General features: G+C 45.1%; 41 protein-coding genes and 3 pseudogenes across 48 annotated transcripts in view; 20 read left to right on the top strand and 24 right to left on the bottom strand.

Moving 5' to 3' along the window:
- The window catches only part of LOC309562643 (uncharacterized protein), a 361535-nt gene extending 124053 nt beyond the window's left edge, over positions 1-237482 (bottom strand). The window contains exon 1 of one of the 2 annotated variants that reach the window (XM_082266915.1): positions 237404-237482. The gene's annotated coding sequence lies outside the window, so the exon portion shown is untranslated. Of the gene's footprint in view, positions 1-225534; positions 225631-237403 lie in introns of those variants that run through there. The other variant, XM_082266916.1, reaches the window with a different exon arrangement.
- Positions 1-290884, bottom strand: part of LOC309562808 (uncharacterized protein) — a 400807-nt gene extending 109923 nt beyond the window's left edge. The window contains exon 1 of the mRNA XM_082267116.1: positions 290867-290884. The gene's annotated coding sequence lies outside the window, so the exon portion shown is untranslated. The remainder of the gene's footprint in view (positions 1-290866) is intronic.
- LOC309564430 (uncharacterized protein) overlaps positions 1-398082 on the bottom strand; it is a gene marked incomplete at its 5' end in the record, with an annotated part of 504148 nt that extends 106066 nt beyond the window's left edge. The window contains 3 exons of the mRNA XM_082269060.1: positions 393595-393692; positions 393809-393900; positions 398030-398082. Of these exons, the coding sequence (XP_082125186.1) occupies positions 393595-393692; positions 393809-393900; positions 398030-398082 (243 nt within the window). The remainder of the gene's footprint in view (positions 1-393594; positions 393693-393808; positions 393901-398029) is intronic.
- On the top strand, positions 38200-319489 carry LOC309563902 (uncharacterized protein; the record flags this gene model as incomplete). The annotated part of the gene is given in 8 exon segments (XM_082268535.1): positions 38200-38302; positions 46511-48198; positions 48201-48282; positions 107237-107330; positions 108886-109036; positions 136483-137413; positions 175975-176814; positions 318717-319489. Coding segments are annotated over 8 exon segments (4608 nt in total). The 5' UTR covers positions 38200-38253.
- On the top strand, positions 148085-174521 carry LOC309563907 (uncharacterized protein; the record flags this gene model as incomplete). Its single annotated transcript, XM_082268540.1, has 5 exons — positions 148085-148145; positions 148262-148353; positions 166732-166824; positions 166954-167092; positions 174388-174521. The coding sequence occupies exons 1-5, from the start codon at positions 148112-148114 to the stop codon at positions 174519-174521; spliced, it is 492 nt and encodes a 163-aa protein (XP_082124666.1). The 5' UTR covers positions 148085-148111.
- Positions 193968-198868, top strand: LOC309563906 (zinc finger MYM-type protein 1-like; the record flags this gene model as incomplete). Its single annotated transcript, XM_082268539.1, has 3 exons — positions 193968-195463; positions 195542-195644; positions 198313-198868. The coding sequence occupies 3 exons, from the start codon at positions 193968-193970 to the stop codon at positions 198838-198840; spliced, it is 2127 nt and encodes a 708-aa protein (XP_082124665.1). The 3' UTR covers positions 198841-198868.
- LOC309563904 (uncharacterized protein) lies at positions 204777-273706 on the bottom strand (the record flags this gene model as incomplete). Its single annotated transcript, XM_082268537.1, is given in 9 exon segments — positions 204777-206015; positions 206184-206437; position 221324; positions 221326-222501; positions 238995-239076; positions 254006-254046; positions 254048-255293; positions 271157-271361; positions 273653-273706. Coding segments are annotated over 9 exon segments (4293 nt in total). The 5' UTR covers positions 273702-273706.
- On the bottom strand, positions 269725-270913 carry LOC309563905 (uncharacterized protein; the record flags this gene model as incomplete). Its single annotated transcript, XM_082268538.1, has 2 exons — positions 269725-270858; positions 270905-270913. The coding sequence occupies 2 exons, from the start codon at positions 270911-270913 to the stop codon at positions 269725-269727; spliced, it is 1143 nt and encodes a 380-aa protein (XP_082124664.1).
- On the bottom strand, positions 283819-290431 carry LOC309563903 (uncharacterized protein; the record flags this gene model as incomplete). Its single annotated transcript, XM_082268536.1, has 4 exons — positions 283819-284030; positions 285853-286756; positions 290028-290149; positions 290386-290431. 4 exons carry the CDS (start codon positions 290429-290431, stop codon positions 283819-283821), a joined length of 1284 nt encoding a protein of 427 aa, XP_082124662.1.
- Positions 341926-347937, top strand: LOC309563899 (uncharacterized protein; the record flags this gene model as incomplete). The annotated part of the gene is made up of 2 exons (XM_082268532.1): positions 341926-341974; positions 346574-347937. 2 exons carry the CDS (start codon positions 341926-341928, stop codon positions 347935-347937), a joined length of 1413 nt encoding a protein of 470 aa, XP_082124658.1.
- On the top strand, positions 361444-364098 carry LOC309563898 (annotated as a pseudogene). The gene is made up of 3 exons: positions 361444-361669; positions 363269-363538; positions 363708-364098. The product of its transcript is annotated as an uncharacterized misc_RNA (transcript).
- LOC309563897 (uncharacterized protein) lies at positions 364119-377148 on the top strand (the record flags this gene model as incomplete). The annotated part of the gene is made up of 2 exons (XM_082268531.1): positions 364119-364150; positions 376476-377148. The coding sequence occupies 2 exons, from the start codon at positions 364119-364121 to the stop codon at positions 377146-377148; spliced, it is 705 nt and encodes a 234-aa protein (XP_082124657.1).
- An 11049-nt stretch (positions 398083-409131) lies between the features above and the next one.
- LOC309564429 (uncharacterized protein) lies at positions 409132-410670 on the top strand (the record flags this gene model as incomplete). The annotated part of the gene is made up of 2 exons (XM_082269059.1): positions 409132-409897; positions 409982-410670. 2 exons carry the CDS (start codon positions 409132-409134, stop codon positions 410668-410670), a joined length of 1455 nt encoding a protein of 484 aa, XP_082125185.1.
- Positions 410671-427449: 16779 nt separating this feature from the next.
- On the bottom strand, positions 427450-1064834 carry LOC309564428 (uncharacterized protein; the record flags this gene model as incomplete). Its single annotated transcript, XM_082269058.1, is given in 23 exon segments — positions 427450-427716; positions 427720-428152; positions 428154-428742; positions 735756-736341; positions 1012415-1013508; positions 1017710-1017845; positions 1017944-1018138; positions 1018216-1018313; positions 1018430-1018547; positions 1034746-1034813; positions 1035011-1035148; positions 1035731-1037359; positions 1038311-1038443; positions 1038986-1039153; positions 1047766-1048898; positions 1057354-1057475; positions 1059586-1060486; positions 1062067-1062211; positions 1062498-1062704; positions 1062833-1063032; positions 1063149-1063272; positions 1063359-1063526; positions 1064731-1064834. Coding segments are annotated over 23 exon segments (8745 nt in total). The 5' UTR covers positions 1064824-1064834.
- On the bottom strand, positions 454646-501475 carry LOC309563896 (uncharacterized protein; the record flags this gene model as incomplete). The annotated part of the gene is made up of 3 exons (XM_082268530.1): positions 454646-455751; positions 488644-489412; positions 501311-501475. The coding sequence occupies 3 exons, from the start codon at positions 501473-501475 to the stop codon at positions 454646-454648; spliced, it is 2040 nt and encodes a 679-aa protein (XP_082124656.1).
- On the bottom strand, positions 512977-529941 carry LOC309563895 (annotated as a pseudogene). Its single transcript has 3 exons — positions 529889-529941; positions 523813-523911; positions 512977-514961 (listed from the first exon to the last, which is right to left on the bottom strand). The product of its transcript is annotated as an uncharacterized misc_RNA (transcript).
- On the top strand, positions 531209-535476 carry LOC309563894 (uncharacterized protein; the record flags this gene model as incomplete). The annotated part of the gene is made up of 3 exons (XM_082268529.1): positions 531209-531358; positions 531474-531555; positions 534020-535476. The coding sequence occupies 3 exons, from the start codon at positions 531209-531211 to the stop codon at positions 535474-535476; spliced, it is 1689 nt and encodes a 562-aa protein (XP_082124655.1).
- On the top strand, positions 543170-723445 carry LOC309563890 (uncharacterized protein). The gene is made up of 4 exons (XM_082268525.1): positions 543170-543215; positions 575922-576019; positions 719542-719683; positions 721792-723445. Exons 1-4 carry the CDS (start codon positions 543182-543184, stop codon positions 723387-723389), a joined length of 1872 nt encoding a protein of 623 aa, XP_082124651.1. The 5' UTR covers positions 543170-543181; the 3' UTR covers positions 723390-723445.
- On the top strand, positions 543440-568781 carry LOC309563893 (uncharacterized protein; the record flags this gene model as incomplete). The annotated part of the gene is made up of 4 exons (XM_082268528.1): positions 543440-543454; positions 544311-544446; positions 545877-546305; positions 568570-568781. The coding sequence occupies 4 exons, from the start codon at positions 543440-543442 to the stop codon at positions 568779-568781; spliced, it is 792 nt and encodes a 263-aa protein (XP_082124654.1).
- Positions 597413-626084, top strand: LOC309563892 (uncharacterized protein; the record flags this gene model as incomplete). The annotated part of the gene is made up of 8 exons (XM_082268527.1): positions 597413-597477; positions 599216-600585; positions 603318-603382; positions 612262-612318; positions 614287-615190; positions 619082-619203; positions 622082-622244; positions 625178-626084. The coding sequence occupies 8 exons, from the start codon at positions 597413-597415 to the stop codon at positions 625993-625995; spliced, it is 3564 nt and encodes a 1187-aa protein (XP_082124653.1). The 3' UTR covers positions 625996-626084.
- LOC309562819 (uncharacterized protein) lies at positions 640071-643134 on the top strand. The gene is made up of 2 exons (XM_082267131.1): positions 640071-640193; positions 642150-643134. Exons 1-2 carry the CDS (start codon positions 640112-640114, stop codon positions 643115-643117), a joined length of 1050 nt encoding a protein of 349 aa, XP_082123257.1. The 5' UTR covers positions 640071-640111; the 3' UTR covers positions 643118-643134.
- LOC309562679 (uncharacterized protein) lies at positions 654066-662799 on the bottom strand. Of its 2 annotated transcripts, none has more exons than XM_082266959.1 (6): positions 662621-662799; positions 659408-659538; positions 657863-658088; positions 657661-657749; positions 657463-657577; positions 654066-655384 (listed from the first exon to the last, which is right to left on the bottom strand). In XM_082266959.1, the coding sequence occupies exons 1-6, from the start codon at positions 662670-662672 to the stop codon at positions 654270-654272; spliced, it is 1728 nt and encodes a 575-aa protein (XP_082123085.1). In that variant the 5' UTR covers positions 662673-662799; the 3' UTR covers positions 654066-654269. The 2 variants fall into 2 exon arrangements, with proteins under 2 accessions (XP_082123085.1, XP_082123084.1); XM_082266958.1 differs by having other exon boundaries at positions 654066-655387; positions 662621-662798.
- Positions 672184-683996, bottom strand: LOC309562963 (uncharacterized protein). The gene is made up of 8 exons (XM_082267290.1): positions 683946-683996; positions 677154-677317; positions 676185-676322; positions 675973-676098; positions 675726-675882; positions 673814-673911; positions 673587-673722; positions 672184-673483 (listed from the first exon to the last, which is right to left on the bottom strand). Exons 2-8 carry the CDS (start codon positions 677238-677240, stop codon positions 672186-672188), a joined length of 2040 nt encoding a protein of 679 aa, XP_082123416.1. The 5' UTR covers positions 677241-677317; positions 683946-683996; the 3' UTR covers positions 672184-672185.
- LOC309563891 (uncharacterized protein) lies at positions 699402-703642 on the bottom strand (the record flags this gene model as incomplete). The annotated part of the gene is made up of 3 exons (XM_082268526.1): positions 699402-700966; positions 703107-703236; positions 703571-703642. The coding sequence occupies 3 exons, from the start codon at positions 703640-703642 to the stop codon at positions 699402-699404; spliced, it is 1767 nt and encodes a 588-aa protein (XP_082124652.1).
- Positions 753708-792438, bottom strand: LOC309563888 (uncharacterized protein; the record flags this gene model as incomplete). Its single annotated transcript, XM_082268523.1, is given in 19 exon segments — positions 753708-754259; positions 754332-754702; positions 754751-754843; positions 754895-755377; positions 755474-755555; positions 759061-759252; positions 759660-759780; positions 764813-765731; positions 769444-769720; positions 771211-771327; positions 775890-775916; positions 775920-776944; positions 778126-778267; positions 778365-778586; positions 778667-778764; positions 780057-780187; positions 780377-780525; positions 788257-788423; positions 790794-792438. Coding segments are annotated over 19 exon segments (6507 nt in total). The 5' UTR covers positions 792133-792438.
- On the bottom strand, positions 801568-803079 carry LOC309562776 (uncharacterized protein). Its single transcript, XM_082267080.1, has one exon. It carries the CDS (start codon positions 802919-802921, stop codon positions 801692-801694), a length of 1230 nt encoding a protein of 409 aa, XP_082123206.1. The 5' UTR covers positions 802922-803079; the 3' UTR covers positions 801568-801691.
- Positions 804902-817213, bottom strand: LOC309563887 (uncharacterized protein; the record flags this gene model as incomplete). The annotated part of the gene is made up of 4 exons (XM_082268522.1): positions 817121-817213; positions 805360-805554; positions 805130-805261; positions 804902-805036 (listed from the first exon to the last, which is right to left on the bottom strand). Exons 2-4 carry the CDS (start codon positions 805480-805482, stop codon positions 804902-804904), a joined length of 390 nt encoding a protein of 129 aa, XP_082124648.1. The 5' UTR covers positions 805483-805554; positions 817121-817213.
- Positions 812696-814050, bottom strand: LOC309563886 (annotated as a pseudogene). Its single transcript has one exon. The product of its transcript is annotated as an uncharacterized misc_RNA (transcript).
- Positions 828671-833500, bottom strand: LOC309563885 (uncharacterized protein; the record flags this gene model as incomplete). Its single annotated transcript, XM_082268521.1, has 4 exons — positions 828671-829781; positions 830924-831026; positions 831101-831298; positions 833414-833500. The coding sequence occupies 4 exons, from the start codon at positions 833498-833500 to the stop codon at positions 828736-828738; spliced, it is 1434 nt and encodes a 477-aa protein (XP_082124647.1). The 3' UTR covers positions 828671-828735.
- LOC309563884 (uncharacterized protein) lies at positions 840032-911058 on the top strand. Its single transcript, XM_082268520.1, has 14 exons — positions 840032-840167; positions 840669-840839; positions 840926-841049; positions 843361-845087; positions 853765-853854; positions 853973-854108; positions 888405-889757; positions 890005-890066; positions 894249-894464; positions 894757-894990; positions 905768-905875; positions 906447-906662; positions 906757-906898; positions 909627-911058. Exons 1-14 carry the CDS (start codon positions 840063-840065, stop codon positions 910958-910960), a joined length of 6018 nt encoding a protein of 2005 aa, XP_082124646.1. The 5' UTR covers positions 840032-840062; the 3' UTR covers positions 910961-911058.
- LOC309562931 (oocyte zinc finger protein XlCOF29-like) lies at positions 852649-853634 on the top strand. The gene is made up of 2 exons (XM_082267259.1): positions 852649-852770; positions 853260-853634. Exons 1-2 carry the CDS (start codon positions 852675-852677, stop codon positions 853524-853526), a joined length of 363 nt encoding a protein of 120 aa, XP_082123385.1. The 5' UTR covers positions 852649-852674; the 3' UTR covers positions 853527-853634.
- On the top strand, positions 868181-875680 carry LOC309562975 (uncharacterized protein; the record flags this gene model as incomplete). The annotated part of the gene is made up of 2 exons (XM_082267301.1): positions 868181-868293; positions 874371-875680. The coding sequence occupies exons 1-2, from the start codon at positions 868203-868205 to the stop codon at positions 875678-875680; spliced, it is 1401 nt and encodes a 466-aa protein (XP_082123427.1). The 5' UTR covers positions 868181-868202.
- On the top strand, positions 916929-926142 carry LOC309562741 (uncharacterized protein). Of its 2 annotated transcripts, none has more exons than XR_014225641.1 (2): positions 916929-916976; positions 919823-919989. XR_014225641.1 is itself a non-coding variant. In XM_082267029.1 (2 exons), exon 2 carries the CDS (start codon positions 924639-924641, stop codon positions 926016-926018), a length of 1380 nt encoding a protein of 459 aa, XP_082123155.1. In that variant the 5' UTR covers positions 916943-916976; positions 924523-924638; the 3' UTR covers positions 926019-926142. The 2 variants fall into 2 exon arrangements, 1 of the variants encoding a protein (XP_082123155.1); XM_082267029.1 differs by lacking the exon at positions 919823-919989 and adding an exon at positions 924523-926142 and having other exon boundaries at positions 916943-916976.
- LOC309563883 (uncharacterized protein) lies at positions 931654-932787 on the top strand (the record flags this gene model as incomplete). The annotated part of the gene is made up of 3 exons (XM_082268519.1): positions 931654-931853; positions 931949-932134; positions 932647-932787. Exons 1-3 carry the CDS (start codon positions 931689-931691, stop codon positions 932785-932787), a joined length of 492 nt encoding a protein of 163 aa, XP_082124645.1. The 5' UTR covers positions 931654-931688.
- On the top strand, positions 934262-935623 carry LOC309562765 (uncharacterized protein). Its single transcript, XM_082267063.1, has one exon. It carries the CDS (start codon positions 934344-934346, stop codon positions 935616-935618), a length of 1275 nt encoding a protein of 424 aa, XP_082123189.1. The 5' UTR covers positions 934262-934343; the 3' UTR covers positions 935619-935623.
- On the top strand, positions 944194-977635 carry LOC309563882 (uncharacterized protein). The gene is given in 14 exon segments (XM_082268518.1): positions 944194-944265; positions 944361-944546; positions 944633-944755; positions 946703-946736; positions 946861-948251; positions 948253-948489; positions 957684-957854; positions 958393-958445; positions 958830-958834; positions 961099-962554; positions 972278-972356; positions 972467-972637; positions 973171-973312; positions 976370-977635. Coding segments are annotated over 13 exon segments (5160 nt in total). The 5' UTR covers positions 944194-944265; positions 944361-944474; the 3' UTR covers positions 977596-977635.
- An 8695-nt stretch (positions 1064835-1073529) lies between the features above and the next one.
- Positions 1073530-1076264, bottom strand: LOC309562782 (uncharacterized protein). Its single transcript, XM_082267086.1, has 2 exons — positions 1076127-1076264; positions 1073530-1074603 (listed from the first exon to the last, which is right to left on the bottom strand). Exons 1-2 carry the CDS (start codon positions 1076257-1076259, stop codon positions 1073531-1073533), a joined length of 1206 nt encoding a protein of 401 aa, XP_082123212.1. The 5' UTR covers positions 1076260-1076264; the 3' UTR covers position 1073530.
- Positions 1076265-1076529: 265 nt separating this feature from the next.
- LOC309564427 (uncharacterized protein) lies at positions 1076530-1111271 on the bottom strand (the record flags this gene model as incomplete). The annotated part of the gene is made up of 8 exons (XM_082269057.1): positions 1111103-1111271; positions 1110674-1110836; positions 1099412-1099509; positions 1099121-1099283; positions 1077513-1077610; positions 1077250-1077397; positions 1077045-1077133; positions 1076530-1076760 (listed from the first exon to the last, which is right to left on the bottom strand). Exons 1-8 carry the CDS (start codon positions 1111172-1111174, stop codon positions 1076530-1076532), a joined length of 1062 nt encoding a protein of 353 aa, XP_082125183.1. The 5' UTR covers positions 1111175-1111271.
- On the bottom strand, positions 1095261-1096184 carry LOC309563881 (uncharacterized protein; the record flags this gene model as incomplete). The annotated part of the gene is made up of 1 exon (XM_082268517.1): positions 1095261-1096184. One exon carries the CDS (start codon positions 1096182-1096184, stop codon positions 1095261-1095263), a length of 924 nt encoding a protein of 307 aa, XP_082124643.1.
- On the bottom strand, positions 1099660-1112931 carry LOC309563880 (gastrula zinc finger protein XlCGF66.1-like; the record flags this gene model as incomplete). The annotated part of the gene is made up of 4 exons (XM_082268516.1): positions 1112897-1112931; positions 1100228-1100335; positions 1099938-1100105; positions 1099660-1099851 (listed from the first exon to the last, which is right to left on the bottom strand). The coding sequence occupies exons 2-4, from the start codon at positions 1100318-1100320 to the stop codon at positions 1099660-1099662; spliced, it is 453 nt and encodes a 150-aa protein (XP_082124642.1). The 5' UTR covers positions 1100321-1100335; positions 1112897-1112931.
- Positions 1105038-1107624, bottom strand: LOC309562898 (uncharacterized protein). The gene is made up of 2 exons (XM_082267218.1): positions 1107196-1107624; positions 1105038-1105330 (listed from the first exon to the last, which is right to left on the bottom strand). The coding sequence occupies exons 1-2, from the start codon at positions 1107494-1107496 to the stop codon at positions 1105098-1105100; spliced, it is 534 nt and encodes a 177-aa protein (XP_082123344.1). The 5' UTR covers positions 1107497-1107624; the 3' UTR covers positions 1105038-1105097.
- An 11248-nt stretch (positions 1112932-1124179) lies between the features above and the next one.
- On the bottom strand, positions 1124180-1138202 carry LOC309562840 (uncharacterized protein). 2 transcript variants are annotated; one of them, XR_014225642.1, is made up of 8 exons: positions 1138119-1138202; positions 1137881-1138031; positions 1133533-1133610; positions 1133068-1133130; positions 1130602-1130859; positions 1130365-1130504; positions 1124672-1125826; positions 1124180-1124494 (listed from the first exon to the last, which is right to left on the bottom strand). XR_014225642.1 is itself a non-coding variant. In XM_082267155.1 (7 exons), the coding sequence occupies exons 2-7, from the start codon at positions 1138008-1138010 to the stop codon at positions 1125608-1125610; spliced, it is 888 nt and encodes a 295-aa protein (XP_082123281.1). In that variant the 5' UTR covers positions 1138011-1138031; positions 1138119-1138202; the 3' UTR covers positions 1124634-1125607. The 2 variants fall into 2 exon arrangements, 1 of the variants encoding a protein (XP_082123281.1); XM_082267155.1 differs by lacking the exon at positions 1124180-1124494 and having other exon boundaries at positions 1124634-1125826.
- A 53-nt stretch (positions 1138203-1138255) lies between these two features.
- On the bottom strand, positions 1138256-1143622 carry LOC309564426 (gastrula zinc finger protein XlCGF66.1-like; the record flags this gene model as incomplete). The annotated part of the gene is made up of 4 exons (XM_082269056.1): positions 1143579-1143622; positions 1139141-1139242; positions 1138534-1138719; positions 1138256-1138447 (listed from the first exon to the last, which is right to left on the bottom strand). Exons 2-4 carry the CDS (start codon positions 1139216-1139218, stop codon positions 1138256-1138258), a joined length of 456 nt encoding a protein of 151 aa, XP_082125182.1. The 5' UTR covers positions 1139219-1139242; positions 1143579-1143622.
- Positions 1143623-1143879: 257 nt separating this feature from the next.
- LOC309562934 (gastrula zinc finger protein XlCGF48.2-like) lies at positions 1143880-1144973 on the top strand. Its single transcript, XM_082267262.1, has 2 exons — positions 1143880-1144089; positions 1144695-1144973. The coding sequence occupies exons 1-2, from the start codon at positions 1144012-1144014 to the stop codon at positions 1144956-1144958; spliced, it is 342 nt and encodes a 113-aa protein (XP_082123388.1). The 5' UTR covers positions 1143880-1144011; the 3' UTR covers positions 1144959-1144973.
- Positions 1144974-1153433: the final 8460 nt, after the last annotated feature.

Genomic DNA, 1153433 nt, shown 5'->3' with positions numbered 1-1153433 from the left:
CTGTGTATTATGTAGTCCTGTGCCCAGCTCTGTGTATTATGCAGTCCTGTACCCAGCGCTCTGTATTATGCAGTCCTGTGCCCAGCGCTCTGTGTATTATGTAGTCCTGTGCCCAGCTCTGTGTATCATGGAGTCCTGTACCCAGCGCTCTGTATTATGCAGTCCTGTGCCCAGCGCTCTGTGTATTATGCAGTCCTGTACCCAGCACTCTTTGTATTATGTAGTCCTGTGCCCAGCGCTCTGTGTATTATGTAGTCCTGTGCCCAGCTCTGTGTATCATCGAGTCCTGTACCCAGCGCTCTGTATTATGCAGTCCTGTGCCCAGCGCTCTGTGTATTATGCAGTCCTGTACCCAGCACTCTGTGTATTATGTAGTCCTGTGCCCAGCGCTCTGTGTATTATGTAGTCCTGTGCCCAGTGCTGTGTATTATGCAGTCCTGTGCCCAGCGCTCTGTGTATTATGAAGTCCTGTGCCCAGCGCTCTGTGTATTATGCAGTCCTGTGCCCAGCGCTCTGTGTATTATGCAGTGCTGTGCCCAGCGCTCTGTGTATTATGTAGCCCTGTGCCCAGCGCTCTGTGTATTATGTAGTCCTGTGCCCAGCGCTCTGTGTATTATGTAGTCCTGTGCCCAGCGCTCTGTGTATTATGCAGTCCTGTGCCCAGCGCTCTGTGTATTATGCAGTGCTGTGCCCAGCGCTCTGTGTATTATGTAGCCCTGTGCCCAGCGCTCTGTGTATTATGTAGTCCTGTGCCCAGCGCTCTGTGTATTATGTAGTCCTGTGCCCAGCGCTCTGTGTATTATGTAGTCCAGTGCCCAGCGCTCTGTGTATTATGCAGTCCTGTGCCCAGCACTCTGTATTATGCAGTCCTGTGCTCAGCGCTCTGTGTATTATGTAGTCCTTTGCCCAGCGCTCTGTGTATTATGCAGTCCTGTGCCCAGCGCTCTGTGTATTATGTAGTCCTGTGCCCTGCACTCTGTGTACTATGTAGTCCTGTGCCCAGCGCTCTGTATTATGCAATTCTGTGCCCAGCGCTCTGTGTATTATGTAGTCCTGTGCCCAGCTCTGTGTATCATGCAGTCCTGTGCCCAGCCCTCTGTGTATTATGCAGTCCTGTGCCCAGCGCTCTGTGTATTATGCAGTCCTGTGCCCAGCACTCTGTGTATTATGTAGTCCTGTGCCCAGCGCTCTGTGTATTCTGCAGCCCTGTACCCAGCGCTCTGTGTATTATGCAGTCCTGTGCCCAGCACTCTGTGTTTTATGTAGTCCTGTGCCCAGCGCTCTGTGTATTATGCAGTCCTGTACCCAGCGCTCTGTGTATTATGCAGTCCTGTGCCCAGCACTCTGTGTATTATGTAGTCCTGTGCCCAGCGCTCTGTGTATTATGTAGTCCTGTGCCCAGCGCTCTGTATTATGCAATTCTGTGCCCAGCGCTCTGTGTATTATGTAGTCCTGTGCCCAGCACTCTGTGTATTATGTAGTCCTGTGCCCAGCGCTCTGTATTATGCAATTCTGTGCCCAGCGCTCTGTGTATTATGTAGTCCTGTGCCCAGTGCTCTGTGTATTATGCAGTCCTGTGCCCAGCACTCTTTGCATTATGTAGTCCTGTGCCCAGCGCTCTGTGTACTATGTAGTCCTGTGCCCAGCGCTCTGTGTATTATGCAGTCCTGTACCCAGCGCTCTGTGTATTATGCAGTCCTGTGTCCAGCGCTCTGTGTATTATGCAGTCCTGTACCCAGCCCTCTGTGTATTATGTAGTCCTGTGCCCAGCGCTCTGTGTATTATACAGTCCTGTGCCCAGCACTCTGTGTATTATGCAGTCCTGTACCCAGCGCTCTGTGTATTATGCAGTCCTGTGCCCAGCGCTCTGTGTATTATGCAGTTCTGTGCCCAGCGCTCTGTGTATTATGCAGTCCTGTACCCAGCGCTCTGTGTATTATGCAGTTCTGTGCCCAGCGCTTTGTGAATTATGTAGTCCTGTGCCCAGCGCTCTGTATTATGCAGTCCTGTGCCCAGCGCTCTGTGTAATATGTAGTCCTGTGCCCAGCGCTCTGTGTATTATGCAGTCCTGTGCCCAGCGCTCCGTGTATTATGCAGTCCTGTGCCCAGCACTCCGTGTATTATGCAGTCCTGTGCCCAGCGCTCCTTGTATTATGTAGTCCTGTGCCCAGCACTCTGTGTATTATGTAGTCCTATGCCCAGCGCTCTGTGTATTATGTAGTCCTGTGCCCAGCGCTCTGTGTATTATGCAGTCCTGTGCCCAGCGCTCTGTGTATTATGTAGTCCTGTGCCCAGCGCTCCGTGTAATATGTAGTCCTGTGCCCAGCACTCTGTGTATTATACAGTCCTGTGCCCAGCACTCTGTTTATATGTAGTCCTGTGCCCAGTGCTCTGTGTATTATGTAGCCCTGTGCCCAGCGCTCTGTGTACTGTGTAGTCCTGTGCTCAGCACTCTGTGTACTATGTAGTGCTCAGCACCCTGTGTATTATGTAGTTCTGTGCCCAGCACCCTGTATATTATGTAGTCCTGTGCCCAGCACTCTGTGTATTATGTAGTTCTGTGCCAAGCACTCTGTGTATTATACAGTCCTGTGCCCAGAACTCTGTTTATATGTAGTCCTGTGCCCAGTGCTCTGTGTATTATGTAGCCCTGTGCCCAGCGCTCTGTGTACTGTGTAGTCCTGTGCTCAGCACTCTGTGTACTATGTAGTCCTGTGCCCAGTGCTATGTGTACTGTGTAGTCCTGTGTTCAGCACTCTGTGTATTATGCAGTCCTGTGCCCAGCGCTCTTTGTATTATGCAGTCCTGTGCTTAGCACCCTGTGTATTATGTAGTCCTGTGCCCAGTGCTCTGAGTATTATTTAGTCCTGTGCCCAGCACTCTGTATTATGCAGTCCTGTGCTTAGCACCCTGTGTATTATGTAGTCCTGTGCCCAGTGCTCTGAGTATTATGTAGTCCTGTGCCCAGCGCTCTGTATTAGGCAGTCCTGTGCCCAGCGCTCTGTGTATTATGCAGTCCTGTGCCCAGCGCTCTGTGTATTATGCAGTTCTGTGCCCAGCGCTCTGTTTAATATGTAGTCCTGTACCCAGTGTTCTATGTATTATGTAGTCCTGTGCCCAGCTCTGTGTATTATGCAGTCCTGTGCCCAGCGCTCTGTATTATGTACTGAGTGCACACTGATATCTGTACACTGAGCGCTTTTCCCATAATACTCACATCTGTATACTATGGTGGGAAGAATGCCCCTTACATTGGAGGTCAGTGGGAAGAATGTCCCTTACATTGGTGGTCAGTGAGAAGGATGTCCCTTACGTAGGTGGTCAGTGAGAAGGATGTCCCTTACGTAGGTGGTCAGTGAGAAGGATGTCCCTTATGTTGGTGGTCAGTGAGAAGGATGTCCCTTACGTAGGTGGTCAGTGAGAAGGATGTCCCTTATGTTGGTGGTCAGTGAGAAGGATGTCCCTTACGTAGGTGGTCAGTGACAAGGATGTCCCTTACGTTGGTGGTCAGTGAGAAGGATGTCCCTTACGTTGGTGGTCAGTGAGAAGGATGTCCCTAACGTAGGTGGTCAGTGAGAAGGATGTCCCTTACGTTGGTGGTCAGTGAGAAGAATGTCCCTTATGTAGGTGGTCAGTGAGAAGGATGTCCCTTACTTAGGTGGTCAGTGAGAAGGATGTTCCTTACGTAGGTGGTCAGTGAGAAGGATGTCCCTTACGTTGGTGGTCAGTGAGAAGGATGTCCCTTACGTTGGTGGTCAGTGAGAAGGATGTTCCTTACGTAGGTGGTCAGTGAGAAGGATGTCCCTTACACTGGTGGTCAGTGAGAAGGATGTCCCTTACACTGGTGGTCAGTGAGAAGGATGTCCCTTACGTAGGTGGTCAGTGAGAAGGATGTCCCTTACGTTGGTGGTCAGTGAGAAGAATGTCCCTTACCTTGGTGGCCAGTGAGAAGGATGTCCCTTACGTAGGTGGTCAGTGGGAAGAATGTTGCTTACGTAGGTGGTCAGTGAGAAGGATGTCCCTTACGTAGGTGGTCAGTAAAAAAGGATGTCCCTTACGTAGGTGGTCAGTGGGAAGAATGTCCCTTACGTAGGTGGTCAGTGAGAAGGATGTCCCTTATGTTGGTGGTCAGTGAGAAGGATGTCCCTTACGTAGGTGGTCAGTGAGAAGGATGTCCCTTATGTTGGTGGTCAGTGAGAAGGATGTCCCTTACGTAGGTGGTCAGTGACAAGGATGTCCCTTACGTTGGTGGTCAGTGAGAAGGATGTCCCTTACGTTGGTGGTCAGTGAGAAGGATGTCCCTAACGTAGGTGGTCAGTGAGAAGGATGTCCCTTACGTTGGTGGTCAGTGAGAAGAATGTCCCTTATGTAGGTGGTCAGTGAGAAGGATGTCCCTTACTTAGGTGGTCAGTGAGAAGGATGTTCCTTACGTAGGTGGTCAGTGAGAAGGATGTCCCTTACGTTGGTGGTCAGTGAGAAGGATGTCCCTTACGTTGGTGGTCAGTGAGAAGGATGTTCCTTACGTAGGTGGTCAGTGAGAAGGATGTCCCTTACACTGGTGGTCAGTGAGAAGGATGTCCCTTACACTGGTGGTCAGTGAGAAGGATGTCCCTTACGTAGGTGGTCAGTGAGAAGGATGTCCCTTACGTTGGTGGTCAGTGAGAAGAATGTCCCTTACCTTGGTGGCCAGTGAGAAGGATGTCCCTTACGTAGGTGGTCAGTGGGAAGAATGTTGCTTACGTAGGTGGTCAGTGAGAAGGATGTCCCTTACGTAGGTGGTCAGTAAAAAAGGATGTCCCTTACGTAGGTGGTCAGTGGGAAGAATGTCCCTTACGTAGGTGGTCAGTGAGAAGGATGTCCCTTATGTTGGTGGTCAGTGCGAAGGATGTCCCTTACGTAGGTGGTCAGTGAGAAGGATGTCCCTTACGTTGGTGGTCAGTGAGAAGGATGTCCCTTACGTTGGTGGTCAGTGAGAAGAATGTCCCTTACGTAGGTGGTCAGTGAGAAGGATGTCCCTTACGTTGGTGGTCAGTGAGAAGGATGTCCCTTACGTTGGTGGTCAGTGAGAAGGATGTTCCTTACGTAGGTGGTCAGTGAGAAGGATGTCCCTTATGTTGGTGGTCAGTGAGAAGGATGTCCCTTACGTAGGTGGTCAGTGAGAAGGATGTCCCTTACGTTGGTGGTCAGTGAGAAGGATGTCCCTTATGTTGGTGGTCAGTGAGAAGGATGTCCCTTACGTAGGTGGTCAGTGACAAGGATGTCCCTTACGTTGGTGGTCAGTGAGAAGGATGTCCCTTACGTTGGTGGTCAGTGAGAAGGATGTCCCTAACGTAGGTGGTCAGTGAGAAGGATGTCCCTTACGTTGGTGGTCAGTGAGAAGAATGTCCCTTATGTAGGTGGTCAGTGAGAAGGATGTCCCTTACTTAGGTGGTCAGTGAGAAGGATGTTCCTTACGTAGGTGGTCAGTGAGAAGGATGTCCCTTACGTTGGTGGTCAGTGAGAAGGATGTCCCTTACGTTGGTGGTCAGTGAGAAGGATGTTCCTTACGTAGGTGGTCAGTGAGAAGGATGTCCCTTACACTGGTGGTCAGTGAGAAGGATGTCCCTTACACTGGTGGTCAGTGAGAAGGATGTCCCTTACGTAGGTGGTCAGTGAGAAGGATGTCCCTTACGTTGGTGGTCAGTGAGAAGAATGTCCCTTACCTTGGTGGCCAGTGAGAAGGATGTCCCTTACGTAGGTGGTCAGTGGGAAGAATGTTGCTTACGTAGGTGGTCAGTGAGAAGGATGTCCCTTACGTAGGTGGTCAGTAAAAAAGGATGTCCCTTACGTAGGTGGTCAGTGGGAAGAATGTCCCTTACGTAGGTGGTCAGTGAGAAGGATGTCCCTTATGTTGGTGGTCAGTGCGAAGGATGTCCCTTACGTAGGTGGTCAGTGAGAAGGATGTCCCTTACGTTGGTGGTCAGTGAGAAGGATGTCCCTTACGTTGGTGGTCAGTGAGAAGAATGTCCCTTACGTAGGTGGTCAGTGAGAAGGATGTCCCTTACGTTGGTGGTCAGTGAGAAGGATGTCCCTTACGTTGGTGGTCAGTGAGAAGGATGTTCCTTACGTAGGTGGTCAGTGAGAAGGATGTCCCTTACACTGGTGGTCAGTGATAAGGATGTCCCTTACACTGGTGGTCAGTGAGAAGGATGTCCCTTACGTAGGTGGTCAGTGAGAAGGATGTCCCTTATGTTGGTGGTCAGTGAGAAGATTGTCCCTTACGTAGGTGGTCAGTGAGAAAAATGTCCCTTACGTTGGTGGCCAGTGAGAAGGATGTCCCTTACGTAGGTGGTCAGTGGGAAGAATGTTGCTTACGTAGGTGGTCAGTGAGAAGGATGTCCCTTACGTAGGTGGTCAGTAAAAAAGGATGTCCCGTACGTAGGTGGTCAGTGGGAAGAATGTCCCTTACGTAGGTGGTCAGTGAGAAGGATGTCCCTTACGTAGGTGGTCAGTGAGAAGGATGTCCCTTACGTAGGTGGTCAGTGAGAAGGATGTCCCTTACGTTGGTGGTCAGTGAGAAGGATGTCCCTTACGTAGGTGGTCAGTGAGAAGGATGTCCCTTACGTAGGTGGTCAGTAAAAAAGGATGTCCCTTACGTAGGTGGTCAGTGAGAAGGATGTCCCTTACGTTAATGGTCAGTGAGAAGGATGTCCCTTACGTTGGTGGTCAGTGAGAAGAATGTCCCTTACGTAGGTGGTCAGTGAGAAGAATGTCCCTTACGTTGGTGGTCAGTGAGAAGGATGTCCCTTACGTAGGTGGTCAGTGAGAAGGATGTCCCTTACGTAGGTGGTCAGTGAGATGGATGTCCCTTACGTTGGTGGTCAGTGAGAAGGATGTCCCTTACGTAGGTGGTCAGTGAGAAGGATGTCCCTTATGTTGGTGGTCAGTGAGAAGGATGTTCCTTACGTAGGTGGTCAGTGAGAAGGATGTCCCTTACGTTGGTGGTCAGTGAGAAGAATGTCCCTTACGTTGGTGGTCAGTGAGAAGGATGTCCCTTACGTAGGTTGTCAGTGGGAAGAATGTTGCTTACGTAGGTGGTCAGTGAGAAGGATGTCCCTTACGTAGGTGGTCAGTAAAAAAGGATGTCCCTTACGTAGGTGGTCAGTGGGAAGAATGTCCCTTACGTAGGTGGTCAGTGAGAAGGATGTCCCTTACGTTGGTGGCCAGTGAGAAGGATGTCCCTTACGTAGGTGGTCAGTGGGAAGAATGTTGCTTACGTAGGTGGTCAGTGAGAAGGATGTCCCTTACGTTGGTGGTCAGTAAAAAAGGATGTCCCTTACGTAGGTGGTCAGTGGGAAGAATGTCCCTTACGTAGGTGGTCAGTGAGAAGGATGTCCCTTACGTTGGTGGTCAGTGGGAAGAATGTTGCTTACGAAGGTGGTCAGTGAGAAGGATGTCCCTTACGTAGGTGGTCAGTAAAAAAGGATGTCCCTTACGTAGGTGGTCAGTGGGAAGAATGTCCCTTACGTTGGTGGTCAGTGAGAAGGATGTCCCTTACGTAGGTGGTCAGTGAGAAGGATGTCCCTTATGTTGGTGGTCAGTGAGAAGGATGTCCCTTATGTTGGTGGTCAGTGAGAAGGATGTCCCTTACGTAGGTGGTCAGTGAGAAGGATGTCCCTTACGTTGGTGGTCAGTGAGAAGGATGTCCCAAACGTAGGTGGTCAGTGAGAAGGATGTCCCTTACGTTGGTGGTCAGTGAGAAGAATGTCCCTTACGTAGGTGGTCAGTGAGAAGGATGTCCCTTACGTAGGTGGTCAGTGAGAAGGATGTTCCTTACGTAGGTGGTCAGTGAGAAGGATGTTCCTTATGTAGGTGGTCAGTGAGAAGGATGTCCCTTATGTTGGTGGTCAGTGAGAAGAATGTCCCTTACGTAGGTGGTCAGTAAGAAGAATGTCCCTTACGTTGGTGGCCAGTGAGAAGGATGTCCCTTACGTAGGTGGTCAGTGGGAAGAATGTTGCTTACGTAGGTGGTCAGTGAGAAGGATGTCCCTTACGTAGGTGGTCAGTAAAAAAGGATGTCCCTTACGTAGGTGGTCAGTGGGAAGAATGTCCCTTACGTAGGTGGTCAGTGAGAAGGATGTCCCTTACGTAGGTGGTCAGTGAGAAGGATGTCCCTTACGTAGGTGGTCAGTGAGAAGAATGTCCCTTATGTAGGTGGTCAGTGAGAAGAATGTCCCTTACGTAGGTGGTCAGTGAGAAGAATGTCCCTTACGTTGGTGGTCAGTGAGAAGGATGTCCCTTACGTAGGTGGTCAGTGAGAAGGATGTCCCTTACGTTGGTGGTCAGTGAGAAGGATGTCCCTTACATAGGTGGTCAGTGAGAAGGATGTCCCTTATGTTGGTGGTCAGTGAGAAGGATGTCCCTTACGTAGGTGGTCAGTGAGAAGGATGTCCCTTACGTTGGTGGTCAGTGAGAAGGATGTCCCTTACGTTGGTGGTCAGTGAGAAGAATGTCCCTTACGTAGGTGGTCAGTGAGAAGGATGTCCCTTACGTAGGTGGTCAGTGAGAAGGATGTTCCTTACGTAGGTGGTCAGTGAGAAGGATGTCCCTTACGTTGGTGGTCAGTGAGAAGGATGTCCCTTACGTTGGTGGTCAATGAGAAGAATGTCCCTTACGTTGGTGGTCAATGAGAAGAATGTCCCTTACGTTGGTGGTCAATGAGAAGAATGTCCCTTACGTTGGTGGTCAATGAGAAGAATGTCCCTTACATTGGTGGTCAATGACAAGGATGCTCCTTACGTTGGTAGACAACAAAGAGTTCATCCCGGAGGAAACACAAAGTCTGTTTACTTAGCTGGCAGAAACCGGACTCTCTGAATGGTCTTTGCTCCTTGCATTGTCCAAGCATCTGGAAATGCTAACAAACAAAACAATGACCACCTTCTGTTTTATTATCTTTAGTAATTATCGTATTATTTATCCTTAGGATTTCATTACATTTAGTGCCGGTTCACACTAGGGCGACCTGTGAGGCGACCTGGTCGCCTCACAGGTCGCCGCAGGACGCCTCCCATAGGGAAGCTGCGGACCCGTTCTAATAGGAACGACACAAGTCGCTCCGACCTAGAAAAAGGGTCTGGAGCTTCTATGGGGCGACCCGGAGGCAACCGCCATAGACTTCAATGTTATGAAGTCCGTGGCGGCCGCTCCGAGGTCGCGGCGCGCTGCTCAAACCGCGACCTCGGAGGTCGCGGTGCGAAGTAGCGTCGCTGCAGTGTGAACCGGCGCTTAGTATTTCTTATTTTGTATTATAGAAATACTAAATGTTATGAAATCCTAAGGATAAATAATACGATAATTACTAATGATAATAAAACATAAGGAGTCGCTAAAGTCCTGCATTTATTACACGGCCGCACCTCGGGTTCCGCCTCCTCTATTCAACTCTGCACACCTCCGTTCCGCCTCCTCTATTCAACTGCCCGCTATGTGTTATAATTTTACCAAACCAAGATAATGTCTTGTGCGCATGCACACTTGAGACTCCCATCAGCTGTTTCATGACGTAGGGCCACCGGAAGTGACGAGGTCCGATTTTTTTCATGGGTCCGAGAAAATTTTAGAACACCGGTTCACACTTGTGCGATTTTACTGCGAATGCCATGCATTATGAAAAGTCTAGATTCGCATGTATTCCCAGAATACATTGTATTCGCGACGGTCGTTCGCGTCTATGCGTTGCGATTCAGATGCGAATATAATGCGATGATGTGCGAGTTTACAGCGTTGCGTTGCGAATTTAGTCTCCTTAGACATCAATGTAAATCGGTCTGGACTCGCATTATCGGTTCAGATATGTGCGAATTCTTATTTTTTGTTTGATTTTCCCCTCAGCTCCACCCCTCCTGAGCTTAATTAACATAATCAACGCAATCAAATTTTCATTACAATCACGCTGGTACTATTGAAAAACACAAGGTAAACTCGCACTGCAAATTTGCATAGCAATCGCATCCGTTCGCAATCGCACAAGTGTGAATTGGCACTTAAATAGGAATTCCTAGTCTTAGAGCACCACCTGCTGGGCAGCTACAGACAACACCTAAACAAACATCATGTTAATCAATAGAAGAGCCTTCCAATCAGATGTGGGTAAACATTCTGAACACGCCCTCTCGACCAGTCCTTAGATAAGAGAATAAAAGGTGAAGTTAAGAGAGGGAGGGGATCACTCGGACACTCACTCTCTGAAGCCAGAGACACACTATCTCGATCAATCGCTCTCACAACCTCACAGATCTGCATTCTCATACATTGAAGGGCTCTCTCACTCTCTCTCTAGCCAGTGAAACACTCGCTCTCTCCATCTCAGGCTCTGTCCATCAATCTCCATGGAAACTCTCTGAACATTCTCTGAAGGTCATCTCACATGAGCAGCCCGGCCAATCCCCGGCTGTGGTTATAATCCACCACAACTTTACTTTTACTCTTTACTGGTAAGGTATCATTTATTAACTACTCTGCAAATGTTACAGTCTCTGTGGGGGGCAGTCTCTGTAGGGAGTAGTCTCTATAGGGTGCAGTCTCTGTGATTGTGGTCTCTGTGGGTTGCAGTCTCTGTGATTGTAGTCTCTGTAGGGGACAGTCTCTGTAGGGGTGCAGTCTCTGTGGGTGCAGTTTCTGTAGGGGGCAGTCTCTGTGGGTGCAGTCTCTGTGGGGTGCAGTCTCTGTAGGGTGCAGTCTCTGTAGGGAGCAGTCTCTGTAGGGGACAGTCTCTGTGGGAGCAGTCTCTGTAGGGGACAGTCTCTGTGGGAGCAGTCTCTGTAGGGGACAGTCTTTGTGGGAGCAGTCTCTGTAGGGGACAGTCTCTGTGGGTGCAGTCTCTGTAGGGGACAGTCTGTGGGTGCAGTCTCTGTAGGGGACAGTCTGTGGGTGCAGTCTCTGTAGGGGACAGTCTCTGTGGGGGGCAGTCTCTGTGGGGGGCAATCTCTGTAGGGGGCAGTCTCTGTGATTGTAGTCTCTGTGGGGGGCAGTCTCTGTGGGGTGCAGTCTCTGTGGGGACAGTCTCTGTGATTGTAGTCTCTGTGGGGTGCAGTCTCTGTGGGGACAGTCTCTGTGATTGTAGTCTCTGTAGGGTGCAGTCTCTGTAGAGGACAGTCTCTGTGATTGTAGTCTCTGTAGGGTGCAGTCTCTGTAGGGTGCAGTCTCTGTAGGGGGCAGTCTCTGTGATTGTAGTCTCTGCGGGGGGCAGTCTCTGTGGGGGGCAGTCTCTGTGATTGTAGTCTCTGTAGGGGGCAGTCTCTGTAGGGGGCAGTCTCTGTGGGTGCAGTCTCTGTAGGGAGCAGTCTCTGTAGGGAGCAGTCTCTGTAGGGAGCAGTCTCTGTAGGTGCAGTCTCTGTGATTGTAGTCTCTGTGGGTGCAGTCTCTGTGGGTACGGTTTTTGTGGGGTGCAGTCTCTGTGGGGTTCAGTCTCTGTGATTGTAGTCTCTGTAGGGTGCAGTCTCTGTAGGGTGCAGTCTCTGTGGGGTGCAGTCTCTGTAGGGTGCAGTCTCTGTAGGGTGCAGTCTCTGTGGGGTGCAGTCTCTGTAGGGTGCAGTCTCTGTGGGTACGGTTTCTGTAGGGTGCGGTTTCTGTGGGAATGGTCTTTGTGGGGTGCTGTCTCTGTAGGGTGCAGTCTCTGTGGGGTGCAGTCTCTGGGGGTGCAGTCTCTGTAGGTCACAGTCTCTGTGGGGTGCAGTCTCTGTAGGTCACAGTCTCTGGGGGTGCAGTCTCGGTAGGGCGCAGTCTCGGTGGGGGGCAGTCTCTGTGGGGGGCAGTCTCTGTGGGGGGCAGTCTCTGTAGGTCACAGTCTCTGGGGGTGTAGTCTCTGTGGGGTGCAGTCTCTGTGGGGTGCAGTCTCTGTCATTGTAGTCTCTGTGGGGTGCAGTCTCTGTCATTGTAGTCTCTGTAGGGTGCAGTCTCTGTAGGGTGCAGTCTCTGTGATTGTAGTCTCTGTAGGGGGCAGTCTCTGTGATTTGTAGTCTCTGTAGGGTGCAGTCTCTGTGGGGGACAGTCTCTGTGACTGTAGTCTCTGTGGGGTGCAGTCTCTGTGGGGTGCAGTCTCTGTGGTTACAGTCTCTGTGGTTACAGTCTCTGTGGGGTGCAGTCTCTGTAGGGGACAGTCTCTGTGGGAGTAGTCTCTGTGGGAGTAGTCTCTGTGGGAGTAGTCTCTGTGGGAGTAGTCTCTGTAGGGGGCAGTCTCTGTAGGGGGCAGTCTCTGTAGGTTGTAGTCTCTGTGGGGACAGTCTCTGTGGGGACAGTCTTTGTAGGGTGCAGTCTCTGTGAGTGCAGTCTCTGTAGGGTGCAGTCTCTGTAGGGTGCAGTCTCTGTGGGTTGCAGTCTCTGTGATTGTAGTCTCTGTGGGGTGCAGTCTCTGTAGGGGACAGTCTCTGTAGCGTGCAGTCTCTGTGGGGTGCAGTCTCTGTAGGGGACAGTCTCTGTGGGTGCAGTCTCTGTAGGGTGCAGTCTCTGTAGGGTGCAGTCTCTGTAGGGGACAGTCTCTGTGGGTGCAGTCTCTGTAGGGTGCAGTCTCTGTAGGGGACAGTCTCTGTCATTGTAGTCTCTGTAGGGTGCAGTCTCTGTAGGGTGCAGTCTCTGTAGGGGACAGTCTCTGTAGGGTGCAGTCTCTGTAGGGGACAGTCTCTGTAGCGTGCAGTCTCTGTGGGGTGCAGTCTCTGTAGGGGACAGTCTCTGTGGGTGCAGTCTCTGTAGGGTGCAGTCTCTGTAGGGGACAGTCTCTGTGGGTGCAGTCTCTGTAGGGTGCAGTCTCTGTAGGGGACAGTCTCTGTCATTGTAGTCTCTGTAGGGTGCAGTCTCTGTAGGGTGCAGTCTCTGTAGGGGACAGTCTCTGTAGGGTGCAGTCTCTGTAGGGTGCCGTCTCTGTAGGGGACAGTCTCTGTGGGGTGCAGTCTCTGTGGGGTGCAGTCTCTGTGGGGTGCAGTCTCTGTGGGGTGCAGTCTCTGTAGCGTGCAGTCTCTGTGGGGTGCAGTCTCTGTAGGGTGCAGTCTCTGTAGGGTGCAGTCTCTGTAGGGTGCAGTCTCTGTAGGTCGCAGTCTCTGTGACTGTAGTCTCTGTGGGTTGTCAGAACTATTGGGGGTAATAGGAATCCTTTGAGGCCCATACATATTATTTTACACATTGTTATATGGATATCCTGGCCGCCATCTTTGTCATGAGGTGAATGGAAGTTCATTGTCCTGGGGTGAAGATTCTTACAGAACATTTTAGAGTCTTAGCAAATCCCTTCTCGGGCCAAGATAAGGACCACCCATGGTGCCAGGCCGAGGTATAATGAGATTGATGTCCTTCTTGTCTCAATTTTCAACAATGGACGAGAGATCAGAATGTTTCATTAGTGATTGTATTAGCAATACTGTTATTGTATCGTTATAAATGTATGAAGCATCTCTGGGCCTACAAGTTCAAGGAATGTTTTACATACAGTATCTCACAAAAGTAAGTACACCCCTCACATTTTTGTAAGTATTTTATTCTATCTTTTCATGTGACAACACTGAAGAAATGAGACTTTGCTACAATGTAAAGTAGTGAGTGTACAGCTTGTATAACAGTGTAAATTTGCTGTCCCCTCAAAATAACTTGACACACAAAGTGTCAATATTTTGTGTGGCCACCATTATTTTCCAGCACTGCCTTAACTCTCTTGGGCATGGAGTAGGGCTGCCACGACGCGTCGACTACGAAAAATCTTCGACGTGCGTGAACGTCACACGCCCCCTGGCCGGCCGCAGCGCCGCTTGACCGACACCCGCTATAATAACACTCACTGCTCCTGGCTGTGAACGGGATCCGCGACATGAAGATCTTGTGCATGACCCTCCTGGCTGCCGCCATCTTGGTGACCTCTAAGCTCCACCTTTCCCAGTGACGTCAGAGGTGAAGATGTCGGCGGCCGTGCTGGAGGGGGAGGAGGCTTTCCGGAGGATTTTCCGCCTGTACCGGAGGAGTCCCGAGGCCGGGGGGGGGGGCGTCATCTTCCGGCCCGGGGAGAAGGGGGTGAGAGATTATAAAGGGGAGGGGGGGGGATCTCAAGAAACCTCAATTATAGAAAAGCTGTCACTGCATTGTATGCATACAGTTCCTCTTCACTGTACCCCCCCCCAACCACCCCACAATCACAGGACCCCCAATAACCCCGCAATCACAGGACACCCCACAATCACAGGACCCCCCCCCAACCACCCCGCAATCACAGGACCCTCCACCCCCCAACCACCCTGCAATCACAGGACACCCCCTTCAACCACCCCGCAATCACAGGACCCCCCCCAACCACCCCGCAATCACAGAAACCACCCGGCAATCACAGGACCCACCCCGCAATCACAGGACCCCCCCCCCAAACCACCCCGCAATCACAGGACCCCCCTCCCCTACTTACTGAGGGGTCTGTACTGGGAGGGGGGCTTACTAAGTGGTCTGTACTAGGGATGATCGAACGGTTCGGGTCCACCATCGGTTCGGCCCGAACATTGGGTGTTCGAGGTTCGGCCGAATTTAGAACTTTTTGCCCAAAAAGTTCGGAATTCGGCAACCAGAACCGCCCAAAATGCAATGCTTCAGGAAATGGGCTTTAAAAGCCCGTGATTGGACCAGAACCATTAGCAAAAGCCAATTGAGGGGGCAGGAGAATGCTAGGAATGTGATTGGAGTGACTAGGGGGTCCCTAGACCAATCATTAGTGAATACGCCCCCCAGTATATAAGATCGCCCCGCCATATTCCCAGCATTGTTATACTGGACATGGAAGAGAGTGGAAGCAGTTCTGTTAATTTTACTTTAAAAGTGTCATTTAGCTATTTTTAGTGTGAGGAAAGGGATATCTAGTGTAGTTAGAGTGCTCCTTTACACTTAAGTTAGCTTCAAAAATTTAGTTTCTGTAGGGAAAGTGTTAAGTGTCAGGGGACCGTAGTGTAGTGTAGGGTTAACTGACAGTGACTGCTATGGCAGGGTGACAAAACCCCTCCCTAGCAGGGTGACCGCTATAGAGAAATGATCATTTCTCTGTGTTGCTTCGGGACAGGATTATGGCTTCTCACCAGCCTAGCATTTTTTATGCTGCAGGGGCTGCCACTGCCAGTGCTTTTTTGAGGACATGTTTGATGTCAGACATGACATCTGAACATGTGTATAGGGGGTATATATAGACATATATGTCTGAATATATACCCCTAGACATATATAGGTGTGATAGTAGCAGAAATAAATGCTTGCGCTAATGAAATCATTTACAGTAATATATTTCTGCTACTATCACACCTATATATGTCTAGGGGTATATATTCAGACATATATGTCTATATATACCCCCTATACACATGTTCAGATGTTTTGCCTGCCTCAAAAGAACCCAAAAAAATGCCAAAAAAACGCTAGCGTAAAAAAAAAATGCCCAGGTGTGTTTTTGCTGGCATTTTTTGGGGGGTTTTGGAGGCAGGCAAAACATCTGAACTTGTGCACAGTACCACTATACACAAGTTCAGATATTTTTTTCTGACTGCAAAGAACCCAAAAAAAATGCCTGCTTTGAAACCGGCAAGGTGTTACAGCAGCGAAGCCATATTCCTGTGCTCAAAGTTTTCTAATACAAACAGTCCTTTTTTTTTTTCTGGTTCTGGACATGCTACAGAGCTGAAACTTCACAGGTACACCTTTTAGACCCACCAGACACAAAATCACACAAAAAAGTTCTTAAAAATTGTCATTTTTGATAAAAAAGCCAATTATTGAAAAATAAAAAAAAAAAAAAAATAAAAAAAGAGATTTGGATTTCAGATCTGGGGGGTCTAAAAGGTGTACATGTGAAGTTTCAGCTCTGTAGCATGTCCAGAACCATAAAAAAAAAGATCGTTTGTATTAGAAAACTTTAAGCACAGGAATATGGCTTCTCTGCTGTAACACCTTGCCGGGTTTAACCACTTTACCACCGGAGGATTTTGCTGTCTTCCGTCCAGGCCACTTTTTGCGATTCGGCGCTGTGCGACTTCAACTGACAATTGCGCGGTCGTGCGATGCCGTACCCAAACGAAATTTACGTCCTTTTTTTCCCACAAACAGAGCTTTCTTTTGGTGGTATTTGATCACCTGTGCGATTTTAACTTTTTGCGCTATAAACAAAAAAAGAGCGTTTATTTTGAAAAAATAACAATATTTTTAACATTTTTTTATATGAAATTCCCCCCAAAAAAGATGTAAAAACCAATTTTTTTAAAAATTTTTGGCCAATTTGTTTTATGCTACATATGTTTGGTAAAAAAAATTGCAATAAGCGTATTTTGATTGGTTTGCGCAAAAGTTATTGCGTTTACTAACAAAGGGAAAGATTTCTGTCATTTTTGGTGTTTTTTTTTTTAACGCGTAATGGCGGCGATCTGCGATTTTTTTTGCGGGACTGCGACATTGCGGCGGACAGATCTGACCCTTGACTGACATTTTTGACACTTTTGGGGGTACCAGTGACATTACTGCAGTAATCAGTGCTATAAATATGCACTGTTACTGTAAAAATGACACTGGCAGGGAAGGGGTTAATTTTATTGGAGAGGGAGGGGTTAATGTATGCCTGGTGCTTACTGACGTGTAGGGGGGGAGGTGACTGTGTGAGTCATGGACAGATCGGATGTCCAGCTATGCTGAACAGTCCGATCTGTCACTCCCTGTCACTATGGAGATCCGCCCGCTGTGTTTACACACAGCGGGCGGATCTCCAGACTCGATCCCCGACGATCGGGTAAGAGCAGCGGCGATCGCCGCTGCTCCTCCCCTGGCCCGACTCCCGCTGTGAATGAAAACAGCGGGAGCGAGCCTCCGGCGGCGCGCAAGAGCCGCCCAGAAGGGGGAGTGTCCAACGACGTTAATACTACGTCGCTGGACGATAACGAACCACTCTGCCGCAGTAGTATTACTGTGAGCGGTTCTAGAGTGGTTAATAGAAGGCATTTTTTTGGGTTCTTTGCAGTCAGGAAAAACTTTGTATTTAGTATCTGGGGGGTCTAAAAAGTGTACATGTGAAGTTTCAGCTCTGTAGCATGTCCAGAACCCCCCCAAAAATTAGCATTTTCTTATAATTTTTATTAGAACAGGAATACGGCTTCTCTACGGCGCTTTTTCTTGCATTTATCGGGCATTTTTGGAGGCAGGCATGACTTTTTTTGGATTTAGTGTCTGGGGGGTCTAAAAAGTGTACCTGTGAAGTTTCAGCTCTGTAGCATGTCCAGAACCAGAAAAAATATCATTTTTCAGTAGAGCAGGGATGGTGGGACCCCCCTTTTACACCTATATGATCTTTTTTTTGGGGGTTCTGGACATGCTACAGAGCTGAAACTTCACAGGTACACCTTTTTAGACCCCCCAGACACAAAATCACACAAAAAAAGTTCTTAAAAATTGTCATTTTTGATAAAAAAGCCAATTATTGAAAAATTAAAAAAAATAAATAAAAAAAAAACGAGATTTTTTGATTTTTGGATTTCAGATCTGGGGGGTCTAAAAGGTGTACCTGTGAAGTTTCAGCTCTGTAGCATGTCCAGAACCATAAAAAAAAAAGATCGTTTGTATTAGAAAACTTTAAGCACAGGAATATGGCTTCTCTGCTGTAACACCTTGCCGGTTTAATAGAAGGCATTTTTTTGGGTTCTTTGCAGTCAGGAAAAACATCTGAATTTGTGTATAGTGGTACTGTGCACAAGTTCTGATGTTTTGCCTGCCTCCAAAACCCCCCAAAAAATGCCAGCAAAAACACACCTGGGCATTTTTTTTTTTTGACGCTAGCGTTTTTTTTGGGGTTCTTTTGAGGCAGGCAAAACATCTGAACTTGTGTATAGTGGTGTATATACACACATACATATATTTATATACACACCTAGACATATATAGGTGTGATAGTAGCAGAAATATATTACTGTAAATGATTTCATTAGCGCAAGCCTATATTTCTGCTACTATCACACCTATATATGTCTAGGTGTGTATATAAATATATGTATGTGTGTATATATACCACTATACACAAGTTCAGATGTTTTGCCTGCCTCAAAAGAACCCCAAAAAATGCCAAAAAAAACGCTAGCGTCAAAAAAAAAAATGCCCAGGTGTGTTTTTGCTGGCATTTTTTGGGGGGTTTTGGAGGCAGGCAAAACATCAGAACTTGTGCACAGTACCACTATACACAAGTTCAGATGTTTTTCCTGACTGCAAAGAACCCCAAAAAATGCCTTCTATTAAACCGGCAAGGTGTTACAGCAGAGAAGCCATATTCCTGTGCTTAAAGTTTTCTAATACAAACAATCTTTTTTTTTATGGTTCTGCACATGCTACAGAGCTGAAACTTCACATGTACACTTTTTAGACCCCCCCAGATCTGAAAATCAAAAAATCTCGTTTTTTTTTTTTTATTTAATTTTTTTAAAATTTTTCAATAATTGGCTTTTTTTATCAAAAATGACAATTTTTAAGAACTTTTTTTGTGTGATTTTGTGTCTGGGGGGTCTAAAAGGTGTACCTGTGAAGTTTCAGCTCTGTAGCATGTCCAGAACCCCAAAAAAAAGATCATTTAAGTGTAAAAGAGGGGTCCCACCATCCCTGCTCTACTGATAAATGATCTTTTTTTCTGGTTCTGGACATGCTACAGAGCTGAAACTTCACAGGTACACTTTTTAGACCCCCCAGACACTAAATCCAAAAAAAGTCATGCCTGCCTCCAAAAATGCCCGATAAATGCAAGAAAAAACGCAGTAGAGAAGCCGTATACCTGTTCTAATAAAAAATATAAGAAAATGCTAATTTTTGGGGGGTTATGGACATACTACAGAGCTGAAACTTCACAGCTCTCTTTTTTTTTTTTTTAATTTTTTTAATTTTTCAATAATTGGCTTTTTTTTATCAAAAATTACAATTAGTGTTGAGCGAACACGGACTGTATTATTCGTGTTCGTACCGAATAATTGGATTTTTTGTACCCGAACACGGACACGGACACTTTACTGTATGTTCGGGTAAAAATCCGTGTTCGGTCGTTTTATTTCCGGGTTTTGCATGCTTTGGCGCTCTTTTCATGGCGGGCTTTCAACAGCCAATCAACAATCGTTTAACTGGTGTGCCTTAAGCCATCCCAGCCATGCCTGCAAATGTCTCAGTAGCTGTGATTGGCCGTCTGAAGCATGTGACCAAGTCTTTATAAGTTCGAGGCAGCCGCAGCGGCGTCATTATGCTGCTTAGATTCAGGGACAGAGCACACATCAACGTGCTGGCTGCTGATTAGGGAAAGATAGGCAGGAAAAAACCATTTGTGTCCGGATAGAATTGAGGGACAGGTCGGAGTGTTTAGGCAGGGCGAGTTGTAGGCATTTTAGGGATAGAGTCTGCTGAATTATATAGGGTCAGTGTCTTCTACAAACTACAATCGATATTGCTGTGTGGGGGGTGGGGTCTGCACTCAATCCTGATCTACGATCTCTTCTCAATCCTGTTAGGGACAGAGTCTGCTGAATTTTAGGGAAACTGTGTTCTACAAACTACAATCGATATTGCTGTGTGGTGTGGGATTGGAGATAGGCAGGTGTCAGTGATCCACATCCATTTTTCTGTGTGTGAGCTGCAGTGAACACAATCTTTTTGGGCTGCAGTGAACACAATCTTTTTGGGCTGCAGTGAACACAATCTTTTTGGGCTGCAGTGAACACAATCCTTTTTGGTGTGCAGTGAACACAATCTTTGTGGGGTGCAGTGAACAAAATCTTTGTGGGGTGCAGTGAACACAATCTTTTTGGGGTGCAGTGAACACAATCTTTTTGGGGTGGAGTGAACAACATCCTTTTTGGGGTGCAGTGAACAAAATCCTTTTTGGGGTGCAGTGAACAAAATCCTTTTTGGGGTGCAGTGAACACAATCTTTTTGGGGTGCAGTGAACACAATCTTTGTGGGGTGCAGTGAACACAATCTTTTTGGGGTGGAGTGAACAACATCCTTTTTGGGGTGCAGTGAACAACATCCTTTTTGGGGTGCAGTGAACACAATCTTTTTGGGGTGCAGTGAACACAATCTTTGTGGGGTACAGTGAACAGAATCTTTGTGGGGTGCAGTGAACACAATCTTTGGGGGGTACAGTGAACACAATCTTTGTGAGGTGCAGTGAACACAATCTTTGTGGGGTGCAGTGAACACAATCATTGTGGGGTGCAGTGAACTCAATCTTTGTGGGGTACAGTGAACACAATCTCATACTGAAGGTTTGAGGGTGCTGCCTGTTCCATACTCCCCCTACTCCTCATCTAGCCTTTTAGGGGTACAAACAATAGTAATTGGGGCCTAGTGTGGTTGTGTACGTGTGATATACATACACTTTTTTGGGATCATATTTTCTATTCCGCTATTTAATCAAAAACCTTTGGGGATCAGTTAAATTGGGGGATAGTCTGTGTTGGTACGTGTGAGAGAGATCCACCTTTCCAAGTTGTTGGGGTTCATCTCATACTTCTGAAGGTTTGAGGGTGCTGCCTGTTCCATACTCCCCCTACTCCTAGCCTTTTAGGGGTACAAACAATAGTAATTGGGGCCTAGTGTGGTTGTGTACGTGTGATATACATACACTTTTTTGGGATCATATTTTCTATTCCGCTATTTAATCAAAAACCTTTGGGGATCAGTTAAATTGGGGGATAGTCTGTGTTGGTACATGTGAGAGAGATCCACCTTTCCAAGTTGTTGGGGTTCATCTCATACTTCTGAAGGTTTGAGGGTGCTGCCTGTTCCATACTCCCCCTACTCCTAGCCTTTTAGGGGTACAAACAATAGTAATTGGGGCCTAGTGTGGTTGTGTACGTGTGATATACATACACTTTTTTGGGATCATATTTTCTATTCCGCTATTTAATCAAAAACCTTTGGGGATCAGTTAAATTGGGGGATAGTCTGTGTTGGTACGTGTGAGAGAGATCCACCTTTCCAAGTTGTTGAGGTTCATCTCATACTTCTGAAGGTTTGAGGGTGCTGCCTGTTCCATACTCCCCCTACTCCTAGCCTTTTAGGGGTACAAACAATAGTAATTGGGGCCTAGTGTGGTTGTGTACGTGTGATATACATACACTTTTTTGGGATCATATTTTCTATTCCGCTATTTAATCAAAAACCTTTGGGGATCAGTTAAATTGGGGGATAGTCTGTGTTGGTACGTGTGAGAGAGATCCACCTTTCCAAGTTGTTGGGGTTCATCTCATACTTCTGAAGGTTTGAGGGTGCTGCCTGTTCCATACTCCCCCTACTCCTAGCCTTTTAGGGGTACAAACAATAGTAATTGGGGCCTAGTGTGGTTGTGTACGTGTGATATACATACACTTTTTTGGGATCATATTTTCTATTCCGCTATTTAATCAAAAACCTTTGGGGATCAGTTAAATTGGGGGATAGTCTGTGTTGGTACGTGTGAGAGAGATCCACCTTTCCAAGTTGTTGGGGTTCATCTCATACTTCTGAAGGTTTGAGGGTGCTGCCTGTTCCATACTCCCCCTACTCCTAGCCTTTTAGGGGTACAAACAATAGTAATTGGGGCCTAGTGTGGTTGTGTACGTGTGATATACATACACTTTTTTGGGATCATATTTTCTATTCCGCTATTTAATCAAAAACCTTTGGGGATCAGTTAAATTGGGGGATAGTCTGTGTTGGTACGTGTGAGAGAGATCCACCTTTCCAAGTTGTTGGGGTTCATCTCATACTTCTGAAGGTTTGAGGGTGCTGCCTGTTCCATACTCCCCCTACTCCTAGCCTTTTAGGGGTACAAACAATAGTAATTGGGGCCTAGTGTGGTTGTGTACGTGTGATATACATACACTTTTTTGGGATCATATTTTCTATTCCGCTATTTAATCAAAAACCTTTGGGGATCAGTTAAATTGGGGGATAGTCTGTGTTGGTACGTGTGAGAGAGATCCACCTTTCCAAGTTGTTGAGGTTCATCTCATACTTCTGAAGGTTTGAGGGTGCTGCCTGTTCCATACTCCCCCTACTCCTAGCCTTTTAGGGGTACAAACAATAGTAATTGGGGCCTAGTGTGGTTGTGTACGTGTGATATACATACACTTTTTTGGGATCATATTTTCTATTCCGCTATTTAATCAAAAACCTTTGGGGATCAGTTAAATTGGGGGATAGTCTGTGTTGGTACGTGTGAGAGAGATCCACCTTTCCAAGTTGTTGGGGTTCATCTCATACTTCTGAAGGTTTGAGGGTGCTGCCTGTTCCATACTCCCCCTACTCCTAGCCTTTTAGGGGTACAAACAATAGTAATTGGGGCCTAGTGTGGTTGTGTACGTGTGATATACATACACTTTTTTGGGATCATATTTTCTATTCCGCTATTTAATCAAAAACCTTTGGGGATCAGTTAAATTGGGGGATAGTCTGTGTTGGTACGTGTGAGAGAGATCCACCTTTCCAAGTTGTTGGGGTTCATCTCATACTTCTGAAGGTTTGAGGGTGCTGCCTGTTCCATACTCCCCCTACTCCTAGCCTTTTAGGGGTACAAACAATAGTAATTGGGGCCTAGTGTGGTTGTGTACGTGTGATATACATACACTTTTTTGGGATCATATTTTCTATTCCGCTATTTAATCAAAAACCTTTGGGGATCAGTTAAATTGGGGGATAGTCTGTGTTGGTACGTGTGAGAGAGATCCACCTTTCCAAGTTGTTGAGGTTCATCTCATACTTCTGAAGGTTTGAGGGTGCTGCCTGTTCCATACTCCCCCTACTCCTAGCCTTTTAGGGGTACAAACAATAGTAATTGGGGCCTAGTGTGGTTGTGTACGTGTGATATACATACACTTTTTTGGGATCATATTTTCTATTCCGCTATTTAATCAAAAACCTTTGGGGATCAGTTAAATTGGGGGATAGTCTGTGTTGGTACGTGTGAGAGAGATCCACCTTTCCAAGTTGTTGGGGTTCATCTCATACTTCTGAAGGTTTGAGGGTGCTGCCTGTTCCATACTCCCCCTACTCCTAGCCTTTTAGGGGTACAAACAATAGTAATTGGGGCCTAGTGTGGTTGTGTACGTGTGATATACATACACTTTTTTGGGATCATATTTTCTATTCCGCTATTTAATCAAAAACCTTTGGGGATCAGTTAAATTGGGGGATAGTCTGTGTTGGTACGTGTGAGAGAGATCCACCTTTCCAAGTTGTTGAGGTTCATCTCATACTTCTGAAGGTTTGAGGGTGCTGCCTGTTCCATACTCCCCCTACTCCTAGCCTTTTAGGGGTACAAACAATAGTAATTGGGGCCTAGTGTGGTTGTGTACGTGTGATATACATACACTTTTTTGGGATCATATTTTCTATTCCGCTATTTAATCAAAAACCTTTGGGGATCAGTTAAATTGGGGGATAGTCTGTGTTGGTACGTGTGAGAGAGATCCACCTTTCCAAGTTGTTGGGGTTCATCTCATACTTCTGAAGGTTTGAGGGTGCTGCCTGTTCCATACTCCCCCTACTCCTAGCCTTTTAGGGGTACAAACAATAGTAATTGGGGCCTAGTGTGGTTGTGTACGTGTGATATACATACACTTTTTTGGGATCATATTTTCTATTCCGCTATTTAATCAAAAACCTTTGGGGATCAGTTAAATTGGGGGATAGTCTGTGTCGGTACGTGTGAGAGAGATCCACCTTTCCAAGTTGTTGGGGTTCATCTCATACTTCTGAAGGTTTGAGGGTGCTGCCTGTTCCATACCCCCCCTACTCCTCATCTAGCCTTTTAGGGGTACAAACAATAGTAATTGGGGCCTAGTGTGGTTGTGTACGTGCGAGATACATACACTTTTTTTGATCATATTTCCTATTCCGCTATTCAATAAAAACCTTTGAGGATCAATTGAATTGCGGGATAGTCTGTGTCGGTACGTGTGAGAGAGATCCACCTTTCCAAGTTGTTGGGGTTCATCTCATACTTCTGAAGGTTTGAGGGTGCTGCCTGTTCCATACCCCCCCTACTCCTCATCTAGCCTTTTAGGGGTACAAACAATAGTAATTGGGGCCTAGTGTGGTTGTGTACGTGCGAGATACATACACTTTTTTTGATCATATTTCCTATTCCGCTATTCAATAAAAACCTTTGAGGATCAATTGAATTGCGGGATAGTCTGTGTCGGTACGTGTGAGAGAGATCCACCTTTCCAAGTTGTTGGGGTTCATCTCATACTTCTGAAGGTTTGAGGGTGCTGCCTGTTCCATACCCCCCCTACTCCTCATCTAGCCTTTTAGGGGTACAAACAATAGTAATTGGGGCCTAGTGTGGTTGTGTACGTGCGAGATACATACACTTTTTTTGATCATATTTCCTATTCCGCTATTCAATAAAAACCTTTGAGGATCAATTGAATTGCGGGATAGTCTGTGTCGGTACGTGTGAGAGAGATCCACCTTTCCAAGTTGTTGGGGTTCATCTCATACTTCTGAAGGTTTGAGGGTGCTGCCTGTTCCATACCCCCCCTACTCCTCATCTAGCCTTTTAGGGGTACAAACAATAGTAATTGGGGCCTAGTGTGGTTGTGTACGTGCGAGATACATACACTTTTTTTGATCATATTTCCTATTCCGCTATTCAATAAAAACCTTTGAGGATCAATTGAATTGCGGGATAGTCTGTGTCGGTACGTGTGAGAGAGATCCACCTTTCCAAGTTGTTGGGGTTCATCTCATACTTCTGAAGGTTTGAGGGTGCTGCCTGTTCCATACCCCCCTACTCCTCATCTAGCCTTTTAGGGGTACAAACAATAGTAATTGGGGCCTAGTGTGGTTGTGTACGTGCGAGATACATACACTTTTTTTGATCATATTTCCTATTCCGCTATTCAATAAAAACCTTTGAGGATCAATTGAATTGCGGGATAGTCTGTGTCGGTACGTGTGAGAGAGATCCACCTTTCCAAGTTGTTGGGGTTCATCTCATACTTCTGAAGGTTTGAGGGTGCTGCCTGTTCCATACTCCCCCTACTCCTCATCTAGCCTTTTAGGGGTACAAACAATAGTAATTGGGGCCTAGTGTGGTTGTGTACGTGTGATATACATACACTTTTTTTGGATCATATTTTCTATTCCGCTATTCAATAAAAACCTTTCTAGGGCAAGATCTTAAATTACAGAAATATGAGGAGACCGTCAAATAAGGGCCGTGGCCTGGGTCGTGGTGCTGCTGGTAGAGCTCCTGTTGCAAGGAGAGGACATGGTCGATCTGTGCCAGCTACACGCACAAGTGAAACACCTTCCTCAAGTGTGAGTAGGCGACAGAACCTGCATCAGTATTTGGTAGGGCATCAAACGCCCCTAGAAGTGATGAGGCCAGAACAAGTTGAGGCGATAGTAGATTGGTTTGCTGCTGACAGTGCCTCCAGTTCCTTCACATTGTCTCCCACCCAGTCTACTGCAGAAAGGTCAGAGTTGGCACCTGCAGCCAATGTCCAACCGTCTTTCACCTCACCCCCTTGCAAATCAGGCCAGCAGTCTGAGCCCCAAGCCATACAGCAGTCTCTTATTCTTTTTGAGGACTCTGTCAGCAGGGTTTCCCAGGGCCATCCACCTAGCCCTGCCCCAGAAGTGGAAGAGATTGAGTGCAGCGATGCCCAACCACTTATTTCTCAAGATGAGTACATGCAAGGATCATCGCAGCACGTCTCCGATGATGACGAAACGCAGGTGCCAACTGCTGCGGCGTTCAGCATTGTGGAGACCGACAAGGAGGGCAGGGGTGAAGACTGGGTGGAAGATGATGTGGAGGACGATGAGGTCCTCGACCCCACATGGAATGAACGTCATGCAGGTGAACTGAGTAGTTTGGAGGAAGAGGCGGTGGTCGCACAGAGCCACCAGCACAGCAGAAGAGGGAGCAGGGTGCAGAAGCGGAGCGGCCGTGCCCTAGACACTACGCCCGCTACTGCCCAACGCAGCAAGGGAACGAGCGCACCAAAGTCAGCTCAAAGGAGTTCTCTAGCGTGGAAGTTCTTTAGAAAATGTGCTGATGACAGGACACGAGTGGTTTGCACCCTGTGCAATCAGAGCTTGAAGCGAGGCATGAACCTTCTCAACCTGAGCACAACCTGCATGATCAGGCATCTAAGTGCAAAGCACGAGCTGCAGTGGAGTACACACCTTCAAAACCAAGAAACGTCTCTGGCTCATCCTGCTTCCTCTTCTGCTGCAGTCTCGGCCGCTCCAGCCACATCTGTAGTGATACCGGCACCTGCCACCCCGCAAACAGACGATCTGTCAGCAACACCACCACCTGGGTCACCAACAACCATCTCCACAATGTCCCGTGGAAGCGTTCAGCTTTCCATCTCCCAAACACTTGAGAGGAAGAGGAAGTACCCCCCTACCCACCCGCGATCCCTGGCCCTGAATGCCAGCATTTCAAAATTATTGGCCTTTGAAATGCTGTCATTCCGTCTGGTGGAGACGCACAGTTTTAAAAACCTTATGTCGGTGGCTGTCCCACAGTACGTCGTGCCCAGCCGCCACTACTTTTCCAGGCAAGCCATCCCTTCCCTGCACAACCAAGTGGGGGAAAAAATCAGGTGTGCACTGCGCAACGCCATCTGTGCCAAGGTCCACCTAACTACGGATACGTGGACCAGTAAGCACGGTCAGGGGCGTTATATCTCCCTAACGGCACACTGGGTAAATGCAGTGGCGGATGGGCCTGAGGCGGATAGCAATTTGGCGCATGTCCTTCCACCACCGAGGATTGCAGGGCGCTTCAGTTTGCCTCCTGTTCCTAACTCCTCCTACTCCGCTTCCTCATCCTCTACCGCCTCCTCATCCGGACAGCGTAACACCTTCACCACCAACTTCAGCACGGCCAGGGGTAAACGACAGCAGGCAGTTTTACAACTTGCCTGTTTGGGGGACAAACCACACACCGCGCAGGAGTTGTGGAGGAGCATGGAACAGCAGACAAATGAGTGGTTGCTGCCAGCGAGCCTCAAGCCCGGCCTGGTGGTGTGCGATAACGGGCGAAATCTCATAGCAGCTCTGGGCCTAGCCGGTTTGACGCACATCCCTTGCCTGGCGCATGTGCTGAATTTGGTGGTGCAGAGGTTCCTTAAAAACTACCCCGATATGTCAGAGCTGCTGCAGAAAGTGCGGGCCGTTTGTGCGCACTTTCGGCGTTCTCACCCTGCTGCTGCTCGCCTGGCAGCGCTGCAGCGTAACTTCGGCCTTCCCGCTCACCGCCTCATATGTGACGTGCCCACAAGGTGGAACTCCACCTTGCACATGCTGGAAAGACTGTGCGAGCAGCAGCAGGCCATAGTGGAGTTTCAGCTGCAGCACGCACGCGTGAGTCGCTCTGCGGAACAGCACCACTTCACCACCAATAACTGGGCCTCCATGCGAGACCTGTGTGCCTTGTTGCGCTGTTTTGAGTACTCCACCAACATGGCCAGTGGCAATGACGCCGTTCTCAGCTTAACTATCCCACTTCTATGCCTCCTTGAAAAAACAATTCGGGCGATGATGGAAGAGGATGTGGCACAGGATGAGGAGGAGGAGGAGGATGAAGAGGTAACATTTCCAAGGCTTTCAGGGCAGTCATTCGCAAGGGGCTCCGAGGGTGGGTTCCTGCACACGCAAACGCCAGGGACGCAATTGTCCAGCAGGGGCACAGTTCTGGAGGATGAGGAGGATGAGGAGGAGGAGGAGCTGGAGGAGGAGATGGAACCATGTTCACAGCAGGGTGGCACCCAGGCCAGCTCATGGCCATCACTGGTGCGTGGCTGGGGGGATACAGAGGACACGGACCATACACCTCCCACAGAGGACAGCCTTTCGTTGCCTCTGGGCAGCCTGGCACACATGAGCGATTACATGCTGCAGTGTCTCCACAACGACCGCCGAGTTGCCCACATTCTAACTTGTGCTGATTACTGGGTGGCCACGCTGCTGGATCCCCGTTACAAGGACAACGTACCGTCCTTAATTCACTCACTGGAGCGCGATCGCAAGATGCGCGAGTACAAGCGCACGCTGGTAGACGCCATGCTGCTGGCATTCCCATCTGACAGCGGGGCCACAGTGGAAGCACAAGGCAGAGGAGGAGGAGGAGGAGGTCGCCAACGCAACCAGGGCACCGCCAGCACCTCAGAAGGCAGGGTTAGCATGGCCGAAATGTGGAAAAGCTTTGTCAGCACGCCACAACAAACAGCAGCACCAGCAGCTCAGATGGAACGTCTTAGCAGGAGGCAGCATTTTACCAACATGGTGGAGCAGTATGTGTGCACACGCCTACATGTAGTGAATGACGGGTCTGCCCCCTTCAACTTCTGGGTCTCCAAATTGGGCACATGGCCTGAGCTTGCCCTTTACGCCTTGGAGGTGCTGGCGTGCCCTGCAGCCAGTGTATTATCTGAACGGGTATTTAGCACGGCTGGGGGCGTTATAACAGACAAGCGCAGCCGCCTGTCCAGAGACAATGTGGACAAGCTCACGTTCATTAAAATGAACCAGGCATGGATCCCACGGGACTTTTCCGTACCTTATGCAGAATAGCAATGGATACCGACCTTACCCACCCATTGTTCCATTTTTGCTCTTTCTCACTCTTTTGGGGTGTACCCTCATTTAAAATTTGTGAAAAGAAGCAGTGTTGGCTACCTCGTCCTCCTCCTCAGGGCCAGATTAATGTAGGGGCTATTGGAGCTGCAGCTCCAGGCCCCTACCTTTTATATAGGCCCCGGGTTGGCCATATTCACTGTTACCGCTCTTCTGTCACTTGTAAACACAGAAGTCTGGCTTCTATGCTCGCTTCCCCAGGCAGCACCCTCAGAACCTCCCCACACAGCGTGAAGGCCGGACAAGGAGGGACAGTTGGCGATGCATGGATGTGTTTATGGGCTTCAGAGACAGCATCCCATGTTGAATTAGGCATGCATGGCTGCACCCTTCCTCCTCTGGGTGCATGGCAAGGCACGGCCCTAAGGCCCTTCAAAATCCTCAGCACCAAGCCCATGATGCTGTTAATCCGGCCCTGGTCCTCCTCCACCGCCGCTTCCACCTACACCGCCCATAGGTGTGCGCAGCCTATTGCATTAAGGTGTGCACCCCAAAGTTGAAATACACATGCATGTGTTTGCCAGCAGGGAGAGTAATGTATCGGGGCCATGTACCTGTAGGCAAGGAGAAATAGAGCAGAGCAGGTCCCAGGGAGATCTTTCCCATCTCCTCACTGGCAATGCTATGTGCCCTAGGTGATTAGGGTGTGCCCAGGCACACCCAGCACACCCTGTGCGCACGCCTATGTCACCGCCACATCCACCACCACCTCAACCTCCCTCCTACTCCATATGGGCCTCGTCCTTCAGAGATGAAGAAGAACATTGTTTTATTTTTCTGTTTTTTTTTGTTGTTTTAAGTTATTTCCCTATCCACATTTGTTTGCAGAGCACTTGCCATGCTCTTAATTACGTTTTGCTGCCATTTGCAGCACTCTAGCCCTTTCCTTTGGTGTTTTAGAGCCATTTTAGTGCCTTAAAGTTCGGGTCCCCATTGACTTCAATGGGGTTCGGTGTCCGGGAAAAGTTCGGTAAAAGTCCGGGACACGGACCCGGACTTTTTTTTAAAGTTCGGCCGAACCCGTCGAACACGGACATCTAGGTGTCCGCTCAACCCTAATTACAATTTTTAAGAACTTTTTTTGTGTGATTTTGTGTCTGGGGGGTCTAAAAGGTGTACCTGTGAAGTTTCAGCTCTGTAGCATGTCCAGAACCCCCAAAAAAAGATCATATAAGTGTTAAAGTTAAAGGAGGCTCCCGAACCACATCCCTGTTCTACTGAAAAATTATCCTTTTTTTTTCATGGTTCTGGACATGCTACAGAGCTGAAACTTCACATGCACACCTTTTAGACCCCCCAGATACTAAATCCAAAGTAAAAATCAAAAAATCTCTTTTTTTTTTTTTTTTTTTTTTAATTTTTCAATAATTGGCTTTTTTATCAAAAATTACAATTTGTAAGAACTTTTTTTTGTGTGATTTAATAGTTAATGGGGCATGACCCAGAACCCTAGGCACTTTTTAGGGGCATTTATTGGGTTTTGGGGCTTCAAAATGGTGTTTTTTGATTACCGAAGTTCGGGTCCCATTGATTTCAATGGGGTTCTGAAATCCGGGCTGAACTTTCGGGAAGTTCGGATGTTCTGGCCGAACCGAACTTTTCAAAAGTTCGATCATCCTTAGTCTGTACTAAGTGGGAGGGCTTACTGTGGGTTCTGTACTGAGAGGGGGGCTTACTGAGGGGTCTGTATTAATTACAGGATTAATTAGCTAATCAAAAAACACTAAATTAAGCAAAAAAAATAAAATAAAAATAATCGTTAGATTAGTCGACTAATCGTAAAAATAATCGATAGATTAGTCGACAGACAAATTAATCGTTAGTTGCAGCCCTAGCATGGAGCTTCACAGGTTGCCACTGGAGTCCTCTTCCACTCCTCCATGATGACATCACAGAGCTGGTGGATGTTAGAGACCTTGCGCTCCTCCACCTTCCGTTTGAGGATTCCCCACAGATGCTCAATAGGGTTTAGGTCTGAGATACTCGGACACTTCCGTGACTGCCGTAAGCGTCCAGGTTGCTGGGGTGATAGCATGCTCACACACTGACGCATTTCGTCATTGGCTGACTTCAACAGAGGGCGCCGCGGACGGTAGCCACGGAAGTGTCCGAGTATCTCCGAACGCGGGTGGAGCGGGTGCCAGTGAGATCTTGGTGACACAGCGCTCTATCTGTCTCTGTCCGTTGGATGTGAATTTTTGCCTTATATTTTGTTTTATCCTGTGAGTGTAATGTGATGGGGAAGGGGTTTTGTGTGAGTCAATAAACTAGTGTGTTGGACTACTGCCCTATGAGTGTCTTCCTCTCTCTATGCTCACATGTGATCCTGCTGGAAGTGTTGCGGTTTTGCTTTTGGGTTTACATCTCAGAGCTGGACTTCGGAACATTTGCCTTTGTATGGTCAGGAAGTGGACTGATCCGGAGCAAGGATTATATATATATAGGCCTATTTTTTCCAGTTTTCTTGTGAGTTTTTATTGCCCAGGGGGTCACGAGGTGCGGTGGCAGTTTTCATAAATATTCCTTCACTCCGTGGTGATTGGCCATCGCTCTTGAGCTACTTTTGGTGGACACCATTATATATTGTTGTCCGATATATACCAGCGCTGCTTATGTGTTTACTTTCTGTCTGGACTGACATTGGAGGGTTTTTCACATCTTTATTTGCATTTTGTTTCATTAAGGCCCCATTCACACTACCGCGACTTGTCAGCCTGACAAGTCGCGGTCCTCACGCTCCCATAGTGTAGTACAGGAGCCGTTCTAATAGGAGCAACACAAGTCGCTCCGACTTAGAAAAAGGGTCCTGTACTACTTCGGGGCGACCAGGAGGCGACTTGCATTGACTTCCATTATGTGAAGTCCGTGCAAGTCGCGCTGCACGCGACTTCACAGGTCGCCCCCGAAGTCGTGCCGCGGTAGTGTGAATGGAGCCTAAGGCAGCAGCTAATATCCATTTCTTCAATAATTATTTGTTTATTTATTGAATATTTTATTGTGTATTTATCAATATAAATTCAGCGCCGGGTGATTGAGAAATAGAAGTCACGTGGTTCGATATTCTCAGTCCTTTTTTATTAATCCTTGAAATATATGTGTATTATTATTATTATTATTATTATTATTATTGATATAGTGGGTATAAGCTTTAAATACATAGAATTGGGTAATTGCGGTTCGATTATTCTCAGTCCTTTTTTATTAATCCTTGAAATATATGTTATTATTATTATTATTATTATTATTATTATTGATATAGTGGGTATAAGCTTTAAATACATAGAATTGGGTAATATGTATACCATTTTTTTTTTTTAATGCATAAAGAACTAATTTGTGTCTTGAACCAAATGACTTCACTTTCAAAGTATTTGGAGAAGGAATGTTAATTGCCGTGGTTTCAGACTTTATTCAAGCAATCTATATATCTTAAGGGGCGCCGGTAATCTGACAGTCGCTGTCATGGGAGAAAGCATCCTAAGAGATTTAGCTTTTTCTCCAAGGCTTAGGTCAGAAGGTTATCTTTGAGAAAATAGTTGAATTAAATGAAATTCCCCAAAGTTTTATACAAGCAAACAATGCCCCCTTTTTGATCATGGCGAGGTGGAGGTACGTAGTAACACGAGGCCCCATCTGATGTGTTTTCACGTGGAAAACAAAACCCACGCCCACATTTCCTGAGGATAAAAGTTTAATGAAAGTTAAGAGAGGGAGAATCGAGAACAGAGGAGATCAAGGAGAAGAGAGGAAGGAAGTAAGATGATTTGGAGGGGGGTTGTGCTGGGAGGGGGGGTTGGTGAAGGATTTTTACTTGGATAGAAACATTGAGGGGTAAGAGGATGCATGCTGGGAGGGTTGATTTGGAGGGGGGGGGGGGAGGATTTGTACTTGGATAGAAACATTGAGGGGTAAGAGAATGTGTGCTGGGGGGTGATTTGGAGGGAGTTGTGCTCGGAGGGGGGTTGGGGGGATTTTCTCTTGGATAGAAACATTGAGGGGTAAGAGGATGAGTGCTGGGAGGGTTGATTTGGAGGGGGTTGTGCCAGGAGGGGGGTTGGGGGACGACTTGCTCTTGGATAGAAACATTGAGGGGTAAGAGGATGTGTGCTGGGAGGGTTGATTTGGAGGGGTTGTGCTGGGGGGGGGGTTTGGGGGGAGGATTTGTTCTTGGATAGAAACATTGAGGGGTAAGAGGATGTGAGCTGGGAGGGATGATTTGGAGGGGGTTGTGCTGGGAGTGGGGGGGATTTTTTCTTGTATAGAAACATTGAGGGGTAAGAGGAGGGAGGAGTGATTTAGAGGTTTTAGAATTGAGATTGAATTCCCTTATTACAGACATCGCCTTGGATCTGCACAGTGTGTAGCTGGCTCTTGTGTTCCAGTTCTGACCTGTGAAATTCCCACATTGGAATGGTAGTGCAGCTGCAGTGGCCAGCTACACACTGTACGGATCAAGGCTGTGTCTCTATGGGAGTCCGATTTAGGCTTTGTGCTGTGTGGGGAAAGGGAGGAGGAACTCTGCTGAGTGCCCTGCCAGCAGTGATCCTGTCCTCTTCTTTGCTGAACACTGTTTTCTGCCCTATTGACCCCTGTCCTCTTCCCGGCTTCCCCCCTGTCCTCTTCCCGGCTTCCCCCCTGTCCTCTTCCCGGCTGCCCCCCTGTCCTCTTCCCAGTTGACCCCCTGTCTATTGCTCTGCCTACCCCCTGTCCTCTTCTCAGTTGACCCCTTGTCTATTGCACTGCCTACCCCCTGTCCTCTTCCCAGCTGCCCCCCTGCCCTAGTTGACCCCCTGTCCTCTGCCCTGCTGACCCCCTGTACCCTGCCCTGCGGACCACTGTCCTCTGCCATATGGACCCCTGTCCTTTGCACTGCTGCTGTCTGTCCTCTGCCTTGCTGGCTCCTGTACACTGCCTTGATAATCCACTACACATTGCCTTACAAACTAATGTCCTCTTTTTACTGCTCTACAAAGTTCTGACCCTATCCTCTGCCCTGCTGACCCCTGTACACTGCCCTACTTACTCCTATACTTTGACCTGCTAACTTTGCATCCTCTGCCCCCCTGCACCCCCACATCAGACAGGTTATATCAGGCACTAGTTAAGTAGTCCATACTTTCATTGATAATTTTATTGTACTAAAAAAATCACTACACAGAGCTCAGGAAGATAATCAAGTCAGTCTGGTTCATATCTACTCATTTATTTTAAGCTAATTAGCACATTGGAAGGCTGAAGGCACTGTCCTATATTGATGAATTAAATCATCGATAATGCTGTCTTGATTCATTGTTTAAACTTCCTGATAGCATATTAACTTTACATTTTAAAGATATTTTCTGCAATTTTGTTGGTTTAGGATGAAGATCTAATTAATGTAAAAATTGAAGATATAAAGGAAGAAGAGACGTATGTGAGGGGTTTAAGTATATTCACTCGCGCCTCTGGGGTGTCGTTTCTGAAATGGTAAGCCGCAAGTTCAAATACTATAAAAATAGTTATATATATATGCAGATTGATTAGAAAAAAACTGTGCTAACCTCTGATTATGTGGGTTGTGCCAACCCCACTGCTTGGTGTACTATAATATATTAAACGTGCTCTGTGTTCGTATGAATTATAAACTGTGTAAAAAAACTGTGAAAATTATATACAATAAGGCCCCGTTCACATTGCAGCGACCCGACTTGCCAGGGCGACCTCATAGGTCGCGGCGCGCTGCTCGCCCCGCGACCTCGGAGCGGCCGGCACGGACTTCATAACATTGAAGTCTATGCAGGTCGCTCCGGGTCGCCCCAAAGAAGCTCCGGACCCTTTTTCTAAGTCGGAGCAACTTGTGTCGCTCCTATTAGAACGGTCTGCAGCTTCTCTATGGAAGGCGACCTGTCAGGCGACCAGGTCACCTGACAGGTCGCCTCAGTGTGAACGGGGGCTTAGAGATGTCACCATCAATATAATAAATGCAAATATTTAACTAGATATGTGAATACCATCCATAAGTACGTAACATGTGCTAACTAACAAGTATATATAGAAATAATTGTGCAATAACCTATATGTGCAAAATTCCAAAATTAATATTCGGGAAGAACCAGGGACTATGACGTCAGTGGTTTATATACAGTCCATAATATTGTGCTGGATAGAAGAAAGTGCAAGAGTGCAATACAGTCCTTTCCGTGCAAAAAGTGCTGATGCAGTAGTGGTGTGACCCTCCACTTCACCTCGGGTGCCAAATGGGTAAGGTAGCTCACTTACCAAATTTCGTGGATTCCTGTTGGCGTACGCCAGCAAGAATCAATCTGCGCTTGGTCTCATATGCCCCGGGCTCCTTTTGAGTGGGTATAGGTCCTCTGGATACGGCTGGTGGCTCAAAGTGTAAAAGAAAGAAGGCTCCTCATCGTGTAGAGGGTTAAAAAACTCCACACACGAACATCAACGTTAAAAAAGCCACTCTTCACACGAACATCATTGTAAGAAAAAGCCACTCCAAATTGTACACTCGTAACCAAATATAACAAAAATTTAAGTAAAGTCTCCACTCGTGCCCTTACAGCCTTTTTTCAGCCTCGCGGCTGCTTTTCAGGGTCTGTGGGTGAAGCTCGCGCAAAAACGCCGTACCCGGAAGTGGGAACTCGGCGTGCGGTTCACCGGTGGGCTCAGAGCGAGGCAGCGTGCGTATCAACTTGACGCGTTTCGTCAGAAATGTGACGTCTTCGGAAGCTGTACGTACGCTGCATGAGTGAGATTAAATAGGGAATGCGGAAACTATATCCGCTATTCGATCCTCCCGCTTCACAACAACTCATAGTGATACCGGATATATTTCACGATGTCTGTTATCCCGAGTTGGTAGGCGGGGTTACTCATGTAAACAAAATACTTATTCCGGCCAATCCTTCTATATACTGCCAAGTTTATAATATACCACGGGAATAGCGTTTATACTGCAATCCTTGTTATTTATTGTAAAGATTATTAATCCTCTATATTGAAACGTATTTCTCTACTGCTAGTTTTTTGCCCTTATCCACCAATATATCTATTGGATGTGTATAAACCTTAAAGTGCAAGGTGCAGAAACCCCGTGTGGCTTATATAACCAGTTTGTGTTTTATTTCGTTTATAAATGTATTTGAATATTATTATTATAGTGATAAAAACTGTGCCAAATAATTTATTTTTGATTTTTTTTTTTTTTTTAGTAGGGCAAATCAGTATATGATATTACATCATTATACTATAAAATACATAAATATTACTACATATATTTTATTAAAGGGATGTTCTAAAAATTTTTTAAAAAACATATATTATATACCATAGCACTGGGAATTTTAAAATTAAGTTTAATAGGGAATATGATCACCGTGGGATATCTTCGTTTTACAATTATTAAGAACAATAGCCAAAAATTCCTTAAGAGCCCATTCACACAGGGGCGACACGACTTGCCGGGGCGACCTTTGAAGTGCACCGCGACCTCGGCGCGACATGCACGGACTTCATATCATTGAAGTCAATGCAAGTCGCCTCCAGGTCGCCCCAAAGTAGTACAGGACCCTTTTTCTAAGTCGGAGCGACTTGTGTCGCTCCTATTAGAACGGGTCCTGTGCTAATCAATGGCAGGCGACCCACCGCGACTTGTCAGGCGACCAAGTCGCCTGACAAGTCGCGCTAGTGTGAACGGGGACTTAAAGATATTAAAATTATCTTATTAAAATACTAATAAATATCTGCTTTAAAAATTAGATATAAAACAATTAAGATCCTGATCTATGTTCATACCCCCAGGCTGCAGTGTTCCCAGTTCATAGATCCAGTATGTTTCATTCTTTGATACTGCTGTCCGCATGTCTCTGCCTCTCCAGTGGGTATCTATTATATCTATCCCACTGAACGTGAGTAATGTGGGGTCTCTATTGTGGTGGATTCTGAAATGTTGTGAGACACTATGCTTTCTAAAACCTTTTATATTATTTAAATGTTCCCCTATTCTTATTGTCTGCTTTCGTGTAGTCCGGCCCACATATTGTAGGCCACACGGACAGGATAATAAATATGTAACATGTGTACTGGAACACGTGATCAACTTTTTTTTATCTGGTATTCCTAAAGCCTCGTACACACGCAACGATTGTTGGCCGACCGATCGGCCGTCTTTTGTCCAGTGTTGTTGTGTTGGTTGAAATGTGCTCTAGACTGCACACAAATTTTTTCGGCCAACAACAACCAACTTCAGAAGTGATGTCATGTGATGGTTTACTTTCCGTGTGTTTTTTCTTCTCTGAGCATGCCCAGTCTTGCTCATCTGATTTTTGTCTACCGAAATCTGTACTGACGAACAATCGGCCGTTCTGTTGACGGCCAACAAAAATTTTATAGCATGCACACCAGATTTTTTTCGGCCGAAAAGTTGCAGTCGGTTGTCGGAAGCATCATACTAACAAGCCGACAATCGGCCGATCAGACGTTGGCCGAAAATTCATGTTGCGTGTGTACGAGGCTTTAGATGTAATATTAGATTTGAATTTTGTTAACTTTCTGGTTCTATGTTTTACTGTCTTGCATGATTTTTACCGCAAGAATAGAATCCCTGAAAGTCTAGGAAGGAAGTCCTCTTTTTCGGGGGGTCTGGGACATTGTGTACCAATCTGTCTTTCAGATTGGGTACTCTCCGATATACAAATTGTGGCCTTGGTGGAAGGATACTTTTAAGAGTAGTGTCCCTCATTAGGATATGCCAATGTTGTTTTACAATTTTTTTCAAATTCCTTAAAATTTCTATGGTATTGTGTGAAAAAAGCGACATTGGGGTAAGTATTGTTTTTTATTTTTATCCTCCAGTAGGGTTTTTCTGTCAATACTACTAATACGATCTTTGATGCCCAGTACACACAATCTGAAAATCGGACGACGCTCCGTCCGTTTTTGTTTGGTTGCTAGGAACTCTCAATTATATTTGCAAATGGAGAGGTTACTTACGATACGAATTTTCTCGGACGATGATTCAAAAGCTTCCCGTATGCGTAACCACGCCGTAGCGTGTGAGGGGAAATGATGTAAACTGCTCATGCGCTGTCTACTGCTCACCATTTTTTTTCGAACGAACAACATACTGATAATACGATTATCGTACGATGTGTTATAATACGATCAAAATTTTTATGCTTGCACGACTGGATAATATCGGGCGAACTGTCGTGATTGCCTCTCGTAAGCTGTGTACTAATGATCAGATTATCGTCCGATCTTTTCACAAGCGTTATTTTTCGTCCGATTTTCGGATCTTGTGTACGGGCCATAAGTGTTGTCAGTTGTTTGTAATCATATCCTTTATCTGTAAACCTATTTATTAGTATATCAGCTTGTTGATTGTAGTCATTGTCATCTTTGCAGTTTCTCTGCATCCTCAATAGCTGTCCCTTGGGAATCCAAGCTGTCTTGATTAATTGTTTAAACTTCCTGATAGCATATTAATTTTACATTTTAAAGATATTTTCTGCAATTTTGTTGGTTTAGGATGAAGATCTAATTAATGTAAAAAATGAAGATATAAAGGAAGAAGAGACGTATGTGAGGGGTGATCAGCAATTTACAGAGGAGGTTGGGATGACGGATGCAGTTAAAGAGGAAGAAACTTCTCCAGAAATCAGCTCAGGTAAATAATCATCACTAGATGCAAAAATTGTTTAAAGCCGGCCTACCCACCCCAAAACCACCTTCCATCTTCTCAGTCCTAAAAGACATTTTCTTTTGTATACTTTTCTTCATTAAGATACTGTACACCATATGAAAGGACTGATCATCTCCATTCCTCAATATAATGTCATGTCCCCAACAAATGAGGAGGAGATACTGTACACCATATGAAAGGTCCTTCTCTATTCCTCAATATAACGTCATGTTCCCAACAAATGAGGAGATACTGTACACCATATGAAAGGTCCATCTCCATTTCTCAATATAACGTTATGTTCCCAACAAATGAGGAGGAGATACTGTACACCATATGAAAGGTCCATCTCCATTCCTCAATATAACGTCATGTTCCTAACCAATGAGGAGGAGATACTGTACACCATATGAAAGGTCCATCTCCATTTCTCATTATAACGTCATGTTCCTAACAAATGAGGAGGAGATACTGTACACCATATGAAAGGTCCATCTCCATTTCTCAATATAACGTCATGTTCCCAACAAATGAGGAGGAGATACTGTACACCATATGAAAGGTCCATCTCCATTTCTCATTATAACGTCATGTTCCTAACAAATGAGGAGGAGATACTGTACACCATATGAAAGGTCCATCTCCATTCCTCAATATAACGTCATGTTCCCAACAAATGAGGAGGAGATACTGTACACCATATGAAAGGTCCATCTCCATTCTTCAATATAACGTTATGTTCCCAACAAATGAGGAGGAGATACTGTACACCATATGAAAGGTCCATCTCCATTCCTCAATATAACGTCATGTTCCCAACAAATGAGGAGGAGATACTGTACACCATATGAAAGGTCCTTCTCTATTCCTCAAAAAAAAAATCAAAGTTTTTTAACATTTTAGGCCAATTTGTTTTCTGCTACATAATTTTGGTAAAAAAAAATCGAAAATAAGCGTAGTTTGCGCGAAAGTTATCGCGTTTTACTAACTACTAAAAAAATTTGTCATTTTTATTTATTTATTTTTTTTTACTATTAATGGCGGAGATCTGCGATTTATTTTTTTGCGGGACTGCGACATTGCGAAGGACAGGTCGGACCCCTAACTGACATTTTTGACACTTTTGGGGGGACCGGTGACATTACTACAGTAATCAGTGCTATAAATATGCACAGTTACTGTAATAATGACACTGGCAGGGAAGGGGTTAATTGTATGCCTCATTCTTGTTGGCATTAAATCACTCCCAGTGAAGTATAGGCTTGATGACCTGCCCCGGTTGCACCACAAGTCCCAGCGGGCCCGGAGATTACTCTGAACCAAAAGACACTTGCAGCATTTAAATTGCTCAAAGCCGTCTGACGTCTAGTTTATTTCATACAGTTTGTATGATAAAATGCCCCCAACAGGAGAACAATGAGAATACAGTTACCCCCCCCCCCCCCCTTGGTCACCTGAAATGTTCCACACAATTATACATTGTTTCACATGTGACCTTCTGTAGAGAGAACAAACATTAGCTCGGCCGGTTCTCATTAAAATCCAGATGCGTCTGGGATCTATAGAGCCATTGTCTTAGGAACGAACAAGATAAGAGGGAACAAAGGACACTAAGACTTAACTAATGTTTTTGTTCTCAGCAAAATATAAATCTCATGCATGACACACTAATACATCAAGGTTCACAAAATGTCTAAAATGGAAGAACTCAATTCTCTTTCAATGCTTACTGACGTGTGTGTGTGGGAGGGGGGTTTTGTGACAGACAGAGATCGCAGGTTCAGCGCTCCACAGGCCTCAGCCGCCTCTCCTCCTCCGGCTTGACTCCCACTGTGTCTAAACACAGCAGGAGCGAGCCTCCGGCCGAGACAGCTAGGAGTCCAACGACGTCGCTGGGCCCAGGGGAGCCGCTCTGCCGCAGTAGCAGCACAGTGAGCGGTCCTAAAGTGGTTAAAAGGCATTGAGCCCCCTCAATGTTGTTACAGGTACTCGAAGGGGGGTCCCTGCGACAGCAGGTGATGTAGTAGAATTGGCTACTTGCCAAGAGGGTTCAAGGCGTAGTCGGCAGGATACTCTGAGGTTATTTTCTATAAAATTATAGCTAATGAGAAATAATATTTTTTGCCTGTGGTTCCCTGTGCGCAGGGGAGTCTTGGTGCAAAATATTGAAAATTGCCTACTTGCCAAGAGGGTTCAAATGTAAATATCTTTGTTCCTATAATAGTTATAGAATACATTTTTGGACATTAAGGGTTACCGCAATTAACGTGACCATTGAACCCTATTGGCACTGAGCCAAACGTTTTAAATTAGATTAACTTTTTATCTGATTATAGTATTTAAGTGGTATTTTAGGGGCATCCTCTATTGAAGGAGGGGGAACCTCTGGTCAGTTTTTTTGTAAAATTGGCACTTTGCCAAAAGAGGAAAATCTCAAAGTATCAATCAAGAAGAACAATAAAATCATGTTTAAAAGGAAAAACTGCCCCGAATATATAGACGGCGAACCCAAAACTACTGTATGTACAGGGGAAAGCAAAGGGAAAGAGGAAGAGGCCGGGGCAATTTCAAAAACCAAAGCTACTGCGGCACAGTGGCAGCCCTGGGTCCAGCGACGTAGACCTACATCGCTGGATTCCTGCCTGTCTCGGTGGCGGGGCGCACGCCGCCAGAGGCTCGCTCCCACTGGGCTTAGACACAGTGGGAGTCGGGCCGGAGGAAGAGAGATGGCGATTGCCGTCTCTCTTCCCCGATTGTCGGGGAAAGTGTGAGAAGATCCGCCCGCTTATGTAAACAAAGCAGGCGTATCTTCTCTGTGACAGACAGGGACAGATCACAGGATTCAGCACAGCTGAACCTGCGATCTCTGTGTGTGTTACAGAACCCTCCCTCCCCCCCACACACGTCAGTAAGCATGAGGCATACATTTAACCCCTTGATCACCAACAGTGTTAACCCCTTCCCTGCCAGTGTCATTATTACAGTGACAGTGCATATTTTTAGCACTGATTACTGTAGTAATGTCACTGGTACCCCCAAAAGTGTCAAAAATGTCAGTTAGGGGTCCGATCTGTCCGCCGCAATGTCGCAGTCCTGAAAAAAAATGGCAGATTGCCGCCATTACTAGTAAAAAAAAAAAAAAAACAGCAAACATGACATAAATCGTTCCCGTAGTTAGTAAATGCGATAACTTTTGCGCAAACGAATCAAAATACGCTTATTGCGATTATTTTTTTTTTTTTTACCAAAAATATGTAGCAGAAAACAAACTGGCCTAAAATGTTAAATTTTGATTTTTAATTTTTTTTGTGAATGTTATATAGCAGAATGTAAAAAATATTATTTTTTTTTTTTTTTCAAAATTGCCACTCTTTTTTTTTTCAAAAATTAAAAATCGCACAGGTGATCAAATACCACCAAAAGAAAGCTCTATTTGTGGGGAAAAAAGGACGTAAACTTCATTTGGGTAGAGCGTCGCACGACCGCGTGATTGTCCGTTAAAGTAACGCAGTGCCGAATCACAAAATATGGCCTGGTCAGGAAGGGGGGTAAAATCTTCCGGTCTTAAAGTGGATAAAAATACGCTCATTGAGAATTTTTTTTTGTCGGCTAAATACATTTTGGCCTAAATATATGACAAGAATTGAATATATTGGATATTTTTTAACAGTCAAAGTAGAAAATGTCAATTTTTCGCAAAATTTTCGCTCTTTTTTTTTATTAATATCGCAAAAAATAAAAAGCACAGAGGTGATCAAATACCACCAAAAGAAAGCTTTGTTTGTGGGGATAAAAGGGCGTAAATTTCGTCTGGTACAGCGTTGCATGACCGCGCAATTGTCAGTTAAAGTCGCGTAGTGCCAAGTTGTAAAAAGTGGCCTGGACGTAAAGCAGCAAAATTAAGTGGTTAAATCTGGCTACTCTTCTTCGTATATTTGATGAGGAAGATGCAACAAATGGTACCGATGTAGAACCTGAGAGTTTTTCTCATGATTATATGGCCCTGATGGAGGTAGAAGGATGGAGGTAGGCCTCAGTCACACCAGCAAAAGATGAGCCTTCATCAGATTGTGACACGCATTTTTTTCGTAGATGGTTCCAGACTTTACCCCGATGATGGTCAGCCACACACGGGGTTTGCTGTAAACCACTACAGACACCATTTTATATCAAGAAGCATTGACACCCAAAATGTCAGCACAGGAAGCTTGAGTTGTGTGCTATAGTCAAGGCATGTCAACTCCTAGAGAACCAAAGGGGAAACGTTTACACCGACAGCAGATATGGGTTTGGAGTAGCTCGTGATTTTTGGGCCCATTTGGAGAGCACGGAACTTCCTGACTAGTGCAGGGAAGCCCTCTGAGACATGCAAAACTCATAGAGCAGCTATTTGAGGCCTTTCAGAAACCATCCGAAGTTGCCATCTTGAAGGTAAAAGGTTAGGCAAGGGGAAATGACAGGACAGCCAGAGGAAATGCTTTAGTGGACCTGCCCTTATGAGTTTTGGAGTCACAACCACTGTAGGGTTGGCCCAGGTAGCGGGGTAAAGATTCCCTTCATCAAGAGCAGTGGGATATAGAAACTTTAATTCAGTTGCAGAACCGGGCGCCTGACGTAGAGAAGGATAAGTGGATCAAATGTAATGCTAGGGCCTGTGGAGCGCTGAGAACAGGTGGTGTCTTCCTAGGAGCTCGTACCCAGTTTTAGCACAACTGGCACATGGTGTCTAGTGCAGGGAAGCCCTCTGAGACATGGAAAACTCATAGAGGAGCTATTTCAGGCCTTTCAGAAACCATCAGAAGTTACCATCTTGAAGGTAAAAGGACAGGCAAGGGGAAATGCTTTAGCTGGACCAAGCGGCAAAGGATGCTGCCCTTATGGGGTTTGGAGTCACAACCACTGTAGGGTTGGCCCAGGTAGCGGGGAAAGATTCCCTCCATCAAGAGCATTGGGATATAGAAACTTTAATTCAGTTGCAGAACCGGGCGCCTGACGTAGAGAAGGATAAGTGGATCAAATGTAATGCTAGGGCCTGTGGAGCGCTGAGAACAAGTGGTGTCTACCTAGGAGCTTGTACCCAGTTTTAGCACAACTGGCACATGGCGTCTAGTGCAAGGAAGCCCTCTGAGACATGGAAAACTCATAGAGCAGCTATTTGAGGCCTTTCAGAAACCATCAGAAGTTGCCGTCTTGAAGGTAAAAGGACAGGCAAGGGGAAATGACAGGACAGCCAGAGGAAATGCTTTAGTGGACCTGCCGTTATGGCGTTTGGAGTCACAACCACTGTAGAGTTGGCCCAGGTAGCGGGGAAAGATTCCCTTTATCAAGAGCAGTGGGATATAGAAACTTTAACCACTTTACCGCTGCTCACTAGAGCTCTACTGCGGCAAAGTGGCTCTTATAGGTCTGACGACGTAGACCAGGCATGTCCAACCTGCGGCCCGGGGGCCGCATGTGGCCCAGAGCCCCAGGCAATGCGGCCCACTGCCCCCTGACAATTTTATTTATTTTTTGATGGGGAAGAAGGAATTCAGGTTGGGTCATGGCCACAGTGGCTTCCAACTAACTGTAGGCAGAGGCTGCCTCGGAAAGGATCATCCTCTAGTTGTGATAAATTAGTGCTGGGGGGGGGGGCGGGGGCGGCAGCACGGGAAGCGCGGTGGCGATTTATTACTTGTATACCTTAACTATAGTATATATCTTATATGCGGCCCAAGAAAATTTCTCTACACTCAATGTGGCCCAGAGAAGCCAAAAGGTTGGACACCCATGACGTAGACCTACGTCGGCAGACACTTCCCCGTCGGGCCAGGGTAGGAGCAGCGGCGATCGCCGCTGCTCTTCCCCGATTGTCGGGGAATCGAGTCTGGAGATCCGCCGCTTGTGTAAACAAAGCGGGCGGATCTCCTAAGTGACAAGCAGTGACAGATTGCAGGGTTCAGCAAAGCTGAACCTGCGATCTGTCACTGTGTCACTCAGTCACCTCCCCCCACACACATTAGTAAGCACCAGGCATACATTAACCCCCTCCCTCTCCAATAAAATTAACCCCTTCCCTGCCAGTGTCATTTTTACAGTAACAGTGCATATTTATAGCACTGATTACTGCAGTAATGTCACTGGTACCCCCAAAAGTGTCAAAAATGTCAGTCAAGGGTCCGATCTGTCCACCGCAATGTCGCAGTCCCAGTCGCAGTCAAAATCGCAGATCGCTGCCATTACTTGTTAAAAAAAAAACACCAAAAACGACAGAAATGTTTCCCTTAGTAAACGCAATAACTTTTACGCAAACCAATCAAAATACGCTTATTGCGATTTTTTTTTTTTTTTTTTTTTTTTACCAAAAATATGTAGCAGAAAACAAAATGGTCTAAAATGATAAAAAATTTAGATTTTGACTTTTTTTGGGGGGGGGGGAATTTCATATAAAAAAATGTGAAAAATATTGTTATTTTTTCAAAATTGTCGCTCTTTTTTTGTTTATAGCGCAAAAAGTAAAAATCGCACAGGTGATCAAATACCACCAAAAGAAAGCTCTGTTTGTGGGGAAAAAAGGACGTAAATTTTGTTTGGGTACAGCGTTGTATGACCGTGCAATTGTCAGTTAAAGTCACGCAGTGCCGAATCGCAAAATAGGGCCTTGTCAGGAAGGGGGTAAAATCTGTAGAGTTGGCCCAGGTAGCGGGGAAAGATTCCCTTCATCAAGAGCAGTTGGATATAGAAACTTTAATTCAGTTGCAGAACCGGGCGCCTGACGTAGAGAAGGATAAGTGGATCCAATGTAATGCTAGGGCCTGTGGAGCGCTGAGAACAGGTGGTGTCTACCTAAGAGCTTTAGCACAACTGGCGTCAGTCATCTTGCTAAGGGCGTGATGGTGGCACTTACTGACTGCTATTGGATAGCACCTGGATTTAGTGCCAGGTTTTGTGCTTCATGTCTCACTGGTACAATGCAGGGAGGCCTGTCCATGTTCCCGAAAAGCATTCTCCTAAGCCAGATTTCCCTTTCCAAAGAATTCAAATAGACTCCATTCAGATGCCCAGAATAGGCACCTACGAGTATGCCCTAGTGTGCGTTGACATGTTTTCAGGTTGGCCTGAGGCCTGGCCAGTAGCTAAAGCAAATGCAAAAACAACAGAAAAGAAAATTCTAGACGAAATAGTTTGTAGATACGGAATTCCTGAAACTATTGAGAGTGACAGAGGAACCCATTTTACTGGAGAAGTAATGAAAGAGAGGTAATGGAAGCCCTTTACATACAGCAAGCTTTCCATGCACCTCATCATCCACAAAGCAGTGGTAAAGTTGGAATTTTGAAAAACAGATGTGTAAAAATTAAAGCAGATACGGAGAAGGGATGGGTTGAAGCTTTGCCAATAGCCCTATATTCTTTGCGAACTACTCCTAAAAAAAAAAACCACATGGGCTGCCCCCCTATGAGATTTTATTTGGAGGGCCGCCCAAAACAGGGCTATATTTTTCCCCAACAGTTGCAGGCTTCTCACTCTCTAGTTTATTAGAATAAGTTCAGATTTTGCAAAGAACGTTGAATAAAAGTTAACTCAACAAATGAGGTGGAGATACTGTACACCATATGAAAGGTCCACCTCCATTCCTCAATATAATGTCATGTTCCCAACAAATGAGGAGGAGATACTGTACACCATATGAAAGGTCCACCTCCATTCCTCAATATAACGTCATGTTCCCAACAAATGAGGAGGAGATACTGTACACCATATGAAAGGTCCATCTCCATTCCTCAATATAACGTCATGTTCCCAACAAATGAGGAGGAGATACTGTACACCATATGAAAGGTCCATCTCCAATCCTCAATATAACGTCATGTTCCCAACCAATGAGGAGGAGATACTGTACACTATATGAAAGGTCCATCTCCATTCCTCAATATAACGTCATGTTCCCAACAAATGAGGAGGAGATACTGTACACCATATGAAAGGTCCATCTCCATTCCTCAATATAACGTCATGTTCCCAACAAATGAGGAGGAGATACTGTACACCATATGAAAGGTCCATCTCCATTCCTCAATATAATGTCATGTTCCCTACAAATGAGGAGGAGAAACTGTACAACATATATGAAAGGTCCATCCCCATTCAGGACTTTTCTTAAACTTGTATGACTCTGGAAAACTCTTGGTAATTTTTCTTGTCTTCTGACAGACGGACTCTGTGGTGGGAATAGAAGGACATCGGAGGAAGATGTGACTACAGAAGATAATGACATGGCATCTTCTCCAGAAGTAAATCCCATTCCTCATAATATACATGACAGACCTCACCATTGGAGGAGATCATTGGATATGTCTAATTCTGAGGAATCTCCTGATACTTCACATAGTCCTCTAATATCTGACAGTGCCGACGGGTGCGGGAAACCATCTCATCTCAGGGAATCTTCCTTAAACCATAAAGGGGTTCGTACAGGAAAGAATTCATTGTCATGTTCAGAGTGCGGGAAATGTTTTAAATACAAAAAAAGCTTCCTTAGCCATCAGAGAAAACACAAAGGTGACCTTCCCTATTCATGTTCAGAGTGCGGGAAATGTTTTACTCAGAAAGCTCGTCTTATTTCACACCAGAGAAATCACACAGCTGAAGATCCTTTTTCATGTTCAGAGTGTGGGAAATGTTTTAATGGGAAGGTTCAACTAAGTAGACACCTGAAAAATCACACTGCAGGGCATCCTTTTTCATGTTCTGAGTGCGGGAAATGTTTTATGTCAAAAGCAGTCCTTCTTCAGCACCAGAGAACTCACACCGGTGAGCGTCCCTATTCATGTTCAGAGTGCGGGAAATGTTTTAGTCAAAAAGGAAACCTTTCTCAGCACCAGAGAATGCACACTGGTAAGCATGCTTATTCATGTTCAGAGTGCGGGAAATTTTATAGTCGAAGAGTAGACCTTCTTCAGCACCAGTTAATTCACACTGGTGAGCGTCCTTTTTCATGTTCTGAGTGCGGGAAATATTTTGCAGTGAAAAGTTTCCTTGTTAGGCATCAGAGATCTCATACAGGCGAGCGTGCCTATTCATGTTCAGAGTGCGGGAAACGTTTCGTTCAGAAAGGACATCTTCTTAGACACCAGAGAATACACACTGGTGAGCGTCCATTTTCATGTTCTGAGTGCGGGAAATGTTTTCGTGGAACAGAAACCCTTATGAGGCACCAGAGAATTCACACAGGTGAGCGTCCTCATTCATGTTCCGAGTGCGGGAAAAGTTTTTCTGAAAGAAAGTTGCTTCTTGGGCATCAGAGAGTTCACACGGGCGAGCGTCCCTTTTTATGTACAGAGTGCGGGAAATGTTTCACTGAGAAGGGACAACTTCATTTACACCAGAAAATTCACACGGGTGAGCTTCCCTATTCATGTACAGAGTGCGGGAAATGTTTCATTTGGAAGGGACACCTTCTTTCACACCAGAAAATTCACACGGATGAGCATCCCTATTCGTGTTCAGAGTGCGGGAAGTGTTTTAGCCATAAAAGAATCCTTCTTAAGCACCAGAAAGTTCACACTAAAGGTTCTTTTTCATGTTCTGAGTGTGGGAAAAGTTTTACAGGGAAAGGTTTCCTTGTTAGACACCAGAAAGTTCACACAGGCGAGAACCCCTTTTTATGTGCAGAGTGCGGGAAACGTTTCACTGATAAAGAACACCTACTTTCCCACCAGAGAATGCACACAGGTGAACGCCCTTTTTCATGTTCTGAGTGCGGGAAATGTTTTCCAGACAATGACTTGCTTCTTAGACACCATAAATTTCATACAGGCGAGTTTCCCTATTTATGCGCAGAGTGCGGGAAATGTTTTAGAAAAAAAGGAGTCCTTGTTATGCACCAGAGAATTCACACAGGGGCGAGCGTCCCTTTTCATGTTCGGGGTGCGGGAAATGTTTCGCTGTGAAAGGAAACCTTTGGCACCAGTGTGTTCACATTGGTTAGCTCCCTTCTGAGTGCGGGAAATGTGTTTTTGTTATTTTGTTTTTTTTTTACATAAAGATACTTCTTTGGCATGAGAGAGTTCACACGGACTGAATTCATGTTCAGAGTGCGGGAAGTGTTTCACTGTTTTATCTCCTTTCTAAATGGCAAAGGGAGGGGGCAGAGGGTCCAAATCCCCCAAATCCCCCTTCTAGTACAAATCACCCCCCCCTGAGCATTTATCCTTCTCCCCAAAGCCCTCTTTCCAGTACAAACCCCCTTATTTTCCCCCCAAATGCCCCCTCCCAGCACAAATCCCCCCCCCTTTGAGCATAAATTCCCCCTCAAACCCCTATTTTCTAGCAGGTATTCTTATAATCTCCCTAAATCCCACCTCCTAGCACAGCCCCCCCCCCCAAAAAAAAAAAACCCTCTTTGAGAATAAATCCCCCCAGCCCCTCCTTCTACCACAAATCTTATTCTCTACCCAAATCCCCCATTTGAGAATAAATCCCCCCCAAACCCCTCCTTCTAGTACAAATCCTCCTCCCCCCAGCACAATCTCCCTTTCCTGGTAAAATAACCACCCCCCCTTCTCTGAGCAATAATACTTCTCCCCCAAACCCCCCTTCTAGTACAAATCCTCCCCAACCCCTCCTACCACAAATCCTTGTATTCTCTATCCAAATCCCCCTCTAAGAATAAATCCCCCCAAACCCCTCCTCTAGTACAAATCCTCCTCTCCCCCCAGCACAATCTCCCCTTTCTGGTAACCCCCCCTCATCTGGGTAATAATACTTTTCCCCCAAACCCCCCTTCTAGTACAAATCCTCCCCATCTCTCTCTAAAACCCTAACTTCCAGTACAAATCCCCCCCAACCCCTCCTATCACAAATCCTCATATTCTCTATCCAAATCCCCTCTTTGAGAATAAATTCCCCCAAACCCCTCCTTCTAGTACAAAGGCTCCTCCCCCTCAGCACAATCTCCTCTGTTTGGTAAACCCCCCCCCCCCATCTGAGCATTAATACTTCTCCTCCCCCAACCCCCCCCCCCCCTTCTAGTACAAATCATCTCTGTCTCTCTCCAAAATCCTAACTTCCAGCACAAATCCCCCCCAACCCCTCCTAACACAAATCCTCTTATTCGCTATCCAAATCCCCTCTTTGAGAACAAACCCCTCCTTTTAGTACAAAACCTCCTCTTACAGCGTAACCCCCCCCCCCTCTTAACACAAAGCCCCCTATTATTTTCCTATATTCCCCCTCCCCCCATCCTCTCTTTGAGCATAAATCCCCCCCAAACCCCTCCTCGTTTAAATCCTCCTCTCCCGCCCCAACACGGTCTCCTCTTTCTGGTAAACCCCTCCCCATCTGAGAAGTAATACTTCTCCCCCAAACCCCCCCTAGTAAAAATCTTCCCTGTCTCTCTCCAAAATCCTAACTTCCAGCAAAACCCCCCCTAAATTCCTCCTTCTACCATATATACTATATTCCCCCTCCCAGCACAGTCCCCATCCCCTCTTTGAACATAAATCCCCCCCAAACCCCTCCTTCTAGTACAAATCCTCCTCCCCCAGCACAATCTCCTCTTTCTGGTAACCCCCCCCCCCGAATCTGAGCATTAATCCTTCTCCCCCAACCCCCCCCCCCCCCATCCTTCTAGTACAAATCCTCCCTGTCTCTCTCCAAAATCCTAACTTCCAGCACAAATCCCCCCCAACCCCTCCTTCTACCACAAATCCTCGTATTCTCTATCCAAATCCCCTCTTTGAGAGTAAATTCCCCCAAACCCCTCCTTCTAGTACAAAGGCTCCTCCCCCCCCCAGCAAATCTCCCCTTTCTGGTAACCCCCCCTCATCTGAGTAATAATACTTTTCCCCCAAACCCCCCTTCTAGTACAAATCCTCCCCGTCTCTCTCCAAAATCCTAACTTCCAGCACAAATCCCCCAACCCCTTCTACCACAAATCCTCATTCTCTATCCAAATCCCCTCTTTGAGAATAAATTCCCCCAAACCCCTCCTTCTAGTACAAAGGCTCCTCCCCTTCAGCACAATCTCCTCTGTTTGGTAACCCCCCCCCCCCCATCTGAGCATTAATACTTCTCCTCCCCCAACCCCCCCTTCTAGTACAAATCATCTCTGTCTCTCTCCAAAATCCTAACTTCCAGCAAAAATCCCCCCCAACCCCTCCTAACACAAATCCTCTTATTCTCTATCCAAATCCCCTCTTTGAGAACAAACCCCTCCTTTTAGTACAAATCCTCCTCTTACAGCGTAACCCCCCCTCAACCCCCCCTCTTAACACAAAGCCCCTTATTATTTTCCTATATTCCCCCTCCCCCATCCTCTCTGAGCATAAATCCCCCCCCCCCAACCCCTCCTCGTTTAAATCCTCCTCTCCCGCCCCAACACGGTCTCCTCTTTCTGGTAAACCCCTCCCCATCTGAGCAGTAATACTTCTCCCCCGAACCTCTCCTAGTAAAAATCCTCCCTGTCTCTCTCCAAAATCCTAACTTCCAGCAAAACCCCCCTAAATTCCTCCTTCTACCATATATACTATATTCCCCCTCCCAGCACAGTCCCCATCCCCTCTTTGAACATAAATCCCCCCAAACCCCTCCTTCTAGTACAAATCCTCCTCCCCCAGCGCAATCTCCTCTTTCTGGTAACCCCCCCCCCCCCGCATCTGAGCATTAATCCTTCTCCCCCAAACCTCCCCCCCCCCATCCTTCTAGTACAAATCCTCCCTGTCTCTCTCCAAAATCCTAACTTCCAGCACAAATCCCCCCCAACCCCTCCTTCTACCACAAATCCTTGTATTCTCTATCCAAATCCGCTCTTTGAGAGTAAATTCCCCCAAACCCCTCCTTCTAGTACAAAGGCTCCTCCACCCAGGACAATCTCCTCTGTCTGGTGAAAAAAGAAAAATCCCCTCATCTGAGCATTAATACTTCTCCTCCCCTAGCCCCCCCCCCCTTCTAGTACAAATCATCTCTTTCTCTCTCCAAAATCCTAACTTCCAGCACAAATCCCCCCCAACCCCTCCTAAAACAAATCCTCTTACTCTCTATCCAAATCCCCTCTTTGAGAACAAACCCCTCCTTCTAGTACAAATCCTCCTTTTGCAACACAACCCCCCCCCCCTTCTCAGGCCAATAAATGAAAGGGGCCCAGACAACCCCCCAAGATAAGGACTAGCCATGGTGCCAGGCCGGGGTATAATGAGATTGATGTCCTCCTTGTCTCAATTTCAACAATCGACAAGAGATCAGAATGTTTCATTTTATTTTTTTACTAAAAAAAAAAGAAAAGGGGGGGGGGGGCTTATGTAGAAATTGCCTGATGAAACTTTATTATTCATTGTAGTGATTGTATTAGCAATAATGTTATTGTATCGTTATATTATATGAAGCATCTATAGACCTACTTAATGGAATAAGTTCAAGGAATGTCTTATATACATATTCAACCGATATTCATTATATATCGGGGGGAGGTAATCCTTGAAATATATGTATTAATATTGATATAGTGGGTATGACGGTACTCACCGTCACTGGCAATGAAAGACCGTACGACTCATAGCAGATGCTAATATCATCAGCTCAACCACCTGTCTTCCACACATTGTTAAATATGTTGATTTACTCACCTGTTAATTATAATGGGTTCTGTGTTTACACTTATGATAATGTGTATTGTACTTCCAAGTCAGAGACTGACAGTCTGCCACTGGTGGTCTCCTTCTATTGTCTGTGTATTAAAGGTGTGATGTGGATTCTGTTAAGCCTGTCTGTCCCATTGTTAATTGTTAATAAACTCACACGTTGTTTCTGTCCAGATGGCTAGATAATTAGCTCAGGTTAATTCTATTTCTGTGTACAATTTCATCTGCATATGATAATGTAATCAGGCAACCCCTGACCTGATGGGGTAATCTGATCAGAAGGGGGGATTTCCAAGCTGTATATAATCTGTGTGAGTTGTTCAATAAAGGAGAAGGTTCCTTAACTTGTACAAGCTAAGTTGTCGGCTAGTTTTGTATGGGGGGGGGGGCTGTAATATTTGATATCTTTGCTCAAGACTGGGAGGAAGCCGTATACCGATGGAAGTCCACAAGCACAATGTGGGTCGCGGTTCCGTTACAGTAGGTATAAGCTTTAGGTACAAGGAATTGGGTAATATGTATACCATAAGAGTTTGTGTCTTGAACCAAATGACTTTACTTTCAAGGTATTTGGAGGAAGAATGTTAATTGCTGTGGTTTCAGACTTTTTTCAAGCACTATACTTACTGTATTTTACCACAAAAAACTGGGAAAACTTATTGACTCGAGTATAAGCCTAGGGTTGGAAATGCAGCAGCTCCTGGACCCAACTGGACCTCCACGAGACCCAAAACAGGGGCTGCAGGCATGGTGCAGGGGCTGCGGACATGGTACAGGAGATGCAGGGCTGTGGGCATGGTACAGGAGATGGTACAGGCATGGAACAGGAGATGGTTGAGGCATGGCACAGGCGATGGTACAGGCATGGCACAGGCAGGGTACAGGAGATGCAGTGCTGTGGGCATGGTACAGGAGATGCCGGGCTGTGGTGCATGGTACAGGAGATGGTACAGCATGGTGCAGGAGATGGTTTAGGCATGGTACAGGAGATGGTATAGGCATGGCACAGGAGATGGTTCAGGCATGGCACAGGAGATGGTACAGGCATGGCACAGATGGTCCAGGAGATGGTAAAGGAGATGGTTCAGGCATGGAACAGGAGATGGTTCAGGCATGGTACAGAAGATGGTACAGGCATGGCACAGGAGATGGTACAGGCATGGCACAGGAGATGGTACAGGCATGGCACAGATGGCACAGGCATGGTATAGGAGATGCAGTGCTGTGGGCATGGTACAGGAGAGGCAGGGCTGTGGGCATGGTACAGGAGATGGTATAGGCATGGCACAGGAGATGGTTCAGGCATGGCACAGGAGATGGTACAGGAGATGGTACGGCATGGCACAGGCAATGGTACAGGCATGGCACAGTTGGTACAGGAGATGCAGTGCTGTGGGCATGGTACAGGAGAATCTGCTGTACCATGCCCGCAGCACTGCATCTCCTGAGGAGATGCAGGGGCTCAGGGGGAGTCTCACTTACCTTTCAGTGTGGCGGTTTACATTTAAAAATGGCGCCAACACGTCACTGCGCATGCGCCGTTTGCCCAAGAAAAGCCGAACATCTGAGCATAAAAAAACATGCTGAAAATGTCGGCTTATACTCGAGTATATATACGGTATATCTTAAGGGAACCGGTAATCTGATAGTAGCTGGCATAGGAGAAAGCATCCTAAGAGATTGAGGTTTTTCTCCAAGGCTTAGGTCAGAAGGTTATCTTAGAGAAAACAGTTGAATTAAATTAAATTCCCCAAACTTTTATACAGGCAAACAGTTCCCCCTTTTTTGGTGATGGCGAGGTAGAGGTACATAGTAAAATGAGGCCCCGTCTGACTCGTTATCACATGGAAAAACAAAATCCACGGCCACATTTCCTGAGGTTTTAACCAACAAGTTTTTATAAAAAGTATACATTTTAAAATATTCCATTAAAATGATACATAGACAACAGTAAAGTGCAAATATAACAACATACAGGCGGCCCCTGGGTTACAAACAAGCTAGGGACTGTAGGTTTGTTCTTAAGTCAAATTTGTTTGTAAGTCGGAACAGGTACATTTTTGGTGGAGACACCTTTTTCCCATGAGAACTCTTACAGGTGTGAGTTTTCGTTTCTAGGACTAGATTTCTGCTCACTTCCTGTTGTCTCCCTCTGTTTGTAAGTAGGAGTCCTATGTAACCCGGGGACCGCCTTTATTGACAAAAGACCAAACCTTCTCTTTTTCGTCTTTTGTCAATATGTTGTTATATTTGCACTTTACTCTTGTCTATGTATCATTTTAATAAAATATATTAAAATTTATACTTTTTATAAAAACTTTTTGTTGGTTGTAAACTATGTTGTGCCAATAAAGTCCACCTTGTTGATCTGTATTATTCAAACTGAATTTTAGGACGAGGCACTGTTTCTAATTTTGGTGTCCATATTTGCCTCCCTATGGTGACACCTAATCAAATTTTAAAAATTTCACATTTCCGGACTCCTGAGGATAAAAGTTTAATGAAAGTTAAGAAGAAAAAAAAATCGAGAAGAGAGGAGATCGAGGAGAAGAAGGAAGAAAGAGTACTAAGGGAGGTTCTTACACACCGATGGTAGACATCTGAAGTTGATGGCAGGCTACTCAAGGGAACTGAGACACCAAAGTGACTTCTCAGGAAGTAAGAGTATTCTGAGGGAGGTTCTTACAAACTGATGGTAGACATCTGAAGCTGATGGCAGGCTACTCAAGGAAACTGAGACACCAAAGTGACTTCCCACGAAGTAAGAGTATTCTAAGGGAGGTTCTTACACACTGATGGTAGACATCTGAAGTTGATGGCAGGCCACTCAAGGCAACTGAGACACCAAAGTGACTTCTCAGAAAGTAAGAGTACTCTGAGGGAGGTTCTTACACACTGATGGTAGACATCTGAAGTTGATGGCAGGTCACTCAAGGGAACTGAGACACCAAAGTGACTTCTCAGGAAGTAAGAGTACTCTGAGGGAGGTTCTTACACACTGTAGGTAGAGATCGGAAGCTGATGGCAGGCCACTCAAGGGAACTGAGACACCAAAGTGACTTCTCAGGAAGTAAGAGTATTCTGAGGGAGGTTCTTACACACCGATGGTAGACATCTGAAGTTGATGGCAGGCTATTCAAGGGAACTGAGACACCAAAGTGATTTCTCAGGAAGTAAGGGTACTCTGAGGGAAGTTCTTACACACTCTGTCTAATGTCAGTAAACATGAGGATATCGAGCTGCAGAACTGGCTTTGCATGCCAATCAATGGACACCCATTTAGAAGATGTCACTGGGGACAAGCATGGTACATGATATGCAGTGCTGCAGGCATGGTACAGGAGAATCTCTGATCTGTCCCAGCAGAAGAAACCTAGGACTCAGACCAGAAAGGCTCACCTCTACTTGGAAGCCAAGAAGAGTCCCTTTCATTACTCTCAGGCCTCCAAAGGTAAGCCCAAGACTGGTCTCCAGTCGCCCACAAACCATGGACTTCCACGTTCCACCAAACCCTCAGATAAATCTTCAGCATGAGAGAGTGCCCACCATTTTCCGCTAAGGCCACGAGAAGGGTTCCACTTACTATTCAAACTTAATCTGTACTTATAGAGTGTCTTGAGCTCATGTCTCCAGCCTTGAGCTACTTCATGGAGGGATTGTTAGAGGTTCTCTGTCTAATGTCAGTAAACATGAGGACTCTAAGATATTGAGCTGCAGAACTGGCTTTGCATGCCCAACAATGGACAACCGTATCGAAGATGTCACTGGGGACAAGAGTACCCCATCTGTCCCAGCAGAAGAAAGGCTCATCTCTCCTTGGAGGCCAAGAAGAGCCTCTTTTGTTACTCTCAGGCCTCCAAAGCCAAGCCAAAAACGGGATCCCAGTCTGCTCACAAACCATGGAATTCCATGTCCCCCAAACCCTCAGATAAATCTTCTTCAGCATGAGGGAGTGCCCACCATTTTTTGCTAAGGCCACAAGAAGGGTTCCACTAACTATTCAAGGTTAATCCTTACTTATAGATTGTCTTGAGCTCATGTCTCCAGCCGTGAGCTACTCCATGGATGGATTGTTAGAGATTGTTAGAGGTTCTCTCTAACCCTCAGATAAATCTTCTTCAGCATGAGGGAATGCCCACCATTTTCCTTACCAACGTTCTCACTTTAATGATCTCATTTTTCTAGAGATTGTTCTTCTTTAAGTGAATGTAAATGAAAATGTATTTTTTTTAATCACTTGCCGATGAAAAAAAATACATTGGCTCGTACAGGCACAATTGCATACCTTTGCATCGTGGCTTTCTCACGGGTCCACTCCCGGATGCGCTGCGGACCCGGTAACTGTTCTGTCCTTCGCTGCAGGACAAGCCGATCAGTGGGTCCTGGCCAATGATTTATGGCCGGGATCTGTTGATCGGCAGAGTGAATGACAGAAGAGAGCTCTGTGTTGGTAAACAACACAGAGCTCTCTGCTAACAGCAGAGATGTGCAATTTATTTCTTTTTTCATGCAAAGCAGGGAGTAAAAATGAGGACCTTGCGTAAAAAAAACTGCACACATCACAGATTATTAGGCACACATTGAACCCCTTGATTACCCATAGATGTTAACCCCTTCCCAGCCTAGTATAGTGAGTGTACAGCTTGTATAACAGTGTCAATTTGCTGTCCCCTCAAAATAACTCAACACACAGCCATTAATGTCTAAACCGCTGGCAACAAAAGTGAGTTCACCCCCCAAGTGAACATGTCAAAATTGGGCCCAAAGTGTCAATATTTTGTGTGGCCATCAATATTTTCCAGCACTGCCTTAACCCTCTTCGGCATGGAGTTTACCAGAGCTTCACAGGTTGCCACTGGAGTCCTCTTCCACTCCTCTATGACGACATCACGGAGCTGGTGGATGTTAGAGACCTTGCGCTCCTCCACCTTCCGTTTGTGGATGCCCCAAAGATACTCAACAGGGTTTAGGTCTGGAGACATGTTTGGCCAGTCCATCACCTTTACCCTCAGCTTCTTAAACAAGGCAGTGGTTGTCTTGGAGGTGTGTTTGGGGTCATAATCATGTTGGAATACTGCCCTTCGGCCTAGTCTCTGAAGGGAGGGGGTATCAGGCTCTGCTTCAGTATGTCACCGTACATGTTGGCATTTATGGTTCCCTCAATGAACTGTAGCTCCGCAGTGCTGGCAGCACTCATGCATCCCCAGATCATGACACTTCCACCACCATGCATGACTGTAGGCAAGACACACTTGTCTTTGTACTCCTCACCTGGTTGCCGCCACACACACTTGACACCATCTGAACCAAATAAGTTTATCTTGGTATCGTCATGGATTACAGGACATGGTTCCAGTATTCCATGTCCTTAGTCTGTTTGTCTTCAACAAACTGTTTGTGGGCTTTCTTGCGCATCATCTTTAGAAGAGGCTTCCTTCTGGGACGACAGCCATGCAGACCAGTTTGAGGAAGTGTGTGGCGTATGGTCTGAGCACTGACAGGCTGACCCCCCACCTCTTTAACCTCTGCAGCAATGCTGGCAGCACTCATATGTCTATTTCCCAAAGACAACCTCTGGATATGACGCTGATCATGTGCACTCAACTTCTTTGGTCGGCCATGGCGAGGCCTGTTCTGAGTGGAACCTGTCCTGTTAAACCGCTGTATGGTCTTGGCCACCGTGCTGCAGCTCAGTTTCAGGATCTTGCCAATCTTCTTATAGCCTAGGCCAGGGGTAATGAATTACAATTCAAGGAGGTCCGGTCGCTAAAATTTTCATTCGGCCGATGTCCGAATCTCAAGTCGGTGCTGACTCAGAAAGATTGTAGTCACCGTATGTCTTATCAAATCAGTGTGCCCCATAGCATAAATATGTCAATCAGAGTGCCCCTTAACATAAAATATGCCCATCAGTGTGTACCACAGCATAAATATGCACATCAGCATGCCCCTTAACATAAAATATGCCCATCAGAGTGCCCTTAACATAAAATATTCCCATCAGCGTGACCATTAACATAAAATAAGGGGCAATCTGATGGGCATATTTTATGTTAGGGGGGTACTCTGAGGGGCACATTTTATGTTAGGGGGCACTCTGAGGGGCACATTTTATGTTAAGGGACACTCTGATGGGCAAAACAAAACGTGTAAATCAGCATTGCTCTTAACATAAAATATGCCCATTAGAGTGCCCCTTAACATAAAATATACCCATCAGCGTGACCCTTAACATAAAATAAGGGGCACGCTGATGGGCACATTTTATGTTAGGGGGCACGCTGATGGGCACATTTTATGTTAGGGGGCACGCTGATGGGCAAAACAAAACATTTACATCAGCGTTGCTCTTAACATAAAATATGCCCATTAGTGTGCCCCGTAACATAAAATATGCCCATCAAAGTGCCCCTTAACATAAAATATGCCCATCAGCATGTCCCTTAGCATAAAATAAGGGGCACGCTAATGGGCACATTTTATGTCAAGGGAACACTCTGTTGGGCACATTTTTTTTTTTTTTTATAGGGCACTCTAATGTGCAGAACAAAATATGGCATAATATGGCGAAATATGGCAGTCTGCACACTAATGCTTGTGCAGCTATTCTCCCCTAAAATGTGCTCCACATACCTGAACAGCAGCCAGGAGCTGAGCCTAAAGCCGCGAACAGGGGGGCGGGGCGTGCACATAGTGTCACGCCCTAGCTCGCTGCCCGAGTGTGAGGGAGCCGCAGTCAGGAGCAGGGGGCGGGACGCGCGCGTGACGTCACGCCCCCTACTCGCGGCCCGACAGGACACCGGCTGCGAGTGAGCCGGGAGCTGCAGCGAGGAGGGGACTGAAGGACTCAACCTAGGTTGCGGGCTCGCGGTCCGGGCGGAAGCATCGCGCGGGCCGCCAATGGACCGCGGGCCGCCATTTAGTGACCGCCGGCCTAGGCCATCTTTATGTATAACAACAATTCTTTTTCTTTTTTTCAGATCCTCAGAGAGTTCTTTGCCATGAGGTGCCATGTAGAACTTCCAGTGACCAGTATGAGAGAGCGAGAGCGATAACACCAAATTTAACACACCTGCTCCCCATTCACACCTGAGACCTTGTAACACTAACGAGTCACATGACACCGGGGAGGGAAAATTTGGACATTGTCACTTAGGGGTGTACTCACTTTTCTTGCCAGGGGTTTAGACATTAATGGCTGTGTGTTGAGTTATTTTGAGGGGACAGCAAATTTACACTGTTATACAAGCTGTACACTCACTACTTTACATTGTAGCAAAGTCTCATTTCTTCAGTGTTGTCACATGAAAAGGTATAATAAAATATTTACAAAAATGTGAGGGGTGTACTTACTTTTGTGAGATACTTTATACCAAAAATTACATCACATTACACATTTCCTTTACATCAAGTCAGTTAGCAAGCAGCATTTGCGATTTTACTATATGTGGGTAGCATTCCTTATCTATCTGACTTATCTTGATACAAGCTGCCTTAACACACTGCCCGGATTGAGGAAGAGGAAGAGGAGGGGGGTGGTAACCTAGTTATGTCTAGATGGGGAAGTCTCTAGGGATCTTCCAACCTAGACCATTGTGTAAAAACTTTTGCCATTTTAGCTGCTGCCACACCAGAAGGGTTGAAGCTTTTATAGCTGCGAAGGGTGGGCCAACTCAATATTGAACCCTACGGACTAAGACTGGGGTGCCATTAAAGTTCATGTGCGTGTAAAGGCCGGCGTCCCAATACTTTTGGTAATATATTGTATCTCAGGAGGAACGCAAGACAGGAAGCAATGTCAGGTATACATAGAAAGTTCCCGAGTGATCGTGAGTCGGGAGGATGTATAGAAGAGACGTAGCTGGAAGTGGCAGCAGAGGAGGTAATAAGATATTATTTTCTATATATAATCTTTATTTACCTAAAGAAAATGTTCTCCTACCTTTTTTATGCCGGGGGAACAGAAACATAAGACCCATAACACTGAGGATCTGTTTCTGGTCCACCGGTGAAAAATTAAAAGCATGGACGCACAGCGCACATCCCAACAGCAAAACTTTCTCCAGCTCTACTGCAGCGCCCCCACCAGACAGATCCGAGGTATCCACAATTTATCTGGGGGAGAAGCAAAGCTCCTGGTGACTTCGACAATCCCTTCTGGAAATATTCTGCAAACCCTCCCCCAACTAACATTAATCCCATCCTCTGCCTGTACACCAACTGGGCCCCCAAATCTGTACATACTGGATGACCGGTAACCCCACCGTGTCTGTGCCATCTATACTCTGCATGTGTCAGAAGACACTAGACATGGCTACCTGCCCCCATCTAACACCGCTGTCCCCCTCTCCTCACCCCCCATCTAACACCGATGTCCCCCATTTCTCACCCCCCATCTAACACCGCTGTCCCCCGCTCCTCATCCCCATCTAATAACGCTGTTCCCCCGCTCCTCACTACCCCCATCTAACACTGCTGTCCCCCATTCCTCCCCATCTAACACCACTGTCCCCGCCTCCTCACCCCCCCCATCTATCACTGCTGTCCCCCATCACCCAACCTCCATCTAACACTGCTGTCCCCCATTCCTCACCCCCATCTAACACTGCTGTCCGCCACTCTCCACTCAACATCTAACACCACTGTCCCCCATTCTTCAACCTCCATCTAACTCTGCTGTCCCCCATTCCTCACCTCCCATCTAACACCGCTGTCCCCGCCTCCTCACCCCCCATCTATCACTGCTGTGCCCCATCCCCATCTAACACTGCTGTCTTAAACCCCTCACCCCCATCTAACACGCTGTCACCCATTCCTCACCCACTTCTAACAATGCTGTCCCCCATTCCTCACCCCCCCATCTAACACTGCTGTCCCCCATTCCTCAACCTCCATCTAACACCGCTGTCCCCCATTCCTCAACCTCCATCTAACTCTGCTGTCCCCCATTCCTCACCTCCCATCTAACACCGTTGTCACCCATTCCTCACCCACTTCTAACAATGCTGTCCCCCATTCCTCACCCCCCATCTAACACTGCTGTCCCCCATTCCTCAACCTCCATCTAACACCGCTGTCCCCCATTCCTCAACCTCCATCTAACTCTGCTGTCCCCCATTCCTCACCCCCATCTAACACCGCTGTCCCCCATTCCTCACCCCCATCTAACACAGCTGTCCCCCATTCCTCATCCCCCATCTAACACAGCTGTCCCCCATTCCTCCCCCCCCCCCCATCTAACACAGCTGTACCCCATTCCTCACCTCCAATCTAACACTGCTTTTCACAATTCTTCAACCCCCCCCAATCTATCACTGCAATCCTCTTCTTATAATCCCTCATCCAACACTGTTGTCCCCTTCTCCTCACCCCCCTTCCCACAATGCTCACCTATATTCCACAACCCCCACTGACACTGTTGTCCCCCACTCCTCATTCCCTTATTCAACATTGCAGATCTCCACTCCTCACACCCCATATTTGATGCTTCTGTCCCCCACTCTTCACCCAGGCCCAATGCTGCCACCTTGCTTTCTCTCTCTTGTCACATGACATCACTCTTATCTCTATTAATAATGCACAGATCTGACCGGAGAGGTGAGGAGGATTCTGGGAGGTCACATGACATCATTCTTATCTCTATTAATAAAACACAGACCTGACCGGAGAGGTGAGGAGGATTCTATGAGGATTCTTAGAAGGACACAAGGATCCCTACAAGGACATCATGATGGAGAATCAGCCGCCCCTCATATCACCGGGTAAGAGGAGACTTTATTGTAAAGGAGAGAGCAGTACGGAGGGTCCACCTAGATCCCCCATCATCTGATAAACACATAGAAACAATGTATTCAGTCAGTGTGTGTGTTTCCTACAGATGGATCCAGTAATGGGAACCCACCAGAGAGATGTCCCCGTCCTCTGTATTCCCGGGATTCCACACAGGAAGATCACACCATCCCCCACCATCATGAGGTAGGTTATAATGAATGTCGAGATTCCATATATTCCACTTTAATGTACAGTAAAACCTTAGATTGCGAGCATAATTCATTCCGCAAACATGCTTGTAACCCAACGCGCTCTTATATGAAAGCAAATTTCTCCATAGGAAATAATGCAAAGATGATTCTTTCCACAACCCTTTATTCATAAGTACTTCAATTTATAGCCCATATAAAAAGATTATACCAATGGGATAGATTGTGAAACCATAAAATGTCCATTCACAAATGGTGCCTCCACAAGGGGGATTAGAAGCAAAATCCAGCATGAGCAACAGAGTATAAACGAGAAGAGAGGCGCTTCTAAGTGTAGCGATATGTTTACATTTAATGAAGGTTCACCATTTAGCAACTCACGTGGCTGAGGATTAAGCCATCAGTCTGCAATCGTGACGAGGAAGACTAATCTGCAGTAGAGTGATCTGAAAGGGAGGCTTGAAGCGCTCGCGGAGCGCAGTGTGGAAGGGATGACGTCTATGGCGGTTTGGAGGACGGTCTATGTGGACAACTTTATCCCAGATGCCTGCATACTTAGATGTGCCTCTTTTAATCAGCCATTTGCATTGGTAAATGTTGTACCTTCATTAAATTTAAACATACTGCTACATTTAGAGGCACCTCACTTCTCTATTATACTCAGTTGTAACGTGACGCTACTTGTATATCAAGACATCGCTCGTTTATCAAGTCCAAATTCATAAAAAATATTTTGCTTGTCTTGCAAAACGCTCTCAAACCAAGTTTCTCTCAATCCAAGGTTTTACTGTATAAGGTTATTTGTTCTCGCATTTTAAAGAAACCATTCCTTGCTATTTTGTTTGTTTAGAATGAAAATCTGATAGATATAAAAGATGAGGTTAAAGAGGAAGAAGAGACGTATGTGAGGGGTGATCAGAAGTTCAGGGAAGAGGTTGGGATGATGGACAAAGTTAAAGAGGAGGAATCTTCTCCAGACATCAGCACAGGTGAGTGGTGGCCACTGAATACAAAAACTGTTTGGATATATGGATTGATGTTTGAGGATCTGTACATCCACTTCTACAAAGACGTCATGATGGAGAATCAGCCTCCCCTCACATCACCGGGTAAGAGGAGACTTTATTGTAAAGGAGAGAGCAGTGCGGAGGCTCCACCTAGATCCCCCATCATCTGATAAACACATAGAAACAATGTATTCAGTCAGTGTGTGTGTTTCCTACAGATGGATCCAGTAATGGGAACCCACCAGAGAGATGTCCCAGTCCTCTGTATTCCCGGGATTCCACACAGGAAGATCACACCATCCCTCACCATCATCAGGTAGATGGATTCAGTAATGGGAACCCACCAGAGAGATGTCCCCATCCTCTGTATTCCCGGAATTCCACACAAGTTAACATTAAAGAAGAGATAAAAGAGGAGGATGATGAGGATTTTGTAATGGAGGAGGCAGAGTTTCCAAAAGATCACAGAAAGCAGTACCAGGACACCATGGAGGAGTCATCCAGTTACAGAAATCCATCAGAGAGATGTCCCCGTCCTCCGCATTTCTGGGATTCCACACAGGAAGATCACACCATCCCCCACCATCATCAGGTAGATGGATCCAGTAATGGGAACCCACCAGAGAGATGTCCCCGTCCTCTGTATTCCCGGGATTCCACACAGGAAGATCACACCATCCCTCACCATCATCAGGTAGATGAGAATAAGAATGTAGGAAAGTGATCCCAAGCCCTAAGAGATATCATTCTTCTATTATTATTATTTTTTGTATTTAATATTATTTTTGCCATTTTGTTGGTTTAGGATGAAGATCTGATAAATGTACAAATTGAGGTTCTAAAGGAAAAGACGTATGTGAGGGGGGATCAGCATTTTACAGAGGAGGTTGGGATGATGGACGCAGTTAAAGAGGAAGAAACTTCTCCAGATATCAGCTCGGGTAATTATACAAGAATGGTTTAAAGCTTACTTAGTGATGTTTGGTTGGGTGGTATCATTGATCTGGTTAGTTGTCATAGTTTGGTGTTGTGATTGCACCCAGTTCCACCACAGATCTCTTTTAAACTTTGAAATAGTTGACCAACATATATGACTCCTGAAAAATACTTATCATTTTTTTTTTTAATTGCCTTCCCACATCTCCATTCCTCAATATAACGTCATGTTCCCAACAAATGAGGAGGAGATACTGTACACCATATGCAAGATCCATCTCCATTCCTCAATATAATAGATTTACCTTCAACTATGTAGTGCAAGGGCCTGCCTGATTGCATACAAATTGAAAGTGTTTAGATTTTACCTCATATCAGAGTGGTTATCCAGCAGTCCCTACGGGGGCAGTGCTACACTGGTATGGCCTGGGTAATGTGTTAGGATCGATACTGGTATGGACTGGATAATGTGTTAGGATCTATATTGGTATGGACTGGGTAATGTATTAGGATCTATACTGGTATGGAGTGGGTAATGCATTAGGATTTATACTGGTATGGACTGGGTATTGTGTTAGGATCTATATTGGTATGGACCAGGTAATATATTAGGATCTATACTGGTATGGACTGGATAATGTGTTAGGATCTATACTGGTATGGACTGGGTAATGTGTTAGGATCTATACTGGTATGGACTGGGTAATGTTTTAGGATGTATACTTGTATGGACTGGGTAATGTGTTAGGATCTATACAGGTATGGGTTGGGTAATGTGTTAGGATCTATACAGGTATGGGTTGGGTAATGTGTTAGGATCTATACTGGTGTAGCACTCTCCTAGGTAGGTGCTAGTGAGAGAGTATAGTTTTGAGCTCTGGGGTACATATGGGGTATGCCCCATGGCCCTATACATATGTTACTTCCCTTTTCTCCCTTTCCAAGTCTGTGGGATACTCCGTAAAATATTTGTACAAAGAATTTTTGTTGGGGAGGCTGCTCAGAGCCAGTGAGGACATGGCTCATTTTTGTCAGGGGGTGAGTATAGCACCCTCCTAGGTAGGTGCTAGTGAGAGAGCATAGTTGTGAGCTCTGTCTGCTTATCAGAGGGGCTGCAGGTAAATCTATATTGCTCTTTGCCTACCAGAGAGCAGGATCTGTTAGTGAGGTCATGCTCATTGTGCTCAGTATGCAATTCATTCAGTCTGGAGAGTGTTTCACGCTGGGAGGTAACCTGACGAACGGGTGCATAGGCTTTTGATACAGTCCTGATGATTGGCAGAGGGCAGGTTGCCTCAGTGCATGCTGGGATACTGTATAAAAGCATGGAGCACATGTGCTCAAGGTCTTTCATTGGAGAGCGGAGTCTGGAGGGAGGGGGCCGCTGCCTCCTCCTCTGTAGAGGTGCCGTGCGGTTGCAGGAGGTTGTCCTGAGGGCCAGAAGAGCGGTTGAGAGGATCTGAACCCAGAGGTCCAGGGAAGCTGACTGAGAGGGGAGACACTGGAGACCCTGTGGCTGCGGTATTGTGAGTACAGGGACTAGTGTCAAGGGGCCGGACCTGAGGGGGGACACCCCTGCTCATAGGAAAGTCAGTGGACAGGTGTCAGCAGAAAGAGGATGCTAGGGAGAGTATCCTGAAGATAAGATATTATATTGTCCATCAAGTCATCTTGAGAGAAAGCAAGAGACTTAAAGCGGAGTTCCGGGCACAAAAAAGATTTTTTTTTTTTGTGCCCCTCCGCTAGGTATGCCGCACCTGAAAAGGAATTGGATAGTTATTTTTTTTTTTTTTTGTTTACTCACCTTTTTATTGACGATCGTAAATACTCACCTATGACAGCTTCCTCCTCCAGCGCCGAGGCTCACCCCGTCACTTCCTGCCTCGCGATGATTCCTGGGAGCTAAACGTCATAGCTCCCAGGAATCAATGCGCCGCACCGGCCCCACTCGTCATTTCCGGGCGACGCCGCATTCCCCTGCTAAACAGCTTCTGGGCATGCCCAGAAGCTGTTTAGGAATGCGGCGCCGTGCCGGAAGTGACGAGAGGGGCCGGTGCAGTGCATTCTGGGACACGAAGACGCGGAAGAAGACAGAGAAGAGGACCGCGCCGGCTTCAGCTGCCCACAACCGAGATGGAAACGCTGTGGAAGAAAATTTCTAAGTAAGTATTTCTTCTAAAAGGTAAGTGCGAACCGGGACAGATCAGAGGCTAGCCATTGTGGAATGTGCTAGCCCTGACTGTCCCGGGGGTATGTTCAACAAAAAAACGTTTCTCTGCCCGGAACTCCGCTTTAATCCCATTCATCTAAAGTGGCAGGATGAATGAACAGCCTGGCTGTTCCATACGTACAAGTGAAGTAGAAGATAGGAGTCCTCAGACATTGTGAATAGTTAAATTGGAGTATCCCTCTATTTCCTTCTCCTATCCCCATCACAAAATAAACAACAAAAACAACCAAACACCCCTGGACTGTTTAATGGAGTGACGAGCCAAGAGGAATGGAAGAATTGCATTTGCCTATAGCCGTGTGTTGGTATCCAGGGGGACCCGCAGTGTGGTTATCCAGCAGTCCCTACGGGGTCATTGCTACACTGGTATGGACTGGGTAATGTGTTAGGATCGATACTGGTATGGACTGGATAACGTGTTAGGATCGATACTGGTATGGACTGGGTAATGTGTTAGGATCTATACTGGTATGGACTGGGTAACGTGTTAGGATCGATACTGGTATGGACTGGGTAACGTGTTAGGATCGATACTAGTATGGACTGGGTAATATTTTAGGATCTATACTGGTATGGACTGGGAAATGTGTTAGGATCTATACTGGTATGGACTGGGTAATGTGTTAGGACCTATAATGGTATTGTTGTGCGTTTTACACGTTCGAGAATATTATTCTGAATGAATATAAAGAATTCTTTTTAATCGATTAATTTCTTTTTGACAGCATATACCAATCTTAGTGAATACAGTCTACAGTAGGGAATTTATAAGTATATTTATTCACAAGACATGAATTCACAATAAATAGTTAGACTTGAGGTGACACAAAGAGATAACTCTGACATAAAATACAAACTTAAAACGATAAATGCAATGTGATATGTAGTTCCATGATAACATTAAAAAGAAAGCAAGATTACGTTTTCCCAGGTACAGTAGAAACCATAGATAAATGTTCTATATAATCAGACCACAATTGTCTGCAAATTGCGCAGCCAACAGTTACTCCGCTGCAGTTGGAGTGAGAATAGGCTATGCAAAACGGGAGACTAAATCGTTAATATTGCGCTAAACTTGATACTAATAAAAATGTATAAAAGGAGCCTGCGGTTCGTCCTGCTGAGGCCAGCAAGGAGACACGGCGGCCATTTTATTGGTTGGAAACAAAGGTTCTGAGAGTATAGCTCCGAGACATGCTGTGATTTCTTCATGCAAACGTGAGTTGCCACTCTGCTTTTACTGAATAAACCTGTGAACGTACTTCACTATTGGAGTTGTCCCTCTTTTCCTTATGTTCACTTGTTCCGGTCGGAGCTGCTGAGGGAACACTGGGAATCGATACATGTCGATCTGGGCACTGATTCGATCACACAGGCTGTCTTTGATCCTTGTAATGGGGGTCATTGCAATTTGGTAAGAGGCCATTTATTATCTTGGTGGCGGTTCCTGCACTCGGGGCTTTTTCCAAGTTTGAAGTGGTGGACAGTTTCCCTTCTTTATTGGAGCACTCTCTGATGAACTTTTGTTTACTGCACTTTTGTATTTGATCCATTTGAACATTTGTATGGACTGTGGATTCAATTGTGTTAGCGCTGCACCAATCCCATTCTATATGCAAAACGGGAGACTAAATCGTTAATATTGCGCTAAACTTGATACTAATAAAAATGTATAAAAACAAAAATCAGTTTTTAGAGAAAAATCTAATATGGTTCCTATGGCTGGGACTGTAATCTCGTTACCCTTTAGCATTAAATTTAAAATCTATAGGGAAGGAAATAAACGATAGTAAATAATAATCAGATAAACAGCAAGATATATTTACCACACTTAAAATGGCTGCTAGCTTAAAATGGTCGTTACCAGAGTTCTTAAGATGGCTGCCTTTCCCAAAATGGTGGCCGGTTAGGGAGAAGTTTCGTCTGGCGTCCTTCAAAGTTACGGGTAAGGGATGGAGCAAGATGGAATATGTATAGGTGAGTATATTTATGGATGTAAGTAGCGTGTGTGTTGAAGTGTAATGAATGTCGTTGTAATGTGTGTGTGTCCAATTACATCTGGGTTTCCCTTTTTATATTGTGTTGAACAAAAGGGCAGTAATATTACCAAAAGCTGAACCCAGAAGGAGGAACATTATTCCCATTGGTTGGGATTACTTATCCATTAGCTAGTGAGGTCATTGGGCGACACCTCTACTAGTCATCCAGTATATTGGATATTAGAATTATATGATAAGTTCTTCATTTAATAATAATCATAAAAACAATATGAAAATCTGTCCATACTCTCATGGTACATACGTGGCCATCTAATATTTCCATCATGTGTCTAGGTAAGGATTGGACCTGGTAACGCCGTTTAATGAGGATATATGACTAATACTATATATATATATATTGATTGGAAATTACTGATTTACCCAGATACTTTACATTTAGTAGCAGTAAAAATTATATAAATACCTATACAGTTATATATATATATATATATATATATATATATATATATATATATATATATATATATATTGCTACACAACAACTTGTATATGTAAACTTTTCTACACATGGGTTATTTCCAATCAGAGTATTATCTATTACGGGATTATTATGTTAACAACAATACAATCATGATTTGGGGCTGGATATAAAATATGGGAGAAATTCTGACCATTATACACTACTATATAATAGATATAATGTAATTCTCAATAGAAGATTGTACATAAAACCATAAGTTCCACACCCCCCTTTGGTATATGATGGGACAAGAAAGTTGTATAAGCTTATGATTATATTAAATTCATTTGAAGATGCAGTTCTAATCAGTCTAAGTGAAAAATGTTTATTTGACGCCATGTAGCTTCCAATGGACAATTGTCTGTATAACACAATCTCTACCCCCGCCTTGGTGTGGGTAAATTAATTACAGGTTCTTGTCTTTGTCCAGGCTGTTTTCCCTTTGTTTAACTTCTCAGGGTAGAAACAATAGTTTATTTGCTAGGGAATGGATAGACACAGGTGTGATCCTGAAACTGGCTAAATATCTGCCATTGTGGAGAGAAATCTCATTGCCAGAGCATTATATTCAAATTTTATCTAAACACAATTTCCTTTTGGGGGCAGACGACCTAGCTTCTCATCTCAAGGACATGTAAATAACACAAATTCAACAATGGACACACTGTGTGCTTGAAACTGAAGGTATTTTGACTGAATCAATAACAAGGTCATTTGAGGCCTCAAATTCACAGTTCTTGACCTGTAATATGAAAAATGTATTTCTATTTTGTACTGTAAGTCTGACAGTATGGACTGGGTAATGTGTTAGGATCTATACTGGTATGGACTGGGTAATGTGTTAGGATCTATACTGGTATGGACTGGGTAATTTGTTAGGATCTATACTGGTATGGTTGGGTCATGTGTTAGGATCTATACTGGTATGGACTGGGTAATGCGTTAGGATCTATACTGGTATGGACTGGGTAATGTGTTGGGATCTATACTGATATGGACTGGGTAATGTGTTAGGATCTATACTGGTATGGACTGGGTAATGTGTTAGGATCTATACTGGTATGGACTGGGTAATGTGTTAGGATCTATACTGGCATGGACTTGGTAATGTGTTAGGAATAGGATCTATAATGGTATGGACTGGGTAATGTGTTAGGATCTATACTGGTATGGACTGGGTAATTTGTTAGGATCTATACTAGTATGGACTGGGTAATGCGTTAGGATCTATACTGGTATGGATTGGGTAATGTGTTAGGAAGGAAAGGATGCCACATCGTTTGATGGAAATGAAATTTTTCACCCTACAGAGAGCTGAACTCAAAAACAACCCGAAAATCAAAGTGAAAAAATGATGCAGCAGGCGAGTCCATTTTGGTGAAATGTCATTGCAGCAACTCAGAATGGTCCTCAGTAGTTTGTATGGCCCCCACGTGCTTGTATGTATGCCTGACAACGTCGGGGCATGCTCTTAATGGGATGACAGATGGTGTCCTGTGGTATTTCCTCCCAGATCTGGACCAGGGCATCACTGAGCTCCTGAACAGACTGAGGTGCAACCTGGCGCCATCGGATGGTCTGAAACAGAATGTCCCAGAGGTGTTTTATTGGATTCAGGTCAGGCGAGTGTTGGGGCCATTCAATGGTATCAATTCCTCCACACAATTTACTCTCACCACATGAGGCCGGGCATTGTGGTGCACCAGGAGGAACCCAGGACTCACTGCACAAGCATAGGGTCTGACAATGGGTCCAAGGATTTCATCCCGATACCTAATGGCAGTCAGGGTGCCATTGTCTATCCTGTAGAGGTCGGTGCGTCCCTCCATGGATTTGCCTCCCCAGACCATCACTGACCCACCACCCAACCGGTCATGCTGAACAATGTTACAGGCAGCATAATGTTCTCCACGGCTTCTCCAGACCCTTTCACGTCTGTCACATGTGCTCAGGGTGAACCTGCTCTCATCTGTGAAAAGCACAGGGTGCCAGTGGTGGAGCTGCCAATTCTGGTGTTCAACGGCAAAAGCCAATCGAGCTCCAAGGTACCGGCAGTGAGCACAGGGCCCACTAGGGGACGTCGGGCCCTCACGCCACCCTCATGAAGTCTGTTTCTGATTGTTTGGTCAGAGACATTCACACCAGTGGTCTGCTGGAGGTCATTTTGTAGGGTTCTGGCAGTGCTCATCCTGTTCCTCCTTGCACAAAGGAGCAGATACCGGTCCTGCTGATGGGTTAAGGACCTTCTATGGCTCTGTCCAGCTGAAACTGATTAACAACCCCCTCTGCTACTTCACTGAGCAGATGAATATCCCAGGAGTTTCCCTGACTTGATGCTATACTCTGATTATAAAGTGTTGAGCAGTGTATATGAGTGTGGAAAACTCTTGGTAATTTTTCTTGTCTTCTGACAGACAGACTCTGTGGTGGGAATAGAAGGACATCGGAGGAAGATGTGACTACAGAAGATAATGACATGGCATCTTCTCCAGAAGTAAATCCCGTTCCTCATAATATACATGACAGACCTCACCATTGGAGGAGATCATTGGATATGTCTAATTCTGAGGAATCTCCTGATACTTCACATAGTCCTCTCATATCTGACAGTGCCGACGGGTGTAGGAAACCATATCATCTCAGGGAATCTTCTTCATACCATAAAGGGGTTCATACAGGAGAGAATTCATTGTCATGTTCAGAGTGCGGGAAATGTTTTAGTCACAAAGGACACCTTCTTCAGCACCAGAGAATTCACACAGGGGTGCGACCTTTTTCATGTTCTGAGTGCGGGAAATGTTTTAGTCGTAAAGGAAACCTTCTTCGGCACCAGAGAATTCACACAGGGGAGCGTCCCTATTCATGTTCAGAGTGCGGGAAATGTTTTAATCAGAAAAGAGGCCTTCTTAGCCATCAGAGAATACACACAGGTGAGCTTCCCTATTCATGTTCCGAGTGCGGGAAATGTTTTAATGAAAAAGGAACCCTTCTTCAACACCAGAGAATTCATACAGGGGAGCATCCCTATTCATGTTCAGAGTGCGGGAAATGTTTTTATCAGAAAAGAAGCCTTCTTAGCCATCAGAGAATACACACAGGTGAGGGTCCCTATTCATGTTCACAGTGTGGGAAATGTTTTCATACTGAAGTAAGCCTTGTTAGCCATCAGAAAATACACACTGGTGAGCGTCTATATTCGTGTTCAGAGTGTGGGAAATGTTTTAATCATAAAGGAAGCCTTCTTAGCCATCAGAGAATACACACGGGTGAGCGTCCCTATTCATGTTCGGAGTGCGGGAAATGTTACACTCAGAAAGGAGGCCTTCTTAGTCATCAGAGAACACACACAGGTGTGCGTCCCTATTCATGTTCAGAGTGCGGGAAATGTTTTAATCAGAAAGTAAACCTTCTTAGCCATCAGAGAATACACACGGGTGAGCGTCCCTATTCATGTTCAGAGTGCGGGAAATGCTTTAATCGTAAAGGAAACCTTCTTAGCCATCAGAGAATACACAGGGGTGAGCTTCCCTATTCATGTTCAGAGTGCGGAAAATGTTTTAAACATAAAGGAAGCCTTCTTAGCCATCAGAGAATACACACAGGTGAGCGTCCCTATTCATGTTCAAAGTGCGGGAAATGTTTTAATCATAAAGGAACCCTTCTTAGCCATCAGAGAATACACACAGGTGAGCGTCCCTATTCATGTTCAATGTGCGGGAAATGTTTTAATCATAAAGGAACCCTTCGTAGCCATCAGAGAATACACACAGCTGAGCGTCCCTATTCATGTTCAGAGTGCGGGAAATGTTTTAATGAGAAAAGAAGCCTTCTTAGCCATCAGAGAATACACACAGGTGAGCGTCCCTATTCATGTTCAAAGTGCGGGAAATGTTTTAATCATAAAGGAACCCTTGGTAGCCATCAGAGAATACACACAGGTGATCCTCCCTATTCATGTTCAGTGTGCGGGAAATGTTTTGCGCTCAAATGTTTACTTGTTACACACCAGAAAGTTCATATAGGAGAGCGTCTCTAATCTTGTGCAGAGTGCGGGAAATGTTTAACTAAGAAAGAACACCTACTTACACACAGGTGAGCGCCCTTTTTATTGTTATGAGTGTGGGAAATGTTTTCCAAACAAAGGTTTATTTCTTAGGCTACATTCACACCTGAGCGTAGCGTTTTCGCGCGTTTTTTACCGAGATTTACAGGCGTTTTTACAGGCGTTTTTTGTGCAGGCGTTTTTATATTGAATAGAAACCAATGGAAAATGCCTGTAATCTGCCCAAAAAGAAGCTCGTGTACTTTTTTGAGCGTTGGGCGTTTTGCTTACAGCGTCAAAACGCTCAGATGTGAACAGGGGCCATTGAAATGAATAGGATTTGTCTTGTTGGGCGTTTTGAGAGCTGATCCTAGAGCAGAAAAACTCCCCAAAAATGCCCAAAAACGCCTACATGTGAACGGAGCCTTAGAAACCAGAAAGTTCATACAGACGAGCGTCCTATTTCATGTTCAGAGTGTGGGAAATGTTTAAAAATAAAGGAAATATAATGAAACATCAGAGTGCACCCCCTGCTGGTACTACGGGAAATGGACGCTGGATTGTAATGGGTGGAACTGTTTAGTCCATAAACAAATGTGAAACCACCACAGTCCACTCGGGGTTGGTTTACACCCGCATCGCCCTCTGACCCGCTGTGGGGTTGGCAGGCAGCTGGGAGCCCTTATGTTAACCCTTTATCTTCCATTGGTGAACCTTTTTTGTTGGTTAATTCATGTTGTTGCTCCTTTAGATTTATTGAAGTAGCCGGCTTTTTTTTGGTCCAACCAATGTATGATTATTAATACATTTGACACATTTGTTAATTCTATTATAAAAGATTTAAGTTTTATTTTATTCATATCATTTACTGTGTGGTAATCGCTTATTCTGATCTTGTCCAATAAAAACACTTCGTACAATATTCTGTGCCGAGTCTTCTTTTTTACCAATGATTAGATGATCGGTGATTGGAATGTGATCAGTTCATAGAGAGTCATACATTGACAGGGCTGTCTTTCCGAATGGGCACGCCCGGCCGTTGCCCCAAGGGCCCCACTTGGCAATTTACCCCAATCTGCCCCCCCCCCAGTTTAAGTTACCTAGTGGTCTATCCCCCCCTCCCCCAGAGACCAGTTTGTTCCTCCGCAGGCGCCGGCTGCTGTAGTTTCTGGCTCTGCGCTGCACTGGTTGCTAGAATGGCCAGCCGACTGGAGGAGAGGACCCAGCATGAACAGCGGAGGAGGATCCTCCTCGTCCTCCTCCACGCCTAGAATGGCTCCACCCACCTCCTACATTCATGTTCTGTGTGCGGTCGCTGTGGAAGGTAACGAGACTGCTGCTAGTTGATTCTAGTCTCTGTCTCTCGTACAGTCACCTAAAGATGCCAATGTCTTTGTGATGACCCCCACCAACCAATCAGAATTAAGGCTTTTGTGCATGATCCTAAATCTGACCATATAGTGCAAATTCTGGTGACTATCCCAGCCAGGGAGTCCACAGGTGCTGCATACAGTCGTCTATAAAAGCCAATGGCGTTCTGATGACCCCCACCAACCAACCAATCAGGATTAAGGCTTTTGTGAACGATCCTAAATCTGACCCTATAGTGCAAATTCTGGTGACTATCCCAGCCCCTAACTGATGTTTTTGACACTTTTGGGGGGACCAGTGATATTACTACAGCAATCAGTGCTATAAATATGCACTGTCACTGTACTAATTACACTGGCAGGGAAGGGGTTAACCCTGTGGGTGATCAAGGGGTTAAATGTGAGCCTAGGGGAGTGATTTTAACTGTATGGGGGCAGGGCTTCTGAAATGACCATAGAGACATGTGATCCTATATAGAAGGAATACATGGCCTCTATGATCATCCCAGGGAGAAGAACGGTCAGCTTTGTTTACAACAACCGACCGTCCTTTTCTCTCAGCAGGGAATGATCATGGGTGTCAGGCAGCAATTGGAGCAGCCTTACCCGCGCATCAGCTTCCCCCGCTGCCGACGGGGTCGGGAGCGTGCTGGTGGCGGCGGCGCGCGCTCGCCCCTAGCTTCCCACTCGCAACCGACGTAGATCTACCAATAAATATAGCCTTATAGATAATTTGCATTTTTATTCTCGAGGGTGATTGTGTAGGCAGGGCCCCAGTGCACTGCATTGCCCGGGGGCCTATAAGGCTCTTAAAATGGCACTGTCCATTGAGGTTTTATTAGGGAGATGGAGAGTGGAGAAGGCACCACATTGACAGCCATTGGAGGCCCCTTTTAAAGCCCTGAACTTTTTAGCAACCTGTCTATGACATTAGTCTTCCAAACTCTATCTCACTGAGCCAAGGCCAGAAGAGTTCCAGGAGTTCTTCTCTTTCCACAGTTCCTGTTGGCGTTAGATCACACCCAGTGAAATATAGGCCTGATGGCCTGTCCCGGTTGTACCACAAGTCCCAGCGGATCCGGAGATTACTCTGAGCAAAGAGACACTAGAAGCGTGGCTTGCTCAAAGTCATCTGACGAAAGGTTTATTTTCACACAGTTTATATGATGAAACGTCCCGTAACAGGAGAACAATGAAAATACAGATACGTCCCCTTGAAATGTTCCCACAAATATACATTGTATCATGTGTGACTTTCTGTAAAGGGAAGGAACATTAGTTCTGCCTTGTTCCAACCAAAAATCAGCTGTGGATCTGTACAGCCATTGTTCTCGGGAAGAACAAGATAAGAGCCAAATGAAGGACACTGAAGTCTAACTAATAATTCTATCTTGTTCTACATGACACACACACTAATATTTCAATGTTCACAAAATGTCTTTTAAAACAAAATGGAAGAACTCTTCCTCAATTCTCTTTCAGTTCCCAAACCAAAAGGAGACATCCAACACATCTTCAATCTTAAGGTCCTAAATGTCCTCAGCTGGGAACAGGAGTCCCTCATGTAATCCACCAAGTCATAGCCTCTCTATTTATTAGGGAGACTTTATGTTTTGACCGCCCCACATACTTGTACTGCAGCAGGGCAGCTGTTCTGCGCGGAATCACGTACCTGTATGTCATCTGCATTTTCGGGTCTGGGGCCAAAACAGTTCCAGAAGATCTACTCTGTCCACAGTTCCCAAACCAAAAGGGGTCATCCACCACATCTTCGATCTTAAGGCCCTAAATGTCCTCCGCTAGGCCCAGGAGTTCTACTCTGTCCACAGTTCCCAAACCAAAAGGGGTCATCCAACACATCTTCAATCTTAAGGTCCAAAATGTCCTCAGCTGGGCCCAGGAGTTCCCCATGTAATCCACCAGGCCATAGCCTCTCTCTTTATCAGGGAGACTTTATGTTTTGACCGCCCCACATACTTGTACTGCGGCAGGGCGGCCGTTCTGCAAAGAATCACGTACCTTTACGTCATCTGCATTTTCGGGTCTGGGGCCAAAACAGTTCCAGAAGATCTACTCTGTCCACAGTTCCCAAACCAAAAGGGGTCATCCACCACATCTTCGATCTTAAGGCCCTAAATGTCCTCAGCTGGGCCCAGGAGTTCCGCATGTAATACACCAGATTATAGCCTCTCTCTTTATTAGACTTTATTTTTTGACTGCCCCATGTACATATACTGCGGCAGGGCAGCTGCTCTGCGAATAATTACATACCTGTACAACATTGGCGTTTCCGGGTGTGGGGCAATAACAGTTCCAAGAGTTATACTCTGTCCACAGTTCCCAAACCAAAAGAAGATATCTACAACATCTTCAATCTTAAGGCCCTAAATGTCCTCAGCTGGGCCCAGGAGTTCTGCATGCAATCCACCGGGTCATAGCCTCTCTCTTTATCAGAGAGACTTTTTTTTTTTGGCCGCCCCACGTACATGTACTGCGGCAGGGCGGCCGTTCTGCGCAGAATCACGTACCTGTGCGTCATTTGCATTTCCGGGTCTGAGGAGTCAATACGTGTCACCATGAAAAACAATGAAAGAAATCGGCGCTAATTCTTAAACGTAAACAAAAGGGTAGACAATATTCAAAACAAATGATAGTAAAATGCACAAGTGTTAATATTACACAAGAAAGTGCCCAATAGACGATTAAGTAGTGTACAAAGGAAAAGTGGTTAGGCGGTGATGGTTCCAAAATAACACCAGCGGTAAACTGTGATTCCAGGCTAAGTTACCAAAAAAAAATTATACTATATCACTCCAGTGGATATAAATGAATAAGTGCAGTGGCACTGTATAACAATACGCTGAAAATGATGATAAATACAAAAAAATGTCCAATAAATAGTGAAGCAGTGCACAAGCAGTGTGCTAACAGGAAGTAGTTTATAGTGAAAGTTCCATAAACATAAAACAAGTGATGGCTGTGATTCCAGAATATGTTGCCAGCAGAAAAAAAACGTGTCACTCCAGTGAATCCAAATAAGTGTGTGTAGTGGCCGCTCACCTTAATACACACTCAAATGAGCGTGTTAGAGAACTCCTTGGGTATAATAAGGGCCTCTTGTGGGATGGGATGGATGGTGGGATGTAAATGATGCGCCTCTCTCCCCTCTGTGAGGATCACTCCAAAACGCTATGCTGGTGGTGACCAAATGCTTCTCAGATGTGTCTCATAAATGGGGTGATTAAATAAAGGCCATCATGGTGCAGTATGTCGGAATAACAACTTTAATGTATAAAACACACTTATAGTGAGGTAGAGAATCAAATGTTGACCGCAGATGCGGTGTACAATGCGACTTCCGGTTATGGCCGTAAACCGGAAGTGACGTCACCCGGCTCCTCCCGATGCGTTGCGTCACTCCACACGTGACTTTTTCAAGGGATCCCATCACTTTTTCAAGGGAACCATCACCGCCTAACCACTTTTCGTTTGTGCACTACTTCATCGTCTATTGAGCACTTTTCGTGCATTTTACTATCATTTGTTTTGAATATCGTCTGCCCTTTTGTTTATGTTTAAGAATTAGCGCCGATTTCTTTCATTGTTTTTCATATTCTACCATATGGTGGGGACACCGAATAGAATTGGCTGCTTTTTTCTACCTTATTCTATTCCCTTTCAGTTTTTTTAGTTTTTATCATATTTATTTAGCAGATATTGTTTGTTCTTCTCACTCCATCTTCCCCCTCAGGTAGCGCATTGGCTCTCTCATTTCTTTTTCACTTCTAAATATGTGTCACCAGTGCCCAGCTCCCGCAGGACGCAGCGGAAACCAATGAGCGGGTCCAGCGCACATGATGTCCACTGCTGTGCCTTCCATGCTGGATAGTATGGCTTCTTGGGGCTCCTCCAGGCACCAGAGCCAGCCATCTCTCTGCCCAGCAGTTGGAACAAGTGATAGCGGTCCTGCAGGACGGTTCTAGGAGGATCCACAGACTCTGACACCAGGTGAACACTTGTATATTTTACCTCTTGTGAGTGTTTTTAATCCTTTGCAAATAAAACCCTTTAACCGGGATGCTACACTTAGCTGGCGCTTCCTGTAGGGTTGCCACCCATCCAGGAGTTACCCGAAAAGTTTGGATTTTGAATCATGTGTCCGGGTTTCAGGCCACCTGACAAAATTTTCAGAGTGGACTGTGGCTCCCCACGTAACCAAGTACCACAACCCCTGAGTGCATAGATATGCACACCAGCCCCACCCCCAAACACGGACAGGAGAGAAGAAAGGGCTTGATCTACTCCTCCTCCTCCCACCCCTACCCCTCTGTCTGCCCACCCACACTCCAATCCCTGGCGTTCTGTGCGTCAGGAAAGGGATGTGTGGGCTGGAAGTTTGAAGCTCAGCAACCAGCAGATACAGGGTGGATGAAAGGCTTTGATGCCTGAGCCTCCATCCTCGGGTGAGTGAGCTCACCGTCCAATGTCTATGACTGAATTCCCTGCCCTCTCTTCCTTCACTCCCTATATTTCCCCCTTACATCAGAGTCCACAGCGTTCACCTTTATAAATAAAATTTTGCTGCGCTTGGCTAAAGTGTTCGGGTTTGGCTTGAAGAAAAGGTGGCAACCTGAGCTTCCTGTGTGTTTCTGGATCTTTGCCTTCCCCCGGTAAAGCACCTCCCCCACAGTGAGTAAGCACTCCCTAGGAACACATTTAACCATTTGATCGCATTCTGATATTAACCCCTGCCAGTGTGATTAGTACAGTGACAGTGCATATTTTTTTTAGCACTGATCACTGTATTGGTGTCACTGGTCCCCAAAAAAGTATCAGTTAGCTGTGCGATTTGTCCTCCGCAATGTCGCAGTCCCGCTATAAGTCGCTGATCGCTGCCATTACTTCATCACTGGTGTCTTTAGAAGTAGTTGTTCCACATCGTTGGTGTCACAGGGAGGAATTGTGCCCCATCACTGATGTCTTTAGAAGTAGTTGTTCCACATCGTTGGTGTCACAGGGAGGAATTGTGCCCCATCACTGGTGTCTTTAGAAGTAGTTGTTCCACATCGTTGGTGTCACAGGGAGGAATTGTGCCCCATCACTGGTGTCTTTAGAAGTAGTTGTTCCACATCGTTGGTGTCACAGGGAGGAATTGTGCCCCATCACTGGTTTCTTTAGAAGTAATTGTTCCCCATCGTTGGTGTCACACGGAGGAATTGTCCCCCATCACTGGTGTCTTTAGAAGTAGTTGTTCCCCATCGTTGGTGTCACAGGGAGGAATTGTGCCCCATCACTGGTGTCTTTAGAAGTAGTTGTTCCCCATCGTTGGTGTCACAGGGAGGAATTGTGCCCCATCACTGGTGTCTTTAGAAGTAGTTGTTCCACATCGTTGGTGTCACAGGGAGGAATTGTGCCCCATCACTGGTGTCTTTAGAAGTAGTTGTTCCACATCGTTGGTGTCACAGGGAGGAATTGTGCCCCATCACTGGTTTCTTTAGAAGTAGTTGTTCCCCATCGTTGGTGTCACACGGAGGAATTGTGCCCCATCACTGGTGTCTTTAGAAGTAGTTGTTCCCCATCGTTGGTGTCACAGGGAGGAATTGTGCCCCATCACTGGTGTCTTTAGAAGTAGTTGTTCCACATCGTTAGTGTCACAGGGAGGAATTGTACCCCATCACTGGTGTCTTTAGAAGTAGTTGTTCCACATCGTTGGTGTCAATGGGAGGAATTGTGCCCCATCACTGGTGTCTTTAGAAGTAGTTGTTCCCCATCGTTGGTGTCACAGGGAGGAATTGTGCCCCATCACTGGTGTCTTTAGAAGTAGTTGTTCCCCATCGTTGGTGTCACAGGGAGGAATTGTGCCCCATCACTGGTGTCTTTAGAAGTAGTTGTTCCACATCGTTGGTGTCACAGGGAGGAATTGTGCCCCATCACTGGTGTCTTTAGAAGTAGTTGTTCCACATCGTTGGTGTCACAGGGAGGAATTGTGCCCCATCACTGGTTTCTTTAGAAGTAGTTGTTCCCCATCGTTGGTGTCACACGGAGGAATTGTGCCCCATCACTGGTGTCTTTAGAAGTAGTTGTTCCCCATCGTTGGTGTCACAGGGAGGAATTGTGCCCCATCACTGGTGTCTTTAGAAGTAGTTGTTCCACATCGTTAGTGTCACAGGGAGGAATTGTGCCCCATCACTGGTGTCTTTGGAAGTAGTTGTTCTACATCTTTGGTGTCACAGGGAGGAATTGTACCCCATCACTGGTGTCTTTAGAAGTAGTTGTTCCACATCCTTGGTGTCACAGGGAGGAATTGTCCCCCATCACTGGTGTCTTTAGAAGTAGTTGTTCCACATCGTTGGTGTCACAGGGAGGAATTGTACCCCATCACTGGTGTCTTTAGAAGTAGTTGTTCCACATTGTTGGTGTCAATGGGAGGAATTGTGCCCCATCACTGGTGTCTTTAGAAGTAGTTGTTCCACATCGTTGGTGTCACAGGGAGGAATTGTGCCCCATCACTGGTGTCTTTAGAAGTAGTTGTTCCACATCGTTGGTGTCACAGGGAGGAATTGTGCCCCATCACTGGTGTCTTTAGAAGTAGTTGTTCCACATCCTTGGTGTCACAGGGAGGAATTGTCTCCCATCACTGGTGTCTTTAGAAGTAGTTGTTCCACATCGTTGGTGTCACAGGGAGGAATTGTACCCCATCACTGGTGTCTTTAGAAGTAGTTGTTCCACATTGTTGGTGTCAATGGGAGGAATTGTGCCCCATCACTGGTGTCTTTAGAAGTAGTTGTTCCACATCGTTGGTGTCACAGGGAGGAATTGTGCCCCATCACTGGTGTCTTTAGAAGTAGTTGTTCCCCATCGTTGGTGTCAATGGGAGGAATTGTGCCCCATCACTGGTGTCTTTAGAAGTAGTTGTTCCCCATCGTTGGTGTCACAGAGAGGAATTGTGCCCCATCACTGGTGTCTTTAGAAGTAGTTGTTCTACATCGTTGGTGTCACAGGGAGGAATTGTGCCCCATCACTGGTGTCTGTAGAAGTAGTTGTTCTACATCGTTGGTGTCACAGGGAGGAATTGTACTCCATCACTGGTGTCTTTAGAAGTAGTTGTTCCCCATTGTTGGTGTCACAGGGAGGAATTGTGCCCCATCACTGGTGTCTTTAGAAGTAGTTGTTCCACATCGTTGGTGTCACAGGGAGGAATTGTGCCCCATCACTGGTGTCTTTAGAAGTAGTTGTTCCACATCGTTGGTGTCACAGGGAGGAATTGTGCCCCATCACTGGTGTCTTTAGAAGTAGTTGTTCCACATCCTTGGTGTCACAGGGAGGAATTGTCCCCCATCACTGGTGTCTTTAGAAGTAGTTGTTCCACATCGTTGGTGTCACAGGGAGGAATTGTGCCCCATCACTGGTGTCAGTGGGAGAAGTTCCGCTCCATCATTGATGTCAGTGGGAGCAATTGTGCCCCAATTGTGCGGAGGTTGAGGCGGGAAGCTTTGGACAGTGACTCAATGTGGGGCCGAAAGGATAGTTCAGAATCCAGAGTCCTCTATGGCCTTGGAGGACTGGAGCGACGTCATGAGGTCACTTCTGGCCCAGGCTGGAAGTGAAATGTTTTTCATCTTTTTGCTTTTAAAGTTAAAGAAGAGATTTGAGGTCTTTTTGACTACAGATCTCTCCATAAAGAGGACCTGTCATCCTTATTTCTATTACAAGGGATGTTGGAAAAACAAGGGACAGTGTACAGATAAAAAGTAAAAAAAAAAACATAAGAAAAAAAAAATAATGTAAAGAGCCCCGTTCCGCAGAAGCGAACGCATGCATATGTCAACAGTATTCTCACCACACATGTGAGGTGTCACCGCGAACGTTAGCGCGAAAGCAGTAATTTTAATGCTACATCTTTGCAACTCTAAACAGGTCACATGTGAAGGCTTTTTAAGGTTTGCCCATGGCGATTTTTAAATACCGTAGTTTGTCGCCATTCTACGAGCGAGCGCAATTTTTTTTTTTTTTTTTTTTTAACAATTACATTTTTATTGAGTTTTAGAAAATAAACATGTCAAAGTGTACAAACAGTTGAGCAGTCATACAAATAAACATGATAATAACAGCAAATAACCAAAAGAGTCATGAATTAACATATATTGCTGGTGCTTGTGGATAAAGAATGAGGTTAGTGAAGCCGCTCTTTATGACTTATAGATAAAAGTCACATAGCATAAAAGAAAACATTTCACAACATTAAAGGTAAGGCAATAGTGCACTCTAGTGGACAATGCTGGGAAGACAGGTTTCATGTATCAATGACAAATGTGGAGTTATCTTTCGTAATCAGCAGCTTAGCAGGGTAGAGCCACTGGTAGGGGATATGGTGGTTGTAGAGCAGCGGCTTTGTAGTGGAGGCTAGTTGACGCCTCTGATTCATTGTGAAGGCGGATAAATCCACAAAAAACGATAGTTCCGTCATACACTCCGGGGGTGTCTCTTTGTTTCTAGCTACCGCTAGTAAATTCTTCTTGATGTGGAAAAAGTATATCCTGGCAATAGTGTCTCTGGGAGCGTGTTCAGGAACATGTTGTGGCTTAGGCAGCCTATGTATTCTGTCAATTGTAAGCTCCTAAAGCGGAGCATCAGGTAAGGCTTCTCTAAAGCCCCGTACACACGCTACGAATTTCCGCAGACCGCTCGCCCGTCTTTTGTGGCATGCTAGTCTGATGTGGAAAGTGAAGAGGTTATTTTCATACGCATTTTCCCGTACGACAGAATTCTACTTCAGAAGTGATGTCATGTGTTGGATTGTTTTGTATGTGTTCTTTCGTCTCTGAGCATGCCTAGTCTTGCTCTTAAGATTTTTTTCAGACGAAAACTGTACTAATGAGACGAAAATCGGACGTTGTATTACGGAAGACAAAAATTATATAGCCTGCACATCAGGATTTTGTCAGCCGAAAAGTCAGAGTTGGCTGTCGAAAAGCACCATACTAACAATCCGAAAATCGGCAGATCGGTCGTCGGACGAATTTTCCCTTCAGATTTTCTTATTGTGTGTACGGGCCTTAAGTATGTTCACAAAATATGGCTTCAGCTCTTGATTTTTAACGGACTCGGGTATTCCCCTGATCTTCACATTGTTTCTGCGGGATCTTTCTTCGAGATCCGCTAACTTAGATTTGATCCAATTCAGCTCGTCATCTCTGTTGTTGTGAGAATCCACCATTTCGTTGAATGTTGTCGCAAATTCTTCCATTTTGTCTTCAATGTGTGTGACCCTTTGAGATACTGCACCTACTTCTGAACGAAAATTGACTGGCCAGGGAGAGGATATCAGCGTGCAGGGTGGTCCATAGGGATACTAGCATGTCCTTTAAAGTAGTGTCCATTACAGGTTTGTTGAGCGTGGGAAACTCTGTTGTAGAATCTTGTAACTCCCTTGTCAGTTTAAGGGAGGAGGAAGTGTTCTCTCCATTTTCCTCGGTACAGTCCGTCTGTAGCTTCGGCTTAGATTTGGCAGGGCTGGAGGATACCGATGAGGCACCAGACTTAGGGCCCGTCATGGTAGAGTGAAGCTGGGAACCTTGGGGGGAATGAGCAGAGGGAGATGGCCATGTTTGAGGCGAATTGCGAGAAGTAGGAGACGTTCCCCCAGATTTTTGGAAGTTGAAGTGGCGGGGGGTATGGAAAAAGTCTGTCATCTTCTCGCGGTTGCGGGATCCTTTCCTTTTTGTAGAAGCCATAAATGTAGAGATATAGAAAGGAGACACTAGTAGAAATGCTGTATAGAAAATCTGTGATCCTGTGTAAGCTATAAGAAATCCGGCGAGCCTATCTTCGAGGTTGTCACATCATATGGTAAAAGTCATATGTCAGGAGTATGGAAGAAGGCAATAGGAAAAGCAAGGCATGTAGATTAGTTAGTTTCTCACCTAGAAGAAGGTGCTTATGGATTGCAAATTGGGTACTGTAGAGCTCCAGCAGCAGACTGCAAGGCTGTGAGTAGGTGCAATGTTCTGCAGTCAGCACAGTGCAGGTGACAGTGAGGAAGACAGTCCGTCCATGCAGGGAGAGAAATGATGCACAATATAGCAGTGGATGGTGTTGGTGCTGCATATGTCCCCTACAGGAAATGTATCTGGGCCTGCTGCTTGTGGGCCGCAATCACGGAAGTTGGGTAGGAAGGGATGATCTGCACAAGTCCCCCGTGCTAGGTGGTGTATGACCGCACTCTATGTGAGGCTTGAGGTGTTGTAGGCTCAGAGATGCCCCCACGGAGATGCCCGGCAGGGTGCATGGCTGTAGGTTGGCGCCGGGCCTAGGCCAAGATGGTGGCCGGGGCCTGGGAGGAAGGCGCCATTATGTAGCTTGCAGGGCCCGAGAGAATAGGAGCCGGATAGCGGTGGTGGCGGGCTGCTGGCAGGAATACCCCAGATAATATTGCGTGCCGTGGCCTACCTTCTTTCCAGATGTCAGTCCTGGGTCGCACTATACCGGGTCCCGGCGGATGCACAGGCGGCGGAACTGAAGGTAGGCCGCGGGCGATAAATAGGCATGACCGCTCCTGGATTCCTCAAATAAAGGTATGGGGCACGTCTGCTGAGAGAGGTTGGTGCAGAGATGCTGGTTTGGGCCGTTTCTCGTGAAGAGGAAGATGGATGACGGAGGATTTCAATCAGACTAGCAGGAGCTTCTTTACTAAGCATCCGGCGCGGCTGATGCCCGGACACGCCCCCCGAGCGAGTGCAATTTTAAAGCATGACATGTTAGGTATCTATTTACTCGGCGTAATATCATCTTTCACATTATACAAAAAAATTGAGGTTTAGGGGTACTGTGTTTTTTTAATTGAATTAAATTGTAATTTTTTTTCCCAAAAAAATTGCACTTGCAAAACCGCTGCGCAAATACGGTGTGTCATAAAAAATTGCAACTTTACCCATTTTTTTCTCTTGGGCCTCTGCTAAAAAAAAAAATATATAATGTTTGTGGGTTCTAAGTAGTTTTCTAGCAAGAAATACTGATACTGTTCGGAAGAAGGTGAAGGGAGAACACCCTGAAGGCCAGTCCTGAAAAGTTACCTGTTCGAGCAAATAACCAAAACATCACCGAGAGAAATCAACTGTTTTGCTGCGAAGAACAAATACTCCTACAATCACTGTAAGTACGCTAAGTACAAAAATCCCAATATGGTCCACAAGGTGGTGACCTGACTTCTCTCAGATGGAACGCACAGACAGGAAGTGATGAGGTAAAGACAGGAAGTGATGTAAGATACTGACAGGAAGTGATGTCAGCTATAAATAGGAACTTCAGAGGCGAGCCAGGAAAAAGTAGAGAGGAGACGTAGCTTGAAGTGGCAGCAGAGGAGGTAATAAGATATTATTTTCTATATATAATCTTTAATTACATAAAGAAAATGTCCTCCTTCCGTTTTTATGCCGTAGGAACAGAAACAGAGGAACGCATAACACTGAGAATCAGATTGCAGTCCCCCGGTGAAATCACAAAAGTAGGATGAGCAGTAAAACTGCCCCCATCTAACACTGCTGTCCCCTGCTCCTCACCCCCCATCTAACATCGCTGTCCCCCTTTCCTCACCCCCCCATCTAACACCGCCGTGCCCCGCTCCTCACCCCCATCTATCACTGCTGTCCCCCTCTCCTCACCCCCATCTAACACTGATGTTCCCCATATTTCACCCCCCATCTAACACCACTGTTCCTGTTCCTCACCCCCATCTAACACCACTGCCCCCCTCTTTCCTCACCCCCTTTCAATACCGCTGTCCCCCTTTCCTAACTCCCCCTCTAACACTGCTGTCCCCTGTTCCCCACCCCCCATCTGACACCACTGTCCACCATTCCTCACCCCCTAGTTAACACTGCTGTCCCCCGCTCCTCACCCCCATCTAACACTGCTGTCCCCCATCTAACACCGATATTCCCACTCCTCACCCACCATCTAACACCCCTGTCCCCCACTCCTCACCCCCAATCTAACACCACTGTCCCCCTCTTTCCTCACACCCATCCAATACCGCTGTCCCCCTCTCCTCATTCCCCATCCAACACTACTGTTCCCGCTTCTCTCCCCCCATCTAATACCGCTGTCCCCACTCCTCACCCCCCATCTGATACCGCTGTCCCCATTTCTCACCCCCCATCTAACACCATTGTTCCTGTTCCTCATCCCCATCTAACACCGCTGTCCCCCATTCCTCATCCCCATCTAACACCGCTGTCCCCCATTCCTCACCCCCCCATCTAACACTGCTGTCCCCCATTCCTCACCCCCCATCTAACACCGCTGTCCCCCATTCCTCACCCCCCATCTAACACCGCTGTCCCCCATTCCTCACCCCCCATCTAACACCGCTGTCTCCCATTCCTCACCCCCCTTCTCACACTGCTCACTTATATTACACAATCCTCACTAAAGGCCCGTACACACGTGCAGATTGTCGGCCGAAAAGATTCGGCCGACGACCGATCGGCCGATTTTCGGCTTGTTAGTATGATGCTTCCAACAGCGCACTTTCGGCCGAACAGAATCTGTCGTGCAAGCATTAAAAATGTTTTATGCCGACGCCAGAACGGCCGATTGTTCGCCAGTCAGTACAGAATTCGGCCGACAGACAACAGATTTGCAAGACTGGGCATGCTCAGAAAAAAAAAAAAGACAAGGAAAGTTAACCATCACATGACATCACTTCTGCAGTCGGCTGTTGTTGGCCGACAAAATTCGTGTGCAGTCTTTTGCAGTTTTCAACAGACACGACAGCCCTGGACAAAAGACGGCCGATCGTTCGGCCGACAATCTGCACGTGTGTACGAGGCTTTACACTGTTGTCCCCCACTCCTCATTCTCTTATTCAACATTGGAGTTCTCCACTCCTCACACCCCATATTTGACGCTTCTGTCCCCTACTCTTCACCCAGACCCAATGCTGCCACCTTGCTTTCTCTCGCTTGTCACATGATATCACTCTTATCTCTATTAATAAAACACAGACCTGACCGGAGAGGTGAGGAGAATTCTCAGAACGTTCTTAGAGGGACACAAGGATCTCTACAAGGACATCATGATGGAGAATCAGCCGCCCCTCACATCACCGGGTAAGAGGAGACTTTATTGTAAAGGAGAGAGCAGTACGGAGGATCCACCTAGATCCCCCATCATCTGATAAACACATAGAAACAATGTATTCAGTCAGCGTGTGTGTTTCCTACAGATGGATCCAGTAATGGGAACCCACCAGAGAGATGTCCCCGTCCTCTGTATTCCCGGGATTCCACACAGGAAGATCACACCATCCCTCACCATCATCAGGTAGGTGAAGATGAATGTCGAGATCGTAAAAGTGATCTGACTGTATGAAAATATTTTCCACTTTTAGGTATAAGGTTATTTGTGCTCACATTTTAAAGAAACCATTCCCTGCTATTTTGTTTGTTTAGAATAAAAATCTGATAGATATAAAAGATGAGGTTAAAGAGGAAGAAGAGACGTATGTGAGGGGTGATCAGCAGTTCAGGGAAGAGGTTGGGATGATGGACAAAGTTAAAGAGGAGGAATCTTCTCCAGACATCAGCACAGGTGAGTGATGGGCACTAAATACAAAAACTGTTTGGGTATATGGATTGATATTTTAGGATCAGTAGATCCACTTCTACAAAGACGTCATGATCCCCCATCATCTGATAAACACATAGAAACAATGTATTCAGTCAGTGTGTGTGTTTCCTACAGATGGATCCAGTAATGAGAACCCACCAGAGAGATGTCCCCGTCCTCTGTATTCCTGGAATCCCACACAGGTCAACATTAAAGAAGAGATAAAAAAGGATGATGAGGATTTTGTAGTGGAGGAGGCAGAGTTTCCAAAAGGTCACAGGAAGCAGTACCAGGACACCATGGTGAAGTCATCCAGTTACAGAAACCCACCAGAGAGATGTCCCCGTCCTCCGTATTCCCGGGATTCCACACAGGAAGATCACACCATCCCTCACCATCATCAGGTAGATGAGAATGTAGGAAAATGATCCCAAGCCGTAAGAGATATCATTCTTCTATTATTATTATTTTTTGTATTTAATATTATTTCTGCCATTTTGTTGTTTTAGGATGAAGATCTGATAAATGTACAAATTGGGGTTATAAAGGAAAAGACGTATGTGAGGGGTGATCAGCATTTTACAGAGGAGGTTGGGATGATGGACGCAGTTAAAGAGGAAGAAACTTCTCCAGATATCAGCTCAGGTAATTATACAAGAATGGGTTAAAGCTTACTTAGTGATGTTTGGTTGGGGGGTATCATTGATCTGGTTAGTTGTCATAGTTTGGTGTTGTGATTGCACCCAGTTCCACCACAGATCTCTTTTAAACTTTAAAATGCTCGACCAACATATAGGACTCCTGAAAAATACTTACTTTACTTTTTTTATTACCGTCCCACATCTCCATTCCTCAATATAACGTCATGTTCCCAACAAATGAGGAGGAGATACTGTACACCATATGAAAGGTCCATTTCCATTCCTCAATATAACGTCATGTTCCCAACAAATGAGGAGGAGATACTGTACACCATATGAAAAGTCCATCTCCATTCCTCAATATAACGTCATGTTCCCAACAAATGAGGAGGAGATACTGTACACCATATGAAAGGTCCATCTTCATTCCTCAATATAACGTCATGTTCCAAATCATAACATTGTCATCTTTTCAATCGCTTTATTACTAAGTGATGTTCGATTGGGTAAGGTTGTATCATTGATCCATGTCAGATCTCTTCTAAACTTTGAAATGCTCGACCAACATACACTGCTCCAAAGAATGAAAGGAACACTTTGAAAACACATCAGATCTCAATGGGGAAAAATATCATGCTGGATAATTATACTGGTATGGACTGGGTAATGTGTTAGGATCTATACTGGTATGGACTGGGTAATGGGTTAGGATCTATACTGGTATGGACTGGGTAATGTGCTAGGAAGGAACAAATGATGGCAATATAAATTATTACCCTACAGAGGGCTGAATTCAAAGACACCCCGAAAATCAAATTGAAAAAATGATGCAGCAGGCGAGTCCATTTTGGTGAAATGTCATTGCAGCAACTCAGAATGGTCCTCAGTAGTGTGTATGGCCCCCATGTGCTTGTATGCATGTCTGAGAACATATTGGGGCATGCTCCTAATGAGATGACGGATGGTATCCTGGGGTATTTCCTCCCAGATCTGGGCCAGGGCATCACTGAGCTCCTGAACAGACTGAGGTGCAAACTGGCGGCATCGGATGGACTGAAACAGAATGTCCCAGAGGTGTTCTATTGGATTTAGGTCAGGCGAGTGTGGGGGCCATTCAATGGTATCAATTCCCTCATCCTCCAGGAACTGGTTGCATACTCTCTCCACATGAGGCCGGGCATTGTTGTGCACCAGGAGGAACCCAGGACTGACTGCACCAGCATAGGGTCTGACAATGGGTCCAAGGATTTCATCCCGATACCTAATGGCAGTCAGGGTACCATTGTCTAGCCTGTAGAGGTCTGTGCGTCCCTCCATGGAGACGCCTTCCCAGACCATCACTGACCCACCACCCAACCGGTCATGCTGAACGATGTTACAGGCAGCATAATGTTCTCCATGGCTTCTCCAGACCCTTTCACGTCTGTCACATGTGCTCAGGGTGAACCTGCTCTCATCTGTGAAAAGCACAGGGTGCCAGTGGTGGAGCTGCCAATTCTGGTGTTCAACGGAAAATGCCAATCGAGCTCCATGGTGCCGGGCAGTGAGCACAGAGCCCACTAGAGGATGTCTGGCCCTCAGGCCACCCTCATGAAGTCTGTTTCTGATTGTTTAGTCAGAAACATTCACACCAGTGTCCTGCTGGAGGTCATTTTGTAGGGCTCTGGCAGTGCTCATCCTGTTCCTCCTTACACAAAGGAGCAGATACCGGTCCTGCTGATGGGTTAAGGACCTTCTACGGCCCTGTCCAGCTCTCCTAGAGTAACTGCCTGTCTCCTGGAATCTCCTCCATGTTTCTGAGACTGTGCTGGGAGACACAGCAAACCTTCTGGCAATGGGACGTATTGATGTGCCATCCTGGAGGAGTTGGACTGCCTGTGTGACCTCTATAGGATCCAGGTATGGCCTCATGCTAGTAAAAAAGTGTCTAGAAAGCGCTAGTTCCAAAACAAGTCAAGCTGCCAGCACAACATAATTGATAAACAAATTATAAAATAACAAGTGGAAGAAAAAGCGCTAATGAGTGTACATAATATACAAGAGTACAATTGAACATATATATATAAAATATAGGATATTGTGAAATAAAGTCCAATACTGAAATAGGGCTTAAATAGAAGTCCCAAAGAAGTGATCCATCTTGTTGGTATACATATACAAATCCAAACGTGATAAAAAGAATCCCAACACCAAGTGAACAGTAAAAATGGGCTCTCACCAGATCAAATAGGTCTGAATTGCCATATAGTAAACAGACCTGTTCAGTCTTTACAAGGTGATCCTGATTCCTCCTACGATCATTACCATGGAAGTAGTTTTCAGCTCATAAGGTGGTAGGCAGAGGGATGGAAGTCTCAAGACCAGATGACATGAAAACCAGAAAAAGGAGTGCACATAGCGTAATATTGCTAAAAACTTTTAATGATATAAAAGGAATCGCACTTACAAGAATCGCATGGTAACAGGTAATGTATTAAAATTAAGTTATACTGCGAGCTCCTGACGCGTATGGTCCAACCAGACATAATCCGAGGATATTGCTCGTTGTGTAGGAGGAACATAACTATATTTATAGCTTGACCTGTGATGGAATGATCGTGTTCAGCTGGTAATTGATGGAGTGTAGTCACACTTCCTCAAAGATGGCGCCGCGTTTGCTCCAAGCCTCATTTTGGCCGATGGACCTGATTGGTAGAGTGTAAAAGCCCATAATGCAGAGCGGCCTGAGACCGCGATGTCATATCCTCTCCAGACAGGAAGTGAGGTTTACTTGCATTCCAGAGCACTCCTAGTCTCCCCTTGGCATTGGCCAATCAGAAGAAGAAGCATCATAACTCATTCCAACACCAGGAAATCCAAACAGAGATCCCGGAAGTGATTTACACCGATCTTAACCAGAGGGGACACTTCATTCCACCACAGGCACAAATATACAAAACAGATTGATCTTTAATCTAGGTCATATGAAGAGCCAGAAAAAACGATCTGCAAATAAAAGTGCATACAGTAAACCCCTCTCCATTGCGGGGGTTATGTTCCGGACCCAGCCGCGAAAAGTGAAATTCCGCGAAATAGAAAAACCCTATTAAAATGCATTGTAGGCATGATTTTTTTACTGTCTCTGTACGTGTAAAAGCATTTTAAGGTCTTTTAACACACTTTTAAAACAATAGAAACTCATTTAAAACACATAAAAGATACTAAGAGACAGAGCAAGAGCTATGAAAAACACAAAAATATTTCATTTTTAATGATTTATATAGTAAAATAACATTACAAAAAAACCGCGAATTACCGGGACCGCAAAAACTGAACCGCGATGGAGCGGGGGATTACTGTATTCAAAAAGCATATACTTTATACTATTCTCACAGAGAGCGACAACATGTATAGACTACATAGATGTCTATTAAAAGAGAATATTAAAAATTATATAAGAGGTTATATAAAAATGTCTCCCATAGTAATATATAGTCCTCTGTAAGAGAAGTATATTTTTAAAATGATATTATATTCACCGAAATAAACGGCAATATAAAACCGCCAGAGAATATTAAAATATTAAGAGACATAAAATGGACTAATAACTTAATAATTAGGTAAAAAAACTGGACTGAGGCATATAAAAGGGAACATTATGCAGCATTAATGAATGAGTTTATATCCCATTCAGTATTTAATCCATGGGGCGCATATGACCTGAGGGTATAAATCCAGTACGTTTCTTGGCGTGAAACTCCTATTTTGGTGGATCCCCCTCTCCATGGGGCAACATACTTGTCAATAACCTGGAAGGAGGTGCACTTTGGATTTCTGTTTATGATAACGGGTATAATGTTTAGGGACATTATGTTTACTCTTCTTGGTTATAATGTTTGTGATATGTTCATTGAGACAGATGTAGTATTGTCTGGTAGTACGCCCAACGTATTGTTTCCTGCATGAACAGGTTAACAAATATACCACGTGTGTCATGGTGCAAGTGGAGAAGAACTTAATATCATAAGATATATTTGTGACTGTCGATTGAAAAGATGTAAATTTTCTTTGTTGGTCACAGTTAATTGAACAGACTCTACACCTACGGCATGGGTAAAAACCCACAAGATCCGTGAAAAATTGTGGTTTCTTAGGGGGATCCAATACATTGGGGGCCAATTTGCCCCTCATTGAAGGAGCACCTCTAAAAGTGATAGATGGTTTATCTGGAATTAGAGGGCCAAGAACTCTATCGCTTTTCAAAATATCCCAATGTTTTGAAAGAATATGTTTAAGGGGTTTGTGCTGGATCGAGTACTCCGTAAAAAATTACCATTTCACAAAATCTGGAGATTTGTCTATCTTGGTTGGAGGTCTAGTTAGCAACTGGGTTCTATCTATAGAGGCCACTTCTGCAATGGTGGCATCCAGAACCTTACTATCATATCCCTTTGAGACAAACCGTTCTTTAAGAACTAGAGATTGTTTCAAGAAGTCATATTTCAAAGTACAGTTTCTCCTTAGGCGAGTAAACTGGCCCTTGGGGATACCCCTCAGCCATGGAGAATGATGACAACTGTCCGTTGGCAAGTATGAGTTACGGTCTGTAACTTTAAAATATGTACTGGTAATGAGACCATTGCCCTGTCTTGTGATTTCCAGGTCTAGGAAATTAATATGTGTCTTACTATATTCATATGATAATTTAATCCCTCGGTCATTGGAATTCAAAACAGACATAAAGAGTTCCAATGATGTTACATCGCCCCTCCAGAGGAGGAGGATGTCGTCTATGTAACGGATCCACAGGGCCAATTCTGGTCTCCGTGGGGAATAGAGGACATCCTCCTCCCATTTGGCCATGAACAGGTTAGCTAGGCTGGGGGCAAATGGTTAGCTAGGCTGGGGGCCTCATGCTACCAGTAGTGACACTGACCCCAGCCAAATGCAAAACTAGTGACAAACACTCAGAAAAAATGAGTAGGGAAAATGTCAGTGGCCTCCACTTGTAAAACCATTCTGGTTTTGGAGGTTGTCTCATTGTTGCCCATCTAGTGCACCTGTTGGTAACAACCCCCTCTGCTACTTCACTGACCAGATGAATATCCCAGGAGTTTCCCTGACTTGATGCTATACTCTGATTATAAAGTGTTGAGCAGTGTATATGAGTGTGGAAAACTCTTGGTAATTTTTCTTGTCTTCTGACAGACGGACTCTGTGGTGGGAATAGAAGGTCATCGGAGGAAGATGTGACTACAGAAGATAATGACATGGCATCTTCTCCAGAAGTAAATCCCGTTCCTCATAATATACATGACAGACCTCACCATTGGAGGAGATCATTGGATATGTCTAATTCTGAGCAATCTCCTGATACTTCACATAGTTCTCTAATATCTGACAGTGCCGATGGGTGCGGGAAACCTCATCTCAGGGAATCTTCTTTATACCATAAAGGGGTTCATACAGGAGAGAATTCATTGTCATGTTCAGAGTGCGGGAAATGTTTTAAACAGAAAAGAAGCCTTCTTAGCCATCAGAGAATACACACAGGTGAGCGTCCCTATTCATGTTCAGAGTGTGGGAAATGTTTTAATCAGAAAAGAAGCCTTCTTAGCCATCAGAGAATGCACACGGGTGAACTTCCCTTTTCATGTTCAGAGTGCGGTAAATGTTTTAATCATAAAGTAAGCCTTCTTAGCCATCAGAGAATGCACACAGGTGAGCGGCCCTATTCATGTTCAGAGTGCGGGAAATGTTTTAATCATAAAGTAAGCCTTCTTAGCCATCAGAGAATGCACACAGGTGAGCGCCCCTATTCATGTTCCAAGTGCGGGAAATGTTTCACTCGGAAAAGAAGCCTTCTTAGCCATCAGAAAATACACACAGGTGAGCTTCCCTATTCGTGTTCAGAGTGCGGGAAATGTTTTAATCAGAAAAGAAGCCTTCTTAGCCATCAGAGCATACACACAGGTGAGAGTCCTTATTCATGTCCTGAGTGTGGGAAATGTTTCACTCGGAAAGGAAACCTTCTTAGCCATCAGAGAATACACACAGGTGAGCGTCCCTATTCATGTTCAGTGTGCGGGAAATGTTTTAATCGTGAAGTAAACCTTCTTAGCCATCAGAGAATACACACGAATGAGCGTCCCTATTCATGTTCAGAGTGCGGGAAAAGTTTTAATCAGAAAGTAAACCTTCTTCGCCATCTGAGAATACACACAGGTTAGTGTCCCTATTTATGTTCAGAGTGCGGGAAAGGTTTCACTAAGAAAGAACACTTACACACAGGTAAGCGCCCTTTTTAATGCCCCTGCTGGTATTACGGGAAATGGACGCTGGATTGTAATGGATGGAACTGTTTACTCCATAAACAAATGTTAAACCACCACAGTCCATTTGGGGGTTGGTTTACACCCGCATCGCCCTCTGACCCGCTGTGGGGTTGGCAGGCAGCTGGGAGCCCTTAAGTTATTCCTGTAAAGCCCACGCCAGTACACCGCAACCGTATGCATCGGGGCTGTTGCGGCACAACCCCATTCAGTTGAATAGCATTGCCCAATGTGACCGGGGAGTGTGAGGTTTGCAGCAGCCGCAAATTGCAGTGCCATGTGTACCCCCCCAATCCGGCTGCCATTTAAGCTTAAGGGGGGTGATAAAATCATGACTCAACTGTCTACCTTTACCGATCCCTCCCCACATGAGGCAACAGGCGGGAAACCATGACAATACATGGGGCAACAAGTGAGCAATTAAGACAAAACATGGGGCAACAGGTGGGCAATCCGCACAATACACGGGATAATAAGTGGGCAATCCTGACAATATATGGGGCATAAAACCAATGAAAATGGTGGCACTCCAACAGGTTATAGCGATGATATTTATTGCAGACAGTCAATACGGGATACAGAAAGGTGGACGCGTTTCACACGTAATATCGTGCTTGTTCACCACGGTGTGCGCACCTGTTGGTAATACATGGGGGCAACAAGTGGGCATTCATGACAATACATGGGGCAGCAGACAAACAGTTCTGACAATACATTCTTTTTGTGTTTTACTTATAAATATGTATATAGATCTAACCTACTGGATGGAAAAAGATCACACTAACATGCATTAACCCACAGCAGCAAATCAGGATTTATCTTTCACCGGTGAACCTTTTTTATTGGTTGCTTAATTTTTTTGATTTATTGAAGTATCCGGCTTTTTATTGGTCCAACCAATGTATGATTATTAATACATTTGACACATTTGTTAATTCTATTATAAAAGATTTAAGCTTTATTTTATTCATATCATTTACTGTGTGGTAATCGCTTATTCTGATTTTGTCCAATAAAAACTCTTCGTACAATATTCTGTGCCGAGTCTTCTTTTTTTACCAATGATTAGATGATCGGTGATTGGAATGTGATCAGTTCATAGAGAGTCATCCATTGGGGTTTTATTAGTGAGATGGAGAGTGGAGAAGGCACCACATTGACAGCCATTGGAGGCCCTTTCTAAAGCCCTAAACTTTTTGGCAACCTGTCTATGACATTAGTCTTCCAAACTCTATCTCACTGAGCTAAGGCCAGAAGAGTTCCAGGAGTTCTTCTCTGTCCACAGTTCCCAAACCAAAAGGAGACATCCACCACATCTTCAATCTTAAGGCCCTAAATGTCCTCAGCTGGGCCCAGGAGTTCCGCATGTAATCCACCAGGTCATAGCCTCTCTCTTTATCAGGGAGACTTTTTTTTTTGCCCGCCCCACATACATGTACTGCGGCAAGGTAGCCATTCTGCAAAGAATCACGTACCTGTACGTCATCTGCATTTCCGGGTCTGTGGCCAGAAGAGTTCCAGGAGTTCTACTCTGATCACAGTTCCTAAACCAAAAGGGCCATCCACCACATCTTCGATCTCAAGGCCCTAAATGTCCTCAGCTGGGCCCAGAAGTTCCGCATGCAATCCACCAGGTCATAGCCTCTCTTTATCAGGGCAACATTTTTTTTCGACCGCCCCACGTACATGTACTGCGGCAGGGCAGATGTTCTGCAGAGAATCATGTACCTGTACGTTAACTGAATTTTCAGGTCTGGGGCCAGAACAATTCCAGAAGTTCTACTCTGTCAACAGTTCCCAAACGAAAAGGAGACATCCACCACATCTTCAATCTTAAGGCCCTAGATGTCCTCAGCTCGTTCCGCATGCAATCCACCAAGTCATAGCCTCTCTCATAATCAGGGAGACTTTTTTTCTTGACCACCCCATGTACTTGTACTGTGGCAGGGTGGCCGTTCTGCACAGAATCATGTACCTGTACGTCATCTGCATTTTCACGTCTGGGATGCGTACGCACGGCGCCAGCTCTCGCTGCACACAGCGGGAGGCAATTAGTGGGTCCAGTGAACACGATGTATGCAGGCACCAGGCAATCATTCCCGATAGAGGCAGAACAGTGATCTGCTGATGTAAACAACGCCGATCGCCATTCTGTTAGTAGGGAAGATGGAGATCCTGTGTTTCTGCTAATGGAGGAAGGAGATTCTGGCGCGCAGAGTTTACATATAGTCACGCCAGCAATAAATATACAAAAATACCAATGATCAGGGTAGAGCGTAATCCAGAAAATGTCACTGGTCTTTGGTTATGGGGGTACAATAAAGGAATGCACGGGGCCACCCATGGCTGCTGTCCTTGTGACTGGCTCCATATAGACCAAGAGGAAAGCCCTGTAGATGGAGCCAAATACTCTGAGTGCATAGACTTGTTTCTCTTCTCGTCTGGTACCTCTTATCCTTCCAGTGACGGCACTTCCGCTGTGCTTTCCATGCTGGTAAGCGTGGCTTCTTGGGGCTCCTCCAGGCTCCTGAGCCAGACATCTCTCTGCTCAACAGCCAGAACAAATGACAGCGGTCCTGCAGTACGGTTCTAGGAGGATCCACAGACTCTGACACCAGATGAGCAATTGTATATTTTACCTCTTGTGAGTGTTCTTGATCCTTCACTATTAAAACCCTTTAACTGGGATACTACACTTAGCTGGCGCTTCCTGTAGGATTGCCACCCATCCAGGATTCACCTGGACAGTTCGGGTTTGAAATCATGTGTCCGGGTTTCAGGCCACCTGAAACCCGGACACAATGTTCAGAATGGACTGTGGATCCCCAAGTAACCAAGTACCACAACCCCTGAGTGCATTGATGTGCGCACCAGCCTCACCCCCATACATGGACAGGAGAGGAGAAAAGGCTTGATCTATTCCGCCTCCCACCCTACCCATCTGTCTACCCACCCACACTCCAATCCCTGGCGTTCTGTGCTTCACTAAAGGGATGTGTGGGCTGGAAGTTTGAAGCTCAGGAACCGGCGGATACATCGTGGATGAAAGGCTTCAATGCCTGAGCCTCCATCCTCAGGTGAGTGAGCTCACCATCCAATGTCTATGACTGAAGTCTCCACCCTCTCTCCCTTCTCTCTTGTGCCTCCAAGTGAGTGAGTACCCTAAGGTAAGGTTTAAGGGGTGCCCTGTAGACTCTGATGTAAGGGGGGCTTTAGGAACCCTAATTAAAGGGGGAATGCTGGGAACTCTGATGTAAGTAGGGAGGTTTGGTGAGTAGAAACCCCCTTACATTAGAGTTCCCCTTTACATCTAAGTCCACAGAGCTCCCCCTTAAAAATAAAATGTTGCCGTGCTTGGCTAAAGTGTTTGAATTTGGCTTAACCGCTTGCCGACCGCCCGCTGCAGATATACTGCTGATGGACTCCATGGCAGCCTACGTGTGGGTTTGTCCCGCCTCCTACTACCTCATAGGACCCTACCCATAAATTTTTGCTCCGGGCCAGAGGCCGTGTTCCATAAATAGCCTACACCAGCAGATGGATAGGGACGCAGCTGCCATGGAGTCCATCAGGAAAGGAAAATTACGGTAAGTATTTGATAACAATTTTCCATATTCCTGACAGACTCCATGGCAGCCTACGTGTGGGAAATAACTAGCCAAACACCAGGGTGGGCAACTGCTGGTCAAAAGAAAGTTTAATTTGCACCATCAACAGATAGTATTTGCAAACCAAAATTAACAGATGACAAAGAGGCCTGCTCAATACAATAATAAGCCATAAAAGTATTAATTGAAGACCACAAAGCCGCCTTGCATATCACTTCAGGGGCTACACGACAAGAGGCCACCCAGGACGTAGACACTCCTCTAGTCGAATGCGCAGTCACTGCCAGGGGATTAACCGAGCCCTTAGATTTGTAAGCCCATTGGATGGTCTGAACAATCCATGCTGCGATAGACCTGGAAGAGGCATGCAAGCCCTTTTTCTTCCCATGGAAGAGGACAAACAGATGATCCGATTGCCGAAAAGGAGCTGTTGATTCCAAATATAAAACTTTAAAACTACTCCCACATCCAAGGAATGAACAGCAGGGTTATCCGAAGACTTGAAAGTTGGTAGAACAATTTCTTGATTTTCATGGAAGACAGAGGCCACCTTAGGGTGTGAGCCCAGCATGGGGATAAGTACCACGCGGTCAGGAAAAAAAGTTAGAAATGGTTCTTTACAACCCAAGGAGCTGATCTCAGAGACTCTTTTAGCTGAGATGAGGGCCACCAGGAAGACAGACAGCAGAGACAGTTCTTTGATGGACAGCTGGTCTGTGCGTTACCGTCTAATTTCCAACAGGAAGTTCAAAACAAGTGGGAGGTCCCACTTAGGGAACCTTGGCTTTCTTTGTGGTCTAAGCCTGGAAGCCCCTCTGAAAATTTGGCGGACGAGGGGGTGTTTAGCCCAGGATGTCCCTGTGAAGGCCAAAATGGCTGAGACTTGAACAAGAAGGGAACTGACTGATAATGACAAGTCCAATCCAGACTGCAGAAAACCCAGGATGTTCTGTATTTTTGGATCATTACAAGGGCTATTTTCATTGGAAACATGTGCCAAAAATTTGGACCAAATTCTTCCATAAAATTTTTAGTGCCTGCTCTTCTAGCGCTTAAGAGTGTGGAAATCGCTTTGCTTGGACAATCTAATGCCTCCAGCCTTCCATTTTGAAAAACCAGGCCATCAGGTGCAGATGGGCCGGGCAAGGATGCAGCGTTGCTCCATGGGACAAGAGATCTGGCATGGGGGGCAGAGGAACTGGGTCCCAAAAACTGAGCTGCATCAGTAGGGGAAACCATTCGGCCAGTAAGGAACGATCATTAGAATCTCCACTTCTTCCATCTTGAGCCTCGACAGGAACCGGAGGATAACAGGAACTGTTGGAAAAGCATACACCCTGCGAAACCTCCACTGGTCCGTCAAGACATCCGTCCCAAAGGCTTGGTGACAACGGAACCTCACATAGTACTTTTTCAGTTTGAAGTTGCTTGGGGATGCAAACAGGTCCACTTCCGGGAGAAATTCCAGGAATATGAGACACTGAAAGACATAGTTGTGGAGACTCCACTTGTTGTCCAAGCGAACCCTTGAGACGAAGTCCGCCTGAACATTCTGAACTCCTGGAAGGTATACTGCTGTGAGGTTGGACAGGTGTTTTTGGGCCCAAGTCATGATTGGCTCTACCTCCTTTAGCAAGAAGCGGCTGCAAGTACCCCCTTGCCGTTTTATGTAAGAGACTGCTGTTGTGTTGTCCAGTCTCAGAATAACAGAGGCTCCCACTATTAGGTGGTGGAACGCTTGAAGGGCGCAAAACGCATTTCGGAGTTCTAAGATGTTCGAGACCTCTCTGCGAGCTAGGAAGTCCCAACTGCCCTGGGCTATTTCCGTCCAGCAAAGAGCGCCCCACCCACTATTGCTGGCATCTGTGGTGATCGTGACCCAGGAGATGGGAACGATGGAGTGGCAATTGAGAAGGTTCCTCCGCTGCAGTCACCATGGAAGACTCTCCTGCACTGTTGACGTTATGTGTATAGGATGATTCTGGTCGCCTGGGCTCCATTGCTGGAGAAACCCCATCTGAAAAGGACACATCTTCCACTGCGTCCACTTCACCATAGGTGTTGTGGCCATCATGGTGCTAATTATCCTCAGGCACTAAAAGGCTCGGAGATGAGTGGCCGACATGGCCAGGTGTATCCTGTCTCTGACAAACGGGATCTTTTCTAAAGGCAAGGCGATGGTGCCTTTGCACTTGTTAAATTGTGCTCCTAGGAATATCAGAGACTGCGTAGGCTCCAGATGACTTTTCTTCTCATTCAGTAGACAGCCGAACTCGAGAAGAGTAGAGATTACTTGAGATTTGTGACCTAGGAGCTGCTCCCGATCTTGAGACAATAACAGCAGATCGTCCAGATAGTGGTGGAGACAAATTCCTTTGGTCCTGATCAGAGCCACCACCGCCAATAAGAGCTTTGAAAATACACGAGGCAATGTCGTAAGCCCAAACGGAAGACATGTAAATTGGAGGTGGATCTGATCTACTGTGAACTGAAGAAACCTCTGGAAATCTGCTGCTATCGGAACATGGAAATAAACATCTTTCAGGTCGATCGACACGAGCCAATCCGCTGTCTGAACTGCCTGACGGATCGTGAACCACGTTTCCATTTTGAATTTTTCTTTTTTGATGAAAGAATTTAGGTGTGTAAGGTCTATGACCGGTCTCCAAGCACTGCTTTTCTTTAGAACTAGGAAAAGAGGGGAACACAGGCCCTGGAATCTTTCGTCGGCTGGAACTGGGACAGCCGCGCCTTGGGCCATCAGTAAATTTACGTAAGACAGAAGAACCTATCTCTTTTCTTCGGACTGGGGTAATGAGGTTGGAACAAACCTGAGTCTGGGTGGGCTGCAAAATGTCCAGGAGTGACCTGACGACACTGTTTTGATGACCCAATGTTCCCAGACATGCTGGAAACGAAGTAGACGAGCACCGACTTGCTCCGCCTGGGCAGGCGCAACATCAAAAAGACTTTGTGGCATCCCGACCACGAGAAGACACTCCTTTGGACACTTTCTGTCCCGTTGATTGATGTCTCTTCCAGTTCTTCCTGAATTCCTGGCCAGGTCTATAGAGGCGGGCATCTCGTGCCCGATCAGACCCTTGCCTGAGTCCTCTTTTGGCCCAGCAGGCCATGATCCTGGGGCAGGAACCCCGACTTACCGCCCGTGGCATGGGAAATGGCACTCTTTAGCTTGTTCCTGAAGAAAGAGGATCCTTCATACGGGATTCAACACCAAGCCTGTTTTGAAGCAGGATCAGCCAACCACGGGCGCAACCAAAGAACGCGTTTAGCGGTAACCGAAGAAAGCATGACCTGCACCACTAAGCGAATAATGTCAAGGGAAGCCTCCCCAGAAAGGCAGCTGACAGCTTGTGTACTGCAGAGCTCCTGGCTACCTCCTCAGAGATGCTTCTTAGGGTCACGTCCACATTATCCGTCCAGGCCTCCATTGCTTTAGATAAAGCCGCAAGGGCCAAGGCTGGTTTACAAGCCATACGTGCCAAAACATAAATGCATTTTAGATCAGCATCAATACGCCCCTCAAGGCCAACTTTAAAGGTCACTGTGTCTTCCAGTGGGAGAGTGACGTGTCTCACCAATCGCATCAAGGCCGCATCTACAAGAGGAGCTGACTCTAGATGTTTCACATCTTCAGTCTTAAATGGGTACATTTTTAGCAGAGAATTCTTCCTCTCGGCACAACCCCATTCCTCTGTAATAATCTTGCCAAGCTCACCCAAAAAGGGAAAGTAAGGGCGTTCCTCCTTGAGGTGCTTAAAATACCACCTCTGTTGGGAAGGCGACTCTACTGGGTCCTCCCACTTCAAGGCTTCTTTAACAGCTTTAACCAAGGTGGGAACCAGGGCAAAATCATTAATGGGCCTCCCGCTAATAGCTGGGACGATTGGCCATATTGCCACTTGCCTGCCAATGGCCAGGCTTGTAAGCTCTTCATGGCACCAGATTCCACGCCCGCGTCCCAGCCTAATAGCTAGGGCTTGTTGGACCTCATAGGGGGACACCGCCAGGATCCATCATGCAAACCGCCAAGCCTGAATCGGGAAATCTTCATGAGGTAAGACTTGACCATAATCCATTTAGGAGGAGGACAAAAAAGGAACACGGCCTCTGGCTCGGAGCAAAAATGTATTGGGGTAGGGTCCTATGAGGTAGGAGGAGGCGGGACTAACCCACAAGTAGGCTGCCATGGAGTCTGTCAGGAAGTGTTGTTTTTTTTATTGGATGTTTTATGGCAGAAATGAAAAAAAATTGTTTGTTTGTTTTTTTTTGTTTATAGCACAAAAAATGAAAACCGCAGAGGTCATCAAATACCACCAAAAGAACGTTCTATTTGTGAGAAAAAAAGGACATCAATTTTATTTGGGTACAACGTCATGCCACCACGCAATTCTCAGTTAATGTAACGCAGTGCCCCATTGTTGGTGTCATTGGGTGGAATTCTGCCCCAAGGGCCAGATAAAAGCAAGCAAAGGAAATCTGGCCCCTGGGAGGAGTTTGGAGACCACTGTTTTAGATAGCTCCATTTGCCCAGTTCCATTCCAGTCCCCAACAACACAACATCGTGTCATTGTGGGACAATTTCGGTCCATTCTGTGGACAGTCCAGGTCACCTGGCACTGAAAACCAGGCTGTCCCTGACCTATCCCTCTCGACCAATAAGAGAGAACATACCCAACCTTTATTGTACATTAGAGTTAGGATTAAAATTAAAAATTGGAACGTGACGTATTCTTCCGTTTTTTCCACTCTTTTTCAAAATTTCGGGAGGCGTTACTTGAGCTTAAGTATATTTCTCAAACATTCGTTTATCCATTTCTCAGATCCAGTCTCTGAGGGTAGGAGGACTAGGTGAAACCCAACGTGAGGCTATCCGCTTACGGGCTACTGTATAAAAAGTGATCTCGTAATAGCCTCTACCTGGTCATTATCCATTGTGGAGAATCTACTTACCCCAGAAGAAATATGGATCCAGAGTCAGCACAATATCATATACAGAATTTCGCTTATATAACACTTCCTGCCAATACTTATATAATCAATGAGACTTTCTAAACTCTGTGGACATCAAGGATGGATACTTGAATGTTCCTGTTTTTCTGGCCCACAAGCAAATTTTTCCCCTTTGCTGTGGGCCTTCAGCTTCTCTGGTTCATCATCTCTTCTGCACTTTGAGTGTTCACCAAGGCGCTGGCCCCCAGAGCTAGCCTTGCTGTGCTCCCAGGGTATCCCCATTGTGGGATATCTGGAACCGCTCTATTAGCTTAGGTTCTGGCTGGCAGCATAGCTAGAACTGTCCCGACATTGCGAAGGTTCAACTGGTCCTGAACCTTCAGAACTCAGTACTGGAACCAACTCATCACTTAGAATATCTGAGTCTCATTCTAAACACAGCTCAAGCAAGAGTTTTTCTTCCCCAAGAGAATCTTAAAACTCTCTGTTCCCAGGCTCAGGCTCTTCAGTCCAAGGGTCACCCAACTTTTTGCTTCTGCATGAGATTTCTGGAGCTCATAGTAGTGTTCTTCTAGATCAGGGGGTATCCAAACTTTCTAAACAATGAGTCAGTTTACTGTCCTTCAGACTTAAGGGGGGGGGGGGCGTACTCTGGCCAATCGGAGGAGAAAGGGCCTTGTCAGTTGGAAAAAATGGGGCCATCTATGATTCAAGTTCAAGCGCAGTTTGCTATCTCCTCCGTCACAGCAGAGCTAAGCTCAGAGCTTCTACGAAATGGAAGTTGGATCACACAGTTGCAGGATTTGCATCTTAGAGACCTCCCTCTTGTAATAGTGAGGGTAAGCAGCAATGGCAGGGATTATCTTAGCAACAACCTAGCAACAAGGCAGGATGGGGAGGACACCATCTCAGAGGGTTTTTTTGGACTAGGTTCTGGGAGGTACATAAATGGCCTACACCTGTAGGATGGGAATTATTCAACTTTATTCAAATCTGCACAGTTAGTTTTCATCTACAGGCGCCCCCTAACCTGAATACTCATTTTTTGGGAACGAGGAACTGATACTTGCCAACCGCAATACGTATATATATACATTGGGGTTTACTGGGGTTATGGCCGAAGCTATATGCCATAGCCCTGGAATCATTTTTTCCAGCCGGCGGCTGGCTTTCTCATGAAACCATTCTGAGCGGCTTATGAGCTTTCTGAAGCAGCGGGAAGGGACATACCCCCCTCTCTTGCCATTCACCGGTGTTTTTTTGGGCTTACCGTTTTCGTCGGTTCGCCTAAGAAACGATCGGATGGTGTGGCTGGCTGCTCCCATAGACGATCAGAGTGTGGATACTCTTTGATCACCCCCATGACCTTGGAGGAACGGAGTGACATCATGACGTCAGTTCTGATCCAGGCTAGAAGTAAATCTATTTTTTTTTTTTTTTCATCTTTTGCTTTTAAAGTTAAAGAAGAGATTTGGGGTCTTTTTGACACCCAGATGTCTCCATAAAGAGGACCTGTCATCCTTATTTCTATTGCAAGGGATGTTTACATTCCTTGTATTAGGAATAAAAGTGATGGAAAAAAAAGGGACAGAGTAAAGATAAAAAGTAAAAATAAAATAAATAAGAAAAAAAAATGTAAAGAGCCCCGTCCCTCTATGCTCACACGTAGAAGCAAACACATAAGTAAGTTGCGCACGCATATGTAAAAGGTGAACATTAGAGCGAGAGCAAATATTCTAGCGCTAGATCTTCTGTGTAACTCTAAACAGGTCACCTGTGAAGGCCTTTTAATGGTCACCTATGGAGATTTTTAAGTACCGTAATTTGTTGCCATTCTACGAGTGTGCGCAGTTTTAAAGCAGGATATGTTAGGTATCTATTTACTCAGCATAACATCATCTTTCTCATTATACAAAAAAAAATTAGGTTTAGGGGTATTTTGTTTTTTGAATGAATTAAAGTGTAGAGAACTCAACTGTTTTGCTGCGAGGAACAAATACGCCTACAATCACCGTAAGAACGCTAAGTACAAAAATCCCAATATGGTCCACAAGGTGGTGACCTGACTTCTCTCAGATGGAACGCACAGACAGGAAGTGATGTAGATACTGACAGGAAGTGATGTAGATACTGACAGGAAGTGATGTTGGTCCACAGAGGAAGTGATGTCAGATATAAATAGGAATTTCAGAGGCCAGTCTGGAGGAAGAAGAGAGGAGACGTAGCTGGAAGTGGCAGCAGAGGAGGTAATAAGATATTATTTTCTATTTATAATCTTTAATTACATAAAGAAAATGTCCTCCTTCAATTTTTATGTCGGGGGAACAGAAACAGAGGAACGCATAACACTGAGAATCAGATTGCAGTCCCCCGGTGAAATCACATAAGTAGGATGAGCAGCAAAACTTCCTCCAGCTCTCCTGTAGCGCCCTCACCAGGCAGAGCCGAGGTCCTCATAATGTATCTGGGGAAGAGGCAGAGCTCGGGGTGACCCCGACACTCACCTCTGGAAATATTCAGCAGCTTTCCTCCCTCGTCACTACTGACATTAATTCCGTCCTCTGCCCCAACACCAACTGGGCCCACAGATCTGTATATACTGGATGACCGGGAACCCCACCGTGTCTGTGCCATCTATACTCTGCATGTGTCAGAAGACACCAGACACAGCTACCTGCCCCCATCTAACACCGCTGTCCCCCGCTCCTCCCCCCCATCTAACACCACTGTCCCCCGCTTCTCACCCCCCCATCTAACACCACTGTCTCCCACTCCTCACCCCCATCTAACACTGCTGTCCCCACTCCTCACCCCCATCTAACACCACTGTCCCCCATTCCTCACCCCGCATCTAACACCGCTATCCCCCATTCCTCACCCCCCCCCCCATCTAACACTACTCTAACCTATTCCTCACCCCCCATCTAACACCACTGTCCCCCGCTCCCCCCATCTAACACCACTGTCCCCCGCTCCTCACCCCCCATCTTACACCGCTGTCCCCCGCTCCTCATCCCCCATCTAACACTGTTGTCCCCCCACTCCTCATTCCCTTATTCAACATTGCAGATCTCAACTCCTCACAACCCATATTTGATGCTTCTGTCCCCCACTCTTTACCCAGACCCAATGCTGTCACCTTGCTTTCTTTCGCTTGTCACATGACATCACTCTTATCTCTATTAATAAAGCACAGATCTGACCGGAGAGGTGAGGAGGATTCTCAGAAGATTCTTAGAAGGACACAAGGATCTCTACAAGGACATCATGATGGAGATTCAGCCACCCCTCACATCACCGGGTAAGAGGAGACTTTATTGTAAAGGAGAGAGCAGTACGGAGGATCCACCTAGATCCCCCATCATCTGATAAACACAAAGAAACAATGTATTCAGTCAGTGTGTTTCCTACAGATGGATCCAGTAATGGGAACCCACCAGAGAGATGTCCCCGTCCTCTGTATTCCCAGGATTCCATACAGGAAGATCACACCATCCCTCACCATCATCAGGTAGGTGAAGATGGATGTCGAGATCGTAAAAGTGACCCGACTGTATGAAAATATATTCCACTTTTAGGTATAAGGTTGTTTGTGCTCACATTTTAAAGAAACCATCCCCCACTATTTTCTTTGTTTAGAATGAAAATCTGATAGATCTAATAGATGAGGTTAAAGAAGAAGAAGAGACATATGTGAGGGGTGATCAGCAGTTCAGGGAAGAGGTTGGGATGATGGACAAAGTTAAAGAGGAGGAATCTTCTCCAGACATCAGCACAGGTGAGTGATGGCCACTAAATACAAAAACTGTTCAGGTATATGGATTTATGTTTGAGCATTTGTAGACCCATTTCTGCAATGACGTCATGATGGAGAATCAGCCGCTCCTCACATCACAGCGGGTAGGAGGAAACTTTATTGTAAAGGAGAGAGCAGTACGGAGGATCCACCTAGATCCCCCATCATCTGATAAACACATAGAAACAATGTATTCAGTCAGTGTGTGTGTTTCCTACAGATAGATCCAGTAATGAGAACCCACCAGAGAGATGTCCCCGTCCTCTGTATTCCCGAGATTCCACACAGGCCAACAAAGAGGAGATAAAAGAGGATGATGATGAGGATTATGTGGTGGAGGAGGCAGAGTTTCAGAAAGGACACAGGAAGAAGTACCAGGACACCATGGTGGAGTCATCCAGTTACAGAAACCCACCAGAGAGATGTCCCCGTCCTCTGTATTCCCGGGATTCCACACAGGAAAATCACACCATCCCGTATGTGAGGGGGGATCAGCAGTTTACAGAGGAGGTTGGGAGGATGGATGCAGTTAAAAAGGAAGAAACGTCTCCAGATATCAGCTCGGGTAATTATGCAATAATGGTTTAAAGCTTACTTAGTGATGTTTGGTTGGGTGGTATCATTGATCTGGTTAGTTGTCAAAGTTTGGTGTTGTGATTGCACCCAGTTCCACCACAGATCTCTTTTTAAACTTTAAAATGCTTGACCAACATATATGACTCCTGAAAAATACTTTTTTTAAAATTACCTTCCCACATCTCCATTCCTCAATATAACGTCATGTTCCCAACAAATGAGGAGGAGATACTGTACACCATATGAAAGGTCCATCTCCATTCCTCAATATAACGTCATGTTCCCAACAAATGAGGTGGAGATACTGTACACCATATGAAAGGTCCATCTCCATTCCTCAATATAACGTCATGTTCCCAACAAATGAGGTGGAGATACTGTACACCATATGAAAGGACCATCTCCATTCCTCAATATAACGTCATGTTCCCAACAATAACATTGTCATCATTTCAATAGCATTATTACTTAGTGATGTTTGGTTGGGTAAGGTTGTATCATTGATCCATGTCAGATCTCTTTTTTTTTCAGTTCTTTTATTTATATGAAAGTCAACTTTCAGGCATAATAAAAAGTAAGCAAAAAGTTGGGGGAGCAAACCCTGAACATGTATTTCTAAAGCTGGTGCAGCTATGAACCAAAAAAGGGAAGCCCTGTTTACAGAGGATTTAAGAACTCGCGGAACAGAGGGCAATTACCCCTGTGCCGTTGAGTCAGGTCTTCCAAGGCTTTTACTCCCGCATATTTGTGGTTCCAAAGCCCTCAGGGAAATTCAGTTTAGTCATAAATCTCAGGAATCTGAACAAATACTTGATGTACAAAAAGTTCTCAATGGAGAATATTTGTGCAGTCAGAAAAAATCTGCTAAAAGATGTCTTCCTGACTACCTTGGATCTGAGGGATGCCTACCTGCATGTTCCAATCCGTCAGGAACACCAGGCATTCCTGAGATTCGCAGTGGTCACGGAAGGAAGGACTGCACATTGGCAGTTCAGAGCTCTTCCATTCGGCTTAGCAGCCAGTCCAGGGATTTTTACGAAAGTCCTAGCAGAAGTGGTAGGCCATCTTCATCTTCAGAGCCTAACCTTAATTCCATATCTGGATGATATTCTGTTTTTTGCAAATTCAGCAGAACAAGTCAGTGCAGACACCCAAAGAGTGTTATCTGTTTTTTAGACACTAGGGTGGCTAATAAATGTGGAAAAATCATTAATGAACCCAGCACAGGTTCAGACCTATTTAGGCTATCAAATAGACTCCAAAGCTCAAAAAACTTTTCTCCCAGGGGAAAAGGTGGAGAAAGTGGTCTTGGCAGTAAAAAAATGTGTGTTCTCTTCCTCTGTGTTCCAGGAGACAGATTCTGAGAATTCTGGGCTTAATGACAGCTTGCATTCTAGTGGTAGAGTGGGCCCAACTCCACTCACGAGACCTTCAGTTCTTCCACCTGTCTGGGGACAAAAGACAGGAGTCTCTAGATGAGAAAGTGATTCTTTCCCCCCAGGTAATATCTTCCCTGCAGTGGTGGACAATTCCATAAAATTTGAGGAAGGGCAGACATTGGGGTCAATGGCAACCTTTAGGAATCACCACCGACGCAAGCACCTGGGGAGCTCATCTAAAGGGAGCTCAGGTTCAGGGCACTTGGGATATCTTGTAAGTCAGGCCTCGTCCAACTACAAGAACTGAGAGCAGTAGGAGAAGCCCTAAAGGGCATTCGAAAAGGACATATCAGGAAAGGAAGTCCAGATCTGCTCAAACAATGCTACAACAATAGCTTACATCAACCATCAGGGAGGAACCAGGTTCAACACCCTGTTAAGGTTAGCTCAGGAAATGCTGTTGTGGGCAGAAGAGTGAGTGGTCTCTCTGTCAGCCGTACACCTAAAAGGAAAGGACAATTGGAAAGCAGATTTCCTCAGTCACCATTCCATCAAACAGACAGAGTGGGAACTGAACCCCAAAGTGTTTCAGCGGCTAGTTCAAAAGTTTGGTCATCCAGAAGTGGATCTGTTTGCTACTTGGCAGAACAGGCAAGTAGGCCTGTTCTTTTCCCTATCTCAACAGAAGGACATGTTGGGCTTGGATGCTCTGGCACAGCCATGGCAGTTCAAACTAGCATATGCCTTTCCTCCTCTAAGTCTGGTTCTGAGAGTTCTACAGAAGCTCATCGGATTTCCGGACCTAAGTCTCATTTTGATTGCGCCTTGGTGGCCCAAGAGGACTTGGTTCGCAACTCTGATGTCCCTGCCAATGTCAACACCTTGGAAACTCCCAGAGATTCCAGACCTGTTACTCCAGGGACCAGTTGTTCACCCCAGACCGCAATTTTTTCAATTAACAGCCTGGTTAGTAAGCGCCAAATCCTGAAAAACAAGGGTCGTTCAGATGAAGTCATTGATACTCTCCTCCTAAGTAGGAAACCAGTGATGAGAAAATGTATTCAAGAATTTGGAGAAAAATTCTGTACCTGGCAGAGTCAGAAAAGGAATTCCTCTGCCTCTATCCCTGTGATCCTGGAATTCGTACAGGATGGAGTAGATAAGGGTGGGGTAGTTAACACCCTAAAGCCCCGTACACACGCGTCGAAAATTGGCAGGGAATTTTCGGCCAACGTCCGATCTGCCGATTTTCGGCTTGTTAGTATGATGCTTCCGACAACCAACTCCGACTTTTCGGCCGAAAAAAATCTGGTGTGCAGACTATAAAATTTTTGTTGGCCGTCAACACAACGGCCGATTTTCGTGCAGTCAATACAGATTTCGACAGGGAAAAATCTGATGAGCAAGTCCGGACATGCTCAGTGAAGAAAGAACACAAAGAAAGCAACCCAACACATGACATCACTTCTGAAGTAGAATTTTGTTGGACGAGAAAATTCGTCTGCAGTCTAGGCACATTCCAACCAACAAAACACCACTCTGGACAAAAGTCGGACGATCGGTCGGCCGATAATCATTGCGTGTGTACGGGGCTTAAGTGTCGGTTCACACCATGGCGATCTGACTTCGGGGGCAACCTGTGAAGTCGCGTGCACCGCGACTTCGGCACGACTTGCACGGACTTCACATAATGGAAGTCAATGCAAGTCGCTCCGATGTCGCCCCGAAGTAGTACAGGAACTATTTTCTAAGTGGGAGCGACTTGAGTCGCTTCTATTAGAACGGTTCCCATAGCACAGAATGGACCGCGACTTGTCAGGCTGACCAGTCGCCGGACAAGTTGCGGTAGTTTGAACCGGGACTTAGGGTACAGGTAGCAGCACTTTCACTTTTTTCTAGATAAAGGCCTTGCTAAGGAACCTTTAATAAAAAGATTTTTGTTAGCAAGGGGTAGAGTTACCCCTATAAGGAGGAATAGTTTTATCTAGGGTACTAGAGGCGTTATCTAGTAAACCTTTTGAACCTCTAGATGAGGTTCCCCTGAATATTTTGCCTGTTCTGTTGGCAGTTACCACAGCCAGAAGGGTCGGAGATTTACAAAGTTTGTCCATAAAAGAGCCTTTGATGTTAATCCTCCCAGACAGAGCTATTCTCAGGCCAGGTCCATTATATCTGCCCAAAGTAGCTTCTTCCTTTCACAGGAAGCAAGAGATAGTCTTGCCCCTTTTTTTTGCGAGAAGCCTAGAAATTTCATTATCTAAATGTGATAAGGTGTCTTCTCACATATTTAGAAAGAACCAAAGTGTTTAGGAGATCGAGTCACCTATTGGTTCTGCATTCCGGACCAAGAAAGGGATTACAGGCCTCAAAGCCTTCAATTTCTAGGCGGATCAAACAAGCCTTTTCTATGTCTTATAAGTTTTCAGGTATTCCTGCCCCAGCCAAGCTGAAGGCACATTCTACTAGGGTTTAATAAAAGAATAGTAGCGCAGAAACAGTTTAAAAAAGTCTCATGAGCTAAACTGCAAATCACCCCAAATGAAATGTAGTACTGAAAACAATCCTCAAACCATTCCGTGACAAATCACGCAGGATATATCTCAGTGTGGTCTAGATAACATCAATTCCATTGACCATCAGATCATTGATAACCCGAATCAATAAGGCTTAGTCCTTCCTCATAAGATCCTGTAAGTGCATTTCACTGGGAAGTCAATGTTCCGTGCGGTCTTGTGGGTACACCTCTAATCCACCACTAAGTGCAGGGGGAAGGTAAGAAATGGCCACTCACCGGATCACCATGCCCATTTACTCTCATAAATGAGCCCACCTCGCATGTATGTATCCACCCGTGGTAACAGGATCAGATAGGTGACAGTAAGGGTTAATCCGCGGTCCACTCCACTAAAGATCAATCACTCTTCCTCTCCATCATAGGCCGGTCACCCCAGCCTCCTAGGTGCCCGGTAAGTCTGGCCTCTGCTGCTCCTTCCTCTCCTTTCACCTTCAGCGTGTCTCTCCAGAGGGCGCCGCCAAGTTGTCCGGTCAGCTGACCGAGCGCCAGTGATCACGTGACCGCGGCTGGTCCAGTCAAGATACTTTCCTAAAGCCTCGTACACACGCAACGAATTTCGCCGACCGGTCGTCCATCTTTTGTCCAGAGTGGTGTCTGTTGGTTGGAATGTGCTCTAGACTGCACACAAATTTTCCCGCATGACAGAATTCTACTTCAGAAGTGATGTCATGTGTTGGATTGCTTTCTTTGTGTTCATTCTTCTCTGAGCATGCCTAGTCTTGCTCATAAGATTTTCCCATTCGAAATCTGTACTAATGAGACGAAAATCAGACGTGTTTTGACGGTCGACAAAAATTATATAGCCTGCACACCAGGATTTTTTCGGCCGAAAAGTCGGAGTCGGTTGTCGGAAGCACCATACTAACAAGCCGAAAATCGGCAGATCGGTCGTCGGACTAAATTTCCCGGCCGAATTTCTACTCGTGTGTACGGGGCTTAAAGCACTATCGTGTGGAAGTTCTGTCTCAACAAAACCTTGCCTTTTGCTGAAAGGTTTTACAGGCAGTGGTCCCGCCCTAAGGTAGGCCAGTATGGATTTCTTGATTTATCCTCCCATATGTAGGCTGTCCTGGAAGGGTGAAATGAGAAAACTTACTGTTAGTTCACCGGTAACGGTCTTTCTATGAACCCTCCAGGACGGCCGGCCTACTTCCCACCCTGGTTATGTGGTGGTGAGTTTTTATTGTATGTTATGTGATAACGATGTCCCTGGGATTTCGGTTGGAAACTTACTTTTCTATTACTGAAGCCCAAGGGATGGGCGGGGCCTTTTTAACAGCTGCAAATTAGTTGTGTTTCCTGTAGGGTGGAGCCACAATCTCTCATATGTAGGCCGTCCTGGAAGGGTTCATAGAAAGACCATTACCGGTAAACTAACGGTAACTTTTTTCTGATGTAAAAGAAAAAAACACTCAGAAAAGATGAGAAGGGAAAATGTCAGTGGCCTCCACCTGTAAAACCATTCCTGTTTTGGAGGTCGTCTCATTGTTGCCCATCTAGTGCACCTGTTGGGAACAACCCCCTCTGCTACTTGACTGACCAGATGAATATCCCAGGAGTTTCCCTGACTTGATGCTATACTCTGATTATAAAGTGTTGAGCAGTGTATATGAGTGTGGAAAACTCTTGATAATTTTTCTTGTCTTCTGACAGACGGACTCTGTGGTGGGAATAGAAGGACATCGGAGGAAGATGTGACTACAGAAGATAATGACATGGCATCTTCTCCAGAAGTAAATCCCATTCCTCATAATATACATGACAGACCTCACCATTGGAGGAGATCATTGGAATCTCCTGATACTTCACATAGTCCTCTAATATCTGACAGTGCCGACGGGTGCGGGAAACCCTCTCATCTCAGGGAATCTTCTCTAAACCATAAAGGGGTTAATACAGGAGAGAATTCATTGTCATGTTCAGAGTGCGGGAAAGGTTTTAAACAGAAAAGAAACCTTCTTAGGCACCAAAGAATACACACAGATGACCTTCCCTATTCATGTTCAGAGTGCGGGAAATGTTTTAAACAGAAAAGCTACCTTCTTCAGCACCAGAGAATTCACACAGGGGAGCAACCTTTTTCATGTTCTGAGTGCGGGAAATGTTTTAATCATAAAGTAAGCCTTCTTAGCCATCAGAGAATACACACGGATGAGCATCCCTATTCATGTTCAGAGTGCGGGAAATGTTTTAATCAGAAAAGAAACCTTCTTAGGCACCAGATAATTCACACAGGGGAGCGTCCCTATTCATGTCCAGAGTGCGGGAAATGTTTTAATAATGAAGGAGTCCTTATTGGGCATCAGAGAATACACACGGGTGAACGTCCCTATTCATGTTCAGAGTGCGGGAAATGTTTCATAAATAAAGGACACCTTCTTAGCCATCAGAGAATACACACAGGTGAGCGTCCCTATTTATGTTCAGAGTGCGGGAAATGTTTTAAGGATAAAGGACACCTTCTTACGCATCAGAGAATACACACAGGTGAGGGTCCCTATTTATGTTCAGAGTGCGGGAAATGTTTTAAACAGAAAAGAAACCTTCTTAGGCACCAGAGAATACACACAGGTGAGCGTCCCTATTCATGTTCAGAGTGCGGGAAATGTTTTAGTCAAAAAGGAAACCTTCTAAAGCACCAGCGAATTCACACAAGGGAGAGTCCCTATTCATGTTCAGAGTGCGGGAAATGTTTTAATGATAAAGGAATTCTTCTTAGCCATCAGAGAATACACACAGGTGAGCGTCCCTATTCATGTTCAGAGTGCGGGAAATTTTTTAAACATAAAAAAAGCATTCTTAGCCATCAGAGAATTCACACAGGAGAGCGTCCCTATTCATGTTCAGAGTGCGGGAAATGTTTCACTCAAAAAGGAAGCCTCCTTAGCCATCAGAGAATTCATACAGGTGACCTTCCCTATTTATGTTCAGAGTGCGGGAAATGTTTTAATAATAAAAGAGGCCTTCTTAGCCATCAGAGATCACACACAGGTGAGCGTCCCTACTCATGTTCAGAGTGCGGGAAATGTTTTAGTCATATAGGAAGCCTTCTTAGCCATCAGAGAATACACACAGGTGAGCGTCCCTATTCATGTTCACAGTGCGGGAAATGTTTTAATCATAAAGGAAACCTTCTTAGCCATCAGAAAATACACACAGGTGACCTTCCCTATTTATGTTCAGAGTGTGGGAAATGTTTTAATAATAAAAGAAACCTTCTTAGCCATGAGAGAACACACACAGGTAAGCGTCCCTATTCATGTTCAGAGTGCGGGAAATGTTTTAATCATAAAGTAAGCTTTCTTAGCCATCAGAGAATACACACAGGTGAGCGTCCCTATTCATGTTCACAGTGCGGGAAATGTTTTAATCATAAAGCAAGCTTTCTTAGCCATCAGAGAATACACACAGGTGAGCGTCCCTATTCATGTTCAGAGTGCGGGAAATGTTTTAATCGTAAAGGAACTCTTCTTATCCATCAGAGAATACACACAGGTGACTTTCCCTATTCATGTTCAGAGTGCGGGAAAGGTTTTAATAGTAAAAGAGACTTTCTTAGCCATCAGAGAATACACACAGGTGAGCGTCCCTATTCATGTTCAGAGTGCGGGAAATGTTTTAATGAGAAACAAAGTCTTCTTAGGCATCAGAGAATACACACAGGTGAGCTTCCCTATTCATGTTCAGAGTGCGGGAAATGTTTCAATCAAAAAGGAAACCTTCTTATCCATCAGAGAATTCATCTTCAGAGTGCGGGAAAAGTTTTGCACTCAATGTTTACTTGTTAGACACCGGAAAGTTCATTCAGGCGAGCGTCTCTAATCTTGTGCAAAATGCGGGAAATGTTTAACTAAGAAAGAGCACCTACTTACACACAGGTGAGCGCCCTGTTTAATATGAGAAGTGCAGGAAATGTTTTCCAAACAAAGGTTTATTTCTTAGAAACCAGAAAGTTCATACGGGTGAACGTCCTATTCCATGTTCAGAGTGCGGGAAATGTTTCACTCCTTATGTACGTTTCAAACGGCAAAGAATTCACACTTCTATTAGAGGCTCCGTTTCCATGTTCAGGGTGCGGGAAAGTTTACAAATAAAGGAAATATAATGAAACATCAGAGTGCACCCCCTGCTGGTACTACGGGAAATGGACGCTGGATTGTAACGGGTGGAACTGTTTAGTCCATAAACAAATGTGAAACCACCACAGTCCACTCAGGGTTGGTTTACACCCGCATCGCCCTCTGACCCGCTGTGGGGTTGGCAGGCAGCTGGGAGCCCTTATGTTAACCCTGTAAAGCCCACGCCAGTACGCCCCAACCGTATGCATCGGGGCTGTTGCAGCACAACCCCATTCAGTTGAATAGCATTGCCCAATGTGACCGGGGGGTGTGAGGTTTGCAGCAGCCGCAAATTGCAGTGCCATGTGTACCGCCCCATCCGGCTGCCATTTAAGCTTAAGGGGGTGGTAAAATAATGACTCAACTGTCTACTTTTACCGATCTCTCCCCACATGAGGCAACAGGCAATCATGACAATACATGGGGCAACAATTGGGCAAACATCATATTACAGGGGGCAACAGATGGACAATCATGGCAATACATGAGCTTGATTTATTGAAGTAGCCGGCTTTTTATTGGTCCAACCAATGTATGATTATTAATACATTTGATACATTTGTTAATTCTATTATAAAAGATTTAAGCTTTGTTTTATTCATATCATTACTGTGTGGTAATCGCTTATTCTGATCTTGTCCAATAAAAACTCTTCGTACAATATTCTGTGCAGAGTCTTATTTTTTACCAATGATTAGATGATCGGTGATTGGAATGTGATCAGTTCATAGAGAGTCATCCATTGGGGTTTTATTAGTGAGATGGAGAGTGGAGAAGGCACCACATTGACAGCCATTGGAGGCCCTTTCTAAAGCCCTAAACTTTTTGGCAACCTGTCTATGACATTAGTCTTCCAAACTCTATCTCACTGAGCTAAGGCCAGAAGAGTTCCAGGAGTTCTTCTCTGTCCACAGTTCCCAAACCACAAGGAGACATCCACCACATCTTCAATCTTAAGGCCCTGAATGTCCTCAGCTGGGCACAGGAGTTCTGGGCAGGGAGAGGTTTTATTATTTTAGATTTCAATATTTTTATTAATTTTATGTGCAAAGAAAAAGACACAAAAATGCATACAGTTAACATCTGCAATGAAAGATAACACAGAACAATGTTGAACAGTCGACACAGCCCCTTAAGGAGCCCAATATCAATGGCATACGAGGCTAGAGAACACCCGTCCGGTTGTCCCCTGGACCGGGGCAACGCCAACCAGGCCCGGGTCCGCCCCCCCCCATCTCCGGCACCCCAGGGGAACACACTGCGCCCCAAGGAGGAGAGTGGTCGCCCAAATCCCAGTCCACCGTAACACCGCCGGCCCCGGGGAGCCGAACCATCTGCATTGGTATACCAAGGTAACAGACATGGCAAATTACGGCATAAGAGCCGCTTTAGGCGGCACTGACAGGTCTATAATGATCCAAGGAGGACCACGTCTGCAGAAATTCCTGTGCAGTAAAAAGAGAGTGTGTGTAGGAAGGAGAGGGGACTAAAGAAAAGCGGGAAAAAGGAATAGGTAGGGAACGGGAAGGAAGGAGTAAGGGACAGAATAGCTCCAGAAAGTCGTCCGTTCTCAGGATATGGAGGGTAAACCCTCGAATTTACGGGGAGCCCGCCAGATATGTCATCCAGGGGTCCCAAGTCTTCTCAAAGAGGTGCATTTTATCTTGGAGGATAGCCACCATCCTCTCGTTGATCATGATCCAGGTCAGCTTAGCCTTAAGCAGCTCCATTAATATCACCAGCGACCTCCAGGTTCGGGCTATAGTAATTTTGGCTGTCATAAAAATAAAGGTAACCAGGCGTTTAGCGTGTTTGGAGGCCTGTTCAATAGGTTTGCCCAAGAGCGCTTGTAGAGGAGACTTGACCAAATTAAGGTTGGTAAGTGAGTATATAAAATTATATACACAGGTCCAGAATCTGCGGACCTTGGGACAGGTCCACCAGATGTGTAAAACTGTGCCCGATTGACCACAGCCTCGAAAGCATAATGAAGTGGCCTCCCGAACTGCTGCCGCCAATCTGACCGGGACCATGTACCACCTTTATTTTTTGACCACCCCACGTACTTATACTGCAGCAGGGCAGCAGTTCTGGACAGAATCACATACCTGTACGTCATCTGCATTTCCGAGTCTGGGGCCAGAACAATTCGAGGAGTTCTACTCTTATCACAGTTCCCAAACCAAAAGGGCACATCCACCATATCTTAAATCTTATGGCCTTAAATGTCCTCAGCTGGGCACAGGAGGTCCTGAATGCCCTCAGCTGGACCCAGGAGTTCTGCATGCAATCCACCAGGTCATAGCCTCTTTATCAGGGAGACTTTTTTATTTGACAACCCCACATACATGTACTGCGGTAGGTGGCCATTCTGCGCAGTATGACGTACCTGTACATCATCTGCTTTTCCGGGTCTGGGGCATGCAGATGCGCCACCTCCGCCTAGCTCTCGCTGGACACAGCGGTAGCCAATAAGCACGTCTGGCGGACACAGTGTCTATTGGCAACCGACAATCATTCTTGAGAGAGGCAGAACAGTTGTCGGCCAATGTAGACAAGGCAGATCGCCGTTCTGTTAGTTGGGTAGATGGAGATCCTGTGTTTCTGCTAATGGAGGAAGGAGATACTGGCGCACAGAGTTTATATATAGTCCAGCCAGCAATAAATATCTAAAAATACCAATGATCAGGGTAGAGGGTTGTCAGAACTATGGTAAGAAATAGCCATATTTTTCATATTGCATGTGAAGAATTATGAATATATTCGCAAGTAGAAGATACACAAAATACAAAATAAATGTCCATATCCCTCGGTCTGGGGCTCCATGCAACATCTCACCTCGTGAAGTTTCAATGAGCATAAGAGTGGTGGTGAGGAATCAGCCCAGAACTACATGGGAGAATCTTGTCAATGATCTCAAGGCAGCTGGGACCATAGTCACCAAGCAAACAATTGGTAACACACTACGCTGTGAAGGACTGAAATCCTGCAGCGTCCACAAGGTACCCCTGCTCAAGAAAGCCCATGTACAGGCCCGTCTGAAGTTTGCTAATGAACATCTGAATGGCTCAGAGGAGAACTGGGTGAAAGTTTTTTAGTCAGATGAGACCAAAATCGAACTCTTTGGCATCAACTCAACTCACCGTGTTGGAGGAGGAGGAATGCTGCCTATGACCCCAAGAACACCATCCACACCGTCAAACATGGAGGTGGAAACATTATCCTTTGGGGTTGTTTTTCTGCAAAGGGGACAGGACACTTCATTGCATCAAAGGGACGATGGACGGGGCCATGTACCATCAAATCTTGGGTAAGAACCTCCTTCCCTCAGCCAGGGCATTGAGAAAGGGTCATGGATGGGTATTACAGCATGACAATGACCCAAACACACAGCCAAGGCAACAAAGGAGTGACTCAAGAAGCACATTAAGGTCCTTGAGTGGCCTAGCCAGTCTCCAGACCTTAATCCCATAGAAAATTTATGGAGGGAGCTGAAGGTTCGAGTTACCAAACCTCAGCTTCAAAACCTTAATGACTTGGAGAGGATCTGCAAAGAGGAGTGGGACAAAATCTCTCCTGAGATGTGTGCAAACCTGGTGGCCAACTACAAGAAACATCTGAACTCTGTGATTGCCAACAAGGGTTTTGCCACCAAGTACCAAGTCATGTTTTGCAAAGGGGTCAAATACTTGTTTCGGGGGCATGGCTGAACCCTTCATGTGAGCAGACGTGCTTCACGTCGGCTCCGACATCCTGACTAGATTTATCCTAAATTAAGACACGTTTTACTGCAGCAATTGACACATCACTCCGCCCGCACCTCGGCACCGCTCCTGCGACGGTTCCGGGTCGCCACAGCGGATCGGCAGCGATGGGAAGGAGGAGACAATTCCCACTGGGAAGCTGACTCAACATGGCGGCCCCCCGCTGCCTCAGCCCACGAGAAAGGACCGGCAGTCTGCCACCATCTCCAAACTTGAAAAGTTTGCCCACGATCCTTTAAAACACAAACCTCTGCAGAAGACTTCACTCTCCTCGCCGGCACAGAAACCCTGCAGACAGCCTGCGCCGACTGCCCACATGGCACTGCAGGGAGATATAGAATTGGCGCCATTGGAGGCCGCAGTGAGTACTCCAGCCACATTTCTCTGTGAGGAGGAGGATGCATCCACTATAACACACAGTGAACCTACCCTGCAGGACATACTGACTGCTGTACATACTTATGGCACCTCGCTCAAATGAAAATTTCTGTTGAGGTCAAAAGCATGAAGGAGGGTATCCTGCATATTCGGCAGGACATGCAAAAAAATTAGAGAGAGGGCCACGGCCTTGGAAGGCAGAGTGAGCACAGTGGAGGATGGATTGGTACCTCTTATTCAGGATGTGCGGATGAATTTTGCAGGGGTGTCTGATGCTATGAATAGATTGGAAGATTTGGAGAACAGATTACGCCGTAATAACTTACGCTTGGTGTGCATACCTGAGAAATCGGAAGGCAAAAATCCTGTTGACTCTATTGAAAAATGGCTGGTGGCTACCTTTGGCAGGGATAATCTCACCCCATTCTTTTCTGTGGGTGCCGTTCAGAGCTCCACCACCAGGGGGCAATGACCGACCGTTTTTGCTTAAACTCCTCCATTATAAGGATAGAGACATTATACTGAGACTAGCAAGACAACAGCCCAAAATGAAGATTCAAGGCTCTAAAGTATCCATCTATCTGGATTTTTCAGCTACTTTGCAAAAACAAAGAGCAAGAGCCACTGAATTCAAGAAGCGCCTGAGGGCTATCCCTCTTGCTTACTCCATGTTATATCTGGCAAAGCTACGGGTGGTGGCGAATGATTCAGTCCACTTTTTTGATAATCTCACTATGGCTACTAACTGGTTGGATCAATAGGAGAGGCAACTATGGGCGGCTGCTAAATGATGTTTGTCACACTTTCTACGTTAAATGTCGTCTGTAAGAGTTCTCATACCTCACTTCATGGGGCCACTAGGGAACACTTCTCGCCTGCTATTATTGTTTCTAACTATCTTGTTCCTGGCAATGATTTGAACTGACCTAGGCTACACGTGTTCTGGCCCTCTTATATACCCTTAAAACCATTTATTTAAAATATTAAAAGATGTACAAAGTACTCACAAAGCTGGTGTGATACAACACACATCAACATAGCATATACAATCTCCAAGGTAGCCAAGGTCCCAAATGTAGCGTTGAAATGTTTCAGGGGCAAACCCCCTTCCTCAGAGCCAGAAAGAATGAGCAGCAACAACAAGCGGATAACAAATGCTTCTTTAACGCTCAGGCATTCTTTGAGGAGGAGGAGAACACTGGTCATATGCTCTCTATTATATCTCTGGCGCAACGGCCCTCTTCGGTCATACATAGGATAGCTCTGCCCAGGACTCAGGTGGTCACTGACACACCTTCCATATTGCAGGGGTTCCGTTCCTTTTTTGAGGATGTCCATACCTCTAAGGTATCCTATGATCCAGAGGATCTGAATGATTTCTCCCATGGGGTACACCTCCCAATTGTTCCGGCTAGGGATAAAGCATGCTTGAACGCTCCCTTTACCTTGGAGGAGCCTCAAGAGGCCTTGGCCACATTCCCCAAATCCAATCCAAAGCTCCAGGGGCGGATGGAATCCCAATGGAGTTCTAGAAAAATTTGGATGGATTCCTTTACCTGATCTGCTTAAAACAATTATGGCTTCCCATGAGGAGGGTCTACTGCCTGTCTCTATGTATCATAGGCCAAGGACTCATCATGGGAGCTGCATAATCCTACCCTCCTCACCAGCTTAGCAGCATTGGTAATAAAAAAGAGACAGATCTCCTCCTTGTACAAACTCTTTTATGGCCCAGATCTCTAAAGCTATGTCACTTAAATGCAGGGATGGGTGGTCGGAGGATTTAGGCCATATCTCAGAGGAAGAATGGGCGGGTATACTTGATAACGTCCTTAAGGTGTCACTATCCTCCCAAAAACATAAACAATTGTTTACTCTATATCGTACCTACCGTACCCCACAAGAGCTACATAACTGGCACAGGAGGGATTCTCCTCTGTGTCCACGGTGTAAGATACACACAGGAACACTTCTACATATGCTATGGAAATGTCCAAAACTGGTCCGATATTGGACAGGAGTGCTGCATTCCGTTAATACAATTTGGAATGTCGCTCTTCCTATGGACCCAAAACTATGCCTTCTGGGTTGGTTAGATGAAGAGTCGTATTCACCTGGTGTGCTATCCTGAGAGTGGTATTCCTTGCTAGAAAGCTGCTGGCGAGGAAATGGATATCATCTATAGACCCTACACATGCAGAATGGGTGAAGGAAGTTAACGCGGTATTATTGAGAGACAATCTTACCTACAAACATAGGGTAAGTGTACAGAAATGTGAAATTATTTGGGAAGCATGGCTTGATGTTCCTGGGCTAGCCCCAGTTCAACAAATAGGATTCTGGGAGGGGTGGCAACCTCCTCTTAGACATGAGGTGTGGGATCGGGAGGATACAAACCGTTGAGTGGACAGAGGGAGTCGGGTGCTAATCTCGAGACACTTATACATCTGACGTGCGATAGTTCTGTGCTGCAGAGGCCGCTACTTGGTAGTTCGTTGTTATTTCAGTTGTTTTCTTTTTTTCTGTTTTCGTTTGATGCCACTACATCAGCTGTTATTTAGCCTTGTCTGACTGTGCCTTTATATTCACTTGTGTAAATAAGTCCAATGTGTACCCCTATCTGCATTATTTTTACTTTTCTTCTGATATTGATTGAAAAATTGCTACTGTGGGGTAAAGCGCTGGGGGCGGGGTTAGACGACACATGTCACCTCCTCTGCCTGATTCTCAGAGCCATGATTCTATGCTTCACTTTTAGCACTGTTTAAAGACTTGTGCTCTTTTCAGCTACTGTATTAATACTATGGTCCAATTTGGAATGCATGTGACAGTAGTGCATCTTGATGCTGAGGTTAAGATATAAGTCATACGGTGCTCACCACTAATGGCTTCATGTTCTTCTTGTTCTATTATGTATGTCTGTTTTTTGTATGTTTATGAAAAGTTTTAAAATAAAAATGATCTGATTTAAAAAAAATACATAAATACTTTTTTCACTCATTAAAAATGCAAATCAATTTATAACTTTTTAAAAATGCGTTTTTCTGGACATTTTTGTTGTTTTTCTGTCTCTCACTGGTAAAATAAACCGACCATTAAAATATAGACTGATCATTTCTTTGTCAGTGGGCAAACATACAAAATCAGCAGGGGATCAAATACATTTTTCCCTCACTGTATAAAAAGTAATCTCGTATTAGGCACTGCCTGGTCATTATCCATTGTGGAGAATCTACGTACCCCAGAAGAAATAGAACGGCATCCAGACCTAAGATAACCTCTGGATATGACGCTGAGCATGTGCACTTAACTTCTTCGGTCGACCATGGCGAGGCCTGTTCTGAGTGGAACGTGTCCTCTTAAGCCACTGTATGGTCTTGGCCACCGTGCTGCAGCTCAGTTTCAGGGTCTTGGCAATCTTCTTATAGCCTAGGCCATCTTTATGTTGAGCAACAATTCTTTTTTTCAGATCGTCAGAGAGTTCTTTGCCATGAGGTGCCATGTTGAACTTCCAGTGACCAGTATGAGAGAGTGAGAGCGATAACACCAAATTTACCACACCTGTTCCCCATTCACACCTGAGACCTTGTAACACTAACGAGTCACATGACACCGGGGAGGGGAAATGGCAAATTGGGTCCAATTTGGACATCTTCACTTAGGGGTGTACTCACTTTTGTTGTCAGCAGATTAGACATTAATGGCTGTTTTGAGGGGACAGGAAATTTACACTGTTATACAAGCTGTACACTCACTACTTTACATTGTAGCAAAGTGTAATTTCTTCAGTGTTGTCACATGAAAAGATAGAATAAAATATTTACAAAAATGTGAGGGGTGTACTTACTTTAGTGATATACTGTACTCTTTGATCGCCTCTATGGCCTTGGAGGACCGGAAAAACGTCATGACCTCACTTCTGGTCCAGGCTGGAAGTAAATCATTGTTTTTAAGTTTTGTTTTTTTCATCTTTTGCTTTCAAAGTTAAAGAAGAGATTTGGGGTCTTTTTGACCCCCAGATGTCTCCATAAAGAGGACCTGTCATCCTTATTTCTATTACAATGGATGTTTATATTCCCTGTATTAGGAATATAAGTGATGAAAAAAAAAAAGGGACAGAGTAAAGATAAAAAGTAAAAAAAACAATAAGAAAAAAATGTACAGAGCCCCTGTCCCTCCGTGCTCGCGCTCAGAAGCAAACGCATACATAAGTTGCGCACGCAAATGTAAACAGAATTCGCACCACACATGTGAGGTATCACCGTGAACGTTAGATCGAGAGCGAATATTCTAGAGCTAGATCTTCTGTGTGACTCCAAACAGGTCACCTGTGAAGACTTTTTAAAGGTCGCCTATGGAAATTTTTAAGTATCATAATTTGTCGCTATTCTACGAGTGTGCGCAATTTAAAAGCATCACATGTTAGGTATCTATTTTTTCCCCAAAAATTTTGTTTGCAAAACCGCTGCGCAAATACCATGTGGCACCAAAAATTACAACTATCCCCATTTTTTTCTCTTGGGCCTCTGCTAAAAAAAATTGTATAATGTTTGGGGGTTTTAAGAAGTTTTCTAGCAAGAAATACTGATACTGTTCGGAAGAAGATGAAGGGAGAACACCCTGAAGGCCAGTCCTGAGAAGTTACCTGTTAGAGCAAATAACCAAAACATCACCGGCTACAATCATTGTAAGTACGCTAAGTACAAATATCTCAATATGGTCCACAAGGTGGTGACCTGACTTCTCTCAGATGGAACGCACAGACAGGAAGTGATGAGTTATAAACAGGAAGTGATGTAAGATACTGACAGGAAGTAATGTAGGTCCACAGAGGAAGTGATATCAGATATAAATAGGAATTTCAGAGGTGAGTCGGGAGGAAGAAGAGAGGAGACGTAGTTGGAATTGGCAGCAGAGGAGGTAATAAGATCTTATTTTCTATTTATAATCTTTAATTGCATAAAGAAAAAAATTTCCTTCAATTTTTATTTTGGGGGAAACAGAAACAGAGGAACGCATAACACTGAGAATCAGATTGCAGTCCCCCGGTGAAATCACATAAGTAAGATGAGCAGCAAAACTTCCTCCAGCTCTCCTGTAGCGCCCTCACCAGGCAGAGCCGAGGTACTCATAATCTATCTGGGGAAGAGGCAAAGCTTGGGGTTACCCCGACACTCACCTCTGGAAACATTCAGCAGCTTTCCTCCCTCGTCACTACTAACATTAATTCTGTCCTCTGCCCAAACACCAACTGGGCCCCCACTTCTCACCCCCCATCCAACACCGCTGTCCCCCGCTCCTCACCCCCCATCTAACACCGCTGTCCCCCACTCCTCACCCCCCATCTAACACCGCTGTCCCCCTTCCCTCACCCCCCATCTAACACAGCTGTCCCCCTTTTCTCACCCCCCATCTAACACCGATATCCCCCGCTCCTCACCCCCATCTAACACCGCTGTCCCCCGCTCCTCACCCCCCATCTAACACCGCTGTCCCCTGCTCCTCACCCCCATCTAACACCGCTGTCCCCCGCTCCTCACCCCCCATCTAACACCGCTGTCCCCCACTCCTCACCCCCCATCTATCACCTCTGTTCCCTACTTCTCATCACTCATCTAACACTGTTGTTCCCCTCTTCTCACCCCCCTTCCCACACTGCTCACCTATATTCCACAACCCCCATTGACACTGTTGTCCCCCACTCCTCATTCCCTTATTCAATACTGCAGATCTCCACTCCACACACCTCATATTTGACGCTTCTGTCCCCCACTCTTCACCCAGACCCAATGCTTCCCTTTGCTTTCTCTCGCTTCTCTCATGACCTCACTCTTATCTCTATTAATAAAACACAGACCTGACCGGAGGGGTGAGGAGGATTCTCAGAAGATTCTTAGAAGGACGCAAGGATCTCTACAAGGACCTCATGATGGAGAATCAGCCGCCCCTCACATCACCGGGTAAGAGGAGACTTTATTGTAAAGGAGAGAGCAGTACGGAGGATCCACCTAGATCCCCCATCATCTGATAAACACATAGAAACAATGTATTCAGTCAATGTGTGTGTTTCCTACAGATGGATCCAGTAATGGGAACCCACCAGAGAGATGTCCCCGTCCTCTGTATTCCCCAAATTACACACAGGAAGATCACACCATCCCTCACCATCATCAGGTAGGTGAAGATGGATGTCGAGATCATAAAAGTGATCTGACTGTATGAAAATATATTCCACTTTTAGGTATAAGGTTATTTGTGCGCACATTTTAAAGAAACCATTCCCTGCTATTTTGTTTGTTTAGAATGAAAATCTGATAGATATAAAAGATGAGGTTAAAGAGGAAGAAGAGACGTATGTGAGGGGTGATCAGCAGTTCAGGGAAGAGGTTGGGATGATGGACAAAGTTAAAGAGGAGGAATCTTCTCCAGACATCAGCACAGGTGAGTGATGGCCACTAAATACAAAAACTGTTTGGGTATATGGATTGATGTTTGAGGATCAGTAGATCCACTTCTACAAAGACGTCATGATGGAGAATCAGCCGCCCCTCACATCACCAGGTAAGAGGAGACTTTATTGTAAAGGAGAGAGCAGTACGGAGGATCCACCTAGATCCCCCATCATCTGATAAACACATAGAAACAATGTATTCAGTCAGTGTGTGTGTTTCCTACAGATGGATCCAGTATTGGGAACCCACCAGAGAGATGTCCCCTTCCTCTGTATTCCCAGGATTCCACACAAGTTAACATTAAAGAAGAGATAAAAGAGGAGGATGATGAGGATTTTGTAATGGAGGAGGCAAAGTTTCCAAAAGGTCACAGAAAGCAGTACCAGGACACCATGGTGGAGTCATCCAGTTCCAGAAATCCATCAGAGAGATGTCCCCATCCTCCGTATTCCCAGGATTCCACACAGGAAGATCACACCATCCCTCACCATCATCAGGTAGATGAGAATGTAGGAAAATTATCCCAAGCCCTAAGAGATATCATTATTCTATTATTATTATTATTTTTTTGTTTAATATTATTTCTGACATTTTGTTGGTTTAGGATGAAGATCTGATAAATGTACAAATTGAGGTTATAAAGGAAAAGACGTATGTGAGGGGTGATCAGCATTTTACAGAGGAGGTTGGGATGATGGACGCAGTTAAAGAGGAAGAAACTCCTCCAGATATCAGCTCAGGTAATTATACAAGAATGGGTTAAAGCTTACTTAGTGATGTTTGGTTGGGTGGTATCATTGATCTGGTCAGTTGTCATAGTTTGGTGTTGTGATTGCACCCAGTTCCACCACAGATCTCTTTTAAACTTTGAAATGCTCAACCATCATACACTGCTCCAAAGAATGAAAGGAACACTTTGAAAACACATCAGATCTCAATGGGGAAAAATACCATGCCGGATATCTATACTGGTATGGACTGGGTAATGTGTTAGGATCTATACTGGTATGGACTGGGTAATGTGTTAGGATCTATACTGGTATGGACTGGGTAATGTGTTAGGATCTATACTGGTATGGACTGGGTCAGGTCATGTGTTAGGATCTATACGGGTATGGACTGGGTATTGTGTTAGGATCTATACTGGTATGGACTGGGTAATGTGTTAGGAAGGAAAAGATGCCACATAGTTTGATGGAAATGAAAATTATCACCCTACAGAGGGCTGAACACAAAGAGTCTATTTTGTTGAAATGTCATTGCAGCAACTCAGAATGGTCCTCAGTAGTGTGTATGGCCCCCACGTGCTTGTATGCATGCCTGACAACGTCAGGGCATGCTCCTAATGAGATGACGGATGGTGTCCTGGGGTATTTCCTCCCAGATCTGGACCAGGACATCACTGAGCTCCTGAACAGACTGAGGGGCAACCTGGCGGCATCAGATGGACTGAAACAGAATGTCCCAGAGGTGTTCTATTGGATTTAGGTCAGGCGAGTGTGGGGGCCATTTAATGGTATCAATTCCTCCATCCTCCCGGAACTGGCTGCATACTCTCACCACATAAGGCCGGGCATTGTTGTGCCCAAGGAGGAACCCAGGACCCACTGTACCAGCATAGGGTCTGACAATGGGTCCAAGGATTTCATCGCAATACCGAATGGCAGTCAGGGTGCCATTGTCTAGCCTGTAGAGGTCTGTGCGTCCCTCCATGGAGACGCCTCCTCAGACCATCACTGACCCACCACCCAACCGGTCATGCTGAACAATGTTACAGGCAGCATAATGTTCTCCACGGCTTCTCCAGACCCTTTCACGTCTGTCACATGTGCTCAGGGTGAATCTGCTCTCATCTGTGAAAAGCACAGGGTGCCAGTGGTGGAGCTGCCAATTCTGGTGTTCAACTGCAAATGCCAATCGAGCTCCACGGTGCTGGGCAGTGAGCACAGAGCCCACTAGAGGACGTCGGGCCCTCAGGCCACCCTCATGAAGTCTGTTTCTGATTGTTTGGTCAGAGACATTCACACCAGTGTCCAGCTGGAGGCAGTGGTGTATTTAGGTTTTGTGCTGCCCTAGGCCTGACTAAACTCGTGCACCCCCTAGTTTAACTACAACCCACCCCTTCCTGTTAAGACCACACCCCTTCCCGTTTCAGACCCACCCTGTCATCTGTACACCACACCCCTTCTTCTTTAGACTCCACCTTTTCCTCTTAGAGCTCCACCTTTGGTGGATCGGAGGGTAGTTGGGTGTAAACAGACAGCAGAGTCCATTTACGCCCGACTTCCCATAGAGCAGAGTTGGTTCGATCCATGGCCACTCTGCATAAACTGAGTGGATACGGACCTGTCATCTGTCTGCTCTGATCAGTAGGGAATCAATGGACAGATCCCCCACTGAGCTAAGTGGAGTCCCCCTTGTGTGATAGGGGCCTAAGGAAGCATTTCACTGTCCTTCAATGATCATCATCAGACTGCGTCACTTGTCAATCTGAGGAGGACTCATTTGGCATCTCCTGTATGTCAGTGGGATGAAGGAGGGGAACTTGGCTCTGTTGGATTGCATGAAACAAAGGGGCTCTAGGGAAACTCAGAGAGAGAAAGGGGAGCTAAATTAGGGGCTAATTTGGATTGGTGGCTATTGTGGTGTTTGACAAGCAGTGAGGGGACAAAATGTAATTTACCCACCGCCTGTTTTTACTGTGAAAACGCAGACTCCAAGCCATGTTCAGGTTAGTTTTGGTGCACCCCATTCACGGTGACATACCATTTAATTTTTGCCATTGAACAGCACTGAGTGGCTGCATCATCTTTTTCTGGAAGGGTGATTGGGGGTGGTAAAACTTCAGCTCAACTGCCTGCTTGTACTGCCCCATCTAGCTGTGTGAATGAGCTCCTAAGGTCTTCTTTAGAAGTGTGGTCTCAGATCTGGACATTCCTCTCTAGGGGTCCACACACACACTGACTGCCTGACACCCTTTTCATCCAAGATGACTTTTAATATCTTCCAAACTGTTCAGCAGCTCAGTACATTATCTGCAGTCATTAAGTGATGGTTCACACATATGCGATGTGGGAACCCTGCAAATCCACTGCGGGTTCCCGCATCGCACTTGACTCACAGGCAGTTCACACTGCCATATGCGAATCGCTGGGGGTGTCAATACAAAGTTAACGACCCCCCCCCCCCCCAGATCAGTTTGCATATCGCAGTGCGAACCGTCAGTTCAGACATGAATCGGATCGCATAGGTGTGAACACCCATCCAATCCGATTCTGGTGAGGACCAAAAAAGGGTCCTTAGTGACTTTGGTCTGAATGCAAAGCAAATTAAGCCATACAATCTGTATGGCTGAATTTGCAACGCACAGACATCGCATGTGATTTGCAGAGCAGAGCATTTTTTTGTCACAGGTGTTTGAAAAATGACTAAAAAAAAATTTTTCTTTTTTTTTTTTACACAAAGTTGTCAATGAAATGATATATTGCTCACACATGCCATAGGTATATGTGTAATTACACCCCAAAATATATTCTGCTGCTTCTCCTGAGTACAGGGATACCACATATGTGAGACTTTTTGGGAGCCTAGCAGTGTACGGGAGCCCGAAAACCTATCCCCACCATCAGAATTTCAAAGGGCGTACATTTTTCATTGCATTTTCTCACTACCTATAACTGTTTAGGAGGCCCTGAAATGTCAAGATACCACAAAACCCCCCCAAATGACCCCATTTTGGAAAGTAGACACCCCAAGCTATTTGCTGAGAGGCATGGTGAGTCCATGGAACATTTTATATTTTGCCACAAGTTTTGGGAAAATTACAATTTTTTTTTTTTTTTACACAACGTTGTCACTAAAAGATAAATTTCTCATACATGACATGGGTATATGTGGAATGACATCCCAAAATACATTCTGCCGCTTCTCCTGAGTATGGGGATGCCCCATGTGTGAGACTTTTTGGGAGCCTAGCTGTGTACAGGACCGCGAAAGCCAATCAACACTCTCAGGTTTTCTAATGGCGTAAATTGTTCATGTCACCTCTGCACTACCTGTCACAGTTTCGGAGGCCCTACAATTCCAAGATACCACAAAACCCCACAAATTACCCCATTTTGGAAATTAGACACCCCAAGCTATTTGCTGAGAGGCATGGTGAGTCCATGGAATATTTTATATTTTGCCACAAGTTCCGGGAAATATATATATATATATATATATATATATATATATATATATTTTTTTTTTTTTTTACATAAAGTTGTCAGTAAATGATATATTGCTCACATATGCCATGGGTATATGTGAAATGACACCCCAAAATACATTCTGCTGCTTTTCCTGAGTACAGGGATACCACATATGTGAGAATTTTTGGGAGCCTAGCAGTGTACGGGAGCCCGAAAACCAATCACCACCATCAGAATTTCAAAGGGCGTACATTTTTCATTGCATTTTCTCACTACCTATAACTGTTTAGGAGGCCCTGAAATGTCAAGATACCACAAAACCCCACAAATTACCCCATTTTGGAAATTAGACACCCCAAGCTATTTGCTGAGAGGCATGGTGAGTCCATGGAACATTTTATATTTTGCCACAAGTTTTGGGAAAATTACAATTTTTTTTTTTTTTTACACAACGTTGTCACTAAAAGATAAATTTCTCATACATGACATGGGTATATGTGGAATGACACCCCAAAATACATTCTGCTGCTTCTCCTGAGTACAGGAATACCCCATGTGTGAGACTTTTTTGCAGTCTAGCCGAGTACAGGACCCCGAAAACCAACCTCCACTTTCAGGCTTTCTAAGGGCGTAAATTGTTGATTTCACTCCTGACTACCTATCACAGTTCCGGAGGCCCTAAAATTCCAAGATAGCTCAAAACCCCCCCAAATAACCCCATTTTGGAAAGTAGACACCCCAAGCTATTTGATGAGAGGCATGGTGAGTCTATGGAATATTTTATATTTTGCCACAAGTTCCGAGAAATATATATATATATATATTTTTTTTTTTACATAAAGTTGTCAGTAAATGATATATTGCTCACACATGCCATGGGTATATGTGAAATGACACCCCAAAATACATTCTGCTGCTTCTCCTGAGTACAGGGATACCCCATGTGTGAGACTTTTTTGCAGTCTAGCCGAGTACAGGTCCCCGAAAACCAATTCCCACTTTCAGGCTTTCCAAGGGCGTAAATTGTTGATTTCACTCCTGACTACCTATCACAGTTTCGGAGGCCATGAAATGCCAAGACATCACAACCCCCCCCCCCCCCCCCCCAATGACTCCTTTTCGGAAAGTAGACACCCTAAGCTATTTGCAGAGAGTGTTGCATTTTGAGTGTTTTGCAGATCTCCCTTTTTGTCACAAAGTTTTGAAAATTGAAAAAAGAGGAAAAAAATGCATTTTCCTGTTTTTTCCAAAAAAAAAAAAAAGAGAGCTGCAAAATACTCACCATGCCTCACAGCAAATAGATTGGAGTGTCTACTTTGCAAAATGGGGTCATTTGGGAGGGTTTTGTGCCATCTTGGCTTTTTATGGACTTCAAAAGTGTGATAGGTAGTAAGGAGTGAGATCAACAATTTACGCCCTTAGAAAGCCAGAAGGTGCAGACTGGTTTTCTGGGTCCTGTACGCGGCTAGACTGGCAAAAAGTCTCACACATGGGGTATCCCTGTACTCAGGAGAAGCAGCAGAATGTATTTTGGGGTGTGATTTCACATATACCCATGGCATGTGTGAGCATTATATCATTTACTGACAACTTTGTGTAAAAAAAATAAAATAATAATTTTCCCGAAACTTGTGGCAAAATATAAACTATTCCATGGACTCACCATGCTTCTCAGCCAACAGCTTGGAGTGTCTAATTTGCAAAATGGGGTCATTTGGGGGGGTTTTGTGCTATCTTGGAATTTCAGGGCCTCTGAAACTGTGACAGGTAGTCAGGGGTAAAATCAGCAATTTACGCCATTAGAAAACCTGAAGGTGCGGATTGGTTTTCGGGGTCGCGTACACAGCTAGGCTGCCAAAGAGTTCCCTTTCCTCTGTATGTAAAAGCAGTCTAGCGGCCAATTACCTGCTAGGATTGCTTTTACATGTAAGCCGACCGCTGGCTGTAAAAAACGATACCAAGATGATGCCTAAATCTGCAGGCATCATCCTGGTATAACCACTCAAAGTTCAGCAACGTACCAGTACATTGCTGGTCCTTGTTTGGCATATAGTTTTTTTTTTCATGCAGCCTGTGGGCTGAACAAAAAAAAGAGAACCTATCAGAAATCAGCACAGGAATAATGCGTAGTATTACTCATCATTAACCGCCCAAACAACCACCCACTGAATTTAATGATGGGAATACACGACACTATCCACGTATACCAAAATAGGATTTTAACTGTAGTGCTGAAATCAGAAAATCACCACAGCTGCTGTCAGCAAAGGTATCCATATATGCTGAGCGCAAACGCTGTCCGTGTCAGAATATATAAAATCAATGCCGTGGCAGCCGACGAGTAACTGCAAGAGAAACAGGTCACAAAAGAATGAAAAAACAAACAAAGGACATTAAAAGTACAGTAGGAAGAGTAGAAGAACATATAAAGTGACTGACACAACAACAGTTTTTGGATCCTTTTATTTTTCTTTCTAACTGTTGTTCCTTGATTTGGGACTGCGATCTTCCAGCTTGGGTCTCTCAAAATGTCGATGGACATCCAACATCTTTCGAGACCCTGTGTTTGTGTGCCCTACACTGTGTCGTGCTGTACCCTACACTAAAACTCCACTAGTGTATGGTAGCACTCGAAACATTCCCCGATGCAGAGACCAGGTTGGTCAGGACATTTGGGACAATAATAACGGGTGTCACGCCTAAATCCGCGCCTGCTACAGACACAACTTCGTCTTTGGGGTCGTCTTTGGGTAGGGGTACGCGGGAGGACATAAGAAAAATGTCTCTCATGCAGCCGGCTCACTGCATCTGGAAGGGGAAGTTGGGCAGGCATGCCTCCTGGGTACAGGTAGGCAAGGATGATCTCTTCCTGGAATTCCCGGAAGGGTCCAGTTCGTCCTGACGCCCTGTATAGGACAAAGGCGTTCAGCATAGCCAATTGGTAAAGGTAAACAGACACTTTTTTGTACCAGCGTCTGGCTTTACGGGCAAATAAATACGGCGCAAAAAGCTGGTCGTTAAGGTCCACCCCTCCCATATTAAGGTTATATTCGTGGACACAGAGGGGTTTCTCCATAACGCCAGTTGCCGTAGGGATTTGGACTGTCGTGTCTGCGTGAAGGGAGGACAGAACATAAACATCCCGTGTATCCTTCCACTTCACCGCAAGCAATTTGTCCGTTTTAAAGCAGGCTCTCGCCCCCCGACTAAGACGGGAATTTACAAGCCGTTGGGGGAAGCCCCGGCGATTAGATCACACGGTGCCACATGCGCCAATTTGTAATTCAAGCAGGTGACTAAATAGTGGCACGCTTGTGTAAAAATTGTCCACGTACAAATGGTACCCCTTTCCGGATAAGGGTGACACCAAGTCCCAAACGATCTTACCGCTGCTCCCTATGTAGTCTGGGCAGTTCGGGGGCTCCATACAGCTATCTTTTCCCTCATAGACCCGGAAACTAACTGTATAACCTTTGGCCCTGTCACACAATTTATACAGCTTGACCCCGTACTTGGCACGCTTGCTGGGGAGGTACTGTTTCATAGCAAGGCGGCCAGTAAATTTAATCAGGGGCTCGTCAACGCAGACAACTTGTTCGGGGGTAAACAAGGCTGCAAACCGCTGATTGAAGTGGTCTATGAGGGGCCGAATTTTGTGGAGCCGATCATATTCAAGGTCTCCCCGAGGACGACAGATTTCATTGTCGCTGAAATGCATAAATCGCAGAATTTGCTTGTATCTCCCCCTGGACATAGAGGCAGAGTACATGCGCATATGGTGAACTGGGCTAGTGGACCAATATAGCTGCAATTCACTCGGTTTAGTTATGCCCATGTGGAGGGAAAGGCCCAGAAAGATTTTAAAATCGGAAACCGTTATAGGTTTCCAGCCGAATTGTCTGGCAAGGGGCGAATTTGGGTTGGCGACGATGAATTGTCGTGCATATAAATTTTATTGATCCACAATAGATCTGTAAAGATCTTCCGTGAAGAACAGCTCAAAAAAGTTCAGGGGCGTAAAACCATCTGTCTCCACGTGGATTCCAGGTTGGGCAGTGAATGGGGGAAGTACTGGCGCTGTAGAATCAGTGGGTTGCCAATTGGGATATGCCAGCGCATCAGGGAGGGCACTATGGGCTCTACGGGCCTGTCTACGAATACACGGTGGCTGCGGGCCACTACTTTATGCTAGCCACCGCACCAGCTTCAACTGCACTTAGGGGACTCGCCACGTTGTACTAGGTCCAGGGTGTACTAGGCCGCTGGCGCTTGCCAGGTCACCAGAAGGATGAGCGGCACTAGTACCCACACTCTGCTCCATACGAGCACCCTGCGATTCCTGCTAACAGGGACCCATCTGTCGTCGGAGCTATCTGTCAGGGAGCCGCTGCTGTCATCTGGTTCGTATACTGACAGTAATTCGGTCATTGTAGCTTCCCCATCGCTATCAGATGACACGGCCAGTATACTATAAGCCTCTTCACCACTGTACTAACGTTTAGACATTTTGGTAACTAAATTTACCTGTACAGTGGTGTTGACTCACAGGTAATAAAAGCACCTGGTTGTCAAGGACTATTTCAAGCACTACCAAAAAACCTGCTAATGCTAGCAGGGATCAGGCCTGACTCTGCTAACACAGCGGTTTTGTGTGTTGTGTTTTTTTGTAAGTGACAGTAATCTATTGATTACTACACTTGCCTGGATGAAAGGGTTAAACGCAGGTGCTGGCAGGAATCAGTGCTGACCGTGCAAACACTGCGTTTTGGAAACCCTAAACTATGGGGGCGCTAGTATAGTTCTGATCAGATCAGATATTGATCTGTTCAAACACTATACTAGTAATGGAAGTGTATGTGCGTGTGTGCGGTAATCAAGGGGTTATTTCTAACTATGTGCCGGGGATATGGGGGGGGGGTGGCGGGGACCCTAAACCTCCTTTGGGATAGAAACTAACTCGCTAGCGCAAACTCAAGTCACAATCACACTAATACAAAATACAGTAAAAACAGTATATTATGTGTGTATTAGTGTGCAATGTGACAGGGGGGGAAGGGGTTAACTGGTGGTGATCAGGGGGTTAAATCTTTATTGGGGGGTGGGTAATTTACGTGGAAAAGGGGGAGCCGCAAGCGCTACACCTGACCACAAATCACACTTTTATACGGGTATATAGGAAAATGCTATATGCTGTATAGAGTGTGTGTTGTGGCAGGGGGTGTAGGGGTGATCAGGGGGTTAAATCTTTATTGGGGGGGGGGGGGTGACGGGGACCCTAAACCTCCTTGGGACAGAAACTTAGTCGCCTGCGCTAATTCTGATCACAATCACACTAATACAAAAACACAGTATATTAAGTTTGTATTAGTGTTGAATGTGATGGGGGTAGGGGTTAACTGGCGGTGATCAGGGGGTTACATTTTTTTTCATGCGGGTGCCGTCCCCCCACAAAGTGCCGCCCTAGGCCTGGGCCTTGTTGGCCTAGGCCAAAATACAGCACTGGCTGGAGGTCATTTTGTAGGGCTCTGGCAGGGCTCATCCTGTTCCTCCTTGCACAAAGGAGCAGATACCGGTCCTGCTGATGGGTTAAGGACCTTCTATGGCCCTGTCCAGCTGAAACCGATTAACAACCCCCTCTGCTACTTGACTGACCAGATGAATATCCTAGGAGTTTCCCTGACTTGATGCTATACTCTGATTATAAAGTGTTGAGCAGTGTATATGAGTGTGGAAAACTCTTGGTAATTTTTCTTGTCTTCTGACAGACGGACTCTGTGGTGGGAATAGAAGGACATCGGAGGAAGATGTGACTACAGAAGATAATGACATGGCATCTTCTCCAGAAGTAAATCCCGTTCCTCATAATATACATGACAGACCCCACCATTGGAGGAGATCATTGGAATCTCCTGATACTTCACATAGTCCTCTAATATCTGACAGTGCCGACGGGTGCGGGAAACCATCTCATCTCAGGGAATCTTCTTTACACCATAAAGGGGTTCATACAGGAGAGAATTCATTGTCATGTTCAGAGTGCGGGAAATTTTTTAAACACAAAAGAAGCCTTGTTAGGCATCAGAGAATACACACAGGTGACCTTCCCTATTCGTGTTCAGAGTGCGGGAAATGTTTTAAACAGAAAAGAAGCCTTGTTAGCCATCAGAGAATACACACAGGTGAGCATCCCTATTCATGTTCAGAGTGCGGGAAATGTTTTAGTCAAAAAGCAGACCTTCTTAGGCACCATAAAATACACACAGGTGAGCGTCCCTATTTGTGTTCAGAGTGCGGGAAATGTTTTAGTCACAAAGCAGACCTTCTTAGACATAAGAGAATACACACAGGGGAGCGTCCCTATTCATGTTCTGAGTGCGGGAAATGTTTCAATCGTAAAGAAAGCTTTCTTAGCCATCAGAGAATCCACACAGATGAGCTTCCCTATTCATGTTCAGAGTGCGGGAAATGTTTTAGTCACAAAACATACCTTCTTAGGCACCAGAGAATACACACAGGGGAGCGACCTTTTTCATGTTCTGAGTGCGGGAAATGTTTTAATCAAGAAACATCACTTCTTAATCATAAGAGAATGCACACAGGTGAGCGTCCCTTTTCATGTTCAGAGTGCGGGAAATGTTTTAGTCACAAAGCAGATCTTCTTATCCATCAGAGAATACACACAGGGGAGCGTCCCTATTCATGTTCAGAGTGCGGGAAATGTTTCAATCGTAAAGAAAGCTTTCTTAGCCATCAGAGAATCCACACAGGTGAGCTTCCCTATTCCTGTTCAGAGTGCGGGAAATGTTTTAGTCACAAAACATACCTTCTTCAGCACCAGAGAATTCACACAGGGGAGCGACCTTTTTCATGCTCTGAGTGCGGGAAATGTTTTAATCAAGAAGCATCCCTTCTTAAACATAAGAGAATACACACAGGGGAGCGTCCCTATTCATGTTCCGAGTGCGGGAAATGTTTCAATCGTAAAGAAAGCTTTCTTATCCACCAGAGAATACACACAGGTGAGCGTCCCTATTCATGTTCCGAGTGCGGGAAATGTTTCAATCGTAAAGAAAGCTTTCTTAGCCATCAGAGAATACACACAGGTGAGCTTCCCTATTCCTGTTCAGAGTGCGGAAAATGTTTTGGTCAAAAAGGAATCCTTCTTCAGCACCAGAGAATTCACACAGGGGAGCAACCTTTTTCATGTTCTGAGTGCGGGAAATGTTTTAATCAAGAAGCATCCCTTCTTAAACATAACAGAATACACACAGGGGAGCGTCCCTATTCATGTTCCGAGTGCAGGAAATGTTTTAATCGTAAAGAAAACCTTCTTCGCCATCAGAGAATACACAGGGATGAGCATCCCTATTAATGTGCAGAGTGCGGGAAATGTTATAATAATAAAGGAAGCCTTCTTAGCCATCAGAGAATCCACACGGATGAGCATCCCTATTATTGTGCAGAGTGCAGGAAATGTTATAATAATAAAGGAAACCTTCTTAGCCATCAGAGAATACACAAAGGTGAGCTTCTCTGTTAATGTTCAGAGTGCGGAAAATGTTTTAACCCCTTAAGGACCGCGCCCATTTCTGACACATGTGGTTTACAAGTTAAAATCAATATTTTTGCTAGAAAATGACTCGGAACCCCCAAACATTATATATATATATATATATATATATATATATATATATATATATTTTTTTTAGTAAAGACTCTGGAGAATAAAATTGCGGTCGTTGCAAAATATTTTTGTCACGCGGTATTTGCGCAGCGGTCTTTCCAATGCCATTTTTTAGGAATAAATACATTTCACCGCGTTTAAAAATAAGTAAACAGTAAAGTTATCCCAATTTTTTTTGTATAATGTGAAAGATGATGTCACGCCGAGTAAATAGATACCTAACATGTTCCGGTATAAAATTGTGCACACCCTCAGAATGGCGACAAACTACGGTACATAAAAATCTCCACAGGCGACGCTTTAGAAATTTTTAGCGGTTACCAGTTGAGAGTTACAGAGGAGATCTTTTTATTTAATTATTTCTCTCACTCTGGTGATCGCGGCGATACCTCACATGTGTGGTTTGAACGACGTTTTCAAGTGGGCGCAACTTACGTATGTGTTTTCTTTCGTGCGCGAGCTCATGGCGATGGGGCGCTTTAAAATTATTTTTTTTCCTATTTCTTTTATTTAACTTTTTAATTTTAGCATAATTGTAAAAAAAAAAAAAAAATCTGATGACTTTTATTGGTGTGAGAAGGAATGTAAACATCCCTTGTGACAGTAATAGGAGTGACAGGTACTCTTTATGGAGGGATCGGGGGAGGGGGGAATGTGACAGTAATAGGCAGTGACAGGTACTCTTTATGGAGGGATCGGGGGGAGGGGGGAATGTGACAGTAATAGCAGTGACAGGTACTCTTTATGGAGGGATCGGGGGGAATGTGACAGTAATAGGAGTGACAGGTACTCTTTATGGAGGGATCGGGGGAATGTGACAGTGATAGCAGTGACAGGTACTCTTTATGGAGGGATCGGGGGGGAATGTGACAGTAATAGGCAGTGACAGGTACTCTTTATGGAGGGATCGGGGGGAGGGGGGAATGTGACAGTAATAGCAGTGACAGGTACTCTTTATGGAGGGATCGGGGGGAATGTGACAGTAATAGGAGTGACAGGTACTCTTTATGGAGGGATCGGGGGAATGTGACAGTGATAGCAGTGACAGGTACTCTTTATGGAGGAATCGGGGGTCTAAAAGACCCAAAACCCCTCCCCCACACTTTATTCTATTCAATATGCCGAAATCTGCATATTTGAATAATGACAGATGTTTGAATTCGCGGCCATTGTGACGTTGAATAACCCGGACGTGACGTTGTGCTGCCGCTTCCGGGTTACTACTTCGGAGACCCGAATGGAGCTGTGAAACCACCTCAGTCCTCTCGGGTTGGTTTACACCCGCATCGCCCTCTGACCCGCTGTGGGGTTGGCAGGCAGCTGGGAGCCCTTATGTTAACCCTGTAAAGCCCACGCCAGTACGCCGCAACCGTATGCATCGGGGCTGTTGCGGCACAACCCCATTCAGTTAAATAGCATTGCCCAATGTGACCGGGGGGTGCGAGGTTTGCAGCAGCCGCAAATTGCAGTGCCATGTGTACCGCCCCATCCGGCTGCCATTTAAGGTTAAGTTGGTGGTAAAATCATGACTCAACTGTCTACCTTTACCGATCCCTCCCCACATGAGGCAACAGGCAGGAAATCATGACAATCCATTTGGCAACAAGTGGGCAATCATCAGAGTACATGGGGCAAGAGATGGACAATCATGGCAATACATGAGCTTGATTTATTGAAGTAGCCGGCTTTTTATTGGTCCAACCAATGTATGATTATTAATACATTTGACACATTTGTTAATTCTATTATAAAAGATTTAAGCTTTATTTTATTCATATCATTTACTGTGTGGTAATCGCTTATTCTGATCTTGTCCAATAAAAACGCTTCGTACAATATTCTGTGCCGAGTCTTCTTTTTTACCAATGATTAGATGATCGGTGATTGGAATGTGATCAGTTCATAGAGAGTCATCCATTGGGGTTTTATTAGTGAGATGGAGAGTGAAGAAGGCACCACATTGACAGCCATTGGAGGCCCTTTCTAAAGCCCTAAACTTTTTGGCAACCTGTCTATGACATTAGTCTTCCAAACTCTATCTCACTGAGCTAAGGCCAGAAGAGTTCCAGGAGTTCTTCTCTGTCCACAGTTCCCAAACCAAAAGGAGACATCCACCACATCTTCAATCTTAAGGTCCTAAATGTCCTCAGCTGGGCTCAGGAGTTCTCCATGTAATCCACCAGGTCATAGCCTCTTTATCAGGGAGACTTTATGTTTTCACCAGCCCACATACATGTACTGCAGCAGGGCGGCCGTTCTGTGCAGAATCCCGTACCTGTACGTCATCTGCATTTCCAGGTCTGGGGCCAGAACAGTTCCAGGAGTTCTACTCTGATCACAGTTCCCAAACCAAAAGGGCACATCCACCACATCTGGACACTGGACAAAGCAAGAGCCAATCAGCGAGTTCAGCGGACATGATGATGTCCACCGGCACCCTGCAATCATTCCTGAGAGAGGCAGAACAGTGGTCTGCCAGTGTAAACAAGGCAGATCGCCGTTCTGTTAGTAGGGAAGACGGAGATCCTGTGTTTCTGCTAATGAAGGAAGGAGATACTGGCACACAGAGTTTATATACAGTCCATCCAGCAATAAATATCTAAAAATACCAATGATCAGGGTAGAGGGTAATACAGAAAACGTCACTGGTCTTTGGTTATGGGGGTACAATAAAGGAATACACGGGACCACCTGCGGGCTGCTGTCCTTGAGACCGGCTCTTTATAGACCAAGAGGAAAGCCCTGTAGAAGGAGCCAAATACTCTGAGCGCATTGCTTTGCTCCTCTTCTCGTCTGGTACCTCCCATCCTTCCTGTGATGGCACTTCCGCTGTGCCTTCCATGCTGGTTAGTGTGGCTTCTTGGGGCTCCTCCAGGCTCCCGAGCCAGCCATCTCTCTGCCCAGCAGCCGGAACAGAGGACAGCAGTCCTGCAGGACGGTTCTAGGAGGATCCACATCCACAGACTGCCACCAGATGAGCACTTGTATATTTTACCTCTTTGGAGTGTTTTTAATCCTTTGCTTTTAAAACCCTTTAATCAGGATACTACACTTAGCTGGTGCTTCCTGTAGGGTTGCCACCCATCCAGGATTCACCTGGACAGTTCGGGTTTTGAATCATGTGTTTGGGTTTCAGGCCACCTGAAATCCGGACACAATATTCAGAATGGCCTGTGGCTCCCTAAGTACCACAACCCCTGAGTGCATAGATGTGCACACCGGCCTCACCCCCATACATAGACAGGAGAGGAGAAAGGGCTTGATCTACTCCTCCTCTCACCCCTACCCCTCTGTCTGCCCACCCACACTCCAATCCCTGGCATTCTGGAAGGTGGATCCCCACATGCTGGTTGTGTTGGAGGGTGGATCCTCACATTCTGCTTGTGTAAGGTACAATAGCCACCTGACATCAAGAAGGTCATCCCCTATGTACACCTGGAGTCCATTGAGGTCTACCGGTTCCATGGTCCTATCCGGATGTTCTGTGGCTGTTCGGAGAGGAATTGGGTTGTCTATTCGTTTCTGGTGACTGACTTTGCACGCCTGTTTGACCTTCCTTAACAGGGGGTCCAACTGTTTGGTAAGGGTACATCCTTTATTGTTTGTGTGATCTCTGCCAAGAAACTCCATTTGCAAGAATTTTGTTGGATCTGTGGCTACATTTTCAGCATTTGAATCCTTTTCCTCCACATGGACTTATGGACATTGGTTCACCTCCTTTCCTTTAGTTAGTTATTCCATTTAGTGGCGCTGTACCATCTTTACATTGTCTTTTTGGTTTGATATACTTTGTACTAGCAGCCTTTTTTAGCTCATTATTCTTTGTGCGCAGCTTTCTTTCCATTGCTGATGAGGCTGCATTGCTGGAGACTGCTGATGAGGCTGCATTGCTGGAGACTGCTGATGAGGCTGCATTGCTGAAGACTGCATTGCTGGACACTGCTGATATGGCTGCATTGCTGGAGACTGCTGATGAGGCTGCATTGCTGGACACTGCTGATGAGGCTGCATTGCTGGACACTGCTGATATGGCTGCATTGCTGGAGACTGCTGATGAGGCTGCATTGCTGGACACTGCTGATGAGGCTGCATTGCTGGACACTGCTGATGAGGCTGCATTCATGGACACTGGTGAGATGTCATTTGATTAAAAAAAATGTTCTGAGTTCAAAGGTGTTATACGCCGATAAATACGGTACTTAATCAGAAAATATTCTATGAACAGGGTAATAAAAGTGGAAAGCTACTTGTCAGAGCTGTACGTAGCTCGAGAAGAAGTACTACTATACATCACCTTCAGGATGGACTAGGCAACACTCTCACCAAAAATGAGGACATAACCAAACAATTCAAACTTTTTTACCAGAAGCTGTACAACTTTGACTCTTCTGAGCCTTCCCCCCATGAACAGACCACACGCAATCGCTTAAGGACTTCCTATCCGAATACTGCACCACTTCTATTTCGACAGAGAAAAAGACAGAACTAGAGCAACCATTTACCTTGACTGAGTTAGAGACTGCCCTGAAACAAATGAAACCTGGTAAAAGTCCTGGCCCCGATGGACTCACGGTTCAATACTACAAATGTTTCTCAAATATCCCTCTTCCCCAGCTACTTAATTCACTGCCGGACACTCCAACCCCCCTAGACCACCTCCTCGAAACGCATATCACGGTCATACCTAAGGAAAACAAGGACCCCCCACTTACATTTAATTACAGACCAATTTCACTTCTAAACGTGGACATTAAGCTCCATGATTTTAGCCAACAGAGTGCTCCCTATTCTTCCACACCTGATCTCCTTAGACCAGGCAGGAAAACCAGAAAGAATACGATTAAGGCCCTGAATCTATATCATTGGCTCACTTCTTCTAATCTATTTCTTCCTCTCTTCTTTCTCGCTTCTTTCTCTTGCTTGATGCTGAGAAAGCGTTCAACAGGGTGGCATGGGATTACATGCAGAGATGTATAGTAACGAAGTAGAACTACTTAAGTACTGTACTTAAGTACCGAAATGCGGTATCTGTACTTTCCTAGAGTAGAATTTTTTTCTCCTACTTCTACTTTTACTTCACTACATTTTTTCGATGATTTCGATACTTCTACTCAAGTATTTTTTTTTTGTGCTGCATAGTTACTCGTTACTTTTAAAAAAATGACCACTGCCAGAACAGTAGATGGCAGGTTGCATAAAGCTCAAAAAAATGTGTATAATGTCATTTGTAAATCAGCGCATACGAAAATAAAGGCTGTGTATAATAAAAGCTGCTATACCAAATCTTTCCAATAAAAAGAAAATATGAAACAAACAAATAAATGGTGCTACAGCGCTTAAAGTGCATCAAGAAACTACTAACAAACACAGGTTAATCATTTGAATAAATCATTTGAAATAATAAAAACAATATGATGTTCATACTTTTGACTTCTTTCTTTAATAACTACATAACACAGTACTTGTACTTCTACTTTCAGTACTTGAGTAGAAATTTTTTTTCAAAACTACTGGTACTTTTTACTTTTAGTACTTAAGTAGCAAATTTTTTGAAAAAACTACTTGCAATACTTAAGTAAAAAAAATGTTGAATACTTTAGTACTTCTACTTAAGTAACTTTTTCTGCGAGCACTTCCACTTCTACTCAAGTAATTTTTTGATCGAGCACTTGTACTTTTACTCAAGTAGAAATTTCGAGTACTTTATACAAGTCTGATTACATGGCAGCAGTGCTTCGATCATTGGGACTGGGTCCTCGCATGTGTGCTAGTATTCTGGCTCTAAATTCTACCCCCTCCGCCAGGGTGAGAACTAATGGCCACCTGTCGGACGCCTTCCATATCACCAATAGGACGAGGCAGGGTTGTCCCCATCTCCCCCTCGGTGTTCATACAGATGGATACTTGAATGTTCCTGTTTTTCTGGCGCACCAGCAATTCTTCCCCTTTGCTGTGGGTCTTCAGCTTCTGTGGTTCATCTTCTCCTCTGCACTTTGAGTGTTCACCAAGGTGCTGGCCTCCGGGGCTAGCTTTGCTGTGCTCCCAGGGCATCGCCATTGTGGGATTTCTGGAACACCTCCATTAGCTTAGGTTCTGGCTGACAGCATAGCTAGAACATTGCCAAGGTTCAACTGGGACCTGAACCTTCGTAACTCAGCCCTGGAACCAACTAATCACTTGGAATATCTGAGTCTCATCCTAAACACAGCTCAAGCCAGAGATTTTATTCCCCAAGAGAAGCTTTAAACTCTCTGTTCCCAGGCTCCGGCTCTTCAGTCCAAGGGTCACCCATTTTTGCTTCTGCTTGAGAGTTCTGGAGCTCATAGTAGTGTTCTTCTAGAACAGGGGGGGTCCCCAAACTTTGTAAACAAACAGCCAATTTACTGTCTTCAGACTTTAGGGGGTGGGGGGGGGGGGTGGACTGTGGCTACTGGAAGCAGAAAGGGTCACATCAGTGGCAAAAGAACAATGTAAATGGACACTGTAGAAATAAAAAGTAAAATAAATGAGAAGAGAACTAATTTAGGAGACCCCATTCCTCCAAGCTCACGCTCAGAAGCGACTGCATACGGAAGTCGCGCACGCATATGTAAACGGTATTCACACCGTACACAAAGGAATCACCGCAAACGTTACAGGAAGAGCAATAATTCTAGCACTAGGTCTTCTGTGTAACTCTAAAACAGGTCACCTGTGAAGGCTTTATAAAGGTTGACTATGGAGATTTTTAAGTACCGTACTTTGTCGCCATTCTATGAGCATGCGCCATTTTAAAGCATGACATGTTAGGTATCTATTTACTCAGCGGAACATCATCTTTTACATTATACAAATAAAATTGAGGTTTAGGGGTAATGTGTTTTTTTTCCCCCAAAAATTGCATTTGCAAAACCGTTGTGCGAATACCGTGTGGCATAAAAAAAATGCAACTATCTCCATTTTTTTCTCTAGGGTCTCTGCTAAAAAAAAAAATGTAGCACCCTTCTAGACAGGTGCTAGGTAAAAGCATTGAGTTGCTCCTGATGCTTATCAGGTGAGCTATTCTGTTAGTTTAGCCTGTCACATGTTTCTAGGTGTGATTCACTGGGTCTGAGGGAGTGTCCTCACTGTAGCCAATGAGGGAGTTCATTGGACAGTGGAGGAAAACGAGCCAGTGGCACACTCTGTTTTATATCAGTTCCAGTGGGAGGGCATTCCTGCAATGCATTCTGGGATTGCACAAAAATAGGAGGGGAGCATGTGACAGGGGGGCTTTTGGCAGGAGCAAAGTCCCAGGAGGAGGCGGATGGCTGTCTCTCCTCCTGCAGCGTGAGGAAGGTGGTCCAGGTGGTCGGTCTAGGGACAAGGAGTGGAGCTGGGCTGCAGAGGATCCAGTGTGCTGACCAGTGGAGCTGCTGGGCAGAGGACTTTGGGAAAAACAGTATCGTGAGTACTAAGGGATCTGCCCAGGGGTCTGCCTAAAAGAAGGGACCACTCCAGAGAAGTCAGGGGATCAAGAAGCCAGCTCACCCAGAGTGTTGCCATAAAGGGGGTGCCATGTAGTGAACCCTGAAGATTAGGAACAAAAGGGGGCGCCAGGAAGGGCCCTAGGATTGTTCGGAGCACAGATTGCGAGAACAAATACGGCTACAATCACCATAAGTGCACTAAGTACAAAAATCCCAATATTGTCTTTATTTCCTGCTTCATTGCATACAGGGATGGAGACTCTGTTGGTCATGAGTCTCATATAAAGTCCCAAAATTTCCTCCCCCATATTCTACAAAATCCCAATATGGTCCACAAGGTGGTGATCTGACTTCTCTCAGATGGAACGCACAGAAAGGAAGTGATGTAGTTACAGACAGGAAGTGATGTAGTTGCAGACAGGAAGTGATGTAGTTGCAGACAGGAAGTGATGTAGTTGCAGACAGGAAGTGATGTGTTACAGACAGGAAGTGATGCAGTTACAGACAGGAAGTGATGTCGGGTATACATAGAATGTTCCAGAGTGAGCGGTGAGTCGGGAGGAATTAGAGAGGAGACGTAGCTGGAAGTGGCAGCAGAAGAGGTAATAAGATCTTATTTTATATTTATAATCTTTATTAACATAAAGAAAATGTCCTCCTTTCCTTTTTGCCGCTGGGGGAACAGAAACAGAGGAACACATAACACTGAGGATCGGTTTCTGGTCCCCCGATGAAAAATTAAAAGCATGGACGCACAGCGCGCTTCCCAATAGCAAAACTTTCTCCAGCTCTACTGCAGCGCCCCCACCAGACAGATCCGAGGTATCCACAATTTATGTGGCTGAGAAGCAGAGCTCATGGTGACTTGGACACTCCCTTCTGGAAATATTCAGCAGAACTCCTCCCCCAGCTAACATTAATCCCGTCATCTGCCTGAACACCAACTGGGCCCCCAGATCTGTATATACGGGATGACCGGGAACCCCACCGTGTCTGTGCCATCTATACTCTGCATGTGTCAGAAGATACCAGACACGACTACCTGCCCCCATCTAACACTACTGTCCCCTGCCCCCATCTAACACTACTGTCCCCTGCCCCCATCTAACACTACTGTCCCCTGCCCCCATCTAACACAGCTGTCCCCTGCTCACATCCTATCTAACACCTCTGTCCCCTACTCCTCATCCCCCATCTAACACTGCTGTCCCTGCTCCTCACCCCCCCCCCATCTAACACCGCTGTCCCCCGCTCCTCACCCCCCCATCTAACACTGCTGTCCCCCGCTCCTCACCCCCCCCCCATCTAACACGGCTGTCCCCACTCCTCACCCCCCCCATCTAACACTGGTGTCCCCCGCTCCTCACCCCCCATCTACCACCACTGTCCCCCCGATGTCCACCATTCCTAACCCCCTATCTATCACTGCTGTCCCCCGTTCCTTAATCTCCATTTTACACAGCTGTCCCCCATTGCTTACCCCCTATATAACTCTGCTGTCCCCTATTCCTCACCCCCCCATCTAACACCACTGTCCCCCACTCCTCACCCCCAATCTAACCTTGTTGTTCCCCGCTCCTCACTCTCCAACTAACACTGCTGTCCCCCAACTCCTCACCCCAATCTAACCTTGCTTTTCCCAGCTCCTCACCCCCAATCTAACACCGCTATCCCCCATTCCTCACCCCCATCTAACACCACTGTCCCCCTCTCCTCACCCCCCTTCCCACACTGCTCACCTATATTCCACAACCCCCACTGACACTGTTGTCCCCCACTCCTCACTCCTTTATTCGACATTGGAGATCTCCACTCTTCGCACACCCTATTCGATGCTTCTGTCCCCAACTCTTCACCCAGACCCAATGCTGCCACCTTGCTTTCTCTCACTTGTCACATGACATCACTCTTATCTCTAATAATAAAACACAGACCTGACCAGAGAGGTGAGAAGGATTCTGGGAGGTCACATGACATTTTTTTTTTTTTTTAAATCAAAATTTTATATTTTATTAATTTTCAAAAACAGAAAATACATATCTATAATCTTACTAAAACCCTTACCCAAGAAAGCCTTCTCCCCAGATCCCTCCCACTTCCCATTCCACTCGGTATTTGTCATCTAGTCGTCTATTTTACCACCTCCCTTTCTTCTTAATCTACCGATATTCCACCCTCATACTCTAATCTGTCCAGATTTCTAAATATTTACTCGTCTTCTTGAACTCTGCCCACTTAACCAACTAGTCTTCCAGTCTGCTTCTCATGTATTCCATATTGTATATTCAACTCTTTTATACCAATCTCTAATTATAAGACTTTCTAAGTTTTAGACAATTTTTTGGAATTGCCCCCTTTGCTCCCTAATTTGGGACTATCGTGCTTTTATACAGTTTTTTTGATTTACCAGTTTTGTGAAATAAGCAAACCTATGGGTCATTAGTAATATCTACACCTGTAATTTCCTCAATGTATTGTTGAACCTCCTGCCTTATCCCTATTAATAAAACACAGACCTGACCGGAGAGGTGAGGAGGATTCTCAGAAGATTCTTATAAGGATACAAGGATCTCTACAAGGACGTCATGATGGCGAATCAGCCGCCCCTCCCATCACCGGGTAAGAGGAGACTTTATTGTAAAGGAGAGAGCAGTACGGAGGCTCCACCTAGATCCCCCATCATCTGATAAACACATAGAAACAATGTATTCAGTCAGTGTGTGTGTTTCCTACAGATGGATCCAGTAATGGGAACCCACCAGAGAGATGTCCCCGTCCTCTGTATTCCCGGGATTCCACACAGGAAGATCACACCATCCCCCACCATCATCAGGTAGGTGAAGATGGAAGTCGAGATCGTAAAAAGTGATCTGACTGTATGAAAATATATTCCACTTTTAGGTATAAGGTTATTTGTGCTCACATTTTAAAGAAATCATTCCCCCGCTATTTTGTTTGTTTAGAATGAAAATCTGATAGATATAAAAGATGAGGTTAAAGAGGAAGAAGAGACGTATGTGAGGGGTGATCAGCAGTTCAGGGAAGAGGTTGGGATGATGGACAAAGTTAAAGAGGAGGAATCTTCTCCAGACATCAGCACAGGTGAGTGATGGCCACTGAATACAAAAACTGTTTGGGTATATGGATTGATGTTTGAGGATCTGTAAACCCATTTCTACAAAGACGTCATGATGGAGAATCAGCCGCCCCTCACATCACCGGGTAAGAGGAGACTTTATTGTAAAGGAGAGAGCAGTACGGAGGGTCCACCTAGATCCCCCATCATCTGATAAACACATAGAAACAATGTATTCAGTCAGTGTGTGTGTTTCCTACAGATGGATCCAGTAATGGGAACCCACCAGAGAGATGTCCCCGTCCTCTGTATTCCCGGGATTCCACACAGGAAGATCACACCATCCCGTATGTGAGGGGTGATCAGCATTTTACAGAGGAGGTTGGGATGATGGACGCAGTTAAAGAGGAAGAAACTTCTCCAGATATCAGCTCGGGTAATTATACAAGAATGGGTTAAAGCTTACTTAGTGATGTTTGGTTGGGGGGTATCATTGATCTGGTTAGTTGTCATAGTTTGGTGTTGTGATTGCACCCAGTTCCACCACAGATCTCTTTTTAAACTTTAAAATGCTCGACCAACATATGACTCCTAAAAAAATACTTTTTTTTTTTTAAAATACCTTCCCACATCTCCATTCCTCAATATAACGTAATTTTCCAGACAAATGAGGAGGAGATACTGTACACCATATGAAAGGTCCATCTCCATTCCTCAATATAACGTCATGTTCCCAACAAATGAGGAGGAGATACTGTACACCATATGAAAGGTCCATCTCCATTTCTCATTGTAACGTCATATTCCAAACAATAACATTGTCATCATTTCAATAGCATTATTACTTAGTGATGTTTGGTTGGGTAAGGTTGTATCATTGATTCATGTCAGATTTTTTTTTTTTTTTCATTTCTTTTATTTATATAAAAGACAACTTCCAGGCATAATAAACATAATACATGTATGTGTATATGTGTATATATATATATATATATATATATATATACACACTATACACATATATATATGAACATATACACATGTATATGTATACCCCTAAACCCGAAATCTGCATAGTGGGGTAACCCTTGCATGGCAGAGTCAGGTCACCCTAAACTCCGGTCACCCTGACATGACAGAGTGGGGTCACCCTGGCATGGCAGAGTCAGGTCACCCTAAACTCCGGTCACCCTGACACGACAGAGTGGGGTCACCCTGGCATGGCAGAGTCAGGTCACCCTAAACTCCGGTCACCCTGACATGACAGAGTGGGGTCACCCTGGCATGGCACAGGCAGGTCACCCTAAACTCCGGTCACCCTGACATGACAGAGTGGGGTCACCCTGGCATGGCACAGGCAGGTCACCCTGACATGGGAGCTGCATGACCCCACTCTGCCATGTCAGGGTGACCAGACTTTGTAGCTGCCATGCCAGAGTGACCCAACTCTGTATATTTTGGGTTTGGGGTATATACCCCTAACCCAAAATCAAAAGGTTTGAGACATGGCCAATAATACCGGGGTGGGACACACACATGTGCATAGGTGTTCTATTGTGTGGGTGAAGAAGGAAAATTCAACAAATGCATATGAACAAATAGAATTTTTTATTTATAAAAACACATTAAACAAAATGTAATAACGTAAAACGCATAAACAAAATGTAATAACTTAAAACGCATTATATAATGATATATATATCCAATAATAATATATAGAAAAAAATCAGCTTTCTAGAAACCCACTGCTCTCTGTGCCACTGCTCACTCTACTCTGACTCTTCTATCACATGTAAATTGCTCAAAAACACAATTCTGTTGCATTGTGGGTGCTTGGGAGGGTCTCCTGATGTGTTTTGCAAAAAAACGCCTCTGAACGCGAACGCCGATAGACGCGCCTGAACGTGTCCGAACGCGGCATGGCAAACGCGGCACAACAGGCGTTTTTTCCGGCGTTCAAGTTCCAGCGTTCAAATGACTTTTACAAACGTCTCGTGTACATGGACCCTAAAGCTCATTCCCTCTTAGCTAAGAATGGGGGTTGGTAAGTCCCCTGGGGTGTGATCAGTAATGCATAGGTCGTTGATAATACCTGTGTCAGTATTCTGTCTTGAGAGCAATGTTCTTCGAAGGGTGTAAGTTGTGTGTTGCGTTCACTGGGAGGTGGCAATGAGTTTAAGAAATTATGGAGTTGCAATGCCCTCCAGAAATCTAGACGGTAGGGTACCGAGGAGTCCATGAGGTCTTTGAGTGCAGGCCAACTAGATGATGTTTAAAAATGGGAGGCTTGGAAATAGCCTGACTCCATCAATGTCCTGGTTTTATCTTGGTAGCCCGGGGTAAACTGGGGATTCCCCAGTATGGGTGTCAGCGGCAAGTGTATTGGGGGAAGTGGAAGTTGTGTGAATAATTTAGAGCAGGTTCTTATCATGTGACCTATGAGGGGATGGTGTCTTATGGAGTCTGGTAGTGAATGGTGGCACGATGGAGCTCTATGAAGGGGTATGTCGCATTGGGCCTGTTCTAATCTGGGCCAAAGCTTCGCTTTACCATGATGACATCAGTCTGAGTCTCCCCAATTGTGTAGCCTGACAGTACTTGCATAAGTCTGGCACTGCCAGTCCACCTAGTCGCTTGGGAGGCAAGAGTAGTCTCCTACATAGCCTAGGTTGCTTATGAGCCCAGATAAAATCCACTAGTAGTGTGTCCTCTTGTTTGAAGTAACGCGAAGGGATGAATATCGGAAGTGCTTGAAAGAGGTATAGGAACTTGGGGAGTATGCACATTTTAATAATGTTGCATCTCCCAAACCATGAATGGAGACCAGATTTCGATTTATCTTATAGAATATGGACATTCTTTAGGAGGGGAAGAAAGTTGAGCGTGAAGATGGGTGAAAATTTTGGTGGTATGAGAGTGCCCAGGTATTTCAGCGCTGAGTTCATCCATTTTAGCTTAAAATTCAGTCGCAGTTGGTGGAGGAGGGGGTTTGATAAGCCTACTCCCATAGCTTCAGATTTACTAAAGTTGATATTTAGATTGGACAGAGTGCCATATGCCTCAAACTCGTGAAGAAGATTCGGTAGAGAAATTATAGGATTCATGAGGGAAAATAACATGTCGTCTGGATACACTGATATTTTCTGCTGGGTCACCCCAACAGTCATGCCTGAGATATCCGGGTGGAGGAGTATTCTACATAAAAAGGATTCTAGTGATAATACGAAGAGTAAGGGTGACCGAGGGCACCCCTGTCTTGTCCCATTCCTAATTGTGAAGTAGTCCGATAAGACACTGTTTGCCTTAACTTGGGCGGCAGAGGCAGAATAGATCTGTGAGATCCAATTTAGCATGGTGTTGCCGATGCCCACATGTCGAAGTACTGCACACATAAAATGCAGATTTACTCAATCAAATACCTTCTCTGTGTCTGTGCTTAGGAGGACACAGGGTGTGCGGGTCTTGGTGGCTACATGTAGGAGGTTGAGGACCTTGGTTGTGTTATCCTGTGCCCCACGTGTAGGCACAAATCCAACTTGATCCAAATGAATCAGTTGCGTCAGATGTTGTTGGATCATAGTTGCTAGGATTTTGGTGAACAGTTTAAGATCGACATTTAGCAAGGAAATCGGTCGATAGCTACCACAGGAGGTGAGATCTTTTCCCTCTTTAGGGATGACTGAAATGTGAGCTTGTAAAGTCTCCTTGGGGGATATATGTCCCAGAGCCCCATGTATTAAACATATCAACCATAAACTGTCCAAGTGACGGCAAGAGTGTTTTATAATATTGGATGGTAAACCCATCCGGTCTCTGGGCCTTCCCCACTTTTTAACCACCTATGGCCTGTTTTAGTTCAGCCAAGGTGATGGGATCCTCTAGGGATTTACTGTCAGTGTTGGACAACCAGGGCATCCATAAAGAGAGCAGGTATTCCTCTGTATGGGTCTGTTGGGGGTTGGGGTATGTAAGATATAGAGTGAGGCATAGAAGAATTTAAATTCTTGTGTGATATGTCTAGGAAATGTGGCTTTTTGACCTGTGCGGGAGATAATAGGTTTCTTCTTGGAGGGATCTAGCCAATAGTCTGCCACACTTATTTCCCGACTCATATGACATTTTACGACAAATTTGCATGGCTGCCTTGGCTTTGTAAAGTAAAGGTCATTAATTTCCCTACGTAGAGTCATAAGTTCTACCTCTGAGGAGAAGGACAGAGCATGTTTGTGATGGGACTCCAACACATGTAAAGCTTGGAGTAAGGAGTCTAGTTGTGCTGTACGCTGTTTTTTGATCCAGGAGCCATGCTTTATGAGCACCCCACGAATCACTGCCTTGTGTGCCTCCCAAATAATTCCAAGGTCAGTATCTGCAATGGTGTTAGTCTGAAAGAAATGGTCTAATTCTCTACATCTGTCAAAACAGTCTCATCTTGGAGTAGGCTTTCATTTAGTCTCCACATCCGGGTTCTGGACCATCGAAAGTCTGTTAGTGTGTAAGAAAGTATAACAGGGGCATGGTCGGACCATGTAATAGAACCTATTAAAGAGTCAGGGATCGCGTGTAATTGACAATGCGGCATCAACAAAATAGTCTATACGAGAGTATAGTTGGTGAGGTGAGGAATAGAAAGAATAGTCTCGTTCTCCGGGATGCATCAGGCGCCAAACCTCTATCAAGTGTGCACTATGGAGGGACTTTGCAATACGTTTGCGGACGCCAGGGGGGGACAGAGGAGGATCCCAGAGATGTATCCTCCGAAGGAATCAGAGGGATATTAAATCTCCCCCAATAATTAGTTGACCCTCAGAGAACTCCAGGAGCTTCTCCATACCTCTAGTAATGAACTCATCCTGCTGGCTGTTGGGAGCATAATAGGTGGTCAAAGTCACTCTGACGTCACCAACATTGTCCTTCAGAAACAGAAATCGGCCATTGGGGTCTTTTAGAATATGTGCGCAGTGTCCATGGTACCGTACTAGAAAAAATGATAGAGGCTCCTTTTGATTTAGCCTCCGGGTTAGTAGAGCGGTAGGCCAAGGGGAAAAACCGGTTCTTAAATAGTGGAAGCTTGTCATCCCTGAAGTGGGTCTCCTGTACAAAGGTGATATCAATTTTAGATCGTTTAACAAAATTTGCCTCTTTTCCGGGACGTTAAGTCCCTTAGCATTGATCGAGAGGATCCTGATGTTATCCATGTGTTAAGAAGGGCGAGGGGAAGGTTGGGAAGTGAGTTTAGGAAGAGGTAGGGGAGGGTAAGTAGTAGGGGGCAAAGGGGGGTGGGGGTATGAAGAGAATTGAGATAAAAAGAGGGGAGACAAAGATGGTATGAGAGAGGAAAGTCAGGCAAGCAAAGAATATGAGAGAGTGAAAGAGAAGGGGGAAATCCCACAGAGAGAAGCCTCAATTTACTAAGAGATAGCAAAAAAAATGCTAAGACGCTCACCAGCAAGGAGCCGGATGAATGAGCGTGTGTCTATGTGGGGTTGTGGTTGGAAAGAGCCAAGGGACCACATTGAGGGTATCTTTGACGCTGACAGTGTGTTTGCTGGGTTTGGTGGAGGAAATGGCACCTCTTGGAGCACAAAGAATTTTATTGTCGGTTACTCTGTTCTATGCGGGCAAGGCTATTCTTCTACATTGGAGGAAGACCGAAGTGCCATCGGTGGAGTATTGGAAGTCACCAGTGAACAAGATGCTGCCGTTTTACGAAGCCACATACCTGAATAGAGGATGCGTTATATGGCAGGGTTGGACTGAGAGGCCATCTACTCTTCTCGGAGGTGATTGTGGTCTGCCACCGGTGAAGGTGATGGTCACCTTAGAGGGGTGAGTTGAGGTCCCCTGATACTTAGGGAGGTAACAAATGACGTCTATGCCTAGCAGACAACAAGCAGTGGTGAGAGGGTGGGGGAGGTTGGCGTATGGACCTGGGTGAGAGTCTGTGTGGGGGAGGCACTGCCGCGTTGAGGTTCTCCTGGGAGGTTCTCCTTTTGCATTTTCCTATAAATATTGTAGTACATGAGCATTGCACTGAGGTTGGGGGGGATGGGGAGTTGTTTTGGTTGCCTTGTTTGTTTTTTTTGTGATTAAAAATCAATAAAAATTAATTTTCAAAAAAAAAAAAAAAAGCTGAGTCCATGGAATGAATAAACAGTAGGGAACGGGATAAGGCGCAGGCCAAGGAGATGTTGGGGGAGTGGGTGGAGTCAGTGAGATGTTGGGGGAGTGGGCGGAGTCAGTGGAGGTGGGGAATGGAAACATGCAGGAGTGACTATATATGAAGGTTACGATCGCTGTGTCTATGACTGTACAAAGCGGAAATATTGTGTACCGAATGGAATGGACTTTTCTTTCTTTATAATAAAACTTTTTCTGATTTAAAAAAAAACACTCAGAAAAGATGAGTAGGGAAAATGTCAGTGGCCTCCACCTGTAAAACCATTCCTGTTTTGGAGGTCGTCTCATTGTTGCCCATCTAGTGCACCTGTTGGTAACAACCCCCTCTGCTACTTCACTGACCAGATGAATATCCCAGGAGTTTCCCTGACTTGATGCTATACGCTGATTATAAAGTGTTGAGCAGTGTATATGAGTGTGGAAAACTCTTGGTAATTTTTCTTGTCTTCTGACAGACGGACTCTGTGGTGGGAATAGAAGGACATCGGAGGAAGATGTGACTACAGAAGATAATGACATGGCATCTTCTCCAGAAGTAAATCCCGTTCCTCATAATATACATGACAGACCTCACCATTGGATGAGATCATTGGATATGTCTAATTCTGAGGAATCTCCTGATACTTCACATAGTCCTCTAATATATGACAGTGCCGACGGGTGCGGGAAACCATCTCATCTCAGGGAATCTTCTTTACACTATAAAGGGGTTCATAAAGGAGAGAATTCATTGTCATGTTCAGAGTGCGGGAAATGTTTTGAACAGAAAAGTAGCCTTCTTAGCCATCAGAAAATACACACAGGTGAGCATCCCTATTCATGTTCAGAGTGCGGGAAAGGTTTTAAACAGAAAAGAAGCCTTGTTAGACATCAGGTAATACACGCAGCTGAGCGTCCCTATTCATGTTCAGAGTGCGGGAAATATTTTAGTCAAAAAGCACACCTTCTTCAGCACCAGAGCATTCACACAGGTGAGCGTCCCTATTCATGTTCAGAGTGCGGGAAATGTTTCAATCGTAAAAGAAGTCTTCTTCAGCACCAGAGAATACACACAGGGGAGCAACCTTTTTCATGTTCTGAATGCGGGAAATGTTTTAATCAAAAGGTAAACCTTCTTAGGCACCAGAGAATTCACACAGGTGAGCGTCCCTATTCATGTTCAGAGTGCGGGAAATGTTTTAAGCACAACAAAAGCCTTCTTAGCCATCACAGAACACACACAGGTGAGCGTCCCTATTTATGTTCAGAGTGCGATAAAAGTTTTAGTCATAAAGAAAGCCTTCTTAAACATCAGAGAATACACACAGGTGAGCGTCCCTATTCATGTTCAAAGTGCGGGAAATGTTTCAGTGATAAACTAGTCCTTATTAGGCATCAGATAATGCACACAGGTGAGCTTCTCTATCCATGTTCAGAGTGTGGGAAATGTTTCAATCATAAAGTAAGCCTTCTTATCCATCAGAGAATACACACAGGTGAGCGTCCCTATTCATGTTCAGAGTGCGGGAAAAGTTTTAAAAATAAAGTAAGCCTTCTTAACCATCAAAGAATACACAAAGGTGAGCGTCCCTATTCATGTTCAGAGTGCGGGAAATGTTTTAAGGATAAAAGAAACCTTCTTAGCCATCAGAGAATACACACAGGTGAGCGTCCCTATTCATGTTCAGATTGCGGAAAATGTTTTAAGAATAAAGGAAATCTTCTTAGCCATCAGAGAATACACACAGGTGAGCGTCCCTATTCATGTTCAGAGTGCGGGAAATGTTTTAGGGATAAAGTAAGCCTTCTTAGCCATCAGAGAATACACACAGGTGAGCGTCCGTATTCATGTTTAGAGTGCGGGAAATGTTTCAAGGATAAAGTAGTCCTTATTAGGCATCAGAGAATACACACAGGAGAGCGTCCCTATTCATGTTCAGAGTGTGGGAAATATTTTAATAAAAAAGGAAACCTTCTTAGGCATCAGAGAATACACACATGTGAGCGTCCCTATTCATGTTCAGAGTGTGGGAAATGTTTTACTCATGAAGTAAGCCTTCTTAGCCATCAAAAGAATACATGCTGTTGAACGTCCCTATTCATGTGCCAAGTGTGGGAAATGTTTTAATCACAAAAGAAACCTTTTTGTATAATGTAAAAAAATGTTAGCCCGAGAATCGTGATCTTTTTTCCAAGCAAAAAAATGTGATTCTCATTTTATCCAGAATCGTGCAGCTCTATATTGAAGTTTGCGTCAGCACAAGTCAGGTACAAGTATTTTGTGACATGGGCAAGCCGAGGCAACCCCTATTTCCTTCTTATTCATTGAAGGGCACAGGAGTCTGGAGACTGTTGGGTTATACTGAAGAATTTGAACACTGGCGTACAAAGAAACAATTTGGGCCAACATGCCTCAGTTGTTCGTCTCCTAGGAAGAGCCATGTCTCTGAACTGGTGGACTTATCCTTTAAAGAACCCTTTCTGACCGTACATGAGGGCAAGATGGTTATGAGACCTAGAACATCCTTCCTAAGGTAGTTTCAGGCTTCACATCTTTCTGCTCTTTTTCCAGTTCATCAAAGGGATCTTTCCCTCCATTGCCTGTATGTTGTTTGTGCTGTTTGAGATTCTCACAGCCCCTACTACAATCCGAAAACCTTTCTCTTTGTCATTCTGACCCTGTCCCTGTATTGTGAACCTGCTTCTTGTTCCTATATTTTTCAGTAGCTCAGACAAACTACCACACAAAATTATGTTCTTGGGGATTAGTTTCTATCTTTTTCTGCAAAGGAGCAGTAAGTGTTTTTTGGGCTTTTTAGCGTCGAGCAACTGTTTTCCAAATTGCAAGTGGTCGCCTAGTCATCTGTTCACTTTTTGCTCCAGGTTTTACCATGGGGATGTTTAGGCCTCATCTGATGGTGTAAGGTCCTTCAGGTACCTCTTTGAGCTGCAGGCAGTCCTTAGGCCTGTTCGTGTTTTGTTTCTTTTACCTACCCCTCTGCTTTTGGACATTAAGATAGACTCTAAATTACTGTGTCCCTCAATGAACAAGAAAGCAAATGGGATTTGTGTACTTACTGTAAGTCCTTTCTTGGGGTTACATAGTTATGCTTCACCATAAAATTGAGATGTGCTCAGAGCAGGAGGGGTCATACTGTGCTGGCCCAAACTTTTGTTTGGCAGTGTCCAGATCCTCCTGTAGGTGACGGTAAAACCCAATACTTTTTGAATTCTTGTGTCCCTCCATGAACTCCAAGTATTGATTTTATGGCAGGTACAAAGATCAAATTTATTTTTCGCATGATATATTGCATCAAACAAAAATTGCTATCACATTCAAACATTATTGCCAAACCCAATCTGAAAATACTGCCTGGTTGTCATTCTGATATAGCCAAACAATTTGCCTTCCAGTGGGATTCGCTATTTTAGCTTCCTTATCTTTCTCATAGCAGGTGTACTTTTAAGTTTTTTAAAAAGGTTGACAGACTTGCTTTTTAGGTCTCTAAGGTCTGCTCTCAGTCCTCTCTTAAGTTACTGGAGTCATTACTGGTTATAACTTTCTATCATGTTTAGGTATCATCTACCCTTGTGACCTTTTTAAATCAGAAGGACAAACTGCCTTCATTTCTGGTATGATGCATAATGGATTACATGCCCTTGGTACCAGCTGGGCCTGCTCCACTGTGATGGACATGTGCTAGGTTGGTGCTGGTCTTTCTGCTGGGGGTGAGACTCGCTCTTATTGTGTGGTTGTGTTTTATTTTTTTATTATTATTTTGGGAAATGTACAGTGTTCCATTATGTGGGTCGGGAAGTTCCTGTTTAATATATTTTGTGAAAACATTTAAGGATGTGAAAAATCCAAATAAAAACTTCTTTTAAAAATGAAAAAAAAAAAAAAAGAAACCTTCTTAGTCATAAGAAGATTCAGAGGGGTGAGCTTCCCTGTTAATGTTCAGAGTGTGGGAAATGTTTTAATCATAAAGGAAACCTTCTTAGCCTTTAGAGAATACAAACGGGTGAGCTTCCCTATTCATGTTCAGAGTGCGGGAAATGTTTTGCGTTTAAATGTTTACTTGTTAGACACTGGAAAGTTCTTACAGGCGAGCGTCTCTAATCTGGTGCAGAGTGCGGGAAATGTTTAACTAAGAAAAAACACCTACTTACACACAGGTAAGCGCCCTTTTTAATGTTACGAGTGCGGGAAATGTTTTCCAAACAAAGGTTTATTTTTTAGAAACCATAAAGTTCATACAGGCGAGCGTCCTATTTCATGTTCAGAGTGCGGGAAATGTTTCACCCCTTATGTACATTTTAAACAGCAAAGAATTCACTTATATTAGAGGCTCCGATTTCGTGTTCAGAGTGCGGGAAAGTTTAAAAATAAAGGAAATATAATGAAACATCAGAGTGCACCCCCTGCTGGTACTACGGGAAATGGATGCTGGATTGTAACGGGTGGAACTGTTTAGTCCATAAACAAATGTGAAACCACCACAGTCCACTCGGGGTTGGTTTACACCCGCATCGCCCTCTGACCCGCTGTGGGGTTGGCAGGCAGCTGGGAGCCCTTATGTTAACCCTGTAAAGCCCACGCCAGTACGCCGCAACCGTATGCATCGGGGCTGTTGCGGCACAACCCCATTCAGTTGAATAGCATTGCCCAATGTGACCGGGGGGTGTGAGGCTTGCAGAAGCCGCAAATTGCAGTGCCATGTGTACCACCCCATCCGGCTGCCATTTAAGCTTAAGGGGGTGGTAAAATCATGACTAAACTCTCTACCTTTACCAATCCCTCCCCACATGAGGCAACAGGCGGGAAATCATGACAATACATGGGGCAACAAGTGAGCAATTAAGACAAAACATGGGGCAACAAGTGAGCAATCATCACAATACATGGGATAATAAGTGGGCAATCCTGACAATATATGGGGCATAAAACCAATGAAAATGGTGGCACTCCAACAGGTTATAGCGATGATATTTATTGCAGACAGTCAATACGGGATACAGAAAGGTGGACGCGTTTCACACGTAATATCGTGCTTGTTCACCACGGTGTGCGCACCTGTTGGTAATACATGGGGGCAACAAGTGGGCATTCATGACAATACGTGGGGCAGCAGACAAACAATTCTGACAATACATTCTTTTTGTGTTCTACTTATAAATATGTATATAGATCTAACATACTGGATGGAAAAAGATCACTGTAACATGCATTAACCCACAGCAGCCAATCAGGATTTATCTTTCACTGGTGAACCTTCTTAGAAGGGGGGTAAGTTGAGACCTTGCATTGATTATAGGGTCCTCAATCGCATCACGGTCAAGAATGCATACCTGATGATTGGTTGCTTCATTTTTTTGCTTCTTTTGATTTATTGAAGTAGCCGGATTTTTATTGGTCCAACCAATGTATGATTATTAATCCATTTGACACATTTGTTAATTCTATTATAAAAGATTTAAGCTTTATTTTATTCATATCATTTACTGTGTGGTAATCGCTTATTCTGATCTTGTCCAATAAAAACTCTTCGTACAATATTCTGTGCCGAGTCTTCTTTTTTACCAATGATTAGATGATCGGTGATTGGAATGTGATCAGTTCATAGAGATCATCCATTGGGGTTTTATTAGTGAGATGGAGAGTGGAGAAGGCACCACATTGACAGCCATTGGAGGCCCTTTCTAAAGCCCTAAACTTTTTGGCAACCGGTCTATGACATTAGTCTTCCAAACTCTATCTCACTGAGCTAAGGCCAGAAGAGTTCCAGGAGTTCTTCTCTGTCCACAGTTCCCAAACCAAAAGGAGACATCCACCACATCTTCAATCTTAAGGCCCTAAATGTCCTCAGCTGGGCCCAGGAGTTCCCCATGTAATCCACCAGGTCATAGCCTCTCTCTTTATCAGGGAGACTTTTTTCTTTGACTGCCCAACATACATGTACTGCGGTAGGGCGGCCGTTCTGCGCAAAACCACATACCTGTCCGTCATCTGCTTTTCTGGGTCTGGGGCGTGCCCAGCTCCCGCTGGACACAGCGGGAGCAAATCAGTGGATCCAGCGGACACGGTATCCGTCGGTACCCAGTGATCATTCCTGAGAGAGGCGGAGCAGTTGTCTGCCAATGTAAACAAGGCAGATCGCCGTTCTGTTAGTAGGGAAGATGGAGATCCTGTCTTTCTGCTAATGGAGGAAGGAGATACTGGCGCACAGAGTTTATATATATATATGTAGCGCGCCCCCCACAGGGGCTGCTGAGTATGTTCGTTTCCTTCACACTCTCTTGACCCTGAGGCACCTCCAACCCGCTTGACACTATGGGTTCTGACATGATAGTTCAGAGAAACAACAATGACACTTGAATAACAATATATCAGTTACTGGTTAAGGAAATGAACAGATATAGTTTCAACACAACAGGAAATATGAGTGTAAAGAACCAAAGTGAGATTCTGAATCTTAAAGTGGAGTTCCACCCATTTTTGGAACTTTAGATCTTTGTAATCCCCTTTAAAATGGCTTTTACCAATGGAAACTCTCATTGAGTTGTATTGAGAGGAGGCGGGGCGGAGGCTGGGCAGAGAACAGCCTTAATACATTCATACAATGCAATTCAATGAGAGGAGGCGGGGCAGGCACGGCTCAGTACAGATACAGCTACTGCAAGTAGAATACATCCCAGCAGACACTGCGGATCGCCGAATGACGTCATCGCCGATCGGACCAGGAAGTGAGGAGAGGAGGAATAAAGCCAAAATTAAGGTATTTACTAGCAAAAAAAAAAAAAAAAAGTTTCCATTGGTAAAAGCCATTTTAAAGGGGATTACATACAGCTATGTATTCCAACCTATTAAAAATGGGTGGAACTCCGCTTTAAAGTCCCAGAATAACTGAGTGGCCCAAGACTCAGAATCTCATACACCAATAATGTCAGCTACAACTAGATATAACAATATCTAACTGAAGAAGTATATGAATATAATAATGATTCAATTCCTCTTATAAATGTGTGAGAGTGACAAATCAGACGTTTGACTCTATATTAACTGTAGATAAAACAGTTGGATCTGACTAACTCAGCTGCATGGATATATCTCAAGAGAATCCATATCAATATTAAATATAGCCTGAAAGAGTGCACTCTATCACCTATAGGGGGCCCCCTTTCCTATGAATTAAATGAGTCTCTTCCTGGGCATGGCCTTGCTGATCTTCCCCAGCAGTAGGAGCTCTAATCATTCCGTGAATGATATTTGTAATCCAAAGGGAAAAAGGGGTATTTGTAATCCAGGCTCTGTCTACAATGAAGTCAGTATAAACCACTGTATGTGTACAGATGAGGCCTCCCGGTTCGCCAAGCACTATGAAAGATCAGGAGTGTCCCATGGCAACCGCTCCACTACAATAAAGTCCTCTCTGTGTCTCTGCTGCATCACACGCCCTTTCACTGTGTCCGTGAGCTGCTGTGCTCACTACAATTAGGTATCTCTCACCCAATCCTCTGACACTCCGCTCCGACAGTACTCCGCACCAGGTTGGTCACCTCTCTGTAACATCCACCACCTCTCCAAGGTGTCTCCGCACTAGGCCACAGCCTCTACTCACTCTGCTCTCCACAGCGGTTCTCTGGCACATCCACAACGCACACAGTCCCCGAGGCAAGAGAGTGAACATCCGACTCCGCCCCTTATTTATAGACTCTCCCATAATCCCCCACGGAACTCGCATCTATCTGGGAGGATAGTTCCTTCCTGCCCACTTTGCACAGTCTTCATCCTCCACTGGACTATATATTCCACAATCCAACACGCCACTCTTCAGGAGAACCTCAAAATAAGCACCAAATTTAAAGGAACAGTATATCAGCCTTAAAGCGGAGTTCCGGCCACAACATTTTTTTTTCAATAAAAATACCCCCGGGACAGTCAGGGCTAGTACATTCCACAATGGATAGCCTCTGTACTGTCCCAGGTCGCACTTACCTGCAAGAAGAAATACTCTTCTCCAGCGTTGCCATCTCAGATGTGGGCAGCTGAAGCCAGCTCGATCCTCTTCTGTGTCCTCTTCCATGTCCTCTTCTCCCAGAATGCGCCTGCACCGGCCCCGCTCGTCACTTCCGGTGCACCGGAAGTGACGAGCGGGGCCGGTGCTGGCGCATTTGATTCATGGGAGCGATGACGTTCAGCTCCCAGGAATCATTGCAAACCGGAAGTGACGGCGCGGGCCGCGGCCGCCGAGGGAGGAAGTGGAAGAAAGGTGAGTATATTTTTCTACAATAACAAGGTAAGTAAAAAAAAAAAAAAAAAACAACCGTAACTATCCATTTCTTTTTCAGGTGACAAAGGTGATTATGTCAATTTTGTGGCCGGAACTCCACTTTAACTATGCTGGTAGCGATTTCTTCACTTGGCTACATCCTCCCCCCACTTGAATGTCTTTGGTCCCCAAAGATGATGGGACTCCTAAGTGGACGACTCCATTGAGATATAAAGTACCCCAGAATTAAAATGAACAGCAGTTTTGTGTGGAACTAATAGCAGCTAACAAGTGGTCAATAAATGCAAGTCACTCTCACAATAGGCCAACAAGAAATCAGTGGCCAACCTAATAGTGTCAGTGGGTGGAATAAGATGGTCTTCCTTGGGAATCCCAACAGAAGAGGCAGTTACTTGTGTGGGGCATTACAATTTGTTCTTCAGAACTCTCTCTTGGGTATCATACGTCAGACGCTTTGGCGGGTGTATTTCCCTTCGTAGCCTTAATGACACCCCATCTCTGAGTTCAGATTCACTTTCCAACCCTTGAGAGCTACAACTAGGTTGAGACTCCTCACGCTCCTCAGAAGGGCCCATTGACTCCTCTGTGTCTTGTACAATTGAACTGCTGTCTTCCTCCTGAACCCTGCACGTGGTATCCTCCTGCACCCTATATGTAGAATCCTCCTGCACCCTGCATGTAGCACCAGCATACAGAGGGCACACTGACCACAAGCATACAGGGGCACACTGACCACCAGCATACAGGGGGCTCACTGACCACCAGCATACAGGGGGCACACTGACCACCAGCATACAGGGGCACACTGACCACAAGCATACAGGGGCACACTGACCACCAGCATGCAGGGGACACACTGACCACCAGCATACAGGGGGCTCACTGACCACCAGCATACAGGGGGCACACTGACCACCAGCATACAGGGGCACACTGACCACCAGCATACAGGGGCACACTGACCACCAGCATACAGGGGCACACCGACCACCAATATGCAAGGCCACTGGTTACCTGTCCACAGGGGACATAACAAATCAAGTAAAACAACTACCATGCAAAAAAAAAAACCCCAAAAGCAATAAGAGAATCTTGTTAGCTGGTTCCCTCATCTAATGTGCAACAATAAAAAAAAAAAAATGCAGCACTGCCCTACACTTCATTAAGAAATATCGCAGAGCTGCAATGTGCAAATAGTGGTGACCCCCCCGCCCCTCCCATATATAATCATAATAAATAGTACAATTAATGTGCATATTTTACATTTTATTTTGATTATATATCGGGTGTTTCACCACTATTTGCACATTGCAGCTCTGCAGTATTTCTTACCTTTTGCAGAGAGGGTGACACCATCACTCCTGCCCGGATTGGATTTGAATTTAGCTGTGCCCAGCCCATTCCCCCCCCCCCCCCCATCCAAGTTATTCCTCTATCTTATCTTCCTAACATTTGGTAGTCCTATCCCAAAAAATTCTAAAAAGTATCTTTATCTTTTTTTTTTTCGGAGGCGGGGCTACCCAAATGTATGCTGCCATGGAGTCCATCAGGAAAGGAAAATTAAGGTAAGTATTTGATATAAATTTTCCGTTATCATACAATCATTCCATAAACACATCCCACATACACCGCATAGATCATTTCAAGGAAATATGCTTATAAAATAGTTTACCATTTGCCAAATAAAAAAAAAATATGTCCCTGGATTTAATTTAAAAAATCTGGTCACCTTACAATATGGTCTACAAGGTGGTGACCTGACTTCTCTCAGATGGAACGCACAGACAGGAAGTGATGAGAAACAGACCGGTGTTCCGAGAGAATAACCTACCCCGTGAGAAATGCCTACCCTCGTCACTTCCTGTCAGGAACAGCTGAGCAGCGCAGCAGTGCGCATGCTCACAGCCCCGGTGACGTAATTGAACAGCTGAGGAGCTGACAAGTGTGCATGCTCGGAGGATATGAAATTTTGACGGTAGTGTGTGTATCGTTACACGGCATGAGATGTTGCGGTGGTTACATTAAAACAGCTCGGCCGCAACATGAGTCATCTCCGCTCCTACCACTGTCACTTCCCTGAACTCGGCTAGTAAATGTAAAAGCGGCGGCGGGTGTATGAAATGTAAATCACGGAGATCTCGGCTCCGTGATGCGCTTTTACATTTAGTAGCCAACATCAGGGAAGTGACAGGGGTAGGAGCGGAGATGACTCATATTGCAGCCGAGCTGTTTTAATGTAACCACCGCAACAGCTGAGGCGGTGTAACGTTAGACACACTGCTGTGAAAAATCCATACCCTCCGTGCATGCGCACTAATCAGCTCCTCAGCTGTTCAATGACGTAGTGCTGACGTAGGTGCACCGGAAGTGACGAGGGTAGGCATTTCTCACGGGTAGGTTTTTTTTTATGTAAGATACTGACAGGAAGTGATGTGAGATACTGACAGGAAGTGATGTAGGTCCACAGAGGAAGTGATGTCAGCTATAAATAGGAATTTCAGAGGTGAGTCGGGAGAAAGTAGAGAGGAGACGTAGCTGGAAGTGGCAGCAGAGGAGGTAATAAGATATTACTATAACTTTAATTACATAAAGAAAATGTCCTCCTTCCATTTTTATGCCGGGGGAACAGAAACAGAGGAACGCATAACACTGAGAATCAGATTGCAGTCCCCCGGTGAAATCACAGTAGGATGAGCAGCAAAACTTCCTCCAGCTCTCCTGTAGCGCCCTCACCAAGCAGAGCTGAGGTACTCATAATCTATCTGGGAAAGAGGCAGAGCTCGGGGTGACCCCGACACTCACCTCTGGAAATTTTCAGCAGCTTTCCTCCCTCGTCACTACTAACATTAATCCCATCCTCTGCCCCAACACCCACTGGGCCCCCACTCCTCACCCCCCATCTAACACCGCTGTCCCCCATTCCTCATCCCCATCTAAGACCACTGTCCCCCATTCCTCACCCCTATCTAACACTGCTGTTCACCATTCCTCACCCCCCATCTAACACCACTGTCCCCTGATCCTCACCCCCCATCTAACACTGCTTTCCACCATTCCTCACCTCCCATCTATCACCCCTGTTCCCTACTTCTCATTCCTCATCCAACACTGTTGTTCCCCTCTCCTCACCCCCCTTCCCACACTGCTCACCTATATTCCACAACCCCCACTCCACTGTTGTCCCCCACTCCCCGTCAAATATGGGGTGTGAGGAGTGGAGATCTGCAATGTTGAATAAGGGAATTCAACATTGCAGATCTCATTCTCCACTCCTCACACCCCATATTTGACGCTTCTGTCCCCCACTCTTCACCCAGATCCAATGCTGCCACCTTGCTTTCTCTCGCGTCTCTCATGATATCGCTATTAATAAAGCACAGACCTGATCGGAGAGGTGAGGAGGATTCTGTGAGGTCACATGACATCACTCTTATTTCTATCAGTAAAACACAGACCTGACCAGAGAGGTGAGGAGGATTCTCAGAAGATTCTTAGAAGGACACAAGGATCTCTACAAGGAATTCATGATGGAGAATCAGCCGCCCCTCACATCACCGGGTAAGAGGAGACTTTATTGTAAAGGAGAGAGTAGTACGGAGGGTCCACCTAGATCCCCCATCATCTGATAAACACATAGAAACAATGTATTCAGTCAGTGTGTGTGTTTCCTACAGATGGATCCAGTAATGGGAACCCACCAGAGAGATCTCCCTGTCCTCTGTATTCCCAGGATTCCACACAGGAAGGTCTCACCATCCCTCACCATCATCAGGTAGGTGAAGATGAATGTCAAGATCGTAAAAGTGATCTGACTGTATGAAATTATATTCCACTTTTAGGTATAAGGTTATTTGAGCTCACATTTTAAAGAAATCATTCCCCCGCTATTTTGTTTGTTTAGAATGAAAATCTGATAGATATAAAAGATGAGGTTAAAGAGGAAGAAGAGACGTATGTGAGGGGTGATCAGCAGTCCAGGGAAGAGGTTGGGATGATGGACAAAGTTAAAGTGGAGGAATCTTCTCTAGACATCAGCACAGGTGAGTGATGGCCACTAAATACAAAAACTGTTTGGGTATATGGATTGATGTTTGAGGATCTGTAGATCCACTTCTACAAAGACGTCATGATGGAGAATCAGCCGCCCCTCACATCACCGGGTAAGAGGAGACTTTATTGTAAAGGAGAGAGCAGTACGGAGGCTCCACCTAGATCCCCCATCATCTGATAAACACATAGAAACAATGTATTCAGTCAGTGTGTGTGTTTCCTACAGATGGATCCAGTAATGGGAACCCACCAGAGAGATGTCCCCGTCCTCTGTATTCCCGGGATTCTACACAGGAAGATCACACCATCCCTCACCATCATCAGGTAGGGGAATGTGAATGTCGAGATCGTAAAAGTGATCTGACTGTATGAAAATATATTCCACTTTTAGGTAAAAGGTTATTTGTGCTCACATTTTAAAGAAACCATTCCCTGCTATTTTTTGTTTGTTTAGAATGAAAATCTGATAGATATAAAAGATGAGGTTAAAGAGGAAGAAGAGACGTATGTGAGGGGTGATCAGCAGTTCAGGGAAGAGGTTGGGATGATGGACAAAGTTAAAGAGGAGGAATCTTCTCCAGACATCAGCACAGGTGAGTGATGGCCACTAAATACAAAAACTGTTCAGGTATATGGATTGATGTTTGAGGATTTGTAGACCCATTTCTGCAAGGACGTCATGATGGAGAATAAACCGCTTCTCACATCACAGCGGGTAAGAGGAGACTTTATTGTAAAGGAGAGAGCAGTACGGAGGATCCACCTAGATCCCCCATCATCTGATAAACACATAGAAACAATGTATTCAGTCAGTGTGTGTGCTTCCTACAGATGGATCCAGTATTGGGAACCCACCAGAGAGATGTTCCCTTCCTCTGTATTCCCGAGATTCCACACAGGCCAACAAAGAAGAGATACAAGAGGATGATGATGAGGATTATGTAGTGGAGGAGGCAACGTTTCGAAAAGGACATAGGAAGCAGTACCAGGATACCATGGTGGAGTCATCCAGTTACAGAAACCCACCAGAGAGATGTCCCCGTCCTCTGTATTCCCGGAATTCCACACAGGAAGATCACACCATCCCGTATTTGAGGGGGAATCAGCAGTTTACAGAGGAGGTTGGGATGATGGACGCAGTTAAAAAGGAAGAAACTTCTCCAGATATCAGCTTGGGTAATTATGCAATAATGGTTTAAAGCTTACTTAGTAATATTTGGTTGGGTGGTATCATTGCTCTGGTTAGTTATCAAAGTTTGGTGTTGTGATTGCACCCAGTTCCACGACAGATCTCTTTTTAAACTTTAAAATGCTCGACCAACATATATGACTCCTGAAAAATACTTTTTTTTTTTTTTTTAAATTACCTTCCCACATTTCCATTCCTCAATATAAAGTCATTTTCCAGACAAATGGGGAGGAGATACTGTACACCAAATTAAAGGTCCATCTCTATTCTTCAATATAATGTCATGTTCCAACAAATGAGGAGATACTGTACACCATTGGAAAGATCCATCTCCATTTCTCATTGTAACGTCATATTCCAAACAATAACATTGTCATCATTTCAATTGCATTATTACTTAGTGATGTTTGGTTGGGTAAGGTTGTATAATTGATCCATGTCAAATCTCTTTTTTTTTCAATTCTTTTATTTATATGAAAGTCAACTTCCAGGCATAATAAACAGTAACATTCCTTATAGAACATATGCTGAGACAGTGTATTACAACATTGAAGACAATTCAGTCATACGTTTGAGATCTACATCGGTTCTACAATTCCTCTAATGGGAGGAGTTATGCAGGACTAGAAAGTACCCGGAGTTGCTTGTTCCAGTTTCGCATAACGTATAGAAGAAGAAGGAAGGAGTGAAATGAATAAGTAGTAGAAAGAGAGAGGGAAGTAAAAAAAACCTAGAGAGAGGCAGAAGAGGATAAGTAGGTTGGATGAGGGGGGAAGGGAAGGAGGGGTGGAGGGGGGGGGGGGGGGTTAGCATTGGTAAAGCTATGGCCCTACATCAGCAATACTTTCCACCAATATTTTAGAGCTCCCCAAACTCAACATGAGGTCTCTTTAGTATTGCCACCCTTAATTAAAGAGCAGCCTTCATCAGAGGGGACAGATATATTCCATTGACCCCAGGTTTTGGTATATCGTTCATGTTGGGGACGTGTTGAGAGAACAAGGTTTTTTCATTCTATTTATTTCTTGAACCTTTTTGAGCCACATGCCAACAGTCAGGGTCTGTGGGTTTTTTCATTTAAGAGGGATGCACATTTTAGCAGCATTTAGAAGGTGACGAATGACAGAATGTTTATAGGTCTGGGCCGGGATGTTAATGGCATGGAGAAGGAAGAGAGCAGGGTCATTGGGGAGCGGTCGGTTTATAAACCTCTGAGACATTTCACGTACTGTCTTCCAGAACTCCGCTAGTTTAGGACACGACCAAAAATCATGTAGGAGTGTCCCCCGGCCCTTCCTGGCATCTCCAGCACTGATCAGTGAGTGTGGGGAAGAACCTGCTCAACCTTGACGGCGTGCGGTATCACCTTGTTAGGAGTTTGAAGTTGGTTTCTTGTATTTACATGCAAATGGATGATATAAATGGAATGATGTGATTTTGTTGGTCTGGATTAAAGTTACAGTCTAAATCCTGTTCCCTCTTAGCTAAGAATGGGGGTTGGTAAGTCCCCTGGGGTGTGATCAGTAATGCATAGGTCGTGGATAATACCTGTGTCAGTATTCTGTCTTGAGAGCAATGTTCTTCGAAGGGTGTAAGTTGTGTGTTGCATTCACTGGGAGGTGGCAATGAGTTTAAGAAATTATGGAGTTGCAATGCCCTCCAGACGGTAGGCTCCAGAGGAGTCCATGAGGTCTGTGAGTGCAGGCCAACTAGATGATGTTGAAAAATGGGAGGCTTGGAAATAGCCTGACTCCATCAAGGTCCTGAATGTTTTATCTTGGTAGCCCGGGGTAAACTGGGGATTCCCCAGTATAGGTGTCAGTGGCGAGTGTGTCGGGGAAAGTGAAAGTTGTGTGAATAATTTAGAGCAGGTTCTTATTGTGTGACCTATGAGGGGATGGCATCTTATGGAGTCTGGTAGTGAATGGTGGGTGGCACGATGAAGCTCTATGGACGGGTATGTTGCATTGGGCTGGTTCTAGTCTGGGCCAAAGCTTCGCTTCACCATGACGACACCAGTCTGAGTCTCCCCAATTGTGTAGCCTGACAGTACATGCATAAGTCTGGTACTGCCAATCCACCTGGTCATTTAGGAAGCGAGAGTAGTCTCCTACATAGCCTAGGTCGCTTATGTGCCCAGATAAAATCCACTAGTAGGGTGTCATCTTGTTTAAAGTAATGCGAAGGGATGAATATCGGAAGTGTTTGAAAGAGGAATAGGAACTTAGGGAGTATGCACATTTTAATAATGTTGCATCTCCCAAACCATAAATGGAGATCAGATTTCGATTTATCTTATAGAATGTGGACTTTCTTTAGGAGGGGAAGAAAGTACAGGGTGAAGATGGGTGAAAATTTTGGTGGTATGAGAGTGCCCAGGTATTTCAGTGCTGAGTTAATCCATTTTAGCTTAAAATTCAGTCGCAGTTGGTGGAGGAGGTGGTTTGTCAAGCCTACTCCCATAGCTTCAGATTTAGTATAAAAGTTGATTTTTAGATTGGACAGAGTGTCATATGCCTCAAACTCGTGAAGAAGATTCAGTAGAGAAATTATCAGATTTATGAGGGAAAATAACATGTCTTCTGGATACGCTGATATTTTCTGCTGGGGAACCCCAACAGTCATGCCTGAGATATCCGGGTGGAGGCGTATTCTACATAAAAAGGATTCTAGTGATAATACGAAGAGTAAGGGTGACAGAGGGCACCCCTGTCTTGTCCCATTCCTAATTGTGAAGTAGTCCCGTAAGACACTGTTTGCCTTAACCTGTGCAGCAGGGGCAGAATAGATCTGTGAAATCCAATTTTTAGCATGGTGTTGCCAAAGCCCACATGTCGAAGTACTGCAAACATAAAACGCTGATTTACTCAATCAAAGGCCTTCTCTGTGTCTGTGCTTAGGAGGACACAGGGTGTGCGGGTCTTGGTGGCTACATGTAGGAGGTTGAGGACTATGGTTGTGTTATCCCTTGCCTCACATGTAGGCACAAATTCAACTTGATCCAAATGGATCAGTTGCGTCAGCTGTTGTTGGATCCTAGTTGCTAGGATTTTGGTGAAGATCGACATTTAGCAAGGAAATGGATCGGTAGCTACTACAGAAGGTGAGATCTTTTCCCTCTTTAGAGATGACTGAAATGTGAGCTTGTAAAGTCTCCTTGGGGGATATATGTCCCAGAGCCCCATGTATTAAACATGTCAACCATAAACTGTCCAAGTGACGGCAAGAGTGTTTTATAATATTGGATGGTAAACCCATCCGGTCTCTGGGCCTTCCCCACTTTTTAACCAACTATTGCCTGTTTTAGTTCAGCCAAGGTGATGGGATCCTCTAGGGTATTCCTCTATTTGAGTCTGTTGGGGGTTGGGGTTTGTAAGTTATAGAGCGAGGCATAGAAGAATTTAAATTCTTGTGTGATATGTCTAGGTAACGTGGCTTTTTGACCTTTGTGGGAGATAATGTTTCTTTTCGGAGGGATCTAGCCAATAGTCTGTCACACTTATTTCCCAACTCATATGACATTTTATGACAAATTTGCATGGCTGCCATAGCTTTGTAAAGTAAAAGGTCATTAATTTGCCTACGTAGAGTCATAAGTTCTACCTCTGAGGAGAGTGACAGAGCGTGTTTGTGATGGGACTCCAACGCATGCAAAGCTTTGAGTATGGAGTCTAGTTGTGCTGTACACTGTTTTTTGATCCAGGATCCATACTTAATGATCACCCCACAAATCACTGCCTTGTGTGCCTCCCAAATGATTCCAGGGTTAGTATCATCAACAGTCTCATCTTGGAGTAGGCTTTCATTTAGTTTCCACATCTGGGTTCTGGACCATCGAAAGTATAACAGGGCCATGGCCGAACCATGTAATAGAACCTATTAAAGAGTCACGAATCGCGTGTAATTGACAATGCGGCATCAAGAAATATTCTATACGAGAGTATAGTTGGTGAGGTGAGGAATAGAAAGAATAGTCTCGTTCTTCGGGATGCATCAGGCGCCAAACATCTATCAAGTGTGCACTATGGAGGGACTTTGCAATACGTTTGCGGATGCCAGGGGGGACAGAGGAGGATCCAAGAGATGTATCCTCCGAAGGCATCAGAGGGATATTAAAAATATTAAAATCTCCCCCAATAGTTAGTTGACCCTAAGAGAACTCCAGGAGCTTCTCCATACCTCTTCTCCATACCTCTAGTCATGCTGGCTGCTGGGAGCATAATAGGTGGTCAAAGTCACTCTGACGTCACCAACATTGTCCTTCAGAAACAGAAATCGGCCATTGGGGTCTTTTAGAATATGCGCACAGTGTCCATGGTACCGTACTAGAAGAAATGATAGAGGCTCTTTTTGATTTAGCCTCCGGGTTAGTAGAGTGGTAGGCCAAGGGGAAAAACCGGTTCTTAAATAGTGGAAGCTTGTCATCCCTGAAGTGGGTCTCCTGTACAAAGGTGATATCAATTTTAGATCGTTTAACAAAATTACCCCTTTTTTCCGGGACGTTAAGTCCCTTAGCATTGATCGAGAGGATCCTGATGTTATCCATGTGTTAAGAAGGGCGAGGGGAAGGTTGGGAAGTGAGGTTAGGAAGAGGTAGGGGAGGGTAAGTACTAGGGGGCAAAGGGGGGGGTGGGGGTATGAAGAGAATGGAGATAAAAAGAGGGGAGGCAAAGATGGTGTGAGAGAGGAAGAAAGGAAAGTCAGGCAAGCAAAGAATATGAGAGGGTGAAAGAGAAGGGGGCAATCCCACAGAGAGAGGCCTCAATTTACTAAGAGATAGCAAAAAAAATGCTAAGACGCTCACCAGCAAGGAGCCGGATGAATGAGCTAGTGCCTATGTGGGGTTGTGGTTGGAGAGAGTCAAGGGAGGCCCCCCCCCCCCGAGCCTTCTTAACCCCCCCCCCCCCCCCCGAGCCTTCTTGAATAAATGAAAGGTATATAAGGTGTAGCACTGCCCCCTAGAGGAATTTTCACATTTTAAGGATTTCCTTGGGTTACCTGTAGCAACTGCTTGCAGAACTTGCAGAAATCTTAACACTTTATGTTCTTAGCTCAGTCAATGATCAGTCTAGGGGTAGATGTTTTTGTGGTTTTATTTCATATTGGGATAGGAGAAGGGATGAGTGGGATACTCCAACTGTTGAACAATTCACAATTCAGAGGACTTCTAGCTTGAGAATGCGGCAAGGCCGCTACTTCATCCTGCCACTTGTATGAAGCTGAGGTAAGTGTTCCTATTTGTGTTTCTCTTCAGGGTACTACCCCAGTACCCCCTTTCTATGCACTTGCTGACACTCGTTCACTGGCTACACACTCCGGAGTGGTCCCCTTCCTGGGCAGAACCCTGGGAAAGAATCTTCTGTACTCACGATACTGTTTTTCCAGATTCTCACAGTGCCCCAACTCCTCCAGTCAGCTCTCCTGGACCTCTGTGTTCAGCCTCACAGCACTGGCTCACCAGGCCGACTGCCTGTGACCATCACCCACTGCTGCAGAGGAGGAGGCAGCCACCACCCTCCTTCCGGGACTTTTCTTCCCGCCAAAAGACCTCTACCTCATGTGCCTCTGACTTTTTATACCCTGCCCCACAATGCACTGAGACAACCCATCTGTGCCAATCCCTGGGCCTGTATCAAAAGCCTGTGTGTCATTGGCCAGGTTTCCTCCAGCATCCAATGTGCCTCCCTATTGGATCAGCTGGGGACACTCCCTTAGACCAGATGAATCACACACTGGGCACACTGAGCAGACCTAACTCACAGATCCTGATCCCTGATAAGCAGAGTGCAATATAGAATTTACCTGCTGCTCCTCTGATAGGCAGACAAAACTATACTCCCTTTCTAGCACCTGACTAGGAGGGTGCTACATCTTTAAAAGACGTGGATGTCCGGGTAATATTGAAAAGTTGTGGGACATGTGGTTGGATACCCCTGGCCTTGGTCCACAAGAATTAACACTTCAAAGATTAGTCCTAGGACCACATTGAGGGTACCTTTGATGCTGACAGTGTGTTTGCTGGGTTTGGTGGAGGAAATGGCACCTCTTGGAGCACAAAGAATTTTATTGTCGGTTACTCTGTTCTATGCGGGCAAGGCAATTCTTCTACATTGGAGGAAGACCGAAGCGCCATCGGTGGAGTATTGGAAGTCACCAGTGAACAAGATGCTGCCGTTTTACAAAGCCACATCCCTGAACAGAGGATGCGTTATATGGCAGGGTTGGACTGAGAGGCCATCTACTCTTCTCGGAGGTGATTGTGGTCTGCCACCGGTGAAGGTGACGGTCACCTTAGAGGGGTGAGTTGAGGTCCCCTGATACTTAGGGAGGTAACAAATGAAGTCTATGCCTAGCAGACAACAAGTAGTGGTGAGAGGGGGGGGGGGGGAGGTTGGCGTATGGACCTGGGTGAGAGTCTGTGTGGGGGAGACACTGCCGCGTTGAGGTTCTCCTTTTGCATTTTCCTATAAGTATTGTAGTACATGAGCATTGCACTGAGGTTGGGGAGATGGGGAGTTGTTTTAGTTGCCTTGTTTGTTTTTTTGTGATTAAAAATCAATAAAAATTAATTTTCAAAAATATAAAAAAAGCTGAGTCCTAGAAATGAATAACCAGGAGGGAACGGGATAAGGCGCAGGCCAAGGAGATGTTGGGGGAGTGGGTGGAGTCAGTGAGATGTTGGGGGAGTAGGTGGAGGCAGTGAGATGTTGGGGGAGTAGGTGGAGTCAGTGAGATGTTGGGGGAGTGGGTGGAGTCAGTGAGATGTTGGGGGAGTGGGTGGAGTCAGTGGAGGTGGCGAATGGAAACATGCAGGAGTGACTATATATGAAGGTTACGATCGCTGTGTCTATGACTGTACAAAGCGGAAATATTGTGTACCGAATGGAATGGACTTTTCTTTCTTTATAATAAAACTTTTTCTGATTTAAAAAGAAAAAAAACACTCAGAAAAGATGAGTAGGGAAAATGTCAGTGGCCTCCACCTGTAAAACCATTCCTGTTTTGAAGGTCGTCTCATTGTTGCCCATCTAGTGCACCTGTTGGTAACAACCCCCTCTGCTACTTCACTGACCAGATGAATATCCCAGGAGTTTCCCTGACTTGATGCTATACTCTGATTATAAAGTGTTGAGCAGTGTATATGAGTGTGGAAAACTCTTGGTAATTTTTCTTGTCTTCTGACAGACGGACTCTGTGGTGGGAATAGAAGGACATCGGAGGAAGATGTGACTACAGAAGATAATGACATGGCATCTTCTCCAGAAGTAAATCCCGTTCCTCATAATATACATGACAGACCTCACTATTGGAGGAGATCATTGGAATCTCCTGATACTTCACATAGTCCTCTAATATCTGACAGTGCCGACGGGTGCGGGAAACCATCTCATCTCAGGGAAACTTCTTTAGATCATAAAGGGGTTCATACAGGAGAGAATTCATTGTCATGTTCAGAGTGCGGGAAATGTTTCAATCGTAAAGGAAATCTTCTTAAGCACCAGAGAATACACACAGAGGAGCGTCCTTTTTCATGTTCAGAGTGCGGGAAATGTTTTAAAAAGAAAAAAAACCTTCTTCAGCACCATAGAATTCACACAGGAGAGCGTCCCTATTCATGTTCAGAGTGCGGGAAATGTTTTAAACAGAAAAGAAGCCTTCTTAACCATCAGAAAATACACACAGGGGAGCGTCCCTATTCATGTTCAGAGTGTGGTAAATGTTTTAATCGTAAAGAAACCCTTCTTATCCATCAGAGAATACACACAGGTGAGCATCCCTATTCATGTTCAGAGTGTGGGAAATGTTTTAATCATAAAGGAAGTCTTCTTACGCATAAGAGAATACACACAGGGGAGCATCCCTATTCATGTTCAAAGTGCGGAAAATGTTTTAATCGAAAAGCATCCCTTCTTATCCATCAGAGAATACACACAGGTGAGCATCCCTATTCATGTTCAGAGTGCGGGAAATGTTTCAATAAAAAAGAAAACTTTCTTAGCCATCAGAGAATACACACAGGTGAGCGTCCCTATTCATGTTCAGAGTGCGGGAAATGTTTTACTGATAAAAGAAGCCTTCTTAGCCATCAGAGATTACACACAGGTGAGCGTCCCTATTTATGCTCAGATTGCGGGAAATGTTTTACAGAGAAAAGAAGCCTTCTTGACCATCAGAGAATACACACAGGTGAGCTTCCCTATTCATGTTCAGAGTGCGGGAAATGTTTTAAACGGAAAAGAAGCCTTCTTAGCCATCAAAGAATACACACAGGTGAGCGTCCCTATTCATGTTCCAAGTGCGGGAAATGTTTTAATAACAAAGGAGTCCTTATTAGCCATCAGAGAATACACACAGGTGAGCGTCCCTATTCATGTTCAGGGTGCGGGAAATGTTTTAAGGATAAAAGAGTCCTTATTGCGCATCAGAGAATACACACGGGTGAGCGTCCCTATTCATGTTCAGAGTGCGGGAAATGTTTTAATCATAAAGGAACCCTTATTAGCCATCAGAGAATACACACAGGTGAGCGTCCCTATTCATGTTCAGAGTGCGGGAAAGGTTTTAATCAGAAAGTAAGCCTTCTTAGACATCTGAGAATACACACAGCTGTCCTTCCCTATTCATGTTCAGAGTGTGGAAAATGTTTTAATCGTAAGGGAAACCTTCTTAGACATCAGAAAATACACACAGGTGAGCATCCTTATTCGTGTTCAGAGTGTGGGAAATGTTTCAACAATAAAGGAACCCTCCATAGCCATCAGAGAATACACACAGGTGAGCGTCCCTGTTAATGTTCAGAGTGTGGGAATTGTTTTGCGCACAAATGTTTACTTGTTAGACACCAGAAAGTTCATACAGGCGAGTGTCTCTAATCTTGTGCAGAGTGTGGGAAATGTTTAACTAAGAAAGAACATCTACTTACAGTATACACAGGTGAGCGCCCTTTTTAATTTTACGAGTGCTGGAAATGTTTTCCCAACAAAGGTTTATTTCTAAGAAACCAGAAAGTTCATACGGGTGAGCGTCCTATTTCATGTTCAGAGTGCGGGAAATGTTTCACTCCTGATGTACATTTCTAACGGCAAAGAATTCACACTTAGATTAGAGGCTCCATTTTCATGTTCAGAGTGCGGGAAAGCTTACAAATAAAGGAAATATAATGAAACATCAGAGTGCACCCCCTGCTGGTACTACGGGAAATGGACGCTGGATTGTAACGGGTGGAACTGTTTAGTCCATAAACAAATGTGAAACCACCACAGTCCACTCGGGGTTGGTTTACACCCGCATCGCCCTCTGACCCGCTGTGGGGTTGGCAGGCAGCTGGGAGCCCTTATGTTAACTTTGTAAAGCCCACGCCAGTACGCCGCAACCGTATGCATCGGGGCTGTTGCGGCACAACCCCATTCAGTTGAATAGCATTGCCCAATGTGATCGGGGGGTGTGAGGTTTGCAGCAGCCACAAATTGCAGTGCCATGTGTACCGCCCCATCCGGCTGCCATTTAAGCATAAGGAGGGTGGTAAAATCATGACTCAACTGTCTACCTTTACCGATCCCTCCCCACATGAGGCAACAGGCAGGAAACCATGACAATACATGGGGCAACAAGTGAGCAATTAAGACAAAACATGGGGCAACAGGTGGGCAATCCGCACAATACAGGGGATAATAAGGGGGCAATCCTGACAATATATGGGGCATAAAACCAATGAAAATGGTGGCACTCCAACAGGTTATAGCGATGATATTTATTGCAGACAGTCAATACGGGATACAGAAAGGTGGACGCGTTTCACACGTAATATCGTGCTTCTTCACCACGGTGTGCGCACCTGTTGGTAATACATGGGGGCAACAAGTGGGCATTCATGACAATACATGGGGCAGCAGACAAACAATTCTGACAATACATTCTTTTTGTGTTCTACTTATAAATATGTATATAGATCTAACCTACTGGATGGAAAAAGATCACTGTAACATGCATTAACCCACAGCAGCCAATCAGGATTTATCTTTCACTGGTGAACCTTTTTTATTGGTTGCTTCATGTCGTTGCTCCTTTTTGATTTATTGAAGTAGCCGGCTTTTTATTGGTCCAACCAATGTATGATTATTAATACATTTGACACATTTGTTAATTCTATTATAAAAGATTTAAGCTTTATTTTATTCATATCATTTACTGTGTGGTAATCGCTTATTCTGATTTTGTCCAATAAAAACTCTTCGTACAATATTCTGTGCCGAGTCTTCTTTTTTACCAATGATTAGATGATCGGTGATTGGAATGTGATCAGTTCATAGAGAGTCATCCATTGGGGTTTTATTGGTGAGATGGAGAGTGTAGAAGGCACCACATTGACAGCCATTGGAGGCCCTTTCTAAAGCCCTAAACTTTTTGGCAACCTGTCTATGACATTCGTCTTCCAAACTCTATCTCACTGAGCTAAGGCCAGAAGAGTTCCAGGAGTTCTTCTCTGTCCACAGTTCCCAAACCAAAAGGAGACATCCACCACATCTTCAATCTTAAGGCCCTAAATGTCCTCCGCTGGGCTCAGGAGTTTCACATGTAATCCACCAGGTCATCGCCTCTCTCTTTATCAGAGAAACTTTTTTTTTGGGACACCCACATACATGTACTGCGGCAGGATGGCCATTCGGCGCAGAATCACGTACCTCTACCTCATCTGCATTTCCGGGTCTTGGGTGTCAACGCATGCTGCTGGTGCTCAGCTCCCGCTGGACACAGCGAGAGCCAATCAGCGGGTCCAGCGAACATGATGTCCACCGGCACCCGCAATCATTCCCGAGTGAGGCAGAACAGTAGTCTGCCGATGTAAACAAGGCAGATCGCCATTCTGTTAGTAGGGAAGACGGAGATCCTGCGTTTCTGCTAATGAAGGAAGGAGATACTGGCGCACAGAGATTATATATAGTCCAGCCAGCAATAAATATCTAAAACTACCAATCATCAGGGTAAGGGGTAATTCATAAAATGTCACTGGTCTTTGGTTATGGGGGTACAATAAAGGAATGCCCAGGACCACCTATGGCTGCTGTCCTTGTGACTGGCTCTGTATAGACCAAGAGGAAAGCCTTGCTTCTCTTCTGGTCTGGTACCTCCTATCCTTCTGGTGCTGGCACATTCCCTGTGCCTTCCACACTGGTTAACGTGGCTTCTTGGGGCTCCTCCAGGCTCCTGAGCCAGCCATCTCTGTGCCCAGCAGCTGGAACAGAGGACAGAGGTCCTGCAGGATGGTTCTAGGAGGATCCATAGACTCTGACACCAGATAAGCACTTGTATATTTTACCTCTTGTGAGTGTTTTTAATCCATTGCTATTAAAACCCTTTAAACATGATACTACGCTTTGCTGGCGCTTCCTGTAGGGTTGCCACCTATCTAGGATTCACCTGGACAGTTCAGGTTTTGAGTCATGTGTTTGGGTTTTAGGCCACCTGAAATCCAGACACAATATTCAGAATGGACTGTGGCTCCCGGAGTAACCAAGTACCACAACCACTGAGTGCATACATGTACACACCGGCCCCACCCCCATACACAGACAGGAGAGAAGAAAGGGCTTGTTCTACTCCTCTTCCTCCCACCCCTACCCCTCTGTCTGCCCACCCACACTCCAATCTCTGGCGCTCTGTGCTTCAAGAAAGGGATGTGTGGGCTGGAAGTTTGAAGCTCAGCAACCGGCAGATACACAGTGGATGAAAGGCTTAGGATGCCTGAGCCTCCATCCTCAGTAGAGTGAGCTCACCATCCAATCTCTGTGACTGAATTCCCTGCCCTCTCTCCCTTCTCTCTCGTGCCTCCAAGTGAGTGAGTACACTAAAGTAAGATTTAAGGGGTGCTCTGTGGACTCTGATGTAAGGGGGGCTTTGGGAACCCAAATTAAAGGGGAAATGCTGGAGACTCTGATGTAAGTGGGAGGTTTGGGGAGCAGAAACCCCCTTACATTAGAGTTTTCCTTTACATCAGAGTGCACAGGGTTCCTCCTTAAAAATAAAATGTTGCCGTGCGCGGCTAAAGTGTTCTGGTTTGGCTTGAATGAAAGGTGGCAACCCGAGCTTCCTGTGTGTTTCTGCTAAGCAGGAACACGGATCTTTGCCTTCCCACAGTAAAAGCACCTCCCCACAATGAGTAAGCACTCCCTAGGAACACATTTAACCTTTGATCGCCCCCTGATCTTAAAGTGGAGTTCCACCCATTTTTAATAAATTGGATTACATAGATGTATGTAATCCCCTTTAAAACTACTTTTACCAATGGAAAGTTTTTTTTTTTTGTTGCTAGTAAATACCTTATTTTCTGCTTTATTCATCCTCTTCTCACTTCCGGGTCCGGTCGGTGATTACGTCATTCGGCGATTCACAGTGTGTGCTGGGATGTTTCTCAGGGCATGAAATCTCGCATTATTACACAGGAGATGAGCTGCGCTGCGTGCTCTGCCCCGCCTCCGCCCCGCCTCCTCTCAGTGAGCTGTACTGTATGTAGTGTATTGAGGCCGTCCTCCGCCCCGCCTCCTCTCAGTGAGCTGTACTGTATGTAGTGTATTGAGGCCGTGCTCCGCCCCGCCTCCTCTCAGTGAGCTCAGTGAGGATATAATGCTTTCAGTCCTCGCTCACTGAGAGGAGGCGGGGCGGAGCACGGCCTCAATACACTACATACATACAGCTTACTGAGAGGAGGCGGGGCAGAGCATGCAGTACAGCTCATCTCCTGTGTAATAATGCGAGATTTCATGCCCTGAAATACATCCCAGCACACACTGCGAATCGCCGAATGACGTAATCGCCGACCGGACCCGGAAGTGAGAAGAGGATAAATAAAGCAGAAAATAAGGTATTTACTAGCAACAAAAAAAAAAAACTTTCCATTGGTAAAACTCGTTTTAAAGGGGATTACATACATCTAAAGTGACTAAAAAGGGTGGAACTCAACTTTAACCCCTTCCCTGCCAATGTCATTAGTACAGTGACAGTGCATATTTCTTTTATATCTTTTTCACTGTATTGGTGTCACTGGTCCCCAAAAAAGTATGGTAGCTGTGCGATTTGTCCACCGCAATGTCACAGTCCCACTGTAAGTCGCTGATCGTGAAATCGAGAAAAAATAAAAAAAATAAATTTTCTATAAAAATATCCCACCGTTTGTAGACGCTATAACTTCTGGCAAACTGATCAATATACACGTATTGGGATTTTTTTTTTATCAAAAATATTTAGCAGAATACATATTGGCCTAAACTGATGAAGAAATTTGATTTTTTTTACATTTTTTATTAGAATTTTTTTTTTTTTTTTTCAAAATCATCTGTCTTTCTTTTGTTTATAGCACAAAAAATGAAAACTGCAGAGGTGATTAAATACCACCAAAAGAACGTTCTATTTGTGGGAAAAAAGGACATCAATTTTATTTGGGTACAGCGTCGCGCCACCACGCAATTCTCAGTTAATGTAACATAGTGCCCCATCGATGGTATCAGTGGGATGGATTGTGCCCCATTTTTAGTGTCAGTGGGTCTCATTGTTGGTGCCAATGGGAGGAATTGTGCCCCATCCCTGGTGTCATTGGGAGAAATTCTGCCCCATCGTTGATGTCAGTGGGAGAAATCGTGCCCCAAGGGCAAGATGAAAGCACAGAAAGGGAATCTGGCCCCTGGGCTGCAGTTTGGAGACGACTGTTCTAGACAGGTCCATTTGCCCAGTTCCATTCCAGTCCCCAACAACACAACATCGTGTCATTGTGGGACAATTCGGGCCGTTCTGTGGAGAGGCCAGGTCACCTGGCACTGAACACTAGGCTGTCCCTTCTCCACCAATAAGAGAGAACATACCCAACCTTTATTATACATTAGAGTTAGGATCAAAATGAAAAATTGGAACGTGATTCATCCTTCCATTTTTTCAACTTTTTTTCAAAATTCCGGGAGGCATTACATTGAGCTTAAGTATGTCTCAAACATTAGAGGTTTATCCATTTCCCGAATCCAGTCTCCGAGGGTAGGAGGACTGGGTGAAACCCAACGTGAGGCTATCAGCTTACGGGCTACAGTTAAGGAAAAAAGTATTTGATCCCCTGTGGATTTTGTACATTTGCCCACTGACAAAGAAATGATCAGTCTATAATTTTAATGGTCGGTTTTTTTTACCAGTGAGAGACAGAATAACAATAAAAATATCCAGAAAAACGCATTTCAAAAAAGTTCTACATTGATTTGCATTTTATTGAGTGAAATAAGTATTTGATCACCTATCAATCAGCATTACTGGATCCCAGGTGTTTCTATACAGGTAACAAGCTGAGATTAGGAGCACTCTCTTAAAGTGAGGGCTCCTAATCTCAGCTTGTTACCTGTATAAAAGACACCTGTCCACAGAAGCAATCAATCAGATTCCAATCTCTCCACCATGGCCAAGACCACAGAGCTGTCCAAGGATGTCAGGGACAAGATGGTAGACCTACACAAGGCTGTATTCGCACCACACACGTGAGGCGAACATTAGAGCGAGAGCAAATATTCTAGCGCTAGATCTTTTGTGTAACTCTAAACAGGTCACCTGTGAAGGCTTTTTAAAGGTCACCTATGGAGATTTTTAAGTACCGCAATTTGTCTACGAGTGTGCGCAATTTTAAAGCATGACATGTTAGGTATCTATTTACTCGGCATAACATCATCTTTCACATTATACAAAAAAAATTGAGGTTTAGGGGTATTGTGTTTTTTTTAATGAATTAAAATGTATTTTCCCTCAAAAAAATTGAGTTTGCAAAATCGCTGCGCAAATACCGTGTGACATAAAAAAATTGCAACTTTCCCCATTTCTTTCTCTTGGGCCTCTGCTAAAATAAAAATGTATAATGTTTGGGGGTTCTAAGTAGTTTTCTAGCAAGAAATACTGATACTGTTCGGAAGAAGATGAAGGGAGAACACCCTGAAGGCCAGTCCTGAAAAGTTACCTGTTAGAGCAAATAACCAAAACATCACCGAGAGAACTCAACTGTTTTGCTGCGAGGAACAAATTACGCCTACAATCACCGTAAGTATGCTAAGTACGAAAATCCCAATATGGTCCACAAGGTGGTGACCTGACTTCTCTCAGATGGAACGCACAGACAGGAAGTGATGTGAGGTAAAGACAGGAAGTAATGTAAGATACTGACAGGAAGTGATGTCAGCTATGAATAGGAATTTCAGAGGCAAGTTGGGAGAAAGTAGAGAGGAGACGTATCTGGAAGTGGTAGCAGAGGAGGTAATAAGATATTTTCTATTTATAATCTTTAATTACATAAAGAAAATGTTATCCTTCCGTTTTTATGTCGGGGGAACAGAAACAAAGGAACGCATAACACTGAGAATCAGATTGCAGTCCCCCGGTGAAATCACATAAGTAGGATGAGCAGCAAAGCTTCCTCCAGCTCTCCTGTAGCGCCCTCACCAGGCAGAGCTGAGGTACTCATATTCTATCTGGGGAAGAGGCAGAGCTCGGGGTGACCCCGACACTCACCTCTGGAAATATTCAGCAGATTTCCTCCCTCGTCACTACTAACATTAATCCCATCCTCTGCCCCAACACCAACTGGGCCCCCAGATCTGTATATATACTGGATGACCGGGAACCCCACCGTGTCTGTGCCACCTATACTCTGCATGTGTCAGAAGATACCAGACACGGCTACCTGCCCCCATCTAACACTGCTGTCCCCTCTCCTCACCCCATCTAACACTGCTGTCCCCCACTCCTCACCCCCCATCTAACAACGCTGTCCCCCGCTCCTCAACCCCCCCATCTAACACCGCTGTTCCCCACTCCTCACCCCCCATCTAACACTGCTGTTCCCCGCTCCTCACCCCCCATCTAACACTGCTGTTCCCTGCTCCTCACCCCCCATCTAACACTGCTGTTCCCTGCTCCTCACCCCCCATCTAACACTGCTGTTCCCCGCTCCTCACCCCCCATCTAACACTGCTGTTCCCCGCTCCTCACCCCCCATCTAACACTGCTGTTCCCTGCTCCTCACCCCCCCATCTAACACTGCTGTCTCCCGCTCCTCATCCCCCATCTAACACTGCTGTTCCCCGCTCCTCACCCCCCATCTAACACTGCTGTCTCCCGCTTCTCATCCCCCATCTAACACTGCTGTTCCCCGCTCCTCACCCCCCATCTAACACTGCTGTCTCCCGCTTCTCATCCCCCATCTAACACTGCTGTTCCCCGCTCCTCACCCCACATCTAACACTGCTGTCCCCTGCTCCTCACCCCCCATCTAACACCTCTGTACCCCGCTCCTCAACCCCCCCCATCTAACACTGCTGTACCCCGCTCCTCAACCCCCCCATCTAACACTGCTGTTCTCTGCTCCTCACCCCCCATCTAACACTGTTGTTCCCTGCTCCTCACCCCCCATCTAACACTGCTGTCCCCACACCTCACTCCCCCCCATCTAACATCGCTGTCCCCACTCCACACCCCCATCTAACACCACTGTCCCCACTCCACACCCCCATCTAAGACCGCTGTCCCCCGCTCCCCCCCATCTAACACCGCTGTCCTCTGCTCCTCACCCCCATCTAACACCGCTGTCCCCCGCTCCTCTCCTCACTCCCCCCCCCCCCCCCATCTAACACTGTTGTCCCCCACTCCTCATTCCCTTATTCAACATTGCAGATCTCAACTCCTCACAACCCTTATTCGATGCTTCTGTGTCCCACTCTTTACCCAGACCCAATGCTGCCACCTTGCTTTCTCTCGCTTGTCACATGACATCACTCTTATCTCTATTAATAAAACACAGATCTGACCAGAGAGGTGAGGAGAATTCTCAGAAGATTCTTAGAAGGATACAAGGATCTCTACGAGGAAGTCATGATGGAGAATCAGCCGCCCCTCCCATCACCGGGTAAGAGGAGACTTTATTGTAAAGGAGAGAGCAGTACGGAGGATCCACCTAGATCCCCCATCATCTGATAAACACATAGAAACAATGTATTCAGTCAGTGTGTGTGTTTCCTACAGATGGATCCAGTAATGGGAACCCACCAGAGAGATGTCCCTGTCCTCTGTATTCCCGAGATTCCACACAGGAAGATCACACCATCCCTCACCATCATCAGGTAAGTGAAGATGGATGTAGAGATCGTAAAAGTGATCTGACTGTATGAAAATATATTCCACTTTTAGGTATAAGGTTATTTGTGCTCACATTTTAAAGAAACCATTCCCTGCTATTTTGTTTGTTTAGAATGAAAATCTGATAGATATAAAAGATGAGGTTAAAGAAGAAGAAGAGACGTATGTGAGGGGTGATCAGCAGTTCAGGGAAGAGGTTGGGATGATGGACAAAGTTAAAGAGGAGGAATTTTCTCCAGACATCAGCACAGGTGAGTGATGGCCACTAAATACAAAAACTGTTTCGGTATATGGATTGACGTTTGAGGATCTGTAGACCCATTTCTACAAAGATGTCATGATGGAGAATCAGCCGCCCCTCACATCACCGGGTAAGAGGAGAATTTATTGTAAAGGAGAGAGCAGTACGGAGGGTCCACCTAGATCCCCCATCATCTGATAAACACATAGAAACAATGTATTCAGTCAGTGTGTGTGTTTCCTACAGATAGATCCAGTAATGGGAACCCACCAGAGAGATGTCCCCGTTCTCTGTTTTCCCGGGATTCCACACAGGAAGGTCACGCCATCCAATATGAATGTCGAGATCATAAAAGTGACCTGACTATATGAAAACATATTCCACTTTTAGGTATAATTTTCTCCAGACATCAGCACAGGTGAGGGATGGCCTTACGGTTCACCCGGCGGTCGGTTCGCGGCGAACTTTGCTCGTTCTCAGTCCGCCGATATTGCGAACATATGGCATTGTTCGTGGCGGCCATATTCGTTTACATTGGGGAGAACTTTGACCCATGTCACATCCATCAGGTGGAACAGGACAGCCAATTGAGACATTTCAGCACATGGACGTACCCCCTACCGTATAAATAGACCTGACCTGGCGGCCATTTTACATTCTGCTTTTGTCAGTGTAGGGAGAGGATGGCTGTGTGCAGCAGGGACAGACTGTCGGTGACACAGATGGCTATGTTATGTCCACAAAAGTCCTTTTAAGGACTGGTATTTGGTATAGGTGTACTATATCTATATTGTCTCTTTTGTCAGTGTAGGGAGAGGTTTACTGTGGGGAGCAGGGACAGATTGTCAGTGACACAGATCACTCTGTTATAGGACCACAAATGTCCTTTCAAGGACTGGTATTTGGTATAGGTGTACTATTCTTTGGTGTGCAGTGCACTATATAGGGGTGTAATACACTAATAATATACTTTCTAATATAGAAAGCATATTATAGTGGATTTGTATTGTGCACTGTGCAGCATTGTGACTGGTGGGGTGAGCGTTTCTGCACCGATACTACAAAGAGTGACAAAAGCACTTTTAAAAAAGTATTATAACTGGTGCGATAGACCGGTGGCCCCCCTAAACCACAGATTGAAGCGGGGTGTTATCTAACAATATACTTTTATAACCGTGTATTTGTGTCCTGCAAAAATATTGCCTCTTTTACTGCGTTAACTGTGCTACACACAGTGATAAAAGTTACTGGCCAATTTTTTGTAGAACTGGTGTGATAAACCAGTGGCCCACAATACCACAGATTGAAGCGGGGTGTTATATACAGTGGGTACAGAAAGTATTCAGACCCCCTTAAATTTTTCACTCTTTGTTATATTGCAGCCATTTGCTAAAATCATTTAAGTTCATTCTTCTTCCTCATGAATGTACACATAGCACCCCATACTGACAGAAAAACACAGAATTGTTGACATTGTTGCAGATTTATTAAAAAAGAAAAACTGAAATATCACATGGTCCTAAGTATTCAGACCCTTTGCTCAGTATTTAGTAGAAGCCCCCTTTTGATCTAATACAGCCAGGAGTCTTTTTGGGAAAGATGCAACAAGTCTTTCACACCTGGATTTGGGGATCCTCTGCCATTCCTCCTTGCAGATCCTCTCCAGTTCTGTCAGGTTGGATGGTAAACGTTGGTGGACAGCCATTTTTAGGTCTCTCCAGAGATGCTCAATTGGGTTTAAGTCAGGGCTCTGGCTGGGCCATTCAAGAACAGTCACGGAGTTGTTGTGAAGCCACTCCTTCATTATTTTAGCTGTGTGCTTAGGGTCATTGTCTTGTTGGAAGGTAAACCTTCGGCCCAGTCTGAGGTCCAGAGCACTCTGGAGAAGGTTTTTGTCCAGGCTATCCCTGTACTTGGCCGCATTCATCTTTGCCTTGATTGCAACCAGTCGTCCTGTCCCTGCAGCGGAAAAACACCCCCACAGCATGATGCTGCCACCACCATGCTTCACTGTTGGGACTGTATTGGACAGGTGATGAGCAGTGCCTGGTTTTCTCCACACATACCACTTAGAATTAGGGCCAAAAAGTTCTATTTTGGTCTCATCAGACCAGAGAATCTTATTTCTCACCATCTTGGAGTCCTTCAGGTGTTTTTTTAGCAAACTCCATGCGGGCTTTCATGTGTCTTACACTGAGGAGAGGCTTCCGTCGGGCCACTCTGCCATAAAGCCCCGACTGGTGGAGGGCTGCAGTGATGGTTGACTTTCTACAACTTTCTCCCATCTCCTGACTGCATCTCTGGAGCTCAGCCACAGTGATCTTTGGGTTCTTCTTTACCTCTCTCACCAAGGCTCTTCTCCCCCGATAGCTCAGTTTGGCCAGACGGCCAGCTCTAGGAAGGGTTCTGGTCATCCCAAACGTCTTCCATTTGAGGATTATGGAGGCCACTGTGCTCTTAGGAACCTTAAGTGCACCAGAAATCTTTTTGTAACCTTGGCCAGATCTGTGCCTTGCCACAATTCTGTCTCTGAGCTCTTCAGGCAGTTCCTTTGACCTCATGATTCTCATTTGCTCTGACATGCATTGTGATCTGGAAGGTCTTATATAGACAGGTGTATGGCTTTCCTAATCAAGTCCAATCAGTATAATCAAACACAGCTGGACTCAAATGAAGGTGTAGAACCATCTCAAGGATGATCAGAAGAAATCGAAAGCACCTGAGTTAAATATATGAGTGTCACAGCAAAGGGTCTGAATACTTAGGACCATGTGATATTTCAGTTTTTCTTTTTTAATAAATCTGCAACAATGTCAACAATTCTGTGTTTTTCTGTCAGTATGGGGTGCTATGTGTACATTCATGAGGAAGAAGAATGAACTTAAATGATTTTAGCAAATGGCTGCAATATAACAAAGAGTGAAAAATTTAAGGGGGTCTGAATACTTTCCGTACCCACTGTATCTTCTTCCACATATACTGCGCTTCTCTAGAGACTTTTGTCACAGGGTAATTTAAAATGACAGGCAGAGGAAGAGGCAGGCCCTTAAGCAGGGGTGGTAGGGGTAGGGCAGAAGCAGTAGGCCGGAGTCAAAGTGTGAAGTTTCAGAAGGTGCGTTCAATTACGTCAAAGGATGCACCAGACTTGGTTGAGTAGCTCACTCAGCCTTCCTCTTCTGCACCCTCTTCACTCTCTGCTGTGTGCACCCCCAAAGACACCACCACCATATACCCTCCCCTTCAGTCACTGGAATCATTTTCCGATCCATCACAAGACATTTGCGATGCACAGCCATTCTTGGCATCTTATCAGGAAGAGGAGGTAGCAACAGCCGTCACTCAGCAGTCTGACGACAATACCCAGATTAGCCCAAAGAGGTTGGTCCCCGCTGTTGCTGCCTACTCCAAGATCTCAAATGTTAGTGGTGGGGAATGTGACGTCGATGATGACGTGTCTATGGACATCACATGGGTGCCCACAAGAGAGGAGGGGAGTTCAGAGGGAGAGATGGACCAGCAGATAGGGAGGAGAAGCAGGCAGAACTTACATTGCACAGGAGGACAAAGCAGACTGCTAATGTATCAGGAGCGAGCCATCAACCATGTATAGTCACATCTGGCGCTCCCAGGACGCCGACACATTGCTCTGCAGTGTGGGCTTTTTTTAACGCGTCCGCTGCTGACAATAGTGTTGCCATCTGCAGTCAACACATAAGTCGCGGTAATCCCAACACTCACCTAGGGACGACCGCCTTAAGAAGGTACCTGGATTCCCATCAGGAGCCCAGTGGGAGCAACGCCGCCGGAACCCACAAAGCCACACTCCAGTCTCTTCTCCTCTCTCCTCACAATTGTCCTCCACTCCACCTTCCATCATGCTGTCCTCACGTTGTTCTGGAAAAAGGCAGGCTTCCGTGGCCCAAATGTTGGAGCTCAAAAAATTGATGACGCCGGATAACCTTCTTGCCCAATGGTTGACTGCTGGCTTGTTGGAACTGATAGCCCGCCAACTACTGCCAATTCAACTGGTGGACTTAGAGGCCTTTCGGAAATTTGTGGCCATTGGAACACCACAATGGAAGGTCTCAGGAAGGAAATATTTCTCGCAGAAGGGAATTCCAGAGCTGTATGGCCATGTTCAGTGGCAAGTGAATGTATCTCTGGCACACAGTGTCGGTGCCAAAATACATCTGACCACAGGCACATGGTCTAGCAAACACGGGCAGGGAAGCTATAGAACTTTTACTGCCCTCTGGGTGAACCTTCTGATGGCCATCAAGCATGTAACCCATGGCACCTGTGTAGATTTGGTTTTACCGCCACGGATTGCATGCAGGCCTGCCTCTTCTCCTCCCCCCTTCTCCATCCTCCCTCTCCTCGGCTGACTCCTCCTTTTCTGCTGCTACCATCTCTTCCGCTTCGCCGCCCAAGATCCCCATTCCACATGCCAGGTGAGACGCTGCCATGCTGTGCTGCGTCTGTTGTGCCTGGAAGCCAAGAGCCACACTGGTCCAGCACTCCTTTCAGCTATGCATTCACAGGCAGATCAGTGGCTGACACCGCTCAATTTGACAGTTGGTAAAGTGGTGTGCGACAACGGTGCCAATCTGCTGAGCGCGCTGAAACAAGGCAAAATTACACACGTGCCATGCATGGCACACGTCCTGAACTTGGTCGTGCATCGATTCGTTTGCCAAATACCCTGGGGTCCAGGACGTCTTGCGGCAGGCCAGGAAAATCTTGGGCCATTTTAGAAGATCTTACACAGCCATGGCTCGCCTTGCTGACATTCAGCGGCGACACAACCTGCCCTTCAGACGTCTTATTTGTGACTGCCTGACGCGATGGAACTCAACCTTGTATATGCTTGATAGGCTGCTCCAGCAGAAACGTGCAGTTTACGACTACCTGTATGAACTCTGCGGCAGGACAGGTTCTGGGAAACTTGTTTTTTTTTCACCGCGCCAGTGGCTGCTCATGCGCAATGCATGCAGACTTCTGCGGCAATTCAATGAGATCAACAAACTGGTCAGTCACGGCCAGGGCGCCATCAGTGACATTGTATGTTACGCCTTCTTTCTGGAGCGTGCATTGCGTCGTGTCATTGATCAAGCCGTCAAGGAGCAAGAGCAGGAAGATGAGGAAGTTGCAATGTTGGATGAATTCCCAGGGGCATCTGAGACAAGTCAACAACAGGAGTCTGAAGAGGAGTCAGAGAAAGGTGCCAGGGCGGATGAGGAGGAGCAAGAAGAGCATGCTTTAAACCTTTCTGGGATCCGTGTTGTCCGTGGATGGGGGAGGAGAACGAGGACGACATTATCCTGGGTGATGAGCTGGTGCCAGGCCACTACACCGCTTCCAGTTTAGTGCAAATGGGGGCCTTCATGCTCCAGTGTTTTAAGGGGGACCCCCGTTTAAAAAGCATAAAGGGCAAGGACCAGTACTGGGTGGCAACGTACTTGGGCCCCCGGTACAAACAAAAAATGGCGGAAATGTTACCACCATCACAGAGGGCGGTCAGAACGCAGCACTTCCAGGCCTTGCTTCGAGAAATGCTGCATTCTGCTTTTGCGTTCGCTGGCAGAGGAATTTCCACTCACAGAGAAACCGGGTATCAACCCAACAGTGCCTGCAAGAAGAGGGCATTTTGAAGATGTGTTGGTCACTTCAGATATGAGATCATTCTTTCAGCCGACCCATCGACAGCTGTACTCCAGATCCAGCATCAGGGAATGCCTAGATCGACAGGTTTCCGACTACATCGGGTTAACGGCCAATGTGGACACTCTGAGGAGTGATGAACCCCTGGACTACTGGGTGGGCAGGCTTGACCTCTGGCCAGAGCTTGCACACAATTTGCAATGGAACTGTTGGCTTGCCCCCCCGTCCAGTGTGCTGTCCGAAAGGACGTTCAGCGCAGCAGAGGGGATCTTGACCGATAAGCGCACTCGCCTAGCTCATGACAGTGTTGACTACCTCACATTTAAAAAATGAATGAGGCCTGGATCTCAGAGGAATTCAACACATGTGACCAGTAGACCATGTTTGATTAAAATTCGTCATGATAGGCCACAAATATCCGCCAGACCGCCATCCACCCACAACAATTCATGGTCCTTGTCTTCGGTAAATACAGCGGCATAAAAGGCATTTCATGTCCATTGAATGCCTACTTTTGGGGCCTTTCATGGCCGACAATTATTTTTCCTGTCAATGCCTAATGTACCTCCAGCCACAGAATACAACGTTCTTAGCTGCCAGGTAAACGCATGTGGGCTAATTTTTGGGGCCTGGAATGGGTGACACTTCTGTATCTTGTGAATGCCTAATGTACCTTCAGCCACAGAATACAACGTTCTTAGCCAGTGGCAGCTGGTCGATAGGGGGGCGCCGCTCCCCCAATCAGAATCTTCAAAGAAAAAAAAATACCATTTAAAGCCCACTAGGGGCACCGGACCTATTGCTGGCTATGGGGGGGGGGTTGGGGTTTGGCATCCCACGTGCTGACAGCAGAGGCGCCGATTGGCGGCCTTCTGGGTGTCATTATGGCGCAGAGCAATGTGCCCCGACACTCCCTACTTCTACACTTGTAGTCCTGTGATTGGTCCAGACTCCAGCCTGGACCAATCATTCAGGACATCCCGGCTGATGTCGTCGTGGGGGCGGTGCGTGCGTCAGTCACTCACCATCCGTCACCTTCCCGGTTCCCGCCCGCCGTCAGAGCGAGGAGGTCGAGATGTCTCACAGAGTCACAGTCGAGTCAGCCAGCCCAGGAGAGCAGGTAAGTGATTAAAGCTGCTGCCTCAGTGCCTTGTGCATCCTCAGAACTGGGTACTAGCGCTTTGGTTGCTATGGGTTACTGCTTCATGAGCACTGGATGCTAGGGCTTTGGTTGCTACGGGTTACTGCATCCTCACCCTATCTTTTACATTTGTGAATGCATGTATAGATGTACATATATAGGTATGTGTGCATTTTTACTCCTACATACAACGCCGGAAAGGATCTGCTGGAATGCCGAGCGGGGTGCAATCCCCCCGTGTGTTTTAATAGCATGCAGCACAGTGTATTGTAATGTCAGGCTGCACACAGCCATGCATAATGTATATACCCACAAGGCGCTATATGAGATAAGGATGATGGGTGTATAATACAATGATGATGATGATGGGTGTATTATATGGAGATGATGATGATGATTATGAGTGTATTATACAATGATGAGGATGATGAAGGGTGTATTATATGGAGATGATGATGATGGCTGTATTATACAATGATGAGGATGATGAAGGATGTATTATATATTTTAAAATATTCAATATTTTCAATATCCTATGTGTATGCGGTATCTATATCTTGGCATGGCATGATGAGAAACCTCCAATCACCCCCCCCCCCCCCCAATTCTGTGTATAAAGTATCTTATGTGTGTGTATATGTATGTATGTATGTATGTGTATATATATATATATATATATGTGTATATATATATATATATATATAATATAATATATTATTCTAAATAGAGTGGTTAGATATACACATTGTATTTAATATATATATATATATATATATATATATATATATATATATATATATATATATATATATATATATATATTATTTTTTTATTCATCCTTTTACCCTGCTGATCTCATGTAGCCTCTTTGCAGCTACTTCCTCTCTACATACACTCCAGCAATGACTCATTGACATTTCTTGAGGTGTGGTTAAAGGAGAGCTAGTTTTTTTTTTTTTTTTTAGGGTTTAGGGTAGGGGATAATTATTACCCCCGTAAGATATTTTTTGTGATCTGTGTCCAATTGGGGAGATTTCTCTTTGATTCCTGCCTCAAAGCCAATCAGGAAGTGGGAGGGAATCCTCGGTTGTCACCAGGAGTAATGTTTATATTATCAACAATCTCTATCGGTTTCCATGTGCCGCTGCACCTTTGTCTTGCTTTTGTTTACACAGCAATACCACTTCTCCTGATCATTGGCATATAGTCAGTATAACATGTCACTGTATAATGACCACTGTAAAAATCATTAAGTAGGCAAAAATAAAAAGTAAGGTTCATTTGTTGGATATTCTCACTGTGTGTACGAGGCTTCAGGGTGGCGTGCAAAACGCCTTCAAACCTCCTAGTCTAACTATCATAACTCTTGATGAAATAGACGCTTGCATAGAGCAGTGCCATACCGATCTCTCTTCTAAACATTCCCATTTTGTCATTTGACTCCTAGGTACTGATCATTGTGGAAGCGAGGCAAATTTGTTAACCATGAAAGAAAATTCCGTTTTATCTTTAAAACAAAACCCCTTCACAAGGCGTTCAGATGAAGAGAAAAATAAGATAAAGGAGCTTGGACCAGATCGGCCCAACTTGGAAATGAAGGAGCAGTCAAGTGATCGTGGTCGAGCTTACACTCGGTGCTTTTCCACCACTTGTTATGAGAGATGGAGTTGGCTAGCTGGATGCGATGTGAGTCATGCCTTCTATTGTTTTCCCTGTTTGCTGATTCAAAGTCCTGGAACTGAAACGTTGTGGACAACAACCGGGGTTTGCGACTTAAAGGATCTCACTGAAAAGTGCAAGCAGCATGGAGATAGCCTAAGCCATCTTTACAACGCTATGAGGCTCCAGTTATTTGAGAAGTGTAGCATTGCTGAACAGCTAGATAAAGGCTACTGGATTGGCATTAGAAGGCACAATGAAGAGGTCACCAAAAATCGACACATCCTGTCTAGAATAATAGACTGTGTGAAATTTTGTAATACATTTGAACTTGCTTTGCGTGGCCATGACGAGAGTGAGGGATCAGATAATCCCGGGATATTCCGTGGCTTGGTCGATTTTGTTGCTTCTCTTGATGGAGTTTTGAAAGAGCACCTCGAGAACGCCACTGTGTTTAAGGGAACTTCGAAAACCGTGCAGAACGAGCTATTGGACTGTATGTTGTCTGTTGTGAAAGAACACATTATCCAAGAAGCCCGAAACAGCGATTTTCTGTCAATCCAGGCCGACGAGACCACTGATATTGCCACACAGTGCCAACTTGTGCTTGTGCTGCGCTACATTGATGCCAAAAGCAACGTACAAGAGAGGTTTTTTGAGTTTATTTCTCTGCATTCAACTACAGCTGATTCCATTGCTACAGCACTACAAGAGCGTCTTGCTGTCATCCTTCCAGAGGATCAGAAGAGTAAACTCATCTGCCAAGCCTATGATGGAGCTAGTGTGATGAGGGGTGCCACTGCAGGTTTTCAGAGGAAGATACAAGATGTTTACCCAAATGCCCATTACATCCACTGCTATGCACATGAGCTGAATCTGATAATGCAGCAGGCCACTTCTCGCATACCCAAAGTAAGAATCTTTTTTTCTAACCTTGGAGGGTTTGCCAGCTTTTTTTCAAGATCACCTAAGTGCACAGATGTTCTTGATGAAGTAGTTGCCCATAAACTACCAACATCAAGCAGCGTCAGATGGAACTTCCACAGCCGTGCCGTCAATACAGTGTTTGAGCACAGAGAGGACCTCATTCGCTGTTTTGAAACGATACAAGACTCAGGTGACTTTGACCTAACTACCACCAGAGAGGCAGGAGACTTTGCCATGATGCTGGAGGATCAGGATTTTAATTTTTTTCTGACCCTTTTCCATAACATCATGCCACATGTTGACCTCCTCTATGCCAAACTCCAGCGGAAGGACATCGATTCAGCCCACATTAAGGGGAGCATCCAGCAGTTCCAGCAGGGCATACAGAAGATCAGGTAGCAGCTGTATTCATCCTTTTCCATGTTGTTGGTTGTTGTTGTTTCAAATCTTATTACTTCTTTTACATTTTTCAGAGATTCTCTCCATTCCCTGGTTGGCCAAATCAGCGAAGGTGGTTCTCAACCGAAGAGGCGGTGCTCGCTTGATCCAGAAGCCCGTAAACGTATTGCAACCGAGGTTAGTTTTTATTTGTAGAAAATATATATATATTTTTTTTTTATAGCTCCCTCTTTTAGATATGAAGATTGGAAAGAAATATATTTTTCTTACAATAAAAATTATGTGATCTATAAGAATTTGTTGTGTTTTTTTTCCTCTAGTGGACAACATTGGTATTACAGCCTTCGTAGCTCCCAGACCATCAGAAATGCATACAACTTCTAAACATTTACTTAGAATGTCCTGTTCATGTGTATGGAGTTCTGAGAAATTCTGGATTCAAAAACACTGAAAATGATCTTCCTTTATAATAACTTAACCACTTAAGCCCCAGCCCTATTTCGGACACTTTTTGTTTACAAGTTAAAACCAGTATTTTTTCCTAGAAAACTACTTGGAACCCCCCAAATAATATATATATATATATATTTTAGCAAAGACTCTGGAGAATAAAATGTCGGTCATTGCAATATTTTTTGTCATGCGGTATTTGCACAGCGGTCTTTAACCGCTTGCCGACTGCTCACAGTATATTTACTGCGGCAGTCAGCCCCTCACAGGCAGAGTGACGTAGGTCTACGTCGCTCTCGCCTGTGAGGCTCTGGGGAGCGAGCGCGCGCCCGCGGAGGCGCTCTCCCGCGCGGTCACGGACCCCCCCGCGCGTGTGACCAGCGGACCCGATGTCCGCCGGTCACTCGGCGATCGGCGGGGGAGAGGGAGAAAGTCAGGCAGCTTGTGTAAACAAGCCACCTGTCATTCTCCTCGCTGTAAAGACACTGATCACACGGATCTAGTATGTAGATCCGTTGATCAGTGTCCTTACAGCTCAAGCCACAGCCAATCACAGTAGAAAGCACGCCCCTAGGGATACACACAGCCCCTCCCTCCCAAATAAAGTTAACCCCTTCACTACCAGTGTATTTTTACAGTAACAGTGCATATGTATAGCACTGATTACTGTAGAAATGTCACTGGTAACCCCAAAAGAGTCAAAAATGTCAGTCAAGGGTCCGATCTGTCCGCCCCAATGTCGCAGTACCGCAAAAAAAATCGCAGATCGCCGCCATTACACGTTAAAAAAAAAAACAACAAAAATGACAAAAATCTTTCCCTTTGTTAGTAAACGCGATAACTTTTGCGCAAACCAATCAATATACGCTTTTTGCGATTTTTTTTTTTTTTTTTTACCAAACATAGGTAGCATAAAACAAATTGGCCGAAAATGTTAAAAAATTTTGATTTTTACATTTTTTTTTGGGGGAATTTCATATAAAAAAATGTGAAAAATATTGTTATTTTTGCAAAATGTACGCTCTTTTTTTTGTTTATAGCGCAAAAAGTAAAAATCGCACGGGTGATCAAATACCACCAAAAGAAAGCTCTGTTTGTGGGAAAAAAAGGACGTCAAATTCGTTTAGGTACAGCGTCGCACGACCGCGCAATTGTCCGTTAAAGTCACGCAGTGCCGAATCACAAAATACCCCCTGGTCGTTTAGCAGGAAAATCCTCCGGGGCTTAAGTGGTTAAAATGCCATTTTTTTTGGAAACATTTTGAAAAATCACATTTCACTGCATTTAAAAAATACTAAACAGCAAAGTTAGCCCATTTTTTTGTATATTGTGAAAGATGATGTCACGCCGAGTAAATAGATACCCAACATGTTACGGTTTAAAATTGCGCCCCCCCCCCCCCCGTGGGATGGCGACAAACTACGGTCAATAGAGATCTCAATAGGCGACGCTTTAAATTTATTTAACGGTTACCAGTTTAGAGTTAGAGTGTAGCTCTTTTTTTAAATTATTGCCCACGCTCTGGCGATCGCGGCGATACCTCACATGTGTGGTTTGAACAGCGATTTCATTCGCGGCTCGACTTCCGTATACATTTTTTTTGTGCGCGAGCTAACGGTGACGGGGGCGGCTAAAATTTTTTTTTTTTTTTTCCTATTTATTTATTTTTTTTTTAACTTTATTACAGGTTTTTAAAAATCTGATCACTTTTATTGTTGTCACAAGCAATGTAAACATCCCTTGTGACACCAATATGTAGTGACAGGTACACTTTATGGAGGGATCGAGGGTCTAAAAGACCCTCGACCCCCTCCACTACACTTCCATGTATGCAAAACGCCAAAAAAACGGCGTTTTTGCATACAGCCGTTTTTTAAATTTTCCACCTTTTGCAGCACAGTAACCCGAAAGTGACGTCATGGACGCCGCCTCTTTGTTACGTCATCGGAGACCCGATCGAAGCAGTTTCCGGCTGTGATCGGGACTCCATCCAGCCTGCGGATGTGCTGGCTGGGTGCTCGGCTCCCGTCCCACCGGGAGCCACGAGCAAAGTCACGGAAGGCGGCGGGAGGGGGTGGGACGTACCCTCCAAATCACTCCACCATTGGCGCTAAACCACGGTATCGGGATGGTGCCTCTAGCTAGAGGCATCATCCCGGTATACCCCCATAAAGTCTGCCAACGTACATATACATCAGTATGCGGTAAGTGGTTAAAACTGAACATTTTAACATTTGCTTTTTGAAATCCTAATTTCTCAGCATCCCGTACAAATGCCCAAGACATTCTGAGTACATATGTTAAGTTTCATGCATTTCTGATGCTCAGGGAGCTAACGCATGACATTGACATTTTGTCACCAGTAGATCATTTTTGTTTTTATCATTCTCGATAGGTCTGTGATACAATCCTCCTACACACCATGGAGCGGTTCTCCTTCACAAACCACCTGGTTAGTGCCACCCTGCTTCAAGCGGACAAGTTTGAACAGTATGCAAGGGAATTTCCAAAGGAGGCCCTGAGCACAACTGTGAAGACCTATCCTGTACTCGATGGGAGAAAGTTAAGAGCAGAGCTTAGCCTCATCTACTCCGAGGAGCAATTTCGAACCTGCCGTGGTGCTGTGGACCTATTCCAGCTGTTTGTGGAGAACAATCTTGAAGAAGTCTTTGGAGAGACTGTCACTCTCCTGAAGATTCTCATCACCACACCCATGACCACAGCAGAGGCTGAGAGGTGCTTCTCAACCCTGAAAAGAATAAAAACTTTTCTGAGGAACACCATGACCCAGGAGAGGTTGAATGCATTGGCCATGCTGTCAATGGAAAAGAGACTGGTGACAGAGATGACGGATTTCAACCAGAAGGTGATAGAAAAATTTGCATGCCAAAAGGAAAGAAGAGCAAAATTTCTTTTCAAATAGTACCTGGTGACTTTTTGCGGTTTGGTTTTCTTGTTTCAGGTTTGTGAATTTTGTTAATAAAATGTTGAAAGCAATCCATTTGTCATTTTTCTTCCATTTTCCTTCCACTTCACAATTTTGTGCCGGTCTATCACATAAAATACATTTACGTTTTTGGTTGTAAATAACATGACAAAATGTGGATTATTCCAAGGGGTGACTATGAGTACTTTATTAAGGCACTCTTCCTTGATTACTGAAGGCCCCTTTCACACTTGTGTGACCTCAAAGTCACACAATTATTTTCACCGCGTTTTTTGCCGCGAATCAATCAATTCCTATTACATTTTTCTTTTTGCGCTCCCCCCCAAAAAAATTTGAGCACCAGATGCCACTGATCTGCTTTATCATATAGCGATCTACATTGATTGTATTGTGTTGGGGTGCAGTGCACAACCTTTTTGCCCGGAGGGAGAGATAGGAATTTACTGTAGGGCCAGGCTGGAGAGATTGCTTGTAGGGAAAGCATAGGATAGGAACAATCTGCTTTAATCAGACAGCAATCTACATTGATTGTATTGTGTGGGGGTGCAGTGCACAATCTTTATGGCCTGACCTGAGCCCAGTGAGGAGGTGAAAGGAGAAAAAAAAACTTTTATCAGTGTGTTAGGTGGGCGGCGTGCGGTGCTGCACATTTCATGCAACCTCAGTGCATATGTGTCTGCTGAATCTGCATTTAAAGCGGAGTTCCGGGCACAGAATCGTTTTTTTTTTTTCAATCTCCCCCTAACAATCACCCTTACACATCGATACATCCGCTAATCCTGGTTAGAATGGTGAAATAATGAGTTTGCAAGAATAAAATCTTACTTTATATAATTTCTGATGTGCGGCGCCATCTTTGTTGTGGATTGCCGAGTCCGTTGTGGGGAAATGTCTTCCCTTCTTCCTGATTCCAGTGGGCGTAGGCCTGTGAGTCAAGAAATGAGAATAGTGGTCGGCCGCCCATGTGACTGCAAAGTGCATCATGGGAGGGCCGAGGAAGAGCTCCCAGGACGCATTGCGGCAGGAAGTGACGAGGAGAGCCGAGGCACAGGAGGGAGGAAGTCCTTTGAAAGGTGAGTATACAAACCTCTGTAAACAGGTAAGTGAAAAAAAAAAACTATGGGAATATCCAATTCTGACTCAGCGGAGAGTAAGGAATACAATGCAGTAATTATTAGAAATTGAATTTTGTGCCCGGAACTCCGCTTTAAAAAAGAAATATGAAGGAAAAAAGTTTTTTTTTTTTTTCTTTTTAAAATGCAGATTAAGCAGACACATATGTACTGAGCTTGCAGGAAATGCCCGCTACACACCACACGCCTAACAGGTTGGATACTGTTGCTCTATTCCGCTATTGAATAAAAATAAAAAAAAAACCTTTGAATGAAAAACTGAAAAACAATTTTTTTACCCTAAATACTGAATAAGAATTATTTTTCCCCTCACATTGGTGCTTTTTGAAGAGCATGTTAGAAAAATAATGTCTGTCTAAAGACTGTATGTCAAAGTTAACCACTTAATGTCTAGCCACGTAGACCTACGTCGGCTGACTTTAAGGGGTTATACCGGGATGATGCCTCTAGCTAGAGACACCATCCCGGTACCGTTGTTTGAAGCGGACGGTTGGCTTTCCGTCGGTAAGGACCGATGCGGCTCGGGAGTCGCTCGATCGTTACCCGGGGGGGCGGGAGGGGACGTCCCCCCCCCTCCCGCCGCCTTCCGTGGCTTTGCTCGGGGCTCCCGTCCCACCGGGAGCCCCTAGCACCCAGCCGGCACGTCCGCCGGCTGGATGGAGTCCCGATGAATGCTGGAAACGGCATCGATCGGGTCTCCGATGACGTAACCCGGAGGCGGCGTCCATGACGTTACTTCCGGGTTACTGTGCTGCAAAAGGCGGCAGATTTAAAAAATGGCTGTATGCAAAAATGCCGTTTTCGGCGTTTTGCATACAGGGAAGTGTAGTGGAGGGGTCTAGGGTCTTTTAGACCCTCGATCCCTCCATAAAGAGTACCTGTCACTGCATATTGGTGTCACAAGGGATGTTTACATTGCTTGTGACAGCAATAAAAGTGATCAGATTTTTTTTTTTTAAAAAAACCTGTAATAAAGTTAAAAAAAAGAAAAAATAAATAGGAAAAAAAAAAAAAATTAATTTAGCCGCCCCCGTCACCGTTAGCTCGAGCACAAAACAAAACGTATACGCAAGTCGAGCCGCGAATGAAATCGCTGTTCAAACCACACATGTGAGGTATCGCAGCGATCGCCAGAGCGTGGGCAATAATTTAAAAAAAAGAGCTACACTCTAACTCTGAACTGGTAACCGTTAAATAAATTTTAAGCGTTGCAGATTGAGATCTCTATTGACCGTAGTTTGTCGCCATCCCACGGGGGGGCGCAATTTTAAACCATAACATGTTGGGTATCTATTTACTCAGCGTGACATCATCTTTCACAATATACAAAAAAACTTGTGAACAAAAAATGTCAAAAATAGGCTTAGTGGTAAAGTGGTTAAATGTGAAGGAAAAAATGTTTTTTAACTTTGACATACAGTCTTTAGACAGACACTGCTTTTCTAACCTGCTCTTCAAAAAGCACCAATGTGAGGGGAAAATAATAATTTTTCAGTATTTAGGGTAAAAAAATTATTTTTCATTCAAATCGTTTTTTTTTTTTATTCAATAGCGGAATAGAACAATAACAGTATCCAACCTGTTAGGCGTGCGGTGTGTAGCGGGCATTTCCTGCAAGCTCAGTACATATGTGTCTGCTTAATCTGCATTTTAAAAAGAAAAAAACTTTTTTCCTTCATATTTTACTGTGACTTACAGCGTTTAGACAGACACTGCATTTCAAATCTGCTATTCAACAAGCACCAATTAAGGGAACAATTATTTTTCAGTTTTTCATTCATACGTTACAGTAAGATACACCCATTGCATACTGTTGTATTGCGCTTTGCAATAAAAAAAAAACATTTAGGGGCAAAAAAAGTTGCTTGCGGCCCTGTCTGCATGTTTTACAGTGACATACACCCATTGCATACTGTTGTATTGTGCCTTGCAATAAAAAACTATTTAGGGTCAAAAAAAGTTTGATTGCGGCCCTGTCCCCGTATGTTACAAAGAGATACACCCATTGCATACTGTTGTATTGTGCATTGCAATAAAAAACTATTTAGGGTCAAAAAAAGTTTATTGCGGCCCTGTCTGCGTATGTTACAAAGAGATACACCCATTGCATACTGTTGTATTGTGCATTGCAATAAAAAAAAACATTTGGGGACAGAAAGATATATTAAATTGTGGCTTAGTCTGTATCTGTACGTGTTAGATACACCCGCTGTATACTGTTCTAGTCCACTATTCAATAAACACCCATTTAGGGGAAAAATATTAAATTGCGGCATAGTCTGTATCTGTACGTGTGAGATACACCCGTTGTATACTGTTGTTCTAGTCCGCAATTCAATAAACACCAATTTAGGGAAAAAATATTACATTGCGGCTTAGTCTGCATAGTTTACTGTGAGATACACTCGTTAGATACTGTTGTTCTATTCTGCTATTCAATAAATACCCATTTAGGGAAAAAAATATTACATTGCGGCCTAGTCTGCATATGTTACAGCGCAACATGGCACACAGGTCTCACATGGAGGCCCAGTTATTGGTGGTGAAGTGGTGCTGTTCCGCAGAGCGACTCATGCGCGCGTGCTGCAGCTGAAACTCCACTATGGCCTGCTGCTGCTCGACACAGTCTGGCCAGCATGTGCAAGGTGGAGTTCCACCTTGTGGGCACGTCACATATGAGTCGGTGAGCGGGAAGGCCGAAGTTACGCTGCAGCGCTGACAGGCGAGCAGCAGCAGGGCGAGAACGCCGAAAGTGCACACAGACGGCCCGCACTTTCTGCAGCAGCTCTGACATATCGGGGTAATTTCTAAGGAACCTCTGCACCACCAAATTCAGCACATGCGCCAGGCAAGGGATGTGTGTCAAACCGGCTAGGCCCAGAGCTGCTACAAGATTTCCCCCGTTATCGCACTTATGTGCTGTGGACAGAGTAGAACTCCTGGAACTCTTCTGGCCTTAGCTCAGTGAGATAGAGTTTGGAAGACTAATGTCATAGACAGGTTGCCAAAAAGTTTAGGGCTTTAGAAAGGGCCTCCAATGGCTGTCAATGTGGTGCCTTCTCCACTCTCCATCTCACTAATAAAACCCCAATGGATGACTCTCTATGAACTGATCACATTCCAATCACCGATCATCTAATCATTGGTAAAAAGGAAGACTCGGCACAGAATATTGTACGAAGAGTTTTTATTGGACAAGATCAGAATAAGCGATTACCACACAGTAAATGATATGAATAAAATAAAGCTTAAATCTTTTATAATAGAATTAACAAATGTATTAATAATCATACATTGGTTGGACCAATAAAAAGCCGGCTACTTCAATAAATCTAAAGGAGCAAAAAAATTAAGCAGCCAATCATCAGGTATGCATTCTTGACCGTGATGGGATTGAGGACCCTATAATCAATGCAAGGTCTCAACTCACCCCCCCTTCTAAGAAGGTTCACCAGTGAAAGATAAATCCTGATTGGCTGCTGTGGGTTAATGCATGTTACAGTGATCTTTTTCCATCCAGTAGGTTAGATCTATATACATATTTATAAGTAGAACACAAAAAGAATGTATTGTCAGAATTGTTTGTCTGCTGCCCCATGTATTGTCATGAATGCCCACTTGTTGCCCCCATGTATTACCAACAGGTGCGCACACCGTGGTGAACAAGCACGATATTACGTGTGAAACGCGTCCACCTTTCTGTATCCCGTATTGACTGTCTGCAATAAATATCATCGCTATAACCTGTTGGAGTGCCACCATTTTCATTGGTTTTATGCCCCATATATTGTCAGGATTGCCCACTTATTATCCCATGTATTGTGCGGATTGCCCACCTGTTGCCCCATGTTTTGTCTTAATTGCTCACTTGTTGCCCCATGTATTGTCATGGTTTCCCGCCTGTTGCCTCATGTGGGGAGGGATTGGTAAAGGTAGACAGTTGAGTCATGATTTTACCACTCCCCTTAAGCTTAAATGGCAGCCGGATGGGGCGGTACACATTGCATTGCAATTTGCGGCTGCTGCAAACCTCACACCTCCCGGTCACATTGGGCAATGCTACTCAACTGAATGGGGTTGTGCCGCAGCAGCCCCGATGCATACGGTTGCGGCGTACTGGCGTGGGCTTTACAGGGTTAACATAAGGGCTCCCAGCTGCCCGCCAACCCCACAGCGGGTCAGAGGGCGATGCGGGTGTAAACCAACCCCGAGTGGACTGTAGTGGTTTCACATTTGTTTATGGACTAAACAGTTCCACCTGTTACAATCCAGCGTCCATTTCCCGTAGTACCAGCAGGGGGTGCACTCTGATGTTTCATTATATTTCCTTTATTTTTAAACATTTCCCGCACTCTGAACATGAAATAGGACGCTCGCCCGTATGAACTTTCTGGTTTCTAAGAAATAAACCTTTGTTTGGAAAACATTTCCCGCACTCGTAACATTAAAAACAGCGCTAACCTGTGTGTAAGTAGGTGTTCTTGCTTAGTTAAACATTTCCCGCACTCTGCACAAGATTAGAGACGCTCGCCTGTATGAACTTTCTGGTGTCTAAAAAGTAAACATTTGAACGCAAAACATTTCCCGCACTCTGAACATGAATAGGGAGGCTCACCAGTGTGTATTCTCTAAAGACTAAGAAGGTTTCCTTTATGATTAAAACATTTCCCACACACTGAACGTTAACAGGGAAGCTCACCCCTGTGCATTTTCTGATGGCTAAGAAGGTTTATTTTCTGATTAAAACATTTCCCGCACCGGACACATGAATAGGGACTTTCAACAGTGTGTATTCTTTTGATGGGTAATAAGGCTTACTTCATGAGTAAAACCTTTCCCACACTCTGAACATGAATAGGGACGCTCCCCTGTGTGTATTCTCTGATGCCTAAGAAGGGTTCCTTTCTCATTAAAACATTTCCCGCACTCTGAACATGAATAGGGACGCTCACCTGTGTGTATTCTCTGATGCCTAAGAAGGCATCCTTTCTCATTAAAACATTTCCCGCACTCTGAACATGAATAGGGACGCTCACCTGTGTGTATTCTCTGATGGTTAAGAAGGTGTCCTTTACGATTGAAACATTTCCCACACTCTGAACATGAATAGGGACGCTGACCTGTGTGTATTCTCTGATGGATAAGAAGGGTTCCTTTATTATTAAAACATTTCCCGCACTCTGAACATGAATAGGGATGCTCACCCGTGTGTATTCTCTGATGGCTAAGAAGGGTTCCTTTATGATTAAAACGTTTCCCGCACTCTGAACATGAATAGGGACGCTCACCTGTGTGTATTCTCTGATGCCTAAGAAGGTTTCTTTTATGATGAAAACATTTCCCACACTCTGAACATGAATAGGGACGCTCACCTGTGTGTATTCTTTTGTGCTGAAGAAGGAGTGCTTTTTGACTAAAACATTTCCCGCACTCTGAACATGAATAGGGAAGGTCACCTGTGTGTATTCTCTGATGGCTTAGAAGGCTTATTTTCTGTTTAAAACATTTCCCGCACTCTGAACATGAATAGGGACGCTCACCTGTGTGTATTCTCTGATGGGTAAGAAGGTGTCCTTTCTGATTAAAACATTTCCCGCACTCTGAACATGAATAGGGAAGGTCACCTGTGTGTATTTTCTGATGCTTAAAAAGGTTTCCTTTATCATAAAAACATTTCCCGCACACTGAACATGAATAGGGACGCTCACCTGTGTGAATTCTCTGGTGCCTAAGAAGGTCTCTTTTTTGACTAAAACATTTCCCGCACTCTGAACATGCATAGGGACGCTCACCTGTGTGTATTTTCTGGTGCTTAAAAAGGGTTCCTTGATCATGAAAACATTTCCCGCACTCTGAACATAAATAGGGACGCTCACCTGTGTGTATTCTCTGATGGTTAAGAAGGGTTTCTTTACGATTGAAACATTTCCCGCACTCTGAACATGAATAGGGAAGCTTATCTGTGTGTATTTTCTGATGGGCAAGAAGGATTCCTTTCTGATTAAAACATTTCCCACACTCTGAACATGAATAGGGAAGGTCACCTGTGTGTATTCTCTGATGGGTAAGAAGGTGTCCTTTCTGATTAAAGCATTTCCCGCACTCTGAACATGAATAGGGAAAGTCACCTGTGTGCATTCTCTGATGGCTAAGAAGGCTTACTTTGTGTTTAAAACATTTCTCACACTCTGAACATGAATAGGGACGCTCACCTGTGTGTGTTCTCTGATGTTTAAGAAGGTATGTTTTGTGACTAAAACATTTCCCGCACTCTGAACATGAATAGGGACGCTCACCCGTGTGTAATCTCTTATGTCTAAGAAGGGATGATTTTAGATTAAAGCATTTCTCACACTCAGAACATGAATAGGGACGCTCCCCTGTGTGAATTCTCTGATGGCAAAGAAGGCTTTTTTTGTGTTTAAAACATTTCCCGCACTCTGAACATGACAATGAATTCTCTCTTGTATGAACCCTTTTATGATCTAAAGAAGTTTCCCTGAGATGAGATGGTTTCCCGCACCCGTCGGCACTGTCAGATATTAGAGGACTATGTGAAGTATCAGGAGATTCCAATGATCTCCTCCAATGGTGAGGTCTGTCATGTATATTATGAGGAACGGGATTTACTTCTGGAGAAGATGCCATGTCATTATCTTCTGTAGTCACATCTTCCTCCGATGTCCTTCTATTCCCACCACAGAGTCCGTCTGTCAGAAGACAAGAAAAATTACCAAGAGTTTTCCACACTCATATACACTGCTCAACACTTTATAATCAGAGTATAGCATCAAGTCAGGGAAACTCTTGGGATATTCATCTGGTCAGTGAAGTAGCTGAGGGGGTTGTTACCAACAGGTGCACTAGATGGGCAACAATGAGACGACCTCCAAAACAGGAATGGTTTTACAGGTGGAGGCCACTGACATTTTCCCCACTCATCTTTTCTGAGTGTTTTTTTTTCTTTTAAATCAGAAAAAGTTTTATTATAAAGAAAGAAAAGTCCATTCCATTCGGTACACAATATTTCCGCTTTGTACAGTCATAGACACAGCGATCGTAACCTTCATATATAGTCACTCCTGCATGTTTCCATTCCCCACCTCCACTGACTCCACCCACTCCCCCAACATCTCACCGACTCCACCCACTCCCCCAACATCTCACCGACTCCACCCACTCCCCCAACATCTCACTGACTCCACCCACTCCCCCAACATCTCACTGACTCCACCCACTCCCCCAACATCTCCTTGGCCTGCGCCTTATCCCATTCCCTACTGTTTATTCATTCCTAGGACTTAGCTTTTTTTTTTTTGAAAATTAATTTTTATTGATTTTTAAAGTAAAAATAACACAAAAAAACAGACAAGAAACAAACAAGGCAACCAAAACAACTCCCCATCCCCCCAACCTCAGTGCAATGCTCATGTACTACAATACTTATAGGAAAATTCAAAAGGAGAACCTCCCAGGAGAACCTCAACGCGGCAGTGTCTCCCCCACACAGACTCTCACCCAGGTCCATACCCCAACCTCCCCCACCCTCTCACCACTGCTTGTTGTCTGCTAGGCATAGACTTCATTTGTTACCTCCCTAAGTATCAGGGGACCTCAACTCACCCCTCTAAGGTGACCGTCACCTTCACCGGTGGCAGACCACAATCACCTCCGAGAAGAGTAGATGGCCTCTCAGTCCAACCCTGCCATATCTTTTGAAACTTTGTAACGCATCCTCTATTCAGGTATGTGGCTTTGTAAAACGGCAGCATCTTGTTCACTGGTGACTTCCAATACTCCACCGATGGCGCTTCGGTCTTCCTCCAATGTAGAAGAATAGCCTTGCCCGCATAGAACAGAGTAACCGACAATAAAATTCTTTGTGCTCCAAGAGGTGCCATTTCCTCCACCAAACCCAGCAAACACACTGTCAGCGTCAAAGATACCCTCAATGTGGTTCCTTGGCTCTTTCCAACCACAACCTCACATAGGCACACGCTCATTCATCCGACTCCTTGCTGGGGAGCGTCTTAGCATTTGTTTTGCTATCTCTTAGTAAATTGAGGCCTCTCTCTGTGGGATTGCCCCCTTCTCTTTCACTCTCTCATATTCTTTGCTTGCCTGACTTTCCTTTCTTCCTCTCTCATACCATCTTTGCCTCCCCTCTTTTTATCTCCATTCTCTTCATACCGCCACCCCTTTGCCCCCTATTACTTACCCTCCCCTCCCTCTTCCTAACCTCACTTCCCAACCTTCCCCTCGCCCTTCTTAACACATGGATAACATCAGGATCCTCTCGATCAATGCTAAGGGACTTAAAGTCCCGGAAAAGAGGCAAATTTTTTTAAACAATCTAAAATTGATATCACCTTAGTACAGGAGACCCACTTCAGGGATGACAAGCTTCCACTATTTAAGAACCGGTTTTTCCCCTTGGCCTACCACTCTACTAACCCAGAGGCTAAATCAAAAGGAGCCTCTATAATTGTTTCTAGTACGGTACCATGGACACTGCGCACATATTCTAAAAGACACCAATGGCCGATTTCTGTTTCTGAAGGGCGAAGTTGGTGACGTCAGAGTGACTTTGACCACCTATTATGCTCCCAACAGCCAGCAGGATGAGTTCATTACTAGAGGTATGGAGAAGCTCCTGGAGTTCTCTGAGGGTCAACTAATTATTGAGGGAGATTTTAATATCCCTCTGATGCCTTCGGAGGATACATCTCTGGGATCCTCCTCTGTCCCCCCCTGGCGTCCGCAAACGTATTGCAAAGTCCCTCCATAGTGCACACTTGATAGAGGTTTGGCGCCTGATGCATCCCGGAGAACGAGACTATTCTTTCTATTCCTCACCTCACCAACTATACTCTTGTATAGACTATTTCTTGATGCCGCATTGTCAATTACACGCGATCCGTGACTCTTTAATAGGCTCTATTACATGGTCCGACCATGCCCCTGTTATACTTTCTTACACACTAACAGACTTTCGATGGTCCAGAACCCGGATGTGGAGACTAAATGAAAGCCTACTCCAAGATGAGACTGTTTTGACAGATGTAGAGAATTAGACCATTTCTTTCAGACTAACACCATTGCAGATACTGACCCTGGAATCATTTGGGAGGCACACAAGGCAGTGATTCGTGGGGTGCTCATAAAGCATGGCTCCTGGATCAAAAAACAGCGCACAGCACAACTAGACTCCTTACTCCAAGCTTTGCATGCCTTGGAGTCCCATCACAAACACGCTCTGTCACTCTTCTCTCCTCAGAGGTAGAACTTATGATTCTACGTAGGCAAATTAATGACCTTTACTTTACAAAGCCAAGGCAGTCATGCAAATTTGTCGTAAAATGTCATCAGTCGGGAAATAAGTGTGGCAGACTATTGGCTAGATCCCTCCAAGTAGAAACCTATTATCTCCCGCACAGGTCAAAAAGCCACGTTACCTAGACATATCACACAAGAATTTAAATCCTTCTATGCCTCGCTCTATAACTTACAATACTGACACAGGTATTATCCACGACCTATGCATTACTGATCACACCCCAGGGGACTTACCAACCCCCATTCTTAGCTAAGAGGGAACGAGCTTTAGACTGTAACTTTAATCCAGACCAACAAAATCACATCATTCCATTTACATCATCCACCTGCATGTAAATACAAGAAACCAACTTCAAACTCCTAACAAGTACCACACGCTGTCAAGGTTGAGCAGGTTCTTTCCCACACTCACTGATCAGTGCTGCAGATGCCAGGAAGGGCCGGGGGACACTCCTACATGTTTTTTGGTCGTATCCTAAACTAGCGGAGTTCTGGAAGACAGTACGTGAAATGTCTCAGAGGTTTATAAACAGACCGCTCCCCAATGATCCTGCTCTCTTCCTTCTCCATGCTTCTAACATCCCGGCCCAGACCTATAAAAATTCAGTCATTCGTCACCTTCTAAATTCTGCTAAAATGTGCATCCCTCTTAAATGGAAAAACCCACAGACCCTGACTGTTGGCATGTGGCTCAAAAAGGTCGAAGAAATAAATAGAATGGAAAACCTTGTTCTCTCGACATGTCCCCAACACGAACGATATACCAAAACCTGGGGTCAATGGAATATATTTTTCCTCTCTGATGAAGGCTGCTCTTTAATTAAGGGTGGCGATACTAAAGAGACCTCATGTTGAGTTTGGGGGAGCTCTAAAATATTGGTGGAAAGTATTGCTGATGTAGGGCCATAGCTTTACCAATGCTAAATCCCCCCCCCCTTCCACTCCTCCCCACCCCTCCTTCCCTTCCCCCCTCATCCAACCTACTTTTCCTCTTCTGCCTCTCTCTAGGTGTCTTTTACTTCCCTCTCTCTTTCCACTACTTATTCACTTTAGGAATGGAGACGTGGGAAGGTAATTAAAAAAAAAAAGTATTTTTCAGGAGTCATATATGTTGGTCGAGCATTTTAAGGTTTAAAAAGAGATCTGTCGTGGAACTGGGTGCAATCACAACACCAAACTATGACAACTAACCAGATCAATGATACCACCCAACCAAACATCACTAAGTAAGCTTTAAACCATTCTTGTATAATTACCCGAGCTGATATCTGGAGAAGTTTCTTCCTTTTTAACTGCATCCATCATCCCAACCTCCTCTGTAAACTGCTGATCACCCCTCACATACGGGATGGTGTGATCTTCCTGTGTGGAATCCCGGGAATATGGAGGACGGGGACATCTCTCTGGTGGGTTTCTGTAACTGGATGACTCCACCATGGTGTCCTGGTACTGCTTCCTGTGTCCTTTTCGAAACTCTGCCTCCTCCACCACATAATCCTCATCATCATCCTCTTTTATCTCTTCTTTACTGTTGGCCTGTGTGGAATCCCGGGAATACAGAGGACGGGGACATCTCTCTGGTGGGTTCCCATTACTGGATCCATCTGTAGGAAACACACACACTGACTGAATACATTGTTTCTATGGGTTTATCAGACGATGGGGGATTTAGGTGGCCCATTCGGACTGCTCTCTCCTTTACAATAAAGTCTCCTCTTACCCGGGGATGTGAGGGGCGGCTGATTCTCCATCATGACGTCTTTGTAGAAGTGGATCTACAGATCCTCAAACATCAATCCATATATCCAAACAGTTTTTGTATTTAGTGGCCATCACTCACCTGTGCTGATGTCTTTAGAAAATTCCTCCTCTTTAACTTTGTCCATCATCCCAACCTCTTCCCTGAACTGCTGATCACCCATCACATACGTCTCTTCTTCCTCTTTAACCTCATCTTTTATATCTATCAGATTTTCATTCTAAGCAAACAAAATAGCAGGGAATGGTTTCTTTAAACTGTGAGCACAAATAACCTTATACCTAAAAGTGGAATATATTTCCATACAGTCAGGTCACTTTTATGATCTCAACATTCATCTTCACCTACCTGATGATGGTGGGGGATGGTGTAATCTTCCTGTGTAGAATCCCGGGAATACAGAGGATAGGGAATTCTCCCTGGTAGGTTCCCATTACTGGATCCATCTATAGGAAACACACACACTGACTGAATACATTGTTTCTATGTGTTTATCAGATGATGGGGGATCTAGGTGCTCCCTCCGTACTGCTCTCTCCTTTACAATAAAGTCTCCTCTTACCCGGTGATGTGAGGGGCGGCTGATTCTCCATCATGACGTCCTTGTAGAGATCCTTGTGTCCTTCTAAGAATCCTCCTCACCTCTCCGGTCAGGTCTGTGTTTTACTGCAATGTTGAATAAGGGAATGGGGAGTGGGGGACAACAGTGTCAGTGGGGGTTGTGGAATATAGGGGAGCATTGTGGGAAGGGGGGTGAGGAGAGGGGAACAACAGTATTGGATGAGGAATGAGAAGTAGGGAACAGGGGTGATGAGGGGTGAGGAATGGTGTACAGCGGTGTTAGATGGGGGGTGAGGAGCGGTGGGACATCGGTGTTAGATGGGAGGTGAGAATTGGGGACAGTGGTGTTAGATGAGGGGTGAGGAGCGGTGGGACATCGGTGTTAGATGGGGGGTGAGAATTGGGGACAGTGGTGTTAGATGGGAGGTGAGGAATGGGGGACAGCGGTGTTAGATGGGGGGAAGAGAAGTGGTTGACAGCGGTGTTAGATTGGGGTGAGGAGTGGGTGCCCAGTTGGTGTTGGGGCAGAGGACGGGATTAATGTTAGTAGTGACAAAGGAGGAAAGCTGCTGAATGTTTCCAGAGGTGAGTGTCGGGGTCACCCCGAGCTCTGCCTCTTTCCCAGATAGAATAGGAGTATCTCGGCCCTGCCTGGTGAGGGCGCTACAGGAGAGCTGGAGGAAGTTTTGCTGCTCATCCTACTTATGTGATTTCACCGGGGGACTGCAATCTGATTCTCAGTGTTATGTGTTCCTCTGTTTCTGTTCTCCCGGCATAAAAATGGAAGGAGAACATTTTCTTTATGTAATTAAAGATTATATATAGAAAATAATATCTTATTACCTCCTCTGCTGCCACTTCCAGCTACGTCTCCTCTCTTCTTCCTCCCGACTGGCCTCTGAAATTCCTATTTATAGCTGACATCACTTCCTCTGTGGACCTAAATCACTTCCTGTCAGTATCTTACATCACTTCCTGTCAGTATCTACATCACTTCCTGTCTGTGCGTTCCATCTGAGAGAAGTCAGGTCACCACCCTGTGGACCACATTGGGATTTTTGTACTTAGCGTACTTACGGTAATTGTAGGCGTTTTTGTTCCTCGCAGCAAAACAGTTGAGTTCTCTCGGTGATGTTTTGGTTTTTTGCTCTAACAGGAAACTTTTCAGGACTGGCCTTCAGGGTGTTCTCCCTTCATCTTCTTCCGAACACTATCAGTATTTCTTGCTAGAAAACTACTTGGAACCCCGAAACATTTTACAATTTTTTTTAGCAGAGGACCAAGAGAAAAAAATGGGGATAGTTGTAATTTTTTATGTCACATGGTATTTGCGCAGCGGTTTGCAAACAAATTTTTTGGGGGAAAAATAGACCTTAAGTCATTAAAAAAACACAATACCCCTAAACCTCAATTTTTTTGTATGATGTAAAAGATAATGTTACTTAGAGTAAATAGATACCTAACATGTCACACTTTTAAATTGGGCACACTCGTAGAATGGTGACAAAGTACAGTACTTAAAAATCTCCATAGGTGACTTTTAAAAAGCTTTCACAGGTGATCTGTTTAGAAGTACACAGAAGATCTAGTGCTAGAATATTCGCTCCCGATCTAACGTTCATGGTGATACCTCACATGTGTGGTGCAAATACTGTTTACATTTGCGTGCGCGACTTATGTATGGGTTCGCTCCTGCGCGCGAGCACGGAGGGACGGGGGCTCTGTACATTTTTTTTTGTTTTTACTTTTTATCTTTACACAGTGCCTTTTTTTTTTCATCACTTTTATTCCTAATACAAGGAATGCAAACATCCCTTGTAATAGAAATAAGGATGACAGGTCCTCTTTATGAGAGATCTGGGGGCAAAAGACCCCAAATCTCTTCTTTAACTTTGAAAGCAAAAGATGAAAAAAAACAAAACTTAAAAAAAATGATTTACTTCCAGCCTGGACCAGAAGTGAGGTCATGACGTCGTTCCGGTCCCCCAAGGTCATAGAGGCGATCAAAGAGTACAGTATCTGACAAAAGTAAGTACACCCCTCACATTTTTGTAAATATTTTATTATATCTTTTCATGTGACAACACTGAAGAAATGACACTTTGCTACAATGTAAAGTAGTGAGTGTACAGCTTGTATAACAGTGTAAATTTGCTGTTCCCTCAAAATAACTCAACACACAGCCATTAATGTCTAAACCGCTGGCAACAAAAGTCAGTACACCCCTAAGTGACAATGTCCAAATTGGGCCCAAATCACCATGTTTACTCCCCAGTGTCATGTGACTCATTAGTGTTACAAGGTCTCAGGTGTGAATGGGGAGCAGGTGTGTTAAATTTGGTGTTATTGCTCTCACTCTCTCATACTGGCCACTGGAAGTTCAACATGGCACCTCATGGCAAAGAACTCTCAGAGGATCTGAAAAAAAGAATTGTTGCTCTACATAAAGATGGCCTAGGCTATAAGAAGATTGCCAAGACCCTGAAACTGAGCTGCAGCAGAGTGGCCAAGACCATATAGCGGTTTAACAGGACAGGTTCCACTCAGAACAGGCCTCGCCATGGTCGACCAAAGAAGTTGAGTGCACGTGCTCAGTGTCATATCCAGAGGTTATCTTAGGTCTAGATCCCGTTCTATTTCTTCTGGGGTACGTAGATTCCCCAAAATGGATCATGACCAGGCAGTGCCTAATACGAGATCACTTTTTATACAGTGAGCGAAAAAAATGTATTTGAACACCTGATGATTTTGTACATTTGCCCACTGACAAAGAAATGATCAGTCTATAATTTTAATGGTCGGTTTATTTTACCAGTGAGAGACAGAAAAACAACAAAAATATCCAGAAAAACGCATTTAAAAAAAGTTATAAACTGATTTGTATTTTACTGAGTGAAATAATTATTTGACCCCTTCACAAAATATGACTTGCTACTTGGTGGCAAAACTCTTGTTGGCAATCACAGAGGTCAGACGTTTCTTGTAGTTGGCCACCAGGTTTGCAAGCATCTTTGGAGAGATTTTTTCCCACTCCTCTTTGCAGATCCTCTCCAAGTCATTAAGGTTTTGAGGCTGAGGTTTGGTAACTCGAACCTTCAGCTCCCTCCACATATTTTCTATGGGATTAAGGTCTGGAGACTGGCTAGGCCACTCCAGGACCTTAATGTGCTTTTTGAGCCACTCCTTTGTTGCCTTGGCCGTGTGTTTTGGGTCATTGTTATGATGGAATACTCATCCACAACCCATTTTCAATGCCCTGGCTGAGGAAAGGAGGTTTTCACCCAAGACTTGATGGTACATGGCCCCATCCATTGTCCCAGTGATGCGATGAAGTGTCCTGTCCCCTTAGCAGAAAAACAATCCCAAAGGATAATGTTTCCACCTCCATGTTTGACAGTGGGGATGGTGTTCCTGGGGTTTATAGGCAGCATTCCTCCTCCTCCAAACACGGTGAGTTGAGTTGATGCCAAAGAGTTTGATTTTGGTCTCATCTGAGCACAAAACTTTCACCCAGTTCTCCTCTGAACCATTCAGATGTTCATTAGCAAACTTCAGATGGGCCTGTACATGTTCTTTCTTGAGCAGGGGGACCTTACGGGTGCTGCAGGATTTCAGTCCTTCGCGGCATAGTGTATTACCAATTGGTTTCTTGTTGACTATGGTCCCAGCTGCCTTGAGATCATTGACAAGATTCTCCCATGTAGTTCTGGGCTGATTCCTCGCCATTCTCATGATCATTGAAAAGCCACGAGTTGAGATCTTGCATGGAGCCCCAGACCGAGGAATATGGACAGTTATTTTGTGTTTCTTCTATTTGCGAATATATTCATAATTCTTCACATGCAATATGAAAAATATGCCTATTTCTTACCATAGTTCTGACAACCCTCTACCCTGATCATTGGTATTTTTAGATATTTATTGTTGGCTGGACTATATATAAACTCTGTGCGCCAGTATCTCCTTTCTCCATTAGCAGAAATACAGGATCTCCATCTTCCCTACAAACAGAACGGTGATCTGCCTTGTTTACATTGGCAGACAACTGTTCTGCCTGTCTCGGGAATGATTGCTGGGTGCCAGCGGCCCTGCTGATTGGCTACCGCTGTGTCCAGCGGGAGCTGGGTGCAGGTGGCGCATGTGCACGCCCCAGATTCGGAGATGCAGATGACGTACAGGTACGTGATTCTGTGCAGAACGGCCGCCCTACTGCATTACATGTATGTGGGTTGGTCAAAGAAAAAAAGTCTCCCTGGTAAAGAGACTATGACCTGGAGGATTGCATGCAGAACTCCCGGGCCCAGCTGAGGACATTTAGGGCCTTAAGATTGAAGATGTGGTGGATGTCTCCTTGTGGTTTGGGAACTGTGAGACAGTAGAACTCCTGGAACTCTTCTGGCCACAGACCCGGAAATGCAGATGATGTACAGGTACGTGATTCTGTGCAGAAAGGCCGCCCTGTCGCAATACATGTATGTGGGGTGGTCAGAAAAAAAAGTCTCCCTGATAAAGAGAGAGACTATGACCTGGTGTATTGCATGCAGAACTCCTGGGCCCAGCTGGGAACATTTAAGACCTTAAGATTGAAGATGTGGTGGATGTCTCCTTTTGGTTTGGGAACTGTGGACAGAGTAGAACTCCTGGAACTCTTCTGGCCTTCACTCATAGACAGGTTGCCAAAAAGTTTAGGGCTTTAGAAAGGGCCTCCAATGGCTGTCAATGTGGTGCCTTCTCCACTCATCTCCATCTCACTAATAAAACCCCAATGGATGACTCTATGAACTGATCACATTCCAAGCACCGATCATCTAATCATTGGTAAAAAAGAAGACTCGGCACAGAATATTGTACGAAGCGTTTTTATTGTACAAGATCAGAATAAGTGATTACCACACAGTAAATGATATGAATAAAATAAAGCATAAATCTTTTATAATAGAATTAACAAATGTGTCAAATGTATTAATAATCATACATTGGTTGGACCAAAAAAAAAGCCGGCTACTTCAATAAATCAAGCTCATGTATTGTCATGATTGTCTATCTGTTGCCCCATGTATTATCATGAATGCCCACCTGTTGCCATGAGTGTCCATTTGTTGCCCCCTGTATTGTCATGATAGCACAATTGTTGCCCCATGTATTGCCATGAGTGTCCATTTGTTGCCCCCTGTATTGTCATGATAGCACAATTGTTGCCCCATGTATTGCCATGAATACCAATTTGTTGCCCTATGTATTGCCCACTTGTTGCCCCATTTATTGTCTTGATTGCCCCTCTGTTGTCCAATTTATTGTCATGATTGCACACTTGTTGCCCCACATCTTGTCATGATTTCCTGGATGTTGCCTCATGTGGGGAGGGATCAGTAAAGGTAGACAGTTGAGTCAGGATTTTACCACCCCCCCCCCCCCCCCCTTAAGCTTAAATGGCAGCCAGATGGGGTTGTACACGTGGCACTGCAATTTGCAGTTGCTGCAAACCTCACACCCCCGGTCAAATTGGGCAATGCTATTCAACTGAATGGGGTTGTGCCGCAACAGCCCTGATGCATACGGTTGCGGCGTACTGGCGTGGGCTTTACAGGGTTAACATAATGGCTCCCAGCTGCCGGCCAACCCCACAGCGGGTCAGAGGACGATGCGGGTGTAAACCAACTCCGAGTGGACTGTGGTGGTTTCAGATTTGTTTATGGACTAAACAGTTACACCCATTACAATCCAGCATCCATTTCCTGTAGTACAAGCAGTACTCATGTCTCATTATATTTCCTTTATTTTGAAACCTTTCCCGCACTCTGAACATGAAAACGGAGTCTCTAATATAAGTGTGAATACTTTTCCGTTTGAAACGTACATAAGAAGTGAAACATTTCTGGTTTCTAAGAAATAATCCTTTGTTTGGAAAACATTTCCCGCACTCATAACATTAAAAAGGGTGCTCACCTGTGTGTAAGTAGGTGTTCTTTCTTAGTTTAACATTTCCCGCACTCTGCACAAGATTAGGGACGCTCGCCTGTATGAACATTCTGGTATCTATCAAGTAAACATTTGAGTGCAAAACATTTCCCGCACTCTGAACTTTCCACTGTGACAGTACTCACTGTCACTGGGAGTGAAAGACAGATACTTAATGGTTTAGATTGCTTCAAATGGGGTCTGTGTTTACACTTATGCTAATATGTATTGTACTTCAGTGTGAGACAGGCTCTCCCTATTTGTGTAATGAGGTGGGATGTGTATTCTGTCCAGACGGCTAGATAATTAGTTCAGGTTAATTCTATTTCTGTATACAATTTCATCTGCATATGATAATGTAATCAGGCAGAGAGGAGGGATTGTGTACACTGTATGGGAGTGACTGAGTGTATTACTCTGTTTTATTGGATTGTGCATGTTCTGTTCCAAACAAGGTCCACCTAGGCGGTAACAATGTGGGGGGGGGGGGGGCTGTATAAAAGAGCAGCTGTACCATTAAACCTTGAGTTCTACTTCACCATCAATCTAGAGTCCTGTCTCTTATTAGGGGGAATCTGCTACAAGGGATTGCTATGCTCTTCATACTCCCTTGAATAATCACTAAGCTCTTGGAAGAGCTTGTTCCGGTTCCTGCTTCACTCTCTGGGGAAAGAGAGGTTCACCCACTGGAACCTGGAGCCTTGTCGTAGGTCCAGGGTGGGTAGGAGATGGCGAGACCCCAACCAAGCTGCGGCGGTTCATGGGGGTTCGTGGCTTGGAGCCCTCGGGAAGCACTAGAAGCATACGTCAATGGAGGTACCCATTCGGGGTGCCAGTTGATCCGTTACATCCACTAAGCAGTTAATCAAGGCTTCAGTACAGTGGCCGACAGATCAATCATATGGCATAGAGTGAACTTGAAGAATTGGGTTGAAAACCAGAGTCAGTGAAAAAGGTATATATCACTTTACAAAGTGGGGAGTTCTTAAGAGGAAAAGATGAAGTGATCAGTAGGTTGCTTAAATGGAACATTCCTGGTTCAACATTCATGAGAATCGAGGATCAGTAGAGTCCATCCATGGAGCAATCCTAGCAATGAATGCACAATTGTAGACGCATTTTAAGTTCCGCTGGCAGTATGTGTTCCTGCTTTAGAGTTGCGGTTCACCGAAATCCATGCATTAAGCCACCTTACGATGGACGGTCAGATTCACACAAGGGGGAGCTAAGCAGGATAATGTATGTATCACCAAAACAATTTTGGGAGTATGTATACTCACTGCTCCTGTCGCTTCACCCCCGACATAGGATTCCAAGATCAGTCGAAAGCTGATTAGTGGTCATAGTCCTTGCATATCAGTCTCAAAGTATCCTCATTACGAGTTGGCTGGTAAATATAAATTTAGCTGATGAGTGCAGTCCCATGAGCCAGCCTTTCCGTGTTGGAGTGCGGTCAGTGTGTCAGCAGCCAGCCGGCTAGTATCAAACAACACACGCCAGGTAGTTGGGTTAAGGATGGCTCGCTGCACACCTGGTCATAATCTGGAGGTAACAAAATGTCACTGGATGACGCGTTTTGTCCGCCTAGCAGCGGACTTCTTCGGATCAGAGGAGGGGAAATTTTAAAGGTCCTTTTATATTGTTTAATTCAATGAACTCAACTGCACCCTCCCCCCACAGTGATATTGTCAAAGTAGCATCATAGCAAAGACATAAGTAACACATGGCAGGGGCGTAACTACAGGTGTTGCAATTTCAACTGGACCCCATGCTCCAGGGGGTACCTGCGGCTCCCCTGTACACCTGGATAGGAGGGGCGGCAGGGGGAAACATGTAGAGAAATCACTCTCCTCATTTCTCCTCCTGTGGCTGCAGGAGGAAAATGGAGGAGATAGGTTCCTCTGTATGCTGCCCCCGCCACTCCTCCTATCCAGTTCACTTGTGTTCTGCTGTCTCTGGCCCCTGTGTGATCCCCTGATCCCCCCCCCCCTCTCCTGCCAGCTGCTGCTGCAGTGCTGCAGGGGATGTGTCACAATAGAGAACCAGGAAGAAGGGTCGGTAAATATGTAATTTACCAGCTCCTTCCTTTTCTGAATGGACAGAGTCATAGTCAGTCACATTGTAAAAATAAAATGAAATGATAAAAAATAATACAATTAAAATACCAAAAAATATAAACCACTGACACCAGTGGGTGAACTTCCAGGATTCCAAAGGTCACACGTGCGACCGGGCCCTGGCATTCCAACAACGTGGGGAGGCCCCAAGATGGCAGGAAGGGGGCGCACTGCAGAATTTGTGAAAGGGTCCCGCTGCAGGACCGTAATAAAGGGCTCCGAAACGAGAGTAAAGGGCCCCAGGATCAGTGGGAAGAGCCCCAGGCTTGAAGGGAAGGGCCTTGGCCAGCTGGCCCTTCATGGTTTCTTGCACCGGGGCACTGAAGGTTTTAGTTATACCTCTGACACATGGAATAACGGAATGAATCAGGAGATGAGAATTGGCTACAATTGTAAGCAGTCCAGAAGAAAAGGGAAAGCATACTCAGATTGCTCTCACTTTCTCTGGTCATACACAAGGCAGAGGGCCCATCCATAGTAGAAATTGACGACACAACAAAAAAGTAGAAATGAATTACTGCGGTCTCTTCAAGCTCAGTCTAACACTCATAAGGCCCGTACACACGATCCGAAAATTGGACGAAAAATAACGCTTGTGAAAGGATCGGACGATAATCTGATCGTTAGTACACAGCTTACGAGAGGCGATCACGACAGTTCGCCCGATATTATCCGGTCGTGCAAGCATAAAAATTTTGATCGTATTATAACACATCGTACGATAATCGTATTATCAGTATGTTGTTTGTCCGAAAAAAATGGTGAGCAGTAGACAGCGCATGAGCAGTATACATCATTTTCCCCTCACACGCTACAGCGTGGTTACGCATACCGGAAGCTTTTGAATCATCGGCCGAGAAAATTCGTATCGTAAGTAACCTCTTCCATTTGCGAATATAATTGAGAGTTCCTAGCAACCAAACAAAAACGGACGGAGAGTCGTCCGATTTTCGGATCGTGTGTACTGGGCAATAGAGTCAGGCAAAGGCCCACAGAAAACATAGGGGTAAGTATAAAGATCGACAGCAGAGGGAAAAAGTCAATGGAATTCTCGAGGTCTCTGCAAGCCCAGTCTAATATTTATAGAGTGAGTAGAAGGCTCACCATAGACCCCCGGGGTAAATACAGGAAGAATTTCTCAAAGGATAATAAACCCCCACAAAGGCCAATAAATAGCCAGTAATAGGAAGCCATAATATGGAGACCCACCGCTTAGTCATTCTGGTGTGAAAATATTAAGGTAATAGTATCGTCATCGTCACCCACAGGTACCTTCCAGAAATACACTCAGATTAAACTCTGGATTTAATCCATTGGGGATCAGGGTGTCTACATTGTAAATCCAAAATTTTCCTTTCCATAAGAGTATCCTATCACAGTCCCCTCTTCTTATGGGGGGGGGGGGGGGGGGCAAATCCAAAACAAAAATACCTTTCATTTTCAGACCATCCGATTTACTCGCATGGTGGTCCCTAAAATGTAATGCAACAAGGTTCTCCTTTAGTTTTTTACTTTTTTTCCTGATCAGATGATTTACCGTGTGTATTCCCTGATGGCTAAGAAGGTTTCCTCTATGAATAAAAGATTTCCCGCACTATGAACATGAATAGGGAAGCTCACCTGTGTGCATTCTCTGATGGCTAAGAAGGTTTCCTTTACGACTAAAACATTTCCCACACTCTGAACATGAATAAGGAAGGTCATCTGTGTGCATTCTCTGATGGCAAAGAAGACTTATTTTCTGTTTAAAACATTTCCCGCACTCTGAACATGAATAGGGATGCTCCCTTGTGTGAATTCTCTGGTGCTGCAGAATGTATCCTTTTTGTCTAAAACATTTCCCGCACTCAGAGCATGAAAAAGGTCGCTCCCCTGTGTGAATTCTCTGGTGCTGAAGAAGTTGTCCTTTTTGACTAAAAGATTTCTCACACTCGGAACATGAATAGGGACGCTCACCTGTGTGTATTCTCTTATGATTAATAAGGTTTCCTTTACCATAAAAACATTTCCCGCACTCTGAACATGAATAGGGAGGCTCGTCTGTGTGTATTCTCTGATGGCTAAAAAGGGTTCCTTTATCCTTAAAACATTTCCCGCACTCTAAACATGAATAGGGACGCTCACCTGTATGTATTCTCTGATGGCTAAGAAGGTTTCTTTTCTCATTAAAACATTTCCCGCACTCTGAACATGAATAGGGAGACTCGCCTGTGTGTATTCTCTGATGGCTAAGAAGGTTTCCTTTATCATTAAAACATTTCCCGCACTCTGAACATGAATAGGGAGGCTCCCCGGTGTGTATTCTCTGATGGTTAAGAAGGGTTTTTTTACGATCAAAACATTTCCCGCACTCTGAACATGAATAGGGACGCTCCCCTGTGTGAATTCTCTGGTGCTTAAGAAGGGATCCTTTTTCACTAAAACATTTCCCACACTCTGAACATAAAAAAGGTCGCTCTCCTGTGTGAAGTCTCTGGTGCAGAAGAAGGTTTCCTTTTCTACTAAAACATTTCCCGCACTCAGAACATGAATAGGGACGCTCATCTGTGTGTATTCTCTGGTGCGTAAGAAGGTGTGCTTTTTGAATAAAACATTTCCCGCACTCTGAACATGAATAGGGACGCTCCCCTGTGTGAAGTCTCTGGTGAAGAAGAAGGTTTCCTTTTCTACTAAAACATTTCCCGCACTCTGAACATGAATAGGGAAGGTCACCTGTGTGTTTTCTCTGATGGCTAAGGAGGCTTTTTTTGTGTTTAAAACATTTCCCGCACTCTGAACATGACAATGAATTCTCTCCTGTATAAACCCCTTTATGGTATAAAGAAGATTCCCTGAGATTAGATGGTTTCCCGCACCCATCGGCACTGTCAGATATTAGAGGACTATGTGAAGTATCAGGAGATTCCAATGATCTCCTCCAATGGTGAGGTCTGTCATGTATATTATGAGGAACGGGATTTACTTCTGGAGAAGATGCCATGTCATTATCTTCTGTAGTCACATCTTCCTCCGATGTCCTTCTATTCCCACCACAAAGTCCGTCTGTCAGAAGACAAGAAAAATTACCAAGAGTTTTCCACACTCATATACACTGCTCAACGCTTTATAATCAGAGTATAGCATCAAGTCAGGGAAACTCCTGGGATATTCATCTGGTCAGTGAAGTAGCAGAGGGGGTTGTTACCAACAGGTGCACTAGATGGGCAACAATGAGACGATGGGAATGGTTTTACAGGTGGAGGCCACTGACATTTTCCCTTCTCATCTTTTCTGTGTCTTTTCTGTTCAGTGTTTGTCACTAGTTTTGCATTTGGCTGGGGTCAGTGTCACTACCGGTAGCATGAGGCCATACCTGGACCCTATAGAGGTTGCACAGGCAGTCCAACTCCAGGATGGCACATCAATACGTCCCATTGCCAGAAGGTTTGCTGTCTCCCAGCACAGTCTCAGGAGCATGGAGGAGATTCCAGGAGACAGGCAGTTACTCTAGGAGGGCTGGACAGGGCTGTAGAAGGTCCTTAACCCATCAGCAGGACCGGTATCTGCTCCTTTGTGCAAGGAGGAACAGGATGAGGACTGCCAGAGTCCTACAAAATGACCTCCAGCAGGACACTGGTGTGAATGTCTCTGACCAAACAATCAGAAACAGACTTCATGAGGGTGGCCTGAGGGCCCAACGTCCTCTAGTGGGCTCTGTGCTCACTGCCCGGCACTGTGGAGCTCGATTGGCATTTGCCATTGAACACCAGAATTGGCAGCTCCACCACTGGCACCCTGTGCTTTTCACAGATGAGAGCAGGATCACCCTGAGCACATGTGACAGACGTGAAAGGGTCTGGAGAAGCCGTGGAGAACATTATGCTGCCTGTAACATCGTTCAGCATGACCGGTTGGGTGGTGGGTCAGTGATGGTCTGGGGAGGCGTCTCCATGGAGGGACACACAGACTTCTACAGGCTAGACAATGGCACCCTGACTGCCATTAGGTATTGGGATGAAATCCTTGGACCCATTGTCAGACCCTATGCTGGTGCAGTGGGTCCTGGGTTCTGCCTGGTGCAGGACAATGCCCGGCCTTATGTGGTGAGAGTTTGCAGCCAGTTCCTGGAGGAATTGATACTATTGAATGGCCCCCACACTCGCCTAACCTAAATCCAATAGAACACCTCTGGGACATTCTGTTTCAGTCCATCCGATGCCGCCAGGTTGCACCTCAGTCTGTTCAGGAGCTCAGTGATGCCCTGGTCCAGATCTGGGAGGAAATACCCCAGGCAGGACACCATCTGTCATCTCATTAGGAGCATGCCCCAATGTTGTCAGGCATGCATACAAGGACATGGGGGCCATACACACTACTGAGGACCATTCTGAGTTACTGCAATGACATTTCACCAAAATGGACTCTTTGAGTTCAGCCCTCTGTAGGGTGATAATTTTAATTTTCATCAAACGATGTAGCATCCTTTCCTTCCTAACACATTTCCCAGTCCATACCAGTATAGATCCTTACACATTACCCAGTCCATACCAGTATAGATCCTAACACATTTCCCAGTCCATACCAGTATAGATCCTAACACATTACCCAATCCATTCCAGTATAGATCCTAACACATTACCCAGTCCATACCAGTATAGATCCTAACACATTACCCAGTCTATACCAGTATAGATATCCAGTATGATGTTTTTCTGGGTGCAATCACAACACCAAACTACAACAACTAACCAGATCAATGATACCACCCAACCAAACATCACTAAGTAAGCTTTAACCCATTCTTGTATAATTACCCGAGCTGATATCTGGAGAAGTTTCTTCCTCTTTAACTGCGTCCATCATCCCAACCTCCTCTGTAAAATGCTGATCACCCCTCACATACGTCTTTTCCTTTATAACCCCAATTTGTACATTTATCAGATCTTCACCCTAAACCGATAAAATGGCAGAAATAATAATAAATACAAAAAATAATAATAGAAGAATGATATCTCTTAGGGCTTGGGATCACTTTCCTACATTCTCATCTACCTGATGATGGTGGGGGATGGTGTGATCTTCCTGTGTGGAATCCCGGGAATACGGAGGACAGGGACATCTCTCTGGTGGATTTCTGGAACTGTATGACTCCACCATGGTGTCCTGGTACTGCTTTCTGTGACCTTTAGGAAACTCTGCCTCCTCCATTACAAAATTCTCATCATCCTCCTCTTTTATCTCTTCTTTAATGTTAACTTGTGTGGAATCCCGGGAATACAGAGGACGGGGACATCTCTCTGGTGGGTTCCCATTACTGGATCCATCTGTAGGAAACACACACACTGACTGAATACATTGTTTCTATGTGTTTATCAGATGATGGGGGATCTAGGTGGATCCTCCGTACTGCTCTCTCCTTTACAATAAAGTCTCCTCTTACCTGGTGATGTGAGGGGCGGCTGATTCTCTATCATGACGTCTTTGTAGAAGTGGATCTACAGATCCTCAAACATCAATCCATATATCCAAACAGTTTTTGTATTTAGTTGTCATCACTCACCTGTGCTGATGTCTGGAGAAGATTCCTCCACTTTAACTTTGTCCATCATCCCAACCTCTTCCCTGAACTGCTGATCACCCATCACATACGTCTCTTCTTCCTCTTTAACCTCATCTTTTATATCTATCAGATTTTCATTCTAAACAAACAAAATAGCAGGGAATGGTTTCTATAAAATGTGAGCACAAATAACCTTATACCTAAAAGTGGATTATATTTTCATACAGTCAGATCACTTTTATGATCTCGACTTCCATCTTCACCTACCTGATGATGGTGAGGGATGGTGTGACCTTCCTGTGTGGAATCCCGGGAATACAGAGGACGGGGACATCTCTCTGTTGGGTTCCCATTACTGGATCCATCTGTAGGAAACACACACACTGACTGAATACATTGTTTCTATGTGTTTATCAGATGATGGGGGATCTAGGTGGATCCTCCGTACTGCTCTCTCCTTTACAATAAAGTCTCCTCTTACCCGGTGATATGAGAGGTGGCTGATTCTCCATCATTACGTCCTTGTAGAGATCCTTGCGTCCTTCTAAGAATCTTCTGAGAATTCTCCTCACCTCTCCGGTCAGGTCTGTGTTTTACTAATAGAAATAAGAGTGATGTCATGTGACCTCCCAGAATCCTCCTCACCTCTCCAATCAGGTCTGTGCTTTATTAATAGAGATAAGAGCGATATCATGAGAAACACGAGAGAAAGAAAGGTGGCAGCATTGGGTCTGGGTGAAGAGTGGGGAACAGAAGCGTCAAATATGGGGTGTGAGGAGTTGAGATCTGAAATGTTGAATAAGGGAATGAGGAGTGGGGGACAACAGTGTCAGTGGAGGTTGTGGAATATAGGTGAGCAGTGTGGGAAGGGGGGTGAGGAGAGGGGAACAACAGTGTTGGATGAGGAATGAGAAGTAGGGAACTGGGGTGTTAGATGGGGGGTGAGGAGCGGGGGACAGTGGTGTTAGATGGGGGTGAGGAATGGTGGAAAGCGGTGTTAGATGGGGGGTGAGGAGCGGGGGACAGCGGTGTTAGATGGGGGTGGGGTGGGGTGAGGAATGGTGAACAGCAGTGTTAGATGGGGCGTGAGGAGCGGGGGACAGTGGTGTTAGATGGGGGGGGGTGAGGAATGGGGGACAGTGGTGTTAGATGGGGGTGAGGAATGGGGGACAGTGGTGTTAGATGGGGGTGAGGAATAGTGAACAGCAGTGTTAGATGGGGGTGAGGAATGGGGGACAGCGGTGTTAGATGGGGGTGAGGAATGGTGAACAGCAGTGTTAGATGGGGGTGAGGAATGGGGGACAGCGGTGTTAGATGGGAGGTGAGGAGTGGGGGCTCAGTTGGTGTTGGGACAGAGGATGGGATTAATGTTAGTAGTGATGAGGGAGGAAAGCTGCTGAATATTTCCAGAGGTGAGTGTCGTGGTCACCCCGAGCTCTGCCTCTTCCCCAGATAGATTATGAGTACCTCAGCTCTGCCTGGTGAGGGCGCTACAGGAGAGCTGGAGGAAGTTTTGCTGCTCATCCTACTTATGTGATTTCACCGGGGGCACTGCAATCTGATTCCCAGTGTTATGCGTTCCTCTGTTTCTGTTCCCCCGGCATAAAAATGGAAGGAGAACATTTTCTTTATGTAATTAAAGATTATATATAGAAAATAATATCTTATTACCTCCTCTGCTGCCACTTCCAGCTACGTCTCCTCTCTACTTCCTCCCAACTTGCCTCTGAAATTCCTATTTTTATCTGACATCACTTCTTCTATGGACCTACATCACTTCCTGTCAGTATCTTACATCACTTCCTGTCAGTATCTTACATCACTTCCTGTCAGTATCTCACTTATCTTCCTGTCTGTGCGTTCCATCTGAGAGAAGTCAGGTCACCACCTTGCAGACCATATTGTAAGGTGACCAGATTTTTAAAATGAAATCCAGGGATGTATTTTTTTTATTTTTATTTTTTGGCAAATGGTAAACTATTTTCCTTGAAATGATCTATGTGCTGTATGTGGGATGTGTTTATGGAATGATTGTGTGATATATATGTTATTTCTCACATTTCGTCCATGAGATAGATAAAAAAAAAAGATAAAGATACTTTTTAGAATTTTTGGTATGGGGCTACAAAATGTTAGGAAGATAAGATAGAGGAAAAACTTGGAGGGGGGATGGGGGCGGCTAAATTCAAATCCAATCCGGGCAGGAGTGATGGTGTCACCCTCTCTGAAAGAGGTAAGAAATACTGCAGAGCTGCAATGTGCAAATAGTGGTGACCCCCCCCAATATATAATCATAATAAAATGTAAAATATGCACATTAAAGTGGAGTTCCACCCATTTTTACAAGTTGAGATGTATGTAATCCCCTTCAAATATGCTTTTGACAATGTAAACAATTTTTTTTAAGGAAATACCTTTAATCTTCTTTATTAATCTGCACCTGCGGGTCCTGCTGCTTTCGGCAATTACGTGACTCGGGAATTCGCAAGGGCTCCTGGGACATGTATTCCACCAGCCCTTGCAATTCGCCTAGTGACGAAATCTTGTGTGATTTCCAGTTCTCAGGGATGTATTGCATTCAGTCCGTGCTCCGCCCCCGCCCCGCCTCCTCTCAGTGAGCTCTTTGGGATGTATTGCATTCAGTCCGTGCTCCGCCCCCGCCCCCGCCCCGTCTCCTCTTAGTGAGCTCTTTGGGATGTATTGCATTCAGGCGTACTCCGTCCCGCCTCCTCTCAGTGACTGAAGGCATTACATCCCGTAGAGCTCACTGAGAGGAGGCGGGGCGGGGGCGGAGGCGGGGCAATTTGTCGGATGCATTATCCGACGATAGACAGAGAGCAGAGGGGAGAGAATCTAATGTTAAAGGGGAACTCTGACTGGAACATTAAAGGGGAACGCTGACTGGAACATTAAAGGGGAACACTGACTGGAACATTAAAGAGGAATGCTGACTGGAACATTTAAGGGGAACTCTGACTGGAACATTAAAGGGGAATGCTGACTGGAACATTAAAAGGGAACTCTGACTGGAACATTAAAGGGGAACTCTGACTGGAACATTAAAGGGGAATGCTGACTGGAACATTAATGGGGAACTCTGACTGGAACATTAAAGGGGAACTCTGACTGGAACATTAAAGGGGAACGCTGACTGGAACATTAAAGGGGAACGCTGACTGGAACATTAAAAGGTAATGCTGACTGGAACAATAAAGAGGAACTTTGATGGGGACACTGATGTAACCAGGCACTCTGACAGGGACACTGATGTAAAGGAAGACCCTGACGGGTTCACATCCATGTCCCCGTCAGAGTGCTCCTCTATATCTAGTGTGTCCCCGTCAATGTCCTCCTTTACTTCCATGTCCCCATCAGAGTGCCCCTTTACATCTAGAGTGTCCCTATCTGAGTCCTCCTTTACATCTGTGTCCCCGTCAGAGTGCCCCTTTACATCCAGTGTCCCCGCCAGAGTCCTCCTTTACATCCAGTGTCCCAGTCAGAGTGCCCCTTTATGTGTCCCAGTCAGAGTTCCCCTTTATTATTCCAGTCAGAGTTCCCCATTATTTTTTCTGGTCAGAGTTCCCCTTATAATATTCCGGTCAGAGTTCCCCTTTAATATTCCGGTCAGAGTTCCCCTTTATTATTTTGGTCAGAGTTCCCCTTTAATATTCCAGTCAGAGTTCCCCTTTATTATTCCGGTCAGAGTTCCCCTATAATATTCGTATATTACATCCGTGTCCCCACGAGAGTTCTCTTTTACATCAGTGTCCCCGTGCGGTGAGAGTGCCCCTTTAATGTGACTGTTCTGTAATCAGATAATATTCCGCCATTTCTCACTTTGAATCTCACATAAGAATAATCCGTTCCGTCCCGCCATGCATTATTCCACAGGACACCGGTCTGGAAATAACACAAAATTTCATCATTAGGAGATTCGGAAGGGCTGCTGGGATACACGACGCCGCTATCCCAGGAGCGCTTGCCAATCGCAGAGTGATATAATCGCCTATAGGCGGCCGGACCCGGAAGTGCGGATGAATGAAGAAGAAAAATGGTATTTCCTTACAAAAATAAATAGTTTGCATTGTGTGTGTCTATGTCTGACTCCTCCTCTCTCTCTCTGTCTCCTGCACTTGTGTCTTCCGGGAGGCGGGGGAAGGGATATAGAGGGCGGCAACTTCCTCCTCAGCCGACGTCTCTGTAGCAACCTGTACTATGCCTAAAGCATAGTACTGCCCATGTGTGGGATTGCCTGCTGCATTCTGGGTAGGCAGAATGAACAGCAAGCAGGAAGAAGGTCACTAAGTCTTACACTGTGGCTTCAGATGCCCTTAGTAAAGATGGCAACGCACAGGCAGCAATTTTAAAAGTAAGATTTTCACTAAACAAATACACTGTTCAACTCATAAATATGCAAATAGCGGTTTTGTCAAGCGAGATGTATTAATATTAATGGACTATTTTTGTTTAAAAAATGATTCTGAGGGTGGAACTCCGCTTTAATCTGTCCCATTACTTTTGTTCCCTTAAAAAGTGGGAGGCACATATACAAACTGTTGTAATTCCTACACCGTTCACCTGATTTGGATGTAAATACCCTCAAATTAAAGCTGAAAGTCTGCAGTTAAAGCACAACTTGTTTGTTTCATTTCAAATCCATTGTGGTGGTGTATAGAGCCAAAAAGATTAAAATTGTCCCGATGTCCCAATATTTATGGACCTGACTGTATATACATATATATATATATATATATATATATATATATATATATATATATATATATACACATGCATACACATCCAATAATTAGTCACCAACTTTGAGCTAGGCTTGTATTGTCAGCTGAGTCAATACTGGATGTCCGAGGGCTAGATAATTTCACCCTTAGAACAATGAGGACAGTCTATTGCTTTGTTTCTTTCTTAATGAAGTTTCATCTTTAACCTTTGGGTTTCAAATCCTTATCACATCTTTTTATTTATTGACCTGGAAGGTGGGGACCGTTCAGTATTGTCAATTGTGACCGACTAGTTACATAAGACTGTAGCTTCATTTGCACTGTTAAGGGTTGGTCAATATAGTTGTATGGGGCCCGGCCTCTCAAGGTTTTTCTTCCTGCCCTTGAATAAATCGCGTCAGACAAAGGTCAGATTCACATTCGGCAAAGTTATATTTCATCAATTTTATCATTTTATATAGATATAACCTGACAATATGCAGATGACGGACAGGTACGTGATTCTGCGCAGAACGGCTGCCCCACAGCAGTACATGTATGTGGGATGGTCAAAGAAAAAAGTCTCCCTGATAAAGAGAGAGGCTATGATCTGGTGGATTACATGCGGAACTCCTGGGCCCAGCTGAGGACATTTAGGGCCTTAAGATTGAAGATGTGGTGGATGTCTCCTTTTGGTTTGGGAACTGTGGACAGAGAAGAACTCCTGGAACTCTTCTGGCCTTAGCTCAGTGACAGAGGCGTAACTAGAACTTTCAGGGCCCCGATGCAAGAAACCATGAAGGGCCCCCCAGTCCCCTGGCCGGGGCCGTTCCCTTCAAGCCCGGGGCTCTTCCCACTAATCCTGGGGCTCATTACTCGTTGCATGGCGTTTTATTATGGTCCTGCAGCAGGATCCTTTCACAAGTTCTGCAGTGGGCCCCCTTCCGGCAATCTTGGGGCCTCCCCACAGTGGTGCAATGCAAGGGCCCGGTCGCAAGTGTGACCTTTGAGATCCTGGAAGTTCACCCACTGGTTTGCTACCGGGCCCCCTGGAGCATGGGGCCCGGTAGCAATTGCAACCCCTGTAGTTACGCCCCTGCTCAGTGAGATAGAGTTTGGAAGACTAATGTCATAGACAGGTTGCCAAAAAGTTTAGGGCTTTAGAAAGGGTCTCCAATGGCTGTCAATGTGGTGCCTTCTCCACTCTCCATATCACCAATAAAACCCCAATGGATGACTCTATGAACTGATCACATTCCAATCACCGATCATCTAATCATTGGTAAAAAAGAAGACTCGGCACAGAATATTGTACGAAGAGTTTTTATTGGACAAGATCAGAATAAGCGATTACCACACAGTAATGATATGAATAAAATAAAGCTTAAATCTTTTATAATAGAATTAACAAATGTGTCAAATGTATTAATAATCATACATTGGTTGGACCAATAAAAAGCCGGCTACTTCAATAAATCAAAAGAAGCAAAAAAATTAAGCAGCCAATCATCAGGTATGCATTCTTGACCGTGATGCGATTGAGGAGCCTATAATCAATGCAAGGTCTCAACTCACCCCCCCTTCTAAGAAGGTTCACCAGTGAAAGATGAATCCTGATTGGCTGCTGTGGGTTAATGCATGTTACAGTGATCTTTTTCCATCCAGTAGGTTAGATCTATATACATATTTATAAGTAGAACACAAAAAGAATGTATTGTCAGAATTGTTTGTCTGCTGCCCCATGTATTGTCATGAATGCCCACTTGTTGCCCCCATGTATTACCAACAGGTGCGCACACCGTGGTGAACAAGCACGATATTACGTGTGAAACGCGTCCACCTTTCTGTATCCCGTATTGACTGTCTGCAATAAATATCATCGCTATAACCTGTTGGAGTGCCACCATTTTCATTGGTTTTATGGCCCATATATTGTCAGGATTGCCCACTTATTATCCCATGTATTGTGCGGATTGCCCACCTGTTGCCCCATGTTTTGTCTTAATTGCTCACTTGTTGCCCCATGTATTGTCATGGTTTCCCGCCTGTTGTCTCATGTGGGGAGGGATTGGTAAAGGTAGACAGTGGAGTCATGATTTTACCACCCCCCTTAAGTTTAAATGGCAGCCGGATGGGGCGGTACACATGGAATTGCAATTTGCGGCTGCTGCAAACCTCAAACCCCCCGGTCACATTGGGCAATGCTATTCAACTGAATGGGGTTGTGCCGCAACAGCCCCGATGCATACGGTTGCGGCGTACTGGCGTGGGCTTTACAGGGTTAACATAAGGGCTCCCAGCTGCCTGCCAACCCCACAGCGGGTCAGAGGGCGATGCGGGTGTAAACCAACCCTGAGTGGACTGTGGTGGTTTCACATTTGTTTATGGACTAAACAGTTCCACCCGTTACAATCCAGGGTCCATTTCCCGTAGTACCAGCAGGGGGTGCACTCTGATGTTTCATTATATTTCCTTTATTTTTAAACATTTCCCGCACTCTGAACACGAAATAGGACGCTCGCCCGTATGAACTTTCTGGTTTCTAAGAAATAAACCTTTGTTTGGAAAACATTTCCCGCACTCGTAACAATAAATAGGGCGCTCATCTGTGTGTAAGTAGGTGTTCTTTCTTAGTAAAACATTTCCCGCACTCTGCACAAGATGAGAGACGCTCGCCTGTATGAACTTTCCGGTGCCTAACAAGTAAACATTTGAACGCAAAACATTTCCCGCACTCTGAACATGAACAGGGAAGCTCACCCGTGTGTATTCTCTAAGGCTCGGTTTCCACTAGTGCGACTTGCGGTGCGACTTGACACATGTCAAGTCGCACAGCAAGTCAAAACCCATTGTTTTCAATGGGGCCCATTTCCACTGCCGCGGCTTCAGTTGCGGCGACTTCAAAAGTAGATCGTGCACTACTTTTGAGCCGCCTTCAGTGCGACTTCCCTCTATATATGAGGGACAAGTCTCACTGAAGCCGCAGTTTGATTTCGCTACGAAGTCGTGCTAGAAGTAGCACGACGTCGTAGCCGCACTAGTGGAAACCGAGGCTAAAGGCTAAGAAGGTTTCCTTTTTTATTAAAACATTTCCAGCACTCTGAACATTAATAGGGACGCTCACCCGTGTGTATTCTCTGATGGCAAAGAAGGTTTTGTTTATGATTAAAACATTTCCCGCACTCTGAACATGAATAGGGATGCTCACCCATGTGTATTCTATCATGGGTAAGAAGGCTTACTTTATGATTAAAACATTTCCCACACTCTGAACATTAACAGGGAAGCTCACCCCTGTGCATTTTCTGATGGCTAAGAAGGTTTCTTTTCTGACAAAAACATTTCCCGCACCTGGCACATGAGTAGGGACGTTCAACAGTGTGTATTCTTTTGATGGGTAAGAAGGCTTACTTTATGATTAAAACATTTCCCGCACTCTGAACATGAATAGGGACGCTCACCCGTGTGTATTTTCTGATGGCTAAGAAGGTTTACTTTCTGATTAAAACATTTCCCGCACTCTAAACATGAATAGGGACGCTCACCTGTGTGTATTCTATGATGCCTAATAAGGACTACTTTATCCCTGAAACATTTCCCGCACTCTGAACATGAATAGGGACGCTCACCGGTGTGTATTCTCTGATGGCTAAGAAGGCTTACTTTATCCTTAAAACATTTCCCGCACTCTGAACATGAATAGGGACGCTCACCTGTGTGTATTCTCTGATGGCTAAGAAGGTTTCCTGTATTCTTAAAACATTTTCCACACTCTGAACATGAATAGGGACGCTCACCTGTGTGCATTCTCTGATGGCTAAGAAGGTTTCCTTTATCCTTAAAACATTTCCCGCACTCTGAACATGAACAGGGACGCTCACCTGTGTGTATTCTGTGATGGATAAGAAGGCTTCCTTTCGTATTAAAACATTTCCCGCACTCTGAACATGAATGGGGACGCTCACCTGTGTGTATTCTCTGATGTCTAAGAAGGTTTCCTTTATCCTTAAAACATTTCCCGCACTCTGAACATGAATAGGGACGCTCACCTGTGTGTATTCTCTGATGGTGAAGAAGGCTTTTTTTGTGTTTAAAACATTTCCTGCACTCTGAACATGACAATGAATTCTCCCCTGTATGAACCCCTTTATGATCTAAAGAAGTTTCCCTGAGATGAGATGGTTTCCCGCACCCGTCGGCACTGTCAGATATTAGAGGACTATGTGAAGTATCAGGAGATTCCAATGATCTCCTCCAATGGTGAGGTCTGTCATGTATATTATGAGGAACGGGATTTACTTCTGGAGAAGATGCCATGTCATTATCTTCTGTAGTCACATCTTCCTCCGATGTCCTTCTATTCCCACCACAGAGTCCGTCTGTCAGAAGACAAGAAAAATTACCAAGAGTTTTCCACACTCATATACACTGCTCAACACTTTATAATCAGAGTATAGCATCAAGTCAGGGAAACTCCTGGGATATTCATCTGGTCAGTGAAGTAGCAGAGGGGGTTGTTACCAACAGGTGCACTAGATGGGCAACAATGAGACGACCTCCAAAACAGGAATGGTTTTACAGGTGGAGGCCACTGACATTTTCCCTACTCATCTTTTCTGAGTGTTTGTCACTAGTGTTACATTTGGCTGGGGTCAGTGTCACTACTGGTAGGATGAGGCCATACCTGGACCCTATAGAGGTTGCACAGGCAGTCCAACTCCTCCAGGATGGCACATCAATACCTCCCATTACCAGAAGGTTTGCTGTGTCTCCCAGCACAGTCTCAGGAGCATGGAGGAGATTCCAGGAGACCGGCAGTTACTGTAGGAGAGCTGGACAGGGCCGTAGAAGGTCCTTAACCCATCAGCAGGACCGGTATCTGCTCCTTTGTGCAAGGAGGAACAGGATGAGCACTGCCAGAGCCCTACAAAATGACCTCCAGCAGGACACTGGTGTGAATGTCTCTGACCAAACAATCAGAAACAGACTTCATGAGGGTGGCCTGAGGGCCCAACGTCCTCTAGTGGGCCCTGTGCTCACTGCCCGGCACCGTGGAGCTCGATTGGTGTTTGCCGTTGAACACCAGAATTGGCAGCTCCACCACTGGCACCCTGTGCTTTTCACAGATGAGAGCAGGTTCACCCTGAGCACATGTGACAGACGTGAAAGGGTCTGGAGAAGCCGTGGAGAACATTATGCTGCCTGTAACATCGTTCAGCATGACCGGTTGGGTGGTGGGTCAGTGATGGTCTGGGGAGGCGTATCCATGGAGGGACGCACAGACCTCTACAGGCTAGACAATGGCACCCTGACTGCCATTAGGTATCAGGATGAAATCCTTGGACCCATTGTCAGACCCTATGCTGGTGCAGTGGGTCCTGGGTTCTGCCTGGTGCACTACAATGCCCGGCCTCATGTGGTGAGAGTATGCAGCCAGTTCCTGGAGGATGGAGGAATCAATACCATTGAATGGCCCCCACACTCACCTGATCTAAATCCAATAGAACACCTCTGGGACATTCTGTTTCGGTCCATCCAATGGCGCCAGGTTGCACCTCAGTCTGGTGGAAAAGACAAAAAAGAAAAAGAGGGGCGCACTGACCTAGTGCATTACCATAAAACCATTTATTAAAATATTAAAAAGTGTACAAAGTACTCACAAGACTGGTGTGATACAACACACATCAACATTGCATATACAGTCTCCAAGGTAGCCAGGTCCCAAATGTGACGAATGGACATGCAAATGGTCGCATGAGGCTGCTGTGGCTAGGCTGACGCGTTTCAGGGGCGAACCCCCTTCCTCAGAGCCAGAAAAAATGCTGCTAGATCACAAGCCGGACGGCCGAAGCTACCTTGGCTACCTTGGAGACTGTATATGCAATGTTGTTGTGTGTTGTATCACACCAGTCTTGTGAGTACTTTGTACACTTTTTAATATTTTAATAAATGGTTTTATGGTAATGCACTCGGTGCGCCCCTCTTTTTCTTTTTTGTCTTTTCCACCAGTTGGTTCTGGATACCCTTGATCCTGAAGGGGGCAGCAAGACCAATAGCTCTCTCTGCATCTGAGTTTGTAGTGCACCTCTTTTTACTCCATCAGACAGCACTTGAGCGCAGGAGGTTTTGTTTTACTACTTGAATATGCACCTCAGTCTGTTCAGGAGCTCAGTGATGCCCTGGTCCAGATCTGGGAGGAAATACCCCAGGACACCACCCGTGGTCTCATTAGGAGCATGCCCCGACGTTGTCCAACATGCATACAAGCACGTGGGGGCCATAAACACTACTGAGGACCATTCTGAGTTGCTGCAAAGACATTTCACCAAAATGGACTGGTCCATACCAGTATAGATCCTAACACATTACCCAGTCCATACCAGTATAGATCCCAATACATTACCCAGTCCATACCAGTATAGATCCTAACACATTACCCAGTCCATACCAGTATAGACCCTAACACCATACCCAGTCCATACCAGTATAGATCCTAACACATTACCCAGTCCATACCAGTATAGATCCCAATACATTACCCAGTCCATACCAGTATAGATCCTAACACATTACCCAGTCCATACCAGTATAGATCCTAACACCTTACCCAGTCCATACCCGTATAGACCCTAACACCATACCCAGTCCATACCAGTATAAATCCTAACACATTACCCAGTCCATACCATTATAGGTCCTAACACATTACCCAGTCCATACCAGTATCGATCCTAACACATTACCCAGTCCATACCAGTATAGATTCTAACACATTACCCAGTCCATACCAGTATAGATCCTAACACCTTACCCAGTCCATACCCGTATAGACCCTAACACCATACCCAGTCCATACCAGTATAGATCCTAACACATTACCCAGTCCATACCATTATAGGTCCTAACACATTACCCAGTCCATACCATTATAGGTCCTAACACATTACCCAGTCCATACCAGTATCGATCCTAACACATTACCCAGTCCATACCAGTATAGATATCCAGCATGGTATTTTTCCCCATTGTATGTTGGTCGAACATTTCAAAGTTGAAAAGAGATCTGTGGTGGAACTGGGTGCAATCACAACACCAAACTATGACAACTAACCAGATCAATGATACCACCCAACCAAACATAACTAAGTAAGCTTTAACCCATTCTTGCATAATTACCTGAGCTGATATCTGGAGAAGTTTCTTCCTCTTTAACTGGGTCCATCATCCCAACCTCCTCTGTAAAATGCTGATCACCCCTCACATACGTCTTTTCCTTTATAACCCCAATTTGTACATTTATCAGATCTTCATCCTAAACCAACAAAATGGCCGAAATAATAATAAATACAAAAAAATAATAATAATAGAAGAATGGTATGTCGTAGGGCTTGGAATCACTTTCCTACATTCTCAGTCACCTGATGATGGTGAGGGATGGTGTGATCTTCCTGTGTGGAATACCGGGAATACGGAGGATGGGGACATCTCTCTGGTGGGTTTCTGTAACTGGATGACTCCACCATGGTATCCTGGTACTGCTTTCTGTGACTTTTTGGAAACTTTGCCTCTTCCATTACAAAATTCTCATCATCCTCCTCTTTTATCTCTTCTTTAATGTTAACTTGTGTGGAATCCCGGGAATACAGAGGACGGGGACATCTCTCTGGTGGGTTCCCATTACTGGATCCATCTGTAGGAAACACACACACTGACTGAATACATTGTTTCTATGTGTTTATCAGATGATGGGGGATCTAGGTGGATTCTCCGTACTGCTCTCTCCTTTACAATGAAGTCTCCTCTTACCCGCTGATGTGAGGGGCGGCTGATTCTCCATCATGACGTCTTTGTAGAAGTGGATCTACAGATCCTCAAACATCAATCCATATACCCAAACAGTTTTTGTATTTAGTGGCCATCACTCACCTGTGCTGATGTCTGGAGAAGATTCCTCCTCTTTAACTTTGTCCATCATCCCAACCTCTTCCCTGAACTGCTGATCACCCCTCACATACGTCTCTTCTTCCTCTTTAACCTCATCTTTTATATCTATCAGATTTTTATTCTAAACAAACAAAATAGAAGGGAATGGTTTCTTTGTGGGCACAAATAACCTCATACCTAAAAGTGGAATATATTTTCATACAGTCAGATCACTTTTACGATCTTGATTTCATCTTCACCTACCTGATGATGGTGGGGGATGGTGTGACCTTCCTGTGTGGAATCCCGGGAATACAGAGGACGGGGACATCTCTCTGGTGGGTTCCCATTACTGGATCCATCTGTAGGAAACACACACACTGACTGAATACATTGTTTCTATGTGTTTATCAGATGATGGGGGATCTAGGTGGACCCTCCGTACTGCTCTCTCCTTTACAATAAAGTCTCCTCTTACCCGGTGATGTGAGGGGCGACTGATTCTCCATCATGACGTCCTTGTAGAGATCCTTGTGTCCTTCTAAGAATCTTCTGATAATCCTCCTCACCTCTCCGGTCAGGTCTGTGTTTTATTAATAGAGTTAAGTGTGATGTCATGTGACATCCCAGAACCCTCCTCACCTCTCCGGTCAGGTCTGTGTTTTATTAATAGGGATAAGGCAGGAGGTTCAATAATACATTGAGGAAATTACAGGTGTAGATATTACTAATGACCCGTAGGTTTGCTTATTTCACAAAACTGGTAAATAAAAAAAACTGTATAAAATCACGATAGTCCCAACTTAATGAACGCAGCAAAGGGGGCAATTCCAAAAAATTGTCTAAAACTTAAAAAGTCTTTACAATTAGAGATTGGTATAAAAGAGTTGCATATACAATATGGAATACATGGGAAGCAGACCGGAAGACCAGATGGAGAGTTTCTCAAACAAGTGGGTTAAGTGGGCAGAGTTCAAGAAGACGAGTAAATATTTAGAAATCTGGACGGATTAGAGTATGAGGGTGGAATATGGGTAGATTAAGAAGAAAGGGAGGTGGTAAAATAGACGACTAGATGAGTATTACCGAGTGGAATGGGAAGTGGGAGGGATCTTGGGAGAAGGGTTTCTTGGGTAAGGGTTTTAGTAAGATCATAGATATGTATTTTCTGTTTTTGAAAATTAATAAAATATAAAATTTTGATAAAAAAAAAAAAAGAGTGATGTCATGTGACCTCCCAGAATCCTTCTCACCTTTCTGGTCAGGTCTGTATTTTATTATTAGAGATGATGTCATGTGACAAGTCAGAGAAAGCAAGGTGGCAGCATGGGGTCTGGGTGAAGAGTGGGGAACAGAAGCATCGAATAGGGTGTGTGAAGAGTGGAGATCTCCAATGTTGAATAGAGGAATGAGGAGTGGGGGACAACAGTGTCAGAGGGGGTTGTGGACAATAGGTGAGCAGTGTGGGAAGGGGAGTAGGGGGTGAGGATAGGGGGACAGTGGTGTTAGATAGGGGTGAGGAATGGGGGATAGCGGTGTTAGATGGGGGGTGAGGAGCTGGGAAAAGCAAAGTTACATTGGGGGTGAGGAGTTTGGGGACAGCAATGTTAGTCGGAGAGTGAGGAGTGGGGGACAGCAGTGTTAGATGGGGGGTGAGGAGCAGGGAACAACGAGGTTAGATTGGGGGTGAGGAGTGGGGGACAGTGGTGTTAGATGGGGGGGTGAGGAACGGGGTATAGCAGTGTTAGATGGGGGGTGAGGAATGGGGGACAGCAGCGTTATATGGGGGGTAAGGAATGGGGGACAGCTGTGTTAGATGGAGGTTGAGGGATGGGGGACAGCTGTGTTTGAAGGGGGGGTGAGGAGCGGGAATAGTGGTGTTAGATGGAGGTTAAGGAACGGGGGACTGCAGTGATAGATAGGGGGTTAGGAATGGTGGACAGCGGTGTTAGATGGGGCAGGTAGCCCTGTCTGGTGTCTTCTGACACATGCAGAGTATAGATGGCACAGAAGACACGGTGGGGTTCCCGGTCATCCCGTATATACAGATCTGGGGGCCCAGTTGGTGTTTGGGCAGAGGACAGAATTAATGTTAGTAGTGACGAGGGAGGAAAGCTGCTTAATATTTCCAGAGGTGGGTGTCGGGGTCACCCCGAGCTCTGCCTCTTCCCCAGATAGATTATGAGTACCTCGGCTCTGCCTATTGAGGGCGCTACAGGAGAGCTGGAGGAAGTTTTGCTGCTCATCCTACTTATGTGATTTCACCGGGGGACTGCAATCTGATTCTCAGTGTTATGCGTTCCTCTGTTTCTATTCCTCTGGCATAAAAACGGAAGGAGGACATTTTCTTTAGGTAATTAAAGATTATATATAGAAAATAATATCTTATTACCTCCTCTGCTGCCACTTCCAGCTACTTCTCCTCTCTTCTTCCTCCCGACTCGCCTCTGAAATTCCTATTTATATCTGACATCACTTCCTCTGTGGACCAACATCACTTCCTGTCAGTATCTACATCACTTCCTGTCTGTGCGTTCCATCTGAGAGAAGTCAGGTCACCACCTTGTGGACCATATTGGGATTTTCGTAATTAGCGTTCTTACGGTGATTGTAGGCGTATTTGTTCCTCGCAGCAAAACAGTTGAGTTCTCTCGGTGATGTTTTGGTTATTTGCTCTTACAGGAAACTTTCCAGGACTGGCCTTCAGGGTGTTCTCCCTTCATCTTCTTTCGAACAGTATCAGTATTTCTTGCTAGAAAACTACGTAGAATCCCCAAACATTATACATTTTTATTTTAGCAGAGGCCCAAGAGAAAGAAATGGGGAAAGTTGCAATTTTTTTATGTCACACGGTATTTGCGCAGCGATTTTGCAAACTCTATTTTTTGGGGGGAAAATACACTTTAATTCATTCAAAAAAACACAATATCCCTAAACCTCAATTGACCAATATATAGGTGTGATAGTAGCAGAAATATATCTGTGTAAATGATTTAATTAGCGCAAGCATATATTTCTGCTACTATCACACCTATATATGTCTAGGGGTGTATATACAGACATATATGTCTATATATACCCCCTATACACATGTTCAGATGTCATGTCTGACATCAAACATGTCCTCAAAAAAGCACTGACAGTGGCAGCCCCTGCAGCATAAAAAATGCCTGGCTGGTGAGAAGCCATATTCCTGAACTGAAGTTCAGAGAAATGATCATTTCTCTATAGCGGTCACCCTGCTATGGAGGGGTTTTGTCACCCTTCCATAGCAGTCACTGTCAGTTAACCCTACACTACGGTCCCCTGACACTTCATACTTTCCCTACAGAAACTAAATTTTTGAAGCTAACTAAAGTGTAAAAGGAGCACTCTAACTACACTAGATATCCCTTTCCTCACACTAAAAATAGCTAAATGACACTTTGTAGCAGATTAGAACAGAACAGCATTCCACTCTCTTTCATGTCCCGTACAAGAATGCTAGGAATTTGGCGGGGGCAATCTTATATACTGGGGGGCGTATTCACTAATGATTGGTCTAGGGACCCCCTAGTCACTCCAATCACATTCCTAGCATTCTCCTGCCCCTCAATTGGCTTTTGCTAATGGTTCTGGTCCAATCACGGGCTTTGAAAGCCCATTTCCTGAAGCATTGAATTTTGGGCGGTTCTGGTTGCCGAATTCCGAACTTTTTGGGCAAAAAGTTCGGAATTCGGCCGAACCTCGAACACCCAATGTTCGGGTCGAACCGATGGTCGACCCGAACCGTTCGATCATCCCTAGCTATCACCTGGTGGATTACATGCGGAACTCCTGGGCCCAGCTGATGACATTTAGGGCCTTAAGATTGAAGATGTGGTGGATGTCTCCTTGTGGTTTGGGAACTGTGGACAGAGAAGAACTCCTGGAACTCTTCTGGCCTTAGCAGTGAGATAGAGTTTGGAAGACTAATGTCATAGACAGGTTGCCAAAAAGTTTAGGGCTTTAGAAAGGGCCTCCAATGGCTGTCAATGTGGTGCCTTCTCCACTCTCCATCTCACTAATAAAACCCCAATGGATGACTCTCTATGAACTGATCACATTCCAATCACCGATCAACTAATCATTGGTAAAAAAGAAGACTCGGCACAGAATATTGTACGAAGCGTTTTTATTGGAAAAGATCAGAATAAACGATTACCACACAGTAAATGATATGAATAAAATAAAGCTTAAATCTTTTATAATAGAATTAACAAATGTGTCAAATGTATTAATAATCATACATTGGTTGGACCAATAAAAAGCCGGCTACTTCAATAAATCAAAAAGGAGCAAAAATATTAAGCAGCCAATCATCAGGCATGCATTCTTGACCATGATGCGATTGAGGACCCTATAATCAATGCAAGGTCTCAACTCACCCCCCCTTCTAAGAAGATTCACCAGTGAAAGATGAATCCTGATTGGCTGCTGTGGGTTAATGCATGTTACAGTGATCTTTTTCCATCCAGTAGGTTAGATCTATATACATATTTATAAGTAGAACACAAAAAGAATGTATTGTCAGAATTGTTTGTCTGCTGCCCCATGTATTGTCATGAATGCCCACTTGTTGCCCCCATGTATTACCAACAGGTGCGCACACCGTGGTGAACAAGCACGATATTACGTGTGAAACGCGTCCACCTTTCTGTATCCCGTATTGACTGTCTGCAATAAATATCATCGCTATAACCTGTTGGAGTGCCACCATTTTCATTGGTTTTATCCCCCATATATTGTCAGGATTGCCCACTTATTATCCCATGTATTGTGCGGATTGCCCACCTGTTGCCCCATGTTTTGTCTTAATTTCTCACTTTTTGCCCCATGTATTGTCATGATTTCCTGCCTGTTGCCTCATGTGGGGAGGGATCGGTAAAGGTAGACAGTTGAGTCATGATTTTACCACCCCCTTAAGCTTAAATGGCAGCCGGATCGGGCGGTACACATGGCACTGCAATTTGCGGCTGCTGCAAACCTCGCACCCCCCAGTCACATTGGGCAATGCTATTCAACTGAATGGGGTTGTGCCGCAAAAGCCCCGATGCATACGGTTGTGGCGTACTGGCGTGGGCTTTACAGGGTTAACATAAGGGCTAACAGCTGCCTGCCAACCCCACAGCGGGTCAGAGGGCGATGCGGGTGTAAACCAACCCCAAGTGGACTGTGGTGGTTTCACATTTGTTTATGGACTAAACAGTTCCACCCATTACAATCCAGCGTCCATTTCCCGTAGTACCAGCAGGGGGTGCACTCTGATGTTTCATTATATTTGCTTTATTTTTAAACATTTCCCGCACTCTGAACATGAAATGGGATGCTCGCCCATATGAACTTTCAGGTTTCTAAGAAATAAACCTTTGTTTGGAAAACATTTCCCGCACTCGTAACATTAAAAAGGGCGCTCACCTGTGTGTAAGTAGGTGTTCTTTCTTAGTTAAACATTTCCCGCACTCTGCACAAGATTAGAGACGCTCGCCTGTATGAACTTTCCGGTGTCTAACAAGTAAACATTTCAACGCAAAACATTTCCCGCACTCTGAACATGAATAGGGAGGCTCACCCGTGTGTATTTTCTAAAGGCTAAGAAGGTTTCCTTTATTATTAAAACATTTCCACAATCTGAACATTAACAGGGAAGCTCACCCCTGTGCATTTTCTGATGGCTAAGAAGGTTTCTTTTCTGATTAAAACATTTCCCGTACCTGGCACATGAATAGGGACGTTCAACAGTGTGCATTCTTTTGATGGGTAAGAAGGCTTACTTCATGAGTAAAACCTTTCCCACACTCTGAACATGAATAGGGACGCTCACCTGTGTGTATTCTCTGATGCCTAAGAAGGTTTCCTTTATTATTAAAACATTTCCCGCACTCTGAACATGAATAGGGACGCTCACCTGTGTGTATTCTCTGATGGCAAAGAAGGTTTTGTTTCTGCTTAAAACATTTCCCACACTCTGAACATGAATAGGGATGCTCATCTGTGTGTATTCTCTGATGAGTAAGAAGGTTTCCTTTCTGATTAAAACATTTCCCGCACTCTGAACATGAATAGGGAAGGTCACCTGTGTGTATTCTCTGGTGCAGAAGAAGGACTCCTTTTTGGTTAAAACATTTCCCGCACTGAGAACATGAAAAAGGCTGTTCCTCTGTGTGAATTTTCTGGTGCTTAAGAAGGTTTCCTTTCTGATTAAAACATTTCCCGCACTCTGAACATGAATAGGGACGCTCACCTGTGTGTATTCTCTGATGGCTAAGAAGGTTTCCTTTATTATTAAAACATTTCCCGCACTCTGAACATGAATAGGAACGCTCACCTGTGTGTATTTTCTGATGGCTAAGAAGGTTTCTTTTTTGTTTAAAACATTTCCCGCACTCTGAACATGAATAGGGACGCTCACCTGTGTGTATTCTCTGATGGCTAAGAAGGCTTTTTTTGTGTTTAAAACATTTCCCGCACTCTGAACATGAAGAGGGAAGGTCACCTGTGTGTATTCTTTGATGGCTAAGAAGGTTTTTTTTCTGTTTAAAACATTTCTCGCACTCAGAACATGACAATGATTTCTCTCCTGTATGAACCCCTTTATGGTTTAAAGAAGATTCCCTGAGATGAGATGGTTTCCCGCACCCGTCGGCACTGTCAGATATTAGAGGACTATGTGAAGTATCAGGAGATTCCAATGATCTCCTCCAATGGTGAGGTCTGTCATGTATATTATGAGGAACGGGATTTACTTCTGGAGAAGATGCCATGTCATTATCTTCTGTAGTCACATCTTCCTCCGATGTCCTTCTATTCCCACCACAGAGTCCGTCTGTCAGAAGACAAGAAAAATTACCAAGAGTTTTCCACACTCATATACACTGCTCAACACTTTATAATCAGAGTATAGCATCAAGTCAGGGAAACTCCTGGGATATTCATCTGGTCAGTGAAGTAGCAGAGGGGGTTGTTACCAACAGGTGCACTAGATGGGCAACAATGAGACGACCTCCTAAACAGGAATGGTTTTACAGGTGGAGGCCACTGACATTTTCCCTACTCATCTTTCTGAGTGTTTGTCACTAGTGTTACATTTGGCTGGGGTCAGTGTCACTACTGGTAGCATGAGGCCATACCTGGACCCTATAGAGGCTGCACAGGCAGTCCAACTCCTCCAGGATGGCACATCAATACGTCCCATTGCCAGAAGGTTTGCTGTCTCCCAGCACAGTCTCAGGAACATGGAGGAGATTCCAGGAGACAGGCAGTTACTCTAGGAGAGCTGGACAGGGCCGTAGAAGGTCCTTAACCCATCAGCAGGACCGGTATCTGCTCCTTTGTGCAAGGAGGAACAGGATGAGCACTGCCAGAGCCCTACAAAATGACCTCCAGCAGGACACTGGTGTGAATGTCTCTGACCAAACAATCAGAAACAGACTTCATGAGGGTGGCCTGAGGGCCCGACGTCCTCTAGTGGGCCCTGTGCTCAGTGCCCGGCCCCGTGGAGCTCGATTGGCATTTGCCATTGAACACCAGAATTGGCAGCTCCACCACTGGCACCCTGTGCTTTTCACAGATGAGAGCAGGTTCACCCTGAGCACATGTGACAGACGTGAAAGGGTCTGGAGAAGCCGTGGAGAACATTATGCTGCCTGTAACATCGTTCAACATGACCGGTTGGGTGGTGGGTCAGTGATGGTCTGGGGAGGCGTCTCCATGGAGGGACGCACAGACCTCTACAGGCTAGACAATGGCCCCCTGACTGCCATTAGGTATTGGGATGAAATCCTTGGACCCATTGTCAGACCCTATGCTGGTGCAGTGGGTACTGGGTTCTGCCTGGTGCACAACAATGCCCGGCCTCATGTGGTGAGAGTATGCAGCCAGTTCCTGGAGGATGAAGGAATTGATACCATGGAATGGCCCCCACACTCGCCGGACCTGAATGCAATAGAACATCTCTGGGACATTCTGTTTCAGTCCATCCGATGGCGCCAGGTTGCACCTCAGTCTGTTCAGGAGCTCAGTGATGCCCTGGTCCAGATCTGGGAGGAAATACCCCAGGACACCATCCGTCATCTCATTAGGAGCATGTCCCAACGTTGTCAGACATGCATACAAGCATGTGGGGGCCATACACACCACTGAAGACCATTCTGAGTTGCTGCAATGAAATTTCACCAAAATGGACTCGCCTGCTGCATCATTTTTTCACTTTGATTTTCGGGGTGTCTTTGAGTTCAGCCCTCTGTAGGGTGATAATTTTCATTTCCATCAAACTATGTGGCATCCTTTCCTTCCTAACGCATTACCCAGTCCATACCAGTATAGATCTTTACACATTACCCAGTCCATACCAGTATAGATCCTAACACATTTCCCAGTCCATACCAGTATAGATCCTAACACATTTCCCAGTCCATTCCAGTATAGATCCTAACACATTTCCCAGTCCATACCAGTATAGATCCTAACACATTTCCCAGTCCATACCAGTATAGATCCTAACACATTACCCAGTCCATACCAGTATAGATCCTAACACATTACCCAGTCCATTCGAGTATAGATCCTAACACATTACCCAGTCCATACCAGTATAGATCCTAACACATTTCCCAGTCCATACCAGTATAGATCCTAACACATTTCCCAGTCCATACCAGTATAGATCCTAACACATTACCCAGTCCATACCAGTATAGATATCCAGTATGATGTTTTTCTGGGTGCAATCACACCAAACTATGACAACTAACGAGATCAATGATACCACCCAACCAAACATCACTAAGTAAGCTTTAACCCATTCTTGTATAATTACCTGAGCTGATATCTGGAGAAGTTTCTTCCTCTTTAACTGCGTCCATCATCCCAACCTCCTCTGTAAAATGCTGATCACCCCTCACATACGTCTTTTCCTTTATAACCTCAATTTGTACATTTATCAGATCTTCATCCTAAACCAACAAAATGGAAGAAATAATATTAAATACAAAAAAATAATAATAATAGAAGAATGGTATCTCTTATGGCTTGGGATCACTCTCCTACATTCTCATTCACCTGATGATGGTGAGGGATGGTGTGATCTTCCTGTGTGGAATCCCGGGAATACGGAGGACGGGGACATCTCTCTGGTGGATTTCTGTAGCTGGATGACTCCACCATGGTGTCCTGGTACTCTGCCTTCTCCATTACAAAATTCTCATCATCCTCCTCTTTTATCTCTTCTTTAATGTTAACTTGTGTGGAATCCCGGGAATACAGAGGACGGGGACATCTCTCTGGTGGGTTCCCATTACTGGATCCATCTGTAGGAAACACACACACTGACTGAATACATTGTTTCTATGTGTTTATCAGATGATGGGGGATCTAGGTGGATCCTCCGTACTGCTCTCTCCTTTACAATAAAGTCTCCTCTTACCCGGTGATGTGAGGGGCGGCTGATTCTCCATCATGACGTCCTTGTAGAGATCCTTGTGTTCTTCTAAGAATCTTCTGAGAATCCTCCACACCTCTCTGGTCAGGTCTGTGTTTTACTAAGAGAAATAAGAGTGATGTCATGTGAGCTCGCAAAATCCTCCTCACCTCTCCGATCAGGTCTGTGCTTTATTAATAGCGATAAGAGCGATATCATGAGAGACACGAGAGAAAGCAAAGTGGCAGCATTGGGTGTGGGTGAAGAGTGGGGGACAGAAGCGTCAAATATGGAGTGTGAGGAGTGGAGATCTGAAATGTTGAATAAGGGAATGAGGAGTGGGGGACAACAGTGTCAGTGGGGGTTGTGGAATATAGGTGAGCAGTGTGGGAAGGGGGGTGAGGAGAGGGGAACAACAGTGTTGGATGAGGAATGAGAAGTAGGGAACTGGGGTGATAGATGGGGGGTGAGGAGCGGGGGACAGTGGTGTTAGATGGGGGTGAGGAGCGGGGGACAGTGGTGTTAGATGGGGGTGAGGAATGGGGGACAGCGGTGTTAGATGGGGGGGGGGGTGAGGAATAGTGAACAGCAGTGTTAGATGGGGGGCGAGGAATGGGGGACAGCGGTGTTAGATGGGGGCGAGGAATGGGGGACAGCGGTGTTAGATGGGGGCGAGGAATGGGGGACAGCGGTGTTAGATGGGGGGTGAGGAGTGGGGGCTCAGTTGGTGTTGGGGCAGAGGATGGGATTAATGTTAGTAGTGACGAGGGAGGAAAGCTGCTGAATATTTCCAGAGGTGAGTGTCGGGGTCACCCCGAGCTCTGCCTCTTCCCCAGATAGATTATGAGTACCTCGGCTCTGCCTGGTGAGGGCGCTACAAGAGAGCTGGAGGAAGTTTTGCTGCTCATCCTACTTATGTGATTTCACCGGGGGACTGCAATCTGATTCTCAGTGTTATGCGTTCCTCTGTTTCTGTTCCCCCCACATAAAAACGGAAGGAGAACATTTTCTTTATGTAGTTAAAGATTATATATAGAAAATAATATCTTATTACCTCCTCTGCTGCCACTTCCAGCTACGTCTCCTCTCTACTTCCTCCCGACTCGCCTCCGAAATTCCTATTTATATCTGATTTCACTTCCTCTGTGGACCTACATCACTTCCTGTCAGTATCTTACATCACTTCCTGTCAGTATCTTACATCACTTCCTGTCTGTGCGTTCCATCTGAGAGAAGTCAGGTCACCACCTTGTGGACCATATTGTAAGGTGACCAGATTTTTAAAATGAAATCCAGGGATGTATTTTTTTTATTTTTATTTTTGGGCAAATGGTAAACTATTTTATGAGCATATTTCCTAGAAATGATCTATGCGGTGTATGTGAGATGTGTTTATGGAATGATTGTGTGATATATATGTTATTTCTCACATTTCGTCCATGAGATAGAAAAAAAAAAAATAAAGATACTTTTTAGAATTTTTGGGATGGGGCTACCAAATGTTAGAAAGATAAGATAGAGGAAAAACTTGGAGGGGGGATGGGGGCGGCTAAATTCAAATCCAATCCGGGCAGGGGTGATGGTGTCACCCTCTCTGAAAAAGGTAAGAAATACTGCAGAGCTGCAATGTGCAAATAGTGGTGACCCCTCCCCCCCATATATAATCATAATAAAATGTAAAATATGCACATTAAAGTGGAGTTCCACCCATTTTTACAAGTTGAGATGTATGTAATCCCCTTCAAATATGCTTTTGACAATGTAAACAATTTCTTTTTTAAGGAAATACCTTTAATCTTCTTTATTAATCTGCACCTTCCGGGTCCTGCTGCTTTCGGCAATTACGTGACTCGGGAATTCGCAAGGGCTCCTGGGACATGTATTCCACCAGCCCTTGCAATTCGCCTAGTGACGAAATCTCGTGTGATTTCCAGTTCTCAGGGAGGTATTGCGTTCAGTCCGTGCTCCGCCCCCGCTCCGCCTCCTCTTAGTGAGCTCTTTGGGATGTATTGCATTCAGTCGTACTCCGTCCCGCCTCCTCTCAGTGACTGAAAGCATTACATCCCGTAGAGCTCACTGAGAGGAGGCGGGGCGGGGGCGGAGGCGGGGCAATTTGTCGGATGCATTATCCGACGATAGACAGAGAGCAGAGGGGAGAGAATCTAATGTTAAAGGGGAACTCTGACTGGAACATTAAAGGGGAACGCTGACTGGAACATTAAAAGGGAACTATGACTGGAACATTAAAAGGGAACTCTGACTGGAACATTAAAGGGGAACGCTGACTGGAACAATAAAGGGGAACTCTGACTGGAACATTAAAGAGGAACGTTGACTGGAACATTTAAGGGGAACTCTGACTGGAACATTAAAGGGGAATGCTGACTGGAACATTGAAAGGGAACTATGACTGGAACATTAAAAGGGAACTCTGACTGGAACATTAAAGGGGAATGCTGACTGGAACAATAAAGGGGAACTCTGACTGGAACATTAAAGGGGAATGCTGACTGGAACATTAATGGGGAACTCTGACTGGAACATTAAAGGGGAACGCTGACTGGAACATTTAGAAGGTAATGCTGACTGGAACAATAAAGAGGAACTTTGATGGGGACACTGATGTAAAGGAAGACCCTGACGGGTTCACATCCATGTCCCCGTCAGAGTGCTCCTTTATATCTAGTGTGTCCCCGTCAATGTCCTCCTTTACTTCCATGTCCCCATCAGAGTGCCCCTTTACATCTAGAGTGTCCCTATCAGAGTCCTCCTTTACATCTGTGTCCCCGTCAGAGTGCCCCTTTACATCCAGTGTCCCCGCCAGAGTCCTCCTTTACACCCAGTGTCCCAGTCAGAGTGCCCCTTTTTGTGTCCCAGTCAGAGTTCACCTATATTATTCCAGTCAGAGTTCCCCTTTATTTTTTCTGGTCAGAGTTCCCCTTTAATATTCCAGTCAGAGTTCCCCTTTTAATATTCTGGTCAGAGCTCCCCTTTATTATTCTGGTCAGAGTTCCCCTTTATTATTCTGGTCAGATTTCCCCTTTATTATTCCGGTCAGAGTTCCTCTTCAATGTTCCAGTCAGAGTTCCCCTTTAATATTCGTATATTACATCCGTGTCCCCATGAGAGTTCTCCTTTAAATCAGTGTCCCCGTGCGGTGAGAGTGCCCCTTTAATGTGACTGTTCTGTAATCAGATAATATTCCGCCATTTCTCACTATGAATCTCACATAAGAATAATCCGTTCCGTCCCGCCATGCATTATTCCACAGGACACCGGTCTGGAAATAACACAAAATTTCATCATTAGGCGATTCGGAAGGGCTGCTGGGATACACGACGCCGATATCCCAGGAGCGCTTGCCAATCGCAGAGTGATATAATCGCCTATAGGCGGCCGGACCCGGAAGTGCGGATGAATAAAGAAGAAAAACTGTATTTCCTTACAAAAAATGAATAGTTTGCATTGTGTGTGTCTATGTCTGACTCCTCCTCTCTCTCTCTGTCTCCTGCACTTGTGTCTTCCGGGAGGCGGGGGAAGGGATATAGAGGGCGGCAACTTCCTCCTCAGCCGACGTCTCTGTAGCAACCTGTACTATGCCTAAAGCATAGTACTGCCCATGTGTGGGATTGCCTGCTGCATTCTGGGTAGCCAGAATGAACAGCAAGCAGGAAGAAGGTCACTAAGTCTTACACTGCGGCTTCAGATGCCCTTAGTAAAGATGGCAACGCACAGGCAGCAATTTTAAAAGTAAGATTTTCACTAAAATACACTGTTCAACTCATAAATATGCAAATAGCGGTTTTGTCAAGCGAGATGTATTAATATTAATGGCCTATTTTTGATTAAAAAATGATTCTGAGGGTGGAACTCCGCTTTAATCCGTCCCATTACTTTTGGTCCCTTAAAAAGTGGGAGGTACATATACAAACTGTTGTAATTCCTACACCGTTCACCTGATTTGGATGTAAATACCCTCAAATTAAAGCTGAAAGTCTGCAGTTAAAGCACAACTTGTTTGTTTCATTTCAAATCCATTGTGGTGGTGTATAGAGCCAAAAGGATTAAAATTGTGCAGATGTCCCAATATTTATGGACCTGACTGTATATACATATATATATATTAGAGCCGCACGATTCTGGCCAAAATGAGAATCACGATTTTTAATAAAGATCACGATTCTCTGTGTAACAAAAAAAATTGGGATAACTTTACTGTTACGTTTTTTTTTATTATTCATTAAAGTTTATTAATTGCGTTTGAAAGACTGCTGCGCAAATACAGTGTGACATAAAATATTACAACAATCGCCATTTTATTCTGTAGGGTCTCTGCTAAAAAAATATATAAAATGTTTGGGGGTTCTAAGTACTTTTCTAGCAAAAAAAAATGATTTTAAACTTGCAAGCAACAAGTGTCATAAAAAGGTCTAGTCTTTAAGAGGTTAAACTTCCTTTCTCCCTGGCAGAGGGAAGGAAAAGATACAATGTAATCATTTTGTTTATAGTTACTGGGAGATAATGCTGATAGGCTACATTCACACCTGAGCGTAGCGTTTTTTACCGCGATTTTTGCGGCGATTTTACCGCGATTTTTGTGCAGGCGTTTTTAGATTCAATAGAGATCAATGGAAAACGCCTGTAATCTGCCCAAAAAGAAGCTCATGTACTTTTTTGAGCGTTGGGCGTTTTGTATACAGCTTCAAAACGCTCAGATGTGAACAGGGGCCATTGAAATTAATAGGATTTGTCTTGTTGGGCGTTTTGAGAGCTGATCCTAGAGCAGAAAAACGCCCCAAAAACGCCCCAAAACGCCTACATGTGAACGGAGCCATAGGCGTTTGCGGGAGGAAAGATACAATGTAATCATTTTGTTTATAGTTACTGGGAGTTTTCCACAGCTGTTTTCTCTGCTCCCTCAGGTATGCAAAGAATCGATAATATGTCAGGTTTAGATCGTCAGGGGGGGTGAATCGAGATCGCGATTTTCATATGATTAATCGTGCAGCTCTAATATATATACACATGCATACACGTCCAATAATTAGTCACCAACTTTGAGCTAGGCTTGTATTGTCAGCGGAGTCAATACTGGATGTCCCAGGGCTAGATAATTTCACCCTTAGAACGATGAGGACAGTCTATTGCTTTGTTTCTTTCTTAATGAAGTTTCATCTTTAACCTTTGGGTTTCAAATCCCTATCACATCTTTTTATTTATTGACCTGGAAGGTGGGGACCGTTTAGTATTGTCAGTTGTGACCGACTAGTTACATAAGACTGTAGCTTCATTTGCACTGTTAAGGGTTGGTCAATATAGTTGTATGGGGCCCGGCCTCTCAAGGTTTTTCTTCCTGCCCTTGAATAAATCGTGTCAGACAAAGGTCAGATTCACATTCGGCAAAGTTATATTTCATCAATTTTATCATTTTATATAGATATAACCTGACAATATGCAGATGACGGACAGGTATGTGATTCTGCGCAGAATGGCCGCCCCACAGCAGTACATGTATGTGGGGCAGTCAAAGAAAAAAGTCTCCCTGATAATGAGAGAGGCTATGACCTGGTGAATTACATGCGGAACTCCTGGGCCCAGCTGAGGACATTTAGGACCTTAAGATTGAAGATGTGGTGGATGTCTCCTTTTGGTTTGGGAACTGTGGACAGAGAAGAACTCCTGGAACTCTTCTGGCCTTAGCTCAGTGAGATAGAGTTTGGAAGACTAATGTCATAGACAGGTTGCCAAAAAGTTTAGGGCTTTAGAAAGGGCCTCCAATGGCTGTCAATGTGGTGCCTTCTCCACTCTCCATCTCACTAATAAAACCCCAATGGATGACTCTCTATGAACTGATCACATTCCAATCACCGATCATCTAATCATTGGTAAAAAAGAAGACTCGGCAAAGAATATTGTACGAAGCGTTTTTATTGGACAAGATCAGAATAAGCGATTACCACACAGTAATGATATGAATAAAATAAAGCTTAAATATTTTATAATAGAATTAACAAATGTGTCAAATGCATTAATAATCATACATTGGTTGGACCAATAAAAATCCGGCTACTTCAATAAATCAAAAGAAGCAAAAAAATTAAGCAGCCAGTCATCAGGTATGCATTCTTGACCGTGATGCGATTGAGGACCCTATAATCAATGCAAGGTCTTAACTCACCCCCCTTCTAAGAAGGTTCACCAGTGAAAGATAAATCCTGATTGGCTGCTGTGGGTTAATGCATGTTACAGTGATCTTTTTCCATCCCATAAAAAGGGCGCTCACCTGTGTGTAAGTAGGTGTTCTTGCTTAGTTAAACATTTCCCGCACTCTGCACAAGATTAGAGACGCTCGCCTGTATGAACTTTCCGGTGCCTAACAAGTAAACATTTGAACGCAAAACATTTCCTGCACTCTAAACATGAATAGGGACGCTCACCTGTGTGTATTCTCTAAAGGCTAAGGTTTCCTTTTTTTATTAAAACATTTCCCGCACTCTGAACATGAATAGAGACGCTCACCCGTGTGTATTCACTCATAGGTAAGAAGGCTTACTTTATGATTAAAACATTTCCCACACTCTGAACATTAACAGGGAAGCTCACCCCTGTGCATTTTCTGATGGCTAAGAAGGTTTCTTTTCTGAAAAAACATTTCCCGCACCTGGCACATGAATAGGGACGTTCAACAGTGTGTATTCTTTTGATGGGTAAGAAGGCTTACTTTATGATTAAAACATTTCCCGCACTCTGAACATGAATAGGGACGCTCACCCGTGTGTATTTTCTGATGGCTAAAAAGGTTTACTTTCTGATAAAAACATTTCCCGCACTCTAAACATGAATAGGGACGCTCACCTGTGTGTATTCTCTGATGCCTAATAAGGACTACTTTATCCTTGAAACATTTCCCGCAGTCTGAACATGAATAAGGACGCTCACCGGTGTGTATTCTCTGATGGCTAAGAAGGCTTACTTTATCCTTAAAACATTTCCCGCACTCTGAACATGAATAGGGACGCTCACCTGTGTGTATTCTCTGATGGCTAAGAAGGTTTCCTGTATTCTGAAAACATTTTCCACACTCTGAACATGAATAGGGACGCTCACCTGTGTGCATTCTCTGATGGCTAAGAAGGTTTCCTTTATCCTTAAAACACTTCCCGCACTCTGAACATGAACAGGGACGCTCACCTGTGTGTATTCTCTGATGGATAAGAAGGCTTCCTTTCGTATTAAAACATTTCCCGCACTCTGAACATGAATGGGGACGCTCACCTGTGTGTATTCTCTGATGTCTAAGAAGGGTTTCTTTATTATTAAAACATTTCCCGCACTCTGAACATGAATAGGGAAGCTCACCCGTGTGTATTCTCTGATGCCTAAGAAGGTTTCCTTTCTCATTAAAATATTTCCCGCACTGTGAACATGAATAGGGACGCTCACCTGTGTGTATTCTCTGATGGCTAAGAAGGCTTCCTTTCGTATTAAAACATTTCCCGCACTCTGAACATGAATAGGGACGCTCACCTGTGTGTATTCTCTGATGGCTAAGAAGGTTTTCTTTATGATTGAAACATTTCCCGCACTCTGAACATGAATAGGGATGCTCTCCTGTGTGTATTCTCTGGTGCCGAAGAAGGTTTGCTTTTCTACTAAAACATTTCCCGCACTCAGAACATGAATTGGGACGCTCCCCTGTGTGAAGTCTCTGGTGCTTTAGAAGGTTTCCTTTTATATTAAAACATTTCCCGCACTCTGAACACGAATAGGGAAGGTCACCTGTATGTATTCTCTGATGGCTAAGAAGGCTTCTTTTCTGTTTAAAACATTTCCCGCACTCTGAACATGACAATGAATTCTCTCCTGTATGAACCCCTTTATGGTATAAAGAAGATTCCCTGAGATGAGATGGTTTCCCGCACCCGTCGGCACTGTCAGATATTAGAGGACTATGTGAAGTATCAGGAGATTCCAATGATCTCCTCCAATGGTGAGGTCTGTCATGTATATTATGAGGAACGGGATTTACTTCTGGAGAAGATGCCATGTCATTATCTTCTGTAGTCACATCTTCCTCCGATGTCCTTCTATTCCCACCACAGAGTCCGTCTGTCAGAAGACAAGAAAAATTACCAAGAGTTTTCCACACTCATATACACTGCTCAACACTTTATAATCAACGTATAGCATCAAGTCAGGGAAACCCCTGGGATATTCATCTGGTCAGTGAAGTAGCAGAGGGGGTTGTTACCAACAGGTGCACTAGATGGGCAACAATGAGACGACCTCCAAAATCGGAATGGTTTTACAGGTTCTGAGTGTTTGTCACTAGTGTTACATTTGGCTGGGGTCAGTGTCACTACTGGTAGCATGAGGCCATACCTGGACCCTATAGAGGTTGCACAGGCAGTCCAACTCCTCCAGGATGGCCCATCAATACGTCCCATTGCCAGAAGGTTTGCTGTCTCCCAGCACAGTCTCAGGAGCATGGAGGAGATTCCAGGAGACAGACAGTTACTCTAGGAGAGCTGGACAGGGCCGTAGAAGGTCCTTAACCCATCAGCAGGACCGGTATCTGCTCCTTTGTGCAAGGAGGAACAGGATGAGCACTGCCAGAGCCCTACAAAATGACCTCCAGCAGGACACTGGTGTGAATGTCTCTGACCAAACAATCAGAAACAGACTTCATGAGGGTGGCCTGAGGGCCCGACGTCCTCTAGTGGGCCCTGTGCTCACTGCCCGGCACCGTGGAGCTCGATTGGCATTTGCCGTTGAACACCAGAATTGGCAGCTCCACCACTGGCACCCTGTGCTTTTCACAGATGAGAGCAGGTTCACCCTGAGCACATGTGACAGACGTGAAAGGGTCTGGAGAAGCCGTGGAGAACATTATGCTGCCTGTAACATCGTTCAGCATGACCGGTTGGGTGGTGGGTCAGTGATGGTCTGGGGAGGCGTCTCCATGGAGGGACGCACAGACCTCTACAGGCTAGACAACGGCACCCTGACTGCCATTAGGTATTGGGATGAAATCCTTGGACCCATTGTCAGACCCTATGCTGGTGCAGTGGGTCCTGGGTTCTGCCTGGTGCACAATGCCCGGCCTCATGTGGTGAGAGTATGCAGCCAGTTCCTGGAGGATGAAGGAATTGATACCCCTGAATGGCCCCCACACTCACCTGACCTAAATCCAAAAGAACTCCTCTGGGACATTCTGTTTCACTCCATCCAATGCCGCCAGGTTGCACCTCAGTCTGTTCAGGAGCTCAGTGATGCCCTGGTCCAGATCTGGGAGGAAATACCCCAGGACACCATCCGTCGTCTCATTAGGAGCATGTCCGACATTGTCAGACATGCATACAAGCACGTGGGGGCCATACACACTACTGAGGACCATTCTGAGTTGCTGCAATGACATTTCACCAAAATGGACTCGCCTGCTGCATCATTTTTTCACTTTGATTTTCGGGGTGTCTTTGAGTTCAGCCCTCTGTAGGGTGATAATTTTCATTTCCATCAAACTATGTGGCATCCTTTCCTTCCTAACACATTACCCAGTCCATACCAGTATAGATCCTAACACATTACCCAGTCCATACCAGTATAGATCCTAACACATTACCCAGTCCATACCAGTATAGATCCTAACACATTACCCAGTCCATACCAGTATAGATCCTAACACATTACCCAGTCCATACCAGTATAGATCCTAACGCATTACCCAGTCTATACCAGTATAGATCCTAAAGCCTCGTACACACACGCAACGATTATCGGCCGACCGATCGCCCGACTTTTGTCCAAGTTGTGTTTTGTTGGTGGGAATGTGCCTAGACTGCACACGAATTTTCTCGGCCAACAAAAATCTATTTCAGAAGTGATGTCATGTGTTGGTTTGTTTTCTTTGTGTTTTTTCTTCACTGAGCATGCCCAGTCTTGCTCATCAGATTTTTCCCTGGCGAAATATGCACTGACTGCACGAAAATCGGCCGTTGTGTTGACGGCCAACAAAAATGTTATAGCCTGCACACCAGATTTTTTTCGGCCGAAAAGTCGGAGTTGGTTGTGGGAAGCATCATACTAACAAGCCGAAAATCGGCAGATCGGACGTTGGCCGAAAATTCCCTGCCAATTTTCGACGCGTGTGTACGGGGCATTACACATTACCCAGTCCATACCAGTATAGATCCTAACACATTACCCAGTCCATACCAGTATAGATCCTAACACATTACCCAGTCCATACCAGTATAGATCCTAACACATTTCCCAGTCCACACCAGTATAAATATCCAGCAAGATATTTTTCCCCATTGAGATCTGATGTGTTTTCAAAGTGTTCCTTTCATTCTTTGGAGCAGTGTATGTCAGTTGAACATTTCAAAGTTTAAAAGAGATCTGTGGTGGAACTGGGTGCAATCACAACACCAAACTATGACAACTGACCAGATCAATGATACCACCCAACCAAACATCACTAAGTAAGCTTTAACCCATTCTTGTATAATTACCTGAGCTGATATCTGGAGAAGTTTCTTCCTCTTTAACTGCGTCCATCATCCCAACCTCCTCTGTAAAATGCTGATCACCCCTCACATACGTCTTTTCCTTTATAACCTCAATTTGTACATTTATCAGATCTTCATCCTAAACCAACAAAATGGCAGATATAATATTAAATACAAAAATAATAATAATAATAATAATAGAAGAATGGTATGTCGTAGGGCTTGGGATCACTCTCCTACATTCTCATCTACCTGATGATGGTGGGGGATGGTGTGATCTTCCTGTGTGGAATCCTGGGAATACGGAGGACGGGGACATCTCTCTGGTGGATTTCTGTAACTGGATGACTCCACCATGGTGTCCTGGTACTGCTTTCTGTGACCTTTTGGAAACTTTGCCTCCTCCATTACAAAATTCTCATCATCCTCCTCTTTTATCTCTTCTTTAATGTTAACTTGTGTGGAATCCCGGGAATACAGAGGACGGGGACAACTCTCTGGTGGCTTCCCATTACTGGATCCATCTGTAGGAAACACACACACTGACTGAATACATTGTTTCTATGTGTTTATCAGATGATGGGGGATCTAAGTGGATCCTCCGTACTGCTCTCTCCTTTACAATAAAGTCTCCTCTTACCTGGTGATGTGAGGGGCGGCTGATTCTCCATCATGACGTCCTTGTAGAAGTGGATCTACAGATCCTCAAACATCAATCCATATACCTGAACAGTTTTTGTATTTAGTGGCCATCACTCACCTGTGCTGATATCTGGAGAAGATTCCTCCTCTTTAACTTTGTCCATCATCCCAACCTCTTCCCTGAACTGCTGATCACCCCTCACATAAGTCTCTTCTTCCTCTTTAACCTCATCTTTTATATCTATCAGATTTTCATTCTAAACAAACAAAATAGCAAGGAATGTTTTCTTTAAAATGTGAGCACAAATAACCTTATACCTAAAAGTGGAATATATTTTCATACAGTCAGATCACTTTTACGATCTTGATTTCATCTTCACCTACCTGATGATGGTGGGGGATGGTGTGACCTTCCTGTGTGGAATCCCGGGAATACAGAGGATGGGGACATCTCTCTGGTGGGTTCCCATTACTGGATCCATCTGTAGGAAACACACACACTGACTGAATACATTGTTTCTATGTGTTTATCAGATGATGGGGGATCTAGGTGGAGCCTCCGTACTGCTCTCTCCTTTACAATAAAGTCTCCTCTTACCCGGTGATGTGAGGGGCGACTGATTCTCCATCATGATGTCCTTGTAGAGATCCTTGTGTCCTTCTAAGAATCCTCCTCACCTCTCCGGTCAGGTCTGTGTTTTATTAATAGGGATAAGGCAGGAGGTTCAACAATACATTGAGGAAATTACAGGTGTAGATATTACTAATGACCCGTAGGTTTGCTTATTTCACAAAACTGGTAAATCAAAAAAAACTGTATAAAAGCACGATAGTCCCAACTTAATGAACGCAGCAAAGGGGGCAATTCCAAAAAATTGTCTAAAACTTAAAAAGTCTTTACAATTAGAGATTGGTATAAAAGAGTTGAATATACAATATGGAATACATGGGAAGCAGACCGGAAGACCAGATGGAGAGTTTCTCAAACAAGTGGGTTAAGTGGGCAGAGTTCAAGAAGATGAGTAAATATTTAGAAATCTGGACGGATTAGAGTATGAGGGTGGAATATGGGTAGATTAAGAAGAAAGGGAGGTGGTAAAATAGACGACTAGATGAGTATTACCGAGTGGAATGGGAAGTGGGAAGGATCTTGGGAGAAGGGTTTCTTGGGTAAGGGTTTTAGTAAGATTATAGATATGTATTTTCTGTTTTTGAAAATTAATAAAATATAAAATTTTGATAAAAAAAAAAAGAGTGATGTCATATGACCTCCCAGAATCCTTCTCACCTTTCTGGTCAGGTCTGTATTTTATTATTAGAGATGATGTCATGTGACAAGTCAGAGAAAGCAAGGTGGCAGCATGGGGTCTGGGTGAAGAGTGGGGAACAGAAGCATCGAATAGGGTGTGTGAAGAGTGGAGATCTCCAATGTTGAATAGAGGAATGAGGAGTGGGGGACAACAGTGTAAGAGGGGGTTGTGGACAATAGGTGAGCAGTGTGGGAAGGGGAGTAGGGGGTGAGGATAGGGGGACAGTGGTGTTAGATAGGGGTGAGGAATGGGGGATAGCGGTGTTAGATGGGGGGTGAGGAGCTGGGAAAAGCAAAGTTACATTGGGGGTGAGGAGTTTGGGGACAGCAATGTTAGTCGGAGAGTGAGGAGTGGGGGACAGCAGTGTTAGATGGGGGGTGAGGAGCAGGGAACAACGAGGTTAGATTGGGGGTGAGGAGTGGGGGACAGTGGTGTTAGATGGGGGGGTGAGGAACGGGGTATAGCAGTGTTAGATGGGGGGTGAGGAATGGGGGACAGCAGTGTTATATGGGGGTAAGGAATGGGGGACAGCAGTGTTATATGGGGGGTAAGGAATGGGGGACAGCAGTGTTATATGGGGGGTAAGGAATGGGGGACAGCTGTGTTAGATGGAGGTTGAGGGATGGGGGACAGCTGTGTTTGAAGGGGGGGTGAGGAGCGGGAATAGTGGTGTTAGATGGAGGTTAAGGAACGGGGGACTGCAGTGATAGATAGGGGGTTAGGAATGGTGGACAGCGGTGTTAGATGGGGGGGGGGGGGTGAGGAGTGGGGACAGCGGTGTTAGATGGGGGGTGAGGAGGAGGGGACAGCGGTGTTAGATAGGGGCAGGTAACTGTGTTCGGTGTCTTCTGACACATGCAGAGTATAGATGGCACAGACACGGTGGGGTTCCCGGTCATCCCGTATATACAGATCTGGGGGCCCAGTTGGTGTTCAGGCAGATGACGGGATTAATGTTAGTTGGGGGGGGGCGTTCTGCTGAATATTTCCAGAAGGGAGTGTCCAAGCCAACATAAGCTCTGCTTCTCACCCACATAAATTTTGGATACCTCGGATCTGTCTGGTGGGGGCGCTGCAGGAGAGCTGGAGAAAGTTTTGCTATTGGGAAGCGCGCTTTGCGTCCATGCTTTTAATTTTTCATCGGGGGGACCAGAAACAGATCCTCAGTGTTATGTGTTCCTCTGTTTCTGTTCCCCCAGCGGCAAAAAGGAAGGAGGACATTTTCTTTATGTTAATAAAGATTATAAATATAAAATAAGATCTTATTACCTCCTCTGCTGCCACTTCCAGCTACGTCTCCTCTCTAATTCTTCCCGAGTCACCGCTCACTCTGGAACGTTCTATATATACTTGACATCACTTCCTGTCTGTATCTACATCACTTCCTTTCTGTAACTACATCACTTCCTGTCTGCAACTACATCACTTCCTGTCTGCAACTACATCACTTCCTGTCTGTGCGTTCCATCTGAGAGAAGTCAGATCACCACCTTGTGGACCATATTGGGATTTTGTAGAATATGGGGGGAGGAAATTTTGGGACTTTATATGAGACTCATGACCAACAGAGTCTCCATCCCTGTATACAATGAAGCAGGAAATAAAGACAATATTGGGATTTTTGTACTTAGTGTACTTATGGTGATTGTAGCTGTATTTGTTCCTCCCAATCTGTGCTCCGAACAATCCCAGGGCCCTTCCTGACGCCCCCTTTTGTTCCTAATCTTCAGGGTTCACTACATGGCACCCCCTTTACGGTAACACTCTGGGTGAGCTGGCTTCTTGATCCCCTGACTTCTCTGGAGTGGTCCCTTCTTTCAGGCAGACCCCTGGGCAAATCCCTTAGTACTCACGATACTGTTTTTCCCAAAGTCCTCTGCCCAGCAGCTCCACTGGTCAGCACAGTGGATCCTCTGCAGCCCAGCTCCACTCCTTGTCCCTAGACCGACCGCCTGGACCACCTTCCTTACGCTGCAGGAGGAGAGACAGCCATCCGCCTCCTCCTGGGACTTTGCTCCCGCCAAAAGCCCCCCTGTCACATGCTCCCCTCCTATTTATGTGCAATCCCAGAATGCATTGCAGGAATGCCCTCCCACTGGAACTGACATAAAACAGTGTGTGCCACTGGCTAGGTTTCCTCCACTGTCCAATGAACTCCCTCATTGGCTACAGTGGGGACACTCCCTCAGACCCAGTGAATCACACCTAGAAACATGTGACAAGCTAAACTAACAGAATAGCTCACCTGATAAGCATCAGGAGCAACTCGATGCTTTTACTTAGCACCTGTCTAGAAGGGTGCTACATTTTTTTTTTTAGCAGAGACCCTAGAGAAAAAAATGGAGATAGTTGCATTTTTTTATGTCACACGGTATTTGCACAGCGGTTTTGCAAATGCAATTTTTGGGGGGGAAAAAAACACATTACCCCTACATTTTTGTATAATGTAAAAGATGATGTTCCGCTGAGTAAATAGATACCTAACATGTCATGCTTTAAAATGGCGCATGCTCATAGAATGGCGACAAAGTACGGTACTTAAAAATCTCCATAGTCAACCTTTATAAAACCTTCACAGGTGACCTGTTTAGAGTTACACAGAAGACCTAGTGCTAGAATTATTGCTCTTCCTGTAACGTTCGCGGTGATACCTTTGTGTACGGTGTGAATAACATTTACATATGCGTGTCCACGACTTACGTATGCAGTCACTTCTGAGCGTGAGCTTGGAGGAATGGGGTCTCCTAAATTAGTTCTCTTCTCATTTATTTTACTTTTTATTTTTACACTGTCCATTTACATTGTTTTTTGCCACTGATGGAACCCTTTCTGCTTCCAGTAGCCACAGTCCACCCCCTAAAGTCTGAAGACAGTAAATTGGCTGTTTGTTTACAAAGTTTGGAGACCCCCCCTGTTCTAGAAGAACACTACTATGAGCTCCAGAACTCTCAAGCAGAAGCAAAAATGGGCGACCCTTGGACTGAAGAGTCAGAGCCTGGGAACAGAGAAAGCTTCTCTTGGGGAAGAAAATCTCTGGCTTGAGCTGTGTTTAGGATGAGACTCAGATATTCCAAGTGATGAGTTGGTTCCAGGGCTGAGTTCCGAAGGTTCAGGTCCCAGTTGAACCTTGGCAATGTCAGGACAGTTCTAGCTATGCTGTCAGCCAGAACCTAAGCTAATGGAGGTGTTCCAGAAATCCCACAATGGCGATGCCCTGGGAGCACAGCAAGGTTAGCCCCGGGGGCCAGCACCTTGGTGAACACTCAAAGTGCAGAGGAGAAGATAAACCACTAGATGGCGCCCGCAATATCGGCAATAGCCCATTCCATCTAGTTCATAACTTGAGCTATCAGGCGCATGCCCAGTGGACTCCGCCTTGCGTTCCACGCAGTCGGAAGTCCATTACCGTGTCGGTGGGACGCATAGGCTGGTCCAGCTTCCGCTGGACACTTCCGGCTGGGGGCGGGCCCGGCGTACGTGACCCGGGGAACCCCACTGGCAACCAGCTGACTGCAATTGCCTTTTCAGCTGAGACTAGTCCCAGCTGATTGATAAAGCTCCTTTTATATTCTACATGCCCGGCATCGGACTCATATGTTCCTTTGCCGAGCATGATATAACACCTACCCTGCTAAGCTGGATCTGTCTGCCCGTAACAAGTGATTTTAAGGTATTTATTTTTACTATCTTTTGAGGAATTCTGTCGAATAGCCTGTCTGTCCAATTACAATAGCAAGTTTTGACTTTTCTCCCCCTTTCTTTTGAATTTGGCATTGTTTTTAAGAGGATATTTACTATGTTTTCCTCTGGTATTCTCAACCATTGAGTTTGGGACTTACAAGTCCCCAAGTAGTTTTTTGCCCACAAATAACTTGTTTTTTTCATATATTGCTTTGGCAATGGACAGTTTCTCTCTTCAGGCAAAAGAAATCAAAATAATACTCTTATCTGGATCTCTTCCAAACAAATAATTATTACCATTGTTGCCTTTTTTTTTTTTTGGGCTAATTTTGGGATTTTTAGTTTTAATAATTTGGCCTTTGCTCAGCAGGACTGCCTTCTGGGGGTTCCAGCTATTCCTACCCTCTTTCCCTCTGGGAATTTGGGTTGCAAGCAGTTTCAACCATCTGTGACATCCAGAGAATTATCTCTTTCGGGTCCAACATCCAGCATTTATACACGGCATTCCAGTTTGGCGCCTGTCGGCACACTGATCTTCTGTTTTTAGCCTTCACAGGCAGGCAAGTTCCTCCATTCATTACAGTGAATATGTAAGTGCTCTGTTGTAATTATGTTTAATCATTATAATGTACATGTTGTTGATACTTTGTTGGATGACATATTACTTACATACTAATTATCTCTAGACCACCCCCTGCGGGCACCCCTGAAGAAGGAGTTTGGGGTTCCTCTCCGAAACGCGTCGGGTGAATACCCGTGGGTTACATGTGGTGCATTTTCACTGTGTATGTAATGTTTGTATAACTTGCCAATCATTTTAACTATTTTCTTTGTATTTATATTTTTTCAATAAAGTTTCTAAATAAATTGTGTATCTTGAATTACATAGTGCCTGAAAAGTCCCGCCCCAAGGGGAACCCCCATTGTTCTTAAATTCCAATTTGGGATGTGGCACTCAGGGGATCACCCCACATGAATCAAACCTTTCCTTAATCCTATTACAAGGGATGTTTACATTCCTTGTAATAGGAATAAAAGTGATAAAAAAAAATGTAAAGGGAAAGTGTAAAAAAAACGAAATAAATAGAAAAAATGTAATAAAATAAACAATTAAAAAAAGAAAAAAAAAGTAAAGCGCCCCCGTCCCCGTGTGCTTGCACGCACCAGTGAACACATATGTACGTCACACCCACATATGTAAACAGCGGTCAAACCACACATGTGAGGTATCACAGCGAACGTTAGAGCTAGAACAATAATTCTAGGCCAAGACCTTCTCTGTAACTCTAAACTAGTAACCCGTAAAAATGTTTAAAGCGTCACCTATGGAGATTTGTAAGTACCGAAGTTTGGCGCAATTTCACGAGTGTGCGCAATTTTAAAGTGTGACATGTTAGGTATCTATTTCCTCGGCATAACATCATCTTTTACATTGTATTAAAAAATTGGGCTAAACTCAGTGTTTCATTTTATTTTTTTTTTAATTGATGAAACAGATTAAAAAAAAAAAATGCGTTTGAAAAATGGCTGCACAAATACCGTGTGACATAAAAAGTTGGAACAACCGCCATTTTATTCCCTAGGGTCTCTGTTACAAAAAAATATATAATATTTGGAGGTTCTGAGTAATTTTCTAGCAAGAAATGATTTTCGAACTATGGTACATAAAAATATCAATAGGCGATGCTTAACCACTTTACCACTGAGTACCGTAGTACTACTGCGGCAAAGTGGCTCGTTATCGTCTGACGACGTAGTACTACGACGTCAGACACTCCTCTTTCTCGGCGACGCGCGCGCGCTGCCGGAGGCTCGCTCCCGCTGTATTCAGTCACAGCGGGAGTCGGGCAAGGGGAGGAGCAGCGGCGATCGCCTCTGCTCTTCCCCGATCGTCGGGGATCTAGTGTGGAGATCCGCCCGCTTGTGTAAACACAAGTGGGCGGATCTCCCAAGTGACAGGCAGGGTCAGATTGCAGGGTTCAGCATAGCTGAACCCTGGATCTGTCCTTGTGTCACACAGTCACCTCCCCCCCACACGTCAGTAAGCACCAGGCATACATTAACCCCTCCCTCTCCAATAAAATTAACCCCTTCCCTGCCAGTGTCATTTTTACAGTAACAGTGCATATATATAGCACTGATTACTGCAGTAATGTCACTGGTACCCCCAAAAGTGTCAAAAATGTCAGTCAAGGGTCCGATCTTCCGATCTGTCCGCCGCAATGTCACAGTCCCGCAAAAAAAAAAAAATCGCAGATCGCCGCCATTACGCGTTAAAAAAAAAAAAACACCAAAAATGACAGAAATCTTTCCCTTTGTTAGTAAACGCAATAACTTTTGCGCATACCAATCAAAATACGCTTATTGTGAATTTTTTTTACCAAACATAGGTAGCAGAAAACAAATTGGCCAAAAATTTAAAAAAATTTTGATTTTTAAATTTTTTTGGGGGGAATTTCATATAAAAAAATGTGAAAAATATTGTTGTTTTTTCACTATTTACGCTATTTTTTTGTATATAGCGCAAAAAGTAAAAATCGCACAGGTGATCAAATACCACCAAAAGAAAGCTCTGTTTGTGGGAAAAAAAGGACGTAAATTTAGTTTGGGTATGGCGTCGCATGACCGCGCAATTGTCAGTTAAAGTCGCACAGCGCCGAATCGCAAAAAGTGGCCCAGACGTAAGACAGCAAAATCCTCTAGTGGTAAAGTGGTTAAAAAGCCTTCACAGGTCACCCGTTTACAGTTACAGAGGAGGAGTTCTAGTGCTAGAATTATTGCTTTCGCTCTAATGTTCGCGGTGATACCTCACATGTGTGGTGAGATTACCGTTTACATATGCATGCGTGACTTACGTATGCGTTCCCTTCTGCGTACAAGCACCGCGCAGGGATGGGGTCTCTTCAAATTTTTTTCCTATTTTGCTTTTTATATTTACTTTGTTCCTTTTAATTGTTTTTTTTTTTTTGATCACTTTTATTCCTGATACAAATAATGTAAACATCCCTTGTAATAGAAATAAGGATGACAGGTCCTCTTTATGGAGGCATCTGGGGTCAAAAAGACCCCAAATCTCTTCTTTAACTTTAAAAGCAAAAGATTTAAAAAAAATTATTTACTTACAGCCTGGACCAGAAGTGACGTCATGACGTTGCTTCGGTCCTCCAAGGCCAGTCCTAATATTACACTGCTCCATCACCGGTTCATCCAGTCCTGACATTACACTGCTCCATCACCTGTCCATCCAGGCCGGACATTACACTGCTCCATCACCTGTCCATCCAGGCCTGACATTACACTGCTCCGTCACCTGTCCATCCAGGCCTGATATTACACTGCTCCGTCACCTGTCCATCCAGTCCTAACATTGCCCATTGCTCAAGGAACCCCTAGCAACCTCAGGAGGAACCCTAGGGTTCCACGGAACTCTGGTTGAGAAACCCTGATCCAGAAGATGACTGTACGTGTTGATGCTGACTGACCCTGCCTTAAGCCATGCTGGAACCAAGCACAGATTTCAGCTTTCCTGAATGAAAAGGTAGCTGCCAAGCAGGTCATCAGAGTTACATCAACATCCAGGGTATGTGGTTCTCCCACTTAACCAAGAAAGACGATAAATTGGCTTCCTAGTTACAGTGGAAGGAGAAAATCCCCCATGAATAAAAATCAGTCTGGAGTTTTAGGACTGTTCGGTCTGGGTAGAACGTTAAGGAGAATGCTGCGAGCCGGGTCTGTCTTTAATTTATAGTTAACCAGTCCTATCAGGTTGTGGGGGCGGAGCCACAACCCCCCATCGTATGCTGCCATGATGCACCAGGAAAAGTAACTTAATGATGTGTTGTCCTTTCTCGGATATAAGTTTACGACGGGTAAATAGCAGAACATCTTTAGGGACACCACACATGTTTAGCCCAACCTAACATTCCCGCACTTCAAAAAAGGAATTGGTAAATCAATTATTTATTTTCTTTTCCAATAGTTTTATTGAGATTTTTAACAAAGACCAGTAAGAACAAAAACCAATAGGTACATCAACATCAATTACTCAAAAAAATTGTATATCAGGTTACATAAATACTGATCAAGATGGTTCAATATATTTGCCTCTAGAACCATTTATTTATCATGAAGAAAGATAAAACCAAAGCTGTGGTCCCTAGGAAAGTATCTTCTCTCGCCCTATTATACCTCACCCCCCACCTGAGTCGCACAGGCATGGGAGAGGAACAGGGGCGCCGCTGCAGTGTTAGCGACGTTACCCAGCCTCTCCATCAGAGCCCAATAAACGGGGGGGGGGGGGGGGGAGACAGGTGAAGCAGATTGGCTGTATTCCACCTGTAGCACATCCCAGGGCACAGAGTAAAGAATTTCTTGTAATAAATGCAACATCACTATATTAGGCTCATGTTCCTTAAAGAGAAACGAGGAGCGGGTAGAGTAAAGCAAAAGAGAGAATAGGACACAAAGAGGAGAAGAGCACTCTATCTTGTCCAAGAAGGCTTTAATGTTAGAATCCTATGAGGCATCTGAGAGGTACGTAATCCATGGATCCCATATTTTATGAAAAGAAGCAATTTTGTCTTGTGTGGATACTCTGCCATGTGAAGACGCTTCGACTGCTTCTCCATCTCATGATCTGGAAGGACCTTCTGATGAGGATGTGAATCATTCCCCTGTGGAGAATACTGAGGAGCTAGTGGAAGACAGGAGTTCAATTGTACAAGACACAGAGGAGTCAATAGGCCCTTCTGAGGAGTGTGTGGAGTCTCAACCTAGTTGTAGCTCTCAAGGGTTGGAAAGTGAATCTGAACCCAGAGATGGGTGTCATTAAGGATACGAAGGGAAATACACCAAGGCCAAAGAGACTGACGTATGATACCCTAGGAGAGAGTTCTGAAAAACAAATTGTAATGTTCCAACATCCCACACAAGTAACTGCCTCTTCTGTAGGGATTCCCAAGGAAGATGATTTTATTCCACCCGCTGACACTATTAGGTTGGCCACTGATTTCTTGTTGGCCTATTGAGAGAGTGACTCGCATTTATTGACCAGTTGTCAGCTTCTATTAGTTCCACATAAGACTGCTGTTAGTTTTTATTATGTGGTACTTTATATCTCAATGGAGTCTTCCACTTAGGAGTCCCATCATCTTTGGGGACCAAAGACATTCAAGTGGGGGGGAGGATGTAGCCAAGTAAAGAAATCGCTACCAGCATAGTTAAGGCTGATATACTGTTCCTTTAAGTTTGTTGCTTATTTTGGAGGTTCTCCTGAAGAGTGGCGTGTTGGATTGTGGAATATATAGTCCAGTGGAGGATGAAGACTGTGCAAAGTGGGACGGATGGAAGTATCCTCCCAGGGAGCTGCAGGTTCCGCGGGGGATTATGGGAGAGTCTATAAATAAGGTGCGAAGTCAAATGTTTGCTCTCTTGCCTCAGGGACCGCGTGTGGTGTGGATGTGCCGGAGAACCGCTGTGGAGAGCAGAGCGAGTAGAGGCCATGGCCTAGTGCGGAGACACCTTGGAGAGGTGGCAGATGTCACAGAGGAGTGACTAATCGAGAGCGGAGACGCCTTGGAGAGGGGGCGGACGTTACAGAGAGGTGACCAACCTGGTGCGGAGGACTGTCGGAAAGGAGTGTCAGAGGATTGGGTGAGAGATACCTAATGGTAGTGAGCGCAGCAGCTCATGGACACAGTGAAAGGGCCTGTGACGCAGCAGAGACACAGAGAGGATTTTAATGTAGTGGAGCGGTTGCCATGGGACACTCCTGATCTTTCATAGTGCTTGGTGAACCAGGAGGCCTCATCTGTACACATACAGTGGTTTATACTGACTTAAGAGCCTGTAATACAAATACTCCTTTTTCTCTTTGGATTACAAATATCATTCATGGAATGATTAGAGCTCCTACTGCTGGCGAAGATTAGCAAGGCCATGCCCAGGAAGACTCATTTAATTCATAGGAAAGGGGGCCCCCTATAGGTGATAGAGTGCACTCTTTCAGGTTTTATTTAAGATTGATATGGAGTCTCTTGAGATATATCTATGCAGCTGAGTTAGTCAGATCTAACTTTAGATAAAACAGTTAGATGAGATTCTGAGTCTTGGGCCACTCAGTGATTCTGGGACTTTAAGATTAAGAATCTCACTTTGGTTCTTTACACTCATATTTCCTGTTGTGATGAAACTATATCTGTTCATTTCCTTAGGTCAGTAAACTGATATATTGTTATTCAAGTGTCATTGTTGTTTCTCTGAACTACCATGTGTACTGTCTGATGGCTAAGAAGGCTTACTTTATAATTAAAACTTTTCCCGCACTCTGAACATGAGTAGGGCAGCTCCCCTGTGTGAAGTCTCTGGTGCCGAAGAAGGGTTCCTTTTCTACTAAAATATTTCCCGCACTCTGAACATGAATGAGGAAGCTCACCTGTGTGTATTATCTGATGGCTAAGAAGGTGTTCTTTTTGTTTGAAACATTTCCCGCACTCTGTACATGAATAGGGACGCTCACCTATGTGTATTCTCTGATGCCTAAGAAGGTTCATTTTACTATTAAAACATTTCCCGCACTCTGTACATGAATAGGGACGATCACCTGTGTGTATTCTCTGATGGCTAAGAAGGCTTACTTTATGATTAAAACTTTTCCCACACTCTGAACATGAATAGGGACGCTCCCCTGTGTGTATTCTCTGATGGCTAAGAAGGCTTACTTTATGATTAAAACTTTTCCCGCACTCTGTACATGAATAGGGACGATCACCTGTGTGTATTCTCTGATGGCTAAGAAGGCTTACTTTATGATTAAAACTTTTCCCACACTCTGAACATGAATAGGGACGCTCCCCTGTGTGTATTCTCTGATGGCCAAGAAGGCTTCCTTTATCCATAAAACATTTCCCGCACTCTGAACATGAGTAGGGCAGCTCCCCTGTGTGAAGTCTCTGGTGCCGAAGAAGGGTTCCTTTTCTACTAAAATATTTCCCGCACTCTGAACATGAATGAGGAAGCTCACCTGTGTGTATTATCTGATGGCTAAGAAGGTGTTCTTTTTGTTTGAAACATTTCCCGCACTCTGTACATGAATAGGGACGCTCACCTATGTGTATTCTCTGATGCCTAAGAAGGTTTTCTTTACTATTAAAACATTTCCCGCACTCTGTACATGAATAGGGACGATCACCTGTGTGTATTCTCTGATGGCCAAGAAGGCTTACTTTATGATTAAAACTTTTCCCACACTCTGAACATGAATAGGGACGCTCCCCTGTGTGTATTCTCTGATGGCTAAGAAGGTTTCCTTTATCCATAAAACATTTCCCGCACTCTGAACATGAGTAGGGCCGCTCCCCTGTGTGAAGTCTCTGGTGCCGAAGAAGAGTTCCTTTTCTACTAAAATATTTCCCGCACTCTGAACATGAATGAGGAAGCTCACCTGTGTGTATTTTCTGGTGCTGAAGAAGGTGTCCTTTGTGACCAAAACATTTCCCGCACTCTGAACATGAATAGGGAAGGTCACCTGTGTGCATTCTCTGATGGCTAAGAAGGTTTTTTTTGTGTTTAAAACATTTCCCGCACTCCGAACATGACAATGAATTCTCTCCTGTATGAACCCCTTTATGATCAAAAGAAGTTTCCCTGAGTTGAGATGGTCTCCCGCACCCGTCGGCACTGTCAGATATTAGAGGACTATGTGAAGTATCAGGAGATTCCTCAGAATTAGACATATCCAATGATCTCCTCCAATGGTGAGGTCTGTCATGTATATTATGAGGAACGGGATTTACTTCTGGAGAAGATGCCATGTCATTATCTTCTGTAGTCACATCTTCCTCCGATGTCCTTCTATTCCCACCACAGAGTCCGTCTGTCAGAAGACAAGAAAAATTACCAAGAGTTTTCCACACTCATATACACTGCTCAACACTTTATAATCAGAGTATAGCATCAAGTCAGGGAAACTCCTGGGATATTCATCTGGTCAGTGAAGTAGCAGAGGGGGTTGTTACCAACCGGTGCACTAGATGGGCAACAATGAGGCGACCTCCAAAACAGGAATGGTTTTACAGGTGGAGGCCACTGACATTTTCCCTACTCATCTTTTCTGAGTGTTTGTCACTAGTGTTACATTTGGCTGGGGTCAGTGTCACTACTGGTAGCATGAGGCCATACCTGGACCCTATAGAGGTTGCACAAGCAATCCAACTCCTCCAGGATGGCACATCCATACGTCCCATTGCCAGAAGGTTTGCTGTGTCTCCTAAGGAGCATGGAGGAGATTCCAGGAGACAGGCAGTTACTCTAGGAGAGCTGGACAGGGCTGTAGAAGATCCTTAACCCATCAGCAGGACCGGTATCTGCTCCTTTGTACAAGGAGGAACAGGATGAGCACTGCCAGAGCCCTACAAAATGACCTCCAGCAGGACACTGGTGTGAATGTCTCTGACCAAACAATCAGAAACAGACTTCATGAGGGTGGCCTGAGGGTTTGACGTCCTCTAGTGGGCGCTGTGCTCACTGCCCGGCACTGTGGAGCTCGATTGGCATTTGCCGTTGAACACCAGAATTGGCAGCTCCACCACTGGCACCCTGTGCTTTTCACAGATGAGAGCAGGTTCACCCTGAGCACATGTGACAGACGTGAAAGGGTCTGGAGAAGCCGTGGAGAACATTATGCTGCCTGTAACAGCGTTCAGCATGACGGGTTGGGTGGTGGGTCAGTGATGGTCTGGGGAGGCGTCTCCATGGAGGGACACACAGACCTCTACAGGCTAGACAATGGCACCCTGACTGCCATTAGGTATTGGGATGAAATCCTTGGACCCATTGTCAGACCCTATGCTGGTGCAGTGGGTACTGGGTTCTGCCTGGTGCACAATGCCCAGCCTCATGTGGTGAGAGTATGCAGCCAGTTCCTGGAGGATGAAGGAATTGATACCCCTGAATGGCCCCCACACTCACCTGACCTGAATCCAATAGAACATCTCTGGGACATTCTGTTTCACTCCATCCAATGCCGCCAGGTTGCACCTCAGTCTGTTCAGGAGCTCAGTGATACCCTGGTCCAGATCTGGGAGGAAATACCCCAGGACACCATCCGTCATCTCATTAGGAGCATGTCCCAACGTTGTCAGACATGCATACAAGGACGTGGGGGCCATACACACTACTGAGGACCATTCTGAGTTGCTGCAATGACATTTCACCAAAATGGACTCGCCTGCTGCATCATTTTTTCACTTTGATTTTCGGGGTGTCTTTGAGTTCAGCCCTCTGTAGGGTGATAATTTTAATTTCCATCAAACTATGTGGCATCCTTTCCTTCCTAACACATTACCCAGTCCATACCAGTATAGATCCTAACACATTACCCAGTCCATGCCAGTATAGATCCTAACACATTACCCAGTCCATACCAGTATAGATCCTAACACATTACCCAGTCCATACCAGTATAGATCCTAAAGCCTCGTACACACACAACGATTATCGGCCGACCGATCGCCCGACTTTTGTCCAAGTTGTGTTTTGTTGGTGGGAATGTGCCTAGACTGCACACGAATTTTCTCGGCCAACAAAAATCTATTTCAGAAGTGATGTCATGTGTTGGTTTGTTTTCTTTGTGTTTTTTCTTCACTGAGCATGCCCAGGCTTGCTCATCAGATTTTTCCCTGCCGAAATATGTACTGACTGCACGAAAATCGGCCGTTGTGTTGACGGCCAACAAAAATGTTATAGCCTGCACACCAGATTTTTTTCGGCCGAAAAGTCGGAGTTGGTTGTGGGAAGCATCATACTAACAAGCCGAAAATCGGCAGATCGGACGTTGGCCGAAAATTCCCTGCCAATTTTCGACGCGTGTGTACGGGGCATTACACATTACCCAGTCCATACCAGTATAGATCCTAACACATTACCCAGTCCATACCAGTATAAATATCCAGCATGATATTTTCCCCATTGAGATCTGACGTGTTTTCAAAGTGTTCCTTTCATTCTTTGGAGCAGTGTATGTCGGTTGAACATTTCAAAGTTTAAAAGAGATCTGTGGTGGAACTGGGTGCAATCACAACACCAAACTATGACAACTAACCAGATCAATGATACCACCCAACCAAACATCACTAAGTAAGCTTTAACCCATTCTTGTATAATTACCCGAGCTGATATCTGGAGAAGTTTCTTCCTCTTTAACTGCGTCCATCATCCCAACCTCCTCTGTAAAATGCTGATCACCCCTCACATACGTCTTTTCCTTTATAACCCCCATTTGTACATTTATCAGATCTTCATCCTAAACCAACAAAATGGCAGAAATAATAATAAATACAAAAAAATAATAATAATAGAAGAATGGTATGTCGTAGGGCTTGGGATCACTCTCCTACATTCTCATCTACCTGATGATGGTGGGGGATGGTGTGATCTTCCTGTGTGGAATCCTGGGAGTACGGAGGACGGGGACATCTCTCTGGTGGGTTTCTGTAACTGGATGACTCCACCATGGTGTCCTGGTACTGCTTTCTGTGACCTTTTGGAAACTTTGCCTCCTCCATTACAAAATTCTCATCATCCTCCTCTTTTATCTCTTCTTTAATGTTAACTTGTGTGGAATCCCGGGAATACAGAGGACGGGGACATCTCTCTGGTGGCTTCCCATTACTGGATCCATCTGTAGGAAACACACACACTGACTGAATACATTGTTTCTATGTGTTTATCAGATGATGGGGGATCTAGGTGGAGCCTCCGTATTGCTCTCTCCTTTACAATAAAGTCTCCTCTTACCCGGTGATGTGAGGGGCGGCTGATTCTCCATCATGACGTCTTTGTAGAAGTGGATCTACAGATCCTCAAACATCAATCCATATACCCAAACAGATTTTGTATTTAGTGGCCATCACTCACCTGTGCTGATGTCTGGAGAAGATTCCTCCTCTTTAACTTTGTCCATCATCCCAACCTCTTCCCTGAACTTCTGATCACCCCTCACATACGTCTCTTCTTCCTCTTTAACCTCATCTTTTATATCTATCAGATTTTCATTCTAAACAAACAAAATAGCAGGGAATGGTTTCTTTAAAATGTGAGCACAAATAACCTCATACCTAAAAGTGGAATATATTTTCATACAGTCAGATCACTTTTACGATCTTGATTTCATCTTCACCTACCTGATGATGGTGGGGGATGGTGTGACCTTCCTGTGTGGAATCCCGGGAATACAGAGGACGGGGACATCTCTCTGGTGGGTTCCCATTACTGGATCCATCTGTAGGAAACACACACACTGACTGAATACATTGTTTCTATGTGTTTATCAGATGATGGGGGATCTAGGTGGATCCTCCGTACTGCTCTCTCCTTTACAATAAAGTCTCCTCTTACCCGGTGATGTGAGGGGCGACTGATTCTCCATCATGATGTCCTTGTAGAGATCCTTGTGTCCTTCTAAGAATCCTCCTCACCTCTCCGGTCAGGTCTGTGTTTTATTAATAGGGATAAGGCAGGAGGTTTAACAATGCATTGAGGAAATTACAGGTGTAGATATTACTAATGACCCGTAGGTTTGCTTATTTCACAAAACTGGTAAATAAAAAAAACTGTATAAAAGCACGATAGTCCCAACTTAATGAACACAGCAAAGGGGGCAATTCCAAAAAATTGTCAAAAACTTAAAAAGTCTTTACAATTAGAGATTGGTATAAATCAGTTGAATATACAATATGGAATACATGGGAAGCAGACCGGAAGACAAGATGGAGAGTTTCTCAAACAAGTGGGTTAAGTGGGCAGAGTTCAAGAAGATGAGTAAATATTTAGAAATCTGGACGGATTAGAGTATGAGGGTGGAATATGGGTAGATTAAGAAGAAAGGGAGGTGGTAAAATAGACGACTAGATGAGTAATACCGAGTGGAATGGGAAGTGGGAAGGATCTTGGGAGAAGGGTTTCTTGGGTAAGAGTTTTAGTAAGATTATAGATATGTATTTTCTGTTTTTGAAAATTTATAAAATATAAAAGTTTGATTAAAAGAAAAAAAAGAGTGATGTCATGTGACCTCCCAGAATCCTTCTCACCTTTCTGGTCAGGTCTTTATTTTATCATTAGAGATGATGTCATGTGACAAGTCAGAGAAAGCAAGGTGGCAGCATGGGGTCTGGGTGAAGAGTGGGGAACAGAAGCATCAAATAGGGTGTGTGAAGAGCGGAGATCTCCAATGTTGAATAGAGGAATGAGGAGTGGGGGACAACAGTGTCAGAGGGGGTTGTGGACAATAGGCGAGCAGTGTGGGAAGGGGAGTAGGGGGGTGAGGATAGGGGGACAGTGGTGTTAGATGGGGGTGAGGAATGGGGGATAACGGTGTTAGATGGGGGGTGAGGAGCTGGGAAAAGCAAAGTTACATTGGGGGTGAGGAGTTTGGGGACAGCAATGTTAGTCGGAGAGTGAGGAGTGGGGGACAGCAGTGTTAGATGGGGGGTGAGGAGCAGGGAACAACAAGGTTAGATTGGGGGTGAGGAGTGGGGGACAGTGGTGTTAGATGGGGGGGTGAGGAACGGGGTATAGCAGTGTTAGATGGGGGGTGAGGAATGGGGGACAGCAGTGTTATATGGGGGGTAAGGAATGGGGGACAGCTGTGTTAGATGGAGGTTGAGGGATGGGGGACAGCTGTGTTTGAAGGGGGGGTGAGGAGCGGGAATAGTGGTGTTAGATGGAGGTTAAGGAACGGGGGACTGCAGTGATAGATAGGGGGTTAGGAATGGTGGACAGCGGTGTTAGATGGGGGGTGAGGAGTGGGGACAGCGGTGTTAGATGGGGGCAGGTAACTGTGTTCGGTGTCTTCTGACACATGCAGAGTATAGATGGCACAGAAGACACGGTGGGGTTCCCGGTCCTCCTGTATATACAGATCTGGGGGCCCAGTTGGTGTTCAGGCAGATGACAGGATTAATGTTAGTTGGGGGAGGAGTTCTGTTGAATATTTCCAGAAGGGAGTGTCCAAGTCACCATAAGCTCTGCTTCTCACCCACATAAATTGTGGATACCTCGGATCTGTCTGGTGGGGGCGCTGCAGTAGAGCTGGAGAAAGTTTTGCTATTGGGAAGCGCGCTGTGCGTCCATGCTTTTAATTTTTCATCGGGGGAGCAGAAACCGATCCTCAGTGTTATGTGTTCCTCTGTTTCTGTTCCCCCAGCGGCAAAAAGGAAGGAGGACATTTTCTTTATGTTAATAAAGATTATAAATATAAAATAAGATCTTATTACCTCCTCTGCTGCCACTTCCAGCTACGTCTCCAATCTAATTCCTCACGACTCACCGCTCACTCTGTAACGTTCTATATATACTTGACATCACTTCCTGTCTGTAACTACATCACTTCCTGTCTGTAACTACATCACTTCCTGTCTGTAACTACATCACTTCCTTTCTGTAACTACATCACTTCCTGTCTGCAACTACATCACTTCCTGTCTGCGCGTTCCATCTGAGAGAAGTCAGATCACCACCTTGTGGATCATATTGGGATTTTGTAGAATATGGGGGGAGGAAATTTTGGGACTTTATATGAGACTCATGACCAACAGAGTCTCCATCCCTGTATGCAATGAAGCAGGAAATAAAGACAATATTGGGATTTTTGTACTTAGTGTACTTATGGTGATTGTAGCCGTATTTGTTCCTCGCAATCTGTGCTCTGAACAATCCCAGGGCCCTTCCTGACGCCCCCTTTTGTTCCTAATCTTCAGGGTTCACTACATGGCACCCCCTTTACGGTAACACTCTGGGTGAGCTGGCTTCTTGATCCCCTGACTTCTCTGGAGTGGTCCCTTCTCTCAGGCAGACCCCTGGGCAGATCCCTTAGTACTCACGATACTGTTTTTCCCAAAGTCCTCTGCCCAGCAGCTCCACTGGTCAGCACACTGGATCCTCTGCAGCCCAGCTCCACTCCTTGTCCCTAGACCGACCACCTGGACCACCTTCCTCACGCTGCAGGAGGAGAGACAGCCATCCGCCTCCTCCTGGGACTTTGCTCCCGCCAAAAGCCCCCCTGTCACATGCTCCCCTCCTATTTTTGTGCAATCCCAGAATGCATTGCAGGAATGCCCTCCCACTGGAACTGACATAAAACAGTGTGTGCCACTGGCTAGGTTTCCTCCACTGTCCAATGAACTCCCTCATTGGCTACAGTGGGGACACTCCCTCAGACCCAGTGAATCACACCTAGAAACATGTGACAGGCTAAACTAACAGAATAGCTCACCTGATAAGCATCAGGAGCAACTCAATGCTTTTACCTAGCACCTGTCTAGAAGGGTGCTACATTTTTTTTTTTAGCAGAGACCCTAGAGAAAAAAATGGAGATAGTTGCATTTTTTTATGTCACACGGTATTTGCACAGCGGTTTTGCAAATGCAATTTTTGGGGGGGAAAAAAACACATTACCCCTACATTTTTGTATAATGTAAAAGATGATGTTCCGCTGAGTAAATAGATACCTAACATGTCATGCTTTAAAATGGCGCATGCTCATAGAATGGCGACAAAGTACGGTACTTAAAAATCTCCATAGTCAACCTTTATAAAGCCTTCACAGGTGACCTGTTTAGAGTTACACAGAAGACCTAGTGCTAGAATTATTGCTCTTCCTGTAACGTTCGCGGTGATACCTTTGTGTACGGTGTGAATACCATTTACATATGCGTGTCCACGACTTACGTATGCAGTCACTTCTGAGCGTGAGCTTGGAGGAATGGGGTCTCCTAAATTAGTTCTCTTCTCATTTATTTTACTTTTTATTTTTACACTGTCTATTTACATTGTTTTTTGCCACTGATGGAACCCTTTCTGCTTCCAGTAGCCACAGTCCACCCCCCACCCCCGCCCCATAAAGTCTGAAGACAGTAAATTGGCTGTTTGTTTACAAAGTTTGGAGACCCCCCCTGTTCTAGAAGAACACTACTATGAGCTCCAGAACTCTCAAGCAGAAGCAAAAATGGGTGACCCTTGGACTGAAGAGCCAGAGCCTGGGAACAGAGAGTTTAAAGCTTCTCTTGGGGAAGAAAATCTCTGGCTTGAGCTGTGTTTAGGATGAGACTCAGATATTCCAAGTGATGAGTTGGTTCCAGGGCTAAGTTCCGAAGGTTCAGGTCCCAGTTGAACCTTGGCAATGTCAGGACAGTTCTAGCTATGCTGTCAGCCAGAACCTAAGCTAATGGAGGTGTTCCAGAAATCCCACACTGGCGATGCCCTGGGAGCACAGCAAGGTTAGCCCCGGGGGCCAGCACCTTGGTGAACACTCAAAGTGCAGAGGAGAAGATAAACCACTAGATGGCGTTCGCAATATCGGCAATAGCCCATTCCATCTAGTTCATAACTTGAGCTATCAGGCGCATGCCCAGTGGACTCCGCCTTGCGTTCCACGCAGTCGGAAGTCCATTACCGTGTCGGTGGGACGCATAGGCTGGTCCAGCTTCCGCTGGACACTTCCGGATGGGGGCGGGCCCGGCGTACGTGACCCGGGGAACCCCACTGGCAACCAGCTGACTGCAATTGCCTTTTCAGCTGAGACTAGTCCCAGCTGATTGACAACGCTCCTTTTATATTCTACATGCCCGGCATAGGACTCATATGTTCCTTTGCCGAGCATGATATAACACCTACCCTGCTAAGCTGGATCTGTCTGCCCGTAACAAGTGATTTTAAGGTATTTATTTTTACTATCTTTTGAGGAATTCTGTCGAATAGCCTGTCTGTCCAATTACAATAGCAAGTTTTGACTTTTCTCCCCCTTTCTTTTGAATTTGGCATTGTTTTTAAGAGGATATTTACTATGTTTTCCTCTGGTATTCTCAACCATTGAGTTTGGGACTTACAAGTCCCCAAGTCGTTTTTTGCCCACAAATAACTTGTTTTTTTCATATATTGCTTTGGCAATGGACAGTTTCTCTCTTCAGGCAAAAGAAATCAAAATAATACTCTTATCTGGATCTCTTCCGAACAAATAATTATTACCATTGTTGCCTTTTTTTTTTTTTTGGCTAATTTTGGGATTTTTAATTTTAATTATTTGGCCTTTGCTCAGCAGGACTGCCTTCTGGGGGTTCCAGCTATTCCTACCCTCTTTCCCTCTGGGAATTCGGGTTGCAAGCAGTTTCAACCATCTGTGACATCCAGAGAATTATCTCTTTCGGGTCCAACATCCAGCATTTATACACGGCATTCCAGTTTGGCGCCTGTCGGCACACTGATCTCCTGTTTTTAGCCTTCACAGGCAGGCAAGTTCCTCCATTCATTACAGTGAATATGTAAGTGCTCTGTTGTAATTATGTTTAATCATTATAATGTACATGTTGTTGATACTTTGTTGGATGACATATTACTTACATACTAATTACCTCTAGACCACCCCCTGCGGGCACCCCTGAAGAAGGAGTTTGGGGTTCCTCTCCGAAACGCGTCGGGTGAATACCCGTGGGTTACATGTGGTGCATTTTCACTGTGTATGTAATGTTTGTATAACTTGCCAATCATTTTAACTATTTTCTTTGTATTTATATTTTTTCAATAAAGTTTCTAAATAAATTGTGTATCTTGAATTACATAGTGCCTGAAAAGTCCCGCCCCAAGGGGAACCCCCATTGTTCTTAAATTCCAATTTGGGATGTGGCACTCAGGGGATCACCCCACATGAATCAAACCTTTCCTTAATCCTATTACAAGGGATGTTTACATTCCTTGTAATAGGAATAAAAGTGATAAAAAAAAATGTAAAGGGAAAGTGTAAAAAAAACGAAATAAATAGAAAAAATGTAATAAAATAAACAATTAAAAAAAGAAAAAAAAAGTAAAGCGCCCCCGTCCCCGTGTGCTTGCACGCACCAGTGAACACATATGTACGTCACACCCACATATGTAAACAGCGGTCAAACCACACATGTAAGGTATCACGGCGAACGTTAGAGCTAGAACAATAATTCTAGGCCAAGACCTTCTCTGTAACTCTAAACTAGTAACCCGTAAAAATGTTTAAAGCGTCACCTATGGAGATTTTTAAGTACCGAAGTTTGGCGCAATTTCACGAGTGTGCGCAATTTTAAAGTGTGACATGTTAGGTATCTATTTCCTCGGCATACCATCATCTTTTACATTGTATTAAAAAATTGGGCTAAACTCAGTGTTTCATTTTATTTTTTTTTTAATTGATGAAACAGATTAAAAAAAAAATGCGTTTGAAAAATGGCTGCACAAATACCGTGTGACATAAAAAGTTGGAACAACCGCCATTTTATTCCCTAGGGTCTCTGTTACAAAAAAATATATAATATTTGGAGGTTCTGAGTAATTTTCTAGCAAAAAATGATTTTTAGAACTATGGTACATAAAAATATCAATAGGCGATGCTTAACCACTTTACCACCGAGTACCGTAGTACTACTGCGGCAAAGTGGCTCGTTATCGTCTGACGACGTAGTACTACGACGTCAGACACTCCCCTTTCTCGGCGGCGCGCGCGCGCTGCCGGAGGCTCGCTCCCGCTGTATTCAGTCACAGCGGGAGTCGGGCAAGGGGAGGAATCCATGTAAATGAAGAAGAAAGTGGCACTTCCAGACCCAGGAACTTGGAAACTTGAGTTTATTTCTTCAAATCATAGGTAGAACATCAGACAAGACTGCAAGACAGACTGGACGGCAGACGCGTTTCACACCTTGTGCTGAGTACCGTAGTACTACTGCGGCAAAGTGGCTCGTTATCGTCTGACGACGTAGTACTACGACGTCAGACACTCCCCTTTCTCTGCGGCGCGCGCGCGCTGCCGGAGGCTCGCTCCCGCTGTATTCAGTCACAGCGGGAGTCGGGCAAGGGGAGGAGCAGCGGCGATCGCCTCTGCTCTTCCCCGATCGTCGGGGATCTAGTGTGGAGATCCACCCACCTGTGTAAACACAAGCGGGCGGATCTCCCAAGTGACAGGCAGGGTCAGATTGCAGGGTTCAGCATAGCTGGACCCTGGATCTGTCCTTGTGTCACACAGTCACCTCCCCCCCACACGTCAGTAAGCACCAGGCATACATTAACCCCTCCCTCTCATATAAAATTAACCCCTTCCCTGCCAGTGTCATTTTTACAGTAACAGTGCATATATATAGCACTGATTACTGCAGTAATGTCACTGGTACCCCCAAAAGTGTCAAAAATGTCAGTCAAGGGTCCGATCTGTCCGCCGCAATGTCACAGTCCCGCAAAAAAAAAAAAATCGCAGATCGCCGCCATTACGCGTTAAAAAAAAAACACCAAAAATGACAGAAATCTTTCCCTTTGTTAGTAAACGCAATAACTTTTGCGCATACCAATCAAAATACGCTTATTGTGAATTTTTTTTACCAAACATAGGTAGCAGAAAACAAATTGGCCAAAAATTTAAAAAAATTTTGATTTTTAAATTTTTTTGGGGGGAATTTCATATAAAAAAATGTGAAAAATATTGTTGTTTTTTCACTATTTACGCAATTTTTTTGTATATAGCGCAAAAAGTAAAAATCGCACAGGTGATCAAATACCACCAAAAGAAAGCTCTGTTTGTGGGAAAAAAAGGACGTAAATTTCGTTTGGGTACGGCGTCGCATGACCGCGCAATTGTCAGTTAAAGTCGCACAGCGCCGAATCGCAAAAAGTGGCCCAGACGTAAGACAGCAAAATCCTCCTGTGGTAAAGTGGTTAAAAAGCCTTCACAGGTCACCCGTTTACAGTTACAGAGGAGTTCTAGTGCTAGAATTATTGCTTTCGCTCTAATGTTCGCGGTGATACCTCACATGTGTGGTGAGATTACCGTTTACATATGCATGCGTGACTTACGTATGCGTTCGCTTCTGCGTACAAGCACCGCGCAGGGATGGGGTCTCTTCAAATTTTTTCCTATTTTGCTTTTTATATTTACTTTGTTCCTTTTAATTGTTTTTTTTTTTATCACTTTTATTCCTGATACAAATAATGTAAACATCCCTTGTAATAGAAATAAGGATGACAGGTCCTCTTTATGGAGGCATCTGGGGTCAAAAAGACCCCAAATGTCTTTAACTTTAAAAGCAAAAGATTTAAAAAAAATTATTTACTTACAGCCTGGACCAGAAGTGACGTCATGACGTTGCTTCGGTCCTCCAAGGCCAGTCCTAATATTACACTGCTCCATCACCTGTCCATCCAGTCCTAACATTGCCCATTGCTCAAGGAACCCCTAGCAACCTCAGGAGGAACCCTAGGGTTCCACGGAACTCTGGTTGAGAAACCCTGATCCCGGAGATGACTGTACGTATTGATGCTGACTGACCCTGCCTTAAGCCATGCTGGAACCAAGCACAGATTTCAGCTTTCCTGAATGAAAAGGTAGCTGCCAAGCAGGTCATCAGAGTTACATCAACATCCAGGGGATGTGGTTCTCCCACTTAACCAAGAAAGACGATAAATTGGCTTCCTAGTTACAGTGGAAGGAGAAAATCCCCCATGGATAAAAATCAGTCTGGAGTTTTAGGACTGTTTGGTGGTCCAGGTAGAACGTTAAGGAGAATGCTGCGAGCCGGGTCTGTCTTTAATTTATAGTTAACCAGTCCTATCAGGTTGTAGGGGCGGAGCCACAACCCCCCATTGTATGCTGCCATGATGCACCAGGAAAAGGAACTTAATGATGTGTTGTCCTTTCTCGGATATAAGTTTACGACGGGTAAATAGCAGAACATCTTTAGGGACACCACACATGTTTAGCCCAACCTAACATTCCCGAACTTCAAAAAAGGAATTGGTAAATCAATTATTTCTTTTCTTTTCCAATAGTTTTATTGAGATTTTTAACAAAGACCAGTAAGAACAAAAATCAATAGGTACATCAACATCAATTACTCAAAAAAATTGTATATCAGGTTACATAAATACTAATCAAGATGGTTCAATATATTTGCCTCTAGAACCATTTATTTAACATGAAGAAAGATAAAACCAAAGCTGTGGTCCCTAGGAAAGTATCTTCTCTCGCCCTATTATACCTCACCCTCCCACCCGAGCCGCACAGGCATGGGAGACGAACAGGGGCGCCGCTGCAGTGTTAGCGACGTTACCCAGCCTCTCCATCAGAGCCCAATAAACGGGGGGGGGGGGGGAGACAGGTGAAGCAGATTGGCTGTATTCCACCTGTAGCACATCCCAGGGCACAGAGTAAAGAATTTCTTGTAATAAATGCAACATCACTATATTAGGCTCATGTTCCTTAAAGAGAAATGAGGAGCGGGTAGAGTAAAGCAAAAGAGAGAATAGGACACAAAGAGGAGAAGTGTACTCTATCTTGTCCAAGAAGGCTTTAATGTTAGCATCCTTTGAGGCATCTGAGAGGTACGTAATCCATGGATCCAATATTTTATGAAAAGAAGCAATTTTGTCTTGTGTGGATACTCTGCCATGTGAAGACGCTTCGACTGCTTCTCCATCTCATGATCTGGAAGGACCTTCTGATGAGGATGTGAATCATTCCCCTGTGGAGAATACTGAGGAGCTAGTGGAAGACAGGAGTTCAATTGTACAAGACACAGAGGAGTCAATAGGCCCTTCTGAGGAGTGTGTGGAGTCTCAACCTAGTTGTAGCTCTCAAGGGTTGGAAAGTGAATCTGAACCCAGAGATGGGTGTCATTAAGGATACGAAGGGAAATACACCCGCCAAAGAGACTGACGTATGATACCCTAGGAGAGAGTTCTGAAAAACAAATTGTAATGTTCCAACATCCCACACAAGTAACTGCCTCTTCTGTAGGGATTCCCAAGGAAGATGATTTTATTCCACCCGCTGACACTATTAGGTTGGCCACTGATTTCTTGTTGGCCTATTGAGAGAGTGACTCGCATTTATTGACCAGTTGTCAGCTTCTATTAGTTCCACATAAGACTGCTGTTAGTTTTTATTATGTGGTACTTTATATCTCAATGGAGTCTTCCACTTAGGAGTCCCATCATCTTTGGGGACCAAAGACATTCAAGTGGGGGGGAGGATGTAGCCAAGTAAAGAAATCGCTACCAGCATAGTTAAGGCTGATATACTGTTCCTTTAAGTTTGTTGCTTATTTTGGAGGTTCTCCTGAAGAGTGGCGTGTTGGATTGTGGAATATATAGTCCAGTGGAGGATGAAGACTGTGCAAAGTGGGACGGATGGAAGTATCCTCCCAGGGAGCTGCAGGTTCCGCGGGGGATTATGGGAGAGTCTATAAATAAGGTGCGAAGTCAAATGTTTGCTCTCTTGCCTCAGGGACCGCGTGTGGTGTGGATGTGCCGGAAAACCGCTGTGGAGAGCAGAGCGAGTAGAGGCCATGGCCTAGTGCGGAGACACCTTGGAGAGGTGGCAGATGTCACAGAGGAGTGACTAATCGAGAGCGGAGACACCTTGGAGAGGGGGCGGACGTTACAGAGAGGTGACCAACCTGGTGCGGAGGACTGTCGGAAAGGAGTGTCAGAGGATTGGGTGAGAGATACCTAATGGTAGTGAGCGCAGCAGCTCATGGACACAGTGAAAGGGCCTGTGACGCAGCAGAGACACAGAGAGGATTTTAATGTAGTGGAGCGGTTGCCATGGGACACTCCTGATCTTTCATAGTGCTTGGTGAACCAGGAGGCCTCATCTGTACACATACAGTGGTTTATACTGACTTAAGAGCCTGTAATACAAATACTCCTTTTTCTCTTTGGATTACAAATATCATTCATGGAATGATTAGAGCTCCTACTGCTGGCGAAGATTAGCAAGGCCATGCCCAGGAAGACTCATTTAATTCATAGGAAAGGGGGCCCCCTATAGGTGATAGAGTGCACTCTTTCAGGTTTTATTTAAGATTGATATGGAGTCTCTTGAGATATATCTATGCAGCTGAGTTAGTCAGATCTAACTTTAGATAAAACAGTTAGATGAGATTCTGAGTCTTGGGCCACTCAGTGATTCTGGGACTTTAAGATTAAGAATCTCACTTTGGTTCTTTACACTCATATTTCCTGTTGTGATGAAACTATATCTGTTCATTTCCTTAGGTCAGTAAACTGATATATTGTTATTCAAGTGTCATTGTTGTTTCTCTGAACTACCATGTGTACTGTCTGATGGCTAAGAAGGCTTACTTTATAATTAAAACTTTTCCCGCACTCTGAACATGAGTAGGGCAGCTCCCCTGTGTGAAGTCTCTGGTGCCGAAGAAGGGTTCCTTTTCTACTAAAATATTTCCCGCACTCTGAACATGAATGAGGAAGCTCACCTGTGTGTATTATCTGATGGCTAAGAAGGTGTTCTTTTTGTTTGAAACATTTCCCGCACTCTGTACATGAATAGGGACGCTCACCTATGTGTATTCTCTGATGCCTAAGAAGGTTCATTTTACTATTAAAACATTTCTCGCACTCTGTACATGAATAGGGACGATCACCTGTGTGTATTCTCTGATGGCTAAGAAGGCTTACTTTATGATTAAAACTTTTCCCACACTCTGAACATGAATAGGGACGCTCCCCTGTGTGTATTCTCTGATGGCTAAGAAGGCTTACTTTATGATTAAAACTTTTCCCGCACTCTGTACATGAATAGGGACGATCACCTGTGTGTATTCTCTGATGGCTAAGAAGGCTTACTTTATGATTAAAACTTTTCCCACACTCTGAACATGAATAGGGACGCTCCCCTGTGTGTATTCTCTGATGGCCAAGAAGGCTTCCTTTATCCATAAAACATTTCCCGCACTCTGAACATGAGTAGGGCCGCGCCCCTGTGTGAAGTCTCTGGTGCCGAAGAAGGGTTCCTTTTCTACTAAAATATTTCCCGCACTCTGAACATGAATGAGGAAACTCACCTGTGTGTATTATCTGATGGCTAAGAAGGTGTTCTTTTTGTTTGAAACATTTCCCGCACTCTGTACATGAATAGGGACGCTCACCTATGTGTATTCTCTGATGCCTAAGAAGGTTTTCTTTACTATTAAAACATTTCCCGCACTCTGTACATGAATAGGGACGATCACCTGTGTGTATTCTCTGATGGCCAAGAAGGCTTACTTTATGATTAAAACTTTTCCCACACTCTGAACATGAATAGGGACGCTCCCCTGTGTGTATTCTCTGATGGCTAAGAAGGCTTCCTTTATCCATAAAACATTTCCCGCACTCTGAACATGAGTAGGGCCGCTCCCCTGTGTGAAGTCTCTGGTGCCGAAGAAGAGTTCCTTTTCTACTAAAATATTTCCCGCACTCTGAACATGAATGAGGAAGCTCACCTGTGTGTATTCTCTGATGGCTAAGAAGGCTTACTTTATGATTAAAACTTTTCCCACACTCTGAACATGAATAGGGACGCTCCCCTGTGTGTATTCTCTGATGGCTAAGAAGGCTTACTTTATGATTAAAACTTTTCCCACACTCTGAACATGAATAGGGACGCTCACCTGTGTGTATTTTCTGGTGCTGAAGAAGGTGTCCTTTGTGACCAAAACATTTCCCGCACTCTGAACATGAATAGGGAAGGTCACCTGTGTGCATTCTCTGATGGCTAAGAAGGTTTTTTTTGTGTTTAAAACATTTCCCGCACTCCGAACATGACAATGAATTCTCTCCTGTATGAACCCCTTTATGATCAAAAGAAGTTTCCCTGAGTTGAGATGGTTTCCCGCACCCGTCGGCACTGTCAGATATTAGAGGACTATGTGAAGTATCAGGAGATTCCAATGATCTCCTCCAATGGTGAGGTCTGTCATGTATATTATGAGGAACGGGATTTACTTCTGGAGAAGATGCCATGTCATTATCTTCTGTAGTCACATCTTCCTCCGATGTCCTTCTATTCCCACCACAGAGTCCGTCTGTCAGAAGACAAGAAAAATTACCAAGAGTTTTCCACACTCCTATACACTGCTCAACACTTTATAATCAGAGTATAGCATCAAGTCAGGGAAACTCCTGGGATATTCATCTGGTCAGTGAAGTAGCAGAGGGGGTTGTTACCAACAGGTGCACTAGATGGGCAACAATGAGACGACCTCCAAAACTGGAATGGTTTTACAGGTGGAGGCCACTGACATTTTCCCTACTCATCTTTTCTGAGTGTTTGTCACTAGTGTTACATTTGGCTGGGGTCAGTGTCACTACTGGTAGCATGAGGCCATACCTGGACCCTATAGAGGTTGCACAGGCAGTCCAACTACTCCAGGATGGCACATCAATACGTCCCATTGCCAGAAGGTTTGCTGTGTCTCCCAGCACAGTCTCAGGAGCATGGAGGAGATTCCAGGAGACAGGCAGTTACTCTAGGAGAGCTGGACAGGGCCGTAGAAGGTCCTTAACCCATCAGCAGGACCGGTATCTGCTCCTTTGTGCAAGGAGGAACAGGATGAGCACTGCCAGAGCCCTACAAAATGACCTCCAGCAGGACACTGGTGTGAATGTCTCTGACCAAACAATCAGAAACAGACTTCATGAGGGTGGCCTGAGGGCCTGACGTCCTCTACTGGGCCCTGTGCTCACTGCCCGGCACTGTGGAGCTCGATTGGCATTTTCCATTGAACACCAGAATTGGAAGCTCCACCACTGGCACCCTGTGCTTTTCACAGATGAGAGCAGGTTCACCCTGAGCACATGTGACAGACGTGAAAGGGTCTGGAGAAGCCGTGGAGAACATTATGCTGCCTGTAACATCGTTCAGCATGACCGGTTGGGTGGTGGGTCAGTGATGGTCTGGGGAGGCGTATCCATGGAGGGACGCACAGACCTCTACAGGCTAGACAATGGCACCCTGACTGCCATTAGGTATTGGGATGAAATCCTTGGACCCATTGTCAGACCCTATGCTGGTGCAGTGGGTCCTGGGTTCCTCCTGGTGCACAACAATGCCCGGCCTCATGTGGTGAGAGTATGCAGCCAGTTCCTGGAGGATGAAGGAATTGATACCACTGAATGGCCCCCACACTCGCCGGACCTGAATCCAAAAGAACTCCTCTGGGACATTCTGTTTCACTCCATCCAATGCCGCCAGGTTGCACCTCAGTCTATTCAGGAGCTCAGTGATGCCCTGGTCCAGATCTGGGAGGAAATACCCCAGGACTCCATCCATAGTCTCATTAGGAGTATGCCCCGACATTGTCAGGCATGCATACAAGCACGTGGGGGCCATACACACTACTGAGGACCATTCTGAGTTGCTGCAATGACATTTCACCAAAATGGACTCGCCTGCTGCATCATTTTTTCACTTTGATTTTCGGGGTGTCTTTGAGTTCAGCCCTCTGTAGGGTGATAATTTTAATTTCCATCAAACTGTGTGGCATCCTTTCCTTCCTAACAGATTACCCAATCCATACCAGTATAGATCCTAACACATTACCCAGTCCATACCAGTATAGATCCTAACGCATTACCCAGTCCATACCAGTATAGATCCTAAAGCCTCATACACACGCAGCGATTATCGGCCGACCGATCGTTCGACTTTTGTCCGAGTTGTGTTTTGTTGGTTGGAATGTGCCTAGACTGCACACGAATTTTCTCGGCCAACAAAAATCTACATCAGAAGTGATGTCATGTGTTGGTTTGTTTTCTTTGTGTTTTTTCTTCACTGAGCATGCCCAGACTTTCTCATCAGATTTTTCCCTGCCGAAATCTGTACTGACTGCACGAAAATCGGCCGTTGTGTTGACGGCCAACAAAAATGTTATAGCCTGCACACCAGATTTTTTTCGGCCGAAAAGTCGGAGTTGGTTGTCGGAAGCATCATACTAACAAGCCGAAAATCGGCAGATCGGACGTTGGCCGAAAATTCCCTGCCAATTTTCGACGCGTGTGTACGGGGCATTACACATTACCCAGTCCATACCAGTATAGATCCTAACACGTTACCCAGTCCATCCCAGTATAATTATCCAGCATGATATTTTTCCCCATTGAGATCTGATGTGTTTTCAAAGTGTTCCTTTCATTCTTTGGAGCAGTGTATGTCGGTCGAGCATTTCAAACTTTAAAAGAGATCTGTGGTGGAACTGGGTGCAATCACAACACCAAACTATGACAACTGACCAGATCAATGATACCACCCAACCAAACATCACTAAGTAAGCTTTAACCCATTCTTGCATAATTACCCGAGTTGATAGCTGGAGACGTTTCTTCCTCTTTAACTGCGTCCATCATCCCAACCTCCTCTGTAAAATGCTGATCACCCCTCACATACGTCTTTTCCTTTATAACATCAATTTGTACATTTATCAGATCTTCATCCTAAACCAACAAAATGGCAGAAATAATATTAAATACAAAAAAATAATAATAATAGTAGAATGATATGTCGTAGGGCTTGGGATCACTTTCCTACATTCTCATTCTCATCTACCTGATGATGGTGGGGGATGGTGTGATCTTCCTGTGTGGAATCCCTGGAATACGGAGGACGGGGACATCTCTCTGGTGGATTTCTGGAACTGGATGACTCCACCATGGTGTCCTGGTACTGATTTATGTGACCTTTTGGAAACTTTGCCTCCTCCATTACAAAATTCTCATCATCCTCCTCTTTTATCTCTTCTTTAATGTTAACTTGTGTGGAATCCTGGGAATACAGAGGACGGGGACATCTCTCTGGTGGGTTCCCATTACTGGATCCATCTGTAGGAAACACACACACTGACTGAATACATTGTTTCTATGTGTTTATCAGATGATGGGGGATCTAGGTGGAGCCTCCGTACTGCTCTCTCCTTTACAATAAAGTCTCCTCTTACCCGGTGATGTGAGGGGCGGCTGATTCTCCATCATGATGTCTTTGTAGAAGTTGATCTACAGATCCTCAAACATCAATCCATATACCCAAACAGTTTTTGTATTTAGTGGCCATCACTAACCTGTGCTGATGTCTGGAGAAGATTCCTCCTCTTTAACTTTGTCCATCATCCCAACCTCTTCCCTGAACTGCTGATCACCCCTCACATACGTCTCTTCTTCCTCTTTAACCTCATCTTTTATATCTATCAGATTTTCATTCTAAACAAACAAAATAGCAGGGAATGGTTTCTTTAAAATGTGAGCACAAACAACCTTATACCTAAAAGTGGAATATATTTTCCTACAGTCAGATCACTTTTAGGATCACGACTTCCATCTTCACCTACCTGATGATGGTGAGGGATGGTGTGACCTTCCTGTGTGGAATCCTGGGAATACAGAGGACGGGGACATCTCTCTGGTGGGTTCCCATTACTGGATCCATCTGTAGGAAACACACACACTGACTGAATACATTGTTTCTATGTGTTTATCAGATGATGGGGGATCTAGGTGGATCCTCCGTACTGCTCTCTCCTTTACAATAAAGTCTCCTCTTACCCGGTGATGCGAGGGGCGGCTGATTCTCCATCATGACGTCCTTGTAGAGATCCTTGTGTTCTTCTAAGAATCTTCTGAGAATCCTCCTTACCTCTCCAGTCAGGTCTGTGTTTTATTAATAGAGATAAGAGTGATGTCATGTGACAAGCGAGAAAATGCAAGGTGGCAACATTTGGTCTGGTTGAAGAGTGAGGAACAGAAGCATCGAATATGGGGTGTGAGGAGTGGAGATCTGCAATGATAAATAAGGGAATGAGGAGTGGGGAACAACCGTGTCAGTGGGGGTTGTGGAATAAAGGTGAGCAGTGTGAGAACAGGGTGAGGAGAGGTGAATAACAGTGTTAGATGGGGGTGAGGAGTGGGGACAGCGGTGTTAGATGGGGGGTGAGGAGCGGGGACAGCGGTGTTAGATGGGGGGTGAGGAGCGGGGGAACAGTGGTGTTAGATGGGGGGTGAGGAGCAGTAGACAGCGGTGTTAGATGGGGGGTGAGGAGCAGGGGATAGTGGAGTTAGATGGGAGGTGAGGAGTGGGAGACAGCAGTGTTACATGGGGGGTGAGGAGCGAGGGACAGCAGTGTTAGATGGGGGTGAGGAGCGGAGGAACAGTGGTGTTAGATGGGGGGTGAGGAGCGGGAGATAGCAGTGTTAGATGGGGGGATAAGGAGTGGGGGACAGCAGTGTTAGATGGAGGTTGAGGAGTGGGGGACAGCGGGGATAGATGGGGGGGTGAGGAGTGGGGGACAGCGGTTTTAGATGGGGGGTGAGGAGCGGGGAACAGCGGTGTTAGATGGGGGACGAGGAGTGGGAGATAGCGGTGTTAGATGGGGGGTAAGGAGTGGGAGATAGCGGTGTTAGATGGGGGTGAGGAGTGGGGGACAGCGGTGTTAGATAGGGGGTGAGGAGTGGGGGACAGCGGTGTTAGCTGGGGGATGAGGAGCGGGGGACAGTGGTGTTAGATGGGGGACGAGGAGTGGGAGATAGCGATGTTAGATAGGGGGTGAGGATTAGGAGATAGCGGTGTTAGATGGGGGTGAGGAGTGGGGGACAGCGGTGTTAGATGGGGGCAGGTAGCCATGTCTGGTGTCTTCTGACACATGCAGAGTATAGATGGCACAGACACGGTGGGGTTCCCGGTCATCCAGTATATACAGATCTGGGGGCCCAGTTGGTGTTGGGGCAGAGGATGGGATTAATGTTAGTAGTGATGAGGGAGGAAAGCTGCTGAATATTTCCAGAGGTGAGTGTCGGGGTCACCCCGAGCTCTGCCTCTTCCCCAGATAGATTATGAGTACCTCGGCTCTGCCTGGTGAGGGAGCTACAGGAGGGCTGGGGGAAGTTTTGCTGCACATCCTACTTATGTGATATCACCGGGGGACTGCAATCTGATTCTCAGTGTTATGCGTTCCTCTGTTTCTGTTCCCCCCAGGCATTAAAATGGAAGGAGAACATTTTCTTTATGTAATTAAAGATTATATATAGAAAATAATATCTTATTACCTCCTTTGCTGCCACTTCCAGCTACGTCTCCTCTCTACTTCCTCCCAACTCACCTCCGAAATTCCTATTTATATCTGACATCACTTCCTGTCAGTATCTTAGATCACTTCCTGTCTTTACCTCACATCACTTCCTGTCTGTGCGTTCCATCTGAGAAAAGTCAGGTTCTCCACCTTGTGGACCATATTGGGATTTTTGCACTTAGCGTACTTACGGTAATTGTAGGCGTATTTGTTCCTTGCAGCAAAACAGTTGAGTTCTCTCGGTGATGTTTTGGTTATTTGCTCTAAAAGGTAACTTTTCAGGACTGGCCTTCAGGGTGTTCTCCCTTCATCTTCTTTCGAACAGTATTAGTATTTTTTGCTAGAAAACTATGTAGCACAATTCCCAGCTGGATTTTGCTGGATGTGGATCCCCCTGGGTTACCGCTAGTGACAACAGCACATTTAAGCATGTTCTCCAAGTGCGAGCACTGAGACAAGAACCAGTCCAGTATCTTTGGGTTTTTCTATTTATTTAGGAACTTGGATGGGAGAAGGGATGAGTGGGATACTCCTTTAACTCAACTATGCACAAATTGCTAGGGACAACTGAAAAATGCAGATTTGTGCTGACTCAACACTGGCTGGATGCCGGTCAACGCTAGTTAACGCTGGCCTGCTGCCTGTTAATGCTGAACTGACTTTTGACTGCTTTCTTGAATAAAGAAGTCCTCCTTAAGCACCCTTAAGCACTCCTTGCTGAGGTAGCTACTTGTATAACTGCTGCACTGCTGAACACTTCAGGGCCCGCACCGGCGCCCTCTTTCACTCTCTTAGCTTCAGGGATTAGACACTGGCACCCCCTTTCTAAGCCTTCTCTACTGGTTAGCTGGCTCCTGGATATCTCTGACCTTCTAAAGTGGTCCCCTCTCCTAGGCAGACCCTTGGGCAGTTTTGAGTACTCACAACACTGTTTTTTCCTGGAAACCTCTGCCCAGCAGCTCCACTCGGTCCACAGCACTTTGGATCCCTCTCTGCAGCCCAGCTCAACCTTCATCCTCTAGGTCAACCGCCCAGGACACACTTGCTTCCTCTGACAGGAGGAGTGACAGCCGTCAGCCTCCTCCTGGGACTCTGCTTCCTGCCAAAGACACTCTGTCATGTGCTCCCCTCAGACTTATACCCCATCCCAGGGTGCATTGCGGCAGGTACCGTCCACTGAGACAGATATAAGCCCTGGTGTGCTATTAGCCAGGTTTCCTCCACTGTCCAACAAGAGCCCTAATTGGATACAGTGGGGAGACTCCCCAAACTCAACAGACACACCTGGAAACACGTGACAGCCTAGCTGAATGATCAGGCCCCCCCCCCCCTGATAAGCAGGCAGGGCCACATAAATGCTTTTTCCTAGCACCTACCTACGAGGGGGCTACAACTACTTGGAACACCCAAATATAAAAATAAAAATTTAAGCAGAGACCCCAGAGAAAAAAATGGCGAGCGTTGCAATTTTTTATGTCACACTGTATATGCGCAGTAGTTTTGAATGCAATTTTTTGGGGGGAAAAAATACACTTAAATTATTTAAAAAAACTAAAACACAATACCCTAACCCTAAATGTTTTTTGTATAATGTAAAAGATGATGTTATGCCGAGTAAATTGATACCTAACGTGTCAAGCTTTAACTACTTCCCGCTCAAGGCCGTCATATGACGTCCTGGACTTTGAGTGGAGATATCTGGATGATGGGTACAGCTGCAGGCATCATTCAGATGTTATCCTTTTCCCCCTCGTCTTTCAGGACAGCCACCTTTGAGAGACCTTGGCTCCTCCCTTCTCAGGAAACACCTCCAAAACCATGCAGATTTAAATCCCTTGTCAGCCGGTGCCCTTCAGTTCCGGTGTTTCCTTTGGTGGGGAGACATCGCCAGGAACCTGGGCTTACCAGCCGGGAGAGTCTGAGGCTGTTTCCTGTCACGGGGAGGCTAAGGTCTCTCCTTATCCGCAGCTAAGGGTCATTGTGGGGAGCCCGAAATACCTGCTGGGCTGCTTGGCGTCACCCTAGCTTCTCCTCAGGGTGGTCCGAGGTTGCAGGGGTCTGCTCTTCGTCACTCGGAGGAGCACTGCGGAGGTACGGCCGGTCCTCCCGCATCTTGCGACCAGCATTGGAGCTTAAGACTTGGCAGGGTGATAGCGGGTACAAGGCTAAACTGTAAAGGATTCCTCTTACAGTGGACCACCTGTTCGGGCCAGGCTTGGAAACCGTCCTTGGTCAGACAACTGACAGGAAAAAATCCTTTGATCAGTGATCGTCTTGCAGATCTGTGTTTGGGGTCATTATCATGTTGGAATACTACCCTGCAGTCCAGTCTCCGAAGGGAGGGGATCATGCTCTGCTTCGGTATGTCACAGTACATGTTGGCATTCATGGTTCCCTCAATGAACTGTAGCTCCCCAGCGCTGGCAGCACTCATGCACTCAACTTCTTTAGTGGACCATGGCGAGGCCTGTTTTGAGTGGAACCTGTCCTGTTAAACCACTGTATGGTCTTGGTCACCATGCTGCAGCTCAGTTTCAGGGCCTTGGCAATCATCTTATAGCCTAGGCCATCTTTATGTAGAGCAACAATTCTTTATTTACAGATCCTCAGAGAGTTCTTTGCCATGAGGTGCCATGTTGAACTTCCAATGACCAGTATGAGAGAGTGAGAGCGATAACACCAAATTTAACACACCTGCTCCCCATTCACACCTAAGACCTTGCAACACTAACAAGTCACATGACACCGGGGAGGGAAAATGGCCAAATGGGCCCAATTTGAACATTTTCACTTAGGGGTGTACTCACTTTTGTTGACAGTGGTTTAGACATTAATGGCTGTGTGTTGCGCTATTTTGCGGGGAAGGCAAATTTACACTGTTATAAAAGCTGTACACTCACTACTTTACTTTGTAGCAAAGTGTAATTTCTTCAGTGTTGTCACATGAAAAGGTATAATACAATATTTACAAAAATGTGAGGGGGTGTACTTACTTTTTTGAAATACTGTATACAAACTCTGTGCGCCAGTATCTTCTTTCTCCATTAACAGAACAACAATCTGTTTTGTTTTTATCGGCAGACCACTGTATTGCCTCTCTCTGGAACGTTTGCCGGGAGCCACTGGACCCGCTGATTGGCTCCCGCTGAATCCACCAGGAGCTGGGTGCTGGTGGCACACATACGTGCCCCAGACCCGGAAATGCAGATGACGTACAGGTATGTGATTCTGTGTAGAACGGCCGCCCTACCGCAGTACATGTACGTGGGGCGGTCAAAGAAAAAAGTCTCCCTGATAAAGAGAGAGGCTATGACCTGGTGGATTACATGCAGAACTCCTGGGCCCAGCTGAGGACATTTAGGGCCATAAGATTGAAGATGTGGTGGATGTCTCCTTTTGTTTTTGGAACTGTGGGCAGAGTAGAATTCCTGAAACTGTTCTGGCCCCAGACCCAGAAATGCAGATGACATGCAGCTACTGTACGTGATTCTGTGTAGAACGGCCGACCCTGCCACAGAACATGTACGTGGGGCAGTAAAAAAAAATGTCTCCCTAATAAAGAGAGAGACTATGACCTGGTGGATTGTATGCAGAACTCTTGTGTCCAGCTGAGGACATTTATGGCCTTAATATTGAAGATGTGGTGGATGTCCCCTTTTGGTTTGGGAACTGTGATCAGAGTAGAACTCCTGAAACTGATCTGGCCCCTGACCCAGAAATGCAGATGACGTACAGGTACGCGATTCTGTGAAGAACGGCCTCCCTGCAACAGTGCATGTACTTTGGGCAGTCAAAGGAAAAAGTCTCACTGATAAAAAGAGAGGCTATGACTTGGTGGCTTGCATGCGGAACTCTGGGGCCCAACTGAGGACATTTAGGGCCTCCTGGGCCCAGCTGTGGACATTTAGGGCCTTAAGATTGAAGATGTGGTGGATGTCTCCTTTTTTGGGAACTGTGGACAGAGAAGAACTCCTGGAACTCTTCTGGCCTTAGCTCAGTGAGATAGAGTTTGGAGGACTAATGTCATAGACAGGTTGCCATAAAGTTTAGGGCTTTAGAAAGGGCCTCCAATGGCTGTCAATGTGGTGCCTCTTCTCGACTCTCCATCTCACATAAAACCCCAATGTCGCCCCTATGCTTAATTAATGTCCTAGTGTGATTGGCATATTGTTATTGATATGTTGTGATGCCGGAAGCTCAATCAGCGGATAACCACTATATGAATTTTTTTTTTCTCCTGCGTGGAACTGTGTTTTTGTATCTTTTTTTGTGGCTGGACACTGGGAACCAAGCCTGTTTAAAAATACAGATAAATATACAAAACAGACAGAGTTCAGTCATCTGTGCCGTGACACATTTACCAAATTCACTAATCGGCATACAGTAAGCCAGTACACAGTGATTCGGAATATGGTGATCCCGACATGTTTCGAAATCTGTTGTTAATTTCTTCTTCAGGGGAAGTAGCACAGAAATGTCTGTTATTAAAGATATTTGATATAATTAGATCAGCAATGAGTTAAAGTATTAAGTGCATCAATAAGTTATCCAAGAATGTAAAAATATACCACAGAGTAACTACCGGTGTTACAATCAAGAATTTTAATTGTCTGCACATGTGAAAAATGAACCAGGCTCTTACGAAGAACACCTACATGCGTATATATATATATATATATATATATATATATATATATATATATATATATATGTAGTATATATGTACATCTAAGTTTTTTAGACCTACCCTGAGGCAACAGGTGGGCATTGATGATAATACAGGTGGGCAACGAGTGGGCAATCATCACAATACATGGAGCAACAGATGGAAAATCATGACAATACATGAGACAACAGATGGATATTGATGATAATACACGAAGCAACAAGTGGGCAATCATCAGACTACATGGGGCAATAGATGGACAATCATGACATTAGAGGAGGCAATACACAAGGCAACAAGTGGGCAATCATTACAATACAAAGGGCAATAAGAGAGCAATTGTGACAATACATGGTCCATTGTGCAACTACATGGGGCAACAAATGGTCAATCATGACAATACATGAGGCAACAGGTGAGCATTTATGATAATACATGGGGCAAAAAGTCTATAATCATTACAATACATGAGGTAACAGGTGGACATTCATGACAATACATGGGACAACAGGCTGGTGAAAATGATATTAGATGGGGCAACAGATGGAAAATCATGACAATACATTAGGCAACAGGTGGATATTGATGATAATACATGGGGCAACAAGTGGGCATTTACCATAATACATGGAGCAACAGACAAAGAGCTATGACAATACACGGGGCAACAAGCGAGCAATCATGACAATACATGGTCTATCATGCAAATTTGATTTATTGAAGTAGCTGGCTTTTTATTGGTTCAACTAATGTACTTTGTATGATTATTAATACATTTGACACATTTACTAATTCCATTCTATCTATTCTATCTCCCAATATCCTCCTCACCTCTCCGGTCAGGTCTGTGTTTTATTAATAGAGATAAGAGCGATATCATGTGACAAGCGAGAGAAAGCAAGGTGGCAGCATTGGGTCTGGGTGAAGAGTGGGGCAGAAGCATCCAATAGGGGGTGTGAGGAGTGGAGATCTGCAATGTTGAATAAGGGAATAGGGAGGGGGGGACAGCAGTGTTAGATGGGGGGGGGGGGGGTGAGGGAGGAATGGGGGACAGCAGTGTTAGAGGGTGGGTGAGGAACAGCAGTGTTAGATGGGGTGAAGATTGGGGGACAGCGGTGTTAGATGGGGGGGTGAGGAATGGGGCACATCGGTGTTAGATGCTGGTGAGGAATGGGGCACAGCGGTGTTCGATGGGGGGTTAGGATTGGGGGACAGGGGTGTTAGATGTGGAGTGAGGAATGGGGGACAGCAGCGTTAGATGAGGGAGAGGAATAGTGGACAGCGGTGTTAGGTGGGGGGTGAGGAATGGGGAACAGGGGTGTTAGATGGGGGTGAGGAATGGGGGTCAAGGGTGTTAGATGGAGGGTGAGGAATGGGGCACAGCGGTGTTAGATGGGGGGTGAGGAATGGGGCACAGCGGTGTTAGATGGGGTGAGGAATGGGGGTCAAGGGTGTTAGATGGGGGGTGAGGAATGGGGCACAGCGGTGTTAGATGCTGGTGAGGAATGGGGCACAGCGGTGTTAGATGCTGGTGAGGAATGGGGCACAGCGGTGTTAGATGCTGGTGAGGAATGGGGCACAGCGGTGTTAGTTGGGGGGTGAGGATTGGGGGACAGCAGTGTTAGATGGGGGGGGTGAGGAATGGGGGACAGCGGTGTTAGATGGGGGGTGAGGAGTGGGGGATAGCAGTGTTAGATGGGGGGTGAGGAATGGGGGACAGCGGTGTTAGATGGGGGGTGAGGAGTGGGGGATAGCAGTGTTAGATGGGGGGTGAGGAATGGGGGACAGCGGTGTTAGATGGGGGTGAGGAGTGGGGGACAGCGATGTTAGATGGGGGTGAGGAATGGGGGACAGTGGTGTTAAATGGGGGGAGGAACAGGGACAGCAGTGATAGATAGGGTGTGAGGAATGGTGGACAGTGGTGTTAGATGGGGCAGGTAGTCCTGTCTGGTATCTTCTGACACATGCAGAGTATAGATGGCACAAACATGGTGGGGTTCCCGATCATCCAGTATATACAGATCTGGGGGCCCAGTTGGTGTTCAGGCAGAGCATGGGATTCATGTTAGTTGGGGGGGGGGGGGGGGGGTGCTGCTGAATATTTCCGGAAGGGAGTGTCCAAGTCACCATGACCTCTGCTTCTTACCCAGATGCCTTGGATTTGTCTGGTGGGGGCGCTGCAGGAGAGCTGGAGAAAGTTTTGCTATTGGGAAGTGCGCTGTGCGTCCATGCTTTTTATTTTCATCGGGGGACCAGAAACAGATCCTCAGTGTTATGTGTTCCTCTGTTTCTGTTCCCCCAGGGGCAAAAAGGAAGGAGGACATTTTCTTTAGGTAACTAAAGATTATAAATATAAAATAAGATCTTATTACCTCCTCTGCTGCCACTTCCAGCTACGTCTCCTCTATACATCCTCCCGACTCACCGCTCACTCGGGAACTTTCTATTATACCTGACATCACTTCCTGTCTGTATCTCATATCACTTCTTGTCTTGTGTTCCTCCTGAGATACAATATATTACCAAAAATACACCTGCCTTTACACGCACATGAACTTTAATGACATCCCAGTCTTAGTCCGTAGGGTTCAATATTGAGTTGGCCCATCCTTTGCAGCTATAACAGCCTCAACTCTTCTGGGAAGGCTGTCCACAAATTGTGTGTCTATGGGAATGTTTGACCGTTCTTCCAGAAGCGCATTTCTGAGGTCAGCTATTGATGTTGGACGAAAAGGCCTGGCTTGCAGTCTCCACTCTAATTTACCCCAAAGGTATTCTATGGGGTTGAGGTCAGTCAAGCTTCTCCACCCCAAACTCGTTCATCCATGTCTTTATGGACCTTGCTTTGTGTACTGGTCCAAATCATTTGGTGGATGGGTGATTATGGTGTGGGATTGTTTCTCAGTTGTTGGGTTTGGCCCCTTAGTTCCAGTGAAGGGAACTCTGAAGGCGTCAGCATACCAAGTCAGTTTGGACAATTTCATGCTCCCAACATTTTGGGAACAGTTTGGGGATGGCCCCTTCCTGTGCCAACATGACTGCGCACCAGTGCACAAAGCAAGGTCCATAAAGACATGGATGAGTAAGTTTGGGATGGAGCTGAACCTGACCTCAACCTTGCCAACTGTCCCTTTTTTCCTGGGACAGTCCCTGCAAATCGGAGCCTGTCCCAGGTAATTTATATTGTCCCTGGAAGCGCCTGTTAATCAGGCTGCCCATAAATGTTACGCAGAAGTAGTGCAGCTGAATGGGAGACTTATTCCAACTCTGCTACTGTGGCCTTAAAGTGAGTTCCGGGCACAGAAGTCATTTTTTAACAAACATACCCCCGGGACAGCCAGGGCTAGTACATTCCACAATGGCTAGCCTCTGATCTGTCCCGGTTCGCACTTACCTTTTAGAAGAAATACTTACTTATAAAATTTCTTCCACAGCGTTTCCATCTCTCTTGTGGGCAGCTGAAGCCGGCACGGTCCTCTTCTGCGTCTTCTTCCGCGTCTTCTTCTCCCAGAATGCGCCGCACCGGCCCCTCTCGTCACTTCCGGTGCGGCACCGCATTCCTAAACAGCTTCTGGGCATGCCCAGAAGCTGTTTAGCAGGGGAATGCGGCGTCGCCCGGAAGTGACGAGCGGGGCCGGTGCCGTCGCATTGATTCCTGGGAGCGATGACGTTCAGCTCCCAGGAATCATCGCGAGACAGGAAGTGACAGCGGAGCTGCGGCGATGAGGGAGGAAGTATCCTGAGGTGAGTATTTACGATCTTCAATTACAAGGTGAGTTTTAAAAAAACCTAACTATCCAATTCCTTTTTCAGGTGATGCAGAACTAGCGGACGGGCACAAAAAAAAAATATAGTTTTTGTGCCCGGAACTCCGCTTTAAGTTTGAAATTCCCTTTTTAATTTCCTGTAATTCTCTCTATATTGGAGTAGACTCTCTATAATCTGATAAGGAGGCAAGATTAATTATGCAAAGTGGGTGGAGCTTCAGGGAAGTGGGTGTGGTAATTGATAGCTGTGCTCCAAAGTGTCCCTGGAAATTTTTTTTAAATGTTGCCAAATATGGACTCATCTTGATACAAGCTGCCGTTGCACACTGTCTGCAAGAAGGAAGAGGGGGAGGGGGTGGGGTGGTGAGCTAGTCATGTGCAGATGATGAAATCTCTAGGGACTTTCCAACCTAAACCATTTTGTAAAAGCGTAGCCATTTTAGCTGCTGCCACATCAGAAGAGTTGAATCTGTTAAAGCTGTAAAGGGGGGGCCAACTCAATATTGAACCCTACGGACTAAGACTGGGATGCCATTGTAGTTCATGTGCGTGTAAAGGCAGGCGTCCCAATACTTTTGGTAATATAGTGTATCTCAGGAGGAACGCAAGACAAGAAGCGATATGAGGAACAGACAGGAAGTGATGTAGTTACAGACAGGAAGTGATGTCAGGTATAAATGGAAAGTACCCGAATGAGCTGTGAGTCGGGAGGAAGAAGAGAGGAGACGTAGCTGGAAGTGGCAGCAGAGGAGGTAATAAGATCTTATTTTCTATTCATAATCTTAAGTTACCTAAAGACAATGTCCTCCCTTCTTTTTGCCGCTGGGGGGACAGAAACAGAGGAACACATAACACTGAGGATCGGTTTCTGGTCCCCTGGGGAAAAAAATAAAAGTATAGAAGCACAGCGCGCTTCGCAACAGCAAAACTTTCTCCTGCAGCGCCCCCACCAGACAGATCCGAGGTATCCACAATTTATCTGGGGGAGAAGCAGAGCTCATGGTGACTTGCACACTCCCTTCCGGTAATATTCAGCAAAACCCCCCCCCCCCACCCCACCCCTAACATTAATCCCGTTCTCTGCCCCAACACCAACTGGGCCCCCAGATCTGTATATACTGGATGACCGGGAACCCCACCGTGTCTGTGCCATCTATACTCTGCATGTGTCAGAAGACACCAGACACGGCTACCTGCCTCCATCTAACACCACTGTCCTCACTCCTCACCCCCCATATAACACCGCTGTCCCCCGTTCCTCACCCCCCATCTAACACCAATGTCCCCCGCTCCTCACCCCCCAGCTAACACCGCTGTCCCCCACTCCCCCCCATCTAACACCGCTGTCCCCCACTCCTCACCCCCCCATCTAACACCGCTGTCCCCCACTCCTCACCCCCTATCTAACACCACTGTCCCCCACTCCTCACCCCCCATCTAACACCGCTATCTCCCACTCCTCGTCCCCCATCTAACACCGCTGTCCCCCGCTCCTCACCCCCCCCATCTAACACCGCTGTCCCCCGCTCCTCCCCCCCATCTAACAATGCTGTTCACCCGCTCCTCACCCCCCATCTAACACCACTGTCCCCCACTCCTCACCCCCCCCATCTAACACCGCTGTCCCCCACTCCTCACCCCCCCATCTAACACCGCTGTCCCCCACTCCTCACCCCCTATCTAACACCACTGTCCCCCACTCCTCACCCCCCATCTAACACCGCTATCTCCCACTCCTCACCCCCCATCTAACACCGCTATCTCCCACTCCTCGTCCCCCATCTAACACCGCTGTCCCCCGCTCCTCACCCCCCCCATCTAACACCGCTGTCCCCCGCTCCTCCCCCCCATCTAACAATGCTGTTCACCCGCTCCTCACCCCCCATCTAACACCACTGTCCCCCACTCCTCACCCCCCCCATCTAACACCGCTGTCCCCCACTCCTCACCCCCCCATCTAACACCGCTGTCCCCCGCTCCTCCCCCCCATCTAACAATGCTGTTCACCCGCTCCTCACCCCCCATCTAACACCGCTGTCCCCCACTCCTCACCCCCCCATCTAACACTGCTGTCCCCCATTCTTCACCCCCCATCTAATGGCACTTTTCCACTGCAAGTACCGGCTCGGCTCCACTCGGCACGGCTTGGCCCAGCTTGGCTCAGTTTGCTTTTCCACTGCCTGGTACGAGTCGGCACCTTTCAGCACTGTATAGGCTCTACTCGGCTCGGTTTGCTTTTCCACTAAAGTAGTAAGTAGGTGGGATTACAACGATTCTCTGACCAATCAGTGGCTAGTAATGACAAACAATCAAGGCTGCATGCAAAGGATTGTGGGATATGGTATAGGTATGGCCCGCTTGGAACCCCAACCAAGGTGGTACTGTTTAAGCGAGCCGTACAGAGCCGTACCATGTAGTGGATAAGCGCCGCTGTAACAAAACGCACCAAACCGTTCTAACATGTACCATGCGGTACAATGCAGTGGAAAAGTGCCAAACCGAGCCATACCATGCAGTGGAAAAGCACCATAACACCGCTGTCCCCCATTCCTCACTCCCCCCCATCTAAGACTGCTGTCCCCCATTCCTCACTCCCCCATCTAAGACTGCTGTCCCCCATTCCTCAACCCCCATCTAACACCGCTGTCCTCCACTCTTCACCCCCCTATCTAACACTGCTGTCCCCCACTCCTCACCCCGCATCTAAGACCACTGTCCACCATCCCTCAACCTCCATCTAACACCGCTGTCCCCCATCCCTCACTGCCATCTAACACCGCTGTCCCCCATCCCTCACTCCCATCTAACACTGCTGTCCCCAATTCCTCACTCCCATCTAACACTGCTGTCCCCAATTCCTCACTCCCATCTAACACTGCTGTCCCCAATTCCTCACCCCGCATCTAAGACCACTGTCCACCATCCCTCAACCTCCATCTAACACCGCTGTCCCCCATCCCTCAACGTCCATCCAACACCGCTGTCCCCCACTCCTCACCCCATCCCTGAAGCTCCATCTAACACCGCTGTCCCCCATCCCTCAACCTCCATCTAACACTGCTGTCCCCCATTCCTCACCCCGCATCTAAGACCGCTGTCCCCCATTTCTCACCCCCATCTAACACTGCTGTCCCACACTCCTCACCCCCCCAATCTAATTCTAATACTGCTGTGCCCCATCCCTCAACCTCCATCTGACACCGCTGTCCCCCATTCCTCACCCCCCCCCCCCATCTAAAACTGCTGTGCCCCATTCCTCACCCCCATCTAACACCGCTGTTCATTATTCCTCACCCTCATCTAACACCCCTGTCCCCCACCCCCCTCATCTAACACCAGACAGACCTGAGGTATCCACAATTTATCTGGGTGAAAAGCAGAGCTCATGGTGACTTGCACACTCCCTTCTGGAAATATTCAGCAGAACCCCCCCCCCAACTAACATGAATCCCGTCATCTGCCTGAACACCAACTGGGCCCCCAGATCTGTATCTGTGTCAGAAGACACCAGACACGGTTACCTGCCCCCATCTAATACCGCTGTCCCCCGCTCCTCACCCCCCATCTAACACCACTGTCCCCCACTCCTCACTCCCCATCTAACACCACTGTCCCCCACTCCTCACCCCCCCTATCTAACACCGCTATCCCCCGCTCCTCACCCCGCATCTAACACCGCTATCCCCTGCTCCTCACCCCCTCTCTAACACCGCTGTCCCCCACTCCTCACCCCCCTCTCTAACACCGCTGTCCCCCATTCCTCACCCCAATCTAACACCGCTGTCCCCCATTCCTCACCCCCCCCCATCCAACACCGCTGTCCCCATTCCACACCCCCTATCTATCATTGCTGTCCCCCATCCCTCAACCCCCATCTAACACCACTGTCCATTATTTCTCACCCTCATCTAATACCGCTGTCCCCATGCCCCCCCCCTCATCTAACACTGCTGTCCCTCACTCCTCACCCCCCATCTAACACTGCTGTCCCCCACTCCTCACCCCCCATCTAACACTGCTGTTCCCCATTCCTCACCCCCCATCTTGTCACATGACATCACTCTTATTTCTATTAGTAAAACACAGACCTGACTGGAGAGGTGAGGAGGATTCTCAGAAGATTCTTAGAAGGACACAAGGATCTCTACAAGGACGTCATGATGGAGAATCAGCCGCCCCTCACATCACCGGGTAAGAGGAGACTTTATTGTAAAGGAGAGAGCAGTACGGAGGGAGCACCTAGATCCCCCCATCATCTGATAAACACATAGAAACAATGTATTCAGTCAGTGTGTGTGTTTCCTACAGATGGATCCAGTAATGGGAACCCACCAGAGAGATGTCCCCGTCCTCTGTATTCCCGAGATTCCGCACAGGTCAACATTAAAGAAGAGATAAAAGAGGAGAATAATGAGGATTTTGTAGTGGAGGAGGCAGAGTTTAGAAAACCACATGGAAAGCAGTACCAGGACACCATGGTGGAGTCATCCAGTTACAGAAACCTACCAGAGAGATGTCCCCGTCCTCCGTATTCCCGAGATTCCGAACAGGCCAACATTAAAGAAGAGATAAAAGAGGAGAATAATGAGGATTTTGTAACGGAGGAGGCAGAGTGTCGAAAACGACATGGAAAGCAGTACCAGGACACCATGGTGGAGTCATCCAGTTCCGGAAATCCACCAGAGAGATGTCCCCGTCCTCTGTATTCCCGGGATTCCACACAGGAAGATCACACTATCCCCCACCATCATCAGGTAGATGAGAATGTAGGAGAGTGATCCCAAGCCGTAAGAGATATCATTCTTCTATTATTATTTTTTTGTATTTAATATTATTTCTGCCATTTTGTTGGTTTAGGATGAAGATCTGATAAATGTACAAATTGATGTTATAAAGGAAAAGACGTATGTGAGGGGTGATCAGCATTTTACAGAGGAGGTTGGGATGATGGACGCAGATAAAGAGGAAGAAACGTCTCCAGATATCAGCTCGGGTAATTATACAAGAATGGGTTAAAGCTTACTTAGTGATGTTTGGTTGGGTGGTATCATTGATCTGGTTAGTTGTCATAGTTTGGTGTTGTGATTGCACCCAGTTCCACCACAGATCTCTTTGAAACTTTAAAATGCTCGACCAACATAAATGACTCCTGAAAAATACTTTTTTTTTTTTACCTTCCCACATCTCCATTCCTCAATATAACGTCATGTTCCCAACAAATGAGGAGGAGATACTGTACACCATATGAAAGGTCCATCTCCATTCCTCAATATAACGTCATGTTCCCAACAAATGAGGAGGAGATACTGTACACCATATGAAAGGTCCATCTCTATTCCTCAATATAACGTCATGTTCCCAACAAATGAGGAGGAGATACTGTACTCCATATGAAAGGTCCATCTCCATTCCTCAATATAACTTCATGTTCCCAACAAATGAGGAGGATATACTGTACACTAGGGGTGTCAAACTCAATTTCATCGCGGGCCGCATCAGCATTATGGTTGCTCTCAAAGGGCCTGTTATAACTGTAAGATTAGATGTCCAGAGCACCGCACGCTCTCTTACATCCTTACATGAGATGTCAAGAGCCCCCCATCACCAAGAGTCACCCACCCTTCCTTACATCACAATGCACCCCTTACCTTGTGCTGCTGCCAGGAAGAAAATGAGGATGAATCTGGGAAGAACTGCAGGGTCTGGAGGAGGACCAGAAGAGGGCTGGAGTCAGCTTACAGAGTCTGCCGAATGCTGAGACCAGGGGAGGCAGAGACAAGGTGGTGTTGTGGCTGCAAAGAGAGGTGCAGGATCTGCAGGAGTTGTTCTGCCCTCCTCTCTGCTGCAGACTGCTGAGAAGGGGGGTGGGCAAAGACGAGCCTTTCTGCAGCAGCACAGAGAAGCACAGGATCTGGCAAAGGAGTTCTGTCCTCTCTGCTGCCGACTGCTGAGACAAGGTGGGGGCAGAAACAGGGGGGGGGGGTGCCGCAGCTGCAGGAGAGGTGTGAGGGCCACATGAAATGGCCTGGGGGGCCTTGTGTTTGACACCTGTACTGTACACCATATGAAAGGTCCATCTCCATTCCTCAATATAATGTCATGTTCCCAACAAATGAGGAGGAGATACTGTACACCATATGAAAGGTCCATCTCCATTCCTCTATATAACGTCATGTTCCCCACAAATGAGGAGAAGATACTGTACACCATATGAAAGGTCCATCTCCATTCCTCAATATAACGTCATGTTCCCCACAAATGAGGAGAAGATACTGTACACCATATGAAAGGTCCATCTCCATTCCTCGATATAATGCCATGTTCCCAACAAATGAGGAGGAGATACTGTACACCATATGAAAGGTCCATCTCCATTCCTCAATATAGCGTCATGTTCCCAACAAATGAGGAGGAGATACTGTACACCATATGAAAGGTCCATCTCCATTCCTCAATATAACGTCATGTTCCCAACAAATGAGGAGGAGATACTGTACACCATATGAAAGGTCCATCTCCATTCCTCAATATAACGTCATGTTCCCAACAAATGAGGAGGAGATACTGTACACCATATGAAAGGTCCATCTCCATTCCTCAATATAACGTCATGTTCCCAACAAATGAGGAGGAGATACTATACACCATATGAAAGGTCCATCTCCATTCCTCAATATAACGTCATGTTCCCAACCATAACAGTCATCATTTCAATGGCATTATTACTTAGTGATGTTTGGTTGGGTAAGGTTGTATCATTGATCCATGTCAGATCTCTTTTAAACTTTGAAATGCTCGACCAACATACACTGCTCCAAAGAATGAATGGAACACTTTGAAATGTAAAATATTTTATAAAATATTTCACCTATAAAAGGAAAATCTTTCCCATTCACCATATATACTTATGGTCACACGCAGGAAAAATAGGATATTATCCGCCCTCAGGTATTGAATCACTCAGGGAACCCCATGTCGGGGAGTTTTCTTTTTTTTTTTTTCCTTGTTCTCAGTTCGTTTCTAACCTTTCATTAACCCCAACAACCAGTACAGTCTTAATGTACACAGGAGTTAAATTACATCTCCTTTTTACTTTTCTACACCGATGGGGGCTGGAGTTTAAGTTCTAAACTTCTTTCAGAAAATTACAGGGTACAACACTGCCACCTACTGGATTGAACAGGATCCAACAATGAAGATCTCCATACAGGCATACCCCGTTTTACGTACGCTCACTTTACGTACACTCCCGATTTTTAACATTGGCGTCTATGGGAAATCTTGGTCAGCTTGTCATGGCACTACTCCCAAGCCATAAGTGACAGGGATACTAAATTTAAGGAGCATCGAGAGGGGACCAAGGACTACAACAGATCCTATTTTGTGGTCGACCAGCTTGCCTAGGTAATCTACCATGTCATAATCCTGGTTCCCCATAACATGCTCCCCAAGTTTGGTGTCCTTGTCACTTATGGTTCGGGAGCAGTGCCATGTCAAGCTGACCAAGATTTCCTATAGAGCTAGTAGTGTGCTTACATGCATTGAGAAGTGAAAAAAGGGATTGCTTCACTTTAAGTACATTTTCGTTTTACATACATGCTCTGGTCCCATTGTGTACTTAAAAGTGGGGTATGCCTGTATATCACTTTCCTTTTCAAAACATCTACTAATGCTAGTCTCCATCAAAAAACCTTACCAATCTAACGGGCCTTAATTTAATGTCAATTAACGCAAGAGGTCTCAACAGCCCGTATAAGCGTAAAGCTCTATGGAATGATATTTTAAAACATGACAGTGACATTGTCTGCATACAAGAATCTCACTTTGCAGCAAACAAAGCATCAAAACCCTCTCATCACAAGTTTCCGCATATCTTTGTCTCCAACAACGCCAAGAAAAAGAAAGGAGTTATCTTAGCAATAAAAGACTCTGTGTCCTTTCATCCTCTGGAAATTAAAACTGACTCTCAAGGAAGATTCATCATACTAGTAGGAACTATTGAAAACTCAGAATATACTTTAGTCATGACTGCTGATAAGCTTAGGCATATTCTGACCAGGTATTACCAACACAAGACCTCGCCCCCCAGAAAAGACACACAGACTTGTTTAAGTTGGAATAAGGCCCCGTTCACATAGGGGCGACGCTACTTCGCACCGCGACCTCGGAGCGGCCGCCACGGACTTCATAACATTGAAGTCTATGGCGGTCGCCTCCTGGTCGCCCCAAAGAAGCTCCGGACCCTTTTTCTAAGTCGGAGCGACTTGTGACGCTCCTATTAGAACGGGTCCACAGCTTCCCTATGGGAGGCGACCTACGGCGACCTGTGAGGCGACCAGGTCGCCTCACAGGTCGCCTCAGTGTGAACCGGGACTTAGGGTAAGGCCACAGCTTTATTGAACTTATCAACTGTAACAATATTAAATTACCACATAACGATGCCAGTCATGGTCTATACCGTGAGCATCAAAACAAACATAGATAGTCTAATAGGCCTGTGTCCACCATCAGTGCGAGACAGGCATTAAACTGATCCCAGACTTAAACTTGAGGGCATGACTTATAAAAGAATATTCATCGCTGGCAAGGTAAAACCGCCAATAAAGCTGTGACAACTTCTCAACGGGCGGTTGGTTGGGCAACTCTTGTGACATCAGAAACTCCTCAGAGTCGTGGCACGTGCCCTTGCTTAGCCCCTTTTCTAGAGTTCAGGCTCCACCTCATCACCTCGTGTCTTAATGGCCAATCCTGTCAAATCCACCTAAACTCCCCATTTATCACGACGGCCACATAGCTGCCAAGCTTCCAGCAGTCAAGGCTCCCTTTCCCTAGATCATAGGTCTGCAACCCGCGGCTCCGGAGCCGCATGCGGCTCTTTTGAACATTTTCCGTGGCGGATGACAGCGAGGGGAGGAGGCGCACTGTGCGCCCCGACACTCCCCACTGTGGCGCTGTCCTGGCTGTGACGTCGCGTGGGGGGCAGTGCGTGCGTTAGTCACGCACCGTCCCGACCGTCCCGATGTCACCTTCCCGCCCGCTGTCGGAGAGGAGGGCAGCGGCGCGCATGCAGGACGAAGAAGACGTCAGCAGCAGCAGCACGCCAAGCACCAGTGTGAGGCAAGTGAAGTGATGCCTCGGGCCACACACTGCTTTGAAGGGGGCACACACGCACGCTGGTCTCTGCATTGAAAGAGGGCATGTATGTTGGTCACTGCATTGAAAGGGGCATGTATGCTGGTCACTACATTGTAAGGGGGCATGTACGCTGGTCACTACATTGAAAGGGGCATGTACGCTGGTCACTACATTGTAAGGGGCATGTACGCTGGTCACTACATTGTAAGGGGCATGTACGCTGGTCACTACATTGTAAGGGGCATGTACGCTGGTCACTACATTGTAAGGGGGCATGTATGCTGGTCACTACATTGTAAGGGGCATGTACGCTGGTCACTACATTGTAAGGGGCATGTACGCTGGTCACTACATTGTAAGGGGGCATGTACGCTGGTCACTACATTGTAAGGGGCATGTACGCTGGTCACTACATTGTAAGGGGGCATGTACGCTGGTCACTACATTGAAAGGGGCATGTACGCTGGTCACTACATTGTAAGGGGCATGTACGCTGGTCACTACATTGTAAGGGGGCATGTATGCTGGTCACTACATTGTAAGGGGCATGTACGCTGGTCACTACATTGTAAGGGGGCATGTACGCTGGTCACTACATTGTAAGGGGCATGTATGCTGGTCACTACATTGAAAGGGGCATGTATGCTGGTCACTGCATTGAAAGGGGCATGTACGCTGGTCACTACATTGTAAGGGGGCATGTATGCTGGTCACTACATTGAAAGGGGCATGTATGCTGGTCACTGCATTGTAAGGGGCATGTACGCTGGTCACTACATTGTAAGGGGCATGTACGCTGGTCACTACATTGTAAGGGGGCATGTACGCTGGTCACTACATTGAAAGGGGCATGTATGCTGGTCTCTGCATTGGGGTATGATCATTGGGCATAGCAAATTTTGCTATGGGGCCCTGTGATTTCTAATTACGCCCCTGTTTTCAACCCCCCGGTAGGTTTTTGTAGGTTTTGCGGCTCCCAGTTTTTATTTTTCCTTCGGAAACGGGTCCAAGTGGCTCTTTATGTCTTAAAGGTTGCAGACCCCTGCCCTAGATGATGTCAAGGGGCCTTCAATATCTATACCCCCAACAAAAACCCTCATCAGTTCATAAAGAAAGTAATATCGAAGGCACGGAAAATACAGAAGGGACACCTTATTATATGTGGAGATCTTAATGCACCATTGGACCCCCTTATGGACACCTCCAAGCAAGAACACACTAAAAGAATTGGCCTAAACAGTATTTTCTCTAATGAGGGTATGTATGATCCCTGGAGGTGCCTTCACTCCACCGAAAGGGATTACACATATTACTCCCATGTTCACAAATCTTATTCCAGAATAGACGATTTTATTACAGACAAATTATTATTGCAGAATATAATCAATGCTCAGATACACAATATCTCTTGGTCTGATCATGCCCCTATAACAATGGAAATCAAAATAGGACAACCCTGTACCAATAGCAGAGTATGGAGAAACAACACTTATATCCTTTCCCAAGAAAAACATTTGTCCATGCTAAAAGAAAACCTTAACCACTTTACCACCGGAGGATTTTGCTGTCTTCTGTCCAGGCCACTTTTTGCGATTCGGCACTATGCGACTTTAACTGACAATTGCGCGGCCGTGCGACGCCGTACCCAAACAAAATTTGCGTCCTTTTTTTCCCACAAACAGAGCTTTCTTTTGGTGGTATTTGATCACCTGTGCGATTTTTACTTTTTGCGCTATAAACAAAAAAAGAGCGTTTATTTTGAAAAAATAACAATATTTTTAACATTTTTTTATATGAAATCCCCCCCCCCCCCAAAAAAAATGTAAAAATCAATTTTTTTTTAAATTTTTGGCCAATTTGTTTTCTGCTACCTATGTTTGGTAAAAAAAAAATTGCAATAAGCGTATTTTGATTGGTTTGCGCAAAAGTTATTGCGTTTACTAACAAAGGGAAAGATTTCTGTCATTTTTGGTGTTTTTCTTTTTAACGTGTAATGGCGGCGATCTGCGATTTTTTTTTTTTGCGGGACTGCGACATTGCAGCGGACAGATCGGACCCTTGACTGACATTTTTGACACTTTTGGGGGTACCAGTGACATTACTGCAGTAATCAGTGCTATAAATATGCACTGTTACTGTAAAAATGACACTGGCAGTGAAGGGGTTAACTTTATTGGAGAGGGAGGGGTTAATGTAGGCCTGGTGCTTACTAACGTGTGGGGGGGGGAGGTGACTGAGTGACAGAAGGACAGATCGGATGTTCAGCTATGCTGAACACTCCGATCTGTCAGTCCCTGTCACTTAGGAGATCCGCCCGCTCTGTTTACACAGGCGGGCGGATCTCCTCACTCGATTCCCCGACGGTCGGGGCAGAGCAGCGGCGATCGCCGCTGCTCCTCCCCTGGCCCGACTCCCGCTGTGAACGAAAACAGCGGGAGCGCGCCTCCGGCGGCGCGCGAGCGCCGCCTACAGGGGGAGGAGTCCAGCGACGTAGGTCTACGTCGCTGGACGGGAACGAGCCACTTTGCCGCAGTACGCTCCATGTGAGCGGTCGGCAAGTGGTTAAAGAATTCTTTGTAATTAACGAAAATGACTCGGTGGAAAAGGTGTTCTTGTAAAGCCTATGTTAGAGGTCTACTGATCCAAGTAGCCGCTAGGGAAAAAAAAAAAAGAAAAACGACACAATAAATAAAATATTAAAGGATATCTCGGTACTAGAAGAAAAACACAAAAATACCCCTAATGATATAAAACTAGAACAACAACTCAATAACCTCAGAACAGATTTAAGAATAATTTTGATAGAAGATCATGATAAATACTTAAAAAGACTGAAGCTAAATTACCACTCCCAAGGCAACAAAGCTCGCAAACTATTGGCTAACCAACTACGCCAACGACAAATTTAAAAATAAAATTTGCAAAATAATTCATCCTAAATCAGGTAAAGTAAGTTATAACCCCCAGGAAATAGCTGATACCTTCTCAGAGTATTATGAATCCCTGTATAATCTTAAAGAGGACCTAAACACCCATCAACCCACATCTGAAATGATATCTGACTTCCTAAAAACAATAAACCTACCTGAAATATACCCCAAAGATCTGGAATCACTCAATGCCCCAATATCAGAGTCAGAAACCCTCAAAGTTATTAAATCATTACCCAAACACAAAACCCGGGATTGATGGATTGTCTGGAGAATATTATCAAGCCTTCAGCGACATCTTATCTCCGTATCTGACCAAATTATTTAACCAAGTAGCCAAATCTGGAAAATACCCAAAAGAGATGTTAGAAGCACTAATAATTACCTTTCCTGAACCAGGAAAAGACCCAACCTCACCCATAAATTATAGACCTATATCATTACTCAACATGGATATAAAAATCTATGCAAAAATATTAGCGAACCGATTAAATAATATAACATCATATCCAGGGCTTTTTTTCAGCAGGAACGCGGTGGAACGCGGTGGAACGCAGTTCCGGCACCTCCAGCACTGAATATATGTAATAGCAAGGGGTGTGGGGTGTCTTGGAGGGTCTCTTGATGCTGGCTGCTTGGGGATCTATTGTCACTGGTAGGGATCTGGTATTGTGCGAGGGTCTATTGTTGCTGCTGGTGGATCTATTGTTGCGGGGGGGTCTTATGTTGTTGGTAGGAATCTCCTGTTGAGGTTGAGGTCTATTTTTGGCTTATCCATTTATACTGGTTGCAGGGAGAGCCATTGTTGGAAGTAGTGGAGGGGGTCTAATGTTGCTGGGGTGGACCTTTTGTTGCTGGGTCAGGGAATTTTGTTTTGTGTGGGAGGTGGTTAGGGGGTGGAACCAAGGGACAGTGCTTAAGAGGTGGGTAGGGGGTGGAACCAGGGGACAGTGCTCAGAGGTGGGTAGGGAGTGGAACCAAGGGACCGTGCTCAGAGGTGGGTAGGGGGTGGAACCAAGGGACCGTGCTCAGAGGTGGGTAGGGGGTGGAACCAAGGGACAGTGCTCGGAGGTGGGTAGGGGGTGGAACCAAGGGACAGTGCTCGGAGGTGGGTAGGGGGTGGAACCAAGGGACAGTGCTCGGAGGTGGGTAGGGAGTGGAACCAAGGGACCGTGCTCAGAGGTGGGTAGGGGGTGGAACCAAGGGACCGTGCTCAGAGGTGGGTAGGGAGTGGAACCAAGGGACCGTGCTCAGAGGTGGGTAGGGGGTGGAACCAAGGGACAGTGCTCAGAGGTGGGTAGGGGGTGGAACCAAGGGACAGTGCTCAGAGGTGGGTAGGGGGTGGAACCAAGGGACAGTGCTCAGAGGTGGGTAGGGAGTGGAACCAAGGGACCGTGCTCAGAGGTGGGTAGGGGGTGGAACCAAGGGACCGTGCTCAGAGGTGGGTAGGGGTGGAACCAAGGGACAGTGCTCAGAGGTGGGTAGGGGGTGGAACCAAGGGACAGTGCTTAGAGGTGGGTAGGGGGTGGAACCAAGGGACAGTGCTCAGAGGTGGGTAGGGGGTGGAACCAAGGGACAGTGCTCAGAGGTGGGTAGGGGGTGGAACCAAGGGACAGTGCTCGGAGGTGGGTAGGGGGTGGAACCAAGGGACCGTGCTCAGAGGTGGGTAGGGGGTGGAACCAAGGGACAGTGCTTAGAGGTGGGTAGGGGGTGGAACCAAGGGACAGTGCTTGGAGGTGGGTAGGGGGTGGAACCAAGGGACCGTGCTCAGAGGTGGGTAGGGGGTGGAACCAAGGGACAGTGCTTAGAGGTGGGTAGGGGGTAGAACCAAGGGACAGTGCTCAGAGGTGGGTAGGGGGTGGAACCAAGGGACCGTGCTCAGAGGTGGGTAAGGGGTGAAACCAAGGGACAGTGCTCAGAGGTGGGTAGGGGGTGGAACCAAGGGACCATGCTCAGAGGTGGGTAGGGGGTAGAACCAAGGGACAGTGCTCAGAGGTGGGTAGGGGGTGGAACCAAGGGACAGTGCTTAGAGGTGGGTAGGGGGTGGAACCAAGGGACAGTGCTCAGAGGTGGGTAGGGGGTGGAACCAAGGGATAGTGCTCAGAGGTGGGTAGTAGGTGGAGATAAGGGGTGACTCAGAAGGGGGGAGTTCCTGCACCTATTCTCCAAGAAAAAAAGCCCTGATCATATCTCATTGGTCCAGACCAAGTAGGTTTCTTTAAAGGAAGACAAGCCCCTGGTGGTACTAGACAAATGATAAATCTAATTAATCATATAGAAAATAGTCCAACTCCCACTATTCTCTCAGCATTAGATGCGGAGAAAGCTTTTGATAGAATGCATTGGAAATTTATTTCTAAAACACTTGAAAAATTTGGCATCAAAGGATTTATACACTCGGCCATTATGGCTTTATACTCACAACCCTCAGCTAAAGTGTTCTCCTCAGGATTAATATCCAAAAGCTTTAATTTGACCAATGGAACCAGACAAGGTTGTCCACTATCCCCAATAATATTCTCATTAGCAATAGAGCCTTTAGCGGAATATATACGCACTAACCCCGATATTAACGGCATGAAAATAAGGCAATATGAACATAAACTGGGGCTATTCGTAGACGATATTATACTAACAATGACAAACCCCGACACATCTTTACCCACGGTTCAAAAAATACTAGATCAATATAGTAAAGTCTCCTACTACAAAGTCAAGCCTACAGTATATTTACTGCTGCAGTCAGCCGCTCCTGGGAAAACCGACGTAGATCTACGTCGCTCGCCCAGGAGCCTGTAGGGGGCGAGGGCGCGCTCCCGCCCCCGCTCGTTCACAGGCATCCCCGCGCGTGTGACCGGCGGCTCCGATGTCCTCCGGCCACTCGCAACCTCCCGCAGGAGAGGGAGAAAGGCAGGCGGCTGATGTAAACACAGAGGCTATGCGATCCTGCTATGTATGTCTCTGTGGTTACATCACAAGCCACGCCCCCCCCCCCCCCCCACAGTTAGAATCACACCCCTAGGGATACATTTAACCCACTGATCACCAATAAAGTTAACCCCTTCCCTGCCAGTGTCATTTTTACAGTAACAGTGCATATTTTTAGCACTGATTACTGCAGTAATGTCACTGGTACCCCCAAAAGTGTCAAAAATGTCAGTCAAGGGTCCGATCTGTCCGCTGCAATGTCGCAGTCCCGCAAAAAAAATCGCAGATCACCGCCATTACACGTTAAAAAGAAAAACACCAAAAATGACAAAAATCTTTCCCTTTGTTAGTAAACGCAATAACTTTTGCGCAAACCAATCAAAATACGCTTATTGCGATTTTTTTTTACCAAACATAGGTAGCAGAAACCAAATTGGCCAAAAATTTAAAAAAAAATTGATTTTTACATTTTTTTGGGGGGGGGAATTTCATATAAAAAAATGTTAAAAATATTGTTATTTTTTCAAAAGTGTCAGTCAGGGGTCCGATCTGTCTGCCCCAATGTCGTAGTCCCGCAAAAAAAAAAAAAAAAATCGCAGATCGCCGCCATTACTAGTTAAAAAAAAACAATAGAAATTACATAAATCTTTCCCGTAGTTAGTAAATGCAATGGACTGGGTAATGTGTTAGGATCTATACTGGTATGGACTGGGTAATGCGTTAGGATCTATACTGGTATGGACTGGGTAATGTGTTAGGATCTATACTGTTATGGACTGGGTAATGTGTTAGGATCTATACTGGTAGGGACTGGGTGATGGGTTAGGATCTATACTGGTATGGACTGGGTAATGTGTTAGGATCTATACTGGTATGGACTGTGTAATGTGTTAGGATCTATACTGGTATGGACTGGGTAATGTGTTAGGATCTATACTGGTAGGGACTGGGTAATGTGTTAGGATCTATACTGGTATGGACTGGGTAATGTGTTAGGATCTATACTGGTATGGACTGGGTGATGGGTTAGGATCTATACTGGTATGGACTGGGTAATGTGTTAGGATCTTTACTGGTATGGACTGTGTAATGTGTTAGGATCTATACTGGTATGGACTGGGTAATGCGTTAGGATCTATACTGGTATGGACTGGGTAATGTGTTAGGATCTATACTGGTATGGACTGTGTAATGTGTTAGGATCTATACTGGTATGGACTGAGTAATGTGTTAGGATCTATACTGGTATGGACTGGGTAATGCGTTAGGATCTATACTGGTATGGACTGGGTAATGTGTTAGGATCTATACTGGTATGGACTGGGTAATGTGTTAGGACTGAAAGGATGCCACATAGTTTGATGGAAATGAAAATTATCACCCTACAGTAACCCCGAAAATCAAAGTGAAAAAATGATGAAGCAGGCGAGTCCATTTTGGTGAAATGTCATTGCAGCGACTCAGAATGGTCCTCAGTAGTGTGTATGGCCCCCATGTGCTTGTATGCATGTCTGACAATGTCAGGGCATGCTCCTAATGAGATGACGGATGGTGTCCTGGGGTATTTCCTCCCAGATCTGGACCAGGGCATCACTGAGCTCCTGAACAGACTGAGGTGCAACCTGGCGCCATCGGATGGACCGAAACAGAATGTCCCAGAGGTGTTCTATTGGATTCAGGTCAGGTGAGTGTGGGGGCCATTCAATGGTATCAATTCCTCCATCCTCCATGAACTGGCTGCATACTCTCACCATATAAGGCCGGGCATTGCTGTGCACCAGGAGGAACCCAGGACCCACTGCACCAGCATAGGGTCTGACAATGGGTCCAAGGATTTCATCCCAATACCTAATGGCAGTCAGGGTGCCATTGTCTAGCCTGTAGAGGTCTGTGCGTCCCTCCATGGAGACGCCTCCCCAGACCATCACTAACCCACCACCCAACCGGTCATGCTGAACGATGTTACAGGCAGCATAATGTTCTCCACGGCTTCTCCAGACCCTTTCACGTCTGTCACATGTGCTCAGGGTGAACCTGCTCTCATCTGTGAAAAGCACAGGGTGCCGGTGGTGGAGCTGCCAATTCTGGTGTTCAATGGAAAATGCCAATCGAGCTCCACGGTGCCGGGCAGTGAGCACAGCGCCCACTAGAGGACGTCGGGCCCTCAGGCCACCCTCATGAAGTCTGTTTCTGATTGTTTGGTCAGAGACATTCACCCCAGTGTCCTGCTGGAGGTCATTTTGTAGGGTTCTGGCAGAGCTCATCCTGTTCCTCCTTGCACAAAGGAGCAGATACCGGTCCTGCTGATGGGTTAAGGACCTTCTACGGCCCTGTCCAGCTGAAACTGATTAACAACCCCCTCTGCTACTTCACTGACCAGATGAATATCCCAGGAGTTTCCCTGACTTGATGCTATACTCTGATTATAAAGTGTTGAGCAGTGTATATGAGTGTGGAAAACTCTTGGTAATTTTTCTTGTCTTCTGACAGACGGACTCTGTGGTGGGAATAGAAGGACATCGGAGGAAGATGTGACTACAGAAGATAATGACATGGCATCTTCTCCAGAAGTAAATCCCGTTCCTCATAATATACATGACAGACCTCACCATTGGAGGAGATCATTGGAATCTCCTGATACTTCACATAGTCCTCTAATATCTGACAGTGCCGACGGGTGCGGGAAACCATCTCATCTCAGGGAATCTTCTTTAGATCATAAAGGGGTTCATACAGGAAAGAATTCATTGTCATGTTCAGAGTGCGGGAAATGTTTCAAAAAGAAAAAAAACCTTCTTCAGCACCAGAGAATACACACAGGGGAGCGACCTTTTTCATGTTCCGAGTGCGGGAAATGTTTTAAACAGAAAATAAGCCTTCTTAGCCATCAGAGAATACACACAGGTGACCTTCCCTATTCATGTTCAGAGTGTGGGAAATGTTTTAGTAGAAAAGCAGACCTTCTTAAACATAAGAGAATACACACAGGTGAGCGTCCCTATTCATGTTCTGAGTGCGGGAAATGTTTTACTCAAAAAGCATCCCTTCTTAAACATAAGAGAATTCACACAGGGGAGCAATTCTATTCATGTTCCGAGTGCGGGAAATGTTTTAATCGTAAAGAAACCCTTCTTCGCCATCAGAGAATACACACAGGGGTGCGTCCCTATTCATGTGCAGAGTGTGGGAAATGTTTCAATTGTAAAGGAAGCTTTCTTAGGCATAAGAGAATCCACACGGGTGAGCTTCCCTATTCATGTTCAGAGTGCGGGAAATGTTATAATAATAAAGGAACCCTTCTTAGCCATCAGAGATTACACACAGGTGAACCTCCCTATTCATGTTCAGAGTGTGGGAAAAGTTGTAATAATAAAGGAAACCTTCTTAGCCATCAGAGAATACACACGGGTGAGCGTCCATATTCATGTGCAGAGTGCGGGAAATGTTTTAATCGGAAAGGACACCTTCTTAGGCATCAGAGAATACACACGGGTGAGCTTCCCTATTCATGTTCAGAGTGCGGGAAAGGTTTTAATTGTAAAGGACACCTTCTTCGCCATCACAGAACACACACGGGTGAGCGTCCCTATTCATGTTCAGAGTGCGGGAAATGTTATAATCAGAAAGAACACCTTCTTATGCATCAGAGAATACACATAGGTGAGCTTCCCTGTTAATGTTCAGAGTGCGGGAAATGTTTTAACCACCTAAGGACCAAGCCCATTTCTGACACATGTGGTTTACAAGTTAAAATTAATATTTTATCTAGAAAATGACTCGGAACCCCCAAACATTATATATATATATATATTAGTAAAGGCTCTGGAGAATAAAATTGCGGTTGTTGCAATATTTTTTTGTCACGCGGTATTTTCGCAGCGGTTTTTCCAATGCCATTTTTTTGGAATAAATACATTTCACCGCGTTTAAAAATAAGTAAACAGTAAAGTTATCCCATTTTTTTGTATAATGTGAAAGATGATGTCACGCCGAGTAAATAGATACCTAACATGTTCCGGTATAAAATTGTGCACACCCTCGGAATGGCGACAAACTACGGTACATAAAAATCTCCATAGACGACGCTCTAGAAATTTTTAGCAGTTACCAGTTGAGAGTTACAGAGGAGATCTTTTCATTTAATTATTTCTCTCACTCTGGCGATCGCGGTGATACCTCACATGTGTGGTTTGAACGCCGTTTTTATTTGTGGGTGCAACTTACGTATGCGTTTTCTTTTGTGCGTGAGCTCACGGCGATGGGGCGCTTTACATTTTTTTCCCCTATTTGATGTATTGAACTTGTTAATTTTAGCACAGTTGTTAAAAAAATAAAAAATAAAAAAAATCTGATGACTTTTATTGGTGTGAGAAGGAATGTAAACATCCCTTGTGACAGTAATAGGAGTGACAGGTACTCTTTATGGAGGGATCGGGGGGAGGGAGGAATGTGACAGTAATAGGAGTGACAGGTACTCTTTATGGAGGGATCGGGGGGGGGAGGGGAGGAATGTGACAGTAATAGGCAGTGACAGGTACTCTTTATGGAGGGATCGGGGGGGGGGAGGGAGGAATGTGACAGTAATAGGCAGTGACAGGTACTCTTTATGGAGGGATGGGGGGGGATGTGACAGTAATAGGCAGTGACAGGTACTCTTTATGGAGGGATCGGGAGGAATGTGACAGTAATAGGCAGTGACAGGTACTCTTTATGGAGGGATCGGGGGGGAGGGGGGAATGTGACAGTAATAGGCAGTGACAGGTACTCTTTATGGAGGGATCGGGAGGAATGTGACAGTAATAGGAGTGACAGGTACTCTTTATGGAGGGATCGGGGGGAGGGGAGGAATGTGACAGTAATAGCAGTGACAGGTACTCTTTATGGAGGGATCGGGAGGAATGTGACAGTAATAGGCAGTGACAGGTACTCTTTATGGAGGGATCGGGGGGAATGTGACAGTAATAGGCAGTGACAGGTACTCTTTATGGAGGGATCGGGGGGAATGTGACAGTAATAGCAGTGACAGGTACTCTTTATGGAGGGATCCGGGGGAGGGGGGGAATGTGACAGTAATAGGCAGTGACAGGTACTCTTTATGGAGGGATCGGGGGGGGAGGGGGGAATGTGACAGTAATAGGAGTGACAGGTACTCTTTATGGAGGGATCGGGGGGAGGAATGTGACAGTAATAGGCAGTGACAGGTACTCTTTATGGAGGGATCGGGGGGAATGTGACAGTAATAGCAGTGACAGGTACTCTTTATGGAGGGATCGGGGAGGAATGTGACAGTAATAGGAGTGACAGGTACTCTTTATGGAGGGATCGGGAGGAATGTGACAGTAATAGGAGTGACAGGTACTCTTTATGGAGGGATCGGGGGGGAGGGGGGAATGTGACAGTAATAGGAGTGACAGGTACTCTTTATGGAGGGATCGGGGGGAGGGGAGGAATGTGACAGTAATAGGTAGGGAAAGGTACTCCTTTATGGATGGATCGGGGGGAGGGGGAATGTGACAGTAATAGGCAGTGACAGGTACTCTTTACGGAGGGATCCGGGGTCTAAAAGACCCCAAACCCCTCCCCCACACTTCACTGCATTTTTGAATAGTGACAGATGTTTGAATTCGGCGCCGTCGTGACGTCGAATTTCTCGGACTTGACGTCATGCCGACGCTTCCGGTTTACTACTTCGGAGACCCGAATGGAGCTGTGAAACCACCACAGTCCACTCGGGGTTGGTTTACACCCGCATCGTCCTCTGACCCGCTGTGGGGTTGGCAGGCAGCTGGGAGCCCTTATGTTAACCCTGTAAAGCCCACGCCAGTACGCCGCAACCGTATGCATCGGGGCTGTTGCGGCACAACCCCATTCAGTTGAATAGCATTGCCCAATGTGACCGGGGGGTGTGAGGTTTGCAGCAGCCGCAAATTGCAGTGCCATGTGTACCGCCCCATCCTGCTGCCATTTAAGGTTAAGTTGGTGGTAAAATCATGACTCAACTGTCTACCTTTACCGATCCCTCCCCACATGAGGCAACAGGCAGGAAATCATGACAATCCATTTGGCAACAAGTGGGCAATCATCAGAGTACATGGGGCAAGAGATGGACAATCATGGCAATACATGAGCTTGATTTATTGAAGTAGCCGGCTTTTTATTGGTCCAACCAATGTATGATTATTAATACATTTGACACATTTGTTAATTCTATTATAGAAGATTTAAGCTTTATTTTATTCATATCATTTACTGCGTGGTAATCGCTTATTCTGATCTTGTCCAATAAAAACGCTTCGTACAATATTCTGTGCCGAGTCTTCTTTTTTACCAATGATTAGATGATCGGTGATTGGAATGTGATCAGTTCATAGAGAGTCATCCATTGGGGTTTTATTAGTGAGATGGAGAGTGCATAGTTGCCAACATTTGCCATACCAGTATAGATCCTAACACATTACCCAGTCCATACCAGTATAGATCCTAACACATTACTCAGTCCATACCAGTATAGATCCTAACACATTACCCAGTCCCTACCAGTATAGATCCTAACACATTACCCAGTCCATACCAGTATAGATCCTAACACATTACCCAGTCCAAACCAGTATAGATCCTAACCCATCACCCAGTCCATACCAGTATAGATCCTAACACATTACCCAGTCCATACCAGTATAGATCCTAACACATTACCCAGTCCATACCATTATAGATCCTAACACATTATCCAGTCCATACCAGTATAGATCCTAACACATTACCCAGTCCATACAAGTATAGATCCTAACACATTACCCAGTCCATACCAGTATAGATCCTAACACATTACCCACTCCATACCAGTATAGATCCTAACACCTTACCCAGTCCATACCAGTATAGATCCTAACACATTACCCAGTCCATACCAGTATAGATCCTAACACATTACTCAGTCCATACCAGTATAGATCCTAACACATTACCCAGTCCATACCAGTATAGATCCTAACACGTTACCCAATCCATACCAGTATAGATCCTAACACATTACCCAGTCCATATCAGTATAGATCCTAACACATTACCCAGTCCATACCAGTATAGATCCTAACACATAACCCAGACCATACCAGTATAGATCCTAACACCTTACCCAGTCCATACCAGTATAGATCCTAACACATTACCGATTCCATACCATCCTACACATTACCCAGTCCATACCAGTATAGATCCTAACACATTACCCAGACCATACCAGTATAGATCCTAACACATTACCCAGTCCATACCAGTATAGATCCTAACACATTACCCAGTCCATACCAGTATAGATCCTAACACATTACCCAGTCAATACCAGTATAGATCCTAACACATTACCCAGTCCATACCAGTATAGATCCTAACACATAACCCAGTCCATACCAGTATAGATCCTAATCCATTACCCAGTCCATATCAGTATAGATCCTAACACATTACCCAGTCCATACCAGTATAGATCCTAACACATAACCCAGACCATACCAGTATAGATCCTAACACCTTACCCAGTCCATACCAGTATAGATCCTAACACATTACCGATTCCATACCATCCTACACATTACCCAGTCCATACCAGTATAGATCCTAACACATTACCCAGTCCATACCAGTATAGATCCTAACACATTACCCAGTCCATACCAGTATAGATCCTAACACATTACCCAGTCAATACCAGTATAGATCCTAACACATTACCCAGTTCATACCAGTATAGATCCTAACACATAACCCAGTCCATACCAGTATAGATCCTAATCCATTACCCAGTCCATACCAGTATAGATCCTAACACATTACCCAGTCCATACCATTATAGATCCTAACACATAACCCAGACCATACCAGTATAGATCCTAACACCTTACCCAGTCCATACCAGTATAGATCCTAACACATTACCGATTCCATACCATCCTACACATTACCCAGTCCATACCAGTATAGATCCTAACACATTACCCAGTCCATACCAGTATAGATCCTAACACATTACTCAGTCCATACCAGTATAGATCCTAACACATTACTCAGTCCATACCAGTATAGATCCTAACACATTACCCAGTCAATACCAGTATAGATCCTAACACATTACCCAGTCCATACCAGTATAGATCCTAACACATAACCCAGTCCATACCAGTATAGATCCTAATCCATTACCCAGTCCATACCAGTATAGATCCTAACACATTACCCAGTCCATACCAGTATAGATCCTAACACATTACCCAGTCCATACCAGTATAGATCCTAACACATTACAGAGTCCATACCAGTATAGTCCATACCAGTATAGATCCTAACACGTTACCCAGTCCATATTATCCTAACACATACCAAGTCCATACCAGATATCCAGCATGAGATTTTTCCCATTGAGGATTGAGGTCTGTTTTCATTTTTTTGAGCAATATATATATATATATACACATACACACATTTATCTAGAGCTAGAAAACTATATATATTTATCAATTAACAGGTGTAATAATTATATCTATAAAAAAAACATTATTAATAGTAGTAATTAATGGAGTGTGAGGCCTTGTCGGAAGGTGCCTTGCCTCCCCCTGCTGGCGGATTTTGGAAAGTGCACCATGCTGACACCCTGCCTCCGGTGACACGTTAAATTTGCGACAGACGGGAAGAGTGAGCAGGCACAGAGAGAGAGACAACCTGCTGCCAGAACTACAACACCTAGCTGGCGTGAGAGCGACACTGTGTGGCACAAAATAAAAAAATAAAAATATAAATTTGTAAATTACCCGGGACAGGCTCCTATTTGCCGGGATTGTCCCGGGAAAAACGGGACAGTTGGCAGGTACGAGAGTGGAGAAGGCACCACATTGACAGCCATTGGAGCCCTAAACTTTTTGGCAACCTGTCTATGACATTAGTCTTCCAAACTCTATCTCACTGAGCTAAGGCCAGAAGAGTTCCAGGAGTTCTTCTCTGTCCACAGTTCCCAAACCAAAAGGAGACATCCACCACATCTTCAATCTTAAGGCCCTAAATGTCCTCAGCTGGGCCCAGGAGTTCTCCATGTAATCCACCAGGTCATAGCCTCTCTCTTTATCAGGGAGACTTTTTTCTTTGACCACCCCACGTACGTCAGCTGCATTTCTGGGTTTGGGTCATGCACACGTGCAACCGGCGCCCAGCGTGGTCCAGCAGACACGGTGTCCGTCAGCACCCAGTAATCGTTCCCGGGAGAGGCAGAACAGTGGTCTGCCAATGTAAACAAGGCAGATCACCATTCAGCGTTCCTTACTTAAAGATAAAATGTTGCCGTGCGTGGCTAAAGTGTTCGGGTTTGGCTTGAAGAAAAGGTGGCAACCCGAGCTTCCTGTGTGTTTCTGCTAAGCAGGAACACGGATCTCTGCCTTCCCACAGTTAAAGCACCTCCCCCCACAGTGAGTAAGCACTCCCTAGGAAAAACATTTACCCCTTTGATTTCCCCCCCTGAAGTTAACCCCTTCCCTGCCAGTGTCATTAGTACAGTCAGGGCCAGATTAACGTAGGGGCTATTGGAGCTGCAGCTCCAGGCCCCTACCTTTTATATAGGCCCCGGGTTGGCCATATTCACTGTTACCGCTCTTCTGTCACTTGTAAACACAGAAGTCTGGCTTCTATGCTCGCTTCCCCAGGCAGCTCCCTCAGAACCTCCCCACACAGCACGAAGGCCGGACAAGGAGGGACAGTTGCCGATGCATGGATGTGTTTATGGGCTTCAGAGACAGCATCCCATGTTGAATTAGGCATGCATGGCTGCACCCTTCCTCCTCTGGGTGCATGCCAAGGCACGGCCCTTAAGGCCCTTCAAAATCCTCAGTAACAAGCCCATGATGCTCTTAATCCGGCCCTGAGTACAGTGACAGTGCATATTTTTTAGCACTGATCACTGGTCCCCAAAAAAGTAACCGTTAGCTGTACGATTTGTCCACCGCAATGTGGCAGTCCCGCTATAAGTCGCTGATCGCCGCCAGTACTAGAAAAAAAAAAAAATAAATAAAATTCTATAAAAATATCCCACCGTTTGCAGACACAATAACTTTTGCGCAAACCAATCAATAAACACTTATTGGGATTTTCTATTTACCAAAAATCCAAAAATATGTAGCAGAATCATATTGACCTAAATTGACATCAAATCTATTTGGGTACATTGTCGCACGACCGCATAATTCTCAGTTAAAGTAACGCAGTGCCCCATCGTTGGTGTCATTGGGAGAAATTCTGCCTCATCATTGATGTCAGTGGGAAAAATTGTGCCCCAAGGACCAGATAAAAGCAAGCAAAGGGAATCTGACCCCTGGGCCGCAGTTTGGAGTAGGGATCGACGGATTATCGGCAACACCAATATATCAGGGGGGCGATATGCACTTTCCTTGATATATCAGAATCGGCCCCGGCGGTTACCAATATTGCCGTGACGTCATCACGTATGTTGCGCCACGTGCCTCCGCGCACTGGGAGTCCGGGACAGCTTCTGCGGCCTTTTTAGGCCACCTCCCTTAGCCTAGTTTTAGAGTCTCACAGTGCGCACACTTGGTTACAGCTGCCACAGCCACATGCTGGAGTCTCTGCAGTGCACAGTCGGGACAGTGAGTGATTCTTCTCAAATCAATCATACAGTACAAGTACGGTGACCAGTCACAGTGCACAGTGTGTAACACAGCCGCTGCGGCCACCCACCCACAGCTGCTGCCCGGTGCCAGCCAGCCACCCGCACACACCCACAGGCCTGTACCAGCCAGCCACAGGCCCTGCCTGTACCAACCAGCACACAGGGTGCCAGCTAGCCAGCCACCAAAGGGTGTCAACCAGCCAGCCACCCACCACACATGGTGCCAGACAGCCACCAAAGGGTGCCAGTCAGCCAGCCACCTAAGAGGGTCAGCCAGCCACCTTGCCACCAAAGGGTGCCAGCCAGCCACCCAGCCACCAAAGGGTGCCAGACAGCCACCCATCACAGGCTGCCAGCCAGCCACCCACCAAAGGGTGCCAGCCAGCCAGCCACCCACCATAGGGTGCCAGCCAGCAACCCACCAAATGGTGCCATCCAGCCACCCACCAAAGGTGGTCAGCAAGCCAGCCGCCAAATGGTGCCAGCCAGCCACCCACCAAAGGATGCCAGCCAGCCACCAAAGGGTGCCAGCCAGCCAGCCACCCACTGAAGGGTGCCAGCCAGCTAGACACCAACCAAAGGTTGCCAGCAAGCCACCCACCAAAAGGTGCCATCCAGCCACCAAAGGGTGCCAGCCAGCCAGCCACCCACCAAAGGGTGCCAGCCAGCCAGCCACCCACCAAAGGGTGCCAGCCAGCCACCCACCAAAGGGTGCAAGCAAGCCACTCACCAAAGGGTGCCATCCAGCCACCAAAGGGTGCCAGCGTGCCAGCCACCCAAAGGGTGCCAGCCAGCCACCAAAGGGTGCCAGCCAGCCAGCCACCCACCACAGGATGCCAGCCAGAGAGTGAGGACATGATATAGGAGATGGTCAGAGACTGAGGACATGATATAGGAGATGGTCAGAGACTGAGGACATGATACAGGAGATGTTCAGAGACTGAGGATATGATACAGGAGATGGTCAGAGACTGCAGACATGATATAAGAGATGGTCAGAGACTGCAGACATGATACAAGAGATGGTCAGAGACTGCAGACATGATACAAGAGATGGTCAGAGACTGCAGACATGATACAGGAGATGGTCAGAGACTGCAGACATGATAACGACAGACCCCTTCCTCCCCCCGTTTTTCACCCCGTTTGGTATTTAAGTTGTTGATGACTAAGAGTGCTCGCAGTACAAGTGTGACTGGCACTGGTCTAAAAGTTTCCTTGTTTGGAATTGGAAACTATATAAAGCTGTGGCCTTGCCCTTTCCAACTTAATCGTTGTAAGAGTGTTTTTTTTATGGGGAGGGGGCAAGCGGAATTGGTCATTAAGCTAACATGGTTACTGGACCTATGCACCTCAGTAATCATGAAGGCCTCTTGATCCCTTTAGGGAAAGAGAGCCTTGATTGCTGGGGGCATGGCCAGGGGGCTTGGTTTAAGCAGACTGGATTGGACAACGGATTGGATGGAGCCTTGGGTATGGGGTTGGGCCTGAGCTCAGATAAATACCTTTCCCAAAGGAATTCTGGGTCTTTTAGAAGAACGTGGCTGAAGAGCTGCCCACCCCCCGCCCCAATTTCAGGTGGTATGTCACAGCTGTTTTGGCGGTTTTGACCTTGCCAGCAGTTAAAATGATGGCAATGGGTTATGCCCTGGTTTGTAATTTGGGGGGTATGCTGTCTGTCCCTGCACTGATGGTAATGACAGACCCCTTCCTCCCCCCTTTTTTCACCCCTTTTGGTATTTAAGTTGTTGATGACTAAGAGTGCTCGCAGTACAACTGTGACTGGCACTGGTCTAAAAGTTTCCTTGTTTGGAATTGGAAACTATATAAAGCTGTGGCCTTGCCCTTTCCAACTTAATCGTTGTAAGAGTGTTTTTTTATGGGGAGGGGGCAAGCGGAATTGGTCATTAAGATGGTTACTGGACCTATGCACCTCAGTAATCAAGACAGAACTAGAGCAACCATTTACCTTGACTGAGTTAGAGACTGCCCTGAAACAAATGAAACCTGGTAAAAGTCCCGGTCCCGATGGACTCACGGTTCAATACTGCAAATGCTTCTCAAATATCCTTCTTCCCCAGCTACTTAATACACTTAATACACTGCTGGACACTCCAACCCCCCTAGACCGCCTCCTCGAAGCGCATATTATGGTCATACCTAAGGAAACCAAGGACCCCCCACTTACATCCAATTACAGACCAATTTTGCTTTACTCTATGCTAAAATGTTAGCCAACAGAATGCTCCCTATTCTTCCACACCTGATCTCCTTAGACCAAGTAGGTTTTATGCCAGGCAGAGAAGACAGAGACAATACGATCAAGGCCCTGAATCTACATCATTGGCTCACTTCCTCTAATCAACAGGGCTTCTTTCTCTCGCTTAACGCTGAGAAGGCGTTCAACAGGGTGGTATGGGATTACATGGCAGCAGTGCTTTGATCAATGGGGCGGTGTGCTAGTATTCTGGCTCTATGTTCTACCCTGTCCACCAGGGTGAGAGCTAATGGCCACCTGTCAGATGCTTTCCATATCACCAATGGGACGAGGCAGGGTTGTCCCCTCTCCACCTTGGTGTTCATAATGACTTTAGAACCTTTCTTAAACAGACTCTGGGCCAACGTGAATATATGGGGCATTACGGTAAGAGACAGAGAATACAAAGTGGCAGCTTTTGCCGATAATGTGCTTCTTTCTTTTTGTACATCACGGGACACAGAGCAATAAATCATAACATATGGGTTATATAGCCACCTATAGGTGAAGGACACTGGCAAACAATTAGAATTGATGACCCCCTATGTAACCCCTCCCATACAGAAAGTACCTCAGTTTTTTTCGCCAGTGTCTAAAAGGTGAAGGTCGCTGGGGAGAGTTGCTCCATATGTTTGTTATGTTTCAAAGAAGAAGAAAGAAGATTTTGTTATCGTACCCCAAACAAAGATCACTGGATCTAAGGGGTTAGCTATCGGATCCATCTAAAACAGTCAATGGGCTAAAAAGATGGTACCCAAGCCATCCTCGCTGTCCTTTTTAGGCGCTGGACCCTGGGATACAGACCCTTGGAATACCAAACCCCAAAGGCTCTCTGTGCAGGGTGCTCTACAGGTCCAAGGCCGTGGCCCCTCTTATATAGAGGACCCAGTCCTTGAAGGTCTCTAAGCCCATGCTCACTGTGAAGAGTGAAGATTGGATTGTTGCTTATAGCAGTTTCCTGCGGCAGGACTGGTGAGTCCATTTTAAATATTTACACAGCAAAAAAAAACCTTAAAAGGTTAAAAATTGCAAGACTGTAAATATTTTATGTTCCCATTAATAAGATTACAGAGACTTGTGCCAAGTGTATTTCTGCTTGTATTTACATTGTAGCAGGTTTATGCAAAGTATGTTTAAAGCATATTGTTACACTGTTTGTTACCCTGAGCTGATTACCTGAAAAGTATCAGCTGTGACAAACAAGATTCAGCCTAAGCTGCTCTCTCCTCCATTTGATTGTTGTGTTAGCCTTGGGCATAAGCGTTCGCATGTTCACCTTTGCTGGATAGCGTGTCGCGTGTCTATGGCATACGCCTATTCGCGCGCGTGGGGCAATCTTCACATTTAAGTACAGGCATACGCCGTGTGGTGGGCGTGTTCTGATCCAATTTGGCGTGCACGTGGACGCCACGCACCACGCGGCACATACATAAAAGGGCATATTCTGCAAGGAACTGTTTCCAACACACTAGCCTCTGCCAGGCTGAAAGGGGACACAGAGCAGCATCAGCTGGGTTGTGTGAGTCCCTGTAGGTGTATGTTACTGGCACTAATAGGTCCTGTATCTTAGGTAATCAGTGTTGTGTGTATAAGGCTGTATAAGCTTGGCACAGACCTTGAATACACTTTAAAGGTAATACCTCAAGTTTGTCTTGCTATAAAGCAATGTCTGCCCGAAAAAGGGCTGGAGGGAGCACAGTTGGAAAGGGCACTGTGATGCCACCGTCAGGCCCTGAAGATCCTAGTCATGTTTCCACTGTGACTACTCCTCCTGAGAAGCCATCTTGCCAATCTGAGCCATTACAGTTGTCAGGCATAGTAGCTATGTCGTGTACTTCTGCCACAGCCTATGTTACCAAGGACGATTTGGCATTGGCATTTGCCAGCCTAGAGGGTAGGATTGCTGACATGATTGCAGCACCACATGGAGGAAAGAAGCGCGTTAGATCCCCCTCTTCTGAGCCGCCCCCTGAATCAGTTCAGGATTGGGCAGAGGATGTGGAAGATTTAGCTGGGGGTGACCCTATAGAAGGTCAAGCTGAAAGTTCCACTTCCAAGGAGTCAGAGAAATCTCTATCAGCTTCTCAATCCCAGAGATTATTTATCCAGTCTCTTGTGGAGATGGTCCGGGCTGCGTTTAAACTCCTGTCCTTAGAGACTACTGAAACCTCTTTTTCCTCCCTAGGCTCATTGCACCCTCCTCAGAGTCCTCGGTCATTTCCCATGCATCCACTCTTGGAGCAAGAAGTGTATAATGACTGGGATCATCCAGATAGGATATTTGTTCCTCCTAAAAGGTTTTCATTGTTATATCCTATGGAAGATACATTTTATAAGAGATGGAAAATTCTCACTGTGGATGCAGCATTTCTTCGGAGAAGAATTTAACCTGTCCTGTGGATAATGCCCAGGTTTTTAAAGATCCAGCGAATAAAAAGTTGGAATCTTTATTTAAAGCCTCCTTTGCGGTTGCAGGTTTTGCAGTAGCAGCCATATGAGCGTGTCAGTCTTTGAAAGACCACATGAAGCGAGTGGCCAAGAAAGTTCCTTCTCAAGGAGAGTCTGTGGAAGATCTGTCAGATCTACCTCACACTTCGTGTTTCGCAGTAGATGCTCTTACAGACTCCATAAGACAAATGTCATAGTTTGCTCAGATGACAATGCATATGCGCAGAATCCTTTGGTTAAAGAGCTGGTCTGTGGAATTACCATGTAAAAAATTTCTGGCTAGCTTCCCCTTTCAGGGAGAACGCCTTTTTGGTGATGATCTGGATAAGTATATCCAAAAGATCTCGGGGGTGAAGAGTACGTTGCTACCTGTAAAGAGGAGGAGCAGGCGTCCTTCCTTTAAGATCCCCAGCACACATAATACCAGTGCTTCCAGATCCAGGCAATGACGACGGCCTCAACTCTCTGCATCCGGACTCAAGCCTTCGGGGCAAGGTCAGAAAAATCCCTGGGCCCAGAGATCAGCCAAGTCTTCCTCTAAGCCCACTCAGTGAAGGGGCGCCCCCACTTGCCTGGGTGGGTGGATGGCCCCTGCAGTTACATAGTTAGTGAGGTTGAAAAAAGTTCATCCAGTTCAACCCATAATGTGTGTGTGTGTGCTGTTAACCGTACATTGTATACCCCTTTATGTTGTGGTCTTTAAGGTGCCCATCTAACAGTTTTTTAAACTATCGATGCTCCCTACTACTATTGCTTGTGGAAGAGAATTCCACATCCTTGCTGCTCTGACAGTAAAGAACCCCTTACGTAGTTTAAGGTTGAACAGTTTTTCTTCTAGTTTTAGTGAGTGGCCAGGGGTCTTATTGTATTCCCTTTCTCTGAAAAGTTTTTTTTACTGATGCTAGGGTCATCAGTACAGTATTTGTACATTGATATCATATTCCCTCTCACCGTCTCTTCTCCAGAGAGAATAAGTTCAGTGCTTGTAGACTTTCCTCATAGCTGATGTCCTCCATTCCCCTAATTATTTTTGTTGCCCTTCTCTGGACTCTCTCCAGTTCCAGCACATCCTTCCTGAGGACCGGTGCCCAGAACTGGACGGAATACTCCAGATGTGGCCGGACCAGAGTCTTGTAGAGTGAGAGAATAATCTCTTTATTTCTGGAGTAAATCCCCTTTTTTATACATCCCAGTATTCTGCTGGCTTTGCTTGCAGCAGCTTGGCATTGCATGCCACTGCCAAGCATGTAGTCGATTAGGACCCCCAGGTTCTTTTTCATCTTAGATTCAGCCAGAGGTTCCCCCCCCTAGTTAGTAACTTGCGTTTATGTTTCTGACGCCCAAGTGCATTACTTTACATTTTCAACATTAAACCTCATCTGCAATGTAGTTGTCCACCCCATTATTTTGTTCAGGTCTGCTTGTAAGGTTACCACGTCCTGCATAGAAGTTATTGCCTCACTTAGTTTAGTATCATTCGTAAATACAGAGATTGTGCTGTTTATCCCATCCTCTAGGTCGTTTATGAATAAATTAAACAGGATTGGTCCCAGGACAGATCCTTGGGGGACCCCACTTTCCACACCCGCCCAATCCGAGTACTCGCCATTTATCACCCCCCTCTGGACTCTCCCCTGGAGCCAGTTCTCTATCCAGGTACTCACCCTATGGTCCATACCTATGTACCTTAGTTTGTACAGTAAGCGTTTGTGGGGAACGGTGTCAAATGCCTTTGCAATGTCCAGATACACCACATCCACAGGCCTTCCTTTATCTAGGTGGCAACTCACTTCATCGTAGAAGGTTAATAGATTTGTGTGGCAAGAACGATTTTTCATGAATCCATGCTGATTACTACTACTAATACCGTTTTCATTATTAAAGTCTTGTATATAGTCCCTTAACATCCCCTCCAAAATCTTGCAGACTACTGATGTTAGGCTGACTGGCCTATAGTTCCCCGGGATATATCTCTGCCCTTTTTTTAAATATTGGTACCCTGTTGGCTTTTTTTTCAATCAGCTGGCACCATACCCGTCTGTAGACTATCTGTAAAGATCAAGAATAATGGTCTGGTTATCACCAGTTCTCATGGGCATGGGCACTGGGAGGAAAAAGGGTCCATCAGTGGCAAAAAAACAATGTAAATGCCTATGGAGATTTTTAAGTATCGTAGTTTGTCGCCATTCTACGGGTGTGCGCCAATTTAAAGCATGACATATCAGATATCTATTTAATCAGCATAACATCATATTTCACATTATACAAAAAAATTGAGGTTTAGGGGTAATGTGTTTTTTAAATGCATTAAAGTGTATTTTTTCCCCCAAAAATTGCGTTTTTCCCTCAAAAATTGTGTTTTCAAAACCGCTGCACAAATACCATGTGACATAAAAAATTGAAACTATCCCCATTTTTTTCTCTAGGGTCTCTGCTAAAAAGAATGTATTATGTTTGGGGGTTCTAAGTTGTTTTGTAGCAAGAAATACTGATACTGTTCGGAAGAAGATGAAGGGAGAACACCCTGAAGGCCAGTCCTGAAAAGTTACCTGTTCGAGCAAATAACCAAAACATCACCGACTACAATCATCGTAAGTATGCTAAGTATAATAATCACAATATGGTCCACAAGGTGGTGACCTGACTTCTCTTAGATGGAACGCACAGACAGGAAGTGATTAAATATAGACAGGAAGGGATGTAAGATACTGACAGGAAGTGATGTAGTTACAGACAGGAAGTGATGTCAGGTATACATGGAACGTTCTAGAGTGAGCGGTGAGTCGGGAGGAATTAGAGAGGAGACGTAGCTGGAAGTGGCAACAGAAGAGGTAATAAGATCTTATTTTATATTTGTAATCTTTAGTTAGATCCCAGATCCCTCCCACTTCCCATTCCACTCGGTAATACTCATCTAGTCGTCTATTTTACCACCTCCCTTTCTTCTTTTTTTTTTTTCAATATCTTTTTATTTGGATTTTTGCAAAAATAAAATGAAATACAAACATTGTAATGCAAATATACATGGTGAACAACGTTAGATCAATAAGGTATATAAACAAGTAAACATCTGAAAGTCCCATACAAAAGGGAAAAAGGAAGGGGTTAAAGGGTCGACCCACAGTAGCCAGCAACTTTGGAAATGTGTGATACTCTATACAATGTACATCATCGCAATATATCCAAACCTTCACCGGGACCCTCTGAGGGAGGGAAAGGAGGGGGGCGCTAGGCTGTGCAGCTAAGAGGCTACTGGTGTCAAACCATATACATGAGCCGCTCCAGGGGGACGCCCCAAAAGGGAACCTGCTGCGACCACCCATTTAGCCCCGCCCCCCACCCTATCCCCCCATGGCCCCACCGGAATCTCCTCAGAGTCAATCAGACGATAACACCAAATAAGATAAGTCATAGAGGACCATTGTTTTGGACATAAACATTCCAGGCGGACCACCTGGCCCTGAATTGTTGCATTTTAAAAGCATTAACTGCTAAAGTTTTCTCGTGTGCACACGATTCACTCACTATTTGAATTACTTCTCTCCTGGTCGGGGTGTCTTCACATTTCCACTTACGTGCTATGGACAGCCGTGCAGCAAAAAGGATATTCTGGACCACCGTCCTTAGTTGGGGAGGGTATTTGTCAATGTTTATGCCTAGTAAGGCCTGTTCCACAGCCACCTTATTGAGAATCCCTGTCACTTCCGCAATTAATTTAGCAACAGAGGCCCAGAAACCCCTCAAAGAGATACAGGTCCACAGGACATGAAGCAAGGTTCCAACCTGTCCGCACCGTCTCCAACACACGTTGGAAACGCCCGGGTAGTACTTAGCTATGGAGTATGGTGTCTTGTACCACCTCATGTGTATTTTTAAGAAACCTTCCCTGAAGTTGGAGCATCTAGTGTGAGCAGAGGTAAGTGCATAGGAGCTTGTCCACTGATCACCCATAAATTCCTGTTCTAGGTCACCTTCCCACTTCAAGTGGTACTTGTTTTTCACGAATGACCTCTTACCCTGCAGGGAGGTGTAAAATTTGCCTATACCTTTTGTTTGTTGGTTGCTGCCGAAGCATAACGTGTAAATTGGTTCTGGGATAGATATGTCTACTGAGGTTATGGAAGATATTAAGGTGGTCACTCTGTGGAGCGTAAGGTATTCCTTGGCAAAGGGTGGGAAGCGGGCACACCATCTAGTGAAGGAAAATCCCTCCGGACGGTGCGTGATATCTCTGACTGTATGGAGGTCATATGTGGACCAGTGCGCTAAATGAAGATTCGGGGATAGGAACGATAGAGCTGTCAGGGGGATAGGAATATCCACCTGCTTGGTATCTTTGGTTCCATGAGCATAGAAGTACTTCCATGCACATACAGTGGCTGAGATAGTGGGGTGCCCCCTAGGATGGTTGCTGTTGGGAAATGAGGTGCTAAGAAGTAGGTCTGCCAGGGTGCCTTGAGACACCACTGCCTGTTCAAGTCCCTTCCAGACAGGTGGCTGTGTGTCTTTCAACCAATGTATGGACTGGGCAAGAACAGCAGCCATGTGATAGTCCCGTATGTCCGGAACACCCATGCCCCCTACATGGGGGTGTTTGATCAGGTGCGCATGGGAGCAGCGGGGTTTCCTACCACCCCATAGAAATTTTGATACCAGTAATTGTACTGACCTATAAAATGTCACAGGAATTTTGATGGGAATAGCCCTAAATAGATATAGGAGCTTAGGGAACGTCAGCATTTTAAACGCTGCATTCCTGCCCGACCAGGAGAGATAGAATTTGCTGAGTCTAGCTAGTTCGTGCGTAAGGGTGTCTAGAAATGGTACAAAGTTGGTTTTGAATAGATCACCAATCTTACTTGTGAGTTTTATACCTAAGTAGTTAATATGTCCATCACCCCACTGAAACGGGACTTTGCCTTGAATCTCTCGTGCCATATGTTTGGGGATAGCCACACCTAGCATGTTCGACTTAGTCTCATTGACCTTATAGTAAGATACCGAACTAAATTCCCGAAGCACCTCTTGAATTGCTGGTAGGGAGGACTGGGGAGAAGTTACAGACATAATCACATCATCCGCAAACAGCGAAATCTTATTAGTTAGACCCTTGATGTCTAATCCCCTAATCTCCGGATGACTTCTAACCTTCTCAGCTAAGGGTTCCATCAACAAAGCAAACACCAATGGGGACAGTGGGCATCCCTGGCGAGTGCCATTGGTTATATTGAATTTAGTGGAGAACAGACCTTCCGTGAAAACATATGCTGAGGGCGCGGTGTAAAGAGCCAACACCGCGTCCAAAATCTCACCCCCCATGCCGAATCGTTGCAGTACTTTACGCAAATATCCCCAGTGTATCCTGTCAAAGGCCTTTTCGGCATCAAGGGACAGGAACACTGTAGGCGTCTTAGTGGATTCGGCATGGTGGATGAGATTTAACATTCTTCTGGTAGCGTCGGTGGCCTGCCGGCCCATGACAAACCCCACTTGATCTTGGTTGATAAGGCTAGGTAGGAATTTCGAGATTCTATTAGCTAGAATTTTTGCGTAGACCTTCAGATCCACGTTTAGCAAGGAAATGGGTCTGAAATTCTTCGCACAGTCCGGGGGCTTCCCCGGCTTGGGGAGCGTTACCACAGTAGCTTCTAGCATTTCAGGGGGGAAGGAGGCAGACGAGGCAGCCCTCCGGAATACCTCCCGGAGTCTTGGAGTCAGGATGTGCACATAACGCTTATAGTACTCCGACGAAAACCCATCAGGGCCAGGAGCTTTATTAAGGGGCAAAGATTGGATAACCTTACTAATTTCAGAATCTGTGATTGGTAGGTTTAGTTCTGCTAAATCTGTGGGACTCAGTGTGGGTAGAGAGATCGAAGTTAAAAATTTGTCAATGTCCTCCGAGGACGGTTGGGGGGTGGATAGATCGTCTTGCAGAGTGTACAGCTCACTATAATAATTGCTAAAGGCGTCGGCAATATCCTTGGGGTTAGTCAAGGATTGGTTTGTGGAATGGTGTGTCAAATTGGGTATACGTTGCCGGGCCTGTGTGTTCTTCAGTTGGGTGGCTAGTAGCTTGCCAGCTTTATTGCCGTGTGCGTAGGAGTTGGCCTTAAGTTTACGTACGCGGGCCTGATGCTGACCAATTAAAAGCATACGGAGTTCATGTTGTGCATTGGAAAGTTGGATACTCACGTCCGGGAGCGGGGTACGTTTGTTAGTTATTTCTAAATTTTGGATCTTACCAAGAAGATCATCCAAACGCTGCCTCCTCTGCCTCCTCAACGCTGCGCTTTTAGACATGAGGAAACCACGTATAAAAGCCTTATGGGCATTCCAAATAGTTACCGGACACACCTCCCCACACTCGTTAATTCGGAAAAATTCCTCCAAGGCCACAAGGACCTCGGACGAAGATCCCGAATCACAAAAAACACCTATGTCATTTTTCCATCTATTAGCCCCTGTGGAAAATACTCTGGGGCCAACAGTTATAGATACCGGGGCGTGGTCCGACCAAGTGATCTGCCCAATGGACGAGTCCACAATTTTTTGGAGCAAAAATTTGTCTGTGAAAAACATATCAATTCTGGAGTAGGAGGCATGAACCTTTGAAAAGAAGAAAAGAAGAGTAATCCCGCTCCGTAGAGTGGTGACATCTCCATACATCCTGCAGGCCCGTAGACAGTAAGAAGTTAGAAAGGTCCGATCTACGGGGACTCGTCCGGGCAGCAGTGGAGATGTCCTGGCGGACATTAGCAACCAAGTTCATGTCTCCCCCCAAGATCACATGACCTTTAATGTCGGGTTGGAAGCGTTTCCACAGTTTGGTGAGATATGACAACTGTCTTGCATTTGGAGCATAGATATTGAGTATGGAGTATTCAACGTTATGGATCTCACAGTGTAGCAGTAAATATCGCCCCTCCGGGTCCGAGATATGAGAACGGTATTTGAATGGTATAGAGTCTTTAATCAAGATAGCCACACCTCCTTTCTTTTTGGGGCCGTTGGCAAAGTAGATGTTTGGAAATTGCTTATTGGTCAGCTTGGGGTGTGCCATCGTACAAAAGTGAGTCTCCTGAAGTAGTACAACATCACATTTCTGAGATTTGAGTTCTCGCCATAGCATATGTCGCTTAAACGGGCTGTTCAAGCCACGAACATTTAGAGAGGTCAGCTTGAACGCCATGGTATGATGTGAAGGGTGGGAGTTCGATCAATCAACTAAAGTCACCAAAAGTCTATGGTTAATATATCCTACCCCAGTCCGTTGTGCCTGGATCGGCGAGGAGAGGGATGATCCCGTAGATGTCTCGGAGGTGCTGGAGAGTCCAGGTGGTGAGTCTGAGGCACTGCAGAGTCCGCTATCTGCCGCTGTGGGTCACAACTGGGTGGGAACAAGGGAGATAAAAGGAAAAACAAAAGAAAGCAAAACAGCAGGGGTAAAGTATACGATAATCCAACGTAGAGCACTTCACACTCAGGGCCCTGCCTAGATACAGTTGCAAACTTTGAACAGCAGCAGGTTCTCGGCCCGTTCCAAACTGTTAAAAAGTAGGCGATATCCAAACGGAAATCTGAGCAGTGTTAATACCGCTAATTCGGGGAACTTGGGATGGTACAGAACAAAATAATCATTTGCAGCCGAACAGAACTGTCGGAGCTAGTAGGGTAGAACGTTTGACCAGAGAGAGGGTCAACTCCAAAGGATCCAAAGTGTCCCTGGAAGTCATATAGATCCATTCGATGGCAGGGGCTCTGTGCCCCAGGTGGAGGCACGATCCCCTTGAGAGTTTTCCTTTTCCAGAATGTCCCATTGTCGCAGAAGTTCAATGCCTCGATCTAGGGTGGAGACCTTGAATTCTCTATCCCCTTTAGTGATGATAAGGGTGGCAGGATAATTCCATCGGTACTGGATATGGTGGTTCCTAAGGGGTTTGGTTATGGTCACTAGATTCCTTCTCCGATTCATTGTGTGTGCTGACAGATCCGCATAGAAGGACAGGCCCTGCATGCTAGGAGGCAGATCCACAGCCTTTCTCACTTTCGCCATGAGTTTCTCCTTAATGGTATAAAAATGAATCCTGGCTATGGTATCTCTGGGAAATTTTTCTGGGATGTGTTTGGGTTTCGGAAGTCTGTGAATCCTATCGACCGCCAGCTCCCCCAAAGCAGTGTCAGGGAGGAGTTCCTGCATAATGGATGTAAGAAAAGCTGCAAGCTCAGGAGGTTTGACTGTCTCTGGTATGCCCCTGATTTTGACATTGTTCCTTCTGGAACGATCCTCAAGGTCAGCGACCTTTGATTTGAGCCAGACCAGGTCATCATCATGCTCATTGTGGGCATCTACCATATTATTGAAAGTGTCTGCAAATTCCCCCATTTTATTTTCAATTGTTGTCACCCTGCCGGCAACTGCAGTGACTGCTGAGTTACACTGTGTTACCAGTTGCAGCATGTCTGAATGAATAGCGGATCGTAGGGAGAGCATAACTTCTTTGAACATAGAAGCCACCACGGGTTGATCCCCTGCAGGGATGGTTGCCAGTGTGTCCTGGAACTCCAGGGTGTCATCTACAGACACGCTGTGATGAGGGGAAGACAGCGCATGAGACGTCTTTTGCTTAGCCTTTACAGGGCTGTTGGACTGTGAGGTGGAAGCCGACGAGTGCTGGGAGTGCAAGGGATCAGCCTGCGTGCTCGGGGAGGGTCCCCTCTGAGCCGAGAGTGCAGGCTGCTGCGTCGGAGATCTAGTGCTGGACGCTCGTGGCGGGCCGGCGCCATCTTGGCTGGGCGGCCTGGTGTGAGGTGAGAAGAAATCACTCATCTTACCGGGTCTGCTACAGTCTTTTCGCTTGTGCGACATGTTCTGGAGAAGCCCGGGAGTGCTCGTTGTAAGTCTGTGCGATCGTGGATTGACCCTCTCCGTCGTATGTGCTCCGATCTGCCTGTTTAGCGAGGAGCTGCTCGCTCACACGTCCATCTACCTCGCTAGCCGGCTCCGCCCCACCTCCCTTTCTTCTTAATCTAACCATATTCCACCCTCATACGCTAATCCGTCCAGATTTCTAAATATTTACTCGTCTTCTTCAACTCTGCCCACTTAACCAACTTGTTTGAGAAACTCTCCGTCTGGTCTTCCGGTCTGCTTCCCATGTATTCCATATTGTATATTCAACTATTTTATACCAATCTCTAATTGTAAGACTTTTTAAGTTTTAGCCAATTTTTGGAATTGCCCCCTTTGCTGCATTCAATAAATTGGGACTATCGTGCTTTTATACTGTTTTTTTGATTTACCAGTTTTGTGAAATAAGCAAACCTACGGGTCATTAGTAATATCTACACCTGTAATTTCCTCAATGTATTGTTGAACCTCCTGCCTTATCCCTATTAATAAAACACAGACCTGACCAGAGAGGTGAGATGGACTCTGGGAGATCACATGACATCACTCTTATCTCTATTAATAAAACACAGATCTGGCCCGATTCTCAGAAGATTCTTAGAAGGACACAAGGATCTCTACAAGGACGTCATGATGGAGAATCAGTCGTCCCTCACATCACCGGGTAAGAGGAGACTTTATTGTAAAGGAGAGAGCAGTACGGAGGATCCACCTAGATCCCCCATCATCTGATGTATTCAGTCAGTGTGTGTGATTCCTACAGATGGATCCAGTAATGGGAACCCACCAGAGAGATGTCCCCGTCCTCTGTATTCCCGGGATTCCACACAGGAAGATCACACCATCCCCCACCATCATCAGGTAGGTGAAGATGAAATGAAGATCATAAAAGTGATCTGAGTATATGAAAAAATATTCCACTTTTAGGTATAAGGTTATTTGTGCTCACATTTTAAAGAAAACATTCCTTACTATTTTGTTTTTTTAGAATGAAAACCTTATGCATATAAAAGATGAGGTTAAAAAGGAAGAAGAGACGTATGTGATGGGTGATCAGCAGTTCAGGGAAGAGGTTGGGATGATGGACAAAGTTAAAGAGGAGGAATCTTCTCCAGACATCAGCAGAGGTGAGTGATGGCCACTAAATACAAAAACTGTTCAGGTATATGGATTGATGTTTGAGGATCTGTAGACCCATTTCTGCAAGGATGTCATGATGGAGAATCAGCCGTTCCTCACATCACCGGGTAAGAGGAGACTTTATTGTAAAGGAGAGAGCAGTACGGAGGATCCACCTAGATCCCCCATCATCTGATAAACACATAGAAACAATGTATTCAGTCAGTGTGTATGTTTCCTACAGATGGATCCAGTAATGGGAACCCACCAGAGAGATGTCTCCGTCCTCTGTATTCCCGGGATTCCACACAAGTTAACATTAAAGAAGAGATAAAAGAGGAGGATGATGAGAATTTTGTAATGAAAGAGGCAGAGTTTCCAAATGGTCACAGAAAGCAGTACCAGGACACCATGGAGGAGTCATCCAGTTCCAGAAATCCACCAGAGAGATGTCCCAGTCCTCCGTATTCCCGGGATTCCACAGAGGAAGATCACACCATCCCCCACCATCATCAGGTAGATGAGAATGTAGGAAAATGATCCCAAGCCATAAGAGATATCATTCTTCTATTATTATTATTTTTTTGTATTTAATATTATTTCTGCCATTTTGTTGGTTTAGGGTGAAGATCTGATAAATGTACAAATTGAGGTTATAAAGGAAAAGACGTATGTGAGGGGTGATCAGCATTTTACAGAGGAGGTTGGGATGATGGACGCAGTTAAAGAGGAAGAAACTTCTCCAGATATCAGCTCGGGTAATTATACAAGAATGGTTTAAAGCTTACTTAGTGATGTTTGGTTGGGTGGTATCATTGATCCGGTTAGTTGTCATAGTTTGGTGTTGTGATTGCACCCAGTTCCACCACAGATCTCTTTTAACCACTTTACCACCGGAGGATTTTGCTGTCTTCCGTCCAGGCCACTTTTTGCGATTCGGCGCTGTGCGACTTCAACTGACAATTGCGCGGTCATGCGACGCCGTACCCAAACGAAATTTACGTCCTTTTTTTCCCACAAACAGAGCTTTCTTTTGGTGGTATTTGATCACCTGTGCGATTTTTACTTTTTGCGCTATAAACAAAAAAAGAGCGTTTATTTTGAAAAAATAACAATATTTTTAACATTTTTTTATATGAAATTCCCCCCAAAAAAGATGTAAAAACCAATTTTTTAAAAAATTTTTGGCCAATTTGTTTTCTGCTACCTATGTTTGGTAAAAAAAATCGCAATAAGCGTATTTTGATTGGTTTGCGCAAAAGTTATTGCGTTTACTAACAAAGGGAAAGATTTCTGTCATTTTTGGTGTTTTTTTTTTTAACGCGTAATGGCGGCGATCTGCGATTTTTTTTGCGGGACTGCGACATTGCGGCGGACAGATCGGACCCTTGACTGACATTTTTGACACTTTTGGGGGTACCAGTGACATTACTGCAGTAATCAGTGCTATATATATGCACTGTTACTGTAAAAATGACACTGGCAGGGAAGGGGTTAATTTTATTGGAGAGGGAGGGGTTAATGTATGCCTGGTGCTTACTGACGTGTAGGGGGGGAGGTGACTGTGTGAGACAGGGACAGATCGGATGTCCAGCTATGCTGAACAGTCCGATCTGTCACTCCCTGTCACTATGGAGATCCGTCCGCTTGTGTTTACACACAGCGGGCAGATTTCCACACTAGATCCCCGGCGATCGGGGCAGAGCAGCGGCGATCGCCACTGCTCCTCCCCTGGCCCGACTCCTGCTGTGAATGAAAACAGCGGGAGCGAGCCTCCGGCGGCGCGCAAGCGCCGCCCAGAAGGGGGAGTGTCTGACGACGTTAATACTACGTCGTCAGACGATAACGAACCACTCTGCCGCAGTAGTATTACCGCGAGCAGACGTAAAGTGGTTAAACTTAAAAATCCTCGAGCGACATATATGACTCTTGAAAAATACCTATTTTTTTTTTCTTTTACTGCCTTGCCACATATCCATTCCTCAATATAACGTCCTATCCCAAACAAATGAGGAGGAGATACTGTACACTACATAAAAGGTCCTTCTTCATTCCTTAATATAACATTATGTGCCCAACAAATGACGAGAAGATACTGTACACTAGGGATAGACTGATATGGTTTTTTCAGGGCCGATACCGATATTTTCACAAGGTATCGGTATCCGCCAATATGGGCCGGTATTTTGCACATTTAAAGTTTAGAAAAATTAAGACAATTTTTGACACAAATCTGGTACTGAACATGTTCATTTTTGTTCAGTGCTTAATGGCTGGCTTGCTGGCACCCTGTGGTGGGTGGATGGCTGGCTGGCACCTTGTGGTGGGTGGGTGGCTGGTACAGGGCCTATGGGTGGCTGGCTGTCTGGCACCCTGTGTTGGGTGGACGGCTGGATGGCACCCTGTGGTGGGTAGGTGGCCTGCACAGGGGCTGTGGGTGGCTGGCTGGCACAGGGCCTGTGGGTGGCTGGCTGGTACAGTGCCTGTGGTTGGATCGTACAGGGCCTGTGGGTGGCTGGCTGGCTGGTATAGGGCCTGTGGGTGGCTGGCTGGCTGACTGGTACAGTGTCTGTGGCTGGCTGACTGGTACAGGGCCTGTGGCTTGCTGGCTGGTACAGGACCTATGGATGTGGGTGGCTGGCTGGCACCGGGCTGCTGCGGGTGGGTGTATGGCTGTGATACACTCCCATGAGACTAGTCCTGACTCCAGACAAGGCTGTCTAAGGCGAGGGAGGTGGCCTAAGAAGGCAGAATGATGTCACAAAAATATCGGCAATATCGGCCAGTTCCGGGGCCAATACCGATATATCGGGGAAAGTGCATATCGGCCACGCCGATAATCAGTCTATCTCTACTGTACACCACATAAAAAGGTCCATCTCCATTCCTCAATATAACGTCATGTTCCAAACCATAACATTGTCATCATTTCAATGGCATTATTACTTAGTGATGTTTGGTTGGGTAAGGTTGTATCATTGATCCATGTCAGATCTCTTCTAAACTTTGAAATGCTCGACCAACATACACTGCTCCAAAGAATGAAAGGAACACTTTGAAAACACATCAGATCTCAATGGGGAAAAATATCATGCTTAGTCTCGACACCGATATGAACTGGGTAATGTGTTAGGATCTATACTGGTATGGACTGGGTAATGTGTTAGGATCTATACTGGTATGGACTGGGTAATGTGTTAGGATCTATACTGGTATGGACTGGGTAATGTGTTAGTATATATACTGGTATGGACTGGGTAATGTGTTAGGATCTATACTGGTATGGACTGGGTAATGTGTTAGGATCTATACTGGTATGGACTGGGTAATGTGTTAGGATCTATACTGGTATGGACTGGGTAATGCGTTAGGATCTATACTGGTATGGACTGGGTAATGTGTTAGGATCTATACTGGTATGGACTGGGTAATGTGTTAGGATCTATACTGGTATGGACTGGGTAATGTGTTTAGATCTATACTGGTATGGACTGGGTAATGTGTTAGAATCTATACTGGTATGGACTGGGTAATGTGTTAGGATCTATACTGGTATGGACTGGGTAATGTGTTAGGATCTATACTGGTATGGACTGGGTAATGTGTTAGGATCTATACTGGTATGGACTGGGTAATGCGTTAGGATCTATACTGGTATGGACTGGGTAATGTGTTAGGATCTATACTGGTATGGACTGGGTAATGTGTTAGGATCTATACTGGTATGGACTGGGTAATGTGTTTAGATCTATACTGGTATGGACTGGGTAATGTGTTAGAATCTATACTGGTATGGACTGGGTAATGTGTTAGGATCTATACTGGTATGGACTGGGTAATGCGTTAGGATCTATACTGGTATGGACTGGGTAATGTGTTAGGATCTATACTGGTATGGACTGGGTAATGTGTTAGGATATATACTGGTATGGACTGGGTAATGTGTTAGGATCTATACTGGTATGGACTGGGTAATGTGTTAGGATCTATACTGGTATGGACTGGGTAATGTGTTAGGATCTATACTGGTATGGACTGGGTAATGCGTTAGGATCTATACTGGTATGGACTGGGTAATGCGTTGGGATCTATACTGGTATGGACTGGGTAATGTGTTAGGATCTATACTGGTATGGACTGGGTAATGTGTTAGGATATATACTGGTATGGACTGGGTAATGTGTTAGGAAGGAAAGGATGCCACATTGTTTGATGGAAATGAAAATTATCACCCTACAGAGGGCTGAACTCAAAGACACCCCAAAAATCAAAGTGAAAAAATGATGCAGCAGGCGAGTCCCTTTTGGTGAAATGTCATTGCAGCAACTCAGAATGGTCCTCAGTAGTGTGTATGGCCCCCACGTGCTTGTATATATGTCTGACAACATTGGGGCATGCTCCTAATGAGATGATGGATGGTGTCCTGGGGTATTTCCTCCCAGATCTGGACCAGGGCATCACTGAGCTCCTGAACAGACTGAGGTGCAACCTGTCGGCATCGGATGGACTGAAACAGAATGTCCCAGAGGTGTTCTATTGGATTCAGGTCAGGTGAATGTGGGGGCCATTCATTGGTATCGATTCCTCCATCCTCCAGGAACTGGCTGCATACTCTCCCCACATAAGGCTGGGCATTGTGGTGCACCAGGAGGAACCCAGGACCCACTGCACCAGCATAGGGTCTGACAATGGGTCCAATGATTTCATCCCAATACCTAATGTCAGTCAGGGTGCCATTGTCTAGCCTGTAGAGGTCTGTGCGTCCCTCCATGGAGACGCCTCCCCAGACCATCACTGACCCACCACCCAACCGGTCATGCTGAACGATGTTACAGGAAGCATAATGTTCTCCACGGCTTCTCCAGACCCTTTCCCGTCTGTCACATGTGCTCAGGGTGAACCTGCTCTCATCTGTGAAAAGCACAGGGTGCCAGTGGTGGTCCTGCCAATTCTGGTGTTCGATGGCAAATGCCAATCGAGCTCCACAGTGCCGGGCAGTGAGCACAGCGCCCACTAGAGGACGTCGGGCCCTCAGGCCACCCTCATGAAGTCTGTTTCTGATTGTTTGGTCAGAGACATTCACACCAGGGACCTGCTGGAGGTCATTTTGTAGGGCTCTGGCAGTGCTCATCCTGTTCCTCCTTGTACAAAGGAGCAGATACCGGTCCTGCTGATGGGTTAAGGACCTTCTACGGCCCTGTCCAGCTGAAACTGATTAACAACCCCCTCTGCTACTTGACTGACCAGATGAATATCCCAGGAGTTTCCCTGACTTGATGCTATACTCTGATTATAAAGTGTTGAGCAGTGTATATGAGTGTGGAAAACTCTTGGTAATTTTTCTTGTCTTCTGACAGACGGACTCTGTGGTGGGAATAGAAGGACATCGGAGGAAGATGTGACTACAGAAGATAATGACATGGCATCTTCTCCAGAAGTAAATCCCGTTCCTCATAATATACATGACAGACCTCACCATTGGAGGAGATCATTGGAATCTCCTGATACTTCACATAGTCCTCTAATATCTGACAGTGCCGACAGGTGCGGGAAACCATCTCATCTCAGGGAATCTTCTTTATACCATAAAGGGGTTCATACAGGAGAGAATTCATTGTCATGTTCAGAGTGTGGGAAATGTTTTAGTAAAAAAGGAAACCTTCTAAAGCACCAGAGAATTCACACAGTTGAGCGTCCCTATTCATGTTCAGAGTGCGGGAAATGTTTTAGTCAAAATGCACACCTTCTTACACACCAGAGAATACACACAGATGAGCGTCCCTATTCATGTTCTGAGTGCGGGAAATGTTTTAGTAGAAAAGGAAACCTTCTTCTGCACCAGAGACTTCACACAGGAGAGCGACCTTTTTCATGTTCAGAGTGTGGGAAATGTTTTAGTGAAAAAGGATCCCTTCTTAAGCACCAGAGAATTCACACAGGGGAGCGTCCATATTCATGTTCAGAGTGCGGGAAATGTTTTGATCGTAAAAAAACCCTTCTTAACCATCAGAGAATACACACAGGTGAGCCTCCCTATTTATGTTCAGAGTGCGGGAAATGTTTTAATGATAAAGGAAACTTTCTTAGCCATCAGAGAATACACACAGGCGAGTCTCCCTATTCATGTTCAGAGTGCGGGAAATGTTTTAATGAGAAAAGAAACCTTCTTAGCCATCAGAGAATACATACAGGTGAGCGTCCCTATTCATGTTCAGAGTGCGGGAAATGTTTTAAGGATAAAGGAACCCTTCTTAGCCATCAGAGAATACACACAGATGAGCCTCCCTATTCATGTTCAGAGTGCGGGAAATGTTTTTATGGTAAAGGAAACCTTATTAACCATCAGAGAATACACACAGGTGAGCGTCCCTATTCATGTTCCGAGTGCGAGAAATCTTTTAGTCAAAAAGGAAGCCTTCTTCAGCACCAGAGAATTCACACAGGGGAGCGACCTTTTTCATGCTCTGAGTGCGGGAAATGTTTTAGACAAAAAGGATACATTCTGCAGCACCAGAGAATTCACACAAGGGAGCATCCCTATTCATGTTCAGAGTGTGGGAAATGTTTTAAACAGAAAAGAAGTCTTCTTTGCCATCAGAGAATGCACACAGATGACCTTCCTTATTCATGTTCAGAGTGTGGGAAATGTTTTAGTCGTAAAGGAAACCTTCTTAGCCATCAGAGAATGCACACAGGTGAGCTTCCCTATTCATGTTCATAGTGCGGGAAATCTTTTATTCGTAAAGGAAACCTTCTTAGCCATCAGGGAATACACACGGTAAATCATCTGATCAGGAAAAGGAAAAAAGTAAAAAACTAAAGGAGAACCCTGTTGCATTACATTTTAGGGACCACCATGTGAGTAAATTGGATGGTCTGAAAATGAAAGGTATTTTTGTTTTGGATTTGCCCCCCCCCCCCCCCCCAGAAGAGGGGACTGTGATAGGATACTCTTATGGAAAGGAAAATTGTGGATTTACAATGTAGACACCCTGATGCCCAATGGATTAAATCCAGAGTTTAATCTGAGTGTATTTCTGGAAGGTACCTGTGGGTGGCGATGACGATACTATTACCTTTATATTTTCACACCAGAATGACTAACTGGTGGGTCTCCATATTATGGCTACCTATTACTGGCTATTTATTGGCCTTTGTGGGGGTTTATTATCCTTTGAGAAATTCTTCCTGTATTTACCCCGGGGGTCTATGGTGAGCCTTCTACTCACTCTATAAATATTAGACTGGGCTTGCAGAGACCTCGAGAATTCCATTGACTTTTTCCCTCTGCTGTCGATCTTTATACTTACCCCTATGTTTTCTGTGGGCCTTTGCCTGACTCTATGAGTATTAGACTGAGCTTGAAGAGGCCACGGTAATTAATTTCTACTTTTTTGTTGTGTCGTCAATTTCTACTATGGATGGGCCCTCTGCCTTGTGTATGACCAGAGAAAGTGGGAGCAATCTGAGTATGTTTTCCCTTTTCTTCTGGACTGCTTACAATTGTAGCCAATTCTCATCTCCTGATTCATTCCGTTATTCCATGTGTCAGAGGTATAACTAAAACCTTCAGGGCCCCGGCGCAAGAAACCATGAAGGGCCAGCTGGCCAGGGCCCTTCCCTTCAAGCCTGGGGCTCTTCCCACTGATCCTGGGGCCCTTTACTCTCGTTGCGGAGGCCTTTATTATGGTCCTGCAGCGGGACCCTTTCACAAATTCTGCAGTGCGCCCCCTTCCTGCCATCTTGGAGCCCCCCACGGTGGTGGAATGCCAGGGCCCGGTCGCACGTGTGACCTTTGGAATCCTGGAAGTTCACCCCCCACTGGTGTCAGTGGTTTATACTTTTTGGTATTTTAATTGTATTATTTTTTATCATTTCATTTTATTTTTTTACAATGTGACTGACTATGACTCTGTCCATTCAGAAAAGGAAGGAGCTGGTAAATTACATATTTACCGACCCTTCTTCCTGGTTCTCTATTGTGACACATCCCCTGCAGCACTGCAGCAGCAGCTGGCAGGAGAGGGGGGGGGGGGGATCAGGGGAACACACAGGGGCCAGAGACAGCAGAACACAAGTGAACTGGATAGGAGGAGTGGCGGGGGCAGCATACAGAGGAACCAATCTCCTCCATTTTCCTCCTGCAGCCACAGGAGGAAAAATGAGGAGAGTGATTTCTCTACATGTTTCCCCCTGCCGCCCCTCCTATCCAGGTGTACAGGGGAGCCGCAGGCACCCCCTGGAGCATGGGGTCCAGTTGAAATTGCAACACCTGTAGTTACGCCCCTGCCATGTGTTACTTATGTCTTTGCTATGATGCTACTTTGACAATATCACTGTGGGGGAGGATGCAGTTGAGTTCATTGAATTAAACAATATAAAAGGACCTTTAACATTTCCCCTCCTCTGATCCGAAGAAGTCCGCTGCTAGGCGGACGAAACGCGTCATCCAGTGACATTTTGTTACCTCCAGATTATGACCAGGTGTGCAGCGAGCCATCCTTAACCCAACTACCTGGCGTGTGTTGTTTGATACTAGCCGGCTGGCTGCTGACACACTGACCGCACTCCAACACGGAAAGGCTGGCTCATGGGACTGCACTCATCAGCTAAATTTATATTTACCAGCGAACTCGTAATGAGGATACTTTGAGACTGATATGCAAGGACTATGACCACTAATCAGCTTTCGACTGATCTTGGAATCCTATGTCGGGGGTGAAGCGACAGGAGCAGTGAGTATACATACTCCCAAAATTGTTTTGGTGATACATACATTATCCTGCTTAGCTCCCCCTTGTGTGAATCTGACCGTCCATCGTAAGGTGGCTTAATGCATGGATTTCGGTGAACCGCAACTCTAAAGCAGGAACACATACTGCCAGCGGAACTTAAAATGCGTCTACAATTGTGCATTCATTGCTAGGATTGCTCCATGGATGGACTCTACTGATCCTCGATTCTCATGAATGTTGAACCAGGAATGTTCCCTTTAAGCAACCTACTGATCACTTCATCTTTTCCTCTTAAGAACTCCCCACTTTGTAAAGTGATATATACCTTTTTCACTGACTCTGGTTTTCAACCCAAGTTCACTCTATGCCATATGATTGATCTGTCGGCCACTGTACTGAAGCCTTGATTAACTGCTTAGTGGATGTAACGGATCAACTGGCACCCTGACTGGGTACCTCCATTGACGGATGCTTCTAGTGCTTCCCGAGGGCTCCAAGCCACGAACCCCCATGAACCGCCGCAGCTTGGTTGGGGTCTCGCCATCTCCTACCCACCCTGGACCTACGACAAGGCTCCAGGTTCCAGTGGGTGAACCTCTCTTTCCCCAGAGAGTGAAGCAGGAACCGGAACAAGCTCTTCCAAGAGCTTAGTGATTATTCAAGGGAGTATGAAGAGCATAGCAATCCCTTGTAGCAGATTCCCCCTAATAAGAGACAGGACTCTAGATTGATGGTGAAGTAGAACTCAAGGTTTAATGGTACAGCTGCTCTTTTATACAGCCCCCCCCCCCCACATTGTTACCGCCTAGGTGGACCTTGTTTGGAACAGAACATGCACAATCCAATAAAACAGAGTATTACACTCAGTCACTCCCATACAGTGTACACAATCCCTCCTCTCTGCCTGATTACATTATCATATGCAGATGAAATTGTATACAGAAATAGAATTAACCTGAACTAATTATCTAGCCGTCTGGACAGAATACACATCCCACCTCATTACACAAACAATAGAGAGAGCCTGTCTGACACTGAAGTACAATACATATTAGCATAAGTGTAAACACAGACCCCATTTGAAGAAATCTAAACCATTAAGTATCTGTCTTTCACTCCCAGTGACAGTGAGTACCGTCACAGTGGAAAGTTCAGAGTGCGGGAAATGTTTTGCACTCAAATGTTTACTTGATAGATACCAGAAAGTTCATACAGGCGAGCGTCCCTAATCTTGTGCAGAGTGCGGGAAATGTTAAACTAAGAAAGAACACCTACTTACACACAGGTGAGCACCCTTTTTAATGTTATGAGTGCGGGAAATGTTTTCCAAACAAAGGATTATTTCTTAGAAACCAGAAATGTTTCACTTCTTATGTACGTTTCAAAACGGCAAAGTATTCACACTTATATTAGAGACTCCGTTTTCATGTTCAGAGTGCGGGAAAGGTTTCAAAATAAAGGAAATATAATGAGACATGAGTACTGCTTGTACTACAGGAAATGGATGCTGGATTGTAATGGGTGTAACTGTTTAGTCCATAAACAAATCTGAAACCACCACAGTCCACTCGGAGTTGGTTTACACCCGCATCGTCCTCTGACCCGCTGTGGGGTTGGCCGGCAGCTGGGAGCCATTATGTTAACCCTGTAAAGCCCACGCCAGTACGCCGCAACCGTATGCATCGGGGCTGTTGCGGCACAACCCCATTCAGTTGAATAGCATTGCCCAATTTGACCGGGGGGTGTGAGGTTTGCAGCAACCGCAAATTGCAGTGCCATGTGTACAACCCCATCTGGCTGCCATTTAAGCTTAAGGGGGGGTGGTAAAATCCTGACTCAACTGTCTACCTTTACTGATCCCTCCCCACATGAGGCAACATCCAGGAAATTATGACAAGATGTGGGGCAACAAGTGTGCAATCATGACAATAAATTGGACAACAGAGGGGCAATCAAGACAATAAATGGGGCAACAAGTGGGCAATACATAGGGCAACAAATTGGTATTCATGGCAATACATGGGGCAACAATTGTGCTATCATGACAATACAGGGGGCAACAAATGGACACTCATGGCAACAGGTGGGCATTCATGATAATACATGGGGCAACAGATAGACAATCATGACAATACATGAGCTTGATTTATTGAAGTAGCCGGCTTTTTTTTTGGTCCAACCAATGTATGATTATTAATACATTTGACACATTTGTTAATTCTATTATAAAAGATTTAAGCTTTATTTTATTCATATCATTTACTGTGTGGTAATCGCTTATTCTGATCTTGTACAATAAAAACGCTTCGTACAATATTCTGTGCCGAGTCTTCTTTTTTACCAATGATTAGATGATCTGTGATTGGAATGTGATCAGTTCATAGAGAGTCATCCATTGGGGTTTTATTAGTGAGATGGAGAGTGGAGAAGGCACCACATTGACAGCCATTGGAGGCCCTTTCTAAAGCCCTAAACTTTTTGGCAACCTGTCTATGACATTAGTCTTCCAAACTCTATCTCACTGAGCTAAGGCCAGAAGAGTTCCAGGAGTTCTTCTCTGTCCACAGTTCCCAAACCAAAAGGAGACATCCACCACATCTTCAATCTTAAGGTCTTAAATGTTCCCAGCTGGGCCCAGGAGTTCTGCATGCAATCCTCCAGGTCATAGTCTCTTTACCAGGGAGACTTTTTTTCTTTGACCAACCCACATACATGTAATGCAGTAGGGCGGCCGTTCTGCACAGAATCACGTACCTGTACGTCATCTGCATCTCCGAATCTGGGGCGTGCACATGCGCCACCTGCACCCAGCTCCCGCTGGACACAGCGGTAGCCAATCAGCAGGGCCGCTGGCACCCAGCAATCGTTCCCGAGAGAGGCAGAACAGTTGTCTGCCAATGTAAACAAGGCAGATCACCGTTCTGTTTGTAGGGAAGATGGAGATCCTGTATTTCTGCTAATGGAGGCAGGAGATACTGGCGCACAGAGTTTATATATAGTCCAGCCAACAATAAATATCTAAAAATACCAATGATCAGGGTAGAGGGTTGTCAGAACTATGGTAAGAAATAGGCATATTTTTCATATTGCATGTGAAGAATTATGAATATATTCGCAAATAGAAGAAACACAAAATAACTGTCCATATTCCTCGGTCTGGGGCTCCATGCAAGATCTCAACTCGTGGAGTTTCAATGATCATGAGAACAGTGAGGAATCAGCCCAGAACTACAAGGGAGAATCTTGTCAATGATCTCAAGGCAGCTGGGACCATAGTCAACAAGAAACCAATTGATAACACACTACGCCGCGAAGGACTGAAATCCTGCAGCACCCGTAAGGTCCCCCTGCTCAAGAAAGCACATGTACAGGCCCATCTGAAGTTTGCTAATGAAAATCTGAATGGTTCAGAGGAGAACTGGGTGAAAGTTTTGTGCTCAGATGAGACCAAAATCAAACTCTTTGGCATCAACTCAACTCACCATGTTTGGAGGAGGAGGAATGCTGCCTATAAACCCCAGGAACACCATCCCCACCGTCAAACATGGAGGTGGAAACATTATCCTTTGGGATTGTTTTTCTGCTAAGGGGACAGGACACTTCATCGCATCAAATGGACAATGGATGGGGCCATGTACCATCAAGTCTTGGGTGAAAACCTCCTTTCCTCAGCCAGGGCATTGAAAATGGGTTGTGGATGAGTATTCCATCATGACAATGACCCAAAACACACGGCCAAGGCAACAAAGGAGTGGCTCAAGAAGCACATTAAGGTCCTGGAGTGGCCTAGCCAGTCTCCAGACCTTAATCCCATAGAAAATATGTGGAGGGAGCTGAAGGTTCGAGTTACCAAACCTCAGCCTCAAAACCTTAATGACTTGGAGAGGATCTGCAAAGAGGAGTGGGAAAAAATCCCTCCAAAGATGCTTGCAAACCTGGTGGCCAACTACAAGAAACGTCTGACCTCTGTGATTGCCAACAAGAGTTTTGCCACCAAGTAGCAAGTCATATTTTGTGAAGGGGTCAAATAATTATTTCACTCAGTAAAATACAAATCAGTTTATAACTTTTTTTAAATGCGTTTTTCTGGATATTTTTGTTGTTTTTCTGTCTCTCACTGGTAAAATAAACCGACCATTAAAATTATAGACTGATCATTTCTTTGTCAGTGGGCAAATGTACAAAATCATCAGGTGTTCAAATACATTTTTTTCGATCACTGTATAAAAAGTGATCTCGTATTAGGCACTGCCTGGTCATGATCCATTTTGGGGAATCTACGTACCCCAGAAGAAATAGAACGGGATCTAGACCTAAGATAACCTCTGGATATGACGCTGAGCACGTGCACTCAACTTCTTTGGTCGACCATGGCGAGGCCTGTTCTGAGTGGAACCTGTCCTGTTAAACCGCTATATGGTCTTGGCCACTCTGCTGCAGCTCAGTTTCAGGGTCTTGGCAATCTTCTTATAGCCTAGGCCATCTTTATGTAGAGCAACAATTCTTTTTTTCAGATCCTCTGAGAGTTCTTTGCCATGAGGTGCCATGTTGAAATTCCAGTGACCAGTACGAGAGAGTGAGAGCGATAACACCAAATTTAACACACCTGCTCCCCATTCACACCTGAGACCTTGTAACACTAATGAGTCACATGACACTGGGGAGTAAACATGGTGATTTGGGCCCAATTTGGACATTGTCACTTAGGGGTGTACTGACTTTTGTTGCCAGCGGTTTAGACATTAATGGCTGTGTGTTGAGTTATTTTGAGGGGACAGCAAATTTACACTGTTATACAAGCTGTACACTCACTACTTTACATTGTAGCAAAGTTTCATTTCTTCAGTGTTGTCACATGAAAAGATATAATAAAATATTTACAAAAATGTGAGGGGTGTACTTACTTTTGTCAGATACTGTACTCTTTGATCGCCTCTATGACCTTGGGGGTCCGGTGTAACGTTAGAATTACCTACCCCGTGAGAAAAACCTACCCTCGTCACTTCCGGGCAGGAACAGCTGAGCAGCGCAGCAGTGCGCATGCTCAGAGGCCCGGAGACCTAAAGAAAAAGATAAGGAGCTGACTACTGGGCATGCGCAGTAGTATGAAAGTATTAGGGTGTCCGTGAAAAAAACCTACCCACGCGGCGGTGACATTAAAACAGCTGTACTACAATACGAGTCATCACCGCTCCTTCCCCTGTGACTACCCTGATCTTGGCTAGTAAATATAAAAGCGGCTGGCGGCTCCGTTATTTATCTTCTCATGCACCCGCCGGCGCTTTAATATTTAGTAGCCGACATCAGTGAAGTGTCAGGGGAAGGAGCGGAGATGATTCATATTGTAGTACAGCTGTTTTAATGTAACCACCGCTTTACAGACACTGAGGGTGCACCGGAAGTGACGAGGGTAGGTTTTTCTCACGGGTAGGTAATTTTCACGGAACACCGGAACGACGTCATGACCTCACTTCTGGTCCAGGCTGGAAGTAAATCATTCTTTTTAAGTTTTGTTTTTTTTCATCTTTTGCTTTCAAAGTTAAAGAAGAGATTTGGGGTCTTTTTGACCCCCAGATCTCTCATAAAGAGGACCTGTCATCCTTATTTCTATTACAAGGGATGTTTGCATTCCTTGTATTAGGAATAAAAGTGATGAAAAAAAAAGGCACTGTGTAAAGATAAAAAGTAAAAACAAAAAAAAATGTACAGAGCCCCCGTCCCTCCGTGCTCGCGCGCAGGAGCGAACCCATACAAAAGTCGCGCACGTATACGTAAACAGTATTAGCACCACACATGTGAGGTATCACCATGAACGTTAGATCGGGAGCGAATATTCTAGCACTAGATCTTCTGTGTACTTCTAAACAGATCACCTGTGAAAGCTTTTTAAAAGTCACCTATGGAGATTTTTAAGTACTGTACTTTGTCACCATTCTACGAGTGTGCCCAATTTAAAAGTGTGACATGTTAGGTATCTATTTACTCGATGTAATATTATCTTTTACATTATACAAAAAAATTGAGGTTTAGGGGTATTGTGTTTTTATAATGACTTAAGGTCTATTTTTCCCCCAAAAAATTTGTTTGCAAACCGCTGCGCAAATACCATGTGACATAAAAAATTACAACTATCCCCATTTTTTCTCTTGGTCCTCTGCTAAAAAAAATTGTAAAATGTTTGGGGGTTCCAAGTAGTTTTCTAGCAAGAAATACTGATAGTGTTCGGAAGAAGATGAAGGGAGAACACCCTGAAGGCCAGTCCTGAAAAGTTTCCTGTTAGAGCAAATAACCAAAACATCACCGAGAGAACTCAACTGTTTTGCTGCGAGGAACAAAAACGCCTACAATTACCGTAAGTACGCTAAGTACAAAAATCCCAATATGGTCCACAGGGTGGTGACCTGACTTCTCTCAGATGGAACGCACAGACAGGAAGTGATGTAGATACTGACAGGAAGTGATGTAAGATACTGACAGGAAGTGATTTAGGTCCACAGAGGAAGTGATGTCAGATATAAATAGGAATTTCAGAGGCGAGTCGGGAGGAAGAAGAGAGGAGACGTAGCTGGAAGTGGCAGCAGAGGAGGTAATAAGATATTATTTTCTATATATAATCTTTAATTACATAAAGAAAAATTTCTCCTTCCGTTTTTATGCCGGGGAGAACAGAAACAGAGGACCCATAACACTGAGAATCAGATTGCAGTCCCCCGGTGAAATCACATAAGTAGGATGAGCAGCAAAACTTCCTCCAGCTCTCCTGTAGCGCCCTCACCAGGCAGGGCCGAGATACTCCTATTCTATCTGGGAAAGAGGCCGAGCTCGGGGTGACCCCGACACTCACCTCTGGAAACATTCAGCAGCTTTCCTCCTTTGTCACTACTAACATTAATCCCGTCCTCTGCCCCAACACCAACTGAGCCCCCACTCCTCACCCCAATCTAACACCGCTGTCAACCACTTCTCTTCCTCCCATCTAACACCACTGTCCCCAATTCTCACCCCCCATCTAACACTGCTGTCCCCCATTCCTCACCTCCCATCTAACACCGATGTCCCACCGCTCCTCACCCCCATCTAACACCGATGTCCCACCGCTCCTCACCCCCCATCTAACACCACTGTCCCCAATTCTCACCCCCATCTAACACCGATGTCCCACCGCTCCTCACCCCCCATCTAACACCGCTGTACACCATTCCTCACCCCTCATCACCCCTGTTCCCTACTTCTCATTCCTCATCCAATACTGTTGTTCCCCTCTCCTCACCCCCCTTCCCACAATGCTCCCCTATATTCCACAACCCCCACTGACACTGTTGTCCCCCACTCCTCATTCCCTTATTCAACATTGCAGTAAAACACAGACCTGACCGGAGAGGTGAGGAGGATTCTTAGAAGGACACAAGGATCTCTACAAGGACTTCATGATGGAGAATCAGCCGCCCCTCACATCACCGGGTAAGAGGAGACTTTATTGTAAAGGAGAGAGCAGTACGGAGGCTCCACCTAGATCCCCCATCATCTGATAAACACATAGAAACAATGTATTCAGTCAGTGTGTGTGTTTCCTACAGATGCTACAGATGGATCCAGTAATGGGAACCTACCAGGGAGAATTCCCTATCCTCTGTATTCCCGGGATTCTACACAGGAAGATTACACCATCCCCCACCATCATCAGGTAGGTGAAGATGAATGTTGAGATCATAAAAGTGACCTGACTGTATGGAAATATATTCCACTTTTAGGTATAAGGTTATTTGTGCTCACAGTTTAAAGAAACCATTCCCTGCTATTTTGTTTGTTTAGAATGAAAATCTGATAGATATAAAAGATGAGGTTAAAGAGGAAGAAGAGACGTATGTGAGGGGTGATCAGCAGTTCAGGGAAGAGGTTGGGATGATGGACAAAGTTAAAGAGGAAGAATTTTCTAAAGACATCAGCACAGGTGAGTGATGGCCACTAAATACGAAAACTGTTTGGATATATGGATTGATGTTTGAGGATCTGTAGATCCACTTCTACAAAGACGTCATGATGGAGAATCAGCCGCCCCTCACATCACCGGGTAAGAGGAGACTTTATTGTAAAGGAGAGAGCAGTACGGAGGCTCCACCTAGATCCCCCATCATCTGATAAACACATAGAAACAATGTATTCAGTCAGTGTGTGTGTTTCCTACAGATGGATCCAGTATTGGGAACCCACCAGAGAAATGTTCCCTTCCTCTGTATTCCCGGGATTCTACACAGGAAGATCACACCATCCCTCACCATCATCAGGTAGGGGAATATGAATGTCGAGATGGTAAAATTGACCTGACTATATGAAAATATATTCCACTTTTAGGTATTAGGTTATTTGTGCTCACATTTTAAGGAAAACATTCCCTGCTATTTTTTGTTTGTTTAGAATGAAAAACTTATGGATATAAAAGATGAGGTTAAAGAGGAAGAAGAGACGTATGTGAGGGGGGATCAGCAGTTCAGGGAAGAGGTTGGGATGATGAACAAAGTTAAAGAGGAGGAATTTTCTAAAGACATCAGCACAGGTGAGTGATGGCCACTAAATACAAAAACTGTTTGGGTATATGGATTGATGTTTGAGGATTTGTAGATCCACTTCTACAAAGACGTCATGATGGAGAATCAGCCGCCCCTCACATCCCCGGGTAAGAGGAGACTTTATTGTAAAGGAGAGAGCAGTCCGAATGGGCCACCTAGATCCCCCATCATCTGATAAACCCATATAAACAATGTATTCAGTCAGTGTGTGTATTCCCTACAGATGGATCCAGTAATGAGAACCCACCAGAGAGATGTCCCCGTCCTCTGTATTCCACACAGGAAGATCACACCATCCCGTATGTGAGGGGTGATCAGCAGTTTACAGAGGAGGTTGGGATGATGGATGCAGTTAAAAAGGAAGAAACTTCTCCAGATATCAGCTCGGGTAATTATACAAGAATGGTTTAAAGCTTACTTAGTGATGTTTGGTTGGGTGGTATCATTGATCTGGTTAGTTGTCCAAGTTTGGTAACAACATATATGACTCCTGAAAAATACTTTTTTTTTTTAAATTACCTTCCCACGTCTCCATTCCTAAAGTGAATAAGTAGTGGAAAGAGAGAGGGAAGTAAAAGAAACCTAGAGAGAGGCAGAAGAGGATAAGTAGGTTGGATGAGGGGGGAAGGGAAGGAGGGGTGAGGAGGAGTGGAAGGAGTGGAAGGGGGGGAGGGGGATTTAGCATTGGTAAAGCTATGGCCCTACATCAGCAATACTTTCCACCAATATTTTAGAGCTCCCCCAAACTCAACATGAGGTCTCTTTAGTATTGCCACCCTTAATTAAAGAGCAGCCTTCATCAGAGAGGAAAAATATATTCCATTGACCCCAGGTTTTGGTATATCGTTCGTGTTGGGGACGTGTCGAGAGAACAAGGTTTTCCATTCTATTTATTTCTTCGACCTTTTTGAGCCACATGCCAACGGTCAGGGTCTGTGGGTTTTTCCATTTAAGAGGGATGCACATTTTAGCAGAATTTAGAAGGTGACGAATGACTGAATTTTTATAGGTCTGGGCCGGGATGTTAGAAGCATGGAGAAGGAAGAGAGCAGGATCATTGGGGAGCGTTCGGTTTATAAACCTCTGAGACATTTCACGTACTGTCTTCCAGAACTCCGCTAGTTTAGGATACGACCAAAAAACATGTAGGAGTGTCCCCCGGCCCTTCCTGGCATCTCCAGCACTATCAGTGAGTGTGGGAAAGAACCTGCTCAACCTTGACAGCGTGTGGTACTTGTTAGGAGTTTGAAGTTGGTTTCTTGTATTTACATGCAGGTGGATGATGTAAACGGAATGATGTGATTTTGTTGGTCTGGATTAAAGTTACAGTCTAAAGCTCGTTCCCTCTTAGCTAAGAATGGGGGTTGGTAAGTCTCCTGGGGTGTGATCAGTAATGCATAGGTCGTGGATAATACCTGTGTCAGTATTGTAAGTTATAGAGCGAGGCATAGAAGGATTTAAATTCTTGTGTGATATGTCTAGGTAACGTGGCTTTTTGACCTGTGCTGGAGATAATAGGTTTCTTCTTGGAGGGATCTAGCCAATAGTCTGCCACACTTATTTCCCGACTGATGACATTTTACGACAAATTTGCATGACTGCCTTGGCTTTGTAAAGTAAAGGTCATTAATTTGCCTACGTAGAGTCATAAGTTCTACCTCTGAGGAGAGGGACAGAGCGTGTTTGTGATGGGACTCCAACACATGCAAAGTTTGGAGTAAGGAGTCTAGTTGTGCTGTATGCTGGTTTTTGATCCAGGAGCCATGCTTTATGAGCACCCCATGAATCACTGCCTTGTGTGCCTCCCAAATGATTCCAGGGTCAGTATCTGCAATGGTGTTAGTCTGAAAGAAATGGTCTAATTCTCTACATCTGTCAAAACAGTCTCATCAGTCTCATAGGCTTTCATTTAGTCTCCACATCCGGGTTCTGGACCATCGAAAGTCTGTTAGTGTGTAAGAAAGTATAACAGGGGCATGGTCGGACCATGTAATAGAGCCTATTAAAGAGTCAACGTGTAATTGACAATGCGGCATCAAGAAATAGTCTATACGAGAGTATAGTTGGTGAGGTGAGGAATAGAAAGAATAGTCTCGTTCTCCGGGATGCATCAGGCGCCAAACCTCTATCAAGTGTGCACTATGGAGGGACTTTGCAATACGTTTGCGGACGCCAGGGGGGGGAACAGAGGAGGATCCCAGAGATGTATCCTCCGAAGGAATCAGAGGGATATTAAAATCTCCCTCAATAATTAGTTGACCCTCAGAGAACTCCAGGAGCTTCTCCATACCTCTAGTAATGAACTCATCCTGCTGGCTGTTGGGAGCATAATAGGTGGTCAAAGTCACTCTGACGTCACCAACATTGTCCTTCAGAAACAGAAATCGGCCATTGGGGTCTTTTAGAATATGTGCGCAGTGTCCATGGTACCGTACTGGAAAAAATTATAGAGGCTCCTTTTGATTTAGCCTCCGGGTTAGTAGAGCGGTAGGCCAAGGGGAAAAACCGGTTCTTAAATAGTGGAAGCTTGTCATCCCTGAAGTGGGTCTCCTGTACAAAGGTGATATCAATTTTAGATCGTTTAACAAAATTTGCCTCTTTTCCGGGACGTTAAGTCCCTTAGCATTGATCGAGAGGATCCTGATGTTATCCATGTGTTAAGAAGGGCGAGGGGAAGGTTGGGAAGTGAGGTTAGGAAGAGGGAGGGGAGGGTAAGTAATAGGGGGCAAAGGGGTGGCGAGGGTATGAAGAGAATGGAGGTAAAAAGAGGGGAGGCAAAGATGGTATGAGAGAGGAAGAAAGGAAAGTCAGGCAAGCAAAGAATATGAGAGAGTGAAAGAGAAGGGGGAAATCCCACAGAGAGAGGCCTCAATTTACTAAGAGATAGCAAAACAAATGCTAAGACGCTCCCCAGCAAGGAGCCGGATGAATGAGCGTGTGCCTATGTGGGGTTGTGGTTGGAAAGAGCCAAGGGACCACATTGAGGGTACCTTTGATGCTGACAGTGTGTTTGCTGAGTTTGGTGGAGGAAATGGCACCTCTTGGAGCACAGAGAATTTTATTGTCGGTTACTCTGTTCTATGCGGGCAAGGCTATTCTTCTACATTGGAGGAAGACCGAAGCGCCATCGGTGGAGTATTGGAAGTCACCAGTGAACAAGATGCTGCCGTTTTACAAAGCCACATACCTGAATAGAGGATGCGTTATATGGCAGGGTTGGACTGAGAGGCCATCTACTCTTCTCGGAGGTGATTGTGGTCTGCCACCGGTGAAGGTAACGGTCACCTTAGAGGGGTGAGTTGAGGTCCCCTGATACTTAGGGAGGTAACAAATGAAGTCTATGCCTAGCAGACAACAAGCAGTGGTGAGAGGGTGGGGGAGGTTTGGGTATGGACCTGGGTGAGAGTGTGTGGGGGAGACACTGCCGCGTTGAGGTTCTCCTGGGAGGGTCTCCTTTTGCATTTTCCTATAAGTATTGTAGTACATGAGCATTGCACTGAGGTTGGGGGGATGGGGAGTTGTTTTGGTTGCCTTGTTTGTTTTTTTGTGATAAAAAATCAATAAAAATAAATTAAAAAAGAAAAAAGCTGAGTCCTAGGAATGAATAAACAGTAGGGAACGGGATAAGGCGCAGGCCAAGGAGATAAAGTTAAAGAGATGTTGGGGGAGTGGGTGGAGTCGGCGAGATGTTGGGGGAGTGGGTGGAGTCGGCGAGATGTTGGGGGAGTGGGTGGAGTCGGTGAGATGTTGGGGGAGTGGGTGGAGTCGGTGAGATGTTGGGGGAGTGGGTGGAGTCGGTGAGATGTTGGGGGAGTGGATGGAGTCAGTGAGATGTTGGGGGAGTGGGTGGAGTCAGTGAGATGTTGGGGGAGTGGGTGGAGTCAGTGAGATGTTGGGGGAGTGGGTGGAGTCTGTGGAGGTGGGGAATGGAAACATGCAGGAGTGACTATATATGAAGGTTACGATCGCTGTGTCTATGACTGTACAAAGCGGAAATATTGTGTACCGAATGGAATGGACTTTTCTTTCTTTATAATAAAACTTTTTCTGATTTAAAGGAAAAAAAAACACACAGAAAAGATGAGTGGGGAAAATGTCAGTGGCCTCCACCTGTAAAACCATTCCTGTTTTGGAGGTCGTCTCATTGTTGCCCATCTAGTGCACCTGTTGGTAACAACCCCCTCTGCTACTTCACTGACCAGATGAATATCCCAGGAGTTTCCCTGACTTGATGCTATACTCTGATTATAAAGTGTTGAGCAGTGTATATGAGTGTGGAAAACTCTTGGTAATTTTTCTTGTCTTCTGACAGACGGACTCTGTGGTGGGAATAGAAGGACATCGGAGGAAGATGTGACTACAGAAGATAATGACATGGCATCTTCTCCAGAAGTAAATCCCGTTCCTCATAATATACATGACAGACCTCTCCATTGGAGGAGATCATTGGAATCTCCTGATACTTCACATAGTCCTCTAATATCTGACAGTGCCGACGGGTGCGGGAAACCATCTCATCTCAGGGAATCTTCTTTACACCATAAAGGGGTTAATACAAGAGAGAATTCATTGTCATGTTCAGAGTGTGGGAAATGTTTTAGTCACAAAGGACACTTTCTTCAACACCAGAGAATACACATAGGTGAGCGTCCCTATTCATGTTCAGAGTGCGGGAACTGTTTTAAACACAAAAGAAACCTTCTTAGCCATCAGAAAATACACACAGGTGAGGGTCCCTATTCATGTTCAGAGTGCGGGAAAGATTTTAAACAGAAAAGAAACCTTCTTAGGCACCAGAGAATACACACAGGTGACCTTCTCTATTCATGTTCTGAGTGTGGGAAATGTTTTAGTCAAAAAGGACACTTTCTTCAGCACCAGAGAATACACACAGGGGAGCAACCTTTTTCATGTTCAGAGTGCGGAAAATGTTTTAATAAGAAAGGAGGCCTTCTTACCCATCAGAAAATTCACACAGGTGAGCGTCCCTATTCCTGTTCAGAGTGTGGGAAATGTTTTAGTCAAAAAGGACACTTTCTTCAGCACCAGAGACTTCACACAGGGGAGTATCCCTATTCATGTTCAGAGTGCGGGAAACGTTTTAATCATAAAGGAAGCCTTCTTATCCATCAGCAAACACACACAGGTGAGCTTCCCCATTCATGTTCTGAGTGCGGGAAATGTTTTAGTAGAAAAGGAGACCTTCTTCGCCATCAGAGAATACACACAGGTGAGCGTCCTTATTCATGTTCAGAGTGCGGGAAATGTTTCATACAAAAAGAATCCCTTCTTAGACACCAAAGAACACACACAGGGGAGCGTCCCTAGTCATGTTCAGAGTGTGGGAAATGTTTCAATGATAAAGTAGTCCATATTAGCCATCAGAGAATACACACAGGTGTGCGTCCCTATTCATGTGCAGAGTGTGGGAAATGTTTCAATCCCAAAGAATGCCTTCTTACGCACCAGAGAATACACACGGGTGAGCGTCCCTATTCATGTTCAGAGTGCGGGAAATGTTTTGCGCACAGATGTTTACTTGTTAGACACCAAACAGTTCATACAGGCGAGCGTTTCTAATATTGTGCACAGTGCTGGAAATGTTTAAGAAAAAACACCAACTTACACACAGGTGAGCGCCCTTTTTAATGTTACGAGTGTGGGAAATGTTTTCCAAACAAAGGTTTATTTCTTAGAAACCAGAAAGTTCTTACGGGCGAGCGTCCTATTTCATGTTCAGAGTGCGGGAAATGTTTCACCTCTTATGTACATTTTAAACAGCAAAGAATTCACACTTATATTAGAGGCTCCGATTTCATGTTCAGAGTGGGGGAAAGTTTACAAATAAAGGAAATATAATGAAACATCAGAGTGCACCCCCTGCTGGTACTACGGGAAATGTACGCTGGATTGTAACGGGTGGAACTGTTTAGTCCATAAACAAATGTGAAACCACCACAGTCCACTCGAGGGTTGGTTTACACCCGCATCGCCCTCTAACCCACTGCGGGGTTGGCAGGAAATCATGACAATACATGAGCTTGATTTATTGAAGTAGCCGGCTTTTTATTGGTCCAACCAATGTATGATTATTAATACATTTGACACATTTGTTAATTCTTTTATAAAAGATTTAAGCTTTATTTTATTCATATCATTTACTGTGTGGTAATCGCTTATTCTGATCTTGTCCAATAAAAACGCTTCGTACAATATTCTGTGCCGAGTCTTCTTTTTTACCAATGATTAGATGATCGGTGATTGGAATGTGATCAGTTCATAGAGAGTCATCCATTGGGGTTTTATTAGTGAGATGGAGAGTGGAGAAGGCACCACATTGACAACCATTGGAGGCCCTTTCTAAAGCCCTAAACTTTTTGGCAACCTGTCTATGACATTTGTCTTCCAAACTCTATCTCACTGAGCTAAGGCCAGAAGAGTTCCAGGAGTTCTTCTCTGTCCACAGTTCCCAAACCAAAAGGAGACATCCACCACATCTTCAATCTTAAGGTCCTAAATGTCCTCAACTGGGCCCAGGAGTTCCGCATGTAATCCACCAGGTCATAGCCTCTCTCTTTATCAGGGAGACTTTTTTTTTTTGGTCCACCCACCTACATGTACTGCGGCAGGGTGGCCATTGGGTGCAGAATCACGTACCTCTACCTGGACACAGCGAGAGCCAATCAGCGGGTCCAGTTGACATGATGTCCACCGGCACCCAGCAATCGTTCCCGAGAGAGGCAGAACACTGGTCTGCCAATGTAAACAAGGCAGATCGGCGCTCTGTTAGTAGGGAAGACGGAGATCCTGTGTTTCTGCTAATGGAGGAAGGAGATACTGGCGCACAGAGTTTATATATAGTCCAGCCAGTAATAAATATTTAAAAATACCAATGATCAGGGTGGAGGGTATTCCATAAAATGCCACTGGTCTTTGGTTATGGGGGTTCAATAAAGGAATGCATGGGACCACCTGCGGCTGCTGTCCTCAGAGTTGTGACCGGCTCTGTATAGACTAAGAGGAAAGGCCCGTAGAAGGAGCAAAATACTCTGCGTGCGTAGCCTTGCTTCTCTTCTCGTCTGGTACCTCCTATCCTTCCGGTGACGTCACTTCCGCTGTGCCTTTCACACTGGCTCCTCCAGGCTCCCAAGCCAGCCATCTCTCTGCTCAGCAGCCAGAATAGGTGATAGCGGTCCCGCAGGACGGTTCTAGGAGGATCCACATCCACAGACTCTTCCACTAGATAAGCACTTGTATATCTTACCTCTTTGGAGTGTTTTTAATCCTTTGCTACTAAAACCCTTTAACCTGGAAAATACACTAGCCGGCCCTTCCTGTAGGGTTGCCACCCGTCTGGCATTCACCCGGACAGTTTGGGTTTTGAATCATGTGTTTGGGTTTCAGGCCACCTGAATCCCGGACACAATATTCAAAATGGACTGTGGCTCCCCAAGTAACCAAGTACTACAACCCCTGAGTGCATAGATGTGCACACCGGCCTCACCCCCATACACAGACAGGAGAGGAGAAAGGGCTTGATCTATTCCTCCTCCTACCCCTACCTCTGTCTGCCCACCCACACTCCAATCCCTGGCGTTCTGTGCCTCAGGAAAGGGATGTGTGGGCTGAACGTTTGAAGCTCAGCAACCGGCAGATACATCATGGATGAAAGGCTTTGATGCCTGAGCCTCCATCCTCGGGTGAGTGAGCTCACCATCCAATCTCTGTGACTGAAGTCTCTGCCCGCTCTCCTTTCTTTCTCCTACCTCCAAGTGACTGAGAACGCTAAGGTAAGATTTAAGGGGTGCCATGTAGACTCTAATGCAGGAGTCTCCAAACTGTGGCCCGAGGGCCAGATGTGGCCCTTTGCTAGTCTTTATCTGGCCCTCGGGGCATTATTCCTCCCACTGATATGAGGCACTATTCTTAGAATTATTCCACCGATACCAATGATGGGATACTATTCCACCTACTAATAGGGGCACTGCTCCTTTCTCCTATTGACCACCAAACCTGAGGCCATATTTATTCTCATTGATGCCGAGCCCGGGACATTTACTGCCCCTGCGAGCAACAATCCAGCCCTCCTAAAGGATAATAAACTGGCCCTTTGTTTAAAATATTTGGAGACCCCTGCTCTAATGTAAGGGGGGCTTTCGGAACCCTAATTAAAGAGGGAACGCTGGGAACTCTGATGTAAGTGGGAGGTTTGGTGAGCAGAAACCCCCTTACATTAGAGTTCCACTTTACATCAGGATCACATAGGCATGTGACGGTAATAGGCAGTGACAGGTACTCTTTATGGAGGGATCGGGGGGGAGGGGGGAATGTGACAGTAATAGGCAGTGACAGGTACTCTTTATGGATGGATCGGGGGAGGGGGGAATGTGACAGTAATAGGCAGTGACAGGTACTCTTTATGGAGGGATTGGGGGGGAGGGGGGGATGTGACAGTAATAGGCAGTGACAGGTACTCTTTATGGAGGGATCGGGGGGTGAGGGGGGAATGTGATGGTAATAGGCAGTGACAGGTACTCTTTATGGAGGGATCGGGGGGAGGGGGGATGTGACAGTAATAGGCAGTGACAGATACTCATTATGGAGGGATCAGGGGGAGGGGGGGAATGTGACAGTAATAGGCAGTGACAGGTAGGGATGTAACGATATCAAAATCTCACGGTACGATACAATTTCGATATTGACCTCACGGTACGATATTTATTGCGATATTGTTGAAAAGCTCACGGTGATGTTAAATAGCTCATGATAGTGTTTGTGATGATAATAGCGAAAAAATACCGACATTTATTCTGCTTTTGCCAGTCAACAGGCAATTTATTGTTGTATTTATGGATCCATGACAACATAAAACACTGATCACATAGTGCTTTTAAAGTGCAAGTTGTAGTCAGGAACATCAATATTCTGTATAGTAATATTTGGTTGCATAACTGATTCTTCTGTGCAATGTTCAAGTTAAGAAGCAGCTAGAACAATTGTAAACAAACAATAGGCAATTCCCTTTAAGTGCAAACAAAGATCAAGTTAAGTCAGGTTTAAATGTGCAAGGCAAATAAAGGTATTTAGGAACATAACTTAAACTTAAATAAAATAGTCAGTCAAAAAGCCTTTAAAAAAAAACACTGACCTATCATTTAGCTTATGTTCACGTTTTTCTTCAGAAAGATCAAAAATTGCAAGAAAAAAAAAAAACAGTAAAAAAAATCCTTAAACTCTGGTCTATGTAGTTAACAATGATTTGTTCCGCGGGACTGTGTTTATTCCTCTTGCTTTTTGACGGACACCTGTCCTTTTAATATTGTAACCCAACCACGACGATATCGAGACACGACCACGACGATATCGAGACACGACCACGACGATATCGAGGCGACCACGACGATATCGAGGCGACCACGACGATATCGAGACACGACCACGACGATATCGAGGCGACCACGACGATATCGAGACACGACCACGACGATATCGAGACACGACCACGACGATATCGAGACACGACCACGACGATATCGAGGCGACCACGACGATATCGAGACACGACCACGACGATATCGAGGCGACCACGACGATATCGAGACACGACCACGACGATATCGAGACACGACCACGACGATATCGAGGCGACCACGACGATATCGAGACACGACCACGACGATATCGAGGCGACCACGACGATATCGAGACACGACCACGACGATATCGAGGCGACCACGACGATATCGAGACACGACCACGACGATATCGAGGCGACCACGACGATATCGAGACACGACCACGACGATATCGAGGCGACCACGACGATATCGAGACACGACCACGACGATATCGAGGCGACCACGACGATATCGAGACACGACCACGACGATATCGAGACACGACCACGACGATATCGAGGCGACCACAACGATATCGAGACACGACCACGACGATTTTGAAACACGACCACGACGATATCGAGGCGACCACGACGATACGATATCGCGATATCTTTGATATCGTTACATCTCTAGTGACAGGTACTCTTTATGGAGGGATCGGGGGGAGGGGAATGTGACAGTAATAGGCAGTGACAGGTATTCTTTATGGAGGGATCGGGGGGAGGGGAATTTGACAGTAATAGGCAGTGACAGGTACTCTTTATGGAGGGATCGGGGGTTTAGTTTTACCTTTTTATCTTAGTTTTACACACCAGTGGTTTTTATATTATTATTTTTTTATTTTTAATTTTAAATGCTACATTTATATGTAATGTGGCCTCTTATTTTCCCCTGGAACCACCACGCCTACTGTGTTTCTTTACATTGTTTTATGCTGGGTATACAATATCATGGCCGCTGACTGCTTCCCATTGTAGCCCTTATGCAGTCTGTCGGTCTCCCACAAGATGGCGCTGACCGGCATAATGATATTTAAGCATGTCCCTTATCTCCTGAAGAAGTAATGTGACCATGACGATGCGCGTAGAGACGTTAGGCTGAAACAGCAAGTGCCACGTCGCGGACCGCTCGGGACTCGCAGCCCCACCGCTTGTCATTGAATTCTTTACTGTAAGTTACTATATTTTTTTTCATATAAAGCGTTAAAAATATTACGCCAGAAGGAGTTCTCTGTTTATCCACCCTTACTTACGAGTATATAGGAACTGTGATGTCCCCCACCCCCCTGGAAGACTGAAAGAGTACACAGAATCCCGTTTGCCAGCTGTCCTTTGGTAGCTACAAGGATACCACGTCCACCTACCCTCCCCCCTCCTGCCTGGGATGATTACGGGATCATAGTGGAATCCATCTATAAATGTTGTAATCTTACAGCAGTAAGGTAAGGGGGTAGCACACCCAGAAGAATTATTTGTTGCCATTTTTCACCGTTCCCCACCTGGTGTTGTAATCACCCATCTGATCCCATCACTTGATTGGACGTCACCGCCACTTTATGAGGACTTATTGCTGTTATTTATAATCTACTTTGATATATGGACTTTTTATGGCTAGATTTCCTTCTAGTTCTAGCTATTCTTTATTTACTTGATTTGATCCAGCTGTCACGCGGCCACCTTGCACATTGTATCACCTTATTTTATACCTGAATATGCTTTAACACCTCTTATTTATTTATTAATCATTTTTTATCTCTGTCATCGCTGGCATCGTTCTAACTGAGACGGAAGCCTCACTTCATCTTCTTTGCACTTTAGTTGCACTCAAAGCACCTTATTGTTACTTTGTTCCCAGCACAGAAGTGCCATTGATTGGATCTCTCTGTCTATGTGCAGTCCCATTACTGCACTGTGTTACACTACCAGCACTTTAGACTGTCACCTTCTTTACAGTTTAGGAGTCACATATTTATTGATCGTTACATAGCTTGTGAGGTTGAAAAAAGACATCAGTCCATCCAGTTCAACCTATGATGTGTGTGTGTGTGTTTGCTGTTAACCGTACATTGTATACCCCTGCATGTTGTACATTGTATACCCCTGTATGTTGTACATTGTATACCCCTGTATGTTGTATATTGTATACCCCTGCATGTTGTACATTGTATACCCCTGTATGTTGTACATTGTATACCCCTGTATGTTGTACATTGTATACCCCTGTATGTCGTACATTGTATACCCCTGTATGTTGTACATTGTATACCCCTGCATGTTGTACATTGTATACCCCTGTATGTTGTACATTGTATACCCCTGTATGTCGTACATTGTATACCCCTGTATGTTGTACATTGTATACCCCTGTATGTTGTACATTGTATACCCCTGTATGTTGTACATTGTATACCCCTGTATGTTGTACATTGTATACCCCTGTATGTTGTACATTGTATACCCCCTGTATGTTGTGGTCTTTAAGGTGCCCATCTAATAGTTTTTTTAAACTATCGATGCTACCTGCTGATACGACATTTTTACGGAAGAGAATTACACATCCTTACTGCTCTTACAGTGAAGAACCCTCTACGTATTTTAAGGTTAAACCGCCTTTCCTCTAGTTTTAGTGAGTGGCCACGCGTCTTATTGTATTTCCTTTCTCTGAATAGTTTGCTAGGGTCGCCAGTACAGTATTTGTACATTGATATCATATCCCCCCTCAATCGTCTCTTCTCCAGAGAGAAAAGGTTCAGTGCTTGTAGTCTTTCCTCATAGCTGATGTCCTCCATTCCCCTAATTATTTTTGTTGCCCTTCTCTGGACTCTCTCCAGTTCCAGCACATCCTTCCTGAGGACCGGTGCCCAGAACTGGACAGAATACTCCAGATGTGGCCGGACCAGAGTCTTGTAGAGTGGGAGAATAATCTCTTTATTTCTGGAGTGAATCCCCTTTTTTATACATGCCAGTATGTTGTTGACTTTGCTTGCAGAGGCTTGGCATTGCATGCCACTGCCAAGCCTGTTGTCTACCAGTACCCCCAGGTCCTTTTCCATCCTAGACTCACCCAGAGGTTCCCCCCCTAGTGAGTAGCTTGCTTTCTGGTTTCTAGCACCCAAGTGCATTACTTTACATTTTTCAACATTAAACCTCATCTGCCATGTAGTTGCCCACCCCGTTATTTTGTTCAGGTCCGCTTGTAAGGTTTCCACATCCTGCCCAGAAGATATTGGCCTGCTTAGTTTAGTATTATCCGCAAATACTGTTGGGAGCATAATAGGTGGTCAAAGTCACTCTGACGTCACCAACATCGCCCTTCAGAAACAGAAATCGGCCATTGGGGTCTTTTAGAATATGCGCGCAGTGTCCATGGTACCGTACTAGAAAAAAATGATAGAGGCTCCTTTGATTTAGCCTCCGGGTTAGTAGAGTGGTAGGCCAAGGGGAAAAAACGGTTCTTATATAGTGGAAGCTTGTCATCCCTGAAGTGGGTCTCCTGTACAAAGGTGATATCAATTTTAGATCGTTTAAATCGTTCAACAAAATTTGCCTCTTTTACGGGACGTTAAGTCCCTTAGCATTGATCGAGAGGATCCTGATGTTATCCATGTGTTAAGAAGGGCGAGAGGAAGGCGAGAGCAGAGCCGGTACAAGGGCGGGGCAGAAGGGGGCGGGTGCCCTGGGCGGTACATTTATTGGAGAGAGGGGGGGGCGCCACTGCTTGAAAACTTCTTTCACACACTGACTGCTGAGTCTGTGTGTAAATGATTGCTGGCCGGCGGCCGCTAACTGCCTGCAGTGTGCTGAGTGCGCTCCTGCACTCGGCACAGCCTGAACAAGTCTTCTGTTCTGTGAGCAGAGAAAACTCCCCCCCTGACAGGGCGCTTTGTAGTCCGTCCCGGCCGTGACGTCATTTACCATAGAGCTCTCTCACAAGTTCAGCCAAAAGCAAACACCTCGGAGCTGCTGAAGAGAGGGGAAAAGTGAAAGTGAAAGCAGAACAACACAGCTAACGTCACCCACACAGGCACTGTCTCTCTCTACAGCAGCGTGGAAGCCTGCCTTGTAAAGTGAACTGTGAAGTGAATTGGTAATTTTTCAGATGGGGGGGGGGGGTGTCTGTCTGGTTGAGAGCAGCAGGTAAACTAGTATTTAGATTAGTTGAGGGGGGGGGGGGGTCTGTCTGTCTGAGAGCAGGTAACCTATTTAGCTATTTAGCAGGGGCGTAACTACAGGGGTTGCAGGGGTTGCAATCGCTACCGGGCCCCATGCTCCAGGGGGCCCGGTAGCAAACCAGTGGGTGAACTTCCAGGATCGCAAAGGTCACACTTGCGACCGGACCCTGGCATTGCATCACTGTGGGGAGGCCCCAAGATTGCAGGAAGTGGGCCCACAAGATTGCAGGAAGGGGGCCCACTGCAGAACTTGTGAAAGAATCCTGCTGCGGGACCGTAATAAAAGGCCATGCAACGAGTGTAAAGAGCCCCAGGATTAGTGGGAAGAGCCCTGGGCTTGAAGGTAAGGGCCCCGGCCAGGGGTCTGGGGGGCCCTTCATGGTTTCTTGCATCAGGGCCCTGAAGGTTCTAGTTACGCCTCTGCTATTTAGATTAGTGGGGAAGTATTATATTTGACAGTTATATGTTTCAGTGAGAAATATTAGTGTAATCCCTTGTTTTTGCACTTTTATATATTAATATTTTGCGTTGATGGTTCCCTTTTTGCTGAAGGCCATGTATGTTGTTTGAGAAATGTTTGTTCTTTTTTGCACTTTTCATATTTATATGAATATTTTGTATTGGGGCACTGACTACCTCAGGAAGGATTACAGTTGAAAGTTACGTATATACTCGAGTACAAGCCAACCCGAATATAAGCCGAGACCCCTAATTTTACCACAAAAAAGAGGGAAAACCTATTGACTGGAGTATCAGCCTAGGGTGGGAAATGCAGCAGCTACTGGACCCAACTGGACCACCACAATACCCAAAACAGGGGCTGCGGGCATGGTACAGGAGATGGCGCAGGTCATAGTATAGGCATTGCACAGGTCATGGTACGGCCATGTCGCAGGTGATGGTACAGGCATGTCACAGGTGATGATACAGGCATGTCACAGGTGATGGTACAGGCATGGCACAGGTGATGGTACAGGCATGTCACAGGTCATGGTAAAGGCATGTCACAGGTCATTGTACAGGCATGTCACAGGTCATGGTACACCAGATGGTATAGGCATGGCACAGGTGATGGTATAGGCATGGCACAGGTGATGATGGTACAGGCATGGCACAGGTGATGGTACAGGCATGTCACAGGTGATGGTACAGGCATGGCACAGGTGATGGTACAGGCATGTCACAGGTCATGGTAAAGGCATGTCACAGGTCATTGTACAGGCATGTCACAGGTCATGGTACACCAGATGGTATAGGCATGGCACAGGTGATGGTATAGGCATGGCACAGGTGATGATGGTACAGGCATGGCACAGGTGATGGTACAGGCATGTCACAGGTGATGGTACAGGCATGGCACAGGTGATGGTACAGGCATGGCACAGGTCATTGTACAGGCATGTCACAGGTGATGATACAGGCATGTCACAGGTGATGGTACAGGCATGGCACAGGTGATGGTACAGGCATGGCACAGGTGATGGTACAGGCATGGCACAGGTCATTGTACAGGCATGTCACAGGTCATGGTACACCAGATGGTATAGGCATGGTACAGGTGATGGTATAGGCATGGCACAGGTGATAGTATAGGCATGGCACAGGTGATAGTATAGGCATGGCACAGGTGATGGTACAGGCATGGCACAGGTGATGGTACACCAGATGGTATAGGCATGGCACAGGTGATGGTATAGGCATGGCACAGGTGATGGTATAGGCATGGCACAGGTGATGGTACAGGCATGGCACAGTAAGTACAGGCATGGCACAGGAGATGCAGTGCTGCGGGCATGATACAGGAGAATGTCCTGTACCATGCCCGCAGCACTGCCTGAGGAAATGCAGGGGCTGCGGAGGAGTCTCACTTACCTGTCGGTGAGCCGCTTTCGATTTAAAAATCGCGCCGCCCGGCGCCAACACTACGTCACCGCAAATGCGCCGCCGATGCTCGGGAAAACCCGAACACGTTCGGCTATTCCTGGGCATGGCGCACATGCGCAGTGACACGTCGGCACCATTTTCAAAACACAGTGAAGCCACTGACTCGAGAATAAGCCGAGGGGGGCACTTTCAGCATGAAAAAACATGCTGCAAAACTCGGCTTATACTCGACCCTATACGGTATATATGTTTCAGTGAGAAATATTACTGTAATCCCTTGATTTTGCACTTTTACGTATTAATAGTTTGTATTGATGGTCCTTTTTCTTTGAAGGCCATGTATGTTGGTTGAGAAGTTTGTGATACTTTTTGTTTTTGCATTCTGTGAATATTTAGTATTGTGGCACTACCTCACACAAAATTAATGCAAAAACTGAAAACTTAAGTATGTTTGCATGGGCCCTGACAGAAAAAAACAGTTAACAGGCCTTTCTACAAGCACTTAAAGCGGTTGTAAACCCGAAAAAAAAAAAAAACCTGCAAGACAAAGGCATAATCAGCTAGTATGCATCGCATCCTAGCTGATTATGTATTACTTACCTTAGAACGAAGCCCCGACACGGACCCCGGACATCGCTGCGGGCGCTGCCATGATCCCTCGGCGTCTCTTCCGGGTTCGGGGGCTCCGGCGCTGTGAGTGGCCGGAGCCGCGATGACGTCACTCCCGCGCATGCGCGCGGTAGGGATTTTCCGGCAAGGAAAACTGAAGGTCCCCCCGGACCTTCAGAGCGCATGCGCCGCTCGTGTGAGCGGCTGCATGCACTGCAAATATCTCCTAAACCGTGCCGTTTTAGGAGATATTAATTGTACCTTATTATAGGCTTACCTGTAGGTAAAAGTGTCAAAAAGCGGGATACTACCGCTTTAAAGTGCCTCCAATAAAAATACATATAATTAAAATGTGTGTGTTAACCCTGTTTCTATCCCATTAAACCTAATTGAATTAGTATTGTTTTAAGTATTTTCTTGTTTTGAAACTACATTGATTCTTATATTACACCCGGGACAGGGACAGGATGGGGGACGGGAACGGGGGGGGCGCAGTTTGCCATCTTCGCCCTGGGCACCAAATGACCTTGTCCCAGCCCTGGGCGAGAGCCTATGTGGGGTTGTGGTTGGAAAGAGCCAAGGGACCACATTGAGGGCACCTTTGACGCTGACAGTGGGTTTGCTGGGTTTGGTGGAGGAAATGGCACCTCTTGGAGCACAAAGAATTTTATTGTTGGTTACTCTGTTCTATGCGGGCAAGGCAATTCTTCTACATTGGAGGAAGACCGAAGCGCCATCGGTGGAGTATTGGAAGTCACCAGTGAACAAGATGCTGCCATTTTACGAAGCCACATACCTGAATAGAGGATGCGTTACAAAGTTTCCAAAGATATGGCAGGGTTGGACTGAGAGGCCATCGACTCTTCTCGGAGGTGATTGTGGTCTGCCACCGGTGAAGGTGACGGTCACCTTAGAGGGGTGAGTTGAGGTCCCCTGATACTTAGGGAGGTAACAAATGAAGTCTATGCCTAGCAGACAACAAGCAGTGGTGAGAGGGTGGGGGAGGTTGGCGTATGGACCTGGGTGAGAGTCTGGGTGGGGGAGACACTGCCGCGTTGAGGTTCTCTTTTTGCATTTTCCTATAAGTATTATAGTACATGAGCATTGCACTGAGGTTGGGGGGGTGGGGAGTTGTTTTGGTTGCTTTGTTTGTTTTTTTGTGATTAAAAATCAATAAAAATTAATTTTCAAAAAAAGAGTCCTAGGAACGAATAAACAGTAGGGAACGGGATAAGGCGCAGGCCAAGGAGATCAACTTAATGAGATGTTGGGGGAGTGGGTGGAGTCAGTGAGATGTTGGGGGAGTGGGTGGAGTCAGTGGAAGTGGGGAATGGAAACATGCAGGAGTGACTATATATGAAGGTTACAATCGCTGTGTCTATGACTGTACAAAGCGGAAATATTGTGTACCGAATGGAATGGACTTTTCTTTCTTTATAATAAAACTTTTTCTGATTTAAAAGAAAAAAACACTCAGAAAAGATGAGTGGGGAAAATGTCAGTGGCCTCCACCTGTAAAACCATTCCTGTTTTGGAGGTTGTCTCATTGTTGCCCATCTAGTGCACCTGTTGGTAACAACCGCCTCTGCTACTTGACTGACCAGATGAATATCCCAGGAGTTTCCCTGACTTGATGCTATACTCTGATTATAAAGTGTTGAGCAGTGTATATGAGTGTGGAAAACTCTTGGTAATTTTTCTTGTCTTCTGACAGACGGACTCTGTGGTGGGAATAGAAGGACATCGGAGGAAGATGTGACTACAGAAGATAATGACATGGCATCTTCTCCAGAAGTAAATCCCGTTCCTCATAATATACATGACAGACCTCACCATTGGAGGAGATCATTGGAATCTCCTGATACTTCACATAGTCCTCTAATATCTGACAGTGCCAACGGGTGCAGGAAACCATCTCATCTCAGGGAAACTTCTTTAGATCATAAAGGGGTTCATACAGGAGAGAATTCATTGTCATGTTCAGAGTGCGGGAAATGTTTTAAACAGAAAAGAAGCCTTCTTCAGCACCAGAGAATTCACACAGGGGAGCGTCCCTATTCGTGTTCTGAGTGTGAGAAATGCTTTAATCTAAAAGCATCCCTTCTTAACCATCAGAGAATACACACAGGTGAGCGTCCCTATTCATGTTCAGAGTGCGGTAAAAGTTTTAATCATAAAATAAGCCTTCTTAGCCATCAGAGAACACACACAGGTGAGCGTCCCTATTCATGTTCAGAGTGCGGGAAATGTTTCAATAAAAAAGGACACCTTCTTAGCCATCAGAGAATACACACAGGTGAGCGTCCCTATTCATGTTCAGAGTGCGGGAAATGTTTCAATCAAAAAGGAACCCTTCTTTGCCATCAGAGAACACACACAGGTGAGCTTCCCTATTCATGTTCAGAGTGCGGGAAATGTTTCAATCAAAAAGGACACCTTCTTAGCCATCAGAGAATACACACAGGTGAGCTTCCCTATTCATGTTCAGAGTGTGGGAAATGTTTTAATCAAAACGGAACCCTTCTTAGCCATCAGAGATCAGTTCATACAGGCGAGCGTCTCTAATCATGTGCAGAATGCGGGAAATGTTTCACTAAGAGAGAACACCTGTGTGTAAGTAGTTGTTGAGCGCCCTTTTTGAATGTTACGAGTGTGGGAAATGTTTTCCAAACAAAGATTTAATTCTTAAAAATAAAGGAAATATAATGAAACATCAGAGTGCACCCCCTGCTGGTACTACGGGAAATGGACGCTGGATTGTAACGGGTGGAACTGTTTAGTCCATAAACAAATGTGAAACCACCACAGTCCACTCGGGGTTGGTTTACACCCGCATCGCCCTCTGACCCGCTGTGGGGTTGGCAGGCAGCTGGGAGCCATTATGTTAACCCTTTATCTTCCACTGGTGAACCTTTTTTATTGGTTGCTTCATGTTGTTGTTCCTTTTTGATTTATTGAAGTAGCCGGCTTTTTATTGGTCCAACCAATGTATGATTATTAATACATTTGACACATCTGTTAATTCTATTATAAAAGATTTAAGCTTTATTTTATTCATATAATTTACTGTGTGGTAATCGCTTATTCTGATCGTCTCCAATAAAAACGCTTCGTACAATATTCTGTGCCGAGCCTTCTTTTTTACCAATGATTAGATGATCGGTGATTGGAATGTGATCAGTTCATAGAGAGTCATCCATTGGGGTTTTATTGGTGAGATGGAGAGTGGAGAAGGCACCACATTGACAAGCCATTGGAGGCCCTTTCTAAAGCCCTAAACTTTTTGGCAACCTGTCTATGACATTAGTCTTCCAAACTCTATCTCACTGAGCTAAGGCCAGAAGAGTTCCAGGAGTTCTTCTCTGTCCACAGTTCCCAAACTACAAGGAGACATCCACCACATCTTCAATCTTAAGGCCCTAAATGTCCTCAGCTGGGCCCAGTAGTTCCCCATGTAATCCACCAGGTCATAGCCTCTCTCTTTATCAGGGAGACTTTTTCTTTGACTGCCCCACATACATGTACTGCTGTGGGGCGGCCGTTCTGCGCAGAATCACGTACCTGTCCATCATCTGCATATTGTCAGGTTATATCTATATTAATAAAATGCAAGTGTCTCTTCGTCCGTCCCTGTGTCCGTGGGATTGCGCTACTGCCCATGTGCCCCATGGACAGCTGTTGGGACGCAGAGTCCTCAGGCGGGCGGCCGGCGCTGGGTGGGCGTGTATATGAGCGGATCCCCGCCCACCTTTCAGCATCTGCCTCAGGATTGGCTGGCGTTCCGATCCAGCTGGGGAAGGAGACATACTTCACCTCGGTGGCGGAGAAGATCGCGGCTCCGGTATGGAAGGAAGGTGCACCACTGCGAGCAATATAGTAGCCGCTGTCTCTTCTCAGCTGCCTGTAACATGCAGAGAGAGCGGAGTGCACTGAGCCCGCCCCTCCTCCTTCCTGTGTTTTCCTGTACAAAGAGGAGGAGCCGGGGAGCGAGCTGCCACAACGGTCCTCTGATCTGAGGTCTGACATTTCCAAGCATGGGAAGAGGGTGAATGTAGCTGGGGGGGGATGGGTGGACCTGGGGGTGGGATTTAGCCGGGGGGGTTGTATGGAGCTGGGCTGGATGTAGCTGGGGGAGGGACCATTTAGCCGGGGGGGGGTTGTATGGAGCTGGGGTGGATGGACCTTGGGGGATGGATGGACCTGGGAGAGGGATTTAGCCGGGGAAGGTTAAATGGACCTGGGGGGGATGGATGGACCTGGGGGAGCGATTTAGCCAGAGGGGGAGGGTTGTATGGAGCAGGGGTGGATGTAGCTGGGGTGGATTTAGCTGGGGGGGATGGATGGACCTGGGGGAGGGATTTAGCCGAGGGGGGGTTGTATGGAGCAGGGGTGGATAGAGCTGGGGGGATGGATGGACCTGGGGGAGGGATTTAGCCGGGGGGTTGTATGGAGCTGGGGTGGATGGATGGACCTGGGTGATGGATTGTCCTGGGGGAGGGATTTAGCCGGAGGGGGGGTTGTATGGAGCTGGGTTGGATGGAGCTGGGGGGTATGGATGGACCTGGGGGAGGGATTTAGCCAGGGGGGGTGTATGTAGCTGGGGGGGTGTATGGAGCTGGGGGGATGGATGGACCTGGGGGAGGGATTTAGCTGGGGGAGTGTATGAAGCTTGGGTGGGCATTTGGGGTGGATGTAGCTGGGGGGTGTTTGGAGCTGGTGGGGTGGATGGACCTGGGGGAGGGATTTAGCCAGGGGGTGTATGGAGCTGGGGTGGGTATTTGGGGTGGATGTAGCTGGGGGAGGGATGTAGCTGTGGGGGTGGATGGACCGGGGGGTTGTCCAGAGTCCGACCCCTGCATTCTGTACATTACACACTCCTATCCCATGTACTCTGTACATTACATACTCCTGTCTCCTGCATTCTGTACATTACATACTCCTGTCTCCTGCATTCTGTACATTACACACTCCTGTCTCCGGCATTCTGTACATTACATACTCCTGTCTCCTGCATTCTGTACATTACACTCTCCTTCACTATATACACAATAATGTACATTATATACTTCTCACCAAAGTCTTCATTGTCTCAACAGTTGCTGGTTGCTATGCAGTCTCTGACTATTTTTATGAAGTTCTTCTTTAAGGTAGGCTGAGCAATCAAAGCATATTTTATGAGTACTAGGAAGTCTGGGTTTTGTTTACCCTATCCCTTAAGCCCCTCCCACTGCTAAGCAATTGGCCACACCCACAGTTTGCAGCGGCGTGTCTCTGCATCCAGTCCCTGTGTCAGTGGGATTGCGCTACTGCGCATGTGCCCCACGGACAGCCATTGGGACTTGGAGCGCAGAGACTTCGGGCGGACGGGTGAAATTGTTGAAGCGGCGAGTGTGCGCGGGCACGCGGCGGGTGCGCGCTCGCATGGACTTGCTGCTAAGTGGCAGCGGCCGTTACAAGTGGCGGCGGGCGAGCGATGTCACACGAGAGCTGCTCGGTCAGCTCTGCGCGTGTCCCCGATGTTGCTAGGGCAACAGGGACGCTATGCACAGAGCTGGCTACGTCATGCGGCTCTATGTTCTAGCGCCCGTTAATTTAACGGGCTTAATGTCTAGTATCTATATAAAATGATAAAATTAATGAAATATAACTTTGCCGAATGTGAACCTGACCTTTGTCTGACACGATTCATTCAAGGGCAGGAAGAAAAACCTTGAGAGGCCGGGCCCCATACAACTATATTGACCAACCCTTAACAGTGCAAATGAAGCTACAGGCTTATGTAACTAGTCGGTCACAATTGACAATACTGAACGGTCCCCACCTTCCAGGTCAATAAATAAAAAGATGTGATAAGGATTTGAAATCCAAAGGTTAAAGATGAAACTTCATTAACAAAGAAACAAAGCAATAGACTGTCCTCATTGTTCTAAGGGTGAAATTATCTAGCCCTGGAACATCCAGTATTGACTCAGCTGACAATACAACCCTAGCTCAAAGTTGGTGACTAATTATTGGACGTGTATGCATGTGTGTATGTATATATATATATATATATATATATATATATATATGTATATACAGCCAGGTCCATAAATATTGGGACATCGGCACAATTATAATGTTTATGACTCTATACACCACCACAATGGATTTGAAATGAAACAAACAAGATGTTCTTTAACTGCAGACTTTCAGCTTTAATTTGAGGGTATTTACATCCAAATCAGGTGAACGGTGTAGGAATTACCAACAGTTTGTATATGTGCCTCCCACTTTTTAAGGGACCAAAAGTAATGGGAAAGATTAACAATCATAAATCAAACTTTCACTTTTTAATACTTGGTTGCAAATCCTTTGCAGCCAATTACAGCCTGAAGTCTGGAACGCATAGACATCACCAGACGCTGGGTTTCATCCCTGGTGATGCTCTGCCAGGCCTCTACTGCAACTGTCTTCAGTTCCTGCTTGTTCTTGGGGCATTTTCCCTTCAGTTTTGTGTTCAGCAAGTGAAATGCATGCTCAATCGGATTCAGGTCAGGTGACTGACTTGGCAATTGCATAACATTCCACTTCTTTCCTTTAAAAAAAACGCTTTGGTTCCTTTCGCAGTATGCTTCGGGTCATTGTCCATCTGCACTGTGAAGCGCCGTCCAATGAGTTCTGAAGCATTTGGCTGAATATGAGCAGATAATATTGCCTGAAACACTTCAGAATTCATCCTGCTGCTTTTGTCAGCAGTCACACCATCAATAAATACAAGAGAACCAGTTCCATTGGCAGCCATACATGCCCACGCCATGACACTACCACCACCATGCTTCACTGATGAGGTTGTATGCTTTGGATCATGAGCAGTTCCTTTCCTTCTCCATACTCTTCTCTTCCCATCACTCTGGTACAAGTTGATCTTGGTCTCATCTGTCCATAGGATGTTGTTCCAGAACTGTGAAGGCTTTTTTAGATGTTGTTTGGCAAACTCTAATCTGTCCTTCTTGTTTTTGAGGCTCACCAATGGTTTACATCTTGTGGTGAACCCTCTGTATTCACTCTGGTGAAGTCTTCTCTTGATTGTTGACTTTGACACACATACACCTACCTCCTGGAGAGTGATCTTGATCTGGCCAACTGTTGTGAAGGTGACACACATACACCTACCTCCTGGAGAGTGTTCCTGATCTGACACACATACACCTACCTCCTGGAGAGTGTTCTTGATCTGGCCAACTGTTGTGAAGGTGACACACATACACCTACCTCCTGGAGAGTGTTCCTGATCTGACACACATACACCTACCTCCTGGAGAGTGTTCTTGATCTGACACACATACACCTACCTCCTGGAGAGTGATCTTGATCTGGCCAACTGTTGTGAAGGTGACACACATACACCTACCTCCTGGAGAGTGTTCCTGATCTGACACACATACACCTACCTCCTGGAGAGTGTTCTTGATCTGACACACATACACCTACCTCCTGGAGAGTGTTCTTGATCTGGCCAACTGTTGTGAAGGTTGTTTTCTTCACCAGGGAAAGAATTCTTCGGTTATCCACCACAGTTGTTTTCCGTGGTCTTCCAGGTCTTTTGATGTTGCTGAGTTCACCGGTGCGTTCTTTCTTTCTAAGGATTTCCAAACTGTTGATTTGGCCACACCTAATGTTTTTGCTATCTCTCTGATGGGTTTGTTTGGTTTTTTCAGCCTAATGATGGCTTGCTTCACTGATAGTGACAGCTCTTTGGATCTCATATTGAGAGTTGACAGCAACGGATTCCAAATGCAAATAGCACACTTGAAATGAACTACGGACCTTTTATCTGCTCCTTGTAAATGAGATAATGAGGAAATAACACACACCTGGCCATGGAACAGCTGAGCAGCCAATTGTCCCACAGTTACTTTTGGTCCCTTAAAAAGTGGGAGGCACATATACAAACTGTTGTAATTCCTACACCGTTCACCTGATTTGGATGTAAATACCCTCAAATTAAAGCTGAAAGTCTGCAGTTAAAGCACAACTTGTTTGTTTCATTTCAAATCCATTGTGGTGGTGTATACACAAGAGTGGGGATCCCCCTAGATTGGGACTTTATGGGCACAAAGACTAGGATATATGGAAAATTGATATTTTATTAAACAATTATACACAGAATAATGAATTTAAAAAGCTGTGGCAAGCAACAATCAACATCATAGTTTACAAACATACAGTACAGGAACCAGAACCCAACATGTTTCGAAGATTGGACTCTTCTTCCTAAGGGGTGGTTCTGAGTAATGCTCTGTCAATATAGAAAAATGGTTGACAGAGCATTACTCAGAACCACCCCTGAGGAAGAAGAGTCCAATCTTCGAAACATGTTGGGTTCTGGTTCCTGTACTGCATGTTTGTAAACTATGATGTTGATTGTTGCTTGCCACAGCTTTTTAAGTTCATTATTCTGTGTATAATTGTTTAATAAAATATCAATTTTCCATATATCCTAGTCTTTGTGCCTATAAAGTCCCAATCTAGGGGAATCCCCAATCTTGTGTACTTTAAAGGGATGTGGCACTATATATAAGAATTCTGGTCATGAGCAAACCTTTATAGTGGTGGTGTACAGAGCCAAAAAGATTAGAGTTGTGTCCATGTCCCAATATTTATGGACCTGACTGTATATATACCATTTTTATTTCATTTATTTTTTTCTTTTGTGGAAAGAACTAAATTGTGTCTGGAACCAAATGACTTCACTTTTAAGGTATTTGAAGAAGGTTTGTGTATAATTCTGGTCTCAGACTTATCCAAGCAAACATATATCTTGATGGAGTCTGTATTCTTGACAATAAAGTGACATGGAGGTAAACATCCACAAGATTGAAGTTTTTCTCCAAGGCTTAGGTCAAAAGGTTAGGAGAAAAAAGTTTCATGTAAGTTAGAGGGGGAGGGGAATTGGAAGAAAATCAGGAGAGAGGAAGGAGGTGAAAGGACTCTGAAGGAGGTTCGGAGACTCTGATGGGAGATTTCTGAAGCTGAAGGTCGGCTCTTCAAACGTGACATCGTAGGCAACGGACATTGAAAGTTTTGGTAAAGTATACATTTCTAATTCTCTAGAAGCAATTTACTTGCTATATACATCTGACTGAACCGTTAGATTATCTTCATGGCATCAAGATCTGAATTTAGATCATTCTAACCAGTGGCAGCGGGTGCTCAAATTGTTTTTTTTTTGGGGGGGCAAACAGAAAAATGTAAAAATGTAATAGGCAAAAAAACGCGGTAAAAAAATTGGGTGGCTTTGAGGTCACAGAAGGGTGAAAGGGGCCTTCAGTAATGAAGGTAGAGAGCCCGGATAAGTCTTCATAGTCACCCCTGGGAATAATCCACATTTTGTCATCTTATCTTCCAATCAAAAACGTAAATGTATTTTATGTGATAGACCGGAACATCATTGTGAAGTGGAAGGAAAATGATCAATGGCTGCATATGGAGATGAGGAATGTATAGATATGGGGGGGAGGGGAAATGATAAATGGCTGCATATGGAGATGAGGGATGCATAGATATGGGGGGGGAGGGGAAATGATAAATGGCTGCATATGGAGATGAGGGATGTATAGATATGGGGGGGGGGAATGATAAATGGCTGCATATGGAGATGAGGGATGTATAGATATGGGGGGAGGGGAAATGATAAATGGCTGCATATGGAGATGAGGAATGTATAGATATGGGGGGGAGGGGAAATGATAAATGGCTGCATATGGAGATGAGGGATGCATAGATATGGGGGGGAGGGGAAATGATAAATGGCTGCATATGGAGATGAGGGATGTATAGATATGGGGGGGGGGAATGATAAATGGCTGCATATGGAGATGAGGGATGTATAGATATGGGGGGAGGGGAAATGATAAATGGCTGCATATGGAGATGAGGAATGTATAGATATGGGGGGGAGGGGAAATGATAAATGGCTGCATATGGAGATGAGGGATGCATAGATATGGGGGGGAGGGGAAATGATAAATGGCTGCATATGGAGATGAGGGATGTATAGATATGGGGGGGAGGGGAAATGATAAATGGCTGCATATGGAGATGAGGGATGTATAGATATGGGGGGAGGGGAAATGATAAATGGCTGCATATGGAGATGAGGGATGTATAGATATGGAGGGGGGGGGGTGATAAATGGCCGCATATGGAGATGAGGGATGTATAGATATGGGGGGAGGGGAAATGATAAATGGCCGCATATGGAGATGAGGGATGTGTAGATATGGGGGGGGGGGTGATAAATGGCTGCATATGGAGATGAGGGATGTATAGATATGGGGGGAGGGGAGGGGAAATGATAAATGGCCACATATGGAGATGAGGGATGTATAGATATGGGGGGGGGTGATAAATGGCTGCATATGGAGATGAGGGATGTATAGATATGGGGGGGAGGGGAAATGATAAATGGCTGCATATGGAGATGAGGGATGTATAGATATGGGGGGGGGGAATGATAAATGGCTGCATATGGAGATGAGGGATGTATAGATATGGGGGGGAGGGGAAATGATAAATGGTTGCATATGGAGATGAGGGATGTATAGATATGGGGGGGAAGGGAAATGATAAATGGCTGCATATGGAGATGAGGGATGTATAGATATGGGGGGAATTATAAATGGTTGCATATGGAGATGAGGGATGTATAGATATGGGGGGGGGGGAGGGGTGTTATTTATATGAAGATAAGGGAGTGCAGTAAGGGAAGTATGGAGATTGGGAGGAATATAGATATATATCTCTATATCACTAAGAGGTTAAGGAGTTATATATTGCAATGAGGGGGTGCAGTGAGGGGTAATGCATGGAGGGAGCAGTAAGATTAATGTATGACAATAGGGGGGGGAGGGAAGAGCAGGGGTTAATGATGTACACAGATTGGGGGGGGGGGCAATAAGTGGTAATTCAGGGAGATGGAGGTAAGGGGTTAATGTATAGAGAGGTGCAGTAAAGGGTTAATATACACAGATGGGGGGAGGGGGTGCAATATGTGGTAATTCATGGATTTGGGGTGTGAGTAAGGGGTTAATGCATAGAGGGGGGGTTTCGGGGGTTGGGTTTGGCCCCCTTAGTTCCAGTGAAGGGAACTCTTAGGGCGACATTTTGGCCAATTTCATGCTCCCAACTTTGTGGGAGGAGTTTGGGGATGGCCCCTCCCTGCTCCAACATGACCGCCCACCACAAAGCAAGGTCCATAAAGACATGGACTTAGCATGGGGGGTGGAAAATGAACTCCAAGTGCAATCATTTACATTATAATAGTAAGTAAAAGAAATAAAATGAAGTGTAACAATCTAACAAATAAAACTTGTAAAGTTCTCTCCTGGTGTGAATCTTCCACATTAAATAGTGTGGGAAATATCTGTAGAGGTTCCACCATCCCTGCTAAGCTGTGAAGAAATCCCCGATCTCTGGAAGGGGATCTGTATGGAGATCTCTAGAAGAGGAGTTTATGTTTTCAGGTTGATGAGTTTTATGTGCAGTTCCATATTACAGAGACGGCCATTGTACTAAGATTTCCATACATTAGAGGGTTCCACCATTACTGACCGATTGATTTTTGTGGTGTGGGAACTCCTAATAGTGCTGAGCAGAAAGATTTTTACTGACACTTTTTATTTTTACCAGTAGTTTATTGTAAATAGTAGTGTGGTGATTCCCTATTATACTAAAGATCGGCATGTGCCATTAACATATTAAACATCAGTTGTGCCCAACCAGGCCAGCCCCTCCCCCCATGGACAAAGTGCCTGGTTGCTGAGTTCATCTCCTCATCCCTGCACCCAGTGCACTCATGGGCATTGATAGGCAGCACTGTTGGGCACTGAGTGGCAGCACTGATAGGGACTGATTGGCAGCACTGATAGGTGGCACTTATTGGCATCACTGATGAGTACTGATATGCGGCACTGATTGGCAGCCCTCCTGGGCACTAATAGGCAGCATTGGTGGGCACTGATAGGCAGCACTGATAAATGTCACTGATGGGCACTGATGAGGCATCACTGATGAGTACTGATAGGCGGCACTGATTGGCAGCCCTCCTGGGCACTAATGAGGCGGCACTGGTGGGCACTGATAGGTGGTACTTATGGGCACTGATGAGGTGGCTGATAGGTGGTACTGATGGGCACTAATGAGGCGGCACTCGTGGGCACTGATAGGTGATACTGATGGGCACTAGTGATGTCGCGAACCTAAAATTTGCCATTCGCAAACGGCGAACGCGAACCGCGGCAAATGTTCGCGAACCGCCATAGACTTCAATAGGCAGGCGAATTTTAAAACCCACAGGGACTCTTTCTGGCCACAATAGTGATGGAAAAGTTGTTTCAAGGGGATTAACACCTGGACTGTGGCATGCCGGAGGGGGATCCATGGCAAAACTCCCATGGAAAATTACGTAGTTGACGCAGAGTCGGGTTTTAATCCATTTAGGGCATAAATCACCTAACATTCCTAAATTGTTTGGAATAACGTGCTTTAAAACATCCAGTGTGTGTATACGAACAGGTATGATGTTGTATCAATCAGGTAGTGTAAGGGTTACACCCGCTTCACAGTGACAGACCAAACTCTGACAGACAAAACTCCCCACTCCCCATTGTCATGGACATGCAATAATAATGTCTGGTAGTTTACCTGTTCCTCATCCTCATGTCTGCATTAAGGGCCAGACTCTTCCTTCTGGCTGCTTTTATCATCTCTCTTCCCTGTTTGGCTCCACCCCAGGCCATTCCAGGAAGTCTATATTAACCAGTGCACTGCAGGTCAGCTTTGCTGTTCCCTGTTGCTAGTTTCCTGTTTGCTTTATCTACTGTTCTGTGTACCGACTTTGGCTTGTCTCTGACTATTCCTGTTTGGCTGTTACCCTGACCTTTGGCCTGTCCCGTGGTTACCCTTGTCTGCCTGTTACCCCGACCTCGGCTTACCCATCACCATTCCGTGTGTCCTGAGTGGCTGCTTCCCTTCTCTCCCTACGGAGCGTGACCTGGGGGACCCCAAGGGCCGCGACCTGGGCCCAGCTTCAGCCAAGTCCATCCTCACCACTAGAGGCTCTGGTGAACACCTGCTGGGTCTTAGACTCCGTGCCCTGGGGAATCTTGGGCTCATGTTCCGGTCCATCCGCAGCAGTCTGCTATCGGGTTCACTACCTTGCGCTGCGCCCCTGCCTCCAACAGGGTGCAGTTGTCACCTGGCCACAGGTGACCTGACACCCATTTAACTGTCAGTCAGTCCATTTGCACAACCGCAAACTCCCCATTTGCACAAGGTTGGATACCAAGCTAGCCATGTCCCGTTCCTTGTCCTCACTGATGTCATTGAAGGTCTCTTCCTCCACCCAGCCACGTACAACACCAAGGGTCCCCGAAAGGTGACAACAAGCCCCCTGGGACGCCTGCTGTGGTTGGTCTTCCACCTCCTCAAAGCCACCTTCCTCCTCTGACTTCTCTTTATCAGACTCACAGGTGCAGCAATCGACAACGACAATTTTGCTTCTGGTGGCGATGGGGACCACAACTCTTCCTCTTCATGCTCATCTACGGCCTGATCCAGTACTCTTCGCAGGGCACGCTCCAGAAAAAACGCATATGGGATGAGGTCGATGATGTTGCCTTGGGTTTGACTGACCAGGTTTGTCACCTCCGCAAAAGGACGCATGAGCCTACAGCCATTGTGCATGAGCATTCAGTAACACGACCAAAAAATACCCAGCTCTGCAGAGGCTGTCCTCTTTTTTTTTAAATTAAAGAAAATTAATGTTTTTTCTATGAAAAATTATCCCGCGGATCGCTTTTGGTCTGTTCACAATGAAGCAACGACCTTATCATCTGGGGTGTGCCAACACACTCCTAGAGGTGATCGCTTCATTGTGATACGCAAGCCCCTTCACCACAACAAGGTAACGATCACGAAGGGGAATTGACACATGTATGTGCCTTTTTTTTGTTTTTTTGCAGCCACAGTGTAGCACCAGAAGCCAGAAAAATTAGGCATGTACACATGCATGAAAAAGTAGGTACTGTAGCAGCGGCTGGAAAAATTGAGGTTTTCAAGGCAGAAGGTGCACTAAAACATTGCGGCTTGAACCGTAGTTGGTGGCGGAGACGTCACGTAAGTCATCCGACATGCAGAGATTAAATACAGCAGCGTGTGGACCATTTTTAGCCCAAGGCATCTCATCTGGCCTTTTTTAGTCAAATGCATCCCCCACTGTCAGTCCCTTCGGGATCCATGCCTCATTCATCTTAATAAAGGTGAGGTAATCTAGACTTTTTTGACCTAGGCGACTTCTCTTCTCAGTGACAATACCTCCTGCTGCGCTGAAGGTCCTTTCTGACAGGACACTTAAGGCGGGGCAGGCCAGAAGTTCAATGGCAAATTGGGATAGCTCAGGCCACAGGTCAAGCCTGCATACCCAGTAGTCAAGGGGTTCATCGCTCCTCAGAGTGTCGATATCTGCAGTTAAGGCAAGGTAGTCTGCTATCTGTCGGTCGAGTCGTTCTCTGAGGGCGGACCCCGAAGGGCTGTGGCGATGCGTAGGACTAAAAAAGCTCTGCATGTCCTCCATCAACAAGACGTCTGTAAAGCAACCTGTCCTTGCCGGCGTGGTTGTGGTAGGAGGAGGATTACTTTCACCTCTTCCCCTGTTAGATTCCCATTGTGCTGTGACATCACCCTTTTACGCTGTGTAAAGAATACTTTTTAACTTATTTTGTAGCTGCTGCATCCTTTGTGACTGCCGGTAATTCGGTAACATATCAGACACTTTCTGCTTATACCGGGGGTCTAGTAGCGTGGCCACCCAGTACAGGTCGTTCTCCTTCAGCCTTTTTATACGAGGGTCCCTCAACAGGCATGACAGCATGAAAGACCCTATTTGCACAAGGTTGGATGCCGAGCTACTCATGTCCAATTCCTCGTCCTCACTGATGTCATTGAAGGTGTGTTCTTCCCCCCAGGCACGTACAACACCACGGGTACCAGATAGGTGACAACGAGCACCCTGGGATGCCTGCTGTGGTTGGTGTTCCTCCTCCTCAAAGCCACATTCCTCCTCCGACTCCTCTTCCAGCTTTGCTGCAGGTCCAGCAAGCGATGGTAAGGCTGTTTCTGGTGGTGATGGGGACCACAACTCTTCCTCTTCACGCTCATCTACGGCTTGATCCAGCACTCTTCGCAGGGCATGCTCCAGGAAGAAAACATATGGGATGATGTCGCTGATGGTGCCTTCGGTGCGACTGACTAGGTTTGTCACCTCCTCAAAAGGACGCATGAGCCTACAGGCATTGCGCATGAGCGTCCAGTAACGTGGCAAAAAAATACCCAGCTCCGCAGAGGCTGTCCTAGCACCCCGGTCATACAAATACTTGTTGACCGCTTTTTCTTGTTGGAGCAGGCGGTCGAACATTAGCAGTGTTGAACTCCAATGTGTCGGGTTGTCGCAAATCAAGCGCCTCACTGGCATGTTGTTTCGCCGCTGAATATCTGAAAAGTGCGCCGTGGCCGTGTAGGAATGCCTGAAATGGCCACACACCTTCCTGGCCTGCTTGAGGAAGTCCTGTAAGCCTGGGTACTTCTGCACAAAGCGTTGTACAATCAGATTCAACACATGTGCCATGCACGGCACATGTGTCAACTTGCCCAAATTCAATGCCGCCAACAAATTGCTTCCGTTGTCACACACCACTTTGCCGATCTCCAGTTGGTGCGGGGTCAGCCACTGATCCACCTGTGCATTCAGGGCGGACAGTAGTGCTGGTCCGGTGTGACTCTCTGCTTTCAGGCAAGTCAACCCCAAAACAGCGTGACACTGTCGTATCCGGCATGTGGAATAGCCCCTGGGGAGCTGGGGGGGTGCAGTTGGTGTGGAGCAAGACGCAACAGCAGAAGAGGACTCAGCCGAGGAGGTTAGCAAAGAGGATGGAGTAGAGGAGGTGGCAGCAGGCCTGCCTGCAAGTCGTGGCGGTGTCACCAACTCCTCTGCAGCAGAGCCACGCATTCCATGCTTGGCAGCCGCCAGCAGGTTTACCCAATGCGCAGTGTAAGTGATATACCTGCCCTGACCGTGCTTTGCAGACCAGCTATCAGTGGTCAGATGGACCCTTGCCCCAACACTGTGTGCCAGACATGACAAGACTTCCTTTTCCACAATAGAGTACAGGTTGGGGATTGCCTTTTGTGAAAAAAAATTTCGGCCGGGTACCTTCCACTGCGGTGTCCCAATAGCGACAAATTTTTTGAAGGCCTCAGACTCCACCAGCTTGTATGGTAAAAGCTGGCGGGCTAAGAGTTCCGACCAGCCAGCTGTCAGACGCCGGGCAAGGGGGTGACTCTGTGACATTGGCTTCTTACGCTCAAACATTTCCTTGACAGACACCTGACTGTGGGCAGATGAGCAGGAACTACTGAAGGTGAGAGGCGGAGGGGCAGGTTGTTGATAGGGGGTAAGGAGGACAGCAGTGGTTGACGTGGCTGAAGATGCTGGACCAGGAGGAGGATGGTGGCTTTGAGTTTGTGTGCTGCTTTTACTCATGTGTTGATCCCATAGGCGTTTGTGATGTGAGATCATGTGCCTTCGCAAAGCAGTTGTACCTAGGTGGGTGTTGGACTTCCCATGACTCAGTTTCTTTTGGCACAGGTTACAAATGGCATCGCTGTTATCAGAGGCAGACACACAAAAACAATGTCACACTGCTGAGCTTTGCAATGACGGCATTCTGGTGGTGGCAACAGCTTGCGTTGATTGGCGTGCTGTCTGGCAGACCCCGGGTGCCGATACATGCTGTCTGACTGTGCCACTAGCTCCTTGCGATGACCTCCCCCTGCTTCCAACTCGTCTCCTCCTCCTCTCTGTCTCCCCATCTGAACTTTCCCCTTCTTCTTCTGCTCTTCAAGCAGGCACCCAGGCGACATCCACGGACACATCGTCATCATCAATGGATGATGTCAATGGAATATATTTGTCCTCTCTGATGAAGGCTGCTCTTTAATTAAGGGTGGCAATACTAAAGAGACCTCATGTTGAGTTTGGGGGAGCTCTAAAATATTGGTGGAAAGTATTGCTGATGTAGGGCCATAGCTTTACCAATGCTAACCCCCCTCATCCAACCTACTTATCCTCTTCTGCCTCTCTCTAGGTTTCTTTTACTTCCCTCTCTCTTTCCACTACTTATTTGCTTTACTACTTCCTTCTTCTTCTATACGTAATGCGAAACTGGAACGGACAACTCCGAGTACTTTCTAGTCCTGCATAACTCCTCCCATTAGAGGAATTGTAGAACACCTCTTATTCTACAACCGATGTAGATCTCAAACAAATGACTGAATTGTCTTCAATGTTGTAATACACTGTCTCAGCATATGTTCTATAAGGAATGTTACTGTTTATTATGCCTGGAAGTTGTCTTTTATGTAAATAAAAGAAGTAAAAAAAAAAAAGAGATCTGACATGGATCAATGATACAACCTTACCCAACCAAACATCACTAAGTAATAATGCTATAGAAATGAGGACAATTTTATTGTTTGGAATATGACGTTAGATTGAGGCTTGGAGATGGACCTTTCATATGGTGTACAGTATCTCCTCCTCATTTGTTTGGAACGGGACGTTCACTATTGAGGAATGGAGATGGACCTTTCATATGGTGTACAGTATCTCCTCCTCATTTGTTGGAACATGATGTTATATTGAAGAATGGTGATGAACCTTTAATTTGGTGTACAGCATCTCCTCCCCGTTTGTCTGGAAAATGACTTTATATTGAGGAATGGAGATGGACCTTTCATATGGTGTACAGTATCTCCTCCTCATTTGTTTGGAACATGACGTTATATTGAGGAATGGAGATAGACCTTTCATATGATGTACAGTATCTCCTCCTCATTTGTCTGTAACATAAATGTTATATTGAGGAATGGAGACGTGGGAAGGTTAAAAAAAAAAAAAAAAGTATTTTTCGGGAGTCATATGTTGGTCAAGCATTTTAAAGTTTAAAAAGAGATCTGTCGTGGAACTGGGTGCAATCACAACACCAAACTTTGACAACTAACCGGATCAATGATACCACCCAACCAAACATCACTAAGTAAGCTTTAAACCATTCTTGTATAATTACCCGAGCTGATATCTGGAGACGTTTCTTCCTTTCTAACTGCGTCCATCATCCCAACCTCCTCTGTAAACTGCCGATCCCCCCTCACATACGGGATGGTGTGATCTTCCTGTGTGGAATCCCAGGAATACAGAGGATGGGGACATCTCTCTGGTGGATTTCTGTAGCTGGATGACTCCACCATGGTGTCCTGGTACTGCTTCCTGTGTCCTTTTCGAAACTCTGCCTCCTCCACCACATAATCTCCATCATCATCCTCTTTTATCTCTTCTTTATTGTTGGCCTGTGTGGAATCTCGGGAATACAGAGGACGGGGACATCTCTCTGGTGGGTTCCCATTACTGGATCCATCTGTAGGAAATACACACACTGACTGAATACATTGTTTCTATGTGTTTATCAGATGATGGGGGATCTAGGTGGAGCCTCCGTACTTCTTTCTCCTTTACAATAAAGTCTCCTCCTACCGGCTGATGTGAGGAGCGGCTGATTCTCCATCATGGCGTCCTTGCAGAAATGGGTCTACAAATCCTCAAACATAAATCCATATACCCAAACAGTGTTTGTATTTAGTGGCCATCACTCACCTGTGTTGATGTCTGGAGAAGATTCCTCCTCTTTAACTTTGTCCATGATCCCAACCTCTTCCCTGAACTGCTGATCCCCCCTCACATACGTCTCTTCTTCTTCTTTAACCTCATCTTTTATATCTATCAGATTTTCATTCTAAACAAACAAAATAGCAGGGAATGGTTTCTTTAAAATGTGAGCATAAATAACCTTATACCTAAAAGTGGAATATTTTTTCATACAGTCAGGTCACTTTTATGATTTAATCTTCAACTACCTGATGATGATGAGGGATGGTGTGATCTTCCTGTGTGGAATCCTGGGAATACAGAGGACGGGGACATCTCTTTGGTGGGTTCCCATTACTGGATCCATCTGTATGAAACACACACACTGACTGAATACATTGTTTCTATGTGTTTATCAGATGATGGGGGATCTAGGTGGACCCTCCGTACTGCTCTCTCCTTTACAATAAAATCTCCTCTTACCCGGTGATGTGAGGGGCGGCTGATTCTCCATCATGACATCCTTGTAGAGATCCTTGTGTCCTTCTAAAAATCTTCTGAGAATCAGGCCAGATCTGTGTTTTATTAATAGAGAATTAATAGAAAATTAATAGAGTGATGTCATGTGATCTCTCAGAATCCTCCTCACCTCTCCGGTCAGGTATGTGTTTTATTAATAGGGATAAGGCAGGAGGTTCAACAATACATTGAGAAAATTACAGGTGTAGATATTACTAATGATCCGTAGGTTTGCTTATTTCACAAAACTGGTAAATCAAAAAAACTGTATAAAAGCACAATAGTCCCAACTTAATGAACGCAGCAAAGGGGACAATTCCAAAAAATTGTCTAAAACTTAAAAAGTCTTACAATTAGAGATTGGTATAAAAGAGTTGAATATACAATATGGAATACATGGGAAGCAGACAGGAAGACAAGATGGAGAGTTTTTCAAACAAGTGGGTTAAGTGAGCAGAGTTCAAGAAGACGAGTAAATATTTAGAAATCTGGACGGATTAGAGTAGGAGGGTGGAATATGGGTAGATTAAGAAGAAAGGGAGGTGGTAAAATACACGACTAGAATAGTATTATGGAGTGGGAGGGATCTGGGGAGAAGGATTTCTTGGGTAAGGGTTTTAGTAAAATTTTGATTTAAATAAAAAAAAAAGGGGTTAACATTTGACCTCCCAGAATCCTCCTCACCTCTCCGGTCAGGTCTGTGTTTTATTAATAGAGATAAGAGTGATGTCATGTGACTTCCCAGAATCCTCCTCACCTCTCTGGTCAGGTCTGTGTTTTATTAAAGCAGAGTTCCGGCCTCGGGGGTGAAATTTAGATAAAAGTAACCCCGGGACAGTCAGGGCTAGTACATTCCATAATGTATAGCCTCTGAACTGTCCCGGGTCGCACTTACATTTTAGAAGAAATACTTACCTTGAAAATTTCTTCTCCAGTGCTGCCATCTCAGGTGTGGGCAGCTGAAGCCAGCGCGTCTTCTTCTGCATCCTCTTCGGTGACGTCGGAGTTCCAGATTGCCCTGCACCGGCCCCGCTTGTCAGTTCCGGTGCAGGCGCGGCATCCCTGCACAGCTTCTGGGCATGCCCAGAAGCTATTTAGCAGAGAATGCCGTGCCTGCACCGGAACTGATGAGCAGGGCTGGTGCTGGCGCATTGATTCCTGGGAGCGATGACGTTCAGCTTCCAGGAGTCATCGCAAGCCGGACGAGACGGCGCGGGCCGTAGCCACAGAGGGAGGAAGTGGAAGAAAGGTGAGTATATTTTCTTCTATAACAAGGTAAGTAAACAAAAAAAAAAAAAAATTGGGAGCATCCATTTGTTTTTCAGGTAACACTCAGCAAGCGGATGGCCCAAAATCGATTTTGTCAATTTTGAGGCATGAAACCCTGCTTTAATAGAGATAAGAGTGATGTCATGTGACCTCCCAGAATCCTCCTCACCTCTCTGGTCAGGTCTGTGCTTTATTAATAGAGATAAGAGTGATGTCATGTGACCTCCCAGAATCCTCCTCACCTCTCCGGTCAGGTCTGTGCTTTATTAATAGAGATAAGAGTGATGTCATGTGACCTCCCAGAATCCTCCTCACCTCTCTGGTCAGATCTGTGTTTTATTAAAGGGTAACTCCACTTTCGTGGGGATAAAAAAAATCAGCAAATAAAGAAAAAACAATATAGTGTATACAATTGTGACACAAATCATATTGTAATTGAATGTTATTAAAATGACCTTTCCTTTTTAATCTGCAGCGGTTGTAATTTTCTAAAAAATGCAATATGGCCGCCTGGAGCTGCTCTGTACACACAATGTGTACAGACCACACCCCCAGAAACATAATTCCCTGTTTGTGTGATTGGCTCGCTGATTTTCCCAGAAGTCTGCCTAAGATACAAGTCAGATTTCTGGCATCCCCTGCAACAAAAATGTCATTTTTGGTGAGATACTCCCAATGGGAACACGTCGAAAGGGATGCAGGCCCAGCAGCTTTCCCCATTAGAGCCCTGCAGCTGCCACAGCTGACAGATAATTATGAAACCACTCCCATTTCACCCACTCAGCACAGAGACCAAATAATGATTTCTTCAGAATAACAAAAGGTAGGAATCTGCAATACAGTTTGTTAAAATCCCTGCAAGGTACAGAGATCACCCAGAGGGCAATGGTTTTTTCTCAACAAAAGTGGAGTTACGCTTTAATAGAGATAAGAGTGATGTCATGTGACCAGCGAGAGAAAGCAAGGTGGCAGCATTGGGTCTGGGTGAAGAGTGGGGGACAGAAGTGTCAAATATGGGGTTTGAGGAGTGGAGATCTGCAATGTTGAATAAAGAAACAGGGAGTGGGGGACAACAGTGTCCGTGGGGGTTGTTGAATATAGGTGAGCAGTGTGGGAAGGGGGGTGTGGAGAGGGGAACAACAGTGTTAGATGGGGGGTGAGGAGAGGGGAACAAAAGGGTTAGATTGGGAGTAAGGAATGGGGGACAGCAGTGTTAGATGGGGGGTGAGGAACAGGGGACAGCGATGTTAGTTGAAGGGTGAGCAGTGGGGCACAGCGGTGATAAATGAGGGGTGAGAAGGGGGGACAGCAGTGTGGGACACTGGTGTTAGATGGGGGGTGAGGAATGGGGAACAGCAGTATTAGATGGGAGGGGAGTGAGGAATGGTGGACAGCAGTGTTAGATGAAAGGTGAGGAGGGGGACAGCAGTGTTAGATGAAAGGTGAGGAGGGGGGACAGCAGTGTTAGATGGGGGGTGAGGAGGGGGGACAGCAGTGTTAGATGGGGGGTGAGGAGGGGGGACAGCAGTGTTAGATGGGGGGTGAGGAGGGGGGACAGCAGTGTTAGATGGGGGGTGAGGAGTGAGGACAGCAGTGTTAGATGGGGGGTGAGGAGTGAGGACAGCAGTGTTAGATGGGGGGTGAGGAGTGGGGACAGCGGTGTAAGATGGGGGGTGAGGAGTGGGGACAGTGGTGTTGGATGGGGGGGTGAGGAGCGGGGGACAGTGGTGTTAGATGGGGGTGAGGAGTGGGGGACAGCGGTGTTAGATGGGGGGTGAGAAGCGGGGGACAGCAGTGTTAGATGGGGAGTGAGAAGCAGGGGACAGCGGTGTTAGATGGGGGGTAAGGAGCGGGGACAGCGGTGTTAGATGGGGGGGTGAGGAGTGGGGACAGCGGTGTTAGATGGGGGGGTGAGGAGTAGGGACAGCAGTGTTAGATGGGGGGGTGAGGAGTAGGGACAGCGGTGTTAGATGGGGGGTGAGATGCGTGCAAAGCGGTGTTAGATGGGGGGTGAGGAGTGGGGACAGCAGTGTTAGATGGGGGCAGGTAGCCGTGTCCGGTGTCTTCTGACACATGCAGAGTGTCACAGAATTAGGAGGCTAGACTCCTGGCCACTGTCTGTGTGGAGCAATTCTTTTTGGTAGTCTCATCAACTCAAGCCATCTGTCTTTCACACAGCAACCCATTGTCTGCTGTGGGAATTTGTTACACTTTAATGCTGTCTATTGTTCTTTGGGATCTCGATGCCGGTGTGTCTGGCCTGGAATGAGATTCCTGATTGTTCAGGTGGTTGATCGTGTCATCTATTGTTTGCCTGCTAGCATTCTGTGCATTCTGCCTAGGCTGATTTAAGTGCTCAGTTAATTGGCTACCTCGTTATCGTAACTATTGTGTGATATTTTGTGTAAATATTTGACTGGCCAATGACATACTTCTCAAATGTATAAAAGTCTGTGAGTTCATGATTAGGGTATAACTGATGCCCACTCTTGGTCTTAAATTAACCCACACCCATTCTCTTAATTCTAAACAAAATGCTACTGACAACCGACTTGGAGAAAATTGTGGCCTGGTAGGCCATTTTATTAACAAATACCAAAATAAACATTTTAAACAGGAAACCATAAATACTCCAGTATCACATAAGGAAAAAGGGGTTGTTGGTCTTGGAAGGCACCAAAAAGTCCAATTAAAATGGTATCAGTATCCAAAAATCTAACGGTCCCCAGCCGCGCAACACCAGCTCGGGAACAAACACACTTCACCACTGATACCTCTTTGTTACCACTTCCCGGTTAATCCCCTACTAACCGGGATACACTAGAGGGCTCCATACCTTAGATGGGTCACCCTATGCACTGACCAAAAAAATCTGTTAACGCCTCCAAAGACCCCCAACCGCCAGTGCAAAACAACATTCCATAACCACCCACATTCCAACTTGAATCTTCCAGGTCCACATTCCACATCCCGAAACTCGAGGGCGGGAGGGCGGGGATTCTTCTTTCTTCCTCACGATCCCGCGCGGCACTGCTTGATACTTCCAAGCCCCCCCCCCAGTGGTACCATGCAATTGACCCCACCCCACCTTGAACTACCCAATCCCACTCTTGACCACCAGCCACAGCCCACCATTTAACCCTCTCCTCACCGTGTCCCCTGTCCACCCCATCATGAGGCCCTGCGCCTATTTTTTTTTTTTTTGCTCCAGGCCTGTCTTTCTGGTTTGACCCCAAAACTTGTACTGTCGAGTTCTTGGGGTAACTATAGCCAGATTCACGGATCCCGTGTTCCAGATTTCTTAGGAAGCAGTCTTCTTGGCGAAGATACCCAGTCGGGGTGTCCTGTTCCGTCACACAGAGTATAGATGGCACAGACACGGTGGGGTTCCCCGTCATCCAGCATATACAGATCTGAGGGCCCAGTTGGTGTTCAGGCAGATGACGGGATTAGGGGGGGTTCTGCTGAATATTTCCGGAAGGGAGTGTCCAAGTCACCATGAGCTCTGCTTCTAACCCAGAAAAATTGTGGATACCTCAGATCTGTCTGGTGGAGGTGCTGCAGTAGAGCTGGAGAAAGTTTTGCTGTTGGGAAGCGCGCTGTGCGTCCATGCTTTTATGTTTTCACTGGGGGACCAGAAACAGATCCTCAGTGTTATGTGTTCCTCTGTTTCTGTTCCCCCAGTGGCAAAAAGAAAGGACATTTTCTTTAGGTAATTAAAGATTACAAATATAAAATAAGATCTTATTACCTCTTCTGCTGCCACTTCCAGCTACGTCTCCAATCTAATTCTTCCCGACTCACCGCTCACTTCCTGTCTATAACTCATCACTTCCTGTCTGTGCGTTCCATCTGAGGGAAGTCAGGTCACCACCTTGTGGACCATATTGGGATTTTTGTACTTAGCGTATTTACGATGATTGTAGCCGGTGATGTTTTGGTTATTTGCTCTAACAGGTAACTTTTCAGGACTGTCTTTAGGGTGTTCTCCCTTCATCTTCTACCAAACAGTATCAGTATTTCTTGCTAGAAAACAACTTAGAACCCCCAAACATTATACATTTTTTTTTAGCAGAGACCCTAGAGAAAAAAATGGGGATAGTTTAAATTTTTTATTTCACATGGTATTTGCGCAGCGGTTTTGAAAACGCAATTTTTGTGGGGAAAACGCAATTTTTTGGGGGGAAAAAATATACCTTAATTCATTAGAAAAACACATTACCCCTTGTAACATAAATGTAACGGTAGGGTAGTTGTGACTTAGCGAGATATGAAGTGATCTGTAGAAATAGTATAACTGTGGATGTAGTGTCATTTAGAGTTATTAAGAATACAGTATTTAGTATTAGTCATACACATATGTCCTGTTATTAGCATCTGAAAGGGACAGGACCATTCTCTAGGATAGAGTTGACACCTACATGCCAATAAAGTCTCCCATGCAAGTGAACAAAAGTTGTCACCTTCCTGGAGCTTCAAAGAAAACTGCTAGTCATCTTGGCTACAAGGATTCGCAGAGGAGCAGTAAGAGGCTCCAAACAGTCTGCAAGCTTTGAGTGGTATCATCAGATCAAAGGAATGTATTTTTATCTCTCATAATAGGTAAAATAGTGGCAGAGAGATGAAAATAATTCCTTCTTATCGTTCACGTGTTGGGCTACAAGTACATCTAAATCTGTGTCTGTAGCGGGTGTAGAATCCTAGAGAATTGCACAAAACCGTTATATGGCGCCTGATTGCGGCAGGCAAGCAGTGTTTGGTACTGTCGCAATCATGCCGAGGCGCAGGTGTCAGAATTCCTATCCCTGACTCAGCGGTCAGCGCCATTCTGGGCCAATTCAACTCTGGTCAGTTCAGAACACAAAGATGAGATGGGGACACCCCCTGGGGTTGATTGGCCAAGGGCTAAAGTCCAGCCCACATCCATATTCCAATAAATTGGGGAACCTGAGGTATAGACAGTGTTTTTCCATGAAGCCAATTCCAAACTGGGGAGTCCCCACGCGGTTTCCGGTAGCCTTCCAAGGGATAAGCTTCGGTAAAGTTTATTTCTGTTTTTATTTTCATAGCAAATTGCCAATTGTGTGTCTTTTTATCTTTTTTTTGTATTTTTTGTAACTCCTTCTGCTTTGTATATGTTTCTTATGCACTGCCCACTTTCAGGATATTAAATTGTAAAATTAATAAGTGACTTCTGTGTACTAAGCTAGGACTCATATCTCTGGAGAGATTGTTGCATTTTTGTGCCTAATTGCTTGGTCTAAGCTACATGCCAATCTGTATGCAATTGCACTGCGTGTTGGCAGATTGCATGCAGATTGTAAACTAGACAGAGATTTGTGTGTGTGGTGCCCCAGCAGACCAGTCTGCAGACAAAATGTTGGGTGGTGGCAAGCTATCATTTGTGGTGTGTGGGTGTGTGGAAAGTGGGAAGAGTGATTAACACCGGGGGTTCTAGCTTGTAGGATAACTGGAGGAATCCTAGTAGTGTGTGAACATTGCTAGACTGCTCCCCAACCCTTAGACTGCACCAGATTGTATGTAAGATTTGCATCTGCCTGTGTGTGGTCAGCCAGCTGGATTGGAGTGGAGTCTCCCTCTAGTGGTGGCCAAAGGCAGTGGGGGCTGTGAAAGTGTCACAGCCAGTCTTTTTACTCAGTAGGAATTTCCCTTATTCCCTTATACTCCCCAGTCACAAAACCACGTCTCGGTTAGCTAGTCGCCGTTGGTGTGGTCAATCGTGACAACTATGAAAGATCAGGAGTGTCCCATGGCAACCGCTCCACTACATTAAACTCCTCTCTGTGTCTCTGCTGCGTCACAGGCAATTTAACTGTGTCCATGAGCTGCTGTGCTCACTACAATTAGGTATCTCTCAACCGATCCTCTCAAACTCCTCTCCGACAGTCCTCTGCACCAGGCTGGTCACCTCTCTGTAACGTCCGCCACCTCTCCAAGGCGTCTCCGCTCTCGATCAGTCACTCCTCTGTGACATCTGCCACCTCTCCAAGGTGTCTCTGCACTAGGCCACAGCCTCTACTCGCTCTGCTCTCCACAGCGGTTCTCCAGCACATCCACACCGCACGCAGTCCCCGAGGCAAGAGAGCGAACATCCGATTCCGCCCCTTATTTATAGTCTCTCCCATAATCCTACGCGGAACCCGCAGCTCCCTGGGAGGATAGTTCCATCCGGCCCACTTTGCACAGTCTTCATCCTCCACTGGACTAAATATTCCACCATCCAACACGCCACTCTTCAGGAGAACCTCAAAATAAGCAACAAACTTAAAGGAACAGTATATCAGCCTTAACTATGCTGGTAGCGATTACTTCACTTGGCTACATCCTCCCCCCACTTGAATCTCTTTGGTTCCCAAAGATGATGGGAATCCTAAGTGGAAGACTCCATTGAGATATAAAGTACCACAGAATTAAAACTAACAGCAGTTTTTTGTGGAACTAATAGCAGCTAACAAGTGGTCAATAAATGCACCTTCGAACAGCTGACTATACAAATTACTAGAAAGGTTTGAGTCACTCTCACAATAGGCCAACAATAAAGCAGTGGCCAACCTAATAGTGTCAGCGGGTGGAATAACATCATCTTCCTTGGGAATCCCAACAGAAGAGGCAGTTACTTGTGTGGGGCGTTGGGGCTTTACAATTTGTTCTTCGGAACTCTCTCCTAGGGTATCATACGTCAGTCTCTTTGGCGGGTGTATTTTCCTTCGTAGCCTTTATGACACCCCATCTCTTGGTTCAGATTCACTTTCCAACCCTTGAGAGCTACAACTAGGTTGAGACTCCTCACACTTCTCAGAGGGGCCCATTGACTCCTCTGGGTCTTGTACAGTTGAACTCCTGTCTTCCTCCTGAACCCTGCACGTGGCATCCTCCTGAACCCTGCACGTGGCATCCTCCTGAACCCTGTGCATAGTATCTTCCTGTATGTAGAATCGTCCTGCACCCTGCACGTAGCACCAGCATACAGGGGGCACACTGACCCCCAGCATACAGGGGGCACACTGACCGCCAGCACACAGGGCCACTGACCTCCAGCATACAGGGGCACACTGACCACCAGCATACAGGGGCACACTGGCCACCAGCATACTGGGGGCACACTGACCACCAGCATACTGGGGGCACACTGACCACCAGCATACTGGGGGCACACTGACCACCAGCATACAGGGGGGACACTGACCACCAGCATACAGAGGGCACACTGACCACCAGCATACAGGGGGCACACTGACCACCAGCATACAGGGGGCACACTGACCACCAGCATACAGGGGGCACACTGACCACCAGCATACAGGGGGCACACTGACCACCAGCATACAGGGGGCACACTGACCACCAGCATACAGGGGGCACACTGACCACCAGCATTCTGGGGGCACACTGACCACCAGCATACTGGGGGCACACTGACCACCAGCATACTGGGGGCACACTGACCACCAGCATACTGGGGGCACACTGACCACCAGCATACTGGGGGCACACTGACCACCAGCATACAGGGGGCACACTGACCACCAGCATACAGGGGGCACACTGGCCACCAGCATACAGGGGCACACTGACCACCAGCATACAGGGGCACACTGACCACCAATATGCAGGGCTAATGGTTACCTGTCCACAGGGGACATAAATCAAGTAAAACAACCATGCAATTAAAAAAATCTCAAAAGCAGTAAGAGAATCTTGTTAGCTGGTTCCCTCATCTAACGTGCAACAATAAAAAACAAAAAATGCAGCACTGCCCTAAACTTCATCTATAAAATTCTACAAATGGACTTATAATGGTAAAACCTATAAATGAATATCCTGTGCAAATCCACCAATGTATTACAATATAGTAGTGATGGTGTCACCCTCTCTGCAAAAGGTAAGAAATATCGCAGAGCTGCAATGTGCAAATAGTGGTGACCCCCCCATATATAATCATAATAAATAGTACAATTAATGTGCATATTTTACATTTTATTATGATTATATATCGGGTGTTTCACCACTATTTGCACATTGCAGCTCTGCAGTATTTCTTACCTTTTGCAGAGAGGGTGACACCATCACTCCTGCCCGGATTGGATTTGAATTTAGCCGCCCCATCCCCCCCCTCCAAGTTTTTCCTTCATCTTATATTCCAAACATTTGGTAGCCCTATCCCAAAAATTCTAAAAAGTATCTTTATCTTTCTATATTTTTTCTTTTCTATCTCATGGACGAAATTACATATATATCATACAATCATTCCATAAACACATCCCACATACACCGCATAGATCATTTCAAGGAAATATGCTCATAAAATAGTTTACCATTTGTCAAAAAAATAAAAATATGTCCCTGGATTTCATTTTAAAAATCTGGTCACCTTACAATATGGTCTACAAGGTGGTGACCTGACTTCTCTCAGATGGAACACACAGACAGGAAGTGATGAGGAACAGACAGGAAGTGATGTAAGATACTGACAGGAAGTGATGTAGGTCCACAGAGGAAGTGATGTCAGCTATAAATTGGAATTTCAGAGGCGATTCGGGAGGAAGAAGAGAGGAGACGAAGCTGGAAGTGGCAGCAGAGGAGGTAATAAGATATTATTTTCTATTTATAATCTTTAATTACATAAAGAAAATGTCCTCCTTCCATTTTTATGCCGTGGGGAACAGAAACAGAGGAACGCATAACACTGAGAATCAGATTGGAGTCCCCCGTTTAAAACACATAAGTAGGATGAGCAGCAAAACTTCCTCCAGCTCTCCTGTAGCTCCCTCACCAGGCAGAGCCGAGGTACTCATAATCTATCTGGGGAAGAGGCAGAGCTCGGGGTGACCCCGGCACTCACCTCTGGAAATATTCAGCAGCTTTCCTCCCTCATCACTACTAACATTAATCCCGTCCTCTGCCCCAACACCAACTGGGCCCCCACTCCTCACCCCCATCTAACACCGCTGTCCCCCACTCCTCACCCCCATCTAACACCGCTGTCCCCCATTCCTCACCCCCCATCTAACACCGCTGTCCCCCGCTTCTCACCCCCCCATCTAACACCGCTGTCCCCCGCTCCTCACCCCCCATCTAACACCGCTGTCCCCCGCTCCTCACCCCCCATCTAACACCGCTGTCCCCCGCTCCTCACCCCCCATCTAACACCGCTGTCCCCCGCTCCTCACCCCCCATCTAACACCGCTGTCCCCCATTCCTCACCCCCCATCTAACACCGCTGTCCCCCGCTCCTCACCCCCCATCTAACACCGCTGTCCCCCATTCCTCACCCCCTATCTAACACCGCCTGTCTCCCGCTCCTCACCCCCCATCTAACACCGCTGTCCCCCGCTCCTCACCCCCCATCTAACACCGCTGTCCCCCGCTCCTCACCCCCCATCTAACACCGCTGTCCCCCGCTCCTCACCCCCCATCTAACACCGCTGTCCCCCATTCCTCACCCCCCATCTAACACCGCTGTCCCCCGCTCCTCACCCCCCATCTAACACCGCTGTCCCCCATTCCTCACCCCCTATCTAACACCGCCTGTCTCCCGCTCCTCACCCCCCATCTAACACCGCTGTCCCCCGCTCCTCACCCCCCATCTAACACCGCTGTCCCCCGCTCCTCACCCGCCATCTAACACCGCTGTCCCCCGCTCCTCACCCGCCATCTAACACCGCTGTCCCCCGCTCCTCACCCGCCATCTAACACTGCTGTCTCCCGCTCCTCACCCCCCCATCTAACACTGCTGTCTCCCGCTCCTCACCCCCCCATCTAACACTGCTGTCTCCCGCTCCTCACCCCCTAACACCGCTGTCCCCCGCTCCTCACCCCCCATCTAACACCGCTGTCCCCCGCTCCTCACCCCCCATCTAACACCGCTGTCCCCCGCTCCTCACCCCCCATCTAACACCGCTGTCCCCCGCTCCTCACCCCCCCATCTAACACCGCTGTCCCCCGCTCCTCACCCCCCCATCTAACACCGCTGTCCCCCGCTCCTCACCCCCCATCTAACACCGCTGTCCCCCGCTCCTCACCCCCCATCTAACACCGCTGTCCCCCGCTCCTCACCCCCCATCTAACACCGCTGTCCCCCGCTCCTCACCCCCCATCTAACACCGCTGTCCCCCACTCCTCACCCCCCATCTAACACCGCTGTCCCCCACTCCTCACCCCCCATCTAACACCGCTGTCCCCCGCTCTTCACCCCCCCATCTAACACCGCTGTCCCCCGCTCCTCACCCCCATCTAACACCACTGTCCCCCGCTCCTCACCCCCATCTAACACCACTGTCCCCCGCTCCTCACCCCCCATCTAACACCGCTGTCCCCCGGGATTCCACACAGGTCAATATTAAAGAAGAGATGAAAGAGGAGGATAATGAGAATTTTGTAATGGAAGAGGCAGAGTTTCCAAAAGGTCACAGAAAGCAGTACCAGGACACCATGATGGAGTCATCCAGTTACAGAAATCCACCAGAGAGATGTCCCAGTCCTCCGTATTCCCGGGATTCCACACAGGAAGATCACACCACCCCCCACCATCATCAGGTAGATGAGAATGTAGGAAAATGATCCCAAGCCCTAAGAGATATCATTTTTTTTATTATTATTATTATTTTTTTGCATTTAATATTATTTCTTCCATTTTGTTGGTTTAGGATGAAGATCTGATAAATGTACAAATTGAAGTTATAAAGGAAAAGACGTATGTGAGGGGCGATCAGCATTTTACAGAGGAGGTTGGGATGATGGACGCAGTTAAAGAGGAAGAAACATCTCCAGATATCAACTCGGGTAATTATACAAGAATGGGTTAAAGCTTACTTAGTGATGTTTGGTTGGGTGGTATCATTGATCTGGTTAGTTGTTGTAGTTTGTTGTGATTGCACCCAGTTCCACCACAGATCTCTTAGAAATGCTCAACCGACATACACTGCTCCAAAGAATGAAAGCAACACTTTGAAAACACATCAGATCTCAATGGGGAAAAATATCATGCTGGATATCTATACTGGTATGGACTGGGTAACGTGTTAGGATCTATACTGGTATGGACTGGGTAATGTGTTAGGATCTATACTGGTATGGACTGGGTAATGTGTTAGGATCTATACCGGTATGGACTGGGTAATGTGTTAGGATCTATAATGGTTTGGACTGGATAATGTGTTAGGATCTATACTGGGATGGACTGGGTAATGTGTTAGGATCTATACTGGTATGGACTGGGTAATGTGTTAGGATCTATACCGGTATGGACTGGGTAATGTGTTAGGATCTATAATGGTTTGGACTGGATAATGTGTTAGGATCTATACTGGTATGGACTGGGTAATGTGTTAAGCCCCGTAGACACGTACCGATGGTCGGCTTACAAATGTTCCTCTTTTCTCCCCGGGATGTCGGTGTCTGCTGAAAAGTGCAAAGACAGCACAAGGACAGCACAAGAATTTTGTCCGCCGACTGCAGAAGTGATGTCATGTAATGGTTAACTTTCCCTGTGTTTTCTATTTTCTGAGCATGCCCAGTCTTGCAAATCTGCGGTCTGTCGGCCGAATTGTGTACTGACAGGCGAACAATCGTCCGTTCTGGTGTCGGCATACAAATATTTTCATGTTTGCACGAAAGACTTTTGTCCGCGGATTGTGCGCAGACATCTGTCGGAGGCACCATACTAACACGCGTACAATCGGCAGATCCTTCGTCCACCGACGTTTGTATGCCGACGATCGGTACGTGTGTACGGGCCTTTAGGATCTATACTGGGATGGACTGGGTAATGTGTTAGGATCTATACTGGAATGGACTGGGTAATGTGTTAGGATCTATACTGGTATGGACTGGGTAATGTGTTAGGATCTATACTGGTATGGACTGGGTAATGTGTTAGGATCTATACTGGGATGGACTGGGTTAGGATCTATACTGGGATGGACTGGGTAATGTGTTAGGATCTATACTGGTATGGACTGGGTAATGTGTTAGGATCTATACCGGTATGGACTGGGTAATGTGTTAGGATCTATAATGGTTTGGACTGGATAATGTGTTAGGATCTATACTGGTATGGACTGGGTAATGTGTTAGGATCTATACTGGGATGGACTGGGTAATGTGTTAGGATCTATACTGGAATGGACTGGGTAATGTGTTAGGATCTATACTGGTATGGACTGGGTAATGTGTTAGGATCTATACTGGTATGGACTGGGTAATGTGTTAGGAAGGAAAGGATGCCACACAGTTTGATGGAAATGAAAATTATCACCCTACAGGGGGTTGAACTCAAAGACACCCCGAAAATCAAAGTGAAAAAATGATGCAGCAGGCGAGTCCATTTTGGTGAAATGTCATTGCAGCAACTCAGAATGGTCCTCAGTAGTGTGTATGGCCCCCACGTGCTTGTATGCATGTCTGACAACGTCGGGGCATGCTCCTAATGAGACGATGGATGGTGTCCTGGGGTATTTCCTCCCAGATCTGGACCAGGGCATCACTGAGCTCCTGAACAGACTGAGGTGCAACCTGGTGCAGGTTGGACTGAAACAGAATGTCCCAGAGGAGTTCTATTGGATTCAGGTCAGGTGAGTGTGGGGGCCATTCAATGGTATCAATTCCTTCATCCTCCAGGAACTGGCTGCATACTCTCACCACATAAGGCCGGGCATTGCTGTGCACCAGGAGGAACCCAGGACCCACTGCACCAGCATAGGGTCTGACAATGGGTCCAAGGATTTCATCCCAATACCTAATGGCAGTCAGGGGGCCATTGTCTAGCCTGTAGAGGTCTGTGCGTCCCTCCATGGATACGCCTTCCCAGACAATCACTGACCTACCACCCAACCGGTCATGGTGAACGATGTTACAGGCAGCATAATGTTCTCCACGGCTTCTCCAGACCCTTTCACGTCTGTCACATGTGCTCAGGGTGAATCTGCTCTCATCTGTGAAAAGCATAGGGTGCCGGTGGTGGAGCTGCCAATTCTGGTGTTCAATGGAAAATGCCAATCGAGCTCCACGGTGCCGGGCAGTGAGCACAGCGCCCACTAGAGGACGTTGGGCCCTCAGGCCACCCTCATGAAGTCTGTTTCTGATTGTTTGGTCAGACATTCACACCAGTGTCCTGCTGGAGGTCATTTTGTAGGACTCTGGCAGTCCTCATCCTGTTCCTCCTTGCACAAAGGAGCAGATACCGGTCCTGCTGATGGGTTAAGGACCTTCTACGGCCCTGTCCAGCCCTCCTAGAGTAACTGCCTGTCTCCTGGAATCTCCTCCATGCTCCTGAGACTGTGCTGGGAGACACAGCAAACCTTCTGGCAATGGGACGTATTGATGGGCCATCCTGGAGGAGTTGGACTGCCTGTGCAACCTCTATAGGGTCCAGGTATGGCCTCATGCTACCAGTAGTGACACTGACCCCAGCCAAATGTAACACTAGTGACAAACACTCAGAAAAGATGAGTGGGGAAAATGTCAGTGGCCTCCACCTGTAAAACCATTCCTGTTTTGGAGGTCGTCTCATTGTTGCCCATCTAGTGCACCTGTTGGTAACAACCCCCTCTGCTACTTCACTGACCAGATGAATATCCCAGGAGTTTAACTGACTTGATGCTATACTCTGATTATAAAGTGTTGAGCAGTGTATATGAGTGTGGAAAACTCTTGGTAATTTTTCTTGTCTTCTGACAGACGGACTCTGTGGTGGGAATAGAAGGACATCGGAGGAAGATGTGACTACAGAAGATAATGACATGGCATCTTCTCCAGAAGTAAATCCCGTTCCTCATAATATACATGACAGACCTCACCATTGGAGGAGATCATTGGAATCTCCTGATACTTCACATAGTCCTCTAATATCTGACAGTGCCGACGGGTGCGGGAAACCATCTCATCTCAGGGAATCTTCTTTATACCATAAAGGGGTTCATACAGGAGAGAATTCATGGTCATGTTCAGAGTGCGGGAAATTTTTTAAACACAAAAGAAGCCTTGTTAGGCATCAGAGAATGCACACAGGTGACCTTCCCTATTCATGTTCAGAGTGCGGGAAATGTTTTAAACAGAAAAGAAACCTTCTTAGCCATCACAGAATACACACAGGGGAGCGACCTTTTTCATGTTCAGAGTGCGGAAAATGTTTCAGTCAAAAAGTATCCCTTCTTAGCCATCAGAGAATACACACAGGTGAGCGTCCCTATTCATGTTCAGAGTGCGGGAAATGTTTTAATCAAGAAGCATCCCTTCTTAGGCACCATAAAATACACACAGGTGAGCGTCCCTATTTATGTTCAGAGTGCGGGAAATCTTTTAGTCACAAAGCAAACCTTCTTATACACCAGAGAATACACACAGGGGAGCGACCTTTTTCATGTTCTGAGTGCGGGAAATGTTTCAATCGTAAAGAAAGCTTTCTTAGCCATCAGAGAATACACACAGGTGAGCGTCCCTATTCCTGTTCAGAGTGCGGGAAATGTTTTAGTCACAAAACATACCTTCTTAGGCACCAGAGAATACACACAGGGGAGCGACCTTTTTCATGTTCTGAGTGCGGGAAATGTTTTAATCAAGAAGCATCCCTTCTTATACATAGGAGAATACACACAGGGGAGCGTCCCTTTTCATGTTCAGAGTGCGGGAAATGTTTTAGTCTCAAAGCACATTTTCTTAATCATCAGAGAATACACACAGGGGAGTGTCCCTATTCATGTTCAGAGTGCGGGAAATGTTTCAATCGTAAAGAAAGCTTTCTTAGCCATCAAAGAATCCACACAGGTGAGCGTCCCTATTTATGTTCAGAGTGCGGGAAATGTTTTAGTCACAAAACATACCTTCTTCAGCACCAGAGAATTCACACAGAGGAGCGACCTTTTTCATGTTCTGAGTGCGGGAAATGTTTTAATCAAGAAGCATCCCTTCTTATACATAGGAGAATACACACAGGGGAGCGTCCCTATTCATGTTCAGAGTGCGGGAAATGTTTTAGTCACAAAGCATACCTTCTTATCCATCAGAGAATACACACAGGTGAGCGTCCCTATTCATGTTCTGAGTGCGGGAAATGTTTTAGTCACAAAGTATATCTTCTTAGACATCAGAGAATACACACGGGTGAGCGTCCCTTTTCATGTTCCGAGTGCGGGAAATGTTTCAATCGTAAAGAAAGCTTTGTTAGCCATCAGAGAATACACACGGGTGAGTGTCCCTATTCATGTTCAGAGTGCGGGAAATGTTTTGGTCAAAAAGGACACCTTCTTCAGCACCAGAGAATTCACACAGGGGAGCTACCTTTTTCATGCTCTGAGTGCGGGAAATGTTTTAATCAAGAAGCATCCCTTCTTATACATAAGAGAATACACACAGGGGAGCGTCCCTATTCATGTTCAGAGTGCGGGAAATTTTTTAATCAGAAAGGACACCTTCTTAGGCATCAGAGAATACACACGGGTGAGCGTCCCTATTCATGTTCAGAGTGCGGGAAATGTTTTAATATTAAAGGAAACCTTCTTAGGCATCAGAGAATACACATAGTAGGGGGAGGGTGGTAACCAGCGCTATGGATAAGAACTACCAGGCTCGTGAGGTATTTAGGTTGCAGCCACCAACCGTCCCCTAAGAAGAAACTTAGGGGCTGATATATAATGTGGGGGTGAAAAGTTGGAAACGGCGCTACCTAGCGCATGTGCAAAAATGCGGGTGAGATAGAGGAAGAAAGTGCTCTAGTGCGTGAAATATAGTGCAATCATAAACCTTAAACCCGTGAAAGATGCCCAATCACTGGCTAAATGTAGACGATTTGAGCCCAAAATTTTAGGGTAAAATTATATAAGGTAGTTAGATAATAAATAGTGTAATTAAAATGGTTCCAATAAATATGGTATGGTAGTAGCAAGTAGTAAATATGCAATAAACTAATTCCAATAAATAGGTGGTAAAAACAGTGCTTAAATGATACAAGCAATAAGAATTACTAGTGCATACCCGCTATATGGTGTATTCCCAATCTGACCACCAGAGGTCGCACTTACCCCTTAGCAACAAATGGAGTTTTCTCAAACCTTTTCCCCAGTCCGTCCTTGCGGACCGAAGGGTCCCATCTGGGTGTAAAAAGGGGAGAAACGAACCTCTTAGTGTAGAATATACAGCAGGGTTTTTCAGGGGGCTAGTAGTAACTCACGCTTGAAGTGCAGCAGATCGTGTCAGACATATGCAGGCTGTGCCGAGGAAGCTTCCGCGTTCCAAACTGAGGCGAGCTGCGGACCGGAAGTGACTTGGGGTTCCGCCCTACGTACGTTTCGTCATAGGACGTCTACGTCCGCTCCCGTAGACGTCCTATGACGAAACATTTTTGCACATGCGCTAGGTAGCGCCGTTTCCAACTTTTCACCCCCACATTATAGAGAATACACATAGGTGAGCTTCCCTGTTAATGTTCAGAGTGCGGAAAATGTTTTAACCCCTTAAGGACCGAGCCCATTTCTGACACATGTGGTTTACAAGTTAAAATCGATATTTTAGCTAGAAAATGACTCGGAACCCCCAAACATTAAATATATTTTTTTAGTAAAGACTCTGGAGAATAAAACACCATTTTTTTGGGAAAAAAAATACATTTCCCCACATTTAAAAATAAGTAAACCAGTAAAATTATCCCAATTTTTCTGTATAATGTGAAAGATGATGTCACGCCGAGTAAATAGATACCCAACATGTTCCAGTATAAAATTGCGCACACCCACAGAATGGCGACAAACTACGGTACATAAAAAATCTCCACAGGCGACGCTTTAATTATTTTTAGCAGTTACCAGTTTAGAGTTACAGAGGAGATCTTTTTATTTAATTATTGCTCTCGCTCTGGCGATCGCGGCGATACCTCACATGTGTGGTTTGAACGCTGTTTTCATTTTTGGGCGCGACTTAAGTATGCGTGTTCTTTCGTGCGCGAGGTCACGGCGACGGGGCGCTTTACATTTTTTCCCCATATTTTATGTATTTAACTTGTTAATTTTAGCACAGTTGCAAAAAAAAATAAAAAAAATCTGATGACTTTTATTGGTGTGAGAAGGAATGTAAACATCCCTTGTGACAGTAATAGGCAGTGACAGGTACTCTTTACCCCAAACCCCTCCCCCCCACTTTACTCTATTCAATATGCCGAAATCTGCATATTTGAATAATGACAGATGTTTGAATTCGCCGCCATCGTGACGTTGAATAACCCGGACGTGACGTTGTGCCGCCGCTTCCGGGTTACTACTTCGGAGACCCGAATGGAGCTGTGAAACCACCTCAGTCCTCTCGGGTTGGTTTACACCCGCATCGCCCTCTGACCCGCTGTGGGGTTGGCAGGCAGCTGGGAGCCCTTATGTTAACCCTGTAAAGCCCACGCCAGTACGCCGCAACCGTATGCATCTGGGCGGTTGCGGCACATCCCCATTCAGTTAAATAGCATTGCCCAATGTGACCGGGGGGGGGGGGGGGGTGAGGTTTGCAGCAGCCGCAAATTGTAGTGCCATGTGTACCGCCCCATCCGGCTGCCATTTAAGGTTAAGTTGGTGGTAAAATCATGACTCAACTGTCTACCTTTACCGATCCCTCCCCACATGAGGCAACAGGCAGGAAATCATGACAATCCATGGGGCAACAAGTGGGCAATCATCAGAGTACATGGGGCAAGAGATGGACAATCATTGCAATACATGAGCTTGATTTATTGAAGTAGCCGGCTTTTTATTGGTCCAACCAATGTATGATTATTAATACATTTGACACATTTGTTAATTCTATTATAAAAGATTTAAGCTTTATTTTATTCATATCATTTACTGTGTGGTAATCGCTTATTCTGATCTTGTCCAATAAAAACGCTTCGTACAATATTCTGTGCCGAGTCTTCTTTTTTACCAATGATTAAATGATCGGTGATTGGAATGTGATCAGTTCATAGAGAGTCATCCATTGGGGTTTTATTAGTGAGATGGAGAGTGGAGAAGGCACCACATTGACAGCCATTGGAGGCCCTTTCTAAAGCCCTAAACTTTTTGGCAACCTGTCTATGACATTAGTCTTCCAAACTCTATCTCACTGAGCTAAGGCCAGAAGAGTTCCAGGAGTTCTTCTCTGTCCACAGTTCCCAAACCAAAAGGAGACATCCACCACATCTTCAATCTTAAGGTCCTAAATGTCCTCAGTTGGGCCCAGGAGTTCTCCATGTAATCCACCAGGTCATAGCCTCTCTCTTTATCAGGGAGACTTTATGTTTTCACCAGCCCACATACATGTACTGCAGGAGGGCGGCCGTTCTGTGCAGACTCACGTACCTGTACGTAATCTGCATTTCCAGGTCTGGGGCCAGAACAGTTCCAGGAGTTCTACTCTGATCACAGTTCCCAAACCAAAAGGGCCATCCACCGCATCTGGACACTGGACAAAGCAGGAGCCAATCAGCGAGTTCAGCGGACATGATGATGTCCACCGGCACCCTGCAATCATTCCTGAGAGAGGCAGAACAGTGGTCTGCCAATGTAAACAAGGCAGATCGCCGTTCTGTTAGGGAAGACGGAGATCCTGTGTTTCTGCTAATGGAGGAAGGAGATACTGGCGCACAGAGTTTATATATAGTCCATCCAGCAATAAATATCTAAAAATACCAATGATCAGGGTAGAGGGTAATCAAGAAAACGTCACTGATCTTTGGTTATGGGGGTACAATAAAGGAATACACGGGACCACCTGCGGGCTGCTGTCCTTGTGACCGGCTCTTTATAGACCAAGAGGAAAGCCCTGTAGAAGGAGCCAAATACTCTGAGCGCATTGCTTTGCTCCTCTTCTCGTGTGGTACCTCCCATCCTTCCGGTGACGTCACTTCCGCTGTGCCTTCCATGCTGGTTAGCGTGGCTTCTTGGGGCTCCTCCAGGCTCCCGAGCCAGCCATCTCTCTGCCCAGCAGCCGGAACAGAGGACAGCAGTCCTGCAGGATGGTTCTAGGAGGATCCACAGACTGACACCAGATAAGCACTTGTATATTTTACCTCTTTGGAGTGTTTTTAATCCTTTGCTTTTAAAACCCTTTAATCAGGATACTACACTTAGCTGGTGCTTCCTGTAGGGTTGCCACCCATCCAGGATTCACCTGGACAGTTTGGGTTTTGAATCATGTGTTTGGGTTTCAGGCCACCTGAAACCCGGACACAATATTCAGAATGGACTGTGGCTCCCTAAGTACCACAACCCCTGAGTGCATAGATGTGCACACCGGCCTCACCCCCATACATAGACAGGAGAGGAGAAAGGGCTTGATCTACTCCTCCTCCTCCCACCCCTACCCCTCTGTCTGCCCACCCACACTCCAATCCCTGGCATTCTGTGCCTCAGGAAAGGGATGTGTGGGCTGGAAGTTTGAAGCTCAGCAACTGGCAGATACATCATGGATGAAAGGCTTCGATGCCTGAGCCTCCATCCTCGGGTGAGTGAGCTCACTATCCAATGTCTATGACTGAAGTCTCCACCCTCTCTCCCTTCCCTTTCTCGTGCCTCCAAGTGAGTGAGTACAATAAGGTAAGGTTTAAGGGGTGCCCTGTAGATTCTGATGCAAGGGGGGCTTTGGGAACCCTAATTAAAGGGGGAATTCTGGGAACTCTGAGGTAAGTGGGAGGTCCACAGCATTCCCCCTAAACCACTTGCTGCCCGCCAACCCACCGTCAAATGACGGCGGAGCGGTGCGGCTCTCGTTCACATGACGGCTTACCAGAACAGCCTCTCTCGTGCGCAAGTGGGGGCACGCAGTGCGGCGATTGTGGCCACACCATACTGCTTGGACAGGGCACGACCCCGATCTTGGAAAAGAGCCAATGACTTGGCTCTTTACCCATGTGATCGACTGTGTCCAATCACAGCCGGTCACATGTAAATGAGGAAGTGTTGTTTATCGGCTCTCTTCGCCTCACACTGTCAGAGTGTGTGGCGAGGAGAGCCAATCAGTGGCTTCTCCTTGAAGGGGAGCCTAGGAGAGGTAATCCGGGCACTGATCATCAGTGCCCTGATTACAGTAAGGAAAAAAAACAGTACCCGTATCTCCCTCCAACCAATGCCCATCAGTGCCCATAGTGTTGCCAGTCAGTGCCTGCTAATCTGTGCTGCCCATCAGTGTCCATGAGTGCCACCCATCAGTGCCACCCGTCATTGCCCATCAGTGCGACATATTAGTACTTCCTCATCAGAAAAAAAGAAAGCTCTATTTGTGTGAAAAAAATAATACAAATGTCATATGGGTACAGTGTAGCATGACTGCGCAATTGTCATTCAAAATATGACAGCTCTGAAAGCTGAAAATTGGCCTGGGCAGGAAAGGGGGTGAAAGTGCCCGGTATTGAAGTGGTTAAAAATAAAATTTTGCAGTGCGTGGCTAAAGTGTTCGGGTTTGGCTTGAAGAAAAGGTGACAACCCGAGCTTCCTGTGTGATTCTGCTAAGCAGGAACACGGATCTCTGCCTTCCCACAGTTAAAGCACCTCCCCCCACAGTAAATAAGCACTCCCTAGGAACACATTTACCCCTTTGATCACCCACTGATGTTAACCCCTTCCCTGCCAGTGCCATTAGTACAGTGACAGTGCATATTTTTTTTATATCTTTTTCACTGTATTGGTATCACTGGTCCCCAAAAGAGTATCAGTTAGCTGTGCGATTTGTCCACCGCAATATCGCAGTACCACTATAAGTCACTGATCGCCGCCATTTCTAGAAAAAAATGAAAAAAACTAATAATTCTATAAAAATATCCCATCGTTTGTAGAAGCCATAACTTTTGCACAAACCAATCAATAAACACTTATTGCGATTTTTCTTTTTAACCAAAAATATGTAGCAGAATACATATTGGTCTAATCTGATGAATAAATTTGATTTTTTTACATTTTTTTATTGGATTTTTTATAGCAGAAAGTAAAAAATATTGTTTTTTTTTTTTATCAAAATCATCCGTCTTTTTTTTTGTTTATAGCACCAAAAATGAAAACCGCAGAGGTGATCAAATAACACCAAAATAAACCTCTATTTGTGGGGAAAAAGGACATCAATTTTATTTGGGTACAGCGTCGCACGACTGCACAATTCTCAGTTAATGTAACATAGTGCCCCATCGTTGGTGTCAATGGGAGGGATTGTGCCCCATTGTTAGTGTCAGTGGGTCTCATTGTTGGTGCCAATGGGAGGAATTGTGCCCCATCACTGGTGTCATTGGGAGGAATTCCGCTCCATCGTTGATGTCAGTGGGAGAAATCGTCCCCCAAGGGCCAGATAAAAAGCAAGCAAAGGGAATCTGGCCCCTGGGCCGCAGTTTGGAGACCACTGTTCTAGACGGCTCCATTTGCCCAGTTCCATTCCAGTCCCCAACAACACAAAATCGTGTCATTGTGGGACAATTCGGTCCATTCTGTGGAAAGTCCAGGGCACCTGGCACTGAAAACCAGGCTGTCCCTGACCTGTCCTTCTCCACCAATAAGAGAGAACATACCCAACCTTTATTATAAATTAGAGTTAGGATTAAAATTAAAATTTGGAACATGATGCATCCTTCCATTTCTTCAACTCTTTTTCAAAGTTGCGGGAGGCATTAAGTTGAGCATGAGTATATGCCTCAAACATTAGTTCATCCATTTCCCAGATCCAGTCTCCGAGGGTAGAAGGACTGGGTGAAATCCAACGTGAGGCTATCAGCTTACTGGCTATAATGAGGGAAAGAAGTATCTAACCCCCTGCTGATTTTGTACATTTTCCCACTGACAAAGAAATGGTCAGTCTATAATTTTAATGGTCGGTTTATTTTAACAGTGAGAGACCGAAAAACAACAAAAATATCCAGAAAAACACATTTCAAAAAAGTTATAAATTAAGTTACATTTTATTGAGTGAAATAAGTATTTGATCCCCTATGAATCGGCAAGATTTTCAGCTCCCAGGTGTCTTCTATACAAGTAATGAGCTGAGATTAGGAGCACTCTCTTTAAAGGGAGTGCTCCTATAATCTCAGCTTGTTACCTGTATAAAAGACACCTGTCCACAGAAGCAATCAGATTCCAATCTCTCCACCATCGCCAAGACCAAAGAGCTGTCCAAGGATGCCAGGGACAAGATTCTAGACCTACACAAGGCTGGAATGGGCTACAAGACCATCGTCAAGCAGCTTGGTGAGAGGGTGACAACAGTTTGTGTGATTATTCACAAATAGAAGAAACACAAAATAACTGTAAATCTCCCACAGTCTGGGGCTCCATGCAAGATCTCACCTTGTGGAGCTTCAATGATCATGAGAACCGTGAGGAATCAGCCCAGAACTACAAGGGAGAATCTTGTCAATCTCAAGGCAGCTGGGACCATAGTCACCAAGAAAACAATTGGTAACACACTACGCCGCAAAGGACTGAAATCCTGCAGCGTCCGCAAGGTCCCCCTGCTAAAGAAAGCACATGTACAGGCCCGTCTGAAGTTTGCTAATGAACATATGAATGATTCAGAGGAGAACTGGGTGAATTTTTTGTGGTCAGATGAGACCAAAATCTAACTCTTTGGCATCAACTCAACTCACTTTGTTTGGAGGAGGAGGAGTAATGCTGCCTGTGACCCCAAGAACACCGTCCACACCATCAAACATGGAGGTGGAAAAATTATGTTTTGGGGTTGTTTTTCTGCTAAGGGGACAAAACACTTCATCGCATCAAAGGGACGATGGACGGGGCCATGTACCATCAAATCTTGGGTGAGAACCTCCTTTCCTCAGTCAGGGAACTGGGAATGGGTCATGAATGGGTATTCCAGCATGACAATGACCCAAACACACGGCCAAGGCAACAAAAGGGACTGGCTTAAGAAGCACAAAAATGCTTTTTTTGGGACCAGTCACACCAATACAGTGATCAGTGTTAAATAAAAAATATGCACTGTCACTGTACTAATGACAATGGCAGGGAAGGAGGCTAACAACAGGGGGGTCAAAGGGTTAAATGTGTTCCTAGGGAGTGCTTACTCATTGTGGGAAGGTGCTTTAACTGTGGGAATGTAGAGATCCGTGTTCCTGCCTAGCAGAAACACACAGGAAGCTCGGGTTGCCACCTTTTCTTCAAGCCAAACCTGAACACTTTAGCCACGCACTGCAAAATTTTATTTTTAAGGAGGAACCCTGTGCACTCTGATGTAAAGGGGAACTCTAACGTAAGGGGGTTTCTACTCACCAAACCTCCCACTTACATCAGAGTCTCCAGCATTTCCCCTTTCATTTGTGTTCCCAAAGCCCCCCTTACATCAGAGTCCACAGAGCACCCCTTAAATCTTACCTTAGTGTACTTACTCACTTGGAGGCATCAGAGAGAATGGAGAAAGGGCAGAGACTTCAATCATAGACATTGGATGGTGAGCTCACCTGAGGATGGAGGCTTAGGCATCAAAGCCTTTCATCTACCCTGTATCTGCCGGTTGCTGAGCTTCAAGCTTCCAGCCCACACATCCCTTTCCTGAAGCACGGAACGCCAGGGATTGGAGTGTGGGTGGGCAGACAGAGGGGTAGGGGTGGGAGGAAGAGGAGTAGATCAAGCCCTTTCTTTTCTCCTGTCTGTGTATGGGGGTGGGGCCGGTGTGTACATCTATGCACTCAGTGGTTGTGGTACTTGGTTACTCCGGGAGCAACAGTCCATTCTGAATATTGTGTCTGGATTTCAGGTGGCCTAAAACCCAAACACATGACTCAAAACCTGAACTGTCCAGGTGAATCCTAGATAGGTGGCAACCCTACAGGAAGCGCCAGCAAAGCGTAGTATCATGTTTAAAGGGTTTTAATAGCGATGGATTAAAAACACTCACATTAGGTAAAATATACAAGTGCTTATCTGGTGTCAGAGTCTATGGATCCTCCTAGAACCATCCTGCATGACCGCTGTCCTCTGTTCCGGCTGCTGGGCACAGAGATGGCTGGCTCGGGAGCCTGGAGGAGCCCCAAGAAGCCACGCTAACCAGCATGGAAGGCACAGGGAATGTGCCAGCACCGGAAGGATAGGAGGTACCAGACCAGAAGAGAAGCAAGGCTTTCCTCTTGATCTATACAGAGCCAGTCAAAGGGACAGCAGCCATAGCTGGTCCTGTGCATTCCTTTATTGTACCCCCATAACCAAAGACCAGTGACATTTTATGAATTACCCTCTATATATTTATTACTGGCTGGACTATATATAAACTCTGTGTGCCAGTATCTCCTTCCTCCATTACACAGGATCTCCATCTTCCCTACTAACAGAACGGTGATCTGCCTTGTTTACATCGGCAGACCACTGTTCTGCTTCTCTTGGGAACGATTGCCGGGTTCGCTGGACCCGCTGATTGGCTCTCGCGGTGTCCACTCACCCAAGACCCGGAAATGCAGATGATGTAGAGGTACGTGACTCTGCGCCGAATGGCCACCCTGCCGCAGTACATGTACGTGGGCGGCCCAAAAAAAAAGTTTCTCTGATAGAGAGAGGCGATGACCTGGTGGATTACATGCGGAACTCCTGGGCCCAGCTGAGGACATTTAGGGCCTTAAGATTGAAGATGTGGTGGATGTCTCCTTTTGGTTTTGGAACTGTGGACAGAGAAGAACTCCTGGAACTCTTCTGGCCTTAGCTCAGTGAGATAGAGTTTGGAAGACTAATGTCATAGACAGGTTACCAAAAAGTTTAGGGCTTTAGAAAGGGCCTCCAATGGCTGTCAATGTGGTGCCTTCTCCACTCTCCATCTCACTAATAAAACCCCAATGGATGACTCTATGAACTGATCACATTCCAATCATCGATCATCTAATCATTGGTAAAAAAGAAGACTCGGCACAGAATATTGTACGAAGAGTTTTTTATTGGACAAGATCAGAATAAGCGATTACCACACAGTAAATGATATGAATAAAATAAAGCTTAAATCTTTTATAATAGAATTAACAAATGTGTCAAATGTATTAATAATCATACATTGGTTGGAACAATAAAAAGCCGGCTACTTCAATAAATCTAAAGGAGCAACAACATGAAGCAACCAATAAAAAAGGTTCACCAGTGAAAGATAAATCCTGATTGGCTGCTGTGGGTTAATGCATGTTACAGTGATCTTTTTCCATCCAGTAGGTTAGATCTATATACATATTTATAAGTAGAACACAAAAAGAATAAAGCGTTTCCCGTTAGGTCCTCATGCAGTTGCATGATAGGCCAGGTATTGTCATGATTGCCCACTTGTTGGCTTGTGCATTGCCTGTCTATTGCCACATGTATCATCATGATTTCCCGGCTGTTGCCTCATGTGGGGAGGGTTTGGCAAAGGTAGACAGTTGAGTCATGATTTTACCACCCTTAAGCTTAAATGGCAGCCGGATGGGGCGATACATATGGCACTGCAATTTGCGGCAATGCTATTCAACTGAATAGGGTTGTGCCGCAACGGCCCCGATGCATACGGTTGCGGCGTACTGGCGTGGGCTTTTACAGGGTTAAAATAAGGGCTCCCAGCTGCCTGCCAACCCCACAGCGGGTCAGAGGGCGATGCGGGTGTAAACCAACCCCGAGTGGACTGTGGTGGTTTCACATTTGTTTATGGACTAAACAGTTCCACCCATTACAATCCAGCGTCCATTTCCCATAGTACCAGCAGGGGGCGCACTCTGATGTTTCATTATATTTCCTTTCATTTTAAACTTTACCGCACTCTGAACATGAAAATGGAGCCTCTATAAGTGTGAATTCTTTGCCGTTTGAAACGTACATAAGGGGTGAAACATTTCCCGCACTCTGAACATGAAATAGGACGCTCGCCCGTATGAACTTTCTGGTTTCTAAGAAATAAACCTTTGTTTGGAAAACATTTCCCGCACTCGTAACATTAAAAAGGGCGCTCACCTGTGTATACTGTAAGTAGATGTTCTTTCTTAGTTAAACATTTCCCACACTCTGCACAAGATTAGAGACACTCGCCTGTATGAACTTTCTGGTGTCTAACAAGTAAACATTTGTGCGCAAAACAATTCCCACACTCTGAACACGAATAAGGATGCTCACCTGTGTGTATTTTCTGATGTCTAAGAAGGTTTCCTTTACGATTAAAACATTTTCCACACTCTGAACATGAATAGGGAAGGTCAGCTGTGTGTATTCTATGATGGCTAAGAAGGCTTACTTTATGATTAAAACCTTTCCCGCACTCTGAACATGAATAGGGACGCTCACCTGTGTGTATTCTCTGATGGCTAATAACGGAATTTTTGTAAAATCTTACCTGTAAAATTCCTTTCTCTGAGTCCTCCGACAGTCGCCGCCTCTCCATATTCGTCACAATGGGGTTATTGACCTTTGCTCCGTAGGAGTAGCTAGGCAACAGAATATGTCAATATTAAAGCTTTTAAAATATCCCACCCCCAGGGGGTGGTCCCCTCAGTCAATACCCTCCTACTTCCTGTATCCATACCTCAGTTTAAGTAGAATAGCAGTAGAGTATACAACCAAACCCCAAAAGAGGGGCGGGGGCGGCGACTGTCGGAGGACTCAGAGAAAGGAATTTTACAGGTAAGATTTTACAAAAATTCAGTTTTCTCTTACGTCCTCCGACAGTCGCCGCCTCTTCATATTCGTCACAATGGGGACGTCCCAAAGCAGTGCAAACATGAGGGGTGGGAAACGCAGCCGCGCCTAAGGCAACGCAGTCTCCACAGCAGAAACAAAGGAACCTTACCAAAGGAAGGAAACCAGCTAGGTAGCATGAAAAAAACTTGCTCAACAGGAGCAACAACCCAGGAAAAAACAAATAACCTAGGGATAAAAGACATCCCAAACAGCCAAGGGTCCAAAACAAGGGACCCTAAGGAACTGCCGCACTAAGAACCTTGCGGCCAAAGGAAGCATCTGCCGATGCCTGAACATCCACCTTGTAGAATTTTGAGAAGGTGTGAAAGGACAACCAAGTCGCCGCCTTACACACCTGGGCCACAGAAGCCCGATGATGACAGGCCCAAGACGTACTCAGAGATCTGGTAGAGTGCGCCTTCACAGGCATGGGAGGAACCTTCCCCTTCAGAGCATAGGCCTGTTCAATGGTCTGTCTGATCCATTTGGCGATGGTAGAAGCCGACGCCGCCATGCCCTTCCGAGGACCCTCTGGAAGGACAAACAAAGAATCCGACTTGCGAAAAGATTCAGTCGATTACAGGTAAACCCTAATCGCCCGAACAACATCCAAGGAGTGCAAATCCACCTCCTTCGGATGTTTAGGCTTCGCGCAGAGCGAAGGCAAGACAATGTCCTCATTGAGGTGAAATTCCAAAATCCTCTTCGGAAGAAAAGAAGGGTTAAGACCACCTTATCCAAGTGAATGACCAAATACGGAGATCTGCAGGACAAAGCTGCCAACTCCGACACCCTGCGAGCCGAAGTGATCGCCACCAAAAAGGCGACCTTCTTGGACAACATAGACAACGAGATCTTCCTGATCTGTTCAAAAGGAGCATGTTGCAACACGGACAGAACAAGGTTTAAGTCCCAAGGAGGCAAAGGTTCCCTCCTAGGAGGGACTAGGTGTCGCACCCCTTGAACAAAAGTGCTAACCAAGGGGTTAGATGCCACAGGACGTTGAAAAAGAACGGCCAGCGCAGAAACCTGACCCTTGATCGTAGCCAGCGCCAAACGCTGGTCAACACCCGTTTGAAGGAAGGACAACACCCTAGACACAGAGTATGAGCGAGGGGAATACCCCCTGGACTCACACCAGGCAAAATAGGCCTTCCAAGTACGGTAGTAGACTTTCCCCGATGAAGACTTCCTCGCGTTGATCAAAGTGTGAATGACCTCAGGGGAGAGACCCCTATCCTTCAGGACCTCGGTTTCAACAGCCAGGCCGTCAAAGCCAGCGACTGTAAAGCAGGATAGAATATCGGTCCTTGAGACAGAAGATCTTCTCGAAGAGGCAGACGCCACGGAGCGTCGACCGCCAGATTCACGAGGTCTGCGTACCAGGACCGGCGAGCCCAGTCCGGTGCCACTAGAATCACCGTGTGCGGTTCCGAAGTCAACCTGCGAAGGAACCTGGACAGAAGTTGAATCGGTGGAAATGCATACATCAGTCGATACTGATGCCACGGAGCTACCAACGCGTCTGACGCGTCTCCTTGTTGTTCAGACGAGACGCAAACAGGTCTACCTCCGGAAGACCCCACTTCGCGCACAACATCTGGAAGACATCCGGGTGGAGGGACCATTCCCCCTGGTCCAGGGTCTGGCGACTCAGATAATCCGCCTGCCAGTTCTCCACCCCCGGAATGTGAACCGCTGTTATCGCCGGGACGTGTGTCTCGGCCCAAGACAGAATGTCGGCCACTTCCCGAGCCACTCGGGCACTCCTGGTGCCCCCTTGGTGGTTGATGTAGGCCACCGCTGTGGCATTGTCCGTCTGCACCCGAACCGGACGGCCCTGCAGCCAGTCCGTTCAACGTCGAAGGCAGAGATTTATTGCTCGCAATTCCAGAATGTTGATCAGAAGGGAGGATTCTTCCCCCGACCAAGTACCCTGGGCGGACAGAATGCCCAGAACACCACCCCAGCCCGACAGGCTGGCATCCGTGGTGATCACCGTCCACGAGAAAGGACGAAAAGACTTGCCCCCCCGACACCGCCGGGGACTGGAGCCACCACAGAAGATCCCTTCTGGTATGATGACTCAAGGAAATCTGGAGATCCAGAGATTGCGGTCGCCCGTCCCACCTGGACAGGATCTCCGCTTGGAGACCCCGCATGTGAAACTGGACGAAGGGAATCGCCTCGAACGCCGAGACCATCAATCCCAAACATCGCATGCACGTCCGGAGTGACGAGCATGGAACGTCCCTGAGGGACAGTGTGTCCTGAGCTTGTTGTCCGGTAGGAAGACCTTCGCCTGGACCGAGTCCAGGATCATTCCCAGGTAGGGAAGACGAACCGACGGGCACAGCGTCGATTTTGGAAAGTTTATCGTCCAACCAAACTCCTGTAGAGTTTGCATCGTGACGGACAGGTCCTTCACCAGACCCTGGCTGGTCGCAGACCGAACCAGAATGTCGTCCAGATACCCCAGGACAGAGATGCCCTGGGCTCTCAACAAAGCCAGAACCGGTGCAAGCACCTTGGTGAACACCCGTGGAGCCGAAGCGAGACCAAAGGGGAGCGCCACGAATTGGTAATGATCCTCCGCAATGGCGAATCGAAGGTACCTCTGATGACCCTCGAAAATCGGAATGTGAAGGTACGCATCCTTCAAGTCGATGGAGGCCATGAATTCCCCCGGAACCAGGGCAGCCACCACCGACCGCAGGGATTCCATGCGGAACTTGCGAACCCGCACAAAGCGGTTCAGAGCTTTCAAGTCCAGAATCGGACGTACCTTGCCCTCCTTTCTGGGCACAGTGAACAGATTGGAATAGAACCCCCGAAATCTGTCCCGATGAGGCACCGGAACCACCACTCCGCCAGGTGCAGATCCCGCAACCGCTCCGGAGACAGTTGAAGATTTGAGGGAAAAAATCTGCTCGCCGGCCGAGAGAGAAACTCGATCTTGTAGCCAGAGCGAACGATTTCCTGAACCCACCTGTCCCGAACACGGGCCAGCCAGGGTTGAAGAAAACCGAGCAAACGTCCCCCCACCCCAGAACTGGGTGAGGGCGCCCCTTCAGGCCGTATTGTTATGGGCAGCGGACCCGGACTGGCCGGACTTCTGCTTACCTGTCCACCGCTTCTTTTGGGAGCCTTGACCTTTGAAGGGTTTGCCCTTATAGTGCGACCGAAAGCCATGAAAGGACCCCTGAGAGGGCCTAAAAGAAGCATGCTTCTTACCATGAGCAACCTTAGCCTTGTGGGATTGGGGCAAGAGCGTGCTCTTACCACCCGTGATCCCTTTTATCAGCGTATCCAAGGGTTCGCCAAAAAGGCGAGATCCCGTATAGGGTAGATTAGCTAAGGTTTTGCGCGAAGATTGGTCCACAGACCAACACTTCAGCCAAATCAGGCAGCGTGACAACACCGCCACGCTGTGCACACGTGCAGCTAACGGGACTATATCCAAGTCCACATCACACAAATACATGACACCCTGATGGATTTGATCCACCATAGCCAACGTCGCCGGAGGGGCAGAGTCAGCCACCAGGATGCGCCTGAGCACCTGCGTCCAATCCGCGACAGCCTGAGCTGCCATAAGTGAAGCAAAAATAGCTTTCAGCATGGAACCGGTAACCAAGTAAGTATGGCGGGCAAGAGACTCCAGCCTCCTGTCTGTGGCATCCCGGAACACCGGGGTATCCTCAGCAGGAATCGCGGTGGACTTATTCAAAACTGCCACCGCATGATCCACCGGAGGTGGCACACACCAACGTTCATCAGTAGCGGGTGTGAAAGGATAACGCAGCTTGAACCTACTTGGCACAGCAAAAGGCTTCCGTATATTGCGCCATTGTTCACTAACAGCGCGCTGAAAATCCTCAGTGCAAGGAAAAACCTGCGATGATTTGCGTCTTCGCTGCGTCCCATAAGAGGCCAGGACGGCAGGAGGACATGGTTCATCCTGCAAACGCAGTGTTTGTTTGATAGAATTCATCCATGAGTGCAAGCTCTTCAGACGAGCCAGGGGGGGAATTATCAACCCCTTCAACCTCAGCCTCCACTTCAGACCCTACAAGGTCCAGGGACGAACGGGACCCCGATAAGGGGACCCCAGCCAAAGCAGCCCCATCGCCCTCTGAATCAGAGGAAATTGAAACCCTGGGCCGTTTTGTGGATTGAGTAGCCACAAGCATCTGCACCTGAGCAGCAAGGTTAGCCACGACAGTAGCCAAATCACCCCCCACGGGGGAAGCAGCAACAGTCCCTTGGCCCCCCACTAAGGTGGGAGGAAATTTGCTTTCCTGAGAATCCATGCCCCCAAAAAGTGTGTAGGAAAAAAAGGAGTACTGCCCCTTTAATATCGCGGCGAGCGCAGCCCACCGCACACACAGCACACACCGACCCCCACAGGGAGAAAAACACAAAACTTAGGCAAGGAATACAGGGATAAGGAAGATAAACCTGGAGAGACCACGCAGGCTGCTGCACCGATCGCTGTTCTCAGGGAAAGGAAGTGATGTAGCACAGACCGCTCCTATAAAGCCTATGGAAGGCTCCACAAATATGGCCGCATAGAGCATGCAGCGCTGACATGTGGCCCGAGCAATCGCCGCCAAAATGGCGGCGCTTGGCGCCAAAAACGCCGCTCCTATCACACAGATATGGCCAGCATACGCCTGCAGCTATTATTAAAATGGCGGGCCGCAGCAGCGGCCGCCGCATGTATGCACCAACATGTATAACATCATGCCCCACAAGCATACAGCATGTCACACAGATAAACACACAGTTTTAACACTGGACAGTGTACAACAGCCCCCCTCCTTGCAGCCCACAGCAGCATTAAACCAGACAGGGAGCCCAACAGTGTGAACAGACATGCAGGGTTACACAGTCCCAGACTGACACCCACAAAACAGACAGGTCCCCACACAGAGTACACTTACCTTCCAAATGGCGTGGGGAACCCGCACATGCGAACAAGCCACTGCACATGGGACAGGGAGAGTCGCAGCCAGGACGCAGTAGAACTGCGGTGCGAAACCGCATGGCGTCCGGTGAGGTAGCCACCTCACCACAGCATCCCTGCAGCGAACAGGGATGGGTCGTTCACATATGCCAGGAAAAATACCTGACTGAACGCTCGATGGCAGGCTGGGAAGCCACTGGCCCACAACCTGCGACCAGGGGGGCCAGCCCGAGACCCAGCCCGCACGATCCTCTTCATCAGAAGAACTAACTAATGCTGACAAAAGTAACAGCTAAGTAAAGAGAGAGAAAAAAAAACTCAAATAAAATCAAAAAAGAAGATAAAGGCTGAGACAAAATGCCCCAGCACAGAAACAGCCAGCTACTCCTGAAAGCTAGACAATGAAACTGAGGTATGGATACAGGAAGTAGGAGGGTATTGACTGAGGGGACCACCCCCTGGGGGTGGGATATGTTAAAAGCTTTAATATTGACATATTCTGTTGCCTAGCTACTCCTACGGAGCAAAGGTCAATTACCCCATTGTGACGAATATGAAGAGGCGGCGACTGTCGGAGGACGTAAGAGAAAAGGGTTCCTTTATGATTAAAACATTTCCCGCACTCTAAACATGAATAGGGACGCTCACCCGTGTGTATTCTCTGATGCTCAACAAGGACTCTTTTATCCTTAAAACATTTCCCGCACCCTGAACATGAATAGGGACGCTCACCTGTGTATTCTCTGATGGCTAATAAGGACTCCTTTGTTATTAAAACATTTCCCGCACTTGGAACATGAAAAGGGACGCTCACCTGTGTGTATTCTCTGATGGATAAGAAGGCTTCTTTTCCATTTAAAACATTTCCAGCACTCTGAACATGAATAGGGAAGCTCACCTGTGTGTATTCTCTGATGGCTAAGAAGGCTTCTTTTCTCAGTAAAACATTTCCCGCACTCTGAACATGAATAGGGACGCTCACCTGTGTGTATTCTCTAAAGGCTAAGAAGGCTTCTTTTCTCAGTAAAACATTTCCCGCACTCTGAACATGAATAGGGACGCTCACCTGTGTGTATTCTCTGATGGCTAAGAAAGTTTCCTTTTTTATTGAAACATTTCCCGCACTCTGAACATGAATAGGGACGCTCATCCCTGTGTATTCTCTGATGGCTAAGAAGGCTTCCTTTATGATTAAAACATTTCCCGCACTCGGAACATGAATAGGGACGCTCACCTGTGTGTATTCTCTGATGGATAAGAAGGGATGCTTTTCGATTAAAACATTTCCCGCACTCTGAACATGAATAGGGACGCGTCCCTGTGTGTATTCTCTGATGGCTAAGAAGGGTTCCATTATGATTAAAACATTTCCCGCACTCTGAACATGAATAGGGACGCTCACACGTGTGTATTCTCTGATGCTCAAGAAGGACTCTTATCCTTAAAACATTTCCCGCACCCTGAACATGAATAGGGACGCTCACCTGTGTGTATTCTCTGATGGCTAATAAGGACTCCTTTGTTATTAAAACATTTCCCGCACTTGGAACATGAAAAGGGACGCTCACCTGTGTGTATTCTCTGATGGGTAAGAAGGCTTCTTTTCCATTTAAAACATTTCCCGCACTCTGAACATGAATAGGGAAGCTCACCTGTGTGTATTCTCTGATGGCTAAGAAGGCTTCTTTTCTCAGTAAAACATTTCCCGCACTCTGAACATGAATAGGGACGCTCACCTGTGTGTATTCTCTGATGGCTAAGAAAGTTTCCTTTTTTATTGAAACATTTCCCGCACTCTGAACATGAATAGGGACGCTCATCCCTGTGTATTCTCTGATGGCTAAGAAGGCTTCCTTTATGATTAAAACATTTCCCGCACTCGGAACATAAATAGGGACGCTCACCTGTGTGTATTCTCTGATGGATAAGAAGGGATGCTTTTCGATTAAAACATTTCCCGCACTCTGAACATGAATAGGGACGCTCCCCTGTGTGTACTCTCTGATGGCTAAGAAGGGTTCCTTTATTATTAAAACATTTCCCGCACTCTGCACATGAATAGGGATGCTCAACCCTGTGCATTTCCTGATGGCAAAGAAGGGCATTTGTATTATTAAAACATTTCCCGCACTCGGAACATGAATAGGGACGCTCACCTGTGTGTATTCTCTGATGGTTAAGAAGGGATGCTTTTCGATTAAAACATTTCCCGCACTCAGAACATGAATGGGGACGCTCACCTGTGTGAATCATCTGGTGCTGAAGAAGGTGTCCTTTGTGACGAAAACATTTCCCGCACTCAGAACATGAATAGGGACGCTCCCCTGTGTGAATTCTCTGGTGCCTAAGAAGGTCTCTTTTGTTACCAAAACATTTCCCACACTCTGAACATGAATAGGGACGTGCACCTGTGTGAATTCTCTGGTGCATAAGATGTTGTGCTTTGTTACTAAAACATTTCCCGCACTCTGAACATGAATAGGGACGCTCCCCTGTGTGTATTCTCTGGTGCTGAAGAAGGCGTGCTTTTTGACTAAAACCTTTCCCGCACTCTGAACATGAATGCGGAAGGTCACCTGTGTGTATTCTCTGATGGCGAAGAAGGCTTCTTTTGTGTTTAAAACATTTCCCGCACTCTGAACATGACAATGAATTCTCTCCTGTATGAACCCCTTTATGGTGTAAAGAAGATTCCCTGAGATGAGATGGTTTCCCGCACCCGTCGGCACTGTCAGATATTAGAGGACTATGTGAAGTATCAGGAGATTCCAATGATCTCCTCCAATGGTGAGGTCTGTCATGTATATTATGAGGAACGGGATTTACTTCTGGAGAAGATGCCATGTCATTATCTTCTGTAGTCACATCTTCCTCCGATGTCCTTCTATTCCCACCACAGAGTCCGTCTGTCAGAAGACAAGAAAAATTACCAAGAGTTTTCCACACTCATATACACTGCTCAACACTTTATAATCAGAGTATAGCATCAAGTCAGGGAAACTCTCTGGTAAGGAGGAATGCTGAGCTCTGTAGTCCCCCTAGATGTAGTATAACAGGCCCTGTTAAGGAGGAATGCTGGGCTCTGTAGTCCCCCTAGTTGTAGTACAGTAGACCCTGGTAAGGAGGAATGCTGGGCTCTGTAGTCCCCCTAGTTGTAGTATAACAGGCTCTGGTAAGGAGGAATGCTGGGCTCTGTAGTCCCCCTAGTTGTAGTATAACAGGCCCTGGTAAGGAGGAATGCTGGGCTCTGTAGCTCTGTACAGAGCCAAGCATTCCTCCTTACCAGAGATTGTTATACTACAACTAGGGGGACTACAGAGCCCAGCATTCCTCCTTACCAGAGCCTGCTATACTACAACTAGGGGGACTACAGAGCCCAGCATTCCTCCTTACCAGGGCCTACGGTACTACAACTAGCATCAGGTAACTCTTCTAACCTGATGTGGCCTGCTCTAAAGGGGAATCTATGAGGGGACCTGCTCTACTAAAGGGGGATCTATGGGGGGACCTGCTCTACTAAAGGGGGAATCTCTGGGGATGCTGGCCTGCTCTAAAGGGGGATCTATGGCGACCCTGCACTAAAGGGGATCTATTCCATAGATCCCCTTTAGAGAAGGGTCCCCATAGATCCCCCTTTAGAGCTCAGTTCCCCTGGATCCCCTTTAGGACAGGCCCATGCTCCCCATAGATTTCCTTTAGAGCAGGGTCCCCATAGATCCCCCTTTAGAGCAGGGTCCCCATAGATCCCCCTTTAGAGAAGGGTCCCCATAGTAATCGTGATGCATCGTGATGCATCGCAGAATCGAATCGTATCGAATCGCGAGCCTAATAATCGTAATCGCATCGAATCGTGAGGTCAGTGAAGATGCGCAGCCCTACTTCCAATACTCCACCGATGGCGCTTCGGTCTTCCCCCAATGTAGAAGAATAGCCTTGCCTGCATAGAACAGAGTAACCGACAATAAAATTCTTTGTGCTCCAAGAGGTGCCATTTCCTCCACCAAACCCAGCAAACAAACTGTCAGCGTCAAAGGTACCCTCAATGTGGTCCTAGGACTAATCTTTGAAGTGTTAATTCTTGTGGACCAAGGCCAGGGATATCCAACCACATGTCCCACAACTTCTCAATATTACCCAGACATCCACATCTTTTAAAGATGTAGCACCGTCCTAGTCAGGTGCTAGAAAGGGAGTATAGTTTTGTCTGCCTATCAGAGGAGCAGCAGGTAAATTCTATATTGCACTCTGCTTATCAGGGAGCCGGATCTGGGAGTTAGGTCTGCTCAGTGTGCCCAGTGTGTGATTCATCTGGTCTAAGGGAGTGTCCCCAGCTGAGCCAATAGGGAGGCACATTGGATGCTGGAGGAAACCTGGCCAATGACACACAGGCTTTTGATACAGGCCCAGGGATTGGCACAGATGGGTTGTCTCGGTCCATTGTGTGGCAGGGTATAAAAAGCCAGAGGCACATGAGGTAGAGGTCTTTTTGGCAGGAAGCAAAGTTCAAGAAGGAGGGTGGTGGCTGCCTCCTTTTCTTCAGCAGTGGCTGATGGTCACAGGCAGTCGGCCTGGTGAACCAGCGGAGAGGAGCTGAACACAGAGGTCCAGTAGAGCTGACTGGAGGAGTTGGGGCACTGTGTGAATCTCTAAAAACAGTATAGTGAGTACAGAGGATCTTGCCCAGGGTTCTGCCCAGGAAGGGGACCACTCCAGAGTGTGTAGTCAGTGGACAGGTGTCAGCTAGTGCATAGAAAGGGGGTACTGGGGGAGTACCCTGAAGAGAAACACAAATAGGAATACTTACCTCAACTTCATTCAAGTGGCAGGGTGAAGTAGCGGCCTTGCCGCATTCTCAAGCTAGAAGTCCTCTAAATTGTGAATTGTTGAAAAGTTGGAGTATCCCACTCATCCCTTCTCCTATCCCAATATGAAATAAAACCACAAAAACATCTACCCCTAGACTGATCATTGACTGAGCTAAGAACATAAAGTGATAAGATTTCTGCAAGTTCTGCAAGCAGTTGCTACAGGTAACCCAAGGGAATCCTTAAAATGTGAAAATTCAGCAGTCCTCTAGGGGGCAGTGCTACACCTTATAAACCTTTTATTTATTCAAGAAGGCTCGGGAGGGGGGGGGGGGGGGTTGGGGCCCGTCCCTTGACTCTTTCCAACCACAGCCCCACATAGGCACACGCTCATTCATCCTTGCTGTAGAGCGTCTTAGCATTTTTTTTGCTATCTCCTAGTAAATTGAGGCCTCTCTCTGTGGGATTTCCCCCTTCTCTTTCACCCTCTCATATTCTTTGCTTGCCTGACTTTCCTTTCTTCCTCTCTCATACCACCTTTGCCTCCCCTCTTTTTATCTCCATTCTCTTCATACCGCCACCCCCCTGCCCCCTACTACTTACCCTCCCCTACCTCTTCCTAAACTCACTTCCCAACCTTCCCCTCGCCCTTCTTAACACATGGATATCACTTTAGGATCCTCTCGATCAATGCTAAGGGACTTAACGTCCCGGAAAAAAGGGGGAATTTTGTTAAACGATCTAAAATTTATATCACCTTAGTACAGGAGACACATTTCAGGGATGACAAGCTTCCACTATTTAAGAACCGTTTTTTCCCCTTGGCCTACCACTCTACTAACCCGGAGGCTAAATCAAAAGGAGCCTCTATAATTTTTTCTAGTACGGTACCATGGACCTCCTCGCATATTCTAAAAGACCCCAATGGCCGATTTCTGTTTCTGAAGGACAATGTTGGTGACGTCAGAGTGACTTTGACCACCTATTATACTCCCAGCAGCCAGCAGGATGAGTTCATTACTAGAGGTATGGAGAAGCTCCTGGAGTTCTCTGAGGGTCAACTAATTATTAAGGGAGATTTTAATATCCCTCTGATGCCTTCGGAGGATACATCTCTGGGATCCTCCTCTGTCCCCCCCTGGCGTCCGCAAACGTATTGAAAAGTCCCTCCATAGTGCACAATTGATAGATGTTTGGCGCCTGATGCATCCCAGAGAACGAGACTATTCTTTCTATTCCTCACCTCACCAACTATACTCTCTTATAGACTATTTCTTGATGCCGCATTGTCAATTACACACAATCCCGTGACTCTTTAATAGGCTCTATTACATGGTCCGACCATGCCCCTGTTATACTTTCTTACGTACTAAAAGACTTTCGATGGTCCAGAACCCGTATGTGGAGACTAAATGAAAACCTACTCCAAGATGAGACTGTTTTGACAGATGTTACTAAAGAATTAGACCATTTCTTTCAGACTAACACCATTGCAGATACTGACCCTGGAATAATTTGGGAGGCACACAAGGCAGTGATTCGTGGGCTGCTCATAAAGCATGGCTCCTGGATCAAAAAACAGCGTACAGCACAACTAGACTCCTTACTCCAAGCTTTATATGCGTTGGAGTCCCATCACAAACACGCTCTGTCCCTCTCCTCAGAGGTAGAACTTATGACTCTACGTAGGCAAATTAATGACCTTTACTTTACAAAGCCAAGGCAGCCATGCAAATTTGTCGTAAAATGTCATATGAGTCGGGAAATCAGTGTGGCAGACTATTGGCTAAATCCCTCCAAGTAGAAACCTATTATCTCCCGCACAGGTCAAAAAGCCACGTTACCTAGACATATCACACAAGAATTTAAATCCTTCTATGCCTCGCTGTATAACTTACAAACCCCAACCCCCACCAGACCCATATAGAGGAATACCTGCTCTCTTTCTGGATGCCCTGGTTGTTCTAACACTGACAGTAAATCCTTTGAGGCTCCCATCACCTTGGCTGAATTAAAACAGGCCATAGGTGGTTCCAAAGTGGGGAAGGCCCCAAGACCGGACGGGTTTACCATCCAATATTATAAAACACTCTTGCCATCACTTGGACAGTTTATGGCTGACATGTTTAATACATGGGGCTCTGGGACATATATCCCCAAGGAGACTTTACAAGCTCACATTTCAGTCATCCCTAAAGAGGGAAAAGATCTCACCTCCTGTAGTAGCTACCGACCGATTTCCTTGCTAAATGTCGATCTTAAACTGTTCACCAAAATCCTAGCAACTATGATCCAACAACATCTGACGTAACTGATCCATTTGGATCAAGTTGGATTTGTGCCTACATGTGGGGCACAGGATAACACAACCAAGGTCCTCAACCTCCTACATGTAGCCACCAAGACCCGCACACCCTGTGTCCTCCTGAGCACAGACACAGAGAAGGTATTTGATTGAGTAAATCTGCATTTTATGTTTGCAGTACTTTGACATGTGGGCATCGGCAACACCTGCTAAATTGGATCTCCCAGATCTATTCTGCCTCTGCCGCCCAGGTTAAGGCAAACAGTGTCTTATCGGACTACTTCACAATTAGGAATGGGACAAGACAGGGATGCCCTCTGTCACCCTTACTCTTCGTATTATCACTAGAATCCTTTTTATGTAGAATACGCCTCCACCCGGATATCTCAGGCATGACTGTTGGGGTGACCCAGCAGAAAATATCAGCGTATCCAGACGACATGTTATTTTTCCCATAAATCCCATAATTTTCCCACCAAATCTTCTTCAGGGGTTTGAGGCATATGGCACTCTGAACTGGAACTCCAATCTAAAAATCAACTTTACTAAATCTGAAGCTATATGAGTAGGCTTATCAAACCTCCTCCTCCACCAACTGCAACTGAATTTTAAGCTAAAATGGATTAACTCAGCGCTGAAATAGCTGGGCACTCTCATACCACCCAAATTTTCACCCATCTTCACGCTCAACTTTCTTCCCCTCCTAAAAAAGTCCAAATTCTATAAGATAAATCGAAATCTGGTCTCCATTCATTGTTTGGGAGATGCAACATTATTAAAATGTGCATACTCTCTAAGTTCCTATACCTTATTCAAGCACTTCCGATATTCATCCCTTCGCATTACTTTAAACAAGAGGACACCCAACTAGTGGATTTTATCTGGGCACATAAGCGATCTAGGCTATGTAGGAGACTACTCTTGCCTCCTAAGCGACTAGGTGGACTGTCAGACTACACAATTGGGGAGACTGGTGTCGTCATGGTGAAGCAAAGCTTTGGCCCAGATTAGAACAGGCCCAATGCGACATACCCCTCCATAGAGCTCCATGGTGCCACCATTCAGTACCAGACTCCATAAGACGCCATCCCCTCATAGGTCACACGATAAGAACCTGCTCTAAATTATTCACACAACTTCCACTTTCCCCGACACACTCGCCACTGACACCCATACTGGAGAATCCCCAGGCTACCAAGATAAAACATTCAGGACCTTGATGGAGTCAGGCTATTTCCAAGCCTCCCATTTTTCAACATCATCTATTTGGCCTGCACTCAAAGACCTCATGGACTCCTCGGGAGCCTACCATCTAGATTTCTGAAGGGCATTGCAACTCCATAATTTCTTAAACTCATTGCCACCTCCCAGTGAACGCAACACACAACTTACACCCTTCGAAGAACATTGCTCTGAAGACAGAATACTGACACAGGTATTATCAACGACCTATGCATTACTGATCACACCCCAGGGGACTTACCAACCCCCATTCTTAGCTAAGAGGGAACGAGCTTTAGACTAACTTTAATCCAGACCAACAAAATCACATCATTCCATTTACGTCATCCATCTGCATGTAAATACAACAAACCAACTTCAAACTCCTAACAAGGTGGTACCGCACGCTGTCAAGGTTGAGCAGGTTCTTTCCCACACTCACTGATCAGTGCTGGAGATGCCAGGAAGGGTCGGGGGACACTCCTACATGTTTTTGGTCGTGTCCTAAACTAGTGGAGTTCTGGAAGACAGTACATGAAATGTCTCAAAGGTTTATAAACCAACCGCTCCCCAATGACCCTGCTCTCTTCCTTCTCCATGCTTCTAACATCCCGGCCCAGACCTATAAAAATTCTGTCATTCGTCACCTTCTAAATGCTGCTAAAATGTGCATCCCTCTTAAATGGAAAAACCCACAGACCCTGACTGTTGGCATGTGGCTCAAAAAGGTCGAAGAAATAAATAGAATGGAAAACCTTGTTCTCTCGACACGTCCCCAACACGAACGATATACCAAAACCTGGGGTCAATGGAATATATTTGTCCCCTCCGATGAAGGCTGCTCTTTAATTAAGGGTGGCGATACTAAAGAGACCTCATGTTGAGTTTGAGGGAGCTCTAAAATATTGGTGGAAAATATTGCTGATGTAGGGCCATAGCTTTACCAATGCTAACCTCCCCCCTTCCACCCCTCCTCACCCCTCCTCATCCCACCTACTTATCCTCTTCTGCCTCTCTCTAGGTTTCTTTTACTTCCCTCTCTCTTTCCACTACTTATTCGCTTTACTCCTTCCTTCTTCTTCTATACGTAATGCGAAACTGGAACGGACAACTCCGGGTACTTTCTAGTCCTGCATATCTCCTCCCATTAGAGGAATTGTAGAACACCTCTTATTCTATGACCAATGTAGATCTCAAGCTTATGACTGAATTGTCTTCAATGTTGTAATGCACTGTCTCAGCATATGTTCTATAAGGAATGTTACTGTTTATTATGCCTGGAAGTTGTCTTTCATATAAATAAAATAATTGAAAAAAAGAAAAAAAGAGATCTGACATGGATCAATAATACAACCTTACCCAACCAAACATCACTAAGTAATAATGCTATTGAAATTATGACAATTTTATTGTTTGGAATATGACGTTATATTGAGGATTGGAGATGGACCTTTCATATGGTGTACAGTATCTCCTCCTAATTTGTTTGGAACATGACGTTACAAAGAGAAATGGAGATGGACCTTTCCAATGGTGTACAGTATCTCATTTGTTGGAACATGATTTTATATTGAAGAATGGAGATGGACCTTTAATTTGGTGTACAGTATCTCCTCCCCGTTTGTCTGGAAAATGACTTTATATTGAGGAATGGAGATGGACCTTTCATATGGTGTACAGTATCTCCTCCTCATTTGTCTGGAACAAGACGTTATATTGAGGAATGGAGACGTGGGAAGGTAAAAAAAAAAAGTATTTTTTAGGAGTCATATGTTGGTCGAGCATTTTAAAGTTTAAAAGAGATATGTCGGGATTATTGGGGGTGATTAAAATAATAATAGAAAAAAAAATGGATTTAAAAAGCCATGTATATTCCATACTATGCATATAAGATTCTGAACAGTATAGTTTCCATTTTGTTTAAGATGAAAGAAAGTTCATATATGTCCTCTTGCAAAATTTCTCTTACAATAGGGTCTTATACTTTCAGCAGATATCTCTGTTTTCTTTTGGGCATAAATAAGTGGAAAACTGACGTTCTTTTAGATAAGACTCAGTCAGCCTGACGCTATGTTAAGGGGGTGATGTCTCCTTAACTGTCTGTATTCTAAAGATGAACAATAGGTTCATTTAGAATATATAAGTTTTTAAAGATACATTTTTATGTGTGAGAAGATATTAGCCATAATTATGTCCTTATATTATGTAAGGCATATACATATATATTTAGGAATGTTATATCACATGTTGGGTTTATATTCTTGTTAAATAACAAATCTTACTTAGACTTAAGAGTGAATACTAATTACTTCATTTTAAGGCATGTGGTAGGAGTGTTTATATAAGAATTGCTTTGGACTAGGCTAAGTGTTCAAGGTATCGCAAATATTAAAGGCCAGACAAAATGTATGACAACATGTGGCATGGTCAAATAATTAATGGATCTTCACTAGCCAAGAGGTCAAAGATCATCAGATAAGAATATATTCTAATTACTTTAAACACTGAATTTAATAAACTGTACCATACTGCCCCCTTTTGGAGATACTAATAAATGCAGTCTTGGGATAATTCAGATATTTCCAATGTAGAAATATTATATTGTATTAAAAATAATTATTATTGAAATGGTTTACCAGATCCAATAATTGCCAGAGAATGATGGAGAATAGATGGACATTTATGTATGTACTGAGAGTATGGACAAAGTTTTATGTTGTGCTTTTATAGTTAATTTTGAACATAGAGAAATCATCCTTTAACTTTATTATACAAAGAATTGAATTATCAGAAGAGGTGTGTCTATGACCTCACCAGTTAAGGTATAGAATATCCCAACCAATGGGGATAATGTTTCATCCCTCTGGGTTTAACTTATGGTAATTTTTATAGCCCTTTGTTCATACCATATAAAAGAACAACCCAGATGAGAGAGAAAACACATCATCACTACTGACAACATACATTACACATACAACATACACACTACTACATCCATTTATATACTCATCTAGACATACTCCATCTTGCTCCATCATTCATCTGAAACTTGGAGGGAAGCCACCATTTTAAGAAAGGCATCCATCTTAGGACTCTGGTAACGACCATTTGATGCTAGCAGCCATCTTAAGTGTGGTAAATATGCCTTGTTATGTTATTTGATTTTATTCAATATTGTTTATTTCCTTCCTTATATGTTTTATATTGCATATTTAAGGGTAATAAGATTACAATCCCAGCTGTATAAACCGTGGTAGATTTTTCTCTAAAAAGCTAATTTTTGTTTTTATACATTTTTATTAATATCAGATTTAGCGCATTATTGCGAATTTAGTCTTCCGTTTCGCATGGCTTATTCTCGCTTCATCTGCAGTGAAGTGACTTTCGGCAATGCGATTCGCAGACAATTGTGGTCTGTTTATATAGAACACATACCTATGGTTTATGCTATACCTGGAGAAATGGTAATCTTGCTTTCGTTTTGCTTTCACTTTGCTTCAGTTTCACTTTCATTATTGAGCTAAACATCACATTGCATTGATTGTTTGAAGTTAGTATGTTATGTAGAGTTATCTTTTGTGTCACTTCTTGTTTAATCATTTATTGTGAATACATGTCTTGTGAATAAATATTTTATATATATTCCATACTGTAGACTGTACTCACTAAGATTGGTATATGCTTTTAAAAAGAAATTAATCAATTAAAAATAATTCACTACATATTGATTTATGGAAATAAGTGGAGATTCTACTTTCTCACAGATCTTTGCTTATTGACATAAATAGACACTATTATATTCAGAGCAGTATAAATATTCTGACATAATGAAGTACGAGCGCAAGATATTATTATTAAATATTCTTACAAGATCTGTCGTGGAACTGGGTGCAATCACAACACCAAACTTTGACAACTAACAAGATCAATGATACCACCCAACCAAACATCACTAAGTAAGCTTTAAACCATTATTGCATAATTACCCGAGCTGATATCTGGAGACGTTTCTTCCTTTTTAACTGCGTCCATCATCCCAACAACCTCTGTAAACTGCTGATCCCCCCTCACATACGGGATGGTGTGATCTTCCTGTGTGGAATCCCGGGAATACAGAGGACAGGGACATCTCTCTGGTGGGTTCCCATTACTGGATCCATCTGTAGGAAATACACACAGTGACTGAATACATTGTTTCTTGTGTTTATCAGATGATGGGGGATCTAGATGGACCCTCCGTACTGCTCTTTTCTTTACAATAAAGTCTCCTCCTACCCGCTGATGTGAGGAGCGGCTTATTCTCCATCATGACGTCCTCTCAAAAATGGGTCTACAAATCCTTAAACATCAATCCATATACCCAAACAGTTTTTGTATTTAGTGACCATCACTCACCTGTGCTGATGTCTTTAGAAAATTCCTCCTCTTTAACTTTGTCCATCATCCCAACCTCTTCCCTGAACTGCTGATCACCCCTCACATACGTCTCTTCTTCCTCTTTAACCTCATCTTTTATATCTATCAGATTTTCATTCTAAACAAACAAAAAATAGCATTGAATGGTTTCCTTAAAATGTGAGCACAAATAACCTAATACCTAAAAGTGGAATATATTTTCATACAGTCAGATCACTGTATGATCTTGACATCCATCTTCACCTACCTGATGATGGTGAGGGATGGTGTGACCTTCCTGTGTGGAATCCCGGGAATACAGAGGATGGGGACATCTCTCTGGTGGGTTTTCGTTACTGCATCCATCTGTAGGAAACACACAAACTGACTAAATAGATTGTTTTTATGTGTTTATCAGATGATGGGGGAATATAGGTGGAGCCTCTGTACTGCTTTCTCCTTTACAATAAAGTCTCCTCTTACCTTGTGATGCAAGGAGCGGCTGACTCTCCACCATGAAGTCCTTGCAGAAATGGGTTTACAGATCCTCAAACATCAATCCATCTACCCAAACAGTTTTTGTATTTAGTGGCCATCACTCACCTGTGCTGATGTCTGTAGAAGATTCCTCCTCTTTAACTTTGTCCATCATCCCAACCTCTTCCCTGAACTGCTGATCACCCCTCACATACGTCTCTACTTCCTCTTTAACCTCATCTTTTATATCTATCAGATTTTCATTCTAAACAAACAAAATAGCAGGGAATGGTTTCTTTAAAAACCTCATACCTAAAAGTGGAATATTTTTTCATACAGTCAGGTCACTTTTACAATCTTGATTTCATCTTCACCTACCTGATGATGGTGAGGGATGGTGTGATCTTCCTGTGTGGAATCCCAGGAATACAGAGGACAGGGACATCTCTCTGGTGGGTTCCCGTTACTGAATCCATCTGTAGGAAACACACACACTGACTGAATACATTGTTTCTATGTGTTTATCAGATGATGGGGGATCTAGCTGGACCCTCTGTTACTGCTCTTTTCTTTACAATAAAGTCTCCTCTTACCAGTGTTGCCAACCCCCCGGAGGGAAATTTACTGGCAGAACGTCCAAAATTTATGGACAGCACCAATTTTTTACAGACACTGAAAAAAGTACCTAAAATAACAATTTTCAGTGCTAAACCGTGTAAATATCAATATTCTAAATATAAACATATAGCTAGTGCTATTAGCAATGTGTTAAAGTTAAACAAAAGTCAAAAAACATATTTCTCAAATTTACATGAAGGTTGGGTTACCATAACCCAGCCAGCACAGAGTTCCCCCTTACATCAGAGTCTACAGACTCTGGTCAGACACTGCGGACATGGTAAAGGAGGTGGGCAGACACTGCGGACATGGTACAGGAGGTGAGGCAGACACTGCGGACATGGTAAAGGGGGTGGGCAGACACTGCGGACATGGTAAAGGAGGTGGGCAGACACTGCGGACATGGTAAAGGGGGTGGGCAGACACTGCGGACATGGTAAAGGAGGTGGGCAGACACTGCGGACATGGTAAAGGAGGTGGGCAGACACTGCGGACATGGTACAGGAGGTGGGCAGACACTGCGGACATGGTAAAGGAGGTGGGCAGACACTGCGGACATGGTAAAGGAGGTGGGCAGACACTGCGGACATGGTAAAGGAGGTGGGCAGACACTGCAGACATGGTAAAGGGGGTGGGCAGACACTGCGGACATTGTAAAGGAGGTGGGCAGACACTGCAGACATGGTAAAGGAGGTGGGCAGACACTGCGGACATGGTACAGGAGGTGAGGCAGGGCATGGAGTGACAGTGTCCGGCGGGGTCAGAGACTCAGAGGCAGGGAAGTGGGTCAGGGAAGGCAAGGCATACAAGTTACACTTACATGAAACATCTCCTCGTGATGCCAGGACCTGCGACGGATGGATTGGACGGTCAGTGGCCAGCATGATGCCCAGTACGGCTCAGCCTGCACGGATAGTAGGTGACCCCTCCATAGCTCACACCGATCGCCCCCCCTCGGTGAGCGGATGAAGCCAGGTCAGGCTGTGTCCGGTGTAACAGTAGGATGGACGAGGTTCGGTCCAGATGTGTCTCCTCCAGTCCCGGCTTCATCACAGAGCCGATCGGGGAGGAGGGGGGGAGGGCTGCTCATGTGACCTCGCTGCTCGCTTCTCTTTTCCTGCCTGTGCTGCGGCCGACAAATGACTGTGGAGGGGCAGGGGCGGAGGTAGAGGCGGGCCGTGGCACTCGTACTCGTCCGATGATAACTCGGGGATCTCCGAAACTGCGCGCCGCACATGCGCAGTTCTGACCTTGCCACCGCCGCCGTAGATTTACTGGCACTTTTCTCCTGCTACGGGCATTTACGGGCAGGAGAAAAGTGCCCTGTTTTAACGGGCTGTCCGTAAATCTACGGGCGGTTGGCAATACTGCCTCTTACCCGCTGATGTGAGGGGCGGCTGATTCTCCATCATGACGTCCTCTCAGAAATGGGTCTGCAAATCCTCAAACATCAATCCATATACCCAAACAGTTTTTGTATTTAGTGGCCACCACTCACCTGTGCTGATGTCTTTAGAAAATTCCTCCTCTTTAACTTTGTCCATCATCCCAGCCTCTTCCCTGAACTGCTGATCACCCATCACATACGTCTCTTCTTCCTCTTTAACCTCATCTTTTATATGCATAAGGTTTTCATTCTAAACAAACAAAAAATAGCAGGGAATGGTTTCCTTAAAATGTGAGCACAAATAACCCTAATACCTAAAAGTGGAATATTTTTTCATACAGTCAGGTCACTTTTACGATCTTGATTTCATCTTCACCTACCTGATGATGGTGAGGGATGGTGTGACCTTCCTGTGTGGAATCCTGGGAATACAGAGGACGGGGACATCTCTCTGGTGGGTTCCCATTACTGGATCCATCTGTAGGAAACACACACACTGACTGAATACATTGTTTCTATGTGTTTATCAGATGATGGGGGATCTAGGTGGACCCTCCGTACTGCTCTCTCCTTTGCAATAAAGTCTCCTCTTACCCGGTGATATGAGAGGTGGCTGATTTTCCATCATGACGTCCTTGTAGAGATCCTTGTGTCCTTCTAAGAATCTTCTGAGAATCCTCCTCACCTCTCCGGTCAGGTCTGTGTTTTATTAATATGGATAAGGCAGGAGGTTTAACAATACATTGAGGAAATTACAGGTGTAGATATTACTAATGACCCATAGGTTTGCTTATTTCACAAAACTGGTAAATCAAAAAAACTGTATAAAAGCACGATAGTCCCAAATTAATGAACGCAGCAAAGGGGGCAATTCCAAAAAATTGGCTAAAACTTAAAAAGTCTTTACAATTAGAGATTGGTATAAAAGAGTTGAATATACAATATGGAATACATGGGAAGCAGACTGGAAGACTAGTTGGTTAAGTGGGCAGAGTTCAAGACGACGAGTAAATATTTAGAAATCTGGACGGATTAGAGTATGAGGGTGGAATATGGGTAGATTAAGAAGAAAGGGAGGTGGTAAAATAGACGACTAGATGACAAATACCGAGTGGAATGAGAAGTGGGAGGATCTGGGGAGAAGGGTTTCTTGGGTAAGGGTTTTAGTAAGATTATAGATATGTATTTTCTGTTTTTGAAAATAAAATAAAATATAACATTTTGATTAAAAAAAATAAAAAAAAAAGAGTGTCATGTGACCTCCCAGAATCCTTCTCACCTTTCTGGTCAGGTCTGTATTTTATTATTAGAGATAAGAGTGATGTCATGTGACAAGTCAGAGAAAGCAAGGTGGTAGCATTGGGTCTGGGTGAAGAGTGGGGGACAGAAGCGTCAAATATGGGGTGTGAAGAGTGGAGATCTCCAATGTTGAATAAAGGAATGAGGAGTGGGGGACAACAGTGTCAGTGGGGGTTGTGGAATATATAGGTGAGCAGTGTGGGAAGGGGGGTGAGGAGAGGGGGACAGCGGTGTTAGATGGGGGGGTGAGGAGCGGGGGACAGCGGTGATAGATGGGGGGTGAGGAGGAGGGGGCAGTGGTATTAGATGGGGGCAGGTAGCTGTGTCTGGTATCTTCTGACACATGCAGAGTATAGATGGCACAGAAGACACGGTAGGGTTCCCGGTCATCCCGTATATACAGATCTGGGGGCCCAGTTGGTGTTCAGGCAGATGACGGGATTAATGTTAGTTGAGGGAGGGGGGAGTTCTGCTTAATATTTCCAGAAGGGAGTGTCCAAGTCACAATAAGCTCTGCTTCTCACCCACATACATTTTGGATACCTCGGATCTGTCTGGTGGGGGCGCTGCAAGAGAGCTGGAGAAAGTTTTGCTATTGGGAAGCGCGCTGTGCGTCCATGCTTTTAATTTTTCATCGGGGGACCAGAAACAGATCCTCAGTGTTATGTGTTCCTCTGTTTCTGTTCCCCCAGCAGCAAAAAGGAAGGAGGACATTTTCTTTATGTTAATAAAGATTACAAATATAAAATAAGATCTTATTACCTCCTCTGCTGCCACTTCCAGCTACGTCTCCTCTCTAATTCTTCCCGACTCACGGCTCACTCTAGAATGTTCCATATATACCTGACATCACTTCCTGTCTGTAACTACATCACTTCCTGTCTGTAACACATCACTTCCTTTCTGTAACTACATCACTTCCTGTCTGCAACTACATCACTTCCTGTCTGTGCGTTCCATCTGAGAGAGGTCAGATCACCACCTTGTGGACCATATTGGGATTTTGTAGAATATGGGGGAGGAAATTTTGGGACTTTATATGAGACTCATGACCAACAGAGTCTCCATCCCTGTATACAATGAAGCAGGAAATAAAGACAATATTGGGATTTTTGTACTTAGTGTACTTATGGTGATTGTAGCCGTATTTGTTCCTCGCAATCTGTGCTCCGAACAATCCCAGGGCCCTTCCTGGCGCCCCCTTTTGTTCCTAATCTTCAGGGTTCACTACATGGCACCCCCTTTATGGCAACACTCTGGGTGAGCTGGCTTCTTGATCCCCTGACTTCTCTGGAGTGGTCCCTTCTTTCAGGCAGACCCCTGGGCAAATCCCCTAGTACTCACGATACTGTTTTTCCCAAAGTCCTCTGCCCAGCAGCTCCATTGGTCAGCACACTGGATCCTCTGCAGCCCAGCTCCACTCCTGGTCCCTAGGCCAACCGCCTGGACCACCTTCCTCACGCTGCAGGAGGAGAGACAGCCGTCCGCCTCCTCCTAGGACTTTGCTCCCGCCAAAAGCCCCCCTGTCACATGCTCCCCTCCTATTTATGTGCAATCCCAGGATGCATTGCAGGAATGCCATCCCACTGGAACTGACATAAAACAGAGTGTGCCACTGGCTAGGTTTCCTCCACTGTCCAATGAACTCCCTTATTGGCTACAGTGGGGACACTCCCTCAGACCCAGTGAATCACATCTAGAAACATGTGACAGGCTAAACTAACAGAATAGCTCACCTGATAAGCATCAGGAGCAACTCGATGCTTTTACCTAGCACCTGTCTAGAAGGGTGCTGTAGTGTATTAACACAGACAAGCTGTACAGGTTGCTTCTTTATTCACTGCACATCAGCATGCAACTAACTTCAGCCACACCCAGCTCCCAGACATATACATAATTGTAACATTTTGCAGACAGCAACTTAACCCGTTGCTTACCATACTACATTCCCTCCTCTCTTTGAATAAAACATAACATGCACAACGTATTAATAAGATTAACAAAATGCATGGATGAACAACTAAAAATTTAACCTATAAACTCCTGACTATACACATAGTCCTTAAGGTAGGCCGGTGGATTTGTTGCTCGTTTTTCTCTTGGCCATTCCGATGTGGCTGGTTGTGGATTGAAGTCTGGATCACTGGCAGTATCATCACTACTCTTTGCCTGTTCGCCATCTTCCGATACTTGACCTTCTGACTCAATAAATTTCTTCATGAATGAGGAATTACGCACTTTTGTGTGTCCATCTAAATCCTCTAAAACCACTTGAGTACCTCTTTTCTCCTTTACAACATAAGGCTCAGGTTCAAAGGACGGAGCCAGTTTGTTAAACCGATCACTTTGAAGCAACACCTTATCGCCCTGTTGAAGGCCACTAGGTTGACAATGGCGGCGGTGGTTTGCATACTGTTCAGCCCGGATCTTCCTTTCCTCATCAATATGCCGAAAAGGTTTCTGACTTGTAGGAGGACCCCCAATGTCTGGCAATTTTGTCCTGAATTTGCGACCACAAAGAAGTTCCGCAGAACTAACGCCAGTGACAGTATGCGGAGTTGTGCGATAAGCCAAAAGAAAACGCCACAGTTCCTTTTTCCAGTCTCTTCTCTCTAAATGAGCAATCCGCAAAGCTTTCAGCAAGGTTCGATTCTGGCGTTCCACTTCCCCGTTAGCCTGTGGCCAGTATGGAGTTGTACGATGATGTTCAATAGCATTTGATTTCAGATAATCCTGAAATTCCTGAGAAGTAAATTGGGCACCATTATCACTCACAATCCGTTTAGGCAACCCATGAGATGCAAAAATGCTCTCCAACCCCTCAATTACAGTTGATGATGTAGCTTTAGTGAGAACTACCACCTCTTGCCACCTTGAATAATAGTCCACAACAACTAAAAGATGGTGTCCAGATGGAATGTCGCACAGATCAATGGCTAAATCTTCCCATGGTCCCTCAGGTAGAACAGTGTGAGTTACTGGTTCTGGTTTAGGTTTGCTGCCCACCAACTGACATGCTCGACATGAAGAAACCAAACGTTCCACATCCTTGTCAATTCCTGGCCACCAGACTTTCTCACGTAATCTTTGTTTGGTGCGTACAATGCCTTGATGGCCCTCATGGGCTAAATGTAATGTACGTTTCCGTAAATCTTTAGGCATCACAATACGATTGCCACGTAGAACTAGTTGTCCTGCAATACTCAGCTCTTGTTTGATTCTGTGATAGCTTGGGTCACAATCCACCCAAACCCCTTGTCTTACACATTTTCTCAACCGAGCAATTTCCGGATCCACAGATGACAATTCTTCAACCTCCCGCGGTGTCAATGCCTGAGGCATGGCGTTAGTAGCCACAAAACGAATGTACTCTTCTGCCAGGTTATGAACAGGTGCAGAAGACTGAGGCAATCTGGAAAGTGCATCTGCCGCATTAGTCGGTCCAGGTCTGTATCGCACTGTAAAGCGATATGGTAACAATCTGAGAACCCATCTCTCAATTCTGGCGGATGGTTTTGAGCGTGGCGAATATATCACTTCCAGAGGCTTGTGGTCTGTGATGATTTCAAAATCAAGGCCGTAGAGATAGGTGTGAAACCTTTCACATCCCCAAACAACAGCCAAAGCTTCTTTCTCGGTCTGAGAATAACGTCTCTCTACATCAGTGAGGGATCTGCTTGCATACTGAATAGGCCTGTAATCGCCTGTGCATTGTCTCTGAACCAAGATGGCGCCTAACCCCACAGGGCTAGCATCAACAATAACTTGGGTGTGTGCAGTAGGATTGAAATAAGCCAAAGTTGTGGCTCAAGTCAGCCGTCTCTTAAGTTCATCAAATGCACCTTGTTCCAAAAAGCCCCACTTCCACGGGACTGCTTTGCGAGTCAACACTCTCAAAGGTTCACTGACAGTCGCCATATCTGGAATAAACTTGGCACAGTAATTCACTAGCCCAAGAAAACTGCGTACTTCTGCAGGGTTTTCAGAATTTCTGGCATCAGACACAGCTTTAATTTTACAGTCCTCCGGACCAATGCCCCTGTCAGACAGCACATGGCCCATAAAAGTCATTTTATTCATTTGAAATGTGCATTTCTTCTCATTTAATGTTAACCCTTTCTCCTTCAAGCGATTTAGCACTGCACGGAGACGTTCGTCGTGCTCCTGTGTGTTTGTTCCCCACACAATTATATCATCAGAAATGTTATGCGTGCCTTCACAACCATGTAGCACTTGCTGAATCACATGTTGATAGGCCTCTGGTGCGGACGATACGCCAAACATCAACCTCTTGTATCTAAAAAGACCTTTATGGCTTGCAAATGTAGTGATGACTCTAGATGCTGGGTCAATTCAATCTGATGATAACCCCATTTCAAATCCAGTTTACTGAAGACACTTGCCCCATTCATTGCATGCAGAACATCTTCAATAGTGGGAAGTGGATGTCTCTCTCTCTGCACAGCTTGGTTAGCACATCTCATGTCCACACAAATCCGAATATCTGTGCCCTTTGGTACAACAACTAACGGCGATACCCACGGAGTGGGCCCTTCCACAGGTTCAATAATGTCAAGGTCTAGCAGCTCTGCCAGTTTGTGCTCAACAGGTGATCTCAGGCTATAAGGAAGTCTGCGTACTGGCTGTGCAATAGGCTTTACATGTGGATCAATGTGAAGCTCCAACTGAAAATCCTTTAATTTTCCAAACCCAGAGAAGCAATCTTTAAATTCCTCTTTCAATGCAGAAATAGCAGGAGACACCATATTCACTCTTGCACTGCCTACATCACGGCCAATCTGTAACACCCCTAGTGCCATTGCGGTTTGACGACCAAGCAGAGGCGACCCTGTGCCATCTACAACATAGAATTCGGTCTGCAATGGAGGACCAGTCTCATGTGTTTGAACAGAGGTATAAAATTTGCCTTTAAGTTGCAGTGGTGTACTGGAGCCATAAGTATAAATCTGTTTAGTGGTGTTACACAATTTAAGGTGATTTTCTCTGCCATTAAGACTGTGCCAAGAAGCCAAGTCCATAACATTGCATGTAGCTCCAGAGTCAATCAACACTGACACATCTGTATTTCCAATCTTAATGGTTAATGTCCCAGCTTGCAGAGAACACAGGGAGAATATAAATTCACAGTCAGGAGCACTCTCTTTATCCTCAGCTATAACATTTACTTGTGCAGATTGTCCTTTGGTTTTGTTATCTCTGGTTGTACTTCTACACACAGCTGCAAAATGACCTGTCTTTCCACAAGCATAGCACATTTTATTCTGTACCACAGTGCAGTCCTGACTTGTGTGTCCCGCCCTGCCACATTTATTGCAGGTGATATGTAAAGTCCTCTTTGGAAAACTCTCTTTCCTACTCCAGATATTCCTATTATTATAGGTAGGTTTGGAGACTGTATTGACAGATGCAGTGTTCTTGGTTTCAATATGCAGAGCCTGGAGCTCAGACAGTTCAATGGCTCTTGCAATCTCCTGCAGACTAGTAAGTGTGAGACTAGGTTCTCTCAATAATCTCCTCCTGAGGTGCACAGATGTGCATTTCTCTATGACCTGATCTCTGATTATCTCCTCAGTTACAGTCCCAAAATCACAAGACTTTGCCAGATATTTCAGAGATATTTCAGCCTAGTCACATAACTGTCTGTGGTTTCTCCCAGTTCTTGCACAGCCTGTCTAAACTTATATCTTTCATAGGGAATATTTTTCTTTGGCTCAAAGTACTCACTCAGTCTATTCATGGCTGTCTCATAGTCTGAATCTTCCCCTGTTGCTCCCAGGGTTTCAAAAATGTCCTGAACTTGTGATCCAGCTAGATGCAGCAGCATGGCTCTCTTCTGAGCAGGTGCAGTCACTCCTGTGGCTATAACATAGTGCTGAAATCCCTTCTTCCACTTGTCCCAGCGCTGTGAGAGACTAGTGTGGTCTCCAGACACATCAAACGGTCCGATAGCCGGTAAATCCAGAAAGCTAGCCATCCTCGTCGCCAAAATGTAGTGTATTAACACAGACAGCCTGTACAGGTTGCTTCTTTATTCACTGCACATCAGCATGCAACTAACTTCAGCCACACCCAGCTCCCAGACATATACATAATTGTAACATTTTGCAGACAGCAACTTAACCCGTTGCTTACCATACTACAGTGGGGAACGGTGAAAAATGGCAGCAAATAATTCTTCTGGGTGTGCTACCCCCTTACCTTACTGCTGTAAGATTACAACATTTACAGATGGATTCCACTATGATCCTGTAATCATCCCAGGCAGGAGGGGGGGGGCGGGGGGAGGGGAGGTGGACGTGGTTGTAGCTTCCAAAGGTCAGTTGGTAAACGGGATTCTGTGTACTCTTTCAGTCTTCCAGGGGGGTGGGGGACATCACAGTTCCTATATACTCGTAAGTAAGGGTGGATAAACAGAGAACTCCTTCTGGCGTAATATTTTTAACGCTTTATTTGAAAAAAAATATATAGTAACTTACAGTAAAGTTTTCAATGACAAGCGGTGGGGCTGCGAGTTCCGAGCGGTCCGCGACGTGGCACTTGCTGATTCAGCTTAACGTCTCTACGCGCATCGTCATGGTCACATGACTTCTTCAGGAGATAAGGGACATGCTTAAATATCATTATGCCGGTGTTCCGTGAAAAAACCATACCCGTGAGAAAACCATACCCTCGTCACTTCCGGTGCTGCTACGGAGGGTATGGATTTCTCACGGTCCTTACACTTGCCGCCGTTACATTAAAACAAATCCTCTGCAACATCAGTCATCTCCGCTCCTTCCCCTGTCACTTCCCTCATGTCGCCTAATAAATATAAAAGCGGATCACGGAGCCGAGATCGGCGTCATTTTCATCTCATACACCCGCCGCCGCTTTTATATTTATTAGTAGAGATCAGGGAAGTCACAGCGATAGAAGAGGAGATGTTTAATGTTGCAGCCGAACTGTTTTAATTATACCGCCGCAAGTATAACATTTCACACAGTGCCGTGAGTTTTTCCTACCCTCTGAGCATGCGTACTTGTGTTCTTCTTTGCTGTTCTGTTACGTCTCCGGGGCTCTGAGCATGCGCACTGCTGCGCTGCTCAGCTGTTTGACACAGGAAGTGACGAGGGTATGGTTTCTTCACGGGGTATGGTTTTTTTAACGTTACACCGGTCAGCGCCATCTTGTGGGAGACCGACAGACTGCATAAGGGCTACAATTGGAAGCAGTCAGCGGCCATGATATTGTATACCTAGCATAAAACAATGTAAAGAAACGCAGCAGGCGTCCAGGACACAGAGGAAAACCCTGGAGGCAAACAAATGGAGTGGTTCCAGGGGAAAATAAGAGGCCACATTACATATAAATGTAGCATTTAAAACTGAAAATAAAAAATAATATATAAAAAGATAAAAGGGTAAAACTAAACCCCGATCCCTCCATAAAGAGTACCTGTCACTGCCCATTACCATCACATCCCCCCCCTCCCCCCGATCCCTCCATAAAGAGTACCTGTCACTGCCTATTACCATCACATCCCCCCCCTCCCCAATCCCTCCATAAAGAGTACCTGTCACTGCCTATTACCGTCACATTCCCCCCTCCCCCCGATCCCTCCATAAAGAGTATCTGTCACTGCCTATTACCGTCACATTCCCCCCTCCCCCCGATCCCTCCATAAAGAGTACCTGTCACTGCCTATTACTGTCACATCCCCCCCCTGATCCATCCATAAAGATTACCTGTCACTGCCCATTACTGTCACATCCCCCCTCCCTCCCCGATCCATCCATGAAGAGTACCTGTCACTGCCTATTACTGTCACATCCCCCCTCCCTCCCCGATCCATCCATGAAGAGTACCTGTCACTGCCTATTACTGTCACATCCCCCCTCCCTCCCCGATCCATCCATGAAGAGTACCTGTCACTGCCTATTACTGTCAAATCCCCCCCCCCAACGATCCATCCATGAAGAGTACCTGTCATTGCCTATTACTGTCACATCCCCCCCCCCCCGATCCATCCATAAAGAGTACCTCTCACTGCCCATTACTGTCACATTCCCCCTCCCCCCGCATCCCTCCATAAAGAGTACCTGTCACTGCCTATTACCATCACATTCCCTCCTCCCCCCCGCATCCCTCCATAAAGAGTACCTGTCACTGCCTATTACCGTCACATTCCCCCCTCCCCCCGATCCCTCCATAAGGAGTACCTGTCACTGCCTATTACCGTCACATTCCCCCCTCCCCCCCGATCCCTCCATAAAGAGTACCTGTCACTGCCTATTACTGTCACATTCCCCCCTCCCCCCTGATTCCTCCATAAAGAGTACCTGTCACTGCCTATTACTGTCACATTCCCCCCTCCCCCTCAATCCCTCCATAAAGAGTACCTGTCAATGCCTATTACTGTCACATTCCTCCCTCCCCCCCCGATCCCTCCATAAAGAATACCTGTCACTGCCTATTATTGTCACATTCCTCCCCTCCCCCCCCCCGATCCCTCCATAAAGAGTACCTGTCACCGCCTATTATTGCCACATTCCTATGTGATCCTAAAGTAAAGTGGAACTCTAATGTAAGGGGGTTTCTGCTCACCAAACCTCCTACTTACATCAGAGTTCCCAGCGTTCCCTCTTTAATTAGGGTTCCAAAAGCCCCCCTTACATCAGAGTCTACAGGGCACCCCTTAAATCTTACCTTAGGGTACTCAGTCACTTGGAGGCAGGAGAAAGAAAGGAGAGCGGGCAGAGACTTCAGTCACAGAGATTGGATGGTGAGCTCACTCACCCGAGGATGGAGGCTCAGGCATCAAAGCCTTTCATCCACTGTGTATCTGCCAGTTGCTGAGATTTAAACGTTCAGCCCACACATCCCTTTCCTGAGGCACAGAACGCCAGGGATTGGAGTGTGGGTGGGCAGACAGAGGTAGGGGTAGGAGGAGGAATAGATCAAGCCCTTTCTCCTCTCCTGTCTGTGTATGGGGGTGAGGCCGGTGTGCACATCTATGCACTCAGGGTTTGTAGTACTTGGTTACTTGGGGAGCCACAGTCCATTTTGAATATTGTGTCTGGGATTCAGGTGGCCTGAAACCCAAACACATGATTCAAAACCCAAACTGTCCGGGTGAATCCCAGACGGGTGGCAACCCTACAGCAAGTGCCAGCTAGTATAGTTTCCAGGTTAAAGGGTTTTAGCAGCAAAGGATTAAAAACACTCCAAAGAGGTAAGATATACAAGTGCTTATCTAGTGGAAGAGTCTGTGGATCCTCCTAGAACCGTCCTGCGGGACCGCTATCACCTATTCTGGCTGCTGAGCAGAGAGATGGCTGGCTTGGGAGCCTGGAGGAGCCAGTGTGAAAGGCACAGCGGAAGTGACGTCACCGGAAGGATAGGAGGTACCAGATGAGAAGAGAAGCAATGCTACGCATGCAGAGTATTTTGCTCCTTCTACGGGCCTTTCCTCTTAGTCTATACAGAGCCGGTCACAACTCTGAGGACAGCAGCCGCAAGTGGTCCCATGGATTCCTTTATTGAACCCCCATAACCAAAGACCAGTGGAATTTTATGGAATACCCTCTACCCTGATCATTGGTATTTTTAAATATTTATTGCTGGCTGGACTATATGTCTGTGTGCCAGTATCTCCTTCCTCCATTAGCAGAAACACAGGATCTCTATCTTCCCTACTAACAGAATGGCGATCTGCCTTGTTTACTTTGGCAGACCACTGTTCTGCCTCTCTCGGGAACGATTGCTGGGTGACGGTGGACATAATGTCCACTGGACCCGCTGATTGGCTCTCGCTGTGTCCAGCGGGAGCTGAGCACCAGCAGCATACGTTGACGCCGCAGCCCCAAAAATGCAGATGAGGTAGAGGTACGTGATTCTGCGCCAAATGGCCACCCTGCCGAAATACATGTATGTGGGTGGACCAAAAAAAAGTTTCTCTGATAATGAGAGAGGCTATGACCTGGTGGATTACATGCGGAACTCCTGGGCCCAGCTGAGGACATTTAGGGCCTTAAGATTGAAGATGTGGTGGATGTCTCCTTTTGGTTTGGGAACTGTGGACAGAGAAGAACTCCTGGAACTCTTCTGGTCTTAGCTCAGTGAGATAGAGTTTGGAAGACTAATGTCATAGACAGGTTGCCAAAAAGTTTAGGGCTTTAGAAAGGGCCTCCAATGGCTGTCAATGTGGTGCCTTCTCCACTCTCCATCTCACTAATAAAACCCCAATGGATGACTCTCTATGAACTGATCACATTCCAATCACCGATCATCTAATCATTGGTAAAAAAGAAGACTCGGCACAGAATATTGTACGAAGCGTTTTTATTGGACAAGATCAGAATAAGCGATTACCACACAGTAAATGATATGAATAAAATAAAGCTTAAATCTTTTATAATAGAATTAACAAATGTGTCAAATGTATTAATAATCATACATTGGTTGGACCAATAAAAAGCCGGCTACTTCAATAAATCAAAAATGAGCAACAACATGAAGCAACCAATTAAAAAGGTTCACCAGTGAAAGATAAATCCTGATTGGCTGCTGTGGGTTAATGCATGTTACAGTGATCTTTTTCCATCCAGTAGTTTAGATCTATATACATATTTATAAGTAGAACACAAAAAGAATAAAGCGTTTCCCGTTAGGTCTTCATGCAGTTCCATTATAGGCCATGTATTTCATGGTTTCCCGCCTGTTGCCTCATGTGGGGAGGGATTGGTAAAGGTAGACAGTTGAGTCATGATTTTACCACCCCCTTAAGCTTAAATGGCAGCCGGATGGGGCGGTACACATGGCACTGCAATTTGCGGCTGCTGCAAACCTCACACCCCCCGGTCACATTGGGCAATGCCATTCAACTGAATGAGGTTGTGCCGCAACAGCCCCGATGCATACGGTTGCGGCGTACTGGCGTGGGCTTTACAGGGTTAACATAAGGACTCCCAGCTGCCTGCCAACCCCACAGTGGGTCAGAGGGCGATGCGGGTGTAAACCAACCCCGAGTGGACTGTGGTGGTTTCACATTTGTTTATGGACTAAACAGTTCCACCCGTTACAATCCAGCGTCCATTTCCCGTAGTACCAGCAGGGGGTGCACTCTGATGTTTCATTATATTTCCTTTATTTGTAAACTTTCCCGCACTCTGAACATGAAAATGGAGCCTCTAATCTAAGTGTGAATTCTTTGCCGTTTGAAACGTACATCAGGAGTGAAACATTTCCCACACTCTGAACATGAAATAGCACGCTCACCCGTATGAACTTTCTGGTTTCTAAGAAATAAACCTTTGTTGGGAAAACATTTCCCACACTCGTAACAATAAAAAAGACGCTCACCTGTGTTTAAGTAGGTGTTCTTGCTTAGTTAAACATTTCCCGCACTCTGCACAAGATTAGAGACGCTCGCCTGTATGAACTTTCCGGTGTCTAACAAGAAAACATTTGAATGCAAAACATTTCCCGCACTCTGAACATGAATAGGGAAGGTCACCTGTGTGTATTCTCTGATGGCTAAGAAGGGTACGTTTTTCACTAAAACACTTCCCGCACTCTGAACATGAATAGCGTTGCTCACCTGTGTGTATTTTCTTATGTCTAAAAAAGTTTCTTTTTTCATTAAAACATTTCCCACACTCTGAACATGAATAGGGACGCTCACCTGTGTGTATTCTCTGATGGCTAATAAGGCTTCCTTTATCCTTAAAACATTTCCCGCACTCTGAACATGAATAAGGACGCTCACCTGTGTGTATTCTCTGATGGGTGAGAAGGTGTCCTTTATCTTTAAAACATTTCCCGCACTCTGAACACGAATAGGGACGCTCCCCTGTGTGTATTCTCTGATGGATAAGAAGGCATCCTTTATCTTCAAAACATTTCCCGCACTCTGAACATGAAAAGGGACGCTCACCTGTGTGCATTCTCTGATGGCGAACAAGGCCTCCTTTATGAATAAAACATTTCCCGCACTCTGAACATGAATAGGGACGCTCACCTGTGTGTATTTTCTGATGGGTAAGAAGGCTTCCTTTCTGATTAAAACATTTCCCGCACTCTGAACATGAATAGGGAAGGTTACCTATGTGTATTCTGTGATGGCTAAGAAGGCTTTTTTTTTGTTTAAAACATTTCCCGCACTCTGAACATGAATAGGGAAGGACACCTGTGTGTATTCTCTGATGGCTAAGAAGGGTATCTTTTTCACTAAAACACTTCCCGCACTCTGAACATGAATAGGGACGCTCACCTGTGTGTATTTTCTTATGTCTAAAAAAGTTTCTTTTTTCATTAAAACATTTCCCACACTCTGAACATGAATAGGGACGCTCACCTGTGTGTATTCTCTGATGGTGAACAAGGCCTCCTTTATAATTAAAACATTTCCCGCACTCTGAACATGAATAGGGACGCTCACCTGTGTGTATTTTCTGATGGGTAAGAAGGCTTCCTTTCTGATTAAAACATTTCCCGCACTCTGAACATGAATAGGGTAGGTTACCTGTGTGTATTCTCTGATGGCTAAGAAGGCTTTTTTTGTGTTTAAAACATTTCCCGCACTCTGAACATGACAATGAATTCTCTCCTGTATGAACCCCTTCATGGTATAAAGAAGATTCCCTGAGATGAGATGGTTTCCCGCACCCGTCGGCACTGTCAGATATTAGAGGACTATGTGAAGTATCAGGAGATTCCAATGATCTCCTCCAATGGTGAGGTCTGTCATGTATATTATGAGGAACGGGATTTACTTCTGGAGAAGATGCCATGTCATTATCTTCTGTAGTCACATCTTCCTCCGATGTCCTTCTATTCCCACCACAGAGTCCGTCTGTCAGAAGACAAGAAAAATTACCAAGAGTTTTCCACACTCATATACACTGCTCAACACTTTATAATCAGAGTATAGCATCAAGTCAGGGAAACTGCTGGGATATTTATCTGGTCAGTGAAGTAGCAGAGGGGGTTGTTACCAACCGGTGCACTAGATGGGCAACAATGAGACGACCTCCAAAACAGGAATGGTTTTACAGGTGGAGGCCACTGACATTTTCCCCACTCATCTTTTCTGAGTGTTTTTTTTTTTCTTTTAAAATCAGAAAAAGTTTTATTATAAAGAAATAAAAGTCCATTCCATTCGGTACACAATATTTCCGCTTTGTACAGTCATAGACACAGCGATCGTAACCTTCATATATAGTCACTCCTGCATGTTTCCATTCCCCACCTCCACTGACTCCACCCACTCCACCAACATCTCACTGACTCCACCCACTCCCCCAACATCTCACTGACTCCACCCACTCCCCAACATCTCACTGACTCCACCCACTCCCCCAACATCTCCTTGGCCTGCGCCTTATCCCGTTCCCTACTGTTTATTCATTCCTAGGACTCAGCTTTTTTTTTAAATTAATTTTTATTGATTTTTAATCACAAAAAAACAAACAAGGCAACCAAAACAACTCCCCATCCCCCCAACCTCAGTGCAATGCTCATGTACTACAATACTTATAGGAAAATGCAAAAGGAGAACCTCCCAGGAGAACCTCAACGCGGCAGTGTCTCCCCCACACACTCTCACCCAGGTCCATACCCAAACCTCCCCCACCCTCTGAGGAAAAATAGGAAGAAATAGGAAGAATAGGAAGAAAGGAGTTGCATGTATGGCTCAAACACTGGTAAATGGTTAAAAGGAATTGCTTTATTGAAGAAGATAAAGATAAAATTCAACACAATGGATGTGTACGTGGTGAATCCCTCCAGTTGTCTCTGTCTCTTGTGCCAGATTGTCCGATAATCCTTAGTATGTGTGCTCAATAATTAGATAAATGCCTTTGCCAGAGATGCGGGAGATAGCCGATCAACTCCCCGTGGTTGGATGTAGCATTTGTCAGCTATGAGGCTATGAAGCTGGTTTGGTCTCCCTCGCTCGTGGATAGTAGCGGCGTGCCTTCCGGGTATGGTGGGTGGAGCTATCGTCGTGAGGCCATTGGTGCGTGTGACGTCAACGCGTTTCGCGTGACGCAGCACGCTTCTTCAGGACGTAAGGAACGTGATGCACGTCAGTCCTTTTATACCGGATCCTTGATATCCATTATGTTTTAAAACTCAGTGGATCCGGTTTAAGTGCAATCACTCAAGGTTGACCTCTAGTGGACGGAATAGGAACTAAAACATATCGAAGTTCATATGGTACGCCGTACTGAAATAGCAGCGTTGAGATATTTAGAAGTAATGAGGCAAATCACGATTATATCAGAATCTATGACACTTATAAATCGTTTTATTCTTCCGGAGAGATATCGCATAGTTCTCTAAGTACTTTATAAGATATATAGAGGATGACAATTCATTTTTGGAGCCATCATTACTTGTAAACCTCATTCAGATGTAAATAATCTTTATTATACTGACAATGATTAGAGGGCAGAACTGTGAAATCTCTGTGAAAGAACATGGAAAGAAGTGGAGGTAGGTAGGAGAGGGGGGTAATGAGCACAAGATTAAGAGGGGGGGATTGAGGGAAAAGCATATATATTTTTGGATCTCTGAAAGATGTCTATGGATAAATCCATAGATCATAGCTTATCCACAGTCTAGTGATATACATTCACTATAAGACATATATGCATTAGGGATAGTAGAGCAAAAACTATAACTTATAGGGGACAAAAGGGGTTCAACTTTTCAATGACCTATATAATTATGTGGTGGTAATTAGAGTTTATTCGCTCCCCTAAGATGTGATTTTTTTAGGAAAAAATAAACAAGGAGGCTGGCGCTCTGAAGCACTGGGAAACAGCTAGTGTGCAAGCAAAATCATAAAGCGAATAAAAACAGAAAGCAATATATAACACAGATACCTATATAACAAAAGGCTGGGGTGAAGTCCATGTAATGAGGGAATGGTGAACCATGAAATGAAGGTCTGCACGAAGGGCCGGCTCTGCTGCACAAGAAGTCAATCTGTCAAAAGGATGAAGCAAAAAAACAAGCGGAGCGCCTCTAAGTGCAATACGTTTAATGGAAGTAAAACATACAACAGGTGGTAACTCACTAGATGTGGATGAAGTGAAGGCTCAAAACAAACGTCCTGGGGTCAAGCTGTCCATGTGGCTGCTGCCGGGAGGAAGGATGTTGAGAGGATCTGATCCGGTAGATGAAGCAGCGGGGAGATGCCGGCTCTATCTTCCCCAGGACCGGGCTCTCAAGGCAGGCGGGGACTCAGCTTCAGCCGTAGGACGTAAGCACGGTCAGGGGTGCACACACGACGCGTTTCAGAGCGTGCGCCAAGCTCTTGGAGAACGTGCGCGCTCTTTTTTCAAGTGTAGATGCGGTGACCGCTGTGAGCCAACAGATTTGTACACACGCAATGTGTGAATGGGAGTGTGCACAGGCCAACCAACCAATGAAAAGGCATGGCGGCCATATTGGAGCACACAACCCATACATGATAACAAATAATTGAATGACCATACAATATACAAAGGCCTCTATCTCGGTGGTCTGGCCATCCCAGATGATAATAATATCATCGATATACCTACCAAAGTATACCAGATGTTTCGAGAAGGGATTACCGAGATAGAGGCCTTTGTGCACCACTGTAATAATAACCAGCTGGGACTCTCCTTTACATTTGTACACAACACTGATACCCTTCCCTTTTTGGACTTGGAGTTGGGCCACATAGATCACAAGATTTTTGCCCGCAACTACACCAAACCCACGGCTGGCAACTCCTATATACATTATAGGAGCTGCCACCATCCTACATGGATCAATAATATACCCAAAGGGCAGTTTTGCCGTTTACGGCAGAACTGCACCAGGGACCAGGATTACAATACCCAAAATTCCCACCTTAAAGAAAAATTTCTCGATAAGGGCTATCCATCAGATTTGGTCGATTCAGCTTGCTATACTTATGCCCATGGCAAGCCCCCCAAGGCCCCCAAATCTCAAGCTGACCCACCAGTTCGCTTTATTACCAGATTCCACACCAAGTACAGAAACATGGAGGGGATACTCCGTAAACATTGGAACATTCTGCTACAAGATCCACATCTCAAAACATCTCTACACCCACGGCCTACAGTTACTTATCGGAGAGCACCCACCCTGAAGAACAAAATAGCCCCCAGTAAATTAACTGATAACCATAAAGCCCCACCATTGAATCTCATTCCCCTCAAGGGTATGTACCCGTGTAAGAAAAAAAACTATGCAAAACATGCAACTTCATAACTTATGGACAAAAATCTTTTTCCCACGAAGGCCGCACATATTTTCTGGATAACTTTTACAACTGTTCCACAGACTGTGGTTTATTGTTTGATTTGCCCATGCAAGTTATTATACGTGGGTCGCACCATTTGTCCTTTGCGCCAGCGTTTTGGCAAACACCGGTGGCTTATAGAGGAAGGATCGGATAAGCACAGTGTCCCGAGACACTTTTTAGAATATCATAACAAATCTACAGAAGGGCTTAGAGTTTGGGTTATTGAGGCCATCTCCAATAAATTACCAGAGGCTCAGCGGTTCTCTAGACTCTGCGAACGCGAGACTTTTTGGATCTTTTCTTTGAATACATTAAAGCCCCATGGCCTTAATGAGGAACTTGAAATTAGTACTATTTTATAATCCTCTTCTATGTCCTTTTTGAGGTGTCTATGGAGGTCTGTTTCCTCTCTTTTTTTCTTTTTATCTATATGCACCTATTAGACGTACAATAACTACCTAATAGATCTTGTTCAGCTACATTGTTTTTACTTTCTATTTCTTTTATTTTTAATCCTTGACTAAAATATATATACACATATATATTCCTATATATCTTTCAGATACATTTTAAAACATATCTTCAATACATTTTTTATTATAAAACATTACACAACATAAGTCCTTTGGTCTGCATATGTACACATATAACAATATATATATATTTTTTTATATTGCCACGGTCCCCTTTATATTATCAGTATATTGTATGGTCATTCAATTATTTGTTATCATGTATGGGTTGTGTGCTCCAATATGGCCGCCATGCCTTTTCATTGGTTGGTTGGCCTGTGCACACTCCCATTCACACATTGCGTGTGTACAAATCTGTTGGCTCACAGCGGTCACCGCATCTACACTTGAAAAAAGAGCGTGCACGTTCTCCACGAGCTTGGCGCACGCTCTGAAACGCGTCGTGTGCACCCCTGACCGTGCTTACGTCCTACGGCTGAAGCTGAGTCCCCGCCTGCCTTGAGAGCCCGGTCCCGGGGAAGATAGAGCCGGCATCTCCCCGCTGCTTCATCTACCGGATCAGATCCTCTCAACATCCTTCCTCCCGGCAGCAGCCACATGGACAGCTTGACCCCAGGACGTTTGTTTTGAGCCTTCACTTCATCCACATCTAGTGAGTTACCACCTGTTGTATGTTTTACTTCCATTAAACGTATTGCACTTAGAGGCGCTCCGCTTGTTTTTTTGCTTCGTGATTTTTTTAGGGTATAACTTGACATTTATAGGATATCTGCGAATATGGAGTGGTATTTCTCACATAATTTAATACTATAGGTATAAAATAGTGTTGTCCACATATTACTTCCTATTTTGGGTATATAGATGTGTATTAAATTGGACAATATCTAGATATATAAAGAGGTCCTAGATATAGTAATATCATAGATAGTGCTCTACTGATGTTGTACAGAGGTCAGTGGGTTTTCTTATTGTTTCAAAAAGACCCGAGACTTAATTCAGTGTTGAGGCCGTGAGGGACTAAAGTCCCGAGTCTAAAGATCCAAGCTTTTTATCTCTGGAGAAGGATCTTGTCGAAATCGCCTCGTCGAGGGGGGAGATCAAGGGCAAAGAAGCCTTTCACCTTAATAATCTTGGTGTTGTTATTATGTTTTTCTTGAAAGTGAAGTGCCAATGGTGTTTCTTCTTTGAGTCTTATACTCTTTAGATGTTCTCCGATCCTTATTCTGAGCTGTCTCTTTGTTTTTCCAATATAAAGTTTTTTACATGGGCATTCTATCGAGTAAAGTACTCTCGATGTGCCACAATTAATGAAACGTTTTATGGAGGTTTTTGAGCCATCGGCGTTGGAAAAGATGTCAGGTTTTTCGACATATTTACATATGCCGCAGTGGCCGCAGGAAAACATCCCTTTGAGTGGAGGGAGATCGGTGAGCCAGGTATGTCTCACTTTTCTTTTGAATTCTGAGTGAACTAAAGAGTCACTCAGATTATTGGCTCTTTTGGCCACCATGAGTGGCCGTGGTCCCACTATTTCTCCTATTTTATTGGCTCTTTGTAAGATATGCCAATGGCTTTCAAGAATCTTTTTAACATTTTGCCATTGGGCCCCATATTTGGTAATTAACCTGGGGAAAGTGGCAGATGTCAATTTTGGTGCCAATTGGGGGTTTAAGATTTCCTGTCGGGTGCGTTGGCCGGCTAGTTTTTTTGCTCTTCTCAGCGTTCTATGAGAATAACCTCTCTCCCTAAATCTCATATAGAGATCTGCAGCTTCGCTTTTGTATTCCTTAGGGTCAGAGCAATTTCTTTTGACCCTAATAAATTGCCCGACTGGGATCCCTCGTTTCAGGGTTTCTGGGTGGTAACTGTCGGCACGTAATAGGGTGTTTGCAGCCGTTTCCTTTCTATAGGTAGATGTCATTAGATGGCCTTGATTTATTTTTATCTTTAAATCTAAAAATGAAATTTGGGAGACATCTGCTGTATAGGTAAGTTTAATGTTTCTCGTGTTACTATTTTTGTTCCATTATAAATTTGTCCAAATCACTCATTGAGCCTGTCCAGAGCACAAATATGTCATCGATGTACCTCAGCCATGTTTTGGCATGGCTGAGGTACATCAAGGAAGCATATATGGTCTCTTCTTCCCAAAATCCTAAATGGAGACAAGCATAGGACGGAGCCCATGGAGCGCATGCTCCCCCACCCTCTCACCACTGCTTGTTGTCTGCTAGGCATAGACTTCTTTTGTTACCTCCCTAAGTATCAGGGGACCTCAACTCACCCCTCTAAGGTGACCATCACCTTCACCGGTGGCAGACCACAATCACCTCCGAGAAGAGTAGATGGCCTCTCAGTCCAACCCTGCCATATCTTTTGAAACTTTGTAACACATCCTCTATTCAGGTATGTGGCTTTGTAAAACGGCAGTATCTTGTTCACTGGTGACTTCCAATACTCCACCGATGGCACTTTGGTCTTCCTCCAATGTAGAAGAATAGCCTTGCCCACATAGAACAGAGTAACCGACAATAAAATTCTTTGTGCTCCAAGAGGTGCCATTTCCTCCACCAAACCCAGCAAACCCACTGTCAGCGTCAAAGGTACCCTCAATGTGGTCCTAGGACTAATCTTTGAAGTGTTAATTCTTGTGGACCAAGGCCAAGGGTATCCAACTACATGCCCCACAACATTTAAAATTTACCCGGACATCCACGTCTTTTAAAGATGTAGCACCCTCCTAGTCAGGTGCTAGAAAGGGAGTATAGTTTTGTCTGCCTATCAGAGGAGCAGCAGGTAAATTCTATATTGCACTCTGCTTATCAGGGATCAGGATCTGTGAGTTAGGTCTGCTCAGTGTGCCCAGTGTGTGATTCATCTGGTCTAAGGGAGTGTCCCCAGCTGAGCCAATAGGGAGGCACATTGGATGCTGGAGGAAACCTGGCCAATGACACACAGGCTTTTGATACAGGCCCAGGGATTGGCACAGATGGGTTGTTTCGGTGCATTGTGGGGCAGGGTATAAAAAGCCAAGGGCACATGAGGTAGAGGTCTTTTGGCGGGAAGAAAACTCCCGGAAGGAGGGTGGTGGCTGCCTCCTCCTCTGCAGCAGTGCGTGATGGTCACAGGCAGTCGGCCTGGTGAGCCAGTGGTGTGAGGCTGAACACAGAGGTCCAGGAGAGCTGACTGGAGGAGTTGGGGCACTGTAAGAATCTGGAAAAACAGTATCGTGAGTACAGAGGATCTTGCCCAGGGTTCTGCCCAGGAAGGGGACCACTCCGGAGTGTGTAGCCAGTGAACGAGTGTCAGTAAGTGCATAGAAAGGGGGTACTGGGGGAGTACCCTGAAGAGAAAACACAAATAGGAACACTTACCTCAGCTTCCTACAAGTGGCAGGATGAAGTAGCGGTCTTGCCACATTCTCAAGCTAGAAGTCCTCTGAATTGTTCAACAGTTGGAGTATCCCACTCATCCCTTCTCCTATCCCAATATGAAATAAAACCACAAAAACAACTACCCCTAGACTGATCATTGACTGAGCCAAGAACATAAAGTGTTAAGATTTCTGCAAGTTCTGCAAGCAGTTGCTACAGGTAACCCAAGGGAATCCTTAAAATGTGAAAATTCAGCAGTCCTCTAGGGGGCAGTGCTTCACCTTATATACCTTTCATTTATTCAAGAAGGCTCGGGGGGGGGGGGGGGGGGGGTTGGGGCCCGTCCCTTGACTCTTCCCAACCACAACCCCACATAGGCACACGCTCATTCATCCGGCTCCTTGCTGGGGAGCGTCTTAGCATTTGTTTTGCTATCTCTTAGTAAATTGATGCCTCTCTCTGTGGGATTGCCCCCTTCTCTTTCACTCTCTCATATTCTTTGCTGGCCTGACTTTCCTTTCTTCCTCTCTCATACCATCTTTGCCTCCCCTCTTTTTATCTCCATTCTCTTCATACCCCCCCCGCCCCCCCTTTGCCCCCTACTACTTACCCTCCCCTCCCTCTTCCTAACCTCACGTCCCAACCTTCCCCTCGCCCTTCTTAACACATGGATAACATCAGGATCCTCTGGATCAATGCTAAGGGACTTAACATCCCAGAAAAGAGGCAAATTTTGTTAAACGATCTAAAATTGATATCACCTTAGTACAGGAGACCCACTTCAGGGATGACAAGCTTCCACTATTTAAGAACCGGTTTTTCACGTTGGCCTACCGCTCTACTAACCCGGAGGCTAAATCAAAAGGAGCCTCTATAATTTTTTCTAGTACAGTACCATGGACACTGCGCGCATATTCTAAAAGACCCCAATGGCCGATTTCTGTTTCTGAAGGGCAATGTTGGTGACGTCAGAGTGACTTTGACCACCTATTATGCTCCCAACAGCCAGCAGGATGAGTTCATTACTAGAGGTATGGAGAAGCTCCTGGAGTTCTCTGAGGGTCAACTAATTATTGGGGGAGATTTAATATCCCTCTGATGCCTTCGGAGGATACATCTCTGGGATCCTCCTCTGTCCCCCCCTGGCATCCGCAAACGTATTGCAAAGTCCCTCCATAGTGCACACTTGATAGAGGTTTGGCACCTGATGCATCCCGGAGAACGAGACTATTCTTTCTATTTCTCACCTCACCAACTATACTCTTGTATAGACTATTTCTTGATGCCGCATTGTCAATTACACGCGATCCGTGACTCTTTAATAGGCTCTATTACATGGTCCGACCATGCCCCGGTTATACACACTAACAGACTTTCGATGGTCCAGAACCTGGATGTGGAGACTAAATTAAAACCTACTCCAAGATGAGACTGTTTTGACAGATGTAGAGAATTAGACCATTTCTTTCAGACTAACACCATTGCAGATACTGACCCTGGAATCATTTGGGAGGCACACAAGGCAGTGATTCGTGGGGTGCTCATAAAGCATGGCTCCTGGATCAAAAAACAGCGTACAGCACAACTAGACTCCTTACTCCAAGCTTTACATGTGTTGGAGTCCCATCACAAACACGCTCTGTCCCTCTCCTCAGAGGTAGAACTTATGACTCTACGTAGGCAAATTAATGACCTTTACTTTACAAATCCAAGGCAGCCATGAAAATTTGTCGTAAAATGTCATGAGTCGGGAAATCAGTGTGGCAGACTATTGGCTAGATCCCTCCAAGAAGAAACCTATTATCTCCCACACAGGTCAAAAAGCCACATTTCCTAGACATATCACACAAGAATTTAAATCCTTCTATGCCTCGCTCTATAACTTACAAACCCCAACCCCCAACAGACCCATACAGAGGAATACCTGCTCTCTTTCTGGATGCCCTGGTCGTCCTAACACTGACAGTAAATCCCTAGAGGATCCCATCACCTTGGCTGAACTAAAACAGGCCATAGGTGGTTAAAAAGTGGGGAAGGCCCTGAGACCGGATGGGTTTACCATCCAATATTATAAAACAGGGCTCAAAATTTCAAGTCATGAGCTACTAGCCAGGCCTTAAGAGTTACTCGCCACTTGTTGCCCCACCCAAACCCCACCCTGCTCCGCCCCTAAACACGCCCTCTACATTGCAGAGCGCCCAGAGCATGTCCCCTTAAATTGCAGAGCGCCCACAGCATGTCCCCTTACATTGTAGAGCGCCCACAGCATGTCCCCTTACATTGCAGAGCGCCCACAGCATGTCCCCTTAAATTGCAGAGCGCCCACAGCATGTCCCCTTAAATTGCAGAGAGCCCACAGCATGTCCCCTTAAATTGCAGAGCGCCCACAGCATGTCCCCTTAAATTGCAGAGCGCTCGCAGCATGTCCCCTAAATTGCAGAGCGCTCACAGCATGTCCCCTTACATTGCAGAGCGCCCACAGCATGTCCCCTTTCATTGCAGAGCGCAGACAGCATGCCCCCTTTCATTGCAGAGCGATCACAGCATGTCCCCTTTCATTGCAGAGCGATCACAGCATGTCCCCTTTTATTGCAGAGCGCCCACAGCATGTCCCCTTTCATTGCAGAGCGCCCACAGCATGTCCCCTTTCATTGCAGAACGATCACAGCATGTCCCCTTAAATTGCAGAGCGCCCACAGCATGTCCCCTTAAATTGCAGAACGATCACAGCATGTCCCCTTAAATTGCAGAGCGCCCACAGCATGTCCCCTTAAATTGCAGAGCGCTCGCAGCATGTCCCCTAAATTGCAGAGCGCTCACAGCATGTCCCCTTACATTGCAGAGCGCCCACAGCATGTCCCCTTTCATTGCAGAGCGCAGACAGCGTGCCCCCTTTCATTGCAGAGCGATCACAGCATGTCCCCTTTCATTGCAGAGCGATCACAGCATGTCCCCTTTTATTGCAGAGCGCCCACAGCATGTCCCCTTTCATTGCAGAGTGCCCACAGCATGACCCCTTTCATTGCAGAGCGATCATCACAGCATGTCCCCTTTCATTGCACAGTGCCCACAGCATGTCCCCTTACATTGCACAGTGCCCACAGCATGACCCCTTTCATTGCAGAGTGCCCACAGCATGTCCCCTTAATTGCAGAGCGATCATCACAGCGTGCACTTACCTGCAGCAGGCGGCTTCTCATCAATCCTGTGCGTCCTGTGCGTCCTCCGTGTCTCCCGAGTCCTCCTCCTCCTCCTCGGCCAGTTACAATCGTTCGCCTTTTGGCCAATCAGGAAACACCTGCCTCCTGATTGGCCAGTAGGAGGATCAGGAGGAGGATCCCTGTGACAATAGCGAATACTCATTCGCTATTGTCACACAATGGGTGGGCTCAGGAAGCAGTGCTCTGCTCCTAGAGCCCATCCTTTTCTAAAAAAGAAAGTGAAAGTAATCGCCCGGCTGCTGTTAATGGCGGCGGCGGCAGGCACAGCTCGCCATCCTCAAAATTCCACTCGCAAAATGCTAGTAGGCGAGTGGAATTTTTGAGGGCTGTTATAAAACACTCTTGCCGTCACTTGGACAGTTTATGGTTGACATGTTTAATACATGGGGCTCTGGGACATATATCCCCAAGGAGACTTTACAAGCTCACATTTCAGTCATCCCTAAAGAGGGAAAAGATCTCACCTCCTGTGGTAGCTACCGACCGATTTCCTTGCTAAATGTCGATCTTAAACTGTTCACCAAAATCCTAGCAACTATGATCCAACAACATCTGACGTAACTGATCCATTTGGATCAAGTTGGATTTGTGCCTACACGTGGGGCACAGGATAACACAACCAAGGTCCTCAACCTCCTACATGTAGCCAGCAAGACCTGCACACCCCGTGTCCTCCTAAGCACAGACACAGAGAAGGTATTTGATTGAGTAAATCGGCATTTTATGTTTGCAGTACTTCGACATGTGGGCATCGGCAACACCATGCTAAATTGGATCTCACAGATCTATTCTGCCTCTGCCGCCCAGGTTAAGGCAAACAGTGTCTTATCGGACTACTTCACAATTAGGAATTGGACAAGACAGGGATGCCCTCTGTCACCCTTACTCTTCGTATTATCACTAGAATCCTTTTTATGTAGAATACGCCTCCACCCGGATATCTTAGGCATGACTGTTGGGGTGACCCAGCAGAAAATATCAGCGTATCCAGACGACATGTTATTTTCCCTCATGGATCCCATAATTTCTCTACCGAATCTTCTTCACGAGTTTGAGGCATATGGCACTCTGTCCAATCTAAATATCAACTTTACTAAATCTGAAGCTATGGGAGTAGGCTTATCAAACCCCCTCCTGCACCAAATGCAATTTCATTTAAAGCTAAAATGGATTAACTCAGCGCTGAAATACCTGGGCACTCTCATACCACCCAAATTTTCACACATCTTCATGCTCGACTTTCTCCCCCTTCTAAAGAAAGTCCACATTCTATAAGATAAATCAAAATTTGGTCTCCATTCATGGTTTGGGAGATGCAACATTATTAAAATCTGCATACTCCCTAAGTTCCTATACCTCTTTCAAGCACTTCCGATATTCATCCCTTCGCATTACTTTAGCACAGAGGACAACCTACTAGTGGATTTTATCTGGGCACATAAGCGACCTAGGCTATGTAGGAGACTGCTCTTGCCTCCTAAGCGACTAGGTTGACTGTCAGACTACACAATTGGGGAGACTCAGACTGGTGTCGTCATGGTGAAGCGAAGCTTTGGCCCAGACTACAACCAGTCCAATGCAACATACCCGTCCATAGAGCTCCATCGTGCCACCATTCACTACCAGACTCCATAAGATGCCATCCCCTCAGGTCACATGATAAGAACCTGCTCTAAATTATTCACACAACTTTCACTTTCCCCGACACACTAGCCACTGACACCTATACTGGGGAATCCCCAGTTTACCCCGGGCTACCAAGATAAAACATTCAGGACCTTGATGGAGTCAGGCTATTTCCAAGCCTCCCATTTTTCAACATCATCTATTTGGCCTGCACTCAAAGACCTCATGGACTCCTCGGGACCCTACCGTCTAGATTTCTGGAGGGCATTGCAACTCCATAATTTCTTAAACTCATTGCCACCTTCCAGTGAACGCAACACATAACTTACACCCTTCGAAAAACATTGCTCTGAAGACAGAATACTGACACAGGTATTATCCACGACCTATGCATTACTGATCACACCCCAGGAGACTTACCAACCCCCATTCTTAGCTAAGAGGGAACGGGATTTAGACTGTAACTTTAATCCAGACCAACAAAATCACATCATTCCATTTACATCATCCATCTGCATGTACAGTAAATACAAGAAACCAACTTCAAACTCCTAACAAGGTGGTACCACACTTCGTCAAGGTTGAGCAGGTTCTTCGCTACACTCACTGATCAGTGCTGGAGATGCCAGGAAGGGGCGGGGGACACTCCTACATGTTGTTTGGACGTGTCCGAAACTAGTGGAGTTCTGAAAGACAGTATGTGAAATGTCTCAAAGTTTTTTAAACCGACCGCTCCCCAATGATCCTGCTCTCTTCCTTCTCCATGCTTCGAACATCCCGGCCCAGACCTATAAACATTCTGTCATTCGTCACCTTCTAAATGCTGCTAAAATGTGCATCCCTCTTAAATGGAAAAACCCACAGACCCTGACTGTTGGCATGTGGCTCAAAAAGGTCGAAGAAATAAATAGAATGGAAAACCTTGTTCTCTCGACACGTCCCCAACACGAACGATATACCAAAACCTGGGGTCAATGGAATATATCTGTCCCCTCTGATGAAGGCTGCTCTTTAATTAAGGGTGGCAATACTAAAGAGACCTCATGTTGAGTTTGAGGGAGCTCTAAAATATTGGTGGAAAGTATTGCTGATGTAGGGCCATAGCTTTACCAATGCTAACCCCCCCCCCCCCCTTCCACCCCTCTTTCCCTTCCCCCACTCATCCCACCTACTTATCCTCTTCTGCCTCTCTCTGAGTTTCTTTTACTTCCCTCTCTCTTTCCACTACTTATTCACTTTACTCCTTCCTTCTTCTTCTATACGTAATGCGAAACTGGAACGGTTAACTCCGGGTACTTTCTAGTCCTGCATATCTCCTCCCATTAGAGGAATTGTAGAACACCTCTTATTCTACGACCAATGTAGATCTCAAGCTTATGACTGAATTGTCTTCAATGTTGTAATGCACTGTCTCAGCATATGTTCTATAAGGAATGTTACTGTTTATTATGCCTGGAAGTTGTCTTTCATATAAATAAAATAATTGAAAAAAAGAAAAAGAGATCTGACATGGATCAATAATACAACCTTACCCAACCAAACATCACTAAGTAATAATGCTATTGAAATGACAATTTTATTGTTTGGAATATGACGTTATATTGAGGAATGGAGATGGACCTTTCATATGGTGTACAGAATCTCCACCTCATTTGTTGGGAACATGACGTTATATTGAGGAATGGAGATGGACCTTTCATCATATGGTGTACAGTATCTCCTCCTAATTTGTTTGGAACATGACGTTACAAAGAGAAATGGAGATGGACCTTTCCAATGGTGTACAGTATCTCCTCATTTGTTGGAACATGATTTTATATTGAAGAATGGAGATGGACCTTTAATTTGGTGTACAGCATCTCCTCCCCGTTTGTCTGGAAAATGACTTTATATTGAGGAATGGAAATGGACCTTTCATGTGGTGAACAGTATCTCCTCCTCATTTGTTTGGAACATGACGTTATATTGAGGAATGGAGATGGACCTTTCATATGGTGTACAGTATCTCCTCCTCATTTGTCTGGAACAAGATGTTATATTGAGGAATGGAGACGTGGGAAGATAAAAAAAAAAAAGTATTTTTTAGGAGTCATATGTTGGTCGAGCATTTTAAAGTTTAAAAGAGATATGTCGGGATTATTGGGGGTGATTAAAATAATAATAGAAAAAAAAATGGATTTAAAAAGCCATGTATATTCCATACTATGCATATAAGATTCTGAACAGTATAGTTTCCATTTTGTTTAAGGTGAAAGAAAGTTCATATATGTCCTCTTGCAAAATTTCTCTTACAATAGGGTCTTATACTTTCAGCAGATGTCTCTGTTTTCTTTTGGGCATAAATAAGTGGAAAACTGACGTTCTTTTAGATAAGACTCAGCCTGACGCTATGTTAAGGGGGTGATGTCTCCTTAATTGTCTGTATTCTAAAGATGAACAATAGGTTCATTTAGAATATATAAGTTTTTAAAGATACATTTTTATGTGTGAGAAGATATTAGCCATAATTATGTCCTTATATTATGTAAGGCATATACATATATATTTAGGAATGTTATATCACATGTTGGGTTTATATTCTTGTTAAATAACAAATCTTACTTAGACTTAAGAGTGAATACTAATTACTTCATTTTAAGGCATGTGGTAGGAGTGTTTATATAAGAATTGCTTTGGACTAGGCTAAGTGTTCAAGGTATCGTAAATATTAAAGGCCAGACAAAATGTATGACAACATGTGGCATGGTCAAATAATTAATGGATCTTCACTAGCCAAGAGGTCAAAGATCATCAGATAAGAATATATTCTAATTACTTTAAACACTGAATTTAATAAACTGTACCATACTGCCCCCTTTTGGAGATACTAATAAATGCAGTCTTGGGATAAATTAGATATTTCCAATGTAGAAATATTATATTGTATTAAAAATAATTATTATTGAAATGGTTTACCAGATCCAATAATTGCCAGAGAATGATGGAGAATAGATGGACATTTATGTATGTACTGAGAGTATGGACAAAGTTTTATGTTGTGCTTTTATAGTTAATTTTGAACATAGAGAAATCATCCTTTAACTTTATTATACAAAGAATTGAATTATCAGAAGAGGTGTGTCTATGACCTCACCAGTTAAGGTATAGAATATCCCAACCAATGGGGATAATGTTTCATCCCTCTGGGTTTAATTTATGGTAATTTTTATAGCCCTTTGTTCATACCATATAAAAGAACAACCCAGATGAGAGAGAAAACACATCATCACTACTGACAACATACATTACACATACAACATGCACACTACTACATCCATTTATATACTCATCTAGACATACTCCATCTTGCTCCATCATTCATCTGAAACTTGGAGGGAAGCCACCATTTTAAGAAAGGCATCCATCTTAGGACTCTGGTAACGACCATTTGATGCTAGCAGCCATCTTAAGTGTGGTAAATATGCCTTGTTATGTTATTTGATTTTATTCAATATTGTTTATTTCCTTCCTTATATGTTTTATATTGCATATTTAAGGGTAATAAGATTACAATCCCAGCCGTATAAACCGTGGTAGATTTTTCTCTAAAAAGCTGATTTTTGTCTTCCGTTTCGCATGGCTTATTCTCGCTTCATCTGCAGTGAAGTGACTTTCGGCAATGCGATTCGCAGACAATTGTGGTCTGTTTATATAGAACACATACCTATGGTTTATGCTATACCTGGAGAAATGGTAATCTTGCTTTCGTTTTGCTTTCACTTTGTTTCAGTTTCACTTTCATTATTGAGCTAAACATCACATATCTTTTTGCGTCACTTCTTGTTTGATCATTTATTGTGAATACATGTCTTGTGAATAAATATTTTATATATATTCCATACTGTAGACTGTACTCACTAAGATTGGTATATGCTTTTAAAAAGAAATTAATCAATTAAAAATAATTCACTACATATTGATTTATGGAAATAAGTGGAGATTCTCCTTTCTCACAGATCTTTGCTTATTGACATAAATAGACACTGTTATATTCAGAGCAGTATAAATATTCTGACATAATGAAGTACGAGCGCGAGATATTATTATTAAATATTCTTACAAGATCTGTCGTGGAACTGGGTGCAATCACAACACCAAACTTTGACAACTAACCAGATCAATGATACCACCTAACCAAACATCACTAAGTAAGCTTTAAACCATTATTGCATAATTACCCGAGCTGATATCTGGAGACGTTTCTTCCTTTTTAACTGCGTCCATCATCCCAACAACCTCTGTAAACTGCTGATCCCCCCTCACATACGGGATGGTGTGATCTTCCTGTGTGGAATCCCGGGAATACAGAGGACAGGGACATCTCTCTGGTGGGTTCCCATTACTGGATCCATCTGTAGGAAATACACACAGTGACTGAATACATTGTTTCTTGTGTTTATCAGATGATGGGGGATCTAGATGGACCCTCCGTACTGCTCTTTTCTTTACAATAAAGTCTCCTCCTACCCGCTGATGTGAGGAGCGGCTTATTCTCCATCATGACGTCCTCTCAAAAATGGGTCTACAAATCCTTAAACATCAATCCATATACCCAAACAGTTTTTGTATTTAGTGACCATCACTCACCTGTGCTGATGTCTTTAGAAAATTCCTCCTCTTTAACTTTGTCCATCATCCCAACCTCTTCCCTGAACTGCTGATCACCCCTCACATACGTCTCTTCTTCCTCTTTAACCTCATCTTTTATATCTATCAGATTTTCATTCTAAACAAACAAAAAATAGCATTGAATGGTTTCCTTAAAATGTGAGCATAAATAACCTAATACCTAAAAGTGGAATATATTTTCATACAGTCAGATCACTGTATGATCTTGACATCCATCTTCACCTACCTGATGATGGTGAGGGATGGTGTGACCTTCCTGTGTGGAATCCCGGGAATACAGAGGATGGGGACATCTCTCTGGTGGGTTTTCGTTACTGCATCCATCTGTAGGAAACACACAAACTGACTAAATAGATTGTTTTTATGTGTTTATCAGATGATGGGGGAATATAGGTGGAGCCTCTGTACTGCTTTCTCCTTTACAATAAAGTCTCCTCTTACCTTGTGATGCAAGGAGCGGCTGACTCTCCACCATGAAGTTCTTGCAGAAATGGGTTTACAGATCCTCAAACATCAATCCATCTACCCAAACAGTTTTTGTATTTAGTGGCCATCACTCACCTGTGCTGATGTCTGTAGAGGATTCCTCCTCTTTAACTTTGTCCATCATCCCAACCTCTTCCCTGAACTGCTGATCACCCCTCACATACGTCTCTTCTTCCTCTTTAACCTCATCTTTTATATCTATCAGATTTTCATTCTAAACAAACAAAATAGCAGGGAATGGTTTCTTTAAAAACCTCATACCTAAAAGTGGAATATTTTTTCATACAGTCAGGTCACTTTTACGATCTTGATTTCATCTTCACCTACCTGATGATGGTGAGGGATGGTGTGATCTTCCTGTGTGGAATCCCAGGAATACAGAGGACAGGGACATCTCTCTGGTGGGTTCCCGTTACTGAATCCATCTGTAGGAAACACACACACTGACTGAATACATTGTTTCTATGTGTTTATCAGATGATGGGGGATCTAGCTGGACCCTCTGTTACTGCTCTTTTCTTTACAATAAAGTCTCCTCTTACCGGTGTTGCCAACCCCCCGGAGGGAAATTTACTGGCAGAACGTCCAAAATTTATGGACAGCACCAATTTTTTACGGACACTGAAAAAAGTACCTAAAATAACAATTTTCAGTGCTAAACCGTGTAAATATCAATATTCTAAATACAAACATATAGCTAGTGCTATTAGCAATGTGTTAAAGTTAAACAAAAGTCAAAAAACATATTTCTCAAATTTACATGAAGGTTGGGTTACCATAACCCAGCCAGCACAGAGTTCCCCCTTACATCAGAGTCTACAGACTCTGGTCAGACACTGCGGACATGGTAAAGGCGGTGGGCAGACATTGCGGACATGGTACAGGAGGTGAGGCAGACACTGCGGACATGGTAAAGGGGGTGGGCAGACACTGCGGACATGGTAAAGGAGGTGGGCAGACACTGCGGACATGGTAAAGGGGGTGGGCAGACACTGCGGACATGGTAAAGGGGGTGGGCAGACACTGCGGACATGGTAAAGGAGGTGGGCAGACACTGCGGACATGGTAAAGGAGGTGGGCAGACACTGCGGACATGGTAAAGGAGGTGGGCAGACACTGCGGACATGGTAAAGGAGGTGGGCAGACACTGCGGACATGGTAAAGGAGGTGGGCAGACACTGCAGACATGGTACAGAAGGTGGGCAGACACTGCGGACATAGTAAAGGAGGTAGGCAGACACTGCGGACATGGTAAAGGAGGTGGGCAGACACTGCGGACATGGTAAAGGGGGTGGGCAGACACTGCGGACATGGTAAAGGAGGTGGGCAGACACTGCGGACATGGTAAAGGGGGTGGGCAGACACTGCGGACATGGTAAAGGGGGTGGGCAGACACTGCGGACATTGTAAAGGAGGTGGGCAGACACTGCAGACATGGTAAAGGAGGTGGGCAGACACTGCGGACATGGTACAGGAGGTGAGGCAGGGCATGGAGTGACAGTGTCCGGCGGGGTCAGAGACTCAGAGGCAGGGAAGTGGGTCAGGGAAGGCAAGGCAGTACAAGTTACACTTACATGAAACATCTCCTCGTGATGCCAGGACCTGCGGCGGATGGATTGGACGGTCAGTGGCCAGCATGATGCCCAGTACGGCTCAGCCTGCACGGATAGTAGGTGACCCCTCCATAGCTCACACCGATCGCCCCCCCTCGGTGAGCGGATGAAGCCAGGTCAGGCTGTGTCCGGTGTAACAGTAGGATGGACGAGGTTCGTCCAGATGTGTCTCCTCCAGTCCCGGCTTCATCACAGAGCCGATCGGGGAGGAGGGGGGGAGGGCTGCTCATGTGACCTCGCTGCTCGCTTCTCTTTTCCTGCCTGTGCTGCGGCCGACAAATGACGGCGGAGGGGCAGGGGCGGAGGTAGAGGCGGGCCGTGGCACTCGTACTCGTCCGATGATAACTCGGGGATCTCCGAAACTGCGCGCCGCACATGCGCAGTTCTGACCTTGCCACCGCCGCCGTAGATTTACTGGCACTTTTCTCCTGCTACGGGCATTTACGGGCAGGAGAAAAGTGCCCTGTTTTAACGGGCTGTCCGTAAATCTACGGGCGGTTGGCAATACTGCCTCTTACCCGCTGATGTGAGGGGCGGCTGATTCTCCATCATGACGTCCTCTCAGAAATGGGTCTGCAAATCCTCAAACATCAATCCATATACCCAAACAGTTTTTGTATTTAGTGGCCACCACTCACCTGTGCTGATGTCTTTAGAAAATTCCTCCTCTTTAACTTTGTCCATCATCCCAGCCTCTTCCCTGAACTGCTGATCACCCATCACATACGTCTCTTCTTCCTCTTTAACCTCATCTTTTATATGCATAAGGTTTTCATTCTAAACAAACAAAAAATAGCAGGGAATGGTTTCCTTAAAATGTGAGCACAAATAACCCTAATACCTAAAAGTGGAATATTTTTTCATACAGTCAGGTCACTTTTACGATCTTGATTTCATCTTCACCTACCTGATGATGGTGAGGGATGGTGTGACCTTCCTGTGTGGAATCCTGGGAATACAGAGGACGGGGACATCTCTCTGGTGGGTTCCCATTACTGGATCCATCTGTAGGAAACACACACACTGACTGAATACATTATTTCTATGTGTTTATCAGATGATGGGGGATCTAGGTGGACCCTCCGTACTGCTCTCTCCTTTGCAATAAAGTCTCCTCTTACCCGGTGATATGAGAGGTGGCTGATTTTCCATCATGACGTCCTTGTAGAGATCCTTGTGTCCTTCTAAGAATCTTCTGAGAATCCTCCTCACCTCTCCGGTCAGGTCTGTGTTTTATTAATATGGATAAGGCAGGAGGTTTAACAATACATTGAGGAAATTACAGGTGTAGATATTACTAATGACCCATAGGGTTGCTTATTTCACAAAACTGGTAAATCAAAAAAACTGTATAAAAGCACGATAGTCCCAAATTAATGAACGCAGCAAAGGGGGCAATTCCAAAAAATTGGCTAAAACTTAAAAAGTCTTTACAATTAGAGATTGGTATAAAAGAGTTGAATATACAATATGGAATACATGAGAAGCAGACTGGAAGACTAGTTGGTTAAGTGGGCAGAGTTCAAGACGACGAGTAAATATTTAGAAATCTGGACGGATTAGAGTATGAGGGTGGAATATGGGTAGATTAAGAAAAAAGGGAGGTGGTAAAATAGACGACTAGATGAGTATTACCGAGTGGAATGAGAAGTGGGAGGATCTGGGGAGAAGGGTTTCTTGGGTAAGGGTTTTAGTAAGATTATAGATATGTATTTTCTGTTTTTGAAAATAAAATAAAATATAAAATTTTGATTAAAAAAAAAATAAAAAAAGAGTGTCATGTGACCTCCCAGAATCCTTCTCACCTTTCTGGTCAGGTCTGTATTTTATTATTAGAGATAAGAGTGATGTCATGTGACAAGTCAGAGAAAGCAAGGTGGTAGCATTGGGTCTGGGTGAAGAGTGGGGGACAGAAGCGTCAAATATGGGGTGTGAAGAGTGGAGATCTCCAATGTTGAATAAAGGAATGAGGAGTGGGGGACAACAGTGTCAGTGGGGGTTGTGGAATATATAGGTGAGCAGTGTGGGAAGGGGGGTGAGGAGAGGGGGACAGCGGTGTTAGATGGGGGGGTGAGGAGCGGGGGACAGCGGTGTTAGATGGGGGGGTGAGGAGCGGGGGACAGTGGTATTAGATGGGGGCAGGTAACTGTGTCTGGTATCTTCTGACACATGCAGAGTATAGATGGCACAGAAGACACGGTAGGGTTCCCGGTTATCCCGTATATACAGATCTGGGGGCCCAGTTGGTGTTCAGGCAGATGACGGGATTAATGTTAGTTGAGGGAGGGGGGAGTTCTGCTTAATATTTCCAGAAGGGAGTGTCCAAGTCACCATAAGCTCTGCTTCTCACCCACATAAATTTTGGATACCTCGGATCTGTCTGGTGGGGGCGCTGCAAGAGAGCTGGAGAAAGTTTTGCTATTGGGAAGCGCGCTGTGCGTCCATGCTTTTAATTTTTCATCGGGGGACCAGAAACAGATCCTCAGTGTTATGTGTTCCTCTGTTTCTGTTCCCCCAGCAGCAAAAAGGAAGGAGGACATTTTCTTTATGTTAATAAAGATTATAAATATAAAATAAGATCTTATTACCTCCTCTGCTGCCACTTCCAGCTACGTCTCCTCTCTAATTCTTCCCGACTCACGGCTCACTCTAGAATGTTCCATGTATACCTGACATCACTTCCTGTCTGTAACACATCACTTCCTTTCTGTAACTACATCACTTCCTGTCTGCAACTACATCACTTCCTGTCTGTGCGTTCCATCTGAGAGAAGTCAGATCACCACCTTGTGGACCATATTGGGATTTTGTAGAATATGGGGGAGGAAATTTTGGGACTTTATATGAGACTCATGACCAACAGAGTCTCCATCCCTGTATACAATGAAGCAGGAAATAAAGACAATATTGGGATTTTTGTACTTAGCGCACTTATGGTGATTGTAGCCGTATTTGTTCCTCGCAATCTGTGCTCCGAACAATCCCAGGGCCCTTCCTGGCGCCCCCTTTTGTTCCTAATCTTCAGGGTTCACTACATGGCACCCCCTTTATGGCAACACTCTGGGTGAGCTGGCTTCTTGATCCCCTGACTTCTCTGGAGTGGTCCCTTCTTTCAGGCAGACCCCTGGGCAAATCCCCTAGTACTCACGATACTGTTTTTCCCAAAGTCCTCTGCCCAGCAGCTCCATTGGTCAGCACACTGGATCCTCTGCAGCCCAGCTCCACTCCTGGTCCCTAGGCCAACCGCCTGGACCACCTTCCTCACGCTGCAGGAGGAGAGACAGCCGTCCGCCTCCTCCTAGGACTTTGCTCCCGCCAAAAGCCCCCCTGTCACATGCTCCCCTCCTATTTATGTGCAATCCCAGGATGCATTGCAGGAATACCATCCCACTGGAACTGACATAAAACAGAGTGTGCCACTGGCTAGGTTTCCTCCACTGTCCAATGAACTCCCTTATTGGCTACAGTGGGGACACTCCCTCAGACCCAGTGAATCACATCTAGAAACATGTGACAGGCTAAACTAGCAGAATAGCTCACCTGATAAGCATCAGGAGCAACTCGATGCTTTTACCTAGCACCTGTCTAGAAGGGTGCTGTAGTGTATTAACACAGACAAGCTGTACAGGTTGCTTCTTTATTCACTGCACATCAGCATGCAACTAACTTCAGCCACACCCAGCTCCCAGACATATACATAATTGTAACATTTTGCAGACAGCAACTTAACCCGTTGCTTACCATACTACATTCCCTCCTCTCTTTGAATAAAACATAACATGCACAACGTATTAATAAGATTAACAAAATGCATGGATGAACAACTAAAAATTTAACCTATAAACTCCTGACTATACACATAGTCCTTAAGGTAGGCCGGTGGATTTGTTGCTCGTTTTTCTCTTGGCCATTCCGATGTGGCTGGTTGTGGATTGAAGTCTGGATCACTGGCAGTATCATCACTACTCTTTGCCTGTTCGCCATCTTCCGATACTTGACCTTCTGACTCAATAAATTTCTTCATGAATGAGGAATTACGCACTTTTGTGTGTCCATCTAAATCCTCTAAAACCACTTGAGTACCTCTTTTCTCCTTTACAACATAAGGCTCAGGTTCAAAGGACGGAGCCAGTTTGTTAAACCGATCACTTTGAAGCAACACCTTATCACCCTGTTGAAGGCCACTAGGTTGACAATGGCGGCGGTGGTTTGCATACTGTTCAGCCCGGATCTTCCTTTCCTCATCAATATGCCGAAAAGGTTTCTGACTTGTAGGAGGACCCCCAATGTCTGGCAATTTTGTCCTGAATTTGCGACCACAAAGAAGTTCCGCAGGACTAACGCCAGTGACAGTATGCGGAGTTGTGCGATAAGCCAAAAGAAAACGCCACAGTTCCTTTTTCCAGTCTCTTCTCTCTAAATGAGCAATCCGCAAAGCTTTCAGCAAGGTTCGATTCTGGCGTTCCACTTCCCCGTTAGCCTGTGGCCAGTATGGAGTTGTACGATGATGTTCAATAGCATTTGATTTCAGATAATCCTGAAATTCCTGAGAAGTAAATTGGGCACCATTATCACTCACAATCCGTTTAGGCAACCCATGAGATGCAAAAATGCTCTCCAACCCCTCAATTACAGTTGATGATGTAGCTTTAGTGAGAACTACCACCTCTTGCCACCTTGAATAATAGTCCACAACAACTAAAAGATGGTGTCCAGATGGAATGTCGCACAGATCAATGGCTAAATCTTCCCATGGTCCCTCAGGTAGAACAGTGTGAGTTACTGGTTCTGGTTTAGGTTTGCTGCCAGCCAACTGACATGCTCGACATGAAGAAACCAAACGTTCCACATCCTTGTCAATTCCTGGCCACCAGACTTTCTCACGTAATCTTTGTTTGGGGCGTACAATGCCTTGATGGCCCTCATGGGCTAAATGTAATGTACGTTTCCGTAAATCTTTAGGCATCACAATACGATTGCCACGTAGAACTAGTTGTCCTGCAATACTCAGCTCTTGTTTGATTCTGTGATAGCTTGGGTCACAATCCACCCAAACCCCTTGTCTTACACATTTTCTCAACCGAGCAATTTCCGGATCCACAGATGACAATTCTTCAACCTCCCGCGGTGTCAATGCCTGAGGCATGGCGTTAGTAGCCACAAAACGAATGTACTCTTCTGCCAGGTTATGAACAGGTGCAGAAGACTGAGGCAATCTGGAAAGTGCATCTGCCGCATTAGTCGGTCCAGGTCTGTACCGCACTGTAAAGCGATATGGTAACAATCTGAGAACCCATCTCTCAATTCTGGCAGATGGTTTTGAGCGTGGCGAATATATCACTTCCAGAGGCTTGTGGTCTGTGACGATTTCAAAATCAAGGCCGTAGAGATAGGTGTGAAACCTTTCACATCCCCAAACAACAGCCAAAGCTTCTTTCTCGGTCTGAGAATAACGTCTCTCTACATCAGTGAGGGATCTGCTTGCATACTGAATAGGCCTGTAATCGCCTGTGCATTGTCTCTGAACCAAGATGGCGCCTAACCCCACAGGGCTAGCATCGACAATAACTTGGGTGTGTGCAGTAGGATTGAAATAAGCCAAAGTTGTGGCGCAAGTCAGCCATCTCTTAAGTTCATCAAATGCACCTTTTTCCAAAAAGCCCCACTTCCACGGGACTGCTTTGCGAGTCAACACTCTCAAAGGTTCACTGACAGTCGCCATATCTGGAATAAACTTGGCACAGTAATTCACTAGCCCAAGAAAACTGCGTACTTCTGCAGGGTTTTCAGGATTTCTGGCATCAGACACAGCTTTAATTTTACAGTCCTCCGGACCAATGCCCCTGTCAGACAGCACATGGCCCATAAAAGTCATTTTATTCATTTGAAATGTGCATTTCTTCTCATTTAATGTTAACCCTTTCTCCTTCAAGCGATTTAGCACTGCACGGAGACGTTCGTCGTGCTCCTGTGTGTTTGTTCCCCACACAATTATATCATCAGAAATGTTATGCGTGCCTTCACAACCATGTAGCACTTGCTGAATCACATGTTGATAGGCCTCCGGTGCGGACGATACTCCAAACATCAACCTCTTGTATCTAAAAAGACCTTTATGGCTTGCAAATGTAGTGATGACTCTAGATGCTGGGTCAATTCAATCTGATGATAACCCCATTTCAAATCCAGTTTACTGAAGACACTTGCCCCATTCATTGCATGCAGAACATCTTCAATAGTGGGAAGTGGATGTCTCTCTCTCTGCACAGCTTGGTTAGCACATCTCATGTCCACACAAATCCGAATATCTGTGCCCTTTGGTACAACAACTAACGGCGATACCCACGGAGTGGGCCCTTCCACAGGTTCAATAATGTCAAGGTCTAGCAGCTCTGCCAGTTTGTGCTCAACAGGTGATCTCAGGCTATAAGGAAGTCTGCGTACTGGCTGTGCAATAGGCTTTACATGTGGATCAATGTGAAGCTCTAACTGAAAATCCTTTAATTTTCCAAACCCAGAGAAGCAATCTTTAAATTCCTCTTTCAATGCAGAAATAGCAGGAGACACCATATTCACTCTTGCGCTGCCTACATCACGGCCAATCTGTAACACCCCTAGTGCCATTGCGGTTTGACGACCAAGCAGAGGCGACCCTGTGCCATCTACAACATAGAATTCGGTCTGCAATGGAGGACCAGTCTCATGTGTTTGAACAGAGGTATAAAATTTGCCTTTAAGTTGCAGTGGTGTACTGGAGCCATAAGTATAAATCTGTTTAGTGGTGTTACACAATTTAAGGTGATTTTCTCTGCCATTAAGACTGTGCCAAGAAGCCAAGTCCATAACATTGCATGTAGCTCCAGAGTCAATCAACACTGACACATCTGTATTTCCAATCTTAATGGTTAATGTCCCAGCTTGCAGAGAACACAGGGAGAATATAAATTCACAGTCAGGAGCACTCTCTTTATCCTCAGCTATAACATTTACTTGTGCAGATTGTCCTTTGGTTTTGTTATCTCTGGTTGTACTTCTACACACAGCTGCAAAATGACCTGTCTTTCCACAAGCAAAGCACATTTTATTCTGTACCACAGTGCAGTCCTGACTTGTGTGTCCCGCCCTGCCACATTTATTGCAGGTGATATGTAAAGTCCTCTTTGGAAAACTCTCTTTCCTACTCCAGATATTCCTATTATTATAGGTAGGTTTGGAGACTGTATTGACAGATGCAGTGTCCTTGGTTTCAATATGCAGAGCCTGGAGCTCAGACAGTTCAATGGCTCTTGCAATCTCCTGCAGACTAGTAAGTGTGAGACTAGGTTCTCTCAATAATCTCCTCCTGAGGTGCACAGATGTGCATTTCTCTATGACCTGATCTCTGATTATCTCCTCAGTTACAGTCCCAAAATCACAAGACTTTGCCAGATATTTCAGCCTAGTCACATAACTGTCTATGGTTTCTCCCAGTTCTTGCACAGCCTGTCTAAACTTATATCTTTCATAGGGAATATTTTTCTTTGGCTCAAAGTACTCACTCAGTCTATTCATGGCTGTCTCATAGTCTGAATCTTCCCCTGTTGCTCCCAGGGTTTCAAAAATGTCCTGAACTTGTGATCCAGCTAGATGCAGCAGCATGGCTCTCTTCTGAGCAGGTGCAGTCACTCCTGTGGCTATAACATAGAGCTGAAATCCCTTCTTCCACTTGTCCCAGCGCTGTGAGAGACTAGTGTGGTCTCCAGACACATCAAACGGTCCGATAGCCGGTAAATCCAGAAAGCTAGCCATCCTCGTCGCCAAAATGTAGTGTATTAACACAGACAGCCTGTACAGGTTGCTTCTTTATTCACTGCACATCAGCATGCAACTAACTTCAGCCACACCCAGCTCCCAGACATATACATAATTGTAACATTTTGCAGACAGCAACTTAACCCGTTGCTTACCATACTACAGTGGGGAACGGTGAAAAATGGCAGCAAATAATTCTTCTGGGTGTGCTACCCCCTTACCTTACTGCTGTAAGATTACAACATTTACAGATGGATTCCACTATGATCCTGTAATCATCCCAGGCAGGAGGGGGGGGGGGCGGGGGGAGGGGAGGTGGACGTGGTTGTAGCTTCCAAAGGTCAGTTGGTAAACGGGATTCTGTGTACTCTTTCAGTCTTCCAGGGGGGTGGGGGACATCACAGTTCCTATATACTCGTAAGTAAGGGTGGATAAACAGAGAACTCCTTCTGGCGTAATATTTTTAACGCTTTATTTGAAAAAAAATATATAGTAACTTACAGTAAAGTTTTCAATGACAAGCGGTGGGGCTGCGAGTCCCGAGCGGTCCGCGACGTGGCACTTGCTGATTCAGCTTAACGTCTCTACGCGCATCGTCATGGTCACATGACTTCTTCAGGAGATAAGGGACATGCTTAAATATCATTATGCCGGTGTTCCGTGAAAAAACCATACCCGTGAGAAAACCATACCCTCGTCACTTCCGGTGCTGCTACGGAGGGTATGGATTTCTCACGGTCCTTACACTTGCCGCCGTTACATTAAAACAAATCCTCTGCAACATCAGTCATCTCCGCTCCTTCCCCTGTCACTTCCCTCATGTCGCCTAATAAATATAAAAGCGGATCACGGAGCCGAGATCGGCGTCATTTTCATCTCATACACCCGCCGCCGCTTTTATATTTATTAGTAGAGATCAGGGAAGTCACAGCGATAGAAGAGGAGATGTTTAATGTTGCAGCCGAACTGTTTTAATTATACCGCCGCAAGTATAACATTTCACACAGTGCCGTGAGTTTTTCCTACCCTCTGAGCATGCGCACTTGTGTTCTTCTTTGCTGTTCTGTTACGTCTCTGGGGCTCTGAGCATGCGCACTGCTGCGCTGCTCAGCTGTTTGACACAGGAAGTGACGAGGGTATGGTTTCTTCACGGGGTATGGTTTTTTAACGTTACACCGGTCAGCGCCATCTTGTGGGAGACCGACAGACTGCATAAGGGCTACAATTGGAAGCAGTCAGCGGCCATGATATTGTATACCTAGCATAAAACAATGTAAAGAAACGCAGCAGGCGTCCAGGACACAGAGGAAAACCCTGGAGGCAAACAAATGGAGTGGTTCCAGGGGAAAATAAGAGGCCACATTACATATAAATGTAGCATTTAAAACTGAAAATAAAAAATAATATATAAAAAGATAAAAAGGTAAAACTAAACCCCGATCCCTCCATAAAGAGTACCTGTCACTGCCTATTACCATCACATCCCCCCCCTCCCCCCGATCCCTCCATAAAGAGTACCTGTCACTGCCTATTACCATCACATCCCCCCCTCCCCAATCCCTCCATAAAGAGTATCTGTCACTGCCTATTACCGTCACATTCCCCCCTCCCCCCGATCCCTCCATAAAGAGTACCTGTCACTGCCTATTACCGTCACATTCCCCCCTCCCCCCGATCCCTCCATAAAGAGTATCTGTCACTGCCTATTACCGTCACATTCTCCCCTCCCCCCGATCCCTCCATAAAGAGTACCTGTCACTGCCTATTACTGTCACATCCCCCCCCCCCCCGATCCATCCATAAAGAGTACCTGTTACTGCCCATTACTGTCACATCCCCCCTCCCTCCCCGATCCATCCATGAAGAGTACCTGTCATTGCCTATTACTGTCACATCCCCCCCCCGATCCATCCATAAAGAGTACCTCTCACTGCCCATTACTGTCACATTCCCCCTCCCCCCGCATCCCTCCATAAAGAGTACCTGTCACTGCCTATTACCATCACATTCCCTCCTCCCCCCCCGCATCCCTCCATAAAGAGTACCTGTCACTGCCTATTACCGTCACATTCCCCCCTCCCCCCCGATCCCTCCATAAAGAGTACCTGTCACTGCCTATTACTGTCACATTCCCCCCTCCCCCCTGATTCCTCCATAAAGAGTACCTGTCACTGCCTATTACTGTCACATTCCCCCCTCCCCCTCAATCCCTCCATAAAGAGTACCTGTCACTGCCTATTACCGTCACATTCCCCCCTCCCCCCGATCCCTCCATAAAGAGTACCTGTCACTGCCTATTACTGTCACATTCCCCCCTCCCCCCTGATTCCTCCATAAAGAGTACCTGTCACTGCCTATTACTGTCACATTCCCCCCTCCCCCTCAATCCCTCCATAAAGAGTACCTGTCACTGCCTATTACTGTCACATTCCTCCCTCCCCCCCCGATCCCTCCATAAAGAATACCTGTCACTGCCTATTATTGTCACATTCCTCCCCTCCCCCCCCCGATCCCTCCATAAAGAGTACCTGTCACCGCCTATTATTGCCACATTCCTATGTGATCCTAAAGTAAAGTGGAACTCTAATGTAAGGGGGTTTCTGCTCACCAAACCTCCTACTTACATCAGAGTTCCCAGCGTTCCCTCTTTAATTAGGGTTCCAAAAGCCCCCCTTACATCAGAGTCTACAGGGCACCCCTTAAATCTTACCTTAGGGTACTCAGTCACTTGGAGGCAGGAGAAAGAAAGGAGAGCGGGCAGAGACTTCAGTCACAGAGATTGGATGGTGAGCTCACTCACCCGAGGATGGAGGCTCAGGCATCAAAGCCTTTCATCCGCTGTGTATCTGCCAGTTGCTGAGCTTCAAACGTTCAGCCCACACATCCCTTTCCTGAGGCACAGAACGCCAGGGATTGGAGTGTGGGTGGGCAGACAGAGGGGTAGGGGTGGGAGGAGGAATAGATCAAGCCCTTTCTCCTCTCCTGTCTGTGTATGGGGGTGAGGCCGGTGTGCACATCTATGCACTCAGGGTTTGTAGTACTTGGTTACTTGGGGAGCCACAGTCCATTTTGAATATTGTGTCTGGGATTCAGGTGGCCTGAAACCCAAACACATGATTCAAAACCCAAACTGTCCGGGTGAATCCCAGACGGGTGGCAACCCTACAGCAAGTGCCAGCTAGTATAGTTTCCAGGTTAAAGGGTTTTAGCAGCAAAGGATTAAAAACACTCCAAAGAGGTAAGATATACAAGTGCTTATCTGGTGGAAGAGTCTGTGGATCCTCCTAGAACCGTCCTGCGGGACCGCTATCACCTATTCTGGCTGCTGAGCAGAGAGATGGCTGGCTTGGGAGCCTGGAGGAGCCAGTGTGAAAGGCACAGCGGAAGTGACGTCACCGGAAGGATAGGAGGTACCAGATGAGAAGAGAAGCAATGCTACGCATGCAGAGTATTTTGCTCCTTCTACGGGCCTTTCCTCTTAGTCTATACAGAGCCGGTCACAACTCTGAGGACAGCAGCCGCAGGTGGTCCCATGGATTCCTTTATTGAACCCCCATAACCAAAGACCAGTGGAATTTTATGGAATACCCTCTACCCTGATCATTGGTATTTTTAAATATTTATTGCTGGCTGGACTATATGTCTGTGTGCCAGTATCTCCTTCCTCCATTAGCAGAAACACAGGATCTCTATCTTCCCTACTAACAGAATGGCGATCTGCCTTGTTTACTTTGGCAGACCAGTGTTCTGCCTCTCTCGGGAACGATTGCTGGGTGACGGTGGACATAATGTCCACTGGACCCGCTGATTGGCTCTCGCTGTGTCCAGCGGGAGCTGAGCACCAGCAGCATACGTTGACGCCGCAGCCCCAAAAATGCAGATGAGGTAGAGGTACGTGATTCTGCGCCAAATGGCCACCCTGCCGAAGTACATGTATGTGGGTGGACCAAAAAAAAGTTTCTCTGATAATGAGAGAGGCTATGACCTAGTGGATTACATGTGGAACTCCTGGGCCCAGCTGAGGACATTTAGGGCCTTAAGATTGAAGATGTGGTGGATGTCTCCTTTTGGTTTGGGAACTGTGGACAGAGAAGAACTCCTGGAACTCTTCTGGTCTTAGCTCAGTGAGATAGAGTTTGGAAGACAAATGTCATAGACAGGTTGCCAAAAAGTTTAGGGCTTTAGAAAGGGCCTCCAATGGCTGTCAATGTGGTGCCTTCTCCACTCTCCATCTCACTAATAAAACCCCAATGGATGACTCTCTATGAACTGATCACATTCCAATCACCGATCATCTAATCATTGGTAAAAAAGAAGACTCGGCACAGAATATTGTACGAAGCGTTTTTATTGGACAAGATCAGAATAAGCGATTACCACACAGTAAATGATATGAATAAAATAAAGCTTAAATCTTTTATAATAGAATTAACAAATGTGTCAAATGTATTAATAATCATACATTGGTTGGACCAATAAAAAGCCGGCTACTTCAATAAATCAAAAATGAGCAACAACATGAAGCAACCAATTAAAAAGGTTCACCAGTGAAAGATAAATCCTGATTGGCTGCTGTGGGTTAATGCATGTTACAGTGATCTTTTTCCATCCAGTAGGTTAGATCTATATACATATTTATAAGTAGAACACAAAAAGAATAAAGCATTTCCCGTTAGGTCTTGATGCAGTTCCATTATAGGCCATGTATTTCATGGTTTCCCGCCTGTTGCCTCATGTGGGGAGGGATCGGTAAAGGTAGACAGTTGAGTCATGATTTTACCACCCCCTTAAGCTTAAATGGCAGCCGGATGGGGCGGTACACATGGCACTGCAATTTGCGGCTGCTGCAAACCTCACACCCCCCGGTCACATTGGGCAATGCCATTCAACTGAATGAGGTTGTGCCGCAACAGCCCCGATGCATACGGTTGCGGCGTACTGGCGTGGGCTTTACAGGGTTAACATAAGGACTCCCAGCTGCCTGCCAACCCCACAGTGGGTCAGAGGGCGATGCGGGTGTAAACCAACCACGAGTGGACTGTGGTGGTTTCACATTTGTTTATGGACTAAACAGTTCCACCCGTTACAATCCAGCGTCCATTTCCCGTAGTACCAGCAGGGGGTGCACTCTGATGTTTCATTATATTTCCTTTATTTGTAAACTTTCCCGCACTCTGAACATGAAAATGGAGCCTCTAATATAAGTGTGAATTCTTTGCCGTTTGAAACGTACATCAGGAGTGAAACATTTCCCGCACTCTGAACATGAAATAGCACGCTCACCCGTATGAACTTTCTGGTTTCTAAGAAATAAACCTTTGTTGGGAAAACATTTCCTGCACTCGTAACAATAAAAAAGACGCTCACCTGTGTTTAAGTAGGTGTTCTTGCTTAGTTAAACATTTCCCGCACTCTGCACAAGATTAGAAACGCTCGCCTGTATGAACTTTCCGGTGTCTAACAAGTAAACATTTGAATGCAAAACATTTCCCGCACTCTGAACATGAATAGGGAGGCTCAACTGTGTGTGTTCTCTGATGGCTAAGAAGGGTTTCTTTATAATTAAAACATTTCCCGCACTCTGAACATGAATAGGGACGCTCACCTGTGTGAAGTCTCTGGTGCCGAAGAAGGTTTTCTTTTCTACTAAAACATTTCCCGCACTCTGAACATGAATGAGGACGCTCACCTGTGTGTATTCTCTGATGGATAAGAAGGCTTCCTTTATTATTAAAACATTTCCCGCACTCTGAACATGAATGGGGACGCTCACCTGTGTGTATTCTCTGATGGCTAAGAAGGCTTCCTTTCGTATTAAAACATTCCCCGCACTCTGAACATGAATAGGGACGCTCACCTGTGTGTATTCTCTGATGGCTAAGAAGGCTTCCTTTCGTATTAAAACATTTCCCGCACTCTGAACATGAATAGGGACGCTCACCTGTGTGTATTCTCTGATGGCTAAGAAGGCTTCCTTTCGTATTAAAACATTTCCCGCACTCTGAACATGAATAGGGAAACTCACCTGTGTGTATTCTCTGATGGTGAAGAAGGGTTCTTTTCTCATTAAAACATTTCCCGCAATCCGAACATGAATAGGGACGCTCACCTGTGTGTATTCTCTGATGGCTAAGAAGGGTTCCTTTATTATTAAAACATTTCCTGCACTCTGTACAAGAATAGGGAAGCTCACCTGTGTGTATTCTCTGATGGCTAAGAAGGCTTCTTTTCTCAGTAAAACATTTTCCGCACTCTGTACATGAATAGGGAAGCTCACCTGTGTGTATTCTCTGATGGCTGAAAAGGGATTCTTTACGATTGAAACATTGCCCGCACTCAGAACATGAATAGGGACGCTCACCTGTGTGTATTCTCTGATGGCTAAGAAGGCTTACTTTATGATTAAAACTTTTCCCGCACTCTGAACATGAATAGGGACGCTCCCCTGTGTGTATTTTCTGATGGCTAAGAAGGTTTCCTTTACGATTAAAACATTTCCCGCACTCTGAACATGAATAGGGAAGCTCACCTGTGTGTATTCTCTGGTGCTGAAGAAGGTGTGCTTTTTGACTAAAACATTTCCCGCACTCTGAACATGAATAGGGAAGGTCACCTGTGTGTTTTCTCTGATGGCTAAGGAGGCTTTTTTTGTGTTTAAAACATTTCCCGCACTCTGAACATGACAATGAATTCTCTCCTGTATGGACCCCTTTATGGTATAAAGAAGATTCCCTGAGATGAGATGGTTTCCCGCACCCGCCGGCACTGTCAGATATTAGAGGACTATGTGAAGTATCAGGAGATTCCAATGATCTCCTCCAATGGTGAGGTCTGTCATGTATATTATGAGGAACGGGATTTACTTCTGGAGAAGATGCCATGTCATTATCTTCTGTAGTCACATCTTCCTCCGATGTCCTTCTATTCCCACCACAGAGTCCGTCTGTCAGAAGACAAGAAAAATTACCAAGAGTTTTCCACACTCCTATACACTGCTCAACACTTTATAATCAGAGTATAGCATCAAGTCAGGGAAACTCCTGGGATATTCATCTGGTCAGTGAAGTAGCAGAGGGGGTTGTTAATCATTTTCAGAAGGACAGGGCTGTAGAAGGTCCTTAACTAGTGTTGAGCGAATACAGACTGTATTATTCGTGTTCGTACCAAATAATTGGATTTTTGTTACCCGAACACGGACCCGAAAACTTTACTGTATGTTTGGGTTTAAAATCCATGTTCGGTCATTTTATTTCCGTGTTTGTATGTAATGGGGCGCTTTTAATGGCGGGCTTTCAACAGCCAATCAACAAGCGTTTAACTGGTGTGCCTTAAGCCATCCCAGCCATGACTACTAATGTATTAGTAGCTGTGATTGGCCATCTGAAGCATGTGACCATGTCTTTATAAGTTCGAGAGCCCCAGCGCGCTGCGTCATTCTGCTGTAGTATAGGGACAGAGCACACATCATACGTGCTGGCTGCTGATTAGGGATAGACAGTGAAAAATTGTATTCTGTCCAAAAAGAATGCAGGGTCAGGTCGGAGTGCTGCAGGCAGGGAGAGTTATTAGAGCATTTTAGGGCGAGGCTGGAGAATAGGCAGGGTCAGTGTTCTACATCGATTTTGCTGTGTGGGGGGTTGTGCAGCGCCAGTGAATGATCTTATTGACCATATTAGGGACAGGCTGGGGAATAGGCAGGGTCAGTGTTCTACATCGATTTTGCTGTGTGTGGGGTGGTGCAGTGAACACAATCTTTTTGCCCTCAATTAAGCCCGCTGAGGAGGAGGAGGAGGAGGGGGAAAAAAATCTATTTTTATCAGTCAGTTGTGTGCAGAGTTTTTGCTTCAGTGCTGACTGTGATAAGACACTGCTGTGTTCACATGTGCTATTGAGTGATTTTAAATTTTATACACTTTTTTCTATTCCACTATTCAATATACACCCTTTTGGGTTAAAAAAAATTAAATTGTGGCATAGTCCGTACTAAGCTATTTGAAAATTACAATACTTAAAGGGGAATTTTCTTTTTTTTCCCTTCATAGCCTGCAGCAGAGCTGACTGACATAAGACACTGCTGTGTTCACATGTGCCATTGAAAAATCACCAATTTTATATCATATTTTCTATTCCGCTATTCAATCTACACCCTTTGGGGTAAAAAGAATTAAATTGCGGGATAGTCTGTATCGGTATGTGTGAGATACACCTTTCCAATTTTTGGGGCGCATCTTACACCGCCGAGGATTGCAGGGTGCTTCAGTTTGCCTCCTGCCTGTTCCGAACTCCTCCTACTCCTCATCCTGCCTTTGGGGTACAAAAAATAGTAATCGGGCCTTGTCTGGGTCTGTACGTGTGAGATAGATACACCTTTTGATATCATATTTTCTATTCCGCTATTCAATCTACACCCTTGGGGTAAAAATAATTAAATTGCGGCATAGTCTGTATCGGTACGTGTGAGATACACCTTCCAATCTTTTGGGGCGCATCTTCCACCGCCGAGGATTGCAGGGTGCTTCAGTTTGCCTCCTGCCTGTTCCGAACTCCTCCTACTCCTCATCCTCATCCTGCCTTTAGGGTACAAAAAATTGTAATCGGGGCCTAGTCTGTGTTTGTACTTGTGAGATACACCGTTTTATAAAATGTTTTCTATTCCGCTATTCAATATACACCCTTTTTGGAGTGTAAAAAATTAAATTACAGCATAGTCTGTATCGGTACGTGTGAGATACACCTTTTTAAATTTGTTTGGCGCATCTCCTTCCACCGCCGAGGATTGCAGGGCGCTTCAGTTTGCCTCCTGTTCCGAACTCCTCCTACTCCTCTTTCTCATCCTGTCTGTGTTTGTACGTGTGAGATACACTGTTTTATATCCTTTTTTTTATTCCGCTATTCAATATACACCCTTTTGGGGTGAAAAAAATTAAATTTGAGTCATACTTTGCATATTAGACTGAGATACACCCGTTGTATTTGTATACTGTTTTTCTATTCCGCTATTCAATATACACCCTTTTGGGGTAAAAAAAATTAAATTGCGGCATAGTTTGCATATTTGACTGTGAGATACACCCGTGCGATACTGTTGTTGTTTTGTTCCGCTATTCAATAAACACCTTTCTAGGGCAAGATCATAAATTACAGAAATATGAGGAGACCGTCAAATAGGGGCCGTGGCCTGGGTCGTGGTGCTGCTGGTAGAGCTCCTGTTGCAAGGAGAGGACGTGGTCGATCTGTGCCAGCTACACGCACAAGTGAAACATCTTCCTCAAGTGTGAGTAGGCGACAGAACCTGCAGCAGTATTTGGTAGGGCATCATGCGCCTCTAGAAGTGATGAGGCCAGAAGAAGTACAGGCGATAGTAGATTGGGTTGCTGACAGTGCCTCCAGTTTCTTCACATTGTCTCCCACCTAGTCTACTGCAGAAAGGTCAGAGTTGGCACCTGCAGCCAATATCCAAACGTCTTTCACCTCACCCCCTTGCAAATCAGGCAAGCAGTCTGAGCCCCAAGTCATGCAGCAGTCTCTTCTTCTTTCTGATGACTCTGTCAGCATCCACCTAGCCCTGCCCCAGAAGTGGAAGAGATTGAATGCAGCGATGCCCAACCACTTATTTCTCAAGATGAGTACATGGAAGGACCATCGCAGCACGTCTCCGATGATGACGAAAAGCAGGTGCCAACTGCTGCGGCACTCAGAATTGTGGAGACCGACAAGGAGGGCAGGGGTGAAGACTGGGTGGAAGATGATGTGGAGGATGATGAGGTCCTCGACCCCACATGGAATGAAGGTCATGCAGGTGACCTGAGTAGTTTGAAGGAAGAGGCGGTGGTCGCACAGAGCCACCAGCACAGCAGAAGCGGGAGCAGGGTGCAGAAGCGGAGCGGCCGTGCCCTAGACACAACGCCTGCTACTGCCCATCGCAGCAAGGGACCGAGCGCACCAAAGCCAGCTCAAAGGAGTTCTCTAGCATGGAAGTTCTTCAGAAAATGTGCTGATGACAGGACACAAGTGGTTTGCACCCTGTGCAATCAGAGCCTGGAGCGAGGCATAAACCTTCTCAACCTGAGCACAACCTGCATGATCAGGCATCTAAGTGCAAAGCACGAGCTGCAGTGGAGTAGACACCTTCAAAACCAAGAAAGGTCTCTGGCTCCTCCTGCTTCCTCTTCTGCTGCAGTCTCGGCCTCTCCATCCACCTCTGTAGTGATACCGGTGTTCCGTGAAAAAACCATACCCGTGAGAAAACCATACCCTCGTCACTTCCGGTTCCACTACGGAGGGTATGGATTTCTCACGGTAGTTAAACTTGCGGCGGGTACATTAAAACACTTCGGGTGCAACATAAATCATGTCCTCTCCTATCGCTGTAACATCCCTCATCTCCGGTAATAAATATAAAAGCGGATCACGGAGCCGCGATCGCCGTCACATTTACGTCTCATACACCCGCCGCCGCTTTTATATTTATTACCGGAGATGAGGGATGTTACAGCGATAGGAGAGCACATGATTTATGTTGCACCCGAAGTGTTTTAATGTACCCGCCGCAAGTATAACATTAGAAACAGTGCCGTGATAATTTCATGCCCACCGAGCATGCGCACTTCTCAAATTCTTTCTTCAATCACGTATCCGGGGCTCTGAGCATGCGCACTACTGCGCTGCTCAGCTGTTTCAGACCGGAAGTGACGAGGGTATGGTTTCTTCACGGGGTATGGTTTTTTAACGTTACACCGGCACCTGCCACCCCGCAAACAGACGATCTGTCAGCAACACCACCACCTGGGTCACCAACCATCTCCACAATGTCCCGTGGAAGCGTTCAGCTTTCCATCTCCCAAACACTTCAGAGGAAGAGGAAGTACCCCCCTACCCACCCGCGATCCCTGGCCCTGAATGCCAGCATTTCAAAATTCTTGGCCTTTGAAATGCTGTCATTCCGTCTGGTGGAGAGGCACAGTTTTAAAAGCCTTATGTCGGTGGCTGTCCCACAGTACATCGTGCCCAGCCGCCACTACTTTTCCAGGCAAGCCATCCCTTCCCTGCACAACCAAGTGGGGGAAAAAAATCAGGTGTGCACTGCGCAACGCCATCTGTGCCAAGGTCCACCTAACTACCGATACGTGGACCAGTAAGCACGGTCAGGGGCGTTATATCTCCCTAACGGCACACTGGGTAAATGCAGTGGCGGATGGGCCTGAGGCGGATAGCAATTTAGCGCATGTCCTTCCATCACCGAGGATTGCAGGGCGCTTCAGTTTGCCTCCTGTTCCTAACTCCTCCTACTCCACTTCCTCATCCTCTACCGCCTCCTCATCCGGTCAGCGTAACACCTTCACCACCAACTTCAGCACAGCCAGGGGTAAACGACAGCAGGCAGTTTTAAAACTTGCCTGTTTGGGGGAAAAAACCACACACCGCGCAGGAGTTGTGGAGGAGCATGGAACAGCAGACAAATGAGTGGTTGCTGCCAGCGAGCCTCAAGCCCGGCCTGGTGGTGTGCGATAACGGGCGAAATCTCATAGCAGCTCTGGGCCTAGCCGGTTTGACGCACATCCCTTGCCTGGCGCATGTGCTGAATTTGGTGGTGCAGAGGTTCCTTAAAAATTACCCCGATATGTCAGAGCTGCTGCAGAAAGTGCGGGCCGTCTGTGCGCACTTTCGGCGTTCTCACCCTGCTGCTGCTCGCCTGTCAGCGGTGCAGCGTAACTTCGGGCTTCCCGCTCACCGCCTCATATGTGACGTGCCCACAAGGTGGAACTCCACCTTGCACATGCTGGAAAGACTGTGCGAGCAGCAGCAGGCCATAGTGGAGTTTCAGCTGCAGCACGCACGCGTGAGTCGCTCTGCGGAACAGCACCACTTCACCACCAATAACTGGGCCTCCATGCAAGACCTGTGTGCCTTGTTGCGCTGTTTTGAGTACTCCACCAACATGGCCAGTGCCGATGACGCCGTTGTCAGCTTAACTATCCCACTTCTATGCCTCCTTCAAAAAACGATTCGGGCAATGATGGAAGAGGATGTGGCACAGGATGAGGAGGAGGAGGAGGAGGATGAAGAGGTAACATTTCCAAGGCTTTCAGGGCAGTCATTCGCAAGTGGCTCCGAGGGTGGGTTCCTGCACCCACAAACGCCAGGGACACAATTGTCCAGCAGGGGCAAAGTTCTGGAGGATGAGGAGGAGGAGATTGGGGAGGAGATGGAACCATGTTCACAGCAGGGTGGCACCCAGGCCAGCTCATAGCCATCACTGGTGCGTGGCTGGGGGGATACAGAGGACACAGACGATACACCTCCCACAGAGGACAGCCTTTCGTTGCCTCTGGGCAGCCTGGCACACATGAGCGATTACATGCTGCAGTGTCTCCACAACGACCGCCGAGTTGCCCACATTCTAACTTGTGCTGATTACTGGGTGGCCACGCTGCTGGATCCACGTTACAAGGGCAATGTACCGTCCTTAATTCACTCACTGGAGCGCGATCGCAAGATGCGCGAGTACAAGCGCACGCTGGTAGACGCGATGCTGCTGGCATTCCCACCTGACAGCGGGGCCACAGTGGAAGCACAAGGCCAAGGCAGAGGAGGAGGAGGAAGAGGTCACCAACGCAACCAGGGCACCGCCAGCACCTCAGAAGGCAGGGTTAGCATGGCCGAAATGTGGAAAAGCCACAACAAACAGCAGCACCAGCAGCTCATATGGAACGTCTTAGCAGGAGGCAGCATTTCACAAACATGGTGGAGCAGTATGTGTGCACACGCCTACATGTAGTGAATGACGGGTCTGCCCCCTTCAACTTCTGGGTCTCCAAATTGGGCACATGGCCTGAGCTTGCCCTTTACGCCTTGGAGGTGCTGGCGTGCCTTGCAACCAGTGTATTATCTGAACGTGTATTTAGCACGGCTGGGGGCGTTATCACAGACAAGCGCAGCCGCCTGTCCAGAGCAAGCGCAGCCGCCTGTCCAGAGACAATGTGGACAAGCTCACGATCATTAAAATGAACCAGGCATGGATCCCAAAGGACTTTTCCGTACCTTGTGCAGAATAGAGATGGATACCGACCTTACCCAGCCATTGTTCTATTTTTGATCTTTCTCACTCTTTTGGGGTGTACCCTCATTTAAAATGACTGAAAAAAAGCAGTGTTGGCTACCTCGTCCTCCTCCACAGCCGCTTCCACCTACACCGCCCATAGGTGTGCGCAGCCTATTGCATTAGGGTGTGCACCCCAAAGTTTAAATACACATGCATGTGTTTGCCTACATGTATATGGTCCCGGGACATTACTCTCCCTGCTGGCAAAGTGAAATAGAAGTGTGTGGCACTTCTCTTATGGCAGAGCAGGTCCGAGGGAGATCTTTCCCATCTCCTCACTGGCAAACAGAGCGATAATGCTAATGTGCCCTAGGTGATTAGGGTGTGCCCAGGCACACCCGGCACACCCTGTGCACACGCCTATGGCACCGCAACGTCCACCACCACCTCCACCTCCCTCCTACTCCATATGGGCCTCGTCCTTCACAGATGAAGAACATTGTTTTATTTTTCAGTTTTTTTTTTGTTGTTTTAAGTTATTTCCCTATCCACATTTGTTTGCAGAGCACTTGCCATGCTCTTAACTTCGTTTTGATGCCATTTGCAGCACTCTAGCCCTTTCCATTGGTGTTTTAGAGCCATTTTAGTGCCTGAAAGTTCGGGTCCCCATTGACTTCAATGGGGTTCGGTGTCCGGGTAAAGTTCGGAAAAAGTCCGGGACACGGACCCGGACTTTTTTTTCAAGTTCGGCCGAACCCGACGAACACGGACATCCAGGTGTCCGCTCAACTCTATTAATGAGGTTTATATTGAGGAATGGAGATGGACCTTTCATATGGTATACAGTATCTCCTCCTCATTTGTCTGGAACATGACGTTATATTGAGGATTGGAGATGGACCTTTCATGTGGTGTACAGTACCTCCTCCTCATTTGTTTGGAACAAGACTTTATATTGAGGAATGGAGATGTGGGAAGGTAATTTAAAAAAAAAAAAAAGTATTTTTCAGGAGTCATATATGTTGGTCGAGCATTTTAAAGTTTAAAAAGAGATCTGTGGTGGAACTGGGTGCAATCACAACACCAATGATACCACCCAACTGAACATCACTAAGTAAGCTTTAAACCATTATTGCATAATTACCCAAGCTGATATCTGGAGACGTTTCTTCCTTTTTAACTGCATCCATCATCCCAACCTCCTCTGTAAAGTGCTGATCCCCTCTCACATACGGGATGGTGTGATCTTCCTGTGTGGAATCCCGGGAATACAGAGGGCGGGGACATCTCTCTGGTGGATTTCTGTAGCTAGATGACTCCACCATGGTATCCTGGTACTGCTTCCTGTGTCCTTTCCGAAACTCTGCCTCCTCCACCACATAATCTCCAACATCATCCTCTTTTATCTCTTCGTTATTGTTGGCCTGTGTGGAATCTCGGGAATACAGAGGACGGGGACATCTCTCTGGTGGGTTCTCATTACTGGATCCATCTGTAGGAAACACACACACTGACTGAATACATTGTTTCTATGTGTTTATCAGATGATGGGGGATCTAGGTGGAGCCTCTGTACTGCTCTCTCCTTTACAATAAAGTCTCCTCTTACCCGGTGATGTGAGGGGCGGCTAATTCTCCATCATGACGTCTTTGTTGAAGTGGATCTACAGATCCTCAAACATCAATCCATATACTCAAACAGTTTTTGTATTTAGTGGCCATCACTCACCTGTGCTGATGTCTGGAGAAGATTCCTCCCCTTTAACTTTGTCCATCATCCCAACCTCTTCCCTGAACTGCTGATCACTCCTCACATACGTCTCTTCTTCCTCTTTAACCTCATCTTTTATATCTATCAGATTTTCATTCTAAACAAACAAAATAGCGGGGGAATGATTTCTTTAAAATGTGAGCACAAATAACCTTATACCTAAAAGTGGAATATAATTTCATACAGTCAGATCACTTTTACGATCTTGACTTCCATCTTCACCTACCTGATGATGGTGAGGGATGGTGTGATCTTCCTGTGTGGAATCCCGAGAATATAGAGGACAGGGACATCTATCTGGTGGGTTCCCATTACTGGATCCATCTGTAGGAAACACACACACTGACTGAATATATTGTTTCTATGTGTTTATCAGATGATGGGGGATCTAGGTGGACCCTCCGTACTGCTCTCTCCTTTACAATAAAGTCTCCTCTTACCCGGTGATGTGAGGGGTGGCTGATTCTCCATCATGAAGTCCTTGTAGAGATCCTTGTGTCCTTCTAAGAATCTTCTGAGAATCCTCCGTACCTCTCTGGTCCGGTCTGTGTTTTACTAATAGAGATAAGAGTGATGTCATGTGACCTCCCAGAATCCTCCTCACCTCTCCGATCAGGTCTGTGCTTTATTAATAGCGATATTATGAGAGACGCGAGAGAAAGCAAAGTGGCAGCATTGGGTCTGGGTGAAGAGTGGGGGACAGAAGTGTCAAATATGAGGTGTGAGGAGTGGAGATCTGCAATGTTGAATAAAGGAATGAGGAATGAGAAGTAGGGAACAGGGGTGTTAGATGGGGGTGAGGAATGGTGAACAGCAGTGTTAGATGGGGGTGAGAAATGGGGGACAGCTGTGTTAGATGGGGGTGAGGAATGGGGGACAGCGGTGTTAAAGAGGTTGTACACCGAGAAAATTTTTTTTTCTCTTCTTTACATCCTGAAAGAGAAACCCATAATGAGCTAGTATGCATCGCATACTAGCTCATTATGAAATACTTACCTTAGAACGAGCCCCCGCCGTGCCGTCGGCTTACCTGTATGACGGGCGACATGTATAGTCGCCCGTCTTCCGGGATCGCGGCATCCGGCCATCTGATTGGCCGGAGCCGCGGTGACGTCACTCCCACGCACGCGCGCGGAAGCCGACGGTCACGGCACAGGGCTCTGAAGGAACGGCACGATCTGCCGTTCCTTCAGAGCGCATGCGCCAGTGACGTCACTGGCTGCATTAAAGGTAAATATCTCCTAAACGGTGCATGTTTAGGAGATATTTACAGTACCTATAGGTAAGCCTTAATATAGGCTTACCTATAGGTACAACTTCCTGAGGAGGGTTTACTTCCTCTTTAAAGGGGGTGAGGAGTGGGGGCCCAGTTGGTGTTGGGGCAGAGGATGGGATTAATGTTAGTAGTGATGAGGGAGGAAAGCTGCTGAAAATTTCCATAGGTGAGTGTCGGGGTAACCCCGAGCTCTGCCTCTTCCCCAGATAGAATATGAGTACCTCGGCTCTGCCTGGTGAGGGCGCTACAGGAGAGCTGGAGGAAGTTTTGCTGCTCATCCTACTTATGTGATTTCACCGGGGGACTGCAATCTGATTCTCAGTGTTATGCGTTCCTCTGTTTCTGTTCCCCCGGCATAAAAATAGAAGGAGAACATTTTCTTTATGTAATTAAAGATTATATATAGAAAATAATATCTTATTACCTCCTCTGCTGCCACTTCCAGCTACGTCTCCTCTCTACTTTCTCCCAACTCACCTCTGAAATTCCTATTTATAGCTGACATCACTTCCTCTGTGGACCTACATCATTTCCTGTCAGTATCTCACGTCACTTCCTGTCAGTATCTTACATCACTTCCTGTCTGTTCCTCATCACTTCCTGCCTGTGCGTTCCATCTGAGAGAAGTCAGGTCACCACCTTGTGGACCATATTGTAAGGTGACCAGATTTTTAAAATGAAATCCAGGGACATATTTTTTTTTTTTGGCAAATGGTAAACTATTTTATGAGCATATATCCTTGAAATGATCTATGTGCTGTATGTGGGATGTGTTTATGGAATGATTGTATGATATATATGTTATTTCTCACATTTCGTCCATGAGATAGAAAAAAAAAAAGATAAAGATACTTTTTAGAATTTTTTGGGATAGGGCTACCAAATGTTAAGAAGATAAGATAGAGGAAAAACTTGGAGGGGGGAAGGAGGAGGCTAAATTCAAATCCAATCCGGCAGGAGTGATGGTGTCATCCTCTCTGCAAAAGGTAAGAAATACTGCAGAGCTGCAATGTGCAAATAGTGGTGAAACACCCGATATATAATGATAATAAAATGTAAAATATGCACATTAATTGTACTATTTATTATGATTATATAGGGGGGAGGGGGGTCACCACTATTTGCACATTGCAGCTCTGCGATATTTCTTACCTTTTGCAGAGAGGGTGACACCATCACTACTATATTTTAATACATTGGTGGATTTGCACAGGATATTAATTTATAGGTTTTACCATTATAAGTCCATTTGTATAATTTTATAGATGAAGTGTAGGGCAGTGCTGCATTTTTTGTTTTTTTATTGTTGCACGTTAGGGAACCAGCTAACAAGATTCTCTTATTGATTTTGGGGTTTTTTTGTTGCATGGTAGTTGTTTTACTTGAGGTAGTTGTTTTACTTGATTTGTTATGTCCCCTGTGGACAGGTAACCAGTGGCCCTGCATATTGGTGGTCAGTGTGCCCCTGTATGCTGGTGATCAGTGTGCCCCTAATGCTGGTGGTCAGTGTGCCGCCCTGTATGCTGGTGGTCAGTGTGCCCCCTGTATGCTGGTGGTCAGTGTGCCCCCTGTATGCTGGTGGTCAGTGTGCCCCTGTATGCTGGTGGTCAGTGTGCCCCTGTATGCTGGAGGTCAGTGTGCCCCCTGTATGCTGGTGCTATATGCAGGGTGCAGGAGGATTCTACATACAGGGTGCAGGAGGATGCCACGTGCAGGGTTCAGGAGGAAGACAGGAGTTCAATTGTACAAGACACAAAGGAGTCAATGGGCCCTTCTGAGGAGCGTGAGGAGTCTCAACCTAGTTGTAGCTCTCAAGGGTTGGAAAGTGAATCTGAACCCAGAGATGGGGTGTCATTAAGGCTACGAAGGGAAATACACCCGCCAAAGAGACTGACCTATGATACCCTAGGAGAGAGTTCTGAAGAACAAATTGTAATGCCTCACACAAGTAACTGCCTCTTCTGTTGGGATTCCCAAGGAAGATGATCTTATTCCACCCACTGACACTATTAGGTTGGCCACTGATTTCTTGTTGGCTTTTGTGAGAGTGACTCGCATTTATTGACCACTTGTTAGCTGCTATTAGTTCCCCGCAAAACTGCTGTTCATTTTAATTCTGTGGTACTTTATATCTCAATGGAGTCTCCCACTTAGGAGTCCCATCATCTTTGGGGACCAAAGACATTCAAGTGGAGGGAGGATGTAGCCAAGTGAAGAAATCGCTACCAGCATAGTTAAAGTGGAGTTCCGGCCACAAGATCGACCTAATTGATTTTGTGGCCATCCGCTTCCTATTTGTCACCTGAAAAAGAAATGGATACCGGGGGCGTGGCTGACTTCCGGGATGTGAGGAGCTTCTTCTCCTAGCTCCGCTGCCGATCGATTCTCCTGTATCTAATCCTTTGCCATCCGGGCTCTACTTCGCTGTCTACTTACCTCCCTCGGCTCCCTGATCACTCCTGCATCCGACAGATATGGTGAAGTACGGCAGGGACAGGCCGGTGTCCCCGGAGGATCGCGATCCGGATCCCTCGGCACAGGTCCAAGATGGCGCCCGATCCTCTCACGCTGCCGGGGCCTCCGCTGCAGCTGCTCACGCATCCTGGATGGGAGACAGTCCTGAATGGCCTGCACTGTCACCGAGTGCCCATACCGCTGCAGAACCTGTGGGACCACGCATATCCCAGGTACCTGAACCCACCCTGTCGCAAATAATGGATGCCATAAAAATGTGTCAGACCTCCCTTACATCCCAGATTGATGCTCTTAGGGTGGACTTCTCCCTCCTTAAAGACGATGTCCACAAGCTCAGGCAGAGGGTCACCACTGCAGAACAACGTATAAGCTCCGTAGAGGACGATGTATTCCCTCTCCCTGCAGCACTTAGAGGCATACAGGCGGAGCAGAAGGCCCAGGCGGCTAAGTTAGGGGACATGGAGGACCGCCTGCGGCGCAATAATCTGAGATTCCTGGGCTTCCCGGAGGGAGCTGAAGGCAGAAATCCTGAGGCCTTTGTAGAATCCTGGCTGAAACAGGCGCTGGGCCCTGATTCCTTCTCCCCACTATTTGCTGTTGAGCGGGCTCATAGGGTCCCCTTTAAGGCCCCTGCACCGGGAGCTAGGCCCCGACCCTTGCTGGCAAGGATCCTTCACTACAGGGATAGAGATGCAGCTCTGAGGAAGGCCAGGGAACTACCGGATCTCCGCTTTGACAATGCTGTCATTACCATCTTTCCGGATTTCTCAGCGGGCACGCAAAAACAGAGAGCAGCATTTGTGCATGTCAAGAAACGTCTCAGGGAGCGGCAGCTACCTTACAGTATGTTGTATCCTGCTAAATTACGTGTGGTGTGTGGAGGCAAGACGCAATTCTTCCTGGATCCTGCGGACGCTGCTCAATGGCTGGACTCCTTGGGCAGGGGCTGAGGACTTTGCTCAGTGGGGTATCCTTTTTCCTGATATATCTCTCCGGATGCTGAGCCTGTCGCGAGGTTGGGGATACCCTTTTTTGTGCCTTGGATTATTGCCCGTCTCCTCTTCTTTACCTGTGGGAGGTGTACTCCTGATTCCCCTTCCCGGATGGTAACTTCTATGTGGTGTGACTGTATGGTGGCATTCTAGGATCGTTACTTAGGTTCGGTTCTCCACTAGTTCCACTGACTTGGTTTGGTTTGGGGTTCAGGCTCGGGCATGTTGGGGCTACGGGCAGGGTGGGGGGTTGGGGACTTTTTGTTTTTTTGTTTCTTCGGGACTGGTTTCTACCCTTCACGGATGCTTCCTGCGCTCCTTACCTTCTGTATACAGACGCTTCCTACGGCGGTTGATGCGCTGCCCCCTGTTGCCCGGTTTCTGGGGGACCTCATCAGCATGGGACTGTCCTCTTTTTTCTTACCATGGCTGTGGACAAGTTAACTGTGCTCTCCTGGAACGTTAGGGGGCTTAACGATAAAGTGAAACGGGCCCTGGTTTTTAATTACTTACAGAAATATACCCCTCAGATTGTATTTTTACAGGAAACACATTTGACTGGGTCTAAGGTTCTTGCCCTTAAGCGGGCGTTTGTGGCGCATGGCTTCCACTCCATGTTTTCCACACACGCCAGGGGGGTATCAATCCTGGTGACTCGTTCACTTCGGTGCCTGGTGAAACAGGTTGTTACCGATATATATGGGCGATATGTTATCGTTTTACTGCAAATTGAGAATGTGGTGTATACTTTCTTGTCTGTTTATATCCCGCCCCCATTTACACTAGCCTTCTGGGACAAGGTAATGGCCCAATTGTTACAGGTGGCCGAAGGGCCTTTGCTGATTGCGGGTGATTTTAATGCAGTGATGTCCCCTGCGGTGGATAGGTATCCTGGAGATGTGTCGGCTTCTTCCTCTCTTGCGGCTTCAGTCGACAAGTATCAGTTGGTGGACTGCTGGAGGTGGAGGAACCCGACCGCTAGAGAATATTCCTGTTACTCGGCCTCTTATAAAACCCTCTCCAGGTTGGATATATGTTTGGTCTCCCCGGACTTGCTCCCGAGACTAATTTCCGTCTCCTACTTGCCTAGGGCCGTCTCGGACCACTCTCCTTTGCTTATTACAATTGGCCTCTCCTCCTCAATCGGTTACAAACTGTGGAGGTTGAGCCCTCAGTGGCTCAACGAGGAAATCTTTTTCAATATCACTGAGAAGGAGATGGCTCATTTCTGGCTGGTCAATCAGGAGACGGCCTCTGGTGCTATGGTGTGGGATGCCTTCAAGGCTACCATGCGGGGCTCAGTGTCCGGGGTGATTAAGCAACTCAGGGAGGATAGGGCCTGGAGGGTGGAATCTCTCCAGTCGGAGGCGACTAAGGCTGAATTGGAATATATTAAAAACCCCTCATCTGAGAACTATTCCGTGTGGCGGGACAGTGCTCGGCAGCTGGATCTCATTTTAATAGAAAAGACTCAGAAAAAATTACTCTATCAAAAGCAGCGAGTGTTTGAATATGGCGATAAGAATAGTAAGATTCTGGCGTATCTCTCTCGCTCTGAGCACCCGGTCACGGCTATTGCCAGTGTTTACGATGCCCAGCATCGGCGGTGCACGGAGGGCACGGAGATAGTGGGAGCCTTTCTAGATTTTTTTAAGTCCTTGTACTCCTCAAGAGCCACCTACTCTCAAGAGGAACTGGACTCCTACCTACGGGATATCCCGATGGAGACGCTTGAGGTGGAGGATAGTGTGTCGCTTGAGGGCCCTATTACTGCTGAGGAGATCGCGGCTGCGATTTCCTCTTTTGCGGCTAATAAGACACCGGGGATGGACGGGTTTCCGATTGAGTGGTACAGAGCCTACTCGGGGACTCTAGTCCCCCGACTATCTAAGGTTTATGCTGACGCTTTTGAGACTGGGAAGCTCCCACCGTCTCTTCGGGAGGCCCTGATAGTGTTGATACCCAAGCCAGGAAAGGACCCGATGTACTGCGAGTCTTATAGGCCTATATCCCTGATCAATGCTGACGTCAAAATTATGGCAAAGGTTTTGTCCCGTAGGGTGAATAACGTTGTCTCTAAGATTATTCACTCCGACCAAACTGGATTCATTCCAGGCCGCTCTACGGCGATAAACCTGCGTCGTCTCTTCATCAACCTACAGGCTCCACCCTCTGGAGTGGACACCAGACTGATATTATCCTTAGATGCTCATAAAGCATTTGACTCGGTGGAGTGGCCCTATTTATTCGCAGTGCTGGGCAGGATGGGATTTGGTCCGAAGTTTATCAGGTGGGTGCGATTACTCTATGACTCGCCAGTGGCGCGCTTGCGTGTCAACAACAGGGTTACTGAACAATTTCCGGTGTCCCGTGGCACTAGGCAGGGGTGCCCATTGTCCCCCCTGCTGTTTGCCCTGGCCCTGGAACCACTGGCCAACTTGCTCAGGCGTGATGAGAGGATACGTGGTTGCAGGGTGGGGGAGCTGGAAGAGAAAACATCTCTATATGCCGATGACATGCTGCTTTATTTGGCTGACTCCCGGGAGTCCCTGGATGCTGCCCTGGAGGTGATAGAATCCTTCGGGCGATTCTCGGGATTCCAGGTTAACTGGGATAAGTCGGTGGCGTTCCCCCTCGACCCTAATCGGGCACCTGACCTGGTGCTTCCACGTAGCCTTCAGGTAGTGACTAAATTTCGATACCTGGGTGTGGTCATTCAGCAACCGGTGGGCATGTACGTTGACAACAATATTGCTCCACTGATACAACGGTTGAAACAAACCTTGGTCACCTGGAGCAAATTGCCCCTTAACCTGATGGGTAGAATCAATATATTTAAAATGATCTATCTGCCCCGCTTCCTCTATCTCTTTTGGCAGGCACCGGTGTACCTTCCCAAACGGTTCTTTGCAAGCATTGAATCCATACTGATTTCTTTTCTATGGGGTATGAAGCCGGCGCGGATCTCGTTCAGCACGCTAAAACTCCCCGCTCACGCTGGGGGTCTGGCGGCTCCTGATCTGCAGGCTTACTACTTGGCTGCTCAATTGACACATGTCCATGCGTGGTTCTTCCCGGACCTGCCGAACGCAGCGGTCACCACGTCGGCAGCGGTGATGGGCTCCTATGAGGCACTCCTTAATTCACTATATAGGAATGGTCCTTACCTGAAGGAGGGTGCCGCTATCCTTAGATTATCCTACAAAATTGTGCATATTTGTAACGCTAGAATGGGGGGTTCTTCCTTCAATAGATCCCCTAATGCTCCTATATGGTTTAACCCGGGACTGCCAGATTTACATAAGTTGGATTCCTCTAGGAGGTGGGCGGGATTTGACTTAAAATATGCCCACCAATTGTTTGTGAACCAGACCTTTAAGTCCTTTGCTGAGCTGAGGACGGAGCTGGGGATTCCCTTGACGTGCTGGTTTCTGTATCAGCAACTTCGACACGCAGTGGCGGCCCAATTTGGTCTTCGGGGGGTCCACCTGGCTCCGACTCGGTTGGAAAAGGAATTGATGAATCCCGACCACACTAAACTCATCTCTCGACTATATGGGTTGACTCTTGACCAGGGTGAGGGGAGGATGGGGTCCCTTCGGGCAAAGTGGCAGGCTGATATACCTCAATTGGAACTGGCGGACTGGGATGATTTGCTCAGTGCCCAGTTCCATGGATTGATAGCTGCGGGGGACAGGGTTATTCAACTGAATTATTTACATAGAATTTACTATACTCCCTGCCGTCTCTTTGCGATGGGAAGGCTTGCCTCCCCATTGTGTTTCTGCTGCCAGGAAGTTAGGGGGGACTTCTTTCACATGGTCTGGTTATGTCCGCTGATTCAGTCCTTCTGGAAGGGGGTATGTACCTTTATCGCGGAAAAATTGGCACTGCCGAATATTCTCGCGCCGGACAGATGCCTACTTGGCAATCTGGGGGAGGAGGGTATTCGGCAGTCCCAGAGGACTCTGTTGTGTATACTTTTTTTCTATGCCAAGAAATTGATTGCCCTGAGATGGAAACAGGACGCTCCGCCTACGGTAGCAGCCTGGGTGGAACTGGTCAACAATGCTCTTCCTATGTATAAATTGACATATCTGGCTAGGGGTTCCAAGAAAAAATTTGCTAAGGTATGGTCCTCCTGGATGGACTCGGTTCTAGGGTCCAGAGAGGTCTAAACTTCTGAGATGTTGTGTGACTGTCTGTCAAACTTATTGCTCCGCCTTGGGGACGTTTTTGTTTTGTTTTTTTTCTCACCTATTGGGTGCCCGGGGCTGGGAGGGGGGTGGTGCTTCTTCCCTATGGTGGGTTGCATACTTGCTGATGTGATAGGAATGCATTCCGTGAAGGGTTTTGTTAGGTTTGTACTTTCTCCTTATACTATTTGGAAGGTTATATGTTTTAAGTTGTTGGGAGGGGGGGGGGGAAGGGGGGAGGGGGGGGAAAAAAAAAAAAAAAAAAAACTTTTTGAATATCATCCTACGAAGTCTCTGGTTGGTGCGGGAGAGGCGAGGTGGGGGCAGTCAATTGAGGTTGCTATATGTGCGCTACTGTGGTTGATGTTACTTGCCTTACTACCCTGTACTTCTGTCTGTATGATTTTTGGATATGCATTATTTCCTTCTTGGTTGTACTTTCTGATTTATATCGGACTGTTGTCTGTGTTTTATGTTTATTAATAAAAATACCTTTAAAAAAAAAAAAGAAAATGAAATGGATAGTTACGATTGTTTTTTTTTTTTTTACTTACCTTGTTATTGTAGAAAAATATACTCCCCTTTCTTCCACTTCCTCCCTCGGCGGCCGCGGCCTGCACCGTCACTTCCGGTTTGCAATGATTCCGGGTAGCTGAACGTCATCGCTCCCAGGAGTCAATGCGCCAGCACCGGTCCCACTCATCACTTCTGGTGCAGCGCCGCATTCCCTGCTAAACAGCTTCTGGGCATGCCCATGGAGGAATGCGGCACCGCAACGGAAGTGACGAGCGGGGCCGGTGCATTCTGGGAGAAGAGGATGCAGAAGAGGATCAAGCTGGCTTCAGCTGCCCACATCCGAGATGGAAACGCTGGAGAAGAAATTTTAAATTTTAAAGGTAATTATTTCTTCTTGCAGGTAAGTATGACCCGGGACAGTACAGAGGCTATCCATTATGGAATGTACTAGCCCTGACTGTCCCGGGGGTATTTTTATTGAAAAAAAAAATTTCGTGGCCGGAACTCCGCTTTAAGGCTGATATACTGTTCCTTTAAGTTTGTTGCTTATTTTGAGGTTCTCCTGAAGAGTGGCGTGTTGGATTGTGGAATATATAGTCCAGTGGAGGATGAAGACTGTGCAAAGTGGGACGGATGGAAGTATCCTCCCAGGTAGATGCGGGTTCCGCGGGGTATTATGGGAGAGTCTATAAATAGGGGGCGGAGTCGGATGTTCGCTCTCTTGCCTCGGGGACCGCGTGCGGTGTGGAGAACCGATGTGGAGAGCAGAGCGATTAGAGGCTGTGGCCTAGTGCAGAGACACCTTGGAGAGGTGGCGGATGTCACAGAGGAGTGACTGATCAAGAGCGGAGACACCTTGGAGAGGTGGCGGACGTTACAGAGAGGTGACCAGCCTGGTGCGAAGGACTGTCAGAGGATTGGGTGAGAGATACCACGGACACAGTGAAAGGGCCTGTGACGCAGCAGAGACACAGAGAGGATTTTAATGTAGTGGAGCGGTTGCCATGGGACACTCCTAATCTTTCATAGTGCTTGGCGAACCGGGAGGCCTCATCTGTACACATACAGTGGTTTATCTTAATTTTAGACAGAGCCTGAATTACAAATACCCCTTGTTCCCTTTGGATTACAAATATCATTCATGGAATGATTACAGCTCCAACTGCTGACGAAGATTAGCAAGACCATGCCCAGGAAGAGACACATTTAATTCATAGGATATGGATTCTCTTGAGATACAGTATATCCATGCAGCTGAGTTAGTCAGATCCAACTGTTTTATCTACAGTTAATATAGAGTCAAACATCTGATTTGTCACTCTCACACATCTATAAGAGGGATTGAATCATTATTATATTCATATACTTCTTCAGTTAGATATTGTTATATCTAGTTGTAGCTGACATTATTGGTGTATGAGATTCTGAGTCTTGGGCCACTCAGTGATTCTGGGACTTTAAGATTCAGAATGTCAGTTTGGTTCTTTACACTCATATTTCCTGTTGTGTTGAAACTATATCTGTTCATTTCCTTCTTAAGTCAGTAAACTGATATATTGTTATTAGGGATGCACCGAAATTTCGGCCACCGAAATTTTCGGCCGAAAATGGGCCTATCCCATTTCGTCCGAAAAATGGGCCTATCCCATTTCGGCCGAAAATGGGCCTATCCCATTTCGGACGAAAATGGGCCTATCCCATTTCGGCCGAAAATGGGTTAAAAATGCTGAAATTAATGGCCGCAGCGCAGGTTTGAAAAGTCCCTGATTCTCCCGTCTGCAGGATAGGAGAATCAGTCTGTTCAATTAGGGGCGAATCAGGGACTTTTCAAACCTGTGCTGCGGCCATTAATTTCAGCATTTTTAACCCATTTTCGGCCGAAATGGGATAGGCCCATTTTCGGCTGAAAAATTCGGTGGCCTAAATTTCGGTGCATCCCTAATAACAATATATCAGTTTACTGACTTAAGAAGGAAATGAACAGATATCAGCTGCAGCTGAGCGGAGCGTCTGTGACACCTCGTCTCTCACACAGCCCAGCAGCGAGCAGTACTCACCCCTCCCAGACACGGACAGGAGAGGAGAAAGGCATACAGCTCATCCTCCTCCCCCTCCCACCCCAGTTTTTCTGTGTCTGCCCGGGGCCGCCCACTCTCCTATCTCGGCGTATGTCTGTGCAAGACAGAGAGGGGGATGTGGGCGGGAAATATGAAGAACAGCAAGCAGCTACACATTCCAAGCCTCATGAATGATACCTGAGCCATCCTTTTTTTTTTTTTTTTCTCTAGCAAAGCATCCACATGACAACCAGTGAAACTAAGTTGTTAAAACTCTTGGGCTATCTTGACCAGTATCGATGCCAAAAGCTCGCCGTCTTTGAACTTAAAGCGGAGTTCCGGGCACAAAATCGGTATTTTTTTTTTTGTGCCCCTCCGCTAGCTACACATAACCTGAAAAGGAATTGGATAGTTATTTTTTTTTTTTTTTTACACTCACCTTGTAATCGAAGATCGTAAATACTCACCTCAGGGTACTTCCTCCTCCAGCGCCGAGGCTCATCCCGTCACTTCCTGCCTCGCGATGATTCCTGGGAGTTGAACGTCATCGCTCCCAGGAATCAATGTGACGGCACCGGCCCCGCACGTCACTTCCGGGCGACGCCGCATTCCCCTGCTAAACAGCTTCTGGGCATGCCCAGAAGCTGTTTAGGAATGCGGCGCCGCACCGGAAGTGACGAGAGGGGCCGGTGCGGCGCATTCTGGGAGAAGAAGACGCGGAAGAAGACACCGAAGAGGACCGCGCCGGCTTCAGCTGCCCACAAGAGAGATGGAAACGCTGTGGAAGAAATTTTCAAAGTAAGTATTTCTTCTTGCAGGTAAGTGCGAACCGGGACAGATCAGAGGCTAGCCATTGTGGAATGTGCTAGCCCTGACTGTCCCGGGGGTATGTTCATCAAAAAATGAGATCTGTGCCCGGAACTCCGCTTTAAAAGAAGCAGTGCAGAAATGGCAGTACCATAAACACCAAATTATTCTAAACACAGTTCAATTACTTTGCTGTTTGTAATTAAGTTTATTCTAATGTTTGAAATAATGTCAGTTTTTAAGACATGTACTTTATTTGAAGGTTAATTACCCCGAAGCAGCAAATGTACTTTTTTACTTTGTATGTATACATAATGTTTCATTTAAGTTTATGCAATTCTGTGTTCTATAGGAACATAAAAATAAATCTTCTTACATTAAAAAAAAAAAAAAAAAATGAACCCCTTCGTACTGCATTAGTGCAACCAGTATCAGTGCAACCAGTGTTAATTAACACTGATACTGGTTGCACTAATGCAGCACAAAGGGGTTAATTAACTGCCACTGGTCGGTCACTAATGCATCAGTGACCAGCAGTGACAATACAGTAACCCCTCATGCTTCATAATACAAATACCATCGGTAATTAAATTAACCTCTTGCCAACCCGTCACTGTACATATACTGTGACAGGGTGGCAGCGACAGGTGTACGTCGCTGCCTGTTTTTTGGTGTATGCCCCTCTTCTATCTAATTTAAAACTATTTGGGGGAAAAAGTCATTTTCGGTTTTCGGCCAAGGGCATCCTGCATTTTCGGTTTCGGCCCGGAATTTTCATTTCGGTGCATCCCTAATTGTTATTCAAGTGTCATTGTTGTTTCTCTGAACTACCATGTCAGAACCCATAGTGTCAAGCGGGTTTGAGGTGCCTCAGGGTCAAGGGAGTGTGGAGGAAACGAACATACTCAGCAGCCCCTGTGGGGGGCGCGCTACATATATATATATATATATATAATCTCTGTACGCCAGTATCTCCTTCCTCCATTAGCAGAAACACAGGATCTCCATCTTCCCTACTAACAGAACGGCGATCTGCCTTGTTTACATTGGCAGACCACTGTTCTGCCTCTCTCAGGAACGATTGCTGGGTACCGACGGACACTGTGTCCGCCGGATCAGCCGATTGGCTCCCAGGCACCGGCGGCGCGTGTACACGCCCCAGACCCGGAGAAGCAGATGACAGACAGGTACGTGATTTTGTGCCGAACGGCCGCCCTACTGCAGTACATGTATGTGGGGCAGTCAAAGGGAAAAAGTCTCCCTGATAAAGAGAGAGGCTATGACCTGGTGGATTACATGCGGAACTCCTGGGCCCAGCTGAGGACATTTAGGGCCTTAAGATTGAAGATGTGGTGGATGTCTCCTTTTGGTTTGGGAACTGTGGACAGAGAAGAACTCCTGGAACTCTTCTGGCCTTAGCTCAGTGAGATAGAGTTTGGGAGACTAATGTCATAGACAGGTTGCCAAAAAGTTTAGGGCTTTAGAAAGGGCCTCCAATGGCTGTCAATGTGGTGCCTTCTCCACTCTCCATCTCACTAATAAAACCCCAATGGATGACTCTCTATGAACTGATCACATTCCAATCACCGATCATCTAATCATTGGTAAAAAGGAAGACTCGGCACAGAATATTGTACGAAGAGTTTTTATTGGACAAGATCAGAATAAGCGATTACCACACAGTAAATGATATGAATAAAATAAAGCTTAAATCTTTTATAATAGAATTAACAAATGTGTCAAATGTATTAATAATCATACATTGGTTGGACCAATAAAAAGCCGGCTACTTCAATAAATCTAAGGAACAAAAAGATTAAGCAACCAATCATCAGGTATGCATTCTTGATGCGATTGAGGACCCTATAATCAATGCAAGGTCTCAACTCACCCCCCTTCTAAGAAGGTTCACCGGTGAAAGATAAATCCTGATTGGCTGCTGTGGGTTAATGCATGTTACAGTGATCTTTTTCCATCCAGTAGGTTAGATCTATATACATATTTATAAGTAGAACACAAAAAGAATGTATTGTCAGAATTGTTTGTCTGCTGCCCCATGTATTGTCATGAATGCCCACTTGTTGCCCCCATGTATTACCAACAGGTGCGCACACCGTGGTGAACAAGCACGATATTACGTGTGAAACGCGTCCACCTTTCTGTATCCCGTATTGACTGTCTGCAATAAATATCATCACTATAACCTGTTGGAGTGCCACCATTTTCATTGGTTTTATGCCCCATATATTGTCAGGATTGCCCCCTTATTATCCCATGTATTGTGCGGATTGCCCACCTGTTGCCCCATGTTTTGTCCTAATTGCTCACTTGTTGCCCCATGTATTGTCATGGTTTCCCACCTGTTGCCTCATGTGGGGAGGGATTGGTAAAAGTAGACAGTTGAGTCATGATTTTACCACCACCTTAAGCTTAAATGGCAGCCGGATGGGGCTGCTGCAAACCTCGCACCCCCCAGTCACATTGGGCAATGCTATTCAACTGAATGGGGTTGTGCCGCAACAGCCCCGATGCATACGGTTGCAGCGTATTGGCGTGGGCTTTACAGGGTTAACATAAGGGCTCCCAGCTGCCTGCCAACCCCACAGCGGGTTAGAGGGCGATGCGGGTATAAACCGACCCTGAGTGGACTGTGGTGGTTTCACATTTGTTTATGGACTAAACAGTTCCACCCGTTACAATCCAGCGTCCATTTCCCGTAGTACCAGCAGGGGGTGCACTCTGATGTTTCATTATATTTCCTTTATTTTTAAACATTTCCCGCACTCTGAACATGAAATAGGACGCTCACCCGTATGAACTTTCTGGTTTCTAAGAAATAAACCTTTGTTTGGAAAACATTTCCCGCACTCGTAACAATAAAAAGGGCGCTCACCTGTGTGAAGTAGGTGTTCTTTCTTACTTAAATATTTCCCACACTCTGCACAAGATTAGAGACGCTCGCCTGTATGAAATTTCTGGTGCCTAACAAGTAAACATTTGAACGCAAAACATTTCCCGCACTCTGAACATGAATAGGGAAGCTCACCCGTGTTTATTCTCTAAAGGCTAAAAAGGTTTCCTTTTTTATTAAAACATTTCCCGCACTCTGAACATGAATAGGGACGCTCACCCGTGTGTATTCTCTCATGAATAAAAAGGCTTACTTTATCATTAAAACATTTCCCACACTCTGATTAACAGGGAAGCTCACTCCTGTGCATTTTCTAATGGCTAAGAAGGTTTCCTTTCTGATAAAAACATTTTCCGCACCTGGCACATGAATAGGGACGTTCAACAGTGTGTATTCTTTTGATGGGTAAGAAGGCTTACTTTCTGAGTAAAACATTTCCCGCACTCTGAACATGAATAGGGACGCTCACCCGTGTGTATTTTCTGATGGGTAAGAAGGTTTACTTTCTGATTAAAACATTTCCCACACTCTAAACATGAATAGGGACGCTCACCTGTGTGTATTCTCTGATGCCTAATAAGGACTACTTTATCCTTGAAACATTTCCCGCACTCTAAACATGAATAAGGACGCTCACCTGTGTGTATTCTCTGATGGCTAAGAAGGCTTACTTTAACCTTAAAACATTTCCCGCACTCTGAACATGAATAGGGACGCTCACCTGTGTGTATTCTCTGATGGCTAAGAAGGTTTCCTTTATTCTTATAACATTTTCCGCAATCTGAACATGAATAAGGACGCTCACCTGTGTGTATTCTCTGATGGCTAAGAAGGTTTCTTTTATCCTTAAAAAATTTCCCACACTCTGAACATGAATAGGGATGCTCAACTTTGTGTATTCTTTGATGGTTAAGAAGGCTTTCTTTATGATTAAAACTTTTCCGGCACTCTGAACATGAATAGGGACGCTCACCTGTGTGTATTCTCTGATGGATAAGAAGGCTTACTTTATTATTGAAACATTTCCTGCACTCTGAACATGGATAGGGACGCTCACCTGTGTGTATTCTCTGATGTTTAAGAAGGCTTTCTTTATGTTTAAAACTTTTCCCGCACTCTAAACATAAATAGGGACGCTCACCTGTGTGTATTCTCTGATGGCTAAGAAGGCTTTTTTTTTGCCTAAAACATTTCCCGCACTCTGAACATGGATAGGGATGCTCACCCGTGTGTATTCTCTGGTGCCTAAGAAGGTTTACTTGTTGATTAAAACATTTTCCGCACTCAGAACATGAAAAAGGTCGCTCCCCTGTGTGAATGCTCTGGTGCTGAAGAAGACTTCTTTTACGATTGAAACATTTCCCGCACTCAGAACATGAATAGGGACGCTCCCCTGTGTGAATGCTCTGGTGCTGAAGAAGGAGTGCTTTTTGACTAAAATATTTCCCGCACTGTGAACATGAATAGGGGCGCTCACCTGTGTGTATTCTCTGATGTCTAACAAGGCTTCTTTTGTGTTTAAAACCTTTCCCGCACTCTGAACATGTATAGGGACGCTCACCGGTGTGCATTTTCTGATGGCTAAGAAGGCTTACTTTATGATTAAAACATTTCCCGCAATCTGAACATGAAAAGGGAAGTTCACCCGTGTGCATTCTCTGATGGCTAAGAAGGCTTCTTTTCTGATTAAAACATTTCCCGCACTCTGAACATGAATAGGGACGCTCACCTGTGTGTATTCTCTGATGGCTAAGAAGGCTTCTTTTCTGTTTAAAACATTTCCCGCACTCTGAACATGAATAGGGACGCTCCCCTGTGTGTATTTTCTGATGGTAAAGAAGGCTTCTTCTATGTTTAAAACATTTCCCGCACTCTGAACATGAATTGGGACGCTCTCCTGTGTGAATTCTATGGTGCTGAAGAAGGGTTTTTTTCTTTTTAAAACATTTCCCGCACTCTGAACATGAAAAAGGATGCTCCCCTGTGTGTATTCTCTGGTGCTTAAGAAGACTTCCTTTACGATTGAAACATTTCCCACACTCTGAACATGACAATGAATTCTCTCCTGTATGAACCCCTTTATAGTGTAAAGAAAATTCCCTGAGATGAGATGGTTTTCCGCACCCGTCGGCACTGTCAGATATTAGAGGACTATGTGAAGTATCAGGAGATTCCAATGATCTCCTCCAATGGTGAGGTCTGTCATGTATATTATGAGGAACGGGATTTACTTCTGGAGAAGATGCCATGTCATTATCTTCTGTAGTCACATCTTCCTCCGATGTCCTTCTATTCCCACCACAGAGTCCGTCTGTCAGAAGACAAGAAAAATTACCAAGAGTTTTCCACACTCCTATACACTGCTCAACACTTTATAATCAGAGTATAGCATCAAGTCAGGGAAACTCCTGGGATATTCATCTGGTCAGTCAAGTAGCAGAGGGGGTTGTTATCAACAGGTGCACTAGATGGGCAACAATGACACGACCTCCAAAACAGGAATGGTTTTACAGGTGGAGGCCACTGACATTTTCCCTACTCATCTTTTCTGAGTGTTTTTTTCTTTTAAAATCAGAAAAAGTTTTATTATAAAGAAAGAAAAATCCATTCGATTCGGTACACAATATTTCCGCTTTGTACAGTCATAGACACAGCGATCGTAACCTTCATATATAGTCACTCCTGCATGTTTCCATTCGCCACCTGCACTGACTCCACCCACTCCCCCAACATCTCACTGACTCCACCCACTCCCCCAACATCTCACTGACTCCACCCACTCCCCCAACATCTCACTGACTCCACCTACTCCCCCAACATCTCACTGACTCCACCTACTCCCCCAACATCTCATTAAGTTTATCTCCTTGGCCTGCGCCTTATCACGTTCCCTACTGTTTATTCATTCCCTGGACTCAGCTTTTTTTTTTTTTTTTTTATTGATTTTTAATCACAAAAAAACAAACAAGGCAACCAAAACAACTCCCCATCCCCCCCAACCTCAGTGCAATGCTCATGTACTACAATACTTATAGGAAAATGCAAAAGGAGAACCTCAACGCGGCAGTGTCTCCCCCACACAGACTCTCACCCAGGTCCATACGCCAACCTCCCCCCCCCTCTCACCACTGCTTGTTGTCTGCTAGGCATAGACTTCATTTGTTACCTCCCTAAGTAACAGGGGACCTCAACTCACCCCTCTAAGGTGACCGTCACCTTCACCGGTGGCAGACCACAATCACCTCCGAGCCTCTCAGTCCAACCCTGACATATCTTTTGAAACGTTTTAACGCATCCTCTATTCAGGGATGTGGCTTTGTAAAACGGCAGCATCTTGTTCACTGGTGACTTCCAATACTCCACCGATGGCGCTTCGGTCTTCCCCCAATGTAGAAGAATAGCCTTGCCCACATAGAACAGAGTAACCGACAATAAAATTCTTTGTGCTCCAAGAGGTGCCATTTCCTCCACCAAACCCAGCAAACACACTGTCAGCGTCAAAGATACCCTCAATGTGGTCCTAGGACTAATCTTTGAAGTGTTAATTCTTGTGGACCAAAGCCAGGGGTATCCAACCACATGTCCCACAACTTTTCATATTTACCTGTACAGCCACATCTTTTAAAGATGTAGCACCCTCCTAGTCCGGTGCTAGAAAGGGAGTATAGTTTTGTCTGCCTATCAGAGGAGCAGCAGGTAAATTCTATATTGCACTCTGCTTATCAGGAAGCAGGATCTGGGAGTTAGGTCTGCTCAGCGTGCCCAGTGTGTGATTCATCTGGTCTAAGGGAGTGTCCCCAGCCGATCCAATGGGGAGGCACATTGGATGCTGGAGGAAACCTGGCCAATGACACACAGGCTTTTGATACAACCCCAGAGATTGGCACAGATGGGTTGTCTCGGTGCATTATGGGGCAGTGTATAAAAAGCCACTGGCACATGAGGTAGAGGTCTTTTGGCGGGAAGAAAAGTCCCGGAAGGAGGGTGGTGGCTGCCTCCTCCTCTGCAGCAGTGGGTGGTGGTCACAGGCCTGGTGAGCCAGTGGTGTGAGGCTGAACCCAGACTGGAGGAGTTGGGGCACTGTGAAAATCTGGAAAAACAGTATCGTGAGTACAGAGGATCTTGCCCAGGGTTCTGCCCAGGAAGGGGACCATTCCGGAGGGTGTAGTCAGTGGACGAGTGTCAGCTACTACAGAGAAAGGGGGTACTGGGGGAGTACCCTGACGAGAAACACAAATAGGAACACTTACCTCAGCTTCATTCAAGTGGCAGGATGAAGTAGCTGTCTTGCCGCATTCTCAAGCTAGAAGCCCTCTGAATTGTTCAACAGTTGGAGTATCCCACTCATCCCTTCTCCTATCCCAATATGAAATAAAACCACAAAAACATCTACTCCTAGACTGATCATTGACTGAGCCAAGAACATAAAGTGTTAAGATTTCTGCAAGTTCATCAAGCAGTTGCTACGGGTAACCCAAGGGAATCCTTAAAGTGTGAACATTCAGCAGTCCTCTAGGGGGCAGTGCTACACCTTATATACCTTTCATTTATTCAAGAAGGCTCGGGGGGGGGGGAAGGGCCCCCGTCCTCTGGCTCTTTCCAAACAAAACCCCACATAGACACACGCTCATTCATCCGGCTCCTTGCTGGTGAGCGTCTTAGCATTTTTTTTGCTATCACTTAGTAAATTGAGGCCTCTCTCTCTGGGATTTCCCCCTTCTCTTTCACTCTCTCATATTCTTTGCTTGCCTGACTTTCCTTTCTCCCTCGCTCATACCATCTTTGCCTCCCCTCTTTTTATCTCCATTCTCTTCATGCCCCACCCCCCTGCCCCCTACTACTTACCCTCCCCTCTCTCTTCCTAACCTCACTTCCCAACCTTCCCCTCGCTCTTCTTAACACATGGATAACATAAGGATCCGCTCGATCAATGCTAAGGGACTTAACATCCCGGAAAAGAGGCAAATTTTGTTAAATGATCTAAAATTGATATCACCTTTGTACAGGAGACCCACTTCAGGGATGACAAGCTTCCACTATTTAAGAACCGGTTTTTCCCCTTGGCCTACCACTCTACTAACCCGGAGGCTAAATCAAAAGGAGCCTCTATCATTTTTTTCTAGTACGGTACCATGGACACTGCGCACATATTCTAAAAGACCCCAATGGCCGATTTCTGTTTCTGAAGGACAATGTTGGTGACGTCAGAGTGACTTTGACCACCTATTATGCTCCCAACAGCCAGCAGGATGAGTTCATTACTAGAGGTATGGAGAAGCTCCTGGAGTTCTCTGAGGGTCAACTAATTATTGGGGGAGATTTAATATCCCTCTGATTCCTTCGGAGGATACATCTCTGGGATCCTCCTCTGTCCCCCCTGGCGTCCGCAAACGTATTGCAAAGTCCCTCCATAGTGCACACTTGATAGAGGTCTGGCGCCTGATGCATCCCGGAGAACGAGACTATTCTTTCTATTCCTCACCTCACCAATTATACTCTCGTATAGACTATTTCTTGATGCCGCATTGTCAATTACACGCGATCCGTGACTCTTTAATAGGCTCTATTACATGGTCCGACCATGCCCCGGTTATACTTTCTTACGCACTAACAGACTTTCGATGGTCCAGAACCCGGATGTGGAGACTAAATGAAAGCCTACTCCAAGATGAGACTGTTTAGACAGATGTAGAGAATTAGACCATTTCTTTCAGACTAACACCATTGCAGATACTGACCCTGGAATCATTTGGGAGGCACACAAGGCAGAGATTCGTGGGGTGTTCATAAAGCATGGCTCCTGGATCAAAAAACAGCATACAGCACAACTAGACTCCTTACTCCAAGCTTTACATGTGTTGGAGTCCCATCACAAACACGCTCTGTCCCTCTCCTCAGAGGTAGAACTTATGACTCTATGTAGGCAAATTAATGACCTTTAGTTTACAAAGCCAAGGCAGCCATGCAAATTTGTCGTAAAATGTCATGAGTCGGGAAATCAGTGGCAGACTATTGGCTAGATCCCTCCAAGAAGAAACCTATTATCTCCCGCACAGGTCAAAAAGCCACGTTACCTAGACATATCACACAAGAATTTAAATTCTTCTATCCCAACCCCCAACAGACCCATACAGAGGAATACCTGCTCTCTTTCTGGATGCCCTGGTTGTCCAACACTGACAGTAAATCCCTAGAGCAGGGGTGGGGAACCTATGGTTCGGGGGCAGTATGCGCCCCCCAAAGTCATTTGGTCCGGCCCCCCATGCAGCTGAGTCTGTGTCTCTCAGCTGATCTGTCAGATTGGAGCTGATGCTTCCTGTATAGTTCCTGCTCCGTTATGGCAGTCTAAGTGAGTCACAGTGATATCAAATGCACTCTGCCTGTGACCAATACAGGAAACATCACCTCTTCCTCCAGCGTGGCGCTGCTACACTTCTCCTAGCCAGCAGCACACACAGCAGTACCAGCCAGAGCCAGCAGTACCAGCCAGAACCAGCAGTACCCACTGCAGAACCAGCAGTACTAGCCAGAGCCAGCAGTACTAGCCAGAGCCAGCAGTACCCACTGCAGAACCAGCAGTACTAGCCAGAGCCAGCAGTACCAGCCAGAGTCAGCAGTACCCACAGCAGTACCAGCCAGAGTCAGCAGTACCTACAACAGTACCAGCCAGCAGTACCTACAGGTCAGTACCAGCCAGCAGTACCAGCCTGAGCCAGCAGTACTCACAGCAGTACCAGCCAGCAGTACCTACAGCACAGTACCAGCCTGAGCCAGCAGTACCCACAGCAGTACCAGCCTGAGCCAGCAGTACCCACAGCAGTACCAGCCAGCTGTACCCACCAGCAGTACCAGCCAGCTGTACCCACCAGCAGTACCAGCCAGCTGTACCCACCAGCAGTACCCACAGCTATTCCCACCAGCAGTACCTGCCAGCAGTTCTTTTCAAAACTTACCACCACAAAAAAGTCGACTGTGCTCCAGACTGACCGACGCAAACCTGTAAAACCAGTTGCGAGTAGCAACATCATCAATACCAGCTAATATCACACACCTCACCAGAGAGAAGCAGTTGCAGCCATCACATTAGGGGTGAGTTAAATAAATGTTTGACCAAATATAACAGGATAATTTTTAAGGTGATAATTTTGTACGGCCCCCGAATGATTTTATAAATACCCAAATGGCCCTTGGCAGAAAAATGGTTCCCTGCCCTAGAGGATCCCATCACCTTGGCTGAACTAAAACAGGCCATAGGTGGTTAAAAAGTGGGGAAGGCCCTGAGACCGGATGGGTTTACCATCCAATATTATAAAACACTCTTGTCGTCACTTGGACAGTTGATGGTTGACATGTTTAATACATGGGGCTCTGGGACATATATCCCCAAGGAGACTTTACAAGCTCACATTTCAGTCATCCCTAAAGAGGGAAAAGATCTCACCTCCTGTGGTAGCTACCGACCGATTTCCTTGCTAAATGTCGATCTTAAACTGTTCACCAAAATCCTAGCAACTATGATCCAACAACATCTGATGCAACTGATCCATTTGGATCAAGTTGGATTTGTGCCTACACATGGGGCACAGGATAACACAACCAAGGTCCTCAACCTCCTACATGTAGCCACCAAGACCCGCACACCCCGTGTCCTCCTAAGCACAGACACAGAGAAGGTATTTGATTGAGTAAATCGGCATTTTATGTTTGCAGTACTTCGACATGTGGGCATCGGCAACACCATGCTAAATTGGATCTCACAGATCTATTCTGCCTCTGCCGCCCAGGTTAAGGCAAACAGTGTCTTATCGGACTACTTCACAATTAGGAATGGGACAAGACAGGGGTGCCCTCTGTCACCCTTACTCTTCGTATTATCACTAGAATCTTTTTTATGTAGGATACGCCTCCACCTGGATATCTAAGGCATGACTGTTGGGGTGACCCAGCAGAAAATATCAGCGTATCCAGACGACATGTTATTTTCCCTCATGAATCCTATAATTTCTCTACCGAATCTTCTTCACGAGTTTGAGGCATATGGCACTCTGTCCAATCTAAATATCAACTTTAGTAAATCTGAAGCTATGGGAGTAGGCTTATCAAACCCCCTCCTCCACCAACTGCGACTGAATTTTAAGCTAAAATGGATTAACTCAGCGCTGAAATACCTGGGCACTCTCATACCACCCAAATTTTCACCCATCTTCACGCTCGACTTTCTTCCCCTCCTAAAGAAAGTCCACATTCTATAAGATAAATCGAAATCTGATCTCCATTCATGGTTTGGGAGATGCAACATTATTAAAATGTGCATACTCCCTAAGTTCCTATACCTCTTTCAAGCACTTCCGATATTCATCCCTTCGCATTACTTTAAACAAGATGACACCCTACTAGTGGATTTTATCTGGGCACATAAGCGATCTAGGCTATGTAGGAGATTACTCTTGCCTCCTAAGCGACTAGGTGGACTGTCAGACTACACAATTGGGGAGACTCAGAATGGTGTCGTCATGGTAAAGCGAAGCTTTGGCCCAGACTAGAACCGGCCCAATGCAACATACCCCTCCATAGAGCTCCATTGTGCCACCATTCACTACCAGACTCCATAAGACGCCATCCCCTCATAGGTCACACGATAAGAACCTGCTCTAAATTATTCACACAACTTTCACTTTCCCCGACACATTCGCCACTGACACCCATACTGGGGAATCCCCAGTTTACCCCGGGCTACCAAGATAAAACATTCAGGACCTTGATGGGGTCAGGCTGTTTCCGAGCCTCCCATTTTTCAACATCATCTAGTTGGCCTGCACTTAAAGACCTCATGGACTCCTCGGGACCCTACCGTCTAGATTTCTGGAGGGCATTGCAACTCCATAATTTCTTAAACTCATTGCCACCTTCCAGTGAATGCAACACACAACTTACACCCTTCAAAGAACATTGCTCCCAAGACAGAATACTGACACAGGTATTATCCACGACCTATGCATTACTGATCACACCCCAGGGGACTTACCAACCGCAATTCTTAGCTAAGAGGGAATGGGATTTAGACTGTAACTTTAATCCAGACCAACAAAAATCACATCATTCCATTTACGTCATCCATCTGCTTGTAAATACAAAAACCAACTTCAAACTCCTAATAAGGTGGTACCACACGCCGTCAAGGTTGAGCAGGTTCTTCCCCACACTCACTGATCAGTGCTGGAGATGCCAGGAAGGGCCGGGGGACACTCCTACATGTTTTTTGGTCGTGTCCTAAACTAGTGGAGTTCTGCAAGACAGTACATGAAATGTCTCAGAGGTTTATAAACCGACCGCTCCCCAATGATCCTGCTCTCTTCCTTCTCCATGCTTCTAACATCCCGGCCCAGACCTATAAAAATTCTGTCGTTTGTCACCTTCTAAATGCTTCTAAAATGTGCATCCCTCTTAAATGGAAAAACCCACAGACCCTGACTGTTGGCATGTGGTTCAAAAAGGTCGAAGAAATAAATAGAATGAGAAAAACCTTGACACGTCCCCAACACGAACGATATACCAAAACCTGGGGTCAATGGAATATATTTGTCCTCTCTGATGAAGGCTGCTCTTTACTTAAGGGTGGCAATACTAAAGAGACCTCATGTTGAGTTTGGGGGAGCTCTAAAATATTGGTGGAAAGTATTGCTGATGTAGGGCCATAGCTTTAACAATGCTAACCCTCCCCCCCTTCCACCCCTCCTTCTCTTCCCTCCTCATCCAACCTACTTATCCTCTTCTGCCTCTCTCTAGGTTTCTTTTACTTCCCTCTCTCTTTCCACTACTTATTTGCTTTACTACTTCCTTCTTATTCTATACGATATGCGAAACTGGAACAGACAACTCCGGGTACTTTCTAGTCCTGCAAAACTCCTCCCATTAGAGGAATTGTAGAACACCTCTTATTCTACGACCGATGTAGATCTCAAACAAATGACTGAATTGTCTTCAGTGTTGTAATACACTGTCTCAGCATATGTTCTATAAGGAATGTTACTGTTTATTATGCCTGGAAGTTGTCTTTCATATAAATAAAAGAAATTAAAGAAAAAAAAAAGAGAGATCTGACATGGATCAATGATACAACCTTACCCAACCAAACATCACTAAGTAATAATGCTATAGAAATGATGACAATTTTATTGTTTGGAACATGACGTTATATTGAGGAATGGAGATGGACCTTCCATATGGTGTACAGTATCTCCTCCTCATTTGTTGGGAACATGACGTTATATTGAGGAATGGAGATGGACCTTTCATATGGTGTACAGTATCTCCTCCTCATTTGTTGGGAACATGACGTTATATTGAGGAATGGAGATGGACCTTTCATATGGTGTACAGTATCTCCTCCTCATTTGTTGGAACATGATGTTATATTGAAGAATGGAGATGGACAGACCTTTCATATAAGTATTTTTCAGGAGTCATATATGTTGGTTGAGCGTTTTAAAGTTTAAAAGAGATCTGTGGTGGAACTGGGTGCAATCACAACATCAAACTTTGACAACTAACCAGATCAATGATACCACCCAACCAAACATAACTGAGTAAGCTTTAAACCATTCTTCCATTATTACCAGAGCTGATATCTGGAGAAGTTTCTTCCTTTTTAACTGCGTCCATCATCCCAACCTCATCTGTAAAATGCTGATCACCCCTCACATATGTCTCTTCCTTTATAACCTCATTTTGTACATTTATCAGATCTTCACCCTAAACCAATAAAATGGCAGAAATAATATTAACATTCTTCTATTATATATATATATATATTTTTTTATCTCTTAGGGCTTTGGATCACTTTCCTATAGTCCCATTCTCATCTACCTGCCGATGGTGAGGGATGGTGTGATCTTCCTGTGTGGAATCCTGGGAATACAGAGGACGGGGACATCTCTCTGGTGGGTTTCTGTAACTGGATGACTCCACCATGGTGTCCTGGTACTGCTTTCTGTGTCTTTTTCGAAATTCTGCTTCCTCCACCACATAATCATCATCATCATCATCCTCTTTTATCTCTTCTTTGTTGGCCTTTGTGGAATCCCTGGAATACAGAGGACAGGGACATCTCTCTGGTGGGTTCCCAATACTGGATCCATCTGTAGGAAACACACACACTGACTGAATACATTGTTTCTATGTGTTTATCAGATGATGGGGGATCTAGGTGGACCCTCCGTACTGCTCTCTCCTTTACAATAAAGTCTCCTCTTACCCGTTGATGTGAGGAGTGGCTGATTCTCCATCATGACGTCCTTGTAGAAATGGGTTTACAGATCCTCAAACATCAATCCATATACCCAAACAGTTTTTGTATTTGGTGACCATCACTCACCTGTGCTGATGTCTGGAGAAGATTCCTCCTCTTTAACTTTGTCCATCATCCCAACCTCTTCCCTGAACTGCTGATCACCCCTCACATACGTCTCTTCTTCCTCTTTAACCTCATCTTTTATATCTATCAGATTTTTATTCTAAACAAACAAAATAGCAGGGAATGGTTTCTTTAAAATGTGCGCACAAAAAACCTTATACCTAAAAGTGGAATATATTTTCATACAGTCAGATCACTTTTACGATCTTGATTTCATCTTCACCTACCTGATGATGGTGAGGGATGGTGTGACCTTCCTGTGTGGAATCCCGGGAATACAGAGGACGGGGACATCTCTCTGGTGGGTTCCCATTACTGGATCCATCTGTAGGAAACACACACACTGACTGAATACATTGTTTCTATGTGTTTATCAGATGATGGGGGATCTAGGTGGACCCTCCGTACTGCTCTCTCCTTTACAATAAAGTCTCCTCTTACCCGGTGATGTGAGGGGCGGCTGATTTTCCATCATGACATCCTTGTAGAGATCCTTGTATCCTTCTAAGAATCTTCTGAGAATCCTCCTCACCTCTCCGGGCAGGTCTGTGTTTTATTAATAGGGATAAGGCAGGAGGTTCAACAATACATTGAGGAAATTACAGGTGTAGATATTACTAATGACCCGTAGGTTTGCTTATTTCAGAAAACTGGTAAATAAAAAAAACAGTATAAAAGCACGATAATCCCAATTTATTGAACGCAGCAAAGGGGGCAATTCCAAAAAACTGGCTAAAACTTAAAAAGTCTTTACAATTAGAGATTGGTATAAAAGAGTTGCATATACAATATGGAATACATGGGAAGCAGACAGGAAGACCAGATGGAGAGTTTCTCAAACAAGTTGGTTAAGTGGGCAGAGTTCAAGAAGACGAGTAAATATTTAGAAATCTGGACGGATTAGAGTATGAGGGTGGAATATGGGTAGATGAAGAAGAAAGGGAGGTGGTAAAATACACGACTAGATGAGTAATACCGAGTGGAATGGGAAGTGGGAGGGATCTGGGCAGAAGGATTTCTTGGCTAAGGATTTTAGTAAGATTATAGAAATGTAATTGTATTTTCTGTTTTTGAAAATCAATAAAATGTAAAATTTTGATTTAAATGAAAAAAAAAGTGATGACATATGACCTCCCAGAATCCTCCTCACCTCTTCGGTCAGGTCTGTGTTTTATTAGTAGAGATAAGAGTGATGTCATGTGACCTCCCAGAATCCTCCTCACCTCTCCGGTCAGGCCTGTGTTTTATTAATAGAGATAAGAGTGATGTCATGTGACCTCCCAGAATCCTCCTCACCTCTCCGGTCAGGTCTGTGTTTTATTAATAGAGATAAGAGTGATGTCATGTGACCTCCCAGAATCCTCCTCACCTCTCCGGTCAGGTCTGTGTTTTATTAATAGAGATAAGAGTGATGTCATGTGACCTCCCAGAATCCTCCTCACCTCTCTGGTCAGGTCTGTATTTTATTAAAGGGTAACTCCACTTTAGTGGGGAAAAAAATCAGCAAATAAAGAAAAAACAATATAGCGTATACAATTGCGACACAAATCATATTGTAATTGAATGTTAATAAAAATGAACTTTCCTTTTTAATCTGCAGCTGTTGTAATTTTCTAGAAAATGCAATATGGCTACCTGGAGCTGCTCTGTACACAGAATGTATATTGACCACACCCCCAGAAACATTTCCTGTTTGTGTGATTGGCTCGCTGATTTTCCCATAAGTCTGCCTAAGATACAAGTCAGATTTCTGGCATCCCCTGCAACAAAAATGTCATTTTTGGAGAGATGCTCCCAATAGGAACACGTCGAAAGGGATGCAGGCCCAGCAGCTTTCCTTATTAGAGCCCTGCAGCTGACAGATACTTATGAAACCACTCCCATTTCACCCACTCAGCACAGAGGCACAGGGACCAAACAATGATTTCTTCAGAATAACAAAAGGTAGGAATCTGCAATAAAGTTTGTTAAAATCCCTGCACGGAATAGAGATCACCCAGAGGGCAATGGTTTTTTCTCAACAAAAGTGGAGTTACGCTTTAATAGAGATAAGAGTGATGTCATGTGACCAGCGAGAGAAAGCAAGGTGGCAGCATTGGATCTGGGTGAGGAGAGTGGAACAACAGGGTTAGATTGGGAGTAAGGAATGGGGGACAGCAGTGTAAGATGGGGGGTGAGGAGCAGGGGACAGCAATGTTAGTTGGAGGGTGAGCAGTGGGGGAACAGCGGTGATAGATGGGGGGTGAGAAGGGGGGAAAGCAGTGTGGGACAGTGGTGTTAGATGGGGGGGTGAGGAATGGTGGACAGCAGTGTTAGATGGGAGGTGAGGAGGGGGGACAGCAGTGTTAGATGGGATGTGAGGAGGGGGGACAGCAGTGTTAGATGGGATGTGAGGAGGGGGGACAGCAGTTTTAGATGGGATGTGAGGATGGGGACAGCAGTGTTAGATGGGATGTGAGGATGGGGACAGCAGTGTTAGATGGGATGTGAGGAGTGGGGACAGCAGTGTTAGGTGGGGCAAGGAGTGGGGACAGCAGTGTTAGATGGGGGGGCGAGGAGTGGGGACAACAGTGTCAGATGGGAGTGAGGAGTGGGGACAGCAGTGTTAGATGGAGGTGAGGAGTAGGGACAGCAGTGTTAAATGGGGGGTGAGGAGTGGGGGACAAAAGTGTTAGATGGGGGGAGGAGTAGGGACAACAGTGTTAGATGGGGGTGAGGAGTGAGGACAACTGTGTTAGATGGGGGGGGATGAGGAGTGGGGACTGCGGTGTTAGATGGGGGGTGAGGAGTGTGGACAGCGGTGAGAGGTGAGAGGTGGGGGATAGCGGTGTTAGATGGGGCGGTGAGGAGTGGGGACAGCGGTGTTAGATGAGGACAGGTAGTCCTGTCTGGTGTCTTCTGACACATGCAGAGTATAGATGGCACAGACACGGTAGGGTTCCCGGTTATCCCGTATATACAGATCTGGGGGCACAGTTGGTGTTCAGGCAGAGGACGGGATTAATGTTAGTTGGGGGGGGGGGGGGTTCTGCTGAATGTTTCTAGACGGGAGTGTCCAAGTCACCATGAGCTCTGCTTCTAACCCAGAAAAATTGTGGATACCTCAGATTTGTCTGGTGGGGGCGCTGCAGTAGAGCTGTAGAAAGTTTTGCTGTTGGGAAGTGCGCTGTGCGTACATGCTTTTATTTTTTCACCGGGGGACCAGAAAGAGGTGCTCAGTGTTATGTGTTCCTCTGTTTCAGTTCCCCCAGAGGCAAAAAGGAAGGAGGACATTTTCTTTATGTAACTAAATATTATAAATATAAAATAAGATCTTATTACCTCCTCTGCTGCCACTTTCAGCTACGTCTCCAATCTAATTCCTCCCGACTCCCGCTCACTCTGGAACGTTCTATAAATACCTGACATCACTTCCTGTCTGTAACCACATCACTTCCTGTCAGTATCTTACATCACTTCCTGTCTATAACTCATCACTTCCTGTCTGTGCGTTCCATCTGAGGGAAGTCAGGTCACCACTGCTTGGTGTCAGGTATTCATAGAACGTTCCAGAGTGAGCGGTGAGTCGGGAGGAATTAGAGAGGAGACGTAGCTGGAAGTGGCAGCAGACGAGGTAATAAGATCTTATTTTATATTTGTAATCTTTAGTTACCTAAAGAAAATGTCCTCCTTCCTTTTTGCCGCTGGGGGAACAGAAACAGAGGAACACATAACACTGAGCATCTCTTTTTTGCTCCCCCGGTGAAAAAATAAAAGCATGGACGCACAGCGCGCTTCCCAACAGCAAAACTTTCTCCAGCTCTACTGCAGCGCCCCCACCAGACAAATCCGAGGTATCCACAATTTTTCTGGGTAAGAAGCAGAGCTCATGGTGACTTGGACACTCCCTTCTAGAAACATTCAGCAGAACCTTCTCCAACTAACATTAATCCTGTCCTCTGCCTGAACACCAACTGTGCCCCCAGATCTGTATATACGGGATAACTGGGAACCCTACCGTGTCTGTGCCATCTATACCCTGCATGTGTCAGAAGACACCGGATACGGCTACCTGCCCCCATCTAACACCACTGTCCCCACTCCTCACCCCCCATATAACACAGTTGTCCCCACTCCTCACCCCAATCTAAAACGGTTGTCCCCACTCCTCACCCCCATCTAACACTGTTGTCTCCCACTCCCCCCCCCCCCATCTAACACTGCTGTCCCCACTCCTCACCCTCATCTAACACTGCTGTCCCTACTCCTCACCCCCATCTAACACTGTTGTCCCCACTCCTCCCCCCCATCTAACACTGCTGTCCCCCACTCCTCACCCCTCATTTAACACTGCTGTCCCCCACTCCTCACCCCTCATTTAACACTGCTGTCTTCACTCCTCACCCCATCTAACACTGCTGTCCCCCCTCCTCACCCCCATCATTTTTATTAACATTCAAATACGATATGATTTGTGTCGCAATTGTATACACTATATTGTTTTTTCTTTATTTGCTGATTTTTTTCCCCACGAAAAAAAACACAGACCTGACCAAAGAGGTGAGGAGGATTCTGGGAGGTCACATGACATCACTCTTATCTCTATTAATAAAATACAGACCTGACCGGAGAGGTGAAGAGGATTCTGGGAGGTCACCTGACATCACTCTTATCTCTATTAATAAAACACAGACCTGACCGGAGAGGTGAGGAGGATTCTGGGAGGTCACATGACATCACTCTTATCTCTATTAATAAAACACAGACCTGACCGGAGAGGTGAGGAGGATTCTGGGAGGTCATATGTCATCACTTTTTTTTTTTTTTTTAAATCAAAATTTTACATTTTATTAATTTTCAAAAACAGAAAATACATATCTATAATCTTACTAAAACCCTTACCCAAGAAACCCTTCTCCCCAGATCCCTCCCACTTCCCATTCCACTCGGTAATACTCATCTAGTCGTCTATTTTACCACCTCCCTTTCTTCTTAAAGCGGAGTTCCACCCTAAAATGAAAGTTCCGTCCATCTTCTTGCTCCGGGTCACCTGAAAAACAAATGGATAATCGCAATTTTTTTTTTTACTTACCTTGTTTAGAAGATAATATACTTACCTTACTTCCTCTTCCTCCCCTCGGCAGCGACGGCGAGTCGTCACTTCCTGGCTTGCAATGATTCCTGGGAGCTGAACGTCATCACTCCCAGGAATCAATGAGCCTGCACCGGCCCCGACGTCAGTTCCGGTGCAGGCACTGTCATACCTTGCTAAACCGCTTCTGGGCATGCCCAGAAGCTGTGCAGGGATGACTCTGCAGCCCCGGAAGTGAAGGCGGGGCCGGTGCAGTGCATCGTGGGACGGAAGAGGACGGAAGAGGACGCAGAAGAGGATCGCGCTGGCTTCAAGCTGCCCACACCTGAGATGGCAGCGCTGGAGAAGACATTTTCAAGGTAAGTATTTCTTCTTGCAGGTAAGTGCAACCCGGGACAGTTCAGAGGCTATCCATTGTGGAATGTACTAACCCTGACTGTCCCGGGGGCATTTTTATGTATTTTTTTTTTGTTTTAGGTGGAACTCCGCTAAAACCCATATTCCACCCTCATACTCTAATCCATCCAGATTTCTAAATATTTACTCGTCTTCTTGAACTCTGCCCACTTAACCCACTTGTTTGAGAAACTCTCCGTCTGGTCTTCCTGTCTGCTTCCCATGTATTCCATATTGTATATTCAACTGATTTATACCAATCTCTAATTGTAAAGACTTTTTAAGTTTTAGCCAATTTTTTGGAACTGCCTCCTTTGCTGCGTTCATTGGGACTATCGTACTTTTATACTGTTTTTTTTTTTTTTATTTACCAGTTTTGTGAAATAAGCAAACCTACGGGTCATTAGTAATATCTACAGCTGTAATTTCCTCAATGTATTGTTGAACCTCCTGCCTTATCCCTATTAATAAAACACAGACCTGACCAGAGAGGTGAGGAGGATTCTGAGAGATCACATGACATCACACTTATCTCTATTAATAAAACACAGATCTGGCCGATTGGCCGATTCTCAGAAGATTTTTAGAAGGACACAAGGATCTCTACAAGGACGTCATGATGGAGAATCAGCCGCCCCTCACATCTCCGGGTAAGAGGAGACTTTATTGTAAAGGAGAGATCAGTACGGAGGATCCACCTAGATCCCCCATCATCTGATAAACACATAGAAACAATGTATTCAGTCAGTGTGTGTGTTTCCTACAGATGGATCCAGTAATGGGAACCCACCAGAGAGATGTCCCCGTCCTCTGTATTCCCGGGATTCCACACAGGAAGGTCACACCATCCCTCACCATCATCAGGTAGGTGAAGATGAAATCAAGATTATAAAAGGTATCGGACTGTATGAAAATATATTCCACTTTTAGGTATAAGGTTATTTGTGCTCACATTTTAAAGAAACCATTCCCTGCCATTTTGTTTGCTTAGAATGAAAATCTGATAGATATAAAAGATGAGGTTAAAGAGGAAGAAGAGACGTATGTGAGGGGTGATCAGCAGTTCAGGGAAGAGGTTGGGATGATGGACAAAGTTAAAGAGGAGGAATCTTCTCCAGACATCAGAACAGGTGAGTGATGGCCACTAAATACAAAAACTGTTCAGGTATATGGATTGATGTTTGAGGATCTGTAGATCCACTTCTACAAAGACGTCATGATGGAGAATCAGCCGCCCCTCACATCACCGGGTAAGAGGAGACTTTATTGTAAAGGAGAGAGCAGTACGGAGGATCCACCTAGATCCCCGATCATCTGATAAACACATAGAAACAATGTATTCAGTCAGTGTGTGTGTTTCCTACAGATGGATCCAGTAATGGGAACCCACCAGAGAGATGTCCCCGTCCTCTGTATTCCCGGGATTCCACACAGGAAGATCACACCATCACACACAAAGTTAAAGAAGAGATAAAAGAGGAGGATGATGAGGTTGGTTTGATGGAAGCATTTTCAGAAGAACACAAAGAACCCTTCAAGGATGTCTTGATGGAGCCATTCAGTGATACAAACCCACCAGAGAGAAGTCCCCATCCTCTGTATTCCCCGGATTCCACATGGGAAGAACATAACTATGCACAACATAATCAGGTAGATGGGACTGAGCAACTAGAACTCAAATACATTGTAGAATTCTACGCTTTGAGATGACATTCTTCTGAATCATCTTTTTCTTCCTTTTACAAATCGATTATTTGCCCTTTAGGGTGAGGAACAGAAAGACATCAAAGTTGAGGTTAAAGTGGAAAAAGAAGAAATGTTTGGGGATCAGCAGTCTATGGAGGAGGGTGGTCCTCTGTATTCCCGGGATTCCACACAGGAAGATCACACCATCCCTCACCATCATCAGGTAGATGAGAATGAGAATGTAGGAGAGTGATCCCAAGCCCTAAGAGATATCATTCTTCTATCATTATTATTTTTTTGTATTTAATATTATTTCTTCCATTTTGTTGGTTTAGGATGAAGATCTGATAAATGTACAAATTGAGGTTATAAAGGAAAAGACGTATGTGAGGGGTGATCAGCATTTTACAGAGGAGGTTGGGATGATGGACGCAGTTAAAGAGGAAGAAACTTCTCCAGATATCAGCTCGGGTAATTATACAAGAATGTGTTAAAGCTTACTTAGTGATGTTTGGTTGGGTGGTATCATTGATCTGGTTAGTTGTCATAGTTTGGTGTTGTGATTGCACCCAGTTCCACCACAGATCTCTTTTAAACTTTGAAATGCTCGACCAACATACACTGCTCCAAAGAATGAAAGGAACACTTTGAAAACACATCAGATCTCAATGGGGGAAATATCATGCTGGATATCTATACTGGTATGGACTGGGTAATGTGTTACGATCTATACTGGTATGGACTGGGTAATGTGTAGGATCTGTACTGGTATGGACTGGGTAATGTGTAGGATCTACACTAGTATGGACTGGGTAATGTGTAAGGATCTGTACTGGTATGGACTGGGTAATGTGTAGGATCTACACTAGTATGGACTGGGTAATGTGTAAGGATCTATACTGGTATGGACTGGGTGATTTGTTATGGACTGGGTAATGTGTTAGGATCTATACTGGTATGGACTGGGTAATGTGTTAGGATCTATACTGGTATGGACTGGGTAATGTGTTAGGATCTATACTGATATGGACTGGGTAATGTGTTAGGATCTACAGTATACTGGTATGTACTGGGTAATGTGTTAGGATCTATACTGGTATGGACTGGGTAATGTGTTAGGATCTATACTGGTATGGACTGGGTAATGTGTTAGGATCTATACTGGTATGGACTGGGTAATGTGTTAGGATCTATACTGGTATGGACTGGGTAATGTGTTAGGAAGGAAAGGATGCCACATAGTTTGATGGAAATGAAAATTATCACCCTACAGAGGGCTGAATTCAAAGACACCCCGAAAATCAAAGTGAAAAAATGATGCAGCAGGCGAGTCCATTTTGGTGAAATTTCATTGCAGGACCTCAGAATGGTCCTCAGTAATGTGTATGGCCCCCATGTGCTTGTATGCATGCCTGACAACGTTGGGACATGCTCCTAATGAGACGATGGATGGTGTCCTGGGGTATTTCCTCCCAGATCTGGACCAGGGCATCACTGAGCTCCTGAACAGACTGAGGTGCAACCTGGCGCCATCGGATGGACTGAAACAGAATGTCCCAGAGATGTTCTATTGGATTCAGGTCAGGTGAGTGTGGGGGCCATTCAATGGTATCAATTCTTCCATCCTCCAGGAACTGGCTGCATACTCTCACCATATAAGGCCGGGCATTGCTGTGCACCAGGAGGAACCCAGGACCCACTGCACCAGCATAGGGTCTGACAATGGGTCCAAGGATTTCATCCTGATACCTAATGGCAGTCAGGGTGCCATTGTCTAGCCTGTAGAGGTCTGTGTGTCCCTCCATGGATACGCCTCCCCAGACAATCACTGACCCACCACCCAACCGGTCATGCTGAACGCTGTTACAGGCAGCATAATGTTCTCCACGGCTTCTCCAGACCCTTTCACGTCTGTCACATGTGCTCAGGGTGAACCTGCTCTCATCTGTGAAAAGCACAGGGTGCCAGTGGTGGTCCTGCCAATTCTGGTGTTCAATGGTAAATGCCAATCGAGCTCCACGGTGCCGGGCAGTTAGCAAAGGGCCCACTAGAGGACGTCGGACCCTCAGGCCACCCTCATGAAGTCTGTTTCTGATTGTTTGGTCAGAGACATTCACACCAGGGACCTGCTGGAGGTCATTTTGTAGGGCTCTGGCAGTGCTCATCCTGTTCCTCCTTGCACAAAGGAGCAGATACCGGTCCTGCTGATGGGTTAAGGACCTTCTACGGCCCTGTCCAGCTGAAACCGATTAACAACCCCCTCTGCTACTTCACTGACCAGATGACTATCCCAGGAGTTTCCCTGACTTGATGCTATACTCTGATTATAAAGTGTTGAGCAGTGTATATGAGTGTGGAAAACTCTTGGTAATTTTTCTTGTCTTCTGACAGACGGACTCTGTGGTGGGAATAGAAGGACATCGGAGGAAGATGTGACTACAGAAGATAATGACATGGCATCTTCTCCAGAAGTAAATCCCGTTCCTCATAATATACATGACAGACCTCACCATTGGAGGAGATCATTGGAATCTCCTGATACTTCACATAGTCCTCTAATATCTGACAGTGCCGACGGGTGCGGGAAACCATCTCATCTCAGGGAATCTTCTTTATACCATAAAGGGGTTCATACAGGAGAGAATTCATTGTCATATTCAGAGTGTGGGAAATGTTTTAGTCACAAAGGAAACCTTCTTCAGCACCTGAGAATTGACACAGGGGAGCGTCCCTATTCATGTTCAGAGTGTGGGAAATGTTTTAATCAAAAAGCATCCCTTCTTAACCATCAGAGAATACACACAGGTGAGCGTCCCTATTCATGTTCAGAGTGCGGGAAATGTTTTAATAGAAAAGCATCCCTTCTTCGCCATCAGAGAATACACACAGATGAGCGTCCCTATTCATGTGCAGAGTGCGGGAAATGTTTCAATAAAAAAGAAAACTTTCTTTTCCATCAGAGAATACACACAGGTGAGCATCCCTATTCATGTTCAGAGTGCGGGAAATGTTTTAATCATAAAGGAACCTTTCTTCGCCATCAGAGAATACACACAGATGAGCGTCCCTATTCATGTGCAGAGTGTGGGAAATGTTTCAAACAAAAAAAAAACTTTCTTAGCCATCAGAGAATACACACAGGGGAGCTTCCCTATTCATGTTCAGAGTGCGGGAAAAGTTTTAATCATAAAGTAAGCCTTCTTAGCCATAGGAGAAAACACACAGGTGAGCGTCCCTATTCGTGTTCAGAGTGCGGGAAATGTTTTAAGGATAAAAGAGTCCTTCTTACGCATCAGAAAATACACACAGATGAGCGTCCCTATTCATGTTCAGGGTGCGGGAAATGTTTTAAGGAGAAAAGAGTCCTTCTTACGCATCAGAAAACACACACAGATGAGCGTCCCTATACCTGTTCAGGGTGCGGGAAATGTTTTAAGGAGAAAAGAGTCCTCCTTACGCATCAGAAAATACACACAGATGAGCGTCCCTATTCATGTTCAGGGTGCGGGAAATGTTTTAAGGATAAAAGAGTCCTTCTTACACATCAGAAAATACACACAGGTGACCATCCCTATTCATGTTCAGAGTGTGGAAAATGTTTTAAACGTAAAGGAAACCTTCTTAGCCACCAGAGAATACACACGGGTGAGCGTCCCTATTCATGTTCAGAGTGCGGGAAATGTTATCGCCAAAAACAAGACCTTCGTAGACATCAGAATATACACACAGATGAGCGTCCATATTCATGTTCAGAGTGTGGGAAATGTTTTAATAATACAGGAACCCTTCTTCACCATCAGAGAATACACACAGGTGAGCGTCCCTATTCATGTTCAGAGTGTGGGAAATGTTTCAAAAGCAAAGAATCCCTTCTTACGCACCAGAGAATACACACAGGTGAGCGTCCCTATTCATGTTCAGAGTGCGGGAAATGTTTTAATAAAAAAGGAACCCTTCTTAGCCATCAGAGAATACACACAGGTGAGCTTCCCTATTCATGTTCAGAGTGTGGGAAATGTTTTAATCATAAAGCAAGCCTTATTAGCCATAAGAGAATACACACAGATGAGCCTCCCTGTTAATGTTCTGAGTGCGGGAATTGTTTTGCACACAAATGTTTACTTGTTAAACAACAGAAAGTTCATACAGGCGAGCGTCTCTAATCTGGTGCAGAGTGCGGGAAATGTTTAACTAAGAAAAAACACCTACTTACACACAGGTGAGCGCACTTTTTAATGTTACGAGTGCGGGAAATGTTTTCCAAACAAAGGTTTATTTTTTAGAAACCAGAAAGTTCATACGCGCGAGCGTCCTATTTCATGTTCAGAGTGCGGGAAATGTTTCACCCCTTATTTACGTTTCAAACAGCAAAGAATTCACACTTATATTAGAGGCTCCGATTTCATGTTCAGAGTGTGGGAAATGTTTAAAAATAAAGGAAATATAATGAAACATTAGAGTGCCCCCCCTGCTGGTACTACGGGAAATGGACGCTGGATTGTAACGGGTGGAACTGTTTAGTCCATAAACAAATGTGAAACCACCACAGTCCACTCGTGGTTGGTTTACACCCGCATCGTCCTCTGACCCGCTGTGGGGTTGGCAGGCAGCTGGGAGCCCTTATGTTAACCCTGTAAAGCCCACGCCAGTACGCCGCAACCGTATGCATCGGGGCTGTTGCGGCACAACCCCATTCAGTTGAATAGCATTGCCCAATGTGATCGGGGGGTGCGAGGTTTGCAGCAGCCGCAAATTGCAGTGCCATGTATACCGCCCCATCCGGCTGCCATTTAAGCTGAAGGGGGTGGTAAAATCATGACTCAACTGTCTACCTTTACCGATCCCTCCCCACATGAGGCAACAGGCAGGAAACCATGACAATACATGGGGCAACAAGTGAGCAATTAAGACAAAACATGGGGCAACAGGTGGGCAATCCGCACAATACATGGGATAATAAGTGGGCAATCCTGACAATATATGGGGCATAAAACCAATGAAAATGGTGGCACTCCAACAGGTTATAGCGATGATATTTATTGCAGACAGTCAATACGGGATACAGAAAGGTGGACGCGTTTCACACGTAATATTGTGCTTGTTCCCTACGGTGTGCGCACCTGTTGGTAATACATGGGGGCAACAACTGGGCATTCATGACAATACATGGGGCAGCAGACAAACAATTCTGACAATACATTCTTTTTGTGTTCTACTTATAAATATGTATAAAGATCTAACCTACTGGATGGAAAAAGATCACTGTAACATGCATTAACCCACAGCAGCCAATCAGGATTTATCTTTTACTGGTGAACCTTCTTAGAAGGGGGGGAGTTGAGACCTTGCATTGATTATAGGGTCCTCAATCGCATCACGGTCAAGAATGCATACCTGATGATTGGTTGCTTAATTTTTTTGCTCCTTTAGATTTATTGAAGTAGCCGGTTTTTTATTGGTCCAACCAATGTATGATTATTAATACATTTGACACATTTGTTAATTCTATTATAAAAGATTTAAGCTTTATTTTATTCATATCATTACTGTGTGGTAATCGCTTATTCTGATCTTGTCCAATAAAAACTCTTCGTACAATATTCTGTGCCGAGTCTTCTTTTTTACCAATGATTAGATGATCGGTGATTGGAATGTGATCAGTTCATAGAGAGTCATCCATTGGGGTTTTATTAGTGAGATGGAGAGTGGAGAAGGCACCACATTGACAGCCATTGGAGGCCCTTTCTAAAGCCCTAAACTTTTTGGCAACCTGTCTATGACATTAGTCTTCCAAACTCTATCTCACTGAGCTAAGGCCAGAAGAGTTCCAGGAGTTCTTCTCTGTCCACAGTTCCCAAACCAAAAGGAGACATCCACCACATCTTCAATCTTAAGGCCCTAAATGTCCTCAGCCGGGCCCAGGAGTTCCCCATGTAATCCACCAGGTCATAGCCTCTCTCTTTATCAGGGAGACTTTTTTCTTTGACTGCCCCACATACATCTACTGCGGTAAGGCAGCCGTTCTGCAAAAAATCACATACCTGTCCGTCATCTGCTTTTCCAGGTCTGGGGCGTGCACACGCACCGCCGGTGCCCAATCAGCGGATCCGGCGGACACGGTGTCCGTCGGTACCCAGTAATCGTTCCTGAGAGAGGCAGAACAGTTGTCTGCCAATGTAAACAAGGCAGATCGCCGTTCTGTTAGTAGGGAAGATGGAGATCCTGTGTTTCTTCTAATGGAGGAAGGAGATACTGGCGCACAGAGATTATATATATGTAGCGCGCCCCCACAGGGGCTGCTGAGTATGTTCGTTTCCTCCACACTCTTGACCCTGAGGCACCTCCAACCAGATTGACACTATGGGTTCTGACATGGTAGTTCAGAGAAACAACAATGACACTTGAATAGCAATATATCAGTTTACTGACTTAAAGAAATGAACAGATATAGTTTCAACACAACAGGAAATATGAGTGTAAAGAACCAAAGTGAGATTCTGAATCCTAAAGTCCCAGAATCACTGAGTGGCCCAAGACTCAGAACCTGATACACCAAAAATGTCAGCTACAACTACATATAACAATATTCAACTGAAGAAGTATATGAATATGAATATAATAATGATTCAATTCCTCTTATAAATGTGTGAGAGTGACAAATCAGATGTTTGTCTTTATATTAACTGTAGATAGAACAGTTGGATCTGACTAACTCAGCTGCATGGATATATCTCAAGAGAATCCATATCAATCCTAAATATAACCTGAAAGAGTGCACTCTATCACCTATAGGGGGCCCCCTTTCCTATGAATTAAATGAGTCTCTTCCTGGGCATGGCCTTGCTAATCTTCGCCAGCAGTTGGAGCTCTAATCATTCCATGAATATTTGTAATCCAAAGGGAAAAAGGGGTATTTGTAATCTAGGCTCTATCTACAATAAAGTCAAAATAAACCACTGTATGTGTACAGATGAGGCCTTCCGGTTCGCCAAGCACTATGAAAGATCAGGAGTGTCCCATGGCAACCGCTCCACTACATTAAAGTCCTCTCTGTGTCTCTGCTGCGTCACAGGCCCTTTCACTGTGTCCGTGAGCTGCTGTGCTCACTACAATTAGGTATCTCTCACCCAATCCTCTGACAGTCCTCTGCACCAGGCTGGTCACCTCTCTATAACATCCGCCACCTCTCGAAGGTGTCTCCGCTCTCGATCAGTCAGTCCTCTGTGACATCCGCCACCTCTTCAAGTTGTCTCCGCACTAGGCCACGGCCTCTACTCTCCACAGCGGTTCTCGGACACATCCACACCGCACGCGGTCGCTGAGGCAAGAGAGCGCACATCAAACTCGGCCCCTTATTTAAAGACTCTCCCATAATCCCCTGCGGAACCCGCAGCTCCCTGGGAGGATAGTTCCATCCAGGCCAATTTGCACATTCTTCATCCTCCATTGGACTATATATTCCACAATCCAACACGCCACTTTTCAGGAGAACCTCAAAATAAGCAACAAACTTAAAGGAACAGTATATCAGCCTTAACTATGCTGGTAGCGATTTCTTCATTTGGCTACATCCTCCCTCCACTTGAATGTCTTTGGTCCCCAAAGATGATGGGACTCCTAAGTGGGAGACTCCATTGAGATATAAAGTACCACAGAATTAAAACTAACAGCAGTTTTGTGTGGAACTAATAGCAGCTGAAAACAGGTCAATAAATGCACCTTCGAACAGCTGACTATAAAAATTACTAGAAAGGTCTGAGTCACTCTCACAATAGGCCAACAAGAAATCAGTGGCCAACCTAATAGTGTCAGCGGGTGGAATAAGATCGTCTTCCTTGGGAATCCCATTAGAAGAGGCAGTTACTTGTGTGGGGCGTTGGGGCATTACAATTTGTTCTTCAGAACTCTCTCCTAAGGGTATCATACATCAGTCTCTTTGGCAGGTGTATTTCCCTTCGTAGCCATAATGACACCCCATCTCTGGGTTCAGATTCACTTTCCAACCCTTGAGAGCTGCAACTAGGTTGAGACTCCTCACACTTCTCAGAGGGGCCCATTGACTCCTCTGTGTCTTGTACAATTGAACTCCTGTCTTCCTCCTGAACCCTGCATGTGGCATCCTCCTGCACCCTGTGCATAGTATCTTCCTGTATGTAGAATCCTCATGCACCCTGCACGTAGCACCAGCATACAGGGGCACACTGACCACCAGCATACAGGGGGCACGCTGACCGCCAGCATACAGGGGGCACACTGACCGCCAGCATACAGAGGGCACACTGACCGCCAGCATACAGAGGGCACACTGACCGCCAGCATACAGAGGGCACACTGACCGCCAGCATACAGGGGGCACACTGACCGCCAGCATACAGGGGGCACACTGACCACCAGCATACAGGGGGCACACTGACCACCAGCATACAGGGGGCACACTGACCACCAGCATACAGGGGGCACACTGACCACCAGCATACAGGGGGTACACTGACCACCAGCATACAGGGGGTACACTGACAACCAGCATACAGGAGGCACACTGACCACCAGCATACAGTACAGGGGCACACTGACCACCAGCATACAGGGGGCACACTTACCACCAGCATACAGGGGACACACTGACCACCATCATACAGGGGCACACTGACCACCAGCATACAGTACAGGGGCACACTGACCACTAGCATACAGGGGGCACACTGACCACCAGCATACAGGGGGCACACTGACCACCAGCATACAGGGGGCACACTGACCACGTGCATACAGGGGGCACACTGACCACGTGCATACAGGGGGCACACTGACCACGTGCATACAGGGGGTACACTGACAACCAGCATACAGGAGGCACACTGACCACCAGCATACAGAGGGCACACTAACCACCAGCATACAGGGGGCACACTAACCACCAGCATACAGGGGGCACACTAACCACCAGCATACAGGGGGCACACTAACCACCAGCATACAGGGTCACACTGACCACCAGCATACAGGGGGCACACTGACCACCAGCATACAGGGGGCACACTGACCACCAGCATACAGGAGGCACACTGACCACCAGCATACAGGAGGCACACTGACCACCAGCATACAGGAGGCACACTGACCACCAGCATACAGGAGGCACACTGACCACCAGCATACAGGGGGCACACTGACCACCAGCATACAGGGGGCACACTGACCACCAGCATACAGGGGCACACTGACCGCCAGCATACAGGGGCACGCTGACCACCAGCATACAGGGGGCACGCTGACCACCAGCATACAGGGGGCACGCTGACCACCAGCATACAGGGGGCACGCTGACCACCAGCATACAGGGGGCACGCTGACCGCCAGCATACAGGGGGCACGCTGACCGCCAGCATACAGGGGGCACACTGACCGCCAGCATACAGGGGGCACACTGACCGCCAGCATACAGGGGGCACACTGACCGCCAGCATACAGGGGCACACTGACCGCCAGCATACAGGGGCACACTGACCGCCAGCATACAGGGGGCACACTGACCGCCAGCATACAGGGGGCACACTGACCGCCAGCATACAGGGGGCACACTGACCGCCAGCATACAGGGGGCACACTGACCACCAGCATACAGGGGGCACACTGACCACCAGCATACAGGGGCACACTGGCCACCAGCATACAGGGGGCACACTGATCACCAGCATACAGGGGGCACGCTGACCACCAATATGCAGGGCCACTGGTTACCTGTCCACAGGGGACATAACAAATCAAGTAAAACAACTACCATGCAACTAAAAAAAATCTCAAAAGCAATAAGAGAATCTTGTTTGCTGGTTCCCTCATCTAACGTGCAACAATAAAAAACAAAAAATGCAGCACTGCCCTACACTTCATCTATAAAATTCTACAAATGGACTTATAATGGTAAAACCTATAAATGAATATCCTGTGCAAATCCACCAATGTATTACAATATAGTAGTGATGGTGTCACCCTCTCTGCAAAAGGTAAGAAATATCGCAGAGCTGCAATGTGTAAATAGTGGTGACCCCCCTCCCCAATATATAATCATAATAAATAGTACAATAATGTGCATATTTTACATTTTATTATGATTATATATCGGGTGTTTCACCACTATTTGCACATTTCAGCTCTGCAGCATTTCTTACCTTTTGCAGAGAGGGTGCCACCATCACTCCTGCCCGGATTGGATTTGAATTTAGCCGCCCCCATCCCCCCTCCAAGTTTTTCCTCTATCTTATCTTCCTAACATTTGGTAGTCCTATCCCAAAAAATTCTAAAAAGTATCTTTATCTTTTTTTTTTTTTCTAATGGACGAAATGTGAGAAATAACATATATATCATACAATCATTCCATAAACACATCCCACATACACCGCATAGATCATTTCAAGGACATATGCTTATAAAATAGTTTACCATTTGCCCAGAAAAAAAAAGAAAAATGTCCCCGGATTTCATTTAAAAAATCTGGTCACATTATAAGATGGTCCACAAGGTGGTGACCTGACTTCTCTCACATAGAATGCACAGGAAGTGATGAGTTAAAGACAGGAAGTAATGTAAGATACTGACAGGAAGTGATGTAATACACTGACAGGAAGTGATGTAAGATACTGAAAGGAAGTGATGTAGATCCACAGAGGAAGTGATGTCAGCTATAAAAAGGAATTTCAGAGGCGATTCGGGAGAAAGTAGAGAGGAGACGTAGCTGGAGTGGCAGCAGAGGAGGTAATAAGATATTCTTTTCTATATATAATCTTTAATTACATAAATAAAATGTTCTCCTTCAGTTTTTATGCCGGGGGAACAGAAACAGAGGAACGCATAACACTGAGAATCAGATTGCAGTCACCCAGTGAAATCACAGTAGGATGAGCAGCAAAACTTCCTCCAGCTCTCCTGTAGCGCCCTCACCAGGCAGAGCTGAGGTACTCATATTCTATCTGGGGAAGAGGCAGAGCTCAGGGTGACCCCGACACTCACCTCTGGAAATATTCAGCAGCTTTCCTCCCTACTACCATTAATCCCGTCCTCTGCCCCAAAACCAACTGGGCCCCCACTCCTCACCCCCCATCTAACACCACTGTCCCCCATTCCTCATCCCCATCTAACACTGCTGTTCACCATTTCTCACTCCCACATCTAACACCACTTATCCCCCACTCCTCACCCCCATCTAACACTGCTTTCCACCATTCCTCACCCCCATCTAACACCACTATCCCCCCGCTCCTCACCCCCATCTAACACTGCTTTCCACCATTCCTCACCCCCATCTAACACCACTATCCCCCCGCTCCTCACCCCCCATCTAACACCGCTTTCCACCATTCCTCACCCCCATCTATCACCCCAGTTCCCTACTTCTCATTCCTCATCCAACACTGTTGTTCCCCTCTCCTCACTCCCCTTCCCACACTGCTCACCTATATTCCACAACCCCCAGTGACACTGTTGTCCCCCACTCCTCATTCCCTTATTCAACATTGCAGATATCCACTCCTCACATTCCATATTTGACGCTTCTGTCCCCCACTCTTCACCCAGACCCATTGCTGCCACCTTTCTTTCTCCCGCTTCTCTCATGATATCGCTCTTATCGCTATTAATAAAGCACAAACCTGATCGGAGAGGTGAGGAGGATTCTGGGAGGTCACATGACATCACTCTTATTTCTATTTGTAAAACACAGACCTGACCAGAGAGGTGCGGAGGATTCTCAGAAGATTCTTAGAAGGACACAAGGATCTCTACAAGGACGTCATGATGGAGAATCAGCCGCCCCTCACATCACCGGGTAAGAGGAGACTTTATTGTAAAGGAGAGAGCAGTACGGAGGCTCCACCTAGATCCCCCATCATCTGATAAACACATAGAAACAATGTATTCAGTCAGTGTGTGTGTTTCCTACAGATAGATCCAGTAATGGGAACCCACCAGAGAGAATTCCCTGTCCTCTGTATTCCCGGGATTCCACACAGGAAGATCACACCATCCCTCACCATCATCAGGTAGGTGAAGATGGAAGTCGAGATCGTAAAAATGATCTGACTGTATGAAAATATATTCCACTTTTAGGTATAAGGTTGTTTGTGCTCACATTTTAAAGAAACCATTCCCTGCTATTTTGTTTGTTTAGAATGGAAATCTGATAGATATAAAAGATGAGGTTAAAGAGGAAGAAGAGACGTATGTGAGGGGTAATCAGCAGTTCAGGGAAGAGGTTGGGATGATGGACAAAGTTAAAGAGGAGGAATCTTCTCCAGACATCAGCACAGGTGAGTGATGGCCACTAAATACAAAAACTGTTTGGATATATGGATTGATGTTTGAAGATCTGTAGATCCACTTCTGCAAAGACGTCATAATGGAGAATCAGCCGCCCCTCACATAACCGGGTAAGAGGAGACTTTATTGTAAAGGAGAGAGCAGTACGAAGGGGCCACCTAGATCCCCCATCATCTGATAAACACATAGAAACAATGTATTCAGTCAGTGTGTGTGTTTCCTACAGATGGATCCAGTATTGAGAACCCACCAGAGAGATGTCCCTGTCCTCTGTATTCCCAGGATTCCACACAAGTTAACATTAAAGAAGAGATAAAAGAGGAGGATGGTGAGGATTTTGTAAAGGAGGAGGCAGAGTTTCCAAAAGGTCAGAGAAATCAGTACCAGGACACCATGGTGGAGTCATCCAGTTCCAGAAATCCACCAGAGAGATGTCCCCGTCCTCCGTATTCCCGGCATTCCACACAGGAAGATCACACCATCCCTCACCATCATCAGGTAGGTTAGAATGTAGGAAAGTGATCCCAAGCCATAAGAGATATCATTCTTCTATTATTATTATTTTTTTGTATTTAATATTATTTCTGCCATTTTGTTGGTTTAGGGTGAAGATCTGATAAATGTAAAAATTGAGGTTATAAAGGAAAAGACGTATGTGAGGGGTGATCAGCATTTTACAGAGGAGGTTGGGATGATGGACGCAGTTAAAGAGGAAGAAACTTCTCCAGATATCAGCTCGGGTAATTATGCAAGAATGGGTTACAGCTTACTTAGTGATGTTTGGTTGGGTGGTATCATTGATCTGGTTAGTTGTCATAGTTTGGTGTTGTAATTGCACCCAGAAAAACATCATACTGGATATCTATACTGGTATGGACTGGGTAAGGTGTTAGGATCTATACTGGTATAGACTGGATAATGTGTTAGGATCTATACTGGTATGGACTGGGTATTGTGTTAGGATCTATACTGGTATGAACTGGGTAATGTGTTAGGAAGGAAAGGATGCCACATAGTTTGATGGAAATGAAAATTATCACCCTACAGAGGGCTGAACTGAAAGGCACCCCGAAAATCAAAGTGAAAAAATTATGCAGCAGGCGAGTCCATTTTGGTGAAATGTAATTGCAGCAACTCAGAATGGTCCTCAGTTGTGCGTATGACCCCCATGTGCTTGTATGCATGCCTGACAACGTGGAGCATGCTCCTAATGAGACGACGGATGGTGTCCTGGGGTTTTTCCTCCCAGAAGTTGACCAGGGCATCACTGAGCTCCTGAACAGACTGAGGTGCAACTTGGCGGCATCTGAGTCTGACGGACTGAAACAGAATGTCCCAGAGATGTTCTATTGGATTTAGGTCAGGCGAGTGTGGGGGCCATTCAATGGTATCATTTCCTTCATCCTCCAGGAATTAGCTGCATACTCTCACCACATGAGGCCGGGCATTGTTGTGCACCAGGAGGAACCCAGGACCCACTGCACCAGCATAGGGTCTGACAATGGGTCCAAGGATTTCATCCCAATACCTAATGGCAGTCAGGGTGCCATTGTCTAGCCTGTAGAGGTCTGTGCGTCTCTCCATGGATACGCCTCCCCAGACCATCACTGACCCACCACCCAACGGGTCATGCTGAACGATGTTACAGGCAGCATAATGTTCTCCACGGCTTCTCCAGACCCTTTCACGTCTGTCACATGTGCTCAGGGTGAACCTGCACTCATCTGTAAAGCACAGGGTGCCAGTGGTGAACCTGCCAATTCTGGTGTTAAATGACAAATACCAATTGAGCTCCACGGTGCCGGGCAGTTAGCACAGGGCCCACTAGAGGATGTCGGGCCCTCAGGCCACCCTCATGAAGTCTGTTTCTGATTGTTTGGTCAGAGACATTCACACCAGTGTCCTGCTGGAGGTCATTTTGTAGGGCTCTGGCAGCACTCATTCTGTTCCTCCTTGCACAAAGGAGCAGATACCGGTCCTGCTGATGGGTTAAAGACCTTCTACGGCCCTGTCCAGCTGAAACTGATTAACAACCCCATCTGCTACTTCACTGAGCAGATCAATATATCCAAGGAGTTTCCCTGACTTGATGCTATACTCTGATTATAAAGTGTTGATCAGTGTATATGAGTGTGGAAAACTCTTGGTAATTTTTCTTGTCTTCTGACAGATGGACTCTGTGGTGGGAATAGAAGGACATCGGAGGAAGATGTGACTACAGAAGATAATGACATGGCATCTTTTCCAGAAGTAAATCCCGTTCCTCATAATATACATGACAGACCTCACCATTGGAGGAGATCATTGGATATGTCTAATTCTGAGGAATCTCCTGATACTTCACATAGTCCTCGAATATCTGACAGTGCCGACGGGTGCGGGAATCCATCTCATCTCAGGGAATCTTCTTTAAACCATAAAGGGGTTCATACAGGAGAAAATTCATTGTCATGTTCAGAGTGCGGGAAATGTTTTAATCATAAAGTAAGCCTTCTTAGCCATCAGAGAATACACACAGGTGAGCGTCCCTATTCATGTTCAGAGTGCGGGAAATGTTATAATCAAAAAATAAACCTTCGACCTCAGAGAATACACACAGGTGAGCGTCCCTATTCATGTTCAGAGTGCGTGAAATGTTATAATTATGAGGCCTATCAATTATTAACCCTGACGGATGAGAACAGTGGGGAGCTCTCACTTTCGGATGCTGAAACCAATTCTGAATCTGGTTCAGAATTTGAGCCCTTTGAAGGCTTTACATCGGGAACTGAATCGGAGGAGGAAGAAGTTCGGCCTAAAAGACGCCGCACTGAAAACCAGGCAGACACCAGCAGCGCCAATGGGCAATCGGCAAACGCCAACGGCGCTGGACCCCAGGAGGAAATGCCCAGTACAAGCACTGGAATTTCACACCAGCCCCAAAGAAGCAGAGCCCAAATGCAGCTTCCGGATGCCTTGGCAAACCCATTGTGGCTGCCTTCTAGCTCTGGGTCAGCTACAATCCCCCCCTTCACAGCACAGCCAGGTTTGCAGGTCAACACCGAAAATTTTGTTCTGATTGATTTTTTTAATTTATTTTTCCCTATTGAGTTCCTTCAAGGCATCGTGGACCAAACAAATATTTTTGCCCAACAGTTCATAGAGAACAACCCCACCTCATACCTTGCCCGTCCTTTTGAATGGAGACCCCTAACATTAGAAGAGCTAAAAGTGTTTTTGGGCCTTACCATCAATATGGGGATTACAAAAAAAAATGAGTTGCATTCCTATTGGTCCACCAAACCCATCCACCATATGCCACTTTATTCATCCGTCATGTCCAGGTCCCGTTATGATATTATAATGCGCTTCCTGCATTTCAACGATAATTCGCAGTGCCCTCCCCGAGATGATCCGTATTTTGATAAACTCAATAAAATTCGCCCCCTAATTGATTTCTTTTCTAGACGGTTCCCTGAAGTTTATGTCCCTGACCAAAACATCGCTGTGGACGAATCACTGGTCCATTTCACAGGCCGGCTGGGATTTAAGCAGTACATTCCCAGCAAGAGGGCTAAGTATGGCTTAAAGCTAAACAAGCTATGTGAAAGCAAAACTGGGTACGTGTACGCCTTTCGTGTGTATGAAGGCAGAGACTCCGAGCTCCAGCCCCCTGAATGCCCAACGTACATGGGAATAAGTGGGAAGATTGTCTGGGACCTAGCCTTCCCACTGTTGCAAAAGGGATACCACATTTATATGGACAACTACTTCACCAGTTTGCCCCTTTTCCGCCACCTGTACCTGAAAAAAACCTTGGCCTGCGGTACAGTAGGAAAAAACCGGAAGGGCTTCCCGCAGCGTCTTGTCAACACTCCATTACAAAACGGGGAATCCGCAAGCCTAAGGAACGAGGAAGTAATGGCTTTGAAGTGGAGGCATAGTAAGGACGTTTACATCATGTCCACCATCCACGATGACACCTCAGTGGAAATTAGAAGAAGACATGGTCCCGTTCGAAAGCCTGGTTGTATCCACGAGTACAATAAGTACATGGGGGGGGTGGATTTAAATGATCAAATGCTGCAGCCCTTTCTCCCGACACGAAAGTCCCGCTTTTGGTACAAAAAAGTTGCAGTTTACTTTTTCCATTTGGCCATGTACAACGCATATGTCACCTATCAAAAGTCAACAATAACACCAATCCCCTTCCTCCAGTTTATTGAAGATATTGCCACTGCCCTGATTTACCAGCAAGGATCCCCCCCAGAAATCATTCGTTCCGATTGTGTCAGCAGACTTCATGAGCGCCATTTCCCTTACCGTATCCCACCATCAGAAACCGGAAGAAGACGCCAAAAAAAGTGTCGGGTGTGTAGCAAAAAAGGAGTTAGGAAAGACACCACTTTCCATTGTACCGAATGTCCCTCCCAACCTGGCCTATGCATCGGAGATTGCTTCAAAATCTATCACACTGCCCTAAACTTTTAGCCCGTATTTCAATCAGACTGCCATTTCCCCTTTTTCAATTTTTGTGCTGAATATTTTCCTGCTGCCTCAACCAACCATATCACTGCCTTCCATGTGAACCGACCCTGGCCTGTACATCGACTATGCCTCTGCCTGCCGTCTGCATTGTTTATCCGCCATGTTTCTGCCTTTCACGTGAACTGACCCTGGACTGTTTATCGATTATGCCTTAGCCTACCGTCTATTTCTCATACAAAAACGTGATGCGCCAGACATACACAATTCATAGAAGTGATAAATGGATAAACGATTGTATAATTATAAAGTTCATAAGGCACACGTGAGTGCTCGTGCTCCAATCCAATAATAATCAAAATAATCAAAGTGTCCCAGTGTTCAACTTTAGGTGTAATCCAGTGATGATTAATAACATATATTGTGAACACCAATACGTGAATCCCTCCACCAGGTGGATTAGCCTCTCACCTTCCTGCCAGACCCAAATGGGCCAGCAATCGCATATATCAAGGATATAGGACTCCAGGAAAAGGCCTCTCTGTTTCTCACCTCCGGGACATGTGTGGGGATAGAAATGTGGCAAAATCTAGTGCTCTCTGTTTGGTAATTATAATCAGCTTTATTAAGAGAAAAAATATTCACTCACCTTTGCAGGGCACTCAGCCGTGCCTGCTTTGCTGACAAGTTTGTAGACAGTGCACCGGAGAGAAGGTCTGCGTCGGCCACGCACGCTCCGCCCCCCCCTATACGCGTTACGTCGAGCGTGATGCTCCTCTGACTTCCTCGGTAGGAAAACCACAGGTAATCTTTTGTTTATCCTTTGCTCAGCAGAATGTATTTTGGTATGTATTATGCTGTGTTAGGGGCCTTCAACAATGTGATAGGTTGTCAGGAATTTATGTGTGTAATTTATGTCCCTAGGACGCATGATGGTGCTCCTTGCATGTTGGGCCCCTCTATATGGCTAGGCTGTGAAAAAGTCTCACACGTGGTATCACCATACTCAGGAGGAGTGGCAGAATGTATTTTGGGGTGTCATTTTTGCTGTGTACATGCTATGTGTTAGGAATATCCTATAAATTGTCAACTTTGTGTAAAAAAAAAAAAAATAGGTTTTAATATTTTCCCATATTTTCCAAAAACCTGTGGAAAAAAATGACATGTTCAAACGACCCATAATGCCCCATAGAATATACGTTGGAGTGTTTTCTTTCCAAAATGGGGTCATTTTGTGGGTGTTTCCATTGTATTGGTGCTCTAGGGCCTTCAAAAGTATGATGGGTAGTAAGAAAGTTTTATGTGTATTTATGCTCCTAGAACGCCTGAAGGTGCTACTTGGATGTTGAGTCTCTTTTTGTGGCCAGGCTGTGTAAGTCTCACACATGTGGTATCGCCATACTCAGGAGGAGTAGCAGAATGTATTTTGGGGTGTCATTTTTGCTGTGTACATGCTATGTGTTAGAAATAGCTTATAAATTGACAACTTTGTGGGGCAAAAAAGAAAAAAAAATGTTTTCTTCATTTTCCCAAGAATTGTGGGAAAAAATTATATCTTCAAAAAACTCACCATGCCTCTTACTAAATACCTTGGACTGTCTTCTTTACAAAAAGGGGTCGTTTGGGGGGGGGTTTATAGGAGATAGGCCGTCAGTACATCTGGTATGATCAATTTTCAGAAATTGGTACCATAGCTTCTAGACTTAATAACTTTCACACAGACTAAATAATATACACTAATTTGGGTTAATTTTACCAGACATATGTAGCAGTATAAATTTTGGCCCAAACGTATGAAGAAAAATGAATTTTTTGCAAAATTTTATAATAGAAACTAAAAAAAGTGTTTTTTTTTCAAAATTTTTGCTCTTTTTTTGTTTATATCACGAAAAAAAAAAAACAGTTGTGATCAAATACCACCAAAAGAAAGCTCTATTTGTGTGAAAAAAAGATAAAAATTTTGTTTGGTTACAGTGTAGCATGACTGAGCAATTGTCATTCAAAGTGTGAGAGTGCTGAAAGCTGAAAATTGGTCTGGGCAGAAAGGGGGTGTAACTGCTCTCTATAGAAGTGGTTAAAGGAACAGTATATCAGCCTTAACTATGCTGGTAGCGATTTCTTCACTTGGCTACATCCCCCCCCCCCCACTTGGATGTCTTTGGTCCCCAAAGATGATTGGACTCCTAAGTGGGAGACTCCATTGAGATATAAAGTACCACAGAATTAAAACTAACAGCAGTCTTGTGTGGAACTAATAGCAGCTGACAACTGGTCAATAAATGCGAGTCACTCTCACAATAGGCCAACAAGAAATCAGTGGCCAACCTAATAGTGTCAGCCGGTGCAATAAGATCATCTTTCTTGGGAATCCCTACAGAAGAGGCAGTTACTTGTGTGGGGCGTTGGAACATTACAATTTGTTCTTCAGAACTCTCTCCTAGGGTATCATACGTCAGTCTCTTTGGCGGGTGTATTTTCCCTTCGTACCCTTAATGACACCCCATCTCTGGGTTCAGATTCACTTTCCAACCCTTGAGAGCTACAACTAGGTTGAGACTCCTCACACTCCTCAGAAGGGCCCATTGACTCCTCTGTGTCTTGTACAATTGAACTCCTGTCTTCCACTAGCTCCTCAGTATTCTTCACAGGGGAATGATTCACATCTTCATCAGAAGGTCCTTCCAGATCATGAGATGGAGAAGAAGTTGAAGCGTCTTCACATGGCAGAGTGTCCACACCAGACAAAATTGCTTCTTTTCATAAAATATGGGATCCATGGATTGCGTACCTCTCAGATGCCTCATAGGATGCTAACATTAAAGCCTTCTTGGACAAGATAGAGTACACTTCTCCTCTTTGTGTCCTATTCTCTCTTTTGCTTTACTCTACCCGCTCCTCGTTTCTCTTTAAGGAACATGAGCCTATTATAGTGATGTTGCATTTATTACAAGAAATTCTTTACTCTGTTCCCCCGGGATGTGCTGCAGCTGGAATACAGCCAGCACAATAACGTCGCTAACACTGCGGCGGCGTCCCTGTTCCTCTCCCATGCCTGTGCGGCTCGGGTGGGGGGGTGAGGTATAATAGGGTGAGAGAAGATACTTTCCTAGGGACCACAGCTTTGGTTTTATCTTTCTTCATGTTAAACAAATGGTTCTAACAAAGACCTACAACATATCCAAAACGTTCAATTATCATGGGTTGGTAAAATAGCAGCCTTTAAAATGCAAATATTACCTGAAATACTATTTCCGGTCCCTCCCCATCCTGATACCCCCCAAATTTTTCACGCAGATGAATATTAAATTAAAACATTTTATATGGAATAAGAAAAAACCCAGAGTAGCATTCTCAATATTAACAACTCCCAAAGCCTTAGGAGGAATGGGATTGCCAGATATAAAAAATTACTACTATGCATCATTATTAGACCAAATGAAATTCTGGTTCTCCTTTCATGAGGAAAAACTATGGACAAACATTGAAAAAGAGATCACTAAAGGACACGATCTATTTACCCTTTCTATGGCCAAAATTATAATACCCAAAAAAATAGTCATACCCAACCTTCTTTCTATCAAATCAACACTATTAGCATGGAAGCATATCCTATCCAAAACTAAAACTGGAAACATATACTCGAAAGTAGCATTACCTACAAGAATAATAGACTACTATAAAATAAGATTATCGGCCGAAGAGTGGATAAATCAAGGTTACCATTATTATAATAACCTTCCGTTGCATCTCAGGAGTGTTGTGGAGGATAAACTAAGGAAATGCGCCCGACTAAAAGATCTGAAACTCGATGGTAATATTGATATTCCCACGGAAATATGGCAATTTTTTACAGGCCAAAACTCACAAAAAAAGAAAGGAATAAAACTATTCTTTAATCTACTTTCCTTTTCCAGTAATAAAAATCCTAATATGACTAAATGGGAAAAGGATCTCTCACAAAATTTTACGTGGGAACAATGGCAAAAAGCATTATTGATTAATAATAAAGCATCCTCATGCATTGAGCATTGGGATAATTCACAAAAAATTCTAAACAGATGGTACTTGACACCATATAGATTATCGAAAATATTTCCTTCTGCCTCCCCGATATGCTGGAGATGCAATGAAGTAACAGGAAATCTCCACCACACTCTCTGGGCCTGCAAGAATTTAATAAGTTTCTGGAAATCTATTTCTTCACTTATAGCCGAAATAACCGGTAACCTGACAGAACTGACACCTGCGATGGCACTATTGGGAATAGACCTAGATTTATACCCAATATGTTATAGAACTATAGTAGCACACATTCTGATAGCTGCAAGACTTACTATTGCTAGTATGTGGAAATCTACCGAATCTCCCAACCAGTCTAACGTAATTACCAGACTGAATATACAAGCACAGTACGAACTGCTTTTAGCATACAAAAATTCATATACTAATACATTTAAAAAGAAATGGCAAATTTGGTTAAACAACCCAAGAGCCTCTACTTACCTAAAGAAATGTGATATCTAAATCTCCATTATAGTTCAGATCAATTGGTTCCAATGTCCCATCCCTAATAAACCTCAGTACACGGCAACCAATCCGCTTACAGATAGTTCCCATTAGGGGCAGGCGGTTTGGGTGTGCTGTGTTTTACTTAATCATAATAGTTTTTTTTTTCTCATCTAACTGTTACCTGGTACTCCTGTAATTCTCATAATTTACTTCATTTTCTTAACTGTTGTTCCATGTACCAAGCAATGAGTCAGAAGTAACAAATAATTGTAAATGTTATTGTTGAAATTGTTAAAGAGGTTGTAAACTTGTTTAAATTTTTTTTTTTTTTTTTACAACCTGCAAGAGAAAGACATAATGAGCTAGTATGCATCGCATACTAGCTCATTATGAAATACTTACCTTAGAACGAGCCCCCGCCATGCCGCTCTCTTACCTGTATGACGGGCGACATGACATGTCGCTCGTCTTCCGGGATCGCGGCATCCGGTCATCTGATTGGCCGGAGCCGCGGTGACGTCACTCCCGCGCACGCGCGTGGGAGCCGACGGTCACGGCACGGGGCTCTGAAGGAACGGCATGATCAGCCGTTCCTTCAGAGCGCATGCGCCAGTGACGTCACTGGCTGCATTAAAGGTAAATATCTCCTAAACGGTACATGTTTAGGAGATATTTACAGTACCTATAGGTAAGCCTTATCATAGGCTTACCTATAGGTACAACTTCCTGAGGAGGGTTTACTTCCTCTTTAACTTAAAATTCCAATAAAAATTACTTAAAAAAAAAACAAATGGTTCTAGAGGCAAATATATGGAACCATCTTGATCAGTATTTTTGTAACCTGATATACAAATTTTTTGAGTAATATTTGATGTTGATGTACCTATTTATTTTTGTTCTTACTGCCCTTTGTTAAAAATCTCAATAAAACTATTGGAAAAGAAAATAAATAATTGATTTACCAATTCCTTTTTTGAAGTGCAGGAATGTTAGGTTGGGCTAAACATGTGTGGTGTCCCTAAAGATGTTCTGCTATTTACCCGTCGTAAACTTATATCCGAGAAAGGACAACACCTTCATTAAGTTCCTTTTCCTGGCACATCATGGCAGCATACAATGGGGGGTTGTGGCTCCGCCCCTACAACCTGATAGGACTGGTTAACTATAAATCAAAGACAGACCCGGCTCGCAGCATTCTCCTTAACGTTCTACCCAGACCGAACAGTCCTAAAACTCCAGACTGCTTTTTATCCATGGGGAATCTTTCTCCTTCCACTGTAACTAGGAAGCCAATTTATCGTCTTTCTTGGTTAAGTGGGAGAACCACATCCCCTGGATGTTGATGTAACTCTGATGACCTGCTTGGCAGCTACCTTTTCATTCAGAAAAGCTGAAATCTGTGCTTGGTTCCAGCATGGCTTAAGGCAGGGTCAGTCAGCATCAACACGTACAGTCCTCTTCTGGATCAGGGTTTCTCAACCAGAGTTCCGTGGAACCCTAGGGTTCCTCCTGAGGTTGCTACGGGTTCCTTGAGCAATGGGCAATGTTAGGACTTGATGGACAGGTGACGGAGCAGTGTAATGTCAGGACTTGATGGACAGGTGATGGAGCAGTGTAATGTCAGGACTGGATGGACAGGTGATGGAGCAGTGTAATGTCAGGACTGGATGGACAGGTGACGGAGCAGTGTAATGTCAGGAGTGGATGGACATTTTTGTGTATCATCCAATGAGGTGATGTTACATGTATGATGAGGGATATGTGTACAGTTACACATATTGTATGTTATTATTTCTATACATGTGTATGATTAGATGCACATTATAGATTTCATATCTTTTCTCATTCACACATTTCCTCTTTTCTCCTTTTTTCTATTTGATTTTTATTCACAATTATAAATGTTTCCATTTTATTTTCTGTCACGTCTATTTCTATTTGTGTTTTTATGGAAGCAGATTTGTGTCAGGTTTGGAGTAATTCGGTGGATAATTGATCGGTAGTGTGTCACCTTCGGGGGAGCATTTAACCACTTCTGGACCGGAAGGATTTGCCCCCTTAATGACCAGTCCCTAAGTTGCGATTCGGCACTGCGTTACTTTAACGGACAATTGTGCGGTCAAAATTGACATCTTTTTTCCCCCACAAATAGAGCTTTCTTTTGGTGGTATTTGATCAACTGTGCGATTTTTATTTATTGCGCTATACACAGAAAAAGAGCGACAATTCTGAAAAGATAAGAAACAATATTTTTCACATTCTGCTATATAACATTCCCAAAAACAAAAATTTAAAAATCAAAATTTTTTTAACATTTTAGGCCAATTTGTTTTCTGCTACATATTTTTGGTTTGCGCAAAAGTTATCGCGTCTACTAACTACGGGAAAGATTTATGTAATTTTTATTGTGTGTTTTTTTTTTTCTTTTTTTTTTTTTTACTAGTAATGGCGGCGATCTGCGAATTTTAGCGGGACTGCAACATTGCGGCGGACAGATCGGACCCCTAACTGACATTTTTTTGGGGGGACCAGTGACATTACTGCTGTAATCAGTGCTATAAATATGCACTGTCACTGTAATAATGACACTGACAGGGAAGGGGTTAACACTGTGGGTGATCAAGGGGTTAAATGTGAGCCTACCGTTCTTCTCTCTCAGCGGGGAACGATCGTGGGTGTCAGTTGGCAATCGGAGCCGCCTGCCCGTTGCATCGGCTTCCCTGCTAACGAGCAAGGGCAGGAGCGCGCCACCGGTGGACCTCACTCGTCCCCTAGCTGCCTGTGCGCAACCGACGTACAGCTATTGCCCAGGAGCGGCAGTCGTGTGAAACGCGTCACCTGTCCTACCCTGCTCTACCTACTACCACTTATGTGACTAAAGGAACTTCTCTTCATTGGATTCCGTGGTGGTGTGCCACCATTTTCTTCTTTCATACTTTGAGTGTTCACCCAGGCGCTGGCCTCGGGGGCTAGCCTTGCTGTTCTCCCAGGGCATTCCCATTGTGGGAAGTCTGTAAGACCTCCATTCACTCAGGTTCTGGCTGACAGCATAGCTAGAACTGTCCTGACAGTGCCAAGGTTCAACTGGGTCCCCGAACCTTCAGATCTCAGCACTGGAACCAACTCATGGCTTGGAATATCTGGGTCTCATCCTAAACACAGCTCAGGCCAGAGTTTTTGTTCCCCAAGACAAATTTTAAAACTCTCTGTTCTCAGGCTCGGACTCTTCAGTCCAAGGGCCACCCGATTTATTGCTTCTGCATGAAAATTCTGGAGCTCATAGTAGTGTTCTGCTAGACCAGGGGGGTCTCCAAACTTTCTAAACAAAAGAGCCAGATTACTGTCTTTCAGATTTTTAGGGGGGCCGGACTGTGGCCATTGGGAGCAGAAAGGGCCCCATCAGTGGAAAAAAAACAATGCCCCATCTTTGGTTTCATTGGATGAAATCGTCCCCCATCATTGGTGTTAGTGGGAGGAATTGTGCCCCATCGTTTGTGTCAGTGGACCCCATTGTTAGTGTCCTCGTATACGTTGTGGTTTACCAGGGTTATGGCTGAAGCTATCATTGTATTGGTTTTTCCAGCTGGCGGCTGGCTTTCTCATGAAACCATTCTGAGCGGTTCATGAGCTCTCCAAAGCAGTGGGAAGGGATGTTCCTCCCCCTCCTGACGCTTGCCGGTGATTTTTGGACTTACCGTTTTTGCCTGGAAAACGATCCGATGGTTCGGCTGGCTGTTCTTATAGACGATCAAAGAGTGGATACTCTTTCATCGCCTCTATGGCCTTGGAGGACCGGAGCGACGTCACTTCTGGTCCAGGCTGGAAGTAAATCATTTTTTTTTTTTTTATCTTTTAACGTTAAAGAAGAGATTTGGGGTCTTTTTTACCCCAGATGTCTCCATAAAGAGGACCTGTCATCCTTATTTATATCACAAGGGATGTTTACATTATTTGTATCAGGAATAAAAGTGATAAAAAAAAAACAATTCAAAAGGGACAGTGTAAAAATAAAAAGTAAAAAATAGAAAAAAAATTTGAAGAGACCCCATCCCTGCGCAGGGCTTGTACACAGAAGTGAACACATACGTAATTCACGCATGCATATGTAAACGGTAATCGCACCACACATGTGAGGTATCACCGCGAATGTTAGAGCGAAATCAATAATTCTAGCGCTAGAACTCCTCTGTAACTCTAAACAGGTAACCTGTGAAGGCTTTTTAAGTGTCGCCTATGGAGATTTTTAAGTATTGTAGTTTGTCGCAAATCCACGAGCGTGCGCAATTTTAACGACTTCCATACCTGGTCTATTCTGGCACTCCTCTCCTACATGTAAAAATCACAATTTCTTGCTAGAAAATTACTTAGAACCTCCAAACATTATATATTTTTTTTTGCAACAGGAGACTGTAGGGAATAAAATAGCGGTCGTTGCAACTTATTATGTCACACAGAATTTGCGTAGCCATTTTCAAATGCTTTTTTGCAAAAAAAAAACTGTTTCATGAATTAAAAAAAAAAAAGGAACACTAAAGGTAGCCCAATTTTTTAATAAAATGTAAAAGATCTTATGCCGAGGAAATAGATATCTAACATGTCACACTTTAAAATTGCGCCAAACATCGGTACTTAAAAATCTCCATAGGTGACACTTTAAACATTTTTAAGGGTTACTAGTTTAGAGTTACAGAGGAGGTCTTGGGTTAGAATTATTGCTCTAGCTCTAACGTTCGCGGCAATATCTCACATGTGTGGTTTGACTGCTGTTTACATATGTTTACGTGACATATATATGCGTTCTATATGCGTTCACTGCTGCGTGCAAGTACACGGGGACGGGGGCGCTTGAATCTTTTTTTTTTTTATTATTTATTTTATTAAATTTTTTTATTTATTTACTTTTCTTTTTTTTTTTAACACTTTCCCTTTACTTTTTATTTTTTATCACTTTTATTTCTATTAAAAAGGAATGTAAACATCCCTTGTAATAGGAATAGGGCATGACAGGTCCTCTTTATGGGGAGATCGGGGGTCTATTAGAGCTCCAAATCTCTCCTCTGGTCCCCCCCCCTGCAGCCGATCAGACCGATATTGGTGGCCAGGTAAACAAAGGGGCAGAACCGGAAGTGGGAACACTCGCCGCTCCTGGTCTCCAGGGTTACAGAGCGAGGGGAATGATGTCAGTTCCTATCTCTGTGTACAGGGCAGCCATCACCGCCGGCCACATCGCTCCCGACCTCTGCGATGGGACCAGGGAGCCCGGGAGAGGCGGTGGGAAGGGGGTGGAACCTCCTTCCATCACCCGCAGAAGTGATCGAGTTGCTAATTAGCCACTCAGATCACTATTGCCTTATACAGAATTGCCGGCTGAACAAAATGATACCGGGATGATGCCTGTAGGTGCACCCACCACCCCGCTATTACCACGGAACCCCAAAGACGTATGGGTACGTCCATTTGGGGGAATGGTTAAAGTTTATTTTTCCCCAAAAAACTGCGTTTGCAAAACCTCTTCGCAAACACCGTGTGACATAACAATTTGCAATGACCGCCATTATTTTCTCTTTGGTCTCTGCTAAAATAAAAAAATTGTATAATGTTTGGGGGTTCTAAGTAGTTTTCTAGCAAGAAATACTGATACTGTTGGGAAGAAGATGAAGGGAGAACACCCTGAAGGCCAGTCCTAAAAAGTTACCTGTTAGAGCAAATAACCAAAACATCACCGAGAGAACTCAACTGTTTTGCTGCGAGGAACAAACACGCCTACAATCACCGTAAGTACGCTAAGTACAAAAATCCCAATATGGTAGGGTGACCAGACATCCCCGGTGTCCGGAGACAGACCCTGGAATGAGGACACTGTCCCCGGACCACGTGTGTCCCCGATTCTGTCCCCCGATTCAGGGGCGGTGTACCTATTGCTGACAGCCTAGCAGTACATTCAGCAGTGTGACCATCCATCCAGCATAGTGTCAGTGAGAGTGAGTGGAGCAGAGCTGTCATATCGAAGCTCTGATGTCGGGGATGGGCGGGCTGAAATGTGGAGCTCCTCCTCCCTTCCATCCACAGCCAGTCAGCAGGCAGTATAACACTCCTCCGCCCCTCTCCAGCCCGCCACATTTGACTGGGAGCAGGGCTGAATGAGGGCACCAGAAGGGAGATGCAAGAAGGTATGACTACAATTAGAGCAAGCACTGTTACATGTAATGCTGGTCGCCTGCAGTGTCTTCCAGATATCTGTGTGTTCAGGCAGTGTGAGGTTACCCATCAGCCTCCTCTCCCCTCACTCCTTACCTTTTTTTTTTTATCTCCCTAACTTGAGCTGCACATTGCCTGATACACTGATAAGAAGACCCTGCAGCAGCATTCTCCAAATCCAGGGACACATGGCCGTTACCATTCCAGCTTCTGTTCAGCTATTTAGCCGGAGCTCTGGGTGCACTGCATGGTTTTTTTATGTTTTGTTGGAGGATTTACTGCTGGTTCAGGCTAGAAGCTTCAGAGACCCATTAACTATTTACTGTCCTCCACTAATCTTGAGCAGTTAACGGTTTGTAAGACAATTTTTATTTTCTAAATTTGATGTGCTGCTGTCTTCTGTCACTTGGTTGTACTTTCAAAGGAGGATTACTGACTTGATATTGCAGAGCTGGTTTAAATAGAGTGGAGCAGCCCTGCGATACGATACACTTTTATACCGGGTTCAGCTGTAAACTCAGTCCCTGACCATCTCTTGAATCAATCATGTCTGCAATCTCTGACCATCTCCTGTATCATATCTTCAGTCTCTGACCATCTCTTGAATCAATCATGTCTTCAGTCTCTGACCATTTCCTGTATCATATCTTCAGTCTCTGACCATCTCTTGAATCAATCATGTCTGCAATCTCTGACCATCTCCTGTATCATGTCTGCAGTCTCTGACCATCTCCTGTATCATGTCTGTAGTCTCTGACCATCTCCTGTACCATGTCTGCAGTCTCTGACCATCTCCTGTACCATGTCTGCAGTCTCTGACCATCTCCTGTACCATGTGCACACTGACTGCCAGTATACTGACCACCAGCATACAGGGGACACACTCACCACCAACATACAGGGGGAACACTGACCACCAGCATACAGGGGGCACACGGATCACCAGCATACAGGGGGCACACTGACCACCAGCATACAGGGGCACACTGACCACCAATATGCAGGGCCACTGGTTACCTGTCCACAGGGGACATAACAAATCAAGTAAAACAACTACCATGCAACTAAAAAAATCTCAAAAGCAATAAGAGAATTTTGTTTGCTGGTTCCCTCATCTAACGTGCAACAATAAAAAACAAAAAATGCAGCACTGCCCTACACTTCATCTATAAAATTCTACAAATGGACTTATAATGGTAAAACCTATAAATGAATATCCTGTGCAAATCCACCAATGTATTACAATATAGTAGTGATGGTGTCACCCTCTCTGCAAAAGGTAAGAAATATCGCAGAGCTGCAATGTGCAAATAGTGGTGACCCCTCCCCCCCCATATATAATCATAATAAATAGTACAATTAATGTGCATATTTTACATTTTATTATGATTATATATCGGGTGTTTCACCACTATTTGTACATTGCAGCTCTGCAGTATTTCTTACCTTTTGCAGAGAGGGTGACACCATCACTCCTGCCCGGATTGGATTTGAATTTATCCGCCCCATCCCCCCTCCAAGTTTTTCATCTATCTTATCTTCCTAACATTTGGTAGCCCTATCCCAAAAAATTCTAAAAAGTATCTTTATCTTTTTTTTTTCTATCTCATGGACAAAATGTGAGAAATAATATATATATCATACAATCATTCCATAAACACATCCCACATACACCGCATAGATCATTTCAAGGAAATATGCTTATAAAATAGTTTACCATTTGCCAAAAAAAAAAAATATATATGTCCCCGGATTTCATTTTAAAAATCTGGTCACCTTATAATATGGTCCACAAGGTGGTGACCTGACTTCCCTCAGATGGAACGCACAGACAGGAAGTGATGTAAGATACTGACAGGAAGTGATGTGGGATACTGAAAGGAAGTGATGTGAGATACTGACAGGAAGTGATGTAGGTCCACAGAGGAAGTGATGTCAGCTATAAATAGGAATTTCAGAGGCGAGTTGGGAGAAAGTAGAGAGGAGACGTAGCTGGAAGTGGCAGTAGAGGAGGTAATAAGATATTATTTTCTATATATAATCTTTAATTACATAAAGAAAATATCCTCCTTCCATTTTTATGCCGGGGGAACAGAAACAAAGGAACGCATAACACTGAGAATCAGATTGCAGTCCCCCGGTGAAATCACATAAGTAGGATGAGCAGCAAAACTTCCTCCAGCTCTCCTGTAGCGCCCTCACCAGGCAGAGCCGAGGTACTCATAATCTATCTGGGGAAGAGGCAGAGCTCAGGGTGACCCTGACACCCACCTCTGGAAATATTCAGCAGGTTTCCTCCCTCATCACTACTAACATTAATCCCGTCCTCTGTCCCAACACCAACTGGGCCCCCACTCCTCACTCCCATCTAACACCGCTGTCCCCCATTCCTCACCCCCATCTCACACTGTTGTCCCCCACTCCTCACCCCCATCTAACACCACTGTCCCCCATTCCTCACCCCCATCTAGCACTGCTGTCCCCCATTCCTCACCCCCATCTAACACTGCTGTTCACCATTCCTCACCCCCATCTAACACTGCTGTTCACCATTCCTCACCCCCCCCCATCTAACACCGCTTTCCACCATTCCTCACCCTCATCTATCACCCCAGTTCCCTACTTCTCATTCCTCATCCAACACTGTTGTTCCCCTCTCCTCACCTCCCTTCCCACACTGCTCACCTATATTCCACAACCCCGACTGACGCTGTTGTCCCCCACTCCTCATTCCCTTTTTCAACATTGCAGATCTCCACTCCTCACACCCCATATTTGATGCTTCTGTCCCCCACTCTTCACCCAGACCCAATGCTGCCACTTTGCTCTTATCACTATTAATAAAGCACAGACCTGATCGGAGAGGTGAGGAGGATTCTGGGAGGTCACATGACATCACTCTTATTTCTTTTAGTAAAACACAGACCTGACCAGAGAGGTGAGGAGGATTCTCAGAAGATTCTGAGGACACAAGGATCTCTACAAGGACGTCATGATGGAGAATCAGCCGCCCCTCACATCACCAGGTAAGAGGAGACTTTATTGTAAAGGAGAGAGCAGTACGGAGGCTCCACCTAGATCCCCCATCATCTGATAAACACATAGAAACAATGTATTCAGTCAGTGTGTGTGTTTCCTACAGATGGATCCAGTAATGGGAACCCACCAGAGAGATGTCCCAGTCCTCTGTATTCCCGAGATTCCACACAGGAAGATCACACCATCCCTCACCATCATCAGGTAGGTGAAGATGGAAGTCGAGATCGTAAAAGTGATCTGACTGTATGAAAATATAATCCACTTTTAGGTATAAGGTTGTTTGTGCTCACATTTTAAAGAAACCATTCCCTGCTATTTTGTTTGTTTAGAATGGAAATCCGATAGATATAAAAGATGAGGTTAAAGAGGAAGAAGAGATGTGTGTGATGGGTGATCAGCAGTTCAGGGAAGAGGTTGGGATGGTGGACAAAGTTAAAGAGGAGGAATCTTCTCCAGACATCAGCACAGGTGGGTGATGGCCACTAAATACAAAAACTGTTTGGATATATGGATTGATGTTTGAGGATCTGTAGATCCACTTCTACAAAGACGTCATGATGGAGAATCAGCCGCCCCTCACATCACCGGGTAAGAGGAGACTTTATTGTAAAGGAGAGAGCAGTACGGAGGCTCCACCTAGATCCCCCATCATCTGATAAACACATAGAAACAATGTATTCAGTCAGTGTGTGTGTTTCCTACAGATGGATCCAGTATTGAGAACCCACCAGAGAGATGTCTCCGTCCTCTGTATTCCCAGGATTCCACACAAGTTAACATTAAAGAAGAGATAAAAGAGGAGGATGATGAGGATTTTGTAATGGAGGAGGCAGAGTTTCCAAAAGGTCACAGAAAGCAGTACCAGGACACCATGGTGGAGTCATCCAGTTCCGGAAATCCACCAGAGAGATGTCCCCGTCCTCCGTATTCCCGGAATTCCACACAGGAAGATCACACCATCCCCAACCATCATCAGGTAGGTTAGAATGTAGGAAAGTGATCCCAAGCCATAAGAGATATCATTCTTCTATTATTATTTTTTTGTATTTAATATTATTTCTGCCATTTTGTTGGTTTAGGATGAAGATCTGATAAATGTACAAATTGAGGTTATAAAGGAAAAGAAGTATGTGAGGGGTGATCAGCATTTTACAGAGGAGGTTGGGATGATGGACGCAGTTAAAGAGGAAGAAACTTCTCCAGATATCAGCTCGGGTAATTATGCAAGAATGGGTTACAGCTTACTTAGTGATGTTTGGTTGGGTGGTATCATTGATCTGGTTAGTTGTCATAGTTTGGTGTTGTAATTGCACCCAGAAAAACATCATACTGGATATCTATACTGGTATGGACTGGGTAAGGTGTTAGGATCTATACTGGTATAGACTGGATAATGTGTTAGGATCTATACTGGTATGGACTGGGTATTGTGTTAGGATCTATACTGGTATGGACTGGGTAATGTGTTAGGATCTATACTGGTATGGACTGGGTAATGTGTTAGGATCTATACTGGTATGGACTGGGTAATGTGTTAGGATCTATACTGGTATGGACTGGGTAATGTGTTAGGAAGGAAAGGATGCCACATAGTTTGATGGAAATGAAAATTATCACCCTACAGAGGGCTGAACTGAAAGGCACCCCGAAAATCAAAGTGAAAAAATGATGCAGCAGGCGAGTCCATTTTGGTGAAATGTCATTGCAGCAACTCAGAATGGTCCTCAGTAGTGTGTATGGCCCCCATGTGCTTGTATGCATGCCTGACAACATGGAGCATGCTCCTAATGAGACCATGGATGGTGTCCTGGGGTTTTTCCTTCCAGATTTGGACCAGGGCATCACTGAGCTCCTGAACAGACTGAGGTGCAACCTGGCGGCATCTGACGGACTGAAACAGAATGTCCCAGAGATGTTCTATTGGATTTAGGTCAGGCGAGTGTGGGGGCCATTCAATGGTATCATTTCCTTCATCCTCCAGGAATTAGCTGCATACTCTCACCACATGAGGCCGGGCATTGTTGTGCACCAGGAGGAACCCAGGACCCACTGCACCAGCATAGGTTCTGACAATGGGTCCAAGGATTTCATCCCAATACCTAATGGCAGTCAGGGTGCCATTGTCTAGCCTGTAGAGGTCTGTGCGTCCCTCCATGGATACGCCTCCCCAGACCATCACTGACCCACAACCCAACAGGTCATGCTGAACGATGTTACAGGCAGCATAATGTTCTCCACGGCTTCTCCCAGACCCTTTCACGTCTGTCACATGTGCTCAGGGTGAACCTGCACTCATCTGTGAAAAGCACAGGGTGCCAGTGGTGGACCTGCCAATTCTGGTGTTAAATGACAAATACTAATTGAGCTCCACGGTGCTGGGCAGTTAGCACAGGGCCCACTAGAGGATGTCGGGCCCTCAGGCCACCCTCATGAAGTCTGTTTCTGATTGTTTGGTCAGAGACATTCACACCATTGTCCTGCTGGAGGTCATTTTGTAGGGCTCTGGCAGCACTCATCCTGTTCCTCCTTGCACAAAGGAGCAGATACCGGTCCTGCTGATGGGTTAAAGACCTTCTATGGCCCTGTCCAGCTGAAACTGATTAACAACCCCATCTGCTACTTCACTGAGCAGATCAATATATCCAAAGAGTTTCCCTGACTTGATGCTATACTCTGATTATAAAGTGTTGAGCAGTGTATATGAGTGTGGAAAACTCTTGGTAATTTTTCTTGTCTTCTGACAGATGGACTCTGTGGTGGGAATAGAAGGACATCGGAGGAAGATGTGACTACAGAAGATAATGACATGGCATCTTTTCCAGAAGTAAATCCCGTTCCTCATTATATACATGACAGACCTCACCATTGGAGGAGATCATTGGATATGTCTAATTCTGAGGAATCTCCTGATACTTCACATAGTCCTCTAATATCTGACAGTGCCAACGGGTGTGGGAATCCATCTCATCTCAGGGAATCTTCTTTAAACCATAAAGGGGTTCATACAGGAGAGAATTCATTGTCATGTTCAGAGTGCGGGAAATATTTTAATCATAAAGTAAGCCTTCTTAGCCATCAGAGAATACACACAGGTGAGCGTCCCTATTCATGTTCAGAGTGTGGGAAATGTTTTAATCAAAAAAGAAACCTTCGACATCAGAGAATACACACAGGTGAGCGTCCCTATTCATGTTCAGAGTGCGGGAAATGTTATAATCATGAGGCCTATCAATTATTTACCCTGACGGATGAGAACAGTGGGGAGCTCTCACTTTCCGATGCTGAAACCAATTCGGAATCTGGTTCAGAATTTGAGCCCTTTGAAGGCTTTACATCGGGAACTGAATCGGAGGAGGAAGAAGTTCGGCCTAAAAGACGCCGCACTGAAAACCAGGCAGACACCAGCAGCGCCAATGGGCAATCGGCAAACGCCAACGACGCTGGACCCCAGGAGGAAATGCCCAGTACAAGCACTGGAATTTCGCACCAGTCCCAAAGAAGCAGAGCCCAAATGCAGCTTCCGGATGCCTTGGCAAACCCATTGTGGCTGCCTTCTAGCTCTGGGTCAGCTACAATCCCCCCCTTCACAGCACAGCCAGGTTTGCAGGTCAACACCGAAAATTTTGTTCTGATTGATTTTTTTAATTTATTTTTCCCTATTGAGTTCCTTCAAGGCATCGTGGACCAAACAAATATTTTTGCCCAACAGTTCATAGAGAACAACCCCACCTCATATCTTGCCCGTCCTTTTGAATGGAGACCCCTAACATTAGAAGAGCTAAAAGTGTTTTTGGGCCTTACTATCAATATGGGGATTACAAAAAAAAAAGAGTTGCATTCCTATTGGTCCACCAAACCCATCCACCATATGCCACTTTATTCATCCGTCATGTCCAGGTCCCGCTATGATATTATAATGCGCTTCCTGCATTTCAACGATAATTCGCAGTGCCCTCCCCGAGATGATCCCAATTTTGATAAACTCAATAAAATTCGCCCCCTAATTGATTTCTTTTCTAGACGGTTCCCCGAAGTTTATGTCCCTGACCAAAACATCGCTGTAGATGAATCACTGGTCCAATTCACAGGCCGGCTGCGATTTAAGCAGTACATTCCCAGCAAGAGGGCTAGGTATGGCTTAAAGCTAAACAAGCTATGTGAAAGCAAAACTGGGTACGTGTACGCCTTTCGTGTGTACGAAGGCAGAGACTCCGAGCTCCAGCCCCCTGAATGCCCAACGTACATGGGAATAAGTGGGAAGATTGTCTGGGACCTAGCATTCCCACTGTTGCAAAAGGGATACCACATTTATATGGACAACTACTTCACCAGTTTGCCCCTTTTCCGCCACCTGTACCTGAAAAAAACCTTGGCCTGCGGTACAGTAGGAAAAAACCGGAAGGGCTTCCCGCAGCGTCTTGTCAACACTCCATTACAAAATGGGGAATCCGCAAGCCTAAGGAACGAGGAAGTAATGGCTTTGAAGTGGAGGCATAGTAAGGACGTTTACATCATGTCCACCATCCACGATGACACCTCAGTGGAAATTAGAAGAAGACACGGTCCCGTTCGAAAGCCTGGTTGTATCCATGAGTACAATAAGTACATGGGGGGGGTGGATTTAAATGATCAAATGCTGCAGCCCTTTCTCCCGACACGAAAGTCCCGCTTTTGGTACAAAAAAGTTGCAGTTTACTTTTTCCATTTGGCCATGTACAACGCATATGTCACCTATCAAAAGTCAACAATAACACCAATCCCCTTCCTCCATTTTATTGAAGATATTGCCACTGCCCTGATTTACCAGCAAGGATCCCCCCCAGAAATCATTCGTTCCGATTGTGTCAGCAGACTTCATGAGCGCCATTTCCCTTACCATATCCCACCATCGGAAACCGGAAGAAGACGCCAAAAAAGGTGTCGGGTGTGTAGCAAAAAAGGATTTAGGAAAGACACCACTTTCCATTGTACCGAATGTCCCTCCCAACCTGGCCTATGCATCGGAGATTGCTTCAAAATCTATCACACTGCCCTAAACTTTTAGCCCGTATTTCAATCAGACTGCCATTTCCCCTTTTTCAATTTTTGTGCTGAATATTTTCCTGCTGCCTCAACCAACCATATCACTGCCTTCCATTTGAACTGACCCTGGCCTGTACATCGACTATGCCTCTGCCTGCCGTCTGCATTGTTTATCCGCCATGTTTCTGCCTTTCACCTGAACTGACCCTGGACTGTTTATCGATTATGCCTTAGCCTACCGGCTATTTCTGCCTTTTACCTGCACTTACCTCGGCCTGTTACGACCATGTTTTTTGCCTGCCACTTAGACTGATCCTTCGCCCTGCTACTGTAGTAGTGGGATTCAAAATGACACAGGGGTCTCACTTTTGTGAGGGGCTTCAGAATATAGTGTTCTGATATGAGAAAACCAGTTTTTGGTTTTCTCTGGGTTTGTAATCTCGGAACAGGGTCTGGAGTCAATAGAAATAGCTTATAAATTGACAACTTTGTGGGGAAAAAAAGGAAAAAAAAATGTTTTTCTTAATTTTCCCAAGAATTGTGGGAAAAAATTATAACTTCAAAAAACTCACCATGCCTCTTACTAAATACCTTGGACTGTCTACTTTACAAAAAGGGGTCGTTTGGGGGGGGGGGATTTATAGGAGATAAGCCATCAGTACATCTGGTGTGATAAATTTTCAGTAATTGGTACCATAGCTTCTAGACTCAATAACTTTCATACAGACTAAATAATATACACTAATTTGGGTTAATTTTACCAGACATATGTAGCAGTATAAATTTTGGCCCAAACGTATGAAGAAAAATGAATTTTTTGCTAAATTTTATAAAAGAAACTAAAAAAAGGTTTTTTTTTTCAAAATTTTTGCTCTTTTTTTTTGTTTATATCACGAAAAAAAAAAACCCAGTTGTGATCAAATACCACCAAAAGAAAGCTCTATTTGTGTGAAAGAAAGATAAAAATTTTGTTTGGTTACAGTGTAGCATGATTGAGCAATTGTCATTCAAAGTGTGAGAGTGCTGAAAGCTGAAAATTGGTCTGGGCAGAAAGGGGGTGTAACTGCTCTGTATGGAAGTGGTTAAAGGAACAGTATATCAGCCTTAACTATGCTGGTAGCGATTTATTCACTTGGCTACATCCTCCCCCCCCCACTCAGATGTCTTTGGTCCCCAAAGATGATTGGACTCCTAAGTGGGAGACTCCGTTGAGATATAAAGTACCACAGAATTAAAACTAACAGCAGTCTTGTGTGGAACTAATAGCAGCTGACAACTGGTCAATAAATGCGAGTCACTCTCACAATAGGCCAACAAGAAATCAGTGGCCAACCTAATAGTGTCAGTGGGTGGAATAAGATCATCTTTCTTGGGAATCCCAACAGAAGAGGCAGTTACTTGTGTGGGGCATTGGAACATTACAATTTGTTCTTCAGAACTCTCTCCTAGGGTATCATCAGTCTCTTTGGCGGGTGTATTTCCCTTCGTAGCCTTAATGACAACCCATCTCTGGGTTCAGATTCACTTTCCAACCCTTGAGAGCTACAACTAGGTTGAGACTCCACACACTCCTCAGAAAGGCCCATTGACTCCTCTGTGTCTTGTACAATTGAACTCCTGTCTTCCACTAGCTCCTCAGTATTCTCCACAGGAGAATGATTCACATCCTCATCAGAAGGTCCTTCCAGATAATGAGATGGAGAAGCAGTCGAAGTGTCTTCACATGGCAGAGTGTCCACACCAGACAAAATTGCTTCTTTTCATAAAATATGGGATCCATGGATTCCGTACCTCTCAGATGCTTCATAGGATGCTAACATTAAAGCCTTCTTGGACAAGATAGAGTGCTCTTCTCCTCTTTGTGTCCTATTCTCTCTTTTGCTTTATTCTACCCGCTCCTCATTTCTCTTTAAGGAACATGAGCCTATTATAGTGATGTTGAATTTATTACAAGAAATTCTTTACTCTGTGCCCCGGGATGTGCTGCAGGTGGAATACAGCCAGCACAATAACGTTGCTAACACTGCGGTGGCACCCTTGTTCCTCTCCCATGCCTGTGCGACTCGGGTGGGAGGTGAGGTATAATAGGACGAGAGAAGATACTTTCCTAGGGACCACAGCTTTGGTTTTATCTTTCTTCATATTAAACAAATGGTTCTAGAGGCAAATATATGGAACCATCTTGATCAGTATTTTTGTAACCTGATATACATTTTTTTTTTGAGTAATATTTGATGTTGATGTACCTATTGGTTTTTGTTCTTACTGGTCTTTGTTAAAAATCTCAATAAAACTATTGGAAAAGAAAAGAAATAATTTATTTACCAATTCCTTTTTTGAAGTGCGGGAATGTTAGGTTGGGCTAAACATGTGTGGTGTCCCTAAAGATGTTCTGCTATTTACCCGTCGTAAACTTATATCCGAGAAAGGACAACACCTTCATTAAGTTCCTTTTCCTGGCACATCATGGCAGCATACAATGGGGGGTTGTGGCTCCGCCCCTACAACCTGATAGGACTGGTTAACTATAAATCAAAGACAGACCCGGCTCGCAGCATTCTCCTTAACGTTCTACCCAGACCGAACAGTCCTAAAACCCCAGACTGCTTTTTATCCATGGGGGATTTTCTCCTTCCACTGTAACTAGGAAGCCAATTTATCGTCTTTCTTGGTTAAGTGGGAGAACCACATCCCCTGGATGTTGATGTAACTCTGACGACCTGCTTGGCAGCTACCTTTTCATTAAAGAAAGCTGAAATCTGTGCTTGGTTCCAGCATGGCTTAAGGCAGGGTCAGTCAGCATCAACACGTACAGTCATCTTCTGGATCAGGGTTTCTCAACCAGAGTTCCGTGGAACCCTAGGGTTCCTCCTGAGGTTGCTACGGGTTCCTTGAGCAATGGGCAATGTTAGGACTTGATGGACAGGTGACGGAGCAGTGTAATGTCAGGACTTGATGGACAGGTGATGGAGCAGTGTAATGTCAGGACTGGATGGACAGGTGATGGAGCAGTGTAATGTCAGGACTGGATGGACAGGTGACGGAGCAGTGTAATGTCAGGAGTGGATGGACATTTTTGTGTATCATCCAATGAGGTGATGTTACATGTATGATGAGGGATATGTGTACAGTTACACATATTGTATGTTATTATTTCTATACATGTGTATGATTAGATGCACATTATAGATTTCATATCTTTTCTCATTCACACATTTCCTCTTTTCTCCTTTTTTCTATTTGATTTTTATTCACAATTATAAATGTTTCCATTTTATTTTCTGTCACGTCTATTTCTATTTGTGTTTTTATGGAAGCAGATTTGTGTCAGGTTTGGAGTAATTAGGTGGATAATTGATCGGGGGGTGTCACCTTCGGGGCAACATTTAACCACTTCTGGACCGGAAGGATTTGCCCCCTTAATGACCAGTCCCTAAGTTGCGATTCGGCACTGCGTTACTTTAACGGACAATTGTGCGGTCGAAATTGACATCTTTTTTCCCCCACAAATAGAGCTTTCTTTTGGTGGTATTTGATCACCTGTGCGATTTTTATTTATTGCGCTATACACAGAAAAAGAGCGACCATTCTGAAAAAAATATGTATATATTTTTCACATTCTGCTATATAACATTCCCAAAAACAAAAATTTAAAAATCAAAATTTTTTTAACATTTTAGGCAAATTTGTTTTCTGCTACATATTTTTGGTTTGCGCAAAAGTTATCGCGTCTACTAACTACGGGAAAGATTTATGTAATTTTTATTGTGTTTTTTTTTTTTTTTTTTTTTTTTACTAGTAATGGCGGCGATCTGCGAATTTTAGCGGGACTGCAACATTGCGGCGGACAGATCGGACCCCTAACTGACATTTTTTTGGGGGGACCAGTGACATTACTACAGTAATCAGTGCTATAAATATGCACTGTCGCTGTAATAATGACACTGACAGGGAAGGGGTTAACACTGTGGGTGATCAAGGGGTTAAATGTGAGCCTACCGTTCTTCTCTCTCAGTGGGGAACGATCGTGGGTGTCAGTTGGCAATCGGAGCCGCCTACCCGCTCCATTGGCTTCCCTGCTAATGAGCAAGGGCAGGAGCGCGCCACCGGTGGACCTCACTCGTCCCCTAGCTGCCTGTGCGCAACCGACGTACAGCTATTGCCCAGGAGCGGCAGTCGTGTGAAACGCGTCACCTGTCCTCCCCTGCTCTACCTACCACCACTTATGTGACTAAAGGAACTTCTCTTCATTGGATTCCGTGGTGGTGTGCCACCATTTTCTTCTTTCATACTTTGAGTGTTCACCCAGGCACTGGCCTCAGGGGCTAGCCTTGCTGTTCTCCCAGGGCATTCCCATTGTGGGAAGTCTGGAAGACCTCCATTCACTCAGGTTCTGGCTGACAGCAGAGCTAGAACTGTCCTGACAGTGCCAAGGTTCAACTGGGTCCCGAACCTTCAGATCTCAGCACTCAGCACTGGAACCACTGGAACCAACTCATTGCTTGGAATATCTGGGCCTCATCCTAAACAAAGAGTTTTTTTTCCCCAAGAGAAATTTAAAACTCTTTTCCCAGGCTCGGACTCTTCAGTCCAAGGGTCACCCAATTATTTTGTTTCTGCCTGAGAGTTCTGGAGCTCATAGTAGTGTTCTTCTAGACCAGGGGGGTCTCCAAACTTTCTAAACAAAAGAGCCAGTTTACTGTCTTTCAGATTTAAGGGGGGGGCCAGACTGTGGCCATTTGGAGCAGAAGGGCCCCATCAGTGGAAAAAAAACATTGCCCCATCTTTGGTTTCATTGGAAGGAATCGTCCCTCGTCATTGGTGTTAGTGGGAGGAATTGTGCCCCATCGTTTGTGTCAGTGGACCCCATTGTTGGTGTCCTCATTGTATACGTTGTGGTTTACCAGGGTTATGGCTGAAGTTATCATTGTATTGGTTTTTCCAGCTGGCGGCTGGCTTTCTCATGAAACCATTCCGAGTGGTTCATGAGCTTTCCAAAGCAGCGGGAAGGGATGTTTCTCCTCCTCCTGACGATTGCCGGTGATTTTTGGACTTACCGTTTTTGCCTGGAAAATGATCCGATGGTTCGGCTGGCTGTTCTTCTAGACGATCAAAGAGTGGATACTCTTTCATTGCCTCTATGGCCTTGGAGGACCAGACCAACGTCATGACGTCACTTCTGGTCCAGGCTGGAAGTAAATCTTTTTTTTTTTTTTTCTTTTGCTTTTAAAGTTAAAGAAGAGATTTGGGGTCTTTTTGACCCCAGATGTCTCCATAAAGAGGACCTGTCATCCTTATTTATATTACAAGGGATGTTTACATTATTTGTATCAGGAATAAAAAGTGATAAAAAAAAAAAAAACAATTAAAAGGGGCAGTGTAAAAATAAAAAGTAAAAAATAGAAAACAAAATTTGAAGAGACCCCATCCCTGCGCGGTGCTTGTGCGCAGAAGCGAACGCATACGTAAGTCACGCATGCATATGTAAACGGTAATCGCACCACACATGTGAGGTATCACCTGTGAACGTTAGAGCGAAAGCAATAATTCTTGCGCTAAAACTCCTCTGTAACTCTAAAAAGGTAACCTGTGAAGGCTTTTTAAGTGTCGCCTATGGAGATTTTTAAGTATTGTAGTTTGTCGCAAATCCACGAGCGTGCGCAATTTTAATCACTTCCATACCTGGTCTATTCTGGAACTCCTCTCCTCCATGTAAAAATCATAATTTCTTGCTAGAAAATTACTTAGAACCTCCAAACATTTTATATTCTTTTTGTAACAGAGACCGTAGGGAATAAAATAGCGGTCGTTGCAACTTATTATGTCACACAGTGTTTGCGCAGCCATTTTCAAACGCTTTTTTGCAAAAAAAAAATGTTTCAGGAATATAAAAAATAAAAAAAGAAACACTAAAGGTAGCCCATTTTTTTAATACAATGTAAAAGATGATTTTATGCCGAGGAAATAGATACCTAACATGTCACACTTTAAAATTGCGCCAAACGTCGGTACTTAAAAATCTCCATAGGTGACGCTTTAAACATTTTTAAGGGTTACTAGTTTAGAGTTACAGAGAAGGCCTTGGGCTAGAATTATTGCTCTAGCTCTAACGTTCGCGGCGATACCTCACATGTGTGGTTTGACCGCCGTTTACATATGTTTACGTGACATATATATGCGCTCTATAAGCGTTCACTGCTGCGTGCAAGTACACGGGGACGGGGGCGCTTGAATTTTTTTATTTATTTTATTACATTTTTTTTTTTTTTAATTTACTTTTCTTTTCTTTTTTTTTTTTCTTTCCCTTTACATTTTATTTTTTATCACTTTTATTTCTATTAAAAAGGAATGTAAACATCCCTTGTAATAGGATTAGGGCATGACAGGTCCTCTTTATGGGGAGATCGGGGGTCTATTAGAGCTCCAAATCTCTCCTCTGGTCCCCCCCCCTGCAGCCGATCAGACCGATATTGGTGGCCAGGTAAACAAAGGGGTAGAACCCGGAAGTGGGGAATACTCGCTGTTCCTGTCCTCCAGGGTTACAGAGCGAGGGGAATGATGTCAGTTCCTATCTCTGTGTACAGAGCAGCCATCACCGCCGGCCACATCGCTCCCAACCTCCGCGATGTGACCGGAGAGCCCGGAAGAGGCAGTGGGAAGGGGGTGGAACCTCCTTCCATCACCCGAAGAAGTGATCAAGTTGCTAATTATCCACTCAGATCACTTCTGCCTTGTACAGAATCGCCGACTGAACAAAATGATACCGGGATGATGCCTGTAGGTGCACCCACCACCCCTCTATTACCACTGAACCCCGAAGACGTATGGGTATGTCCATTTGGAGGAATGGTTAAAGTGTATTTTTCCTCAAAAAATTAAGTTTGCAAAATTGCTGCGAAAATACCGTGTGACATAACAAATTGCAATGACCGCCAATTTTTTTTCTTTGGTCTCTGCTAAAAAAAAATTGTATAATGTTTGGGGGTTCTAAGTAGTTTTCTAGCAAGAAATACTGATACTGTTCAGAAGAAGATGAAGGGAGAACACCCTGAAGGCCAGTCCTGAAAAGTTACCTGTTAGAGCAAATAACCAAAACATCACCGAGAGAACTCAACTGTTTTGCTGCGAGGAACAAATACGCCTACAATCACCATAAGTACGCTAAGTACAAAAATCCCAATATGGTCCACAAGGTGGTGACCTGACTTCTCTCAGATGGAACGCACAGACAGGAAGTGATGTAGGTCCACAGAGGAAGTGATGTCAGATATAAATAGGAATTTCAGAGGCGAGTCGGGAGGAAGAAGAGAGGAGACGTAGCTGGAAGTGGCAGCAGAGGAGGTAGTAAGATAATATTTTCTATATATAATCTTTAATTACATAAAGAAAATGTTCTCCTTCTGTTTTTATGTCGGGGGAACAGAAACAAAGGAACGCATAACACTGAGAATCAGATTGCAGTCCCCCGGTGAAATCACATAAGTAGGATGAGCAGCAAAGCTTCCTCCAGCTCTCCTGTAGCGCCCTCACCAGGCAGAGCCGAGGTACTCATAATCTATCTGGGGAAGAGGCAGAGCTCGGGGTGACCCCGACACTCACCTCTGGAAATATTCAGCAGATTTCCTCCCTCGTCACTACTAACATTAATCCCATCCTCTGCCCCAACACCAACTGGGCCCCCAGATCTGTATATACTGGATGACCGGGAACCCCACCGTGTCTGTGCCACCTATACTCTGCATGTGTCAGAAGATACCAGACATGGCTACCTGCTCCAATCTAACACCGCTGTCCCCCGCTCCTCACCCCCCATCTAACACCACTGTCCTCACTCCTCATCCCCCATTGAACACCGCTGTTTTCCGCTCCTCACCCCCCGTCTAACACCACTGTCCCCCATTCCTCACCCCCTATCTAACACAACTGTCCCCACTTCTCACCCCCCCCCCCCCCATCTAATACCACTGTGCCCCACTCCCCATCTAACACCGCTGTCCCCTGCTCCTCACCCTCCATCTAACACCGCTGTCCCCTGCTCCTCACCCTCCATCTAACACCGCTGTCCCCTGCTCCTCACCCTCCATCTAACACCGCTGTCCCCCGCTCCTCACCCTCCATCTAACACTGCTGTCCCCCGCTCCTCACCCTCCATCTAACAACGCTGTCCCCCGCTCCTCACCCCCCATCTAACACCGCTTTTCCCCGCTCCTCACCCCCCATCTAACACCACTGTCCTCCACTCCTCACCCCCCATATAACACCACTGTCCCCCATTCTTCACCCCCCATCTAACACAACTGTCCCCACTTCTCACCCCCCCCATCTAATACCGCTGTCCCCCATTCTTCACCCCCCCATCTAACACAACTGTCCCCACTTCTCACCCCCCCATCTAATACCGCTGTCCCCCACTCCTCACCCCTCGATCTAACACCGCTATCCTTTGCTCCTCACCCTCCATCTAACACCGCTGTCCCCCCCTCCCCCCCCATCTAACACCGCTGTCCCCCACCACTCACCCTACAAATAACAGCGCTGTCCCCCATTTCTCACCCCTCATCTAACAGCGCTATCCCCTCCTCACCCCCCATCTAACACTGTTGTCCCCCACTCCTCATTCCCTTTTTAAACATTGCAGATCTCAACTCCTCACACCCCATATTTGACGCTTCTGTCCCCCACTCTTCACCCAGACCCAATGCTGCCATCTTACTTTCTCTCGCTTCTCTCATGATATTGCTCTTATCTCTATTAATAAAACACAGATCTGATCGGAGAGGTGAGGAGGATTCTCAGAAGATTCTTAGGACACAAGGATCTCTACAAGAACGTCATGATGGAGAATCAGCCGCCCCTCACATCACCGGGTAAGAAGAGACTTTATTGTAAAGGAGAGAGCAGTACGGAGGATCCACCTAGATCCCCCATCATCTGATAAACACATAGAAACAATGTATTCAGTCAGTGTGTGTGTTTCCTACAGATGGATCCAGTAATGGGAACCCACCAGAGAGATGTCCCCGTCCTCTGTATTCCCAGGATTCCACACAGGAAGATCACACCATCCCCCACCATCATCAGGTAGGTGAAGATGAATGTTGAGATCGTAAAAGTGATCTGACTGTATGAAATTATATTTCACTTTTAGGTATGAGGTTGTTTGTGCTCACATTTTAAAGAAACCATTCCCCCGCTATTTTGTTTTAGAATGAAAATCTGATAGATATAAAAGATGAGGTTAAAGAAGAAGAAGAGACGTATGTGAGGGGTGATCAGCAGTTCAGGGAAGAGGTTGGGATGATGGAAAAAGTTAAAGAGGAGGAATCTTCTCCAGACATCAGCACAGGTGAGTGATGGTCACCAAATACAAAAACTGTTTGGGTATATGGATTGATGTTTGAGGATCTGTAGACCAACTTCTACAAGGACGTCATGATGGAGAATCAGCCGCCCCTCACATCACCGGGTAAGAGGAGATTTTATTGTAAAGGAGAGAGCAGTACGGAGGATCCACCTAGATCCCCCATCATCTGATAAACACATAGAAACAATGTATTCAGTCAGTGTGTTGTTTCCTACAGATGGATCCAGTAATGGGATCCCACCAAAGAGATGTCCCTCTCCTCTGTATTCCCGGGATTCCACACAGGAAGATCACACCATCCCTCACCATCATCAGGTAGGGGAATATGAATGTCGAGATCGTAAAAGTGACCTGACTGTATGAAAATATATTCCACTTTTAGGTATAAGGTTATTTGTGCTCACATTTTAAAGAAACCATTCCCTGCTATTTTGTTTGTTTAGAATGAAAACCTTATGGATATAAAAGATGAGGTTAAAGAGGAAGAAGAGACGTATGTGAGGGGTGATCAGCAGTTCAGGGAAGAGGTTGGGATGATGGACAAAGTTAAAGAGGAGGAATCTTCTAAAGACATCAGCACAGGTGAGTGATGGCCACTAAATACAAAAACTGTTTGGGTATATGGATTTATGTTTGAGGATTTGTAGACCCATTTCTGCAATGACGTCATCTCCTCCTACCCGCTGATGTGAGGGTAGGAGAAAACTTTATTGTACAGGAGAGAGCAGTACTGAGGGTCCACCTAGATCCCCCATCATCTGATAAACACATAGAAACAATGTATTCAGTCAGTGTATGTGTGTTTCCTACAGATGGATCCAGTATTGGGAACCCACCAGAGAGATGTCCCCGTCCTCTGTATTCCCGAGATTCCACACAGGCCAACAAACAAGAGATAAAAGAGGATGATGATGAGGATTATGTGGTGGAGGAGGCAGAGTTTCGAAAAGGACACAGGAAGCAGTACCAGGATACCATGGTGGAGTCATCCAGCTACAGAAACCCACCAGAGAGATGTCCCCGTCCTCTGTATTCCCGGGATTCCACACAGGAAGATCACACCATCCCGTATGTGAGGGGGGATAAGCACTTTACAGAGGAGGTTGGGATGATGGACGCAGTTAAAAAGGGAGAAACGTCTCCAGATATCAGCTCGGGTAATTATGCAATAATGGTTTAAAGCTTACTTAGTGATGTTTGGTTGGGTGGTATCATTGATCTGGTTAGTTGTCAAAGTTTGGTGTTGTGATTGCACCCAGTTCCACCACAGATCTCTTTTTAAACTTTAAAATGCTCGACCAACATATATGACTCCTGAAAAATACTTTTTTTTTTAATTACCTTCTCACATCTCCATTCCTCAATATAAAGTAATTTTCCAGACAAATGCGGAGGAGATGCTGTACTCCAAATTAAAGGTCCATCTCTATTCTTCAATATAACATCATGTTCCCAACAAATGAGGAGGAGATACTGTACACCATATGAAAGGTCCATCTCCATTCCTCAATATAACGTCATGTTCCCAACAAATGAGGAGGAGATACTGTACACCATATGAAAGGTCCATCTCCATTCCTCAATATAACGTCATGTTCCCAACAAATGAGGAGGAGATACTGTACACCATATGAAAGGTCCATCTCCATTCCTCAATATAATGTCATGTTCCCAACAAATGAGGAGGAGATACTGTACACCATATGAAAGGTCCATCTCCATTCCTCAATATAACGTCATGTTCCCAACAAATGAGGAGGAGATACTGTACACCATATGAAAGGTCCATCTCCATTCCTCAATATAACGTCATGTTCCCAACAAATGAGGAGGAGATACTGTACACCATATGAAAGGTCCATCTCCATTCCTCAATATAATGTCATGTTCCCAACAAATGAGGAGGAGATACTGTACACCATATTAACGGTCCATCTCCATTCCTCAATATAACGTCATGTTCCCAACAAATGAGGAGGAGATACTGTACACCATATGAAAGGTCCATCTCCATTCCTCAATATAACGTCATGTTCCCAACAAATGAGGAGGAGATACTGTACATCATATGAAAGGTCCATCTCCATTCCTCAATATAACGTCATGTTCCAAACAATAAAATTGTCATCATTTCAATAGCATTATTACTTAGTGATGTTTGGTTGGGTAAGGTTGTATTATTGATCCATGTCAGATCTCTCTTTTTTTTTTTTTCAATTATTTTATTTATATAAAAGACAACTTCCAGGCATAATAAACAGTAACATTCCTTATAGAACATATGCTGAGACAGTGTATTACAACATTGAAGACAATTCAGTCATAAGGTTGGGATCTACATCGGTCGTAGAATAAGAGGTGTTCTACAATTCCTCTAATGGGAGGAGTTATGCAGGACTAGAAAGTATCCGGAGTTGTCCGTTCCAGTTTCACATAACGTATAGAAGAAGAAGGAAGGAGTAAAGTGAATAAGAAGTGGAAAGAGAGAGGGAAGTAAAAGAAACCTAGAGAGAGGCAGAAGAGGATAAGTAGGTGGGATGAGGGGGGGAAAGGAAGAAGGAGGGGTGGAAGGGGGGGCGGTTAGCATTGGTAAAGCTATGGCCCTACATTAGCAATACTTTCCACCAATATTTTAGAGCTCCCCCAAACTCAACATGAGGTCTCTTTAGTATTGCCACCCTTAATTAAAGAGCAGTCTTCATCAGAGAGGACAAATATATTCCATTGACCCCAGGTTTTGGTATATCGTTCGTGTTGGGGACGTTTCGAGAGAACAAGGTTTTCCATTCTATTTATTTCTTCGACCTTTTTGAACCACATGCCAACGGTCAGGGTCTGTGGGTTTTTCCATTTAAGAGGGATGCACATTTTAGCAGCATTTAGAAGGTGACGAATGACAGAATGTTTATAGGTCTGGGCCGGGATGTTAGAAGCATGGAGAAGGAAGAGAGCAGGGTCATTGGGGAGCGGTCGGTTTATAAACCTCTGAGACATTTCACGTACTGTCTTCCAGAACTCTGCTAGTTTAGGACACAACCAAAAAACATGTAGGAGTGTCCCCCGGCCCTTCCTGGCATCTCCAGCACTATCAGTGAGTGTGGGGAAGAACCTGCTCAACCTTGACAGCGTGTGGTACCACCTTGTTAGGAGTTTAAAGTTGGTTTCTTTGTATTTAAGTGCAGATGGATGACATAAATGTAAACGGAATGATGTGATTTTGTTGGTCTGGATTAAAGTTACAGTGTAAATCACGTTCCCTCTTTGCTAAGAATGGGGGTTGGTAAGTCTCCTGGGGTGTGATCAGTAATGCATAGGTCGTGGATAATACCTGTGTCAGTATTCCGTCTTGAGAGCAATGTTCTTCGAAGGGTGTAAGAGGGAGTTTAAGAAATTATGGAGTTGCAATGCCCTCCAGAAATCTAGACGGTAGGGTCCTGAGGAGTCCATGAGGTCTTTGAGTGCAGGCCAACTAGATGATGTTGAAAAATGGGAGGCTTGGAAATAGCCTGACTCCATCAATGTCTTGAATGTTTTATCTTGGTAGCCCGGGGTAAACTGGGGATTCCCCAGTATGGGTGTCAGCGGCAAGTGTATTGGGGGAAGTGGAAGTTGTGTGAATAATTTAGAGCAGGTTCTTATCGTGTGACCTATGAGGGGATGGCGTCTTATGGAGTCTGGTAGTGAATGGTGGCACCATTGAGCTCTATGGAGGGGTATGTCGCATTGGGCCTGTTCTAGTCTGGGCCAAAGCTTCACTTCACCATGACAACACCAGTCTGAGTCTCCCCAATTGTGTAGCCTGATAGTACTTGCATAAGTCTGGCACTGCCAGTCCACCTAGTCTTTTAGGAAGCAAGAGTAGTCTCCTACATAGCCTAGGTCGCTTATGTGCCAAGATAAAATCCACTAGTAGGATGTCATCTTGTTTAAAGTAATGTGAAGAGATGAATATCGGAAGTGCTTGCATTGAAGGGGGCACAGCACAGTGTTCATTGCATTGAAGGGGGCACAGCACAGTGTTCATTGCATTGAAGGGGGCACAGCACAGTGTTTATTGCATTGAAGGGGGCATGCACGCTGAACTCTGCATTGAAGGGGGCACAGCACAGTGTTCATTGCATTGAAGGGGGCACAGCACAGTGTTCATTGCATTGAAGGGGGCACACACGCTGAACTCTGCATTGAAGGGGGCACAGCACAGTGTTCATTGCATTGAAGGGGGCACAGCACAGTGTTCATTGCATTGAAGGGGGCACAGCACAGTGTTCATTGCATTGAAGGGGGGCACAGCACAGTGTTCATTGCATTGAAGGGGGCACAGCACAGTGTTCATTGCATTGAAGGGGGCACAGCACAGTGTTCATTGCATTGAAGGGGGGCACAGCACAGTGTTCATTGCATTGAAGGGGGCACAGCACAGTGTTCATTGCATTGAAGGGGGCACAGCACAGTGTTCATTGCATTGAAGGGGGCACAGCACAGTGTTCATTGCATTGAAGGGGGTACGCACGCTGAACTCTGCATTGGAGGGGGCATGTACGCTGGTCACTACATTGAAAGGGGGCATATACCATCTCCTGTACCATGACCTGTGCCATGCCCTTACCATCACCCGTGCCATGCCTATACCATCTCCTGTACCATGACCTGTGCCATGCCCTTACCATCACCTGTGCCATGCCTATACCATCTCTTGTACCATGACCTGTGCCATGCCTGTACCATCACCTGTGCCATGCCTGTACCATGACCTCAAAGTCACACATTTTTTTTACCGCGTTTTTTGACGCAAAGCAATACCTATTACATTTTTCTTTTTGCGCCCCCCCCCCCCCCAAAAAAAATCTTGAGCACCAGCCGCCACTGGTAAGAGGAGCCAACTTGCCCTAGATATCAGATAGCTATGTTGTGTTGTTTTACTGTGGGTGTGGCTGGAGGCGGGGTGTGGGTGTGGATGAAGGCGTGGCAAGGGTGTAGCTGGAGGCGGAACATGGGTGGGGCCTGGAAGGGGCCCTTGATTTATTTTGCCCGGGGGCCCTGAGGGTTCTCAGTCCGCCCCTGCTTGTTTGTTTCTTGTCTGTTTTTTTGTGATTAAAAATCAATAAAATTTAATAAAAATTAAAAAAAAGCTGAGTCCTAGGAATGAATAACGAGGAGGGAACGGGATAAGGCGCAGGCCAAGGAGATGTTGGGGGAGTGGGTGGAGTCAGTGAGATGTTGGGGGAGTAGGTGGAGTCAGTGAGATGTTGGGGGAGTAGGTGGAGTCAGTGAGATGTTGGGGGAGTGGGTGGAGTCAGTGAGATGTTGGGGGAGTGGGTGGAGTCAGTGGAGGTGGGGAATGGAAACATGCAGGAGTGACTATATATGAAGGTTACGATCGCTGTGTCTATGACTGTACAAAGCGGAAATATTGTGTACCGAATGGAATGGACTTTTCTTTCTTTATAATAAAACTTTTTCTGATTTAAAGGAAAAAAAAACACTCAGAAAAGATGAGAAGGGAAAATGTCAGTGGCCTCCACCTGTAAAACCATTCCTGTTTTGGAGGTCGTCTCATTGTTGCCCATCTAGTGCACCTGTTGGTAACAACCCCCTCTGCTACTTTACTGAGCAGATGAATATCCCAGGAGTTTCCCTGACTTGATGCTATACTCTGATTATAAAGTGTTGAGCAGTGTATATGAGTGTGGAAAACTCTTGGTAATTTTTCTTGTCTTCTGACAGACGGACTCTGTGGTGGGAATAGAAGGACATCGGAGGAAGATGTGACTACAGAAGATAATGACATGGCATCTTCTCCAGAAGTAAATCCCGTTCCTCATAATATACATGACAGACCTCACCATTGGAGGAGATCATTGGAATCTCCTGATACTTCACATAGACCTCTAATATCTGACAGTGCCGACGGGTGCGGGAAACCATCTCATCTCAGGGAATCTTCTCTAAACCATAAAGGGGTTCATACAGGAAAGAATTCATTGTCATGTTCAGAGTGCGGGAAATGTTTTAAACACAAAAGAAGCCTTGTTAGGCATCAGATAACACACACAGAGGAGCGTCCCTATTCATGTTCTGAGTGCGGGAAATGTTTTAAACAGAAAGAAAACCTTCTTAGCCATCAAAGAATACACACAGGTGACCTTCCCTATTCATGTTCAGAGTGCGGGAAATGTTTTAGCATAAAAGGAAACCTTCTAAAGCACCAGAGACTTCACACAGGGGAGCGTCCCTATTCATGTTCTGAGTGCGGGAAATGTTTTAGTAGAAAAGGAAACCTTATTCTGCACCAGAAACTTCACACAGGGGAGCGTCCCTATTCATGTTCAGAGTGCGGGAAATGTTTTAAGCAGAAAAGAAACCTTCTTCGGCACCAGATAATTCACACAGGGGAGCGTCCCTATTCATGTTCAGAGTGCGGGAAATGTTTTAAACAGAAAAGATACCTTCTTCAGCACCAGAGAATTCACATAGGGGAGCAGCCCTTTTCATGTTCAGAGTGCGGGAAATGTTTTAATCGTAAAGGAACCCTTCTTAGCCATCAGAGAACACACACAGGTGAGCGTCCCTATTCATGTTCAGAGTGCGGGAAATGTTTTAATGATAAAGGAAACCTTCTTAGCCATCAGAGAATACACACAGGTGAGCGTCCCTATTCATGTTCAGAGTGCGGGAAATGTTTTACTGAGAAAGGACACCTTCTTAAACATCAGAGAATACACACAGGTGAGAGCAAATATTCATGTTCGGAGTGCGGGAAATGTTTTAATGGGAAAGGAACCCTTGTTATCCATCAGAGAATACACACGAGTGAGCGTCCCTATTCATGCACAGAGTGCGGGAATTGTTTTAATAATGAAGGAACCCTTGTTCGCCATCAGAGAATACACAGGGATGAGCGTCCCTATTCATGTTCAGAGTGCGGGAAATGTTTCAATCATAAAGTAAGCCTTGTTAGCCATCAGAGAATACACACAGGTGAGCGTCCCTATTCATGTTCAGAGTGCGGGAAATGTTTTAATAATAAAGGAAACCTTCTTAGCCATCAGAGAATACACACAGGTGAGCGTCCCTATTCATGTTCAGAGTGCGGGAAATGTTTTAATAATAAAGGAAACCTTCTTAGCCATCAGAGAATACACACAGGTGAGCGTCCCTATTCATGTTCAGAGTGCGGGAAATGTTTTAATCAAAAAAAAAACCTTCTTAGCCATCAAAGAATACACACAGGTGAGCTTCCCTGTTAATGTTTACAGTGCGGAAAATGTTTTGCGCTTAAACGTTTACCTGTTAGACACCAGAAAGTTCATACAGGCGAGTGTCTCTAATCTTGTGCAGAGTGCGGGAAATGTTTAATTAAGGAAGAACATCTACTTACACACAGGTGAGTGCCTTTTTAATGTTACGAGTGCGTGAAATGTTTACCCAACAAAGGTTTATTTCTTAGAAACCAGAAAGTTCATACGGGCGAGCGTCCTATTTCATGTTCAGAGTGCGGGAAATGTTTCACCTCTTATGTACGTTTCAAATAGCAAAGTATTTACACTTCTATTAGAGGCTCCGTTTCCATGTTCAGAGTGCGGGAAAGTTTAAAAATAAAGGAAATATAAACCACCACAGTCCACTCGGGGTTGGTTTACACCCGCATTGCCCTCTGACCCGCTGTGGGGTTGGCAGGCAGCTGGGAGCCCTTATGTTAACCCTGTAAAGCCCATGCCAGTACGCCGCAACCGTATGCATCGGGGCTGCTGCGGCACAACCCCATTCAGTTGAATAGCATTGCCCAATGTGACCGGGGGGTGCAAGGTTTGCCGCAGCCGCAAATTGCAGTGCCATGTGTACCGCCCCATCCGGCTGCCATTTAAGCTTAAAGGGGGTGGTAAAATCATGACTCAACTGTCTACCTTTACTGATCCCTCCCCACATGAGACAATGGGCGGGAAATAATGACAATACATGGCCTTTAATGGAACTGCATGAGGACCTAACGGGAAACGCTTTATTCTTTTTGTATTCTACTTATAAATATGTATAAAGATCTAACCTACTGGATGGAAAAATCACTGTAACGTGCATTAACCCACAGCAGCCAATCAGGATTTATCTTTCACTGGTGAACCTTCTTAGAAGGGGGGTGAGTTGAGACCTTGCATTGATTATAGGGTCCTCAATCGCATCATGGTCAAGCATGCATACCTGATGATTGGCTGCTTAATTTTTTTGCTCCTTTTAGATTTATTGAAGTAGCCGGCTTTTTATTGGTCCAACCAATGTATGATTATTAATACATTTGACACATTTGTTAATTCTATTATAAAAGATTTAAGCTTTATTTTATTCATATCATTACTGTGTGGTAATCGCTTATTCTGATCTTGTCCAATAAAAACTCTTCGTACAATATTCTGTGCCGAGTCTTCTTTTTTACCAATGATTAGATGATCGGTGATTGGAATGTGATCAGTTCATAGAGAGTCATCCATTGGGGTTTTATTAGTGAGATGGAGAGTGGAGAAGGCACCACATTGACAGCCATTGGAGGCCCTTTCTAAAGCCCTAAACTTTTTGGCAACCTGTCTATGACATTAGTCTTCCAAACTCTATCTCACTGAGCTAAGGCCAGAAGAGTTCCAGGAGTTCTTCTCTGTCCACAGTTCCCAAACCAAAAGGATACATCCACCACATCTTCAATCTTAAGGCCCTAAATGTCCTCAGCTGGGCCCAGGAGTTCCCCATGTAATCCACCAGGTCATAGCCTCTCTCTTTATCAGGGAGACTTTTTCCTTTGACTGCCCCACATACATGTACTGCGGTAGGGCAGCCGTTCTGCGCAAAATCACGTACCTGTCCGTCATCTGCTTTTCTGGGTCTGGGGCGTGGACGTGCGCCGCCCGTGCCCAATCAGCGGAGCCGGCGGACACGGTGTCCGTCGGTACCCAGTAATCGTTCCTGAGAGAGGCGGAACAGTTGTCTGCCAATGTAAACAAGGTAGATCGCCGTTCTGTTAGTAGGGAAGATGGAGATCCTGTGTTTCTGCTAATGGAGGAAGGAGATACTGGCGCACAGAGATTATATATATATATATGTAGCGCGCCCCCCACAGGGGCTGCTGAGTATGTTCGTTTCCTCCACACTCCCTTGACCCTGAGGCACCTCCAACCCGCTTGACACTATGGGTTCTGACATGGTAGTTCAGAGAAACAACAATGACATTGAATAACAATATATCAGTTTACTGACTTAAGGAAATGAACAGATATAGTTTCAACACAACAGGAAATATGAGTGTAAAGAACCAAAGTGACATTCTGAATCCTAAAGTCCCAGAATCACTGAGTGGCCTAAAACTCAGAATCTAAAGTCCTAAACTTTTTGGCAACCTGTCTATGACATTAGTCTTCCAAACTCTATCTCACTGAGCCAAGGCCAGAAGAGTTCCAGGAGTTCTTCTCTGTCCACAGTTCCCAAACCAAAAGGAAACATCCACCACATCTTCAGTCTTAAGGCCCTAAATGTCCTCAGCTGGGCCCAGGAGTTCTTCTCTGTCCACAGTTCCCAAACTAAAAGGAGACATCCACCACATCTTCAATCTTAAGGCCCTAAATGTCCTCAGCTAGGCCCAGGAGTTCCGCATGTAATCCACCAGGTCATAGCCTCTCTCTTTATCAGGGAGACTTTTTTCTTTGACCACCCCATGTACCTGTAGGCCAGCTGCATTTCCGGGTCTGGGGCATGCACACGTGCCACCGGCGCCCAGCAGGAGCCAATCAGTGGGTCTGGCGGACACTATGTCCGTCAGTACCCGGCAGTCATTCCCGAGAGAGGCGGAACAGTGGTCTGCCAATGTAAACTAAGGAAATTCGAGATTTGGGCTTTAGGATATCTGACCTTGAAACCATAGTGGATGATATAGAAAACGATACCCAAACTTATACTGCAGAAATTGAATCTCTTAAGGAGGAAAATCTTTCACTACAATATCACCCGGAAGATTTTGAAAATAGGGCTCGGCGCTCTAATCTGCGCATTAGGGGCATCCCTGAATCTGTCACTGGCTTACAAGCCACTATGTCGGCACTTTTCCAAGAATTAAAGCTCCAGCGGACCGCCTGGAAATGGACAGAGTCCACCGTTCACTTACACCCAAAAAACCTGATGGTCCGCCTCGCGACAATATTGCTAAGTTCCACTATTATCGCACTAAGGAACAACTCATGTCTGCAGCAAGGGGAAAAAATGTTCTGAACTTTCAAGATAATACTTGTCAAATCTTCGCAGACATCTCCCCAATCACCATTAACAGGCGAAGAGCCCTGAAACCACAGCTTCAAATACTGCAGTAACACCAAATTCCCTATCAATGGGGTTTCCCCTTTTCCATTCGCTTCACTTTCCAAGGTACTAAATATGTATGCCCCATAGCTGAAGACCTACAGTCCACGCTTCATGATCTACAGTTAATTGAATCACCACCTGTCAGTGGTAACTCTAGTCGCAGATTATCTTCGAATTCCCCACAGAATCATCCCAGAAAGAATGAGAAGAAAGGCAAACAAACTCCAAACAAGCGTGGCCGCTTCATCTCTCCTACACCTGATCCAGCAGACTCAATGGACTGAGTTATTTCAATCTATCTTGTGGCTACGCCCTTTTGATAGTGCTCCTGTTTGTTTCAACTTCTTTGTCATGGACATGCAATAGTGTCTGGCAGCTTACCTTCTCCTCCATGTCTCCATTAGAGGCCTGACTCTCCTTCTGGCTGCCTTTTATCATGTCTCCTCCCTGTATGGCTCCACCCCAGGCCATTCCAGGAAGTCTATATTAACCAGTGCACTGCAGGTCTGCTTTGCTGTTCAACAGTGTTTGTTTGCTTGTGTTCCTGTCTGCCGTGTGCTACATCTACCTTTCTGTGTACCGATTTTTGGCCTGTTATTTGGTTACCCTCGTCTGCCTGTTGCCCCGACCTTGGCTTACCCATCACTATCCCTTGTGTCCTGAGTGGCTGCCTCTCCCTAAGGAGCGTGACCCGGGGGACCCCAGGGGCAGCGACCTGGGTTTAGTTGCAGCGAAGTCCATCCTTACCACTAGAGGCTCTGGTGAACACCTGCTGGGCCTTAGACTCCGCGCCCTGGGGAATCTTGGGCTCATATTTCGTGTCCATCTGCAGCAGTCAGCTATTGGGTTCACTACCTTGCGGTGCATCCCTGCCCCCAACAGAGTGCAGCTGTCACCTGGCCACAGGTGACCTGACATTCTTGCATACATGCTTGTCATTTTTCAGTAACCCTTTGTTTGCAGGATCCTTTTTTCTCTTTTTTCTTCCCACTATTTTTTTATAGTGAATATGCGACACTTTTTGTTTCACATCATTCGCTGATACTAGCTTTGACTTCTTTAAGCCCACATTTTTGGTTACATTTTTGGGATTTTTTCAAGCCATTTGTTATACCCCAGGTCAATAAACCCCATGCCACGCCATCCTTTCTCCAATTTTACTAATATTATTTTTTGTATAGGCCCTTAGACCCCTATTAACCTGTTAAGCCCTCTTAGGGATCCTGAGGTGATATATCAAGGTCTATTGGCATAGTTTGGGTGTTTTTGCTTTGCCCTCATAGCTTATTATTGGTATTGTTTATCACGGTTCGGTTATCTGTCTCTGCCAGGGTTGCTCCTTGTGCTCCCACCGGTTACCTTCAGGAGTTTGCGTTTTATATACGGAACTCTTGATGTTGGCCTTCTTTTCCTTAGTGGGGACTATTGTTCTCCCACTAAGGGACATCTTATTTTCTTCTTTTTTCTTTGTAAATTTATATATGTCTTTATTTTCCTATATGCTTTTATTATCACTTTTTGTTCTTTTCTTCTTTATGCTCTCTTTTATTTTTCCTCCCTTCTCTTTTGCTCTTATGTTTGACCTTCGGGAATAAAACTTTTACCTTTTGGACTTGTTATAAATGTACATTTTAATGTCATAATGTTTACTAGTACAAAATGGCTCCGCTGACTATTTTATCCCTGAATGTGCAGGGATTAAATAATCCGCATAAATGTACCAAAGCTTTCCGTACCTTTGCCTCCTTAAAATCCCACATTCTGTGCCTTCAGGAAACCCACTTCTCAATCCATTCTACTCCCAAATTTTCCATTCTAAATTTCCACAGGTTTACACAGCCTCTGCAGATACTAAACAACGCGGGGTTCTTATAGCCTTTCGCCGCAATACACCTTTTTCAGTCCTTAAAGAGATAAAAGATCCTGAAGGTCGTTACCTGATCTTAACTGGGTACCTTCTAGACACTGCTGTCACCATTGTCTCTTATTATGCTCCCAATAAGAACCCTTTACCCTTTCTATCACACCTTTTACAAATAATAGACTCCCATAAAGTAGGTACACTTGTTGGCTGGCTACTCGAACCAGGTAATTTCACCTTTTCTAGATAAGGCACCACCTGCTCCTTCATCCCCTTCGAGAAGACTATCTTTGTCCAGTTTACTTTCTCAATATAGCCTCGCTGACTCTTGGAGAGAATCCAATCCAAATAAAAATAATTTCACACATTTTTCTCATCCCCACAACTCCTTTTCGCGTATTGATCATATTTTCCTTTCCATTGGTATGCTCCCAGAACTCCTCTCTTCTAACATTATCCCCATCCCTTGGTCTGATCATAGTGCGGTTTGCACCACTCTTGCTTCCGTCATCCCTAAAGCTCATGACCCTACTTGGTATTTGAATGACATATTACTTAAGAATCCGACTCACCGCTCCGAAATAGCTAATGCCTTGTCAGACTATTTAACTCATTCCTTACCTGAAACCCCACCCTTAGCATATGGGAAGCACATAAACTGATGCTAAGAGGTATTTGTATGCGACAGATGTCGCGTTTGAAAAAAGAACATAAAACCCTTAGTGATAAATTGGAATCTACTTTTAACAAATGCTATCTTGCGTTCCAATGTGACCCCACACCTGCCCGGAAACATGATCTGGATAACGCTAGGCTTGAATTTGATTTATTTCTTACTGAAAAAAACAATTCGTAGAGCTAGACACCACTTCTATCTTATAACTAATAAGCCCTATACCCTTTTGGCAGGTATGCTAAATAAAGCTCACAATCCCTCTAAACATATCAAACTTAAGATTGCGGACAATTCCTATTCTAGCAATCCTGTTAAAATTCTAGCTAATTTTAGATCTCATCTTGCTGCCCTTTATAACGCCAGAGGTTCTATCGACCATGACCGAGCAAATTCCTTTTTCTCTGACCTAAATCTTCCTACCATCCCTTCTCCACAACTAGATTTTTTAGATTCTCCCATTTCACAAGATGAAATATTAGCAGCTATCAAATCGTTGAAACCTAATAAAAGCCCGGGTCCAGATGGGTCTTCTACATTATATTACCAAACGTTTTCCTATACTTTGACTCCTCTTTTGGCTAATGCTTTCAATTCCCTTCTATAGGGTGCATCCTTTAGAGAGGAATCTCTCACAGCCTCCATATGCATGATACATAAACCTCATACTGATGACCAGTGGCGGCTGGTGCACAAAATTTTTGGGGGGGCGCAAACAGAAAAATGTAATAGGCATTGCTTTGCAGCAAAAAACACTGTAAAAAAATTGCATGACTTTGAGGTCGCAAAAGTGTGAAAGGGGCCTTCAGTAATTAAGGTATAGTGTGCCCCCTTTCAATGCAGAGAGACCAGCATGCCCCCTTTTAATGCAGAGTGACTAGCATGCCCCCTTTCAATGCAGAGTGACCAGCGTGCCCCCTTTCAATGCACAGAGACCAGTGTGCCCCCTTTTAATGCAGAGATGCCAGCGTGCCCCCTTTCAATGCAGAGAAACCAGCGTGCCCCCTTTCAAAGCAGAGACCAGCGTGCCCCCTTTCAATGCACAGTGACCAGCGTGCCCCCTTTTAATGCACAGTGACCATCGTGCCCCCTTTCAATGCAGTGACCAGCGTACATGCCCCCTTCAATGCAATGACCAGCGTACATGCCCCCTTCAATGCAGAGACCAGCGTACATGCCCCCTTCAATGCAGAGATCAGCGTGCATGCCCTCTTCAATGCAGTGACCAGCATACATCCCCCCAATGCAGAGACCAGCATATGTGCCCCCTTCAATGCAGTGACCAGCATACATTCCCCCAATGCAGAGATCAGCGTGTGTGCCCCCTTACTTACCTGGAGCAGCAGCGGCGGGGGGCGGCTTCTCATCGGTCTCTCGGCGTTGGCTTCTTCTCAGTCCCGGCAGTGCGTCTGCTCCAGTCCTTCTGCTCCCGCCTCCTCCTCGGCCAATGGCATGGGGTTTGCCTTGTGGCCAATCAGGAAGCGTGTATCGGACACGCTTCCTGATTGGCCAGGAGGAGGATCGGTGTGACAATAGCGAATTTTCATACGCTATTGTCACACAATGGGTGGGCTCGGGGTGCACTGCTTTGCGCCCCGGCTCCACCCTTTGCATCACCCTATTAGAGCCTACGGCTCTAATCAGGTGATTTAAAAAAAGAAACCCATTAAGCTCCATGCGTCCAGCGCCCCTGCATGCAGATTAGGGGGCCGGACGCATGGATGGGGGGGGCGGCGTCCCTGCGCCCTCAATACACCGGCCGCCACTGCTGATGACACTACCTGGTCTAACTACCATCCTATATCCCTCTTAAGTTTGGATATTAAAATCTTGGCAAAAATTCTAGCCTTAAGATTAAATAGTATTATCGGGAAACGTATTCACAGAGACTAAGTAGGTTTTATTCCTGCCCGTCAAGCAGGTGATAATATTCGTCGGGCGTTACTACTTTCCCACATTGCTAGAACGAGACACATCCCCACTCGTTTCCTATCTTTAGACATTAAAAAAGCTTTTGACTCGGTCTCCTGGTCTCACATGGATTTTGCCCTACGTAAATGGGGTTTTGGCCCTCATTCTTTAACATGGGTGGCCGCCTTATACAATGAACCTAGAGCATACATAAAATACGCTGGATACCAATCTGAACTTTTTCCTGTGAAAAGGGGTACTCGACAAGGTTGTCCCTTGTTGCCCCTGCTTTTTGCCCTATTAATTGAACCACTCGCCCAACACATCAGACTAAACCCTTCTATCAAAGGGATCGAATTGGGGGGCCATCACCACAAACTATGTTTGTGGATGATGTTCTTCTATTTCTCTCTTCCCCTCATAATCTCTGCACCCAACCTGATTCATACTTTGCACGAATTTAGTAATATTTCAGGCCTACATGTGAAACTTCATAATTCTACAGCATTGAATATTTCCTTATCCACAGAAGAACTCTACTTTACCCAGTCCGCATTACCCTTTTCCTGGTCCTCACACCACATTCCTTATCTTGGAATCAAACTTACAGCTAACATATCTAGTTTGTTCTCGGCCAACTACCCCCCTTGCTGAACAAGATTAATGATCTCTTTAAATATTGGACATCTCTTCCCCTCTTCTGGTTTGGAAGGATTGCAGTTATTAAAATGTCGATACTTCCTAAATTTATGTATCTATTCCGAGTCCTTCAGATATCAATACCAGCTTTGCAACAGAAAACTTTGAATTTCACTTGGGGTGGTACTAGACCGAGGATTGCTAGTAAGACTTTATTCCTTCCGAAAATTTGAGGTGGTTTAGGGTTCCCAAACTTTAATACCTACTATATAGCTGCTCAGATTGCGCCGGTCTCCAAATACCACGCAACACAGGAAATACCATTGTGGGTTGCTATTGAATCTACTGAAAATGATCTCGACCTCCAATCTTATATGGCTAAAACTCAAATCCCGTTCCCCTATTCACAACCCTATTATCAAACACACACTTTCAATCTGGGATATAATGAAAACACCATACGGCCTCCAATCAACACATAACCCTTTGCTCTGCTTTCTTAGAAATCCTTCCTTCTACCCAGCCTGGGTATCCGGTCATCTTTCCGCAACTGGGTCACATCGGGACTAACTAGACTTTGCAATTTGGTCTCTGCATCCGATTTCATATCTTTTCTGGATTTAAGTGCTTCCACTTCTCTCCTTTCCTCTGAACTTATTTCGCAACTATACTTGCAACTTCTTGTTAAACCTGAAGAAGGACTCCCTGATTATGTAGTAAAATGGGAATCTGATCTGGGTCGCCCTTTGAATAACACAGAATGGTCGGATATATGGTCTAATACATAATCCTCTTCCACCAACATTATTGCGTTAGAGGCTTCTTATAAAGTATTCATGCGTTGGTATTTGGTGCCCTCCAGAATGGCTAAATTTGCACCACACCACTGATAACCTTAGACCATTAAGAGGAAGAATCATTAACCACCACTCACTGAATTCTATCTCTTAGCCAATTTTCTATCCATTTACAAACTGATCTTTCCAAGCCTGTAGACTTTACCTTACACATTAGCCATGTGTGGGGAATTGTGTCAAACACTTTTGCAAAATCCAAGTATACCACGTCCACAGTCACCCCTCTGTCCAAGTATACAATGTCCACAGCCACCCCTCTATCCAAGTATACAGCGTCCACAGCCACCCCTCTATCCAAGAATACCACGTCCACAGCCACCCCTCTGTCCAAGTATACCACGTCCACAGCCACCCCTCTATCCAAGAATACCACGTCCACAGCCACCCCTCTGTCCAAGTATACCACGTCCACAGCCACCCCTCTATCCAATAATACCACGTCCACAGCCACCCCTCTGTCCAAGTATACCACGTCCACAGCCACCCCTCTATCCAAGTATACAGCGTCCACAGCCACCCTCTATCCAAGTATAAAATGTCCACAGCCACCCCTCTGTCCAAGTATACCACGTCCATACCCACCCCTCTGTCCAAGGTTTTACTTACCTTCTCATAAAAAGAAATCAGGTTTGTTTGACAGCTTCTGCCTTTCATGAATCCATGCTGTCTATGTTGCTTAAAGCATAGCTAGAACTGTCCTGACATTGCAAAGGTTTGTCTGGGTCCCGAACCTTCAGATCTCAGCGCTGGAACCAACCCATGACTTGGAATATCAGGGTCTTATCCTAAACACAGCTCAAGCCAGAGTTTTTGTTCCCCAAGAGAAACTTCAAACTCTCTGTTCCTAGGCTCGGACTCTTCAGTCTGATTGTCACCCAACTTTTTGCTTCTGCATGAGAGTTCTGGAACTCATAATAGTCTTCTTCTAGACAAGGGGGGTCTCTAAAGTTTCTAAACAAAGAGCCAGTTGACTGTCCTTCAGATTTTAGGGGGTCCGGACTGTGGCCATTGGGAGCAGAAAGGGTCCCGTCAGTGGGAAAAAAAAATGCCCCATCTTTGGTTTCATTGGGAGGAAATGTGCCCCATCATTTGTTAGTGGACCCCATTGTTGCTGATCCCACTGTATACGTTGTGGTTTAACAGGGTTATGGCTGAAGCTATTAGCCATAACCCCGATATTATTTTTGGTGGCTTTCTCATGAAACCATTCATGAGTTTTCCGAAGCAGCGGAAGGGATGTTCCTCCCCCTCCCCCTCCTGCCGCTCGCCTGTGTTTTTCGGGCTTATCATTTTTGCCTGAAAAACTATCCGACAGTGTGGCTGGCTACTGCCATAGACAATTGAAGAGTTTATACTCTTTCATCGCCTCTATGGTCTTGGAGGACCGGAGCAACATCATGATGTCTTTTCTGGTCCAGGCTGAAAGTAAATCATTTTTTTTTTTTTTTTTATCTTTTGTTTTTAAAGTTAAAGAAGAGATTTGGGGTCTTTTTGACCCCAGATGCCTCCATAAAGAGGACCAGTCATCCTTATTTCTATCACAAGGGATGTTTACATTCTTTGTAATAGGAATAAAAGTGATTTTAAAAAAAAGGGACAGTGTAAAGATAAAAAGTAAAATAAATAAGAAAATTTTTTTTAAAGAGCCCCTTTCCCTGCGAGCACGCAGAAGCAACTGCATACGTAAGTCGTGCATACATATTAAAATAATATTCACACCACACATGCAAGGTATCACCAAGAAAGTTAGAGTGAGAGCAATAATTCTAGCACTAATCTTCTGTGTAACTCTAAATGGGTCACCTTTGAAGGCTTTTTAGGGGTCACCTATGGAGATTTTTAGGTACTGTAGTTTGTTGCCATTCTACAACCATCCACCATTTTAAAGCGTGACGTGTTGGATATCTAACTACTCAGCGTAACATCATCTTATTATATAAAGAAATTGGGGTTTGGGTGTATTGTATTTTAGTTTTTTTTTTAATTAAAGTGTATTTTTTCCCCAAAAAATTGTGTTTGCAAAATGGCTGTGCAAATACCGCGTGACATAAAAAATTGCAACTATCCCCCATTATTTTCTGTAGAGTCTCTGCTAAAAAAAAAGGGGTTCTAAGAAGTTTTCTAGCTGTATACTGATACTGTTCGGAAGAAGATGAAGAGAGAACACCCTGAAGGCCAGTCCTGAAAAGTTACCTGTTAGAACAAATAACCAAAACATCACCGAGAGTACCTGTTTTGCTGCAAGGAACAAATACGCCTACAATCACCGTAAGTACGCTAAGTACAAAAATCCCAATATGGTCCACAAAGTGGTGACCTGACTTCTCTCAGATGGAACAGACAGGAAGTTATATGAGGCATAGACAGGAAGTGATGTAGGCCCACAGAGTAAGTGATGTCAGGTATAAATAGGAATTTCAGAGGCGAGTCGGGAGGAAGTAGAGAGAAGACGTAGCTGGAAGTGGCAGCAGAGGAGGTAATAAGATATTATTTTCTATATATAATCTTTAATAACATAAAGAAAATGTTCTCCTTATGTTTTTATGCTGTGAGGAAAGAAACAGAGGAACGCATAACACTGAGAATCAGATTGCAGTCCCCCGTTTAAAACACATAAGTAGGATGAGCAGCAAAACTTCCTCCAGCTCTCCTGTAGCGCCCTCACCAGGCAGAGCCGAGGTACTCATAATCTATCTGGGGAAGAGGCAGAGCTCGGGGTGACCCCGACACTCACCTCTGGAAATATTCCTCCCTCGTCACTCCCACCTCTGGAGCTTTCCTCCCTCGTCACTACTAACATTAATCCCATCCTCTGCCCCAACACCAACTGGGCCCCCAGATCTGTATATAGTGGATGTCCGGGAACCTCACCGTGTCTGTGCCATCTATACTCTGCATGTGTCAGAAGACACCAGACACGGCTACCTGCCCCCATCTAACACTGCTGTCCCCCGCTCTTCACCCCCCATCTAACACCACTGTCTCCTGCTCTTCACCCCCCATCTAACACCACTGTCTCCTGCTCATCACCCCCCATCTAACACCAATGTCCCCTGCTCATCACCCCCCATCTAACACCACTGTCTCCTGCTCATCACCCCCCATCTAACACCGCTATCCCCCACTCCTCACCCTCCATCTAACACCGCAGTCCCCTACTCCTCACCCCTCATTTAACACCGCTGTCCCCCACTCCTCACCCTCCATCTAACACCGCAGTCCCCTACTCCTCACCCCCCCCCCATCTAACACTGCTGTCCCCCGCTCCTCACCCCCCCCCATCTAACACTGCAGTCCCCCACTCCTCACCCACCATCTAACATCGCTGTCCCCCACTCCTCACCCCGCATTTAACACCGCTGTCTCCCGCTCCTTATCCCCACCTAACACTGCTGTCTCCCACTCCTCTACCCCCATCTAACACTGCTGTCTCTGGCTCCTCACCCCCCCATCTAACACTGCTGTCTCCCACTCCTCACCCCCCCCCCCATCTAACACTGCTGTCCCCCGCTCCTCACCCCCCATCTAACACTACTTTCCCCCACTCTTTACCCCCATCTAACACCGCTGTCCCCCGCTCCTCACCCCCATCTAACATCGCTGTCCCCTGCTCCCCACCCCCCATCTAACACCGCTGTCCCCCAGTCCTCACCCCCCATCTAACACCACTGTCCTCCATTCCTCTCCCCCCCATCTAACACCACTGTCCCCCGCTCCTCACCCCCCATGTAACACTGCTGTCCCCCATTCCTCACCCCCCATCTAACACCACTGTCGCCCATTCCTCACCCCCATCTAACAACGCTGAACTCCATTCTTCACCCCCCCCATCTAACACTGCTGTCCCCTGTTCCTCTGTCCCCGCTCCCCACCTCCTCCATCCAGCACCACTGTTCCAGCTCCTCACCCCATCTAACACTACGGTGTCCCTGTCCTCAAAGATTCTAGAAATAATCATTGAGCTGCGGACAGGAGAGGTGAGGGGTGCCGGGAATTCTGGGACATTATCCAGTAACAGACAAGGGATGTGTCTGGATGGTGACTGTATCATTGTGTGTGTCAGGTTCCTATAAGGTGTCAGGATGTCACTGTCTATTTCTCCATGGAGGAGTGGGAGTATTTAGAAGGACACAAGGATCTCTACAAGGACGTCATGATGGAGAATCAGCCGCCCCTCACATCACCGGGTAAGAGGAGACTTTATTGTAAAGGAGAGAGCAGTACGGAGGATCCACCTAGATCCCCCATCATCTGATAAACACATAGAAACAATGTATTCAGTCAGTGTGTGTGTTTCCTACAGATGGATCCAGTAATGGGAACCCACCAGAGAGATGTCCCCGTCCTCTGTATTCCTGGGATTGTACACAGGAAGGTCACACCATCCCTCACCATCATCAGGTAGAGGGTTAACAATTATCAGTAGTAATAATTTATACACAAGCTTATGTGTTACAATGAAAATGTTGTTATATATTCAGAGTACAAACCTCAGAGATTATAATGTTGCTGTAAAAGAAGAGTATAAAGAGGACAATGAGGAGTATGGTGTAATGGAGAAGTTTTCAGATGGACACAAGATTATGATGGAGCCAACTAATGACCGAAACCCACCAGAGAGATGTCCATGTCCTCTGTATTCCCGGGATTCCACACAGGAAGGTCACACCATCCCTCACCATCATCAGGTAGGTGGATCAGAACATCTGGAACAAATATCATCCTTCCTTCTGTGTCACCTTCTCAGATAAAGTGCAGGTCTTATCGGCTGATGTTCTTTCTGAAGTTTCTAAGACATTCTTTTTCAATATTTTGATGGAAGTGTGAAGATGTGATGAATGTGAAAGTTGAGAGTAAAGAAGAAGAAGAGGAGGAGATTAACGTGAGGGGAGATCAGCAGTCAGTGGAGGAGGCTGGGATGATGGTGATAGAACCTAAGGAAGAATCTTCTCTGGATATCACTGAAGGTGATTGAAAATGTCCTACACAGCAATGATTTATATTTCAATGGTTGCTCACTTATAGGTAACCTTTCTTAAAATAAATATGCAGATCGTCCTTGATTACATTCTTCTGAAAATGTTAGTTGCCGAGATCAAGAGAGTTTCGTTTATATGAATTCCACATCATCCCCTATACCTTTATTCTTACAGATGGATCCATTAATGGGAACCCACCAGAGAGATGTCCCCGTCCTCCGTATTCCTGGGATTCCACACAGGAAGATCACACCATCCCTCACCATCATCAGGTAAATTGAACTGAGAATATAGGAAAGTGATCCTGGACCCTAAGAGACAACATTCATCTATATATTAAAGTTTACATTTTCAAAAATATTATTTTCTGCCATTTTGCTGCTTTAGGAGGAAGATCTAATTAATGTGAAAATTGAGTTTATAAAAAAAGAAGAGACGTATGTGAGGGGTGATCAGCATTTTAAAGAGGAGGTTGGGATGATGGACGCAGTTAAAGAGGAAGAAACTTCTCCAGATATCAACACAGGTATATAATCATTAATAGATGCAATAATGGTTTAAAACTGGTCTACACACCCCAAAACCACTTTATATCTTCTCAGTTATAAAAGCCTTTTTCTTTTCTTTACCTTTTTTTACATGAAGATACTGTACACCCAATGAAAGATCCATCTCCATTCCTCAATATAACGTCATGTTCCCAACAAACGAGGAGGAGATACTGTACACCATATGAAAGGTCCATCTCCATTCCTCAATATAACGTCATGTTCCCAACAAATGAGGAGGAGATACTGTACACCATATGAAAGGTCCATCTCCATTCCTTAATATAACGTCATGTTCCCAACAAATGAGGAGGAGATACTGTACACCATATGAAAGGTCCATCTCCATTCCTCAATATAACGTCATGTTCCGAACAAATGAGGTTGAGATACTGTACACCATACGAAAGGTCCATCTCCGTTCCTCAATATAACTTCATGTTCTCAACAAATGAGGAGGAGATACTGTACACCATATGAAAGGTCCATCTCCATTCCTCAATATAACGTCATGTTCCGAACAAATGAGGTTGAGATACTGTACACCATACGAAAGGTCCGTCTCCGTTCCTCAATATAACGTCATGTTCTCAACAAATGAGGAGGAGATACTGTACACCATATGAAAGGTCCATCTCCATTCCTCAATATAACGTCATGTTCCGAACAAATGAGGTTGAGATACTGTACACCATACGAAAGGTCCATCTCCGTTCCTCAATATAACGTCATGTTCTCAACAAATGAGGAGGAGATACTGTACTCCATATGAAAGGTCCATCTCCATTCCTCAATATAACGTCATGTTCTCAACAAATGGGGAGGAGATACTGTAGACCATATGAAAGGTCCATCTCCATTCCTCAATATAACGTCATGTTCCCAACAAACGAGGAGGAGATACTGTACACCATATGAAAGGTCCATCTCCATACAGAGCATTTTTAAACATATATGACTCCTGAAAACTCTTGGTAATTTTTCTTGTCTTCTGACAGACGGACTCTGTGGTGGGAATAGAAGGACATCGGAGGAAGATGTGGCTACAGAAGATAATGACATGGCATCTTCTCCAGAAGTAAATCCCGTTCCTCATAATATACATGACAGACCTCACCATTGGAGGAGATCATTGGAATCTCCTGATACTTCACATAGTCCTCTAATACCTGACAGTGCCGACGGGTGCGGAAATCCATCTCATCTCAGGGAATCTTCTTTAAACCATAAAGGGGTTCATACAGGAGTGAATTCGTTGTCATGTTTAGAGTGCGGGAAATGTTTCACTCAGAAAAGAGACCTCCTTAGACACAAGAGAATTCACACGGATGAGCGTTCTTTCCCTTGTTCAGAGTGCGGGAAATGTTTCAGTCACAAAGCAGCACATATAGCACACCAGAAAAGTCATAAAGATGAGCGTCCTTTTTCATGTTCCGAGTGCGGGAAATGTTATACGGAGAAAGGCATACTTCTTAGACACCAGAGAATTCACACGGGTGAGAGTTCTTTCTCATGTTCAGAGTGCAGGAAATGTTTCAGTCACAGAGCAGCACTTCTAGGACACCAGAAAAGTCATAACGTTGAGCGTCCTTTTTCATGTTCCGAGTGTGGGAAATGTTTTTCCTACAAAAGTAAACTTCTTACACACCAGAAAATTCATACAGGCGAGCGTCCCTATTCGTGTTTAGAGTGTGGGAAATGTTTTGGTAAAAAAGAACATCTAATTTCACACCAGAGAGTTCACACAGGCGAGCGTCCCTATTTGTGTGTAGAGTGCGGGAAATCTTTCACTAAGAACGATCATCTACTTTCACACCAGAAAGTTCACACAGGCGAGCGTCCCTTTTCGTGTTTAGAGTGTGGGAAACGTTTTATTAAGAAAGAACTTCTACATACACACCAGAGAATTCACACTGGTGAGCGTCCTTTTCCGTGTTCTGAGTGCGGGAAATGTTTCCCTCAGAAAGGAGAGCTTCTTAGACACCATATGACTCACACAGGTGAGCGTCCGTATTCATGTTCAGAGTGTGGGAAATGTTTCAGTAAGAAAGTGAACCTACGTGCGCACCAGAGAATCCACACAGGTGAGCGTCCTTTTGCATGTTCTGAGTGCGGGAAATGCTTTACTGCGAAAGGAGACCTTCTCATACATCAGAGAGTTCACACAGGTGAGCATCCTTTTTCATGTTCAGAGTGCGGGAAATGTTTCACTCTTAAAGGAAACCTTCGTCAACACCAAAGAATTCACACGGGGGAGCGTCCTTTTACATGTTCAGAGTGCGGGAAATGTTTCACTCAGAAAAGGAACCTTCTCATCCACCAGAGAATTCACACAGGTGAGCGTCCCTATTCATGTTCAGAGTGCGGGAAATGTTATAGTAAGAAAGTGAACCTACTTGCACACCAGAGAATTCACACAGGGGAGCGTCCTTTTCCATGTCCAGAGTGCGGGAAATGTTTTTCTCATAAAGGAGAACTTTGTCAACACCAGAAAATATCACACAGCTGAACAACCTTTTTTATGTTCCGAGTGTGGGAAGTGTTTTTTTTTTTGGTATAAAGATGACCTTCTCGGGACACTAGAAAGTTCATACAGGAGAGTGTTGATATTGGTAAAAAACGCAGCTCCACCACCTATTTTTACCCCCCCTTTTTTGGGGGGGGATTTATTGAAGTAGCTGGCATTTTATTGGTCCAGCCAATGTATGATTATTAATAGATTGGACATATTCGTTAATTCTTATTTACGAGATTTGAGCTTTTTTTTTTTAATCTTGTAATGTACTGTGTGGTAATCGGTTATTCTGATCTTGTAAAATAAACAAGAACGCTCTGTACAATATTATGTCCTGAGTCTTGTTTTTCACTAATGACCATAATGATTGGTGATTGGAATGTGCTCAGTTCAAAGAGAGTCATCCATTGGGGTTTTATTAGTCGGACGGAGAGTCCAGAAGGTCCAGTTCTAGCTGATATCTTAAGCCTAGTACACACGCAACGAATTTCCGCCGACCGGTCTTCCGTCTTTTGTCCAGAGTGGTGTCTGTTGGTTGTAATGTGCTCTAGACTGCACAAGAATTTTCCCGCCCAACAAAATTCTACTTCAGAAGTGATGTCATGTGTTGGATTGCTTTCTTTGTGTTCTTTCTTCTCTGAGCATGCCTAGTCTTGCTCATAAGATTTTTCCCTGTCGAAATCTGTACTGACTGCACGAAAATCGGACGTGTTTTGACGGAGGACAAAAATTTTATAGCCTGCACACCAGAATTTTTTCGGCCGAAAAGTCGGAGTCGGTTGTCGGAAGCATCATACTAACAAGCCGAAAATCGGCAGATCGGTCGTCGGACGAAAATTCCCAGCCGAATTTCGACGTGTGTGTACGAGGCTTAAGGGTGTTTTCACACTAGCACTTTTGGTGCGCACCCGGGTTCGATTGACGTCAGAATTCGGTTCTTTTTGATGATGTGAACACTGTCTCTGAACTCGGGTGCGCACCCGCGAACTGTACCCGAGTCCACTTAAAAAGGGTGGTCTGGGGTACGGTTCATGTGAACTCCAGTACGGTTCGCTTCTGATGAGAACGCAATCGTACCAAAGGAAGCAATTCTATCCATTATGGCACCTTCTCGTTTACAGCGGTTGCCAAGCAACATGAGGACGCGGCTTGATGACACAAGTGTACCACGGTTCGGATACAAAAATCAAATGTGAACACAGTCCATTGGGGGCAGGGGGAGGGGGGAGCAATCGAACTCGGGTTCGGACCAGGCAATCGCACCAAGTGTGAAAACACCCTAAGGATACATGGACCCACTACAAATACCACATAGAATATTCCTAACACCGCCATCTTGGTTTTCTTCCTCATGGTCACAGTTGTTGGCTCCATAATTTCACATTTATGTTCTTTATCAGTGATATAGAGGTCATCATCATCACAGAGTATTGCAGTGTCGTGAATAGTCCCGTCATTGTCACAGTGACTGTACCAATTATATTTGAGTATCTTTATAAGTGTCTCTTCCATTTTCTTCCATAACTACAATGTATTTTTTTCGTTCATTGAGGGACACGGTAATTCAGAGATTTTTGGGTTACTGAGACCTACAGGAGAATTTGGACACTGGCAAACAGCCCAGTAGAACCCATCCCACGTCCATTTTCTAATGTTTAGTCTCATAAGTCTTTTTGGGTTACTGAGACCAACAGGAGGATTTGGACACCGGCAAGCAGCTTAGTAGAACCCATCCCACGTCCATTTTCTAATGTTGTCTCGTAAGTCTTTTTGGGTTACTGAGACCTACAGGAGGATTTGGAAACTGACAAGCAGCTTAGTAGAACCCATCCCATGTCCATTTTATAATGTTGAGTCTCGTAAGTATTTTTGTGTTACTGAGACCTACAGGAGGATTTAGACACTGGCAAGCAGCCCAGTGGAACCCATCCCATGTCCATTTTATAATGTTGAGTCTCGTAAGTCTTTTTGGGTTACTGAGACCTACAGGAAGATTTGGACACTGGCAAGCAGCTTAGCAGAACCCATCCCAAGTCCATTTTATAATGTTGAGCCTCTTACGTCCTTTTGGGTTACTAAGACCTACAGGAGGATTTGAACACTGGCAAGCACCTTAGTAGAACCCATCCCACGTCGCTTGTCTACCGTAATGTTGAGTCTCGCAAGTCTTTTTGGGTTACTGAGACCTACAGGAGGATTTGGACACTGGCAAGCAGCTTAGTAGTACCCATCCCACGTCCATTGTCTAATGTTGAGTCTCTTAAGTCCTTTTGGGTTACTGAGACCTACAGGAGGATTTGGACACTGGCAAGCAGCCCAGTGGAACCCATCCCATGTCCATTGTTCAACGTTGATTCTCTTAAGTCCTTTTGGGTTACTGAGACCAACAGGAGGATTTGGACATTGGCAAGCAGCCCAATAGTACCCATCACACGTCCATTGTCTAATGTTGAGTCTCTTAAGTCCTTTTGGGTTACTAAGACCTACAGGAGAATTTGGACACTGGCAAACAAAGAAATTTTGGCCAGAAATACAGAATATTTTAGTAATTAACTGGCGATTCTCCATCTAACGAGTCACAGGTCACTGCCAATACTCACAGATTAGAGACTGTCTCAGCTCCTATTGGTGTGCTTTCCATCTCCTTAAAGCTTGAGGATCCGCCTGCAGCTTTTACCAGTGTTGATCCTATTCTAGGCTCCTTTAAGGTCCCCAAGACCATTCTGGTGCACCTGCTGTTTGCTGTCAAGCTTTATGGAGCTGTAAGATACCTGAAAGTGGACTTCCCACGATGTGGATCCGGTAGTATCCCTTCTTAAAGCCTCGACGATCCCTGTGGAGGATGCCCTTGTGTTTAAGGACCACATTGACAAGCCATTGGAGGCCCACTCGAAAACATTATTCTTTTTGGCAGACCCTACCTTGCAACCTGTCTGGGGCACTAGTCTACCAAGGTCTAGTTCACTGAGCTAAGGCCGTGGAAAGGGTTTCCACTTACTATTTAAGCTGATTCCTTAAAAATGAATGGATCCAAATAAATTACGGTCATTCGTTATGTTGTTAAATTATTTCGGATGCTTTAAACACTTCCCGCCCAAGGACGTTATATGATGTCCTGGACTTTGAGTTGAGATATCTAGATGATGGGTGTAGCTGCAGGCATCATTCAGATATCTTCTTTTTCTGCCAGTGATTACCTTTACCATAAAAACAATCATAGCGGCTATTCAGCCACTTGATTGTTTTTCAGGTGGTGGGAGGGGACGTTCCGCCCCTCTCGCCACCCTCTGGTGCTTCTACCGGCTGGCCCGTGCAAACGGTGAGCCGGAGAATGAATCGGCCAGCGTCGGCTGTTTACCAGATGGTCCCCAGGTAATCTCTGTGACCTTCAAAGGCGGGGCGCATTGTTATGATGTCACGTCTGGCCCCGGCAGATGTAAACACTACCATTTCTTCGACTGGGAAGCCGAGATTGTGGGGTTTTTTTGTTTTTTTTATGTTAGGTTTACCAGCCTAGAGGAGAGATGTGAGGACTTTTAGACCCCCGATCCCCCCATAAAGAGGACCTGTCATGCCCTATTCCTATTACAAGGGATGTCTACATTCCTTGTACTAGGAATAAAAGTGATTTAAAAAAATGTAAAGGGAAAGTGTCAAAATAAAAAAAAAAGTAAAATAAACAATAAAAAAAAAAATAATAATTAAAGCGCCCCCATCCCCACATGCAAAACCATATATAATGTTTGGGGGTTCTGAGTAATTTTCTAGCAAAAAAAAAAAATGATTTTTACATGTAGGAGAGGAATGCCGAAATAGGCTTGGGCTGGCAGTGGTTAACAAAAGGCCAAAACTATGGCATTGTGTCACCTGAATGAAACAAATTAATTTGTTGTTTTCATTATAATTTGTTTCGGATTTGTTGAAATTTTGTTACTATTGTGATTTGGAGATTCTGAATCTCTGAATAACGCAAGTCTTGTTGGAATTTCGATTGGTAACAAAACATCTGCACATGTCTACAGACCAAAGCAAGTGTGAACAAGTCCTCTCATTCCATTGCCCTCTCCTTTCCTTACCAACTTTCTCACTTTAATTACTTTATGTGTGTGTCTCCTTTAACCAGAGATTGTTGTTCTTCACATTTTGCTAAAGCTTTGTGTATCGGCACTGCACGGACCAAGATAAAGGGAACACCCCAAAACCCAGGCCTGAAAATGTACCCGTTAAGGCTCGTACACACTATAAGAAAATCGGGCGAGAATTTTCATCCAAAGAACTTTCGTACGATTTTCATAGAGTGTGTATTTAACTTTTGACAGCCGATTCCAACTTTTGGTACGAAGGGACAAACTCCAAAATTTTTCTCGTATGGGAACATTTTCATTGAATGTGTATCGTTTTCATATGATTTTCCTGCAAGAAATAATCAGAAAAGAAAGACCGCCCATGATCAGAAACAATAAACAACATTAAAAAAAAAAGCCTTTGTCGTATGAATTTTTGTTCATCGGTTTCGATTTGCTGTGAAACAACAAGGAAAATTGGACGATCGTTCGCCCGATTTTCTTATAGTGTGTACCCGACATTAGAGCAAATAACCAAAGTATCATGGACCGTACTCAATTGTTTTGCTGCGAGGAACTAATCACTACAATCACCTTAGGTAGTGTGACAGGAAGTCAGGTAAATCTGGGAATGTAGTCACTGAGAGGAGACACATTCCCACCTGCTTTGAAAGTTCACTGATACTATAGGGTGTTGGCTGCAGAGAGAGCCAGCAGGAAGTTGAAAACCATTCAGCTGTTCAGAATGAGGAGATCAAGGACTCTATAATTTGTCCAGAGAAAATCTATTGAGTGCTGCCTCCTGTCGCTGTGTGAGCTGGGAAGAGGAGGACAGACATACGTGTACCTCCCGACGCCGTGTGGGCATGGGAGAAGGACTGCTGCCGCCTGTCGCCGTGTGGGCTGGGAGAGGGGGACAGTCGGATGTGTGCCTCCCGACAAGCTGGTGAGCATGGGAGAAGACCCCCTACAGCGATGTGAAGCTAAGGAGGGTAACCACGAGTGAAGACGTCTCAAAGGTGAGAAGACAAAGTGTTCCATGTGAAGAGTGTGAAGAGTAAAGGATCCTGTTATAAATGAACATGTGCTGTGTGAAAGAAAACAAAGGGACATGTTCAATGGACAATGTTTGTGCTGTGTGAAAAGCAAACAAATGGACATTTGAGTGTCTGCTGTAGGATCAGCAGTGTCGGCCCAACAGTAGGTTGGGAAGACTTCTTAGGTAGGTTCCAGCGTGAGAAGGTAGCCGCCCACAGAGGCAAGGATTTATTTTGTCTTTTATTTTATTTTGGCTGTTTTGACGCTTGCAATTATGTGAAGTAAATTGCATGAATAAATCAGTCTTGTTTTCAACCTCTGCTCGGCTATCTCTCTGTGAAAACGCACCCCCAAAGGGGTCACCCATACGCCTACCACCGAGCTAATCCCTTACATATGGTGGAGGATGCGGGCATAAACAGAGATCCCTGCAAGGAAGTGCAAATGTTTGATGAACTTTATCTGGTGCATGAGATTGCACAATCTATGTGTGCAGGAGAGAAGATCCTGACAGAAAAAAATAAAAAGTGTTTTAAAGAGACAGCGGTCTCAAAATTATTTGATGAACTTTGTTGTGTCTGGTGCAAGTGACTGCACAAACTGTGTGCGCAGGAAAAGAGATCTTGCAAGAGAGAGAACAACTACATGTGTTAAAGAGACAGTGGTCTGAAAATTTTTTGCTGGACTGTGAAAAATTTGTTTGTGGAGTTATTGAAGATGGGGCGTTCAAAACGCCTGAAGAATGCAAAGATAGATGAAATGAGAGACCGGATTCTATGGATGGAGGGGATGTTGCCGTCTGAACCAGCCCCATCCATGCCTAAAGAGAGTCTACTAAAGAGGAAGGTTGTTGTCCCTAGCAACACTGATGAAACTGCTATGGAGACGCAGTGTGCTCAGATGAAAAGTAAACTCAAAATGGAGGAGATGTTGAAACATCTGATTATATCAAATGCAGCTCAACAGCAAGCAAATGCAGCTCAACAGCAGGCAAATGCGGATTTTCAGCGGAGCTTTGCAGCTCAGCAAAAGGCTCACCAAGAGAGCATGGCAGGCTGGAAACAGAGACGCCAGCAGCCAATGGAGGCCATCGGTTTGGAAGAAACCGAGTATGTGTGCAGGGCTGAATTGGATGCCTTGCAACGGAAAATGGAAGAAAAGGAACAAGCCTTGGAATTGCTTAAAATGGAGCATAGAAACTTGCAGGAAATGAATGAACTACTCAAGTCTCATGTGTTACAGTGGGAAGAATCCACTGCTCTTCTTTTGGTCGAGTTGCAAAAACGCAGAGAGACTATAATGGAGAAAGATACCATCCTCATGGAAAAGGAAAGTGAAATTCAGACTTTGCAGAAGCAAAGTATGGCTGATATGTTGGAGTTGCGTAATCAGCTGGAAAAAAGTCTTCAGTGTTTGGAAGTTACAAAAATAGACCTGCAGGAGTCGCAGGAACAGAATGTTGCTCTGAAAGCGACATTGTCTCTCAGCGACAAAGAGAAAAGTGAAAGAGAGGCTAAATTACTGAGTACTGTGTATGAGCTCACTACTTTAAGCAATGTGGTAAATGAATGGCGTGCGGACTGTGAAAGTTGGAAAGGGGAAGCCCAACGTGTCCAGCAGCAGTTAAAGGAGAAAGAAGCCTGTGTGGCAGAATTACATTCTTATTCCCAGATGCTAGCCAATGAGGTGAAGGCTCTTATGCAGGGAAAAGAAGATTGTGAACATAAGAGGGAAAAAGTAGAGGCACAGCTTCTGGAATCGCAAGTCAAGGTGTCAGAAGGTGACCGATTGTGTGCTAAGCTGTCAGAGAAGGCAAACCGACTGCAGGTTGAGTTGGACAATGTTACAAATCAGCTTTCTCAAGCAGACAGCAAATCTAGAGAAATTGCGGAAGATTTTTCTATCTTGGAATCGCAGCTGCAAGACACGCAGGAACTCTTACAGGAAGAGAGGTGTCAAAGGCTGAGTTTTAGCACAAAGCTCAAACAAATGGAAGATGAGAAAAATGGCTTCCTGGAACAATTAAAAGAGGAGGCGGAAGCAAAGAAAAACCTATCAGAGCAAGTCGCAACATTGCAAGCTCAGATAGCGGATATGAAAAAACGCATGGAAGAAAGCGTTGGTTCATTACAGTGTGTTGAAGATGTGAAAAAGAAGTTTGATCAGATGCTTGGTGAAGAGAAGACTGTGTCTGCAAAATATGCAGAAGAACGCGCCCGTGCAGAAACGGAGGTGCGTGATAACGAGAGCAAAGCCCTGTTCTTGGCTCGCTCTTTGGAGGAAGCTCTAGAGTGTAAGGCTGAACTAGAAAGTGTTAACAAACAGCTGCGTACAGAAATGGAAGAATTGGTCAGCTCCAAGGATGATGTTGTGAAAAGAGTTCAGGAGCTAGAAAAGTCTAAGCGAGCCTTAGAACAGCAAGTAGAAGAGATGAAGATTCCGTTGCAGGAACTGGAAGAGGAATTCCAGGCAACAGAGGATCTGTCCCAAAGAGGGGATAGTGTGCCTGATGCAGTTTTTAAAAGGATCAGTGTTTTGGGGTCTGTCCTGAGTGAGCCTCAGAAATGTGATGACATGTGGCTTGAATCACCCCTTTGGAATAAACCGTTCCTTCAAAAACTTCAAGCATTGGAAAATGTATCATTAGAGCTTCAGCAAACAAAGGAGCTGAGTAAGAAATGTGATGATTTCTCAGTTCAGGCTGAAAACCTAGTGGGGAAAACTAAGGCTGTTGGTGAAAACGTGAAGCAAATGAATAAGTGCCTTTCAGGGAGTGTTTCCAAAATGGAACTGGTGAAAGACGGGTGGCAGAAGTTTGATCGTGATCTTGAGATGCATTCCATGTGGAATTCAGATAGAGAAAAAGAACTAGGTGACCTTGAGCGGTCAAATAGTTCAGCAGAAAGTGCATTGAAGAAACCTGTAAAAGAATGTGTTGCAGTTCCATGCTTCTTCACTGATGCAGAGAGGAGGTCTATAATGGATACCACCCAGATCGCTGGGTTCAACTGTGTTGTTGCCTTTAACCCCTATGTTGGTGTAAGGAAAGTTGATGATGTTCTGGTTGACTACTTCTGTGAAGAGTTTGGCAAGAAATATAAACTGAATATCAAATCAAATAGGAGGCTTATCAGTGAGTCAGCAGTGCCTGACACATGCGTGCCTGGAAATATGTGTCCCAACCCTAGGGTTGAAACAAGAGGGGGGGGTATGTGACAGGAAGTCAGGTAAATCTGGGAATGTAGTCACTGAGAGGAGACACATTCCCACCTGCTTTGAAAGTTCACTGATACTATAGGGTGTTGGCTGCAGAGAGAGCCAGCAGGAAGTTGAAAACCATTCAGCTGTTCAGAATGAGGAGATCAAGGACTCTATAATTTGTCCAGAGAAAATCTATTGAGTGCTGCCTCCTGTCGCTGTGTGAGCTGGGAAGAGGAGGACAGACATACGTGTACCTCCCGACGCCGTGTGGGCATGGGAGAAGGACTGCTGCGGCCTGTCGCCGTGTGGGCTGGGAGAGGGGGACAGTCGGATGTGTGCCTCCCGACAAGCTGGTGAGCATGGGAGAAGACCCCCTACAGCGATGTGAAGCTAAGGAGGGTAACCACGAGTGAAGACGTCTCAAAGGTGAGAAGACAAAGTGTTCCATGTGAAGAGTGTGAAGAGTAAAGGATCCTGTTATAAATGAACATGTGCTGTGTGAAAGAAAACAAAGGGACATGTTCAATGGACAATGTTTGTGCTGTGTGAAAAGCAAACAAATGGACATTTGAGTGTCTGCTGTAGGATCAGCAGTGTCGGCCCAACAGTAGGTTGGGAAGACTTCTTAGGTAGGTTCCAGCGTGAGAAGGTAGCCGCCCACAGAGGCAAGGATTTATTTTGTCTTTTATTTTATTTTGGCTGTTTTGACGCTTGCAATTATGTGAAGTAAATTGCATGAATAAATCAGTCTTGTTTTCAACCTCTGCTCGGCTATCTCTCTGTGAAAACGCACCCCCAAAGGGGTCACCCATACGCCTACCACCGAGCTAATCCCTTACAGTAGGCTAAGTACAAAAACCCAATTATGGTCCACCAGGTTGTGGTGATCTGACTTCTCTCACGTAGAATGCAGAGACAGGAAGTGATATGAGGTAAAGACAGGAAGTGATGTAAGTATAAACAGGAAGTGATGTAGGTTTAAAGAGGACTGCAAAAGGTAGAAACAGGAAGTCTCTATGAAAGAAAGGAAGTGATGTCAAGTATAAATAGGAAGTATCGGCAAGCGATAAGTCGAAAGGAGACGTAGCTGGAAGTGGCAGCAGAGGAGGTAATAAGATATTATTTTCTATTTAAAATCTTTAACTACATAAAGAAATTTTCCTCCTTCTGTTTTGCCTCTTGGGGAACAGAAATAGAGGATCAAATAACACTCAGATTCTGTTTCTGGTCCCCCCGGTAAAAAAAGCTAAGTAAAACGCACAGCATGTTTTCTCACAGCCAGGGGTAACAACAGCAAAACTTCCCCTAGATCCTCTGTAGCGCCCCCACCAGACGAAGACAGATTACCCACAATCTATCTGAGCGAGACGCAAACCTGGACACTTATGCCTAGAAATATTCAGCAGCTTTTCTCTATCGTAACGTGAAAGATTTTCTTGGGGGTGCCACAAGGGGGACTTTTCAGTTGGGGTGCTTAGGTATTCATTGATATATAAAGTAAAACTAAAGAAAATTTATTTATAGTAAAAAAGCAAAATGAATACCTAAGCACCCCAACTGAAAAGTCCCCCTTGTGGCACCCCCAAGAAAATCTTTCACGTTACAATATTTACTAGGGACGTGGTGCTTTTCATCTGTTATAAATTCGCAGAGATAGTCTTTTTTCTATATAGCTTTTCTCTATCACCATTACTAACATTACTCTCGTCCTCTGCCCTCTGCCTTAATACCAACTGGGCCCCCAGATCTGTGTGTAATGGATGACCGGGAAGCCCACAGTCTCTATGCCAGCAAAACCTCCACTGTGCCATCTATACTCTGCCAGACACAGCTGCCTGCCCCCAGCTTACACCTCTGTTCCCGCTCCTCATCCCCCATCTAACACCACTGTCCCCCCCCCCCCATCTAAGCCTGCTGTCCCCCATTCTTCATCGTCATCTAGCACTGCTGTTCCCCATTCCTCACCCCCCATCTAACACTGCTGTCCCCCATTCTTCACCACCATCTAACACTGCTGTCCCCCATTCTTCACCACCATCTAACACTGCTGTCCCCCATTCTTCACCACCATCTAACACTGCTGTCCCCCATTCTTCACCTCCACTTAACACTGTTGTCCCCCATTTTTTACCTCCATCTAACACTACTGTCCCCCGTTCCTCACCCACCATCTAACACTGCTGTTTCCCGTTCTTCCCTTCTATTTAACACTGCTGTCCCCCGTTGTTCTTCACTTCCACTTAACACTGTTGCTTCCTGTTCTTTACCTCCATCTAACACTACTGCCCCCCCCCCCCCCCATTCTTCACCCTGCATGTAACACGGTTGTCCCCTATTCTTCACCCACTCCTTTAACACTGCTGTTCCCCCATTCTTCACCTCCATCTAATACTGCTGTCCCCCATTCCTCACCCCCCCCAATCTACCATCGCTGTCCCTCATTCATCACCCCCCCCCCCATCTAGCACTGCTTTCCCCGTTCTTCACCTCCGTCTACCACTACTGTCCCCTGTTCTTCACCCCTCATCTAACACTGCTGTCCCACATTCCTCACCTCCCCTCTAACACTGCTGTCCCCCGTTTTTCACCTTCATCTAACACCGCTGTCCCCCATTCTTCAACCTCCATCTAACATTGCTGTCTCCCATCCCTTAACACTGCTGACCTTCACTCTTCACCTCCATAAAACACAGCTGTCCCCCACTCCTCCACCTGATCGCATGTTGTTTTCCCTCATCCAACACTTCCCCCTTCTCCATCAGGACCCTGCCAGAAAGGGGAGGAGGAGAACAGGAAAGCCTCTGTCAATTCCAAAGTTGTTGGACATTATCCAGTAACAGACAAGGGATGTGTCTGGATGGTGACTGTATCATTGTGTGTGTCAGGTTCCTATAAGGTGTCAGGATGTCACTGTCTATTTCTCCATGGAGGAGTGGGAGTATTTAGAAGGACACAAGGATCTCTACAAGGACGTCATGATGGAGAATCAGCCGCCCCTCACATCACCGGGTAAGAGGAGACTTTATTGTAAAGGAGAGAGCAGTACGGAGGATCCACCTAGATCCCCCATCATCTGATAAACACATAGAAACAATGTATTCAGTCAGTGTGTGTGTTTCCTACAGATGGATCCAGTAATGGGAACCCACCAGAGAGATGTCCCCGTCCTCTGTATTCCCGGGATTCCACACAGGAAGATCACACCATCCCTCACCATCATCAGGTAGATTGAACTGAGCATGTACCAAAGTGTTCCCACAGACCTTAAGAGATAACATTCATCTATGTATTAAAGTTTAGTTTTAAAAATATTATTTTCTGCCATTTTGTTTGTTTAGGATGAAGATCTGATTAATATAAAAATTGAGGTTATAAAAAAGGAAGAAGAGACGTATGTGAGGGGTGATCAGCAGTTTACAGAGGAGGTTGGGATGATGGACGCAGTTAAAGAGGAAGAAACTTCTCCAGATATCAGCTCAGGTAAATAACCATCACTAAATGCAAAAATGATATAGATCTGGCCTACACACCCCAAAACCACCTTCCATCTTCTCAATCTTAAAAGCCTATTTCTTTTGTTTACCTTTTTTTTGCATGAAGATATTGTACACCATATGAAAGGTCCATCTCCATTCCTCAATATAACGTCATGTTCCCAACAAATGAGGAGGAGATACTGTACACCATATGAAAGGTCCATCTCCATTCCTCAATTTAACGTCATGAACCCAAAAAATGAGGTGGAGATGCTGTACACCATATATAAAGGCCATCTCCATTCCTCAATATAATGTCATGTTCCCAACAAATGAGGAGGAGATACTGTACACCATATGAAAGGTCCATCTCTATTCCCCAATATAATGTCATGTTCCCAACAAATGAGGAGGAGATACTGTACACCATATGAAAGGTCCATCTCCATTCCTCAATATAACGTCATGTTCCCAACAAATGAGGAGGAGATACTGTACACCATATGAAAGGTCCATCTCCATTCCTCAATATAACGTCATGTTCCCAACAAATGAGGAGGAGATTCTGTACATCATATAAAAAGGTCCATCTCCATTCCTCAATGTAATGGGGTTGATTTACTAAAGGCAAATCCACTGTGCACTTGGAGGTGCAGTCACGCTAAATCTGAGGGGAAGATCTGAAAAGAGGGGAAGTTCTTGCTGATTTCTATCATCCAATCATGTGCAAGCTAAAATTTTGGTTTTTATTTTGCTTGCATAAATGTTGTATTTGAATCAGCGCAAAGAAATAAATCTAAATAAAGTAGAAAATCATAAATTGATTGCTGCCAGTACTCAACAAGTGTTTTCACCTCATTCACAACAATATAAATGTAGAATTAGTACGCTATATTGAGGAATGGAGATGGACCTTTCATATGGTGTACAGTATCTCCTCCTCATTTGTTGGGAACATGACGTTATATTGAGGAATGGAGATGGGCCTTTCATATGGTGTACAGTATCTCCTCCTCATTTGTTGGGAACATGACGTTATATTGAGGAATGGAGATGGACCTTTCAGTACAGTATCTCCTCCTCATTTGTTGGGAACATGACGTTATATTGAGGAATGGAGATGGATCTTTCATATGGTGTACAGTATCTCCTCCTCATTTGTTGGGAAGATGACATTGTATTGAGGAACGGAGATGGACCTTTCATATGGTGTACAGTATCTCCTCCTCATTTGTTGGGAACATGACGTTATATTGAGGAATGGAGATGGACCTTTCATATGGTGTACAGTATCTCCTCCTCATTTGTTGGGAACATGACGTTATATTGAGGAATGGAGATGGACCTTTCATATGGTGTACAGTATCTCCTCCTCATTTGTTGGGAACATGACGTTATATTGAGGAATGGAGATGGACCTTTCACACTATTACTTGCTGATGTTTGGTTGGGTGGTATCATTGATCTGGTTAGTTGTCATAGTTTGGTGTTGTGATTGCACCCAGTTCCTTGTTAGATCTCTTTTGAACTTTGAAATGCTCAACCAACATTTGACTCCTGAAAAAAATACTTATAATTTTGTTTTTAATTGGTCCTCTGACAGACGGACTCTGTGGTGGGAATAGAAGGACATCGGAGGAAGATGTGACTACAGAAGATAATGACATGGCATCTTCTCCAGAAGTAAATCCCGTTCCTCATAATATACATGACAGACCTCACCATTGGAGGAGATCATTGAATATGTCTAATTCTGAGGAATCTCCTGATACTTCACATAGTCCTCTGATATCTGACAGTGCAGACGGGTGCGGGAAACCATATCATCTCAGGGAATCTTCTTTAGATCATAAAGGGGTTCATACAGGAGAGAATTCATTGTCATGTTCAGAGTGTGGGAAATGTTTCACTCAGAAAAAAAACCTTCTTAGACACAAAAGAATTCACACAGGTGAGCGTCCCTATTCATGTTCAGAATGCGGGAAACATTTTTTTAGGGAAAGTGCACTTCTCATACACCAGAGAACTCACACGGGTGAGCGTCCTTTTTTATGTCAAGAGTGCGGGAAATGTTTTACGGAGAAAGGCATACTTCTTAGACACCAGAGGATTCACACGGATGAGCATTCTTTCTCATGTTCAGAGTGCGGGAGATGTTTCAGTCACAGAGCAGCACTTGTAACACACCAGAGAAGTCATAAAGATGAGCGCCCTTTTTCATGTTCCGAGTGCGGGAAATGTTTTTTCTACAAAAGTATACTTCTTAGACATCAGAGAACTCACACAGGCGAGCGCCCCTACTCGTGTTTAGAGTGTGGGAAATGTTTCACTAAGAAAGAACTTCTACTTACACACCACAGAATTCACACAGGGGAGCGTCCTTTTCCATGTTCTGAGTGCGGGAAATCTTTCACTCAAAAAGGAGGGCTTCTTATACACCAGATGACTCACACAGGTGAGCGCCCCTTTTTATGTTCAGAGTGCGGGCAATGTTTCATTAAGATAGTGAACCTACTTGCACACCAGAGAATTCACACAGGTGAGCGTCCCTTTTCATGTACGGAGTGCGGGAAATGCTTTTCTTACAAAAGTGTACTTCAGAAACATCAGAGAGTTCATGCAGAGGAGCGTCCCTATTCATGTTCAGAGTGCGGGAAATCTTTTACTTATATAGAAGACCTTTGGCAACACATGAAATATCACACCGGTGATCGTCCTTTTTCATGTTCAGAGTGTGGGAAGTGTTTTTTGTACAAAAGTTTCCTTCTTAGACACCAGAAATCTCATATGGGCGAGCATTGCTAGTGGTAAAACCACAGCTCCACCACCTAGTTTTACCCCCCCCCCCCCCCACCCACTGCAGGTGGGAACTAGATCTCGCAGAAAAAGTCAGCCGTACCCCTCATATAAATTATATAATTACCGACCTCTTTATTAGGTTCACCTGTTCATCTGCTTGGTAACACAAATTGCTAATCAGCCAATCACATGGCAGCAACTCAATGCATTTAGGCATCTAGACGTGGCAAAGACGACTTGCTGAAGTTCAAAGTGAGCACCAGAATGGGGAAGAAAGGGGATTGAAGTGACTTTGAATGGTTGTTGGTGGCAGACGGGCCGGTCTGAGTATTTCTGGGATTTTCACACACAACCATCTCTCGGGGTTACAAACAGTGGTGTGTTTTGGTTTTGTGCTGCCCTAGGCAAGACTAAAATTGGGAGCCCCCCCCCCCCCCCCCTCCATGTAAATTTGCCCCACTCCTTCCTTTTTCAATGGATGTGACTCCCTTCAAAATTTAAGGACTACAAGTCCCAGCATGAACCCCTGAGATCTCACGAGAGGGGGGGGGGTGAGAGGGGATGGGAGAGAGAGGGGGGTGGGTGAGGGAGAGAGAGGGGGGTTAAGAGAGAGAAAGAGAGGGGGTGAGAGACAGAGAGAGAGAGAGAGAGAGGGGGGTGAGAGAGAGAGAGGGGGGGGTGTGAGAGAGAGAGAGAGGGGGGGTGATCGAGAGAGAGGGGGGGTGAGAGAGAGAGGGGGGATGAGAGAGAGGGGGATGATAGAGAGAGAGGTTGGAATGACAAAGAGAGAGGGGAGATGAGAGAGAGAGCGGGGTGAGAGAGAGCGAGAGAGGGGGGTGAGAAAGAGAGGAGGGGGGTGAGAGAGGCGGCTCTAGCGACCAGTGGACAATAGAGTCTCAGCTGGAGAGGGGGGGGGGCAGATTTTTTGCTGCCCCCCTGCAAAGTGCTGCCCTAGGCCTGGGCCTTGTCGGCCTAGGCCAAAATACAGCACTGGTTACAGAGAATGGTGGGAAAAAGAGAAAATATCCAGTGAGCGGAAGTTGTGTGGAGGAAAATGCCTCGTTGATGTCAGAGGAGAATGGGTAGACTGGTTCCAGATGATAGAAAGGCAACAGTAACTCAAATAACCACTCGTTACATCCAAGGTATGCAGAATACTATCTCTGAACGCACAACATATAGAACCTTGAAGCAGATGGCCTACAGCAGCAGAAGACCAGACCGGGTGCCACTCCTATCGGCTAAGAACAGGAAACTGAGGCTACAATTCACCAAAATTGGACAATAGAAGATTGGAGAAACGTTGCCTGGTCTGATGAGTCTCGATTTCAGCTGCGACATTCAGATGGTAGGGTCAGAATTTGGCACATCCATTCTGCCTTGTATCAACGGTTCAGTCTGGTGGTGGTGGTGTAATGGTGAGGGGGATATTTTCATGGCACACTTTGGGACCCTTAGTACCAATTGAGCATGGTTTAAATGCCAAGGCCTACCTGAGTATTGTTGCTGACCATGTCCTTCCCTTTATGACTGCAGTGTCCCCATCTTCTGATGGCTCCTTCCAGCAGGATAATGCACCATGTCACAAAGCTCCAATCATCTCACCACTGGTTTCTTCACCATGACAATGAGGTCACTGTCCTCCAATGGCCTCCACACTCAGCACATCTCATCCAATAGACCACCTTTGTGATGTGATGGAACGGGGAGATTGGCATCATGGATGTGCAGCCGACAAATCTGCAGCAACTGCTTGATGCTATCATGTCACTATGGAGCAAAATCTCTGAGGAACGTTTCCAACACCTTGTTGAAATTATGCCAACGAAGAATGAAGGCAAAAGGGGTCCAAACCGGTACTAGCAAGGTGGACCTAATAAAGTGGCCAGTGAGTGTTTATTAGAGCTGCACGATTAATCGTTTGAGAATCGCAATCTCGATTCCCCCCCCCCCCCCCTCAATGCAATCTCAAAGCCGAATTTCCGCGATTCTGAGTAGGGGAATCCGGCGGCCGTGGCGGAGCCAGCCTGGAAAATGGCACAGCCGCCGCCAACACAGAAACTGATGTCAGCAGTGAGAGACAACGTGATGCCACCGCATCCACTGATGGGCGGTACTGTGTATCTTCAGAGGCCCCAGGAACACTGCACTCCATCCGTCTCTTCATTCATCATGGGCCCAAAATGTCCAAATTGGGCCCAAAGTGTCAACATTTTGTGTGGCCACCATTATTTTTTAGCACTGCCTTAACCCTATTGGGCATGGAGTTCACCAGAGCTTCACAGGTTGTCACTGGAGTCCTCTTTGACTTTGACATCCACCTCTTTTGGTGGATGTTAGAGACCTTGCGCTCCTCCACTTTCCACTTGAGGATGCCCCACAGATGCTCAATAAGGTTTTGGTCTAAAAACAGCTTGGCCAGTCCATCACCTTTATCCTCAGCTTCTTTAGCAAGGCAGTGGTCGTCTTGGAGGTGTTTGGGGTCGTTCTCATGTTGGCATACTGCCCTGCGGCCCAGTCTCTGAAGGGAGGGGATCATTCTCTGCTTCAGTATGTCACAGTACATGTTGGCATTCATGGTTCTCTCAATGAACTGTAGCTTCCCAGTACCGGCAGGAGTCATGCAGCCCCAGACCATCACACCCCCACCACCAGGCTTAACTGTAGGCAAGACACACTTGTCTTTGTACTCCTCACCTGGTTGCCGCCACACACGCCTGACACCATCTGAACCAAATAAGTTTATCTTGGTCTCATCAGAGCACAGGAGATGGTTCCAGTAATCCATGTCCTTAGTCTGCTTGTCTTCAGCAAACTATTTGTGGGTTTTCTTATGCATCATCTTTAGAAGAGGCATCCTTCTGGGATGACAGCCATGCAGACCAATTTGATGCAGTGTGCGGCGTATGGTCTGAGCACTGACAGGCTGACCCCCCCCCCACCCCTTCAACCTCTGCAGCAATGCTGGCAGCACTCATACGTCTATTTCCCAAAGACAACCTCTGGATATGACGCTGAGCACGTGCACTCAACTTCATTGGTTGACAATGGTGAGGCCTGTTCTAAGTGGAATCTGTCCTGATAAACCAATGTATGGTCTTGGCCACCGTGCTGCAGCTCAGTTTCAGGGTCTTGGCAATCTTCTTATAGCCTAGGCCATCTTTATGTAGAGCAACAACTCTTTTTTTTTCCTACCAAAAATATTCACACCAGCTGCTAGAGCAATCCAACCATCTCTTACATCTATCTTAAGATATGAGTTCCAAATGACCTACTGAAAAAGTCCTTATTGGTGGACGTAACGCGTATGGAGGGGAAGCCGACGTCATCACGCTTTTTATGTTGTACTACACAAGATTATACCGCAAATTTTTGTGATGTTAAGAGTCACAATCTTTTTAACTATGTAAGTGTCTTTACACCTTTATCCTTTTAATAAATTATACCAGTGAGTACTATAAGTGCCCTTTTGTTTTATGCCAATTTGCCCAACAGTGTCTGTCTTAAGAGGCGGAATGCAGCCTGGCTGGTCCTGACCCAACTGGGGAGGTCTCCAGGTAGGATGACATGTCTCTATCCTTTCTCTACTCGCCAGGAACCTCTCCCTGTAGCTAATCACTGTCCATATCAGACGGGTGTAAGAAGAGTTGAAATTGTAGTGCCACACCACTGCTAAGAGGGCCAGATTACATTAAAGGTCAGGAGTACAATTCAAAAAGTAGCCAACGCGTTTCAGGGGTCTAAGTGCCCCCTTCATCGGGGCTAGAAAGAACATAAGAAGATTTTCATATCAATCTGATATGGATGTAATATAATATATAAAATGTAACGAGACTGTCAAAATAATTACACAAAAATGAGAACATAAGCGCTGAAGGAACAGGTAACCTGTCTCTTAACTACCCACACATGAAATGTGCGCCTGTCACCTTCTGGAGTAAGGCCCGGAGGTCAGTAGCAATAGCAGTGGAAGCTCACATGGGAACCAAAAGGATAAGAACACAGGTAGGTCACCTTGGCAGATGACGCAGGCTAAGGTGTGGAATCTAAGTACTAACCAGTGTTTACCAGAGCTCCTGATGGTGGAGATGGATTTTGCTGCGTGTTAGCACCAGGTCGCAGTCCTCAGGATCGCCCCACCAGGAGGTTAGCAAGCCAGGGACCGGTAGCAGATATAGCAGGTATATACAGGTAGGGATCAAGCAGAAGCGTAGTCAAGGAGTAGCCAAAGGTCGGTAACGAGTAGTAGCAGGTTGGGATTAGGCAGAAGCATAGTCGAGGAACAAGCTAAATGTCGAAAAATGTCAGATAATAGTGAAGATATGGACGGCAGCAGGAGAGACAAGCGAGATATTGGCTGGTGAAGGCACAATATTCTGGCAACCAGGAAGTGCAGAGACATGGCTTAAATCAGGAAGTTCATTGGGAGGAGCAAAGGGTTCAAGGCAATTAAGAGTAACGGCAGGATCATTCACAGATTTGTTCAGGGAACTGTCCAGTATTCCAGGTGGCTCAGCAAGCAGAGTCATTGCCAGACACAGCAGAGGTCCCAGGTTCAAGTCTGGGTCCTGACAGCGCCAAACCTGGGACCAAGGGCCTTAAATAGGCTCTGCCGGACCCAAGATGGCTTCTACCATCCAATAGGATAGCTTCCCTAATGACCCTGGAAACAATAGAGGAAGCCCGTTCCTCTTGACTTCCCCTCCCCTGCGATGCTGCTGCAGTTGAGCACCACCTGTAGTGGAACCAAATAGACTGCACCTGCCTACATCACTGTGATTCATTTTATTGGGAAAATGCTTTTTCTTTGAGGTCAAAATCGGAGGTGAGCAGAACTACTGTATCACTGGGCGAGGTGCTTCTCTTTCTACTTTGTGGATCTTCTGAATTGATTATAACGGGAGAATCTTATCTGTGACAGGATCGGTGTGGGTCTCCTCACATCTTTTTGATCCTACTTCACGAGGGACTTTTTAAAAAAAAAATGTTTTTATTGTGTTGTGGATTTCTGGTTTATTAGATTTCGTTTTATGTGACGCTAGATGTTATAAAGATTGCATGTAATTAATGTATGATATTTATTGCCTTTTTGTTGATATTGAATAGATCATCTGTATTTCACGCATAAATTAACAAAATAGAAAAATGCACCATCAGAAAGTAGTCAAAAATGTTTGAAATAACGTAGGCTGCAGATTTTCAATTGAGCACTAGGGGGGTAATTTAATTTATTGTGAATGGAATGCACCAAACAGGAAGTGATGTCAGAGTATAAATAGGAAGTTCTGGGTTAGAGGTGAGTCGGGAGGAAGTAGAGAGGGGACATTGCTGGAACTGGCAACAGAGGTAATAAGATATTATTTTCTATTTACACCCAGTAACCTCCCCGTTATGTTACGTCCTCTTCCTCCATAGTCACTGTGACATCTACTGAGGGTTTATAATAAAGATACATCCTAAACATAGAGCCATTTATCCAACTTTTCGGCTATCTCGTTATTGGGGGACTACTACTAACTCTGTTTTCCATCGTATAAATTAGCCAGTAATATATCAGACCTAGAAGAATGCTATGCACACATTATTCATTCTGAGAAAATCCAAAAAGTTTCAGTGTATTATTTGCCGACAGAGAGGAGCATTCTGCATGGACCAGATGACCACCTCAATGAGGATGGACAAGGAATGGTGTTGCATGGCAGAGAAGATATTGAACCTCACCCTGGAGATCATCTACCTGCTGACCGGAAAGGTGAGGAGGATTCTGGGAGGTCACATGACATCACTCTTATCTCTATTATAAAACACAGACCTGACCGGAGAGGTGAGGAGGATTCTGGGAGGTCACATGACATCACTCTTATCTCTATTAATAAAAGACAGACCTGACCGGAGAGGTGAGGAGGATTCTGGGAGGTTACATGACATCACTCTTATCTCTATTAATAAAGCACAGACCTGACCGGAGAGGTGAGGAGGATTCTGGGAGGTTACATGACATCACTCTTATCTCTATTAATAAAGCACAGACCTGACCGGCGAGGTGAGGAGGATTCTGGGAGGTCACATGACATCACTCTTATCTCTATTAATAAAACACAGACCTGACCGGCGAGGTGAGGAGGATTCTGGGAGGTCACATGACATCACTCTTATCTCTATTGATAAAACACAGACCTGACCGGAGAGGTGAGGAGGATTCTGGGAGGACCAGTTAACATCATTTTTTTCTTTATATTACAGAGTTTTCCTCCTGTGAAATCTGGGGACCATGTGACCATCACAGTGCCTCCACCTCACTCCCTCATTCCTGACAGAAATAACAAGAAGATTCTAGAAGTCACCAAGAAGATCATTGATCTGCTGACAGGAGAGGTGAGCGGTGCCGGGAATTCTGGGACATTATCCAGTAACAGACAAGGGATGTGTCTGGATGGTGACTGTATCATTGTGTGTGTCAGGTTCCTATAAGGTGTCAGGATGTCACTGTCTATTTCTCCATGGAGGAGTGGGAGTATTTAGAAGGACACAAGGATCTCTACAAGGACGTCGTGATGGAGAATCAGCCGCCCCTCACATCACCGGGTAAGAGGAGACTTTATTGTAAAGGAGAGAGCAGTACGGAGGATCCACCTAGATCCCCCATCATCTGATAAACACATAGAAACAATGTATTCAGTCAGTGTGTGTGTTTCCTATAGATGGATCCAGTAATGGGAACCCACCAGAGAGATGTCCCCGTCCTCTGTATTCCCGGGATTCCACACAGGAAGGTCACACCATCCCCCACCATCATCAGGTAGGTGGAACTGGGTACCTAAAAACTATTCTAAATTCTTTGAGATTACATTTTTAAATGCAGACTCTTGTTATTCGTGCTTAGTTCTTACAGACATTAGAGAGTGAAGACTCGATTCATATAAAAGTTGAGGTAAAAGAGGAAGAAGAAGAAGAAGAAGAAGAGACGTATGTTATGTGTCAGCAGCCCGTGGAGGAGGTGGAGGTGAACAATAAACTGGAGCACTTTTCCTTAGATATTGGCACAGGTAATGAACATTGAGGCTGAAAAAAATTCCATCTTCATTTTACTTTTTTAAAAAGGGGGTGTGGATGGGTGGTCTATTGCCATCATGGGTAAGATAATGGTTTCTAAATCTATGTCAGTCACATAATTCTACAATGTCTGTTTTCTCCTTGTTCAAAACAACGAAATACACGTTCCTTTAGTAAGGAAAAACTGAGGAATCTTAGGCCATGACTGAAACAACATCATCAATGTACCTGCTCCACAACCAAATGTTTTTTAGATAAAAGTTCTCAATATAACATTATGTTTCCAGCAAATGAGGAGTAGATACCGTACACCATATGAAATGTCCATCACCATTCCTCAATATAACGTCATGTTCCCAACCAATGAGGAGGAGATACCGTACACCATATGAAAGGTCCATCTCCATTCCTCAATATAACATCATCTTCGATCCCTGAAAACACATCTCTTCCGAGAAACCTATCTGGCAACCACCTAACAAATGTACTCTTATTTTCTCCATTAGCCCATCCCCCACAGTGATTACCTCTTGTACCTCTTGACCCTCCCTCTTAGATTGTAAACACTAACGAGCAGGGCCCTCTGATTCCTATTGTATTAAAGTGTATTGTATTTGTACTGTCCACCCTCAAGTTGTAAAGCTTTACGTAAACTGTTGGCGATATATAAATCCCATATAATAATCCTATTTAAAATAATACCATATGAAAGGTCCATCTCCGTTCCTCAATATAACGTCATGTCCCCAACAAATGAGGAGGAGATACTGTACACCATATGAAAGGTCCATCCCCATTCCTCAATATAACGTCATGTCCCCAACAAATGAGGAGGAGATACTGTACACCATATGAAAGGTCCATCTCCATTCCTCAATATAACGTCATGTTCCCAACCAATGAGGAGGAGATACTGTACACCATATGAAAGGTCCATCCCCATTCCTCAATATAACGTCATGTCCCCAACAAATGAGGAGGAGATACTGTACACCATATGAAAGGTCCATCTCCATCCCTCAATATAACGTCATGTCCCCAACAAATGAGGAGGAGATACTGTACACCATATGAAAGGTCCATCTCCATTCCTCAATATAACGTCATGTTCCCAACAAATGAGGAGGAGATACTGTACACCATATGAAAGGTCCATCCCCATTCCTCAATATAACGTCATGTCCCCAACAAATGAGGAGGAGATACTGTACACCATATGAAAGGTCCATCCCCATTCCTCAATATAACGTCATGTCCCCAACAAATGAGGAGGAGATACTGTACACCATATGAAAGGTCCATCCCCATTCCTCAATATAACGTCATGTCCCCAACAAATGAGGAGGAGATACTGTACACCATATGAAAGGTCCATCCCCATTCCTCAATATAACGTCATGTCCCCAACAAATGAGGAGGAGATACTGTACACCATATCAAAGGTCCATCTCCATTCCTCAATATAACGCCATCTTCCCAACAAATGAGGAGGAGATACTGTACACCATATGAAAGGTCCATCTCCATTCCTCAATATAACGTCATGTTCCCAACAAATGAGGAGGAGATACTGTACACCATATGAAAGGTCCATCTCCATTCCTCAATATAACGTCATGTTCCCAACAAATGAGGAGGAGATACTGTACACCATATGAAAGGTCCATCCCCATTCCTCAATATAACGTCATGTCCCCAACAAATGAGGAGGAGATACTGTACACCATATGAAAGGTCCATCCCCATTCCTCAATATAACGTCATGTCCCCAACAAATGAGGAGGAGATACTGTACACCATATGAAAGGTCCATCCCCATTCCTCAATATAACATCATGTCCCCAACAAATGAGGAGGAGATACTGTACACCATATCAAAGGTCCATCTCCATTCCTCAATATAACGCCATCTTCCCAACAAATGAGGAGGAGATACTGTACACCATATGAAAGGTCCATCTCCATTCCTCAATATAACATCATGTCCCCAACAAATGAGGAGGAGATACTGTACACCATATGAAAGGTCCATCCCCATTCCTCAATATAACATCATGTCCCCAACAAATGAGGAGGAGATACTGTACACCATATCAAAGGTCCATCTCCATTCCTCAATATAACGCCATGTTCCTAACAAATGAGGAGGAGATACTGTACACCATATGAAAGGTCCATCTCCATTCCTCAATATAACATCATGTCCCCAACAAATGAGGAGGAGATACTGTACACCATATGAAAGGTCCATCCCCATTCCTCAATATAACATCATGTCCCCAACAAATGAGGAGGAGATACTGTACACCATATCAAAGGTCCATCTCCATTCCTCAATATAACGCCATCTTCCCAACAAATGAGGAGGAGATACTGTACACCATATGAAAGGTCCATCTCCATTCCTCAATATAACATCATGTCCCCAACAAATGAGGAGGAGATACTGTACACCATATCAAAGGTCCATCTCCATTCCTCAATATAACGCCATGTTCCTAACAAATGAGGAGGAGATACTGTACACCATATGAAAGGTCCATCTCCATTCCTCAATATAACATCATGTCCCCAACAAATGAGGAGGAGATACTGTACACCATATGAAAGGTCCATCCCCATTCCTCAATATAACATCATGTCCCCAACAAATGAGGAGGAGATACTGTACACCATATCAAAGGTCCATCTCCATTCCTCAATATAACGCCATCTTCCCAACAAATGAGGAGGAGATACTGTACACCATATGAAAGGTCCATCTCCATTCCTCAATATAACATCATGTTCCCAACAAATGAGGTGGAGATACAGTACCATAACGCAACACAACCATTCACTGATAGACCAATAAAGATGACTGAAATGAAAAACATTTATTATTATTTATTTAAAATAATTTTTACAAAATTTTAATTTTCCACAGACGGACGCTATTTAAGGGGTACCTCAGAAGAATTTTCTGATAAATCACCTCCAGAAATGCATCTGATATCTCACAGTACTGATAAATCAACAGATCCATCTAATTCCAAGGAATCTTCTTTAAGTTATGAAGGAGTCCACACAGGTGTGCGTTCAGTGTTGTGTTCTTTGTGCGGGAAACCTTTTACAATGAGATCTGAACTTCTTTTACATCTCAAATCCCACACCTGTGTGACCTATACTTGCTCAGAGTGTGGAAAATCTTTCACTGAGAATAGCGAACTTATTTCCCATCAGAAAAGTCACACAGGGGAGAATCCTTATTCCTGTTTAGAGTGCGGGAAATGTTTCACTTTGAAAGGAGACTTTAACAGACACCAGAGAGTCCACACGGGGGAGCGTCCTTTTTCTTGTTCACAGTGCGGAAAATATTTTGCTCAGAAAGCCAACCTCATCACACACAAGAGAATTCACACCGGGGAACGTCCTTTTTCATGTTCGGAGTGCGGGAAATGTTTTACTGACAGAGGAAAACTTATTGTACACAAGAAAATTCACACGGGTGAGCGTCCTCATGCGTGCTCAGTGTGCGGGAAATGCTTTATTCAGAAAGGCGGCCTTCTTGTACACCAGAGAACTCACACGGGCGAGCGTCCCTATTCGTGTTCGGAGTGCGGGAAATGTTTCACCGAGAAAGGAAAACTTATGAGACACCAGAGTAGTCACACGGGAGAACGGCCTTTTTCATGTTCAGAGTGCGGAAAATGTTTCACACTTAAAGGAAATCTAAATAAACATCACAAAACACACGTCAGCTGATTGTTATTCCTTTTTCAGACAAAAGGAACTAGAAGACAAGGGACTTCTCCAAACCCATACCCACCTCAGACACCAGGCGTGGTAGGAAAAGACCTTTCTACACTGCTCAACAAAATGAAAGGAACAATTTGAAAACACATCAGATCTCAATGGGGAAAAATATCATGCTGGATATTTATACTGGTATGGACTGGGTAATGTGTTAGGATCTATACTGGTATGGACTGGGTAATGTGTTAGGATCTATCCAGGTATGAACTGGGTAATGTGTTAGGATCTATACTGGTATGGACTGGGTAATGTGTTAGGATCTATACTGGTATGGACTGGGTAATGTGTTAGGATCTATACTGGTATGGACTGGGTAATGTGTTAGGATCTATACTGGTATGGACTTGGTAATGTGTTGGGATCTATCCAGGTATGAACTGGGTAACGTCTTAGGATCTATACTGGTATGGACTGGGTAATGCGTTAGGATCTATACTGGTATGGACTAGGTAATATATTAGGATCTATACTGGTATGGACTGGGTAATGTATTAGGATCTATACTGGTATGGACTGGGTAATGTGTTAGGATCTATACTGGTATGGACTGGGTAAGGTGTTAGGATCTATACTGGTATGGACTGGGTAATGTGTTAGGATCTATACTGGTATGGACTGGGTAAGGTGTTAGGATCTATACTGGTATGGACTGGGTAATGTGTTAGGAAGGAAAGGATGCCACATCGTTTGATGGGAATCCAAATTATCATCCTACAGAGGGCTGAACTCAAAGACACCCCGAAAATCAAAGTGAAAAAATGATGCAGCAGGCGAGTCCATTTTGCTAAGGAAAAGAGGAGATGATTCCCCAATTATCGTATCTCCCCAAAGAAAGGACAAAGCGGGATATATTTGAAAATCCCGCTTTGTCCTTTCTTTGGGGAGATACGATAATTGGGGAATCATCTCCTCTTTTTCCTATGTTAAAATAATTTTGGGATGTTGGTACCAGTATTTTTTAATATACCTCATGGGCTCTTGTGAAATGTCATTGCAGCAACTCAGAATGGTCCTCAGTAGTGTGCAGAGATGTATAGTAACGAAGTAGAACTACTTAAGTACTGTACTTAAGTACCGAAAGGCGGTATCTGTACTTTCCTAGAGTAGAATTTTTTTCTCCTACTTCTACTTTTACTTCACTACATTTTTTCGATGATTTCGATACTTCTACTCAAGTATTTTTTTTTTGTGCTGCATAGTTACTCGTTACTTTTAAAAAAATGACCACTGCCAGAACAGTAGATGGCAGGTTGCATAAAGCTCCAAAAAATGTGTATAATGTCATGTGTAAATCAGCGCATACGAAAATAAAGGCTGTGTATAATAAAAGCTGCTATACCAAATCTTTCCAATAAAAAGAAAATATAAAAAAAACAAATAAATGGTGCTACAGCGCTTAAAGTGCATCAAGAAACTACTAACAAACACAGGTTAATCATTTGAATAAATCATTTGAAATAATAAAAAACAATATGATGTTCAAACTTTTGACTTCTTTCTTTAATAACTACATAACACAGTACTTCTACTTCTACTTTCAGTACTTGAGTAGAAATTTTTTTTCAAAACTACTGGTACTTTTTACTTTTAGTACTTAAGTAGCAAATTTTTTGAAAAAACTACTTGCAATACTTAAGTAAAAAAAATGTTGAATACTTTAGTACTTCTACTTAAGTAACTTTTTCTGCGAGCACTTCCACTTCTACTCAAGTAATTTTTTGATCGAGCACTTGTACTTTTACTCAAGTAGAAATTTCGAGTACTTTATACAAGTGTGGTAGTGTGTATGGCCCCCATGTCCTTGTATGCATGTCTGACAACGTCGGGGCATGCTCCTAATGAGATGACGGATGGTGTCCTGGGGTATTTCCTCCCAGATCTGGACCAGGGCATCACTGAGCTCCTGAACAGACTGAGGTGCAACCTGGCGCCATCGGATGGACTGAAACAGAATGTCCCAGAGGTGTTCTATTGGATTCAGGTCAGGCGATTGTGGGGGTCATTCAGTGGTATAAATTCCTCCATCCTCCAGGAACTGGCTGCATACTCTCACCACATGAGGCCGGGCATTGTTGTGCACCAGGAGGAACCCAGGACTCACTGCACCAGCATAGGGTCTGACAATGGGTCCAAGGATTTCATCCCAATACCTAATGGCAGTCAGGGTGCCATTGTCTAGCCTGTAGAGGTCTGTGTGTCCCTCCATGGAGACGCCTCCCCAGACCATCACTGACCCACCACCCAACCCGTCATGTTGAACGATGTTACAGGCAGCATAATGTTCTCCACGGCTTCTCCAGACCCTTTCACGTCTGTCACATGTGCTCAGGGTGAACCTGCTCTCATCTGTGAAAAGCACAGGGTGCCAGTGGTGGAGCTTCCAATTCTGGTGTTCAACGGCAAATGACAATCGAGCTCCACGGTACCGGGCAGTGAGCACAGGGCCCACTAGGGGACGTCTGGCCCTCAGGCCACCCTCATGAAGTCTGTTTCTGATTGTTTGGTCAGAGACATTCACACCAGTGGCCTGCTGGAGGTCATTTTGTAGGGCTCTGGCAGCGCTCATCCTGTTCCTCCTTGTACAAAGGAGCAGATACCGGTCCTGCTGATGGGTTAAGGACTTTCTATGGCCCTGTCCAGCCCTCCTAGAGTAACTGCCTGTCTCCTGGAATCTCCTCCATGCTCCTGAGACTGTGCTGGGAGACACAGCAAACCTTCTGGCAATGGGACTTATTGATGTGCCATCCTGGAGGAGTTGGACTGCCTGTGCAACCTCTATAGCAGGGGTGGCGAACAAGTTCGACAAAAGGAGCCAAAATTTTAAACTGTGAGAGTCAGAGAGCCACACCACGCAGTGACCTGCCAAAACAAACACTCACACAAAAGCATATAACTTTAACAATAATATATTAAACACATAATATAACATGCTCAGTCAGGTGTTTTTTGTTACCTTGTTGAAATGACCCCCACACACATAAATGTCCCCCATCAGAGACCCCCACACACATAAATGTCCCCCATCAGAGACCCCTGCACAATAATGTCCTTATCAGAGACCCCCACACACATAAATTTCCCCCATCAGAGACCCCCACACACATAAATGTCCCCCATCAGAGACCCCCACACACATAAATGTCCCCCCATCAGAGACCCCTGCACAATAATGTCCTTATCAGATACCCCCTCACACATAAATGTCCCCCATCAGTGACCCCCACACACATAAATGTCCCCCATCAGAGACCCCCACACACATAAATGTCCCCCATCAGAGACCCCTGCACAATAATGTCCTTATCAGAGACCCCCACACACATAAATGTCCCCCATCAGAGACCCCCACACACATAAATGTCCCCCATCAGAGACCCCCACACACATAAATGTCCCCCCATCAGAGACCCCTGCACAATAATGTCCTTATCAGATACCCCCTCACACATAAATGTCCCCCATCAGTGACCCCCACACACATAAATGTCCCCCATCAGAGACCCCCACACACATAAATGTCCCCCATCAGAGACCCCTGCACAATAATGTCCTTATCAGAGACCCCCACACACATAAATGTCCCCCATCAGAGACCCCCACACACATAAATGTCCCCCATCAGAGACCCCTGCACAATAATGTCCTTATCAAGAGACCCCCACACACATAACTGTCCCCCATCAGAGACCCCCACACACATAAATGGCAACTGAAGCATTGAAATCATACACTGACCCAAAGGAGCTTACAATCTAATATCTGCAATAGAGAATAAGGCACACACCTTGAGGGGGAATAGGGGGATGCCAGTTAACCTACCAGGGATTACTCTGGAGCCAGCAAAAAAAAAAAAACAAACCTATGCAACAGGGAGAACAAAAGGATAGTTGCTGCGGAGCCTCGACGGGGAAGATGCAGCTGAGGCGGGAGGGAGACACACGGGTCCCCACGCTCTCTGGCCCGTGCAGTGTTGGGAGATGGGAGACGTGATGACGCAGCCTGGGGGCGGGACTACGCACTTGGAGATCTCTCCTCAGAGGTCCCGCTAGACGAGCCACAGTATACCATAAGAGGCAAAGAGCCAAAGAGCCTCATTCAGTTCGGCCGGGAGCCGCATGCGGCTCGAGAGCCGCGTGTTCGCCACCCCTGCTCTATAGGGTCCAGGTATGGCCTCATGCTACCAGTAGTGACACTGACCCCAGCCAAATATAACACTAGTGACAAACACTCAGAAAAGATGAGTAGGGAAAAATGTCAGTGGCCTCCACCTGTGAAACCATTCCGGTTTTCGAGGTTGTCTCATTGTTGCCCATCTAGTGCACCTGTTGTTAATTTCATTAACATCAAAGCATCCAAAATAGATTAACAACCCCCTCTGCTACTTAACTGACCAGATCAATATCCCAGGAGTGTCCCTGACTTGATGCTATACTCTGATTATAAAGTCTTCCTTTCATTTTTTTGAGCAGTGTATATGCAGGCAGAACCCGGGAGGGAAGATGATCACTCTGAATAATTTTCTCCTTCCTCCACCTAAAATACCGGAATTGACCCCTCAGTGACTGGCCAAGGTAGAATAAATATCCATAACCACCATACATGGTACCTTCTCACCTTCTGGAGAACTCTACCAGCCTTTTCTTTGCCGTTCCTGAAGATGCCGGCTTGTCATTGGTCAACACACTGTGTAATTATTTGAAAATATTTGTACCTGCGTTTTTTATAAATTTTTTTAAACAATAATTGATTTCGATCAAGGTATGATTTTATTGCGTATTAAACATTTCTTCTAATTTTATAAAGAAAAGAAAGGGGTCTGCATCTTTCAATGTTCTGTTCGTAGTCACTTTATAACCACTTAAGGTCCAGGCCTATTTCTGACACGCCGTTTACAAGGTAAAATCAGTATTTTTAGCTAGAAAATTACTTGGAACCCCCAATCGTTATTAATATTTTTAGCAAAGACTCTGGAGAATAAAATGGCGGTCGTTGCAATATTTAAGTGTCACGTATTTGCGCAGCGGTCTTTCAAACACAATTTTTTGGGAAAAGATATATTTAAAAAAAATAAATAAACAGTAAAGTTATCCCAATTTTTCTGTATAATGTGAAAGATGAGGTCACGCCGAGTAAATAGATACCTAACATGTTATGGTTTAAAATTGCGCACGCTCGTGGAATGGCGACAAACAATGGTACCCAAAAATTTCCATAGGCGACGCTTTAAATTTTTTTTTAATGGTTACCAGTTTAGAGTTACAGAGGAGGTCGATTTCTAGAATTATTGCTCTCACTCTGGCGATTGCGGCGATACCTCACATGCGTGGTCGGAACACCGTTTTCTTTTGCCGGTGCGACTTACGTATGCCTTTTCTTTCGTGTGCGAGCTTACGGCGACGAGGGACGCTTTACAATTTTTTTTTTCTATTTACATTATTTAATTTAAAATAAATAATCTTATTACTTTTATTGCTGTGAGAAGGAATGTAAACATCCCTTGTGACAGTAATGCCTCGTACACACGTTCAAATAATCGTACGACATATCGTTCGAGTAAAGTAGCATGCTACAAAATGTCGAATGCAACCATGTGTACTAACCATATGATTTCTGTCGTACGATTGTGTGAAAGCAACCAGAATGCGTAGCCACGTCTTGGAAAGTGATGTCACATATAATAACCTGGCTTGATCATTATAGCTGGATTTTACTATTTTACTGACCGAATGTTCGGAAAAACATTGGGAATAGGCTGCAATATTATTGTCGGGTCGTAAAACCATTGTTTACATTCTCCAGATTCCCCTTCCGGGTTATTTCGCTATTTCCTATCATGCACGGTGTTTGTCGAACGATTTTTAGCGGACGCATAGTGTACTAATTACACGATTGTCGTTCGCGGGGCTATCGTACGACAGAAGTTTTCCTGTTTGTCCCTTCGGATTTTGTTGGACGAACTGTTGTGATCGGCTGTCGAAAGCAGTGTACTAACGATCAGATTATCGTGCAACCAGGTCGAAAGCGAGTTTTTTCGTACGATTATCTGACCGTGTGTACGAGGCATAAGGCTCCGTTCACATGTAGGCGTTTTGGGGCGTTTTTGGGGAGATTTTCTGCTCTAGGATCAGCTCTCAAAACGCCCAACAAGACAAATCCTCTTCATTTCAAAGGCCCCTGTTCACATCTGAGCGTTTTGACGCGGTGAGCAAAACGCCCAACGCTCAAAAAAGTACATGAGCTTCTTTTTGGGCAGATTACAGGCGTTTTCCATTGGTCTCTATTCAATCTAAAAACGCCTGCACAAAAAACGCCTGTAAATCGCGGTAAAATCGCGGTAAAAAAATGCGCAATGACAGGTACTCTTTATGGAGGGATCGGGGGGTGGGGGGGGAATGTGACAGTAATAGGCAATGACAGGTACTCTTTATGGAGGGATCGGGGGGTGGGGGGGAATGTGACAGTAATAGGCAATGACAGGTACTCTTTATGGAGGGATCGGGTGGGGGAGGGGAGGAATGTGACAGTAATAGGCAGTGACAGATACTCTTTATGGAGGGATCGGGGGGGGGGGGGAGTAATGTGACAGTCACACAAATAAACAATCTAGTGGTGCTGGTGATTATTTGTAATTGGGATAGAAGGGAAAAGTGGGATACTCCAACTGAACTATCCACATTGGTTGAGAACTTCTATCTTCACGACTTCTATGTCAATTGGAAACAGCAAGGCTGCCTAATCCACGATGCCACAAGTGTAGATTGGGGGTTAAGTCTCTTGCTCTCTTTTCTCTCTGACAAGATGATTTGGTGGATGATAACTTATCTTCAGGACACTCTCACTAGCAATCCCCTTTCAACTGACACTCGTCCACTGATTATCTTAGGAGTAGGGGTGGCCCCCCTCAGGTCAGGCCCTTTGACACGAGATTCTGTACTCACTGTACTGCAGAGACAGATCCTCCAGTGTCTCCCCTTTCAGTCAGCTTCTCTGGACCTCTGGGTTCAGTTCCTCACTGCTAATCTCCAGGCCCTCAGGATGACCCCCTGGGACCGCATGGCACCTCTACAGAGGAGGAGGCAGCCCCCACCCTCCCTCCGGGACTCCAGGCAAAAGATCTCGAGCACATGTCCTCCTGGCTTTTATACAGTATCCCAACATGCACCTCTGCCAATCATCAGGACTGTATCAAAAGCCCATGCAACCACTCGTCAGGTTTCCTTCCACTGCCCAACATGCCTCCCTATTGGACCAGTGTGAAACACTCTCTAGACAGAATGAATCACATCCTGAGCACACTGAGCAGACCTCACCAACAGATCCTGCTCTCCGGTAGGCAAAGAACAATATAGATTTACCTGCAGCCCTTCTCTCAAGCAGACAGGGCTCCAATCTATACGTTCTCACTTGCACCTACCTAGGAGGGTGCTACACACATATACTGAACTAAATTATAAACGCAACACTTTTGTTTTTGCCCCCATTTTTCATGAGCTGAACTCAAAGATCTAAGACGTTTTCTCTCAAGGCCTATTTCTCTCAAATATTGTTCACAAATCTGTGTTAGTGAGCGCTTCTCCTTTGCCGAGATAATCCATCCACCTCACAGGTGTGGCATATCAAGATGCTGATTAGACAGCATGATTATTGCACAGGTGTGCCTTAAGCCCCGTACACACGATCAGATTATCGAACGATCTGTCGTCTGTTTTTTGTGGCATGCTAGTCTGATGTGGAAAGTGAAGAGGTTATTTTCATACGAATTTTCCCGTACGACAGAATTCTACTTTAGAAGTGATGTCATGTGCTGGATTGCTTTGTATGTGTTCTTTCGTCTCTGAGCATGCCTAGTCTTGCTCTTAAGATTTTTTTCCGTTGAAATCTGTACTAATCAGACAAAAATCGGACATTGTATTACGGACGACAAAAATTATATAGCCTGCACATCAGGATTTTGTCAGTCGAAAAGTCGGAGTTGGCTGTCGAAAGCACCATACTAACAATCCGAAAATCGGCAGATCGGTCATCGGACGAAATTTCCTTTCAGATTTTCTTATCGTGTGTACGGGCCTTTAGGCTGGCCACAATAAAAGGCCACTCTAAAATGTGCAGTTTTATCACACAGCACAATGCCACAGATGTTGCAAGTTTTGAGGGAGCGTCCAATTGGCATGCTGACTGCAGGAATGTCCACCAGAGCTGTTGCCCGTGAATTGAACGTTCATTTCTCTACCATAAGCCGTCTCCAAAGGCGTTTCAGAGAATTTGGCGGTACATCCAACCGGCCTCACAACCGCAGACCACGTGTAACCACACCAGCCCAGGACCTCCACCTCCAACATCTTCACCTCCAAGATGGTCTGAGACCAGCCACCGGACAGCTGCTGCAACAATCGGTTTGCATAACCAAAGAATTTCTGCACAATCTGTCAGAAACCGTCTCAGGAAAGTTAATCTGCATGCTCGTCATCCTCATCGGGGTCTCCACCTGACTGCAGTTCATCATCGTAACCGACTTGAGTGGGCAAATGCTCACATTGGATGGCGTCTGGCACTTTGGAGAAGTGTTCTCTTTACGGATGAATCCCGGTGTAACGTGAGAAAACCATACCTCGTGAAAATTCCATACCCACGTCACTTCCTGTCAGAAACGTAAAGGAACAGCTGAGCAGCGTAGCAGTGCACATGCTCGGAGGGTATGGAATTTTCACGGTAGTGTGTGTAACATTACACTGCCTCAGCTGTTACATTAAGCTTGGCTTACATATTACATTACCAGCTCGGCTGCAACATGAATAATCTCCGCTCCTACCCCTGTCACTTCCCTGATCTTGGCTAATAAATGTAAAAGCGGCGGCGGGTGTATGAAATCTAAATCACGGAGATGTCGGCTCCGTGATCCGCTTTTACATTTAGTAGCCAAGATCAGGGAAGTGACAAGGGTAGGAGCGGAGATGACTCACATTGCAGCGGAGATGTTTTAATGTAACCGCCGCAACAGCTGATGCGGTGTAACGTTATAACACTCTACCGTGAACATTCCATACCCTCTGAGCATGCGCACTAGTAAGCTCCTCAGCTGTTCACTGACGTAGGTGCTGACGTAGGTGCACCAGAATTGACAAAGGGTATGGAATTTTTATGGGTATGGTTTTTTCACGGAACACCGGTTTTCTTAGATCTTTGAGTTCAGCTCATGAAAAATTAGGGCAAAAACAAGTGTTGCGTACATCATTTTGTTCAGTATATGTTAAACTGGATGAAACTTTGTCCTTTTTCAACCTTATAAGCTATGGAAACTATGGAACTTATCACCTGAGGAACACGCAGACTGGACGTAATCTGAGGTACAGACAGGAAGTCGCTTCAAAAGACAGGAAGTGATGTCAAGTATAAACAGGAAGTTCCGGGTCAAAGGCGAGTCGGGAGGAAGTAGAGAGGAGACATTGCTGGAACTGGCAGCAGAGGAGGTAATAAGATATTATTTTATAATTATCTTTACTTACATAAAGAGATTGTCCTCCTTCCGTTTTCACGTCGGGGGGGGGGAACGGAAACAGAGGAACGCATAACAGTGAGGATCGGTTTCTGTTTAGGACGCATAGCACGCTTGCTCGTAGCGAGGGGCAGCAACAGCAAAACTTCCTCCAGCTTCGATGTAGCGCCCCCACTAGCCAGAGCCGGGGTACTCTCCAACTACATGGGCAAGAGGCGACCCAGACACTCTCTTTTGGAAGATTCAGATCCTTGTCGCTACTAAGGCTAAGTTCACACACATGTGGCTCCCCGAGCCATGTTTTGCAAGGACACGGCAGCCCTCCTCCTAGGGTTGCCACCTCATCCCTTTAAAACCGAACACGTAATAATTACACAGGTTCTGTGGTTGATTAAGGTGGTAATTAGGGATGGGCTCAGGCGTGTTCAGATCCTAGTCCCAACCTGCACCTGAGCAATCCCACCAGGAAGCCCTCACTGCATGCCGCCAATCACACACACTCCTCATGACTGGCGCTGTGCAGTGAGGGCTTCCTGGTGGGATTGCTCAGGTGCAGGTTGGGACTAGGATCTGAACACGCCTGAGCCCATCCCGAGTGGTCATAAAACTCACTTAGTGGCTTATGTGCAATAAAATAGCCCCAGAACCTTTGTGTAAGTCATATGTGTTTGGGTTTAAAGGGATGAGGTGGAAACCCTACCTCCTCCGTGCCTCCTGAAAGGGAAAAGGTTCTTGCGGCATTTTTCGCACAGGAACCGCAAGTACAGTGCGAGTGTGATTTCCAGTGCGTGCGGTGTGCCATTAGGATTAATGGGACCCACACACATCCAGCGTGTTTTTCTCTGCGGGTGGTTGCGGGAACAGGTGCAGACCCGCAGCGGGAACCACCCTCATAGTTATGAACCTAGCGTTAATCCCGTTCTCTGCCTAAACACCAACTGGGTCCTCAGATCTGTATATACTGGATGACCTGAACCCCACTGTGTCTGTGCAAGCAAAATCTCCGCTGCTCCATTTATACTCTGCGTGTGTCAGAAGACACCTGCAGACCTGACTGCCAGGACAGTTAAAATAGCCATACCCGGCTCGAATTTCAGCCATTTGTTGCTGAGTCTGTGTCTTCCTCTCTTCTTTTCCATGGATTCAGCATTTACATGAGCGTGTGCCTGTAGAGGAATGTGACCTGCCTGTGTAAGAGCTCTCACCCCCATTTGATACTGCTGTGCCCCACTCCTCACCCCCCCCTCCCCCATCCTTTTCTGCTGTCCATCACTTCTCACCCCCAACCACATGTTTCTACCCTCCACCCTGGTCTGACCCCATTTCCCCCACTTTTCAACCCCCTATTTGATGTTGCTATTCCTCACTTCTTACCCCCCACCACATGTTTGCTACCCTCCACTTTGGTCTGACCCCATTTCCCCCACTTCTCAGCCCCCATCTCACACTGCTGTTTTCACTTTTCAGCCCCCCCATTTGATTCCTCTGTCTCTAACTTCTCACCCCCGACCACATGTTGCTACCCTCCATCCTTGTCTAACCCCATTTTCCCCACTTCTCAGTCCCCATCTAACACTGCTATCCCCACTTATCACCCCTCCCCCCTATTTAATTCTGCTCTCCCTCATTTCTCACCCCCGATCACATGTTTCCACCTTCTACCCTGGTCTGACCCCATTTCCCCCACTTCCTAGGCCCCATCTCATGCTGCTGTCCCCACTTTTCACCCCCCATTCGATTCTGCTGCCCTTCACGTCTCACCCTTACCCCCATCTGATGCTGCTGTCCATCACTTCCTACCCTCGACCACATGTTGCTGCCCTCTACACCTAAACCCTGATCTGACTCAATTTCCTCCACTTCTCAGCCCCCATCTCACGTTGCTGTTCTCACTTTTCACCCTCGCTCATTTGATTCTGCTGTCCCTCACCCCTGACCACATGTTGCTACCCTCCACCCTTGTCTGACCCCATTTTCCCCACTTCTCAGCCCTCATCTATTGCTGCTATCCCCACTTCTCACCCCCCCCCCCCATTGATTCTGCTTTTCCTAATTTCTCACCCCCGATTACGTTTGTTACCCTCCACCCTGGTCTGACCCCATTTCCCCCACTTTTCAGCCCCATCTCATGCTGCTGTCTCCAGTTTTCAGCCCCCCATTTAATTCCTCTGTCCCTCACTTCTCACCCTTGACCACATATTGCTCCCCTCCACCCTGGTCTAACCCTATTTCCCCCCACTTCTCAGCCCCCATCTCACGCTGCTGTCCATACTTTTCATCCCCATTTGATTCTGATGTCCCTCACTACCCTCCACCCTGGTCTGACCACATTTCCCCCACTTTCCACCCCCCCCCCCCATTTGATGTTGCTATTCCTCACTTCTTACCCCCGACCACATGTTTGCTACCCTCCACCTTGGTCTGACCCCATTTCCCCCACTTCTCAGCCCCCATCTCACACTGCTGTCTCCAGTTTTAAGCCCCCCATTTAATTCCTCTGTCTCTCACTTCTCACCCCTGACCACATGTTGCTACCCTCCAACCTTGTCTAACCCCATTTTCCCCACTTCTCAGTCCCCATCTAACGCTGCTATCCCCACTTATCACCCCCCCCCCCCTATTTAATTCTGCTGTCCCTCATTTCTCACCTCCAACCACATGTTGCTACCCTCCACCCTGGTCTGACCCCATTTCCCCCACTCCCCCCCCCATTTGATTCTGCTGTTCCTCACTTCTCACCCCCGACCACATGTTTGCTACCCTCCACCCTGGTCTGACCCAATTTCCCCCACTTCTCAGCCCCCATCTTATGCTGCTGTCTTCAGTTTTCAGCCCCCCCATTTTATTCTTCTGTCCCTCACTTCTCACCCCTGACTACATGTTGCTACCCTTCACCCTAGTCTGACCCCATTTTTCACCCCCCCCCATTTAATTCTGCTGTCCCTCACTTCTCACCCACCCTGATCTGACCCCATTTCTCCACTTTACACCCCCATTTGCTTTTACTGTCCCTCACTTCTCACCCCTGACCACATGTTGCTACCCTCCATTCTGATCTGACCTTATTTCCTCCACTTTTCAGCCCCCATCTCACTCTGTTGTCCCTACTTTTCATCTTCCATTTGATTGTGCTGTCACTCACTTCTCACCCCCGACCACATGTTGCTACCCTCTACCCTGGTCTGACCCCATTTCCCCCACTTCTCCACTTCTCAGCCCCATCTTACGCTGCTGTCTTCACTTTTCACCCCCCATTTAATTCTGCTGTCCCTCACTTCTCACCCCCGACCACATGTTGCTGCCCTCTACTCCTCAACGCTGATCTGACCCCAGTTTTTTCACTCCTCAGCCCTCCATCCAATGCTGCTGTCCTTTGCCTCTAAATAGATTGAATGAAGTCACAAGCTCTGTGGAGTTTTCTATTTTGGCCTATGGTCCTATTAGGGGGGATTACCACTCACATCCTTTTGTATCTTAAGAATGAGGCCAGTGATATAGCATAGCAAGTACTTTTCAGTATAAGAAATAAAAGAATGCCATGCAAGCGTTATTCATCCCATGAAAATCCAAAAAAGTCTCGGTGTATTTTTTTCTACAGAGAGGGACATTCTGCATTGTCCAAACGACAAACTTAATGAGTATGGACAAGGAACGGAGTCACATGGCAGAGAAGATTTTTAACCTCACCCTGGAGATCATCTACCTTCTGACCAGAGAGGTGAGGAGGATTCTGGGAGGTCACGTGACATCACTCTTATCTCTATTAATAAAACACAGACCTGACCAGAGAGTTGAGGAGGATTCTGGGAGGATAAACTAAAATAATTGTTCTTCCTACAGAGTTTTCCTGCTGTGAAGTCTGATGACCATTTAACCATCACAGTGCCTCCACCTCATTTCCTCATTCCTGAAGGAAATGACAAGAAGATTCTAGAAGTCACCAAGAAGATGATGGAGCTGCTGACAGGAGAGGTGAGCGGTGCTGGGAATTCTGGGACATTATCCAGTAACAGACAAGGGATGTGTCTGGATGGTGACTGTATCATTGTGTGTGTCAGGTTCCTATAAGGTGTCAGGATGTCACTGTCTATTTCTCCATGGAGGAGTGGGAGTATTTAGAAGGACACAAGGATCTCTACAAGGACGTCATGATGGAGAATCAGCCGCCCCTCACATCACCGGGTAAGAGGAGACTTTATTGTAAAGGAGAGAGCAGTACGGAGGCTCCACCTAGATCCCCCATCATCTGATAAACACATAGAAACAATGTATTCAGTCAGTGTGTGTGTTTCGTACAGATGGATCCAGTAATGGGAACCCACCAGAGAGATGTCCCCGTCCTCTGTATTCCCGGGATTCCACACAGGAAGATCACACCATCCCTCACCATCATCAGGTAGATGGGATTGGGCACCTAGAAATTAAAAGCAATTCTAAACTCTCTGAGATGACATTCTTCAATGTAGTCTCTTAAAATGAATGTTTACTTTTCCTAAACATAACTTTCAATAATTTTTTGGGGTTTAGAGTGAAGATACAATTTCTATAAAAGAGGAAAAAGAGACGTATGTGATGGGTGATCAGCAGCCTACAAAGGATTTTGAGATGACTTTGAACAATAAACTGGAGCAATTTTTCCTGGATATCGACACAGGTAACGAACATTAAGGCCAAAAAAGCTTACATTTTCTTTACTTCTTTAGGTATGAGGTATGTAGTTTGACCAAAATTTATGGAGAATTAGCAGACTTTCACATCATTCAGTAAAATGAGATTGAATTATTAATTAGTAAACCACCAAAGTTGGGAAGACAGTTACATTTGAAAAAGTCGCCATATATTTAATATTCTGAAGTAGAGGGAGAGATAATTTTCAGGATTTGTTTTTGCAGCAGATAAACTACTCAAATGGCTGACTTACCGTATTGACATGTAAATGTGTGGTCTCAACTAAATGGTTTCTAGATCTGTCAGTCACATAACTCCCTAAAGTCTGTGCTATCCTTATTTAACAAAAGAACTTCATCTCGTTGAGTAAGGAAAAAATTGAGGAGACTTAGGTGATGACCATAACAACATCATCGATGTATCTACTCCACAACTAAATGTTTCATATAAAGAGTTCCTCTCCATTCCTCAAATTAACATCATGTTCCCAACAAATAAGGTTTAGATATTGTACACCATATGAAAGGTCCATCTCCATTCCTCAATATAATGTCATGTTTCCAACAAATGAGGAGGAGATACTGTACACCATATGAAAGGTCCATCTCCATTCCTCAATATAATGTCATGTTCCCAACAAATGAGGAGGAGATACTGTACACCATATGAAAGGTCTATCTCCTTTTCTCAATATAACGTCATGTTACCAGTAATTGAGGAGGAGATACTGTATACCATATGAAAGGTCCATCTCTATTCCTCAATATAATGTCATGTTCCCAAGAAATGAGGAGGAGATACTGTACACCATATGAAAGGTCTATCTCCTTTTCTCAATATAACGTCATGTTCCCAACAAATGAGGTAGAGATACTGTACACCATATAAAAGGTCCATCTCCATTCCTCAATATGATGTCATGTTCCCAACAAATGAGGTGGAGATACTGTACACCATATGAAAGGTCCATCTCCATCCCTCAATATAACGTCATGTTCCCAACAAATGAGGAGGAGATACTGTACACCATATGAAAGGTCCATCTCCATTCCTCAATATAACGTCATGTTCCCAACAAATGAGGAGTAGATACTGTACACCATATGAAAGGTCCATCTCCATTCCTCAATATAACGTCATGTTCCCAACAAATGAGGTGGAGATACTGTACACCATATGAAAGGTTCATCTCCATTCCTCAATATAACGTCATGTTCCCAACAAATGAGGAGTAGATACTGTACACCATATGAAAGGTCCATCTTCGTTCCTCAATATAACGTCATGTTCCCAACAAATGAGAAGGAGATACTGTACATCATATGAAAGGTCCATCTCCATTCCTCAATATAACTTCATGTTTCGAACAAATGAGGTGGAGATACTGTACACCATATGAAAGGTCCATCTCCATTCCTCAATATAACGTCATGTTCCCAAAAAATGAGGAGTAGATACTGTACACAATATAAAAGGTCCATCTTCGTTCCTTAATATAATGTCATGTTCCCAACAAATAAGAAGGAGATACTGTACACCATATGAAAGATCCATCTCCATTCCTCAATATATAACTTCATGTTCTCAACAAATGAGGAGGAGATACTGTACACCATATGAAAGGTCTATCTCCTTTTCTCGATATAATGTCATGTTACCAATAAATGAGGAGGAGATACTGTACACCATATGAAAGGTCCATCTCCATTCCTCAGTATGTTTCCAGAAAGAGTGAAGATTCCTCACCATGACAATGTCATGAATACACAAACACCATTACCCACTGTCACATAAATTGGGTGCATAATAAACATTATCTGCTTTGTGTACCCATTTCCTAGCCAGAGCCTGGGGAACTGTTGACTGATAGACCATTATATATGCCTCTGAAACGGTAAAACCATGAAAAATAATTAATTCTTTAAATATTGTTTTCCAACAGATGGCCTCAATTTAAGGAATACCTCAGAAAAACATCTTTTATTATCTCAAGATTATGTGGAAGATGATGGCATCACACAATTTTCTCCGGAAGTGAATCCCATTATTACTCATAATATAATACATCAGGGACCTTACCAATTGGAGTGGTCAATGAATCCCTCTAATCCTGAGGAGTCTTCTGATAAATCACACACTGTTAAGCCAGAAATAAATCTGAGATCTCTCAGTATAGATACGTCAACAAATCCGTCTAATTTCAAGGAATCTTCTTTGAGTCTCGAAAAAGCCTACACAGAAGAGAATTCATTGTGTTCAAGGTGCGGGAAATCTTTTACAAATCTTTCTGAACTTCTTCTACATCTCAAATCTCACAGCAGTGTGACCTATACTTGTTCAGAGTGTTGGAAATCTTTCCCCGAGAAAAGTGAACTTCTTAAACACCAGAAAAGTCACATGGGGGACAATCTCTATCCATGTTCCCAGTGCGGAAAATGTTTCACTCAGAAAGGAGATCTTAACAGACACCAGAGAGTCCACACGGGGGAGCGTCCTTTTCCTTGTCCGGAATGCGGGAAATATTTTGCACAAAAAGCCAACCTCGTTACGCACAAGAGAATTCACACCGGGGAACGTCCTTATTCATGTGCGGAGTGCGGGAAATGTTTTCGTGACAGAGGGAAACTTATCGTACATGAGAAAATTCACACGGGTGAGCGTCCTTATTCTTGCTCAGTGTGTGGGAAATGTTTCATTCGGAAAGGCGGCCTTCTTGTACACCAAAGGAGCCACACGGGCGAGCGTCCGTATTCGTGTTCGGAGTGCGGTAAATGTTTCAGTGAGAAAGGAAAACTTATTAGACACCAGAGTAGTCACACAGGAGAACGGCCTTTTTCGTGTCCGGAGTGCGGGAAATGTTTCTCACTTAAAGAAAATCTAAATAAACATCAGAAAACACACGTCCGTTAATTGTGTTGACAGATGTACTGTGCAGGTTGACGAAGGAAAAGACGTGGCTCAAACCAACTCAATGTGGTTACAGTGTATGGCCTCAGCTGGCCACACCCACTGACGCATTTCGCCCCAAACTCTGGGGCTTGGGCATAGGGGTGGGGCCATACACCATGACTATATCAGGTCGGTTTAAACTGCGTCTTTTTCTGGGCTTACATACGCTTCTGGATTGGTGCACTCAGACGCCTGCTCTTGTGTTCTGAGTACTGGCAGGATCCTGCTCCGACTACGCCTACTGAAGCTTTTCGTCTCGCCCACCGCTGCTGTCACAGAGGTGGGGCCATACACAGTGACTATATTGGGTCGGTTTGAGCGGTGTCTTTTCCTTGCCTTACCTACGCTTCTGGATTGGTGCTCTCAGGCGCCTGCTCCTGTGTTCTGGATACTGGCAGGGATATCCTGCTCTGCTACGCCCACTGGCGCGTTTCGTCCCGCGCAGCAGGGGCTTGGTCACAGAGGTGGGGCCACACACAGTGACTATATTAGGTCAGTTTGGGCTGCATCTTTTCCACGGCTTACCTACACTTCTGAATTGGTGCACTCGGGTGCCTCCTCCCATGTTCTGAGTACTGGCAGGGATATCTTGCTCCAGCCACGCTTTGACGTGTTTCATCATGTCCACTGGGGCTTGGGCACAGAGGTGGGGCCACACACCACGGCTATGGCACCATGGTCGGTTTCAGCATCGTCTTTTCCACAGCTTACCTACACTTCTGGATTGGTGCACTCAGATGCCTGCTCCCATGTTCTGAGATCCTGAAGCCTTCAGCTTGGAGCGGCACTGCAAGCCTTTCTTTACCCAGGTTGAACTGCTCTGTTCATTGAACAACCATCTGGTAAAGTTAGTTTTACAAAAGAGGTATATCCCTGAAAAGTGACCTTCTGGAAGACTCCGGTGTCGAGATCTGCTTGTTACAGTTCCTGTCTATCTTGGGATGGTCGGGAGAGTAGGTTAGATGTTCTCAATCTCTGGTAACTTCAAAAACTGAACTCTCAGGATTATTGTATATAGATTGAATATCTAGCGTCAACAATTTTGGAACAAGGAATGCAAAGCAGGCAATGGTGGATCCAAACAGGCCCTCCTAGCCTACCGTATGATGAACTGCACCCAGATACTCACCGACTCACAAGTAACACCCAATAAACAGACTTTAAGTCTTCCAATCTTCTTTTGTGAAATGTCTATGTCTAGGGAGAGAGAGTAAGGGATACAGGTAGGGCCGAGACAAGGGGTGGGCAGAAGGGGAAGCTGCTCTGGGCACAATGTTGTATTGTAGGGATAGGAGCACGTTCCTTCTGTTACAAGGCTGACAGGAGTAGTGACAGCAGCATCACTATTCCTATCTTCCAATCTCCTTGGTGAGAAATGTATTTGGCTCCTATGTCTAGGGAGAGAGAGTAAGGGGTACAGGCAGGGCTGAGACAAGGTGTGGGCGGAAGGGGCGACTGCTCTGGGCACAATGTTGTATTGTAGTGATAGGGACGCCTTCCTTCTGTTACAAGGCTGACAGAAGTAGTAACAGCAGCATCACTATTCCTATCTTCCAATCTACTTGGTGAGAAATGTATTTGGCTCCTATGTCTAGGGTGAGAGAGTAAGGGGTACAGGTAGGGCCGAGACAAGGGAGGGGCGGCTGCTCTGGGCACAATATTGTATTGTAGGGATAGGGGCACCTTCCTTCTGTTACAATGCTGACAGGAGTAGTGACAGCAGCATCACTATTCCTATCTTCCAATCTTCTTTTGAGAAATGTATTTGGCTCCTATGTCTAGGGAGAGAGAGTAAGGGGTACAGGCAGGGCTGAGACAAGGTGTGGGCGGAAGGGACGACTGCTCTGGGCACAATGTTGTATTGTAGGGATAGGGGCGCCTTTCTTCTGTTACAAGGCTGACAGGAGTAGTGACAGCAGCTTTAATATTCTTATCTTCCAATCTTCTTTTGAGAAATGTATTTGGCTCCTATGTCTAGGGAGAGAGGATAAGGGGTACAGGCAGGGCCGAGACAAGGGGTGGGCGGAAGGGACGGCTGCTCTGGGCACAATATTGTATTGTAGGGATAGGGGCACCTTCCTTCTGTTACAAGGCTGATTAAGAGTAGTGACATCAGCATCACTATTCCTATCTTCCAATCTCCTTGGTGAGAAATGTATTTGGCTCCTCTATCTAGGGAGAGAGAGTAAGGGGTACAGGCAGGGCCGAGACAAGGGGTGGGCGGAAGGGACAGCTTCTCTGGGCACAATGTTGTATTGTAGGGATAGGAGCACCTTCCTTCTGTTACAAGGCTGACAGGAGTAGTAACAGCAGCATCACTATTCCTATCTTCCAATATCCTTGGTGAGAAATGTATTTGGCTCCTCTGTCTAGGGATAGAGGGTAAGGGGTACAGGTAGGGCCGAGACAAGGTGTGGGAGGAAGGGGCAGCTGCTCTGGGCACAATGTTGTATTGTAGGGATAGGAGCGCCTTCCTTCTTTTACAAGGCTGACAGGAGTAGTGACAGCAGCATCACTATTCCTATCTTCCAATCTTCTTTTGAGAAATGTATTCAACTCCTATGTCTAGGAAGAGAGGGTAAGGGGTACAGGCAGAGTCAGGACAAGGGGTGGGTGGGAGGCTAGCCTGAGCGCAATGCCTTATTTCAGGGAAGGGGGCACCTTCTTTCTCTTACCAGGCTGACAGGAGTAGTGACAGCAGCGTCACTACTCCTATCAGCCCTGTGTTGGGAGCAACAAGGGGAGGTGGGAAGCGGTGCAGGCTGTGTTTTCTCTCCCGCTTCTCCTTCCTGCCAGTGCAGCACTCCTGTATTCAGAAGCCAACAGCTGTAATCACAGGCACAGGAGCTCTGCACTGGCAGGAGGCGAAAAGGTCGAGCAGCCCATAGCCGAGCGCAGAAGTGTTCAGGACAGACCTGGGAGTGGAGGAGAGAGCCAGGAGGAGGCGGGGCTGTGCGCTCCTTCCAGCTCCTCAGTGCAGTGCTCCTGTAGCCTGTAAACACAGCTGCAGGCTTCTGTATACAGATGCACTGACAGCTTGTGACTGTTTCTTATGTTAACCCACCCCCCCCCCCCCGGCCACCTCCTCCACACACTGGGGGCACAGTTTGGCATCTTTGCCCTGGGCAATGGATGACCTTGTCCCGGAACTGGGTACAGGATACCAAAAACAGTAAAAATACATCACACCTAGCAGTAACAAAGTTGATGATGGCTCTAATGTCTCAGCGGCAGCCTCCCAGCTACAGTTGGATCCCTTTAAGAACTAATTGGTTTCTATAGGGTCTTTAAATTATCTCTATTGGTGGCCCTAGCAGTGCCAGGACAAGGTCATCTGAGCCCAGAGCAAACATGGCAAACTGCGCCGTGCCCCCACTCCCAAAGATGTATGAGCATTATGTGTCAGCTAAATTCCCACCACAAAAACACTGGGCACTAATCTGGATGCTTACCCCCTAAGCATAAATTTCCCCTCCCCCCAATACAAATCTGCCCCCCTGCCGAAATTCCCCCCTCTCAGAAAAAATCTTTGCCCCCCCCCAGCTTTAATTTCTAATTACATTTCTCCTCCTAGTACACATCCCCCCTACTTCAAATACCTCCCCCCAAGCATAAATGTCCCCCTCCTAGCACAAATCTTCCCCCCTCCCAGCACAAATCCTCTTAGATTACCACTCTTAGCAACCCCCCAAATTTACACCCCTGCCACCATCCAATTTTCCCCTCCAACACAGATCTCCTCCTCCCCAATCTCCTTGTGGCTCCCTCAGCCTCACATTATACCACAGTGCCCAGGGCAGCCATCCATACTGCCTACCCCTTGTCCAAGCTATAGGCCCTAGGTACTGCAGTAGCAGCCTCCCAGTAGGATCTGGTTTTCAGACCCTAAGCGAGCAATCAGACACGCTAAAGGGATAATAAATTAAGCTTCTATCCAATGTCCAGCCAACAGAAGCTTCTCCTTGACTCTCCCAGACATTTTCCTGAAGATGCTCTCTCCGGGTAGCCACCTTCCCGATTTTCCAGGCTCTGTCACAGGCTAGCTCAGGTTTATTGGGCTCTGGCTTCTTCCTCCAGGCACAAAGGACCTAGAAGGCAAAGAACTCTCCACGCTCATTCCAGCCTCAGACACCAGGCTTGGGAGGAAAAAGATAAGACCTTTTAAAAAAGTGACCCTAAATATTTATCTGGGGGGCCTCGCTCAGGCTACCGTAGTCCTGTGAGATGGATTACTCTCTGATGGTGCAAGCTGAAAATGACTTAAAGCACTTTGTGGAGATAAAGAAATGTCCAGGCAGCCGTATACCTTTCCCAGCTGTGTAGTTGGCAAGCAAAAGCAACCTCAGCTCGCTCCATGTAGGGCACACCCCCCCCAAAGTTTTTCACCCCACGACTAGGGCTTAACAATGGACCTTCGTGAGCGGGGTGAAACACGTTGGGGGTATGGACAAGATGGAGAGGGCTGAGGCTGCTTTTGGTTGCTAACTACACAGCCGGAAAAGGTGTGTGGCTGCAAAAGCAGCCTCAGCTCTCTCCATCTAGTCCATGCCCCCAACGTGTTACGCCCCGCTCATGGAGGTCCATTAAGTAAGACAAAATGTGTTGGGGGGGGGTGGCCTAGATGAAGCGAGCTAAGGCTGAGCGGGGCGAAACACGTTGGGGGTATGGACAAGATGGAGAGAGCTGAGGCTGCTTTTGGTTGTTAACTACACAGCCGGAAAAGGTGTGTGGCTGCAAAAGCAGCCTCAGCTCTCTCCATCTAGTCCATGCCCCCAACGTGTTACGCCCCGCTCATGGAGGTCCATTAAGTAAGACAAAATGTGTTGGGGGGGGTGGCCTAGGTGAAGCGAGCCAAGGCTGCTTTTTCTTGCTAGCTACCTGACCGGGAAAGGTGTGTGGCTGCCAGGACATCTCTTTATAGCCCCGTACACACGAGTAGAAATTCGGCCGGGAAATTTCGTCCGACGACCGATCTGCCGATTTTCGGCTTGTTAGTATGGTGCTTCCGACAACCGACTCCGACTTTTCGGCCGAAAAAATTCTGGTGTGCAGGCTATATAATTTTTGTCGACCATCAAAACACGTCCGATTTTCGTCTCATTAGTACAGATTTCGATGGGGAAAAATCTTATGAGCAAGACTGGGCATGCTCAGAGATGAAAGAACACAAAGAAAGCAACCCAACACATGACATCACTTCCGAAGTAGAATTCTGTCGTGCGGGAAAATTCATGTGCAGTCTAAAGCACATTCCAACCAACAGACACCACTCTGGACAAAAGACGGAAGACCGGTCGGCGGAAATTCGTTGCGTGTGTACGAGGCTTATCTCCCTAGACCTTTCTATAGATATACCCTCTCGAAATAGGGCCTTCAAGGCAAATACCTTTGTAGAAGGTGACCCTGAATATTTATGTCCAGAATTGGAATAAACCCCTCAAGGATTTGTCAAAGCAGAATAAAAATATATAAACCCCATTCATTGTATATTTTCTATCTGCTGGAGAACTCTTCCAACAGCAGGCAGAAGCAATTAATGGCGAAGGCCTAAGGAAAACCCAACAATCACAGATAAGGTACTCAACAAAGCTCAGGTTGGCTACATACTAGCTTCAAACACCACATTTATATAGGGACACTGCAGCTTGTGGCGGGTTTCCTTCGCCATTTCCAGTGATTATAGTTTTATTGTCTTGAACAGAAACGCCGGGGGTTGGACGGCTTTACTATCAATACAGAGGGTGGACAGTCCATTGTGGGAAATAAGCCATTGCTTCATCTGCAATTTTACTGTATAGATATTTTTACAGTCTTTATGATGAATTGATGATATGCCGATATTTTTTTAATAAAATGTGTGTGTATCTAGGCTACTGGATGCATCACCGAGGAGTATCCAATCAGAATTTGTCTTTTACTGATGTGCCTTTCGGTTGGCTACTTTCTCATTGTTTTTTATTTTACTTTAGAGAAGATGTTGAGTTGTCATTGGCCAACACACTGTATAAATATATTAAAAAAAATATATATATATTTGATTTATTTTTTTTACTTTCTTTAAGCAGTTGGTTTTACTGTTTTTTTATTCATATACAGTGCCCTGAAAAAGTATTCACACCCCTTTTTCATTTTCCCCATTTCGTCATGTTACAACCAAAAACATAAATGTATTTTATTGGGATTTTATGTGATAGACCGACACAAAGTGGCCATAATTGTGAAGTGGAAGGAAAATGATAAATTGTTTTCAAAAATTTTTTACGAATAAATCCCCCCCCCCCCCCTGCGTTTCGCTGCAATTACAGCTGCAAATCTTTTTGAGGGGTATGAATAGTTTTTCAAAGCACTGTATTCTTATTTTATTATTATTTATTTATTTAGTACAGGTACAAAAAAGTAATGTCTTTACCTTTTCGTATTCTGCTCCTAGTCGCTTATATCTTTATTCCATGATATTGATTTAAAAAAATACTATCCAATCATAGAGAGTCATCCTTTGGTGTTTGATGAGAAGTGAGACGGAGGGGGAGCTCAGACGGTCCAGTCCCACACATGTCTCAGCTAGGGATGCACCGAAATGAAAATTCTGGGCCGAAACCGAAAATGCAGGATGCCCTTGGCCGAAAACCGAAACCGAAAATGACTTTTTCCCCCAACATTTTTTAAAATAGATAGAAGAGGGGCATACACCAAATACAGGCAGCGACGTACACCTGTCGCTGCCACCCTGTCACAGTATATGTACTGTGATGGGTTGGCAAGAGGTTAATTTAATTACCGATGGTATTTGTATTATGCAGCATGAGGGGGTTAATGTATTGTCACTGCTGGTCACTCATCTATTAGTGACCAACCAGTGGCAGTTAATTAACCCCTTTGTGCTGCATTAGTGCAACCAGTATCAGTGTTAATTAACACTGGTTGCACTGATACTGGTTGCACTAATGCAGCACAAAGGGGTTAATTAACTGCCACTGGTCGGTTACTAATGCATCAGTGACCATCAGTGACAATACATTAACCCCCTCATGCTGCATAATACTAATACCATTGGTAAGCTGCCTCAGCTCCCCCCCCCCCCACTGCCTCAGCGTCCCCCTCGGCAGTACACCCCCCCCCCCGCCTCAGCGTCCCTCCCCATCCCAATGATTCAATCTCCTTACTGTCACTCTGCTGAGTGCTCCTCGGGTGTCCTTCATTCAAAAGAAGCGCCTCTGGCCGGCGGCCCGCCTCCCGGTGATGTCACTACTACTACTATGATCTGTGTATGAATTAAGTGACACACTGGGCGGGAGGGCGGACTATGTGACCCTTCACTTCACTTCCCTGTCAGCGGGACTGTGTGTGAATGAGAACTGACCTGACACCGGGCGGGGGGAGCGGCCGCTAATAACTATAACTATGTGAGCCTTCACTTCCCTGTCAGCGGAGATACCCGCATGACAGGGAAGTGAAGGCTCACATAGTTACAGCTATCAGCGGCCGCTCCCCCCGCCTTCCCGCCCAGTGTCAGGTCAGTTCATTCACACACAGTCCCGCTGACAGGGAAGTGGAGTGAAGGATCACATAGTTATATCTATTAGCGGCCGCTCACCCGCCCTCCCGCCCGGTGTGTCACTTAATTCATACACAGATCGTAGTAGTAGTGACATCACCGGGAGGCGGGACTTTTAAAAACCTGCGCTGCGCCCTCCTCCTTTCTCGCGGCGGCCATATTAATTTCGGCATTTTTAACCCATTATCGGCCGAAATGGGATAGGCTCATTTTCGGCCGATAATTTCAGTGGCCGAAATTTTGGTGCATCCCTAGTCTCAGCTGATGTTCTAAAGCTACATGGAGCCAATGCTTAGAATATTTTCATTGCTGCCTTCTTGGTGATCCTTCTAAAAGCCACACTTATATCCTCAATGATTGTCTAATAATTACCTTCTTCAGAGATATGGAAGTTATCCATATTAGTGGCCAGTGACATGTGATCAATCCATGACCAGCTGCTGGGGCGATACCATGACTAAGAAGGACATAAAGAGAGGAAAGAGTTCCTGAGCTCACTAAACACCAGGGAAAGAGACAGAGGAGGCAAATGTAGCTGGTCATTGATAGAAGGAAATAGAGAGGATTCCTCCAGTGAGACCTAAAGATCTATATAGAGGAATGAGGACCTCCTTCCTCCTGCTGTGAACCCCTTTAAGTGGGGTACACACTAGTAGAAAATCTGCCGAAAATTCCCGTCCGAGGTAAAAATCGTACGATTTTCGCCAAGTGTGTACACAACTTTCAGCAGCCGATGCCGACATTTTCAACGAAAAAAAACGGATGGACAAACGCCAAAATTTTTATCGTCCGTCCCCAGACGACCAATTTTCGTTTAATGTGTTTGCAGTACGTCCGTGAAAAAGCGTATACGAAAGACCGCGCATGATCTGAAGTTGCTGACAACCCAGAAGTCTAGGAACAAATGTGCCAAAAAAAAAAAACGGACGAGAAATTTCCTGAACATTTATGCACTGTCAACTAAAAATGGTAATGAACGCTGAGCAAGATAGAGAAAAATCGGAGGATATTTCGTCCGATTTCCGTCAAGTGTATACGAGCCTTTAGTGATATAAAGATCTACATAGAGGAATCAGGACCTCCTTCCTCCTGCTGGTGATCCCTCTAGTGATATAAAGATCTATATAGAGGAATCAGGACCTCCTTCTTCCTGTTATGGACCCCTCTAGAGATATAAAGATCTATATAGAGGAATTAGGACCTCCTTCCTCCTGCTGTGGACCCCTCTAGTGATATAAAGATCTATATAGAGGAATTAGGACCTCCTTCCTCCTGCTGGTGACTTCTCTAGTGATATAAAGATCTATATACAGGAATGAGGACCTCCTTCCTCTTGCTGGTAACACCTCTAATGATATAAAGATCTATGTAGAGGAATCAGGACCTCCTTCCTCCTGCTGGTGACCCCTCTAGTGATATAAAGATCTATATAAAGGAATTAGGACCTCCTTCCTCCTGCTGTTGACCTCTCTAGTGATATAAAGATCTATGTAGAGAAGAGGTCTTAAAACTGCGGCCCGGGGCCAGAAGCGGCCCTTTGCTTGCTTTTATCTGGCCCCTGGGGCACTATTTCATCCACTGACACCAAGAATGGGGCATAACTATCCCCCCCCCCCCACTGACCCCAATGAAGGGGCATAATTCCTCCCAAAGACACCAATAATGAGGCAACATTCCTCTTAATGCCATCAATAGAGCACAATTCCTCCCAATGACACTGATAGGGCACAATTCCTCCCAATGAAACCAACAATAGGGCACATTTTCTCCCAATGACAGGGCACAATGACTTCAATGATGGGACACAATTCCTCCCAATGACATTAATAATAGGGCACAATATCTCCCAACACCAACAATGGGGCCCAGTGACACCAATGATGGGACACAATTCCCCGCTGACACCAACCATGGGGCACAATTCCTCCCACTGACACCAAAGATGGGGCATTGTTTTTTCCCCCCTGACATCGGGACCTTTTTTTATTCCCAATGGCCATAGTCTGGCCCCCCCAAAAGTCTGAAGAACTGTAAACTGGCCCTTTGTTTAGAAAGTTTGGAGACCCCTGTCATAGACAGCACCATCTGAAAACTGGGATTTATACCTGTGCACACTCCTAGCTATCTAATGACGTTACTCTGCAGACTGCAGATGGGAAGCGGCTCAAGAACCCGGAGTGTGCGCCACTTGGAGATGCTCCAGGCCTTGGGATCATTAGGACAACAATAAAGGATGAAACCACTAGTTCTGTAGTTTACCAAAATGTATTTATTAAAATTTATTGTATTTATATGTTGAACCAACACATTCCACAATCCCCGCATAGGGATGGTGGAAGCACAGTCTTTGCCCCCGAGGAGCTTGCAATGTAAGGTCCTCACCGTGGTAATACTGACACACATGGACAGTATTACCAAAAATGGGCCCAACCATTTGACCTAGAGGCCTCACAAACATGGGACCAACCTATACAAAGCCTTGGTGGAAGCTGCCCCCAAGGCCCCAGTGCATGTAAAAGGCAAGAACTCAGCCTAAGCCATCGCACTGCCTTGGCTCTATAGACATTCCCGATATCCCAAAATCCCCTGGACAAGGCATTACTGTGCTGTAAAGTCACTGGACACAATACCCAAGCTCTACTGCTTTATAAAGTAGTCTGCAGCTGAAGACCGGTGCAATGACGAATGTTAGCCTGCAACTCGGTCTACTCCAAAGTTCCAGTCTTTATTGGCTACATGTAAAATACACAGTATAAACGGCTAACGCGTTTCGTCACTAGCCACTTGACGCCAAATCACGTACATGTACCTGATTGCCTTTAAGTGGTTATACCGGTGTTAAGGCTGCAGCTGTAAGCCATAACCCCAGTATTTTTTTTTTTTTTTACAGCCACCTATGCTTTTTTAACTAAAGGAATTCTAACAGCTGATTAGCCGCTGGATTGCTTTTAAAGATGGTGGAAGGGGACACCCTTTTCCTCTCCCACGGCCCACAGGTGCTCAAGTGGATCGCACAAGTGTATTTTTCCCCATAAAATTGAGTTTGGAAAACCATTGCAAAAAAAATTGCAACGACCACCATTTTATTCTCTAGGGCCTCTGCTAGAAAAAAAAATTATATATATATATCGTTTGGGGGGTCTACGTTATACTTGTAAACAAAAAGTGTCAGAATAGGCTGGGTCTTCAAGTGGCTAGTGGCTTTACTTACATGAGTAAGGCCAGTAGGGACGAAACGCACTAGAGGTTTATACTCTGTACTTTACATGTGCCCAATAAAGACTTGAACTTTGCAGTACACCAAGTTGCCAGCTAACATTCGTCATCACTATGGTGTAACAGAAAATTAGCTCATTTGACTCATGTTTTTTGGGGTTTTCTTTGGACCCTGACCTACAACAGTGTCTGCAATGGAGGATAGGGTTTACAGACCACCCCCTAGCAGCTGAAGGTCAGTCTCTTACTGTTTATATACTACATGTTCCTTTGTGAATTGTGTTTTGGCCAGAAGTTGTCCTCTTTGGATGAAACACCCTACAAATAAAGTTTTCCCCTTTTTCAGTGAGAGTGAGTTCTCTGATGGTTGAGAAGGTTGGCCTTCTGTGCGAAGGTTTTGCCGCAGGTCGTACACGGGAAAGGTTTGACGTCCCTGTGGATCCTCTGGTGGATGGTGAGGTCGGATCGATGCTTGAAGCACTTCCCGCACTCCGGGCAGGGGTAAGGCCTCAGGCCTGAATGGATCCTTAGGTGCCGGACCAGGTCTGACTTGAACCGGAAACACTTGCCGCACTCGGAGCACGGGAAAGGTTTCTCGCCCGTGTGAATCTTGCGGTGCTCGGCGAGGTGGGACTTGTGACGGAAATATTTCCCACACTCAGGGCAAGGGAAGGGCTTTTCCTGGGAGTGAAAGCGCTGGTGCGCCACGAGGATAGACTTCCGGGAGAAAGATTTGCCGCACTCGGTGCAAGGGAAAGGGCGCTCGCCCGTGTGAGTCCTTAGGTGTTTGGTGAGGATGGACTTCTGACTGAAGCACTTCCCACAGTAGTCACAGGGAAACGGCCTTTCGCCATTGTGGACTCTGTGGTGCTGGTTGAGGACTGATTTCTGAGCGAAGCATTTGCCGCACTCTGAGCAGGTAAACGGGCGCTCCCCAGTGTGGGTCCGACGGTGGCGGACAAGGTCCGACTTGTGGGAGAAGCTCCTCCAGCACTCAGAGCAAGGAAAAGGGCGCTCAATGGTATGAATCTTCTGGTGCTCCTCCAGGTCTGGTTTCTGGGCGAAGCGCTTGCCACACTCTGGACAAGCAAAGGGCCTCTCTATTAAGGTAATCCGCTGAGGAGGCTTTACACTTTTATCAGAGTCAGAATGTTGAAGGCCTTTGTTCTCACCGAATGACCTGATGAGAGAAGACTCCTTGGGGTGAGAGGGATCCTGGGATCTTTCTTCTTTGTGATGGACACCTGAGGTGATGGTGTTTGATATATTAGGGGAAGGTTCTTCTTCAGGTTGTGGGGAATCTGATAATCTATTCATACTGTGAAGTCCCTGATGTAGATTTGTGGTAATGTGGTTGTTTTCAGAAGACTCTTGTATGACATCATTATCATCTTCTGTCTTACACTCTGAAAATAAGAAGGGCCGTTCTTCAGAGAGGTTCTCCATGTCAACTCCATCTGCTGGGAAAAGAAAAAAAAACAACTGTAATTTGGGAAGGGAAGAAGACCAACTGTTAATTAAAAAGAGAAGAAAACCAACTGTCATTTGTAAAGAGAAGAAGACCAACTGTCATTTGTAAAGAGAAGAAGACCCAACTGTCATTTGGGAAGAGAAGACGACCAGCTGTCATTTGGAAAGAGAAGAAGATCAGCTGTCATTTGGGAAGATGACCAACTGTCACTTGGGAAGAGAAGTAGACCAACGGTCATTTGGGAAGAGAAGAAGAGCAAATGTCAATGGGAAAAAGAAGAAGACCAGCTGTCATTTGGGAAGATAAAAAATACCAACTGTCCTTTGGAAAGAGAAGACCAACTGTCATTTAGGATGAGAAGAAGAACAACTGTCATTTGGGAAGAGAAGAGCAACTGTTATTTTGGAAAAGAAGACCAACTGTCATTTGAGAAGAGAAGACCAACTGTCATTTGGGAAGAGAAGAAGACCAACTGTAAATGGGTAAGAGAAGAAGACCCCGCTGTCATTTGGGAAGAAAAGAAGACCAACTGTTTTTTTTTGGGAAAAGAAGACGACCAACTGTCAGTGGGGAAGAGAAGACGACCAACTGTCCTTTGCTGCTAGAAAAAGTAATCGGAGACATTAAACAGCATACTCAGAAAGTTCTCAAGGACTGGTATTAAAATTGTGTTTTTGGGCCCCCTACCATTTTTTTTTTACTCTAGTACAGACTTGATATAGTATATAGAGAGGAGTCTACACTGGCACTGTAGGTAAAATGCAGAATTCAATCACCAGATTACACCAAAAATCTTATTTCACCCAACTAGTTTGTTGACCTGTGGATGAACTTGAGGACCTTGGAGCTTCACAAGAAAAGCCAAGCTACTCTTTTCGACCAATCTTACTGATCCCATAAACTTGACTTTTGGAACCTTGTTGGAGCCCATGTTGAACTACAACTAGTAAAATTAGGTAACTATGCGCATTCAAAATATCAGGAAAGATCTGTTAAGTTGGTAAAGCCTACAAAAGAATATAATTTTGGTATTAAGATGGGGAGATGCTCTACCTCTGAGGAAGATTCATCTGTAAGGACAACATTTGTCGTTGCCACTGATGTACCAGTGATTGATGCCACCTAGTCATTAGGTCAGACATAGGCAATGTGGTCACTGAGGTTGAACTTCTGTTACTAATATCATCATGTTATCAGGTAATGATAACTTCAGTTCTTTACTTATGTTTGTGTGAATACTGGGAGCATGCGAGAAGGCAAGAGATTTCAGAGCAAAATGTAGAGTGTTTTTGAGTTGTAGGTGGATGGAGATGATACATTCGGCCTTCTAAAGCCTCGTACACACGTGTCGAAAATCGGCAGGGAATTTTCGTCCGACGACCGATCTGCCAATTTTCGGCTTGTTAGTATGATGCTTCCGACAACCGACTCCAACTTTTCGGCCGAAAAAAATCTAGTGTGCAGGCTATAAAATTTTTGTCTGCCGTCAAAACACGGCTGATTTTTGTGCAGTCAGTACAGATTTCGACAGGAAAAAATCTAATGAGCAAGTCTGGGCATGCTCAGAGAAGAAAGAACACAAAGAAAGCAAACCAACACATGACATCACTTCTGAAGTAGAATTTTGTTGGGCGAGAAAATTCGCGTGCAGTCTAGGCACATTCCAACCAACAAAACACCACTCTGGACAAAAGACGGACGATCGGTCGGCCGATAATCGTTGCGTGTGTACGGGGCTTAAGATTGTGACAGGTAAAAGAAATTCAGAGGTGAAGGACTCCATAAGAGGTTCCTCGGAGAATTGCAAAATCGTCAGTACAAGTCACTGACTAAACAAGAAGGATGTATACATTTTATCACAAAGGAAGGACTTTGGGGACCCGTACTCAGTTCTAATGTATGGAAATAATGAGTTCATGTGGCTGGTAGCACACCATGAAAAGTCGTGAAGACAACAAACTCCCCAACAAGACTCCAGATGTTTCAAATGAAAAAAGAATGAGAAGCTGGGGATTGTTGTGAAGATGAAACAAGATGAATTGTAAAGTCGCATTCATTGCTCACCTGTGCCAATCTCCAAATGAATGTCCTCAGCTTTACATGGATGATAGACCACCGAATAGGTGTCTTTAACTTCCTCCTCTATATCTTCTACTTTAATATCAAGAAGAAGTTCACTCTAAGATGACAAATTTAACAACAATGAATTGTGACCTACAGCAAAGAGATGCTCCAAGTTTGACAAGCTGGCGTTCCACCTACCTGAGGGATGGTGTGATCTTCCTGTGTAGAATCCCGGGAATACAGAGGACGGGGACATCTCTCTGGTGGGTTCCCATTACTGGATCCATCTGTAGTAAACACACACACTGACTGAATACATTGTTTCTATGTGTTTATCAGATGATGGGGGATCTATGTGGACCCTCCATACTCTCTTATTTACAATAAAGTCTCCTCTTACCTGGTGATGGGAAGGTTTGGCAATTTTCAGTCTTCACATCCTTAGGGAAGTCTTCTAAATATCCCCAACGCTCTTTTGTCAGCAGCTCAATAATCCTGTTGGTGAGTTCTAGAATCTTTTGCTCCTTATTCTTTTCGGCTGTGTGATCCATGGTGGAGGTTCGTCCTCCCGACAAATATTTTACACGTGTAACACATTCACCTGACTTTTTCATAATCATATAATCCTAAAAAAAGAAAGAAGGGAACATTATAATATGGTTAACTGTACCATATGACATGGAATATGTGACCTCCGCACCCAACCCAGGATCATCCTCACCTCTCCGAAATATGTGACCCCCCACCCGACCCAACCTAGGATCCTCCTCACCTCTCCAGTCAGGTCTGTGTTTTATTAACTGGTTGCCGACCGCCGCAAGTACATATACTGCGGCGGTCAGCCCCGGCCAGGCAAAGTGACGTACCGGTACGTCACTAGCCTGTCACTAGCTTGTGAGCCAATAGCGGGCGAGCGTGCGCCCGCGGAGGCGCCCGCCCGCCCCGGCTCGTTCCCTAACAAGTCAGTGTGTGTGACCGGCGGACCCAATGTCCGCCGGTCACACACGATCGTTCGCCGTGAAGGGAGAAAGGCAGGCGGCTAATGTAAACAAAGCCGCCTGTCATTCTCCCCTGTGTAAAAATGGAGATCACACGGTTTTACTATGTAGGACCATTGATCTCTGTTCTTACACCAGTAGCCATGTCCAATCACAGTTAGAAACACGCCCCTAGGGACATACTTAACCCCTCCTTCCCCAATAAAGTTAACCCCTTCCCTGCCAGTGTCATTTTTACAGTAACAGTGCATATTTATAGCACTGATTACTGTAGTAATGTCACTGGTAACCCCAAAAAGGTCAAAAATGTCAGTCAAGGGTCCGATCTGTCCGCCGCAATGTCGCAGTCCTGCAAAAAAAAAAAATGCAGATCGCCGCCATTACTCGTTAAAAAAAAAAACAACAAAAATGACAAAAATCTTTCCCTTAGTTAGTAAACGCAATAACTTTCGCGCAAACCAATCAAAATACGCTTATTGTGATTTTTTTTTTACCAAGCATATGTAGCAGAAAACAAATTGGCCAAAAATGTTAAAAAATTTTGATTTTTACATTTTTTTGGGGGGAATTTCATATAAAAAATGTGAAAAATATTGTTGTTTTTGCAAAATTGTCACTTTTTTTGTTTATAGCGCATGATCAAAAAAATCGCACAGGTGATAAAATACCACCAAAAGAAAGCTCTGTTTGTGGGAAAAAAAGGACGTCAAATTTGTTTAGGTACAGCGTCGCACGACCGCGCAATTGTCCGTTAAAGTCACGCAGTGCCGAATCGCAAAATAGGCCCTGGTCAGGAAGGGGGTAAAATCTTCCGGGGCTTAAGTGGTTAATAGAGATAAGAGTGATGTCATGTGACCTCCCAGAATCCTCCTCACCTCTCCAGTCAGGTCTATGTTTTATTAATAGAGACAAGAGGTATGTCATGTGCCTCCCAGAATCCTCCTCACCTCTCCAGACAGCAGGTAGATGATCTCCAGTGTGAGGTTTAATATCTTTTCTGTCACGTAACTCCGGTTGTTGTCCATCTCGGGGACTTGTGGTGTCCAGTCAAGGTGGGAGTCTTGTGCCCCGCTGCCTCCTGGGAACATATACAGTAAATGTTACAAATTATAAAATGTATTTGCATTTCTCTGTGAAGTTCTGTGCTGCTATTGGGCACTTTTCACCCCTAACTTTCTGGGCAGATAGCATGGTGCAATGACCTCACTGAAGAAATGGACAGCAATAACCATTTTATTTTACGAGAATAGGGAAGTGTGGGAACCTCGTCAGATCTGTGTCCGAGGGATATCCCCTCACACCCTGTCCCAGTGGCCAGTTCTGAACCAATGCGCAGATTTGCAGGACAGCTAATTTGGGGTGAGCTCCATGTAGAGGTGCCTGCTCAACATCAGATTATCATTGCATGGTCATAATGAGAGAAAACTGCCTACAGCTGTCTAATTGGACAATGGATGCAGCATCTTTCAGAGAGGGCAACGACCAATAAGAACACAGTTAAGTGGAATATTTTGTTCCCCAATCCAGGAAATAATGACTTTAAGAATGGTCACAAAGAGGTTCCATGGTGTTGGAGCTTTTCTGATGGTAGAAATGCTCACCACAGCAGGAGTAGTAACCCCTTACACATGATTGGGAGAGGTCTAGGTCATGTGTGGTCAAGATGATTTCCCCTCTGTCTTTTCGAGAGGGTGATGGGCAATATCTGGTACGTATACAGGAGTGGTCTGTCCTGTTCCCCAGAGTAGCAAAAAGGAATGACTTCTAGATGACCACAGAGAAGTTTCAAGATGTTGGTGGAACCTCTGCAAGAGCTCTTATGCTGGAAAACCTCACCGAAGCCATAGTAGTATCCCATTACAAGGAATTAGGGCAAGTCTAGGACATGCATAGTCAGGATAAGAACCTGGCATTTACAGAGGAGTGGTTTCTCTCTTTACCTAAAGCAGATTTGCGGGACAGAAAATCTGGGGTGAGCTCCATGAAGAAGTTCCCTCTCAACATCAGATTATCGCTGCATAGTCATAATGTGGGAAAACTGCCTACGACTGTCTAATCGAACAATGGCGATGGGCAATATGAACACAGATAAGTGGACCATCTTGTTCCCCAATGCTACAAAAGGAATGACTTCTAGATGACAACAGAGAGGTTCCAAGGTGTTGGTAGAACCAGTGCAAGAGCTCTTATGCTGGAAGAGGAGCAGGAATAGTAAGCCATTACACATGATTTCGACAAGTCTAGGTCATGCAAGGTCAGGATGATAACCCTAACGAGAACCTGGTACATACAGAGGAGTGGTCTGTATTTTTCCCCAATGAAGCAAATAATGACTTCTAGATGATCACAGAGAGGTTCCAAGGTGTTGGAGGAACCTCCACAAGAGGTGGAAATGCTTACCACAGCTGGAATAGTGACTAGTCAAAGAGGATTAAGACAAGTCTAGGTCATGGGTTGTAAGGATGATTTCCCTCTCTGTCTTTTCGAGAGGGTAATGGGCAAAAAGAACCTGGAACATGCAGAGGTGTGGTCTGTCCCGCTCCTCAAAGTAGCAAAAGGAATGACTTCTAGATGACCACAGAGAGGTTCCAAGGTGTTGGAGGAAATGCTTAGCACAGCTGGAGTAGTGACCCGTTGTCAGGATGATTTCCCTATGTACAGAGGAGTGGTTTATCCTTTTCCCCAGTGTAGTAAATAACAAATTTTAGATAACCACACAGAGGTTCCATGGTGTTGGAAGAACCTCTGGCAGAGCGCTTCGTGGTGAAAATGCCCACTGAAGCTGGAGTAGTGACACATTACAGGTGACTGGGACAAGTCTAAAGCCACGTACACACAATAAGAAATTGGGCCGGGAAATTTCGTCCGACGACCGATTTGCCGATTTTCGGCTTGTTAGTATGGTGCTTTCGACAGCCGACTCCGACTTTTCGGCTGACAAAATTCTGATGTGCAGTCATTAAAATTTTTATCCTCCGTCAACACACGTCCGATTTTCGTCTCATTAGTACAGATTTCGCCGGGGAAAAATCTTTTGAGCAAGACTAGGCATGCTCAGAGATGAAAGAACACATAGAAAGCAATCCAACACTTGACATCACTTCTAAAATAGAATTCTGTCGTACGGGAAAATTCGTGTGCAGTCTAGAGCACATTCCAACCAACAGACACCACTCTGGACAAAAGACGGACGACCGGTCGGCGGAAATTCGTTGCGTGTGTATGAGGCTTTAGTTATACCCACTTCCAGCCCAGCAATGTGCTGATACTTCACCGGGCTTCAAGTGATTATACCGGGCATCATCCTGCTACCGTTTTTAGGAGGCGTCAGTCATCTCTCTTGTAAAAGCAATCCTAGCAGCTAACTTGCTTTTACAAGTGACGAGAGGGGACATTCCTGCCCTCCCGCGGCGTCTTTGGGCTTTCTCTGGCTCTCCCGTCCCATATTCGATTTTCTTCGGCAACTGTATATTGCATGCAGGGGGCAGGGCAAATGTGTGAATTACTGTATTAGCAAAAGTTGCGCAGTCAAGTAAGAAGGTCACGTTGGTGGGCGCCTGACTGGTCGCTGTTAGCAAACACGAGAGATCAAGTTAAAAGAACGCATCCTGATTGTGAAACAGTGGAATCCCATCCTGATTGTCTACCAGTGGAATCCCATCCTGATTGTGTACCAGTGAAATCCCATCTTGATTGTGTACCAGTGGAATCCCATCTTGATTGTGTACCAGTGGAATCCCATCCCAATTGTGTACCAGTGGAATCCCACCCCCGCAAAGTGTAGAAGTTTGTGGTGCACTCCGTAGACCTGATCCAAGGACCCTTGGCGTGCAGATCCATTAATGAGCAATATCAACATAGAGGGAACTCCGTACATTACCGGGGATCAAAACATTTTGGCGTTAGTGTGGAAGGATCCACGTTTTATTCCCCAACGACTTTTTATTACGAACCCTCTAAACGTGTCCACTAAAATAGGGATCATCGGTAGTGTCATCGCCGTACTCGAATCCAGAAAATGGCCAGCTCAGATATGCCCCCTCCGGTGTGTGGGAAACAATGTCAGAATGTGACCATAGAAAACAATGGCGCTACGCGCCACAGGGGGACGGAGAACGGTGTGCGGGATTGGGATGAGGCTCACGCCTCTGGATACATACCTCTCTCCCTCTCTCTCGATGATCTGGGCTTTGTTTGATGACACAGTGACATTCAGAGGGAGGGTGGGAGGAGGAGCAAAGGATTCTGGGAAGTGTAGTTTAGCAGGAGGGGGGGGAAGGGCAGCATGGCTCTCGGTGTTACAATGTGTCTACACAAGGCTCTCTTCTTCTGATGTTTAGGAAGTCGTTACATTTTACACACAAAGATCTCTTTGTTTCTATAACGGGATTCCACTACCCGAGTCACAACTATTTACCTACGGTTGTCCAGTGTTCTATACGTCTATGGGATGTCATCTTCTCTCATGACAGATGAATTATTTATCGATTTATTAATGATAGGATTGTCTTATAGGGCAGTGACATAATCTGTGGCGTAGTACAAATCACTGAGGATACAACAGGAAAAAGACCTGTAGGAACATAAGTGATAGATGGTGGCAAAAGACCGAGCGATCCATCGAGTTTCCTTCAAAATTAAAAAGTGTGTCCTTGTGTTTGATTTTTTTTTTCCTGTCTGAATATACACTACATAACCAAAAGTATTGGAACAGGGATGGCGGGAACCCCTTAAAATGGGGATAGCAAGGATGGTGGGAACCCCTCATAATGAGGATAGCAGGGATGGTGAGAACCCCTCAAAATGAGGTCAGCAGGGATGGTGAGAACCCCTCAAAATTGGGACAGCAGGGATGGTGGGAACCCCTCATAATGGGGACAGCAGGGATGGTGAGAATCCCTCAAAATGGGGACAGCAGGGATGGTGAGAACCCCTCAAAATGGGGACAGCAGGGATGGTGAGAACCCCTCAAAATGAGGTCAGCAGGGATGGTGAGAACCCCTCAAAATGGGGACAGCAGGAATGGTGGGAACCCCTCATAATGGGGACAGCAGGAATGGTGGGAACCCCTCATAATGGGGACAGCAGGGATGGTGAGAATCCCTCAAAATGGGGACAGCAGGGATGGTGAGAACCCCTCATATGGGGACAGCAGGGATGGTGAGAACCCCTCATAATGGGGACAGCAGGGATGGTGGGAACCACTCATAATGGGGACAGCAGGGATGGTGGGAACCACTCATAATGAGGACAGCCGGGATGGTGAGAACCCCTCAAAATGGGGACAGCAGGAATGGTGGGAACCCCTCATATTGGGGACAGCAGGGATGGTGAGAACCCCTCCTAATGGGGATAGCAGGGATGGTGAGAACCCCTCATAATGGACAGCAGGGATGGTGATAACCCCTCATAATTGGTACAGCAGGGATGGTGAGAACCCCTCAAAATGAGGTCAGCAGGGATGGTGAGAACCCCTCAAAATTGGGACAGCAGGGATGGTGGGAACCCCTCATAATGGGGACAGCAGGGATGGTGAGAATCCCTCAAAATGGGGACAGCAGGGATGGTGAGAACCCCTCAAAATGAGGTCAGCAGGGATGGTGAGAACCCCTCAAAATGGGGACAGCAGGAATGGTGGGAACCCCTCATAATGGGGACAGCAGGGATGGTGAGAATCCCTCAAAATGGGGACAGCAGGGATGGTGAGAACCCCTCATATGGGGACAGCAGGGATGGTGAGAACCCCTCATAATGGGGACAGCAGGGATGGTGGGAACCCCTCATAATGAGGACAGCGGGGATGGTGAGAACCCCTCAAAATGGGGACAGCAGGAATGGTGGGAACCCCTCAAAATGGGGACAGCAGGAATGGTGGGAACCCCTCATATTGGGGACAGCAGGGATGGTGAGAACCCCTCCTAATGGGGATAGCAGGGATGGTGAGAACCCCTCATAATGGACAGCAGGGATGGTGATAACCCCTCATAATTGGTACAGCAGGGATGGTGAGAACCCCTCATAATGAGGACAGCAGGGATGGTGAGAACCCCTCATAATGTACAGCAGGGATGGTGAGAACGCCTCATAATGGACAGCAGGGATGGTTAGAGGAACCCCTCTTAATGGGGCAGCAGGGATATTGGGAACCCCTCAAACGGAGACAACAAGGATGGTGGGAACCCCTCACAATGAGGACAGCAGGGTTGGTGAGAACCCCTCATAATGGGGGCAGCAGCGATGATGAAAACCTCTCATAATGGGGACAGTAGGAATGGTGGGAACCCCTCATAATGAACACAGCAATGATGGTGGGAACCGCTCATTATAGGGACAGCAAGAATGGTGAGAACCTCTGATAATGTTGACAACAGGGATGGTGGGAACCCCTCATAATGGGGGCAGCAGGAAAGGTCGGAACACCTCATAATGGGGACAGCAGGGATGGTGAGAACCCCTCATATTGAGGACAGCAGGGATGGTGCGAACCCCTCAAAATTAGGTCAGCAGGGATGGTGAGAACCCCTCAAAATGGGGACAGCAGGGATGGTGGGAACCCCTCATAATGGGGACAGCAGGGATAGTGAGAATCCCTCAAAATGGGGACAGCAGGGATGGTGAGAACCCCTCAAAATGAGGTCAGCAGGGATGGTGAGAACCCCTCAAAATGAGGACAGCAGGGATGGTGAGAACCCCTCATAATGGGGACAGCAGGAATGGTGGGAACCCCTCAAAATGAGGTCAGCAGGGATGGTGAGAACCCCTCAAAATGAGGACAGCAGGGATGGTGAGAACCCCTCATAATGGGGACAGCAGGAATGGTGGGAACCCCTCATAATGAGGACAGCGGGGATGGTGAGAACCCCTCAAAATGGGGACAGCGGGGATGGTGAGAACCCCTCAAAATGGGGACAGCAGGGATGGTGGGAACCCCTCAAAACGGGGACAGCGGAGATGGTGGGGACCCCTCATATTAGGTACAGCAGGGATGGTGAGAACCCTTCCTAATGGGGATAGCAGGGATGGTGAGAACCCCTCAAAATGGGGACAGCGGAGATGGTGGGGACCCCTCATAATGTTGACAGCAGGGATGGTGGAAACCCCTGATATTGAAGACAACAGGGATGGTGGGAACCCCTCATAATGGGGTCAGCAGGGATGGTGGAAACCCCTCAAAATGGGGACAGCAGGGATGGTGAGAACCCCTCATAATGAGGGCAGCAGGGATGGTGAGAACCCCTCAAAATGGGGACAGCAGGGATGGTGAGAACCCCTCATAATGGGGACAGCAGGGATGGTGAGAACCCCTCATAATGGGGACAGCAGGGATGGTGAGAACCCCTCATAATGAGGACAGCAGGGATGGTGAGAACCCCTCATAATGAGGACAGCAGGGATGGTGGAAACCCCTGATATTGAAGACAACAGGGATGGTGGGAACCCCTCATAATAGGGGCAGCAGGGATGGTGGGACCCCTCATAATGAGGACAACAGGGATGGTGGGAACCCCTCATAATGGGGACAGCAGGGATGGTGAGAACCCCTCATAATGGGGGCAGCAGGGATGGTGGGAACCCCTCATAATGAGGACAGCAGGGATGGTGGGAACCCCTCATAATGGGGGCACAGGGATGGTGGGAACCCCTCATAATGGGGGCACAGGGATGGTGGGACCCCTCATAATGAGGACAACAGGGATGGTGGGACCCCTCATAATGAGGACAACAGGGATGGTGGGAACCCCTCATAATGGGGACAGCAGGGATGGTGGGAATCCCTCAAAATTGGGACAACAGGGATGGTGAGAACCCCTCAAAATGAGGACAGCAGGGATGGTGGGAACCCCTCATAATGGGGACAGCAGGGATGGTGAGAACCCCTCATAATGGGGACAGCAGGAATGGTGAGAACCCCTCATAATGAGGACAGCGGGGATGGTGAGAACCCCTCAAAATAGGGACAGCAGGGATGGTGGAAACCCCTCAAAATGGGGACAGCAGGAATGGTGGGAACCCCTCAAAACAGGGACAGCGGAGATGGTGGGGACCCCTCATATTGGGGACAGCAGGGATGGTGAGAACCCCTCATAATGGGGGCACAGGGATGGTGGGACCCCTCATAATGAGGACAACAGGGATGGTGGGAACCCCTCATAATGGGAATAGCCGGGATGGTGGGAACCCCTCATAATGAGGACAGCAGGGATTGTGAAAAACCCCTCATAATGGGCATTATAGGGACAGCAGGGATGGTGGGAACCCCTCATAAATGGGAAAACAGGGAGAGCGGGAACCCCTCATAATGAACACAGCAATGATGGTGGGAACCGCTTATTATAGGGACAGCAAGAATGGTGAGAACCTCTGATAATGTTGACAACAGAGATGGTGGGAACCCCTCATAATGGGGGCAGCAGGAAAGGTCGGAACACCTCATAATGGGGACAGCAGGGATGGTGGAAACCCTTCATAATAAGGGACAGCAGGGATGGTGAGAACCCCTCATAATGAGGACAGCAGGGATGGTGGGAATCCCTCATAATGAGGACAGCGGGGATGGTGGGACCCCTCATAGTGGGGACAGCAGTGATGGCGGAAACCCTTCATAATAAGTGACAGCAGGGATGGTGGGAACCCCTCATATTGGGGACATAGCAGGGACGGTGGGAACAAACTTACAGTGAAAAGAAAGTAATAATCTTTTCTATTACTTACCTCTACTGTATTCCCACCTGGTCTTCTCAGGAACTGGTGATGTAGTCTGGAGCTCTGTGGTGCCCCCTTGTGGGGCTTCTTTAAATCTCTCTGGAAGGCTCTGGTGACGTAGCCTTCCCAGGGGGCTTCTGTGAGCTCCAGGCTGCGTCACTAGCCCTTCCTAGGGGGATCTCTTTTACCCAAAGCTGGCAACGAGGCCTCAAGAGACATTTCCTCTGGTCTTAATCATGAGCACTTATCTTTTTTTAAAGGCTACGCCCCACCCCCACAAGAAATGACTTCACCCCTTTCTGTGTTTTTCATATGAGCTCTTTAATTCCAGTTGTGTTGTAGGATCTACCAGAGGTGAAGATGGAAGATACAGAAGATACCTAAAGCTCAAACCGATATACGTGATAGAGAAACAGAGCCACCTCTAGATCAAACCACCAACACCCATCCCCCCCCTTTCCAGTACACACAATGCTGGGCAGATACACTAAAAACCCTGCAGTTTCTGCACTTCGCCAGAATCGGGCGGTTTAGTTTTCCCCCTTTACCGGGTTCAATTTTTTAAAATACATTTTTAGACTTCCTCTCTCTGATTAAAACATCCATACAGAAAAGAGAGGGGGAGGAGTCACGGGTGAAGTTTTTCTTCTTGAGTTATTGAGCTCTGTAAACCCCAGGAGTGGTCAGGTTAAAAACTTAACTGCTTAGTTCTGTAGTAGTAGTATAGGAGTGGGAGGAACTACAGCATAGGACGGGGGAACATCCTAGAAATATCCAGTGAGGAGGAATCTTAAGGTGGTTGCTCCACCTCCTCATGTGACCCCTCCAGCCCCCCTCCCAACATGTATCTTGGGCTCCACTATCCCACCTACAGACCGGTGACCCACATGGCAGGTGTTAATGGGTAGGGAGGAAGGTGAATGGATGTTCATCGATCTTTTCTAGCTAGTAAGAACCCACTAATGACAAGGATTCGGTGTCTAATAGACCCCTGATGTCTCGTTAAAGAGAACCGATCACAGTATATATACAGTATCTCACAAAAGTGAGTACACCCCCTACATTTTTGTAAATATTTGATTATATCTTTTCATGTGACAACAGAGCCGGTTCACACTGAGGCGACACGACTTCGGGGGGCAACCTGTGAAGAAATGACACTTTGCTACAATGCAATTAGTGTACAGCTTGTATAACAGTGTAAATTTGCTGTCCCCTCAAAATAACTCAACACACAGCCATTAATGTCGAAACCAACAAAAGTGAGTACACCCCTAAGTGACAATGTCCAAATTGGGCATAAAGTGTCAATATTTTGTGTGGCCACCATTATTTTTCAGCACTGCCTTAACCCTCTTGGGCATGGAGTTCACCAGAGCTTCACAGGTTACCACTGGAGTCCTCTTCCCCTCCTCCATGATGACATCACAGAGCTGGTGGATGTTAGAGACCTTGCGCTCCTCCACCTTCCGTATGAGGATGCCCCACAGATGTTCAATAGGGTTTAGGTCTGGAGACATGCTTGGCCAGTCCATCACTTTTACCCTCAGCTTCTTTAGCAAGGCAGTGGTCATCTTGGAGGTGTGTTTGGGGTCGTTATGTTGGAATACTGCCCTGCAGCCCAGTCTCTGAAGGGAGGGGATCATGCTCTGCTTCAGTATGTCACAGTACATGTTGGCATTCATGGTTCCCTGAATGAACTGTAGCTCCCCAGTGCCGGCAGCACTCATGCAGCCCCAGACCATGACACTCCCACCACCATGCTTGACTGTAGACAATACACACTTGTCTTTGTACTCCTCACCTCGTTGCCGCCACACACGCTTGACACCATCTGAACCAAATAAGTTTATCTTGGTCTCATCAGAGCACAGGAGATGGTTCCAGTAATCCATGTCCTTAGTCTGCTTGTCTTTAGCAATCTGTTTGCAGGCTTTCTTGTGCATCATCTTTAGAAGTGGCTTTCTTCTGGGACGACAGCCATGCAGACCAATTTGATGCAGTGTGCGGCGTATGGTCTGAGCACTGACAGGCTGACCCCCCACCCCTTCAACCTTTGCAGCAATGCTGGCAGCACTCATACGTCTATTTCCCAAAGACAACCTCTGGATATGACGCTGAGCACGTGCACTCAACTTCTTTGGTCGACCATGGCGAGCCCTGTTCTGAATGGAACCTGTCCTGGTAAACCGCTGTATGGTCTTGGCCACCGTGCTGCAGCTCAGTTTCAGGGTCTTGGAAATCTTCTTATAGCCTAGGCCATCTTTATGTAGAGCAACAATTCTTTTTTTTTTCAGATCCTCAGAGAGTTCTTTGCCATGAGGATCTATGTTGAACTTCCAGTGACCAGTATGAGAGAGTGAGAGCGATAACACCAAATTTAACACACCTACTCCTCATTCACACCTGAGACCTTGTAACACTAACGAGTCACACCGGGGAGGGAAAATGGCTAACTGGGCCCAATTTGGAAATTTTCACTTTTGTTGCCAGCGGTTTAGACATTAATGGCTGTGTGTGGAGTTATTTTGAGGGGACAGCAAATTTACACTGTTATACAAGCTGTACACTCACTACTTTACATTGTAGCAAAGTGTCATTTCTTCAGTGTTGTCACATGAAAAGATAGAATAAAATATTTACAAAATGTGAGGGGTGTACTCACTTTTGTGAGATACTGTATATACTAGCACTATTCCTCCCACTGATACAAATGATGGGGCACTATTCCTCCCACTGACACCAATGATGGGGCACTATTCCTCCCACTGACACCAATGATGGGGCACTATTCCTCCCGCTGACACCAATGATGGGGCACTATTCCTCCCACTGATACCAATGATGGGACACTATTCCTCCCACTGGCACCAATGATGGGGCACTATTCCTCCCACTGACACCAACAATGGGGCACTATTCCTCTCACTGATACCAGTGATGAGGCACTATTCCTCCCACTGACACCAATGATGAGGCACTATTCCTCCCACTGACACCAATGATGGGACACTATTCCTCCCACTGGCACCAATGATGGGGCACTATTCCTCCCACTGACACCAACAATGGGGCACTATTCCGCTCACTGATACCAGTGATGAGGCACTATTCCTCCCACTGACACCAATGATGGGGCACTATTCCTCCCACTGACACCAATGATGGAGCACTATTGCTCCCACTGACACCAATGATGAGGCACTATTCCTCCCACTGACACCAATGATGGGGCACTATTCCTCCCACTGACACCAACAATGGGGCACTATTCCTCTCACTGATACCAGTGATGAGGCACTATTCCTCCCACTGACACCAATGATGGGGCACTATTCCTCCCACTGACACCAATGATGGAGCACTATTGCTCCCACTGACACCAATGATGAGGCACTATTCCTCCCACTGACACCAATGATGAGGCACTATTCCTCCCACTGACACCAATGATGAGGCACTATTCCTCCCACTGACACCAATGATGAGGCACTATTCCTCCCACTGACACCAATGGTGGGACACTATTCCTCCCACTGACACCAATGATGGAACACTATTCCTCTCACTGACACCACTGGTGGGACACTATTCCTCCCACTGACACCAATGATGGAACACTATTCCTCTCACTGACACCAATGATGGAACACTATTCCTCTCACTGACACCACTGGTGGGACACTATTCCTCCCACTGACACCAATGGTGGGACACTATTCCTCCCACTGACACCAATGATGGGGCACTATTCCTCCCACTGACACCAATGATGGAACACTATTCTTCCCACTGACACCAATGATGGGGCACTATTCCTCCAACTGACACCAATGATGGGGCAGTGGGAGGAGTGGGGGAGCAAAGCACAGAAACCGCCATTTATCAATCCATAAATTGCCCCCTATTATCTTTACTAAGAGGCTCATCCTGACTAGGGTCACTTGACGCTCCCAGTGCCACCTGACCCCTTTAGAGCCTTCTGGCAGAGTAGAGCCGAGACGTCAGGTGTCAATGCATAGCCCAGAACCTCACACAGCCTTGCAGGTGCTCAGGATTTTTAAAGGTCTACATTTGTTGGACGAATGTCACAAGCATTCAAAGAGCCTGCACACATTTTTCCTGTATTTTCTCTAATGTGATTATTCTCTGGGACTGTCAGCTCCATCAAGTGGCCAAAAGTGAGTGCTTTGTTTCTAACTCAACCAGAAAAATAGGATAGCATTTTGACCACCAGATGGAGCTGACGATCAAAGGAAATAATCCTATTAGAGAAAATGCAGAAAAACATTCTGTAGGCTGGGTGAAAACTTGTGACATTGGAACATATGGCTAAGCACTGACACCATGTGCATCGCTCATCTATCGCATCCAACAGGCAGGCAGCATGGGCCTAATGGAGGGGCACTGAGAAACGCTACCGAGAAAGACCCTCACACAACTCCAGTCAGTTCAAGATGATCTCTATGGTATAGTCAATGGGGTTTCCAGGGGAAGCCTTTTCCGGGTACACAAAGGGCTTCTCTTTGTTGTGAGATCTCAGATACTAACTTAAAATCCTCTAGATGCCAGCAAGCGCTTGGAAAGCCGGATCTGAATCTTCAGCCCTTTCAACAGTTCTCAGGTGTTCACCAAATTTCACGTCCGCAAGAAGCCCCCCAATGCTTAGAAATCCGGATATGACTTTACTGCAGTTCCAAAAGCTCCTAGGTGTTTACCAAATTTCACATCCTTCTGACACCCCCAATCACTTGGAGATCCGGGTTTGACTCTACGGTAGTTCCAAGAGCTCTCAGGTGTTCCCCAATTTTCACATCCTTCTGATGCCCTCAATCACTTGGAGATCCAGATTTGACTCTGCGGTAGTTCCAAGAGCTCTCAGGTGTTCAACAAATTTCACACCCTCTAGACGCCCCTGATCGTGTGGAAATCTGGATTTGACAATACAGCAGTTCCAAGAGCTCTCGTGTTTAAACAAATTTCACAGGCTCCATTTGGAACCGCTCCCTGCACCGTGTCCTATCACTGCTGCGAGCTCTCCGGTGTTGCCCCTCTTTCAGATTCCCTGTCCTTTCCCCTGGGACACTCAGCTTCTTTGTGCTGCTGCATGTGTTTGACAAGCTGCGTCTTCCTCTGAAACCTTTTCCCGCACTGCAAACAAGGGAAGGGCCGCTCGCCCGTGTGAGTCCTCCGGTGCGCCACTAAGTCCGCGTGGCGCGAGAAACACTTGCTGCACTCCGAGCAAGAGTGTGGTTTCTCTCCCGTGTGGATCCTCATGTGGTTGACCAGTGTTGGCTTGTGGCCGAAGCATTTGCCACACACTGAGCAGGAAAAGGGCTTCTCCCCTGTGTGAGACCTTTGGTGAGCAATCAGCTGGGACTCCACTGCGTAGTTCTTCCCACAGTAGGAGCACGTATAAGGCTTGGCCCCCACATGCCCTCTCAAGTGCTGGACGAGCTGCGACTTGCCCCGGAAGCATTTCCCGCAGTGGCTGCAGGCGTACGGCTTTACTCCCGTGTGGACCTTCCAGTGTTTATTCAGCCCCGACTTCCCCGAGAAACACTTCCCGCACTCTGAGCAAGAATACGGCTTCTCCCCCGTGTGAAACCTCTCGTGTGCGGTGAGCTGCGACCTGTCCACGAAGCACTTCCCGCAGTCTGGGCAAGAAAAAGGGCGTTCCCCCGTGTGAGACCTCCGATGCCTCAGGAGGTGGGACTTCCGGGAGAATCCTTTCCCACACTCGAAGCAGGAGAAAGGGAACTCCCCGGAGTGGGTGAACTCGTGAGTCTGCAGGTCAGACTTCTTGGCAAAGCCTCTGCCGCACTCGGAGCATTTGAATGGCCGGTCACCAATGTGGGTGGTCTGGTGAACATTAAGGTGAGTCCGGCGCAAAAAGCGCTTCCCGCACACGAGGCACGGGAACGGCCGCTCGCCCGTGTGGACTTTCTGGTGGCCGCGAAGGGTGGACTTGGACGTGAAGCATTTGCCGCATTCGGAACAGGAAAACATCTCGCTGCCTTGATCTTGGGCCCTTTGGGCGAGGGGGTCCGTTTGACCGAGGGAGGCTTCCTCGGGATTAGAGGGATCTGTTATTCTGTAGGCATTGTAACGTCCCGGGTGGACATTCCGAGCGAGAAATTCACGGCTTGGGTCTTCGGCGTTAGAGGAATCCGGAGATCCGTCCGCTCTGCGAAGTCTCGTGTTGGGGGTGATGGGGTTTTCCGCTCGATAGTCTTGTGTGAAGCCACCATCTTTTATTTTACGATATGGCGATAAGGAGAGACAATGGTCCAGGGTGGTTTTGGCGCTGTGCCCATACGCTACATAAAAAAAGAAAAAGATTTATCAGCTTGATAGGACTGATCTTTGTTACTCCCCTACTCTGAAGTATCAAAAAATAAGTATTTTGAGTCCATTGTTTACCTGTCTCGAAATCCAAAGAAAAATCCTCCTCTTTAATTGTCACCATCATCACTTCCTCCTCCGTAGACCGCTGATCGCCCATCGCATACGTCTCTTCTCCTTCTGCTTTACGCTCATCTTTCATATCAAGTCGAACCTAAAGCCACAAAATAACGTCTCAGCACCTCACAACATGCCAATGGGTCAATGAGTTTTCCGTTACTTCCGAGACTCCCTTGCCCACCTACCTGATGATGGTGAGGGATGGTGTGATCTTCCTGTGTGGAATCCCGGGAATACAGAGGACGGGGACATCTCTCTGGTGGGTTCCCAATACTGGATCCATCTGTAGGAAACACACACACTGACTGAATACATTGTTTCTATGTGTTTATCAGATGATGGGGGATCTAGATGGACCCTCCGTACTGCTCTCTCCTTTACAATAACGTCTCAAAAAATGCTAATTAACCACTTTAAGGATGCAATGTACTGCGAACAGGCGGCCCGTGCAGGCAAAGCGACGTACCTATACATCACCGCCTGCTTCTGGGCTTAGGGTGCGCCCACCCCCGTGTGATTGTACTCAGCATGAGTCTGTCAGTAAGTCAATGATTCATGGCTGGGACCTGCTGTTCGACTGTGTCCAATCACAGCCAAGAGCCCTGTGTTGACAATCAACACAGGGCTCTGTACACAGGGAACAATCGCTCTATTTCTTATCCCTGCAAAGCAGCGATAAGCGTCAGTTAGTGTCAGATTGTCCGCCACGTAATAAATCGCTGATCACTGCCATAAGTGAAAAAAAATAATCCAGCATATATATCATAGACGCTATAACGTTCACGCATACCAATCAATATACACTTATTGGGATTTTTTTCTTCCAAAGACATGTAGCAGAATACATATTGGCCTAAATTTATGAAGAAATTTAGATGTCTTTTTATTAGATATGGTTTATACACTATATTACCAAAAGTTCCTCCACCCCAAACTCACTCACCCATGCCTTTATGGACCTTGCTTTGTGCACTGGTGCGCAGTCATGTTGGAACAGGAAGGGGCCATCCCCAAACTCTTCCCACAAAGTTAGGAGCATGAAATTGTCCAAAATGTCTTGGTATGCTTTCACCTTTAGAGTTCCCTTCACTGGAACTAAGGGGCCAAGCCCAACCCCTGAAAAACAACCCCACACCATAACCCCCCCCCCGCCACCAAAAGATTTTGACCAGCACCAAGCAAAGTCCATAAAGACATGGATGAGTAAGTTTGGGGTGGAGAAACTTGACTGACCTGCACAGAGTCCTGACCTCAACCCGATAGAGCATAGACTGCGAGCCAGGCCCTCTTGTGCTAGATCAGTGCCTAACCTCACAAATGCGATTCTGGAACAATGGTCAAACATCCCCATAGACACACTCCTAAACCTTGTGGACAGCCTTCTCAGAAGAGTTGAAGCTGTTCATGTTATGTTAAAAAGTTTGAGAAATACTGCCATAGAGCAACACCCGTAGAGGATCTATCAAGAGGTGTACACTGGGATCAACACAAGGCTTCTTGTCCAGTCTTCAGACACACCATCAGTTGGGTCTCATGCAAATTAATCCTTGATCCATGGTTGAAAATACACTCTATTGTCAAAAGTATTGGGACGCCTGCCTTTACATGCACATGAACTTTAATGGCATCCCAGTCTTAGTCCGTAGGGTTCAATAATGAGTTGGCCCACTCTTTGCAGCCATAACAGCTTCAGCTCTTCTGGGAAGGCCGTCTTCAAGGTTTAGGAGTGTGTCTATGGGAACGTTTGACCATTCTTCCAGAAGTCCATTTGTGAGGTCATAAAGACATGGATGAGCGAGTTTGGGGTGGAGGAACTTGACTGGCCTGACCTCAACCCGATAGAACACCTTTAGGATGAATTGGAGCGGAGAATGCGAGCCAGGCCTTCTTGTCTCTGCTACAGAGTGTTGTATGACCACGCAGTTACCAGTTAAAGTAGTCCAGTACAGAATAGCAAAAAATGGACTGGTCATCAAGGGGGTAAAACCTTCCAGTACTGAAATGGTTACAAATGATTCAGCCTAATAAAGGACAACCTGTCCTAAAAATGACCAAGTTCAACAAGGAATGAAAGTGAAGTATAATTACTCCTCTTACCCGGTGATGTGAGGGGAGGCTGATCCTCCATCATGACGTCCTTGTCCAGATCTTTGCGTCCATCTGGAAACTCCGATTCCTCTGTGACCTCGTTGTCATCTACCTCATCGTCAACTTCTTCTTTAACAATAACATTAAAATCAGTCAGGCTTCCACTCTGAATGTATAAGAAAAAATAATAGTAACAAGGCAGCAGTTGTACGGTCGGAAAAAAAAAGACAAACGGCATCAGTTGTTAGGCTTCTACCTGGTGGTGCCGTTGGAGCTCCCGATCCTCCATCATGACGTCCTTGTAGAGATCCTTGTGTCCTTCTAAATACTCCCACTCCTCCATGGAGAAATAGACAGTGACATCCTGACACCTTATAGGAACCTGACACACACAATGATACAGTCACCATCCAGACACATCCCTTGTCTGTTACTGGATAATGTCCCAGAATTCCCGGCACCGCTCACCTCTCCTGTCAGCAGCTCCATCATCTTCTTGGTGACTTCTAGAATCTTCCGTTTCTTGTGTTTCTCCGGAGTCAGGGAGTGAAGTGGAGGCACTTTGATGTTAATGAGGTCACCAGACTTCTTGACAGCTGGGAAACTCTGTATTGGAACAGAAAGAGTGCTGTCACTCGACCAGTGGCATACATGGGGGGGGGGGGTGAAGGTACATACCCCTGCCCTCTGTGTGTTATATACTCCTGACCCCTGCCCCCTGTGTGTTTTACACTCCTCGCCCCTGAAATCTGTGGATAGATACTCCTGACCCCTGCCCTCTGTGTGTTGAACACTCCTTGCTCTTGAAAGCTGTGGATACATACTCCTGACCCCTGCCCTCTGTGTGTTATACACTCCTCGCCCCTGAAATCTGTGGATACATACTCCTGACCCCTGTTCTCTGTGTGGTATACACTCCTCACCCTTGAAATCAGTGGATACATACTCCTGACGCCTGCACTTTGTGTGTTATACACTCCTCGTCCTTGAAATCTGTGGATACATACTCCTGACCCCTGCACTCTGTGTGTTATACACTCCTCGTCCTTGAAATCTGTGGATACATACTCCTGACCCCTGCCCTCTGTGTGGTATACACTCCTCACCCTTGAAATCAGTGGATACATACTCCTGACGCCTGCACTTTGTGTGTTATACACTCCTCGTCCTTGAAATCTGTGGATACATACTCCTGACCCCTGCACTCTGTGTGTTATACACTCCTCACCCCTGAAATCTGTGGATACATACTCCTGACCCCTGCCCTCTGTGTGGTATACACTCCTCGCCCCTGAAATCTGTGGATACATACTCCTGACCCCTGCCCTCTGTGTGTTATACACTCCTCACCCCTGAAATCTGTGGATATATACTCCTGACCCCTGCACCCTGGTCATATAAGAGTGATGTCATGTGACTTCCCAGAATCCTCCTCACCTCTCCGGTCAGCAGGTAGATGATCTCCAGGGCAAGGTCAAAAATCCTTTCCATTATGAGACTCTTTTCCGTCCTCCGTACCATCATTGGGTGGCCGGTGTAATAATTCTTCTACAAGCGGTTCCGCCCTCGGTTCCTTATGTGGTGCTCACAGCTTAGCTGACCTAAAAACAAGGGAGAAGCCGACCATGTTATAAAACAGAGTGCAATCTACATATATGCACACAGCATTAAAGTCGATCCAGCGATGTGCTTGAGAGCAGTAGCTCTCTCCACAATCCCCCTCATCATAGGCTCAGAGACAGCAGCGGGAGCCACACCCAGTGAGGAGGGGGGGAGGAAAAAGCCCTATTCCCCCGACAGTGTCTGTGGAGTGACAAAATGCATTGGGTGGCTCCTGGTTTCTAACGTCATCACGCCGGCCATTTTCTTTTTTTGAATATGCATTTATTACTAAAGAAAGGCTGCGATTACTCATAATTTAAAGGAACAGTGCACCTATTTTTTTTTCTTTAAAGGTCTTTGTTCCCATATTCGGATGATAAGTGTGCAGCTTCTTCTGTTTCCGCACGAAGCACAAAGTTTACCTTCGATTTTGAAGGGAGGAAACAGGCCGGGATTGACACATTTCTGGGCTCCACCTACCCTGATCAGCGTGGATCTGGTAACGGCACCTGGAACACCCGTACAATGACAGGTCCGCCGTCACCCAACATGGCCCAACACAAGCACGGAGGTGGAAACATTATGCTTTGGAGCTGTTTCTCTGCTAAAGGTACAGGTCAAATTTGCCTCATTGAGGGGCCAATGGACGGTGTCATGTATTGTAAAATCTTGGAGGAGAACCTTCTTCCCTCAGCTAGAATACTGAAGATGGGTCATGGATGGGTCTTCCAGCATGACAATGACCCAAAACATACCGCCAAGGTAACAAAGGAGTGGCTCAAGAAGAAGCACATTAAAGTCATGGAGTGGCCTAGCTATTCTCTAGACCTTAATCCTATAGAAAATTTATGGAGGGAGCTGAAACTTCGAGTTGCCAAGCGACAGCCAAGAAACCTTAAGGATTTAGAGAAGATCTGTAAAGAAGAGTGGACCAAAATCCCTCCTGAGATGTGTGCAAACCTGGTCACCAACTACAAGAAACGTCTGACCTCTGTGCTTCCATCTACAAGAAACGTCTGACCTCTGTGCTTCCATCTACAAGAAACGTCTGACCTCTGTGCTTCCCAACTACAAGAAACGTCTGACCTCTGTGCTTCCCAACTACAAGAAACGTCTGACCTCTGTGCTTCCAACTACAAGAAACGTCTGACCTCTGTGCTTCCCAACTACAAGAAACGTCTGACCTCTGTGCTTCCCAACTACAAGAAACGTCTGACCTCTGTGCTTCCATCTACAAGAAACGTCTGACCTCTGTGCTTCCCAACTACAAGAAACGTCTGACCTCTGTGCTTCCATCTACAAGAAACGTCTGACCTCTGTGCTTCCATCTACAAGAAACGTCTGACCTCTGTGCTTCCATCTACAAGAAACGTCTGACCTCTGTGCTTCCCAACTACAAGAAACGTCTGACCTCTGTGCTTCCATCTACAAGAAACGTCTGACCTCTGTGCTTCCCAACTACAAGAAACGTCTGACCTCTGTGCTTCCCAACTACAAGAAACGTCTGACCTCTGTGCTTCCAACTACAAGAAACGTCTGACCTCTGTGCTTCCCAACTACAAGAAACGTCTGACCTCTGTGCTTCCCAACTACAAGAAACGTCTGACCTCTGTGCTTCCATCTACAAGAAACGTCTGACCTCTGTGCTTCCATCTACAAGAAACGTCTGACCTCTGTGCTTCCCAACTACAAGAAACGTCTGACCTCTGTGCTTCCATCTACAAGAAACGTCTGACCTCTGTGCTTCCATCTACAAGAAACGTCTGACCTCTGTGCTTCCATCTACAAGAAACGTCTGACCTCTGTGCTTCCCAACTACAAGAAACGTCTGACCTCTGTGCTTCCATCTACAAGAAACGTCTGACCTCTGTGCTTCCATCTACAAGAAACGTCTGACCTCTGTGCTTCCATCTACAAGAAACGTCTGACCTCTGTGCTTCCCAACTACAAGAAACGTCTGACCTCTGTGCTTCCATCTACAAGAAACGTCTGACCTCTGTGCTTCCCAACTACAAGAAACGTCTGACCTCTGTGCTTCCCAACTACAAGAAACGTCTGACCTCTGTGCTTCCAACTACAAGAAACGTCTGACCTCTGTGCTTCCCAACTACAAGAAACGTCTGACCTCTGTGCTTCCCAACTACAAGAAACGTCTGACCTCTGTGCTTCCCAACTACAAGAAACGTCTGACCTCTGTGCTTCCCAACTACAAGAAACGTCTGACCTCTGTGCTTCCATCTACAAGAAACGTCTGACCTCTGTGCTTCCATCTACAAGAAACGTCTGACCTCTGTGCTTCCCAACTACAAGAAACGTCTGACCTCTGTGCTTCCCAACTACAAGAAACGTCTGACCTCTGTGCTTCCAACTACAAGAAACGTCTGACCTCTGTGCTTCCCAACTACAAGAAACGTCTGACCTCTGTGCTTCCCAACTACAAGAAACGTCTGACCTCTGTGCTTCCATCTACAAGAAACGTCTGACCTCTGTGCTTCCATCTACAAGAAACGTCTGACCTCTGTGCTTCCCAACTACAAGAAACGTCTGACCTCTGTGCTTCCATCTACAAGAAACGTCTGACCTCTGTGCTTCCATCTACAAGAAACGTCTGACCTCTGTGCTTCCATCTACAAGAAACGTCTGACCTCTGTGCTTCCCAACTACAAGAAACGTCTGACCTCTGTGCTTCCATCTACAAGAAACGTCTGACCTCTGTGCTTCCATCTACAAGAAACGTCTGACCTCTGTGCTTCCATCTACAAGAAACGTCTGACCTCTGTGCTTCCCAACTACAAGAAACGTCTGACCTCTGTGCTTCCATCTACAAGAAACGTCTGACCTCTGTGCTTCCCAACTACAAGAAACGTCTGACCTCTGTGCTTCCCAACTACAAGAAACGTCTGACCTCTGTGCTTCCAACTACAAGAAACGTCTGACCTCTGTGCTTCCCAACTACAAGAAACGTCTGACCTCTGTGCTTCCCAACTACAAGAAACGTCTGACCTCTGTGCTTCCCAACTACAAGAAACGTCTGACCTCTGTGCTTCCCAACTACAAGAAACGTCTGACCTCTGTGCTTCCCAACTACAAGAAACGTCTGACCTCTGTGCTTCCCAACTACAAGAAACGTCTGACCTCTGTGCTTCCCAACTACAAGAAACGTCTGACCTCTGTGCTTCCATCTACAAGAAACGTCTGACCTCTGTGCTTCCCAACTACAAGAAACGTCTGGCCTCTGTGCTTCCCAACTACAAGAAACGTCTGACCTCTGTGCTTCCAACTACAAGAAACGTCTGACCTCTGTGCTTCCATCTACAAGAAACGTCTGACCTCTGTGCTTCCCAACTACAAGAAACGTCTGACCTCTGTGCTTCCCAACTACAAGAAACGTCTGACCTCTGTGCTTCCCAACTACAAGAAACGTCTGACCTCTGTGCTTCCATCTACAAGAAACGTCTGACCTCTGTGCTTCCCAACTACAAGAAACGTCTGACCTCTGTGCTTCCAACAAGGGTTTCTCCACCAACTACTAAGTCATGTTTTGCTTGGGGATCAAATACTTATTTTACTCTCTGAACTGACATTTGTGTTTCTTCTGGATATTTGGTTGATATTCCGTCTCTATCATTTATAATACACCTATGATAAAAGTTATACACCCGCCATTTCTTTGTAAGATAATATAATGTACACTATATATATGACTATACAAGTATGTATATACAATATATACACATAGAACACTATGATTATACAATGTACATCCCTGTAATATAATAAATACAATGTGAAGAGATATAATACAACGTATATACAATGTACACCCCTATAATACAATGTATATACAATGTACACCCCTATAATACAATGTATATACAATGTACTCCCATATAATACAATGTATATACAATGTACACCCATATAATACAACGTATATACAATGTACACCCCTATAATACAATGTATATACAATGTACACCCCTATAATACAATGTATATACAATGTACACCCATATAATACAATGTATATACAATGTACACCCATATAATACAACGTATATACAATGTACACCCCTATAATACAATGTATATACAATGTACACCCCTATAATACAATGTACACCCCTATAATACAACGTATATACAATGTACACCCCTATAATACAATGTATATACAATGTACACCCATATAATACAATGTATATACAATGTACACCCCTATAATACAATGTATATACAATGTACACCCCTATAATACAATGTATATACAATGTACACCCATATAATACAATGTATATACAATGTACACCCATATAATACAATGTATATACAATGTACACCCATATAATACAATGTATATACAATGTACACCCCAATAATACAATGTATATACAATGTACACCCATATAATACAATGTATATACAATGTACACCCATATAATACAATGTATATACAATGTACACCCATATAATACAATGTATATACAATGTACACCCCAATAATACAATGTACACCCCTATAATACAACATATATACAATGTACACCCATATAATACAACGTATATACAATGTACACCCATATAATACAATGTATATACAATGTACACCCCTATAATACAATGTACACCCCTATAATACAATGTATATACAATGTACACCCATATAATATAATGTATATACAATGTACACCCATATAATACAATGTATATACAATGTACACCCATATAATACAATGTATATACAATGTACACCCCTATAATACAATGTATATACAATGTACACCCCTATAATACAATGTACACCCCTATAATACAACGTATATACAATGTACACCCATATAATACAATGATATACAATGTACACCCATACAATACAATGTATATACAATGTACACCCCTATAATACAATGTATATACAATGTACACCCATATAATACAATGTACACCCCTATAATACAACGTATATACAATGTACACCCCTATAATACAACATATATACAATGTACACCCCTATAATACAATGTATATACAATGTACACCCCTATAATACAACGTATATACAATGTACACCCATATAATACAATGATATACAATGTACACCCATACAATACAATGTATATACAATGTACACCCCTATAATACAACGTATATACAATGTACACCCCTATAATACAACATATATACAATGTACACCCCTATAATACAATGTATATACAATGTACACCCATATAATACAATGATATACAATGTACACCCATACAATACAATGTATATACAATGTACACCCCAATAATACAATGTATATACAATGTACACCCATATAATACAATGTATATACAATGTACACCCCTATAATACAATGTATATACAATGTACACCCATATAATACAATGTATATACAATGTACACCCCTATAATACAATGTATATACAATGTACACCCATATAATACAATGTATATACAATGTACACCCCTATAATACAATGTATATACAATGTACTCCCATATAATACAATGTATATACAATGTACACCCATATAATACAACGTATATACAATGTACACCCCTATAATACAATGTATATACAATGTACACCCATATAATACAATGTATATACAATGTACACCCATATAATACAACGTATATACAATGTACACCCCTATAATACAATGTATATACAATGTACACCCCTATAATACAATGTACACCCCTATAATACAACGTATATACAATGTACACCCCTATAATACAATGTATATACAATGTACACCCCTATAATACAATGTATATACAATGTACACCCATATAATACAATGTATATACAATGTACACCCATATAATACAATGTATATACAATGTACACCCATATAATACAATGTATATACAATGTACACCCCAATAATACAATGTACACCCCTATAATACAACATATATACAATGTACACCCATATAATACAACGTATATACAATGTACACCCATATAATACAATGTACACCCCTATAATACAATGTATATACAATGTACACCCATATAATACAATGTATATACAATGTACACCCCTATAATACAATGTACACCCCTATAATACAATGTATATACAATGTACACCCATATAATACAATGTATATACAATGTACACCCCTATAATACAATGTATATACAATGTACTCCCATATAATACAATGTATATACAATGTACACCCCTATAATACAATGTATATACAATGTACACCCCTATAATACAATGTACACCCCTATAATACAATGTATATACAATGTACACCCATATAATACAATGTATATACAATGTACACCCCTATAATACAATGTATATACAATGTACACCCCTATAATACAATGTATATACAATGTACACCCATATAATACAATGTATATACAATGTACACCCCTATAATACAATGTACTCCCATATAATACAATGTATATAGAGATAATAGAGTGTACACCCCTATACTATGAAATATACCCATATAACACAATGTATATACAGTGTACACCCATATACTATAATGTATATACAATAAAGACACACACAATGTCCATACAATGCACACAGGTTGTTGTACAGAGTTTCCTCTCCTCTATGGAGAGACACAAATACTGACCAGCAACTTCTCTCCTCTCCATAAGAAGCCATTTCCCCTCCCCTGGGAGCGCCCCGCCCACTTCCGCCATGTGGCACGCAGGCTCTCTTCCGCCCTTTGCGTTCCACGCCTCTCTCCTCGCCCGGAGGCGCCACTATCCAACATGGCCGCACTGGTTAGGTTCGAAGATCGCACGCATGCTCCGCCGGCGGCCATTTTGTCGTAGCCCAGGACTCCATAGACATATGGCTCTAAAGATTATTTATGGGGAGGGTAGATAAGGTGGCAGGGATTTTTCTTTTAGTTTATATAAAGCACAGTGACTGCAGATGAGATGTTTTTAAAGAGGAAATGTGGTGACACTGTAGTATGTGAAGAGAGGTTATTTTTTATAGGAGTCACCAAGAACCCCCCTTGGTGGGGGTTATATTATATAGGGGTCACCAAGGATCCCCCAGGGTGGGGGTTGTTATATAGGGGTCACAAAGGACCCCACAAGGTGTTTTTTTTTTTACAGGGGTCACCAAAGACCCCCCTGGGTGGGGTTATATTATATAGGGGTCACCAAGGTCCCCCCAGGGTGGGGGTTGTTATATAGGGGTCACCAAGGTCCCCCCAGGGTGGGGGTTGTTATATAGGGGTCACCAAGGACTCCACAAGGTGTTTTTTTATAGGGGTCACCAAGGACCCCCCAGGGTGGGGGTTATATTATATAGGGGTCACCAAGGACCCCCCAAGGTGGGGGTTATATAGGGGTCACCAAGGACCCCACAAGGTGTTTTTTATAGAGGATCACCAAAGACCCCCCTGGGTGGGGGTTATATTATATAGGGGTCACCAAGGACCCCACAAGGTGTTTTTTTATAGGGGGTCACCAAAGACCCCCCTGGGTGGGGGTTATATTATATAGGGGTCACCAAGGACCCCCCCCCAAGGTGGGGGTTATATAGGGGTCACCAAGGACCCCACAAGGTGTTTTTTATAGGGGATCACCAAGGAGACCCCTGGGTGGGGGTTATATTATATAGGGGTCATCAAGGACCCCCCTGGGTGGGGGTTATATAGGGGTCATCAAGGACCCCCCAGGGTGGGGGTTGTTATATAGGGGTCACCAAAGACCCCCCTGGGTGATGGTTATATTATATATGGGTCACCAAGGACCCCCCCAGGGTGGGGATTGTTATATAGGGGTCACCAAGGACCCCCCCAGGGTGGGGGTTGTTATATAGGGGTCACCAAGGACCCCCCCAGGGTGGGGGTTGTGTAAGGGACACAGCGACCTCCAGCTATGGTCGGTGGCTCCAACCTGCCCCCTCCCCTATCCTGCACCTCACTGCTGGTCACAGGGGTCATCCAATCACAGCAGAACATGCCACTGCAATACTCACCTTCAATCCAGGGCTGTCCCTTGCAGTACTCTCTTTTCACCACAAGATGTCCTCGATCTTTAAGGTTGAATGACACCCAGAGCCACCCAGCTGGGTGTCATTCAACAACTGTGAGTGAAGGATGTCATGGCCCCGCCCCTAAGACCGATTTCCATCCTCAGCTGTAGATCAGACAATGGAGGAGGAAAGAACTCCCCACTTCAGATCTGAATATTTCTTGCTCAGCCTTCTGTAATCACAGTATTAGGTATAAGACAATCCTCCGTCCTGATATTCCATCATTGTTTTACTATTCATGCCTCCTGGGGTATAGGGATCCCTCAGCTTCCCTCCTCGGAAATTATCAAAAAGTATAAAACAATACCAATTATCTATCACTAATAAAACCGTTTACACCAACCTCTATATTCAATCCCCTGGGGATAAGAACCTTGGTTTCATAAATCCATACGGATTCACGTTTACTCAAGGCTCTAATATAGTTACCCCCTCTCCAATGATTTACCACTTTCTCGACACCCCAAAATTTAAGGGTACTGGGGTCCTTCTGATGAAAATACTTAAAATGTTTAGAAACACTATGTGACACTTCTACCTTTTTGATATTATCAACGTGCTCCCTTGAACGGACCTGCAAAGCTCTGGACGTCCGCCCTACATACTGTAGGCCGCATCTGCATTCAAGCAGATCTATGACCCCTACGGCACAGAATAAGGTCCTTGATCAGATAACTTTTCCCAGTACTGGTTGCTATAAACCCTTCTTTTTCCTGGAATTAACCTTATTAACCTTGCTATGTCTACACGCAGAGCATTTCCCACAGGCATGGAACCCCTTCAAAAATTGAAACAGCATTCTATTAGCCTGAACTGGGGAATCAATTGCCCCTGGAGATAGTTTATCTTTCAAAGAAGGCTCCTTTTTATACACAAATTTTGGATACACAGGTTAGGTGTGGTTCCAAAATCCCGTCTTTCTGCAATAGGTTCCAAAACTTTTTAAAAATCTTTTCCACCTGCTTCATGCCCATCTCCTCCGAGTCTCATCTCCGGAGCTCTCCGGCCTCCACGCTCGTTGGGCCCGAGATGTCCCGGACTTGGACTCGGTGGACTGGTTACATATATGGGAGTCCCCCTTCACTATTCTAGTCTCCCTCAAGATTGTCCACAGGGCCTACCTCACCCCACACCGTATGCATAAGATCCATGCATCCCATTCCCCGCAGTGTTGGCGCTGTGGGCAGACTCTGGGAGACTTTATTCACATTTTGTGGACTTGCCCGAAGCTCTTGTCCTACTGGTCCAGGGTATTTGAGGTGTCTTCCGCTATCCTACAAATTTCGGTGCCCCCGTCCCCCAGACTAGGCCTATTGGGTCTCCTGGATGATATCGTTCCTAGGGTTGCGGACTGCACTCTTCTGGGCCTGTTGCTCTTTTACGCTAGGAAAAATATAGCCCTTCACTGGCGCCAACGGGCTCCCCCCACGCTTTTACAGTGGAGGGGCCTGGTGGACGTGGCTATCCCACTCTACCGTGACACTTACTTTCATAGGGGTTGCCCCAAGAAGCATGATAGGGTGTGGACACGCTGGCTGGTGGATTCCTCCTCTGCTTTGTTGAGCTAACAGCCACTGGGTCCCTGACTCACGGTCTCACTGAACCACCATCTCCATGTTGATCATACTGACTTACATACCCTTCGGTACTTGCAGGATCCGGACTATCATGGTCCCTACTCGAATGTTCTGTTTCTGAGTTGCACTGCTACCTCCTTTCGAAGGACCAGCCCCTGCGTGGGCAGCACCCTATTGTATGCTATTGTTTACTGTAATTCTCTGATGTGGACTTCTCGCACCTTGTCTGTTTTTGGTTAAGTCTTGTTGAACTGTTCTTGTTATATTGTGCAAAATATCTATCAAGAACCTTATTGAATTTTAACCCACGGTTATATTTATATTTTAGTGGACTCTTATGCACTTTACTTTGAATGCACTTTATGGACATTATATATTGCACCTAAGAGGAATATATATTGCACTTTAAGGGAGTTTATTGATTTATATGATGCACATTGTCACTTTATTGGATTTTATATAGCGCTGTATACATATTTGTTTATTGTTCTTGTTATATACTTCAATAAAAAGATTAAAAAAAAAAAAACTTTTCCATCTGTTTATGTTGGAACGTTATAATCAAGTAGCACCCTATATTCAAATTTCTCCTGTTGTTGCCTTACATGGCGGTCACTCAATAACACGCTCCTATCCACTTTGAGCACCTCATCACGCTCATGTGTGATCTCGTTACTCCTATACCCCTTCTCCCTAAATCTTTGAATCAGGGTCTCTGATTGTTGGAGATATTCAGGTATGGTAGAGCAATTTCTCCTGATTCTAATAAACTGCCCCTTGGGAATGTTTCTCTACCAGGACCAGTGATGACAGCTGTCAATGGGTAAATAGGCACTGCGATCAGTTGGTTTGAAATTATTTCTGGTCGAGAACGTACCCATTATTTTATATATTTCCAGATCTAAGTATACGACCCTCTCATCACTGATGTTCCAGGTGAGTTGGATACCTCTGTTATTAGAGTTCATAAGATTGGTAAATAGGTCAAGAGAGGTACGATCCCCCTTTCATATGATCAATAGGCCATCTATAAATCTCCTGTACACGACCATTTATTTCGGCCGTGGACATAAGATCTGTTCATCCTCCCAGGAAGCCATGAAGAGGGTTGCCACACTAGGGGAAAACCTTGCCCCCATGGCTATGCCCTTTGTCTGCAGATAATAATTCCCACCAAACCAAAATTGATTATGATGCAAACAAAACTTGAGATTTTCAAGAATAAATTTTTTGTGTTTGGTGGTTAAAAGTGCTTTCTGTAAAGCCCATTTCACTCCTTCAATAGCCTCTTCATGTCCTATTATAGTATAGAGCGAGCCTACGTCGGCGGTTGCTAGGATGCACCCATCCATGTCCACCTGATCTTCAACAATTTGGATGACATGCCTGGTGTCTTTAACCACTTGCTGACCGCCGCACGACTATCTACTGCGGCGGTCAGCCCCTACTGGGCAAAGCGACTTAGGGGTACGTCGCTTGCCCATGAGCCTCTAGGGGACGAGCGCGCGGCGCCGGAGGCGCGCTCCCGCCCCCACTCGTTCACTAACATCCCCGCGCGAGTGACCGGCGGCTCCAATGTCCGCCGGTCACTCGCGATCTCCCGCTGGAGAGAGAGAAAGGCAGGCGGCTGATGTAAACAAAGCCGTCTGTCATTCTCCCTGATGTAACAGCAGAGACTATACGATCCTGCTATGTAGGATCATATGTCTCTGTGGTTACATCACAAGCCACGCCCCTTGACAGTTAGAATCAGGCCCCTAGGGACACACTTAACCCCTTGATCACTAATAAAGTTAACCCCTTCCCTGCCAGTGTCATTTTTACAGTAACAGTGCATATTTATAGCACTGATTACTGTAGTAATGTCACTGGTACCCCCAAAAGTGTCAAAAATGTCAGTCAGGGGTCCAATCTGTCCGCCGCAATGTCGCAGTCCCGCAAACAAAAAAAAAAACGCAGATCGCCGCCATTACTAGTTAAAAAAAAAAAACAATAAAAATTACATCAATCTTTCCCGTAGTTAGTAAACGCAATATAACTTTTGCGCAAACCAATCAAAATACGCTTATTGCGATTTTTTTCACCAAAAATATGTAGCAGAAAACAAATTGGCCTAAAATGTTAAAAAATTTAGATTTTTACATTTTTTTGGCGGGATAATGTGAATAAAAATGTGGATAAAAAATGTGAAAAATATTGTTATTTTTTCAAAATTGTCGCTTTTTTTGTTTATAGCGCAAAAAGTAAAAATCGCACAGGTGACCAAATACCACCAAAAGAAAGCTCTGTTTGTGGGGAAAAAAAAGATGTCAATTTCATTTGGGTACAGCGTCGCGCGACCACGCAATTGTCCGTTAAATTCATGCAGTGACGAATCGCAAAATAGGCCCTGGTCTTTGAGCAGCCAAATTCTCCGGGGCTTTCGTGGTTAATATAGGCATCAGTCGTGGCCACCAGAGGCTGGAGGAAATGGTCAATAGATTGACCCAACCTCGAGCAGACTGATTCAATAACATTTATAATCGGCCTGCCGTGGGTTTTTCAAGATTTTTATGGATTTTAGGCAGTATGTATAAAAACGGGGTCCTACGTTCTATGGGATTCAGTTATAGTGCTTCCTTCTTGGATAGAATATTTTTCTTCTCCCCCCGTTGAACTAGTTTCTCTAGTTTCATTTTAAATTCACTTAAGGATTCTTTGTCAACAATTGGTAGGTATGTTTATCCACGAGTTGTCTTTCAATTTCTTCTATGTAGTACTGTTTACTCATAACCTCCAAGCCTCCACCTTTATCGTCGGGGCGTATAATCACATCCTTTCTGGATTCTATTTGTTGAATGCCTTTTTTCATCCAATGGGAATATTTTGCTTTCTTGACCTCCAATCTTTCTAGGTCATCTAAGACCAAATTTGCCTGGTGTCTTTAATATAGGCATCAGTCGTGGCCACCAGAGGCTGGAGGAAATTGTCAATATATTGACCCAACCTCGAGCAGACCGATTCATTTCCATTTATAATCGGTCTGCCCGCGGGTTTTTCAAGATTTTTATGGATTTTAGGCAGTATGTATAAAAACGGGGTCCTACATGCTATGGGATTCAGATATAGTGCTTCCTTCTTGGATAGAATATTTTTCTTCTCCCCTCGTTGAACTAGTTTCTCTAGTTTCATTTTAAATTCACTCAAAGGATTCTTTGTCAACAATTGGTAGGTATGTTAATCCGCAAGCTGTCTTTCAATTTCTTCTACGTAATACTGTTTACTCATAACCTCCAAGCCTCCACCTTTAGTGCCGGTTCACACAGGCGCGACCCGACTTGCCGGGGCGACCTGTGAAGTCGCGGTGCGCAGCTCGCACCGCGACCTCGGAGCGGCCGGCACGGACTTCATATCATTGAAGTTAATGCATGTCGCTCCAGGTCGCCCCAAAGAAGCTCAGGACCCTTTTTCTAAGTCGGAGCGACTTGTGTCGCTCCTATTAGAACGGGTCCTGTGCTAATCTATGGCAGGCGACCCGCGGCGACTTGTCAGGCGACCAGGTCGCCTGACAAGTCACCACAGTGTGAACCGACTCTTATCGGCGGGGCGTATTATCACATCCTTTCTGGATTCTATTTGTTGAATGCCTTTTTCATCCAATGGGAATATTTCGCTTTCTTGACCTCCAATCTTTCTAGGTCAGGGGTCTCCAAACATTCTACACAAAGGGCCAGTTTATTGTCCTTCAGACTTTAGGGTGGCTGGACTGTGGCCAGCAGGAGTGGAAATTTTCCTGGCATCAGTGGCAGTAAACATCGCCACATTTGGTATAGGGTAAAGGAATAGTGCCCCATCATTGGGAGGCCCATTTTTGGTGTCAATGAGAGAGATGGTGCCCCATTGTTGATGTCAGTTGGCTGAATAGTGTCTTGTATCGGCGGGAGCATAGTGCCTCAAGGGCCGGATAATGGTGAGCAAAGGGCCACATTCGGCCCCTGGGCCACAGTTTGGGGACCACTGTTCTATGTCATCTCAGACCAAATTCTTAAATACATCTAAAAAGTTATTGTCTGTGTTTTGAGGGTTAAATACTGACTTATTCCTTAAGGAGGAAAGATTATTCTCGCATAGAGCAGGTCTTGTATCAGGTTTGGAAAGAGAATATTTTTTCTGATTTAACATCCTCATGTACTTATGGACTTGTATAGACGTGTCAAACTTATTCAGGTTCCTAGAAGGATTTTGCACATGTGTATGTTCATGATGCATAAGTAGCGCTGTATCGTTTAATGTATTTAATATGAACATATCCTATCCCCTGGGGGTGTGGCCTATAGAACCGTATCCTGTCCATGGAGGGGCTAATATGAACTTATACTATCCCTGGGGGTGTGGCCTATAGAATCATCTCCTGTCCATCCATTCTATTTATGGGGGGGGGGGGGGCAGCTTATTAAATTATATCCTATCAATGGGGGAGTGGCTTACCAGTGCATATCTTTTTTATGAGGTGCGTGGTTTATATCCTATCTATGGGGGAGTGGCTTATAAGAGCATGTCCTACCCATGTGGGAGTGGCCTATAAATGCATATCTGATTAATGGAGGAGTGCCCTAAAGGGGCATATCCTGTCCTTGAGGGAGTGGCTTATAGGAGCATATCCTATTTATGGGGAGTGGCTTATTGGAGTATACCCTATCTATGGGGGAGTAGTTTATAGGAGCATATCTTGTCTATGGGGGAGTGGATTATAGCAGCATATCCTATTTATGGGGGGGCAAAGCTTATTGGATTATATCCTATCTATGGGGGAGTGGCTTATAAGAGCATATACTATCCATGTGGGAGTGGTTTATAGGTGCATATCTGATTTATGGGGGAGTGCCCTATAGGAGCATACCCTGTCAAAGTGGGAGTGGCTTATAGGAGCATATCCTATTTATAGGGGGGGGGGCTTATTGGATTATGGTAAAGAAGCTTATAGGAGCATAGCTTGCCTGTGTGTGTGTGGGGGGGGGGGCTTATTGGAGCATATCTTATCCACATGGGAGTGGCTTATAGGTGCATATCCTATCTATGGGGGAGTGGTTTATAAGAGCATATCCTATCCATGTGGGAGTGGCTTATAGGTGTATATCCTATTTTTGGGGAAGTGCTCTTCAGAAGCATATCCTGTCCATTAGAGAGTAGCTAATAGGACCATATCCTATTTATGGGGAGTGACTTATATCCTGTCTATGGGGGAGTAGCTTATAGGATTATATCCAATCCATTGGGGAGTGACTTACAGAACTATATCCTATCTATGGGGGATTGGCCTATAGGAGCACATCCTATCCATTGGGGAGTGACTTATTGGGCCATATTCTATCTATGGGGGAGTGACTTATGGGCACATATTCTATATATGGTGGAGTGACTTATTGGGCCATAATCTATCTATGGGGGAGTGGCTTATAGGAGCACATCCTATCCATTGGGGAGTGACTTATGGGCACATATTCTATCTATGGGGGAGTGGCTTATAAGAGCACATCCTATCCATTGGGGAGTGACTTATGGGACCATATTCTATCTATGGGGGAGTGGCTTATAAGAGCACATCCTATCCATTTGGGAGTGACTTATGGGACCATATCCTATGTTTGGGGGATTGGCCTATAGGAGCACATCCTATTCATTGGGGAGTGGCTTATGGGACCATTTTCTATCAATGGGGGAGTGGTTTATACTAGGACCGTATCCTATCCAAGGGGAAGTGGCTTATACTATATTATACTATAATAGTTTGCAAAAAACACACAGACACCCATCTATTAGGAAAACTTTTATTGCAGTTATATTTTTTGTTTGCTAAAACAACCATCCTTGGACCCCGCTCCTGTGTGACGGCAGATATATCATGTAGTTGTAGCTACATACCCAGCAACAGAAAATTATAGCAAACTGCCCCCCTCCCTCCACCCAGGCTGGCCATTATCCTCTATCGCAAAGACAAGACATGCACACTATTTCAGAGAAGGCCAGGTACAATGGTAGGGACAAATACCACCCGGTCCTGGTCCTGGGAGGGACATGCAGTAAAAACAAGGATTAGTTTAAAAAAAAAAAAAAAAACTCAGGTGTCTACTTCCAGATGACAATATTTCGAGTAGGGGGCTGGGTGGGAAGCACATTGTATTAAAATTCTGGATGTGATAAATTATATCTGTATGAGTGGGAAGTCAGAGAGTCTGAAGGATCTAGACACGTTCCGGACATAGGTCAAAGTGGTGGACCATGAAAGTCCTTCACTAACATCGTACCCTCACGACACATCGATGATGTTCCCATGGCGACATGCCTACCGGATGGTATGCTTGGGTAAGTTGGGTGGTTGCTCCACCTAATAATGGTCTACACTGGTCGGGACAAATACCACCCCGGTCCTGGGCAGGACATGCAGTAAAAACAAGGATTCGTTAAAAAAAAGTTAGGTGTCTACTTCCAGATGACAATATTTTGAGTAGAGGGCTGGGTCGGGAGCACATTGTATTAAAATTCTGGATATGGCAAATATCTGTATGAGTGGGAAGTCATCAGAGATTCTGTAGGATCTGGACACGTTCCGGAGATAGGCCAAAATGGTGGACCAGGAAAGTCCTTCACTAACATCGTACCCTCACGACACATCGATGATGATCCCATGGTGACATGCCCACCGGATGGTATGGTTGGGTAAGTTGGGTGGTTGCTCCACCTAATAATGGTCTACTCGTGAGGAAGGGGCACCTACTTAACGTATTACAATTCAGGTTTACCTACATCAATTTTTGGGAAAAACCAACCAGATTGTGTGAAATGCATCCCGTGTTGCTAAAAACAGGAAGTACAATTCATGTTTGTGTCCTCTTGAAAACAGTGTCGATGTTGGCTCCGCCCTGTAATGCTCAGACCTAGGAATGTGCATTCAGGGATAGTCATCACTGGCACCATTTCCACGAGGGCACCAAATCCGGCATCCCATACTTCACCTCCGCTTTTCAAATAGTTGCTCCTGTGCCCCTCCATACATGTAGGCCTTACCCAACCTGTCCAAAAATACTCCTTAGTACCCCACTTCCATCCCATCTTAGCGGCAGAATGGGCCACCACATGTGCACAGTGTGTTCCCTCAAGGCTCAGAGAGGGTGCACTTCTAACATCCAGTACCGGGACAGGTTCTTCTAGTGCCCAGGGCAAGGATGTGGAACTGCGCTCCCTCTCCCACTGACCATTGTTCTCTCTGAAATGATCACAGAGCGCCTGTGATCCTTCTATATGAGATCACAGGTCTCCGTGGTCATTTCACAAGTCCCTCCCCCATACAGTTAGAAAACACCCCCTAGGCTCACACTTAACCCTTTGATCACCCCTAGGTTAACCCCTTCTCTGCCAGTGTCATTAGTACAGTAACAGTGCTTATGTTTTAGCACTGATTACTGTAGTAATGTCCCTGGTCCCCCCAAAAGTGTAAAAAAATGTCAGTTAGGGGGTCCGATCTGTCCGCCGCAATGTCGCAGTCCCGCTAAAAATCACTGATTGCCGCCATTACTAGTAAAAAAGAAATAAATAAAAATGACAAATCTTTCCCCTAGTTTGTAGACACGAACCAATCAAAATACGCTTATTGCGATTTTTTTTACCAAAAATATGTAGCAGAATACAAAATCAGCCTAAAATTATGAAAAATTTTGATTTTTAAGTTTTTTTTTTTGAGAATGTGATATAGCAGAATGTGAAAAATATTGTTTTTTTTTTTTTTTTCAAAAATTGTCGCTCTTTTTTTGTTTATAGCGCAAAAAAAAAAAAAAAATCGCACAGGTGATCAAATACCACCAAAAGAAAGCTCTATTTGTGGGGAAAAAAGGACGTCCATTTTATTTGGGTAAAGTGTCCCACGACCGCACAATTGTCAGTTAAAGGAACACAGTGCCGAATCGCAAAAAATGGCCTGGTCATTAAGGGGGAAAATCCTTCCGGTCCAGACTTGGTCAAGCTACATATGAACATTTCCATGAGGTAAGTGTGAGATGAGGACCTGGCCCTCCTTTAAAGTGGAGTTCCAGCCTCAAATACCTTTTTTAACTAAAAATACCCCTATAATACTAATTCATCGCCCTTTACAGAACCGCTATTCTCATACTTACAAGGTGTATAGTATTGGATTTTAGTCAAAATCTTACTTTTAAAAAAGCTGTCTGGGCGTGGCCATCTTGGATGTGGGCATCTGAAGCTGCAGTGTAATCTGCTGTGTTCTTCTTCCTGATTCCAGGGAGTGTTCTGGGAGTTCTTCCTGATTCCAGCCTCCTGGGAGGTGATGATAAACAGCTCCCAGGATGCAATGCAAACTAGATGGGCAGACTAGATGGGCCAAATGGTTCTTATCTGCCGACACATTCTATGTTTCTATACGTTTCTATGTGATGTCGGTGGCCGTGGCCACAGAGGGGGAGAAGGAGGAAGTACAATCAAAAATGCCCTGAAAATAACGTAAGGGACCCCCGAATACGATTGAAAATGCCCAATTGACACTCCAGGAATCACTAAAGTTGCAAAATAGGCCGGAACTCCGCTTTAACCACTTCTGGGCCGCGCCTTTTTCTGACACATGTTGTTTACAAGTTAAAATCAGTTTTTTTTTTGCTAGAAAATTACTTCGAACCCCCAAACATATATATATATATATATATATATATATATATTTTTTTTTAGCAAAGACCCTAGAGAATAAAATGGAGATCATTGCAATATTGTTATCACACTGTATTCGCGCAGCGGTCTTACAAATGCAATTTTTTGGGAAAAAATTCACATTTTTTTGAAGTAAAAAAAATAAGAAAACAGTAAAGTTAGCCCAATTTTTTACTATAATGTGAAAGATAATGTTACGCCGAGTAAATAGATACCCAACATGTCATGGTTCAAAATTGCGCGCGCTCGCGGAATGGCGACAAATATTGGTACTTAAAAATCCCCATAGCCGACATTTTAAAAATTTCTACGGGTTACCAGTTTAGAGTTACAGAGGAGGTCTAGGGCTAGAATTATTGCTCTCGCTCCAACGATCGCGGCGATACCTCACATGTGTGGTTTGAACACAGTTTACACATGTGGGCGCGACCTGCGTATGCATTTAGTTTTTTTCCAAATACCGTGTGACAAAAAATATTGCAACGGCCGCCATTTTATTTCTCCAGAGTCATGGCTAAAATATATATATATACTGTATACTATTTGGGGGTTCTAAGTAATTTTCTAGCAAACAATACTGATTTTAACTTGTAAACAACGTGTATCAGAAATGGGCCCGGTCCAGAAGTGGTTAAGTTCTACTTTATTGTCCCATGTTGACGTCTCTGGAATAAAACTACGAAAACCTCCAAGACTTCACTCCATGCTTCCGACATCAAAGGGGTCAACAAGTGTCAAAAATGGGCTCAGTCCAGAAGTGGTTAAGTTCTAGTTTAGGCCGCATGCACACAGGACATTATAAAACCGCCAGTAGCTTTGTAGTGCGTTTTTTAGGTTTTTTGAATTAGCTTTTTTTCAGCGTTTCTTTGACGTTTTTAGCTAAAAATCACCTCTCTGCTATTTTAGTAACTCCGACTTTTCCACAATGCATTGCTTGCCAGGATTTTAGGTGCGGGGGGAAAAAAGGGTCAACATTTTGGTGCAAATGTGGACCCCTTTGTCCCCGCATCAAAATCGCATCGCCTGGGTGTGCGATGCGATTCTGTCATGCTCACTGCATTTTGCAATCTGTTTCGGGGTGTCATTCATGGAACATAAAGCCCCCCGTTTACATCGGCAGATTTGACATGTCAAATCGCATGCCAAATCAGAACCAATTGCGGGTGTAACGTTAAAAAAACCCTACCTCGTGAAAATTCCCTACCCTCGTCACTTCCTGTGCACATACGTCATGGAACAGCTGAACAGCTTACCACTGCGCATGCTCACAGCTCTGGAGGGTATTACCTACGTCATTGAACAGCTGAGCAGCTTACCACTGCGCATGCTTACAGCTCCAGAGGGTATTACCTACGTCATTGAACAGCTGAGCAGCTTACCAGTGCGCATGCTCACAGCTCCGGAGGGTAGGGAATTTTCACGTGGTAGTGTTTTGTAACGTTACACCGCATCAGCTGTTGCCGCAGGTACATGAATCATCTCCGCTGCAACATGAACTCATCTCCGCTCCTACCCCTGTGACTTCCCTGATTTCGGCTCCAAAATGTAAAAGCGTCGGCGGGTCTATGAAAATATAAATCATGGAGATCTCGACTCCGTGAGTTATATTTTCATAGACCCGCCGCTGCTTTTACATTTAGTAGCCGAGATCAGAGAAGTCACAGGGGTAGGAGCGGAGATGATTTAATGTTGCAGTGGAGATGATTTAATGTACCCGCGGCAACAGCTGATGTGGTGTAACGTTACACATCACTACCCCGTGAAAATTCCCTACCCTCTGGAGCTGTGAGCATGCGCACTGGTAAGCTGCTCAGCTGTTCCATGACGTAGGTGCACAGGAAGTGACGAGGGTAGGGTTTTTTCACGGAACACCGGCAACGTCACTGTCCGAACTGGTGAACCCTGACTTTGTGGGGCCGCACCGATTCCCAAAAGTAGTTTCTGCGCTATTTTTGGTGACTTCAATAGACATCTGTGCATGAACCCGTACAGATGTCTGTCAAATCGCCCCCCGAAGTCTCACTGACATGCGAGTTTGAAACCGTGTGCGTTCAGCTGAATGATTTCAAACCCGCCCTCAGTGTGTGAACCACTGCCGGCAATAGGCTCCGATTTGACTTGCGATTCAACATGACAAATCGCACGCCAAATCGGCACAATGTCAACAGGGGCCTTCATGTTCCATGAACAATACCCCGAAACAGATTGCAAATGCGGTGCGCTTGCCAGAATTGCATCGCCTGGGTGTTCACATCCATGCGATGTGATTAGGTGTGGTGAAAAAAAAGGAGTCCTACAACATTTTGGTGCAAATGTGATGCAATTTGAGCCATACAAAATATATGGCTCAAAAATCACATCGCACAGACATCACATGAGATGTGCACAGGAATGCGGTGCGTTTTTGGTGCAAATCACATGCGGTGCTCAGCATGCACCAGTGTGACCTCAGGCTATGTTCCATCAGCGACACCTCCAAACACAACCCAGGATTAAAAAAAAGCAATGAAATCAAAGACGTAAAAAAACGCCAGTTAGCAGCTTTCTTTGGCGTTTAATGACGTTTACAGCTGAAAAACGTCACTAAAAACCAACTCGTTTTTGGGGTTTTTTTACCGCCAGAAAACGCCCCTGCCAAACTGCTGATAACAGCCTGTGTGTGTATGGAGACATAGGAGAACATGCTGGGGGGCGTTTACTGGCTGTAGAAAAAAAATGTCTGACACCAAAAACAGCCGCTGTAAAAACATCCCGTGTGCATGAGGCCTTATTGTCCCACGTTGACGTCTCTGGAATAAAACTACAAAAACCTCCAAGACTTCACTCCATGTTTCCGACATCAAAGGGGTCAACAAGTGTCAGAAATGGGCTTGGTCTAGAAGAGGTTAAGTTCTACTTCAGGGGCGTAACTACAGGGGTTGCAATTGCAACCGGGCCCCATGATCCAGGGGGTATGTGTGGCTCCTCTGTACACCTGGATAGGAGGGGCGGCGGGGGCAGCATGTAGAGAAATCACTGCCCTCCTTTTTCCTCCTGTAGCTGCAGGAGGAAAATGGAGGAGATTGGTTCCTCGGTATGCTGCCCCCGCCACTCCTCCTATCCAGTTCACTTGTGTTCTGCTGTCTCTGGGCCCATATGTGCTCCCCTGGTCCCCCCCCCTACTGTGCAGCTCCCCCCCCCTCCCCACTGTGCTCCCTTCCCTCTCCTGCCGGCTGCTGCAGGGGATGTGTCACAATAGAGAACCAGGAAGAAGGGTCGGTAAATATGTAAATTTACCAGCTCCTTCCGTTTCTGAATAGACAGAGTCATAGTCAGTGACATTGTAAAACAAAATAAAATAAAATTATAAAAAAAATAATACAATTAAAATACCAAAAAATTAAAAACTAGTGGGTGAACTTCCAGGATCGCAAAGGTCTCACTTGTGACCGGGTCCTGGCATTCCACCACCGTGGGGAGGCCCCAAGATGGCAGGAAGGGGGCCCACTGCAGAACTTGTGAAAGGGTCCCGCTGCGGGACCGTAATAAAGGGCCCCGCAACGAGAGTAAAGGGCTCCAGGATCAGTGGGAAGAGCCCCAGGCTTGAAGGGAAGGGCCCCGGCCAGGGAGGCCTTCGTGGTTTCTTGCACCGGGGCCCTGAAGGTTCTAGTTACTGTTCTACTTCATTGTCCCATGTTGACATCTCTCGAATAAAACTACAAAACCCTCCAAGACTTCACTCCATGCTTCCGACATCAAAGGGGTCAACATGTGTCGGCCAACCGTCAGTGATGGCAATCCCTCCTATGTACACTGTGAGAGTATTCCGTAGAAAAGCTTTTCCCGCACGCCTGACATATGTACGGCTCCCCGGTGTGAGTCCTGAGGTGCTTCTGAAGGTCGGATTTCCACGAAGTACGATAGTCACACTCCGAGCACGCAAACGGCTTCTCGCCCGTGTGAGTCCGCTGGTGCTCGGTGAGGAACCATCTCTTCTTGAAGCGTTTACCGCAGTCTGGGCACGCGAATGGAAGTTCGGCAAAATGAGTTTCCTGGTGGGCGACCAAGTCCGAATTCTCTGTGAAGCATTTCCCGCACGCCGAACACAAAAATGGTTTCTCCCCGACGTGGATCTTCATGTGGCCGAGGAGAGCCCGCTTCCGAGGAAAGGGTTCCCCGCATTCGGAGCACACAAACATCCTCTCTCCAGTGTGGGTCCGGAGATGAGACGCGAGGTCTGACTTCTTCCTGTATTGTTTCCCGCACTCGGAGCAAGAGAACGGACGCTCCTCGGAGTGAGTTTTCTCGTGCGCCGTTAAATCTGCCTTAAAGAGAAAGGCCTTTCTGCAGTGCAAACACTCAAAGGGCTTGACCCCAGAATGTTCCGCCTGGTGTCGTTCCAGCAATCTTCTCTCTGTATATCTCTTCCCGCACTCCGAACAGGAAAACGGCTTTTCTCCGGTGTGCCCTCTGAAATGCCTGTTTAGAATGGCTTTCTTGGAAAAACTCTTCCCGCACTCGGAGCAGGAATAAGGCAGGTCGCCGGTGTGGGCCCGCTGATGGACGACTAAATTACACTTGAACATAAAGCCCTTCCCGCACTCAGAGCAAGAATAGGGCCTGAACTCAGAATGAATCTTCTGGTGGGCCCCCAGTTGGGATTTAGACACAAAGCATTTGTCGCACTCGGGGCACGGAAACGGGCGCTCTCCCGTGTGCATGCTACGATGTTTGAGAAAATACGACTTCCCAACAAAACTCTTCCCGCAGTCATTGCAAATGAACGGCTTGACGCCGGTGTGGGTGAACCGATGCTTCACAAGGGTGCCTTTCTCTCCAAAACACTTCCCGCACTCGGAACACGAAAAGGGCTTATCGCCCGAATGGATCTTCATGTGTCTGAGGAGATCAGCGTTCCGCACGAAACATTTCTTGCACTCTGAACACCGAAAGGACTTTTTAACGTGAGAGGCCTGGTGCCGAATAAGATACACTTTCCGTCCAAAACCTTTCCCGCACACGGGGCATTTAAATGGCAACTCCCTCGTGTGAAGTGTTTTCCGGTGATTACAGAACGCCGATTTCAATGTACAACATTTGGCGCATTCAGGACATGAGAAAGTTCCATCCGCTTCGTCTTCAACAATGAGTTTCCTGAATTCCGATTTACTGGGGCACGATTCCTTGGGGGTGGAGGGATCTGGTGATCTGTCAGCGCTGTGATAACCTGGATGGGTATTTGGGGTGACAGGGTTGTCTCGTAGCGAATCGCACATGGCGTCTTCATCTTTTATTTTACAGTCTGCAGATAAAGTCAGATGACCCTCAGATGTTTCCTCATGACCGCACGCTAAAAATATAAAAAGATTATCGCTACAATAAGAGTGTACAGTCTCACGTTCCCTTCTTTTTCCATCCCCTCCCCCCCCCTACACACTTTTCTCACCTCACTTTCCCATGATCCTCCTGTCCCATCCCCACATATTCACATTATTACGCAACACCTTCCCACCCCCTATATGCCATCTAATCTCTCATCTAGGTCCTTAGCCCACCATGTTGAAAATCCCTGCTACACTTAGCCTTAGCCCTCCTTACATTCCCACTCCAATAACCATCCAACCCACCCTATCTCTTCACACACATTCACATTGTTTTGTGGCACCACCCCTAGAAGCCTCCACACCCCCTATATGCCATCTATTCTCTCATCTAGGCCACCAGCCCACCATGTTGAAAATCCCTGCTACACTTAGCCTTAGCCCTCACACATTCCCACTCCAATAACCATCCAACCCACCTTACCTGTTCCCACACATTTACATTGTTTTGTGGCACCACCCTTAGAAGGCTCCACACCCCCTATATGCCATCTATTCTCTCATCTAGGCCACCAGCCCACCATCTTGAAAATCCCTGCTACACTTACCCTTAGCCCTCCCACATTCCCACTCCGATAACCATCCAACCCACCCTATCTCTTCCCACACATTCACACTGTTTTGTGGTACCACCACTAGAAGGCTCCACACCCCCTATATGCTATCCATTCTCTCATCTAGTCCGCCAGCCCACCATGTTGAAAATCCCTGCTACACTTAGCCTTAGCCCTCCTACATTCCCACTCCGATAACCATCCAACCCACCTTATCTCTTTCCACACATTCACATTGTTTTGTGGCACCGCCCCTAGAAGGCTCCACATCCCCTATATGCCATCTATTCTCTCATCTAGGCTGCCAGCCCACCATGTTGAAAATCCTTGCTACACTTACCCTTAGCCCTCCCACATTCCCACTCCAATAACCATCCAACCCCACCCTAGCTCTTCCCACACATTTACATTGTTTTGTGGCACCACCCCTAGAAGGCTCCACATCTCCTATATGTCATTTAGTGATATCCTAGCACTCTCATCTAGGTCCTCAGTCCACCATGTTAAAAATCAGTGCTACACTTACCCTTAGCCCTCCAACATTCCCACTCCAATAACCATCTAAACCACCCTATGTCTTCCCACATATTTACATTGTTTTGTGACACCGACCTAGAAGGCTCCCCACCCCCTATATGCCATCTATTCTCTCATCTAGGTCCTTAGCCCACCACACCATGTTAAATATCCCTGCTACACTTAGCCTTAGCCCTCCTACATTCCCACTCCAATAACCATCCAACCCACCCTATCTCTTCCCACACATTCACATTGTTTTGTGGAACCACCCCTAGAAGTCTCCACACCCCCTCTATGCCACTTAGCGATATCCTAGCACTTACCTAAGTCACGAGCCTACTGGGGTAAAGGGGTGGCATTAGCTTTGGGTAAAGCAACATGCTTGGGGTAAAGGGGTGGTATTAGCTTTGGGTAAAGCAACATGCTTGGGGTAAAGGGGTGGTATTAGCTATCAGTCTGCTGGAAGGGTTTGGAGGGCAGAAGACACCATTTGGCGGAGGCAGCCAATCGGAGAGCTCTTGTCTTTGTAGAGCTGTGATGTTTTTAAATGTGGACTGATACAATACAACTTTTGGATCTCCTATACAGCAGTGCGGCGTCGTCCACCTTTTTTTAGAGTCTTTACGGTTGCGAAACCAGATTGGCACCTTCTGGTGGGAGAAGATAAGGAAACTAACTTTGAGGCGGACCGACCTGAAACTGTGTTTTAGGTTAAGATCCCTGCTCCGAGTACCCTTAGTACTTTAACCCAAGTTAGCTTTTGGCACTAGAAAGTGTAGGGATATGTAGGACATCATAACTGTCATTTATTGAAACTCTTTGTTGATATGGTCGGACTTTGATATTATTGTTCATCTTATATACCCTAAAAACTTTATTATTACGTTATTACAAATAACCCTACGTTCCACCTCTACTCAGGCCCAATCAGTGCACAGTAACCAAGCAGAAACACCAGGAATATATAAAATAAAATAAAATTATAAATATAAATATATAATTAAAATATCTAAAATAAATAAAATTTACCACCCACCATTGCTGATATCCATAGGAATGTTCTCCTCTTTAACAGTCGCCATCAGTTCACCCTCCACCGTAGACGGCTGACCGCCCATCTCTTCTTCCTCTTTACTTTCCACTTTCACGTTATTCAAGTTTTTACTCTACAGTAATGGAAATATTACAAATATAAAAGTTATCATGACATTGGAAACAGAAGAATATAGTCTGTAGGATGTCCACATGTTTTCTTCCCATTAAACTACATACAGGGTCAACCATACCTGATGATGGTGAGGGATGGTGTGACCTTCCTGTGTGGAATCCCGGGAATACAGAGGACGGGGACATCTCTCTGGTGGGTTCCCATTACTGGATCCATCTGTAGGAAACACACACACTGACTGAATACATTGTTTCTATGTGTTTATCAGATGATGGGGGATCTAGGTGGACCCTCCGTACTGCTCTCTCCTTTACAATAAAGTCTCCTCTTACCCGGTGATGTGAGGGGATCTTTGTGTCCTCCAATATTCTTTTGGTTTTCCACAGAGAAATAGACAGTGACATCCTGACACCTTATAGGAACCTGACACACACAATGATACAGTCACCATCCAGACACATCCCTTGTCTGTTACTGGATAATGTCCCAGAATTCCCAGCACCGCTCACCTCTCCTGTCAGAAGTTCAATTATATTTTTGGTGACTTCTAGAATCTTCTTTGTGCTATTCCTCACTGGAATCAGAAAATGAGGTGGAGGAACTCTGATGGTCATGTGGTCATCAGACTTCAAATTTGGAAAGCTCTGCGTTGAGAAACCATCAATCAATTCATGTATTTTATTAATAAAGATAAGAGTGATGTCATGTGACCTCCCAGAATCCTCCTCACCTCTCCGGTCAGGTCTGTGTTTTATTAATAGAGATAAGAGTGATGTCATGTGACCTCCCAGAATCCTCCTCACCTCTCCGGTCAGGTCTGTGTTTTATTAATAGAGATAAGAGTGATGTCATGTGACCTCCCAGAATCCTCCTCACCTCTCCGGTCAGGTCTGTGTTTTATTAGTAGAGATAAGAGTGATGTCATGTGACCTCCCAGAATCCTCCTCACCTCTCCGGTCAGGTCTGTGTTTTATTAATAGAGATAAGAGTGATGTCATGTGACCTCCCAGAATCCTCCTCACCTCTCCGGTCAGGTCTGTGTTTTATTAATAGAGATAAGAGTGATGTCATGTGACCTCCCAGAATCCTCCTCACCTCTCCGGTCAGGTTTGTGTTTTATTAAGAGATAAGAGTGATGTCATGTGACCTCCCAGAATCCTCCTCACCTCTCCGGTCAGGTCTGTGTTTTATTAATAGGAGATAAGAGTGATGTCATGTGACCTCCCAGAATCCTCAACTCTCCGGTGTTCCGTGAAAAAACCCTACCCGTGAGAATTCCCTACCCTCGTCACTTCCGGTGCACCTACGTCATTGAACAGCTGAGCAGCCTAGCAGTGCGCATGCTCTAAGCTCCGGAGGATAGGGAATTCTCACGGGGTAGGGTTTTTTTACGTTACACCTCATCAGCTGTTGCCGCGGTTACATGAAACACATCTCGGCTGCAACAAGAAATCATATCCGCCCCTACCCCTGTCACTTTCCTGAACTCGGCTACTAAATGTAAAAGCGGCGGTGGCTCTATGAAAATATAAATCACGGAGCTGAGATCTACGTGATTTCTATTTTCATACACCCGCCGCTTTTACAATTAGTAGCCGAGATCAGGGAAGTGACAGGGGTAGGGGCGGATATGATTTCTTCTTGCAGCCGAGATGTTTTCATGTAACCGTGGCAACAGCTGATGAGGTGTAACGTAAAAAAACCCTACCCCGTGAGAATTCCCTATCCTCCGGAGCTTAGAGCATGCGCACTGCTAGGCTGCTCAGCTGTTCAATGACGTAGGTGCACAGGAAGTGACGAAGGTAGGGAATTCTCACGGGTAGGGTTTTCTAACGTTACACCGGTCTGTGTTTTATTAATAGAGATAAGAGTGATGTCATGTGACCTCCCAGAATCCTCCTCACCTCTCCGGTCAGGTCTGTGTTTTATTAATAGAGATAAGAGTGATGTCATGTGACTTCCCAGAATCCTCCTCACCTCTCCGGTCAGGTCTGTGTTTTATTAATAGAGATAAGAGTGATGTCATGTGACCTCCCAGAATCCTCCTCACCTCTCCGGTCAGCAGGTAGATGATCTCCAGAGTGAGGTCTAATATTCTCTCTGTCACATGACACTTGTCCGTCCTGAGCGCCATCATGAGGGTCTTGTTTGTCTCTCATCAATCACCTAGCCTGGAAATGAAATTTTGGTGCAAAGTAATTCGACAATTTTGTCAATCCTTAATATCAGTCACGCTTCATTTTTGCTTGATTTGTATACCCAACCAATGGCGCTAATACCATTTCACATAACACAAGGAGCAGTCAGATGACCACTACACCATCCCGTCCCGTCCTTCACCACTGTCAGATGAAGAAATAGCAGCCCCCTCTCCGGAGGAAATGAAGTGCACGCTGCATTAGTGGTGTGGCCTAGTCATCATTCTGACCTGATTGGTAGTGGTGAGAGAACTTCAGATGAAGCTGTAGAATGTTATTCATTAATGTGAGTAATAGAACATGTGATATGGGAGATAGAAAGAGTCACCAGCCTTGGAAGTCATCAAGCTGTGGAATTCTCTGTCTACTGGTAATCAGATACCAACCAACCAAACCGCCACTTTAGATAAAGACAGCAACGGTCACATCTACCTATCCTACTACTTCATAGAATGATTACATCTATTGGTAAGGAGAGTCGGCAACGATGAAGAAAGCACGGAATAGTAAGGAGATCCGAGAATGGTAAGAAGCGAGAAAGGTATGGGGAATGGTAAGGAGAGTCGGCAAAGGTGAGAAGAGCTGGGAATGGTAAGAGGAGCAGAGAACGGTAAGAAGAGTGGGAACATGATGAAAAGTGGGGAATGATATGAAGAGTAGAGAATGGAAAGGAGAGTCGGGAAAAGGATGAAGAGTGGAGAATGATATGAAGAGTAGAGAATGGTAAAGAGAGTCGGGAAAATGATGAAGAGTGAGTAATGATATGAAGAGTAGAGAATGGTAAAGAGAGTCGGGAAAAGGATGAAGAGTGAGTAATGATATGAAGAACAGTTAACATTAAGGAGAGTGGGGACCAGTATGAAGAGTAGGAAATAATAAAGGAAGATCGGAAACAGGATGAAGAGTGGGGAACTATATGAAAAACAGGGAACATTAAGGAGAGTGGGGAGTGATATGAAGAGTAGGGACTGGTAAGGAGAGTCAGGAACAGGATGAAGAGTGGAGAATGATATGAAGAGTAAGGAATGGTAGAGTCTGGAACAGGATGAAGAGTGGAGAATGATATGAAGAGTAGGGAATGGTAGAGTCGGGAGCAGGATGAAGAGTGGGGAATGATATGAAGAGTAGGGAATGATAACGAGAGTCGGGAACAGGATAAAGAGTGGGGAATGATATGAAGAGTAAGGAATGGTAAGGACAGTCGGGAACAGGATAAAGAGTGGGGAATGATATGAAGAGTAGGGAATGGTAAAGAGAGTCGGGAACAGGATGAAGAGTGGGGAATGATATGAAGAGTGGGGAATGATATGAAGAGTAGGGAATGGCAAGGAGAGTCGGGAGCAGGATGAAGAGTGGGGAATGATATGAAGAATAGGGAATGGTAAAGAGAGTCGGGAACAGGAGAAGAGTGGGGAATGATATGAAGAATAGGGAATGGTAAAGAGAGTCGGGAACAGGATGAAGAGTGGGGAATGATATGAAGAGTAAGGAATGGTAAGGAGAGTCGGGAACAGGATGAAGAGTGGGGAATGATATGAAGAGTAAGGAATGGTAAGGAGAGTCGAGAACAGGATGAAGAGTGGGGAATGATATGAAGAGTAGGGAATGGTAGAGTCGGGAACAGGATGAAGAGTGGGGAACGATATGAAGAACCGGGAACACTAAAGAGAGTAGGGAGCAGTATAAGGAGTGGGGAATGGTATGGAGAGTGGGAAACAGGATGAAGAGTGGTAAATTATAAGGAGGGGCAGTAATAGTATTAGGAGAGAGGAACAGGCTGAAGAATGGGAAACGGCATGAAGATCAGGGAATAGTAGGGAGAGTCAGCAAAGGTGAGAAGAGCTGGGGGTGGTAAGAAGAGCAGAGAACGGTAAGAAGAGTGGGGAGCAGGATGAAGAATGGGGAACTATATGAAGAGTAGAGAATGGTAAGGAGAGTCGGGAACAGGAAGAGTGGGGAGCGGTATGAAGAGCGGTAAATTATAAGGAGGGGCAGTAAGGGTATTAAGAGAGAGGAACAGGCTGAAGAATAGGAAATGGCATGGAAGAGTGGTAAGAATGGTAATGGTAAGAATGGTAAGAAGAGTGGGAATAGGATGAAAAGTGGGGAATGATATGAAGAGTAGAGAATGATAAAGAGGGCCTGGAAGAGGATGAAGAGTGAGTAACGATATGATATAATTTGATATGAAGAACAGTTAACAATAAGGAGAGTGAGGAACAAGGTGAAGAGAGGGGAATGGTAAGGAGAGTGGGTAACAGGATGAAGAGCAGGGAGCAGTAAGGAAAGCAGAAAAGGGTATGAAGAACATTAAGCAGAGTGGAGAGTGGTATGAAGAGTGGGCAATGGTAAGGAGAGTCGGGAACAGTGAGAAGAGCAGAGAACTGTAAGGAAAGCCGAGAACAGGATGAAAAGTAGACAGTCTGAAGAGAGGAGAACGGTAAGGGGAGTGGGAAACAGTATCAGGAGCAGAGAACGGTTAGGAAAGCAGGGAGCGAGATGAAGAGTGGGGAAACAGTATGAAGACCGGAGAACGGTAAGGAGAGCAGGGATTAGTGAGGCAAGGGAGGGAGCAGTATGAAGAGCGGGGTACGGTATGAAGAGCTGAGAGAGGTATAAAGAGTGGAGAATGGTAAGTAGAGGCCAAAGGTATGAAGAGCGAGGAAAGTTAGGGAGAGCGGGGAACAGTATGAGGAGCAGAGAACGGTGAAGAAAGCAGGGAATGGTGAGGAGAGCGGGGAACGGTATGAGGAACAGAGAACGGTAAGGAAAGCAGGAAACAGTATGAAGAGCGGGGAACAGTATGAGGAGCAGAGAATGGTGAGGAGAGCAGGGAATGGTGAGGAGAGCAGGGAATGGTGAGGAGAGCAGGCAACAGTATGGGGAAGCAGAGAACGGTAAAAAAAGCAGGAAACAGGATGAGGAGCAGAAAAGGGTAAGGAGAGAGGGTAACAGAATGAAGAGAGGGTAACGGAATGAAGAGAGGGGAGCGGAATGAAGAGAGGGGAGCGGAATGAAGAGAGGGGAGCGGAATGAAGAGAGGGGAGCGGAATAAAGAGAGGGGAATGATAAGGAGAGCGGGGAACAATAAAGAGAGCGGGGAACGGAATGAAGAGTGAGGAACGGTAAGAAGAGTGAGGAACGGAATGAAGGGAGGGGGAACGGTAAGAAGAGTGAGGAACGGAATGAAGGGAGGGGGAACGGTAAGAAGAGTGAGGAACGGAATGAAGGGAGGGGGAACGGTAAGAAGAGTGAGGAATGGAATGAAGGGAGGGGGAACGGAATAAAGAGAGGGGAACGGAATAAAGAGAGGGGAATGGTAAGGAGAGAGAGGAACGGAATGAAGGGAGGGGGAACGGTAAGGAGAGAGAGGAACGGAATGAAGGGAGGGGGAACGGTAAGAAGAGTGAGGAACGGAATGAAGAGTGGGGAACGGTAAGAAGAGTGAGGAACGGAATGAAGGGAGGGGAAACGGAATAAAGAGAGGGGAACGGAATAAAGAGAGGGGAACGGAATAAAGAGAGGGGAACGGTAAGGAGAGAGGGGAACGGTAAGGAGAGAGGGGAACGGTAAGGAGAGAGGGGAACGGTAAGGAGAGAGGGGAACGGTAAGGAGAGAGGGGAACGGTAAGGAGAGAGGGGAATGGTAAGGAGGGAGGGGAACGGTAAGGAGAGAGGAGAACGGTAAGGAGAGAGGGGAACGGTAAGGAGAGAGGGGAACGGTAAGGAGAGCGGGGAACGGTAAGGAGAGAGGGGAACGGTAAGGAGATCGGGGAACGGTAAGGAGATCGGGGAACGGTAAGGAGATCGGGGAACGGTAAGGAGAGAGGGGAATGGTAAGGAGAGAGGGGAACGGTAAGGAGAGAGGGGAACGGTAAGGAGAGCGGGGAACGGTAAGGAGATCGGGGAACGGTAAGGAGAGCGGGGAACGGTAAGGAGATCGGGGAACGGTAAGGAGATCGGGGAACGGTAAGGAGATCGGGGAACGGTAAGGAGATCGGGGAACGGTAAGGAGAGAGGGGGAACGGTAAGGAGAGAGGGGGAACGGTAAGGAGAGAGGGGGAACGGTAAGGAGAGAGGGGAACGGTAAGGAGAGAGGGGGAACGGTAAGGAGAGCGGGGAACGGAATGAAGAGAGGGGAACGGTAAGGAGAGAGGGGAACGGTAAGGAGAGCGGGGAACGGTAAGGAGAGAGGGGAACGGTAAGGAGAGAGGGGAACGGTAAGGAGAGAGGGGGAACGGTAAGGAGAGCGGGGAACGGTAAGGAGATCGGGGAACGGTAAGGAGATCGGGGAACGGTAAGGAGATCGGGGAACGGTAAGGAGAGAGGGGAACGGTAAGGAGAGAGGGGGAACGGTAAGGAGAGAGGGGAACGGTAAGGAGAGCGGGGAACGGTAAGGAGATCGGGGAACGGTAAGGAGATCGGGGAACGGTAAGGAGATCGGGGAACGGTAAGGAGAGAGGGGGAACGGTAAGGAGAGAGGGGAACGGTAAGGAGAGAGGGGAACGGTAAGGAGAGAGGGGGAACGGTAAGGAGAGCGGGGAACGGAATGAAGAGAGGGGAACGGTAAGGAGAGAGGGGAACGGTAAGGAGAGAGGGGAACGGTAAGGAGAGAGGGGAACGGTAAGGAGAGAGGGGGAACGGTAAGGAGAGCGGGGAACGGTAAGGAGATCGGGGAACGGTAAGGAGATCGGGGAACGGTAAGGAGATCGGGGAACGGTAAGGAGAGCGGGGAACGGTAAGGAGAGAGGGGGAACGGTAAGGAGAGAGGGGGAACGGTAAGGAGAGAGGGGGAACGGTAAGGAGAGCGGGGAACGGTAAGGAGATCGGGGAACGGTAAGGAGATCGGGGAACGGTAAGGAGATCGGGGAACGGTAAGGAGATCGGGGAACGGTAAGGAGAGCGGGGAACGGTAAGGAGAGAGGGGGAACGGTAAGGAGAGAGGGGGAACGGTAAGGAGAGAGGGGAACGGTAAGGAGAGAGGGGGAACGGTAAGGAGAGAGGGGAACGGTAAGGAGAGAGGGGGAACGGTAAGGAGATCGGGGAACGGTAAGGAGAGCGGGGAACGGTAAGGAGAGAGGGGGAACGGTAAGGAGATCGGGGAACGGTAAGGAGAGCGGGGAACGGTAAGGAGAGAGGGGGAACGGTAAGGAGAGAGGGGGAACGGTAAGGAGAGAGGGGGAACGGTAAGGAGAGCGGGGAACGGTAAGGAGATCGGGGAACGGTAAGGAGATCGGGGAACGGTAAGGAGATCGGGGAACGGTAAGGAGATCGGGGAACGGTAAGGAGAGCGGGGAACGGTAAGGAGAGAGGGGGAACGGTAAGGAGAGAGGGGGAACGGTAAGGAGAGAGGGGAACGGTAAGGAGAGAGGGGGAACGGTAAGGAGAGCGGGGAACGGAATGAAGAGAGGGGAACGGTAAGGAGAGAGGGGAACGGTAAGGAGAGCGGGGAACGGTAAGGAGAGAGGGGAACGGTAAGGAGAGAGGGGAACGGTAAGGAGAGAGGGGGAACGGTAAGGAGAGCGGGGAACGGTAAGGAGATCGGGGAACGGTAAGGAGATCGGGGAACGGTAAGGAGATCGGGGAACGGTAAGGAGAGAGGGGAACGGTAAGGAGAGACGGGGAACGGTAAGGAGAGAGGGGAACGGTAAGGAGAGCGGGGAACGGTAAGGAGATCGGGGAACGGTAAGGAGATCGGGGAACGGTAAGGAGATCGGGGAACGGTAAGGAGAGAGGGGAACGGTAAGGAGAGACGGGGAACGGTAAGGAGAGAGGGGAACGGTAAGGAGAGCGGGGAACGGTAAGGAGATCGGGGAACGGTAAGGAGATCGGGGAACGGTAAGGAGAGCGGGGAACGGAATGAAGAGAGGGGAACGGTAAGGAGATCGGGGAACGGTAAGGAGAAAGGGGAATGGTAAGGAGGGAGGGGAACGGTAAGGAGAGCGGGGAACGGTAAGGAGAGAGGGGAACGGAGAGTGGGGGATGGGTGGCCAGGGCTCCTCAGGGGAGGGGTTTCTGTGCAGCCGATCCCTTTTCATGAAGGAACTACCAATCATACTGATCCCCAGATTCTGACCTCTGTGAGGGTCCTCCATGGACACGCCCCCATGTCACCCCGCCCACCATCACCCCCCCCAGGATTAGTCGCAGTTCCCCTTCAGTGTACAGACCAGAGGTCACATCACCATGGTAACCAGTCACAGCCTCCTGCACAGGGCTCAGTGTTCCCAGGAGGTCTCCCATAGCAACCACATACACTATACCAGGGAAGCAGCGCTTTCTGGTTGCTATGGGTGACCGCACCGAGTCCCTGGACCGTAAAATGATATTTCCCGGGGCACAATGGGGTTAACCCGCCACTCACCGACCCTCAAACACCGAACACCGATCCTCACCGACCACTCAAGCCAACTTCCGGTTCATGGACCGCACCTCACTTCCGCACGGTGCGTTCCACGCCTCAGAGCGAGAGATCCACCCGAGACCAACATGGCCAACGAGGATTTCCCGCACCAGCGCGCATGCCCCGCCGCCATCTTTGTTGTCCTGAAAAGACAGAAAAGGGCGGGGGTGTGCGTTACTCTTCCACTACTCACTGCACATTAACCCTTGGCTGCCCACACCCACACATCTCTATCCATTTACTGTCCCCTCATACTTTAACCTCTTCATGAACAGAGAAATACCTCTTATCTTCTGCTCCTGAAGTATACAGCTGGCCAAAACCTCTTTTTTTCGTTTTCAATGGCGTATGAAGGTGTTAGAACCCCTGTCAGGCCTTTTTTTCCCTATTAGAGAGATTTCACCTCACTTCCTGCCCTGGTGACAACGGTTGTGCCCGACAGGAAGTGAGGGGAACTCTCCTACAGCATCAGGGACAGATTTCCCCTCACTTCCTGTCCTCCTGACAACCTTCTACCAGACAGGAAGTGAGGGGAACTCTCCTACAGCATCAGGGACAGATTTCCCCTCATTTCTGGTCCTGGCAATCTTTTACCAGACAGGAAGTGCGGGGAACTCTCCTACAGCACCAGGGACAGATTTCCCCTCACTTCCTGTCCCCCTGACAACCTTCTACCAGACAGGAAGTGAGGGGAACTCTCCTACAGCATCAGGGACAGATTTCCCCTCACTTCCTGTCCTCCTGACAACCTTCTACCAGACAGGAAGTGAGGGAAACTCTCCTACAGCACCAGGGTCCGATTTCCCCTCACTTCCTGTCCTCCTGACAACCTTCTACCAGACAGGAAGTGAGGGAAACTCTCCTACAGCACCAGGGTCCGATTTCCCCTCACTTCCTGTCCTCCTGACAACCTTCTACCAGACAGGAAGTGAGGGAAATTCTCCTACAGCACCAGGGTCCGATTTCCCCTCACTTCCTGTCCTCCTGACAACCTTCTACCAGACAGGAAGTGAGGAGAACTCTCCTAGAGCATCAGGGACAGATTTCCCCTCACTTCCTGTCCTCCTGACAACCTTCTACCAGACAGGAAGTGAGGGGAACTCTCCTACAGCACCAGGGACAGATTTCCCCTCACTTCCTGTCCTCCTGACAACCTTCTACCAGACAGGAAGTGAGAGGAACTCTCCTACAGCATCAGGGACAGATTTCCCCTCACTTCCTGTCCTCCTGACAACCTTCTACCAGACAGGAAGTGAGGGAAACTCTCCTACAGCACCAGGGTCCGATTTCCCCTCACTTCCTGTCCTCCTGACAACCTTCTACCAGACAGGAAGTGAGGGAAACTCTCCTACAGCACCAGGGTCCGATTTCCCCTCACTTCCTGTCCTCCTGACAACCTTCTACCAGACAGGAAGTGAGGAGAACTCTCCTAGAGCATCAGGGACAGATTTCCCCTCACTTCCTGTCCTCCTGACAACCTTCTACCAGACAGGAAGTGAGGGGAACTCTCCTACAGCACCAGGGACAGATTTCCCCTCACTTCCTGTCCTCCTGACAACCTTCTACCAGACAGGAAGTGAGAGGAACTCTCCTACAGCATCAGGGACAGATTTCCCCTCACTTCCTGTCCTCCTGACAACCTTCTACCAGACAGGAAGTGAGGGAAACTCTCCTACAGCACCAGGGTCCGATTTCCCCTCACTTCCTGTCCTCCTGACAACCTTCTACCAGACAGGAAGTGAGGGAAACTCTCCTACAGCACCAGGGTCCGATTTCCCCTCACTTCCTGTCCTCCTGACAACCTTCTACCAGACAGGAAGTGAGAACTCTCCTAGAGCATCAGGGACAGATTTCCCCTCACTTCCTGTCCTCCTGACAACCTTCTACCAGACAGGAAGTGGGGGGAACTCTCCTACAGCATCAAGGACACATTTCCCCTCACTTCCTGTCCTCCTGACAACCTTCTACCAGACAGGAAGTGGGGGGAACTCTCCTACAGCATCAAGGACACATTTCCCCTCACTTCCTGTCCCCCTGACAACCTTCTACCAGACAGGAAGTGAGGGGAACTCTCCTACAGCATCAGGGACAGATTTCCCCTCACTTCCTGTCCTCCTGACAACCTTCTACCAGACAGGAAGTGAGGGAAACTCTCCTACAGCACCAGGGTCCGATTTCCCCTCACTTCCTGTCCTCCTGACAACCTTCTACCAGACAGGAAGTGAGGGAAACTCTCCTACAGCACCAGGGTCCGATTTCCCCTCACTTCCTGTCCTCCTGACAACCTTCTACCAGACAGGAAGTGAGAACTCTCCTAGAGCATCAGGGACAGATTTCCCCTCACTTCCTGTCCTCCTGACAACCTTCTACCAGACAGGAAGTGGGGGGAACTCTCCTACAGCATCAAGGACACATTTCCCCTCACTTCCTGTCCTCCTGACAACCTTCTACCAGACAGGAAGTGGGGGGAACTCTCCTACAGCATCAAGGACACATTTCCCCTCACTTCCTGTCCCCCTGACAACCTTCTACCAGACAGGAAGTGAGGGGAACTCTCCTACAGCATCAGGGACAGATTTCCCCTCACTTCCTGTCCTCCTGACAACCTTCTACCAGACAGGAAGTGAGGCGGGGCTCTATATGACTTGCTGCAGCTTCTAATGCACATTGTGAGAAGCTCACAGTGTGCAGTGAGATCAGGGAAAGCCATTCCAATCCCGGAGAGGATCCTGGTTGACTTATAAACTTTTATGGCCATGAGACTGATTTTGGCGAGCCAGCCGGGTTGTCCCATTCCCTTCAGGATACTGAAATTGGGGTTGTCAGATGAGAATAAAGTTTGATACAGAAAAGATGAATCGGTGAAATAAATTACAGTCTGGAGAGCCACCGAGGTATTTCCGAAAATTCCATCTCTACCACCAGTGGGTGCTCTTTCCTCTACATTGGAAGGTGTGCTCCTGCTTCGAGTGTTGACTGTCTACAAGAAAATGGCTACCGCTCTGTAGGATCACATGACTTACACCCTGGTGTTTGTCCCTCTGTTACCCAATGGCCATGTTGGATGCTGCCATTGCCCACACTGTGTTGATCATGTGACAGGAGTGGGAGGAGTAGAACTGGATCACATTGTCCCGAGAGCCAAATGATACACAACGAGGGAAGTAGATGAGTATTTCGGAGTCATGGTTTGTATGACAGTTTTTACATCCGTATATTCTGATTGTTGTGGGAAGAGATACTCCATGCGGCTCTACACCGGTCTACCGGCCCCGTATCGTCAAAGCTCTGCCCCGACTTAGGCGCTGATGTGAATGATCCCCTAGGCCAGGTTCACTTGTACGTCTGCTTTTTATGGATGGGCCTTAATATGTCCACTGGGATCTCTGGGGTAACCCTGATGTAAGAGGGGAGTCTGATGAGGAGCCTGATGTGAGGGGAGACTCTGATGAGGACCCTGATGTAAAGGGGGGACTCTGATGATGAGCCTGATGTAAAGGGGGGACTCTGATGAGGAGCCTGATGTAAGGGGGGTCTCTGATGAGGAGCCTGATGTAAAAGGGGGGACTCTGATGAGGACCCTGGTGTAAAGGGGGACTCTGATGAGGACCCTGATGTAAAGGGGGGACTCTGATGAGGAGCCTGATGTACAGGGGGTACTCTGATGAGGACCCTGATGTGAGGGGAGACTCTGAGGAGGATTCTGATGTAAAGGGGGACTCTAATTAGGACCCTGATGTAAAGGGGGGACTCTGATGAGGACCCTGATGTAAAGGGGGACTCTGATGAGGACCCTGATGTAAAGGGAGACTCGGATGAAGACCCTGATGTAAAGTGGGGACTCTGATGAGGGTCCTGATGTAAAGGGGGCTCTGATGAGGAGCCTGATGAAAGGGGTGGACTCTAAAGAGGACAATGATGTAAAGGGGGGACTCTGATGAGGAGCCTGATGTAAAGGGGGACTGTGATGAGGAGTCTGATTTAAACGGGGGACTCTGATGAGGACCCTGATGTAAAGGGGGACTCCGATGAGGAGCCTGATAAAAGGGGGGACTCTAAAGAGGACCATGATGTAAATGGGGTCTCTGATGAGGACCCTGATGTAAAGGGGGGTCTCTGATGAGGAGCCTGATGTAAAGGGGGGACTCTGATTAGGAGCCTGATGTAAAGGGGGGACTCTGATGAGGAGCCTGATGTAAGGGGGGTCTCTGATGAGGAGCCTGATGTAAAAGGGGGGACTCTGATGAGGAGCCTGGTGTAAAGGGGGGACTCTGATGAGGAACCTGATGTAAAGGGGGGACTCTGATGAGGAACCTGATGTAAAGGGGGGACTCTGATGAGGACCCTGATGTAAAGGGGGGACTCTGATGAGGAGCCTGATGTACAGGGGGTACTCTGATGAGGACCCTGATGTGAGGGGAGACTCTGAGGAGGATTCTGATGTAAAGGGGGACTCTAATTAGGACCCTGATGTAAAGGGGGGACTCTGATGAGGACCCTGATGTAAAGGGGGACTCTGATGAGGACCCTGATGTAAAGGGGGACTCTGATGAGGACCCTGATGTAAAGGGGGACTCCGATGAGGAGCCTGATAAAAGGGGGGACTCTAAAGAGGACCATGATGTAAATGGGGTCTCGGATGAAGACCCTGATGTAAAGTGGGGACTCTGATGAGGAGCCTGATGTAAAGGGGGGCTCTGATGAGGAGCCTGATGAAAGGGGTGGACTCTAAAGAGGACCATGATGTAAAGGGGGGACTCTGATGAGGAGCCTGATGTAAAGGGGGACTGTGATGAGGAGTCTGATTTAAACGGGGGACTCTGATGAGGACCCTGATGTAAAGGGGGACTCCGATGAGGAGCCTGATAAAAGGGGGGACTCTAAAGAGGACCATGATGTAAATGGGGTCTCTGATGAGGACCCTGATGTAAAGGGGGGTCTCTGATGAGGAGCCTGATGTAAAGGGGGACTCTGATGATGAGCCTGATGTAAAGGGGGGACTCTGATTAGGAGCCTGATGTAAAGGGGGGACTCTGATGAGGAGCCTGATGTAAGGGGGGGTCTCTGATGAGGAGCCTGATGTAAAAGGGGGGTCTCTGATGAGGGGCCTGATGTAAAGAGGGGACTCTGATGAGGAGCCTGATGTAAAGGGGGGACTCTGATGAGGAGCCTGATGTAAAGGGTGGACTCTGATGAGGAGCCTGATGTAAGGGGGGACTCTGATGAGGAACCTGGTGTAAAGGGGGGACTCTGATGAGGAACCTGATGTAAAGGGGGGACTCTGATGAGGAACCTGATGTAAAGGGGGGACTCTGATGAGGAGCCTGATGTAAAGGGGGGACTCTGATGAGGAGCCTGACGTAAAGGGGGGACTCTGATGAGGAGCCTGACGTAAAGGGGAACTCTGATGAGGAGCCTGACATAAAGGGGGGACTCTGATGAGTAGCCTGATGTAAAGGCGGGACTCTGATGAGGAGCCTAATGTAAAGGGGGGACTCTGATGAGGATTCTGATGTAAATGGGGACTCTTTATGAGGACCCTGATGTAAAGGGGGGACTCTGATGAGGAACCTGTTGTAAAGGGGGACTCTGATGAGGAGCCTGATGAAAGGGGGGACCCTAAAGAGGACCATGATGTAATTGGGGTCTCTGATGAGGAGCCTGATGTAAAGGGGGGACTCTGATGATGAGCCTGATGTAAAGGGGGGACTCTGATTAGGAGCCTGATGTAAAGGGGGGACTCTGATGAGGAGCCTGATGTAAGGGGGGGTCTCTGATGAGGAGCCTGATGTAAGGGGGGACTCTGATGAGGAACCTGGTGTAAAGGGGGGACTCTGATGAGGAACCTGATGTAAAGGGGGGACTCTGATGAGGAACCTGATGTAAAGGGAGGACTCTGATGAGGAACCCGATGTAAAGGGGGGACTCTGATGAGGAGCCTGATGTAAGGGGGGGTCTCTGATGAGGAGCCTGATATAAAAGGGGGGTCTCTGATGAGGGGCCTGATGTAAAGAGGGGACTCTGATGAGGAGCCTGATGTAAAGAGGGGACTCTGATGAGGAGCCTGATGTAAAGGGTGGACTCTGATGAGGAGCCTGATGTAAGGGGGGACTCTGATGAGGAACCTGGTGTAAAGGGGGGACTCTGATGAGGAACCTGATGTAAAGGGGGGACTCTGATGAGGAACCTGATGTAAAGGGGGGACTCTGATGAGGAACCCGATGTAAAGGGGGGACTCTGATGAGGAGCCTGATGTAAAGGGGGGACTCTGATGAGGAGCCTGATGTAAAGGGGGACTCTGATGAGGACCCTGATGTAAAGGGGGACTCTGATGGGGGCTCTGATGAATGGGGGGGACTTTGTTGGGAATCTTGATGTAAGTGGGGACTCTGATGTAAGGAGATACTCTGATGGGGACCCTAATTCTGGGGGGGGGGATTCTGATGGGGACCCTGATGTAAAGAGGGACTCTGATAATGAACCTGATGTAATGGGTGACTCTGATGGGGACCCTGATGTAAGTGAGGATACTGATGTAGGGGGGGATCCTGATGTAAGGGGGGGGACTCTGATGGCGACAGTGATGCAAGGGGGGGCTCTGATGAAGGCCCTGATGTTGGGGGGGCTCTGATGAATACCCTGATGTAAGGAGGGACCCTGATGGGGATGTAGGAAAATGTGAGGGTGAGAGTCTATAGAGGAGATTGTTAGAGACGTTCCACTGATGAGGGTCATCCTCCACACCCAACTGCCATTTATTTTTAGCCCAAAAAAAACAATGAGCCGAGAGTCCAAAAACATTTAATGTTGCAGTTTTCTCGGCAAGCCAATGTGTTTCGGCTGGTCTAAGGTATCAGCCTTCTTCAGGGCTCTGACATCCATTAAGCTTAAGGGGGACTCGAAAATGCTGCTGCCGTATTTGTTCCTGGTGTCATTTTCCATCAAACAAATCCTTGTGGTCATTCTACAATTTCTGACCCCTAAATGATACATTTGAGCCCATGAAACGCGTTGACTGCTTTTATATTGTCTTACAAAATGAACTCCAACATCTTTGGACCCTCATCTCATTGGTCTGGTGCTCTTTTGGGTTTGTAGCTTCCAAGCTGTAGGTCCCCGCTTTGTATGGGCACTTTGTTTGTATTTAGGAGCGACCTCACCAGAGCCAATGCACCCCATCTGAACTTGTTTGATCTTCTCCAACCATCATCCATGGAGTCATCTCCAGTGCCTCAGATACTCATGGTCCAGTTTATTGTCTTTCAGGATATACCGGTCTTCTTTACCATGGAGGAGTGGGAGTATTTAGAAGGACACAAGGATCTCTACAAGGACGTCATGATGGAGAATCAGTCGCCCCTCACATCACCGGGTAAGAGGAGACTTTATTGTAAAGGAGAGAGCAGTACGGAGGATCCACCTAGATCCCCCATCATCTGATAAACACATAGAAACAATGTATTCAGTCAGTGTGTGTGTTTCCTACAGATGGATCCAGTAATGGGAACCCACCAGAGAGATGTCCCCGTCCTCTGTATTCCCGGGATTCCACACAGAAAGATCACACCATCCCCCACCATCATCAGGTAAATTACCCAACGTTCCCTAAAACTGCATAGGGGTATATATATATATTCTTCAATGAAACCTCAGGTTCTTGGTTCTCAGAATTTTGGTAAAATATTTTCTATAATTCTATTTAGCACGAAGAACTCTTACATATGAATGATGAAACTAAAAAGGAAGAAGAAAAGACGAATGTGAAGGATGATCAGCAGTCTACAGAGGACAATGGGATGATGAGGATAATTAAACAGGAGAAACCTTCCCTGGATATCAGCATAGGTGAGTGATAAACACTAAATTCGGAAACTATTCCAATTTCCATTTTTTCCCTCCTATACTTTTTAAGAATTGTGGGTTGATGATTGAGAACCTGAAGACCCTCAAATCACCAGTTTGAGATGAGACTGGATTATGAATGGTAGACCAGCTAAGTAGAGACATTGAGAAACCCATGCTGTCAGACCTATTTCATGTTGACGCTAAAACGGTAAGTTATAGGTTGCAAGAATTAAACCAAGGCTAAATATTATTGAAACTGAAATCGGAGCTGGGAGGTAACAAAACGATGAAATATACTGGCCTAACAAATGAGGAGATACTGTACACCATATGAAAGGTCCACCTCCATTCCTCAATATAACGTCATGTTCCCAACAAGTGAGGAGGAGAAACTGTATAACATGTATGAAAGGTCCATCTCCATTCCTCAATATAACGTCATGTTCCCAACAAATGAGGAGGAGATACTGTACATCATATGAAAGATCCATCTCCATTCCTCAATATAACGTCATGTTCCCAACAAATGAGGAGGAGATCCTGTATACACCATATGAAAGGTCCATCTCCATTCCTCAATATAACGTCATGTTCCTAACAAATGAGGAGGAGATACTGTACACCATATGAAAGGTCCATCTCTATTCCTCAATATAACGTCATGTTCCCAACAAATGAGGAGGAGATACTGTACACCATATGAAAGGTCCATCTCCATTCCTCAATATAACGTCATGTTCCCGACAAATGAGGTGGAGATACTGTACACCATATGAAAGGTCCATCTCTATTCCTCAATATAACGTCATGTTCCCAACAAATGAGGAGGAGATACTGTACACCATATGAAAGGTCCATCTCCATTCCTCAATATAACGTCATGTTCCCAACAAATGAGGAGGAGATACTGTACCCCATATGAAAGGTCCATCTCCATTCCTCAATATAACGTCATGTTCCCAACAAATGAGGAGGAGATACTGTACACCATATGAAAGGTTTATCCAGTGTACTATGGCTAGTTATACTGTACATTGTATAAAATCCAATGTTTATACACATATTGGCTTTATAATAATAATAATATAGTTATTATTATTATCAATATTATAATTATTAATATTTTTATTATTAATAATAATAATAATGAAAAAATAAAATAAAAACAATATATATATATATTAATAATAATTATTATTAATCATAATAAAAAATATATATTATACACATTTTTTTTTTAATTGCATTTAAAAAAAAACTACATTTTTGGTTTTTATTCTCTTCTATAATAATATTATTATTTTTATTGTTATTAATAATAATGATAATAACAATAATATTACTAATAATACTAATAATAATAAGAAGAAGAATTTTGAAAAAAATGAAACAATTATTTTATATATCATTTTTTTTTTATTGCATTTTAAAAAAAAACTACATTTTTATTTTTTATTCTCTTCTATAATAATGCATTGATTTTAATATGAATTATCAATAAATATTGTTATATTTTTTATATTTTGCTTCTTTCTGCTTACCTTCATACTGTTGACAAATAGTCCATTATAGTCCCACCTTCCTCCTCTATTCAGTGGGTTCTAGGACCACTGATTTGGAAACTATTTTTTCTATTATGATTCAGGGATGAGGACTTCTTGTCAGGGTACGGGTTACATTTGTTTTTTCATTTCTCTTCTATAATAATATTATTATTTTTATTGTTATTAATAATAATGATAATAACAATAATATTACTAATAATACTAATAATAATAAGAAGAAGAATTTTGAAAAAAATGAAACAATTATTTTATATATAATTTTTTTTTTTTTTTTTAATTATTATTAGTTTATTAAATTATTTTTTTCTGTTTGGTTACAAAGTTCCTACTTCTCACCCTCTTGTTCATGACATACATGTCTATTGATACTGTGTTACCTTCTTCCTCTTATGATTGTGTTGACATTACTATTATGTCGTTTGTTCCAATATGGTCTTTGTTCGCATATTGTACACTGTACGGTTTTTCTTTTTTTTGTTTTTGCCTTTTTTCTTGAAAATCTTAATAAAAATTATTGCAAGTAAATTATTTTTTTTCTGTTAGGTGATGATGTCCAGAATGGCGCAGAGGTAGATCACAAAGTAGAAGATGATGGCGTTACAAAATGTTCTCCGGGAGAGAACCCCGATGAAGAAAACATACATTGTGGAGATTCCTGTGTGGAGAGCCCCATGGATCCCACTAATCCTGAGGAATCTGGGAGATCACATCCAATTCTTTCCGATGCTGATACAATACCTGATCCCTCTACGGCAGAGAAATCGCCTCCAGTTGTTTCCAGTTCGGATACGATACCTGAACCCTCTACGGCAGAGAAATCACCTCCAGTTGTTTCCAGTTCGGATACGATACCTGAACCCTCTACGGCAGAGAAATCGCCTCCAGTTGTTTCCAGTTCGGATACGATACCTGAACCCTCTACGGCAGAGAAATCGCCTCCAGTTGTTTCCAGTGCGGATACGATACCTGAACCCTCTACGGCAGAGATATCCAGTCCAGTTGTTTCCAGTGCGGATACGATACCTGAACCCTCTACGGCAGAGAAATCGCCTCCAGTTGTTTCCAGTGCGGATACGATACCTGAACCTTCTACGGCAGAGATATCCCCTCCAGTTGTTTCCAGTGCGAATACGATACCTGAACCCTTAAATCCTGGGAAATTTGAGAAATTGGATCCAATTGTTTCTGGTGCTGATAAATTTCCCGAACCTTCTAAACCTGAAAAACCTTCCATGAAATCCCATCCAAATGTTTCCAGTGCCGATTATACGCCCGATCGATCTAATCCTGGGGAATCCTCCTCTGATAAATCTCCTACCGGTAAAGCCAAAGCTGATAAGCCATTCCAATGTTCTAAATGCGATCGGTGGTTTAGAATGAAGGCCAATCTTGCTAGACATCAGAGCATGCACAAAGAGAAGGTCCCTCTTACCCGTGAGGAGGTCTGGAATACGGTCAAAGTGCGCCCTTTCTCCTGTCCGGAGTGCGGCAAACGTTTTGCGCGCAAAGGAAATCTTCTGAAGCACCAGAAGATCCGTAAAGGCAAGCACGTTTATCCGTGTTCCGAGTGCGGGAAAAGTTTTATTCACCACGCAGAACTTCTGAAACATCAGAGAACTCACACGGGTGAGCGCCCCTTCACTTGCACCGACTGCGGGAAGGGTTTTGCACAGAAAGTAACTCTGGACGCTCACCGGAGACTGCACACGGGGGAGCGCCCTTTTTCATGTTCCGAGTGCGGGAAATGTTTCAGTGGAAGAGGAAACCTTGCAAAGCATCAGAGAGTCCACACGGGCGAGAAGCCTTACTCGTGTTCGGAGTGCGATCGCTCTTTCACGCAGAAAGGAGAACTTGTTAGACACCAGACGACCCACACAGGAGAACGTCCTTATTCGTGCCCCGAGTGCGGGAGACGTTTCCCTTACAAAGGGATACTAAATGTACACCTGAGGCGCCACAAAGGCGAGCGCCCTTATTCATGTTCGGAGTGCGGAAGATGTTTCACTGAGAAGGGAAACCTCCTTATGCACATTAAAAGGCACCTGGGCGAACGTCCTTTCCCATGTCCGGATTGCGGGAGAGCTTTCTCTCTCAAAAGTGACCTCGTTAGACACCACCTTCGAAAACACACCGACAAATGACCTGTTTGCAGAGTGCGGGAAATGTTTTACTCACAAAAGAGATCTTCTTAAAGTTGAACTCCAGCCTTGGATTCAAACAAAAACTGATTTTCTCATGGTTTAAGAAATTCTCTAAAAGTCTCAAAATATTTTTAATAAAGTGTAAGATATTTTATTTATGATGTAAGAGTTGTGTCATGTAACCGCTTCTTCTTTTTTAATTTTTTATTTATTTATTTTTTATTGGATGGGGATATTCATTTAGCCACTCCCCTACCGGGCAAATTCTGACATTTTATTCTGTCACCTACATATAAAACAGGGTCATGGGTGGCCGAGGTTCATTGATGCACATGTGAGGGAAGGCTCATTGATGGAGGTGGATACGGAAGGCTGATTGATTTAGGTGGGGAGGGGAAGGCTCATTGATGGGGGAGGGGGGGAGAGAAGTATCATTGATGGAGGTCGTGAGGGAAGGCTCATTGATGGAGGTGAGGTGGGGGGAGGCTCATTGATGGAGGTGGGGAGGGAAGGCTCATTGATGGAGGTGGGGGGAGGGAAGGCTCATTGATGGAGGTGGGGGGAGGGAAGGCTCATTGATGGAGGTGGGGGGAGGGAAGGCTTGTTGATGGAGATGGGGAGGGAAGGCTCATTGATGGAGGTGGGGGGGAGGCTCATTGATGGAGGTGGGGGGGGCTCATTGATGGAGGTGAAGAGGAAAGGCTAATTGATTTAGGTGGGGAGGGGAAGGCTCATTGATGGGGGAGGGGGGGGAGGCTCATTGATGGAGGTGGGGAGAGAAGTATCATTGATGGAGGTGGGGAGGGAAGGCTCATTGATAGAGGTGAGGTGGGGGGGGGGGGCTCATTAATGGAGGTGAGGGGGGGGGGCTCATTGATGGAGGTGGGGGAGGAAAGGCTCATTGATAGAGGTGGGGAGGGGGAGGGGAGGCTCATTGATAGAGGTGGGGAGAGAAGTATCATTGATGGAGGTGGGGAGGGAAGGCTCATTGATAGAGGTGAGGTGGGGGGGAGGCTCATTAATGGAGGTGAGGGGGTGGGATCATTGATGGAGGTGAGGGGGGGGCTCATTGATGGAGGTGGGGTAGGAAAGGCTCATTGATGGAGGTGGGGGGGAAGGCTCATTGATGGAGGTGGGGGGGGTGGGGAAGGCTCATTAAAGGAGGTGGGGAGGAAAGGCTCATTGATGGAGTTCAGGGGAAAGGCTCATTGACAGAGATGAGGGGGGGGATGTAGGCTCATTGATGGAGGAGGGGAGAGGGAGGGCTCATTGATGGAGGAGGGGGGGGTGCATTGATGGAGGTAGGGGGGAGAAGGGAAGGCTCATTGATGGAGGTGGGAGGGAAGGCTCATTGATGGGAGTGGGGGCAGAGGGAAGGCTCATTAATGGAGGTTGGGGGGGGGTTCATTGATTGAGCTGGGGGGGCTCATTGATAGAGGAGGGAAGGGAAGGCTGGTCTGTGTAGTTCCGATCCAATAGAAGAGCTACTGGAGCTCAAATTGCTGAAAAAGTGAATGCAGGTTCCAATAGAAATGTGTCAGAACATACAGAGCATCACAGTCTGTTGTGTATGAAGCTGTGTAGCCACGGACCGGCCAGGGTGTCCATGCTGACCCTTGTCCACAGCCAAAAGTGTCTACAATGGGCACGTGAGCATCAGAACTGGAGCACGGAGCAATGGAAGAAGGTGGCCTAGTCTGACGAATCATGTTTTCTTTTACATCATGTGAATGGCCGGATCTGTGCGCATCACTTACCTGGGGAAGACATGGCACCAGGATGCGCAATGGGAAGTCGAATCCATGGAGGCCTTGCTTCGCAACTTACAGCACTTAAAGGATCTGCTACTGACAGCTTGGTGCCAGATACCACAGCATCCAATCAGAGGTCTAGTGGAGTCCATGCCTCGATGGGTCAGGGCTGTTTTGGTGGTAAAAATAGGTCATAATGGTATAGCTGATCAGTGCATAGTATTGTTATTCAGTGTTGATTAAATGTTTGGGGGCCCAGAAACCTAGCCTACAGCATGTCCATGTCCTCTGACTGAACTCTTTCCCGTCACCACTAGTTCTCACGGTGGGTGCAACTATATTGTTGAGCCTTCTTCCCATGGCACCTGATACAAAAATCCCAAATTAAGAGAAAAGAGGGGGCAGGGGTTAGGGATTAGCATGGGCTAGAGCCTTGAGCTATGTGCCATTAAGAGGGAGTCTTCCTTGGGGCTTGCATATGAAACTCATACCAATGCATAGGTAAATGTCTTTGTTTGAGGCTCCATGTGAGGGAACTTCATACTTGCCCCATAACAGTACAATATTCAAGTGTGCATGTACAATCCAGTCACAATAAAGTTTTTCAGAATTGTTCCACTTTATACATTTACTTCTTTTAAAGAATGTTTTATTGGGTTCAAAAGATACAAGGAGGAAAGAGTGCAAAAAGGTGACCACAATGGGCATGCATAGGGTACATCACTGTGGTACATAAGATTACATATATTTCTATACAGTAATTACAGTATCTGAATTCTGAACTAGACCTGATGATTGAGACAATGTAGAAGGTCAATGAGCCCAACAGCACTGTTAGGAGTGGAGAACAGAGAAGGGATAAAGCCCCGTACACACGCACAGATTGTTGGCCATAAATTGTCGGCCAACGTCCGATCTGCCGATTGTAGGCTTGTTAGTATGATGCTTCCGACAACCAACTGCGAAATTTCGGCCGAAAAAAATCTGGTGTGCAGGCTATAAAATTTTTGCTGGCCAACAAAGAACGGCCGATTGTTCCTCAGTCAGTACAGATTTCGGCAGACAAAAATCAGATGAGCAAGACTGGGCATTCTCAGAGAAGAAAAAACACACGGAAAGTCAACCATCACATGACATCACTTCTGAAGTTGGTTTTTGTTGGCCAACAAAAGTCCAGTGCAAGTCTAGAGCACCAACAAACAACACTGGACAAAAGACGGCCGATCGGTTGGCCAACAATCTGTGCGTGGGTACGGGGCTTTAGAAGAAAAAAGTGAGAAGAAGAAAAACTCGGGTTGGCTGCAGTTGACATGGACATCTATGGGCCAGGATGGAGAGTTCAGGTAGGGGAAATCATGCAAAGGCGAGGAACGTAAACACCAGTGTACCCACAAAAAGAACCCAAGAACTTGATGGCGAATTATATATCGGTCTTGAATCCTGTGATCTTCACAGGCAATCCGTTTTTCCATTCTCAATAAATAGCACATCTCTGTGGCCCAGTCCTTAGCTCGAGGGACAGCAGAGCACCTCCAATGTCTGGGGATTATGGTGCGCATAGGGGAGATGAAAAAGCAAAACACGGTTTTGGATATCATCATGCAGGCACCAGTTGCTAACAACCCTACATGTTCTATATCTGTAAAGGAGCTGAAAGGAGTTCCAGTTCAACATCGTTGTTCTTGGTATGGAATTCCGAACCTGAGAGTGGTTCTGGACATTTCCTTTTTAGGGCAATCAAGCACCATAGAGAAGACAGGCCCCTTAATGGGAACTTGTTGGTAGCTAGAAGCAGGGCTTTTTTTCAGCTGGAACTGGGTGGAACTCAGTTCCACCACCTTTGGCTCAGGCTCTCTGCTCCCTCCTCACCACTATCACTTGTAAACACAGAAGTCTGGCTTCTGTGTCTACAAATGACAGCTTGTCTCCTGAGCCGCTCCCCCTGAGTGCAGAATTGGGACAAGGCACATGCAGGTGCCTGGAGTGCAGTGCAGATGCCGACACCTCCACTGGAAGATCTCTGTGTCAGTGTCCGGAGGCAGAGCCACCTACAGTGCATGGGGAGGTACTAGAGAAGAAGAGGGGTGAAAGTGAGATGTAGATGAGGGAAGCAGAGGTAATCCGCTGTGGAAGAAGGCTGATCTCTACATTCTGTGTGCAGTGCATCCCTGAACTCTGCACTATGTACGTAGCGCACCCCTGAACTCTGCACTATGTACGTAGCGCACCACTGAACTCTGCACTATGTACGTAGCGCACCTCTGAACTCTGCACTATGTACGTAGCGCACTTCTGAACTCTGCGCTATGTACGTAGCGCACTTCTGAACTCTGCGCTATGTACGTAGCGCACCCCTGAACTCTGCACTATGTACGTAGCGCATCCCTGGACTCTGAATGTAGCGAAACTCTGAACTCTGCACTCTGTACTTAATATTGTACTGTACTTTGCACTCCTGGTATTTAATGCCCCATTAAGGTCCTCCCACTATTAGTGAAATTCGACCACACCCATTATTTGATGCGGTTTGGGAGGTGTGTGGGAGGGGGATTATGGAGGGCCGTGGTTGAGTTCCTGCACATATTGTAGGAGAAAAAAAAAGACCTGGCTAGAAGACTTTAGCCCAAAATAATTGTAGCACCTTCCTGACCCTCAATGACATATTAGGGACCTCAGAGGCAGAGTGGGCTAGCATGTCAACTTGGCAGTAGTGGAGTTATGTGTATTGAAGGGCACCAGATGCTTTTCAGGGCAGTATGGAGTGTGTTGGCTGTAATGGACATGACCAACTTCAAAGACAGAGGAGCTAAAAGCCATCTTGGCATTCTTTGAATTCAGTTCCTGGGTGCAAATTGCAGAGTGGTTGGGCTACCAACTCCACTGCGAGAGGTCACCTCACTTCGGTTGAGGACCAAGCTTCACCCAGCTTCTTTGGTACTCCAGTTAGACTAAAGTTCCTTCATGGTATTTTGACTCCTTGGCTGAGCATTTTAGGACTCTGCCCAATCACTTGGTCACCCTCTTCAAGCAGCAGCGGATCAGATATACGCCTTTGACAACATCTATGATGACGAAACGCGTCAGACACGTATGACGCACGTAAGCACGCTTCTGCCGCGGCCATTTTTGAATTTCCATGCTGTTTTTCAAACAACGCCATGTGAGTACCTGTCCATTGTTTACTAATAAAATTCAAGTTTGAACGTATTATACTATTGGATCCCCCTTATATTTTCTTGTGAGGTACTTTTGGAGGAGTCGGGGACATTTACAACTGAAAAGTTTATTTCCATTCCGTATATGAGATAAAGGAGTTATAGTGACTGGATAGCGGCTGATCTGACACCAGATACTCATTCCATGCTCGATTGACCTTTCATTAATTTGAGGGTCCACCTCGTTTGGTAAGAGTACCCCTGTTGTTTCTTCACGGTGGTGGATTATTGCTCTACTGTGGGAGCGGCTTCCTATCATCACTTCTCCCTATCATCGGATTTAGAGACTGTTTATTACCAGGATTGTCCTGTTTCTCCATTCATGTGTATATTACTCACAATTATGTATGATTTTTTGTAAGATTGTTGTCATTACATCTCTTTCATGTGTACTAGCTACCATTATCATTATTGCACTGTTCTTTTTATTTTGCATTTTGGATCAGATACACAACCGTGTCTCTCTCCCATGCAGGAGGAAAAAGGAAAGTCTGACTTCCCAAGGTCACTCCTGAATATGTATACCCACTCCTATCCTGCACTAGCAATAAACATCCCAGTGGTTGGCCAGCCACATATAAATATTCATAGGTCAGGTCAATGCAGCTTCCCATACTATTGCCAGGGACTCTCCCTAGAAGTGGGCAGAGGCAAACAATCACCTCTATCTAACCCAGGAAAGACCCACAGAAGGCTGAACTATCAATCCGGCTGACTGTAGCCACCCTGCCCTAGTGTATATTCAATTTTAGACACTCCTGTGTAGGACAAGGTGGCTACAGGATAAAAGGAGATTCACGCTGTGCTAAAACCTCCCTAAAATGTACAAAACCTTGTAGCTGATTGTAGTATGGTAAGCAACGGGTTAAGTTGCTGTCTGCAAAATGTTACAATTATGTATATGTCTGGGAGCTGGGTGTGGCTGAAGTTAGTTGCATGCTGATGTGCAGTGAATAAAGAAGCAACCTGTACAGCTTGTCTGTGTTAATACACTACATTTTGGCGACGAGGATGGCTAGCTTTCTGGATTTACCGGCTATCGGACCGTTTGATGTGTCTGGAGACCACACTAGTCTCTCACAGCGCTGGGACAAGTGGAAGAAGGGATTTCAGCTCTATGTTATAGCCACAGGAGTGACTGCACCTGCTCAGAAGAGAGCCATGCTGCTGCATCTAGCTGGACCTCAAGTTCAGGACATTTTTGAAACCCTGGGAGCAACAGGGGAAGATTCAGACTATGAGACAGCCATGAATAGACTGAGTGAGTACTTTGAGCCAAAGAAAAATATTCCCTATGAAAGATATAAGTTTAGACAGGCTGTGCAAGAACTGGGAGAAACCACAGACAGTTATGTGACTAGGCTGAAATATCTGGCAAAGTCTTGTGATTTTGGGACTGTAACTGAGGAGATAATCAGAGATCAGGTCATAGAGAAATGCACATCTGTGCACCTCAGGAGGAGATTATTGAGAGAACCTAGTCTCACACTTACTAGTCTGCAGGAGATTGCAAGAGCCATTGAACTGTCTGAGCTCCAGGCTCTGCATATTGAAACCAAGAACACTGCATCTGTCAATACAGTCTCCAAACCTACCTATAATAATAGGAATATCTGGTGTAGGAAAGAGAGTTTTCCAAAGAGGACTTTACATATCACCTGCAATAAATGTGGCAGGGTGGGACACACAAGTCAGGACTGCACTGTGGTACAGAATAAAATGTGCTATGCTTGTGGAAAGACAGGTCATTTTGCAGCTGTGTGTAGAAGTACAACCAGAGATAACAAAACCAAAGGACAATCTACACAAGTAAATGTTATAGCTGAGGATAAAGAGAGTGCTCCTGACTGTGAATTTATATTCTCCCTGTGTTCTCTGCAAGCTGGGACATTAACCATTAAGATTGGAAATACAGATGTGTCAGTGTTGATTGACTCTGGAGCTACATGCAATGTTATGGACTTGGCTTCTTGGCACAGTCTTAATGGCAGAGAAAATCACCTTAAATTGTGTAACACCACTAAACAGATTTATACTTATGGCTCCAGTACACCACTGCAACTTAAAGGCAAATTTTATACCTCTGTTCAAACACATGAGACTGGTCCTCCATTGCAGACCGAATTCTATGTTGTAGATGGCACAGGGTCGCCTCTGCTTGGTCGTCAAACCGCAATGGCACTAGGGGTGTTACAGATTGGCCGTGATGTAGGCAGCGCAAGAGTGAATATGGTGTCTCCTGCTATTTCTGCATTGAAAGAGGAATTTAAAGATTGTTTCTCTGGGTTTGGAAAATTAAAGGATTTTCAGTTGGAGCTTCACATTGATCCACATGTAAAGCCTATTGCACAGCCAGTACGCAGACTTCCTTATAGCCTGAGATCACCTGTTGAGCACAAACTGGCAGAGCTGCTAGACCTTGACATTATTGAACCTGTGGAAGGGCCCACTCCGTGGGTATCGCCGTTAGTTATTGTACCAAAGGGCACAGATATTCGGATTTGTGTGGACATGAGATGTGCTAACCAAGCTGTGCAGAGAGAAAGACATCCAATTCCCACTATTGAAGATGTTCTGCATGCAATGAATGGGGCAAGTGTCTTCAGTAAACTGGATTTGAAATGGGGTTATCATCAGATTGAATTGACCCCAGCATCTAGAGTCATCACTACATTTGCAAGCCATAAAGGTCTTTTTAGATACAAGAGGTTGATGTTTGGCGTATCGTCCGCACCGGAGGCCTATCAACATGTGATTCAGCAAGTGCTACATGGTTGTGAAGGCACGCATAACATTTCTGATGATATAATTGTGTGGGGAACAAACACACAGGAGCACGACGAACGTCTCTGTGCAGTGCTAAATCGCTTGAAGGAGAAAGGGTTAACATTAAATGAGAAGAAATGCACATTTCAAATGAATAAAATGACTTTTATGGGCCATGTGCTGTCTGACAGGGGCATTGGTCCGGAGGACTGTAAAATTAAAGCTGTGTCTGATGCCAGAAATCCTGAAAACCCTGCAGAAGTACGCAGTTTTCTTGGGCTAGTGAATTACTGTGCCAAGTTTATTCCAGATATGGCGACTGTCAGTGAACCTTTGAGAGTGTTGACTCGCAAAGCAGTCCCGTGGAAGTGGGGCTTTTTGGAACAAGGTGCATTTGATGAACTTAAGAGACGGCTGACTTGCGCCACAACTTTGGCTTATTTCAATCCTACTGCACACACCCAAGTTATTGTCGATGCTAGCCCTGTGGGGTTAGGCGCCATCTTGGTTCAGAGACAATGCACAGGCGATTACAGGCCTATTCAGTATGCAAGCAGATCCCTCACTGATGTAGAGAGACGTTATTCTCAGACCGAGAAAGAAGCTTTGGCTGTTGTTTGGGGATGTGAAAGGTTTCACACCTATCTCTACGGCCTTGATTTTGAAATCATCACAGACCACAAGCCTCTGGAAGTGATATATTCGCCACGCTCAAAACCATCCGCCAGAATTGAGAGATGGGTTCTCAGATTGTTACCATATCGCTTTACAGTGCGGTACAGACCTGGACCGACTAATACGGCAGATGCACTTTCCAGATTGCCTCAGTCTTCTGCACCTGTTCATAACCTGGCAGAAGAGTACATTCGTTTTGTGGCTACTAACGCCATGCCTCAGGCATTGACACCGCGGGAGGTTGAAGAATTGTCATCTGTGGATCCGGAAATTGCTCGGTTGAGAAAATGTGTAAGACAAGGGGTTTGGGTGGATTGTGACCCAAGCTATCACAGAATCAAACAAGAGCTGAGTATTGCAGGACAACTAGTTCTACGTGGCAATCGTATTGTGATGCCTAAAGATTTACGGAAACGTACATTACATTTAGCCCATGAGGGCCATCAAGGCATTGTACGCACCAAACAAAGATTACGTGAGAAAGTCTGGTGGCCAGGAATTGACAAGGATGTGGAACGTTTGGTTTCTTCATGTCGAGCATGTCAGTTGGTGGGCAGCAAACCTAAACCAGAACCAGTAACTCACACTGTTCTACCTGAGGGACCATGGGAAGATTTAGCCATTGATCTGTGCGACATTCCATCTGGACACCATCTTTTAGTTGTTGTGGACTATTATTCAAGGTGGCAAGAGGTGGTAGTTCTCACTAAAGCTACATCGTCAACTGTAATTGAGGGGTTGGAGAGCATTTTTGCATCTCATGGGTTGCCTAAACGGATTGCGAGTGATAATGGTGCCCAATTTACTTCTCAGGAATTTCAGGATTATCTGAAATCAAATGCTATTGAACATCATCGTACAACTCCATACTGGCCACAGGCTAACGGGGAAGTGGAACGCCAGAATCGAACCTTGCTGAAAGCTTTGCGGATTGCTCATTTAGAGAGAAGAGACTGGAAAAAGGAACTGTGGCGTTTTTCTTTTGGCTTATCGCACAACTCCGCATACTGTCACTGGCGTTAGTCCTGCGGAACTTCTTTGTGGTCGCAAATTCAGGACTAAATTGCCAGACATTGGGGGTCCTCCTACAAGTCAGAAACCTTTTCGGCATATTGATGAGGAAAGGAAGATCCGGGCTGAACAGTATGCAAACCACCGCCGCCATTGTCAACCTAGTGGCCTTCAACAGGGTAATAAGGTAATGCTTCAAAGTGATCGGTTTAACAAACTGGCTCCGTCCTTTGAACCTGAGCCTTATGTTGTAAAGGAGAAAAGAGGTACTCAAGTGGTTTTAGAGGATTTAGATGGACACACAGAAGTGCGTAATTCCTCATTTGTGAAGAAATTTATTGAGTCAGAAGGTCAAGTATCGGAAGATGGCGAACAGGCAAAGAGTAGTGATGATACTGCCAGTGATCCAGACTTCAATCCACAACCATCCACATTGGAATGGCCAAGAGAAAAACGAGCAACAAATCCACCGGCCTACCTTAAGGACTATGTGTATAGTCAGGAGTTTATAGGTTAAATTTTTAGTTGTTCATCCATGCATTTTGTTAATCTTATTAATACGTTGTGCATGTTATATTTTATTCAAAGAGACTGAGGGAATGTAGTATGGTAAGCAACGGGTTAGCAGCTCTATAAACTGGTGACCAGTTAACGGGTAAGTCCACCCTAACACTTAATTTACTACATTTACAGTCATCCACGATCTAAGACTAACCTATATAGCCCTGTAAAAAAAAAAAAAAAAAATCAGTATAATACCTTTTCTGAAGCCGATCCAACCCGATCTCCAGCGGCGGAAGCTCTGCAGAGAACACAGCCGACAACGGGTGGGAAATTAATGGGAAGGGACGTCACCCATTGAGTTACTATGGGGCTTCTGTTGTCGGCTGCCTCCTCTGCACCCGCCTCCACAGCGAAGCCGCCCCTGACGGCTCAGCGTGGGACCGGAGCGGCTTCAGAAAATGTAAGTATACAGATTTCTTCTTTGTGCTCTGGTCCAAATCATTTGGTGGAGGGGGGGGGTTATAGTGTGGGGTTGTTTTTCCAGGGGTTGGGCTTGGCCCCTTAGTTCCAGCCAAGGGGAATTCTTAAGGCATCAGCATACCAAGACATTTTGGACAATTTCATGCTCCCAACTTTGTGGGAGGAGTTTGGGGATGGCCCCTTCCTGTTCCAACATGACTGCGCACCAGTGCACAAAGCAAGATCCATAAAGACATGGATGAGCGAGTTTGGAGTGGAGGAACTTGACTGGCCTTTTCCTCATTGATGTTGATACCTCGTAATGCTATATGATCCATGCCTGTTATGACCTACCATATATACTCGAGTATAAGCCTAGATTTTCAGCACATCTTTTTGTGCTGAAAACGTCCCCCTCGGCTTATACTCGAGTCAACAAAAAAAAGAAAATGTCCCCAGCCGGCCCGACGTGTAGGAAGCGCTTTAATTTTAAAAATGGCGCCAACGTGTCACCGCGCATGCGCTGCCGTCGCTCGGGACAGGCCGTACACATTCGGCTATTCCCGGGAATAGCCTAACGTATACAAGGTTTCCCCAGCGGCGGCGGCGCATGCGCAATGACGCGTCGGCGCTATTTTTAAAATTAAAGAGCTTCTGGAACAGGTAAGTGAATCACAGCCGCACTACCTGCCATTATGCGGGGCTGCTGACATACTACAAGGGATGCAGTGCTGCAGGCATGGTACACCTGTACAATGCCTGCAGCACTGCATCTCCTATAGTATGCCCGCAGCCCCGCATTCTCTTGTACCATGCCCACAGCATTGTCTCCTGTACCATGCCCACAGCATTGTCTCCAGTACCATGCCCACAGCATTGTCTTCTGTACCATGCCCACAGCATTGTCTCCAGTACCATGCCCACAGCATTGTCTCCAGTACCATGCCCACAGCATTGTCTCCTGGACCATGCCCACAGCATTGTCCTGTACCATGCCCACAGCATTGTCCTGTACCATGCCTGCAGCCCTGCATTGTCCTGTACCATGCCTGCAGCCCTGCATTGTCCTGTACCATGCCCGCCGCCCTGCATCCTTCACCCTAGGCTTATAGTCTAGTCAATCATTTTTCCCTCTTTTTTGTGTTAAAATTAGGGGCCTCGGCTTATACTCGAGTATATACTGTATCTTTAATTAGATGGTCCCTTTCAATGATAACGGCTCAAAGCAAGGTCCATAAAAACATGGATGAGTGAGTTTGGGGTGGAGGAACGTGACTGGCCTGCACAGAGTCCTGACCTCAATCCGATAGAACACCTTTGGGATGAATTAGAGCAGAGACTGTGAGCCAGGCCTTCTCGTTCCGGACCTCCCACATGTGCTTCTGGAAGAATGGTCAAACATTCCCATAGACACACTCTTAAACCTTGTGGACGGCCTTCCCCAGAAGAGTTGAAGCTGTTATAGCTGCAAAGGGTGGGCCAACTCAATATTGAACCCTATGGACTAAGACTGAGATGCCATTAAAGTTCATGTGTGTGTAAAGGCAGGCGTCCCAATACTTTTGGTAATATAGTGTACACCTGACCCCTGCACTATCAGTGTGGAAAAGCTTATAGGAAATGGAGATCGAGGCATTGTACAACATTTTTTATTTTGAACTATGGTAAGCTTTAGGTATGATAACATATAAAAACTCTATAAATTTGCAGGTGCGTAAGAAGGTGATTTAAAACATTTCCCACACTCCAGATCAGGAAAGGGGTCTTAACTATTCCCCACACTTTGGACATGAAAAGTGCGACGTTCGTGCATTAGATTGTTGGTGTGTAAGGAGGTCTCATTCCTCAGTGAACCATTCCCCGCACCCTGGAATGAACTCTCTGGTGTTGAAGGAGTTCTCCTTTCCGTCCAAAGCACTTCCCGCACTCTGAGCACGAAAAAGGTCGCTCGCCTGTGTGAGTTCGAAGGTGCTTCACCAGGTCACCTTTGTGAAGGAAACTCTTCCCGCACTCTGAACAGGAAAAAGGTCGCTCGCCTGTGTGACTTCTATGGTGTTCTGTAAGTGCGTTTTTCCGAAGGAAACATTTCCCGCACTCTGAACATGAAAAAGGGCGCTCGCCAGTGTGACATTTCTGGTGTGCAGTAAGTCCGCTTTTTTGAGTGAAACATTTCCCACACAAAGAGCATGAAAAAGGACGCACACCAGTGTGAATTCTCTGGTGTATAAGCAGTTTTGTCTTCTGTCTGAAGCATTTCCCGCACTCTGAACAAGAATAAGGACGCTCACCCGTGTGGCATTGCTGGTGTAACGTAAGTCCTTCTTTTTGAGCGAAACATTTCCCACACTCGGAGCATGAAAAAGGACGCTCACCAGTGTGAGTTCTCAGATGTCCAATTAGTTGTCCTCTCCGCCCAAAGCATTTCCCGCACTCTGAACATGAAAAAGGGCGCTCACCGGTGTGACATCTCCGGTGTGCAATAAGCCCCGATTTCTCGGTAAAACATTTACCACACTCAGAGCATGAAAAAGGACGCTCGCCTGTGTGAATTCTCTCATGTTTGACAAGGTCTCCTTTCTGAAAGAAACTTTTTCCGCACTCTGAACATGAAAATGGACGTTCTCCTGAATAGATTCTCTGGTGAGCAACAAGGCTTGCCTTCTCGGTGAAACATTTCCCGCACTCTGTACATAAAAAAGGACGCTCATCTGTGTGAGTTTTCTGATGTGTAATTAGGACTGCTTTCTGCACAAAACTTTTCCCACACTCTGTGCAAGAGTAAGGAGGTTCCCCCATGTCAGCTCTCCGGTGTCTAAGAAGGTTGTTTTTGGAAAAGAAAGACTTTCCACACGAGGAAAGAGCATCCCCAGAATGAACTCTCCTGTGTTTAACGAGTTCTGAATTCTGCTTGAAGCATTTCCCGCACTCTGTACATGAAAAAGGAGGCTCACCGGTATGACATCTCTGGTGTAGAGTAAGTACGTCTTTTGAAGGGAAACATTTCCCACACTCAGAGCATAAAAAAGGATGCTCCCCTGTGTGAATTCTCTGATGTTTGATAAGGTCTCCTTTCTGAGTGAAGCTTTTCCCGCACTCCGAACATGAAAAGGGACGTTCGCCTGTATGGATTCTCTGGTGCAACACGAGGCTTGATTTCCAAGGGAAACATTCCCCGCACTCTGAACATGAAAAGGTTTTCTTGTGACATTTCTGATGTTTGAGGAATCTTTTTCTACTAGAGAAACCTCTTCCACAGTCTGAACATTGAAAAATATGATCTCCCGTATGAACTGCCGGTTGCTGAAGGTCACCTTTCCCTAAGGTCTTTTTCTCACAATTTTTCCCTTTGTGATTTAAAGTGTGCTTATCAAGATCACTTTTCAATTCGAAACATTTGCCACAATCGGGACAGGAAAGAGGACAGGAAAGAGGATAGGAAAGAGGACCTCCTCCCTCATGGGTTCTCTGGTGGTCATCAAGATGACTTTTCGTTATGAATTGTTTCTTGCAATCAGAACATGAGAACAGCTTTTTTCGAGAGTGGATTTTCGAATGGCCACCAAGGCTTATTTTCTGGGTAAAACCCTTACTGCACTCCGGACCTGAAAAAGGAAGTCCTTCGTCTTTGGAAGACTTCCTGCCCTTCATAAGTGGAAGAGGACGCTGCCCTGCGTGAACTTTCTGATGTCTAACAAGGCTTGACTTCCTCTTAAAACATTTATCGCATTCAGAACACGTAAACATCTTCTCACCTCTATGTGTAAGCAGTTCATTCGAATATAATCCCTCTGGATTAGAGGGATCAGCTATTTTATCACTACTGTAAAATCTTGGGTGTGATTTTCTCGAAGATTTCTCGGGATTAGAGGGATCCATTGATACATCCCCACAAGAACGCGTGCAACGTAAATTTCGAATATCAGGGTTTTCTCCTGGAGAACGTTGTGTAATACAATGGTCTTCTGCTTCAGAATTAACTTCTGAGGGATTTGGAACGTCCTGTCCACCTGTTGACAAAGAAGTTAAAAAAATATTAAATATTTTTTAATGTCTAGCACTCAGGAATTATGAAGGTTGGTCTTCTAGTCAACAAATTCACAAAGCTCTGCCATGGATTTGGGAGTATTTAAAGCATGACGTTATATTGAGGAACGGAGATGGACCTTTCATATGGTGTACATTGTCTCCTCCTCATTTGATGGGAACATAACGTTATATTGAGGAATGGAGATGGACCTTTCATATGGTGTACAGTATCTCCTCCTCATTTGTTGGGAACATGACGTTATATTGAGGAATGGAGATGGACCTTTCATATGGTGTACAGTATCTCCTCATTTGTTGGGAACATGACTTTATATTGAGGAATGGAGATGGACCTTTCATATGGTGTACAGTATCTCCTCCTCATTTGTTGGGAACATGACGGTATATTAAGGAATGGAGATGGACCTTTCATATGGTGTACAGTATCTCCTCCTCATTTGTTGGGAACATGACCTTACATTGAGAAATGGAGATGGACCTTTCATATGGTGTACAGCAGGGGTCTCTAAACTGTGGTCCGAGGGCCAGATGTGGCCCTTTGCTAGTCTTTATCTGGCCCTCGGGGCACTATTCCTCCCACTGATAAGAGACACTATTCTTAGAATTCTTCCACTGATAACAATGATGGGATACTATTCCCCCTACTAATAGGGACACTGCTCCTTTCTCCTATTGACCACTAAACCTGAGGCCATATTTATTCTCATTGATGTCGAGCCCGGGACATTTACTGCCCCTGCGGGCCACAATCCGACCCTCGTAAAGTCTGAAGGATAATAAACTGGCCCTTTGTTTAAAATATTTGGAGACCCCTGGTGTACAGTATATCCTCATTTGTTGGTAAAATGACGTTATATTGGGGAATGGAGATGGACCTTTCATATGGTGTACAGTATCTCCTCCTCATTTGTTGGGAACATGACGTTATATTGAGGAATGGAGATGGACCTTTCATATGGTGTACAGTATCTCCTCCTCATTTGTTGGGGACATGACGTTACATTGAGGAACGGTGATGGACCTTTCATATGATGTGCAGTATCTCCTCCTCATTGGTTGGGAACATAACGTTATATTGCGGAATGGAGATGGAACTTTCATATGGTGTACAGTATCTCCTCGTTATTTGTTGGGAACATGACGTTCAAGAATGGAGATAGACCTTTCATATGATGTACAGTATTTCCACCTTATTTGTTGGGGATATTTTTCTGTTGAGCATAACTAATTGGCCTATCTTATGGTAGAGAGAATTTCTCAACTTCATTTGATGGGCATATTAGATTGTAGGTTAGGTACATTGAGTATGTTCTTATGGACAGTAATGGGGATTTCTCAGCCTTTAAAGAGGTTGTAAACTCGGTAAAAAAAATTTTTTTTTCTACGACCTGAAAGAGAAATACATAATGAGCTAGTATGCATCGCATACTAGCTCATTATGAAATACTTACCTTAGAACGAGCCCCCGCCGTGCCGTCCGCTCACCTCTATGACGGGCGACATTTCTAGTCGCCCGTCTTCCGGGATCGCGGCATCCGGCCATCTGATTGGCCGGAGCCGCGGTGACGTCACTCCCGCGCACGCGCGCGGGAGCCGACAGTCACGGCACGGGGCTCTGAAGGAACGGCACGAGCGGCCGTTCCTTCATAGCGCATGCGCCGGTGACGTCACTGGATGCATCGAAGGTAAATATCTCCTAAACGGTACATGTTTAGGAGATATTTACAGTACCTATAGGTAAGCCTTATCATAGGCTTACCTATAGGTACAACTTCCCGAGGAGGGTTTACTTCCTCTTTAAAAGCTGAGAAATGTTTACTATGTTGTTAAAACATTAAGTGTTTTTCTGGGCACAATTCTTTGAGATTGTTTGACTGACAAAGATTTAGAAACTCAAACTGTACAAAGGCAACATCTAAAAAAAAATAAAAAATACAGAATGCAAAACCTTAAATTTATTTACAGCAATTGATAACTGGGAATACAGAGGACGGGGACATCTCTCTGGTGGTTCCCATTACTGGATCCATCTGTAGGAAAAATACACAATGACTGATAGGGATGGGCCGAACACCCCACTGTTCGGTTTGAACCAGAACATCTCGAACAGGGAAAAGGTTCTAGTGAACATGCAAATCTATTAAAGTCTATGGGACACGAACATGAACAACCTAAAGTCCTAATTTTAAAGGGCTATATGCTAGTTATTGCCATAAACAGTGTATGGGGACCTGGGTACAATGTACCCGATACCCATCCACATAGGGGGCCTGGTATCGACTCTGGGGGGTACCCCACGCTGTTTTTCTTTTCTTAAATTCTGTCATGGGGTTCCCCTTAACTACCTAAATACTGGGCACTTTCATCCCTTGCTGCCCAGACCAATTTTAAGCTTTTAGTGCACATTGGCATCTATGGGAAATATTGGTCAGCTGACTGAATACATTGTTTCTATGTGTTTATCAGATGATGGGGGATCTAGGTGGACCCTCCGTACTGCTCTCTCCTTTACAATAAAGTCTCCTCTTACCAGGTGATGTGAGGGGCGGCTGATTCTCCATCATGACGTCCTTGTAGAGATCCTTGTGTCCTTCTAAATACTCCAACTCCTCCATGGAGAAATAGACAGTGACATCCTGACACCTTATAGGAACCTGACACACACAATGATACAGTCACCATCCAAACACATCCCTTGTCTGTTACTGGATAATGTCCCAGAATTCCCAGCACCGCTCACCTCTCCTGTCAGCAGCTCAATGATCCTCTTTGTAAGTTTTAGAATTCCTTCTTTTTTGCTTCTCTGAAGAGTAACGAAGGTAGGTGGAGGTACGGTGATGGGGCGCTGTGTTTCTCTTAGTCTTGTGGACAAGCGTTGACTTCTCCTTCCTCTGCTTTTCTCAATGGATGTCTTCGTAACTACAGCCCAGTCCTGGTTATACATTAATACGTATAATAACATTAGAATCCTTTTAACCTCCGCTATTAGGTTTGGGTTTTTATTAATAAAGATAAATGTGGTGTCTGCAATCCTCCCAGAATCCTCCTCACCTCTCCAGTAAGTGAACAGATGATATCCAGAGTGTGATTCACCAGCAGCGTCCCATTCGAGGTAGAATTCTTTTTTGCCATTTTCTTAAGATCAAGCAGGTTCTGATTCTCTATCATGACGTCCTTGTAGAGATCCTTGTGTCCTTCTAAATACTCCCACTCCTCCATGGAGAAATAGACAGTGACATCCTGACACCTTATAGGAACCTGACACACACAATGATACAGTCACCATCCAGACACATCCCTTGTCTGTTACTGGATAATGTCCCAGAATTCCCGGCACCGCTCACCTCTCCTGTCAGCAGCTCCATCATCTTCTTGGTGACTTCTAGAACCTTCTTAAAGTTGTTTGTTTTAGGAGTTGGCAAATTAGTTAGAGGTACTCTGATGGGAGAGGATCCAAGAAGATGTCTGCTGGGTGTCAACTGTTCTCCAGGTGTCTTCTTCAGCACTTCATAAACCTTCATAAAAATATACTCATAGTTATTGCCACAAATATCCCAGAATCCTCCTTACCTACATTATTACAAGTCAGGTCCGTGCTTTATTAATAGAAATAGGAGTGATGTCATGTGACCTTCTGGAATCCTCCTCACCTCTCCGGTCAGCAGGTAAATGATCTCCAGGGAGAGGTTCAAAATCTGTTCAGTTATATGACTTTGGTCTTCGTCCATCCTCATTGGTGTTGTGGTGGGATCTATAGAGATTATAGATGGAATATAAACTGAAAATGATCTGCACTGCACTAGGATGGATCATTTCTGGCAGCATTGCTCCAAACTTATCATGTTGAGACTTTTACCTATTTTAGGATGTATCTGGTCTATAAACCAGAGGCTCTGGATGGACAGTTGGATAAATGGTTCTATATTTAGGTTGTATCTGGTCTATAAACCAGAGGCTCTGGATGGACAGTTGGATAAATGGTTCTATATTTAGGATGTATCCGGTCTATAAACCAGAGGCTCTGGATGGACAGTTGGATAAATGGTTCTATATTTAGGATGTATCTGGTCTATAAACCAAAGGCTTTGGATGGACAGATGGATAAATGGTTCTATATTTAGGATGTATCTGGTCTATAAACCAGAGGCTCTGGATGGAAAAATTGATCTATATTTAGGATGTATCTGGTCTATAAACCAGAGGCTCTGGGTGGACAGTTGGATAAATGGTTCTATATTTAGCATGTATCCGGTCTATAAACCAGAGGCTCTGGATGGACAGTTGGATAAATGGTTCTATATTTAGGATGTATCCGGTCTATAAACCAGAGGCTCTGGATGGACAGTTGGATAAATGGTTCTATATTTAGGATGTATCCGGTCTATAAACCAGAGGCTCTGGAATAAAATTTGGATAAACAGCTTTATATTTAAGATGTATCTGGTCTATACATATATAAACAGTATATAAAATTAATATATTATACATATAAATATGAATGTATGAGCTTTTGCTGGGGTTAAAAGACATCACAGTGACTATGGAGGAAGAGGACGGAACATGACGGGGAGGTTACTGGGTGTAAATATAAAATAATATCTTATTACCTCCTCTTCTGCCAGTTCCAGCAATGTCTCCTCTCTACTTCCTCCCAACTCACCTCTGACCTGGAACTTCCTGTTTATATGTGACATCCCTTCCTGTCATTGCGGTCAACTGACAATCAGCGATCGCACCACCTTGTGGAGAATATGAAGACTATGTGGTGCATTCTTCAGACTTATTGCAAATAATACTATCACACACTCATTCTACCTTAGCTAAAGTTCCATATCATGGAAGTTCTTCTTACCAGGGAATCCTTATTAAGATAATTCACTTTATAGAAGAACAAATAGAAGAAATGTAAATGTTAGGAACATTCTCTAACCAAGCTCCAGAAATACACAAGATTCTACGGAAATATTGGACGACTCCGTACCCTCGTGCTTTTTGAGGTTTTCTCAACACATCTAAATAATGTATAGGGGGGTAAGAAAATCAAAAGGTTTTGTTGGTCCATTGCCGCCAAAGCCAGAAACAATAATTACTTCCCAAACATAGGTGTGCGCAACCTATTGTATTAGGGTGTGCACCCCAAATCTATAACACACACACATGTATATACAAGAATGCATAAAATCAGAATATCGTCAAAAAGTTAATTTATTTGAGGAATTAATTTCGAAAATATTTTATATAGATGTGTTACACACAGAGTGATATATTTCAAGCATTTCTTTCTTTTAATTTTGATGATTATGGCTTACAGCGAGTGACACCCCAAAATTCAGTATCTCAGAAAATTAGAATATTACATAAGACCAATAGAAAAAAAAGGATTTTTAATACAGAAATGTTGTCTTAGTGAAAAGTCTGTCCATGTACAGTGTAGTAGGCACTCAATACTTGGTTGGGGCTCCTTTTGTATTAATTACTGCATCAATGCGGCGTGGCATGGAGGCGATCAGCCTGTGGCACTGCTGAGGGGTTATGGAAGCCCGGGTTGCTTTGATAGCGGCCTTCAGCTCATCTGCATTGTTGGGTCTGGTGTCTCTCATCTTCCTCTTGACAATCCCCCACAGATTCTCTATGGGGTTTAGGTCAGGCGAGAGGCGAGTTTGCTGGCCAATCAAACACAGTGATCCCATGATCATGTGACCAGGTATTGGTAGTTTCGGCAGTGTGGGTGGTGCCAAGTCCTGCTGGAAAATTAAATCAGCATCTCCATAAAGCTGGTCAGCAGAGGGAAGCATGAAGAGCTCTAGAATTTCCTGCTAGAGGGCTGCGCTGACTTTGGACTTGATAAAACACAGTGGGGCCAACACCAGCAGATGACACGGCTCCCCAAATCATCACCGACTGTGGAAAATTTTGAATTTCATTTGGAAATCAAGGTCCCAGAGTCTGGAGGAAGAGTGGAGAGGCAGAGAATCCAGGTTGCATGAGGTCCAGTGTGAATTTTCCACAGTCAGTGATGATCTAATCCATCTCCACTCAATTTAAACCTTTAAAAAACAAATAAGGTTTGCCTACTTTAACATATCGAAATGGATCTTTGAATGCGATAACGTAATGACCAGGAAGCCTTTTCCTCATTGATGTTAATATCTGTGAAGACCCCTGTGATGCTATATGATCCATGCCTGTTAGGACCTATTTTTAATAACATGGTCACTTTCAATGATAACAGCACAAACAAGGTCCATAAAGACATGGATGAGCGAGTTTGGGTTGGAGGAACTTGACTGGCCTGCACAGAGTCCTGACCTCAACCCGATAGAACATCTTTGGGATGAATTAGAGTGGAGACTGCGAGCCAGGCCTCCTCGTCAAACATTAGTGCCTGACCTCACAAATGCGCTTCTGGAAGAATGGTGAAACATTCCCATAGACACACTTCTAAACCTTGTGGACAGCCTTCATAGAAGAGCTGAAGCTGTTATAGCTGCAAAAAAGTGGGCCAACTCAATATTGAGCCCAACAGACTAAGACTGGGATGCACTTCTGGAAGAATGGTCAAACATTCCCATAGACAAGACACACTCCTAAACCCTGTGGACAGCCTTCCCAGAAAAGTTGAAGCTGTTATAGCTGCAAAGGATGGGCCAACTCATTTTTTTTTTTTTCATGCCTGTGGTGTGTGAACACACTCGAACTAACACCCGGTGCATAAAAAAGTGCACACACGCAAACGTGAGACACACAAAAAGTGCACTGGGTGTACACATGGCCCTCCTCCGAAAAGGAAAGGCCCTAACCCTGGTCCCCCGGGGTGCAAGACTCCTGACAGGGACTGAGGTACTCACTTGGTCCTGCCTGGCCGAAACCAGGCAGACCCCGTTCTCTGGGAGGACTGCCGAAACAGCCCACCCCAAGTACTAGGTGGGGCTCCCCCGAAGGGAGACCCCATGAGAGAGGGCGAACTAAGCCAGAAGGCCATATCCACCCCCTCCCAAGACTTTCAGGGCAGGCCCGAGGACCTACGCCGTACTAATCGTGCAGTGACAACCAAAAGAAAAGGACAAACGTGAACACACGACACAAAGAGTGGGGAAGGGGAAGTGGAGAAGTGCAGGTTGTGTCAAGGTGCAAGACCTTGACAGGCCCCTCAGCCAGAAATAAAAAAAATTCCTCTGGTCCTGGCCAAAAGGCCTGTCCCAAGAGGCAGGTGCAAAAAAAACAAACAAAAAAAAAGTGTATGTGGTGCAGTGACCGTCCGTGGTGCAGTGACCAAGGTGCCAAAAAACTCAAGGTGAACTGCGCCTCACCAGTGAGAATTTACGGCACCCCTGGGCTGCCACCCCAGTGGCACGTACACCACTGGCTTTTTTCGGTCCTGGCCTTCGGCCAGACCAGTGCTGCCTATCCCTACCAGCAGGCATCAGAACTTGGACAGCTTAGGGAGAGCCTACCTTCAACTGGGGAAAAGCCTTTTGCAAGGCCAGATTCAACCCAGGAGGAAAGGCCCTCCCATCACCATCCTCGTTCCTTGGCCAATTACATCCAGGAGCAATACTAACTAGCCTCCAGGAAAGACCGGTTTTCTTGCTCCCTTCAAACTAGTAAGAACAGTTTAACCCATTCAAATCAGAAGGCGGCGGATCCCAAATGCTTTCCCAGACATGACCTACTTTCCATACCCCAGTGACGTCCAGGCGCTCCGGATTTCGGTCATGCCGGTACTAGCTAGGGTCCATACCAACTGATAAGAACAGATACTACACTTGATGTTAGCCAAAAGTCAGAGAAGCGAAGGATGGGCCAACTCAATATTGAACCCTATGGACTAAGACTGGGATGCCATTAAAGTTCATGTGCGTGTAAAGGCAGGCGTCCCAATACTTTTGACAATATAGTGCAGTCATGGCGAACCCTGGCACCCCAGATGTTTTGAACTACATTTCCCATTATGCTCATGCACTCTGCAGTGTAGTTGAGCATCATGGGTAATGTAGTTCCCAAACATCAGGGGTTCCAAGGTTCACCATCACTGATAGTGTAAATGATGGAAAAGAACTGTCAGAGAATGGGAGGGTGATCATAGAAAACAACATATGGATGGTATATGGACCACCCGTGCCTTTAGCATATCAGCAATCTGATTACCAATTGCAGACAGGCTCCATAATGGTAACACCAGGGAAGGAGGGTGGGAGGTTCCATTGTATTGATGGACACAACTGAAAGAACAATAATCTGTGAACACACACCTATTTTTTGCTACAACAAAGATTTTTATTACTACAAAATGTATACACTGAACAAGTCAACATATTGTAAATCAAACACGTCTTTTCTCAACAATAAATCTTAGTAACTATTATGAGAATGAGGCCTAAAACCGTATCGGTAAGATCAGGCAATGCAACTGGTTTGCAGGACATCTTTAGGACTGTTAGTATTGGGAATCTCCATCTGCACTGCATGCATTGCACGATCCTCTCCGACAGAATGTATAACTTACACTATCAAAACTGATAAAACCAGAAATACCGGGCAGATGTAGGGGCATCGTGGGCATGCTGGAACACGAGCCTATGAAATTTGAAGGGAACAACCCACTGTTGGATCCCATTTTTGGAAGTTCAGACCATTAAACCGTCTTGTAAGGTGAACTGGGATTTGGACTTCATTAAAATCCTCAAATCCTTCTCATGGTAACTACTACAGAGTGTTGTTATAAAGAATTGCTACATAAAGTTGTACTTACATTAACATGCATTTATTGGCTATAACAGGGTTTCTCAACTAGGGTTCCTCCTGAGGTTGCTAGGGGTTTCTTGAGCAATGGGCAATTTCTGTCTCTCAGATAAGTTCCCAAAGACACCATTGTTCCTTTTAGCTATCTGTAAGGGGGTAATTCTTCCCAATGATGACAAGAGTAAGGAACATTCTTCCCACTGACTGTCACACTAATGTGTCATGGGTTGTAGATTTTTAGAAGGGGTTCCCTGAGTCCAGAAATGTATATTAGGGTTCCTCTGTGTTGAAATGGTTGAGAAAGGCTGGGCTATAACATATAGTCCTATAACCAGGATAGTGGTGCTAAGCACTCAATGTTTCGGGTGCAAAGGTGTCTGTTTCCCCAGTTTGACCCCTGTGAATATCGTAGAAATGATGCCTTCAGTTTTTAACCCTGACCACGGGAATTGATAGCATCACAATTGCTTCCTTCCATGCAATGCCGGGACAAGGTCATCCAGCGCCCAGGGCAAAGATGCCAAGCTGTGCCCCCCACTTTTGCCAAAGGTTAAGGTCAGGGTATTCCCATCCCTGCAATAAACCATTGCGCCCAGCCGCCCCTCCTGCCCACCCCTTGTCCCGGCCCTGCTTCCATAGTTGGCAAACTTAATAAATATTGCCAACCAAAATATGGAAAAAGTTTGGATTTCGATGGCAGTTGACTAAAAAAAACGAGTGTAAAAGTTCCTAGCGCTCCTAGCTTAATATAACATGCATAAAACAAGTACAAAAACCTGCTAAACGACCAAAAAGGATAACGAAAAAAAGTAAATCAGTAGAGGGCCTTCACCATTGTCCCTCAATTGTAAGGGAACCATTGTCCACTGAAATCCAATGTAAGGGTATCCTTCACCACTGACCACCAATGTAAGGGGGTGCTTCTCTACTCATCATCACCAATATAAAGGGACCCTTTTACGCTGGCTCCTAATATAAAAGGTATACTTCTGTACTGATACAAATTTCTAAGGAGGCCCTTCTCCGCTCACTACAAATTTAAAAGGGCCCTTCTCTATTGACCACAAATAAAAGGGGGGAGGCCTCCCCAAGCATCAGTGTATGGGTGGCCCTTCTCCACTCATTACAAATATAAGGATGACTCTTCTCTACTGACCACCAATATAAGGAGGGCCTTCTCCCCTAACTATCAGTGTACGGGCAGCCCTTCTCCACGAACCACAAACTTAAGGGGGCCTTTCTCCATTGACTATGAATGTAAAGGGGTGCTTCAGTGCTGCCCACCAATGTAAGAGCACTCTTCTCCACTGGCTTCAAATTTAAAGTAGAACACACAAATAACAGGTAGACAGGACTACATCAAATTGACCATGTGTTGCTGCCATTGCTTGTTTATTGCCCATGTCCACACATTGATATGTTTGTCCAGTAATTATCATGATATCCAATGCCGTTACCCACATTTGCTGCTCATCTGCTGTTTCCTTAGACAGCCAATATACTACAATTGAATCACAAACCTGTAACGACAAATCCTAAAAGCTCCCCTGGAGAGTTTGAGCCTTGTGGGGTTACTAAAGTTCCCTGGTGTCCTTGGATCTGTTGCGTTCCCAATGTAGGTGTAGGCAGGTGCAGTCTCCTTTCTCCACTGCAGGTGGCGCTTAACAGCAGCAGCATTGCACAGGGAGAGGAAGTCAGGAGGAACATACTCCTCTATGGTTTCCTGGGTCATTAGGGAAGCAATCTAGTTGGATGCTGCCACCATGTGACTCTTGTGGCCATCTTGAGTCAGGCAGAGTCTATTTAGGACCCTGACTCCTGGGCTTGGCGCACATTTTGCAAGTGGACAGGTCATGAAGAGTGAATAGTGGTTGGGAAAGGCTCCAGTCAAGTAGGTATAGGATAGAGACACGCTATCCTTCCAGGAATACTTGCATTTGGGCACAGACCGGCAAGGCCGCACCCAGGGACAGATGCTGATGGCACATCCAAGACCTGCTCCTTGCCACGTTCCTGCTAAGAACTGTGAGTGTTCCCAGTCAGGCATCTACCCGCTGGGGCTTTTTGTATCATGGAGCCTTGCCTTCGAAGCAGATTTGGTTTATTGCAACCACTGGCGCCCCCCAATGCAGCACCCACCTGCATGTTCATACTTACTGCTCTCATTATGAGGGTCTTCCCTACCCCTACTGGATTTTTGTCTTACAGTCATGGCCAAAAAATATTGACACCCCTGCATTTCTGTCAGATAACGCACCACTTCGCCAAGAAAATTGCTACAATTTCAAATTTTTCGGCATTCTCATGGCTATTTCTTTTGTTGGTATTGGTATGACACAAAAAAAGTGGAGAAACAAAAACCTAAATCGGACACATTCCACGTAAAACTCCAAAAATGGACTGGACAAAATTTTTGGAACCTTCTCAAAATTGTAAGAAATAATTGCATTCCAAGTTTGTGATGCTCCTGTCATTTGTAATGAAACTCACCTGTATCAATTACCAGGTGCTGAAAATATAGAAATCACACCAGTTAAAATGGTGAAAAATTGACTCAACCTTTCCGTTGTGTGTCTCTGTGTGCCACACGGTGAATGAAGAAGAGAAAGAGCAGCAAAGAACGGTCTGAGGATTTGAGAACAAAAATTTGTGGAAAGGCATGGACAATCTCAAGGTTACAAGTTCATCTCCAGAGATCTTACTGTACCTGTGTCAACTGTGTGCAACATTGTCAAGAAGTGTCCATGGCACTGTAGCTAATCTCCCTGGACGTGGACGAGAAAGAAAAACGTAATAAACCTTGCAACGAAGGATTGTTCGAATGGTGGATAAAGAACCTCCATCCAGACAAACTCAAGATGACCTTCAGGCACAGGGTACAGCTGTATCAGCTCACACTATACGTCACCATCTGAATAAAAAGGGAATGCTATGGTAGGAGACCCAGGAGACCATAAAAAAGCCAAATTGGAGTTTGCCAAAATCCTTTCGAAAGAATCTGTCGTAGACAAACAAAACAAAATTACAGCTACTTGGTAGAGCCCATCATTCTTCTGTTTTCAGAAAAAGAAATGAGGCCTTCAAAGAAAAGAATCCAGTCCCTACAGTCACACATGATGGAGGTTCACTGATGTTTTGGGGTTGCTTTGCTGCTTCAGGCACTGGATGTCTTGACCTTCATGAAATCTGAAGACGATCAAAGAATTCTGGGGTGCAATGTAGGGCCCCGTGTCAGAAAGTTGGGTCTCCGTCAGAGGTCATAGGTCTTACAGCAAGACAATGATGACCCAAAGCACACGTCAAAAAGCACCCAGAAATGGTTTAAGACAAAGCGCTGGAGAGTACTGAAGTGGCCAGCAAGGAGTCCAGATCTAAATCCCATGGAGCGCCTATGGAGAGATCTCAAAACAGCAATTGGGAAAAGGAACCCTTTCCAATCTGCGAGACCTGGAGGAGTTGGCGAAAGAAGAGTGGTCCAAAATTCCAGCAGAGGTGTAAGAAACTCATTGATGGCTAAAGGAGGCCATTGATTTCAGTTATTTTTTTTCTAAGGGTTGTGCTACCAAATAATTAAAAATTGAGAGTGCCAATAATTTTGTCTGGTCCATTTTTGGAGTTTTGCATGGAATGTGTCAGATTTGGCTTTTTGTTTCTCCACTTTTTTCTGTCATACCAATAAAAAAACTGAAGAAATAAACACGAAAATCCCAAATAATTTGTAAATTGCAACAATTTTCTGGGCGAAGTGGTGCGTTATCTGGTAGAAATTCAGGGGTGCCAATATTTTTGGCCATGAGTTGACTGTATATTGTATGGAAAATGAGGAAGACGGCCAATCCAATGTGTGGCTGAAGAGAGCCCGGAACTGTAGTAGGAAGATCTCACCACTGGAGTGTTCAAGAAATGGAAGAATCTAGCCGGTGACTTGGCCACCTGATTCCACCTGATTAAGGAAATATTGCCTTAAGAGTCTAATTCTTTTTCACCATAGAGTTGTTCTTTGGGCCGAATGCTTTCTGTAAGGTTTAGGGTTAGGTAGGTTGGGCCAGGCGCTTTCTGTAAGATGTAGGGTTAGTTAGTTTGGGCCGAACGCTTTCTGTAAGGTGTAGTGTTAGGTTGGTTGGGCCGAACCCTTTCTGTAAGGTGTAGTGTTAGGTAGGTTGGGCTGAACCCTTTCTGTAAGGTGAAGGGTTAGGTAGGTTGGGCCAAACACCTTCTGTAAGGTGTAGGGTTAGGTAGGTTGGGCCACATGCTTTCTGTAAGGTGTAGGGTTAAGTAGGTTAGGCCGAACGCTTTCTGTAAGGTGTAGGGTTAGGTAGGTTGGGCCACACGCTTTCTGTAAGGTGTAGGGTCAGGTAGGTTGGGCCGAACCCTTTCTGTAAGGAGTAGGGTTAGGTAGGTTGGGCCGAACCCTTTCTGTAAGGTGTAGGGTTAGGTAGGTTGGGCCGAACGCTTTCTGTAAGGAGTAGGGTTAGGTAGGTTGGGCCGAACACTTTCTGTAAGATGTAGGGTTAGTTAGTTTGGGCCGAACGCTTTCTGTAAGGTGTAGTGTTAGGTAGGTTGGGCCAAACCCTTTCTGTAAGGAGTAGGGTTAGGTAGGTTGGGCCGAACACTTTCTGTAAGGTGTAGGGTTAGGTAGGTTGGGCCGAACCCTTTCTGTAAGGTGTAGTGTTAGGTAGGTTGGGCGGAACCCTTTCTGTATGGTGTAGTGTTAGGTAGGTTGGGCCGAACCCTTTCTGTATGGTGTAGGGTTAGTTAGGTTGGGCCGAACGCTTTCTGTAAGGAGTAGGGTTAGGTAGGTTGGGCCGAACCCTTTCTGTATGGTGTAGGGTTAGTTAGGTTGGGCCGAACGCTTTCTGTAAGGTGTAGTGTTAGGTAGGTTGGGCCGAACCCTGTTAGGTGTAGGGCTAGGTAGGTTGGGGCGAACCCTTTCTCTAAGGTGTAGGGTTAGGTAGGTTGGGCCGAACGCTTTCTGTAAGATTAGGTGTCAGCAGCTGTGCTTACTCTAACGTCTAACTTTTGATTCGTTCCGAATTTAAATTTGGACAAATTTATTTGTTATTCAGAAATTCGGATGTATCCAAATTTCCGACAATAGTAACAAATTCAAACGAATCCAAAATAACGAATCAAATTTTTGGATGAAGTTTGAATTTGAATAGTTTTCGAATCTAATTCGAATTCCCGAAAATAATAAAATAGATTAGAAAATAAAAAGGTATAAAATAATAGAAAAGAAAAGAATGAAATAGAGTAAAACAAAACAGAGTACAAAATAAAATAATAGAAATAAAATAGAATAGAAAATAAAAGAATTAAAAAAAATAGAAATTAAAGAAATATAATAGAAAAAAAATAGAATATAACAATCTTCTGAAATTCAAACTTCGAATAGAATAGAAAATAATAGAATGGAAAGTATATAACAATATAACTCAAATTTTGAATAGAATACATTTAAATTAGATTAGAATAGAAAATAAAACAACAGAATATAATAGATTAAAACACAACAGAATAAAAAATAAAAATAGAAAAAAATAGAATAGATAATAAAAGCACAGAATAAAATAGAAGAAAAAAAATAGAATAGAATAAACAGAAAGAATATAACCATCTTTGAATAGAATATATTTGAATTTGAAAATATATATAAAAAAAAAAACCAATAGAAAAGAATAGAAAGCATATAACAATATAACTGTTTTCTGATATTCACATTTCAAAAAGAATACATTTGAATATAAAATAATAAAATAGAAAATAAAACAATAGAGTATAAAAGATTAAAAACACAACAGAATACAAAATAAAATAATAAAAAATAGAATAAAAAATAAAAACAACAGAATAAAATAGAATATAAAAAAAGGAATAGACTAGAATAGAATATAAAATAGACTATAATAAAATAGAAAGAATATAGCCATCTTCTGAAATTCGAATTTCAAATAGAATACATTCAAATTTAGAAAATAATAGAAAAGAATAGAGTAGAAAAGAATAGAAAAAAAAAAAAAAAAAAAAACGATAGAAAAGAATAGAAAGCATATAACAATATAACTGTTTTTTGAAATTCACATTTCAAAAAGAATACATTTGAATATAAAAGAATAGAATAGAAAACAATAGAATATAAATGATCAAAAACACAACAGAATACAAATAAAATAATAAAAAAATAGAATACAAAATAAAAGAACAGAATAAAATAGAATAGAAAAAAAAGGAAAAGACTAGAATAGAATAAAAAATAGACTAGAATAAAATAGAAAGAATATAACCATCTTCTGAAATTCGAACTTCAAATAGATTAAATTTAGAATAGAGTAGAAAAGAATAGAATAGAAAAGAAAAGAATAGAAAATAAAACAATAGAATATAATAGGTAAAAAACACAACAGAATACAAAATAAAATAATAGAAAATAAAGGAACAGCATAAAATAGAATAGAAAATAAAGGAATAAAAAATAATAAGAAAAATAGAATAGAAAAAAAAAAAGAAAGAATATAACGATCTTTTGAAATTCGAACTTCAAATAGATTCAATTCAAATTTAGAAAAGAATAGAAAGAGTAGAAAAGAATAGAATAGAAAATAAAACAATAGAATATAATATATTAAAACACAACAGAATACAAAATAAAATAATAGAAAAAATATATAAAATAAAGGAACAGCATAAAATAGAATAGAAAATAAAGGAATAGAAAATAATAAGAAAAATAGAATAGATTAAAAAAAGAAATAATATAACGATCGTTTGAAATTCGAACTTCAAATAGATTAAATTCAAATTGGAATAGAATAAAAAAGAATAGAATAGAAAGACCATAACATATAAAGTTTTCTGAAATTCAAATTTCAAATTCAAAAGAATGGAATGTAATAGAAAAGAATAGAAAATAAAAGAATAGAATAGAAAAAAAACAATAGAATAGAATGCAATAGAAAAAATAGAACCATCTTCCATAATTTGAATTTTGAATGGAATTTTAATCGAATACAACTTGAATGGAATTTGATTCGTATTTGAAAAATTCGGATCAATTCGAATTTGAACAAAATAAATTCAGAAAACGATTTAAAACGAATTTCTGTAAAGAACGAATAGAAAGGAAATGAATGTTTGGGTTCCGCACATGTCTACCACACATCGGAGTGAATTTCCTGGTGTGTGAGAAGCTCCTCCCTGTCACTGAAACGTTTCCGGCACTTTGGGCAGGGAAAAGGGAAATCGCCGGTGTGACGTCTCAGGTGTATGTTGAGATTTCCCTTCTGAGTAAAACATTTCCCGCACTCTAAGCAAGGGAAAGGGCGCTCGCCCGTGTGGACTATATGGTGTTGAACAAGGGCTGCCTTCGAAACAAAACCTTTTCCGCACTCTATGCATTGGAAAGGGCGCTGACTCAGATGGTTTCTCTGATGTACATAGAGTGCTTTCTTCCCAGTGAAACCTTTCCCGCACTCTGAGCATGAATATGGACGCTCGCCTGTATGAATTCTCTGGTGCGTAAGAAGTATTGCTTTCTCAGCAAAGCATTTCCCGCACTCTGCGCATGAAAAAGGACGTTCGCCTGTGTGACTTCTCTGGTGTATAACAAGGCTGCTTTTCTGAAGGAAACACTTCCCGCACTCTGAACACAAAAAAGGACGCTCGCCCGTATGAATCTTCTGATGCGAACTTAGTTTTTTTTTCTCAGTGAAACATTTCCCACACTCTGAACATGAATATGGGCGCTCACCTGTGTGAGTTCTCTGGTGTTTAACAAGGCTTATTTTCCCAGGGAATCCTTTCCCGCACTCTGAACATGAAAAACGATATTCGCCTGTGTGAATTCTTTGGTGTGCAAGAAGTACGCTGTTGTGTAGAAAACATTTCCCGCACTCTGAGCAGGAAAAAGGACGTTCCCCCACATGACTTTTCTGGTGTCTCTGAAGGTCTGCTTTGTGAATGAATGATTTCCCGCACTCTACACATGAAAAAGGGCGTTCACCGGTGTGGTTTTTCTGGTGTAAATAAAGTTTCCTTTTATCAGCAAAACATTTCCCGCACTCCGAACAGGAAAAAGGAAGCACGCCCATGTGAATTCTCTGGTGTGTAAGAAAGTGTCCTTTCTGGCTGAAACACTTCCCGCACTCTGAACACGAAAAGGGACGTTCACCTGTGTGAATTTTCTGGTGCATACGTAGTGCTCCCGTCTGAGTGAAGCCTTTCCCGCACTCTGAGCATGAAAAAGGACGCTCACCCGTGTGGACTCTCTGGTGTGCCACAAGCGATCCTTTCAAAGAGAAACATTTCCCGCACTCTGAACACGAGAAAGGACGCTCACCCGTGTGAATTCTCTGGTGTTCAAGAAGTTTTCCTTTCTTAGAGAAGCCTTTTCCGCACTCTGGACATGAATAGGGATGCTCGCCTGTGTGTATTATCTGGTGTCTCTGGAGGTCCACTTTCTGAATGTAGGATTTGCCACATTTTGAACACAAGAAAGGACGCTCGCCCGTGTGAATTCTCTGGTGGTTTAGAAAGTGTCCTTTCTGAACGAAAGATTTCCCGCACTCTGAACAGGAAAAGGAACGCTTACTCTTGTGATATTTCTCATGTTTAAGCAACGCTTTTTTGTCGGTGAAAGCTTTCCCACACGTCGAACATGACATTGAGCTCTCCTCTTCGCTCAAAGAAGGTTTCTTAGGAGTTGATGGATCTGTTGATCTATCTGTACTGTGAGATGTTGGCAGTATTTCTGGAGGAACCGTATGGGATTTATTAGAAGGTTTCTCGGGATTAGAAGGGTCCATTGATTTTAGATGGACATCTGAAGTCATAGTATGGGATTTATCAGAAGGTTCCTCAGGATTAGAAGGACCCATTGATCTTAGATGGACATCTGAAGTCATAGTATGGGATTTACCAGAAGATTCCTCAGATTTAGAAGGATCTGTTGATCTTAGATGGACATCTGAAGTCATAGTAAGGAATTTGTCAGAAGATTCCTCAGGATTAGAAGGATCCATTGATCTTAGATGGACATCTGAAGTCATAGTATGGGATTTATAAGAGGTTTCCTCAGGATTAGAAGGATCCATTGATCTTAGATGGACATCTGAAGTCATAGTTCGAGATTTATCAGAAAATTCCTCATGATTCGAAGGATCCATTGATCTTAGATGGACATCTGAAGTCATAGTATGAGATTTATCAGAAAATTCCTCAGGATTAGAAGGATCCATTGATCTTAGATGGACATCTGAAGTCATAGTTCGAGATTTATCAGAAAATTCCTCATGATTCGAAGGATCCATTGATCTTAGATGGACATCTGAAGTCATAGTATGAGATTTATCAGAAAATTCCTCAGGATTAGAAGGATCCATTGATCTTAGATGGACATCTGAAGTTATAGTATGAGATTTATCAGAAAATTCCTCAGGATTAGAAGGATCCATTGATCTTAGATGGACATCTGAAGTCATAGTATGGGATTTATCAGAAGATTCCTCAGGATTAGAAGCATCCATTGATCTTAGATGGACATCTGAAGTTATAGTATGAGATTTATCAGAAAATTCCTCAGGATTAGAAGGATCCATTGATCTTAGATGGACATCTGAAGTCATAGTATGGGGTTTATCAGAAGATTCCTCAGAATTAGAGGGATCCTTTGATCTCACCAACTGGTAAGGTCCCTGACGTATTGTTCTTTTTAGGGATTTTGTTCCAGGACGATTCTGTTTATCTTCTGTTTTATAGTCTGAAAAAATAAGATGTCTGTCAGAAGTTTTTACGTAAAAGTGTCCATCTTTTGAGAATCAATTTTTAAATGAATGTGATTAAAATTGTTCTGCATAAAATCATATATGTTAGTAAAAAAGTCAACAAATTCTCAGACATTGCTATGGTGAAAAAGGAGGATAGACCCTTCATCACCCAATTTCTTCACAAAATGACAACGTACTGAACAACAACATTGGATCTTTTACAGTTCAGTTTTTACAGAAGAAAAAGAAGGAGAAGGACCTCCACTTGAAAGGATGACTAATGAATCGTTTGATGCATGTGTCTTTACAGAGGAAGACGTTCTAAGATTGCTGTCTAAAGTGAAGACAAATAAGTCACAGGGTCCTGATGAGATACACCCAAAATTATTAAAAGAGCTTAGTGGTGAGCTGGCAAAACCATTAACAGATTTATTTAACCAATCATTAGCAACAGGAGTCGTCCCGGAAGATTGGAAATTGGCAAATGTCGTGCCCATTCACAAGAAAGGTAGTAGGGAGGAATCGAGCAACTATAGACCAGTGAGTCTGACATCAATAGTAGGCAAATTAATGGAAACCCTATTAAAGGATAGGATTGTGGAACATCTTAAATCCCATGGATTGCAAGATGAAAAACAACATGGGTTTACTTCAGGGAGATCATGTCAAACAAATCTTATAGATTTTTTTGACTGGGTGACTAAAATAATAGACGGTGGAGGTGCAGTAGACATTGCATATCTAGATTTTAGTAAGGCTTTTGACACTGTCCCACATAGAAGACTTATCAATAAACTGCAGTCATTGAGCATGGACTCCCATATTGTTGAGTGGATTAGGCAGTGGCTGAGTGACAGACAACAGAGGGTTGTAGTCAATGGAGAACATTCAAAACAAGGTCATGTTACCAGTGGGGTACCTCAGGGATCTGTACTGGGACCAATTTTGTTTAATATCTTCATAAGTGATATTGCAAAAGGCCTCGATGGTAAGGTTTGTCTTTTTGCTGATGACACAAAGATATGTAACAGGGTTGATGTTCCTGGAGGGAAAAGCCAAATGGAAAAGGATTTAGGAAAACTAGAAAAATGGTCAGAACTCTGGCAACTGAAATTTAATGTGGATAAGTGCAAGATAATGCACCTGGGACGTAAAAACCCAAGGGCAGAATATAGAATATTTGACACAGTCCTGACCTCAGTATCTGAGGAAAGGGATTTAGGAGTAATTATTTCAGAAGACTTAAAGGTGGGAGGACAATGTAATAGAGCAGCACGAAATGCCAGCAGAATGCTTGGATGTATAGGGAGAGGTATAAGCAGTAGAAAGAGAGAAGTGCTTATGCCGCTGTACAGAACACTGGTGAGACCTCACTTGGAGTATTGTGCGCAGTACTGGAGGCCATATCTCCAGAAGGATATAGATACTCTAGAGAGAGTTCAGAGAAGAGCTACTAAACTAGTACATGGATTGCAGGAAAAAACTTACCAGGAAAGGTTAAAGGACCTTAACATGTATAGCTTGGAAGAAAGAAGAGACAGAGGGGATATGATAGAAACTTTTAAATACATAAAGGGAATCAACTCGGTAAAGGAGGAGAGCATATTTAAAAGAAGAAAAACTACCACAAGAGGACACAGTTTTAAATTAGAGGGGCAAAGGTTTAAAAGTAATATGAGGAAGTATTACTTTACTGAGAGAGTAGTGGATGCATGGAATAACCTTCCTGCAGAAGTGGTAGCTGCAAATACAGTGAAGGAGTTTAAGCATGCATGGGATAGGCATAAGGCTATCCTTCATATAAGATAGGGCCAGGGACTATTCATAGGATTCAGATATATTGGGCAGACTAGATGGGCCAAATGGTTCTTATCTGCCGACACATTCTATGTTTCTATGTTTTATATGATGTATATTATCGTAACCTCAGTTGTTAAGAAAATTACGTTAGATTGAGGAATGGAGATGGACCTTTCATATGGAGTACAGTATCTCCTCCTCATTTGTTGGGGACATGACGTTATATTGAGGAACGGAGATGGACCTTTCATATGGTGTACAGTATCTCCTCCTCATTTGTTGGGAACATGACGTTATATTGAGGAATGGAGATGGCCCTTTCATATGGTGTACAGTATCTCCTCTTCATTTGTTGGGGACATGACGTTATATTGAGGAATGGAGATGGACCTTTCATATGGTGTACAGTATCTCCTCCTCATTTGTTGGGAACATGACGTTATATTAAAGAATGGAGATGGACCTTTCATATGGTGTACAGTATCTCCCCCTCATTTGTTGGGAACATAACGTTATATTGAGGAATGGAGATGGACCTTTCATATGGTGTACAGTATCTCCTCCTCATTTTTTGGGAACATGACGTTATATTGAGGAATAGAGAAGGACCTCCTCCTCATTTGTGAGGAACATAACATTATGATGGGAATTGGAGATGAACCTTTCACCATTCTCCGTATGATTAGGACCCTCTGTACTGCTCTCTTCTTTACGAAAAGTCTCCTCTTACCCGGTGATGTGAGGGGCTGCTGATTCTCCATCATGACGTCCTTGTAGAGATCCTTGTGTCCTTCTAAATACTCCCACTCCTCCATGGAGAAATAGACAGTGACATCCTGACACCTTATAGGAACCTGACACACACAATGATACAGTCACCATCCAGACACATCCCTTGTTTGTTAGTTGATAATGTCCCAGAATTCCCAGAAAAACTCACCTCACCCATCAGCAGCTCAGTGATCTTATTGGTAAGGGTTAGAATTCCTTCCTTGTTGTTTTTCTGAAGAGTAAGGAAGGTAGGTGGAGGTACGGTGATGGGGCGCTGTGTTTCTCTTAGTCTTGTGGACAAGCGTTGACTTCTCCTTCTTCTACTATTCTCAATGGATGTCTTCAAAACTACAGCACAGTCCTGGTTATATATTAATACATATAATAACATTCGAATGTTTTAACCTCCGATATTAGGTTTGGGTTTTGTTCATAAAGATAAATGAGGGGTCTGTGATCTTACCGGAATCCTCCTTACCTCTCCAGTAAGCAAACAGATGATATCCAGAGAGTGATTCACCAGCATCCTATGCGAGGGAGAATTATTTTTTCCCATCCCAATAAAATCGAGTAGGATCTGATTCTCCATCATGACGTCCTTGTAGAGATCCTTGTGTCCTTCTAAATACTCCCACTCCTCCATGGAGAAATAGACAGTGACATCCTGACACCTTATAGGAACCTGACACACACAATGATACAGTCACCATCCAGACACATCCCTTGTCTGTTACTGGATAATGTCCCAGAATTCCCAGAACCGCTCACCTCTCCTGTCAGTAGCTCAGTGATCCTCTTGAGGGCTTCTAAAATCTTCTTGGCACTGTTTGCCTCTGTTGCTAGGCAATGAGGTGGAGGCGCTGTGATGGGTGATGTCCCCTCATGACATCTACTGGGAATTAAAGGCTCACCAGATAATTTCTTCACTACTTTATAATCCTGTGTAAAGAGAGAAAGTAACAGACTACCCAGAATCCCCCTCACCTCTCCAGTCAGGTCTGTATTTTAATAATAGAGATAAGAGTGATGTCATGTGATGGGTGATGTCCTCTCATGACATCTACTGAGAATTAAAGGCTCACCAGATAATTTCTTTACTACTTTATAATCCTGTGTAAGGAGAGAAAGTAACAGACTACCCAGAATCCTCCTCACCTCTCCAGTCAGGTCTGTATTTTAATAATAGAGATAAGAGTGATGTCATGTGATGGGTGATGTCCCCTCATGACATCTATTGGGAATTAAAGGCTCACCAGATAATTTCTTCACTACTTTATAATCCTGTGTAAGGAGAGAAAGTAACAGACTACCCAGAATCCTCCTCACCTCTCCGGTCAGGTCTGTGTTTTATTAATAGAGATAAGAGTGATGTCATGTGACCTCCCAGAATCCTCCTTACCTCTCCAGTCAGCTGGTAGATGATCTCCAGGGTGAGGTTTAGTATCTTCTCAATCATTTGACTCCAGTCACCCATCATTCATGAAGTGGTCATGTGATCTACACAAGACACTCTTCCCTGTAGACGGGTGATAAACCAAGAGTTATCTGGACTGTACTGGGGTGAATAATGTCTGCACAAAGTTCCTCCATAGTTCTGACATCTCAGACTTCTTCGAATATTATATTACAGACATTGTTTATCCATGCAAATGTCTTCTCTATTAAATATGAGTTTGGAAGAAATATACGTTTACTAAATTTTATTGTAGGATAGATCTAGTCTATAAACCAGAGGCTCTGGATGGACAGTTGGATAATTGGCTCTATATTTAGGATGTATCCGGTCTATAAACCAGAGGCTCTGAATGGAAAGTTGAATAAATGGCTCTATATTTAGGGTGTATCCGGTCTATAAACCAGAGGCTCTGAATGGAAAGTTGAATAAATGGTTCTATATTTAGGATGTATCTGGACTATAAACCAGAGGCTCTGGATGGACAGTTGGATAAATGGTTCTATATTTAGGATGTATCCGGTCTATAAACCAGAGGCTCTGGGTGGACAGTTGGATAAATGGTTCTATATTTAGGATGTATCTATTCTATAAAGCAGAGACTCTGGATTAAAATCTGGATATATTGTTTTACATACACATATTACAATAGAGATTTCTATGTTTATATATATATATATATTTTTGGAGTAGCATCTGCTGGAGATAAAAGACGTCACAGTGACTATGGAGGAAGAGGACGGAACATGACGGGGGGGTTACCGGGTGTAAATATAAAATAATATCTTATTACCTCCTCTGCTGCCAGTTCCAGCAATGTCTCCTCTTTACTCGTCTCTCACCCGGAACTTCCTGTTTTACCATACCTCACTTCCTGTCAGTGGCTTACATCATTTCCTGTCTTGATCCAGTATGCCTTTCTGTGGGTTCCACTTACAGTAAATGAGATCACGTTAGGGTTGCCACCTCATCCCTTTAAACCAGGACACACAATAATTACACAGGTTCTAAGGTGGTATTTAAACTCACTTATGCCTCGTACACACGCATCGGATTATTGGTCGGGAATTTTCGGCCAACGTCCGATCTGCCGATTTTCGACTTGTTAGTATAATGCTTTCGACAACCGACTCCGACTTTTCGGCCAAATAAAATCTGGTGTGCAGGCTATAAAATTTTTGTTGGCCGTCAACACAATGGCCGATTTTCCGTCAGTCAGTACAGATTTCGGCAGACAAAAATCTGATGAGCAAGACTGGGCATGCTCAGAGAAGAAAAAACACACGGAAAGTAAACCAGCACATGACATCACTTCTGAAGTAGATTTTTGTTGGCCGAGAAAATTCGTGTGCAGTCTAGGCACATTCCAACCAACAAAACACAACTTGGACAAAAGTCGGACGATCGGGCCGATAATCGTTGCGTGTGTACGAGGCATTAGTGTCGTATGTGCATTATATCAGCCTGAGAACCTGTGTAATTAATGTGTGTCCTGGATAAAAGGGACAAGGTGGCAACCCTAGATCCCCTCCTTCTCAGCCGAACTTTTTTTTTGTTTAATAGTTTGACAGTCACTTCTCTCTTCTGTTTTGTTGATTTCAGAAAAGCATTTTGCATGGTTCCTCGTAATGATCTTATAGAGAAGTCATACAATCTAGGACCTAATCCTGGGTGGTTGAGTGAATACCCACTTGGTTAAAGGTTAAATACCAGAGTGTGTTTGTAAATGGGGTTCATTCGGAACAGAGACCAGTCACTATTGGTGTACCACAAGACTTTGTACTGGGTCCTGCTCTATTTATTCTCTATGTAAGTGATATAACTCAAAGTTAATGGGTAAGCTAAGTCTTTTTGCCGACGACACAAAGGTATTCAGTAGCGTAGATCTCCCTGAAGGCATAGGAAAATGATTCGAATTTTAGCATGTATTGCTAGACGGGTCACCAGCAGGAGGTCCTGATTCCTCTATTTATATCACTAGAGAGGTCACCAGTAGGAGGAAGGAGGTCCTAATTCTTCTATATAGATCTTTATATCACTGGAGAGGTCACCAGTAGGAGGAAGGAGGTCCTAATTCTTCTATATAGATCTTTCTATAACTAGAGGGGTCATCAGCAGGAGGAAGGAGGTCCTAATTCTTCTATATAGATCTTTATATCACTGGAGAGGTCACCAGTAGGAGGAAGGAGGTCCTAATTCTTCTATATAGATCTTTATATCACTGGAGAGGTCACCAGTAGGAGGAAGGAGGTCCTAATTCTTCTATATAGATCTTTATATCACTGGAGAGGTCACCAGTAGGAGGAAGGAGGTCCTAATTCTTCTATATAGATCTTTCTATAACTAGAGGGGTCATCAGCAGGAGGAAGGAGGTCCTAATTCTTCTATATAGATCTTTATATCACTGGAGAGGTCACCAGTAGGAGGAAGGAAGTCCTAATTCTTCTATATAGATCTTTCTATAACTAGAGGGGTCATCAGCAGGAGGAAGGAGGTCCTAATTCTTCTATATAGATCTTTATATCACTGGAGAGGTCACCAGTAGGAGGAAGGAGGTCCTAATTCTTCTATATAGATCTTTATATCACTGGAGAGGTCACCAGTAGGAGGAAGGAGGTCCTAATTCTTCAATATAGATCTTTATATCACTGGAGAGGTCACCAGTAGGAGGAAGGAGGTCCTAATTCTTCAATATAGATCTTTATATCACTGGAGAGGTCACCAGTAGGAGGAAGGAGGTCCTAATTCTTCTATATAGATCTTTATATCACTGGAGAGGTCACCAGTAGGAGGAAGGAGGTCCTAATTCTTCAATATAGATCTTTCTATAACTAGAGGGGTCATCAGCAGGAGGAAGGAGGTCTTGATTACTCTAAATAGAACTTTATATCACAAGAGGGTATAAGCAGGAGTACAGACCCGGGGGCTCAGCGCAGGGATGGAGGGAACCCCTCATAATGGGCACAGCAGGTGTCCAGACTTGAAAAATCAGTGCATGGATAGTTAGAAACCCTCAAGATGCCTGCTTCCCCATGCCTTGTAGTTGGTTTTATTTTACAAATGTAGGAATCCCTCATAATGGGCGCAGCAAGTGTACAGACCCAGGAACTCAGCACAGAGATGGTGGGAACCCCTCATAATGGGCACAGCAGGTGTACAGACACAAGAACTCAGCGCAGGGATGGTGGCAACCCATCGTATGGGCTCAGACGACCACTGCCTTGCTAAAGAAGCTGAGGGTAAAGGTGATGGACTGACCAAGAATGTCTCCAGACCTAAACCCTATTGAGCATCTGTGGGGCATCCTCAAATGGAAGGTGGAGGAGCGCAAGGTCTCTAACATCCACCAGCTCCGTGATGTCATCATGGAGGAGTGGAAGAGGACTCCAGTGGCAACCTGTGAAGCTCTGGTGAACTCCATGCCCAAGAGGGTTAAGGCAGTGCTGGAAAATAATGGTGGCCACACAAAATATTGACACTTTGGGCCCAATTTGGACATTAGGGGTGTACTCACTTTTGTTGCCAGCGGTTTAGACATTAATGGCTGTGTGTTGAGTTACTTTGAGTGGACAGCTAATTTAAACTGTTATACAAGCTGTACACTCACTACTTTACATTGTAGCAAAGTGTAATTTCTTCAGTGTTGTCACATGAAAAGATAGAATAAAATATTTACAAAAATGTAAAGGGGTGTACTCACTTTTGTGAGATACTGTACTTGCTGTGAACAGCACCATTTTTTTCAAGTCGTCTTCCAGGGCAGCATCTGAGAGATAGGTCTCCTCCGACTTAAAACAGGAATAGGCCATCACATACCTCAGTGCCTCAGTTCTTGTGTTTCCTCCGGAGGGGTGTACTGACTTTTGTGAGATACTGTATGTGGACTCAGAAACTCCTCTAATGGTCACCGGAGGTGCACAGACCTGGGAACTCACACAGGGATGGTGGGATCCCCTTCTAATGGGCACAACAGGTGTGGAGACCCAGAAACTCTGTAAAGGGATGGTGGGAACCCCTCATAATAGGCACAGTAGATGTACAGACCTGGATGCTCAGTGTGCAAATATTTCATCCCCAATTATCTCAAAAATTATCGTAATATCCCAAAAAACTCCGAACAGAATATTTTTATTATTAAAATCTCAGAGGATTAATATAAGGCCAATTATTTTCACAGCATTTTACAATATATAAGGAGACAGTACAGTTCTAATTAAATTCCATATAGGAGGGATAGGTGGGTCCTGCTCATGGGAGCTTACAATCTAAAAGGCGCGGGAAGTGATACAAAAAATACATGTGAAAGGGATAAGCTGACAGTGAAAGAACAAGTTCAGTTACTAGGTGGCGGTGGAGAAATAAAACATTTCCCACACACTCAACATGGATGACGTTCACTTGTGTTTATGAAGGTCTACTTTCTATTAGAAACGTTTCCCACACCCCGAACATGAATAAGGACGCTCACTTGTGAGTTCTCTGGTGGGTAAGAAGTACTTTTTTTTGAGTGAAACATTTCCCGCACTCTGAACATGAAAAGGGACGTTCACCCGTGTGAATTCTCATATGTTTAAGAAGGTCTCCTTTCTGAATGAAACGCTTCACGCACTCTGAACATGAATAAGGACGCTCACCCGTGTGAATTCCTTGGTGTATAACAAGGTGTTCTTTCTGTCTAAAAGATTTCCCGCACTCCGAACATGAAAAGGGACGCTCACCTGTATGACTTTTCTGGTGTGTAACAAGTACTCGTTTTTGAGTGAAACATTTCCCGCACTCTGAACATGAAAAGGGACGTTCGCCTGTGTGAATTCTCTGATGTTTAAGAAGGTCTCCTTTCTGAATGAAACATTTACCGCACTCTGAACATGAATAGGGACGCTCATCCATGTGAATTTTCTGATGTCTCAGAAGGTCTGCTTTCTGAATGAAACATTTCTCGCACTCTGTACATGAATAGGGACGTTCGCCTGTATGAAATTTCTGATGTTGAAGAAGGTGTTCTTTATGAGCAAAACATTTCCCGCACTCTGAGCATGAATGGGGACGCTCTCCTGTGTGACTTTTTTTGTGTTTAAGAAGTGCCCCGTTTTTTGTAAAGGATTTCCCACACACTGAACATGAGAAGGTATTCCCTCCTCTGTGGACGTCTTCATGGTTTAAAGAAGATTCATTGGGAAAAGTTGGATCTGTATTGTGAGATCTTGGAGTCCTGGGATGAGATTTATCAGAAGATTCCCCAAGATTAGATGGATCCATTGATCTTTCCAAATGGTCAGGTCTGTGATATACATCTGAAGGATGTTGTGTGAAGTCATTATCTTCTACAGTATCATCTGGAGATAAAATCTGGAGATGTTCCTCAGAGGTATTCTGGGAAGGTTTACCTATTAAAAAGCAATTTTAAAATAAACCTTGAAAGTATTTTTCAAACCTTCCATTCAGGATTCATATAAGTTGGTCCAGAACTAAATATTTTATAGAGAGCTCTGGCAGAGAATTGGAAGGAACTATTAACAAAAATTAAGGATACATATTTAGGAGATGGACCTTTCATATGGTGTGCAGTATCTCCTCCTCATTTGTTGGGAACATGATGTTATATTGAGGAATGGAGTTGGACCTTTCATATGGTGTACAGTATCTCCTCCTCATTTGTTGGGATCATGACGTTATATTGAGGAATGGAGATGGACCTTTCATATGGTGTACAGTATCTCCTCCTCATTTGTTGGGATCATGACATTATATTAAAGAATGGAGATGGACCTTTAATATGGTGTACAGCATCTCCTCCTCATTTGTTGGGAACATGACGTTATATTAAAGAATGGAGATGGACCTTTCATATGGTGTACAGTATCTCCACCTCATTTGTTGGGAACATGACGTTATATTGAGGAATGGAGATGGACCTTTCATATGGTGTACAGTATCTCTTCCTCATTTATCGGGAACATGACGTTATATTGGGGAATGGAGATGGACCTTTCATATGGTGTACAACATCTCCTCCTCGTTTGTTGGGAACATGACATTATATTGAGGAATGGAGATGGACCTTTCATTTGGTGTACAGTATCTCCTCATTTGTTGGGATCATGACATTATATTAAAGATTGGAGATGGACCTTTCATATGGTGTACAGTATCTCCTCCTCATTTGTTGGGAACATGATGTTATATTGAGGAATGGAGGTGGACCTTTTATATGGTGTACAGTATCTCCTCCTCATTTGGTGGGAACATGACGTTATATTGAGGAATGGAGATGGACCTTTCATATAGTGTACAGTATCTCCTCATTTTTTTGGAACATTGGTAGTGTTGTAAACATGATTGATTCTTTTAAAGGGGACTAAAGGTTATTCTTTTAATCAATGTACAATTACCCCAAGGCTGTGGGGTGGGTACATTGACGATGTTCTTACTGTCATAAGTAAAAATTGGACAGACCTACACCATTTCTCAAATAATGTAACAATTTATGTTACAATTACATACTTTTTGCTAACAGAAACAAAAAAAAATGTGTTTCTGCATTTAGTGTTTATTACTTACTTGTGTCCATATGTAGAGAAGATTCCTCCGGTTTACTTTTCATAATCATCTCCCACTCCTCCATAGACTGCTGATCTCCACTCAATGTTTCCTCTTTTTCCTCTTTAACCTCAGCTTTGATTACTTTCAGTTCTTCACGCTAAACCCCAAAAATGATAGAACAAGAATTAAAAAAAAAAGAAGAATATCCTTTCATTAATTGGAATTATTTTTTAATTCTAGTTTCTCAGTCCCATCTACCTGATGATGGTGAGGGATGATGTGACCTTCCTGTGTGGAATGCCAAGAATACAGAGGACGGGGACATCTCTCTGGTGGGTTTCTGTTGTTAGGTGACTCCATCATATTGTCCTTGTAGCAATCTTTGTGTTCTTCAGAAAGCTCCTTCATCACAACATACTGCTCATCCTCCTTTTTATACTCCTCTTTAACAATAATATTATAATCCCCAAGGTTTCCACTCTGAATATATAATAAAATATTAAATGTAACAAACAAGTTTGTATAGACATCACAAATATCCGTGATGATTACTCATCTACCTGATGATGGTGAGGGATGATGTGATCTTCCTGTGTGGAATCCCGGGAATACAGAGGACGGGGACATCTCTCTGGTGGGTTCCCATTACTGGATCCATCTGTAGGAAACACACACACTGACTGATAGGGATGAGCCGAATATCTTGTTTGCACAAGAACATCTCGAACAGGGAAAAAGTTCTAGTGAGCATTCAAACTCTATTAAAGTCTATGGGACACGAACATAAAAAATGTAAAGTCCTCATTTTAAAGGCGTATATACAAGTTATTGCCATAAACAGTGTATGGGGACCACAGTACCCGATACCCATTCACATAGGGGGCCTGGTATCAAATTCTGTCATGGGGTTCCCCTTAATGACCTAAATACTGGGCACTTTCACCCCTTCCTGCCCAGACCAAATTTCAGCTTTCAATGCACATTGGCATCTATGGGAAATATTGGTCAGCTTGGCATGGCACTGCTCCCTGTCTTTAACCACTTCCCGCCCGTCCTATAGCAGAATGACGGTGGGAAGGTAGTTAAGCTATCCTGACTGGCCGTCGTATGACGTCCAGCAGGATAGACCGGGGGTGCGTAGAGCGGCGATCGGTGGTGTGGTATGTCACTCCGACACACCGCATCTCCGATCCCGGTAGAAAGCCTAATGACGTAGGCTCTTTTCCATGTGACCAGCTGTGTCCAATCACAGCTGGTCACATAGTAAATAGGAAGTGCCGTTGATTGGCTTTCCTCAGCTCGTGCCTGACAGGCGTGAGTAGAGGAGAGCCGATCGGCGGCTCTCCTGATGGGGAGGTCTGTGCTGGTAATCAGAGCATTGATTACCAGTGCAGACCCTTGGGGGGTGCCACTAGAGCCACCAGGGATTGCCCACCCATGGCCACCAGGGATGCCCACCCATGGCCACCAGGGATGCCAATCAGTGCTCAGGGAGCCTGCCAGTGCCCTCCCCATCAGTGCTGCCCACCATTGCCATCAGTGTCGCCCACCTATTCCCATCAGTGCCGTCTATCTGTGTCCATCTGTGCCACCTATAAGTGCCCATAAGTGCCGCCTATCAGTGCCACCTATTAGTGCCCATCAGTGCCTATCAGTGCCGCCTATCAGTGCCGCCTATCAGTGCTACCTATCAGTGCTACATATTAGTGCCCCATCAGTGCCACCCCATCAGTGCCTCCTCATCAGTGCTCATCAGTGCAGGAAAAAACGTATTTGCAAAATTTTATAACATAAACAAAAAAACTTTTTGGTCTTTTTTTATTTGTTTAGCAAAAAAGAAAAAACCTTGCGGTGATCAAATACCATAAAAAAAAAGCTCTATTTGTGGGAAAAAATGACAAAAATTTTGTTTAGGTACAGTGTTGCATGACCGCTCAATTGTCATTCAAATTGCAACAGCGCTAAAAGCTAAAAATTGGCCTGGGCAGGAAGGGGGTGTAACTGCCCTGTATTGAAGTGGTTAACATTGGCGTCTATGGGAAATATTGGTCAGCTTGGCATGGCACTGCTCGCAAACTTTAAGTGATAGCGACACAAAGCTTGGGGAGCGCCGAGAGGGGACCCAGGACTACAACATATCCATACATTATAAAAGTGGAGAATGCCTTAATACTACACTAAACTGACTGAACTCACTATCCATTAACTACCTGCTTAATCTCCATTGGCACTCTGCCTTTGGCCAATCATGGCTCTGACAGTACATTGTGCTGTGATTGGCCAAAACATACAGGTCAGGTACATGTTTTTGCCAATCACCAGTAATCAATGCACTGCAGGAGTGCAGTGCATTATGGGGCGCTCATCGGTGGGCCAACTTCCCGCTGTACACCCCATTAGTGTGTTCAGCAAACAAACGAACAGCTGATGTTCGACTCAAACAAAGAGCCCATCCCTACTGACTGAATACATTGTTCCTATGTGTTTATCAGATGATGGGGGATCTAGGTGGAGCCTCCATACTGCTCTCTCCTTTACAATAAAGTCTCCTCTTACCCGGTGATGTGAGGGGAAGCTGATTCTCCATCATGACGTCCTTGTAGAGATCCTTGTGTCCTTCTAAATACTCCCACTCCTCCATGGAGAAATAGACAGTGACATCCTGACACCTTATAGGAACCTGACACACAATGATACAGTCAGCTAAAATCTTCTTGGCATGGTTTTCCTTTCTGGTCAGGCAGTGAGGTGGAGTCACTGTGATGGGCGATGTCCTATGAAGGCAGCTGAGTGGTAATGGCTCGCCAGTTATTTTCTTCACTATCTTATAATCCTGCGTAAAAACACAGAAAGTAAAAATTGTCACTCATGTAGCGGGGGAATTGAATAAGCCATTGTCATCCCTCTAAAGTGCTCTCCTGGGCGTTGAATCTTATAAATTGGAGTGGCTTTGGGGCGCTGGAGGGAAGATATTCCGTCACTAGACAGGGAATCATGGGAGGATTGTATTTGTTTTGGGAGTGTCCCCACGTTCAGACCTTCTCGAAAGCCGCCTTAGACTAGATAAATCTTAGATTGCAGATGTCACTAGTGCTGTCTCCTGCCTTGGCCTTACTGGGTATTCATGAGGATGACCAGCCTCCCTTACACAGGGCCCTGGGTTGGTAATATCGTCCAGGGATAAACTAATTCAGGTTAAATTTCTCCATCGGGTCTACTATACGCCAGCCTCGCTGCATATAATTTTCCCTTAAAGTGATCCTCTCTCTCCCAGATGTAAATCTCGGGAGGGTTCATACCTCCACATGTTTTGGGAGTGTCCCCACGTTCAGACCTTCTGGAAAGCCATCTTTGACTAGATAAATCTTAGATTGCAGATGTCACTAGTGCCGTCTCCTGCCTTGGCCTTACTGGGTATTCATGAGGATGAACAGCATCCCTTTCATATGAAGCTCCTCATCTCCTCTCTACTCTACTATGCTAAAGTGGGGTACACACTAGTAGAAATTCTGCCAAAAATTTCCGCCCGATGTGAAATCGTCCGATTTTCGCCTAGTGTGTACACAAATTTCAGCAGCCGATGCCGACATTTTCAACGAAAAAAAACGGAGGGACAAACACCAAAATTTTTCGATTTTCGTTTAATGTGTATGCAGTACATCCGTGAAAAATCGGATACGAAAGACAGCGCATGATCTGAAGTTGCTGACAACCCGGAAGTCTAGGAACAAATGTGCCAAAAAAAAAGAAAAATGGGACGAGAAATTTTGTGACCATTTATGCACTGTCGACTAAAAACAGTAATGAACGCTGAGAAGACAGAGAAAAATCGGAGGCTATTTCGTCCGATTTTCGTCAAGTGTGTACGGCCCTTTAGAAGGATATTCTGATGAAATGGACCTCACCTGTTCGGCCTGACATTGCAGCTTGGGAGGCCATGGTCACTGCGGCTCTCCCCCTGTATAAAATGACCGATATGAACAGAGGCTGCCTGTGGAAGTTTGACAAGGCGAGGTCCCCTTGGACTCTTACCTAGTTTTCCGCTCTGTCGAGAGTGGGTCCCGACTATATGTTGCGCTTACGTTCCTTGGTCTTTTTTCTGTGTATAAGCTTGCATTTTGTTTTCTATTCCTTGTATTTTTTCTTTTCCTTATTGTGCATGGGATTTGAGTGTGACAAGACACTGTTGTAATGTATACCTTGTATTGTTTTCCGTTTCCTTAATAAACCAAAACTTTTGTTAAAAAAAAAAAAAAATGGCACTCATGACCTTCCATAATCCTCCTAGTCCTCTCTCTCTTCAGGTCTGTGTTTTTATTTCACAGGTAACTGTGGTGTCATGTGACCTCTCAGGATCCCCACTTCCACCTGATCTACAGCATATAGAGGAGGACCCTCCTTTCTTTTATCAATAACAAGCTTAGAATTATCTGGACTGTCCTGGGATTAAGAATAATGGAGGATATGTAGACACAACAAGTTCTGTGTGCACAGTGGCCAAACATTTCTATATTGTGAGACCCGTCCTATTGGTGTCACAGGACACTGCATGTACTGTGCACATTCATGTCACCCTGACAGCCAACTCCACCGAAATAGGTCTGGGGGCATCTGTGCTTTGGGAAGCAGCTCTAGACGTACAGTTGGATAAACAGCTCCAAATTTAGGATTTATCTGGTCTATATACTAGAGGCTCTGAATGGACAGTTGGATAAATGGCTCTATATTTAGGATATATCTCGTATATAAACCAGAAGCTCTGGATGGACAGTTGGATAAATGGTTTTATATTTAGGCTGTATCTGGTCTATAAACCAGAGGCTCCGGGTGGACAGTTGGATAAATGGTTCTATATTTAGGATGTATCCGGTCTATAAACCAGAGGCTCTGAATGGACAGTTGGATAAATGGTTCTATATTTAGGATGTATCTGGTCTATAAACCAGAGGCTCTGGATGGACAGTTGGATAAATGGTTCTAGATTTAGGATGTATCTGGTCCATAAACTAGAGGCTCTGGATGGACAGTTGGATAAATGGCTCTATATTTAGGATATATCTCATGTATAAACCAGAAGCTCTGGATGGACAGTTAGATAAATGGTTCTATATTTAGGATGTTCGGTCTATAAACCAGAGGCTCTGGATGGACAGTTGGATAAATGGCTCTATATTTAAGATATATCTCGTATAGAAACCAGAAGCTCTGGATGGACAGTTGGATAAATGGTTCTATATTTAGGATGTATCTGGTCTATAAACCAGAAGATCTGGATGGACAGTTGGATAAATGGCTCTATATTTAGGATGTATCTGGTCTATAAACCAGAGGCTCTGGATGGGCAGTTGGATAAATGGTTCTATATTTAGGATGTATCCGGTCTATAAACCAGAGGCTCTGGATGGGCAGTTGGATAAATGGTTCTATATTTAGGATGTATCTGGTCTATAAACCAGAGGCTCTGGATGGGCAGTTGGATAAAGATAAATAGCTCTATCTCTCTCTCTATATGTATATACACAATAAATATGTTTGAGTATCATCACTTGCTGGAGATAAAAGACGTCTCAGTGACTATGGAGGAAGAGGACGGACATAACAGGGCAGATACAGGATGTAAATATAAAATAATATCTTATTACCTCCTCTCCTGCCAGTTCCAGCAATGTCTCCTCTCTACTTCCTCTCGACTCACCTCTCACCTGGAACTTCCTGTTTATACTATGACATCACTTCCTGTCTTTGCGTTCCACTAACAATACGTCGAATTACTTCCTTCTCAAGAATATAAAAACCGCAGCCTTCATTTTTCAGTACTTTGACATCTGCTTCTTGGTACATTCTTCAATGTTGTTACTTATATTACACCAGAGTTAAAAGCCAAATAATAATTTAATAAAAAGCATAAAAATGTTTTAAAATGTTTAATTACATAAAACAAAATAATGATAACCATTAACTAATAAAAAAAAAAATGTTGCATTAAATGATACATGAAATACTCTTGGGCTCTTTAGTTTCTGTACGTGATCATTTTTTGTCTTTAGAAAAGTGTATGTTGAGTTCCAAGTGTTCTTTTCGATAAAACGTCCACAATAATATACTTTAATGTCTTTAAAGCAGAACTTTACCCATAAAAACGTCCTTAAAAAACAAATGTTCCTAACGGCCCGTACACACGATAAGAAAATCTGACCAGACGTAGAGCTGGTAATATTATAAACCAGTGACAAAGCATATATCCAGCATAGGAAGCAGCCCAATGTATGTCACCTTCAGTATATTAATGCTCCCATGGTATGACTCAGGGGTATCATATGTAGCAAGGTTTCCAGGCCTGTGGCCTGATGTGGGTCTGCCATTAGTACCGGAATCCTCTCCAGCCCATGTGAGCTAAGTCCCCAGGTGTGACAATTGAGACAGTGACAACTCCGGCATCTTTGTTTGTGGTTTTTATTGGAAATTATGGGGATGGGAGAAGGGAACGAGTGGGATAATCCTTCTTAGCCTTCAAAACGGCCCTTTGTCTGAGCACTGCAACTAGGAAGTGACGTCACGGCCCTTCTGCGTACAGAAGAGCAAAGCGAAAGCAGCCCACGGACCAGGACAGTCCTCTGCCTTCAGCAGGAGTTTCCTGCTCCCCTGCACCAGCTCCGTTTGGACCGAGAGGGACCCCCTGGACAGCAGATGCACAAGACCACCTTATCTTGTTTTGATGCCTACATTCGCTTTACTCTTGTGAGTAATATTGCTTTTATCCCCTATTAATGTTTTTTAATGCTACACTCAGATTGGCGCTTGTGGTTCTCCCCTTGTAGTAATCCCAAGAGAGGTCCTCTAGTTGCCCCTGTCCTGAAGCTTCCTAACCTTCCTAGAGGCTTGTACAGGCATCGGATGGGGAGGCCCTTGCAACTGGCACAGAGCCTAGAAGAAAATACCAAACTGCTTGTAGCTCCTGTTGGTCCGGAGGAAACACAAGAACTGAAGCACTGAGGTATGTGATGGCCTTTTCCTGTTTTAGGTTGGAGACCTATCTCTCAGATGCTGCCCTGGAAGATGACTTGAGAAAAATGGTGCTGTTCACAGCAAGTACAGTATGTCACAAAAGTGAGTACACCCCTTTACATTTTTGTAAATATTTTATTATATCTTTTCATGTGACAACACTGAAGAAATGAGACTTTGCTACAATGTAAAGTAGTGAGTGTACAGCTTGTATAACAGTGTAAATTTGCTATCCCCTCAAAATAACTCAACACACAGCCATTAATGTCTAAACCGCTGGCAACAAAACTGAGTACACCCCTAAGTGACAATGTCCGAATTGTGCCCAATTAGCCATTTTCCCTCCCTGGTGTCATGTGACTCGTTAGTGTTACAAGGTCTCAGGTGTGAATGGAGAGCAGGTGTGTTACATTTGGTGTTATCGCTCTCACTCTTTTACTGGTCACTGGAAGTTCAGCATAGATCCTCATGGCAAAGAACTCTCTGAGGATCTGACAAAAAGAATTGTTGCTCTACATAAAGATGACCTAGGCTATAAGAAGATTCCCAAGACCTTGAAACTGAGCTGCAGCACGGTGGCCAAGACCATACAGCGGTTTAACAGGACAGGTTCCACTCAGAACAGGCCTCGCCATGGGCGACCAAAAAAGTTGAGTGCACGTGCTCAGGGGTCATATCCAGAGGTTGTCTTTGCGAAATAGACGTTTGAGTGCTGCCAGCATTGCTGCAGAGGTTGAAGGGGTGGGGGATCAGCCTGCCAGTGCTCAGACCATATGCCGCACACTGCATCAAACTGGTATTCATGGCTGTCATCCCAGAAGGAAGCCTCTTCTAAAGATGATGCACAAGAAAGCCAGCAAACAGTTTGCTGAAGACAAGCAGACTAAGGACATGGATTACTGGAACCATGTCCTGTGCTCTGATGAGACCAAGATAAACTTATTACGGTTCAGATGGTGTCAGCGTGTGTGGGGGCAACCAGGTGAGGAGTACAAAGACAAGTGTGTCTTGCCTACAGTCAAGCATGGTGGTGGGAGTGTCATGGTCTGGGGCTGCATGAGTGCTGCCGGCACCGGGGAGCTACAGTTCATTGAGGGAACCATGAATGCCAACATGTACTGTGACATACTGAAGCAGAGCATGATCCCCTCCCTTCGGAGACTGGGCCGCGGGGCAGTATTCCAACATAACGACCCCAAACACACCTCCAAGACAACCACTGCCTTGCTAAAGAAGCTGAGGGTAAAGGTGATGGACTGGCCAAGCATGTCTCCAGACCTAAACCCTATTGAGCATCTGTGGGGCATCCTCAAACGGAAGGTGGAGGAGCGCAAGGTCTCTAACATCCACCAGCTCTGTGATGTCATCATGGAGGAGTGGAAGAGGACTCCAGTGGCAACCTGTGAAGCTCTGGTGAACTCCATGCCCAAGAGGGTTAAGGCAGTGCTGGAAAATAATGGCGGCCACACAAAATATTGACACTTTGGGCCCAATTTGGACATTAGGGGTGTACTGACTTTTGTTGCCAGCGGTTTAGACATTAATGGCTGTGTGTTGAGTAATTTTGAGGGGACAGCAAATTTTCACTGTTATACAAGCTGTACACTCACTACTTTACATTGTAGCAAAGTCTCATTTCTTCATCACCAATTATCTCAGAAATGATCGTAATATCCCAAAAAACTCAGAATATTTTTATTATTAAAATCTCAGAGGATTAATGTCATTATTTTCACAGCATTTTACAATATATAGGGAGACAGTACAGTTCTAATTAAATTCCATATAGGAGGGTTAGGTGGGTCCTTCTCATAGGAGCTTACAATCTAAAGGGTGGGGAAAGTGATACAAAAAAAGGTAATACCTGTGAAAGGGATAAGCTGACAGAGAAAGAAAAAGTTCAGTTATTAGGTGGCGGTGGAGATGAATTTTTCCAAATTAAACATTTCCCGCACACTAAACATGGATAATGTTCACTTGTGTTTTTGGAGCTCTACTTTCTGACAGAAACATTTCCCACACCCCTAACATGAATAAGGACGCTCACCCTTGTGAGTTCTCTGGTGTGTAAGAAGTACTTTTTTTTGAGTGAAGCATTTCCCGCACTCTGAGCATGAAAAGGGACGTTCACCCGTGTGAATCCTCAGATGTTTAAGAAGGTCTCCCTTCTGAATGAAACGTTTCCCGCACTCTGAACAGGAATAAGGACGTTCACCCGTGTGAATTCCTTGGTGTATAACAAGGTGTTCTTTCTGTCTAAAAGATTTCCCGCACTCTGGACATGAATAGAGACGCTCACCCGTGTGACTTCTTTCGTGCTTAACGAGATCTCCTTTGTGAATAAAACATTTCCCGCACTCTGAACATGAAAAGGGACGCTCACCTGTATGACTTTTCTGGTGTGTAACAAGTACTTGTTTTTGAGTGAAACATTTCCCGCACTCTGAACACGAAAAGGGACGTTCGCCTGTGTGAATTCTCTGATGTTTAAGAAGGTCTCCTTTCTGAATGAAACATTTACCGCACTCTGAGCATGAAAAGGGACGCTCATCCATGTGAATTTTCTGATGTCTCAGAAGGTCTGCTTTCTGAATGAAACATTTCCCGCACTCTGTACATGAAAAGGAACGCTCACCTGTGTGAATTTTCTGATGTTGAAGAAGGTGTTCTTTATGAGCAAAACTTTTCCCGCACTCTGAACATGAATGGGGACGCTCTCCTGTGTGACTTTTTTTGTGTCTAAGAAGTGCCCAGTTTTTTGTAAAGGATTTCCCACACACTGAACATGAGAAGGAATTCCCTCCTCTGTGAACGTCTTCATGGTTTAAAGAAGATTCATTGGGAAAGGTTGGATCTGTATTATGAGATCTTGGAGTCCTGGGATGAGATTTATCAGAAGATTCCCCAAGATTAGAGGGATCCATTGATCTTTCCAAATGGTCAGGTCTGTGATATACATCTGAAGGATGTTGTGTGAAGTCATTATCTTCTACAGTATCATCTGGAGATAAAATCTGGAGATGTTCCTCAGAGGTATTCTGGGAAGGTTTACCTATTAAAAAGCAATTTTAAAATAAACCTTGAAAGTCCATTTCAAACCTTCTATTCAGGATTTATATATGTTGGTCTAGAACTAAATATTTTATAGAGAGCTCTGGAAGAGAATTGGAAGGAATTATTAACAAAAATTAAGGATACATATTTAGGAGATGGACCTTTCATATGGTGTACAGTATCTCCTCCTCATTTGTTGGGAACATGACGTTATATTGAGGAATGGAGATGGACCTTTCATACGGTGTATAGTATCTCCTCCTCATTTGTTGGGAACGTGACCCTATATTGAGGAATGGAGATGGACCTTTTTTATATGGTGTTCAGTATCTTCACCTCATTTTTAAGAACATGACGTTATATTGAGGAATGGAGATGGACCTTTCATATGATGTACAGAATCTCCTCATTTGTTGGGATCATGACGTTATATTGAGGAATGGAGATGGACCTTTCATATGGTGTACAGTATTTCCACCTCATTTGTTGGGAACATGACGTTATATTGAGGAATGGAGATGGACCTTTCATATGGTGTACAGTATCTCCTCCTCATTTGTTGGGAACATGACGTTATATTGAGGATTGGAGATAGACCTTTCATATGGTGTACAGTATTTCCACCTCATTTGTTGGGAACATGACGTTATATTGAGGAATGGAGATGGACCTTTCATATGGTGTACAGCATTTCCTCCTCATTTGTTGGGAACATGACCCTATATTGAGGAATGGAGGTGGATCTTTCATAAGGTGTACAGCATCTTCTCATTTGTTGGGAACATGACGTTATATTGAGGAATGGAGATGGACCTTTCATATGGTGTACAGTATCTCCTCCTCATTTGTTGGGAACATGACGTTATATTGAGGAATGGAGATGGACCTTTCATATAGTGTACAGTATCTTCTCCTCCTCATTTTTTTTGAAACAATGGTAGTGTTGTAAACATGATTGATTCTTCTGATGGGGACTAGAGGTTATTCTGTTATTCGGTGTACAATTACCTCAAGACTGTGGGATGGGTACATTGATGATGTTCTTTCTGTCATAAGTTAAATTTGATAGACCTATACCATTTTTTAAATAATGTAACAATTTAAGTTAAAATTACATACTTTTTGCTAACAGAAACAACAAAATATGAACTGTTTCTGCATTTAGTGTTTATTACTTACTTGTGTCCATATGTAGAGAAGATTCCTCCTGTTTACTTTTCATAATCATCTCCCCCTCCTCCATAGACTGCTGATCTCCACTCACCAATGTCTCCTCTTCTTCCTCTTTAACCTCAACTTTAATGACTTTCAGTTCTTCACCCTAAACCCCAAAAATTATAGATCAAGAAGTTAAAAAAGAAGAATGTCCTCTAATTATTGGAATTATTTGTTAATTCTAGTTTCTCAGTCCCATCTACCTGATGATGGTGGGGGATGGTGTGACCTTCCTGTGTGGAATCCCAAGAATACAGAGGACTGGGACATCTCTCTGGTGGGTTTCTGTTATTAGGTGACTCCATCATATTGTCCTTGTAGAGATCTTTGTGTTCTTCAGAAAGCTCCTTCATCACAAAATACTGCTCATCCTCCTCTTTATACTCTTCTTTAACAATAATATTATAATCCCCAAGGTTTTCACTCTGAATATATAATAAAATATTAAATGTAACAAACAAGTTTGTATAGACATCACAAATATCCGTGATGATTACTCATTTACCTGATGATGGTGAGGGATGGTGTGATCTTTCTGTGTGGAATCCCGGGAATACAGAGGACGGGGACATCTCTCTGGTGGGTTCCCATTACTGGATCCATCTGTAGAAAAAATACACAATGACTGATAGGGATGGGCCCAACACCTGCCTGTTCGGTTTGAACCAGAACATCTCGAACAGGGAAAAGGTTCTAGTGAACATGCAAATCTATTAAAGTCTATGGGACACGAACATGAAAAATCTAAAGTCCTCATTTTAAAGGCTTATATGCAAGTTATTGCCATAAAGAGTGTATGGGGACCCGGGTACGATGTACCCGATACCCATCCACATAGGGGGCCTGGTATCGACTCTAGGGGGGTACCCCACGCTGTTTTTCTTTTCTTAAATTCTGTCATGGGGTTCCCCTTAACCACCTAAATACTGGGCACTTTCATCCCTTACTGCCCAGACCAATTTTAAGCTTTTAGTGCACATTGGCATCTATGGGAAATATTGGTCAGCTTGGCATAGCACTGCTCCCTGTCTTTAACATTGGCATCTATGGGAAATATTGGTCAGCTTGGCATGGCACTGCTCCCTGTCTTTAACACTGGTGTCTATGGGAAGTATTGGTCTGCTTGGCATGGCATTTCTCCCTGCCTTTAACATTGGTGTCTATGGGAAATATTGGTCAGCTTGGCATGGCACTGCTCCCTGTCTTTAACATTGGAGTCTATGGGAAATATTGGTCATCTTGGCATGGCACTGCTCCCTGTCTTTAACATTGGCGTCTATGGGAAATATTGGTCAGCTTGGCATGGCATTGCTCAGGAACTATGAGTGACAGAGACACCAAGCTTGGGGAGCATTGAAAGGGGACTCGGGACTACAACATATCCCCACATTATAAAAGTGGGGTATGCCTGTACACTACACTGACTGCACTAAACTGACTGAACTCCCTATCTACTACCTGCCTAATCTCTATTGTCACACACTATACACGGCTGCGGTGTAAGCAGCAGCCTTGTATAGTGTGGGGCGTGGACTTTGCCCCTTAGCCATGATTGGTCAAAGGCACTCTGCCTTTGGCCAATCATGGATCTGAAAGTACATTGTGCTCTGATTGGCCAAAGCATACAGGTCAGGTACATGTTTTTGCCAATCATCAGCAATCAATGCACTGCAAGATTGCAGTGCATTATGGGGTGCTCATCGGTGGGCGAACTTCCCTCTGTGCTCCCCATTTGTTAGTGTGTTCAGCAAACATACGAACAGCTGATTTTCGACTCGAACAAAGAGCCCATCCCTACTGACTGATTACATTGTTTCTATGTGTTTATCAGATGATGGGGGGTCTAGGTGGACCCTCCGTACTGCTCTCTCCTTTACAATAAAGTCTCTTCTTACCCGGTGATGTGAGGGGCGGCTGATCCTCCATCATGGTGTCCTTGTAGAGATCCTTGTGTCCTTCTAAATACTCCCACTCCTCCATGGAGAAATAGACAGTGACATCCTGACACCTTATAGGAACTTGACACACACAATGATACAGTCAGCTAAAATCTTCTTGGCATGGTTTTCCTTTGTTGTCAGGCAGTGAGGTGGAGGCACTGTGATGGGTGAGGTCCCATGAAGGCAGCTGAGTGGTAATGGCCTCGCCAGCTATTTTCTTCACTATCTTATAATCCTGCGTAAAAACACAGAAAGTAAAAATTGACACTCATGACCTCCCATAATTCTCCTCGTCCTCTCTCTCTTCACTCAACTGTGGTGTTGTGTGACCTCTCAGAATCCTCACTTCCACCTGATCTACAGTGTATGGAGGAGGACCCACCATTCTCTTATGAATGACAAGCTGAGAATTATCTGGACTGTCCTGGGATTAAGAATGATGAAGGATATGTAGACACAACACGTTCTGTGTGCACAGTGGCCATAAATGTCTATATTGTAAGACCCCTCCTTTTGGTGTCACTGGACACTGCAAGTACTGTGCACATCGATGTCACCCTGACAGCCAACTCCACCGAAATAGGTCTGGGGGCATCTGTGCTTTGAGAAGCAGCTCTAGACGTACAGTTGGATAAATGGCTCCACATTTAGGATATATCCGGTCTATAAACCAGAGGCTCTGGATGGACAGTTGGATAAATGGTTCTATATTTAGGATGTATCCGGTCTATAAACCAGAGGCTCTGGATTGACAGTTGGATAAAGATAAATAGCTCTATCTCTTTTTCTATATGTATATACACAATAAATATGTTTGAGTACCATCATATGCTGGACATAAAAGACGTCATAGTGACTATGGAGGAAGAGAACGGAACATGACGGGGGGGGGGGGGGGTTACTGGGTGTAAATATAAAATCATATCTTATTACCTCCTCTCCTGCCAGTTCCAGCAATGTCTCCTCTCTACTTCCTCCCGACTCACCTCTGACCTGGAACTTCCTGTTTATACTATGACATCACTTCCTGTCTTTGCGTTCCACTGACAATACGTAGAATTACTTCCTTCTCAAGAATATAAAAAGCTTTAATTTTTCAGTACTTTGACATCTGCTTCTTGGTACAATCTTCAATGTTGTTACTTATATTACACCAGAGTGAAAAGCCAAATAATAATTTAATAAAAAGCATAAAAATAATTTATGTTTTAAGTTTTAAAATACGTAAAATGAAATAATGAAAAATATTAACTAATAAAAAAAAATGTTGCATTAAATGATACATTAAATACATCGGAAAACTCTAGGGCTCTTTAGTTTCCGTAGGCGATCATTTTTTGTCTTTTGGATTATTATGTTGTTAGAAAAGTGTATGTTGAGTTCCAAGTGTTCTTTTTTCGATAAAATTTCCACAATAATATACTTTAATGTCTTTAAAGCAGAACTTTACCCATAACAACTTGAAAAAAAAACAAATGTTCCTTAGCAAGAAACATTCACTTTATTAGGTACAACTGTTTAATTGCTTGGTAACACCAATTGCTAATCAGCCATCACATGGCAGCAACTCAATGCATTTCAGCATTTAGACTTGGTGAAGACAACTTGCTGAAGTTCAAACCGAGCATCAGAATGGAGAAGAAAGGGGATTGAAGTGACTTTGAACGTGGCATGGTTGTTGGTGGCGGACGGGCCGGTCTGAGTATTTCCTGTGATTTTCACGCACAGCCATCTCTCGGGGTTACAGAGAACGGTGAGAAAAAGAGTAAATATCCAGTGAGTGGCAGTTGTGTGGAGGAAAATGCCTTGTTGATGTCAGAGAAGAATGGCCAGACTGGTTTGGGATGATAGAAAGACAACAATAACTCAAATAACCACGCGTTACATCCAAGGTATGCAGAAAACCATCTCTGAAGCAGAAGGGGTACAGCAGCAGAAAACCACACCGGGTGCCACTCCTGTCAGTTAGAAACAAGGAAACTGAGGCGACAATTCGCACAGGCTAACCAAAACTGGACAAGAGAAGATTGGAAAAAACGTTGCCTGGTCTGATGAGTTGGGATTCCAGCTAAGATCATTCAGATGGTGGGGTCAGAATATGGCACATGGATCCATCCTGCCTTGTATCAACGGTTCAGGCTGGTGGTGGTGGTGTAATGGTGTGGGGGAGGATAGGGGGGGCCTAATTGTTCAGGCTGGTGGTGTAATGGTGTGTGTGGGGGGGGATGTAACGGTTCAGGCTGGTGGTGTAATGGTGTGGGGGAGGAGGGGGGGGGGTAATGGTTCAGGCTGGTGGTGGTGTAATGGTGTGGGGGAGGATAGGGGGGGTAATTGTTCAGGCTGGTGGTGGTGGTGTAATGGTGTGTGTGGGGGGGGGATGTAACGGTTCAGGCTGGTGGTGGTGGTGTAATGGTGTGGGGGAGGAGGGGGGGTAATGGTTCAGGCTGGTGGTGGTGGTGTAATGGTGTGTGTGGGGGGGGGGGGATGTAACGGTTCAGGCTGGTGGTGGTGGTGTAATGGTGTGGGGGAGGATAGGGGGGGTAATTGTTCAGGCTGGTGGTGGTGGTGTAATGGTGTGTGTGGGGGGGGGGGATGTAATGGTTCAGGCTGGTGGTGGTGGTGTAATGGTGTGTGTGGGGGGGGGGGGATGTAATGGTTCAGGCTGGTGGTGGTGGTGTAATGGTGTGTGTGGGGGGGGATGTAATGGTTCAGGCTGGTGGTGGTGGTGTAATGGTGTGTGTGGGGGGGGGGGGATGTAATGGTTCAGGCTGGTGGTGGTGGTGTAATGGTGTGTGTGGGGGGGGATGTAATGGTTCAGGCTGGTGGTGGTGGTGTAATGGTGTGGGGGAGGAGGGGGGGTAATGGTTCAGGCTGGTGGTGGTGGTTTAATGGTGTGTGTGTGGGGGGGGGGGGGATGTAACGGTTCAGGCTGTTGGTGGTGGTGTAATGGTGTGGGGGATATTTTCTTGGCACACTTTGGGACCCTTAGTACCCATTGAGCATCGTTTAAACGCCACGGCCTACCTGAGTATTGTTGCTGACCATGTCCATCCCTTTATGACTACAGTGTACCCATCTTCTGATGGCTCCTTCCAGCAGGATAATGCACCATGTCACAAAGCTCCAATCATCTCACCACTGGTTTCTTCACCATGACAATGAGGTCACTGCCCTCCAATGGCCTCCATACTCACCACATCTCATCCACTAGAGCACCTTTGGGATGTGGTAGAACAGGAGATTTGCATAATGGATGTGCAGTTGAGAAATCTGCAGCAACTGTGTGATGCTATCAAGTCAACATGGACCAAAATCTCTGAGGAATGTTTCCAACGCCTTGCTTGTTGTATCTATGCCACGAAGAATGAAGGCAAAAGGGGGTCCAACCCGGTATTAGCAAGGTGTACTTAATAGAGTGGGTGGTGAGTGTACATTCTATATTAATAATTATGCTTCCAAAATTAGTGTGTGCTGTAAATTGCCTCCAGCATTGTTCCTTTTTCTTCTTTCTGAAGGCCGCCATTTTGTTGAAGCCCAGAGCCCCTTGAGCAGCAGTAAATCTTTAGGCTGTCAGCAGATTGGCCTCTTCATATTATTATATATATATATTTCCCGGATCAACAATCTTTGGTTTTATTACCTATAAATGTTAAAAATGATCAATTATATAATGTATAATTTTGACCAAAGTGATGGAGAGAATAAAAAAGAAGCAACTTTGTAGAGGGAATAACATTTGATAAAGGACAACCATACTAAGAAGATGAGGTTGCAGAGATATGATAAATTGTTCTCCATTGAAAAGGGGTGCCATGGGTGACAAGATATTTTGTATCATCAACATCTCCCCAAAGCAGGTATTCTGAAACAGAGAGATGTTTCCAGATACTTAGTCCAGGTTCTCCTATAGAAGTAGAACCCACCAAAGTGAGGATGAGAAAGGTACAGCGCATTCGGAAAGTATTCACAGCGCTTCACTTGTTCTACATTTTGTTATGTTACAGCCTTATTCCAAAATGGATTAAGTCCCGGTTCACACTACCGCGACTTGTCAGGCGACTGGTCAGCCTGACAAGTCGCGGTCCATTCTGTGCTACGGGTACCGTTCTAATAGGAGCGGCTCAAGTCGCTCCGACTTAGAAAGTAGTTCCTGTACTACTTCGGGACGACATCGGAGCGACTTGCATTGACTTTCATTATGTGAAGTCCATGCAAGTCGCGCCGAAGTCGGATCGCCATAGTGTGAACCGACACTAAATTCATTATTATCCCCAAAATTCTACAAACAATCCCCCATAATAATAACGTGAAAGAAGTTTGCTTGAAGTCTTTGCAAATTTATTAAAAATAAAAAACAAATATAATCCCATATACATAAGTATCCCAGCCTTTGCTCAATACGTTGGTGAAGCACCTTTGACACCAATTACAGCCTCAAGTCTTTTTGAGTATGATGCTACAAGCTTGGCACTCCTATTTTTGGGCAGCTCCTCCCATTCTTCTTTGTAGGACCTCTCAAGCTCCATCAGGTTGGATGGGGATCGTCAGTGCACAGCCATTTTCAGATCTCTCCAGAGATGTTCAATCTGGTTCAAGTCTGGGCTCTGGCTGGGCCACTCAAGGACATTCACAGAGTTGTCCGTAGTCACTCCTTTAATATCTTGGCTGTGTGCTTAGGGTCATTTTCCTGTCCTGGAAGATGACCCATCGCCCCAGTCTGAGGTCCAGAGCTCTCTGGAGCAGGTTTTCATAAAGGATGTCTCTATACATTGCTGCATTCATCTTTCCCTCGATCCTGACTAGTCTCCCAGTTCTTTCCACTGAAAAACATCCCCTCAACATGATGCTACCACCACCATGCTTCGCTGTAGGGATGGTATTGGCAAGGTGAGGAGCGGTGCCTGGTTTCCTCCAGACATGACGCTTGCTATTAGGACCAAAAAGTTCAATCTTTGTTTCATCAGACCAGATAATTTTGTTTCTCATGGTCTTAGAGTTCTTCAGGTGCCTTTTGGCAAACTCCAGGCGGGCTGTCATGTGCCTTTTACTGAGGAGTGTGTCTTCCATCTTGCCACTCTACCATACAGGCCTGATTGGTGGAGTGCTGCCAGAGATTGTTATTCTTTTGGAAGGTTCTCCTCTCTCCACAGAGAAACGCTGGAGCTCTGTCAGAGTGACCATCTCCCTGACTAAAGCCCCGTACACACGTACCGATTGTCGGCCGTAAATATTCGGCCGACGACCATTCGGCCGATTGTAGGCTTGTTAGTATGATGCTTCCGACAGCCGACAGCGCATTTTTGGCCGAACAGAATCTGTCGTGCAGACTTTAAAATTTTTGTTGGCCGTCACCAGAACGGCCGATTGTTCGCCAGTCAGTACAGATTTCGGCCGACAGACAGCAGATTAGTAAGACTGGGCATGCTCAGAAAAGAAAAAAGACAAGGAAAGTTAACCATCACATGACATCACTTCTGCAGTTGGCTGTTGTTGGCCGACAAAATTCGTGTGCAGTCTTTTGCAGTTTTCAGCAGACACGACAGCCCTGGACAAAAGACGTCCGATCGTTCGGCCGACGATCAGTACGTGTGTACGGGGCTTAAGGCTCTTCTCCCCCCATCGCTCAGTTAAGCGGGGCAGCCCTCTCTAGGAGGAGTCCTGGTGGTTACAAACTTCTTCCATTTACGGATGTTGGAGGCCACTGTGCTCTAATACTCTTCTCCAGATCTGTGCTTTGATACAATCCTGTCTCCGAGGTCTACAGACAATTCCTTGGACTTCATGGCTTGGTTTGTGCTCTGACATGTACTGTTAACTGTGGGACATTCTACAGACAGGTGTGGTCCTTTCCAAATCATTTCCAATCAGCTTACCACAGGTGGACTCCAATCAAGTTGTAGAAACATCTCAAGGATGATCAGTGGAAACAGGATGCACCTGAGCTCAATTTTGAGTGTCATGGCAAAGGCTGTGAATACTTATGTACATGGGGTTTTTTATTTTTAATACATTTGCAAAGATTTCAAACAAACTTCATTCACGTTGTCATTATGGGGGATTATTTGTAGAATTTTGAGGAAAATAATGAATTGAATCCATTTTGGAATAAGGCTGTAACATAACAAAATGTGGAAAAAGTGAAGCGCTACGAATACTTTCCAGATGCACTGTATGGGAACTGGGTCCATCCAGCTATTTTCCCTTTCGATACCAGAACATGTTCATCACCTCTGTTGGCTCAGAAACTACTGGGACACTGGTGCACCCATTTACAGTACAGAGAAGTCTTATCAGAAGTGGTCTTCAAGGAAGCAACCGTATTACCAATTCTCACCAATACGCCTGCACCACCACCAACTCACCCACGGTTCTCTCAACCCACATTTTTCAGAACCCCCTCCATATGGCCTCAAGCCCCTTCTGATATCCTCAGCTGGTCCACCACCATCACCCAGTGTATGCACACTTCTGCCAATGCCTTCAGGAAGTGCACCTCCCTTGACACCCAGTGCCCCTCACTCTTCCTTTCTGCTTTAAACATTAGAGGGGCATTAGAGTGTAAGCTCCTCTGGTACAGAGACTGATGTGACTGTGGGGGAGGGGACATTAGAGTGTAAGCTCCTCTGGTACAGAGACTGATGTGACTGTGGGGGAGGGGGCATTAGAGTGTAAGCTCCTCTGGTACAGAGACTGATGTGACTGTGGGGGAGGGGGCATTAGAGTGTAAGCTCCTCTGGTACAGAGACTGATGTGACTGTGGGGGAGGGGGCATTAGAGTGTAAGCTCCTCTGGTACAGAGACTGATGTGACTGTGGGGGAGGGGGACATTAGAGTGTAGGCTCCTCTGGTACAGAGACTGATGTGACTGTGGGGGAGGGGACATTAGAGTGTAAGCTCCTCTGGTACAGAGACTGATGTGACTGTGGGGGAGGGGACATTAGAGTGTAAGCTCCTCTGGTACAGAGACTGATGTGACTGTGGGGGAGGGGGCATTAGAGTGTAAGCTCCTCTGGTACAGAAACTGATGTGACTGTGGGGGAGGGGACATTAGAGTGTAAGCTCCTCTGGTACAGAGACTGATGTGACTGTGGGGGAGGGGACATTAGAGTGTAAGCTCCTCTGGTACAGAGACTGATGTGACTGTGGGGGAGGGGACATTAGAGTGTAAGCTCCTCTGGTACAGAGATTGATGTGACTGTGGGAGAGGGGACATTAGAGTGTAAGCTCCTCTGGTACAGAGACTGATGTGACCGTGGGGGAGGGGGCATTAGAGTGTAAGCTCCTCTGGTACAGAGACTGATGTGACCGTGGGGGAGGGGACATTAGAGTGTAAGCTCCTCTGGTACAGAGACTGATGTGACTGTGGGGGAGGGGGGCATTAGAGTGTAAGCTCCTCTGGTACAGAGACTGATGTGACTGTGGGGGAGGGGACATTAGAGTGTAAGCTCCTCTGGTACAGAGACTGATGTGACTGTGGGGGAGGGGGGCATTAGAGTGTAAGCTCCTCTGGTACAGAGACTGATGTGACTGTGGGGGAGGGGACATTAGAGTGTAAGCTCCTCTGGTACAGAGACTGATGTGACTGTGGGGGAGGGGACATTAGAGTGTAAGCTCCTCTGGTACAGAGACTGATGTGACTGTGGGGGAGGGGGGCATTAGAGTGTAAGCTCCTCTGGTACAGAGACTGATGTGACTGTGGGGGAGGGGACATTAGAGTGTAAGCTCCTCTGGTACAGAGACTGATGTGACTGTGGGGGAGGGGGGCATTAGAGTGTAAGCTCCTCTGGTACAGAGACTGATGTGACTGTGGGGGAGGGGACATTAGAGTGTAAGCTCCTCTGGTACAGAGACTGATGTGACTGTGGGGGAGGGGACATTAGAGTGTAAGCTCCTCTGGTACAGAGACTGATGTGATTGGCTCAGTGATCTCTGTACAGCACTGCGGTATATGTCAGAGCTATATAAATGTATAATAATAATAGTGTGTGACTGTGGGGAGGTCTGAGGTCAGTCTCTGTGGAGAGCAGAATATGCCCAGTGACTGTGATCCTGCTCTCTGATTGGTTGGTGTGGAGAGAGTACAGCCATTGGCAGTGGACAGATCTGAGGTGAGTTTCTGTGGAGACTAAAATCTGCCCAGTGACTATGATCCCACCCTGTCATTGGTTGGTGTGGAGGGAGTGCAGCCAATGACAGTGGAGGAGGTGTGAAGTGGGAACTCTGAGGTGATGATGTGAGGTGTCCCTTCGGCTCTTCTATGACTGAATTCTCCATTTTGTTTTACATCGGTGACAGAAGTGACGGTGGAATGGGTTCTGTTTTCTGTCACAGGAAATGTGGTAAAGGTAAAATAATATCAGAGTCACATTTTTATATCCTTCTATATGTATATGTAGTGTCTCCTGGAGAAAAAAAAACATCACAGTGACTATGGAGGAAGAAGACGGACATGACAGGGCAGATACTGGATGTAAATATAAAATAATATCTTATTACCTCCTCTGCTGCCAGTTCCAGCAATGTCTCCTCTCTACTTCCTCCCAACTTGGAACTTCTTACCTGTGTTCTAAAATTTTCTCGGACCCGTGAAAAAATCAGACCTCGTCACTTCCGGTGATAGGAGTCTCAAGTGCGCATGCGCATAAGACATTATCTTGGTTTGGTAAACTTATAACACATAGCGGGCAGCTGAATGAGAGGAGGCGGGGCTGAGGTGGGACGGAAGACACCGCCGCGTCATCTGCAGAGCTGAATAGAGGAGGCGGGACGGAAGTGCGGCCATGTAATATATGCAGGACTTTAGCGACTCCTTGTTTTATTTTTAGCAATTATCGTATTATTTATCCTTAGGATTTCATTACATTTACTATTTATATAATACAAAATAAGAAATACTAAATGTAATGAAATCCTAAGGATAAATAATACGATAATTGCTAAAGATAATAAAACATAAGGAGTCGCTAAAGTCCTGCATATATTACACGGCCGCACCTCCGTCCCGCCTCCTCCACCAGCTCTGCATATGTGTCCTCCGTCCTCCGTCGCACCTCAGCCCCGCCTCCTCTCAATCAGCTGTCTGCTCTCTGTTATAATTTTGCCAAACCTCGAAAAATGTCTTCTGCGCATGCGCACGGACGACTTCCATCCGCTGTTTTGTGATGCTCTGTCACCGGAAGTGACGAGGCCCGATTTTTTCACGGGTCCGACAAAATTTTACAACACCTGCATGTGACACAGTTTCCGATCATCCTGTAAAATCGCTTCCTGCCTCCATGTGACATCATTTCCTGCCTCCATGTGACATCATTTCCTGCCTTCATGTGACATCATTTCCTGCCTTCATGTGACAACACTCCTGCCTCCATGTGACACAACCAATCCCCCTTCAGGTAATCTCTATACACTGGTTTAAAAGTTTGTAGCGCTTAAAATGATAAAAAGTCCATATAATTAAAAAGAAATGTCCTTTAAAATCAATATGACAGCAGATACCCACGTGTAAATTAGCAATGGCATTCACCAACTCTCCCACGGAAGACCAAGTGACATGAAACCACCACCAAGAGAAGCATCTTAAAGCGGAGTTCCGGGCACAAAAAAGATTTTTTTTTTTTGTGCCCCTCCGGTAGGTATGCCGCACCTGAAAAGGAATTGGATAGTTATTTTTTTTTTTTTTGTTTACTCACCTTTTTATTGACGATCGTAAATACTCACCTATGACAGCTTCCTCCTCCAGCGCCGAGGCTCACCCCGTCACTTCCTGCCTCGCGACGATTCCTGGGAGCTAAACGTCATAGCTCCCAGGAATCAATGCGCCGCACCGGCCCCACTCGTCATTTCCGGGCGACGCCGCATTCCCCTGCTAAACAGCTTCTGGGCATGCCCAGAAGCTGTTTAGGAATGCGGCGCCGCGCCGGAAGTGACGAGAGGGGCCGGTGCAGTGCATTCTGGGACACGAAGACGCGGAAGAAGACAGAGAAGAGGACCGCGCCGGCTTCAGCTGCCCACAACCGAGATGGAAACGCTGTGGAAGAAAATTTCTAAGTAAGTATTTCTTCTAAAAGGTAGGTGCGAACCGGGACAGATCAGAGGCTAGCCATTGTGGAATGTGCTAGCCCTGACTGTCCCGGGGGTATGTTCAACAAAAAAACGTTTCTCTGCCCGGAACTCCGCTTTAAATACCCTTACCAGATATCAAAATCTGAAATGCAGTGTATCTCAATAGATATTAACAGGCATAAGGCATTCTCCCAGCAGATATCCGTAGTCAATAGTATCCCAAACGCTGATGTTCCCCTGTGAATCTCATCTCAAAAGACACAAAGGGAGCCTCTCATAGTGTAATACGTCCCAAAAATGCTTTATTTTGCTTAAAACATGATAAGTTACACTCACATTTAGGCAGAGTGGCAGCTGCGTTCAGTGTATCCACATGTAGCTTGTTTCCAACCCAAAAGATGGTCGCCGTCGTCCTCCACTGCGCATGCGTCCGGGCGGACGCATGCGCAGTGGAGGACGATGGCGGCCATCTTTTGGGTTAATACACAGCTGTTGTTTTTTTATTTTTACAAGCTAAACATTTTCACCTATTTAAACATTTCCCGCACTCTGAACATGAAAAAAGTCCCTCATGAGTGTAGCATAGAGGTCGGTAACGCTGTAACGCTGAATAGGAAACAGAGGACTAGCGCGTGTGAACTCTCTGGTGTACAACAAGTGCGCCTTTCTCAATGAAACATTTCCCGCACTCTGAGCATAAATAAGGACGCTCGCCCGTGTGAATTCTCTGGTGCGTGCGAAGTAGTCCCTTCTCGATGAAAGATTTCCCGCACTCTGAACACGGAAAAGGACGTTCCCCTGTATGAATTCTCTGATGTTTATTAAGTTTCCCCTTCTCGGCGAAACATTTGCCACACTCTGAACATGAATACGGACGTTCGCCAGTGTGGGTTCTCTGGTGTATATTAAGGCTTCCTTTCGCAGCGAAACATTTCCCGCACTCGGAACAGGAATAAGGACGTTCCCCGGTGTGAGTTCTTTGGTGTATAAGAAGAGCTCCTTTCATAAGAAAACATTTCCCGCAATATGAACACGAGAAGGGGCGCTCGCCGCTGTGAATTCTCTGGTGTTTGAGAAGCTGTCCATTCTTAATAAAACCTTTCCCGCACTCTGAACATGAGAAAGGAAGCTCACCTGTGTGAATTATCTGGTGTTTAAGGAGATGTCCTTTCTTAGTGAAACGTTTCCCGCACTCTGAACATGAAAAAAAAGGTTCAGTTGTGTGACGTGTCTGGTGTGTAAGGAGGTCTCCTTTTTTAATGAAACATTTCCCGCACTCCGAACATGAATAAGGGCGCTCACCCGTGTGAATTCTCTCATGCACAACAAGAGAACTTTTCACACTGAAACACTTCCCACACACTGAACATGAATATGGACGCTCACCTGTGTGAATTCTCTGGTGTATAACAACGGCAGTTTTCATTAGGAAACCTTTTCCGCAAACTGAACACGAATAGGGACGCTCACCTGTGTGACATTTTTGGTGTATTACAAGGCTCCCTTTCTCGGTGAAACATTTCCCGCACTCTGAACATGAATAAGGACGCTCGCCTGTATGAATTCTCTGGTGTTTAACAAGGTTTACTTTGTGGGTGAAACATTTCCCACACTCTGAACACGGATAAGGACGCTCCCCCGTGTGACATCTCTGGTGTAGGGAAAGTTTTCCTTTGTCAATGAAACATTTCCCGCACTCTGCACATGAGAAAGGACGCTCACCCGTGTGACGTCTCTGATGTATAATAAGTTTTGCTTTCTCAACAAAAACTTTCCCACACTCTAAACATGAGAAACGACGCTTTTCCGGCTTCTCTGTGTGAGTTTTTTGGTGGTTAAGTAAGTGTCCCTTCCGAATGAAACTCCTCCCGCACTCAGAACATAAGTGCGGACCCTCATCTTCGTGAACTTTTTGGTGTCTAACAAGTGATCTGTTTTCACTAAAAGATTTTCCACACTTTGAACACATTAATGAACTGTCTCCTGTATGAACTCCTTTATGGCCTAAAGAAGATTGCTTGAGATTAGATGGTCCAGGTGATCTTTCCGTACTCTGAGATTTTAGATGTATTTCTGGAGTCACAGTATGTGATTTATTAGTAGATTCCCTAGGATTGGAGGAATCGATGGAACTCTTTAAATGGTTAGGTCTGTGATCTATATTTTTAGTAACACAGATCACTCCATGAGAATATAGAATGACTCCATCATCTTCTGCTTTATAATCTCGAGAGAAAATTGGATGTTCCTCAGAGGATTTCGAGACATTGTGTTCTTCTGTTGGAAAACAATTTTTAACTACATGTTAGAAGTATTTTTGATTCCTTGAATTCAGGTTTGTCAAATAATTACATTGTTACAGTGAAAATGGAAGTAGACCTACCTACAGTACCTACGTTTCATATGTTGTGAACATATTATATTGAGGAATGGAGATGGGCCTTGAGGAATGGAGATGGAGCTTTCATATGGTGTACAGGATCTCTTCCTCAATTTTTGGGAACATGACATATTGAGGAATGGACCTTTCACCTCATTTATTGGGAACATGACGTTATATTGAGGAATGGAGATGGACCTTTCATATGGTGTACAGTATCTCCTCCTCATTTGTCGGGAACATGACGTTATATTGAGGAATGGAGATGGACCTTTCATATGGTGTACAGTATCTCCTCCTCATTTGTTGGGAAAATGACGTTATATTGAGGAATGGAGATGGACCTTTCATATGGTGTACAGTATCTCCTCCTCATTTGTTGGGAACATGACGTTATATTGAGGAATGGAGATGGACCTTTCATATGGTGTACAGTATCTCCTCCTCATTTGTTGGGAACATGACGTTATATTGAGGATTGGTAGATGGACCTTTCATATGGTGTACAGTATCTCCTCCTCATTTGTCGGGAACATGACGTTATATTGAGAAATGGAGATGGACCTTTCATATGGTGTACAGTATCTCCTCCTCATTTGTTGGGAACATGACGTTATATTGAGGAATGGAGATGGACCTTTCATATGGTGTACAGTATCTCCTCCTCATTTGTAGGGAACATGACGTTATTTAGAGGAATGGAGATGGACAGGGTAGGTACCTGTTCTTGCTGACTCGTCCCGTGTTACTACAAATAAGTGACTGAATATATTTCTAAACACAAAACATATGAATGGGTGTTAATGGTTGTAGGGGATAACCTGGTAGAATGTTAAATCAGAGAGTTTTCTATTTGTTGTTTGGGAACAGTAAGGAATTATTTTCTCCTTACTGTGGAAAAATAGTCTAAGCTTTAAATTGGGTTTCTAACATACTCTAGATGAATAGCAGATGTAGGATTTAATTTTTTTTTTTTTAAACCAGGATAAATAATTACTTTACACTCACAGAAGTAAAATGAAATAGTGAAATATTTATGGGTGTAGTAGTAATAACTTACTTGTGTCCATATGTAGAGAAGATTTCTCTTTTTTGACTTTCATATCCACCTCCCCCTCCTCCATAGACTGCTGGTCTCCACTCACCAACCTCTCTTCTTCTTCCTTTTTAAACTCAACTTTAAAGTCTTTTAACTCCCCACCCTAAATCACAAAGATGATAGAATACACTTTTAAGCAAAGAATAAGAGAGTAGACAGAAACATATGGTCTAATATAACTATAATAGATGCTCAGTCCATCTACCTGATGATGGTGGGGGATGGTGTGATCTTCCTGTGTGAAATCCCGGGAATACAGAGGACGGGGACATCTCTCTGGTGGGGTTTCATTATTAAATGGCTTCATCATGACATTCCTGTAAAGATTCCTTTGTCCTTCTGAAAACTCCTCCTTTAAACCATATTCATCTGCTTCATTTTTAAACTCTTCTTTAACAACAATATTATAATCTCCGAGGTTTCCACCCTGAATGTACAAAAAACAGTAGTTGTAAAAAAAAAAAAAAATGCTTGTATATAAATCATAACTATCAGTGATTGTTCCTCATCTACCTGATGATGGTGGGGGATGGTGTGACCTTCCTGTGTGGAATCCCGGGAATACAGAGGACGGGGACCTCTCTCTGGTGGATTTCCATTACTGGATCCATCTGTAGGAAACACAAACTGACTGAATACATTGTTTCTATGTGTTTATCAGATGATGGGGGATCTAGGTGGATCCTCCGTACTGCTCTCTCCTTTACAATAAAGTCTCCTCTTACCCGGTGATGTGAGGGGCGGCTGATTCTCCATCATGACGTCCTTGTAGAGATCCTTGTGTCCTTCTAAATACTCCCACTCCTCCATGGAGAAATAGACAGTGACATCCTGACACCTTATAGGAACCTGACACACACAATGATACAGTCACCATCCAGACACATCCCTTGTCTGTTACTGGATAATGTCCCAGAATTCCCGGCACCGCTCACCTCTCCTGTCAGCAGGTCAGTGATCTCGTTGGTGACTTCTACATTCTTCTTGGCATTATTTAGCTCTGTTGTCAGGCAGTGAGGAGGAGGCACTGTGATGGGTGATATTTCATGAAGACAGCTGTTGGGTGTTAATGACTCGAAATATGTTTTCACTACTTTAATTAACCCTGTTTTAAAATCGAAAAACAGTTATCACTACAGACATCCCAGAATCCTCTTTATCTCTCTAGTTGGCAGGTAGATGATCTCCGGAGTGAGGATTAATATCTTCTCAGTCACATGTTCTGTCTAAACGTATGATGGTGGTCATGTGTTCTATAATGAATTTTCCTCTCTGCAGAGATTCTGTAGTTATGACACACCAGATTTAAGACGTATCCGGTCTATAAACCAGAGGCTCTGGATGGACAGTCTCATAATTGGCTCTAGATTTTACGATGTATCCGATTTATAAAAACAGAAGTTCTGGATGGACAGTTGGATAAATGGTTCTATATTTAGGATGTATGCGGTCTATAAACCAGAGGCTCTGGATGGACATTTGGATAAATGGTTCTATATTTAGGATGTATCTGGTCTATAAACCAGAGGCTCTGGATAGACAGTTGGATAAATGGTTTTATATTTAGGATGTATCTGGTCTATAAACCAAAGGCTCTGGATGGACAGTTGGATAAATGGTTCTATATTTAGGATTTATCCGGTCTATAAACCAGAGGCTCTGGATGGACAGTTGGATAAATGGCTCTATATTTAGGATGTATCCGGTCTATAAACCAGAGGCTCTGGATGGACAGTTGGATAAATGGTTCTATATTTAAGATGTATCTGGTCTATAAACCAGAGGCTCTGGATGGACAGTTGGATAAATGGTTCTATATTTAGGATTTAGCCGGTCTATAAACCAGAGGCTCTGGATGGACAGTTGGATAAATGGTTCTATATTTAGGATGTATCTGGTCCATAAAACGAGAGGCTCTGGATGGACGGTTAGGTTAAAATTAGTTTTTTTCCTTTGCTCCACCCATTGCCTTTAATTTTAGTACATGCCTAAATTAAAGCTGATGGAGGAAGAGGACGGACATGACGGGAGGGTTACTGGGTGTAAAAATAAAATAATATCTTATTACCTCCTGTGTTATCAGTTCCAGTAACGTCTCCTCTCTACTAACCTTTGACTCGTAATTTCCTGTCGGTATCTGACATCACTTCCTGTCTTCGCCTCCTATTTCTTCCTGGCTGTGCGTTCCACTTGAATATAAGTGTGGTCACCATCTTGTGGAAAATATAAAAACTGCAGCCTACGTAGTTAGACATTTGCTTCTTGGTGCCTAAAGCCCCGTACAAACGCAACGATTATCGGCCGACCGATCGTCCGTCTTTTGTCCAGAATTGTGTTTTGTTGGTTGGAATGTGCCTAGACTGCACACAAATTTTCTCGTCCAACAAAATTCTACTTCAGAAGTCATGTCATGTGTTGGTTTGCTTTCTTTGTGTTCTTTCTTCACTGAGCATGCCCAGACTTGCTCATCAGATTTTTTCCTGTCGAAATCTGTACTGACTGCACGAAAATCGGCCGTTATGTTGACGGCCAACAAATCTGCACACCAGATTTTTTTCGGCCGAAAAGTCGGAGTTGGTTGAGGGAAGCATCATACTAACAAGCCGAAAATCGGCAGATCGGTCGTCGGACGAAAATTCCCTGCCAATTTTTAACGCGTGTGTATGGGGCTTTAGTCTGTTTTGTTTTATATATCCAAGTAAAAATCCAAATATTTGAAAAAAAAAAAATCATGTAATGCAATAATAATAATACTGTAATTTAAAATGTATAATTATGGTAAAATAAAGAATGAGAAACCCAAATTATATTAAAAAAGGGAGCACAGCAAAAGGACACAAGGTGGCCATCAACGAGCCTTCCAGGCAGATATTCTGCAGACAGATGAGCTGTATGAATTCTTTTGAAGAACAAATCAGCAAGTTTGAGGACCAGAAACATACAGCGTAGTGGTCGGCCACAGGAACTTAGTGGAGCAGACAAGAAACACGTCAAGCTTTTTTCCCCTTGGATCCACAAAACATCCAGTACCACTACCGGGTCACATATGGCATAACCCATTAGGACCCAGGTACAGCCATCGACAGAGAAGAGAAGTATTATGTTCTTTTTGTCTCCGAGCTTATGTTGAAAATCAACTATATGGTCAGCAGCTGAAATAAAATAAAAAGAATCCCCAATCCTTCCAGTGTCTCCAGTTTCCGTGCACAATCACAGAATCTTTACTCCATACCATCTTCTCTGTAAGTGACTAATAGGATGGATATGTGGAAGGAATATGCTATAAGTGTAGGGTGATGTTGCCGAGCAGGGATTTTCTGTGATGGGGAGAATGCAGGTTGCTGATGGGGAATCTGTTGTGAATGGATTGTAATGGGACCAGGAAGATGACGTCACTTTGAGGGAGTAGCAACATGGCACTAGTGGTGTATCTCCTCTCATCTCTCAGGTAAGTAACCGCTGACACCGACTTTTTTGCTGGTTGCAAGTAGACATTCTTCCAACTGACCACCAATTTAAGGGACATGCTTCCCACTGACCACAAATGTAAGTCATGGTTCCCATTAACCACCAATGTAAGGGGCAATCTGTCCAGTGACTCCCAATGTAAGGGACATTCTTCCCACTGGCCACCAATGTAAAGAGCATTTTGCCCAGTGACCACCAATGTAAGGGACATTATTCCCACTTACCACCAATGTATGGAGAATTCTTCCCACTGGCCACCAATGTAAGGAGCATTCTTCCCACTGACAACCAATGTAAGGGACATTCTTCCCACTGGCCACCAATGTAAGGAGCATTCTTCCCAGTGACCACCAATGTAAGGAGCATTCTTCCCACTGGCCACCAATGTAAGGGACATTCTTCCCACTGGCCACCAATGTAAGGGACATTCTTCCCACTGGCCACCAATATAAGGAACATTCTTCTCACTGACCTCCAATGTAAGGAGCATTCGTCCCACTGACCCCTCCTCCCACTGACCCCCAATGTAAGGAACGTTCTTCCTACTTACCACCAATGTAAGGGACATTCTTCTCACTGACCACCAATGTAAGGAGCATTCTTCCCACTGACCTCCAATATAAGGAACATTCTTCCCACAGACCTTCAATGTAAGGAGCATTCGTCCCACTGACCCCCATTGTAAGGGAAATTCATCCCACTGACCCCCAATGTAAGGAACGTTCTTCCAACTGACCTCCAATGTAAGGAGCATTCTTTCCACTGACCTCCAATGTAAGGAACATTCTTCCCACTGACCACAATGTAAGGGACATGCTTCCCACTGACCTCCAATGTAGGGAGCATTCTTCCCACTGACCACAATGTAAGGGACATGCTTCCCACTGACCACTAATGTAAGGGACATTCTTCCCACTGACCATCAATGTAAGGAGCATTCTTCCCACTGACCACCAATGTAAGGGGCATGCTTCCCACTGACCATCAATGTAAGAAGAATTTATCCCACTGACCACCAATTAATGGAGCATTCTTCCCACTGACCTCCAATGTAGGGGTATACATGGTATTTGTAGTGGCTCCATGTATCCATAAAATATCAACTTACATACTTGTAAAACTGGGCCTTGTAGATTCTCTGTCTTACTAATAAAACCCCCAATGGACAACTGTCAAGGAACTGATCACATTCCAATCACTGATCATCTGAGAATCATGGTCATTTGCTAAAAAAAAAAAGCACTCAGAACAACATATTGTAACGTGTAGAACGTTCTTTTTTATTTCCCAAAATCAGAATAACAGAGTAACACACAATAAGACTATTCAATCTAATCAAATCTTATATAACTGAATAAACACGTTATATCTAGTTCATTAATAATTATACATTGGCTGGAACATGAAAAGCGCGCTACTTCAGGGAAAAGGACAAAAAACAATGACATACAGCAACCAATAGCGATCTACAAGAAGTGTTGTTGGTGTATTTCCATACTCGCCCATGTGTTAGGTCTGTCTGTGTGAGTACGGGACCAAGTCAGCAGTGTTTATTTAAAGCCGTTGGTCTCCAAACTCCGGCCCTTTGCTTGCTTTTATCTGGGCCTTGGGGCGCTATTTTATTCACTAGCACCTATGAAGAGTAAAGTTCCTCCCAAAGACACTAATGATGGGGTGCAATTCCTGCCCAAGACATCAATGGTGAGGCACAGTTCCTCCCAATGACATTAATGATGGAGGATTGTTTATTCCCACTGATGCTCAGATATTTTGTACTTCCAATGGCCTCCCTAAAGTCTGAAGGACGGTCAATTGGCCATTTGTTTATGGGGCACAATTCCTCCCAATGACAACAATGATAGGGTATAATTTCTACCAATGACACCAACGATGGGGCACAGTTCCTCCCAATGACACCAATTATAAGGAATTGTTCACTCCCACTGATGCTGGGATATCTTGTACTCCCGACGACCCCCTGAAGTCTAGAGAACAGTAAACTAGCCCTTGGCTTTTTGGGCACAATTCCTCCCAATGACAACAATGACGGGGCACAATTCCTCACAATGACGGGGCACAATTCCTCCCAATGACAACAGTGAGGGGGGGACAATTCCACCCAATGACAACAATGACAGGGCACAATTCCTCCCAATGAGGGGGCACAATTCTTCCCAATGACAACAGTGACGGGGCACAATTCCTCCCAATGACAAAAATGAGGGGGGGACAATTCCACCCAATGACAACAATGACAGGGCACAACTCCTCCCAATGAGGGGGCACAATTCTTCCCAATGACAACAATGACGGGGCACAATTCCTTTCCAATGACATCAATGACGGGGCACAATTCCTCCCAATGACAACAATAACAGGGCACAATTCCTCCCAATGACGGGGCACAATTCTTCCCAATGACAACAATGACTGGGCACAATTCCTCCCAATGATGGGGCACAGTTCCTCCCAATGACAGGGCACAATTCCTCCCACAGACAACAAGGACGGGGCACAATTTCTCCCAATGACGGGGCACAATTCCTCCCAATGACAACAATGATAGGGCACAATTCCTCCCAATGACAGGGCACAATTCCTCCCAATGACAACAATGATGGGGCATAATTTCTCCCAATAACAATAATGACGGGGCACAATTCCTCCCAATGACAACAATGACTGGGCACAATTCCTCCCAATGTCAACAATGATGGGGCACAATTGCTCCCAATGACAGGGCACAATTCCTCCCAATGACGGGGCACAATTCCTCCCAATGACGGGGCACAATTCCTCCCAATGACAACAATGATGGGGCACAATTCCTCCCAATGACGGGGCACAATTCCTCCCAATGACAACAATGATGGGGCACAATTCCTCCCAATGACAGGGCACAATTCCTCCCAATGACAACAATGATGGGGCATAATTTCTCCCAATAACAATAATGACGGGGCACAATTCCTCCCAATGACAACAATGACTGGGCACAATTCCTCCCAAAGACAACAATGATGGGGCACAATTCCTCCCAATGACAGGGCACAATTCCTCCCAATGACAACAATGATGGGGCATAATTTCTCCCAATAACAATAATGACGGGGCACAATTCCTCCCAATGACAACAATGACTGGGCACAATTCCTCCCAATGACAGGGCACAATTCCTCCCAATGACGGGGCACAATTCCTCCCAATGACAACAATGATGGGGCATAATTTCTCCCAATAACAATAATGACGGGGCACAATTCCTCCCAATGACAACAATGACTGGGCACAATTCCTCCCAATGTCAACAATGATGGGGCACAATTGCTCCCAATGACAGGGCACAATTCCTCCCAATGACGGGGCACAATTCCTCCCAATGACAACAATGATGGGGCACAATTCCTCCCAATGACGGGGCACAATTCCTCCCAATGAAAACAATGATGGGGCATAATTTCTCCCAATAACAATAATGACGGGGCACAATTCCTCCCAATAACAACAATGATGGGGCACAATTCCTCCCAATGACAACAATGATTGGGCACAATTCCTCCCAATGACACCAATCTTGAGGGATTGTTTACTCCCACTAATGCTGGGACATTTTGTGCTCCCGATTAGTGTTGCCACCTGGCCGGAATTCATCCAGACAGTCCGGGGTTCAGGCGCACTGAAACCCAGACACATTATTCAGACCGGCTGTGGCTCCCCAAGTAACCAAAATAGTCATACACAAATCTGTTGCTACCCAGGAGCTTTGGGCGGCTGTCTGGGAGTAGGTTCGGCATCACTGGGAAGGCAGGGAGATGATGTCAGAAAGAGCGATTTGGCCAGACCCACTGTTCGCTGCGTCCTGCTATGTGCACTGCATTGCTACCCTCCCAGGTCCCAGGCTGCTAAAGTGTTCGGGTTTGGCTTGAAGAAAAGGTGGCAACCCTACTCCCCATGGTCCCCTAAAGTCTAAAGGACAGTAAACTGGCCCTTTGTTTAGAACGTTTGGAGACCCCTGATTTGAAAGGACCATATTACGTAGACCGTTAGCCAAAAATCAATATATGATTGCTGCACCCCCAATACACCCTGGTACACATAGCCAACCACTTGGGCTTAACGGCCTTCCTTCCCCAGAGGATCTGAGGCACCTGGAGCTACATGCATTCTCTAGTTTGAATATTTGTCCCCAACTACTGGGTCTGGTACCTTCCTTGCTCTTTATGGAGGGTCCCCACCCATTGTGAAGTCAATGTTGGCCTTTTTTTTTTTTTTTTTTTTATTCTACAAGGGATGCAAACAGACAAACGAGGACACCCAAGTGTGGGCAGGAAGAGAGCCAGGAATTGTAGCAGGCAGATTTCATCACTGGAATCTCCAAGAAATAAAAAGGGGTTGAAGATTCAACCCAAAAGACCTGTAACTAAAGAGGTCGAATTTGCTAGCAGAAACATATTGTTAAAATACAGCTTTTCTATATAGTTCTACTCATTTAATGATTCTTCTTGTTCTCTAATTAGACTTCCTTTATGTTTGAACATTTCCCGCACTCTGAACAAGAAACAAAAAAAAAAAAAAAGGACACTAGTCATTATGGAGCCTCTGATGTTTAACAAGGTTGCCTTTCTCTGAGAAACTTTTCTTGCACACAGTGCACGAGAAAGGACGCTCGCCCGTGTGAATTCTCTGGTGGTTAACAAGGTCTCCTTTCTTAATAAAACACTTCCCGCATTCTGAGCACTGGTAAGGACGCTCACCGGTGTGACTCCTCTGGTGTTTAATAAGAGTGCCCTTTTCATTAAAACGTTTCTCGCACACCGTGCACGCATAAGGGCGCTCGCCGGTGTGAATTCTCTGGTGAGTCATGAGGTCGGCTTTCTGAACGAAACCTTTCCCGCACTCTGAACATGAGTACGGGCGCTCACCGGTGTGAATTCTCTGGTGCACAACAAGGGAATTTTTCACCCTGAAACTTTTCCCGCACACCGAACACGGATAAGGGCGCTCACCCGTGTGAATTCTCTGGTGAATAACAAGCGAAGTTTTCATAATGAAACCTCTACCGCACACGGAACATGTATGGGGGCGTTCACCTGTGTGACTTTTTTGGTGTGTATGAAGGCTTCCTTTTTCAGTAAAAGATTTCCCGCACTCTGAACAGGTAAAAGGACGCTCCCCTGTGTGAATTCTCTGATGCTTAAGAAGGTCTCCTTTCTGAAAAAAATTCTTTCCGCACTCAGAACATGGAAAAGGACACTCACCCGTGTGTCTTTTCTGGTGCAGAAGAAGTTTTCCTTTCTCGGCAAAACATTTATCGCACTCCGAGCACGAGAAAGGACGCTCACTCGAGTGCCTTTTCTTGTGTGCAAGAAGCTTTGCTTTGTCAGCAAAGGATTTCCCACACTCTGGACATGTGAAAGAACGCTCACCCGTGTGAGTTTTCTTGTGTGCAGAAAGCTTTCCGTTGTCAGTAAAACATCTCCCGCACTCTGAACATGAGAAACGATCCTTGTCTGTGTGAAAATTCTGGTGGTTAATTAGATTTCCCTTGCGCGTAAATGTTTTATCACACTCAGAACATGAATAGGGGCCTTCATCTATGTGAATTTTTTGATGTCTAAGAAGTTTTCCTCTCTCAGCAAAACGTTTCCCACAGTCAGAACATGAATAAGGACGTTTATCCTTGTGAGTCTTCTGGTGTTTAACAAGATCGCCTTTGTTGTCGAAACTTTTTCCGCACACCGGACATTTTGGGACGTAGTGTCCATCTATGGGGAAAACCATTTTTAAGGAAATGTTTAAAGTTTTTTTCATGCTTCACGTTCAGGAGCCATATATGTTTGTCTAGCACTCAACAGTTTCAAATAAAAGTTGGCAAAAAAAACATAGCAAACAACAACAATACAACACAGATCAATGACACAATACACCCAAACCAGGGATCATGACTTTATATTGAGGAATGGAGATGGACCTTTCATATGGTGTACAGCACCTCATTTGTTGGGAACATGACGTTAAATTAAGGAATGGAGATGGACCTTTCATATGGTGTACAGTATCTCCACCTCATTTGTTGGGAGCATGACGTTATATTGAGGAATGGAGATGGCCCTTATATATGGTGTACAGTATCTCCTCCTCATTTGTTGGGAACATGACGTTATATTGAGGAAAGAAGATGGACCTTTCATTTGGTGTACAGTATCTCCTCCTCATTTGTTGGGAACCTGACGTTATATTGAAGAAAAGAGATGGACCTTTCATATGGTATACAGTATCTCCACCTCATTTTTTGGGTTCATGACGTTAAATTGAGGAATGGAGATGGACCTTTCATATGGTGTACAGTATCTCCACCTCATTTGTTGGGAGCATGATGTTATATTGAGGAATGGAGATGGACCTTTCATATGGTGTACAGTATCTCCACCTCATTTTTTGGGTTCATGACGTTAAATTGAGGAATGGAGATGGACCTTTCATATGGTGTACAGTATCTCCACCTCATTTGTTGGGAGCATGACGTTATATTGAGGAATGGAGATGGACCTTTCATATGGTGTACAGTATCTCCTTCTCATTTGTTGGGAACATGACGTTATATTGAGGAATGGAGATGGACCTTTCATATGGTGTACAGTATCTCCTTCTCATTTGTTGGGAACATGACGTTATATTGAGGAATGGAGATGGACCTTTCATATGGTGTACAGTATCTACTCCTCATTTGTTGGGAACGTGACGTTAGATTGAGGAATGGAGATGGACCTTTCATTTTGTATTGTAGAAAACTTAGTTTAGCAAATACAAAAGCTGCATCATTCTAGTAAGGATTGCAGGTTTGAATACAATATAGTGTGAAAAACCTACACTTCATTTGCTGGGAATATTCGCTATTGGGTTAGGTACATCAATGATGTTCTGCCAGCAATTTAGGTTTCTTAATCTTTCCCTTATTGAAGCAATTGAAGATTTCTAACAAAGATCTTTAACAAAGGCAGGATAGAACAGGCTGAGGAAAAAAAAAAATTAGCCTCTGTATATGTAAAGGGTTCTTTACTATACAAGCTGTGAAAATGAGGCTCAAGCCCCGTACACACGAGTAGAAATTCGGCCGGGAAATTTAGTCCGACGACCGATCTGCCGATTTTCGGCTTGTTAGTATGGTGCTTCCGACAACCGACTCCGACTTTTCGGCCGAAAAAATGCTGGTGTGCAGGCTATATAATTTTTGTCGACCGTCAAAACACGTCCGATTTTCATCTCATTAGTACAGATTTCGATGGGGAAAAATCTTATGAGCAAGACTAGGCATGCTCAGAGATGAAAGAACACATAGAAAGCAATCCAACACATGACATCACTTTTGAAGTAGAATTCTGTCGTGCGGGAAAATTCATGTGCAGTCTAGAGCACATTCCTACCAACAGACACGCACTCTGGACAAAAGACGGAGGGACGGTCGGCGGAAATTCGTTGCGTGTGTACGGGGCTTTTGTCTTCCACCGAGACATGTGCTAGAAGACTCAATACAGTACTGCCAAAACCGACTGGTTGTGTTTCAAAATACAAAATATGAGAATGGCTACTAATATAAAAACATGATTAATTGTGTTCCTGGGAGGCATTTAATTGCTGTTTAGAATCAGGAAGGAATTATTTTATCCATGTTGAGAAAAAATTAGGCCCAGTTTTATGTGGGATTTAACGTGTCTTTTTTTCAATCCATGTAACAACGAAAAACATACCCTATATAATGAAATTGCGAATGGTTTTTGAGTTGAGCATTTATTACTTACTTGTGTCGATATGTAGAGCAGACTCCTGTTTACTTTTCGTTGTTCTCTCCTCCTCCTGCTGATCTTCACTCTCAAACATTTCGTCTTTTATTTTAACCTCAATTTTGATGTCTTTCAGGTCTTCTTCCTAAACCCCAAAGATGAGAAAAAATATAAAACAATAGGAAAAATAACTGCCAATATCGAGATTTTTGGAGTTCCATTACACTGTGCCATCTACCTGATCATTCTCTGTACAGTTGTCATCTTCATGTGTGGAATCCTGGGAACACAGAGGAGCACTCTCAACCTCTCCACTCACCAACGTCTCCTCTTCTTCCTCCTTAACTTTGATGCCCTTCGGTTTTTCGACCTAAACCCCAAAGATGGATAACAATTTAAAATAGATAGATAACATAGATCTCATACTGAGAGAATAATATTAAATTCTAGTCCCTGAATTCCATCTACCTGATCCTGGGGAGGGATGATGAGATCTTCGTCTGTGGAATCCCTGGAACTTCCCTCTGGTGAGTGTTCATTACTGGATGGCTCCTTAATGACATCCTTATGTCCTTCGGAAGACTCCTCCATTACACCATATTCCTCATCTTCATCTTTATACTCTTCTTTAACAATAATATTAAAATCTTCAAGATCTCCACTCTGGATAGACGATAAAACTTTCATTGTAACAAACATGTATCTGCATAAATCACAACTACCAGTGATGGTTAATCATCTACCTGATCATGGTCAGAGATGGTGGGATCTTCCTGTGTGGAATCCCGGGTATACAGAGGACGGGGACATCTCTCTGGTGGGTTTCTATTAGTGGATCCATCTGTAGGAAACACACACACTGACTGAATACATTGTTTCTATGTGTTTATCAGATGATGGGGGATCTAGGTGGAGCCTCCGTACTGCTCTCTCCTTTGCAATAAAGTCTCCTCTTACCCGGTGATCTGAGGGGCGGCCGTTTCTTCATCATGACGTCCTTGGAGAATCTTTATGTCACCTCTTTAGTCAGGTCTCTGTTTTAATAGAAATAAGTGGTGTCATGTGATCCTCCCAGAATCCTCCTTTATTCCTTATGTTTACTATAAGAACATTCACTCTCTATGTTTTCTTCATTAGAACTTGTACTGTAGTTCAGTCTTCTTCCTCCCCATATCCTGATCCAGAGAAGACATGGTGTCCATTATCTCACAGTGATGAGAGCCAACATCCCCAAGACAGCTTTATAGAGGATGGATAAATGGCTCTATATTTAGGATGTATCCAGTCTATAAACCAGAGGCTCTGGAAGGACAGTTGGATAAATGGATCTATATTTAGGATGTATCTGGTCTATAAACCAGGGGCTTTAGATGGACAGTTGGATAAATGGTTCTATATTTAGGATGTATCTAGTCTATAAACCAGAGGCTCTGGATGGACAGTTGGATAAATGGTTCTATATTTAGGATGTATCCGGTCTATAAACCAGAGGCTCTGGATGGACAGTTGGATAAATTGCTCTATATTCAGGATGTATCCGGTCTATAAACCAGAGGCTCTGGATGGACAGTTGGATAAATTGCTCTATATTTAGGATGTATCCGGTCTATAAACCAGAGGCTCTGGATGGACAGTTGGATAAATGGTTCTATATTTAGGATGTATCCGGTTTATAAACCAGAGGCTCTGGATGGACAGTTGGATAAATGGCTCTATATTTAGGATGTGTCCGCTCTATAAACCAGAGGCTCTGGATGGACAGTTGGATAAATGGTTCTATATTTAGGATGTATCTGGTCTATAAACCAGAGGCTCTGGATGGACGGTTGGATAAATGGTTCTATATTTAGGATATATCCGGTCTATAAACCAGAGGCTCTGGATGGACAGTTGGATAAATGGTTCTATATTTAGGATATATCCGGTCTATTAAAATATAAAGAACATACAAACATTAATATATACTGTAAATATACATGTGTATCACCATCTGCTGGAAATAAGGCTTTGTTCACACTTCTGCGATCCAATTTTAATCCAACTTTCAGTGCAATTATGTAGTAAAACTTGGATGTGGTTTGCATATTCGCATTGTGCTGAGTTACATTGGTGTGAACGGCCACCATTGAAAACAATGTGATTTCCATTGTCATGCAACTCAAGTCACATCTGAAATTGCACTAGTGTGAACGGAGCTTAAAGGAGCTCACAGTAACTATGGAGGAAGAGGACGGAACATGACGGGGGAGGGGGGTTACTGGGTGCAAATGTAAAATAAGATCTTATTACCTCCTCTGTTGCCAGTTCCAGCAATGTCTCCTCTTTACCTTTTTCCAATCTCTCGCCCAGAACTTCCTGTCTTCAGCTTACATCACTTCCTGTCTGTGTTTGGTATCACTTCCTGTGTCTGCGTTCCACTGGCGATAAGTGAGATCACCACCTTGTGGGGAAAACATAACTACGGCACACAACTTTGAATGGGGGGGGGGTCCTCATATATTACATGAAGAAATACAGTCGATTAAAAAGAATTTGATGGAGTGTGAAAAAATTTTTGAAAAACAACATTATGTTTAAGAGGAACTTCAACTCCCGGGGTTCATTTCGCATCTATCTATCTATCTATCTATCTATCTATCTATCTATCTATCTATCTATCTATCTATCTATCTATCTATCTATCTATCTATCTATCTATCTATCTATCTATCTATCTATCTATCTATCTATCTATCTATCTATCTATCTATCTATCTATCTATCTATCTATCTATCTATCTATCTATCTATCTATCTATCTATCTATCTATCTATCTATCTATCTATCTATCTATCTATCTATCTATCTATCTATCTCCCTAAAACATATCAACTATTAACCAAGAACCTGATGACCCTCCCAAAGCCATTCTATATTTCTAAGAACTGGTTCCCTGGATGTAAAGAGACCAATACATTACCATTACAAGTGACTCTCAAGCTGGCCAGGCAAAATCTGCTCAGACCTTCCTGTAGCTAACGGGATACTAAGAAAACCTTCAACCTTAAAGCGTGTGAGGGGGCCCGTCTCCACTAACCACCAGTTGTCCCAAACTCCTATATTGTGACAATGTTGGTACCAATCAACTGACACTGACTGTTTGCAGTATATATACCTTAAACCAAAGGCTCAGGATGGACAGTTGGATAAATGGTTCTATATTTAGGATGTATCCGGTCTATAAATCAGAGGCTAAAGCCTCGTACACACGCTACGAATTTCCGCCGACCGGTCGTCCGTCTTTTGTCCAGAGTGCGTGTCCGTTGGTTGGAATATGCTCTAGACTGCACACGAATTTTCCCGTACGACAGAATTCTACTTCAGAAGTGATGTCATGTGTTGGATTGCTTTGTATGTGTTCTTTGGTCTCTGAGCATGCCTAGTCTTGCTCTTAAGATTTTTTTCCATCGAAATCTGTACTAATGAGATGAAAATCGGATGTTGTATTACGGACGACAAAAATTATATAGCCTGCACATCAGGATTTTGTCAGCCGAAAAGTCGGAGTCGGCTGTCGAAAGCACCATACTAACAATCCGAAAATCGGCAGATCGGTCGTCGGACGAATTTTCCCTTCCGAATTTCTTATTGTGTATACGGGCCTTAAGGCAGCCTATAGATTATTCCGATTTTTTTTTGTTCAGCCAATGGTTTGAGCAAAAAAAAACATACTCGATTCCCCCATTCACCTCAGGTGTAGTAGTGCCTGACCACCAATGTAAGGCAAGACTTTCTTCACTGACCATCATAGTTTCATATAGTTACATAGTCTGTGAGGTTGAAAAAAGACATCAGTCCATCCAGTTCAACCTATGATGTGTGTGTTTGCTGTTAACCGTACATTGTATACCCCTGTATGTTGTACATTGTATACCCCCTGTATGTTGTACATTGTATACCCCTGTATGTTGTACATTGTATACCCCTGTATGTTGTGGTCTTTAAGGTACCCAACTAATAGTTTTTTGAAACTAACGATGCTCCCTGCTGATACGACTGCTTGTGGAAGCGAATTCCACATCCTTACTGCTCTGACAGTGAAGAACCCCCTACGTATTTTAAGGTTAAACCGCTCTTCCTCTAGTTTTAGTGAGTGGCCCCGTGTCTTATTGTATTCCCTTTCTCTGAAAAGTTTGTTCCATATGCTAGGGTCGCCAGTACAGTATTTGTACATTGATATCATATCCCCCCTCAATCGTCTCTTCTCCAGAGAGAATAAGTTCAGTGCTTGTAGTCTTTCCTCGTAGCTGATGTCCTCCATCAACTTAAGGAAGTCTTTCTCTACTGACCACCAATAACAGGGGGCCATTTTTCATGGACCCCCAAAAGTGAGAGGGCATGTCTCCACTGACCACCAATGTATGGGAACCCTTATATTGTGACAATGTTGGTACCAATCAAGTGACACTGACTAAGGCAGCCCTTAGATTATTCAGTCATTTTCGTTCAACCAGTGGGTTGAGTGAAAAAAATGTACTTGATTCCATCATCCACCTCAATTGTATGTCCTGACCACCAATGTAAGGCGGGCATTTCTTCACTGACTATCAACGTAAGGGGGTCCTTTTCCCCTGACCACCAATAAAAGAGGGCCCTTTTCCAAGGACCCCCGAAAGTGAGGGGGCCCACCTCCACTGACCACCAATGTATGGGAACCCTTACTTTGTGACAATGATGGAACCAATCAACTAACAATGACCAGGGCAGCCCTAAGTTTATTAAGTTTTTTTTTTTACAACCAGTGGGGTTGAGCAGGCCCTTCTTCAATGATCAACTTAAGGAGGTCCTTCTCTACTGACCACCAATAAAAGACCAACAATGACCTCCACTGACCACCAATAAAAGAGGGCCTTTTTCCAAGGACCCCCGAAAGTGAGGGGGCCCACCTCCACTGACCACCAATGTATAGGAACCCTTACTTTGTGACAATGATGGAACCAATCAACTAACAATGACCAGGGCAGCCCTAAGTTTATTAAGTTTTTTTGTACAACCAGTGGGGTTGAGCAGGCCCTTCTTCAATGATCAACGTAAGGAGGTCCTTCTCTACTGACCACCAATGAAAAGGGGCCCTTTTCCAAGGACCCATCAATGTAGGGGAACCCTTATATTGTGACAATGAAGGGGCCAATCAACTGGCACTGAGTAAAGCAGCTGTCATGGGTCTGTCACCTAAGGGTTAACTTAGTGCAGACTAATTTCAGTGATTGGCAACAGACTGCCTTATTTAAACACCTCAGCAGCACTGTGTCTTTGCTGTCTGATCTGCAGCTTCCTGTGACCCCTGCTCCCGTTTACCTTGCTCTGTGATTGATCTCCTGTACGACCCGGCTTGACTTTTGGACTTCCCTTGCTTTCTGCCTGCACCTGACCTCAGCTCACCTCTGACCTTGAACCCGCCTGCTCCTTTGGATTCCATGCCGCCCGCCAGTTGTTGACCCGGCCTGTGAACTGACCCATTTGCCTGTGGGCCCTGCTCCAGCATCTCCCGTCTGAGCTCTCCCAGCCTTTTTACCTCCCCTTGAATCCACACCCCTCTGAACTATGCACCATCTGCCAGATCCGACTTCTGGGTGTGCGTGAGTTTGGACTCAGGTGTTCCAGCCTTCAGCCTGCCTGCTGTTCGGATCCTCCTACCAGCTGGTTGTCTCCTCTAAAGTATCTGGGACCTTGGAGCTGCCCGTCCAACAGCTGACCCGCCAGGCCCTCATACCATTCTGCTTTCCCGTGCCACCTGTCTGCTTTACCAGGGGCCGCAAGTCAGATATGTAAGGTAGGCCTTCCTCTGCACCATCGGGCTCATCAGTCAGGTACGTGAGAACTTGACAGTAGCCCTTAGATTATTCAGTTATTATAAAACTGACCTGATTCCCCCATCCTCACACTTGGTGGATGGAGGAATCACTCCCGCCGAGCTATTGTATTCGGATCTCAGAGAAACTTCCCCGCCATCAGAAAACACTGATCAGCGCTGACAGCTTAAGCTAGCTATAGCTGGCAGCCCTGATTGAGTAGCATTTATCCAACAGGCTGGTTGTACAGAAGTCGATTAGTAGATCAACTTCTGTACAACCAGGGTGATCATACACGGATCAAAATTCATCCGATTCCTGCTGAACTGGCCAAATTTTGATCCACGTATGGCTGGTATAAGCCACTGATGATGATGATGATAACCTCACTCCTGAAGATAATGTCTGTGAAATTATGGACCCTATCACTGTGACCATGAGGAGGACAACCAAGATGGCAGCCATGGGAATATGACTATTAGGAGGACAACCAAGATGGCAGCCATGGGAATATTCTATGTGATGTTTGTAGTGGGTTCATGTTTCCTTAGAATATCATTTGACACACGTGTGGAATGGGTGACTCTCTATAAACTGATCCAATCACCAATCATTTATGGCCATTTGTTAAAAAAAGGCACCTGGAACAAAATATTGTCATGCCTAAAGATTTATTGTTTATTTTCGTTAATCAGAAAAACTGATTAACACATAATGCTCGAATCCAAATAATGAAAATAAATCTTGCATATTGAAAGTAAAATACTGTAGATCTTAGATTTATTAACAATCGCTCATTGGCTCGACCAATTAAGTAAAGCACTAAAAGAAAATAACAACAATGATTTGCAGCAACAAATAGAAAATGGAAGTTTGTGTCCCATGTGTTAAAGCATAGCACTCTGGGGCTTTTTGTGTGAGTTTGAAAGCCAACGCTGTTTCTATGGAGGACCTTTTAACTATAAAAAAAATCTCTATGGTTCTATAATTATCATTCCACTCCATGAAAAACCTCAATAATTTCACCATGCCACTGAAAATCCATGATGTCCTCGCTGCACCATGTGGAACTATCCTCCTCTCTCTACTGGATATCTGAGGCTCATAGGGTTACAAACATTTCCTGGAATCCTTCTATATCTTGGGTTTGCAGGTCTGCACATATCTCTGTCACCTTAAGAAAAAGGATCTGCATACTCTCAAAACCTTGGTGTTTTATCTGTCATATTGAGAAAGAGGATCTTTATATTCTCAAAACCTTGGTGTATTGTTTGTCTCATTGAGAAAGAGGATCTGCATATTCTCAAAACCTTGCTGTTTTATCTGTCACCTTGGGAAAGAGGATGTGCATGTTCTCGAAACCTTGCTGTTTTACCTTTTACCATGAGAAAGAGGATGTGCATATTCTCGAAACCTTGCTGTTTCTCCTGTCACTTTGAGAAAGAGGATCTACCTATGCTCGAAACCTTGGCGTCTTATCTATCACCTTGAGAAAGAGGATCTGCATATTTTGGAAACCTTGGTGTACTATCTGTAACCTTGATAAAGAGGATCTGCATATTCTCAAAACCTTGCTGTTTTATCTGTAACCTTGATAAAGAGGATCTACCTATGCTTGAAACCTTGGTGTCTTATCTATCCCCTTGAGAAAGAGAATCTGCATATTTTCGAAAGCCTTGGTGTTTTATCTGCCACCTTGAGAAACAGGATCTACATATTCTCTGAACCTTGGTGTGTTTTCTCTGCCACCTTGAGAAAGAGGATCTGCATATTCTTGAAACCTTGGTGGTTTATCTGTGAACTTGAGAAAGAGGATCTGCATACACTTGAAACCTTGGTGGTTTATGTCACCTTGAGAAAGAAAATCTGCATACCCTCGAAACCTTGGTATTTTAGTTGTCACCTAGAGGAAGAAGATCTGCATACGCTTGAAACCTTGGTGGTTTATGTCACCTTGAGAAAGAAAATCTGCATACCCTCGAAACCTTGGTATTTTAGTTGTCACCTAGAGGAAGAAGATCTGCATACCCTTGAAACCTTGGTGGTTTATCCGTCACCTTGAGAAAGGGGATCTGCTTACACTCGAAACCTTGCTGTTTTATCTGTCACCTTGAGAAAGAGGATCTGCATATTCTTGAAACCTTGGTGGTTTATCAGTCACCTTGAAAAAGAGGCTCTGCAGTCACCCGTGTGACCTTCCTGGTGTTTAAGAGCTTCTTCATTTTCCGCAAAACATTTCCCGCACTCTGACTATGAAAAAGGAAGCTAGCTTATATGAATTTGAAAGTGTTTAAGAAGTTTGCTCTTCGCAGCGAAACCTTTTCCGCACTCTGAACATGAGAAAGGCTGCTCCCCGGTGTGAATTCTCTGATGTTTAACGAGGTCTCCCTTCTCAATAAAAGATTTTGCACAAACTGAACAAGAGAAAGGACGCTCACCCGTGTGAATCCTCTGGTGTCTAACAAGCGCGTTTCTCAGAATGAAACTTTTCCCGCACACTGAACACAAATAAGGGCGCTCGCCCGTGTGACTTCTTTTGTGTTTACGAAGGTCTCCTTTCAGAATGAAGCTTTTCCCGCATTCTGTACATGAATAAGGACGCTCGCCTGTGTGACTTCTCTGGTGTATACGAAGGTCTGATGTCTGAATAAAACATTTCCCGCACTCCAGACATGCATAAGGGCGCTCGCCCGTATGACTTCTCTGGTGTCTAAGAAGTGTTTTTTTCTCACTGAAAGATTTCCCGCACTCTGAACACGAAAAAGGACGCTCACCCGTGTGAGTTTTCAGGTGTCTCACAAGTATGTTTTTCCGAATGAAACATTTCCCGCACTCTGAACATGAAAAAGGACGCTCACCTGTGTGAGTTCTCTGGTGTTGAAGAAGGTCTCCATTCTTGATAAAACCTTTCCCACATTCTGAACAGGAATGAGGAAGTTCACCCGTGTGAATTTTCTGGTGTTTATGAAGGTCTCCTTTATGGATGAATCTTTTCCCGCATACCGAGCATGAATAGGGACGCTCACCTGTGTGAATTCTTTGGTGTTTAAGTAGGGCTCCTTTCTGGAAGAAACATTTTCCGCACTCTGAACATGGGAAAGGACGCTCACCCGTGTGGATTTTTTGGTGTCTAAGAAGTGTTCTGTTTCTGGTGAAAGATTTAAGGCAAACTGAACATGTCAATGAATGTTCTTCTGCGTGACCTCCTTCGATCCTTAAAGATTCCTTGGCATTGGATAGACCCGTTGCTCCATCCTCTCTTCTACTTAAACCTGGAGTATTAGTGTGTAAATTATCGGAGGATTCCCCAGGATTCGAGGGATCCATCGATCTCTGCATTTGATAAGGTCTGTGATTTATATTTACAGAAATATGATTTACTCCCGGAGAATGCCCTGCAATGTCTTTATCTTCTGCGTTATAATCGGGAGAGAATATAAGATGTTCCTCAGAGATATTCCAGGTATAGTGCCTACCTGTTGGAAAATATATATTTTTAAAAACATTGAATTCTTCACCATTTTGCATGCAGGAATCATACAGTACAGTAAACCCCCCTCCATTGCGGGGGTTACGTTCCGGACCCGGCCGCGAAAAGTGAAATTCCGCGAAATAGAAAAACCCTATTAAAATGCATTGTAGGCATGATTTTTTTACTGTCACTGTACGTGTAAAAGCATTTTAAGGTCTTTAAACACACTTTTAAAACAATAGAAACTCATTTAAACACATAAAAGACACTAAGAGACAGAGCAAGAGCTATGAAAAACACAAAAATCTTTCATTTTTAATGATTTATATAGTAAAATAACATTACAAAAAAATCCGCGAATTACCGGGACCGCAAAAACTGAACCGCGATGTAGCGGGGGATTACTGTATATACAATCTCTACAGAAAAATATGAATATAAGCTAGATAAAGGTTACAACCCAACCAAACTACAGTGGGCAACAGTGCTTGAGCATTCGTGACATTGTTGGTCAAGAAGAATTTTGATTGACCTTTCTCCTCCTTTTTTGAAAACAATATGAAAAAAAAAAAAAAAAAGAGATGGACCTTTCACCTCATTTGTTGGGAACATGACGTTATATTGAGGAATGGAGATGGACCTTTCATATGGTGTACAGTATCTCCTCCTCATTTGTTGGGAACATGACGTTATATTGAGGAATGGAGATGGACCTTTCATATGGTGTAGAGTATCTCCTCCTCATTTGTTGGGAACATGACGTTATATTGAGGAATGGAGATGGACCTTTCATATGGTGTACAGTATCTCCTCCTCATTTGTTGGGAACATGACGTTATATTGAGGAATGGAGATGGACCTTTCATATGATGTACAGTATCTCCTCCTCATTTGTTGGGGACATGACGTTATATTGAGGAATGGAGATGGACCTTTCATATGGTGTACAGTATCTCCTCCTTATTTGTTGGGAACATGACGTTATATTGAGGAATGGAGATGGACCTTTCATATGATGTACAGTATCTCCTCCTCATTTGTTGGGGACATGACGTTATATTGAGGAATAGAGATGGACCTTTCATATGGTGTACAGTATCTCCTCCTTATTTGTTGGGAACATGACGTTATATTGAGGAATGGAGAGGGATCTTTTAGATGGTGTATAGTATCTACTCCTCATTTGTTTGGAAAATTATGTTATATTGAGGAATGGAGATGGACCTTTTAGATGGTGTACAGCAGGCATGTCCAACCTGCGGCCCGGAACCGCAGGCAATGCGGCCCACAGCCCCCTGACAATTCTTTTTTTTTTGCTGGGGAGGAAGGAATGTAAGTCGGGGGCACGGCCACAGAGGCTGCCTTGGAGGGGATCATCCACTAGTTGTGTTAAATTAGTGCTGGGGGGGCTGGGGGGGGGGGGGCGCGGCAGCGTTTTATTACTTATATACCTTAACTATAGTATATATTTTATATGCGGCCCGAGAAAATTTCTTTACACTCAATGTGGCCCAGAGAAGCCAAAAGGTTGGACACCCATGGTGTACAGTATCTCCTCCTCATTTGTTGGGAACATGACGTTATATTGAGGAATGAAGATGGACCTTTCATAAGGTGTACAGTATCTCCTCATTTGTTGGGAATGTGACGTTATATTGAGGAATGAAGATGGACCTTTCATAAGGTGTGCAGTATCTCCTCCTCATTTGTTGGAAACATATTATATTGAGGACTAAAGTTGGACTTTTCATATGGTGTACAGTATCTCCACCTCATTTGTTGGGAACATGATGTTATATTGAGGAATGGAGATGGACCTTTCATATGGTGTACAGTATCTCCTCCTCATTTTTTGGGAACATGATGTTATCATGAGGAATGGAGATGGACCTTTCATATGGTGTACAGTATGTCTACCTCATCATTGGGAACATGACATTTAATGTTGAAAAGAGATGGATGTTTAGAACGGTATACGTTTTCTCCTCTTTTACTGGAAACACTGCATATTTTTGCAAATAAAAGTATCAAATTCTTTCGGTTAGAATGGACAATTATCAGTACAATTGGTCTAAAATTCCTTCACCTCATTTGTTGAGTGCCTTGGGTAATGGGGTAGGTAATTGAGCGATGTTCCTACTGTAAGGAGTTTAAAAGTCCTAATTTATTCCTTACTGAAGCATTTCAAGTTTTTTTTATTCCGAACACGGACAGTATATACTTGGGGTAATTTGAGGAAAAAATAGTGAACTCTTTCAACTTACTTGTGTCCATATGTAGAGAAGATTCCTCCTGTTTACTTTTCATAACCATCTCCGCCTCCTCCATAGACTGCTGATCTCCACTCACCAACCTCTCTTCTTCTTCCTCTTTAACTTCAACTTTGATGTACTTGAGTTCTTCACCCTAAATCCCAAAGATGATAGAATACATTTGTAAAAAAGTAACATAAGTGGTTACATAGAATATCATCTCACAGCTTAGAATTTTAGTGTTGTTTACCATTACCCCTATGTACCTGATGATGGAAAGGGATGGTGTGATCTTCCTTTGTGGTATCCCCGGCATAGAGAGGACGGGGACATCTCTCTGATGGGCTTTCTTTAGTTATTGGCTCTTTGTTAGGTTCCTTGTGTTCTTCTGAAAACTCTTCCATCAAACTGTATTGATCTTTCTCTTTTTTAAACTCCTCTTTACCAACATTATAATCCCCGAGCTTTTCACCCTTAATGTAGAATTAAAAGATTATTGTAATAAAATAGCTTGTGTACAAATCATAACTGCCAGTCATTGTTGATCTACCCGATGATGGTGAGAGATGGTGTGATCTTCCTGATAGAATACATTTCCAAAAAGCCACAAGAGATTACATAGAAGAATGTCATCTTATATGATTTGTGAGCCCCGTACCCCAGTCCCACCTACCAGATGATGGTGAAGGATGGTGTCATCTTCCTGTGTGGAATCCCGGGAATACAGAGGACGGGGACATCTCTCTGGTGGGTTCCCATTACTGGATCCATCTGTAGGAAACACACACACTGACTGAATACATTGTTTCTATGTGTTTATCAGATGATGGGGGATCTAGGTGGATCCTCCGTACTGCTCCCTCCTTTACAATAAAGTCTCCTCTTACCCGGTGATGTGAGGGGCGGCTGATTCTCCATCATGACGTCCTTGTAGAGATCCTTGTGTCCTTCTAAATACTCCCACTCCTCCATGGAGAAATAGACAGTGACATCCTGACACCTTATAGGAACCTGACACACACAATGATACAGTCACCATCCAGACACATCCCTTGTCTGTTACTGGATAATGTCCCAGAATTCCCGGCACCGCTCACCTCTCCTGTCAGCAGATCACTGATCTTGTTGATGACTTCTAGAATCTTCTTGGCACCGATTAACCCTGTTGTCAGACAAGGAGTTGGAGGCAGTGATTTGAGTGATGTTCCATGAAGAAAATTGCTGGGTATTAATGGCTCACCCGATATTTTCTTCATAAATGTATAATCCTGTGTGAGAAAGTAACTATTATCACAACAGACTTCCCATAATCCTCCTCACCTCTCCAGTCAGGTCTGTGTTTTATTAATAGAGATAAGTGTGATGTCATGTGACCTTCCAGAATCCTCCTCACCTCTCCGGTCAGGTTTGTGTTTTAATATTAGAGATAAGAGTGATGTCATGTGACCTCCCAGAATCCTCCTCACCTCTCCGGTCAGCAGGTAGAAGATCTCCAGGGTGAGGTCCAATATTCTCTCAGTTATGCGATTGTTGTCCATCCTTCATGCAATGGTCATGTGATCTGTACAGGAAGCTCCTCTCTGTTGGTGAATAATGACTTGAAAATTATCTGGACTGTACTGGGATGAATAATGTCTGCAAAATGTTCTTCCATAGTTCTGACACCTCAGACTGCTTCTTATACTATATAATAGATCTTGTGAATCTCACTGAAAGAAAACCAGAAACTCCAGATAACAGTTGGATAAATGGTTCTATATTTAGGATGTATCCGGTCTATAAACCAGAGGCTCTGGATGGACAGCAGGGAGCATTGATAGTTTCAAAAAACTATTAGATGGGCACCTTAAAGACCACAACATACAGGGGTATACAATGTACAACATACAGGGGTATACAATGTACGGTTAACAGCACACACACACATCATAGGTTGAACTGGATGGACTGATGTCTTTTTTCAACCTCACTAACTATGTAACAATGTGACAGTTGGATAAATGGTTCCTAAATATATTTAGGATGTATCTGGTCTATAAACCAGAGGCTCTGGATGGACAGTTGGATAAATAGTTCTATATGTAGGATGTATCTGGACTATGAACCAGAGGATTTCGATAGACAGTTGGATAAATGGTTTTATATTTAGGATGTATCCAGTCTATAAACCAGAGGCTCTGGATAGACAGTTGGATAAATGGTTCTATATTTAGGGTTTATCTGGTCTATAAACCAGAGGCTCTGGATTGACAGTTGGATAAATGGTTTTATATTTAGGATGTATCTGGTCTATAAACCAGAGGCTCTGGATGGACAGTTGGATAAATGGTTCTATATTTAGGATGTATCGGGTCTATAAACCAGAGGTTCTGGATGGACAGTTGGATAAATGGCTCTACATTACAGACTCCACTAAGTTCATACTACAGTGTAATCCTCCCTAGTTTATATGTATCAGCTGGAGATAAAAGACGTCACAGTGACTATGGAGGAAGAGGACGAAACATGATGGGGGGGTTACTGGGTGTAAATATAAAATAATATCTTATTACCTCCTCTGCTGCCAGTTCCAGCAATGTCTCCTCTCTACTTCCTCCCAAATCACCTTTCACCCGGAACTTTATATGTGACCTCACTTCCTGTCTCTGCGGTTTGCGTACAACAAATGCGATCACGCCTTGTGGAGAGTATAAAAACTGCAGCTTACCCTTGTTTTTCAATGTGTTGATTGTCGCTTCTTGGTTCATTGTTTAGGTTTGTGTCACTTAATAAGAGAACCCAAACAATGGAGACATGTCATGAAAATAATTTGATGGTTTAAAATTCATACATTTGTGGGGGAAAAATGTAACTGAAAATTGAAATACAAAAAGACAATTTATGTTTAAAACGAACATAACTGATTTATATCCTCAGCAGTGATGGAAAGTTTCGAGGTGGGGAAGCAGATTGGAACTTTATACATTGCGCAAAAAAATGAAAGGAACACTTTATAATCAGAGTATAGCATCAAGTCATTTAAACTCCTGGGATATTCATCTGGTCCGCTGTTTTGGTGTGGCCACTGACATTTTTTCCCTACTCATCTTTTTTGTGCTTTTTAGATGAGAGCAGGTTCGCCCTGAGCACATGTGACAGACATGAAAGGGTCTGGAGAAGCCGTAGAGAACATTATGCTGCCTGTAACATTGTTCAGCATGAACGGTTGGGTGGTGGGTCAGTGATGGTCTGGGGAGGCGTCTCCATGGAGGGACGCACAGACCTCTACAGGCTAGACAATGGCACTCTGACTGCCATTAGGTATTGGGATGAAATCCTTGGACCCATTATCAGACCCTATGCTGGTGCAGTGGGTCCTGGGTTCCTCCTGGTGCACAACAATGCCCGGCCTTATGTGGTGAGAGTATGCAGCCAGTTCCTGGAGGATGGAGGAATTGATACCATTGAATGGCCCCCACACTCGCCTAACTTGAATCAAATAGAGCACCTCTGGGACTTCTGTTTCGGTCCATCCGATGCCGCCAGGTTGCACCTCAGTCTGTTCAGGAGCTCAGTGATGCCCTGGTCCAGATCTGGGAGGAAATACCACAGGACACCATCCGTCGTCTCATTAGGAGCATGCTCCGACGTTGTCAGACATGCATACAAGCACGTGGGGGCCATACATACTACTGAGGACCATTCTGAGTCGCTGCAATGACATTTCACCAAAATGGACTCACCTGCTGCATCATTTTTTCACTTTGATTTTCGGGGTGTCTTTGAGATCAGCCCTCTGTAGGGTTATAATTTTCATTTCCATCAAACTATGTGGCATCCTTTTGTTTCTAACACATTACCCAGTCCATACCAGTATAGATCCTAACACATGACCCAGTCCATACCAGTATAGATCCTATCGCATTTCCTAGTCCATACCAGTATAGATCTTATCACATCACCCAGTCCATACTAGTATAGATCCTAACACATGACCCAGTCCATACCAGTATAGATCCTAAAGCATTACCCAGTCCATACCAGTATAGATCCTAACACATGACCCAGTCCATACCAGTATAGATCCTATCGCATTTCCTAGTCCATACCAGTATAGATCCTATCACATCACCCAGTCCATACCAGTATATATCCTAACACCAGGGCTTTTTTTCAGTGGGAACGTGGGGGAACGCAGTTCCGGCACCTCCAGGACTGAATGTATGTAATGGCAAGGGGTGCTGGAGGTGTGCTGCAGGGTCTGTTGATGCTGGTTGCTGGGGATCTAATGTCACTGGAGGGAATCTATTATTGCAGGGGGGTCTGTTGTTGGGGAGATCTGTTGTTGCTGGCAGGGGATCTATTGTTTCTAAGGGGGGGGTCAGTCGTTTCTGGTAGGGATCTACTGTTGAGGAAGAGGTCTATTGTCGCTTGCTGCTGGAAGATCTGTTGTTGCTTCCAGGGGTCTAATGTTGCTGAGGAAGGGGGTGGTATTTTCTTGTAGGTGGTCCATTGTTGCTGGGGGGGGGGGAAATCTATTCTTCCAGAGGGTCTGCTGATGCTGGCTGCGAGGAGATCTGTTGTTGCTGCTAGGGAGGGGGTGTTTTGTTGTGAGTGGTCCATTGTTGCTGGCTGCAGGGGATCTATTCTACTGCTTTTCTTGTTATCAGTAACAAGCTCAATACAAATTAGTTAGTACCACAAATGTTACTGTATTATCTAAAAGGGGTGGTCTTCGGAGGTGGGTAATGGGTGGAACCAAGAAACGGTGCTCGGACGTGGGTAGGGGCGGAGACAAGGGGTGACTTGAAAAGGGGGAGTTCCTGCACCTATTCTCTGTGAAAAAAAGCCCTGCCTAACACATTACCCAGTCCATACCAGTATAGATATCCAGCGTGATATTTTTCTCCATTGAGATCTGATGTGTTTTCAAAGTGTTCCTTTCATTTTTTTTGAACAGTGTAGATAAAAATAAAGGCCTTGTTATGAATAAATCTCACTAAGATAAGAAATCAGCGGATGCAAAAACGGATGTCAGTGGACATGAAAACGAATGTAAAAATTGACATCCATATCAGTTTTTCATCTGTTTTTAAAAAAAACAAAACGTGACTGAAGAAACTGAAGAAAAAGACGGAATGCCTGGGTGAAAGGAGCCTAACGATGGCCAGGCAAAATCTGCTCACAGCTACCCTGCAGTGGAAAGGATATTTAAAAGAAACCTTCAACCTTAAATTGGTGGGAGGACCACCAGTGTTGTACCAAGGGCAGAGTGCTGTGTGTAGTCCACCTTGGTATACCACCAGGTTCCAGGTCCACCTCGACATAACAGAGGATTGATCTCCATCCCAATGCTGTCTGCCTGGATCCAGCACCAAGGTAAAGACAACAGTGTGGCACCAGTGGTGAGTCTCCCCTCATTTCTCATGTAGGTCCTGACCATCAATGAAAGGGGGACCTTCCCCAATGACCACTAGTGTAAGGGGGGCATCAATGTAAGGGGGCCTTCTCTACTAACCACCCATATAAGGAGGCACTTTTTTCCCCACTGACTCACAAAGTAAGGGGACCCTTCTCCACTGACCACCAATATAAGGGAATCCTTACATTGGAACAATTAGTTTGACAATGACGGGACCAGTCAAATGACACTGACATGTTGCCTGCCTAGATCTAGCTCCAACCTTATTCGGTAAAGACAACACTGTGGCACCAGTGATGTGTCTGCACAATCAATGAAAGGGGAACATCCCCACTAACCATCAACATAAGGAGGGGCCCTTCTTCACTATGTAAGGGGGACCTTCACCATTGACCACCCATGTAAAGGGGCCCTTTTTCCCCACTGACCCCCAATGTAAGGGGACCCTTCTCCACTGACCACCAATGTAAGGGAATCCTTACATTGGGACAATCAGTGACAATAATGGGACCTATGAAACAACAGAGACCTACTGATGATGATGATGAACTGTAAACCTATTGAGCCAATTATTGTGACAATGAGGAGGATAACCAAGATGGCAGCCATAGGAATATTCTATGTGGCCTTTGTATTGAATCCATGTATCCTTAGAATATCAGCTGACACATACGTGGAACTGAACTTTCTGGACTCTGAAAGTAAACCTTCTGGACTTTTTGACACTGGACCTTCTGGACTCCTTGGAACTGGACCTTCTAGACTCTTTGGAACTGGTCCTTCTGGACTCTTTGGAACTGGACCTTCTGAAGTCTCTGAAGCTGGACCTTCTGAAGTCTCTGAAGCTTGACCTTCTGAAGTCTCTGAAGCTGGACCTTCTGAAGTCTTTGGAACTGGACCTTCTGAAGTCTCTGAAGCTGGACCTTCTGAAGTCTTTGGAACTGGACCTTCTGAAGTCTCTGAAGCTGGACCTTCTGAAGTCTTTGGAACTGGACCTTCTGAAGTCTTTGGAACTGGACCTTCTAAAGTCTCTGAAGTTGGAACTTCTGAAGTCTTTGGAACTGGACCTTCTGAAGTCTCTGAAGCTGGACCTTCTGAAGTCCCTAAAGCTGGACCTTCAGAAGGTCCAGTTCCAAAGACTTCAGAAGGTCCAGCTTCAGAGACTTCAGAAGGTCCAGCTTCAGAGACTTCAGAAGGTCCAGTTCCAAAGACTTCAGAAGGTCCAGCTTCAGAGACTTCAGAAGTCTCTGAAGCTGGACCTTCTAAAGTCTCTGAAGCTGGACCTTCTGAAGTCTTTGGAACTGGACCTTCTGAAGCCTCTGAAGCTGGACCTTCTGAAGTCTTTGGAACTGGACCTTCTGAAGTCTCTGAAGCTGGACTTTCTGAAGTCTCTAAAGCTGGACCTTCTAGACTCTCTGCCTCACCAATTAACCCTAATAGATGACTGTCTGTGAACTGAACACATTCCAATTACCAATCATCTAAGAATTACTATCATATGTAAAACCTTCTGGACTCTCCGCCTAACTAATAAAACAACATTGGACCCTCTCTATGAGCTGAGTACATTCCAATCACCAATCATTTATAGTCAAATTGTACATAAAAAACAAGACGCTCAGAACAGAATGTTGTAAAGATTTCTTGTTTATTTTAGCAAAAAAAGAATAACTGATTATTACAGGAATGCGTGAATCGAATCAAAACTTGTATAAAGAAAGTAAAATATATTTCAGATTTATGAACAATTGCTTATTGGCTGGAACGATAAAGTAAAGAAAAGAAAAGAAGGAATCATTTACAACAACAAATAATAACTTGTGTTCCATGTATTACCACAGTTTAATACTGTGGTACCGTCTATGTGAATGTAGGACCAAGCCATCAATGTTTCTATAGAGAATAATATTACTAAAATTGAATCCCAGTGGACCTATAGCTATAAATTCCACTCCATGACACCACGACGTTGAACATCCACAGTGTCCCGAGCATTAAATTTTGCGTGAAAATTGGCAAAAGTGCTTGTGAAACTTTAGCTCTGATACAACAGGCTTGTGGTGAACATTCCATGAAGAAATCAAGTATTTTTAAATGGCATAGGCGCTTTAAGGAGTGTCGGGAAGATGTCCCGAAGTGGGCATCCAAAGGGAAGATGCAAATATGGAGTATAAACCCTCGTAGGCTCATGCTGGGGTTTTTTTTGTCATCACAAGGGGATAATCCATTACAAGTCCCCAGAACATGGTACAATGGCCAACCAACTTTGGCACAATTCACAAAGTGGTATCTTACCACATCCGAGTATGCAGCGTTTTTCAATAAGTTTTTTGGCATTCACTATAAAAAGCTAATAAAATACCGTATGTGCCATTTTATGAAGTTATGCAGTATTTTAGTAGTGAAAGTCTGCTGTAATTTACCGCCGGCATTACCGGACATCCTTAACAGACAGTGTAAATAGCTGGTTGTTAAGGAGCGGGCGGCCGTCGGCCTCATTACCAACCATTAACTGTCATGGTTGTTAAGGAGCAGGCGGCTGTCGGCCTCATTACCAACCAGTAACTGTCATGATTGTTAAGGAGCAGGCGGCTGTAGGCCTCATTACCAACCAGTAACTGTCATGATTGTTAAGGAGCAGGCGGCTGTCGGCCTCATTACCAACCAGTAACGGTCATGATTTTTAAGGAGCAGGCGGCTGTCGGCTTCATTACCAACCAGTAACGGTCATGATTGTTAAGGAGCAGGCGGCTGTCGGCCTCATTACCGACCAGTAACGGTCATGATTGTTAAGGAGCAGGCGGCTGTCGGCCTCATTACCAACCAGTAACGGTCATGATTGTTAAGGAGCAGGCGGCTGTCGGCCTCATTACCAACCAGTAACTGTCATGATTGTTAAGGAGCAGGCGGCTGTCGGCCTCATGACCAACCAGTAACTGTCATGATTGTTAAGGAGCAGGCGGCTGTCGGCCTCATTACCAACCAGTAACTGTCATGATTGTTAAGGAGCAGGCGGCTGTCAGCCTCATTACCAACCAGTAACGGTCATGATTGTTAAGGAGCAGGCGGCTGTCGGCCTCATTACCAACCAGTAACGGTCATGATTGTTAAGGAGCAGGCAGCTGTCGGCCTCATTACCAACCAGTAACGGTCATGATTGTTAAGGAGCAAGCGGCTGTCGGCCTCATTACCAACCAGTAACGGTCATGATTGTTAAGGAGCAGGCGGCTGTCGGCCTCATTACCAACCAGTAACTGTCATGATTGTTAAGGAGCAGGCGGCCGTCGGCCTCATTACCAACCAGTAACGGTCATGATTGTTAAGGAGCAATTGGCTGTCGGCCTCATTACCAACCAGTAACGGTCATGATTGTTAAGGAGCAGGCGGCTGTCGGCCTCATTACCAACCAGTAACTGTCATGATTGTTAAGGAGCAGGCGGCCGTCGGCCTCATTACCAACCATTAACTGTCATGGTTGTTAAGGAGCAGGCGGCTGTCGGCCTCATTACCAACCAGTAACTGTCATGATTGTTAAGGAGCAGGCGGCCGTCGGCCTCATTACCAACCAGTAACTGTCATGATTGTTAAGGAGCAGGCGGCCGTCGGCCTCATTACCAACCAGTAACTGTCATGGTTGTTAAGGAGCAGGCAGCCATCGCGTTCTTAACAACCAATAAGTCATCAGCTGTCAGCAGGATTCCCCACTGACCGCTGAATGTAATGAAAAAAATAACCGGCATTAAAAAATAAGGCGTGGGATCCCCATCCCCAATCCATACCAGGACCTTCAGGTCCAGTATGGATTTTGAGGGGAACTCCCATGCCAAAAACTCCCATGTCATGGTTGTTAAGGCGTGAGCGGCCGCCGCGTCCTTAACAACCGATGAGTCATCAGCTGAATGTAATGAAAACAATTACCCGCATTAAAAAATCAGGGGAAATAAACAGCGTGGGGTCCCCCCCCCCAAAAATCCATACCATACAGATTGGTAAGGCGGAACCCCACACCGTTTTTTCCCCTTATTTTTTAATGCAGGTAATTGTTTTCATTACATTCAGCTGATGACTCATCGGTTGTTAAGGACGCAGCGGCCGCTCACGCCTTAACAACCATTACATGGGAGTTTTTGGCATGGGAGTTCCCCTCAAAATCTACACTGGACCTGAAGGCCCTGGTATGGATGGGGAATGCCTTATTTTTTAATGCCGGTTATTCTTTTCATTATATTCAGCTAACAGTGGGAAATCCCGCTGACAGCTGATGACTCATTGGTTGTTAAGAACGTGATGCATTTCATGCATTTAATGATTTATTTCCTTCTGTGAATTGAGTTTAACACCTGTTCATGCGGTATTTACCAAGCGTTTTCAGAGTTTTGCGGTAAATATAGTTTTAGGATCACAAGCGGTATTGAGGGTAACTGTGTCCGGACACCAACATACCACTTGTGATCTGGTTCTGTGAATGGGAGCCCACTGTTCTTTGGAAATTCTGAAAAGGTTACGGGAATCTGTTCAGAGGAAAAGACCAGAACTCTGGCGTGACAAGTGGATTCTCCACGTCAACAATGCTCCTACACAAACTATTTTTATTGCAGTCCATTCCAGGAATTGAATGGTCACACCTCGTATACATCTCTATTTGTCACCTTAAAGAGCGTCTGCATATTCTCGAAATTGGTGAGTTTTTTTGCCGATATGGGACTTCGGTAAAAAGTCATACAGGAACGTTGTTGGAGTGCTACGTTTAGGTCTGTATACAGAGCATCCGGAAAGTACTCACAGCGCTGCACTTTTTCCACATTTTGTTATGTTACAGCCTTATTCCAAAATGGATTCAATTCATTATTTTCCACAAATGTCTACAAACAATTCCCCATAATGACATCATGAAAGAAGTTTGTTTGAAATCTTTGCAAAAAAAAATCCCATGTACATAAGTATTCACAGCCTTTGCCATGACACTCAAAAATTGAGCTCAGGTGCATCCTGTTTCCGCTGTTCATCCTTGAGATTTTTCTACAACTTGATTGGAGTCCACCTGTGGTAAATTCAGTTGATTGGACATAATTTGGAAAGGCACACACCTGTCTGTAGAATGTCCCACAGTTAACAGTGCATGTCAGAGCACAAACCAAGCCATGACGTCCAAGGAATTGTCTGTAGACCTCCCGAGACAGGATTGTATGGAGGCACAGATCTGGGGAAGGGATCAGAAAAAATTTTGCAGGTCCCAATGAGCACAGGGGCCTCCTTTATCTGTAAATGGAAGAAGTTTGGAACCACCGGGACTCTTCCTAGAGCGGGCCACCCAGCCAAACTGAGTGATCGGGGGGAGAAGGGCCTTAGTCAGGGAGGTGATCAAGAACCCGATGGTCACTCTGGCACAGCTCCAGTGTTTCTCTATGGAGAGAGGAGAACCTTGTAGAAGAACAACCGTCTGTGCAGCACTCCACCAATCAGGCCTGTATGGTAGAGCGGCCAGACGGAAGCCACTCCTCAGTAAAAGGCACATGACAGCTCGCCTGGATTTTGCGAATGAGAAGCAGAATTCTGTGGTCTGAAGGAACAAAGATTGAACTCTTTGGCCTGAATGACAAGCTTCATGTCTGGAGGAAACCAGGCACCGCTCATCACCTGGCCAATACCATCCCTACAGTGAAGTATGGTGGTGGCAGCATCATGCTGTGGGGATGTTTTTCAGTGGCAAGAACTGGGAGACTAGTCAGGATCGAGGGAAAGATGAATGCAGCAATGTACAGAGACATCCTTGATCCTGCTTTAGAGCGCTCTGGACCTCAGACTGGGACGAAGGTTCATCTTCAAACAGGACAATGACCCTAAGCACACAGCCAAGATAACAAAGGAGTGACTACGGGACAACTCTGTGAATGTCCTTGAGTGGCCCAGCCAGAGCCCAGACTTGAACATTTCTGGAGAGATCTGAAAATGGCTGTGCACTGACACTCCCCATCCAACCTGATGGAGCTTGAGAGGTCCTGGAAGAAGAATGGGAGAAACTGCCCAAAAATAGGTGTGCCAAGCTTGTTGCATCATACTCAAAAGACTTGAGGCTGTAATTGATGCCGAAGGAACTTCACCAAAGTATTGAGCAAAGGCTGTGATTTTATTTTTAATAAATTTGCAAAAATTTTGAGGAAAATTCATGAATTTAATCCATTTTGGAATAAGGCTGTAACATAACACTATGTAGAAAAAGTGAAGCCCTGTGAATACTTTCCAGATGCACTGTACCTTCCCCACCCATCATGAGCGACTCCCACTCTATCCTACTGGATATTTAATCTATATTGTGCAAGAGAGCCAGGAACTGTAGCAGGCTGACCTGAGAAATCACTTCTACGAGAATCTATTTTTTTAGCATACATGGACTAAGCTGCCCCACTTGGTAAATACCACCATACATTTGACATCAGCTTCATTTACCCAACTCTGAGAATGTAAAATGGCTCTTCCTAGAGCGTGATATCTGGTGTGTAAGTAGTTTGACTTTCCATTGAAACTTTTCCCGCACTCCATAGGTGTCCGCAGAACTTTTTTCAGGGGGGGGGGGGGGGGCATCATTTTAAGGTCACCCATGCTCTGCCCCTTTTCGCCCCCATAGGACCCACTTTAGAGCAGGCCAGGCCAGGGTCCCCCATAGATCCCCTTTAGAGCAGGGTCCCCATAGATCCCCCTTTAGAGCAGATTCCCCATAGATTCCCCTATAAGAGCAGGCCAGAAAATTTCCAGGGGGGGGGGGGCACTTGACCCCCCTTGCGGACGCCCATGCCGAACTCTGAACATGAAAAAAGTGACTTTCCTGGTGTTTACAAAGTTTTTGTCTCTGTAAAACATTTCCCACCCTCTGAATAGGACAAAGGACGCTAGCTTGTATGAATTTTCTGGTGTTTCACAAGTTTTGCTTTCTCTGCGAAACCCTTCCCGCACTCTGAACAGGAGAAAGGCTGCTCCCCGGTGTGAATTCTTTGGTGTTTAACGAGGTCTCCCCTCTGAATAAAAGATTTTGCACAATCTGAACACGAGTACGGGCGCTCACCCGTGTGAATTTTCTGGTGTCTAACAAGTGCATTTCTCAGAGTGAAACTTTTCCCGCACACCGAACACGAATAAGGACGCTCGCCCGTGTGACTCCTTTTGTGCTTGCGAAGGTCTCCTTTCAGAATGAAACTTTTCCCGCATTCTGTGCACGAATAAGGACGTTCGCCTGTGTGACTTCTCTGGTGTTTACGAAGGTCTGTTGTCTGAATAAAACATTTCCCGCACTCTGGACACGAATAAGGACGCTCGCCCGTGTGACTTCTCTGGTGTGTGAGGAGTGTTTTTTTCTCACTGAAAGATTTCCCGCACTCTGAACATGGGTAAGGGCGCTCTCCTGTGTGGGTTCTCTGGTGTATAAGAAGTTTGCCTTTCTCAATGAAACATTTCCCGCACTCTGAACAGGAGAAAGGACGCTCGCCTGTGTGACTTCTCTGGTGAGTGAGAAAGTGTCCTTTCTGAATGAAACATTTCCCGCACTCTGAACACGAATAGCGACGCCCGCTCTTGTGATTTCTCTCATGTCTAAGAAGTGCTTTGTTTTCAGTGAATGATTTTCCACACACTGAACATGACAATGAACCCTCTCCCACATGGACTGTTTCATGGCTTGAAGAAGATTCCTTGGGATTAGATGGATCTTTTGATGCATTCGTACGGTGTCTATCTGGAGTAACAGAATTCGATTTTTTAGAAGATTCCTTAGGATTAGAGGAATTCCCAGTTCTTTTCGAATGGCAAGGTCTGTGATGTATATTACGTGTAACCGGATTTACTTCTGGAGAACATCGTCTGTTGTTGCCTTTTGTTTTTACATTAATATCTGGAGATACAATGAGGTGTCCATCAGAGGAATTCCGGGCATAGTTTCCATCTGTTAGAGAAAAGAGTTTTGAAATAAAAAGTAAAAATATTCTTCATGCCTTTTATTCAGAGGTCATATGTGTTGGCCTAGATCTAATTTTACAATAGGCATTGGATGGAGATGACAATTTCACATGATGGACAATATCTCCTCATTTGTTTGGAACATGACGTTATATTGAGGAATGGAGATGGACCTTTCATATGGTGTACAGTATCTCCTCCTCATTTGTTGGGAACATGACGTTATATTGAGGAATAGAGATGGACCTTTCATATGGTGTACAGTATCTCCTCCTCATTTGTTGGGAACATGACATTATATTGAGGAATGGAGATGGACCTTTCATATGGTGTACAGTATCTCCACCTCATTTGTTGGAAACATGATGTTATATTGAGGAATGGAGATGGACCTTTCATATGGCGTACAGTATCTCCTCCTCATTTGTTGGGAACATGACGTTATATTGAGGAATGGAGATGGACCTTTCATATGGTGTACAGTATCTCCTCCTCGTTTGTTGGGAACATGACGTTATATTGAGGAATGGAGATGGACCTTTCATATGGTGTACAGTATCTCCTCCTCATTTATTGGGAACATGACGTTATAATGAGGAATGGAGATGGACCTTTCATATGGTGTACAGTATCTCCTCCTCATTTGTTGGGAACATGACATTTTTTTGAGGTACAACGATGGACCTTTCATATGGCGTTTAGGATCGCCACCTCATTTGTTGGGAACACGACATTATAATGAAGAATGGAGATGAACCTTTCATATGGTGTACAGTATCTCCTCCTCATTTGTTGGGAACATGACGTTATATTGAGGAATGGAGATGGACCTTTCATATGGTGTACAGTATCTCCTACTCATTTGTTGGGAACATGACGTTATATTGAGGAATGGAGATGGACCTTTCATATGGTGTACAGTGTTTCCTCCTCATTTGTTGAGAACGTGACGTTATGTTGAGAAATGAAGATGGACCTTTCATATGGTTTACATGATCTCCACCTCGTTTGCAGGAGACCTGACATTATTGTTAAGGGTCTTATATGAATTTTGAGGAGGATCCCAAGCATTTTTTTTTTTCAGGCCATGTGGTGTAATAAGTTTTGAATTTCGTGTTTATTACTTACTTGTGTCTATATATAGAGAAGATTCCTCCTGTTGATCTCCACTCACCAACGTCTCTTCTTCTTCCTCTTTAACCTCAACTTTGATGTATTTAAGTTCTTCATCCTAAACCCCAAAGATGATAGAATACATTTGTAAAGAGCAACAAGAGATTATATAAATTATAGCTTAAAATCTACCTGATCATGGTGAGCGATGGTGTGATCTTCCTTTAAAGAATACAGAGGACTGGGACATCTCTCTGTTTGTTTTATGTTTCTAGGCGAATGCTTTAAGTCATCCTTGTGTCCTCCTGAATACTCCTCCGTAAAACCATATTCTTCATCATTTGTAAACTCTTCTTTAACAACAATATTATAATCCCCAAGGTTTCCACACTGGATAATATATTAAGACATTGATTTATCAAACAAGCGTGTATAGACATTACAACTACCAGTGATTGTTACTGTACTCATCTACCTGATGATGGTGAGGGATGGTGTGATCTTCCTGTGTGGAATCCCGGGAATACAGAGGACGGGGACGTCTCTCTGGTGGGTTCCCATTACTGGATCCATCTGTAGGAAACACACACACTGACTGAATACATTGTTTCTATGTGTTTATCAGATGATGGGGGATCTAGGTGGATCCTCCGTACTGCTCTCTCCTTTACAATAAAGTCTCCTCTTACCCGGTGATGTGAGGGGCGGCTGATTCTCCATCATGACGTCCTTGTAGAGATCCTTGTGTCCTTCTAAATACTCCCACTCCTCCATGGAGAAATAGACAGTGACATCCTGACACCTTATAGGAACCTGACACACACAATGATACAGTCACCATCCAGACACATCCCTTGTCTGTTACTGGATAATGTCCCAGAATTCCCAGCACCGCTCACCTCTCCTGTCAGCAACTCCGTAATCTTCTTGGTGACTTCTAGAATCTTCTTCTGTTTGCTCTCGGCAGTCAGGTAGTGAGGCGGAGGCACTGTGGTGGGTTATGTACCATGAGGACAGCTACTGGGTGTTAATGATTCATCCGTTATTGTTTTTACTACTTTATTATCCTAAGAGTCCATTCAGACTAGCACGACTTGTCAGGCGACTTGGTCGCCTGACAAGTCGCGGTGGGTCGCTCGCCATTGAGTAGTACAGGACCCGTTCTAATAGAAGTGACACAAGTCGCTCCGACTTAGAAAAAGGGTCCTGTACTACTTTGGGGCGACCTGGAGGCGACTTGCATTGACTTCAATTATATGAAGTCCGTGCAAGTCGTGCTGAAGTCCCCCCACAAAGTCGTGTCGCGCCAGTCTGAATGGGCTGTAAGAGCGGGCAAAAAAAAAAAAAATTCACAACAGACTTTTAGAATCCTCCTCACCTCCTGCTTGTCTATACAGGACCTTATTGTAGGTCTACATTTAGGATGTATCTGGTCTAGAAACCAGAGGCTCTGGATGGACAGTTGGATAAATGGCTCTATATTTAGGATGTATCCGGTCTATAAACCAGAGGCTCTGGATGGACAGTTGGATAAATGGTTCTATATTTAGGATGTATCCGGTCTATAAACCAGAGGCTCTGGATGGACAGTTAGATAAATAGTTCTATATTTAGGATGTATCCGGTCTATAAACCAGAGGCTCTGGATGGACAGTTGGATAAATGGTTCTATATTTAGGATGTATCCAGTCTATAAACCAGAGGCTCTGGATGGACAATTTGATAAATGGTTCTATATTTAGGATGTATCCGGTCTATAAACCAGAGGCTCTGGAAGGACAAATTGATAAATGACTCTATATTTAGGACTGTTACAAGCTCATATTACAGTGTATTCCCCTACAATTACATGTATCATCATCTGCTGGAGATAAAAGACGTCACAGTGACTATGGAGGAAGAGGACGGACATGACGGGGGGGGGTTACTGGGTATAAATATAAAATAATATCTTATTACCTCCTCAGCTGCCAGTTCCAACAATGTCTCCTCTCTACTTCCTATTGACTCAGCTCTCACCCGGAAATTCCAATTTATATGTGACATCACTTCCTGTCTGTGGCTCATATCACTTCCTGTCTCTGCGTTCCATTGACAATACCTAGAATTACCTCCTTGTGAAGAATGTTCAATGCTTTGACAGCCACTTTGTAGTGTGCTTTTCAATTCTGTTGCAGATACTACACCTGCGTTAAAACCCAAACGATGAAAATATATCATAAAAATATATATAATTTATATTATAGTTATGTTTTTTTTTTTAAAAGTCAAGAATTAAAAAATGGAGCTACAACTTTATCAACAATATACAATAATTTTGTTTGTATAGGATACTAGATAGTTCAAGGAGACGTTTATATTGGGTGGTTATTTATTTATTTTTGGCTTATGGATTATTGAATCGATTTAAAAGTGTATTTTAAAATTCCAGATGTTCTTTTTACAAAAACATGAACAATACAGTAAAATATGGAGTAAGCTATCGTCATGAGAGCTGGGTATCACCAGATGTTCCTTGGGATCTTGATCTTCAGATAGCGTAACCAATTTTACTTTCTCTCTCATTCGATTTCTTATCAGAACTGAGGACATCGTCAGACGTTTGTCTCGGAGTTATTGCTCTTCGGCATCTTCAAGGTATCTCTAGTTACCATTGCTTGGAAAGCCTCCTGCTTCTGGCCAGTTCAAGATCTTTTATCCTTTCATACGGGAGCTGGTTTTATGAAGTCTGGGTCAGTTTGGATGGATAAAGTATATCTAAAGCCAAAACTTTTTTTTTTCTAGTTCTGGAGAGTGGGGAAGGTTTAAAATTCTCTAGGGATGGATGAGCTTGGATTTGGACCAGTGCTTTAAGTGGCCCAAAAGAGGTTCCAGTACTCCATTATAGCCTATAATTTTTTTTTTATATCAGGGCCCCCACAAAGTGCCCCCACCCCACATCAGGGTCCCCACAGAGCACCCCCCTCCTCACATTAGGGTCCCCACAGAGCCCCCCATCCCATCCCACATCAGGGTCCCCACAGAGCACCCCCCCTCCTCACATTAGGGTCCTCACAGAGCCCCCCATCCCATCCCACATCAGGGTCCCCACAGAGCACCCCCCATCCTCACATTAGGGTCCTCACAGAGCCCCCCATCCCATCCCACATCAGGGTCCCCACAGAGCACCCCCCCTCCTCACATTAGGGTCCTCACAGAGCCCCCCATCCCATCCCACATCAGGGTCCCCACAGAGCACCCCCCATCCTCACATTAGGGTCCCCACAGAGCCCCCCATCCCATCCCACATCAGGGTCCCCACAGAGCACCCCCCTACTCACATTAGGGTCCCCACAGAGCCCCCCCATCCCATCCTATCCCACATCAGGGTCCCCACAGAGCCCCCCATCCCATTCCATATCAGGGTCCCCACAGAGCCCCCCCATCCCATCCCATCCTATTCCATCCCACATCAGGGTCCCCACAGAGCACCCCCTCCTCACATTAGGGTCCTCACAGAGCCCCCCCCATCCCATCCCACATCAGGGTCCCCACAGAGCACCCCCTCCTCACATTAGGGTCCTCACAGAGCCCCCCCATCCCATCCCATCCTATTCCATCCCACATCAGGGTCCCCACAGAGCACCCCCCTCCTCACATTAGGGTCCTCACAGAGCCCCCCATCCCATCCCACATCAGGGTCCACACAGAGCACCCCCCATCCTCACATTAGGGTCCCCACAGAGCCCCCCATCCCATCCCACATCAGGGTCCCCACAGAGCACCCCCCTCCTCACATTAGGGTCCCCACAGAGCCCCCCCATCCCATCCCACATCAGGGTCCCCACAGAGCACCCCCCTCCTCACATTAGGGTCCCCGCCGAGCCCCCCCATCCCATCCCACATCAGGGTCCCCACAGAGCACCCCCCTCCTCACATTAGGGTCCCCACAGAGCCCGCCCATCCCATCCTATCCCACATCAGGGTCCCCACAGAGCACCTCCCTCCTCACATTAGGGTCCCCACAGAGCCCCCCCATCCCATCCCACATCAGACTCTTCCACCCACTGCTGCCCAAACAACTGAGGCAAGGGCTTTCCCCACCCCACAGCTACATGAACACAAACATTTGAGGATGCTTTTGATATGAGTGACCTAGTGTTGCCCCATGGGCCATAGTGGTCAGGAGTGAAAGCTTCCTTCTGGGTTCGGTACAAACCCAAGTTTAGACCAAGCCATCCCTACTTACTTCCTTTTGAGCCTACAGGATAGGAAGTGAAGGGATGTCTCCATAATGAAATTAAACAAGAAGTGAGTAGGGATGAGCTCAGGTTTGGTTCAAACTTTGGTTTGGACTGGACCCATTAGGAAGAGGTCACTCCCCACCACTAAGATATTTGTGCCCAGAGTCCTAGCACATGATGCTCAGACGTAACAGGGATCACATAGGATGCTTAGGGTGCTCTGGAGTCAAAGGGATGTTCAGGGTGCTCTGGAGTCACAGGGGTCACACAGGATGTTCAGGGTGCTCTGGAGTCACAGGGGTCACACAGGATGTTTAGGGTGCTCTGGAGTCACAGGGGTCACACAGGATGTTCAGGGCACTCTGAAATCACAGGGGTCACACAAGATGCTAAGGGTGGTAAAGAGTCATAGAGATAATACTGGATGCTCAGGGTGCTGTGGAGACACAAGAGGTCGCACAGGGTGTCTGAAGCCATAGGGGTCACACAGGATGCTTAGAGTGTTGTGAAGTTATATAGATAATACTGGATGCGGAGTGCTCTAGAGTGACAGAGGTCACACAGGATGTTCAGGGTGCTCTGGAGTCACAGGGGGTCACATAGGATGCTCTGGAGTCACAGGGGTCACACAGGATGTTCAAGGTGCTCTGGAATCACATGGGTCACATACGATGTTCAGGGTGCTTGGATTCACAAGGATAACACAGGATGCTCAGTGTGCTCTGGAGTCACAGGGGTGACACACGCTGCTTAGAGTGCTCTGGAGATCATACTGGATGCTCAGGGTGCTCTGCTGTCACAGTGGTCACACACGATGTTCTGGGTGCTCTGAAGTTACAGGGGTCACACAAGATGCTTAGAGTGCTCTGGAGTCATAGAGATCATACTGGATGCTCAGGGTGCTCTGGAATCACAGGGGTCACACAGGATATTCAGGGCGCTCTGGAATCACAGGGGTCACACAGGATATTCAGGGTGCTCTGGAATCACAGGGGTCACACAGGATATTCAGGGTGCTCTGGAATCACAGGGGTCACACGGGATATTCAGGGTGCTCTGGAATCACAGGGGTCACACAGGATATTCAGGGTGCTCTGGAATCACAGGGGTCACACAGGATATTCAGGGTGCTCTGGAATCACAGGGGTCACACGGGATATTCAGGGTGCTCTGGAATCACAGGGGTCACACAGGATATTCAGGGTGCTCTGGAATCACAGGGGTCACACGGGATATTCAGGGTGCTCTGGAATCACAGGGGTCACACAGGATATTCAGGGTGCTCTGGAGTCACAGGGGTCACACAGGATGTTCAGGGTGCTCTGGAGTCACAGGGGTCACACAGGATGTTCAGGGTGCTCTGGAGTCACAGGGGTCACACAGGATGTTCAGGATGCTCTGGAGTCACAGGGGTCACACGGGACGTTCAGGGTGCTCTGGAGTCACAGGGGGTCACAAAGGATGTTCAATGTGCTCTGGAATCACAGGGGTCACATATGATGTTCAGGATGCTCTGGATTCACAAGGATCACACCAGAGGCTCAATGTGCTCTGGAGTCATAGAGATCATACTGGATGCTCAGGATTCTCTGCAGTCACAGGGGTCACACAGGATGTTCAGGGTGCTCTGGAGTCACAGGGGTCACACAGGATATTCAGGGTGTTCTGGAATCACAGGGGTGACAAAAGATGCTTAGAGTGTTCTGGATTCATAGAGATCGTACTGGATGCTTTGGAGTCACAGGGGGTCACACAGGATGCTCAAGGTGCTCTGGAATCACACAGGATGCTCAAGGTGCTCTGGAATCACACAGGATGCTCAGGGTGATCGGGAGTCACAGGGTTCACACAGGATGCCCACAGTGCTGTGGAATCACAGGGGCCACACTGAATGCTGAAGGTACTCTGGGGTCCCAGGGTTACACAAGATACTCAGGGTGCTCTGGAGTCGAGGGGTCACAAAAGACGCTCAGGTTGCCCAGGAGTCCTAGGCGATCACAGCGACTGACATGACACAGGGATTGGAGGCTGGCGTGGAGGAGGACATGGTTCACATGAGGATGCAGAAGAGTTCAGTAGCAGGAGGAGACTTGGCTGAAGCACAGAGATGCATTGCTAGAACATTGAGCCCCTCATTGCTTTGTAACTTAAAACCACAGCAGTCAGGAGAATTGTCCCCTATGGCACCTGCACTCAAGGTGAAGGCCTAGAAGCTCAGACAGCTGTGCTCCAGAGATAAGACCCAGTGCTGAATCCCAGAGAAGGTAATTGTGACAGTGGACCTGGTACCACCTCAGAGTCTGAAATTGCTAAGAATGTGGTTCTTCATCTCAACAGCAATTTAGTTTCCCTTCATCCAGCAGTGGAACCAAGCCCTCATAATCCATTATCTCACACTGGCACTGGAGGTTTAGGATGGTTTACATTTTTCCTCTGTCATCTTTCATTTTGAAAGTATTGCTAAAGGTTCAATGTACACGGGACGTTGTTAAAAGTCCCTTTGAATGCTGGAATTTTTAGGACGTTCAAAACGTCTGTTAGGTCGCGTTTGCACCCGCGTTTAGCGGGCGTTTGCGAGCGTTTGTGTTTAGAACCGTTCCTAGAGGTCAAAAAAATCATTCCCACTTAAAATGGAAAAACGCGAGCGCTAAACGTGGGTCATCGCGTTCGGTCGCGTTTGGTCGCGTTTTTGCATTTGAAACGCCGGGAAACACACGTTCGAACGCAAATAATTGCTTTCCAAAAAACGTCCCTGAACTCAACTGCCTGCAAATGACTGTAAACGACCCTGTGTACATGGACAGATAAGATAACATGTAGGTGGGTTCAGGGGCTTCTGAAAAAAACGCCCAAATGCTCCTAAACGGCCATTTACAATGTCCCGTGTACATGGAGCCTAAAGGTTCAATGAGCGTGCATGCTGGTGATGTTGACTGAGGAGGCCTTGTTTCCTCTGCTACCACAGATGGTGATCTCCCTTTGAAAAGCAATGTATTTTTGGCAAGATCTCCTGACTCGAGCACGCTGGGTCCTTCCACACCTAAAATTTCTTAATTGAATGGCGTAAAAACTGAGAGGACAGGTTGCCACAGTTCAACCTTTCATTTTTCCGTTCCAAAGTCAACCAAAACCACATACACTATATTACCAAATGTATTGAGACGCCGGCCTTTACACGCACATGAACTTTAATGGCATCCCAGTCTTAGTCCGTAGGGTTCAATATTGAGTTGGCTCACCCTTTGCAGCTATAACAGCTTCAACTCTTCTGGGAAGGCTGTCCACAAGGTTTAAGAGTGTTTCTATGGGAATGTTTGACCATTCTTCCAGAAGCGCATTCATGAGGTCAGGTATATATAACGTTTGAGGGTTCTGAGTAATTTTCTAGCAAAAAAATGATGATTTTCACATGTAGGAGAGGAGTGACGGAATTGGCTTGGATGGCAAGTGTATATGTGCGAAAACACTGTGTGTCTGTGTAGGCGCTAATATGTACAATATATATAAAGAATGATCCCCAAAGCAGCTTTCTGTACTGAAAAACAACGTAAGCTGAAGGTTTTATATTCTCCACAAAGAGGCAATCCTAATTATTGACGGTGGAACGCAGAGACAGGAAGTGATAGAAACAGGAAGTGATGTAACATACGGACAGGAAGTTCCAGGTGAGAGGTAAATAGAGAGGAGACAAAGCTGGAACTGACAGCAGAGGAGGTAATAAAATATATAGCTTTATAGATCGGATACATCCTAAATATAGAACCATTTATCCAACTGTCCATCCAGAGCCTCTGGTTTATAGACCGGATACATCCTAAATATAGAACCATTTATCCAACTGTCCATCCAGAGCCTCTGGTTTATAGACCGGATACATCCTAAATATAGAACCATTTATCCAACTGTCCATCCAGAGCCTCTGGTTTATAGACCAGATACATCCTAAATATAGAACCATTTATCCAACTGTCCATCCAGAGCCTCTGGTTTATAGACCGGATACATCCTAAATATAGAACCATTTATCCATCCTCCATAAAGCTGTCTCGGGGTTGTTGGCTCTCATCACTGTGAGATAATGGACATCATGTCTTCTCTGGATCAGGATATGGGGAGGAAGAAGACTGAACTACAGTAGAAGTTCTAATGAAGGCAGCGGAAGGAATGAACATCCCTACAGTACATAGAATAACACTGCATTCACATTGCAGACACGACTTCGGGGGCGACCTGTGAAGTCGCGTGCAGCGCGACTTGCACGGACTTCATATAATGAATGTCTATGCAAGTCGCTCCAGGTCGCCCCGAAGTAGTACAGGACCCTTTTTCTAAGTCGGAGCGACTTGTGTCGCTCCTATTAGAACGGTTCCTATACCACACAATGGACCGCGACGGTCCGCGACTTGTCAGGCTGACAAGTCGTATTAGTGTGAATGGAGTCTAAGGGATAAAGCTCCTGATTTGTGTGATTTGATGGACGTTGCCATTCTGTACCTCACAGTATGTTAGTGGAGGTTTGTTGGCTCCTTTTAGCCCCTAACCATAACCTGACTGGTTGTCCTGCCTATGTCATGCGATCCTAACCACCAATCACAGCACAGATGCCCCCAGACCTATTTTTGTGGTGTTGGCTGTCAGGATGACATCACTGTGCACAGTACATGCAGTGTCCAGTGACACCAATAGGACGGGGCTCACAATATAGACATTCCCGGCCACTGTGCACACAGAACAATGTCATGTCTACATATCCTCCATCATACATGGTCAGTCGTATTTACTAACCATGTTTTCTTGCCAGTCCAGTATTAACCAGGTAATACTTTTCTTTAAATGTATTGTCAGAAGTCTGGAGGAACCAATCCAATAACTCGCAGTTTCTTATCCTTCAACAGAGAAGAGAGTCCTATATAGATCTTATGACCACCTAAATGGATCACATGACCACATCAGCAAGGATGGACAATAACCAAAGTCACATGACTGAGAGGATATTAGACCTCACCCTGGAGATCATCTCCCTGTTGACCGGAGAGGTGAGGAGGATTCTGGGTGGGACATTACTCTTGTCTCTGTATCTAAACCTTGAGCAGATCCGAGAGTTAAGGCCCGTACACACTTGATGGAAATCGGACGAAATATCCTCCGATTTTTCTCTCTCTTGCTCAGTGTTCATAACCGTTTTTAGTTGACAGTGCATAAATGTTCACAAAATTTTTTGGGATATTTGTTCCTAGACTTTCGGGTTGTCAGCAACTTCAGATCATGCGCGGTCTTTCGTATCCAATTTTTCACGGACGTACTGCATACACATTAAACGAAAATTGGTCGTCTGGGGAAATTTTGGTGTTTGTCCCTCCGTTTTTTTCGTTGAAAATGACGGCATCGGCTTCCGAAAGTTGTGTACACACTAGCCGAAAACCGTACGATTTTACCTCGGATGGGAATTTTGGGCAGATTTTCTATTAGTGTGTACCCCACTTTAGGGAGGATTCTGATAAGTTTGTAGTGATTTTTTTTGTTTTTTTCCTTCTCAGGATTATAAAGTAGTTAAGAAAATATCTGGTGAGCCATTACCACCCAGTAGCTGTCTTCATGGGACATCACCCATCACAGTGCCTCCACCTCCCTGCCTGACAACAGAGGTAACCAGTGCCAAGAAAATTCTAAAAGTCATCAAGAAGATGATGGAGTTGCTGACAGGAGAGGTGAGCGGTGCTGGGAATTCTGGGACATTATCCAGTAACAGACAAGGGATGTGTCTGGATGGTGACTGTATCCTTGTGTGTGTCAGGTTCCTATAAGGTGTCAGGATGTCACTGTCTATTTCTCCATGGAGGAGTGGGAGTATTTAGAAGGACACAAGGATCTCTACAAGGACGTCATGATGGAGAATCAGCCGCCCCTCACATCACCGGGTAAGAGGAGACTTTATTGTAAAGGAGAGAGCAGTATGGAGGATCCACCTAGTTCCCCCTTTAGTTTATCAACACAGAAAACCCATACTGTATAAAGCTTGATCCAAGTTTACATTAAGGATAAATAATTCAATAACATTTCCTATTTTCAAACATGTCTCAGCAAAGAATCCTTTCTATATAGGATTAAATCTTTTTTCCTCATCTGTGCTGCCCATTATCAACATAGACAACTTCACATCCTTTATTGAGGGAAAGACTATGAAAACTTAACTGCAAGTAACAACATTGTCAATGTACCTACCCTACCACCCCAATGTCCCTAACAGCTGAGGTGAAACCACATCAGGTGGAGATACTGTACACCATATGAAAGGCCCATTTCCATTCCTCAATATAACGTCATGTTCCCAACAAATGAGGAGGAGATACTGTACACCATATGAAAGGTCCATCTACTAAACTGCAAGTAAGAACATCGTCAATGTACCTACCCTACCACCCCAATGTCCCTAACAGCTGAGGTGAAACTACATCATGTGGAGATACTGTAGACCATATGAAAGCTCCATCTCCATTCCTCAATATAACGTCATCTTCCCAACAAATGAGGAGGAGATACTGTACACCATATGAAAGGTCCATCTCCATTCCTCAATATAACGTCATGTTCCCAACAAATGAGGAGGAGCTATTGTACACCATATGAAAGGTCCATCTCCATTGCTCAATATAACGTCATGTTCCCAACAAATGAGGAGGAGATACTGTACACCATATGAAAGGTCCATCTCCATTCCTCAATATAACATCATGTTCCCAACAAATGAGGAGGAGATACTGTACACCATATGAAAGGTCCTTCTCCATTCCTCAATATAACGTCATGTTCCCAACAAATGAGGAGGAGATACTGTACACCATATGAAAGGTCCATCTCCATTCCTCAATATAACGTCATGTTCCCAATAAATGAGGAGGAGATACTGTACACCATATGAAAGGTCCATCTCAGTTCCTTAATATAAAGGTAATTTTCCCAACAAATGAGAAGAAGATACTGTTCACCATATAAAAAGGTCCATCTCCATTCCTCAATATAACGTCATGTTTCCAACAAATGAGGAGGAGATACTGTACACCATATGAAAGGTCCATATCCATCCCTCAATATAACGTCATGTTCCCAACAAATTGTAATGCTCCTGCGTTTCTTATATGGTGTGGATTTTCAGCTGCAGAAATAGTTCCACGTCAGTAGTCATGTAAGAGATATGCTGAGATACCATTCCCAACCTCAATGACTCATCATGTGTGGAAGGTCTTATTTCAGCCAGTAAATACACACAATTAGCAAGCTGGTTCCTAGAGTGACTTTATGTATGTGGTAACACAATGATGAAGGTTGAGGGATAGGTTGAGTGGAGGTGATAGGTGATAGACACTTGAAGGTGAGACAGTAGAAGATGGATGCAGGAAGGTTTAGCAATGTTGTATGGTAGCAGATGACAGAATAGCAGGTGGACATACAAAAGAGATCAACCCAGTGCAGAAAAGTAGCAGTAGTCTCAAGAGCTAGCAATCTAGTTATGCAGATGTGATAAACAGTCTTTACTATGCAGAGCTAGATAGTGTAAGCTTAGTATAAGTTTATAGAGAATTCCCCTGCGGGGTACTTAGCACTATTAGCGATACAGCCGAAGGGTGGTTCAGGAGAGGCGGATGATCCAGTAGCGGGATACAGGGATCAGCGCAGCGAGGTTCCGTCAGCGAGGTAAGCTTGCAAGCATGGAAGCTTCAAGCAAGGTTAGCATCCAGGTAAGGGTGTTTGAACGAACACATGTGAGTGAGAACCGGCGATTTAAATAGCCATCTAGTCCGGCGCTGGGTGATGACAGCTCCAGTCTTAAAGGTGTATGCGCACCTTTCCAAAAGTAAATGGTGGGGCGCATACACTTGTGGAAAGTGTAATTTAGGGTACCAAAGGTACCGGAACTTTACACAAATGAGGAGGAGATACTGTACACCATATGAAAGGTCCATCTCCATTCCTCAATATAACGTCACGTTCCCAACAAATGAGGAGGAGATACTGTACACCATATGAAAGGTCCATCTCTATTCCTCAATATAACGTCATGTTCCCAACAAATAAGGAGAAGATACTTACTGTAGCTTGGTGTTCCAATTGCTCCCAATTCTATGCCTGAGCTTTTTGAATTAGCTGTGTGCTGTGAATACATACATGTACGTATATAACTCCTGCATGAAAATTACCCATAACGTTATTTTTCAAATTGCTTCCCAACAGATGGAGAAGATGCTCAGAACGAGAATACTTCTGAGGGACAATCTATCCAATCTCCAGATAATGATGAAGAAGATAATGGCATCACACAACGTTCTCCAGAAGTAAACCCCAATACTGATAATACACGTCACAGAGCTGACGATTTAAAAAGATCAATGGATCCCTCAAATCATGAGAAACCTTCTGATAAATCGCGTCCCGTTACTCCAGAAATACATATAAAATCCCAGAGTACAGATAGATCAACGAAGCCATCTAAGTCCAAAGCTTCGTCTTTAAGACGTGAAGGGACTCACACAGGAGATAAATCATTGTCATGTTCAGTGTGTGGGATATCCTTCACCGAAAAAAAATACCTTCTTATACACCAAAGAACTCACAAAAGTGAGCGTCCTTTCTCATGTGCCGAGTGCGGGAAAAGTTTCACTTTAAAAGGAAACCTTGTCCGACACAAGAGACTTCACACGGGTGAGCGTCCTTACTCATGTTCAGAGTGCGGGAAGGGTTTTACTGTTAAAAAATCACTTGATATACACGAAAGAACTCACACGGGTGAACGTCCCTTTTCATGTTCGGTGTGCGGGAAACGTTTCAGTGAGAAAAGATGTCTTCAGAGACACGAGAGAAGTCACACAGGCAAGCGTCCCTTTTCGTGTTCGGTGTGTGGGAAGTGTTTCGCAGATAAAGGAAACCTCCTTCTACACCAGAGAATTCACACAGGTCAGCGTCCTTTTTCGTGTTCAGAGTGCGGGAAATGTTTCACTCAGAAAGGACACTTTCTTTCGCACCAGAGAAATCACACAGGGGAGCGTCCTTTTTCATGTACAGAGTGCGGGAAATGTTTTGTTCACAAAGGAAGCCTTGTTGCACACCAGAGAAATCACACGGGTGAGCGTCCTTTTCCATGTTCGGAGTGCGGGAAATCTTTCAGTCAAAAAGGAAACCTTACTAAACATCAGAGAAGTCACACGGGGGAGCGTCCTTTTTCATGTTTAGAGTGCGGGTTTGCCTTTACTGCGAAATCCGATCTCATAAATCACCAGAGAAGTCACACGGGTGAGCGTCCTTATTCGTGCTCAGTGTGTGGAAAATGTTTCATTCTGAAAAAGACACTTCTTCAACACCAGAGAAGTCACTCGGGTGAGCGTCCTTACTCATGTTCAGCGTGCGGGAAATGCTTCACTCACAAAATCAATCTGGTTGAACATCAGAGATGTCACACGGGCGAACGACCTTATTCGTGTCCCGAGTGTGGGAAAAGTTTCACGCACAGAGCAGGCCTTATTTCGCACCAGAGAAGCCACACAGGCGAGCGTCCCTATAAATGTGCAGAGTGCGGAAAAAGTTTCACTCACAGAGCAGGCCTTGTATCACACCAGAGAGGTCACACCGGTGAGCGTCCTTACTCCTGCTCAGTGTGCGGGAAAAGTTTCCCAGAGAAAGCCAAACTTCTGATACACCACAGAAGTCATACGGGTGAGCGTCCTTACTCATGCTCGGTGTGTGGAAAATCTTTCACCCAGAAGGGAGCACTTGGAATACACCAGAAACTTCACACGGGCGAGCGTCCTCATTCATGTTCGGTGTGCGGTAAAGGCTTCATTATGAAAACTGCGCTTGTTATACACCAGAGAAGTCACACGGGTGAGCGTCCTTTTTCATGCTCGGAGTGCGGGAAAAGTTTCGTTCACAAAGGAGGCCTTGTTCAACACCAGAAAACTCACAAATAGAAGGACAGCTTTGCATTCCGAGAGTTAGGTCGATCAGGTCCCTGTTGAAGGCTCCAATGGTGAACTCTGCTTTCTACAGTTCCTAGCTCTCCCCCCCCCCCTCCCCCAACATTGGGGTGACTTCATTCTTCTTTGTGCATGCTCCACATTATTAAAAAAAAATCCAGCAGGGGGGGTCGGAGACCCTCGTAATGGACTTAGTGAGTTTAGAGCAAGGAACTCAAGAGATATAAGCATTCCAGGGAATGATTGCAACCCTACGCATTTCACATCCGCTTTGGGAGGGAGTTGGATGGGAATATGTCCTTTAAACAAACAGTACTGACACACAGGGCTGCTTTTTATTAAAACCACGGGGTCCATACAGCCAATCCGAAGGCCCCCTCCCAAATTAACACAGTTTACTAAGCTTGAATTATGAATGAACACAGTGAGTGATCAGTACCGCTCACTCATGGTGTTCATTCAGAAAGGGGCTGGTAAATATGACCTATTTACTGGACAATTCCGCTACTCTCCATCCTGGTGTATGCTTGCAACTGCCAGCGGGAAGCAGAAGAGGGAAGTCGACAGCTCTGTGGGGGTAGGGGGGCCTGGGGCGAGGGGTAAATGCATGTGCATGGTGCACAGGGAGGGTGATCAGTGTGGGGGGGGGGGGGCGCAATTACTGGAACCAATCCCCTGTATGGCTCTCTCTGCAGAAGCTGAAAGCCGTCGGTAGGGAGAGGAGAAGATGCCGGCTTTCAGCTTCCACAGAGAGTGCCATACAAAGGATTGGTTCCAGTAATTAACCTTCCCTGCCCACATCCTATTCACCCTGCTGCTTTGGCCCCCTGCTGGTTTGAGCCCCATACAGCAGGGCCCCCTTATCCACGGGTCTGCTGTGTGGATCTCCTGCTGGCCTGAGCCCCATACAGAAGGGCCCCCTTATCCATGGCCCTGTTGCTTGGGCCCCTTGCTGGCCTGAGTCCCATACTGCAGGGCCCTCTTTATCCATGGCCCTGCTGCTTGGGCCCCTTGCTGGCCTGAGCCCCATACAGTAGGGCCCTCTTATCCACGGCTCTGCTGCCTTGGTTCTCTGCTGGCCTGAGCCCCATACAGCAGGGCTCTCTTATCCATGGCTCTGCTGCCGTGGTCCTCTGCTGGCCTGAGCCCCATACAGCAGGGCCTCCTTATCTACGGCCCTAATGCCTGGGCCCAATACAGCAGGGCCCCTTATCCACGGCCCTGCTGCCTGGGTCCCCTGCTGGCCTGAACCCATACAGCAGAGCCCCCTTATCCACGGCCCTGCTGCCTGGGTCCCCTGCTGGCCTGAGCCCCATACAGCAGGGCCCCTTATCCACAGCCCTGCTGCCTGGGCCCCCTGCTGGCCTGAGCCCCATACAGCAGGGCCCCCTTATCTACGGCCCTGATGCCTGAGCCCCTTACAGCAGAGCCCCCTTATCCACGGCCCTGCTGTCTTGGCCCCCTGCTGGTCTGAGCCCCGTACAGGAGGACCTCCCTATCCATGGCCCTGCTGCTTATTCCCCTTGCTGGCCTGAGCCCCATACAGTAGGGCCATCTTATCCACGGCTCTGCTGCCTTGGTTCTCTGCTGGCCTGAGCTCCATACAGCAGGGCCCCCTTATCTACGGCCCTGATGCCTGGGCCCCATACAGCAGGGCCCCCTTATCCATGGCCCTGCTGACCTGAGCCCCATACAGCAGGGCCCCCTATCCACTGCCCTGCTGCCTGGGTCCTCTGCTGGCCTGAGCCCCATACAGGAGGACCCCCCTATCCACGGCCCTGCTGCCTGGGTCACATACAGGAGGACTGGTGGTACCCCCTTATCCACGGCCCTGCTGACCTGGTCTCACAATCACATGACGCTATACAACTAAAAAATGGGCAATATGGGAATACATAGACAACAGTTTTTTTTTTTGGTTGCTATTGGCTTCTGCATGTCATTGCTCTTGCTTGTTTTACTGAAGTAGCCGGTTTTTTATTGGTCCAGTCCTTGTATAATTATGATATTTGATATTGATATATTGTATGTTTACTTCAGTATACAAAATTTGATTCAGAATCAAGCTTCGTTTTAATATGTGGCAATTGTTCATTCTGAACTTGGAAAATAAACAAGAAATCTCTATACTTTACAATTTTCTGGTCTGAGTCTTTTTTTTTTTATTTTACAAATGACAATGTGAATGTGTACAGTTCATAGAGAGTAGGGTTGTCAACACTAAGCATGGGTATCGGTACTCGGTACATTGGAGCTAATGCTCCAATGCTAGAAACCAATACCTTTAGGCTCGGTTCTTTCAGCTGTCAGCGGGAATCCCCTGCTTACAGCTAAAATGTAAACAAGCAATTATCGCTTGTTAAGGAACGGGGCCAGCGCTTCCTTAACAACCGATGACATTTCAGCTGTCAGTGGGATTTCCCTTCCCCTTCCTGCCTCTTTCTCCAGTCACTTCTGCCCATTGCCTCTCTTTTCCCTCCCGGCAGCTGTCATCTCTCCCGGGGGCTTTCCATGCCTCCTTCTCCTCCCCTTCCGCCAGCTGTCACCTCTGCCGTGTGCCTTTTCCATCTCCTCCTCTTGTCCTGCTGCCAGCTGTCACCTCTGGCGAGTGCCTTCCCCACCTCCTCCTCCTTCCCTCTAGCCAGCTGTCACCTCTGCTGGGTGCCTTCCCTGCCTCCTCCTCCCCTCCCGCCAGCTCTCACCTCTGCCATGTGCCATCCCATGCCTCCTCCTCAGCTGCCATCAGTTGTCACTTCTTCTGGGTGCCTTCTCTGCCTCCTCCTCCTCCCCTCCTGTCAGCTGTCACCTCTGCTGGGTGCCTTCCCCACCTCCTCCTCCCCTTCTGCCAGCTGTCACCTCTGCTGGGTGCCTTCCCCGCCTCCTCCTCCTGTCAGCTGTCACCTCTGCCGGGTTCCTTCCCCACCTCCTCCTCCCCTTCTGTCAGCTGTCACCTCTGCCGGCTGCTATCCCCATCTCCCCTCCTGCCAGCTGTCACCTCTGCCAAGTGCCTTCCCTGCCTCCTCCTCCTTCCCTCCTGCCTGCTGTCACCTCTCCCGGGTTCCTTCCCCACCTCCTCCTCCCCTTCTGTCAGCTGTCACCTCTGCCGGGTGCCTTCCCCGCCTCCTCCTCCCCTTCTGCCAGCTGTCACCTCTGCTGGGTGCCTTCCCTGCCTCCTCCTCCCCTCCCGCCAGCTCTCACCTCTGCCATGTGCCATCCCATGCCTCCTCCTCAGCTGCCATCAGTTGTCACTTCTTCTGGGTGCCTTCTCTGCCTCCTCCTCCTCCCCTCCTGTCAGCTGTCACCTCTGCTGGGTGCCTTCCCCACCTCCTCCTCCCCTTCTGCCAGCTGTCACCTCTGCTGGGTGCCTTCCCCGCCTCCTCCTCCCCTCCTACCAGCTGTCACTCTGCTGGGTGCCTTCCCCACCTTCTCCTCCCCTCCTGTCAGCTGTCACTTCTGCCGTGTGCATTCCCCGTATCCTCTTCCCCTTCCATCAGCTGTCACCTCTGCTGGGTGCCTTTCCTGCCTCCTCCCCCTCCCCTCCTACCAGCTGTCACTCTGCCGGGTGCCTTCCCCGCCTTCTCCCTTCCTGCCAGCTGTCACTTCTGCTGGGTGCCTTCCCCGCCTTCTCCTCCTCCCCTCCTACCAGCTGACACTCTCCCGGGTGCCTTCTTCCCTTCTGCCAGCTGTCACCTCTGCCAGGTGCCTTTCCCTGCCTCCTCCTCCTATCCTCCTGCCAGCTGTCATTTCTGCTTAATGCATTCCCCACCTTCTCTTCCTCCCATCTTGCCAGCTGTCAACTCTGCCACGTGCCATCCCCCGCCTCCTCCTCTCCTTTAATCAGCTGTCACCTCTGCCATGTGCCATTCCCCATCTCCTCCTCCTCTTTTCCTCCCATCAGCTGTCACTTCTGTTGGTTGCATTCTGCACTTCCTCTCCTCCCACCAGCTGTCACCTCTGTCGGGTGCCATCCCCCGCCTCCTCCCCCTATATTTCTCCGGTCAGCTGTCACTTCTGCCAGGTGCCTTCCCCGTCTCCTCCTCTTTTCCTCCCGTCCGCTGTCACTTCTGCCGGGTGCATTCCCCACCTCCCGCCAGCTGTCACCTTTGCCGGGTGCCATCCCCCGCCTCCTCCCCCTATTTTCATCCTGTCAGCTGTCACTTCTGCCGGGTGCCCTCCCCATCTCCTCCTCTTTTCCTCCCATCAGCTGTCACTTCTGTCGGGTGCCTTCCCTGCCTCCTCCCTTGGGAGGAGAAACTACTACAGGACAAGTCTGAATGTCCTTGAGGGGCCCAGCCAGAGCCCAGACTTGAACCCGATTGGCTGTGCACTGACGCTCCCCATCCAACCTGATGGAGCTTGAGAGGTCCTGCAAAGAAGACTGGGAGAAACTTCCCAAAAATAGGAGTGCCAAGCTTGTAGCATCATACTCAAAAAGACTTGAGGCTGTAATTGGTGCCAAAGGAGCTTCACCAAAGTATTGAGCAAAGGGTGTGAATACTTATGTACATGGGATTTTCCTTTCCTTTTTATTTTTAATAAATTTGCAAAGATTTCAAACAAACTTCTTTCACGTTGTCATTATAGGGGATTGGTGATAGAGTTTTGAGAAAAATAATGAATTTATTCCATTTTGGAATAAGGCCGTAACATAACAAAATGTGGAAAAATTGAAGCGTGTGAATACTTTCCGAATGCACTGTACGTATTTTGTGAATCATTGCTAAGGTCCATGTTCTAATCCCTCAATAGGGGCACGGCTTCTCATTTCCAAAAAAGCTCTGGCAATAAAAATCAGATACTTTCCAAAAATGGGTCATTTCAGGGGCATTCATAGCATCCAAACATTTGTAATTAATAAAAAAAAAAAACAATAGTAATTACAATAAAGTTCTACCTGTAGAAAAATGAATTTGGGAACAGTGTCACGTGACCAAGTAATTGTCAGGGGGTAAAACTCAGTACTGAAGCGGTTAAACGTAATATTCAGCTTCAATTCACGCTTTTAATTTTCTCATTTTTTACGAAACTAAATTCTTAATAATTAAACACTCTTTATATTTTAAAGTAAACCATTCCCAAAAAAATAAAAATAAAAACAACATAGGCGACATATTTTATATTCTCCATTAGTCCCCGTTCACACTAAGGCGACCTGTGAGGCGACCTGGTCGCCTCCCATAGGGAAGCTGCGGACCCGTTCTAATAGGAGCGACACAAGTCGATCCGACTTAGAAAAAGGGTCCGGAGCTTCTTTGGGGCGACCAGTAGACTTCAATGTTATGAAGTCCGTGGCGGCCTCGGAGGTCGCGGTGCGAAGTAGCGTCGCTTGTATATGAACGGGGCCTTACTGGGTAATCTACGTATTGTTTGTGGAATGCAGAAACAGGAAGTGATGTAACACACGGATAGGAAATTCCGGGTTACAGGAAAGTTGGGAGGAAGTAGAAAGGAGACATTGCTGGAACTGGCAGCAGAGGAGGTAATAAGATATTTTATGTGCATAATGAATGTTTCTGTATATATAACAATGTTTATATTCTAATAGACCGGATACATCCTAAATATAGAGCCATTTACCCAACTGTCCATCCAGAGCCTCTGGTTTATAGACCGGATACATCCTAAATATAGAACCATTTATCCAACTGTCCATCCAGAGCCTCTTACAGAGTTACATGAGTTTGCGAGGTCGAAAAAAGACATCAGTCCATCTAGTTCAACCTATGATGTGTGTGTGTGTTTGCTGTTAACCGTACATTGTATACCCCTGTATGTTGTACATTGTATACCCCTGTATGTTGTACATTGTATACCCCTGTATGTTGTACATTGTATACCCCTGTATGTTATTCATTGTATACCCCTGTATGTTGTACATTGTATACCCCTGTATGTTGTACATTGTATACCCCTGTATGTTATTCATTGTATACCCCTGTATGTTGTACATTGTATACCCCTGTATGTTGTGGTCTTTAAGGTGCCCATCTAATAGTTTTTTGAAACTATCGATGCTCCCTGCTGATACGACTGTTTGCGGAAGTGAATTCCACATCCTTACTGCTCTGACAGTGAAGTACCCATTACGTATTTTAAGTTTAAACCGTTTTTCCTCTAGTTTTAGTGAGTGGCCACGTGTCTTATTGTGTTCCCTCTGGTTTATAGACCAGATACATCCTAAATATAGAATCATTTATCCAACTGTCCATCCAGAGCCTCTGGTTTATAGACCGGATACATCCTAAATATAGAACCATTTACCCAACTGTCCATCCACAGCCTCTGGTTTATAGACCAGATACATCCTAAATATAGAACCATTTATCCAACTGTCCATCCAGAGCCTCTGGTTTATAGACCGGATACATCCTAAATATAGAACCATTTATCCAACTGTCCATCCAGAGCCTCTGGTTTATAGACCGGATACATCCTAAATATAGAACCATTTATCCAACTGTCCATCCACAGCCTCTGGTTTATAGACCGGATACATCCTAAATATAGAACCATTTATCCAACTGTCCATCCAGAGCCTCTGGTTTATAGACCGGATACATCCTAAATATAGAACCATTTATCCAACTGTCCATCCAGAGCCTCTGGTTTATAGACCAGATACATCCTAAATATAGAACCATTTATCCAACTGTCCATCCAGAGCCTCTGGTTTATAGGCCAGATACATCCTAAATATAGAAGTATTCATCTACCTGAATATACAGGGTTATTGGTTTATAGTCCAGATACAATATTAGTATACTGTAGGTCCAAAATTCCAATTGTCCTTCCAGTGTCACTGGTTTATAATGTAGGTTTATCCTAAATATAGAGCCGTTTATCCAACTGTTCAAGTAAATCTGCTGGTTTGTAGACCAGATACATGCTACATATGGAGCTATTCATCCAATTGTATATTCAGAGCCGTATTAGGTCAGGAAATTCCCTTTTTACTGGTACCTAAGTAATAAATTAGCATTTTGCCTTTGTGGTGCTGGGAAAGGGGGAGCCCAAATGCAAAAGCTTTTTGTTTTCCTGGAAGCTCAGCTTTATTAGTTAATGTTAGTGCTAATAAAACATCGAACATTATGAAGACTTATTTTTTTATTTATTTATTTTTTTATTTTAAAGCCCGTGGTGTGTGAACACACTCAAAAGACTTACACCCGATGCATAAAAAGTGCACACACGCAAACGTGAAGAACATAAAAACTGCACAGGGTGTGCGAAATGTTCGTTCCCTCCGAAGAGGTTGGACCCTGACCTTGATCCCCCGAGGCGCAAGACTCCTGACAGGGACTGAGGTACTTCCAATGGTCTGCCTGGCCGAAACCAAGTAAACCACGTTCTTTAGGGGGACTGCTGGAACAGACCTCCCCAAGTACTAGGTGGGGCTCCCCAGAAGGGAGACCCCATGAGAGAGGGCCAACTAAGCCAGAAGGCCATATCCACCCCCTCCCAAGACGTTCAAGGCAGGCCCGAAGACCCACACCGTACTTGTCGTGCAGGAAGACTTATGCTTCAGATAATTCTCAATTTATAATTTATCTACAGAAAGGAGGGTGCTGAATAGATCCAATGGCCACATCAATGAGGATGGGTAAAGACCAGAGTCACATGACTGAGAGGATATTCGACCTCACCCTGGAGATCATACACCTGCTGACCGGAGAGGTGAGGAGGATTCTGGGAGGTCACCTGACATCATTCTTATCTCTATTAATAAAATACAGACCTGACCGGAGAGGTGAGGAGGATTCTGGGAGGTCACATGACATCACTCTTATCTCTATTAATAAAACACAGACCTGACCGGAGAGGTGAGGAGGATTCTGGGAGGTCACATGACATCACTCTTATCTCTATTAATAAATCACAGACCTGACCGGAGAGGTGAGGAGGATTCTGGGAGGTCACATGACATCACTCTTATCTCTATTAATAAATCACAGACCTGACCGGAGAGGTGAGGAGGATTCTGGGAGGTCACATGACATCACTCTCATCTCTATTAATAAGACACAGACCTGACCGGAGAGGTGAGGAGGATTCTGGGAGGTCACATGACATCACTCTTATCTCTATTAATAAAACACAGACCTGACCGGAGAGGTGAGGAGGATTCTGGGAGGTCTGTAGTAATTGTTTCTTTTTCTCTCTCAGGATTGTAAAGTTGTGAAGAAAATATCTGGTGATCTATTAACACCCAGCGATTGTCTTCATGGAACGTCACCCATCACAGAGCCTCCACCTCACTGCCTGAAAACAGAGGTTAGCAATGCCAAGAAGATTCTAGAAGTCATCAACAAAATCATTGAGCTTCTGCTGGGTGAGGTGAGCGGTGCCGGGAATTCTGGGACATTATCCAGTAACAGACAAGGGATGTGTCTGGATGGTGACTGTATCATTGTGTGTGTCAGGTTCCTATAAGGTGTCAGGATGTCACTGTCTATTTCTCCATGGAGGAGTGGGAGTATTTAGAAGGACACAAGGATCTCTACAAGGACTTCATGATGGAGAATCAGCCGCCCCTCACATCACCGGGTAAGAGGAGACTTTATTGTAAAGGAGAGAGCAGTACGGAGGCTCCACCTAGATCCCCCATCATCTGATAAACACATAGAAACAATGTATTCAGTCAGTGTGTGTGTTTCCTACAGATGGATCCAGTAATGGGAACCCACCAGAGAGATGTCCCCGTCCTCTGTATTCCCGGGATTCCACACAGGAAGGTCACACCATCCCCCACCATCATCAGGTAGATGGGACTGGGGTACGGGGCTCACAAATCATTCCAAAGTATAAGATGACATTCTTCTATGTAATGTTTTGTGGCATTTTGGAAATGTATTCTATCATTTTTAATCGGGGTTTAGGGTGAGAAACAAAAAGACATTAAAGAGGAAGAAGACCAGACACTGGTGAGGGGAGCTCAGAAGACTACGGGGAAGGCTGAAAGGAAAAAGAAAAAGAAAAGTAAACAGGAGGAATCTTCTTTACATATGGACACAGGTAAGTAATAAACACTAAATGCAGAAACTGTTACATTTTCATTTTTATAACATCTTGTTCCCAACAAATAAGGAGGAGATACTGTACACCATATGAAAGGTCCATCTCCATTCCTCGATATAACGTCATGTTCCCAACAAATGAGGAGGAGATACTGTACACCATATGAAAGGTCCATCTCCATTCCTCGATATAACGTCATGTTCCCAACAAATGAGGAGGAGATACTGTACACCATATGAAAGGTCCATCTCCATTCCTCAATATAACGTCATGTTCCCAACAAATGAGGAGGAGATACTGTACACCATATGAAAGGTCCATCTCCATTCCTTAACCGCTTGCCGACTGCCCACAGTATATTTACTGCGGCAGTCAGCCCCTCACAGGCAAAGCGACGTAGGTCTACGTCGTTAGCCTGTGAGGGTCTCAGGAGCTAGCGCGCGCCACCGGAGGCACGCTCCCGCGCGGTCACGGACCCCCCCCCGTGCGTGTGACTGGCGGACCCGATCGTCCGCCGGTCACTCGCGATCGTCGGTGGAGAGGGAGAAAGGCAGGCGGCTAATGTAAACAAAGCTGCCTGTCATGCTCCCTTGTGTAGGAATAGTGATCATACGGTTCTACTATGTAGGACCGTTGCTCACTGTTCCTACACCTCAAGCCACAGCCAATCACAGTAAGAAGCACGCCCCTAGGGACACACATAACCCCTCCCTCTCAAAAAAAAGTTAACCCCTTCACTGCCAGTGTAATTTTACAGTAACAGTGCATATGTATAGCACTGATTACTGCAGTAATGTCACTGGTAACCTCAAAAGTGTCAAAAATGTCAGTCAAGGGTCCGATCTGTCCGCCGCAATGTCGCAGTACCGCAAAAAAATTTGCAGATCACCGCCATTACTCGTTAAAAAAAAAACAACAAAAATGACAAAAATCTTTCCCTTTGTTAGTAAACGCGATAACTTTTGCGTTTTGCGCAAACCAATCAAAATACGCTTTTTGCGATTTTTTTTTACCAAACATATGTAGCATCAAACAAATTGGCCGAAAATGTTAAAAAATTTTGATTTTTACATTTTTCTGGGGGGGGAATTTCATATTAAAAAAATGTGAAAAATATTGTTATTTTTGCAAAATTGTCGCTCTTTTTTTGTTTATAGCGCGTGATCAAAAAATCGCACAGGTGATCAAATACCGCCAAAAGAAAGCTCTGTTTGTGGGGAAAAAAGGACGTCAAATTCATTTAGGTACAGTGTCGCACGACCGCGCAATTGTCCGTTAAAGTCACGCAGTGCCGAATCGCAAAATAGGCCCTGGTCAGGAAGGGGGGAAAATCTTCCGGGGCTTAAGTGGTTAGTATATCGTCATGTTCCCAACAAATGAGGAGGAGATACTGTACACCATATGAAAGGTCCTTCTCCATTCCTCAATATAACGTCATGTTCCCAACAAATGAGGAGGAGATACTGTACACCATATGAAAGGTCCATCTCCATTCCTCAATATAACGTCATGTTCCCAACAAATGAGGAGGAGATACTGTACACCATATGAAAGGTCCATCTCCATTCCTCAATATAACGTCATGTTCCCAACAAATGAGGAGGAGATACTGTACACCATATGAAAGGTCCATCTCCATTCCTCAATATAACGTCATGTTCCCAACCAATGATGAGGAGATACTGTACACCATATGAAAGGTTCATCTCCATTCTTCGATATAACATCGTGTTCCCAACAAAGGTGGAGATGCTGTCAACCATATTGTCCATCTCTGTTCTTCAGTATGTTTCCTTGACATGATGTGCCAACATATGTGACTTTTTATAAATTGCTTCCAACAGATGACCACTCTGCACAGAACAGGAATACCTCTGAGGGACGTACTTTACCTCCGAGTTGTAATGCAGAAAATAGTGGCCTCACACAGCCTTCTCCAGAAGAAAATCCCGTAACTGATAGACGTTCCACACCTCACCATTTGGATAAATCCAGGGATGTCTCCAATCCTGAGGAATCTTCTGATAAATCACATCCTGTCGCTCCAGAAATACATCTAAAGACTCCGAGAAAGGTTAGGTCAAAAGGTCCACCTAATTCTATGAAATCTGTAAGGCATGAAGGAGTTCACACAGAAGAGCGTTCGTTGTCCTGTTCGGTGTGTGGGAAATCTTTTACGAAAAACAAAGACCTCCTTGCACACCGGAGAAGTCACAAGAGCGAGCGTCCTTTCTCGTGCTCAGAGTGCAGTCGAAGTTTCACGGAGAAAAGATATCTTATTAGACACCAGAAAAGTCACAAGAGTGCAAGCCTGTTCTCATGTTCAGAGTGCGGTAAAAGCTTCACTGAGAAAAGATACCTCGTAAGACACCAGAGACGTCACAAGGGTGAGCGTCCTTTCACATGTGGAGAGTGCGGGAAATGTTTCACTGATAAAAAAAATCTTCACGGACACGAGAGAAGTCACACAGGTGAGCGCCCCTTTTCGTGTTCAGTGTGCGGGAAGTGTTTCGCTTTGAAAAGCAACCTCCTTAGACACCAGAGACATCACACAGGTGAGCGTCCTTTTTCATGCTTAGAGTGTGGGAAAAGTTTTACTCAGAAAACTGGCCTTGATAGACATGAGAGAAGTCACACTGGTGAGCGTCCTTTTTCGTGTTCCAGGTGCGGGAAGCGTTTCGCTCAGAAAGGAAACCTTCTGTTACATGAGAGAAAACACACAGGTGAGCGTCCGTATTCATGTTCAATGTGCGGGAAGAGTTTCGCTGATAAAGGAAGCCTTTTTCTACACCAGAAAAATCACACTGGTGACCTTCCTTATTCGTGTTCCGAGTGCGGGAAATGTTTCCTTCACAAAGGAGGACTTGTAGCACACCAGAGAATTCATACAGGCGAGCGTCCTTTCCCGTGTCCAGAGTGCGGGAAACGTTTTAGTCAAAAAGGAAATCTTACGAAACACCTGAGAAGTCACACGGGTGAGCGTCCGTTTCCATGTTCAGAGTGCGGGAACTCTTTCACTGTCAAAGGAGATCTTATTAACCACCAGAGGAGTCACACGGGTGAGCGTCCTTATCCGTGCTCAGTGTGCGGGAAACGTTTCATTCTGAAAAAGACACTTCTTACGCATCAGAGAAGTCACACCGGTGAGCGTCCCTATTCGTGTTCCGTGTGCGGGAAATGTTTCATTCACAAAGTAAACCTTGTTGAGCACCAGAGACGTCACACAGGTGAGCGCCCTTATTCATGTTCAGAGTGCGGGAAAAGTTTCATTCAAAGAGCAGGGCTTGTTATACACCAGAGAAGTCACACTGGTAAGCGTCCTCATTAATGGTGAGCTGAACATAGCAGGGTTTAGACATGTGCGGGACAAAAACATTTGTTTTGTTTCGATTCGTTAATTGCGCACGCCTATTTACCACAGGGGGAGCCGATCAGTGTGTCCGGCGGGTGCGATCACTCCCCGTGGAGACAGAGCGCCGGTGTGTTGGTGTAAACAAGGCAGACCACTGTTCTGTCTGTGATGAACACAGGGATCCTCCTATTTAGGAACACAGGTCTCTGTGTTCATCCAGCAAGCCCATCCCCCTCACAGTTAGAAAACACCCCCTAGGGATACATTTAACCCCTTGACTGCGCCTAGTGTTACCCCCTTCCCTGCCAGTGTCATTATTACAGTAACAGTGCATATTTTTTAGCACTGATTACTGTAGTAATGTCACTGGTCTCCCCAAAAGTGTCAAAAATGTCAGTCAGGTGTCTGATCTGTCCGCCGCAATGTCGCAGTCCCGCTAAAAATCGCAGATCGCCATTATTACTAGTAAAAAAATAATAAATAAAAATGATATAAATCTTTCCCCTAGTTTGTAGACGCGACAACTTTTGTGCAAACCAATCAAAATACACTTATTGGGATTTTTTTTTTTAAATAAATATGTAGCAGAATACAAATTGGCCTAAAATGCTGTAAAACATTCCCCAAAAAAAAAAAAAAATTTAAAAATCCCAATTAATCATTTTAGACCAATTTGTAGTCTGCTACATATTTTTGGTACAAAAAAATCCCAATAAGCGTATATTGATTGGTTTGCGCAAACGTTATCGTGTCTACAGACTAGGGGAAAGATTTATGTCATTTTTATTTTTTTATTTATTATTTACAGGAAAAAAAAAACAGGAGAAAAAATTATATCTAAAAAGAAAAACTTGCCAGGACCAGAGATCCCAGCAAGGAATGAGGTCCTCACTCCGGACTAGGCAAAAAAAAAAAACTGAGTACCTATAACCTATAGCAGAGAGAGGGAGTATGCCAGCTGGGACTGCCCATGGTGTAGCCAGATGTTTATTGGTTTTGAGAATAAACACGACAATACAAAGACAATCTGGTAAATCATTGATATCAGTGGGAGTAAAGAGTACCCCATCATTGGTATCAGTGGGAGTAAAGAGTACCACATCATTGGTATCAGTGGGAGTAAAGAATGCCCCATCATTGGTATCAGTGGGAGTAAAGAGTACCACATCATTGGTATCAGCAGGAGTAAAGAGTATCCCATCATTAGTATCAGTGGGAGTAAAGAGTATCCCATCATTGGTATCAGTGGGAGTAAAGAGTATCCCATCATTGGTATCAGCGGGAGTAAAGAGTATCCCATCATTGGGATCAGTGGGAGTAAAGAGTATCCCATCATTGGGATCAGTGGGAGTAAAGAGTATCCCATCATTGGTATCAGTGGGAGTAAAGAGTATCCCATCATTGGTATCAGCAGGAGTAAAGAGTATCCCATCATTGGTATCAGCGGGAGTAAAGAGTATCCCATCATTGGTATCAGTGGGAGTAAAGAGTATCCCAGCATTGGTATCAGTGGGAGTAAAGAGTACCCCATCATTGGTATTAGTGGGAGGAATAGTGCCGTATTGTTGGTGTCAGTGGGAGGAATAGGGTCTCGTATCAGTGGGAGGAATAGTGTCTTGTATCAATAGGAGGAATAGTGCCCCAAGAGCCAGATAAAGGCAAGCAAATGGCTGCATCCAGCCCCTGGGCTGTAGTTTGGAGACCATTGCTCCAAACAAACATGGCCCCACATTCACACACGACACCATAGAACAAATATATGGGAAAATATGAGAATACATCTACAACTCTTTATAAAGGTTGTTATTGGTTGTTGTGCATCATTGCTACGTGTCGGTCCATCCAATGTACTGTATATTTATTCATAATTTTGATATATTTATTACTTTTACAAGATTTGATTTAGATTCAAGTTTCGCGGTATTGTGCAATAATTGCTCATTTAAATTTTGCAAAATTTTGTAAAATAAACAATAAAGCTCAACGCTTTACAATATTCTCGCCTGAGCCCATTTTTTTTTTTACAAATGACCATAATTATTAGATTGGTGGTTGGTATTTGCTCAGTTCATAAAGAGTCATCCATTTGGGTTTTTTATCATTAAGACAGAGTCCAGAAGGTCCAGTTCCACACTTGTGTTAGCTGATGTTGTAGACCAATTGTTTCAACACGGAATGCTTGAAATAACGTGTTGGCCTCAGGGAATCCCTGCTAAAAATTACTATATATACAACTCATGATACATTAGTGTGATGGTCAGTGGGAAGAATGCTCCTTTATTTGTGGTCACTGGGATGAATAACTCGCTTACAGATAGGTAAAAGGATCAATGGTGTCATTGGGAACTTATCTGAGAGGCAGAAACTGCCCATTGCTCAAAGAACCCCTAGCAACCTCTGGAGGGATCCCTTGCAAACTCTGGAGGAACCCAAGAGTTCCATGGAACCCTGGTTGGGGAAGAATGCTCCTTACACGTTTGGTCATTGGGAAGACTTACCCCCTTATAGACAGCTAAAAAAAATCAGTGGTGTCAGTGGGAACTTATCTGAGAGGCAGAAACTGCTCATTCTTTAAGGAACCCCTGGAGGAACCCCTTGCAACCTTTAGAGGAACTCAAGGGTTTCATGGAACCCTGGTTGAGGAAGAATGCTTCTTACCCTTGTGGTCATTGGGAAGAATTACTTCCTTACAGATAGCTAAAAAGATCAATGGTGTCAAGGAAATTTATCTGAGAGGCAGAAATTGCTCATTGCTCAGGTAACCCCTGGGAACCTCTGGAGGAACCCTGGATGAGGAAGAATCCTCCTTACACTTGTGGTCATTTAGGAGAATGATCCCCTTATAGATAGGTAAAAGGATCCGTGGTGTCAGTGGGAACTTATCTGAGAGTCAGAAATTGCTCATTGCTTAAGGAACCCCTGGGAGCCTCTGGAGGAACCCTGGTTGATGAAGAATCCTCCTTACGCCTGTGGTCATTTGGGAGAATGATCCCCTTATAGATAGGTAAAAGGATCCGTGGTGTCAGTGGGAACTTATCTGAGAGGCAAAAATTGCTCATTGCTCAAGGAACCCCTGGCAACCTCTGGAGGAACCCTAGGGTTCCATGGAACCCTGATTGAGGAAGACTGCTCCTTAAGCTTGTGGTCATTGTAGAGAATGACCCCCTTATAGATAGGTAAAAGGATCAATGGTGTCAGTGGGAACATATCTGAGAGGTAGAAATTGCTCATTGCTCCAGAAACCCCTAGCAACCTACGGAGGAACCCTAGGGCTCCATGGAACCCTGTCTGAAAAATCCTGTTCTAGGGATATGTGGAGCCGCTACAAATACTACGTAGTTAGGACTCGGTATTTAATATCTCTTTGGAAGATTGTCTGCCTGAAATATGGTGGACAGGGTACAGTGATAATGGAGTCCAAAGTTTGTCATTCAAGAGACAGTGTGATGGAGTCAATAAAAATGGCACATTGCAACCCTCTTGGTTCTGTGGTGTAAATATTGGCATTTTCTGTGCCCCAAATTAACAATAAAGGACAAGTCGTAAGTGGTGTTGCGCCAGTAGCAAAAAATCAAGTCAAAAGTGCTATGCATCCGTTTCTATAAATGAACGATTGTGTGCATAAAAACAATGTTCAAAAATATACGCTATTACGGGAGTGGTACAAATACTGTAGTGAGGAGGGATGAACAATAACGATCGGCTCTACAGCAAGAAGCTGAAGAGGGATGTGTATGGATGGCCAGCAATGCAGGAAGGAGAAGAGAAAATGAAGATGATCCCATGTTTATATAATTCTTCTTCATCCAGATGAAACTGGTTTTATGAAAGTTGTGTGCACCACAGAGCAACGGTAAGGCCAAGGGGATGCTTATGACGGTAAGTAGTTCTTGTGGGAGGCTACATTTTGGTGCACCTGAATCTGGTGTATCATCACCATGGGTCAAATTTATCGCAGAAAGTGGGTAGATAGGAGTTGGCACATTTTTCGGCATGTGCCGGTCTTTGTTATTTCCCACTCGATAATGCCTATCCGAGCTTAAGCACACAGCTTTGCCTAAAAGTGAAGAGCAGAAGACCGAAAACAAGATGCTGTATGTTACGTATGTTTTCAGTTTAGATCACCCCAGACAGCATAAGACGCCACCAACCGCTGCAAATTCTTGCGTCCCAGTCTGCATATATCATTTTTCTTCATCCAGAGTATGAAGTTGCACCATAGATCAAAAGTATTAGACATCCCCTTGAAGCCCAGGCAAGGAAGCCTATGACAGTAAGTAGTTCTTGTGGGAGGCTGGGCATCACATGGACAAGAAGTGTACTTGTGGCAATTCCCGTAAAAAGATCATTCTGTGGTTCAAGGAGGGAGAAACTGAAAGAGGCTCACAGTGTTCCACCAAGCACCAGTTTCTTTTTTCCGTGGTGGTGCAAAAACTAAACGAAAAAACCCGGTAATTGAGCACAAAAAAGGTGCATGTGAACACACATAAAAAAGTGCACTTAGGGGTGTGCTTTGTCCACCCCCGAAGGGGTAGAACCTCTAACCTGATTCCCCGGGGTGCAAGGCTCCTGACAGTGACAGAGGGCTCCAATGGTCCGGCTAGCCAGAAGGCCTGGTAGACCCCGTTCTTCTGGGCAGCCAAAGCCGACCCGAATACTTGGGGAGAGACCCGCCCAGGGACAGAGGATGAAGGAGCCTGAGGGCCAAACATCCTCCCCCTAAACTTCAGGGTAAGCCCGAAGACTCACACCCTCCATCCTAGTGAGAAGAAAACGCACACAAAAGTATAAAAGTGACACAACGTGGGAGAAAAATAAATAAATAAGTGACCATGCATGGTGCACTGGCCGGGCCCTGAGGCCTGGTAACCAAAATTTCCCCAAAAGGCCCAGTGCAGGAAAAGTGTTTGGAGCTGTGACCATGTGGCGGTTCACACATTGGGGTCCCACACCCAAATGTTACTAAGAGCACCTCTGGAGCAACCACTCCCAATGGACACAGACACCGCAGACTCTCTGCCCTCCCAGCCCATGGCCAGATAAGGTAGAATGTTCAAATCAGGAGGCAATGGGCCTTCCCAGCTTTCCCGGGGGAATTACTCCCATGCCCCAACTGCCTGTGAGCGCCCCGGTTTCTGTTCCAGCCGGTACTAACCTTCCAAGCCCCCATCACTCCAGCAGGTTTGCATAGCCACCACCCAACTGTGGTCAGGTCAGATGACAGAACAGCGCCCCCACTGAATCACTGATAAGAACAGATACTACACTTGATAGGAGCAGTAAAGCTGGAGTATTGCTTTATTAAGGTGTTTGGGTTAACCAAGGGTTGGGTGTGTGCAATTTGGCCTCCCTCGCAGAGACTAACACTTGGTTCCTCAATGAGCTGGTACAGGAATCTGCTACGTACAAGGAAAAGTAACTAGCAATGTAAGCATGTGAACTGGTCAGACTCCTATGCTACATTTTAAAAATTGTGATAGACGCAAGTAGACCGAAGACAGTCAAACTTTCTGCACTCCTCTCCTGTACATACTGCCCACTGCCATACCCTCCACACTCCTCTCCTGTACATACTGCCCACTGCCATACCCTCCACACTATTCTCCTGTACATACCGCCCACTGTCATACCCTTCACACTCCTCTCCTGTACATACTGCCCATTGTCATATCTTCCACACTCCTCTCCTGTACATACTGCCCACTGTCATACCCTCCACACTCCTCTCCTGTATATACCGCCCACTGTCACACCCTCAACACTCCTCTCCTGTACACACCGCCCACTGTCACACCCTCCACACTCCTCTCCTGTACATACTGCCCACTGCCATACCCTCCACACTCCTCTCCTGTACATACTGCCCACTGCCATACCCTCCACACTATTCTCCTGTACATACCGCCCACTGTCATACCCTTCACACTCCTCTCCTGTACATACTGCCCATTGTCATATCTTCCACACTCCTCTCCTGTACATATACTGCCCACTGTCATACCCTCCACACTCCTCTCCTGTATATACCGCCCACTGTCACATCCTCCACACTCCTCTCCTGTACATACCGCCCACTGTCATACCCTTCACAATCCTCTCCTGTACATACTGCCCATTGTCATACCCTCCACACTCCTCTCCTGTATATACCACCCACTGCCATACCCTCCACACTATTCTCCTGTATATACCGCCCACTGTCATACCCTTCACACTCCTCTCTTGTACATACTGCCCATGGTCATATCTTCCACACTCCTCTCCTGTACATACTGCCCACTGCCATACCCTCCACACTCCTCTCCTGTACATACTGCCCACTGCCATACCATCCACACTATTCTCCTGTACATACCGCCCACTGTCACACCCTCCACACTCCTATCCTGTACATACTGCCCATTGTTATATCTTCCACACTCCTCTACTGTACATACTGCCCACTGTCATACCCTCCACACCCATCTCCTGTACATAATGCCCACTGTCATATCCTCCACACTCCTCTCCTGTACATACTGCTCACTGTCATACCCTCCACACTCCTCTCCTGTACATACTGCCCACTGTCATACCCTCCACACTCCTCTCCTGTACATACTGCTCACTGTCATACCCTCCACACTCCTCTCCTGTACATACTGCCCACTGTCATATCCTCCACACTCCTCTCCTGTACATACTGCCCAATGTCATACCCTCTCCATTTTGGTGAAAATACCATGAAACTGAAAGAGTGGAGGTATCTCCAGCTGAGACATTTTGTTAATTCTTTACCACACCCAATTAGGTCGGAGAAAGAGATAAACACAGTAGAAACACTGTGCAACTCAATTAAAAAGTCTAGACATGGTATATCTCAAATATATAAAATGCTGATGGAACGTCTCGGCAAGGAGATCCCTCCTTTTGTTATAAAATGGGAAAGGGAAATAGGTGAATCACTGTGAAATCACAAAATAAATCTGGTATTGAGAGCCGCATATTGCTCAGCTATAGATATTGGTACTATAGAATTAAATTATAAATGTTTATCCAGATGGTATATAACCCCAACAATAGCACATAAATATCAACCAGAAAAAACAGATCGTGTTGGAGAGGATGTGGAGGTAAGGGGACACTGTACCACATATGGTGGGATTGTCCCAAAATTAGAGATTACTGGTCAAAAATTAGATGTAAGATAATCAAAAATTACAGGACTTGATGTTTTAGATGACCCCTGGTGGTGTTTATTCCACAGAACAAAAATACCCTCTAAAACAGGGGTCTTCAAAATATTGCCCTCCAGTTGTTCGGGAACTACAATTCCCATCATGCCTAGTCATGTCAGTGAATGTCAGAGTTTTACAATTTCCTTCGTAGGATGTGTAGTTCTACAACAGCTGGAGGGCCGTAGTTTGAGGATCCCTGCTCTAAAACATACAAAAGTACATTGGTTCCAAATGTATGAAATGCAGCTAAAGGAGTTATCCCGAGTAATTGGTTAGAAGTAAAGAGCCCAACCTTAAAGGAATATTGTAATAGAGTAGATTACATTTACAATATGGAACATTTGGGAAACAGAGAAGAAGAACAACCTAAAAATATGTCGGGAAAATGGGAAGATTTCAAAAAATCGGATAAATATCTGGAAATCTTGCTGGACGATACAGGATAAAAAGTAGAATTTGGTCCAGATTTAGGACAACATCGAAAATGGAAATCAATATAGTAGGTGGAGGAGGGGGGTGGGATAGGGAGGAGTTGGATGGATGGAATATGGGATAAATTTGTACTGGTAATTTTTTATGAGATGTATATTTATATCTATTGTTTTCTTTTTTTCGCTGTTAACAGTACTTTGAAAATCAATAAAATATTTATTAAAAAAAAAAAAACAATATAAGCTGCAGATTTTATTGTCCCAACCGGAAGGAAATATACGTATTGTCAGTGGAACGCAGAGTCAGGAAGTGATATTGCTTGGAAAGAGGAAGTGATGTAACATAGAGACAGGAAGTTTGGGTTGAGAGTTGAGTCGGGAGGAAGTAGAGAGGAGACATTGCTGGAACTGGCAGAAGGTGAGGTAATAAGATATTATTTTCTATTTACACCCAGTAACCCCCCCGTCATGTTCCGTCCTCTTCCTCCATAGTCACTGTGATGTCTTTTATCTCCAACAGATGTTATTTTCTCTCGTTTAATAATGTATATATAGAGCCATTAATCCAAATGTAAATTTATACACCAGATACATTCAAATTATAGAGCCATTTACCCAACTGTCCATCCAGAGCCTCTGGTTTATAGACCGGATACATCCTAAATATAGAACCGTTTACCCAACTGTCCATCCAGAGCCTCTGGTTTATAGACCGGATACATCCTAAATATAGAACCATTTATCCAACTGTCCATCCAGAGCCTCTGGTTTATAGACCAGATACATCCTAACTATAGAACCATTTATCCAACTGCCCACCCAGAGCCTCTGGTTTATAGACCGGATACATCCTAAATATAGAACCATTTATCCAACTGTCCATCCAGAGCCTCTGGTTTATAGACCGTATACATCCTAAATATAGAACCATTTATCCAACTGTCCATCCAGAGCCTCTGGTTTATAGACCGGATACATCCTAAATATAGAGCCATTTATCCAACTGTCCATCCAAAGCCTCTGGTTTATAGACCAGGTACATAGAGCTGGATGTGTTCTTTATTTATATTTAGCTGTTGCTCGGAGCGTCAGTTACCGACACCAATGCTGTGGGTTCAAGAACATCAATAATAGGGTTTGTTATTGCATCCACTGACACCAATGAAGGGTGTAAGTTTATTTCCTCTTACTCTTCAGTTTACCCCCAGCCCCTATTTTGTCTAAAACATAGCAAAGCAGTGACATTGATAGATTAGGCCTGTGATAATACAGTATAAGTCCCGGTTCACACTACCGCGACTTGTCAGGCGACTTGGCCGCCTGACAAGTCGCGGTCCATTCAGTCAGTGCCATGGGAACCATTCTAATAGGAGCGACACAAGTCGCTCCGACTTAGAAAATAGTTCCTGCACTACTTCGGGGCGACATCGGAGCGACTTGCATTGACTTCCATTATGTGAAGTCCGTGCAAGTCACGCCGAGGTCGCGGTGCACAGCGACTTCACAGGTCGCCCCCGAAGTCGGATCGCCATAGTGTGAACCGACACTAAGAAGCAGTCTGAGGTGTCAGAACTATGAAAAAACTCTGTGTAGACATTTTTCCTCCCAGTACAGTCCAGATAATTCTCGGTTTATCATCTGTCTACAGAGAGGAGAGTCCTGAATAAATAACATGACCACATTATTAAGGATGGAAAAAGACCGAAGTCACATGACTGAGAGGATATTGGACTTCACCCTGGAGATTATCTATCTGCTGACCGGAGAGGTGAGGAGGATTCTGGGAGGTCACATGACATCACTCTTATCTCTATTAATAAAACACAGACCTGACCTGAGAGGTGAGGAGGATTCTGGGAAGTCACATGACATCACTATTATCTCTATTAATAAAACACAGACCTGACCGGAGAGGTGAGGGGGATTCTGGGAGGTCACATGACATCACTCTTATCTCTATTGATTAAACACAGACCTGACCGGAGAGGTGAGGAGGATTCTGGGAGGTCACGTGACATCACTCTTATCTCTATTAATAAAACACAGCCCTGACCGGAGAGGTGAGGAGGATTCTGGGAGGTCACGTGACATCACTCTTATCTCTATTAATAAAACAGAGCCCTGACCGGAGAGGAGAGGAGGATTCTGGGAGGTCACATGACATCACTATTATCTCTATTAATAAAACACAGACCTGACCGGAGAGGAGAGGAGGATTCTGGGAGGTCACATGACATCACTCTTATCTCTACTAATAAAACACAGCCCTGACCGGAGAGGTGAGGAGGATTCTGGGAAGTTTGTAATAATAACTGTTTCTTTCTCTCCTTAAACAGGATTATAAAGTAGTAAGGAAAACATCTGGTGATCCATTACCATCCACCAGCTGTCTTCATGGGACATCACCCATCACAGTGCCCTTGCCTCAATTCTTAACAACAGAGGTAACAAGTATCAAGAAGATTCTAGAAGTCACCAAGAAGATGATGGAGCTGCTGACAGGAGAGGTGAGCGGTGCTGGGAATTCTGGGACATTATCCAGTAACAGACAAGGGATGTGTCTGGATGGTGACTGTATCATTGTGTGTGTCAGGTTCCTATAAGGTGTCAGGATGTCACTGTCTATTTCTCCATGGAGGAGTGGGAGTATTTAGAAGGACACAAGGATCTCTACAAGGACGTCATGATGGAGAATCAGCCGCCCCTCACATCACCGGGTAAGAGGAGACTTTATTGTAAAGGAGAGAGCAGTACGGAGGCTCCACCTAGATCCCCCATCATCTGATAAACACATAGAAACAATGTATTCAGTCAGTGTGTGTGTTTCCTACAGATGGATCCAGTAATGGGAACCCACCAGAGAGATGTCCCCATCCTCTGTATTCCCGGGATTCCACACAGGAAGGTCACACCATCCCTCACCATCATCAGGTAGGTGGAACTGAAGGCTGTGGGGGGAAGGTCAAAATCATTCTAAAGTATGAAATGACGTTCTTCTACTTAATCTCTTGTTCTCTTTTTGGGAATGTATTCTACCACTTTTGCGGATTAGGATAAAAAGCCAAAAGACATTAAAGAGGAAGAAGAAGAGATGTTGGTGAGTGGAGATCAGCAGTCTATGAAAGAGAGGAAGATGATTAATAAAAGTAAACAGGAGGAATCTTCTCTTCATATGGACACAAGTAAGTATTAAAGGAAAACTCCAGTCAAAAATGAAATTTTTCCTATTAATAGTATGTTAAATATCTTTATCTATGACATTATTCATTTTCTGGCTAGCTGAGTGTCTAGCTTAGAAAGTCTTATCTAGAAAAAAAGAGGTTTTTTTTTTTTTCTTGATATAGGGATGGAGACGCCGGGCAACACCAGCTTGGGTCTCATCTAAAGTCCCACCTAGTCCAATATGTTTAAGAAAGTCTTATCTAAGCTAGACAATCAGCTTCTTCATGTTCTTCACTGAAATTGCTCTCTCCCTTTATCTGAATTTGCTAAACTGTCTTTCACTTCCCGAAAAGGTTGTTGGTCTTTCTTAGATAGGCACGCCTAGACCTGCCCAGCGCCACCCCATCCCTCCTATCCTTCACAGAACATGATCTCCTCCTGTCCTCAGAGCCTCATTTAAGCGAGCAGCTTTTCTTGAGATAGAGGGAGAGGGCAGGCTTTGGAAGTATATTATGCTCCCTCCCCAGGCTTCCAGCAGCACATAACACACACATTGACGGTTTATTCGAAACGGTAAGATAGATTAGAGTGCAACATGCTACAGATTTTCTACAGTGTAGAACCACTTGGTTGTTTCTACATGGCACCGTGATGAGCACTGATGGTACTGTGATGAGCACTGATGGCACTGTGATGGGCACTTTGATAAGCACTGATGGTACTGTGATGGGCACTGATGGCACTGTGATGGGCACCGTGTGCATGGTGTGGCACACGCCCAGCTGCTGTGAACGGTGGAGGGAGCTGGGGAAGAAATGTCACGTGACCGGCGCAGTATATGAAAGAAATAAGGTACAAAGGAACATTTCTGAAACTTTAGAAGGATACAGATCGATTTCCATTGTCCTGGCGGCAATGGAGGTAGCCGGCCTTTAGGGATGGACAGAACGGTTCGTTCCAGCCCTCTCCGCCGTACACATTCCTGGGGTGGAAAACTGGCAGATGGATTACCTCAGTCGGGAGGCTTTGGACCAAGGGGAGTGGTCCCTTTATCTGCAGGTGTTTCATCAGTTGTGTCTCCAGTGGGGCATCCCTGAGGTGGATCTGTTGTCTCGGCTCAACAGAAAAGTGCAGAAGTTTGTGGCTCAGTCATGGGATCCTCTGGCGGACTCCGCAGATGCTCTGTTGGCCCCGTGGGGTCAGTATCATCTGATTTACGCCTTCCCTCCTCTCAAGCCTCTGCCAAGACTTCTACACAGGATTGAGGCAGAAGGGATTTCGGTCCTCTTAGTGGCTCTGGACTGGCCTCGCTGGGCTTGGTACGCCAATCTGGTGTGGCTGGTCACCAGCATTCCTTAGAAGCTTCCTCTCAGGGAGGTTCTGCTGTCCCAGGGACCAATATTCCATTCTGCTTTACAGTCGCTGGCTTAGCTGTTGAATGCCAGGTGCTGATGGATAGAGGTTTATCTGAGTCGGTGATTCCAACGCTGTTAAAAGCTTGGAAATCTACTTCTAGGAAGATCTACCATCGAACATGGAAGACGTACATTGTGTGGTGTGAGTCTCTTGGGGCTCATCCTCGCTCCTCCTCGGTGGTTCGGATATTTACCTTCCTTCAACGGGGGGGGGGGGGGGGGGGGGTTGAACAGAAATTGGCCTTGAGTAACCATCAAGAGCCAGGTGTCGGCTTTGGTGGTCTTCTTCCAACGACCCTTGGCCACACACTCCCTGGTGCGTACCTTTCTTCAGGGGGTCTGACATTTGGTTCCTCCAGTGCGGTCTCCGTTGCCGCCATGGGACCTAAATCTAGTGCTTTTGATCTTTCAGAAGCCTCCCTTTGAGAACCTTCCAGAGATTCCCTCGCTCACGCTGTCTCAGAAGGTGGATTTTTTGGTGGCTGTCACCTCTGCACGCAGGGTGTTGGAACTAGCGGCGTTATCCTGTCGTTCACCTTACTTGGTGATTCACAGAGATAAGGTGGTTCTTCGCCCCTGTCCATCGATCCTCCCAGAGGTTGTCTCTGATTTTCATTTGAATGAAGACATTGTGTTGCTTTCCCTGTGTTCCAGGCCATAACATCTGAAGGAAATTGCCTTGCATACCTTGGATGTTGTTCGGGCAATAATGGTGTACCTGGCAGCTACGGAGTCTTTTAGGAAGTCAGACTCACTCCTTGTGCTCAGGGATGGGCTTCGGAAAGGGTTGTCCGCTTCCTCTGTGACCATTTCCAGATGGATCAGACAGACTGTCATGGCACTGCCGCGTACTCACCTGCGTCTGGGCGCCTGCGGCGTTTTCGCAACAGAGTCTCGGTGCTTGCCATCCTCAGAGACACCTCCTCCGGGTCTGCGGTGGTTCCTTCTCCTCCCCTCACCTCTGAGGACCGCAGCGGGCACACTGTCGTGGCAAAATGGCGGCCGTCATGTGGTTCCAGTGTCTTACACAGAGGGAGAGAGGAGAGTTGAAGATCTGGTAAGGTCAGGTTCTATGAAGCAAATCAAGATGGCGCTGGGTCTCTGACTTCCCTTTATAGCTCCTGGCAGCCCCACCTACTGGTGAGAGGTGGCGGGTCATGTGATCCTGGCTCCCTATATAAACCAAGCACACCTTCCTGTCAGTGCTTGGTTATTTTCCTTGCTCCTGTGTGTCTGCTGTTGCTTTGCCTGTGTTCCTGGTTCCTGATTCTTTCTTCCTCAGGTTGATACTCCTTGATTGCCTGCCAGACCTGACTCCAGAGTTGTCAACTTTATTTCCTCCTCTTCATTAAAGGCCTCCGTGCCACCACAGACCCTACGGGGCCCTGTTCCCACTTCCAGGGACTCCTGAGGGTCGTGATTGTAAGGGAGTGCTGTTCCACTGCAACTGAGTTCCCTCCCCACTGCAAGACCCCAGGTGGGTTGTGACACAGACAGTTATTTGGGCCTATTTCATCAGGGGTCAGGTTCCTCCTTTCCCTGTCAAGGTGCACTCTACCCAGGCACTAAGTGCCTCCTGGGCCTTCTGTCATCAAGTGTCAGTGACGCAGGTTTGCAAGGCGGCCACCTGGTCGTCAGTGCACACTTTCATAAAGTTCTATAAAGTGGATCTGTTGCCATCTGTGGATGCTTCCTTTGGCCGCAAGGTTTTGCAGGCTGCTGTTTAGAGGACCTGATCCTCTTTAAGGGTGTATTGTTCTTTTCAGGTGTGCGCCAGTTGTTTTGGTTGAGCTCCCATTGCCTGGATGGCTACTGTTTAGCCTCGGGAATTTTTCTTGCTGTTCCCACCCCTCATGTTTAACACTGCTTTGGAACATCCCAATGGTTATGAATATCCGGAGCTGTGTCCGTCAATGAACGAAAGAGAAAATGGGATTTTTGACTTACCGTAAAATCCATTTCTCTGATGTTCATTGACTAACACAGCACCCGCCCCTATGTGGAGTTGTAATTCTTCTGACACTGCTTGTAACAAAACTGAGTAACTATAGCAGAGAGAGGGAGTATACCCCCTGGGGCTGCCCATAGGGGTAGCCAGATTCTTTTTCTGCCTAGTGTCCTACTCCTGTAGGGGGCAGTATAACCCAATGTTCAGGAAAATCTGGAGCTTTGTCCGTCAAGGAACATCAGAGAAATGGGTTTTACAGTAAGTCAAAAATCCATATAAGGTTTGATCCGATTTTCCACCCGGGATAAATTACTTCTTGCTTTCAAAAAATAATATAATTTTCCTCATTTTCACAGGGATTACAATAGAGAACTATTTGTGTATTAGGTTATTTTGTTATTAGAAGTATGTCTGCAAATTATTTATGGTGTGTGGGGCTTTTTTTTTCAGAGGATAGATGCAGGAACTCCCCCCTTTGGAGTCACCCCTTGTCTCCGCCCCCTTACCCACCTTTGAGCATGTCTATTGGTACCACTCCCTACCCACCTCCGCTTTTAGAGAATAATGAACCAAGTATCATTTTTCTTTTCATTTCATTTTTTTTTGTGCTTGGTAATTTGTATAGAATTTGTTAATTTTTCCAAGAAAATGGTAATGTTTACAACGGCAGACCGCCATCCTGTCTCCACGGGGAGAGATGGCGGCCTCCGCGTCCGCTGATCATCTTCCTCTGTGGCGAATAGACGTGCGCGCCCCCGTTAGTGTTCCCGAAAAGCCACGTATAGGTCAGAGTTGAAGCTGATCTAGCATGTAAAGGGTAGGCCAACTCAATATTGAACCCTACGGACTCAGACTGGGATGCCATTAAAGTTCATGTGCGGGTAAAGGCAGGCGTCCCAATACTTTTGATAATATAGTGTTCATGTGCATGGAAGGCATATAGGTGCAGATATAGATTGGATACATACAGTATGTAGAGTGTCTGTATTCTTCCTAAAATAACAATGGGAAGAATCCTGAAGGGGTTATTATATTATTTTTTTTGCATACTCTTTCGGACTCATGATCTGTTTCTGGGATCCAAAAAACACAATACTCTTTAGAAAAGAACCAAGGTTTTTGAAAGGTTTAACCTTTTTTCCCCAGTGACACGCATTCTGTGCTACCCTTGTTCAACACGGAGGACATCACATCCTTTACTAGTGGAAACATTGTGAAATCTTAACTGCTTACAGTGGGAACATCATCAACGTATCTCCTCCACCACCCAATGTTCCCTACAATTGAGGTGGAAGTATTGTACACCCTGCAATATACACATTCCCAGTCCTCATCAGAAATATGTAAGCTTTGTATTTACTCCTCTAGCCTCTTATGTTCGCAACAACCTGGGTGTGAGTATAGAATTAAAAGATAGTGGTGGCCCATGAAGGCACAGTGGCCCAGCCACTGATGTTGTTTGTTTTCATAGTTTGATGTTAAAATTTATCCCAATACTATGTCAGATCTCCGTGAAATTGTTGAGTGCTATAACGACATACACTATATTATCAAAAGTATTGGGACGCCTTCCTTTACACGCACGTGAACTTTAATGGCATCCCAGTCTTAGTCGGTAGGGTTCAATATTAGGTTGGCCCACCCTTTGCAGCTATAACAGCTTCTCCTCTTCTGGGAAGGCTGTCCACAAGGTTTAGGAGTGTGTCTATAGGAATGTTTGACCATTCTTCCAGAAGCACATTTGTGAGGTCAGGCACAGATGTGGAAGAGAAGGCCTTGCTCGCAGTCTGCTCTAATTCATCCCAAAGGTGTTCTATCGGGTTGAGGTCAGGACTCTGTGCAGGCCAGTCAAGCTCCTCCACCCCAAACTTTCTCATCCATGTCTTTATGGACCTTGCTTTGTGCACTGGTGTGCAGTCATGTTGGAACAGGAAGGGGCCATCCCCAAAACTGTTCCCAAAAAGTTGGAAGCATGAAATTGTCCAAAATGTCTTGGTATGCTGACGCTTTAAGAGTTCCCTTCACAGGAACTAAGGGGGCCAAGCCCAACCCTTAAAAAAACAGCCCCACACCATATTCCCCTCTCCGCCAAATGATTTGAACCAGTGAACAAAGCAAGGTCAATAAAGACATGTATAAACGGGCTTGGGGTGGAGGAACTTGACTGGCCTGCACAGAGTCCCGACCTCAACCTGATTGCTCTAATTCATCCCAAAGGTGTTCTATCGGGTTGAGGTCATGATTCCGCACAGGCCAGTCAAGTTCCTCCACCCCAAACTCACTCATCCATGTCTTTATGGACCTTGCTTTGTGCACTGGTGGGCAGTCTTGTTGGAACAGGAAGGGGCCGTCCCCAAACTCCTCCCACAAAGTTTACAGCTTGAAATTGTCCAAAATATCTTAGTATGCTGACGCCTTAAGAGTTCCCTTCACTTGAACTAAGGGGCCAAGCCCAACCCTTAAAACACAGCCCCACACTATAATCCCCCCTCCACCAAATGATTTGGACCAGTGCACAAACCAAGGTCCATAAAGACATGGATAAACGAGTTTGGGGCGGAGGACCTTGACTGGCCTGCATAGAGTCCTGACCTCAACCTGATAGAACACCTTTGGGATGAATTAGAGCAGAGACATTGAGCCAATACTTTTGATATTATAGTGTGTGCGACTCCTGAATGTAAATCAGAAACATAATTATAACCTTTCTTTTTTAAAAATTTCTTTCCAACAGATGAACACCGCGTTCGTAACAGGAGTACCTCCGAGGGACGTTATATTTCATCTCGGGATTATAATGCAGAAGATAATGGCATCACACAGTGTTCTCCAGAAGCTAACCTCGTAACTCACAATATAAGCCATAGACCTTACAATTTAGACAAATCATTGAACCCCTCTGAGGAATCTTCTGATAAATCCCATTCTGTGACTCCAGAAATACATCTAAAATCTCAGAGTACGGATGGATTAACCAATCCATCTCATCCCCAGGGATCTTCTTTAGGGCATGGAGGAGTTCACGTAGGAGAGCCTTCAACATGTGGGAAATCTTTTATTGAAAACAGAGACCTTCTTACACACCAGAGAAGTCACACGACTGAGCGCCCTTTCTCGTGCTCAGAGTGCGGAAAAAGTTTCACTTTGAAAGGAAACCTTGTTCGACACCAGAGGCTTCATACAGGTGAGCGTCCTTTCTCATGTTCAGAGTGTGGGAAATGTTTCATTGAGAAGAGATGTCTTCTTCGACACGAGAGAAGCCACACAGGAGAGCGTCCCTATTCATGTTCAATGTGCGGGAAGCGTTTTGCCGATAAAGGAAACCTTCTTTTGCACCAGAGAAGTCACACCGGTGAGCGCCCTTATTCGTGTTCGGAGTGCAAAAAATGCTTCACTGATAAAGTAAAACTTCTTCTTCACCAGAGAATTCACACCGGTGAACGTCCTTTTTCATGTTCAGAGTGCGGGAAATGTTTTAGCCAAAAAGGAAACCTTGTCAAACATCAGAGGAGTCACACGGGTGTTCGTCCCTTTTCATGTTTAGAGTGTGGTTTCTCTTTCACTGCGAAAGGAGACCTTCTCAACCACCAGAGAAGTCACACGGGTGAGCGTCCCTATGCATGCTCAGTGTGCGGGAAATGTTTCATTTTGAAAAAGACACTTCTTACACACCAGAGGAGTCACACGGGTGAGCGTCCCTATTCGTGTTCCGAGTGCGGGAAATGTTTCATTCACAAAGGAAGCCTGGTTAAACACCAGAAAACTCACACGGGCGAGCGTCCTTTTTCGTGTTCAGAGTGCGGAAAATGTTTCATACACAAAGTAGGCCTAGTTACACACCAGAGAATTCATACGGGTGAGCGTCCATTTTCATGTTCAGTGTGCGGGAAATGTTTCACAGAGAAAGCAAAACTTCTAATACACCATAGAAGTCACACAGGTGAGCGTCCTTTTCCATGCTCGGTGTGCGGGAAATGTTTTATTGAGAAAAGACAACTTGTTCAGCACCAGAGAATTCACCAATCTCGAACAGTCAGCTGCTAATGCTATTGATTGTTACATTTCACAGCGGGAACGGTTTACTCCATAGAAATAATACTCACCGGCCACTTTATTAGGTACATCTGTTCCATTGCTCGGTAACACAAATTGCTAATCAGCCAATCACATTGCAGCAACTCAATGCATTTAGTCATCTAGACGTGGTAAAAGCGACTTGCTGTGCTGAGTTCCAATCTGAGCATCAGAATGGGGAAGAAAGGGGATTTAATTGATTTTGAACGTGGCAGGTGGGTTTTTCTGGGATTTTCACACACAGCCATCTCTCGGGGTTACAGAGAATGGTGGGAAAAAGAGAAAATATCCAGTGAGCGGCAGTTGTGTAAAGGAAAATGCCTCGTTGAGGTCAGAGGGGAATGGGCAGACTGGTTCCAGATGATAGAAAGGCAACAGTAACTCAAATAACCACTCGTTACATCCAAGGTATGCAGAATACCACCTCTAAACGCACAATACATCCAACCTTGAAGGAGCAGAAGACCACACCGGGTACCACTCATGTCCGCTAAGAACAGGAAACTGAGGCTACAATTTGCACCGGCTCACCAAAACTGGACAATAGAAGATTGGAAAAACGTTGCCTGGTCTGATGAGTCTGGATTTCAGGTGCGACTTTCCGATGGTGGGGTCAGAATTTGGCGCATGGATCCATCCTGTCTTGTATCACCGGTTCAGGCTGGTGGTGATGGTGTTGTAATGTGTGGGGGAGGAGGGGGGGGGTAATGGTTCAGGCTGATGGTGGTTTAATGGTGTGGGGGGATATTTGTTTGGCACACTTTGGGCCCCTTAGTACCAATTGAGCATGGTTTAAACACCACGGCCTACCAGAGTATTGTTGCTGACCATGTCCATCCCTTTATGACTACAGTGTCCCCATCTTCTGATGGCTACTTCCAGCAGGATAATGCACCATGTCACAAAGCTCCAATCATCTCCACCACTGGTTTCTTCAACATGACAATGAGGTCACTGTCCTCCAATGGCCTCCACACTCACCATATCAGGACACTTTACTCCAATGGCCTCCACACTCACCATATCAGGTCACTGTACTCCAATGGCCTCCACACTTACCATATCAGGCCACTGTACTCCAATGGCCTCCACACTCAGCACATCTCATCCAATAGAGCACCTTTTAAGATGTGGTGGAACGGGAGATTGGCATCATGGATGTGCAGCCAACAAATCTGCAGCAACTACGTGATGCTCTCACGTCACTATGGACCAAAATCTCTGAGGAATGTTTCCAACACCTTGTATCTATGCCACGAAGGATGAAGGCAAAAAGAGGTCCAACGCAGTACTAGCAAGGTCTACCTAACAAAGTGGCCGGTGATTGTATATCAAAACAAGTAATTTTACAAAGGAGTAGATGGGAAAGGGTAAAGGGCAAAAGTGTAATTTCCATTATCACTGGGGTCTCTTGGCTTGAGTCTCTTTATGGAGAGGCCAATGGGGTAAGAATTGCTTTCTACAGTTCCTGGCTCTCAATCCTCTTGTTTGGGTTCTCCACAATGTTAAATAAAAATCCAGCAAGGATGATCCCTCTCGTAATTGGCCTAGTGGGGACCAAGACCCAGGAAGTCAAGAGTTAGAAGCATACCAGGAAATGTTCGGAACCCCAGGAGCTTCAGATTCAATGGGGGAGGGAGGTGGATAGGTATATTAGGAGTATGGTGAAGATATAAAAAGTATTTGTTGTGTGATGTGATAGTTATTGGTCTTCAGGGATTACATTATAGCAGTGTTTCTCAACCAGGGTTTCTTGGAAACCTTGGGTTCCTCCAGAGGTTGCTAGGGGTTCCTTGAGCAATGTGCACTTTCTGCCTCTCCGATACAGTGCCTTGCGAAAGTATGCCACATTTCAGGCTTCAAACATAAAGATATAAAACTGTAAATTTTTGTGAAGAATCAACAACAAGTGGGACACAATCATGAAGTGGAACGAAATTTATTGGATATTTCAAACTTTGTTAACAAATAAAAAACTGAAAAATTGGGAGTGCAAAATTATTCAGCCCCTTTACTTTCAGTGCAGCAAACTCTCTCCAGAAGTTCAGTGAGGATCTCTGAATAAACCAATGTTGACCTAAATGACTAATGATGATAAATAGAATCCACCTGTGTGTGATCAAGTCTCTGTATAAATGCACCTGCACTGTGATAGTCTCAGAGGTCCGTTTAAAGTGCAGAAAGCATCATGAAGAACAAGGAACACACCAGGCAGGTCCGAGATACTGTTGTGGAGAAGTTTAAAGCCGGATTTGGATACAAAAAGATTTCCCAAGCTTTAAACATCCCAAGGAGCACTGTGCAAGCGATAATATTGAAATGGAAGGAGTATCAGACCACTGCAAATCTACGAAGACCTGGCCGTCCCTCTAAACTTTCAGCTCATACAAGGAGAAGATCAGAGATGCAGCCAAGAGGCCCATGATCACTCTGGATGAATTTCAGAGATCTACAGCTGAGGTGGGAGACTCTGTCCATAGGACAACAATCAGTCATATACTGCACAAATCTGGCCTTTATGGAAGAGTGGCAAGAAGCCATTTCTTAAAGATATCCATAAAAAGTGTCGTTTAAAGTTTGGCACAAGCCACCTGGGAGACACCAAACACGTGGAAGAAGGTGCTCTGGTCAGATGAAACCAAAATCAAACTTTTTGGCAACAATGCAAAATGTTATGTTTGGCGTAAAAGCAACACAGCTCAGTGTTGTCGGCTTTTCGTTTGTCCAACCAATGTGTAATATTTATTAACTTTGATATATTTATTACTTTAGTTATGCAAGATTGTGTGTTAATAATTCATTCTGAGTTTCTAAAATAAACCAGAAAGTTCTAGACTTCACCATATTCTGGTCTGAGTCGTGTTTTTTATAATAGACCTCAATTTCTTGGATGACTGGTGGTTGAATTGTGGTCAGTCCATAGTGAATCATCCAGTGGTGTTTTATAAGTGTAGAGTCAGGATGTAGAAGGTCCAGATCCACGTGTTTTTCTTTTTTCCAGGGGTGCAATGCGCACTTAAGAAACAAAAAAAATGTGAGCACACAAAAGTAAATCACACAAAAAAATTGCACAGGGTGTACACAAGGTCCTCCAAAGAGAAAGAACCCTGGCCCTGATCAGAGTGCAATATTGCTGACAGGGACTGGAGGTACTCACGGTCCACCCAACCGAAATCAGATGGACCCCTTTCTTCGAGAGACCTGCAGAAGCAAGATCTGCTACTAGGTAGGGCTCCCTCAAAGGTAGACACCATAGGAGGGGGAGAACCTGAACATAAGGCCACGTGCCCTAACCCCCCAAGAATTCAGGACCTACACCCTACTAGTCGGGAGTGAGTAAAGTGTCATCATGCTGTGCAAAAAAGACACACAACATGAATAGGGGAAAAGGAAAAGTGCTTCAAGTGCCAAAATGCTATACATTGGCTGGCCTTCCAAAAGTCCCGGCAATCCTGGCCAAAAGGCTAAGCCCTTGGAGGCATGTGTGAAAAAAGCGTGAAAGAAATGCTGTGACCTAGGTGCCATCAAAACAAAGTGAGTCCGTCCATCCTCACAGTAAATTTCTTTGGACTCCAACTCCAGGGGCGCAAGCACCTTGGGCCACATACACCAGATTATCAAAAGTATTGGGACACCCGCCTTTACATGCACATGAACTTTAATGGCATCCCAGTCTTAGTCTGTAGGGTTCAATATTGAGTTGGCCCACCCTTTGCAGCTATAACAGCTTCAACTTTTCTGGGAAGACCGTCCACAAGGTTTAGGAGTGTGTCAATGGGAATGTTTGACCATTCTTCCAGAAGCGCATTTGTGATGTCAGGCACTGATGTTGGACGAGAAGCCTGGCTCACAGTTTCACTCTAATTCATCCTAAAGGTGTTCTATATTAAGTTGAGGTCAGGACTCTGTGCAGGCAAGTCAAGTATCTCCACCTCAAACTCACTCATCTATGTCTTTATGGACCTTGCTTTATGTACTGGTGCGCAGTCATGTTGGAACAGGAAGGGCCAACCCCAAACTGTTCCCACAAAGTTGGGAGCATAAAATGTCATGATATGCTGATGCCTTAAGAGATCCCTTCTTTGGAACTAAAGGGCCAAGCCCAAACCCTTAAAAACAACCCCACACCATAATCCCCCCTACACCAAATGATTTGGACCAGTGTACAAAGCAAGCACCTGTTCACAACAAAGGACGTGGAAGAAGCAAAGGCAAGTGTGGTGCCTGGCATCTCGTAATTTCCGGTTTTGAAATCACGTGATGCCAGAAGCGGAGGATGCCCGTTGACTCCTGGGATTGATGATGCTGTTATCCCAGGACTCAACAGGAGACCGGAGATTGCGTACCTGGCCACAGCGACAAAGATATTAGCTAGCAGTAGGGCCATGGGTGTTAGCTAGGGGGAAGTTCTGCTTTCAGTGGTTATAAAGCCTAAACATTCCTTGCATTAGGGTAAAGAGGTTTAGGTAGTAGTACGTAGTGGTCCTCATTCGATCCAACACTGTGCTCTCTCCCCTCACTTCCTTTTCTCACTGGCTTTGGTAATCAAAACCAGTGACAAGGGAGCTGGGGAATCTAAACAAATACTTTGTCTTCACCAGAGTTACTGAAGGTAGAGGTGGATTTTGACAAGGATAGAAGGAGCCAACAGGTAACCAGACCCTGTGTGAGGGGGGCAGTCTCTGTAAAAACAGATCATTAGAAGTCCATATAAGTATGAAGTTCATAGGACAGGAGGAAGTTATCCAAAAAGAATAAGGGGATTCTTAAGCCTAGTACACACGCAACGATTATCGGCCGACCGATCGTCCGTCTTTTGTCCAGAGTGGTGTTTTGTTGGTTGGAATGTGCCTATACTGCACACGAATTTTCTCGCCCGACAAAATTCTACTTCAGAAGTGATGTCATGTGTTGGTTTGCTTTCTTTGTGTTCTTTCTTCTCTGAGCATGTCCAGTCTTGCTCATTCGATTTTTCCCTGTCGAAATCTGTACTGACTGCACGAAAATCGGCCGTGTTTTGACGGTGGACAAAAGTTTTATAGCCTGCACACCAGATTTTTTTCGGCCGAAAGGTCGGAGTCGGTTGTCGGAAGCATCATACTAACAAGCCGAAAATCGGCAGATCGGTCGTCGGATGAAAATTCCCTGCCGAATTTCGACGCGTGTGTACGAGGCTTTAGACATGGTGTCCAAGCACTAGGGCAGGCTTATCCACAGAAGCAGGGTCTAAATAACAGGCAGGAGAGAGAAGAAAAAGCACCTCTAAATGACAGGAAGGAGAGAGAAGCGCAGACCGTTTACAGGTTTATTAGGTGCAATAGAAGACAAGAGGTAACTCACATGGAGTCATCAGGAAGGGAAGTCCAGGATGTCCACGATGTGAACCGCCAGGGTCTGCTGCTGCATGGAGGAGGCCAGGCTGAATTTCTCAGGTAGAAGCAGAGGGGGTGAAGCGGGACCGCAGCAAATGCAGCTGATGTCACTATAGGGGGGGGAGGTCAAACATGTTTCGGAATATGCGCGATGCCAGTCCTGGGCAGGAGACTAAAGCAGGAGGAGCTGTATTTATGGAGAGGCACCGGGGCTAGCAGAGTTTTCATGCAGACTATACTTCGAGGTTACGGCCCTCTAAACCCATCTGAGAAGGCAGCTACTGGGAACGCTGATATAAAAGTCCCTTGCAATACTGACTGAGACGCTGGTATCATAGGCTAATATGCAATTCAGCCTAAGCCGGCAGGAGTGCATGGAAATGCAATAGAAGCACTGGGAGCTGTAGGAATGCAAAGAGTTAAATCGGATCACTACAGACTTTGGAGGGCACAAGTGTGGTAAGGGATGGCATAGAGGAGCAAAAAGGCGGGAAGCTGGCAGAAGTACACAAGAAATCCTAAGCACCAGTATGCTAGAGTGCTCATAGGATATGACAGATGCTGGAATAAGGTGGCAGGTGCACACAGAGAGTCAATGGGCATAAGTTGGACAAAACTGGAAACACTGGAGCTATGGAGATGGTACTAAAATACACTGGAAGACACTAGTGAAGTCACTGGGAACACAGGAGGTCTAGTGTCTTGCGTGTGGATGCCTCGTTAAAACTCTGGGCAACTCCTGCACTAGTCTTTTAAGACAGTGCCTGGCAATAGACTGACTAAAGCCCCGTACACACGATCAGATTATCGAAAGATCTGTCGTCCGTTTTTTGTGGCATGCTAGTCTGATGTGAAAAGTGAAGAGGTTATTTTCATACGAATTTTCCCGTACAACAGAATTCTACTTCAGAAGTTGAATGTGTCTTTCCAAGTTTTTTCAATAAAGGAACCGTTTGAATTGTAAAAAAAAAAAAGAATTCTACTTCAGAAGTGATGTCATGTGTTGGATTGCTTTGTATGTGTTCTTTCGTCTCTGAGCATGCCTAGTCTTGCTCTTAAGATTTTTTTCCATCGAAATCTGTACTAATGAGACGAAAATTGGACGTTGTTTTGATGGACAACAAAAATTATATAGCCTGCACATCAGGATTTTGTCAGCCGAAAAGTCGGAGTTGGCTGTCGAAAGCACCATACTAACAATCCGAAAATCTACAGATCGGTCGTCGGATGAATTTTCCCTACAGAGTTTCTTATCGTGTGTACGGGCCTTAAGGCACTGGAGGTTGCTGGACTGCTGCCTGCCAAAACCCTTGTACAGGAGAAAAGATCCAGTGCTAGAGCATGGAAAGAGTGGAATCATCATACTCCTTGCTACTAGGAGTGGAATCCTCATACTCCTTGCTACTAGGAGTGGAATCCTCATACTCCTTGCTACTAGAGTCTGTGCCATCTTCAGAGTCTTCCCTACTTCCACCCAACGTAGCCATCTCCACTTCTAAGGAGGCTCTCACCTCAGTCATTTCTCTAACCTCAGTAACAATTTGATCAAGTACCGTAAGCTATCTCGAAACTAGAGGATCAGCCTTTCGCTTCGACTAGCACCTACTGTATGACCACCGAGACCTTTCAGGTGCACCTGTGGTTCTCATTCTTCTTTATCTTATGGTTTTATTTGGGCGTATATGGTATTTTTCAATGTTACTGAACCTTAAAATGCAATAAAATAGATTTTCATTATCTTTCCTAGTTGTCTGGATTTCAAATTGTATAAAAAAAATGCACCAATAATCTGTCAGAATATTGGAATACAAAGCATGTTGCAGATTTTATATTCTCCAAAAAGTGGTGATTCTACGTATTGTCGAAGGAATGCGGAGACTGTAACGTGAAAAAACCATACCCCGTGAAGAAACCACACCCCTCGTCACTTCCGGTCTGAAACAGCAGAGCAGCGCAGCAGAGCGCATGCTCAGAGCCCCGGAGACGTAATTGAAGAAGAAAGAAGTTCACAAGTGCGCATGCTCGGAGGGTATGATATGTTAACGGCACTAATACTTGCAGCGGTAAAATTAAAACAGTTCTGCTGCAACATCAATCATCTCCTCTCCTCTCCCTGTCACTTCCCTGATCTCCCCTAATAAATATAAAAGCGGCGGCGGGTGTATAAAATGTAAGTGACGGCGATCTGTGCTCCGTGATCCGCTTTTATATTTATTAACCCGAGATCAGGGAAGTGACAGGGGAAGGAGCGGACATGAGGCATGATGCAGAGGAGCTGTTATAATGTAACCGCCGCAAGTTAAACTACCGTGAGAAATCCATACCCTCCGGAAGTGACGAGGGTATGGTTTTCTCACGGGTATGTTTTTTTCACGGAACAGAGACAGGAAGTGATTTAATGGAGAGGAAGTTCCGGGTCAGAGTTGATTTGGGAGGAAGTAGAGAGGAGACATTGCTGGAACTGGCAGCAGAGGAGGTAATAAGATATTGTTTTACATTTACACCCAGTAACCCCCCCCCCCCCCCCCCCGTCATGTCCGTCCTTTTTCCTCCAGCTTCTATACATATACATAGAGTATTATGTACGTCCAGAGCTTCTGGTTTCTAGACCAGATACATCCTAAATATAGAGTAATATATCCAACTGTCCTTCCAGAGCCTCCGGCTTATAAACCGTATACATCCTAAATATAGAACCATTTATCCAACTGTCCATCCAGACCCATTGGTTTATAGTCCAAATATATCCAAAATATAGAAACATTTCTCCAACTGTCCATCCAGAGCCTCTGGTTTATAGACCGGATACATCCTAAATATAGAGCCATTTATCCAACTGTCCATCCAGAGCCTCTGGTTTATAGAACAGATGCTTTTTAAATATAGAACCATTTATCCAACTGTCCATCCAGAGCCTCTGGTTTATAGAACAGATGCTTTTTAAATATAGAACCATTTATCCAACTGTCCATCCAGACCCATTGGTTTACAGTCCAAATATATCCAAAATATAGAACCATTTATTCAACTGTCCATCCAGAGCCTCTGGTCTATAAACTAGATACATCCTAAATATAGAGCCATTTATCTAACTGCTAATCAAGCCTCTATTTATAGACCAGATACATCCTAAATGTAGAAAAAATATCTAACTGTCTATCCAGACCTTTTGGTTTATAGACCAGATACTTTCAAAATATAGAACCATTTATCGAACTGTCTATCCAGAGCCTCTGGTTTATAGACCAGATACATCCTAAATATAGAACCATTTATCCAACTGTCCATCCAGAGCCTCTGGTTTATAGACCAGATACATCCTAAATATAGAACCATTTATCCAACTGTCCATCCAGAGCCTCTGGTTTATAGACCAGATACATCCTAAATATAGAACCATTTATCCAACTGTCTATTCAGTGCCTCTGGTTTATAGACCAGATACATCCTAAATATAGAACCATGTATCCAAATTTTATTCCAGAGTCCTGATACATCCTAAATATAGAACCATTTATTCAACTGTCCATCCAGAGCCCCTGGTTTATAGTCCAGATACCTCCTAAATATAGAACCATTTGATTAACTGTCCACCCAGAGCCTCTGGCCTATAGACCAGATACATCTTAAATATAGAACCATTTATCCAACTGTCCTTCGAAAGCCTCTGGTTGTTAGACCAGATACATCCTAAATTTAGAACCATTTATCCAACTATTAAACCATAGCCTCTGGTTTATACTTTAGATAAATCCTAAATATGGAACCATTTATCCAACTTTCCAGCCAGAGCCTCTGGTTAATGGACCCAATACAGCCTCAAAATAGATGCCCTAAGACCTATTTTGGTGGAGTTGGCTGTCAGTTGACATCAATGTGCACAGTACATGCAGTGTCCAGTGACACTAAGAGGACGAGAATCACAATATAGACATTCCCGGCCACTGTGCACACAGAACAATGTCATGTCTACATATCCTCCATCATACATGGTCATTACTATATAGTAAACAATTTAGTATTAATATGAACTATTTAGTAAAGTTTTCTCTCTAATCCAATATATACCGGGTAATACTACTTCATTATAAAGCCCATCTAGTAATAAAACCTTAACAGAAGATCTAACCCTCCTCCTTGCTGTCTAAACCTAGAGTAAAAGGTTTGGTTGCCTATTAGATGTAATCTTTTATTTTCTTACAGTTGCATTGATACACGGGGACTACAATGTAATCTAAAGAACAATGTAATATAAACACAGAAAGGAGCTCATTTTTAAATCATACGACCACATCAATGAGGATGGACAAGGACCAATGTCACACGACTGGGAGGATAGTAGACCTCACCCTGGAGATCATCTACCTGCTGACCGGAGAGGTGAGGAGGATTCTGGAAGGATCACATGAAATCACTCTTATCTCTGTAACTAAACCACCGACCTCACCGGAAAGGTGAGAAAGATTCTAAGAAGTCATTTAATATAATTGTTACTTTCTCTCACTCTCAGGATTATAAAATAGTGAAGAAAATAGCTTGGGAACCAATAACACCCAGCAGCTGTCTTCAAGCGACACCGCCCATCACAGTGCCTCCACCTCCCTGCCTGACAACTGACGTAAAGAGTCGCGAGAAGATTCTGGAAGCCACCAGCAAGATCATTGAGCTGCTGATGCAAAAGGTGAGCGATGCTGGGAATTCTAGGACATTATCCAGTAACAGACAAGGGATGTGTCTGGATGGTGACTGTATCATTGTGTGTGTCAGGTTCCTATAAGGTGTCAGCATGTCACTGTCTATTTCTCCATGGAGGAGTGGGAGTATTTAGAAGGACACAAGGATCTCTACAAGGACGCCATGATGGAGGATCAACAGAAATTCGGTGAACAAATAACTGGAAAGAAAACCTTTTACTTGAAGGAGATGATTTTGAACCTTGCTTATGAGATTATTAAGCTGCTGATTGGTCAGGTGAGGAATTCTGGAGATTAGCAATTAACATCATTATTATTTACCGTCGTTAAGAGAGCAATGTGTTGACCAGAGAGGTGGCAGATTCTAAGAATCTCATATTTATTATTTTATCACACAGGATTGTACGATAGAGAAAAAGCCATCTTCAGAGAGAGATCACGGTTTGCCAACAAACTTGGATAAGAGCTTGACCTCTATTACTGAGCCGCCTTCTTTGATATCTGAAATACAGAATAAACAAAAAATTTTAGAAATCACCAACAAGATTTTTTGGTTGATGTCTAAAGAGGTGAGTGGTGGGAATTCTGGGACATTATCCGGTAACAGACAAGGGATGTGTCTGGATGGTGACTGTATCATTGTGTGTGTCAGGTTCCTATAAGGTGTCAGGATGTCACTGTCCATTTTTCCACGGAGGAGTGGGAGTATTTAGAAGGACACAAGGATCTCTACAAGGACGTCATGATGGAGAATCAGCCGCTCCTCACATCACCGGGTAAGAGGAGACTTTATTGTAAAGGAGAGAGCAGTACGGAGGATCCACCTAGATCCCCCATCATCTGATAAACACATAGAAACAATGTATTCAGTCAGTGTGTGTGTTTCCTACAGATGGATCCAGTAATGGGAACCCACCAGGGAGATGTCCCCGTACTCTGTATTCCCGGGATTCCTCACAGGAAGATCACACCATCCCTCACCATCATCAGGTAGAAAGAACGGAACATGTAGACCTTAAATTCAATTCCAAGCAATAAAATGGCAGTTTTATGTGTAATCTCTTGTTCTTTTTTTTTTTTTAACAAATGTATTCTGTCATCATTGGGGTTTAGGATGAAGAATTGCAATACATAAAAGTTGAGGTTAAAGAGGAAGAGGAAGAGATCTTGGTGAGTGGAGATCAGCAGTCTATGGAGGAGGGGGAGATGATTATGAAAACTAAACAGGAGGAATCTTCTCTGCACATGGACACAAGTAAGTGATAAACAATAATTGTGGAAATAGTTTACATTTATGTTCTTCAATGTTACATAAGTGGAAAAATGTCATGGGTCCATCAAACGTAGCTAAAAAATATGAAAGGTCCATTTCCTTTCCTCAATATGACGTCATGTTCCTAACAAAGGAGGTGAAGATACTGTATATTCCATGAAAGGTCCAGCTCCATTCCTAAATTTAACATAATTTTTCCAACAAATGAGGAGGAAATACTGTACACCATATGAAAGGTCCATCTCCATTCCTCAATATAGCGTCATGTTCCCAACAAATGATGAGGAGATACTGTACACCATATGAAAGGTCCATCTCCATTCCTCAATATAGCGTCATGTTCCCAACAAATGATGAGGAGATAATGTACACTAGGGATGCACTGATCCAACTTTTTTGGTCCCGATCCCAATGCCGATCTTTTGCTTTGTGAAATCGCAGATCCCGAGTCCGATCCGGAAGTGCTGTTTTGTGAGCTTATAACAAAATAATACTTCCGGATCGGTATCGGCAGATACCTTATATCAATTGTGCATTTAAGAGGTTAAACGTCCCTCCTCCGGCAGACACGGAACGAAAAAGATACATTGTATACATTGTGTTTACTTAACTGGGAGACTGACAGGCATTTGCAGGAGGCTCTTTTTTTTTTCTTTGACAGCTGTTCTCTGCTCCCTCACAGCTATGTAAAGAGCAAAACCGGATCGGCCCATAGATCTGTTAATTTTACCAATCCCCTGATCCAGCTATTATGCCCATATCGGCGCCGATATCTGATCCTAATATCGGATCGGTGCATCCCTACTGTACACTGTATGAAAGGTCCATCTCCATTCCTCGATGTAACGTCATGTTCCCAACAAATGAGGAGGAGATACTGTACACCATATGAAAGGTCCATCTCCATTCCTCGATGTAACGTCATGTTCCCAACAAATGAGGAGGCGATACTGTACACTATATGAAAGGTCCATCTCCATTCCTCAATATAATGTCATGTTCCCAACAAATGAGGAGAAGATACTGTACACCATATGAAAGGTCCATCTCCATTCCTCAATATAATGTCATGTTCCCAACAAATGAGGAGGAGATACTGTACACCATATGAAAGGTCCATCTCCATTTTCAAAGTAACAATATCTTCAATATACAAACATTGTTACTGAGTGCATGTTGTATGTACAGTATTTTATTATTGATCTGTTTTTATTTATAGTTTGGTGTTATATTTGCTCCCAATTGAATGCCATAGCTTTATGAAAAAGTTAAGTGTTGGACCCACATAAATGACTTCTGAATGTGAGACAAAAAACATTCCTTAAAACGTTTTTTAATACGTTTCTTTCCAACAGATGCTATGGAACACTATACATGGAACAGGAATACCTCTGAGGGACATTTTATTTTATCTCTAGATTATAATGCAGAAGATAATGGCTTCACACAATATACTCCAGAAGTAAATCCTTTTACTGATAATGTACATCAGGGACCTTACCATTGGGTGAGATCAATGGATCCCTCCAATCCTGAGGAATCTTCTGATACATCACAAACGGTTACCCCAGAAATGCAATTCATGTCCCGTAGGAGACGCAGAGGAAGTCCCAAGAGTCAACGTTCTTTCTCATGTTCAGAGTGCGGGAAATGTTTCGTTGACAAAAAAGGTCTTCTCAGACACCAGAGAAATCACACTGGTGAGCGTCCTTATTCATGTTCAGAGTGCGGGAAGTGTTTCACTGATAAAGTATACCTTCATCTGCACCAGAGAAGTCACACAGGTGAGCGTCCTTTTTCCTGTTCAGAGTGCGGGAAATGTTTTAGTCAAAAAGGAATGCTCCTTGCGCACCAAAGAATTCACACGGGTGTGCGTCCTTTCGCATGTTCGGAGTGTGGTAAATCTTTCACTGCCAAAAAAGAACTTCTTCAACACCAGAGAACTCACACGGGTGAGCGTCCTTTTGCGTGCCCAGTGTGCGGGAAATGTTTCACTGCCCAAGGAAACCTTCTTAGACACCAGAGAGGTCACACAGGTGTGCAACCTTTTTCGTGTCCAGAGTGTGGCAAATGTTTTACTTCGAAAGGAGGCCTTCTTAGACATCAGAGAAGCCACACAGGTGAGCGTCCTTTCTCATGTTTAGAGTGCGGGAAAACTTTCATAGTGAAAGGTGACCTTATTGTACACCAGAGAAGTCACACAGGTGTGCGTCCTTATTCATGCTTAGTGTGCGGGAAATGTTTTGCTGCAAAAGGAAACCTTCTTAGGCACCACAGATGTCACACGGGTGAGCGTCCTTTTTCATGCTCCGCGTGCGGGAAATCTTTCACTGAGAAAAGAAACCTCCTTTTACATCAGAGAAGTCACACAGATGTGCGTCCTTATTTGTGCTCAGAGTGCGGGGAGTCTTTCACTACGAAAGAAAACCTTCTTGAACACGAGGGAAGTCACACAGATGTGCATCCCTATTTGTGCCCAGAGTGCGGGGAGTCTTTCACCACGAGCGAAAACCTTCTTGAGCACGAGAGAAGTCACACAGATGTGCATCCTTATTTATGCCCAGAGTGCGGGGAGTCTTTCACCACGAGCGAAAACCTTCTTGAGCACGAGAGAAGTCACACAGATGTGCATCCTTTTTTATGCCCAGAGTGCGGGGAGTCTTTTACTACGAAAGAAAACCTTCTTGAACATGAGAGAAGTCACACGGGTGAGCAGCCTTAATAATGCTCAGTAGGCGGGAAACCTTCCTCACCACCATTGAGTCCATTGATGAAATGTATAACAATTAATTAATTAAGGGGTACAAGTCAGAAGTGACATTTTAACTAGTGGTGGAGGCTCTTGGACGGAGTCTCCTGGCTGGTCAGATTAGCTTTCTACGGTTCCTGGTCCGAATACCCCACCACCCACTGTGTCCCCCACCCCACGTTGGGGTGTCCTTATTCCTCTTTTAGCATTCTTCACATTATTAAAGTCCATCAGGGAGAGTAGGAGACCCGTGCAGTGGGCTCAGTGGGTATGTACAGTCAGGTCCATAAATATTGGGACATGGACACAATTCTAATCTTTTTGGCTCTATACACCACCACAATGTATTTGAAATGAAACAAACAAGATGTGCTTTAACTGCAGACTTTCAGCTTTAATTTGAGGGTATTTACATCCAAATCAGGTGAACGGTGTAGGAATTACAACAGTTTGTATATGTGCCTCCCACTTTTTAAGGGACCAAAAGTAATGGGACAATTGGCTGCTCAGCTGTTCCATGGCCAGGTGTGTGTTATTCCCTCATTATCCCATTTACAAGGAGCAGATAAAAGGTCCAGAGTTCATTTCAAGTGTGCTATTTGCATTTGGAATCTGTTGCTGTCAACTCTCAATATGAGATTCAAAGAGCTGTCACTATCAGTGAAGCAAGACATCATTAGGCTGAAAAAACAAAACTAACCATCAGAGAGATAGCAAAAATATTAGGTGTGGCCAAATCAACTGTTTGGAACATCCTTAAAAAGAAAGAAGGCACCGGTGAGCTCAGCAACACCAAAAGACCCGGAAGACCATGGAAAACAACTATGGTGGAAGACCGAAGAATTCTTTCCCTGGTGAAGAAAACACCCTTCACAACAGTTGGCCAGATCAAGAACACTCTCCAGGAGGTAGGTGTATGTGTGTCACCTTCACAACAGTTGGCCAGATCAAGAACACTCTCCAGGAGGTAGTTGTATGTGTGTCACCTTCACAACAGTTGGCCAGATCAAGAACACTCTCCAGGAGGTAGGTGTATGTGTGTCACCTTCACAACAGTTGGCCAGATCAAGAACACTCTCCAGGAGGTAGGTGTATGTGTGTCAGATCAAGAACACTCTCCAGGAGGTAGGTGTATGTGTGTCAGATCAAGAACACTCTCCAGGAGGTAGGTGTATGTGTGTCAAAGTCCACAATCAAGAGAAGACTTCACCAGAGTGAATACAGAGGGTTCACCACAAGATGTAAACCATTGGTGAGCCTCAAAAACAGGAAGGCCAGATTAGAGTTTGCCAAACAACATCTAAAAAAGCCTTCACAGTTCTGGAACAACATCCTATGGACAGATGAGACCAAGATCAACTTGTAGCAGAGTGATGGGAAGAGAAGAGTATGGAGAAGGAAAGGAACTGCTCATGACCCAAAGCATACCACCTCATCAGTGAAGCATGGTGGTGGTAGTGTCATGTTGTGGGCATGTATGGCTGCCAATGGAACTGGTTCTCTTGTATTTATTGATGATGTGACTGCTGACAAAAGTGCCGGATGAATTCTAAAGTCTTTCGGGCAATATTATCTGCTCATATTCAGCCAAATGCTTCAGAACTCATTGGACGGCGCTTCACAGTGCAGATGGACAATGACCTGAAGCATACTGCGAAAGCAACCAAAGAGTTTTTCAAGAGAAAGAAGTGGAATGTTATGCAATGGCCAAGTCAGTCACCTGACCTGAATCCGATTGAGCATGCATTTCACTTGCTGAAGACAAAACTGAAGGGAAAATGCCCCAAGAACAAGCAGGAACTGAAGACAGTTGCAGTAGAGGCCTGGCAGAGCATCACCAGGGATGAAACCCAGCGTCTGGTGAAGTCTTTGCATTCCAGACTTCAGGCTGTGATTGGCTGCAAAGGATTTGCAACCAAGTATTAAAAAGTGAAAGTTTGATTTATGATTGTTAATCTGTCCCATTACTTTTGGTCCCTTAAAAGTGGGAGGCACATATACAAACTGTTGTAATTCCTACACCGTTCACCTTATTTGGATGTAAATACCCTCAAATTAAAGCTGAAAATCTGCAGTTAAAGCACATCTTGTTTGTTTCATTTCAAATTTATTGTGGTGGTGTATAAACTGATATTGAATAATGGCTGTATAAAGCCAAAAAGATAAGAATTGTGTCGATGTCCCAATATTTATGCACCTGACTGTAGATCTGGGAACTCAAGATATTTAATAATGCCAGGGAATGATTGTAACTCTACAAGCTTCAGATTTTCTGGGGAGGGAGGCGGATAGGCATTTTATCAGTGTTATGAATATATGGAAAGTGTTCCAGTTGTGATGTGATAGAAGTAGTCAGGGATTCAATTATAGTAATTTCATCCTCTAAACCAGCTTTTACCAACCTTTTCAACACAAGGAACCCTTGAAATAGCTTTCTGGTCTCAGGGAAACCCTGCCAAAAAATTATTATATTTTCAACTCATGATACGTTGGTGCAGGTTTCTCAACCACGGTTCCATGGAACCCTAGGGTTCCTCCAGATGTTTTTAGGAGTTCCTTGAGAAATTAGCAATTTTTGCGTCTCGCCACTGATCTTTTAGCAGAGAAACCCTGCCAGAAATTACTATTTTCAACTCATGATACGATGGTGCAGGTTTTCTCAACCACGGTTCAATGGAGCCCTAGGGTTCCTCCAGAGGTTTTTAGGGGTTCCTTGAGAAATTAGCAATTTTTGCATCTCACCACTGCACCACTGATATTTTAGCAGGGAAACCCTGCCAGAAATGACTATATTTTCAACTCATGATACGTCGGTGCAGGGTTTCTTAACCACGGTTCCTCCAGATGTTTTTAGGAATTCCTTGAGAAATTAGCAATTTTTGCGTCTCACCATTGATCTTTTAGCAGGGAAACCCTGCCAGAAATGACTATATTTTCACCTCATGGTACGTTGGTGCAGGGTTTCTCAACCATGGTTCCATGGAACCTAAGTATTCCTTCAGAGGTTTTTAGGGGTTCCTTGAGAAATTAGCAATTTTTGCTTCTCACCATTGATCTTTTAGCAGAGAAACCCTGCCAGAAATGACTATATTTTCAACTCATGATATGATGGTGCAGGGTTTCTCAACCACGGTTCCATTGAACCCTAGGGTTCCTCCAGATTTTTTTAGGGGTTCCTTGAGAAATTAGAAATTTTTGCATCTCACCACTGCACCATTGATCTTTTAGCAGAGAAACCCTGCCAGAAATTACTATATTTTCAACTCATGATACGTTGGTGCAGGGTTTCTCAACCATGGTTCCATGGAACCTTAGGGTTCCTCCAGAGGTTTTTAGGGGTTCCTTGAGAAATTAGCAATTTCTGCATCTCACCACTGCACCACTGATCTTTTTAGCTATCTGTAAGGGGTAATTCTTCCCAATGACCACAAATGTAAGGAGCATTCTTCCCAAACCAGGGTTCAGTGGAATGCTTGGGTTCCTCCATAGGTTGCTAGGGGTTCCTTGAGCAATGAGAGATTTCTTCCTCTCAGATAAGTTTCCACTGACACCATTGATCTTTTTAAAGGTCTGTAAGGGGGTAATTCTTCCCAATGACTGCAAGTGTAAGGATCATTCTTCCCACTAAACATCACACTAATGTATCATGAATTGTAGATAAAGTATTTTTTAGCAGGGGTTTCCTAAGACCAGAAAGATATTTTAAGGATTCCTTTGTATTGCAAAGGTTGAGAAAGGCTGCATTAGTGTGGTGTTCAGTGGGAAGAAAATTCCTTACATTTGTGGTCATTGGGAATAATTCCCCCCTTACAGATAGCTAAAAAGATTAATGATGTCAGTGGGAACTTATCTGAGAGGCAGAAATTGCTCAAGGAACCCCTAGCAACCTCTGGAGGAATCCAAGGGTTTCACGGAACTCTGGTTGAGGAAGAATGCTCCTTACACTTGTGGCCATTGGGCAGAATAACTCTCATTCAGATAGCTAAAAAGATCCACTGTGTCAGTGGGATCGGAGAGGTAAAAATTTCTCATTGCTCAAGAAACCCCTAGCAACCTCTGGAGGAAACCTAGGGTTCAGTGGAAACCTGGTTGAGAAACCCTAGTTTAAAAAAAACAGTGCTGGGCTTGGTGCACAATGACGCACGCAACATAGTCAAGTACGGGAATACACAAACAACTCTTTTTATAGGTTGCTATTGGCTTTTGCATGTCATTGTTTGTCGTTTGTTTTACTGAAGTAGCTGGCTTTTTATTGGTCCAGCCAATGTATAATTATTAATAACTTTTTATATATTTATTATTTTAGTTATACAAGATATAACTTGAATTTAATCTTCGTATTATTGTATGTTAATCTTTTATTCCAGTTTTTTAAAATAAACACTCTACACTTTACAATTTTCTGCCCTGAGTGCGGTTTTTCTTTTCTACAAATGACCATAATTCTTAGATGATCGATGACTGGAATGTTCATAGAGAGTTATCTATTGGTGTTGGGTTACTGAGATTGACAGTCCAGAAGGTTCAGTTCCAGAGAGTCCAGAAGGTCCAGTTCCAGAGAGTCCAGAAGGTCCAGTTCCAGAGAGTCCAGAAGGTCCAGTTCCAGAGAGTTCAGAAGGTCCAGTTTCAGAAAGTCCAGAAGGACCAGTTTCAGGGAGTCCAGAAGGTTCTTTTTTTAGGGAGTCCAGAAGGTCCTGTTTCAGGGAGTCCAAAGGATTCAGTTTCAGAGAGTCCAGAATGTCCAGTTTCAGGAAGTCCAGAAGGTCCAGTGTGAGTGAATTCAAAAGGTCCAGTTTCAGGGAGTCCAGAAGATCCAGTTTCAGGAGGTTCAGTTTCAGGGAGTCCAGAAGATCCAGTTTCAGGAGGTTCAGTTTCAGGGAGTCCAGAAGATCCAGTTTCAGGGAGTCCAGAAGGTCCATTTTTAGGGAGTTAAGAAGATCCAGTTTCAGGATGTCTAGTTCCAGAGAGTCAAGAAAGTCCAGTTTCAGGAATTCCAGAAGGTCCCGTTTCAGGAAGTCCAGAAGGTCCAGTTTCAGGGAGTCGAGAAGGTCCAGTTTCAGGAAGTCAAGAAGGTCCAGTTTCAGGAATTCCAGAAGGTCCAGTTTCAAGAAGTCCAGAAGGTCCAGTTTCAGGAAGTCAAAAAGGTCCAGTTTCAGGGAGTTGAGAAGGTCCAGTTTCAGGGGGTCAAGAAGGTGAAGTTTCAGGGAGTTCAGGAGATCCAGTTCCAGAGAGTCCAGAAGCTCCAGCTCCACATGTTTTTTTTTTTTTTTTTTTAAAGCCCGTAGCGTGTGAAACACACTCAAAAGACTTCACCCGGTGCATAAAAAAGTGCACACACACAAACGTGAGGAACACAAAAAGTGCACAGGGTGTGCGAACAAATGGTCTTCCCTCCGAAGAGGTAGGACCCGAACCTCGATCCCCCGGGGCGCAAGACTCCTGACAGGGATTTGAGGTACTCATGGTCTGTCTGGCCGGAACCAGACTGACCCCGTTCTTCAGGGGGACTGCCGAAACAGCCCCCACCGAGTACTAAGTGGGGCTCCCCCGAAGGGAGACCCCATGAGAGAGGGCGGACCAAGCCAAAAGGCCATATCCACCCCCTCCCAAGACTCAAGGTAGGGCCCGAGGACCCACACCCTACAAGTCGTGCCAAGTGAAAAAAGGTGATAGAAAAGTGACAAACCACAAAGAAAAAGCACACACAAACAAAAAGGTGGGGGAGGGGAAGTGGAGAGGTGAATTAGTGCCCTTGTGAAAATACAAAGGCAGGCCTTCCGGCCGGAATAAAAATTCCTCTGGTCGAAGCCAAAAGGCCTTGCCCAAGAGGCAGGTGCTTAAAAAAGTGTGCGTAGGTGCAGTGACCATGGTGCCGAAAAACTCAAGGCGAGCTGCCCCTCACCAGTGAGAATTAAGGCACCCCTGGGCTGCCACCCCAGGGGCACATACACTACGGGCTTTTTCTACCCCGGCCCAATAGCCAGACCGAGTGTAGCCCTTGCCTACCAGGAGGTTTGGAACGTGGACAGCTTAGGGTGAGCCTGCCTTCAACTGGGGACAAGCCTTTTGCAAGGCCAGATTCAACCCAGGAGGAAAGGCCCTCCCACCGCCATCCCAATTCCTCACCAATTACATCCAGGAGCAATACAGACCGGCCTCCATGACGAACCAGCCCTCTTGCTCCCTTCAAACTGGTAGGGGCGGACCCATTCAAATCAGAAGGCAACGGACCCATCCGGCTTTCTCTGACAGCTCCACATGTGTGCCAGCTGATATTCTAAGAATACAGCAATTACAAATACCCCATAGAATAATCCCATCAACGCCACCCTGGTTCCCCTCCTTATGGTTACAGTGATAGATTCCATAATTTCACAGTCATTATCTTTATCAGTGACAAGGCGCCCCCCCCTTAATAGAGGCTTACAAGGTATGTTAGTGACATGTAAATGGAATAACATATTTCACGAGTCTCTGAGAGCTTTCATACTTGTATGTATAGTCCTTGGCGAGACGGCATCCACGCAGCAAGGCTTCCATGAATGAACACCAACAGCAGCTCAAGCCATAGAAAACCAAGAAGGAGCACCAGACCAAACCCGGATGAAAGAGTCCAAGATAAGTCCTATTGGATGTGTATGGAATAAATGTAAAAGATTAAGGATATTGTTTAGTGTCACTTTTTAGAATAAGAGTACTTTGCCCGGACCTAAACTGACCCAGCCTTACCGTCCATATATGTATTCTCATTGAAATCCAATGGCTTTGGAGTTTGTTGAAATCCAACACAGCTGGTCCTCTTTCTCCTGCCCTTGTGAGAGCATTACAGCCCTAAAGACTGAAGTGCGTACGCATGACCTCGAGAGAGGATTTTGCGAAGGGTCGGGACTCGTGAGTGTTAGATCTTGGAATTATGCATCAGTAGGTAGATCGAAATTGCACCATACTCGCTCACAAGTCACGCTACATAATCACACCTCAAAACTGCATCGCACTAGTGTGAACAAGACCTAATAGCAGCTTCTACAGCTGCTGTATGTACACAATTCCCAGCTGTCATTATGACAGTCAAGAAATACCAGTAAACGTGAGAGGAGAGCTGCAGTGGTAGAAGGACACGGCATAATACCTATGTCCTGTATACTTCAATAACTTTTTTCTTTTGTTTTTGGGGGGGATTTTACCTTGGGTGGTTAATACACCACAAAATAATGTAGAGCCATTTATCCAACTGTCCATCCAGAGCCTCTGGTTTATAGACCGGATACATCCTAAATATAGAACCATTTATCCAACTGTCCATCCAGAGCCTCTGGTTTATAGACCAGATACATCCTAAATATAGAACCATTTATCCAACTGTCCATCCAGAGCCTCTGGTTTATAGACCAGATACATCCTAAATATAGAACCATTTATCCAACTGTCCATCCAGAGCCTCTGGTTTATAGACCACATACATCCTAAATATAGAACCATTTATCCAACTGTCCATCCAGAGTCTCTGGTTTATAGACCAGATACATCCTAAATATAGAACCATTTATCCAACTGTCCATCCAGAGCCTCTGGTTTATAGACCAGATACATCCTAAATATAGAACCATTTATCCAACTGTCCATCCAGAGTCTCTGGTTTATAGACCAGATACATCCTAAATATAGAACCATTTATCCAACTGTCCATCCAGAGCCTCTGGTTTATAGACCAGATACATCCTAAATATAGAACCATTTATCCAACTGTCCATCCAAAGCCTCTGGTTTATAGACCGGATACATCCTAAATATAGAATCATTTATCCAACTGTCCATCCAGAGCCTCTGGTTTATAGACCGGATACATCCTAAATATAGAACCATTTATCCAACTGTCCATCCAAAGTCTCTGGTTTATAGACCGGATACATCCTAAATATAGAACCATTTATCCAACTGTCCATCCAGAGCCTCTGGTTTGACGACCAGATACATCCTAAATATAGAACCATTTATCCAACTGTCCATCCAGAGCTTCTGGTTTGACGACCAGATGCATCCTAAATATGGAACCATTTTTTTGGATCACATCATGCAGTTGCTGCAGATTTGTCGGCTGCACATCTACGATGCCAATCTCCCCTTCCACTGCATCCCAAAGGTGCTCTACTTGATGAGATGTGGTGAGTGTGGAGACCATTGGAGGACAGTGACCTCATTGTCATGGTGAAGAAACCAGTGGTGAGATGATTGGAGTTTTGTGACCTGGTGCATTATCCTGCTGCAAGGAGCCATCAGAAGATGGGTACACTGTAGTCATAAAGGGATGGACATTGTCCGTAATATACTCAGGTAGGCTGTGACGCTTAAACCATGCAAAATTTGTACTAAGGAGCCAAAAGTGTGCCAAGAAAAAAATCCCCACAACATTACACCCCCACCACCAGCCTGAACCGGTGATACAAGGCGGGATGGATTTATGCGCCAAATTCTGACCCCACCTTCTGAATGTCGCAGCTGAAATCCAGACTCATCAGACCAGGCAACATTTTTCCAATCTTCTATTGTCCAATTTTGGTGAGCCTGTGCGAATAGTAGCCTCAGTTTCCTGTTCTTAGCTGACAGGAGTGGCACCCGGTTTGGTCTTCTGTTGCTCTAGCCCATCTACTTCAAGGTTTGATGTGTTGCACGTTCAGAGATGGTATTCTGCATATGTTGGAAGTAACGAGTGGGTATTTTCGAGTTACTGTTGCCTTTATGCTGAGGAGATGGGTCAAACCTTTCGCCAATGTATGAACCTTCATAGATTTCACAATTAACGATGTCAAAATAGATGTCCTTGTGGTGGGTCATTTCTGCAGCACAAACCATATAACTGATGAGGAACTTCAAGTCACGGAAAGGGAGACTAGAATGGGAATTCATAGACAAATTTTACAACTCTGGACCGGTGTCTGAATCAGGACAGCAATTTTATGTGCCACTATGGTTTTAATTAATTTTCAGACCTTAATTAATTTTTCGGAAACCTTTGACCAAAAGGATGGACAGCGCAGAAGGACTTAATGAGATGACAAGAGTTGTATATCATTGCTTTTATAGACATCTCAACGGATTGTCATTGAAGGTGAGACCTGTGCCTGGAACCCTTATCTCTGAGAGAGTTACCCCAATAACACTTCTAAACTCTAAATTAATTCTTACAACAACCTTTAAAATGTATATATATATATATATAAAAAAAAAACATTTTTCAATGTGTATATTTCATTGCTCCTCCTCGTAACTCTTTGTATAAATATGTGGGTTTTAGAACCATTTATAAGAAATATAGGAAGCCTGATGAAGTTGCCCCAGAAACTTGCATCTTTAACTACTTCCCGCAAACCGACGTAGCTCTACGCCGGCTGCCATAAGTGGTTGTACCGGGGTGATGCCTGCAGCTAGAGGCATCATCCCGGTACCATTTTTTGGAGCCAGTGGTCGGCTTTTATGCGGTAATGGCCTATGTGGCTCATGAGCCGCTCGATCAATATCCCCAGCAAGCGGGAGGGGACGCCCCCTCCTGCGGCTCTGCCTGGGTGTCCCGTCCCACCGGGAGATCCGAGCAACCAGCCTCCACACGTCAACCGGCTGGTTGAAGTCCCGAAAAGAGCCAGATTCAGCTTAGATCGGGTCTCCGATGACATAACCCGGAGGTGGCGTCCATGACGTCACGTCCGTGTTACTCGACGGCTAAAGGCGCCGAATTTAAAAAGTGACAGTATTCAAAAATGCAGTTTTTGGCATTTTGAATACATTGAAGTGCAGTGGAGGGATTTGGGGTCTTTATACCCCCGATCCCTCCATAAAGAGTTCCTGTCACTGCCTATTACTGTCACATTCCTCCCGATCCCTCCATAAAGAGTACCTGTCACTGCCTATTACTGTCACATTCCTCCCCTCCCCCCGATCCCTCCATAAAGAGTACCTGTCACTGCCTATTACTGTTACATCCCCTCCCCCGATCCCTCCATAAAGAGTACCTGTCACTGCCTATTACTGTCACATTCCCCCCTCCCCCCAATCCCTTCATAAAGAGTACCTGTCACTGCCTATTACTGTCACATCCCCCCCCGCCCCCGATCCCTCCATAAAGAGTACCTGTCACTGCCTATTACTGTCACATTCCCCCCTCCCCCCGATCCCTCCATAAAGAGTACCTGTCACTGCATATTACTGTCACATTCCCCCCGATCCCTCCATAAAGAGTACCTGTCACTGCCTATTACTGTCACATTCCCCCCGATCCCTCCATAAAGAGTACCTGTCACTCCCTATTGCTGTCACATTCCCCCCGATCCCTCCATAAAGAGTACCTGTCACTCCCTATTGCTGTCACAAGGGATGTTTACATTGCTTCTCACACCAATAAAAGTGATCAGATTTATTTATTTATTTATTTTTTTAAAAACCTGTGCTAAAATTGAAAAAATAAATAAAATAAATAGGAAAAAAAAAAAAAACCTATTTTAAGCACCCCCGTCGCCATGAGCTCGAGCACGAAAGAAATCGCTGTTCAAACCACACATGTGAGGTATGGCCGCGATCGCCAGAGCGAGAGCAATAATTAAAAAAAAAAAAAAAGAGCTACTCTGTAATTTTAAACTGGTAACCGTTAACAAAAATTTAAATCATCGCCTATGGAGATTTTTACTGACTGTAGTTTGTCGCCCGTCTGCGGGTGTGCGCAATTTAAACCGTAACATTTACTCGGCGTGACATCATCTTTCACAATATACAAAAAAAATGGGATAACTTTACTGTTTAGTTTTTTTTTAAATGCAGGGAAATGTATATTTTCAAAAAAAATGGCGCTTGAAAGACCGCTGCGCAAATACCGCGTGACAAAAAATATTGCAATGACCGCCATTTTATTCTCCAGAGTCTTTGCTAAAAAATATATATATATATATATATATATATATATATATATATATATATATATATATATAATGTTTGGGGGTTCTAAGTAATTTTCTAGCAAAAAATACTGATTTTACCTTGTAAACAACAATTGTCAGAAATTGGCTCGGTCCTTAAGTTGTAAATAACTTAGGTTACCCAATAAATGGGGATTGCTTTCTGGAAAACCCAAATTATTTTTCATTATTTTATTATTATTTTATTATTATTATTATATTATTATTATTATTTTACTATTATTTATTTAAGTACTTACGCACCTACGCAGCGCTTTACATATATAATGTACATTCGCATCAGTCCCTGCCCTCAAGAAGCTTACAATCTAAGCATACATTTTTTTCATAATACGTTTTCATTGTTTAAATTTAAACTTGGGAGTTTTAGAGACAATAAAATTAAATAAAATCCTGAGAGCAGCCAAAGAATTGAAAAAAAAATGTTATAGGCGGCAGATTTTATGTTATTCACAAGGCGGTGATCCTACGTATTGGTAGTGGAACGCAGAGACAGGAAGTTATAGGAGCCACAGACAGGAAGTGATGTCACAGGAAGTTGCGGGTGAAAGGTGAGCTGAGAGGAAGCAGGAGACATCGCTGGAACTGGCAGCAGGGGAGGTAATAAGATATTGTATTTATTTTGTATTTTTAAATCCCCCCCCCCCCCCCCCCGTCCGTCATCTCCGTCTTTTATTTACGTACAATTGTAGTGTATTTATAGAGCCATTTATCCAACTGTCCATCCAGAGCCTCTGGTTTATAGACCGGATACATCCTAAATATAGAACCATTTATCCAACTGTCCATCCAGAGCCTCTGGTTTATAGACCGGATACATCCTAAATATAGAACCATTTATCCAACTGTCCATCCAGAGCCTCTGGTTTATAGACCGGATACATCCTAAATATAGAACCATTTATCCAACTGTCCATTCAGAGCCTCTGGTTTATAGACCGGATACATCCTAAATATAGAACCATTTATCCAACTGTCCATCCAGAGCCTCTGGTTTATAGACTGGATACATCCTAAATATAGAACCATTTATCCAACTGTCCATCCAGAGCCTCTGGTTTATAGACCGGATATATCCTAAATATAGAACCATTTATCCAACTGTCAATCCAGAGCCTCTGGTTTATAGACTGGATACATCCTAAATATAGAACCATTTATCCAACTGTCCATCCAGAGCCTCTGGTTTGTAGACCAGATACATCCTAAATATAGAACCATTTATCATTCCTCAAAAAAAGCTGTCTAGGGGTGGGTGCTGTGTCCATCGATGAACATCAGAAAAATGGATTTTATTGTAAATCAAAAATCCCATTTTCTCTTTCGTTCATTGACGGACACAGCTCCTGATTCTTCTTAACCTTTGGGACATCCCAAAGCAGTGTAAAACATGAGGGGAGGGAAACAGCAGAAAATTCCCAAGGAGCTCACCTGAAAAAAACAATACACCCTCAGAGAGGACCAAAAAGAGTTTGCAGAGCAATCTCCAGTAGTCCATTGCCAGGGAGGTCCATGGATCCAGAAACCAGCAAAAGCGTCCACCTTCCCCCCCCCACCCAGATATGGGTGAGGGCGCCCCTTCATACAGAGGCAGCCTTGTCCGCAGGTCTGAAAGAGCCTGCTCGTGGCTTGCCAGACCAGGTCCTCTTGGAACCTTTGGTGGAGGCCCTGACTCTTGATCCTTTGTCTTGAGATCCTGAGAGATGAAGAGGCCCCTTAGGAGCCGGGGAGAATGGCCCACATCTACGACTGGGCTCCTTGCCCTTGGTAGCCTGCAGAAGAAGAGTACCCCCCCCCCCCTGAGACCCTTAATGATGTCATCCAAGGAAGCTCCAAACAGGCAAACCCCTACAAGAGGGAGATCAGAAAAGGCCTTCTTAGAAGTCTAGTCCGCAGACCAGCATTCCAACCAGACAATACCCAGAAGGACCACTGCTGATACAGACAGCATAGAGATCAAAGGTGCTGCAATCAAAGAGGCACCACAAACAAACTGTAGCCCCTGGACCAAACAGCTTGACAGGTGGAAGCTGTTCTCCCTCCAGGATCCGGCATGAAAGCTTAGCCCACTTGGTCAGAGTTTGCGACACCAGGGCAATAGTAATTACCGGCCTAAATGCTGAACCAGCCACAGCGCACATATGGCGGGCCAGAGCATCCGCCCTCTTAGCTGGACCTGTAAAGGTCGGGGACTCCTCAACCGGGATGAAGGTAACTCAACTTGACCTGGAAACCGGCGAGTCCACTACAGGTGGGACCATCCACCTTTTACGCAGTAAATCCTCATAAGGATACTGCAAACAAAAAACGCCTAGCAACCACTGCGTTTTGGACAACCCCACTGATTTGTGACAATATTGTCAAGGTAAGCGGAAAGAAGAACACCTTCGCCGCTTTGGAGGGCCTGTGGGTCCCAAAAGAAACCGTTACCTCTGTTACCACCATTAGCCGCAACCTCCATTTTTATGCACTGACACAAACAGTGCATCCATCAGCACCTATTTAAGCGCGGCTAGAGGAGCAGAGGAATCATCCGCACTATCTGAGCACTCAGGGTATGTGGATGCAGACCCAGTTGGGTCGCTATATACTGAGCTCACCCCACAAACATAACAATCAGGGGAGGCTGCCGACTGCGTTCCTGCAAAGGGTACGCTGGCCAAGGGTCCACAAATGGACCACCTATTGGACCCCGCAAAAAACAAGGGGGTCACCCTCTGAGCCTTCCATAGAGGACATGATAGGACATAGCCCCCTTCAAAGGGGGCCACCCGCCGTAACGCAGACCCACAGGCAAGGTACTCTCGCTAAAACCCAGAGGACATCCCTGCCCTAGTCACCAACCCCCCGTTGTGCACCAGAGAAACCCAGTCATCAGCTCGGTCAGCAGAAATTATAACCAGCCCCCCTAAGAGCATGTGGCAACAGCCAGCTCATAACCTCACACAGTGAGAAGTGGGGGGGGGGGGGACGAAAGAACCAAAGTAACCAAGGAGGGGCTGGGGGGAAGGGAGGGGAACCTGGGGGTCTGAACATCCCAGGGAGGGGCCCACGTCCACCCCACAACCCTCCAGGGGTAGTGGGGGGACAGCTTCTTACCACACCAGGAACAGGATTGGCACTGCTCCGGACAGGACACCGCTTCATCGTAATGTGAGTGCCGTTAGCTAGGAGGAAACACTGCAACTCAGGCAGAAGCCAGTTCGTATGCGTCCTTGCGGGAAGTTTAACTCGCAGGTCAACCCCCGTCCAGTGAGGCTATTTTGCGGCCAACCTAGCGGTCGGCACACGCTCACTGGCTGGATCTATATTATCCAGGTCATCGCCCAGTCCAGCATTTGATTGTAGTGGCACTTGATTGCAGTTCTCACTGGAACAAAATAATAAAAAAAAATGTAAATAAAATAAAAAAAAAATTCCATTTAGAATGAAAAAAATACTAGGACCAGAGATCCCAGCAAGGAACTAGGTCTTTACGCCTGACTAGGCAGAAATAGCAAGAAGTGGGACTGCCCCATAGGCGTAGTCAAGTTTTTTCCTGCATAGTGTCTTACTCCTGTAGGGAGCAGCATAACCCAATGGTTAAGAAGATTCAGGAACTGTGTCCGTCAATGAACGAAAGCGAAATAAATATTAACAACGTGAAGCACACCTCAACCTCGAATTCCTCTTCCCGGCATATCTCTGCCTCCAATGACCCCCCCCCACAACACCTGTGCCTCTATCGACCCCCAAGCACACCTCTTCTTCCACCCTTCCCTCTCCAGCACACCTAAGCCTCCATTTCCCCCCTCCAAAAAAAAAAAAAAATCAAGCGCATTTGAGCTTTCAATATCCCACACCCCCCCCCCCCAATCCATCATACCTAGGCCTCCAATATGGTATAATAGTTTGGGGGGAGGGGTGTGGAAATGGAGGCATAGGTATGATAGATTTTTTTGGGGGGGAGGGTAGAATTGGAGGCATAGGTATGATAGATTGGGGGGGGGGGCGGTGGAATTGGAGGCATATGATGGATTGGGGGAGGTGGGTGGAATTGGATAGGTATGATTCAGACCTATGCCTCTAATTACCCCCCTCCCAGATCAAGCACATCTATGATTTCAATCCCCCCCCTCCTCTCAGCACACCTCTTGTTCCATTTTCCATCATACCAAGTGGAGTCCTTCACAGGGTGCTCTGGCTCAAATTGCCTCCAGCCATTAAAAACACGGCTCCAAGAAAGATGTAGCCAGAAACTCCAGAATCCCATGGAAATCTTTATTAGCAACAAGGTCAAGATTAAAAATGGCTGACGCGTTTCGGCATACAGCCTTGTTCACAGCCAGCAGCCGGTATGGAGTCCCTAGCAAGTGGCTAAGGTTTTCGACTTTATTGCCAGCCCTGTCCACACTCGCCCTCCTCATATTTCCACTCGCCAAATGCAAGCGGGCGAGTGGAAAATTTTGAGGGCTGCAGTACAGAATTACATCTTTAAAAAACTAACAGGGGTCAATACTTACCGTACATTTCTTTTCCTGGCGTCAATCCATGGCAGCATGCTACCACACGTACTGTATACTGTCATGTCGGTGCCAGTAAAGAGTTTCACCCTTAGTTCTACTTTAAATGGAATCTCATGTTTTCTTCCAATTACGTTGATACACAAGGCCTGTAATGTTATATAAAACCAATCTGAGATGTCAGAACTTTCTAGGAACTCTGTTCAGACATTATTCATCCCCGTACAGTCCAGATAATTCTCAGTTTATTATCCGTCTACAGAGAATTCATTATAGATCCCATGATCACATCAATAAGGATGGACAGGGACCAAAGTCACATGACTGAGAGGATAATAAACCTCACCCTGGAGATCATCTACCTGCTGACCAGAGAGGTGAGGGGGATTCTGGGAGGTCACATGACCTTATTCCTAACTCTGTAATTAAAACACAGACCTGACAGGAAAGGTAAGGAGGATTCCGTAACTTCTGTAGAGATAACTGTTACTTTTCACTTTACGCAGGAATATAAGGTAGTGAAGAAAACACCTGGAGAACCATTACCACCCAGCAGCCGTCTTTATGGAACGTCATCTTTCACAGTGCCTCCACCTCACTACCTGACAACAGAGGTAACCAATGTCAAGAAGATTTTAGAAGTTACCGACAAGATCATTGAGCTGCTGACAGGAGAGGTGAGCGGTGCCGGGTATTCTGGGACATTATCCAGTAACAGACAAGGGATGTGTCTGGATGGTGACTGTATCATTGTGTGTGTCAGGTTCCTATAAGGTGTCAGGATTTCACTGTCTATTTCTCCATGGAGGAGTTGGAGTATTTAGAAGAACACAAGGATCTCTACAAGGACGTCATGATGGAGAAACAGCCGATCCTCACATCACCGGGTAAGAGGAGACTTTATTGTAAAGGAGGGAGCAGTACGGAGGGTCCACCTAGATCCCCCACCATCTGATAAACACATAGAAACAATGTATTCAGTCAATGTGTGTGTTTCCTACAGATGGATCCAGTAATGGGAACCCACCAGAGAGATGTCCCCGTCCTCTGTATTCCCGGGATTCCACACTGGAAGATCACACCATCCCTCACCATCATCAGGTAGATGAGGAGCAAAAGCAAATCATTAGGATCTGTACATTATCTGCATTGTTACAATTTATGTCATTTTTATTATATATTCAGAGTGAAAACCTGAGAGATTGTAAAGTTGAACTAAAAGAGGAGGATGATGAGGATGGGGCAATGGAGGAATCAGAGTTTCCAAAAGGACACAAAGATCTGTACAAGGACAAAATAGTGGAGTCGTTCAGCTACAGAAACCAACCAGAGAGATGTCCCCAACCTCTATATTCCCGGGATTCCACACAGGAAGATCACACCATTCCTCATCATGATCAGGTAGATGGGGCTGACCATGAGGCCTAAAAATGTGTTCTAAGATATGAAATGACATTCTATGTAATTCCTACGTTCTGCCATCTTTGGGGTTTAGGGTGAAGAACTGAAAGACATCAAAGTTGAGATTAAAGAGGAAGAAGAAGAGATGTTGGTGAGTGGAGATCAGCAGTCTAAGGAGGAGGGAGAGATGAATATGAAAATTAAACAGGAGGAATCCTCTCTACTTATAGATACAGGTACGTAATAAACACTAAATGCTGAAATAGCTTATATTTGTGTTATAACAGTTTGTTTTTCAGATTTTATTTAGGAAATGTTTGCACTTTAACCTCAAAAACACAGAGATAAAGACAACGAAAAGAATAAAATGGCTACATTTGGTGAATAAGGTCGCAGCCACTTCTGAAGATAGTATAAATGGTAGTAGAGATTACCTATATCTTTATAAAGACTGTAGGTAGTAAAATTCTTTGTCAACAAAAACAAACACATCAGGTTATCGAGAAAAGGGGACATACCTCAACATAATGTCATGTTCCCAACAAACGAGGAGGAGATACTGTACACCATATGAAAGGTCCATCTCCATTCCTCAATATAACGTTATGTTCCCAACAAACGAGGAGGAGATACTGTACACCATATGAAAGGTCCATCTCCATTCCTCAATATAACGTTATGTTCCCAACAAATGAGGAGATACTGTACACCATATGAAAGGTCCATCTCCATTCCTCAATATAACGTCATGTTCCCAACAAACGAGGAGGAGATACTGTACACCATATGAAAGGTCCATCTCCATTCCTCAATATAACGTTATGTTCCCAACAAACGAGGAGGAGATACTGTACACCATATGAAAGGTCCATCTCCATTCCTCAATATAACGTTATGTTCCCAACAAATGAGGAGATACTGTACACCATATGAAAGGTCCATCTCCATTCCTCAATATAACGTCATGTTCCCAACAAACGAGGAGGAGATACTGTACACCATATGAAAGGTCCATCTCCATTCCTCAATATAACGTTATGTTCCCAACAAACGAGGAGGAGATACTGTACACCATATGAAAGGTCCATCTCCATTCCTCAATATAACGTTATGTTCCCAACAAATGAGGAGATACTGTACACCATATGAAAGGTCCATCTCCATTCCTCAATATAACGTCATGTTCCCAACAAATGAGGAGATACTGTACACCATATGAAAGGTCCATCTCCATTCCTCAATATAATGTCATGTTCCCAACAAATGAGGAGGAGATACTGTACACCATATGAAAGGTCCATCTCCATTCCTCAATATACCGTCATGTTCCCAACAAATGAGGTGGAGATACTGTACACCATATGAAAGGTCCATCCCATTCCTCAATATAACGTCATTCCTCAGTATAATGCCATTCTCCTAACAAATGAGGAGATACTGTACGCTAGGGCTGAACGATAGTTGATATCATATCGACTATCGTTCTGCGGGCGTGGGCGATATTCATATTGCCCGAAGACACAATGAGAAGTCAGGACTCGGGGGGAGGACTCAGTGCTGGCAGCCGATACATCCGTTTTGCTTTCGGCTGTGATCGGAACTCCGCCCCTCTAGCCCGATGCAATCCAGCTCTCCCAGCTCTGCCTCTAGTCGCCAGCCGACCATTACTCCGCCCTGCTCCGCCCATTGTCTCTCCTGGCTGCATCGGGGGCGCGCATGGGGGCGGGATCAGGCTGTAATGTTTTGTAAATAGATTCAATGGGGAGACAATGGGTGGAGCAGGGCGGAGTAATGGTCGGCTAGAGGCAGAGCTGGGAGGGCTGGATTGCATCGGGCTGGAGGGGCGGAGTTCCAATCACAGCCGAAAGCAAGGGGAAACCGATATCGACACAACACCGGATCTCGGTCCAGGGGGGGTCGGGTGTGTGTGTTCCCCGGGCACAGCACCATCACCAGGTGAGATCGGGGGAGGGATGGAGGTGATCAGCTGACACCGGGCACACCGCACACACATCGCTTCCTTCCAGCTGTGCAGTGTCTTGTAAGCTGAGCGCTGATTGGCTGAAGCAGCGTCTTCCTCAGTGCGGCCTGTCTCCTCCCCTGTGATATGCGTCTCCCAGTGATAGCACGTGACTGTGGAGAAATATCGCGATATATATCATTGAAAACCAAATATCGCAATGTACTTTTTTGCCCAATATCGTGCAGCCCTACTGTACACCATATGAAAGGTCCATCTCCATTCCCCAATATAACGTAATTCCTCAGTATAACGCCATTCTCCCAACAAATGAGGAGGAGATACTGTACACCATATAAAAGGTCCATCTCCATTCCTCAATATAATATCAGGTTCCCAACAAATGAGGAGGAGATACTGTACACCATATGAAAGGTCCATCTCCATTCCTCAATATAACGTCATGTTCCCAACAAATGAGGACGAGATACTGTACACCATATGAAAGGTCCATCCCATTCCTCAATATAACGTCATTCCTCAGTATAATGCTATTCTCCAAACAAATGAGGAGATACTGTACACCATATGAAAGGTCAATCTCCATTCCTTAATGTAACGTCATGTTCCCAACAAATATGGTGGAGATACGGGACATCACATCAATGTTATAAACCCATTCCTCAAATGAACATCATTTTCACAAGGACTGAGGTGGATATACTGTACATCGCATAAAAGTTCCATCTCTGTTCCTCAGGAAGGTTCATCTCCATTCTCACAGTAACATCATCAATGTAGAAACATTATAACCCAGTGTAGTCGGGGTATATTGTATCATTGATCTGGATTGTTTTCATGGTTTAGTGTTATAATTTTTCACAGTTTTTTTTTTGCCTGGGCTTTGAAAAACGTATTATCGTTGTACCAACATATGACTCCTTAATTTAAGGCATGAAGGATACCTATAACATCTTTTAATACTGTAAATTGCTTTCCAACAGATGGACACTACACTCAGAACAGGAATATCTCTGAGGGACATTTCATTTTATCTCCAGATTATAATGTGCAAGGAAATAATATTACTCAAAATAGATCTTATCACTTGGAAAGATCAATGGATCTCTCTAATCCTGAGGGATCTTCTGACAAATCGAATACTGTAATTCCACAAATATATCGGTACAATGAGACTTTAGATGTATCGACAGATCTATCTAATCCCAAGGAATCTTCTTTAAGTCACGATGGGGTTCACAAAGGACAGCATTTATTGTCCTGTTCAGTGTGTGGGATATCTTTTACTGAAAACAAAGACCTTCTTATGCACCAGAAAAGTCACAAGAGTGAGTTTCCTATCTCATGTTCAGAGTGTGGGAAATGTTTCGCTGAGAAAGGAAACCTTCTTATGCACTGGAGAATTCACACGGGTGAGCGTCCTTTTTCGTGTACAGAGTGCGGGAAAAGTTTTAGTCAAAAGGGGAATCTTCTTGCACACCAGAGAATTCACACAGGTGTGCGTCCTTTTCCATGTTCAGAGTGTGGGAAATGTTTTACTACAAAAGCAGACCTTTTTAAACACCACAGAAGTCATACGGGTGAGCGTCCCTATTCATGCTCAATCTGCGGGAAATGTTTCACTGCGAGTGGGAACCTTGTTAGACACCAGAGACGTCACACAGGTGAACGCCCCTTTTCATGTCCAGAGTGTGAGAAAGGTTTCCCTGATAAAGAAAGCCTTCTTAAACACCAGAAAACTCACACAGGTCTGCGTCCTTTTTCATGTTCAGAGTGTGGGAAATGTTTCACTGCAAAAGCTGACCTCCTTCGACACCAGAGAAGTCACACAGGTGAGCGTCCTTTTTCATGTACAGAGTGTGGAAAGTGTTTCACTACAACTGGAAGCCTTCTTGTACACCAGAGAATTCACACAGGTGAGCGTCCTTTTTCATGTTCAGAGTGCGGGAAAGCTTGCATCACAAAAGGAGACCTTCTTCAGCACCAGAGAAGTCACACGGGCGAGCGTCCTTTTTCATGTTCAGAGTGTGGAAAATGTTTCACTACGAAAGGAAGTCTTCTTATACACCAGAGAAGTCACACAGGTGAGCACCCTTTCTCATGCTCGGAGTGCGGGAAACGTTTTAAGCAAAGAGGAAATTTTCTTAGACACCAGAGAAGTCACATAGGCGATCGTCCTTTCTCATGCTCGGTGTGCGGGAAAAGTTTCAAACAGAAAGGAAATTTTCTTAAACACCAGCGAAGTCACACAGATGAGCGTCCCTATTCAATTAGTACTGACTTGATCCCACAGTCACACATGGCACCACAGAACTAATTTGATAGGCAAATATGGCAATACGTAGACGACGTTCTTTTTTTTTTTCATAGGTTGCTGTACGTCATTGCTCTTCCTTTGTTTTCCTGAAGTAGATGGCTTTTCATTGGTCCTACCAATATATAAATATTAGTGACTTTGACTTATTTTTGTTGTAGTTTACCAATTAGACTTGTAGTAGCCATACAAAGTCCAATTTTGGGTTTGTTCTAGGATAGCAGTAACACATTAGCAACAGGCTTCCAGACGCAAAGATAAAACAATAATTTGCTCAAAAAAGCCTTTTTTAGTCCAGGTTGTGAATAAAAGTCCTATGCTTTGGGTAAAGTTCCTTTTCAGAACGACATCAGTCCATACACAAGATCCTTTCCCACTGGAAAATGTTCAGCAAGCCTTTAGCTCTCCAGCCCAGCATGTCTCCTTGACCTACAGCATGGACCAGCGGTGGAAACTGCAGAACCTGTGAGAAAGACCAAAAGCTGATCCATGCGTTTTTAGACTATATCCCACCCAAATCTCTTCAGGGTTACCAATAAAAACCAGCCATGGTACAGGTCTTGTAAGGAAAATTAGATAAGGAACTTGATTTCTTTACCATCGGGGATATCTGGCTTCATCTAAAAATTAACATTGAAGAAGTCTTAGAGCTACATCTCATCCTATCAGGATTTGATTTAGAGTCAATCTTTGTGTTAATTATTCATTCTAGTTCTGTAAAATAAACTGTAAAGTTCTTCACGGAGTCCTGTTTTTTTTTTTTTTTTAACAAATGACCATAATCATAGATGAGTGGTGTTTGGAATGTGCTCAAATCATAGACCATAATCCTTTGGTATTGTACCATGGGCCGTTTCAGGTGTGAGATCCTTTAACTCTTTTTCCCACCCAGCCATCCGTATGCTATAGGCCGGGCAGGAACTGGTTAACAAATGACCATAACTCTGAGATGATTGGTGACTGGAATGTGCTCAGATCATAGACAGTCACCCTTTGGTATTGTATTGTACCATGGGCCGATTCAGACATGAGATCCTTTAACTCTTTTTCCCGTAATCTTCTGGGCTTCCGCTCCATTGCCAGTTGACAGGTCCTCCTATGTTAACCACTTCAATACCGGGGACTTTTACCCCTTCCTGCCCAAATCAGTTCTCAGCTATACACTATATTGTCAAAAGTATTGGGACACCTGCCTTTACATTCACATGAACTTTAATGGCACCCCAGTCTTAGTCCGTAGGGTTCATTATTGAGTTGGAAGGTATAAACTCCACGCAAAGGTCTCTATTTGGATGTACAAAGAGCTAGAAAGTGCAGTTGTGAGTGACAATGTAGAAGTATAAAATACAAGTATGTGATAAAAAATGGAAATTATAGATAATTGTAAGGCTGCAGCCTCCCAGAATATTAGTCCGGAGACTAAAAGTAATATGAGTAGAGGATGGGTATTGGCGCTGCCTTAGGTAAATAGAAAATCAGTGTATGATGTAAACATATGAAGTGATAATACGATAAAGTGACAAGTGCAAATATTATCACAACTGATATAGAAATAATGTAAACATATAAAGTGGTAATGCAATAAAGTGACAAAGTGCAAATATTATCACAACTTATAAAGTGCACATTTCCAGTGGTATACAAATAAAGTGCTAGCATGCACGTGAAAGAAAGTCCTCGACTGTATAAAACAGTATGGTATAGGTGCTGGAAGTGCTAAAAAACCAATTAACTCTAGGTTGTAAAAAGACACAGTCCAGATTAGCAATAGTGTGCAACAAAAAGGTTCAGCCGTCCAATGTGGTGAAATCTCTAGAGTCCACTGGCTACTTATAGCGTGGAATAGTATACGCCAAGACAGGTGGATAGTCAGGTGGGAAACACACTACCGGGAAGGTGAACTAGGAAGAGGTGAACCCATGTTTGGTGGTGAGGTGCTAGGTGATCCCTTCTGGTAGAAAGACACACTCCCCAGAAGCACCCACCCCACACAGGGGTATAGGGCGGGTGTATAACGGTCAAAAATCACTGTATCTCCTCTCCTTCTAGGTCGGTAGATCCCTGGGGAATGGTCTCAGCGGTCCTGACAGCGAGTGTTCCTGAGATGGCAGTGGGTCCTAATATTCTCTTAGGGGCCGGGGTTACTCCGAGATATTCACCAGAGGTATCACAATCATATGCCAGGGGACAACAAGTAGACAAGGCACATAGCGTAATAACGTCTCAGTAAGGCTTATTAGTGCATAGATAGAGAGGTACTCACATAAAAGGCAGGTTAAATGAGCGTGGGTACGAGTCGGGAACGGTATGCGATCCAAGCCTCAATCTCGATTCCCCAACGGAAGTGACGCGACATGCCGTACGCGTTTCATAATCAATACGTCATCAGCAGCCTGATGCTGATGACGTATTGATTACGAAACGCGTACGGCGTGTCGCGTCACTTCCGGTTGGGGAAGTGACGCCTGATGCTGATAACGTATTGATTACGAAACGCGTACGGCGTGTCGCGTCACTTCCGGTTGGGGAATCGAGATCAAGGCTTGGATCGCATACCGTTCCCGACTCGTACCCACGCTCATTTAACCTGCCTTTTATGTGAGTACCTCTCTATCTATGCACTAATAAACCTTACTGAGACGTTATTACGCTATGTGCCTTGTCTACTTGTTGTCCCCTGGCATATGATTGTGATACCTCTGGTGAATATCTCGGAGTAACCCCGGCCCCTAAGAGAATATTAGGACCCACTGCCATCTCAGGAACACTCGCTGTCAGGACCGCTGAGACCATTCCCCAGGGATCTACCGACCTAGAAGGAGAGGAGATACAGTGATTTTTGACCGTTATACACCCGCCCTATACCCCTGTGTGGGGTGGGTGCTTCTGGTGAGTGTGTCTTTCTACCAGAAGGGATCACCTAGCACCTCACCACCAAACATGGGGTCACCTCTTCCTAGTTCACCTTCCCGGTAGTGTGTTTCCCACCTGACTATCCACCTGTCTTGGCGTATACTATTCCACGCTATAAGTAGCCAGTGGTCTCTAGAGATTTCACCACATTGGACGGCTGAACCTTTTTGTTGCACACTATTGCTAATCTGGACTGTGTCTTTTTACAACCTAGAGTTAATTGGTTTTTTAGCACTTCCAGCACCTATACCATACTGTTTTATACAGTCGAGGACTTTCTTGCACGTGCATGCTAGCACTTTATTTGTATACCACTGGAAATGTGCACTTTATAAGTTGTGATAATATTTGCACTTTGTCACTTTATTGCATTACCACTTTATATGTTTACATTATTTCTATATCAGTTGTGATAATATTTGCACTTGTCACTTTATTGTATTGTCACTTTATCGTATTATCACTTCATATGTTTACATCATACACTGATTTTCTATTTACCTAAGGCAGCGCCAATACCCATCCTCTACTCATTATTGGGTTGGCCCACCCTTTGCAGCTATAACAGATTCAACTCTTCTGGGAAGGCTGTCCACAAGGTTTAGGTATCCACAGCACCTAAAAACGGGACCAATATTGGGTTGACAGCCACAAAATACATGGTAACTTCTGCTCTAGATCTCTAAAGGTCATATACCTGATATTGTGTGCCCCTTGGGACTTTATGCTGAGGAGAATGGTCAAACTCTTTGGCAATGTATGAACCTTCATAGATTCACAATTAATGACACTGAAACAGATATCCCTGTGGCGGGTTGTTTCTGCAGCACAAACCATATACTGTAACTGATGAGGAACTTCAAGTCAAGGAAGGAGAGACTAGAATGGGAATTCAGAGACAAATTCAAAATATCTATAAAAGGTTCCAAATGAACTTCAGCCTCCTCTGCATGAAGATGACATACTCTGGGAATATGCCTGGAAGCACCGTTACTAACAAATCAACAACTGGCTAACCAAAGACCACTTTTAACAATCCAATACCAAGTAGAACAGAGGTGTCAAACTCAATTTGATTGTGGGCCGCAACAGCATTATGGTCACCCTCAAAGGGCTAGTTTTATATGTAGGACTAGATGTCCAGAGCACCCCACCCACCCTTTACTCAGATGTCAAGAGCCACCCCACCATTAGCCATGAGTCCCCCATACTCCCTTACATCACAGTTTCCCCCCCCCCCCCCCTTGTGCTGCTGCCGGGAATAAGTTGGGGGTGGAAGCAGAAGATGCAGGGTTTGGAGGAGGGCTGGAGTCTGCTGAATACTGCAGGAAGGTGGAGAAGAGGGGGTTCTGCGGTTGCCCAGAGAGGCACAGGATCTGTAGAAGGAGTTCTGTACTCCTCTCTGCTGCCGACTGATGAGACAGAGAAGGGGGTTGGGGGGGCAGAGACGAGTCTCTATCGGGCTGCAAGGAGAAGCTCAGGATCCAGCATAGGAGTTCTGTCCTCCTTTCTGCTGTTGAATGCTGAGACATGGTGGGGGCAGATACAATGGGGCTGCTGCAACTGCAGGAGAGGTGCGATGGCCACATGAAATGGCCTGGAGGGCCGGATTCGGCCTGTGGGCCTTGTATTTAACACATGTGAAGTAGAACATCGACCTGCATGCATAAATGTAAGAGACCTGCACGCTTATCCACAGCACCTATACGGGACCAATATTGTAGGGTGACCAGACGTCCCTTGTTTCCCGGGACAGTCCCCGGATTGAGGACACTGTGCCCGGTCCAGGTCTGTCCCCGGTTTTGTCCCTGGATTCAGGGCCTGATTAATGTAGACAGGCCAGGTCATCCCATGCTGGCCGAGAAACAGCCTGGTGGCTCAGATGCAGATACCCCCTGCAGGACGATCTCACTGCCGCTCCTGCTCAGTGGAAGAGAGGCAGAGCCAAAAATTGACTGTGTGGAGGGCTGAGACTGGGAGATGAACAGGGGGGGGGGGGGGTCTGTTTGTACGCAGGTGAGGGCAGTGGGGGAGCATATTGTGTGCTCCTTGGGACTTTATGCTGAGGAGATGGGTCAAACCCTTCACCAATTTATGAACCTTCATAGATTTCACAATTAACGACGCCTTCTGGTGGGTCATTTCTGCAGCACAAACCATATACCTGATGAGGAACTTCAAGTCAAGGAAAGGGAGACTAGAATGGGAATTCATAGACCAATTTTAAAACTCTGGACCGGTGTCTGAATCAGGACAGCAATTTTATGTGCCACTATGGTTTTAATTAATTTTCAGACCTTAATTAATTTTTCGGAAACCTTTGACCAAAAGGATGGACAGTGCAAAAGGACTTAATGAGATGACAAGAGTTGTATATGATTGCTTTTATAGACATCTCAAAAGGATTGTCATTGAAGGTGAGACCTGTGCCTGGAACCCTTATCTCTGAGAGAGTTACCCCAATAACGCTTCTAAACTCTAAATTAATTCCTACAACAACCTTTAAAATGTATATATATATATATATATATATATAAACTGTTTTTTCAATGTGTATATTTCATTGCTCCTCCTCGTAACTCTTTGTATAAATATGTGGGCTGAAGAACCATTTATAAGAAACGTAGGAAGCCCGATGAAGTTGCCCCCGAAAACTTGCATCTTTAATAACTTAAGTTACCCAGTAAATGGGGATTACTTTCTGGAAAACACAATTTATTTTTTATTTATATATTATAGGTACTAACGCACTTACGCAACGCTTTACATATATATTGTACATTCACATCAGTCCTTGCCCTCGAGAAGCTTAAGATATAAGCATACATTTTTTTTAATAATAATCATTGTTTAAATTTAAACTTGGGGTTTTAGAGACAATAAAATTAAAGAACATCCTGAGAACAGCTATCAAAGTATTGAAAAATATGTTATAGGCGGCAGATTTTATGTTATTCCACAAGGCGGTGATCCTACGTATTGGTAGTGGAACGCAGAGACAGGAAGTTATAGGAGCCACAGACAGGAAGAGATGTCACAGGAAGTTCCGGGTGAAAGGTGAGTTGAGACGAAGTAGGAGACATTGCTGGAACTGGCAGCAGAGGAGGTAATGAGATATTGTATATATTTTGTATTTTTAAATCCAGTACCCCCCCCCCCCCCCGTCATTTCCGTCTTTTATCTACAGCAGATGCTACTACATACATGCGTAGTATATTTATACAGCCATTTAACCAACTGTCCTTCCAGAGCCTCTGGTTTATAGACCCGATACATCCTAAATATGGAACCATTTATCCAACTGTCGTTCCAGAGCCTCTGGTTTATAGACCGTATACATCCTAAATATAGAACTATTTATCCAACTGTCCATCCAGAGCCTCTGGTTTATAGACCTGATACATCCTAAATATAGAACCATTTATCCAACTGTCCATCCAGAGCCTCTGGTTTATAGACCAGATACATCCCAAATATAGAGCCATTTATCCAACTGTCCATCCAGAGCCTCTGGTTTATAGACCGGATACATCCTAAATATAGAACCATTTATCCAACTGTCCATCCAGAGCCTCTGGTTTATAGACCGGATACATCCTAAATATAGAACTATTTATCCAACTGTCCATCCAGAGCCTCTGGTTTATAGACTGGATACATCCTAAATATAGAACCATTTATCCAACTGTCTATCCAGAGCCTCTGGTTTATAGACCGGATACATTCTAAATATAGAACCATTTATCCAACTGTCCATCCAGAACCTCTGGTTTATAGATCGGATACATCCTAAATATAGAACCATTTATCCAACTGTCTATCCAGAGCCTCTGGTTTATAGACCGGATACATCCTAAATATAGAATCATTTATCCAACTGTCCATCCAGAGCCTCTGGTTTATAGACCGGATACATCCTAAATATAGAACCATTTATCCAACTGTCCATCCAGAGCCTCTGGTTTATAGACCGGATACATCCTAAATATAGAACCATTTATCCAACTGTCCATCCAGAGCCTCTGGTTTATAGATTGGATACATCCTCAATATAGAACCATTTATCCAACTGTCCATCCAGAGCCTCTGGTTTATAGACCGGATACATCCTAAATATAGAACCATTTATCCAACTGTCCATCCAGGGCCTCTGGTTTATAGACCGGATACATCCTAAATATAGAACCATTTATCAATCCTCAATAAAGCTGTCTTGGGGCTGTTGGCCCCCATCACTGTAAGATAATGGACGCCATGGGGTTGGTTTACTAAAGGCAAATCTCTGTGCACTAGAAGGGCATTCGGAAGTGCAGTCGCTGTAGATCTGAGGGGAAGAACTGAAATGAGGGGAAGCTCTGCTGATTTCTATCATCCAATCATGTGCAAGCAAAAATTCTGTTTTTTATTTTTCTTGCGTGTCCCCCCCCCTCAGATCTACAGCGACTGCACTTCCAAGTTCACTTGCAGTGCACAGTGAATTTTCGTTTAGTAAATAAAGCCCCGTGTCTTCGCTGGATCAGGATACGGGAGGAAGAAGACTGAACTACAGTACAAGTTCTAATCAAGGCAGCCGAAGGAATAAACATCCCTACAGTAAATATCATGTATCAAGAGACTTGTGATTGGACAGTTGTTGGCGACAAACTGTACAGCCCGCCCCGTTTCTTCATGGATAGAGCACCCATTCCCCTGCCTTTGTAGCCACCATATTGTACCCACGTCTCCTAGCCATAGGCCCGCTCACGACTTTCCCAGCTAAAGGCCTTCATACTCAGAATAAAGGGATGTCCACACACAAATGCATTTCAGCACTTTACTGCAACTTCTCACCTTCACAATACTTCCCGTAACATATCACATTTGACATACTATCAGAATCTTGAGCGTGAACATTCTGTAGCAGTCTTTTACGATATCATGAAATTAAGCCATCTTCCCAATCCTCCTTTGTAGCACCATAGTATTGGGACCATTTCCCCATATATACTAAGAGCACAGCATTTAGCTTCCATCCCCAAGTCACACAACTCGCACCTCCAGCAGTGAATGTATGCAACAACAAGGGGTGCTGGAGTGTGCTGCTGGATCTGTTGTTGCTGGAGGGGATCTATTTTTGTGTGGTGGTCTATTGCTGCTGAGGAGGTCTGGTGTTGGATCTATTTTTACTGGGGGTCAGTTGTTGCTGGAAGAGATCTACTGTTGAGAGAGAGGGTCTAGTTTTGCTGGCTGCTTGAGAGTCTATTTATGCTGGCTGCTGGAAGATCTTTTCTTGCTTCTGGGGTGACTTTTTGTTGTGGGGGTCCATTGTTGCTGGGGGGGTCTATTGTTTCTGGGCAAATCTATTGTTGCTGGGGGGGGGTCTATTGCTGCTGGCTGTGGGGATCTATTTTACTACTTTTCTTGTTACCAAAACGAATTCCATACAAATTACTTAGCACCACAAAATGATACCTGCCTCTCTATTGTCTTAAAAGGGGTGCTACTGGGAGGTGAGTAGGGGGGTGGAACCAAGGAACGGTTGTCGGAGGTGGATAGGGGGCGGAGACAAGAAGACTCAGACGGTGGAAGTTCCTGCAACTATTATCTGAGGAAAAAAAGCCCTGATAAGGATGGACAGGGACCAAAGTCACATGACTGTGAGGATATTAAACCTCACCCTGGAGATCATCTACCTGCTGACTAAAGAGGTTAGGAGGTTTCCGGGAGGTCACATGACCTTATTCCTAACTCTGTAATAAAAACACAGACCTGACAAGAGAGGTGAGAATTCTGGGAGGTCACATGACCTTATTCCTAACTCTGTAATAAAAACACAGACCTGACAAGAGAGGTGAGAATTCTGGGAGGTCACATGACCTTATTCCTAACTCTGTAATAAAAACACAGACCTGACAGGAAAGGTGAGGATTCCAGAAATTCTGTAGAGATAACTGTTACTTTCACTTTACGCAGGAATATAAAGTAGTGAAGAAAACACCTGGAGAACCATTACCACCCAGCAGCCGTCTTCACGGACCGTCATCCTTCACAGTGCCTCCACCTAACTACCTGACAACAGAGGTAACCAGTGCCAAGAAGATTCTAGAAGTTACCGACAAGATCACCGATCTGCTGACAGGAGACGTGAGCGGTGCCGGGAATTCTGGGATATTATCCAGTAACAGACAAGGGATGTGTCTGGATGGTGACTGTATCATTGTGTGTGTCAGGTTCCTATAAGGTGTCAGGATGTCACTGTCTATTTCTCCATGGAGGAGTGGGAGTATTTAGAAGGACACAAGGATCTCTACAAGGACGTCATGATGGAGAATCAGCCGCCCCTCACATCACCGGGTAAGAGGAGACTTTATTGTAAAGGAGAGAGCAGTACGGAGGATCCACCTAGATCCCCCATCATCTGATAAACACATAGAAACAATGTTTTCAGTCAGTGTGTGTGTTTCCTACAGATGGATCCAGTAATGGGAACCCACCAGAGAGAATTCCCAGTCCTCTTTATTCCCGGGATTCCACCCAGGAAGATGACACCATCCCCCACCATCATCAGGTAGGTGAGGAACAAAAACTGATCATTAGGATCCGTACATTATCTGCATCATTACAATTGATGTCTTTTTTATAATATATTCAGAGTGGAAACCTGAGAGATTGTAAAGTTGAATTCAAAGAGGAGGATGATGAGGATGGGGTGATTGAGGAATCAGAGTTTCCAAAAGGACACAAAGAGCTGTACCAGGACAATATGGTGGAGTCATTCAGGGACAGAAACCAACCAGAGAGATGTCCCCGTCCTCCGTATTCCCGGGATTCCACACAGGAAGATCACACCATCCCCCACCATCATCAGGTAGACGGGGCTTACCATGAGGCCTAAAAATTTTTTCTAAGATATGAGATGACATTCTATGTAATTCCTGCATTCTGTCATCTTTGGGGTTTAGGGCGAAGAACTGAAAGACATCAAAGTTGAGAATAAAGTGGAAGAAGAAGAGACGTTGGTGAGTGGAGATCAGCAGTCTAAAGAGGAGGGGGAGATGATTATGAACATTAAAAAGGAGGAATCCTCTTTACTTACAGATACAGGTACGTAATAAATACTAAATGCTGAAACAGCTTATATTTCTGTTATTACACTTTTTTTGCAGATTTTATTTAGGAAATTTTTGCATTTTAACTACAAGAACACACAGATAAAGAGAACGAAAAGAACAAAATGGCTACATTTGGTGCATAAGGAGGCAGCCGCTTCTGAAGATGGCATACATGGTAGTAGAGATGACCTTTATCTTTATAAAGACTGTAGGTAGTAAAGTTCTTTGTCAACAAAAACAAATATATCAGCTTATCAAGAAAAGGGGACATTGGTCAGAGTCCAGGTTTCCAAATTTCTACCAGAGACAAAAGTTATAAATGAGTTTAGGAAGAATTAAACCATACTAACATCTGTTCTGTGAGAAAGTAATTGAATTGTAAATGTTACCAGAGCAGTAGTCTATTTACTTATCTTCATTTTACAGTGAACCCCCAGCTGAAGCTAAGTAACTAAGCAATCAACCTATTTCGTGCCAGGGCCTCGGTCAATAGAGACCCACTTAAGGACCACCATTCTGGATAATGCATTGGTAGTGTGTTCATTTAATGCAAAGGATGGATGAGACATACTATGGGTCCCACTATTGCCACATCCCTAAAAATATATATGGAAAAAGAGAAGAGAGGGATGAGAGGATCCCACAGCGTATTGGGTTCTCTCAGTCTCTCAAATGGTAATGGGACTTTGAAGGCTAATGGCGGGTATTGATCCTGATGAAAATGAATACAACAATATTATATATAAAAATATATCATTTATTTATAAAGACATACAAAGTTGTATCAAAGAACATGTGTTCAATACGCAAATAATACATGTACAAGAGACAGTACAGGTTGTCCACTGGATCCCAAAAAGCCTCCCAAAACAAAAGGCAATTCATAAAAAAACTACCAAATCATGATAGGATCATGATACCAGTTCATATTAACATGGGATACACTAGTGGAAAATGTGGAATCGCGACGCGTTTCGCTCAAGTCGCTTCCTCAGACGATTCCTGTAACCCTGAAAAATACAATGTATCAGCTCTACTGTTTCATATTCAAGAGGGTTTATATACTGTAAATATTACAATTACATAAAAATTACAACATTGATTTTATGCAAATATCAATAGTAAAAATAAGAATCATCATAGCAGTCAGGTCAATTTGGTAACATAGTTTAAAAAAAATGGAGCAGAGATCGAGATATATAATTTGTTTTGATTGTCAAGTATTCAAATTTTCAGAAAGTAAAAAGTGAAGGATAAACGAAGAAAAAAAAAAAAAAAGAAGAAGGGGAAAAGGGAAGGAAAAGGGGAGGGGAAAACTTGGGGAAACCCCAAATGTCCCCATACAGAAAACCCCAGGCCTTAAATGAGGGGGAGGGTGAATGCAACTGACAAAAAAAAAAAGGGGGCTCAGAGAAAGATATGATCAAAACATTCCATGGCTAGGATGTAAATTCATGGTATAAACGTGTATCTAATAATACAAGACTGCAATGTGTGTTCATTTAACATAGACAAGTCAAAAGATCCAAATATGCAAACATGTGAAATATTAGTGAGAATTCAAAGATTATATTATTGATTGCTATGACCTTTTCCCAATAGCGTACTAGCTTTGGGCATGTACACAGTACTTGCAGAAGAGATCACCCACTTGCACCACATTCTGTACAAAAAGATATAAAAGGTCCATCTCCATTCCTCAATATAACGTCATGTTCTCAACAAATGAGGAGGAGATACTGTACACCATATGAAAGGTCCATCTCCATTCCTCAATATAACGTCATGTTCCCAACAAATGAGGAGGAGATACTGTACACCATATGAAAGGTCCATCTCCATTCCTCAATATAACGTCATGTTCCCAACAAATGAGGAGGAGATACTGTACACCATATGAAAGGTCCATCTCCATTCCTCAATATAACGTTATGTTCCCAACAAATGAGGAGCAGATACTGTACACCAGGTGTCTTCAAACTATGGCCCTCCAGCTGTTCAGGAACTACAATTCCCATCATGCCTAGCCATGTCTGCGAATGTCAGAGTTTTCCAATGCCTCATGGGGTGTGTAGTTCCATAACAGCTGGAGGGCCGTAGTTTGAGGATCCCTGCTGTACAGCATATGAAAGGTCCATCTCCATTACTCAATATAACGTCATGTTCCCAACAAATGAGGAGGAGATACTGTACACCATATGAAAGGTCCATCTCCATTCCTCAATGTAACATCATGTTCCTGTAGTCAGATGCTAGAGAGTGAGTATAGTTTTTGTCTCTGTCTGCCTATTAGAGGAGCAGCAGGCAAATTCTATTTTGCACTCTGCTTATCAGGGATCAGGATCTGGGAGTTAGGTCTGCTCGGTGTGCCCAGTGTGTGATTCATCTGGTCTAAGGGAGTGTCCCCAGCTGATCCAATGGGGAGGCACGTTGGATGCTGGAGGAAACCTGGCCAATGACACACAGGCTTTTGGTACTGTCCCAGGGATTGGCACAGACAGTTGGTCTCGGTGCATTATCGGGCAGTGTATAAAAAGCCATGGGCACATGAGGTAGAGGTCTTTTGGCGGGAAGCAAAGTCCCAGAAAGAGGGTGGCGGCTGCCTCCTCTTCTGCAGCAGTTGATGATGGTCGCAGGCAGTTGGCCTGGTGAGCCAGTGCTGTGAGGCTAAACCCAGAGGTCCAGGAGAGCTGACTGTAAGAGTTGGGGCACTGCGAGACTCTGGAAAAACAGTAGCGTGAGTACAGAGGATCTTGCCCAGTGTTCTGCCCAGGAAGGGGACCACTCTGGGAGTGTGTAGTCAGTGGATGGGTGTCAGCAAGTGTATAGAAAGGGGGTACTGGGGGAATACCCTGAAGAGAAATACAACTAGGAACACTTACCTCAGCTTCAAGTGGCAGGATGAAGTAGCCGCATTCTCAAGATAAAAGTCCTCTGAATTGTGAATAGTTCAACAGTTGGAGTATCCCACTCATCCCTTCTTCTATCCCAATATGAAGTAAAACCACAAAAACATCTACCCCTAGACTGATCATTGACTGAGCCAGGAGTATAAAGTGTTAAGATTTCTGCAAGCAGTTGCTACGGGTAACCCAGGGGATTTCGAAAGTGTCATTCACCAGCAGTCCTCTAGGAGGCAGTGCTACATTCCCAACAAATAAGGTGGTGATACGGGACATCTCATCAATGTTATAAACCCATTCCTCAAATAAACATCATTTTCACAAGGACTGAGGTGGATATACAGTACATCGCATAAAAGTTCCATCTCTGTTCCTCAATACGCTTCCTGGAAATTATGTGGAAGGAAGGTTCATCTCCATTCTCACAGTAACATGTCATCAATGTAGAAGCACTATAACTCAGTGTAGTCGGGGTATATTGTAGCATTGATCTGAGTTGTTTTCATAGTTTAGAGTTATAATTGTTCCCAGTTTTTTTTTTTTTTTTGCCTGGGCTTTGAAAACCGTATTATCGTTGTACCAACATATATGACTCCTTAATTTAAGGCATGAAAGATACCTATAACATCTTTTAATACTGTAAATTGCTTTCCAACAGATGGACACTACACTCAGAACAGGAATATCTCTGAGGGACATTTCATTTTATCTCCCGATTATAATGTCCAAGGAAATAATAATACTCAAAATAGATCTTATCACTTGGAAGGATCAATGGACCTCTCAAATCCTGAGGGATCTTCTGACAAATCGAATACTGTAATTCCACAAACACATCCGTACACTGAGACTTTAGATGTATCGACAGATCTATCTAATCCCAAGGAATCTTCTTTAAGTCACGATGGGGTTCACAAAGGACAGCATTTATTGTCCTGTTCAGTGTGTGGGATATCTTTTACTGAAAACAAAGACCTTCTTCTACACCAGAAAAGTCACAAGAGTGAGTTTCCTATCTCATGTTCAGAGTGTGGGAAATGTTTTGCTAAGAAAGGAAACCTTCTTATGCACTGGAAAATTCACACAGGTGAGCGTCCTTTTTCGTGTACAGAGTGCGGGAAAAGTTTTAGTCAAAAGGGGAATCTTCTTGCACACCAGAAAATTCACACGGGCGTGCGTCCTTTTTCATGTTCAGAGTGCGGGAAATGTTTTACTACAAAAGCAGACCTTCTTAAACACCACAGAAGTCATACAGGTGAGCGTCCTTATTCGTGCTCAATCTGCGGGAAATGTTTCAGTGCGAGCGGACACCTTGTTAGACACCAGAGACGTCACACAGGTGAACGCCCCTTTTCATGTCCAGAGTGTGAGAAAAGTTTCCCTGATAAAGAAAGCCTTCTTAAACACCAGAATACTCACACAGGTCTGCGTCCTTTTTCATGTTCAGAGTGTGGGAAATGTTTCACTGCAAAAGCTGACCTCCTTCGACACCAGAGAAGTCACACAGGTGAGCGTCCTTTTTCATGTACAGAGTGTGGAAAGTGTTTCACTACAACTGGAAGCCTTCTTGTACACCAGAGAATTCACACAGGTGAGCGTCCTTTTTCATGTTCAGAGTGCGGGAAATCTTGCATCACAAAAGGAGACCTTCTTCAGCACCAGAGATGTCACACGGGCGAGCGTCCTTTTTCATGCTCAGAGTGTGGAAAATGTTTCAGTGCAAAAGCTGACCTCCTTCGACACCAGAGAAGTCACACAGGTGAGCGTCCTTTTTCATGTACAGAGTGTGGAAAGTGTTTCACTACAACTGGAAGCCTTCTTGTACACCAGAGAATTCACACAGGTGAGCGTCCTTTTTCATGTTCAGAATGCGGGAAATCCTGCATCACAAAAGGAGACCTTCTTCATCACCAGAGAAGTCACACGGGCGAGCGTCCTTTTTCATGTTCAGAGTGTGGAAAATGTTTCACTAAGAAAGAAAGTCTTCTTATACACCAGAGAAGTCACACAGGTGAGCATCCTTTCTCATGCTCAGAGTGCGGGAAACGTTTTAAGCAAAAAGGAAATTGTCTTAGACACCAGAGAAGTCACACAGATGAGCGTCCCTATTCAATCAGTGCTGACTTGATCCCACACTCACACATGGCACCATAGAACTAATATGATGGGCAAGTATGGCAATACGTAGACGACGTTCTTTTTTTTTATGGGTTGCCATACCTCATTGCTCTTCCTTTATTTTTCTGAAGTAGATGGCTTTTCATTGGTCCAACCAATGTGTAAATATTAGTGACTTTGATATATTTTTATTGTAGTTAACCAATTAGACTTTAAGTAGCCATACAAAGTGCAATTTTGTGTTTGTTCCAGGATAGCAAAACACATTAGCAACAGGCTTCCAGACTCAACGATAAAACAATCATTTGCTCAACCAAGCCTTATATAGTCCAAAAAAGTCCCTTGGTTTTGTTAAATTCCTTTACAGAATGACATTAGTCCATACACAAGATCATTTCCCACTGGAAAATATTCAGCAAGCCTTTAGCTCTCCAGCCCAGCATGTCTTCTTGACCTACAGCATGGACCAGCGGTGGTAACTGCAAAACCTGTGGGAAAGACCAAAACCTGGTCCATGGGTTGGAGACTATATCCCACCCAAATCTCTTCAGGGTTACCAATAAAAACCAGCCATGATACAGGTCTTGTAAGCAAAATTAGATAAGGAACTTGATTTCTTTACCATTGGGGATGTTCTGGCTTCATCGTCGTAGAGCTACATCCGATCCCATCAGGATTTGATTTAGATTCAAGCTTTGATTTGCTGTGTGTTAATTATTCATTCTGGTTTTGTAAAATAACCATCTGGTTTTGTAAAATAAACCGTAAAGTTCTTCACTGAGTCCTGTTGTTTTTTTTTAACAAATGACCATAATTCTTAGATGATTGAAATGTACTCAAATCATATACAGTAATCCTTTGGTATTGTACTGTACCATGGGCCGTTTCAGGCGTGAGATCCTTTAACTCTTTTTCCTGCCCAGCCATCCTGTTGCTATAGGCCAGGCAGGTACATGGCACCATAGAACTAATTTGATGGGCAAGTATGGCAATACATAGACGACGTTCTTTTTTTTATAGGTTGCCGTATGTCATTGCTCTTCCTTTGTTTTCCTGAATTAGATGGCTTTTCATTGGTCCAACCAATGTATAAATATTAGTGACTTTGACATATTTTTATTGTTACAAATGACCATAATACTTAGATGATTGGCGATTTGGAATGTGCTCAAATCATAGATAGTAATCCTTTGGTATTGTATTGTACCTTGCCGTTTCAGGCGTGAGATTTTTTAACTCTTTTTCCTGCCCAGCCATCCTTTTTGCTATAGGCCAGGCAGGAACTGGTTAACAAATGACCATAACTCTTAGATGATTGGTGATTGGAATGTGGTCAGATCATAGACCGTAATCCTTTGGTATTGTATTGTACCATGGGCCGATTCAGACGTAAGAGCCATTAACTCTTTTTCCCACAATCTTCTGGGCTCCCGCTCCTGCCCAGGGGGTTTATATTGCCCTCCCTCCCACCATTTGTGCGCAGACAGATGACATTTGATGAGACAGCAATGACTGGGCATGTGTGCCGTCGCCAACTGACAGGTCCTCTTATGTTAACCACTTTAATACTGGGCACTTTTACCCCTTCCTGCCCAGGCCAGTTCTCCGCTTTCAGCGCTATCACACTTTGAATGACAATTGCGCAGTCATACAACACTGTACCCAAATTAAATTTGAATCATTCTTTTCACACAAACAGAGCGTTCTTTTGGTGGTATTTAATCACCACTGGGCTTTACATTTTTTGATAAATAAATAAAAAAAAGACTGAAAACTGTTATAAAAAGTTTGAAAATCTTTCGTCATAATTTTAGGCCAAACTTTATTCTGCTACATTTCTTTGAAGATAACTCAAAGCAGTGTATATTATTGAGTAGTATTGAAAAGTTATAGAGTCTACAAACGATGGGATATACACTATATTGTCAAAAGTATTGGGACGCCTGCCTTTACACGCACATGAACTTTAATGGCATCCCAGTCTTAGTCTGTAGGGTTCAATATTGAGTTGGCCCACCCTTTGCAGCTATAACAGCTTCAACTCTTCTGGGAAGGCTGTCCACAAGGTTTAGGAGTGTGTCTATGGGAATGTTTGACCATTCTTCCAGAAGCACATTTGTGAGGTCAGGCACTGATATTGTATGAGAAGGTCTGGCTCAAAGTCTCTGCTTTAATTTGTCCCAAAGTTGTTCTTCAAAGGGTGGGCTAACTCAATATTGTGCAGGCTAGTCAAGTTCCTCCACCAACTCGTTCATCAATGTCTTTATGGACCTTGCTTTGTGCATTAGTCTGAATCATTTGGTGGAGGGGGGATTATGGTGTGGGGTTGTTTTTCAGGGGTTGGGCTTGGCCCCTTAGTTCCAGTGAAGGGAACTCTTAAGGCGTCAGCATACCAAGACATTTTGGACAATTTCATGCTCCCAACTTTGTGGGAACAGTTTGGGGATGGCCCCTTCCTGTTCCAACATGATTGCGCACCAGTGCACAAAGCAAGGTCCATAAAGACATGGATGAGCAAGTTTGGGGTGGAGGAACAGTCCTGAATTCAATCCTATAAAACATCCTTTTTGTGGATAGAGTAAGGGAAGGTCATAACCTCATTTTTCACCATCTGTCCCCCATTAAGGAGATTTACCTTCACTTCTTGTCCCATAGATGAAATTAGAGGAAATGAAAATTAAAAATTAAGGGAATCCCTTGGGGAACCCCCAGGCCACCTGAACTAGTGTCCCCTTTGAAAGATTTCCCCTCTATTACTTTCTGGGGAAAACTCAAACTTTGGATTTTACTTTCACTTTCAATGCTTTTAATAAACAGGACAAATAGAGGATGTATCTCCCTAACAGGGGCACAGACAGCTATAAAAACCTGACAGGGGTTCTAATCCCTCTCCACTCCATCCAAAACTAAAGAAAAAGTTTAGCCTTTAGTTATACTCTAATCCAGGTGGGGGGCGGGGAGGGGGGGGCGTAGATGTCTGGTTTGTGTACAGGAGCCCAACTCGTTGTATACAGTACTATGCCAGCTGTGCCCAAGGTGCCAAGCCAGAAGCGGAGTGGTCTTGTGCGCGTAGTCCTTTTTCTGTGCATCTGGAGCAGAGACCACCAGTGGAGTAAATTTTCATAAATTTTCTATAGGATTAAGGTCTGAAGACCGGCTAGGCCAACCCATGATCTTAATGTGCTTCTTCTTGAGCCATTTCTTTGTTGCCTTGGTGGTATGTTTTGGGTCATTGTCATGCTGGAAGACCCACCCAAGACCCATCAAGTCTGATCATTGGAGAAGAGCAGGCTGAAATCCCAGCACAGCTAGAGAACTGACCACGCTGTGATCTCATGCCTAGTATGGTCAATTTTTAATAGAAAAGCAGAGGGACTGGCAGGATCACAGCAGGATAGCAATACAAAGAGAACAGGATACGTCTTCATACAAGTACATGGTACAGCAGGCACATATCAGGAATATGAAATGTTGGGTTTACATATTCCTTAAATATTTTTTTTTCACATAATCTTGCATTTTTATTCATATTTTTTATTCTATAATTGCTCTTATTTATGAATTTTAAAATACATTTGTTCATTATATTTTTATTGTTTGGATATTTCCTTGGATGTTTTATAGACAAGAGAATTGTAGAATGCCCAAAGAAGTAGCTGTCAAAAGTATTGAAAAAACAACATAGGCGACTAATTTTATATTATCCACAAGGAGGCGAATCTACGTATTGTCCGTGGAACGCAGAGACAGGAAGTGATACGAGGAAAAGACAGGAAGTGAGGTCACATACTGTTAGTTCCGGGTCAGAGGTGAGTCGGGAGGAAGTAGAGAGGAGACATTGCTGGAACTGGCAGAAGAGGAGGTAATAAGATATTATTTTATATTTACACCCAGTAACCCCCCCCCCCCGTCATGTTCCGTCCTCGTCCTCCATAGTCACTGTGACGTCTTTTTATCTCCAACATCCACTACTACATACATACATATCACATACTGTATATTGGAGTTATTTTATAATATGTGTTCCGATACATCCTAAATATAGAACCATTTATCCAACTGTCCATCCAGAGCCTCTGGTTTATAGTCCAGATATATCCTAAATATAGAACCATTTATCCAACTGTCCATCCAGAGCCTCTGGTTTATAGACCGGATACATCCTAAATATAGAACCATTTATCCAACTGTCCATCCAGAGCCTCTGGTTTATAGACCGGATACATCCTAAATATAGAACCATTTATCCAACTGTCCATCCAGAGCCTCTGGTTTATAGACCAGATACATCCTAAATATAGAACCATTTATCCAACTGTCCATCCAGAGCCTCTGGTTTATAGACCAGATACATCCTAAATATAGAACCATTTATCCAACTGTCCATCCAGAGCCTCTGGTTTATAGACCGGATACATCCTAAATATAGAACCATTTATCCAACTGTCCATCCAGAGCCTCTGGTTTATAGACCGGATACATCCTAAATATAGAACCATTTATCCAACTGTCCATCCAGAGCCTCTGGTTTATAGACTGGATACATCCTAAATATAGAGCCATTTATCCAACTGTCCATCCAGAGCCTCTGGTTTATAGACTGGATACATCCTAAATATAGAGCCATTTATCCAACTATTTATCCAGAGCCTCTGGTTTATAGGCCAGATACATCCTAAATATAGAACCATTTATCCAACTGTCCATCCAGAGCCTCTGGTTTATAGACCGGATACATCCTAAATATAGAACCATTTACCCAACTGTCCACCCAGAGCCTTTGGTTTATAGACTAGAAACAACCAATAGATAAAACTTTGTGGCTAGGGTTGCTTATAAGGAATGATTATTAGTAATCTTACGGTTTTTTTTCCAGTTCCATTGATACACATTGGAGTTGATTTACTATAACCGGAGAGTGCACAATCTTATACATCCTAAATATAGAACCATTTATCCAACTGTCCATCCAGAGCCTCTGGTTTATAGACCGGATACATCCGAAATATAGAGCCATGCAAATATATATACCATGCACAGCTTCACCAGATTTTCCATTCAACCCCACTGTCTTTAATATAACATAGGAGGAAGCTGCCTGAGATGTTAGAAGTATGGAGGAACTAAGAAATAATTAATCCCAGTACAATCCTGATAATTTTCAGCTTTTTATATCTATAGAAAGGAGGGACCTGTATACATCACATGACCACATCAATAATAATGAACGAGGGCCAACATCCCATGACTCAATGGATATTAGACCTCACCCTGGAGATCATCTACCTGCTGACCGGAGAGGTGAGGAGGATTCTGGGAGGTCACATGACATCACTCTTATCCTAACTGATTGGAGAGGTGAGGAGGATTCTGGGAAGTCTGTATTGATCATTTTTTTTCTGTCCCTCAGGATTATAAAGTAGTAAGAAAAATATCTGGTGACCCATTAAAACCTAGCAACTGCCTTCACGGGACTTCGCCCATCACAGTCCCTCCACCCCACTGCCTGACAGCAGAGATAACTAGTGCCAAGAAGGTTCTAGAAGTTGCCAACAAGATGATGGAGCTGCTGACAGGAGAGGTGAGCGGTGCTGGGAATTCTGGGACATTATCCAGTAACAGACAAGGGATGTGTCTGGATGGTGACTGTATCATTGTGTGTGTCAGGTTCCTATAAGGTGTCAGGATGTCACTGTCTATTTCTCCATGGAGGAGTGGGAGTATCTAGAAGGACACAAGGATCTCTACAAGGACGTCATGATGGAGAATCAGCAGAATCTCAGCGATCTTATAACTGGGAAGAAAATTGCTCACTTGGAAAAGATGATATTGAACCTCGTCCTGGAGATTCTTGTGCTGCTGATTGGCCAGGTTAGAAATGCTGGGATGTAGCCTCACTTTTATCTTTGAGGACCATAAAAGTGGGATGATTGTATCATTTTCATATTTATTATTTCATTACACAGGATTGTACAATAGAGAAAAAGCCATCTGCCGAGCATAACACAACGAGGAGAGATCACGGTTTGCCACCGAAGTTGAGCAACAGCCTGAACCCCATTACTGAGCCTTCTACTTTGATGCCTGAGATACAAAATGAGCAAAAAGTTCTAGACCTCACCAGCAAGATGATGGAGCTACTAATAGGAGAGGTGAGCGGTGCTGGGAATTCTGGGACATTATCCAGTAACAGACAAGGGATGTGTCTGGATGGTGACTGTATCATTGTGTGTGTCAGGTTCCTATAAGGTGTCAGGATGTCACTGTCTATTTCTCCATGGAGGAGTGGGAGTATTTAGAAGGACACAAGGATATCTACAAGGACGTCATGATGGAGAATCAGCCGCCCCTCACATCACCGGGTAAGAGGAGACTTTATTGTAAAGGAGAGAGCAGTACGGAGGGTCCACCTAGATCCCCCATCATCTGATAAACACATAGAAACAATGTATTCAGTCAGTGTGTGTGTTTCCTACAGATAGATCCAGTAATGGGAACCCACCAGAGAGATGTCCCCATCCTCTGTATTCCCGGGATTCCACACAGGAAGATCTCACCATCCCCCACCATCATCAGGTAGATGGGACTGAGCTGTAAGTAGAGATTCTTTAAGGGTATTTCTTGTTTCTTTTTACACATCTATTCTGTAATCTTTGGAGTTCAGGATGAAGAACTAAAAGACATCAAAGTTGAAGTTAAAGAGGAAGAAGAAGCAAGAGGTACTCAACAGCCTATGGAGGGGGGAGAGGTGATTATGAAAAGGAAACAGAAGGAATATTCTCTACATATAAACACATGTAAGTAATAAACACTAAATGGAGAAACGTTTTCCTTTGTTACATGATTAGAAAAATGATATGTCAATAAAACTGACCAACTTTCCTAACAAATTTAGAGGCTATACACATGTTTGCAACAAATGAGGAGATACTGTACACCATATGAAAGGTCCATCTCCATTCCTCAATATAATGTCATGTTCATAACAAATGAGGAGGAGATACTGTACACCATATGAAAGGTCCTCCTCCATTCCTCAATATAACGTCATGTTCCCAACAAATGACGAGGAGATACTGTACACCATATGAAAGTTCCATCTCCATTCCTCAATATAACGTCATGTTCATAACAAATGAGGTGGAGATACTGTACACCATATGAAAGGTCCATCTCCATTCCTCAATATAACGTCATGTTCATAACAAATGAGGTGGAGATACTGTACACCATATGAAAGGTCCATCTCCATTCCTCAATATAACGTCATGTTCCCAACAAATGGGGAGGAGATACTGTACACCATATGAAAGGTCCATCTCCATTCCTCAATATAACGTCATGTTCCCAACAAATGAGGAGGAGATACTGTACACCATATGAAAGGTCCATCTCCATTCCACAATATATCGTCATGTTCCCAACAAATGGGGAGGAGATACTGTACACCATATGAAAGGTCCATCTCCATTCCTCAATATAACGTCATGTTCATAACAAATGAGGAGGAGATACTGTACACCATATGAAAGGTCCTCCTCCATTCCTCAATATAACGTCATGTTCCCAACAAATGACGAGGAGATACTTTACACCATATGAAAGTTCCATCTCCATTCCTCAATATAACGTCATGTTCATAACAAATGAGGAGGAGATACTGTACACCATATGAAAGGTCCATCTCCATTCCTCAATATAACGTCATGTTCCCAACAAATGAGGAGAAACTGTACAACATATATGAAAGGTCCATCTCCATTCTTCAATATAATGTTATGTTCCAACAAATGAGAAGGAGATACTGTAGACCATATGAAAGGTCCATCTCCATTCCTCAATATAACGTCATGTTACTAACAAATGACGAGGAGATACTGTACACCATATGAAAGATCCATCTCCATTCCTCAATATAACGTCATGTTCCCAACAAATGAGGAGGAGATACTGTACACCATATGAAAGGTCCATCTCCATTCCTCAATATAACGTCATGTTCCCAACAAATGAGGAGGAGATACTGTATACCATATGAAAGGTCCATCTCCATAGGTGTTTTGTATTGTTGATCTGGTTGGGACTCGTAGTTTGGTGGTATAATTGCTCCCAATTCCATACCAGAGCTTTTTGAAACTGCCGTATCATCATGTATGGTTCTTCAATGTAAGACTCAACCGATACCTGTAACATTTTTGTTTTCATTACTTTCCGACAGATGAACACTACGCACAAAACCAGAATACCTCTGAGGGACATTCTATGTTATCTCCAGAAGATAATGACATCACACAACATTCTCCAGAAGTAAATCCCGTTTCTCACAATAGACATCACAGACCTCACCAATTGGGGAGATCAATGGATCCCTCGAATTCCAAGAAATCTTCTCATAAATCACATCCTGTAACTCCAGAAAAACATCTAAAATCTCAGAGTAATTCCAAAGAATCTTCTTTAAGCCATGAAGGAGTTCACACAGGAAGGCATTCATTCAGTAAAAAAAGAGGCCCTCTAATGCACCGGAGAAGTCACAGGAGTGAGCGTCCTCATTCATGTTCAGAGTGCGGGAAATGTTTCACACAGAAAGGAAGCCTCCTTATACACCAGAGAATTCACACAGGCGTTCGTCCTTTTTCGTGCTCATTGTGTGGGAAATGTTTCACTGCACAAGGAAACCTTCTTAGACACGAGAGAAGTCACACAGGTGAGCGTCCTTTTTCATGTTCAGAGTGCGGGAAATGTTTCACGGATAAAGTAAACCTTCTTCTGCACCAGAGAAGTCACACTGGTGAGCGTCCTTTTTCATGTTCAGAGTGTGGGAAATGCTTTAGTCAAAAAGGAAACCTCCTTCAACACCAGAGAATTCACACGGGTGTGCGTCCTTTTTCGTGCTCAGAGTGTGGGAAATCTTTCACTACGAAAGGAGAACTTCTTCAACATCAGAGAAGTCACATGGGTGAGCGTCCTTATTCATGTTCAGAGTGCGGGAAATGTTTCACTGCAAAACGAAACCTTCTTAGACACCAGAGAAGTCACACGGGTGAGTGCCCCTATTCATGTCCGGAGTGCGGAAAATGTTTCACTCAGAAAGTAAGCCTTCTGAAACACCAGAAAAGTCACACGGGAGAGCGCCCCTTCTCGTGTTCAGAGTGCGAGAAATCTTTCATTACCAAAGGAGAGCTTCTTCAACACCAAAGAATTCACACGGGTGTGCGTCCTTATTCATGTTCAGTGTGCGGGAAAGGTTTCACTGCCAAAGGAAGCCTCCATAAACACCAGAGAACTCACTCGGGTGAACGTCCTTTTTCATGCTCTGAATGTGGGAAATGCTTCACTGACAAAGGCAACCTTGTCCAACACCAGAGAAGTCACAAGGGCGAGCGCCCTTTTTCGTGCTCAGAGTGCGGGAAATGTTTCACCACAAAAGGAGAGCTGGTTCAACACCAGAAAATTCACACAGGCGTGCGTCCTTATTCGTGCTCAGTGTGCGGGAAATGTTTCACTGCGAAAGGAAACCTTCTTAGACACGAGAAAAGTCACATGGGGGAGCGTCCTTATCCGTGCTCAGCGTGCGGGAAGTGTTTTACCGCAAAAGCAAACCTTCTGCAACACCAGAGAAAGTCACATGGTTGAACATCCGTTTTCACGTTCAATGTGTGGGAAATGTTTTAGACAATTACTCAAAAGCAGAGGATTTACAATCAATGTATGGTGGTATTTCACGGGTGGAACTATTTATTCTATAGGAGAAACGTATGAAAACAATGGATTTATAAAGGGGTACATCCAGGCCAGTGGTGGTGAACCTTGGCACCCCAGATGTTTTGGAACTACATTTAGCATGATGCTCAACTACACAGCAGAGTGCATGAGCATCATGGGAAATGTAGTTCCAAAACAACTGGGGTGCCTAGGTTCACCATCACAGATCTAGGCCAAAGGGACATTTCTGTTATCGGCGCGTCTCTTGGGTTTAAACCTTTTGAAGTCCCCAATGGTGAGGTCTTTTTCTACAGTTCCTCTCACATTGGGGTGCCCTCATTTTTTTTTGCATTCTCTATGATGTTAAATTAAAGTCAAGCAGGGAGAGTAGGGGCCCCTCGTAATGGGCTCAGAGGATATGTAGACCAAGGAACTCAAGAGACACAAGAATAGCAGGGAATCATTGTAACCCCCACGAGAATCAGTATCTCCGGGCCTCCAGAAAGTATGCAGAGCGCTTGACTTGTTCCACATTTTATGTTACAGCCTTATTCCAAAATGGATCGAGTTCATTATTTTCCTCAAAATTCTACAAACAATCCCCCATAATGACAACGTGAGAGAAGTTTGTTTGAAGTCTTTGCAAAATTATGAAAAATTAAAAACGAAACAAATCCCATGTACATAAGTATCACAGCCTTTACTTAATACGTTGGTGAAGGACCTTCGGCACCAATTACAGCCTCCAGTCTTTTTGAGTATGATGCTACAAGCTTGGCACTCCTATTTTTGGGCAGTTTCTCCCATTCTTCTTTGTAGGACCTCTCAAGCTCCATCAGGTTGGATGGGACCATTTTCAGATCTCTCCAGAGATGTTCAATCGGGTTCAAGTCTGGGCTCTGGCTGGGTCACTCAAGGACATTCACAGAGTTGTCCCGTAGTCGCTCCTTTGTTATCTTGGCAGTGTGCTTAGGGTCGTTGTCCTGTTGGAAGATGAACCTTTCGCCCCAGTCTGAGGTCCAGAGCGCTCTGCAGCAGATTTTCATCAAGGATGTCTCTGTACATTGCTGCATTCATCTTTCCCTCAATCCTGACTAGTCTCCCAGTTCCTGCCACTGAAAAACATTCCCACAGCATGATGCTGCCACCACCATGCGTTACTGTAGGGATGTATTGGCCAGGTGATGAGCAGTGCCTTGTTTCGCTTGCCATTCAGGCCAAAAAGTTCAATCTTTGTTTCATCAGACCAGATAATTTTGTTTCTCATGGTCTGAGAGTCCTTTAGGTGCCTTTTGGCAAACTCCAGGTGGGCTGCCATGTGCCTTTTACTGAGGAGTGGCTTCCGTCTAGCCACACCCATACAGGCCTGATTGGTGGAGTGCTGCCAGAGATGGTTGTTTTTCTGGAAGGTTCTCCTCTCTCAGACAATTCCTTGGACTTCATGGCTTGGCTTATGCTCTATTAAAGAGGAAGTAAACCCTCCTCTAAAACTTGTACCTATAGGTAAGCCTATGATAAGGCTTACCTATAGGTACTGTAAATATCTCCTAAACATGTACCGTTTAGGAGATATTTACCTTACATGCAGCCAGTGACGTCACTGGCGCATGTGCTCTGAAGGAACGGCCACTCGTGCCGTTCCTTCAGAGTCCCGTGCCGTGACTGTCGGCTCTCGCGCGCGTGTGCGGGAGTGACGTCACCGCGGCTCCGGCCAATCAGATGGCCGGATGCCGCGATCCCGGAAGACGGGCGACTGGACGTGTCGCCCGTCATAGAGGTGAGTGAGCGGCACGGCGGGGGCTCGTTCTAAGGTAAGTATTGCATAATGAGCTAATATGCGATGCATACTAGCTCATTATGTCTTTCTCTTGCAGGGTGAAAAAAAAAAAAATATGCGAGTTTACAACCTCTTTAACTGTGGGACCTTATATATATTTCATCAGAGCAGAGAATTTTGTTTCTCATGGTCTGAGAGTCCTTCAGGTGCCTTTTGGAAAACTCCAGGCGGGCTGCCATGTGTCTTTTACTGAGGTGTGGCTTCCATCTGGCCACTCTACCATACAGGCCTGATTGGTGGAGTGCTGCAGAGATGGTTGTTCTTCTGGAAGGTTCTCCTCTCTCCACAGAGAAACGCTGGAGCTCTGTCAGAGTGACCATCGGGTTCTTGGTCACCTCTCTGACTAAGGCCCTTCTCCCCCGATCACTCAGTTTGACTGGGCGGCCCATTCCAAGAAGAGTCCTGGCGGTTCCAAACTTCTTCAATTTTCGCATGATGGAGGCCACTGTGCACATTGGGATCTTCAATGCTGCAGAAATTTTTCGGTACCCTTCCCCAGATTTGTGCCTCCATACAATCCTGTCTCGGAGGTCTACAGACAATTCCTTGGACTTCATGGCTTGGTTTGTTCTCTGACATGCACTGTTATAACTGTGGGACCTTATATAGACAGGTATATGCCTTTTGAAATCCTGTCCAATCAACTGAATTTACCACAGGAGGACTCCAATCAAGTTGTAGAAACATCTCAAGGATGATCAGTGGAAACAGGATGCACCTGAGCTCAATTTTGAGTGTCATGGCAAAGGGTGTGAATACTTATGTACATGGGATTTTTTCCTTTTTTATTTTTAATAAATTTGCAAAGATTTCAAACAATCTTCTTTCACGTTGTCATTATGGGGGATTGTTTGTAGAATTTTGAGGAAAATAATGAATTTAATCCATTTTGGAATAAGGCCATGTAGAAAAAGTGAATACTTTCCAGATGCACTGTAATGGGTGAGACACACACTCACCGGCCACTTTATTCCATACACCTTAATAGTACCGGGTTGGACCCTCTTTTGCCTTCATTCTTGGTGACATAGATACAACAAGGTGTTGGAAACGTTCCTCAGAGATTTTGCTCCATAGTGACATGATACCCTCACACAGTTATTGCAGATTGGTTGGCTGCACATGATGCCATCCTCCTGTCCCACCACATCCCAAAGTTGCTCTATTGGATGAGATGTGGTGAGTGTGGAGGCCATTGGAGGACAGTGACCTCATTGTCATGGAGAAGAAACCAGTGGTGAGATGATTGGAGCTTTGTGACATGGTGCATTATCCTGCTGGAAGGAGCCATCGGAAGATGGGGACACTGTAGTCATAAAGGGATGGACATCCATGATGCCAATCTCCCGTTCTACTACATCTCAAAGGTGGACTATTGGATGAGATGTGGTGAGTGTGGAGGCCATTGGAGGACAGTGACCTCATTGTCATGGAGAAGAAACCAGTGGTGAGATGATTGGAGCTTTGTGACATGGAGCATTATCCTGCTGGAAGGAGTCATCAGAAGATGGGGACACTGTAGTCATAAAGGGATGGACATGGTCAGCAACAATACTCAGGTAGGTCATGGCATTGAAACCATGCTCAATTGGTACTAAGGGTCCCAAAGTGTGGCAAGAAAATATCCACCACACCATTACACCACCACCACCAGCCTGAACCGTTACACCCCCCACACACCATTACACCACCACCACCAGCCTGAACCATTGATACAAGACAGGATGGATCCATGCGCCAAATTCTGACCCTACCATCTGAATCTCGCAGCTGAATTCGAGACTCAAGGCAACGAGGCAATGTTTTTTTCAATCTTCTATTGTCCAATTTTGGTGAGCCTGAGCCAATTGTAGCCTAAGTTTCCTGTTCTTAGCTGACAAGAGTGGCACCCGGTGTGGTCTTCTGCTGTAGCCCATCTACTTCAAGATTGGATGTGTTGTGCTTTCAGAGATGATATCCTGCATACCTTGGGTGTAACGAGTGGTTATTTGAGTTACTGTTGCCTTTCTATCGTCTGTCCATTCTCCTCTGACCTCAAGAAGCCATTATCCTCCACACAACTGCCGCTCACTGGATATTTTCTCTTTTTCCCACCATTCTCTGTAAACCCGAGAGATGGCTGTGTGTGAAAATCCCAGAAATACTCAGACCAGCCCGTCTGCCACCAACAACCATGCCACGTTCAAAGTCACTTTCTTGCCCACTTTCTCCCCCAGTCTGATGCTCGGTTTGAACTTTAGCAAGTCGTCTTCACCACATCTAGATGCCTAAATGCATTGAGTTGCTGCAATGTGATTGGCTGATTAGCAATTTGTGTTACCAAGCAATTGAACAAGTGTACCTAATAAAGTGGCCGGTGAGTGTATTACTAAATACTAGGCAGATATGGGAATAATAAGACAACTTTTTTACAGGTTGCTATTCGCTGCTACACATCGTTGTTCTTTTTTTTGTTTTACTGAAGTAGCCGGTTTTTCATTGGTCAAGCCAATGCATAAATATTAAGATTTGATTCAGTATTATCATTCATTCCGATTTGATAAAATAAACAAGAAATCTTCAGACTTTGCAATATTCTTAGTCCTGTTTTTTTTTCTTACATTAGACAGTATGTATTATATGATTGGTGATTTGGATATGATCAGTTCATAGAGTCATCCATTGGTATTGCATTAGTGAGATAGAGAGTTCAGTAGGGCCAGTTCCAGAGAGTCTAGAAGGGTCAGTTCCAGATAATCCAGAAGGTTCAGTTCCAGGGTCCAGAAGGTCCAACTCCAGAGAGTCCAGTTCCAGAGAGTCAACAAGGGCCAGTTTCAGGGTCCAGAAAGTCCAGTTTCAGGGAAGCCAGGAGGTCCAGTTCCAGAGAGTCCAGAAGGCTCAGTTCCAGAGAGTCTAGAAGGTCCAGTTCCAGAGAGTCTAGAAGGTCCAGTTCCAGAGAGTTTAGAAGGTCCGGTTCCAGAGAGTTTAGAAGGTCCGGTTCCAGAGAGTTTAGAAGGTCAATTTCAAGAGTCCAGTTCCAAAAGGTTTAGTTCCAGAGATTGCAGAAGGTTTCATTCCAGAGTGTCCAGCAGGTCCAGTTTTAGGGATTCCAGCAGGTCCAGTTTCAGAGAGTCCAGCAGTTCCAGTTCCAGAAAATCCAGCAGGTACAGTTCTAGAGAGTCCAGAAGGTTCGGTTCCAGATAATCTAGAAGATCCAGTTCCAGAGAGTCAAGAAGGTCAATTTCTAGAGAATCTAGAAGGTCCTGTTCAAGAGAGTCAAGAAGGTTTAGTTCCAGGTAGTCCAGCAGGTTCAGTTCCAGAGAGCCTAGATTGTCCAGTTCCAGAGAGTCCAGGATGTCCAGTTCCAGAGAGTCCAGGATGTCCAGTTCCAGAGAGTCGAGAAGGTCCAGTGCCAGAGTCCAGTTCCAAACCTGTGTCAGGTGATATTCTAAGGATACATGGAGCCACTACAGATACCACATAGAATGTTCCCATTGCCGCCATCTTGGTTCTCCTCCTCATGGTCACAGTGATAGGATCAATAATATCACAGTCATTATCTTCCACACTCCTCTCCTGTACATACCACCCACTGTCATACCCTCCACACTCCTCTCCTGTACATACTGCCCACTGTCATACCCTCCACACTCCTCTCCTGTACATACTGCCCACTGTCATACCCTCCACACTCCTCTCCTATACATACTGTCCACTGTCATACCCTCCACACTCCTCTCCTGTACATACTGCCCACTGTCATACTCTCCACACTCCTCTCCTGTACATACTGCCCACTGTCATACCCTCCACACTCCTCTCCTGTACATACCGCCCACTGTCATATCCTCCACACTTCTCTCCTATACATACCGCCCACTGTCATACCCTCCACACTCCTCTCCTGTACATACTGCCCACTGTGACACCCTCCACACTCCTCTCCTGTACATACCGCCCACTGTCATACCCTCCACACTCCTCTCCTGTACATACCGCCCACTGTCATATCCTCCACACTCCTCTCCTGTACATACTGCCCACTGTCATACCCTCCACACTCCTCTCCTGTACATACTGTCCACTGTCATACCCTCCACACTCCTCTCCTGTACATACTGCCCACTGTCATACCCTCCACACTCCTCTCCAGTACATACCGCCCACTGTCATACCCTCCACACTCCTCTCCTGTACATACTGCCCACTGTCATACCCTCCACACTCCTCTCCTGTACATACCGCCCACTGTCATACCCTCCACACTCCTCTCCTGTACATACTGCCCACTGTCATATCCTCCACACTCCTCTCCTGTACATACCGCCCACTGTCATACCCTCCACACTCCTCTCCTGTACATACCGCTCACTGTCATACCCTCCACACTCCTCTCCTGTACATATACTGCCCACTGTCATACCCTCCACACTCCTCTCCTGTACATACCGCTCACTGTCATACCCTCCACACTCCTCTCCTGTACATACCGCCCACTGTCATACCCTCCACACTCCTCTCCAGTACATACCGCCCACTGTCATACCCTCCACACTCCTCTCCTGTACATACTGCCCACTGTCATACCCTCCACACTCCTCTCCTGTACATACCGCCCAATGTCATACCCTCCACACTCCTCTCCTGTACATACCGCCCAATGTCATACCCTCCACACTCCTCTCCTGTACATACCGCCCACTGCCTGGTCATGAAGGGGGGGGGGGTAAATCTTCCAGGGATAAAGTGGTTAAATAAACGTCCAGCGTGCAGAAGGCCTAAGAACATTTTATTTTTAATGTAATGTTCCTTTATAATTCTTGTTTTTACAAATCCATTTTTTTATTATATTTTTTCATGGTTTTTACATTGGGTGTTTTATAGGCAAGAGATTTTTAGAACGCTCCAAGAAGCAGCTGTCAAAAGTACTGATAAAAAATTTAAGGTGGCTGATTTTATATTGTTATTACATTATAAGGAGGCGATTCTACGTAATGTCAGTGGAACGCAGAGACAGGAAGTGATACGAGGAAAAGACAGGAAGTGATGTCACATATAAAAAGGAAGTTCCAGGTGAAAGGTGAGTTAGGAGGAAGTAGAAAGGAGACATTGCTGGAACTGGCAGAACAGGAGGTAATAGGATATTATTTTATATTTACACCCAGTAACCCCCCCACCCCCCTGTCATGTTCCGTCCTCTTCCTCCATAGTCACTGTGACGTCTTTTATCACCAACATCCACTACTACACACATATCACATACTGTATATTGGAGTTATTTTATAATATGTGTCCCGATACATCCTAAATATAGAACCATTTATCCAACTGTCCCTCCAGAGCCTCTGGTTTATAGACCGGATACATCCTAAATATAGAACCATTTATCCAACTGTCCATCCAGAGCCTCTGGTTTATAGACCGGATACATCCTAAATATAGAACCATTTATCCAACTGTCCATCCAGAGCCTCTGGTTTATAGACCGGATACATCCTAAATATAGAACCATTTATCCAACTGTCCATCCAGAGCCTTTGTTTTATAGACCGGAGATACATCCTAAATATAGAACCATTTATCCAACTGTCCCTCCAGAGCCTCTGGTTTATAGACCGGATACATCCTAAATATAGAACCATTTATCCAACTGTCCATCCAGAGCCTCTGGTTTATAGACTGGATACATCCTAAATATAGAACCATTTATCCAACTGTCCATCCAGAGCCTTTGTTTTATAGACCGGATACATCCTAAATATAGAACCATTTATCCAACTGTCCATCCAGAGCCTCTGGTTTATAGACCGGATACATCCTAAATATAGAACCAATTAGTCAACTGTCCACCCAGAGCCTCTGGTTTATAGACCGGATACATCCAATATACTGTATAAAACGTTTTGGTTAGAGTTGCTTATTAGATAGAATCTTGTGTATGGTTTTGGTTGCAATGATACACAAGGTCTGTAATTTAGTGTAAGAAGCTGTCTGAGATGTCAGGAGTAATGAAGAACTTTGTGCAGAAATAATTAATCCCAGTCCAGATAATTCTCCGCTTTTTATATTTATAGAAAGGAGTGTCCTGTATAGGTCACATGACCACATCAGTAGGAATGAACGAGGACCAAACTCACATGACCGAGAGGATATTGGACCTCACCCTGGAGATCATCTACCTGCTGACCGGAGAGGTGAGGAGGATTCTGGGAGGTCACATGACATCACTCTTATCCTAACTGATTGGAGAGGTGAGGAGGATTCTGGGTAGTCTGTAGTGCTAATATTTCTTTCTGTCCCTCAGGATTATAAAGTAGTGAGAAAAATTTCTGGTGAACCATTACCAGCCAGCAAATGCCTTCGAAGGACATCGCCCATCACAATGACTCCACCTCACTGCCTGACAACGGAGGTAAATGGTGCCAAGATGATTCTAGAAGCCACCAAGAAGATGATGGAGCTGTTGACAGGAGAGGTGAGCAGTGCTGGGAATTCTGGGACATTATCCAGTAACAGACAAGGGATGTGTCTGGATGGTGACTGTATCATTGTGTGTGTCAGGTTCCTATAAGGTGTCAGGATGTCACTGTCTATTTCTCCATGGAGGAGTGGGAGTATTTAGAAGGACACAAGGATCTCTACAAGGACGTCATGATGGGGCATCGGAAACTCAGAGATCCAATAACTAGAAAGAAAATATTTCACTTGAAAAAAATTATACTGTACCTCGTTCGGGAGATTATTGAGCTGCTGATTGGTCAGGTGAGAAATGTCGGGATGTAGCTTCACTTTTATCTTTGAGGGCCAGAGAAGTGGGATGATTCTAGGATTTTCATATATATTATGTTACTACACAGGATTGTACAATAGAGAAAAATACATCTGTAGAGCAGACCACAACTAGCAGAGATCACAGTTTGCCACCGAACTTGAGCAACAGCCTGAGCCCCATTACTGAGCCTTCTACTTTGATGCCTGAGATACAAAATGAGCAAAAAATTCTAGACCTCACCAGCAAGATGATGGAGCTTCTGACAGGAGAGGTGAGCGGTGCCGGGAATTCTGGGACATTATCCAGTAACAGACAAGGGATGTGTCTGGATGGTGACTGTATCATTGTGTGTGTCAGGTTCCTATAAGGTGTCAGGATGTCACTGTCTATTTCTCCATGGAGGAGTGGGAGTATTTAGAAGGACACAAGGATCTCTACAAGGACGTCATGATGGAGAATCAGACGCCCCTCACATCACCGGGTAAGAGGAGACTTTATTGTAAAGGAGAGAGCAGTATGGAGGTGGGGATGCTGTACACCATGTGAAAGGTCAATGTCCATTCCTCAATATAACGTCATGATCCCAACAAATGAGGAGGAGATACTGTACACCATATGAAAGGTCCATCTCCATTCCTCAATATAACGTCATGTTCCCAACAAATGAGGAGGAGATACTGTACACCATATGAAAGATCCATCTCCATTCCTCAATATAACGTCATGTTCCCAACAAATGAGGAGGAGATACTGTACACCATATGAAAGGTCCATCTCCATTCCTCAATATAACGTCATGTTCCCAACAAATGAGGAGGAGATACTGTACACCAGGGGTCTTCAAACTATGGCCCTCTAGTTGTTTAGGAACTACGATTCCCTTCATACTTAAGCCCCGTACACACGCAACGATTATCGTCCGACCGATCGTCCGTCTTTTGTCCAAGTTGTGTTTTGTTGGTTGGAATGTGCTTAGACTGCACACGAATTTTCTCGCCCGACAGAATTCTACTTCAGAAGTGATGTCATGTGTTGGGTTGCTTTCTTTGTGTTTTTTCTTCACTGAGCATGCCCAGACTTGCTCATCAGATTTTTCCCTGTCGAAATCTGTACTGACTGCACGAAAATCAGCCGTTGTGTTGACGGCCATCAAAAATTTTATAGTCTGCACACCAGATTTTTTTCAGCCGAAAAGTCGGAGTTGGTTGTCGGAAGAATCATACTAACAAGCCGAAAATCGGCAGATCGGTCGTCGGACGAAAATTTCCTGCCAATTTTCGACGCGTGTGTACGGGGCTTTAGTCATGTCTGTGAATGTCAGAGTTTTACAATGCCTCATGGGAAGTTTTGTTCAGCAACAGCTGGAGGGCCGTAGTTTGAGGATCCCTGCTGTACACCATATGAAAGGTCCATCTCCATTCCTCAATATAACCTCATGTTCCCAACAAATGAGGAGGAGATACTGTACACCAGGGGTCTTCAAACTATGGCTTAGTCATGACTGTTAATGTCAGAGTTTTACAAAGCCTCATGGGATGTGTAGTTTGGCAACAGTTGGAGGGCCGTAGTTTGAAGATCCCTGCTGTACACCATATGAAAGGTCCATCTCCATTCCTCAATATAACGTCACGTTCCCAACAAATAAGGAGGAGATACTGTACACCATATGAAAGGTCCATCTCCATTCCTCAATATAACGTCATGTTCCCAACAAATGAGGAGGAGATGCTGTATACACCATATGAAAGGTCCATTTCCATTCCTCAATATAACGTCATGTTCCCAACAAATGAGGAGGAGATACTGTACACCATATGAAAGGTCCATCTCCATTCCTCAATATAACGTCATGTTCCCAACAAATGAGGAGGAGATGCTGTATACACCATATGAAAGGTCCATCTCCATTCCTCAATATAACGTCATGTTCCCAACAAATGAGGAGGAGATACTGTACACCATATGAAAGGTCCATCTCCATTCCTCAATATAACGTCATGTTCCCAACAAACGAGGAGGAGATACTGTACACCATATGAAAGGTCCATCTCCATTCCTCAATATAACGTCATGTTCCCAACAAACGAGGAGGAGATACTGTACACCATATGAAAGGTCCATCTCCATCCCTCAATATAACGTCATGTTTCCAACAAATGAGGAGGAGATACTGTACACCATATGAAAGGTCCATCTCCATTCCTCAATATGTTGTCATGGTCCCAACAAATTAGGTAAAGATACTGTACATCAAATGAAAAGGTCTACCGCTGTTTCCTAAAAAATAGTTGGAGGAAGGTCCATCTCCATGATCACAGCACCAATGTAATCATTGTACAATTATCTGGTGTAGTTTGGGTGTTTTGTATTGTTGATCTGGTTGGGACTCGTAGTTTGGTGGTATAATTGCTCTCAATTCCATGCCAGAGCTCTGTGAATCTGTTGAGTGCCGTTCCATCAAGTATGACTCCTGCATTGTAAGACATAAAACATACTGATCACTTTTTTTAAAATTGACTTTCCGACAGATGAACTCTATCCCGAAAACTGGAATACCTCTGAGGGACATTATATTTTATCTCCAGATTATCATGCAGAAGATAATGGCATCGCACCCCATTCTCCAGAAGTAAACCCCATTACTCCTAATAGACATCACAGACCTTACGGATTGGGGAGATCAATGGATCCCTCTAATCCTGAGGAATCTTCCCATAGATCACATCTTCTAACTCCAAAAATCCATCTAAAACCTCAACGTACAGATCAATCAACGGATCCATGTAATTCCAAGGAATGTTCCTCAAGCCATGAAGGAGTTCACACATTCAGTGAAAAGAGAGACCTCCTTGTGCACCAGAGAAATCACGAGAGTGAGCGTCCTCATTCATGTTCAGAGTGCGGGAAATGTTTCACACAGAAAGTAGGCCTCCTTACACACCAAAGAATTCACACAGGTCTGAGTCCTTTTTCATGCTCCGTGTGTGGGAAATGTTTCACTATTCAAGGAAATCTCCTTCGACACAAGAGAAGTCACACAGGTGAGCGTCCTTTTTCATGCACAGAGTGCGGGAAATGTTTTACTGATAAAGTAAACCTTCTTCTGCACCAGAGAATTCACACTGGTGAGCGTCCTTTTTCGTGTACAGAGTGTGGGAAACGTTTTAGTCAAAGGGGAAACCTCCTTCAACACCAGAGAATTCACACGGGCGTGCGTCCCTTTTCGTGTTCAGAGTGCGGGAAATCTTTCACTACAAAAGGGGAACTTCTTCAGCATCACAAAAGTCACACAGGTGAGCGTCCCTATTCATGTTCAGAGTGTGGGAAATGTTTCACTGCAAACCGAAACCTTCTTAGACACCAGAAAAGTCACACAGACGAGTGTCCCTATTCATGTTCAGAGTGCGGGAAAAGTTTCACTCGGAAAGTCGGCCTTCAAAAACACCAGAAAAGCCACACGGGTGAGCATCCTTTCTCGTGTTCAGAGTGTGGGAAATGTTTCACTGACAAAGGAAACCTTGTTCAACACCAGAGAATTCACACGTGTGACCGTCCTTTTTCATGCTCCGAGTGTGGGAAATGTTTCACTACAAACGGGAAGCTAGTTCAACACCAGAAAATTCACACAGGTGAGTGTCCTTATTCATGCTCAGAGTGCGGGAAATGTTTCACTGAGAAAGGAAGCCTTCTTAGACACGAGAGAAGTCACACGGGTGAGCGTCCCTATTCATGTCCAAAGTGCGGGAAAAGTTTCACTCAGAAAGTAAGCCTTCTAAAACACCAGAAAAGCCACACGGGAGAGCGCCCCTTCTCGTGTTCAGAGTGCGAGAAATCTTTCATTACCAAAGGAGAGCTTCGTCAACACCAAAGAATTCACACGGGTGAGCGTCCTTATTCATGTTCAGTGTGCGGGAAAGGTTTCACTGCGAAAGCAAGCCTCCATAAGCACCAGAGAACTCACTCGGGTGAACATCCTTTATTTGTGCTCTGAGTGTGGGAAATGTTTCACGGACAAAGTGATTCTTGTTCAACACCAGAGAAGTCACAAGGGCGAGCGTCCTTTTTCGTACTCAGAGTGCGGGAAGTGTTTCACTACGAAAGGAGAGCTAGTTGAACACCAGAAAATTCACACAGGTGTGCGCGCTTATTCGTGCTCAGTGTGTGGGAAATGTTTCACTGCGAAAGGAAACCTAATTAGGCATGATAGAAGTCACGTGGGTGAGCGTCCTTATCCATGCCCAGCATACGGGAAGAGTTTTCCTGCAAAAGCAAATCTCCTTCAACACCAGAGGAAGTCACACGGTTGAGGGCCCTTTTTTTATGGTCCATGTGCCGTAACCATGTCACGTAGGAAAGACAATTTGTTTAGCTAAGGAGAACTTCAGGAGGACAGTTTTGGCCAGAATGTGGTAAATGATTACATTCAGTTGCTGATTCTCTTGAGGAAAGTCTGGTGGTAATTCACGGGTGGAACTGTTGAACTAACATTTGAAAACAAATTTATAAATAGGTAGAGCCTGGCCGAAGGCCAGTTGTCCGTTGCGTCTGTTGGGTTGAGTCCAGGGCTTTTTTTCAGCGGGAACGTGGGGGAACGCAGTTCCGGCACCTCCAATGGGTGCTGGAGGGTCTACTGATGCTGGCTGCTGGGAGATCTACTGTTGCTGGAGGGGGTCTATTTTTTGCAAGGCAATCTATTGTTGCTGGTGGAGGATACTGATACTGAGGGTTAATTGTTGCTAGAAGGGATCTACTGTTTAGGGAGGGGTCCAATGTTGCTGGCTGCTAGAGAGTCTATTGATGTTGGCTGCTGGGAGATCTTTTGCTGCTCCTGGGGCTCTATTGTTGCTGGGGGGGGGGGGGGGTCTATTGCTGCTGGCTGTGGGGGATCTATTTTATTGCTTTTCTTGTTATCATAACCTAATGCTATACATTCCAATACAAAATTATTCTTGGCTCTATATTCTCTAAAAGGGGCTGTACTGGAATCTGGGTAGGGGGTGGAACCAAGGGTCAGTGCTCGGAGGTTGGAAGGGGTGGAACCAAGGGTCAGTGATTGGAGGTTGGAAGGGGTGGAACTAAGGGTTAGTGCTCAGAGGTTGGAAGGGGTGGAACCAAGGGTTAGTGCTCGGAGGTTGGAAGGGTTGGAACCAAGGGTTAATGCTCGGAGGTTGGAAGGGGTGGAACCAAGGGTTCGTGCTCGGAGGTTGGAAGGGGTGGAACCAAGGGTTAGTGCTCGGAGGTTGGAAGGGGTGGAACCAAGGGTCAGTGCTCGGAGGTTGGAAGGGGTAGAACCAAGGGTTAATGCTCAAAGGTTGGAAGGGGTGGAACCAAGGGTTAGTGCTCGGAGGTTGGAAGGGGTGGAACCAAGGGTCAGTGCTCGGAGTTTGGAAGGGGTGGAACCAAGGGTTAGTGCTCGGAGGTGGGTAGGGGGCGGAGACACAAAGTAACTTAGAAGGGGGAGTTCCTGCACCTATTCTCTGAGAAAAAAAGCCCTGGTTGAGTCCATTTTGAAGAGTCCAATGATGAGATCTGCTTCTACAGTTCCTCGCTCTCTCAACTCCCTCCCAACATTGAAGTGCCCTCAAACCTCTTTTTGCATTCTCCAAAGTACTAACCATTTGCCGACCACCCTATAGCAGTGCGGCCAATCACGTATATATGAACCTCCACTACTGGGTAAGAGGCGAGAACGTCCGCCGCCGCCGGCTCGCTCCCGCTGTGATACACAAGAGCCAATTAGCGGGGACTCAATGTCCGCCGGCATTTGCCGGCCATCAGCCAGAGAGGTGAAATGGCGGTCTGCAACGGCGGTCTGCTTATGCAACCACTTCAGCCCCGGAAGGTTTACCCACCCTGCTTCATGACCAGGCCATTTTTTGCATAAAATGGGATCTATGGGATAGATTTATGTAATTTCTTTTTCTTATATATTAAATATATTTTTATATTCTAAGATTTTCTTTTTTTTTTTTTTACCAAAAATCTGTAGCAGAATTCATATTTGGTCTACATTGATGAAAAACTTTGATATTTTTAAATTTTTTTTTAATTGGATATGTTTTATAGCAAAAAGTAGAAAATATTGTATTTTTTTTTTTCAATATTTTCGGCCTTTTTTGGTTTACAGCGCAAAAAAAAAAAAAAAAAGGCAGAGGAGGTCAAATACCACCAAAAGAAAGCTATATTTGTGGGAAGAAAATTACAAAAAATGTATTTGGGTACAGTGTCGCACAACCACGTAATTATCAGTTAAAGTAACGCAGTGCCGTATTGCAAAAATTGGCCTGCTCATGAAGGGGGGTAAAACCTCCAGGAGCTGAAGTGGTTAAAAAAAGGTCCAGCAGGGGCTCAGTGGGGACGTAGACCCAGGAACTCGAGAAATATCAGAGGAAATAATTGTAATCCCATTAGTGTCCGATTCCTCGGGGGCAAATTACCAAATGCTGGACAAGTATGGGGATACGAAGGCAACTGTAGAATTTTCGCTTTAATTATAGAAGATTTATTATTTCATTGTATTAATTATTCTGAGTTTCTAAAATAAACAAATCTCCAGACTTTAATATTCAGAGTCCTGTTTTTTTTTTTATTTAAAATATAGACCATACCTATGAGACGACTGGTGATTGGAATGTGCCCAATTAATAGAGTCATCCATTGGTGTGGTGATTGGAGTGTGCTCAGTTCATAGAGAGTCATCCATTGGTGCGGTGATTGGAGTGTGCTCAGTTCATAGAGAGTCATTCATTGGTGTGGTGATTGGAATGCGCTCAGTTCATAGAGAGTCATCCATTGGTGCGGTGATTGGAATGTGCTCAGCTCATAGAGAGTCATCCATTGGTGTGGTGATTGGAATGTGCTCAGTTCATAGAGAGTCCTCCATTGGTGCGGTGATTGGAGTATGCTCAGTTCATAGAGAGTCATTCATTGGTGTGGTGATTGGAATGCGCTCAGTTCATAGAGAGTCATCCATTGGTGCGGTGATTGGAGTGTGCTCAGTTCATAGAGAGTCATTCATTGGTGTGGTGATTGGAATGCGCTCAGTTCATAGAGAGTCATCCATTGGTGGGGTGATTGGAATGTGCTCAGTTCATAGAGAGTCATCCATTGGTGGGGTGATTGGAATGTGCTCAGCTCATAGAGAGTCATCCATTGGTGCGGTGATTGGAATGTGCTCAGCTCATAGAGAGTCATCCATTGGTGCGGTGATTGGAATGTGCTCAGTTCATAGAGAGTCATCCATCCGTGTGGTGATTGGAATGTGCTCAGTTCATAGAGAGTCATCCATTGGTGTGGTGATTGGAGTGTGCTCAGTTCATAGAGAGTCATTCATTGGTGTGGTGATTGGAGTGTGCTCAGTTCATAGAGAGTCATCCATTGGTGTGGTGATTGGAGTGTGCTCAGTTCATAGAGAGTCATTCATTGGTGTGGTGATTGGAATGCGCTCAGTTCATAGAGAGTCATCCATTGGTGCGGTGATTGGAGTGTTCTCAGTTCATAGAGAGTCATCCATTGGTGTGGTGATTGGAATGTGCTCAGTTCATAGAGAGTCATCCATTGGTGCGGTGATTGGAATGTGCTCAGCTCATAGAGAGTCATCCATTGGTGTGGTGATTGGAATGTGCTCAGTTCATAGAGAGTCATCCATTGGTGCGGTGATTGGAATGTGCTCAGCTCATAGAGAGTCATCCATTGGTGCGGTGATTGGAATGTGCTCAGTTCATAGAGAGTCATCCATCGGTGTGGTGATTGGAATGTGCTCAGTTCATAGAGAGTCATCCATTGGTGTGGTGATTGGAGTGTGCTCAGTTCATAGAGAGTCATTCATTGGTGTGGTGATTGGAATGCGCTCAGTTCATAGAGAGTCATCCATTGGTGCGGTGATTGGAATGTGCTCAGCTCATAGAGAGTCATCCATTGGTGTAATGATTGGAAGTGCTCAGTTCATAGAGGGTCATCCATTGGTGCGTTATCTTGGTTATCTCTAACTGTGGGGAATGAGCTAATGGAAGTGGTAAAAGATTAGTTGGAGGCATGATAAGCTTCCCTGAAGAGAGGAGTTTTTAGGGATCGCCTGAAGGCAGCCAGAGTAGGAGATGTCGGAAGAATCTGTTGGAATGTTGGAAGATGAACCTTCTCCCCAGTCTGAGGTCCAGAGCGCTCTGGAGCAGGTTTTCATCAAATTTCTCTGTACAATGCTGCATTCATCTTTACCTTGATCCTGACTAGTCTCCCAGTTCCTGCCACTGAAAATCATCCCCACAGCACGATGTTGCCACCACCATGCTTCACTGTAGGTATGGTATTAGCCAGGTGATGAGCGGTGCCTGGTTTCCTCAAGACATGACGCTTGGCATTCAGGCCAAAGAGTTCAATCTTCGCTTCCTCAGACCAGAGAACTTTGTTTCTCATGGTCTGAGAGTCCTTCAGGTGCCTTTTGGCAAACTCCAGGCAGGCTGTCATGTGCCTTTTACTAAGGGGTTGCTAATTAAATTCCTAATTGGTGGAGTGCTGCAGAGATGGTTGTTCTTCTGGAAGGTTCTCCTCCCTCCACAGAGAAACGCTGGAGCTCTGTCAGAGTGACCATTGGGTTCTTGGTCACCTCTCTGACTAAGGCCCTTCTCCCCCGATCGCATGGGCGGCCCGCTCAGGGAAGAGTTCAGATGATGGAGGCCACTGTGCTCATTGGGACTTTCAACGCTGCATTCTTTCGATACAATCCTCAGAATCTTGGAGGTCTACAGACAATTCCTTGGACTTCATACCCTCCACACTCCTCTCCTGTACATACCGCCCTCTGTCATACCCTCCACACTCCTCTCCTGTACATACTGCCCACTGTCATACCCTCCACACTCCTCTCCTGTACATACGGCCCACCGTCATACCCACCACACTCCTCTCCTGTACATACTGCCCACTGTCATACCCTCCACACTCCTCTCCTGTACATACCGCCCACCGTCATACCCTCCACACTCCTCTCCTGTGCATACTGCTTACTGTCATACCCTCCCCACTCCTCTCCTGTACATACTGCTTACTGTCATACCCTCCCCACTCCTCTCCTGTACATACTGCCCACTGTCATACCCTCCACACTCCTCTCCTGTACATACCGCTCACTGTCATACCCTCCACACTCCTCTCCTGTACATACCGCCCACTGTCATACCCTCTACACTCCTCTCCTGTACATACTGCCCACCGTCATACCCTCCACACTCCTCTCCTGTACATACCGCTCACTGTCATACCCTCCACACTCCTCTCCCGTAGTGAATATTAAATCACAATGTACTTTTGTTCTTTTCTGATTGTTTGGATTTTATCTCGGGTGGTTCATAGACAACAAAATTGAAGAACGCACCAAGAAGCCACGGTCAGAGTTTTGAAAAGCAATTTAAACTGCAGATTGTATATTCTCCACAAGGAGGCAATGCTATGTATTGTCATTGTCAATGGAACGCAGGGAAAGGAAGTGATGCTAGGCACAGGCAGAAAGTGGTTCTACACGAACAGGAAGTGATGTCAGGTACAGACAGGAAGTTCCGGGTGAAAGGTGAGTCTGGAGGAAGTAGAGAGGAGACATTGCTGGAACTGGCAGCAGACTGGCAGAAGAGGAGGTACTAAGATAAAATTTTCCATTTACACCCAGTAAGTACCCCAAAATCTCCCTTTATCCCCTCTAGTACTCCCCATTCCTCTTAGACTAGACCTCAGTCCCCACACCTCAGAATCTCCAGTTATCCCCTCTGGTACTCCCCATTCCTCTTAAACTAGACCTCAGAATCTCCGGTTATCCCCTCTGGTACTCCCCATTCCTCTTAAACTAGACCTCAGTCTCCACACATCAGAATCTCCCGTTATCCCCTCTGGTACTCCCCATTCCTCCTAAACTAGACCTCAGTCTCCACACATCAGAATCTCCCGTTATCTCCTCTGGTACTCCCCATTCCTCTTAAACTAGACCTCAGTCTCCACACATCAGAATCTCCCGTTATCTCCTCTGGTACTCCCCATTCCTCCTAAACTAGACCTCAGTCTCCACACCTCAGAATCTCCCGTTATCCCCTGTGGTACTCCCCATTCCTCCTAAACTAGACCTCAGTCTCCACACCTCAGAATCTCCCGTTATCCCCTCTGGTGCTCCCCATTCCTCTTAAACTAGACCTCAGTCTCCACACCTCAGAATCTCCCGTTATCCCCTCTGGTGCTCCCCATTCCTCTTAAACTAGACCTCAGTCTCCACACCTCAGAATCTCCCGTTATCCCCTCTGGTGCTCCCCATTCCTCTTAAACTAGACCTCAGTCTCCACACCTCAGAATCTCCCGTTATCTCCTCTGGTACTCCCCATTCCTCCTAAACTAGACCTCAGTCTCCACACATCAGAATCTCCCGTTATCCCCTCTGGTACTCCCCATTCCTCTTAAACTAGACCTCAGAATCTCCGGTTATCCCCTCTGGTACTCCCCATTCCTCCTAAACTAGACCTCTATCTCCACACCTCAGAATCTCCGGTTATCCCCTCTGGTGCTCCCCATTCCTCTTAAACTAGACCTCAGTCTCCACACATCAAAATCTCCCGTTATCCCCTCTGGTACTACCCATTCCTCCTAAACTAGACCTCAGTCTTCACGCCTCAGAATCTACCATTATCTCCTCTGGTACTCCCCATTCCTCTTAAACTTGACCTCAGTCTCCACACATCAGAATCTCCCGTTATCCTCTGGTACTCCCTATTCCTCCTAAACTAGACCTCAGTCCCCACACCTCATTATCTCCCGTTCTCTCCTCAGGTACTCCCCATTCCTCTTAAACTTGACCTCAGTCTCCACACATCAGAATCTCCAGTTATCCCCTCTGGTACTCCCCATTCCTCCTAAACTAGACCTCAGTCTCCACACCTCAAGAGTCTCCCGTTATCTCCTCTGGTACTCCCCATTCCTCCTAAGCTAGACCCCAGCCTCCACGCCTCAGAATCTCCCGTTATCTCCTCTGGTACTCCCCATTCCTCTTAAACTAGACCTCAGCCTCCATGCCTCAGAATCTCCCGTTATCTCCTCTGGTACTCCCCATTTCTCTTTAAACTAGACCTTAGTCCCCACACCTCAGAATTTTCCGTTATCTCCTCGGGTATTCCAAATTCCTCTTAAATTGGACCTCAGCCTCCATGCCTCAGAATCTCCCGTTATCTCCTCTGGTACTCTCCATTCCTCTTAAACTAGACCTCAGCCTCAATGCCTTAGAATCTCCAGTTATCTCCTCTGGTACTCCCCATTCTTCTTAAAACTCAGTCTCCACAGGGGCAGAGTTTTAAAAGGAACCTTAAAGAACCTCATCATGGTCCTACGCAGTGTTCTTGCCTGCCCTTTCATCCTATTTCACTTCTATCTGATGTCTGCCATGAGGATGAGGGGTACTCACGACCTTAATCAGTGCAGAAACCATGTTTGTAGAAAAGGGAGTAGCTGTCCTGTGTCCCAAGGCTGAGTAACCTGGTAAAGGCTGATGTGGAGAATTGGGCCACAAACTGGAGCAGGGTAGCAGCTGGAGCTGTAGTGTGCTTGTCTGTAGCAGAGCAATGTGCTCAAGATGGTGCCCGGAGTTAGGGAGGGGTACCTTCTACAAAGGGTGTTGGTATGCACACAGGATCGTCCATTGCATGCTGGAATGTGCTGCAGGGGCTGTGCCAAGATTTCCTCAGCCTGTTGAAAGTGGCGAATGCTAGGCCATTGTGGCAACAAACTATTTTAAAATTTCCCATTCCCTTGCAACACACTGCTCGCGACCTAAGGTATTCTTGCCACCCACCCCTCTGTGCCTAAAGCAGGCGCTCAGGGGGTAGCTTGGGTGTAAGAAGGGTAAAGGTGGAACCCCGCAGGGTAAGAAGGAAAGCCCTGGAATCAACACACCAATGTACTGGCTCCTTCCCAGGTAAAAACCCGACAGGTGGGGACTGCCTGCTTTGCCCTTATTGGGAGGGCATACCCTCTCCTCTTTTTGAAGTGTGTATTCAGGGAATGGAACATTACAGATTAGGATTGCCACTGCCCTGGACCTGTAGAGTACTCTGCAGCTAACTACACCCTGCTGCACTGCTGTACCAAGGTTGGGTGCCAAACGTTAAGTCCAGTGCAAAAGGCAATGTTACTTACTGACCCCATGTTATGACATGGTCCGGGAACGGTTACCTGAAGCACTGCAAATGGTTGACCAATCTGCAATCTGCAATTATAATGCCCCAGTGGCATCAATCTTACAGAAATATCAGAATTACAAGCCAAAACTTGTTCCCAGTAGACTGAGGTCATCCATGGCTTCAGGACCTTGCTAAAAAAATAGGGATTGCTAGAAGTAGGAGTATTTGAGCTGTCCTAACTACTTTGTTTGCCAGTGTCCTCACCTGAAAGTGTTGGCACATAACCCGTGGTCAAGACTGAAAGCAGCCTGTGTTCTATGCAGTTTGATTAAGAAAAAAAAAAAAAAATTGTCTATGGTTGCCTATTAAATAGAATTTCTCAATTGCTTCCAGATTAATCCATACGCAAGGCCTGTAATTTAGTATAGGAAGCAGTCTGAGATGCAGGTAAGGCTGCTCCAGGTGAGTCTGCTGAGCTGAAGGTGAACAAATATCCAAGCCGAGGTGCATGCCCTGCCACTGCTGCAGAAAATCATGGACGAATGGATGAGGAATTGGCTGCACTCCCGTAAGATGCAATTTCAAAAAATGTTTATTCTGGAGAAAATAAATAAAATAAGCACAGATACAGGTACAAGGCTTACAGCAGGGGACAAAAGGTTGACGCGTTTCACACGACTTGCGTGCCTTGTCAAAACCATCAAGCAGTCTGGGATGTTAGAAATATGGAGGAACTCTGTGCAGACATTATTCATTCCAGTACAGTCCAGATAATTCTCAGTTTATTATCAGTCCACAGTGAGAAGCACCCTGTACAGATCCCATGACCACATCTACAACGATGGGCAAGGACCAAAGTCACATGACTGAGCGGATATTAGACCTCACTATGAAGATCATCTACCTGCTGACCGGAGAGGTGAGGAGGATTCTGAGAGGTCACATGACATCACTTTTATCTCTATTAATAAACCCAGACCTGACCGGAGAGGTGAGGAGGATTCTGGGAGGTCACATGACATCACTCTTATCTCTATTAATAAAACACAGACCTGACCGGAGAGGTGAGGAGGATTCTGGGAGGTCACATGACATCACTCTTATCTCTATTATTAAAACACAGACCTGACCGGAGAGGTGAGGAGGATTCTGGGAAGTCACATGACATCAGTTTTACCTCTATTAATAAAACACAGACTTGACCGGACAAGTGAGGATAATTCTGGGAAGTCTGTGGTGATAACTGCTTCTCTCTTTTTACACAGGATTATAAAGTAGTGAAGAAAACCTCTGGTGAACCATTGACACCCAACAACTTTCTTCATGAAACATCACCCATCACAGTGCCTCCACCTTACTGCCTGCCAACAGGGGTAACCAGTGCCAAGAAGATTCTAGAAGTCACCAACAAGATCATTGATCTGCTAACAGGAGAGGTGAGCGGTGCCGGGAATTCTGGGACATTATCCAGTAACAGACAAGGGATGTGTCTGGATGGTGACTGTATCATTGTGTGTATCAGGTTCCTATAAGGTGTCAGGATGTCACTGTCTATTTCTCCATGGAGGAGTGGGAGTATTTAGAAGGACACAAGGATCTCTACAAGGACGTCATGATGGAGAATCAGCCGCCCCTCACATCACCGGGTAAGAGGAGACTTTATTGTAAAGGAGAGAGCAGTACGGAGGATCCACCTAGATCCCCCATCATCTGATAAACACATAGAAACAATGTATTCAGTCAGTGTGTGTGTTTCCTACAGATGGATCCAGTAATGGGAACCCACCAGAGAGATGTCCCCGTCCTCTGCATTCCCGGGATTCCACACAGGAAGATCACACCATCCCTCACCATCATCAGGTAGGTGGGACTGAGCATGTACACCTAAAAAATGATTCCAAGCTCTGACAGGATTCTCTTCTATGAAATCTTTTTCCTTTTAACAAGTATATTCTGTCATCTTTTGGGGTTTAGGTTGAAGAACTGAAGGACATTGAAGTTGAGGCTAAAGAGGAAGAAGAAGAGATGTTGGTGAGTGGAGATCAGCAGTCTATGGAGGAGGGGGAGATGATTATGAAAAGTAAACAGGAGGAATCTTCTCTACATATAGACACAAGTAAGTAATAAACACTAAGGGTTTAAATAACATGTTATGATACATCCCTTAATGTAGAGACAGTTTACATTTGTATGTTAATACTTTTACATGGGTAGAAAAATGACATATAGCCATGAAGTTCACTGACGAAAAAAATCTTTCTCTTAATCCAGGAGGAAGGCAGAAAACGTATTTATAGCTTGGCCAATTTTAGTCTAACAAGGTTAAATACTTCCTTTCTTTCTTTGTTTTCACAACTCTTACAGCAACGGATAATTTCTGTATTCGGTTTGACCGCTATTCCTCTGATTAGGCAAAGTCTGTGCTGCCCTTGTTTAACATAGAATCTTCAGACGCTTTAGCAAGGGAAAGATTGAACAGCCATAACTGCTGAAAAACAAAAGAACTTTATGATTGTACTTGCCCCACGGCCCCGTGTTCTCAACAAATGAACAGTATATGTGATATATACCATATAAAAAGGTCCATCTCCATTCCTCAATATAACGTCATGTTCCCAACAAATGACAAGGAGATACTGTACACCATATGAAAGGTCCATCTCCATTCCTCAATATAACGTCATGTTCCCAACAAATGAGGAGGAGATACTGTACACCATATGAAAGGTCCATCTCCATTCCTCAATATAACGTCATGTTCCCAACAAATGAGGTGGAGATACTGTACATCATATGAAAGGTCCATCTCCATTCCTCAATATAACGTCATGTTCCCAACAAATGACAAGGAGATACTGTACACCATATGAAAGGTCCATCTCCATTCCTCAATATAACGTCATGTTCCCAACAAATGAGGAGGAGATACTGTACACCATATGAAAGGTCCATCTCCGTTCCTCAATATAACGTCATGTTCCCGACAAATGAGGAGGAGATGCTGTACACCATATGAAAGGTCCATCTCCGTTCCTCAATATAACGTCATGTTCCCAACAAATGAGGAGGAGATACTGTACACCATATGAAAGGTCCATCTCCGTTCCTCAATATAACGTCATGTTCCCGACAAATGAGGAGGAGATGCTGTACACCATATGAAAGGTCCATCTCCGTTCCTCAATATAACGTCATGTTCCCAACAAATGAGGAGAAGATACTGTACACCATATGAAAGGTCCATCTCCATTCCTCAATATAACGTCATGTTCCCAACAAATGAGGAGGAGATACTGTACACCATATGAAAGGTCCATCTCCGTTCCTCAATATAACGTCATGTTCCCGACAAATGAGGAGGAGATGCTGTACACCATATGAAAGGTCCATCTCCGTTCCTCAATATAACGTCATGTTCCCAACAAATGAGGAGGAGATACTGTACACCATATGAAAGGTCCATCTCCGTTCCTCAATATAACGTCATGTTCCCAACAAATGACGAGGAGATACTGTACACCATATGAAAGGTCCATCTCCATTCCTCAATATAACATCATGTTCCCAACAAATGAGGAGGAGATACTGTACACCATATGAAAGGTCCATCTCCGTTCCTCAATATAACGTCATGTTCCCGACAAATGAGGAGGAGATGCTGTACACCATATGAAAGGTCCATCTCCGTTCCTCAATATAACGTCATGTTCCCAACAAATGAGGAGGAGATACTGTACACCATATGAAAGGTCCATCTCCGTTCCTCAATATAACGTCATGTTCCCAACAAATGAGGAGGAGATACTGTACACCATATGAAAGGTCCATCTCCGTTCCTCAATATAACGTCATGTTCCCAACAAATGAGGTGGAGATACTGTACACCATATGAAAGGTCCATCTCCATTCCTCAATATAACGTCATGTTCCCAACAAATGGGGTGGAGATACTGTACACCATATGAAAGGTCCATCTCCATTCCTCAATATAACGTCATGCTTACAATAAATAAGGAGGAGATACTGTATACACCATATGAAAGGTCCAATCCTCAATATAACGTCATGCTCCCAACAAACGAGGAGGAGATACTGTACACCATATGAAAGGTCCATCCCCATTCCTTAATATAAAGTCATGTTCCCAACAAATGAGGAGGAGATACTGTACACCATATGAAAGGTCCATCTCCATTCCTCAATATAACGTCATGTTCCCAAAAAATGAGGAGGAGATACTGTACACCATATGAAAGGTCCATCTCCATTCCTCAATATAACGTCATGTTCCCAACAAATGAGGTGGAGATACTGTACACCATATGAAAGGTCCATCTCCATTCCTCAATATAACGTCATGTTCCCAACAAATGAGGAGGAGATACTTTACACCATATAGAAGGCCCATCTTTGTTCGTCAGTATGTTTCCAGGAAATGAGGTGGAAGAAGTTCCATTTTAGTTTTCACATTAACAATGTCCTCAGTGTACGAACACTATTACCCAGTATAATATGTGTGTGTTGTATAATTTTTCTGGCTTGTCTTCATAATTTGGTGTTATGATTGCTCCCGATTTCATGCCGGAGGTCTGGGAAACTGTTGTACCAACACATATGACTCCTTAATGGACGTCATGAAACATACCTATAACATTTTGTTTTTAAATTGCTATTCAACAGGTGGACACGATGTCGGGAATAGGAATACCTCTGAAGGACGTTCTATTTTATCTCCAGAAATCAATCGTTTCAAACAATATTCTCCAGAAGTAAATCCCATTATTGATAATAGACATCACAGACCTTACAGTTTAGATAAATCCATTGATCCCTCAAATCGTGAGGAATCTTCTAAAAAATCACAATCTGTTTCTTCAGAAATACATCTAAAATCTCAGCATAAAGATAGGTCAACAGATCCATCTAAGGAACCTTCTTTAAGCCGTGAAGGAGATCACACAGAAGAGCAATCACTGTCATGTTCGGTGTGTGGAAAATCATTCACTGAAAACAAAGCACTTTGCGCACACCAAAAAAGTCACAAGAGCAAGCGTCCCTTCTCATGTTCAGAGTGCGGAAAATGTTTCACTTTGAAAGGAAACCTTGTAATACACCAGAGAAGCCACACGGGTGAGCGTCCTTTCTCGTGTTCAGAGTGCGGGAAGTGTTTTAGTCAAAAAGGAAACCTTGTTAAACACCAGAGAATTCACACGGGTGTGCGGCCCTTTCAGTGTTTAGAGTGTGGGAATTCTTTTACTATGAAAGCCGACCTTCTTAATCACCAAAAAAGTCACACGGGTGAGCGTCCTTATTCGTGCTCGGTGTGTGGGAAGTGTTTTATTTTGAAAAAGACACTTCTTACGCACCAGAGAAGTCACACAGGCGAGCGTCCCTATTCATGTTCAGAGTGTGGGAAATGTTTCATCCACAAAGGAGGCCTCGTTAAACACCAGAGAAGTCACACCGGTGAGCGTCCTTTCTCATGTTCGGTGTGTGGGAAATGTTTCACCGATAAAGTAAAACTTCACCTGCATCAGAGAAGTCACACGGGTGAACGTCCTTATTCATGTTCCGAGTGTGGGAAATGTTTTAGTCAAAAAGGAAACCTTATTAAACACCAGAGAATTCACACAGGTGAGCGTCCTTTTTCATGTTTAGAGTGCGGACATTCCTTCACTATGAAAGCCGACCTTCTTAATCATCAGAGAAGTCACACCGGTGAGCGTCCTTATTCGTGCTCAGTGTGCGGGAAATGTTTCATTCTGAAAAAGACACTTCTTCAGCACTACAGAAGTCACACGGGTGAGCGTCCTTATTCATGTTCGGAGTGCGGGAAATGCTTCATTCACAAAGGAGGCCTTGCCCAGCACCAGAAAGGGCACACTGGGGAGCGTCCTTATTCGTGTTCAGAGTGCGGGAAATGTTTCATTCACAAAGGAGCCCTGGTCAAACACCAGAAAATTCATACAGGTGAGCGTCCTTTCACGTGTTCAGAGTGCGGGAAATGTTTCTCTGAAAAGGGTAAACTTCTATCGCACCATAGGAGTCACACGGGTGAGCGTCTTTTTCCGTGTTCAGAGTGCGGGAAATGTTTCACTGGGAAAAGACAGCTTGGTCAACACCAGAGAATTCACAATTAGAACAGTTTTTTGTTTTAAAGATATAGGAGATCAGATCGGAGAATGCTCCACTTAGGATGTTGTTGAGAACTGGAATTGGGGGTTCCAGAGATGTATGAAACATATTTATAAGGGGGTTCAAGTTAGGGTTCACGTCTATGACTACAGTCCATTTAACAAGGTTTCCTAAGGGACATCAATGCGTTTTTTTCAGCCGGTGCATTTTTGGAAAGGGTCAGGGACTTCACCCCCCCCCCCCCCCGCGAAGTTGATAGCGTTTTGCGTGTAATAGACTTTAATGGACCACACTGTGTATAGCTGGTCGTTAAGGCCAGGAAGCCAGGCTGCCGTGTCCTAAACAACTGTTGAGTCAGCAGCTGTCAGCGGGCTTCCCCGCTGACAGCTGAATGTAAAAACAAGCATTGCATTTAAAAAAATCAGCCAAAAAAATGGCATGGGGTCCCCCCCCCCAAATACACACCAGACCCTTTTCTGAGTATACAGACCCGAAGGGCATGTTATGGATTGGGGGGGGGGGTCATGCCTTTTTTTTTTTTTATATTGCGATCAATGCATGTTTTACATTAAGCTGTCAGTGGGGAAGCCTGCTGACAGCTGATGACTCATTGGTTTTTAAGGACGCAGCGGCCGGCTTCCTGGCCTGTTCCTTAACAACCAGCTATACACGGTTTGTTAAAGAGGGAAAATAAGCAAAACGCAACAAAGGCACACTGCAAAATGCGCTGTAGAATGTACTGATCGTCCGATATTGTTTTTTCGTTGCCGATACCGATATCATTGGTTGTTAAGGACGCGCGGCCGGCTTCCTGGCCTGTTCCTTAACAACCAGCTATACACAGTTGTTAAAGATATTATAGCCATTGCATATCGGTATCGGCCAATATTGGCCGATATTTTCATACAAAAATATTTTTTTTTTTTCTTGAGAGGTACTGTTGTGGAGGGATCTGGAAATCTAAAAGACCCCAAACCCCTCCTCTGCACTTAGAAGCATTCAAAACGCCAAGTTTGGCTGTTTTGAATCTGGCGCCAGATACCCGGAAGTGATGTCATGACATCACTTCCGTGTTTTTACATGGAGACCCGATCAGAGCCGAATGCGGCTTTGATCGGGCCTTCGGCGGCCGTGCAGGCTGGTTGCCCGGGTCTCCCGGTGGGACCCGGGCAGCCGCGGAAGGCGGCGGGAGGAGGGTGGGGATGTCCCCTCCCGCTCCTTGTAATGACAGCTGAGCGGCTTCTCAGCCACATCGGTTTTCATTACAAAACAGCCGACCGTCAGCTATGGACGCCGGTACCAGGGTGATGCCTCTAGCTGCAGGTAACCTTGGTGACCGATTCCGGGGAAAGTGCAGATCGGCCCTCGATATATCGGCTTTGCCGATAATTTGTCGATCTGTAGTAGAATGCATCAATCGCAAACTACAGATGTGAACCAAGCCTTAAAGTGGTCGATGACAAAACTGACATTTCAGTTATCACTGGGCCTCTACAGTTGTGTCCTGCTGGCTGGTGACATCTGTTTTCTAGATTGCCTGGCAATCGTACCCTGCACATTGGAGCGTCCTTATTGCCTAATTTGCATTCTCCACAATATTAAATAAAAAAATCATCAGACGAAGTAGGAGCCCCTCGTAATGGGCTCAGTTGATATTTAGACCAAGATGTGTAAGCATACCAGGGAATAACTCGTCAGGCGAAGCAGGAGCCCCTCGTAATGGGCTCAGTTGATATGTAGACCAAGATATGTAAGCATACCAGGGAATGAGTCATCAGGCGAAGTAGGAGCCCCTCATAATGGGCTCAGTTGATATGTAGACCAAGATATGTAAGCATACCAGGGAATAACTCATCAGGCGAAGCAGGAGCCCCTCGTAATGGGCTCAGTTGATATGTAGACCGAGATAGGAAGAACTCATCAGGCGAAGTAGGAGCCCCTCATAATGGGCTCAGTTGATATGTAGACCGAGATAGGAAGAACTCATCAGGCGAAGTAGGAGCCCCTAGTAATGGCCTCAGTTGATATGTAGACCAAGATATGTAAGCATACCAGGGAATGACTCGTCCGGCGAAGTAGGAGCCCCTCGTAATGGGCTCAGTTGATATGTAGACCAAGATATGTAAGCATGCCAGGGAATGACTGTAACCCAATAGATTCTCGGGGGATGTAGGTGATAGACCTATAATAGTAGTCTGTTGAAAAAATTAATTTCAGGGTGTGATGTGATAGTTAGGTCTGCATGGATTACATTATAGTAAAATGGTCCTTCAAACAAACAGTGCTGACTTGGTCCTACACTCACACAGCTAGCACCTGAAATCCAGTATATGGCCACGCCTAGGAAAACATAGACATCTCTTTTTATAGGTTGCTATTGGATGCAGCACGTCATTGCTCTTTGTTTGGCTTTTTGTCGGTTCAATGTATTAACTTTTACGTTTTTTTACTTTAGTTATACAAGATTTGACGTACAGTACGTAGATCCTAGCTTCATTTAATTGTGTTACTTTTGTTCTGATTTTCTAAAATAAATGCTTCATGGTTTAAAATATTCTGAGTCTGAGTCTTGTTTTTAAATAGATGACCACAATTCTTAGATATTTGGTGATTGGGATGTGCTCAGTTCACAGAGGGTCATCCATTAGTGTTTTAATAAAGAGACAGGGAGTCTCACTTATTCTGAGGATACTACACATACCACAAAGAATATTCTAGTTGCTGCCATCTTGGTTCCATCTTGGAGGACCTCATGGTCAGTGATAGGCTCCATAATTTCATTCATTATCTTTATTAGTGATATGGGGGTCATTATGCTCAGTTTACAGAGAGCCAACCATTGGTGTTGTATTCGTGAAATGGAGAGTCCAGAAGGTCCAATTCCACATATGTGTCAGCTAATTCACATATGTGTCCGCTAATTCATGGAGCCAATACAAATTCTATATGGAATATTCCCATGGCTGCCCTCTTGGTTCTCCTGCTCATGGTCGGTGATAGGCTCCATAATTTCAATCATTATCTTCTTTAGTGATATGGGGGTCATCATGCTCAGTTTTTATAGAGAGTCAACCATTGATGCTTTATTGGTGGGATGGAAAGAGTCCTGAAGGTCCAGTTCCACACATGTGTCAGCTAATATTCTGAGGATTCATGGAGCCACTACAAATTCTATATGGAAAATTCCCATGGTTGCCATCTTGGTTCTCCTCTTCGTGGTCAGTGATAAGCTCCATAATTGCAATCATTATCTTCATCAGTGATATGGGGGGTCATTAAGCTCAGTTTATAAAGAGTCAACCATTGGTGTTGTATTCCTGAAATGGAGAGTCCAGAAGGTCCAGTTTCACATATGTGTCAGCTAATATTCTGAGGATTCATGGAGCCACTACAAATTCTATATGGAAAATTCCCATGGTTGCCATCTTGGTTCTCCTCTTCATGGTCAGTGATAAGCTCCATAATTGCAATCATTATCTTCATCAGTGATATGGGGGGTCATTAAGCTCAGTTTATAAAGAGTCAACCATTGGTGTTGTATTCCTGAAATGGAGAGTCCAGAAGGTCCAGTTTCACATATGTGTCAGCTAATATTCTGAGGATTCATGGAGCCACTACAAATTCTATATGGAATATTCCCATGGCTGCCATCTTGGTTCTCTTCCTCCTAGTGGGTGATAGGCTCCATAATTTCAATCATTATCTTCATCAGTGATATGGGGGGTCATCATGCTCAGTTTATAAAGAGTCAACCATTGGTGTTGTATTCGTGAAATGGAGAGTCCAGAAGGTCCAGTTTCACATATGTGTCAGCTAATATTCTGAGGATTCATGGAGCCACTACAAATTCTATATGGAATATTCCCATGGCTGCCATTTTGGTTCTCTTCCTCCTAGTGGGTGATAGGCTCCATAATTTCAATCATTATCTTCTTCAGTGATATGGGGGGATCATCATGCTCAGTTTATAGATAGCCAACCATTTGTGTTGTATTTGTGAGATGGAGAGTCCAAGAGGTCCAGTTCTACACGTGTCAGCTAATATTCTGAGGATTCATGGAACCACTGCAAATTCTTTGTGGAAAAGTCCCATGGCTGCCATCTTGGTTCTCCTCTTCGTGGTCAGTGATAGGCTCTATAATTTCAATCATTATCTTCTTCAGTGATATGGGGGGGGGGGGGTCATCATGCTCAGTTTATAGATAGCTAACCAATGGTGTTATATTCCTCAGATGGAGAATCCAGAAGGACCACTTCCACACATGTGTCATCTAATCTGAGCAGCCATGGAGCCACTACAAAATCTATATGAAAAATTCCCATGGCTGCCAGTTTGGTTTTCCTCTTAATGGTCAATCATTATCTTTACCAGTGATATGGGGGGTCAATCATGCCCAGTTTATAGAGAGGTAACCATTGGTATTAAAATGTAAAAATTGGCATTAATCGCCAATAGTACCTGCGCAAGTGGAAGAACTAAGTGAGCAACACTCAAAAGTATATATTAAATCTGTGCAGTGCAATATATAAGAGTGCATATGTAACACAATTATATGATGGTATAATACCAAAAAGGGGGCTGCAACAAAACCGTGAAAACGTATAAATAAATTAAACCTATACCTAAAGTACATAATGCTGCACTAAATAAACATAATGTATTGTGAGTCCATAAATAACATAATCAAATAACTAAGTACAGTGTGCATCCACAAATCTAGTGAAGGTAAGTGGTAGGATAGTGAATGAAGTCCCATACACCAACAAAGAACTTAAAATGGTGCAGTCTCCAAAGGATGACTTCTCCACATATGTATAGGCTCTTCAATCCCTTCACCACATGGACACCCGGTGTGTGGGAACGCTTACCAGAAGGCACCGACCCCTTAGTTATAGGGGGGTCAATGCAAGCGGAGTAGTACACAATGTAGAGATTCAGACTCCAGAGTGTGTCTGAGCCCTCCAGAAGGATCCACCTTACAACCGCCTGTTACATGAGTATACTCCACACTCCTCTGCCAACCCAACACTCCTCAGAGGTTAAATTAATAAAAGGAAGGCCAATATAGTGAAGTACGTTCAGGTAGTTTAATAAAATAAGGTAGATGCACTTACATTCGATAAAAAACAACGGGCATTCAGTCAGACAAAGTCCGGGCATAACACAGGCAAGTTTCGCTTCCGCGACGCTCTTTGCGTGTCACCTGGTCCCGGAAGTGGTGTAACAGCGTGATTGCGATCCAGAAGTCCCGACCGGTTTCGTCAGCACGTAGGCTGTCGTTGTCAAGGGTCATATGTCATTTTGCCAATCACTTCAAAAACAAACTTGATGCAATTTGTGGGGACATCTCCACTGTACGGACATCTAAACCACTTAACATACCCTGTACAAATCTGCTCTCAACACTCTCCTCTTTTGATCCTGCTATTACCGAAGAGGTCTCTAAAGTTTTCTCAGAAGCCCACCTTACCACCTGTCCCCTTGATCCTGTTCCACCACCTCTACTACAACTCTCTTCTTCTATCTTATGCTCCCTCACCCACATCTTCAATCTCTCCTTCTCTACTGGCACCCTCCCCTCGAAAACATGCCCTGATCACTCCCTTATTTAAAAAGCCCTCACTGGTTGACACCAGCCTGAACAACTTAAGAACCATCTCCTTGCTCTCGTTTGCGTCAAAACTTTTAGAACGCTTAGTTTACAACCCTCTTAGCTCCTACCTCATTGACGAAAACCTTCTTGACCCCTTACAGTCTGGTTTTCGCTTGCTACACTCCACTGAAACTGCCCTACTTAAACTCACTAATGACCTACCAACTACTAAAACCAACCAACCACTACTCCATATTCATATTATTCAACCTCTCTGCAGCCTTTGATACTGTTGACAATCCCCTTCTCCTCAAAAAAACTCCACTCTCTTGGTCTTCAAGACTATGCTCTTTCCTGGCTCTCCTCCTACCTATCACAGCGCTCCTTCAGTGTGACCTATAACTCTGTTTCCTCCTCTCCACTTCCTCTTTCTGTAGGGGAACCTCAAGGTTCTGTCCTTTGACCCCCTTCTCTTCTCCATTTACACCTCCTCCCTTGGTCTGTTAATAAACTCCCATGGCTTCCAGTACCACCCCTATGCTGACGATACGCACCACTTCCTCAAACTCAATCTTAAACTGAGGTCATCATTTTTCCTTCAGCCTGTGCCCCTCGCCATGACTTCTCCTTCAAGACCAATAATACAACCATCAGTCCCTGCCCTCATGCCAGGGTACTAGGTGTAATCCTGGACTCTGACCTGTCATTCCAGCCCCAAATCCAATCACTGTCCAAATCTTGCAGACTTCACCTCCGAAACATCTACAAAATACGCCCCTTTCTAACCGTTGACACCCCTAAGCAAGTTATTCACTTCCTTTGTTATCTCTTGCCTTGACAATTGTAATTCCCTCCTCATTGGCCTACCTCTCTGTAGGCTATCCCATCTTCAGTCTATCATGAATGGCACTGCCAGACTCATCCACCTTACCAACCGTTCGGTGTCTGCCACTCCTCTCTGCCAATCCCTCCACTGGCTTCCCATTGCCGATGAATAAAATTCAAAACACTATCAATAACATACAGAGCCATTTATAATTCTACCCCGAGCTACATCACCAATCTTATCTCCAAATATCACCCAAACCGTCCACTCCGCTCCTCCCAAGACATTCTGCTCTCTACTTCCCTTGTCGAACAAATGAAATTTAAAATACTAGGCCCCCAGCTACATCACTAGCCTAGTCTCAAAATAACAGCCTAATCGTTCTCTTCTTCATTCCTCTCAAGACCTCCTGCTCTCCAGCTCCCTCGTCTCCTCCTCCCATGCTCGCCTCCAAGGACTTCTCCAGAGCCTCTCCCATCCTCTGGAACTCACTACCCAAATATGTCCGGTTATCTCCTACTTTATCCACTTTTAGGCAATCCCTGAAAACTCATCTCTTCAGGGAGGCCTATCCTGCCTTCAGCTAACAACCAAATCTTATACATCCCTCATCAGTTCATCCCCCACAGTTACTACCTTTTGCCCCTCCCTCTTAGATTGTAAGCTCACAGGAGCAGGGCCCTTCTTCTAACCCTCTTGTTTTGAATTGTACTGTCAGTGAATTGTCTCCCTTTATATTGTAAAGCGCTGCGCAATCTGTTGGCTCTATATAAGTCCCGTAGAATAATAATAATGACTTATAGATTGTAAGCTCTAACGAGCAGGGCCCTCTGATTCCTCCTGTTTTACATTGTACTGTAACTGTATTGTCTTCCCCCACACTGTTAAGCGCTGTGCAAACTGTTGGCGCTATATAAATCCTGTAGAATAATAATAATAAAGATAATATTCTACTTTAATTTACATTATTTATTTATTGTTTTTTTCAATTTATAACTTTTACACACAAATTACTTTCATTATTTGAATTTTTAAAGACAACGCAACTGAAAAATGCACCAAGAAGCAGCTGTCAAAGTACTGTAGAACAATGTAAGCTGCCGATCTTCTATTCTCCGTCAGGTGATCCTACGAAGTATCAGTGGACCGCAAAGACTGGAAGTTATATAAGGAAAAACAGGAAGTGATGTCACAAACAGACAGGAAGTTCCGGGTGAAAAGTGAGTCGGGAGGAAGTAGAGAGGAGACATTGATGAAACTGGCAGCAGAGGAGGTAATAAGATATTATTTTATATTTACACCCAGTAACCCCCCTCCCCCATCATATTCCGTCCTTTTCCTCCATAGTCACTGTGACGTCTTATATAATTCAGATACATCCTAAATATAGAACCATTTATCCAACTGTCCATCCAGAGCCTCTGGTTTATAGACCGGATACATCCTAAATATAGAACCATTTATCCAACTGTCCATCCAGAGCCTCTGGTTTATAGACCAGATATATCCTAAATATAGAACCATTTATCCAACTGTCCATCCAGAGCCTCTGGTTTATAGACCAGATACATCCTAAATATAGAACCATTTATCCAACTGTCCATCCAGAGCCTCTGGTTTATAGACCAGATACATCCTAAATATAGAACCATTTATCCAACTGTCCATCCAGAGCCTCTGGTTTATAGACCGGATACATCCTAAATATAGAACCATTTATCCAACTGTCCATCCAGAGCCTCTGGTTTATAGACCGGATACATCCTAAATATAGAACCATTTATCCAACTGTCCATCCAGAGCCTCTGGTTTATAGACCAGATATATCCTAAATATAGAACCATTTATCCAACTGTCCGTCCAGAGCCTCTGGTTTATAGACCGGATATATCCTAAATATAGAACCATTTATCCAACTGTCCATCCAGAGCCTCTGGTTTATAGACCGGATACATCCTAAATATAGAGCCATTTATCCAACTGTCCATCCAGAGCCTCTGGTTTATAGACCGGATACATCCTAAATATAGAACCATTTATCCAACTGTCCATCCAGAGCCTCTGGTTTATAGACCGGATAAATCCTAAATATAGAGCCATTTATCCAACTGTCCATCCAGAGCCTGTGGTTTATAGACCGGATACATCCTAAATATAGAACCATTTATCCAACTGTCTATCCAGAGCCTCTGGTTTATAGACCAGATACATCCTAAATATAGAACCATTTATCCAACTGTCCACCCAGAGCCTCTGGTTTATAGACCGGATACATCCTAAATATAGAACCATTTACCCAACTGTCCATCCAGAGCCTCTGGTTTATAGACCGGATATATCCTAAATATAGAACCATTTATCCAACTGTCTATCCAGAGCCTCTGGTTTATAGACCAGATACATCCTAAATATAGAACCATTTATCCAACTGTCTATCCAGAGCCTCTGGTTTATAGACCAGATACATTCTAAATATAGAACCATTTATCCAACTGTCTATCCAGAGCCTCTGGTTTATAGACCAGATACATCCTAAATATAGAACCATTTATCCAACTGTCCACCCAGAGCCTCTGGTTTATAGACCGGATACATCCTAAATATAGAACCATTTACCCAACTGTCCATCCAGAGCCTCTGGTTTATAGACCGGATACATCCTAAATATAGAAACTATTTATCCAACTGTCTATTAAGAGCCTCTGGTTTATAGACCGGATACATCCTAAATATAGAACCATTTATCCAACTGTCCATCCAGAGCCTCTGGTTTATAGACCGGATACATCCTAAATATAGAAACTATTTATCCAACTGTCTATTAAGAGCCTCTGGTTTATAGACCGGATACATCCTAAATATAGAACCATTTATCCAACTGTCTATCCAGAGCCTCTGGTTTATAGACCAGATACATCCTAAATATAGAACCATTTATCCAACTGTCCACCCAGAGCCTCTGGTTTATAGACCGGATACATCCTAAATATAGATCCAGGAGATGAGCCTGTACAACTATGTAAGACTGAAGGAAAGGCCAGAGGCCAGGTTTAACAAAGGATCTAACTCTCCTCTCTATACATACCTAAAATGAAAAGCTTGCCTAGGGTTGCTTAATAAACGGAATCTCTCATTTTCTTCAAGTTGTATTAATATAAAAAGGAGAAAATATAGTACAAGAATCGGTCTGAGGAACTCTGTGCAGACATTTTTCATCCCATTACAGTCTAGAAAATTCTCCATTTTTTTTTATCCGTCTACAGAGAGGAGAGTTTTGAAAGAATAACATGACCACATTATTAAGGATGGATAAAGACCGAAGTCACATGACTGAGAGGATTTTGGACTTCACCCTGGAGATTATCTATCTGCTGACCGGAGAGGTGAGGAGGATTCTGGGAGGTCACATGACATCACTCTTATCTTTTCTGACCAGAGAGATGAGGAGGATTCTGGGAAGTCTGTACTGATATTTCTTCTTTCTCTCTCTCAGGATTATAAAGTAGTGAATAAAATATCTGGTGATCCGTTAACACCCAACAGCGTTCTTCATGAAACATCGCCCATCACAGCATCTCCACCTCACTGCCGGACGGAAAAGGTAACCAGTGCCAAGAAAATCCTAGAAGTCACCAACAAGATCACTGATCTTCTGACAGGAGAGGTGAGCGGTGCTGGGAATTCTGGGACATTATCCAGTAACAGACAAGGGATGTGTCTGGATGGTGACTGTATCATTGTGTGTGTCAGGTTCCTATAAGGTGTCAGGATGTCACTGTCTATTTCTCCATGGAGGAGTGGGAGTATTTAGAAGGACACAAGGATCTCTACAAGGACGTCATGATGGAGAATCAGCCGCCCCTCACATCACTGGGTAAGAGGAGACTTTATTGTAAAGGAGAGAGCAGTACGGAGGATCCACCTAGATCCCCCATCATCTGATAAACACATAGAAACAATGTATTCAGTCAGTGTGTGTGTTTCCTATAGATGGATCCAGTAATGGGAACCCACCAGAGAGATGTCCCCGTCCTCCGTATTCCCGGGATTCCACACTGGAAGATCACACCATCCCTCACCATCATCAGGTAGATGTGATTGAACATACATTATTCCAAGCAATACCGTAAGAGGACATTACACTATGCAATCTCTTGTTCCTTTTTACAAATGTATTCTATCACCTTCGGGGTTTAGAATGAAGATTTAAAAGACATCAAAGTTGAGGTCAAAGAGGAAGAAGAAGAGATGTTGGTGAGTGGAGATCAGCAGTCTATGGGGGAGAGGGAGACGATTATGAAAAGCAAACAGGAGGAGCCTGCTCTACAAATAGATACAAGTAAGTAATAAACAACAAATAGAGACAATAAGTCTCGGTTCACACTAGGTCGCTCCGACTTCGGGGGCGACCTGTGAAGTCGCATGCACCACGACTTCGGAGCGACTTGCACGGACTTCACATAATGGAAGTATATGCAAGTCGCTCCGAGGTCGCCCCGAAGTAGTACAGGACCCTTTTTCTAAGTCGGAGCAACTTGTGTCGCTCCTATTAGAACGGGTCCTGTAGCACTGCATGGACCGCGACCTGTCAGGCTGACAAGTCGCGGTAGTGTGAATGGACACTTACAATTGTGTTTTTACAATATTGTTACATGAATGGAAAAATGACATATGTCCATGAAGCCCACCGAAAATAAAAAAGAACCTGCTGTTGATTCAGGGGAAGACATAAACCCATTTAAAACTTGACCCAACATTCTTTTGCTTAAAGCATTACTTCCTGATTACAATAGGTGAAGGTGGTCCGATAACATTTTCCATTTTCATAGCTCTTTTCAGCAAAGAACACTTTATGCAATAGGTTCAACCTTTTTTTCTTCCAATCTAGCACAGTCTATGCTGCCCTTGTTCAACATATGAAAGATCCACCTCCATTCCTCAATATAACGTCATGTTCCCAACAAATGAGGAGGAGATACTGTACACCATATGAAAGGTTCATCTCCATTCCTCAATATAACGTCATGTTCCCAACAAATGAGGAGGAGATACTGTACACCATATGAAAGGTCCATCTCCATTCCTCAATATAACTTCATGTTCCCAACAAATGAGGAGGAGATACTGTACACCATATGAAAGGTCCATCTCCGTTCCTCAATATAACGTCATGTTCCCAACAAATGAGGTGGAGATACTGTACACCATATGAAAGGTTCATCTCCATTCCTCAATATAACGTCATGTTCCCAACAAATGAGGAGGAGATACTGTACATCATATGAAAGGTCCATCTCCATTCCTCAATATAACATCATGTTCCCAACAAATGAGGAGGAGATACTGTACACCATATGAAAGGTCCATCTCCATTCCTCAATATAACGTCATGTTCCAACAAATGAGGAGGAGATACTGTACACCAGGGGTAATGAATTAAAATTCAAGGAGGTCCGGTCGCCAAAATTTTCTTTGGGCCGAGGTCCGAATCTGAAGTCTGTGCTTTGACTCAGAAAGATGGGCAAAACAAAACTTGTCCATGCTCTTAACATAAAATATGCCCATTAGAGTGCTCCTTAACATAAAATGTGTCCATCAGCGTGCCCCTTAACATAAAATGTGTCCATCAGCGTGACCCTTAACATAAAATAAGGGGCACTCTGATGGGCACATTTTATGTTAAGGGGCACTCTGATGGGCAAAACAAAACGTGTCCATCAGCGTTGCTCTTAATATAAAATATGCCCATTAGAGTGCACCCTAACATAAAATGTGTAAAATGTGCCCCCTAACATAAAATGTGCCCATCAGCGTGCCCCTTAGCATAAAATTTGCCCATCAGCGTGACGCTTAACATAAAATAAGGGGCACGCTGATGGGCACATTTTATGTTAGGGGGCACTCTGATGGTCAAAACAAAACATGTAAATCAGCGTTGCTCTTAACATAAAATATGCCCATTAGAGTGCCCCTTAACATAAAATATGCCCATCAGTGTGACCCTTAACATAAAATATGCCCATTAGAGTGCCCCTTAACATAAAAAATGCCCATCAGCGTAAAATAAGGGGCACACTGATGGGCACATTTTATGTTAGGGGGCACTCTGATGGGCACATTTTTTTTTTATGGGGCACTCCAATGAACACTACAAAATATGCCCATCACTTTAAAAACCTCTCATCAGCTTTAAGTGCAGCTTTAAAATTGGGGACCACATTGCTTTTTCCCCTTGTGCTCCACATACCTGAAGCCAGTAGTCGAGCCAGGAGCCACGAGCAGCAGGGGGCGGGGCGCGCACATAATGTTACGCCCCAACTCGCTGCCCGGCTGAATGGAAGCCGCAGTAAGGAGCAGGGGGCGGGGCGCGCACGTGACGTCACGCCCCTACTCGCGGCCTGGCAGGACACCGGCTGGGAGTGAGCCGGTGTAAGGAGGGGGCGTGGAGCACACACAGCACGTCACTGGTTGCTGGGACACCCGCGGTCCCAGCAAACCAGTGACTGATAACAGGAGGCAGCCTCGCGGTCCGGGCGGAAGCATCGTGCGGGCCGCCAATGGACCGCGGGCCGCCATTTAGTGACGGCCGCTGTACACCATATGAAAGGTCCATCTCCATTCCTCAATATAATGTCATGTTCCCGACAAATGAGGAGGAGATACTGTACACCATATGAAAGGTCCATCTCCATTCCTCAATATAACGTCATGTTCCCAACAAATGAGGAGGAGGTACTGTACGCCATATGAAAGGTCCTTCTCCATTCCTCAATATAACGTCTTGTTCCCAACAAATGAGGAGGAGATACTGTACACCATATGAAAGGTCCTTCTCCATTCCTCAATATAACGTCTTGTTCCCAACAAATGAGGAGGAGATACTGTACACCATATGAAAGGTCCATCTCCATTCCTCAATATAATGTCATGTTCCCAACAAATGAGGAGGAGATACTGTACACCATATGAAAGGTCCATCTCCATTCCTCAATATAACGTCATGTTCCCAACAAATGAGGAGGAGATACTGTACACCATATGAAAGGTCCATCTCCATTCCTCAATATAAAGTCATGTTCCCAACGAATGAGGAGATACTGTACACCATATGGAAGGTCCATCTCCATTCCTCAATATAACGTCATGTTCCCAACAAATGAGGAGGAGATACTGTACACCATATGAAAGGTCCATCTCCATTCCTCAATATAACGTCATGTTCCCAACAAATGAGGAGGAGATACTGTACACCATATGAAAGGTCCATCTCCATTTCTATGGTTTGTATTCATAGTTTGGTGATCTCTGTGAAATTGTTGAGTGTTGTACCATCATAGAAGACTTCTGAAGGTAAGGCGTGAAAAATACCTCTAACGTGTTTGTTGCTTTCCAACAGATGGCCACTACACTCGTAATAGGAATATCTCTGAAGGACATTTTATTTTATCTCCAGATTATAATGCAAAGGATATTGGAATTATACAACATTCTCCAGACGTAAATCTCATTGCTGATAAGATACATCGAGGACCTCATCATTTGGATAGATTGATGGATCCCTCTAATCCCGAGGAATCTTCTGAACAATCTCATACTGTTACTCCAGAAATACAACCAAATTCTCAGTGTGTGGTTAGATCAACTGATCCATATATTTCCAAGGAACCTTCTTTAGGTCATGAAGGACTTCACACCAGAGAGAGTTTATTCTCCTGTTTAGTGTGCGGGAAATCTTTCAACGAAAACAAAGACCTTCTTGTACACCAGAGAAGTCACACAAGCGAGCGTCCTTTCTCATGCTCCGAGTGCGGGAAATGTTTCACCGAGAAAATATACCTTCTCCGACACGAGAAACGTCACATGGGCGAACGCCCTTTCTCGTGTTCAGAGTGCGGAAAATGTTTCACCGAGAAACAATCGCTTCACAGGCACGAGAGAAATCACACCGGCGAGCGCCCCTATTCATGTTCAGAGTGTGTGAAACGCTTCACCGATAAAGTAAAACTTCTTCTCCACCAGAGAATTCATACCGGTGAGCGTCCTTATTCGTGTTCAGAGTGCGGGAAGTGTTTTAGTCAAAGAGGTAACCTTGTTAAACACCAGAGAATCCACACGGGCGAACGTCCTTTTTCATGTTCAGAGTGCGGGAATTCATTCACCGCGAAAGGAGACCTTCTCAATCACCAGAGGAGTCACACGGGCGAGCGCCCTTTTTCATGTTCGGTGTGCGGGAAATGTTTCATTCTGAAAAAGACACTTCTTACACACCAGAGAATTCACACGGGCGAGCGACCTTTTTCGTGTTCAGAGTGCGGCAATTCTTTCACAACGAAAGGAGACCTTCTTAATCACCAGAAAAGTCACACGGGTGAGCGTCCTTTTTCATGTTCTTTGTGCGGGAAATGTTTCATTCTGAAAAAGACACTTCTTACACACCAGAAAAGCCACACGGGTGAGCGTTCTCATTCATGTTCGGAGTGCGGGAAAAGTTTCATTCACAAAGTTAGCCTTGTTAAACACCAGAGAATTCACACGGGCGAGCGTCCTTATTCATGTTCAGAGTGCGGGAAATGTTTTTTAGAGAAAAGACAACTTGTTAAACACCAGAGACTTCACAATTAGGAGGACGGGTTTTCATGCACAGTGTGTGGGAAGTGTTTTAATTTATAAATGGAATCTTAATTTGACATCAATTGTGGGTAATTCCCGGCTGTCAAAATGACAGCTGGAATTTGCTATGTAAAGAAAACCATCCAACATCTTTTTTTTTATATAAAATTTTTTTTTATTAAACCCCACTATATCTTACCCCTAATCAGCCCAAATTAACTCCTTCTTCCCCTTTTCCTCTTAACTATTTTTTTCCAGATTTTTTTTTTAACATTAATATTTAATTTTTTTTTTCAGTTTTATTCATTTTTATTAGTGTTGCATTAAAAGAAAAACAAAACAAAAAAAAAAAACCACATAATTAAAAGGTAATTTTATTTATTTTTATATAACTGCAATTCTCTTGTACTATAATCATCATTTTATTTGTCATTTTAGAGGGGGCAAATTATAAAATACATTTGATACTTTATTATATATTTTTTTTTTTTTTGCTTTTTATTGACTTCAACTTTTTTTTTTTTTTTTAATCAAAGAAAAAAAAAAGTATTTTATTTTTAGTTTTGTTACATCATTTGCCTGTGGAATGCATTTCATTTTTGCAAGACAATATTACCAAAAGAAATCAGTTTTTCTCCTAAATAATTGGTGTATGTGCGTAATGGAAACCGTTTTGCTGGATAAACAGGCCAATGGCGGAAATAAAAATATACACTATATTGTCAAAAGTATTGGGACGCCTGCCTTTACCCGCACATGAACTTCAATGGCATCCCAGTCTTACTCCGTAGGGTTCAATATTGGGTTGGCCCAACCTTTGCAGCTATAACAGCTTCAACTGCAAAGGGTACATAGACAACTCTTTGTATAGGTTGTGATTGGCTAGTGCCAATGTATAATTGTTAATAACTGTGATATATTTTTTACTTCAGCTTTACAAGATCTGATTTAGATTCAAGCTTCGTGATATCGTGTGGTAACCATTACTCTGATTTTGTAGTATAAAAAAAGAACGCTCTACGCTTTTGCAATGCTCTGTTCAGAGTCCCGTTTTTATACAAAAGGTCATAATTCTTAGAAGATTGGTGATTGGAATGTGCTCAGTTCACTCCTTTGGAGTTTGATTACAGGAGTCTCACCAATTCTGAGGATACGTGGAGCCGCTTAGGATATTCCCATCAGTGCCATCTTGGTTCTCCTCCTCATGTTTAGCGATAGGCTCCAAAATTTCGAACATTATTGGCGCTTTTCCACTGCATAGAACCGAACGGTTCGGCTCGCTTTTGTGCTTTTCCACTGCTGGTACCGCATGGTATGGTTTAGGAACGGTTCGGTACGGTACAGTACGGCGGCGCTTTTCCACTGCATGGAACCGAATGGTACGGCTCTCAAAAACAGTACCACCTCGATTGTGGTTCCAAGAGGTACCATACCTGGTACCATATCCCACAATCCTTTGCATGCAGTCACTACTAGCCACTGATTGCTCAGAGAATCCCACCCACCCCGTTGTTATCCCACCCACTTAACTTTAGTACTACTTTAGTGGAAAAGCAAACCATACCGTACCGTACCGAACCGTTCCAACACCGTACCATGCGGTACCAGCAGTGGAAAAGCAAACCGGGCCAAGCAGGGCCGAGATGAGCCGAGCCGGTACTTGCAGTGGATATGGAGGTCATCATGCTCAGTTCACAGAGGGTCATCTATTAGGGTTTTAAGACTGAGACAGAGAGTCTCACTACTTCTTTGAATACATGGAAACCCTACAAGCACCACATAGGATATTCCCATCACTCTCATCTTGGTTCTCCCCTTGGTCAGTGATAGGATCCATAATTTAAACCATTATCTTCATCAGTGATATGGCAGTCATCATGCTCAGCTCATAGAGGGTCATCCATTGGTGTTTTAATACTAAGACAGAGAGTCTCACATTTTCTGAGGATATGTGGAGCCACTACAGATACCACAAAGGATATTCCCATAACCACCATCTCGGTTCTCCTCCTCATGGTCAATAGTAGAATCCATAATTTCAAGCATAACCTTCATCAGTGATACAGGGTCATCCTGCTAAGCTCATAGAGGGTCATCCATTAGTGTTTTAATACTGAGACAGAGTCTCACTGATTCTAAGAATACATGAAACCCCTACAAACACAAGATATTCCCATTGCTGCCATCTTGGTTCTCCTCCTCATGGCCAGTGATGGGCTCCAAATTGTAATCATTGTCACTACAAATACCACATAGTATTTTCTCATCACTGCCATCTTGGTTCTCCTCCTGATGGCCAGTAATAGGCTCCAAAATTTCAATCACTAACTTTGTCAGTGATATGGAGGTCATCATGCTCAGTTCATAGAGGGTCGTCCATTGGTGTTTTAATACTGAGACAGATCCCGTCTCACTAATTCCCTGAATACATGGTACCACTACAAGCATTACATAGATATTCCCATCACTGCCATCTAGGTTTTCCCCCTGATCAGTGATAGGATCCATAATTTTAGTCATTATCTTCATTAGCTATTTGGAGGTCATCATGTTCAGCTCATAGAGGGTCATCCATTGATGCATTAATACTGAGACAAGAGTCTCACTAATTTTACGAATACATGAAACCACTACCAACACAAGATATTCCCATTGCTTCCATCTTGGTTCTCCTCATGTTTTCTGAGGATATGTGGAGAGCCACTACAAATACCACAAAGGATATTCCCAACACCACCATCTTGGCTCTCCTCCTCATGGTCAATTATATGATCCATAATTTCAATCATTGTCTTCATCGGCGCTATGGAGGTCATCATGCTCAGTTCATAGAGGGTCGTCCATTGGTGTTTTAATACTGAGACAGATTCCGTCTCACTAATTCTTTGAATACATGGTACCACTACAAGCATTACATAGATATTCCAATAACTGCCATCTAGGTTTTCCCCCTGATCAGTGATAGGATCCATAATTTTAGTCATTATCTTCATTAGTGATATGGAGGCCATCATGTTCAGCTCATAGAGGGTCATCCATTGATGCTTTAATACTGAGACAAGAGTCTCACAATTCTACGAATACATGAAACCACTACCAACACAAGATATTCCCATTGCTTCCATCTTGGTTCTCCTCACGTTTTCTGAGGATATGTGGAGAGCCACTACAAATACCACAAAGGATATTCCCAACACCACCATCTTGGCTCTCCTCCTCATGGTCAATTATATGATCCATAATTTCAATCATTGTCTTCATCGGTGCTACAGAGGTCATCATGCTTAGTTCATAGAGGGTCATCCATTAGTGTTTTAATACTTAGATGAGAGTATCACTAATTCTAGGAATACATGAAACCACTACAAACACAAGATATTCCCATTGCTGCCATCTTGGTTCTCCTCAAGTTTTCTGAGGATATGTGGAGAGCCACTACAAATACCACAAAGGATATTCCCATAACCACCATCTTGGTTCTTCCCCTCATGGTCAGTGATAGGCTCCAAACTTTCAATCATTATCTTCATCAGCGGTCAGGGGGTCATCATGCTCAGCTCATAGAGGGTCATTCATTGGTGTTTTAATCCTAAGACAGAGATTCTCACGTTTTCTGAGTATGTGTGGAGCCACTACAGATACTACAAAGGATATTCTCATAACCACCATCTTGGTTCTCCTCCTCATGGTTAATTATATGATCCATAATTTCAATCATTGTCTTCATCGGTGCTATGGGGGTCATCATGCTCAGTTCATAGAGGGTCATCCATTAGTGTTTTAATACTGAGACAGAGAGTCTCACTAATTCTAAGAATGCATGAAACCACTACAAACACGCAATATTCCCATTGCTGCCATCTTGGTTCTCCTCACGTTTTCAGAACATATGTGGAGCCACTACAAATACCGCATAGGATATTCCCATGACCGCCATCTTTGATCTCCTCCTCATAGTCAGTGATAGGCTTCAAAATTTCAATCATTATGTTCATCAGCGCTATGGAGGTCATCATGCTCAGCTCATAGAGGGTCATTCATTGGTGTTTTAATACTGAGACAGAGAGTCTCACGTTTTCTGAGGATATGTGGAGCCACTACAGATACCACAAAGGATATTCCCATAACCACCATCTTGCTACTCCTCCTCATGGTCATCGGTAGGATCCATAATTTCAAACATTATCTTCATCAGTGATGCAGGGGTCATTATGCTCAGCTCAGATGGTCATCCATTAATGTTTTAATACTGAGACAGAGAGCCTCACTAATTCTAAGAATACATGAAACCACTACAAACACATGATATTCCCATTGCTGCCATCTTGGTTCTCCTCATGGCCAGTGATGGGCTCCAAATTTTATTCATTGTCACTACAAATACCACATAGGATTTTCTCACCACTGTCATCTTGGTTCTCCTCATGGCCAGTGATAGGCTTCAAAATTTCAATCATTAAATTTGTTAGTGATATGGAGGTCATCATGCTCAGCTGGTAGAGGGTCATCCATTGCTGTTTTTATCAGATAGTCTCACTAATTCTATGAATTCATGGAACCACTACAAATATTACATAAGATATTCCCATCGCTGCCATCTTGGTTCTCCCCTTGGTCAGTGATAGGATCCATAATTTTAATCATTATCTTCATTAGTGATAAGGAGGCCATCATGCTCAGCTCATAGAGGGTTATCCATTGATGTTTTAACATTGAGTTAGAGTCTCACTAACTCTAAGAATACGTGAAACTACTACAAACACAATATATTCCCATCGCAGCCATCCTGGTTCTCCTCCTCATGGCCAGTGATGGGCTCAAAAGTTCAATCATTGCCAGTAAAAATTCCACATAGGATATTCCTATAACCGCCATCTTGGTTCTCCTCCTCTTGGCCAGTGATAGGCTCCAAATTTCAATTTTTGGCACGACAAATACCACATAGGATATTCCCATCACCGCCATCTTGGTTCTCCTCCTCATCGCCAGTGATAGGCTTCAAATTTCAATTATTGGCACAACAAATACCACATAGGATATTCCCATGACCGCCATCTTGGTTCTCCTCCTCATGGCCAGTGATAGGCTCCAAATTTAAATTATTGGCACAACAAATACCACATAGGATATTCCCATGACCGCCATCTTGGTTCTCCTCCTCTTGGCCAGTGATAGGCTCCAAATTTAAATTATTGGCACAACAAATACCACATAGGATATTCCCATCACCGCCATCTTGGTTCTCCTCCTCTTGGCCAGTGATAGGCTCCAAATTTCAATTATTGGCAAAACAATTACCACATAGGATATTCCCATCACCGCCATCTTGGTTCTCCTCCTCATCGCCAGTGATAGGCTCCAAATTTCAATTATTAGCACTACAAATACCACATAGGATATTCCCATCCCCGCCATCTTGGTTCTCCTCCTTGTGGTCAATAGAAGGCTCCAAAATCTCAAACATTATCTTCATCTGTGATATGGAGGTCATCCCCATCGATGGCTTACAGAGTATGTCAGTGTCATGTGATCTTTCTCTTCATTGTTGCTGTGATTGTGCATTTTAGCTCTACAACAATCCAAACTAAGCTATCTGGGAGTTCTCCCAGATAATGGAAACCCTGTCAGTTCACCACTCCTGTTCTAAAGGACATTGGGCTCCTCCATTTTTCTTTTGCCTTTAGGCAACCCTTTGGGGCACCACAATGGTTTTGGTAGTGGTAGACTGTAAGCTCCATGAGGGCAAGGACTGATATGAATGTATAACCTATGTAAAGTTCTGCGTAAATTGTCAGTGATACATAAATAGCTGTAGTAAATAAATAAAAAAAATTGCTAAACTCCAGTCTCTGTCTGAATTTATAACATTTATCTGAACATTTTTTCTTTAAAACTTGAGCGAAAAAAAGGTCACATGACCATCCATGCTTCTATTTCAGCCTGCTGTGCACTTGGGTGGTGGGAGAATTTGGGAGAAGTCACCACATCGCTGTCCATTGCAGCAATAATTGACCTGCTATAGTGACGTTGTATCTCCAGCCGTCTTACCCCGACATCTGCTTTGAGTGATTGGGCGTTGTGAGTTCCTAAGGCCTTGTCTCGTACCTTTTAGTTATGCTGTTCTAAAGCCGTGTGATTGCAACATGTCTGATTCAAGTCATAGAGAGAGCAGTTTGCGGTGCTTCCAGTTGGTTCTAGTGCGGCTTGTAGCATATGCACTGATGTGACTCATGTCTGCATTGTGGAATCTCCACCATGAAGCTCATCTACCTTCTGGATTCTGGGAGGTCACAACTATCCAGCCAGAGCCTCTGGTTTATAGGCCAAATACATCCTAAATCTAGAGCCATTTATTCAACTGTCCATCCAGAGACTCTGGTTTATAGACCGGATACATCCTAAATATAGAACCATTTATCCAACGGTCCATCCAGAGCCTCTGGTTTATAGACCGGATACATCCTAAATATAGAACCATTTATCCAACTGTTCATCCAGAGCCTCTGGTTTATAGACCGGATACATCCTAAATATAGAACCATTTATCCAACTGTCCATCCAGAGCCTCTGGTTTATAGACCGGATATGTCCTAAATATAGAACCATTTATCCAACTGTCCATCCAGAGCCTCTGGTTTATAGACCGGATACATCCTAAATATAGAACCATTTATCCAACTGTCCATCCAGAGCCTCTGGTTTATAGACCGGCTATGTCCTAAATATAGATCCATTTATCCAACTGGTTATCCAGAGCCTCTGGTTTATAGACCAGATACACCCTAAATATAGAACCATTTTCTCTCTGATGTTTGTAAAGTACAACCTGGGTAACATGTTGGCAGAGAGACCACCAAGGTGGGTGGGTATTTTCCAGTCCTGGTTTAGGCCCTTCCTGCGAAACTGGGAAAATGGTGGGCCAGTGAACAGCCTGAGGGTCAAGCATTATAAGCTCCCGGTTTATGTTGCCCCGTGTTTGAAAATACTTCGACATTGGCAAGTAACGGCAGGGGAGGTGAAAAGCGAATCATGAGCTCTTTTTTTTTGTGAACCACTGGTCTTAAGGGATTGCCCAAGCCTGGTTTTGGGGGAGGGTTTGCGATTGATTAATTTGGAGAGAATCCCGATGAAGTTTAGGGATCAGGCTTGGCTCGCTTTCCATGGAAAACTATATGTGAAGGGCAACCTGAAGTTACTTTCTATGAGTGATCGGGGCTGCCCGAGAGTAGAGTGTGGAGGAGTCGTGGAGTCCATGGATTATTTTCTGCTTCAGTGCCCTTTTAATATAGAGGTGTACAAGAGGGTAGGAAGGGCTCTGAGTGTACCCTTCCTCCCCCATATGAGTTATGCAGAGTGGGTGTATGAGGCATTCCAGACTTGCCAGGATTATGATTTGGAAACACTTTTTTTTAGTTAGTCTAGTAGTTCGTTTTTTCACGTGGAGTGCACGGTGCCAGGTATCCTTACGGAGCAAAATCCTCCCTGTCGAGGTGGTAGTGCAGGACATTTTGGCCGAGGTTGGGAAGATTCAGAGTCTTGAGAAAGACAGGTGGCAGCAGGAGGCCTGGATAAAGACGTGGAGGAATATCAGGACTCTGTAGTTGCTGCCTGTTGATCTCGGGGTGTGCGGCTTTTCTTTCTGTCCTTGCTTCACTCCCCTAGATTTTCAGATAAAATATATTTTTGATAAAAGGCTACATGCATGGTGACGGGGATGTTCCCTAGTCTGGCTCTCTCGTAGGGTTTATGCTGTGCGCAATTTGGTTTATTTATTATGTTCTCATAACCCCTCATAATGGACACAGCAGGTGTACAGACCTGGGAACTCAGCACAGGGATGGTGGGAACTCTCATAATAGGCTCAGCAGGGGTACAGACCCGGGAACTCAGCACAGGGATGGTGGGAACTCTCATAATGGGCTCAGCAGGTGTACAGACCCGGGAACTCAGCACAGGGATGGTGGGAACTCTCATAATGGGCACAGCAGGTGTACAGACCCAGGAACTCAGCACAGGGATGGTGAGAACCCCTCATAATGGGCACAGCAGGTGTACAGACCCGGGAACTCAGCACAGGGATGGTGGGATCCCCTCATAATGGGCACAGCAGGTGTACAGACCCGGGAACTCAGCACAGGGATGGTGGGAACCCCTCATAATGCACACAGCAGGTGTACAGACCCGGGAACTCAGCACAGGGGTGGTGGGAACCCCTCATAATGGGCACAGCAGGTGTACAGACCCGGGAACTCAGCACAGGGATGATGGGAACCCCTCATAATGCACACAGCAGGTGTACAGACCCGGGAACTCAGCACAGGGATGGTGGGAAACTGCCATTCCACTCCCTGACAGCGAGGTGTGAGGTTGCTGGTTCCTTAGCTCGTGTGCTTCCAGAAGCCAGGGGCTAGAGTTGCTTCTCTGCCCCAGGAAGGATGCTGGATCCTGGGGAGGACCCTGGCGGGGGCCCCCTGGATAGGCCTGAGACTATGGAAGACATGGAGCTCGGCCCAAGGAGGGGTGAATCCCTGCCTACCTTTAGACGGAGGACTGTTGAAAAGCTGAGGCGGATTGAGAAAGAGGAGGAGAAATTGGCAACTTTGAAAGTAGAATTTAAAAAGAAAAAGTTGTATTGTGCCAAACTGTACAGTAAGAAGAGACCGGCTCTGAGGCCGGAATTGAAGGACTTGGAGCAAGCTTTGAGGAAGCAGAAAGAGTTGGTGAGCTCTCTGAAGGAAAGCTGTGAAGCACTTCAGGAGAAATACAGGAATGAGGAACGTTTCATCCGTATGAGGAGAGGAGCCGTTTCCAGCATGGAGAGTGACCCAGTCAGTGAGGAGATTCAGGTACCGACAGAGTCAGCAGAGAGTGAGAAAGTGGGCCCGGAGGATGAGCCCAGCTCTTCGACACCTCACACATCTGCTGAGCCCTCAATGGCAGAGGCCTCTGTCTCCCTCCCTCTGCAGCAGCAATGTGGAACATCTGAGCAGGAGGTTGAGAGGGGTACTGGCATGTTGGAGTTCGTCGCTGAGCTGGAATCCCCTCTGGATGGAAGAAAGTTCCATTTTTCTGCAGATTCCCCAGATGAGGAGATGGATACCGTTCCTCGCCCTATGAAAGAGAGACCTGTGGAGAGAGGAAAATTTACCATAAAGCCTGCAACAACCAGGAGGAAGTTTGATCCCACCATCAGCCATGACACTGCAGAGGTAACACAGCAAGCAGGTACAGTGTGTGTGCAAGGTGGTGATGTGAACTTTAATGACAATGTGCTTGCTGAGGGTTGTAGTGCTATGGGCTGTCAGCCCACACCCATAGACAATGTGCAGCATGCAGTGCAACCTGATACACCTGCTGAAAAAATTCCACTTTTAAATGCAAGTGGTGAGAAAATTGGAAAAAACTGTGTGTTTCTGGTTGAAGAGTCTGCAGAGAGGAGCACCACGGACATTGCAGAGGCTTTGCCTGGACCAAATACAGTGGCTGTTCCTGAGCATGGTGGAGGAGATGCTGGGAGCAGTAGTACTATAACTTTTTTGGAGTCTGCAGTAGACAAGGCTGTGATTGAACCCAGGAAAGCAGCTGAGTGCTCAGAGAAGGGGAAGGGGGAGGGGGTGGGTCTTGTCTCTGCTGCTCCAAAGACTGCAAGGGTTGATTCAGGCTCCTTGTCATCAGGTGTGGTTGTGTCTAAAGACAATGCTGTAATTGCTGATGTTTCTGGGAGGAAAACCTATGCTGGTGCTGCTGAAGGGTTTGGGAGGGGGGTGCAAGCAGGGAAGGAGCATGGAAATGTTTTATTTTCCTCATTATTTAAAAGGAGGAATGTGGTACAGCTCAGATGGGAAGGCGAAGGAATTCCACCATATAGGAGAGCTGTGGTTGATAAGATTCTGCAGATGGGCTTTAAACCTGCAGATATCTTTGCCCTGATCAGTCCGACCGGCTCCTATGAGTATGATTTGTCCTTTGTCCGTCCGGAGTCTTTGGACATATTTTGGGAGAAATATGAACATGTGTGTAGGAGCCTGCCGGACTGGAAAGGGCTCATCCCCAAAGTTGTGTCACGTCAGCCACTTATTAAAATAGTGACAATTCTTGTGCGCAATGAGTCCATACCGCAAGGGGATTTATCTGTATGGCTGAGGAGATATGGAGACATCCTGAGCCCCTTACACAAAATTATGGATGATCGAGGAATATGGACGGGGGGATGGTCTGTGCAGCTAAAACTGAGGGTTATTGATAATGTCATCCAGCATCTGCCATCCTCAGCTTTCCTGGGGAGGGACAGACTGACCATATTCTATCCAGGCCAGCCAAAGCTGTGCAATAAGTGTGGGGATAAAGGGCACTTTGCATCCTCCTGTCCAGTAATGAAATGCTCTCTGTGTCAGGATTTAGGGCATTTGGCAAAAGATTGCAATATTATAAGGTGCAACTTGTGCAATGCAGTTGGGCATCCTTATAGCCAGTGTCCTGAGGCAGTACACAACCAGCCTGAGCTCATGAGAGAGTTTTTCCGTCTGGACATGGAGGATGCTCAGAGCTCAGCAGCTAGGGTGCCTGCGATTCCCTCCGAGACTGTACCAATACCCAGTGTGTCAGTGTCTTCCCAGTCTGTGGTGCCCCAGTCTGTACCAATACCCAGTGTGTCAGTGTCTTCTCAGTCTGTGGTGCCCCAGTCTGTGCCGATTCCCAGTGTGTCAGTGTCTTCTCAGTCTGTGGTGCCCCAGTCTGTGCATTTGCCTAGTGTGTCAGTGTCTTCCCAGTCTGTATGTAAGGTATCGGTTACTAAGAATGTGTCCAATCCTTCTGTGTCTATGTCTTCCAAAATTGCAGAGGCGGCAAGAGGTGCTGAGGCAGGGGCATCAAGTACAGTGCCAGTCCCCTCCCCTAGACATTGCAGGGCTTCTATTAGGGACCATGGGGTGCAGAGGAGTGGGGAGAATGGTGAAGAGGCTGGCCTGGTGGCAGATAAGGTAAGGGAGAGTGGGGGTGAAGGGGAGGGTGAGAGTGGGGAAACTGTTATTTCCAATTTGTCCAAGGGGGATGTGGAATGGTTGGAGGAGAAAAGAAAGAAGGGCAAAAGAAGGAAAAAAAAGTGTTCAGTTACCCACAGTCCTGAGGTTTTGCCTTTGACAAATAAGTTTGGGGTCCTGTCAGATGATGATGATGAATGGGACTTGTTGAGTACAGAATCTTCCATGGATGATGAGTCGCAGGGTGCATTGAAGCGCACTGGTTCTCCAGGGGGAGAGAGTAGTCAGGCTAAGAAACGGCTGCCTCAATTATCCGTTAAAAGTGGCAACCAATAATGTTATCAGCTGAAAATCAGTCATAAAATATAATTTTTGATTAAAGGCTCCATGCCTGGTGAAGTTCCTTAGTCTGGCTCTCTCGTAGGGTTTATGCTGTGTGCAGTTTGGTTTATTTATTATGTTCTTGTTTTGTATAGTTATATTCAATTATTTTGTAAATATGTTATTTATAATTTATTTATTATGGTTTTATTGTATATAAGTTGTTGTTTGTAAGATTTTTCAATAAACAAAATTAACCCCTCATAATAGGCACAGCAGGTGTACAGGATCCGGAACTCAGCACAGGGATGGGGGGAACCCCTCATAATGGGCACAGCAGGTGTACAGACCCGGGAACTCAGCACAGGGATGGTGTGAGCCCCTCATAATGGGCACAGCATGGGTACAGACCTAGGAACTCAGCAAAGGGATGGTGGGAACCCCTCATAATGGGCATGGCAGGTGTAAAGATCCAGGACCTAACCTCTCATAAAGGGCACAACAGGTGTACAGGATCCGGAACTCAGCACAGGGATGGTGGGAAACTGCCATTCCACTCCCTGACAGCGAGGTGTGAGGTTGCTGATTCCTTAGCTCGTGTGCTTCCAGAAGCCAGGGGCTAGAGTTGTTTCTCTGCCCCAGGAGGGATGCTGGATCCTGGGGAGGACCCCGGCGGGGGCCCCCTGGATAGGCCTGAGACTAGGCCTCAGCCTATGGAAGACATGGAGCTCGGCCCAAGGAGGGGTGAATCCCTATCTACCTTTAGACGGAGGATTGTGGACAAGCTGACAAGGATTGAGAAAGAGGAGGAGAAATTGGCAGCTTTAAAAACTGAATTTAAAAAGAAAAAGTTGTATTGTGCCAAACTGTACAGTAAGAAGAGACCGGCTCTGAGGCCTGAATTAAAGGACTTGGAGCAAGCTTTGAGGAAGCAGAAAGAGTTGGTGAGCTCTCTGAAGGAAAGTAGCGGAGCTTTTAAGGAAAAATACAGGAATGAGGAACGTTTCAGCCGTATGAGGAGAGGAACCGTTTCCAGCATGGAGAGTGACCCAGCCAGTGAAGAGATGCAGGTACCGACAGAGTCAGCAGAGAGTGAGAAAGTGGGCCCGGAGGATGAGCCCAGCTCTTCAACACCTCAGACATCTGCTGAGCCCCCAATGGCGGAGGCCTCTGTCTCCCTCCCTCTGCAGCAGCAATGTGGAACATCTGAGCAGGAGGTTGAGGGGGGTACTGGCATGTTGGAGTTCATCGCTGAGCTGGAAACCCCTCTGGATGGAAGAAAGTTACATTTTTCTGCGGATTCCTCAGATGAGGATATGGATACCGTTCCTCGCCCTATGAAAGAGAGACCTGTGGAGAGAGGAACATTCACCATGAAGCCTGCAACAACCAGGAGGAAGTTTGATCCCACCATCAGCCATGACACTGCAGAGGTAACAACACAGCAAGCAGGTACAGTGTGTGTGCAAGGTGGTGATGTGAACTTTAATGACAATGTGCTTGCTGAGGGTTGTAGTGCTATGGGCTGTCAGCCCACACCCATAGACAATGTGCAGCATGCAGTGCAACCTGATGCACCTGCTAAAAAAACTTTAAATGCGATTGGTGGGAAAACTGAAAATAACTTTGAGCTTTTGGTTGAAGTGTCTGCAGAGAGGAGCACCACGGACATTGCAAAGGCTTTTCCTGACCCAGATAAAGCTGTTGTTCCTGAAAATGGTGCAGGAGATGCTGGGAGCAGTAGTGCTACAACTGTTGGGGATTCTGCAGTAAAAAAAACTGTGATTGAACCCAGGAAAGCAGCTGAGTGCTTAGAGAAGGGGGAGGGGGTGGGTCTTGTCTCTGCTGCTCCAAAGACTGCAAGGGTTGATTCAGGCTCCTTGTCAGCAGGTGTGGTTGTGTCTAAGGACAATGCTGTAATTACTGGTATGTCTGGGAGGAAAACCTATGCTGGTGCTGCTACAGGATCTGGTAGGGGGGAGCATGGAAATGGTTTATCTTCCTCACTATTTAAAAGGAGGAATGTGGTTCAGCTCAGATGGGAAGGCGAAGGTATTCCCCCATATAGGAGAGCTGTGGTTGATAAGATTCTGCAGATGGGGTTTAGACCCGAAGATATCTTCGCCCTGATCAGTCCGACCGGCTCCTATGAGTATGATTTGTCCTTTATCCGTCCGGAGTCTTTGGACATATTTTGGGAGAAATATGAGCATGTGTGTAGGAGCCTGCCGGACTGGAGAGGGCTCATCCCCAAAGTTGTGTCACGTCAGCCACTTATTAAAATGGTGACGATTCTTGTGCGCAATGAGTCCATACCACAAGGGGATTTATCTGTATGGCTGAGGAGATATGGAGACATCCTGAGCCCCTTACACAAAATTATGGATGACCGAGGAATATGGACGGGGGGATGGTCTGTGCAGCTAAAACTGAGGGTTATTGATAATGTCATCCAGCATCTGCCATCCTCAGCTTTCCTGGGAAGGGACAGGCTGACCATCTTTTATCCAGGCCAGCCAAAACTGTGTAATAAATGTGGGGATAAAGGGCACTTTGCATCCTCCTGTCCAGTGATGAAATGCTCTCTGTGTCAGGATTTAGGGCATTTGGCAAAGGATTGCAACATTATAAGGTGCAACTTGTGCAATTCGGTTGGGCATCCTTATAGCCAGTGTCCCGAGGCAATGCATAACCAGCCTGAGCTCATGAGAGAGTTCTTCCGCCTGGACATGGAGGATGCTCAGAGCTCAGCAGCTAGGGTGCCTGCGATTCCCTCTGAGTCTGTGCCAATGCCCAGTGTGCATGTGTCTTCCCAGTCTGTGCGTTTGCCTAGTGTGCCTGTGTCTTCCCAGTCTGTGCGTTTGCCTAGTGTGCCTGTGTCTTCCCAGTCTGTGATTTCCCAGTCTGTGCCAATTCCCAGTGTGTCAGTGTCTTCCAAATCTGTGGTGCCCCAGTCTGTGCGTTTGCATGTATCAGTTACCGAGAATGTGTCCAATCCTTCTGTGTCTATGTCCTCCAAAATTGCAGAGGCCGCAAGAGGTGCTGATGCAGGGGCATCAAGTGCAGTGCCAGTCCCACCCCCTCGACATTTCAGGGCTTCTATTGGGGACCAGGGGATGCAGAGGAGTGGGGAAAATGGTGAAGAGGCTGGCCTGGTGGCAGATAAGGTAAGGGAGAGTGGGGGTGAAGGGGAGGCTAAGAGTGGGGAGACTGTAATTTGCAGTTTGTCCAAGGATGATGTGGAATGGTTGGAGGAGAAAAGGAAGAAGGGCAAAAGAAAAAAAAAAAGGTGTTCAGTTGCCCAAAGTCCTAAGGTTTTGCCCTTGAAAAATAAGTTTGGGGTCCTGTCAGATGATGACGATGAATGGGACTCGTTGAGTACGGCGTCTTCTATGGATGATGAGTCCCAGGGTGCATTGAAGCGCACTGGTTCTCCAGGAAGAGAGAGTAGTCAGGCTAAGAAACGGCTGCCTCAATTATCCTAATGGCAGTTCCCACTCCGTTAAAAGTGGCAACCATTAATGTTGCCAGCTTAAAATCAGTGAGTGCTCGTCATATGGCCTTATTTTTGCTCAGCGAGTTTGATGCTGACATTTTGTTTTTGCAAGAGACCCATCTCAGTAATCTGGCTGATATACATCTGGCAAAGAAGGAGTGGAAGCGTGGTCCCTCCTTTTGGTCTCTTGCGGCCGAGCCTTACAGCGGGGTTGCGGTCCTTTTTTCTGGTATGGTAACATGCCGACGGGTAATTGAGGTAGAGATTGGGAGATGCATGATTTTGGATGTCTCTGTGAGGGGGCAGGACCTGCGCCTGATTAACATCTATGGTCCCCAGACAAAATGGGACAGGAAATGCCTCTTTACAAAGATTAAGCCTTTTCTTTTTACGGCTCAGCAGGTTATCTTTGGAGGTGACTTCAACACCATTACTAGGCCTAAAGACAGGAGAGGTTTCAGAGATAAGCTGGGCTATGACAGCCTTTTCCTGAATGCAATGGTTAGGGAAGCAGGTCTGGTAGATGTGCACATTAAGCGCTGCCCAGACAGCACGGGGTTCACTTTTCAGCGAGGTAATAGTCAGAGTAGGATAGATAGGTTTTTTTTAAAGGAGGACTCTGCTTTTTCGGCACCTGTTTGTCGGGCAGTGGAGTTTTCTGATCACTGTATTCTATATTTGACTCTGAATGCCTCAGGCGTGCCACCTAGGGGGAGGGGTATCTGGAGATTGAATTCGGCCCTCCTGGATGACGAGGAAGTAAGACAATCCTTTGAGGAATTTTTTCAGGCACAGGTAACTATCCTAGACTTTTGCAACAGTAAGTCAGAATGGTGGGAGCTTATAAAACAGCGGACTGTTAGGCTTTTCAAGGCCATAGGGAGAAAGAGACAGCAAGATAAGTATATCACCTACCAGCGTTTGCGGAGGAAACTTGACCGCCTTGTATCGAATGGAGGAGATTCTGGGGCGATCTCTGAGGTGAAGCTCCTCCTGAGGACCCATCAATATGACCGGCACGCCTCTTTGGTTCAGGAAAGGGACTATGGGAAATACCATTCGCCTGACCCTTACCAGAATTGTAAACAGAGCGTAGCAGTTAAGACGGCCAATGGCCTGAAGGACAGTACGGGCTCTCTGACGAAGTCTAGGTCAGGGATCCTGGAGGTCGTCAGGTCATACTATGCTGATCTCCTGGGAGGAAAGAACCTTGATCGGACAGGGATGTTGAGTTTTTTGGACTCTACGCCAGGTCTGGAAAATATTGTTCCTTTGATGAATTTGACAGATGAAATCACTGCAGATGAGGTGATCCAGGCTATTGATAAACTAGCCATCAGGAAAACGCCAGGGCCAGATGGTTTGACAGCCGAATTTTATAAATGTTTTAAGAAGATCCTGGCTTCACACCTTGCGGAGGTTTTTAATGGCTGTTTGCATGAGGGTTCTCTCCCTCCTTCCATGAGGCAATCTGCAGTGGTTCTTCTGTCAAAGGGCAAAGATCCTTCGATGATTGAGAATTGGCGCCCCATTAGCCTTCTTAATGTCGATAGAAAGATACTGGCAAAGATTTTTTTCTGGCGATTATCATCAGTGGCAGGCGATTTGTTATCCCATCACCAGCACTGCGCAATCCAGGGTAGAAGCACTTTCTCAGCTGTGTTAGCTGTCCGGGAGGCCTTGGAGCGTTGTAGGGCTGCTGGTTGGGGTAAATATCTGCTGACATTGGATCAGGCTAAGGCCTTTGATAGGGTTAATCATGAGTACCTATGGCTCCTTCTTGGCAAGTATGGCCTGGAGGGGGGTTTCATTGATTGGCTCAAGATTTTGTACAAAGGGGCTGAAAGCTTTCCTCTGGTTAATGGTTGGGTTGGGCAGCCCTTTGTGGTTGGCTCAGGTGTGCGTCAGGGGTGTCCTTTGAGTCCTCTGCTATATGCGTTTGCAATCGACCCCTTCATTAGAAGGCTAGAGAGTGGACCATTGTGTGGGGTACCTTTGGGCATCGCTGGTGAGCCTCCTTTGAAGGTTGTGGCTTATGCTGATGACGTTTCTGTTTTTGTCTCTGGGACTGGGGAAGCGCAGGAGGTGGTCTCAGTGACAAGGCAGTATGCGGAAGCATCAGGTTCAAAGGTCAACCAGGACAAGTGTGAAGCTTTCTGGATGGGCGTGGAAGGTGAGAGCTTTGTTCTCCCGGATGACTTCCCGGAGCCCCAACAAAAAATTAGAGTTCTAGGCATTGAATTTGGCCCAGGTGACTATGGTCATGCAAATTGGGTGAGCAGGCTGGAGAATGCCAATGCCAAGGTGGCGAGCTGGAAAAGTTGGCGGTTTTCCTTAAGGGAAAAGGTTGATCTGATCAAAGGTTACCTGATTCCAATTTTTCTGTATGTCAGTTTTGTCTGCATTTTGCCAGTGTCTCTCTATACCAGGATCTATAGTTGTTTCTTCCAGCTGTTATGGGGAAACAGAATAAACCTTGTCAAAAGGAGTGTGACTTATCTTCCTAGGCGGGAGGGTGGTCTAGGAATGATCAACCCTGTAGTCTTTTTCTCTCTGATGTTTGTAAAGTACAACCTTGGTAACATGTTGGCAGAGAGACCGCCTGGGTGGGTTGGTATTTTCCAGTCCTGGTTTAGGCCCTTTCTGCGAAACTGGGAAAATGGTGGGCCAGTGAAAAGCCTGAGGGTCAAGCATGATAAGCTCCCGACTTATGTTGCCCCGTGTTTGAAAATACTTCGGCAGTGGCAAGTAACGGCAGGGGAGATCAGATCTCTTCCAAGGAAACTTCTTGAGAAGCGGATCATGAGCTCTGTTTTTTGCGAACCACTGGCCTTAAGGGATTGCCCAAGCCTAGTTTTGGGGGAGGGTTTGCGTTTGATTAATTTGGAGAGAATCCCAATGAAGTTTAGGGATCAGGCTTGGCTCGCTTTCCATGGAAAACTATATGTGAAGGGCAACCTGAAGTTTCTCTCTGTGAGTGATCGTGGCTGCCCGAGAGTAGAGTGTGGAGGTGCGGTGGAGTCCATGGATCATTTTTTGCTTCAGTGCCCTTTTAATATAGAGGTGTACAAGAGGGTAGGGAGGGCTCTGAGTGTACCCTTCCTCCCCCATATGAGTTATGCAGAGTGGGTGTATGGGGCATTCCAGACTCGCCGGGATTATGATTTGGAAACACTTTTTTTAGTTAGTGTAGTAGTCCGTTATTTCACGTGGAGTGCACGGTGCCAGGTATCCTTACGGAGTAAAATCCTCCCTGTTGAGGTGGTGGTGCAAAACATTCTGGGTGAGGTTGGGAAGATTCGGGGTCTTGAGAAAGACAGGTGGCAGCAGGAGGCCTGGATAAAGGCGTGGAGGAATATCAGGACTCTGTAGCTGCTGCCTGTTGATCTCGGGGTGTGCTCCCCTAGATTTGTGCTCCCCCTTCACTCCCCTAGATTTTCAGATAAAATATATTTTTGATAAAAGGCTACATGCATGGTGACGGTGATGTTCCTTAGTCTGGCTCTCTCGTAGGGTTTATGCTGTGCGCAATTTGGTTTATTTATTATGTTCTTGTTTGGTTTTTGGTTTTGTATAGTTATATTTAATTATTTTGTAAATATGTTATTTATTAATTTATTTATTATGGTTTTATTGTATATAAGTTGTTGTTTGTAAGATTTTTCAATAAACAAAATTAACCCCTCATAATGGGCACAGCAGGTGTACAGACCCGGGAACTCAGCACAGGGATGATGGGAACCCCTCATAATGCACACAGCAGGTGTACAGACCCGGGAACTCAGCACAGGGGTGGTGGGAACCCCTCATAATGGGCACAGCAGGTGTACAGACCCGGGAACTCAGCACAGGGATGATGGGAACCCCTCATAATGCACACAGCAGGTGTACAGACCCGGGAACTCAGCACAGGGATGGTGGGAAACTGCCATTCCACTCCCTGACAGCGAGGTGTGAGGTTGCTGATTCCTTAGCTCGTGTGCTTCCAGAAGCCAGGGGCTAGAGTTGTTTCTCTGCCCCAGGAGGGATGCTGGATCCTGGGGAGGACCCCGGCGGGGGCCCCCTGGATAGGCCTGAGACTAGGCCTCAGCCTATGGAAGACATGGAGCTCGGCCCAAGGAGGGGTGAATCCCTATCTACCTTTAGACGGAGGATTGTGGACAAGCTGACAAGGATTGAGAAAGAGGAGGAGAAATTGGCAGCTTTAAAAACTGAATTTAAAAAGAAAAAGTTGTATTGTGCCAAACTGTACAGTAAGAAGAGACCGGCTCTGAGGCCTGAATTAAAGGACTTGGAGCAAGCTTTGAGGAAGCAGAAAGAGTTGGTGAGCTCTCTGAAGGAAAGTAGCGGAGCTTTTAAGGAAAAATACAGGAATGAGGAACGTTTCAGCCGTATGAGGAGAGGAGCCGTTTCCAGCATGGAGAGTGACCCAGCCAGTGAAGAGATGCAGGTACCGACAGAGTCAGCAGAGAGTGAGAAAGTGGGCCCGGAGGATGAGCCCAGCTCTTCAACACCTCAGACATCTGCTGAGCCCCCAATGGCGGAGGCCTCTGTCTCCCTCCCTCTGCAGCAGCAATGTGGAACATCTGAGCAGGAGGTTGAGGGGGGTACTGGCATGTTGGAGTTCATCGCTGAGCTGGAAACCCCTCTGGATGGAAGAAAGTTACATTTTTCTGCGGATTCCTCAGATGAGGATATGGATACCGTTCCTCGCCCTATGAAAGAGAGACCTGTGGAGAGAGGAACATTCACCATGAAGCCTGCAACAACCAGGAGGAAGTTTGATCCCACCATCAGCCATGACACTGCAGAGGTAACAACACAGCAAGCAGGTACAGTGTGTGTGCAAGGTGGTGATGTGAACTTTAATGACAATGTGCTTGCTGAGGGTTGTAGTGCTATGGGCTGTCAGCCCACACCCATAGACAATGTGCAGCATGCAGTGCAACCTGATGCACCTGCTAAAAAAACTTTAAATGCGATTGGTGGGAAAACTGAAAATAACTTTGAGCTTTTGGTTGAAGTGTCTGCAGAGAGGAGCACCACGGACATTGCAAAGGCTTTTCCTGACCCAGATAAAGCTGTTGTTCCTGAAAATGGTGCAGGAGATGCTGGGAGCAGTAGTGCTACAACTGTTGGGGATTCTGCAGTAAAAAAAACTGTGATTGAACCCAGGAAAGCAGCTGAGTGCTTAGAGAAGGGGGAGGGGGTGGGTCTTGTCTCTGCTGCTCCAAAGACTGCAAGGGTTGATTCAGGCTCCTTGTCAGCAGGTGTGGTTGTGTCTAAGGACAATGCTGTAATTACTGGTATGTCTGGGAGGAAAACCTATGCTGGTGCTGCTACAGGATCTGGTAGGGGGGAGCATGGAAATGGTTTATCTTCCTCACTATTTAAAAGGAGGAATGTGGTTCAGCTCAGATGGGAAGGCGAAGGTATTCCCCCATATAGGAGAGCTGTGGTTGATAAGATTCTGCAGATGGGGTTTAGACCCGAAGATATCTTCGCCCTGATCAGTCCGACCGGCTCCTATGAGTATGATTTGTCCTTTATCCGTCCGGAGTCTTTGGACATATTTTGGGAGAAATATGAGCATGTGTGTAGGAGCCTGCCGGACTGGAGAGGGCTCATCCCCAAAGTTGTGTCACGTCAGCCACTTATTAAAATGGTGACGATTCTTGTGCGCAATGAGTCCATACCACAAGGGGATTTATCTGTATGGCTGAGGAGATATGGAGACATCCTGAGCCCCTTACACAAAATTATGGATGACCGAGGAATATGGACGGGGGGATGGTCTGTGCAGCTAAAACTGAGGGTTATTGATAATGTCATCCAGCATCTGCCATCCTCAGCTTTCCTGGGAAGGGACAGGCTGACCATCTTTTATCCAGGCCAGCCAAAACTGTGTAATAAATGTGGGGATAAAGGGCACTTTGCATCCTCCTGTCCAGTGATGAAATGTTCTCTGTGTCAGGATTTAGGGCATTTGGCAAAGGATTGCAACATTATAAGGTGCAACTTGTGCAATTCGGTTGGGCATCCTTATAGCCAGTGTCCCGAGGCAATGCATAACCAGCCTGAGCTCATGAGAGAGTTCTTCCGCCTGGACATGGAGGATGCTCAGAGCTCAGCAGCTAGGGTGCCTGCGATTCCCTCTGAGTCTGTGCCAATGCCCAGTGTGCCTGTGTCTTCCCAGTCTGTGCGTTTGCCTAGTGTGCCTGTGTCTTCCCAGTCTGTGCGTTTGCCCAGTGTGCCTGTGTCTTCCCAGTCTGTGCGTTTGCCCAGTGTGCCTGTGTCTTCCCAGTCTGTGCGTTTGCCCAGTGTGCCTGTGTCTTCCCAGTCTGTGCGTTTGCCCAGTGTGCCTGTGTCTTCCCAGTCTGTGCGTTTGCCTAGTGTGCCTGTGTCTTCCCAGTCTGTGCGTTTGCCCAGTGTGCCTGTGTCTTCCCAGTCTGTGCGTTTGCCCAGTGTGCCTGTGTCTTCCCAGTCTGTGCGTTTGCCTAGTGTGCCTGTGTCTTCCCAGTCTGTGATTTCCCAGTCTGTGCCAATTCCCAGTGTGTCAGTGTCTTCCAAATCTGTGGCGCCCCAGTCTGTGCGTTTGCATGTATCAGTTACCGAGAATGTGTCCAATCCTTCTGTGTCTATGTCCTCCAAAATTGCAGAGGCCGCAAGAGGTGCTGATGCAGGGGCATCAAGTGCAGTGCCAGTCCCACCCCCTCGACATTTCAGGGCTTCTATTGGGGACCAGGGGATGCAGAGGAGTGGGGAAAATGGTGAAGAGGCTGGCCTGGTGGCAGATAAGGTAAGGGAGAGTGGGGGTGAAGGGGAGGCTAAGAGTGGGGAGACTGTAATTTGCAGTTTGTCCAAGGATGATGTGGAATGGTTGGAGGAGAAAAGGAAGAAGGGCAAAAGAAAAAAAAAAAGGTGTTCAGTTGCCCAAAGTCCTAAGGTTTTGCCCTTGAAAAATAAGTTTGGGGTCCTGTCAGATGATGACGATGAATGGGACTCGTTGAGTACGGCGTCTTCTATGGATGATGAGTCCCAGGGTGCATTGAAGCGCACTGGTTCTCCAGGAAGAGAGAGTAGTCAGGCTAAGAAACGGCTGCCTCAATTATCCTAATGGCAGTTCCCACTCCGTTAAAAGTGGCAACCATTAATGTTGCCAGCTTAAAATCAGTGAGTGCTCGTCATATGGCCTTATTTTTGCTCAGCGAGTTTGATGCTGACATTTTGTTTTTGCAAGAGACCCATCTCAGTAATCTGGCTGATATACATCTGGCAAAGAAGGAGTGGAAGCGTGGTCCCTCCTTTTGGTCTCTTGCGGCCGAGCCTTACAGCGGGGTTGCGGTCCTTTTTTCTGGTATGGTAACATGCCGACGGGTAATTGAGGTAGAGATTGGGAGATGCATGATTTTGGATGTCTCTGTGAGGGGGCAGGACCTGCGCCTGATTAACATCTATGGTCCCCAGACAAAATGGGACAGGAAATGCCTCTTTACAAAGATTAAGCCTTTTCTTTTTACGGCTCAGCAGGTTATCTTTGGAGGTGACTTCAACACCATTACTAGGCCTAAAGACAGGAGAGGTTTCAGAGATAAGCTGGGCTATGACAGCCTTTTCCTGAATGCCATGGTTAGGGAAGCAGGTCTGGTAGATGTGCACATTAAGCGCTGCCCAGACAGCACGGGGTTCACTTTTCAGCGAGGTAATAGTCAGAGTAGGATAGATAGGTTTTTTTTAAAGGAGGACTCTGCTTTTTCGGCACCTGTTTGTCGGGCAGTGGAGTTTTCTGATCACTGTATTCTATATTTGACTCTGAATGCCTCAGGCGTGCCACCTAGGGGGAGGGGTATCTGGAGATTGAATTCGGCCCTCCTGGATGACGAGGAAGTAAGACAATCCTTTGAGGAATTTTTTCAGGCACAGGTAACTATCCTAGACTTTTGCAACAGTAAGTCAGAATGGTGGGAGCTTATAAAACAGCGGACTGTTAGGCTTTTCAAGGCCATAGGGAGAAAGAGACAGCAAGATAAGTATATCACCTACCAGCGTTTGCGGAGGAAACTTGACCGCCTTGTATCGAATGGAGGAGATTCTGGGGCGATCTCTGAGGTGAAGCTCCTCCTGAGGACCCATCAATATGACCGGCACGCCTCTTTGGTTCAGGAAAGGGACTATGGGAAATACCATTCGCCTGACCCTTACCAGAATTGTAAACAGAGCGTAGCAGTTAAGACGGTCAATGGCCTGAAGGACAGTACGGGCTCTCTGACGAAGTCTAGGTCAGGGATCCTGGAGGTCGTCAGGTCATACTATGCTGATCTCCTGGGAGGAAAGAACCTTGATCGGACAGGGATGTTGAGTTTTTTGGACTCTACGCCAGGTCTGGAAAATATTGTTCCTTTGATGAATTTGACAGATGAAATCACTGCAGATGAGGTGATCCAGGCTATTGATAAACTAGCCATCAGGAAAACGCCAGGGCCAGATGGTTTGACAGCCGAATTTTATAAATGTTTTAAGAAGATCCTGGCTTCACACCTTGCGGAGGTTTTTAATGGCTGTTTGCATGAGGGTTCTCTCCCTCCTTCCATGAGGCAATCTGCAGTGGTTCTTCTGTCAAAGGGCAAAGATCCTTCGATGATTGAGAATTGGCGCCCCATTAGCCTTCTTAATGTCGATAGAAAGATACTGGCAAAGATTTTTTTCTGGCGATTATCATCAGTGGCAGGCGATTTGTTATCCCATCACCAGCACTGCGCAATCCAGGGTAGAAGCACTTTCTCAGCTGTGTTAGCTGTCCGGGAGGCCTTGGAGCGTTGTAGGGCTGCTGGTTGGGGTAAATATCTGCTGACATTGGATCAGGCTAAGGCCTTTGATAGGGTTAATCATGAGTACCTATGGCTCCTTCTTGGCAAGTATGGCCTGGAGGGGGGTTTCATTGATTGGCTCAAGATTTTGTACAAAGGGGCTGAAAGCTTTCCTCTGGTTAATGGTTGGGTTGGGCAGCCCTTTGTGGTTGGCTCAGGTGTGCGTCAGGGGTGTCCTTTGAGTCCTCTGCTATATGCGTTTGCAATCGACCCCTTCATTAGAAGGCTAGAGAGTGGACCATTGTGTGGGGTACCTTTGGGCATCGCTGGTGAGCCTCCTTTGAAGGTTGTGGCTTATGCTGATGACGTTTCTGTTTTTGTCTCTGGGACTGGGGAAGCGCAGGAGGTGGTCTCAGTGACAAGGCAGTATGCGGAAGCATCAGGTTCAAAGGTCAACCAGGACAAGTGTGAAGCTTTCTGGATGGGCGTGGAAGGTGAGAGCTTTGTTCTCCCGGATGACTTCCCGGAGCCCCAACAAAAAATTAGAGTTCTAGGCATTGAATTTGGCCCAGGTGACTATGGTCATGCAAATTGGGTGAGCAGGCTGGAGAATGCCAATGCCAAGGTGGCGAGCTGGAAAAGTTGGCGGTTTTCCTTAAGGGAAAAGGTTGATCTGGTCAAAGGTTACCTGATTCCAATTTTTCTGTATGTCAGTTTTGTCTGCATTTTGCCAGTGTCTCTCTATACCAGGATCTATAGTTGTTTCTTCCAGCTGTTATGGGGAAACAGAATAAACCTTGTCAAAAGGAGTGTGACTTATCTTCCTAGGCGGGAGGGTGGTCTAGGAATGATCAACCCTGTAGTCTTTTTCTCTCTGATGTTTGTAAAGTACAACCTTGGTAACATGTTGGCAGAGAGACCGCCTGGGTGGGTTGGTATTTTCCAGTCCTGGTTTAGGCCCTTTCTGCGAAACTGGGAAAATGGTGGGCCAGTGAAAAGCCTGAGGGTCAAGCATGATAAGCTCCCGACTTATGTTGCCCCGTGTTTGAAAATACTTCGGCAGTGGCAAGTAACGGCAGGGGAGATCAGATCTCTTCCAAGGAAACTTCTTGAGAAGCGGATCATGAGCTCTGTTTTTTGCGAACCACTGGCCTTAAGGGATTGCCCAAGCCTAGTTTTGGGGGAGGGTTTGCGTTTGATTAATTTGGAGAGAATCCCAATGAAGTTTAGGGATCAGGCTTGGCTCGCTTTCCATGGAAAACTATATGTGAAGGGCAACCTGAAGTTTCTCTCTGTGAGTGATCGTGGCTGCCCGAGAGTAGAGTGTGGAGGTGCGGTGGAGTCCATGGATCATTTTTTGCTTCAGTGCCCTTTTAATATAGAGGTGTACAAAAGGGTAGGGAGGGCTCTTAGTGTACCCTTCCTCCCCCATATGAGTTATGCAGAGTGGGTGTATGGGGCATTCCAGACTCGCCGGGATTATGATTTGGAAACACTTTTTTTAGTTAGTGTAGTAGTCCGTTATTTCACGTGGAGTGCACGGTGCCAGGTATCCTTACGGAGTAAAATCCTCCCTGTTGAGGTGGTGGTGCAGAACATTCTGGGTGAGGTTGGGAAGATTCGGGGTCTTGAGAAAGACAGGTGGCAGCAGGAGGCCTGGATAAAGGCGTGGAGGAATATCAGGACTCTGTAGCTGCTGCCTGTTGATCTCGGGGTGTGCGGCTTTTCTTTCTGTCCTTGCTTCACTCCCCTAGATTTTCAGATAAAATATATTTTTGATAAAAGGCTACATGCATGGTGACGGTGATGTTCCTTAGTCTGGCTCTCTCGTAGGGTTTATGCTGTGCGCAATTTGGTTTATTTATTATGTTCTTGTTTGGTTTTTGGTTTTGTATAGTTATATTTAATTATTTTGTAAATATGTTATTTATTAATTTATTTATTATGGTTTTATTGTATATAAGTTGTTGTTTGTAAGATTTTTCAATAAACAAAATTAACCCCTCATAATGCACACAGCAGGTGTGCAGACCCGGGAACTCAGCACAGGGATGGTGGGAGCTCTCATAATGGGCTCAGCAGGGGTACAGACCCGGAAATTCAGCACAGGGATGGTGGGAACCCCTCGTAATGGGCATGGCAGGTGTAAAGATCCAGGACCTAACCTCTCATAAGGGGCACAGCAGGTGCACAGGATCCGGAACTCAGCACAAGGATGGGGGGAACCCCTCATAATGGGCACAGCAGGTGTACAGACCTGGGAATTCAGCACAGGGATGTTGGGAACCCCTCATAATGGGCACAGCATGGGTACTGACCTTGGAACTCAGCACAGGGATGGTGAGAACCCCTCATAATAGACACAGCAGGTGTGCAGACCCGGGAACTCAGCACAGGGATGGTGGGAACCCCTTATAATGGACACAGCAGGTGTACAGACCCGGGAACTCAGCACAGGGATGAGGGGAGCCCCTCATAATGGGCACAGCAGGTGTGCAGACCCGGGAACTCAGCACAGGGATGGTGGGAACCCCTCATAATGCACACTGCAGGGTGGCTGCTTTAGCCCCCGTTCACACCGGTGCGACTTGTCATGCGATTTTACAGGTCCAAATCGTATGACAAGTCGCTCCCTATTGTTGGAAATGGAACTGTTGAAAACAGTGCTCCCCCCAACTTTGTGGTGCCGCAACAATTTTGAAAAACGGTTCCTGCGCTATTTTTTGCGAATTCAGGTGTGACTTGCATAGACATTTGTGTGTGAAGTCACCCAGATGTCAGGAAAGTCTCACAATTTCGAAGTTGGAATCAGCGTGAACGGGGGCTTAGTGCAATAAAATGGAGAAGGCCCATCATTATGAGAGAAGATGGATGTACTGTACCTGACTGAACTATAATTCAGAATATCACTCATACATACAGACATGTCCTAGGAATATGAATGAGATGATTATACTGAATTATAATGGGAGTTGTGGCTTGGAGAACCATCTCTTACCTGCCATGACTTGGAGGACACTCATCTCTCTGAGGTAATCTCTGAGGTAAAAGTGGGGGGTGTACCTGACAGGAAGTTCCCTCTGGAAACACGTGACTGAGTTCCTGCTTCCACTTACCGTACAATGTGTCCGCTCCTTCCAGAGGGCTATCACCATAGGAGAATGTTAGGATTGTTTTCTGAGGTGGGCCTATTCCATACTTTACACATAGGAAGGAGAGTAGCGAGAGCCCAGGGAGGGTCATTGATGCACGTGGCCAACGGGAGCATAAACTGAAAAATTAGCCACAAGTACAGCGCTTGCTGTGGTAATAAATACAGGGCTTTTTTTCAGCGGGAACGCGGGGTAACGCAGTTCCGGCACCTCCAACACTGACTGTATTTAATGGCAAGGGGTTCAAGGTCTATTTATGCTAGCTGCTGGGGGGATCTATTGTTGCTGGAGGGGATCTACTTTTGCAGGGTGGGGAGGGGTGCCTACTGTTGCTCAGGAGGTCTATTCTTTTTGGTGGGGGGGGGATCTACTGTTGCTAGGGGTGGGTCCTATGTTGCTGGGGGTCAGTTGTTGCTAGGGAAGGGGGTATTTTGTTGCGAGTAATACATTGTTGCTGGGGGGGGGGGGGTTATTTTTGGTGGCTGCTGGGAAGTCTATTGGTGCTGGCTGCAGGTAGATCTATTATTGCTGCTGGGGGGTATTTAGTTCTGAGAGTGGTTCATTGTTGCTGAGGGGGTCTATTGTTGCTGGCTGCATGTGATCTAGTTTATTGTTTTTCTTGTCATTATTAGCAAACTCCATACATAATACTTAGTACCCCAATGTTACATGGTTCTGTATTCTCGAAAAGGAGCAGTACTTGGGAGGTGGGTAGGGGGTGGAACCAAGGACTGGTGCAGGAGGTGGGTAGGGGGCGGAGACAAGGGGTGACTCAGAAAGGGGAGTTCCTGCACGTATTGTCTGAGAAAAAAAGTCCTGAATAAATATATGTACTGATAACAAATAATAAGTAAAATTCCTATAAATCATCAATTTGCAGTGAATGTAAAGTGCAACAGTGTTGGATATACTAATAACAAATAAATTAGGTATGATCAATTAATAAAATTCCTATAAGTCATCAATTTGCAATGAATACAAAGTGCAACAGTGCTGGACAAGATGGAAAAATTCACAATATTAAGTTTAACCACTTAAGCCCCGGAAGATTTTACCCCCATTCCGACCAGGGGGTATTTTGCGATTCGGCACTGCGTGACTTTAACGGACAATTGCGCGGTCGTGCGACGCTGTACCTAAACGAATTTGGCGTCCTTTTTTAACAGAGCTTTCTTTTGGTGGTATTTGATCACCTGTGCGATTTTTTGATCACGCGCTATAAACAAAAAAAGAGCGTCAATTTTGCAAAAATAGCAATATTTTTCACATTTTTTTATATGAAATTCCCCAAAAAAAAAATTTAAAAATCAAAATTTTTTTACTTTTTCGGCCAATTTGTTTTATGCTACCTATGTTTGGTAAAAAAAATCGCAAAAAGCGTATTTTGATTGGTTTGCGCAAAAGTTATCGCGTTTACTAACAAAGGGAAAGATTTCTGTCATTTTTTTTTTTTTTAACGTGTAATGGCGGCGATCTGCGATTTATTTTGCGGTACTGCGACATTGGGGCGGACAGATCGGACCCTTGACTGACATTTTTGACACTTTTGGGGTTACCAGTGACATTTCTACAGTAATCAGTGCTATATATATGCACTGTTACTGTAAAAATACACTGGTAGTGAAGGGGTTAACTTTATTTGGGAGGGAGGGGCTGTTTGTATCCCTAGGGGCGTGCTTTCTACTGTGATTGGCTGGGGCTTGAGCTGTATGGACACTGATCAACGGATCTACATACTAGATCCGAGTGATCAGTATCCTAACAGCAAGGAGAATGACAGGTGGCTTGTTTACACAAGCTGCCTGACATTCTCCCTCTCCCCCGCCGATCGCCGAGTGACCGGCGGACATCGGGTCCGCCGGTCACACGCACGGGGGGGTCCGTGACCACGCGGGAGCGCGCCTCCGGGGGCGCGCGCTCGCTCCCTAGACCCTCACAGGCTAGTGACGTAGCCCTACGTCACTTTGCCTGTGAGGGGCTGACTGCCGACGTAGATCGGCGTTAGGCAGTCGGCAAGTGGTTAAATACAACAGTGACTTGTAAGTGCTCAGATAAATGTACAAAAAGTCCTTGGTGAAGGTGATTGTTTAAATGTTCAAAAAGTGCTTGTGCTCAGGCTTGGTTGATATAATCTCAGCAGTATCCAATCCCAAGTAAGAAATAGGTTGGGTCACTTACCGAATGTAATGGGTCCTGAATGCCATACGGCACCAGGACCAAACGAACTTTGTAAGCCCCCTGGGCTCGATGGGTCCCCTCTGGGCGATATCCCGTGGGCTGGCAACAACTCCTCTGGGCTCCAATATATAGAATCCGGTCCAATAAGGAGGGAGAAAGAATGCTCCAAATAGTGTAGTAATTAATTTTAAGGTAGTTTATTTACCAATGTATCGGTTACAAAGCATTAAAATCATACAGGCAATAGCGTTGGTGGTCAGCGGTGCGGGCTGCACGTTCTCCTCACGGAGCTGGCTTCCGGCTTCCGGCTTGCGCTCCACCAACGTAAACGTAACGACGCTCCAAGCTGACGCGTTTCGTCACTTCCGGTGACGTCCTCAGAACTTGGGCTCCATCTTGTCCAGCACTGTTGCACTTTGTATTCACTGCAAATTGATGACTTATAGGAATTTTATTAATTGATCATACCTAATTTATTTATTATTAGTATATCCAACACTGTTGCACTTTACATTCACTGCAAATTGATGATTTATAGGAATTTTACTTATTATTTGTTATCAGTACATATATTTATTACCACAGCAAGCGCTGTATTTGGTCTTCTAGACCAATCACTTGCAACTATCCCACTTTCATACAGCAGCTGCTATTTTATTCATTTATTTAATTAATATTATTTAGTAGATTGCACCATTCACCCTTTCCCAGAGGCGCGTGGAAATATACAAAGTATATTTTCCTATAGTGAAAAATTAGCCAACCTGAGAAAGTTTTTAGGCAAATGTTGGCTAGAGATATATGACGGCAGATCAGAAATTGATGCGTTAACATGCGGCCGGCCAAGCCCCTTTATCACCTCCTATGTTATATGTAGCCACCCTGCCTTAGGCCGGAGTGTCTGTTTAGGTCTCCTTTCAACTTGTGGTTGGGGGGGGGGGGGGGGTCTTTAAAAATCCATGGTTGAGCTGCAGCATCAAACCCATCCCCAAAACAATATGGTGATGCCACCTTTCTCCTGCGCTTAGAATCCAAGCTCCCCGACCACACTTCCCACGGGACTCACATATGGCATCTCGGATGGCTAGAGTCTTGCTTCCCTAAAGGACTGGGGTAGTCCAACAGTACTACAAACCTAAGAAAACAAAGAAGGGCGCGCTGACCTAGTGCATTATCCTCAATAGTATGGCTTTATTTGGTGGCTCTGAGGAAGAGGCAAAGCCTCGAAACGCGTCGGCCGTCATCTCAACAGGACTAAGGACATGGACTATTCCCGATACTCAAGCGTTTGAATCCGATATGATAATTTTTTACTTCTGTTTGTGAGCAGCCATTTTTATGATTTACAAATAAAGCCATACTATTATACCATAATACCATGGCGCACATTCTACTTCTACAATACTACATTATGCGCCATTCTACTTCTCTAAGGATCCGTTTCCCCTTGCTGTGCCTTACTATGGCAGTGTGGACTTCCCATTTAATGTGCCATATTACTGCCCTGAGAACCATTCTCCCTTGATGTGGGTTTGTATTGCCCTGTGGACTGTGCTTTCCTTGCTGTGCCATATTACTGCCCTGAGGATCATCTCTTCTTGCTGTGCCCTATCGCCATTCCATCGCCTTTTTTTACTACTGCGCTATGATACATTGTTGCCCTGTGGACTGTTTCTCTGTGCTTTGTCCTATTGCTGCCCCTCCTGCACGTTTTCTTTGTCCCACACTGGATCATCTTCAGTAAGACCTTTTCTTTGGGTCCTCCGTATGCCTGAACCCCACAGATACATTATAACAATGGAAGTGTGGAATTTTGTCTGATTACTGTGATCCAATCCCATACAGTACATACATCATTAAATGGGCACCAAACATCGTTCCCAGAGCCAAAACATGTTTCTTTAAAGTGGGTTGACTGGGTTTGAATGGTTGACATAGTAGAATTACCAGATGCTTTGGGCAGGTACAATATGCTGGTCACCACTGCCTGGATACCAAGAGGCCTACAACCATAGTGTGGTGGGATAATTACTTTCGAGTCACACAGAGTCAAGACAACAAAATATCGAAACGCAAAAAGGTGATCACTCTGCTCCAATCCAGAGGGGGCAAATCCCTTTGTTCAAAGTTGCAACTATAGCTAACTTTGGGTGTTTGATATCTCTCCATCAGGGCTGGAGATGAAAATTATTAAAGCGGTCCTTCAAACTAACCCCCCCCCCCATCTTTTTTTTTTCTGTTTTATTTTCTTATCCCCTGCTTACATAATTGCAGGTCCAGCACAGATAACATACTTACCTGCCCACTAGATTCAGCGGTGTCCTGCTGAGATCCTCCTCTCTTCTGCCCCCATGTAAGGGGGACCTTCAGGTCTAACTGTAAGGGGGCTTTTCTTCTGTAATGATCACCAATGTAAGAGCAGTCTTGCCCAATGCCCACAAGTGTAAAAGGCTCTTCCCCCAACGCATCATCAATGTATAGGGTCCTTCACCACCATCTACCACTGTAATAGGTCCTCAATATGAGAGAGCCTTTCTGCATTGATTACGAATGTAAGGAGGACCTTCTTCAATGACCACCAATAAAGGGGGACCTTCAGCACTGACTGTAAGGGGGCTCTTCTCTATTGATCACCAATGTAAGGGGGCTTTTCTCAATCGATCACCAATGTAAGGGCAGAAATTACCCAATGCTCACCAGTGTAAAGGGCTCTTCTCCAACTCACCATCTACCAATGTATTAGGTCCTCAATGTGAGGGAGCCTTTCTCCAATGATTTCAAATGTAAGGAGGACCTTCTTCAATGACCACCAATGTAAAGGGGACCTTCAGCACTGACTGTAAGGAGGCTCTTCTCTCTTGATCACCAATGTAAGGGCAGGCTTACCCAATGCTCACCAGTGTAAAGGGCTCTTCTCCAACGCACCATCAATGTATAGGGTCCTTCACCACCATCTACCTCTGTAATAGGTCCTCAATGTGAGGGAGCCTTTCTCCATTGATTACGAATGTAAGGAGGACCTTCTTCAATGACCACCAATGTAAGGGGGACCTTCAGAAATGACTGTAAGGGGGCTTTTCTCAATCGATCACCAATGTAAGGGCAGGATTACCCAATGCTCACCAGTGTAAAGGGCTCTTCTCCAACTCACCATCATTGTATAGGGTGCTTCACCACCATCTACCAATGTAATAGGTCCTCAATGTGAGGGAGCCTTTCTGCATTGATTTTGAATGTAAGGAGGATCTTCTTCCAATGACCACCAATGTAAGGGGGACCTTCAGAACTGACTTAAGGGGGCTTTTCTCGATCGATAACCAAAGGGCAGAAATTACTCAATGCTCACCAGTGTAAAGGGCTCTTCTCCAACTCACCATCAATGTAAAGGGTCCTTCACCACCATCTACCAATGTATTAGGTCCTCAATGTGAGGGAGCCTTTCTCCATTGATTACAAATGTAAGGAGGACCTTCTTCAATGACCACCAATGTAAGGGGGGCCTTCAGCACTGACTGTAAGGGGGCTCTTCTCTATTGATCTCCAATTTAAGGGCAGGCTTACCAAATGCTCACCAGTGTAAAGTGCTCTTCTCCAACTCACCATCAATCTAATGGATCCTTCACCACCATCAATGTAACGGGCCCCTTTCCACTCGTCCTCAATTGATTACAAATGTAAAGAGGGCATTCTTCAATGACCACCATTGTAAGGAGGACCTTCAGTAGTCACTGTAAGGGGGGCTCTTCTCTATCGATCACCAATGTAGGGGTGTACCACTCTCACTGACACCAATGTAAGCAGACACACTGATTACATGAAACTGTTGCGTACGACTTCTGTATCACTAAAGATATTGGTGGTAAAATTAAGGAGCCCATCACTGTGAACCTGAGGAGCAGAACCAAGATGGCGGCAATGGGAATATTCTATGTGGCTTCTTCAATATCGGCTGACACACATGTGAAACTGGACTTTCTGGACTCTCCGTCTCACTAATACAACATCAATGGATCACTTTGTATCAATAAAGAAGATTCCTATCACCAAAGAAATATGCTCATTAGTAAGAAAAGAAACTCAGAACAGAAGATTGAGTGTGAAGCCTTCTCGTTTATTTAAAAAATAAACAGAATTACTAATTAACATACAATACAACTAAGGTTGAATCTAAATTTTATATCTTGTATATTTGAAACAAAAAAACACATCACATTTATTGATGATATTACATCAGCCAATGAAAAATCAGTTTCTTAAGCAAAGCAACAAAGGAGCAACGGCGTGCAGCAACCAACAACAAGGGTATTGTCCGTATAATGCAGAAATTGGCCATGTTTTACCATAGTTTAGTTCTATGGTACCATTTGTGTGAGTGTGGAGCCAAGTCGGCACTGTTGGTTTGGAGGACCATATTTATTACCTGGAGGCCTATCCCTATCAACCTACACCCATAAAAGGTTTTGATCAGTTCCTACCTTTTCCCCGAAAGAATGTGTGGCTCCTGAAGCTACAAATTTCCCTGGTTAATTTCTCATTTTCCTTAATATGTGCGCCAACCGCCATGATGGTCCCGGCTTTGTGCGCCAACCGACATGGTCCCGGCTTTGTGCGCCAACCACCATGATGGTCCCAGGTATGTGCGCCAACCGCCATGATGGTCACGGCTTTGTGCGCCAACCGCCATGATGGTCACGGCTTTGTGCGCCAACCGCCATGATGGTCACGGCTTTGTGCGCCAACCGCCATGATGGTCACGGCTATGTGCGCCAACCGCCATGATGGTCACGGCTATGTGCGCCAACAGCCATGATGGTCACGGCTATGTGCGCCAACCGCCATGATGGTCACGGCTATGTGCGCCAACCGCCATGATGGTCACGGCTATGTGCACCAACCGCCATGATGGTGCCGGCTTTGTGCGCCAACCGCCATGATGGTGCCGGCTTTGTGCACCAACCGACATGGTCCGGCTTTGTGCGCCAACCACCATGATGGTCACGGCTTTGTGCGCCAACCGCCATGATGGTCCGGCCTTTGTGCGCCAACCGCCATGATGGTCCCGGCTTTGTGCGCCAACCGCCATGATAGTTCCAGCTATGTGCGCCAACCACCATGATGGTCCTAGCTATGTGCGCCAACCACCATAATGGTCCTGGCTATGTGCGCCAACCACCATAATGGTCCTGGCTATGTGCACCAACCACCATAATGGTCCTGGCTATGTGCGCCAACCACCATAATGGTCCTGGCTATGTGCGCCAACCATCATAATGGTCCGGGCTATGTGTACTAACCACCATCATGGTCCTGTATACATACACCAACCACCATGATGGTCCTGGCTATGTACACCAAGCACCATGATGGCCTGGCTATGTGCACTAAACACCCATCATGGTCCTGTATATGTAAACCAACCACCATGAGGGTCCTGGCTATGTACCCCAATTTCCATTATAGGGGAGATCCCCCCCCCCCCCCCCGGCTTTGCCAGATTTGTATTGATAGCATGAAGAATCCAAAAGCATAATGAGAAATCCCAGTGTAGGTGGCTTAAAACTATCTACGGGTGATAAAAATCCACCTGTTTGAGGACATCGTATACTTGTCAACAGCAGGTGCATATAAGCTGATGTATAATCAGATATCCAATTAGCATAAAACATTTCCCGCACTCCAACATGACAAAAGAGCTCCTAAAAGTGCGAGTTGTTTGGCATCTTAGAAGGTTTCCTTTATCGGGGAAATGTCTCTCACAGCCTGAACTTGAAAAAGGACTTATTTTGAGTGAACTTTCTCATGTTGAACAAGTGCTTTCCTGCAGGTAAAACATTTCCCACACTCTGCACATGAGAAAGGCCGCTCACCCGTGTGAGTTCTCATATGTGACAGAAGTACGCTTTTCTCAGTGAAACTTTTCCCGCACTCAGAACACGAAAAAGGGCGCTCCCCTGTGTGAGTTCTCTGGTGTAAATTAAGCTTTGATTTTTCTGTATAAGATTTCCCGCACTCTGAACATGAATAGGGACGCTCACCTGTGTGAGTTCTGTGGTGTTTAAGAAGGTCTCCTTTCTGAAAGAAACGTTTCCCGCACTCCGTACATGAAAAAGGGCGCTCGCCTGTGTGCATTCTCTGATGTGTAAGAAGGTATCTCTTGTGAATAAAACATTTCCCGCAATCTGGGCATGCATAGGAACGCTCACCTGTGTGAATCCTTTCATGTGTACGAAGTACGCTTATCTCAGTGAAACTTTTTCCGCACTCTTTACAAGTATAAGGACGCTCACCGGTGTGAGTTCTCTGGTGTTTGAGAAGTGAATTTTTTAAATTGAAACATTTCCCGCACACCGTACATGCAAAGGGACGCTCACCGGTGTGAATTCTCTGGTGCTTAACAAGGTCTCCTTTATGCATGAAAGTTTTCCCGCACTCTGAACATGGATAGGGACGCTCACCTGTGTGAATTCTCTCATGTTTACGAAGGTCTGCTGTCTGAATAAAACTTTTTCCACACTCTAGACATGGATAAGGACGCTCGCCCGTGTGACTTCTCTGGTGTGTAAGAAGTGTTCTTTTCTCACCAAAAGATTTCCCGCACTCTGAGCATGAATAGGGACGCTCACCCGTGTGAGTTCTCTGGTGTATGAGTAGTTTTCCTTTCTCAATAAAACATTTCCCACACTCTGAACATGAGAAAGGTCGTTCACCTGTGTGAATTCTCTGGTGTATAAGTAGCACTTTTTTTTTACTGAAACATTTCCCACACTCTGAACATGGGAAAGGACGCTCGTCTGTGTGATTTTTCTCATGTCTAAGAAGCGCTTTTTTGTCAGCAAAAACTTTCCCACACACGGAACATGAGAATGAACTCCCTCCTGCGTTAGCTCCTTGGGGGTTTGAAGATTTATTCCCACCCTGAGCTGGAGTACTGCGATTTACTGCTGGAGATAAGGTAAGATGTCCCTCAGAGGTATTCCAGGAATAGCGTCCTCCTGGGGGAAAAATAAAACATTGAAATAAAATGTTATGAGTATTCTTCTGCCATTGCATTCAGAAGCCATATCTGTTGGTATAAAACTCAACAGTTTCCCAGAGCTCTGGCATTGAATTGCCATGTTCACCAAAATATAAACACAAGCCGGATAAAGGAAACAAACACGAACATGCTAAAGAATGGAGATGGACCTTTCATATGGTGTACAGTATCTCCTCCTCATTTGTTGGGAACATGACGTTATATTGAGGAATGGAGATGGACCTTTCATATGGTGTACAGTATCTCCTCCTCATTTGTTGGGAACATGACGTTATATTGAGGAATGGAGATGGACCTTTCATATGGTGTACAGTATCTCCTCCTCATTTGTTGGGAACATGACGTTATATTGAGGAATGGAGATGGACCTTTCATATGGTGTACAGTATCTCCTCCTCATTTGTTGGGAACATGACGTTATATTGGGGAATGGAGATGGACCTTTCATGGTGTACAGTATCTCCTCCTCATTTGTTGGGAACATGACGTTATATTGAGGAATGGAGAGGGACCTTTCATATGGTGTACAGTATCTCCTCCTCATTTGTTGGGAACATGACGTTACATTGAGGAATAGAGATGGATCTTTCATATGGTGTACTGTATCTCCTCCTCATTTGTTGGGAACATGACATTATATTGGGGAATGGAGATGGACCTTTCATATGATGTACAGTATCTCCTCCTCATTTGTTGGGAACATGACAATGAGGACCAGGGATGGACCTTTCATATGGTACAAGTATCTCCTCATTTGTTGGTAATATATGACGTTATATTGAGGAATGGAGATGGACCTTTCGTATAATTTCGACCCTTCTGCCGTTCATTTTGATTTATTGCAGACTACTAAGAGTACAACAAACAACAAATTTTTGAACAAGGGGACAAAAACGGTAAATTATCGGCCATGTTGTTAAGACATGATACCCCCCTCACAGTGGTCTCTGAGGTTACCTCTCCCATAACAGTATCTCCTCATTTGTTGGGAACATGACGTCGTATTGAGGAATGGAGAGGGACCTTTCATATGGTGTACAGTATCTCCTCCTCATTTGTTGGGAACATGACGTTATATTGAGGAATGGAGATGGACCTTTCATATGGTGTACAGTATCTCCTCCTCATTTGTTGGGAACATGATGTTATATTGAGGAATGGAGATGGACCTTTCATATGGTGTACAGTAGCTCCTCCTCATTTGTTGGGAACATGACGTTATATTGAGGAATGGAGAGGGACCTTTCATATGGTGTACAGTATCTCCTCCTCATTTGTTGGGATCATGACGTTATATTAAAGAATGGAGATGGACCTTTAATATAGCGTACAGTATATCCACCTCATTTGTTGGGAACATGACGTTATATTGAGGAATGGAGATGGACCTTTCATATGGTGTACAGTATCTCCTCCTCATTTGTTGGGAACATGACGTTATATTGAGGAATGGAGAGGGACCTTTCATATGGTGTACAGTATCTAATTTGTTGGGATCATGACGTTCCATTGAAGAACAGAGATAAATCGTGGTTGGTGGGGTAGATACATTGATGACGTTCTTACTGTCAGCAGTTAGGGTTTATCAATCTTATCCTTTACTAAAGGACGTGAAAATCCCTATCTTAAAACAAGGACAGCACAGCCTTTGCTTAATTTGAGGGAAAAAAAAGGTTTATCAGTATACAGAAAGTATATTCAGTATACAGAAAGGGATCTTTGCTGGAAGAGCCATGAAAATTCTTCTTCTTCAATGGAAATGGTTCTATCTCAGTGCATTCCTGCAAAAAGTGACTGGATGGTTTCTAAATACATTATTTAATGTATTTTTCATATAAATTTTGGCAGAGATATAATATATGTATATATATATATATATATATATATATATATATATATATATATATATATATATATATATATATATATATATATAATAAAAAAGGCTGCAAAATTTATATGAAAAAAAGACAACTTAATGAAGTACGAATAACCAGAGATAGAACTCTTATCCATTGCGGATAAAATTGGACTGAGCCCTATGTGGGTTTTCTGGATCAACTGAGGGTTTAGCATTTTTTTTCAACCCATAAAAGAATGTACAGTAAATAAATACGCTAGCTCAAAAAAAATGAAAGGAACACTTTGAAAACACATCAGATCTCAATGGGGGAAAAATATAATGCTGGATATCTATACTGGTATGGACTGGGTAATGTGTTAGAATCTATACTGGTATGGACTGGGTAATGTGTTTGGATCTATACTGGTATGGACTGGGTAATGGGTTAGGATCTATACTGGTATGGACTGGGTAATGGGTTAGGATCTATACTGGTATGGACTGGGTAATGTGTTAGGACCTATACTGGTATGGACTGGGTAATGTGTTAGGATCTATACTGGTATGGACTGGGTAATGTGTTCGGATCTATACTGGTATGGACGGGGTTGTGTTAGGAAGGAAAGGATGCCACATTGTCCGATTGAAATTAAAATTATCACCCTACAGAGGGCTGAATTCAAAGACACCCCAAAAAATCAAAGTGAAAAAAATAAAAGCAAAAGGGTAATTTATTTTGGTGAAATGTCATTGCAGCAACTCAGAATGGTCCTCAGTAGTGTGTATGGCCCCCCACGTGCTTGTATGCATGCCTGACAACGTCGGGGCATGATCCTAATGAGATGACTGATGGTGTCCTGGGGTATTTCCTCCCAGATCTGGACCAGGGCATCACTGAGCTCCTGAACAGACTGAGGTGCAACCTGGCGGCATCGGATGGACCGAAACAGAATGTCCCAGAGATGTTCTATTGCATTCAGGTCAGGTGAGTGTGGGGGCCATTCAATGGTATCAATTCCTTCATCCTCCAGGAACTGGCTGCATACTCTCACCATATGAGGCCGGGCATTGTTGTGCACCAGGAGGAACCCAGGACCCACTGCACCAGCATAGGGTCTGACAATGGGTCCAAGGATTTCTTCCCGATACCTAATGGCAGTCAGGGTGCCATTGTCTAGCTTGTAGAGGTCTGTGTGTCCCTCCATGGAGACGCCTCCCCAGACCATCACTGACCCACCACCCAACCGGTCATGCTGAACGATGTTACAGGCAGCATAATGTTCTCCACGGCTTCTCCAGACCCTTTCACGTCTGTCACATGTGCTCAGGGTGAACTCTGCTCTCATCTGTGAAAAGCACAGGGTGCCAGTGGTGGAGCTGCCAATTCTGGTGTTCAACGGCAAATGCCAATCGAGCTCCACAGTGCCGGGCAGTGAGCACAGAGCCCACTAGAGGATGTCAGGCCCTCAGGCCACCCTCATGAAGTCTGTTTCTGCTGGTTTGGTCAGAGACATTCACACCAGTGTCCTGCTGGAGGTCATTTTGTAGGGCTCTGGCAGGGCTCATCCTGTTCCTCCTTGCACAAAGGAGCAGATACCGGTCCTGCTGATGGGTTAAGGACCTTCTATGGCCCTGTCCAGCCCTCCTAGAGTAACTGCCTGTCTCCTGGAATCTCCTCCATGCTCCTGAGACTGTGCTGGGAGACACAGCAAACCTTCTGGCAATGGGACATATTGATGGGCCATCCTGGAGGAGTTGGACTGCCTGTGAAACCTCTATAGCAGGGATCCTCAAACTACGACCCTCCAGCTGTTGCGGAACTACCCATCCCATGAGGCATTGTAAAACTCTGACATTCACAGACATGACTAGGCATGATGGGAATTGTAGTTCCTGAACAACTGGAGGGCCATAGTTTGAAAAGCCCTGGTCTATAGGGTCCAGGTATGGCCTCATGCTACCAGTAGTGACACTGACCCCAGCCAAATGCAAAACTAGTGAAAAACAGTCAGAAAAGATGAGTAGGGAAAATGTCAGTGGCCTCCACCTGTAAAATCATTCCTGTTTTGGGGGAGTCATCTAATTGTTGCCCATCTAGTGCACCTGTTAATTTAATTAACGCCAAAGCAGCTGAAACTTATTAACAACCCCCTCTGCTACTTAACTGACCAGAACAATATCCCAGGAGTTTAATTGACTTGATGCTATACTCTGATTAAAAAAGTGTTCCCTTCATTTTTTTGAGCAGTGTACTTTATACAACTAGAAGTAAAATAAAAAATGTGAACTTCTTCATTTAGTGTTTATTACTTACTTGTGTCAATATATATGGAAGATCCACCTTGTTTACTCGTATTCATCTCCTCCTCCTCCTCAGGCTGGTCTTCACCCACCAATACCTCCTCCACTTCCTCTTTAATCTCAACTTTGATGTGTTGGAGTTCTTCATCCTAAACCCCAAAAAAACACATTTACGAAAAAGGAACAAGACATTAGACCGAAGGAGGTTTCATGTCTTAGAAGAGATTTAGAGGTCAATTCCACCTACCTGATCGTACTCAAGGACGGTGTGATCCTCCTGTGGGGAATCCAGAGTTCTGGGACTTCTATCTGGTCGGTTTGGGTCGCTGGGTGGCTCCAGATCATTGTGTCCTTCAGAAGTGTCTTTCATCACACCATACTCCTCATCCTCATTTTTAAATTCTTCTTTAATGACAATCTTACTAAACCCGAGGTTCTCACCCTGAATACAGAAGGCATTTATTGTAACAAACATTCTTGTGTATAAATAATATCTACCGATCATTGTTCATATTCTACCTGATCATGGTGAAGCATCTCCTGATCTTCCTGTGTGGAATCCCGGGAATACAGAGGACGGGGACATCTCTCTGGTGGGTTCCCATTACTGGATCCATCTGTAGGAAACACACACACTGACTGAATACATTGTTTCTATGTGTTTATCAGATGATGGGGGATCTAGGTGGAGCCTCCGTACTGCTCTCTCCTTTACAATAAAGTCTCCTCTTACCCGGTGATGTGAGGGGCGGCTGATTCTCCATCATGACGTCCTTGTAGAGATCCTTGTGTCCTTCTAAATACTCCAACTCCTCCATGGAGAAATAGACAGCGACATCCTGACACCTTATAGGAACCTGACACACACAATGATACAGTCACCATCCAGACACATCCCTTGTCTGCATAACATCCCACAATTCCCGACACCGCTCCCCTCTCCAGTTTAATGACCTTGTTGGTGTTTTGTACCATCATCTGAAAACTTGTGTTAACTGAGGTCACCTCTTTGTGCACATAAATGAAATAAATACTATGCAACAGTAATATTGACCCTTGAGAACGTCAGCTACGCACTGACGAAACGCGTTGGGTCGTCTGATCGCATTACGTCATTTCCGGGCGGAACGCAATTGCCGGAATGCGGAAGCGGCTTTCCCCGGGACTTCGGCTTGATTGTCACTATCGTCTGTTTGAATCTACTACACTGTAAGTGTTACTCTTTTAATAAACCGTTTATACTGACATACTTCACCATGGAGTCTCTCTCTGTCTATGTGATACACATGAGCCCAGCATCCTGGTATTAAGACTCCAAGGAGGACGGTTCATTCCTGGCTGAAAGCACTCAGTGGATATTTGCCATACCCTGTCTTGCATTTGTGCAAAAAGGCTCCTATTGACCCCTTATAATCTGAGGGTCTACAATCTCTGGTAAGAAGTTTGACTCACCGAGTAGTCAAGTTGTATGGTGGAGGTGTTTATATTACAAGAGGTTTAGAGTCGGTTCACACTAAGGCGACACGACTCCTTACTACTTCGGGGGCGACATGTGCATTACCATGCACCGCGACTTCGGAGCGACTTGCAGGGACTTCACATAATTGAAGTCTATGCAAGTCGCTCCGAGGTCGCCCCCAAAGTAGTACAGGACCATTTTTGACTTGTGTCGCTCCTATTAGAACGGGTCCTGTAGCGGTCAATGGACCGCGAGGGAGCGCGACTTGTCAGGCTGACAAGTCGCGCTAGTGTGGACCGGCTCTTAAATAGGACCCTTCTAATATTCCAAATCCTTGGACAGTGCCAATTGGACTGCTTTGTGGCCCACTATCATTGCTGTTGGTACTTTACTTGCAGTTTATTGTACTAGTCACCTATTGTATTGTTTACATATAATCCTATTCACTTATATTATATTAATTATTTATTATATATTCTGTTATTTATCATATATTCACTTTATTTGCACTTTTAATTGGTTGGTGGTATATAGAGATTGATTTGATTAATATACATCTGATGTTAAAGTCATTATCAATTCATTTGTTATACAGTATGTGCATTACACTGTTAGTGGTGTTGTTCACTCAATTTAATTTATTTATTGGTGAGCGCGGCTATTATATATTTTTATATAAGTTTATTCCAACAGTAATATTGTCACATTTTATTTCTCACTGAGGGCTTCCAAACACTGTTTTGATATAGAACAAGTCCTGGCAGTTATTTTGACAGCCGGGAAATACCATCAATAATGGGTGGGTATGGCAGTGGTGGAAGACGAGTAGGGTAGACGAGCAGGGTAGACGAGCAGGGTAGACGAGCAGGGTAGACGAGCAGGGTAGACGAGCAGGGTAGACGAGCAGGGTAGACGAGCAGGGTGTCTGGAGTATGCCCTAGATCAGGGATAGGCAACCATGGCACTCCAGCTGTTGTGGATCTTCAAGTCCCATGAGGCACTAGATGACTGTCAACCACAGAAATGACTCCTGGAGGCCAGCATGCTGAGGTTCCTACGCCTTCCATAGGCCCTCCACTGGTAAAACCCCTCTGGACATGACCCCAAACTGAAACCATTTATCTGCTTCCACTGACATGTTTCTCCAATATTCACTCACCACTTCTTTACGCTGCTTATTTTCTTGGGAACTCTCTTCCTAAATCTACTGTGATCATCCAGTTCAGTGGTCTCCAAACCACTGACACCAACGATGGGACACTATTCCCCACCCCCCACTGACAACAATGATGGGACACTATTCCTCCCACTGACACCAATGATGGGGCACTATTCCTCCCACTGATACCAATGATGGGGCACTATTCCTCCCACTGACACCAATGATGGGGCACTATTCCTCCCACTGACACCAATGATGGGGCACTATTGCTCCCACTGATACCAATGATGGGGCACTATTCCTCCCACTGATACCAATGATGGGGCACTATTCCTCCCACTGACACCAATGATGGGGCACTATTCCTCCCACTGACACCAATGATGGGGCACTATTCCTCCCACTGACACCAATGATGGGGCACTATTCCTCCCACTGACACCAATGATGGGGCACTATTCCTCCCACTGACACCAATGATGGGGAACTATTCCTCCCACTGACACCAATGATGGGGAACTATTCCTCCCACTGACACCAATGATGGGGCACTATTCCTCCCACTGACATCAATGATGGGGCACTATTCCTCCCACTTACACCAATGATGGACACTATTCCTCCCACTGATACCAATGATGGGGCACTATTCCTCCCACTGACACCAATGATGGGACACTATTCCTCCCACTGACACCAATGATGGGGCACTATTCCTCCCACTGATACCAATGATGGGGCACTATTCCTCCCACTGATACCAATGATGGGGAACTATTCCTCTCACTGATACCAATGATGGGGCACTATTCCTCCCACTGACACCAATGATGGGGCACTATTCCTCCCACTGACACCAATGATGGGGCACTATTCCTCCCACTGACACCAATGATGGGGCACTATTCCTCCCACTGACACCAATGATGGGGCACTATTCCTCCCACTGACACCAATGATGGGGAACTATTCCTCCCACTGACACCAATGATGGGGAACTATTCCTCCCACTGACACCAATGATGGGGAACTATTCCTCCCACTTACACCAATGATGGACACTATTCCTCCCACTGATACCAATGATGGGGCACTATTCCTCCCACTTACACCAATGATGGACACTATTCCTCCCACTGACACCAATGATGGGACACTATTCCTCCCACTAACACCAATAATGGGGAACTATTCCTCCCACTGATACCAATGATGGGGCACTATTCCTCCCACTGATACCAATGATGGGGCACTATTCCTCCCACTGACACCAATGATGGGACACTATTCCTCCCACTAACACCAATAATGGGACACTATTCCTCCCACTGATTCCAATGTTGGGGCACTATTCCTTCCACTGATACCAATGATGGGGCACTATTCCTCCCACTGATACCAATGATGGGGCACTATTCCTCCCACTTACACCAATGATGGGACACTATTCCTCCCACTGATTCCAATGTTGGGGCACTATTCCTCCCACTGATTCCAATGTTGGGGCACTATTCCTTCCACTGATACCAATGATGGGGCACTATTCCTCCCACTGATACCAATGATAGGACACTATTCCTCCCACTTACACCAATGATGGGACACTATTCCTCCCACTGATAGCAATGATGGGACACTATTCCTCCCACTGATACTAATGATGGGGCACTATTTCTCCCACTGACACCAATGATGGGGCACTATTCCTCCCACTGACACCAATGATGGGGCACTATTCCACCCACTGACATCAATGATGGGGCACTCTTACCCCCACTGACACCCATTTAGTCATTTTTACCTTGATTTAGAGGCAGTGCAATCACACATTTTAAATATTTATAAAAATATTTAAAAAATGAAATTATTATGATGATGATTATTATTATTATTATTTTTTACTGAACGATGACCCTATACCCCAAGACTGCATTCACATTATAGTTTTTTTTTTTTAAATGAATATTACTATTATGATTATAATAATAATCATAATAATAATATTCATAATAATAAGAGCCCATTCACACTAGGGCGACTTATGAGGCGACTTGTGTCGCCCCAGGTCGCTTGACTTAACAAAAGCAATGTTAATCAATCAGTGCCGTCTTAATTGGCACTACTGAAGTCGCTCCGACTTCAGAAAAGGGTCCTGTACTACTTTGAGGCGACCTGTGATCCGACTTGTCCCATATACTTCAATGGGAGTTGCCTCCTTATCTTAATTTACACGACTTGTGATCCGACTTTCCATAAAAATGGTATTGAACAAATAAAAAGAGCATTTTTCTTATAATTTTTATTAAAACATGAATATGTCTTCTCTGCACCTGGCCGTTTTTCTTGCAGGCATTTATCGGGCATTTTTTGAGGCAGGCATGACTTTTTTTGGATTTAGTGTCTGTGGGGGGGGGGGGTGTCAAAAAAGTGTACCTGTGAAGTTTCAGCTCTGTAGCATGTCCAGAACCCCAAAAAAATAATTATAAGAAAAATTATTTTTAATACAGCAGTGTGGCAGCTTCTCTACACCTTGCATTTTTTCTTGCAGGCATTTATCAGGCATTTTTGGAGGCAGGCATGACTTTTTGGATTTAGTTTCTGGGGGGGGGGGGGGTCTAAAAGGTGTACCTGTGAAGTTTCAGCTCTGTAGCATGTCCAGAACCCCAAAAAGATTATTTTTCTTATAATTTTTATTAGAACATTAATACGGCTTCTCTCCACCTGGCCTTTTTATCTTGCAGGCATTTATCGGGCATTTTTTGAGGCAGGCATGACTTTTTTTGGATTAAGTGTCTGGGGGGGGGGGGGGGTCAAAAAAGTGTACCTGTGAAGTTTCAGCTCTGTAGCATGTCCAGAACCCCAAAAGAAATATAATTTTTCTTATTATTAATACAGCAGTGTGGCGGCTTCTCTACACCTTGCATTTTTTCTTGCAGGCATTTATCGGGCATTTTTTGAGGCAGGCATGACTTTTTTTTGGATTTAGTGTCTGGGGGGGTCTAAAAAGTGTACCTGTGAAGTTTTAGCTCTGTAGCATGTCCAGAACCCCCCCCCAAAAATATCATTTTTCTTATAATTTTTATTAGAACGTTAATACGGCTTCTCTCCACCTGGCTTTTTTTCTTGCAGGCATTTATTGGGCATTTTTTGAGGCAGGCATGACTTTTTTTGGATTTAGTGTCGGGGGGGGGGGGTCTAAAAAGTGTACCTGTGAAGTTTCAGCTCTGTAGCATGTCCAGAACCCCAAAAAAAATATCATTTTTCTTATAATTATTAATACAGCAGTGTGGCGGCTTCTCCACACCTTGCATTTTTTCTTGCAGGCATTTATCGGGCATTTTTTGAGGCAGGCATGACTTTTTTTGGATTTAGTGTCTGGGGGGGTCTAAAAAGTGTACCTGTGAAGTTTTAGCTCTGTAGCATGTCCAAAACCCCCCCAAAAATATCATTTTTTTTATAATTTTTATTAGAACATTAATACGGCTTCTCTCCACCTGGCTTTTTTTCTTGCAGGCATTTATCAGGCATTTTTTGAGGCAGGCATGACTTTTTTTGGATTTAGTGTCTGGGGGGGGGGGGGTCAAAAAAGTGTACCTGTGAAGTTTCAGCTCTGTAGCATGTCCAGAACCCCCAAAAAAATATAATTTTTCTTGTAATTATTAATACAGCAGTGTGGCGGCTTCTCTACACCTTGCATTTTTTCTTGCAGGCATTTATCGGGCATTTTTTGAGGCAGGCATGACTTTTTTTGGATTTAGTGTCTGGGGGGGGGGGGGGTCTAAAAAGTGTACCTGTGAAGTTTCAGCTCTGTAGCATGTCCAGAACCCCCAAAAAAAATATAATTTTTCTTATAATTATTAATACAGCAGTGTGGCGGCTTCTCTACACCTTGCATTTTTTCTTGCAGGCATTTATCGGGCATTTTTTGAGGCAAGCATGACTTTTTTTGGATTTAGTGTCTGGGGGGGTCTAAAAAGTGTACCTGTGAAGTTTTAGCTCTGTAGCATGTCCAGAACCCCCCCAAAAATATAATTTTTCTTATAATTTTTATTAGAACATGAATACGGCTTCTCTCCACCTGGCTTTTTTTCTTGCAGGCATTTATCGGGCATTTTTTGAGGCAGGCATGACTTTTTTTGGATTTAGTGTCTAGGGGGTCTAAAAAGTGTACCTGTGAAGTTTCATCTCTGTAGCATGTCCAGAACCCCAAAAAAATTATAATTTTTCTTATAATTTTTATTAGAACATTAATACGGCTTCTCTCCACCTGGCTTTTTTTCTTGCAGGCAGCTCGGTAGCATGTCCAGAACCCACACTGAACCCACTGAACCCACACTGCTGTATTAATTATAAGAAAAATGCTTTTTTTTCTGGTTCTGGACATGCTATAGAGATGAAACTTCACAGGTACACTTTTTTGACCCCCCCCAGACACTAAATCCAAAAAAAGTCATGCCTGCCTCAAAAAATGCCCGATAAATGCCTGCAAGAAAAAAAGCCAGGTGGAGAGAAGCCGTATTAATGTTCTAATAAAAATTATAAGAAAAATTATAATTTTTTTGGGGTTCTGGACATGCTACAGAGCTGAAACTTCACAGGTACACTTATTGGACTCCCCAGACACTAAATCCAAAAAAAGTCATGCCTCCCTCAAAAAATGCCCGATAAACGCCTGCAAGAAAAAATGCAAAGTGTAGAGAAGCCGCCACACTGCTGTATTAATAACTATAAGAAAAATTATATTTTTTGGGGGTTCTGGACATGCTACAGAACTGAAACTTCACAGGTACACTTTTTAGACCCCCAGACACTAAAGACACGCCTGCCTCCAAAGACGCCCAAAAAATGCCCGATAAATGCCAGCAAAAAAAAAAAAAAAAAAGGAAAGGGAAATTAGGTCACAACACATCATATTCTGATTGGCCAAATACAAAGTCCCACAAAGTCGTCTCGCGTCAAGTCGCGCCGAGTCACGCAGAGTCGCGCTAGAAGTCGCCCCTTTTAAGGCGACTTTAGTGGTCGCGGCAGTGTGAACCAGCTCTAATAATAATATTCATAATAATAATAATAATAATACCGGGTTTATAAAGCGCAAACTGTTTGCGCAGCACTTTAAAACACGAGGGCTGACAGTAGAAAATGCACAAAATTGAACAATTCATCGCACGTATGTAGCGCATTTAAAACGCTAATCTGCGTTTGGGGTGTCAGGGCGCCGCATGCGTCTGCAGTGTGTTTTCTATACGCCTACATCTTATCACCATATAATCATATATATATATAACCTTATCACCATATATACAGGATGTCATTTCATCACAAAAAAAAAAAAATTTGCACAATAGATCGATAAATCGATCGATCGATACACATATACATCTTTTATCCATTAGGTCTATAATTCTGTAACGTCGGCCATAAAGTGATCCCTATTTTTTTTTTGATCCACAAGTCAGAGGATCAAAAAAAAAAGTCCCCCATCCTTACATGTGAGGTGGATGCTGCGCCGTTGTATTTGGACAACAGATCAGCGCTACAGATCGAATGAAAAATTTTTCCAACACTCCCATTGGAGAGAAGCCAATCCCTCCTGAACTGGCTGAATTTCCATCCATCGATGGTCAGCTTAAGTAAGTACGTGGGTCCTTAGACTTCGACACTGCAGTACGGAGAATGTCTACACCAGACATGTCCAACCTGCGGCCCGGAACCGCAGGCAATGCGGCCCACTGCACCGACAATTTTATTTTTGCTGGGGAGGAAGGAAGTCGGGTCGGGGGCACGGCCACAGCGGCTTCCAACTAACGGTAGGCAGAGGCTGCCTTGGAAGGGATCATCCTCTAGTTCTGTTAAATTAGCGCTGGGGGGGGGGGGGCGTTATATTACTTATAGATCTTAACTCTAGTATATATTTTATATGCGGCCCGAGAAAATTTCTCTACACTCAATGTGGCCCAGAGAAGCCAAAAGGTTGGACACCCATGGTCAACTCTACACAAAGGAATGGACATACTGACCACCAACGCCTCCACTCTCTGCCAGCCACCATCGCTCCTCCGAACCTCCCCTTCCTCTTTGTGCTGTACGCCTCTCACTGGTCACCAGATATCCTTTTCCCTCCTCCCACCGCAGTCACATGGTCAAAAGGCCAACATCTCATTGGGTTGAGAGTGAGGGCACCGCCAGCATCCAACATGGTCGCTTGGCTAGCACATGGCCTTTCATGTCATGTGATCTCTTGGAGCAGTTGCCATTTTCTTGTAGCCAATTTGTGCTGGGGTGGGGTAAAGAGTCCATCACAAGCCCTTAGCTCACCTACTATTGTCTCTCAATCGGAGCCAAACCCATAAATTCCTCTTCTGTTGTCCCTCCCGTTGTTCGGTTTATTTGCCCATCGATCCCCACATCTGAGATTGGCCGCAGATTCGGAGCCTCTTTACGGCACCTGAGAATATTAATGTGCGTACAACACCACAGATCGCTCCTGGAATTTTGATTTCGATTTTTAAGGTTTATTTATTTTTTATTTTCTATTTTTTATTTTTTTTATAAAAATCTAAAAATATAAATAAAATAAAAAAATTCTAAAATAAAATAAAATATTTTATATATAAAATCAACTCTTCTGGGAAGGCCGTCCACAAGGTTTAGGAGTGTCTATGGGAATGTTTCACCATTCTTCCAGAAGTGCATTGGTGAGGTCAGGCACTGATGTTGGATGAAAAGGCCAAGGTCACAGTTAGGGGTTAGGATTAGTGTTAGGGGTTAATATTAGTGTTAGGGGTTAATTTTAGTGTTAGGGGTTAGGATTAGTGTTAGTGGTTAATATTAGGGGTTAGGATTAGTGTTAGGGGTTAGGATAAGTGTTAGGGGTTAGGATTAGTCTTAGGGGTTAATATTAGTGTTAGGAGTTAGGATTAGTGTTAGGGGTTAGGATTTGTGTTAGGGGTTAATATTAGTGTTAGGGGTTAGGATTAGTGTTAGGGGTTAGGATTAGTCTTAGGGGTTAATATTAGTGTTAGGGGTTAGGATTAGTGTTAGGGGTTAGGATTTGTGTTAGGGGTTAATATTAGTGTTAGGGGTTAGGATTAGTTTTAGGGGTTAGGATTAGTCTTAGGGGTTAATATTAGTGTTAGGGGTTAATATTAGTGTTAGGGTTTAGGATTAGTGTTAGGGGTTAGGATTTGTGTTAGGGGTTAATATTAGTGTTAGGGGTTAGGATTAGTGTTAGGGGTTAGGATTAGTGTTAGGGGTTAGGATTAGTCTTAGGGGTTAATATTAGTGTTAGGGGTTAGGATTAGTGTTAGGGGTTAGGATTAGTGTTAGGGGTTAATATTAGTGTTAGGGTTTAGGATTAGTGTTAGGGGTTAGGATTTGTGTTAGGGGTTAATATTAGTGTTAGGGGTTAGGATTAGTGTTAGGGATTAGGATTAGTGTTAGGGGTTAGGATTAGTGTTAGGGGTAAGGATTAGTGTTAGGGGTTAATATTAGTGTTAGGGGTAAGGATTAGTGTTAGGGGTTAATATTAGTGTTAGGATTAGTGTTAGGGGTTAGGATTAGTGTTAGGGTTAGGATTAGTGTTAGGGTTAGGATTAGTGTTAGGGTTAGGATTAGTGTTAGGGGTTAATATTAGTGTTAGGGATTAGGATTAGTGTAAGGGGTTAATATTAGTGTTAGGGGTAAGGATTAGTGTTAGGGGTTAATATTAGTGTTTAAGATTAGTGTTAGGGGTTAATGTTAGTGTTAGGGTTTAAGATTAGTGTTAGGGGTTAATGTTAGTGTTAGAGGTTAGGATTAGTGTAAGGGGTTAGGATTAGTGTTAGGGGTTAATATTAATGTTAGGGGTTAGGATTAGTGTTAGGGGTTAATATTAGTGTTAGGGGTTAGGATTAGTGTTAGGGATTAGGATTAGTGTTAGGGGTTAGGATTTGTGTTAGGGGTTAGGATTAGTGTTAGGGGTTAGGATTAGTGTTAGGGGTTAATATTAGTGTTAGGGGTTAGGATTAGTGTTAGGGGTTAGGATTAGTGTTAGGGGTTAGGATTAGTGTTAGGGGTTAATATTAGTGTTAGGGGTTAGGATTAGTGGTAGGGGTTAATATTAGGGGTTAGGATTAGTGTTAGGGGTTAGGATTAGTGTTAGGGGTTAATATTAGTGTTAGGGGTTAGGATTAGTGTTAGGGTTTAGGATTAGTGTTAGGGGTTAGGATTAGTGTTAGGGGTTAATATTAGTGTTAGGGGTTAGGATTAGTGTTAGGATAAGTGTTAGGGGTTAGGATTAGTGTTAGGGGTTAGGATTAGTGTTAAGATAAGTGTTAGGGGTTAGGATTAGTGTTAGGGGTTAGGATTAGTGGTAGGGGTTAATATTAGGGGTTAGGATTAGTGTTAGGGGTTAATATTAGGGGTTAGGATTAGTGTTAGGGATTAGGATTAGTGTTAGGGGTTAGGATTAGTGTTAGGGGTTAGGATTAGTGTTAGGGGTTAATATTAGTGTTAGGGGTTTGGATTAGTGTTAGGGGTTAGGATTAGTGTTAGGGGTTAGGATTAGTGTTAGGGGTTAATATTAGTGTTAGGGGTTAGGATTAGTGTTAGGATTAGTGTTAGGGGTTAATATTAGTGTTAGGGGTTAGGATTAGTGTTAGGGGTTAGGATTAGATCACAGACTTTTTCTGGATTGTGTTTGTTGAGTGTACTTTTTCAGCAGTCTCACTCCTGGTGCTGCAAAATATGTTGATTCATGTGGGTTTGCACTAAATTCATGAATATAGATAATATTTGTATTGTTGATGTCTGTATATTGGAATACTGTGTAGTCTCACTTATAGCGCTGAACCACATTTTTTTTTTATTACTTACTGGGAAATTGCCTTTTTTTAAACCAGTTTATCCAGTCCAGGCCCCATCTGCTGGAGGACTACTAGACGGCCCCATCTGCTGGAGGACTATTAGACGGCCCCATCTGCTGGAGGACTACTAGACGGCCCCATCTGCTGGAGGACTATTAGACGGCCCCATCTGCTGGAGGACTACTAGACGGCCTCATCTGCTGGAGGACTACTAGACGGCCCCATCTGCTGGAGGACTACTAGACGGCCTCATCTGCTGGAGGACTACTAGACGGCCCCATCTGCTGGAGGACTACTAGACGGCCTCATCTGCTGGAGGACTACTAGACGGCCTCATCTGCTGGAGGACTACTAGACGGCCTCATCTGCTGGAGGACTACTAGACGGCCCCACCTGCTGGAGGACTACTAGATGGCCCCATCTGCTGGAGGACTACTAGATGGCCCCATCTGCTGGAGGACTACTAGATGGCTCCATATGCTGGAGGACTAGAAGACGGCCCCACCTACTGGAGGACTACTAGACGGCCCCCACTTACTACCAATGTAAGGAGCCCTTCTCCAATAACCACCTATGTAAGGAAGCACCAGTCTACCAGTCTCAATGACCCCCAATGTAAGGGGTGCGTTCACAAATTACAACCAATGTAAGGGGTCCTTCTCCAATGACCACCTACGTAAGGAAGCACAAGTGTACCAGTCTCAATGACCACCAATGTAAGGGGTGCCTTCACCACTTTCTATCAATGTAAGGAGCCCTTCTCCAATGACCACCTATGTAAGGAAGCACCATTGTACCAGTCTCAATGACCACCAATGTAAGGGTGCCTTCACAAATGACGACCATTGTAAGGGGCCCTTCGCCAATGACCACCTACGTAAGGAAGCACCAGTGTACCAGTCTCAATGACCACCAATGTAAGGGATGCCTTCCCCACTTACTACCAATGTAAGTGGCCCTTCTCCAATGACCACCTATGTAAGGAAGCACCAGTCTACCATTTGTAATGACCATCAATGTAAAGAATGTCTTCGCCACTTACTACCAATGTAAGGGGTCCTTCTCCAATGACCACCTACATAAGGAAGCACCAGTCTACCAGTCTCAATGACCACCAATGTAAGGGATGCCTTCACAAATTATGACCAATAAAAGGAGCCCTTCTCCAATGACCACCTATGTAAGGAAGCACCAATCTACCAGTCTCAATGACCCCCAATGTAAGGGATGCCTTCACCACTTACTCTTACTACCAATGTAAGGAGCCCTTCTCCAATGACCACCTACGTAAGAAAGCACTAGTGTACCAGTCTCAATGACCACCAATGTAAGGGTGCCTTCACAAATTATGACCAATGTAAGGAGCCCTTCTCCAATGACCACCTATGTAAGGAAGCACCAGTGTTCCAGTCTCAATGACCACCAATGTAAGGGGTGCCTTCACAAATTACAACCAATGTAAGGGGCCCTTCTCCAATGGCCACCTACGTAAGGAAGCACTAGTGTACCAGTCTCAATGACCACCAATGTAAGGGGTGCCTTCACAAATTACAACCAATGTAAGGGGCCCTTCTCCAATGGCCACCTACGTAAGGAAGCACCAGTGTACCAGTCTCAATGACCACCAATGTAAGGGATGCCCTCACCATTTACTACCAAAGTAAGGAGCCCTTCTCCAATGACCACCTATGTAAGGAAGCACCGGTCTACCAGTCTTATTGACCACCAATGTAAGTAGACACACTGATTACATGGCATTATTATACTCAGTATGCCACTGATGGAGATGTCCTCTGTATCAGTGATGTAGATGACTATGAACTTATGGAGCCTATCACTGTGACCATGAGGAGGGGAACCAAGATGGTGGCAATGGTAATATTCTATGTGGCTTTTGTAGTGGCTCCATGTATCCTTAGACTATCAGATGACACACATGTGGAACTGGACCTTCTGGACTCACTAACATCAATAGATGACTCTCTATGAACTGATCACATTCCAACCACCAATCATCACACATTAAAAAAAAAAAAAAAAAAAAAAAAAGGATGTCCTTTATACTTGGTGGTCCTGCCCACACCTAACTGGATTTTGGTACAGGGTCTTCGGGCTGCTATATACTCTGTATAGATCCTAAGCTGGTCTTGTTGCATTGCCCCATCTTGGGCCTATTTTCGTACCCACAGAAGTTAGCTACTCACCTATTTCGAACCATAGCCAAAGCTTGGAAGAACCCACCGTCCCGTTCACAGCGTTGAAGGACAGTTTGACCACTCTGATGAATAATTAAAGGATGTCCAGTATCTTGAATGACTCTCACTCCAAATTCTTACGAGTTTGGGAAGCCTATGCCTTCCCTACCTTGCATCCGGCCAGCCTGGGCAACCTGTGACCTGTTTTTTGTTTAACCCTCAAGCCTGTGGGAATCCCCCCTTCTTCACTCTCCCCCTCTTTTTTTCCTTTCTCCCCCCCCCCAATGTAAGGGGCCCTTCTCCAATGGCCACCTACGTAAGGAAGCACCAGTGTCAATGACCACCAAAGTGAGGGGTGCCTTCACCACTTACGACTAATGTAAGGGGCCTTTCTCCAATGACCATCTATCTATCTGTCCAGTGGGTTGGATAATTCTCAGGGTCAGGTGAGTGCAGAGGAACATCCGCTAACCAGCAGCCCTCAAGGGGGGTGGTGCTACATTTGGGGGCTCGTCCGGGATCCTCTTTGCAACTCCAGCCCCCCCCCCCATGTTCTTTGGCACCTTTGTGTCTTCTCTTTTTTAGGCTCCATGCACACTGGCGTTTTTTGAGTCTCCTTGTGTGTGATGACTTCTTAGGCCTCCCTCTGATTAACTGCAGAAGGTTGCTGGGAGGTTTTTAATATATCCATCCTTACTCCCCCTTGCTCCTTACTTAATAAACAGTCAGGGGGATTTGGTTTTCATACAGTATTTGCCATATGTTGGCTTTTCTGGCTTTTTTCTTTTTTGTTGACTAAATGTTTTTTTTTTTCTGCCAACTTTCTTGCATTTTTTTTTTTTTATTTAGCCTATGTGTCGCTGAATTAATAGTTTGTTGTCGTAAGATGCATTATTTACCTTGTAATTTGGTCAAATTGAATAAAGTATTTGAAAAAAAAATGTATTGTACCAGGAAAAAAAATGTAAAAAAAAAATTAAAAAAAAAAAGAAAAAAAGACTCAGACCAGAATATTGTAAAGTAGAAATTTATTATTATAGTTTTTAATTTATAATTATTATTTATTTTTGGACATTGGTATAAAGAAACACACAAGAAATCAGAACTTGAAACTAGAGGTGCACTGAAATGAAAATTTTGGTGATGAACCTGAAAATTCAGGATGTACTTGGCCGAAAACCGAAACCGAAAACGATCGTTTTAAAAAAATATATATATATATTTCTCGAGAGACTCCATGGTAGCGTATGTGTGGGTTTATCCCGCCTCCTCTCCTATGCAATAGGCCCTGACTCCCATACATTTCAGCTCACCCCCCTGTACAGCCTACCTGAAAGGCCTCCCCCCTGTACAGCCTACCTGGCAGGGCCCCCCCTGTACAGCCTACCTGACAGCCCCCCCATGCAGCCTACCTGGAAGGCCTCCCCCCTGTACAGCCTACCTGGAAGGGCCCCCCCTGTACAGCCTACCTGGCAGGGCCCCCCCCCCCATACAGCCTACCTGGTAGGGCCCCCCTTCCCCCTACAGCCGATCTGGCAGGGCCCCCCATAAAGCCTACCTGGCAGCCCCCCCCATACAGCCTACCTGGCAGGGCCCCCCTTCCCTCATACAGCCTACCTGGCAGCCCCCCCACACAGCCTACCTGGAAGGGCCCCCCCCTGTACAGCCTACCTGGCAGGGGCCCCCCCATACAGCCTACCTGGTTCCCCCTACAGCCTATCTGGCAGGACCCCCCTTCCCCCATACAGCCTACCTGGCAGGCCCCCCCCATACAGCCTACCTGGCAGGGCCCCCCTTCCCCCATACAGCCTACATGGCAGGCCCCCCACCCCTCATACAGCCTACCTGGCAGCCCCCCCACACAGCCTACCTGGCAGGGCCCCCCTGTACAGCCTACCTGGCAGGGCCCCCCCATACAGCCTACCTGGCAGGACCCCCCCGTACCCACTGGTCTAGATCCAGCTAGTTATGGAACAAGTTCTCTGGCCATGAGCTGAAATTTATGGGAGTAGGGTCCTATAGCACAGGAGATAGGGCTGGCCTATGATATTGTGCTGCCTGGGTCCAAAAATGAAATGCTGCCCCCCCCCAAAAAAATTAATAAAATCACGCCCAACAAAAGGCCCCCACATCCAATATTTTATATAAACTTTACATTTAGAAAATATTATATATACTGTTTATGGTCTTCCATAACTCACCACCGGACTGGTCCACCAAAAACCCACTGTCTGTCCTCCGGTCACTCCTGTGTCTGACGCGCCCACCGCCCCAGAAGATCCAGCCTGCCCTACGTGAGATGGAGTGCCCTTATGTCTGACGCCATTACGCACACCACAATCACGTGAGGGACGTTCCCCGGAGGAGATGCTCCCCCTCCTCATACTCAACAGTTTGCACTACGGGCAGCAGTATGAGATGGGGAATGCCATCCATAACACGCCGCAAACTGATGACACACAAAACTGCTGAAAAGAACATCTTGGGAGTCAATTTGCCGCCCCTCTCAAAGTTCTGCCTGGGTCCAATGGACCCAGCAGGGCCCTGATAGGAGAGGAAGCTGTGTGAAAACCCACACGTAGGCTTCCATGGAGTCCATCCGGAAAGGAATCAGCAAAATGCAGAAAACCCTATTTTCACCCAATTTTTGGCAAACGGTGCATCTCTACTAAAGTAAATCAGATCTTGTAAAATAATAAAACGCATCAGATTTATTAGGAATTACGCAAAAGCTGGGCCATAGAAAGCTGGCTACTTCAGTCTCCCTCCCCTGGAGAATCTGAGCCTGGTGGTGTTACGGAAACTGCATTTCTGTCACATCAATTATAAGGGGTTCCCACTTTTGCAGCTGGAATTTTATTTTATATTGTTAGAATTGCAAAAAGAAGAAAATGAGGACACCCCAATATGGAAGAGAAGAGAGCCAGGAACTGTAGAAGTCAGATCTCACCACTGGAGTCTCCATGAAAAAGAAGTAAATGAGGACACCCCAATGGTGGGCGAGAAAAGAACCAGGAAGTATAGAAGTCAGATCTCACCACTGGAGTCTCCATGAAAAGGAAGAAAATGAGGACACCCCATGGGTGGACGAGAAGAGAACCAGGAACTGTAGAAGTCAGATCTCACCACTGGAGTCTCCAAGAAAAAGAAGAAAATCAGGACAACCCAATGGTAGGCGAGAAGAGAACCAGAAGGTGTAGAAGTCAGATCTCACTACTGGAGTCTCCATGAAAAAGAACAAAATGAGGACTCCCTAATAGTTGGTGGGAAGAGAACCAGGAAGTGTAGAAATCAGATATCACCACTGGAGTCTCAATGAAAAAGAAGCAAATGAGGACACCCCAATGGTGGTCAAGAAGAGAACCAGGAAGTGTAGAAGTCAGATCTCACCACTGGAGTCTCCGTGAAAAAGAAGCAAATGAGGACATCCCAATGGTTGGCGAGAAGAGAACCAGGAACTGCAGAAGTCAGAACTCACCACTGGAGTCTCCATGAAAAAGAAGCAAATGAGGACACCCCCAATGGTGGGCGAGAAGAGAACCAGGAACTGTAGAAGTCAGATCTCATCACTGGAGTCTCCATGAAAAGGAAGAAAATGAGGACACCCCAATGGTGGGTGAGAAGAGAACCAGGAAGTGTAGAAGCCAGATCTCACCACTGGAGTCTCCATTAAAAGGAAGAAAATGAGGACACCCCATGGGTGGACGAGAAGAGAACCAGGAACTGTAGAAGTCAGATCTCACCACTGGAGTCTCCAAGAAAAAGAAGAAAATTAGGACAACCCAATGGTAGGCTAGAAGAGAACCAGAAGGTGTAGAAGTCAGATCTCACTACTGGAGTCTCCATGAAAAAGAACAAAATGAGGACACCCCAATGGTGGACGAGAAGAGAACCAGGAAGTGTAGAAGTCAGTTCTCACCACTGGAGTCTCCATGAAAAAGAACAAAATGAGGACACCCCAATGGTGGACGAGAAGAGAACCAGGAAGTGTAGAAATCAGATCTCACCACTGGAGTCTCCATGAAGAAGAAGCAAACGAGGACACCCCAATGGTGGGTGAGAAGAGAACCAGGAGGTGTAGAAGTCAGATCTCACCACTGGAGTCTCATTGAAAAAGAAGCAAATGAGGACACCCCAATGGTGGACGAGAAGAGAACCAGGAACTGTAGAAGTCAGATCTCACCACTGGAGTCTCCAAGAAAAAGAAGAAAATGAGGACAACCCAATGGTAGGCGAAAAGAGAACCAGAAGGTGTAGAAGGCACATCTCACCACTGGAGCCTCCAAGAAGAAGAAGAAAATGAGGACACCCCAATGGTGGTCAAGAAGAGAACCAGGAAGTTTAGAAATTAGATCTCACCAACGGCAGCCTCAGCCCAACAGATTATTTTCCAAGCCATTTTTTTCGTTCTTTGGACAGTCCTCAACAAAATCAGCAGCTTTGTGTACCCTCTGATGTCTAAATAGTTTTCCTATATGTTTAAAACTTTTCTTGCACTCCGAGCATGAATAGGTGCCTTTCCGAACATGACGTCTCTGGTGTGTAAGAAGGTTCCCTTTCTGGGAGAAACACTTCCCACACTCGGAACAAGAGTAAGGACGCTCCCCAGTGTGACTTCTCTGGTGCATAAGAAGATCCCATTTCTGAATGAAACTTTTCCCGCATTCCATACAAGAGAAAGGACGCTCGCCTGTGTGAATTCTTTGGTGTTTGAGAAGATCTGCTTTCTGTGTAAAACACTTTCCGCACTCTGAACATAAATAAGGAACCTCGCCCGTGTGAATTTTTTGGTGCCTAAAGAGATTATCTTTGCGAAAAAAGCATTTTCCGCACTCTGAACAGGAGAAAGGAAGCTCACCAGTGTGAACTGTCTGATGTTTAAGAAAATCTTTTTTCCAAATGAAACTTTTCCCGCACTCAGGACAGGAATGAGCGCTCTCCCCTGTGTGAATTTTCTGGTGTTTCAGGAGGTTTTCTTTGCGGATAAAACACTTTTCGCACTCTGTACATGGAAAAGAACGACTGCCTGTGTGAACTGTCTGATGTTTACGAAGGTCTACTTTCCGAGTGAAACGTTTCCCGCAATCTGAACATGAGAAAGGACATTCACCTCTGTGAACTACACTGTGCTTAACAAGGTCAAATTTATGTTTGAAACATTTCTTGCAGTCGGGACAAGGAAAAGGACGCTCTTCCGAGTGTCTTCTCTGGTGTCTAAGAAGGTCGGCATTCCTCATGAAGCGTTTCCCGCACTCCGAACAGGAAAAAGGACACACTCCGGTGTGAAATCTCTGGTGACTTGAGAGATGACTTTTCTTTACAAAACATTTCCCGCACTCGGAGCAGGAGAAAGGACGCTCACCGGTGTGATATCTCTGGTGATAAACAAGTTGACTTTTCTGTATGAAACATTTCCCACATTCGGGACAAGAAATTGTTTTGCCAGAGTGCAGCTTGAAATGGGCATTGAGGCTTTTTTTATGCAGAAAACGTTTGTCACACTGTGAACATGGAAAAGGACGTTTGTCTACATGGGTTTCCTGGTGTAAAAGAAGGTCTTTGTTCTGAGTGAAACATTTCCCGCACTCCGGGCAGGGAAAAGAGCCCTCATTAGTCTGACTTTCTTGGGGCATAAGGTGTCCGTTGCTTGTTAAAGATTTCCCATCCACCGCTTGTGGAAGAGGAGTTGTCTTTTTTCTGACACATTTATTGTACTCAGGGCATCGAAATATCTCATCACCCTTTTGTGTAACAGTAAGAGATTCCTGAGGGTTGGATATATCAGCTATTTTATCAGCACTATAATGTTGTGGATGCGATTTCTCAGAAGATTGGTCATGATGGGAAGGATCCATTAATCTATCCACACAGGAAGGTGTATCACATAGATTTTGCATATCAGGGTTTTCTCTTGGAGACCATTGGGTATTGCCATTATCTTCTGCTTTATGCTCTGGAGTTAAAATAGAATGCTCCTCCGAAGTGTTGAGGACATCACGTCCGTCTGTTGGTAAAGAAGTTTGTAAAATGATACAATTCGAATGTTTTGCAGTCAGGAATCATGTATGTTGATCTACCACATTAACACTACTAATATAGAGAGAACTATAAATCAAATTATATTGAGGAATGGAGATGGACTTTTCGTATGGTGTACAGTATCTCCTCCTCATTTGTTAGGAACATGACGTTATATTGAGGAATGGAGATGGACCTTTCATATGGTGTACAGTATCTCCTCCTCATTTGTTGGGAACATGACGTTATATTGAGGAATGGAGGAGGACCTTTCATATGGTGTTCAGTATCTCCTCCTCATTGGTTGGGAACATGACGTTATATTGAGGATCGAAGATGGACCTTTCATATGATGTACAGTATCTCCTCCTCATTTGTTGGGAATATGACGTTATTTTGAGGAATGGAGATGGACCTTTCATATGGTGTACAGTATCTCCTCCTCATTTGTTGGGAACATGACGTTATAATGAGGAATGGAGATGGACCTTTCATATGGTGTACAGTATCTCCTCCTCATTTGTTGGGAACATGACGTTATAATGAGGAATGGAGATGGACCTTTCATATGGTGTACAGTATCTCTTCCTCATTGGGTAGGAGCATGACGTTATAATGAGGAAAGCAGATGGACCTTTCATATGGTGTACAGTATCTCCTCCTCATTTGTTGGGAATGTGACGTTATATTGAGGAATTGAGATGGACCTTTCATATGGTGTACAGTATCTCTTCCTCATTGGGTAGGAGCATGACGTTATAATGAGGAAAGCAGATGGACCTTTCATATGGTGTACAGTATCTCCTTCTCATTGGTTGGGAACATGACATGACAACAGAAAAGGGACAACAATACAACAGCTAAACAAAAGGAATTAGTAATTATGAGTAGTATATCTTACACTAAAATACGTTTGCATGTAATGATGGTTATTTACCTGTATTGATATCTAAAGGTTTCTCTTCTTTAACAGTCGCCATCACCCCAACCTTTTCTGTATGCTGATGATCAGCCTTCACATACTTCTCTTCTTCTTTAACTTCAACTTTCACATCTACCTGTACATCATTCTGAACAAAATTCATGTTTGAAAGTAACATCTTTCGACATGAGCATCAAGAACAAAATAATAAATAAAATAACTCAATTTCTTGCAGTTTAGGTAACTTTTGTATTCTCTCCATTTACCTGATGATGGTGGGGGATGGTGTGACCTTCCTGTGTGGAATTCCGGGAATACAGAGGACGGGGACATCTCTCTGGTGGGTTCCCATTACTGGATCCATCTGTAGGAAACACACACACTGACTGAATACATTGTTTCTATGTGTTTATCAGATGATGGGGGATCTAGGTGGATCCTCCGTACTGCTCTCTCCTTTACAATAAAGTCTCCTCTTACCCGGTGATGTGAGGGGCGGCTGATTCTCCATCATGACGTCCTTGTAGAGATCCTTGTGTCCTTCTAAATACTCCCACTCCTCCATGGAGAAATAGACAGTGACATCCTGACACCTTATAGGAACCTGACACACACAATGATACAGTCACCATCCAGACACATCCCTTGTCTGTTACTGGATAATGTCCCAGAATTCCCGGCACCGCTCACCTCTCCTGTCAGCAGCCCAATCATCTTGTTGGCAGCTTTTATAATTTTTTGCTTGTGCTTTTCCTCTGGTTTCTGGGAATACGGTGGAGGTACACTGCTGAGGGACGTCCCATGTTGATAGTTGTATGGCAATTGCCCACCAAAAGCCTTCTTCGCTATTTCATAATCCTTTAAAAAGTTGACAGTAACAACTATTGTACACTTTTAGAATCCATCAATCTTTAGTCACAGTAAGAGATAGAGTAATGCCTCGTACACACGCAACGATTATCGGCCGACCGATCGGCCGTCTTTTGTCCAGTGTTGTTGTGTTGGTTGGAATGTGCCTAGACTGCACACAAATTTTCTCGGCCAACAAAAACCAACTTCAGAAGTGATGTCATGTGCTGGTTAACTTTCCGTGTGTTTTTTCTTCACTGAGCATGCCCAGTCTTGCTCATCTGAATTTTGTCTGCCGAAATCTGTACTGACTGACGGAAAATCGACCGTTCTGTTGACGGCCAACAAAAATTTTATAGCCTGCACACCAGATTTTGTTTGGCCGAAAAGTCGGAGTCGGTTGTCGGAAGCATCATACTAACAAGCTGAAAATCAGCCGATCGGACTTTGGCCGAAAATTCACGGCCAACAATTGTTGCGTGTGTACGAGGCATAAGAGGTCATGTGACCCTCCCAGAATCCTCCTCACCTCTCCAGTCAGCAGGTAGATGATCTCCATAATGAGGTCTAGTATCTTTTTGACACAGTGATCCTGGTCCTCCTCCATCCTCGTGTGATCCATACAGGACACTTCTCTCTGTAGATGATTAACAAACTTAGAATTACCTGCACTGTACTGGGATGAATGATGTCTGCACAGAGTTCCTCCATAATTTGGACATCTCAAAAAGCTTGTCATATTACAGGCAACAAGGAAGTACTATCTGGTAAATATTCGTTTCGTAGAGAATACTGCATTAATACCTTTATATGTTTGCAGTATATATACCTTAAACCAAAGGCTCTGGATGGTTCTATATTTAGGATGTATCCGGTCTATAAACCAGAGGCTCTGGATGGACATTTGGATAAATGGTTCTATATTTAGGATGTATCCGTTCTATAAACCAGAGGCTTAAGCCTCGTACACACGCAACGAATTTCCGCCGACCGGTCGTCCGTCTTTTGTCCAGAGTGGTGTCTGTTGGTTGGAATGTGCTCTAGACTGCACACGAATTTTCCCACACGACAGAATTCTACTTCAGAAGTGATGTCATGTGTTGGATTGCTTTGTATGTGTTCTTTCATCTCTGAGCATGCCTAGTCTTGCTCATAAGATTTTTCCCCATCGAAATCTGTACTAATGAGACGAAAATCGGACGTTGTTTTGATGGTCGACAAAAATTATATAGCCTGCACACCAGGATTTTTTTGGCCAAAAAGTTGGAGTCGGTTGTCAGAAGCACCATACTAACAAGCCGAAAATCGGCAGATCGGTCGTCGGACGAAATTTCCCGGCCGAATTTCTACTCGTGTGTACGGGGCTTAAGGATGGACAGTTGGATTAATGGTTCTATTTTTAGGATGTATACAGTCTATAAATCAGAGGCTCTGGATGGACAGTTGGATAAATGGTTCTATATTTAGGATGTATCCGGTCTATAAACCAGAGGCTCTGGATGGACAATTGGATAAATGGTTCTATATTTAGGATGTATCCGGTCTATAAACCAGAGGCTCTGGATGGACAGTTGGATAAATAGTTCTATATTTAGGATGTATCCGGTCTATAAACCAGAGGCTCTGGATGGACAGTTGGATAAATGGTTCTATATTTAGGATGTATCCGGTCTATAAACCAGAGGCTCTGGATAGACAGTTGGATAAATGGTTCTATATTTAGGATGTATCTGGTCTATAAACCAGAGGCTCGGGGTGGACAGTTGGATAAATGGTTCTATATTTAGGATGTATCTGGTCTATAAACCAGAGGCTCTGGATGGACAGTTGGATAAATGGTTCTATATTTAGAATGTATCCGGTGTATAAACCAGAGGCTCTGGATGGACAGTTGGATAAATGGTTCTATATTTAGGATGTATCTGGTCTATAAACCAGAGGCTCTGGATGGACAGTTGGATAAATGGTTCTATATTTAGAATGTATCCGGTGTATAAACCAGAGGCTCTGGATGGACAGTTGGATAAATGGTTCTATATTTAGGATGTATCCGGTCTATAAACCAGAGGCTCTGGATGGACAGTTGGATAAATGGTTCTATATTTAGGATGTATCCGGTCTATAAACCAGAGGCTCTGGATGGACAGTTGGATAAATGGTTCTATATTTAGGATGTATCTGGTCTATAAACCAGAGGCTCTGGATGGACAGTTGGATAAATGGTTCTATATTTAGGATGTATCCGGTCTATAAACCAGAGGCTCTGGATGGACAGTTGGATAAATGGTTCTATATTTAGGATGTATCCGGTCTATAAACCAGAGGCTCTGGATGGACAGTTGGATAAATGGTTCTATATTTAGGATGTATCTGGTCTATAAACCAGAGGCTCGGGGTGGACAGTTGGATAAATGGTTCTATATTTAGGATGTATCTGGACTCTGAACAAGAACTCTTATCGAGTTCATAACTTTAAATATATGCATCAGTATTTGCTGGAGATAAACTACTTCACAGTGACTATGGAGGACGGAACATGACGGGGGGGTTACTGGGTATAAATATAAAATAATATCTTATTACCTCCTCTGCTGCCAGTTCCTGCAATGTCTCCTCTCTACTTCCTCCCAACTCAACTCTAACCTGGAACTTCCTATTTATACTATGACATGACTTCCTGTCTGTACCCGATATCACTGCCTTTATCTGCGTTCCACTGGTGGTGTAACGTTAAAAAACCCTACCTTGTGAAAATTCCCTACCCTCGTCACTTCCTGTCATATACGTAATGGAACAGCTGAGCAGCCTAGCATTGCGCATGCTCAAAGGTCCGGATGGTACGGAATTTTTACAGTAGTGTGTTGTAACGTTACACCGCATCAGCTGTTGCCGCGGTTACATTAAAACATCTCGGCTGCAACATGAATCATCTCCGCTCCTACCCCTGTGACTAGGAAAGGAGTGGGATACTCCTTTCAGCTTGAACTAATTACAATCATGGCCGATGCTTCCACTAGGCAAACTAGGCAGCCGCCTAGGGCGCATTGCCACTTAGGGGCGCAGCCACGAGTCGGCACTCTCTCTCCATCATGAATGATTATTGTGAGCTGAGGGGAGGAGTGGTGGTGGGGGAGGAAAAGGGACAGAGAAAGATGCCAGGTGTCTTGGGCAGTGGCGGAACTACCAGGTCCTGGTTTTCCACCACTGTTGGAGAGGCCCCAAGAGGCAGGAAGGGAGCCCACCAGAGTGCTGCCTGCATGATGATCCTCTTTGGCTGGAGCTGAATGGCCTTAACCCCAGGCAGAAAGTGACTCTATGCACTGAGCTGGTGGGCAGCCGTTCATTTCCCTGGGTCAGTATTAAGCAGGGAGCAGAGGAAAGCTGAACCTGAGCCGGAGCTCGGCACTGTAGGGTGGAACCTTTACTGGGGCAGAAGCGACGAGGCACTGGAATGGTCTGAGGAGGTTGGGGATGATGGACATGCGGAGCTCTCTGACTGCTGCTTCTCCCTCCACCAGGAGCCGGTTGGAGCTGTGGTGAGCACTGTGGTCCAGGAGAGCAGCGTCCTGGGAGAAGGAATCAGCAGGATCACTGTGAAGGAGGGCAGAGTGGGGGCCACTCTCTTCATACCGTCCAGTGAGTGTCCCCAGAACAGGAGGATCAGGGCCCCTGGGTGTTACATGGAGCATCCCTGGTATGAAAGGAAATCAGGGTCACCAGGTGTGCCATGGGGAATCGGAGTCACCAGGTGTGACTTGGGGGATAGGGGTCACCAGGTGTAACAGGGGTTCGGGGTCACCAGGTGTGCCATGAGGAATTGGGGTCCCTGGGTGTGCCATGGGGGATTGGGGTCCCCAAGTGTGACACAGAGGAACATCAGGGTCCCCAGATGTGACATGGAGGAACATCAGGGTCCCCAAGTGTGACATGGAAAAACATCAGGATCTGACATAGAGAAACATTGGGGTCACTGGGTATGACAGCATGACATTAAGGAACACGGGGGTCCCTGAGTGTGACATGGAGGAACATCAGGGTCAGTGGGTATGACAGCATGACATGGAGGAATATTGGGGTCCCAGGGTGTGACATGGAGGAACATCAAAGTCCCTGGGTGTGACATGGAGGAATATGGAGGTCACTGGGTATGACAGCATAACATGGAGGAACCATCAGATCAGGGTTACTAGGTATGACAGAGGAGTTTTTAATCCCTTCCCTTTTTTTTGGGGGGGGGGGGGGCGCAAATAGCTGGTCTTGCCTAGGGCGTAAAATAGTCTAGCACCGGCCCTGATTACAATTGGGACTTGATCCTGGAAAAATGGCGCCAGCCAACGCTCACTGACTCTAAGAACACTCCGTAACTCCAAGAAAGTGTTGAATCCCCGACTTATAGTCCTGTAAATCCAAGACTGAAAACTGTAGAACTCCTGATACTGTTGTGCTGTGTAAGCCACCAAATAATTTCCCCCGCTTGATACAGCTTGAGGTAGTATGTTGTAGAACTCTGTGTAACTGTCACTGTACTGATACGCTCTGCACAATTCAGGGCCCAAACTGTAGGTGCCCCCTTTGACCTTGAACTCTTCAGGGTCCACTGACTATATACCCCCTTTACAACTTCAGGGTCCTCAACCCAGGTACCCCCTTTACAGCTAGCTGACCTTGGATCCCCGAACCTCTCCCGGAGTGGTCCCCTCTGACACTAGGCAGACCCCCAGGGGCAATCCGCAGTACTTACGACCTGTGTAGGCTTTCCTGAGACTGAACCCCTCTCGCTCTCCGCAGGCTCTCGGCACACCGGACCCCCCCCCCCAGCTCAGCACTCTCTGGACTCTCAGGCGACACCCCGAGACATCCACCTTCATCAGACAGGAGGAGAGAGACAGCCGCACTCTCCTTCCTGGGACTCTGCTCCCGCCAAAGACAACCTGTCACGCACGTCCCCCAAACTTATACCCACTCCCAGAATCCTTTGCAGCTTAATCTTCCTTCTGGGGTAGTTACAAGCTGGGATGTGTCCCCTGATTGGGCTTCCCACACTGCCCTATGAGAATCCTCTCACAGGAGCCAGTGGGGATACTTCTCCCTTCAGTAGGCAAATCTGGAAGCCCTGACACCCTACCCAACAAATCACAGCCCTGCTGTTAGGCAGACAAGGCCCACTATATGCTTACCTAGCACCTACCTGTAGGGTGCTACATATAAAATAATTTCATTACCTCCTCTGTTGCCAGTTCCAACAATGTCTACTATCTACTCCTTCCCAACTCACCTCTTACCCTGAACTTCCTATTAGTACTTTGTTAAAGGTTCCTGCACTACTTTGGTCCGACTTTGGAAAAGGTCACTGCACTACTTTGGTCCGACTTTGGAAAAGGTCACTGCACTACTTTGGTCCGACTTTGGAAAAGGTCACTGCACTACTTTGGTCCAACTTTAAAAAGGTTCCTGCACTACTTTGGTCCATCTTTGGAAAAGGTTCCTGCATTACTTTGGTCTGACTTTAAAAAGGTTCCTGCACTACTTTGGTCCAACGTTGGAAAAGGTTCCTGCACTACTTTGGTCTGACCTTGGAAAAGGTCCCTGCACTACTTTGGTCCAACGTTGGAAAAGGTTCCTGCACTACTTTGGTCTGACCTTGGAAAAGGTCCCTGCGCTACTTTGGTCCAACTTTGGAAAAGGTCACTGCACTACTTTGGTCCAACTTTAAAAAGGTTCCTGCACTACTTTGGTCCATCTTTGGAAAAGGTTCCTGCATTACTTTGGTCTGACTTTAAAAAGGTTCCTGCACTACTTTGGTCCAATGTTGGAAAAGGTTCCTGCACTACTTTGGTCTGACCTTGGAAAAGGTCCCTGCACTACTTTGGTCCAACGTTGGAAAAGGTTCCTGCACTACTTTGGTCTGACCTTGGAAAAGGTCCCTGCGCTACTTTGGTCCAACTTTGGAAAAGGTCACTGCACTACTTTGGTCCGACTTTAAAAAGGTTCCTGCACTACTTTGGTCCAACGTTGGAAAAGGTTCCTGCACTACTTTGGTCTGACCTTGGAAAAGGTCCCTGCGCTACTTTGGTCCAACTTTGGAAAAGGTCACTGCACTACTTTGGTCCGACTTTAAAAAGGTTCCTGCACTACTTTGGTTCATCTTTGGAAAAGGTTCCTGTATTACTTTGGTCCAACGTTGGAAAAGGTTCCTGCACTACTTTGGTCCGACTTTAAAAAGGTTCCTGCACTACTTTGGTCCAACGTTGGAAAAGGTCACTGCACTACTTTGGTCCAACTTTGGAAAAGGTTCCTGCACTACTTTGGTCCGACTTTGGAAAAGGTCCCTGCACTACTTTGGTCCGACTTTGAAAAGGTTGCTGCACTACTTTGGTCCAACTTTGAAAAAGGCTCTTGCACTACTTTGGTCCGACTATGGTCTGATTTCAGCCCATTGAATATCATTGAAGTCGTATCCAATTCGAATCAGCATCTTAACTGGTCAGACTTTTGACATGGTTCCTCATCTTTTCCTCCTCTGAAGCACAGAGAGGCAATAACTTCGGAGGTAGCCAGGGAAGTGGTCTGCAGCCAGGTAGAGTAAATGGATCTCTAGAGAAAGAACCAACACGAGGGCAGCCGGGCAGAAGCCTGATAGCACTTAGCTTCTCCTGAAGACCCAGCTACTAGAGTACTACAGTTCCAGTGGGGTGGCACTTTTGTCCTTGGATCCCCCCAGCTGCTCGCATGTGTTATCTAAGCTACCCTGGAGGGATGCTTTTTGTGAGGGAAATTGCAAGTAGCTGTTTGTGTTCTAAACTATTTTACTGAAATAACGTGTGGATAGGGTGCAGAGTGGTGCGTGGGTGGCAAGAATACATATAGAGGCTGAGGTGGATGAGAACAGTATAATGTGAAAGTTCCAACAACCTACAAGCAACTGTTGGAGGGGTGACAGAGGACACTACAGTAGGATGGGGGAGGGGGGGGGGGGTGATGAGAAATGGACAGAGAACATTGCTTTGGGGGATAGAGAGGCAGAGAACACTGCTTTCAGGGGGCAGAAATCACTTTGTGGGGGGCAGAGGACATGGCTATGGGGGGGGGGGCGTAGAGGACACTACAGTGGGGGGGGGGGGAGTGATGTGAAGGTCACACTGTTTTGGGGGTGGAGATACAAGACACTAAGGTGGAGGGGGTGATGTGAAGGGGTAGAGGACACTGTTTTGGGGGGGGGGGCGTACGGGACACTACAGTGGGGGGGGGGAGTGATGTGAAAGGGGGCTAAGGACACTTTTTTGGGGGTGTTGGATACAGGGCACTACAGTGGAGGGGAGTAATGTGAGAGGGCAGAGGACACTGTTTGGGGGGTAATGGGACACTACAGTGGGAGGGGGGCTGAGGATACCTTTGGGGGGTGAGGACACAGGGCATTACAGTGTAGGGGAGTCATGTGAAGGAGGGCAGAGGACACTGTTTAGGGGGGTATGGGACACTACAGTGGGGGGGGGGGCTGATGTGATGGGGGCCTGAGGACACTGTTTTGGGGGGGTACAGGACACTACCATGGAGGGGGGTGATGTGAGCAGGGACAGAGGACGCTGTTGTAGGGGGGTACAGGACACTACAGTGGGGGGGGGGGCAGTGATGTGAAGGGAGGCAGAGGACACTACAGGGGGGTACAGGACACTACATTGGAGGGGGGAGTGATGTGAAGGGGGGCAGAGAACACTGTTTTAAAGGGTAGTACAGGACACAACAGTAGGGCAGAGGACATTATTTTTTTTTGGGGGGGGGGTACAGGACACTACAGTGGGGGGGGGGGGAGTAGTGTAAAGGCGGGGCAGAGGACACTGTATTGGGGGGTACAGGATACTTCAGTAGAGGCGTGTTATGTGAAGGGGGCAGAGGACACTGTTTTGGGGGGGGAACAGGACTCTACAGTGGGGGGGGGGGGGTGAAGTAAACGGGGGCAGAGGAAACTGAGTTGGAGAGGGGGGAGACAGAACACTACGTCTTCTTAGGGAGCTTGATAGTTTTGCTCTCCTCCATGTTGTCCGGGTAGATCTCAACCTCCGAAAGGTTGCCTGTCTTATTATTATTATATTATATTATATATAATATATATTATTATCTTGTTTTATTTTACAAAATAAGATTAATTATTATTACTACATGACAGAGCAAAGCTTGAGTTTGAAAAATATATCACATTTATTCATGTTAATCGATGAAAAAAAAAAAAACATTGGTGGACAGTCTATCCCCCTGAGGAAGCCCAGCGGATGAAACATGCCGGGATGTTGCCATCATTATACCGCCTTCTAGGATCGTGTGTCATGAGTCATGATTGTATATGTTTTTATATGGACTTTAAATTTTAATTTATTTTTGAAAAAACATTGAATTTTTAATGAACTATTGTCGTCCCCGAAAAAGTCCCAATAATCCTCTTGCCAGTTTTGTCCAAGTACAAGGGATGCAGTGCTACAATGCTATGGCGATTCATCCACACTTGTTATTTTTAGAATATTTTTGTTCTGTGGACTAAACAGTTTCACCTGTTTAATGATCAGCAGGCATGTTTAAATCAGATTACCTTTTGGTTTAAAACATTTCCCGCACTCTGATCATGAAACACTGTCCTTCTGATTGTGACTTCTTTGGTGTTTAAGGCGGCTTCCATTTTGCGTGAAACATTTCCCGCAATCAGAACACGAATAAGGTCGCTCGCCCGTGTGAACTCTCTGATGTATAAGAAGTTTTCCTTTCTCAGCGAAACGTTTCCCGCACTCTGAACACGGAAAAGGACGCTCGCCCGTGTGACCTCTCTGGTGTATAAGAAGTTTTGATTTTTCAATAAAACTTTTCCCGCACTCTGAACACGAGAAAGGGCGCTCTTCTGTGTGAATTTTCAGGTGTCTCACAAGTATATTTTTCAGAATAAAACATTTCCCGCACTCTGAGCATGAATAAGGACGCTCACCCGTGTGAATTCTCTGGTGTATAAGAAGGTTCCCTTTCTCAGCAAAACATTTCCCACAGTTTGAACATGAATAGGGGCGCTCACCAGTGTGACTCCTTAGGTGTATGAGAAGTTTTCCTTTCTCAGCAAAACTTTTCCCGCACTCTGAACATGAGAAAGGACGCTCTCCCGTGTGAGTTTTCTGGTGTAGAACTAGCAAATTTTTCACACCGTAACTTTTCCCGCACAAAGAACATGAATAAGGACGCTCACCTGTGTGAATTCTCTGGTGGATAAGAAGGTTTCCTTTCTCAGCAAAACATTTCCCGCACTTTGAGCATGAATAGGGACGCTCACCTGTGTGGCTTTTATGGTGTCTAGAAAGTGCGCTTTTCTGAATGAAACACTTCCCACATATGGAACAGGAAAAAGGACGCGCATCCTTGTGACTACTCAGGGTAAGAAGGTCTCCTTCTTGAGTTAGACCTTTCCCGGACTCGGAACTTGGGAAAGGACCACCAACAATGTGAACTCTTTCACGGCCTAAAGAAGATTCCATGGGATTAGATGTATCTTCTGTATCTGTTGTCTGAGGTCCTTTATGAATATCTGAAGACATGGTATGAGTATTATCTGAAGATTCTTCTGGATAAGATGGATCCATTGATGTTTGTAAATGGTAAGGTCGGTGATATAGATCAGGAGTACGGGAGTGGACTTCTGGAGAATATGGTGTGGTACCATTATCTTCTGGAGATAAAATAGTATGTCCCCTGGAGATATTCCTATTATTAGCATAGTTCCCATCTGTTGGAAAGAACATTTTTAATAAATATTATAAGTATTCATCGTGTCTTCTAATCAACAGTTATATATATGTGTGGGTATACAGAGCTCTAGTATGTGATTGAGTACCCGCATACAATGCATCCAAACCATATTGGGTGACCGTGTTTGTGCAGTAATGACATTGGTCTGTCAGAATGGAGAGGAGTCTTCCTCCACATCGTTTCTTGGGGCATGATAACATTAAGATAGACCTTTCATCAGTATCTCCACCTCATTTGTTGGGAACATGACGTTATATTGAGGAACGAAGATGGACCTTTCATATGGTGTACAGTATCTCCTCCTCATTTGTTGGGAACATGACGTTATATTGAGGAACGAAGATGGACCTTTCATATGGTGTACAGTATCTCCTCTTCATTTGTTGGGAACATGGCGTTATATTGAGGAACGAAGATGGACCTTTCATATGGTGTACAATATCTCCTCCTCGTTTGTTGGGAACATGACGTTATATTGAGGAACGAAGATGGACCTTTCATATGGTGTACAATATCTCCTCCTCGTTTGTTGGGAAAATGACGTTATATTGAGGAATGGAGATGGACCTTTCATATGGTGTACAGTATCTCCTCCTCATTTGTTGGGAACATGACGTTATATTGAGGAATGGAGATGGACCTTTCATATGGTGTACAGTATCTCCTCCTCATTTGTTGGGAACATGACGTTATATTGAGGAATGGAGATGGATCTTTCATATGGTGTACAGTATCTCCTCCTCATTTGTTGGGAACATGACGTTATATTGAGGAATAGAGATGGACCTTTCATATGGTGTACAGTATCTCCTCCTCATTTACTGGGAACATGACATTATATTGATTAATGGAAATGGACCTTTCATATGGTGTACAGTATCTCCTCCTCATTTGTTGGGAACAAGACGTTATATTGAGGAATGAAGATTGACCTTTCATATGGTGTACAGTATCTCCTCCTCATTTGTTGGGAACATGACGTTATATTGAGGAATGGAGATGGACCTTTCATATGGTGTACAGTATCTCCTCCTCATTTGTTGGGAACATGGCGTTATATTGAGGAATGGAGATGGACCTTTTATATGGTGTACAGTATCTCCTCCTCATTTGGTGGGAACATGACGTTATATTGAGGAATGGAAATGGACCTTTCATATGGTGTACAGTATCTCCTCCTCGTTTGTTGGGAACATGGCGTTATATTGAGGAATGGAGATGGACCTTTTATATAGTGTACAGTATCTCCTCCTCATTTGTTGGGAACATGACGTTATATTGAGGAATGGAGATGGACCTTTCATATGGTGTACACTATCTCCTCCTCATTTAGTGGGAACGTGCCAATATATTGAGGTAAATGAGAGTTTAAGGAAGAATAGAGATGGACCTTTATGTTCTGTACATATCATATCCAGCACGTTGAAAAGAGCAGGTGATGACATTGGTACAAAGATGAAGTTCTGTCAACAGTTAAAGGTAAATTCCAGGAATGACTACTTTTAAACAGTGACATTGTTCCAACATAATTATATACCGTTGGGTAAGGTGGATAGGTGGGGCAGTGATGTCACAATCTCTACTTCGTCCAATCAGCGAACACTTTGTAACTATTGAGAAAATGCAAAGTCGTCTCTTAATGGTGCCCAATGCCTAGAGACCTGTCCAGTAAACAGCAGGGCAGCTGCTAGGCTTGGGTGCAGTCACGCATCCAAGTTGGACCAAGATCTTTAAAAATATCCATACCTGTCTCTGGCTTAACGATGTAAAAACACAAAATGGGAACTGTTAGTATGTATTACTTACTTGTGTCTATATATAGAGAAGATTCCTCCGGTTTACTTTCCATAATCATCTCCCCCTCCTCCATAGACTGCTGATCTCCACTCACCAACTTCTCGTCTTCTTCCTCTTTAATCTCAACTTTGATGGCTTTCTGTTCTTCAACCTAAACCCCAAACATGATGGAATGCATTTGTAAAAAGAAAAAGTAGATTACATAGAAGAATGCCTTTTTCGTAACTTAGTCTCATCTACCTGATGATGATGAGGGATGGTGTGACCTTCCTGTGTGGAATCCCGGGAATACAGAGGACGGGGACATCTCTGTGGTGGGTTCCCATTACTGGATCCATCTGTAGGAAACACACACACTGACTGAATACATTGTTTCTATGTGTTTATCAGATGATGGGGGATCTAGGTGGATCCTCCGTACTGCTCTCTCCTTTACAATAAAGTCTCCTCTTACCCGGTGATGTGAGGGGCGGCTGATTCTCCATCATGACGTCCTTGTAGAGATCCTTGTGTCCTTCTAAATACTCCCACTCCTCCATGGAGAAATGGACAGTGACATCCTGACACCTTATAGGAACCTGACACACACAATGATACAGTCACCATCCAGACACATCCCTTGTCTGTTACTGGATAATGTCCCAGAATTCCCGGCACCGCTCACCTCTCCTGTCAAGAGTGCAAGAGTCCTTTTAGTAATTCTACAATGTTCTTGGCACTGGTTACCTCAGTTGTCAGGCAGTGAGGTGGAGGCACGGTGATGGGTGATGTCCTGGGAAGACAACTGCTGGGTGTTAACGGCTCACCCGATATTTTCTTCACTACTTTATAGTCCTGTGTTAAGAGAGTAACATTAATCAATACAGAGATCACAGGTTCTTCCTCACCCCTTCGGTCAGGTCTGTGTTTTATTAATAGAGATACGAGTGATGTCATGTGACCTCCCAGAATCCCCCTCACCTCTCCGGTCAGGTCTGTGTTTTATTAATAGAGATAAGAGTGATGTCATGTGACCTCCCAGAATCCTCCTCACCACTTATAATGCTTCACACTTCACAGAGACCACCACCTAAAAGAAGGAGACTCTCCAGAGATACTGACCACTAAGCTACAGGTAGGTCAAATGCATCAGTAAAGATGTTAGTATAGATCTCTCCATCAAGTATAGTAACAAACATCTCTTCTCCACCAAAGATAATACACTGCTCAAAAAAAAAATGAAAGGAACACTTTAAAAACACATCAGGTCTCAATGGGGAAAAATCTCATGCTGGATATATATACTGGTATGGACTGGGTAATGTGTTAGGATCTATACTGGTATGGACTGGGTAATGTGTTAGGATCTATACTGGTATGGACTGGGTAATGTGTTGGGATCTATACTGGTATGGACTTGGTAATGTGTTAGGATCTATACTGGTATGGACTGGGTAATGTGTTAGGATCTATACTGGTATGGACTGGGTAATGTGTTGGGATCTATACTGGTATGGACTTGGTAATGTGTTAGGATCTATACTGGTATGGACTGGGTAATGTGTTAGGATCTATACTGGTATGGACTGGGGAATGTGTTAGGATCTATAGTAGTATGGACTGGGTAATGTGTTAGGATCTATACTGGTATGGACTGGGTAATGTGTTAGGATCTATACTGGTATGGACTGGGTAATGTGTTGGGATCTATACTGGTATGGACTTGGTAATGTGTTAGGATCTATACTGGTATGGACTGGGTAATGTGTTAGGATCTATACTGGTATGGACTGGGGAATGTGTTAGGATCTATAGTAGTATGGACTGGGTAATGTGTTAGGATCTATACTGATATGGACTGGATAATGTGTTAGGATCTATACTGGTATGGACTGGATAATGTGTTAGGATCTATACTGGTATGGACGGGGTAATGTGTTAGGATCTATACTGGTATGGACTGGGTAATGTGTTAGAATCTATAGTGGTATGGACTGGGTAATGTGTTAGGATCTATACTGGTATGGACTGGGTAATGTGTTAGGATCTATACTGTTATAGGCTGGGTAATGTGTTAGGATCTGTACTGGTATGGACTGGGTAATGTGTTAGGATCTATACTGGTATAGGCTGGGTAATGTGTTATGATCTATACTGGTATGGACTGGGTAATGTGTTGGGATCTATACTGGTATGGACTGGGTAATGTGTTAGGATCTACACTGGTATGGACTGGGTAATGTGTTAGGATCTATACTGGTATGGACTGGGTAATGTGTTAGGATCTATAGTGGTATGGACTGGGTAATTTGTTAGGATCTATACTGGTATGGACTGGGGAATGTGTTAGGATCTATAGTGGTATGGACTGGGTAATGTGTTAGGATCTATACTGGTATGGACTGGATAATGTATTAGGATCTATACTGGTATGGACGGGGTAATGTGTTAGGATCTATACTGGTATGGACTGGGTAATGTGTTAGAATCTATAGTGGTATGGAGTGGGTAATGTGTTAGGATCTATACTGGTATGGACTGGGTAATGTGTTAGGATCTATACTGGTATGGACTGGGTAATGTGTTAGGATCTATACTGGTATGGACTGGGTAATGTGTTAGGATCTATACTGGTATGGACTGGGTTATGTGTTAGGATCTATACTGGTATGGACTGGGTAATGTGTTAGGATCTATACTGGTATGGACTGGGTAATGTGTTAGGATCTGTACTGGTATGGACTGGGTAATGTGTTAGGATCTATACTGGTATAGGCTGGGTAATGTGTTAGGATCTATACTGGTATGGACTGGGTAATGTATTAGGAAGGAAAGGATGCCACATAGTTTGATGGAAATGAAAATTATCACCCTACAGAAGACTGAATTCAAAGACACCTCGAAAATCAAAGTAAAAAATGATGCAGCAGGTGAGTCCATTTGGTGAAATGTCATTGCAGCAACTCAGAATGGTCCTCAGTAGTGTGTATGGCCCCCACGTGCTTGTATGCATGTCTGACAACGTCGGGGCATGCTCCTAATGAGACGATGGATGGTGTCCTGGGGTATTTCCTCCCAGATCTGGACCAGGACATCACTGAGCTCCTGAACAGACTGAGGTGCAACCTGGCGGCATTGGATAGACTGAAACACAATGTCCCAGAGATGTTCTATTGGATTCAGGTCAGACAAGTAAGAGGCTCTGGCTAGACAGTTGGATAAATGGTTCTATATTTAGGATGTGTTCGGTCTATAAACCAAAGGCTGTTTGACAGTTTCATTTATATAACTCAAAGTATATACCTTTGTGTGAGTATCATCATCTGCTGGAGATAAAAGACGTCACAGTGACTATGGAGGAAGAGGACGGACATGACGGGGAGGTTACTGGGTGTAAATATAAAATAATATCTTATTACCTCCTCTGCTGCCAGTTCCAGCAATGTCTCCTCTCTACTCCCTACTAAACTCTCACCGGAAATGCCTTTTTATATGTGACATCACTTCCTGTTTTTACCTTACATCACTTCCTGTCTCTTGCGTTCCACTGACAACACGTAGAATCGCCTCCTTGTGGAGAATATAAAATCTTCAGCCTACGTTGTTTTTCGATTCTTTGATCGCTAGTTTTTTGGTCCATTTTTCATTTTTATTGTTGATATAATACCCAAGTAAAAACGGCAAGCATAAAAATTTATTATAAAAATAAAATTGACAATAGAATTTTTAAAATTTTATTTACATTTTTGGAAAAATAAATATATATAAACGAAATAAACACATATACGTATGCAAGAGTGGGCCTAACTTTTTCAATACCTTACACAGGTATTTCAAATTTCACAGGTTGGTAGAGTAACTCTTCCTCTATACAATATAAGATACAATTTAGCGTAGTCTCCATCAAAAGTGATGCATTGCACCATCGTTGAACCCAACTCTCAAATCCGCAAATTTGAAAGAAAAGTCGGGTGTGCACTGTTGTGCCCACTACTTCACAGCCACTTTCCCCTCTTCGGTGTCTTCAGATCATTTTCCCTGAAAACTGTCCTTCATTAGATTGAACCCGTGGAAGTTGGAGGGCACTAAATCCACTAAATCTGGGCTTTACAGTGGATGGGGGGACCACCTGACTAGCCAATTTTTCTGATCGCTTGGTTTGTTGCCAAAGATGTGTGTGGTGAATGATTGTCATGGTGAATGTGGCTTGTTTGCAGATTCTTGTTCGATGTCTTCCTCCTAATGGCTTTTCTAAGTGCCTTAGGTGTCACACTACGCCACTCGCTGGTCAGGGTATGGCCACGTTCCAGAAAATCTCTTCCTCCTACTGGCTTTTCTAAGCGTCTTAGGTGTCACACTACACCACTCGCTGGTCAGGTTATGGCCACGTTCCAGAAAATCTCTTCCTCCTAATGGCTTTTTGAGGCGTCTTAGGTGTCACATTACACCACTCGCTGGTCAGGGTATAGCCACGTTCCAGAAAACCTCTTCCTCTTACTGGCTTTTCGAAGCGTCTTAGGTGTCACACTACACCACTCGCTGGTCAGGTTATGGCCACGTTCCAGAAAATCTCTTCCTCCTAATGGCTTTTCTAAGCATCTTAGGTGTCACACTACACCACTCGCTGGTCAGGGTATGGCCACGTTCCAGAAAATCTCTTCCTTCTAATGGCTTTTCGAAGCGTCTTAGGTGTCACACTACACCACTCGCTGGTCAGGGTATGGCCACGTTCCAGAAAATCTCTTCCTCCTACTGGCTTTTCTAAGCGTCTTAGGTGTCACACTACACCACTCGCTGGTCAGGGTATGGCCACGTTCCAGAAAATCTCTTCCTCCTAATGGCTTTTCTAAGCGTCTTAGGTGTCACACTACACCACTCGCTGGTCAGGGTATGGCCACGTTCCAGAAAATCTCTTCCTCCTAATGGCTTTTCTAAGCGCCTTAGGTGTCACACTACACCACTTGCTGGTCAGGGTATGGCCACGTTCCAGAAAATCTCTTCCTCCTACTGGCTTTTCTAAGCGTCTTAGGTGTCACACTACACCACTCGCTGGTCAGGGTATGGCCACGTTCCAAAAAATCTCTTCCTCCTAATGGCTTTTCGAGGCGTCTTAGGTGTCACATTACACCACTCGCTGGTCAGGGTATGGCCACGTTCCAGAAAATCTCTTCCTCTTACTGGCTTTTCTAAGCGTCTTAGGTGTCACACTACACCACTCGCTTGTCGGGGTATGGCCACGTTCCAGAAAATCTCTTCCTCCTAATGGCTTTTCGAAGCGTCTTAGGTGTCACACTACACCACTCGCTGGTCAGGGTATGGCCACATTCCGGAAAATCTCTTCCTCCTAATGGCTTTTCTAAGCGCCTTAGGTGTTACGCTACACTATTTGCTGGTCAGGTTATGGCCACGTTCCAGAAAATCAAGGAAAATTATGTCCATGTCATCCCAAAAAACAGTCACCATGACCTTCTGCGCGGATCACTGGCTACTGAACTTCTTCGGCCTACAGTAAGAGATTTGACACCATTCCATGGTCTGATTCTTCGTTTCTGGATCATAAAGATATGCCCACACTTCATTCCTGGTCACCAGAAGAGGGGGTGATAACTACGTCTGTAGTTCGGTTTGTGTGTATAGTGGTCACCTTGCTGTATGTTAATAGGTGGACAATAGAGTATATATGCTCTTGGTATTTTAGGTAAAACTTTCCCTTCTGGTCTGGGAACTCTATAGCTAGTTTTACCTCAGGGCTCAATAACCAGCATAGACTAGAGAAGCCCTCAAAATTTCCACTTACCTGCTCACGTAAGGTGAGTGAAAATAAGCTGAGGGTCAGTGTGGAGCCGCATCAGATGGGGGGGGGGGGGGGGGGGCTGGTGCCGCCGGCAGGCGGTATTGAGTGGGAGCCAATTCTGGGGGGGGGGGGAACCTTTGGGGTGGGGGCAGAAAGCCGACAGCTGATGACTCATCGATGGTTAAAAATACAGCGGCCAGCTTCCTGGGCTGCCCCTTGGCAGAGCCCCCCTGCCCCAAAGCACCCATCCCTGTCATGTGGCCTGGTATGGTTTGGGGGGGGGGGGTGCTCGCTTGTCCCCTTCCTTTCCTGACCTGCTGGGCTGAATGCTTGGATAAGGGTCTGGTATGGATTTTTTTTTTTGCAGGGGGACCCACACCATTATTTTCACAATTCTTTTTGTGTCAGCAATTTTTTTCCAATTTCAATTTCCAATTCAGCTGTCAGCGGGAAACCCCGCTGACAGCTGATGACTCATTGGTTGTTAAGATCGCAGTGGCCTGCTTATGGTAATTTTTTTAAGAAAAACAAGACAAAATATTATAGACCGTTCTCATTTATTTACCAAAATCAGAATAAGTGAATAACAGACAACAGAACAAATCTTTAAACAATTTATAACTGAAGTAAAAGTAAAAAAGTGAAAAAAAAGGCGGCACTGCAGGGGGAGGGGCAGAAGAGGAACGGTGTCAGCGATAAGACAGTAGAGCCGGCCCTCCTGCTCAGCAGGTGCCTGGGCCCCCCTTTTGAACTGATGGGGTCCGGGAGCGTTCTATGGACCTCAACATTTCCACCCGCACATTTGTTAACTTCTTCAGCAGATAGGACTTCTCTGATGTCTAATTCGATTTATATTTAGAACATTTCCCGCACTCGGAACGTGAAAAGCTGTCCTCCCGATGGTGAATTCTCTGGAGTTTAAGGAGGTGAAAACATTTCCCGCACTCTGAACATGAAAACGGGACGTTCAGTTGTGTGATTTCCCTGGTGTAAAAAGAAGGCTTACTTAACGAGTGAAACATTTCCCGCACTCTGAGAAGATAAACAAGGGTTGCTCATTTAGGTCGCTTTCCTGGTGTAAACATTTTCCACACACAGAACAAGTTCCGGGACAAGGTCATCTAGTGCCCAGGGCAAAGGTGCCAAATCTCCCCTCCTAGCAATAATCCCCCCCCCAATCCCCCTTCTAGTACAAATCCCCCCAAATTTAGCCTCCAAAAAAATTGTACGCCACTGCACCCCCACAATTTCATCTTCCCTGTACAAATCTTCCCCCCTCTAATCCCCCCTTTTAGCACCCCCCCTCTAAATTCAGATAAATGGTTCACCACTGCCACCCCCAAATTTCCTCTACCCTGTACAAATCTTCTCCCCCAAATCCCCCCTTTTAGCATTAATCCCCCCCCCAGCAAAAAAATTTCTTTTAATTTTTTTTAGAGCACTAATCTGCACGTTAATTTGGAGGCCAAAATTCTCCCAAATAAAAGCCCCAGCCCCCCCCACTGAAATCCCTCCCCTTATCTACACCCCTCTAAATCTCCCTTCCTAGTATAAATCCCCCAATAACCCCTACTAACACAAATCCCCCCAATCCCCCTTCATAAAACAAATTCCCCTTCTAGCACAAATCCCCCCCCCCCCCCCAATCCCCCTTCATAACACAAATTCCCCTCCTAGAACAAATCCCCCCCAATCCCCCTTCATAACACAAAATTCCCCTCCTAGTAAAAATCCCCCCCCCCATCCCCCTTCATAACACAAATCTCCTCCTAGCACAAATCCCCCCCAATCTCTCTTCATAACACAAATTCCCCTCCTAGCACAAACCCCCCCCCCCCCCCCCAATCCCCCTTCATAACACAAATTCCCCTCCTAGTACGAATCCCTCCCAATCCCCCTTCATAACACAAAATTCCCCCCTAGTACAAATCCCCCCCCCCCCAATCTCCCTTCATAACACAAATTCCCCTTCTAGTAAAAATCCCCCCCAATCCCCCTTCATAACACAAATCCCCATCCTAGCACAAATCCCCCCCCCACCAACCCCCCTTCATAACACAAACTTCCCCTCCTAGTAAAAATCCCCCCCCAATCCCCCTTCATAACACAAATTCCCCCCCAATCCCCCTTCATAACACAAATTCCCCTCCTAGTAAAAATCCCCCCCCCCCAATCCCCCTTCATAACACAAATTCCCCTCCTAGTACAAATCCCCCCTAATCCCCCTTCATAACATAAAATTCCCCCCTAGTACAAATCCCCCCCCCAATCTCCCTTCATAACACAAATTCCCCTCCTAGAACAAATCCCCCCCAATCCCCCTTCATAACACAAACTTCCCCTCCTAGTAAAAATCCCCCCCCCCCAATCCCCCCTTCATAACACAAAATTCCCCTCCTAGCACAAATCCCCCCAATCTCCCTTCATAACACAAATTCCCCTCCTAGCACAACCCCCCCCCCCCCCAATCCCCCTTCATAACACAAAATTCCCCTCCTAGAACAAATCCCCCCAATCCCGCTTCATAGCGCAAAATTCCCCTCCTAGTACATATCCCCACCCCCCAATCCCCCTTCATAACAAAAAATTCCCCTCCTAGCACAAATCCCCCCCAATCCCCCTTCATAGCACAAAATTCCCCTCCTAGTACAAATCCTCCCCACCCTCCAAATTTAAAATAAATTGTATGCCACTGCCGCTCCCAAATTTCCTCTTTCCTGTACAAATCTTCCCCCCCCCAACCACTTTTTAGCACTTCTCAATGCAGCGCCCCCTACCTCACATTATACCACTGTGCCGAGGGCAGCCGCCCCTCCTGCCCACCCCTTGTCCCGGCCCTGCTCAGAACATGGGAAAGGAGTTTGATGGTATGAGTTCTGTGGATTGCTGTTTCAAAAGAGAAACCTTTCCCGCACAATGACCATGAAGAAGGACTCTCACACTGTGGTGTCTCTGGTATAGAACAAGATTTTGTTTGTGAAGGAAACATTTTCCACACCCTAATCTTGGAAAAGAATGCTCACCCCAAGTGAATCATTGGTGTTTAATAAGCTCTTCCTTATAAATAAAGCATTTCCCACACTCCTAACATGACAGGGGATGTTCATGATTATGACTTGTGTCGTGTTTAAGAAGTGCATGTTTTTCAGTAAAGGTTTTCCCGCACACTGAACACGAATAGGGTCGCACGCCTGTGTGCGTTCTCTGGTGTCTAGCAAGTGTAGTACTCATACTAAAACATTTCCCGCACACTGGACAACAATAAGGGCGCTCACCCGTGTGAATTCTTTGGTGAATAACAAGGTCTCCTTTCGCGGTGAAGGAAAACCCGCACTCCGAACATGAAAAAGGACGCTCGCCTGTGTGAATTCTCTGGTGCCGGAGTAGGTTATTTTTTTCGCCAAAACATCTCCCGCACTCCGAGCATGCAAAGGGACGCTCTCCCGTGTGAATTCTCTGGTGTCTAAGGAGGTTTTCTTTTAGACTAAAACATCTCCCGCACTCCGAGCACGAGAAAGGACGCTCCCCCGTATGAGTTAAATTGTGTCTTAGAAGAAACCTTTCCTGATTGAACACTTTCCCGCACTCTAAGCATGAGAAAGAACGTTTACCACTTTTAACCCTGTGAGTTTTCTGGTGTATAAGAAGTTCTCCAAGTTCAGTGAAGGAATTCCCGCACACTGTGCATGAAAATAAACCCGCTCCAGTGTGAAGTCCTAAAGAGGATTCCTGGGGATGAGATGGATTGGTTGATCCGTCCGTAGTCTGAGATTTTAGATGTATTTCTGGAGTCACAGAATGGGATTTATTAGAAGATTCCTTCAGATTCGAGGGCTCCATTGATGGCTTCAGATGGTCAGGTCTGGGATGTAGATTATAAATAACGGAATGGACTACCGGAGAACATTGCGTGAGGACAATATTTTCTACATTACAATATGGAGATAAGATAAAAAGTCCCTCAGAGGTATTGGAGCTCCGAACATGGTGGCCATCTGTTGAAAGAAATTTTAAATAAATGTTGTGAGTATTCTTCATATCCGGTATTCAACAGTTCTATAAATTACCACTGAGCTACGGCATGGGATTGGCCTTCAATTATAACAAAACAATATCAATACAAACCAGATAAAGCATCCAAACCACACTCGATAAAAGTGTTTGAGCATTAATGATACGGTTACGGTGAGAATGGGGAGGAACCTTCCTCCACCTCAATTCTAGGCCACATGACAACGTACTGAAGATAGAACAGAGATGTCCCTTTCATATGGTGTACAGTATATCCTCCACATTTGTTGGGAACATGACGTTATATTGGAGAATGGAGATGGACCTTTCATATGGTGTACAGTATCTCCTCCTCATTTGTTGGGAACATGACGTTATATTGAGGAACGGAGATGGACCTTTCGTATGGTGTACAGTATCTCCACCTCATTTGTTGGGAACACGACGTTATATTGAGGAATAGAGATGGACCTTTCATATGGTGTACAGTATCTCCTCCTCATTTGTTGGGAACATGACGTTACATTGAGGAATGGAGATGGACCTTTCATATATGTTATACAGTATCTCCTCCTCATTTGTTGGAACATGACGTTACATTGAGGAACGGAGATGGACCTTTCATATGGTGTACAGTATCTCCATCTCATTTGTTGGGAACATGACGTTATATTGAGGAATAGAGATGGACCTTTCATATGGCGTACAGTATCTCCTCCTCATTTGTTGGGAACGTGACGTTATATTGAGGAACGGAGATGGACCTTTCATATGGTGTACAGTATCTCCTCCTCATTTGTTGGAAACATTTCGTTATATTGAGGAATGGAGATGGACCTTTCATATGGTGTACAGTATCTACTACTCATTTGTTGGGAACATGACGTTATATTGAGGAATGGAGATGGACCTTTCATATGGTGTACAGTATCTCCTCCTCATTTGTTGGGAACATGACGTTATATTGAGGAATAGAGATGGACCTTTCATATGGCGTACAGTATCTCCTCCTCATTTGTTGGGAACGTGACGTTATATTGAGGAACGGAGATGGACCTTTCATATGGTGTACAGTATCTCCTCCTCATTTGTTGGGAACATGACGTTATATTGAGGAATAGAGATGGACCTTTCATATGGTGTACAGTATCTCCTCCTCATTTGTTGGAAACATTTCGTTATATTGAGGAATGGAGATGGACCTTTCATATGGTGTACAGTATCTCCTCCTCATTTGTTGGGAACATGACGTTATACTGAGGAATGGAGATGGACCTTTCATATGGTGTACAGTATCTCCTCCTCATTTGTTGGGAACATGACGTTATACTGAGGAATGGAGATGGACCTTTCATATGGTCTTTTTACCTTTATAAAAGTAAAAAATTAAGAACCCAGTGGTTATTAAACACCACCCAACAAAGCTTTATCTGTCTCAAAAATTTGATTAAAAAATTAAGTTGGCCACAGTGTTGCATGACGGAGTGATTGTCAGTCAAACGATTATGGCACTGAAAACTGGAAAATGGTCTGATAATGAAGGGGTATTAGGATGACTATTTACCTGTGCTGATAACCGAAGAAGATTCCTCCTCTATGACTTTCTCCATCACCCCAACCTCCTCTGTAGGCTGATGATCAGAACTCACATACGTCTCTTCTTCTTCTTCCTCTGCAATCTCAACTTTCACATCTGCCGGTTCTTCATCCTAAATGCACAACGTGTTTGAAAATAGCATCCTTAAATATCAGCATTAATAACAAAAATAGGAATTAGAAGATCATAATTTTAAGTCGTTTTAGGTCACTTTACATTCTCTCCACCTACCTGATGATGGTGAGGGATGGTGTGATCTTCCTGTGTGGAATCCCGGGAATACAGAGAACGGGGACATCTCTGTAGTGGGTTCCCATTACTGGATCCATCTGTAGGAAACACACACACTGACTGAATACATTGTTTCTATGTGTTTATCAGATGATGGGGGATCTAGGTGGACCCTCCGTACTGCTCTCTCCTTTACAATAAAGTCTCCTCTTACCCGGTGATGTGAGGATCTCCGGAATGTCCATCATGACACCAAAAGCTTCCTTCTCTTTAACTGGCACTATCGTGGAGCCCTCTTCCATGGACTGATCACACGTCACATATGACTCTTCTTCTACTTTGACCTCAACTTTTATATCTATCAGATTGTCACCCTAAACCAAGAAAAAGTTCGGCAAATATAAGGTTTATTGATGCAAGACCACAAATTAAATATTTTGTAGGGTTCACTCCCTCTCTTGCATTGTTGAGTCAGGTTCATGTTCTAGATGCTCCAACCAACCTGATAACAGCGTACATAATTGTGATCTTCCTGTATGGAATCCTGGGAATACAGAGGACGGGGACATCTCTCTGGTGGGTTCCCATTACTGGATCCATCTACCTGATGATGGTGGGGGATGGTGTGATCTTCCTGTGTGGAATCCCAGGAATACAGAGGACGGGGACATCTCTCTGGTGGGTTCCCATTACTGGATCCATCTGTAGGAAACACACACACTGACTGAATACATTGTTTCTATGTGTTTATCAGATGATGGGGGATCTAGGTGGAGCCTCCGTACTGCTCTCTCCTTTACAATAAAGTCTCCTCTTACCCGGTGATGTGAGGGGCGGCTGATTCTCCATCATGACGTCCTTGTAGAGATCCTTGTGTCCTTCTAAATACTCCCACTCCTCCATGGAGAAATAGACAGTGACATCCTGACACCTTATAGGAACCTGACACACACAATGATACAGTCACCATCCAGACACATCCCTTGTCTGTTACTGGATAATGTCCCAGAATTCCCAGCACCGCTCACCTCTCCTGTCAGCAGCTCATTGATCTTTTTGGTGACTTCTAGAACTTTCTGCTTATATTTTACGCCTGGTTTCCGGAAATAGGGTGGAGGTACAGAGCTTGGGGACGTCCCATGTCGATAGCTGTATGACAATCGCTCTACACAAGTCTTCTTTGCCATTTCATAATCCTTTAAAAATAGACAGCAACAACTACTCCTAAGTACACCATTAGAATTAATCAAACCTTTGGTTTTATTTCAGTTTTACTATTAGGGATAAGAGTGATGTCATGTGACCTCCCAGAATCCTCCTCACCTCTCCGGTCAGGTCTGTGTTTTATTAACCACTTAAGCCCCGGAAGATTTTACCCCCATTCCGACCAGGGGGTATTTTGCCATTCGGCACTGCGTGACTTTAACGGACAATTGCGCGGTCGTGCGACGCTGTACCTAAACAAATTTGGCGTCCTTTTTTTCCCACAAACAGAGCTTTCTTTTGGTGGTATTTGATCACCTGTGCGATTTTTTGATCACGCGCTATAAACAAAAAAAGAGCGTCAATTTTGCAAAAATAGCAATATTTTTCACATTTTTTTATATGAAATTCCCCCAAAAAAATGTGAAAATCAAAATTTTTTAACATTTTCGGCCAATTTGTTTTATGCTACCTATGTTTGGAAAAAAAAAAACGCAAAAAGCGTATTTTGATTGGTTTGCGCAAAAGTTATCGCGTTTACTAACAAAGGGAAAGATTTTTGTCATTTTTGTTGTTTTTTTTTTAACGCGTAATGGCGGCGATCTGCGATTTTTTTGCGGTACTGCGACATTGCGGCGGACAGATCGGACCCTTGACTGACATTTTTGACACTTTTGGGGTTACCAGTGACATTTCTACAGTAATCAGTGCTATATATATGCACTGTTACTGTAAAAATACACTGGTAGTGAAGGGGTTAACTTTATTTGGGAGGGAGGGGCTGTGTGTGTCCCTAGGGGCGTGCTTTCTACTGTGATTGGCTGTGGCTTGAGCTGTAAGGACACTGATCAATGGATCTACATAGTAGATCCGTGTGATCAGTGTCTTTACAGCGAGGAGAATGACAGGTCGCTTGTTTACACAAGCTGCCTGACATTCTCCCTCTCCCCCGCCGATCGCCGAGTGACCGGCGGACATCGGGTCCGCTGGTCACACGCGCGGGGGGGTCCGTGACCACGCGGGAGCGCGCCTCCGGGGGCGCGCGCTCGCTCCCTAGACCCTCACAAGCTAGTGACGTAGCCCTACGTCACTTTGCCTGTGAGGGGCTGACTGCCGACGTAGATCGGCGTTAGGCAGTCGGAAAGTGGTTAATAGAGATAAGAGAGATGTCATGTGATCTCCCAGAATCCTCCTCACCTCTCCGGTTAGTAGGTAGATGATCTCCATGGTGAGGTCTAATATCTTTGTTATACAGTAATCCTGGTCCTCCTCCATCCTCATGTGATCCATACAGGACACTTCTCTCTGTAGACATTTAACAAAGTGAGAATTATCTGGACTGTACTGGGATGAATAATGTCTGTTCAAAGTTCCTCCATTTCATGGACATCTCAGAAAGCTTGTGATATTACAGGTTTTAAGGAAATACTACCCAATAGATAATATGTTTGCATTTATTGAGTTGGATAAATGGTTCTATATTTAGGATGTATCTGGTCTATAAACCAGAGGCTCTGGATGGACAGTTGGATAAATGGTTCTATATTTAGGATGTATCCGGTCTATAAACCAGAGGCTCTGGATGGACAGTTGGATAAATGGTTCCATATTTAGGATGCATCCAGTCTATAAACCAGAGGCTCTGGATGGACAGTTGGATAAATGGTTCTATATTTAGGATGTATCTGGTCTATAAACCAGAGGCTCTGGATGGACAGTTGGATAAATGGTTCTATATTTAGGATGTATCCGGTCTATAAACCAGAGGCTCTGCATGGACAGTTGGATAAATGGTTCTATATTTAGGATGTATCCGGTCTATAAACCAATCACTATTGATAGTTTATAAAACTTTAAATATTTTTGTTTGTGTGCGAATAATCATCTGCTGGAGATAAAAGATGTCACAGTGACTATGGAGGAAGAGGACGGAACATGACGGGGGGGGGGGGGGGGGGGTTACTGGGTGTAAATATAAAATAATATCTTATTACCTCCTCTCCTGCCAGTTCCAGCAATGTCTCCTCTCTACTCTCTACTAACCTTTCACCCGGAAGTTTTAGGTGCCATCACTTCCTGTTTGTACCTTTCATCACTTCCTGTCTCTGCGTTCCACTGGCAATGCGTTGAATCTCCTCCTTGTGGAGAATGATAAAATCTGCAGCCTACGTTGTTTTTCAATTCTTTGATTGCTGCCTCTTGGTCCGCTTTTTATATTTATTGCTCATCCAGGGGTCTTCAAGTTCTCCATGGCCCTCCAGTTATTCAGGAACTACAATTCCCATCATGTCTATGAATGTCGGAGTTTTACAATGCCTCATGGGATGTGTAGTTCCGCAACAGCTGGAGGGCCGTAGTTTGAGGATCCTTGGCTTATATAGTATATTACCCAAGATAAAAACACAAACCTTAAAAATAAATAACTAAAATAATAACTTTTTTTAATGAAAGCGGTGATTACAATGTATCATTTTTTTCCCCAATATAAAATTTTATTTCCAATGCTTACTGTAAGTTATTTTTGTTGGCTTCTTCCCATGTCTGCATTCTACAAGTCACCTCTTTCTCTTGACCCCACAGGACAGTCCCCTTATTTCTTTCTGAGTATTTCTGGGATTTTCACACACAACCATCTCTTGGGTTTACAGGAAATGGTGGGAAAAAGAGAAAATATCCAGTGAGCGGCAGTTGTATGGGGGAAAATGCCTGGTTGATGTCAGAGGAGAATGGGCAGACTGGTTCCAGATGATAGAAAGGCAACAGTAACTCAAATAACCACTCGTTACATCCAAGGTATGCAGAATACTATCTCTGAACGCACAACACATTGAACCTTGATGTAGATGGCCTACAGCAGCAGAAGATCACACCGAGTGCCACTCCTGTCAGCTAACAACAGGAAACTGAGGCTACAGGTTCACCAAAATTGGACAATATAAGATAACAAAAACATTGCCTGGTCTGACAAGTCTCAATTTCAGCTGGGACATTCAGATGGTAGGATCAGAATTTGGCTCAAACAATGTGAAAGCATGAATCCATCCTGCTCTATATCAACGGTTCAGGCTGGTGCAGACATCCCAAGTCTCCCCCGACTTGCGGTAGTCTCCCATCTTTGGCCGGCGGCTCACGGACACCCGCAAGTGCTGTGCGATCTACCGGCTGCCGCGGGAGATTTAGGATGTCTGCAGTCAGTGACGGAGTCGCTGTCAGGATGTCAGTGACCGAGCCGCTGCTTCCTGTATAGTTCCGGCTCTCTCACAGGCGGAGTAATGTGAAATGCACCCCTCTTCCGCCTGTGAAAGGAGCCATACAGGAAGCTGCGGCTTTGCTCTCTACTGCAGCTGCTGCTTCCTCCAGCAGTACCTGCATGACCAGCATTACCCGCCAGCAGTGCCAGCAGTACCCACCAGCATTACCTGCTAGCATTACCCACCAACATTACCTGCCAGCAGTACCCACCAGCATTACCCATCAGCATTACCCACCAGCAGTACCCACCAGAAGTAATCGCCAGCATTACCCACCAGCAGTACCCACCAGAAGTAATCGCCAGCATTACCCACCAGCAGTACCCACCAGAAGTAATTGCCAGCATTACCAACCAGCAGTACCCACCAACAGTAACCGCCAGCAGTACCCACCAGCAGTAACCGCCAGCAGTACCCACCCGCAGTACCCATCAGCCATAATCGCCAGCATTACCCACCAGCAGTACCCACTGTAACGGAGCTCCAATACCCAGCCTAGGTATCTTCGCTGTATAATCCTTGGAGCTGAGGAAGTACTAAAATATCTAAGGCAAAATCCCCCCAGTAACTGGACGTCACACAGTTCTGGGAGTCAAACTAGAATGAATTGTTTATTGAAAACACAAGAGATCTACACTCTGGCAAAACCCCTCCCTCTTCGAGCCATTCCACACACACACACACATCCCATAATAAGCTTACAAGGCAGACAGGAACAATAGGACAATGGAATGCAGGTATTCACAATAACAAACCCCACCCCACTAGCATGGGTCTATGAAACACTTCTGCCCTATTCTAGCAATCTGCATCCCCACACATCTCCTGAGGGACACTGCTCAGAAATATTATGGTCCCAAGTGAAAGAGTCCCTCACTCTTTCAACACAAACCACACTCTGTGTCCATTCCGCTACACCCACCAACAGTAACCGCCAGCAGTACCCACAAGCAGTAACCGCCATCAGTACCCACCAGTAGTAACCGTCAGCAGTACCCACCAGCAGTAACCGCCAGCTGTAACCGCCAGCAGTACCCACAAGCAGTAATCCGCCAGCAGTAACTGCCAACAGTACCCGGCGGCAGTACCCGCCAATAGTAACCGCCAGCAGTCTGCAAAATAAGTAGAAAAGGTATGTGCATTAGCGTGTATAAATTGTTGCAATATGTTTTTTAACAACTAGTTGTGTTTTGTCATAATATGTCATGTCCTTGTTCATACATGTATGAATAAGGACATGACATTTTCTGCCTACCTAAGTCATATGTGCTAGGGGTGCAACTATCCTCCAGCACATAACTGTAACTATCCCAGAATGCGCAGCTTTTCTGACTCCTCCCTCCATCACCACTTCAAATCACTGAAGTGATCACGGTGGTTAGAGTGTTCCTTTAATATCTCTCAGAAGAAGAAAACCTCTGTATACTGAATCCATTTTATTTGATCGTCCTCTAGTTGTGTTAAATTAGTGCAGTGGAGTGCCACCTCCCTAAAATTAGTTTTTTAAGGTTGGGATGCCTGCTGGTGGTTTAATGGTGTGGGGGATATTTTCTTGGCACACTTTGGGCCCCTTAGTACCAATTGAGCATGGTTTAAACGTCACGGCCTACCTGAGTATTGTTGCTGACCATGTCCATCCCTTTATGACTATAGTGTCCCCATCTTCTGATGGCTCCTTCCAGCAGGATAATGCACCATGTCACAAAGCTCCAATCATCTCACCACTGGTTTCTTCACCATGACAATGAGGTCACTGTCCTCCAATGGCCTCCACACTCACCACATCTCAATCCAATAGAGGCGATGGGAATATGTCCATGAGGAGGAGAACCAAGATGGCATCGATGGGAATATGACCATGAGGAGGAGAACCAAGATGGCGGTGATGGGAAAATGACCATGAGGAGGAGAACCAAGATGGCATCGATGGGAATATGACCATGAGATGAAAAACCAAGATGGCATCGATGGGAATATGACCATGAGATGAAAAACCAAGATGACAGCGATGGGAATATGTAGAAAATGAAGGGAGAAGCCACTCAGGTGAGGCTTAATATCCCAGTGCAGGTCAGATCCGCCATTCAGAAATATGCTCAAACCAAAGAAGTTGGACCACACTCAGGGATGAAATCAATAATATCCTTTATTCCTCATAGACAAATCCATAGAGACAGTGCATCAGAAGACATGCCAGGCATGGCATGTCTTCTGATGCACTGTCTGTATGGATTTGTCTATGAGGAATAAAGGATATTATTGATTTCATCCCTGAGTGCGGCCCAACTTCTTTGGTTTGAGCGATGGGAATATGACCATGAGGAGGAGAACCTTGATGGTGGCGATGGGAATATGATCATGAGGAGGAGTACCAAGATGGCGGTGATGGAAAAATCACCATGAGGAGGAGTAGCAAGATGGTGGTGATGGGAATATGACCATCAGGAAGAGAACTAAGATGGGGGTGGGGGAAATATGACCATGAGAAGGATGAACCAAGATAGCAGTGATGGGAATATGATCATGACGAGAATAACCAAGATAGCGGTGATGGGAATATGACCATGAGGAGGAAAACCAAGATGGCGGTCATGGAAATATGACCATGAGGAGAAGAACCAAGATGGCAGTGGTGGGAATATGACCATGAGAAGAAGTACTGTACCAAGATGGAGGTGATGGTAATATGAGCATGAAGAGGAGAGCCAGGATGGCGGTGATGGGATTACCATGAGGAGGAGAACCAAGTTGGTGGTGATGTTAATTAAACCACGAGGAGGAGAACCAAGATGGCAGTGATGCTAATATGACTGTGAGGAGGGGAACCAAGATGGTGATGATGGGAATATGACAATGAGGAGAACCAAGATGGCTGTGATGGGAATATGACATTGAGGAGGAAAACCAAGATGGCGGTGATGGAAATATGACCATGAGGAGAAGAACCAAGAAGGCAGTGATGGGAATATGACCATGAGGAGAAGTACTGTACCAAGATGGTGGTGATGGTAATATGAGCATGAAGAGGAGAGCCAGGATGGCGGTGATGGGATTACCATGAGGAGGAGAACCAAGCTGGTGGTGATATTAATTAAACCACGAGGAGGAGAACCAAGATGGCAGTGATGCTAATATGACTGTGAGGAGGGGAACCAAGATGGCACAGATGGGAATATGACAATAAGGAGACCCAAGATGGCGGTGATGGGACAAGTCTATATGGCATTTGTAGTGGCTTCATGTATCCTTTAATATCAGCTGACACACGTGTGAAAATTGACCTTCTGGATTCTCCATCTCACCAATAAAGCCCCAGTGGATGACTCTCTATGAACTGACCACATTCCAATCACCAATCATATAAAAATTATAGTCATTGAAAAAAAAAAAAGACTCGAGACTAAATCTTGTAAAGCTTTCTTTATTTACCAAAATCAGATTAAGTGACTAATACACTATAATAGACTAATACACAAATCTTAAACTTTATATAACTGAGGCATTGGTTAAACTAGATAGACTTTTTTCAACCCGACTAACTATGTAACTATGAAGTAACGGCTCTCTTTTCCTGAGGAATCTGAGGCACGTGGGGTACAAGCATTCCCCGAGGAATTACGTATTTCGAGGGGCTCCCTTCTTTATATTATGGAGAATGCCAAAGAAGAATGAGGACACCCCAAATAATGAGAGCCGGGATCTTTAGCAAGTAGATTTCACCACTGGAATCTCTAAAGCCCCGTACACACGCAACGATTATCAGCCGACCGGTCGTCCGTCTTTTGTCCAGAGTGGTGTTTTGTTGGTTGGAATGTGTCTAGACTGCACACGAATTTTCTCACCCAACAAAATTCTACTTCAGAAGTGATATCATGTGTTGGTTTGCTTTCTTTGTGTTCATTCTTCTCTGAGCATGCCCAGACTTGCTCATTAGATTTTTCCCTGTCGAAATCTGTACTGACTGCACGAAAATCGGACGTGTTTGACGGCAGACAAAAATTTTATAGCCTGCACACCAGATTTTTTTCGGCCGAAAAGTCTTAGTTGGTTGTCGGAAGCATCATACTAACAAGCCGAAAATCGACAGATCGGTCGTTGGACGAAAATTCCCTGCCGATTTTCGACGCGTGTGTACGAGGCTTTAGACTCAGATCATCGTGCTCCACCTATAGAAGAAATGTCACCTTTGACAGAAGATAAACCTCTCTAAACTCATTTTTATAATATGCTTGTCCTATGGACCTAAACAGTTCCACCCGCACATTTGTTAACATCTACAGCAGGTGTGACTACTCAAATGTCTAATTCGATTTCTTTTATATTTACAACATTTCCCGTACTCGGGAACATGAAAATAGAGGTTTGCCTGTGTGATTTCTCTAGTGTCAAAGAAGGCTTTTACACCTCACTTTGAAGGTAAAGAATGCTTCCTGGTGTAGACGTTTCCCTTTCTCAATTAAACATTTTCCAAACTGGGAACATGAGAAATGGCGTTCACCTGTATCAGTTCTATAAATTGCTGTCTCAATTTGCAAGCCTTTCCTGAACATACACTATATCATCAGAAGTATTGGGACGCCTGCCTTTACACGCACATGAACTTTAATGGCATCCCAGTCTTAGTCCGTAGGGTTCAATATTGAGTTGGCCCACCCTTTGCAGCTATAACAGCTTCAAATCTTCTGGGAAGGCTGTCCACAAGGTTTAGGAGTGTGTCTATGGGAATGTTTGACCATTCTTCCAGAAGCTAATTTTTGAGGTCAGGCACTGATGTGAACGAGAAGGCCTGGCTCGCAGTCTCCGCTCTAATTCATCCCAAAGGTGTCTTTTGGGTTGAGGTCAGGACTCTGGGGTTGAGGACCTTTACTGGCCTGCACAATCTCACTCATCCTTGTCTTTATGGACCTTGCTTTGTGCACTGGTGCGCAGTCAGGTTGGAACAGGAAGGGGCCATCCCCAAACTGTTTCCACAAAGTTGGGAGCATGAAATTCTCTGAAATATTTTGGTACGCAGATGCCTTAAGTGTTCCCTTCACTGGAACTAAGGGGCCAAGTCCAACCCCTGAAAAACAACCCCACACCATAATCCCCCCCTTCCACCAAATGATTTGGACCAGTGTAAAAAAGAAGGCCCATAAAGACATGGATGAGCAAGTTTGGGGTGGAGGAACTTGACTGGCCTGCACAGAGTCTTGACCTCAAACTAATACAACACCTTTGAGGCCAATCAAGTTACTCCTGTCCAAACTCGCTCATCCATGTCTTTATGGACCTTGCTTTGTGCACTGGTTTGCAGTCATGTTGGAACAGGAAGGGGCCATCCCCAAACTCCTCCCACAAAGTTGGGAGCATGAAATTGTCCAAAATGTCTTGGTATTCTGACACCTTAAGAGTTCCCTTCACCGGAACTAAGGGGCCAAGCCCAACCCCTGAGGTCAGGACCAGTCAAGTTGCTCCACCCCAAACTTGCCAATCCATGTCTTTATGGACCTTGCTTTGTGCACTGGTTTGCAGTCATGTTGGAACAGGAAGGGGCTATCCCCAAACTCTTCCCACAAAGATGAGAGCAAAAAATTGTCCAAAATGTCTTCGTATGCTGACGCCTTAAGAGTTCCAAACTCGCTAATCCATGTCTTTATGGACCTTGCTTTGTGCACTGGTCCAAATCATTTGGTGGAGGGGGGATTATATTGTGGGGTTGTTATTCTGTGGTTGGGTTGGCTCCTTAGCTCCAGTGAAGGGAACTCTTAAGGGGTCAGCATACCAAGACATTATGGACAATTCCATGCTCCCAACTTGGGAACAGTTTGGGGATGGCCCCTTCCTGTTCCAACATGACTGCGTGCCAGTTCACAAAGCAAGGTCCATAAAGACATGGATGAGTGGGTTTGGGGTGGAGGAACTTGACTGAGTCCTGACCTCAACCCGATAGAACACCTTTGGGATGAATTAGAGCGTAGACTTCGAGCCAGGCCTTCTCGACCAACACCAGTGCCTGACCTCACAATGCTTTTCTGGAAGAATGGTCAAACATTCCCATAGACACACTCCTAAACCTGGTGGACAGCCTTCCCAGAAGAGTTGAAGCTGTTATAGCTGCAGAGGGTGGGCCAACTCAATATTAAACCCTACGGACGAAGACTGGGATGCCAATAAAGTTCATGTGGGTGTAAAGGCAGGCGTCCCAATACTTTTGATAATATAGTGTATATAAGGACTTTGACAAGGCTTCAGTTGTGAAGGAAACATTTCCCACACTCCGATCTTGACAGAGGATGCTCATCTATGGGAATTATCGATGTTAAACAAAGTCTTCTTTATGACTAAAACATTTCCCAAACATTTAAAACAGAGCTCCACCCAAAAGGGGGAGTTCCACTTGTTTGCACCCTCTACTGCCACATTTGGTACTTTTTGCGGAGGAGGAAGGGGGGCGGAGGAAGGGGGGCGGGGGGAGCGGGTACCTGATTTTGACAGGTACCCACTCCCATTTCCGGCTCAAATCAGCCCCGAAGGTTGGCCCATCCTCCTTCCTCTGCAGTCTTCTGGGACACATCACAGGTCCCAGAAGACTACGGGGCCATTCACATGCTTGGCTCACGCATGCGCAGCAGTAAGAAGAACCGGCCCTTGTGAGAATATGGCGGGATCCCTGAACAGGTAAATGTCCTTATAATAAAGGTCAGCAGCTACAGTATTTGTAGCTGATGACTTTTAATTATTTTGTGAGGGGCTGGAGCTCCTCTTTAACATAAATGGGGATCATCCTGATTGTGAATTGCGTCGTGATTTAGAAGTGACTGTTTTTTACTAAACGATTTCCCGCACACTGAGCATGAATAAGTGCGCTCACCCGTGTGAATTCTCTGGTGTTTAACAAGGTCTCCTTTATGCATGAAATCTTTCCCGCACTCCGCACATGAAGAGCGCACACCCGTGTGAATTCTCCTATGCTTACGAAGGTCTGCTGTCTGAACAAAACTTTTCCCGCACTCTGGACACGAATAAGGACGCTCACCCGTGTGTCTTCTCTGGTGTGTAAGACATGATCTTTTCTCACTAAAAGATTTCCCGCACACTGAGCAGGAATAAGGGCGCTCACCCGTGTGAATTCTTTGGTGAGTGAGAAGGTCTCCTTTCAAAAGGCAAGAATACCCGCACTCTAGACATGAAAAGGGACGCTTACCTGTGTGAATTGTCTGGTGCCTAATGAGGTTATTTTTTTCAGCAAAGCTTCTCCCGCACTCTGAGCATACAAACGGACGCTCACCAGTGTGAGTTTTCTGGTGTCTAAGAAGATTTTCCTTTAGACTAAAACATCTCCCGCACTCTGCGCAAGAGAAAGGACGCTCGCCCGTATGAGTTAAATGGTGTCGATGAAGAAATCTCTCCTGATCGAACACTTTCCCGCACTCTGAACATGAGAAAGAACGTTTACCACGTTTGGCTCTGTGAGTTTTCTGGTGTAAAAAAAGCTCTCCAAGTTCAGTGAAAGAATTCCCGCACACTGTGCATGAAAATAAACCCTCTCCGGTGTGGCTTGAAGAAGATCCCTGGGGAAGAGATAGATTGGTTGATCCGCCCGGACTCTGAGATTTTAGATGTATTTCTGGAGTCCCAGAATGGGATTTATTAGAAGACTCCTTCGGATTCGAGGGGTTCATTGATGGCTTCAGATGGTCAGGTCTGTGATGTATATTGTAAATAACCGAATGGACTACAGGGGAATATTGTGTGAGGACAATATCTTCTACATTACAGTATGGAGATAAGATAAAAAGTCCCTCAGAGGTATTGGAGCTCCGAACATCATGTCCATCTGTTGAAAGAAATTTTTAAAGAATGTTACAGGTATTCTTTATATAATGGAGATAACCCTTTCATATGGTGTACAGTATCTCCTCCTCATTTGTTAGGAACATGACGTTATATTGAGGAATGGAGATGGACCTTTCATATGGTGTACAGTATCTCCTCCTCATTTGCTGGGAACATGCCAATATATTGAGGAATGGAGATGGACCTTTCATATGGTGTACAGTATCTCCTCATTTGTTGGGAACATGACGTTATATTGAGGAATGGAGATGGACCTTTCATATGGTGTACAGTATCTCCTCCTCATTTGTTGGGAACATGACGTTATGTCGAAAAATGGAGATGGACCTTTCATATGATGTACAGTATCTCCTCCTCATTTGTTGGGAACATGACGTTATATTGAGGAATGGAGATGGACCTTTCATATGGTGTACAGTATCTCCTCCTCATTTGTTGGGAACATGACGTTATATTGAGGAATGGAGATGGACCTTTCATATGATGTACAGTATCTCCTCCTCATTTGTTGGGAACATGACGTTATATTGAGGAATGGAGATGGACCTTTCATATGGTGTACAGTATCTCCTCCTCATTTGTTAGGAACATGACGTTATATTGAGGAATGGAGATGGACCTTTCATATGATGTACAGTATCTCCTCCTCATATGTTGGGAACATGACGTTATATTGAGGAATGGAGATGGACCTTTCATATGGTGTACAGTATCTCCTCCTCATTTGTCGGGAACATGGCGTTATATTGAGGAATAGAGATGGACCTTTCATATGGTGTACAGTATCTCCTCCTCATTTGTTGGGAACATGACGTTATATTGAGGAATGGAGATGGACCTTTCATATGGTGCACAGTATCTTCTCCTCATTGGTTAGGAACATGACGTTATATTGAGGAATGGAGATGGACCTTTCATATGGTGTACAGTATCTCCTCCTCATTTGTTGGGAACATGACGTTATATTGAGGAATGAAGATGGACCTTTCATATGGTGTACAGTATCTCCTCCTCATTTGTTGGGAATATGACGTTCTGTCGAAAAATGAAGATGGACCTTTCATAAGTTGTACAGTATCTCTTCCTCATTTGTCGGGAACGTGCCAATATATTGATGAATGGAGATATCACCTTCAGCCAGTGGACCTGTTACTGGCTGTGAACCAAGCCATCATCTGATGACTCGATTCACAAACAGTGTACAGAGCATATCCGAGTAGCTCTCTACCCTGTGATGACCAATTTTCTGTTTACATTGAAGAACCTGCCCCTTCCTCGGAGAAAGGAGAACAAAATTTATATATAAATCATGCATTTATTACTTCTACAGTGGCAGCAGACATTAAAGGTTGTAGGATCGTAGCTAACCCTTTCATCTACCCATACTCTCCTGTATACCGCAGTTCAGTCTGGTCTCTGCAGTGACCTGTATATTAAAACCGTTATGGCACTGAAAACTGGAAGATGGCCTGATAATGAAGGGGTATTATTATGATTATTTACCTGTGCTGATATCTAAAGAACATTCCTCCTCTATGACTCTCTCCTTCGCCCCAACTTCCCGTGCAGACCGATGATCAGAACTCACATATGTCTCTTCTTTTTCCTCTTTAATCTCAACTTTGATATTTGCCATTTCTTCATGCTAAATAAATTGTTTAAAAATAACATCTGTAAATTTCAGCATCAATATCAAAAAGAAGATACGGTCGATCATAATTGCAAGAAGTTTAGAGTCACTTTACATTCTCTCCACCTACCTGATGATGGTGAGGGATGGTGTGATCTTCCTGTGTGGAATCCCGGGAATACAGAGAACGGGGACATCTCTCTGGTGGGTTCCCATTACTGGATCCATCTGTAGGAAACACACACACTGACTGAATACATTGTTTCTATGTGTTTATCAGATGATGGGGGATCTAGGTGGATCCTCCGTACTGCTCTCTCCTTTACAATAAAGTCTCCTCTTACCCGGTGATGTGAGGGGCGGCTGATTCTCCATCATGGCGGGAAAGGATTCCTTTTCTTTAACTGGAACCATTGTGGCACCCTCTTCTATGGACTGATAACCACTTATATACATCTCTTCTTCTTCTACTTTAACCTCAGTTTTTATATCTATCAGATCCTTATTCTAAACCAAGAAAAAGGTTTGCAAATATAAGGTTTAATAATGCAAGACCACAAATACGATATTTTGTAGGGTTCACACCCTATCTTGCATTGTTGAGTCACGTTCATGTTCTAGATCTGGGATTCCCAAACTACGGCCCTACAGTTGTTCACGAACTACAATTCCCATCATGCCTAGTCATGTATGTGAATGTCAGAGTTTTGCAATGCCTCGTGGGATGTGTAGTTCCGCAACAGCTGGAGGGCCGTAGTTTGGGAATCCCTGTTCTAGATGCTTCAACCCACCTGATAACAACGTGCATAGTTGTGATCTTCCTGTATGGAATACAGAGGACGGGGACATCTCTCTGGTGGGTTCCCATTACTGGACCCATCTGTAGGAAACACACACACTGACTGAATACATTGTTTCTATGTGTTTATCAGATGATGGGGCTTCTAGGTGGACCCTCCGTACTGCTCTCTCCTTTACAATAAAGTCTCCTCTTACCCAGTGATGTGAGGGGCGGCTGATTCTCCATCCTGGCATGAAAAGGTTCCTTCTCCTTTATTGGCACCATCATTTCACCATTCTCCATGGACTGATCACTCGTTTCCTCAGCTTTAATCTCAACTTTTAAATCCATCAGATCTTTGCCCTAATTATTGAAAATGTTTAGGAACAAGAGATTTCATAATGCAATATCAATATCTATTACACATGGTCTTTCGTGGTTGAGTCACTTAATATTCTAGTTGCTCCATCCCACCAACCTGATAATTGTGGGCATAATTATGATGTTCCTGTGTGGAATCCCGGGAATACAGAGGACGGGGACATCTCTCTGGTGGGTTCCCATTACTGGATCCATCTGTAGGAATCACACACACTGACTGAATACATTGTTTCTATGTGTTTATCAGATGATGGGGGATCTAGGTGGATCCTCCGTACTGCTCTCTCCTTTACAATAAAGTCTCCTCTTACCCGGTGATGTGAGGGGCGGCTGATTCTCCATCATGACGTCCTTGTAGAGATCCTTGTGTCCTTCTAAATACTCCCACTCCTCCATGGAGAAATAGACAGTGACATCCTGACACCTTATAGGAACCTGACACACACAATGATACAGTCACCATCCAGACACATCCCTTGTCTGTTACTGGAAAATGTCCCAGAATTCCCGGCACCGCTCACCTCTCCTGTCAGCAGCTCCATCATCTTCTTGGTGACTTCTAGAATCTTCTGCTTGTATTTTACCCCTGGTTTCTGAAAATAGGGTGGAGGTGCACTGCTTGGGGACGTCCCATGTTGATAGTTGTATGCCAATCGCTCTGCACAAGTCTTCTTTGCTATTTCATAATCCTTTAAAAAATTGACAGTCACAACTACTTCTATGTACACCTTCAAAATCCATCAAATCTTTGGTTACATATGTTTTTATTAATAGAGATAAGAGTGATGTCATGTGACCCTCCCAGAATCCTCCTCACCTCTCCGGTCAGTAGGTAGATGATCTCCATGGTGAGGTCTAATATCTTTGTTATACAGTGATCCTGGTCCTCCTCCATCTCCATGTGATCCATACAGGACACTTCTCTCTGTAGATGGAAAACAAACTGAAAATTATATGGACTGTACTGGGATGAATAATGTCTGCACAAAGCTGCTCCATATTATGGACATCTCAGAAAGCTTGTGATATTACAGGTTTTACATGTAATGTATTTATTTGAAACCAGAGGCTCTTGATGGACAGTTGGATAAATGGTTCTATATTTAGGATGGATCCGGTTTATAAACCAGAGGTTCTGGATGGACAGTTGGATAAATGGTTCTATATTTAGGATGTATCTGGTCTATAAACCAGAGGCTTTGGATGGACAGTTGGGTAAATGGTTCTATATTTAGGATGGATCCGGTCTATAAACCAGAGGCTCTGGATGGACAGTTGGATAAATGGTTCTATATTTAGGATGGATCCGGTCTATAAACCAGAGGCTCTGGATGGACAGTTGGGTAAATGGTTCTATATTTAGGATGTATCCCGTCTATAAACCAGAGGCTCTGGATGGACAGTTGGGTAAATGGTTCTATATTTAGGATGTATCCCGTCTATAAACCAGAGGCTCTGGGTGGACAGTTGGATAAATGGTTCTATATTTAGGATGTATCCGGTCTATAAACCAGAGGCTCTGGATGGACAGTTGGATAAATGGTTCTATATTTAGGATGTATCTGGTCTATAAACCAGAGGCTCTGGATGGACAGTTGGATAAATGGTTCTATATTTAGGATGTATCCGGTCTATAAACCAGAGGTTCTGGATGGACAGTTGGATAAATGGTTCTATATTTAGGATGTATCCGGTCTATAAACCAGAGGCTCTGGATTGACAGTTGGATAAATGTTTCTATATTTAGGATGTATCTGGTCTATAAACAGTTGCTATTGACAGTTCATGTAACTCGAAATATATATCTTTGTGTGAATAGCAAGGTTCGCTGGGGATAAAAGACGTCACAGTGACTATGGAGGAAGAGGCCAGAACATGACGGGAGGGTTACTGGGTGTAAATATAAAATAATATCTTATTACCTCCTCTGCTGCCAGTTCCACCAATGTCTCCTCTCTACTTCCTCGTAACCTCTCACTCGGAAATTCCTCTTTTTTTTTTTTGTGAGCAATCACTTCCTGTTTGCGCCTTACATCACTTCCTGTTTCAGCGGGCCACTGAAAATAAGTCGAATTTCCTCCATGTGGAGAAAATAAAATCTGCAGCCTACGTTGTTTTTCATTTCTTTGATCACTGCTTCAAATTTTTTATTGTTTGTATGCTTGAGGTGATTGTAGCCGTAATCAGTACTGATTGGACCTTGATGAAGAGGACATACTCCGAAAACTTGTCCTGAAAAATTGTATGTTAGTGCAAACTAAAACAAAAGTATGACAGAAGGTACACAATTGTCTCTATTTTTTGTATAATATCCAAGTTACAATCCAAACCATACAAATTAACCACTTTACCACCGGAGGATTTTGCTGTCTTACGTCCAGGCCACTTTTTGCGATTCGGCACTGTGCGACTTTAACGGACAATTGCGCGGTCGTGCGACTCCGTACCCAAATGAAATTTACGTCCTTTTTTTCCCACAAACAGAGCTTTCTTTTGGTGGTATTTGATCACCTGTGCGATTTTTACTTTTTGCGCTTTAAACAAAAAAAAAAGCGACAATTTTGAAAAAAATAACAATATTTTTCACATTTTTTATATGAAATTCCCCCCAAAAAAATGTAAAAATCTAAATTTTCTTTACATTTTTGGCCAATTTGTTTTTTGCTACATACGTTTGGTAAAAAAAAATCACAATAAGCGTATTTTGATTGGTTTGCGCAAAAGTTATTGCATTTACTAACTAAGTGAAAGATTTATGTCATTTTTGGTGTTTTTATTTAACGAGTAATGGCGGCGATCTGCGTTTTTTTTTGCGGGACTTCGACATTGCGGCGGACAGATCGGACCCTTGACTGACATATTTGACACTTTTGGGGGGACCAGTGACATTACTGCAGTAATCAGTAATCAGTGCTATACAGTACTCACTAGACCACCGGGGAATGACACACGAACATCGAGACTATTTGCGTCTCCCTCATTGAGCGCACTATTGGAAAATTCCTTCAATTTGAATGGCGGTGCATTTTCTAAATACTGCATGATAATCCATGTGCCCAGTTTGCAATTTTTTGGGGATACCTCCCACTTGGGGATTTTAAGGGAATATTGCCTTCCCTCCCTGCTTCTTTGATATTGGGGTACCCAGTGAATTACCGGCACATTCTATTTATCCAAATCAGCTTGGCTATCACCCTCTCTATGGGTCAACTTTAAGAGGTTGGATGTCTCGGTTCCCCCCTTTTCTGCTTGCTTTGGCTGCATCACCTGTGTTGCCTCCACCTCCGGCATAAGAAAGGGTTCAGGTCATTTGAAGAAATGTTCACTCTCGAGAAATATCTATGAAAACTCCTGAAGAAGCTATTATGAAGATGGCAAAACATGTAGAGTTGATATTTTCGAGTGCATTTTCTTGATTTTACCAATTTTAATATTGATGTATTGTCTTGTCCTCACTTTCTTTTTTTTAATTCAATAAAAGCTTTATTTAGGAATAAGATTGTAACAATGAAAAATAGTAATGTAAGCATTTTGGTAAAACATCATGAAAGAATACAGACAGACGTTTCAGTATAAAAGTTGAATGACATATTTGACAAGAATTATGTCCTGAAAGTCTCGTACAGTCAACAAATCAACCGGTACTGGTGTAGTCAGGGAAAGAACCACTACACCAGATGGCCATAGAGGCCAAGAGGAAGGAAGATAGAGTGGAAAGGGATAAAGAAAGAGAAAAGAGAAATTGATAGAAGGGGTGAGGTGAGTATGGGGGTAGGGAGTTCTGAAACGAGCATCCCTAAGCAGTCAGGTTGGGTGTCATGTACCAGATATAATATTCGGTAAACAAAGGTCAATAATTCAGAAGGCTGTGTAGCCTCATCTTAACACTATTTAATATGTAATCAATTTGGGAAAATCATCAGACAATGTGAAGAGTACCCAGGGTCTCCAAGTTTCATGGAAGTCAGCATCCGATTCCTTCTTAATAGCGATGGTCTCTTCCATGTCATATATAAGTTTCACCTTGTCCGCCCAGTCTTTGGTAATGGGAGTGTTTTGCGTATTCCATTGGAGGGGTATGACCGCTTTGGCCGCATTTAGTAGGTGTCTGACTAAGGAGTGTTTATAGCTTTTATACGAGAGATTATTTACATGAAGTAAACAGCAAGCAGCATCAAGGACCATAGAGGTGCCTGTGATGTGTTTGATAAGATTAATAATCTTGGACCAGTATGTCCTTATTAAGTCGCAAGACCACCATAAATGCGCGAAAGTGCCCCTCTGTTTCAGACACCTCCAACAGCGATCTGAGCGTCGCGGAGACCAAGCATGTAGCTTCACCGGAGTAATGTACCATTGAACTAAAATTTTGAAGGCCGTTTCTTGGATTCTCGTGCTCAGTGAGCATTTGTGCGTAAATATGCAAGCTTTTTCCCAATTCTTCTCTGATATTGAGCAGTCCAAGTCTTTCTCCCATAGTTTCTTATATTTGTCTGGTGCCCGTGTTGGGGTACACAGGATCCACTGGTATGCTTGTGAGGTGGTTTTGTAGCATGGTGATTGGTCTCCGCAAAGCCTTTCGAAGGCCGTTAAAGGTTTAGTCAGAGCTGATCTGTTTTTGTGATTCCGGACAAAGTCGTGGACTTGAAGGTGCTTCCAAAAGGAGAGTGTATAATTTTTTGGTTTGGTCTCGTTAAATTCGTTGAGGGACATTAGGTTGTTTCCTCGGAAACAATCCTTTATCCGCAGGGTGCGATCTGATGAGGGAGTGTTTGAATCCCTACAATCCATGGCAATGCCAGGTAGAAAGTCTGGGTTGTCAGAGATTGGTGTCATAGGACCTGGGTTGGAGACCAGTTGATATTCAGAGGCAAGTCTATTAAAAATGGAGAGTGTGGTGGATATTAATGGATGAAGTCTGACTTCGACAGGATAATTGGTAGGATCTGACCAGATTAAGTTTTGGGTTGGGAACTTTGAGCAACATCTTTCCAACTCCACCCAATCTTTTTGCTGGGCATGGCAGTGCCAATCGACTACTCTGGTAATATGGGTGGCGTGGTAATATTTGAGGAAGTTTGGTAACCCTATGCCGCCTCTTGGTTTGGGTGAATGTAATCTGAGGATGTTGATTCTGGGTTTTTTATGAGCCCAAATGAATTGTCTCTGAGTGTAAGTGAGCTTTTTAAAGAAGACAGCAGGAATTTTGATGGGGATTGCATGGAACAGGTAGAGTAACCTAGGTAGGATAACCATTTTTAAAATTGCGGCTCTTCCGAACCAGGAGAAATTTTTGGAATTCCAATTAAGAAGGTCCTTATTCATTTCCCCCAGAAGTGGTGTAAAATTCGCTCCAAATAGAGATTCAACACGCGGGGTGAGTTGGATACCCAGGTATTTGATGGATCTGGATTCCCATTTGTAGGGGCAGTTACTTTGGGTTAGTTTTTTTTGATCATCTGACAGGGAGATATCCATGGCCTCAGATTTGGAGTGGTTAATCTTAAAGTTGGACAAATATCGGAAGTGGCGAAATTTTAGGTTCAGGTTGGGTATAGAGATATGAGGTTGGGTGATGTAAAAAAGTAAGTCATCAGCGTAGGCTGAGACTTTATAGTCTCTATCTCTGACTCTGAATCCATGAATTGCCGATTCTGCATTCACATGCCTAATTAGGGGTTCAAGGGCTAAGATAAAGAGAATCGGAGAGAGAGGACACCCTTGTCTCGTTCCATTTTTCAAATGAATGGGGGAAGAAAGTATATTATTAACCTTGATCCTCGCAATAGGGTCAACGTAGAGGGACCCAATCCAGGTCATCATGTTATTACCCAGGCCTATGTGCTCACAAATGGCTAGCATGTAATCCCAGGCCACCCTGTCAAAGGCCTTTTCGGCATCTGTGGATAGAACCAGGCCTTCCAAGCCATTTCCACGTGCCTCATGTATCAAATTTAGCGATTTTATAATATTGTCCCTTGCTTCGCGGCCGGGCATAAAGCCCACCTGTTCAGGTCCAATGACAAGGTGGAGTAGGGGTCTCAGTCTGTTGGCTAATATTTTGGCAAGAAGCTTAACGTCAATGTTTAAGAGTGAGATGGGTCTGTAGTTTGCACAATCCGTTGAGTCTTTTTCTTTTTTGGGGATCACCGTTATGTGTGCAGTGAGGAATTCTGCAGAGGGTCTAGATCGTTTAGAAAGGACGTTTAGTGCTTTGGTGAGAGGGGTCGTTAACGTAGAGTCAAAGGTTTTATAGTACTGGGAAGTCAAGCCATCCGGTCCTGGGCTCTTGCCATTTTTCAGATCTTTTATAGCCAATTGGACTTCTTCTGTGGTAATGTCTTTCTCTAGCTCTAGAATGTCTGAATGTTCGAGGATAGGTAAGCCGCTATCTCTGATGTATTGGTGGATAAGCAGGTCCCTAGGTCCCGTCAAGTTAGGGGGGCGAGATTGAGGAGGGAGGTTGTACAGTTTTTCGTAAAACAGGCGAAATGCCTGTGCAATGTTCTTAGAATCATGGTACTTTTTATTGTTCTTGTCTCTGATACACGGGATATGTGACGCAGTCTGTAGGTCTTTAAGTGCTCTCGCTAAGTATTTGCTACTCTTATCCCCATGTTCATAATAGATCGCCTTACTTAGATATAGGGATCTTTTGGTTTTCTTAGTCAAAATGTCAGCTAATTCTTTTCTACGCTCGAGCAGGTCTTTGTGTAAGGTCTTAGCTAGTGAAAGTTTGTGCTGGGTTTCTAGGAGGGCAATATTAGTCACTAGTTCAGATATGCGTTTATTGTTTTCTTTCTTTTTCCTGGCCCCATACTTGATAAATTCCCCCCTAATCACGCTCTTGTGAGCCTCCCAAATTGTGATCGGGGAGGTCTCAGGAGAGATATTTTCGCGAAAATAATTCGTTAGGGTAGATTGGATATTTGTCTTGATCTCCTGATCAATTAGCAAGGCGGGGTTCAATCTCCAATTGAACATGGGTTTGCAATTTGTGCTTGGTGAGATGGAGATTGATATTGGGGCATGGTCAGATATTGAGACAATCCCAATTTCGGCCTCCAACAGATCCGGTAGATCTCTTTGGGTGATGTATAAGTGGTCAATTCTCGCGTAACTATCGTGAGGGGCCGAGTAATGAGTAAAATCCTTTTCTGTGGGATGTAAGGCTCTCCAAGTGTCGACCAGATTTAGGGATCTCAACAATTCCTTAATTTTTTTCAGACGTTTGTATGCAATGCAAGTTTTACCAGAGGAGGTATCCTGCAGGGGGTCCAAAGGGATGTTAAAGTCCCCCCCCAGGATTACACATCCCGTTGCGAAACTTTTAAGTTCTGAAATTACTTTGTAACAGAATGACACTTGCGCCCTGTTCGGAAAGTAGACATTAGCAAGCGTGCATGGACGCCCATTGAGTGTACCAGCCAGAAAAATAAATCTACCCTCGGGGTCTAGATATTGGTTTTCGACCGTGAACGGTGCGTTTTTACTCATCAGAATGGCCACACCTTTGGTTTTAGCCAAAGGATTTGAGGCAGCATACATCTTGATAAAGTGTTTATCCGTCATTTTAGGGACAGAATTGTGTTTGAAATGAGTCTCCTGGAGGAAGACTATTTTTGCATTACTCTTTTTGAGTTCGATTAAAATTTTCTTTCTCTTTTCAGGTGTATTAAGACCGTTGATGTTATGAGATACAATCAAGGGATCTCTACCCAGGTGTGAGAAAGCCATGTTTGTATCTCGAGAGGGGAATTGGATCTTGGGGAATGGGGAGATAAGGACTGGGGATAGTAAAGGAAAGAAAAGAATATGAGAAATACAGAGAGGAAGGAAGTAAAGACAAACACCGTAATAAGCTGATGTCTGAGGGAGAAGCCCAGACACCCACTAATCAGTAGACAATTCTATACTGAAAGTATCAAAATACAGTAATGCTTTGTGAGAAAAAAGACAACGTATAAAAAAGTCTCTTGGGGACAATGGTGGAGACGCAAAAAGGAGGCGTCCCAAAAATTCTAGAAAAAAAAAAGTTCTATGTTATAGGACAACCTGTCCAAACCCACACAAAACGACTCAGTGAACAAATGCATAATAAAACAACAAAGAAATATGGACTCTGCGGCCAAATGTAACGTAAAACGGGCCAATAAGGGAACCTGCAATAATAACTGACACAGGTAGGGTGGACCCAAGTTGGAATAATCCCCCCACATTGTGTACCACATTGGGAGTGGTAAATTGTTCCCGACAACTGAGACTGGATCTTGTCAAGAAAGAAATTGCAAAAGATATGTAGACCAGAAATTGTCATTAGATAAGTGCAAATTTCAAAAAAAAAAAAAAAAAAAAGGGAAAGCAGGGGGAAGAGATGGGTCATTGCCTACAAGCTGCAGGTGAGACCGATACACAAATACCTCCAGGGTTCAGTTCAGGAATGTTTGATCAGTCAAGTATTCCAGGATCATCAGGATCTTCATCATGAGACTTTGTCTATAACCCAAAAGTTTCTGCTGTGCTCGTCCGGAGGATCTCAGCAACATATGAGGGTTGTACACCACCTGCTATAAATGTGGGTGGGTCAAGGGAAAAGAGCTCCAGAGATGAGTTCAGCAGATAACAATTAAAAAAGGTGTCCCAGTGCTCATGTTATCCTGATGTAGCATATATTCTTTTTGGTGCAATAATATCCTCCTCGAAGATGACACAGGTTAATAACATCTCTTTGTCAGCAGAGGGTCAGAAGAGAACCCTGAGTCAGAAGAGGATTCCGGTCTTCAGAAGTCATCAGGGAACAAAGTGTCCGTCATATGGATTGCAAGTTCCTTCTTTTGAAGTATGGATCAGCGTCTCTCAATTGTGATCTTTAGATCTGGGAGTTTTCGGCGGGGAGGAGAAGGGAGGATGATTCCCCTTGTTTTTTGCTTTCTTGCTCTTAGCGAAAGGGGATCTGTGATCATTAGGTGATCCAGGATCATTGGAGAGATTGGGCGGGGTGGTAGGTAGGAGGAATTCAGCATACCAATCCGGCAGGGCGATCAGATCGGTCTGCAGATTATTGCAGAAGGTGGGCAAGTCCTCAGGAGTGCGCAGCAAGTACTGTTTACCACGATATGTGGCTTGCACTGCAAATGGATATTTCCACCTGTAGGGGATGTTCTTCTCTCTTAGCACATCCAAGATGGGTCTGACCGCTTTCCTGTTTTTCAACGTGATCGGAGACAGGTCTTGGAAAAGTTGTATCTGGGTCTCGTTGAAAAAGATTTGTTCACTCTGTCTCGCCTTATGCAAGATTTCTTCTTTGAGAGAATGGCTCAATAAACAGCATATTACATCCCTAGGAGGGGCGGGATCAGGGGCTTTTGGTCTCAGAGCTCTATGTGCCCTTTCCAGCTCTATAGGGGATTCGGCTGGCCTCTCCAATAGATTATTGAAAATGGATGTCAGAGCCCGCCTGATGTCACCCCCCTCCACTGATTCAGGCAATCCTCTAACCCTTATATTGTTCCTTCTCCCTCGATTGTCCAAATCCTCGAGGTGCCTGTTTATAGCGATAAGGTGATTAGAGTGGGTACTGGTAACTTCCTCTAGCCTTTTAATGGCTTTGTCCCTGTGTTTGCCTGACCTCTCTACCCCCGCCATTTGCTCATGGAGTCTGACTATGTCAGCTTTTAGGTCTGTGATGGCCGCTGCGAAAGACCCTTTTATGTCCGCCGCTATAGCGGTCATGTCGTTGAGGGTAAGTTGCCTGTCTGTGTGTGGGGAGTCACTTACTGTGTCCTCCGAGGCAGCGATTGAGTCCGCATCGAACTCTTCCTCCTCCTCCTGCTGTTGTCTCCGCGCCATCTTGGTGCCTGGTGCGTTCCTCCGGGCCGCGGTTTGAGACTTGAAGATGTCGGCGATGATCTTGCCGTTCACCGCCTTGGTGGACTTGAATTGTTTGCTCTGGGAGATCGGCTTGTTAATTCTGCCCATTGTAGCGCATATGAAGCGAGATAAGCGGCCGCAGAGTGGTTTTAGAGCCGGTGTGGGTCCGGAGCTCCTTCCCTAGGCAGCCATCCTCGTTGCGCGTCAAGCCACGCCCCCCCGTCCTCACTTTCTATGTTCAATAAAATGTACAATTTTTGAGAATTCAGATTTTTCTCCATCATTTGCACCTTTAAAGTCCCATTCTTGCCCCCTTCATTGTAGTTACCATTAATTATAGGGATGTGGTGCTTTTTACTTCATCTCTAGCAATATTTTTTCAAAATTTTCAGTGCTATACATATGCACTGTTACTGTAAAAATGACACTGGCAGGGAAGGGGTTAATTTTATTGGAGAGGGAGGGGTTAATGTATGCCTGGTGCTTACTGACGTGTGTGGGGGGAGGTGACTGAGTGACACAGGGACAGATCGCAGGTTCAGCTATGCTGAACCCTGCAATCTGACCCTGCCTGTCACTTAGGAGATCCGCCCGCTTTGTTTACACAAGCGGGCGGATCTCCACACTCGATTCCCCGACGATCGGGGAAGAGCAGCAGTGATCACCCCCACTCCTCCCCTGGCCCGACTCCCGCTGTGACTGAATACAGCAGGAGCGAGCCTCCGGCGGCGCGCGCGCCGCGGAGAGAGGGGAATGTCTGGCGACGTAGGTCTACGTCGCCAGACGTTATTGAGCCACTTTTCCGCAGTAGAGCTCTAGTGAGCAGCGGTAAAGTGGTTAAAATCCAAACCATAAAAATCAATAATGGCAATAATTTGTTTTTTTCATTTTTTTTTGCAAAATTAAAAAAAAAAAAGTATATAGTAAATTCTGTGGCCCCCAAAAAAACGAATTGGCAAATGGAGGGTTGTCCCAAAAGCTTGCAGCTCTGCGACATTGTATCCAACCTAACCATTTCCCCTCTAGAATAATTTCTTCTTTCATTTTTCTCTCACACGTTAAAATCTGTTTTCTTGGCTACACTTAAAACCCCCGAACATGACGAACTCAGAGGCCATGTAGAATACAAATATGGAGGTTTCAACCTTTTTTATGTTGGTCAATATTTGTACAACTGTTTTTTAAAGCCATATTTACAGATAAAATATTTTGAAAAATAATAATTTTACTGAACACAAACATAAATTTAATTCCCGATTTTTTGGACAAATTAAAAAATGAGGTAAAATAAATAGATACTAAATACATCAACTTTGTGAGTTTCTCAATGGGTTTGGTAAACATCCAGTGAAGGTAATTCTGCTCGGGTTTACTCATCCATACTAAGCACCAATGTGAGGAGGCCCTTCACTACTGGTCACCAGTTTAGAGGACCCTTCCCCACTGGCCATCAATGTGAGGAGGCCCTTCTCTACTGATAACCAGTTTAGAGGGCCCCTCTCCACTGGCCATCAATGTGAGGAGGCCCTTCTCTACCGTCAGTGGGGAAGGGCCCTCTAAATTGGTGATCAGTAGAGAAGGGCCTCCTCACATTGCTGGTCAGTTGAGAGGGGCTCACTAAACTGGTGATCAGTAGAGAAGGGCTTCCTCAAATTACCGTCAGTTGGGAAGGGCCCTCTAAATTGGAGATCAGTAATGTGAGGAAGCCCTTTTCTACTGATCACCAGTTTAGTGAGCCCCTCTCAACTGACCAGCACATGTGAGGAGGCCCTTCTCTACTGATCACCAAATTAGAGGGCCCTTCCCCACTGACCAGCAATGTGAGGAGGCCCTTCTCTACTGATAACCAATTTAGAGGGCTCCTCTCCACTGACTAGCAATGTGAGGAGGCCCTTCTCTACTGATCACCAGTTTAGAGGGCCCGTCTCCACCAACCAGCAAATGTAGGGAGGCCCTTCTCTACTGATCACCAGTTTAGAGGGCCCCTCTCCACTGACCAGAAATGTGAGGAGGCCCTTCTCTACTGATCACCAGTTTAGAGGGCCCTTCCCCACTGACCAGTTATTTGAGGAGGTCCTTCTCTACTAATCACCAGTTTAGAGGGCTCCTCTCCACTGACCAGCAATGTAAGGAGGCCCTTCTCTACTGATCACCAATTTAGAGGGCTCTTCCCCACTAACCAGCAATGTGAGGAGGCCCTTCTCTACTGATAACCAATTTAGAGGGCTCCTCTCCACTGACCAGTTATGTGATGAGGCCCTTCTCTACTAATCACCAGTTTAGAGGGCCCCCTTCCACTGACCAGCAATGTGAGGAGGCCCTTCTCTACTAATTACCAATTTAGAGGGCCCTTCCCCATTGACCAGCACAGTGAGGAGTCTCTTCTCTACTGATCCTCAATTTAGAGGGCCCATCTCCACTGACCAGCAATGTGGGGAGGCCCTTCTCTACTGATCACCAGTTTAGCGGGCCCTTCCCCACTGACCCTTCTCTACTAGTAGCTTGCGTCCGGAGACAATCATCTGTCTAACCGCACGTAATCCCTCTGCTTGACAGGAGATACCTAATAAGGGATTGATCACAAGATCTACTCAGCCAGCCAATGATGGGGAGGACTTCTGTATCTGTATGATGAACATAATGACTGTGAAAATATGAATGTAGCTGGGAGCGGACTACCATTATCTGATAATGCAGGCTTACTTTCTGCTCCTTCAGACTGTCTCTGTATCCCTCTAGTGTTGGTTTCAGGGTTCATACATCATACTGCTGAGACTGGGAGGAAGGCATTATGGGAATTGTAGTCCTCTGTAGGGCTATGACTGTACTGCTGCATTTCCCAGCAAGCTGTGGATTACAAGAGAGCATCTTGGGAGAGACTATAAAAGGATCTGCTGAACAGGCCTGCGCCCTCTTGCTTCCCGGGATCCATCGTGTACACATCGGTCTGCTATGCAGAGAGAGAGATAGCAGAACCTGAAGGGACGGGGCAGGCCAGAGGCCGGAGGAGCCTGTGGAAGGAGGCTAGAGGCAGGGGCAGGCCAGAGGAGCCGGTGGAGGGAGGCAGGGGCAGGCCAGAGGCCGGAGGAGCCGGTGGAGGGAGGCAGGGGCAGGCCAGAGGCCAGAGGAGCCGTGGAGGGAGGCTGGAGGCAGGGGCAGGCCAGAGGCCGGAGGAGCCCGTGGAAGGGAGGCTAGAGGCAGGGGCAGGCACTTTTTTTCATGCACTTTTGAATATTGTGAGATATTTATACTAATTTAATGTATATCACAAGAAGCACTTTGTCACTTTAAGGTTTATGAAGCACTTTATATAAATTTTTTTTATATAGCGCTGTACTTTTTCATCTTATACCGAGGCCTGGAGGAGCCCGTGGAGGGAGGCTGGAGGCAGGGGCAGGCAGGCCAGAGGCTGGGGGACCCCCGCAGACAGAGTCTGAATGACCCCGTGGCCAGAGGACGAAAGGAAGGGGCAGGCCAGAGGCCGAAGCCCCCTGTGGGCAGAGCCCGAAGGGACGGGGCAGGCCAGAGGCTGAAGCACCCTGTGGGCAGAGGCCGAAGGGACGGGCAGGCCGGAGGCCGAAGGACCCCCCAGAGAGAGGCTAAAGGAGGAAGGGACCACGCGGACGAAGGCCAAAGGAAGGGGCAGGGGCTGGGTCGGAGGGTCGAAGGACCCTCGGGCGCCGGGAGGGGTCAGGCCAGGCTCATGCGATGCCCGGTCGCAGGCCGGAGCGGCCAGGCTGGGACAAAGCGCTGGGCCAGGGCAAAGCCCCCACCCCCCATCACCTGGGGAGATGGATGTTCATTGCTGCATCGCAGACATCCCTGCAGCGTCGCTGATCGTATGGAGTCGGCGGGACTCACTGAGACAGCAGAGCACTGCCATCTCGGGGCTACATAGTGTGGAGGATCGCCATGGCCTGTGCTTCCAGGACTCTCTGTGATGGACATCAGAGTTCAGATAACATTTACTCCAGTTCTTGATACACTGAACGCAGACACCCTACAGTTGGATCAGTTACAGGATCTTTTATGATCATATTCAACTATTCTGCATCGCTTGCTATACACTGTGCCACATTGGGAATTATCTGTTTCATGAGCTCCAACTGCCGATGAAGATATTAGCAAGGCCTTGCAGGTAGAACAGTGTCACATTATTGCTCCTAAAGGGGACACGTTACTCGTATCGATATTATCTCATCTCTCGAGGATACGGGTAGTGTAGGCCGATCCAGGGTTCCCCTTTTGCCAGAGTGTTTTTCCGTAACAATATATAGTTTTAAAGAGATCCATTAATACATTTCCAGAGACTGTGTTTATTGATGTCATTATTTGTTATTAAAACCTGTTTCTCAGAGTTTTTTCGGTGTTGGTTCAACTGAGCCCTGGCTGTTTATCCAGGGTCTAGTTGACTAATACATCTCTGCAAGTTCTTCTTTTGAGTAAAGTTAAAACTTATTCATATTGTATATATAATATGTCTGAACCTAGAGTGTCAGGAGGGCTAGACGGTTCACAGGGTCAAAGCGGCACAGAAGAACATACACTTACCAGCAAACCTCAAGGGGATAGCGCTACATGAAGCCCATCAATGTGACCATGCGAAGGAGAACCAAGATGGCGGTGATGGGAATATCCAATGTGGCATTTGTAGCGGCTTCATGTATCCTTCGAAATCAGCTGACATACAGTGGGGAAAATAATGATTTGATCCCCGGCAGATTTGGTAAGTTTTCCCACTTCCAAAGAAATGAAGAATCTCTAATTTTGACTTAGTAGTTGGTGGAGAAACCCTTGTTGGCAAGCACAGAGGTCAGACGTTTCTTGTAGTTGGTTACCAGGTTTGCACACATCTCAGGAGGGATTTTGGTCCACTCTTCTTTACAGATCTTCTCTAAATCCTTAAGGGTTCCTGGCTGTCTTTTGGCATCTTTCAGCTCCGTCCATAAATTTTCTATAGAATTAGGGTCTGGAGACTGACTAGGTCCCTCCATGTCCTTAATATGCTTCATCTAGAGCAACTCCTTTGTTGCCTTGGTGGTATGTTTTGGGTCATTGTCATGCTGGAAGACCCATCCATGTCCCATCTTCAGTGTTCTGGCTGAGGGAAGAAGATTCTAATCCAAGATTCCACAATACATGGCCCCGTCCATTGGCCCCTCAATGCGGCAAAGTCGACCTGTACCTTTATCAGAGAAACAGCCCCAAAGCCTCATGTTTCCACCAACGTGCTGGACTGTAGGGATGGTGTTCTTAGGGTCATAGTCAGCATTTTTCTACCTCCAAACACGAGTTATTATATAGAGTTCACTTTTGGGGTCATCTAATCACAGCACTAAGTTTCTCCTAAACCTTCTCTGAAGAATTTAGATGTTCATTGGCATGACTGTAAATGTGCCTTCATGAGGAGGGGGACTAGTCGCGTTTGGCGGAAGAAATATGGAGACTATGACCCTAAGAACACCATCCCTACAATCTAACACGGAGGTGGAAACACAATGCTGTATCTCTGCTAAAGGTACAGACTGACTTTGCCGCATTGAGGGGCCAATAGATGGGGGCCATGTATTGTAAGATCTTGGGTAAGAACCTTCTTCCCTCAGCAAGGAAAAATGAAGATGGGTCATGGAAGGGTCTTTCAGCATAACAATGACCCAAAACATACCGCCAAGGCAAGAAAGAAGTGGCTCAAGAAGCACATTACGGTCTTGGAGTGGCCTAGTCGGTCTCCAGACCTTAATCCTATAGAAAATTTATGGAGGGAGCTGAAACTTCGAGTTGCCAAGCGACAGCCAAGAAACCTTAAGGATTTAGAGAAGATCTGTAAAGAAGAGTGGACCAAAATCCCTCCTGAGATGTGTTCAAACCTGGTCACCAACTAGAAGAAACGTCTGACCTCTGTGTTTGCCAACAAGGGTTTCTCCACCAACTACGAAGTGGTGTTTTGCTTGAAAATCAAATACTTATTTTACTCACTGAACTGCAACTTAATTTAAAACATTTGTATCATGTGTTTTTTCTGGATTTTTGGTTGATATTCCATCTCTATCGTTTAAAAGTCCTTGCTTTGTGCACTGGTGCGCAGTCATGTTGGAACAGGAAGGGGCCACCCCCAAACTGTTCCCACAAAGTTGGGAGCATGAAATTGTCCAAAATATCTTGGTACGCTGATGCCTTAGAGTTCCCTTCACTGGAACTGAGGGGCCAAACCCAACCCCTGAAAAACAACCCCACACCATAATCCCCCCTCCACCAAATGATTTGGACCAGTGCACGAAGCAAGGTCCATAAAGATGTAGCACCCTCCTAGGTAGGTAGGTGCTAGGCAAAAGCATCTATTGCTCCTTCCGCTTATCAGGGGAGCCTGATCTATTAGGTTGCCCGTTACATGTTTCTAGGTGTGATTCACTGGCTCTGAGGGAGTGTCCCCACTGAATCCAACGAGGGAGCTTGTTGGACAGTGGAGGAAACCCAGCCAGTGACACATTGGCTTCTGTGGGAGTCCCAGTGGGAGGGCATTCTTGCAATGCATTCTGGGATTGCTTAAAAAAGGCTGAGGGGACATGTGACAGGGCGTCTTTGGCGGGAACAGAGTCCCAGGAGGAGGCAGACGGCTGTCTCTTCTCTTGCTGTGTGTGAGGAAGGTGGTCTTAGGCAGTCGGCCTAGAGAACCAGGTGGGGAGCTGAGCTGCAGAGGATCCAGTGAAGCTGACGGTGGAGCTGCTCGGTAAAAACAGTGTCCGTGAGTACTAAGGGACTTGCCAAAGGGTCTGCCCAGGAAGGGGGACCACTCCAGCAAAGTCAGGGGATCAGGGGGCCAGCTCACACAGAGAGTTACAGTAAAGGGGGTGCCGTGTAGAGAACCCTGAAGATTAGGAACAAAGGGGGTACCGGGAAGGGCCCTGAAGAGTATTCTACAGTACAGTACAGCTTATCTGAATACTTCTTCAATGCATAGTCAAGGTGAAGCAGCGGCCTTGCCGCATTCAGTTATTCAGCAGTCCCAGAAAAATTGTGCATAGTTATTCAAGTTGGAGTGTCCCAGTTCTCAAAGAAAAATGCAAAAAACCAAAACCCCTGGACTGTTGTTTTCTGACAGAGCCGAGTACTTTGAACATGCTTTATTGTCCAGTTGTTGCTAAGGGTAACCCAGGGGAATCCGTAACCAGCAGCTCCCAAGGGAGTAGTGCTACAAAGACATGGATGAATGAGTTTGGGGTGGAGGAACTTGACTGGCCTGCACAGAGTCCTGACCTCAACCCGATAGAACCCCTGTGAGCCAGGCCTTCTCATCCAACACAAGTGCCTGACCTCACGAATGCACTTCTGGAAGAATGGTCAAACTTTCCCATAGACACACTCCTAAACCTTGTGGACGGCCTTCCCAGAAGAGTTGAAGCTGTTATAGCTGCAGAGGGTGGGCTACTCTATATTGAACCCTACGGACTAAGACTGGGGATGCCATTAAAGTACATGTGTGTGTAAAGGCAGGCGTCCCAATACTTTTGACAATATAGTGTAGACATTCAGCTGTGTGATTTTTCTGGTGTAAAAGGAAGCTTACCTTCTGAATGAAACATTTCCCGCACTTTGAAGATAAAGAAGGGGTGCTAAATGATGTGACTTCCATGATGTATAAGTTTTCCTTTCCCTATGAAACATTTCCCACACTTAGAACATGAGAAAGGGCATTCACCTGTATGAGTTCTATGAATTGATGTTTCAACAGGGAAACCTTTCCCAAACAATGACCATAAATAAGGACTAAATAAAAGGTATTTAACAAGGCTTCATTCGTGAATGAAACATTTCCCACACTCTGATCTTGAAAAAGGATGTGATTTATTGGTGTTTAACAGCATCTTCTTTATGAATAAAACATTTCCAACACTCTTACCATGAATGGGGATGTTCATGATTGTGACTTGTCTGGTGACTGTTTATCACCAAAAGATTTCCCGCGCACTGAAGAAGATTAAGGGCGTTCACCCGTGTGAATTCTGAGGTGCTTAACCAGGTCTGCTTTATAAATGAACGATTTCCCGCACTCTGAACATGAATAGGGTCGCTCACCTGTGTGAATTTTCTGATGTTTAACAAGGTCCCCTTTATGCACAAAACTTTTCCCGCACTCTGAACATGAATGAGGACGCTCACCCGTGTGGATTTTCTTATGCTTCCGAAGGTCGCCTTTCTCAACGAAACTTTTCCCGCACTCTGGACAAGAATAAGAACGCTCGCCCGTGTGCCTTCTCTGGTGTGTAAGAAATGATTTTTCCTCGATGAAAGATTTCCCGCACTCTGAACAAGAATAAGGGCGCTCACCCGTGTGAATTCTCTGGTGAGCAATAAGCTGTCCTTTGAAGAGGCAATTATACCCGCACTCTAGACACGAAAAAGCGCGCTTACCCGTGTGAATTGTCTGGTGCCTAAGAAAGTTATGTTTTTCACCAAAACTTCTCCCGCACTCTGAGCATACAAACGGACGCTCGCCGGTGTGAATTCTCTGGTGTTTAAGAAGGTTTTCTTTTTGGCTAAAACATTTCCCGCACTCTAAGCAGGAGAAAGGACGCTCCCCGGTGTGAACCCTGTGGTGTCTAAGGAGAAATCTCTCCTGGTTGAAAATTTTCCCGCACTCTGAGCATGAGAAAGAACGTTTACCACATTTATCCCTGTGAGTTTTCTGGTGGAAAAAAAGTTCTCCTAGTTCGGTGAAGGAATTCCCGCACACTGTGCATGAAAATAAACTCTCTCCGGTGTGACCTCCTTTGTGGCTTGAAGAGGATTCCTGGGGATGAGATGGATTGGTTGATCCGTCCGGACTCTGAGATTTTAGATGTATTTTTGGAGTCACAGAATGGGATTTATTAGAAGATTCCTTCGGATTCGAAGGGTCCATTGATGGCTTCAGATGGTCAGGTCTGGGATGTAGATTATAAATAACGGAATGGACTACCGGAGAACATTGCGTGAGGACAATATTTTCTACATTACAATATGGAGATAAGATAAAAAGTCCCTCAGAGGTATTGGAGTTCCGAACACGGAGGCCATCTGTTGAAAGAAATTTTAAATAAATGTTGTGAGTATTCTTCATATCCGGTATTCAACAGTTCTATAAATTGCCACTGAGCTACGGCATGGGATTGGGTTCAATCATAACAAAAATTAGAAATGTAAACCTTACGTATAAAGGATACAATACATCTAAACCATGTTGGACCTTCCTCCACCACACTTCCAGGACACATGACGACATACTGAAGAACAGATATGGACCTTTCATATGGTGTACAGTATCTCCACCTCATTTGTTGGGAACATAACGTTATATTGATGACCTTTCATATGGCGTACAGTATCTCCTCCTCATTTGTCGGGAACATGACGTTATATTGAGAAATGGAGATGGACCTTTCATATGGCGTACAGTATCTCCTTCTCATTTGTTGGGAACATAACGTTATATTGATGACCTTTCATATGGTGTACAGTATCTCCACCTCATTTGTTGGGAACATGACGTTATATTGAGGAATAGAGATGGACCTTTCATATGGTGTACAGTATCTCCTCCTCATTTGTCGGGAACATGACGTTATATTGAGAAATGGAGAGGGACCTTTCATATGGTGTACAGTATCTCCTCATTTGTTGGGGACATGACGTTATATTGAGGAATGGAGATGGACCTTTCATATGGTGTACAGTATCTCCTCCTCATTTGTTGGGAACATGACGTTATATTGAGGAATGGAGATGGACCTTTCATATGGTGTACAGTATCTCCACCTCATTTGTTGGGAACATGATGTTACGGTATATTGAGGAATGGAGATGGACCTTTCATATGGTGTACAGTATCTCCTCCACATTTGTCGGGAACATGAGGTTATATTGAGGAATGGAGATGGACCTTTCATATGGTGTATAGTATCTCCTCTTCATTTGATGGGAATATGACATTATATGCAGCTACAGGCATCATCCTGGTATCTTTCTTTTCAGCAAGCAATTACTCACAACATAAAAGCCATCCCAGCAACTGACTAGCAGCTGGATTGCTTTTACAGGCATCGGTAGGGGAGTCTCTTATGCGATCGGGAAGCCCTGGATTCAATCTGGCTGTTCTGCCGGGTTTCTGTAAAGCTGGCTGGGGACCATCCATCTACGGTCATGGGAAGACGGAAGTGACATCATGAGGTCACTTCCGGTTCTGGCAGATGTAAACACTGCCATTTTAGTTTATGGAAAGCAGAGATCAGTTTTTTTTTTATTGATCTGATGCTTTCTAGGGTAGAGGAGAGATCTTGGGTCTTAAATACCCCAGATGTCTCCCTAAAGAGGACCTGTCATGCCTTATATCTATCACAAGAGATGTTTACATTCCTTCTGATAGGAATAAAAGTGAAAAAAAAAAATTAAAAGGGGAAAGTGTAAAAGTAAAAAACAATAAAAATAATAATAATAATAAATATATTGCCAGCAAAGAGCCACCCTGTTAGCCTGTGCACCATATTTCATTTTCCTGTTGCAATCAATGCCAACGTTATGGTCTAGTTTTTAGCCCTGATGAAGGGAGGGGGCGGAGCCCCCCGAAACGCATTTGCTGTTACAAAATAAAAATCTTTCAAAAAATCTGAACAAGCTGGTGTGGCGCTTCCACCCCCTCAAAACGTCAGTCAAACTATTAAAGCAATGAAAACTGAAAAATGGTCTGATAATTAAGGCGGTTTTATGATAATTATGGTGAATATTTACCTGGGCTGACACCTAAAGAAGATTCTCTCTTTTTAACTGTCTTCGTCACCCCAACCTCCTCCGCAGGCTGATGATCAGGACTCACATATGTCTCTTCTTCTTCCTCTTTAACCTTAACTTTCACATCTGCCAGTTCTTCACGCTGAATAAAGAATATAGATGGAAATAATATCCTTAAAGCGGAGTTCCGGCCACAGAATCGTTTTTTTTTTTTTAATACTTCCCAAACAGTGACCCACGACCTTTATATATCAGCTAATCCTGGTATATACCGTTAAATAACAGTTAGGCAATCCTAAAATCTTACTTTATATAATTTTTGCAGAGTGCCGCCATCTTTGTCCGGGTTACACGAGTCCTTAGTGGGGAAATGTCTGCCCTGCTTCCTGCTTCTGGAGGGAGGAGGCCGGTGAATCCAGCGCGAAATCTCGCGCATGCCCAGTACTATACGATCGACATAGTACTGGGTTTCCATAGGGACGGCAGCTCCGCCTAACATCGCGTCATTTCCTGTTTGGAAATAACGCGATGAGAGGAGCAGCCGGCCGCTTACGTCATTGCCCATTGCATCCTGGGAGCGACGAGAAAGAGCTCCCAGGACGCATTGCGGGACAGGAAGTGACGGCGAGGGCCGAGGCCGAGCAAGGAGGAAGTGGAAGTAAAGGTGAGTATATTATCAATTATAAGTATAATATCCAAATCTTTTACAGGGGACAATAAGGAAGCGGATGCCATAAAAATCGAAAGTAGAGATTTTGTGGCCGGAACTCTGCTTTAAATATCAGCATCAATAACAAAAAGCCAAATAAAATACAATAATTTAAAGCAGTTTTAAGTCACTTTCTATTCTCTCCATCTACCTGATGATGATGAGGGATGCTGTGATCTTCCTGTGTGGAGTCCCGGGAATACAGAGGACGGGGACATCTCTCTGGTGGGTTCCCATTACTGGATCCATCTGTAGGAAACACACACACTGACTGAATACATTGTTTCTATGTGTTTATCAGATGATGGGGGATCTAGGTGGACCCTCCGTACTGCTCTCTCCTTTACAATAAAGTCTCCTCTTACCCGGTGATGTGAGGGGCGGCTGGTTTTCCATCAAACCATGAAAAGATTCCTCATCTTTAATTGGCATCATCATGGCGCCCTCTTGCATGGACTGGTCGTCCGTCACATACGTCTTTTCTTCTTCTGCTTTAACTTCAACTTTTATATCTATCGGATCGTCACCCTAAACCAAGAGAATGGTTGGCAAATATAAGTTTTTAAGATGCAAGACCAGAAATTATATATTTTGTAGGGTTCACACTCTCTTTTCCATTGTTAAGTCACGTTCATATTCTAGATGCTCCAACCAACCTGGTAACAGCGTGCATAGTTGTGATCTTCCTTGGTGGAATCCCGGGAATACAGAGGACGGGGACATCTCTCTGGTGGGTTCCCATTACTGGATCCATCTACCTGATGATGGTGAGGGATGGTGTGACCTTCCTGTGTGGAATCCCGGGAATACAGAGGACGGGGACATCTCTCTGGTGGGTTCCCATTACCGGATCCATCTGTAGGAAACACACACACTGACTGAATACATTGTTTCTATGTGTTTATCAGATGATGGGGGATCTAGGTGGATCCTCCGTACTGCTCTCTCCTTTACAATAAAGTCTCCTCTTACCCGGTGATGTGAGGGGCGGCTGATTCTCCATCATGACGTCCTTGTAGAGATCCTTGTGTCCTTCTAAATACTCCCACTCCTCCATGGAGAAATAGACAGTGACATCCTGACACCTTATAGGAACCTGACACACACAATGATACAGTCACCATCCAGACACATCCCTTGTCTGTTACTGGATAATGTCCCAGAATTCCCGGCACCGCTCACCTCTCCTGTCAGCAGCTCAATGATCTTCTTGGTGACTTCTAGAATCTTCTGCTTGTATTTTACGTCTGGTTTCCAGAAATAAGGTGGAGGTGCACTGCTCAGGGACAACCCATGTTGATAGTTGTATGACAATTGCTCTACACAAGTCTTCTTTGCTATATCACAACCCTTTAATAAGTTGACAATAAAAACTATTATGTACACCCTCGGAATCCATCAAATCTTTAGTTACTTTTGTGTTTTATTTATAGACATAGTGATGTCATGTGACCTCCCAGAATCCTCCTCACCTCTCCGGTAAGTAGGTAGATGATCTCCATGGTGAGGTCTAATATCTTTTTGATACAGTGATCCTGGTCCTCCTCCATCTCCATGTGATCCATACAGAACACTTCTCTCTGTAGATGGAAAATAGTGTATTTATTTTAAACCAGAGGCTCTGGATAGACAGTTGGATAAATGGCTCTATATTTAGGATGTATCCGGTCTATAAACCAGAGGCTCTGGATGGACAGTTGGATAAATGGTTCTATATTTAGGATGTATCTGGTCTATAAACCAGAGGCTCTGGATGGACAGTTGGATAAATGGTTCTATATTTAGGATGTATCCGGTCTATAAACCAGAGGCTCTGGGTGGACAGTTGGATAAATGGTTCTATATTTAGGATGTATCCGGTCTATAAACCAGAGGCTCTGGATGGACAGTTGGATAAATTGTTCTATATTTAGAATGTATCTTGTCTATAAACCAGAGGCTCTGGATGGACAGTTGGATAAATGGCTCTATATTTAGGATGTATCTGGTCTATAAACCAGTTGCTATTCATAGTTTATACCAGTCGAAATATATATCTTTGTGAGAATAGCAAGGTTTGCTGGAGACACAAGATGTCACAGTGACTATGGAGGAAGAGGACGAAACATGACGGGGGGGGGGGGGGTTACAGGATGTAAATATAAAACAATATCTTATTACCTCCTGAGCTGCCAGTTCCAGCAATGTCTCCTCTCTACTCTCTACTAACCTTTCACCCGGAAGTTTTATGTGTCATCACTTCCTGTTTGTACCTTACATCACTTCCTGTCTCTGCGTTCCACTGGCAATGCGTTGAATCTCCTCCATGTGGAGAATAATAAAATCTGCAGCCTACATTGTTTTTCAATTCTTTGACAGCTGCCCATTGGTTCACTTTTTATATTTATTTATTTTATTTAAGGTACTTGTATAGCGCTGTCAATTTACGCAGCGCTTTACATATACATTGCACATTCACATCGGTCCCTGCCCTCAAGGAGCTTACAATCTAAGGTCCCTAACTAATTTACATACACAGTATATTTATTTATATAATACCCAAGTTAAAAACTAATCCATAAAAATAAATAAGAAAACGAATTTGATTTTTCATATTTTCTATTTATTTATTTTTTTTTAATTTAAAAAAAAAAAATTACAGAGACTAATAATACATATATATGATGCTTACTGTATGTTCTCTTTCTGGTCTTTGCTTCTCCCCATGTCAGAAAACTACAATAAATCTAATAATAAATCTAAATAGATACCATATATATGAAGTCCTAATGTGCACCTGCAAAATGGAGAAGATTTACAGCACTCAAAATTATCAATAGGTGGCTTTGCAGTGAATATTTAGAATCTCATCACAAATGAGAAACCTAAAATTTGTACTCTCAATCCAACGTTTTTTTTTTGTTATTCATTTTATTATAATTTAATTTTTTTTTCACATTTAACTTTTTTTTTGCTGTCATGTTGGCACTTACAAGTCCCCTATGTGATAGCACTGGGCAGGTGACAGGCCCTCTTTAAGGCCTATTAGACCCTAAATGTCTTTACTGCCATCCACTGCAGTCAATTAAAGCGGAGTTCCGGCCTCGGGGGTCAATTTGAGCTAAAAATAACATCCATAATGGATAGCCTCTGATCTGTCCCGGGTCGCACTTACCTGTAAGAAGAAATACTTCTCCAGCGCTGCCATCTCAGGTGTGGGCAGCTGAAGCCGCAGCGTTCCTCTTCGTGTCCTCTTCCGTGACGTTGGGTATAGCAGACGTGGTAACGCACGTGGTCAGAAAAGCACCAGTTGTACAGCTCCCGATGTACATAGGATGATGTCTTTTGGGACACTGACTTATGAAGGTCGGTGCTCCCAGTGACTGTGCGTGTAGCCTTGTGCTGCCATCTGTTGGCCTGTTACAAAACTGGTCTCAAAACATTTTGATACCACTTCGTACCTGTGTCAAGTGGGACAGCCTCTTGTAGCAAGGGAGTTGTCGGCATTATCTCCCCTGGCAGTCTGTCTCCCAAAGCAACGGGAGCAGATCAGCACTCAGAGGTCTCCATTCTGTGCACTAGGTACAGAAGAGCAAGTGTTAGGTGACTGCATGGAACCCACACTAGGTGCACGGAGGGGCCCCATTCTAGTACTGGGAGTGAGGTATTGGAGATATGCTGGACAGATGGAGTGGGCATAGGCTCAGCGTGTCCCTCCTAAACGTGACAGTGAGAGTGAATATGGACATGGAACAACAGAGTTAACTGGAGGACAGTTTGTTGTTCAAGTGTACACGGTGTACGGCCATCTCTAATGTTGGAAGCCTGCCCTAAAGCAAGCCTTCACCCTCTCGCGGAACTCTCCTCCTCTCCATCCTGCTCCCTCTCCGCAGCGTCAATAAAAAATTTTATTTACATGTTTTTTTTTTCCTTTAGAGGCTCGGCCCGCACCCCAGAATACGACTAGACGAATGACACGGTACCCCCAGTGCCTCCTGGGATGCATGATGTGCAGTCCCATTCAGCAAAGAGGAGGGGGCAGGCCTAGCGCCAGCTGCATGTGGAAGGGCTGGCAGCTGTCACAGAAATAATTGCGGTACCAGACCTGTGCAGTGACTGCAGAGAGGAGGATCACAGCAGCTCAACACTGGACCCAGGGGAAGGAAAAGGCTGCAGTTCCCCTTTAGGGTTGAGCATTCCCTTAATGCAGCCTTGCCTTGTCCTGGGGCAATATTAGATACAGCACAAGCAAAGATACCACATGTGCAGGGGGGTGACCCTATTCAAGGTGCCTAGCATAGCCCTGAAGAACCCCGTGGGGTAGCACACCGGGCTTCTCATGGAGAGGCAGATCTGCCACTGTGCACCTGACCCCCAGCTCACATGCAAAATACATGCCACGTCTCCTAGCAAATACCTTGGAGTGTCTACTTTCAAAAAAGTAATTTGTAGGATGTTTGTATTATCCTGGCATTTTAGGCCCTCCGAAAATGTGATAGGTATTTAGGAAATCAAATACGCAAATACACCCTTTAAGAGTCTGAAGTGCTCATTGGATTTTAGGCCCCCGCACACAGATAGGCTCCCAAAAAGTCTCAAACATTCGGTATCCCCATGCTCAGGAGAAGTAGCAGAATATGTTTTAGGGTGTAATGCCACATATACCCATGACGTTTGTGAGAAATATCTCAGCAAAGTGACAATTTTGTGTAAAAAAAAAAAACAAAATGTTTTTTCATTTCCAAAAAAATTGTGGCAAAAAATAAGACCTTCCAACATGCCTCTCAGCAAATACCTTGGGGAGTCTACTTTCCAAAAAGGGATAATTTGTGGGGTGTTTATACTGTCCTGGCTATTTAGGGCCTCCAAAAATGTGATAGGTAGGAAATCCAATGTGTAATTAACACCTCTTGAAAGCCTGAAGGTGCTCATTGGATTTTGGGTCCCTTGTACATGGCTAGGCTGCAAAAAAAGCCTCTCACATGTGGTATCTCCATACTCAGAAGAAATAGCAGAATGTGTGTTTGAGGTCTAATTCCATGGTACATGTGGGAAAAACCTAATTAAAGTGATAACTGTGTAAAAAGAAAATGTTTTTTTTTTTTTGGTTTTCCCAAAAACTTGTGGCAAAAATAAAATCTTCCATGGACTCAACATGCCTCTCGGGATGTCTACTTTCCAAAAAGGGATCATTTGGGTAGTGTTTGATCTGTCCTGTTATTTTCACTTAGGGGTGTACTCACTTTTGTTGCCAGCGGTTTAGTCATTAATGGCTGTGTGTTGAGTTATTTTGAGGGGACAGCAAATTTACACTGTTATACAAGCTGTACACTCACTACTTTACATTGTAGCAAAGTGTCATTTCTTCAGTGTTGTCACATGAAAAGATAGAATGAAATATTTAGAAAAATGTGAGGGGTGTACTTACTTTTGTGAGATACTGTGTAGTAGAGACGATTACCAAGTCGAGCGCCACCGGATTACAAACAGAGCGGGAATCTCCTGCTTACCCGGCGGCCACTGTCATACGAAGCCCCGCCTCCTGGACCGGCTCCTATGATAGACAGCACATTGGTGACGTCTATCATATGAGCTGGTCCAGGAAGCAGGACTTCGTATGACAGCGGTCGCCGGGTAAGTGGGAGATCCTCACACTGTTTAATCCAGTGGCTCTCTTCACTGCAGACTGCATTGGATGGGCACACACTGGTGAGGCTGCATTGGATGGGCGCGGCTGCGTTTTATTACTTATATACCGCAACTCTAGTATATACTTTATATGCGACCTGAGAAAATTTTCTCTACACTCAATGTGGCCCAGAGAAGCCAAAAGGTTGGACACCCATGGTATAAATTAAAAAAAAAATTGGAAATGAAATCTCTGCCATAAAAAAGTGAAGAAAATTAATGCTGAGCAAGTGTCGCCTCCTGACCACCCCATCTCCTAATGCTGGGCTTACACATTTTTTTATTCTCTTTTGTTAATTGCGGATAAGAAATCTCACCCTGCAGCGCTGCAGCCACTGACGTATGTATTCTGAGAGCAACACCCTGCAGCGCTGCAGCCACTGATGTATGTATTCTGAGAGCAACACCCTGCAGCGCTGCAGCCACTGATGTATGTATTCTGAGAGCAACACCCTGCTCAAAATACACAGATCGGTTCTGCAGCTGATTGGAGTTCCTGCAAAAGCAAACAACAGTTAACAATAACACACAGTAAAAAATAGAAAATTAACTCAATAAAACAACTTTTTTTTTACTTTTTTTGTAGCTTTTTTGTAACAATAACCTTTCCAGTCTTTGGTTTTAGGGTCTCTCTCATAATGTGACCCCCCATAACGTGTCGTGATGGATCCTAGACTAATAGTTCACTACGGTGTGGTAGCGTCGGAAGCAGTTCTTGATACACAGGCCGGGGTGGCCAGGACAGGAAGGACAATAATATCGGGTGTCACGCCTCATTCCACGTTTACTGCAGACACGACATCTCTTTTGGGGTGCCCTTTGTGTTGGGGTAGGTTGGAGGATATCTGGAAAATGCCTTTCATGCAGCCGGCTAGCTGCATCTGGGTTTGGGCGTTGGACCACACCACCTTCAGGACACAAACAAAACTAGAATCAGGGACTAGCACACAAAAGAACGCATCTTCAACCATTTATAACTTAAAAATCAAATTTGATTTCTTTAAAATTTACAAACTTAAAATTTAAACATTTCCCGCACTTATAAAAAGAAAAGCTGTCCTTCCATTGGTGATTATGAAGGTCTCTTTTTTGGGGGAAAACATTTCCCGCACTGTGAACATGAAACTAGACATTCACCTGTGTGATTTCTCTGGTGTAAAAGAGTGCTCGCTTTCTGAGTGAAACATTTCCCGCACTGTGAACATGAAAGTAGACATTCACCTGTGTGATTTCTCTGGTGTAAAAGGAGGCTTACTTTCTAAATGAAAACATTTCCCGCACTCAGAACATGAAAGTAGACCTACACCTGTGTGATTTTTCTGGTGTAAAAAAAGGCTCACCCTGAGTGAAACATTTCCCGCACTCGGAACACGAAAGTAGACATTCACTTGTGTGATTTCTCTGGTGTAAAAGGAGGCTTACTTTCTAAATAAACATTTCCCGCACTCGGAACATGAAAGTAGACCTACACCTGTGTGATTTCTCTGGTGTATAAGAAAGCTCACTCTGAGAGAAACATTTCCCGCACTCGGAACATGAAACCAGACGTTCCCCTGTGTGATTTCTCTGGTGTAACAGGAGGCTTGCTTTCTGAATGAAACATTTCCCGCACTCTGAACATTAAAACGTAGACCTTCACCTGTTTTCTCTGGTGTAAAAGGCTCACTCTCTGATTTAAACATTTCCCGCACTCGGAACATGAAACCAGACGTTCACCTGTGTGATTTCTCTGGTGTAACAGGAGGCTTGCTTTCTGAGTGAAACATTTCCCGCACTCTGAACATTAAAACGTAGACCTTCACCTGTTTTCTCTGGTGTAAAAGGCTCACTCTCTGATTTAAACATTTCCCGCACTCAGAACATGAAACTAGACGTTCACCTGTGTGATTTCTCTGGTGTAAAAGGAGGCTTGCTTTCTGAGTGAAACATTTCCCGCACTCCGAACATGAAAGTAGACCTTCACCTGTGTGATTTCTCTGGTGTAAAAGGAGGCTTGCTTTCTGAGTGAAACATTTCCCGCACTCCGAACATGAAAGTAGACCTTCACCTGTGTGATTTTTCTGGTGTAAAAGGAGGCTTTCTTTCTGAGTGAAACAAACATTTCCCACACTCTAACAATAAATAGGGGTTGTTAATTTAGGTCACTTCCCTAGTGTATACGTTTTCCTCTCTCAATTTAACATTTTCCACACACGGAAAACGAGGAAAGGACATTCACCTGTGTGAGTTCTAGGAATTGCCGTTTACTGATCATAAAAAAAAGGACTTTCACTTGTGTGACTTCCCTGGTAACAAGTCTTCATTTGTGAATGAAACATTTCCCACACTCTGATCTTGGGAAAGGATGATCACCCATGTGAATTATTGGTGTTTAACACCTTCTTTATGAAGAAAAGGTTTCCCACACTCTTAAGTTCAGGATTGTGAATTGTGAGGGGATTAGAAAATGGTAGTTTTTCACTAAAAAGATTTCCCGCACATGGAACAGAAATCGGGGCGCACACCTGTGTGAGTTCTCTGGTGTCTAGGAAATGTAGTACTCAGACACCCGTGTGACGTCTGATTAGGAAGGTCTCCTTTTGAAATGCAAGAATACCCGCACTCTGAACATGCTTACCTTGTGCCTACGAAGGTTATTTTCTACATTAAAACATCTCCCGCACTCCGAGCATACAAATGGGACACTCTCCCGTGTCAATTATCTGGTGTCTAAGGTGATGTTTTTGACTAAAACTTTTCCCACACTCCCAAGCATGAAAAAAAGGACGCTCACCTGTGTGAACCCTGTGGTGTCTAATAAGAGATCTTTCCTGATTGTAAATTTTCCCGCACTCTGAGCATGGGAAAGAACGTTGAGCCCTGTGAAGTCTCTGGTGTATAAGAAGTTCTCCAAGTTCAGAGAAGGAATTCCCGCACACTGTACATGAAAATAAACTCTCTCCGATGTGGTTTAAGGAGGATTCCTGGGGATGAGATGGATCGGTTGATCCGTCCGGACTCTGAGATTTTAGATGTATTTCCGGAGTCACAGAATGGGATTTATCAGAAGATTCCTTCGGATTAGAGGGGTCCATGGAAGGCTTCAGATGGTCAGGTCTGTGATGTAGATTATAAGTAATGGAATGGACTACCGGAGAATATTGGACAACGAAATCTTCTGCATTACAATATGGAGATGGAACAAAAAGTCCCTCAAAGGTATTGGAGTTCCGAACATCATGGCCATCTGTTGAAAGAAATTGTAAATAAATATTACGAGTATTCTTCATATCCTGTATTCAACACTTATAGGTTGGTACTGAGCTCCGAGATTGGGTGCAAACAAAACAAAAATTACAAAAACAAACCATATAAAGGATACAATACATCCAAACCATGTTAGGTAACAGGGTTTGTGTAGTAATGACAAGGATACTGTGAGAATGGGGATGAACCTTTCTCCACCGCACTTCCAGGACACATGACAACATACTAGACCTTTCATATGTGTTTAGTATCTCCTCCTCATTTCTTGGGAACATGACGTTATATTGAGGAATGGAGATGGACCTTTCATATGGTGTACAGTATCTCCTCCTCATTTGTTGGGAACATGACGTTATATTGAGGAATGGAGATGGACCTTTCGTATGGTGTACAGTATCTCCTCCTCATCGTATGGTGTACAATATCTCCACCTCACTTGATGGGCACAGGACATTATATTGAGGAACGGAGTAGGACCTTTCATATGGTGTACAGTATCTCCTCCTCATTTGTTGAGAACATGACGTTATATTGAGGAATGGAGATGGACCTTTCATATGGTGTACAGTATCTCCTCCTCATTTGTTGGGAACATGACGTTATATTGAGGAATGGAGATGGACCTTTCATATGGTGTACAGTATCTCCTCCTCATTTGTTGGGAACATGACGTTATATTGAGGAATGGAGATGGACCTTTCATATGGTGTACAGTATCTTCTCATTTGTTGGGAACATGACGTTATATTGAGGAATGGAGATGGACCTTTCATATGGTGTACAGTATCTCCTGGAATCTCTGTTTTTCTGGTCTGACATTTGGAAATCATTTACATGATGCTGTGAAGGTCTACAGATTCTTCATCACTTTTAAACAGCTAGTATCTCTTACACTAGAAGAAGTATTTCCTCAGTATATTAACTCCCTCGATACCAGTTTCTTCATTTAAAAAAAAATTTATCAAAATCGGATAACCTTAGGGTGACTACTATCCACATTATTTTTTCGTACTTTCTGGTCATTTTTATTGCATACATTTTATACTGAAATGTAATGGGGTTTTTTTTTCAACATTTTTGGTCTTCTTTTTAAAAGATAACAATAAAGATCACAATTGGTATTAAATACCACCAAACAAAGCTTTATCGGTTTCAAAAAATTGGGTAGTGTTCCACGGAGTGATTGGCAGTCAAACTATTAGGGCACAGAAAGCAGATAATGAGGGGGTGTTATAATAATTATTTACCTGTGCTGATATCTAAAGAAGGTTCCTCCTGTATAGGTGACTCCATTGTCCCAACCTTCTCAGCAGGCCGATGATCAGAACTCACATACATCTCTTCTTCTTCCTCTTTAATCTCAACTTTCACATCGGTTCGTTTTTCATGCTAAACAAAGAAAATATTTGAAAAAATAACATCCTAAATTATCAGCACCAATAGGAAAAAAATGAAATAAAAAATCATAATTTAAAGCAGTTTGAAGTCACTTTCCATTCTCTCCATCTACCTGAAGATGCTGGGGGATGGTGTGATCTTCCTGTGTGGAATCCCGGGAATACAGAGGACGGGGACATCTCTCTGGTGGGTTCCCATTACTGGATCCATCTGTAGGAAACATTGAGGCAAAGGAGAAAAGTTTGGGACATTATATGACACATATAGTAAAAAAGTCTCTGTGACAGAATCCGGACACCACCGATTGTGTATCTCCGCCAGTAACCTGCTTCCTAAGCTCTGGAACACGGGGATCCGTGATTCTGGCTATAGTTACCCCAAGAACTCGACAGTACAAGTTTTGGAGTGAAACCAGAATGAACTGTTTATTGACCAACTTTCAGACTTTTATATACACTTTGAGAATACAACATGATTTAATTATACAGATCCACCCACCACATCACACAATGGTTTCTATACGATCCCCAATACACATTACTCTGTGTAATTAAATCCCCTAGCAGACAGACAGGTGAGCTCATTAGCACACTTAACAATAGGTGAATGGAAAAGCTGTCTCAGACCCTATTTTAGACAAAAGCACTTCAATGATTAGCAGACATGCTGTCTCTCCTAGTTCCTGGACGCCCAAATTAGGAGCTGCACTTCCTGTGCCTGACAGTGTAAAGAAATAAGATAGATCTCCATATTTCCGGAGAGATATGGTTAATGCATATTATTGTCCCATTTGAAGTAGTCCAACCATATTCTCAGTGTTCACCACCCTCTTGGTCACCCTGCATCCATAATAGACGCAGGGTGATTTAAACATAAGAGAGCCCCATAAGGCTGGGCATGGTGCCCCCCCAACCTCTCTAAAGGAATTTGGAGTCCACAACCCCCATGCCCAAAGTGACTCATGTCACAGTCTCCATCCCTGGATCCATCTGTAGGAAACACACACACTGACTGAATACATTGTTTCTATGTGTTTATCAGATGATGGGGGATCTAGGTGGAGCCTCCGTACTGCTCTCTCCTTTACAATAAAGTCTCCTCTTACCCGGTGATGTGAGGGGCGGCTGATTCTCCTTCATGGCATGGAAAGATTCCTCCTCTTTAATTGGCATCATCATGGCGCCCTCTACGATGGACTGATCTCCTTTTACATACGTCTCTTCTTCTGCTTTAACCTCAACTTTTATATATATCCGATTGTCACCCTAAACCAAGGGAATGGTTGGTGAATACAAAGTTTAATCATGCAAGACCACAAATAAAGCATTTTGTAGGGTTCACTCCCTGTCTTGCATTGTTGAGTCACATTCATGTTCTAGATGCTCCAACCAACCTGATAACAGCGTACGTAATTGTGATCATCCTGTATGAAATCCTCGGAATACAGAGGACGGGGACATCTGTCTGGTGGGTTCCCATTACTGGATCCATCTGTAGGAAACACACACACTGACTGAATACATTGTTTCTATGTGTTTATCAGATGATGGGGGATCTAGGTGGATCCTCCGTACTGCTCTCTCCTTTACAATAAAGTCTCCTCTTACCCGGTGATGTGAGGGGCGGCTGATTCTCCATCATGACATTAAAAGACTCCTCTTTATTTGGCACCATCGTTTCACCCTTCTCCATGGACTCCTCACCCTTATGTGAATATGTCTCTTTTTCTTCAGCTTTAACGTCAACTTTTATATTCATCAAATCTTTACCCTAATTCATGAAAATGGTTGGGAAAATATAATTTCATGATGCAAAATCAATGTCATCTACATATGGTCTTTTAGTGTTGAGTCATTCTCATATTCTAGAATCTTCAAACTATGGCCCTCCAGTTATTCAGGAACTACAATTCCCATCATGCTTAGTCATATCTGTGAATGTCAGAGTTTTAAAATGCCTCGTGGGATGTGTAGTTCTGCCACAGCTGGGGGGCCGTAGTTTGAGGATCCCTGATCTAGATGCTCCATACCACCAACCTGATATTGGTGAAGGATGGTGCGATCTTCCTCTGTGGAATCTCGGAAATATAGAGGACCTCCCCCTCCCATAGACCGCTGAGCTCCACTTATCGTTATCTCTTCTTCTTCCTCTTTAATCGCAGCTTTGATGTCTTTCAGTTCCTCATCCTAAACCCCAAAGATGATGGAATATATGTGTTAAACAGAACAAGAGAGGACATAGAAGAATGTCCACTCGTAGCTTAAAATTCTGTTCTAGTTGCTCAGTCCCATCTACCTGATGATGATGAGGGATGGTGTGACCTTCCTGTGTGGAATCCCGGGAATACAGAGGACGGGGACATCTCTCTGGTGGGTTCCCATTACTGGATCCATCTGTAGGAAACACACACACTGACTGAATACATTGTTTCTATGTGTTTATCAGATGATGGGGGATCTAGGTGGATCCTCCGTACTGCTCTCTCCTTTACAATAAAGTCTCCTCTTACCCGGTGATGTGAGGGGCGGCTGATTCTCCATCATGACGTCCTTGTAGAGATCCTTGTGTCCTTCTAAATACTCCCACTCCTCCATGGAGAAATAGACAGTGACATCCTGACACCTTATAGGAACCTGACACACACAATGATACAGTCACCATCCAGACACATCCCTTGTCTGTTACTGGATAATGTCCCAGAATTCCCGGTACCGCTCACCTCTCCTGTCAGCAGCTCCATCATCTTCCTGGTGACTTCTAGAATCTTCTGCTTGTATTTTACCCCTGGTTTCCAGAAATGAGGTGGAGGTACACTGGTCGGGGACGTCCCATGTTGATAGTTGTATGGCAGTTGCTCACTAGAAGCCTTCTTTGCTATTTCGTAACCCTTTAAAAGCAGACAGTAACTACTACTTCTATGTACACCTTCAGAAGCCATTAAATCTTTAGTCACAGATGTTTAATAAGTAGAGATAAGAGTGATGTCATTTGACCCTCCCAGAATCCTCCTCACCTCTCCGGTTAGAAGGTAGATGATCTCCATGGTGAGGTCTAATATCTTTTTGACACAGTGATCCTGGTCCTCCTCCATCTCCATGTGATCCATACAGAACACTTCTCTCTGTAGATGTTACCAAACTGATGATTAATTGCACTGTAATAGGACAATATCTGCACAGAGTTCCTCTATACAGACATCTTATAAAGCTTGTGATATTCTAGGCTATTCCACCCTCTGGGTGGACAGTTGGATAAATGGTTCTATATTTAGGATGTATCCGGTCTATAAACCAGAGGCTCTGGATGGACAGTTGGATAAATGGTTCTATATTTAGGATGTATCCGGTCTATAAACCAGAGGCTCTGGATGGACAGTTGGATAAATGGTTCTATATTTAGGATGGATCCGGTCTATAAACCAGAGGCTCTGGATGGACAGTTGGATAAATGGTTCTATATTTAGGATGTATCCGGTCTATAAACCAGAGGCTCTGGATGGACAGTTGGATAAATGGTTCTATATTTAGGATGTATCCGGTCTATAAACCAGAGGCTCTGGATGGACAGTTGGATAAATGGTTCTATATTTAGGATGGATCCGGTCTATAAACCAGAGGCTCTGGATGGACAGTTGGATAAATGGTTCTATATTTAGGATGTATCTGGACTTTAAAAATATAAAGAATATATAAACTTTAATTATTTATACATATTTCATATGTATTATCATCTTCTGGAGATAAAAGACGTCACAGTGACTATGGAGGACGAGGACGGAACATGTAGGAGGGGGGGTTACTGGGTGTAAATATAAAATAATATCTTATTACCTCCTCTGCTGCCAGTTCCAGCAATGTCTCCTCTCTACTTCCTACTGACCTAAGACTCACCTGGAACTTCCTGTTTCTACCTGACATCACTTCCTGTTTTAGCCTACGTCACTTCCTGGCTTTACATCTATCACTTCCTGTTTCTGCGTACAATTTGTAGTATCACCTCCTTGTGGGAAATACGAATACTGCAGCCCTTGTTTTTCCAGTACTTTACTGCTTTTTTTGTTATTATTATATAGGATTTATATAGTGCCAACAGTTTACGCAGCGTTTTACATCATAAGGGTAGACAGTACAATCATAATGCAATTTATTACAGTAGGAATCAGAGAGCCCGGCTCGTTAGGGCTTACAATCTACGACGCTTCATTTTCGAATTTATTGTTATTTTTAACACCAAAAAATGTTATTTTAGATGCTTACTATAAATCCCCTCTCTTGGCTCCTCCCCATGTCAGTGTATTACAGGTCAGTTCGACCATTGACCCCACAGGCTGGTCCAGTATCTAGTCTACAATTTTTTTCCATTCAGCTCCTCGGCAGAACGTAACGGAACATTACGGTGGGAATTCCATCTTCACGAGGAACCAAGAAAGAATAACAATGGTGACTACCTCAACAGCTATTTTCTGGCCCTCCTCGTGTCAGTCAACCACAACGCTACGACGGACATAAATGTAATAACTATCATTGATCGGGATGGAAAAGCCTCTCCCAGAATTACAACACCTCTGAGCAGGTCATATACTCTGGTCCTCCTACACCATCAGTGTCCACTAGTAAGCAGATATAGGAGTAGTCCCTTATAGTGCAGTTGCACATCTCTCCCAGTAAGGAGTAAGTATCTCCAATGGTTTAGAGAGGTTGGATTTATCCTTCATTTTATGGATAGTGTAGGACCCACTGACAATGGGGTACTTTGACGTAGTGGTGGGCTTGAGAACGATATGGCCATATGGTGGGACTAAATCCCCATTTTTACTCATTTTTGATCAGGTCTTAGTTGCCTTGTTTTATTTGATGGTTATTTATTTTGCATGTGTGCTCTATCCTCTGTAGTTATATACTGTACATATACTCTGGTCGGACATTGGACACAACCTACAATGATAATTTGGTGGGATAATCACTTTGGCAGCTGTAGCTCTGAAGTTAGTCGGAGACATCTTTCCTCCCCTGCTTCCCCGCCAAGGTGATGCTCCAAGCCTTACAGCCAGGGCTTTTTTTCAGGAGGAACGTGGGGGAATGCAGTTCCGGCACCTCTAGCACTAAATGTTTGTAATGGCAAGGTTGTGCTGGAGGGTGTATTCATGATTTCTGCTGGGGGACCTAGTCGCTGGTGGGGTTCTATTTTTGTGTGATGGAGGATCTATTGTTGTTGGGGGCCTTATATTCCTGAGGGGTCAGTCGTTGCTGGGAGAGATCTACTGTTGAGAGAGAGGTCTATTGTTGCTGGCTGCTAGGAGATCTGTTGTTGCCGGGGTGGATCTGTTCTTGCTGGAGTGGATTTTTGTTGTGGGGGGCATTGTTGTGTGAGGGAACTATTGTTGCTGGGGGGTCTATTGTTGCTGGCTGCAGGGGATCTATTTTGCTGTTTTTCTTGTTATTAACAAATTTCATACAAATTACAACAAAATGATACTTGGTTCTGTATTCTCTAAGACCCCGTTCACACTGGGGCGATCCGACTTGCCGGGGCGACCTCACAGGTCGCGGCGCACAGCTCGCACCGCGACCTCGGAGCGGCCGGCATGGACTTCATAACATTGAAGTCAATGCAGGTCGCTCCAGGTCGCCCCAAAGAAGCTCCTGATCCTTTTTCTAAGTCGGAGCGACTTGTGTCGCTCCTATTAGAACGGGTCCACAGCTTCTCTATGGCAGGCGACCTGTCAGGCGACCAGGTCGCCTGACAGGTCGCCCCAGTGTGAACGGGGTCTAAAAGGGGTGGTACTGGGAGTTGGGTAGGGTGTGGAACCAAGGGACGATGCTCGGAGGTGGGTAGGGGGTGGAGACAAGGGGTGACTAAGAAGGGGGGAGTTCCCGCACCTATTCTCTGCGAAAAAAAGCCCTGCTTACAGCCCACCTCCTTGCTGTAGCCTGGTCCTCCAGACACTTCCCATGATGCCCTCACCAGTCTTAATCAGCAAGATGCCCTACACCAACATAGGCAGGGCTGGTACTACAAAAGAAAATTGTGATGCTTGGCACCTTGCCCCTGCGCTCAGAACCTGGTTCTCAAACACCCTCTGTCACGTGACTTTCACTTGGCATCCCCAAATGGCTAGACCTTGCTGCCCTCTACGACCGGGGTGGTCGACTTGACACTGTAAACATAAACACAAAAAAAAGAGGGCGCACCAGCCTAGCGCATTATCCTCAGTAGGCTTTTATTAATAAATAGTTAAAAAATGTCTATTCTCTGAGGAAGAGGTACTGCCTCGAAACGCGTCAACCGATTTCTTTGACTTAGACAGTGGACTCCAACATTTTGAACGTTGTCAGTCGGATTTGATATGCTGGTTTACATCACTTGTTTGTGAGTAGACATTTTTTAACATATTTTAACTATTTATTAATAAAAGCCTACTGAGGATGAAAATTTATAAACTGCCCCCGTAAAATAGTGGTTAAGCCAGACTCTGTATTCTCCCGGTGATAGAGTAAAAAAATAAAACTGCCTTGTTTTATATTTTTGTATACTTGCTGGGACGCACAAATTAAATGAATTCTTCTCTCATGATACCCCGTGTCTGATGTGCGTTATTCCCAAAACTTTGTGTCAGGTATCGTGGAATGGAGGACGCCGGCAGATAGAGAGACAAGAAAATAAACCCTTTCACCCGGTGGTAAGCAGTTGCAGCACACAAACCCTCTTGATGAGCCACCAGACTTGTGCTCAAGCCTTCACCTTGCTCTTTGAAACACTCCCTGGCAGAAGAAGTTCCTCCCTGTTGCTCCAGTCCAGGTTCTAGCTTCTACCCCAGTAGACACTTTAGCCATACAATGCAAGCTGATGTAGCTCCCTCTTGTGTCCATAGTTGTGTAGTGTAGAGAGAGGCTTTCTAGAAGCCAGGGTAAGCCAGAGGGCATACTTTAGGTCCAGCTGGAGGTCTCTACAGGTCAGGTCTCTAGTACCTCCCCCTGGTTCTAGAAGCTTGGAGAATTTTCTAGAAGCTAGTGATCGGAGGGCAGAAGGTGCTGATCTGAATATTTATGGAAATCTGGCCAATCCCCAGGCAGGAGACCTGACAGGATGGCTGAATCAGCCTTTAAATATGGTGGAGCCTGGCCAGCAGGGCATGACATCAATGAAGAGGAACGATTCCTCCCACTGATGCCAACGACAGACCACTATTCCTCCCAATGATATCAATGATGGGGCACTATTCCTCCCACTGACACCAATGATGGAGCACTATTCCTCCCACTGACACCAATGATGGGGCACTATTCCTCCCACTGACACCAATCATGGGGCACTATTCCTCCCACTGACACCAATGATGGAGCACTATTCCTCCCACTGACACCAATGATGGGGCACTATTCCTCCCACTGACACCAATGATGGGGCACCATTCCTCCCACTGACACCAATGATGGGGCACAATTCTTCCCACTGACACCAATGATGAGGCACTATTCCTCCCACTGACACCAATGATGGGGCACTATTCCTCCCACTGACACCAATGATGGGGCACTATTCCTCCCACTGACACCAATGATGGGGCACTATTCCTCCCACTGACACCAATGATGGGGCACTATTCCTCCCACTGAAACCAATGATGGGGCACTATTCCTCCCACTGACACCAATGATGGGGCACTATTCCTCCCAATGACATCAATGATGGGGCACTATTTCTTCCACTGACATCAATGATGGGACACTATTCCTCCCACTGACACCAATGATGAGGCACTATTCCTCCCACTGATACCAATGATGGGGCACTATTCTTCCCACTGACACTAATGATGGGGCACTATTCCTCCCACTGACACCAATGATGGGGCACTATTTCTCCCAATGACATCAATGAAGAGGCACAATTCATTGAGGGATGTGGGCACCCTGACCCTAACCCTAAGAGAAGAGAGAAGATAAATTCGGATTCTGTGTTTTAAACCTGGAATCTTGCCAACATCCCTAATGAATATGGAACAAAAAATAACCCCTGAGGATTGGGACTTTCAACGGCAAGAACCAGGACTTGAGTATGAAAATATATAAATTTTATTACACGTATTACAAAGATGAAACATACATAATCACACATAAAATATATGATAGTTTATTGCCAGTGATGCATGCTGGGGAGGAGTGTAAGTATCTGGGGGAACCTTCTGGAAACTGGTTGGGTATGGCACCTATCAGTACTTCCTCCAGCCTGAGGCAGACCCCTATTCTCCAGGGCCCGCTCCCAGGCTACACACAGCAAGACATCAGCACTCCATCTTCCACCCGACTCCCTTACTGGCCAGCAGTGCCAAGACAAGGCCGTCCACCGCCCAGGGCAAAGATGCCAAACTGCAACCCTCTCTTCTCTTAGGGAACAAAAAATAACCCCTGAGGATTGGGACTTTCAACGGCAAGAACCAGGACTTGAGTATGAAAATATATAAATTTTATTACACGTATTACAAAGATGAAACATACATAATCACACATAAAATATATGATAAAAACAAGGTCATAGATACGTCTTGGAACCAAGAGGGTCTGAGGTGTCTGGATCGGACTAGACGCGTTTCGGTCCAATTGCCTTTCTCGATAGTCCAGAGAACACCAGAGCTCAGACTAGGAGCATAAAAGGTAACAATGAGTATGATGCAAATGGTAAGCATAGAATTAGATTTCACATGTATTGAACAATGTTAGAAACAACCAAGTTGAGTTATTAAATCCTCAATAACTCAACTTGGTATCGCAAAATATCCAGAATTACTATTGATAAGTATTTCGCAGAATTCTATGCTTTGGTGGACAATGGATACTTAACAGGTTGTATAGACAAAACCACTTGGGATTTTCTCAGAATTAAATTTCCTACCATTCCCACTTTTTATAGTTTGCCCAAAGTCCACAAAAACAAAAACGACCCCCCGGGACGACCCATCGTCTCGGGCAGGGGCAGCATATCTGAAAATCTAAGTAGATATGTGGACAGCAAATTGTATCCATTTGTGCAAACTCTCCCCTCTTTTGTAAAGGATACTATACATCTTCTTCAACTGTTGGAGGGCATGTCGATCCCTGCGGATGCCCTGCTGGTGGCTATAGATGTTGAAGCACTATATAGCTCCATCCCCCACCAGCAGGGTATCCGCACAGTCGCACATGCCCTCACACAATCTAATTCAGATTCCCCAGTTACACAAAAATTCATTTTACAATCACTTGAATACATCCTTACCCGTAATGTATTTTCCTTTGATGGTTCCCATTTCCTCCAGGTACAGGGCGTTGCGATGGGGACATGCTGTGCCCCATCGTACGCCAATCTGTACCTGGGGGAATGGGAACGTTTTTTCCTCTCTGAGGAACAACATTTGAAATATACCCAGCACATATTGGCATGGCATAGGTACATTGACGATGTCCTTATTGTCTGGACAGGCAGTGAGGAATTACTCCTAGACTGTGTTCACTCCATGAACAGGAACAACTTCAATCTTTCATTTACCCTAAATTATAATAGTGAGTCCATTGATTTCCTGGACATCACAATTAATAAAAACCAATTAGGCAACATCACGACCACACTATTTAGAAAACCTACCGCTGCCAATACAGTACTTTACGCAACTAGTGCTCATCCAGCCCCATTAATAAGGTCTATCCCTTGCGGGCAATATTTGCGACTCAGACGCAATTGCTCTGAAGATCCCATTTTTAAGTTGGAAGCAGATAAACTTAGAACAAGATTGACCGCCAGAGGCTATACACAAACTTGTCTTAAAAAGGCCTATCGTAGGGCCAAATCGCAACAAAGACAAGACCTCATCTTCAAAAAATCGATCAAAACTTCACGTGATAGCAATCAGATCCAACACCAGGCACGTATTATAACCTCATACACGAAACAACATGATAGAGTTTACAATGTCCTCAACAAATATTGGCATTTACTTACATGTGATCCACATCTTAATCCCTTTGTTACTGACCAACCAGCGATAACTTATCGCAAGACTCGTTCACTCAAGGATAAATTAGTTAAAAGTGAATACACAGGCGAATTCCGCCAAGATCCTTGTAAACGCTTAGGAACTTTTAAATGTGGAGGGTGCAATGTATGTAAATACATCTGCACAGACCCCAATATACTTCTCCCCAATGGGTCCCCATACAGACCCCTACATTTCTCTAATTGTCAAACGATAGGAGTAGTCTATCTCCTCCTCTGCTGCTGTGGGTGCTTCTATGTCGGGAAAACGAAAAATGAATTCCATAAACGAGCTCAACGACATATTACATGTATGCGTCAACGCAACCCTGATCTCCCTCTCGGGAGACACGTTCTAACTACACACAGTGGCATTTTCCCACGTTGCCTTTTTGTCATCCTTGACCGGGTGCACCCCAGTAGCAGAGGAGGAGATTGGGACAAGACTCTTTTACAAAGGGAATCTAGATGGATCCATAATCTCAGGGCTACCATCCCCCCAGGACTCAATGAAAGCATTAGCTTCAAGCCCTTTCTTGAGGGTTTCTCATCAGGAGGATGGGATCCATAACATAAGTCCTTGAGGACATGATTTAATGACGACACTATGGGGTAATGTCCTTAAATGTAATATTTGTTTCATTTTTTAATCACTAAATATATCTATATACCCATAATATATTGGACATGATCTCTTCTTTCCCTTTATTCCATATATATTGCCTGAAAAATAAAACATAGATCTGTTTCTTTAACGGATGCAGTTAGTCCATACGTTTTCATTCTATTTCAGTCCCAATATCTGTGAACCTCATTGTTTACATACACTTTTGCTTTAGTCCTTTTGGATTAGTTGCCCTTTCTTTCTACCTATTACTACCCTTTATCATATATCACATACTATAGCATATAAGTACCATTGTGTGGCTATTTAATACACTCTGTTTGCGGTGGCCTTTGCTCTTGTTTTAATTGAATGTTACTTCAAAAGTATCCAATATCAATTATATCCTATTTTTTGTATCTGCTCCTTTATGTAAACACAGAGTTTGTCTTGTTTTGATATCTTTGTTTTTGGTTCCGCCCCCTCAGCCGCAGCTTTATATTATCGACAGTGATGCTCACCGGACAGATCCTCCCCCCGGCGCACACAGGGGCGTCTTTTCGCCCCATCACCGGTCACCTGATCCCGCCGTCGGCGGAGATTCAGACCCGGATGTTGTGCGTCGGCGTGCCCGGAACGCACGCCGCGGCCAACCATGTGTGGGCGGCGTCTGTGCGTTCCGGACACGGGGGACCTCCATTGGTCCACACACGTCCCGGGAGGAGTTTAGACGCAGGCTCCGGCGCATGCGCCGGCGTACTTAATGGCGTACCGCGCTCTACTCAGAGCGCGCCGCCATTACTCACACATACAGGGCTGTACAGGTAAGTTATCCTCTCTCTGGACATCTTGAACTATTTTTGTGATACTTGCACTTGCCATAGAATTTTTACTAATATTTATTCTGGTATCTGGGCACCTTTTGGGACTTCCATTAGTACCATCTCTCCCTCACTTGGTGACTTTTATCCTCGGCCACATATTGCTCCTACATTCCTCCCCACCACCCAGTTTTCTTTTTCTTTTTCTTTCCTTTGTAAATTATAGGACTCACTTTGGGAAATGAGCCCTTCTCCATCCTTACTTTTGCCTCCTATCTGCTAATCCTTTGATACTCCATATATTTTCATGCTTGACATGTTTTAGGTCAACAGGGATGCAGTGCTGGATACGTCCCAGCACTATATATCTATCGGGGGACACCTCCAATCTACTACGAATTCACAGGTAGTCATTACCAACAATATCTTTTCCTATTTCCCATTTCAATCTTCATTATGGATATACTCCATTTAATTTTCCTTCTACTTTTCCTTTTCATAACCATCTAGATGATCTGTGTGTTTTTGACCTTACCTTGGAGATCCTCGTGGGATTTTCTGATCGTGGAGCTCTCTTCTCACTGTCATTTGCCAAACCACTGTGTACTTGGCTTATAACCATTTAAATCTCCTTTGGAAGCCCATACAACATTAATAAATTGTTCTGAGCCTATCTTGCATAGACCCAGCCAAACTGGCGTATACTACTTGCGGCCATAGACAATTGAAGGCCTTTTTCTCATCCACCAAGGCCCATCCCTTTGGTCTCACGTCCTGGATTCCACAGAGGTCTTACATATCTGGTATGTAATCATAGAGGCATTTCTGCCCCCCTTTTCACATCTAAATACGACAAACACTGTGTATAATGAATTATGTGATATATTGTTTCTAACATTGTTCAATACATGTGAAATCTAATTCTATGCTTACCATTTGCATCATACTCATTGTTACCTTTTATGCTCCTAGTCTGAGCTCTGGTGTTCTCTGGACTATCGAGAAAGGCAATTGGACCGAAACGCGTCTAGTCCGATCCAGACACCTCAGACCCTCTTGGTTCCAAGACGTATCTATGACCTTGTTTTTATCATATATTTTATGTGTGATTATGTATGTTTCATCTTTGTAATACGTGTAATAAAATTTATATATTTCCATACTCAAGTCCTGGTTCTTGCCGTTGAAAGTCCCAATCCTCAGGGGTTATTTTTTGTTCCCTAAGAGAAGAGAGGGTTGCAGTTTGGCATCTTTGCCCTGGGCGGTGGACGGCCTTGTCTTGGCACTTCTGGCCAGTAAGGGAGTCGGGTGGAAGATGGAGTGCTGATGTCTTGCTGTGTGTAGCCTGGGAGCGGGCCCTGGAGAATAGGGGTCTGCCTCAGGCTGGAGGAAGTACTGATAGGTGCCATACCCAACCAGTTTCCAGAAGGTTCCCCCAGATACTTACACTCCTCCCCAGCATGCATCACTGGCAATAAACTTTCTGGATGCTGGCCAGGAAGATCTAAATACTCATAGCGCAGGCTATTGGATCTTCTTACACTATTTTCCGGTACAGTTCCCAGAAGCAGGCAGAAGCAAACAATAACCTGAATTAAGGAACTCTCTGTTGAGAGATGGACTTTAAATTAATAAAGGGGTCCCCCAAAACGTAGTTTCAATAAGCCGCCTCCTCCTGCTGTCAGGTGTCCACTTGTGGTGACTCTTATCCCAAATTTTGCTGCTTGGAATTCTATAACCCTGTACTTTGCAGGTATACTTTGGGAACTTAGCACAGGAATGGTGGGAACCCCTCATAATGAGGACAGCAGGGATGGTGGGAACCCCTCATAACGAGGACAGCAGGGATAGTGGGACCCCTCATAATGGGGACAGCAGGGATGGTGAGAACCCCTCATAATGGGGACAGCAGGGATGGTGGGAACCCCTCATAAGGAGGACAGCAGGGATGGTGGGAAAACCTCATAATGGGGACAGCAGGGATGGAGAGAACCCCTCATAATGAGGACAGCAGGGATAGTGGGACCCCTCATAATGGGGACAGCAGGGATGGTGGGAACTCCTCATAACGAGGACAGCAGGGATAGTGGGACCCCCTCATAATGGGGACAGCAGGAATGGTGAGAACCCCTCATAATGGGGACAGCAGGGATGGTGGGAACCCCTCATAATGAGGACAGCAGGGTTGGGGAGAACCCCTCATAATGAGGACAGCAGGGATGGTGGGAACCCCCTAATAATGGGGACAGCAGGGATGGTGGGAACCCCTCATAATGGGGACAGCAGGGTTGGGGAAAACCCCTCATAATGAGGACAGGGATGGTGAGAACACCTCATAATGAGGACAGTAGGGATGGTGAGAACCCCTCATAATGAGGACAGCAGGGATGGTGAGAACCCCTCATAATGGGGACAGCAGGGTTGGGGAGAACCCCTCATAATGGGGACAGCGGGGATGGTGAGAACCCCTCATAATGAGGACAGGGATGGTGGGATCTCCTCATAATGAGGACAGCAGGGATGGTGAGAACCCCTCATAATGGGGACAGCGGGGATGGTGGGAACCCCTCATAATGGGGACAGCAGGAATGGTGAGAACCCCTCATAATGGGGACAGCAGGTAGCAGGGAGTGTGGGAACCCCCTTATAATGGACACAGCAAGGATGATGGAAACCCCTCATAATGAGGAAAGCAGGGATGGTGGGAACCCCTCATAATGAGGACAGCAGGGATGGCTAGAACCCCTCATAATGGGGATAGCAGGGATGGTGGGAACCCCTCATAATGAGGACCACAGGGATGGTGGGAACCCCTCATAATGAGGACAGCAGGGATGGTGGAAACCCCTCATAATGGGGACCACAGGGATGGTGAGAACCCCTCATAATGAGGACAGCAGGGACGGTGGAAACCTCTCATAATGGCGACCACAGGGATGTTGGGAACCCCTCATAATGGGGACCACAGGGATGGTGAGAACCCCTCATAATGGACACAGCAGGGATGGTGGGGAACCCTCATTATGGGGACAGCAGAGACAATGAGAACTCCTCATAATGGGGACAGCAAAGATGGTGGGAACCCCTCATAATGGGCACAGCAGGTGTACAGACCCCGGAACTCAGCACAGGGATGGTGGGAACAGACCCAAGGACCAAGCTCTAGAATCTCACCAATATAAAAATAGAAGAGACAGGAGACTGTTAGACTTCTGTAAATTAATGTAATTCATACTTTGATACAGTTATAGTGTAATTCCCCTTGGAAAAAAAAAAGTCTTTTATGTACAACTCCAGCCCCAATAGGGTCACAGCAAAAATTAAAAAAAAAACAACAAAGGCTTTAACTCCTCCCCCATCTGTACACAAAGCACAGCTCAGACAGTCTCATGTTTCATGCACTGAGGCGGGGTCGCTGTTTCGTTGAGCACACTTCAGAAGGCGGAGTCAGAACACATACAGTAATTGGTGGTCACTCTCTTCGGGGGAGGTATCCTTGTGGCAGTTGGGAACGCCCTAAAGGAGCAGGAACTTTGCTTTTTTATTTTTTTATTTAGTTGAACTCCTAGATAACAGAATCTCTTTAAAAAAAAGAAAACAAATTGTAAAATAGATCTTCTCCAGTAACTATTTTTTTTGTTTAGTTACGTTGGTTTTTTTTTTTTTTTAGTCCCGTGTTAAAAAAAAAGTTCTACTTATCCTCTGCATGCTCCATCGCTGTCCCCCAGCATTTTGCCTATTTGCCAACCGATCGTTTACAAGTCACCCCTTTAGGCGGGGGGGGGGGGGAGTATCATAATGCAAGCTGGACTGACAGTACTACAGGACGGGACTCACATCACTCCAGGACTGGGCTGACAGTACTCCAGGGTGGGGCTCACATCACTCCAGGACTGGGCTGACAGGGCTCTAGGATGGGGCTCACATCACTCCAGGACTGGGATCACAGTACTCCAGGGTGGGGCTCACATCACTCCAGGACTGGGCTGACAGTACTCTAGGATAGGGCTTACGTCACTCCTGGACTGGGCTGACAGTATTCCAGTATGGGACTCACATCATTCCAGGACTGGGCTGACAGTACTCCAGTATGGGACTCAAATCACTCCAGGACTGTGCTGACAGTACTCCAGTATGGGACTCACATCACTCCTGGACTGGGCTCACAGTACTCCGGATGGGGCTCACATCACTCCAGGACTGGGCTGACCGTACTCCAGGATAGGGCTCACATCACTCCAGGACTGGGCTCACAGTACTCCAGGATGGGGCTCACATCACTCCAGGACTGGGCTGACAGTACCCCAGGGTGGGGCTCACATCACTCCAGGACTGGGCTGACAGTACTCCAGGATGGGGCTCACATCACTCCAGGACTGGGCTGACAGTACCCCAGGGTGGGACTCACATCACTCCAGGACTGGGCTCACAGTACTCCAGGACTGGGCTTACAGTACTCCAGGACTGGGCTCACAGTACTCCAGGACGGGGTTCACATCACTCCTGGACTGGGCTCACAGTACTCCAGGACTGGGCTCACATCACTCCTGGACTGGGCTCACAGTACTCCAGGACTGGGCTCACATCAATCCTGGACTGGGCTCACAGTACTCCAGGACTGGGCTCACGTCACTCCTGGACTGGGCTCACAGTACTCCAGGACTGGGCTCACATCACTCCAGGACTGGGCTCACAGTACTCCAGGACTGGGCTCACATCACTCCAGGACTGGGCTCACAGTACTTCAGGATGGGCTTCCCATCCAACCACGACTGGGCTAACAGTACACTAGAATGGGACTCACTTTACTCCAAGAATGGGCTCACATTACTCCAGGACTGAGCGGGGCTTACACATTATTACATGATCCTTACTCAGTCCTGGAAAAATATCCCCCCCCCCCCCCAATGCCAATGGAGTAAGAACAATAAGTCTTGGTGAAGTCACTGGACTGGTTAGGAGACTGTAGGAAATCGTTATGCATAGGAGTTGTTTTTAAAATAAAAAAGAACTAGGAGGGGTGACTTTGGGGGGGGAGGCAAGTTAAATACTTGGAGTTCCACTTTAATAACGTCACAAAAAAAAAAAACAAATCCGCAAAAGATGTCTCAGGAAGAGTCTCTTCCCCCGGACAGGCTGCTCAGTAGCTTATCCATCTTGACTTGCAGAGAGTGCAGAGACTGTTCGATCTTCTCTATACGGGAACCGCCCTCTTCCTCCATATGGGCTTCACTCACAGAAGAGTACACTTCATTAGACGTATAACTCAGTGGTAGGAGATTTAAGACGTCTTCCCGTACAATATGGTTCTGGCAGGACTGTGTCACCTGGATGGATCAATAATACATCTGTGAAGGTTCTCATTTATCCAGGTCACGGTATAGCTAGTAGTGGTTGGTCACCTTCAACTGAACTTGTTCTGTAAAGTTAAAGATGTCTCGTAGCTTATCCAAGGCACTTCATCAGTTTTGTTAAGTGTCAGGAACTGACCCAGGCATTGATATCCACATAAGTAGCACAATCACCAATCCAATCACCATGAAATGTATCAAGGCAGATGTTGATTGTCCAAGAATCAATAGATTAACACCTTGGCACACCTCCTGACACCAAGGATGGTATTATGTAACTATAAAGATTGGTTCCACAACTTTCATATCCATCCACCAAGAAATGAATTGAGGCAGAAGTTGATTGTCCAAGAATCAAATGATCAATACCTAGGCTGGCCTCAAGACACAAAGGATGGGATTATGTAATTAGAACGGGGTAGTTCCAAAACCTTCTAACCCAACCACCATTTAATGTGTAGAAGTTGGTTGTCCAAGAACAGGGTTGGCGTAAAAGTTGTGGAACCTCCCATGTTCTGGTTACATAATCCCATCCTTGGAGTTGGGAAGGCTGCCTAGGTGTTAATTCTTTGATTCCTGGACAACCAACATCTGCCTTGGCACATTCTTTGGTGACTGGATTGGGTGTTGGTGCTACTTCTGTGGATATACATTTTGGGTATGTTCAAGAAACCAAGGATGGGATTATGTAACTGGAACAGAGTGGTTCCACAACGTTCATATCCATCCACTCAGTGGTGTATTTTGGTTTTGTGCTGCCCTAGGCAAGACTAAAATTTGCCCCACTCCTTTTTTAACTGATGTGACTCCCTCCAAAATTGAAGGACTACAAGTCCCAGCATTAACCCCTGAGATCGCACGAGGGGGGGGGGGTGAGGGAGAGAGAGGGGGGGTGGGAGAGTGAGAGGGGGGTGGGTGAGGGAGAGAGAGAGGGGGTGGGTGAGGGAAGGAGAGAAAGAGAGAGGAGGGATGAGAGATAGAGAGAGAGGGGGCAGGTGAGGGAGAGAGAGGGGGGATGAGAGAGAGAGGGGGGATGAGAGAGAGAGAGAGGGGGGATAAAAGAGAGAGAGAGGGGGATGAGAGAGAGAGAGAGAGAGAGAGAGAGAGAGAGAGAGAGAGAGAGAGAGAGGGGGGAATCATAGAGAGAGAGAGAGGGGATGAAAGAGAGAGGGGGGATGAGAGAGAGAGGGGGGATGAGAGAGAGAGGGGGGATGAGAGAGAGAGGGGGATGAGAGAGAGAGGGGGGATGAGAGAGAGAGGGAATGAGAGAGAGAGGGAGGGATGAGAGAGAAGGGGGGTGAGAGAGTGGGGGTGAGAGAAAAGGGGGGTGAGAGAGGGGGGATGAGAGAGAGAGCGCGAGAGAGAGAGAAGGGGGGTGAGAGACAGAGGGGGGATGAGAGAGAGAGGGGGGACGAGAGAGAGAGAGGGGGGATGATAGAGAAAGAGAGAGGGGGTGAAAGAGAGAGAGGGAGGTGAGAGAGAGAGAGAGAGAGAGAGAGAGAGAGAGAGAGAGAGAGAGAGAAGGGGGTGAGTGAGAGAGAGAGGGGTGAGAGAGAGAGAGGGGTGAGAGAGGTGGTTCTAGCAACCAGTGGCCAATAGAGTCTCAGGTAGAGGGGGTGGCTTCTTTGCTGCCCCCCTGCAAAGTGCTGCCATAGGCCTGGGCCTTGTTGGCCTAGGCCAAAATACAGCACTGCATCCACTAAGGAATGTGTGAAGGCAGAAGTTAAATGTCCAAAAATCAAAAGATCAACAACTAAGCAGACTTCAAGACACCAAGGTTGAGAATATATAACTAGAACAGGGTGGTTCTAAAACCTTCTAACCCATCCACCATGGAATGTATAGATGTTTATTGTCCAAGAACAGGGTGGGTATGAAAATTGTGGAACCCGCGCTGTTCGAGTTACATAATCCCATCCTTGGTGTTGGGAATGTTGCCTATGTGTTAATCCTTTAATTCCTGGCCAATCAACATCTGCTTTGGCACATTCTATGGTGACTGGATTAAGGTGTTGGTGCTACCTCTGTGGATAGAAATGTTGGGTATGTTCAAGAGACCAGGGATGGGATTATGTAACTAGAACAGGGTAGTTCCAGAACCTTCTACCCCATCCACCATGAAATGTGTAGATGTTGATTCTCCAAGAACAGAATGGGTGTGAAAGTTGTGGAACCTCCCATGTTCTGGTTACATAATCCCATCCTTGGAGTTGGGAAGGCTGCCTAGGTGTAAATTCTTTGATTCCTGGACAACTAACATCTGCCTTGGCACATTCTTTGGTGACTGGATTGGGTGTTGGTGCTACTTCTGTGGATATACATTTTGGGTATGTTCAAGAAACCAAGGATGGGATTATGTTACTGGAACAGAGTGGTTCCACAACTTTGGTATCCATCCACTAAGGAATGTGTCAAGGATGGGTGTGAAAGTTTTGGAACTACCCCCCTGTTCCAGTTACATAATCCCATCCTTGGTGTTAGGAAGGCTGCCTAAATTTTAATCTTTTGATTCCTAGACAGTCAACATATGTCGTTGAACATTCCATGGTGACTGGATTAAGGTGTTGGTGCTACCTCCATGGATATAAAAGTTGGGGTATGTTCCTAACACCCTATTCAATTGATGAAGTTGCTTGGAAAAGCTATGAAACTTCTCTAACATTACGACCCAAGTCCAGTTGATTATGAGTAACAACTAAATGAGATATTGTGCTGACTTGACCCCGACCGCCAATTACAGGGCATTTGAAGGGACCAGGAGAAAGGTTGGGGGTACACTGAGTGGAGAACAATGCCGCTCCACTTAAATTAGGTCTTGATATCCTAATGCATTTATACAGAACAAACACAAAAAGGGCGCCTCCATCTAAGTGTACAGATTTATTAATATAAAAAAAGAATAATAATCCTTTTATTAAGTCTCTACACTTAGATGGAGGCACCCTCTTACTGATGAACATGAATGGTCTGTTGGAAGCCTGTCTGGAACGTATGGTGAGGACAGGTGTGGAGACTTTTAAACCAACATAAACCCCTGAACACCCAATATCGTTATAACAATATAACACTGTCTCTGCCAATAAAGCTGTAACCAACTCTTCGGGAGGCCGGGTGGGTATGTTCCAATATGCGAGTTGGGTTCCAAGAGGTTGGTTGTCTCAACTCTTCTTTAATAAATAGTTGTTTATTAAATATGTGGTTTGAATCCAATAAAGCTTTGGCTTTGCCCTTCAAAAGACAATTAATCTGGTGCTTTATTTGGGTGGCAGGAGTAGGTTGGGGCTGGAATTTTGATTGGGATGGGTTATGGTTGGGGCTGGAACTATGATTGTGATGGGTTATGGCTGGGGCTGGAACCATGATTGGGATGGGGTATGGTTGGGGCTGGAACTATGATTGGGATGGGTTATGGCTGGGGATGGAACCATGATTGGGATGGGTTATGGTTGGGGCTGGAACTATGATTGGGATGGGTTATGGCTGGGGCTGGAACCATGATTGGAATGGGTTATGGCTGGGGCTGAAATTATGATTGGTATGGGTTATGGTTGGGGTTGGAGCAATGATTGGAATGGGTTACGGTTGGGGCTGGAACTATGATCAGGATCGGTTATGGTTGGGCCTGGAACTATGATTGGGATTGATTAAGATTGGGGATGGAACTATGATTGGGATGGGTTATGTTTGGGGCTGGAACTATGATTGGGATGGGTTATGGCTGGGGCTGAAACCATGATTGGAATGGGCTATGTCTGGGGCTGAAATTATGATTGGTATGGGTTATGGTTGGAGCAATGATTGGAATGGGTTACGGTTGGGGCTGGAACTATGATCAGGATCGGTTATGGTTGGGCCTGGAACTATGATTGGGATTGATTACGATCGGGATGGATCTATGATTGGGATGGGTTATTATGGTTGGGGTTGGAGCAATGATTGGGATGGGTTATGGTTGGGGCTGGAACTATGGTTGGGATGGGTAATGGCTGGGGATGGAACCATGATTGGAAAGGGTTATGGTTGGGGCTAAAATTATGATTAGGATGGGTTATGGTTGGGGTTGGAGCAATGAATGGGATGGGTTACGGTTGGGGCTGGAACTATGATTGGGATTGATTACGATTGGTGACGGAACTATGATTGGGATGGGTTATGGTTGAGCCTGGAACTATGATTGGGATGGGTTATGTTTGGGACTGCAACTATGATTGGGATGGGTTATGGTTGAGCCTGGAACTATGATTGGGATAGGTTACGATTGGGGATGGAACTAAGATTGGGACTGATTACGATTGGGGATGGAACTATGATTGGGATGGGTTATGGTTGGGCCTGGAACTATAATAGGGATCGGTTATGGTTTGGCCTGGAACTATGATTGGGATGGGTTATGGTTGGGCCTGGAACTATAAATGGGATTGCTTATGGTTGGGCCTGGAACTATGATTGGGATAAGTTATGGTTGGGCCCGGAACTATGATTCTCAGGAGTCATGTGTCCTCTCAATACTTTACCTGCATGTCATCTGCTTGGATATAGCTGGACACCAGAGCGTCCTGTATCTCCTCTGAGGTCATGCTCATGTTTACTTCATTCTGCATCTCGTCTTCCGAAACCTCGCTTTCTGAGTAAGAGACTTTCCTCAGAGATACCTCTACAAAGCCAACATAAAATTCAAGAGTTAAATGTGGAGCTGGATGAGGAACATCTACAAAACCGTAAACAAAATCGGTATGAGGGGTCTCACCCACCCTTTAGAATCTTATTCTTTATTTTCATGAACGTTTTTGGCTCGCGGGATTTCAGATCTGAGTAGCGTTTCTGGATCTGACGCTTGGTTCTGGTGGTTCCGAACTTCTCGTAGAGGTGGGAGGACAGCTGGGTCAAGAGTCTGCTTTTATGCTCATGGACCCGGCCCGGGAGTCCGCTCTCCTCGTAGCCATGATAGAGCAGGTACTTGGTGATCTCGTACAGCTCGTTGAAATGGAAGGCCATCGCTCTTTTCCTTGCTGTTATAAGGAAAGTCATGTTATTATTTTTTATGTTTATGACTCATCCAGTGGCGTAGCGTGGGTTGTCAGCACCCGGGGCAAGGTAAGTAATTTGCGCCCCCTAACCCGCAGGATTTTAGCACTCGAGTCTCTTCCATTAGATTAGTTAAAGAAACCCTTACCCCCTAAGCACATGTATTGTTTGTTATGAAAATACTGATGTAATTAAAGTAAAATGCATCTAAATACAAGTTTGAATGACCAGCGCGCCCCCTTTCAATGCAGAATGACCAGCGAGCCCCCTTTCAATGCAGAGAGACTAGCGTGCCCCCTTTCAATGCAGAATGACCAACGTGCCCCCTTTCAGTGCAGAATGACCAGCGTGCCCCCTTTCAATGCAGAATGACCAACGTGCCCCCTTTCAGTGCAGAATGACCAGCGTGCCCCCTTTCAATGCAGAATGACCAGCGTGCCCTCTTTCAATGCAGAATGACCAGCATGCCCTCTTTCAATGCAGAATGACCAGCGTGCCCCCTTTCAATGCAGAATGACCAGCGTGCCCCCTTTCAATGCAGAATGACCAGCGTGCCCCCTTTCAATGCAGAATGACCAGCGTGCCCCCTTTCAATGCAGAATGACCAGTGTGCCCCCTTTCAGTGCAGAATGACCAGCGTTCCCCCTTTCAGTGCAGAATGACCAGAGTGCCCCCTTCAGTGCAGACAGACCACCGTGCCCCCTTCAGTGCAGACAGACCAGCGTGCCCCCTTCAGTGCAGACAGACCAGCGTGCCCCCTTCAATGCAGAGAGACTTACCTGCAATGGCGGCTTCTCCTCAGTTCCCCGCGTCTCTTCGAGTCCTCCCGCCTCCTCCTCTGCCAATGGCATGCGTTCGTCTTTCGGCCAATCAGGAAGCGGGTCCCGCTTCCTGATTGGCCAGGAGGAGGATCCGTGTGACAATAGCGAATTTTCATTCGCTATTGTCACACAATGGGTGGGCTCGGGGCACAGAGCAGTGCTCCCTGGGTCCACCCTTTTTTGAAGCCTATTAGAGCCTCTGGCTCAAATCAGGTGATTAAGAAAAACCCCACTCTGTGACAGCGCCAGGCTGCTGACTTACTCGCTGCTAAGCTGACTGAGCAGTGAGGAGAGGCGGCATAGGCGGGGCTTGGCTTGCAACGCCACCCCACCCTACACCAACGGACAGGTGAGGCACAGTACAGCCCTGCCCCGACCCGCCATTTTCAGCCATAGGGCGGCCGCGCTGGACATTTCCCAGCCTAAAGATGGAGGCAGCTGCAGACAGTGTGTGAACTGTGTATGTCAGAGTCAGACAGACAGAGTGACACTGCGGATGCGCCCCCCCAGATGTTGCGCCCGGTGCGGCCGGCCCCCCCTGCACCCCCCACGCTACGCCACTGGACTCATCTAATAAAATTTGAGCTTTGGGAACTCTTTGGTGTCTATTCATATTGGTTTCATTAACAAGGTCTTGCATACTTCCATTCCAATGGGGGTCCATGTTTTCAGACGCTACTATATTTGCGCTGGTAGACCATTCCTAAAGAACAGCCCACAAAACCTGACAATACACGAATGCCTCGTTTCTACTGAGCGGTAAGGTTTGGTAAGCAATTTTTTGCCATTTCATTTGTCAAAAGTTGTGAATAGTACCCTAATTCTGAACCATACCGTACCACTTTTTTGGGACTCTTTCGTTGGAGTACCAAGCACAATCGTACCGTACCAACAAGGTGGAGCTACACTCTGCAGAACGTTGATTGGTTGACCATTGGTTCACCACGCCTATCAAGTGTCGTCGATCACTACTTTCCGGCTACACCACACCTATCATGTAAGGGTACTGTTGGCGGTGGAAACGCAAGCCTGATCAAGGTGTACCGTTCCGAACCGTACTGAACTGTACCGAACCGAACCGTACTGCTCAGTGGAAACGAGGCATATGTTGTTTATGTATAAAAGAAACAAGTCTGTATGTCTCAAACGTTAACTCCGCTGTCACAAATAACCTGGTCATTTCTTATAATCATCAGCTCCATCTAGAGGTCATAATGGGGTGTTTTCATGATGGAGGTATTTCAGGAAAATACAGCGAATTTGTTATAAATAGACCTAAGAATATCCTTCAGGAAAACATTAAATTCTACATAAAGGAGTGAAAAAAGATGTAGAAAATGTGGAACATTGGTTAAAGAAAAAAAAAATTACCTTTGTTTGCAGAGAAAGCTAATTCCCGTTTTATTAAGTCGGTATGGGGCTGGATTTCATGGTCTGTGAAATAAAAATAAAAATTAACAGGTCAACTGTTTTGCAGACATACAGGTGAATCTCATAAAATTAGAATATCATCAAAAAGTAAATTTATTTCAGTAATTAAATTAAAAAAGTGAAACTCATATATTTTATATAGATGTGTTACACACATGGTGATAGATTTCAAGCATTTCTTTATTTTAATTATGATGATTATGGCTTACAGCTAGTGACACCCTATAATTCAGTATCTCAGAAAATTAAATTTTACATAAGAGTACTGTGCAAGACTGAAGGGAAGGCTGGAGCTCAGATCTGATCAACTATTGCAAAGGGGAAAGGAGAACCTTTAATGTCGCCCCCTACTGCCAGACATACAGCCTGCAACCCTCTCTTGTTGAATTCTAAGGTTGAGCTTACCAAAACTGTCTTCCTCTCTCCGTCTGTGAGTGTTATGAATGCCGATTGGCCGCTTCCTCCTCAGGGTTGGTCTGGTTGCTGTGTATACAATAAACATTTGTCAGGAAAAGTAACAAATCAAGCCAATAAACAGTAAACACTTCTCTACAGCTGCAATTAATGCCCAACTTGTGGCCCTTGGTGCCCCGCAGACAGCAGTTCGTGCTTTCATGGTCTCCAGCAGTGTCATACAATGGGTCTTCAGCCTATGTCTCTTAAAGCATGTCCCCAGTCTCCAACAACTCCTATAGCATGTTCACACTCTCTAACCATCTTTTGTAACAGGCCCATAAGCTTTAACCATCTCTTGTACCAGGCCCATAGGATTTAACCATCTTGTCCACCAGGCCCATAGGCTTTAACCATCTCTTGCAGCACATCTGCCATCTCTGGCAACTTTTTGTATCGTTACATTCACTAAATATTACAAGTGGTTCTTTGGTGATGTCAAGGGCCACACTTGGGACCTCCCACATCAAAAAAAGTTGACCTACACTCCTATAGTCCATGATTATAATAGAGTTCACCTTCGGTTTCTCATGAAATCTGGTGGGCTGAGTCACCCAGACCCAGGAATTTGGAGTGAGTGGAAGCCCCTTGTAGTATCTGTGGTGGTTGTGTTGACCCAGGAACTCAGGGAGAGAGGAAACCTCTTGTAGTATACGTGGTGGGTTTGTTGACCTAGGAACTTGGGGGGAGTGAAAGCCCCTTGAGGTATCTGTGGTGGGTGTGTTTACCGAGGAACTTGGGGAGAGTGGAAGCCCATTGTAGTAGCTGTGGTGGGTGTGTTTACCAAGGAACTTGGGGAGAGTGGAAGCCCCTTGTAGTAGCTGTGGTGGGTGTGTTTACCAAGGAACTTGGGGAGAGTGAAAGCCCCTTGTAGTAGCTGTGGTGGGTATGTTGACCCAGGAACTTGGAGAGATTGGAAGCCACTTGTTATAGCTGCAGTGGGGGTGTTGTCCCAGGAACTTGGGGAGAGTGGAAGCCCCTTTTAGCAAGTCCAGCAGGTGTGTTGACCTTGAAAGTTGAAGCGAATGGAACCCCCTTTGTAGTAGCTTTGATTGCTGTATTGAACTAGAAACTTGGGGAGAGTGGAAGCCCCTTGTAGAAGTTTTCATGGGTGTGTTGACGCAGTAACAAGAGCAGAGTGGAAGCCCCTTGTAACAGGTCCAGTGGGTGTATTGTCCCAAGACCTTGGAGAGACTGTAAGCTCTTTGTAGTAGCTGAAGTGGGTGTGTTGACCTTGAAAGTTGAAGCGCATTGGAACCCCCTTGTAGTAGCTGTGGTGGGTGTGTTGACCTAGGAAATTTGGAAGAGTGAATGCCCCTTGTTGAAGCTTTCATGGGTGTGTTGACCTAGGAACAAGAACAGAGTGGAAGCCCCTTGTAGCAAGTCCAGTGGTTGTGTTGTCCCAGGAAATTAGAGAGAGTGGAAACCCCTTGCAGTAGCTGTGGTGGGTGTGTTGACCCAGGAACTTAAAGAGAGCAGAAGCCCCTTGCCATCTAGAATTGTTCTTTATTCCCAGGTTACACCTGGTAATGATATGAGTGTAGAGGTCAAGTCCTTGCCTCTCGGGATTTTCCTGAGAGAGAGCACATAGCTGTGAAAGGTTTTTGTCTCCTAGTCTTTGGCCTTGGGGAGGAAGCCAGAAGAAGGATTTTGGCTTTCTAGATGCCCATCTAAGCCTAAAGTATCTAAGCTGGCCTGTGACAGAGTCCTAAAGAATCCTGAGCTGGACTGCGGCAGAGGCCTAAAGAGTCCTGAGCTGGCCTGTGGCAGAGGCCTAAAGAGTCCTAAGCTGGCCTGTGGAAGAGGGCTAAAGAGTCCTGAGCTGGACTGTAACAGAGGCCTAGGGAGTCCTGAGCTGGACAGTAGCAGAGGCCTAAAGATTCCTGAGCTGGCTTGTGGCAGATGCCAAAAGAGTCCTGAGCTGGACTGCGGCACAGGCCTAAAGAGTCCTAAGCTGGCGTGTGGAAGAGGGCTAAAGAGTCCTGAGCTGGCCTGTGGCAGAGGCCTAAAGAGTCCTGAGCTGGCCTGTGGCAGAGGCCTAAAGAGTCCTGAGCTGGCCTGTGGCAGAGGCCTAAGGAGTCCTGAGCTGGCCTGTGGCAAAGGACTAAAGAGTCCTGAGCTGGCCTGTGGCAGAGGCCTAAAGAGTCCCGAGCTGGCCTGTGGCAGATGCCCAAAGAGTCCAGACTGGCCTGTGGCAGAGGCCTAAAGAGTCCTGAGCTGGCCTGTGGCAGAGGCCTAAAGAGTCCTGAGCTGGCCTGTGGCAGAGGCCTAAAGAGTCCAGACTGGCCTGTGGCAGAGGCCTAAAGAGTCCTGAGCTGGCCTGTGGCAGAGGCCTAAAGAGTCCTGAGCTGGCCTGTGGCAGAGGCCTAAAGAGTCCTGGGCTGGCCTGTAGCAGAGGCCTAAAGAGTCCCGAGCTGGCCTGTGGCAGATGCCTAAAGAGTCCTGAGCTGGCCTGTGGCAGAAGTCTAAAGAGTCCTGAGCTGGCTTGTGGCAGAGGCCTAAAGAGTCCTGAGCTGGCCTGTGGCAGAGGCCTAAAGAGTCCTGAGCTGGCCTGTGGCAGATGCCTAAGAAATTGGAAGGTAGTTGCCCTTTCCAGCATTCCCTCAGCTGGAAAATGCTCCTGGAGGAAATCAACTTTTACCATAAGAGACCTACTGTGTTAAAGGTACCTGCATGGGATAACCATGCATGACAGGTCATTGTGATACCCCATGTTTATAACACCTGTGGCCTAAGAAACCATCATGCAGTGGTTGTATCCTTGAACTCTTTTGTCTATGAGTATTTTTGTCATTCATCTAATCCAAGGTGACTTTACTGATCTAAACAGGCCTTTAAAACTTGTACATAAGCTGTAAAGTCAATAGAAGTTGTGTGTGTAATGGTATCGTGCGTTGGCACCCTAGTTTGTCAGGCCGCCATTTCGTTCAAACGCTGTCGCAAGCATCCATCTTGTGTTGCGAGCTTAGTTGACAGTGTTAAAAACCAAATGGGTCATTCTTACCAGCCTCATCCCCCCAGCCTTTTGGCAGTGTTAATGACCCCCTGGGTCACTGAATGCCAGGTTCCTGCACAGCTGTCATTTTTCACACCTGTAATATACACAAGCAGACTGACCGCACAGAAATTCCGTCTCCTCGTCCTTAGAGTTAATTGGTAATCTGAACACAGCCATATGGCTCCTAGGTTATTCGAAAATGACACAGTTAACCACAAAACTTCCTGACTTTATACACAAGCAAGATATGTCTCTAGAAAAAATATATTTGAATGCCAGATAAAATACCGATCAAATTATTATCAAACATGAACACCTTCATGCCTAGGAAAGACAAGCTATCGATCAAATGCCTTACAGGTCAGAGGTTATTCCGAGATAACCCATGTTTAGATTCTAAAGATAGGACATTCAAACAAATAAATAAATATCGGTTTCAAGCATGTAACCGTTACATACCTCAAGATATGAGTGCTTTTAATAATCTGTCAAACCGGGAGGCCCCTTAGCAGTTTATAGACTCAGAGCCTATTGGCCAAGTACTTCTGGTGACACCCCTGGGGGGTCAGTGAAAAAGGGCAGGAACTGATCGAGAGCTCAGTTCTCATCTTACCATCAAAGCGGAAACACCACGCTGGAGGACCGATCATGTTCAGCTTCTGAAACTAAGGTAATACCAGGACCGTTTTAATGCAAGTATTTTCACCCTTTATCTCCATATTTCTAAATTGCTGTATTGTGTCTCTATTTCTTTGTAACCCATTTTTCTGTAAATATTTTTATTCGCACCAATTTTAAACCTTTCTTATAATCAAACCTTATTTTGAAAAGTGTTAACTTTGTCTCTAAGCTCTTAAACGCCAACTGACCCAAAAGAACCTGCCTCCTGAGAACGCTACTGCTTAGGCTAACCTATCTGAAACATTCTTGTCTGAGGTGACAGTGTGTGTTACAGACGGTTATTCTAAAGTCATAAGTGATATTTGTATAATCACGAGCGTCCGCTGGGCTCATTCAAACGTAGTGGTGGTGGCAGAGAAAGGGTTAATTGCTTAATTAACCCGGTGACAATCGCTCTCAGTCTGCTGGCATCTAGATTGTGGTCCCGCAAGCTGGACAATCTGTGAGCTGGGTGCAGCTGAGAGTGGCATTGTTACGCAAGTGACGGCAGGGTGTGAGATTGCTTGGTCTTTGGTCAAGAGGTGGATGAGAAGGCCAGGTGTCTGATACCCGCCACCGTCACAGTGTGCACAGAACATACACAAATGGAAAGAAAATGCAGAACATTTTTTTGCACCTCACCTTCGCTGACCTCCACAGGAACTTCTTCCTCCTTAATTCTCACTTGCACTGCTCCAAAGTCTTTTAGAACCTGGTAATCGTCCCTTGAAAACTCTGGGTTTTCTCCACCACCAACAGGAGAACGATTCATGTATTTGTTCTTTAATGTTCCCTAAACGCGGGATTATAATTAAATCAGAGAGTGTGATCTTGTTTTGGCTTTAATAAGACTCATTACCAAAATATGGTTTCCACCTACCTGATGATGGTGAGGGATGGTGGGATCCACCTGTGTGGAAGTACGAGGACGGAGACATCTCTCTGGTGGGTTCCCATTACTGGATCCATCTGTAGGAAACACACACACTGACTGAATACATTGTTTCTATGTGTTTATCAGATGATGGGGGATCTAGGTGGATCCTCCGTACTGCTCTCTCCTTTACAATAAAGTCTCCTCTTACCCGGTGATGTGAGGGGCGGCTGATTCTCCATCATGACGTCCTTGTAGAGATCCTTGTGTCCTTCTAAATACTCCCACTCCTCCATGGAGAAATAGACAGTGACATCCTGACACCTTATAGGAACCTGACACACACAATGATACAGTCACCATCCAGACACATCCCTTGTCTGTTACTGGATAATGTCCCAGAATTCCCACCACCGCTCACCTCTCCCGTCAGCAGCTCAATGATCTTGTTGGTGACTTCTAGAATCTTCTGTGCATTTTTGCTTTCAGGTATCAGTGATTGAGGTGGTGTAGTGGATTTCGAGAATCTCCTCCAACCTCCTGACAAACGAGGATGACTGCTGGGAGTCAAACACTCGCCGGTCCTCTTCTTCACCACCACGTAATCCTGTTACAAAAAGGCATGCAGATCCCACTACATACATTCCCAGAATCCTCCTCACCTCTCCGGTCAGGTCTGTGTTTTATTAATAGAGATAAGAGTGATGTCATGTGACCTCCCAGAATCCTCCTCACCTCTCAGGTCAGGTCTGTATTTTATTAATAGAGATAAGAAGAGTGATGTCATGTGACCTCCCAGAATCCTCCTTACCTCTCCGTCATGTATTTTTTTTTTAATAGAGATAAGAGTGATGTCATGTGACCTCCCAGAATCCTCCTCACCTCTCAGGTCAGGTCTGTATTTTATTAATAGAGATAAGAGCGATGTCATGTGACCTCCCAGAATCCTCCTCACCTCTCCGGTCAGGTCTGTGTTTTATTAATAGAGATAAGAGTGATGTCATGTGACCTCCCAGAATCCTCCTCACCTCTCCGGTCAGCAGGTAGATGATGTTCAGTGTGAGGTTTAATATTTTCTGTGTCACGTCCATATTGTCCTTGTCCATTGTGATTGCTAATCTCAGCCTGAACTGTGAAAACATAACAGAAAAATTACCTGTCATGAGGCAAGAAAGGAAGAGAAGAGAGAAAGAGAGACTGGATGAGGGGAGAGGAAGAAAAGTAAAGAATGGAAGAGAGGAAGGAGAGGAAAGGAAAAGAAGGGGGGTGAAGAGGGGAAGGGGAAAGTAAGATGAGGAAGAGGAGAGGATTGGGAATGGAAGAGAGGAAGGGAAGTAAAGGAACAGGAAGAGGGTGGGGAGGGGAAAGTAAAGATGAGGAAGAGGAGAGGATTAGGAATGAAAGGGTGGAAGGAGAGGAAATGAAGAGGAGGAGGGTGGAGAGGGGAGGAGGGAAGGGGAAAGTAAGAGGAGGAAGAGGAGAGGATTGGGAATGGAATAGAGGAAGGTGAGGAAAGGAAAAGGAGGAGGTGGAGAGGGGAAGAGGGAAGTGGAAAGTACGATTAGGAAGAAGAGAGGATTGAGAATGGAAGAGAGGAAGGAGAGGAAAATAACAGGAAGAGGGTGGAGAGGGGAAAGTAGAGATGAGGAAGAAGAGAGGATTAACGATAAAAGAGTGGAAGGATAGTAAAGGAACAGGAAGAGGGTGGGGAGAGGAAGAGGAAGAGGGAAGGGGAAAGTAAGATGAGGAAGAGGAGAGGAGAGGACTGAGAATGGAACAAAGGAAGAAGAGCAAAGGAGCAGGTGGAGGGAGGAGAGGGGAAGGGGAAAATAAGATGAAAAAGAGAAGAGGATAGAGAATGGAAGAGAGGAAGGGGAGGAAAGGAACAGGAAGAGGGTGAAGAGGGGAAAAGGGAAGGGGAAAGTAAGATGAAGAAGAGGATAGGATTGAGAACATAAGAGAGGAAGAAGGGGAGAAGAACAGGAGGAGGGTGGAGAGGGGAAAGGAAGATGAGGAGGAAGAGTGGATTGGGAATGGAAAAGAGGAAGGAGAAGAGAGGAATAGGAGGAGGTTGGTAAGGGGAAAGGAAGATGAGGAAGAAGAGAGGATTGAGGATGGAAGAGAGGAAGGAGGAAAGGAACAGGAGGAGGGTGGAAAGGGGAAAGGAAGATGAGGAAGAAGAGTGGATTGGGAATGGAAAAAATGAAGGAGAGGAGAGGAACAGGAGGAGGGTGGAGAGGGGAAAGGAAGATGAGGAAGAAGAGAGGATTAGGAATGGAAGAGAGGAAGGGGAGGAGAGGAACAGGAGGAGATTGGAGAGGGGAAAGGAAGATGAGGAAGAAGAGAGGATTGGGAATAGAAGAGATGAAGGAGAGGAAAGGAACAGGAGGAGGGTGGAAAGGGGAAAGGAAGATGAGGAAGAAGATAGGATTGGGAATGGAAGAGAGGAAGGGGAGGAGAGGAACAGGAGGAGATTGGAGAGGGGAAAGGAAGATGAGGAAGAAGAGAGGATTGAGAATGGAAGAGAGGAAGGAGAAAAGAAACAGGAGGAGAGTGGAGAAGGGAAAGGAAGATGAGGAAGAAGAGTGGATTGGGAATGGAAAAGAGGAAGGAGAGGAAATAAACAGGAGGAGGTTGGAGAGGGGAAAGGAAGATGAGGAAGAAGAGAGGATTGGGAATGGAAAAGAGGAAGGAGAGGAAAGAAACAGGAGGAGGTTGGAGAGGGGAAAGGAAGATGAGGAGGAAGAGAGGATTGGGAATGGAAGAGATGAAGGGGAGGAGAGGAACAGGAGGAGGGTAGAGAGGGGAAAGGAAGATGAGGAGGAAGAGTGGATCGGGAATGGAAAAGAGGAAGGAGAGGAGAGGAATAGGAGGAGATTGGAGAGGGGAAAGGAAGATGAGGAAGAAGAGGGGATTGAGAATGGAAGATAGGAAGGAGGAAAGGAACAGGAGGAGGGTGGAAAGGGGAAAGGAAGATGAGAAAGAAGAGAGGATTGGGAATAGAAGAGAGGAAGGAGGAAAGGAACAGGAGGACGGTAGAGAGGAGAAAGGAAGAAGAGAGGATTGGGAATGGAAGAGAGGAAAGGAACAGGAGGAGGGTGGAAAGGGGAATGGAAGATGAGAAGGAAGAGAGGATTGGGAATGGAAGAGATGAAGGAGGAAAGGAACAGGACGAGGGTAGAGAGGAGAAAGGAAGAAGAGAGGATTGGGAATGGAAGAGAGGAAAGGAACAGGAGGAAGGTGGAGAGGGGAAAGGAAGATGAGGAAGAAGAGAGGATTGGGAATGGAAGAGAGGAAGGAGAGGAGGGTGGAGAGGGGAAAGGAAGATGAGGAAGAAGAGAGGATTGAGAATGGAAGAGAGGAAGGAGAAAAGGGACAGGAGGAGGGTGGAAAGGGCAAAGGAAGATGAGGAAGAAGAGAGGATTGGGAATGGAAAAGAGGAAGGAGAGGAAAGGAACAGGAGGAGGTTGGAGAGTGGAAAGGAAGATGAGGAAGAAGAGAGGATTGAGAATGGAAGTGAGGAAGGAGGAAAGGAACAGGAGGACGGTAGAGAGGAGAAAGGAAGAAGAGAGGATTGGGAATGGAGGAGAGGAAAGGAACAGGAGGAGGGTGGAGAGGGGAAAGGAAGAAGAGAGGATTGGGAATGGAGGAGAGGAAAGGAACAGGAGGAGGGTGGTGAGGGGAAAGGAAGAAGAGAGGATTGGGAATGGAAGAGAGGAAAGGAACAGGAGGAGGGTGGAGAGGGGAAAGGAAGATGAGGAAGAAGAGAAGATTGGGAATGGAAGAGAGGAAGGAGGAAAGGAACAGGAGGAGGGTGGAGAGGGGAAAGGAAGAAGAGATGATTGGGAATGGAAGAGAGGAAAGGAACAGGAGGAGGGTGGAGAGGGGAAAGGAAGATGAGGAAGAAGAGAAGATTGGGAATGGAAGAGAGGAAGGAGGAAAGGAACAGGAGGAGGGTGGAAAGGGGAAAGGAAGATGAGAAAGAAGAGTGGATTGGGAATGGAAAAGAGGAAGGAGAGGAGGGTGGAGAGGGGAAAGGAAGATGAGGAAGAAGAGAGGCTTGGGAATGGAATAGATGAAGGGGAGGAGAGGAACGGGAGGAGATTGGAGAGGGGAAAGGAAGGCGAGGAAGAAGAGAGGATTAAGAATGGAAGAGAGGAAGGAGAAAAGAAACAGGAGGAGGGTGGAAAGGGGAAAGGAAGATGAGGAAGAAGAGTGGATTGGGAATGGAAAAGAGGAAGGAGCGGAGGGTGGAAAGGGGAAAGGAAGATGAGAAAGAAGAGAGGATTGGGAATGGAAGAGATGAAGGGGAGGAAAGGAACAGGAGGAGGGTGGAAAGGGGAAAGTAAATGAGGAAGAAGAGGAAGAAGAGAGGATTAAGAATGGAGGAGAGGAAGGAGGGAAGGAAAAGGAGGAGGTTGGAGAGGGGAAAGGAAGATGAGGAAGAAGAGAGGATTGGGAATATTAAAGAGGAAGGAGAGGAGGGTGGAGAGGGGAAAGGAAGATGAGGAAGGAGAGAAGGGTGGAGAGGGGAAAGGAAGATGAGGAAGAAGAGAGGATTGGGAATTGAAGAGATGACGGGGAGGAAAGGAACGGGAGAAGGGTGGAGAGGGGAAAGGAAGATGAGGAAGGAGAGAAGGGTGGAAAGGGGAAAGGAAGATGAGGAAGAAGAGAGGATTGGGAATATTAAAGAGGAAGGAGAGGAGGGTGGAGAGGGGAAAGGAAGATGAGGAAGAAGAGAGGATTGGGAATGGAAGAGAGGAAGGAGAGGAAAGGAACAGGAGGAGGGTAGAGAGGGGAAAGTAAGATGAATCTGTATTTTCGGAACCTCTTATATCCCATGTGTCTGACACCACACGAACGCAGAAGAAGAGCGGAAGAACAGAGAGGAGCGTAGGAGGTGAATATTACCCCATACCTGTTCCCATACAAATTTCATGGAAGACATTTATCAATTCTGTAACCCCCCCGGTAACCGAGGAGCGGTATGACTGATTTATTACAAGGTGACAACTCCAGTCATAAATTCCTCTTGTGGTGGCTCTAAAGTCCCACTATGACACCCCCCTCCCCCACTCCTTCATTGTGCTTCTGTAATAAATCTGCCGCAGTTTGCTTCCCCCGGAAATTCGCAAATACACAGTAAACCGGTCACAGAGACTTTGCTGAGGTTGACTCAGCCTGGTTTGCATTTTATAAATGGCCCGCTACGTGTTATTTATAAAGACACACATATACAAACATATAAATACAAAACATATGTATGGATACGCACTCAGGTATATAATAGGGATGTGACCTGTACAGGTCCTAGAGTGGGAATGCACATTTAGAGGTTGACCCCCCTTCAGCCCACAAGGCACATGCTGAGCGGTCTGTTACCGAGGAGGCTGCACAGTGCAGCTCACACTCCACCCCCAACACTATTAATAACACAGATGAGACCTTTTTGTTCCATAAACTGACCTCTCTGTACAAACCTGGTCAGCAGCTGCCTGATAATGTCCCCTTGTCGCACAGGATGCTGGGAAATGTAGTTTTTTTCCCCCCTCAAGAACAATTTCCTTCTGACTTCCATTTTCTTGTAGTCCTTATCCGGGGACATTTTTTAAATATGTTGGAATTACATCATAACTCTTGGAAAAACAATAATATCTCATGCATTTACCTCTTTTATTATGTTCCAAACACTGTTATATCTTTTTATTATTTTTTGTTGAATTTGAGTATCGCGTCCTAGCAACATCTGTATAGGTCTACAACAAAATGGCCTCCATGACGATATGCGTTTGTTGTCCAGCAACTGGCCCCTGCTACCCATGAGGCTGTGCAGTACCTGACTGCTGCTGGAGAGGGCAGAGTGCATCTTATATGGAGGAATGGTGAGCCTAACTCCACCATGAAGAGCACCATGCCAGACATGGCGGGACGGATACTGGACCTCACCCTGGAGATCATCTACCTGCTCACCGGAGAGGTGAGGAGGTTTCTGGGAGGTCACATGACATCACTCTTATCTCTATTAATAAAACACAGACCTGACCGGAGAGGTGAGGAGGATTCTGGGAGGTCACATGACATCACTCTTATCTCTATTAATAAAACACAGACCTGACCGGAGAGGTGAGGAGGTTTCTGGGAGGTCACATGACATCACTCTTATCTCTATTAATAAAACACAGACCTGACCGGAGAGGTGAGGAGGATTCTGGGAGGTCACATGACATCACTCTTATCTCTATTAATAAAACACAGACCTGACCGGAGAGGTGAGGAGGATTCTGGGAGGTCACATGACATCACTCTTATCTCTATTAATAAAACACAGACCTGACCGGAAAGGTGAGGAGGATTCTGGGAGGTCACATGACATCACTCTTATCTCTATTAATAAAACACAGACCTGACTGGAGAGGTGAGGAGGATTCTGGGAGGTCACATGACATCACTCTTATCTCTATTAATAAAACACAGACCTGACCGGAAAGGTGAGGAGGATTCTGGGAGGTGACATGATATCTCAGTTGAGTGTACTAGCATTGCAAAGCTTCGAACGTAAAAGTTTATTTTCTCATTTTCTAGGATTATGTCATTGTGAAGAAGTCTGGGGATGACCCGACCTCAAAATCATTGCCCAAGAGCCAGAGCCCCATCTCATTTCTTCCACCTTTCTCCCTGATACCTGACATCAACAGTGGCAAGAAGATTGTAGAAGTCACCAAGAAGATGATGGAGCTGCTGACAGGAGAGGTGAGCGGTGCTGGGAATTCTGGGACATTATCCAGTAACAGACAAGGGATGTGTCTGGATGGTGACTGTATCATTGTGTGTGTCAGGTTCCTATAAGGTGTCAGGATGTCACTGTCTATTTCTCCATGGAGGAGTGGGAGTATTTAGAAGGACACAAGGATTTCTACAAAGACGTCATGATGGAGAATCAGCCGCCCCTCACATCACCGGGTAAGAGGAGACTTTATTGTAAAGGAGAGAGCAGTACGGAGGGTCCACCTAGATCCACCATCATCTGATAAACACATAGAAACAATGTATTCAGTCAGTGTGTGTGTTTCCTACAGATGGATCCAGTAATGGGAACCCACCAGAGAGATGTCCCCGTCCTCTGTATTCCGGCAATTCTACACAGGAAGATCACACCATCCCACTACATGGCCAGGTACATGGTCTTGAGGGTCATAGCTATTGTGAAATCACCCTTATATTCTACAGTTTCATTTCTTTTTTGGGGATTATTTAGATTGATGATCTGGTTGTGGTTAAAGTGGAGGAGATCGATGGTGATGAAGAAGAAACATATTCGATGGAGGAACAACCCTTTTCAGATGAGGAAAGTTCTCCAGATACCGTTGAAGGTTAGTTATGAATCTCAGAAATAAAATGTGTCTGATAATAAGGTAGATATTACGGCGGAGTTTAGGATTTTGTTTAAAAGAGTTCTCCTTTGCCAAAGCCTCAAGTCAACTGGGCAAGCCTGCTTTGTTGTAGTTTTCAGAACGGAAGCTGTCCATATGGGCAGGGGTCTCTGCTAGGGTTGCCACCCATCTGTGGAAGCCCACAGTCTACAGAAGGGGACAGCAGGAGACAGGTATGCAGTCCATCACTGAGCACCACTGTCTCTTCCTGCCCCTCTCTGACCTGCTGCCCCCTAGTCAACTCCACTGCCCCCCTGTCCCCCCCCCCAGTTCACAATGCTGACCTTCAGTCCACCCCGCTGCCCCCTAGTCTACACCGCTGCCCCCCAGTCCTCTCTGCTGCCCCCCTGAATCCTGCCCCTCTCTGAGCTGCTGCCCCCTAGTCCACTCCACTGCCCCCCTGTCCACACTGCTGACCTCAGGTCCACCCCGCTGCCCCCCTGTTCATACCGTTTACCCCCAGTCCACCCCACTTCCCCTTGTCCATCCCTCTGCCCCCCAGTCCACCAAGCTGCCCCCCAGTCCTCTCTGCTTCCCCCCAGTCCTCCCTGCTGCCCCCCTGTTCATACCGTTTCCCCCCCAGTCCACCCAACTTCCCCCTGTCCATCCCTCTGCCCCCCAGTCCACCAAGCTGCCCCCCAGTCTACACCGCTGCCCCCCAGTCCTCCCTGCTGCCCCCCAGTCCTCTCTGCTGCCCCCCTGTCCACCTGAATCCTGCCCCTCTCTGACCTGCTGCCCCCTAGTCCACTCCAATGCCCCCCTGTCCCCCCCAGTCCACACTGCTGACCTCCAGTCCACCCCGCTGCCCCCCCTGTTCATACCGTTTACCCCCAGTCCACCCCACTTCCCCCTGTCCATCCCTCTGCCCCCCAGTCCACCAAGCTGCCCCCCAGTCTACCCTGCTGCCCCCCAGTCTACCCCTCTGCCCCCCAGTCCTCCCTGCTGCCCCCCTGTACATACCGTTCCCCCCCCCAGTCCACCCCACTTCCCCCTGTCCATCCCTCTGCCCCCCAGTCCACCAAGCTGCCCCCCAGTCTACACCGCTGCCCCCCAGTCCTCCCTGCTGCCCCCCTCTGTCCACCCCAATGCTCCTCTGTCCATCCTGCTGCCACTTTAATCCACCTAAAAGTGTCCAAGGTCTTTTACAATGTATATTACTACTACTGAAGAAAAATTGCCGTAAAACTGCAGTAAAGTGTTCTGGTTCGGTTTCAAGAAAAGATGGCAACCCTAGTCTCTGCTTTCATTGAAAACTTCTCATTAATGGGAAGACCCCTGGCAAAAGATCTGCCCATGCCAAGCTCTTTAACAAGTTTTGGGAGCGGAAAAATTTGTTTTAATTTAACCGAATGTAATACCAAACCTTCAAGACTGACACGGCTACCACATTCACTAAGCTCCTGGGACTTTGAATCTCTGGGTATGCTCTACTATACAAATAACCAGATATGGGAGTAAGTCACACATGTGCAAGTCACAAGCAAGTCTCAAGTCTTAACCTTCAAGTCTCAAGCAAGTCCCAAGTTACTGTGGTCGAAAAGCAAGCAAGTCAAGTCGAGTCCCTGCTAGAAGTCAAGCAAGTCATTTATTTTGGTCAAGTAACAAATCAAGTCACAATACCGATCTACCCCAATTTTCACCTTTAAATCAGTTAAAAGTCAGTGGTCAGGAAAGGTTTTGTTTTATTTTCAACATTAACAAAACTGCTTAGTGCTTTTTTCTTGGCATATTAAAGAAACACTTTGAATGCCCAAACAGGTCAAAATCCTTCGTCCGGTCATATTTCAACACCACAGTCACTGAAAACATGTTAAGTATTTCCATTGTTCAACAGCCAGTGTCCTAAAAATCAGAACACACTGAGGTGTTTTAAGTGACTGTGGTGTCAGAAACATAACAGGCACATTCATTTTGCTTTAACACATCTTGAGAAAATGCAAATATTTAATAACTTAAAAAAGTAGTCATTTCGAGTCATATGTCTCAAGTCAATGTCAAGTCTCAAGTCATGAATACCAAGTCAAAGTCAAGTCGAGTCTTTTATTAATTTTAGTCAAGCAAGTCTCAAGTCCGCAAACTGGTGACTTAAGTCTGACTTAAGTCAAGTCATGTGACTCAAGTCCCCCACCTATGCAAATATCAACCAGACATGGTCTAGAACCTGGTCCTCCTACTGTTGTGCTATTGGCCAGAGAGGATGCCCATCAAACTGATGGGCAGGAATTGGAAGGGTAAGGGACCAAGTTCGCAACCCCGTAGTTGATCTTCTCAAAAAGCATGGTCTTTAGTTGTATTCTGTTTTCAATAACTTTGTTTTGTTTTTTTAATTAGACGGTCGAAACCTTAAGAGAACCTCAGAGGGAAGAGTCAGGTTTCATCCAGATTGCGATTCAGAAGATAAGAGTACACAACATTCTTCAGGGGAAAACACTTTTGCCCTAAATACACATCCGGGATTTTTGGCCCGCCCAGCTAAACCCTTCATCCCCGAGGGACCTTTTCCTGATCATTTACAGACATTTGTCCCAACTATCTATCCGAGACTTCAGAGTACGAACCGGTCACTACACTCTTCTAATTCTGAAAAATCTTGCAAAGATACATTGGATACAGTTCAGCATAGCAAACCTCACGAGGCTGGTAAGAACGATTCGTGTTCTGAGTGCGGCAAATGTGTTACCGAGAATTCCTCTCAACACGCTGAAGAGAAGCGGTATCAATGCCTCGAGTGCGGCAAACGGTTCTTCTTCAAGTCAGACCTCACTGTGCATCAGAGAGTTCACACCGGTGAGGAACCCTATCCCTGCTTCGAGTGCGGCAAAAGCTTTTCACACAGGACGACTTTGGTCTGCCACCAGCGCATGCACAGAGGAGAAAAACCGTTCTTGTGTTCGGACTGCGGGAAGTGCTTCACAAGGAAGTCTTGTCTGCTGCAGCACGAGAGAATTCACACGGGCGTCAAACCGTACGTCTGTTCGGAGTGCGGGAAGAGCTTCAACCAAAAATCATCTCTGATTAGTCACCAGAGAGGCCACAGGGGTGAGAAACCGTTCACGTGCTCCGTGTGCGGGAAGTCTTTCACGCGGAGTTCAAGCCTCGTGGTCCATCACCGTTTTCACACTGGGGAGCGCCCCTACACCTGCCTGAAGTGCGGAAAGTGTTTCTCTCAAAAAGCGAACTTTGTCAAACATCAGAAGATCCATGCGCGTTGATTTTTTCGGTTTCAGAAGCTTTTTTTTTTAAAATGAAAGAACAACTGCATACAAGTAGATAAAAACACGTACTTTTTATCAAAAGCCAGAAGACTGCTCCCTGGGCATCTGGAATAATTATCTGAAATATGTCTTTAGTATTACACGAAAAGTGAACATCGATAATGTGCTCATATTGGAAGTGATGGGTGGGAGGGGGGTACTTATGTAGGCTTAAAAGAGGGAGAAGGACAGGGAGGGTGTCAATAGTTTGCTAATATTCAACAGTATTCCACAGATCTGGTAGTGGGGGGGGGGGGGGGCAGCACAAACCTACAGAAGAGTAAGGTTTGAAATGTGTTGACAACCTTCTTATGGGACAACAGGGCAGACAGATTACAAGAGTAGGTATGTTACCTCCACGAAGCACTTTACAAATCCTTCCAATGGAAAAATAGTTCCTGTTCTTCCCACTGTGTGGGAACCTGGAGGGTAAATATGTGAATGCATTGGCTTTTGCCAACTGAATTGTGCATGAAAGAATAAGATAATGGGAAACAGATATAGGATAGTGTCTTGGGGAAGTTCCTGATCTGTAGACAAAGATGCATTAAATAAAGGTAAAGTGTTTTCCCAACTCCGCCTTGAGATCTTCTCTGTATGATTCTCCTAATATGAATATTGGGGCTAAATTGCTTCCCATACAGGAAATGTCTAGTTCCTGGTGCAACTCTGACCCAGATAGGCTTAGAGTAATACATTTGACTTTGGACCATGAGGACTGCTAGAAAATTGACTTCTTAATTCATCCCCCCACCACCTTCACCATCAGTCCAGTCCATAGATTATCTATATCCTGCCAACACTAGTAAGATGACTTCCTTATTCATCCCTTCTCCACCACCACCACCACCTTCTCCAAAGGACCAGTCCATAGATTATCCATATCCTGCCAACACTAGTAAATGGACTTCTTAATTCATCCCTCCTCCACCACCACCTTCACAACCAGTCCAGTCCATAGATTATTCATATCCTGGCAACACTAGAGAATTAACTTTTTAATTCATCTACCCCCATCACCACCAGTCTAGTCCATAGATTATCCATATCCTGGCAAAGCTAAGTAATTGGATACTTAACTCATAACCCCCACTGGTCCAGTCCATAGATTATTCATATCCTGGCAACACTACAGAATTGACTTCTTAATTCACCCCCCACCCACCACCACAAGTCCAGTCCATAGATTATCCATATGCTGCCAATGCTAGACATTTGACTTCTTAATTTATCCCTCCTCCACCAACAAAACCTTCACCACCAGTCCAGTCTATAGATTATCCATATCCTGCCAAAGCTAGAGAATTAACTTCATAATTCATCTCCCCCACAACCATCAATCCAGGCCATAGATTATCCATATCCTGGCAAAACTAGATAATTGGCTACTTAACTCATACCCGCCCCCCCCCCCCCCCCCAACCAATCCAGTCCTTAGATTATTCATATCCTGGCAACGCTAGAGAATTGATTTCTTAATTCATCCCTCCTCCACCACCACCACCTTCACCATCAGTCCAGTCCATATATTATCCATATCCTGCCAATGCGAGACATTTGACTTCTTAATTCATCCCTCCTCCACCACCTTCACCACTAGTCCAGTCCATAGATTATTCATATCCTGGCAACGCTAGAGAATTGACATCCTAATTCATCCCCCACCACCACCACCACCAGTCCAGTCCATAAATTATCCATATCCAGATAACACTAGACATTTGACTCCTTAATCCATCCTTCCTCCACCACCACCTTCACCACCAGTCTAGTCCATAAATTATTCATATCCTGGCAACGCTAGAGAATTGACTTCTTAATTCATCTTCACCATCAGTCCAGTCCATAGAATATCCATTTCCTGCCAATACTAGTAAATTGTCTTCTTAATTCATCCCCCCACCACCTTCACCACCAGTCCAGCCCATAGATTATCCATATCTTGGTAATGCTATAGAATTGACTTCTTCATTCATCCCCACCACCAGTCCAGCCCATAGATTATCCATATCCCACAATACTTGTTAATTGACTACTTAATTCATTAGCCCACCACCTTCACCAATAGTCCATAGATTATCCATATCATGGTAACGCTAGAGAATTGATTTCTTAATTCATCCCCACCACCAGTCCAGCCCATATATTATCCATAGCCCGTGAATACTAGTAAATTGACTTCTTAATTCAGCCTCCCCACCACCTATCCATATCTAGGAAACACTAGAAAAATGACTTCTTATACATCCCCCCCACCCCACAACCACCACCAGTCCAGCCCATAGATTATCCATAGCCCGTCAATACTAGTAAATTGACTTCTTAATTCAGCCTCTCCACCACCTTCACCACCAGTCCAAAGATTATCCATATCTAGGAAACACTAGAAAATTGACTTCCTAATACATCCCCCCCACAACCACCACCAGTCCAGCCCATAGATTATCCATATCCTGCCAACGCTAGTAAATTTACTTCTAAGTTCATCCATCCATCTTTACCATCTTCACCACCAGTCCAGTCCATAGATTATCTCCCCACCCAACACCACCTTTACCACCATCCAGTGCCATTCTTCTAAGAGGGCAGAATTGGTGACCGGAATGGGACTGCTTGCTCCAAATTTACTTTTTTCAGGTGATAATTTCTTCATAGTTGACAGGGAAGAGAGTGGCAATGTCAGGGCAGCCTGTGGCCCTTGAGGTAAGCGGTAGTAATGAAAGAGGGAAATGTGGGCCTGTATTCTCTTGAGCAGTGGTCTCCAAGCTGTGGCCCTTTGCCTCCCTTTATCTGACCCTTGGGGCACATTGATAAATAATCACAATCTTGATGCGTGTCCTTGGAAAGGGTATACGCGTTTTGGGGGCTCACCGCTTCTTCAGGAACAACAAGGATTTTTGCACACAAAAGGAATACATAAGTAAACATAAAAATACTTATTTTTATGATTATTTATGTATTATTATTATTACTTCTGTATTATGTACAGTATCTCACAAAAGTGAGTACATCCCTTTACATTTTTGTAAATATTTTATTCTATCTTTTCATGTGACAACACTGAAGAAATGACACTTTGCTACAATGTAAAGTAGTGAGTGTACAGCTTGTATAACAGTGTGAATTTGCTGTCCCCTCAAAATAACTCAACACACAGCCATTAATGTCTAAACCTCTGGTAACAAAAGTGAGTACACCCCTCAATATTTTGTGTGGCCACCATTATTTTCCAGCACTGCCTGAACCCTCTTGGGCATGGAGTTCACCGGAGTTTCACAGGTTGCCACTGGAGTCCTCTTCCACTCCTCCATGACGACATCACCGAGCTGGTGGATGTTAGAGACCTTGTGTTCCTCCACCTTCCGTTTGAGGATGCCCTACAGATGCCAGTAATGTCTATGCAAAAAATGGTCAGGTCATGAAGGGGTGGTAAACCTTTCGGGGATGAAGAGATTAAAGTCCGACTTAGTTTTGTTGGTTGTATCTACAGATCGGGATGATACCCTGCTAGACCACATTTAGGTCATGATTGAAAACACCCCACCCCTTAAGATCTAATTTTTTGCTTGTATTGGGATTAAAATACCACTTGAAGCAAGAAAAAAAAAAACAATTGACAGAGGCCCTTGGATGACTTATGCCTGTGTGGCCTTCATCTGAATGCTCCATACATGGTGGATCAGATACGAAAAAGTGTATAGCCAACCACTCAGTTTTTGCTTTTCTTTATTTTTATTACATAAAAAATTTCTGAAATAATACAAATCAATAAAATACATTCAGCGAATAGAATGAAAACACTAAGTGCAATATTGTCTGAGTTCTAGAAGAGACTTTGAGGCAGAGCTAGTCCGAACGTCATACTGCAGGTCAACACACATGGAAGCTGCCAATGGATGCGCTGAAATGGTGATGGACCTAACAATCTGGAGAAAGAAATAATTAATTCCCAAAAAACACTGCCAAGGAGGTACCAAAAGGAAGTACCAAGGACTGAGTGAACAGCCCCTGGAACTGGTCGGCGATAGGTACTTGTAAGTTGTCCTTACGAGTGATACAAAACTCATAATTGACCTCCAAAGTGTTTTTCTCCACAGCCAAGATTCCAGAACATGCTAGAGCACATGTGTCAAACACAAGGCCCGTGGGCCGAATCCGGCCCTATGTGGCCCTCGCACCTTGCCTGCAGCCGCAGGAGAGCTCTAGGCCTTCTCTGGTCCTCCTCTAGACTAGGTACTTTCTGCTTTCCAGCAATGCCTCCAGCTTCTTCCCAGCAGCAGTACAAGGTAAAGGGGGCGCACTATGATGTAAGGGAGGGTGGAGGACTCAACTTCTGATGGTGGGGAGGCTCGATGACTTATGTAAGAGTGGACGATGCTCTGAACATCTAGTCTTATAGATACAACCTGCCCTTAGTGGGGAGGCTCTTGATGTATTTTGTAAGGGTAGGTGACACTCTGGACATTAGTCTTATAGATACAACTGGCCCTTTTGAGGGCAACCATAATACTTATGCGGCCCTTGATTAAATTGAGTTTGACACCCCTGTGCTAGAGGAACATTTACTGTAAAATGCTAACCATCCATCATACGACGACTGACCGTTTTCTAGACACTGTGATCAAATTATACATCAC

This window comes from Pelophylax lessonae, assembly GCF_965119305.1.
Source record: "Pelophylax lessonae genome assembly, chromosome: 9".
Classification (NCBI taxonomy): Eukaryota; Metazoa; Chordata; class Amphibia; order Anura; family Ranidae; genus Pelophylax; species Pelophylax lessonae.
Note: the sequence above shows the minus strand (reverse complement) of the source record. Positions and strands in the feature narration are given on the sequence as shown.

Bases quoted from the DNA above. Each gene is read 5' to 3' on its own strand.
- LOC309563890 (XM_082268525.1), top strand. From the start codon at position 543,182: ATGATGGAGAATCAGCCGCCCCTCACATCACCGG. The intron at 543,216-575,921 runs GTAAGAGGAGAC...TGTTTCCTACAG, and splicing joins GCCGCCCCTCACATCACCGG to ATGGATCCAGTAATGGGAAC. The intron at 576,020-719,541 runs GTAGGTGAAGAT...AATTCTATTTAG, and splicing joins CCATCCCCCACCATCATCAG to CACGAAGAACTCTTACATAT.
- LOC309562819 (XM_082267131.1), top strand. From the start codon at position 640,112: ATGGGTGATCAGCAGCCTACAAAGGATTTTGAGATGACTTTGAACAAT. The intron at 640,194-642,149 runs GTAACGAACATT...GTTTTCCAACAG, and splicing joins TTTCCTGGATATCGACACAG to ATGGCCTCAATTTAAGGAAT.
- LOC309562679 (XM_082266958.1), bottom strand. From the start codon at position 662,672: ATGTCACTGTGTCATCAAACAAAGCCCAGATCATCGAGAGAGAGGGAG. The intron at 659,539-662,620 runs GTATGTATCCAG...ATATGTTCCCAG, and splicing joins ATCGAGAGAGAGGGAGAGAG to GAGGCAGCGGGGCACAAGAC. The intron at 655,388-657,462 runs GTGAGCAATGAA...TTCTTTTCCCAG, and splicing joins TCATTTGGAGATTGGCACAG to CAGATGGAGTTGACATGGAG.
- LOC309562963 (XM_082267290.1), bottom strand. From the start codon at position 677,240: ATGATGGTACGGAGGACGGAAAAGAGTCTCATAATGGAAAGGATTTTT. The intron at 675,883-675,972 runs GTAGAAGCCTAA...TTATACATTCAG, and splicing joins AGCTCCAACGGCACCACCAG to AGTGGAAGCCTGACTGATTT. The intron at 673,723-673,813 runs GTAGGTGGGCAA...TTGTGGCTTTAG, and splicing joins CCATCCCTCACCATCATCAG to GTTCGACTTGATATGAAAGA.
- LOC309562776 (XM_082267080.1), bottom strand. From the start codon at position 802,921: ATGAAAAAAACTTTAAACATTTCCTTAAAAATGGTTTTCCCCATAGAT.
- LOC309563884 (XM_082268520.1), top strand. From the start codon at position 840,063: ATGGATCACATGACCACATCAGCAAGGATGGACAATAACCAAAGTCAC. The intron at 853,855-853,972 runs GTAGATGGGACT...ATCGGGGTTTAG, and splicing joins CCATCCCCCACCATCATCAG to GGTGAGAAACAAAAAGACAT. The intron at 906,663-906,756 runs GTAGATGGGGCT...TTTGGGGTTTAG, and splicing joins CCATTCCTCATCATGATCAG to GGTGAAGAACTGAAAGACAT.
- LOC309562931 (XM_082267259.1), top strand. From the start codon at position 852,675: ATGGCCACATCAATGAGGATGGGTAAAGACCAGAGTCACATGACTGAG. The intron at 852,771-853,259 runs GTGAGGAGGATT...TTTCTCTCTCAG, and splicing joins TACACCTGCTGACCGGAGAG to GATTGTAAAGTTGTGAAGAA.
- LOC309562741 (XM_082267029.1), top strand. From the start codon at position 924,639: ATGGACCTCTCAAATCCTGAGGGATCTTCTGACAAATCGAATACTGTA.
- LOC309562765 (XM_082267063.1), top strand. From the start codon at position 934,344: ATGGATCCCTCGAATTCCAAGAAATCTTCTCATAAATCACATCCTGTA.
- LOC309562782 (XM_082267086.1), bottom strand. From the start codon at position 1,076,259: ATGGCAAATATCAAAGTTGAGATTAAAGAGGAAAAAGAAGAGACATAT. The intron at 1,074,604-1,076,126 runs GTAAATAATCAT...TTCTTTCAACAG, and splicing joins TTCTTTAGATATCAGCACAG to ATGGACATGATGTTCGGAGC.
- LOC309562898 (XM_082267218.1), bottom strand. From the start codon at position 1,107,496: ATGGACCCCTCTAATCCGAAGGAATCTTCTGATAAATCCCATTCTGTG. The intron at 1,105,331-1,107,195 runs GTGAGCGTCCTT...TGTGTCCTGAAG, and splicing joins ACACCACAGGGTTCACACAG to GTGGTGTGGTCCAACGCCCA.
- LOC309562840 (XM_082267155.1), bottom strand. From the start codon at position 1,138,010: ATGAATCGTTCTCCTGTTGGTGGTGGAGAAAACCCAGAGTTTTCAAGG. The intron at 1,133,611-1,137,880 runs GTGAGGTGCAAA...TTGTATACACAG, and splicing joins TCCTGTGGAGGTCAGCGAAG to CAACCAGACCAACCCTGAGG. The intron at 1,125,827-1,130,364 runs GTAAAGTATTGA...TGATCCATCCAG, and splicing joins TCCAAGCAGATGACATGCAG to GTGACACAGTCCTGCCAGAA.
- LOC309562934 (XM_082267262.1), top strand. From the start codon at position 1,144,012: ATGAAGAGCACCATGCCAGACATGGCGGGACGGATACTGGACCTCACC. The intron at 1,144,090-1,144,694 runs GTGAGGAGGTTT...CTCATTTTCTAG, and splicing joins TCTACCTGCTCACCGGAGAG to GATTATGTCATTGTGAAGAA.